This window comes from Salvelinus alpinus, unplaced genomic scaffold (genome assembly GCF_045679555.1).
Source record: "Salvelinus alpinus unplaced genomic scaffold, SLU_Salpinus.1 scaffold_40, whole genome shotgun sequence".
NCBI lineage: Eukaryota > Metazoa > Chordata > Actinopteri > Salmoniformes > Salmonidae > Salvelinus > Salvelinus alpinus.
In genome coordinates, this window is record NW_027255981.1 from 2,383,598 (window position 1) to 3,493,145 (window position 1,109,548).

Below are 1,109,548 nucleotides of genomic sequence, written 5' to 3' on the forward strand. Positions count from 1 at the left end.
GTTATTGACATCGGAGGGATCGAGTGTAGGTTTTTTCAGAAGGGGTGCAACTCTCGCTCTCTTGAAGACGGAAGGGACGTAGCCAGCGGTCAAGGATGAGTTGATGAGCGAGGTGAGGTAAGGGAGAAGGTCTCCGGAAATGGTCTGGAGAAGAGAGGAGGGGATAGGGTCAAGCGGGCAGGTTGTTGGGCGGCCGGCCGTCACAAGACGCGAGATTTCATCTGGAGAGAGAGGGGAGAAAGAGGTCAAAGCACAGGGTAGGGCAGTGTGAGCAGAACCAGCGGTGTCGTTTGACTTAGCAAACGAGGATCGGATGTCGTCGACCTTCTTTTCAAAATGGTTGACGAAGTCATCCGCAGAGAGGGAGGAAGGGGGAGGAGGATTCAGGAGGGAGGAGAAGGTGGCAAAGAGCTTCCTAGGGTTAGAGGCAGATGCTTGGAATTTAGAGTGGTAGAAATTGGCTTTAGCAGCAGAGACAGAAGAGGAGAATGTAGAGAGGAGGGAGTGAAAGGATGCCAGGTCCGCAGGGAGGCGAGTTTTCCTCCATTTCCGCTCGGCTGCCCGGAGCCCTGTTCTGTGAGCTCGCAATGAGTCGTCGAGCCACGGAGCAGGAGGGGAGGACCGAGCCGGCCTGGAGGATAGGGGACATAGAGAGTCAAAGGATGCAGAAAGGGAGGAGAGGAGGGTTGAGGAGGCAGAATCAGGAGATAGGTTGGAGAAGGTTTGAGCAGAGGGAAGAGATGATAGGATGGAAGAGGAGAGAGTAGCGGGGGAGAGAGAGCGAAGGTTGGGACGGGGCGATACCATCCGAGTAGGGGCAGTGTGGGAAGTGTTGGATGAGAGCGAGAGGGAAAAGGATACAAGGTAGTGGTCGGAGACTTGGAGGGGAGTTGCAATGAGATTAGTGGAAGAACAGCATCTAGTAAAGATGAGGTCAAGCGTATTGCCTGCCTTGTGAGTAGGGGGGGAAGGTGAGAGGGTGACATGTAGATGTATATAATGAACAGACTAGGTCTATACTGCTCCTACATGGTGTAACAATACATCATGTAGATGTATATAATGAACAGACTAGGTCTATACTGCTCCTACATGGTGTAACAATACATCATGTAGATGTATATAATGAACAGACTAGGTCTATACTGCTCCTACATGGTGTAACAATACATCATGTAGATGTATATAATGAACAGACTAGGTCTATACTGCTCCTACACGGTGTAACAATGCATCATGTAGATGTATATAATGAACAGACTAGGTCTATACTGCTCCTACACGGTGTAACAATGCATCATGTAGATGTATATAATGAACAGACTAGGTCTATACTGCTCCTACGTGGTGTAACAATACATCATGAAGATGTATACTACCGTTCAAAAGTTTGGGGTCACTTAGAAATGTCCTAGTTTTTTTAAAGAAAAACACATTTTTTGACCATTAAAATAACATCAAATTGATCAGAAATACAGTGTAGACATTGTTTATGTTGTAAATGACTATTGTAGCTGGAAACGGCAGATTTTTTATGAAATATCTACATAGGCGTACAGAGGCCCATTATCAGCAACCATAATTCCTGTGTTCTAATGGCACGATGTGTTAGTTAATCCAAGTTTATCATTTTAAGAGGCTAATTGATCATTAGAAAAACCTTTTGCAATTATGTTAGCACAGCTGAAAACTGTTGTGCTGATTTAACAAAGCTTTTGTCAACAGTCTGTGACCCTTCTTGTTCTTTAACAAAGCTTTTGTAAATAGCGTTTTTGCATAACAATCAGGCAGCAGAACAACAATAATCATCACCCTCTTGACCAATCTTCCCTCCCCTTAACATTGGGTTTGATTCAGACCCTGTCAGTGTTCCAGGTGGACATTGGGTTTGATTCAGACCCTGTCAGTGTTCCAGGTGGACATTGGGTTTGATTCAGACCCTGTCAGTGTTCCAGGTGGACATTGGGTTTGATTCAGACCCTGCCAGTGTGCCAGGTGGACATTGGGTTTTATTCAGACCCTGCCAGTGTGCCAGGTGGACATTAGGTTTGATTCAGACCCTGCCAGTGTACCAGGTGGACATTGGGTTTGATTCAGACCCTGTCAGTGTGCCAGGTGGGCATTGGGTTTGATTCAGACCCTGTCAGTGTGCCAGGTGGGCATTGGGTTTGATTCAGACCCTGTCAGTGTACCAGGTGGACATTGGGTTTGATTCAGACCCTGCCAGTGTACCAGGTGGACATTGGGTTTGATTCAGATCCTGCAAACATGGCCAGAGATGTAACTTATAACCACAGAACCACCCCAGACCTTTCATGCCTGACTAAAAACAACTAAGAATTAGATTTACTGCCCTGGTCTAGCATGTCACCGCCTCAGACACCATTCACAATGCTGGCTGAGGTACGAGTAAAACTTGACATATTATTTCCTAACCATTCACAATGCTGGCTGAGGTACGAGTAAAACATGACATATTATTTCCTAACCATTCACAATGCTGGCTGAGGTACGAGTAAAACATGACATATTATTTCCTAACCATTCACAATGCTGGCTGAGGTACGAGTAAAACATGACATATTATTTCCTAACCATTCACAAAGCTGGCTGAGGTACTGAGTAAAACATGACATATTATTTCCTAACCATTCACAATGCTGGCTGAGGTACGAGTAAAACATGACATATTATTTCCTAACCATTCACAATGCTGGCTGAGGTACGAGTAAAACATGACATATTATTTCCTAACCATTCACAATGCTGGCCGAGGTACGAGTAAAACATGACATATTATTTCCTAACCATTCACAAAGCTGGCCGAGGTACGAGTAAAACATGACATATTATTTCCTAACCATTCACAATGCTGGCTGAGGTACGAGTAAAACATGACACATTATTTCCTAACCATTCACAATGCTGGCTGAGGCACGAGTAAAACATGACATATTGTTTCCTAATTGTCAAAAAATCCCCACTCCATAATCAACTAGTCTCCCACTGTTTAACCAGAATACCATAAGTTGTGTCCTTCAACTGTTATATGTCATGTATTGTCATGTTATGCTCTATTAGATGTCGTGTATTGTCATGTTATGTTCTCTATAATGAAACATCACCAAGTGAAATAAAGTTGATAAGATACTCTTAATAGACATTAAATAAAAAATGGTTGTTCAGAAATCATTAATTATTATGTTGCTCTCATGAAATTCAGTACATGTGTAGAGGGATAATTCCAGTGCAGTACATTTGTAGAGGGATAATTCCAGTGCAGTACATGTGTAAAGGGATAATTCCAGTACAGTACATGTGTAAAGGGGTAATTCCAGTGCAGTACATGTGTAAAGGGTGTAGAGGGATAATTCCAGTACAGTACATGTGTAAAGGGGTAATTCCAGTGCAGTACATGTGTAAAGGATGTAGAGGGATAATTCCAGTGCAGTACATGTGTAAAGGATGTAGAGGGATAATTCCAGTGCACCGGTTATTGACTGGAGACATAAAGAGATGAAAACAGGTCCCTAGTGGAATGACAACAACATAGCTGCTTGTTAAAGTAGAGATGGAGGGAGAGAGAGAGGTAACCATATGCTGAAAACAGGTCCCTAGTGGAATGACAACAACATAGCTGCTTGTTAAAGTAGAGATGGAGGGAGAGAGAGAGGTAACCATATGCTGAAAACAGGTGTATTTATCCCTGTGTTTCCTGTCTCTCTGTGCCAGTTCATCTTGTATGTCCAAGTCAACCAGCGTGGTTATTCCTGTGCCCATGCCTTCTCTATTCTCTTTTTTATAGTCCTCCCGGTTCTGACCCATGCCTGTATTCTGGACTCTGTACCCGCCTGCCTGACCATTCTGCCTGCCTTGACCGTGAGCCTGCCTGCCACTCTGTACCTCCTGGACTCTGAACTGGTTTTGACCTTTTCCCTGTCCACGACCATTCTCTTGCCTACTCCCTTTTTGGATCAATAAACATCTATGTGTCCAACCATCTGCCTCCTGTGGTTCTCGCCTTGTGCCCTGATACATATGTGTACTTGGTTAGGAGACTCTCCTGTGAGCGATTGCATTACCATCACACTGTTTGATATCTATGTCCATCTTCTCAAGGGTGTGTTTCACCAGGTCCACAAAGTACTGTCCAGTCGATGACTCACAGTCAATGACCGTAATGAGTCTCTCGTGGACAACATCAGTGACATATCGCAGAACTACTGCACACTGGTCTTTGGATGATAAATCCTGTGTTGTGTCCATTTTGTATTGAGAACATCCGTGCCTTTCTCACTTCAACAGCAATTGTCTGCTGAATCAACATTCTTTTTTTCTTTCTTTTTTTTCCTTCTTTTTTTTATCCCCTTTTCTCCCCAATTTTCGTGGTATCCAATCGCTAGTAATTACTATCTTGTCTCATCGCTACAACTCCCTTTACGGGCTCGGGAGAGACGTAGGTCGAAAGTCATGCGTCCTCCGAAGCACAACCCAACCAAGCCGCACTGCTTCTTAACACAGCGCGCCTCCAACCCGGAAGCCAGCCGCACCAATGTGTCGGAGGAAACACCGTGCACCCGCCCCCCTCGGTTAGCGCGCACTGCGCCCGGCCCGCCACAGGAGTCGCTGGAGCGCGATGAGACAAGGATATCCCTACCGGCCAAACCCTCCCTAACCCGGACGACGCTAAGCCAATTGTGCGTCGCCCCACGGACCTCCCGGTCGCGGCCGGCTGCGACAGAGCCTGGGCGCGAACCCAGACTCTGGTGGCGCAGCATAGACCACTGTGCCACCCGGGAGGCCCCCCTGAATCAACATTCTGATGACTTCAATGGCTTTATTTGCTGTTGTTTTGGACGTCATAGTTACCAAGGACCCTCTTCCTTTACTTCCTATCTGCTTCTTGCTCTTCTCAATGCTCCAACATGCTCTTGTAGGCAGACATCTTATTTGCTTAGCAACAATATAAGCTCAAGAAACTTGTCATGATTGACAGCCATGTTTTCCAAGTTATATGCAGCTTCGTGTCTGTGTCCTCTGTAGCTAAGCCCACATTTACCAATAACTTTAACTACATCAATCACACGTTCCATGACCTGCCTCCTCTTTCTGACCTGGTCTCGTTGAACTGACATTATCACTCAGAAGGGTACGGATGTCTGCTTTTCTGGCTCTGAGGAAAAAGGCTTCTGCACTTTCTCTATGGGTCTTGCTTCTCTCATGTTCCTGTACTCTCTGATGGGCATGTTTCCAGGCCTCCTTTGACAAATGTACTATCACTGGCTGAAGGTTTTGCGAATGCAAGACGTACTGAGCAGAACAAGGAGGGAGTTACTTCATAGTATGTCAGCCATTTTCTGTTTGTGCCATCTTTGGAGTGGAATACATTGGGAATGCCTCTTTGAGGGGTTGTTTTGGTACTGAAAAAATAAGTCAAAATCCTTGGACTGAGGACGTGCAAAATAATCAAAAGGATTTTCAGTGCTTTCGCTGTCCCTTTATTTTCCCTGTACTGGGCTCTGAACCTCTCTCTCTCTCTCTCTCTCTCTCTCTCTGCACATCTGGTTGCTCTGCAGAATTGTAAGAACCGATGCCGGACAGGAGAAGCAGGTACGGGGAGTCAAACATGTATTCTGGAACGGACAAAGAACACGACAGGAACAGCGTCAGCACGGATAAACAAGGCCATATGACAAACAATCCCGAAGCAGGGAACAGAGCTAGGAAACAGACAGATATAGGGAAGGAAATTACACAAGTAGTTGAGTCCACGTGAGTCCAATGAGCGCTGATGCGCATGACGGGGAAAGGCAGGTGTGCGTACTGAAAGTGGCTGAGTGCGTAATGTTGGGGAGTCTGGAGCCCTCGAGCGCCAGAGGGAGGAAGAGCGGGAGCAGGCGTGACAAGAAAGAGATTAACATTGTAAATAACCTAAATTTAATCTTATATTACTTGTGCAGTCATCGATTGTATGCCTCCCCCCAATTGCAGTCCTACTGATAATCTCATAAATAAAGCACATATTAACGTAAAATCATAGCCTACATGTTTAGGTTTGTGCTCTGAGTCTGACTCTGAACTGACCACCATCTCCAGTTCTGCAGGAGCACCTGAAGCTCTAGTGCTGCTGCTGCTTCCTTCTCCACCTTTACAAAGAAAAGACTCTATTATCATACTATCATTAGTGTATCAGTAGGCTACATTAACACAGCTCTGGGAAAAATTAAGAATGGTCTCTTAATTTGGAGTGGTCTGTTAATTTGGAGTGGTCTGTTAATTTTTCCCAAGCTGCATATTATTGTAACTTGTAATGCTGGTACTAATGGTGTTAAGGATATTTGTCATTGCCTGTGCTGTGTCACACAGGCTACTGTGTTACGTTCATGGATGTATTATGGTTACATTACTGTAGCCTGTTTCGCTGTACAGTGTATGTGCACTTCCCCAGCTTATGTGGCAGGAGTCATGACCGAATGCTGGCATGTCCATAGTCTAGGTTTTACTATTAGTTGAAATATATTGCCTTCAATGTCATTATGATCGCTATGTTGCACTCATTGCTATGATATAATTCCTCCACGAAGACGTAAGACGTGCAAACTGTTTAGTCTACCGGCCGTTGTGTCACTATTACTAGCTAAACTACTTAGCTAGCCATGCTGTGTGTCGTGTGTGTGTATTTGACTGACCTGGTCCCTTACTGGCGAATATGTCGCTTATTTTGCAGCATTTGGCTGCGTCTGTGGCAAGGGCCTTTCTCTTTTTTTATTCTCTCCCTCTCTGCTCCATCTTTGCTTTTCTGACCGTCCATCTCGCAGTGCGACTTGTATAAAATGTTATCCGTAGAGAAGCAGGTAGGCGGTTGCTATGTGCGTCGCAGAGAGACCTGATGTAATTTTTGCGAAGGGACACTGCAGCGAGAAAGTGAGAGTCGCGCCTGATGCATGGATTCTCCATCAACTCATTCCTGCTTGCTATATTATCGCTGGTCAAGTTGTAGTAATAAACAGAATATTGTAGTAATAAAGAGATTAGGAATATTGTTTGTGATACTACAATACTACAGATTATTGTAGTAATAAACAGATTAGGAATATTGTTTATGATACTGTTTGGCCCTGTCCGGGGGTATCATCCTGTTTGGCCCTGTCCGGGGGTATCATCGGATGGGGCCACAGTGTCTCCTGACCCCTCCTGTCTCAGCCTCCAGTATTTATGCTGCAGTAGTTTATGTGTCGGGGGGCTAGGGTCAGTTGGTTATATCTGGAGTACTTCTCCTGTCTTATCCGGTGTCCTGTGTGAATTTAAGTATGCTCTCTCTAATTCTCTCTTTCTCTCTTTCTTTCTCTCTCTCGGAGGACCTGAGCCCTAGGACCATGCGTCAGGACTACCGGGCATGATGACTCCTTGCTGTCCCCAGTCCACCTGGCCTAGCTGCTGTTCCAGTTTCAACTGTTCTGCCTGCGGCTATGGAACCCTGACCTGTCCACCGGACGTGATACCTGTCCCAGACCTGCTGTTTTCAACTCTCTAGAGACCGCAGGAGCGGTAGAGATACTCTTAATGATCGGCTATGAAAAGCCAACTGACATTTACTCCTGATTATTATTTGACCATGCTGGTCATTTATGAACATTTGAACATCTTGGCCATGTTCTGTTATAATCTCCACCCGGCACAGCCAGAAGAGGACTGGCCACCCCTCATAGCCTGGTTCCTCTCTAGGTTTCTTCCTAGGTTTTGGCCTTTCTAGGGAGTTTTTCCTAGCCACCGTGCTTCTACACCTGCATTGCTTGCTGTTTGGGGTTTTAGGCTGGGTTTCTGTACAGCACTTCGAGATATTAGCTGATGTACGAAGGGCTATATAAAATAAACTTGATTGGATTTGATTTGATACTACAATTCCCTCAGCAAGATTATTTTGGTCAGATATCTATGGTGATATACAATGGGGGAAAGCATGGAAAATTACTAACAAATATTGTATCAGTAACAAAGTAAAGGAAGTTTCATTTAAAATGTTACATCGAATTTATCCTGTGAAACATGTTTTGGAAAGATTCAAGCTGAATATTGAATATAACTGTGATTTCTGTGGAATGGAGGAGACCATTTTGCATTTGTTTTTTACCTGTATTTATAGCAGAATGTTTTGGATTGACATACAGAATTTTGTTACAAAAAAAATAGGACTGGTTGTACTATTTAATGGTTTTGATATAATGATTTATTTCAGAAATTCTGACATAGATAAAGATGTAGTATATTTAACTCAACTGCTAATAACACTAGGTAAATTTCATTTTCACAAATGCAAATGGTCTAATTCAAAACCTAACTTTTTTCACTTTATAAATGAGTTTAAACAATATGGCACCACTTTAACTAAAATGAAAATCAAAAAGGCAATTAAAACTTTTTGTATTATTAATGAATATGATTCGTTTGTTTAGGATTCCTGGCAATGTAAATCGTTTGTTTGTATGCTTGTTTGCATGTGACTATTCCTCTTGTTTTTGTTGATATTTGTTTATAAAATACATTTAAAAAATAAAAAAAGTTATTTCAGTGCCAATGAGTTACACTGAGTGTATAAAACATTAAGAACACCGGCTCTTTCCATGACATATGCTGACCAGGTGAATCCAGGTTAAAGCTATAATCCCTTATGGATGTCACTAGTTAAATCCACTTAAATCAGCATCGATAAAGAGGAGACATGTTTAAAAAAATATTGTAAGGCATACAATATGCCTTGAGACAATTGAGACATGGATTGTGTATGTGTGCCATTCAGAGGGTGAATGGGCAAGACAAAAAATGTACGTGCCTTTCAACAGGGTATGGTAGTAGGTGCCAGGGGTACCAGTTTGTGTCAAGAACTGCAACGCTGCTGTTTTTTTTACGCTCAACAGTTTCCCGTGTGTATCAAGAATGGTCCACCACTCAAAAGACATCCAGCCAACTTGACACAACTGTGGGAAGCATTGGAGTCAACATGGCCCAGCATCCCTGTGAATGTTTTGTACACTCAGTACATTAATAGTATTGGTACCGTGTTCTTGCCGTAACCTGTAAAGCTGGAGCAGCCTGCGAGGCAGGGGGAGGTGTAGGTGATGCCATTGTCTGAACACAGTGTCCCACTCCCCAGCCAAGCAGGAGCAGTCTCTGTTACACTCTGACAACAGGCTGCCATCGTACACCAGTGGACCTGGGGGACAGAGAAATAGGCTGGTAATAATGATGTTTAAATAATTGTTGCTGAACTATCATTGACATAGGCACAGTGACAAAACAGCCAGGAATCCTGGCTCAGTAACAACCATACTGTATATTCCCACAAGAGGGAGCCCCGGCACAAGCCCATGTGTGTTTTGGTCTAACTCTCACTCATATTCCACTGATCAAAACTTTTGGTTTTATCAACCCACCCACCAACCAACCAACCAATCAGATGTCATATTTACCCGTTGTAGGACACGGTCAGACCAGCCACCTTAACGTTGTCACACTTAGTGCCAGACTGCAGAGGGAGGAGGAGGTAGGCTATGAAGGAGGTGACGAAAGACAGCTGGGCTCCAGACACAACGCCAAGCTTATACCTCTTCATCGGTAGACCTCCCAGGAATATCCCCACCGCACCCACAGGCAGGTTCAACTCACCTGGAAAAGTTATACTCACACGTCTATAGTGCTACCAGTGTGCTGGAGTTTCATTTCCACTCATGTTCAACAAACCTACAGGGTATGGGAGAGAACAAAAAAGTGTATTTAATGCCATTCAACATCAATACTGACAGGATGGAACATTTCAAATCAAATCAAATTTTATTTGTCACATACACATGGTTAGCAGATGTTAATGCGAGCGTAGCGAAATGCTTGTGCTTCTAGTTCCGACAATGCAGTAATAACAAAATACTGCATAGTTTCCTAGGAACGTGAAGCAAGGCGGCCATCTCTGTCGGCGCCGGAAGTTCATTCGGTTGGAGCATCTCCAGGTTTCTATGGCTTCGTTGAGACAGGCAGCCCAATTCAGTAATATTTTTGAGTAATTGGTATTTTGACCAATCAGATATGCTCTGAAAAAGAGCTGATGCGAAAATATCTGATGTGATTGGTCAAAAAAACAATTAGTGGAAAAATATCGTAATTGTGCTGCCAGTCTAAACACATCCCTTGTTTCTCTGTCTCTGACCCAAACTTCAGTCCTTGCATCGATTACAGAGGGCTGAAAAGGATTAGGATCAAGAATCGTTACCCCCTACGCGATGTCCGCCGCCTTGGAGTTGGCCCTAGGAGCCCAATTCTTCACCAAACTGGACCTCTGCAACGCTTCAAATCTGGTGAGAATCAGGGAGGGAGATGAGTGGAAAACTCCCTTTAACACCCCTAGTGGTCACTGAGTATTTAGTCATGACCTTTGGAATATCGAACTCACCGGCAGTCATTCAAGCATTGATCAATGACACTCTTAGGGATTTGTTGAATCGGTTCGTCTTTGTTTACCTCGACGACATCCTGATCTTCTTCAAAAACACTTCCGGAACACATACAGCCCTGTCCCACCTCACTCAAGCAGGTTTTTGCAGGAATCCCGAGGCTGACAGGGCATTCATAGAGCACAAGGGACGTTTCAACTCCAGACCCATCCTCGTTCATCCTGATCCTACTCGCCCCTTTGTGGTAGAGGTGGACGACCTCGGACACCGGAGCTGGGGCGGTACTTTCACAGCGGAACGAGGAGGACAAGAAACTGCACCCATGTGCCTTTCTCTCCAAGTGGTTCTCGCCAGCGGAAGGCAACTACGATGTAGGCAACCGGGAGCTCTTGGCAGTTAAGTGGGCCCTTGAGGGGTGGAGACACTGGTTGGAACCACTGCTTCATCTTCTGGTCTCTTCTCTGCATCTGGGTCCAACTTTACCACATCACAGTTATATCATCTTTTAATCCCTTCTCTTAACATGTATGGCCCCAAAACATAATCAAGCAGCTGACCAATTACACAAGACTTTAGTTCTAAGTTAACTGAGATGAATCAACAACTTGGTACATTTCTTTATTTCTAAAGTGAAACTATCCTCCACATTGGAGTATCTCTACAAGTACAAGTTTAACCAGTATTTCAGTTGTTTCACCGTCCCATGAAGAAGTGTGGCAGGCCTGTGAGGAAGGATCCTACAGCCATGAGTAAACAGCCCATAGCAATGAGCCTGTGCCGGTGCAGCTTCGCCCAAAAATGGCTGACCACAGCCAGGAACAGCAGGTTACTTGCAAGAAACCACAACACTACAGTAGCCAGGAATCGCAAATTATAAACGCTGTTTTTTTTTTAAACAAAAAGTTCCATATCAGTTTGGATACTAGGCTGCAACTGGGACAACATTTCGTTTTTGCAGGGGGGTGTTGTAAGGGGCTTAATACACTTGTATTCCAGCCACTAGGGGGTACTCTGGTGAAGCCCATGGGAAATAAAGAAATATAGTTTTAAGTGAATTGGGAAGAGTAAGATTGAAAAACTAAAGAAAGACTGTAAACGGCTGCTACCTGTGCTGACATGTTTAAAAGTGAAGTAAACCGTACTTTTCGCGTTGTAGTTTATATGATAAGGTCATTGGAAGGGTAACATATACAGGATGTACATAAATGGGCAAAAACACGTGACACAGAAAAAAAAAATATTGACATTTAGGAATTCAAAATGCATCTAAATATATTTTGTTCTGTCTATGGAATACCTAAAAAAAAATTAGTTTATATTTTATACATATATATATTTTTTCTTGTCTGTACAGTAAGTAAATGTAGGAAATCCAAAATGCACAAAAATATGTTTTTGGATTGTCTAAAATAAAATATGTGTATAATATATACTTGTCTGTAACGTAAAGCAATGCAGAAGCAATAAGCATTGTAAATGATGGTAGAACACATCAAATGAATGTGAACATGAGGACACAAAGGAGAGATTTAATTAAAAGATCATCTTTTAATACATTTTTAATGCTGAAGTGTTTTAATGCTGAAAAAATCTATGTATGGCAAATCCACTCTGGGCAAATGGCCTGTTGGACAAAAATAAAAAATAGTTAACATCCTTGCTACTTTAGCCATTTGCTATGTTCAAGTAAAATCTCAGTTAATGATGAATGGATACAATTTGGAAGGATTTTCCAGAGTCATACCTCAGTAGGGTAGAGTGTCAGGTGGCACAACCATTGGTGCCATGAGGTCAAAGTGTGAAGGAGGGAGCAAGCCAGAGAGCTGTCTAGGAAGCAGCCCAGGCCCATAGCTTGGAGGCTTTGAGTTGGTTCCATCATTGTAATACATTGTAGGGTATCTGCTGCCCCGTAGTGGGAAAGGTGTTAGCAGGAGACCACCAGGGACATCTATGATCGGCTGACACAGTCTTGGTTAAACCACATGTATTCAAAAGCAATATTCACCTGCTTTCATAGAGTAAGGATTCACTCCTTTGGGGACATTGCCAGTGTTCCCCTGATATCCATATGTCCCCATCGGTGGAGGTGGTGGTACACACTTGTTCTGTAAAACACATCAACACATTTTCCAAATTGTTAGTAATATTATCACAGTTGAAATACAATGGTTGTTCACTGTTTTTAATTTCATTGAATTGAAGTGTGTACCTCAGCCTTGGGCTCAGTTTTGTTAACCCATCTGTGCAGAGTTGAATCTCAGACAATCTGAGGAGGAAGATATTAGCAATGTGAAGCAAGCCACAATATTAATTTTTTTTTTTAATCCAATCAATTGTCTCTACATAGAATATAGTGTTAATAACCAGTTCCTTACAGATCTGTCTTTGTCCTCAGGTAGATGAACCTCCTTCCTATTAACTCTTCCACTCCCAAAGACCCAGCTGAGCCAGCCTCCACTGTTATTGTGCACAGCAGGGGTCTCGGGCTCAGCCACCGGCTGGCTGCCAGTCTGGCACTGAGGTTTGGCATCGGTGTGTTCCGGCTTGGTGATGGACATCATAGCAGGATGCTCAACATATCTAAGTCGGACATCTGTAATAAGTGGGAGAAGTCAGGCCACTCTGCTCATGTCACCACACAGAACAATTACTGGCTGACAGGTAGAAATGTCTCGCTCTGATACTCTGTTACAACCCAATCTTAACCTACACGCAGTCACAGGGATTACTGGGAGGTTACTCCAGGACTCTGCCATCGCATTGTTTTGGTTGCAAAATCAACAATTCCCTGCATATTATGTGAGGGCTCGCAATTTCAACCAATCACCGCACATTTACTGCATAATATGGTTCAATCAAGCCACACGTCAACACAGTTTTATCCCTTGTCAGCGCATTTTTGCAACAAATTGGACAAAACAATTGCATATTTCTATGCAAAATGTCATAATTGTCGCTGCAAAATCTAGCATATTTATCAGCTAATATCAAAACAATCCAAGCGAAATCATGGAGAGATTCATCGGAGTATGAAAATGTATACACTCACTACTGTAAGTCGCTCTGGATAAGAGCATCTGCTAAATGACTAAAATGTAAAAGTAAAATGGAGCTAAACCTGTTGTATGTAGAAAATGCATGAAAGTATTACTGTAACGGCGTTCCTCTCTCTCTTCATACGAAGAGGAGGAGTAGTGATCGAACCAAGGCGCAGCAGGTTGTGAATACATAATGATTTATTAAATAAACAAAATAGACAAAGACGAAAACGAACTATACTGGATATAACTAACAAAATAACAAAACGATGTAGACAGACCTGAACAAACGAACTTACATATACACGAAGCACGCTGACACAGGAACAGACTACATAAACGCACGAAACAAACCGAAACAATCCCGTATGGTGTAACATCGACACAGACACAGGAGACAACCACCCACAACGAACACTGTGAAACAACCTACCTAAATATGACTCTCAATTAGAGGAACGCCAAACACCTGCCTCTAATTGAGAGCCATACCAGGCAACCCTTAAACCAACATAGAAACAGACAACATAGAATGCCCACCCAAACTCACGTCCTGACCAACTAACACATACAACAAACTAACAGAAATAGGTCAGGAACGTGACATAACCCCCCCCTTAAGGTGCAAACTCCGGGCGCACCAGCAGAAAGTCTAGGGGAGGGTCCGGGTGGGCATCTGACCACGGTGGTGGCTCAGGCTCTGGACGAGGTCCCCACCCCACCATAGTCAATCCCAGCTTACGTTTACCCCTTATCATGACCACCCTCTTATTTCCCCCACCAAATTTAAGGGGCAACACCAAGATACAGGACAGCTCCGGGACAAGGTAGCTCAGGACAGAGGGATAGCTCAGGATAGAGAGGCAGCTCAGGATAAAGAGGTAGCTTAGGATAGAGGGGCAACTCCGGACTGAAAGGCAGCTCCGGACAGAGAGACAGCTCTGGACTGAGGGGCAGTTCTGGGTAAATAGCCGCTCTGGGCTAAGGGACAGCTCATGACTGGCTGACGACTCTGGACGCTCATGGCTGGCTGACGGCTCTGGACGCTCATGGCTGGCTGACGGCTCTGGACGCTCATGGCTCACTAACGGCTCTGGACGCTCATGGCTCACTGACGGCTCTGGACGCTCATGGCTGGCTGACGGTTCTGGACGCTCATGGCTGGCTGACGGCTCTGGACGCTCATGGCTGGCTGACGGCTCTGGACGCTCATGGCTCACTGACGGCTCTGGCAGATCCTGTCTGGTTGGCGGCTCTGGCAGATCCTGTCTGGTTGGCGGCTCTGGCAGATCCTGTCTGGTTGGCGGCTCTGGCAGATCCTGTCTGGTTGGCGGCTCTGGCAGATCCTGTCTGGTTGGCGGCTCTGGCAGATCCTGTCTGGTTGGCTGCTCTGGCAGATCCTGACTGACGACTGGCTCTAGCGGCTCCTGACTGACTATCGGCTCTGACGGCTCGGGACAGACGGATGGCTCAGACGGCGCTGGGGAGACGGATGGCTCAGACGGCGCTGGGGAGACGGACGGCTCAGACGGCGCTGGGGAGACGGATGGCTCAGACGGCGCTGGGGAGACGGATGGCTCAGATGGCGCTGGGGAGACGGATGGCTCAGATGGCGCTGGGGAGACGGATGGCTCAGATGGCGCTGGGGAGACGGATGGCTCAGATGGCGCTGGGGAGACGGATGGCTCAGATGGCGCTGCGGAGACGGATGGCTCAGATGGCGCTGCGGAGACGGATGGCTCAGACTGATCCTGTCTAGCGGAAGGCTTTGGCTGCTCCTGTCTGGCGGAAGGCTCTAGCGGCTCCTGTCTGGCGGAAGGCTCTAGCGGCTCCTGTCTGGCGGAAGGCTCTGTAGGCTCATGGCAGACGGGCGGCTTTGCAGGCTCATGGCAGACGGGCGGCTTTGAAGGCTCAATACAGACGGGCAGTTCATGCGGCGCTTGGCAGACGGACAGTTCAGGCGCCGTTGGGCAGACGGCAGACTCTGGCCGGCTGAGACGCACTGTAGGCCTGGTACGTGGTGCCGGAACTGGAGGCACCGGACTGGAGACACGCACTTCAAGCCTAGTGCGGGGAGCAGGGACAGGGCACACTGGCCTCTCAAAGCGTGCTATATTCCTGGTGCGTGGTACCGGCACTGGTGGCACCGGGCTGAGTGCACGCACATCAGGACGAGTACGGGGAGAAGGAACAGTGTGTACAGGGCTCTGGAGACGCACAGGAGGCTTAGTGCGTGTTGTCGGAACTGGAGGCACCGAACTGGATACACGCACCATAGGAAAAGTGCGTGGAGGAGGAACAGGGCTCTGGAAACGCACTGGAAGCCTGGTGCGTGGTGTAGGCACTGGTGGTACTGGGCTGGGGCGGGGAGGTAGCGCCGGAAATACCGGACCATGCAGGCGTACTGGCTCTCTTGAGCATTGAGCCTGCCCAACCTTACCTGGTTGAATGCTCCCGGTCGCCCGACCAGTGCGGGGAGGTGGAATAACCCGCACCGGGCTATGTAGGCGAACCGGGGAAACCATGCGTAAGGCAGGTGCCATGTATGCCGGCCCGAGGAGACGCACTGGAGACCAGACGCGTTGAGCCGGCCTCATGACACCTGGCTCAATGCCCAATCTAGCCCTACCAGTGCGGGGAGGTGGAATAACCCGCACCGGGCTATGCACACGTACAGGAGACACCGTGCGCTCTACTGCGTAACACGGCGTCTGCCCGTACTCCCGCTCTCCACGGTAAGCCTGGGAAGTGGGCGCAGGTCTCCTACCTGCCCTTGGCCCACTACCTCTTAGCCCCCCCCCAAGAAATTTTTGGGTGTTACTCACGGGCTTTTCGGGCTTCCGTGCTAGACGCGACCCCTCATAACTCCGGTTCTTCACTCCGGTAGCCTCTGCTCTCCTCAGTGCCTCCAGCTGTTCCCATGGGAGGCGATCCCTTCCAGCCAGGATCTCCTCCCATGTGTAGCAACCTTTACCGTCCAAAACATCCTCCCATGTCCATTCCTCCTTCTTACGTTGTCCCTTACTCCCGTTACACCGCTGCTTGGTTCTGGTTATTTGGTGGGTGGTTCTGTAACGGCGTTCCTCTCTCTCTTCATACGAAGAGGAGGAGTAGTGATCGAACCAAGGCGCAGCAGGTTGTGAATACATAATGATTTATTAAATAAACAAAATAGACAAAGACGAAAACGAACTATACTGGATATAACTAACAAAATAACAAAACGATGTAGACAGACCTGAACAAACGAACTTACATATACAGTGATCCCTCGCCACTTCGCGGTTCACTTATCGCGGATTCGCTATTTCGCGGATTTTCATAATGCATTTTTTTTTTTTTTTTGGTGCATTGTGCTCTGCATTCTGATTCGCTAAAAACTCACTCCCGCTTCTTGTATCAAAACATGCTACGAATTGTGCTATCATTTTGTCGTCTCGTGCAGTTATGTGTACGTACATAAAACAGCTTGGCAAATTTACATTAAGTTGGCCAAATTATCTTGTAATTTCGAACATCTCCTAAACCCATAATGTCGACGAAACGGCCTACACGTGAGTCACTGTATTTGTATACATGTAATAGTTGCTAATTGTAAAAAAAAAAAAAGTTTTCTATTTCGCGGATTTCACTTATCGCGGGTCATTTTCGGAACGTAACCCCCGCGATAAACGAGGGATTACTGTACACGAAGCACGCTGACACAGGAACAGACTACATAAACGCACGAAACAAACCGAAACAATCCCGTATGGTGTAACATCGACACAGACACAGGAGACAACCACCCACAACGAACACTGTGAAACAACCTACCTAAATATGACTCTCAATTAGAGGAACGCCAAACACCTGCCTCTAATTGAGAGCCATACCAGGCAACCCTTAAACCAACATAGAAACAGACAACATAGAATGCCCACCCAAACTCACGTCCTGACCAACTAACACATACAACAAACTAACAGAAATAGGTCAGGAACGTGACAATTACAGCTATACACATGAGCCATACATTTGATCTATCATAACTAAGTCTCACGCTATCACAAAGGTAATTTCTTTACTAATTAGGTAAGGTTAAGTGACCTCTTCTCTTGGAATAGAAATCCACAGGTGGAGTACACGCTCCACCATCCCATTTCCACAGTGGTGCCACCATGGGGATGATGGGAGGTGGTTGTGGATGATTGTTTCCATCCTTCACAGGGACACTGGCTGTGAGGATCTCCTCCCTATGTGCAGGGACGCTGGCCATTGGGACGATTCCCTTCCTCTGCGCAGTGACACTGGCCATCAGGAGGATCAACTCCTTTTGTGCAGGGATGAGGCCTGATGCTCTGAGGATCTTCTTCCTCTGCACAGTGATAGAAGATGCTGGAAGAATCTCCTCCCTATGTGCAGGGATGAGGCCTGATGCTCGGAGGATCTCCTCCCTCTGTGCAGGGACACTGGCTGTTTGGAGGATCCCCTCCCGCTGTGCAGGGACACTGGCTGTGAGGAGGATGTCCTCCCTCTCTTCAGGGATAAGGCCTGATGCTCGGAGGATCTCCTCCCTCTGCGCAGTGATGCTAGCTGCTCGGAGGATCCCCTCTCTCTGTGCAGGGACACTGGCTGTGAGGAGGATCCCCTCCCTCTGTGTAGGGGTGAGGCCTGATGCTCGGAGGATCTCCTCCCTCTCAGCAGGGACATTAGCCTTTGGGACAATTCCCTCCCTGTGCGCAGGGACGCTGGCCATTGGGACGATTCCCTTCCTCTGCGCAGTGACACTGGCCATCAGGAGGATCAACTCCTTTTGTGCAGGGATGAGGCCTGATGCTCTGAGGATCTTCTTCTTCTGTGCAGTGATAGAAGATGCTGGAAGAATCTCCTCCCTCTGTGCAGGGATGAGGCCTGATGCTCGGAGGATCCCCTCCCTCTGTGCAGGGACACTGGCTGTGAGGAGGATGTCCTCCCTCTCTTCAGGGATAAGGCCTGATGCTCGGAGGATCTCCTCCCTCTGCGCAGTGATGCTAGCTGCTGGGGATATCCCCTCCCTCTGTGCAGGGACACTGGCTGTTTGGAGGATCCCCTCTGTGTAGGGGTGAGGACTGATGCTCGGAGGATCTCCTCCCTCTCAGCAGGGACACTAGCCTTTGGGACAATTCCCTCCCTCTGCGCAGTGAAACTGGCCATCAGGAGGATCAACTCCTTTTGTGCAGGGATGAGGCCTGATGCTCTGAGGATCTTCTTCTTCTGCGCAGTGATAGAAGATGCTGGAAGAATCTCCTCCCTCTGTGCAGGGATGAGGCCTGATGTTCGGAGGATCTCCTCCCTCTGTGCAGTGACACTGGCTGTTTTGAGGATCCCCTCCCTCTGTGCAGGGACACTGGCTGTTTGGAGGATACCCTCCCTCTGTGACGGGATGAGGCCAGATGCTCGGAGGATCTCCTCCCTCTGCACAGCAACTTTGGCTGCTGTGATGATCTGCAGGTATAATATAGAGCATATAGTCATTCCCTAAAAAATCAACCACTTGGAATCTATAACATCATTGACACCATACACTGAGTGTATTAAACATTAAGAACACCTTCTCTTTCCGTGACATAGACTAATCAGGTGAAAGCTATAGTCCCTTATTGATGTTAATTGTTAAATCTTCTTCTCAGTGTAGATGAAGGGGAGGAGACAGGTTAAAGATTGATTTTTAGACAATTGAGACATGGATTGTGTATGTGTGTCATTCAGAGGGTGAATGGGCAAGACCAAAGATTTAAGTCCCTTTGAACAGAGTATGGTAGTAGGTGCCAGAAGCACCGGCTTGTGTCAAGAACTGCAATGCTGTTGGGTATCAAGAATGGTCCACCACCAAGGGAGGGGGGGGGGGCAACTCAATAAGAAGGTGTTCTTAATGTTTTGTTCACTCAGTGTAGATCAATCCCTAGCATATACTTTCATTTGTGATACTGTAAATACACAAATTATATTAATGTTATCTACAATATATTATAATACCGTAAGCCTCCCTGCTGCAGGGGCTTTTCCTCCTACAATTTTGAGCTGATTTTCTTCACTTTAGCAATATTTTGTATCTTTGTTAATTTTCACATTTATTGTGTTTGGAATGGCACTGTTACTACAGCATTTGATGTAAGTATGTAGGGCAATTACCCATAATGCTCACTGACTGAACATTCAAAATTACCATGGCAATTATTGACGCATTCACATGCCATCGGAAACTTAGAACCTCAGAGTTAAAATGAATGTAAGAAATTAGCGTAGAGCTTCCTACTGGTTGATTCTGATACTTCACAAGTGGGAAACTTGAAATCATCATTCCATAACGAGTTAGCGAGTCAGAAATGTCAGAATTTCCTAATTCCGACTTGAAGGGCCTTCTATGATGTAGGGCAGGTCAGTAACCAAATTATTTTACAGACTTTTATGGTCACACAAGTTGCCATCGGTGGATTCAAAATGAGTAGCCTAACAATTATTTACATGGCCCCAGGTACATTTGCAACCAAATAATTTTTCTGTGAGAAATCAATAATAGTTGCACACATAGGGTAACAGTCAGCAATTGACAGTGAGCAATGAGCAAGATAAGCATAGACGGGAAGTTGACAATAGCTTATTATTATTGTAAATAAATGTTATTTCTATGGTTGCAGTCCTCAAAGATTGAATTGCATTGAATTGAATTAATCAGATCCAATGATTTACCGCCCGTAGGCTGGGGTATCGCTAGTCATCATTATTATAATCACCATCTCAATCATTATCACCATACCATCATAGACTTATTCTTCTGTATCTGAGACTCATCTGACACTACCTTAGATATGGCAGTCTGCAACTCAATACACTGCCCCTGCATGGTGTTCAGCGTCCCCTGCATGTGGTTAATCGACTGCTTAACATCGTTCAGCAGGATCTGAATCTCAAGCCTGCAAAAAATCAGGCAACATACTGAGATGACGAGAGGCTTCAGACCATGCCCATTGGACCATCTTTAGGATTCTATCTCACTTAACACCAATCTTATTAGGAATGTAACTTTGTGCAGAAGATGTTACTATAGTGTTATTTAGAAGGAAAAAAGTGTACTTTGTCAGGTGCCAAAAGGATGACGGGATGTCTCCCTGCTCCAGTGAGCTCTGCTGGCAGGTCTTGCTCACTGTTGGAGGAACGGGAGCCAAATTAGAGGAAAAATATCTATAGTTGTTTGGCAATGAAACATTCATAGCATAATGGGGATTGTCCTTCTCTGTGAAAAGAATAACAACAGCTGGGGTTTACTTTCTCACTTTTAGATCATGTAATACAATCTTTAAACCCATCAGAAGTGTAGTGCTTACCTCCATGACAATATTGGTCCATGTTATTTATGGCTGCATTGTCCCAATGTTGACCACTAGTTCCAACTTGTGATGAGAAGGTCTTGATGAAACGATCAAGTCAACATTTTGTTAGACATTTCAAAGATAGCAATAACAATTGTACATGAGACAGTGCAGTGTGTACATGAGACAGTGTGTATGTAAAAAACTATCTGGTGTGTGAGTACTCACATGAAAGGTATCCATGATTCTAGATTAAGCCAATCATGTATGCGATTACCATCCTATGGGTCAGCAATGGAATGATTGCTACACAGTTTTCAGGCGACTTTATGTCTTGGGCCTGGATGAATCATTGAAATACTTGTAATATTGTGAATTTGTGATGCATAATTGCCATTGTAATTTGGAATATTCCATCAAAGTTATTTGTTTTGACAGTCAAAACAACTAACTCTTACGATTAATCACTTGACTTGAGTAACTTGAGTTGACGGAAATAGCAACTTTATATTCTGACCTAGACACTGACTTGTGCAATGCCTAATGCATAATCTATGCATGTTATTGGCTCATCATAGTATATAGCCGAGGGTCTCATAGTCCAAAAACAGCATTGGCCATTGGACTGCTCAGTCAAAACAACTCACTTTTACGATGAATCACTTGACTGGAGTAACTTGAGTTCGGACCTAAAACATTGAAAGTAGGCTATAGCTTGACGCATATCCTTACCTTGGACAAGCGTATCCAAAAGGCCTATCCAGTCATGCGTGAAGATACCTTTAGGCAGATAAATGCGCGGTACGGGTTGAGACACGCTCGGTATTGTGAATCTGTAACACTGATATAAAAGCACGTTTTCGTTTATAATTTACACTGTAGAATGACCTGCAAGCCAATCAGAATCTAGTTTTAAACAATACCGTGGGTTCCATGGAACGTCACAAACATATTAGGCCACTTGCGTCACAGATTACAGTCACTGAACGTGGGTTTAATAGCTATATTGGCTATATGTACAGTATATACACATCGTATTGAATTGAGATTACATTTACTGCACCACTGTAATTATGTAGCCTAATCCTATGAGGATCATATGTGAAATGTCAGAATCATGGCACATGAAAACATAATTAAATTGACTGCAGATTATACAATTCACTGTGACACAATAAACGCACTGGGCATCAATGTTATTTCTATGTAATTTCAATGAAATTACGTTGAACCAATGTGGAATACAAGTTGAATTGATGTATGTGCCCATTGGGAAGGGATCAATTCGAAATGATTGAATACATACAGTATTACAAAGAAAGAGATACAAAAATTGCTTCGAAAAGCTCGAAAAAGTCTCATTTCCCTGGGCCACCCAAAAGTAAAATGTATGTACGCATTACTGTACATCGTTTTGGATGAAAGGGTCTGCTTTCAAATCTCTGACCCTCACACATATTTACAATCTCGCGATGATTATTTCTGGCGCTTTCACGTTTGCGGGATTTTGTTAAGTAATTGATGCGCAGGAGAGCTCCATGAAATCAGCAACATTAACGGGTCCAAATCGAGCAAAAAGATTCAAATTAAAAGTCCTTCGTTAACTTGAACACATCACAAATTGTAGTATATTTCCCTGTTTCAAGATGCGTTCTGTTTCGTTTCTCTGATCTCTGAAAAGTAATTTAGGTTTTCAGTCTTCTTTATTAAATAATATCTGGAATAATAGTTTAATTTCCATTCCACTAGATGGCACTATCCCCTAAGCTACTCCCTGTCAGGGGTCTGAGGATTCTGAAACAAAATAGTTTAGGCTCTTGAAACGCATCGGTGCGTTGGTAGATGTGCTGCTGTACATTGTTATAAACACTTATTACACTGCTATAGACTTATTATCAATGTAATTCACTGTTATAAACACATATTACATTATAAATGATGATCCTGTGTAGAGCATGCCGATCCCACCACCAGGGTTGTGGGTTCGATTCCCGGGGCAACCCATACGTAAAATACTGTAAGTCGCTTTGGATGAAAGTATCTGCTAAATGGCATATATTATGATTACATCGTTTAAACAACAGGCCTACAATATGAAAGTCTATTTATTTTTCAAATTAATATTTGTGTTGGAACTTTACATCAGTTGGAAAGGCAGCACATGTATCTGTTTAATTACTACCTGATTCAAAAGTTGTGGACAGAAATGTGGGTATACTATAATACAAGTTCAAATAAAATAATGACAAGCACATCTTGATCTTTTTGAATTGAGGTTTTATTAAGTCAGGGTAGCTTGGTTATCATGGCTACGTGTAACAGCATTAAGATCCCCTCTGGGACCAGAACTGAAATGAGTATTAATTCAATTTTTTTGATGTATTCCATAGACAGAACTAAATATATTTAGATGCATATTTTTATTTTGTATGTCACGTGTTTATGCCCATTTATGTACATCCTGTATATGTTACCCTTCCAATGAGCTTATCATATAAACTACAACGCGAAAAGTACGGTTTACTTCACTTTTAATCATGTCAGCACAGGTAACAGCCGTTTACAGTCTTTCTTTAGTTTTTCATTCTTACTCTTCCCAATTCACTTAAACTATATTTCTTTATTTCCCATGGGCTTCACCAGAGTACCCCCTAGTGGCTGAATACAAGTGTATTAAGCCCCTTACAACACCCCCCTGCAACAACGAAATGTTGTCCCAAACATTTCACTGGCCTCAAAACAAACAGAAGATGTAAGTACTGGTCATGAGAACAATGGAGAAAACTGGCCTAACAGCCATATAACTATCTCGACATGTCCAGTCTGTCTTTATGGGCAAAGACGCAACCCCCACTAAACATTATCACACTGTGATTAGTAAAGGTAAACAAGAAAATATATACACATCAGAACATCTATAGTTGGTATCCTGATAAGAGCTTGGCAGCCCTAAAGTGTTATAGGTTAGAATGTCTTTGGGCCTCCTCTGCCGGGCTGAACGGCGGGGCCATGGGTGACCCCAATGAATCAGTGTCCACTTCATCATGAGATGATTGAGTCTCTGAGCCCTCAGCTGTTTCCATATTTACCCCTGTCCTCTCCGGCACTACTTCACAGTGAAGTTTCTATCAGTCTGACGCCGTTCCTCACTATTATCTGATACTAGTTGTGTGCTACTCTGTCTGCTCTCTTCATCCCTACGTGGCCTATTGATGAATACTGGATAAGAATCCTCATCTGAGCTCTCAGACTCAACGCTCTCCCTATTTCGCTGATTTTGCTGGGGTGGTTCCTTTCTCCACAGACCACTACTGGGTGTCTCAACAGGTTCCTCAAATGGTAGAGAATTACATGACATGAACATATTGCGATGCAGAACCCGGGCCCTGCCTGTACCCCTCTCGGGTTTGACCTCATAGACAAGGCTGTCATCACCTTTCCTGGTTACCACCACATGTATTTGGTCCTCCCAGTGTGATCATAGCTTTCCCGGCCCCCCACGTTCTGACATGTTCCTCACCAGTACACGATCCCCTGAGACCAGAACCAAACTCATTTTCTTCCGATCGTAGTTGGCTTTTTCCTTTGCTGTTGATTTCTCCACTGGCGATGTCATAGGCTTCAGCCATCTGTTGCTGCCACTTCTTAGCATAATCCTGGTATGATTTCTCCTGTTCCTTTATCCGTAACTCAAAGACAAGGTCAACAGGTAGAAGTGGAGCCCTTCCAAATAGCAGGAAATACGGTGAGAACACAGTAGCATCACTGGTGGTACACTTATATGCATGAATGACCGTGTTCAGATAATTACCCCAGTTGGCTTTTTCTCTTCATCTAGTGTGCGCAACATTGACAACAGTGTACGGTTAAATCTCGGATTCCCCTGTGGATGATATGGAGAGGTTCTGGAATTGGCTATTCCCGTACAGTTCTGCAAGGCTCTGAATAACTGATTTTCAAACTCTCTTCCATGATCATGATGGATTTTTGACACAGAGCCAAACTTTGGGAAAAAGTAATCGAAAAGCTTTTCTGCTGCAGTTTTCCCTGACTTATTTCTAGTGGGGTAGGTTTGTGCAATTTCTGTAAAGTTATCTAAAATAACTAAAATGTACTCTTACCCCCTCTGCTTTTCTCCAAATGCACATAGTCAATTGAAATAATCTGGAAAGGAGCTGTAGCTCGTACATGTTGCATTGGGGCCCTAGTTATTACACTGGCTTTCTTTTGTTTGATACACTTAGACACTTTGGTGATAAAGTGTTCAATGTCATGTCGCATGCGCGGCCAATAAAAGCGCTCTCGTGCTTAAGTTCAACACTCTTTCTGTTCCTAGATGGGCCATTTCAGTGTGTAAGTACTTGTAAATCAGTGTTCTATACTGACTTGGTACCACAACTTCTTTCCTTTCTGCTGTTTTCCTTTGTAATAATCCATCTGGTGAGACATGGAGCCTGTTCCACTCTTGCAGTAACTGTTTGACTTTGTATGACTCTTGTTGACATTCTGCTGGTTTAGGCTTAGTCCTTTGACTTTTCAGTTCCAAGAATCTCGATTCTCGTTCCAAGATTCTCAGTCCTTTAACTGAGCCTGATGATATCGTGTGGAGACAGTCAGTTGGTCTGTAACTATTCCCCCCCACCATGACAGCTCATCTTGCACTGAAGGCCTTAGTGTGACCGTGGATATCCACGTTTGTGGGTACTAGATTGACTCAGTTCAGACTGTCAGCCAGACAGTGATTGTGCATCAATATCATCAGACTAAATTAGAGTAACAACCAAATAAAACAGACAAACAGGAAATGTTCAATGACCCATAAAGACACTAGTTCATTCTGTGAATCAGCCCTTTATTTCCTATCATAAAGAACACCTGTGGAAATGGGCAGTGGGTTTAGACATCCATCTGACTCCAAAACAAGACATGACTGAATAGTTGAATAGTGTCTAATCCAAATAATCAGCACAATGGCAGGTGTTAGTGCAGGGCTGGAACAGAAACCTGCACACCCAGTAGCTAGTTCTCTAGCAGCAAGGTTGGCCATGCATTTTCTAGGTCTATATGCATTGTTGATTTAACAGTATTGGTGTAGTCATACAACTTATTCTAACAGTAAACTAACAGCATATTCAGAGCATTTAGAAAGTATTCAGACCCCTTGACTTTTCCCACATTTTGTTACGTTACAGCTTTATTCTAAAATGTATTAAATAATATTATGTTCCTCATTAATCTACACACAATACCCCATAAGGACAAAGCGAAAAACAGAAATACCTTATTTACATAAGTATTCAGACCCTTTGCTATGAGACTCAAAATTGAGCTCAGCTGCATCCTGTTTCCATTGATCATCCTTGAGATGTTTCTACAACTTGATTGGAGTCCACCTGCGGTAAATTCAATTGATTGGACATGATTTGGAAGGCACACACCTGTCTATATAAGGTCCCACAGTTGACAGTGCATGTCAGAACAAAAACCAAGCCATGAGGTCGAAGGAATTATCCGTAGAGCTCCGAGACAGGATTGTGTCGAGGCACAGATCTGGGGAAGGGTACCAAAAAATGGCTGAAGTATTGAAGGTCCACAAGAACACAGTGGCCTCCATCACTCTTAAATGGAAGACGTTTGGAACCACCAAGACTATTCAAACAGAGCAATCAGGGGAGAAGGGCCTAGTTCAAGGATGTGACCAAGAACCCGCTGGTCACTATGACAGAGCTCCAGAGTTCCTCTGTGGAGATGGGAGAACCTTCCAGAAGGACAACCATCTATACAGCACTCCACCAATCAGGCCTTTATGATCGATTGGCCATGGGGAAGCCACTCCTCAGTAAAAGGCACATGACAGCCTGCTTGGTGTTTGCCAAAAGGCACATAAAGGACTGACCTTGAGAAACAACATTCTCTGGTCTGATGAAACCAAAATGTAACTCTTTGGCCTGAATGCCAAGCGTCACGTCTGGAGGAAACCAGGCACCATCCCTACGGTGAAGCACGGTGGTGGCAGCATCATGCTGTGGGGATGTTTTTCAGTGGCAGGGACTGGCAGACTAGTCAAGATCGAGGGAATGATGAACGGAGCAAAGTACAAAGATTTTCCCACTGATATCCATATCATTCAATTCCGAGCCTGGATTTCCCCCCTGAGGCTAATATCCATATCATGCTGAAATCAATAGAACAGTGGGAAAACATTTAGGGTTCTACATTGTGACATCATTAAAATACTCCTACTACAATGTTAAAACATTCTACATTGTGACATGATTTCATTGATATCATGAAACAACTCCTTCATGTATTTTCTGATGTTTAATCAGAGATCTTTTATCAGAGTATCTCTGGTCACATTGATCACAGCTATAAGGTTTCTCTCCTGTGTGTGTTCTCTGGTGTACTGTCAAATCACTAGATGTAGTAAAAATCTTCCCACATTGATCACAGCTATAAGGTTTCTCTCCTGTGTGTGTTCTCTGGTGTGATATCAGGGTGCTTAACTGAGTAAAACTCTTCCCACATTGATTACAACTATGAGGCTTCTCTCCTGTGTGTGTTCTCTGGTGTGATACCAGGGTGCTTGACTGAGAAAAACTCTTCCCACATTGATTACAACTATAAGGCTTCTCTCCTGTGTGTGTTCTCTGGTGTCGAATCAGATGGCTTGATGTAGTAAACCTCTTCCCACATTGATTACAGCTATAATATTTCTCTCCTGTGTGTTTTCTCTGGTGTGATAACAGGTTGCTTGACTGACTAAAACTCATCCCACATCGAGTACAGCTATAAGGTTTCTCTCCAGTGTGAATTCTCATGTGTACTTTTAGTGAATCTGATCTTAAGTAACTCTTCCCACATTGATTACAGCTATAAGGCTTCTCTCCTGTGTGTGTTCTCTGGTGTATTTTAAGTTCTGATGAAGATTTGCAACCTTTCCCACAGTCAGAGCAGCAGTGAGATTTCTTCCCTGTGGGTCTCTGCTGGTGTTTCTTGAGGTGTTTTGAAGTGGAGAAACTCTTCTCTGCCTCTTCAGCATCCTGAGGTTGTTGAGGCCCCCCAGAGGATCCACAATAGTCACGTCTCTCTCCTGTTTGAACAACAAAAGTCAGACAGATAGTTAAAGGGCCACAACAGCAAAAATCCACTGTAAAAGGTCATGCCAACAGCGTAGCCATGATGTTGTACAAACAATGACGTCTGTAATGAATTTTAAAATTATTTGACATTTGTCTTAAGACAGTCAAGTGAGCAACAATAGTCATATTTTGTCTTGTTTTCACATTAGTAGTAACATCAACGATTGTAGGCTAGAAATACGTTTTTAAAGTTGTTGAAATCCAAAGCAGTAGGCCCCTTTCTGAAGGTCTATGTTATTGTTAGGTGAAGTTGTGTTCTACAGTAGGTCTATGTTATTGATGTAACTAGTGGTTTCCGCATTAGCATGGAGGAGTTTCAGCAAACAAATTGCGTTTTAGCAAACACAGAGAGCAGAGAGCGATGCACCTAACAATAACATAGACCTACTGTAGGACCAATAACTTCACCTAACAACAACATAGACCTACTGTAGGACCCATAACTTCACCTAAGAACATAGACCTACTGTAGGACCCATAACGTCACCTAACAATAACATAGACCTACTGTAGGACCCATAACTTCACCTAACAATAACATAGACCTAGGACTATAAATCTTTTAATATTTCAGGTGAAACATGGAAACTAAAATGGCTTTGTCATAACCTGATCACTAGAACATTTTGTGAATAATCCCACTAGGTTACTCTGTAATGTGTTGTCATTCTAAATGTCCTGAATAAAGGAAAATAGCTCTGTGTGTTGTACAATAGCCTATCCATCAAGGAACAGTTTTCTACACATTATGAGCAAAGTATCTCCATTTCCAAACAGACTAACGAGACCCTACTGGAAATCAAGCAGACAATAACACATTATAAACATCAATTTGTTAGGGATGATGGATCCAACGTGGAGCACGGCATAACTGTCTTTACCAGAGTAATGAATGAAGAAGCACTTTGGTTGTTGTTGCATGTCGTAATGTTTGTCATTTAACTGTCATTCAGAAAATGATTTCCTGGATCAGCTGATGATCGTCGAACATGTGACTGGAACTAAACAGCTACAGTATTAAGAATGATGTGTAATTATTGAAGAACAGCGTTAATGACAGTATCCATTTGGGTGTTGTCAATAAAGTTAAGGTGACTCTCGGCTAGAACCATTGGATTTAGCAAACTCTGAAATGATTTAGGATCTGTGCCAATGAAAACTGTTTTCCCAGCGTAACATAAGGAGCCACTAAATGTTACGTAGGTAGAGTGCATTTCAGAGATCTGAATACAAAAAACTGTCCCACTGCAAGATCCAGTATTTAAGTTGAAGTTCATCATATGACAAGCTTAACGTTATGACTATAACTAATGATCCCTCTACTTACTCAACATATTATGGGGAAATACAATCATTCCCCATGCCGACGCAAACGGATACTAAATGAAACGCCCCATGGCAGACCACCCAGACCTGACCCCGCAAGATGAGTCAGTTTTGTCAATTTATTCATTGTCTTTCGTTTGAAACACTCATGTCAATGTTGAGTAAGGACCCACATCTAATTACGCATATAGAAGTAGGACTAGTCTACCTGGCCTGCGCGCAAATATAGGCCTATAAATGTGCCCATTTGGGGATGTCTGATAGTATTTCTGATTGTCTTAACGCACCACCACCAATGAGCTGTGGAGCTTCTCAAAGCAAATGTATCTTCACCTCAAACAGCAAGTAAACAAAGTCTAATCAAAATCAATTGCAAATGAGAATAGTTCCTCAAAGTATTTGAAAAATACTGATCCTGGTAGCGCCTCCATGCTCTGGACACTACGCTGACAGACACAGCTAACCTTCTTGCCACAGCTCGCATTGATGTGTCATCCTGCATGAGCTGCACTACCTGAGCCACTTGTGTGGGTTGTAGACTCCGTCTCATGCTACCACTAGAGTGAGAGCACCGCCAGCATTCAAAAGTGACCAAAACATCAGCCAGGAAGCATAGGAATAGCCAGGAAGCATAGGAACTGAGAAGTGGTCTGTGGTCACCACCTGCAGAATCACTCCTTTATTGGGGGTGTCTTGCTAATTGCCTATAATTTCCACCTTTTGTCTATTCCATTTGCACAACAGCATGTGAAATTTATTGTCAATCAGTGTTGCTTCCTAAGTGGACAGTTTGATTTCACAGAAGTGTGATTGACTTGGAGTTACATTGTGTTGTTTAAGTGTTCCCTTTATTTTTTTGAGCAGTGTATAATTTAAAAGTAAAAAAAAAATGGATGTAGCATTGCAGATTTCCCCTTTAACACCAAACATCAGTCCAACAACTGCAGAGTTTGTGCCTCTGTTTTTAAGACAGTACTTACTAGTGTTAATCAGGGCCCGGTTTCTCAAAACCATCTTACGGCTAAGTTCATTGTTAGAACCATTGGATGCCTTAAGATGCGTTTGGGAAACCGGGCCCAGATATCCAGTTTCCTTCTCCTTTTTGGACGTGACAGTCATCTCCTCCCCTTCCTTCTTCACTCCAAAAACGGCATCTTCCTCTTTCACTCTGAACGCGTCTTCCTCTTCTTTCACTGAAACGTCTTTCTCTTCTTCTTTCACTGTAACAGCCTCACCCTCTACTTCTTGTTTTACTGTAACATCCTCTTCTTCCTTCTCCTCTTTCACGACAATGTTCAGCCCCAGACCTTCTTTCTCCGACCAGCAGACCGCCTCTTCTTTAACAAGAGGGGAGAAGTTTAGGGAGCTCATGTTCGGGGATGTTAGCTAGCTAGCTATCATTAGCGACTAGGCTAGTGCTAACTTAACCAGCCAGCTACTATAGCTGACTAATAAAAAATTACGTAATATTAAATTAAATAGGTTAACAAGTATATACGACAGAAGTGTGTCTAAAACACCGTAGCTAATTTACACCGAAAGCGTATAAATAGCTTGAATCTTTCGGCTATGTTGGCTAACAAGCTACCGAGGTGGTTGACGAGCTGTTTATGAAGAACCGTCCACTAGATTATACGTCACGCTAGCAGCATCGCCTGAAAGACGCACATCGTCGTCTGCTGACTGGAGCTGGAAACGCAGTTGAGGATCATATTTTATTTTCAGACAAAGATTCTTTTAAATGAATTTAATTAAATAATACTAATATATTGAGACATACAAAGACAGGAATGTGTTGATTGATTAGTGCGAATAAAAAATGTTTACTACAGCACATTTAAGGCAGTTTCATTCAGTCAAACTAAATCTAAATAAGTAGCTATCTACTGTAGGTCTATACTGCTGCTACATGCTGTAACAATACATCATGTAGATGTATATAATGAACAGACTAGGTCTATACTGCTGCTACATGGTGTAACAATACATCATGTAGATGTATATAATGAACAGACTAGGTCTATACTGCTGCTACATGGTGTAACAATACATCATGTAGATGTATATAATGAACAGACTAGGTCTATACTGCTCCTACATGGTGTAACAATACATCATGTAGATGTCTATAATGAACAGACTAGGTCTATACTGCTCCTACATGGTGTAACAATACATAATGTAGATGTATATAATGAACAGACTAGGTCTATACTGCTCCTACACGGTGTAACAATACATCATGTAGATGTATATTATGAACAGACTAGGTCTATACTGCTCCTACACGGTGTAACAATACATCATGTAGATGTATATAATGAACAGACTAGGTCTATACTGCTCCTACACGGTGTAACAATATTTCATGTAGATGTATATAATGAACAGACTAGGTCTATACTGCTCCTACACGGTGTAACAATACATCATGTAGATGTATATAATGAACAGACTAGGTCCATACTGCTCCTCCATTTTTGTATTTTTATTTATTTCACCTTTATTTAACCAGGTAGGCCTGTTGAGAACAAGTTCTCATTTACAACTGTGACCTGGCCAGGATAAAGCAAAGCAGTGCGACAAAAACAACAACACAGAGTTACACATGGAATAAACAAACATTCAGTCCAATAACACAATAGAAGATCAAGATTATTTTTTTTGTTTAGGAATATTGTGAAACACGATCATTCCACTATTAATGCAGATATTATGGACATTTTCTTTATAACATGTAATTAAATTATAATTGTAGCTCCTTTAATTTAGAGTCAAAATGTATTTGTGTGCCATTGCCCGGCTATTAAAAGGGACAGGCGACTATTTGAGACACAGCCTCAGGAATGTTTGGTCACATGGAATCAAGTGGTCACTAGATGTCTACGGTGCCAAAGAGATTGATAGGATGGGGTGTTGGGAGTGTTGAGTGTGTTGATATAACGGTAATAATGTCAAAATTACACTTTTAACAACCATCAGAATTGGTTAAAAAAAGATTATGCCCGGGTGGCACAGCGATCTAAGGTACTGTATCGCAGTGTTAGAGGTGTCACTATAGACCCGAGTGGCACAGCGATCTAAGGTACTGTATCGCAGTGTTAGAGGTGTCACTATAGACCCGAGTGGTGCAGCAGTCTAAGGTACTGCATCGCAGTGTTAGAGGTGTCACTATTAACCCGAGTGGTGCAGCAGTCTAAGGTACTGCATCGCAGTGCTAGAGGCGTCACTACACACCCGGGTTCGATCCCGGTCTGTACCACAACCTGCTGTGATCGGGAGTCCCATAGGGCGGCACACAATTGGCCAAGCGTCGTCCGGGTTAGGGGAGGGTTTGGCCGGGGCGGCTTTACTTGGCTCATCGCGCTCTAGCGACTCCTTGTGGCGCCTGCAGGCTGACCTCGGTTGTCAGGTGAACGGTGTTTCCTCCGACATATTGGTGCCAATTCCTTCGTGGTTAAGCGTGCGGGTGTAAAACTCGGTTTGGCGGGTCATGTTTCAGAGGATGTATGACTTGACCTTCGCCTTCCCAGCCCGTTGCAAAGATGAGACAAGATCGAAATTGGGGAGAAAAAAAGGGGGTAAACTGATAAAAAAGGATATTGTAAAAAGGTTGCATTCCAACGTGGCAATAAACAGCAGGCAAAGTGACCGTGTCAGGACAAAGTTAACTCAAACGTTTTACCATTGGAACACTTGATGTAATTAACTCAAACGTTTTACCATTGGAACACTTGATGTAATTAACTCAAACGTTTTATCATTGGAACGCTTGATGTAATTAACTCAAACGTTTTACCATTGGAACACTTGATGTAATTAACTCAAACGTTTTACCATTGGAACACTTGATGTAATTAACTCAAACGTTTTATCATTGGAACGCTTGATGTAATTAACTCAAACGTTTTACCATTGGAACACTTGATGTAATTAACTCAAACGTTTTATCATTGGAACGCTTGATGTAATTAACTCAAACGTTTTACCATTGGAACACTTGATGTAATTAACTCAAACGTTTTACCATTGGAACACTTGATGTAATTAAGTCATTATTATTTTCGGATATAAAGACTACGCTGTATCAACAAAAAACGGATTGCAACTTGCAAAACATCTGGGAAGAAAATTACAGACGGAGGCGTAACAACTTCCAACTTTGTTCGACATTTGAAGCTGCACAAAGAACGGTAAGTCGTGGCTAATATAGCCGACATTTATATAATTTTTTTGTTGTTGCTAGTATAGCATGTAGGCTAACGTAACATTAAATCAATGAGCCTCCACACAGTCAGTCAGTGCGGGAACGTGAACATTGCACCCAAGATTGAGCTACAACTGGCTAGTCAGTTGGTAGCCTGGGAAATTGTGTACAAGCCTACATCGCCTGATTGCGCCCCATAGCTTGTCTTGACTTGGGACTTGAGTGCTAAGACTTGAGACTTACTTGTAAAACAATGACTTGGTCCCACCTCTGGTATATACTGTATTCTATCCTATTCTACTGTATCTTAGTCTATGCATTACTCATCTCATATGTATATACTGTATTCTATCCTATTCTACTGTATCTTAGTCTATGTATTACTCATCTCATATGTATATACTGTATTCTATACCATTCTACTGTATCTTAGACTATGCCCCTCTGACATCACTCATCCAAATATTTATATATTCTTAATTCCATTCCTTTAGATTGTGTCTATTGGTGTATTGTTAGATATTACTGGACTGTTGGAGCTAGAAACACAAGCATTTTGCTACACCCGCAATAACATCTGCTAAACAAGTGTATGTGAAAATAAAATGTGATTTGATGTATATAGGTCTGGTGTTGGAGGTCATTCTACACTCTGTGTTCTACTACCCAGGTCTGGTGTTGGAGATCATTCCACACTCTGTGTTCTACTACCCAGGTCTGGTGTTGAAGATCATTCCACACCTGGATCTCCTGCACATATTTTCTGATGTTTAATCAGACCACTTGAATGAGAGTATCTCTTGTCACACTGATTAGGCTTCTCTCCTGTGTGGCTAAGTTCAAGTTGGGTACTGAGGTACCGTAACCTCTTAGCTGAAAGGCCGGAGGGCAGTAAGGGCAGTAAAAAAGTTTTCTTGGGTAACGATTCTCAGCCGTTGTTGCTTTTCTTTTCAGTTTTTCCTTTTTTGGAAGAGAGCGGGAGTGGAGATGGCACAGAATTCTTCAAATAGGTCGGTCCTTGGGATCGGGCTGGCGAATACGGTTCGCTTTGCGTGGAAGGACAAGGAGATGGAGCCATTCGGACGTGAAACTTTTGGAAGGACTATCTTGATGTGGATCCTTAAACTGACAGGGAAGGATGTGTTTTGCCTCCTAGGTTACCCGTTGGAGGGAACTTATGATGTGGCTTTACACACAGAAGAAAAACACGACGAGATCCTGAAAAAGGTGAGAGAAGTGGGAGGTGCGAGGCCGATGTGCCACTACGAGGTAACCAGCTTGGCAAAAAACAATTTCAGGATTGTAACTGTGAACATTTATAATCCGTACGTCAAGGACGAGGAGGTGAGGGCCTTTCTGGGGAGATACATGGATGATATCTCCTCAGCAAGGCACCTCAAGGACTCCCTGGGTTTTAGGAACGGGAGGAGAGACTTCCAGGCCCTCCTCAGGGAGGACCCAAAGGGACTGGGTGGCTACCTTCATCCTCCAGCTATGTTCTCCCTGGGGGCTGACAGGGGGACATTGTTTTATGCACGTCAGCCCCCGTTTTGCAGGCGTTGTATGGCCTACGGCCACATCCTAGCCTCGTGCAGCACAAGAAAGTGCAGATTTTGTGGATCTGGGGAGCACGAGGCGAAGGACTGTGACAAGTTCAAGGCGTGCCACGGGTGTGGCTCGTCAGCACACCTGTGGCAGGAATGCCCGGCTCGTCAGAGGTCACACGTGGCTGGGGGGGAGCAGGAGCGTGGGATGGGGGAAGAAGGGGAGGAGGCCCAGACCAAGAACAGAGCACAGGCCCAGAGGGGACGGCCTCACGGATGGAGGAGGAGCAAAGAGCGGCAGCAGGAGGGGAGGGAGACAAAGGCACTGGAGCAGCAGAACCAGGAGGAGAGGAGGGAAAAGAGGCGGATGGAAGCAAGGGAGTGGAGGAGCCAGAGAGGGCAGCAATGGAGGGAGAGGTGGTGGAGAAGGAGTCGGTGGCAGGACCAGTGGAGGGAGAGAGGGAGTGGGGGGACAGCAGAATGTCGAGCGCCCTCGTGGAAGAGATGGGGGGAATGGTGGAGGAGCTTGCGGAGAGGGAGGGTGGTGTCTCCCTGTTACCGCCATCGCCAAAGAAGAGAGGGAAGAGGAAGGGGTTCTCGACAGACAGCGAGAGGGAAGTGGGTATGGGGAGGGAGGGGGTGGACAAGCGAGTGATGGGGGCGGGAGAAACTGTGTCCTCGCTGGCTTCCCCAGCCCCTCAACTCCTAGTGGAGCTTGATACACCAAGCACGGCTCAGGACTGTTCAACTGAGGGGGGGTCGCAGTTCCTGTTTGGGGACACGGGCTTCCCTACTCTCTACCTAACCAGATACGGGGCTGGGGAAGTGGAGGAGTTTGGTGGTCAACCCAGAATGAAGGGCACTCGGGAGCCAAACACCCTTCCTGCATCCTGGGTTGGTGAGATGGAGGAAGACGGGTGGACGTCGGGAGGAGAGACGGTGTCCCTGCCGGTGGAGATGGAGCAGGGGAGCATTGAGTGAGGCTCATGTTTTTTTGGGGGGCGGGGGTTAGTAGTTGGGTGATCGTTGTTTTTGATTTTATTAGATTTTTTTCATGGAGCCTACTATACTTGTTAGTTTAAATGTAAGCGTTTAAGGGATCTTGTTAAGAGGGCGGTTTTTAGTTATTTAGAGGGTGTGGGTTTTGACTTTTGTTTTTTAAAGGAGGTTTACCTGAGGGATGGAGGGGATGTTAACAGATTTAGGAGGGAGTGGGAAAGGGGAGTCGGTTTGGGGTATAGGTGGGTTGCACTCATCGGGTGTAGGGATTTTGTGTGGCTAAAGGCTGAGGGTTTTTGTGGTTATGCAGGGGAGGGTTTTGGGGGAGGATGTCACCTTAAGGGATTGCAGATATAGATTAGTGGGGGTGTACGGGCCACAGGTGGCGGCAGACAGGAAGGAGATGGTGGACTGTCTGGCGCCACAAATAGGCAAGTGGTGATAGGGGGGGTTTTAATATAGATTTAGGGGTAGGGGGGGATAGCAGTGCAGGCGCCATCACCGGGCTAATGGCTTGCCATGGTTTGGTTGATGGAGGCCTGCACACTACTCAGACAATGGCTGGTTCCACTTGGTGCAACTCCCGGGGGGTTGAGCGGAGGCTTGACTATTTTTATGTCTAGGTCAGTTGTCTAGGCAGCTGTTGCCTGTTTTATTTTCGGATCACGACGGGGTGCTCCTGCAGGTGAGGTCACCAGTCTGCCTCTTCCGTAGGGGGTACTGGAAATTAAATCGGGATGTGCTGGATGAGCTTTCATTGAAGCCTTTACTGGTTTGTTTCGTGGGATTGAAGACCTCCGGTCCATGTGTGAGGGGGTGTTAGAGTGGTGGGATTTAGTTAAGGTAAGGTATGGACAACAAGCTCAAGGACCTGAATTGGTTGAGCCTCCACAAGTGCTTGCCGGTACGTTTCATCATGTACAGGCATAGCTTGGCGCGATCCCCTACCTGTCCAAGACCATCTTGTGGCGGGGAGGAGACACCTTTTGGGACTGTGCCTTTGCCGGAGTAGTATGGGCACGGCTGTTGTTAGGTGGGTGAAAGGGAATTTTGTTTTAACTTGGGCTCGGGTAGAGAGAGGTGTAGGGAGAGCGAAGGGGACGGTCAGGGACAGGTTTCTGCTCTGACTTCTCATAAGCCTCTTTAAACGGGGGCTGTGGGAAGCCAGGCAGGACATGGTAAAGACAGGGAGAGATTGGGGGGTGGAGGGGATAGTGAGGAGGGTGGAAGGAAATTTCAGGGGGAGGGAGGAGAGGAAGTGGGGGCAGCATGCTGCCCCGGGAGAGATGGAAGGGAGGTTTAGGGCTGAGGTTAATTTGGATGATTTAAGGGGATAGATTAGGTACGGGAGATAGGGGAAGGTGGGGCTTTAGAGATGTAGTTTGTAAGCATGAAGGGGAGGGAAGATGCTCCCCTGAGTTTTTTGTTGTTGGGTTTTTGTTTCGTTTTGAATTTTAAAATGCCTATATTTGAGTTTGTTTGGAATATTGATGGTTTTGTTTTGTAGGAATGGAATTGTATGTAATAAAAACTTTTATATATATAAAAATTCTTCCAGTATGTCAATATAGTGCATGGTATGTACGTTTAGAATCACTTTTCAACCAACCCAGTGCATTTGTTGAAAATGAAAAATGTTGAAATCAACAATACGTCAAAGGATTCAACTACTGAAAACTGAAACAAACAAATGGATGAAACAGATCAATCCCACTGGACATTGGGTTTGATTCAGACCCTGCCAGCATGGCCAGAGATGTAACTTATAACCACAGAACCAACACAGACCTTTCATGCATGACTAAAAACACCTAAGTATTAGATTTACTGCCCTGGTCTGTATCCGCCTCAGACACCATTCACAATGCTGGCTGAGGTACGAGTAAAACATTACATATTATTTCCTAACCATTCACAATGCTGGCTGAGGTACGAGTAAAACATTACATATTATTTCCTAACCATTCACAATGCTGGCTGAGGTACGAGTAAAACATTACATATTATTTCCTAACCATTCACTATGTTGGCTGAGGTACGAGGAAAACATGACATATTATTTCCTAACCATTCACAATGCTGGCTGAGGTACGAGTAAAACATGACATATTATTTCCTAACCATTCACAATGCTGGCTGAGGTACGAGTAAAACATGACATATTATTTCCTAACCATTCACAATGTTGGCTGAGGTACGAGGAAAACATGACATATTATTTCCTAACCATTCACAATGCTGGCTGAGGTACGAGTAAAACATGACATATTATTTCCTAACCATTCACAATGCTGGCTGAGGTACGAGTAAAACATGACATATTATTTCCTAATTGTAAAAAAAATCCCCACTCCATAATCAACTAGTCTCTCTCTGTTTATCCAGAATAACATGAGTTGTGTCCTTCAAACTGTTAGTCCATAATCAACTAGTCTCTCACTGTTTAACCTTTCTGAACAACCCATCCCGGATCCGGGATAATTGTCATCAGCAACGCTGAATAGCATAGCGCCACAGTCAAATAATATTACTAAAAATATTTATAATCATGCAATCACAAGTGAAATATACCAAAACACAGCTTAGCTTGTTGTTAATCCACCTATCGTGTCAGATTTTGAAAATATATTTTACAGCGAAAGAAAACCAAGCTTTTGTGAGTGTAGCTTTCTATGCTACATTAGCTTAGCCTTATATTAGCTTGGTTAGCTTGGTCACGAAAGTAAGAAAAGCAATCAAATTAATCGCTTACCTTTTGATAATCTTCGGGTGGTTCCACTCACGAGACTCCCAGTTACACAACAAATGTTCTTTTTGTTCGAGAAATATTACTTTTATATCCAAATACCTCCGTTCGTTTGGTGCGTTATGCTCCGATATCCACCGGAAAGAGCGGTCACGAAAACGCATACGAAAATGCCAAATAATGTCCACAGAAACATGTCAAACGTTTTTTATAATCAATCCTCAGGATGTTTTTCAAATATATATTCGATAATATATCAACCGGGAGTGTTGGTTTTTCATCATGACCGGGAGAAACAATGGCCGCCTTTCTCTGTTGCACACAACTCACTCTGAGAGCCCCCACCTATCCACTTACGCAATGTGATCTTTCACGCTCATTTTTCAAAATAAATGCCTGAAACTTTGTCTAATGACTGACACCTTAGGGAAGCCATAGAAAAAGGAATCTGGTTGATATCCCTTTAAATGCACGTTAGGCATGCATAAGAACAGAGAGGTTTCAAAAAAGAGGCACTTCCTGATTGGATTTTCCTCTAGTTTCGCCTGCAATATCAGTTCTTTTAAACTCACAGACAATATTAAGACAGTTTTGGAAACTTTAGAGTGTTTTCTATCCTAATCTGACAATTATATGCATATTCTAGTTTCGGGGGCTGAGAAATAGGCAGTTTCAAATGGGTACGTTTTTTTGCCAAAAACGAAAATACTGCCCCCTAGCCTTAAGAAGTTTTAACCAGAATAACATGAATTGTGTCCTTCAAACTGTTAGACTGTTAGTCCATAATCATATTCAGCTACTTAGATGTCATGTATTGTCATGTTATGTTCTCTATAATGAAACATCACCAAGTGAAATAAAGTTGATAAGATACTCTTAATAGACATTAAATAAAAAATGGTTGTTCAGAAATCATTAATTATCATGTTGCTCTCATGAAATGAACTAAATATTTCACAATCATTCCCACTGCTGATATTCACATAAATATGATCCTTGTAATTATTCTCAGTTGCATTGACCTGCAGACACCACCTCTCCCCTATGCACATGTGATTGGTTACATTTCAATCACAAAAATCACTGAGCCAGCGTTGATGGCCCAATAAAAAAACAGCACGTTTCTGCCAGCCAATTGGATAATTCCAGTGCAGTACATGTGGACGGATAATTCCAGTGCAGTACATGTGTAGAGAGATAATTCCAGTGCAGTACATGTGTAGAGGGATAATTCCAGTACAGTACATGTGTAGAGGGATAACTCCAGTGCAATACCTGTGTAAAGGATGTAGAAGGATAATTCCAGTGCAGTACATGTGGTGAGGGATAATTCCAGTGCAGTACGTGTGTAGAGGGATAATTCCAGTGCAGTACATGTGTAGAGGGTGTAGAGGGATAACTGTTTATTGACTGGAGAGAGAGGGGTAACCATATGCTGAAAACAGGTCCCTAGCGGAACGACAACAACATGGCTGCTTGTTAAAGAAGAGATGGAGGGAGAGAGTGAGGTAACCATATACATTGCACATGGACCTTAAGAAATCCTGAATGTATTGAAATGTGTTAACTTGTTATGGATAGGGGGCAGCATTTTCACGTTTGGATGAAAAGTGTGCCCAGAGTAAACTGCCTGCTACTCAGTCCCAGTTGCTAATATATGCATATTATTGGTAGATTTGGATAGAAAACACTCTGAAGTTTCTGAAACTGTTTGAATGATGTCTGTGATTATAACAGAACTCATATGGCAGGCGAAAACCTGAGAAAAATCAAACCAGGAAATGGGAAATCTGAGGTTTGTAGGTTTTCAACTATTGGCCTATCGAATACACAGTGTCTATGGGGTCATTTTGCACTTCCTAAGGCTTCCACTAGATGTCAACAGTCTTTAGAACCTTCCACTAAATACCCTGGTTTAAATGAAGATATGGATTTCTCACCCTTCCTGTAGGGTCATGATAGGTCCATTTGCTGTCATCTAGTGGACATTTTGCTCAATTGCCCTCAGCTATGTTTAGACTGTTGTTCATGTTTTGCTGTGTTCTAGTGTACTATGGAATATATTGCTTTCTTATTCTAGACACTTCTCCCAGTCATATTTAAGGTTAGAACTACCTTTCTAAGTGTTCTGATACTTCTAGCTTGGAGTTGTATGCTTATGATAACATAGCTACAGTATTTCACCTTTTAATGTGTATATTATTGCTTACTAGGTGTGTCCAATTTGGTAACCACTCCCTCTTCTAATTGGAAAATCCTTTCAAAAGAGGACATTGTATTCTCCTTTTTTTGTACCCCCTGACGAAGGCCATGCAGCCGAAACGCGTCGGTTTTTAAACAACTTTGTTTCTATTGAACATGCCATACTAATAAAGGCATTTTAGTTAATTATATGAAGAGTGCCTTGGTCCTCCTTTCTTTTTGGGTCTTTAGAACCTTGTTTGATGCTTCTACTGTGAAGTGGGGCCGAATGAGTCAGAGGTCTGCCAGAATACCTTGAGCTCATGACGCTCGTTCACGTAAGAGCGAGCTCTGTTCCATTGCTTTTCTGAAGACAAAGGAATTCTCCGGTTGGAACATTATTGAAGATTTATGATAAAAACATCCTAAAGATTGATTCTATACTTAGTTTGACATGTTTCTAAGGACTGTAATATGACTTTTCGCCTGAACTTTTGCCTGGACCTGCCCGCGAGAGTTTAGATTGTGTACTGAACGCACGAACCAAAAGGAGTATTTTGGACATAAATGATGGACTTTATGGAACAAATCAAACATTTATTGTGGAACTGGGATTCCTGGGAGAGCATTCTGATGAAGATCATCAAAGGTAAGTGAATATTTATAATTCTATTTCTGACTTATGTAGACTCCAACATGGCAGATATCTTTTTGGGTTGTGTATGTCTCTGATTATTGCATGGTTTGCTTTTTCCGTAAAGTTTTTTTGAAATCTGACACAGCGGTTGCATTAAGGAGAAGTATATCTTTAAATCTGTGAATAACACTTGTATCTTTTATCAATGTTTATTATGAGTATTTCTGTAAATTGATGTGGCTCTGTGCAAATTCACGGGATATTTTGGAGGCAAAGCCAAATGTAAACTGAGGATTTTGGATATAAATATGAACTTGATCGAACAAAACATACATGTATTGTGTAACATGGTGTCCCGGGAGTGTCATCTGATGAAGAATATCAAAGGTTAGTGATTAATTTCATCAATATTTCTGCTTTTTGTGACTCCTCTCTTTGGTTGGAAAATCGCTGTATGCTTTCTGTGACTACTTGCTGTCCTAACATAATGATATGTTCTGCTTTCGCCGAAAAGATTTTTTGAAATCGGACACTGTGGTTGGATTAACGAGATTGTTATCTTTAAAATGGTGTATGTTTGAGAAATTTGAATTATGATATTTCTGTTGATTGAATTTGGCGCCCTGCAATTTCATTGGCTGTTGGCGAGTGGTTCCGCTAGTACTAGACAGGTTTTAATAACCCATCATTTATACATGTTAATTCATAACCTATCATTTATATATGTTAACCCATCATTTATACCTGTTAATTCATAACCCATCATTTATACCTGTTAATTCATAACCCATCATTTATACCTGTTAATTCATAACCCATCATTTATACCTTCTCTTTATACCTTCTCGGATTCGAAAATGCTAATTAGCATCAAAGTAGACGACATGCAAGACTACAAATCCCTGCAAGCTCCTGCATGTCATCTCTAGCCGACACCTTTCACAGAACAGTTCACTGAATTGTCCATTGAAATAAATGTTGACAATTTTAATCATTGCTTCATAAAGGCCTGATTGGTGGAGTGCTGCAGAGATGGTTGTCCTTCTGGAAGGTTCTCCCATCTCCACAGAGGAACTTTGGAGCTCTGTCAGAGTGACCATCAGGTTTTTGTTCACCTCCCTGACCAAGGCCTTTCTCTCCCAATCACTCAGTTTGGCCGGGTGACCAGCTCTAGGAAGAGTATTCCATTTAAAAATGATGGAGGTCACTGTGTTCTTGGGGACCTTCAATGCTGCAGAATTTTTTTGGTACCCTTCCCCAGATCTGTGCCTCGGCATAATCCTGTCTTGGAGCTCTACGGACAGTTCCTTCGACCTCATGGCTTGGTTTTTGCTCTGACATGCACTGTCAACTGTGGGACCATATATAGACAGGTGTGTGTGTGCCTTCCAAATCATGTCCAATCAGTTGAATTTACCACAGGTGGACTACGAACAAGTTGTAGATACATCTCAAGGATTATTAATGGAAACAAGATGCACCTGAAAGCAATTTTGAGTATCATAGAAAAGGGTCTGAATACTTATGTAAATAAGGTATTTCTGTTTTTTTTTAACCTGTTTTCACTTTGTCATTATGGGCTATTGATGACATCCCTCTGAAACAAGATAGCCTAACCATCAGAAAAACACCTTCCTTAGCCTACTCCTCCCGCTGCTGCTTGCCTTCGTAAATTCTGATGTTATGCTCCTAAAGTTTCTGATAATAGGCTACACCAGCAGTCGTTATGCTCCTATAGTTTCTGGTAATAGGCTACACCAGCAGTCGTTATGCTCCTATAGTTTCTGGTAATAGACTACACCAGCAGTCGTTATGCTCCTATAGTTTCTGGTAATAGGCTACACCAGCAGTCGTTATGCTCCTATAGTTTCTTGTAATAGACTACACCAGCAGTCGTGATGCTCCTATAGTTTCTGGTAATAGGCTTCACCAGCAGTCGTTATGCTCCTATAGTTTCTGGTAAGGCTACACCAGCAGTCGTTATGCTCCTATAGTTTCTGGTAATAGGCTACACCAGCAGTCGTTATGCTACTATAGTTTCTGGTAATAGGCTACACCAGCAGTCGTTATGCTCCTATAGTTTCTTGTAATAGACTACACCAGCAGTCGTTATGCTCCCATAGTTTCTGGTAATAGGCTACACCAGCAGTCGTTATGCTCCTATAGTTTCTGGTAATAGGCTACACCAGCAGTCGTTATGCTCCTATAGTTTCTGGTAATAGACTATACCAGCAGTCGTTATGCTCCTATAGTTTCTGATAATAGGCTACACCAGCAGTCGTTATGGTCCTATAGTTTCTGGTAATAGGCTACACCAGCAGTCGTTATGCTCCTATAGTTTCTGGTAATACGCTACACAAGCAGTCGTTATACTCCTATAGTTTCTGGTAATAGGCTACACCAGCAGTCGTTATGCTCCTATAGTTTCTGGCGATAGACTACACCAGCAGTCGTTATGCTCCTATCATTTCTGGTAATAGGCTTCACCAGCAGTCGTTATGCTCCTATAGTTTCTGGTAATAGGCTACACCAGCAGTCGTTATGCTCCTATAGTTTCTGGTAATAGACTACACCAGCAGTCATTATGCTCCTATCGTTTCTGGTAATAGACTACACCAGCAGTCGTTATGCTCCTATAGTTTCTGGTAATAGGCTACACCAGCAGTCAGCAACCCTTTTCCATTTGGTGCTAATTCATCTGACCATTTCTACTGATCTGGTGCCAGTTCTGATATTCATATTCACATTTTACTGGAACAGTTTCATTTCATTTATAAAAGTATCTCAAAATTCTTATCTGTGTTTAATCTACATTCTATCTAAATCTAAAAGAAAATTCAAATCTAAAAGTAACTTTTATTGCCATTGCCAACTATGTAAAAATAGTCTACATAAAGCCAATAAACAAAAACATCACAGCCTGCAGGTAGAAAATATCCTGATAAAAATAAATATCCAATAATTCACATTTGCTGCACATGGCATGTCTACAACAAACTTGAAACATTGTATCAACTGGGTCAGCCCAAAACTCCAGATAGCAAGCTTGCAACATTGTATAAAATGTTCTAGGCCCTCAGTTTCCCGGCCAGTGAGTTCCGGACAGACACAGCTGTTGGCTATTTGTGCAAAGAATAAGAAGTAATCAGGTATTTTATAACATTTCCACTGGATCAGAGCATTACATCTTTCCCTTTTTATGCTGAGTGGTTATCGAAAGGGTGAGAGCTGGAAATATTTTACGAAAATACTTTGAGGAACTATTGTCATTCGCAATTGGTTTTTGATTAGACTTTGTTTACTTAATGTTTGAGGTGAAGAAAAAATTACTTTGAGAAGCTCCACAGCTCATTAGTGGTGGTGCGTTAAGACAATCAGAAATACTATCAGACATCCCCAAATTGGCACATTTATAGGCCTACATTTGCGCGCAGGACAGGTAGACTAGTCCTACTTCTATCAAATCAAAATGTATTTGTCACGTGCGCCAAATACAACAGGTGTAGTAGACCTTACAGTGAAATGCTGACTTACAGGCTCTAACCAAGTTTAAAAAATGCACTCGAACTACGTATCATTTAGTGGCTCCTTATGTTACGCTGGGAAAACAGTTTTCATGGGCACAGAAATACTAAATCATTTCAGAGTTTGCTAAATCCAATGGTTCTAACCGAGAGTCACCTTAACTTTATTGACAACAGCCAAATGGATACTGTCATTAACATGGTTCTTCAATAATTACACATAATACTTAATACTGTAGCTGTTTAGTTACAGTCACATGTTCAACTATCATCAGCTGATCCAGGAAATCATTTTCTGAATGACAGTATCATGACAAACATCACAACATGCAACAACAACCAAAGTGCTTCTTCATTCATTACTCTGGTAAAGACAGTTATGCCGTGCTCCATCCAACATCCCTAACAAATTGATGTTTATAATGTTATTGTCTGCTTGATTTACAGTAGGGTCTCATTAGTCTGTTTGGACATGGAGATACTTGGCTCATAATGTGTAGAGAACTGTTCCTTGATGGATAGGCTATTGTACAACACACACAGCTATTTTCCTTTATTCAGGACATTTAGAATGACAACACATTACAGAGTAGCCTAGTGGGATTATTGACAAAATTATCTGGTGATCAGGCTATGAAATGTCATGACAAAGACATTTTAGTTTCCATGTTTCACCTGAAATATTAAATTATTTATAGTCTTAGGTCTATGTTCTTGTTAGGTGAAGTTTTGGGTCCTACAGTAGGTCTATGTTGTTGTTAGGTGAAGTTATGGGTCCTACAGTAGGTCTATGTTGTTGTTAGGTGAAGTTATGGGTCCTACATTAGGTCTATGTTGTTGTTAGGTGAAGTTATGGGTCCTACAGTAGGTCTATGTTATAGTTATGGGTCCTACAGTAGGTCTATGTTGTTGTTAGGTGAAGTTATGGGTCCTACAGTAGGTCTATGTTATAGTTAGGTGAAGTTATGGATCCTACAGTAGGTCTATGTTGTTGTTAGGTGAAGTTATGGGTCCTACAGTAGGTCTATGTTGTTGTTAGGTGAAGATATGGGTCCTACAGTAGGTCTATGTTCTTGTTAGGTGAAGTTATGGGTCCTACAGTAGGTCTATGTTGTTGTTAGGTGAAGTTATGGGTCCTACAGTAGGTCTATGTTGTTGTTAGGTGAAGTTATGGGTCCTACAGTAGGTCTATGTTGTTGTTAGGTGAAGTTTATTGGTCCTACAGTAGGTCTATGTTGTTGTTAGGTGAAGTTATGGGTCCTACAGTAGGTCTATGTTGTTGTTAGGTGAAGTTATGGGTCCTACAGTAGGTCTATGTTCTTGTTAGGTGAAGTTATGGGTCCTACAGTAGGTCTATGTTGTTGTTAGGGGAAGTTATGGGTCCTACATTAGGTCTATGTTGTTGTTAGGTGAAGTTATGGGTCCTACAGTAGGTCTATGTTGTTGTTAGGTGAAGTTATGGGTCCTACAGTAGGTCTATGTTATAGTTATGGGTCCTACAGTAGGTCTATGTTGTTGTTAGGTGAAGTTATGGGTCCTACAGTAGGTCTATGTTATAGTTAGGTGAAGTTATGGGTCCTACAGTAGGTCTATGTTGTTGTTAGGTGAAGTTATTGGTCCTACAGTAGGTCTATGTTATAGTTATGGGTCCTACAGTAGGTCTATGTTGTTGTTAGGTGAAGTTATCTGTCCTACAGTAGGTCTATGTTATTGTTCGGTGAAGTTTTGTTAAACACTTAGTGGACAAACCCTCATTGTCAGGCTGATGGCAAAGCTAGCCAATAGCATTTTAAGTGTTTTTAAAAAAGGTATAAAGCAACAATAACACAAACATTATATTAAGCAGGACATTCAAACGAGGCTTACAATTATAATCCAAAAGTAATGTGAAGTGCACTCATAAGCAACCTGTAAATGGAGGCTATATTTGCTGTCAGCCTATGAGAATTCCCCTGAGTTTTCCCCCATGGTGGTGAATTAGTGAATAGACACAGAGCTTAATAATGTGAGTTTCCTTGAGTAGCACTCCTGATCGTGCGCTGTAATATTCAGAATCATTTGTGGAAAACTAAAATCTTCACTGACCATTTTTGCTCCAATCAGATATACTACATCCATAAATAGTGGTTTCCTCATTAGCAGATATACTACATCCATAACTAGTGGTTTCCTCATTAGCAGGGAGGAGTTTCTACAACCAGATATACTACGTCCATAACTAGTGGTTTCCTCATTAGCATATATACTACATCCATAACTAGTTGTTTCCTCATTAGCAGATATACTACATGCATAACTAGCGGTTTCCTCATTACCAGATATACTACATCCATAACTAGCGGTTTCCTCATTACCAGATATAATACATCCATAACTAGCGGTTTCCTCATTAGCAGATATAATACATCCATAACTAGCGGTATCCTCATTAGCAGATATACTACATCCATAACTAGTGATTTCCTCATTACCAGATATACTACATCCATAACTAGTGGTTTCCTCATTACCAGATATACTACATCCATAACTAGTAGTTTCCTCATTAGCAGATATACTACATCCATAACTAGTGGTTTCCTCATTACCAGATATACTACATCCATAACTAGTGGTTTCCTCATTAGCAGATACACTACATCCATAACTAGTGGTTTCCTCATTACCAGATATACTACATCCATAATTAGCGGATTCCTCATTAGCAGGGTGGTGATTCTGCAACCAAATTGTGTGCATCGCCCTCCTGCCGCAATTTTACAAACACAGAAAGGGGCCTATATTGGAGACCAAAAGTCGTCTGGCACTGTGCTTAGGATTTCAACAACTTGAATAACTTATTTCTAGCCTACAATCATCAATGTTACTACTAATGTGAAAACAAGACAATTGTCATATAATTTAACAGACGTCATTTGTTGTACAACTTCATGGGTACGCTCTGGGCATCACCTTTTACCTCAAATAAACAGTGGATTTTTGCTGTTGTGGGCCTTTTAACCATCTGTCATTGTGGTTCACACAGGAGAGAGATGTGACTATCGTGGATCCTCTGGGGAGCCTCAACAACATCATGATGCTGACGAGGTAGAGAAGAGTCTCTCCAGATCAGAACACTTCAAGAAACACCAGCAGAGACCCACAGGGAAGAAATCTCATTGCTGCTCTGACTGCGGAAACGTTGCAAATATTCATCATACCTTAAAATACACCAGCGAGTACACACAGGAGAGAAACCTTATAGCTGTGATCAATGTGGGAAGAGTTTTATTAAGTCTAGCAATCTGACAGTACACCAGAGAAAACACACAGGAAAGAAACCTTTTAGTTGTAATCAATGTGTGAAATTTTTTATTACATCTAGAGATCTGACTGTACACCAGAGAACACACACAGGGGAGAAGCATTATAGCTGTGATCAGTGTGGGAAGAGTTTTATTACATCTAGCCATCTGACTATACACCAGCGGAGACACACAGGAGAGAAACTTCCCCACTGTTCAGATTGTGGAAAAAGCTTTTCAACATCACATACTTTGAAGATGCACCGGAAAACACACACAGGAGAGAAATCTTATAGCTGTGATCAATGTGGGAGGAGTTTTACTCAGTCAAGCTCCCTGAAATCCCACCGTAAACTACACACAGGAGAGAAATATTTTAGCTGTGATCAATGTGGGAAGAGTTTTACTACATCTAGCTATCTGACTATACACCAGCGGAGACACACAGGAGAGAAACCTTATAGCTGTGTTCAATGTGGGAAGAGATACTCTGATAAAAGTTATCTGATCAAACATCAGAAAATACATACATGAAGGAGTTGTTTCATGACATCAATGAAATAATGTCACAATGTAGAATGTTTTAACACATTGTAGTAGGAGTATTTTAATGATGTCACAATGTAGAATGTTTTAACATTGTAGTAGGAGTATTTTAATGATGTCACAATGTAGAAGCCTAAACGTTTGTCCCCTGTTCTATTGATTTCAGCATGATATGGATATTAGCCTCAGGGGGAAAAATCCAGGCTCTGATTTGAAATAGTATTATTTATGTGATTAAGCAAAAGGTGGCAAACAAAAAAAGAGTTGTGTTACACTTACCACGTTGGTGACCCACTTGAATCAAAATGCAACACTTAAATGTAACTAGCTGTTTTCTACAAGTTGTCCTCTAACCGGTGATGTACACATAATTCCCAGATTCCGTGTGGTTGTTGAGCTGTTAGTTTTAACAGGACGTGCAACCTCATCTCTCTCCTGTCGCACAATTGATTTCAACATGATATCGATGAGTAATGACAAATAAGTTTTGTGTTCCTTTGTTTAGCGACCCCTACATTTAAATGCGTCACTCCAAAATGTAGCTGACTATCTTCTGCGGGTTGTCCTCTAACCAGTGAGGTTAAAGATATCTCTCATTTCCATGTGTTTTGTTTAGTTGTGTTAGTTTCAACAGCATGTACAACCTAATTTCCACCCTAATCGATATCAGTGATTTATTGCTACTTGTCAAAACAACAGCGTTTCTGGTGCTTGTGCAGTTTATAAGGAGCTTGTTTTAAAAAATACAATTATTGTAGCAGATGTTTGTGTATATACCACATGTTAGATTTTCAATTTATCCCAAACTGTTTCTGCATATTGGTTATTGACTTGGACATGTTAAAACTGTGTTTTGACATTGGGCTATCCCACCTAGCAACTATGCAATCAAATATTTCATATTTACATTTCATGTAACATTTAGTAGTGATATTTATTCATGCAAGCAACTGACAATTTTTGGGGTACAATTATATTGACATTGTTACCCTGCTTTTAGAATTTTAAGGTTAATTCTCACATGTGCCAAACCAAATGTACTAGAGCATGACATTGGGGACTGGGCCCCGATCCAACAACATGCCTTTCGAGTGAACCCTGATAAGGGAGAGAAGCTCTGCAGTTAGGTGGAAAGTTACTATGGATATTGCAGGAGTTTCCTCTTGAAATCAGACATGTCTGTGGTAAGGACAACTTGGTTGCTGATTATCTCAAGGGTGGGCAGTCAGAATGCTTTGTGTTTTGCATTTAGCCAGTGCGTTGCCATGGATCACAATTTATTTTGACTGCACGTTTTTCCGTATTGGAGACGAGTTTTGTTTGGGCTCCTTTCAAGGGGACGAGAGTTCTAGAAGCTAGTGAGTTTTATGTTTCTTTGTGGGAAAAATAAATCTTGTTTTTAATTGTTGTTAGACAGACACCATGTTTATATTGTAGAAGGTGAAGCATTGTAGTTGATTATAATGTGAAATGGAAGTTGTTTTCTGTTGGTGGTGAGCATTCTCTTAAGGTGTTAGTCTTTGGTTTTTCCATTTATGTTTTGAGGTTGTTCTTTAGCACGTCTAGCTCGTCAGCATGTAGGACGCACTGATTGGTGTCACCTCGTTAGTCAGTATGTGTTACACCTGTGCTGGCTTGTCCATCTCGTTAGTGGGAAGGTGTTTCACCTGAGCTGGTCCAGGTTCTATTTAAGAGTGTCTGGCCCAGTGCTCCAGTTGTCTTGATAGATGTGGAGAGTCAACACCTTTAGTTGCTCTACCTTTTTGGTTTGCTTCCTGTCTTTAAGTTTGGTGTTAGTTTTTCTTTTGTTTGCCTCTTCTTGGGCAGATTTAGTGGGTCTCATGGTGGGTGTCTTTTAGGTCCCAGTTGTTGTTACTAGTCAATTTTCAGTGGACAGCCCCAAACTAGCTTGAATTTTGGGATGGATATTGCATCCAATTAATATTTTAATCAATGGCATTACCTTAGGGTGCTCATTAGTTTTTCAGTTGTTAGTCTTCTGTTTGTTGTGTACTAAATATTTCATTTTTTAATTTGTTTTTTTCCTGTGAAGCCATTGTGTTGCATCCATGTCTGAAATGTGCTGTATAAATAAAGCATGATTTGATTTCAACAAATGAACCCAATGACTGACCAATCAACAGACACTTGGTCCCTCTTAGTATTTTTTTATGAAAAGAATACAGTATATACATATGAGATGAGTAATACATAGACCAAGATACAGTAGAATAGGATAGAATACAGTATATACATATGAGATGAGTAATGCATAGACTAAGATACAGTAGAATAGGATAGAATACAGTATATACATATGAGATGAGTAATACATAGACTAAGATACAGTAGAATAGGATAGAATACAGTATATACATATGAGATGAGTAATGCAAAATATGTCAACATTATTAAAGTGACTAGTGTTCCATTTTTAAAGTAGCCAGTGATTCCAAGTCTATGTATATAGGCAGCAGCCTCTAATGTGCTAGTGATGGCTATTTAACAGTCTGATGGCCTTGAGATAGAAGCTGTTTTTCTGTCTCTCGGTCCCAGCTTTGATGCACCTGTACTGACCTCGCCTTCTGGATGATAACGGGGTGAACAGGCAGTGGCTCGGGTGGTTGTTGTCCTTGATGATCTTTTTGGCCTTCCTGTGACATCGGGTGCTGTAGATGTCCTGGAGGGCAGGTAGTTTGCCCACGGTGATGTGTTGGGCAGATCATCTCCTTTGTTTTGTTGACGTTGGGCGAGATGTTATTTTCCTGGCACCACACTCCCAGGGCCCTCACTTCCGCCCTGTAGGCTGTCTCATCAGGCCTACTACTGTTGTGTCGTCTGCAAACTTGATGATTGAGGTGTTCATGGCCATGCAGTCATGGGTGAACAGGAAGTACAGGAGTGGGCTGAGCACCCTTCCTTGTGGGTATCAGCGAAGTGGAGGTGTTTTTTCCTACCTTCACCACCTGGGGGTGGCCCGTCAGGAAGTCCAGGACCCAGTTACACAGGGGTGGGTTCAGACCCAGGGCCTCAAGCTTAATGAAGAGCTTGGAGGGTACTATGGTGTTGAATGCTGAGCTATAGTCAATGAACAGCATTCTTATATAGGTATTCTTCTTGTCCAGATGGGATAGGGCTAGCATCGTCTGTGGATCTATTGGGGCGGTAATAAAATTGAAGTGGGTCTAGGGCACAGGTGTCAAACTCATTCCACGGGGGGCCGAGTGTCTGCGGGTTTTCGCTCCTCCCTTGTACTTGATTGATGAATTAACATCACTAATTAGTTAGGAACTCCCCACACCTGGTTGTCTAGGGCTTTATTGAAAGGAAAAACCAAAAACCTGCAGACACTAGGCCCTCCGTGGAATGAGTTTGACACCCCTGGTCTAGGGTATCAGGTAAGACTAGTCTCTCAAAGCACTTCATGATGACGGAAGTGAGTGCTACGGGGCGATAGTCATTTAGTTCAGTTACCGTGCGTCTTTCAGGCGATGCTGCCAGCGTGACGTATAATCTAGTGGACGGTTCTTCATAAACAGCTCGTCAACAACCTCGGTAGCTTGCTAGCCAACATAGCCGAAATATTCAAGCTATTTATACGATTTCGGTCTATATTAGCCACTGTGTTTTAGACATACTTCTGTCGTATCTACTTGTTAACCTATTTAATTTAATATTACGTTATTTTTTATTAGTCAGTTATATTAGCTGGCTGGTTAAGATAGCACTAGCCTAGTCGCTAATGATAGCTAGCTAGCTAACATCCCCGAACATGAGCTCCCTAAACTTCTTCCCTCCAGTTAAAGAAGAGGAGGTCTGCTGGACGGAGAAAGAATCTCTGGGGCTGAACATTGTTGTGAAAGAGGAGAAGGAAGAGGAGGATGTCACAGTTAAACAAGAAGTAGAGGATGAGGCTGTTACAGTGAAAGAAGAGGAAGAGGAGGATGCAGTTTTTGGAGTGAAGAAGGAAGGAGAGATTACTGTCACATTGGAGGAAGGAGATCTGATTAACACCAGTAAGTACCGCCTTAAATTTGTTTTTAACTTTGGATATTCGGAGTTGGCCCGTCAATACCTCTTCAACGGAGGGCCATAGGATGATGACTGATATGTTTAGAATCAGACGACGTAGAGAACAAGCTACCTCTTGTTTAACATATATATTTGAGAAGGGTCTATCTGCTGACCGCAGACTGGGGTGCAAGGCATGTAGTGATTTTCATGTAGTGATGATTTACTACACACCGTTCCCCCCCAATAGTGCCATGTGAGAGTTGGGTTGGCTACACCAAAGATTATGGATATACTGACAAGATGTCTCTCCGCCCTAACAAGGGGAGTTGTTGTCCACAAAGCGGCACTGTGGGTTGTCTAGCTCCCGCCTACCCTTTCTTTGGATTGGTGGATGCATCTTATTATTGAAATCTATTGTTTATATTCTATGAGGGTTGTTGACGTCAACCGCCTGTATTCAATGGAGAGAGATGCTAAGCTACTAGCATGAATATGCACCGCCTGTATTCAATGGAGAAAGATGCTAAGCTACTAGCATGAATTTGCATAGCGATCTGGAGACAACTATAGTGTTTTTATCAAAGTTGTCGGTATGTCACGTGTCCACAACAACTTAATCATTCCGAAACTTCTGTTGGATCAAGTAAACCTCACGTAGCAAATAAGCCATTCATTTTGTTGTTGACCAAATTCGACACTTTACACATTGGGTTGATCATTGTTTCCACTTGGATACAACCTACTGTAGCCTACTGGCATGACCTAGAGAGATACAACCTACTGTAGCCTACTGGCATGACCTAGAGAGTTACAACCTACTGTAACCTACTGCCATGACCTAGAGAGATACAACGTACTGTAACCTACTGGCATGACCTAGAGAGATACAACCTACTGTAACCTACTGGCATGACCTAGAGAGATACAACCTACTGTAACCTACTGGCATGGCCTAGAGAGTTACAACCTACTGTAACCTACTGGCATGACCTAAAGAGATAAAACCTACTGTAGCGTACTGGCATGACCTAGAGAGATACAACCTACTGTAACATACTGGCATGACCTAGAGAGATACAACCTACTGTAACCTACTGGCATGACCTAAAGAGATAAAACCTACTGTAGCGTACTGGCATGGCCTAGAGAGATACAACCTACTGTAACCTACTGGCATGGCCTAGAGAGTTACTACCTACTGTAACCTACTGGCATGACCTAAAGAGATAAAACCTACTGTAGCGTACTGGCAAGACCTAGAGAGATACAACCTACTGTAACCTACTGACATGACCTAGAGAGTTACAACCTACTGTAACCTACTGACATGACCTAGAGAGTTACAACCTACTGTAACCTACTGGCATGGCCTAGAGAGTTACAACCTACTGTAACCTACTGGCATGACCTAGAGAGTTACAACCTACTGTAACCTACTGGCATGGCCTAGAGAGTTACAACCTACTGTAACCTACTGGCATGACCTAGAGAGTTACAACCTACTGTAACCTACTGGCATGACCTAGAGAGATACAACCTACTGTAGCGTACTGGCAAGACCTAGAGAGATACAACCTACTGTAACCTACTGACATGGCCTAGAGAGTTACAACCTACTGTAACCTACTGGCATGGCCTAGAGAGTTACAACCTACTGTAACCTACTGGCATGGCCTAGAGAGTTACAACCTACTGACATGTCCTACAGAGATAAAACCTACTGTAGCGTACTGGCAAGACCTAGAGAGATACAACCTACTGTAACCTACTGACATGACCTAGAGAGTTACAACCTACTGTAACCTACTGGCATGACCTAGAGAGATACAACCTACTGTAACCTACTGGCATGACCTAGAGAGTTACAACCTACTGTAACCTACTGGCATGACCTAGAGAGATACAACCTACTGTAACCTACTGGCATGGCCTAGAGAGTTACAACCTACTGTAACCTACTGGCATGGCCTAGAGAGTTACAACCTACTGTAACCTACTGGCATGGCCTAGAGAGTTACAACCTACTGTAACCTACTGGCATGACCTAGAGAGATACAACCTACTGTAACCTACTGGCATGACCTAGAGAGTTACAACCTACTGTAACCTACTGGCATGGCCTAGAGAGTTACAACCTACTGTAGCCTACTGGCATGACCTAGAGAGATACAACCTACTGTAACCTACTGGCATGACCTAGAGAGTTACAACCTACTGTAACCTACTGGCATGGCCTAGAGAGTTACAACCTACTGTAGCCTACTGGCATGACCTAGAGAGATACAACCTACTGTAACCTACTGGCATGACCTAGAGAGTTACAACCTACTGTAACCTACTGGCATGGCCTAGAGAGTTACAACCTACTGACATGTCCTACAGAGATACAACCTACTGGTATGCAAGCGTTTCTAAACTTTTTTCTCACTTTTATGGGGTATTGTGATGTCATTATGAGGTATTGTCTGAAGATTGATAATTTAAAAAAAATGTAATCCATTTTAGAGTAAGGCTGTAACGTAACAAAATGTGTAAAAAGGGAAGGGGTCTGAATACATGTATGTTCTAGGGGTGTCCCAGATAACAAAAAAATATTGTATTTTCTTTCTACCAATTGATTAGTTGAAATGTTATGATGTGTCTTTTTCCATATAGACACACCCCATGTGTTTAATCAAATCAACTGTATGTGTTGAATCAAATCAACTGTATGTGTTGAATCAAATCAACTGTTTGTGCGGAACTTGAACTGAACTGATGCTTCAAGCCATTGATTAAATAATTAACACAAATGACCAGAAGAAAATAACCAACCGACCTGTTGCTGGCCTTCATAATTCTGACATTATGCTCATGAAGTGTCCGGTAAAATCGGCAAACGTTTTCCATTTCGAGTGCCAATTTATCTGACCATTTCTACCGATCTACGTGCCAGTTATGAACGAGTTACAACACCTGTTTGGCCCCGCCACTTCCTGGGTCGGTGAAGTGCGGTATTAAATTTAAGGAATAAATCCGACTCTCACGCTCATCACCTGTGGAAGGCGGGGCTTCCAGCGAGGTTTGGATTTAGTAGTATGTTGTACCTAGTTTCCCTCCTTCAGGGAACAGTAGTTATAGTCATAACGTGTGGATTGATTAGTATGTTGTACCTAGTTTCCCTCCATCATGGAACAGTAGTTATAGTCATAACGTGTGGATTTAATAGTATGTTGTACCTAGTTTCCCTCCTTCAGGGAACAGTAGTTATAGTCATAACGTTAAGCTTGTCATATGATGAACTTCAACTTAAATACTGGATCTTGCTGTCGAACAGTTTTTTGTATTCGGATCTTTGAAATGCTCTCTAACTACGTAACATTTAGTGTCTCCTTATGTTACGCTGGGAAAACAGTTTTCATGGGCACAGAAATCCTAAATAATTTCAGAGTTTGCTAAATCCAATGGTTCTGACCGAGAGTCACCTTAAGTTGATTCACAACACCCAAATTGATACGGTCATTAACGAGGTTCTTCAATAATTACACATAATACTTAATACTGTAGCTCTTTAGTTACAGTCACATGTTCAACTATCATCAGCTGATCCAGGAAATCATTTTCTGCATGCCAGTCAAATGACAAACATCACTACATGCAACAACAACCATAGTGCTTCTTCATTCATTACTCTGGTAAAGACAGTTATGCCGTGCTCCACGTTGGATCCAACATCCCTAACAAATTGATGTTTATAATGTGTTATTGTCTGCTTGATTTACAGTAGGGTCTCGTTAGTCTGTTTGGACACAGAGATACTTAGCTCATAATGTGTAGAGAACTGTTCCTTGATGGATAGGCTATTGTACAACACACAGAGCTATTTTCCTTTATTCAGGATATTTAGAATGACAACACATTACAGAGTAGCCTAGTGGAATTATTCACAAAATTATCTGGTGATCAGGTTATGAAATGTCATGACAAAGACATTTAACTTTCCATGTTTCACCTGAAATATTACATGATTTATAGTCCTAGCTCTATGTTATTGTTATGGGTCCTACAGTAGGTCTGTTGCTGTTAGGTGAATTTATGGGTCCTACAGTAGGTCTATGTTGTTGTTATGGGTCCTACAGTAGGTCTATGTTATTGTTAGGGGAAGTTATGGGTCCTACAGTAGGTCTATTGTGTTGTTAGGTGAGGTAATGGGTCCTACAGTAGGTCTATGTTGTTGTTTGGTGAAGTTATGGGTCCTACAGTAGGTCTATGCTATTGTTAGCTGAAATGATGAGTCCTACAGTAGGTCTATGTTATTGTTAGGGGAAGATATGGGTCCTACAGTAGGTCTATGTTGTTGTCAGCTGAAGTTATGGGCCAATTTGTTAAACACTTAGTGTACAGTCGTGGCCAAAAGTTTTGAGAATGACACAAATATGAATTTCCACAAAGTTTGCTGCTTCGGTGTCTTTAGATATTTTTGTCAGATGTTACTATGGAATACTGAAGTATAATTACAAGCATTTCATAAGTGTCAAAGGCTTTTTTTGACAATTACATGAAGTTGATGTGAAGAGTCAATATTTGCATTGTTGACCCTTCTTTTTCAAGACCTCTGCAATCCGCCCTGGCATGCTGTCAATTAAATTAACTTCTGGGCCACATCCTGACTGATGGCAGCCCATTCTTGCATAATCAATGCTTGGAGTTTGTTTACAATCATCGATGTTACTACTAATGTGAAATCAAGACTAAATATAACTATTGTTGCTATCTTGACCGTCTTGTCAAATCATTTAACAGATATCAATTGTTGTACAACTTCATGCTCTGGGCATCACCTTTTACCTCAAATAAACTGCTGTTGTAGGCCTTTTAACCATTTGTCTGACTTTGTTGTTCACACAGGAGTGAGACGCGACTATCGTGGATCCTCTGGGAAGCCTCAACAACATCATGATGCTGACGAGGCAGAGAAGAGTCTCTCCAGATCAGAACTCCTCAAGAAACACCAGCAGAGACCCACAGGGAAGAGAACTCACTGCTGCTCTGACTGTGGGAAAAGATTCAACTCTTCATCAGACCTTAAAATACATCAAAGAATTCACACTGGAGAGAAACCTTATGGCTGTGATCACTGTGGGAAGAGTTTTACTACATCTAGCTATCAAACTATACACCAGAGAACACACACAGGCGAGAAACCATATAGCTGTAATCAATGTGGGAAGAGTTTTATTCGGCTACAAACCCTGAAATCACACCATAGAATACATACCGGAGAGAAACCTTTTAGCTGTGATCACTGTGGGAAGAGTTTTTCGACATCTAGCTATGTAACTATACACCAGAGAACACACACAGGAGAGAAACCATATAGCTGTAGTCAATGTGGGAAGAGTTTTACTCACATCAAAAGCCTGATAGTACACCAGCGGACACACACAGGAGAGAAACCTTATAGCTGTAATCAATGTGGGAAGAGTTTTTCTACATCTAGCTATGTAACTATACACCAGAGAACACACACAGGAGAGAAACCATATAGCTGTAATCAATGTGGGAAGAGTTTTACTCAGCTAAACAGCCTGATAGTACACCAGCGGACACACACAGGAGAGAAACCTTTTAACTGTGATCAATGTGGGAAGAGTTTTACTACATCTAGCTGTCTGACGACACACCAGAGAACACACACAGGAGAGAAATCTCTTAGCTGTAATCAATGTGGGAAGAGATACTCTGATAAAAGATCTCTGATTAAACATCAGAAAATACATACATGAAGGAGTTGTTTCATGATATCAATGAAATAATGTCACAATGTAGAATGTTTTAACATTGTAGTAGGAGTATTTTAATGATGTCACAATGTAGAACCCTAAACGTTTGTCCCCTGTTCTATTGATTTCAACATGATATGGATATTAGCCTCAGGGGGAAAATCCAGGCTCTGAATTGAAAGAGTACTATTTATGAGATTTAACAAAAAGTGATTAACAAAAAAAGAGTTGTTACACTTCCCACGTTGGTGACCTACTTGAATCAAAATGCAACACTTCAAAATGTAGAGATCTGTTTTCTACAAATTGTCCTCTAACCAGTGATGTTAACATTATTCCCAGATTTGGTGTGGGTTTTGAGCTGTTAGTTTTAACAGGACGTGCAACCTCATCTCCCTCTCGCACAAATTATTTTTAGCATGATATCGATAAGTTATGACAAATAAGTGTTGCGTTCCTTTGTTTAGTGACCCCTACATTTAAATGCATCACTCCAAAATATAGCTGACTGTCCTCTAATCAGTGAGGTAAAATATATCTCCCATTTCCATGTGTTTTTTTTTAGTTGTGTTAGTTTCAACAGCACGAACAACCTGATTTCCACCCTAATTGATATCAGTGATTTATTGCTATTTGACAAAACAACAGCGTTTTTGGTGCTTGTGCAGTTTATAAGGAGCTTGTTTAAATAAATACAAGTAATATGATTATTGCGGAAGATGTTTGTGTAAATAGCACATGTTAGGTTTTCAATATATCCCAAACTGTTTCTGCATATTGGTTATTGATTTGGGCACGTTAAAACTGTGTTTTCACATTGGGCTATCCCACCTAGCAAAATGTAATTGAAAAGACATTGAAAATAAGACTATGCAATCAAATATTTCATATTTACATTTCATATAACATTTAGTAATGAAAATTATTGTTGCAACCAACGGACAATTATTTGGTACAATTATATTGACATTGTTGCTCTGTTTTTAGAATATCAGGGTTAATTCTCACATGTGCCAACCCAAATGTACTAGAGCATGACATTGGAGACTGGGCCCCGATCCAACAACATGCCTATCTAGTGAACCCTGAGAAGAGAGAGAAGCTCCACAGTGAGGTGGAAAGTTACTACGGATATTGCAGGAGTTTCCTCTTGAAATCAGACATGTCTGTGGTAAGGACAACTTGGTTGCTGATTGTCTCAAGGGTGGGCAGTCAAAAAGATTTGTGTTTTGCGTTTAGCCAGTGCGTTACCATGGATCCCAGTTGATTTTGACTGCACGTTTTTCTGTATTGGAGAGGAGTTTTGTTTGGGCTCGTTCCAAGGGGACGAGAGTTCTAGAAGCTAGTGAGTTTTAGGAAGACGAGAGTTCTAGAAGCTAGTGAGTTTTAGGAAGACGAGAGTTCTAGAAGCTAGTGAGTTTTAGGGAGACACGAGTTCTAGAAGCTAGTGAGTTTTAGGAAGACGAGAGTTCTAGAAGCTAGTGAGTTTTAGGAAGACGAGAGTTCTAGAAGCTAGTGAGTTTTCGGAAGACGAGAGTTCTAGAAGCTAGTGAGTTTTAGGAAGACGAGAGTTCTAGAAGCTAGTGAGTTTTAGGAAGACGAGAGTTCTAGAAGCTAGTGAGTTTTCGGAAGACGAGAGTTCTAGAAGCTAGTGAGTTTTCGGATTCTAGAAAGAAAAATGAGAAAAAAAATAATACTGTTGTTTATTATTATTTAGAAATGTGGTGTATCTTGTTTTTATTGTTGACAGCCAGTAGACACCATGTTTATATTGGTGAAGGTGAAGCATTGTAGTTGATTATAATGTGAAATGGAAGTTGTTTTCTGTTGGTGGTGAGCGAACTTGCCCAACTAAAATATAGGATTATTTGTCTTTGTTTGCCTCTTCTTGGGCAGATTTAGTGGGTCTCATGGTGAGTGTGTTTTAGGTCCCAGTTGTTGTTACTAGTCAACTTTCAGTGGACACCCCCATAGTGTCTTTCAGAGCCCCTCCTAAAAAACAAGCTTATATTTTGGGTTGGATATTGCATCCAATTAATATTTTAATCAATGGAATTTCCTTAATGTTCATTAGTCTTTCAGTTGTTAGTCTTCTGTTTGTTGTGTACTAAATATTTCTGTTTATTTTAATTGTATTTTCCTGTGAAGCCATTGTGTTGCATCCATGTCTGAAATGTGCTGTATAAATAAAGCTTGATTTGAGTTCGAGTTTATTTTTACAGGGACAGTTCACATTAATCAACGTTTCAGTAAAAGTGCCGGTTTATCCAGCTGGCTAATTTTCAACCGCAGTTTATTAATTTGATTTCAACAATGAACCCAATGAAGTGGTCTACCACAGCTCTGCTTATGTCATGTTCTGTGGCCTTGCCGTTCCATTTCTTGACTGCCCCTGCAACACAGAAACATATTTAGTCATATTATATAAAACACTCAAAGTCATGGATATGATGCATCTACAGCCTCAGTTACACCTGGCACCTAAATGTGACTATGTCATCTGATCACTCCAAGTTGCATTAGGTCTGGATGCACAAAAGTTACAATGTGCTTGCATTAAGGTTAGGGTTTAGGGTAGGGTTGTCTCAAGGATCCCAGATAACATTGACCATTGTGCATTCTGTCTCTTTAAAAATTAGGTGTAAAAGAAACAGACAAGACAAGAGTCGTTGTAATTTAAAAATAATAGCATCTAATTATGCCAATCTGTATGTGGGGTTGTTAGAGAAGAATGTGATTGTCAGCCCTAACAATCCATTCTAGCACCTCATCAGTTTCTGTAAAAGTCTTCATTGATGACGTGTTCCTTATATTCCAGGGGACAGCAGAGGAACTTCATCGATTCCACTCCATCAGTACAAGCAGTGAACATCTGAAATTCACCCTCACCTTTGATGCACATGAAACAAGATACCCGATGGTTGGGCGATACTTTTCTCGTCAATCATCTTAAATACTATACTTAAAAACCTGTTGATAACACAATGGAAAGGTAAAATAATTTATTATCTAAACATTAAAGTGCTGGGAGAGAGAAATAACATGCTGCAGTTTGAGCCCATGTGGTGGAGTGATGCTGGAGATGGAGGTGTGTTCTAGTGGGACTGGGCAGGTGTGATGTAGTTAATGGAGATGGAGGTGTGTTCAAGTGGGTCTGGGCATGTGTGATGTAGTTATTGGAGATGGAGGTGTGTTCAAGTGGGTCTGGGCAGGTGTGATGTAGTTAATGGAGATGGAAGTGTGTTCTAGTGGGTCTGGGCAGGTGTGATGTAGTTAATGTTTCTATGATGTTGTTTGTGTGTATGTTTTGTTTTCTTTATAAAATATTAAAACATTTCCAATGCAAAGTAACACCTCACAGTTCTATTTTTGGAGTTATTACATTAAAGTCAGGTGTGAAGTAATATGGAGGACCAGCCTATTCCCTATGATGTATACTACAACAGAAATAACTTTTAATTAAACCAATCATTTGCACTCATGACTTGAGTGATTAAAGTAAACCACAGTTTTGTAAATACATAACGCCATCTAACCAAATATCAAAGAATGTCAGCCAGCTAACGTTAGCTATATGCAGTTATCTTAGCCAGCCAGCTAACATTAGCTATATGCAGTTATCTTAGCCAGCCAGCTAACGTTAGCTATATGCAGTTATCTTAGCCAGCCAGCTAACATTAGCTATATGCAGTTATCTTAGCCAGCCAGCTAACATTAGCTATATGCAGGTATCTTAGCCAGCCAGCTAACATTAGCTATATTCAGTTATCTTAGCCAGCATGATAACATTAGCTATATGCAGTTATCTTAGCCAACCAGCTAACGTTAGCTATTTAGCCAACTAGCTATTAGCCTAACCAGCGTAGCCAACCAGCACGGTTATGGTCAGCGAGACCAACTACCGGAGAAAAAGTTACAAAACTCCCGTAGCCAAAATGTCATATATTAAACCACTGGCCGTGTTCGAGAGCATCAAATCCATGCTGCGTTGTGGGTAAACGGTGACTGGCCGACTGATTTATAAATAATAATGAGTAGTTATTTATGATGCAAGGTAATTTGTAAATTAGTCAATCAGCAGTCAGCAGCCACCTGCACTGTCGGCTGCAATGTCGAACGAGCCCAATACCAAACCAATCAGGTGTTCGACGAAATGATTCTTCAGACGTCATTGATCACGTGCTGCTGATAAAGTGACACTCCTTTGAATTATACCTCTTAGCGACTTCAGTACATGCCTCATAGTTCCAGTCTCAAACTTAACCCCGTTCCTGTTGAAGAAGAGGATGGAGAAAGTAGCTCTCGTGAAAGAGGAGCAGGAGGAGGAGACTGTTACAATACAAAAACAAGTAGAGGGTGAGGCTGTTACCGTGAAAGAAGAAGAGAAAGACGTTACAGAGGAAGAGGAGGACGACGTTTCAGTGAAAGAAGAGGGGGATATGACTGTCACATCGAAAAATGAAGAGGACAAAACTGGATATCTGGTCCCGGTTTCCCAAACACATCTTCAGGCATCCGATGGTTCTAACGATGAACTTAGCAAAAAGATGGTTTTGAGAAACCGTTCCCTGAGTAACACTCGTAAGTACTGTCTTAAATACAGAAGCACAAACTCTGCGATTGTTGAACTCATGTGTGGTGTTAAAGGGGAAATGTGCAATTGCTACATCCAAATTTTTATTTTAAATTATTTATTTATAGCCATTGATTCTTGAAGAATATAACACATGCCTCATGTGCTTAGTTCAATTGTTTTTACCCCATCAGAACCCCAAATAAGCTTTTTTTTTACTCCAATGTTTAGAAACAATGTAAATCAACACTGTATAGCCTCAACATGGTTACAACTATAATGTTGATATCATGGATGGTCAGTCCTTGCATCCATCGGTCTGTCTATGAATTAAAGACTAGTTACATTTCTCCAGCCCCATCCATCATCTTATTAACAAAACAGTGGTGGAATTATAGCTTTGTTATTGGTTGAACTGCAGATTGATTGATTGTTGTGTGGCTTTTTTAAAGGGGCAACCTAGTTTTTAAACAAACAAAATGGCTGCCCAGAGTCCTGAGGTGTGTTAGAATACTCATACTAACTACACTATTTGTGATATTAATTGAGTATATAGTATGCTTATTGGTCATAGTATGATGTAGTTAGTATGCCAAAAGTTCCCGGATGTCGTACTAAATTCGCCGAAATACGAAGTATACATGCAGTACTTTAGGGCCCATAATGCAATTCTTCAGGAAATGGTTGTGGCTTCAACGTTTTCAGATTTGAAGAAAATGGGGGAAAATATGCAGCCGAAGTCCAACGAGAGAGCGGATATAAATGAACTGCTTTAAATAATTATGACAAATGTTGAGCAATGTAATAAAGTAATGACTTTTCAAATACGTTACGTTACACGTTATGTTAGCTACACTATCCTTACAAAACGCATAACATATCTTTACAGCAGTATGTACCAGTATGTGAGCTAGCTACCTAACGTTAGTTGGCTACTTATACATCAAACTTGCCAGTATAGTAACTATATTCTAACTAACTACCCAATGTTTATTGACTTGATTAGAGCGCAGAATAACTGATGAATTTAATAACGCTCAACACCCGTTGAATATGGCCGGTGTCAGTAAACATCTGCAAAAATCTCAAATTAATTTGTTGCCAGCAGCACAGTTAGTCACCAACGCTCTGGGTAACATGAAAACAGCCTAACCAGCTCTGCTAGGGCAAGTAAAATGGTAAGAGTGCGGTTTTCTCTCATTTGTGTCTAGCAAGCTATCCAACGTTAGCCAGTTAGCTTGGGTGCTTTACTGTCATTGTGAGGTCAGAACGCTTGGATCGACCCTACTCCTCAGCCATACAGTATTTGTTTACAAACAATAGCGTTATACAAGCTTATGTTTTGGTTTCTGGTCGGGGTAATACAGTTGAAACATTTGAGGCATTTATAAGTTATATTCTTCAAGAATCAATGGTTATATAGTAAATGGGTCTTTCTATAACTGACAGTGTAGATTTCCTGTGGGGGTCAAATTGTTAGAGCTGTTGATAAGTCATTGTATAATATTCTGGCAATTCTTTTCATGCCATTACATTAAAGGCGAAAGATTGTCTTTTCTTAGCAAGGTGTTGCTCAAATAATGTTAGCTGCTAAATGATAGTTAGCGGGCTAGCTAGCTTGCTAAATGTATTACGAGTCAGAGCAAACGTAGCTAGCTAATACTGCCTGGTACCAGTGCTGGTGTAGGCCTAGATAAGCATGTTTGTGCAGCAGTATCTTATCAGAGAGGAGTAAGCGAAGTATGAATATGTTGGCTAGCTAGCCGGCTACATGAAGTAAGAAAACAACATGTAATGTAACATCTAATTAGGGTCAACTGGAAACACTGACCAACACTTTGCTTCCTACCATGTCTTCTCTGAGGTTTATTGTCAGACTACACTCATCAGGTGTATTGCTGCCACCTACTGACATGGACATGAACTACCTTCTCCTTTCTACTCCTTCAGCTATTTTCACTGCCTCCACATAGGACACCTGCTGGATGGGCCTGATCATCCTAGCTACTGTGACATCCTTCATTCGTACAGGGCACTCCGGGAACGTGATTCCCATCACAATTACAACATGCTTCATCTGACTACGACATATTAATTCCTTCGAGAAACACTTTCCACATGTCCAAACTGCAGCGGCTTCTGTATATCTCACTTACCCAGGTTTTACATAAGATGGGAGAGCCACTTCACCAAACCACAGTAAAACCTTCCGTCTATCATTCATTTTGATCAACGTGCGTCTACCTGAAATGTTTAACCTAAACCACACAAAGCTTTCTCCTTTTGCGCTGTTGACACACAATCAGATTCATACCGCTCCTGGTCACTCGAACCGATTCCACTTTACCCAATTCATCCATCACCATCTTTGAGACCGTTAACAGGTCACCCACAAAAACATCCTTGCTGATGATTCCCACTCCGACCCTAAACTGCTGTTCATTACCAACTTTAGCCCTTTTCACTCCACTTTTCTTCACCATTGTCCACTCAGTCTCAACAACTGTACAGAGTCACTGTTCTTCACCATCCTCCACGCAGTCTCAACAACTGTACTCACGCCAAGAGAATCCCACAATGCTTCCTCCATTCCTCCTCCAGTCATCCCTGGACTCCCTCGCTCTGTGCTGTGAACGATGTGAGAGTTTGTGTTCTCAAAGTAGCATCTATATTGTTCTCATTCCATCTATATTGTTCTCATTCCAGCACATCTGTTGCTTCACGAACTTGTTATCCCTTTCGTATGCACTACTTGCTGTCATTTCCCTTCCTGATTTCCCTCTCTTGGATGTCTCCACCACGCTCCTACTCTATCAGTAATTCCTCCCTGGTTTATTAATTGGTAGTCAAACAACAATATATTCAAGGAGCTGCACATTCTATTCCAAATCTAGAATTAGAATCGTCATTATGTTTCCATGATTTCAACAGTTCACCAGTTAACTAAGCCTATAATGTGGACACCAAGGATGTGGATACCAAGGAACTTGAAGCTTTCAACTGCTCCACTACAACCCCTTCGATGAGAATGGGGGCGTGCTCAGTGTTTAGTCCCAGGGTTCTTAGCTTAGTGATGAGCTTTGAGGGCACTATGGTGTTGAACGCTGAGCTGTAGTCGATGAATAGCATTCTCACATGGGTGTTCCTTTTGTCCAGGTGGGAAAGGGCAGTGTGGAGTGCAATAGAGATTACGTCATCTGTGGATCTGTTGGGGCGGTATGCAATTTGGAGTGGGTCTAGGGTTTCTGGGATAATGGTGTTGATGTGAGCCATGACCAGCCTTTCAAAGCACTTCATGGCTACAGACGTGAGTGCTACGGGTCGGTAGTCACTTAGGCAGGTTACCTTAGTGTTCTTGGGCACAGGGACTATGGTGGTCTGCTTGAAACATCTTGGTATTACAGACTCAGACAGGGGATGAAAATGTCAGTGAAGACAATTGCCAGTTGGTCAGCGCATGCTTGGAGTACACGTCCTGGTTATCCGTTTGGCCCTGTGGCCTTGTGAATGTTAATCTGTTTTTAAAGGTCTTACTCACATTGGCTGCGGTGAGCGTGATCACAAAGTCGTCCGGAACATCTGATACTGTCATGCATGTTTCAGTGTTACTTTCCTCGAAGCGAGCATAGAAGTAATTTAGCTCGTCTGGTAGGCTTGTGTCACTGGGCAGCTATCGGCTGTGCTTCCCTTTGTAGTCTGATGTGGCAAGCCCTACCACATCCGACGAGGGTTGGAGCCGATGTTCAAGGGGTATATCAATCTCCCCAGGGTAGCAGTAATACGTTGAAAGATTTGTCCACAAAGGGTTACCCCTCCCATAGGTGGCTCATTATTGGGATCCATTGCTGATTCCTACCTGTAGCTCACTATGAAGTGTCTAGTGATGCAGGTTAAGGGCCCTGTTGGAGGTTGGTAGTGGAGTCGAGGGAACAAGCAGGGTTGGACACGGCCATGTTATTATCCCACACAGTCTCTGTGGTTCATTTGAAACTCGTTCCTGGGAATTACATTTGATTACAAATCGTCCCAGTCTGTTACCACAGAAGAGGTCCGTTTGTCCCATTTCCAGCCAGGTTACGAGGCGCTTTGTCATTTCCAGAGTCAGTTTATTTTAGTACTGTCCATATGTAGCTTGTTTTTGGTCACAGAATGGCTGAATAAGTGAATCATTTTACCTGGAGATAACTATGCAGAGCATAGCGCATGTCGAATGACTTTAGCTTCCCTCCAGGCCTGAGGGCACACGCTCTCTAGTAGGCTTAAATTAAAGATACGGAAAATAGGAGTGGCAATATAGTCCGCTATTATCCTCAGTAATTTTCCATCTAGATTGTCAGACCCCGGTGACTTGTCATTGTTGATAGACAACAAAAAAAAATTCACCTCTTCCACGCTGACTTTACGGAATTCTAAATTACAATGCTTGTCTTTCATAATTTGGTCAGATATACTTGGATGTGTAGTGTCAGCGTTTGTTGCTGGTATGTCATGCCTAAATTTGCTAATCTTGCCAATGAAAAAATCATTAAAGTAGTGGGCTTTGTGATGAATGAGCCATCTTCAGTAAATTTTTTCCCAAAATTGTATGTAAGGTTCTCCAAATCTTTTTACTATCATTCTTTATGTAATTTATCTTTGTTTCATATTGTCTTTTTTTTCCTTTTTCTTCAATTTAGTCACATGATTTCTCAATTTGCAGGATGTTTGCCAATCAGTTGTTCAGCCAGACTTATTTGCCATTCCTTTTACCTCATCCTTCTCAACCATACCATTTTTCAATTCCTCATCAATCCACTGGGATTTAACAGTTTTTACAGTCATTTTCTTAATGGGTGCATGCTTATTAGTAACTGGAATAAGCAATTTCATAAATGCGTGCAGCATCTGGTTGCTCCTCATTACATATCACAGAGCAGCAAATATTCTTTACATCATCAACATAGGAATCACCCGTTTTTATTAAATAATTGAGACACACAAATGACTGGAGGGAACCAGAGATCAAGATAGCCTAACAATAAGAAAAAAAACTCTTCCTTAGCATTCTCCTCACGATGCTGCTGGCCTTCGTAAATTCTGACGTTATGCTCCTGAAGTTTCCAGTAATAGGTTACAACAGCAGTCGGCAACCTTTTTCATTTGTAGTGCCAATTTATCTGACCATTTCTACTGATCTGGAGCCAGTTGTGATTTTCATATTCACATTTTACTGGAACAGTTTCATTTTATTTATAATAGACTATTATAATTATTATTACTATCTTAAAATCATTATCTGTGATTAATCTATATTCTATATAAATCAAAATGAAAATTAGACAAATCTAAATAACTTTTATTGCCATTGCCAACTATGTAAAAATAGCCTACATAAAGCCAACCAAGAAAAACAGCTAGAAAATATCCAGATAAAAATAAATCACATTGGATGCGCATGGCCTGTCTACATACAGTAGTTGATACAATGTTTCAAGTTCTATCACCTAGGTCTGTCCGAAACTTGATATAAAATATTCTGGGCCCTGAGAGTTTCCCGCGCCAGTGAGTTTGGGACAGACACAGCTGTAGGCTATTTGTGTAAGGGATAAGAAGTAATCAGGTATTTTATGACATTTCCACAGGATCAGAGCATAACATATTTTTCCCTTTCATGTCAAGTGTTTATCAAGAGCTGGAAATATTTTACAAATACTTTGAGGAACTATTGTCATTCGCTAATTGTTTTTAGTAAGACTTTGTTTACTTGCTGTTTGAGGTGAAGAAAAAATTATTTGAGAAGCTCCACAAATCATTAGTGGGGGTGCGTAAATACTATCAGACATCCCCAAATAGGTGCATCGCTCTCTGCATCGCTCTCTGCCTTCTGTTTGCTAAAACGCAATTTGGTTGCAGAAAATCCTCCATGCTAATGCGGAAATCCCTAGTTATACCAATACCATAGACCTACTGTAGGACCCATAACATCACCTAACAACAACATAGACCTACTGTAGGACCCATAACTTCACCTAACAACAACATAGACCTACAGAAAGGTGCCTATATTGGAGACCAAAAGTTGTCTGGCACACTGCTTAGGATTTCAACAACTTTAAAAACGTATTTCTAGCATACAATCGTCGATGTTACTACTAATGGGAAAACAAGACAAAATATGACTATTGTTGTTCACTTGACTGTCTTAAGACAAATGTCAAATAATGAACATTCATTACAGACGTCATTGTTTGTACAACATCATGGCTACACTGTTGGCATCACTTTTTTAGAGTAGATTTTTGCTGTTGTGAGCCTTAAACCTCCTGTCTGACTTGTTGTTCACACAGGAGAGAGATGTGAATATCGTGGATCCTCTGGGGGGCCTCAACAACCTCATGATAGTGACGAGGCAGAGAAGAGTCTCTCCACATCAAAACACCTCAAGAAACACCAGCAGAGACCCACAGGGAAGAATTCTCACTTCTGCTCTGACTGTGGGAAAGGTTGCAAATATTCATCAGACCTTAAAATACACCAGAGAACACACACAGGAGAGAAACCTTATAGCTGTGATCAATGTGAGATGACTTTTACTAGATCAAGCAATCTGACAAGACACCAGAGAACACACACAGGAGAGAAGCCTTATAGTTGTGATCAATGTGAGAAGAGTTTTCCTACATCTAGCCAGCTGACTTCCCACCAGAGAACACACACTGGAGAGAAACCTTGTAGCTGTGATCAATGTGGGATGAGTTTTACTGTATCAAGCAATCTGATTCGACACCAGAGAACACACACAGGAGAGAAGCCTTATAGCTGTGATCAATGTGAGAAGAGTTTTCCTACATCTAGCCAGCTGACTTCACACCAGAGAACACACACAGGAGAGAAATCTTATAGCTGTGATCAATGTGACAAGAGATACTCTGATAAAAGATCTCTGATCAAACATCAGAAAATACATACATGAAGAAGTTGTTTCATGATATCAATGAAATGTCACAATGTAGAATGTTTTAACATTGTAGTAGGAGTATTTTAATGATGTCACAATGTAGAATGTTTTAACATTGTAGTAGGAGTATTTTAATGATGTCACAATGTAGAATGTTTTAACATTGTAGTAGGAGTATTTTAATGATGTTCTACCTTATCGTTTGCCCTTTTCAATTGATTGCAGCATGATATGGATATTAGCCTCAGGGGAAAATCCAGGCTCTGAATTGAAAGAGTATTATTTAACAAAAAGTGACTAACAAAAAAAGAGCTGTGTTACACTTACTGCGTTGGTGACCCACTTTAATCAAAATGCAGCACTTCAAAATGTAGCCAGCTGTTTTCTACAAGTTGAAAAAGCTGCTTGTTTAAAAAAATACATGTAATATGATAATTGTTGCAGATGTTTGTGTATATACACACATGAAAGCAGTATAATAAATTGGACTATAATCAATTTTATTAACAATCTGACATCACTCCAGTATTTCTTGACAACATTCAAATGCTAATTGTCTTCATTCCACTACTGAAGAAGCATGACTCAAATCACCTACTCATATTTCAAACATCCAGCCTGACAAAAGATACATGTTTTATTATTCCATGCCTCACCCTTAAGTGAAGTATTGCCAATACATATTAACAAAGGGGTGAACATTTGGTTTTGATATTTGATATTTACAATTTATGTAACATTTAGTATTCATAATTATTTATGCAACCAGCTGACCATTTTTGGGTACAATTATATTGACAATGTTGCCCCGCTTTTAGATATAATTATATTGAAGTTGTTACCCTTCTTTTAGAATATCAGGATTCATTCTCAGATGTGCTAACCCAAATGCATGACATTGGGGAATGGGCCCCGAAAGAGAGAGAAGCTCCGCAGTGAGGTGGAAAGTTACTACAGATATTGCAGGTGTTTGCTGATTGTCTCAAGGGTGGGCAGTCAGCAAGTTTTGCGTTTAGCCAGTGCTTTGCCATGGATCACAATTTATTTTGTTCCAAGGGGACGAGAGTTCTAGAACTAAGTGAGTTTTAGGAAGACGAGAGTTCCAAAAGCTTGTGGGGGAAAAATATAGGATCTATTTGTTGACTTAAGGGGGAAAGTGTTACATTTATGTTTTGAGGTTGGACTTTATCACGTATAGCACGTATAGCTCGTTAGCACGTTGGGCGCACTGATTGGTGTCACCTCGTTAGTCAGTATGTGTTACACCTGTGCTGGCTTGTCCATGTCGTTAGTGGGAAGGTGTTTCACCTGAGCTGGTCGAGGTTCTATTTAAGAGTGTCTGTCCCAGTGCTCCAGTTGTCTTGATAGATGTGGAGTGTCAACACCTTTAGTTGCTCCACCTTTTTGGTTTGCTTCCTGTCTTTAAGTTTGGTGTGGGTTTTTCTTTCGTTTTCTTCTTCTTGGGCAGATTTAGTGGGTCTCATGGTGGGTGTCTTATTTCCCAGTTGTTGTTACTAGTCAACTTTCATTGGACACCCCCATAGTGTCTTTTCCTGTGAAGCCATTGTGTTGCATCCATGTCTGAAATGTGCTCTATAAATAAAGCTTGATTTGATTTGAACATATTGCAAAAGAAATTAATCCAATGCCTGACCAATCAACAAACTCTTGGTCCATCTTAGTATGAAAAACAGTATCAATCCCACTTTTCCAGCCTGCTGAAGGCGTGGTGGAGTGGTAAACACCACCCCCGGCTCTACCAGGGGCTTGAGGTGGTCTCCCACAGCTCTGCTTATGTCATGTTCTGTGGTCTTGCCGTTCCATTTCTTGACTGCCCCTGCAACACAGAAACACATTTAGTCATATTATATAAAACACTCAAAGTAATGGATATGGAGCATCTATGGCCTCAGTTACACCTGGCACCTAAATGTAACTTCTGTCATCTGATCACTCCAAGCTGCATTAGGTTCAGATCTACCAGGATGGGCCTTTGACATAGTCTGGAAGCAGCCAGGCCACTGAATATGCATAAGCAATGTCAAAAGATGAGTGGGGAAAAGTACATTTTACACAAGTGACCTTCATAATAAATCAAATCAAATGTTATTTGTCACATACATATGTTATTGCGGGTGTAGCGAAATGCTTGTGTTCCTAGCTCCAACAGTGCAGTAATATCTAACAATTTCACAACAAATACCTAATACACACAAATCTAAGTAATGGAATAAGAATATATAAATATATGGATGAGCGATGTCAGAGCGGCATAGACTGATACAGTAGAATAGGATAGAATACATTATATACATATGAGATGAGCAATACATAGACTAAGATACAGTAGAATAGGATAGAATACAGTATATACAGCCTCTCTGTGTTAGTGATGTAAAAACAGCTTCTGTCTCTCGGTCCCAGCTTTGATGCACCTGTACTGACCTCGCCTTCTGGATGATAGCGGGCTGAACAGGCAGTGGCTCGGGTAATAACAAAGAACAAATGTGTGTGCCTGAGGGGAAATTAACTTTCATACAGCCAAAAGGGTGAAAAATTACACCAATATCAGTGGAGAATTTGCACTAATGTAAATAAACATAGATGATGGAACATATTCCCTTTTGCTTACGTGATGAACCGCTAAGGGGACATAAATATTTACCATCTAAACCATGTGTGACCTCTCACCTCTCTGGCTGTAGAAGTGTTCTTCCTAACCAGTCCCTCAACAGCTCTCTGACTGAGCTCCACCCTCACTGGGTCTTCAGAGGAGAGGAAGGCTGAGGATGGAAGGATGAATGGATCAGTCAGTCAATAAAGTGTAGAGCTGCTGTCTATACTGTCTGACAAAATCACTCTTTTAGTAGTTCATTAAAGTAAATAAGACTTTATGACTGCTGAATACCAACTATCAATCACTTAGATCATGTATTTTCAGGTAGAGATACATCCTTGGGACGTCCCTAGCCCGTTGAAGTTGACATTTAAAATGGTTAAGGTTAGGGGTTAAGGTTAGGGTTTAGGGTAGGGATGTCCCAAGGATCCCGGATAGCATTGACCATTGTGCATTCTTCTGTCTCTTTTACATAGCAGGTGATGGGTTCTGACTTCTGAACTTGAAAATATGAAATATCCTTATTATGTGAAATTGAATGAAACAATAATGTATGTTGATGCTAATATGATGTACAATATTCCATGATGTTTCTATATGATAACAATAGAGTAATATATTTAATATGATGTACAATATTCCATGATGTTTCTATATGATAACAATAGAGTAATATATTTAATATGCCATATACAATTTTTAACAGTTTCACTAATTCATTTTCATTAACTTAATCATTATGACACACCCCTCACTATTGTCATTGGTTACACTAATTGCACTGTTTGTCTACATAACCTGGTTCAAGTATTCATGCCATCACCCTGAGGAAGTCACAGTGATGCCGAAACGTTGGTAAATTGCTGGGAGTTAAAACATGGAGTGTGCGACTTTCTTTATTTGGATAGTTTATAGTTTATTCGCCGTTAGTCAGCACCTCCACACAAACTATTTTTCTGGGTTTGCACTAGCTCATGTTTTTTAAGGGTAGGTAACAACACGCTGATCCCCACGCTGATCCTCAACGAAGGGGCCCCTCAGGGGTGTGTGCTCAGCCCCCTCCTGTACTCCCTGTTCACTCATAACTGCACGGCCAGACACGACTCCAACACCATCATTAAGTTTGCCGATGACACAACAGTGGTAGGCCTGATCACCAACAACGACTAGACAGCCTATAGGGAGGAGGTCTGGCCGTGTGGTGCCAGGAAAACAACCTCTCCCTCAAAGTGATTAAGATAAAGGAGATGATTGTGGACTACAGGAAAAGGAAAACCGAGCACGCACCCATTCTCATCGACGGGGCTGTAGTGGAGCAGGTTGAGAGCTTCAAGTTCGATGGTGTCCACATCACTAACAAACTATCATGGTCCAAGCACACCAAGACAATCATGAAGAGGGCACGACAAAACCTATTCCCCCGCAGGAGACTGAAAAGATTTAGTATGGGTCCTCAGATCCTCAAAAGGTTCTACAGCTGCACCATCGAGGGCATCCTGACTGGTTGCATCCCTGCTTGGTATGGCAACTGCTCTGCCTCCGACCGCAAGGCACTACAGAGGGTAGTGCGTACAGCCCAGTACATCACTGGGGCCAAGCTTTCTGCCATCCAGGATCTCTATCCCAGGCGGTGTAATATGTATTGGCAATACTTCACTTAATGGTGAGGCATGGAATAATAAAACATGTATCTTTTGTCAGGCTGAATGTTTGAAATATGAGTAGGTGATTTGAGTCATGCTTCTTCAGTAGTGGAATAAAGACAATTAGCATTTGAATGTTGTCAAGAAATACTGGAGTGATGTCAGATTGTTAATAAAATTGATTATAGTCCAATTTATTATACTGCGTCCATGTGTATATACACAAACATCTGCAACAATTATCATATTACATGTATTTTTTTTTCAACTTGTAGAAAACAGCTGGCTACATTTTGAAGTACTGCATTTTGATTCAAGTGGGTCACCAACGCAGTAAGTGTAACACAGCTCTTTTTTTGTTAGTCACTTTTTGTTAAATAATACTCTTTCAATTCAGAGCCTGGATTTTCCCCTGAGGCTAATATCCATATCATGCTGCAATCAATTGAAAAGGGCAAACGATAAGGTAGAACATCATTAAAATACTCCTACTACAATGTTAAAACATTCTACATTGTGACATTAAAATACTCCTACAATGTTAAAACATTCTACATTGTGACATCATTAAAATACTCCTACTACAATGTTAAAACATTCTACATTGTGACATCATTAAAATACTCCTACTACAATGTTAAAACATTCTACATTGTGACATTATTTAATTGATATCATGAAACAACTCCTTCATGTATTTTCTGATGTTTGATCAGAGATCTTAAATCAGAGTATCTCTTGTCACATTGATTACAGCTATAAGATTTCTCTCCTGTGTGTGTTCTCTGGTGTATAGTCAGAGAGCTTGATGTAGTAAAACTCATCCCACATTGATCACAGCTATACGGTTTCTCTCCTGTGTGTTCTCTGGTGTCGAATCAGATGGCTTGATGTAGTAAAACTCATCCCACATTGATCACAGCTATAATATTTCTCTCCTGTGTGTGTTCTCTGGTGTATAGTCAGAGAGCTTGATGTAGGAAAACTCTTCCCACATTGATCACAGCTATACGGCTTCTCTCCTGTGTGTGTTCTCTGGTGTCGAATCAGATGGCTTGATGTAGTAAAACTCATCCCACATTGATCACAGCTATAAGGTTTCTCTCCTGTGTGTGTTCTCTGGTGTATTTTAAGTTCTGATGAAGATGTGCAACCTTTCCCACAGTCAGAGCAGCGGTGAGAATTCTTCCCTGTGGGTCTCTGCTGGTGTTTCTTGAGGTGTTTTGATGTGGAGAGACTCTTCTCTGCCTCTTCAGCATCATGAGGTTGTTGAGGCCCCCCAGAGGATCCACGATAGTCACGTCTCTCTCCTGTGTGAACAAAAAGTCAGACAGATGGTTTAAGGCCCACAACAGCAAAAATCTACTGTAAAAAGGTGATGCCAACAGCGTAGCCATTATGTTGTACAAACAATGACGTCTGTAATGAATGTTAATTATTTTACATTTGTCTTAAGACAGTCAAGTGAACAACAATAGTCATATTTTGTCTTGTTTTCACATTAGTAGTAACATTGACGATTGTATGCTAGAAATACGTTTTTAAAGTTGTTGAAATCCTAAGCAGTGTGCCAGACAACTTTTGGTCTCCAATATAGGCACCTTTCTGTAGGTCTATGTTGTTGTTAGGTGCAGTTATGGGTCCTACAGTAAGTCTATGGTATTGGTATATCTAGGGATTTCCGCATTAGCATGGAGGAGTTTCTGCAACAAAATTGTGTTTTAGCAAACAGAGGGCAGAGAGCGATGCAGAGAGCGATTCACCTATTTGGGGATGTCTGATAGTATTCACGCACCCCCACTAATGATGTGTGGAGCTTCTCAAAGTAATTTTTTCTTCACCTCAACAGCAAGTAAACAAAGTCTTACTAAAATCAATTAGCGAATGACAATAGTTCCTCAAAGTATTTGTAAAATAATTCCAGCTCTCACTCTTGATAACCAAAAAATGTAATGCTCTGATCCAGTGGAAATGTCATAAAATACCTGATTACTTCTTATCCCTTACACAAATAGCCTACAGCTGTGTCTGTCCCAAACTCACTGGCGCGGGAAACTCTCAGGGCCCAGAATATTTTATATCAAGTTTCGGACCGACCTAGGTGATACAATGTTTCAAGTTCTATGTAGACAGGCCATGAGCAGCCAATGTGATTTATTTTTATCTGGATATTTTCTAGCTGTTTCTATTTGTTGGCTTTATGTAGGCTATTTTTACATAGTTGGCAATGGCAATAAAAGTTATTTAGATTTGTATAATTTTCATTTAGATAGAATGTAGATTAATCACAGAGAATGATTTTGAGATAAAGACTATTATAATTACTATTATAAATTAAATTAAACTGTTCCAGTAAAATGTGAATATGAAAATCACAACTGGCACCAGATCAGTAGAAATGGTCAGATAAATTGGCACTACAAATGGAAAAGGTTGCCGACTGCTGTTGTAACCTATTACTGGAAACTTCAGGAGCATAACGTCAGAATTTACAAAGGCCAGCAGCAGCGTGAGGAGAATGCTAAGGAAGAGTTTTTTTTTAATGGTTAGGCTATCTTGATCTCTGGTTCCCTCAAGTCATTTGTGTGTCTCAATTATTTAATTTAAAAAACGGAGGATTCCTGTTGATGATGTAAAGAATATTTGCTGCTCTGTGGTGTGTCATGAGGAGCAACCAGACGCTGCACGCATTTATGAAATTGCTTATTCCAGTTACTAATAAGCATGCACCCATTAAGAAAATGACTGTAAAAGCTGTTAAATCCCAGTGGATTGATGAGGAATTGAAAAAAATGGTATGGTTGAGAAGGATGAGGTAAAAGGAATGGCAAATAAGTCTGGCTGAACAACCGATTGGCAAACATCCTGCAAATTGAGAAATCATGTGACTAAACTGAAGAAAAAGACAATGAAACAAAGATAAATTACAAAGAATGATAGTAAAAGATTTGGAGAACCTTACTAACAATTTTTGGGGAAAAAATAACTGAATCAGATGGCTCATTCATCAAAGCCCACTACTTTTATGATTTTTTAATTGGCAAGATTAGCAAACTTATGCATGACATACCAGCAACAAACGCTGACACTACACATCCAAGTATAGCTGACCAAATTATGAAAGTCAAGCATTGTAATTTAGAATTCCGTAAAGTCAGTGTGGAAGAGGTGAAAAAATTCTTGTTGTCTATCAACAATGACAAGCCACCGGGGTCTGACAATCTAGATGGAAATATACTGAGGATAATAGCGGACTATATTGGCACTCCTATTTTCCGTATCTTTAATTTAAGCCTACTAGAGAGCGTGTGCCCTCAGGCCTGGAGGGAAGCTAAAGTCATTCGACGTGCGCTATGCTCTGCATAGTTAGCTCCAGGTAAAATGTTGCACTTATTCAGCCATTCTGTAACCAAAAACAAGCTACATATGGACAGTACTAAAATAAACTGACTCTGGAAATGACAAAGCGCCTCGTAACCTATTTGGAAATGGGACAAACGGACCCCTTCTGTGGTAACAGACTGGGACGATTTGTAATCAAATCATATTCCCAGAAACGGGGTTCAAATGAACCACAGAGACTGTGTGGGATAATAACATGGCCGTGTCCAACCCTGCTTGTTCCCTCGACTCCACTACCAACCACCAATCTCCAACAGGGACCTTAACCTGTATCACTAGACACTTCATAGTGAGCTACAGGTAGGAATCAGCAATGAATCCCAATAATGAGCCACCTATGGGAGGGGTAACCCTTTGTGGACAAATCTTTCAACGTATTACTGCTACCCTGGGGAGATTTATATACCCCTTGAACATCGGCTCCAACCCTCATCGGATGTGGCAGGGCTTGCCACATCAGACTACAAAGGGAAGCACAGCTGATAGCTGCCCAGTGACACGAGCCTACCAGACGAGCTAAATCACTTCTATGCTCACTTCGAGGAAAGTAACACTGAAACATGCATGACAGCATCAGCTGTTCCGGATAACTTTGTGATCACGCTCTCCGCAGCCGATGTGAGTAAGACCTTTAAACAGGTTAACATTCACAAGGCCACAGGGCCAAACGGATTACCAGGATGTGTACTCCAAGCATGCGCTGACCAACTGGCAAGGGTCTTCACTGACATTTTCATCCCCTGTCTGTGTCTGTAATACCAAGATGTTTCAAGCAGACCACCATAGTCCCTGTGCCCAAGAACACTAAGTAATCTGCCTAAATGACTACCGACCCGTAGCACTCACGTCTGTAGCCATGAAGTGCTTTGAAAGGCTGGTCGTGGCTCACATCAACACCATTATCCCAGAAACCCTAGACCCACTCCAATTTGCATACCGCCCCAACAGATCCACAAATGATGCAATCTCTATTGCACTCCACACTGCCCTTTCCCACCTGGACAAAAGGAACACCCATGTGAGAAAGCTATTCATCGACTACAGCTCAGCGTTCAACACCATAGTGCCCTCAAAGCTCATCACTAAGCTAAGGACCCTGGGACTAAACACTGAGCACGCCCCCATTCTCATCGAAGGGGTTGTAGTGGAGCAGTTGAAAGCTTCAAGTCCCTTGGTATCCACATCCTTGGTGTCCACATTATAGGCTTAGTAAACCTTTACTTCATACCCATCCCGGATCCGGGAGCATCCTCATCAAAAAAGCTGACTAGCATAGCCTAGCCTAACGGGACATGGATATCATATAATATAGTTTCATGAAATCACAAGTCCAATACAGCAAATGAAAGATAAACATCTTGTGAATCCAGCCATCATTTCCGATTTTTTAAATGTTTTACAGCGAAAACACAATATGTATTTATATTAGCTAACCACAATAGCCAAACACACAACGGCATATTTTCACCATGTTTCCACCGCATAGGTAGCCTTCACAAAACCCACAAATAGAGATAAAATTAATCACTAACCTAGAACAACTTCATCAGATGACAGTCTTATAACATCATGTTATACAATACATTTATGTTTTGTTCGAAAATATGCATATTTATAGCTACAAATCCTGATTTTACATTGTAGCCACCATCACAAATAGCACCAAAGCAGCCAGAATAATTACAGAGAGCAACGTGAAATACATAAATACTCATCATAAAACATTTATGAAAAATACATGGTGTACAGCAAATGAAAGATAAACATCTTGTGAATCCAGCCAATATTTCCGATTTTTTTAAGTGTTTTACAGCGAAAACACAATATATATTTCTATTAGCTCATCACAATAGCCAAACACACAAAGCTATTTATCCACCGCCAGCATAGATTTCACAAAAACAGCAATATAGATAAAATTAATCACTAACCTTTGGACAACTTCATCAGTTGACAGTCTTATAACATCATGTTATACAATACATTTATGTTTTGTTCGAAAATGTGCATATTTAGAGCTGCAAATCGTGGTTATACATTGTGAATATGTAGCAAACAATTCACCAAAATCTCCGGAGATATTTTGGACAGTCACCTAATCTAATCAAAGAGCTCATCATAAACTTTACTAAAAAATACATGTTGTACAGCAAATGAAAGATACACTGGTTCTTAATGCAACCGCTGTGTTAGATTTAAAAAAATAACTTTACCACAACATACAGCATGCGTTATTGTGAGACAGCGCTCACCTATTCTCCGCGGTGTTGGAGTCAACATATTACACAGAAATACGAAATAACATCATAAATGTTGTCTTACTTTTGCTGTTCTTCCATCAGAATGTTGTGCAAGGAGTCCTAGGTCCAGAATAAATCGTTGTTTGGTTTTAGAATGTCCATTTCTTCTGTCGAATTAGCAACCTTGGCTAGCCATGTGGCGCGAACATGCCCATCTTCTCTTGGCGCAAAGAACAGAAAATTCCAAAAGTCCCAATAAACGTTGAATAAACTGATAAAACTCGGTTGAAAAATCCTACTTTGATGTTTTTCTCATATGTATCAAATAAAATCAGAGCCGGAGATATTCGCCGTGTATACCGAACGCTTTTCAGAAGACATTGTGGAGCTCCTTCGCGCACCGTGGAAAACTGACAAAATGGCTGACCTGTCACTCCAAAAGCTCTTATTCAGCCTCAGATCAAGCTAGACACCCCATTCAACCTTCCACTGCCTGCTGACATCTAGTGGAAGGCGTATGAAGTGCATACATATCGATAAATAAAAGCCAGTTGAATAGGCAGGCCCTGAAACAGAGCCTCGTTTTCAGATTTTTCACTTCCTGTATGGAAGTTTGCTGCCAAATGAGTTCTGTTTTACTCATAGATATAATTCAAACAGTTTTAGAAACTTCTGAGTGTTTTCTACCCAATAGTAATAATAATATGCATATTGTATGATCTAGAACAGAGTACGAGGCCGTTTTAATTTGGGCACGATTTTTTCCAAAGTGAAAACAGCGCCCCCCTATTGACAAAAAGTTTTAACTGGTGAACTGTTGAAATCATGGAAACATAATGACGACTCTAATTCTAGATTTGGAATAGAATGTGCAGCACCTTGAATATATTGTTTTTTGACTACCAATTAATAAACCGGGGAGGAATTACTGACAGAGTAGGAGCATGGTGGAGACATCCAAGAGGAAAATCAGGAAGGGAAATGAGAGCAAGAAATGCAGACGAAAGGGATAACAAGTTGGTGAAGCAACAGATGTGCTGGAATGAGAACAATATAGATGGAATGAGAACAATATAGATGGAATGAGAACAATATAGATGCTACTTTGAGAACACAAACTCTCACATCTTTCACAGCACAGAGCGAGGGAGTCCAGGGGATGACTGGAGGAGCAATGGAGGAAGCATTGCGGGATTCTCTTGGCGCGAGTACATATTTTGAGACTGCGTGGACGATGGTGAAGAACAGTCACTTTAACTCTACCTACATGTACATATTACCTCAACTAACCGGTGCCCCCGCACATTGACTCTGTACAGTTGGTGAGACTGAGTGGACGATGGTGAAGAGCAGTGACTCTGTACAGTTGGTGAGACTGCGTGGACGATGGTGAAGAACAGTGACTCTGTACAGTTGTTGAGACTGAGTGGAGGATGGTGAAGAACAGTGGAGTGAAAAGGGCTAAAGTTGGTAATGAACAGCAGTTTAGGGTCGGAGTGGGAATCATCAGCAAGGATGTTTTTGTGGGTGACCTGTTATATGGTCTCAAAGATGGTGAAGGATGAATTGGGTAAAGTGGAATCGGTTCGAGTGACCAGGGGCGGTATGATACTGATTGTGTGTCAACAGGGCAAAAGGAGAAAGCTTTGTGTGGTTTAGGTTAAACATTTCAGGTAGACGCACGTTGATTAAAATGAATGATAGACGGAAGGTTTTACTGTGGTTTGGTGAAGTGGTTCTCCCATCTTATGTAAAACCTGGGTAAGTGAGATATGCAGAAGCCGCTGCAGTGTTACAATTGTAAAAAAGTTTGGACATGTGGCAAGTGTTTGTCGAAGGAATAAATATGTCGTAGTCAGATGAAGCATGTTGTAATTGTGATGGGAATCACGTTCCCGAGTTCCCGGAGTGCCCTGTACGGATGAAGGATGTCACAGTAGCTAGGATGATCAGGCCCATCCAGCAGGTGTCCTATGTGGAGGCAGTGAAAATAGCTGAAGGAGTAGAGAGGAGAAGGTAGTTCATGTCCCACAGTCTACAGTGAAGCCATGCAGGAGAAGGATCCCAACACACTAATAGTGAACAAGGTGGAATTTGTTGTGTTTATAGAGCAAGTGATAAATTGCATTAATAAATAATTAGTAACCTTCATCCAAAACTAGCAGTTTCCGTATTAGCTTGAAGGAGTTTGTACAACAAAATTGCATTTGCATTGCCCTCACTGCCGCAGTGATAAATTGCATTAATAATAAACAAATAAACATCTAAGAAGCTAGACATCACAGCGGCAAATAGATTTCTGGATCTCCAGGACTTCAGACGAAATGTTACAGGGAGTACTGAATGAAGACGTTCCACCCCTCCCAGGTTCCTGAACCTGTGTAGGGATCTGAATAGTACCATTTTTGTTTGAAATTCAGGGTAGTGGAGTGAATTTGGTTCGTGTTTATTTTATGTAATTAGTATGATTTGTTAATCCCAATTTTTTTGCGTTTTTGTTATTTTTTTACAACCCCGTACAGTAGGTGGCAGCAATACACCTGATGAGTGTAGTCTGAGAATAAACCTCAGGGAAGAAGACATGGTAGGAAGCAAAGTGTTGGTCAGTGTTTCCAGTTGACCCTAATTAGATGTTACATTACATGTTGTTTTCTTACTTCATGTAGCCGGCTAGCTGGCCAACATATTCATACTTCGCTTACTTCTCTCTGATAAGATACCGCTGCACAAACATACTTATCTAGGCCTACACCAGCACTGGTACCAGGCAGTATTAGCTAGCTACGTTTGCTCTGACTCTTAATACATTTAGCAAGCTAGTTAGCCCGCTAACTAGCGATTAGCAGCTAACATTATTTGAGCAACACCTTGCTCAGACAAGACAATCTTTCGCCTTTAATGTAATGGCATGAAAAGAATTGCCAGAATATTATACAATGACTTATCAACAGTTGTAACAATTTGACCCCCACAGGAAATCTACACTGGCAGTTATAGAAAGACCCATTTACTATATAACCATTGATTCTTGAAGAATATAACTTATAAATGCCTCAAATGTTTCAACTGTATTACCCCGACCAGAAACCAAAACATAAGCTTGTATAAGGCCACTGTTTGTAAACAAATACTATATGGCTGAGGAGTAGGGTCGATCCAAACGTTCTGACCTCACAACGACAATAAAGCACCCAAGCTAACTGGCTAACGTTGGATAGCTTGCTAGACACAAATGAGAGAAAACCGCACTCTTACCATTTTACTTGCCCTAGCAGAGCTGGTTAGGCTGTTTTCATGTTATCCAGAGCGTTGGTGACTAACTGTGCTGCTGGCAACAATTTAATTTGAGCTTTTTTGCATAAATGTTTACTGACAACGGGTGTTGAGCGTTATTAAATTCATCAGTTATTCTGCGCTCTGGTACTCAGACGAGGGTGCTCTGCAATCGGAGTAGGGAGTAGAGAGCCAGAGCGAATCCGAATTAACAATGTCCATTGAGAACGCACACGACCCCTTGGCTAAGAATGATGTGAATAATCAAGTCAATAAACATTGGGTAGTTAGTTAGAATATAGTTACTACACTGGCAAGTTTGATGTATAAGTAGCCAACTAACATTAGGTAGCTAGCTCACATACTGGTACATACTGCTGTAAAGATATGATATGCGTTTTGTAAGGATAGTGTAGCTAACATAACGTGTAAGGTAACTTATTTGAAAAGTAATTACTTTATTGCATTGCTCAACATTTGTCAGAATTATTTAAAGCAGTTCATTTGTATCCGCTCTCTCGTTGGACTTCGACTGCATATTTTCCCCCATTTTCTTGACATCTGAAAACGTTGAAGCCACAATAATTTCCTGAAGATTTGCATTATGGGCCCTAAAGTACTGCATGTATACTTCGTATTTTGGTGAATTTAGTACGACATCCGGGAACTTTTGGCATACTAACTACATCATACTATGACCAATAACCATACTATATACTCAATTAACATCACAAATAGTGCAGTTACACATCCGGCGCCGGAAAGAGATGGCCGCCTCGCTTCGCGTTCCTTGGAAAATATGCAGTATTTTGCTTTTTTATGTGTTATTTCTTACATCGGTACCCCAGGTAATCTTAGGTTTCATTACATACAGTCGGGAGGAACTACTGAATATACGATTAACGTCAACTCATCATCGTTCCTACCAGGAATATGACTTTCCCGAAACGGATCCAGTGTTTTGCCTTCCACCCAATACAATGGATCTGATCCCAGCCTGTGCGACGCCGTAAAAGGGGCAAACGAGGCGGTCTCGTGGTCAGGCTTCGGAGACGGGCACACCGCGCTCCACTCCCTAGCATACTACTCGCCAATGTCCAGTCTCTTGACAATAAGGTTGATGAAATCCGAGCACGGGTAGCATTCCAGAGAGACATCAGGGATTGCAACGTGCTCTGCTTCACGGAAACATGGCTAACTCAAGAGACGCTAACGGAGTCGGTGCAGCCAGCTGGTTTCTTCATGCATCGCGCCGACAGAAACAAACATCTTTCTGGTAAGAAGAGGGGCGGGGGGGTATGCCTTATGATTAACGAGACGTGGTGTGATCATCATAACAACACACAGGAACTCAAGTCATTCTGTTCACCTGATCTAGAACTCCTCACAATCAAATGTCGACCGCATTATCTACCAAGGGAATTCTCTTCAATCATAATCACAGCCGTATATATTCCCCCCCAAGCAGACACATCGATGGCCCTGAACGAACTTTATCTGACTCTTTGTAAACTGGAAACCACACACCCTGAGGCTGCATTCATCGTAGCTGGGGATTTTAACAAGGCTAATCTAAAAACAAAACTCCCTAAATTCTATCAGCATATCGATTGTGCTACCAGGGCTGGGAAAACCCTAGATCATTGTTATACTAATTTCCGCGACGCATATAAGGCCCTCCCCCGCCCCCCTTTCGGAAAAGCTGACCACGACTCCATTTTGTTGATTCCAGCCTACAAACAGAAACTAAAACAACAAGCTCCCGCGCTCAGGTCTGTTCAACGCTGGTCCGACCAATCTGAATCCACGCTTCAAGACTGCTTCGATCACGCGGATTGGAATATGTTCCGCATTGCGTCCAACAACAATATTGACGAATATGCTGATTCGGTGAGCGAGTTCATTAGGAAGTGCATTGACGATGTCGTACCCACAGCAACGATTAAAACATTCCCAATTTTTTTGCGTTTTTGTTATTTTTTACAACCACGTACAGTAGGTGGCAGCAATACACCTGATGAGTGTAGTCTGACAATAAACCTCAGAGAAGAAGACATGGTAGGAACCAAAGTGTTGGTCAGTGTTTCCAGTTGACCCTAATTAGATGTTACATTACATGTTGTTTTCTTACTTCATGTAGCTGGCTAGCTAGCTAATATATTCATACTTCACTTACTCCTCTCTGATAAGATACCGCTGCACAAACATGCTTATCTAGGCCTACACCAGCATTGGTACCAGGCAGTATTAGCTAGCTACGTTTGCTCTGACTCTTCATACATTTAGCAAGCAGGCTAGCCCGCTAACTAGCGATTAGCAGTTAACATTATTTAAGCAACACCTTGCTAAGACAAGACAATCTTTCGCCTTTAATGTAATGGCATGAAAAGAATTGCCAGAATATTATACAATGACTTATCAATAGCAGCCAACAATTTGACCCCAACAGGAAATCTACACTGTCAGTTATAGAAAGACCCATTTACTATATAACCATTGATTCTTGAAGAATATAACTTATAAATGCCTCAAATGTTTCAACCGTATTACCCCACCAGAAACCAAAACATAAGCTCGTATAACGCTACTGTTTGTAAACAAATACTATATGGCTGAGGAGTAGGGACGATCCAAGCGTTCTAACCTCACAATGACAGTAAAGCACCCAAGCTAACTGGCTAACGTTAGACAGCTTGCTAGACACAAATGAGAGAAAAAATTGTAAGAGTGAGGTTACTTGCCCTAGTAGAGCTGGTTAGGCTGTTTTCATGTTATCCAGAGCGTTGGTGACTAACTGTGCTGCTGGCAACAATTTAATTTGAGCTTTTTAGCAGCCATATTCAACAGGTGTTGAGCATTATTAAATTCATCAGTTATTCTGCGCTCTAATCAAGTCAATAAACATTGGGTAGTTAGTTAGAATATAGTTACTATACTGGCAAGTTTGATGTATAAGTAGCCAACTAACGTTAGGTAGCTAGCTCACATACTGGTACATATTGCTGTAAAGATATGCTATGCGTTTTGTAAGGATAGTGTAGCTAACATAACGTGTAAGGTAACTTATTTGAAAAGTCATTACTTTATTGCATTGCTCAACATTTGTCATTATTATTTAAAGCAGTTCATTTGTATCCGCTCTCTCGTTGGACTTCAGCTGCATATTTTCCCCCATTTTCTTCTAATCTGAAAACGTTGAAGCCACAACCATTTCCTGAAGAATTGCATTATGGGCCCTAAAATACTGCGTGTATATTTCGTATTTCGGCGAATTTAGTACGACATCCGGGAACTTTTGGCATACTAACTACATCATACTATGACCAATAAGCAGACTATATACTCAATTTACTTCACAAATAGTGCAGTTAGTATGAGTATTCTAACACAGCTCAGGACTCTGGGCAGCCATTTTGTTTGTTTAAAAACTAGGAGCCTTTAAAAAAAGCCAAACAACAATCAACCAATCTGCAGTTCAACCAATAACAAAGCTGTAATTCCACCACTGTTTTGGTAATAAGATGATGGATGGTGCTGAAGAAATGTAACTAGTCTCTAATTCATAGACAGACCGATGGATGCATTGACTGACCATCCATGATATCAACATGATAGTTTTAACCATGTTGAGGCTATACAGTGTTGATTTACATTGTTTCTAAACATTGGAGTAAAAAAGCTTATTTGGGTTTCAGATGGGGTAAAAACAATTGAACTAAGCTCATGAGGCATGTGTTATATTCTTCAAGAATCAATGGCTATAAATATATAAATATAAATAAATAATTTAAAAGTCACAATATGGATGTAGCAATTGCACATTTCCCCTTTAACACCACACATCAGTTCAACAACCGCAGAGTTTGTGCTTCTGTTTTTAAGACAGTACTTACGAGTGTTACTCAGTGAACGGTTTCTCAAATCCATCTTATTGCTAAGTTCATCGTTAGAACCATCGGATGCCTGAAGATGTGTTTGGGAAACCGGGACCAGATATCCAGTTTCGTCCTCTTCTTCATTTTTCGATGTGACAGTCATTTCCCCCTCCTCTTCTTCCACTGAAACGTCTTTCTCTTCTTCTTTCACGGTAACAGCCTCACCTTCTACTTGTTTTGTATTGTAACAACCTCCTCTTCCTCCTCTTTCACGAGAGCTACTTTCTCCATCCAGCAGACCTTCTCTTCTTCAGCAGGACCGGGGTTAAGTTTTAGACTGGAACTATGAGGCATGTACTGAAGTCGCTAAGCGGTATAATTCAAAGCAGTGTCACTTTATCAGCAGCACGTGATCAATGACGTCTGAAGAATAATTTCGTCGAACACCTGATTGGTTTGGTATTGGGCTTGTTCGACATTGCAGCCGACAGTGCAGGTGGCTGCTGACTGCTGACTGACTAATTTACAAATCACCTTGCGTCATAAATAACTACTCATTATTATTTATAAATCAGTCAGCCAGTCACCGTTTACCCACAATGCAGCATGTATTTGATGCTCTCGAACACGACCAGTGGTTTAATATATGACATAATGGCTACGCTGCTACGGCGTGTGACTTCATCTACAAAATGTGGCTGTTCTAAATTCTGTGTCGCTCAAAGCCTTGAGTAATGAACCTATTTTTGACACAATTGGCTGGAAAGCATCAATGCTTCAGGAAGCTTTATTTCCCCATCACTACTTTTCAGCATGTTTTCTGTGAATTAGACTACGGGAGTTTTGTAACTTTTTCCACCTTGGCTTACTGTTAGTTGGGTTCTGACTGGTCTCCGGTAGTTGGTCTCGCTGACCATAACCGTGCTGGTTGGCTACGCTGGTTAGGCTAATAGCTAGTTGGCCAAATAGCTAACGTTAGCTGGTTGGCTAAGATAACTGCATATAGCTAACTTGAGCTGGTTGGCTAAGATAACTGCATATAGCTAATGTTGCTGGCTGGCTAAGATAACTGCATATAGCTAATGTTAGCTGGCTGGCTAAGATAACTGCATATAGCTAATGTTAGCTGGCTGGCTAAGATAACTGCATATAGCTCATGTTAGCTGGTTGGCTAAGATAACTGCATATAGCTCATGTTAGCTGGTTGGCTAAGATAACTGCATATAGCTAATGTTGCTGGCTGGCTAAGATAACTGCATATAGCTAATGTTAGCTGGCTGGCTAAGATAACTACATATAGCTAACGTTAGCTGGCTGACAAAGATAACTGCATATAGCTAATGTTAGCTGGCTGGCTAATAACATTCTTGATATTTGGTTAGATGGCGTTATGTATTTCCAAAACTGTGGTTTACTTAATCACTCAAGTCATGAGCAAAAACGATTGGTTTAATTTAAAGTTATTTCTGTTGTAGTTTACATCACAGGGAACAGGCTGGTCCTCCATATTACATCACACCTGACTTTGGCATTCTTCTGAATTCTGATTGGTTAAATGTAATAACTCCAAAAATAGAACAGTGTACAGTAACTTTGCATTGGGACTTGGGACTAAAAATATTTTATTCGATATTTTATAAAAATACAAAACATACACATACAAACAACAACATCATACAAACATTCACTGCATCACACCTGCCCAGACCCACTAGAACATACCCCCATCTCCATTAACTACATCACACCAGCCCAGACTCACTAGAACACACCCCCATCTCTATTAACTACATCACACGTGCCCAGACCCACTAGAACACATCTCCATCTCCATTAACTACATCACACCTGCCCAGACCCACTAGAACACACCTCCATCTCCAATAACTACATCACACCAGCCCAGACCCACTAGAACACACCTCCATCTCCATTAACTACATCACACCTGCCCAGACCCACTAGAACACACCTCCATCTCCATTAACTACATCACACCTGCCCAGACCCACTAGAACACACCTCCATCTCCATTAACTACATCACACCTGCCCAGACCCACTAGAACACATCTCCATCTCCATTAACTACATCACACCTGCCCAGACCCACTAGAACACACCTCCATCTCCAATAACTACATCACACCAGCCCAGACCCACTAGAACACACCTCCATCTCCATTAACTACATCACACCTGCCCAGACCCACTACAACACACCTCCATCTCCATTAACTACATCACACCTGCCCAGACCCACTAGAACACACCCCCATCTCCATTAACTACATCACACCTGCCCAGACCCACTAGAACACACCCCCATCTCCATTAACTACATCACACCTGCCCAGACCCACTAGAACACACCTCCATCTCCATTAACTACATCACACCTGCCCAGACCCACTAGAACACACCTCCATCTCCATTAACTACATCACACCTGCCCAGACCCACTAGAACACATCTCCATTAACTACATCACACCTGCCCAGACCCACTAGAACACACCTCCATCTCCAATAACTACATCACACCAGCCCAGACCCACTAGAACACACCTCCATCTCCATTAACTACATCACACCTGCCCAGACCCACTAGAACACACCTCCATCTCCATTAACTACATCACACCTGCCCAGACCCACTAGAACACACCCCCATCTCAAGCTCCCGCATCAGCAGCATTTTATTTCTCTCCGTCACTTTAAACTTTTAGATAATAAAGCATTTGACCTTTCTTTTGAATTAACAACAGAGGATTGGTTGATTTCCAGGTTTTAATTAAGTATAATATTTAAGATGATTGATGAGAAAAGTATCGTCCAACTCTGGGGTATCTCACTGCACCCTCAAATGCCATGTTTTGAAATATACAGACAGACGGATTAAAAGTAATTTTACATTGTATAATTGTACTTCTGACAGCCAACTTTCTAACTCCGCCCATAACTTTATGACACCATAACATTCCCAGAAGGATTATTGAGTCATTGTTAGTTTTACACTGAAGACATGACTCTGCCGTTGTGCTGTAGAATTTGTGAATTTTGTCTCTTGTATAATAAGGGATTATCATTTGTCCCAACATCACAGGCCACAGACTTTGATAAAGACTTCCAAAAGTGTTTCCGCAGTTTAAGATCAACTGAGTTTTTTAAATGGGGTTTCTCCCTGTGCACCTGCCAATGTAAATCCTTTGAACGAGACAAGTTACCAGACAGGACATATTGCTAATGTTCTTCCCATTAAAAACCTCAATGAAAATTAACTTGTGGGCGGTGGTGGTTTTTCCTAGAGTTTTTCCTAGCCACCGTGCTTCTACACCTGCATTTTTTGCTGTTTGGGGTTTTAGGCTGGGTTTCTGTACAGCACTTTGAGATATCAGCTTATGTACGAAGAGCTAAATAAATACATTTGATTTGATTTGATTTGGTGATGACGTCCTATTGGATGACGTCGTCCATCGGGATTCCCCCAAAAAGAAGACGCTCTGGATTGATCACTGGAGTCAGATGTGAAGGAGGAGGTTGATCATCAGGAGTCAGATGTGAAGGAGGAGGTTGTTCATCAGGAATCAGATGTGAAGGAGGAGGTTGATCATCAGGAGTCAGATGTGAAGGAGGAGGTTGATCATCAGGAGTCAGATGTGAAGGACGAGGTTGTTCATCAGGAATCAGATGTGAAGGAGGAGGTTGATCATCAGGAGTCAGATGTGAAGGAGGAGGTTGATCATCAGGAGTCAGATGTGAAGGAGGAGGTTGATCATCATGAGTCAGATGTGAAGGAGGAGGTTGATCATCAGGAGATGTGAAGGAGGTGGTTGAGCATCAGGAGATGTGAAGGAGGAGGTTGATCATCAGGAGTCAGATGTGTAGGAGGAGGTTGATCATCAGTGAACCTCAAGGATTGTGGCTGGGCTGGCGTATCCACTTCCAGCTGGGTCATATATTTTGATACATTGAATGTTGATACTGTGAAACTATGTAATATATTTGCACCTCCTGTTTCATGAAGTGATATCACTAAGTACTGCCCCTATATATACAGCGCATTCGGAAAGCATTCAGACCCCTTCACTTTTTCCACATTTTGTTACGTTACAGCCTTATTCTAAAATTGATTCAATCATTTTTTCCCCTCATCAATCTACACAATACCCAACAATGACATCACAATACCCCATAAGACATCACATTGCCCATAATGACAAAGCAAAAACAGGTAAATTAATGAAAAAATTAGATTTTCTTTAAAAAACAAGGACAATTCAAAGTGACCCCAAACTTTTGAATGGTAGTGTACATCTACATGATGTACTGTTACACCATGTAGGAGCCGTATAGACCTAGTCTGTTCATTATATACATCTACATGATGTATTGTTACACCATGTAGGAGCAGTATAGACCTAGTCTGTTCAATTCAGACTAGGTCTATACTCAACAGCTCAGACACAAGAGGTATGTGGCAGGGTCTACAGTCAATCACGGATTACAAAAAGAAAACCAGCCCCGTCGCGGACCAGGATGTCTTGCTCCCAGACAGGCTAAATAACTTTTTTGCTCGCTTTGAGGACAATACAGTGCCACTGACACGGCCCGCTACCAAAACCTGCGGGCTCTCCTTCACTGCAGCCGAGGTGAGTAAAACATTTAAACGTGTTAACCCTCGCAAGGCTGCAGGCCCAGACGGCATTCCCAGCCGCGTCCTCAGAGCATGCGCAGACCAGCTGGCTGGTGTGTTTACGGACATATTCAATCAATCCTTATCCCAGTCTGCTGTTCCCACATGCTTCAAGAGGGCCACCATTGTTCCTGTTCCCAAGAAAGCTAAGGTAACTGAGCTAAACGACTACCGCCCCGTAGCACTCACTTCCATCATCATGAAGTGCTTTGAGAGACTAGTCAAGGACCATATCACCTCCACCCTACCGGACACCCTAGACCCACTCCAATTTGCTTACCGACCCAATAGGTCCACAGACGACGCAATCGCAACCACACTGCACACTGCCCTAACCCATCTGGACAAGAGGAATACCTATGTGAGAATGCTGTTCATCGACTACAGCTCAGCATTTAACACCATAGTACCCTCCAAACTCGTCATCAAGCTCGAGACCCTGGGTCTCGACCCCGCCCTGTGCAACTGGGTCCTGGACTTCCTGACGGGCCGCCCCCAGGTGGTGAGGGTAGGTAACAACATCTCCACCCCGCTGATCCTCAACACTGGGGCCCCACAAGGGTGCGTTCTGAGCCCTCTCCTGTACTCCCTGTTCACCCACGACTGCGTGGCCATGCACGCCTCCAACTCAATCATCAAGTTTGCGGATGACACTACAGTGGTAGGCTTGATTACCAACAACGACGAGACGGCCTACAGGGAGGAGGTGAGGGCCCTCGGAGTGTGGTGTCAGGAAAATAACCTCACACTCAACGTCAACAAAACAAAGGAGATGATTGTGGACTTCAGGAAACAGCAGAGGGAGCACCCCCCTATCCACATCGACGGGTCAGTAGTGGAGAAGGTGGAAAGTTTTAAGTTCCTCGGTGTACACATCACGGACAAATTGAATTGGTCCACCCACACAGACAGCGTTGTGAAGAAGGCGCAGCAGCACCTCTTCAACCTCAGGAGGCTGAAGAAATTCGGCTTGTCACCAAAAGCACTCACAAACTTCTACAGATGCACAATCGAGAGCATCCTGTCGGGCTGTATCACCGCCTGGTACGGCAACTGCTCCGCCCACAACCGTAAGGCTCTCCAGAGGGTAGTGAGGTCTGCAGAACGCACCACCGGGGGCAAACTACCTGCCCTCCAGGACACCTACACCACCCGATGTCACAGGAAGGCCATAAAGATCATCAAGGACAACAACCACCCAAGCCACTGCCTGTTCACCCCGCTATCATCCAGAAGGCGAGGTCAGTACAGGTGCATCAAAGCAGGGACCGAGAGACTGAAAAACAGCTTCTATCTCAAGGCCATCAGACTGTTAAACAGCCACCACTAACATTTAGCGGCCGCTGCCAACATACTGACTCAACTCCAGCCACTTTAAAAATGGGAATTGATGGAAATTATGTAAAAATGTACCACTAGCCACTTTAAACAATGCCACTTAATATAATGTTTACATACCCTACATTACCCATCTCATATGTATATACTGTACTCTATATCATCTACTGCATCTTGCCATCTTATGTAATACATGTACCACTAGCCACTTTAAACTATGCCACTTTATGTTTACATACCCTACAGTACTCATCTCATATGTATATACCGTACTCTATACCATCTACTGCATCTTGCCATGCCGTTCTGTACCACCACTCATTCATATATCTTTATGTACATATTCTTTATCCCTTTACACTTGTGTGTGTGTATAAGGTAGTAGTTGTGGAATTGTTAGGTTAGATTACTTGTTGGTTATTACTGCATTGTCGGAACTAGAAGCACAAGCATTTCGCTACACTCGCATTAACATCTGCTAACCATGTGTATGTGACTAATAAAATTTGATTTGATTTGATTTGAGTTAGTATGAGTATTCTAACACAGCTCAGGACTCTGGGCAGCCATTTTGTTTGTTTAAAAACTAGGTTGCCCCTTTAAAAAAGCGACACAACAATCAACCAATCTGCAGTTCAACCAATAACAAAGCTGTAATTCCACCATTGTTTTGGTAATAAGACGATGGATGGGGCTGGAGAAATGTAACTACTTTCAAATTCATAGACAAACCTATGGATGCAAGGACTGACCATCCATGATATCAACATTATAGTTTTAACCATGTTGAGGCTATACAGTGTTGATTTACATTGTTTCTAAACATTGGAGTAAAAAAAGCTTATTTGGGGTTCTGATGGGGTAAACAGTTGAACTAAGCTCATGAGGCATGCGTTATATTCTTCAAGAATCAATGCCTATAAATAATTTAGAAGTCAAAATATGGATGTAGCAATTGCACAATTCCCCTTTAACACCACACATCAGTTCTGTTAAGACAGTACTTAATCAGGGCCCGTTCATCGTTAGAACCATCGGATGCCTGAAGATGCGTTTGGGAAACCGGGACCAGATATCCAGTATCGTCCTCTTCTTCATTTTTCGATGTGACAGTCATCTCCCCCTCTTCTTTCACTGAAACGTCGTCGTCCTCCTCTTTAACTCTGAACGCGTCTTCTTCTTCTTTCACTGAAACGTCTTTCTCTTCTTCTTTCACTGTAACAGCCTCACCCTCTACTTGTTTTTGTATTGTAACAGCCTCCTCTACCTCCTCCTCTTTCACGAGAGCTTCTTTCTCCATCCAGCAGACCCCCTCTTCTTCTTCAGCAGGAACGGGGTTAAGTTTGAGACTGGAGCTATGAGGCATGTACTGGAGTCGCTAAGTGGTATAATTCAAAGCAGTGTCACTTTATCAGCAGCACGTGAACAATGACGTCTGAAGAATAATTTCGTCGAACACCTGATTGGTTTGGTATTGGGCTCGTTCGACATTGCAGCCGACAGTGCAGGTGGCTTCTGACTGCCTAATTTACAAATCACCTTGCATCATAAATAACTACTCATTATTATTTATAAATCAGTCAGCCAGTCACCGTTTACCCACAACGCAGAATGGATTTGATGCTCTCGAACACGGCCAGTGGTTTTATATATGACATAATGGCTACGCTGCTACTGCGTGTGACGTCATCTATAAAATGTGGCTGTTCTAAATTCTTTGTCGCTCAAAGCCTTGAGTAATGAACCTATTTTTGACACAATTGGCTGGAAAGAGCCAATGATTCAGGAAGATTTGTTTCCCTATCACTACTTTTCAGCATGTTTTCTTCGAATTAGACTACGGGAGTTTTGTAACTTTTTCCACCTTGGCTTACTGTTAGTTGGGCTCTAACTGGTCTCCGGTAGTTGGTCTCGCTGGCCATAACCGTGCTGGTTGGCTAGGCTGGTTAGGCTAATAGCTAGTTGGCTAGATAGCTAATGTTAGCTGGCTGGCTAAGATAACTGCATATAGCTAACGTTAGCTGGCTGGCTAAGATAACTGCATATACAGTGGGGAGAACAAGTATTTGATACACTGCCAATTTTGCAGGTTTTCCTACTTACAAAGCATGTAGAGGTCTGTAATTTTTATCATAGGTACACTTCAACTGTGAGAGACGGAATCTAAAACAAAAATCCAGAAAATCACATTGTATGATTTTTAAGTAATTAATTTGCATTTTATGGCATGACATAAGTATTTGATACATCAGAAAAGCAGAACTTAATATTTGGTACAGAAACATTTGTTTGCAATTAACAGAGATCATACGTTTCCTGTAGTTCTTGACCAGGTTTGCACACACTGCAGCAGGGATTTTGGCCCACTCCTCCATACAGACCTTCTCCAGATCCTTCAGGTTTCGGGGCTGTCGCTGTGCAATACGGACTTTCAGCTCCCTCCAAAGATGTTCTATTGGGTTCAGGTCTAGAGACTGGCTAGGCCACTCCAGGACCTTTAGATGCTTCTTACGGAGCCATTCCTTAGTTGCCCTGGCTGTGTGTTTCGGGTCATTGTCATGCTGGAAGACCCAGCCACGACCCATCTTCAATGCTCTTACTGAGGGAAGGAGGTTGTTGGCCAATATCTCACGATACATGGCCCCATCCATCCTCCCCTCAATACGGTGCAGTCGTCCTGTCCCCTTTGCAGAAAAGCATCCCCAAAGAATGATGTTTCCACCTCCATGCTTCACGGTTGGGATGGTGTTCTTGGGGTTGTACTCATCCTTCTTCTTCCTCCAAACACGGCGAGTGGAGTTTAGACCAAAAAGCTCTATTTTTGTCTCATCAGACCACATGACCTTCTCCCATTCCTCCTCTGGATCATCCAGATGGTCATTGGCAAACTTCAGACGGGCCTGGACATGCGCTGGCTTGAGCAGGGGGACCTTGCGTGCGCTGCAGGATTTTAATCTATGACGGCGTAGTGTGTTACTAATGGTTTTCTTTGAGACTGTGGTCCCAGCTCTCTTCAGGTCATTGACCAGGTCCTGCCGTGTAGTTCTGGGCTGATCCCTCACCTTCCTCATGATCATTGATGCCCCACGAGGTGAGATCTTGCATGGAGCCCCAGACCGAGGGTGATTGACCGTCATCTTGAACATCTTCCATTTTCTAATAATTGCGCCAACAGTTGTTGCCTTCTCACCAAGCTGCTTGCCTATTGTCCTGTAGCCCATCCCAGCCTTGTGCAGGTCTACAATTTTATCCCTGATGTCCTTACACAGCTCTCTGGTCTTGGCCATTGTGGAGAGGTTGGAGTCTGTTTGATTGAGTGTGTGGACAGGTGTCTTTTATACAGGTAACAAGTTCAAACAGGTGCAGTTAATACAGGTAATGAGTGGAGAACAGGAGGGCTTCTTAAAGAAAAACTAACAGGTCTGTGAGAGCCGGAATTCTTACTGGTTGGTAGGTGATCAAATACTTATGTCATGCAATAAAATGCAAATGAATTACTTAAAAATCATTCAATGTGATTTTATGGATTTTTGTTTTAGATTCCGTCTCTCACAGTTGAAGTGTACCTATGATAAAAATTACAGACCTCTACATGCTTTGTAAGTAGGAGAACCTGCAAAATCAGCAGTGTATCAAATACTTGTTCTCCCCACTGTAGCTAACGTTAGCTGGCTGGCTAAGATAACTGCATATAGCTAATGTTAGCTGGCTGGCTAAGATAACTGCATATAGCTAATGTTAGCTGGCTGGCTAAGATAACTGCATATAACTAATGTTAGCTGGCTGGCTAAGATAACTGCATATTGTGAACGCTGCGTGTAACACATCCGGTGTCAGGATAAATAAAAAGCAAGGTCTGCTAACTTTCTTTAATTATGTTTAATTACCGCAAACAATGAATGGCAAATGCAATTTTCGTATATACGGGTTCGCTGCATCACCACGCAGGGTAAACAGGGAACTGCAGGAAGTACGTAAACAGCTGTTCTTATACCGTGATGACGTAGTTCCAACGCGTCTGTTGGCCTATCACAGTAGAGGCTGGGCGCGGTTTAGACTTTGCCCTGCCTTTGCTGGCCCTCGGATTTGTCCAAGCCCCTTGGCGCGTTCCTTTTGTCCACATCTGGTTGCTGGGTAGATTAGATCCGTCTTGTGTCTGTCGATTCTACACTGAAACAGTTCCTAATATGGTATTGTCCAGTATTCTAACCTCCTGGTTGGCCTAGAGAGATGCACCCCTCCCCTCTCCAGACTGTCCACAGCTTTTATGGCCTGTGTTGGTCAGTCCTTACACACCTACACACACCCATCTGTATTGTTTGTGTGTGTGTGTGTAACAAAACAATATTAATCTTCAAACAATATGCTAACAGGCTATAGTGCATAAACATAAATCCTAACAATATAGCTAACATTCTTTGGTTAGATGGCGTTATGTGTTTCCAAAACTGTGGTTTACTTTAATCACTCAAGTCATGAGTGCAAACGATTGGTTTAATATGAAGTTCTACATTTGAAGTTATTTCTGTTGTAGTTTACATCATAGGGAATAGGCTGGTCCTGCATATTACTTTACACCTGACTTTGTCATTCCTCTGAATTATGATTGGTTTAATGTAATAACTCCAAAAATAGAACAGTGAGGTGTAACTTTGCATTAGGACTAACATCAAGGCGGTGACCCGTTCCTGTAGGTTCATGCTCTACAACATTCGCAGAGTACGACCCTGCCTCACACAGGAAGCGGCGCAGGTCCTAATCCAGGCACTTGTCATCTCCCGTCTGGATTACTGCAACTCGCTTTTGGCTGGGCTCCCTGCCTGTGCCATTAAACCCCTACAACTCATCCAGAACGCCGCAGCCCGTCTGGTGTTCAACCTTCCCAAGTTCTCTCACGTCACCCCGCTCCTCCGCTCTCTCCACTGGCTTCCAGTTGAAGCTCGCATCCGCTACAAGACCATGGTGCTTGCCTACGGAGCTGTGAGGGGAACGGCACCTCCGTACCTTCAGGCTCTGATCAGGCCCTACACCCAAACAAGGGCACTGCGTTCATCCACCTCTGGCCTGCTCGCCTCCCTACATCTGAGGAAGTACAGTTCCCGCTCAGCCCAGTCAAAACTGTTCGCTGCTCTGGCACCCCAATGGTGGAACAAACTCCCTCACGACGCCAGGTCAGCGGAGTCAATCACCACCTTCCGGAGACACCTGAAACCCCACCTCTTTAAGGAATACCTAGGATAGGATAAAGTAATCCTTCTAACCCCCCCCCCCCCCTTAAAAGAGTTAGATGCACTATTGTAAAGTGGTTGTTCCACTGGATATCATAAGGTGAATGCACCAATTTGTAAGTCGCTCTGGATAAGAGCGTCTGCTAAATGACTTAAATGTTAAATGTTTATTTTATAAAATACAAAACATACAAACAACAACATCGTACAAACATTAACCTGCCCAGACCCACTAGAACACACCTCCATCTCCATTAACTACATTACACCTGCCCAGACCCACTAGAACACACCTCCATCTCCATTAACTACATCACACCTGCCCAGACCCACTAGAACACACCCCCATCTCCATTAACTACATCACACCAGCCCAGACCCACTAGAACACACCCCCATCTCCATTAACTACATCACACCTCCATCTCCAGGGCCTGCATCACTCTCCGCCACATAGCCCCAAACAGCACCATTTTATTTCTCTCCGTCGCCCAGCACTTTACATTTGAGATAATAAAGCATTTCACCTTTCCATTGCGTTAACAACGGAGGATTGGTTGATTTCCAGTTTTTAAGTATAGTATTTAAGATGATTGACGAGCGGTATCGTCCAACTATCGGGTATCTCACTGCACCCTCAAATGCCATGTCTTGAAATATGCAGACAGACAGATTAAAAGTAATTTTACATTGTATAACTGTACTTCTGACAGCCAACTTTCTAACTCCGCCCATAACTTTATGACGTAATAACATTCCCAGAAGGCATGGATTATTGAGTCATCGTTCATTTTACACTGAAGACATGACTCTGCCGTTGTGCTGTAGAATTTATGAATTTTGTCTCTTGTATAATAAGGGACTATCATTTGGCCCAACATCACGGGCCACAGACTTTGATGCAGTTAAAGACTTCCAAAAGTGTTTCCGCAGTTTAAGATCAACTGAGTTTTTTTAATGGTGTTTCTCCCTGTGCACCTGCCAATGTGAATCCTTTGAACGAGACAAGTTACCAGACAGGATATATTGCTAATGCTCTTCCCTTTGATAACCTGAATGACAATTAACTTGTGGGCGGTGGTGGTGATGACGGCCTAATGGATGACGTCGCCCATCGGGATCCCCCAAAAAAGAAGACGCTCTGGATTGATCACTGGAGTCAGATGTGAAGGAGGAGGTTGATCATCAGGAGTCAGATGTGAAGGAGGAGGTTGATCATCAGGAGTCAGATGTGAAGGAGGAGGTTGATCATCAGGAGTCAGATGTGAAGGAGGAGGTTGATCATCAGGAGTTAGATGTGAAGGAGGAGGTTGATCATCAGGATTCAGATGTGAAGGAGGAGGTTGATCATCAGGAGTCAGATGTGAAGGAGGAGGTTGATCATCAGTGAACCTCTAGGATTGTGGCTGGGCTGGCGTTTACACTTCCAGCTTGGTCATATATTTTGATACATTGAATGTTGATATTGTGAACCTATGTTATATATTTGTACCTCCTGTTTCATGAAGGGATGTCACTAACTACTGTCCCTATATATACAGCGCATTTGGAAAGTATTCAGACCCCTTCACTTTTTCCACATTTTGTTACGTTATTCTAAAATGGATTAAATCAATATTTTACCCTCATCATTCTACACACAATACCCCATAATGACATCACAATACCCCATAATGACATCACAATACCCCATAATGACAAAGCAAAAACAGGTTTTTATAAATGTTTCAAATGTAACAAAAACAACAACTGAAATATCACATTTACATACAGTACGAGTCAAAAGTTTGGACACACCTACTCATTCAAGGGTTTGTTTTTATTTTGACAATTTTCTACATTGTAGAATAATAGTGAAGACAAACTATGAAATAACACAAATGGAATCATATCGTAACCAAAAAAGGGTTAAAATAATCAAAATATATTTTATATTTGAGATTCTTCAAAGCAGTCACCCTTTGCCTTGATGACAGCTTTGCACACTCTTGGCATTCTCTTAACCAGCTTCATGAGGTAGTCACCTGGAATTATTTTCAATTAACAGGTGTGCCTTGTTAAATGTTAATTTGTGGAATTTCTGTCCTTCTTAATGCGTTTGAGCCAATCAGTTGTGTTGTGACAAGTATGGGTGGCTCTCATGAGGATTGCCACAGGAAAGGAAGACCCAGAGTTACCTCTGCTGCAGAAGATACGTTCATTAGAGTTAACTGCACCTCAGATTGCAACCCAAATAAATGCTTCACAGAGTTCAAGTAACTGACACATCTCAACATCAACTGTTCAGAGGTGACTGTGTGAAATCAGGCCTTCATGGTTGAATTGCTGCATTCAAAAACAAAAGCTTTGTTAAAGAACAAGAAGGCACACTGTTACAAAAAATGATGTATTGTTACACCGTGTAGGAGCAGTATAGACCTAGTCTGTTCATTATATACATCTACATACTAGTCTAGTCGCTAATGCTAACTAGCTATTATCCCTGACCATGACCTCACTAAGCTACTCTCCTCCTGATAAAGAAGAGGTCTGCTGGACGGAGAAAGAAGCTCTCGTCAAAGAGGAGGAGGAAGAAAAGGCTGTTACAATACAAAAACAAGTTGAGGGTGAGGCTGTTACAGTGAAAGAAGAAGAGAAAGACGTTACAGTTAAAGAAGAGGAAGACGCCTTAAAAACTTTTTGTCAATAGGGGGGCGCTGTTTTCTCTTTGGAAAAAATCGTGCCCAAATGAAACGGCCTCGTACTTTTCTAGATCATACAATATGCATATTATTATTACTATTGGATAGAAAACACTCTCAAGTTTCTAAAACTGTTTGAATTATATCTGTGAGTAAAACAGAACTCATTTTGCAGCAAACTTCCATACAGGAAGTGAAAAATCTGAAAACGAGGCTCTGTTTCAGGGCCTGCCTATTCAACTGGCTTTTATTTATCGATATGCATGCACTTCATACGCCTTACACTAGATGTCAACAGGCAGTGGAAGGTGGAATGGGGTGTCTAGCTTGATCTGAGGCCGAACAAGAGCTTTTGGAGTGACAGGTCCGGAATTTTCTTTGTCTTCTCAGGCGCGCGGCGGAGCTCGACATTGTGTTCTGAAAAGCGTTCGGTATACACGGCGAATATCTCCGGCTCTGATTTTATTTGATACATATGATAATAACATCATAAAGTAGGTTTTTTCCACCGAGTTTTATCAGTTTATTCAACGTTTATTGGGACTTTTGGAGTTTTCCGTTCTTTGCGTCAAGAGAGGATGGGAATGTTAGCAACGTTGGCTAGCATTGTGGCGCGAATTCGACAGAAGAAATGGACATTCTAAAACCAAACAACGATTTATTCTGGACCAAGGACTCCTTGTACAACATTCTGATGGAAGCTCAGCAAAAGTAAGAAAAAATGTATGATGTTATTTCGTATTTCTGTGTAAAATGTTGAGTCCTATTCTCCGCCGTTTAGGTGAGCGCTGTCTCGCAATAACGCTGTATGTTATGGTAAAGTTATTTTTTAAAATCTAACACAGCGGTTGCATTAAGAACCAGTGTATCTTTCATTTGCCATACAACAAGTCTTTTTTAGTAAAGTTTTTGATGAGTTCTTTGGTCAGATTAGGTGAGTGTCCAAAATATCTCATGAGATTCTGGTGAATCGATGCTACGTATTCACAATGTATAATCAGGATTTGTAGCTCTAAATATGCACATTTTCGAACAAAACATAATTGTATTGTATAACATGATGTTATAAGACTGTCATCTGATGAATTTGTTCAAGGTTAGTGATAAATTTTTTCTCTATTTTGTCAGTTTTGTGCAAGCTATTTTTTGCGGGGAGTAAATTGCGTTGTGTGTTTGGCTACTGTAGTGAGCTAATAGAAATATATATTGTGTTTTCGCTGTAAAACACTTAAAAAATCCGAAATATTGGCTGGATTCACGAGATGTTTATCTTTCATTTGCTGTACACCATGTATTTTTCATAAATGTGTTATGATGAGTATTTATTTATTTCACGTTGCTCTCTGTAATTATTCTGGCTGCTTTGGTGCTATTTGTGATTGTGGCTGCAATGTAAAACTATGATTTATACCTCAAATATGCACATTTTCGAACAAAACATAAATGTATTGTATAACATGTTATAAGACTGTCATCTGATGAAGTTGTTTCTTGGTTAGTGACTAATTTTATCTCTATTTTGTCGGTTTTGTGAAAGCTACCTATGCGGTGGAAACATGGTGAAAATATGCAGTTGTGTGTTTGGCTATTGTGGTTAGCTAATAGAAATACATATTGTGTTTTCGCTGTAAAACATTTAAAAAATCGGAAATGATGGCTGGATTCACAAGATGTTTATCTTTCATTTGCTGTTTTGGACTTGTGATTTCATGAAGATTATATTATATGATATCCCTGTCCCGTTAGGCTAGGCTATGCTAGTCAGATTTTTTGATGAGGAGGATCCCGGATCCGGGATGGGTATTAAGTAAAGGAGTGAAAGTGGAGGATGATGTTACTGTGAAAGAGGAGGGGGAAGATGCAGTTTTTGGAGTGGAGAATGACGTGAAAGAAGACGAAGACGTTTTTGGAATGAAGGATGAAGGGGGGGGGATTACTGTCACATTAGAGGAGGAGGAAGAAGAGAAGCCTGGAGAACTGATTAACACCAGTAAATACAGTGAGTACTATCTTATAAAACAGGCGCATTGATCTGATTAACACCAGTAAATACAGTGAGTACTATCTTATAAAACAGGGACATTGACCTGATTAACACCAGTAAATACAGTGAGTACTATCTTATAAAACAGGGGCACAAACTCTGCAGTTGTTGAACAAATGTTTGATTTTTTAAAATGGCATTCTACACTTGAATATGTTTTTGTACTGTAGGAATTGTTCATGACTTCCTCCGGTTATTTAAAAATAAAACTTTTCCTGTTGAAAAGTGATATATAAATACAGTAAAGTGTAAACACACTAAAGGGAAACAAATAAATGTTTTGAGCTAAATAGTGTTTTTTTAGACAACTGCAAACTAGAAGGAGTGAGTGATGTCATAGTAAGGTATTCAAGGAGTTGGCTTGATGGGAAGTCGTCATGTCATCCAATAGGCGACAGATCTTCATGTGAATATTCATTATTCTTTTTAAAGTAATTCGTTCTGTCAAGTTGGTTGTTGCTAGAAAGCCATTTTAAAGCCTTGCCATAGACTTTCAAGACGATTTAAGTCCAAACTGTAACTAGGTCACTCAGGAACATTCAATGTCATCTTGGTAAGCTCCTCCAGTGTAGATTTGGCCTTGTGGTTTAGGTTATTTTCATGTTCGTACAATTTTGTATTCAGATCTCTGAAATGCTCTCTAACTACGTAACATTTAGTGTCGCCTTATATTACGCTGGAAAACTATCCTATTTAACCAGGCAAGTTGAGAACAAGTTCTCATTAGCAACTGCGACCTGGCCAAGAATAAAGCAAAGACGTTCGACACATACAACAACAGAGTTACACATGGAATAAACAAAACATACAGTCAATAACACAATAGAAAAGTCTATATACAGTGTGTGCAAATGAGGTGAGATAAGGGAGGTAAGGCAATAAATAGGCCATGGTGGCAAAGTAATTACAATATACCAATTAGACACTGGAATGATAGATGTGCAGAAGATGAATGTGCAAGTAGAGATACTGGGGTGCAAAGGAGCAAGAAATAAATAAATACAGTATGGGGATGAAGTAGTTGGATGGGCTATTGGCAGATGGGCTATGTACAGGTGCAGTGATCTGTGAGCCGCTCAGACAGCTGGTGCTTAAAGTTAGTGAGGGAGATATGAATCTCCAGCTTCAGTGATTTTTGCAGTTCGTTCCAGTCATTGGCAGCAGAAAACTGGAAGAAAAGGCGGCCAAAGGAGGATTGGCTTTGGGGGTGACTAGTGAGATATACCTGCTGGAGCGCATGCTACGGGTGGGTGCTGCTATGGTGACCAGTGAGTTGAGATAAGGCAGTGCTTTACCTAGCAGAGACTTGTAGATGACCTGGAGCCAATGGGTTTGGCGACGAGTATGAAGCGAGGGCCAGCCAACGAGAGCGTACAGGTCGCAGTGTTGGGTAGTATATGGGGCTTTGATGACAAAACGGATGGCACTGTGATAGACTGCATCCAATTTGTTGAGTAGAGTGCTGGGGGCTATTCTGTAAATGACATCGCCGAAGTCGAGGATCGGTAGGATGGTCAGTTTTACAACGGTATGTTTGGCAGCACGAGTGAAGGATGCTTTGTTGCGAAATAGGAAGCCAATTCTAGATTTAATTTGGATTGGAGATGCTTAATGTGAGTCTGGAAGGAGAGTTTACAGTCTAGCCAGACACCTAGGTATTTATAGATGTCCACATATTCCAAGTCAGAACCGTCCAGAGTAGTGATGCTGGACGGGCGGGCAGGTGCGGGCAGCGACCGGTTGAAGAGCATGCATTTAGTTTTACATGCATTTAAGAGCAGTTGGAGGCCACGGAAGGAGAGTTGTATGGCATTGAAGCTCATCTGGAGGTTTGTTAACACAGTATCCAAAGAAGGGCCAGAAGTATACAGAATGGTGTCGTCTGCGTAGAGGTGGATCAAAGAATCAAGAATCAAGAATCAAGAATCACCAGCAGCAAGAGCGACATCAATTGATTTGAGATGTTCGTTGTAAAGGGTTTAAACACTGTTTCCCATGCTTGTTCAATGAACCATAAACAATTAATGAACATGCACCTGTGGAACGGTCCTTAAGACACTAACAGCCTACAGACGGTAGGCAATTAAGGTCACAGTTATGAAAACTTAGGACACCAAAGCGACCTTTCTACTGAGTCTGCAAAACACCAAAAGAAAGATGCGCAGGGTCCCTGTCATCTGTATGAACGTGCCTTAGGCATGCTGCAAGGAGGCATGAGGACTGCAGATGGGGCCAGGGCAATAAATTGCAATGTCCGTACTGTGAGACAGAGAGCTACAGGGAGACAGGGCGGACAGCTGATCGTCCTCGCAGTGGCAGTCCAGACTGTCTGCAATAGGCTGAGAGAGGCTGGACTGAGGGCTTGTAGGCCTGTTGTAAGGCAGGTCCTCACCAGACATCACCGGTAACAACGTCGCCTATGGGCACAAATCCACGGTCGCTGGACCAGACAGGACTGGCAAAAAGTGCTCTTCACTGACGGGTCGTGGTTTTGTCTCACCAGGGGTGATGGTCGGATTCACGTTTATCATCGAAGGAATGAGCATTACACCGAGGCCTGTACTCTGGAGCGGGATCGATTTGGAGGTGGAGGGTCCGTCATGGTCTGTGGCGGTGTGTCACAGCATCATCGGACTGAGCTTGTTGTCATTGCAGGGAAGACATCCTCCTTCCTCATGTGGTACCCTTCCTGCAGGCTCATCCTGCCATGACCCTCCAGCATGACAATGCCACCAGCCACACTGCTCGTTCTGTGTGTGATTTTCTGCAAGACAGGGATGTGTTCTGCCATGGCCAGCGAAGAGCCCGGATCTCAATCCAATTGAGCACATCTGGGACCTGTTGGATCAGAGGGTGAGGGCTAGGGCCATTCCCCCCAGAAATGTCAAGGAACTTGCTGGTGCCTTGGTGGAAGAGTGGGGTAACATCACACAGCAAGAACTGGCAAATCTGGTGCAGTCCATGAGGAGGAGATGCACTGCAATACTTAATGCAGCTGGTGGCCACACCAGATACTGACTGTGACTTTTGATTTTGACCTCCCTTTGTTCAGGGACACATTATTCAATTTCTGTTAATCACATGTCTGTGGAACTTGTTCAGTTTGTCTCTCAGTTGTTGAATCTTGTTATGTTCATACACATGTTAAGTTTGCTGAAAATAAACGCAGTTGACAGTGAGAGGACGTTTCTTTTTTTGCTGAGTTTATTTGTTGTCTTAAGGGGGAAGGTGTTACGGGCTTTGGTTTTTCCATTTATGTTTTGAGGCTGGACTTTAGCACGTACAGCTCGTTAGCATGTAGGGTGCACTGATTGTCTCCTCCTTAGTCAGTATGTGTTACACCTGTGCTGGCTTGTCCATCTCGTTAATTGGAAGGCGTTTCACCTGAGCTGGCCCAGGTTCTATTTAAGAGTGTCTGGCCCAGGTGCTATTTCAGAATGGCTTTAAATATAGGATGTATTTGTTGTCTTAAAGGGGAAGGTGTTACAGGCTTTGGATTTTCCATTTATATTTTGAGGTTTGACGTTAGCGCGTATAGCTCGTTAGCACGTATTGGTTACACCTGTGCTGGCTTGTCCATCTTGTTAGTGGGAAGGTGTTTCACCTGAGCTGGTCCAGGTTCTATTTAAGAGTGTCTGGCCCAGTGCACCAGTTGTCTTGATAGATGTGGAGAGTCAACACCTTTAGTTATGCCACCTTTTTGGTTTGTGGGTTTTAATTTTGTTTTCCTCTTCTTGGGAAGATTTAGTGGGTCTCATGGTGGGTGTATTTTAGGTCCCAGTTGTTGTTACTAGTCAACTTTCAGTGGACACTGAGCGCAAAATTGCAAGATTATGTTATAATACTTTTATTGCGTCAAATGGTTGTTTTATGCAACATAATAGAGGGTTCTTAGAACTATTGTGTGTGTGTTCTACTGAGGATGGGCCTCTGGGAGAAAACACTGACAGGAGATTTACAATGTCTTTTGGGTGATAAAACCTAAAGAGACCGCATTCCAGAGCATGAGTTAATGTTTCTGTTCTATATGGTACTAGAGAGAGATGACCCCAGGGCCAGACCCTGGTCTCTACACAAAGAGTATTGTTTTTACATCAGATACTGTCTGCTGAGAATTAAGTATCTTTCATATAAATCTTAACCTTGTGAAAGGGGTGTATCTTGGCTGTAAAATACCTTTGTACTTTTGTCTCTGGGCTCTCAACGAATAGTCTAGGAGTGATTTGTCAACCAGATATCATTATCGTAGAGCACTCAATTGATTCACTTTATATGTGTACGTTGTATTGACCTGCTCCCTTATTAATAAGTGAATAAAGATTTAGTTTAAGAATAACTGACTTCTGTGATAAGTTTGTCTCCTCAATTGACATTAAAGAAATTAAATCAAATCAAATCAAATCAAATTTTATTAGTCACATACACATGGTTAGCAGATGTTAATGCGAGTGTAGCGAAATGCTTGTGCTTCTAGTTCCGACAATGCAGTAATAACCAACAAGTAATCTAACCTAACAATTCCACAACTACTACCTTATACACACACAAGTGTAAAGGGATAAAGAATATGTACATAAAGATATATGAATGAGTGGTGGTACAGAACGGCATAGGCAAGATGCAGTAGATGGTATAGAGTACGGTATATACATATGAGATGAGTACTGTAGGGTATGTAAACATAAAGTGGCATAGTTTAAAGTGGCTAGTGGTACATGTATTACATAAAGATGGCAAGATGCAGTAGATGATATAGAGTACAGTATATACATATGAGATGGGTAATGTAGGGTATGTAAACATTATATTAAGTGGCATTGTTTAAAGTGGCTAGTGGTACATTTTTACATAATTTCCATCAATTCCCATTTTTAAAGTGGCTGGAGTTGAGTCAGTATGTTGGCAGCGGCCGCTAAATGTTAGTACAACCACATTTGGCGATGGGAATGTGAATCTTGACTTGGTGACCACTCCTGACGACCTGGGTAAATCGTGCACGAGGGATCCCTCAAATTTGGGATCCCAGGGGAGACCACACTTCGGGAACGGAGCAGATGGACCCACCTTTGATCTGAGAGGCAGCGAGCCGAGTGGATACCACATCTCGAACGTAGTTTAAAAAAGAAAGAGGTAAGCGAAACACGCAAAGTGGAGTTTTTAGAAAAGCCTCGTAGGCTCTGAGTGTGTATTCCTGTGTGGAGGTGTAAACAGGGCCCAGTCAGGAGGCTCTGAGTGTGTATTCCTGTGTGGAGGTGTTAACAGGGCCCAGTCAGCTATCTGTATGAACTGGATGAAAACTAGAATCTGTGTTTACTAGTTAAGACCATTTATGATATAGTATAAGATAGTAAGGTGTACCTGTAATTATTTTAAACCTGCACCCCATTTTAGAAGTATTGAAAGATGTAAATGTATGAGTTGCATTATCCTAGGAACTAACCATGAGATAAAAATGTGAAAATATTCCTGCAGGTTAAAATATTGTTGAAAAACAACTAATTGATTATGTATGTTTGGGATTAGCATTGTGTGACTGTGGTATGAGAGTTACGTGACTGATATGAGAGATGTGTGACTGTGATATGTGAGTTGTGTGACTGAGTCTTAATCAGAAGTTTGGATAGTAACATAGAGGTCTGCAGTTCCTCCTAGAGGTCTGCAGTTCCTCCTAGAGGTCTGCAGTTCCTCCTAGAGATCAGTTCCTCCTAGAGGTCTGCAGTTCCTCCTAGAGGTCTGCAGTTCCTCCTAGAGGTCTGCAGTTCCTCCTAGAGGTCTGCAGTTCCTCCTAGAGGTCTGTAGTTCCTCGTATAGAAATATGCTTAATCAGATGATTGACATGTGGATAATAAGCTTTGATATAACGTTATCTTGGGGTTCTGTTCCTTCTCTGCCATCATAGAGTATCACAGGGTGGTATTGAGAGGGGATGATAGTTTAGAAATCAGCGGAAGGTCTATAGTTCCTGGGAGGCTTGATTTTGCCGAGGTCTCTGGGAGGTTAGAGAACCATTGAATTCCGTTCATTGTCCGGGAAACAAAAGTTTATGCCACCAGCCAAACGTATATTTTGGGGGTTCTGCTGGGAGTATGTTTGGAGAGCTGCTTCGTAGCTATGGAGAGTCCTAGAAAAAGCAAATAGAATGGTACACCGACACAGTCCAAATAACTTCAATATTTCGTCTATTTTGACTAGTAAGCTACCAAGGTGTCTGACTAGCTGTTGATGTTGAAGAAGCGTCCCGTCCACTAGATTATACGTCACAGTGGCAGAATCACCTGAAAGACGCACATCGCCATCTGCTGACTGGAGTTGGTATCGCAGTTGAGAAAATACTTAAAGACAAAAAGCTAAAAAGCGACTGCCTCTAAAAACCAACGATACCCTTTGAAAACGGGCGATGTGGCATCAGAATATAAATAATGATGAATATAAATAATATAAATGAATCATAGGTAAACTAACAACATTGTAGACTTGATGCTAAATACAGATTTTTCAGCTTTAGTGTGTATATCGTATCCACTTAGTTATGTTAGGAAGTTTGCCATCTTTATGACCGGCCCTGATAACTTCACCCCAACTTCTCTTCTCCCCAGAACACAGTAACTTAACAACATAAGTGTTTTTCTGACATTTTGGGAAATGTAAGGGAAAATAAAAAATACAGCCGTAGCAGAGCCCCATGTCCCATGGGGACGTCCTCGAGGGCGTGGATGTTCTCCCCATCAAAGGCCAGCGGGATTTCACTCTCATGGTGAAATGGATTTCCGCCGATGTGCAGTAAAGGAGTGAAGAGCGGTAAAATCTGTGTCAACAAAAGTAAGAAAAGATTAATACACATACAATTAACAAAGAACATAAATGTTCAGCTGTAGTTTCATATAAGCATGCACACCTATGTTTATGAAGAAACAGATGATTGGTGCATAGGCATACCTTGTCACGGACATAGAGGCCACTCGGGTCCTCATTGAAGAGGTAGGGCAAGAGCAGGATCGCTGCTGTGGTCTCCAGTCCCAGTAAAGTAAAGAAACGATCTTACTACACTTGCTAATTTTATTACAAAATACATTAGAGAAAGGGAAGGAATAAGAGCAAATCCCTCTTCTGTATTGTCCTTCAGGGACTGTCAAAATAGCAGGATGATGTCCTCACCCCTGCCTCGCCTCTCGACCTCTGATAGTCCTTGAATGATCTTTTTGTCTATATCCATTCCATGGACTTGATTCATTTCTGAGAAGATCTGAAAAGATAATTTGCACACATTTGTATGCTAATAGATGTCAGTTTGTATAGACTGCTATGTAGGTTAAATGTACACTTCAAATGCAGCTGTCCTACAACATATCTGTACCTTCTTTTGATCCCAATTGCATTGTGTCCATGTTCTGTCCTATAAGAATTTGAACAGAAGAGAAAATGTGTCAAAGATTAGTCTTACAAGCATTTAAATATATATATTAAATAAATATTGAAAAATAAATGGCATCGACATACAATTTAATGCAAAATAGAAGAACATATTGGAGAAAGCACTAGCCAATACAGTACTGCCATACAGTAACAATACTGCCATACAGGCCTAATATCACATTTCAAGATATCTTTGTACACAAATTGTTCAATATTTTATCAGGCTGACTTGAAAGATTGTACGCAACATTTTGCTGCGTGGCAATACTGTGTTTGGATTCTGAAGGGCATTTATACAAAAGAGGTAGTCTAGACACTGTATTAATACCATTATGCATTTGAATCCCATCTACAGCTACCATCTAAGCTATTAATTTCCCTCCACAAGGGGGCGGACATGTAACGTTTCCAAAATGGGATAGTATTGTCCATGTAACGTTTCCAAAATGGGATAGTATTGTCCATGTAACGTTTCCAAAATCAGATAGTATGGCCCATGTACCGTTATGCCCCCTTGTGAGTTAATAGTATTGCATGCTGTAGCAGGCTATATAAAGAGGAAGACCTTCATTGACATTTCCGTTCGTTGTAACATCTCTTCTGGACAGGTCACCGTCCTTAGTTAGTTAGTCAGAAATCAGAACCCATCACCTGCTATGTAAAAGAGACAGAAGAATGCACAATGGTCAATGCTGTCCGGGATCCTTGGGACATCTCTACCCTAAACCCCAACCTTAACCCCTACCTTAACCATTTTAAATGTTAACTTCAATGGGCTAGGGACGTCCCAAGGATGTATCTCTACCTGAAAATACATGATCTAAGTGATTGATAGTTGGTATTCAGCAGTCATAAAGCCTTATTTACTTTAATGAACTACTAAAGTAGTGATTTTGTCAGACAGCAGCTCTACACTTTATTGACTGACTGATCCATTCATCCTTCCATCCCTCCTCAGCCTTCCTCTCCTCTGAAGACCCAGTGAGGGTGGAGCTCAGTCAGAGAGCTGTTGAGGGACTGGTTAGGAAGAACACTTCTACAGCCAGAGAGGTGAGAGGTCACATGGTTTAGATGGTAAATATTTATGTCCCCTTAGTGGTTCTTCATGTCAGCTAAAGGGAATATGTTCCATCATCTATGTTAATTTACATTAGTGCAAATTGTCCACTGATATTGGTGTAATGTATCACCTGTTTTGGCTGTATGAAAGTTGATTTCCCCTCAGGCACACACATTTGTTCTTTGATATTATGAAGGTAATTTGTGTAGAATGTACTTTTTCCCCACATCTCTTTACATTGCTTATGCATATTTGGTGGCCTGACTGCGTCCAGACTATGTCAAAGGTGTAACTGATGCCATAGATGCTCCATATCCATTACTTTGAGTGTTATATATAATATGACTAAATATATTTCTTTCTGTGTTGCAAAAAATGGAACGGCAAGGCTGCGGGAGACCACCTCAAGCCCCTGGTAGAGCCAGGGGTGGTGTTTACCACTCCACCACGCCTTCAGCAGGCTGGAAAAGTGGGATTGATCTGTTTGATCCATTTGTTAGTTTCAGTTTCCAGTAGTTGAATCCTTTAACATATTGTTGATTTCAACATTTTTCATCTTCAACAAATGGGTGGTTGAAAAGTGATACTGAACATACATACCATAGTGGAAGACATACTGAATTTACACTAAGATGGACCAAGATATGTGTTGCTTTGGCAAGAGTCTGTTGATTTGGTCAGTCATTGGGTTCATTTGTTTTGCAATATGTTCAAATCAAACTTTATTTATATAGCACATTTCAGACATGGATGCAACACAATGGCTTCACAGGAAAAAAATGAAAATTAACAAATATTTAATACAAACATAAGAGGATAAAAAAACAGAATGACTAAAACTAAGTAAATGCCATCGATTAAAATATTAACAATTCACTGCAATATCCAACCCAAAATATATTGTCTTACTCCAGTGTTTGATGTTACGTTCTCCAGCAAGAAAACTAAAAATGTCCCTCAAACAGAAGAGGTAACTAACAACAACAACCAAAACTAAACAGGTTTTAAAAGGGGCTCTGAAAGACACTATGGAGGTGTCCACTGAAAGTTGACTAGTAACAACAACTGGGACCTAAAAGACACCCACCATGAGACCCACTAAATCTGCCCAAGAAGAGGCAAACAAAAGAAAAACCCAAATCAAAAAGGTGGATCAACTAAAGGTGTTGACACTCCACATCTATCAAGACAACTGGAGCACTGGGCCAGACACTCTTAAATAGAACCTGGACCAGCTCAGGTGAAACACCTTCCCACTAAAGAGAAGGACAAGCCAGCACAGGTGTAACACATACTGACTAACGAGGTGACACCAATCAGTGCGTCCTACGTGCTAACGAGCTATACGTGATAAAGTCCAACCTCAAAACATAAATGGAAAAACCAAAGCCTGTAACACCTTCCCCCTTAAGACAACAAATATGTCCTATATTTTTTGTTGGACAAGTTTGCTCACCCCCAACAGAAAACAACTTCCATTTCACATTATAATCAACTACAATGCTTCACCTTCTACAATATAAAAATGTCTACTGGCTGTCAACAATTAAAAACAAGAAAAAACACGTATTTCTAAATAATAATATACAATCGTATTATTTTTTTCTCCTTTTTCATTCTATAGAATCCTAAAACTCAATAGCTTCTAGAACTCTCGTCTTCCTAAAACTCACCAGCTTTTAGAACTCTCGTCCCCTTGGAACGAGCCCAAACAAAACTCGTCTCCAATACGGAAAAACGTGCAGTCAAAATAAATTGTGATCCATGGCAACGCACTGGCTAAATGCAAAACACATGTATTTTTGACTGCCCACACTTGAGACAGTCAGCAACCAAGTTGTCCTTAACACGGACATGTCTGATTTCAAGAGGAAACTCCTGCAATATCCGTAGTAACTTTCCACCTCACTGAGGAGCTTCTCTCTCTTTTCAGGGTTCACTCGGATAGGCATGTTGTTGGATCGGGGCCAGTCCCCAATGTCATGCTCTAGTACATTTGGGTTGGCACATCTGAGAATTAACCCTGCTATTCTAAAAGAAGGGCTACAATGTCAATATAATTATACCCGAAAATTGTCAGTTGATTGCATAAATAATTATGATTACTAAAAGTGACATGAATTGTAAATATGAATGATTAAAACCAAATGTACACCCCTTTGTTAATATGTATTGTCAATAATTAACTTAATGGTGAGGCATGGTATAATAAAAAAAATATTTGATTGCATAGTCTTATTTTCAACGTCTTTTACATTTACATTTACATTTAAGTCATTTAGCTGACGCTCTTATCCAGAGCGACTTACAAATTGGAAAGTTCATACATATTCATCCTGGTCCCCCCGTGGGGAATGAACCCACAACCCTGGCGTTGCAAGCGCCATGCTCTACCAACTGAGCCACACGGGACCGTGGTAGTTGGTATAGCTACCTAGCAGAGCCAGAGCAGGCAGTAGTTGGTATAGCTAGCTATCAGAGCCAGAGCAGGCAGTAGTTGGTATAGCTACCTATCAGAGCCAGAGCAGGCAGTAGTTGGTATAGCTAGCTATCAGAGCCAGAGCAGGCAGTAGTTGGTATAGCTACCTATCAGAGACAGAGCAGGCAGTAGTTGGTATAGCTACCTAGCAGAGCCAGAGCAGGCAGTAGTTGGTATAGCTAGCTATCAGAGCCAGAGCAGGCAGTAGTTGGTATAGCTACCTAGCAGAGCCAGAGCAGGCAGTAGTTGGTATAGCTACCTAGCAGAGCCAGAGCAGGCAGTAGTTGGTATAGCTACCTATCAGAGCCAGAGCAGGCAGTAGTTGGTATAGCTACCTAGCAGAGCCAGAGCAGGCAGTAGTTGGTATAGCTACCTAGCAGAGCCAGAGCAGGCAGTAGTTGGTATAGCTACCTATCAGAGCCAGAGCAGGCAGTAGTTGGTATAGCTACCTATCAGAGCCAGAGCAGGCAGTAGTTGGTATAGCTACCTATCAGAGCCAGAGCAGGCAGTAGTTGGTATAGCTACCTAGCAGAGCCAGAGCAGGCAGTAGTTGGTATAGCTACCTATCAGAGCCAGAGCAGGCAGTAGTTGGTATAGCTAGCTAGCAGAGCCAGAGCAGGCAGTAGTTGGTATAGCTAGCTATCAGAGACAGAGCAGGCAGTAGTTGGTATAGCTACCTAGCAGAGACAGAGCAGGCAGTAGTTGGTATAGCTACCTAGCAGAGACAGAGCAGGCAGTAGTTGGTATAGCTAGCTAGCAGAGCCAGAGCAGGCAGTAGTTGGTATAGCTACCTAGCAGAGACAGAGCAGGCAGTAGTTGGTATAGCTAGCTATCAGAGACAGAGCAGGCAGTAGTTGGTATAGCTAGCTATCAGAGCCAGAGCAGGCAGTAGTTGGTATAGCTACCTAGCAGAGACAGAGCAGGCAGTAGTTGGTATAGCTACCTATCAGAGACAGAGCAGGCAGTAGTTGGTATAACTACTTTTCAATTACATTGTGCTAGGTGGGATAGCCTCAATGTCAAAACACAGTTTTAACGTGTCCAAATCAATAACCAATATGCAGAAACAGTTTGGGATAAATTGAAAACCTAAACATAACATGTGCTATTTACACGAACATCTGCCACAATAATCATATTTCTTGTATTTTTTTTAAACAAGCTCCTTATAAACTGCACAAGCACCAGAAACGCTGTTTTGACAAGTAGCAATAAATCACTGATATCAATTAGAGGGGAAATCAGGTTGTACGTGATGTTGGAATGCCTTTAAATGTAGGGGTCGCTAAACAAAGGAACTCAACACTTATTAGTCATAATTCATCGATATCATGCTAAAATCATTTGTGCCACAGGAGGGAGATGAGGTTGCACGTCCTGTTAAAACTAACAGCTCAAAAACCACACGGAATCTGGGAATAATGTGTACTTACTAAATCTCATAAATAGTACTCTTTCAATTCAGAGCCTGGATTTTCCCCCGAGGATAATATCCATATCATGCTGAAATCAATAGAACAGGGGACAAACGTTTAGGGTTCTACATTGTGACATCATTAAAATACTCCTTCTACAATGTTAAAAACATTGACATCATTTAATTGATATCATGAAACAACTGCTTCATGTATTTTCTGATGATTAGTCAGAGATCTTTTATCAGATTATCTCTGGTCACAGCTATAAGATTTCTCTCCTGTGTGTGTTCTCTGGTGTGATATCAGGCTGCTTCGGTGAGCAAAACTCTTCCCACATTGACCACAGCTATAAGATTTCTCTCCTGTGTGTGTTCTCTGGTGTAAAGTCAGAGAGCCAGATGTAGTTAAACTCTTCCCACATTGATCACAGCTATATGGATTCTCTCCAGTGTGTGTTCTCTGGTGCACTGTCCGATAGCCAGAAGTAGTAAAACTCTTCCCACATTGATAACAGCTACAAGGTTTCTCTCCTGTGTGGATTCTCTGATGAATTTTAATGCCTGATGAGGTGAATCTCTTCCCACAGTCAGAGCAGCAGTCAGGTTTCTTCCCTGTGGGTCTCTGCTGGTGTTTCTTGATGTGTTCTGATGTGGAGAGAGTCTTCTCTGCCTCGTCAGCATCATGAGGTTGTTGAGGCTCCCCAGAGGATCCACGATAGTCCTGTATCTCTCCTGTGTGACCAACAAAGTCAGATGATTCAAGGCCCACAACAGTGGAAATCCACTGTAAAAAGTGATGCCAACAGCGTAGCCATGATGTTGTACAACAATTGACGTCTGTAATGAATGTTAAAATTATTTGACAATTGCCTTAAAATGAGCAAGAATAGTCATATTTTAGTAGTAACATCGATGATTGTAGGCTAGAAATAAGTTATTCATGTTGTTGAAACTAAGCACTGTGCCAGATGACTTTTGGTCTCCAATATAAGCCCCTTTCTGTGTTTCCTAAAACTGTGGCACGAGGGCGATGCACATGTAATTTGGTTGTAGAAACTCCTCCCTGCTAATGAGGAAACCGATAGTTATGGATGTACTATATCTGATTATGTGACAGGTTAAAGGAAATACTAATAGCCTGTTATACATTAAAAAGTATTAGTAAATTCAAAGTATGTGAGGATCTTAAAACATCTAAGGTTAAGAAGATCATGCATTCAGTATTAATTGATAGATTGATAACATTTATATAATTGTGTTAAAATCCATCAAGCATACAAAGGGTACGAATTGTGAGAGGAATGTGTAAACGTTATGTTGATTACTTTATGTTATCGTGGGTAAAGGTGTTAATCTGTGATCTACTAAATGCTCTTAATCTATGAGCCTGAGATCGATTGCTCTGGTCTCCACTCAACTTCACGGAGAATTCGCTGCCTTTTTCTCATTGCACTAAAAGTTCAATGAGTAAACATTCCGTATCACAATCGTGATTCTTTCCCCCCCTTTTCAGGTACGTTATTGATGATAAAAAAAATAGTAATTTAAATGTAATAACTCGCTAACATGTCAAGAGTGTTTAAGGTTTGTCTTAGTAACATATTGAGGAAGTTAGTTAAGTTTGCAGAGAGAAGCATGAGCCCTGCTCGGTTGCAGCTAGCTTCGTACTGCTAGGTACTGCTACGTAGCTGCCATTTTATGTCGATTGTGAATGAACATGTGCGTTGTTAATAAGATATTTTGCGGCATTATTTGTGTAATTGTTTTTCAAACACTTTATTGCCTGTTGATAAATTGAGTTATGGTTTACTGAGTTAAAGCTTTGTGCTTGACAGTTATATTGAAAATAGTATTTGTTTCAGTGATGTACAGTGTATACTGTTATGATTTGAATAAGCCTTGTACCCTACAAACCTCTATTTCCTGTAGATCTGTTATTCTGTAAAACGTGTTACTTTTGTAAAATGATTGCACTAAAAGTTCAATGAGTAAACATTCCGTATCACAATCGTGATTCTTTCCCCCCCTTTTTTCAGGGGTGTAACAATTAGAGCAAAAATTTTAGTTTTTCAGTGTATTCTGAATGTGAATGGGGGAAAACTCAGGGGAGTAACCTCCATTTCCAGGTTGCTTATGAGTGCATTTCACACTACTTTGGATTATAATTGTAAGGCTCGTTTGAATGTCCTGTGTAATATAATGTTTGCTACAGTATTAAGAAATATGTTTAATTATTGAAGAATCGCATTAATGACTGTTACGAATCCCTTTGGCCCAACAGTCTAGGGGGGGATGGTAATGGGACCCGTAACATAACTCATGCAAATTATAGTAGTGACAAAGAGGGAAAACGAAATAACCATGACAACTAAGATCTACCGTCAAACACTCAAGGTTTATTTATAAACACACGGAAATGGGGGGAGCAGGAAAAGGGGCTGAGCTGGACCCAAGGAATGAAACAATAATAATCCAAAAACACCCCTAAACTAGACTAGCCTATTCCAACAACAATTAACTAACTAACCAATAAATACAGGGGGTGGTCCGCCCAGTTCTAACTAGTGTTTTTAACAACGTTTACCTACGGGCAGTGTATGCCCAAGGGCGACTTGTCTGGTTACCCAATTTTCCCACCATCAAACAAACACTCAAACACCATAACCAAAACAATACTCACAGGTGGGGACAAAGTGACATGTAGATGCAAAACAAACAAGAGATCTACAGACAGAAGGCATTGACAGAGATTGAGCTACTGAGAAAACAACTGACAGGGTTTTTAAACCAAGGGAAAGGAACTGTGATTGGGTAAGGGAAAAGGAGCAGGTGTCTTCTGATTAGCGACTAATTGATGACTGATTGGGGAATGATGATTGTCACCTGTGAGTAGGGGAGAAGGAGAGCAAAGAAATACACACAGGATACCTGTATCCGTAACAATGACAGTATCCATTTGGGTGTTGTCAATAAAGTTATGATTTTTTAAATGTATTTTTAATTACATTTTTCCCCCACCTTTATTTAACCAGGTGGCCAGTTGAGAACAAGTTCTCATTCACAACTGCGACCTGGCCAAGAAAAATCAAAGCAGTGCGACAAAAAAACAACAGTTACACGTGGGATAAACAAAAGTACAGTCAATAACACAATATAAAAATCTATATACAGTGTGATGGAGTAAGGAGGTAAGGCAAATGGAGTAAGGAGGTAAGGCAATAAACAGGCCATGCTATGGGTGGGTGTTGCTATGGTGACCAGTGAGCTGAGATAAGGCTGAGCTTTACCTAGCAAAGACTTATAGATAACCTGGAGCCAGTGGGTTTAGCGATGAATATGTAGCGAGGACCAGCCAACGAGAGCATACAGGTCGCAGTGGTGGGTGGTATATGGGGCTTTGGGGACAAAACGGATGGCACTGTGATAGACTGCATCCAGTTTGCTGAGTAGAGTGTTGAAGGCTATTTTGTAAATGACATCGCTGAAGTCAAGGATCGGCAGGATAGTCAGTTTTAAGAGGGTATGTTTGGCAGCGTGAGTGTAGGAGGCTTTGTTGCGAAATAGGAAGCAGATTCTAGATTTAATTTGGGATTGGAGATGTTTAATGTGAGTCTGGAAGGAGAGTTTACAGTCTAACCAGACACCTAGGTATTTGTAGTTGTCCACATATTCTAAGTCAGAACCGTCCAGAGTAGTGATGCTAGTCGGGCGGATGCGGGCAGCGATCGGTTGAAGAGCATGCATTTAGTTTTACTAGCGTTTAAGAGCAGTTGGAGGCCACGGAAGGAGAGTTGTATGACATTGAAGCTCATTTGGAGGTTTGTTAACAGTGTCCAAAGAAGGGCCAGATGTATACAGAAGGGTGTCGTCTGCGTCGAGGTGGATCAGAGAATCACCCGCAGCAAGAGCGACATCATTGATATATACAGAGAAAAGAGTCGGCCAGAGAATTGAACCCTGTGGTATCCCATAGAGACTGCCAGAGGTCTGGACAACAGGCCCTCCAATTTGACACACTGAACTCTGAGAAGTAGTTCTGAGAAGTAGTTGGTGAACCAGGCGAGTCAGTCATTTGAGAAAGCAAGGCTGTTGAGTCTGCCGATAAGAATGTGGTGATTGACAGAGTCGAAAGCCTTGCCTTAACCTTTATCACTAGACACCTCATAGTGAGCTACAGGTAGGAATCAGCAATGAATCCCAATAATGAGACACCTCTGAGATCATTGATGCCCCACGAGGTGAGATCTTGCATGGAGCCCCAGACAGAGGGTGATTGACCGTCATCTTGAACTTTTTCCATTTTCTAATAATTGCGCCAACAGTTGTTGCCTTCTCACCAAGCTGCTTGCCTATTGTCCTGTAGCCCATCCCAGCCTTGTGCAGGTCTACAATTTTATCACTGATGTCCTTACACAGCTCTCTGGTCTTGGCCATTGTGGAGAGGTTGGAGTCTGTTTGATTGAGTGTGTGGACAGGTGTCTTTTATACAGGTAACGAGTTCAAACAGGTGCAGTTAATACAGGTAATGAGTGGAGAACAGGAGGGCTTCTTAAAGAAAAACTAACAGGTCTGTGAGAGCCGGAATTCTTACTGGTTGGTAGGTGATCAAATACTTATGTCATGCAATAAAATGCAAATTAATTACTTAAAAATCATACAATGTGATTTTCTGGATTTTTGTTTTAGATTCTGTCTCTCACAGTTGAAGTGTACCAATGATACAAATTACAGACCTCTACATGCCTACCTGCTTTGTAAGTAGGAAAACCTGCAAAATCGTCAGTGTATCAAATACTTCTTCTCCCCACTGTATAGTGTTTTATGACAAACCGTTTTTTACAAATCCGTCAAGACACCAACTTAGACTTTACAGTGAAATGCTTTACTTACAAGCCCTTAACCAACAGTGCAGTTCAAGAAGAAGAAGTCAGTGTCAGTGTGGAAGTCACGTGGAGGCTATATACAGGGGGCACCGATAGCGAGTCAGTGTGGAGGCTATATACAGGGGGATACCGGTACCGAGTCAGTGTGCGGCGGTACAGACTAGTTGAGGTAATCTGTACATGGTGGGGGCGTAGTGACTATGCATAGGTAACAAACAACCAGCGAGTAGCAGCAGTGCACAAAATGGAGGGGGGTGGGGGGGTCAATGTAAATTGTCCGGTGGCGATTTCATGAATTGTTCAGCAGTCTTATGGCTTGGGGGTAGAAGCTGTTGAGGAGGCTTCTGCACCTCTTGCCGTGCAGTAGCAGAGAAAACAGTTTATAACTTGAGTGACTGGAGTCTCTGACAATTTTGTGGGCTTTCCTCTGACACCGCCTATTATATAGGTCCTGGATGGCAGGAAGCTTGGCCACAGTGATGTACTGGGCCGTTCTCACTACCCTCTGTAGCGCCGAGCAGTTGCCATACCAGGCGGTGATGCAACCGGTCAGGATGCTCTCGATGGTGCAGCTGTATTACCTTTTGAGGAGCTGGGGACCCATGCCAAATCTTTTCAGTCTCCTGAGGGGGAAAAGGTTTTGGTGTGCCCTCTTCATGACTGTCTTGGTATATACCCATGTGGGTGATTGAAAGATGAACTTAGGTCCACACTCCAGTCCAGTTGATGGTGGTAATGCACCTTAAAGTTGGTTGCCAACCACCATATAAAGTCCATAGAAGAAAAAGAGGTCTAAAGAAGTCTGAAGGAAGTAGAAATGACGAGAAACGAATTTGGTTTACCTTTTGGGGCATCGCGACTGGTTACCTATTTTGATGTGATATGAAAGTATTATGTGAAATTATTTTGATGTAATATGAAAGTACAGCGATTTATGTTTCTAGAAACGTATCGCAATTGAGAATCGATTCACATTTAGATGGAATATTTTACTATTTTACCTGCCAGAGCCAGTCTACCTCTGAAAATAACATACAGTCCGGAGTAACGGGGCCAGCAATCAGCAGTAGAAACAATAACAAAGCGTACTCCCTGCCCGTTTCGGTAAAAAGCTGAGGGATGGGGCTGGAGAAATGCAACCATCCATGATATCAACATTATAGTTTTAACCATGTTTTGAGGATATACAGTGTTTGTTTATATTTACTGATGTAACAGTATAACTTTAGACCATCCCCTCGCCCCGGGCGCGAACCAGGGACCCTCTGCACACATCAACAACAGTCACCCACGAAGCGTCGTTACCCATCGCTCCACAAAAGCTGCAGCCCTTGCAGAGCGAGGGGAAACCCTACTTCAAGGTCTCAGAGCAAGTGGCGTAACCGATTGAAAGGCTATTAGCGTGCACCACCGCTAACTAACTAACTAGCTAGCCATTTCACATCCGTTACACTGACAAACATTAGTATAAAAAAAAACGTATATTTTTGGTTCTGATGGGGTACGACAGTTGAACTAAGCTCATGAGGCATTTATAAGTGAATTCTTCAAGAAACAGATGGGTACATATCATTAATGTATAAGTCCCAAAATGGATGTAACAACTGCTGTTTGCCCCTTTAAGACTACATATTGGGCTAATCTAATAGGAGATATTGAGGACTACAGTATTTCAGGCATTGTCATTGGATGCATTTGATCAATTGTTAACGTTTTGGTGATGGTCCACTCTTGATGTTCTACACGTTACAGTGAAGCTTCAGCCATTCCTACAGAACAACATTAAAGTGTAGAACCCCTTTACTGCATATTGGTTCAACGACTGCAGAGACGGTACTTACTGGTGTTAAATAGATCTCCAACCTCCTCTTCTTCATCCAATGTGACAGTAATCTCCCCCTCCTCTTTCACTACAAAAACTGCATCCTCTTCTTTCTCATCTTCCTCTTCTTTCACAGAAACGTCTTTCTCTTCTTCTTTCAATGTAACAGCCTCCTCTTCCTCCTCTTTCACAACAATGTTCTGCCACGGACCCTCTTTCTCCGTCCAGCAGACTTCCTCTTCTTTAGCAGGAGGGGAGAAGCTTACTGACCTCATGTTCGGGTATGTTAGCTAGCTAGCTATCATTAGCGACTAGGCTAGTGCTAACTTAACCAGCCAGCTACTATAGCTGACTAATACAAAATAACGTAATATTCAATTAAATAGGTTAACAAGTTGATACGACAGAAGTGTGGCTAAAACACAGTAGGTAATATACACCGAAAGCGTATAAATAGCTTGAATCTTTCGGCTATGTTGGCTAGCAAGCTACCGATGTGGTTGACGAGCTGTTCATGAAGAACCGTCCACTAGATTATACGTCACGCTGGCAGCATCGCCTGAAAGACGCACATAGCGGTCTGCTGACTGGAGTGGGAAACGCAGTTGAGGATCATATTTTATTTTCAGACAAAGATTATTGTAAATGGATTTAATTAAATAATACCATTATATTGAGACATACAAAGACAGGAATGTGTTGATTGATTAGTGCGAATAAAAAATGGTTACTACAGCACATTTGAGGCAGTCAAACTGCCTCAAAACTAAATCTAAATAAGTAGCTAGCTACTGTAGGTCTATACTGCTCCTACATGGTGTAACAATACATCATATAGATTTATATAATGAACAGACTAGGTCCATACTGCTGCTACATGGTGTAACAATACATCATATAGATGTATATAATGAACAGACTAGGTCCATACTGCTGCTGCATGGTGTAACAATACATGATGTAGATGTATATAATGAACAGACTAGGTCTATATTGCTCCTACATGGTTTAACAATACATCATATAGATGTATATAATGAACAGACTAGGTCCATACTGCTCCTACATGGTGTAACAATACATCATATAGATGTATATAATGAACAGACTAGGTCCATACTGCTCCTACATGGTGTAACAATACATCATATAGATGTATATAATGAACAGACTAGGTCCATACTGCTGCTACATGGTGTTACAATACATGATGTAGATGTATATAATGAACAGACTAGGTCTATACTGCTCCTACATGGTGTAACAATACATCATATAGATGTATATAATGAACAGACTAGGTCCATACTGCTCCTACATGGTGTAACAATACATCATGTAGATGTATATAATGAACAGACTAGGTCTATACTGCTCCAACATGGTGTACCAATACATCATGTAGATGTATATAATGAACAGACTAGGTCTATACTGCTCCTACACGGTGTACCAATACATCATGTAGATGTATATAATGAACAGACTAGGTCTATACTGCTCCTACACGGTGTAACAATACATCATGTAGATGTATATAATGAACAGACTAGGTCTATACTGCTCCTACACGGTGTAACAATACATCATGTAGATGTATATAATGAACAGACTAGGTCTATACTGCTCCTACATGGTGTAACAATACATCATGTAGATGTATATAATGAACAGACTAGGTCTATACTGCTCCTACATGGTGTAACAATACGTCATGTAGATGTATATAATGAACAGATGGGGTCTATACTGCTCTTACCTGGTGTAACAATACATCATGTAGATGTATATAATGAACAGACTAGGTCCATTCTGCTCCTACATGGTGTAACAATACATCATGTAGATGTATATAATGAACAGACTAGGTCTATACTGCTCCTACATGGTGTAACAATACATCATGTAGATGTATATAATGAACAGACTAGGTCTATACTGCTCCTACATGGTGTAACAATACATCATGTAGATGTATACTAGCGTTCAACATTTTGGGGTCACTTAGAAATGTCCTTGTTTTTGAAAGAAAAGCACATTTTTTGTAAACAGTGTGTGGGCTTTCTTGTTCTTTAACAAAGCTTTTGTAAACAGTGTTTTTTCATGCAGCAATTCAGCCATGAAGGCCTGATTCACGCAGTATCTGAACAGTTGATGTTGAGATGTGTCTGTTACTTGAACTCTAAAGCATTTATTTGGGCTGCAATCTGAGGTGCAGTTAACTCTAATGAATTTATCCTCTGCAGCAGAGGTAACTCTGGGTCTTCCTTTCCTGTTGCGTTCCTCATGAGAGCCACCCATATCTTGTCACAACACAACTGATTGGCTCAAACGCATTAAGAAGGACAGAAATTCCACAAATTAACATTTAACAAGGCACACCTGTTAATTGAAATGAATTCCAGGTGACTACCTCATGAAGCTGGTTGAGATAATGCCAAGAGTGTGCAAAGCTGTCATCAAGGCAAAGGGTGACTGCTTTGAAGAATCTCAAATATAAAATGTATTTTTATTTGATTAACCCTTTTTTAGTTACTTCATGATTCCATATGTGTTATTTCATAGTTTTGATGTCTTCATTATTATTCTTCAATTTAGAAAATAGTAAAAATAAAGAAAAACCCTTGAATGAGTAGGTGTGTCCAAACTTTTGACTGGTACTGTATGTAAATGTAATATTTCAGTTGTTGTTTTTGTTACTTTTGAAACATTTATAAAAACCTGTTTTTGCTTTGTCATTATGGGGTATTGTGATGTCATTATGGGGTATTGTGATGTCATTATGGGGCATTGTGATGTCATTATGGGCTAACATTAGCTATATGCAGTCATCTATATGCAGTTAGCCAACCAACTAACGTTAGCTATTTGGCCAACTAGCTATTAGCCTAACCAGCGTAGCCAACCAGCACGGTTATGATCAGCGAGACCAACTACCGGAGACCAGTCAGAACCCAACTAACAGTAAGCAAAGGTGGAAAAAGTTACAAAACTCCCGTAGTCTAATTCACAGAAATTAGTTGCTCCACCTTTTTGGTTTGCTTCCTGTTTGTGGGTTTTTCTTTTGTTTGCTTCTTCTTGGGCAAATTTAGTGTGTCTCATGGTGGGTGTCTTTTAGGTGCCAGTTGTTGTTACTAGTCAATTTTCAGTGGACACCTCCATACTGTCTTTCAGAGCCCCTCCTAAAAAACAAGTTATATTTTGGGTTGGATATAACATCATATTGTTAATATTTTAATCAATGGCATTTCTTTACAATGCTCATTAGTCTTTCAGTTGTTTTTCTTCTGTTTTTTCTCTTAAGTTTGTACTAAATATCTCTTTATTTTCATTGTTTTTTCATGTGAAGCCATTGTGTTGCATACATGTCTGAAATGTGCTGTATAAATTAAGCTTGATTTGATTTAACATATTGCAAAACAAATTAACCCAATGACTGACCAATCAACAGACTCTTGGTCCATCTTGGTATGAAAATCAGTCTCAATCCCACTTTTCAAGCCTGCTGAAGGCGTGGTGGAGTGGTAAACACCACCCCCGGCTCTACCAGGGGCTTGAGGTGGTCTCCCACAGCTCTGCTTATGTCATGTTCTGTGGTCTTGCCGTTCCATTTCTTGACTGCCCCTGCAACACAGAAACACATTTAGTCATATTATATAAAACACTCAAAGTAATGGATATGGAGCATCTATGGCCTCAGTTACACCAGGCACCTAAATGTTACTTCTGTCATCTGATCACTCCAAGCTGCATTAGGTTCAGATCTACCAAGATGGACCTTTGACATAGTCTGGATGCAGTCAGGCCACCGAATATGCATAAGCAATGGCAAAAGATGAGTGTGGAAAAGTACATTTTACACAAGTGACCTTCTCTCATTTACAATTGGCCAGGTCGCAATTGTAAATGAGAACTTGTTCTCAACTGGCCTACCTGGTTAAATAAAGGACAAATAAATAACACATAATAATACATAAAAATGTAGGAGCAGTATAGACCTAGTCTGTTCATTATATACATCTACATGATGTATTGTTACACCATGTAGGAGCAGTATAGACCTAGTCTGTTCATTATATACATCTACATGATGTATTGTTACACCATGTAGGAGCAGTATAGACCTAGTCTGTTCATTATATACATCTACGTGATGTATTGTTACACCATGTAGGAGCAGTATAGACCTAGTCTGTTCATTATATACATCTACATGATGTATTGTTACACCATGTAGGAGCAGTATAGACCTAGTCTGTTCATTATATACATCTACATGATGTATTGTTACACCATGTAGGAGCAGTATAGACCTAGTCTGTTCATTATATACATCTACGTGATGTATTGTTACACCATGTAGGAGCAGTGTGGACCTAGTCTGTTCATTATATACATCTACATGATGTATTGTTACACCATGTAGGAGCAGTATAAACCTAGTCTGTTCATTATATACATCTACATGATGTATTGTTACACCATGTAGGAGCAGTATAGACCTAGTCTGTTCATTATATACATCTACATGATGTATTGTTACACCATGTTGGAGCAGTATAGACCTAGTCTGTTCATTATATACATCTACATGATGTATTGTTACACCATGTAGGAGCAGTATAGACCTAGTCTGTTCATTATATACATCTACATGATGCATTGTTACACCATGTAGGAGCAGTATAGACCTAGTCTGTTCATTATATACATCTACATGATGTATTGTTACACCATGTAGGAGCAGTATAGACCTAGTCTGTTCATTATATACATCTACATGGCGTATTGTTACACCATGTAGGAGCAGTATAGACCTAGTCTGTTCATTATATACATCTACATGATGTATTGTTACAACGTGTAAGAGCAGTATAGACCTAGTCTGTTCATTATATACATCTACGTTATGTAGTGTTACACCGTGTAGGAGCAGTATAGACCTAGTCTGTTCATTATATACATCTACATGATGTATTGTTACACCATGTAGGAGCAGTATAGACCTAGTCTGTTTATTATATACATCTACATGATGTATTGCTTCACCAAAAATAAAGGGAAATTGTATTATTTTATACTAATACAATTGCTCAGAGGAAGAGATTTAGTTTAACATGTAATTCTCAACAGGTTGGGGTCTGAATTATTGCCACCCATGTTTTAAATACTCCAGCAACCTCCCTTTGGGAGGATAACTACACTGAAATGTTTTATGAGATTAGAGAACACATTGGGTGGGATCTTAGACCATTCCTCCATACAGAATCTCTACAGGTCCTTGATTTATTTAGTCTGCGCTTATGGACTGCCCTGTTCAATTCAAACCACAGGTTTTCAATGGAGTTCAAGTCCGAAGACTGAGATGGCCATTGAAAATGTTGATTTTGTGCCCAATTAACCATTTCTTTGTGGATGTTGATGTGTCTTGCTGGTAGATCCACTTATGGCCAAGTGTCAGCCTCCTAGCAGAGAGGTAACCAGGTTTTGGGCTAAAATATCCTGGTAGTGGGTAAAGTTTATTTATTTATTTTATACAGTCATTTTTGCGCATCTTTATCAAGGGTATCAATAACTAGGTGCTTATTTTGATATCTAGTTATTTAACTGAATCAGGAATACAGATGTGGAGTAGATGTAGAGTTTGTTTTAAATTCTCATAAAAAATCTGAACTAATCAAACAACACTTGTTGCTCTTTGTACGTGTTGATATAATATTCTTATTTAATGGAGAGGAAAAAAACGTTTCCCTAAACTGCTTTATAATATTATAATTTAATGAAGAAGATAATAAGTGTTCCCTCCTCAACTGCGTTTACTCCCTCCAGACAGCAGATGGCGATATGTGTCTTTCAGGCGATGTTTCTAGTGTGACGTATAATCTAGTGGACGGAATGCTTCTTCAACAACTGCAGCCTCCTCGGTAGCTCGCTAGCCAACAAAGTCGGAACATTCAAGTTATTTAGACAATTTCGTGGTTTATTTGCCACTATGATTTAAACATACTTATGTGGAAACAACCAGCTACCCCATTTAATATTTACGTTGTAAGTCAACTAGCTTGCTGGTTAAGTTAGCACTAGTCTAGTCGCTAATGCTAGCTAGCTAACATCCCCGACCATGAGTTCACTAAGCTACTCTCCTCCTGATAAAGAAGAGGTGGTCTGCTGGATGGAGAAAGGTGCTCTCGTCAAAGAGGAGGAGGAAGAGGAGGATGTTACAATACAAAAACAAGTAGAGTATGAGACTGTTACCGTGAAAGAAGAAGAGAAAGACGTTACAGAGAAAGAGGAGGAAGACGCGTTCAGAGTGAAAGTGGAGGAGGATGTTACTGTGAAAGATGTTACGGAGAAAGACGCCTTCAGAGTGAAAGAGGAGGAGGAGGATGAAGTGAAAAAAGATGAAGACGTTTTTGGAATGAAGGATGAAGAGGGGGAGATTACTGTCACATTAGAGGAGGACGAATTAGAGAAGACTGGAGAACTGATTAACACCAGCAAATACAGTGAGTACTATCTTAGAAAACAGGGACATTGATCTGATTAACACCAGTGAATTCAGTGAGTACTATCTTATAAAACAGGGCCATTGATCTGATTAACACCAGTAAATACAGTGAGTACTATCTTATAAAACAGGGACATTGATCTGATTAACACCAGTAAATACAGTGAGTACTATCTTATAAAACAGGGACAATCATCTGATTAACACCAGTAAATACAGTGAGTACTGCCTTTATAAAACAGGGACATTGATCTGATTAACACCAGTGAATTCAGTGAGTACTATCTTATAAAACAGGGACATTGATCTGATTAACACCAATGAATTCAGTGAGTACTATCTTATAAAACAGGGACATTGATCTGATTAACACCAGTGAATTCAGTGAGTACTATCTTATAAAACAGGGACATTGATCTGATTAACACCAGTAAATACAGTGAGTACTATCTTATAAAACAGGGCCATTGATCTGATTAACACCAGTAAATACAGTGAGTACTATCTTATAAAACAGGGACATTGATCTGATTAACACCAGTAAATACAGTGAGTACTATCTTATAAAACAGGGACATTGATCTGATTAACACCAGTAAATACAGTGAGTACTGCCTTATAAAACAGGGACATTGATCTGATTAACACCAGTAAATACAGTGAGTACTATCTTATAAAACAGGGACACAAACTCTGCAGTTGTTGAACTAATGTGTGATTTTTAAAAGGGCATTCTACACTTGAATATGTTTTTGTACTGTCAGAATTGTTCATGACGTCCTCCAGTGATTTTTTAAAACTTTGCTGTTGAAAAGTAATATAAATACAGTGAAGTATAAACACACTAAAGGGAAACAAATAAATGTTTGAGCTAAATAGTGTTTTTTTAGACAACTGCAAACTAGAAGGAGTGAGTGATGTCATAGTAAGGTATTCAAGGAGTTGGCTTGATGGGAAGTTGTGATGTCATCCAATAGGCGACTGATCTTCATGTGAATATTCATTATTCTTTTTTAAATCCTTCCTGTTCTGTCAAGTTGGTTGTTGATCATTGCTAGAAAGACATTTTCAAGACGATTTAAGTCCAAACTGTAACTAGGCCACTCAGGAACATTCAATGTCATCTTGGTAAGCTCCTCTAGTGTAGATTTGGCCTTGTAGTTTAGGTTATTGTCCTGTTAGGACAGTTTTTTTTGTATTCAGATCTCTGAAATGCACTCTAACTACGTAACGTTAGTGTTTCCTTATATTACGCTGGGGAAACAGTTTTCATGGGCACAGAAATCCTACATCATTTCAGAGTTTGCTAAATCCAATGGTTCTAACCAAGAGTCACCTTAACTTTATTGACAACACCCAAATGGATACTGTCATTAACGTGGTTCTTCAATAATTACACATAATTCTTAATACTGTAGCTGTTTGGTTACGGTTACATGTTCAACTATCATCAGCTGATCCAGGAAATCATTTTCTGAATGACAGTCAAATCGGGGCAGCAGGTAGCCTAGTGGTTAGAGTAACCGAAAGGTTGCAAGATTGTAAAAATCTGTCGAATCCCTGAGCTGACAAGGTAAAAATATGTTGTTCTGCCCCTGAACAGGGCAGTTAACCCACCGTTCCTAGGCCATCATTGTCGATAAGAAGTTGTTCTTAACTGACTTGCCTAGTTAAATAAAGGTTAAAGAAAAAAAAGACAAACATCACGACATGCAACAACAACCAAAGTGCTTCTTCATTCATTACTCTGGTCAAGACAGTTATGCCGTGCTCCACGTTGGATCCAACATCCCTAACAAATTTATGTTTATAATGTGTTATTGTCTGCTTGATTTAGAGTAGGGTCTCATTAGTCATTAGACATTTAGAATGACAACACATTACAGAGTAGCCTAGTGTATTATAGTCCTAGGTCTATGTTGTTGTTAGGTGAAGTTATGGGTCCTACAGTAGGTCTGTTGTTGTTAGGTGAAGTTATGGGTCCTACAGTAGGTCTATGTTGTTGTTAGGTGAGGTCTATGTTGTTGTTAGGTGAAGTTATGGGCCAATTTGTTAAACACTTAATGTACAAACCCTCCGTTTCAGGCTGATGGCAAAGCTAGCTAAAGAGCATTTTACTGGTTGAAGTGTTTTATAAGTATAAAGCAGTTGATTTGCGACAATAACACAAACATATTAAGCAGGAGATTCAAACGAGCCTTACAGTTATGATCCAATGTGAAATGCACTCATAAGCAACTTGTAAATGGATGCTATTTTTGCTGTTAGCCTATGAGAACTCCCCTGCGTTTTCCCCCACGGTGGCGAATTAGTGAATAGACACGGAGCTTAATGTGAGTTTCCTTGAGTAGCACTCCTGATCTTGCGCTGTAATATTCAGAATACATTGTGGAAAACTAAAATCTTTGCTCACCATTTTTGTTCCAGGCAGATATACTACATCCATAACTAGTGGTTTCCTCATTAGCAGATATACTACATCCATAACTAGTGGTTTCCTCATTAGCAGGGAGGTGTTTCTGCAATCAAATTGTGTGTGCATCGCCCTCGTGCCGCAATTTTAGCAAACACATAAAGGGACCTTTTTTTGAGATCAAAGGTCGTCTGGCACACTGCTTAGGATTTGACTGTCTTAAGACAATTGTAAAATAATTTAACAGACCTCTGGGCATCACCTTTTACCTCAAATAAACAGTGGAGTTGTGGTGTTGTGGGCCTTTAACCGTCTGACTTTGTTGTTCACACAGGAGAGAGATGTGACTATCGTGGAATCTCTGGGGAGCCTCAACAGCCTGATGATGCTGACGAGGCAGAGAAGAGTCTCTCCAGATCAGAACTCCTCAAGAAACACCAGCAGAGACCCACAGGGAAGAAATCTCATTGCTGCTCTGACTGTGGGAAATGTTGCAAATCTTCATCAGAACTTAAAATACACCAGAGAACACACACAGGAGAGAAACCATATGGCTGTGCTCAATGTGGGAAGAGTTTTTCTACATCTAGCCATCTGACTGTACACCAGAGAACACACACAGGAGAGAAACCATATAGCTGTGATCAATGTGGGAAGAGTTTTGCTAAATCTAGCCATCTGACTGCACACCAGAGAACACACACAGGAGAGAAACCATATAGCTGTGATCAATGTGGGAAGAGTTTTGCAAAATCTAACCATCTGACTGCACACCAGAGAACACACACAGGAGAGAAACCATATAGCTGTAATCAATGTAGGAAGAGTTTTTCTACATATGGCTCTCTAACAAAACACAGAAGAACACACACAGGAGAGAAACCATATAGCTGTAATCAATGTAGGAAGAGTTTTTCTACATCTGGCTATCTAACTAACCACCATAGAACACACACAGGAGATAATCCGTGCTGTGATCAATGTGGGAAGAGTTTTTCTACTCCTAACTATCTAACTATACACCAGAGAACACACACAGGAGAGAAACCTTATAGCTGTGATCAATGTGGGAAGAGTTTTTCTTCTTCTAGCTATCTAACTATACACCATAGAACACACACAGGAGAGAAACCATATAGCTGTGATCAATGTGGGAAGAGTTTTACTTGGCCAAAAAGCCTGAATATACACAAGCGGACACACACAGGGAAGAGATACTCTGATAAAAGATCTCTGATTAAACATAAAATACATGAAGGAGTTGTTTCATGATATCAATGAAATAATGTCACAATGTAGAATGTTTTAACATTGTAGTAGGAGTATTTTAATGATGTCACAATGTAGAATGTTTTAACATTGTAGTAGGAGTATTTTAATGATGTCACAATGTAGAAGCCTAAACATTTGTCCCTGTTACACTTCCCACGTTGGTGACCCACTTGAATCAAAATGCAACACTTCAAAATGTAGCGATCTGTTTTCTACAAGTTGTCCTCTAACCAGGGATGTACACGTTACTCCCAGATTCTGTGTGGTTTTTGAGCTGTTCGTTTTAACAGGACGTGCAACCTCATCTCCCTTCTGTCACACAATTGATTTCAACATGATATCGTTGAGTGATGACAAAGTGTTGCGTTCCTTCGTTTTGCGACCCCTAAATGTAAATGCATCACTCCAAAATGTAGCTGACTGTCTTCTGCAGGTTGTCCTCTAACCAGTGAGGTAAAATGTATCTCCCATTTCCATGTGTTTTTTTTTGTTGTGTTAGTTTCAACAGCACGTACAACCTGATTTCCCCCCTAATCGATATCAGTGATTTATTGCTACTTGTCAAAACAACAGCGTTTCTTATGCTTGTGCAGTTTATAAGGAGCTTGTGTAAAAAATACAAGTAATGTGATTATTGTGGCAGTTTGTGTACATAGCACATTTTATGTTTAGGTTTTCAATATATCACAAACTGTTTCTGCATATTGGTTATTGATTTAGACACATTAAAACTGTGTTTTGACATTGGGGCTATTCCACCGAGCAAAATGTCAATGAAAAGAAGACTATGCCCGACGTCCAATATTTGTTCGGTTGTAGTTGAAAATATGTATTTTCGGGTCATTTTTTAAAACAACGTAATTTCAACGTACTTTCAGTAGCCGAGTGGTTAGAGCGTTGGGCCAGTAACCGAAAGGTTGCTGGATTGAATCCCCGAGCTGACAAGGTAAAAATATGTTGTTCAGCCCCTGAACAGGGCAGTTAACCCACTGTTCCTAGGCCGTCATTGTCGATAAGAAGTTGTTCTTAACTGACTTGCCTAGTTAAATAAAAAGTGGACTAGAGTTCTTGAAGCTAGTGAGTTTTCGGATTCTATAAAGATAATTTTGAGAGAAAAAAATAATACGATATTATTATTTAGAAATATTTTTTTTCCTGTCTTCAATTGTTGACAGCCAGTAGACACCATGTTTATATTGGTGAAGGTGAAGCAATGTAGTTGATTATAATGTGAAATGGAAGTTGTTTTCTGTTGGTGGTGAGGGGGAAGGTTTTATAGGCTTTGGTTTTTCCATTTATGTTTTGAGGTTGGACTTTAGCAAGTATAGCTCGTTAGCACGTATAGCTCGTTAGCACGTAGGACGCACTGATTGGTGTCACCTCGTTACTCTGTATGTGTTACACCTGTGCTGGCTTGTCCATCTCGTTAGTGGGAAGGTGTTTCACCTGAGCTGGTCCAGGTTCTATTTAAGAGTGTCTGGCCCAGTGCTCCAGTTGTCTTGATAGATGTGGAGAGTCAACACCTTTTTGGGTTTGCTTCCTGTCTTTAAGTTTGGTGTGGGTTTTTCTTTTGTTTTCCTCTTCTTGGGCAGATTTAGTGGGTCTCGTGGTGGGTGTCTTTTAGGTCCCAGTTGTTGTTACTAGTCAATTTTCAGTGGACACCCTCATTGTGCCTTTCAGAACCCCTCCTAAAAAAACAAGCTAATATTTTGGGTTGGTTATTGCATCCAATAAATATTTTAATCAATGGAATTTCCTTAAAATGTTCATTAGTCTTCTGTTTGTGTACTAAATATTTGATTATTTTCATTGTCTTTTATTTGTTTTTTTCCTGTTCCTGTTGCATCCATCCATATCTGAAATGTGCTGTATTAATAAAGCTCGATTTGATTTCAACAACAAAATGTTATTTTTATTTCACCTTTATTTAACCAGGTAGGCAAGTTGAGAACAAGTTCTCATTTACAACAGCAACCTGGTCAAGATAAAGCAAAGCAGTGTGACACAAACACAAAGTTACACATAAACAAACGTAGTCAGTAACACAAAATATATATATACAGTGTGTGTAAATGGAGTACGGAGGTAAGGCAATAAATAGGCCCATAGTGGCGAAATAACTACAATTTAGCAATTAAATGGATCAAACAGGTCAATCCCACATTTCCAGCCTGCTGAAGGCGTGGTGGAGTGGTAAACACCACCCCCGGCTCTACCAGGGGCTTGAGGTGGTCTCCCACAGCTCTGCTTATGTCATGTTCTGTGGCCTTGCCGTTCCATTTCTTGACTGCCCCTGCAACACATTTAGTCATATTATATAAAACATTCAAAGTAATAGATATGGAGCATCTATGGCCTCAGTTACACCTGGCACCTTAATGTGACTTCTGTCATCTGATCACTCCAAGTTGCATTAGGTCTGGATGCACAAAAGTTACAATGTGCTTACATTAAGGTAGGGGTTAAGGTTAGGGTTTAGGGTAGGCTTCCCTTTGAGTCAATGTCTTGTGTTCCTTTACTCTACTGGTAGTAAGCACAGGGGAGGCTAAAGAATGTTTTGTACATTTTCTTTATTGTAGTATCGCAAGGATCGCAGATAACATTGACCATTGTGCATTCTGTCTCTTTAAAAAATTATGTGTAAAAGAAACAGACAAAAGTCGTAATTTAAAAAAATAGCATCTAATTATGCCAATCTGTATGTGGGGTTGTTAGAGAAGAATGTGATTGTCAGCCCTAACAATACATTCTCGCACCTCATCAGTTTCTGTAAAAGTCTTCATTGATGACGTGTTCCTTCTATTCCAGGGGACAGCAGAGGAACTTCATCAATTCCACTCCTTCATCAATACAAGCAGTGAACATCTGAAATTCACTCTCACCTTTGATGTGCATGAAACAAGTTACCCAATGGTTGGATGATACTTTTCTCCTCAATCATCTTAAATACTATACTTAAAAACCTGTTGATAAAATAATTTATTATCTAAACATTAAAGTGCTGGGAGACAAATAACATGGTGCAGTTTGAGATAAAATAAAATATTTTTCCCAATGCAAAGTTACACCTGACTGTTCTATTTTTGGAGTTATTGCATTTAACCAATCAGAATTCAGAAGAATGCCAAAGTCAGGTGTGAAGTAATATGGAGGACCAGCCTATTCCCTATGATGAAAACTACAATAGAAATAACTTAAAATGTATAACTTTAAATTCAACCAATCATTTGCACTCATGACTTGAGTGATTAAAGTAAACCAACGTTTTGGAAATACATAACACCATCTAACCAAATATCAAAGAATGTTCGCTATATGCAGTTATCTACGCCAGCCAGCTAACGTTCGCTATATGCAGTTATCTACGCCAGCCAGCTAACGTTCGCTATATGCAGTTATCTACGCCAGCCAGCTAACGTTCGCTATATGCAGTTATCTACGCCAGCCAGCTAACGTTCGCTATATGCAGTTATCTACGCCAGCCAGCTAACGTTAGCTATATGCAGTTATCTACGCCAGCCAGCTAACGTTAGCTATATGCAGTTATCTACGCCAGCCAGCTAACGTTAGCTATATGCAGTTATCTACGCCAGCCAGCTAACGTTAGCTATATGCAGTTATCTACGCCAGCCAGCTAACGTTAGCTATATGCAGTTATCTACGCCAGCCAGCTAACGTTAGCTATATGCAGTTATCTACGCCAGCCAGCTAACGTTAGCTATATGCAGTTATCTACGCCAGCCAGCTAACGTTAGCTATATGCAGCTATCTACGCCAGCCAGCTAACGTTAGCTATATGCAGTTATCTACGCCAGCCAGCTAACGTTGGCTATATGCAGTTATCTACGCCAGCCAGCTAACGTTGGCTATATGCAGTTATCTACGCCAGCCAGCTAACGTTGGCTATATGCAGTTATCTACGCCAGCCAGCTAACGTTGGCTATATGCAGTTATCTACGCCAGCCAGCTAACGTTGGCTATATGCAGTTATCTACGCCAGCCAGCTAACGTTGGCTATATGCAGTTATCTACGCCAGCCAGCTAACGTTGGCTATATGCAGTTATCTACGCCAGCCAGCTAACGTTGGCTATATGCAGTTATCTACGCCAGCCAGCTAACGTTGGCTATATGCAGTTATCTACGCCAGCCAACTAACGTTGGCTATATGCAGTTATCTACGCCAGCCAGCTAACGTTAGCTATATGCAGTTATCTTAGCCAGCCAGCTAACGTTAGCTATATGCAGTTATCTTAGCCAGCCAGCTAACGTTAGCTATATGCAGTTATCTTAGCCAGCCAGCTAACGTTAGCTATATGCAGTTATCTTAGCCAGCCAGCTAACATTAGCTATATGCAGTTATCTTAGCCAACCAGCTAACGTTAGCTATTTAGCTACTAGCTATTAGCCTAACCAGCGTAGCCAGTCATCCAACGTTAGCTATTTAGCCAACTAGCATTCGCCTAACCAGCGTAGCCAACTAATAAGGTTATGGTCAGCGAGACCAACTACCGGAGACCAATCAGAACCCAACTAACAGTAAGCCAACGTGGAAAAAGTTACAAAACTCCCGTAGTCTAATTCACAGAAAACATGCTGAAAAGTAGTGATGGGGAAACAAAGCTTTCTGAATCATTGGCTTTTTCCAGCCAATTGTGTAAAAAAAAAATTGGTTCATTACTCAAGGCTTTGAGCGACACAGAATTTAGAACAGCCACATTTTATAGATGAAGTCACACGCCGTAGCAGCGTAGCCATTATGTCATATATTAAACCACTGGCTGTGTTCGAGAGCATCAACTCCATGCTGCGTGGTGGGTAAACGGTGACTGGCTGACTGATTTATAAATAATAATGAGTAGTTATTTATGATGAAAGGTGATTTGTAAATTAGTCAGTCAGCAGCCACCTGCACTGTCGGCTGCAATGTCGAACAAGCCCAATACCAAACCAATCAGGTGTTCGACGAAATTATTCTTCAGACGTCATTGATCACGAGCTGCTGATAAAGTGACACTGCTTTGAATTATACCGCTTAGCGACTTCAGTACATGCCTCATAGTTCCAGTCTCAAACTTAACCCCGTTCCTGCTGAAGAAGATAAGGTCTGCTGGATGGAGAAAGTAGCTCTCGTGAAAGAGGAGGAGGAGGTTGTTACAATACAAAAACAAGTAGAAGGTGAGGCTGTTACAGTGAAATAATTATTCTTGAAGAATATAACACATGCCTCATGAGCTTAGTTCAACTGTTTACCCCATCAGAACCCCAAATAAGCTTTTTTTACTCCAATGTTTAGAAACAATGTAAACCAACACTGTATAGCCTCAACATGGTTAAAACTATAATGTTGATATCACGGATGGTCAGTCTTTGCATCCATAGTCTGTCTATGAATTTGAGAGTAGTTACATTTCTCCAGCCCCACCCATCATCTAATTACCAAAACAGTGGTGGAATTACAGCTTTGTTATTGGTTGAACTGCAGATTGGTTGATGGATTGTTGTGTCGCTTTTTTAAAGGGGCAACCTAGTTTTTAAACAAACAAAATGGCTGCCCAGAGTCCTGAGCTGTGTTAGAATACTCATAATAACTGCACTATTTGTGAAGTAAATTGAGTATATAGTCTGCTTATTGGTCATAGTATGATATAGTTAGTATGCCAAAAGTTCCCGGATGTCGTACTAAATTCGCCAAAATATGACATACACGCAGTACATTAGGGCCCATAATGCAATTCTTCAGGAAATGGGCGTGGCTTCAACGTTTTCAGATGTGAAGAAAATGGGGGAAAATATGCAGCCGAAGTCCAACGAGAGAGCGGATACAAATGAACTGCTTTAAATAACTATGACAAATGTTGAGCAATGTAATAAACTAATGACTTTTCAAATACGTTACGTTACACGTTATGTTAGCTACACTATCCTTACAAAACGCATAACATATCTTTACAGCAGTATGTACCAGTATGTGAGCTAGCTACCTAACGTTAGTTGGCTACTTATACATCAAACTTGCCAGTATAGTAACTATATTCTAACTAACTACCCAATGTTTATTGACTTGATTAGAGCGCAGAATAACTGATGAATTTAATAACGCTCAACACCCGTTGAATATGGCCGGTGTCAGTAAACATCTGCAAAAATCTCAAATTAATTTGTTGCCAGCAGCACAGTTAGTCACCAACGCTCTGGGTAACATGAAAACAGCCTAACCAGCTCTGCTAGGGCAAGTAAAATGGTAAGAGAGGTTCTCTCATTTGTGTCTATTAAGCTGTCCAACGTTAGCCAGTTAGCTTGGGTGCGTTACTGTCATTGTGAGGTCAGAACGCTTGGATCGACCCTACTCCTCAGCCATATAGTATTTGTTTACAAACAGTGGCGTTATACGAGCTTATGTTTTGGTTTCTGGTGGGGTAATACGGTTGAAACATTTGAGGCATTTATAAGTTATATTTTTCAAGAATCAATGGTTATATTGTACATGGGTCTTTCTATAACTGCCAGTGTAGATTTCCTGTTTGGGTCAAATTGTTACAGCTGTTGATAAGTCATTGTACAATGCTCTGGCAATACTGTTCATGCCATTACATTAAAGGCGAAGGATTGTCTTGTCTTAGCAAGGTGTTGCTTAAATAATGTTAGCTGCTAATCGCTAGTTAGCGGGCTAGCTAGCTTGCTAAATGTATTAAGAGTCAGAGCAAACGTAGCTTGCTAATACTGCCTGGTACCAGTGCTGGTGTAGGCCTAGATAAGCATGTTTGTGCAGAGGTATCTTATCAGAGAGGGGTAAGCGAAGTATGAATATGTTGGCTAGCTAGCCGGCTACATGAAGTAAGAAAACAACATGTAATGTAACATCTAATTAGGGTCAACTGGAAACACTGACCAACACTTTGGTACCTACCATGTCTTCTTCTCTGAGGTTTATTGTCAGACTACACTCATCAGGTGTATTGCTGCCACCTACTGTACGGGTTTGTAAAAGATAACGAAAACGCAAAAAAAATGGGATTAACAAATCATACTAATTACATAAAATAAACAAACCAAATTCACTCCACTACCCTGATTTTCAAACAAAAATTGTACTATTCAGATCCCTACACAGGTTCAGGAACCTGGGAGGGGTGGAACGTCTTCATTCAGTACTCCCTGTAACATTTAGTCTGAAGTCCTGGAGATCCAGAAATCTATTTGCTGTCTTCACAATGATGTCTAGCTTCTTTGATGTTTTATTAGTTTATTATTAATGCAGTTTATCACTGCTGCAGTGAGGGCAATGCAAATGCAATTTTGTTGTAGAAACTCCATGCTAATGCGGAAACTGCTAGTTTTGGACGAAGGTTACTAATAATTTATTAATGCAATTTATCACTTGCTCTATAAACACAACAAAGTCCACCTTGTTCACTATTAGTGTGTTGGGATCCTTCTCCTGCATGGCTTCACTGCAGACTGTGGGAAATGAGCTCCCTTCTCCTCTCTACTCCTTCAGCTATTTTCACTGCCTCCGCATAGGAAACCTGCTGACACCACCATTCCATCTATATTGTTGTCATTCCATCTATATTGTTCTCATTCCAGAACATCTGTTGCTTCACTAACTTGTTATCCCTTTCGTCTGCATTACTTGCTGTAATTTCCCTTCCTGATTTCCCTCTCCTGGATGTCTCCACCACGCTCCTACTCTGTCAGTAATTCCTCCCTGGTTTATTAATTGGTAGTCAAACAACAATATATTCAAGGTGCTGCACATTCTATTCCAAATCTAGAATTAGAGTCGTCATTATGTTTCCATGATTTCAACAGTTCACCAGTTAACTAAGCCTATAATGTGGACACCAAGGATGTGGATACCAAGGAACTTGAAGCTTTCAACTGCTCCACTACAACCCCTTCGATGAGAATGGGGGCGTGCTCAGTGTTTAGTCCCAGGGTCCTTAGCTAAGTGATGAGCTTTGAGGGCACTATGGTGTTGAATGCTGAGCTGTAGTCGATGAATAGCATTCTCACATGGGTGTTCCTTTTGTCCAGGTGGGAAAGTGCAGTGTGGAGTGCAATAGAGATTGCATCATCTGTGGATCTGTTGGGGTGGTATGCAAATTGGAGTGGGTCTAGGGTTTCTGGTATAATGGTGTTGATGTGAGCCGCGACCAGCCTTTCAAAGCACTTCATGGCTACAGATGTGAGTGCTACGGGTCGGTGTATTTAGGCAGATTACCTTAGTGTTCTTGGGCACAGGGACTATGGTGGTCTGCTTGAAACAACATCTTGGTATTACAGACTCAGACAGGGGATGAAAATGTCAGTGAAGACCCTTGCCAGTTGGTCAGCGCATGTTTGGAGTACACGTCCCTGTAATCCGTTGGGCCCTGTGGCCTTGTGAATGTTAACCTGTTTAAAGGTCTTACTCACATCGGCTGCGGAGAGCGTGATCACAAAGTCGTCCGGAACAGCTGATACTGTTATGCATGTTTCAGTGTTACTTTCCTCGAAGCGAGCGTAGAAATAATTTAGCTCGTCTGGTAGGCTCGTGTCCCTGGGAAGCTATCGGCTGTGCTTCCCTTTGTTGTCTGTAATAGTTTGCAAGCCCTGCCACATCCGACGAGGGTTGGAGCCGATGTTCAAGGGGTATATCAATCTCCCCAGGGTAGCAGTAATACGTTGAGAGATTTGTCCACAAAGGGTTACCCCTCCCATAGGTGGCTCATTATTGGGATTCATTGCTGATTCTTACCTGTAGCTCACTATGAAGTGTCTAGTGATACAGGTTAAGGGCCCTGTTGGAGATTGGTGGTTGGTAGTGGAGTCGAGGGAACAAGTAGGGTTGGACACGGCCATGTTATTATCCCACACAGTCTCTATGGTTCATTTCAATCCCGTTCCTGGGATTTAGATTTGATTACAAATCGTCCCAGTCTGTTACCACAGAAGGGGTCCGTTTGTCCCATTTCCAGCAAGGTTATGAGGCGCTTTGTCATTTCCAGAGGCAGTTTATTTTGGTACTGTCCATATGTAGCTTGTTTTTGGTCACAGAATGGCTGAATAAGTGCAACATTTTACCTGGAGCTAACTATGCAGAGCATAGCGCATGTCAAATGACTTTAGCTTCCCTCCAGGCCTGAGGGCACACGCTCTCTAGTAGGCTTAAATTAAAGATACGGAAAATAGGAGTGCCAATATAGTCCGCTATTATCCTCAGTAATTTTCCATCTAGATTGTCAGACCCCGGTGGCTTGTTATTGTTGATAGACAACAATAATTTGTTCACCTCTTCCACACTGACTTTACAGAATTCTAAATTACAATGCTTGTTTTTCATAATTTGGTCAGGTATACTTGGATGTGTAGTGTCAGCGTTTGTTGCTGGTATGTCATGCATAAGTTTGCTAATCTTGTTAATGAAAAAATCATAAAAGTAGTGGGCTTTGTGATGAATGAGCCATCTGATTCAGTTGATGGAGCAGAGTTTTCCTTTTTTCACAAAATTGTATGTAAGGTTCTCCAAAGCTTTTTACTATCATTCTTTATGTCATTTATCTTTGTTTCATTGTCTTTTTCTTCTTTTTCTTCAGTTTAGTCACATGATTTCTCAATTTGCAGGATGTTTGCCAATCGGTTGTACAGCGAGACTTATTTGCCATTCCTTTTCCCTCATCCATCTCAACCATACCATTTTTCAATTTCTCATCAATCCACTGGGATTTAACAGCTTTTGCAGTCATTTTCTTAATGGGTGCATGCTTATTAGTAACTGGAATAAGCAATTTCATAAATTCGTCCAGCGTCTGGTTGCTCCTCGTTACACACCACAGAGCAGCAAATATTCTTTACATCATCAACATAGGAATCTCCCGTTTTATTAAATAATTGAGACACACAAATGACTGAAGGGAACCAGAGATCAAGATAGCCTAACCATAAGAAAAAAACTCTTCCTTAGCATTCTCCTCACGCTGCTGCTTGCCTTCGTAAATTCTGACGTTATGCTCCTGAAGTTTCCAGAAATAGGCTACAACAACAGTCGGCAACCTTTTCCATTTGTAGTGCCAATTTATCTGACCATTTCTACTGATCTGGTGCCAGTTATGATTTTCATATTCACATTTTACTGGAACAGTTTCATTTAATTTATAATAGTAATACTAATTATAATAGTCTTTGTATCTCAAAATCATTCTCTGTGATTAATCTATATTCTATATAAATCGAAATTAAAATTATACAAATCTAAAAAACTTTTATTGCCATTGCCAACAAATAAAAACAGCTAGAAAATATCCAGATAAAAATAAATCACATTGGCTGCTCATGGCCTGTCTACATAGTTGATACAATGTTTCAAGTTCTATCACCTAGGTCGGTCTGAAACTTGATATAAAATATTCTGGGCCCTGAGTTTCCCGCGCCAGTGAGTTTGGGACAGACACAGCTGTAAATCAAATCAAACCAAATGTATTTGTCACATACACATGGTTGTAGGCTATTTGTGAAGATAGGAAACACTGTCACCACCGACAAATCCACTATAATTGAGAATTTCAATAAGCATTTTTCTACGGCTGGCCATGCTTTCCACCTGGCTACCCCTACCCCGGACAACAGCACTGCCCTCCCCTCTGCTACTCGCCCAAGCCTTCCCCATTTCTCTTTCTCCCAAATACAGTCAGCTGATGTTCTAAATGAGCTGCAAAATCTGGACCCTTACAAATCAGCCGGGCTAGATAATCTGGACCCTTTCTTTCTAAAACTATCTGCTGAAATTGTTGCCACCCCTATTACTAGCCTCTTCAACCTCTCTTTCGTGTCGTCTGAGATCCCCAAAGATTGGAAAGCAGCTGCGGTTATCCCCCTCTTCAAAGGGGGGGACACCCTTGACCCTAACTGCTACAGACCTATATCTATCCTACCCTGCCTTTCTAAGGTCTTCGAAAGCCAAGTCAACAAACAGATTACCGACCATTTCGAATCACACCACACCTTCTCCGCTATGCAATCTGGTTTCAGAGCTGGTCATGGGTGCACCTCAGCCACGCTCAAGGTCATAAACGATATCGTAACCGCCATCGATAGGAAACAATACTGTGCAGCCGTATTCATTGACCTGGCCAAGGCTTTTGACTCTGTCAATCACCACATCCTCATTGGCAGACTCGACAGCCTTGGTTTCTCTAATGATTGCCTCGCCTGGTTCACCAACTACTTCTCTGATCGAGTTCAGTGTGTCAAATCGGAGGGTCTGTTGTCCGGGCCTCTGGCAGTCTCTATGGGGGTGCCACAGGGTTCAATTCTTGGACCGACTCTCTTCTCTGTTTACATCAATGATGTCGCTCTTGCTGCTGGTGATTCTCTGATCCACCTCTACGCAGACGACACTATTCTGTATACTTCTGGCCCTTCTTTTGACACTGTGTTAACAACCCTCCAGGCGAGCTTCAATGCCATACAACTCTCCTTCCGTGGCCTCCAACTGCTCTTAAATACAAGTAAAACCAAATGCATGCTCTTCAACCGATCGCTGCCTGCTCCTGCCCGCCTGTCCAACATCACTACTTTGGACGGCTCTGACTTAGAATATGTGGACAACTACAAATACCTAGGTGTCTGGTTAGACTGTAAACTCTCCTTCCAGACCCACATCAAACATCTCCAATCCAAAGTCAAATCTAGAATTGGCTTCCTATTCCGCAACAAAGCATCCTTTACTCATGCTGCCAAACATACCCTTGTAAAACTGACCATCCTACCAATCCTCGACTTCGGTGATGTCATTTACAAAATAGCCTCCAAAACCCTACTCAATAAATTGGATGCAGTCTATCACAGTGCCATCCGTTTTGTCACCAAAGCCCCATATACTACCCACCACTGCGACCTGTACACTCTCGTTGGCTGGCCCTCGCTTCATACTCGTCGCCAAACCCACTGGTTCCAGGTCATCTACAAGACCCTGCTAGGTAAAGTCCCCCCTTATCTCAGCTCGCTGGTCACCATAGCAGCACCTACCTGTAGCACGCGCTCCAGCAGGTATATCTCTCTAGTCACCCCCAAAACCAATTCTTCCTTTGGACGCCTCTCCTTCCAGTTCTCTGCTGCCAATGACTGGAACGAACTACAAAAATCTCTGAAACTGGAAACACCTATCTCCCTCACTAGCTTTAAGCACCAGCTGTCAGAGCAGCTCATAGATTACTGCACCTGTACATAACCCATCTACAATTTAGCCCAAACAACTACCTCTTTACCTACTGTATTTATTTATTAATTTATTTTGCTCCTTTGCACCCCATTATTTCTGTCTCTACTTTGCACTTTCTTCCACTGCAAACCAACCATTCCAGTGTTTTTTAGTTTTTTAGTTTTTATTTTACTTGCTGTGTTGTACTCACTTCGCCTCCATGGCCTTTTTATATTTTTATTTATTTATACATATATTTGTTTGCCTTCACCTCCCTTATCTCACCTCACTTGCTCACATTGTATATAGACTTATTTTTTTTTCACTGTATTATTGACTATATGTTTGTTTTACTCCATGTGTAACTATGTGTTGTTGTATGTGTCGAACTGCTTTGCTTTATCTTGGCCAGGTCGCAATTGTAAATGAGAACGTGTTCTCAATTTGCCTACCTGGTTAAATAAAGGTTAAATAAAAAAAAAATAAAAAAAATAAATAAGGGATAAGAAGTAATCAGGTATTTTATGACATTTCCACTGCATTACATTTTTCCCTTTCATGTCGAGTGGTTATCAAGAGTGAGAGCTGGAAATATTTTACAAATACTTTGAGGAACTATTGTCAATCGCCAATTGATTTTAGTAAGACTTTGTTTACTTGCTGTTTGAGGTGAAGAAAAAATTACTTTGAGAAGCTCCACAAATCATTAGTGGTAGTGCGTAAATACTATCAGACATCCCCAAATAGGTGCATCGCGCTCTGCCCTCTGTTTGCTAAAACGCAATTTGGTTGCAGAAACTCCTCCATGCTAATGCGGAAATCCCTAGTTATACCAATACCATAGACCTACTGTAGGACCCATAACTTCACCTAACAACAACATAGACCTACTGTAGGACCCATAACTTCACCTAACAACAACATAGACCTACAGAAAGGTGCCTATATTGGAGAACAAAAGTTGTCTGGCACACTGCTTAGGATTTTAACAACTTTAAAAAAGTTTGTCTAGCATACAATCGTCAATGTTACTACTAAAGGAAAAACAAGAAAAAATATGACTATTGTTGTTCACTTGACTGTCTTAAGACAAATGTCAAATAATTAACATTCATTACAGACGTCATTGTTTGTACAACATCATGGCTACGCTGTTGGCATCACCTTTTTACAGTGGATTTTTGCTGTTGTGGGCCTTAAACCACCTGTCTGACTTGTTGTTCACACAGGAGAGAGACGTGACTATCGTGGATCCTCTGGGGGGCCTCAACAACCTCATGATGCTGACGAGGCAGAGAAGAGTCTCTCCACGTCAAAACACCAGCAGAGACCCACAGGGAGGACATCTCATTGCTGCTCTGACTGTGGGAAAGGTTGCCCACCTCCATTAGAACTTAAAATACACCAGAGAACACACACTGGAGAGAAACCTTATAGCTGTGCTCAATGTGACAAGAGATACTCTGATAAAAGATCTCTGATCAAACATCAGAAAATACATACATGAAGGAGTTGTTTCATGATATCAATGAATTAATGTCACCATGTAGAATGTTTTAACATTGTAGTAGGGGTATTTTAATGATGTTCTACCTTATCGTTTGCCCTGTTAAATTGATTGCAGCATGATATGGATATTAGCCTCAGGGGAAATCTAGGCTCTGAATTGAAAGAGTATTATTTAACAAAAAGTGACAAACAAAAAAAGAGCTGTGTTACACTTACTGCGTTGGTGACCCACTTTAATCAAAATGCGGCACTTCAAAATGTAGCTAGCTGTTTTCTACATGTTGAAAAAGCTGCTTGTTTAAAAAAATACATGTAATATGATAATTGTTGCAGATGTTTGTGTATACACACATGAAAGCAGTATAATAAATTGGACTATAATCAATTTTATTAACAATCTGACATCACTCCAGTATTTCTTAACATTCAAATGCTAATTGTCTTTATTCCACTACTGAAGAAGCATGACTCAAATCACCTACTCATATTTCAAACATTCAGCCTGACAAAAGATACATGTTTTATTATTCTATGCCTCATCTTTAAGTGAAGTATTGCCAATACATATTAACAAAGGGGTTTACATTTGGTTTTGATATTTACAATTCATGTAACATTTAGTAATCATAATTATTTATGCAACCAGCTGACCATTTTTGTGTACAATTATATTGACAATGTTGCCCTGCTTTTAGAATATCAGGATTTATTGTCAGATGTCCTAACCCAAATGCATGACATTGGGGACTGGGCCCGATCCAACAACATGCCTATCGAGTGAACCCTGAAAAGAGAGAGAGGAGTAAGGTGGAACGTTACTACGGATATTGCAGGAGTTGGTTGCTGATTGTCTCAAGGGTGGGCAGTCAACAAGTTTTGCGTTTAGCCAGTGCATTGCCATGGATCACAATTTATTTTGACTGCACGTTTTTCTGTATTGGAGACTAGTTTTTTTGGGGCTCGTTCCAAGGGGACGAGAGTTCTAGAAGCGAGTGGGTTTTAGGATCCTATTGAAAGAAAAAGGATTTAAAAAATAATACGATTGTATATTATCATTTAGAAATACGCATTTATTCTTGTTTTTAATTGTTGACAGCCAGTAGACACTATGTTTATATTGTAGAAGCATTGTAGTTGATTATGTGAAATGGAAGTTGTTTTCTGTTGGGGGTGAGCATACTTGTCCAACAAAAATATAGGATATATTTGTTGTCTAAAGTGGGAAGGTGTTACAGGCTTTGGTTTTTCCATTTATGTTTTGAGGTTGGACTTTAGCACGTATAGCTCGTTAGCACTAATTGGTGTCTCCTCGTTAGTCAGTATGTGTTACACCTGTGCTGGCTTGTCCATCTCATTAGTGGGAAGGTGTTTCACCTGAGCTGGTCCAGGTTCTATTTAAGAGTTTCTGGCCCAGTGCTCCATTTGTCTTGATAGATGTGGAGAGTCAACACCTTTAGTTGCGCCACCTTTTTGGTTTGCTTCCTGTCTTTAAGTTTGGTGTGGGTTTGTCTTTTGTTTCCCTCTTCTTGGGCAAATTTAGTGGGTCACATGGTGGGTGTCTTTTAGGTCCCAGTTGTTGTTACTAGTCAACTTTCAGTGGACACAGAGCAAAACTGCAACATTATGTTATAATCCTTTTATTGCATCAAATGGTTGTTTTTTGCAACAGAATAGAGGGTTCTTAGAACTATTGTGTCTGTGGGAGATAACAATGACAGGAGATTTACCTCTGGGAGATAACAATGACAGGAGATTTACAATGTCTTTTGGGTGATTAAAACCTAAAAAGAGACCGCATTCCAGAGCATGAGTTAATGTTTCTGTTCTATATGGTACCAGGGAGAGATGACCTCAGGGCCAGACCCTGGTCTCTACACAAAGAGTTCTGTTTTTACAGCAGATACTGTCTGTGTAACAGTATAACTTTAAACCGTCCCCTCGCCCCGACCCGGGGACCCTCTGCACACAACAACGGTCGCCCACGAAGCGTCGTTACCCATCGCTCCACAAAAGCCTACTTCAGGTCTCAGAGCAAGTGACGTAACTGATTGAAATGCTATTAGCGCGTACCCGCTAACTAGCTAGCCATTTCACATCCGTTACATCTGCTGAGAATTATAAGTATCTTTCATACAAATCTAACCTTGTGACCCGTTCTATACATCTATTGTTCGTCATGTAGGTTGAAAGGGGTGTATCTTGGCTATAAAAGACCTTTGTACTTTTGTTTCGTGGCTCTCAACGAATCATCTGGGGGTGATTTGTCGACCAGCCATCATTATCGTAGAACACTCAATTGATTCACTTTATATGTGTGCGTTGTATTGACCTGCTCCCTTATTAAGTGAATAAAGATTTAGTTTAAGAATATCTGTGACTTTTGTGTTAAGTTTGTCTCCTCATTTGATATGAAAGAAATTAACCACATTTGGGGATGTTAATCTTCACTTGGTGATGCTCCTGATGACCTGGGTAAATCGTGCACCAGGGATGCCACACATTGGGAATGGAGCAGATGGACCCACCTTTGATCTGAGGCAGCGAGCCGAGTGGATACCAAATCTCAAACCTAGTGAGGTGAGCGAAACACAGAAAGTGTAGAGCTCTCTCTCCCCCGCTACTCTCCTCTTCCATCCTATCATCTCTTCCCTCTGCTCAAACCTTCTCCAACCTATCTCCTGATTCTGCCTCAACCCTCCTCTCCTCCCTTTCTGCATCCTTTGACTCTCTATGTCCCCTATCCTCCAGGCCGGCTCGGTCCTCCCCTCCTGCTCCGTGGCTCGACGACTCATTGCGAGCTCACAGAACAGGGCTCCGGGCAGCCGAGCGGAAATGGAGGAAAACTCGCCTCCCTGCGGACCTGGCATCCTTTCACTCCCTCCTCTCTACATTCTCCTCTTCTGTCTCTGCTGCTAAAGCCACTTTCTACCACTCTAAATTCCAAGCATCTGCCTCTAACCCTAGGAAGCTCTTTGCCACCTTCTCCTCCCTCCTGAATCCTCCTCCCCCTCCCCCCCCTCCTCCCTCTCTGCGGATGACTTCGTCAACCATTTTGAAAAGAAGGTCGACGACATCCGATCCTCGTTTGCTAAGTCAAACGACACCGCTGGTTCTGCTCACACTGCCCTACCCTGTGCTTTGACCTCTTTCTCCCCTCTCTCTCCAGATGAAATCTCGCGTCTTGTGACGGCCGGCCGCCCAACAACCTGCCCGCTTGACCCTATCCCCTCTCTTCTCCAGACCATTTCCGGAGACCTTCTCCCTTACCTCACCTCGCTCATCAACTCATCCTTGACCGCTGGCTACGTCCCTTCCGTCTTCAAGAGAACGAGAGTTGCACCCCTTCTGAAAAAACCTACACTCGATCCCTCCGATGTCAACAACTACAGACCAGTATCCCTTCTTTCTTTTCTCTCCAAAACTCTTGAACGTGCCGTCCTTGGCCAGCTCTCCTGCTATCTCTCTCAGAATGACCTTCTTGATCCAAATCAGTCAGGTTTCAAGACTAGTCATTCAACTGAGACTGCTCTTCTCTGTGTCACGGAGGCGCTCCGCACTGCTAAAGCTAACTCTCTCTCCTCTGCTCTCATCCTTCTAGACCTATCGGCTGCCTTTGATACTGTGAACCATCAGATCCTCCTCTCCACCCTCTCCGAGTTGGGCATCTCCGGCGCGGCCCACGCTTGGATTGCGTCCTACCTGACAGGTCGCTCCTACCAGGTGGCGTGGCGAGAATCTGTCTCCGCACCACGTGCTCTCACCACTGGTGTCCCCCAGGGCTCTGTTCTAGGCCCTCTCCTATTCTCGCTATACACCAAGTCACTTGGCTCTGTCATATCCTCACATGGTCTCTCCTATCATTGCTATGCAGACGACACACAATTAATCTTCTCCTTTCCCCTTTCTGATAACCAGGTGGCGAATCGCATCTCTGCATGTCTGGCAGACATATCAGTGTGGATGACGGATCACCACCTCAAACTGAACCTCGGCAAGACGGAGCTGCTCTTCCTCCCGGGAAAGGACTGCCCGTTCCATGATCTCGCCATCACGGTTGACAACTCCATTGTGTCCTCCTCCCAGAGTGCTAAGAACCTTGGCGTGATCCTGGACAACACCCTGTCGTTCTCAACTAACATCAAGGCGGTGACCCATTCCTGTAGGTTCATGCTCTACAACATTCGCAGAGTACGACCCTGCCTCACACAGGAAGCGGCGCAGGTCCTAATCCAGGCACTTGTCAGCTCCCGTCTGGATTACTGCAACTCGCTGTTGGCTGGGCTCCCTGCCTGTGCCATTAAACCCCTACAACTCATCCAGAACGCCGCAGCCCGTCTGGTGTTCAACCTTCCCAAGTCACCCCGCTCCTCCGCTCTCTCCACTGGCTTCCAGTTGAAGCTCGCATCCGCTACAAGACCATGGTGCTTGCCTACGGAGCTGTGAGGGGAACGGCACCTCCGTACCTTCAGGCTCTGATCAGGCCCTACACCCAAACAAGGGCACTGCGTTCATCCACCTCTGGCCTGCTCGCCTCCCTACCTCTGAGGAAGTACAGTTCCCGCTCAGCCCAGTCTAAACTGTTCGCTGCTCTGGCACCCCAATGGTGGAACAAACTCCCTCACGACGCCAGGTCAGCGGAGTCAATCACCACCTTCCGGAGACACCTGAAACCCCACCTCTTTAAGGAATACCTAGGATAGGATAAAGCAATCCTTCTAACCCCCCCCCCCCCCCTTAAAAGAGTTAGATGCATTATTGTAAAGTGGTTGTTCCACTGGATATCATAAGGTGAATGCACCAATTTGTAAGTCGCTCTGGATAAGAGCGTCTGCTAAATGACTTAAATGTAAATGTAGTTTTTAGAAAAGCCTCGTAGTGTGTATTCCTGTGTGAGGGGGGCACCTTGGAGGTGTAAACAGGGCCCAGTCAGGAGGCACTGAGTGTGTATTCCTGTATTTTCCCAGTATGATCACTTTAGGTTGTTACCCTAAGGATGAAACTATAAAACACTTATTGGATTTTCTCTGTCCGGGTACTACATTTGAAATAAAACTGCCCTTAAGTCCTGGGGGGGGGGGTCTTCCCAGTATGAGAGGAGTTGCTAGATTTATTGAGTAAACCTTTTTCCATAAAGTTAGTGAACCAAGGTGGCTGACTAGCTGTTGATGTTGAAGAAGCGTCCCGTCCACTAGATTATACGTCCCAGTGGCAGAATCACCTGAAAGACGCACATCGCCATCTGCTGACTGGAGTTGGTATCGCAGTTGAGAAAATACTTTCTGACAAAAAGCGACTGCCTCTACAAACCAACGACTCCCTTTGAAAACGGGCTATGTGGCATCAGAAACAATTATTATAGTGTAAAAATGTACTACAAAGTGTAGCTAAATAAAATAACTTTGGTAATACCTAGTCAGCACGTGACGTCCAAGGACGTTGAATTATGGGTGATATCAGGTCTGTCTGTTTTGGTCTCTATTTCGCCCCACAATAGTCATCCCAAATTGGGCTGTGTATAACTATGTAAATGTCTCTCGAACAAGGTGACTTTTAACCATATACACTCTAAAAAGTAAAGGTTCCTGGAGAATCCTTTAGGGGTTTTTCAAATTGAAACTGTGGGGGAACCCCTAAAAGTTATTTGAAGAACGTTTTGTGGGAACCCCTATAAGTTATTTGAAGAACCCCTTATCCTGGTTCATCAAAGAACCTTTTGGGGTTCATTTTTTAACTCCCTGTCCACCCTCCCTGCATTACAAAAACATATTTTAATAACAATATTGACTTAAATAATTAATTGTTTATTTAGTGGCACCACAAATGTGAATTAATATTTACAAAACAATTTACCAAACAAAACGCATTACAAAATTGCAACATTTCTGCAGAAATGTCAGACCATAATAAATAATAATATAATAATAATATGCATATTGTACGAGCAAGAATTGAGTACGAGGCAGTGTAATATGGGAACGAATTTTTTACAAAGTCGAAATGGCTTTCTGCAGACATGTCAGACCATAATAAATAATACATTTACTTTGTATAGTGCTTTTCATGACATTTAAAATATATAAATAATGATGTACAATAAAAACAACATACATTAAAAATGAATCATAGGTAAACTAACAATATTGTAGACTTGATGCTAAATACAGATTTTTCAGCTTTAGTGTGTATATCATATTCACTTAGTTATGTTAGGAAGTTTGCCATCTTGCCATCTTTATCACCGGCCCTGGTAACTTCACCCTAACTTCTCTTATCCCCAGAACACAGTAACTAAACAACATAAGTGTTTTTCTGACATTTTTGGGAAATTTACGGGAAAATAAAAAATACAGCCCTACCAGAGCCCCAAGTCCCATGGGGACGTCCTCGAGGGCGTGGATGTTCTGCCCATCAAAGGCCAGCGGGATTTCACTCTCATGGTGAAATGGATTTCCACCGATGTGCAGTAAAGGAGTGAAGAGCGGTGAAATCTGTGTCAACAAAAGTAAGAAAAGATTAATACACATACAATAAACAAACAACATAACAAATGTTCAGCTGTAGTATTATATAAGCATGCACACCTATGTTTATGAAGAAACAGATGATTGGTGCATAGGCATACCTTGTCACGGACATAAAGGCCACTCGGGTCCTGATTCATTTCTGAAAAGATCTGGAACTGGAACTGTTGATTCATTTCTGAGAAGATCTGAAAAGATAATTTGCACACATTTGTATGCTAATATATTTCAGTTTGTATTGACTGCTATGTAGGTTAAATGTACACTTCAAATGCAGCTGTCCTACAACATATCTGTACCTTCTTCTTGATCCCAAATGCATTGTGTCCATGTTCTGTCCTATAAGAATTTCAAAGGAAGAGAAAATGTGTCAAAGAATAGTCTTACAAGCATTAAAACATATATATATATATATATATTAAATAAATATTGAAAAATAAATGGCATCGACATACAATTGAATGTAAAATAGATGAACATATTGGAGAAAGCACTAGCCAATACAGTACTGCCATACAGTAACAGTACTGCCATACAGGCCTAATATCACATTTCAAGATATCTTTGTACACAAATTGTTCAATATTTTATTAGGCTGACTTGAAAGATTATACACAACATTTTGCTGCGTGGCAATACTGTGTTTGGATTCTGAAGGGCATTTATACAAAAGAGGTAGTCTAGACACTGTATTAATACCATTATGCATTTGAATCCCATCTACAGCTACCATCTAAGATATTAATTTCCCTCCACAGGGGGGCGTACATGTAACGTTTCCAAAATGGGATAGTATTGTCCAGGTAACGTTTCCAAAATGGGATAATATTGTACATGTAACGTTTCAAAATGGGATAGTATTGTACATGTAACGTTATGCCCCCTTGTGAGTTAATAGTATTGCATGCTGTAGCAGGCTATATAAAGAGGAAGACCTCCATTGACGATTCAGTTCGTTGTAACATCTCGTCTGGACAGGTCACCGTCCTTAGTTATTTAGTTAACGTTAGCTAGTTCATTATCACAAAAGTGAGAACTGCTCTAGATTGGAAACGTACGTTAATGAGTGTAAAGCCATGTTGGCTTTATGGAAACGATATACAATATATGGTAAAGAATATAGTTCAGGAAATAATCCAAACCTAGTTGTGTCTAATTAGGACATAATGTTAGCTAGCTAGATAACGGTACTGTACTGTAGCTCATACAACGCCGACGGTCAAACCCGGCTTTCTAATATTTACGGTAATTAACTATAGTAACGTTATGGAAGCTATTCACAGAAAACCATCATTGTCTTCGTTATTCATTAGTTTTGTTATATTATTATAATAAATTATTTCGAGACATATTCAGAACCAAACATCAACCCAACTTAACCTTTTTAACTTGTTGTCATATCCAAACTTGTCACCATCGTTTTCAGTTGTAATTGCGAAGGGCTGTTCCTTTTGGGGCTGTTTTTCATTGACCAAGAACCCTGCGGTTCTTAGGGGATCTGAGAACAACTCCAGTTAAACCCTTCATTTTTAGAGTTGTAGTCGGCTCTATTTACTCTCAGATTCAAAACATGATGATTAGCATCAACGACCAGTTGAACTGGGCAGTCAGCTGCTGCTGCTCCAATACAGTATGAGGTGAGACGGTGAACTGACGGTGAACCGGGCAATCAGCTGCTGCTGCTCCAATACAGTATGAGGTGAGACGGTGAACTGACGTTAAACCGGGCAGTCAGCTGCTGCTGCTCCAATACAGTATGAGGTGAGACGGTGAACTGACGTTGAACTGGGCAGTCAGCTGCTGCTGCTCCAATACAGTATGAGGTGAGACGGTGAACTGACGTTGAACTGGGCAGTCAGCTGCTGCTGCTCCAATACAGTATGAGGTGAGAAGGTGAACCGACGTTGAACTGGGCAGTCAGTCATTCATTCTGTACTATGAGTCTATCAAATCAAATCAAATTGTATCTTACAGTGAAATGCTTACTTACAAGCCCCTAACCAACAATCAATGCAGTTTTAAAAAAAAGTACAAATAAGAATAGAAAAAAAAGGAACAAGTAATTAAAGATCAGAAGTTAAATAACAATATCTAGACTACATACAGGGGGTACCGGGACAGAGTCAATGTGCGGGGGCACCGGTTAGTCGAGGTAATTGAGGTAATATGTACATGTAGGTAGTTATTAAAGTGACTATGCATAGATGATAACAGAGAGTGGCGGGGGGGCTTCCTCTGACACCGCCTGGGATAGAGGTCTTGGATGGCAGAAAGCTTGGCCCAAGTGATGTACTGGGCTGTATGCACTACCCTCTGTAGTGCCTTGCGGTCGGAGGCAGATCAGTTGCCATACCGGGCAGGGATGCAACCAGTCAGGATGCACTTGATGTTGCAGCTGTAGAACCTTTTGAGGATCTGAGGACCCATGCTAAATCTTTTCAGTCTCCTGAGGGCGATTAGGTTTTGTCGTGCCCTCTTCAAGACTGTCTTGGTGTGTTTGGACCATAATAGTTTGTTCGTGATGTGGACACCAAGGAACTTGAAGCTCTCAACCTGCTCCACTACAGCCCCGTCAATAAGAATGGGGGCGTGCTCTGTCTTCCTTTTCCTGTAGTCCACAATCATCTCCTTTGTCTTGATCACATTGAGGGAGAGGTTGTTTTCCTGGCACCACACGGCCAGACCTCCTCCCTATAGGCTGTCTCGTAGTTGTTGGTGATCAGGCCTACCACTGTTGTAGCATTGGCAAACTTCATGATGGTGTTGGAATCGTGCCTGGCCGTGCAGTCATGAGTGAACAGGGAGTACAGGAGGGGGCTGAGCACGCACCCCTGAGGTGCCCCTGTGTTGAGGATCAGCATGGCGGATGTGTTGTTACCTACCCTTAAAAACCATGAGCTGGCGCACACCCAGAAAAATTGTTTGTGTGGAGGTGCTGACTAACGGCGAATAAACTATAAACTGTCAAAATAAAGAAAGTCGCACACTCCACGTATAAACTCCCAGCAATTGAATGGGTATTTACCAACGTTTCGGCATCACTGTGCCTTCTTCAGGGTGATGTCATGAATACTCGGACCAGGTTATGTAGACAAACAGTGCAATTAGTGTAACCAATGACAATAGAAAGGGGTGTGTCATAATGATTAAGTAAATGAAAATTAATTAGTGAAACTGTTAAAAAATAGTATATGGCATATTAAATATATTACTCTATTGTTATCATATAGAAACATCATGGAATATTGTACATCATATTAAATATATTACTCTATTGTTATCATAAAGAAACATAATGGAATATTGTACATCATATTAGCATCAACATACATTATTGTTTCATTCAATTTCACATAATAAGGATATTTCATATTTTCAAGATCAGAAGTCAGAACCCATCACCTGCTATGTAAAAGAGACAGAAGAATGCACAATGGTCAATTCTATCTGGGATCCTTGGGACATCCCTACCCTAAACCTTAACCTTAACCATTTTAAATGTTAACTTCAACGGGCTAGGGACGTCCCAAGGATGTATCTCTACCTGAAAATAGATGATCTAAGTGATTGATAGTTGGTATTCAGCAGTCATAAAGCCTTATTTACTTTAATGAACGACTAAAATTGTGATTTTGTAAGACAGCATCTCTACACTTTATTGACTGACTGATCCATTCATCCCTCCTCAGCCTTCCTCTCCTCTGAAGACCCAGTGAGGGTGGAGCTCAGTCAGAGAGCTGTTGAGTGACTGGTTAGGAAGAACACTTCTACAGCCAGAGAGGTGAGAGGTCACACATGGTTTAGATGGTAAATATTTATGTCCCCTTAGCGGTTTATCACGTAAGCAAAAGGGAATATTTTCCATCATCTATGTTTATTTACATTAGTGCAAATTGTCCACTGATGTGGGTGTAGTTTGTCACCCCTTTTGGCTGTATGAAAGTGAATTTCCCCTCAGGCACACACATTTGTTCTTTGTTATTACCCGAGCCACTGACTGTTCAGCCCGCTATCATCTAGAAGGCGAGGTCAGTACAGGTGCATCAAAGCTGGGACCGAGAGACAGAAGCTGTTTTTCCATCACTAACACAGAGAGGCTGCTGCCTACATACACAGACTTGAAATCATTGGCCACTTCAAGGAATGGAACACTAGTCACTTTAATAATGTTTACATATTTGGCATTACTTATCTCATATGTATATACAGTATTCTATCCTATTCTACTGTATCTTAGTCTATGTATTACTCATCTCATATGTATATACTGTATTCTATCCTATTCTACTGTATCTTAGTCTATGTATTACTCATCTCATATGTATATACTGTGTTCTATCCTATTCTATTGTATCTTAGTCTATGTATTACCCATCTCATATGTATATACTGTATTCTATCCTATTCTACTGTATCTTAGTCTATGTATTACTCATCTCATATGTATATACTGTTTTCTATCCTATTCTACTGTTTCTTAGTGTATGTATTTCTCATATCATATGTATATACCTTAATCTATCCTATTCTACTGTATCTTAGTCTATGTATTACTTATCTCATATGTATATACAGTATTCTATCCTATTCTACTGTATCTTAGTCTATGTATTACTCATCTCATATGTATATACTGTATTCTATCCTATTCTACTGTATCTTAGTCTATGTATTACTCATCTCATATGTATATACTGTGTTCTATCCTATTCTATTGTATCTTAGTCTATGTATTACCCATCTCATATGTATATACTGTATTCTATCCTATTCTACTGTATCTTAGTCTATGTATTACTCATCTCATATGTATATACTGTTTTCTATCCTATTCTACTGTTTCTTAGTGTATGTATTTCTCATATCATATGTATATACCTTAATCTATCCTATTCTACTGTATCTTAGTCTATGTATTACTCATCTCATATGTATATACTGTATTCTATCCTATTCTACTGTATCTAAGTCTATGTATTACTCATCTCATATGTATATACTGTATTCTATCCTATTCTACTGTATCTTAGTCTATGTATTACTCATCTCATATGTATATACTGTATTCTATCCTATTCTACTGTATCTTAGTCTATGTATTACTCATCTCATATGTATATACTGTATTCTATCCCATTCTACTGTATCAGTCTATGCCGCTCTGACATCACTCGTCCATATATTTATATATTCTTATTCCTTTACTTAGATTTGTGTGTATTAGGTATTTGTTGTGACATTGTTAGATATTACTGCACTGTTGGAGCTAGGAACACAAGCATTTCGCTACACACGCAATAACATATGTATGTGACAAATAACATTTGAGTTGATTTATTATGAAGGTCACTAGTGTAAAATGTACTTTTCCACATTGCTTATGCATATTCAGTGGCTTGGCTGCTTCCAGACTATGTCAAAGGCCCATCCTGGTAGATCTGAATCTAATGCAGCTTGGAGTGATCAGATGACAGAAGTCACATTTAGGTGCCAGGTGTAACTGAGGCCATAGATGCTCCATATCCATTACTTTGAGTGTTTTATATAATATGACTAAATGTGTTTCTGTGTTGCAGGGGCAGTAAAGAAATGGAACAGCAAGGCCACAGAACATGACATAAGCAGAGCTGTGGGAGACCACTTCAAGCCCCTGGTAGAGCCAGGGGTGGTGTTTACCACTCCACCACGCCTTCAGCAGGCTGGAAAAGATTGATACTGTTTTTCATACTAAGATGGACCATCAGTCTGTTGATTGGTCAGTCATTGGGTTAATTTGTTTTGCAATATGTTCAAATCAAATCAAGCTTTATTTATACAGTACATTTCAGACATGGATGCAACACAATGGCTTCACAGGAAAAAAAACAAATATTTAATAGTACACAAACATAAGAGGATAAAAAAACAATAATCACAACTTAAAGACTAATGAGCATCCTAAGGAAATGTCATTGATTAAAACTTTTAAATGTCCAACCCAAAATATAAGCTTGTTTTTTAGGAGCGGCTCTGAAAGACACTATGGGGGTGTCCAATGAAAGTTGACTAGTAACAACAACTGGGACCTAAAAGACACCCACCATGAGACCCACTAAATCTGCCCAAGAAGAGGCAAACAAAAGAAAAACTCACACCAAATTTAAAGACAGGAAGAAAAACCAAAAAGGTGGATCAACTAAAGGTGTTGACTCTCCACATCTATCAAGACAACTTGAGCACTGGGCCAGACACTCTTAAATAGAACCTGGACCAGCTCAGGTGAAACACCTTCCCACTAACGAAGATGGACAAGCCAGCACAGGTGTAACACATACTGACTAACGAGGTGACACCAATCAGTGCGCTCTACGTGCTAATGAGCTATACGTGATAAAGTCCAACCTCAAAACATAAATGGAAAAACCAAAGCCTGCAACACCTTCCCCCTTAAGACAACAAATATATCCTATATTTTCCCCCCACTAGCTTCTAGAACTCTCGTCCCCTTGGAACAAAATCAATTGTGAACTGCCCACCCTTGATATGAAAAAAATATGAGGTGATTTGAGTCAATTCACTTAATGGTGAGGTATGGAATAATAAAACATGTATCTTTTGTCAGGCTGAATGTTTGAAATATGAGTAGGTGATTTGAGTCATGCTTCTTCAGTAGTGGAATAAAGACAATTAGCATTTGAATGTTGTCAAGAAATACTGGAGTGATGTCAGATTGTTAATAAAATTGATTATAGTCCATTTATTATACTGCGTCCATGTGTATTTACACAAACATCTGCAACAATTATCATATTACATGTATTTTTTTAAAGAAGCAGCTTTTTCAACTTGTAGAAAACAGCTGGCTACATTTTGAAGTGTTGCATTTTGATTAAAGTGGGTCACCAACGCAGTAAGTGTAACACAGCTCTTTTTTTGTTAGTCACTTTTTGTTAAATAATACTCTTTCAATTCAGAGCCTGGATTTTCCCCTGAGGCTAATATCCATATCATGCTGCAATCAATTGAACAGGGCAAACGATAAGGTAGAACATCATTAAAATACTCCTACTACAATGTTAAAACATTCTACATTGTGACATCATTAAAATACTCCTACAATGTTAAAACATTCTACATTGTGACATTATTTCATTGATATCATGAAACAACTCCTTCATGTATTTTCTGATGTTTGATCAGAGATCTTTTACTAGAGTATCTCTTGTCACATTGATTACAGCTATGAGATTTCTCTCCTGTGTGTGTTCTCTGGTGTGTAGTCAGAGAGCTTGATGTAGTAAAACTCATCCCACATTGATCACAGCTATAAGATTTCTCTCCTGTGTGTGTTCTCTGGTGTGTAGTCAGAGAGCTTGATGTAGTAAAACTCTTCCCACATTGATTACAGCTATGAGGTTTCTCTCCTGTGTGTGTTCTCTGGTGTATTGTAAGTTCTGATGAAGATGTGCAACCTTTCCCACAGTCAGAGCAGCAATGAGATGTCCTCCCTGTGGGTCTCTGCTGGTGTTTTGACGTGGAGAGACTCTTCTCTGCTTCGTCAGCATCATGAGGTTGTTGAGGCTCCCCAGAGGATCCACGATAGTCACGTCTCTCTCCTGTGTGAACAAAAAGTCAGACAGATGGTTTAAGGCCCACAACAGCAAAAATCTACTGTAAAAAGGTGATGCCAACAGCGTAGCCATTATGTTGTACAAACAATGACGTCTGTAATGAATGTTCATTATTTGACATTTGTCTTAAGACAGTCAAGTGAACAACAAGACATATTTTGTCTTGTTTTCACATTAGTAGTAACATCGACGATTGTATGCTAGAAATACGTTTTTAAAGTTGTTGAAATCCTAAGCAGTGTGCCAGACAACCTTTGGTCTCCAATATAGGCACCTTTCTGTAGGTCTATGTTGTTGTTAGGTGAAGTTATGGGTCCTACAATAGGTCTATGTTGTTGTTATGTGAAGTTATGGGTCCTACAGTAGGTCTACGTTAGGTGAAGTTATGGGTCCTACAGTAGGTCTATGTTGTTGTTAGGTGAAGTTATGGGTCCTACAGTAGGTCTATGGTATAACTAGCGGTTTCCGCATTAGCTTGGATGAGTTTCTGCAACCAAATTGCGTTTTAGCAAACACAAAAGGCAGAGAGCGATGCAGAGAGCAATGCACCTATTTGGGGATGTCTGATAGTATTTACACACCACCACTAATGATTTGTGGAGCTTCTCAAAGTAATTTTCTCTTCACCTCAAACAGTAAGTAAAACAAAGTCTTACTAAAATCAATTGGCAAATGACAACAGTTCCTCAAAGTATTTGTAAAATATTTCCAGCTCTCACTCTTGATAAACACTTGACATGAAAGGTTAAAATGTAATGCTCTGATCCAGTGGAAATGTCATAAACTCTGATTACTTCTTATCCCTTACACAAATAGCCTACAGCTGTGTCTGTCCCAAACTCACTGGCGCGGGAAACTGAGGGCCGAGAATATTTTATATCAAGTTTCGGACTGACCTAAGTGATAGTTGATACAATGTTTCAAGTTCTATGTAGACAGGCCATGAGCAGCCAATGTGATTTATCTGGAGATTTTCTAGCTGTTTTTATTTGTTGGCTTTATGTAGGCTATTTTTACATAGTTGGCAATAAAAGTTATTTAGATTTGTATAATTATCATTTAGATAGAATGTAGATTAATCACAGATAATGAATATGAGATACAAAGACTAATTTAATTTATAATAGTAATTATAATAAACTGTTCCAATAAAATGTGAATATGAAAATCATAACTGGCACCAGATCAGTAGAAATGGTCAGATAAATTGGCACTCCAAATGGAAAAGGTTGCCGACTGCTGTTGTAGCCTATTACTGGAAACTTCAGGAGCATAACATCAGAATTTACGAAGGCCAGTAGCAGCGGGAGGAGAATGCTAAGGAAGAGTTTTTTTCTTATGGTTAGGCTATCTTGATCTCTGGTTCCCTCAAGTCATTTGTGTGTCTCAATTATTTAATAAAAACGGCCGATTCCTATGTTGATGATGTAAAGAATATTTGCTGCTCTGTGGTGTGAAATGAGGAGCAACCAGACGCTGGACGCATTCATGAAATCGCTTATTCCAGTTACTAATAAGCATGCACCAATGAATCCCAATAATGAGCCACCTATGGGAGGGGTAAACCTTTGTGGACAAATCTCTCAACATATTACTGCTACCCTGGGGAGATTGATATACCCTTTGAACACTGGCTCCGACCTTCGTCGGATGTGGCAGGGCTTGCAAACTATTACAGACTACAAAGGGAAGCACAGCCGATAGCTGCCTAGTGACACGAGCCTACCAGACGAGCTAAATTACTTCTATGCTCGCTTCGAGGAAAGTAACACTGAAACATGCATGACAGCATCAGCTGTTCCGGACGACTTTGTGATCACGCTCTCCGCAGCAGATGTGAGTAAGACCTTTAAACAGGTTAACATTCACAAGGCCACAGGGCCAGACGGATTACCAGGACATGTACTCCAAGCATGCGCTGACCAACTGGCAAGGGTCTTCACTGACATTTTCATCCCCTGTCTGAGTCTGTAATACCAAGATGTTTCAAGCAGACCACCATAGTCCCTGTGCCCAAGAACACTAAGGTAATCTGCCTAAATGACTACCGACCCGTAGCACTCACATCTGTAGCCATGAAGTGCTTTGAAAGGCTGGTCGTGGCTCACATCAACACCATTATACCAGAAACCCTAGACCCACTCCAATTTGCATACCACCCCAACAGATCCACAGATGATGCAATCTCTATTGCACTCCACACTGCACTTTCCCACCTGGACAAAAGGAACACCCATGTGAGAATGCTATTCATCGACTACAGCTCAGCATTCAACACCATAGTGCCCTCAGAGCTCATCACTTAGCTAAGGACCCTGGGACTAAACACTGAGCACGCCCCCATTCTCATCGAAGGGGTTGTAGTGGAGCAGTTGAAAGCTTCAAGTTCCTTGGTATCCACATCCTTGGTGTCCACATTATAGGCTTAGTTAACTGGTGAACTGTTGAAATCATGCAAACATAATGACGACTCTAATTCTAGATTTGGAATAGAATGTGCAGCACCTTGAATATATTGCTGTTTGACTACCAATTAATAAACCAGGGAGGAATTACTGACAGAGTAGGAGCATGGTGGAGACATCCAAGAGAGGGAAATCAGGAAGGGAAATGACAGCAAGTAGTGCAGACGAAAGGGATAACAAGTTGGTGAAGCAACAGATGTGCTGGAATGAGAACAATATAGATGGAATGAGAACAATATAGATGGAATGAGAACAATATAGATGGAATGAGAACAATATAGATGCTACTTTGAGAACACAAACTCTCACATCTTTCACAGCACAGAGCGAGGGAGTCCAGGGGATGACTGGAGGAGCAATGGAGGAAGCATTGTGGGATTCTCCTGGCACGAGTACAGTTGTTGAGACTGGGTGAAGTATGGTGAAGAACAGTGGAGTGAAAAGGGCTAAAGTTGGTAATGAACAGCAGTTTAGGGTCGGAGTGGGAATCATCAGCAAGGATGTTTTTGTGGGTGACCTGTTATTGGTCTCAAAGATGGTGAAGGATGAATTGGGTAAAGTGGAATCGGTTCGAGTGACCAGGAGCGGTATGATACTGATTGTGTGTCAACAGCGCAAAAGTAGAAAGCTTTGTGTGGTTTAGGTTAAACATTTCAGGTAGATGCACGTTGATTAAAATGAATGATAGACGGAAGGTCTTACTGTGGTTTGGTGAAGTGGTTCTCCCATCTTATGTAAAACCTGGGTAAGTGAGATATACAGAAGCCGCTGCAGTTTGAACGTGGCAAGTGTTTGTCGAAGGAATGAATATGTCGTAGTCAGATGAAGCATGTTGTAGTTGTGATGGGAATCACGTTCCCGGAGTGCCCTGTACGGATGAGGGATGTCACAGTAGCTAGGATGATCAGGCCCATCCAGCAGGTGTCCTATGTGGAGGCAGTGAAAATAGCTGAAGGAGTAGAGAGGAGAAGGTAGTTCATGTCCCACAGTCTGCAGTGAAGCCATGCAGGAGAAGGATCCCAACACACTAATAGTGAACAAGGTGGACTTTGTTGTGTTTATAGAGCAAGTGATAAATTGCATTAATAAACTATTAGTAACCTTCGTCCAAAACTAGCAGTTTCCGCATTAGCTTGGAGGAGTTTCTACAACAAAATTACGTTTGCATTGCCCTCACTGCCGCAGTGATAAATTGCATTAATAATAAACTAATAAAACATCTAAGAAGCTAGACATCATTGTGAAGGCGGGAAATAGATTTCTGGATCTCCAGGACTTCAGACTAAATGTTACAGGGAGTACTGAATGAAGACGTTCCACCCCTCCCAGGTTCCTGAACCTGTGTAGGGATCTGAATAGTACCATTTTTGTTTGAAATTCAGGGTAGTGGAGTGAATTTGGTTCGTGTTTATTTTATGTAATTAGTATGATTTGTTAATCCCAATTTTTTTGCGTTTTTGTTATTTTTTTACAACCCCGTACAGTAGGTGGCAGCAATACACCTGATGAGTGTAGTCTGAGAATAAACCTCAGAGAAGAAGACATGGTAGGAAGCAAAGTGTTGGTCAGTGTTTCCAGTTGACCCTAATTAGATGTTACATTACATGTTGTTTTCTTACTTCATGTAGCCGGCTAGCTGGCCAACATATTCATACTTCGCTTACTTCTCTCTGATAAGATACCGCTGCACAAACATACTTATCTAGGCCTACACCAGCATTGGTACCAGGCAGTATTAGCTAGCTACGTTTGCTCTGACTCTTCATACATTTAGCAAGCAGGCTAGCCCGCTAACTAGCGATTAGCAGTTAACATTATTTAAGCAACACCTTGCTAAGACAAGACAATCTTTCGCCTTTAATGTAATGGCATGAAAAGAATTGCCAGAATATTATACAATGACTTATCAATAGCAGCCAACAATTTGACCCCAACAGGAAATCTACACTGTCAGTTATAGAAAGACCCATTTACTATATAACCATTGATTCTTGAAGAATATAACTTATAAATGCCTCAAATGTTTCAACCGTATTACCCCACCAGAAACCAAAACATAAGCTTGTATAACGCTACTGTTTGTAAACAAATACTATATGGCTGAGGAGTAGGGACGATCCAAGCGTTCTAACCTCACAATGACAGTAAAGCACCCAAGCTAACTGGCTAACGTTAGACAGCTTGCTAGACACAAATGAGAGAAAAAATTGTAAGAGTGAGGTTACTTGCCCTAGTAGAGCTGGTTAGGCTGTTTTCATGTTATCCAGAGCGTTGGTGACTAACTGTGCTGCTGGCAACAATTTAATTTGAGCTTTTTAGCAGCCATATTCAACAGGTGTTGAGCATTATTAAATTCATCAGTTATTCTGCGCTCTAATCAAGTCAATAAACATTGGGTAGTTAGTTAGAATATAGTTACTATACTGGCAAGTTTGATGTATAAGTAGCCAACTAACGTTAGGTAGCTAGCTCACATACTGGTACATACTGCTGTAAAGATATGCTATGCGTTTTGTAAGGATAGTGTAGCTAACATAACGTGTAAGGTAACTTATTTGAAAAGTCATTACTTTATTGCATTGCTCAACATTTGTCATTATTATTTAAAGCAGTTCATTTGTATCCGCTCTCTCGTTGGACTTCAGCTGCATATTTTCCCCCATTTTCTTCTAATCTGAAAACGTTGAAGCCAGAACCATTTCCTGAAGAATTGCATTATGGGCCCTAAAATACTGCGTGTATATTTCGTATTTCGGCGAATTTAGTACGACATCCGGGAACTTTTGGCATACTAACTACATCATACTATGACCAATAAGCAGACTATATACTCAATTTACTTCACAAATAGTGCAGTTAGTATGAGTATTCTAACACAGCTCAGGACTCTGGGCAGCCATTTTGTTTGTTTAAAAACTAGGAGCCTTTAAAAAAAGCCAAACAACAATCAACCAATCTGCAGTTCAACCAATAACAAAGCTGTAATTCCACCACTGTTTTGGTAATAAGATGATGGGTGGTGCTGAAGAAATGTAACTAGTCTCTAATTCATAGACAGACCGATGGATGCATTGACTGACCATCCATGATATCAACATGATAGTTTTAACCATGTTGAGGCTATACAGTGTTGATTTACATTGTTTCTAAACATTGGAGTAAAAAAGCTTATTTGGGTTTCAGATGGGGTAAAAACAATTGAACTAAGCTCATGAGGCATGTGTTATATTCTTCAAGAATCAATGGCTATAAATATATAAATATAAATAAATAATTTAAAAGTCACAATATGGATGTAGCAATTGCACATTTCCCCTTTAACACCACACATCAGTTCAACAACCGCAGAGTTTGTGCTTCTGTTTTTAAGACAGTACTTACGAGTGTTACTCAGTGAACGGTTTCTCAAATCCATCTTATTGCTAAGTTCATCGTTAGAACCATCGGATGCCTGAAGATGTGTTTGGGAAACCGGGACCAGATATCCAGTTTCGTCCTCTTCTTCATTTTTCGATGTGACAGTCATTTCCCCCTCCTCTTCTTCCACTGAAACGTCTTTCTCTTCTTCTTTCACGGTAACAGCCTCACCTTCTACTTGTTTTGTATTGTAACAACCTCCTCTTCCTCCTCTTTCACGAGAGCTACTTTCTCCATCCAGCAGACCTTCTCTTCTTCAGCAGGACCGGGGTTAAGTTTTAGACTGGAACTATGAGGCATGTACTGAAGTCGCTAAGCGGTATAATTCAAAGCAGTGTCACTTTATCAGCAGCACGTGATCAATGACGTCTGAAGAATAATTTCGTCGAACACCTGATTGGTTTGGTATTGGGCTTGTTCGACATTGCAGCCGACAGTGCAGGTGGCTGCTGACTGCTGACTGACTAATTTACAAATCACCTTGCGTCATAAATAACTACTCATTATTATTTATAAATCAGTCAGCCAGTCACCGTTTACCCACAATGCAGCATGTATTTGATGCTCTCGAACACGACCAGTGGTTTAATATATGACATAATGGCTACGCTGCTACGGCGTGTGACTTCATCTACAAAATGTGGCTGTTCTAAATTCTGTGTCGCTCAAAGCCTTGAGTAATGAACCTATTTTTGACACAATTGGCTGGAAAGCATCAATGCTTCAGGAAGCTTTATTTCCCCATCACTACTTTTCAGCATGTTTTCTGTGAATTAGACTACGGGAGTTTTGTAACTTTTTCCACCTTGGCTTACTGTTAGTTGGGTTCTGCCTGGTCTCCGGTAGTTGGTCTCGCTGACCATAACCGTGCTGGTTGGCTACGCTGGTTAGGCTAATAGCTAGTTGGCCAAATAGCTAACGTTAGCTGGTTGGCTAAGATAACTGCATATAGCTAACTTGAGCTGGTTGGCTAAGATAACTGCATATAGCTAATGTTGCTGGCTGGCTAAGATAACTGCATATAGCTAATGTTAGCTGGCTGGCTAAGATAACTGCATATAGCTAATGTTAGCTGGCTGGCTAAGATAACTGCATATAGCTCATGTTAGCTGGTTGGCTAAGATAACTGCATATAGCTCATGTTAGCTGGTTGGCTAAGATAACTGCATATAGCTAATGTTGCTGGCTGGCTAAGATAACTGCATATAGCTAATGTTAGCTGGCTGGCTAAGATAACTACATATAGCTAACGTTAGCTGGCTGACAAAGATAACTGCATATAGCTAATGTTAGCTGGCTGGCTAATAACATTCTTGATATTTGGTTAGATGGCGTTATGTATTTCCAAAACTGTGGTTTACTTAATCACTCAAGTCATGAGCAAAAACGATTGGTTTAATTTAAAGTTATTTCTGTTGTAGTTTACATCACAGGGAACAGGCTGGTCCTCCATATTACATCACACCTGACTTTGGCATTCTTCTGAATTCTGATTGGTTAAATGTAATAACTCCAAAAATAGAACAGTGTACAGTAACTTTGCATTGGGACTTGGGACTAAAAATATTTTATTCGATATTTTATAAAAATACAAAACATACACATACAAACAACAACATCATACAAACATTAACTGCATCACACCTGCCCAGACCCACTAGAACATACCCCCATCTCCATTAACTACATCACACCAGCCCAGACTCACTAGAACACACCCCCAACTCTATTAACTACATCACACGTGCCCAGACCCACTAGAACACATCTCCATCTCCATTAACTACATCACACCTGCCCAGACCCACTAGAACACACCTCCATCTCCAATAACTACATCACACCAGCCCAGACCCACTAGAACACACCTCCATCTCCATTAACTACATCACACCTGCCCAGACCCACTAGAACACACCTCCATCTCCATTAACTACATCACACCTGCCCAGACCCACTAGAACACACCTCCATCTCCATTAACTACATCACACCTGCCCAGACCCACTAGAACACACCTCCATCTCCATTAACTACATCACACCTGCCCAGACCCACTAGAACACACCTCCATCTCCAATAACTACATCACACCAGCCCAGACCCACTAGAACACACCTCCATCTCCATTAACTACATCACACCTGCCCAGACCCACTAGAACACACCTCCATCTCCATTAACTACATCACACCTGCCCAGACCCACTAGAACACACCCCCATCTCCATTAACTACATCACACCTGCCCAGACCCACTAGAACACACCCCCATCTCCATTAACTACATCACACCTGCCCAGACCCACTAGAACACACCTCCATCTCCATTAACTACATCACACCTGCCCAGACCCACTAGAACACACCTCCATCTCCATTAACTACATCACACCTGCCCAGACCCACTAGAACACACCTCCATCTCCAATAACTACATCACACCAGCCCAGACCCACTAGAACACACCTCCATCTCCATTAACTACATCACACCTGCCCAGACCCACTAGAACACACCTCCATCTCCATTAACTACATCACACCTGCCCAGACCCACTAGAACACACCTCCATCTCCATTAACTACATCACACCTGTCCAGACCCACTAGAACACACCTCCATCTCCATTAACTACATCACACCTGCCCAGACCCACTAGAACACACCTCCATCTCCATTAACTACATCACACCTGCCCAGACCCACTAGAACACACCCCCATCTCAAGCGCCCGCATCAGCACCATTTTATTTCTCTCCGTCACTTTAAACTTTTAGATAATAAAGCATTTGACCTTTCTTTTGAATTAACAACAGAGGATTGGTTGATTTCCAGGTTTTAATTAAGTATAATATTTAAGATGATTGACGAGAAAAGTATCGTCCAACTCTGGGGTATCTCACTGCACCCTCAAATGCCATGTTTTGAAATATACAGACAGACGGATTAAAAGTAATTTTACATTGTATAATTGTACTTCTGACAGCCAACTTTCTAACTCCGCCCATAACTTTATGACACCATAACATTCCCAGAAGGATTATTGAGTCATTGTTAGTTTTACACTGAAGACATGACTCTGCCGTTGTGCTGTAGAATTTGTGAATTTTGTCTCTTGTATAATAAGGGATTATCATTTGTCCCAACATCACAGGCCACAGACTTTGATAAAGACTTCCAAAAGTGTTTCCGCAGTTTAAGATCAACTGAGTTTTTTAAATGGGGTTTCTCCCTGTGCACCTGCCAATGTAAATCCTTTGAACGAGATAAGTTACCAGACAGGACATATTGCTAATGTTCTTCCCATTAAAAACCTCAATGAAAATTAACTTGTGGGCGGTGGTGGTTTTTCCTAGAGTTTTTCCTAGCCACCGTGCTTCTACACCTGCATTTTTTGCTGTTTGGGGTTTTAGGCTGGGTTTCTGTACAGCACTTTGAGATATCAGCTTATGCACGAAGAGCTAAATAAATACATTTGATTTGATTTGATTTGGTGATGACGTCCTATTGGATGACGTCGTCCATCGGGATTCCCCCAAAAAGAAGACGCTCTGGATTGATCACTGGAGTCAGATGTGAAGGAGGAGGTTGATCATCAGGAGTCAGATGTGAAGGAGGAGGTTGTTCATCAGGAATCAGATGTGAAGGAGGAGGTTGATCATCAGGAGTCAGATGTGAAGGAGGAGGTTGATCATCAGGAGTCAGATGTGAAGGACGAGGTTGTTCATCAGGAATCAGATGTGAAGGAGGAGGTTGATCATCAGGAGTCAGATGTGAAGGAGGAGGTTGATCATCAGGAGTCAGATGTGAAGGAGGAGGTTGATCATCATGAGTCAGATGTGAAGGAGGAGGTTGATCATCAGGAGATGTGAAGGAGGTGGTTGAGCATCAGGAGATGTGAAGGAGGAGGTTGATCATCAGGAGTCAGATGTGTAGGAGGAGGTTGATCATCAGTGAACCTCAAGGATTGTGGCTGGGCTGGCGTATCCACTTCCAGCTGGGTCATATATTTTGATACATTGAATGTTGATACTGTGAAACTATGTAATATATTTGCACCTCCTGTTTCATGAAGTGATATCACTAAGTACTGCCCCTATATATACAGCGCATTCGGAAAGCATTCAGACCCCTTCACTTTTTCCACATTTTGTTACGTTACAGCCTTATTCTAAAATTGATTCAATCATTTTTTCCCCTCATCAATCTACACAATACCCAACAATGACATCACAATACCCCATAAGACATCACATTGCCCATAATGACAAAGCAAAAACAGGTAAATTAATGAAAAAATTAGATTTTCTTTAAAAAACAAGGACATTTCAAAGTGACCCCAAACTTTTGAATGGTAGTGTACATCTACATGATGTACTGTTACACCATGTAGGAGCCGTATAGACCTAGTCTGTTCATTATATACATCTACATGATGTATTGTTACACCATGTAGGAGCAGTATAGACCTAGTCTGTTCAATTCAGACTAGGTCTATACTCAACAGCTCAGACACAAGAGGTATGTGGCAGGGTCTACAGTCAATCACGGATTACAAAAAGAAAACCAGCCCCGTCGCGGACCAGGATGTCTTGCTCCCAGACAGGCTAAATAACTTTTTTGCTCGCTTTGAGGACAATACAGTGCCACTGACACGGCCCGCTACCAAAACCTGCGGGCTCTCCTTCACTGCAGCCGAGGTGAGTAAAACATTTAAACGTGTTAACCCTCGCAAGGCTGCAGGCCCAGACGGCATTCCCAGCCGCGTCCTCAGAGCATGCGCAGACCAGCTGGCTGGTGTGTTTACGGACATATTCAATCAATCCTTATCCCAGTCTGCTGTTCCCACATGCTTCAAGAGGGCCACCATTGTTCCTGTTCCCAAGAAAGCTAAGGTAACTGAGCTAAACGACTACCGCCCCGTAGCACTCACTTCCATCATCATGAAGTGCTTTGAGAGACTAGTCAAGGACCATATCACCTCCACCCTACCGGACACCCTAGACCCACTCCAATTTGCTTACCGACCCAATAGGTCCACAGACGACGCAATCGCAACCACACTGCACACTGCCCTAACCCATCTGGACAAGAGGAATACCTATGTGAGAATGCTGTTCATCGACTACAGCTCAGCATTTAACACCATAGTACCCTCCAAACTCGTCATCAAGCTCGAGACCCTGGGTCTCGACCCCGCCCTGTGCAACTGGGTCCTGGACTTCCTGACGGGCCGCCCCCAGGTGGTGAGGGTAGGTAACAACATCTCCACCCCGCTGATCCTCAACACTGGGGCCCCACAAGGGTGCGTTCTGAGCCCTCTCCTGTACTCCCTGTTCACCCACGACTGCGTGGCCATGCACGCCTCCAACTCAATCATCAAGTTTGCGGATGACACTACAGTGGTAGGCTTGATTACCAACAACGACGAGACGGCCTACAGGGAGGAGGTGAGGGCCCTCGGAGTGTGGTGTCAGGAAAATAACCTCACACTCAACGTCAACAAAACAAAGGAGATGATTGTGGACTTCAGGAAACAGCAGAGGGAGCACCCCCCTATCCACATCAACGGGTCAGTAGTGGAGAAGGTGGAAAGTTTTAAGTTCCTCGGTGTACACATCACGGACAAACTGAATTGGTCCACCCACACAGACAACCTCAGGACGCTGAAGAAATTCGGATTGTCACCAAAAGCACACAAACTTCTACAGATGCACAATCGAGAGCATCCTGTCGGGCTGTATCACCGCCTGGTACGGCAACTGCTCCGCCCACAACCGTAAGGCTCTCCAGAGGGTAGTGAGGTCTGCAGAACGCATCACCGGGGGCAAACTACCTGCCCTCCAGGACACCTACACCACCCAATGTCACAGGAAGGCCATAAAGATCATCAAGGACAACAACCACCCAAGCCACTGCCTGTTCACCCCGCTATCATCCAGAAGGCGAGGTCAGTACAGGTGCATCAAAGCAGGGACCGAGAGACTGAAAAACAGCTTCTATCTCAAGGCCATCAGACTGTTAAACAGCCACCACTAACATTTAGCGGCCGCTGCCAACATACTGACCCAACTCCAGCCACTTTAATAATGGGAATTGATGGAAATTATGTAAAAATGTACCACTAGCCACTTTAAACAATGCCACTTAATATAATGTTTACATACCCTACATTACTCATCTCATATGTATATGTATATACTGTACTCTATATCATCTACTGCATCTTGCCATCTTTATGTAATACATGTATCACTAGCCACTTTAAACTATGCCACTTTATGTTTACATACCCTACATTACTCATCTCATATGTATATACTGTACTCTATACCATCTACTGCATCTTGCCTTTGCCGTTCTGTACCATCACTCATTCATATATCTTTATGTACATATTCTTTATCCCTTTACACTTGTGTGTATAAGGTAGTAGTTGTGGAATTGTTAGGTTAGATTACTTGTTGGTTATTACTGCATTGTCGGAACTAGAAGCACAAGCATTTCACTACACTCGCATTAACATCTGCTAACCATGTGTATGTGACAAATAAAATTTGATTTGATTTGATCTATATGATGTATTGTTACACCATGTAGGAGCAGTATAGACCTACAGTAGCTAGCTAATTATTTAGATTTAGTTTGACTTAATGAAACTGCCTTAAAAATGTGCTGTAGTAAACATTTTTTTTATTCACATCAATCAATCAACACATTCCTGTCTTTGTATGTCTCAATATAATGGTATTATTTAATGAAATCCATTTACAATAATCTTTGTCTGAAAATAAAATATATTCCTCAACTGCGTTTCCCCTCCAGGCAGCAGACGGCGATGTGCGTCTTTCAGGCGATGCTGCCAGCGTGACGTATAATCTAGTGGACGGTTCTTCAGAAACAGCAAGTCAACCACCTCGGTAGCTTGCTAGCCAACATAGCCGAACGATTCAAGCTATTTATACGCTTTCGGTGTATATTAGCTACTGTGTTTTAGACACACTTCTGTCGTATCTACTTGTTAACCTATATAATTTAATATTACGTTATTTTTTATTAGTCAGCTATAGTAGCTGGCTGGTTAAGTTAGTACTAGCCTAGTCGCTAATGATAGCTAGCTAGCTAACATCCCCGACCATGAGCTCACTAAACTACTCCCCTCTTGTTAAAGAAGAGGCAGTCTGCTGGACGGAGAAAGAAGCTCTGGGGCTGAACATTGTCGTGAAAGAGGAGAAGGAAGAAGAGGATGTCACAGTAAAACAAGAAGTAGAGAGTGAGGCTGTTACAGTGAAAGAAGAAGAGAAAGACGTTTCAGTGAAAGAAGAGGAAGACGCTTTCAGAGTGAAAGAGGAGGAGGATTTTACAGTGAAAGAAGAGGAGGAAGGGAAAGAGGAGGATGCAGTTTTTGGAGTGAAGAAGGAAGGGGAGATTACTGTCACATTGAAAGATGAAGAGGAGGAAATAAAAGATCTGATTAACACCAGTAAGTACCGCCTTAAATTTGTTTTTAACTTTGGATATTCGGAGTTGGCTCGTCAATACCTCTTCAACGGAGGGACCTAGGATGATGACTGATATGTCTAGAATCAGACGACGTAGAGAGCAAGCTACCCCTTGTTTTCTCTGTTCCGTTTCCAAAAAGTGACTTAACATATATATTTGAGAGGGGTCTATCTGCCGACCGCAGACTGGGGGACACTGCATGTAGTGATTTTCATGTAGTGATGTTTTACTACACACCGTGCCCCCCAATAGTGCCATGTGAGAGTTGGGTTGGCTACACCAAAGATTATGGATATACTGACAAGATGTCTCTCCGCCCTAACAAGGGGAGTAGTTGTCCACAAAGCGGCACTGCGGGTTGTCTAGCTCCCGCCTATCCTTTCTTTGGATTGGTGGATTAATCTTATTATTGTAATCTATTGTTTATATTCTATGAGGGTTGTTGGCGTCAACCGCCTGTATTCAACGGAGAGAGATGCTAAGCTATTAGCATGAATATGCATAGCGATCTGGAGACAATTCCTATAGTGTTTTTATCAAAGTTGTCGGTATGTCACGTGTCCACATAACAACTTAATCATTACGAAACTTCTGTTAGATCAAGTAAACCTCACGTAGCAAATAAGCCATTCATTTTGTTGTTGACCAAATTTGACACTTTCCACATTGGGTTGATAATTGTTTCCACGTGGATACAACCTACTGTAACCTACTGGCATGACCTAGTTACAACCTACTGTAGCCTACTGGCATGACCTAGAGAGTTACAATCTACTGTAGCCTACTGGCATGACCTAGAGAGATACAGCCTACTGTAGCCTACTGGCATGACCTAGAGAGTTACAACCTACTGTAACCTACTGGCATGACCGAGAGAGTTACAACCTACTGTAGCCTACTGGCATGACCTAGAGAGATACAACCTACTGTAACCTACTGGCATGACCTGGAGAGATACAACCTACTGTAACCTACTGGCATGACCTAGAGAGTTACAACCTACTGTAGCCTACTGGTATGACCTAGAGAGTTACAACCTACTCTAGCCTACTGGCATGACCTAGAGAGATACAACCTACTGTAACCTACTGGCATGACCTAGAGAGTTACAACCTACTGTAGCCTACTGGCATGACCTAGAGAGATACAACCTACTGTAACCTACTGGCATGACCTAGAGAGTTACAACCTACTCTAGCCTACTGGCATGACCTAGAGAGATACAACCTACTGTAGCCTACTGGCATGACCTAGAGAGATACAACCTACTGTAGCCTACTGGCATGACCTAGAGAGTTACAACCTACTCTAGCCTACTGGCATGACCTAGAGAGATACAACCTACTGTAGCCTACTGGCATGACCTAGAGAGATACAACCTACTGTAACCTACTGGCATGACCTAGATAGTTACAACCTACTGTAGCCTACTGGCATGACCTAGAGAGATACAACCTACTGTAACCTACTGGCATGACCTAGAGAGATACAACCTACTGTAACCTACTGGCATGACCTAGAGAGATACAACCTACTGTAACCTACTGGCATGACCTAGAGAGATACAACCTACTGTAGCTTACTGGCATGACCTAGAGAGTTCCAACCTACTGTAACCTACTGGCATGACCTAGAGACGTACAAGCTACTGTAGACTACTGGCATGGCCTAGAGAGTTACAACCTACTGTAGCCTACTGGCATGACCTAGAGAGATACAACCTACTGTAACCTACTGGCATGACCTAGAGAGATACAACCTACTGTAACCTACTGGCATGACCTAGAGAGATACAACCTACTGTAGCCTACTGGCATGACCTAGAGAGAGACAACCTACTGTAACCTACTGGCATGACCTAGAGAGATACAACCTACTGTAACCTACTGGCATGACCTAGAGAGTTACAACCTACTGTAGCCTACTGGCATGACCTAGAGAGATACAACCTACTGTAGCCTACTGGCATGACCTAGAGAGATACAACCTACTGTAGCCTACTGGCATGACCTAGAGAGATACAACCTACTGTAACCTACTGGCATGACCTAGAGAGATACAACCTACTGTAACCTACTGGCATGTCCTACAGGGATACAACCACTTGTATGCATGCATTTCTAAACTTTTTTCTCTCACTTTTATGGGGTATTGTGATGTCATTATGGGGTATTGTGATGTCATTATGTCTGAAGATTGATCATTAAAAAAAAATCTAATCCATAAGGCTGTACTGTAACAAAATGTGGAAACAGGGAAGGGGTCTGAATGCATGTATGTTGTATGTTCTAGGGGTGTCCCAGATTTAAAAAAATATATATATATTTTCTTTCTACCAATTGATTGGTTGAAATGTTATGACGTGTATTTTTCCATATAGACATGAATGTGTTTAATCAAATGAACTGTTTGTGTTGAATCAAATCAACTGTTTGTGTTGAATCAAATCAACTGTTTGTGTTGAATCAAATCAACTGTTTGTGTTGAATCAAATCAACTGTTTGTGTGGAATCAAATCAACTGTATGTGTGGAATCAAATCAACTGTATGTGTGGAATCAAATCAACTGTATGTGTTGAATCAAATCAACTGTATGTGTTGAATCTAATCAACTGTATGTGTTGAATCTAATCAACTGTTTGTTCGGAACTTGAACTGAACTGATGCTTCAAGCGTTTGATTAAATAATTAACACAAATGACTTGAGGAAGCCAGAGATCAATATAACCAGAAGGAAATAACCAACCGACCTGCTGCTGGCCTTCCTAAATTCTGACGTTATGCTCATGAAGTTTCTGGTAAAATCTGCAAACTTTTTCCATTTCCATTTAGAGTGCCAATTTATCTGACTATTTCTATCGATCTGCGTGCCAGTTATGAACGAGTTACAACACCTGTTTGGCCCCGCCACTTCCTGGGTTGGTGAAGTGCGGTATTAAATTTAAGGAATAAATCCGAGTCTCACGCTCATCACCTGTGGAAGGCGGGGCTTCCAGCGATGCGTGGATTTAATAGTATGTTGTACCTAGTTTCCCCCCTTCAGGGAACAGTAGTTATAGTCATAACTATGTGGATTTAATAGTATGTTGAATCTAGTTTCCTTCCTTCAGGGAACAGTAGTTATAGTCATAACGTGGATTTAATAGTATGTTGAACCTAGTTTCCCTCCTTCAGGGAACAGTAGTTATAGTCATAACGTTACGCTTGTCATATGATGAACTTCAACTTAAATACTGGATCTTGCTGTCGGACAGTTTTTTTGTATTCTGAAATGCACTCGAACTACGTATCATTTAGTGGTTCCTTATGTTACGCTGGGAAAACAGTTTTCATTGACACAGAAATCCTAAATAATTTCAGAGTTTGCTAAATCAAATGGTTGTAACCGAGAGTCACCTTTATTGACAACACCCAAATGGATACTGGCATTAATGCGGTTCTTCAATAATTACACATAATTCTTAATACTGTAGCTGTTTAGTTACAGTCACATGTTCAACTATCATCAGCTGATCCAGGAAATCATTTTCTGAATGACAGTATCATGACAAACATCACGACATGCAACAACAACCAAAGTGTTTCTTCATTCATTACTCTGGTAAAGACAGTTATGCCGTGATCCACGTTGGATCCAACATCCCTAACAAATTGATGTTTATAATGTTATTGTCTGCTTGATTTCCAGTAGGGTCTTGTTAGTCTGTTTGGAAATGGAGATACTTAGCTCATAATGTGTAGAGAACTGTTCCTTGATGGATAGGCTATTGTACAACACACAGAGCTATTGTCCTTTATTCAGGACATTTAGAATGACAACACATTACAGAGTAGTCTAGTGGGATTATTCACAAAATTATCTGGTTATGAAATGTCATGGCAGACATTTTAGTTTCCATGTTTCACCTGAAATATTAAATGATTTATAATCCTAGGTCTGTTGTTATTAAGGAAAGTTATGAGTCCTACAGTAGGTCTACGTTACTGTTTGGTGAAGTTATGGCTGATGTTAAAGCTAGCCAAAGAGCATTTTACTGGTTAAGTGTTTTTTAAGTATATAGCAGTTGATTTGCGACAAAAACACAAACATACACAAACATATTAACCAGGACATTCAAGCGAGCCTTACAATTATAATCCAAAAGTAGTGTGAAATGCACTCATAAGCAACCTGGAAAATTGAGGTTATTTTTGCTGTCAGCCTATGAGAACTCCCCTGAGTTTTCCCCCACATTGGTGAATTAGGGAATAGACATAGAACTTAATGTGAGTTTCCTTGAGTAGCATCCTGATCTTGCGCTGATAGTGCGCTGTAATATTCAGAATACATTGTGAAAAACTAAAATCTTTGCTCACCATTTTTGCTCCAGGCAGATATACTACATCCATAACTGTCGGTTTCCTCATTAGCAGGGAGGTGTTTCTGCATTCAAATTTTTTGTGCATTGCCCTCGTGCTGCAATTTTAGCAAACACAGAAAAGGGCCTACATTGGAGACCAATAGTTGTCTGGCACACTGCTTAGGATTTCAACAACTTGAATAACTTATTTCTAGTTACCACTAATGTGAAAACAAGACAAAATATGACTTGTTGCTAACTTGACTGTCTTAATTGTCAAATAATTTAACAGACGTCAATTGTTGTACAACTTCATGGGTATGCTCTGGGCATCATCTTTTACCTCAAATTAACAGTGGATTTCTGCTGTTGTTGGCCTTTAACCAGCTGTCTGACTTTGTCATTCACACAGGAGAGAGACGGGACTATCGTGGATCCTCTGGGATGTCTCAACAGCATCATGATGCTGACGAGGCAGAGAAGAGTCTTTCCAGATCAGAACTCCTCAAGAAACACCAGCAGAGACCCACAGGGAAGAAATCTCACTGCTGCTCTTACTGTGGGATAAGATTAAACTCTTCACTAGACCTTAAAATACATCAAAGAATTCACACTGGAGAGAAACCTCATGGCTGTGATCAATGTGGGAAGAGTTTTACTGAGTCAAGCTGTCTCACTATACATCAGAGAATACACACAGGAGAGAAATCATACAGCTGTGATCAATGTGGAAAGGGTTTCGGTACATCTCGCTATCTAACTATACACCAGAGAACACACACAGGAGAGAAGCCTTATATCTGTGATCAATGTGGGAAGAGTTTTACTCTGCTAAACAGCCTGATAGTACACCAGCGGACACACACAGGAGAGAAACCTTTTAGCTGTGATCAATGTGGGAAGAGTTTTACTACATCTAGCTATCTAACTATACACCAGAGAACACACACAGGAGAGAAACGATATAGCTGTGATCAATGTGGAAAGGGTTTCGGTACATCTGGCTGTCTGACAAAACACCAGAGAACACACACAGGAGAGAAACCTTATAGCTGTGGTCAATGTGGAAAGAGTTTTACTCAGTCAACCAGCCTGACGTCACACCAGAGAACACACACAGGAGAGAAAGCTTATAGCTGTGATCAATGTGGGAAGAGTTTTGGTACATCTGGCCGTCTGGCAACACACCGGAGAACACACACAGGAGAGAAACCTTATAGCTGTGATCAATGTGGGAAGAGTTTTGGTACATCTGGCAGTCTGGCAACACACCGGAGAACACACACAGGAGAGAAAGCTTATAGCTGTGATCAATGTGGGAAGAGTTTTGGGACATCTGGCTGTCTGACAAAACACCGGAGAACACACACAGGAGAGAAGCCTTATAGCTGTACTCAATGTGGGAAGAGTTTTACTCATTCAACCAGCCTGAAATTACACCAGAGAACACACACAGGAGAGAAATCTTATAGCTGTAATCAATGTGGGAAGAGTTTTTCTTCATCTGGCCTTCTGACTGTACACCAGAGAATACACATAGGAGAGAAACCTTATAGCTGTGATCAATGTGGGAGAAGTTTTACTCAGCTAAGCAGCCTGGTATCTCACCAGAGAACACACACAGGAGAGAAACCTCATAGCTGTAATCAATGTGGGATGAGATACTCTGATAAAAGATCTCTGACTAAACATCAGAAAATACATGGTGTTTCATGATATCAATGAAATAATGTAGAATGTTTTTAATATTGTGGAAGTATTTTAGTCACGTCACAATATAGAATGTTTTAACATTGTAGTAGGAGTATGTTAATGATGTCACAATGTAGAATGATTTAACATTGTAGTAGGAGTATTTTAATGATGTCACAATGTAGAACCCTAAACGTTTGCTCTGAATTGAAAGAGTACTATTTATGAGATTTAACAAAAAGTGACTAACAAAAAAAGAGTTTTGATTCAAGTTGGTGACCCACTTGAATCAAAATGCAATACTTCAAAATGTTTAGGTTCTCAATATATCCCAAACTGTTTGTACATATTGGTTATTGATTTGGACACGTTAAAACTGTGTTTTGACATTGCGCTATTCCCATTTAGCCAAATGTCATTGAAAAGACGTTGAAAATACACTATTCCTGACGTCTAATATACGTTTGGTTGAAAGTGAAAGTTCAAAAGGTGTATTTTCGGGTAGTTTTTCAATGACTTAACTTAATTTCAAGGTACTTGCAGCCTATACACATGGACGCAGTACAATAAATTGGTCTATAATCAATTTTATTAACAATCTTACATCACTCCAGAATTTCTTGACAACATTCAAATGCTAATTGTCTTTATTCCACTACTGAAGAAGCATGCCTCAAATCACCTCATATTTCAAACATTCAGCCTGACAAAAGATACGTTTTATTATTCCATGCCTCACCCTTAAGTGAAGTATTGCCAATACATATTAACAAAGGGGTGAACAATTGGTTTTTATTTACAATTCATGTAACATTTAGTAATCATAATTATTTATGCAACCAACTGACAATTTTTGGGTACAATTAAATTGAAATTGTTATCCTGCTTTTAGAATATCAGGGATCATTCTCAGAAGACCAACCCAAATGTACTAGAGCATGACATTGGGGACTGGGCCCCGATCCAACAACATGCCTATCGAGATATTGCAGGAGTTTGCTCTTGAAATCAGACATGACTAATACAATTTGAGTTCCAAGGGGATGAGAGTTCTAGAAGTTAGTGAGTGTTAGGATTCTATAGAAAGAAAAAAGAGAAAAAAATTATATGATTGTATATTATTATTTAGAAGTATGTGTTTTTTCTTGTTTTTAAATGTTGACAGCCAGTAGACACCATGTTTATATTGTAAAAGGTGAAGCATTGTAGTTGATTATAATGTGAAATGGAAGTTGTTTTCTGTTGGTTGTAAGCAAACTTGTCCAACAAAAATATAGGATATATTTGTTGTCTTAAGGGGGAAGGCGTTACAGGCTTTGGTTTTTCCATTTATGTTTTGAGGTTGGACTTTATCACGTATAGCTCGTTAACATGTAGGACGTACTGATTGGTGTCACCTCGTTAGTCAGTATGTGTTACACCTGTGCTGGCTTGTCCATCTTCGTTAGTGGGAAGGTGTTTCACCTGAGCTGGTCCAGGTTCTATTTAAGAGTGTCTGGCCCAGTGCTCCAGTTGTCTTGATAGATGTGGAGAGTCAACACCTTTAGTTGCTCCTCCTTTTTGGTTTGCTTCCTGTTTGTGGGTTTTTCTTTTGTTTGCTTCATCTTGGGCAGATTTAGTGGGTCTCATGGTGGGTGTCTTTTAGGTCCCAGTTGTTGTTACTTGTCAATTTTCAGTGGACACCCCCATAGTGTCTTTCAGAGCCCCTCCTAAAAAACAAGCTTATATTTTGGGTTGGATATTGCATCCAATTAATATTTGAATCAATGGCATTTCCTTAGAATGTTCATTAGTCTTTCAGTTGTTAGTCTTCTGTTTGATGTGTACTAAATATTTCTGTTTATTTTCATTGGTTTTTCCTGTGAAGCCATTGTGTTGCATCATGTCTGAAATGTGCTGTATAAATAAAGCTTGATTTGATTTCAACAAATGAACCCAATGATGAACCCAATGACCAATCAACAGACTCTTGGTCCCTCTTAGTATGAAAAACAGTATCACTTTTCCAGCCTGCTGAAGGCGTGGTGGAGTGGTAAACACCACCCCCGGCTCTACCGGGGGCTTGAGGTGGTCTCCCACAGCTCTGCTTATGTTTTTTATTTTTTTTATTTATTTAACCGTTATTTTACCAGGTAAGTTGACTGAGAACACGTTCTCATTTGCAGCAACGACCTGGGGAATAGTTACAGGGGAGAGGAGGGGGATGAATGAGCCAATTGTAAACTGGGGATTATTAGGTGACCGTGATGGTTGAGGGCCAGATTGGGAATTTAGCCAGGACACCGGGGTTAACACCCCTACTCTTACGATAAGTGCCATGGGATCTTTAATGACCTCAGAGAGTCAGGACACCCGTTTAACGTCCCATCCGAAAGACGGCACCCTACACAGAGCAGTGTCCCCAATCACTGCCCTGGGGCATTGGGATCTTTGTTTAGACCAGAAGAAAGAGTGCCTCCTACTGGCCCTCCAACACCACTTCCAGCAGCACCTGGTCTCCCATCCAGGGACTGACCAGGACCAACCCTGCTTAGCTTCAGAAGCAAGCCAGCAGTGGTATGCAGGGTGGTATGCTGCTGGCTGTTCTGTGGCCTTGCCGTTCCCTTTCTTGACTGTCCCTGCAACACAGAAACACATTTAGTCATATTAAATAAAACACTCAAAGTAATGGATGTGGAGCATCTACAGCCTCAGTTACACCTGGCACCTAAATGTGACTTGTGTCATCTGATCACTCCAAGCTGCATTAGGTCTGGATGCACAAAAGTCACGATGTGCTGCATTAGGTTTAGATCTGCCAGGATGGGCATTGTGTTCGGAATTTGAGTCTGGCCTTCGAATATGCATAAGCAATGTAAAGAGATGGGGTGAATGAGTGGGGAAAAGTACATTTGACACAAATTACCTTCATAATATCAAAGAACAAATGCATGTGCCTGAGGGGAAATTAACTTTCATACAGCCAAAAGGGGTGAGAAATTACACCAATATCAGTGGACAATTTGCACTAATGTAAAGTAACATGGATGATGGAACATATTCCCTTTTGCTTATGTGATGAACCACTAAGGGGACATAAATATTTGCCATCTAAACCATGTGTGACCTCTCACCTCTGGCTGTAGAAGTGTTCTTCCTAACCAGTCCCTCAACAGCTCTCTGACCGAGCGCCACCCTCACTGGGTCTTCAGAGGAGAGGACGGCTGAGGAGGGATGGAAGGATGAATGGATCAGTCAGTCAATAAAGTGTAGAGCTGCTGTCTATGCTGTCTGACAAAATCACTATTTTAGTAGTTCATTAAAGTAAATAAGGCTTTATGACTGCTGAATACTGTCGTGGAAAATCAGTTCAAAACATAACACTTACAAGAACTTGTAAACTCAATTCAGACTTTTTAATACAATGTATCACAAGCCAGGTTGGTCCGCGGATCACACCGTTTCCCAGAGCCCTGTCCCTTGTATTTATACACATACAGCATATGAGTCCATTCCATATGCACATTAATTTACTTCTCTTACGTCACCATTGTCTTTCATTTTCAGGCTTCCTGCTTGTTCATGCCCTATAACGCCTGTATCCGCTCTTGATTAGATTACAATGGTGCCAGGACCTTCTCAGTGTCCTAATATAAATATGCATTATGCCTATAGTCCATATTTTGGTCATTTGGCTGGCCCCCTCTTTTGTATGTCCCTCTGACCTTGGAATTTCCAGCTTGTCTATGCACTTATGGCCTTGCTTTATTTTCCTGTCCTCTACAATAGACAATGTACTTTAAGCTTACCTAAGCCTTTATAATGGCTTAGTTTCCTGTTTTTACCAGAATGGCAAATGCACTCACGTGTTGCCTTCTCCCTCTCATCCTTGCTCAATAGTGTGATATCTGTCTGGAGGCTGTTTTTATATGTCTAAGCATTTACTCCTACAATACCAACTATCAATCACTTAGATCATGTATTTTCAGGTAGAGATACATCCTTGGGACGTCCCTAGCCCATTGAAGTTGACATTTAAAATGGTTAAGGTTAGGGTTTAGGGTAGGGATGTCCCAAGGATCCCAGATAGCATTGACCATTGTGCATTCTTCTGTCTCTTTTACATTACATTTAAGTCATTTAGCAGACGCTCTTATCCAGAGCGACTTACAAATTGGAAAGTTCATACATATTCATCCTGGTCCCCCCGTGGGGAATGAACCCACAACCCTGGCGTTGCAAGCGCCATGCTCTACCAACTGAGCCACACGGGACCACAAATGTTTACATAGCAGGTGATGGGTTCTGACTTCTGTACTTTTAAATATTAAATATCCTTATTATGTGAAATTGAATGAAACAATAATGTATGTTGATGCTAATATGATGTACAATATTCCATGATGTTTCTATATGATAACTATAGAGTAATATATTTAATATGATGTACAATACTCCATGATGTTTCTATATGATAACAATAGCCTAATATGCCATATACCATTTTTTAACAGTTTCACTAATTAATTTTTATTAACTTAATTATTATGATTCAAGGTCAGTTCACGTAGCAGCAGCTGACTGCTCAGTTCAACGTCAGTTCACCGTCTCACCTCATACTGTATTGGAGCAGCAGCAGCGTACTGCCCAGTTCAACATCAGTTCACCGTCTCACCTCATACTGTATTGGAGCAGCAGCAGCTGACTGCCCAGTTCAACATCAGTTCACCGTCTCACCTCATACTGTATTGGAGCAGCAGCAGCTGACTGCCCAGTTCAACGTCAGTTCACCGTCTCACCTCATACTGTATTGGAGCAGCAGCAGCTGACTGCCCGGTTCAACGTCAGTTCACCGTCTCATCTCATACTGTATTGGAGCAGCAGCAGATGACTCCCCGGTTCAACATCAGTTCACCGTCTCACCTCATACTGTATTGGAGCAGCAGCAGCTGACTGCCCAGTTCAACATCAGTTCACCGTCTCACCTCATACTGTTTTGGAGCAGCAGCAGCTGACTTGATCTTTGATGCAAATCAGCATGTTTTGAATCAGAGAGTAAATAGAGCCGACTACAACTCTAAAAATGAAGGTTTCAACTGGAGTTGTTCTCAGATCCCATAAGAACCGTAGGGTTCTTGGTCAATGAAAAACAGCCCCAAAAGGTTCTTCAAATAACTTGTTAGAAGGTGGGTTCATCGAGGAACCTCCGTTGTTGCTGGACTTCTTCCGGGAACTTCGCAATTACAACTGAAAACGATGGTGACAAGTTTGGATGCGACAACAAGTTAAACAGGTTAAGTTTGGGTTGATGTTTGGCTCTGAATATGTCTCGAAATAATTTATATAATAATATAACATACTAATAATGAATAACGAAGACAATTATGGTTTTCTGTGAATAGCTTCCATAACGTTACGATAGTTAATTACCATAAATATTAGAAAGCCGTTTTTGACCGTCGGCGTTGTATGAGCTACAGTACAGTACCGTTATCTAGCTTGATAACGTTATGTCCTAACTAGGCACAACTAGGTTTGGATTATTTCCCTCAACTATATTCTTTCCAATATATTGTATATCGTTTCCATAAAGCCAACATGGCTTTACACTCATTAACGTAAGTTTCCAATCTAGAGCAGTTCTCACTTTTGTGATAATGAACTAGCTAACGTTAACTAACTAACTAACTAAGGACGGTGACCTGTCCAGACGAGATGTTACAACGAACTGAATCGTCAATGGAGGTCTTCCTCTTTATATAGCCTGCTACAGCATGCAATACTATTAACTCACAAGGGGGCATAACGTTGCATGTACAATATTATCCCATTTTGGAAACGTTACATGGACAATACTATCCCATTTTGGAAACGTTACATGGACAATACTATCCCATTTTGGAAACGTTACATGGACAATACTGTCCCATTTTGGAAACGTTACATGTACAATACTGTCCCATTTTGGAAACGTTACATGGACAATACTGTCCCATTTTGGAAACGTTATATGTACAATACTATCCCATTTTGGAAACGTGCCATAAAATGCCATTTATCTTTCAATATTTATTTAATATATATATGTTTTAATGCTTGTAAGACTATTCTTTGACACATTTTCTCTTCCTTTGAAATTCTTATAGGACAGAACATGGACACAATGCAATTGGGATCAAGAAAAAGGTACAGATATGTTGTAGGACAGCTGCATTTGAAGTGTACATTTAACCTACATAGCAGTCAATACAAACTGACATCTATTAGCATACAAATGTATGCTGTGTCCATGGAATGGTTTTTCAAATGAATCAAGTCCATGGAATGGATATAGACACAAATATAATTGAAGGACTAGCAGAGGTAGAGAGGCGAGGCAGGGGTGAGGACATCATCCTGCTATTTTGACAGTTCCTGAAGGACAATACAGAAGAGGTATTTGCTCTTATTCCTTTCTCTAATGTATTTTGTAATAAAATTAGCAAGTGTAGTAAGATCATTGCTTTACTTTACTAGGACTGGAGACCACAGCAGCGATTCTGTTCTACCTCTTCAATGAGGACCCGAGTGGCCTTTATGTCTGTGACAAGGTATGCCTATGCACCAATCATCTGTTTCTTCATAAACATAGGTGTGCATGCTGATATAAAACTACAGCTGAACATTTGTTATGTTCTTTGTTAATTGTATGTGTATTAATCTTTTCTTACTTTTGTTGACACAGATTTCACCGCTCTTCACTCCTTTACTGCACATCAGCGGAAATCCATTTCACCATGAGAGTGAAATCCGGCTGGCCTTTGATGGGGAGAACATCCACGCCCTCGAGGACGTCCCCATGGGACTTGGGGCTCTGAACATCATTGTTTTGTAAATATGAATTCACATTTGTGGTGCCACTAAATAAACAATGAATTATTTAAATCAATATTGTCAATATTATTATTAAAATATGTTTTTATAATGGAGGGAGGGTGGACAGGGAGTTAAAAAAAATGAACCCCAAAAGGTTCTTTGAGGAGCCATGATAAGGGGTTCGTCAAAGAACGTGTGGTTCCCCCACAGTTTCAATTTGAAGAACCCCTAAAGGATACTCCAGCAACCTTTACTTTTTAGAGTATATATTGATAAAAGTCACCTTGTCCGAGAGACACTTACATAGTTATACACAACCCAATTTGGGATGACTATTTTAGGGCAAAATAGCGGCCACAACAGACAGACCTGATATCGCCCATAATTCGACGTCCTTGGACGTCACGTGCTGAGTGGGCATGACCAAAGTTATTCTGTTTAGCTGCACTTTGTAGTACATTTTTACACTATAATAAATGTTTCTGATGCCACATAGCCCGTTTTCAAAGGGAGTGGTTGGTTTTTCCGTGCAGTCGCTATTTAGCTTTTTGTCTGAAAGAATTTTCTCAACTGCGATACCAACTCCAGTCAGCAGATGGCGATGTGCGTCTTTCAGGTGATTCTGCCACTGTGAAGTATAATCTAGTGGACGGGACGCTTCTTCAACATCAACAGCTAGTCAGACACCTTGTTTCACTCTAACTTTATGGAAAAAGGTTTAATTAATAAATCTAGCAACTCCTCTCATACTGGGAATAATTACAGGTGCACCTTACTAGATTATACTATATCATACATGGTCTTAACTAGTAAACACAGATTCTAGTTTTCATCCAGTTCACATAGATAGCTGGCTCGGCCCTCTTCACACCTCCAAGGTGTCCCCTCGACCCTCACTCAGGAATACACATTCAGAGCCTATTGCCTCGGCCCTGTTTACACCTCCAAGGTGCCCCCCTCACACAGGAATACTCACTCAAAGCCTACGAGGCTTTATAAAAACTCTACTTGTTTCACTCACTTTTATTTTATTTTTTAACTACATTTGAGATGTGGTATCCACTCGGCTCGCTGCCTCTCAGATCAAAGGTGGGTCCATCTGCTCCGTTCCCAAAGTGTGGTCTCCTGAGATCTCAAGTTTGAGGGATCCCTCGTGTACCATTTACCCAGGTCCGTCAGAAACGTCACCAAGTGAAGATTCACATCCTCATCGCCAAATGTGGTTAATTTCTTTAATATCAAATGAGGAGACAAACTTATCACACAAGTCAGAGTTATTCTTAAACTAAATCTTTATTCACTTAATAAGGGAGCAGGTCAAGACAACGCACACATATAAAGTGAATCAATTGAGTGCTCTAAGATAATGATGGCTGGTTGACAAATCACCCCCAGATGATTCATTGAGAGCCACGAGACAAAAGTACAAATGTCTTTTACAGCCAAGATACACCCCTTTCAACCTACATGACCAACAATAGACGTATAGAACGGGTCACAAGGTTAAGATTTGTATGAAAGATACTTATAATTCTCAGCAGACAGTATCTGCTGTAAAAACAGTACTCTTTGTGTAGAGACCAGGGTCTGGCCCTGGGGTCATCTCTCCCTGGTACCATATAGAACAGAAACATTAACTCATGCTCTGGAATGCGGTCTCTTTTTAGGTTTTAATCACCCAAAAGACATTGTAAATCTCCTGTCATTGTTATCTCCCAGAGGTCCATCCTCAGTAGAACACACAGACACAATAGTTCTAAGAACCCTCTATTCTGTTGCATAAAACAACCATTTGATGCAATAAAAGTATTATAACATAATGTTGCAGTTTTGCTCTCAGTGTCCATTGAAAGTTGACTAGTAACAACAACTGGGACCTAAAAGACACCCACCATGAGACCCACTAAATCTGCCCAAGAAGAGGCAAACAAAAGAAAAACCCACACCAAACTTAAAGACAGGAAGCAAACCAAAAAGGTGGAGCAACTAAAGGTGTTGACTCTCCACATCTATCAAGACAACTGGAGCACTGGGCCAGACATTCTTAAATAGAACCTGGACCAGCTCAGGTGAAACACCTTCCCACTAATGAGATGGACAAGCCAGCACAGGTGTAACACATACTGACTAACGAGGAGACACCAATCAGTGCGTCCTACGTGCTAACGAGCTATACGAGCTAATGAGCTATACGAGCTATACGAGCTAACGAGCTATACGTGCTGAAGTCCAACCTCAAAACATAAATGGAAAAACTAAAGCCTGGAACACCTTGCCCCTTAAGAGAACAAATATATCCTATATTTCTGTTGGACGAGTTTGCTTACCACCAACAGAAAACAACTTCCAATTCACATTATAATCAACTACAATGCTTCACCTTCACCAATATAAACATGGTGTCTACTGGCTGTCAACAATTAAAAACAAGACAAAAACATTTTCTGCCCACTAGCTTCTAGAACTCTCCTCTTCCTAAAACTCACTAGCTTCTAGAACTCTCGTCCCCTTGGAACGAGCCCAAACAAAACTAAATCTCCAATACAGGAAAAACGTGCAGTCAAAATAAATTGTGATCCATGGCAAGGCACTGGCTAAACGCAAAACCTTTTGACTGCCCACCCTTGATACAATCAGCAACCAAGTTGTCCTTATCACGGACATGTCTGATTTCAAGAAGAAACTCCTGCAATATACGTAGTAACTTTCCACCTCACTGCGGAGCTTCTCTCTCTTTTCAGGGTTCACTCGATAGGCATGTTGTTGGATCGGGGCCCAGTCCCCAATGTCATGCTCTAGTACATTTGGGTTGGCACATCTGAGAATTAACTCTGATATTCTAAAAGCATGGAAACAATGTCAATATAATTGTACCAAATTGTCGGTTGGTTGCATAAATAATAATCATTACTAAATGTTACATGAATTGGAAATATTAAATATTTGGTTACATAGTCTTATTTTGAACGGCTTTTCAATTACATTTTGCTGTGTGTGTTCTCTGGTGCACTGTCAGCGCTCCAGAGTGGCCAAAACTCTTCCCACATTGATCACAGCTATAAGGTTTCTCTCCTGTGTGTGTTCTCTGGTGCACTGTCAGATTTCCAGATTGACGAAAACTCTTCCCACATTGACCACAGATATAAGGATTCTCTCCTGTGTGTGTTCTCTGGTGCACTGTCAGCTCTCCAGATTGACCAAAACTCTTCCCACATTGAGCACAGCTATAAGGTTTCTCTCCTGTGTGTGTTCTCTGGTGCACTGTCAGCTCTCCAGATTGACCAAAACTCTTTCCACATTGAGCACAGCTATAAGGTTTCTCTCCTGTGTGTGTTCTCTGGTGTATAGTCAGATTGCTAGATGTAACAAAACTCTTTCCACATTGATCACAGCTATAAGGTTTCTCTCCTGAGTGTATTCTCTGGTGCACTGTCAGCGCTCCAGATTGGCCAAAACTCTTCCCACATTGATCACAGCTATAAGGTTTTTCTCCTGTGTGTGTTTTCTGATGAATTGTAATGCCCGATGAGGTGAATCTCTTCCCACAGTCAGAGCAGCAGTGAGTTCTCTTCCCTGTGGATCTCTGCAGGTGTTTCTTGAGGTGTTCTGATCTGGAGAGACTCTTCTCTGCCTCTTCAGCATCACAAGGTAGTTGAGGCTCCCCAGAGGATCCAAGATAGTTAAGTATCTCTCCTGTGTGAACAACAAAGTCAGACAGATGATTAAAGGCCCACAACAGCGGTAATCCACTCTAAAAGGTGATGCCAACAGCGTAGCCATGATGTTGTACAACAATTGACTGTAATAAATGTTACAATTATTTGACAATTGTCTTAAAATGAGCAAGAATGTTGTTTTCACATTAGTAGTAACATCGATGATTGTAGGCTAGAAATAAGTTATTCATGTTATTGAAACTCTAAGCATTGTGCTAGACAACTTTTGGTATCCAATACAGGCCCCTTTCTGTGTTTAATAAAATTGCGGCACGAGGGCAATTTGACTGTAGAAACTCCTCCCTGCTAATGAGGAAACCGCTAGTTATGGATGTAGTATATCTGCTAATGAGGAAACCACTAGTTATGGATGTAGCATATCTGCTAATGAAGAAACCGCTAGTTATGGATGTAGTATATCTGGTAATGAGGAAACCACTAGTTATGGATGTAGTATATCTGGTAATGAGGAAACCACTAGTTATGGATGTAGTATATCTGGTAATGAGGAAACCACTAGTTATGGATGTAGTATATCTGGTAATGAGGAAACCACTAGTTATGGATGTAGTATATCTGGTAATGAGGAAACCACTAGTTATGGATGTAGTATATCTGCTAATGAGGAAACCACTAGTTATGGATGTAGTATATCTGCTAATGAGGAAACCACTAGTTATGGATGTAGTATATCTGGTAATGAGGAAACCACTAGTTATGGATGTAGTATATCTGGTAATGAGGAAACCACTAGTTATGGATGTAGTATATCTGGTAATGAGGAAACCACTAGTTATGGATGTAGTATATCTGCTAATGAGGAAACCGATAGTTATGGATGTAGTATATCTGGTAATGAGGAAACCGCTAGTTATGGATGTAGTATATCTGCCTGGAGCAAAAATGGTGAGCAAAGATTTTAGTTTTTCACAATGTATTCTGAATGGGGGAAACTCAGGGGAGTAACCTCCATTTCCAGGTTGCTTATGGGTGCATTTCACAGTACTTTGGATTATAATTGTAAGGCTCGTTTGAATGTCCTGTTTAATATAACGTTTGCTACAGTATGAATTATGTGTAATTATTGAAGAACCGCGTTAATGAGTATCCATTTGGGTGTTTATCAATAAAGTTACAATATTTATTTTTTATTTCACTTTTATTTCACTAGGTAGGCCAGTCGAGAACAAGTTCTCATTTACAACTGCGACCTGGCCAAGATAAAGCAAAGCAGTGCGGTCCCGTTTGGCTCAGTTGGTAGAGCATGGCGCTTGCAACGCCAGGGTTGTGGGTTCATTCCCCACGGGGGGACCAGGATGAATATGTATGAACTTTCCAATTTGTAAGTCGCTCTGGATAAGAGCGTCTGCTAAATGACTTAAATGTAATGTTAAATGCAGTGCGACAAAAAAACATGGGATAAACAAAAGTACAGTCAATAACACAATAGAAAAATCTATATACAGTGTGTGCAAATGGAGTAAGGAGGAACGGCAATAAATAGACCATAGTAGTGAAGTAATTACAATTAGCAAATTAACACTGGAGTGATAGATGTGCAGATGATGATGTGCAAGTAGAAATACTGGTGTGCAAAAGAGCAAAAAAAGTAAATAAAAACATGGGGATGAGGTAGGCAGTTGGATGGGCTATTTACAGATGGGCTGTGTACAGCTGCAGCGATCGGTAAGCTACTCAGATAGCTGATGCTTAAAGTTAGTGAGGGAGATATAAGTCTCCAACTTCAGCGATTTTTGCAATTCGTTCCAGTCATTGGCAGCAGAGAGCTGGAAGGAAAGGCGGCCAAAGGAGGTGTTGGCTTTGGGGATGACCAGTGAGATATACCTCCTGGAGCGCATGCTATGGGTGGGTGTTGCTATGGTGAACAGTGAGCTGAGTTAAGGGGGAGCTTTCCCTAGCAAAGACTTATAGATGACCTGGAGCCAGTGGGTTTGGCGACGAATATGTAGTGAGGGCCTGCCGACGAGAGCATACAGGTCGCAGTGGCGGGTGGTATATGGGGTTTTGGTGACAAAACGGATGGAACTGTGATAGACTGCATCCGGTTTGCTGAGTAGAGTGTTGGAGGCTATTTTGAAAATGACATCGCCGAAGTCAAGGATCGGTAGGATAGTCAGTTTTATGAGGGTATGTTTGGCAGCGTGAGTGAAGGAGGCTTTGTTGCGAAATAGGAAACTGATTGTAGATTTAATTTTGGGTTGGATATGCTTAATATGAGTCTGGAAGGAGAGTTTACAGTCTAACCAGACACTTAGGTATTTGTCCACATATTCTAAGTCAGAATCGTCCAGAGTAGTGATGCTAGTCGGGCAGGCGGGTGCAGGCAAGATCGGTTGAAGAGCATGCATTTCATTTTACTAGCGTTTAAGAGCAGTTGGTGGCCACAGAAGGAGTTTGGAATTGCATTGAATGGCATTGAAGCTCGTTTGGAGGTTTGTTAACACAGTGTCCAAAGAAGGGCCAGATGTATACAGAATGGTGTCGTCTGCGGAGAGGCGGCTCAAGGAATCACCCACAGCAAGAGCAACATCGTTGCTATATACAGAGAAAACAGTTGGTCCGAGAATTGAACCCTGTGGTACCTCCATAGAGCCTGCCAGAGGTCCGGACAACAGGTGAACCAGACGAGTCAGTCATTTGAGAAACCAAGGTTGTTGAGTCTGCCGATAAGAATACGGTGATTGACAGAGTCGAAAGCCTTGGCCAGGTCGATGAAGATGGCTGCACAGTACTGTCTTTTATCGATGGCGATTAAGATATCGTTTAGTACCTTGAGTGTGGCTGAGGTGCACCTGTGACCAGCTCGGAAACCGGATTGCACAGCGGAGAAGGTACGGTGAGATTCAAAATGGTCAGTGATCTGTTTGATAATTAACTTGACTTTCGAAGACTTTAGAACGGCAGGGCTGTAACAGTTTGGGTCTAGAGTGTCACCGAAGAGGGGTATGACCGCGGAAGCGTTCCAATCTTTAGGAATCTCGGACGATACGAAAGAGAGGTTGAACAGACTAGTAATAGGGGTTGCCACAATGGCGGCGGATAATTTTAGAAAGAGAGGGTCCCGAATGTCTAGCCCAGCTGATTTGTACGGGTCCAGGTTTTGCAACTCTTCCAGAACATCAGCTATCTGGATTTGGGTGAAGGAGAACCTTTTTGGAGTTAGAGCTACAGGATGCAGATTTCTGTTTGAAAAAGCTAGCCTTTGCTTTCCTAACTGACTGTGTGTATTGGTTACTGACTTCGCTGAAAAGTTGCATATCTCGGGGACTATTCGATGCTAGTGCACAGTACGCCACAGGATTTTTTGTGCTGGTCGAGGGTAGAGGTCGACCGATTATGATTTTTCAACGCCGATACCGATTATTGGAGGACCAAAAAAGCCGATACCGATTAATCGGGCATTTATTTTTAATTTTTTAAATTTGTAATAATGACAATTACAACAATACTGAATGAACACTTATTTTAACTTAATACATCAATAAAATCAATTTAGCCTCAATTAAATAATGAAACATGTTCAATTTGGTTTAAATAATGCAAAAACTAATTGTTGGAGAAGAAAGTAAAAGTGCAATATGTGCCATGTAAGAAAGCTAACGTTTAAGTTCCTTGCTCAGAACATGAGAACATATGAAAGCTGGTGGTTCCTTTTAACATGAGTCTTCAATATTCCCAGGTAAGAAGTTTTAGGTTGTAGTTATTATAGGAATTATAGGACTATTTCCCTCTATACCATTTGTATTTCATTAACCTTTGACTATTGGATGTTCTTATAGGCACTTTAGTATTGCCAGTGTAACAGTATAGCTTCCGTCCTTCTCCTCGCTCCTCCCTGGGCTCGAACCAGCAACACAACGACAACAGCCACCATCGAAGCAGCGTTACCCATGCAGAGCAAGGGGAACAACTACTAGAAGGCTCAGAGCGAGTGACGTTTGAAACGCTATTAGGGCGCACCCCGCTAACTAGCTAGCCATTTCACTTCGGTTACACCAGCCTCATCTCGGGAGTTTATAGGCTTGAAGTCATAAACAGCGCAATGCTTGACACACAACGAAGAGCTGCTGGCAAAATGCACAAAAGTGCTGGTTGAATGAATTTTTACGCGCCTGTTTCTGCCTACCACCACTCAGTCAGATACTTAGATACTTGTATGCTCAGTCAGATTATATGCAACGCAGGACACACTAGATAATATCTAGTAATATCATCAACCATGTGTAGTTAACTAGTGATTATGATTGATTGTTTTTTATAAGATAAATGTAATGCTAGCTAGCAACTTACCTTGGCTTACTGCATTCGCGTAACAGGCAGTCTCCTTGTGGAGTGCAACGAGAGAGAGGCAGGTCGTTATTGCGTTGGACTTGTTAAATGTAATGTTGCAAGATTGTATCCCCCGAGCTGACAAGGTGAAAATCTGTCGTTCTGCCCCTGAACAAGGCAGTTAACCCACCGTTCCTAGGCCGCCATTGAAAATAAGAATGTGTTCTTAACTGACTTGCCTAGTTAAATAAAGATATTTAAAAAATTACATTTTTAAATAAAAAATAAATAACAATGAGAAATCGCCAATTGTTTTATGAAAACTTGAAATCGGACCTAATTAAATCGGCCATTCCGATTAATCGGTCGACCTCTAGTCGAGGGCAGTCAGGTCTGGAGTGAACAAAGGGCTATATCTGTTCTTAGTTCTAATTTTTTTGAAAGGGGCATGCTTATTTAAGGTGGTGAGGAAATTACTTTTAAAGAACAACCAGGCATCCTCTACTGATGGGATGAGGTCAATATCCTTCCAGGATACCCAGGCTAGGACGATTAGAAAGGCCTGCTTGCAGAAGTGTTTTAGGGAGCGTTTGACAGTGATGAGGAGTGGTCGTTTGACCGCGGATCCATAACGGATGCAGGCAATGAGGCAGTGATCGCTGAGATTCTGATTGAAAACAGCAGAGGTGTATTTGGAGGGCAAGTTGGTCAGGATAATATCTATGAGGGTGCCCATGTTTACGGATTTAGGGTTGTACCTGGTGGGTTCCTTGATAATTTGTGTGAGATTGAGGGCATCTAGCTTGGATAGTAGTACGACTGGGGTGTTAAGCATATCCCAGTTAAGGTCACCTACACCAACTCTGAAGATAGATGGGGGGCACTCAATTCACATATGGTGTCCAGGGCACAGCTGGGAGCTGAGGGGGGGTCTGTAACATGCGGCAACAGTGAGAGACTTATTTCTGGAAGGATAATTTTTACAATTAGAAGCTCGAACTGTTTGGGCTTAGACCTGGAAAGTATGATACAACTTTGCAGGCCATCTCTGTAGTAGATTGCAACTCCTCCCCCTTTGGCAGTTCTATCTTGACGGAAAATGTTGTAGTTGGGGATGGAAATTTCAGAATTTTTGGTGGCCTTCAAAAGCCAGGATTCAGACACGGCAAAGACATCAAGGTTGGCAGAGTGTGCTGAAGCAGTGAGTAAAACAAACTTAGGGAGGAGGCTTCTGATGTTAACATGCATGAAACCACGGCTTTTACGGTTACAGAAGTCAACAAATGAGAGCGCCTGGGGACACACAGGTCCTGGGTTAACCTCTACATCATCTGAGGAACAGAGGAAAAGGATGAGGGTATGGCTAAAGGCTATCATAACTGGTCGTCTAGTGGGTTGGGAATAGAGAATAAAAGGAGCAGATTTCTGGGCGTGGTAGGATAGATTCAAGGCATAATGTAAAGACAGGTGTATGGTAGGGTGCGGGTACAGTGGAGATAAATCTAGGCATTGAGTGACGATAAGAGAGGTTGCATCTCTGGAGGCACCAGTTATGCTAGGTGAGGTCACTGCATGTGTGGGAGGTGGGACAAAAGAGTTCTCTGAGGCATGTTGAGTGGGACTAGTGCCTCCGCAGTAAAATAAAACAATGATAACTACCCTAAACAACAGTATACAAGGCATATTGACATTAGAGAGAGACATAAAGCGAGGCATAAAGCAATCACAGGTATTAATTGGGAGAGCTAGCTAAGACAACAACAATAGGTAAACTGGCTATGAATGGGCAGAGAGGGTCAGTTAACTACACACAGGGCCTGAGTTCGAGGCTGGGGCCGACAGATAAACAAAATGGAGAACCGTGATCAATGAACAGTCCAGCAGGCATCAGCTATGTAGCCAAGTGATTATAAGGTCCAGTGAACAGCAATATATGAAACAGGGAAGCCGTTAGGTAGTCGATACTACGCAAGCCGGGAGATGCACCTGGCTCGAGGCTAACTGGTGATAGCTTCGGGACAAGGGCGTCACCGACGTCTGGCAAAGGCCGGTTGAGGGCAAATCTGATGGAATTGCGTCGGCAGACCAGACGTGATGGATCGGCGGGGCTCTGTGTCGACAAAGGGTACAGGCCAATTGGCAAAAGAGGTATTGTAGCTGGAGTAATTTTGTTTGTTAGCCGGGAGATGCACCTGGCTCGAGGCTAACTGGTGTTAGCTTCGGGACAAGGGCGTTAGCCACTATAGCCAATCCGTTGCAAAGGTCCAGAGCTTACGGCAGGAATCCGGTGATGTAGTGGCTTCTAGTCGTCTTAGTGAAGAGTCTGGGAGGCATCAGCTGTGTAGCCGAGTGATCATAGGGTCCACTGAGCAGGCCGGGAGATGGGTCTGGCTCAAGGCTAGCTTCGGGGCTGGGCCACTTGGTGGCAGCTAGCTAGCTGCGATTATCCGGTGTAATGGTCCAGAGCTTACGGCAGGAATACGGTGATGTAGTGGAGAAAAACAGTCCGATATGCTCAGGGTTGATATCGCGCTGTGCAGACTGGCAGGTATTATCCACTAAAAGTGGCTGGTGTCTGAGCTAAAAAGGTAAAGGCCACTAGCAGTGGCTAACAATGACTAAATAGCTAGTAGCTAATTAGCTGGTTAGCTTCTGATGGCTAGCTTCTGATGGAGGTTCTAGCTATAAGGTCTAAAAAAAAAAATAGCAGATCCGTATCATAATGGGTGAGGCGGGTTGCCGTCTTGGATTACAAGATGACTCTGTTAAAAACCATTGGATTTAGCAAACTCTGAAATGATTTAGTGTTTCTGTGCCCATGAAAACTGTTTTCCCAGCGTAACAGAAGGAGCCACTAAATTATACATAGTTCGAGTGCAATTCAGAATACAAAAAAACTGTCCGACAGCAAGATCCCGTATTTAAGTTGAAGTTCATCATATGACAAGCGTAACGTTATGACTATAACTACTGTTCCCTGAAGGAGGAAAACTAGGTACAACATACTATCACAAATTCACGCCTCGCTGGAAGCCCCGCCTTCCACAGGTGATGAGCGTGAGGTTTGGATTTAATCCTTCAATTTAATACCGCTCTTCACCGACCCAGGAAGGGGTGGGGCCAATTAGGTGTTGTACCTCGTTTCCCTCCTTCAGGGAAGTGTAATTATAATCAAAGTTACACTCCCTTTCAGTCGGTCAACTTCGGTAGAACATACTATGGGGAAATACAATCATTCCCCAACCGACCCAAACGAATACTAAATGAAACAGCCCATGGCAGATCACCCAGACCTGACCCCGCAAGATGCGTCAGTTGTCAATTTATTCATTGTCTTTTGTTTGAAACACTCCTGTCAGTGTTGAGTAAGGACGCACACCTGATTACACATATAGAAGTAGGACTAGTCAACCTGGACTGAGCACAAATGTAGGCCTATAAATGTGCCTATTTGGGGATGTCTGATAGTATTTCTGATTGTCTTAAAACTTCTTGTGAATAGGGGGGCGCTGTTTTCACTTTGGAAAAAATCGTGCCCAAATTAAACGGCCTCGTACTCTGTTCTAGATCATACAATATGCATATTACTTTTACTATTGGATAGAAAACACTCTGAAGTTTCTAAAACTGTTTGAATTATATCTGTGAGTAAAACAGAACTCATTTGGCAGCAAACTTCCATACAGGAAGTGAAAATTCTGAAAATGAGGCTCTGTGTCAGGGCCTGCCTATTCAACTGGCTTTTATTTATGGATCTGTATGCACTTCATACGCCTTCCACTAGATGTCAACAGGCAGTAGAAGGTTGAATGGGGTGTCTAGCTTGATGTGAGGCCGAATAAGAGCTTTTGGAGTGACAGGTCCGCCCTATCGTCAGTATTCAGCTGCGCGCCAGGGAACCTCACATTGTCTTCTGAAAAGCGTTCGGTATACACTACGAATTGCTCCGGCTCTGATTTTATTTGATACATATGAGAAAAACATCATAAAGTAGGATTTTTCAACCGAGTTTGACCAGTTTATTCAACGTTTATTGGGACTTTTGGAATTTTCTGTTCCATGCGCAAACATTTCTTGGACACATGACCTCCGCATGGCTAGCCAAAGTTGCTAATTCGACAGAAGAAATGGACATTCTAAAACCAAACAACGATTTATTCTGGACCTAGGACTCCTTGCACAACATTCTGATGGAAGATCAGCAAAAGTAAGAGAAAATGTATGATGTTATTTCGTATTTCTGTGTAATATGTTGGCTCCAACACGGCGGAGAATAGGTGAGCGCTGTCTCACAATAATGCATGCTGTATGTTGTAGTGTTAGTTATTTAAAAAAATCTAACACAGCGGTTGCATTAAGAACCAGTGTATCTTTCATTTGCCATACAACAGTTGAAAGATGTTTATCTTTCATTTGCTGTATTGGACTTGTGATTTCATGAAATTATATTATATGATATCCCTGTCCCGTTAGGCTAGGCTATGCTAGTAAGCTTTTTTGATGAGGATGCTCCCGGATCCGGGATGGGTATCACTGAAAGGTTAACGCACCACCACTAATGAGTTGTGAAGCTTCTCAAAAAAAAAATATTCAGCTTCTCCAACTAATTTTTTCTTCACCTCAAACAGCAGGTAAACAAAGTCTTATTAGAATCATTACGAATGACAATAGTTGCTCAAAGTATTTGTAAATTATTTCCAGCTCTCGCCCTTTCGATAACCACTCAGCATTAAAGGGAAAAATGTAATGCTCTGATCCAGTGGAAATGTCATAAAATACCTGATTACTTCTTATCCTTTTCACAAATAGCCTACAGCTGTGTGTGTCCAGAACTCACTGGCGCAGGAAACTGAGGGCCCAGAATATTTTATACAATGTTGCAAGCTTGCTATCCGAGTTTCCTGACCCAGTTGATAGAATGTTTCAAGTTCGTTGTTGACAGGCCATGTGCAGCCAATGTGATTTATAGGATATTTATTTTTAATCTGGATATTTTCTACCTGCAGGCTGCAAATGTTTTTGTTTGTTGGTTTCATGTAGGCTATTTTTACATAGTTGGCAATGGCAATAAAAGTTACTTTTAGATTTGTATAATTTTCATTTAGATAGAATGTAGATTAATCACAGATAATGATGTTGAGATAAAGACTATTATAATAATTATTACTATTATAAATTAAATGAAGCTGTTCCAGTAAAATGTGAATATGAAAATCCTAACTGGCACCAGATTAGTAGAAATGGTCAGATAAATTAGCACCAAATGGAAAAGGGTTGCTGACTGCTGGTGTAGCCTATTACCAGAAACTATAGGAGCATAACGACTGCTGGTGTAGTCTATTACCAGAAACTATAGGAGCATAACGACTGCTGGTTTAGTCTATTACCAGAAACTATAGGAGCATAACGACTGCTGGTGTAGCCTATTACCAGAAACTATAGGAGCATAACGACTGCTGGTGAAGCCTATTACCAGAAATTATAGGAGCATAACGACTGCTGGTGTAGTCTATTACCAGAAACTATAGGAGCATAACGACTGCTGGTGTAGCCTATTACCAGAAACTACAGGAGCATAACGACTCCTGGTGAAGCCTATTACCAGAAACGATAGGAGCATAACGACTGCTGGTGTAGTCTATCGCCAGAAACTATAGGAGCATAACGACTGCTGGTGTAGTCTATTACCAGAAACTATAGGAGCATAACGACTGCTGGTGTAGCCTATTACCAGAAACTATGGGAGCATAACGACTGCTGGTGTAGCCTATTACCAGAAACTTTAGTAGCATAACGACTGCTGGTGTAGCCTATTACCAGAAACTATAGGAGCATAACGACTGCTGGTGTAGCCTTACCAGAAACTATAGGAGCATAACGACTGCTGGTGAAGCCTATTACCAGAAACTATAGGAGCATCACAACTGCTGGTGTAGTCTATTACCAGAAACTATAGGAGCATAACGACTGCTGGTGAAGCCTATTACCAGAAATGATAGGAGCATAACGACTGCTGGTGTAGTCTATTACCAGAAACTATAGGAGCATAACGACTGCTGGTGTAGCCTATTACCAGAAACTATAGGAGCATAACGACTGCTGGTGAAGCCTATTACCAGAAACGATAGGAGCATAACGACTGCTGGTGTAGCCTATTATCAGAAACTATAGGAGCATAACGACTGCTGGTATAGTCTATTACCAGAAACTATAGGAGCATAACGACTGCTGGTGTAGCCTATTACCAGAAACTATAGGAGCATAACGACTGCTGGTGTAGCCTATTATCAGAAACTATAGGAGCATAACGACTGCTGGTGTAGCCTATTACCAGAAACTATAGGAGCATCACAACTGCTGGTGTAGTCTATTACCAGAAACTATAGGAGCATAACGACTGCTGGTGAAGCCTATTACCAGAAATGATAGGAGCATAACGACTGCTGGTGTAGTCTATTACCAGAAGCTATAGGAGCATAACGACTGCTGGTGTAGCCTATTACCAGAAACTATAGGAGCATAACGACTGCTGGTGAAGCCTATTACCAGAAACGATAGGAGCATAACGACTGCTGGTGTAGTCTATTACCAGAAACTATAGGAGCATAACGACTGCTGGTGTAGCCTATTACCAGAAACTATAGGAGCATAACGACTGCTGGTATAGTCTAATACCAGAAACTATAGGAGCATAACGACTGCTGGTGTAGCCTATTACCAGAAACTATAGGAGCATAACGACTGCTGGTGTAGCCTATTACCAGAAACTATAGGAGCATAACGACTGCTGGTGTAGCCTATTATCAGAAACTATAGGAGCATAACGACGGCTGGTGTAGTCTATTACCAGAAACTATAGGAGCATAACGACTGCTGGTGAAGCCTATTACCAGAAATGATAGGAGCATAACGACTGCTGGTGTAGTCTATTACCAGAAACTATAGGAGCATAACGACTGCTGGTGTAGCCTATTACCAGAAACTATAGGAGCATAACGACTGCTGGTGTAGCCTATTATCAGAAACTATAGGAGCATAACGACGGCTGGTGTAGCCTATTACCAGAAACTATAGGAGCATAACGACTGCTGGTGTAGCCTATTACCAGAAACTATGGGAGCATAACGACTGCTGGTGTAGTCTATTACAAGAAACTATAGTAGCATAACGACTGCTGGTGTAGCCTATTACCAGAAACTTTAGTAGCATAACGACTGCTGGTGTAGCCTATTACCAGAAACTATAGGAGCATAACGACTGCTGGTGTAGCCTTACCAGAAACTATAGGAGCATAACGACTGCTGGTGAAGCCTATTACCAGAAACTATAGGAGCATCACAACTGCTGGTGTAGTCTATTACCAGAAACTATAGGAGCATAACGACTGCTGATGTAGCCTATTACCAGAAACTATAGGAGCATAACGACTGCTGGTGTAGTCTATTACCAGAAACTATAGGAGCATAACGACTGCTGGTGTAGCCTATTATCAGAAACTTTAGGAGCATAACATCAGAATTATGAAGGCAAGCAGCAGCGGGAGGAGTAGGCTAAGGAAGATGTTTTTCTGATGGTTAATTAAGCTATCTTGTTTCAGAGGGATGTCATCAATAGCCCATAATGACAAAGTGAAAACAGGTAAAAAAAACAGAAATACCTTATTTACATAAGTATTCAGACCCTTTTCTATGAGACTCAAAATTGCTTTCTGGTGCATCTTGTTTCCATTAATAATCCTTGAGATGTATCTACAACTTGTTCGTAGTCCACCTGTGGTAAATTCAACTGATTGGACATGATTTGGAAGGCACACACACACCTGTCTATATATGGTCCCACAGTTGACAGTGCATGTCAGAGCAAAAACCAAGCCATGAGGTCGAAGGAACTGTCCGTAGAGCTCCAAGACAGGATTATGTCGAGGCACAGATCTGGGGAAGGGTACCAAAAAAATTCTGCAGCATTGAAGGTCACCAAGAACACAGTGGCCTCCATCAATTTGAAATGGAATACTCTTCCTAGAGCTGGTCACCCGGCCAAACTGAGCGATTGGGGGAGAAAGGCCTTGGTCAGGGAGGTGAATAAAAACCTGATGGTCACTCTGACAGAGCTCCAAAGTTCCTCTGTGGAGATGGGAGAACCTTCCAGAAGGACAACCATCTCTGCAGCACTCCACCAATCAGACCTTTATGGTAGAGTGGCCAGACGGAAGCCACTCCTCAGTAAAAGGCACATGACAGCCTGCTTGGAGTTTGACAAAAGGCACCTTAAGGACTCTAAAACCATGAGAAACAAGATTCTCTGGCTTGATGAAACCAAGATTGAACTCAATGGCCTGAACGCCAAGAGTCACGTCTGGAGGAAACCTGGCACCATCCCCACAGTGAAGCATGGTGGTGGCAGCATCATGCTGTGGGGATTGTTTTTCAGCAGCAGGGACTGGGAGACTAGTCAGGATCGAGGGAAATATTAACGGAGCAAAGTGCAGAGAGATCCTTGATGAAAGACCTGCTCCAGAGTGCTCAGGACCTCAGGCTGGGGCAAAGGTTTACCGTCCAACAGGACAACGACCTTAAGCACACAACCAAGACAACACAGGAGTCGCTTCGGGACAAGTCTCTGAATGTCCTTGAGTGGCCCAGCCAGAGCCCGGACTTGAGCCCGATCTAACATCTCTGGAGAGACGTGAAAATAGCTGTGCAGTGATGTTCCCCATCCAACCTGACAGAGCTAGAGAGGATCTGCAGAGAAGGATGGGAGAAACTCCCCAAATGCAGGAGTGCCAAATAAATTAGCTAAATGAAAGGGGGGAAAAAATAATTTAATCAATTTTAGAATAAGGCTTTAAACAAAATGTGGACAAAGTCAAGGGGTCTGACTACTTTCCGAATGCACTGTATACAGCAACAGCTACCCCATAAGCATTCCTGTCTTTTCTGTAGATGTTACAGTGGGGCAAAAAAGTATTTAGTCAGCCACCAATTGTGCAAGTTCTCCCACTTAAAAAGATGAGAGGGGTCTGTAATGTTCATCATAGGTACACTTCAACTATGACAGACAAAATGAGAAAAGAAAATCCAGAAAATCACATTGTAGGATTTTTTATGAATTTATTTGCAAATTATGGTGGAAAATAAGTATTTGGTCACCTTTTTATTTGCCCCACTATATATCCCTGTATTGCTACTGCTGTATGAAAGGAATATTCTCAGTGAGTTTCAGAGATGAACAGTACAGTGCATTCCAAATTCAATAGGCAGGCAAGTACATAAAAACGTTTTCAAATAAAAACTATTCCAGAAAATGTCAAAGCGTATATAACGCCCGTCCAAGAGACTGTCGACCAATCACGTTCATATTGTCATGCTGTGACACGCAGTTCCTAAGCTAATTCTCACAAAAATCCCAATGTTCTTTTCTTTAAGCTGTTAATACGAATCGAAAGTAGTTTCCAATATCCTAATTTCTTAAAGTATTTCTGGATAGTGATAGGAACTGATAGTGATACACAAGCTAGGTCTATTTGAAACATTGCCATCCCATGGCAGCATTTACCAGCCACCAGGCTCAGAATTTTAAAACCACATGAATTTTTTTTTAAAACACAATAACATTTTTGCCCAAAGTTAAGATATAAATTATTCAAACTGAACATAATTCACGCTGGTTATTATTTTAGGCTATTTTAGTTTTGGAGTCAAAGATAGTTTTGGAATAGGTTTCACTTTTCAAACAGGTTTGTTATTTTATTTCAGTTTACTAAATAGTTTTCCCCTAATTACTTTTTCTATAATAAGCATGGAGGTTTCCCCTATCAACCAGTCATAGGTACTGATGATAAAGCGCCTCGTAACCTAGCTGGGAATAGGACAGACGGAACCGATCTGTGGTAACAGACAGGGGCCATTTGTAATCAAATCTAATTCCCAGGAATGGGGTTCATATGAACCCCAGAGACTGTGTGTGGGATAATAACATGGCCCTGTCCAACCCTGCTTGTTCCCTCGACTCCGCTACCAACCACCAATCTCCAACAGGGCCCTTAACCTGTATCACTAGACACCTCATAGTGAGCTACAGGTAGGAATCAGCAATGAATCCCAATAATGAGACACCTCTGGGGAGCGGTGTCAGCAACATTTAAAATATATATATATATAGTGTTATATGACAAACCGTTTTTTACAAATCCGTCAAGACACCAACTTAGACTTTACCGTGAAATGCCCTACTTACAAGCCCTTAACCAACAGTGCAGTTCAAGAAGAAGAAAACGTTTACCAAGTAGACTAAAATAAAAAGTAATAATAAAAAGTAACACAATGAGAATAACAATAACGAGGTTATATACAGGGGGCACCGGTACCGAGTCAGTGTGGAGGCTATATACAGGGGGCACTGGTACTGAGTCAGTGTGGAGGCTATATACAGGGGGCACCGGTACCGAGTCAGTGTGGAGGCTATATACAGGGGGTACCGGTACCAAGTCAGTGTGCGGGGGTACAGGCTAGTTGAGGTAATCTGTACATGAAGGTGGGGGCGTAGAGACTATGCATAGGTAACAAACAACCAGCGAGTAGCAGCAGTGCACAAAAGGGAGGGGGGTGGTCAATGTAAATTGTCCGGTGGTGATTTTATGAATTGTTCAGCAGTCTTATGGCTTGGGGGTAGAAGCTGTTGAGGAGGCTTTTGGTCCTAGACGTGGCGCTCCGGTACCACTTGCCGTGCGTTAGCAGAGAAAACAGTCTATGACTTGGGTGACTGGAGTCTCTGACAATTTTGTGGGCTTTCCTCTGACACGCCTATTATATAGGTCCTGGATGGCAGGAAGCTTGGCCACAATGATGTACTGGGCCGTTCGCACTACCCTCTGTAGCGCCTTACGGTCAAATGCCGAGCAGTTGCCATACCAGGCGGTGATGCAACCGGTCAGGATGCTCTCGGTGGTGCAGCTGTATTACCTTTTGAGGATCTGGGGACCCATGCCAAATCATTTCAGTCTCCTGAGGGGGAAAAAGTTTTGTTGTGCCCTCTTCATGACTGTCTTGGTATATACCAACGTGGGTGATTGCCAAGTGCCATAAAAAGTCCAAAGAAGAAAAAGAAGCCTGAAGGATGGTGAAATTACGAGAAACTAATTTGGTTTAGCGTTTGGGGCGTCGCGACTGGTTACTTATTTTGATGTGATATGAAAGTTTTGTGTGAAATTATTTTGATGTGATATGAAAGTACAGCGATTTATGTTTCTAGAAATGTATCGCAATTGAGAATCGATTCACATTTAGATGGAATATTTGACTATTTTAGCTGCCAGAGCCAGTCTACCTCTGAAAATAACATACAGTCCTTGGACCTTGAGGAGTAACGGAGGCAGCAATTAGCAGTAGAAACAATCATTTCGGTAAAAAGCTGAGGGATGGGGCTGGAGAAATGCAACCATCCATGATATCAACATTATAGTTTTAACCATGTTTTGAGGATATACAGTGTTTGTTTATATTTACTGACAAACATTGGAGTAAAAAAAAGCTTATATTTTGGGTTCTGATGGGGTACGACAGACAACTGCTGATTGCCCTTTTAAGAGTACATCTTGGGCTAAGATAATAGGAGATATTGAGGACTACAGTATTTCAGGTATTGTCATTGGATGCATTTGATCAATTGTTAACGTTTTGTTGATGGTCCACTCTTGATGTTCTACACGTTACAGTGTAGCTTCAGCCATTCCTACAGAACAACATTAAAGTGTAGAACACCTTTACTGCATATTGGTTCAACGACTGCAGAGACGGTACTTACTGGTGTTAAACAGATCTCCAACCTCCTCCTCTTCCTCCAATGTGACAGTCATCTCCCCCTCCTCCTCTTTCACTCCAAAAACTGCATCCCCATCTTTCTCTGCCTCCTCTTCTTTTACTGTAACATCCTCCTCCTCTTTCACTCTGAACGCGTCTTCCTCTTCTTTCACTGTAACGTCTTTCTCTTCTTCTTTCACGGTAACAGCCTCACCCTCTACTTGTTTTTGTATTGTAACAGCCTCCTCTTCGTCCTCCTCTTTCACGAAAGCTTCTTTCTCTGTCCAGCAGACCACCTCTTCTTTAGCAGAAGGAGAGTAACTTAGTGAACTCATGGTCGGAGATGTTAGCTAGCTAGCATTAGTGACTAGCCTAGTTCTAAGCTAACTTAGCAAACCAGCTAGCTGACAAACAACGTAAATATATAATTAAATGGGCCAACAAGTACATACGACAGAAGTGTGTTTAATACACAGCGACTAATATACACCAAAACATTGTAAAGAGCGTGAATGTTGTAGCTATGTTTGCTAGAAAGCTACCGATGGGTCTGACTAGCTGTTGTTGTTGAAGGAGCGCCCCGTCCACTAGATTATACGTCACACTGGCAGCATCGCCTGAACCTAAAAGAAGCAAATCGCCATCTGCTGACTGGAGTGGGCAACGCAGTTGAGGAACCAAACGTTTATTTTTCATTTATTTAATAAAAGTGTATTATTATATTAAGTCGTTCAAAGAGAAGCATGTGTTGATTGATTCGTGTTTAATGAGTGAGAATTTAAAACAAACTTTACACACCACTACATATTTGCATTGATCCACACTTCTGACATGGATCATTTTGACCCCAGAGGCATATCTTTTATCATAGCCAAAATGTGGTTTATTCAATTCTTCCAATTTTTCATGACTTTGTCAATCAACTTGTTCTTATAATAAATATAAATCATGGTTTTGTGTTTCTGTATCAATATGGACTTTTAACAAATTCAAATCCTTTGGATTCATGTTGACCCCAACCAAAAGCACCTTTGATAAATAGGAAGTTTATTTCAAATCAAAATCACATTTTATTGGTCACTTACACGTATTTAGCAGATGTTATTGCGGGTGTAGTGAAATGCTTGTGTTTCTAGCTCCGACAGTGCAGTAATATCTAACAAGTGATATCTAACAATTTCACAACATACAGTATAACCAATACACACAAATCAAAGTATTTGAATCTAAGTTTCTCTGTAGACATGATCCATCCCACCATAGGGTGGAGGGGCACCTGTATCAGTGGTTTTGACCAGATAGACACCTGCAGACACACAGTATAGTGCCTCCCATGTACTCTCCTAAGATTGGACTTTTCTATACCACGTATCACGTGACTATGTACAAAACTGCTGTCTTGTCTTTGGCTATGCCAGATTAATTGCTATGACATGCTATTCTATAAAATAATTTCTCCGTAATTAATATTACCTGATTGAACTAATCATGTAAATGTAATTAACTAGAGAGGGACACCACGAAATAATATTTATAGAGCTGTTATCTTCCGAATAAACTCTTAAAGATTTAGTAATATTTTACATCCATAGCAGTCACATTAATCGTTATTTTATTCAGTCTCATCTGAAAGTTGTAAATCCTTGGTTATCTGCAAGAATCCTGGCTAACAAGTTGAATCAGCATTACAAAATTGGGTTTAATTATTTATTTACTAAATACCTAACTAATCACACAGAATCACACATACATAATTAAATCATAACTTGATTACAAATTGCCTTCATAAAGGAAAACGTCCCTAGCGGGCGGAATAGATATGACAGCTTGTCACACCCTGGCCTTAGTTATCTTTGTGTTCATTATTATTTTAGTCAGGTCAGGGTGTGACATCATGAAGTATGTGTTTTGTATTGTCTAGGGGGTTGTATGGTTTAGAGGGTTAAGGAGTATAGATGGTTTAGTGTTGTGTGTAGTTGTCTAGGAAAGTCTATGGTTGCCTGAATGGGTTCCCAATTAGAGACAGCTGGTTACTGTTGTCTCTGATTGGGAGCCATATTTAAGACAGCCATAGGCTTTAGCTGTTGTGGGTCATTGTATATGTCTAGTCTATGTCGAATGTAAGTAGTTTGTGTGTGCACTTGCGTTTGTAGTTTCACGGTCGTTTGTTGTTTTGTTAGTTTGAATAAGTGTTTCGTGTTCCGTCTTCAATATAATAAAAAGAAGATGTATTCATATCATGCTGCGCCTTGGTCCTCTCACTCATATCAAGACGATCGTGACAGAATGACCCACCAAACCCGGATCAAGCAGCATGACAAGCGGCAACAGGATCAAGGCATCAAGGATTCATGGACATGGGAGGAGATATTAGATGGAAAGGGACCTTGGGCACAACCGGGAGAATATCGCCTCCCTCGTGAAGAGCTGGAGGCAGCGAAAGCCGAGAGGAGGCGATATGAGGAGGCAGCACGGAGGCAAGGCTGGAAGCCCGCGAGTACTACCCAAAAATTTCTTGGGGGGGGCTAAGAGGTAGTGGGCCGAGGGCAGGTAGGAGACCTGCGCCCACTTCCCAGGCTAACCGTGGAGAGCGGGAGTACGGGCGGACACCGTGTTACGCAATAGAGCGCACGGTGTCTCCTGTACGTGTTCATAGCCCGGTGCGGGTTATTCCACCTCCCCGCACTGGTAGGGCTAGATTGGGCATTGAGCCGGATGTCATGAAGGGCCCTACATATCTGGCCACCAGTACGTCTCCTCGGGCCGGCTTACATGGCACCAGCCTTACGCATGGTGTCCCCGGTTCGCCTACATAGCCCGGTGCGGGTTATTCCACCTCCCCGCACTGGTCGGGCGACGGGGAGCATTCAACCAGGTAAGGTTGGGCAGGCTCGGTGTTCAAGGGAACCAGTACGCCTGCACGGTCCGGTATTTCCGGCGCCACCTCCCCGCCCCAGTCCAGTACCACCAGTGCCTCCTCCACGCACTAGTCCTATGGTGCGTGTCTCCAGCCTTTTACCACCAGTGCCTAAACTACGCACCAAGCCTCCTGTGTGTCCCCAGAGTCCTGTGCGTCCTGTTGCTGCTCCCCGCACTAGCCCTGAGATGCGTGTCCCCAGTCCGGTACCACCAGTTCCGGCACCACACACTAGGCCTAATGTGCGCTCCCAGGGTCCAGTATGCCCTGTTCCTTCTCCCTGCACTAGCCTGAAGGTGCGTGTCCTTAGCCCGGTGACTCCAGTTCCGGCACCACGCACCAGGCCTACAGTGCGCCTCATCCGGCCAGAGCCATCCGTCTGCCCAGTGCCATCTGAGCCATCCGTCTCCCCAGCGCCATCTGAGCCATCCGTCTCCCCAGCGCCATCTGAGCCATCCGTCTCCCTAGCGCCGTCTGAGCCATCCGTCTGTCCCGAGCCATTAGAGCCGCCCGTCTGTCCCGAGCCGTCAGAGCCGTTAGTCAGTCAGGAGCCGCTAGAGCCATTCGTCAGTCAGGATCTGCCAGAGCCGCCAACCAGACAGGATCTGCCAGAGCCGCCAACCAGACAGGATCTGCCAGAGCCGCCAACCAGACAGGATCTGCCAGAGCCGTCAGCCAGCCATGAGCAGCCAGATCCGTCAGCCAGCCATGAGCAGCCAGATCCGTCAGCCAGCCATGAGCAGCCAGATCCGTCAGCCAGCCATGAGCAGCCAGATCCGTCAGCCAGCCATGATCAGCCAGATCCGTCAGCCAGCCATGAGCAGCCAGATCCGTCAGCCAGTCATGAGCCGTCCAGCCAGGATCCGCCAGAGCCGTCCAGCCAGGATCCGCCAGAGCCGTCCAGCCAGGATCCGCCAGAGCCGTCCAGCCAGGATCCGCCAGCCAGCCAGGATCCGCCAGAGCCAGCCAGCCAGGATCCGCCATTCAGTACGGTGCTGCCCTTCAGCCTGGTGCTGCCCCTTATCCTGGTGCTGCCCCTTAGTACGGTGCTGCCCCTTAGTACGGTGCTGCCCCTTAGTCCGGTGCTGCCACTTAGTCCGGTGCTGCCCCTTATTCCAGTGGGGTTAAGTAAGCGGGTAGTGACTATGGTGGGGTGGGGAACACGACCAGTGCCAGAGCCGCCACCGTGGACAGACGCCCACCCAGACCCTCCCCTAGACTTGATGCTGGTGCGCCCGGAGTTCGCACCTTAAGGGGGGGGTTATGTCACACCCTGGCCTTAGTTATCTTTGTGTTCATTATTATTTTAGTCAGGTCAGGGTGTGACATCATGAAGTATGTGTTTTGTATTGTCTAGGGGGTTGTATGGTTTAGAGGGTTAAGGAGTATAGATGGTTTAGTGTTGTGTGTAGTTGTCTAGGAAAGTCTATGGTTGCCTGAATGGGTTCCCAATTAGAGACAGCTGGTTACTGTTGTCTCTGATTGGGAGCCATATTTAAGACAGCCATAGGCTTTAGCTGTTGTGGGTCATTGTATATGTCTAGTCTATGTCGAACGTAAGTAGTTTGTGTGTGCACTTGCGTTTGTAGTTTCACGGTCGTTTGTTGTTTTGTTAGTTTGAATAAGTGTTTCGTGTTCCATCTTCAATATAATAAAAAGAAGATGTATTCATATCATGCTGCGCCTTGGTCCTCTCACTCATATCAAGACGATCGTGACACAGCTTGTTACACAAAGGGAAGGGGCTGAGTTTTAGTGAAAGCGCGGGAGACTGGGACAGAGGCGAAGCTGTACTATCGTAAATACAGTATCTTATGCATTCTAAATTACCACCCATTTGGAAAAGGAAAATGCAATAAATATTTACTCTGAGCTGCGCTTCAGTAGGTTGGTGGTAGATGGAAGACCGTATCGCCAACCCGAGTCCTCTGTCCTTTGAAGAATGTCTCTGGTGGTCACTGGATACGTTGGAGTAACGTCGTTGTGTAGTAGACGGGACACTCGGACTGTCCTTCCTAACCTGCGTTTGTAGCAGCTGTTGCTAACTCAACGGCTAGGAGGTATCACTTCTGTAGTGAATACGAGTTCAAAGTTCATACCATTCACAACCAAAGTCCATGCTGATGTTGGCTTAGTTCTGTAGTTATTATCTGAACCATTCTGACATCGGATCGTCATCCTAATGTACCCGGAACAGGAAGTTATATTTTTGTCAATGGCTTATATAGTGGAGGGAGAGGGGTGTGTCTGAAAAGTTTATAACCCATGCCTCTTCACAGGGGCGGGCCACTGTTTGAGCAGAGGCCCAAACTTATGAAAACCCAAATCTCTCATTTGGAAGCTAAAATTGTATTTCATCTCTTCACAAATAATTTCATATTCAAACATTTGAATTAAACAACAATTCCATGTGAATCCGATACCTCTGAGGTTTAGACTTTCCACAGTAGAGTTTATGTCATTCTATCATTGATGAGACTGTGTCAGAGGGCAACCGAACTGACATAATATACCTTAAGTACCACCGCATATGTTCAGTTGGTCGGATTACCAGAATATAGTTCATTTCCCCCCAACTTCTGATGTTCCCAGAATCTCTATGTTAACCAAAGGGGCTTTCTAATGTCACATCAGTAGGGAAGAGGAATGGGGGAGGGGGGAAAGAGGTATTTATGACTGTCATAAACCTACCCCCAGGCCAACGTCATGACACTGCCAATGGTAGAAAACTCTGCCAGTGGTAGAAAAATCTGCCAGTGAAATACAGCGCATTCATTAAGTATTCAGACCCCTTCACTTTTTCCACATTTAGTGACATTACAGCCTTATTCTAAAATTGAATCTTTTTTCCCCTCATCAATCTACACACAATAGCCCATAATGGACAACCCCAAAACAGGTTTAGACATTTTTGCAAATGTATTTACTTAAGTATTCAGACCCTTTGCTATGAGACTCGAAATTGAGTTCAGATGTATCCTGATTCCATTGATCATCCTTGAGATGTTTCTCCAGCTTGATTGGAGTCCACTTGTGGTAAATTCAATTGATTAGACATGATTTGGAGAGGCACACACCTGTCTATATAAAGTCTCACAGTTTACAATGCATGTCAGAGCAAAAACCAAGCCATGAGGTCAAAGGAATTCTAGGCACAGATCTGGGGAAAGGTACCAAAAAATGTCTTCAGCATTGAAGGTCCCCAAGAACACAGTGGCCTCCATCATTCTTAAAAGGAAGAAGTTTGGAACCACCAAGACTCTTCCTAGAGCTGGCCAAACTGAGAAATCGGGGGAGAAGGGCCTTGGTCAGGGAGGTGAACAAGAACCCGATGTTCACTCTGACAGAGCTCCAGAGTTCCTCTGTGGAGATGGGAGAACCTTCCAGAAGGACGACCATCTCTGCAGCACTCCACCAATCAGGCCTTTATGAAGCAATGATTAAATTGTCAACATTTATTTCAATGGACAATTCAGTGAACTGTTCTGTGAAAGGTGCCGGCTAGAGATGACATGCAGGAGCTTGCAGGGATTTGTAGTCTTGCATGTCGTCTACTTTGATGCTAATTAGCATTTTCGAATCCGAGAAAAAAGAGAGACAAATATATTGATACAAGTATTTGTATTTATTATGGATCCCCATTAGTTCCTGCCAAGGCAACAGCTACTCTTCCTGGGGTTTACTATGGATCCCCACTAGTTCCTGCCAAGGCAGCGGCTACTCTTCCTGGGGTTTATTATGGATCCCCATTAGTTCCTGCCAAGGCAGCAGCTACTCTTCCTGGGGTTTATTATGGATCCCCATTAGTTCCTGCCAAGTAAGGTCAGGGAGCGTGCCAGCATGCCTGAACCGTCCCTGAATTAACAGGTATAAATGATGGATTATGAATTAACAGGTATAAATGATGGATTATGAACTAACAGGTATATACAATGGGTTATGAACTAACAGGTACAAATGATGGGTTATGAACTAACAGGTACAAATGATGGGTTAGGAACTAACAGGTACAAATGATGGGTTATGAACTAACAGGTACAAATGATGGGTTATGAACTAACAGGTATAAACGATGGGTTATGAACTAACAGGTATAAATGATGAGTTATGAATTAACAGGTATAAATGATGGGTTATGAATTAACAGGTATAAATGATGGGTTATGAATTAACAGGTATAAATGTTGGGTTATGAATTAACAGGTATAAATGATGGGTTATGAATTAACAGGTATAAATGATGGGTTATGAATTAACAGGTATAAATGATGGGTTAACATATATAAATGATAGGTTATGAATTAACATGTATAAATGATGGGTTATTAAAACCTATCTAGGACTAGCGGAACCACTCGCCAACAGCCAATGAAATTGGAGGGCGCCAAATTCAATCAACAGAAATATCATAATTCAAATTTCTCAAACATACAAGTATTAGACACCATTTTAAAGATAACAATCTCGTTAATCCAACCACAGTGTCCGATTTCAAAAAATATTTTCGGCGAAAGCAGAACATATCATTATGTTAGGACAGCAACTAGTCACAGAAAGCATACAGCGATTTTCCAACCAAAGAGAGGAGTCACAAAAAGCAGAAATATTGATGAAATTAATCACTAACCTTTGATATTCTTCATCAGATGACACTCCCGGGACAACATGTTACACAATACATGTATGTTTTGTTCGATCAAGTTCATATTTATATCCAGAAACCTCAGTTTACATTTGGCTTTGCCTCCAAAACATCCCGTGAATTTGCACAGAGCCACATCAATTTACAGAAATACTCATAATAAACATTGATAAAAGATACAAGTGTTATTCACAGATTTAAAGATATACTTCTCCTTAATGCAACCGCTGTGTCAGATTTCAAAAAAACTTTACGGAAAAAGCAAACCATGCAATAATCAAAGACATACACAACCCAAAAAGATATCTGCCATGTTGGAGTCAACATAAGTCAGAAATAGAATTATAAATATTCACTTACCTTTGATGATCTTCATCAGAATGCACTCCCAGGAATCCCAGTTCCACAATAAATGTTTGATTTGTTCCATAAAGTCCATCATTTATGTCCAAATTACTCCTTTTGGTTCGCGCGTTCAGTACACAATCTAAACTCTCGCGGGCAGGTCCAGGCAAAAGTTCAGGCGAAAAGTCATATTACAGTCCTTAGAAACATGTCAAACTAAGTATAGAATCAATCTTTAGGATGTTTTTATCATAAATCTTCAATAATGTTCCAACTGGAGAATTCCTTTGTCTTCAGAAAAGCAATGGAACAGAGCTCGCTCTTACGTGAACGAGCGTCATGAGCTCAAGGCATTCTGGCAGACCTCTGACTCATTCGGCCCCACTTCACAGTAGAAGCATCAAACAAGGTTCTAAAGACTGTTGACATCTAGTGGAAGCCTTAGGAAGTGCAAAATGACCCCATAGACACTGTGTATTCGATAGGCCAATAGTTGAAAACCTACAAACCTCAGATTTCCCATTTCCTGGTTTGATTTTTCTCAGGTTTTTGCCTGCCATATGAGTTCTGTTATAATCACAGACATCATTTTTACAGACATCAGTTTTAGAAACTTCAGAGTGTTTTCTATCCAAATCTACCAATAATATGCATATATTAGCAACTGGGACTGAGTAGCAGGCAGTTTACTCTGGGCACACTTTTCATCCAAACGTGAAAATGCTGCCCCCTATCCATAACAAGTCACATTTCAATACATTCAGGATTTCTTAAGGTCCATGTGCAATGTATATGGTTACCTCACTCTCTCCCTCCATCTCTTCTTTAACAAGCAGCCATGTTGTTGTCGTTTCGCTAGGGACCTGTTTTCAGCATATGGTTACCTCTCTCTCTCCAGTCAATAAATAGTTATCCCTCTACACCCTCTACACATGTACTGCACTGGAATTATCCCTCTACTCACGTACTGCACTGGAATTATCCCTCACCACATGTACTGCACTGGAATTATCCCTCTACAACAGTACACATGTACTGCACTGGAATTATCCTTCTACATCCTTTACACAGGTACTGCAGTGGAATTATCCCTCTACACCCTTTATACATGTACTGTACTGGAATTATCCCTCTACACATGTACTGCACTGGAGTTATCCCTCTACACATGTACTGTACTGGAATTATCCCTCTACACCCTTTATACATGTACTGTACTGGAATTATCCCTCTACTCATGTACTGCACTGGAATTATCCCTCTACACATGTACTGTACTGGACGTATCCCTCTACACATGTACTGCACTGGAATTATCCCTCTACACATGTACTGCACTGAAATTATCCCTCTACACATGTACTGCACTGGAATTATCCGTCCACATGTACTGCACTGGAATTATCCAATTGGCTGGCAGAAACGTGCTGTTTTTTTTGGGGGCCATCAACGCTGGCTCAGTGATTTTTGTGATTGGTTACATTTCAGTCACATGTGCATAGGCGAGAGGTGGTGTCTGATGTCTGCAGGTCAATGCAACTGAGAATAATTCAAGGATCATATTTCTATGTGAATATCAGCAGTGGGAATGATTGTGAAATATTTAGTTCATTTCATGAGAGCAACATGATAATTAATGATTTCTGAACAACCATTTTTTATTTAATGTCTATTAAGAGTATCTTATCAACTTTATTTCACTTGGTGATGTTTCATTATAGAGAACATAACATGACAATACATTACATCTAAGTAGCTGAATATGATTATGGACTAACAGTCTAACAGTTTGAAGGACACAATTCATGTTATTCTGGTTAAAACTTCTTAAGGCTAGGGGGCAGTATTTTCGTTTTTGGCTAAAAAAACGTACCCATTTGAAACTGCCTATTTCTCAGCCCCCGAAACTAGAATATGCATATAATTGTCAGAATAGGATAGAAAACACTCTAAAGTTTCCAAAACTGTCTTAATATTGTCTGTGAGTTTAACAGAACTGATATTGCAGGCGAAAACCAGAGCAAAATCCAATCAGAAAGTGCCTCTTTTTTGAAACCTCTCTGTTCTTATGCATGCCTAACGTGAATTTAAAGGGATATCAACCAGATTCCTTTTTTCTATGGCTTCCCTAAGGTGTCAGTCATTGGACAAAGTTTCAGGAATTTATTTTGAAAAATGAGCGTGAAAGATCACATTGCGTAAGTGGATAGGTGGGGGCTCTCAGAGTGAGTTGTGTGCAACAGAGAAAGGCGGCCATTGTTTCTCCCGGTCCTAATGAAAAACCAACACTCCCGGTTGATATATTATCGAATATATATTTGAAAAACATCCTGAGGATTGATTATAAAAAACATTTGACATGTTTCGGTGGACATTATTTGGCATTTTCGTATGCGTTTTCGTGACCGCTCTTTCCGGTGGATTTCGGAGCATAACGCACCAAACGAACGGAGGTATTTGGATATAAAAGTAATATTTCTCGAACAAAAATAACATTTGTTGTGTAACTGGGAGTCTCGTGAGTGGAACCACCCGAAGATGATCAAAGGTAAGCGATTAATTTGATTGCTATTCTTACTTTCGTGACCAAGCTAACCAAGCTAATTTAAGGTTAAGCTAATTGGGCATAGAAAGCTACACTCACAAAAGCTTGGATTTCTTTCGCTGTAAAATATATTTTCAAAATCTGACACGATAGGTGGATTAACAACAGGCTAAGCTGTGTTTTGGTATATTTCACTTGTGATTGCATGATTATAAATATTTTTTGTAATATTATTTGACTGTGGCGCTATGCTATTCAGCGTTGCTGATGACAATTATCCCGGATCCGGGATGGGTTGTTCAGAAAGGTTAAACTAGTTGACTATGGACTAACAGTTTGAAGGACACAACTCATGTTATTCTGATTGAACAATGAGAGACTAGTTGATTATGGTCTAACAGTCTAACAGTTTGAAGGACACAACTCATGTTATTCTGATTGAACAATGAGAGACTAGTTGATAGTGGACTAACAGTTTAACAGTCTGAAGGACACAACTCATGTTATTCTGGTTAAACAGAGAGAGACTAGTTGATTATGGAGTGGGGATTTTTTTTACAATTAGGAAATAATATGTCATGTTTTACTCGTACCTCAGCCAGCATTGTGAATGGTTAGGAAATAATATGTAATGTTTTACTCGTACCTCAGCCAGCATTGTGAATGGTTAGGAAATAATATGTCATGTTTTACTCGTACCTCAGCCAACATTGTGAATGGTGTCTGAGGCGGTGACAAACTAGACCATGGCAGTAAATCTAATACTTAGGTGTTTTTAGTCATGCATGAAAGGTCTGTGTTGGTTCTGTGGTTATAAGTTACATCTCTGGCCATGCTGGCAGGGTCTGAATCAAACCCAATGTCCAGTGGGATTGATTTGTTTGTTTCAGTTTTCAGCAGTTGAATCCTTTGACGTATTGTTGATTTCAAAAGTTTTCATTTTCAACAAAATGCACTGGGTTGGTTGAAAAGTGATTCTAAACGTACATACCATGCACTATATTGACATACTGGAAGAATTTTTATATATATATAAAAGTTTTTATTACATACAATTCCATTCCTACAAAACAAAACCATCAATAATTCCAAACAAACTCAAATATAGGCATTTTTAAATTCAAAACGAAACAAAAACCCAACAGCAAAAAACTCAGGGGAGCATCTTCCCTCCCCTTCATGCCTACAAACTACATCTCTAAAGCCCCACCTTCCCCTATCTCCCGTCCCTAATCTATCCCCTTAAATCATCCAAATTAACCTCAGCCCTAAACCTCCCTTCCATCTCTCCCGGGGCAGCATGCTGCCCCCACTTCCTCTCCTCCCTCCCCCTGAAATTTCCTTCCACCCTCCTCACTATCCCCTCCACCCCCCAATCTCTCCCTGTCTTTACCATGTCCTGCCTGGCTTCCCGTTTAAAGAGGGGAAGAGGCTTATGAGAAGTCAGAGCAGAAACCTGTCCCTGACCTTCCCCCTCGCTCTCCCTACACCTCTCTCTACCCTAGCCCAAATCAACCAAACCATGGCAAGCCATTAGCCCGGTGATGGCGCCTGCACTGCTATCCCCCCCTACCCCTAAATCTATATTAAAACCCCCCCTATCACCACTTGCCTATTTGTGGCGCACAGGGGCGCCAGACAGTCCACCATCTCCTTCCTGTCTGCCGCCACCTGTGGCCCGTACACCCCCACTAATCTATATCTGCAATCCCTTAAGGTGACATCCACCCCCAAAACCCTCCCCTGCATAACCACAAAAACCCTCAGCCTTTAGCCACACAAAATCCCTACACCCGATGAGTGCAACCCACCTATACCCCAAACCGACTCCCCTTTCCCACTCCCTCCTAAATCTGTTAACATCCCCTCCATCCCTCAGGTAAACCTCCTTTAAAAAACAAAAGTCAAAACCCACACCCTCTAAATAACTAAAAACCGCCCTCTTAACAAAATCCCTTAAACGATTACATTTATACTAACAAAAGTTATAGTAGGCTCCATGAAAAAAATCGAATAAAATCAAAAACAACGATCACCCAACTACTAACCCCCGCCCCCCAAAAAAACATGAGCCTCACTCAATGCTCCCCTGCTCCATCTCCACCGGCAGGGACACCGTCTCTCCTCCCGACGTCCACCCGTCTTCCTCCATCTCACCAACCCAGGATGCAGGAAGGGTGTTTGGCTCCCGAGTGCCCTTCATTCTGGGTTGACCACCAAACTCCTCCACTTCCCCAGCCCCGTATCTGGTTAGGTAGAGAGTAGGGAAGCCCGTGTCCCCAAACAGGAACTGCGACCCCCCCTCAGTTGAACAGCCCTGAGCCATGCTTGGTGTATCAAGCTCCACCAGGAGTTGAGGGGCTGGGGAAGCCAGCGAGGACACAGTTTCTCCCGCCCCCATCACTCGCTTGTCCACCCCCTCCCTCCCCATACCCACTTCCCTCTCGCTGTCTGTCGAGAACCCCTTCCTCTTCCCTCTCTTCTTTGGCGATGGCGGCAACAGGGAGACACCACCCTCCTTCCCCGCAAGCTCCTCCACCATTCCCCCCATCTCTTCCACGAGGGCGCTCGACATTCGGCTGTCCCCCCACTCCCTCTCTCCCTCTCTCCCCTCCACTAGTCCTGCCACCGACTCCTTCTCCACCACCTCTCCCTCCATTGCTGCCCTCTCTGGCTCCTCCACTCCCTTGCTTCCTTCCGCCTCTTTTCCCTCCTCTCCTCCCGGTTCTGCTGCTCCCGTGCATTTGTCTCCCTCCCCTCCTGCTGCCGCTCTTTGCTCCTCCTCCTTCCGTGAGGCCGTCCCCTCTGGGCCTGTGCTCTGTTCTTGGTCTGGGCCTCCTCCCCTTCTTCCCCCATCCCCCGCTCCTGCTCCCCCCCCAGCCGCAGACACGTGTGACCTCTGACGAGCCGGGCATTCCTGCCACAGGTGTGCTGACGAGCCACACCCGTGGCACGCCTTGAGCTTGTCACAGTCCTTCGCCTCCCCAGATCCACAAAATCTGCACTTTCTTGTGCTGCACGAGGCTAGGATGTGGCCATAGGCCATACAACGCCTGCAAAACGGGGGCTGACGTGCATAAAACAATGTCCCCCTGTCAGCCCCCAGGGACAGCATAGCTGGAGGATGAAGGTAGCCACCCAGTCCCTTTGGGTCCTCCCTGAGGAGGGCCTGGAAGTCTCTCCTCCCGTTCCAAAAACTCAGGGAGTCCTTGAGGTGCCTTGCTGAGGAGATGTCATCCATGTATCTCCCCAGAAAGGCCCTCACCTCCTCGTCCTTGACGTACGGATTATAAATGTTCACAGTTACAATCCTGAAATTGTTTTTTGCCAAGCTGGTTACCTCGTAGTGGCACATCGGCCTCGCACCTCCCACTTCTCTCACCTTTTTCTTCTGTGTGTAAAGCCACATCATAAGTTCCCTCCAACGGGTAACCTAGGAGGCAAAACACATCCTTCCCTGTCAGTTTAAGGATCCACATCAAGATAGTCCTTCCAAAAGTTTCACGTCCGAATGGCTCCATCTCCTTGTCCTTCCATGCAAAGCGAACCGTATTCGCCAGGCCAATCCCAAGGACCGACCTATTTGAAGAATTTTGCACCATCTCCACTCCCGCTCTCTTCCAAAAAAGGAAAAACTGAAAAGAAAAGCAACAACGGCTGAGAATCGTTACCCCAGAAAACTTTTTTACTGCCCTTACTAACCTCCGGCCTTTCAGCTAAGAGGTTACGGTACCTCAGTACCCAACTTGAACTTAGCAAAACAGGAGAGAAGCCTAATCAGTGTGACAAGAGATACTCTCATTCACGTGGTCTGATTAAACATCAGAAAGTATGTGCAGGAGATCCACGAAGTGTGGAATGATCTTCAACACCAGACCTGGGTAGTAGAACACAGAGTGTGGAATGATCTCCAACACCAGACCTGGGTAGTAGAACACAGAGTGTAGAATGACCTCCAACACCAGACCTGTATACATCAAATCACATTTTATTTTCACATACACTTGTTTAGCAGATGTTATTGCGAGTGTAGCAAAATGCTTGTGTTTCTAGCTCCAACAGTCCAGTAATATCTAACAATACACACAATCTAAAGGAATGGAATTAAGAATATATAAATATTTGGATGAGTGATGTAGGAGGGGCATAGTCTAAGATACAGTAGAATGGTATAGAATACAGTATATACATATGAGATGAGTAATACATAGACTAAGATACAGTAGAATAGGTTAGAATACAGTATATACATATGAGATGAGTAATGTATAGACTAAGCTACAGTAGAATAGGATAGAATACAGTATATACATATGAGATGAGTAATACATAGACTAAGATACAGTAGGATAGGATAGAATACAGTATATACATATGAGATGAGTAATACATAGACTAAGATACAGTAGAATAGGATAGAATACAGTATATACATATGAGATGAGTAATACATAGACTAAGATACAGTAGAATAGGATAGAATACAGTATATACATATGAGATGAGTAATACATAGACTAAGATACAGTAGAATAGGATAGAATACAGTATATACATATGAGATGAGTAATGCATAGACTAAGATACAGTAGAATAGGATAGAATACAGTATATACATATGAGATGAGTAATACATAGACTAAGATACAGTAGAATAGGATAGAATACAGTATATACATATGAGATGAGTAATACATAGACTAAGATACAGTAGAATAGGATAGAATACTGTATATACATATGAGATGAGTAATGCCAAATATGTAAACATTATTAAAGTGACTAGTGTTCCATTCCTTGAAGTGGCCAATGATTTCAAGTCTGTGTATGTAGGCAGCAGCCTCTCTGTGTTAGTGATGGAAAAACAGCTTCTGTCTCTCGGTCCCAGCTTTGATGCACCTGTACGGACCTCGCCTTCTAGATGATAGCGGGCTGAACAGGCAGTGGCTCGGGTAATAACAAAGAACAAATGTGTGTGCCTGAGGGGAAATTCACTTTCATACAGCCAAAAGGGGTGACAAACTACACCCACATCAGTGGACAATTTGCACTAATGTAAATAAACATAGATGATGGAACATATTCCCTTTTGCTTACGTGATAAACCGCTAAGGGGACATAAATATTTACCATCTAAACCATGTGTGACCTCTCACCTCTCTGGCTGTAGAAGTGTTCTTCCTAACCAGTCACTCAACAGCTCTCTGACTGACCCTCACTGGGTCTTCAGAGGATAGGAAGGCTGAGGAGGGATGAATGGATCAGTCAGTCAATAAAGTGTAGAGCTGCTGTCTGACAAAATCACAATTTTAGTCGTTCATTAAAGTAAATAAGGCTTTATGACTGCTGAATACCAACTATCAATCACTTAGATCATCTATTTTCAGGTAGAGATACATCCTTGGGACGTCCCTAGCCCGTTGAAGTTAACATTTAAAATGGTTAAGGTTAAGGTTTAGGGTAGGGATGTCCCAAGGATCCCAGATAGAATTGACCATTGTGCATTCTTCTGTCTCTTTTACATAGCAGGTGATGGGTTCTGACTTCTGATCTTGAAAATATGAAATATCCTTATTATGTGAAATTGAATGAAACAATAATGTATGTTGATGCTAATATGATGTACAATATTCCATTATGTTTCTTTATGATAACAATAGAGTAATATATTTAATATGATGTACAATATTCCATGATGTTTCTATATGATAACAATAGAGTAATATATTTAATATGCCATATACTATTTTTTAACAGTTTCACTAATAAATTTTCATTTACTTAATCATTATGACACACCCCTTTCTATTGTCATTGGTTACACTAATTGCACTGTTTGTCTACATAACCTGGTCCGAGTATTCATGACATCACCCTGAAGAAGGCACAGTGATGCCGAAACGTTGGTAAATACCCATTCAATTGCTGGGAGTTTATACGTGGAGTGTGCGACTTTCTTTATTTTGACAGTTTATAGTTTATTCGCCGTTAGTCAGCACCTCCACACAAACAAATTTTCTGGGTGTGCGCCAGCTCATGATTTTTAAGGGTAGGTAACAACACATGTGCCTTTTACTGAGGAGTGGCTTCCCCATGGCCACTCGATCATAAAGGCCTGATTGGTGGAGTGCTGTATAGATGGTTGTCCTTCTGGAAGGTTCTCCCATCTCCACAGAGGAACTCTGGAGCTCTGTCATAGTGACCAGCGGCTTCTTGGTCACATCCTTGAACTAGGCCCTTCTCCCCTGATTGCTCTGTTTGAATAGTCTTGGTGGTTCCAAACGTCTTCCATTTAAGAGTGATGGAGGCCACTGTGTTCTTGTGGACCTTCAATACTTCAGCCATTTTTTGGTACCCTTCCCCAGATCTGTGCCTCGACACAATCCTGTCTCGGAGCTCTACGGATAATTCCTTCGACCTCATGGCTTGGTTTTTGTTCTGACATGCACTGTCAACTGTGGGACCTTATATAGACAGGTGTGTGCCTTCCAAATCATGTCCAATCAATTGAATTTACCGCAGGTGGACTCCAATCAAGTTGTAGAAACATCTCAAGGATGATCAATGGAAACAGGATGCAGCTGAGCACAATTTTGAGTCTCATAGCAAAGGGTCTGAATACTTATGTAAATAAGGTATTTCTGTTTTTCGCTTTGTCATTATGGGGTATTGTGTGTAGATTAATGAGGAACACAATATTATTTAATACATTTTAGAATAAATCTGTAACGTAACAAAATGTGTAAAAAGTCAAGGGATCTGAATACTTTCTAAATGCTCTGAATATGCTGTTGGTTTACTGTTAGAATAAGTTGTATGACTACACCAATACTGTTAAATCAACAATGCATATAGACCTAGAAAATGCATGGCCAACCTTGCTGCTAGAGATCTAGCTACTGGGTGTGTAGGTTTCTGTTCCAGCCCTGCACTAACACCTGCCATTGTGCTGATTATTTGGATTAGACACTATTCAACTGTTCAGTCAAGGGAATAGTTACAGACCGACTGACTGTCTCCACACGACATCATGCAGGCTCAGTTAAAGGACGCGGCATATCGAGAATCTTGGAACTGAAAAGTCAAAGGACTAAGCCTAAACCAGCAGAATGTCAACAAGAGTCATACAAAGTCAAACAGTTACTGCAAGAGTGGAACAGGCTCCATGTCTCACCAGATGGATTATTACAAAGGAAAACAGCCGAAAGGAAACAAGTTGTGGTACCAAGTCAGTATAGAACACTGATTTACAAGTACTTACACACTGAAATGGCCCATCTAGGAACAGAAAGAGTGTTGAACTTAGCACGAGAGCGCTTTTATTGGCCGCGCATGCAACATGACATTGAACACTTTATCACCAAAGTGTGTAAGTGTATCAAACAAAAGAAACCCAGTGTAATAACTAGGGCCCCAATGCAACATGTACGAGCTACAGCTCCTTTCCAGATGATTTCAATTGACTATGTGCATTTGGAGAAAAGCAGAGGGGTCTACGAGTACATTTGAGTTATTTTAGATAACTTTACAAAATTTGCACAAGCCTACCCCACTAGAAATAAGTCAGGGAAAACTGCAGCAAAAAATTCCCAAAGTTTGGCTTTGTGTCAAAAATCCATCATGATCAGGGAAGAGAGTTTGAAAATCAGCCTTGCAGAACTGTACGGGAATAGCCAATTCCAGAACCTCTCCATATGATCCACAGGGGAATCGGAGATTTAACCGTACACTGTTGTCAATGTTGCGCACACTAGATGAAGAGAAAAAGGCCAACTGGGGTGATTATCTGAACAAGGCCACGGGGAGCCTGGGCCGGTGCAGCTTCACCCCAAATTGGCTGACCACAGCCAGGAACAGCAGGTTACCTGCAAGAAACCACAATACTACAGTAGCCCGGAATCGCAAATTATAAACGCTGTTTTTTTATAAACTAAAAATGGCATATCAGTTTGGATACTAGGCTGCAACAACATTGTCACGATCGTCGTTACGTGAAAGAGAGGAGGACCAAGGCGCAGCGTGATAATACATTCTTCTTTAATGAAGACGAAAACGAAACGAACACTATACAAACTAATCAAAACAACAAACAGACGAACGTGAAGCTATACAAACAATAAGTGCAGACACTGGCAACTTACACATAGACATAGACAATCACCCACAACCTACCTAATGACTATGGCTGCCTAAATATGGCTCTCAATCAGAGACAACGATAGACAGCTGTCTCTAATTGAGAACCAATCTAGGCAACCATAGACTTACATAAACACCTACAATGAACACAACCCCATGAACTCTACAAACACCCCCTAGACAATACAAACACCCTAGACGAGACAAAAACACACAAACATCCCCCATGTCACACCCTGACCTAACTAAAATAATAAAGAAAACAAAGATAACTAAGGCCAGGGCGTGACAGTACCTCCCCCCCCCCCCAAAGGTGCGGACTCCGGCCGCAAAACCTGACACAGAAGGGGAGGGTCCGGGTGGGCCTTCCTACGGCGGTGGCTCGGGTGCGGGACGTGGACCCCACTCCACCATAGTCAATACCCGCTTAGGTGGCCTCCCAGGAACGAGGACCCTTGCAGCGAGTCCCGGACTGAAGACCATCGTAGAGGGTGCCACTGGATGGAGGGGCGGCTCCGGACTGAGGGGCGGCTCCGGACTGAGGGGCGGCTCCGGACTGAGGGGCGGCTCATGACTGGCGGGCGGCTCATGACTGGCGGGCGGCTCCTGACTGGCGGGCGGCTCCTGACTGGCGGGCGGCTCTGGCAGCTCCTGACTGGCGGGCGGCTCTGGCGGCTCCTGACTGGCGGGCGGCTCTGGCGGCTCCTGACTGGCGGGCAGCTCTGGCGGCTCCTGACTGGCGGGCGGCTCTGGCGGCTCCTGACTGGCGGGCGGCTCTGGCGGCTCCTGACTGGCGGGCGGCTCTGGCGGCTCCTGACTGGCGGGCGGCTCTGGCGGCTCCTGACTGGCGGGCGGCTCTGGCGGCTCCTGACTAGCGGGCGGCTCCTGACTGGCGGCTCTGGCGGCTCGGGACAGATGGACGGCTCAGATGGCGCTGGGCAGGCAGGCAGCTCAGATGGCGCTGGGCAGACGGGCAGCTCAGATGGCGCTGGGCAGACGGGCAGCTCAGATGACGCTGGGCAGGCAGGCAGCTCAAACGGCGCTGGGCAGACGGGCAGCGCAGACGGCGCTGGGCAGACGGCAGACTCTGGCCGGCTGAGGCGCACAGTAGGCCTGGTGCGTGGTGCTGGAACTGGTGGTACTGGGCTAAGAACACGCACCTCAAGGCTAGTGCGTGGAGGAGGAACAGGGCTCTGGAGACGCACTGGAAGCCTGGTGCGTGGTGTAGGCACTGGTGGTACTGGGCTGGGGCGAGGAGGTGGCGCCGGATATACCGGACCGTGAAGGCGTACAGGAGCTCTTAAGCACCGAGCCTGCCCAACCTTACCTGGTTTAATGCTCCCCGTAGCCAGGCCAATGCGGCGAGGTGGACTAGCCCGCACTGGGCTGTGCTGGCAAACCGGGGACACCATGCGTAAGGCTGGTGCCATGTATACCGGCCCGAGGAGACGTACTGGAGGCCAGATACGTTGAGCCGGCTTCATGGCACCTGGCTCGATGCCCACTCTAGCCCGGCCGATACGTGGAGCTGGAATGTACCGCACCGGGCTAAGCACACGTACAGGAGACACCGTGCGCTCTTACGCATGACACAGTGTCTGCCCATACTCTCGCTATCCACGGTAAGCACGGGGAGTTGGCGCAGGTCTCCTACCTGACTTCGCCACACTCCCTTTTAGCCCCCCCCAATACATTTTTGGGGCTGACTCTCAGGCTTCCAGCCTCGCTTCCGTGCTGCCTCCTCATACCACCGCCTCTCGGCTTTAGCTGCCTCCAGCTCTTCACGAGGGCGGCGATATTCTCCCGGTTGTGCCCAGGGTCCTCCGCTGTCCAGAATTTCCTCCCAATTCCATAAGTCCTGCGATCGGACTCTATGAGTCCGAAGAGAGAGCTGGACAGGTCAAAGTGTCTCTCTGAGTGATGGCACTCTTCATGTAGGTCCCTGACAGAGCTTTGGTGAATGAGGTGAATGACAGGGCCACGATGAACTGCTGACAAACACAAGAGAGAGAACATTAGTGTGTGTTTGTCCGTGTGTATGTGCATGCGTGGATGCGTGTGCAGACAGATTGCATGTGTAGCTGAGGTGGCCTGCAATAGTAAAAAGAACGGACAAGTTTACGTCTGCAAAGGTCTGGCGCTTTCTTTATTCTAAAGAATGTTTTTTTTCTCTTGTTCAATTGTCTATTTTCTTGTTAGTACTTTGAAAATATCCACATCAAACAAGTGCACACATTAAACTACACAACATAAATGCAAATTACCTAAAGCAGAATTCAAAAATGTTCCACAAATAACCCTGTCTTAGTGTATGGTTTCACATGAAAACCACAATGTATTTCACATTCATACAATAGAGACACCTATATATGAAACCATAAATAACTGAATGTTTTTCTATATACCGCTAACGTTACCTCTATAGAAGACTGACAACAATACATTCAGCTTTAAGATAGTGGCACCTCCAGAAAATCGTCTCTCTCTCACTGTATGGACTAAAAGTCCACCAGACTGAGCGTGCTCGGCCAGTTTACTAGCTAACGTTAGTGACCACAATTTTACAAAAAAACAATAATATGTCAAACGAACTCAGAAATCCCTAACAAATGGATTCTTTATAAAAATTCTGCTAGACAAAATCCAGTACAAGTAAGCTACTCAGTAAACAGTCTCTGTGACTCGTAAATCGTTTTTTACCTCAGCTAGCATCAAGCTAACATATACTCTGACTCAATGTAAATCACGTTCTTCTCACTCAGTTCGACACAAAGCCAAAACAAAACCTTTCCTAACGTGATAATATCTTGACAAAGTTGTTAAATAGCTTGTTATTACATATTGTGTATATATTTGAACGTTTGGAAGTTCTGTTACATACCTGTAATAGTAAAAAGAACAGACACAGTTTACCTCTGTAAAGTTCTGATCCTTATTCTTCAGAATGGTGAGCGCTTGGCCAGAACTTGCTGTTTCTCCTGCGCCATCTGCGCCTGATGGACTGCTAACGCTAAAGTATGTACAAAATACAATTTAGATTAATTAAGACAAATACATAAAACAAATTGGGCGGGGGGGGGGGTATTATAAATGAGTTTCTGTTTTTAGTGACTTTGTTTTCAACCCATTATACATGCACAATAGTACATGTGCATTTCAAAGCATTATGGCCTGCTTGTCAGGGACATACAGTTCCAGTTGGCTGGTCAGCTTCGCTCTGTCCTCTGCTGAATCACCCATCTTATCCAGTCAGATACGCAAAACCCACATGAATTTCAGTGTTCCAAAAACATGTTTTCATGTAATCTTATGTGAAGATAATGTGATAACATGTAAAGCAACATGTGATTACATTAAACTACACATGTGAAAATGTGATCACGTTGTGTTCCAAAACATGTTTTCACATAAATGTAAGTTGAATTCATGTGGTTTTTCTGTCAGGGCAGGAATATAAGATGCATTTTGATGTTATGTTTGATGTTACATGATCTTGAAAAGGAAGCCAGTGTAGGGAGGCTAGCACTGGAGTAATATGATCACATTTTTTGGTTCTAGTCAGGATTCTAGCAGCCGTATTTAGCACTAACTGAAGTTTATTTAGTGCTTTATTTAGCACTAACTGAAGTTTATTTAGTGCTTTATCCGGGTAGCCGGAAAGTAGAGCATTGCAGTAGTCTAACCTAGAAGTAACAAAAGCATGGATACATTTTTCTGCATCAATTTTGGACAGAAAATGTCTGATCTTTGCAATGTTACGCAGATGGAAAAAAGCTGTCCTTGAAACAATCTTGATATGTTCGTCAAAAGAGAGATCAGGGTCCAGAGTAACGCCGAGGTTCTTCACAGTTTTATTTGAGACGACTGTACAACCATCAAGATTAATTGTCAGATTCAACAGAAGATCTCTTTGTTTCTTGGGACCTAGAACAAGCATCTCTGTTTTGTCCAAGTTTAAAAGTAGAAAGTTTGCAGCCATCCACTTCCTTCTGTCTGAAGCACAGGCTTCCAGCGAGGGCAATTTTGGGGCTTCACCATGTTTCATTGAAATGTACAGCTGTGTGTCATCCGCATAGCAGTGAAAGTTAACATTATGTTTTCGAATGACATCACCAAGAGGTAAAATATTTAGTGAAAACAATAGTGGTCCTAAAACGGAACCTTGAGGAATACAGAAATTTACAGTTGATTTGTCAGAGGACAAACCATTCACAGAGACAAACTGATATCTTTCCGACAGATAAGATCTAAACCAGGCCAGAACATGTCCGTGTAGAACAATTTGGGTTTCCAATCTCTCCAAAAGAATATGGTGATTGATGGTATCAAAAGCAACACAAAAGTCTAGGAATACGAGGACAGATGCAGAGCCTCGGTCTGACGCCATTAAAAGGTCTTTTACCACCTTCACAAGTGCAGTCTCAGTGCTATGATGGGGTCTAAAACCAGACTGAAGCATTTCGTATACATTGTTTGTCTTCAGAAAGGCAGTGAGTTGCTGCGCAACAGCTTTTTCAATTTTTTTTGAGAGGAATGGGAGATTCGATATAGGCCGATAGTTTTTTATATTTTCTGGGTCAAGGTTTGGCTTTTTCAAGAGAGGCTTTATTACGGCAACTTTTAGTGAGTTTGGTACACATCCGGTGGATAGAGAGCCGTTTATTATGTTCAACATAGGAGGGTCAAGCACAGGAAGCAGCTCTTTCAGTAGTTTAGTTGGAATAGGGTCCAGTATGCAGCTTGAGGGTTTAGAGGCCATGATTATTTCCATCATTGTGTGAAGAGATATAGTACTAAAACACTTGAGTGTCTCCCTTGATCCTAGGTCCTGGCAGAGTTGTGCAGACTCAGGACAACTGAGCTTTGGAGGATTACGTGTCACGTTCCTGACCTATTTTCTGTTAGTTTGTTGTATGTGTTAGTTGGTCAGGACGTGAGTTTGGGTGGGCATTCTATGTTGTCTGTTTCTATGTTGGTTTAAGGGTTGCCTGGTATGGCTCTCAATTAGAGGCTGGTGTTTGGCGTTCCTCTAATTGAGAGTCATATTTAGGTAGGTTGTTTCACAGTGTTCGTTGTGGGTGGTTGTCTCCTGTGTCTGTGTATATGTTTGCACCATACGGGACTGTTTGCGGTTTGTTCATTTTATGTAGTCTGTTCCTGTTCTTATTTTCCTCAATTAGGTTGGAAAAATAGGATGATCGAGCAGCAGTGAGGGCTCTTCGATACTGCACGGTACTGTATTTCCAAGCTAGTCGGAAGACTTCCAGTTTGGTGTGGCTGTCACGGCCGTCAAATGAAGTAGACCAAGGTGCAGCGTGGAGAGCGTACATTTTCCTTTTATTAGAAAAGACGCCGAACAAAACAATAAACACTACAAAACGAACTGTGAAGCTAAAGGCTATGTGCCATAAACAAAGTCAACTTCCCACAAAGACAGGTGGGAAAAAGGGCTACCTAAGTATGGTTCTCAATCAGAGACAACGATAGACAGCTGTCCCTGATTGAGAACCCTACCCGGCCAAAACATAGAAATACAAATAATAGAACATAGAATACCCACCCCAACTCACACCCTGACCAAATCAAAATAGAGACATAAAACGGATCTCTAAGGTCAAGGCGTGACAGTGGCGCCATTTCCTTTCCAGTTTTCTGGAAGCTTGCTTCAGAGCTTGGGTATTTTCTGTATACCAGGGAGCTAGTTTCTTATGACAAATGTTTTTAGTTTTTAGGGGTGCAACTGCATCTAGGGTATTGCACTAGGTTAAATTGAGTTCCTCAGTTAGGTGGTTAACTGATTTTTGTCCTCTGACGTCCTTGGGTAGGCAGAGGGAGTCTGGAAGGGCATCAAGGAATCTTTGGCTTGTCTGAGAATTTATAGCATGACTTTTGATGCTCCTTGGTTGGGGTCTGAGCAGATTATTTGTTGCGATTGCAAAAGTAATAAAATGGTGGTCCGATAGTCCAGGATTATGAGGAAAAATATTAAGATCCACAACATTTATTCCATGGGACAAAACTAGGTCCAGAGTATGACTGTGGCAGTGAGTAGGTCCGGAGACATGTTGGACAAAACCCACTGAGTCGATGATGGCTCCGAAAGCCTTTTGGAGTGGGTCTGTGGACTTTTCCATGTGAATATTAAAGTCACCAAAAATTTGAATATTTTCTGCTATGACTACAAGTTGGGATAGGAATTCAGGGAACTCAGTGAGGAACGCTGTATATGGCACAGGAGGTCGGTAAACTGTAGCTATAAAAAGTGATTGAGTAGGCTGCATAGATTTCATGACTAGAAGCTCAAAAGACGAAAACGGCAGTTTTTTTTTTGTAAATTTAAATTTGCTATCGTAAATGTTAGCAACACCTCCGCCTTTGCAGGATGCACGGGGGATATGGTCACTAGTGTAACCAGGAGGTCAGGTCTCATTTAACACAGTAAATTCATCAGACTTAAGCCATGTTTCAGTCAGGCCAATCACATCAAGATTATGATCAGTGATTAGTTCATTGACTATAACTACCTTGGAAGTGAGGGATCTAACATTAAGTAGCCCTATTTTGAGATGTGAGGTATCACGATCTCTTTCAATAATGGCAGGAATGGAGGAGGTCTTTATTCTAGTGAGATTGCGAACACTGCCATGTTTAGTTTTGCCCAACCTAGGTCGAGGCACAGACACGGTCTCAATGGGGATAGCTGAGCTGACTACACTGACTGTGCTAGTGGCAGACTCCACTAAGCTGGCAGGCTGGCTAACAGCCTGCTGCCTGGCCTGCACCCTATTTCATTGTGGAGCTGGAGGGAGTTAGAGTCCTGTCTATGTTCGTAGATAAGATGAGAGCACCCCTCCAGCTAGGATGGAGTCCGTCACTCCTCAACAGGCCAGGCTTGGTCCTACCTGTAAGTCTATGTCGTTGTTTTTTGTTTGAATTGTTCACGTGTTCGAAATGATAAGACAAGCGGAACTACGTAGCTAATAACTGTTGTAACGGGGATCATTATTGTAGCAACACACCTTTGGAGGGAAGGCAATCCCACGCTGTGTTAGCTAAGTTTTCATGTCATCGGGTGTAGTTCGTAAAGGTTGCAGCATGTATGTTAGGATGGTAAAGTTATAAAAATTAAGAATGAAGTGTGAATTCATGCCAGGAATAATAAGTGTGAAGTTTGATTTCTCCCTTCTGTAATAAGCAGCCAATGAGGTATTTTTCCTTTATTCATGTGTTTAATCTGATACTGTTATAGCGCCGGCAAAACTGTTTATGTATGTAAGCACTTCAGAGTAATACCAAGCTAATAAGTCACTCGTAAGATAAGGAGGTTGTAAGAGTGTGCTTAACTGTATTTTCATTTACTTTATAGTTCTCACGGGTGATAATTCTGATTAAATCTACAGAATAAAGCCGCCAGTTAAAATCAAGGAACGGTTGTGCTCGTGGTTACTGGAGGGAGCTACAATCAGAATATAAATAATGATGTACAATAAAAACACGATATTAGGCCTGTATGGCAGTACTGTATTGGCTAGTGCTTTCTCCAATATTTTGCATTCAATTGTCTGTCGATGCCATTTATCTTTCAATATTTCTTTTATATTTCTTTTATATATATATTGATGCTTGTAAGACTATTCTTTGACACATTTTCTCTTCCTTTGAAATTCTTATAGGACAGAACATGGACACAATGCAATTGGGATCAAGAAGAAGGTACAGCTATGTTGAAAAATCTATATACAGTGTGTGCAAATGGAGTAAGGAGGTAAGGCAATAAATAGGCCATAGTAGCGAAGTAATTACAATTTAGCAAATTAACACTGGAGTGATAGATGTGCAGATGATGATGTGCAAGTAGAAATACTGGTGTGCAAAAGAGCAAAAAAAGTAAATAAAAACATGGGGATGAGGTAGGCAGTTGGATGGGCTATTTACAGATGGGCTGTGTACAGCTGCAGCGATTGCTAAGCTGCTCAGATAGCTGATGCTTAAAGTTAGTGAGGGAGATATAAGTCTCCAACTTCAGCGATTTTTGCAATTCGTTCCAGTCATTGGCAGCAGAGAACTGGAAGGAAAGGCGGCCAAAGAGGTGTTGGCTTTGGGGATGACCAGTGAGATATACCTCCTGGAGCGCGTGCTATGGGTGGGTGTTGCTAAGGTGACCAGTGAGCTGAGTTAAAACGGAGCTTTACCTAGCAAAGACTTATAGATGACCTGGAGCCAGTGGGTTCGGCGATGAATATGTAGCGAGGGCCAGCAGACGGGAGCATACAGGTTGCAGTGGTGGGTGGTATATGCGGTATTGGTGACAAAACGGATGGCACTGTGATAGACTGCATCCAGTTTCCTGTGTAGAGTGTTGGAGGCTATTTTGTAAATTACATCGCCGAGGTCAAGGATCGGTAGGATAGTCAGTTTTACGAGGGTATGTTTGGCAGCGTGAGTGAAGGAGGCTTTGTTGCGAAATAGGAAGCCGATTCTAGATTACATTTTAGATTGGAGATGCTTAATATGAGTCTGGAAGGAGAGTTTATAGTCTAACCAGACACCTAGGAATTTGTAGTTGTCCACATATCCACATATTCTAAGTCAGAACCGTCCAGAGTAGTGATGCTAGTCGGGAGGCGGGTGCTGGCAGTGATCGGTTGAAGAGCATGCATTTAGTTTTACTTGCGTTTAAGAGCAGTTGGGGGCCACGGAATGATTGTTGTATGGCATTGAAGCTTGTTTGGAGGTTTGTTAACACAGTGTCCAAAGAAGGGCCAGAGGTATACAGAATGGTGTCGTCTGCGTAGAGGTGGATCAAATAATCACCAGCAGCAAGAGTGACATCGCTGATATATACAGAGAAAAGAGTCGGCCCGAGAATTGAACCCTGTGGCACCCCCATAGAGACTGCCAAAGGTCCGGACAACAGGCCCTCCGATTTGACACACTGAACTATGTCTGAGAAGTAGTTGGTGAACCAGGCGAGGAAATCATTTGAGAAACCAACAATTAATCTACACACAATAGAATCCTCATTAATCTACACACAATAGAATCCTCAATATTTAACACAATAATGAAAATGTGAAAACAGGTTAAAAAAAATATATATATACTTATTTACATAAGTATTCAGACCCTTTGCTATGAGACTCGAAATTTCTTTCAGGTGCATCTTGTTTCCATTAATCATCCTTGAGATGTATCTACAACTTGTTCAGAGTCCAACTGTGGTAAATTCAATTGATTGGATATGATTTGGAAGGAACACACCTGTCTATATAAGGATCACAGAGTTGACAGTGCATGTCAGAGCAAAAACCAAGCAATGAGGTTGAAGGAATTGTCCGTAGAGCTCTGAGACAGGAGTGTGTCGAGGCACAGATCTGGGGAAAGGTTCCCAAACAAATTCTGCAGCATTGAAGGTCCCCAAGAACACAGTGGCCTCCATCATTCTTAAATGGAATACTCTTCCTAGAGCTGGTCACCTGGCCAAACTGAGCGATTGGGGGAGAAGGGCCTTGGTCAGGGAGGTGACCAAAAACCTGATGGTCACTCTGACAGAGCTCCAAAGTTCCTCTGTGGAGATGGGAGAACCTTCCAGAAGGACAACCATCTCTGCAGCACTCCACCAATCAGACATTTATGGTAGAGTGGCCAGATGGAAACAACTCCTCAGTAAAAGGCACATGACAGACTACTTGGAGTTTGACAAAAGCCACCTTAAGGACTCTCAGACCATGAGAAACAAGATTCTCTGGTCTGATGAAACCAAGATGGAACTCTTTGGCCTGAATGCCAAGAGTCACATCTGGAGGAAACCTGGCACCATCCCTACGGTGAAGCATGGTGGTGGCAGCATCATGCTGTGGGGATGTTTTTCAGCAGCAGGGACTGGGAGACGAGTCAGGATCGAGGGAAATATTAACGGAGCAAAGTGCAGAGAGATCCTTGATGAAAGACCTGCTCCAGAGTGCTCAGGGCGAAGGTTCACCGTCCAACAGGACAACGACCTTAAGCACAGCCAAGACAACACAGGAGTGGCTTCGGGACAAGTCTCTGAATGTCCTTGAGTGGCCCAGCCAGAGCCCGGACTTGAGCCCGATCTAACATCTCTGGAGAGACCTGAAAATAGCTGTGCAGTGATGTTCCCCATCCAACTTGACAGAGCTTGAGAGAATCTGCAGAGAAGGATGGGAGGAACTCCCCAAATGCAGGTGTGCCAAATAAATTAGCTAAATGAAAGAGGGAAAAAAATAATTTTATCAATTTTAGAATAAGGCTTTAAAGTAACAAAATGTGGAAAAATTCAAGGGGTCTGAATAATTCCCGAATGCACTGTATACAGCAACAGCTCCCGCATAAGCATTCCTGTCTTTTCTGTAGATGTTATATCCCTGTATTGCTACTGCTGGATCAAAGGAATTATCTCAGTGAGTTTCAGAGATGAACAGTACAGTGCATTCCAAATTCAATAGGCAGGCAAGTTAACAAAAACGTTTTCAAATAAAAACTATTCCAGAAAATGTCAAAGCGTATATAACGCCCGTCCAAGAGACTGTCGACCAATCACGTTCACATTGTCATGCTGTGACACGCAGTTCCTAATTCTCACGAAAATCCCTTTTTAAAGTCAGGGTATAAGTCGAGAAACATGCCTATTTTCCTTGAAAATACGTAATGGTACGATTGCAAAGCTATACGATATTACAGAGAACAAGTTGATTATCTCACATCTCTGAAAATATTTGTAATGTTGTGCTTCTTGTTCACAGAGGGTAATTAATGCCAATGTTATTTTCTTTAAGCTGTTAATACAAATTGAAAGGAGTTTCCAATATCCTCATTTCTTAAAGTATTTCTGGTGATACCAGGTGATAGTGATGCATAAGCTAGGTCTATTTGAAACATTGCCATCCCATGGCAGCATTTACCAGCCACCAGGTTCAGAAGCTTTAAAACCACATAAAAAATACTATATTTCCCCAAAGTTAAGATAGAAATTATTCAAACTGAAAAGAATTCATGCTGGTTATTATTTTAGGCTATTTTACTTTTGGAGTCAAACAGGTTTGTTATTTTATTTCAGTTTACTAAACAGTTTTCCCCTAATTACTTTTTCTATAATAAGCATGGAGGTTCCCCTATCAACCAGTCAAGGTACGGGTGACAAAGCGGGACAGACGGAACCCTTCTGTGGTAACAGACAGGGGCGATTTGTAATCAAATCTAATTCCCAGGAATGGGGTTCATATGAACCACAGAGACTGTGTGTGGGATAATAACATGGCCCTGTCCAACCCTGCTTGTTCCCTCGACTCCGCTACCAACCACCAATCACCAACAGGGCCCTTAACCTGTACCACTAGACACCTCATAGTGAGCTACAGGTAGGAATCAGCAATGAATCCCAAAAATGAGACACCTCTGGGGAGCGGTGTCAGCAACATTTAAAAAAATATATATAGTGTTTTAACCGTTTTTTACAAATCCGTCAAGACACCAACTTAGAATTTACTGTGAAATGCTTTACTACAAGCCCTTAGCCAACAGTGCAGTTCAAGAAGAAGAAAACGTTTACCAAGTAGACTAAAATAAAAAGTAATAATAAAAAGTAACACAATGAGAATAACAATAACGAGGTTATATACAGGGGGCACCGGTACCGAGTCAGTGTGGAGGCTATATACAGGGGGCACCAGTACCGAGTCAGTGTGCGGGGGTACAGGCTAGTAGAGGTAATCTGTACATGAAGGTGGGGGCGTAGTGACTATGCATAGGTAAAACAACCAGCAAGTAGCAGCAGGGCACAAAAGGGGGGGGGGGGAGTATGGGGGGGTCAATGTAAATTGTCCGGCGGCGATTTTATGTATTGTTCAGCAGTCTTATGTCTTGGGAGTAGAAGCTGTTGAGGAGGCTTTTGATCCTAGACTTGGTGCTCCGCTACCGCTTGCCGTGTGGTAGCAGAGAAAACAGTCTATGACTTGGGTGACTGGAGTCTCTGACAATTTTGTGGGCTTTCCTCTGACACGCCTATTATATAGAACCTGGATGGCAGGAAGCTTGGCCACAGTGATGTACTGGGCCTTTCGCACTACCCTCTGTAGTGCCTTCACTGTCAGATCCCGAGCAGTTGCCATACCAGGCGGTGATGCAACCGGTCTGGATGCTCTCGATGGTGCAGCTGTATTACCTTTTGAGGATCTGGGGACCCATGCCAAATCTTTTCAGTCTCCTGAGGGGGAAAGGTTTCGTTGTGCCCTCTTCATGACGGTCAAACGGTTTTAGAAACTTGAGTGTTTTCTATCCAATAGTAATAATAATATGCATATTGTACGAGCAAGAATAGAATACGAGGCCGTTTAAATTGGGCACGATTTTTCCCCAAAGTGAAAATAGCGCCCTCTATCCTCAACAGGTTTTAATGAACTCATGGTCGGAGATGTTAGCTAGCTAGCATTAGCGACTAGCCTAGTTCTAAGCTAACTTAGCAAACCAGCTAGCTGACAAACAACGTAAATATATAATTAAATGGGCCAACAAGTACATACGACAGAAGTGTGTTTAATACACAGCGACTAATATACACCAAAAACAGTGTAAAGCGGGTGAATGTTGTAGCTATGTTTGCTAGAAAGCTACGGAGGTGTCTGACTAGCTGTTGTTGTTGAAGGAGCGTCCCGTCCACTAGATTATACGTCACACTGGCAGCATCGCCTGAAAGACGCACATCGCCGTCTGCTGACTGGAGTGGGTAACGCAGTTGAGGATCATATTTTATTTTCAGACAAAGATTCTTTTAAATGGATTTAATTAAATAATACTATTACATTGAGACATACAAAGACAGGAATGTGTTGATTGATTAGTGAGAATAAAAAATGTTTACTACAGCACATTTAAGGCAGTTTCATTAAGTTATACTACATCTAAATAAGTAGCTAGCTACTGTAGGTCCATACTGCTCCTACATGGTGTAACAATACATCATGTAGATGTATATAATGAACAGACTAGGTCTATACTGCTCCTACGTGGTGTAACAATACATCATGTAGATGTATATAATGAACAGACTAGGTCTATACTGCTCCTACGTGGTGTAACAATACATCATGTAGATGTATATAATGAACAGACTAGGTCTATACTGCTCCTACATGGTGTAACAATACATCATGTAGATGTATATAATGAACAGACTAGGTCTATACTGCTCCTAGATGGTGTAACAATACATCATGTAGATGTATGTATTGAACAGAGTAGGTCTATACTGCTCCTACATGGTGTAACAATACATCATGTCGATGTATATAATGAACAGACTAGGTCTATACTGCTCCTACATTATTATGTATTATTATGTGTTATTTATTTCTCCTTTATTTAACCAGGTCGGCCAGTTGAGAACAAGTTCTCATTTACAACTGCGACCTGGCCAAGATAAAGCAAAGCAGTTCGACAAAAACAACAACACAGAGTTACACATGAACAAACATTCAGTCAACAACACAATAGAACATCGAGAATATATTTTTATGTTTAGAAATATTGTGAAACACAATCATTCCACTATTAATGCAGATATTATGGACATTTTATTTAAAACATGTAATTAAATTATAATTGTAGCTCCTTTAATTCAGACCCAAAATGTATTTGCTATAATGTGTGCCATTGCCCGGTTAAAAGGGACAGGCGACTATTTGAGCCTCAGCCTTGAATTAAAATTTTATGGAATGTTAACTTTGATTGTCTTCAATGAAAATGATAGACCTTTCAAACATGGAATGCAACGTTGTATGAAACATTATTGTCAAGTGACTTGATGTCTACGGTGCCAAAGAGATTGATAGTTGGGAGTGTCCAGTGTGTTGATATAACGGTAATAATGTCAAACTCCCACTTTTAACAACCATCAGAATTGGTTAAAAAAAAGTTATACCCGAGTAGTGCAGCGGTCAAAGGTACTGCATCGAAGGGCTAGAGGCATCACTACAGACCCGGGTTCGATCCCGGGCTGTACCACAACCTGCTGTGATCGGGAGTCCCATAGGGCAGCACACTATAGGCCAAGCGTTGCCCAGGTTTGGCCGAGGGGGGTTTTACTACTCTAGCGAATCCTTGTGGCGCCTGTAGGCTGACCTCGGTCGTCAGGTGAACAGTGTTTCCTCCGACATATTGGTGCAGCTGGCTTCCGGGTTAAGCGGGCAAGTGTTAAGAAGCACGGTTTGACGGGTCATGTTTCAGTGGACGCATGACTCGACCTTCAAATCCTGAGCCCGTTGGGGAGTTGCAGCGATGAGACAATATTTTTATTTTTTATTTTACCTTTATTTATACAGGTTTTTCTCATTGAGATAACATCTCTTTTCCAAAAGAGACCTGGTCCAATAGCAGCAGGGGGAACAACATTTCAGACAAAACAACTTATGTACACAACATTAAACAAAGCTATAAACACACACACACACAGTACAACAATAAAATTTTACGTTAAAAACACGAAAGTCTTGACTAAAAACAGCTGTCCTAATCAATTACACTCTTCTATACATCGATCAAGTGTTTAAGCTCCACCAACGAAACTAGATCATCAAATTTTTAAATGTTCGGGAGAGAATTCCGGGACCACGGAGCTGTGTAACAATTTCGACCTGTTCTAATTTTTTGAAGTTAGAAGCAAATGTATTCTGCCCTTGAGTTGCGTTCCCATGCAAAACTAGACAGATAGCTAACAACTAAGTCTTCAATAAAACTCCCAAGGCGTAACTTTTCTTGAATGAATATATTGTAAACGTTTATGTTGTAAAACTGCAAAACACAGAAAAGAATATACTTTAGTATTCAATTCACACCAACATACTGTAGCTGTACATTATACATTTGAAGTTGCATGAATACAAAGCACGTGCTACGGTACCATGCATCTGGCATGATGCCAAACCATATAGCTAATTGCTTTCTCATATGGTAATTGACTAACTCCTTTCATTACTCTAATAATGTACAACCATCTATGTAGAATAACAAGGCATATTACACTAGAAACAGTAACAAAAATACAGTATTGTATATTTTACAATTCGTTTGCATGACGCACGAGCAAAGTAATACAGCTAACATCATACATGAAAGGCATTGCAATTTGTGAGTAAATGCAACCAACCAACATTGATATGTAAGAAACTCTATCAATAACAAGATTATCATCATTAGCTAAATGCTTGAATCGAACTTACAAACAAATATTTTCCAAGGCTGAAGCGTGACAAGAAATAACTACACTGAAAGACCTGCACCGTAGCGTTGTTTTTAGCTGCTTCTAAGCGTGCAGAACGAATTCTCTACTTCCTGTTTGTGTACACTCTAAGTACCAGAAAGCTCCACTAGGGGGCAAATAACATCATGGAACACAATGAAAATCCATTTTAACTATTGTAATAAAATAATCTGTTACCTTCTAACAGGATGGCAGCACACTCCCCGCCTGGTATAATGAAATTGTGCCACTATGAAATAAAACATATCAAGAAACAAATAATGTCCTTTCTATTTTTATCTTTTGTCTCTAGGATGCTTCAGAAAGAAGAACAACAATCTCTGAGATTGGTCTCAGAAACACCTTAGCAGCTCCTTGCTTGACAATTTTTAGTTCTACTTTCCTAACCTTTTTGTCAGTACTGGGAAAGGTTTTGACCACAAGCCCGACTGGCCAGTCATTTCTGTGTGCCTGACTATCTTTCAATAAGACAACATCTCCCACTTTTACATTTGGCTTTTCTGCTGTCCATTTTCTGCGTCTCTGCAGCGTTGTCAGGTACTCCTGTCTCCACCTTTTCCAAAAGGTGTCAGCGAGACACTGGACTTGCTTCCACTGTTTTCCATGAAGGTCGTTCATGCTGAAGTATCCAGAAGGGGCTGAGGTAGCGCTGGTCTTTTGTGTCAGTAACATTGAGGGTGTGAGAATGGCAGGCATGTCAGGGTCCGTTGACACTGACACTAGGGGTCTCGCATTGATTATTGCCATAACTTCAGACATAAGAGTGCTCAAGACCTCATGTGTGAGACGAGTGGAGCCCGTCTGAAACAGCATAGCATCAAGGATACGTCTGGCAACCCCAATGAGTCTTGCTGTGGCTTGATTGAGAGCTTTCCTGCTTGAGAACCTCTCAAAGCGATGAGAGCCGAGTTGAGCTCCAGAAACCTTAGAGGCGAAGACAGTGACGTCTGGTCGAATCTCTGCGTCTGCGTGAGGCTCTACAAGGTCAAATTTTATGTTCTCAGGCTCACTTGAGTTTGTTTGGGTCAGGAAAGGTGGACCTGAGAACCAACTGGTGTACTTTAAGAGCGCAGCAAATATAGGCCTGGTTGCATGGTCTGCTGGATTGCTGTCAGTGTTTACATAACACCACTGATCTGGATGGGTAGACTTCCTGATGCGAGTTACCCTATTGGCAACATACACATAGAATCTTTTGGTGACATTGTGGATGTAACCGAGAACTATCTTACTGTCTGTGTAGAACTTGGCCACATTTACATCAATGTCAATTTCGTCTCTGATCAGTTCATACATCTCAACAGCTAGCAAAGCCGCACACAGTTCTAGGCGTGGGATAGTGTGGGCCGGACGAGGGGCCAATTTTGATTTCCCCATGACAAATCCAACATGGCATTGACCTTCCGAGTCAATAACTCTCAGGTAGGCTACCGCTCCTATGGCTACTGTAGAGGCATCCGAGAAGATGTGTAGCTCTCTTCTTTGAGTGGTAGACAAGGAGACTGGGATGTAGGTCCGCTGAATATACATATGTTCCAACTCCATCAAAGAATCCTTCCACATTTTCCATTTCTCTTCTTTTTCTGGGGGAAGAGGGGCATCCCACTCACTCTGATCAGAAGAGAGTTCTCTGATTAAGGCTTTACCTTGCATTGTTATTGGAGCCACGAACCCAAGGGGGCCATAAAGACTATTCACTGTGGACAGGATGCCTCTCCGCGTAAAAGGCTTCTCATTGTGGGACACCTGGAATGAGAAGCTGTCTGTTTCCAGGTTCCAGGAAAGTCCCAGACTCCGTTGAAAGGGGAGAGGATCCACTCCTAGGTCCAGATCTTTTAAGTCTTTTGCACGGTCCTCCATAGGGAAGGCTTCCATAACTGTTTTGCTATTGGATGCAATCTTGTGTAGTTTCATGTTGGACTCCGCCAACATTGCTTGTGTTTTTCTTAGAATGTTGATAGCTTCTTCTGTTGTAGCTACTGATGTCAGCCCATCATCGACGTAGAAGTTCCTCACTACATATTGCTTGGGTTCTGATCCATGTTTCTTCTCACCCTGTAGCGCTGCTCGTCTCATGCAGTAGATGGCTACGGCTGGTGAAGGGCTGTTCCCAAATACATGGACTTTCATCCTGTACTCAGTTATGTTTCTATCTGGATTGTTGTCTTCATACCAGAGAAACCTTAAGTAATCTCTGTGATCCTCACGTACACCAAAACAGTAAAACATTTGTTGCACATCTGCTGTTAGTGCAATGCAATCCTTGCGGAAGCGCATTAGGACACCCAAGAGTGTGTTGTTTAAGTCTGGACCACTGAGCAGAACATCGTTAAGTGACACGCCTTGACACTTAGCACTGGAGTCAAATACTACTCTTATTTGTTCAGGCTTTTGTGGATGGTAAACACCAAATATGGGTAGATACCAACATTCTTTGTCTCCCTCTAGTGGCGGTGAAGGTTCGGCTTGGTCGTTATCCAGCATCTTTTGCATGAAGTCAATAAAATGACGCTTCATGTCAGGCTTTTTGTCTAAAGTCCTGCGAAGTGATGTGAGACGGTTTATGGCCTGCTCCCTGTTATTAGGAAGGCGACGTCGAGTGGGGCGAAAAGGTAGTGGAGCCACCCAGTTGTTTCCATCATCCTGGAAAACCTGTTTGTCCATAATGTCCAAAAAGGCTTTGTCCTCCACTGATGGTGCTGGTTTATCATCGTCTTGTGTTTTGTCGAACACGGAACATCCCAGGTTGTCTGTGTTCACAGTTGTGTTTGGATCTCTCGAGTGCATTGTAGAGGGAGAGATGTGTTTCTGAGCTACACTGTTGTAGTTCTCTTTTACCTGGATGATGTCAGGGCAAGGGCTCAGATAGGATGTGCGACCATTCTGAAGTATGTTTGTCCTGAACACGTTAACATTGGCTGGTCGGTGAGCCGTTCCCAGACAGACCTCACCCACGATGACCCACCCGAGGTCGAGTCGCTGTGCATAAGGAGTGTCGTGGGGCCCATTGATTTGCTCTCGTACCTTGTGTACCCTTAAGATGTCTCGTCCTAAGAGCAGGAGGATGGGAGCGTCTGGGTCCACAGCTGGAATTTTGTCCATAACTGGTTGCAGATGGGGATGATGATACGCAATGTCGGGGGAGGGAATCTCCGTCCTATCGTCTGGCATCATATCACACTCTATCAGAGTAGGGAGAGATAGCTGCATGTGTCCGTCTATAGACTCCACCATGAAGTTGACGGCTCTCCTGCCTGAAGTCTCTGTTACCCCAGAACAGGTCTTCATGGTGTATGGAGCAGAGTTGTCGTTGATGTTGAAGAGATTGAAAAACTCTGTCTTGGCCAGAGATTTGTTACTCTTTTCATCAAGCACTACATACATTTTGACAGCTTTCTCTCTTTTCCCAGCCGGATAAGCTTTAACTAGGCATATTTTTGAACATGATCTTGGATTAACTGCCTCACCACAGATCTCCGTACACTTTGAGGTGACAGATAGAAGAGCATCGTCACCTTGCTCCCCGCCATGCTCTTTCTCTGCTGTAGCAGTGTCTGTATTTGAAGGGGCTGGGCCTGGATGCAGAGCAGCAAGATGTCTGTCGCTGTCGCACTCAGAGCACTTGATTGACACCTTACAGTCTTTAGCTCTGTGCTGAGTTGACCCACAACATCGGAAACAAATTCCATTCTCTTTGAGATATGATTTGCGCTCATCTAGAGTTTTGTACCTAAACCCACGACACTTTTTAAGAGGATGAGGTTTGTTATGTATCGGGCAGTGATGGTCAGGGTTTTCAATCTTTGTCTTACTGGGTTTGGTTTGGTGGTCTGAGGGCTCAGATGACACATCGGTTTTGTATACAGTCACAGGTGTCTTGCTGCTGTACCTGGCAGGTTTCTCACTTTTCATAGACACCTGGTTAGTTGAGGTGTAGAGGGTGTAACTGGGGTCGTTTCTAGTTTTCGCCTGGTTCCTGATGAATCTCGAGAAGAACGAGAATGGTGGGAATGCTACCCGATAGTCCTCCTTGTATTTGGATCCCTGTGCAATCCATTTTTCTTGTAAACTGAATGGAAGTTTCTCTACTATAGGGTTTACCCCCCGAGATGTGTCCAGATAAGCGAGGCCTGGAAGGTACCCTTCTACTTTAGCACACTCCAGTTCGAGAAGAATGTCACCTAGTTCTCTTAGTTTGTGATTGTCTTTGTTAGCCAGTTTTGGAAAATCATCAATTTTCTTCAACAGTGCATTCTCGATCACTTCAGGTGTACCATAGCACTCTTCTAGTCGTTGCCAGACCATGTTAAGCCCTGCTGTTGCGTTGAAAATATGGACAGATCTAATTCTGTTTGCTTGCTCAGACGACTCTGCCCCTAGCCACTTGGTAATTAGATCTAACTCTTCCCTGGCTGATAAATTCAAGTCTCTGGTCGCATTGAGAAAGGATGCTTTCCATGCCCAATAATTTTCAGGGCGATCATCAAACTTCAGGAGTCCGGAACTCACCATCTCACGGCGTAGGAGGTACTTGATGAGGTCTGGTGCCACTTGTGACTCAGGGACGCTTTGTGTGTGTGACTGGAAGTGGGCTTGTTTTCCATTTACACCATGCTGGTGTTCATTTCTTTTGAACGGAGAGTCTCTGCTCATGTTCTGTTGTTTGCTACTTTCTGGATTATAGTATGTAGCTGGGTCAACACTAAGCTCTTGTTTCTCCACTTCAAATGGAAGTTCAGCAAAGTAGGGCCTAGCATGTTGTTGCACATACTCACAGGTACGCTGGACTGGACTTAAGGGCTGTGTCCCTGTGTCTAGTTCTTTGTGAAGTTCTCTGCGTTCTGATCCTACAGCTTCTTCAAAGGCTGCAGCTTCAGCCAACGCAGCAGCAGCTGTTCTCTCAACTTGGAGAACATATAAACTTGCCTCGAGGTCAGCTTTTTGCTTCAACAAGCTGGCCTCTATTTCTGCCTTTTGTTTCATCACAGAAGCTTCCTTCTCAGCATAGGAGACTTGTGCACGCGCTGCGTCTGCCTTGGCGCGTGCTTTGATGGCTGCAGAACTCGCCGTTGAGGATCTGCTTGACTGTTTTGATGACCTTGATCTTGTAGATTGAGACTTGGTCCCAATGTGCTGAAGAGGCTCCTCCATCTCTCTCTGTCGAACTCTTGGCTCTGGTTGTTGTACCGTAGACTGCTGGTCTTCCATAGGAACAGAGGCTTTGTTGGCTGATGAATGTAGAAACAAAACCACCGTGTGTGGTTATTCTTGAGCTTGAGCCCGCCGTGATGATGTTTTTTTACTATTCTGCCCTTGAGTTGCGTTCCCATGCAAAACTAGACAGATAGCTAACAACTAAGTCTTCAATAAAACTCCCAAGGCGTAACTTTTCTTGAATGAATATATTGTAAACGTTTATGTTGTAAAACTGCAAAACACAGAAAAGAATATACTTTAGTATTCAATTCACACCAACATACTGTAGCTGTACATTATACATTTGAAGTTGCATGAATACAAAGCACGTGCTACAGTACCATGCATCTGGCATGATGCCAAACCATATAGCTAATTGCTTTCTCATATGGTAATTGACTAACTCCTTTCATTACTCTAATAATGTACAACCATCTATGTAGAATAACAAGGCATATTACACTAGAAACAGTAACAAAAATACAGTATTGTATATTTTACAATTCGTTTGCATGACGCACGAGCAAAGTAATACAGCTAACATCATACATGAAAGGCATTGCAATTTGTGAGTAAATGCAACCAACCAACATTGATATGTAAGAAACTCTATCAATAACAAGATTATCATCATTAGCTAAATGCTTGAATCGAACTTACAAACAAATCTTTTCCAAGGCTGAAGCGTGACAAGAAATAACTACACTGAAAGACCTGCACCATAGCGTTGTTTTTAGCTGCTTCTAAGCGTGCAGAACGAATTCTCTACTTCCTGTTTGTGTACACTCTAAGTACCAGAAAGCTCCACTAGGGGGCAAATAACATCATGAAACACAATGAAAATCCATTTTAACTATTGTAATAAAATAATCTGTTACCTTCTAACAGTATGGCAGCACAAAATGAGAAGGGGACCGTAATTGATATTTATTTACCGACCTGACTAAAAAAAGAACAGAGATAAAATGGCATTTTACCCAATATGGCCTTAAATATCAGTGTATACCCGTGTTTAAGCCTACGCAAGGTCAATGACGACCAGCCAACAGCACTGTAGACATCACAATATCGAAATTGTGGAGAAAAAACAGGGGTAAAATTATTTTTAAAATGCTGAAATTGGTTGTTCCCCCACCATTTACAACAACATCACTGAGCACCATCACTATCTTTCCTTCATGGATATCCTGCATGTTTACATATCTGGCATTACTCATCTCATATGTATATACTGTATTCTATCCTATTCTACTGTATCTTAGTCTATGTATTACTCATCTCATATGTATATACTGTATTCTATCCTATTCTACTGTATCTTAGTCTATGTATTACTCATCTCATATGTATATACTGTATTCTATCCTATTCTACTGTATCTTAGTCTATGTATTACTCATCTCATATGTATATACTGTATTCTATCCTATTCTACTGTATCTTAGTCTATGTATTACTCATCTCATATGTATATACTGTATTCTATCCTATTCTACTGTATCTTAGTCTATGTATTACTCATCTCATATGTATATACTGTATTCTATCCTATTCTACTGTATCTTAGTCTATGCCCCTCTGACATCACTCGTCCATATTTTTATATATTCTTATTCCTTTACTTAGATTTGTGTGTATTCGGTATTTGTTGTGAAATTGTTAGATATTACTGCACTGTTGGAGCTAGGAACACAAGCATTTAGTTAGATATTACTGCACTGTTGGAGCTAGGAGCACAAGCATTTAGTTAGATATTACTGCACTGTTGGAGCTAGAAACACAAGCATTTAGTTAGATACTACTGCACTGTCGGAGCTAGGAACACAAGCATTTAGTTAGATATTACTGCACTGTTGGAGGTAGAAACACAAGCATTTAGTTAGATATTACTGTTGGAGCTAGGAACACAAGCATTTAGTTAGATATTACTGCACTGTTGGAGCTAGAAACACAAGCATTTAGTTAGATATTACTGCACTGTTGGAGTTAGGAACACAAGCATTTAGTTAGATATTACTGTTGGAGCTAGGAACACAAGCATTTAGTTAGATATTACTGCACTGTTGGAGCTAGGAACACAAGCATGTAGTTAGAAACACCCCATCTCTTTATATTACTTATGCATATTCAGTGGCCTGACTGCATCCAGACTATGTCAAAGGCCCATCTTGGTAGATCTGAACCTAATGCAGCTTGGAGTGATCAGATGCCAGAAGTCACATTTAGGTGTCAGGTGTAACTGAGGCCATAGATGCTCCATATCCATTACTTTGAGTTTTATATAATATGACTAAATGTGTTTCTGTGTTGCAGGGGCAGTCAAGAAATGGAACGACAAGGCCACAGAACACGACATAAGCAGAGCTGTGGGAGACCACCTCAAGCCCATGGTAGAGCCGGGGGTGGTGTTTACCACTCCACCAGCAGAGCTGTGGGAGACCACCTCAAACCCCTGGTAGAGCTGGGGGTGTTGTTTACCACTCCACCAGCAGAGCTGTGGGAGACCACCTCAAGCCCCTGGTAGAGCCGGGGGTGGTGTTTACCACTCCACCACGCCTTCAACAGGCTGGAAATGTGGGATTGATACTGTTTTTCATACTAAGATGGAACAAGAGTTTGTTGATTGGTCAGTCATTGGGTTAATTTGTTTTGCAATATGTTCAAATCAAATCAAGCTATATTTAAACAGCACATTTCAGACATGGATGCAACACAATGGCTTCACAGGAAAAAACTATGAAAATAAACAGAAATATTTAGAACACAACAAACATAAGAGGATAAAAAAAACAATAACAACTTAAAGACTAATGAGCATCCTAAGGAAATGCCATTGATTAAAAGGTTAAAATATCCAACCCAAAATATAAGCTTGTTTATTAGGAGGGGCTCTGAAAGTCACTGTGGGGGTGTCCAATGAAAGTTGACTGGTAACAACAACTGGGACCTGAAAGACAACCATCATGAAACCCACTAAATCTGCCCAAGAAGAGGCAAACAAAAGAAAAACCCACAACAAACTTAAAGACAGGACGCAAACCAAAAAGGTGGAGCAACTAACGGTGTTGACACTCCACATCTATCAAGACAACTGACACTCTTAAATAGAACCTGGACCAGCTCAGGTGAAACACCTTCCCACTAACGAGATGGACAAGCCAGCACAGGTGTAACACATACTGACTAACGAGGTGACACCAATCAGTATGTGCTAACGAGCTATACGTGATAAAGTCCAACCTCAAAACATAAATGGAAAAACCAAAGCCTGTAACACCTTCCCCCTGAAGACAACAAATATATCCTATGTTTTTGTTGGACAAGTTTGCTTACCACCAACAGAAAACTTCAATTTCACATTATAATCAACTACAATGCTTCACCTTCTACAATATAAACATGGTGTCTACTGGCTGTCAACAATTAAAAACAAGAAAAAACTAATTTCTAAATAACTCACTAGCTTCTAGAACTCTCGTCTTCCTAAAACTCACTAACTTCTAGAACTCTCGTCTTCCTAAAACTCACTAGCTTCTAGAACTCTTGTCCCCTTGGAACGAGTCCAAACAAAATTAATCTCCAATAGGAAAAACATGCAGTCAAAATAAATTGTAATCCATGGCAACGCACTGGCTAAATGCTAAACACAAAACTTTTTGACTGCACCCCCCTGAAGACAATCAACAACCAAGTTGTCCTTACCACAGACATGTCTGATTTCAAGAGGAAACTCCTGCAATATCCGTAGTAACTTTCCACCTCACTGCAGAGCTTCTCTCTCTCTTCAGGGTTCACTAGATAGGCATGTTGTTGGATCGGGGCCCAATGTCAAGACACACTTTTAACATGTCCAAATCAATAACCAATATGCAGAAACAGTTTGGGATAAATTGAAAACCTAACATGTGGTATACAGTATACACAAACATCTGTCACAATAATTGTATTTTTTAAAACAAGCTCCTTATAAACTGCACAAGCACCAGAAACGCTGTTGTTTTGACAAGTAGCAATAAATCACTGATATCGATTAGGGGGGAAATCAGGTTGTTCGTGCTGTTGAAACTAAAAACAAAAAAAAACATGGAAATGGGAGATATATTTAACCTCACTGGTTAGAGGACAACCTGCAGAAGACAGTCAGCTACATTTTGGAGTGATGCATTTAAATGTAGGGGTTGCTAAACAAAGGAACGCAACACTTATTTGTCATCACTCATCGATATCATGTTAAAATCTATTGTGTGACAGAAGGGAGATGAGGTTGCACGTTCTGTTAAAACTAACAGCTCAAAAACCACACAGAATCTGGGAATAATGTGTACATCCCTGATTAGAGGACAATTTGTGGTAAACAACTAGGTACATTTTGAAGTGTTGCATTTTGATTCAAGTGGGTCACCAACATGGTAAGTGTAACACAACTCTTTTTTTGTTAGTCACTTTTTGTTAAATCATATGAATAGTACTCTTCCATTTCAGAGCCTGGATTTTCCCCCTGAGGCTAATATCCATATCATGTTGAAATCAATAGAACAGGGGACAAACGTTTAGGGTTCTACATTATGACATCATTAAAATACTCATACTACAATGTTTAAACATTCTACATTATGACATCATTAAAACACTCCTACTACAATGTTTAAACATTCTACATTGTGACATCATTAAAACACTCCTACTACAATGTTAAAACATTCTACATTGTGACATTATTTCATTGATATCATGAAACAACTCCTTCATGTATTTTATGTTTAATCAGAGATCTTTTATCAGAGTATCTCTTCCCCTGTGTGTGTCCGCTTGTGTATATTCAGGCTGTTTGGCCGAGTAAAACTCTTCCCACATTGATCACAGCTATAAGGTTTCTCTCCCGTGTGTGTGCTATGGTGTATAGTTAGATAGCTAGAAGTAGAAAAACTCTTCCCACATTGATCACAGCACGGATTCTCTCCTGTGTGTGTTCTATGGTGTATAGTTAGATAGCTAGAAGTAGTAAAACTCTTCCCACATTGATCACAGCTATATGGTTTCTCTCCTGTGTGTGTTCTCCAGTGTTTTGTTAGAGAGTCAGATGTAGAAAAACTCTTCCCACATTGATCACAGCTATATGGTTTCTCTCCTGTGTGTGTTCTCTGGTGTAGAGTTAGATGGCTAGATTTGGCAAAACTCTTCCCACATTGATTACAGCTATAAGGTTTCTCTCCTGTGTGTGTTCTCTGGTGTATAGTTAGATAGCTAGAAGTAGAATAACTCTTCCCACATTGATCACAGCTATATGGTTTCTCTCCTGTGTGTGTTCTCTGGTGTGCAGTCAGATGGCTAGATTGAACAAAACTCTTCCCACATTGAGCACAGCCATATGGTTTCTCTCGTGTGTGATGTCTTTGATGTATTCTAAGTTTTACTGAATAGTTGAATCTTTTACCACAGTCAGAGCAGCAGTGAGATTTCTTTCCTGTGGGTCTCTGCTGGTGTTTCTTGAGGTGTTCGGATCTGGAGAGACTTTTCTCTGCCTCGTCAGCATCATGATGTAGTTGAGACTCCCCAGAGATTCCACGATAGTCACATCTCTCTCCTGTGTGAACAACAAAGTCAGACAATTAAAGGCCCACAACAGCAGAAATCCACTGTTTATTTGAGGTAAAAGGTGATGCCCAGAGGTTAAATTATTTTACAATTGTCTTAAGACAGTCAAATCCTAAGCAGTGTGCCAGACGACCTTTGATCTCCAAAAAAGCCCCCTTTCTGTGTTTGCTAAATTTGCAGCACGAGGGCGATGCACACACAATTTGATTGCAGAAACACCTCCCTGCTAATGAGGAAATCACTAGTTATGGATGTAGTATATCTGGTAATGAGGAAACCGATCGTTATGGATGTAGTATATCTGCCTGGAGCAAAAATGGTGAGCAAAGATTTTAGTTTTCCACAATGTATTCTGAATATTACAGCGCAAGATCAGGAGTGCTACTCAAGGAAACTCACATTAAGCTCTGTGTCTATTCACTAATTCACCACCGTGGGGAAAACTCAGGGGAGTTCTCATAGGCTGACAGCAAAAAATAGCCTCCATTTACAGGTTGCTTATGAGTGCATTTCACATTACTTTTGGAATATAATTGTAAGGCTCGCTTGAATCTCCTGCTTAATATGTTTGTGTTATTGTCGCAAATCAACTGCTTTATACTTATAAAACACTTCAACCAGTAAAATGCTCTTTAGCTAGCTTTGCCATCATCATGAAACTGAGGGTTTGTACATTAACATAATTAGAGGTCGACCGATTATGATTTTTCGACACCGATACCGATTATTGGAGGACAAAAAAAGCCGATACCGATTAATCGGCCGATTTATTTAATAATAAAAAAGTTTTCTATATATCATACACACACATTTTTGTAATAATGACAATTGCAACAATACTGAATGAACAATGAACACTTTTATTTTAACTTAATATAATACATAAATACACACACACACACACACAGCTCTGAAGTGACAATGATACTGAAGAGTCTGCTTAGGAGACAAATACTCTCAACTGTTTGAATAAAATTAGAGTTTAAGTTACCTGTGATGAATGTTGAAAACAAAAACTGTAATTTCTATATGCAGGAAATCCTATTTTAATAATGGACATGGTAAGAATAGACGACCAAAGTGCGAGTCATAATTCCAATGACACCTTCTAGCAAAATCTGAAAAGCGGTTCCTTCATTTATTCCATAGGATATTTTTTAGATTCACTTAAAATAAGGTCTGTGTTTCGTGTAGGCTTACACCACCTTGCCAATTTTATAACTGTGTAGATATCCATAGGACAAGGTAACTCTGATCAATATTGGCTAAATATAAGCGAAGATCATTTTTTTTTGTAGAGTGGATTTATGAAAATATGTTGACAAACGTTACCTTATCCTAGTGAGATTTACACGGGTATCAAAACGTCGAGGCGGTTTAAGCCTGCACGAAACACAGACCTTATTTGAAGTAGATCAAGACATTCTCTATGGAAGACATGAACGGTAAAATAACGAAGGAACCCCTTTCAAGTTCAGCTGCAAGTTATTACAGGAAATATAACGCGTCGACTATTTCTCTCTAAACCATATACCTTTGACTAATCCGGAAACTATCACCTCGAAAACAAAATGTTTATTCCGTTCCGTATTTTATCTAACGGGTGGCATCCATGAGTCTAAATATTCCTGTTACATTGCACAATCTTCAATGTTGTCATAATTACGTAAAATTCTGGAAAATTACTTCGCAAAGAGCCAGGCGGCCCAAACTGTTGCATATACCCTGACTCTGCGTGCAATGAACGCAAGAGAAATGACACAATTTCACCTGGTTAATATTGCCTGCTAACCTGGATTTATTTTAGCTAAATATGCAGGTTTAAAAATATATACTTGTGTATTGATTTTAAGAAAAGCATTGATGTTTATGGTTAAGTACACATTGGAGCAATGACAGTCATTGATTGATTGTTTTTTATAAGATAAGTTTAATGCTAGCTAGAAATTTACCTTAGCTTACTGCAATCGCAGCACAGGCAGGCTCCTCGTGGAGTGCAATGTAATCAGTGTTAGAGCATTGGACTAGTTAACTGTAAGGTTCAAGATTGGATCCCCCGAGCTGACAAGGTTAAAAATCTGTCGTTCTAGAACGTTCCTAGGCCTTCATTGAAAATAAGAATGTGTTCTTAAAGACATGATAGATCAGATGCAGTATATAAATGAGTGAGATCTGTAGAAAGACAGAGTGGCTGTGGAATGTGCTGGGTGGACGGGAGGAGATCACAGGATTGCTATAGGGGAAGCGGATGGACATCTGTGGATTAGGCGAAGGAGGGGTTGAGGTCAGGTCAGATCCCCTGAAGGGAGTAATAAGGGTTTAGTATCCTGTTACCCTCTTCCTGTCGACCCAGAAGATGTAAGGATTGGAGAGAAGGAGGAGTGTCCAAAGTGGGTTGTATATATACTTGTGATGGTGAGCACATGTTTTTGTCTGAACTACGGCTGTAACGACCCTTTGGGAAGAATTCAACTTGGTTAAGCTTCTCTAGTGTCCGTTAGTTATTTACTCTGAAAAATTAGAACCTAACACTATAATTACTGTTCCCTGAAGGAGGGAAATGAGGTGCTGTTTGGTCCCACTCCTTCCTGGGTCGGTGAAGAGCGGTATTAAATTTAAGGAATAACCCGAGCCTCACGCTCATCACCTGTGGAAGGCGGGGCTTCCAGCGAGGCGTGGATTTAATAGTATGTTGTACCTAGTTTCCCTACTTCAGGGAACAGTAGTTATAGTCATAATGTTACCCTTGTCATATGATGAACTTCAACTTAAATAAGGGATCTTGCTGTGGGACAGTTTTTTTTGTATTCTGAAATGCACTTGAACTACGTATCATTTAGTGGCTCCTTATGTTACGCTGGGAAAACAGTTTTCATAGGCACAGAACTACTAAATCATTTCAGAGTTTGCTATATCCAATGTTTTTTAACCGAGTCACCTTGGATTCCAAGATGGCGTAGCAGTATGACGTGTTTGTTGTTTTTTTTCGTCATTTTTTGTATATATTGCAAAATATTTCAATCTCTTTTTCCATGTTTAAATTAAATATACCTTCCGGCAACCCGCCTCACCCATTATGATACGGATCTGCTATTTTTTAGACCTTATAGCTACAACCTCCATCAGCAGCTAGCCATCAGAAGCTAACCAGCTAATTAGCTACTAGCTATTTAGTCATTGTTAGCCACTGCCAGTGGCCTTTACCTTTTTAGCTCAGACACCAGCCGCTTTTAGCCTGGATAATACCTGCCAGTCTGCACAGTGCAATATCAACCCTGAGCATATCGGACTGTTTTTCTCCACTACATCACCGTATTCCTGCCGTAAGCTCTGGACCATTACACCAGATAATCGCAGCTGGCTAGCTGCTACCGAGTGGCCCAGCCTCGAAGCTAGCCTTGAGCCAGGCCCATCTCCCGGCCTGCTCAGTGGACCCTATGATCACTCGGCTACACACCTGATGCCTCCCAGACTCTTCACTAAGACGACTAAAAGCCACTACATCACCGGATTCCTGCCGTAAGCTCTGGACCTTTGCACCGGAGTGGCTATAGTGGCTAACGCCCTTGTCCCGAAGCTAGCACCAGTTAGCCTCGAGCCAGGCGCATCTCCGGGCTAGCGTAGTTTCATGCATGATAACATCAGAAGCCTACTCCCTAAGTTTGTTTTACTCACTGCTTTAGCACACTCCGCCAACCTTAATGTCCTTGCCGTGTCTGAATCCTGGCTTAGGAAGGCAACCAAAAATCCTGTTGTTTTTGTCTCACTGCTTTGCTTTATCTTGGCCAGGTCGCAGTTGTACAGTGGAGCAAAAAAGTATTTAGTCAGCCACCAATTGTGCAAGTTCTCCCACTTAAAAAGATGAGAGAGGCCTGTAATTTTCCTCATATGTACACTATGACAGACAAAATGAGAAAAAAAATTCCAGAAAATCACATTGTAGGATTTTTTTATGAATTTATTTGCAAATTATGGTGGAAAATAAGTATTTGGTCACCTACAAACAAGCAGGATTTCTGGCTCTCACAGACCTGTAACTTCTTCTTTAAGAGGCTCCTCTGTCCTCCACTCGTTACCTGTATTAATGGCACCTGTTTGAACTTGTTATCAGTATAAAAGACACCTGTCCACAACCTCAAACAGTCACACTCCAAACTCCACTATGGCCAAGACCAAAGAGCTGTCAAAGGACACCAGAAACAAAATTGTAGACCTGCACCAGGCTGGGAAGACTGAATCTGCAATAGGTAAGCAGCTTGGTTTGAAGAAATCAACTGTGGGAGCAATTATTAGGAAATGGTAGACATACAAGACCACTGATAATCTCCCTAGATCTGGGGCTCCACGCAAGATCTCACCCCGTGGGGTCAAAATGATCACAAGAACGGTGAGCAAAAATCCCAGAACCACACGGGGGGACCTAGTGAATGACCTGCAGAGAGCTGGGACCAAAGTAACAAAGCCTACCATCAGTAACACACTACGGCGCCAGGGACTCAAATCCTGCAGTGCAAGACGTGTCCCCCTGCTTAAGGCAGTACATGTCCAGGCCCGTCTGAAGTTTGCTAGAGAGCATTTGGATGATCCATAAGAAGATTGGGGGAATGTCATATGGTCAGATGAAACCAAAATATAACTTTTTGGTAAAAACTCAACTCGTCGTGTTTGGAGGACAAAGAATGCTGAGTTGCATCCAAAGAACACCATACCTACTGTGAAGCATGGGGGTGGAAACATCATGCTTTGGGGCTGTTTTTCTGCAAAGGGACCAGGACGACTGATCCGTGTAAAGGACAGAATGAATGGGGCCATGTATCGTGAGATTTTGAGTGAAAACCTCCTTCCATCAGCAAGGGCATTGAAGATGAAACGTGGCTGGGTCTTTCAGCATGACAATGATCCCAAACACACTGCCCGGGCAACGAAGGAGTGGCTTCGTAAGAAGCATTTCAAGGTCCTGGAGTGGCCTAGCCAGTCTCCAGATCTCAACCCCATAGAAAATCTTTGGAGGAAGTTGAAAGTCCGTGTTGCCCAGCAACAGCCCCAAAACATCACTGCTCTAGAGGAGATCTGCATGGAGGAATGGGCCAAAATACCAGCAACAGTGTGTGAAAACCTTGTGAAGACTTACAGAAAACGTTTGACCTCTGTCATTGCCAACAAAGGGTATATAACAAAGTATTGAGATAAACTTTTGTTATTGACCAAATACTTATTTTCCACCATAATTTGCAAATAAATTCATTAAAAATCCTACAATGTGATTTTCTGGATTTTTTTTCTCATTTTGTCTGTCATAGTTGAAGTGTACCTATGATTAAAATTACAGGCCTCTCTCATCTTTTTAAGTGGGAGAACTTGCACAATTGGTGGCTGACTAAATACTTTTTTGCCCCGCTGTAATTGAGAACTTGTTCTCAACTTGCCGACCTGGTTAAATAAAGGTTAAATAAAAAAATATCGTAACTTTATTTTAGTCACAAAATCATTCTTCATTTCCGAATGACAGTCGCATGACAAAAATCAAGACATGCAACAACAACCAAAGTGCTTCTTCATTCATTACTCTGGTAAAGACAGTTATGCCGTGCTCCACGTTGGATCCAACATCCATACTTTGGTCATAATGTGTAGAGAACTGTTCCTTGATGGATAGGCTATTGTACAACACACAGAGCTATTTTCCTTTATTTGTTGTTAGATGAAGTTACGGGCCAATTTGGCAAACCGTGTACAATCCCTCATTGTCAGGCTGATGGAAAAGCTAGCCAAAGAGCATTTTACTGGTTGAAGTGTTTTTTTAAAGTACAAAGCGGTTGATTTGCGATGATGACACAAACATTATATTAAGCAGGACATTCAAACGAGCCTTACAATTATAATCCAAAGTAGTGTGAAATGCACTCATTAGCAACCTGGAAATGGAGGTTACTCCCCTGAGTTTCCCCCATTCACATTCAGAATACATTGTGAAAAACTAAAATCTTTGCTCACCATTTTTGCTCCAGGCAGATATAGTACATCCATAACTATCGGTTTTATCATTAGCGGGGAGGAGTTTATGCAATCAAATTGCCCTCGTGCCGCAATTTTAGGAAACACAAAGGGGCCTATATTGGAGACCAAAAGTCGTCTGGCACACTGCTTAGAGTTTCAACAACATGAATATCTTATTTCTAGTCTACATTCATCGATGTCACTACTAATGTGAAAACAAGACAAAATATAACTATTGTTGCTCATTTTAAGACAATTGTCAAATAATTTTAACATTCATTACAGACGTCAATTGTTGTACAACATCATGGCTACGCTGTTGGCATCATTTTTACAGTGGATTACTGCTGTTGTGGGCCTTTAATCATCTGTCTGACTTTGTTGTTCACACAGGAGAGATACGGGACTATCGTGGATCCTCTGGGGAGCCTCAACAACCTCATGATGCTGACAAGGTAGAGAAGAGTCTCTCCATATCAAAACACCTCAAGAAACACCCGCAGAGACCCACAGGGAAGAGAACTCACTGCTGCTCTGACTGTGGGAAGAGATTCACCTCCTCATCAGGCATTAAAATTCACCAGAGAACACACACAGGAGAGAAACCTTATAGCTGTGGTCAATGTGGGAGGAGATGTACTAGATCTAGCCATCTAACTCTACACCAGAGAACGCACACAGGAGAGAAACCTCATAGCTGTGTTCAGTGTGACAAGAGATAGTTTGATAAAAGATCTCTGATCAAACATCAGAAAATACATACATGAAGGAGTTATTTCATGATATCAATGAAAAAATGTCACAATGTAGAATGTTTTAACATTGTAGTAGGAGTATTTTAATGATGTCGCAAACATAGAATGTTTTAACATTGTAGTAGGAGTATTTTAATGATGTCACAATGTAGAATGTTTTAACATTGTAGTATGAGTATTTGAAGGAATTTCACAATGTAGAAGCCTAAACGTTTGCCCCATTCAATTGATTTCAGCGTGATATGGATATTAGCCTCAGGGGAAAATCCAGGCTCTGAATTGAAAGAGTACTATTTATGTGATTTAACAAAAAGTGACTAACACAAAAAGAGCTGTGTTACACTTACCATGTTGGTGACCCACTTGAATCAAAATGCAACACTTCAAAATGTAGCCAGCTGTTTTCTACAAATTGTCCTCTAACCAGTGATGTACACATTACTCCCAGATTCCGTGTGGGTTTTGAGCTGTTAGTTTTAACAGGACGTGCAACCTCATCTCCCTCCTCTCGGCACAATTGATTTCAACATGATATCGATGAGTTATGACAAATAAGTGTTGCGTTCCTTTGTTTAGTGACCGCTAAATTTAAATGCAGATCTCCAAAATGTAGCTGACTGTCTTCTGCAGGTTGTCCTCTAACCAGTGAGGTAAAAGATATCTCCCATTTCCATGTTTTTTTGTTTAGTTGTGTTAGTTTCAACAGCACGAACAACCTGATTTCCCCCCTAATCGATATCAGGGATTTATTGCTACTTGTCAAAACAACAGCGTTTTTAGTGCTTGTGCAGTTTATAAGGTGCTTGTTAAAAAAATACAAGTAATGTGATTATTGTGGCAGATGTTTGTGTACATAGCACATGTTATGTTTATGTTTTCAATATATCAGAAACTGTTTCTGCATATTGGTTATTGATTTGGACACGTTAAAACTGTGTTTTGACATTGGGCTATCCCCCGTAGAAAATTTTAATTGAAAAGACGTTGAAAATAAGACTATGCAATCAAATATTTCATATTTACATTTCATGAAACATTTAGTATTCATAATTATTTATACAACCAGGGGCCTGTTGCACAAAACTAGGATAAGGGATTAAGCCAGGATATCTTGGTGATCCTGGCTCAATTGATCCGTAATCCGGTTGCACTAAAGATGGATAGGGGGCAGGAGGATATGTTATGGTATAAATTACCATGGAGATTTATTCTGTGGAGCTAGCCTGCTCCAGACCAGGCTAAATTCCAGGATCTATTTAATCTCATCCCTAATGTCAGTCAGCAGTCACCACAAATGGAAACCAATAGTTATTTCACTGCTCACTATACATTGTTATCACATATAACTAGACCCACTGTTATTATTTAAACGTTTGTGATCATTAATTTCAATGATTTTGGATAAAAAATTATTTTTAGATGATGTTGCTATCATTAGATAATTTACAGTTTCCCATAGACTATAAGGCTATATATAAAATGATAGAATATTAGGGCCACAGAGGGGAAAAAAACACAAGTCATAATATTGTAACCAGTTGTTTTAAAGGAGGACAGTTGTTAAAATGACAGATGTGGGGCATTTCGTGAAATTGTACTTCAGTATGGTTTCATAAACAAAGACATGCTGATGTGCCAGAATATTAAGTATCACATTGTCATAAGTATCAAAACTGTAAAAACAATATGTAGCTTTTCTGCAGAAAGAACCAGCCTCATAAATTTATGACTTTATCCTTTTTCTTCAGTGTGGCCCTAGTACTCTGTCATATAAACAAATACACATTCCATATGAATATAAAAACACAATGTGTAACATTATGTTCCTTTATTGAATAAGGACAAAACAAAGCAGGTAAACCATCAGCTCCTTTCGAAACTGAAGTCACAGTGACTCTACAAGATGGAAAGCACAGAATCCAAGCATATTATACAAAATGATACATACACATTCAAAGGTCTGTATATAACACACCCTGCATGTCTGCACACTAAAATAAATGCAGGACAAATCCATACACATCAACTGAACAGACAAATGAATGGATGCAGTAGCCTCCCTGCAGCCTTGTATTACACACAGTATACCGCACAAACATCATAAGAGGCCAAATTCGTCAAAAAACGAACCCAAAAAAACTCAAATTACTCTGCCACCGCAGGACATATTTAACCAAAATTGAAAGCACACATACTAACTAAAATAATTCAACACATATTGGTCCCTCAGCAGCCGACCACTGTCGTCATCAGGGAAGATTGCCGGATTGTCCCAGTCCATGGCTGGTGGCACTCTGGGGGCCCTCTCCTTCCTCAGGCAGGCCACATTGTGGAGGACAGCACAAGCCACAGTAATATCACATGCCCTAACAGGGCTGACCCTTAATTTGTGAAGGCAGTGAAAGCGTGCCTTCAGGAGGCCAAAGGTCATTTCAACTCTGGCCCTGGTCCTGGCATGGGCATGGTTGTAGGCCTGCTGTGCTTCCTGGGGGTCTGTGAAAGGTGTCAGGAGAAAAGGCTGGCAGCCATACCCCCTGTCTCCCAGCAACACACCAGAGAATTCACCTGTCAACACAAAATCTCATCATTACTACCTCATAAACACAGTGATATTCTTGACACAGCCATGATGGTTATAAATAGGGGTTGTGTGGCTTACCTTGTGATAGGCACTGATAGATTTCAGAGGCCCGAAAGATTCTGGAGTCATGGACTGAGCCAGGCCATTTTGCCACAACATTGCTGATCACACAGTCAGCATTGCAGACCATCTGAAATCATAAGATGAGGAATATTACACCAATCAATGCACATCACTGGCAATGCAGAGTGTTCGTCAATGGACAATATCAAAAAGTTATGTTCACCTGAACATTAATGCTGTGAAAGGATTTCCTATTCACAAAATCGGCCTCATGGGCACCTGAGGGGGCTTTTATCCTTATGTGTGTGCAGTCCACTGCACCAATGACATTGGGGAAACCTGTCACACAAAGTAATGAGTATCCTACTATGTGTTAACAGTTGTCCTGTAATTTGTAGATCCTCTTACCTGCAATCCTATAGAACTCCTCTTTGATGTCACAGAGTCTTCTGTGGCCAGGGAAGGAGATGAAGACATCTGCTAATGCTTTGATAGCCAGACACACACTCCTTATTGTGCAGCAAATTGTGGCCTTGTTCAGCTGTTCTGCATCCCCCACTGAGTACAGGAAGGCTCCACTAGCAAAAAAGCGCAAGGCCACACAAACCATTTGCTCCACACTCAGTGCATGGCTCCGTGCAGTGCGGTGCTTAATCCTGGGACCCAGTAGTCTGCATAGATACCTGATGCCATCTGCAGAAAACCTGTATCTTTCATATAGATGGTCATCAGGGAAGGCCAGTGGGTCCAACCGGTCCCTGAAGACCCTTTCTCGCCTGAAGGCTCTCCTCAGCACAAGTGCTTCTTCATCCACCACATCTCGCACGAATGGGCATGCCATTGTCAGAGCAGAAAGGAACACACAATTTTGGGCCTTCATATAGGCTAGTGGCCACACCTGGTGCTGGGGGGGTGGGCAAAAGAGGGCGATGCCTTATAACGATGACTTGGTTGTACTGATTGCTGGGAAAATAAAAAAAACCTTAGAAAGATGCCACCGTCCTGTGTGCTCACAATAAGAGCTCATATGTCATGGCTCACTTGACTTTACGAGAATATACCTAATTTTTATTTTGAGCTGTGTCATCTTCTTGGAGCTGGGGGAGGAAAGAAAAATAATGATTAATACATTTGTGTTACAGTTAGCATACAGTGTACATTGAAGGCATATCTCACCTCCCTCTCAAGTTTTTTTTATTTCAAGGTCCAGTTTCCTAATTGTCCTCTTTTTTATTTCGGACTCCAGTGCAAGATTTTCCATCTTTTTCTTCTTGTACTGAATGTCTATGTCTGCCAGTTCTATTTGGCGCCGGAGGTGGTTGCCATACAACTTTCTGATAGCTTGTGAGCTCTGTGAACACAATACAATTAGCGCAGCTGGAATTTGGCAGGATGTGGTGTCCTTTTATTAATACGCACTATGTTGCCAGGCTGGTTTTCCCACTGTATAGCATCTGGGTCCTGTAAAAGAAATTCGATTTTTTGATTTTGATGAGGACTCCTCACCATTGTAGAGTAAATAGTACTTTCACAGTCTTAACATGATACCTCATGCCTTCTGGAATCCAGAGAGATGGTCTCCTCCTCATCATCGTCTCCATCATGTGCTGTTGCTGCTGCACTGGGGCCTTCACCCTATCACATTTAATCGGATTCATATTGAAGCTAGTAGACAAGACATGCCAGGCCTACAGTATGCCTTTGATGGAGTACTCACTGGATCAGCATCGTCTGGTGCTTGTGCTGGTGGCTCTAACAGGAACACAGTGCTGCCAGACACTGCAAGGCAATAGGTAAACCAAAGTCAGACAGTCCAAATTGATTCAATATGAATGTGGTTGTATCCCATGTAGAGATGGAAGGACATACCTTGAATGAAGCGGGTGGCATCTTGGGAGGAACCTATGCTCGTCTCTTTCCCCCCAGGGATCCCCTCTAAGACGGGCCTGCCTTTATTTAGCTCCAAGGCCATGTCCTCTGCTGGGGTAAGGTCAGCCTTTGGTGACCCACCACCCGTGCCTTGTCTGTGGGTATTCTTTTTCACTGCTAAAACAGTACAGACAATGTGTGAGCAGGCACCTTCTGGGTACAATATATGCTTGTGCTTTGTTAAATATTAGTCAGGGACCATACCATTCTGCAGAATGTTCTTGTATTTGATTTTGACCTGCTGCCATGTCCGTTTTGGCCCGTTCATGTTTAATCTACACACACACACACACACACACACACACATTTAATGGAGTCACACTGCAAAAAATTACTTGGTATTTTTGTCTTGTTTTCAGTAAAAATATCAAAACATGTATCATAGCTTTATACAGTGTGATGGAGTTACTTTACACAATTTCACTCATATCTGCAGTGCATTTCAATTAAAAATTTAACCGTTTCATAATTACAGTACAACTGCATTTTTGGAGATGTGAATTAAATATTTGAATTGTAATTGTGATGTTTCAGCGGAGCGGTGAGTGTGTAATTGTGCACTACTTACGCATTCAGGCGATCTGCAATACTTTGCCACGCTTTTTCTCTTTGCTTTATCACTGTGGCGGTGTTGCCTTTCTTCTTAATTATATCTTTTACCTCCTCGTATGCCTCCATGAGGATTTGTGCTTCCGACGGTGAAAAGTACGCGGCTCTAGTTGCCATGGTAAATCAGTTAATCTGTGATCTGTGGCGGGGTCTATTTGAGTGAGCCGTGAGCGCGCACCTATCCAGGATTGGTTTCACCTGGCTTAATGAATCCGTGTCTGCTCATCCTGGCTTGGTCTTTGTGCAACCAATTAAGCCTGGACGCACATGTTTTGGCTTCATTGAGCTCAGCTGAGTCATTTATCCCGGATGTCTTAATTCTACTTTTGTGCAACAGGCCCCAGCTGACCATTTTTTGGTACAATTATATTGACGTTATTGCCCTGCTTTTAGAATAGCAGGGTTAATTCTCAGATGTGCCAACCCAAATGTACTAGAGCATGACATTGGGGACTGGGCCCCGATCCAACAACATGCCTATCTAGTGAACCCTGAAAAGAGAGAGAAGCTCTGCAGTGAGGTGGAAAGTTACTACGGATATTGCAGGAGTTTCCTCTTGAAATCAGTCATGTCCGTGGTAAGGACAACTTGGTTGCTGATTGCCTCAAGGGTGGGCAGTCAAAAAGTTTAGTGTTTTGCGTTTAGCCAGTGAGTTGCCATGGATCACAATTTATTTTGACTGCACGTTTTTCCTGTATTGGAGATGAGTTTTGTTTGGGCTCGTTCCAATGGGACGAGAGTTCTAGAAGCTAGTGAGTTTTAGGAAGAAGGGGAAAAAATACTGTACATACATTTTTAGTTAGATGAGAGTTCTAGAAGATAATAGTTTTTTTTGTCCTATTTTTAGTTGTTGACAGCCAGTAGACACCATGTTTATATTGGTGAAGCATTGTAGTTGATTATAATGTGAATTGTTTTCTGTTGGCGGTGAGCAAACTTGTCCAACAAAAATATAGCATATATTTGTTGTCTTAAGGGGGAAGGTGTTACAGGCTTTCGTTTTTCCATTTATGTTTTGAGGTTGGACTCGTCCATATAGCTCGTTAGCAAGTATAGCTCGTTAGCACGTAGGACGCACTGATTGGTGTCACCTCGTTAGTAAGTATGTGTTACACCTGTGCTGGCTTGTCCATGTCGTTAGTGGGAAGGTGTTTCACCTGAGCTGGTCCAGGTTCTATTTAAGAGTGTCTGGCCCAGTGCTCCAGTTGTATTGATAGATGTGGAGAGTCAACACTAGTTGCGCTACCTTTTTGGTTTGCTTCCTGTCTTTAAGTTTGTTGTGGGTTTTTCTTTAGTTTTCCTCTTCTTGGGCAGTTTTAGTGGGTCTCATGGTGGGTGTCTTTTAGGTTCCCAGTTGTTGTTACTAGTCAACTTTCAGTGGACACCCCCATAGTGTCTTTCAGAACCCCTTCTAAAACCCCACATGTTTAGTTGTGGTTGTTGTCAGTGACTCTTTGTTAGTTCCCTCTTCTATTTAAGTGACATTTCTGGTGTTCTTGTGAGATATTACTTAACTGTCCGGAACTAGAAATAGAAGCATTTCACTACACCTGCAATAACATCTGCTAAACACGTGTATGTGACCAATAAAATGTGACTTTGATTTTAAATTAACGTCCTATTTATCGAAGATGCTGTTGGCTGGGGTCAAAATTACTCCAAAGGATTTGAATTTGTTAAAAGTCCATTTTGATACCGAAACTCTACTCCATGATTTAGATTTATTAAGAACAAGTTGATTGACAAAGTCATGAAGAATTGAATAAACCACATTTTGGCTATGATAAAAGATATGCCTCTGGGGTCAAAATGATCCATGTCAGAAGTATGGTTCAATGCAAATGTGTAGTGGGTGTAAAGTTTGTTTTAAACTCTCACTCATTAAACACGAATCAATCAACACATGCTTCTCTTTGAACGACTTAATATATTATTAAATCTTTATGAAATAAATGAATATAAACTTTTGGTTCCTCAACTGCGTTACCCACTCCAGTCAGCAGATGGCGATGTGCGTATTTTCGGTTCAGGCGATGCTGCCAGTGTGACGTATAATCTAGTGGACGGGACGCTCTAGTGGACGGGACGCTCCTTCAACAACAACAGATAGTCAGACACCTCGTAGCTTTCTAGCAAACATAGCTACAAGATTCACGCTCTTTACACTGTTTTGGTGTATATTAGTCGATGTGTTTTAAACACACTTCTGTTGTATGTACTTGTTGGCCCATTTAATTATATATTTATGTTGTTTGTCAGCTAACTTGTTTGCTAAGTTATCTTTGAACTAGGCTAGTCGCCAATGCTAGCTAGCTAACATCCCCGACCATGAGTTCATTACGCTACTCTCCTCCTGCTAATGAAGAGGTCTGCTGGACGGAGAAAGAAGCTTTCGTACACTGTTTTGGTGTATATTAGTCGATGTGTTTTAAACACACTTCTTTTGTATGTACTTGTTGGCCCATTTAATTATATATTTACGTTGTTTGTCAGCTAGCTTGTTTGCTAAGTTAGCTTTGAACTAGGCTAGTCGCTAATGCTAGCTAGCTAACATCCCCGACCATGAGTTCATTAAGCTACTCTCCTCCTGCTAAAGAAGAGGTCTGCTGGACGGAGAAAGAAGCTTTCGTCAAAGAGGAGGAGGAAGAGATGGATGTTACAATACAAAAACAAGTAGAGGGTGAGGCTGTTACTGTGAAAGAAGAAGAGAAAGACGTTACAGTGAAAGAAGAGGCAGACCCGTTCAGAGTGAAAGAGGAGGAGGATGTTACAGTAAAAGAAGAGGAGGATGCAGTTTTTGGAGTGAAAGAGGAGGGGGAGATGACTGTCACATTGGAAGAAGAAGAGGAGGTTGGAGATCTGTTTAACACCAGTAAGTACCGTCTCTGCAGTCGTTGAACCAATATGCAGTAAAGGGGTTCTACACTTTAATGTTGTTCTGTAGGAATGGCTGAAGCTTCACTGTAACGTGTAGAACATCAAGAGTGGACCATCAACAAAACGTTAACAATTGATCAAATGTATCCAATGACGATGCCTGAAATACTGTAGTCCTCAATATCTCCTATTAGATTAGCCCAATATGTAGTCTTAAAGGGGTAATAAGCAGTTGTTACATCCATTTTGGGACTTATACATTAATGATATGTACCCATCTTTTTCTTGAAGAATTTACTTATAAATGCCTCGTGAGCTTAGTTCAACTGTCGTACCCCATCAGAACCCAAAATATAAGCTTGTTTTTACTCCAATGTTTGTCAGTAAACATAAACGAACACTGTATATCCTCAAAACATGGTTAAAACTATAATGTTTGTATCATGGATGGTTGCATTTCTCCAGCCCCATCCCTCAGCTTTTTACAGAAACAGGCAGGGAGTACGCTTTGTTATTGTTTCTACTGCTGATTGCTGCCCCCGTTACTCCTCAAGGTCCAAGGACTGTATGTTGTTTTCAGAGGTAGACTGGCTCTGGCAGCTAAAATAGTCAAATGATCCACCTAAATGTGAATCGGTTCTCAATTGCGATACGTTTCTAGAAACCTACATCGCTGTACTTTCATATCACATCAAAATAAGTTCACACAATACTTTCATATCACATCAAAATAGGTAACCAGTCGCGATGCCCCAAAAGGTAAACCAAATTAGTTTCTCATCATTTCTCCTTCCTTCAGGCTTCTTTTTCTTCTTTCTTCTTTGGACTTTATTTGGTGGTTGGACACCAATTTAAGGTGCATTACCACTGTCAACTGGACTGGAGTGTGGACCTCAGTTCATCTTTCAATCACCCACGTGGGTATATACCAAGACAGTCATGAAGAGGGTACAACAAAACCTTTTCCCCCTCAGGAGATTGAAAAGATTTGTCATGGGTCCCCAGATCCTCAAAAGGCAATACAGCTGCACCGTCGACAGCATCCTGACCGATTGCATCATCGCCTGGAATGGCAAGTGCTCGCCATCTGACCCTAAGGCGCTACAGAGGGTAGTGCGAACGGCCCAGTACATCCTGTGGCCAAGCTTCCTGCCATCCAGGACCTATATAATAGGCGTGTCAGAGGAAAGCCCACAAAATTGTCAGAGACTCCAGTCACCCAAGTTATAGACTGTTTTCTCTGCTACCGCACGGCAAATGGTACCGCAGCACCAAGTCTAGAACCAAAAGCCTCCTCAACAGCTTCTACCCCCAAGCCATAAGACTGCAGAACAATTCGTAAAATCACCACCGGACAATTTACATTGACCTCCCCCACCCCCCTCCCTTTTGTGCACTGCTGCTACTCGCTGGTTGTTTGTTACCTATGCATAGTCACTATGCCCTCACCTTCATGTACAGATTACCTCAACTAGTCTGTAACCCCGCACACTGACTCGGTACCGGTGCCCTCTGTATATAGCCTCCACACTGACTCGGTACCGGTGCCCCCTGTATATAGCCTCCACACTGACTCAGTAGCGGTGCCCCCTGTATATAGCCTCCACACTGACTCGGTACCGGTGCCCCCTGTATATAGCCTCCACACTGACTCGGTACCGGTGCCCCCTGTATATAGCCTCCACACTGACTCGGTACCGGTGCCCCCTGTATATAACCTCGTTATTCTCATTGTGTTACTTTTTATTATTACTTTTATTTTAGTCTACTTGGTAAACGTTCTCTTCTTCTTGAACTGCACTGTTGGTTAAGGGCTTGTAAGTAAAGCATTTCACAGTAAAGTCTAAGTTGGTGTCTTGACGGATTTGTAAAAAACGGTTTGTCATAAAACACTATATTATATATTTTTTTTTAAATGTTGCTGACACCCCTCCCCAGAGGTGTCTCATTATTGGGATTCATTGCTGATTCCTACCTGTAGCTCACTATGAGTTGTCTAATGATACAGGTTAAGGGCCCTGTTGGAGATTGGTGGTTGGTAGTGGAGTCGAGGGAACAAGCAGGGTTGGACACGGCCATGTTATTATCCCACACAGTCTCTGTGGTTCATATGAACCCCATTCCTGGGAATTAGATTTGATTACAAATCGACCCTGTCTGTTACCACAGAAGGGTTCCGTTTGTCCCATTCCCAGCTAGGTTACGAGGCGCTTTATCGCCAGTACCTATGACTGGTTGATAGAGGAAACCTCCAAGCTTATTATAGAAAAAATAATTGGGGGAGAACTATTTAGTAAACTGAAATAAAATAACAAACCTGTTTGAAAAATGAAAACTATTCCAAAACTATCTTTGACTCAACCTAAAATAGCCTAAAATAATATATTAAATAATAATATTATGTTCAGTTTGAATAATTTATATCTTAACTTTGGGCAAAAATAGAATTGGGTTTTAAATATTTTTGTGGTTTTAAAGCTTCTGAACCTGGTGGCTGGTAAATGCTGCCATGGGATGGCAATGTTTCAAATAGACCTAGCTTGTGTATCACTATCTCTTGCTATCACCAGAAACACTTTAAGAAATTAGGATATTGGAAACTCTTTTAGATTCGTATTAACATCTTAAAGAAAAGAACATTGGCATGAATTACCCTCTGTGAACAAGAAGCACAACAATACAAATATTTTCAGAGATAATTAACTTGTTCTCTGTAATATCGTATAGCTTTGCAATCGTGACATTACGTACTTTCAAGGAAAATACCCTGACTTTAAAAAGGGATTTCGTGAGAATTAGCTTAGGAACTGCGTGTCACAGCATGACAATGTGAATGCGATTGGTCGACAGTCTCTTGGACGGGCGTTATATACGCTTTGACATTTTCTGGAATAGTTTTTATTTGAAAACGTTTTTGTTTACTTGCCTGCCTATTGAATTTGGAATGCACTGTACTGTTCATCTCTGAAACTCACTGAGATAATTCCTTTGATACAGCAGTAACAATACAGGGATATAACATCTACAGTGAAGACAGGAATGCGTATGGGGGAGCTGTTGCTGTATACAGTGCATTTGGAAAGTATTCAGACCCCTTGACTTTCTCCCCCCCCCCTTTCATTTAGCTAATTTATTTGGCACACCTGCATTTGGGGAGCCACTCCTGTGTTGTCTTGGTTGTGTGCTTAAGGTCGTTGTCCTGTTCGATGGTGAACCTTCGCCCCCCAGTCTAAGGTCCTGAGCACTCTGGAGCAGGTCTTTCATCAAGGATCTTCATCAAGGATCTCTCTGCACTTTGCTCCGTTAATATTTCCCTCGATCCTGACTAGTCTCCCAGTCCCTGCTGCTGAAAAACATCCCCACAGCATGATGCTGCCACCACCATGCTTCACCGTAGGGATGGTGCCAGGTTTCCTCCAGACGTGACTCTTGGCATTCAGGCCAAAGAGTTCAATCTTGGTTTCATCAAGCCAGATAATCTTGTTTATCATGGTCTTAGAGTCTTTAGTTGCCTTTTGTCAAACTCCAAGCAGGTTGTCATGTGCCTTTTTACTCAGGAGTGGTTTCCATCTGTCCATTCTACCATAAAGGTCTGATTGGTGGAGAGCTGCAGAGATGGTTGTCCTTCTGGAAGGTTCTCCCATCTCCACAGAGGAACTTTGGAGCTCTGTCAGAGTGACCATCAGGTTTTTGGTCACCTCCTTGACCAAGGCCCTTCTTCCCCAATCGCTCAGTTTGGCCAGGTGACCAGCTCTAAGAAGAGTATTCCATTTAAGAATGATGGAGGCCACTGTGTTCTTGGGGACCTTCAATGGTGCAGAATTGTTTTGGTACCCTTCCCCAGATCTGTGCCTCGACACAATCCTGTCTCAGAGCTCAACGGACAATTCCTTCGACCTCATTGCTTGGTTTTTGCTCTGACATGCACTGTCAACTGTGGAACAATATATAGACAGGTGTGTGCCTTCCAAATCATATCCAATCAATTGAATTTACCACACGTGCACTCCGAACAAGGTGTAGATACATGTCAAGGATGATTAATGGAAACAAGATGCACCTGAAAGCAATTTCGAGTCTCATAGCAAAGGGTCTGAATAGTTATGTTTTTTTAGCCTGTTTTCACTTTTTCATTATTGAGGATTCTGTTGTGTGTAGATTAATGAGGATTCTATTGTGTGTAGATTAATGGTTGGTTTCTCAAATGATTGCCTTGCCTGGTTCACCAACTACTTCTCTGATAGAGTTCAGTGTGTCAAATTGGAGGGCCTGTTGTCTGGACCTCTGGCAGTCTCTATGGGGGTGCCACAGAGTTCAATTCTCGGGCTGACTTTTTTCTCTGTGTATATCAATGATGTCGCTCTTGCTGGGGTGATTCTTTGATCCACCTCTATGCAGACGACACCATTCTGTATACACCTGGCCCTTCTTTGGACACTGTGTTAACAAACCTCCAAACGAGCTTCAATGTCATATAACACTCCTTCTGTGGCCTCCAACTGCTCTTAAACGCAAGTACAACTAAATGCATGCTCTTTAACCGATCGCTGCCTGCACCCGCACGACCGACTAGCATCACTACTCTGGACGGCTCTGACTTAGAATTGCTGGCCCTAGCTACATATTCGTCGCCAAACCCACTGGCTCCAGGTCATCTATAAGTCTTTGCTAGGGAAAGCTCCCCCTTAACTCAGCTCACTGGTCACCATAGCAACACCCACCCATAGCACGCGCTCCAGGAGGTATATCTCACTGGTCATCCCCAAAGCCAACACCTCTTTGGCCGCCTTTCCTTCCAGTTCTCTGCTGCCAATGACTGGAACGAATTGCAAAAATCGCTGAAGTTGGAGACTTATATCTCCCTCACTAAATTTAAGCATCAGCTATCTGAGCAGCTTACCAATCGCTGCAGCTGTACACAGCCCATCTGTAAATAGCCCATCCAACTGCCTACCTCATCCCCATGTTTTTATTTACTTTTTTTGCTCTTTTGCACACCAGTATTTCTACTTGCACATCATCATCTGCACATCTATCACTCCAGTGTTAGTTTGCTAAATTGTAATTACTTCGCTACTCTGGCCTTTTTATTGCCTTACCTCCTTACTCCGTTTGCACACACTGTATATAGATTTTTCTATTGTGTTATTGACTGTACGTTTGTTTATCCCACGTGTAACTCTGTTTTTTTGTCACACTGCTTTGCTTTATCTTGGCCAGGTTGCAGTTGTAAATGAGAACTTGTTCTTGACTGGCCTACCTGGTAAAATAAAGGTGAAATAAAAAATAAAAAAAACATTTCAAATAAAATCTTAACTTTATTGACAACACCCAAATAGATACTGTCAATAACGCGGTTCTTCAATAATTACACAATTCTTAATACTGTAGCAAACATTATATTACACAGGACATTCAAACGAGCCTTACAATTATAATCCAAAGTAGTGTGAAATGCACTCATAAGCAACCTGGAAATGGGTGTTACTCCCCTGAGTTTTCCCCCATTCACATTCAGAAAACTTTGTGAAAAACTAAAATCTTTGCTAACCATTTTTGCTCAAGGCAGATATAGTACATCCATAACTATCGGTTTCTTCATTAGCAGTGAGGAGTTTCTGCAATCAAATTGCCCTCGTGCCGCAATTTTAGCAAACACAGAAAGGGGCCTATATTGGAGACCAAAAGTCGTCTGGCACACTGCTTAGAGTTTCAACAACATGAATATCTTATTTCTAGCCGACAATCTTAGATGTTACTACTAATGTGAAAACAAGACAAAATATGACTATTGTTGCTCATTTTAAGACAATTGTCAAATAATTTTAACATTCATTACAGACATCAATTGTTGTACAACATCATGGCTATGCTGTTGGCATCACCTTTTACAGTGGATTACCGCTGTTGTGGGCCTTAAACCATCTGTATGACTTTGTTGTTCACACAGGAGAGAGACGTGACTATCGTGTATCCTCTGGGGAGCCTCAACAACCTCATGATGCTGACAAGGCAGAGAAGAGTCTCTCCACATTAGAACACCTCAAGAAACACCCGCAGAGATCCACAGGGAAGAGAACTCACTGCTGCTCTGACTGTGGGAAGAGATTCACCTCATCAGGCATTAAAATTCATCAGAGAACACACACAGAAGAAAAGCCTTATAGCTGTGTTCAATGTGGGAGGAGTTTTGGTCAATCTAGCCAGCTGACTAAACACCAGAGAATACACACAGGAGAGAAACCTTATAGCTGTGTTCAATGTGGGAAGAGTTTTTGTCAATCTGGCCAGTTGACACAACACCAGAGAATACACACAGGAGAGAAACCGTATAGCTGTGATCAATGTGGGAAGAGTTTTGGTAGATCTGGAGAGCTGACAGTGCACCAGAAAACACACACAGGAGAGAAATCGTATAGCTGTGGTCAATGTGGGAAGAGTTTTGCTGCATCTAGCACTCTGACTCTACACCAGAGAACACACACAGGAGAGAAACCTTATAGCTGTGGTCAATGTGGGAAGAGTTTTGGTCAATCTTGTCACCTGACTCAACACCAGAGAACACACACAGGAGAGAAATCTTATAGCTGTGATCAATGTGGGAAGACTTTTGGTCGATCTGGAGAGCTGACAGTGCACCAGAGAATACACACAGGAGAGAAACCTTATAGCTGTGATCAATGTGGGAAGAGATGTACTACATCTGGCTCTCTGACTCTACACCAGAGAACACATACAGGGGAGAAACCTTATAGCTGTGATCAATGTGGGAAGAGTTTTACTACATCTGGCAATCTGACTCTACACCAGAGAACACACACAGGAGAGAAACCTTATAGCTGTGGTCAATGTGGGAAGAGTTTTGGTGGATCTGGAGAGCTGACAGTGCACCAGAGAATACACACAGGAGTGAAACCTTATAGCTGTGGTCAATGTGGGAAGAGTTTTGGTCGATCTGGCCATCTGGTATCACACCAGAGAACACACACAGGAGAGAAATCTTACAGCTGTGATCAATGTGGGAAGAGATTTGGTCAATCTGGAGAGCTTACAGTGCACCAGAGAACACACACAGGAGAGAAACCTTATAGCTGTGATCAGTGTGACAATAGATACTCTGATAAAAGATCTCTGATCAAACATCAGAAAATGCATACATGAAGAAGTTGTTTCATGATATCAATGAAACACAATGTAGAATGTTTTAACATTGTAGTAGGAGTATTTTAATAATGTCACAATGTAGAACCCTAAACGTTTGTCCCCTGTTCTATTGATTTCAGCATGATATGGATATTAGCCTCAGAGGAGAAAAATCCAGGCTCTGAATTGAAAGAGTACTTTTTATGTGATTTAACAAAAAGTGACTAACACAAAAAGAGCTGGTTTACACTTACCATGTTGGTGACCCACTTGAATCAAAATGCAACACTTCAAAATGTAGCTAGTTGTTTTCTACAAATTGTCCTCTAACCAGTGATGTATACATTACTCCCAGATTCCGTGTGGGTTTTGAGCTGTTAGTTTTAACAGGACGTGCAACCTCATCTCCCTCCTCTCGGCACAATTGATTTCAACATGATATCGATGAGTGATGACAAATAAGTGTTGCGTTCCTTTGTTTAGCGACCCCTAAATTTAAATGCATCACTCCAAAATGTAGCTGACTGTCTTCTGCAGGTTGTCCTCTAACCAGTGAGGTAAAAGATATCTCCCATTTCCATGTGTTTTTTTTAGTTGTGTTAGTTTCAACAGCACGAACAACATGATTTCCCCCCAATTGATATCAGTGATTTATTGCTACTTGTCAAAACAACAGCGTTTTTGGTGCTTGTGCAGTTTATAAGGAGCTTGTTTAAAAAAATACAAGTAATGTATTATTGTGGCAGCTGTTTGTGTACATTTTTTGTTTAGGTTTTCAATATATCAGAAACTGTTTCTGCATATTGGTTATTGATTTGGACACGTTAAAACTGTGTTTTGACATTGGGCTATCCCACGTAGAAAAATGTAATTGAAAAGCCGTTGAAAATAAGACTATGCAACCAAATATTTCATATTTACATTTCATGTAACATTTGGTAATGATAATTATTTATGCAACCAACTGACAATTTTTTGGGTACAATTATATTGACATTGCTGCCCTGCTTTTAGAATATCAGGGTTCATTCTCAGATGTGCCAACCCAAATGTACTAGAGCATGACATTGGGGCCTGGGCCCAGATCCAACAACATGCCTATCAAGTGAACCCTGAAAAGAGAGAGAAGCTCTGCAGTGAGATGGAAAGTTACTACGGATATTGCAGGAGTTTCTTCTTGAAATCAGTCATGTCCGTGGTAATGACAACTTGGTTGCTGATTGTCTCAAGGGTGGGCAGTCAAAAAGTTTAGTGTTTTGCGTTTAGCCAGTGAGTTGCCATGGATCACAATTTATTTTGACTGCATGTTTTTCCTGTATTGGAGATGAGTTTTGTTTGGGCTCGTTCCAAGGGGAAGAGAGTTCTAGAAGCTAGTGAGTTTTAGGAAGATGAGAGTTCTAGAAGCTAGTGAGTTTTAGGAGATATAAGAGTTTTTTCCCCTATTTTTAGTTGTTGACAGCCAGTAGACACCATGTTTATATTGGTGAAGCATTGTAGTTGATTATAATGTGAAATAGAAATTGTTTTCTGTTGGTGGTGAGCAAACTTGTCCAACAAAAATACAGCATATATTTGTTGTCTTAAGGGGGAAGGTGTTACAGGCTTTGGTTTTTCCATTTATGTTTTGAGGTTGGACTCGTCCATATAGCTCGTTAGCACGTAGGGCGCACAGATTGGTGTCACCTCGTTAGTCAGTATGTGTTACACCTGTGCTGGCTTGTCCATGTCGTTAGTGGGAAGGTGTTTCACCTGAGCTGGTCCAGGTTCTATTTAAGAGTGTCTGGCCCAGTGCTCCAGTTGTCTTGATAGATGTGGAGAGTCAACACCTTTAGTTGCTCCACCTTTTTGGTTTGCGTCCTGTCTGTAAGTTTGGTGTGGGTTTTTCTTTAGTTTTCATCTTCTTGGGCAGATTTACTGGGTCTCATGGTGGGTGTCTTTTAGGTCCCAGTTGTTGTTACTAGTCAACTTTCATTGGACACCCCCATAGTGTCCATAGCCACCGTGTTTTTACACCTGCATTGCTTGTTGTTTGTGGTTTTAGGCTGGGTTTGTTGTATAAATAAAGCTTGATTTGATTTGAAAATATTGCAAAACAAATTAACCCAATGACTGACCAATCAACAGACTCTTGGTCCATCTTAGTATGAAAAACAGTATCAATCCCACTTTTCCAGCCTGCTCAAGGCGTGGTGGAGTGGTGAACACCACCCCCGGCTCTACCAGGGGCTTGAGGTGGTCTCCCACAGCTCTGCTTATGTCATGTTCTGTGGCCTTGCCGTTCCCTTTCTTGACTGCCCCTGCAACACAGAAAGAAACACATTGAGTAATATTATATAAAACACTCAAAGTAATGGATATGGAGCATCTATGGCCTCAGTTACACCTGGCACCTAAATGTGACTTCTATCATTTGATCACTCCAAACTGCATTAGGTTCAGATCTACCAGGATGGGCCTTTGACATAATCTGGAAGCAGCCAGACCACCTAATATGCATAAGCAATGTAAAGAGATGAGTGTGGAAAAGTACATTTTACACAAGTGACCTTCATAATAAGTCAAATGTTATTTGTCACAAACATATGTTATTGCGGGTGTAGCGAAATGCTTGTGTTCGTAGCTCCAACAGTGCAGTAATATCTAACAATTTCACAACAAATACCTAATACACACAAATCTAAGTAATGGAATAAGAATATATAAATATATGGACGAGCAATGTCAGAGCGGCATGGACTGATACAATAGTGTAGGATAGAATACAGTATATACATATGAGATGAGTAATACATAGACTAAGATACAGTAGAATAGGATAGAATACAGTATATACATATGAGATGAGTAATACATAGACTAAGATACAGTAGAATAGGATAGAATACAGTATATACATATGAGATGAGTAATGCCAGATATGTAAACATTATTAAAGTGACTAGTGTTCCATTCCTTGAAGTGGCCAATGATTTCAAGTCTGTGTATGTAGGCAGCAGCCTCTCTGTGTTGGATGGCTATTTAACAGTCTGATGGCCTTGAGATTGAAAAACAGCTTCTGTCTCTCGGTCCCAGCTTTGATGCACCTGTACTGACCTCACCTTCTGGATGATAGCGGGCTGAACAGGCAGTGGCTCGGGTAATAACAAAGAACAAATGTGTGTGCCTGAGGGGAAATTCACTTTCCTACAGCCAGAAGGGGTGAGAAATTACACCAATATTAGTGGACAATTTGCACTAATGTAAATAAACATAGATGATGGAACATATTCCCTTTTGCTTAAGTGATGAACCGCTAAGGGTACATAAATATTTACCATCTAAACAATGTGTGACCTCTCACCTCTCTGGCTGTAGAAGTGTTCTTCCTAACCAGTCCCTCAACAGCTCTCTGACTGAGCTCCACCCTCACTGGGTCTTCAGAGGAGAGGAAGGCTGAAGCGGGATGGAAGGATGAATGGATCAGTCAGTCAATAGTAGAGCTGCTGTCTGACAAAATCACTATTTTAGTAGTTCATTAAAGTGAAGAAGGCTTTATGACTGCTGAATACCTGTCAATCACTTAGATCATCTACTTTCAGGTAGAGAAACGTCTTTGGGACGTCCCTAGCCCGTTGAAGCTGACATTTAAATTGGTTAAGGTTAGGGTTTAGGGTAGGGACGTCCCAAGGATCCCAGATAGCATTGACCATTGTGCATTATTCTGTCTCTTTTACGTAGCAGGTGATGGATTCTGACTTCTGTACTTTTAAATATGAAATATCCTTATTATGTGAAATTGAATGAAACAATAATGTATGTTGATGCTAATATGATGTACAATATTCCATGATGTTTCTATATGATAACAATAGAGTAATATAATTAATATGCCATATAGTATTTTTTAACAGTTTCACAAATGAATTTTTATTAACTTAATTATTATGATTCAACATCAGTTCACCGTCTCACCTCATACTGTATTGGAGCAGCAGCAGTTGACTGCCCAGTTCAACATCAGTTCACCGTCTCACCTCATACTGTATTGGAGCAGCAGCTGACTTGATCGTTGATGCTAATCATCATGTTTTGAATCTGAGAGTAAATAGAGCCGACTACACTCTAAAAATGAAGGGTTCAACTGGAGTTGTTCTCAGATCCCATAAGAACCGTAGGGTTCTTGGTCAATGAAAAACAGCCCCAAAAGGTTCTTCAAATAACTTGTTAGAAGGTGGGTTCATCGAGGAACCTCCGTTGTTGCTGGACTTCTTCCGGGAACTTCGCAATTACAACTGAAAACGATGGTGACAAGTTTGGATGCGACAACAGTTAAAAAGGTTAAGTTGGGTCGATGATTGGTTCTGAATATGTCTCGAAATTATTTATATACTAATATAACATACTAATGAATAACGAAGACAAGTATGGTTTTCTGTGAATATCTTCCATAACGTTTCTATAGCTAATTACCGTAAATATTAGAAAGCCGGGTTTGACCGTCGGGGTTGTATGAGCTACAGTACAGTACCGTTATCTAGCTAGATAACGTTATGTCCTAACTAGGCAATACTAGGTTTGGATTATTTCCTCAACTATATTCTTTCCCATATATTGTATATCGTTTCCATAAAGCCAACATGGCTTTACACTCATTAATGTAAGTTTCCAATCTAGAGCAGTTCTCACTTTTGTGATAATGAACTAGCTAACGTTAACTAACTAACTTACTAACTAAGGATGGTGACCTGTCCAGACGAGATGTTACAACGAACTGAATCGTCAATGGAGGTCTTCCTCTTTATATAGCCTGCTACAGCATGCAATACTATTAACTCACAAGGGGGCATAACGTTACATGGACAATACTATCCCATTTTGGAGACGTTACCTGTACAATACTATCCCATTTTGGAACGTTACATGTACAATACTATCCCATTTTGGAAACGTTACATGTACAATACTATCCCATTTTGGAAACGTTACATGGACAATACTATCCCATTTTTGAAACGTTACATGTACAATACTATCCCATTTTGGAAACGTTACATGTACAATACTATCCCATTTTGGAAACGTTACATGGACAATACTATCCCATTTTTGAAACGTTACATGTACAATACTATCCCATTTTGGAAACGTTACATGTACACCCCCTTGTGGAGGGAAATTAATAGCTTAGATGGTAGCTGTAGATGGGATTCAAATGCATAATGGTATTAATACAGTGTCTAGACTACCTCTTTTGTATAAATGCCCTTCAGAATCCAAACACAGTATTGCCACGCAGCAAAATGTTGCGTACAATCTTTCAAGTCAGCCTGATAAAATATTGAACAATTTGTGTACAAAGAGATATCTTGAAATGTGATATTAGGCCTGTATGGCAGTACTGTTACTGTATGGCAGTACTGTATTGGCTAGTGCTTTCTCCAATATATTCTTCTATTTTGCATTAAATTGTATGTCGATGGCATTTATCTTTCAATATTTATTTAATATATATAAATATATATATTGATACTTGTAAGACTATTCTTTGACACATTTTCTCTTCCTTTGAAATTCTTATAGGACAGAACATGGACACAATGCAATTGGGATCAAGAAGAAGGTACAGATCTGTTGTAGGACAGCTGCATTTAAAGTGTACATTTAACCTACATAGCAGTCAATACAAACTCAAATATATTAGCATACAAATGTGTGCAAATTATCTTTTCAGATCTTCTCATAAATGAATCAAGTCCATGTAATGGATATAGACAACAATATAATTCAAGGACTATTAGAGATAGAGAGGCGAGGCAGGGGTGAGGACATCGTCCTGCTATTTTGACAGTCCCTGAATTACAACACAGAAGAGGTATTTGCTCTTATTCCTTCCCTTTCTCTAATATATTTTGTAATAAAATTAGCAAGTGTAGTAAAATCATTGCTTTACTTTACTAGGACTGGAGACCACAGCAGTGATTCTGCTCTTGCCCTACCTCTTCAATGAGGACCCGAGTGGCCTTTATGTCCGTGACAAGGTATGCCTATGCACCAATCATCTGTTTGTTCCTAAACATAGGTGTGCATGCTTATATAAAACTACAGCTGAACATTTGTTATGTTCTTTGTTAATTGTATGTGTATTAATCTTTTCTTACTTTTGTTGAGACAGATTTCACCACTCTTCACTCCTTTACTGCACATCGGTGGAAATCCATTTCACCATGAGAGTGAAATCCCGCTGGCCTTTGATGGGGAGAACATCCACGCCCTCGAGGACGTCCCCATGGGACTTGAGGCTCTGCCCGGGCTGTATTTTTTATTTTCCCATAAATTTCCCAAAAATTTCAGAAAAACACTTATGTTATTAAGTTACTGTGTTCTGGGGATAGGATAATTTGGGGTGAAGTTACCAGGGCCGGTCATAAAGATGACAAACTTCCTAACATAACTAAGTGAATATGATATACACACTAAAGCTGAAAAATCTGTATTTAGCATCAAGTCTACAATATTGTTAGTTTACCTATGATTAATTTTTAATGTATGCTTTTATTGTACATCATTATTTATATTTTGATGCCACATCGCCCGTTTTCAAAGGGAGTCGTTGTTTTTTAGGGGCAGTCGCTTTTTAGCTTTTTGTCTGAAAGTATTTTCTCAACTGCGATACCAACTCCAGTCAGCAGATGGCGATGTGCGTCTTTCAGGTGATTCTGCCACTGTGAGGTATAATCTAGTGGACGGGATGCTTCTTCAACATCAACAGCTAGTCAGACACCTTGGTAGCTAGCTAGTCAAAATAGCCTAAATATTGAAGTTCTTTGGACTGTGTCGGTGTACAGCCACTGTGTAATCAACACAATTATATCGTATCTACTTTTCATTTCATATTTAAGTTGTTGTTAGTCAGCTAACTGAGTTGGCTTGATAAATTAGCCTAGCACTACGCTAATGCTTGCTAGCTGTTATCCCCGACCATGAGCTCACTACACTTCTCTCTTAAAGAAGAGCAGTTCTGCTGGACGGAGAAAGAAGCTCTGGGGCTGAACATTATCGTGAAAGAGGAGGAAGTTACAGTAAAACATGAAGTAGAGGGTGAGGGTGTTACAGTGAAAGAAGAAGAGAAAGACGTTGCAGTGAAAGAAGAGGAAGACGCGATCAGAGTGAAAGACGGTGAGGATGTTAGAGTGAAAGAAGAGGAAGAGAAAGAGGAGGATGCAGTTTTTGGAGTGAAAGAGTGGGAGGGAGAGATGACTGTCACATCGAAAAAGGAGGTGGAAGAAGAGGAGGAAACTGGATATCTGGGCCCGATTTCCCAAACGCATCTTAATAAGGCATCCCATGGTTCTAACGCTGAACTTAGCCATAAGATGGTTTTGAGAAACCGTTCCCTGATTAACACTAGTAAGTACTGTCTTAAATACAGAGGCACAAACTCTGCAGTTGTTGAACTGATGTTTGGTGTTAAAGGGGAAATATGCAATTGCTACATCTATATTTTGACTCTTAAATTATTTATTTATAGCCATTGATTCTTGAAGAATATAACACATGCCTCATGAGCTTAGTTCAACTGTTGTACCCCATCAGAACCCCAAAAACTTTTTTACTCCAATGTTAAGAAACAATGTAAATCAACACTGTATAGCCTCAACATGGTTAAAACTATAATGTTGATATCATGGATGGTCAGTCCTTGTATCCATAGGTCTGTCTGTCTGTAGTTACATTTCTCCAGCCCCATAATCATCTTATTACCAAAACAGTGGTGGAATGACAGCTTTGTTATTGGTTGAACTGCAGATTGGTTGATTGATTGTGTGGCTTTTTTAAAGGGACAACCTAGGATTTAAACAGAAACAAAATGGCTGCCCAGAGACTTGGTTTGGTAAACAGCTGAGGCATGGGGGCTGGAGAAATGTAACCACTCAAATTCATAGAGAAAGCGATTGTAGCAACCTTAACACAAAACCTAGGGACCTCGTCAAGAAGTTCAGACATCTTGGCGTAACAGTTATAAGGTGTTGGCTTGACAGTCGCTGGACCCAGGTTTGAGTTCAGCTCAGGGCTACCCTCTGAATTCACTACACTATGAATACAAGGACTGGCCATGCATGATGTCATAATGATAGTTTAACCAGGTTTCTAGGATATATAGTATATTCTAGAATTCATCCATGATGTCATAATGATAGTTTAACCATGTTTCTAGGATGTATAGTATATTCTAGAATTCATCCATGATGTCATAATGATAGTTTAACCAGGTTTCTAGGCTATATAGTATATTCTAGAATTGCCAGTGTAGATTTCCTGTGGGGGTCAAATTGTTAGAGCTGTTGATAAGTCATTGTATAATATTCAGCCAATTTATTTTCATGCCATTACATCAATACAGCCCAACCAGAAGAGAAGAAACTCTTCCTGAACCACCTCGTCCTGCTGGCCTTCATAAATTCTGACGTTGCTGGTAATCGGCTACTCAAGCAGTCGGCAACCTACATTTGGAGTGCAAATTTTATCTTACCATTTCTACTGATCTGGTGCCAGTTATGATTTTCATTTTCACATTTTACTGGAACAGTTTCATTTAATTTATAATAGTATCTCAAAATCATTGTCTGTGATTAATCTTCATTCTATCTAAATGAAAATTATACAAATCTAAAAGTAACTTTTATAGCCAACTATGTAAAAGATAGCCTACATAAAGCCAACACATAAAAACATTGCATTCTGCATTTAGAAAATATCCTAGAAATCACTTTGGCTGCACATGGCCTGTCTACAACAAGCTTGAAACATTGTATAACATTTTCTGGGCTCTCAGTTTCCCGTGCCAGTGAGTTTGGGACAGACACAGCTGTCGGCTATTTGTGCAAAGGATAAGAAGTAATCAGGTATTTTATGACATTTCCACTGGATCAGCGCATTACATTTTTCCCTTTCGTGCCGAGTGGTTATCGAAAGGGCGAGAGCTGGAAATGTTTTTCAAATACTTTAAGGAACTATTGTCATTTGCAATTGATTTTGATTAGACTTTGTTTACACGCTGTTAGAGGTGAAGAGAAATGTGTTTTGAGAAGCTCCACAACTCATTAGTGGTGGTGCGTTAAGACAATGAGAAATACTATCAGACATCCCCAAATGGGCACATTTATAGGCCTACATTTGCGTGCAGGCCAGGTAGACTAGTCCTACTTTTATATGCGTAATCAGGTGTGCGTCCTTACTCAACATTGACAGGAGTGTTTCAAATGAAAGACAATGAATAAATTGACAAAACTGCCGCATCTTGTGTCTCCTTATGATATGCCGGGAAAACAGTTTTCATGGACACAGAAATCCTAAATCATGTCAGAGTTTGCTAAAATCCAATGGTTTTAACCGAGAGTCACCTTAACTTTATTGACAACACCCAAATGGATACTGTCATTAACGCGGTTCTTCAATAATTACACATTCTTAATACTGTAGCTGTTTTGTTAGTCACGTGTTCAACTAAAATCAGCTGATCCAGGAAATCATTTTCTGAATGACAGTCAAATGACAAACATCACGAGATGCCACAATAACCAAAGTGCTTCTTCATTCATTACTCTGGTAAAGACGGTTATGCCGTGCTCCACGTTGGATCCAACATCCCTAACAAATTGATGTTTATAATGTGTTATTGTCTGCTTGATTTACAGTAGTGTCTCGTTTGTCTGTTTGGACACAGAGATACTTAGCTCATAATGTGTAGAGAACTGTTCCTTGATGGATAGGCTATTGTACAACACACAGAGCTATTTTCCTTTATTCAGGACATTTAGAATGACAACACATTACAGAGTAGCATAGTGGGATTATTCACAAAATTATCTGGTGATCAGGTTATGAAATGTCACGACAAAGACATTTTAGTTTCCATGTTTCACCTGAAATATTAAATTGTTTATAGTCCTAGGTCTATGTTATTGTTAGGTGAGGTTATGGGTTCTACAGTAGGTCTATGTTGTTAAAAGGTGAAGTTATGGGTCCTACAGTAGGTCTATGTTATTGTTTGGTGAAGTTATAGGCCAATTTGTTAAACACTTAGTGTACAAACCCTCATTGTCAGGCTGATGGCAAAGCCAAAGAGCATTTTACTGGTTGAAGTGTTTAAGTATAAATCAGTTGATTTGTGGCAATAACACAAAGTTAAGTTGGAGATTCAAACGAGCCTTACAATTATAATCCAAAAGTAATGTGAAATGCACTCATAAGCAACCTGGAAATGGAGGCTATTATTGCTGTCAGCCTATGAGAACTCCCCTGAGTTTTCCCCCATGGTGGTGAATTAGTGAATAGACACAGAGCTTAATGTGAGTTACCTTGAGTAGCACTCCTGATCTTGTGCTGTAATATTCAGAATACATTGTGGAAAAACTAAAATCTTTGCTCACCATTTTTGCTCCAGACAGATATACTACATCATTAACTAGTGGTTTCCTCATTACCAGATATACTACATCCATAACTAGTGGTTTCTTCATTACCAGATATACTACATCCATAACTAGTGGTTTCCTCATTACCAGATATACTACATCCATAACTAGTGGTTTCCTCATTACCAGATAAACTACATCCATAACTAGTGGTTTCCTCATTAGCAGATATACTACATCCATAACTAGTGGTTTCTTCATTACCAGATATACTACATCCATAACTAGTGGTTTCCTCATTACCAGATATACTACATCCATAACTAGCGGTTTCCTCATTACCAGATATACTACATCCATAACTAGTGGCTTCCTCATTAGCAGATATACTACATCCATAACTAGTGGTTTCCTCATTACCAGATATACTACATCCATAATTAGCGGATTCCTCATTAGCAGGGAGGAGTTTCTGCAACCAAATTGCGTGTGCATCGCCCTCGTGCCGCAATTTTAGCAAACACAGAAAGGGGCCTATATTGGAGACCAAAAGTCGTCTGGCACAGTGCTTAGGATTTCAACAACTTTAATCTTATTTCTAGCCTACAATCATCGATGTTACTACTAATGTGAAAACAAGACAAAATATCACTATTGTTGCGATCTTGACTATCTTAATTTTTTAATTTAACAGACGTCAATTGTTGTACAACTTCATGGGTACGCTCTGGGCATCACCCTTTACCTCAAATAAACAGTGGATTTTTGCTGTTTTTGGCCAATAACCATCTGTCTGACTTTGTTGTTCACACAGGAGAGAGATGTGACTATCGGGGATCCTCCGGGGATCCTCAACAACCTCATGATGCTGACGAGGCAGAGAAGAGTCTCTCCCCATTAGAACACCTCAAGAAACACCCGCAGAGATCCACAGGGAAGAAATCTCACTGCTGCTCTGACTGTGGGAAGATTCACCTCCTCAGCAGGCATTATAATTCATCAGAGAATCCACACAGGAGAGAAACCTTATAGCTGTGATGAATGTGGGAAGAGATTCACCTCCTCAGCAGGCATTATAATTCATCAGAGAATCCACACAGGAGAGAAACCTTATAGCTGTACTCAATGTGGGAAGAGTTTTAGCCATTCAACTAGTCTGACACGACACCAGAGAACACACACAGGAGAGAAACCTTATACCTGTTATCAATGTGGGAAGAGTTTTGTTTCACCTGGCCTTCTGACTGTACACCAGAGAATACACACAGGAGAGAAATCTTATAGCTGTGATCAATGTGGGAAGAGTTTTACTCAGCTAAGCAACCTGATAACACACCAGAGAACACACACAGGAGAGAAATCGTACAGCTGTGATCAATGTGGGAAGAGTTTTAGCCATTCAACCAGCCTGATATTACACCAGAGAACACACACAGGTGAGAAACCTTGCAGCTGTACTCAATGTGGGAAGAGTTTTAGCCATTCAACCAGCCTGGTATCACACGAGAGAACACACACAGGAGAGAAATCTTATACCTTTGAAGAATGTGGGAAGATTTTGTCTACATCTAGCAATCTGACTCTACACCAGAGAACACACACAGGAGAGAAACTCTTTAGCTGTGATCAATGTTGGAAGAGTTTTACTGAGCTATGGAACCTGATATCACACCAAAGAACACACACAGGAGAGAAACCCTATAGCTGTGACCAGAGATAATCTGATTGAAGATATCTGATCAAATATTAGAAAATACATACATGAAGGAGTTGTTTCATGATATCAATGAATTAATGTCACAATGTAGAATGTTAACACTTTGTAGTAGGAATATTTTAATAATGTCACAATGTAGAAGCCTAAATGTTTGCCCCCTTATTAATTGATTTCAGCATGATATGGATATCAGCCTCAGGGGAAAAATCCAGGCTCTGAATTTAAAGAGTACTATTTATGTGATTTAATAAAAAGTGACTAACAAGAAAAGAGTTGTGTTCCACTTACCACGTTAGTGACCCACTTGAATCAAAATGCAGCACTTCAGAATGTAGCGATCTGTTTTCTACAAGTTGTCCTCTAACCAGGGATGTACACATTATTCCCAGGTTCCGTGTGGTTTTTGAGCTGTTAGTTTAATTTATTTCAACATGATATCGATGAGTGATGACAAATAAGTGTTGTGTTCCTTTGTTTAGCGACCCCTACATTTAAATGCATCACTCCAAAATGTAGCTGACTGTCTTCTGCAGGTTGTCCTCTAACCAGTGAGGTAAATGATATCTCCCATTTCCATGTGTTTTTTTAGTTGTTAGTTTCAACAGCAAGTACAACCTGATTTAACCCCTAATCGATATCAGTGATTTATTGCTACTTGTCAAAACAACAGCGTTTTTGGTGCTTGTGTCCATGGTGAGGACAACTTGGTTTCTGATTGTCTCAAGGTTGGGCAGTCAAAAAGATTTGTGTTTTGTGTTTAGCCGGTGCGTTCCATGGTCACAAATTATTTTGACTTTCCGTATTAGAGATGAGTTTTGTTTGGGCTCGTTCCAAGGGGACGAGAGTTATAGAAGCTAGTGAGTTTTAGGAAGACGAGAGTTCTGGAAGCTAGTGAGTTTTAGGAAGAGAAAAGTACAAGTTATTTTTCTTGTTTTTAATTGTTGATAGCCAGTAGACACCATGTTTATATTGGTGAAGGTGAAGCATTGTAGTTGATTATAATGTGAAATGGAAGTTGTTTTCTGTTGGTGGTGAGCATTCTCTTAATTAAGGTGTTAGTCTTTCGTTTTCCCATTTATGTTTTGAGGTTGGACTTTAGTGCATATAGCTCGTTAGCACGTAGGGCGCACTGATTGGTGTCACCTCGTTAGTCAGTATGTGTTACACCTGTGCTGGCTTGTCCATCTCGTTATTGGGAAGGTGTTTCACCTGAGCTGGTCCAGGTTCTTTTTAAGAGTGTCTGGCCCAGTGCTCCAGTTTTCTTGATAGATGTGGAGAGTCAACACCTTTAGTTGCTCCACTTTTTTGGTTTGCTTCCTGTCTTTAAGTTTGTTGTGGGTTTTTCTTTTGTTTTCCTCTTTTTGGGCAGTTTTAGTGGGTCTCATGGTGGGTGTCTTTTATGTCCCAGTTGTTACTAGTCAACTTTCAGTGGACACAGAGCTAAACTGCAACATTATGTTATAATACTTTTATTGGATCAAATGGTTGTTTTATGCAACAGAATAGAGAGTTCTTAGAACTATTGTGTCTGTGTGTTCTACTGAGGATGGGCCTCTGGGAGATAACATTGACAGGAGATTTACATGTCTTTTGGGTGATAAAACCTAAAGACCGCATTCCAGAGCATGAGTTAATGTTTCTGTTCTATATGGTATCAGGGAGAGATGACCTCAGGGCCAGACCCTAGTCTCTACACAAAGAGTACTGTTTTTACAGCAGATACTGTCTGCTGTGTATTATAAGTATATTTCATACTAATTTTAACCTTGTGACCCGTTCTATACGTCTATTGTTGGTCATGTAGGTTGAAAGGGGTGTATCTTGGCTATAAAAGACCTTTGTACTTTTGTCTCGTGGCTCTCAACAAATCATCTGGGGTGATTTGTCGACCAGCCATCATTATCGTAGAGCACTCAACTGATTCACTTTAAATGTGTGCGTTGTATTGACCTGCTCCCTTATTAATAAGTGAATAAAGATTTAGTTTAAAAATAACTCTGACTTGTGTGATAAGTTTGTCTCCTCATTTGATATTAAAGAAATTAACCACATTTGGGGATGTGAATCTTCACTTGGTGACGCTCCTGACGACCTGGGTAAAAGGTACATGAGGGATCCCTCAAACTTGGAATCTCAGGAGACCACACTTCGGGAACGGAGCAGATGGACCCACCTTTGATCTGAGAGGCAGCGAGCCGAGTGGATACCACATCTCAAACATTGTTTAAAAAAAAAGAAAGAATTGAATTGTAACAGATCTGTAGTTCCTCACAGAGATCTATAGTTTAGTTTATTTTTTGTTCTGCTGGGAGTATGTTTGGAGAGCTGCTTCGTAGCTATGGAGAGTCCTTGAAAAAGCAATGGAATGGTTGTCGTGAGTACCTGAGAATTTCTTACGTTTTTATATGGATTCTGTGAATATATGAAAATATGATGGATTGTATGTGTGTATTATCGATTACTAGAGATTTGTTAAAAGTAATACTGGGAATATAATTAGATACAATTTAAACAACACATATGTAGACGAACGTAGGTTTTGAGTTGGTATCTTTAATGGATCATTTGATAAAGATGAGGTTTAAGCATTATTAAAACGTCTACAAAGTCTGGGCAATTGTCTCAGAAACTGATGGGAGTGTGTCCACTTTAGGGCAAGTTACGATGTAACTATAAATATATATATATAAAATATACGCTAAGGAGGAAACTATAAAACGCTTATTGGATTTTCTGATCATCTAAGATATGGGACGTTTCCAAAATGGGATAGTATTGTACATGTAACGTTTCCAAAATGGGATAGTATTGTCCATGTAACGTTTCCAAAATGGGATAGTATTGTACATGTAACGTTTCCAAAATGGGATAGTATTGTCCATGTAACGTTTCCAAAATGGCATAGTATTGCCCATGTAACGTTTCCAAAATGGGATAGTATTGTACATGTAATGTTTCCAAAATGGGATAGTATTGTACATGTAACGTTTCCAAAATGGGATAGTATTGTACATGTAACATTATGCCCCCTTGTGAGTTAAAACTTCTACTTGGTCACAATCCCGGATCCGGGAGCACCCTCATCAGTAAAAAAGCTGACTAGCATAGCCTAGCATAGCGCCACAAGTAAATACTAGCATCTAAATATCATGAAATCACAAGTCCAAGACACCAGATGAAAGATACACATCGTGTGAATCCAGCCATCATTTCCGATTTTTAAAATGTTTTACAGCGAAAACACAATATGTATTTCTATTAGCTAACCACGATAGCAAAAGACCCAACCGCATATTTTCAAAAAAAATTTACCGCATAGGTAGCTATCACAAATTCGACCAAATAAAGATATAAATAGTCACTAACCAAGAAACAACTTCATCAGATGACAGTCTGATAACATATTTATTGTATAGCATATGTTTTGTTCGAAAAATTTGCATATTTCAGGTATAAATCATAGTTTTACATTGCAGCCACCATCACAAATCTCACCAAAGCAGCTAGAATAACTACATAGAGCAACGTGAAATACCTAAATACTCATCATAAAATATTTCTGAAAAATACATGGTGTACAGCAAATTAAAGACAAACATCTTGTGAATCCAGACAATATTTCCGATTTTTTTAAAGTGTTTTACAGCGAAAACACAATATAGCATTATATTAGCTTACTACAATAGCCTACCACACAACAGCATTGATTCATGGCAACAGTATTGATAGCGACAAAACCAGCAAAAGATATTAATTATTTCACTAACCTTCATAAACTTCATTAGATGACAGTCCTATAACATCATATTACACAATACATATATGGTTTGTTCAAAAATGTGCATATTTAGCGGTACAATTCGTGGTTGAACAATGTGAATACGTAGCCAAACTGCACAAAATTATCCGGATATATTTCTGACACTCACCTAATCTAATCAAATAACTAATCATAAACTTTCCAAAAAAATACAGGTTGGACAGCAAATGAAAGATACACTAGTTCTTAATGCAACCGCTGTGTTAGATTTTTAAAAATAACTTTAGTACGACATACAGCTTACGTTATAGCGAGACAGCGCCCAAAATCAGCGCCCAAAATACGACGACACATTTTCGACAGAAATACGAAATAACATCATAAATGGTTCCTACTTTTGATGATCTTCCATCAGAATCTTGTACAAGGGGTCCTTTGTCCAGAATAATCGTTGTTTGGTTGTAGAATGTCCTCTTCATCTGTCAATTAGCAAACAAAGCTAGCCATGTGGCGCAGTAGTGTCCAACTCAACCATAGAAAAGAAAATGCTGAAAATCGCAATATACTGATATAAACTGATATAACTCGGTTTAAAATAACGACTTTATGATGTTTTTAACACATATATCAAATAAAATCAGAGCCGGAGATATCTAACGTCTATAACGAAAGCTTTTCAGAACGCAATCCAGAGGTCCATCTCGCGCCATGGTGAACAATGGAAAGAGTGGTCGCGTCATTCCAACAGGTCTTATTCGGCCTCAGATAGAGCTATACACCCCATTCCACCTCTCACTGCCTATTGACATCTAGTGGAAGGCGTATGCAGTGCATGTAGACCCATAGATTTCATGCAAATTAATAGGATGGCCCTGGAACAGAGCCCCCGATATCAGATTTTTCAGTTCCTGACAGGAAGTTTGCTGCAAAATGAGTTCTGTTTTACTCACAGATATAATTCAAACGGTTTTAGAAACTAGAGTGTGTTTTCTATCCAATAGTAATAATAATATGCATATTGTACGAGCAAGAATTGAGTACGAGGCAGTTTAATTTGGGAACGATTTTTTACAAAGTTAAAACAGCGCCCCCCCTATTGAGAAAAAGCTTTAGTATTGCATGCTGTAGCAGGCTATATAAAGAGGAAGACCTCCATTGACGATTCAGTTCGTTGTAACATCTCGTCTGGACAGGTCACCGTCTTAGTTAGTTCGTTAGTTAATTTTAGCTAGTTAATTATCACAAAAGTGAGAACTGCTCTAGATTGGAAACTTACGTTAATGAGTGTAAAGCCATGTTGGCTTTATGGAAACGATATACAATATATGGGAAAGAATATAGTTGAGGGAAATAATCCAAACCTAGTTCTGCCTAGTTAGGCCATAACGTTAGCTAGATAACGGTACTGTACTGTAGCTCATACAACGCCGACGGTCAAACCCGGCTTTCTAATATTTACGGTAATTAGCTATAGTAACGTTATGGAAGATATTCACAGAAAACCATCATTGTCTTCGTTATTCATTATTAGTATGTTATATTATTATATAAATTATTTCGATATACACTGCTCAAAAAAATTAAGGGAACACTTAAACAACACAATGTAACTCCAAGTCAATCACACTTCTGTGAAATCAAACTGTCCACTTAGGAAGCAACACTGATTGACGATAAATTTCACATGCTGTTGTGCAAATGGAATAGACAAAAGGTGGAAATTATAGGCAATTAGCAAGACACCCCCCAATAAAGGACTGGTTCTGCAGGTGGTGACCACAGACCACTTCTCAGTTCCTATGCTTCCTGGCTGATGTTTTGGTCACTTTTGAATGCTGGCGGTGCTTTCACTCTAGTGGTAGCATGAGACGGAGTCTACAACCCACACAAGTGGCTCAGGTAGTGCAGCTCATCCAGGATGGCACATCAATGCGAGCTGTGGCAAGAAGGTTTGCTGTGTCTGTCAGCGTAGTGTCCAGAGCATGGAGGCGCTACCAGGAGACAGGCCAGTACATCAGGAGACGTGGAGGAGGCCGTAGGAGGGCAACAACCCAGCAGCAGGACCGCTACCTCCGCCTTTGTGCAAGGAGGGGCACTGCCAGAGCCCTGCAAAATGACCTCCAGCAGGCCACAAATGTGCATGTGTCAGCATATGGTCTCACAAGGGGTCTGGGGATCCATTCATCCTTCCATCCCTCCTCAGCCTTCCTCTCCTTTGAAGACCCAGTGAGGGTGGAGCTCAATCAGAGAGCTGTTGAGGGACTGGTTAGGAAGAACACTTCTACAGCCAAGGAGGTGAGAGGTCACACATGGTTTAGATGGTAAATATTTATTTCCCCTTAGCGGTTCATCACGTCAGCAAAAGGGAATATGTTCCATCATCTATGTTTATTTACATTAGTGCAAATTGTCCACTGATATTGGTGTAATTTCTCACCCCTTCTGGCTGTAGGAAAGTGAATTTCCCCTCAGGCACACACATTTGTTCTTTGTTATTACCCGAGCCACTGCCTGTTCAGCCCGCTATCATCCAGAAGGCGAGGTCAGTACAGGTACATCAAAGCTGGGACCGAGAGACAGAAGCTGTTTTTCAATATCAAGGCCATCAGACTGTTAAATAGCCATCACTAACACAGAGAGGCTGCTGTCTCCATACACAGACTTGAAATCATTGGCCACTTTAAGTAATGGAACACTAGTCATTTTAATAATGTTTACATATTTTGCATTACTCATCTCATACAGTGGGGAGAACAAGTATTTGATACACTGCCGATTTTGCAGGTTTTCCTACTTACAAAGCATGTAGAGGTCTGTAATTTTTATCATAGGTACACTTCAACTATGAGAGACGGAATCTAAAACAAAAATCCAGAAAATCACATTGTATGATTTTTAAGTAATTAATTTGCATTTTATTGCATGACATAAGTATTTGATACATCAGAAAAGCAGAACTTAATATTTGGTACAGAAACCTTTGTTTGCAATTACAGAGATCATACGTTTCCTGTAGTTCTTGACAAGGTTTGCACACACTGCAGCAGGGATTTTGGCCCACTCCTCCCTACAGATCTTCTCCAGATCCTTCAGGTTTCGGGGCTGTCGCTGGGCAATATGGACTTTCAGCTCCCTCCAAAGATTTTCTATTGGGTTCAGGTCTGGAGACTGGCTAGGCCACTCCAGGACCTTGAGATGCTTCTTACGGAGCCACTCCTTAGTTGCCATGGCTGTGTGCTTCGTGTCGTTGTCATGCTGGAAGACCCAGCCACGACCCATCTTCAATGCTCTTACTGAGGGAAGGAGGTTGTTGGCCAAGATCTCGCGATACATGGCCCCATCCATCCTCCCCTCAATACGGTGCAGTCGTCCTGTCCCCTTTGCAGAAAAGCATCCCCAAAGAATGATGTTTCCACCTCCATGCTTCACGGTTGGGATGGTGTTCTTGGGGTTGTACTCATACTTCTTCTTCCTCCAAACACGGCGAGTGGAGTTAGACCAAAAAGCTCTATTTTTGTCTCATCAGACCACATGACCTTCTCCCATTCCTCCTTTGGATCATCCAGATGGTCATTGGCAAACTTCAGACGGGCCTGGACATGCGCTGGCTTGAGCAGGGGGACCTTGCGTGCGCTGCAGGATTTTAATCCATGACGGCGTAGTGTGTTACTAATGGTTTTCTTTGAGACTGTGGTCCCAGCTCTCTTCAGGTCATTGACCAGGTCCTGCCGTGTAGTTCTGGGCTGATCCCTCACATTCCTCATGATCATTGATGCCCCACGAGGTGAGATCTTGCATGGAGCCCCAGACCGAGGGTGATTGACCGTCATCTTGAACTTCTTCCATTTTCTAATAATTGTGCCAACAGTTGTTTCCTTCTCACCAAGCTGCTTGCCTATTGTCCTGTAGCCCATCCCAGCCTTGTGCAGGTCTACAATTTTATCCCTGATGTCCTTACACAGCTCTCTGGTCTTGGCCATTGTGGAGAGGTTGGAATCTGTTTGATTGTGTGTGGACAGGTGTCTTTTATACAGGTAACGAGTTCAAACAGGTGCAGTTAATACAGGTAATGAGTGGAGAACAGGAGGGCTTCTTAAAGAAAAACTAACAGGTCTGTGAGAGCCGGAATTCTTACTGGTTGGTAGGTGATCAAATACTTATGTCATGCAATAAAATGCAAATTAATTATTTAAAAATCATACAATGTGATTTTCTGGATTTTTGTTTTAGATTCCGTCTCTCACAGTTGAAGTGTACCTATGATAAAAATTACAGACCTCTACATGCTTTGTAAGTAGGAAAACCTGCAAAATCGGCAGTGTATCAAATACTTGTTCTCCCCACTGTATGTATATACTGTATTCTATCCTATTCTACTGTATCTTAGTCAATGTATTACTCATCTCATATGTATATACTGTATCCTATTCTACTGTATATTAGTCTATGTATTACTCATCTCATATGCATATACTGTATTCTATACTATTCTACTGTATCTTAGTCTATGCCGCTCTGACATTGCTCCCCTAAATATTTATATGTTTTTAATTCCATTCCTTTTCTTTAGATGTGTCTATTGTTGTGAAGTTGTTCGATATTACTGCACTGTTGTCCTTGAGTGTCCCAGCCAGAGGCCGGACTTGAACCCGATCAAACATCTCTGGAGAGACATGAAAATAGCTGTGCAGCGACACTCCCCATCCAACCTAACAGAGCTTGAGAGGATCTGCAGAGAAGAATGGTAGAAACTACCCAAATACAGGTGTGCCAAGCTTGTATCATACCCAAGAAGACTCAAGGCTGTAATCGCTGCCAAAGGTGTTTCAACAAAGTACTGAGTAAAGGGTCTGAACACTTAAGTAAATGTGATATTTTAGTTGGTGTTTTTATATACATTTGCAAGATTCTGTTCTCTCCATTTAATTGATAGATTCTAGATTCTAGAACTAGATTAGGTTCTCCATTTAATTGATAGATTAGATTCTAGAACTAGATTCTGTTCTCTCCATTTAGTTGATAGATTAGATTCTAGAACTAGATTCTGTTCTCTCCATTTAGTTGATAGATTAGATTCTAGAACTAGATTCTGTTCTCTCCATGTAATTGATAGATTACATTCTAGAACTAGATTCTGTTCTCTCCATGTATTCTATAGACTCTGTTGACAACATTCTAATTAAAAGGTATTTAACCGTATTTAAAAGGCTTAAGATGAAATGTACTCTAAACCCTACTGAATGAAAACTCCATGACAATCTGTTGGCCAACAATTGTGAGGGTTTTCAACAAGGTATTAACACATGTAGAGTGTGCGTAAGCAAGGCATACATTCCTAAATCGAGATCGGCCCCGGTCTCCTGGTAAAACACAGACACCTCCTCCTACAGCATTTATGTTCATTTTTAGAAAGTGGCACTACAGGCTCCGGGTAAAAAACTCCTTGTGGGTAAAAAAAACACAACATCTGTGTATGAATTTGAGAGGTTGCATTGCTCCAGATACTCAACTAGTCTAAAGAAGACCAGTTTTATTGCTTCTTTAATCAGAACAACAGTTAACAGCTGTGCTAACATAATTGCAAAAGGGTTTTCTAATGATCAATTAGCCTTTTTAAAATGATAAACTTGGATTAGCTAACACAACGTGTCATTGGAACACAGGAGTTATGGTTGCTGATAATGGGCCTCTGTAAGCCTATTCAGATATTCCATACAAAAGCTGCTGTTTCCAGCTACAATAGTCATTTACAACATTAACAATGTCTACACTGTATTTCTGATCAATTTTATGTTATTTTAATGGACAAAAAATTGCTTTCTTTTAAAAAACAAGGTCATTTCTAAGTGAGCCCAACCTGTTGAACGGTAGTGTACCTCTACATCCTCCCATGTCACTGAACCATTGGTCAATAATTCCCTGTTACAGAAAAACACTATTTCCATTGGTCAATAATTCCCTGTTACAGGAAAAACACTATTTCCATTGATCAATAATTCCCTGTTACAGGAAAAACACTATTTCCATTGATTACTGTATTGACCTCTCGTCCTCTGTCTCTCTCGTACTCTGCCTTGTGTATTTATCTTCTAAATATTATTTTAGTCCCAACTTAGAATCAAATAGACTTCCCAAAGATAATATGGCATTTACTTTATTTCACCTTTATTTAATCAGAGATGTCAACTGAGAACCAATTCACATTTACAATGACAATCTGAATGAAGAAATACTAATATTAATCTATTTAATAATTAACATGTTTGAAATGTCCCAATTATATAGTGAACAACATGTAGGGGTTTACACTTGCATTCAATCAATCTGAAATTCATTATCAAAACATAATATTTTTAAAACTATTTTAATCTTATTTTCGACATCATGTCTTGAGCTGAACCCCAAAAAATGTAGACCTATTTTTTCAGTATGATTTCATTCATACAATATGATTTAATGTAGCATGAACAAAAACCCAATTTCTCAATCAAAAACATAAGTCAGAACACAGCCTCTCTATTCTCTCGTGTGATTTCAGGTCCTCTGACTAGGAAAATGTCTTTTCACAATGAGAGCAGTGGTATGTCTTCTCCTCCTGTGTCTTAGTATGTTGGAAAGGCTTTTCTCCTGTGTGTGTTCTTTCATGCCTTTTCAAGCTCCCTAACCGAGTAAAATTATTTTCACAACGGGAACATTGGTAAGGTTTTTTCTCCTGAGTGTATTCTCTCATGCTCCTTCAGGCTCCCATACCACCTAAAATTCCTTCCACAGTGGGAACAGTGGTAAGGCTTCTCTCCGGAGTGTATTCTCATATGTATTTTCAGGTTCCCTGACCAGGTAAATATCTTTCCACACTGAGAGCAGTGGTAGGTCTTCCTATCTTCTGTGTGTATTTCTTCATGTTGTTTCAGGTACCGTAACTGGGTAAACCTCTTTCCACAGTGGGAACATTGGAAACGCTTTTTTCTTGTGTGTGTCCTCTCATGCTCTTTTAGGTTCCCTAACTTGGTAAAACTCTTTCCACAGCGGGAGCAATCGTAAGGGTTTTCTCCTGTGTGCGTTCTCTCATGTACTTTCAGGTTCTTAAAACTCTTTCCACACTGGGAACAGAGGTGTTGTCTTGCTGGTTTGGGCGTCTCAGGGTCTGGTTCCCCTGAAGGAGTCTCCCCGCTGTCAGAGTGAGAGTCTGGTCCCTCTCCTACCAAAGACAGAGTATTTAGTTAAATACTAAACAGAGAACTGAATTAATCCTCCATAAAATAAAACTGTCTTCCTGTGAGGCTAGATTCCTCAAAAACCTGAAGTCAGTTTTCAGAACATTCCATCATAAAAAAAAAACTTGGTGGCCGCCCTAATAATAATAATAATGTAGAACATAAAATCGAATCTTTCTCTCATGTTTATAGCAGAGCTCTATAATAGGGAATGGGAAAGGTCAGTTGTACAACTGAATGGATTCAACTGATATGTGTGTCCCGTATTTTACCCAACCCCTCTGAATCAGAGAGGTGAGGGGAGCTGCCTTAATCGACATCCATGTCATCGGCGCCCAGGGAGCAGTGGGTTAACTGCCTTGCTCAGGGGCAGAATGACAGCTTTTTACCTTGTCAGCTCAGGGATTTGATCCAGCATCCCTTTGGTTACTGGCCCAACACTCCTACCTGCCAGGCTACATGTCGTATTTTAGACTGAGCAGAGTTCTATAATAGATAATGTCATGTTTCTAGGCTGAACAGAGCTCTATAATAATAGATAATGTCATGTTTATGGGCTGAGCAGAGCTCTATAATAATAGATAGTAGTAATAGTAGATAGTAGATAGTAGATAGTAATAGATAGTAACCCCCACGGGTTACTATAGCAACACACATCACAACCCCACGGGTTACCATAGCAACACACATCCTCTGTCATTTATATCTTGTTTGTCAATTCTGATTGACATTAAAGTTGTGAATTTGATAATCCATTGTTAAGGTTTTGTTGGTGACCCGCTCTTTGGTGGTATACACATCTTACAGTGTAGTTATCAATTCCTACATTAAATAATAACATATTCAAGCATAAACATTCAGTAGAACGCTGCTTTAAAACCACGCATCAGCTTCTGTTTTTAAGACAGTACTTCCTGGTCTTAATCAGATCGCCTGTCTCCTCCTCCTGTTCTTGTTCTTTCTTCTCCTCCTTCACTCCAAAAACTGCATCCTCCTCTTTCTCTTCCTCCTCTTCTTTCACTCTGAACCCATCTTCCTCTTCTTTCACTGTAACAGCCTCACCCTCTACTTCATCGTTTACTGTGACATCCTCCTCTTCCTCCTCTTGAACGCGTCTTTCTCTTCTTCTTTCACTGTAACAGCCTCACCCTCTACTTGTTTTACTGTGATATCCTCCTCTTCCTTCTCCTCTTTCACGACAATGTTCAGCCACAGGCCATCTTTCTCCGTCCAGCAGACCTCTTTATTAGCAGAAGGAGAGTAGCTTAGTGAATTCATGGTCGGGGATGTTAGCCAGCTAACCTGGCTCGTTAGCGACTAGCCTAGTGATAGGCTAATTTATCAAGCCAGCTACCGTTACCTGACTAAACGGAAATATGACATTAAATGGGGAAACTAGTTATATGACAGAATTATGTTTCAAATACAGAGGCAAATATACACCGAAGCGGTCTGAACAGCTTGGATGTTTCGGCTAGGAAGCTACGGAGGTGGCTGACTAGATGTTGTCGAAGAAGTGTTCCGTCCACTAGATTATACGTCACTTTGATAGCGTCGACTGAAAGATATACAGGTTTGGTCATTATCAGGTACTGGAGCGTTGAAAGATGATGCACAACAACGGTTTCTTCCAGGAAACCACGACTCCAATAACCACCGCGGTCTAAATAACTGTAAAGTACGTCACCATCGAAACGACTACCGCTACAGTCGATCTGTTCGCAATATATGGGTATGGGGATAAGACCTCATTGATCTGCCAGTAAGCTATGTTTACATGGGATCTAACCTCATTGATCTGTCAGTAAGCTATGTTTGCATGGGTATTGGGATCTGACCTCATTGATCTGTCAGTAAGCTATGTTTGCATGGGTATTGGGATCTCACCTCATTGATCTGTCAGTATGCTATGTTTGCATGGGTATTGGGATCTCACCTCATTGATCTGTCAGTAAGCTATGTTTGCATGGGTATTGGGATCTCACCTCATTGATCTGTCAGTAAGCTATGTTTGCATGGGTATTGGGATCTCACCTCATTGATCTGTCAGTAAGCTATGTTTACATGGGTATTTGGATCTGACCTCATTGATCTGTCAGTAAGCTATGTTTACATGGGATCTGACCTTATAGATCTGTCAGTAAGCTATGTTTACATGGGTATTTGGATCTGACCTCATTGGTCTGTCAGTAAGCTATGTTTACATGGAATCTGACCTTATAGATCTGTCAGTAAGCTATGTTTACATGGGTATTGGGATCTGACCTCATTGATCTGTCAGTAAGCTATGTCTACATGGGTATTGGGATTTCAGCTATAGTATAATCCAGCAAAGCAGTCCTACCAGCTAGAAGTGTAATGAACCTTGTCTGATAGCCAATCAACCGTGTCCTGAGCCTGTCGCTTGCAATCCGCGGAGAAAAGATGGTCTTTTTTTTCTCGTAAAGTTACACTGGGTACATGAGCCACATAAATAATTACCATCCAGCACATTGTCTAGGAAGGTACTGTTCCTAGTGCTAGAATGGATGGTTAGGGCTGACAATCACATTGTTCCTAGTGGTGCTAGAATGAATTGTTAGGGCTGACAATCACATTGTTCCTAGTGGTGCTAGAATGGATTGTTAGGGCTGACAATCACATTGTTCCTAGGCCGTCATTGAAAATAAGAATTTGTTCTGAACTGACAATTTAACTGACTTGTCAAATTAAATAAAGGAAGAAAAAAAGGGAATATGTTTCATCCTCCACTGCGTGTCTACTTGTCTTGTCTGTTTACTTTACACCTGCTATGTAAAAGAGACAGAAGAATGCACAATGGTCAATGCTATCTGGAATCCTTGGGACATTCCTACCCTAAACCCTACCTTAACCATTTTAAATGTCAACTTCAACGGGCTAGGGACGTCCCAAGGATGTATCTCTACCTGAAAATACATGATCTAAGTGATTGATAGTTGGTATTCAGCAGTCATAAAGCCTAATTTACTTTAACGAACTACTAAAATAGTGATTTTGTCAGACAGCATAGACAGGAGCTCTACACTTTATTGACTGACTGATCCATTCATCCTCCCATCCCTCCTCAGCCTTCCTCTCCTCTGAAGACCCAGTGAGGGTGGAGCTCAGTCAGAGAGATATTGAGGAACTGGTTAGGAAGAACACTTCTACAGCCAGAGAGGTCACATGGTTAAGATGGTAAATATTTATGTCCCTTTAGCGGTTCATCACGTCAGCAAAAGGGAATATGTTCCATAATCCATGTTTATTTACATTACTGCAAATTGTCAACTGATATTGGTGCAATTTCTCACCCCTTTTGGCTGTATGAAAGTGAATTTCCCCTCAGACACACATTTGTTCTTTGTTATTATGAAGGTCATTTATGTCAAAATGTACTTTTTCCCCACTCATTCACCCCATCTCTTTACATTGCTGATGCATATTTGGTGGCCTGACTGCGTCCAGACTATGTCAAAGGCCCATCCTGGTAGATCTGAACCTAATGCAGCTTGGAGTGATCAGATGACAGACGTGCCAGGTGTAACTGAGGCCATAGATGCTCCATATCCATTACTTTGAGTGTTTTATATAATATGACTAAATGTGGTTCTTTCTGTGTTGCAGGTGTAACAGTTTAACTTTACGTCCGTCCCCTCGCGTGAACCAGGGACCCTCTGCACACATCAACAACAGTCACCCACGAAGCATCGTTACCCATCGCTCCACAAAGGCCGCGGCCCTTACAGAGCAAGGGGAACCACTACTTCAAGGTCTCAAAGTGAGTGACGTCACTGATTGAAAGGCTATTAGCGCGCACCACCGCTAACTAGCTAGCCATTTCACATCGGTTACACAGGGGCAGTCATGAAATGGAACGGCAAGGCCACAGAACATGACATAAGCAGAGCTGTTTGATAATTTTGTTTGTTTTTAATAGTTTAATCCTTTGACGTAATGTTGATTTAAAAAAAAAAAGTGAGATGAAATGTACATACCATACATTTTGATAGTGTTAGAAATACTGAATTTATATTGTTGGACCAAGATATGTTGCTTTTGCACATATTTGTTAATTGGTTTAGCAAGAGTCTGTTGATTGGTCAATCATCGGGTTCATTTGTTTTGCAATATTTTCAAATCAAATCAAGCTTTATTTATATAGCAAATTTCCGACATGGATGCAACACAATGGCTTCACGGGGGGGGGGGGGGGGGGGGGATTATATTTACCACAACAAACATAAGAGGAAAAAACAACTGAAAGACTAATAAGTATTAAGAAAATGCCATTTTTTTTAAATACTAAGAAACGGATGCAACATCCAACCCAAAATATCAGCTTGTTTTACTAAATTGTTTGTTATTACGTTCCCCAGCAAGAAAAGTCACTTAAATAGAAGAGAGAACTAACAAATAGTCACTGACAACAATCAGAACTAAACAGGTGGGGTTTTAGGAGGGGTTCTGAAAGACACTATGGGGGTGTCCACTGAAAGTTGACTAGTAACAACAACTGGGACCTAAAAGACACCCATCATGAGACCCACTAAATCTGCCCAAGAAGAGGCAAACAAAAGAAAAACCCACACCAAACTTAAAAGACAGGAAGCAAACCAAAAAGGTGGATCAACTAAAGGTGTTGACTCTCCACATCTATCAAGACAACTGGAGCACTGGGCCAGACACTCTTAAATAGAACCTGGACCAGCTCAGGTGAAACACCTTCCCACTAACGAGATGGACAAGCCAGCACAGGTGTAACACATACTGACTAACGAGGTGACACCAATCAGTGCACCCTACGTGCTAACGAGCTAGACGGGCTAACGAGCTAGCCGTGCTAACGTATCTAGGTATCCCCCTTTCCTACGTGCTAAAGTCGAACCTCAAAACATAAATGGAAAAAACAAAGCCTGTAACACCTTCCCCCTTGAAACAACAAATATATCCTACATTTCTGATGGACAAGTTTGCTCACCACCAACAGAAAACAATTTCCATTTTACATTATAATCAACTACAATGCTTCACCTTCTACAATATAAACATGGTGCCTACCGGCTGTCAACAATTAAAAACAAGAAAAACGAATTTCAAAAAAATTAAATATAAATATATATATATAAATATATTTTCTAATTTTTCTTTCTATAGAATCCTAAAACTCACTAGATTCTAGAACTCTCGTCCCCTTGGAACGAGCCCAAACAAAACTAATCTCCAATACGGAAAAACATGCAGTCAAAATAAATTGTGATCCATGGTAACGCACTGGCTAAACTCAAAACTTTTTGACTGCACACCCTTGAGACAATCAGCAACCAAGTTGTCCTTACCACAGGCATGTCTGATTTCAAGAGGAAACTCCTGCAATATCCGTAGTAACTTTCCACCTCACTGCGGAGCTTCTCTCTCTTTTCAGGGTTCACTCGATAGGCATGTTGTTGGATTTGGGCCCAGTCCCCAATGTCATGCTCTAGTACATTTGTGTTGGCACATCTGAGAATGAACCCTGATATTCTAAAAGCAGGGCAACAATGTCAATATAATTGTACCCAGAAATTGTCAGTTGGTTGCATAAATAATTATGATTACTAAATATTACATGAAATGTAAACATGAAATATCAAAACCAAATGTACACCCCTTTGTTAATATATATTGGCAATAATTCACTTAATGGTGAGGCATGGAATAATAAAACATGTATCTTTTGTCAGGCTGAATGTTTGAAATATGAGGTGATTTGAGTCATGCTTCTTCAGTAGTGGAATAAAGACAATTAGCATTTGAATGTTGTAAAGAAATACTGGAGTGATGTCAGATTGTTAATAAAATTAATTATAGACCATTTACATTTACATTTAAGTCATTTAGCAGACGCTCTTATCCAGAGCGACTTACAAATTGGAAAGTTCATACATATTCATCCTGGTCCCCCCGTGGGGAATGAACCCACAACCCTGGCGTTGCAAGCGCCATGCTCTACCAACTGAGCCACACGGGACCATAGCTGACTGATTTATTATACTGTGTCCATGTGTATAGGCTGCAAGTACATTGAAATTAAATCACTGATATCAATTAGGGGGGAAATCAGATTGTACGTGCTGTTGAAACTAACACAACAAAAAAAAACATGGAAATGGGAGATATCTTTTACCTCACTGGTTAGAGGACAACCTGGAGAAGACAGTCAGCTACATTTTGAGTTTATGGGTCCCCAACACTAAGAGAAACGCAACACTTATTTGTCATCACTCATATTGCGCGAGAGAGGGGGGACATCCTGTTAAAATTAACAGCTCAAAAACCACACAGAATCTGGGAATAATGTGTACATCACTGGTTAGAGGACAATTTCTAGAAAACAGCTCGCTACATTTAAGTGCTGCATTTTGATTCAAGTGTGTCACCAAAGTATAACCCAACTCTTTTTGTTAGTCACTTTTTGTTAAATCACATAAATAGTACTCATTCAATTCAGGGCCTGGATTTTCCCCCTGAGGCTAATATCCATGTCATGTTGAAATCAATAGAACAGGGGACAAACGTTTAGGTTTCTACATTATGACATCATTAAAATACTCCTTCTACAATGTTTAAACATTCTACATTGTGACATCATTAAAATACTCCTACTACAATGTTAAAACATTCTACATTGTGACATCATTAAAATACTCCTACTACAATGTTAAAACATTCTACATTGTGACATCATTTCATTGATATCATGAAACAACTCCTTCATGTATGTATTTTCTGATGTTTGATCAGAGATCTTTTATCAGAGTATTTCTTCCCACATTGATCACAGCTATGAGGTTTCTCTCCTGTGTGTGTTCTCAGATGTACTATCAGAATGTTTGGCTGAGTAAAACTCTTCCCACATTGATTACAGCTATAAGATTTCTCTGTGTGTGTTCTCTGATGTGTCGTCAGATAGTTAGATGCAACAAACCTCTTCCCACATTGATCACAGCCATAAGGTTTCTCTCCGGTGTGTGCTCTCTGGTGCACTATCAGGCTGCCTGACTGAGTAAAACTCTTCCCACATTGATCACAGCCATAAGGTTTCTCTCCAGTGTGTATTCTCTGGTGTGATTTCAGGCTGCCTGACTGAGTAAAACTCTTCCCACATTGATCACAGCCATAAGGTTTATCTCCTGTGTGTGTTCTCTGGTGCACTAGCAGGTTGCCTGACTGAGTAAAACTCTTCTCACATTGATCACAGCTATAAGATTTCTCTCCCGTGTGAATTCTCAGGTGTCCTTGTAGTGAATTTAATCTTGAGTAATGTTTCCCACAGTAAGAGCAGCAGAAAGGTTTCTCTCCTGTGTGAATTCTTTGGTGTACTTTTAGTGAATCTGATCTTGAGAAACTTTTCCCACAGTCAAAACAGTGGTTAGATTTCTCTCCTGTGTGTGTTCTCTGGTGCACTATCAGACAGCCTGACTGAGTAAAACTCTTCCCACATTGATCACAGCTATAAGGTTTCTCTCCTGTGTGAATTCTCTGGTGTACTTTTAATGAATCTGAACATGAGTAACTCTTCCCACAGTAAACACAGTGGTTAGATTTCTCTCCTGTGGATCTCTCCGGGTGTTTCTTGAGGTGTTCTGATGTGGAGAGACTTTTCTCTGCATCATGATGTTGTTGAGGCTCCCCAGAGGACCCACGGTAGTCCCGTCTCTCTCCTGTGTGAACAACAAAGTCAGACAGATGGTTTAAGGCCCACAACTGCAGAAATCCACTGTAAAAGGTGATGCCAACAGCGTAGCCATGACGTTGTACAACAATTGACGTCTGTAATGAAAGTAGAAATTATTTAACAAATGTCTTAAAATGAGAAAGAAAAGTCATATTTTCATCTTGTTTTCACAGTAGTAGTAACATCGATGATTGTAGGCTAGAAGAAAGTTATTAAAGTTGTTGAAATCCTAAGCAGTGTGCCAGATAACTTTTGGTTTCCAATATTGGCCCCTTTCTGTGTTTGCTAAAATTGCGCCACGAGGGCGATGAAAATACAATTTGGTTGCAGAAACCCCTCCATGCTAATGAGGAAACCGCTAATTATGGATGTAGCATATCTGCCTGGAGCAAAAATGGTGAGCGAAGATGTGTTTTTCACAATGTATTCTGAATATTACAGCGCACTATCAGTGCAAGATCAGGAGTGCTACTCAAGGAAACTCACATGAACTTCTTCAGTCTATTTAAACTCACATTCTTAAGCCTAGGGGTCCCGTTAGCGTGAAACTTCCAGTGAAACTGGAGGCCGCGCAATTCAAATTTATAATCATAAAAATTATGGATATAAAACATTTAGGTACATATACCGTTTAAGTCGATAGTTTACATACACATTTAAGCTCAGTTTTTTCACAATTCCTGATATTTAACCCTAGTAAAAATTCCCTGTCTTAGGTCAGTTAGGGTCACCACTTTATTTTAAGAATATGAAATGTCAGAATAATAGCAGAGAGAATGATTTATTTCAGCTTTTATTTATTTCATCACATTCCCAGTGGGTCAGAAGTTTACATACACTCAATTAGTATTTGGTAGCATGGCCTTTAAACTGTTTAACTTCGGTCAAACATTTCGTGTAGCCTTCCACAAGCTTCCCACAATAAGTTGGGTGAATTTTGGCCCATTCCTCCTGACAGAGCTGGTGTAACTGAGTCAGGCTTGTAGGCCTCCTTGCTCGCACACGCTTTTTCAGTTCTGCCCACACATTTTCTATAAGATTAAGGTCAGGGCTTTGTGATGGCCACTCCAATACCTCGACTTTGTTGTCCTTAAGCCATTTTGCCTCATCTTATGGAAGTATGGTTGCGGTCATTGTCCATTTGGAAAACTAATTTGCGAACAAGCTTTAACTTCCTGACTGATGTCTTGAGGTGTTGCTTCAATATATCCATATACTTTTACTTCCTTCCCCCTTTCCCCTCAAAACATAACGATGGTCATTATGGCCAAGCAGTTCTATTTTTGTTTCATCAGACCAGAGGACATTTCTCCACAAAGAACGATCGTTGTCCCCATGTGCAGTTGCAAACCGTAGTCTGGCTTTTTTATGGCGCTTTTGGAGCAGTGGCTTCTTCCTTGCTGAGCGGCCTTTCAGGTTACGTCGATATAGGACTCGTTTTACTGTGGATATAGATACTTTGTACTTGTTTACTCCAGCATCTTCACAAGGTCCTTTGCTGTTGTTCTGGGATTGATTTGCACTTTTCGAAACCAAAGTACGTTCATCTCTAGTAGACAGAACGCATCTCCATCCTGAGTGGTATGACGGCTGCGTGGTCCCATGGTGTTTATACTTGCGAACTATAGTTTGTACAGATGAACGTGGTACCCTCAGGCATTTGGATATTGCTCCCAAGGATGAACCAGACTTGTGGAGGTCTACAATTGTTTTCTGAGGTCTTGGCTGATTTCTTTAGATTTTCCCATGATGTCAAGCAAAGAGGCACTGAGTTTGAAGGTAGGCCATGAAATACATCCCCAGGTACACCTCCAATTGACTCAAATGATGTCAATTAGCCTATCAGAAGATTCTAAAGCCATGACATCATTTTCTGGAATTTTCCAAGCTGTTTAAAGGCACAGACAACTTAGTGTATGTAAACTTTTGACCCACTGGAATTGTGATACAGTGAATTATAAGTGAAATAATCTGTCTGTAAACAATTGTTGAGTAATCCACTTGTTCAACATGCAGACAAAGGAATCCAAAAAGCTCCCCTAAACTTTGTTTCAACAAGTCAAATTATGTTTCTATTTACTCCTCAGATACTCTAAATGTAATCAAACTATAATATTTCTTACGGAAAGAAGTATGTTCAATAGGAAACCGATTTTAGCAGGTGCGTCCTGTCTTCATGTCGCGCGTGCAAACACGAATTTCCAAGACTGTGTCCCTGTACTAAAACTGATATGAACAAAGACTGCTGACACCCTGTGAAGCCATAGGAACTGCATACTGGGAGCTAATATTCAGTATGCCCTTTCTCTTGCAATTCTAAGAGGATGGTCTCTCTCAAAAATAAATCTGGTTGGTTTTTCTTTAGATTTTATCCTACCATATCTATTGTGTTATTCTCCTACATTATTTTTACATTTCTACAAACTTCAAAGTGTTTTCTTTCCAATGGTACCAATTAAATACATATCCTGGCTTCAGGGCCTGAGCAACAGGCAGTTTACTTTGGGCACGTCATTCAGACAGGAAGTGGAGAAAAAAGGGCCCTAAGAATTAAGCTCTGTCTATTCACTAGTTCACCAACGTGGGGGAAAACTCAGGAGAGTAACCTCCATTTCCAGGTTGCTTATGAGTGCATTCCACATTACTTTGGATTATAATTGTAAAGCTCGCTTGAATCTCCTGCTTAATATGTTTGTGTTATTGTCGCAAATCAACTGCTTTAAACTTAAAAAACACTTCAACAAGTAAAATGTACTTTGGCTAGCTTTGCCATCACCCTGACAATGAGGGTTTGTAAGTGTTTGCCAAATTGGCCCATAACTTCACCTAACAATAATATAGACCTACTGTAAGACCCATAACGTCACCTAACAATAACATAGACCTACTGTAGGACCCATGACGTCACCTAACAATAACACAGATCTACTGTAGGACCCATAACGTCACCTAACAATAACATAGACCTACTGTAGGACCCATAACGTCACCTAACAATAACACAGATCTACTGTAGGACCCATAACGTCACCTAACAATAACACAGATCTACTGTAGGACCCATAACGTCACCTAACAATAACATAGACCTACTGTAGGACCCATAACGTCACCTAACAATAACACAGATCTACTGTAGGACCCATAACGTCACCTAACAATAACATAGACCTACTGTAGGACCCATACCGTCACCTAACAATAACATAGATCTACTGTAGGACCCATAACGTCACCTAACAATAACATAGATCTACTGTAAGACCCATACCGTCACCTAACAATAACATAGATCTACTATAGGACCCATAACGTCACCTAACAATAACATAGACCTACTGTAGGACCCATAAGGTCACCAAACAACAAATATAACTATGTCGTGATATTTGTCATTTGAAACCGATTCAGAAAGTGATTTCTTGAATCAGCTGATGATAGTTGAACATGTGACTAAACAGCTACAGTATTAAGAATGATGTGTAATTATTGAAGAACCATGTTAATGACAGTATCCATTTGGCTGTTGTCAATCAACTTCAGATGACTCTCAGTTAAAACCATTGGATTTAGCAAACTCTGAAATGATGTAGGATTTCTGTGCCCATGAAAACTGTTTTCCCAGCGTAACATAAGGAGACACTAAATGTTAGGTAGTTAGAGAGATTCAGAGATCTGAATACAAAAAACTGTCTGACAACAAGATCCCGTATCTTATACTTTGCAAAAATCGCCTAAAGCTGCGTCTGTCCCAAACTCACTGGAAGGGGAAACTGAGGGCCCAGAATATTTTATACAATTTCGCAAGCTTGCTATCGCGAGTTTCGGCTGACCCAGTTGATAGAATGTTTCAAGTTCGTGCAGCCAATGTGATTTCTAGGATATTTATTTTTAAATCAGGATATTTTGCAGGCTGCAATGTTTTTATTTGTAGGCATTATGTGGGCTATTTTTACATAGTTGGCAATGGCAATAAAAGTAACTTTTAGATTTGTATAATTTTCTTCTTCTGGTTAGGTTATATTGATGACTGGCTCCCTCTAATAATTTGTGTATCTGTAATTATTTAATCAAACAGTGTGCTTAAAGCATCAGACAAGTTATGTACATAGAGTTGATTTTATAAAAACACATGGGGCGATTGGTAGAAAGAACAGATGACTCTTGGTTGACCAAGATTTATTTTAGTTGGGGACAGCACTAGAACATGAATTTGGGGCTCCCGAGTGGCGCAGCGGTCTATGACAATGCATCTCAGTGCTCGAGGCGTCATTTAACTGACTTTCCTAGTTAAATAAAGGTTATATTTAAATAAAATGTAAAAAATTTGTTTTATGACAACCCGTTTTTTTTTACAAATCCGTCAAGGCACCAACTTTGAGAAGGGTTTAAAGCAAAGGTTCCAAACCAATTCATGAATGTAATTGAATCTAGGTATGTTTCACCTTTAATGTAATTTAATCTAGGTATGTTTAATGTAATGGAATCTAGGTATGTTTTGCCTTTAATGTAATGGAATCTAGGTATGTTTTGCCTTTAATGTAATGGAATCTAGGTATGTTTTGCCTTTAATGTAATGGAATCTAGGTATGTTTTGCCTTTAATGTAATGGAATCTAGGTATGTTTAATGTAATAGAATCTAGGTATGTTTAATGGCATGGAATCGAGGTATGTTTAATGTAATGGAGTAAAAATAATTGTCTAAATATATATCTAAGACATCTCAGTGCTCAAAGCTTCACATGGAACCACAGTAACCATAGTAACACGTTGGATAACATTCACAACATGGAACAACAGTAACCATAGTAACGCATTGGATAACATTCACAACACAGAACAACAGTAACCATAGTAACACATTGGATAACATTCACAACATGGAACAACAGTAACCATAGTAACACATTGGATAACATTCAAGGCGTCAGACTTACTTACAAGCCCTTAACCAAAACTAAGTCAAGAAAAATAAGTGTTAAGTAAAAAAATACAAAATAAAAGTAACAAATAATTAAACAGCAGCATTAAAATAACAATAGCAAGGCTATATACAGGGAGTACCGGTAGAGTCAATGTACGGGGGCACCGGTTAGTCGAGGTAATATGTACATGTAGGTAGAGTTATAAATGCCTATAAATGTTAAACTGTCGTACCCCATCAGAACCCAAAATATAAGCTTTTTTTACTCCGTATAAACACCGAATAAAAGGAGCAAGCAGGTATGATTTTCTCTTTCATTTTGAGCCCACGGGAAGAAGGCACCAGAGCCTACCGTGCTAACGCGTTTCCACTAGATAACACAACCACAAAGTGCATGAAAGCATGAGGTGTGGCTAACGTTTGCACACTTTCGCTAGCTACCAAGCTAGCATACAAACTCGGTTGCACAGAGTAGATCCTCCATATGATGTTGAGAAAAAGTGCATTGTGGGTAGTGTAGAAGACCCCTCTTTTATGCTGCTGCTACTCTCTGTTTATTATCTATGAGTCACTTGAAGTGATTTCTTCAAGAAACAACTGCTGATTGCCCCTTTAAGACTACATATTGGGCTAATCTAATAGGAGATATTGAGGACTACAGTATTTCAGGAATTGTCATTGGATGCATTTGATCAATTGTTAACGTTTTGTTGATGGTCCACTCTTGATGTTCTACACGTTACAGTGTAGCTTCAGCCATTCCTACAGAACAACATTAAAGTGTAGAACCCCTTTACTGCATATTGGTTCAACGACTGCAGAGACGGTACTTACTGGTGTTAAACAGATCTCCAACCTCCTCTTCTTCCTCCAATGTGACAGTCATCTCTCCCTCCTCCTCCTTCACTCCAAAAACGGCATCCTCCTCTTTCTCTTCCTCTTCTTTTACTGTAACATCTTCCTCTTCTTTCACTGTAACCTCTTTCTCTGCCTCCTCCTCTTTCACTCTGAACGCGTCTTCCTCTTCTTTCACTGAAACGTCTTTCTCTTCTTTTTTCACGGTAACAACCTCACCCTCTACTTGTTTTTGTATTGTAACAGTCTCCTCTTCGTCCTCCTCTTTCACGAAAGCTTCTTTCTCCGTCCAGCAGACCTCCCCTTCTTTAGCAGGAGGAGAGTAACTTAGTGAACTCATGGTCGGAGATGTTAGCTAGCTAGCATTAGCGACTAGCCTAGTTCTAAGCTAACTTAGCTAACCAGCTAGCTGACAAACAACGTAAATATATAATTAAATGGGCCAACACGTACATACGACAGACGTGTGTTTAATACACAGCGCCTAATATACACCAAAACATTGTAAAGAGCGTGAATGTTGTAGCTATGTTTGCTCGAAAGCTACCGAGGTGTCTGACTAGCTGTTGTTGTTGAAGGAGCGTCCCGTCCACTAGATTATACGTCACACTGGCAGCGTCGCCTGAACCTAAAAGACGCACATCGCCATCTGCTGACTGGAGTGGGCAACGCAGTTGAGGAACCAAACGTTTATTTTTCATCTATTTCATGAAAGATTAATATTATATTAAGTCGTTCAAAGATAAACATGTGTTGATTGATTCGTTTTTAATGAGTGAGAATGTATAACAAACTTTACACCCACTACATATTTGCATTGAACCATACTTCTGACATGGATCATTTTGACCCCAGAGGCATATCTTTTATCATAGCCTAAATGTAGATTTTTCTATACCACGTATCACGTGACTGTGTACAAAACTGCCAATGGTAGAAAACTCTGCCTGCTAGCGGTAGAAACCTCAGCCAGCGGTAGAATACTCTGCCAGCGGTACACAGTGCATTCGGAAAGTATTCAGACCCCTTCACCTTTTCAACATGTTATGTTACAGCCTTATTCTAAAATTGAATTTTTCCCCTCTCATCAATCTACACACAATACCCCGTAATGACATCACAATACCCCATAATGACATCACAATACCCCATAATGACATCACAATACCCCATTATGACATCACAATACCCCATTATGACATCACAAACCAAAAACAGCTTTTTGGAAAAAAAAGGGGCATATCCTTAAGAGGTTTTAATCATTGCTACATAAAGGCCTGATTGGTGGAGTGCTGCAGAGATGGTTGTCCTTCTGGAAGGTTCTCCCATCTCCACAGAGGAACTCTGGAGCCCTGTCAGAGTGACCATTGGGTTCTTGGTCACCTCCATGACGAAGACCCTTCTCCCCCAATTGCTCAGTTTGGCCAGGTGGCCAGCTCTGGGAAGAGTCTTTGTGGTTCCAAACTTCTTACATTAAAGAATGATGGTGGCCACTGTGTTCTTGGGGACCTCCAATGCTACAGACATTTTTTGGTACCCTTTCCCAGATCTGTGCCTCGACACAATCCTGTCTCGGAGCTCTATGGACAATTTCTTCGACCTCATTGCTTGGTATTTGCTCTGACATGCATTATCAACTGTGGGACCTTAAATAGACAGGTATAATCATAAACAATATGATTTCATGTGGCATAAACAAAAACACAAATTCTCAGTCAAAAATAAGTCAGAACACAGCGCCTTTATTGTCTCATGTGATTTCAGGTTATCTGACTGGAAAAATGTCCTTCCACACAGAGAGAGAGCAGTGGTAGGGCTTTTTTAGTGTGTGTCTTCTCGTGCTCCTTCGGGCTCCTTAACCAGGTAAAACTCTTTTTACACTGGGAGCAGTGATAAGGCTTTTCCCCTGTGTGTAGTCTCTCATGCTTTTTTAGATGCCCTATCTGAGTAAATGGGAACATTGGAATGGTTGGGAACAATGGGAACATTGGAATGGTTTTTCTCCTGTGTGTGTCCTTTCATGCAGTTTTAGGTTCCTTAACAAGTAAAAACAGTGGGAGCAGTGGTGTTGTCTCACTGGTTTGGGCGTCTCTGGGTCTGGTTCCCCTGAAGGACTCTTCCCGCTGTCAGAGTGAGAGTCTGGTTTCTCTCCTGCCAAAGACAGAATATCTCGTTAAACAGAGACCTGAATGAAACCTCCACATGATAAAACTGTCTTCCTATGAGGTTTAATCTAGACTAGATCCCTCAATAAAAGAGCAGAACTGGTCATCACAGAGTGGCTGTAGTGCTTTGTAGTCTGGGTAAATCCATTTGAATTCAATACATTTTTGACAGCATCCCTTTTGATAAAAAAAATTATGTCCTTAAATGTTTGCCTATGGAAGAAGTGGTAAGAAAGTGACTTCATGTAACTGAATGTAAAAACATTCATGAGATATACAGTACCAGTCAACAGTTTGGACACACCTACTCATTCAAGGGTTATAATTATTTGTTTTACCATTTTCTACATTGTAGAATAATAGTGAAGACATCAAAACTATGAAATAACACATATGGAATCATGTAGTAACCAAAAAAGTGGTAAACAATTCAAAATATATTTGAGATTTTTCAAAGTAGCCACCTTTTGCCTTTGACAGCTTTGCACACTCTTGGCATTCTCTCAACCAGCTTCACCTGGAATGCTTTTCCAACAGTCTTGAAGGAGTTCCCACATATGCTGAGCACTTGTTGGCTGCTTTTCCTTCACTCCGTCCAACTCATCCCACACCATCTCAATTAGGTTGAGGTTGAGTGATTGTGGAGGCCAGGTCATCTGATGCAGCACTCCATCACTCTCCTTCTTGGTCAAATAGCCTTTACACAGCCTGGAGGTTTGTTGGGTCATTGACCTGCTGAAAAACAAATGATCGTCCAACTAAGCGCAAACCAGATGGGATGGGGGAACCGCTTCAGAATGCTGTGGTAGCCAGACAGGTGTGTGCCTACCACAGTCTATACTGTGGTACTGTATAGACTAGAGTCCTGTCCAGGGGATGTACTTGTACATCAAGCTACCTCACTACAGAAACAGCTACAAGCCAAAGCTACTTATTTACTTATATAATAATTTCCATTTAGCAATATCCAAATCATATTATGAACTACATCAGAGGGTTTATACTTGTTTACAACCAATCAAAGTTCATAATGAAAACGAAATACACATGTTAAAATATTTAATGTGATTTTAGATCAAGATGAATAAACAACAGAAACAGGTCTGTTGTTTTGGTCAGATTTTCATGTCTGATTTCATTTAAACAATATGATTTAAATGTGACAAAGAAAAACACTAATTCTCAGTCAAAAACACAAGTCAGAACACAGTCTCTCTATTCTCTCATGTCCTTTCAGGTCCTCTGACTGGGAAAATGTCTTTCCACAATGAGAGCAGTGGTATGTCTTCTCCTCCTGTGTGTGTCCTGTTATGCCTAGTCAGGCCCCCTAACTTGGTAAAACTCTTTCCACACAGGGAGCATTGGTAGAGCTTTTCTTGTGTGTGTCCCCTCTCATGCTTTTTCAGACTCGTTAACCACCTAAAACTCTTTTCACACTGGGAACAGTGGAAGGGCTTTTCTCCTGTATGTGTTCTCTTATGTGGTTTTGTAGGAGTAAGTGCTTAGACATATAAGAGACAGATATCACACTATTGAGCAAAAGATAGGTGTACATTAGACTACAAAAGGAGAAGGCAACTAGTGAGTGCATTTGCCATTCTGGTATAAACAGGAAACTAAGACATAACAGACATAATGGCCAAAGCCATAAAACATTTACATTTACATTTAAGTCATTTAGCAGACGCTCTTATCCAGAGCGACTTACAAATTGGGAAGTTCATACATATTCATCCTGGTCCCCCCGTGGGGAATGAACCCACAACCCTGGCGTTGCAAGCGCCATGCTCTACCAACTGAGCCACACGGGACCAAAAAGCATAAAGGCTTAGGGTAAAAAGGAAGAGGCGACACTTAAAGTACATTGTCTATTGTAGAGGACAGGAAACTAAAGCAAGGCCATAAGTGCATAGAATGGCTGGACATACCGAGGTCAGAGGGACACACAAAGGAGGGGGCCAGCCAAATGACCAACAGATGGACTATAGGCATAATACATATTTATTTTAGGACACGAGAGGGTCCTGGCACCATTGTAATCTAATCAAGAACGGATACAGGCGTTATTGGGCATGAACAAGCAGGAAGTTTGAAATGAAAGATAATGGTGACAGACGGACTAAGGGAAGGAACTTCATTTGCATGTGGGATGGACTCATTTGATGTATGTGTATAAGAACAGAGCCAGTGCTTATGGAAGTTGGTATTTTCCGCGGACTGACACGGCTTCTGATATTTTGTATTAAAAGCCTATATTGAATTCACAAGTTCTTGTAAGAGTGTTATATTTCTGAGACGATTATCCACGACACTTTCAGGTGTAGTAATCGGGTAAAACTATTTCCACAGTAGGAGCAGTGGTGTTGTCTCGCTGGTTTGGGCGTCTCTGTGTCTGGTTCCTCAGAAGGACTCTTTCTGCTGTCAGAGTGAGAGTCAGGTCTCTCCTGCCAAAGACAGAGTAATTTGTTTAATAATAAAGAGAGACCTGAATGAAATCTCCACATAATAAAAACTGCTTTCCTATGAGGTTTAATCCAGACTAGATCCCTCAATAACCTGAGGTCAGTCTTCACAACATTACATCATTAAACATAAACTTGGTGATGGTGAGATTTAAAAACAAATGATGCAGAGCTCCAAATCTAATTTCATGATGTCATAATAATGTCATGAATGTCATAATAATAGATAATTTCATGTTTATAGGCTGAGCAGAGGTCTATAATAATAGATAATGTCGTGTTTATAGGCTGAGCAGAGGTCTATAATAATAGATCATGTCGTGTTTATAGGCTGAGCAGAGCTCTATAATAATAGATAATGTCGTGTTTACAGGCTGAGCAGAGCTCTATAATAATAGATAATGTCATGTTTTAGGCTGAGCAGAGCTCTATAATAATAGATAATGTCGTGTTTATAGGCTGATCAGAGCTCTATAATAATAGATAATGTCATGTTTATAGGCTGAGCAGAGCTCTATAATAATAGATCATGTCATGTTTATAGACTGAGCAGAGGTTTATAATAATAGATCAAGTCATGTTTATAGACTGAGCAGAGGTTTATAATAATAGATAATGTCATGTTTACAGGCTGAGCAGAGCTCTATAATAATAGATAATGTCATGTTTATAGGCTGATCAGAGCTCTATAATAATAGATAATGTCATGTTTATAGGCTGAGCAGAGCTCTATAATAATAGATCATGTCATGTTTATAGACTGAGCAGAGGTTTATAATAATAGATAATGTAATGTTTACAGGCTGAGCAGAGCTCTATAATAATAGATAATGTCATGTTTACAGGCTGAGCAGAGCTCTATAATAATAGATAATGTCATGTTTATAGGCTGAGCAGAGGTCTAAAGTAATATATATTACTATTTCAGTCAATGTTATTGGCTGCATTTGATCCAATGTTAATAATGTTTTGTTGGTGGCCCACTTCATCTCTAAAGGAATCATTACTATCTTTTCTAAATGATCATTCTGTAGTACAGCCTTTCCTTCAAATGGCTATTTTGCCCATGTTTTTTGTCGACTAACATGTTCAGTCTCCCATAAACACTTGTCCTTTTGCTAATATGTTCAGTCTCCCCAAAACGCTTGTCCTTTTGCTAATATGTTCAGTCTCCCCAAAACGCTTGTCCTTTTGCTAATATGTTCAGTCTCCCCAAAACGCTTGTCCTTTTGCTAATATGTTTAGTCTCCACATAACACGTGTCCATTTCATGTCAATGTTTCTTATTTTCTGTATTTCTCCAACATTATTTAGAAATCTGCTTTTTGCGTGTATACACACTCCACGCAAGGTCTACAATAGACACACGTCAAACGTTTCATTTATAACTTGTTTGCCATTCTGTGAGACAATTAAGTTGTGATTTTGTGGTGGGGGGGACTCTGATGGTATACACATGTTACAGTTAAGCAATAAGACCAGAGGAAGTGCTGTATATGGCCAATATAGCATGGTTAAAGACTGTCCTTACGCACAACGCAGAGTGCCTGGATACAGCCCTTAGCCGTGGTATATTGGCCATATATCACAAACCCCTGAGGTGGATTATTGCTATTATAAACTGGTTACCAATGTAATTAGAACAGTAAAAATGCATGTTGTCATACCCATGGCATACGACCTGATATACCACGGCTGTCAGCCAATCAGGATTCAGGGCTTTAACCACCCATTTTAAAATGTAGCTTTAACATTATATTATAACATAAATTCCTATAGTACAGAACAACATTTTCAAGTATAGAATTTCAGTAGCATGCTGCTCAAAAACCAGACATTCGTTCAAAACCTTTGGACAGTTAGTGCCCGTTTTTAAGACAGTACTTACTGGTGGTAATCAGATCTCCTGACTCCTCTGTCAATATGACCGTTAATCTCTCCCTCTTTCTCCTTCTTCACTCCAAAAACTGCATCCTCCTCTTTCTCTTCCTCCTCTTATTTCACTGTAACATCCTCCTCCTCTTTCACTCTGAACGCGTCTTCCTCTTCTTTCACTGTAACAGCCTCACCCTCTACTTCTTGTTTAAGAGTGACATCCTCCTCTTCCTTCTCCTCTTTCACGACAAGGGTAGCCTATTGTATTTCCCCATAGTATGTTGTACCGAAGTTGACTGACTGAAAGGGAGTGTAACTTTATGACTATAATTACTGTTCCCTGAAGGAGGGAAACGAGGTACAACACCTGTTTATCCCCGCCCCTTCCTGGGTCGGTGAAGAGCGGTATTAAATTGAATATGACCTAAGGCTCGTATTTCTGTGTTTATTATATTATAATTAAGTCTATGATTTGATATTTGATAGAGCAGTTTGACTGAGCGGTGGTAGGCAGAAGCATGCTCGTAAGCATTCATTCAAACAACACTTTCCTGCGTTTGCCAGCAGCTCTTCGCAATTCTTGAAGCACAGCTCTGTTTATGACTTCAAGCCTATCAACTCCCAAGATTAGGCCTATAAGAATATAAGTGCCTATAAGAACATTCGGGGTGGCAGGGTAGCCTAGTGGTTAGAGTGTTGGACTAGTAACCGAAAGGTTGCAAGTTCAAATCCCCGAGCTGACAAGGTACAAATCTGTCGTTCTACCCCTGAACAGGCAGTTAACCCACTGTTCCTAGGCTGTCTTTGAAAATATGAATTTGTTCTTAACTGAATTGCCTAGTAAAATAAAGGTACAAAAATATATTAAATAAATAAATACAAATGTTAATGAAATACAAATGGTATAGAGAGAAATAGCTTTTTTTTACATGGCTCATATTGCACTTTTACTTTCTTCTCCAACACTTTGTTTTTGCATAATTTAAACCAAATGGAACGTGTTTCATTATTTATTTGAGACTAAATTGATTTTATTTATGTATTATATTAAGTTAAATAAAGTGTTCATTCAGTATTGTTGTAATTGTCATTATTACAAATATATATATAAAATCGGCCGATTTAATCGGTATCGGTTTTTTTTGGTCCTCCAATAATCGGTATCGGCATCGAAAAATCATAATCGGTCGACCTCTACTATGTTATTGTTTGGTGAAGTTATGGGCCAATTTGTTAAACACTTAGTGTACAAACCCTCATTGTCAGGCTGATGGCAAAGCTAGCCAAAGAGCATTTTACTGGTTGAAGTGTTTTTTAAGTATAAAACAGTTAATTTGCGACAAAAACACAAACATATTAATCAGGACATTCAAGTGAGTCTTACAATTATAATCCAAAAGTAATGTGAAATGCACTCATAAGCAACCTAGAAATGGAGGCTATATTTGCTGTCAGCCTATGAGAACTCCTCTGAGTTTTCCCCCACGGTGGTGAATTAGTGAATAGACACAGAGCTTAATGTTTCCTTGAGTAGCACTCCTGATCTTGTGCTGTAATATTCAGAATATATTCCTGAAAAGCTAAAATCTTCGCTTACCATTTTTGCTCCAGGCAGATATACTACATCCTCATTAGCAGGGAGGAGTTTCTGCAATCAAATTGTTTCTGCATTGACCTCGTGCCGCAATTTGATCAAACACCGAAAGGGGCCTATATTGGAGACCAATAGTTGTCTGGCACACTGCTTAGGATTTCAACAACTTTAATAACTTATTTCTAGTTACTACTAATGTGAAAACAAGACAAAATATGACTTGTTGCTAACTTGACTGTCTTAATTGTCAAATAATTCAACAGACGTCAATTGTTGTACAACGTCATGGGTACACTCTGGGCATCACCTTTTACCTCAAATAAACAGTGGATTTCTGCTGTTGTGGGCCTTTAACCATCTGTCTGACTTTGTCATTCACACAGGTGAGAGACGGGACATTCGTGGATCCTCTGGGGAGCCTCAACAACCTCATGATGCTGATGAGGCAGAGAAGAGTCTCTCCAGATCAGAACACCTCAAGAAACATCTGCTGCTCTGACTATGGGAAAAGATTCAACTCTTCAGTAAAACTTCAAATACACCAGAGAACACACAAAGGAGAGAAATATTTTAGCTGTAATCAATGTGGGAAGAGTTTTGGTCAATCTAGCCAGCTGACATTACACCAGAGAACACACACAGGAGAGAAATGTTATAGCTGTGGTCAATGTGGGAAGAGTTTTGGTCAATCTAGCCAGCTGACATTACACCAGAGAACACACACAGGAGAGAAACCTTATAGCTGTGGTCAATGTGGGAAGAGTTTTTGTCAATCTAGCAATCTGACTTTACACCAGAGAACACACACAGGAGAGAAACCTTATAGCTGTGATCAATGTGGGAAGAGTTTTATTACATCTAGACATCTGACTGTACACCAGAGAACACACACAGGACAGAAATCGTATAGCTGTGATCAGTGTGACAAGAGATACTCTAGTAAAAGATCTCTGATCAAACATCAGAAAATACATGAAGGAGTTTTTTCATGATATCAATTAAATCATGTCACAATGTAGATTATTTTAACATGGTAGTAGGAGTATTTTAATGAATGTCAATGTAGAACCCTAAATGTTTGCCCCCTGTTCAATTGATTTTAGCCTCAGGGAAAAAATCCAGGCTCTGAATTGAAAGAGTTACTATTTACAGTGGGGAGAACAAGTATTTGATACACTGCCGATTTTGCAGGTTTTCCTACTTACAAAGCATATAGAGGTCTGTAATTTTTATCATAGGTACACTTCAACTGTGAGAGACGGAATCTAAAACAAAAATCCAGAAAATCACATTGTATGATTTTTAAGTAATGAATTTGCATTTTATTGCATGACATAAGTATTTGATACATCAGAAAAGCAGAACTTAATATTTGGTACAGAAACCTTTGTTTGCAATTACAGAGATCATACGTTTCCTGTAGTTCTTGACCAGGTTTGCACACACTGCAGCAGGGATTTTGGCCCACTCCTCTATACAGACCTTCTCCAGATCCTTCAGGTTTTGGGGCTGTCGCTGGGCAATACGGACTTTCAGCTCCCTCCAAAGATTTTCTATTGGGTTCAGGTCTGGAGACTGGCTAGGCCACTCCAGGACCTTGAGATGCTTCTTACGGAGCCACTCCTTAGTTGCCCTGGCTGTGTGTTTCGGGTCGTTGTCATGCTGGAAGACCCAGCCACGACCCATCTTCAATGCTCTTACTGAGGGAAGGAGGTTGTTGGCCAAGATCTCGCGATACATGGCCCCATCCATCCTCCCCTCAATACGGTGCAGTCGTCCTGTCCCCTTTGCAGAAAAGCATCCCCAAAGAATGATGTTTCCACCTCCATGCTTCACGGTTGGGATGGTGTTCTTGGGGTTGTACTCATCCTTCTTCTTCCTCCAAACACGGCGAGTGGAGTTTAGACCAAAAAGCTCTATTTTTGTCTCATCAGACCACATGACCTTCTCCCATTCCTCCTCTGGATCATCCAGATAGTCATTGGCAAACTTCAGACGGGCCTGGACATGCGCTGGCTTGAGCAGGGGGACCTTGCGTGCGCTGCAGGATTTTAATCCATGACGGCGTAGTGTGTTACTAATGAATTTCTTTGAGACTGTGGTCCCAGCTCTCTTCAGGTCATTGACCAGGTCCTGCCGTGTAGTTCTGAGCTCATCCCTCACCTTCCTCATGATCATTGATGCCCCACGAGGTGAGATCTTGCATGGAGCCCCAGACCGAGGGTGATTGACCGTCATCTTGAACTTCTTCCATTTTCTAATAATTGCGCCAACAGTTGTTGCCTTCTCACCAAGCTGCTTGCCTATTGTCCTGTAGCACATCCCAGCCTTGTGCAGGTCTACAATTGTATCCCTGATGTCTTTACACAGCTCTCTGGTCTTGGCCATTGTGGAGAGGTTGGAGTCTGTTGGATTGAGTGTGTGGACAGGTGTCTTTTATACAGGTAACGAGTTCAAACTGGTGCAGTTAATACAGGTAATGAGTGGAGAACAGGAGGGCTTCTTAAAGAAAAACTAACAGGTCTGTGAGAGCCGGAATTCTTACTGGTTGGTAGGTGATCAAATACTTATGTCATGCAATAAAATGCAAATTAATTACTTAAAAATCATACAATGTGATTTTCTGGATTTTTGTTTTACATTCCGTCTCTCACAGTTGAAGTGTACCTATGATAAAAATTACAGACCTCTACATGCTTTGTAAGTAGGAAAACCTGCAAAATCGGCAGTGTATCAAATACTTGTTCTCCCCACTGTATGTGATTTAACAAAAAGTGACTAACAAAAAAGAGTTGTGTTACACTTACCACGTTGGTGACCTGCTTGAATCAAAATGAAACACTTCAAAATGTTTAGGTTTTCAATATATCCCAAACTGTTTCTGCATATTTGTTATTGTTAACACGTTAAAACTGTGTTTTGACATTGCACTATTCCCATTTCGCAAAATGTCATTCAAAAGACGTTGAAAATAAGACTATGTCCGACATCCAATATATGTTCGGTTGTAGTTGAAAGTGAAAGTTGAAAAGATGTCTTTTCGGGTCGTTTTTTTCAATGACTTGAAAACAACTTAATTTCAACGTACTTGCAGCCTATACACATGGACGCAGTATAATAAATTGGTCTATAATCAATTTTATTAACAATCTGACATCACTCCAGCATTTCTTTACAACATTCAAATGCTAATTGTCTTTATTCCACTACTGAAGAAGCATGTCTCAAATCACCTCATATTTCAAACATTCAGTCTGACAAAAGATACATGTTTTATTATTACATGCCTCACCATTAAGTTAATTATTGCCAATACATATTAACAAAGGGGTGAACATTTGGTTTTGATATTTCATATTTACAATTATGTAACATTTAGTAATCATAGTTATTCATGCAACCAACTTGACATTTTTGGGTACTGACACTGACATTGTTACCCTGCTTTTATATCCAACAACATGCCTATCTAGTGAACCCTGAAAAGAGAGAGAAGCTCCGAGGTGGAAAGTTACTACGGATATCGCAGGAGTTTCCTCTTGAAATCAGACATGTCTGTGGTAAGGACAACTTGGTTGCTGATTATCTCAAGGGTTGGCAGTCAAATAGATTTGTGTTTTGCATTTAGCCAGTGAGTTACCATGATCACAATTTAATTTGACACGTTTTTCCCGTGTTGGAGATTAGTTTTATCTCTTATTCTTTTCTGTATTTTTTAAAAACTGCACTGTTAGGGGCTCGTAAGTAAGAGTTCCAGTGTTGTATCCGGCGCATGTGACTAATACAATTTGATTTGAGTTTTGTTTGGGGTCATTCCAAGGGGATGAGAGTTCTAGAAGCTAGTGGGTTTTAGGTAGACGAGAGTTCTAGAAGCTAGTGGGATTTAGGAAGACGAGAGTTCTAGAAGCTAGTGAGTTTTAGGATTCTATGGAAAGAAAAAGGATAAAAAAATTATACGATTGCATATTATTATTTAGAAATACGTGTTTTTAATTGTTGACAGCTAGTAGACAACATGTTTATATTGTAGAAGGTGAAGCATTGTAGATGATTATGTGAAATGGAAGTTGTAGAGATATTCTGAATGAGTGGCTATGAAAAGCCAACTGACATTTACTCCTGAGGTGCTGACCTGTTACACCCTCGACAACCACTGTGATTATTATTATTTGACCCTGCTGGTCATCTATGAACATTTGAGCATCTTGGCCATGTTCTGTTATAATCTCCACCAGGCACAGCCAGAAGAGGACTGGCCACCCCTCATAGCTTGGTTCCTCTCTAGGTTTCTTCCAAGGTTCCTGCCTTTCTAGGGAGTTTTTCCTAGCCACTGTTCTACACCTGCATTGCTTGCTGTTTGGGGTTTTAGGCTGGATTTCTGTACAGCACTCTGTGACATCAGCTGATCTAAGGGCTTTATAAATACATTTGATTGATTGTACAACTGAAATGTGTCTTGGGTGCACAGATTGGTGTCACCTCGTTAGTCAGTATGTGTTACACCTGTGCTGGCTTGTCCATCTCGTTAGTGGGAAGGTGTTTCACCTGAGCTGGTCCAGGTTCTATTTAAGAGTGTCTGGCCCGTTGCTACACGTCTTTGGTTTGCTTCCTGTTTTTAAGTTTGGTGTGGGTTTTTCTTTTGTTTGCCTCTTCTTGGGCAGATTTAGTGGGTGTCAGTTGTTGTTACTAGTCAACTTTCATTGGACACCCCCATAGTGTCTTTCAGAACCCCTCCTAAAAAACAAGCTTATATTTTGGGTTGGATATTTTAACATTTTAATCAATGGCATTTCCTTGCAATGCTCATTAGTCTTTCAGTTGTTATTCTTTGTTTTTTTATCCTCAATATTTCTGTTTATTTTCATTTTATTTTTTATTTGTTCTTTCCATTGTGTTGCATCCATGTCTGAAATGTGCTGTATAAATAAAGCTTGATTTTATTTGAACATATTGCAAAACAAATTAACCCAATGACTGACCAATCAACAGACTCGTGGTCCATCTTAGTATGAAAAACAGTATCAAGCCCACTTTTCCGGCCTGCTGAAGGCGTGGTGGAGTGGTAAACACCACGCCCGGCTCTACCAGGGGCTTGAGGTGGTCTCCCACAGCTCTGCTTATGTAATGTTCTGTGGCCTTGCCGTTCCATTTCTTGACTGCCCCTGCAACACAGAAAGAAACACATTTAGTCATATTATATAAAACACTCAAAGTAATGGATATGGAGCACCTATGGCCTCAGTTACACCTGGCACCTAAATGTGACTTCTGTCATCTGATCACTCCAAGCTGCATTAGGTTCAGATCTACCAGGATGGGCCTTTGACATTGTCTGGAAGCAGCCAGGCCACTGAATATGCATAAGCAATGTCAAAAGATGAGTGGGGAAAAGTACATTTTACACAAGTGACCTTCATAATAAATCAAATCAAATGTTATTTGTCACATACATATGTTATTGCGTGTGTAGCGAAATGCTTGTGTTCCTAGCTCCAACAGTGCAGTAATATCTAACAATTTCACAACAAATACCTAATACACACAAATCTAAGTAATGGAATAAGAATATATAAATATATGGCCGAGCGATGTCAGAGCGGCATAGACTGATACAATAGCATAGCATAGAATACAGTATATACATATGAGATGAGTAATGCCAGATATGTAAACATTATTAAAGTGACTAGTGTTCCATTCCTTAAAGTGACCAATGATTTCAAGTCTGTGTATGTAGGCAGCAGCCTCTCTGTGTTAGTGATGGAAAAACAGCTTCTGTCTCTCGGTCCCAGCTTTGATGCACCTGTACTGACCTCGCCTTCTAGATGATAGTGGCAGTGGCTCGGGTAATAACAAAGAACAAATGTGTGTGCCTGAGGGGAAATTCACTTTCATACAGCCAAAAGGGGTGAGAAATTACACCAATATCAGTGGACAATTTGCACTAATGTAAATAAACATAGATGGAACATATTCCCTTTAGCCGACGTGATGAACCACTAAGGGGACATAAATATTTACCATCTAAACCATGTGTGACCTCTCACCTCTCTGGCTGTAGAAGTGTTCTTCCTAACCAGTCTCTCAACAGCTCTCTGACTGAGCTCCACCCTCACTGGGTCTTCAGAGGAGAGGAAAGCCGAGGAGGGATGGAAGGATGAATGGATCAGTCAGTCAATAAAGTGTAGAGCTGCTGTCTGACAAAATCACAATTTTAGTCATTCATTAAAGTAAATTAGGCTTTATGACTGCTGAATACCAACTATCAATCACTTAGATCATCTATTTTCAGGTAGAGATTCATCCTTGGGACGTCGCTAGCCCATTGAAGTTGACATTTAAAATGGTTAAGGTTAGGGTTTAGGGTAGGGATGTCCCAAGGAACCCAGATAGCATTGACCATTGTGCCTTCTGTCTCTTTAACACAGCAGGTGATGGGATCTGACTTCTGAACCTGAAAATATTAAATATCCTTATGTGAAATTGAATGAAACAATAATGTATGTTGATGATAATATGATGTACAATATTCCATGATGATTCTATATGATAACAATAGAGTAATATATTTAATATGATGTACAATATTCCATGATGATTGGTTGCACTAATTGCACTGTTTGTCTACATAACCTGGTTCAAGTATTCATGACATCACCCTGAGGAAGGCACAGTGATGCCGAAACGTTGGTAAAAACACATTAAATTGCTGGGAGTTTATACGTGGAGTGTGCGACTTTATTTATTTTGATAGTTTATAGTTTATTCGCCGTTAGTCAGCACCTCCACACAAACTATTTTTCTGGGTGTGCGCCAGCTCATGTTTTTTAAGGGTAGGTAACAACACATCCGCCACGCTGATCCTCAACACAGGGGCCCCTCAGGGGTGCGTGCTCAGTCCCCTCCTGTACTCACACCCCTCCCTGTTCACTCATGACTGCATGGCCAGGCACGACTCCAACACCATCATTAAGTTTGCCGATGCCACAACAGCCTGATCACCAACAACGACTAGACAGCCTATATGGAGGTCAGAGACCTGGCCGTGTGGTGCCAGGACAACAACCTCTCCCTCAAAGTGATCAAGACAAAGGAGATGATTGTGGACTACAGGAAAAGAAAGACCGAACATGCCCCATTCTCATCGATGGGGCTGTAGTGGAGCAGGTTGAGAGCTTCAAGTTCCTTGGTGTCCACATCACTAACAAACTATCATGGTCTAAGGACACCAAGACAATCGTGAAGAGAGCACGACAAAACCTATTCCCCCTCAGGAGACTGAAAAGATTTAGCATGGGTCCTCAGATCCTCAAAAGGTTCTACAGCTGCACCATCGAGAGCATCCTGACTGGTTGCATCCCTGCCTGGTATGGCAACTGCTCTGGCTCCGACCGCAAGGCACTACAGAGGGTAGTGTGTACAGCCCAGTACATCACTGGGGCCAAGCGTCCTGCCATCCAAGACCTCTATACCAGGCGGTGTCAGAGGAAGCCCGCCCCCCACTCTCTGTTATCATCTATGCATAGCCACTTTAATAACTCTACCTACATGTACATATTACCTCAATTACCTCGACTAACCGGTGCACCCGCACATTGACTCTGTACCGGTACCCCCTGTATATAGTCTAGATATTGATATTTAACTTCTGCTCTTTAATGACTTGTTCCTTTTATTTCTTATTCTTATTTGTACCTTTTTAAAACTGCATTGTTGGTTAGGGGCTTGTAAGTCAGCATTTCACTGTAAGGTAAAATTCACTTTGATTTGATAGACTCATAGTACAGAATGAATGACTGACTGCCCAGTTCAACATCAGTTCACCGTCTCACCTCATACTGTATTGCAGTATGATGAATAATAATAATGATAATAATAATAATGAATGAATAACGAAGACAATGATGGTTTTCTCTGAATATTTTCCTTAACGTTACTATAGTTAATTACCGTAAATATTAGAAAGCTGGGTATGACCGTCGGCGTTGTATGAGCTACAGTACAGTACCGTTATCTGGCTAGATAACGTTGTCCTAACTAGGCACAACTAGGTTTGGATTATTTCCCTGAACTATATTCTTTCCCATTTATTGTATATCGTTTCCATAAAGCCAATATGGCTTTACACTCATTAACGTAAGTTTCCAATCTAGAGCAGTTCTCACTTTTGTGATAATGAACTAGCTAACGTTAACTAACTAAGGACGGTGACCTGTCCAGACGAGATGTTACAACGAACTGAATCGTCAATGGAGGTCTTCCTCTTTATATAGCCTGCTACAGCATGCAATACTAATAACTCACAAGGGGGCATAACGTTACATGTACAATACTATCCCATTTTGTAAACGTTACATGTACAATACTTTCCCATTTTGGAAACGTTACATGGACAATACTATCCCATTTTGGAAACGTTACATGGACAATACTATCCCATTTTGGAAACGTTACATGGACAATACTATCCCATTTTGGAAACGTTACATGGACAATACTATCCCATTTTGGAAACGTTACATGTACAATACTATCCCATTTTGGAAACGTTACATGTACAATACTCTCCCTGTAACGGCAGTCTAAGTCGTCCTCCTCATCGGACGAGGAGAGGCGAAAAGGATCAGAGGACCAATGTGCAGCGTGGTAAGTTTCCATGATTTAATATAAACAAAGACAAGACACGATACAAAATAACAAAAACAAACTAACCGTCACAGTCCCGTGTGGCACAAACACTGACACAGGAAACAACCACCCACAAAAACCCAACACAAAACAAGCCACCTATATATGATTCTCAATCAGGGACAACGATTGACAGCTGCCTCTGATTGAGAACCATATTAGGCTGAACATAGAAACAGACAAACTAGACACACAACATAGAATTCCCACCCAGCTCACGTCCTGACCAACACTAAACAAGCAAAACACATAAGAACTATGGTCAGGACGTGACACCCCCATTTTTTTGTTGTTGCTTGAAATGTGATATTAGGCCTGTATGGCAGTACTGTTACTGTTACTGTTACTGTATTGGCTAGTGCTTTCTCCAATATGTTCTTCTATTTTGCATTCAAATGTATGTATATGCCATTTATCTTTCAATATTTATTTAATATATATATTTAAATGCTTGACAAATTTTCTCTTCCTTTGAAATTCTTATAGGACAGAACATGGACACAATGCAATTGGGATCAAGAAGAAGGTACAGATATGTTGTAGGACAGCTGCATTTGACATGTACATTTAACCTACAAAGCAGTTAATACAAACTGAAATCTATTAGCATACAAATGTGTGCAAATCATCTTTTCAGATCTTCTCAGAAATAAATCAAGTCCAGGGAATGGATATGAGAGTGAAATCCCGCTGGCCTTTGATGGCGAGAACATCCACGCCCTCGAGGACGTCCCTATGGGACTTGGGGCTCTGCTAGGGTTGTATTTTTTATTTCAGTGTCAGGATGGCTCTAGGTTGCCCGCAACCGACCAATGATAGATGTCTTTGAGTCGACTGACTCTCAGATCATTCTCCACTGACCCTGTCTACACCTCCAAGGTGCCCCCCTCACACAGGAATACACACTCAGAGCCTACGAGACTTTTATAAAAACTACACTTTGCGTGTTTCGCTCACCTCTTTTTTAAAACTACGTTCGAGATGTGGTATCCACTCGGCTCGCTGCCTCTCAGATCAAAGGTGGGTCCATCTGCTCCATTCCCCAAGTGTCTCCCTGAGATCCCAAGTTAGAGGGATCCCTTGTGCACCATTTACCCAGGTTGTCAGGAGCGGTCACCAAGTGAAGGATAACATCCCCATCGCCAAATGTGGTGGTTAATTTCTTTATATCAAATGAGCAGACAAACTTATCACACAGTTAATCTTAAACTAAATCTTTATTCACTTATTAATAAGGGAGCAGGTCAATACAACACACACATATAAAGTGAATCAAAGTGAATCAATTGAGTGCTCTATGATAATGATGGCTGGTCGACAAATCACCCCCAGATGATTCGTTGAGAGCCACGAGACAAAAGTACAAATGTCTTTTATAGCCAAGATGCACCCCTTTCAACCTACATGACGAACAACAGATGTATAGAACGGGTCACAAGGTTAAGATTTGTATGAAAGATACTTATAATTCTCAGCAGACAGTATCTGCTGTAAAAACAGTACTCTTTGTGTAGAGACCAGGGTCTGGCCCTGGGGTCATCTCTCCCTGGTACCATATAGAACAGAAACATTAACTCATGCTCTGGAATGTGGTCTCTTTAGGTTTTAACTTCTTGTGAATAGGGGGGAGCTGTTTTCACTTTGGAAAAAATCGTGCCCAAATTAAACGGCCTCGTACTCTGTTCTAGATCATACAATATGCATATTATTATTACTATTGGATAGAAAACACTCTGAAGTTTCTAAAACTGTTTGAATTATATCTGTGAGTAAAACATAACTCATTTGTCAGCAAACTTCCATATAGGAAGTGAAAAATCTGAAAACGAGGCTCTGTGTCAGGGCCTGCCTATTCAACTGGCTTTTATTTATCGATCTGTATGCACTTCATACGCCTTCCACTAGATGTCAACAGGCAGTGGAAGGTTGAATGGGGTGTCTAGCTTGATCTGAGGCCGAATAAGAGCTTTTGGAGTGGCAGGTCTGCCCTTTTGTCAGTTTTCCACGGCGCGCGAGGGAGCTCCACATTGTCTTCTGAAAAGCGTTCGGTATACACGGCGAATTGCTCCGGCTCTGATTTTATTTGATACATATGAGAAAAACATCATAAAGTAGGATTTTTCAACCGAGTTTGACCGGTTTATTCGAAGTTTATTGGGAATTTTGGAATTTTTCGTTCCATGCGCTAAGAGATGATGGGCATGTTCGCGCCACATGGCTAGCCAAAGTTGCTAATTCGACAGAAGAAATGGACATTCTAAAACCAAACAACGATTTATTCTGGACCTAGGACTCCTTGCACAACATTCTGATGGAAGAACAGCAAAAGTAAGACAACATTTATGATGTTATTTCGTATTTCTGTGTAATATGTTGACTGCAACACGGCGGAGAATACGTGAGCGCTGTCTCACAATAACGCATGCTGTATGTACCTGTAAAAGTACCTGCCCTATCCAGAATAGCCTCCTCTCTCACTGACAGTTGGGGCTGCTATCCTTTCACCCTCCTCCATGGCTGTTAGCTAGCTACCTACAAATTCATTTGGAGTTTTTTTTTACAGTGATAAATACATCAAGATAGTTAGCTAATATGAAGTTAGGTAGCTGGTGATATTTAATTAACTTAGCTAGCTATCTATACAGAATGTGAAGTTGGCTACATAGCTAGCTAGCCAACTAGCTAGCTCATTTAGCAGCTCATTTGAGTTAGCCTACACTGTAGCTAGTTAGCTAATAATACATTGTTAAAAAAATAATAATAATCAAAGTCTATTTAGTTACTTACTTGAATAGGTTCTCCCAGCCATGTGGACAATTGGAAACAGGGCAGCAAAGTTTGTCACCAGAGCGTTTTCGAGGATATTACTATTGAACTATGTACCCATTAAATAACCAGACCTTCATACAAACTTGCTCTGCTGAATTCTTGACGGAGTCACAATGGGCGGCCTAAGCGGCATCTAGTCCATCTGCTGACTGGACGCAGTTGTGTAAAATGTATATTTTATTTTCAGACAACAAGTTAAAGTGTAGGAAGCATGAGTTTTTACTCACCAGTGTAACAACACAGTGTGGTTAAAGACTTAATAACTTAGTTGTAGCCACAATTTGGTTACCTATAAGTACAAACATTTCTGTTTGTTATAAATTTAAGTTTGTAAATTTAAATTTTTTATGTTTTCTTTACTCAAGTATGAAAATTGGGTACTTTTTCCATCACTTTATTTATATAACGACTCCTTGCGTCAAGCAGCCATTCCTCTGGGTAACCCTGCTGTCTGAAACGCTCATCCAGTCGGCTTGTTTGTCATAGTCACTATGTGTACTACAAATCCTGTGTATGCAACTTTATTGGCTGATGGGGAGGCTCTTTTTTAGGGGTGTAGGGTGGAAGCTGTCTCCGTGTAACAGGGAAGTCATGTCCGTCGGCTTCCTGTATAGGTCTGTGCTAAAGCCACTCTTCTCCCTCTAAATCAAAATGTCCAGATAACTTGTTTCATGTGCATCAAAGGTGAGGGTGAATTTCAGATGTTCACTGCTTGTATTGATGGAGTGGAATCGATGAAGTTCCTCTGCTGTGCCCTGGAATAGAAGGAACACGTCATCAATGAAGCCTTTTTCAAAGCCTGATGAGGTGCTAGAATGGATTGTTAGGGCTGACAATCACGTTCTTCTCTAACAACCCCACATACAGATTGGCATAATTAGATGCAATTTTTTAAACTACAATGACCATAATGCACTGCGTGTCTACTTGTCTTGTCTGTTTATTTTACACCTGCTATGTAAGAGACAGAAGAATGCACGATGGTCAATGCTATCCGGGATCCTTGGGACATCCCTACCCTAAACCCTAACCCCTACCGTTACCATTTTAAATGTCAACTTCAATGGGCTAGGGACGTCCCAAGGATGTATCTCTACCTGAAAATACATGATCTAAGTGATTAATCGTTTGTATTCAGCAGTCAGAAAGCCTTATTTACTTTAATGAACTACTAAAATTGTGATTTTGTCAGACAGCAGCTCTACACTTTATTGACTGACTGATCCATTCATCCTTCCATCCCTCCTCAGCCTTCCTCTCCTCTGAAGACCCAGTGAGGGTGGAGCTCAGTCAGAGAGCTGTTGAGGGACTGGTTAGGAAGAACACTTCTACAGCCAGAGAGGTGAGAGGTCACACGTGGTTTAGATGGTAAATATTTATGTCCCCTTAGCGTTTCATCATGTCAGCAAAAGGGAATATGTTCCATCATCTATGTTAATTTACATTAGTGCAAATTGTCCACTGATATTGGTGTAATTTCTCACCCATTTTGGCTGTATAAAAGTTAATTTCCCCTCAGGCACACACATTTGTTCTTTGTTATTACCCGGCCACTGCCTGTTCAGCCCGCTATCATCCAGAAGTCGAGGTCAGGACAGGACAAAGCTGAGACCAAGAGACGGAATCTGTTTTTCAATCTCAAGGCCATCAGATTGTTAAATAGCCACCACTAACACAGAGAGGCTGCTGCCTACATACACAGACTTGAAATCATTGGCCACTTTAAGGAATGGAACACTAGTCACTTTAATAATGTTTACATATCTGGCATTACTCATCTCATATGTATATACTGTATTCTATCCTATTCTACTGTATCTTAGTCCATGTATTACTCATCTCATATGTATATACTGTATTCTATCCTATTCTACTGTATCTTAGTCTATGCCGCTCTGACATCACTCGTCCAAATATTTATATATTCTTAATTCCATTCCTTTAGATTGTGTGTATTATTAGATATTACTTGTTAGATATTACTGGACTGTTGGAGCTAGAAACACAAGCATTTTGCTACACCCACAATAACATATGCTAAACAAGTGTATGTGACAAATAAAATGTGATTTGATGTATATAGGTCTGGTGTTGGAGATCATTCCCCACACTCTGTGGATCTCCTGCATGTATTTTCTGATGTTTAATCAGACCACTTGAATGAGAGTATCTCCTGTCACATTGCTCTCAGCTATATGACTGCTCTCCTGTGTGTGTTCTCTGGTGTGATACCAGGTTGCTTGACTGAGTAAAACTCTTCCCACACTGATTACAGCTATAAGGCTTCTCTCCTGTGTGTGTTCTCTGGTGTCTATCCAGGCTGTTTGACTGAGAAAAACTCCTCCCACATTGCTTACAGCTATATGGCTGCTCTCCTGTGTGTGTTCTCTGGTGTGATACCAGGTTGTTTGACTTAGTAAAACTCTTGCCACACTGATCACAACTATAAGATTTCTCTCCTGTGTGTACTCGCTGGTGTATTTTAAGTTTTGATGAAGATTTGCAATGTTTCCCGCAGTCAGAGCAGCAGATAGATTTCTTCCCTGTGGGTTTCTGCTGGTGTTTCTTGAGGAGTTCTGATCTGGAGAGACTCTTCTCTGCCTCGTCAGCATCATGATGTTGTTGAGACTCCCCAGAGGATCCACAATAGTCCGGTCTCTCTCCTGTGTGAATGACAACGTCAGACAGACGGTTAAAGGCCCACAACAGCAGAAATCCACTGTTTATTTGAGGTAAAAGGTGATGCCCAGAGGGTACCCATGAAGTTGTACAACAATTGACATCTGTTGAATTATTTGACAATTGTCTTAAGACAGTCAATTGAGCAACAATAATCATATTTTGTCTTGTTTTCACATTAGTAGTAACATGGATGATTGTAGACTAGAAATAAGTTAAAGTTGTTGAAACTCTAAGCAGTGTGCCAGATGACTTTTGGTCTCCAATATAGTCCTCTTTCTGTGTTTGTTAAAATTGTGGCACAAGGGCAATTTGGTTGTAGAAACTCCTCCATGCTAATGAGGAAACCCCCTCTAGCACCAGGGTCAGCGCACTCTCAAGTGTTGTTTTTTTGCCATTATTGTTAGCCTGCCACACACACACTATACAATACATTCATTAAACATAAGTTTGTCACAACCCGGCTGGTGGAAATTGACAGAAGACCAGGGCACAAATAATAATATAAATAAATTATTTTGCTCTTTATTTAACCATCTTACGAATAAAACCTTTTTTGTTCTTTGAAAATTGGGAATAACTCACCACAGGTTAATGAGAAGGGTGTGCTTGGAAGGATGCACATAACTCTGCAATGTTGGGTTGTATTGGAGAGTCTCAGTCTTAAATCATTTTCCACACACAGTCTGTGCCTGTATTTAGTTTCACGCTAGTGAGGGCCGAGAATCCACTCTCACATAGGTACGTAGTTGCAAAGGGCATCAGTGTCTTAACAGTGCGATTTGCCAAGGCAGGATACTCTGAGCGCAGCCCAATCCTTCTGATTAAATAACATTTTCACAGAACCGCTTGTTGCAATTTCGATGAGGTTCTCTTGTTAAGATATCGGTAAGTGGACTGGAGGCGGGGCATGAAAGGGATAACAAATCCAGTTGTTTGTGTCATCCGTTTCGGGAAAGGTCCTGCGTAATTGCGCACCCAACTCAGGTGCTTCGCTATATCACATTTGACATAGTCAGTAAGCTTGAGTTCATTTGCACACAAGAAATCATACAATGATGGAAAGACCTGTGTGTTGTCCTTGGTAATGCAGACAGAGAACAGCTCCTACTTTCTTAAATCATAGCCTCAATTTTGTCCCGCACATTGAATATAGTTGCGGAGAGTCCCTGTAATCCTAGATTCAGATCCTTCAGGCGAGAAAAAACATCACCCAGATAGGCCAGTCGTGTGAGAAACTCGTCATCATGCAAGCGGTCAGACAAGTGAAAATTATGGTCAGTAAAGAAAATGTTAAGCTCGTCTATCAATTTAAAAAAAAAGTGTCAATACTTTGCCCCTTGATAACCATCGCACACCTGTATGTTGTAAAAGCGTTACATGGTTGCTGCCCATATCATTGCATAGTGCAGAAAATACACGAGAGTTCAGGGGCCTTGCTTTAACAAAGTTAACCATTTTCACTGTAGTGTCCAAAACGTTTTCCAAACTGTCAGGCATTCCCTTGGCAGCAAGAGCCTGTCGGTAGATGCTGCAGTGTACCCAAGTGGCGTCGGGAGCAACTGCTTGCACGCACTCTACTATGTCTCCCTGCGCCATCAGTACAGAAACCAACATGAGCAGCAGCTACGTTTGGCTACATATATTAGTGGAATTCCCGCGAGAGAGTAACGGTTAATGTGATTGGAAGTTAATTATTTGACTAAGCTACCTGTATTTGACATTGTGTTGCGATTTCGCTGAACACTAGATGGTTTAATTGTATTTTTGGCAATGAAACGAGGCTACTCATGTGAGAAAAAAACCTCACCCAAATGTATAGCCCCGTTGGAAAATATAAATTGTTCCATATAAATCAACAGGGAGTGGACGGTGGAATGGGGTGTCTAGCTTGATCTGAGGTCGAACAAGAGCTCTTGGAATGACGTGTCCACAATTTCCTTTCTCTACCTAGGCGCGGGAAGGACCTTCCTATTGTCTTCTGATAAGAGTTCGGTATACACGGCTAATATCTCCGGATTTGTTTTTATTTGATACATATTAGAAAAACATCATAAAGTAGGTTTTTTCAACCGAGTTTCATCAGTTTATTTAACGTTTAATGGGTCTTTTGGAGTTTTCCGTTCTATGCGTCGAGAGGAGATGGACATGTTCGCGCCACATGGCTAGGTAAGGTTGCTAATTCGACAGGAGAGAAGGACATTCTAAAACCAAACAACGATTTATTCTGGACCTAGGACTCCTTGTACAAGATTCTGATGGAAGCTCAGCAAAAGTAAGAACAATTTATGATGTTATTTCGTATTTCTGTGGAAAATGTTTAGTCCTATTATCTGCACTTTTTGCGGGTGCTGTCTCGCTATAACGTAAGCTTTTTGTTATGGTAAAGTTATTTTTTTAAATCTAACACGGCGGTTGCATTAAGAACTAGTGTATCTTTCATTTGCTATCCAACATGTATTTTTTAGTAAAGTTTATGATGAGTTCTTTGGTCAGATTAGGTGAGTGTCCTAAATATCTCCAGACAATTTGGTGAATCGATGCTACATATTCACAATGTATAACCACGGTTTGCAGCTCTAAATATGCACATTTTCGAACAAAACATAAGTGTATTGTATAACCTGATGTTATAAGACTGTCATCTGATGAAGTTGGTCAAGGTTAGTGATTAATTGTATATATTTTGCTGGTTTTTGCGATCACTACCTTTTGCTGCTAATAAATGCATTTGTGTGTTTGGCTATTGTGGTAAGCTAATATAATGCTATATTGTGTTTTCGCTGTAAAACACTTTTAAAAAATCGGAAATATTGGCTGGATTCACAAGATGTTTATCTTTCATTTGCTGGACACCATGTATTTTTCATAGATGTTTTATGATGAGTATTTAGGTATTTCACGTTGCTCTCTGTAATTATTCTGGCTGCTTTGGTGATATTTTTGATGGTAGCTGCAATGTAAAACTATGATTTATACCTCAAATATGCACATTTTTCGAACAAAACATACATTTATTGTATAACATGTTATAAGACTGTCATCTGATGAAGTTGTTTCTTGGTTAATAACGAGTCACAAACCCGGATCCGGGATCCCCCCCCATCAAAAAAGCTGACTAGCATAGCCTAGCCTAAAGCCACAGGGATATCATATAATAAAATGTTCATGAAATAACAAGTCCAAGACACCAAATGAAAGATACACATCTTGTAAATCCAGCCATCATTTCTGATTTTTAAAATGTTTTACAGGGAAGACACAATATGTATTTCTATTAGCTAACCACCATAGCAAAAGACACAACTTTTTTTCCCCACCATTTTTTACCTGCATAGGTAGCTATCACAAATTCGACCAAATAAAGATATAAATAGTCACTAACCAAGAAACAACTTCATCAGATGACAGTCTGATAACATATTTATTGTATAGCATATGTTTTGTTCGAAAAATGTGCATATTTCAGGTATAAATCATAGTTTTACATTGCAGCCACCATCACAACTCTCACCAAAGCAACTAGAATAACTACAGAGAGCAACGTGAATTACCTAAATACTCATCATAAAACATTTATGAAAAATACACAGCGTACAGCAAATGAAAGACAAAGATCTTGTGAATCCAGCCAATATTTCAGATTCTTTAAGTGTTTTACAGCGAAAACACAATTTAGCATTATATTAGCTTACTACAATAGCCTACCACACAGCAGCATTGATTCAAGCCAACAATAGCGATAACGAATAAACCAGCAAAATATATTTATTTTTTCACTAACCTTCTCAAACTTCTTCAGATGACAGTCCTATAACATCATATTACACAATACATATATTGTTTGTTCGAAAATGTGCATATTTAGCGGCACAAATCGTGGTTATACAATGAGAATAGTAGCCAAGCTGCCAACAAAATGTCGGGAGAAATCTTGGGAGAGGCACCTAATCTAATCAATAACTAATCATAAACTTGACTAAAAAATACAGGTTGGACAGCAAATGAAAGATACATTAGTTCTTAATGCAACCGCTGTGTTAGATTTTTAAAATTAACGTTACTACGACATACAGCGTGCGCTAAAGCGAGACCGCACCGAAATTCATGGCCGAATAATAGTTTTACATTTTTCAACAGAACAACAAATTAACATCATAAATAGTTCTTACTTTTTGATGAGCTTCCATCAGAATCTTGGGCAAGTGGTCCTTTGTCCAGAATCATCGTTGCTCGGTTGTAGATTGCCGTCTTCAACTTAGGAATTAGCAGCAAACATTAGCCATGTGGCGAAGACGTGTCCAACTCACCATAACGCAGGACAAAGAAATATCAGAAAATCGCAATATACTGATATAAACTGATATAACTCGGTTTAAAATAACTACATTATGATGTCTTTAACACCTATATCGAATAAAATCAGAGCCGGATATATCTAAGGCCTATAACGAGAGCTTTCAGAATGCCATCCTGAGGTCCTCCTCTGCGCCATGACGAACGTTGAAAAGAGCGCACCTCCGGTTCCATGAGCCTTTATATGGCCTCAGATCTGCCTAGCAACACAATTCCAATTCTCACTGCTTACTGACATCTAGGGGAAATCGCATGCAGTGCATGTCGACTCATAGATCACATGCAATTTAATAAACTGACCCTGGAACAGAGCATCGATTTCAGATTTCTCACTTCCTGACAGGAAGTTAGCTGCAACTTGAGTTCTGTTTTACTCACAGATATAATTCAAACGGTTTTAGAAACTAGAGAGTGTTTTCTATCCAATAGTAATAATAATATGCATATTGTACGAGCAAGAATTGAGTACGAGGCAGTTTAATTTGGGAACAAATTTTTACAAAGTCGAAATGGCCCCCCCTATTGACAAGAAGTTAATGACTAATTATATCTCTATTTGGTCGGTTTTGTGAAAGCTACCTATGCGGTAGAAAAATTGTGAAAATATGTGGTTGAGTCTTTTGCTATTGTGGTTAGCTAATAGAAATACATAGTGTTTTCGCTGTAAAACATTTTAAAAATCGGAAATGATGGCTGGATTCACAAGATGTTTATCTTTCATTTGCTTTATTGGACTTGTAATTTCATGAAAATTATATTATATGATATCCCTGTCGCGTTAGGCTAGGCTAGGCTATGCTAGTCAGCTTTTTTGATGAGGAGGATCCCGGATCCGGGTTGGTGACTCGTTAGAGTTTAAATCCACACGTTATGACTATAACTACTGTTCCCTGAAGGAGGGAAACTAGGTACAACATACTACTAAATCCACACCTCGCTGGAAGCCCCGCCTTCCACAGGTGATGAGCGTGAGAGTCGGATTTATTCCTTAAATTTAATACCGCACTTCACCGACCCAGGAAGTAGCGGGGCCAAACAGGTGTTGTAACTCGTTCATAACTGGCACGCAGATCGGTAGAAATGGTCAGATAAATTGGCACTCTAAATGGAAATGGAAAAAGTTTGCCGAGTTTACCGGAAACTTCATGAGCATAACGTCAGAATTTACGAAGGCCAGCAGCAGGTCGGTTGGTTATTTTCTTCTGGTTATATTGATCTCTGGCTTCCTCAAGTCATTTGTGTTAATTATTTAATCAAACGCTTGAAGCATCAGTTCAGTTCAAGTTCCGCACAAACAGTTGATTTGATTAAACACATACAGTTGATTTGATTAAACACATACAGTTGATTTGATTCAACACATACAGTTGATTTGATTAAACACATGGGGTGTGTCTATATGGAAAAATACACGTCATAACATTTCAACTAATCAATTGGTAGAAAGAAAATACAATATTTCTTTGTTACCTGGGACACCCCTAGAACATACAACATACATGCATTCAGACCCCTTCCCTTTTTACACATTTTGTTACGTTACAGCCTTACTCTAAAATGGATTACATTTTTTTTTTATTATCAATCTTCAGATAATACCTCAAAATGACATCACAATACCCCATAAAAGTGAGAAAAAAGTTTAGAAACGCTTGCATACCAGTGGTTGTATCTCTGTAGGACATGTCAGTAGGTTACAGTAGGTTGTAACTCTGTAGGTCATGCCAGTAGGTTACAGTAGGTTGTAACTCTGTAGGTCATGCCAGTAGGTTACAGTAGGTTGTATCTCTCTAGGTCATGCCAGTACGCTACAGTAGGTTGTATCTCTTTAGGTCATGCCAGTAGGTTACAGTAGGTTGTATCTCTCTAGGTCATGCCAGTACGCTACAGTAGGTTTTATCTCTTTAGGTCATGCCAGTACCCTACAGTAGGTTTTATCTCTTTAGGTCATGCCAGTAGGCTACAGTAGGTTGTATCTCTCTAGGTCATGCCAGTAGGCTACAGTAGGTTGTATCCAAGTGGAAACAATTATCAACCCAATGTGGAAAGTGTCGAATTTGGTCAACAACAAAATGAATGGCTTATTTGCTATGTGAGGTTTACTTGATCCAACAGAAGTTTCGGAATGATTAAGTTATGTGGACACGTGACATACCGACAACTTTGATAAAAACACTATAGTTGTTTCCAGATCGCTATGCATATTCATGCTAGTAGCTTAGCATCTCTCTCCATTGAATACAGGCGGTGTATATTCATGCTAGTAGCTTAGCATCTCTCTCCATTGAATACAGGCGGTACATATTCATGCTAGTAGATTAGCATCTCTCTCCATTGAATACAGGCGGTGCAAAATCATGCTAGTAGCTTAGCATCTCTCTCCATTGAATACAGGCGGTTGACGTCAACAACCCTCATAGAATATAAACAATAGATTACAAAAATAAGATGTATCCACCAATCCAAAGAAAGAGTAGGCGGGAGCTAGACAACCCACAGTTCCGCTTTGTGGACAACAACTCCCCTTGTTAGGGCGGAGAGACATCTTGTCAGTATATCCATAATCTTTGGTATAGCCAACCCAACTCTCACATGGCACTATTGGGGGGGAACGGTGTGTAGTAAATCATCACTACATGAAAATCACTACATGCCGTGCACCCCAGTCTGCGGTCAGCAGATAGACCCTTCTCAAACATATATGTTAAACAAGAGGTAGCTTGCTCTCTACGTCGTCTGATTCTAAACATATCAGTCATCATCCTAGGGCCCTCCGTTGAAGAGGTATTGACGAGCCAACTCCGAATATCCAAAGTTAAAAACAAATTTAAGGCGGTACTTACTGGTGTTAATCAGATCTCCTTCCTCCAATGTGACAGTAATCTCTCCTTCCTTCTTCACTCCAAAAACGACATCCTCCTCTTCCTCTTCTTTCACTGTAACAGCCTCATCCTCTACTTCTTGTTTTACTGTGACATCCTCTTCTTCCTCCTCCTCTTTCACAACAATGTTCAGCCCCAGAGCTTCTTTCTCCGTCCAGCAGACTTCCTCTTCTTTTACTGGAGGGGAGAAGTTTAGGGAGCTCATGTTCGGGGATGTTAGCTAGCTAGCTATCATTAGCGACTAGGCTAGTGCTAACTTAACCAGCCAGCTAATATAACTGACTAATACAAAATAACGTAATATTAAATTAAATAGGTTAACAAGTAGATACGACAGACGTGTGTCTAAAACACAGTAGCTAATATAGACCGAAATCGTATAAATAGCTTGAATCATTCGGCTATGTTGGCTAGCAAGCTACCGAGGTGGTTGACGAGCTGTTTATGAAGAACCGTCCACTAGATTATACTGTAATGACCCGGCTGGGTCATAACTGGAAAAGAGACGGACTCTAGGTGTGCAGGTCAGAACACAGGTTTATTCCTAAACTGGGCTATTGTTCCGGCCACAGCCCACGCCGCTAAATGCCGAACGTACACAATGTTACCCTGTCGAGTTAAGGGTCACTCTCATAGGAACAGATCAAGGCCCCGAACAGAACGAAATAAAGATGAGACAGTAATCCCTATTTATGCATTTCCAAATCCCGCGGGATTACCCATCATACCCCCCCAACCTTTCCATCTGTCCTGACATATTTAACCCCTGCTAGTAGCCATGAGAACCATAACACACCCACAAACACAGAACACAATACCGGGTCGTTACATAGCCCCCCCCTTTCTAAACCCTAGCCCCTAGGGTTACACAACAAAATCCTTAAAACGACCCGGAGGTCGCATCAGTCTCTTGGGCCTCCCCGTGACTCTCAGCGGTGAACCCCCAGAACACTCCTCTGCCCCAATGTCATTTCCAGCGCCCTCCGAAGAAGCAGCCCCCTCCCCAGGCTCAGGTTGCGCTAGAGTCTCCTCGTTAGACTGTTCCCGTGGGCTCACATCAGAGCCCTCACTCCCATTCCCTACCGTTTTCCTCCCTCTGTAGGGTGCCAATCGATCCCGGTGGACCACCACCTTCCTGCTCCGTGGGGGGACCTCCACCCGGTACGTCACCTCCCCCACTCTCTCTATCACCAGACACGGCCCCACCCATGCACTGTCCAGCTTTGGGCACCGCCCCTTCCTGCGCGTGGGGTTGTGAAGCCACACACATTCTCCCGCTCCAAAGTGCCTCCCCCTAGCGCGCGAGTCGTAGTGGCGCTTTTGGCGCACCCCTGCGTTCTCGAGTTGCTCTCTTGCGAAGGTGTGAGCCGCTTCTAACCTGTTCTGCAGACGACACACATAGTTCGGGCCAGGCAAAACCCCGTCGTCATTATCAGGAGGGTGGCCAAACGTCTGTTCGGCTGGGGTGCGCAACTCACGACCTAACATTAGTAGTGCTGGGGAGCACGCAGTCGATTCTTGAACAGCCGACCTACACGCCATAAGAATAAACGGTAAGTGGGTGTCCCAATCTCTCTGGTGTTTTGAGGTAACGATGGCCAGCTGCTGTGCTAATGTTCTGTTAAATCTTTCCACCAGCCCATCACTCTGGGGGTGAAGCGGAGTAGTGCGCGTCTTCTCCGCGCCTAACCGTCTACACAACTCTGAGAACACCCGTGACTCGAAGTTTCTCCCCTGGTCGCCGTGAATAGACTGTGGCACCCCAAACCGACTGATTATTCCCCCCACCAACGCATCAGCTACTGTCTCCGCCTCCTGGTCTGGGAGAGCGTAAGCCTCCGGCCACTTGGTGAAGTAGTCCATAGCGGTTAGAATCCACCTGTTACCGCTGTCTGTGGTTGGAAACGGCCCTACTATGTCTACCCCCAGTCTCTCCATGGGCTCCCCTACTGGGAATTGTTGTAGGAGGGCGTGTGACTGACCTGGAGGTCCTTTTTTAGCAGCACACTCGTCGCACTGCCTACAAAAGTCCTCAACATCCCTCCTGTGCCTGGCCCAATAGAAGCCTTTACGCACGCGCTTTAACGTTTTGGAGACCCCAAAATGCCCTGCGCCTACTCCCCCATGAAGCTGCTGTAACACGCTCCCCTGCAGCCTTTTGGGCACCACTACCTGCCACGTAATTTCTCCAGTCGCTGGCTTTTTCCACCCCCTCTGGAGCACTCCCTCAGCCACTCTAAGGACTGTGAATTTAGCCCACAGTCCTTTGGTGACTGGTGATAGAGGGGCTACTTCCCCCCACGGCGGTCGTCTTCTCTCTTCCACCCACCGCAGCACAGGACGCAGCTCTGCGTCCTCCTCCTGGCGACGCCTCCACTCCCCAACGTCCACAGCCTCAAGCTCCCGGCACTCTGTCACACTCAGCTGACTCACCGTGGCGGTGACTCCCTCCTCCCTGCACAGTTCTCTCTCTCGCTCCACCCGTTTGGCACAGTACCCACAGCCATCCTCAGCACACGGGCGGCGGGACAAGGCGTCTGCATTGCTGTGGCGAAGGCCGGCTCTGTGCTCCACCTGGAAGTCGTAGGGTTGCAGCTCCTCCAGCCAGCGGGCAATCTGACCCTCTGGCTCCTTGAAGGAGAGAAGCCACTGCAGGGCGGAGTGATCCGTCCGGACCACAAACGGCAGGCCCCCCAGGTAGTACTTGAAATGGCGTACTGCTGCCACGACAGCCAAAAGCTCTCTCCTTGTCACGCAGTAGCGTTTTTCAGCCTTATCAAAAGTTCTGCTTTAATAAGCTACTACGTGTTCCCCATCAGGGCCACGCTGAGCCAGCACAGCCCCCAAACCCTCATTGCTTGCGTCGGTGTCCAGGATGAACGGACGGTTCGGGTCTGGTGAGGCCAGGACAGGGGCCTCCATCAGGGCACATTTGAGGGCCTCAAACGCCCGCTGGTGCTCTTCGGTCCACTGAAAAACAGTGTCCTCCTTGAGAAGGTGGTTCAAAGGAGCCGCTACCCCCGCAAACCCCTTCACAAACCTACGATAGTAGGATGCCAGCCCCAGGAAGCTCTTAACCTCTTTTTTCCCCCCTGGAACTGGCCACCCCCTCACAGCCTCTACTTTGTCTGGCATCGTGCTGATGCCCTCACCACCCAGCTGATGCCCCAGGAACGCCACCTCCCTTTGCATGAAATGGCACTTTCCCGGATGTAATTTTAGCCCCGCCCCCGAGATCCTCTCCAACACTCGCCTAATTGCCCCCAGTTCCCCCTCAAACGATGTGCCGTGCACCAATATGTCGTCTAGGTACACAACACACTCGTCTCTCGGAACCCCCGCCAGCACTCTGTCCATGAGCCTCTCAAAGGTGGCAGGAGCATTACAGAGCCCGAAGCACAGCACCTTGAACTGCCAATGGCCCCTATCCGTGGAGAAGGCCGTTTTTTCACGTGCCCCTGGCGAGAGGGGCACCTGCCAGTAGCCACTGCGCAGATCAAGGGAGGAGAACCACGAGGACCCTCTCACGTGGTCTAGCGACTCATCAATCCTCGGTAGGGGATAAGAGTCTTTAGTGGTGACAGAATTTAGGCCCCTGTAGTCAACACAAAACCTAAGTTTACCCCCTTTCTTAGGCACCATGACGACCGGCGCGGACCATGGGCTATCTGATGGCTCAATGAAATCAGCCCGCAACATGTCAACAATAGCTGTGTCTGCTGCTTCCCTCCTGGCAAGGGGAATACGACGGGGCCGAATTTTAATGGGTCGGGCGTCCCCAGTGTCTATTTCGTGCTGAACTAGGTGCGTTTGTCCTACCTCATCTTCCCCCCAAGCGAAGCTATCTTTAAAGTCCAACAGCAGCTGCTTTAACTGTCTCTGTTGTCCCTCATCCAGACCCTGACAGTTCTTCAGCCACACAGCCTCGACGGCGTCGATAGCTTCCTCCTTCCCCCCGTCGGGCTGATGGGATGAAGGAGCCAGTGTGTTTTGGGCTACTGGGCTGCCTGTGCTTGCACCATGATGGGGAGTGAAGGCCGTCGCCGCCGGAGACAGCTGCTGGGATGGCACAACGACCAAGGGAGCAGCCGGGATGACCGGTGGAGTTTCTGCAAGCTTGGAGGAAGACGGAGGGACAGCCCTGCCCCCTGCTGGCCCTCCCGAAGGCGACATTCCCACTGTGGGCCCCCCCGACAGCCTCAAAGTGCCCGACGCTAAGTCCAACTGAGCCCCACAGTTTTTCAAAAAGTCCATTCCCAGTATACAGGGGTCCTGCACCGCTGCTACCCACACCGGACACCCCACAGTTCTCCCCCCCACAGTCACAGATAGCTGACACTTCCCTAACATGGGGGCTAGCTCCCCCGTGACAGTCCGTAGCTGGACAAGGGTCGGCTCCACCCGCACCCCAACAGGTAGTATGTCTGGTCTCACCAGGGTTACTGTAGAGCCCGTGTTGACCAGGGCCAAACATTCCACCCCCTCTACCTTGACGATGACATTGCAGAAGTCCCCAACGGTGGTACGTCCCACCACAACTACCGGACTAGGAAACACGGCGGCAGCTACACCCTGGGGGAGCAGGTCCCCACCCTCTTGTCAGCGCTGCTGGGTACCTCCTTTGCTTACAGTGGGTTCGGGGGCGGGGGGGGGTGGGCCCGCGCTGCCCCCTGCGCGAGAACCCGCTGTCGTTTCCCTGGTGACGGGGGAATCTGCCACACTACCGCTGAATGTGGCCAGGCTGGCCACAACCCCAGCAGACAATAGGAGTTGAGCTGACACTGCGACGTTGCCTGGAGCCCCTCTCCATGACAAGCGAAGCAGTCTTGACTAGCCCGCCCAACTCGTCAACCCACTCTGGTTTTGTGACCCCTGGCACCCCAGCCACCGCTGCTCTCACCTCTGGTTGACTGGCGACTTCCACTCTCACTCCCTCACCCCAGATCAGCTCCCTCTTCCTGGCTATCTCCACTGCAGCCCGCAGAGATGGTGGGTCCGCCATCTGAACATGCTTACCCAGTTCGGTGGAAGAGAGCGCTCTAATAAAACTGTCCCGTGCCAGCTCGTCTTGCACCCCAATCGGCATAGTTGCATAAGCCCGCCTGGTCAGGCTCAGAATACCACTTGCCAACGCCTTTAATGATTCCCCCTGAAGTCTCTTTTTGTTACTCAGTTCAATCCGCAGCATGTTGGGCTGCGCGTTGCTGCCGAAACGGCCCCCCAATGCCTCCACTAGCGCACCGTAGTCGCCCCTCTCGTCCGGGGCTAGCGTTAGCAGGCATTCCGACGCCTCCTCTACCAGGCTCAGGGCAAGCTGTAACGCTTTCGTCTCGTCAGACCACCTCCCGGCTCTAGCCAACAACTCGAATTGAGTGAAAAAAACTTCACATTTACCTTGTCCATTGAACTTTGGTAGTTTAGCCGCTACCGTGGCTAATGGCAATAGGTCGCTGCCATCTCTGTTTACATATGCAGGCCCAGCCATTTCCGCACCCGGTGACGTCGATATCCCCGTCGCCGTGACGTCTGCTCTCGAGCGATGTGAAGGAAAACCCGCCAGTTCTGCCATCTTGCTGACTGACAATTTAACTCCCGCCATGTGGCTCTCCAGCTTCCCTATGGCAGTCGCCGCCTGACCCTCCCGACCGGGTACCCCCGAGCCCACAACGGACACTTTGTCCGACTCTTCCTTAATTTTCCGCCTCGCCCCAAGCATCATGACCGTAGATGCGAGTCACGCTAAAGCCAACCCGGCCTGTACTGAACAGCTAACTCGCCTAGTCTCTATCCCGTAGTTCGAAAGCACTTCTGACACCAATGTAATGACCCGGCTGGGTCATAACTGGAAAAGAGACGGACTCTAGGTGTGCAGGTCAGAACACAGGTTTATTCCTAAACTGGGCTATTGTTCCGGCCACAGCCCACGCCGCTAAATGCCGAACGTACACAATGTTACCCTGTCGAGTTAAGGGTCACTCTCATAGGAACAGATCAAGGCCCCGAACAGAACGAAATAAAGATGAGACAGTAATCCCTATTTATGCATTTCCAAATCCCGCGGGATTACCCATCATACCCCCCCAACCTTTCCATCTGTCCTGACATATTTAACCCCTGCTAGTAGCCATGAGAACCATAACACACCCACAAACACAGAACACAATACCGGGTCGTTACAATACGTTACGCTGGCAGCATCGCCTGAAAGACGCACATCGCCGTCTGCTGACTGGAGTGGGAAACGCAGTTGAGGAAATATCTTATTTTTAGACAAAGTTCATTTTAAATGTACTTAATAATAAATAAAAAATACTTTAGTTTACAGCGCATTCGGAAAGTATTCAGACCCCTTGGCTTTTTACACATTTTGTTACCTTAGCCTTATTCTAAAATTGATTAAATTGAAAATGTTCCTCATCAATCTACACACAATACCCCGTAATGACAAAGCGAAAGCAGCTTATAGAAATTATCGGAAATTTATTACAAATAAAAAACAGAAATACCTTAATTTACATAAGTATTCAGACCCGTTGCTATGAGACATATTACGGACATATTCAATCTCTCCCTATCCCAGTCTACTGTCCCCACATGCTTCAAGTTGTCCACCATTGTTCCTGTACCCAATATATATATAAACCCCAATCTCTCCCTATCCCAGTCTACTGTCCCCACATGCTTCAAGACGTCCACCATTGTTCCTGTACCCAATATATATTTTTATTTAACTAGGCAAGTCAGTTAAGAACAAATTCTTATTTACAATGACGGCCTACCCCAGCCAAACCCCGGACGATGCTGGGCCAATTGTGCGTCCCTATGGGACTCCCAATCACTGATGTGATTCAGCCTGGATTCGAACCAGGGACGCCTCGTGACGCCTCTTGCACTGAGATGCAGTGCCTTAGACCGTAGCGCCACTCGGGAGCTGGTAAAGCAAAGGTAACTGAACTAAATGACTATCGCCCCGTAGCACTCACTTCCGTCATCATGAAGTGCTTTGAGAGACTAGTCAAGGATCATATCACCTCTACCTTACCTGATACCCTAGACCCACTTCAAATTTTCTCGCCCAACGTCAACAAAACAAAGGAGATGATCGTGGAATTCAGGAAACCGCAGAGGGAGCACCCCCCTATCCAGTGGAGAAGGTGGAAAGTTCCTCGTTGTACACATCACTGAGAAACTGAAATGGTCCACCCACACAGAAACGTGGTGAAGAAGGCGCAACAGCAACTCTTCAACCTCAGGAGGCTGAAGAAATTTGGCTAGGCACCTAAAACCCTCACAAACTTTTACAGGTGTACAATTGAGAGCATCCTGTCAGGCTGTATCTCCGCCTGGTACGGCAACTGCACTGCCCGCAACTGCACCCCCCCCCCCCCCCCCCTCTGGTGATGCGGTCTGCCCAACACATCACCGGGGGCAAACTACCTGCCCTCCAGGACATCTACAGCACCCGATGTCACAGGAAGGCCAAAAAGATCATCAAGGACAACAACCACCTGAGCCGCTGCCTGTTCACCCCGTTATCATCCAGAAGGCGAGGTCAGTACAGGTGCATCAAAGCTGGAACCGAGAGACAGAAAAACAGCTTCTATCTCAAGGCCATCAGACTGTTAAATACTGTTAAAAAGCCATCACTAGCACATTAGAGGCTGCTGCCTATATTCATAGACTTGGAATTACTGGCCACTTTAAAAATGGAACACTAGTCACTTTAATAATGTTGACATATTTTGCATTACTCATCTCATATGTATATACTGTATTCTATCCTATTCTACTGTATCTTAGTCTATGTATTACTCATCTCACATGTATATACTGTATTCTATTCATTAACAAATACTAAAAGGGACCAAGAGTCTGTTGATTGGTCAGTCATTGGGTTCATTTGTTGAAATCAAATCAAGCTTTATTTATACAGCACATTTCAGACATGGATGCAACACAATGGCTTCACAGGAAAAAACAAATACATTTTTAAAATATTTAGTACACAACAAACAGAAGACTAACAACTGAAAGACTAATGAGCACCCTAAGGAAATGCCATTGATTAAAATATTAATTGGATGCAATATCCATCCCAAAATTCAAGCTTTTTTTTTTTAGGCGGGGCTCTGAAAGTCACTGTGGGGGTGTCCACTGAAAATTGACTAGTAACAACAACTGGGACCTAAAAGAAACCCACCATGAGAACCACTAAATCTGCCCAAGAAGAGGCAAACAAGAGAAAAACTAACACCAAACTTAAAGACAGGAAGCAAACCAAAAAGGTAGAGCAACTAAAGGTGTTGACTCTCCACATCTATCAAGACAACTGGAGCACTGGGCCAGGCACTCTTAAATAGAACCTGGACCAGCTCAGGTGAAACACCTTCTCACTAATGAGATGGACAAGCCAGCACAGGTGTAACACATACTGACTAACGAGGTGACACCAATCAGTGCATCCTACTCACTAAAGAACAACCTCAAAACATAACTGGAAAAACCAAAGACTAACACCTTAAGAGAATGCTCACCACCAACAGAAAACAACTTCCATTTCACATTATAATCAACTACAATGCTTCACCTTCTACAATATAAACATGGTGTCTGTCTAACAACAATTAAGAACAACATTTACTTTTCCCACAAAGAAACCGAAACCTCACTAGCTTCTAGAACTCTCGTCCCCTTGAAACGAGCCCAAACAAAATGAATCTCCAATACGGAAAAACGTGCAGTCAAAATAAATTGTGATCCATGGCAACGCACTGGCGCAAAACGCAAAACACAAAGCATTCTGACTGCCCACCCTTGAGACAATCAGCAACCAAGTTGTCCTTACCACAGACATGTCTGATTTCAAGAGGAAACTCCTGCAATATCCATAGTAACTTTCCACCTAACTGCAGAGCTTCTCTCCCTTATCAGGGTTCACTCGAAAGGCATGTTGTTGGATCGGGGCCCAATCCCCAATGTCATGCTCTAGTACATTTGGTTTGGCACATGTGAGAATTAACCTTAAAATTCTAAAAGCAGGGTAACAATGTCAATATAATTGTACCCCAAAAATTGTCAGTTGCTTGCATGAATAAATATCACTACTAAATGTTACATGAAATGTAAATATGAAATATTTGATTGCATAGTTGCTAGGTGGGATAGCCCAATGTCAAAACACAGTTTTAACATGTCCAAATCAATAACCAATATGCAGAAACAGTTTGGGATAAATTGAAAACCTAACATGTGGTATATACACAAACATCTGCCACAATAATTGTATTTTTTAAAACAAGCTCCTTATAAACTGCACAAGCACCAGAAACGCTGTTGTTTTGACAAGTAGCAATAAATCACTGATATCGATTAGGGTGGAAATTAGGTTGTACATGCTGTTGAAACTAACACAACTAAACAAAACACATTGAAATTAGAGATATCTTTAACCTCACTGGTTAGAGGACAACCCGCAGAAGACAGTCAGCTGCATTTTGGAGTGACGCACTTAAATGTAGGGGTCGCTAAACAAAGGAACACAAAACTTATTTGTCATTACTCATCGATATCATGTTGAAATAAATTGTGCGACAGGAGGGAGATGAGGTTGCACTTGTAGAAAACAGCTAGCTACATTTTGAAGTGTTGCAGTTTGATTCAAGTGGGTCACCAACGTGGTAAGTGTAACACAACTCTTGTGTAACACAATTAACACAATTAACACTTTTGCTTAATTGTAACACAATTAAGCAAAAGGTTTGCCACCTTTTGCTTAATCACATAAATAATACTCCCAAATCAGAGCCTGGATTTCCCCCTGAGGCTAATATCCATATCATGCTGAAATCAATAGAACAGGGGACAAACGTTTAGGCTTCTACATTGTGAGATTCCTTAAAATACTCCTACTACAATGTTAAAACATTCTACATTGTGACATTAATTCATTGATGTCATGAAACAACTCCTTCATGTATGTATTTTCTGATGTTTGATCAGATAACTTTTATCAGAGTATCTCTTCCCACATTGAACACAGCTATAAGGTTTCTCTCCTGTGTGTCTCCGCTGGTGTATAGTCAGATAGCTAGATGTAGTAAAACTCTTCCCACATTGATCACAGCTAAAAGATTTCTCTCCTGTGTGTAGTTTATGGTGGGATTTCAGGGAGCTTGACTGAGTAAAACTCTTCCCACATTGATCACAGCTATAAGATTTCTCTCCTGTGTGTGTTTTCTGGTGCATCTTCAAAGTATGTGAAGTTGAAAAGCTTTTTCCACAATCTGAACAGTGGTGAAGTTTCTCTCCTGTGTGTCTCCGCTGGTGTATAGTCAGATGGCTAGATGTAATATAACTTTTCCCACACTGATCACAGCTATAAGGTTTCTCTCCTGTGTGTTTTCTCTGGTGTACTGTCAGATTGCTAGAATTAATAAATCTCTTCCCACATTGATCACAGATAAAAGGTTTCTCTCCTGTGTGTAGTTTACTGTGTGATATCAGGGAGCTTGACTGAGTAAATCTCTTCCCACATTGAGCACAGCTAAACGATTTCTCTCCTGTTTGTGTTTTCTGGTGCATCTTCAAAATCTGTGAAGTTGAGAATCTTTTTCCACAATCTGAACAGTGGAATGGTTTCTCTCCTGTGTGTACTCGCTGGTGTCTAGTCAGATGGCTAGATGTAATAAAACTCTTCCCACACTGATCACAGCTATAAGGTTTCTCTCCTGTGTGTGTTCTCTGGTGTACAGTCAGATCTCTAGATGTAATAAAACTTTTCACACATTGATTACAACTAAAATATTTATTTCCTGTGTGTTTTCTCTGGTGTACTGTCAGATTGCTAGACTTAATAAATCTCTTCCCACATTGATCACAGCTAAAAGGTTTCTCTCCTGTGTGTAGTTTTAGGTGGGATTTCAGGGCGCTTGACTGAGTAAAACTCTTCCCACATTGATCACAGCTATAAGGTTTCTCTCCTGTGTGTACTCGCTGGTGTATTTTAAGGTATGATGAATATTTGCAACGTTTCCCACAGTCAGAGCAGCAATGAGATTTCTTCCCTGTGGGTCTCTGCTGGTGTTTCTTGAGGTGTTCTGATCCGGAGAGACTCTTCTTTGCCTCCTCAGCATCATGATGTTGTTGAGGCTCCCCAGAGGATCCATGATAGTCACATCTCTCTCCTGTGTGAACCACAATGACAGATGGTTAAAAGGCCCACAACAGCAGAAATCCACTGTTTATTTGAGGTAAAAGGTGATACCCATGAAGTTGTACAACAAATGACGTCTGTTAAATTATATGACAATTGTCTTGTTTTCACATTAGTAGTAACATCGATGATTGTAGGCTAGAAATAAGTTATTCAAGTTGTTGAATTCCTAAGCACTGTGTCAGACGACTTTTGGTCTCCAATATAGGCCCCTTTCTGTGTTTGTAAAATTGCGGCAGGAGGGCGATGCACACAATTTGGTTGCAGAATCACCACCCTGCTAATGAGGAAACCGCTAGTTATGGATGTAGTATAGCTGGTAATGAGGAAACCATTAGTTATGGATGTAGTATATCTGCTAATGAGGAAACCACTAATTATGAATGTAGTATATCTGGTAATGAGGAAACCACTAGTTATGGATGTAGTGTATCTGGTAACGAGGAAACCACTAGTTATGGATGTAGTATATCTGCTAATGAGGAAACCACTAGTTATGGATGTAGTATATCTGCTAATGAGGAAACAACTAGTTATGGATGTAGTATATCTGGTAATGAGGAAACCACTAGTTATGGATGTAGTATATCTAGTAATGACGAAACCACTAGTAATGGATGTAGTATATCTAGAAATGACGAAACCACTAGTTATGGATGTAGTATATCTAGTAATGAGGAAACCACTAGTTATGGATGTAGTGTATCTGGTAATGACGAAACCCCTAGTTATGGATGTAGTATATCTGGTAATGAGGAAACCACTAGTTATGGATGTAGTATATCTGGTAATGAGGAAACCACTAGTTATGGATGTAGTATATCTGGTAATGAGGAAACCACTAGTTATGGATGTAGTATATCTGGTAATGAGGAAACCACTAGTTATGGATGTAGTATATCTGGTAATGAGGAAACCACTAGTTATGGATGTAGTATATCTGGTAATGAGGAAACCACTAGTTATGGATGTAGTGTATCTGGTAATGAGGAAACCACTAGTTATGGATGTAGTATATCTGCTAATGAGGAAACCACTAGTTATGGATGAAGTATATCTGCTAATGAGGAAACCACTAGTTATGGATATCTGGTAATGAGGAAACCACTAGTTATGGATGTAGTATATCTGCTAATGAGGAAACCACTAGTTATGGATGTAGTATATCTGCTAATGAGGAAACCACTAGTTATGGATGTAGTATATCTGCTAACGAGGAAACCACTAGTTATGGATGTAGTATATCTGCTAACGAGGAAACCACTAGTTATGGATGTGGTATATCTGGTAATGACGAAACCACTAGTTATGGATGTAGTATATCTGGTAATGAGAAAACCACTAGTTATGGATGTAGTATATCTGCTAACGAGAAAACCACTAGTTATGGATGTAGTATATCTGGTAATGAGGAAACCACTAGTTATGGATGTAGTGTATCTGGTAATGAGGAAACCACTAGTTATGGATGTAGTGTATCTGGTAATGAGGAAACCACTAGTTATGGATGTAGTATATCTGCTAATGAGGAAACCACTAGTTATAGATGTAGTATATCTACTAATGAGGAAACCACTAGTTATGGATGTAGCATATCTGGTAATGGGGAAACCACTAGTGATGGATGTAGTATATTTGGTAATGGGGAAACCACTAGTTATGGATGTAGTATATCTGGTAATGAGGAAACCGCTAGTTATGGATGTAGTATATCTGGTAATGAGGAAACCACTAGTTATAGATGTAGTATATCTGCTAATGAGGAAACCACTAGTTATGGATATAGTATATCTGCTAATGAGGAAACCACTAGTTATGGATGTAGTATATCTGGTAATGGGGAAACCACTAGTTATGGATGTAGTATATTTGGTAATGGGGAAACCACTAGTTATGGATGTAGTATATCTGGTAATGAGGAAACCGCTAGTTATGGATGTAGTATATCTGGTAATGAGGAAACCGATAGTTATAGATGTAGTATATCTGGTAATGAGGATACCACTAGTTATGGATGTAGTATATTTGGTAATGAGGAAACCGCTAGTTATGGATGTAGTATATCTGGTAATGAGGAAACCGCTAGTTATGGATGTAGTGTATCTGGTAATGAGGAAACCACTAGTTATGGATGTAGTATATCTGCTAATGATGAAACCACTAGTTATGGATGTAGTATATATGGTAATGAGGAAACCACTAGTTATGGATGTAGTGTATCTGGTAACGAGGAAACCACTAGTTATGGATATAGTATATCTGCTAATGAGGAAACCACTAGTTATGGATGTAGTATATCTGCTAATGAGGAAACAACTAGTTATGGATGTAGTATATCTGGTAATGAGGAAACCACTAGTTATGGATGTAGTATATCTAGTAATGACGAAACCACTAGTAATGGATGTAGTATATCTAGTAATGACGAAACCACTAGTTATGGCTGTAGTATATCTAGTAATGAGGAAACCACTAGTTATGGATGTAGTGTATCTGGTAATGACGAAACCCCTAGTTATGGATGTAGTATATTTGCTAATGAGGAAACCACTAGTTATGGATGTAGTATATCTGGTAATGAGGAAACCACTAGTTATGGATGTAGTATATCTGGTAATGAGGAAACCACTAGTTATGGATGTAGTATATCTGCTAATGAGGAAACAACTAGTTATGGATGTAGTATATCTGGTAATGAGGAAACCACTAGTTATGGATGTAGTATATCTAGTAATGACGAAACCACTAGTAATGGATGTAGTATATCTAGTAATGACGAAACCACTAGTTATGGCTGTAGTATATCTAGTAATGAGGAAACCACTAGTTATGGATGTAGTGTATCTGGTAATGACGAAACCCCTAGTTATGGATGTAGTATATTTGCTAATGAGGAAACCACTAGTTATGGATGTAGTATATCTGGTAATGAGGAAACCACTAGTTATGGATGTAGTATATCTGGTAATGAGGAAACCACTAGTTATGGATGTAGTATATCTGGTAATGAGGAAACCACTAGTTATGGATGTAGTATATCTGGTAATGAGGAAACCACTAGTTATGGATGAAGTATATCTGCTAACGAGGAAACCACTAGTTATGTATGTAGTATATCTGGTAATGAGGAAACCACTAGTTATGGATGTAGTGTATCTGGTGATGAGGAAACCACTAGTTATGGATGTAGTATATCTGCTAATGAGGAAACCACTAGTTATGGATGAAGTATATCTGCTAATGAGGAAACCACTAGTTATGGATGTAGTATATCTGGTAATGAGGAAACCACTAGTTATGGATGTAGTATATCTGGTAATGAGGAAACCACTAGTTATGGATGTAGTATATCTGCTAATGATGAAACCACTAGTTATGGATGTAGTATATCTGGTAATGAGGAAACCACTAGTTATGTATGTAGTGTATCTGGTAATGAGGAAACCACTAGTTATGTATGTAGTATATCTGGTAATGAGGAAACCACTAGTTATGGATGTAGTGTATCTGGTAATGAGGAAACCACTAGTTATGGATGTAGTATATCTGCTAATGAGGAAACCACTAGTTATGGATGAAGTATATCTGCTAATGAGGAAACCACTAGTTATGGATGTAGTATATCTGGTAATGAGGAAACCACTAGTTATGGATGTAGTATATCTGGTAATGAGGAAACCACTAGTTATGGATGTGGTATATCTGGTAATGAGAAAACCACTAGTTATGGATGTAGTATATCTGGTAACGAGAAAACCACTAGTTATGGATGTAGTATATCTGCTAACGAGAAAACCACTAGTTATGGATGTAGTATATCTGGTAATGAGGAAACCACTAGTTATGGATGTAGTGTATCTGGTAATGAGGAAACCACTAGTTATGGATGTAGTGTATCTGGTAATGAGGAAACCACTAGTTATGGATGTAGTATATCTGGTAATGAGGAAACCGCTAGTTATGGATGTAGTATATCTGCTAATGAGGAAACCACTAGTTATAGATGTAGTATATCTGCTAATGAGGAAACCACTAGTTATGGATATAGTATATCTGCTAATGAGGAAACCACTAGTTATGGATGTAGTATATCTGGTAATGGGGAAACCACTAGTTATGGATGTAGTATATCTGGTAATGGGGAAACCACTAGTTATGGATGTAGTATATTTGGTAATGAGGAAACCGCTAGTTATGGATGTAGTATATCTGGTAATGAGGAAACCGCTAGTTATGGATGTAGTGTATCTGGTAATGAGGAAACCACTAGTTATGGATGTAGTATATCTGCTAATGATGAAACCACTAGTTATGGATGTAGTATATATGGTAATGAGGAAACCACTAGTTATGGATGTAGTGTATCTGGTAACGAGGAAACCACTAGTTATGGATATAGTATATCTGCTAATGAGGAAACCACTAGTTATGGATGTAGTATATCTGCTAATGAGGAAACAACTAGTTATGGATGTAGTATATCTGGTAATGAGGAAACCACTAGTTATGGATGTAGTATATCTAGTAATGACGAAACCACTAGTAATGGATGTAGTATATCTAGTAATGACGAAACCACTAGTTATGGCTGTAGTATATCTGGTAATGAGGAAACCACTAGTTATGGATGTAGTATATCTGGTAATGAGGAAACCACTAGTTATGGATGTAGTATATCTGCTAACGAGGAAACCACTAGTTATGTATGTAGTATATCTGGTAATGAGGAAACCACTAGTTATGGATGTAGTGTATCTGGTGATGAGGAAACCACTAGTTATGGATGTAGTATATCTGCTAATGAGGAAACCACTAGTTATGGATGAAGTATATCTGCTAATGAGGAAACCACTAGTTATGGATGTAGTATATCTGGTAATGAGGAAACCACTAGTTATGGATGTAGTATATCTGGTAATGAGGAAACCACTAGTTATGGATGTAGTATATCTGCTAATGATGAAACCACTAGTTATGGATGTAGTATATCTGGTAATGAGGAAACCACTAGTTATGGATGTAGTATATCTGCTAACGAGGAAACCACTAGTTATGGATGTGGTATATCTGGTAATGACGAAACCACTAGTTATGGATGTAGTATATCTGGTAATGAGGAAACCACTAGTTATGTATGTAGTGTATCTGGTAATGAGGAAACCACTAGTTATGTATGTAGTATATCTGGTAATGAGGAAACCACTAGTTATGGATGTAGTGTATCTGGTAATGAGGAAACCACTAGTTATGGATGTAGTATATCTGCTAATGAGGAAACCACTAGTTATGGATGAAGTATATCTGCTAATGAGGAAACCACTAGTTATGGATGTAGTATATCTGGTAATGAGGAAACCACTAGTTATGGATGTAGTATATCTGGTAATGAGGAAACCACTAGTTATGGATGTGGTATATCTGGTAATGACGAAACCACTAGTTATGGATGTAGTATATCTGGTAATGAGAAAACCACTAGTTATGGATGTAGTATATCTGCTAACGAGAAAACCACTAGTTATGGATGTAGTATATCTGGTAATGAGGAAACCACTAGTTATGGATGTAGTGTATCTGGTAATGAGGAAACCACTAGTTATGGATGTAGTGTATCTGGTAATGAGGAAACCACTAGTTATGGATATAGTATATCTGCTAATGAGGAAACCACTAGTTATAGATGTAGTATATCTGCTAATGAGGAAACCACTAGTTATGGATATAGTATATCTGCTAATGAGGAAACCACTAGTTATGGATGTAGTATATCTGGTAATGGGGAAACCACTAGTTATGGATGTAGTATATTTGGTAATGAGGAAACCACTAGTTATGGATGTAGTGTATCTGGTAATGAGGAAACCACTAGTTATGGATGTAGTATATCTGCTAACGAGGAAACCACTAGTTATGGATGAAGTATATCTGCTAATGAGGAAACCACTAGTTATGGATGTAGTGTATCTGGTAATGAGGAAACCACTAGTTATGGATGTAGTGTATCTGGTAATGAGGAAACCACTAGTTATGGATATAGTATATCTGCTAATGAGGAAACCACTAGTTATAGATGTAGTATATCTGCTAATGAGGAAACCACTAGTTATGGATATAGTATATCTGCTAATGAGGAAACCACTAGTTATGGATGTAGTATATCTGGTAATGGGGAAACCACTAGTTATGGATGTAGTATATTTGGTAATGAGGAAACCACTAGTTATGGATGTAGTGTATCTGGTAATGAGGAAACCACTAGTTATGGATGTAGTATATCTGCTAATGAGGAAACCACTAGTTATGGATGAAGTATATCTGCTAATGAGGAAACCACTAGTTATGGATGTAGTATATCTGGTAATGAGGAAACCACTAGTTATGGATGTAGTATATCTGGTAATGAGGAAACCACTAGTTATGGATGTGGTATATCTGGTAATGACGAAACCACTAGTTATGGATGTAGTATATCTGGTAATGAGAAAACCACTAGTTATGGATGTAGTATATCTGCTAACGAGAAAACCACTAGTTATGGATGTAGTATATCTGGTAATGAGGAAACCACTAGTTATGGATGTAGTGTATCTGGTAATGAGGAAACCACTAGTTATGGATGTAGTGTATCTGGTAATGAGGAAACCACTAGTTATGGATATAGTATATCTGCTAATGAGGAAACCACTAGTTATAGATGTAGTATATCTGCTAATGAGGAAACCACTAGTTATGGATATAGTATATCTGCTAATGAGGAAACCACTAGTTATGGATGTAGTATATCTGGTAATGGGGAAACCACTAGTTATGGATGTAGTATATTTGGTAATGGGGAAACCACTAGTTATGGATGTAGTATATCTGCTAATGAGGAAACCACTAGTTATGGATGAAGTATATCTGCTAATGAGGAAACCACTAGTTATGGATGTAGTATATCTGGTAATGAGGAAACCACTAGTTATGGATGTAGTATATCTGGTAATGAGGAAACCACTAGTTATGGATGTAGTATATCTGCTAATGATGAAACCACTAGTTATGGATGTAGTATATCTGGTAATGAGGAAACAACTAGTTATGGATGTAGTATATCTGGTAATGAGGAAACCACTAGTTATGGATGTAGTATATCTAGTAATGACGAAACCACTAGTAATGGATGTAGTATATCTAGTAATGACGAAACCACTAGTTATGGCTGTAGTATATCTAGTAATGAGGAAACCACTAGTTATGGATGTAGTGTATCTGGTAATGACGAAACCCCTAGTTATGGATGTAGTATATTTGCTAATGAGGAAACCACTAGTTATGGATGTAGTATATCTGGTAATGAGGAAACCACTAGTTATGGATGTAGTATATCTGGTAATGAGGAAACCACTAGTTATGGATGTAGTATATCTGCTAATGAGGAAACAACTAGTTATGGATGTAGTATATCTGGTAATGAGGAAACCACTAGTTATGGATGTAGTATATCTAGTAATGACGAAACCACTAGTAATGGATGTAGTATATCTAGTAATGACGAAACCACTAGTTATGGCTGTAGTATATCTAGTAATGAGGAAACCACTAGTTATGGATGTAGTGTATCTGGTAATGACGAAACCCCTAGTTATGGATGTAGTATATTTGCTAATGAGGAAACCACTAGTTATGGATGTAGTATATCTGGTAATGAGGAAACCACTAGTTATGGATGTAGTATATCTGGTAATGAGGAAACCACTAGTTATGGATGTAGTATATCTGGTAATGAGGTAACCACTAGTTATGGATGTAGTATATCTGGTAATGAGGAAACCACTAGTTATGGATGAAGTATATCTGCTAACGAGGAAACCACTAGTTATGTATGTAGTATATCTGGTAATGAGGAAACCACTAGTTATGGATGTAGTGTATCTGGTGATGAGGAAACCACTAGTTATGGATGTAGTATATCTGCTAATGAGGAAACCACTAGTTATGGATGAAGTATATCTGCTAATGAGGAAACCACTAGTTATGGATGTAGTATATCTGGTAATGAGGAAACCACTAGTTATGGATGTAGTATATCTGGTAATGAGGAAACCACTAGTTATGGATGTAGTATATCTGCTAATGATGAAACCACTAGTTATGGATGTAGTATATCTGGTAATGAGGAAACCACTAGTTATGTATGTAGTGTATCTGGTAATGAGGAAACCACTAGTTATGTATGTAGTATATCTGGTAATGAGGAAACCACTAGTTATGGATGTAGTGTATCTGGTAATGAGGAAACCACTAGTTATGGATGTAGTATATCTGCTAATGAGGAAACCACTAGTTATGGATGAAGTATATCTGCTAATGAGGAAACCACTAGTTATGGATGTAGTATATCTGGTAATGAGGAAACCACTAGTTATGGATGTAGTATATCTGGTAATGAGGAAACCACTAGTTATGGATGTGGTATATCTGGTAATGAGAAAACCACTAGTTATGGATGTAGTATATCTGGTAACGAGAAAACCACTAGTTATGGATGTAGTATATCTGCTAACGAGAAAACCACTAGTTATGGATGTAGTATATCTGGTAATGAGGAAACCACTAGTTATGGATGTAGTGTATCTGGTAATGAGGAAACCACTAGTTATGGATGTAGTGTATCTGGTAATGAGGAAACCACTAGTTATGGATGTAGTATATCTGGTAATGAGGAAACCGCTAGTTATGGATGTAGTATATCTGCTAATGAGGAAACCACTAGTTATAGATGTAGTATATCTGCTAATGAGGAAACCACTAGTTATGGATATAGTATATCTGCTAATGAGGAAACCACTAGTTATGGATGTAGTATATCTGGTAATGGGGAAACCACTAGTTATGGATGTAGTATATCTGGTAATGGGGAAACCACTAGTTATGGATGTAGTATATTTGGTAATGAGGAAACCGCTAGTTATGGATGTAGTATATCTGGTAATGAGGAAACCGCTAGTTATGGATGTAGTGTATCTGGTAATGAGGAAACCACTAGTTATGGATGTAGTATATCTGCTAATGATGAAACCACTAGTTATGGATGTAGTATATATGGTAATGAGGAAACCACTAGTTATGGATGTAGTGTATCTGGTAACGAGGAAACCACTAGTTATGGATATAGTATATCTGCTAATGAGGAAACCACTAGTTATGGATGTAGTATATCTGCTAATGAGGAAACAACTAGTTATGGATGTAGTATATCTGGTAATGAGGAAACCACTAGTTATGGATGTAGTATATCTAGTAATGACGAAACCACTAGTAATGGATGTAGTATATCTAGTAATGACGAAACCACTAGTTATGGCTGTAGTATATCTGGTAATGAGGAAACCACTAGTTATGGATGTAGTATATCTGGTAATGAGGAAACCACTAGTTATGGATGTAGTATATCTGCTAACGAGGAAACCACTAGTTATGTATGTAGTATATCTGGTAATGAGGAAACCACTAGTTATGGATGTAGTGTATCTGGTGATGAGGAAACCACTAGTTATGGATGTAGTATATCTGCTAATGAGGAAACCACTAGTTATGGATGAAGTATATCTGCTAATGAGGAAACCACTAGTTATGGATGTAGTATATCTGGTAATGAGGAAACCACTAGTTATGGATGTAGTATATCTGGTAATGAGGAAACCACTAGTTATGGATGTAGTATATCTGCTAATGATGAAACCACTAGTTATGGATGTAGTATATCTGGTAATGAGGAAACCACTAGTTATGGATGTAGTATATCTGCTAACGAGGAAACCACTAGTTATGGATGTGGTATATCTGGTAATGACGAAACCACTAGTTATGGATGTAGTATATCTGGTAATGAGGAAACCACTAGTTATGTATGTAGTGTATCTGGTAATGAGGAAACCACTAGTTATGTATGTAGTATATCTTGTAATGAGGAAACCACTAGTTATGGATGTAGTGTATCTGGTAATGAGGAAACCACTAGTTATGGATGTAGTATATCTGCTAATGAGGAAACCACTAGTTATGGATGAAGTATATCTGCTAATGAGGAAACCACTAGTTATGGATGTAGTATATCTGGTAATGAGGAAACCACTAGTTATGGATGTAGTATATCTGGTAATGAGGAAACCACTAGTTATGGATGTGGTATATCTGGTAATGACGAAACCACTAGTTATGGATGTAGTATATCTGGTAATGAGAAAACCACTAGTTATGGATGTAGTATATCTGCTAACGAGAAAACCACTAGTTATGGATGTAGTATATCTGGTAATGAGGAAACCACTAGTTATGGATGTAGTGTATCTGGTAATGAGGAAACCACTAGTTATGGATGTAGTGTATCTGGTAATGAGGAAACCACTAGTTATGGATATAGTATATCTGCTAATGAGGAAACCACTAGTTATAGATGTAGTATATCTGCTAATGAGGAAACCACTAGTTATGGATATAGTATATCTGCTAATGAGGAAACCACTAGTTATGGATGTAGTATATCTGGTAATGGGGAAACCACTAGTTATGGATGTAGTATATTTGGTAATGAGGAAACCACTAGTTATGGATGTAGTGTATCTGGTAATGAGGAAACCACTAGTTATGGATGTAGTATATCTGCTAATGAGGAAACCACTAGTTATGGATGAAGTATATCTGCTAATGAGGAAACCACTAGTTATGGATGTAGTATATCTGGTAATGAGGAAACCACTAGTTATGGATGTAGTATATCTGGTAATGAGGAAACCACTAGTTATGGATGTGGTATATCTGGTAATGACGAAACCACTAGTTATGGATGTAGTATATCTGGTAATGAGAAAACCACTAGTTATGGATGTAGTATATCTGCTAACGAGAAAACCACTAGTTATGGATGTAGTATATCTGGTAATGAGGAAACCACTAGTTATGGATGTAGTGTATCTGGTAATGAGGAAACCACTAGTTATGGATGTAGTGTATCTGGTAATGAGGAAACCACTAGTTATGGATATAGTATATCTGCTAATGAGGAAACCACTAGTTATAGATGTAGTATATCTGCTAATGAGGAAACCACTAGTTATGGATATAGTATATCTGCTAATGAGGAAACCACTAGTTATGGATGTAGTATATCTGGTAATGGGGAAACCACTAGTTATGGATGTAGTATATTTGGTAATGGGGAAACCACTAGTTATGGATGTAGTATATCTGCTAATGAGGAAACCACTAGTTATGGATGAAGTATATCTGCTAATGAGGAAACCACTAGTTATGGATGTAGTATATCTGGTAATGAGGAAACCACTAGTTATGGATGTAGTATATCTGGTAATGAGGAAACCACTAGTTATGGATGTAGTATATCTGCTAATGATGAAACCACTAGTTATGGATGTAGTATATCTGGTAATGAGGAAACCACTAGTTATGGATGTAGTATATCTGCTAACGAGGAAACCACTAGTTATGGATGTAGTATATCTGCTAATGAGGAAACCACTAGTTATGGATATAGTATATCTGCTAATGAGGAAACCACTAGTTATGGATGTAGTATATCTGGTAATGGGGAAACCACTAGTTATGGATGTAGTATATTTGGTAATGGGGAAACCACTAGTTATGGATGTAGTATATCTGCTAATGAGGAAACCACTAGTTATGGATGAAGTATATCTGCTAATGAGGAAACCACTAGTTATGGATGTAGTATATCTGGTAATGAGGAAACCACTAGTTATGGATGTAGTATATCTGGTAATGAGGAAACCACTAGTTATGGATGTAGTATATCTGCTAATGATGAAACCACTAGTTATGGATGTAGTATATCTGGTAATGAGGAAACCACTAGTTATGGATGTAGTATATCTGCTAACGAGGAAACCACTAGTTATGGATGTGGTATATCTGGTAATGACGAAACCACTAGTTATGGATGTAGTATATCTGGTAATGAGGAAACCACTAGTTATGTATGTAGTGTATCTGGTAATGAGGAAACCACTAGTTATGTATGTAGTATATCTGGTAATGAGGAAACCACTAGTTATGGATGTAGTGTATCTGGTAATGAGGAAACCACTAGTTATGGATGTAGTATATCTGCTAATGAGGAAACCACTAGTTATGGATGAAGTATATCTGCTAATGAGGAAACCACTAGTTATGGATGTAGTATATCTGGTAATGAGGAAACCACTAGTTATGGATGTAGTATATCTGGTAATGAGGAAACCACTAGTTATGGATGTGGTATATCTGGTAATGACGAAACCACTAGTTATGGATGTAGTATATCTGGTAATGAGAAAACCACTAGTTATGGATGTAGTATATCTGCTAACGAGAAAACCACTAGTTATGGATGTAGTATATCTGGTAATGAGGAAACCACTAGTTATGGATGTAGTGTATCTGGTAATGAGGAAACCACTAGTTATGGATGTAGTGTATCTGGTAATGAGGAAACCACTAGTTATGGATATAGTATATCTGCTAATGAGGAAACCACTAGTTATAGATGTAGTATATCTGCTAATGAGGAAACCACTAGTTATGGATATAGTATATCTGCTAATGAGGAAACCACTAGTTATGGATGTAGTATATCTGGTAATGGGGAAACCACTAGTTATGGATGTAGTATATTTGGTAATGGGGAAACCACTAGTTATGGATGTAGTATATCTGGTAATGAGGAAACCGCTAGTTATGGATGTAGTATATCTGCTAATGAGGAAACCACTAGTTATAGATGTAGTATATCTGCTAATGAGGAAACCACTAGTTATGGATATAGTATATCTGCTAATGAGGAAACCATTCGTTATGGATGTAGTATATCTGGTAATGGGGAAACCACTAGTTATGGATGTAGTATATCTGGTAATGGGGAAACCACTAGTTATGGATGTAGTATATCTGGTAATGAGGAAACCGCTAGTTATGGATGTAGTATATCTGGTAATGAGGAAACCGATAGTTATAGATGTAGTATATCTGGTAATGGGGAAACCACTAGTTATGGATGTAGTATATTTGGTAATGAGGAAACCGCTAGTTATGGATGTAGTATATCTGGTAATGAGGAAACCGCTAGTTATGGATGTAGTATATCTGGTAATGAGGAAACCACTAGTTATGGATGTAGTGTATCTGGTAATGAGGAAACTAGTAGTTATGGATGTAGTGTATCTGGTAATGAGGAAACCACTAGTTATGGATGTAGTATATCTGCTAATGATGAAACCACTAGTTATGGATGTAGTATATATGGTAATGAGGAAACCACTAGTTATGGATGTAGTATATCTGCTAACGAGGAAACCACTAGTTATGGATGTAGTATATCTGGTAATGAGGAAACCACTAGTTATGGATGTAGTACATCTGCTAATGAGGAAACCACTAGTTATGGATGTAGTATATCTGGTAATGATGAACCCACTAGTTATGGATGTAGTATATCTGCCAACGGGAAAACCACTAGTTATGGATGTAGTATATCTGGTAATGAGGAAACCACTAGTTATGGATGTAGTGTATCTGGTAATGAGGAAACTAGTAGTTATGGATGTAGTGTATCTGGTAATGAGGAAACCACTAGTTATGGAAGTAGTATATCTGCTAATGAGGAAACCACTAGTTATGGATGTAGTATATCTGCTAATGAGGAAACCACTAGTTATGGATATAGTATATCTGCTAATGAGGAAACCACTAGTTATGGATGTAGTATATCTGGTAATGGGGAAACCACTAGTTATGGATGTAGTATATTTGGTAATGGGGAAACCACTAGTTATGGATGTAGTATATCTGGTAATGAGGAAACCGCTAGTTATGGATGTAGTATATCTGCTAATGAGGAAACCACTAGTTATAGATGTAGTATATCTGCTAATGAGGAAACCACTAGTTATGGATATAGTATATCTGCTAATGAGGAAACCATTCGTTATGGATGTAGTATATCTGGTAATGGGGAAACCACTAGTTATGGATGTAGTATATCTGGTAATGGGGAAACCACTAGTTATGGATGTAGTATATCTGGTAATGAGGAAACCGCTAGTTATGGATGTAGTATATCTGGTAATGAGGAAACCGATAGTTATAGATGTAGTATATCTGGTAATGGGGAAACCACTAGTTATGGATGTAGTATATTTGGTAATGAGGAAACCGCTAGTTATGGATGTAGTATATCTGGTAATGAGGAAACCGCTAGTTATGGATGTAGTATATCTGGTAATGAGGAAACCACTAGTTATGGATGTAGTGTATCTGGTAATGAGGAAACTAGTAGTTATGGATGTAGTGTATCTGGTAATGAGGAAACCACTAGTTATGGATGTAGTATATCTGCTAATGATGAAACCACTAGTTATGGATGTAGTATATATGGTAATGAGGAAACCACTAGTTATGGATGTAGTATATCTGCTAACGAGGAAACCACTAGTTATGGATGTAGTATATCTGGTAATGAGGAAACCACTAGTTATGGATGTAGTACATCTGCTAATGAGGAAACCACTAGTTATGGATGTAGTATATCTGGTAATGATGAACCCACTAGTTATGGATGTAGTATATCTGCCAACGGGAAAACCACTAGTTATGGATGTAGTATATCTGGTAATGAGGAAACCACTAGTTATGGATGTAGTGTATCTGGTAATGAGGAAACTAGTAGTTATGGATGTAGTGTATCTGGTAATGAGGAAACCACTAGTTATGGAAGTAGTATATCTGCTAATGAGGAAACCACTAGTTATGGATGTAGTATATCTGCTAATGAGGAAACCACTAGTTATGGATGTAGTATATCTGCTAATGAGGAAACCACTAGTTATGGATGTAGTATATCTGGTAATGAGGAAACCACTAGTTATAGATGTAGTATATCTGCTAATGAGGAAACCACTAGTTATGGATGTAGTATATCTGCTAATGAGGAAACCACTAGTTATAGATGTAGTATATCTGCTAATGAGGAAACCACTAGTTATAGATGTAGTATATCTGCTAATGAGGAAACCACTAGTTATGATGTAGTATATCTGGTAATGAGGAAACCACTAGTTATGGATGTAGTATATCTGGTAATGAGGAAACCACTAGTTATAGATGTAGTATATCTGCTAATGAGGAAACCACTAGTTATAGATGTAGTATATCTGCTAATGAGGAAACCACTAGTTATGGATGTAGTATATCTGGTAATGAGGAAACCACTAGTTATGGATGTAGTATATCTGGTAATGAGGAAACCACTAGTTATGGATGTAGTATATCTGGTAATGAGGAAACCACTAGTTATAGATGTAGTATATCTGGTAATGAGGATACCACTAGTTATGGATGTTGTATATCTGGTCATGAGGAAACCACTAGTTGTGGATGTAGTATATCTGGTAATGAGGAAACCGCTAGTTATGGATGTAGTATATCTGCTAATGAGGTAAAAACTAGTTATGGATGTAGTATATCTGCTAATGAGGAAACCACTAGTTATGGATGTAGTATATCTTATTGGAGCAAAAATGGTCAGTTAAGATTTTCGTTTTCCACAAAGTATTCTGAATATTACAGCGCACTATCAGCGCAAGATCAGGAGTGCTACTCAAGGAAACTCACATTAAGCTCTGTGTCTATTCACTAATTCACCACCATGGGGGAAAACTCAGGGGAATTCTCATAGGCTGACAGCAAATATAGCCTCCATTTACAGGTTGCTTATGAGTGCATTTCACATTACTTTTGGATTATAATTGTAAGCCTCGTTTGAATGTCCTGCTTAACATAATGTTTGTGTTATTGTTGCAAATCAACTGCTTTATACCTTTTTTTAAAACACTTAAAATGCTATTTGGCTAGCTTTGCCATCAGCCTGACAATGAGGGTTTGTCCACTAAGTGTTTAACAAAACTTCACCGAACAATAACATAGACCTACTGTAGGATCCATAACTTCACCTAACTATAACATAGACCTACTGTAGGACCTATAACTTCACCTAACAACATAGACCTACTGTAGGACCCATAACTATAACATAGACCTACTGTAGGACCCATAACTTCACCTAACAACAACATAGACCTAATGTAGGACCCATAACTTCACCTAACAACAACATAGACCTACTGTAGGACCCATAACTTCACCTAACAACATAGACCTACTGTAGGACCCATAACTTCACCTAACAACAACATAGACCTACTGTAGGACCCATAACTATAACATAGACCTACTGTAGGACCCAAAACTTCACCTAACAACAACATAGACCTAGGACTATAAATCATTTAATATTTCAGGTGAAACATGGAAACTAAAATGTCTTTGTCATGACATTTCATAACCTGATCACCAGATAATTTTGTGAATAATCCCACTAGGCTACTCTGTAATGTGTTTTCATTCTAAATGTCCCGAATAAAGGAAAATAGCTCTGTGTGTTGTACAATAGCCTATCCATCAAGGAACAGTTCTCTACACATTATGAGCAAAGTATCTCCGTGTCCAAACAGACTAATGAGACCCTACTGTAAATCAAGCAGACAATAACATTATGAACATAAATTTGTTAGGGATGTTGGATCCAACGTGGAGCACGGCATAACTGTCTTGACCAGAGTAATGAATGAAGAAGCACTTTGGTTGTTGTTGCATGTTGTGATGTTTGTCATGATACTGTCATTCAGAAAATGATTTCCTGGATCAGCTGATGATAGTTGAACATGTGACTGTAACTAAACAGCTACAGTATTAAGTATTATGTGTAATTATTGAAGAACCGCGTTAATGACAGTATCCATTTGGCTATTGTCAATAAAGTTAAGGTGACTCTCGGTTAGAACCATTGGATTTAGCAAACTCTGAAATTATTTAGGATTTCTGTGCCCATGAAAACTGTTTTCCCAGCGTAACATAAGGAGCCACTAAATGATACGTAGTTCGAGTGCATTTTTTAAACTTAGACTTGCACTGTTGGTTAGAGCCTGTAAGTCAGCATTTCACTGTAAGGGCTACTACACCTGTTGTATTTGGCACACGTGACAAATACATTTTGATTTGATAGAAGTAGGACTAGTCTACCCGTCCTGCGCGCAAATGTAGGCCTATAAATGTGCTAATGTGGGGATGTCTGATAGTATTTCTGATTGTCTTAAAGCACCACCACTAATGAGCTGTGGAGCTTCTCAAAGTAACTTTTTCTTCACCTCAAACAGCAAGTAAACAAAGTCTAATCAAAATCAATTGCGAATGAGAATAGTTCCTCAAAGTATTTTCGTAAAATATTTCCAGCTCTCACCCTTTCGATAACCACTCAGCATAAAAGGGAAAGATGTAATGCTCTGATCCAGTGGAAATGTTATAAAATACCTGATTACTTCTTATTCTTTGCAAAAATAGCCAACAGCTGTGTCTGTCCCGAACTCACTGGCGTGGGAAACTCTGAGGGCCAAGAATATTTTATACCATGTTGCAAGCTTGCTATCTAGAGTTTTGGGCTGACCCAGTTGATACAATGTTTCAAGTTTGTTGTAGACATGCCATGTGCAGCAAATGTGAATTATTGGATATTTATTTTTATCAGGATATTTTCTACCTGCAGGCTGTGATGTTTTTATTTGTTGGCTTTATGTAGACTATTTTTACATAGTTGGCAATGGCAATAAAAGTTACTTTTAGATTTGCATAATTTTCATTTAGATAGAATTTAGATTAAACACAGATAATAATTTTGAGATACTATTATAAATTAAATGAAACTGTTAAAGTAAAATGTGAATATGAAAATCCGAACTGGCACCAGATCAGTAGAAATGGTCAGATAAATTAGCACCAAATGGAAAAGGGTTGCTGACTGCTGGTGTAGCCTATTACCAGAAACTATAGGAGCATAACGACTGCTGGTGTAGTCTATTACAAGAAACTCGAGGAGCATAACGGCTGCTGGTGTAGCCTATTACCAGAAACTATAGTAGCATAACGACTGCTGGTGTAGCCTATTACCAAAAACTATAGGAGCATAACGACTGCTGGTGTAGCCTTACCAAAAACTATAGGAGCATAACGACTGCTGGTGTAGCCTATTACCAGAAACTATAGGAGCATAACGACTGCTGGTGTAGTCTATTACAAGAAACTATAAGAGCATAACGACTGCTGGTGTAGTCTATTACCAGAAACTATAGGAGCATAACGACTGCTGGTGAAGCCTATTACCAGAAACGATAGGAGCATAACGACTGCTGGTGAAGCCTATTACCAGAAACTATGGGAGCATAACGACTGCTGGTGTAGTCTATTACAAGAAACTAGAGGAGCATAACGACTGCTGGTATAGCCTATTACCAGAAACTATAGGAGCATAACGACTACTGGTATAGCCTATTACCAGAAACTATAGGAGCATAATGACTGCTGGTGTAGCCTATTACCAGAAACTATAGGAGCATAACGACTGCTGGTGTTGCCTATTACCAGAAACTATAGGAGCATAACGACTGCTGGTGTAGCCTATTACCAGAAACTATAGGAGCATAACGACTGCTGGTGTAGCCTATTACCAGAAACTATAGAAGCATAACGACTGCTGGTGTAGCCTATTATCAGAAACTATAGGAGCATAACAACTGCTGGTGTAGCCTATTACCAGAAACTATGGGAGCATAACGACTGCTGGTGTAGCCTATTACCAGAAACTATAGTAGCATAACGACTGCTGGTGTAGCCTATTACCAGAAACTATAGGAGCATAACGACTGCTGGTGTAGCCTATTACCAGAAACTATAGGAGCATAACGACTGCTGGTGTAGCCTATTACCAGAAACTATAGGAGCATAACGACTGCTGGTGTAGTCTATTACCAGAAACTATAGGAGCATAACGACTGCTGGTGTAGCCTATTATCAGAAACTTTAGGAGCATAACAGCAGAATTTACGAAGGCAAGCAGCAGCGGGAGGAGTAGGAGAAGGAAGATGTTTTTCTGATGGTTAGGCTATCTTGTTTCAGAGGGGTGTCATCAATAGCCCATAATGACAAAGTGAAAACAGGTAAAAAAACAGAAATACCTTATTTACATAAGTATTCAGACCCTTTTCTATGAGACTCAAAATTGCTTTCAGGTGCATCTTGTTTCCATTAAAAATCCTTGAGATGTATCTACAACTTGTTCGTAGTCCACCTGTGGTAAATTCAATTGATTGGACATTATTTGGAAGGCACACACACCCCTGTCTATATATGGTTCCACAGTTGACAGCGCATGTCAGAGCAAAAACCAAGCCATGAGGTCGAAGGAACTGTCCGTAGAGCTCCAAGACAGGATTATTTCGAGGCACAGATCTGGGGAAGGGTACCAAAAAAAATTCTGCAGCATTGAAGGTCCCCAAGAACACAGTGACCTCCATCATTTTAAAATGGAATACTCTTCCTAGAGCTGGTCACCTGGCCAAACTGAGCGATTGGGGGAGAAGGGCCTTGGTCAGGGAGGTGACCAAAAACCTGATGGACACTCTGACAGAGCTCCAAAGTTCCTCTGTGGAGATGGGAGAACCTTCCAGAAGGACAACCATCTCTGCAGCACTCCACCAATCAGACATTTATGGTAGAGTGGCCAGACGGAAGCCACTCCTCAGTAAAAGGCACATGACAGCCTGCTTGGAGTTTGACAAAAGGCACCTTAAGAACTCTAAAACATGAGAAACAAGATTCTCTGGCTTGATGAAACCAAGATTGAACTCATTGGCCTGAACGCCAAGAGTCACGTCTGGAGGAAACCTGGCACCATCCCCACAGTGAAGCATGGTGGTGGCAGCATCATGCTGTGGGGATTGTTTTTCAGCAGCAGGGACTGGGAGACTAGTCAGGATCGAGGGAAATATTAACGGAGCAAAGTGCAGAGAGATCCTTGATGAAAGACCTGCTCCAGAGCGCTCAGGACCTCAGACTGGGGCAAAGGTTCACCGTCCAACAGGACAACGACCTTAAGCACACAACCAAGACAACACAGGAGTCGCTTCGGGACAAGTCTCTGAATGTCCTTGAGTGGCCCAGCCAGAGCCCGGACTTGAGCCCGATCTAACATCTCTGGAGAGACGTGAAAATAGCTGTGCAGTGATGTTCCCCATCCAACCTGACAGAGCTAGAGAGGATCTGCAGAGAAGGATGGGAGAAACTCCCCAAATGCAGGAGTGCCAAATAAACTAGCTAAATGAAAGGGGGGAAAAAATTATTTAATCAATTTTAGAATAAGGCTTTAAACAAAATGTGGACAAAGTCAAGGGGTCTGACTACTTTCCGAATGCACTGTATACAGCAACAGCTACCCCATAAGCATTCCTGTCTTTTCTGTAGATATCAAAGGAATTATCTCAGTGAGTTTCAGAGATGAACAGTACAGTGCATTCCAAATTCAATAGGCAGGCAAGTAAACAAAAACGTTTTCAAATAAAAACTATTCCAGAAAATGTCAAAGCGTATATAACGCCCGTCCAAGAGACTGTCGACCAATCGCGTTCACATTGTCATGCTGTGACACGCAGTTACTAAGCTAATTCTCACAAAAATCCCAATGTTCTTTTCTTTAAGCTGTTAATACGAATCGAAAGTAGTTTCCAATATCCTCATTTCTTAAAGTATTTCTGGTGATAGCAACTGATAGTGATACACAAGCTAGGTCTATTTGAAACATTGCCATCCCATGGCAGCATTTACCAGCCACCAGGTTCAGAATTTTAAAACCACATAAAAATTATTTAAAACAGAATTATATTTTTGCCCAAAGTTAAGATATAAATTATTCAAACTGAACATAATTCATGCTGGTTATTATTTTAGGCTATTTTAGTTGGAGTCAAAGATAGTTTTGGAATAGGTATCACTTTTCAAACAGGTTTGTTATTTTATTTCAGTTTACTAAATAGTTTTCCCCTAATTACTTTTTCTATAATAAGCATGGAGGTTTGCTCTATCAACAGGTCATAGGTACTGATGATAAAGCGCCTCGTAACCTAGCTGGGAATGGGACAGACGGAACCGATCTGTGGTAACAGACAGGGGCCATTTGTAATCAAATCTAATTCCCAGGAATGGGGTTCATATGAACCCCAGAGACTGTGTGTAGGATAATAACATGGCCCTGTCCAACCCTGCTTGTTCCCTCGACTCCGCTACCAACCACCAATCTCCAACAGGGCCCTTAACCTGTATCACTAGACACCTCATAGTGAGCTACAGGTAGGAAGCAGCAATGAATCCCAATAATGAGACACCTCTGGGGAGCGGTGTCAGGAACATAAAAAAAAAAAAGATATAGTGTTTTATGACAAACCGTTTTATACAAATTCGTCAAGACACCAACTTAGACTTTACCGAGATAGTAACCAACAGTGCAGTTCAAGAAGAAGAAAATGTTTACTAAGTAGACTAAAATAAAAAGTAATAATAAAAAGTAACACAATGAGAATAACAATAACGAGGTTATATACAGGGGGCACCGGTACCGAGTCAGTGTGGAGACTATATACAGGGGGCACCGGTACCGAGTCAGTGTGCGGGGGTACAGGCTAGTTGAGGTAATCTGTACATGAAGGTGGGGGCTTAGTGACTATGCATAGGTAACAGCATAGGTAACAAACAACCAGTGAGTAGCAGCAGTTCACAAAAGGGAGGGGGGTGGGGGGGTCAATGTAAATTGTCCGGTGGTGATTTTATGAATTGTTCAGCAGTCTTATGGCTTGGGGGTAGAAGCTGTTGAGGAGGCTTTTGGTCCTAGACGTGGCGCTCCGGTACCGCTTGCCGTGCGTTAGCAGAGAAAACAGTCTATGACTTGGGTGACTGGAGTCTCTGACAATTTTGTGGGCTTTCCTCTGACACCGCCCACTATATAGGTCCTGGATGGCAGGAAGCTTGGCCACAATGATATACTGGGTCGTTCGCACTACCCTCTGTAGCGCCTTACGGTCAAATGCCGAGCAGTTGCCATACCAGGCGGTGATGCAACCGGTCAGGATGCTCTCGGTGGTGCAGCTGTATTACCTTTTGAGGATCTGGGGACCCATGCCAAATCATTTCAGTCTCCTGAGGGGGAAAAGGTTTTGTTGTGCCCTCTTCATGACTGTCTTGGTATATACCAACGTGGGTGATTAAAAGATGAACTGAGGTCCACACTCCAGTCCAGTTGATGGTGGTAATGCAGCTTAAAGTTGGTTGCCAAGCGCCATATAAAGTCCAAAGAAGAAAAAGAAGCCTGAAGGAAGGTGAAATTACGAGAAACTAATTTGGTTTACCGTTTGGGGCGTCGCGACTGGTTACTTATTTTGATGTGATATGAAAGTTTTGTGTGAAATTATTTTGATGTGATATGAAAGTACAGCGATTTATGTTTCTAGAAATGTATCGCAATTGAGAATCGATTCACATTTAGATGGAATATTTGACTATTTTAGCTGCCAGAGCCAGTCTACCTCTGAAAATAACATAGTCCTTGGACCTTGAGGAGTAGCGGAGGCAGCAATTAGCAGTAGAAACAATAACAAAGCATACTCCCTGCCCGTTTTGGTAAAAAGCTGAGGGATGGGGCTGGAGAAAGGCAACCATCCATGATATCAACATTATAGTTTTAACCATGTTTTGAGGATATACAGTGTTTGTTTATATTTACTGACAAACATTGGAGTAAAAAAAAGCTTATATTTTGGGTTCTGATGGGGTACGACAGACAACTGCTGATTGCCCTTTTAAGAGTACATCTTGGGCTAAGATAATAGGAGATATTGAGGACTACAGTATTTCAGGTATTGTCATTGGATGCATTTGATCAATTGTTAACGTTTTGTTGATGGTCCACTCTTGATGTTCTACACGTTACAGTGTAGCTTCAGCCATTCCTACAGAACAACATTAAAGTGTAGAACCCCTTTACTGCATATTGGTTCAACGACTGCAGACGATACTTACTGGTGTTAAACAGATCTCCAACCTCCTCCTCTTCCTCCAATGTGACAGTCATCTCTCCCTCCTCCTCCTTCACTCCAAAAACGGCATCCTCCTCTTTCTCTTCCTCTTCTTTTACTGTAACCTCTTTCTCTGCCTCCTCCTCTTTCACTCTGAACGCGTCTTCCTCTTCTTTCACTGAAACGTCTTTCTCTTCTTTTTTCACGGTAACAACCTCACCCTCTACTTGTTTTTGTATTGTAACAGCCTCCTCTTCGTCCTCCTCTTTCACGAAAGCTTCTTTCTCCGTCCAGCAGACCACCTCTTCTTTAGCAGGAGGAGAGTAACTTAGTGAACTCATGGTCGGAAATGTTAGCTAGCTAGCATTAGTGACTAGCCTAGTTCTAAGCTAACTTAGCAAACCAGCTAGCTGACAAACAACGTAAATATATAATTAAATGGGCCAACACGTACATACGACAGAAGTGTGTTTAATACACAGCGACTAATATACACCAAAACATTGTAAAGAGCGTGAATATTGTAGCTATGTTTGCTCGAATGCTACCGAGGTGTCTGACTAGCTGTTGTTGTTGAAGGAGCGCCCCGTCCACTAGATTATACGTCACACTGGCAGCATCGCCTGAACCAAAAAGAAGCAAATCGCCATCTGCTGACTGGAGTGGGCAACGCAGTTGAGGAACCAAACGTTTATTTTTCATTTATTTAATAAAAGGTTAATATTATATGAAGTCGTTCAAAGAGAAGCATGTGTTGATTGATTCGTTTTTAATGAGTGAGAATTTAAAACAAACTTTACACACCACTACATATTTGCATTGATCCACACTTCTGACATGGATCATTTTGACCCCAGAGGCATATCTTTTATCATAGCCAAAATATGGTTTATTCAATTCTTCCAATTTTTCATGACTTTGTCAATCAACTTGTTCTTAATAAATATAAATCATGGTTTTGTGTTTCTGTATCAATATGGACTTTTAACAAATTCAAATCCTTTGGATTCATGTTGACCCCAACCAAAAGCACATTTGATAAATAGGACGTTTATTTCAAATCAAAATCACATTTTATTGGTCACTTACACATATTTAGCAGATGTTATTGCGGGTGTAGTGAAATGCTTGTGTTTCTAGCTCCGACAGTGCAGTAATATCTAACAAGTGATATCTAACAATTTCACACATACAGTATAACCAATACACACAAATCAAAGTATTTGAATCTAAGTTTCTCTGTAGACATGATCCATCCCACCAGAGGGTGGAGGGGCACCTGTATCAGTGGTTTTGACCAGATAGACACCTGCAGACACACAGTATAGTGCCTCCCATGTACTCTCCTAAGATTGGACTTTTCTATACCACGTATCACGTGACTGTGTACAAAACTGCCAATGGTAGACAACTCTGCCAGTGAAATACAGCGCATTCATTAAGTATTCAAACCCCTTCACTTTTTCCACATTTAGTGACATTACAGCCTTATTCTAAAATTGAATATTTTTTTCCCCTCATCAATCTACACACAATAGCTCATAATGACAACCCAAAACAGGTTTAGACATTTTTGCAAATGTATTTACTTAAGTATTCAGACCCTTTGCTATGAGACTCGAAATTGTGCTCAGATGCATCCTGATTCCATTGATCATCCTTGAGATGTTTCTCCAGCTTGATTGGAGTCCACTTGTGGTACATTCAATTGATTAGACATGATTTGGAGAGAAACACACTTGTCTATATAAAGTCCCACAGTTTACAGTGCATGTCAGAGCAAAAACCAAGCCATGAGGTCAAAGGATTTCGAGGCACAGATCTGGGGAAAGGTACCAAAAAATGTCTTCAGCATTGAAGGTCCCCAAGAACACAGTGGCCTCCATCATTCTTAAAAGGAAGAAGTTTGGAACCACCAAGACTCTTCCTAGAGCCGGCCGCCTGGCCAAACTGAGAAATCGGGGGAGAACGGCCTTGGTCAGGGAGGTGAACAAGAACCCGATGTTCACTCTGACAGAGCTCCGGAGCTCCTCTGTGGAGATGGGAGAACCTTCCAGAAGGACAACCATCTCTGCAGCACTCCACCAATCAGGCCTTTATGAAGCAATGATTAAATTGTCAACATTTATTTCAATGGACTATTCTGTGAACTGTTCTGTGAAAGGTGTCTGCTAGAGATGACATGCAGGAGCTTGCAGGGATTTGTAGTCTTGCACGTCGTCTACTTTGATGCTAATTAGCATTTTCGAATCCGAGAGAAAAGAGAGACAAATATATTGATTCAAGTATTTGTATTTATTATGGATCGCCATTAGTTCCTGCCAAGGCAGCAGCTACTCTTCCTGAGGTTTATTATGGATCCCCATTAGTTCCTGCCAAGGCAGCAGCTACTCCTCCTGGGGTTTAATATGGATCCCCATTAGTTCCTGCCAAGGCAGCAGCTACTCTTCCTGGGGTTTATTATGGATCCCCATTAGTTCCTGCCAAGGCAGCAACTACTCTTCCTGGGGTTTATTATGGATCCCCATTAGTTCCTGTCGAGGCAGCAGCTACTCTTCCTGGGGTTTATTATGGATCTCCATTAGTTTCTGCCAAGTAAGGTCAGGGAGAGCGTGCCAGCCTGCCTGAACCGCCCCTGAATTAACAGGTATAAATGATGGATTATGAATTAACAGGTATAAATGATGGGTTATGAACTAACAGGTATAAACGATGGGTTATGAATTAACAGGTACAAACGATGGGTTATGAACTAACAGGTACAAACGATGGGTTATGAATTAACAGGTATAAATGATGGGTTATGAACTAACAGGTATAAATGATGGGTTATGAATTAACAGGTATAAATGATGAGTTATGAATTAACAGGTATAAATGATGGGTTATGATTTAACAGTTATAAATGATGGGTTATGAATTAACAGGTATAAATGATTGGTTATGAACTAACAGGTATAAATGATGGGTTATGAATTAACAGGTATAAATGATGGGTTATGAATCAACAGGTATAAATGATGGGTTAACATATATAAATGATGGGTTATGAATTAACATGTATAAATGATGGGTTATTAAAACCTGTCTAGGACTAGCGGAACCACTCGCCAACAGCCAATGAAATTGCAGGGCGCCAAATTCAATCAACAGAAATATCATAATTCAAATTTCTCAAACACACAAGTATTAGACATCATTTTAAAGATAACAATCTCGTTAATCCAACCACAGTGTCCGATTTCAAAAAAGCTTTTCGGCGAAAGCAGAACATATCATTATGTTAGGACAGCAACTAGTCACAGAAAGCATACAGCGATTTTCCAACCAAAGAGAGGAGTCACAAAAAGCAGAAATATTGATGAAATTAATCACTAACCTTTGATATTCTTCATCAGATGACACTCCCGGGACAACATGTTACACAATACATGTATGTTTTGTTCGATCAAGTTCATATTTATATCCAAAATCCTCAGTTTACATTTGGCTTTGTCTCCAAAACATCCCGTGAATTTGCACAGAGCCACATCAATTTACAGAAATACTCATAATAAACATTGATAAAAGATACAAGTGTTATTCACAGATTTAAAGATATACTTCTCCTTAATACAACCGCTGTGTCAGATTTTTTTTAAACTTTACGGAAAAAGCAAACCATGCAATAATCTGAGTACGGCGCTCAGAGACATACACAACCCAAAAAGATATCTGCCATGTTGGAGTCAACATAAGTCAGAAATAGAATTATAAATATTCACTTATCTTTGATGATCTTCATCAGAATGCACTCCCAGGAATCCCAGTTCCACAATAAATGTTTGATTTGTTCCATAAAGTCCATTATTTATGTCCAAATTTCTCCTTTTGGTTCGCGCGTTCAGTACACAATCTAAACTCTCACGGGCAGGTCCAGGCAAAAGTTCAGGCGTAAAGTCATATTACAGTCCTTAGAAACATGTCAAACTAAGTATGTTTAGGATGTTTTTATCATAAATCTTCAATAATGTTCCAACCGGAGAATTCCTTTGTCTTCAGAAAAGCAATGGAACAGTGCTCGCTCTTACGTGAACGAGCGTCATGAGCTCAAGGCATTCTGGCAGACCTCTGACTCATTCGGCCCCACTTCACAGTAGAAGCATCAAACAAGGTTCTAAAGACTGTTGACATCTAGTGGAAGCCTTAGGAAGTGCAAAATGACCCCATAGACACTGTGTATTCGATAGGCCAAGAGTTGAAAACCTACAAACCTCAGATTTCCCATTTCCTGGTTTGATTTTTCTCAGGTTTTCGCCTGCCATATGAGTTCTGTTATAATCACAGACATCATTCAAACAGTTTTAAAAACTTCAGAGTGTTTTCTATCCAAATCTACTAACAATATGCATATATTAGCAACTGGGACTGAGTAGCAGGCAGTTTACTCTGGGCACGCTTTTCATCCAAACGTGAAAATGCTGCCCCCTATCCATAACAAGTTTTAACACATTTCAATACATTCAGGATTTCTTAATCCTGTGCAATGTACAGTGGGGTAAAAAAGTATTTAGTCAGCCACCAATTGTGCAAGTTCTCCCACTTAAAAAGATGAGAGAGGCCTGTAATTTTCATCATAGGTACACTTCAACTATGACAGACAAAATGAGAAAAACAAATCCAGACAATCACATTGTAGGATTTTTAATGAATTTATTTGCAAATTATGGTGGAAAATAAGTACCCCGTTCAAAGGCAGTTAAATCTTTTGTCTTGCCGAATCACCCTCTGAATGACACACACAGTCCATGTCTCAATTCTCTCAAGGTTGTAAAATCTTTCTTTAACTCCCCTTCATCTACACTGATTGAAGTGGATTCAACAAGTGACATCAATAAGGGGTCATAGCTTTCACTTGGTCAGTCTATGTCATGGAAAGAGCAGGTGTCCTCAATGTTTTGTATAATCAGTGTGTTTTGTATAATCAGTGTGTGTAGTAACCTGGTACAGTATACCACTAGAGGGGGTAATTGCTTCAGTCTTGAATGTTACTTCTCACTATCCCTACTCTACATTAACAGTCTGCCATTGTAGACTCCGGTAACTTGGGTATCTTAATTTTTAATATTTGCCATTAATGTCTGAAACATTTCCTATCTTTCCCACTGAAACCAGTAATGTTAGCGTTCATGTGAGAGAGGGTGTAGTAGTGCATACTGACCACTAGTTGGATCATAGTGTGGGTGGTGGAGTTCATGCAGGAACACAGAGGGTAGAGGCATTCTCCATCACAGTAGAAGGCAGAGTAACCCATAGGAGCCAATACCCAGTCCTAATGGAGAGAAATACCATAGAAATCGAATGACAAGATTAGATGAATGACTAGAATAGACTCTTTCAATGAGAAATACATGATAAAGATTCCAAAGAACATACTCTACAATGCACATCCTACACAAATGCCTTGCTTCCCTAAAAATTCTAACTGTGTGTTACTTGCTGTAACCTGGGTATAAGGTGGTACAATGTTAGCTCATGATTATCTATTCAGTACAATGAGTAGTTAAGAGAGATAGAATCTCACCTTCCAGCCTTGTTCACTGAATCTCACATATAATTGAGGCTGGCCCTGAAGAAGTTGGTTAGATGAGTACTTGAAGGTTTATATCTATATTTTGAAATGATGGATGTTGATTTCGGGAGGCATCCATCATGGAAAAGGGACCAGACCACTTTTTTTGTTAGTTAACCTAAACGAATCACGGCCCTCTATAGAATAACAACAGTGACAACAGTTGACTGCTATTTAAGTAATAGTTAGACTGTCAAATCCATGTATTGGTGTGTGGCCATTGATTTTTATGGAGAGACCGCCCCAAATGTTCTGTGCCATTTCCTGGGCATTTCATTAACTCCGCGTTCTAAGTTCTGCCCATCCCAGCTCTTGGGAAAATCTATGGTACAAAACCTAAGATATTGATCTTGTAAGAGGTGCGTAACGGGCTGCAGGGAAGTCAGGCGCAGGAGAGCAGAACTGGGTAATAACCGGAGCAGTTTAATGAGGAAAAAACCAACGGCACCCAGAACAACAAAATATGGGTTGAAATAACCTGTCGCAAACCAGTCTGAAGTGCACATACACTTTACAACAAACAATTCCACACACAGACATGGGGGGAACAAAGGGTTATATACACGTCAAGTAATGAGGGAATGTAAACCAGGTGTGTGGGAAAACAAGACAAAACAAATGGAAAATGAAAGGTGGATCAGCGATGGCTAGAAGACCGGTGACGTCGACCGCCGAACACAGCCCAAACAAGGAGAGGAACCGGATTCTGAGGAAGTCGTGACAGATCTGTTTAAAACAATCAATCTTGTCATCGGGATGTCTATAACCTTTTAGACTAACATCACCAATCTGAGGTTAACATTTTGTGTAAGTTTTATAGGGTGAGTAGTTAGCTTGTGTAGTGTAGTAAATACAAACTGTCCGCATTGGGGAAATTTTACGCAATATACAATTTACTATGGCAAAAAAATTCAACATGTCAATTTAAGATGATTGTATTTGTTGCCTACTTACAAAGTATTACCAAAAGTACATAGATTTCAAGGCACATAACACTGAGACCCCTGGACATGGGTGGGGGAATATTTGTGTGACGACCTAAAATAAGGTCAGAAGCTCACCAGCACCAGCAGTCTCTCCAACCACCCCTGAACGTCAGAGTCATTTAACCATTTAGAGTTGAACAAATGCCTGGCACTCTAGACTAGAGCCTCCATAGTCTGTGCAGCAACCTGAACATTTCATGTGCCTACCTTTAGGTTTCTCTCAGTGCAGTCCCTTGTACTGGCCTGTGTGATGTGTAGTAGTTTGATGCATCTTATTACTGTGTTTGCCACACCAAAATTCAGTCTCAGCCAATGATTGTTAATATCCTCCATTCCTTACCTGACCCTTACAGAAGCAGATGCCTGACCTGAAGACATTCAAACAGCACTTTGAGAGCAAGCATCCCAAGTCCCCAATGCCACCAGAGCTGGTTGATGTTGAGGCTTAAAACGATCACACACACAATGGACCTACAGCTGGGGTAAGATGCAGTATTCAGTGGCAAGAAAAAGTATGTGAACCCTTCAGAAATACCTGGATTTCTGCATAAATTGGTCATAAAATGTGATTTAACCTTCATCTAGGTCACAACAATAGACAAACAAAGTCTGCTTAAACTAATAACACACAAATATACGTTTTCATATCTTTATTGAAAACACTGTGTAAACATTCACAGTGCAGGGTGGGAAAAGTATGTGAACCCTTGGATTTAATAACTGGTTGACCCTCCTTTGGCAGCAATAACCTCAACCAAACATTTTCTGTAGTTGTGGATCAGATCAGCACAACTGTCAGGAGGATTTTTGGATCATTCCTCTTTACAAAACTGTTTCAGTTCAGCAATATTATTGGGATGTCTGCTGTGAACTGCTCTCTTGAGGTCATGCCACAGCATCTCAATCGGGATGAGATCAGGACTCTGAGTGGGCCACTCCAGAAGGTGTTTTTCCTTCTGTTGAAGCCATTCTGTTGTTGATTTACTATTGTGTTTTGGGTCGTTGTCCTGTTGCATCACCCAACTTCTGTTGAGCTTCAATTGGCAGACAGATAGCCTAACATTCTCCTGTAAAATATCTTGATAAACTTGGGAATTTATTTTACCCTTGATGATAGCAAGCTGTCCAGGTCCTGAAGCAGCAAAACAGCCTCAAACCACGATGCTCCCTCCACCATACTTTACAGTTGGGATGAGGTTTTGATGTTGCTGTGCTGTGCCTTTTTTTCTCCACACATGGTGTTGTGTGTTCCTTCCAAACAACCCAACTGTAGTTTCATCTGTCTACAGAATATTTTGCCAGTAGCGCTGTGGAACATCCAGGTGGACGTTTGCAAACTTCAGACATGCAGCAAAGTTTTTTTGGACAGCAGTGGCTTCTTCCGTGGTGTCCTCCCATGAACACCATTGTTGTTTAGTGTTTTACATATCGTAGACTCGTCAACAGAGATGTCAGCAGCAAACTCTTGCACTACTGTATGCTTCAGTTATATGTTGTATGGCTTAACATGTGGAAATGTTGTCACTCATTGTCTTTCAAGTTGTGATTCACAGATACACGATTTGAACACTGCGACTGGTATAATGGCGTAAAGGGACATAACACTGAGACCCCTGGACATGGGTGGGGGAATATTTGTGTGACGACCTAAAATGGGGGCAGAAGCTCACCAGCACCCCATCTGTCACGTTCCTGACCTGTTTTCTGTTAGTTTTGTATGTGTTAGTTGGTCAGGACGTGAGTTTGGGTGGGCAGTCTATGTTTTCTGTTTCTATGTTGGTGAATGGGTACCTAATATGGTTCTCAATTAGAGGCAGGTGGTTTTCATCTCCTCTGATTGAGAATCATATTAAGGTAGGTAGTTTCACAGTGTTTGTTTGTGGGTGGTTGTCTCCTGTGTCAGTGTCTGTCTATGTTGCACCATATGGGACTGTTTCGGTTTGTTTGTTCATTTTGTTCGTTCGGTTTTTATGTAGTCATTTCCCTGTTCGTGCGTCCTTCGTGTTACATGTAAGTTCTTACGTCCAGGTCTGTCTACATCGTTTGTTGTTTTGTAGTTTGTTTAAGAGTATTTCGTTTCGTCTTTTGTCTTGTTAAATAAATATCATGTCTTATCACAACGCTGCGCCTTGGTCGAATCACTACTCCTCCTCTTCGTATGAAGAGGAGGAGGAAAGCCGTTACACCATCTTATATGTCCAACCACCCCTGAACGTCAGACTTGAAGCACCTACAGTGGTGTAAAGTACTTAAGTAAAAATACTTTAAAGTACTACTTAAGTAGTTTTTGGGGGTATCTGTACTTTACTATTTATAGTTTTGACAACTTTTACATTACTACATTTCTAAGGAAAATAATGTACTTTTTACTCCATACATTTTCCCTGACAAAAGATTTAACTGCCTTTGAACGGGGTATGGTAGTAGGTGCCAGGCGCACCAGGTTAAGTGTGTCAAGAACTGCAACACTGCTGTTTTTTCATGCTCAACCGTTTCCCATGTGTATCAAGAATGGTCCACCACCCAAAGGACGTCCAGCCAACTTGACACAACATGGGCCAGCATCCTTGTGGAACGCTTAGGGCAGCTTTTAGAGTCCATGCCCAGACGAATTGAGGCTGTTCTGAGTGGGAAAAAGGGTGTGAAGCTCAATATTAGGAAGATGTTCCTAATGTTTTGTGCACTCAGTGTATGTAGTCCTACATGTTTTTAAATAGTACAGTATCACAAACCACAGTACAAAACCATATAAAGTGTGGGCCTGTAGTGTCTGTAAATCAACTAAACGTTGTTTTTTATTTCCATATGCAGATAATAAAGCATTATTGTTCATGTAATAATCTAATATTAGCATTATACCTCTAGGAAGAGGAAATGGTCATAAAAATCAAATAGATGAAAACACGGACACCAAAATGTTCTTGAACTACAACTTATTTTATTTAAAAATGTCAAATTCAGTGCAAAGTAATGTAGTGCATTGGTGTCTAGATCCCTGTTGGGTGGCAAAGTGTCACAAGAATCCTGTGGGGAGAGAAAACAAGAGAATACATTAAATTAATGGGTGTTAACTAATCAGGGTTCAACAAAGCACTTCAAGTCCTCATTTCCTTCAAAAGAGAGAGAGAAGGAGAAAGGTGTATGGTCCCTGCAGTAGGACTACATGCTGGCCATGAGGTTCTCCAAGTGGTACTCCAGGAGGCTGGAGAGCTCCGTGACCAGAGACTCTGGGTTAAAGTACCAGGCCAGCTGCTGGCCAAACATGTCATCTAGCAGAGCCATCAGCCCGCCCTGAAGAGAACACCACACAACACATAGAAAATGGCTCTGAGTTACTAGCTTATCAAGAGGAGAGAGACAATTAGAAATACTCTCCCTAAAATGGCATTGGAACCTGGTTAACCATGAATAAGGAAGTAAAAAAGGAAGTACACTAAGAATATGGAAGTAAACAGGAAGTAACCTCTTGACTCTTACATTGAGCAGAAGCAGGTATCTGTCAGCCTCTGGCTCCATGTTGGCAGCAGTGGGCAGGAAGGAGTACAGGAGAGCGTACAGACGCTCCACGAACCCACCAGGGTGCTGAAGGAAACAAAGGAGGAGAAAAGAGGAGAGAAGAGAAGAGGAATTTAAGTGAAACTGCTAATAGAGAGATATCAAAACATGTACCAGTGACATGCTACTTACCACCATCAGGGACTTCTGAGCTGTCATCATCCCAAACAGCACCCGCTCAAAGAGGACATCTATCATGTTCACATGATGGATCTAGGACAAGAAAACACATTTGGAGAAAATAGGAATGATTTCATATAGATCAGCTACTGTGATGTATAAAAGACATGCATGTGGAAGAACTCAGTGAGACTTGAAATAGTTAATGAACTCCCCTTTGCCCCAGCCAGCTCCCTCTCAATATCATTCCGCTTGGAGGGCTCACTCAGGTAGTCCACAAAGTCATTATAGGTACGGATGAACTTGGCCTCGTCCTATGACAAAGAAAATAGCATCTTAGTGAACAGAACACATTTCCCCTCAGGGACGCTCTCTTTCCCTTGAAAGAGAAAGAGTTGGTGAGTTACCATGTGGCTTGCCTGAACCAGTGCGCCCAGGAGGACCTTTCCCGCCACAAACAGATGGTTCCTGCTCAGGGTGGAACCAAGCAGGGTCTAGGGAAGAGGGAAGAGTTAGGGTGAGGCGTCTTCCTCTAGGAGACAGAACAAGAAGTCACAGATAGAAAAAGAAAAGTGGGTTCACTCACAGTGAAGGCCTGGCGCAGGGAGACGAGCCTCAGGGCGATGTCCTCCACTCTCTTGGTGGTAAGGTAGAGGCTGTGAAAGGGAGGGAATGGAGCATGTCAACCATTAGAGACAATGGGGGATAACAGCATTATGACCACTATCCTTCAGCATCTGACAAGCCCAGACTACACAGACATTTAGAAGAACTCACTTTAGCAGAGGAACCTCCCTCTCCTCAGGCAGCAGGTCCTCCTCCCAGCCCTACGACAACAAAACAAGCATTCAAAATCAGTGACCAATGCAATGACATAACAAACAATCGGTCAATGGAAGGATCTTAATGCTCCTAGTCAATAGTATGTGTGTGTAACGTCTGACCTCATAGCATTTGTGGCCCTCAGGCTCTGGGTCAGTGAACGGATGAGTGGTGGGCGTAGAGAAGGAGGCAGCCTCCGACCACGCTGAAGAGGAGAGAAGCCCGTCCAGCCCCATGTGGAGAGTGGCGTACACCACTGAGACATCAGTCTGCTGACACACAACACACCTGTTTACCACACACACGTTATTAGAAAACACACCAAATCTAATGCAAAAATGCCAAGTAATGTCTAGTCTATATACATAGGAAATCGTTTATTTACCTGGTAGCAGCCAAGCGTCACGCCCACAGACGTCTCGTGGCGGAGGTGAGACGCATAGTGGGTCACCCTGCCAGCCAAACACTGACAGAGAGAGAATACATGTTAAGGCCAAATGGAATAAGTGAAGAAAAGCCTAATCTAATACTATTTCAGTAGTATTTACGTCTTACCTGGATCCAAGTGATGGACTGCTCTTTGGTGGCACAGTAGGGGATGCCCTCTGGACTAAGTCTGGCTGTCTCCTTGGAGATGGCCCACACCAGTTGAGTCTCCAGGCCTCTCACCCTACTCACGTGGTGCATCCTCACCACCACCTGCTGTTGAGATAAACAACAAGACAACATCAACAAAACCACTTCAGCAATTGCTGTGACACATTTCCATCAAGATCAAATGACTGACCATGTAGATTAGGATTAGGTAGTTACAAAGACACATACCTGGGATCCCCCACGCAAGTAGGTGATGATGGGGCTGATGAACTGGAAAGTTCTCCAAGCTTTAACCAGGGGGCTGAACCTAATCGGAATCAACTGCCAATTGCCAGTGGCCTCCTAAAGCAGAAAGCAGACAAGAGATTTCTTTCATGTCAAAGAGACACAACTTGAATATCTGGGATATTTTTCAAACATAAAACCCCAAACTTTCAGAAAATTGTACCTCAATGATAGTCTGCACATCTGGCACATCCTCAAGGATGATAGCAGCATTCTGGACATCAAGGAGGACTGGCAGCTGTGGAACATCTGGTACATCATCCAATGGCACATCCAACTGGACCTCATCCAGGACAGTTGTTTCTAAAATGAGGAACATTTGAATATAAAATAAACAATTTTTAGGACATAAAACGTAGCAAGATTGCTAATACTAGCTAGCTAGGTAGCAAAAGTCGATCGCTTAGCAACAGTTACTAAAGTTAATGTTAGCTAGCAATCTAGCAAGCTACAACATCTCTAGCACAAGCATTTTTGCCAAGTCTGAATTATAGAAATACACAACATTTCGCAAATTATAATGACATTGTTAAATGTAGTAAAATAAGAGTTTTAAACTCCACATACCCTCTTCGAAGTCGCTGTCGCTGTCCACCTGTCGATGATCACGAACCCTGCAAAACAGAAAAAGACAAGAAAAACAAGCCACAAATGAATTTGAACAACCTGTCGACGCAGTAGGCCGCCGACGTCCATGCACTCTCTCCGCCAGTCTTGAAAAGCACCCAGGCATTTTCCAGTCGATAGTTCTATCTCAGGTCTCAGAAATCAATCAAGTTTGTTGTCAGCAGAAAACTGAAGTTGTTATTTTCGCACAGAAAACGTTCCATAGAACGTCGGTTAGATGTCTCTTGGCAACACACGTTCAAAAATGATTGTTTACAAAATTGACAACTGTGTTGCCATAGAAATGAGTTTGGAATTCTATGATTCCCCTTAGAATCCGTTAAAATTTCTTGTCATCATTCTAGTGATGTCGACGTGCTCCTTCGTAGCTCAGTTGATATTTTTTACTTTTTTATTTCACCTTTATTTAACCAGGTAGGCAAGTTGAGAACAAGTTCTCATTTACAACTGCGACCTGGCCAAGATAAAGCAAAGCAGTTCGACACATACAACAACACAGAGTTACAAATGGAGTAAACAGTCAATTACAGTCAATAATACAGTAGAAAAACAAGTCTATATACAATTTGAGCAAATTAGGTGAGATATGGAAGGTAGGGCAATAAATAGGCCATGGTGGCGAAGTTAATACAATATAGCAATTAAAAACACTGGAATGGTAGATTTGCAGTAGATGAATGTGCAAAGTAGAAATACTGGGGTGCAAAGGAGCAAGATAAATAAATACAGTAGGGGATGAGGTAGTTGTTTGGGCTATTTATAGATCGGCTATGTACAGGTGTAGTGATCTGTGAGCTGCTCTGACAGCTGGTGCTTAAAGCTAGTGAGGGAGATAAGTGTCTCCAGTTTCAGAGATTTTTGTAGTTTGTTCCAGTCATTGGCAGCAGAGAACTGGAAGGAGAGGCGGCCAAAGGAGGAATTGGCTTTGGGGGTGACCAGTGAGATAAACCTGCTGGAGCGCGTGCTACGAGTGAGTGCTGCTATGGTGACCAGTGAGCTGAGATAAGGCGGGACTTTACCTAGCAGGGTCTTGTAGGTGACCTGGAGCCAGTGGGTTTGTTGACGAGTATGAAGCGAGGGCCAGCCAACGAGAGCGTACAGGTCGCAGTGGTGGGTAGTATATGGGGCTTTGGTGACAAAACGGATGGCACTGTGATAGACTGCATCCAATTTGTTGAGTAGGGTGTTGGAGGCTATTTTGTAAATGACATCGCCGAAGTCGAGGATCGGTAAGATGGTCAGTTTTACGAGGGTATGTTTGGCAGCATGAGTGAAGGATGCTTTGTTGCGAAATAGGAAGCCAATTCTAGATTTAACTATGGATTAGAGATGTTTGATGTGAGTCTGGAAAGAGAGTGTACAGTCTAACCAGACACCTAGGTATTTGTATTTGTCCACATATTCTAAGTCAGAACCGTCCAGAGTAGTGATGCTGGACGGGCGGGCAGGTGCAGGCAGCGATCGGTTGAAGAGCATGCATTTAGTTTTACTTGTATTTAAGAGCATTTGGAGGCCACGGGAGGAGAGTTGTATGGCATTGAAGCTCGTCTGGAGGGTAGTTAACACAGTGTCCAAGAAGGGTCAGAAGTATACAGAATGGTGTCATCTGCGTAGAGGTGGATCAGAGACTCACCAGCAGCAAGAGCGACATCATTGATGTATACAGAGAGAGAGTCGGCCCAAGAATTGAACCCTGTGGCACCCCCATAGAGACTGCCAGAGGCCCGGATTACAGGAAGCCGATTTTACACACTCAACTCTATCGGAGAAGTAGTTGGTGAACCAGGCGAGGCAATCATTTGAGAAACCAAGGCTGTTGAGTCTGTCGATAAGGATGTGGTGATTGACAGAGTCGAAAGCCTTGGCCAGGTCAATGAATACGGCTGCACAGTATTGTTTCTTATCGATGGTGGTTAAGATATCATTTAGGACCTTGAGCGTGGCTGAGGTGCACCCATGACCATGATAGAGCATGACGGTTGCAACGCCAGGGTAGTGGGTTCGATTCCCGTCACCACCCATACTTAAACGACAGCAGGTTTTATTGTAAGTTAGCTTGTTCTCTACAATATTATAACATTCATGTACTTGTACTTCACAGTGTTGATGAAATAATAACGATAATTTGCTGTGACCATTATTAGTTTAAACTGCACCGCACTTGGTTGTATGTGTTCCATATTTGGTGTTGTGAGGTTAAATTCTCAGAGTAACTCGTCGGTAACTTTTCAACCATATATGGTAGAGACATTGGGTTTAGACTATTGTTTTCTGACATAATATTCTATTGATTGAGCATATTTGTAAAGCTTGAATGAATTAATAATTGTATGTTTTGGGCTATTTTGCCACCAGATGCTTTCCTTTCTCGTTGGTATAATATAAAATACAAATACCAAATATTGTGTTTTATAAAGTCTATAGATAAGTTGGAAGAATGAGAGGTGATTTTTTTTATTGTGTTGTTTAACTCCTGAAAGTATAGTCTTTGCCACAGTGGGCTATAAAGACTTTTGGAGGACATATTGACCAAATTCAGACAAGGGGGGCCACAGCCCACGGGAAAAAAGCACTGAAGGCTTTACACTACCGGTCAAAAGTTTTAGAACACCTACTCATTCAAGGGTTTTTCTTTATTTTTACTATTTTCTACATTGAAGAAAAATAGTGAAGACATCAAAACGATGAAATAACACATATGGAATCATGTAGTAACAAAAAAAGTGTTAAACAAATCCAAATATATTTTAGATTCTTCAAAGTAGCCATCCTTTGCCTTGATGACTGCTTTGCACACTCTTGGCATTCTCTCAACCAGCTTCATGAGAAAGTCACCTGGAATGCATTTCAATTAACAGGTGTGCCTTCTTGAAAGTGAAATTTCTTTCCTTTTTAATGCATTTGACACAATCAATTGTGTTGTGACATGGTGGGGGGGGGGGGGGGGGGGTATACAGAAGATAGCTCTATTTGGTAAAATACCAAGTCGATATTATGGCAAGAACAGCTCAAATAAGCAAAGAGAAACAACAGTCCATCATTACTTTATGACATAAAGGTCAGTCAATACGGAATATATCAAGTGTAGTTGCAAAAACAATCAAGCGCTATGATGAAACTGGCTCTCATGAGAACCACCACAGCAATGGAAGACCCAGAGTTACCTCTGCTGCATAAGGATAAGTTCATTAGAGTTACCAGCCTCAGATATTGCTGCCCAAATAAATGCTTCATAGAGTTTAACTGACACATCTCAATATCAACTGTTCAGAGGAGACTGTTTGAATCAGGCATTTATAGTTGAATTGCTGCAAATAAACCACTATTAAAGGACACCAATAACAAGAAGAGACTTACTTGGGCCATGAAACACAATCAATTTGTCCTTTGGTCTGGAGCCCAAATTTGAGATTATTGGTTCCAACTGCCATGTCTTTGTGAGATGCGGTGTGGGTGAACAGATGATCTCTGCATGTGTATTTCCTACCATAAAGTATGGAGGAGGAATCACTGTCTGTGATTTATTTAGAATTCACACTTAACCAGCATGGCTACAACAGCATTCTGCAGCTATACGTCATCCCATCTGGTTTGGGCTTAGTGGGACTATCATTTGTTTTAATAAATTATTTTAAAAACATAAAAACAATTGTTTGTTACTTTTACACCTTTTTCGTGGTATCCAATTGGTAGTTTCAGTCTTGTTTCATCGCTGCAACTCCCGTATGGACTCAGGAGAGGCGAAGGTCGAGAGGCGTGCGTCCTCCAAAACACAACCCAGCCAAGCCACACTGCTTCTTGACACAATGCCTGCTTAACCCGGAAGCCAGCCGCACCAATGTGTCGGAGGAAACACCATACACCTGGCAACCCTGTCAGCGTGCATTGTGCCCGGCTCGCCACAGGAGTCACTAGAACGTCCCTGCGGACCAAACCTTCCCCTAACCCGGACGACGCTGGGCCAATTGTGTGCCGCCCCATGGGTCTCCCGGTCACGGCCGGCTGCGACAGAGCCTGGACTCTAACCAGGATCTCTAACTGCACAGCTTGCCTTAGACCACTGTGCCACTCAGGAAAATGAATTTGTTTTTCAACAGGACAATGACCCAACACACCTCCAGGCTGTGGTAGGGCTATTTTACCAAGAAGAAGAGTGACGGTAGTGCTGCATCAGATGACCTGGCCTCCACAATCCCCCGACCTCATCCAAATTGAGATGTTTTGAGATGAGTAGGACTGCAGAGTAAAGGAAAAACAGCCAACAAGTGCTCAGCATATGTGGGAACTCCTTCAAGACTGTTGGAAAAGCATTCCAGATGAAGTTGGTTGAGAGAATACCAAGAGTGTGCAAAGCTGTCATCAAGGCCAAGGGTGGCTATTTGAAGAATCTCAAATATATGATATGTTTCACACTTTTTTGGTTACTACATGATTCCATTTGTGTTATTTCATAGTTTTGATGTCTTCACTATTATTCAACAATGTAGAAAATAGTAAAAATAAAGAAAAACCCTTGAATGAGTAGGTGTTCTAATAGCAATAAGGCACCTCTGTGGTTTGTGGTATATGGCCAATATACCACCCCTCCTTGGGCCTTATTGCCTAAATAACCCATATCTCTTTTATAACAGGATATTATCATTGACTATATGAAAGTGCATGTATGAATGAGTCTGATTTACCGTTTTCAATGGCAGGTTCACCTTCTGAAGCCGGATGAGGTTCCCAAAGCGTGCTGCCCACCCACCAAGCTCAGTCCCGTCTCTGTACTCTTCTACGATGACAACAACAACGTGATCCTAAAGAAGTATCGCAACATGGGGGTCAAGACCTGTGGATGCCTGTGACACCAGTGGTAGCCCATCTATCTATTCTACATAATTTTAAGCAACTTATCTACCATTGTTCCAAAAGATACAAACAGGGTAATATAACTTGCAACCAGCAGTTGATAGCAATAATCTGTCAATATGCTAATAAATAGTATATATCGAATATATTGATTTTGAATGTTCATTTCTCTACCATAAGTCGCCTCCAACGTCATTTTAGAGAATTTGGCAGTACATCCAACCGACAATTTTCCTGTCCTGCTAGCCATTCAAAATGTAACGATTACTTTTGGGTGTCAGGGAAAATGTATGGAGTAAAAAGTACATTATTTTCCTTAGAAATGTAGTAAAGTAAAAGTTGTCAAAACTATAAATAGTAAAGTACAGATACCCCCAAAAACTACTTAAGTAGTACTTTAAAGTATTTTTACTGAAGTACTTTACAACACTGTATGTGCTTCAATAGAGTCTGACGTTCAGGGGTGGTTGGACATATAAGATGGGGTGCTGGTGAGCTTCTGCCCCCATTTTAGGTCGTCACACAAATATTCCCCCACCCATGTCCAATGAATCAAAGTAATTGCACCTTGCTTTAAGGAAGCATAGCAAGAATGAAAGGAATCAATTTATCATTGAATGATTTATAAATCTCGCTTATTAAACCATCATTTCCAGGGGACCTATTGTCCTTAAGGCTTTTAATACAGTCTTTTATCTCAATTTCAGATAACTCATCACAAAAATCCCTGAAATCATTATCTATCTTCTTAGCAATGTTTGCTACATTGTCTAAGAAATAATCCATATTGGAAGTTGGCTGGGCTGATGTATACAGATTCTGATAAAACTGGGCAACATGCTGAGAGATTTCTTTTGGATTTTTATTGGGAGTATTATTAATCATTCATTTACATATGGAAGTCTTTTCGCCTGCCCTTTTTTCTAAATTAAAGAAATATTTTGTATTTTTCTCTCCCTCTTCCATCCATTTTCGTCTTGATCTTACGAACGCTCTCCGGGCCTTTTCCTCGTAGATACAGTCTAACTGCATTTGTAATGATGATAGCTCCAGCAATTCCTGATTAGTTAGTTCACTTTTTTTAGTATAATCCATTATTCCCTTTATGATGTCATATTCTTTCTCTCTTGGCACGAGCAATTTCTTTCCCCATTGAAATAGCCAAAAGCCTTATATCAAATTTCATTAGCTCCCAGTAACTTCCAAACGTATTCATAACATAGGCACAATTCCAGTAGCTACTTCCTTCTTAAATACTTCATTCTCTAGTAAAGTCTTGTTCATTTTCCAGTAACCTTTGCTAACTTTTTTTGTTGACAAACCATGCATATTTATCTTTATTGAGATCCCTTTGTGGTCTGTTAAAATCGATGGTTCAATCGATGGTTCGATGTATCAACCTTGTCAGCCATATCTTCAGATATCAGCCAGAAATCAATACGGGATTGTATAGATAAATCTTTGGTACTCCATGTAAACATAATCTTATCTGGGTTCTTATGTCTCCAAATATCTAGAACACCTTACCTTAGACATATATTCCTTATCTCACAAACAGAATTGCTATCCTTAGGAGGCCATCTATCTAGATGATCATGTAATACTGTATTAAAATCTTCACCCCATATTACTTTTAATATAATTTATATAACATAATTTTACTTATTTTCCTCTCAATGTCTCTAAATAAAATACAGTTACTTAAAAGTTTGGCACACACAAACAATGCTCATTTTTCAAGAAATATAAAGTTTTATCAAATTAGCAAATAAAACTCAGTCCTGCACAACTCACTTGATAAGTCTAGCAGTCAACAAACTAGGCGTCAGCATGAATTTACCTTCCATTAACAAAAGCCTTAGCTCCCGCAAAGTATGCACTTTTTCCTTCCTTCCTTGCTCTCTCAATTATCGGCCACAGACGATTCCGAGCTTCTTTGTCAAATGCTGTCAGATCCTCAGGTTGTTCTTCTTTAAATAGTCATTTTTATTTGCACTTTTCCATGTCATATCCCTCGCTGTCCTGGAGATGAATCTAATGATCACTGGTCATGGTGGCTGGTTGTTTTCCCCATCTCTCAGCCTACCCAGGCGGTGCACTACATCCAGAGAACCTGCAACAACATTTCGCTCCTCCTCCGGGACTATTGCCCTGCAAATGTCCTTCATTCTTGCTTTGATGTTCTCGCTATTCCATAAATTCGAAGACTCCATCTCCGACTATACCGGTCATTCTCGTTTACCTTTGACTCCATTTCAGTGAGTTTCTTCTTCTGCTTTGCAACCTGAATGTTCAATGTTGCGTTCTGCTGCTTCAGAGTTTTTACTTCCTCAGCACTGAAATCAATCGATTTCTTCAGGTTAACAATACTGATAGTGTTCTTTTACACCAAATCCATGATGTCATCTGCGCTCTCTTTGATTTTAGCCATGAGGATGCGAACGATGTTGTCCTGTAGCTGGCTCATTGATGGTTCACTTCTCAGCTTCTTTGGAAGTTGCTCCTTGGTTGGGGTATTCGGTATATCTTCACGCACGACTGGATAGGCCTTTTGGATATGCTTGTCCAAGGTAAGGATATGCGTCAAGCTATAGCCTACTTTTAATGTTTTAGTTCCGAACTCAAGTTACTCCAGTCAAGTGATTCATCGTAAAAGTGAGTTGTTTTGACTGAGCATTCCAATGGCCAATGCTGTATTTGGCCTATGAGACCCTCTGCTATATACTATGATGAGCCAATAACATGCATAGATTATGCATTAGGCATTGCACAAGTCAGTGTCTAGGTCAGAATATAAAATTGCTACTTCCGTCAACTCAAGTTACTCAAGTCAAGTGATTAATCGTAAGAGTTAGTTGTTTTGACTGTCAAAACAAATAACTTTGATGGAATATTCCAAATTACAATGGCAATTATGCATCACAAATTCACAATATTACTTGTATTTCAATGATTCATCCAGGCCCAAGACATAAAGTCACCTGAAAGCTGTGTAGCAATCATTCCATTGCTGACCCATAGGATGGTAATCACATACATGATTGGCTTAATCTAGAATCATGCCTATGTCATGTGAGTACTCACACACCAGATTTCTTTTACATACACACTGTCTCATGTACACACTGCACTGTTTCATGTACAATTGTTAATGCTATCCCCTGTCCCAGGAGGAGACGGTGGCTATGGAGACATATGTCACCGAATCTCTGGGACAGGTTGTACATTCGGCCCTCCACATCCCCCGTCTCCTCTAGTTTCTTTTTTGTGAAGAAGAAGGAGGGAGGTCTGCGTCCGTGCATTGACTATAGAGGTCTAAATTCCATCACAGTGGGGTTCAGTTACCTCTCATCGGCACGGCGGTGGAGTCATTCCACGGAGCACGCCTCTTCACAAAACTGGATCTTAGGAGCGCGTATAACTTGGTGCGAATCCGGGATAAAGATGAGTGGAAAACCGCGTTTACATTTACATTTACATTTAAGTCATTTAGCAGACGCTCTTATCCAGAGCGACTTACAAATTGGTGCATTCACCTTATGATATCCAGTGGAACAACCACTTTACAATAGTGCATCTAACTCTTTTAAGGGGGGGGAGGGTTAGAAGGATTACTTTATCCTATCCTAGGTATTCCTTAAAGAGGTGGGGTTTCAGGTGTCTCCGGAAGGTGGTGATTGACTCCGCTGACCTGGCGTCGTGAGGGAGTTTGTTCCACCATTGGGGTGCCAGAGCAGCGAACAGTTTTGACTGGGCTGAGCGGGAACTGTACTTCCTCAGAGGTAGGGAGGCGAGCAGGCCAGAGGTGGATGAACGCAGTGCCCTTGTTTGGGTGTAGGGCCTGATCAGAGCCTGAAGGTACGGAGGTGCCGTTCCCCTCACAGCTCCGTAGGCAAGCACCATGGTCTTGTAACGGATGCGAGCTTCAACTGGAAGCCAGTGGAGAGAGCGGAGGAGCGGGGTGACGTGAGAGAACTTGGGAAAGTTGAACACCAGACGGGCTGCGGCGTTCTGGATGAGTTGTAGGGGTTTAATGGCACAGGCAGGGAGCCCAGCCAACAGCGAGTTGCAGTAATCCAGACGGGAGATGACAAGTGCCTGGATTAGGACCTGCGCCGCTTCCTGCGTGAGGCAGGGTCGTACTCTGCGAATGTTGTAGAGCATGAACCTACAGGAACGGGTCACCGCCTTGATGTTAGTTGAGAACGACAGGGTGTTGTCCAGGATCACGCCAAGGTTCTTAGCACTCTGGGGGGAGGACACAATGGAGTTGTCAACCGTGATGGCGAGATCATGGAACGGGCAGTCCTTCCCCGGGAGGAAGAGCAGCTCCGTCTTGCCGAGGTTCAGCTTGAGGTGGTGATCCGTCATCCACACTGATATGTCTGCCAGACATGCAGAGATGCGATTCACCACCTGGTTATCAGAGGGGGGAAAGGAGAAGATTAATTGTGTGTCGTCTGCATAGCAATGATAGGAGAGACCATGTGAGGATATGACAGAGCCAAGTGACTTGGTGTATAGCGAGAATAGGAGAGGGCCTAGAACAGAGCCCTGGGGGACACCAGTGGTGAGAGCACGTGGTGCGGAGACAGATTCTCGCCACGCCACCTGGTAGGAGCGACCTGTCAGGTAGGACGCAATCCAAGCGTGGGCCGCGCCGGAGATGCCCAGCTCGGAGAGGGTGGAGAGGAGGATCTGATGGTTCACAGTATCAAAGGCAGCCGATAGGTCTAGAAAGATGAGAGCAGAGGAGAGAGAGTTAGCTTTAGCAGTGCGGAGCGCCTCCGTGACACAGAGAAGAGCAGTCTCAGTTGAATGACTAGTCTTGAAACCTGACTAATTTGGATCAAGAAGGTCATTCTGAGAGAGATAGCAGGAGAGCTGGCCAAGGACGGCACGTTCAAGAGTTTTGGAGAGAAAAGAAAGAAGGGAAACTGGTCTGTAGTTGTTGACATCGGAGGGATCGAGTGTAGGTTTTTTCAGAAGGGGTGCAACTCTCGCTCTCTTGAAGACGGAAGGGACGTAGCCAGCGGTCAAGGATGAGTTGATGAGCGAGGTGAGGTAAGGGAGAAGGTCTCCGGAAATGGTCTGGAGAAGAGAGGAGGGGATAGGGTCAAGCGGGCAGGTTGTTGGGCGGCCGGCCGTCACAAGACGCGAGATTTCATCTGGAGAGAGAGGGGAGAAAGAGGTCAAAGCACAGGGTAGGGCAGTGTGAGCAGAACCAGCGGTGTCGTTTGACTTAGCAAACGAGGATCGGATGTCGTCGACCTTCTTTTCAAAATGGTTGACGAAGTCATCAGCAGAGAGGGAGGAGGGGGGAGGAGGGGGAGGAGGATTCAGGAGGGAGGAGAAGGTGGCAAAGAGCTTCCTAGGGTTAGAGGCAGATGCTTGGAATTTAGAGTGGTAGAAATTGGCTTTAGCAGCAGAGACAGAAGAGGAGAATGTAGAGAGGAGGGAGTGAAAGGATGCCAGGTCCGCAGGGAGGCGAGTTTTCCTCCATTTCAACTCGGCTGCCCGGAGCCCTGTTCTGTGAGCTCGCAATGAGTCGTCGAGCCACGGAGCAGGAGGGGAGGACCGAGCCGGCCTGGAGGATAGGGGACATAGAGAGTCAAAGGATGCAGAAAGGGAGGAGAGGAGGGTTGAGGAGGCAGAATCAGGAGATAGGTTGGAGAAGGTTTGAGCAGAGGGAAGAGATGATAGGATGGAAGAGGAGAGAGTAGCGGGGGAGAGAGCGAAGGTTGGGACGGCGCGATACCATCCGAGTAGGGGCAGTGTGGGAAGTGTTGGATGAGAGCGAGAGGGAAAAGGATACAAGGTAGTAGTCGGAGACTTGGAGGGGAGTTGCAATGAGATTAGTGGAAGAACAGCATCTAGTAAAGATGAGGTCAAGCGTATTGCCTGCCTTGTGAGTAGGGGGGGAAGGTGAGAGGGTGAGGTCAAAAGAGGAGAGGAGTGGAAAGAAGGAGGCAGAGAGGAATGACTCAAAGGTAGACGTGGGGAGGTTAAAGTCACCCAGAACTGTGAGAGGTGAGCCATCCTCAGGAAAGGAACTTATCAGGATGTCAAGCTCATTGATGAACTCTCCAAGGGAACCTGGAGGGCGATAAATGATAAGGATGTTAAGCTTGAAAGGGCTGGTAACTGTGACAGCATGGAATTCAAAGGAGGCGATAGACAGATGGGTCAGGGGAGAAAGAGAGAATGTCCACTTGGGAGAGATGAGGATCCCAGTGCCACCACCCCGCTGACCAGAAGCTCTCGGGGTGTGCGAGAACACGTGGGCAGACGAGGAGAGAGCAGTAGGAGTAGCAGTGTTATCAGTGGTAATCCATGTTTCCGTCAGTGCCAAGAAGTCGAGGGACTGGAGGGAAGCATAGGCTGAGATGAACTCTGCCTTGTTGGCCGCAGTTCGGCAGTTCCAGAGGCTGCCTGAGACCTGGAACTCCACGTGGGTCGTGCGCGCTGGGACCACCAGGTTAGAGTAGCAGCGGCCACGCGGTGTTTAGTACCACATCTGGCCATTATGAGTACCTTGTCATGCTTTATGGGTTAAAAAATGCTCCAGCCGTCTTCCAATCCTTTGTTGACGAGATTCTCAGGGATCTGCACGGGCAGGGTGTAGTGGTTTACATCGATGACCGATGACATACTGATCTATTCCGCCACACGCGCCGCGCATGTGTCTCTGGTGCGCAAGGTACTTGGGCGACTGTTGGAGCATGACCTGTACGTCAAGGTCGAGAAATACGTGTTCTCCAAACAAGCCGTCTCTTTCCTGGGGTATCGCATTTCCACATCTGGGGTGGTGATGGAGTGTGACCGCATTGCTGCCGTGTGTAATTGGCCGACTCCGACCACAGTAAAGGAGGTGCAGCGGTTTTTAGGGTTTGCCAATTACTACCGGAGGTTTATCCGGGGTTTTGGGCAGGTGGCTGCTCCCATTACCTCACTGCCGAAGGGGGAGCCGGTGCGGTTGCGGTGGTCGGCGGAGGCGGAGGCGAACAGAGCTTTTGGTCGTCTTAAGGCGTTGTTTACCAACGCACCCGTATTGGCGTATCCGGACCCCTCTTTGCCATTCATAGTGGAGGTGGACGCGTCCGAGGCTGGTGCTGGAGCCATGCTATCACATCGCTCGAGCACGTCCCCGAAGCTTCGCACCTGCGCTCTCTTTTCGAGGAAGCTCAGTCCGGTGGAGCGAAACTATGATGTGGGGGATCGGGAGTTGCTGGCTGTGGTAAAAGCTCTGAAGGTGTGGAGACATTGGCTTGAGGGGCCGAAACACTCTTTTCTCATCTGGACTGACCACCGTAATCTGGAGTACATCCGGGCGGCGAGGAGACTGAATCCTCGTCAGGCAAGGTGGGCGATGTTTTTTACCAGATCTCCCAGTGTTATGGGATTTCCCAGTGTTATTAGAACCTCCTCCACCTCAGTGTCAAGCGGGTCGGAGGTATGTCCCGCTTGGTCTTCGTGATAGATTGATCAGGTGGGCCCACACGCTACCCTCCTCTGGTCATCCGGGGATTGAGAGGACAGTGCGGGCTCTTAGGGGGAAGTACTGGTGGCTCACCTTGGCTAAGGATGTGAGGGTTTCTGTTTCCTTCTGTTCGGTGTGCGCTCATTGTAAGGCTCCTAGACACCTGCCTAGAGGGAAGTTACAGCCCCTCCCCGTTCCACAGCGACCTTGGTCACACCTGTCTGTGGACTTTCTTACCGATCTTCCTCCGTCACAGGGGAACACTACGATCCTGGTCGTTGTGGATCGGTTCTCTAAGTCCTGCCGTCTCCTCCCTTTGCCCGGTCTCCCTACGACCCTACAGACTGCGGAGGCCCTGTGTACACACGTCTTCCGGCACTACGGGGTGCCTGAGGATATAGTGTCTGATCGGGGTCCCCAGTTCACTTCCCGGGTTTGGAAGGCGTTCATGGAGCGTCTGGGGGTCTCGATCAGCCTGACCTCTGATTTTCACCCCGAGAGTAATGGGCAGGTGGAGAGAGTGAACCAGGATGTGGGCAGGTTTCTGCGGTCGTATTGCCAGTACCTGCCTGGAGAGTGGGCGAGGTTCATCCCATGGGCCGAGATGGCCCAGAATTCACTTCGCCACTCCTCCAAGAACCTGTCGCCATTTCAGTGCGTGTTGGGCTATCAGCCGGTCCTGGTACCGTGGCATCAGAGTTAGACCGAGGCTCCTGCGGTGGAAGATTGGGTACAGACCTCAAAGGAGACCTGGAGAGACGTCCAGGAATCCCTTAACGGGCCGGTGGGCGACAGAAGGTGAGCGCTGACCGCCACCATACGCCACCATACACTTTGGCAGTGATTAAAGCTGTGAGTCTTTCTGGGTAAGTCTCCAAGAGCTTTGCACCCCTGGATTGTACCATATTTGCAATATCACAATATATACAGTTCCAGTCAAAAGTCTGGACACACCTACTCATTTAAGGGTCTTTCTTTATTTTAATTTTTTTAAACATTTTAGAATGATAGTGAAGACATCAAAATAATGAAATAGCACAATTGGAATCATGTAGTAAGCAAAAAAGTGTTAAACAAATCAAAATATATTTTATATTTGAGATTCTTCGAAGTAGCCATCCTTTTCCTCGATGACCGCTTTGCACACTCTTGGCATTCTCTCAAACCTTTTCATGAGGTAGTCACCTGGAATGCATTTCAATTAACGTGCAAAAAGGTTAACCTTTCTAGCCTTTCTAGTTCCGCTAGCGGAACACCCACAACATTACACTGAAAAGGCGAAATTCAAAAATATTTTTTTAGAAATATTTAACTTTCACACATTAACAAGTCCAATACAGCAAATGAAAGATAAACATCTTGTTAACCTACCCATGGTGTCCGATTTTAAAAATGATTTACAGTGAAAGCACAACATATGATAATGTTAGGTCAGAGCCAAGTCAAAAACACACACAGCCATTTTTTCAGCCAACAATAGGAGTTAGAAAAAGCAGAAATATAGTTAAAATGAATCACTAACCTTCGATTATCTTCATCAGATGACAGTCATAGGACATCATGTTATACATGTATTGTGTGTTTTGTTCGATAATGTGCATATATATATTAAAACAAATCTCAGTTTACATTGGCGCATTACGTGCAGTAATTCTTTTGATTCCAAAACATCCGGTGATTTTGCAGAAATACTCATAATAAACATTGATAAAAGATGCAAGTGTTTTTCACAAAATTAAAGATAAACTTATCCTCTATGCAACCGCTGTGTCAGATTTCAAAATAAACTTTACGGAAAAATAATTATCTGAGAACGGCGCTCAGAGCACAATCCAGCCAAAGAAATAGTTGCCATTTTGGCGTCAACAGAAGCTACAAAAACACTATAAATATGCACTTACCTTCGAATAACTTCATCAGAAGGCACTCCCAGGATTCCCAGTTCGACAGAAATGACTGAAAAGTTCCATAAAGCCCATCATTTAGCCACTTGTTGTTAGCATGTTCAGCCCACGAATCCATTTTCATGACGCACGAGCAATCCCTCCAGACAAAAACTCAAAAAGTTCCGTTACAGGTCGTAAAAACAAGTCAAATGATGTATGCAATCCATATTTAGGATGTGTTTAACATTAATCATCAATAAGGATCCAACCGGAGAATTTCATTGTCTGAAGAAAGAGCATTGGAACGAGAGCACTCTCTCTCGCTCGTGCGCAAAACAAGACTGAGATTTCTGACGACCACTCACTAAAATAGCTCCTATGAGCCCCTCCTTTATAGTAGAATCATATAACTAAAATCTAAAGACGGTGACATCTAGTGGAAGCCCTAGGAAGTGTTTGCTTATCCATAACTAGAAGGGGTATCATTTGGCACTGTTTTGAAAATCGAGTTCTCACTTCCTGTGTGGAAGTCTTCTCAGGTATTTGTCTGCCAAATGAGTTCTGTTCTACTTACAGACATAATTCAAACAGTTTTAGAAACTTCAGAGTGTTTTCTATAGAGTAGGAGGAAATTCCGTTTGGGTACGCAATTCGTTCAAAGTGGAAACACTGCCCCCTGTCCATAACAGGTTTTAACGTGCAAACCTCTTTCAAAGTGCATGGAATGTCAGTTTAGTATAAAAAATATAGCATCTAATTATGAATGGACAGGAATTCCCTGTGACACGGAGACAGCTTCCACCCTTCACCCCTAAAAAATAGTCTCCCCATCAGCCTATGCAGTCGCATACACAGGATTTGTAGTACACAGAGTGACTATGACAAACAAGCCGACTGGCTGGATGAGAGTTTCAGACAGCGGGGTTACCCAGAGGAATGGCTGGATGAGAGTTTCAGACAGCGGGGTTACCCAGAGGAATGGCTGGATGAGTGTTTCAGACAGCGGGGTTACCCAGAGGAACGGCTGGATGAGTGTTTCAGACAGCGGGGTTACCCAGAGGAATGGCTGGATGAGTGTTTCAGACAGCGGGGTTACCCAGAGGAACGGCTGGATGAGTATTTCAGACAGCGGGGTTACCCAGAGGAATTGCTGCATGACGCAAGGGATCATTATAAAAGTGGTGGAAAAAGTACCTAATTGTCACACTTGAGTAAAAGTAAAGATACCTTAATAGAAAGTTACTCAAGTAAAAGTGAAAGTCACCCAGTAAAATACTACTTGAGTAGAAGTGTTTGGTTTTAAATATACTTAAGTATCAAAAGTAAATGTAATTTCTAAAATATAATTCAAATAATTTCACATTCCTTAAATTGAGCATGGGCACACTCCAACACTCAGACATAATTTACAAACGAAGCATTTATGTTTAGTGAGTCCGCCAGATCAGAGGCAGTAGGGATGACCAGGGATGTTCTCTTGATAAGTGCGTGAATTGAACCCTTTTCATGTCCTGCTAAGCATTCTAAATGTAACGAGTACTTTTGGTTATCAGGGAAAATGTATAGAGTAAAAAGTACAATATTTTCTCGAGGAATGAATTGAAGTAAAAGTTGTCAAAAATATAAATAGTTAAGTACAGATACCCCAAAAAACTACTTAGGTAGTACTTTAAAGCATTTTTACTTAAGTACTTTACACCACTGTAAATATATGACCCAGGATGACAGAATCACGGCCCAAACCTCCCCTCCCTCCAGACCAACACGTTCAATGCTTCCTTCAGTACTCCCCAAACCTCCCCGTCCTCCAAACCAACACGTTCAATGCTTCCTTCAGTACTCCCCAAACCTCCCCGTCCTCCAGACCAACACGTTCAATGCTTCCTTCAGTACTCCCCAAACCACCGCTCCCTCCAGACCAACACGTTCAAAGCTTCCTTCAGTACTCCCCAAACCTCCCCTCCCTCCAGACCAACACGTTCAACGCTTCCTTCAGTACTCCCCAAACCTCCCCTCACTCCAGACCAACAGGTTCAATGCTTCCTTCAGTACTCCCCAAAGTTCCCCTCCCTCCAGACCAACACGTTCAATGCTTCCTTCAGTACGTCCCAAACCACCCCTTCTTCCAGACCAACACGTTCAATGCTTCCTTCAGTACTCCCCAAAGCTCCCCTCCCTCCAGACCAACATGTTCAATGCTTCCTTCAGCACTCCCCAAACCTCCCCTCCCTCCAGACCAACACGTTCAATGCTTCCTTCAGTACTCCCCAAACCTCCCCTCCCTCCAGACCAACACATTCAATGCTTCCTTCAGTTCTCCCCAAACCTCCCCTCCCGCCAGACCAACACGTTCAATGCTTCCTTCAGTACTCCCCAAAGCTCCCCTCCCGCCAGACCAACACGTTCAATGCTTCCTTCAGTACTCCCCAAACCTCCCCTCCCTCCAGACCAACACGTTCAATGCTTCCTTCAGTACTCCCCAAACCTCCCCTCCCTCCAGACCAACACGTTCAATGCTTCCTTCAGTACTCCCCAAAGCTCCCCTCCCTCCAGACCAACACGTTCAATGCTTCCTTCAGTACTCCCCAAACCTCCCCTCCCTCCAGACCAACACGTTCAATGCATCCTTCAGTACTCCCCAAACCTCACCTCCCTCCTGTCGTGTCTTTGGCTATGCCGGATTAAGTGATATGACATGCTATTCTATAAAATCCTTTCTCTGTAATTAATATTACCTGATTGAGCTAATCATGTAAATGTAATTAACTAGAAAGTCGGGGTACCATGAAAGAGTGTTTATAGAGCTGTTATCTTCCGGATAAACTCTTAAAGACCTAGTAATATTTTACATCAATATCAGTCAATATTAATCGTCACCTTATTTCAGTCTCATCTGAAAGTTGTAAATTCTTGGTTATCTTCACGAACCCTGGCTAACAAGTTCAATCAGAAATACAAAATTGGGATTAATTATTTATTTACTAAATACCTAACTAATCACACAGAATTACATATACACAGATTGCAAATTATGTCATACAGAAAACGTCCCTGGTGGACGGAACAGATATGACAGCTGGTTACACAAAGAAAAGGGGGTTGGGTTTGAGTGAAAGAGCGGGAAGACAGAGGAACAATGGGAGAAGCCATGCTATCGTAAATACAGTATCTTATGCATTCTAAATTACCGCCCATTTGGAAAAGGAAAATGCAATAAATATTTACTCTGAGCTGCGCTTCGGTAGGTTGGTCGTAGATGCTGGCCAACAGAGATCTTCCTGTCCTCAGAAGAATGTCTCTGTTGGGAAATTGGATACGGTTTAGTATCGTCGTTGTGTGTTAGACTGGATACGTCGTCCGTCCTTTCCTAGCCCACGTTTACAGCGACCGCTGCTAACTCAACGGCTAGAAGGTATCACTTCTGCAGTGAATAAGAGTTCAAAGTTCATACCATTCGCAACCAAAGCTCACGCTGAGGTTGGCTTCGTTCTGCAGTTATTATCTGAATCCTTCTGACATCGGACAGTCGCCCTAATGTACCCGGAACAGAAAATTATTCTTTCTTCAAGGGCTTATATAGTGGAGGGAGAGAAGGGTGTGTTTTATAGTTTATAACCCATGTCTCTTCACAGGGGCGGGTCACTGATTGAGCAGAGATCTAACCTTATGAAAACCCAAATCTCTCATTTGGAAGCTAAATTACATTTAATCTTTTCACAAATAGTGTCATATTTAAATATTTAAATTGCACAACAATTCCATGTGAATCTGATAACTAGAATGTGTAGACTTTCCCAGATACAGTTTATGTCATCCTGTCATCAGTCATAATGTCTCAGATGACAACCGAACTGACATCATATTCATTAAGTACCAACGCATATTTTCAACTGGTTCTATTACCGAAATATGGTTCCTTTCCTCCCACTTGTTTGATGTTCCCAGACTCTATGTTTAACAAAGGCTATTCAAGAGTCCTTCAGTAGAGTCAGAGAGAGAGGGAAGTAAGGGAGAAAGGTATTTATGGGGGAGGGTCATAAACCTTACCCAGAGGCCAACGTCATGACACTCCAGACCAACACATTCAATGCTTCCCTCAGTACTCCCCACTTGGTAAACAGTTCGACCACATCATTAAAAACACTGATACACCTTTTGCGTCCATGTTTCATGGAAAGAGACAGCAAATAAGCCCAGAGTGTACCAGGTGGACATTGGGTTTGATTCAGACCCTGCCAGGTGATCATTGGGTTTGACTCAGATCCTGCCAGTGTACCAGGTGGACATTGTGTTTGATTCAGACCCTGCCAGTGTGCCAGGTGGACATTGGGTTTGACTCAGATCCTGCCAGTGTACCAGGTGGACATTGTGTTTGATTCAGACCTTGCCAGTGTACCAGGTGGACATTAGGTTTGATTCAGACCTTGCCATTGTGACAGACGGTAGAGTCAGGGTTGGGTTTGATTCAGGGTTGGGTTTGATTCAGACCCTGCCAGCATGGCCAGAAATGTATTCCAAGGTCAGTAACTTATAACCACTGAACCACCCCAGACCTTTCATGCATGACTAAAAACACCTAAGTATTAGATTTACTGCCATGGTATGTCACAGCAAGGCTTTAGCTCAGTGGGCTTTTCCATTGTTGAGGAAAGCAGGGGAAGTGTTGTGAGTAACAGAACTGCTTGAGATATAGCGGAAGGGAAGCTGCTCACTGATTGGCTGTAGTGAAAAGTGTCCCTCCAAAAATCTATCACTATTCCAACTGACATGTCAAATTCTCCCCCAAATCTACCACTAATATGCCAAGCCTCCACAGACCCTGTCTTGTATTGACAAACAGAACAAATCATTTGACATTCAAATATGTCATTTTCCATAGCTCAATTCAATCCAGCTGGGCCTTTTTAACACAGAGAGTTGTTCCTTCTGTAGATGTTATGCCTTTGTACAGATCTAGGATCAGTTCTCCTCCACAATGCATATACAGTACCGGTCAATTGTTTGGGCACACCTACAAATTCAATGTTTTTTCTTTATTTTAACTATTGTCTACATTGTAGAATAATAGTGGAGACATCAACACAATGAAATAACTCCTATGGAATCATGTAGTAACCAAAAAAGTGTTAAACAAATCAAAATATATTCTATATTTTATAATTTTAAAAGGCTAATTGATCATTAGAAAACACTTTTGCAATTATGTTAGCACAACTGATAACTGTTGTTCTGATTAAAGAACAATAAATCTGGCCTTTTTTAGACTAGTTGAGTATCTGGAGGATCTGCATTTGTAGGTTCGATTACAGGCTCAAAATGGCCCGAAACAAATAACTTTCTTCTGAAAATCGTAGTCTATTATTTCTCTGAGAAATGAAGGCTATTCCATATGAGAAATTGACAATAAACTGAAGATCTCGTACAACGTTGTGTACTACTCCCTTCCCAGAACAGCGCAAACTGGCTCTAACCAGAATAGAAGGATGGTGGTGGGAAAGTGGGAGATTTATACAGGGTAAAAGGGATCTTGAAGAAGGAAGGCTATCACTCCATTTTGCAATGCCATGCCATACCCTGTGGACGGTGTTTAATTGGAGCCAATTTCCTCCTACAACAGGACAATGACCCAAAGCACAGCTCCAAACTATGCAAGAACTATTTAGAGAAGACGCAGTCAGCTGGTATTCTGTCTATAATGGAGTGGTCAGCACAGTCACTGGATCTTAACCATATTGAGCTGTTGTGGGGGCAGCTTGACCGTATGATACGTAAGAAGTGCACATCAAACTAATCGAACTTGTGGGAGGTGCTTCAGGAAGCATGGGGTGAAATCTCTTTAGATTACCTCAACAAATTGACAACTAGAATGCCAAAGGTCTGCAAGGCTGTAATTGCTGCAAATGGAGGATTCTTTGACGAAAGCAAAGTTTGAAGGACACAATTATTATTCCAATTATAAATCATTATTTATAACCTTGTCAAAGTCTTGACTATATTTCCTATTCATTTTGCAACTCATTTTATGTATGTTTTCATGGAAAACAAGGACATTTCTAATTGACCCCAAACTTTTGAACGGTAAATGTTGGTTCAACAGGTTTGAGCAAAACAGAATTTAGACCAGTCACATTATTATAGATGACGTCCCACACACCCTAGAGCGTGCGCAGCGTAGCCTTTATGTCATCTAATAAAACACTGGCCGTGTTCGAGAGCATCAAATCAATGTTGCATTGTGGGTAAATGGTGACTGGCTGACTGATTTATAAATAATAATGAGTAGTTATTTATGATGTATAGTGATTTGTAGGTCAGTCAGTTGGCAGTCACCTGCAGTGTCGAACAAGCCCAATACCAAACCAATCAGGTGGTTGATCAACGAAATGAAGCTTCAGACGTCATTGATGACGTGCTGCTGATAAAGTGATACAGGCATCAGCACACTGCTTTGAAGTATACTGCTTAGCGATTTGGACGCATGCCTCGTAGCTCTGGTATCAAACGTAACTTCCCTACCGAAAAGTTGACAAAACAAAAAGGAGCAAGCAGGTATGATTTTCTCTTTCCTTTTGAGCCCACGGCAAGAAGGCACTAGAGCCTACCATGCTAATGGGTTCCCTCTAGATAACACAACCACACAGTACATGGAAAGCATGAGGTGTGGCTAACATTTGCAAGCTTGAGCTAGCTACCGAGCTAGCATACAAACTTCGTAGCACAGAGTAGATCCTCCATATGACGTTGAGAAATAGTGCATTGGGGGTAGTTTCGAAGATATCTGGAAATAAGTGAATAAATATGTAATGACGCAAAAACATAACTGTTTGTACTTATAGGTAACCAGATCTTCACTACAACTAAGTTACTAAGTCTTTGACCACACTGTTTTAGTACACTGGTGAGTAAAAACTCTTGCGTCCTACACTTTAGCTTTTTGTCTGAAAATTAAATATACATTTTACTCCTTTTATACTCTCCTTTTACGCCGTCCTTGGCCAGCTCTCCTGCTATCTCTCTCAGAATGACCTTCTTGATCCAAATCAGTCAGGTTTCAAGACTAGTCATTCAACTGAGACTGCTCTTCTCTGTGTCACGGAGGCGCTCCGCACTGCTAAAGCTAACTCTCTCTCCTCTGCTCTCATCCTTCTAGACCTATCGGCTGCCTTTGATACTGTGAACCATCAGATCCTCCTCTCCACCCTCTCCGAGCTGGGCATCTCCGGCGCGGCCCACGCTTGGATTGCGTCCTACCTGACAGGTCGCTCCTACCAGGTGGCGTGGCGAGAATCTGTCTCCGCACCACGTGCTCTCACCACTGGTGTCCCCCAGGGCTCTGTTCTAGGCCCTCTCCTATTCTCGCTATACACCAAGTCACTTGGCTCTGTCATATCCTCACATGGTCTCTCCTATCATTGCTATGCAGACGACACACAATTAATCTTCTCCTTTCCCCCCTCTGATAACCAGGTGGTGAATCGCATCTCTGCATGTCTGGCAGACATATCAGTGTGGATGACGGATCACCACCTCAAGCTGAACCTCGGCAAGACGGAGCTGCTCTTCCTCCCGGGGAAGGACTGCCCGTTCCATGATCTCGCCATCACGGTTGACAACTCCATTGTGTCCTCCTCCCAGAGTGCTAAGAACCTTGGCGTGATCCTGGACAACACCCTGTCGTTCTCAACTAACATCAAGGCGGTGACCCGTTCCTGTAGGTTCATGCTCTACAACATTCGCAGAGTACGACCCTGCCTCACGCAGGAAGCGGCGCAGGTCCTAATCCAGGCACTTGTCATCTCCCGTCTGGATTACTGCAACTCGCTGTTGGCTGGGCTCCCTGCCTGTGCCATTAAACCCCTACAACTCATCCAGAACGCCGCAGCCCGTCTGGTGTTCAACTTTCCCAAGTTCTCTCACGTCACCCCGCTCCTCCGCTCTCTCCACTGGCTTCCAGTTGAAGCTCGCATCCGCTACAAGACCATGGTGCTTGCCTACGGAGCTGTGAGGGGAACGGCACCTCCGTACCTTCAGGCTCTGATCAGGCCCTACACCCAAACAAGGGCACTGCGTTCATCCACCTCTGGCCTGCTCGCCTCCCTACCTCTGAGGAAGTACAGTTCCCGCTCAGCCCAGTCAAAACTGTTCGCTGCTCTGGCACCCCAATGGTGGAACAAACTCCCTCACGACGCCAGGTCAGCGGAGTCAATCACCACCTTCCGGAGACACCTGAAACCCCACCTCTTTAAGGAATACCTAGGATAGGATAAAGTAATCCTTCTAACCCTCCCCCCCCTTAAAAGAGTTAGATGCACTATTGTAAAGTGGTTGTTCCACTGGATATCATAAGGTGAATGCACCAATTTGTAAGTCGCTCTGGATAAGAGCGTCTGCTAAATGACTTAAATGTAAATGTAAATGTACTCAACTGCGTTACCCACTCCAGTCAGCAGATGACGTTATGTGGGTCTTTAAGGCAATGCTGCTAGTGTGACGTATAATCTAGTGGACGGAACGCTTCTTTCATTAGCAGCAACAGTTAGTCAGCCACCTCGGTAGCTTGCTAGACAAAATAGCCGAACCAATAAAGTTCTTTAGACGCTTTAGTGGATATTAGCCACTGTGTTTTAAACACACTTCTGTCGTCTAGTTAGTTATCCAATTTAATTAAATATTTACGGTGTTGTTGTTATTAGTCAGCTAGCGGACTGGTTAAGTTAGCATTAGCCTAGCTAGCTAACATCCCCGACCATGAGGTCACTAAGCTACTCTCCTGCTAAAGAAGACGAGGTCTGCTGGACGGAGAAAGAAACTCTCGTGAAAGAGGATGATATCACAGTAAAACAAGAAGTAGAGGGTGAGGCTGAAAGAAGAAGACGCATTCAGAGTGAAGGAGGAGGAGGTTACAGTAAAAGGAGAGATGGATGCCATTTTTGGAGTGAAAGAGGAGGAGGGGGAGATGACTGTTACATCGAAAAAGGAGGAGGAAGAAGAGGAGGTAACTGGATATCTGGGCCCGGTTTCCCAAACGCATCTTAAGGCATTCAATGGTTCTAACGGTGAACTTAGCCAATAGATGGTTTTGAGAAACCGTTCCCTGATTAGTAAGTACTGTCTTAAATACAGAGGCTCAAACTCTGCAGTTGTTGAACTGATGTGTGGTGTTAAAGGGGAAATCTGCAATTGCTACATCCATATTGTGACTTTTTAATTATTTATTTATAGCCATTGATTCTTGAAGAATATAACACATGCTTCATGAGCTTAGTTCAACTGTTGTACCCCATCAGAACCCAAATAAGCTTTTTTACTCCAATGTTTAAAAACAATGTAAATCAATCGCTGGACCCAGGTTTGAGTTCAGCTCAGGGCTACCCCCTGAATTCACTACACTATGAATACAAGGACTGGCCATCCATGATGTCATAATGATTGATTTAAACAGATTTTGAGGCTATATAGTATATTCTAGAATTCATCCATGATGTCATAAGGATAGTTTAACCAGGTTTCTAGGATATATAGTATATTCTAGAATTCATCCATGATGTCATAATGATAGTTTAACCAGGTTTCTAGGCTATATAGTATATTTTAGAATTCATCCATGGTGTCATAATGATAGTTTAACCAGGTTTCTAGGATTTATAGTACATTCTAGAATTGCCAGTGTAGATTTCCTGTTGAGGCAAATTATTGGAGCTGTTGATAAGTCATTGTATAATATTCAGCCAATTTTTTTTCATGCCCTTACATTAAAGGCAAGACATACCTAGATTCAATTACATTCATGAATTGGTTTGAAACCTTTGTTTTAAACCCTTCTCAAAGTTGGTGCCTTGACGAATTTGTAAAAAATGGTTTGTCATGAAACACCATTTTTTTATTTTAATTAAATGTAACCTTTATTTAACTAGGCAAGTCAGTTAAAAACAAATTCTTATTTACAATGACTGCCTACCCTGGACGACGCTGGGCCAATTGTGCGTCGCCCTATGGGGCTCCCAATCACGGCTGGTTGTGATACAGCCTGGATTTGAACCAGGGTGTCTGTAGTGACACCTCAAGCACTGAGATGCACTGTCAGCTGCGCCACTTGGGAGCCCCAGAATCATGTTCCAGTGCTGTCCCCAACTAAAATACATCTTGGTCAACCAAGAGTCATCTGTTCTTTCTACCAATCGCCCCATGTGTTTTTATAAAATCTTTATGTACTGAACTTGTCTGATGCTGTTTGATTGAATAAATAAGACACACAAATGACTAGAGGGAGCCAGTCATCACTATAACCTGACTAGAGGGAGCCGGGCATCACTATAACCTGACTAGAGGGAGCCGGTTATCAACATAACCTTTTTTAAATGTTTTATTTTACTAGGCAAGTCAGTTAGGAACTAATTCAATCAATGATGGCGTAGGAACAGCCTTGTTCAGGGGCAAAACGACAGATTTGTACCATGTCAGCTCGGGAATCCGATCTTGCAACCTTTCAGTTACTAGTCCAACGCTCTAACCACTAGGCTACGCTGCCGCCCCAACCCAACCAGAAGAACCCCCTCCGCTGCTGGACTTCGTAAATTCTGCCGTTCTGCTCCTGAAGTTTTCACTAATAGACTACAGATAGATAGACTAGTAATAGACTACACCAGCAGTCGGCAACCTTTTCCAGTTGGAGTGCCAATTTATCTGACCAGTTCTACCAATCTGTGTGCCAGTTATGATTTTCATATGCACATTTCCGTGTAACTTTTATTGCCATTGCCAACTATGTAAGAAAAAATAGCCTACATAAAGCCAACAAATAAAAACATTGCATTCTGCAGGTAGAAAATATCCTGATAAAAATAAATATCCTAGAAATCACTTTGGCTGCACATGGCCTGTCTACAACAAACTTGAAACATTGTATCAACTGGGTCCTCCAAAACTTGTGATAGCCAGCTTGCAACATTGTATAAAACATTCTGGGCACTCAGTTTCCTGCTCCAGTGAGTTCTGGACAGACACAGCTGTAGGCTATTTGTGCAAAGGATAAGAAGTAATCAGGTAATCAGAATTACATTTTTCCCTTTTAGGCCGAGTGGTTATCGAAAGGGCGAGAGCTGGAAATATTTTACAAAAATACTTTAAGGAACAATTGTCATTCGCAATTGATTTTGATTAGACTTTCTTTACTTGCTGTTTGAGGTGAAGAAAAAATTACTTTGAGAAGCTCCACAAATCATTAGTGGTGGTGTGTTAAGACAATCAGAAATACTATCAGACATCCCCAAATGTGCACATTTATAGGCCTACATTTGTGTGCAGGCCAGGTAGATTAATCCTACTTCTATATGGGTAATCAGGTGTGCGTCCTTACTCAACATTGACAGGAGTGTTTCAAACAAAACACAATGAATAAATTGACAAAACTGACGCATCTTGTTGGGTCAGGTCTGGGTGGTCTGCCAAGGGCTGTTTCATTTAGTATCCGTTTGGGTCGGCTGGGGAATGAGTTTATTTCCCCAGAGTATGTTGTACCGAAGTTGATTGACTGAAAGGGAGTGTAACTTTGATTATAATTACAGTTCCCTGAAAGAGGGAAACGAAGTACAACACTTGTTTGTCCCCGCCCTTTCCTGGGTCGGTGAAGAGCGGTATTAAATGTAAGGAATAAATCGAAGCCTCACTCTCATCACTTGTGGAAGGCGGGGCTTCCAGCGAGGTGTGGATATAATAGTATGTTGTACCTAGTTTCCCTCCTTCAGGGAACAGTAGTTATAGTCATAACGTGTGGATTTAATAGTATGTTGAACCTAGTTTCCCTCCTTCAGGGAACAGTAGTTATTGTCATAACGTTACGCTTGTCATATGATGAACTTACTCTTAAATACTGGATCTTGCTGTCAGACAGTTTTTTGTATTCTGAAATGCACTCAAACTACGTAACATTTATTGGGTTCTTATATTACGCTGAGAAAACAGTTTTCATGTGCACAGAAATCCTAAATAATTTCAGAGTTTGCTAAATCCAATGGTTGTAACCGAGAGTCACCTTAATTTTATGGACAACATGCAAATGGATACTGTCATTAACGTGGTTCTTCAATAATTACACATAATTCTTAATACGGTAGCAATTTAGTTACAGTTACATGTTCAACTATCATCAGCTGATCCAGGAAATCATTTTCTGAATGACGGTCACATGACAAACATCACGACATGCAACAACAACCAAAGTGCTTCTTCATTCATTACTCTGGTCAAGACAGTTATGCCGTGCTCCACGTTGGATCCAACATCCCTAACAAATTGGTGTTTATAATGTTATTGTCTGCTTGATTTACAGTAGGGTCTCGTTAGTCTGTTTGCACACAGAGATACTTAGCTCATAATGTGTAGAGAACTGTTCCTTGATGGATAGGCTATTGTACAACACACAGAGCTATTTTCTTTTATTCAGGACGTTTTGAATAACAACATATTACAGAGTAGCTTACTGGGATTATTCACAAAATTATCTGGTGATCAGGTTATGAAATGTCATGAAAGACATTTTAGTTTCCATGTTTCACCTGAAATATTAAATGACTTATAGTCCTAGGTCTATGTTGTTGTTAGGTGAAGTTATGGGTCCTACAGTAGGTCTATGTTGATAGGGGAAGTTATGGGTCCTACAGTAGGTCTATGTTATCATTAGGTGAAGTTATGGGTCCTACAGTAGGTCTATGTTATTGTTAGGGGAAGTTATGGGTCCTACAGTAGGTCTATGTTGTTGTTAGGTGAAGTTATGGGTCCTACAGTAGGTCTATGTTGTTATTAGGTGAAGTTATGGGTCCCACAGTAGGTCTATGGTATTGGTATAACTAGTGGTTTCCTCATTAGCATGGAAGAGTTTCTGTAACCAAATTGTGTGGGCATCGCCCTCGTGCCGCAATTTTATTAAACACAGAAAGGGGCCTATATTGGAGACCAAAAGTCGTCTGGCACACTGCTTAGGATTTCAACAACTTTAGTAACTTATTTCTAGCCTTCAATCATCGATGTTACGACTAATGTGAAGCAGGACAAAATGACTATTGTTGCTCACTTGACTGTCTTAAGACAATTGTCAAATAATTTGAACATTCAGACGTCAATTGTTGTACAACATCATGGCTACGCTGGTGGCATCACCTTTCACAGTGGATTTCTGCTGGGCCTTTAACCATCTGTCTGACTTGTTGTTCACGCAGGAGAGAGACGTGACTGTCGTGGGTCCTCTGGGGAGCCTCAACAACATCATGATGCTGACGAGCAACAGAAGAGTCTCTCCAGATCAGAACACCTCAAGAAACACAAGCGGAGACCCACAGGGAAGAAATCTCATCACTGCTCTGACTGTGGGAAAGGTTGCAAATCTTCATCAGAATTTAGAATACACCAGTGATTACACACAAGAGAGAAATATCACCACTGTTTTGATTGTGGGAAGAGTTACTTAAGATTAAAATCACTAAAAGAACACATGAGAATTCACACAGGAGAGAAATATTTTAGCTGTGATCAGTGTGGGAAGAGTTTTCCTACATCAAACCATCAGATTGTACACCAGAGAACACACACAGGAGAGAAATGTTATAGCTGTAATCAATGTGGGAAGAGTTTTAATACATCTAGCCCTCTTGTTGTACACCAAAGAACACACACAGGAGAGAAACCTTATAGCTGTGATCAATGTGGTAAGAGTTTTACTCATCTAAGCAACCTGATATCACACCGGAGAACACACACAGGAGAGAAACGTTATAGCTGTGACCAGACATAATCTGATTAAAGATCTCTGATCAAATATTAGAATATACATACATGAAGGAGTTGTTTCATGATTTCAATGAATTAATGTCACAATGTAGAATGTTAACACATTGTAGTAGGAGTATTTTAATGATGTCACAATGTAGAATGTTTTAACATTGTAGTAGGAGTATTTTAATGATGTCACATTGTAGAAGGTGTATTTTAATGATGTCATAATGTAGAACCCTAAACATTTGCCCCCTGTTCTATTGATTTCAGCATGATATGGATATTAGCCTCAGGGGGAAAATCCAGGCTCTGAAATGGAAGAGTACTGTTTATGTGATTTAACAAAAATGTACTAACAAAAAACGAGTTGTTACACTTACCACGTTGGTGACCCACTGGAATGAAAATGCAACACTTCAAAATGTAGCTAGCTGTTTTCTACAAATTGTCCTCTAACCAGTGATGTACACATTATTCCCAGATTCCGTGTGGTTTTTGAGCTGTTAGTTTTAACAGGACGTGCAACCTCATCTCCCTCTCGCACAATTGATTTCAATGTGATATGGATGAGATGATGACAAATAAGTGTTGCGTTCCTTTGTTAAGCGACCCCTAAATTTAAATGCATCACTCCAAAATGTAGCTGACTGTCTTCTGCAGGTTGTCCTCTAACCAGTGAGGTAAAAGATATCTCCCATTTCCATGTGTTTTTTTTAGTTGTGTTAGTTTCAACAGCACGAACAACATGATTTCCCCCTAATTGATATCAGTGATTTATTGCTACTTGTCAAAACAACAGCGTTTTTGGTGCTTGTGCAGTTTATAAGGAGCTTGTTTTAAAAATTACAAGTAATATGATTATTGTGGCAGATGTTTGTGTACATAGCACATGTTATGTTTAGATTTTCAATTTATCCCAAACTGTTTCTGCATATTGGTTATTGATTTGGACATGTTAAAACTGTGTTTTGACATTGGGCTATCCCACCTAGCAAAATGTCATTGAAAAGATGTTGAAAATAAGACTATGCAATCAAATATTTCATATTTACATTTCATGAAACATTTAGTAATGATAATTATTTATGCAACCAACTGACAATTTTTTGGTAGAATTATATTAACATTGTTGCCCTGCTTTTAGAATATCAGGGTTAATTCTCACATGTGCCAAACCAAATGTACTAGAGCATGACATTGGGGACTGGGCCCCGATCCAACAACATGCCTATCGAGTGAACCCTGAAGAGAGAGAGAAGCTCTGCTGTGAGGTTGAAAGTTACTACGGATATTGCAGGAGTTTCCTCTTGAAATCAGACATGTCCGTGGTAAGGACAACTTGGTTGCTGTTTGTCTCAAGGATGGGCAGTCAAAAAGTTTTGTGTTTTGCCCGTGCTTTGCCATTTATTTTGACTGCACATTTTTCCGTATTGGAGATGAGTTTTGTTTGGACTCGTTCCAAGGGGACGCGAGAACTAGAAGCTAGTGGAGTTTTAGGATTCTTTGTGGGGAAAATAAATCTTGTTTTTAATTGTTTGCCAGTAGACGCCATGATCATATTGTAGAAAGTGAAGCATTGTAGTTGATTATAATGTGAAATGGAAGTTGTTTTCTGTTGGTGGTAAGCATTCTCTTAAGTGGGAAGGTGTTTTGGTTTTTCCATTTTTGCTTTGAGGTTAGCACGTATAGCTCGTTAGCATGTAGGACGCACTGATTGGTGGGAGGTGACACTGATTGGTGTCACCTTGTTAGTCAGTATGTGTTATACCTGTGCTGGCTTGTCCATATTGTTAGTGAGAAGGTGTTTCACCTGATCTGGTCCAGGTTCTATTTAAGAGTGTCTGGCCCGGTGCTCCAGTTGTCTTGATATATGTGGAGAGTCAACACCTTTAGTCGCGCCACCTTTTTGGTTTGCTTCCTGTCTGTAAGTTTGTTGTGTGTTTCTCTTTTGTTTTCCTCTTTTGGGGCAGATTTAGTGGGTTTCATGGTGGGTGTCTTTTATATCCCAGTTGTTGTTACTAGTCAACTTTCAGTGGACACTGAGAGCAAAACTGCAAGATTATGTTACAATACTTTTATTGCATCAAATGGTTGTTTTATGCAACAGAGTAGAGGGTTCTTATAACTATTGTGTCTGTGTTCTACTGAGGATGGGCCTCTGAGAAAACACTGACAGGAGATTTACAATGTCTTTTGGGTGATAAAACCTAAAGAGACCGCATTCCAGAGCATGAGTTAATGTTCTATATGGTACCAGGGAGAGATGACCCCAGGGCCAGACCCTGGTCTCTACACAAAGAGTACTGTTTTTACAGCAGATACTGTCTGCTGAGAATTTTAAGTATATTTCATACAAATCTTAACCTTGTGACCCGTTCTATACATCTATTGTTCGTCATGTAGGTTGAAAGGAGAGTATCTTGGCTATGAAAGATCTTTGTACTTTTGTCCTGTGGGTCGACCAGCCATCATTATCGTATTACACTCAATTTATTCACTTTATATGTGTACGTTGTATTGACCTGCTCCCTTATTAATAAGTGAATAAAGATTTAGTTTAAGAATAACTCTGACTTGTGTGGTAAGTTCCTCTCCTCATTTGATATTAAAGAAGTTAACCACCACATTGGGGATGTGAATCTTCACTTGGTTACAGCTCCTGACGACCTGGGTAAATGACCTGGCTCCTGACGACCTGGGTAAATGTTCCCAATCTTCCCAGTTTGAGAGGAGTCGCAAGATTTATTGAATTAAACCTTTTTCCATAAAGTTAGAGTGAACCAAGGTGGCAATCAAAGAACTTCAATGTTTCTGCTGTTTTGCCCGCAGTTGAGAAAGTACTTTAAGACAAAAAGCTAAAAAGCAACTGCCCCTAAAAACCAACGACTCCCTTTGAAAATATGTGATGTGGCATCAGAAACATTTATTATAGTGTAAAAATGTACTACAAAGTGGAGCTAAATAGAATGACTTTGGTTATATCCACTCAGCACGTGACGTCCAAGGACGTGGAATTATGGGTGATATCAGGTCTGTCTGTTGTGGCCGCTATTTCGCCCCAAAATAGTCATCACAAATTTGGCTGTGTATAACTATATAAATGTCTCTCGGACAAGGTGAGTTTAATCAATATACACTCTAAAAAGTAAAGGTTCCTGGAGTATCCTTCGGGGGTTCTTCAAATTGAAACTGTGGGGGAACCCCTATAAGTTCTTTGAAGAACCCCTTATCATGGTTCCTCAAATAACCTTTTGGGGTTCATTTTTAACTCCCTGTCCACCCTCCCTGCATTACAAAAACATATTTTAATAACAACATTGACTTAAATAATTAATTGTTTATTTAGTGGCACCACAAATGTGAATTAATATTTACAAAACAATTTACCAAACAAAACACATTACAAAATTACAACATTTCTGCAGACATGTCAGACCATAATAAATAATACATTTACTTTGTATAGTGCTTTTCATGAAAAAAAATACAATACAATAAAAACAAAATACATTAAAAATGAATCATAGGTAAACTAACAATATTGTAGACTTGATGCTAAATACAGATTTTTCAGCTTTAGTGTGTATATCGTATCCACTTAGTAATGTTAGGAAGTTTGCCATCTTTATGACCGGCCCTGGTAACTTCACCCCAACTTCTCTTCCCCCCAGAACACAGTAACTTAACATCAGTGTTTTTCTGACATTTTTGGGAAATTTAAGGGAAAATAAAAAAATACAGCCCTAGCAGAGACTCAAGTCCCATGGGGACGTCCTCGAGGGCGTGGATGTTCTCCCCATCAAAGGCCAGCGGGATTTCACTCTCATGGTGAAATGGATTTCCACCGATGTGCAGTAAAGGAGTGAAGAGCGGTGAAATCTGTGTCAACAAAAGTAAGAAAAGATTAATACACATACAATAAACAAACAACATAACAAATGTTCAGCTGTAGTATTATATAAGCATGCACACCTATGTTTATGAAGAAACAGATGATTGGTGCATAGGCATACCTTGTCACGGACATAAAGGCCACTCGGGTCCTCATTGAAGGGGTAGGGCAAGAGCAGGATCGCAGCTGTGGTCTCGAGTCCTAGTAAAGTAAATCAATGACCTTACTACAGTTGTTAATTTTATTACAAAATACATTAGAGAAAGGGAAGGAATAAGAGCAAAATACCTCTTCTGTATTGTCCTTCAGGGACTGTCAAAATAGCAGGATGATGTCCTCACCCCTTCCTCGCCTCTCTACCTCTGATAGTCCTTGAATTATATTTTTGTCTATATCCATTCCATGGACTTGATTCATTTCTGAGAAGATCTTAAAAGATAATTTGCACACATTTGTATGCTAATAGATGTCAGTTTGTATTGACTGCTATGTAGGTTAAATGTACACTTCAAATGCAGCTGTCCTACAACATATCTGTACCTTCTTCTTGATCCCAAATGCATTGTGTCCATGTTCTGTCCTATAAGAATTTCAAAGGAAGAGAAAATGTGTCAAAGAATAGTCTTACAAGCATTAAAACATATATATATATATTAAATATATATTGAAAGATAAATGGCATCGACATACAATTGAAAGTAAAATAGAAGAAAATATTGGAGAAAGCACTAGCCAATACAGTACTGCCATACAGGCCTAATATCACATTTCAAGATATCTTTGTACACAAATTGTTCAATATTTTCTCAGTCTGACTTGAAAGATTTTAAGCAACATTTTGCTGCGTGGCAATACTGTGTTTGGATTCTGAAGGGCATTTATACAAAAGAGGTAGTCTAGACACTGTATTAATACCATTATGCATTTGAATCCGATCTACAGCTACCATGTAAGATATTAATTTCCCTCCACAACTGGGCGTCCATGTAACGTTTCCAAAATGGGCTAATATTGTACATGTAACGTTTCCAAAATGGGACAGTATTGTTCATGTAACGTTTCCAAAATGGGATAGTATTGTACATGTAACGTTTCCAAAATGGGATAGTATTGTACAGGTAACGTCTCCAAAATGGGATAGTATTGTCCATGTAACGTTATGCCCCCTTGTGAGTTAATAGTATTGCATGCTGTAGCAGGCTATATAAAGAGAAAGACCTCCATTGACGATTCAGTTCGTTGTAACATCTCGAACTGGACAGGTCACCGTCCTTAGTTAGTTAGTTAACGTTAGCTAGTTCATTATCACAAAAGTGAGAACTGCTCTAGATTGGAAACTTACGTTAAGAGTGTAAAGCCATGTTGGCTTCATGGAAACGATATACAATATATGGGAAAGAATATAGTTCAGGGAAATAATCCAAACCTAGTTGTGCCTAGTTAGGACATAACGTTAGCTATATAGATAACGGTACTGTACTGTAGCTCATACAACGCCGAAGGTCAAACCCGGCTTTCTAATATTTACGGTAATTAACTATAGTAACGTTATGGAAGCTATTCACAGAAAACCAGAATTGTCTTTGTTAGTAAAACGTTTACTGGAGACAGGAGATCAAGTAGAGACATAGGACGAGGTGGATAATTATATAATAAGGCCGTTTATTCAGATGCAAAGATATCTTAGTAAATCGTGCAGCACGGCTCCTTCTGTCTGACTCGTATGGAATCGTCGGAAGAGAGCGCTCTAAACAGTTCATACAGATTATATAGGCAACAAGCAAAGTAGGTTGATCTTGTAGTCTGGCCTTCCGATTGGTCGATCTGGGTCGTGGGTAGTCCTGTCCGGGCCTGATGTCGACATTCCATTGGCTTTTCACACAGTTCTTTGTCCTAGTCTCATCCAAAGGCATCCTGCATGTGCGTTTGTTTTCACAGGGCCCTATTCATGGGGGAGGGGATGTGTGTGTGGGTCTGACAAAGTAGTGGGGATGGGTGCATGTTGTGCCAAGTATAGCTTATGTTGAGAAGTGGTTAAAACAAGTTACCAGTATCTTATACAATTTCTTACATCTTCGTTATTCATTAGTATGTTATATTAATATATAAATTATTTCGAGACATATTCAGAGCCAAACATCAACCCAACTTCACCTTTTTAACTGTTGTCGCATCCACACTTGTCACCGTCGTTTTCAGTTGTATATGCGAAGTTCCCGGAAGAAGTCCAGCAACAACGGAGGTTCCTCGATGAACCCACCTTCTAACAAGTTCTTTGAACAACCTTTTGGGGCTGTTTTTCATTGACCAAGAACCCTACGGTTCTTAGGGGATCTGAGAACAAGTCCATTTGAACCCTTCATTTTTAGAGTGTAGTCGGATCTATTTACTCTCAGATTCAACACATGCTGATTAGCATCAACGATCAAGTCAGCTGCTGCTGCTCCAATACAGTATGAACACACAACACTATGTGTGGAGAACAAAAGGCACAGCACACCAACATCAAAACCTCGTCCCAACTGTAAAGTCTGGTGGAGGGAGCATCATGGTTTGGGGCTGCTTTGCTGCCTCAGGGTCTGGACAGCTTGCTGGAAAAATGAATTCCCAAGTATATCAAGACATTTTGCAGGAGAATGTTAGGCTATCTGTCCGCCAATTGAAGCTCAACAGAAGTTGGGTGATGCAACAGGACAACGACTCAAAACACAGAAGTAAATCAACAACAGAATGGATCTAGTTTATCATTGTTGGTATTGAAAAAGCCTATTGCACATTGTGGTGGAAATTCTAACCAATCAGGAGAGACTTTGCCATTTCTTCAAACAATCAACCTTTATTTGATAAGAATTGCAATAATGTAGCTGGTCAGCCCTACACTCTGAGGTGGAAGGCCTAGAGCTCGATGACACAAGGAGTTCAGAGGCCTTATATAGTCAAACTATCTTGTGCATATAGAAAACACGCGATCTTGGTATGTGTACGTGTGTGGAGAACGAGACACAGACTAACTGTGAATTGGTCGTCTCGTTCTGTAGCAACAGCTAGTTATTCTAGTTTTCCAGTGAGGTGTCAAAACAACAGGAAGTCACTCTAGACACAGTTCCTCTGAAGTAGATCACTGGTTCCCTGAATTGGTCCGAGCGCCTTTGGCCTGTTCTTTCGAGAGGGTGTGTGGTTACAAACCCACACAAACATACACATAAACTTCTCAACCTTAAAGAGATCCTTCAACACATTAGAAGTCGTATAAAGTTAAAGAGGTTAACATAGATTTTTCCCTCACAACACAGAGATAAATCAAACCCAGCCTGAACTGTGATGTAATAGGGAGTTGTAGTTTCTCTAGAGATAAATCAGATCCAGCCTGAACTGTGTGATGTAGTAGGGAGTTGTAGTTTCTCTAGAGATACATCAGATCCAGCCAGAACTGTGTGATGTAGTAGGGAGTTGTAGTTTCTCTAGAGATAAATCAGATCCAGCCAGAACTGTGTGATGAAGTAGAGTTGTAGTTTCCAACAGGCCAATATTCTACATAGTTTAGCGCATAAAACATAATTAACTACAATGACCATAACCCATTGCGTGCCTACTTGTCTGTGTTTCTTTTACACCTGCTATGTAAAAGAGACAGAAGAATGTGCAATGGTCAATGCAATCTGGAATCCTTGGGACATCCCTACCCTTAACCCTAACCTTAACCATTTTAAATGTCAACTTCAATGGGCTAGCGAAGTCCCAAGGATGTATCTCTACCTGGAAATACATTATATAAGTGTTTGATAGTTGGTATTCAGCAGTCATAAAGCCTTATTTACTTTAATGAACTACTAAAATAGTGATTTTGTCAGACAGCAGCTCTACACTTTCTTGACTGACAGATCCATTCATCCTTCCATCCCTCCTCAGCCTTCCTCTCCTCTGAAGACCCAGTGAGGGTGGAGCTCAGTCAGAGAGCTGTTGAGGGACTGGTTAGGAAGAACACTACTACAGCCAGAGAGGTGAGAGGTAAAACACGTTTTAGATGGTAAATATTTATGTCCCATTTTTTTTATTTAACCAGGTAGGCCAGTTGAGAACAAGTTCTCATTTAGTTCTCAGTGCGACACAAACAACAACACAAAAGAAAAATTGAAAAATCTATGTAGTGTGTGCAAATGTAGAAGAGTAGGGAGGTAATAAATAGGCCCTGGAGGCGATAATAATTACAATTTAGCATGAATACTGGAGTGATAGATGTGCAGATGATGACGTGAAAGTAGAGATACTGGGGTGCAAAAGAGCAAGTAATAACATGGGGATGAGGTAGTCGGGTGTGCTATTTACAGATTGGCTGTGTACAGGTACAGGGGTGCATCACGTAAGCAAAAGGGAATATGTTCCATCATCTATGTTTATTTACATTAGTGCAAATTGTTCAATGATATGGGTGTAATTTCTCACGCCTTTTGGCTGTATGAAAGTTAATGTCCCCTCAGGCACACATTTGTTCTTCGATATTATGAAGGTAATTTGGGTCAAATGTACTTTTCCCCACTCATTCACCCCATCTCTTTACATTGCTTATGCATATTCGGTGGCCAGACTCAAATTCCCGAACACAATGCCCATCCTGGCAGATCTAAACCTAATGCAGCACATTGTGACTTTTGTGCATCCAGACCTAATGCAGCTTGGAGTGATCGGATGACAGAAGTCACATTTAGGTGCCAGGTGTAACTGAGGCTGAGGCATCTACAGTGTAGATGCTCCAAATCCATTACTTTGAGTGTTTTATATAATATGACTAAATGTGTTTCTGTGTTGCCGGGGCAGTCAAGAAATGGAACAGCAAGGCCACAGAACATGACATAAGCAGAGCTGTGGGAGACCACCTCAAGCCCCTGGTATAGCCAGGGGTGGTGTTTACCACTCCACCACACCTTCAGCAGGCTGGAAATGTGGGATTGATACTGTTTTTCATACTAAGATGGACCAAGAGTCTGTTGATTGGTCAGTCATTGGGTTAATTTGTTTTGCAATATGTTCAAATCAAGCTTTATTTATACAGCACATTTCAGACATGCAACACAATGGCTTCACAGGAAAAAACAATGAAAATAAACAGAAATATTTAGTACACAAACATAAGAGGATAAAAAAACAATAACTTAAATACTAATGAGCATCCTATGGAAATGCCAACGATTAAAATGTTAAAATATCCAAGCCAAAATATTAGCTTGTTTTTTAGGAGGGGTTCTGAAAGACACTATGGGGGTGTCCAATGAAAATTGACAAGTAACAACAACTAGGACCTAAAAGACACCCGCCATGAGACCCACTAAATCTGCCCAAGAGGTAAACAAAAGAAAAACCCAAACCAAAACAAAAGTGGAGCACCTAAAGGTGTTGACTCTCCGCATCTATCAAGACAACTGGAGCACTGGGCCAGACACTCTTAAATAGAACCTGGATCAGCTCAGGTGAAACACCTTCCCACTAACGAGATGGACAAGCCAGCACAGGTGTAACACATACTGACTAACGAGGTGACACCAATCAGTGCGTGCTTATTGCTAACGAGATGTGCTAACGAGCTATACTTGCTAACTCCAAACATAAATGGAAAAACCAAAGACTGTAACACCTTCCCCCTTAAGACAACAAATATATCCTACATTTATGACTCAATTTATTAGGATTGTTAAATAATAACATTTATTATAGACCGATTTATTATATTTATTATTTATTATATGTGTATAGGCTGCAAGTATGTTGAAATTTAAAAATATATATTTTCGACTTTCAACTAAAACCAAACTTATATTGTACGTTGGTCATAGTCTTATTTTCAGTGACATTTTGCTAGGTGGGATATCCCCAATGTCACAGTTTAAACGTGTCCAAATCAATAGTTCAAATGCAGAAACAGTTTGTGATAAATTGAAAACCTAAATGTAAAATGTACTACAGTGGGGAGAACAAGTATTTGATACACTGCCGATTTTGCAGGTTTTCCTACTTACAAAGCATGTAGAGGTATGTCATTTTTATCATAGGTACACTTCAACTGTGAGAGGCGGAAACTAAAACAAAAATCCAGAAAATCACATTGTATGATTTTTAAGTAATTAATTTGCATTTTATTGCATGACATAAGTATTTGATCACCTACCAACCAGTAACAATTCCGGCTCTCACAGGCCTGTTAGTTTTTCTTTAAGAAGCCCTCCTGTTCTCCACTCATTACCTGTATTAACTGCACCTGTTTGAACTCGTTACCTGTATAAAAGACACCTGTCCACACACTCAATCAAACAGACTCCAACCTCTCCACAATGGCCAAGACCAGAGAGCTGTGTAAGGACATCAGGGATAAAATTGTAGACCTGCACAAGGCTGGGATGAGCTACAGGACAATAGGCAAGCAGCTAGGTGAGAAGGCAACAACTGTTGGCGCAATTATTAGAAAATGGAAGAAGTTCAAGATGACGGTCAATCACCCTCGGTCTGGGGCTCCATGCAAGAGCTCACCTCGTGGGGCATCAATGATCATGAGGAAGGTGAGGGATCAGCCCGGAACTACACGGCAGGACCTGGTCAATGACCTGAAGAGAGCTGGGACCACAGTCTCAAAGAAAACCATTAGTAACACACTACGCCGTCATGGATTAAAATCCTGCAGCGCACACAAGGTCCCCCTGCTCAAGCCAGCGCATGTCCAGGCCCGTCTGAAGTTTGCAGATGACCATCTGGATGATCCAGAGGAGGAATGGGAGAAGGGCATGTGGTCTGATGAGACAAAAATAGAGCTTTTTGGTCTAAACTCCACTCACCGTGTTTGGAGGAAGAAGAAGGATGAGTACAACCCCAAGAACACCATCCCAACCGTGAAGCATGGAGGTGGAAACATCATTCTTTGGGGATGCTTTTCTGCAAAGGGGACAGGACGACTGCACCGTATTGAGGGGAGGATGGATGGGGCCATGTATCGTGAGATCTTGGCCAACAACCTCATTCCCTCAGTAAGAGCATTGAAGATGGGTCGTGGCTGGGTCTTCCAGCATGACAACGACCCAAAACACACAGCAAGGGCAACTAAGGAGTGGCTCCGTAAGAAGCATCTCAAGGTCCTGGAGTGGCCTAGCCAGTCTCCAGACCTGAACCCAATAGAAAATCTTTGGAGGGAGCTGAAAGTCCGTATTGCCCAGCGACAGCCCTGAAACCTGAAGGATCTGGAGAAGGTCTGTATGGAGGAGTGGGCCAAAATCCCTGCTGCAGTGTGTGCAAACCTGGTCAAGAACTACAGGAAACGTATGATCTCTGTAATTGCAAACAAAGGTTTCTGTACCAAATATTAAGTTCTGCTTTTCTGATGTATCAAATACTTATGTCATGCAATAAAATGCAAATTAATTACTTAAATATTATACAATGTGATTTTCTGGATTTTTGTTTTAGATTCCGTCTCTCACAGTTGAAGTGTACCTATGATACAAATTACAGACCTCTACATGCTTTGTAAGTAGGAAAACTTGCAAAATCGGCAGTGTATCAAATACTTGTTCTCCCCACTGTATATACACAAACATCTGCCACAATAATCATATTACTTAAACAAGCACCTTATAAACTGCACAAGCACCAGAAACGCTGTTGTTTTGACAAGTAGCAATAAAATACTGATATTGATTAGGGGGGACATCAGGTTGTAGGTGCTGTTGAAACGAACACAACTAAAAAAAACACATGGAAATGGGAGATATTTTACCTCACTGGTTAGAGGACAACCTGCAGAAAACCGTCAGCTACATTTTGGAGTGATGCATTTAAATTTAGGGGTCGCTAAACAAAGGAACACAACACTTATTTGTCATCACTCATCGATATCAATTGTGCCGAGAGGAGGGAGATGAGGTTGCACGTCTTGTTAAAACTAACAGCTCAAAAACCACACGGAATCTGGGAATAATGTGTCCACCACTGGTTAGAGGACAATTTGTAGAAAACAGATCGCTACATTTAGAAGTGTTGCATTTTGATTCAAGTGGGTCACCAACACGGTAAGTGTAACACAGCTATTTTTGTGTTAGTCACTTTTTTGTTAAATCACATAAATAGTACTCTTTCAATTCAGAGCCTGGATTTTCCCCGAGGCTGAAATCAATTGAATGGGGCAAACATTTAGGGTTCTATATTGTGAAATTCCTTAAAATACTCCTACTACAATGTTAAAAACATTCTACTGTGTGACATTAATTCATTGATATCATGAAACAACTCCTTCATGTATGTATTTTCTGATGTTTGATCAGAGATCTTTTATCAGAGTATCTCTTGTCACACTGATCACAGCTATAAGATTTCTCTCCTGTGTGGGTTCTCTGGTGGAGAGTCAGAGAGCCAGATATACCAAAACTCTTCCCACATTGACCACAGCTGTAAGATTTCTCTCCTGTGTGTGTTCTCTGGTGTGATACCAGATGGCAAGATTGACCAAAACTCTTCCCACATTGAGCACAGCTGTAAGATTTCTCTCCTGTGTGTGTTCTCTGGTGTAGTCAGATTGCCAGATGTAGTACATTTCTTCCCACATTGACCACAGCTGTAAGGTTTCTCTCCTCTGTGTATTCTCTGGTACACTGTCAGATGTAGTAAAACTCCTCCCACATTGAGCACAGCTGTAAGATTTCTCTCCTGTGTGTATTCTCTGGTGCACCATCAGCTCTCCAGATCGACCAAAACTCTTCCCACATTGACCACAGCTAAAAGGTTTCTCTCCTGTGTGTATTCTCTGGTGCACTGTCAGCTCTCCAGATCAACCAAAACTCTTCCCACATTGACCACAACTATAAGATTTCTCTCCTGTGTGTATTCTCTGGTGTTGAGTCACAGAGCCAGATGTAGAACATGTCTTCCCACATTGATCACAGCTGTAAGATTTCTCTCCTGTGTGTATTCTCTGGTGCACTGTCAGCTCTCCAGATCGACCAAAACTCTTCCCACATTGACCACAGCTAAACGATTTCTCTCCTGTGTGTGTTTTCTGGTGCATCATCAGCTCTCCAGATTGACCAAAACTCTTCACACATTGAACACATCTAAAATATTTATCTCCTGTGTGTGTCCTCTGATGAATTTTAATGCCTGATGAGGTGAATCTCTTCCCACAGTCAGAGCAGCAGTGAGTTCCCTTCCCTGTGGATCTCTGCAGGTGTTTATTGAGGTGTTCTGATCTGGAGAGACTCTTCTCTGCCTCTTCAGCATCATGAGGTTGTTGAGGCTCCCCAGAGGATCCACGATAGTCCCGTATTTCTCCTGTGTGAACAACAAAGTCAGACAGATGATTAAACGCCCACAACAGCGGAAATCCATTGTAAAAGGTGATGCCAAAAGCGTAAAAATAAAGGAGAGCCGCACACTCTAGGAGCTCAGATGCAAAAATTTAATTACCAACGTTTCGACAGCAAAGCTGTCTTCATCAGGGTATAATCGAAGCGTAGCCATGATGTTGTACAACAATTGACGTCTGTAATGAATGTTAAAGTTATTTGACAAATGTCTTAAAATGAGCAACAATAATCATATTTTGTCTTGTTTTCACATTAGTAGTAACATCGATGATTGTAGGCTAGAAATAAGTTATTCATGTTGTTGAAACTCTAAGCAGTGTGCCAGACGACTTTTGGTCTCCAATATAGGCCCCTTTCTGTGTTTAATAAAATTGCGGAACGAGGGCAAAGCACATACAATTTGATTGTAGAAACTCCTCCCTGCTAATGAGGAAACCGATAGTTATGGATGTAGTGTATTTGGTAATGAGGAAACCACTAGTTATGGATGTAGTATATCTGGTAATGAGGATCAGTTTTGTCAATTTATTCATTGTTTTTTGTTTGAAACAATCCTGTCAATGTTGAGTAAGGACGCACACCTGATTACGCATATAGAAGTAGGAATAGTCTACCTGGACTGAGCACAAATGTAGGCCTATAAATGTGCCCATTTGGGGATGTCTGATAGTATTTTTCATTGTCTTAATGCTGCACCACTAATGAGTTGTGGAGCTTCTCAAAGTAACTTTTTCTTCACCTCCAAACAGCAAGTAAAAATCACAATCAAATGCACAAAAATCTAAATCAATTGCGAATGACAATAGTTTCTCAAAGTATTTTCGTAAAATATTTCCAGCTCTCGCCCTTTCGATAACCACTCAGCATTAAAGGGAAAAACGTAATGCTCTGATCCAGTGGAAATGTCATAAAATACCTGATTACTTCTTATCCTTTGCACTAATAGCCAACAGCTGTGTCTGTCCAGAACTCACTGGAGCAGGAAACTGAGGGCCTAGAATATTTTATACAATGTTGCAAGCTTGCTATCCGAGTTTCCTGACCCAGTTGATAGTTGAAACAATGTTTCAAGTTTGTTGTAGACAGGCCATGTGCAGCCGATGTGATTTTATCAGGATATTTTCTACCTGCAGAACGCAATGTTTTTATTTGTTGGCTTTATGTAGGCTATTTTTTTACATAGTTGGCAATGGCAATAAAAGTTACTCTTAGATTTGTATCATTTTCATTTAGATTTAGATAGAATGTACATTAATCACAGACAATAATTTTGAGATACTATTATAAATTAAATGACACTGTTCCAAGAAAATGTGCATATGAAAATCATAACTGGCACACAGATTGGTAGAAATGGTCAGATAAATTTGCACTCCAACTGGAAAAGGTTGCCGACTGCTGGTGTAGTCTACTACTGAAAAATTCAGGAGCAGAACGGCAGAATTTACGAAGTCCAGCAGCAGAGGGGGGCTCCCTCTGTTCGGGTTGTGTTGACGACCGGGTCCCTCTGGTCGGGTTGTGTTGACGACCGGGTCCCTCTGGTCAGGTTGTATTGACGACCGGCTCCCTCTGGTCAGGTTGTATTGACGACCGGCTCCCTCTGGTCGGGTTGTGTTGACGACCGGGTCCCTCTGGTCAGGTTGTATTGACGACCGGCTCCCTCTGGTCATTTTTGTGTCATATTTATTTAATCAAACAGCATGCTTAGAGCATCAGACAAGTTCAGCACATATAGATTTTATAAAAACACATGGGGCGATTGGTAGAAAGAACAGATGACTCTTGGTGTATTTTAGTTGGGTACAGCACTAGAACATGATTTTGGGGCTCCCGAGTGGCGCAGCGGACACTGCATCTCAGTGCTTGAGGCGTCACTACAGACACCCTGGATCAAATCCAGGCTGTATCACAACCGGCCGTGATTGGGAGTCCCATAGGGCGGCGCACAATTGGCCCAGCGTCGTCCAGGGTAGGCAGTCATTGTAAATAATAATTTGTTCTTAACTGACTTGCCTAGTTAAATAAAGGTTACATTTAAATAAATAAAAAAAATAGTGATTCATGACAAACCACTTTTTACAAATCCGTCAAGGCACCAACTTTGAGACGGGTTTAAAACAAAGGTTTCAAACCAATTAATGAATGTAATTTAATCTATGTATATCTTGCCTTTAATGTAAGGCCATGAAAAAAAATTGGCTGAATATTATACAATGACTTAACAGCTCTAATAATTTGCCCCCACAGGAATTCTTCACTGGCAATTATAGAATATACTATATAGCCTAGAAACCTGGTTAAACTATCATTATGACAGACTTGGATGAATTCTACAATATACTATATAGCCTAGAAACCTGGTCCAACTATCATTATGACATCATGGATGAATTCTAGAATATACTATATAGCCTAGAAACCTGGTTAAACTATCATTATGACCTCATGGATGGCCAGTCGTTGTATTCATAGTGTAGTGAATTCGTGGGGTAGCCCTGAGCTGAACTTAAACCTGTGTCCAGCGACTGTCAAGCCAACACCTTATAACTGTTACACCAAGATGTCTGAACTTCTTGACGAGGTCGCTAGGTGTTGAGTTACGGTTTCTACAATATCATTCTCTATGAATTTGAGAGTGGTTACACTTCTTCTTCCCCCATCCCTCAGCTGTATACCAAACCAAGTCTCTGGGCAGCCATTTTGTTGCTGTTTAAAAAAAACACACAACCCAGCAATCTGCAGTTCAAACAATAAAAAATCTGTCATTCCACCACTGTTATGGTAATAAGATGATTATGGGGTTGGAGAAATGTAACTACAGACAGACAGACAGACAGACCTATGGATGCAAGGACTGACCATCCATGATATCAAAATTATGGTTTTAACCATGTTGAGGCTATACAGTGTTGATTTACATTGTTTCTAAACATTAGAGTAAAAAAAGCTTATTTGGGGTTCTGATGGAGTACAACAGTTGAACTAAGCTCATGAAACATGTGTTATATTCTTCAAGAATCAATGGCAATAAATAAATCATTTAAAAGTCACAATATGGATGTAGCAATTGCAGATTTCCCCTTTAACACCAAACATCAGTTCAACAACTGCAGAGTTTGTGCCTCTGTTTGTAAGAAAGTACTTACTAGTGTTAATCAGGGAACGGTTTCTCAAAACCATCTTATGGCTAAATTCATCGTTAGAACCATTGGATGCCTTAAAATGCGCTTGGGAAACCGGGCCCAGATAACCAGGTTCCTCCTCTTCTTCCTCCTCCTCCTTTGTCGATGTGGCAGTCATCTCTCCCTCCTCCTCTTTCAGTCCATAAACTGCATCATCCTCTCCTTTTACTGTAACATCCTCCTCCTCTTTCACTCTGAACGCGTCTTCCTCTTCTTTCACAGTAACGGCCTCACTCTCTACTTCTTGTTTTACTGTGACATCCTCATCTCCTTTAGCAGGGGAGTAGCTTAGTGACCGCATGGCCGGGGATGTTAGCTAGGCTAATGCTAACTTAACCAGCCCGCTAGCTGACTAATAACAACACCGTAAATATTAAATTAAATCGGATAACTAACTAGACGACAGAAGTGGGTTTAAAATACAGTGGCTAATATACACTAAAGCGTCTAAAGAGCTATATTGGTTCGGCTATGTTGTCTAGCAAGTTAAAGTGTAGGGAGCATTAGTTTTTACTCACCAGTGTAACATTACAGTGTGGTTAAAGACTTAGTAAGCTAGTTGTAGTCACGATATGGTTACCTATAAGTACAAACAGTTATGTTTTTGCGTTATTACATATTTGTTAACTTATTTCGGGAAATCTTCTAAACTACCCACAATGCACTATTTTCCAAGGTCATATGGATGATCTACTCTGTGCTACTGAGTTTGTATGCCAGTGTAACGGTGTAATGAAGCTACATGTTTTAAATAGATCTAACCTTTATTTAACTAGGCTAGTCAGTTAAGAACAAATTCTTATTTACATTGACGGCCTACCCCGGCCAAACCCCAACCCAGACGATGCTGGGCCAATTGTGGTCTGCTCTATGGGACTCCCAATCCCGGCCTGTTATGATACAGCCTGGATTTGAACCAGGGTCTGTAGTGACGCCTCTAGCACTGAGATGCCATACCTCAGACCGCTGCGCTGCTCGTGTGTTTACATTACACTCAGTGTAATACACTCAGTGATAAAGGTATTGGATTCTGGGTAATCCACAGCAGATTTTTGGAGAATTTGAAAATTGAGTGGTCCTGGGATAGAAATGTATAAAGTTGACATTACATCAAAAAATCCACGTTTTAAATCATACATTAGCAATTTATGTTGTTATTTGCCAAATCTCAGTTTTCCATGTGGGTTTTATGCTAAAGATCCCTCTTTCAAGTTGGTATCTAACTGGAAAATGCATCTTCTTTAGGAGTGCTATTTTTACCCTGTCGACTACTGATCATTCATCCACACTGTGTGTCTCATCAATGCAGGTCATTTGTGACAAATGTATAAAGTATATGTTTTATAAACTCATGAACACCAGCCAGTTTATCAGCCCGGTTTTGTTAGTTTAGGTGTATTATACTTCTTCGCCACCAGAGGGGGACATTAAGTAGATCTTCAGGTTAATTTGATATATTTTGATAGTAAAATGGATGACAGTTTATTCTGATGTTGTGAATATGAGACACATGGAAACAATGTATTCATTTTATTATAGTAAATTAGGAATTAGTAGGAATTGTTAAATCCACTATACGATCACAATGACTTTGATAGACATTTCAATAGTTTTTTTGTTAGTATATTATAGGGCAGATTAATGTAGAATTGCTGTGGGAGTGCTATTTATATCCCGTCACTACTGATCATTCATCCAGACTGTGTGTGTCCCATCATTGCAGCTTTGGAAATAAATGAACTATCCATTCATTGCTCCTTCCTGTGTTGACTCACTGACTTGAGGGAAGGGACTAGGAACTAGCTCGATATCTAGGAAGGTCATGCTAGGTTGATATCTAGCTCAAGCTTCACTTAATGCTTTTCATGAACTGTGTGATTGTGTTATCTAGTGGGAACCCGTTAGCACGGTAGGCTCTGGTGCCTTCTTGCCGTGGGCTCAAATCAAAAGAGAAAATCAACCTGCTTGCTCCTTTCATGTTTTGTCAACTTGTCGATATGTTACGTTTGATACCGGAGCTACGAGCCATGCGTCCAAATCACTAAACAATCATTCAAAGCAGTGTGCTGATGCCTGTATCACTTTATCAGCAGCACGTCATCAATGACGTCTGAAGCTTCATTTCGTCGAACAACCACCTGATTGGTTTGGTATTGGGCTTGTTCGACACTGCAGGTGACTGCCAACTGACTGATCTACAAATCACCTTGCATCATAAATAACTACTCATTATTATTTATAAATCAGTCAGCCAGTCACCGTTTACCCACAACGCAGCATGGAGTTGATGCTCTCGAACACGGCCAGTGGTTTAATATATGACATAATGGCTACGCTGCTACGGCGTGTGACTTCATCTATAAAATGTGGCTGTTCTAAATTCTGTGTCGCTCAAAGCCTTGAGTAATGAACCTATTTTTGACACAATTGGCTCGGAATAGCCAATGATTCAGGAAGCTTTGTTTCCCCATCACTACTTTTCAGCATGTTCTCTGTGAAGTAGACTATGGGAGTTTTGTAACTTTTACAAACTTGGCTCACTACTAGCGCGCTAGCTGACTCACACCTGTAATCTTTATATTTTGGATTTTGGGGATTTTCCCTGCCATCATTCTGCATGTCTCTTTTGATCTGCAGTTATGTTTTAGTTGGGTTTTGTTAGTTGGGTTCTAACTGGTCTCCGGTAGTTGGGCTCCAGCTCGCTGACGATAGCTAGTTGACTAAATAGCTAATGTTAGCTGGCTGGCTAATAACATTCTTTGATATTTGGTTAGATGGCGTTATGTATTTCCAAAACATTGGTTTACTTCAATCACTTAAGTCATGAGTGGAAACGATTGGTTTAATATGAAGTTATACATTTGAAGTTATTTCTGTTGTAGTTTACATCATAGGGAATAGGCTGGTCCTCCATATTACTTCACACCTGACTTTGGCATTCTTTTGAATTCTGATTGGTTTAATGTAATAAGGTGTAACTTTGCATTGGGACTTAAAACATATATTTCATTTGATATTTTATAAACATACAAATTACAACATCATACAAACATTAACTACATCAGACCTGCCCAGACCCACTAGAACACACCTCCATCTCCATTAACTACATCATACCTGCCCAGACCCACTAGAACACACCTCCATCTCCATTAACTACATCACACCTGCCCATCTCCACTAGAACACACCTCCATCTCCATTAACTACATCACACCTGCCCAGACCCACTAGACCCACCTCCATCTCCAGCGCCCGCATCAGCACCATTTTATTTCTCTCCGTTGCCCACTCACTTTAAACTTTTAGATAATAAAGCATTTGACCTTTCTATTGAATTAACAACAGAGGATTGGTTGATTTCTAGGTTTAATTAAGTATAATTTTTAAGATGATTTATGAGAAAAGTATCGTCCAACTCTGGGGTATCTCACTGCACCCTCAAATGCCATGTTTTAGAAATATACAGACAGACAGATTAAAAGTAATTTAACATTGTATAACTGTACTTCTGACAGCCAACTTTCTAACTCCGCACATAACTTTATGATGTCATAACATTCCCAGAAGGATTATTGAGTCATTGTTAGTTTTACACTTAAGACATGACTCTGACGTTGTGCTGTAGAATTTGTGAATTTTGTCTCTTGTATAATAAGGGACTATCATTTGTCCCAACAACACAGGCCACAGACTTTGATGCAGTTAAAGACTTCCAAAAGTTTTTCTGCAGTTTAAGATCAACTGAGTTTTTTAAAATGGGGTTTCTCCCTGTGCACCTGCCAATGTAAATCCTTTGAACGAGATAAGTTACCAGACAGGACATATTGCTAATGTTCTTCCCATTAATAACCTCAATGACAATTAACTTGTTGGCGGTGGTGGTGATGACGGCCTATTGGATGACGTCGTCCATCGGGATTCCCCAAAAAAGAAGACGCTCTGAATTGATCACTGGAGTCAGATGTGGAGGAGGAGGTTGATCATCAGGAGTCAGATGTGAAGGAGGAGGTTGATCATCAGGAGTCAGATGTGAAGGAGGAGGTTGATCATCAGGAGTCAGATGTGAAGGAGGCGGTTGATCATCAGGAGTCAGATGTGAAGGAGGAGGTTGATCATCAGTGAACCTCTAGAATTGTGGCTGGGCTGGCGTGTCCACTTCCAGCTTGGTCATATATTTTGATACATTGAATGTTGATATTGTGAATCTATGTTATATATTTGTACCTCCTGTTTCATGAAGTGATGTCACTAAGTACTGCCCCTATATATACAATGCATTCGGAAAGCATTCAGACCAATTCATTTTTTCAACATTTTGTTACGTTACAGCCGTATTCTAAAATAGATTCAATCATTTTTTCCCCTCATCAATCTACACAATACCCAATAATGACATCACAATACCCAATAATGACATCACAATACCCCATAAGACATCACATTGCCCCATAATGACATCACAATACCCCATAATGACAAAACAAAAACAGGTAAATAAATGAAAAAATTGGATTTTCTTTAAAAACAAGGACATTTCTAAGTGACCCCAAACTTTTGAATGGTAGTGTACATCTACATGATGTATTGTTACACCATGAAGGAGCAGTATAGACCTAGTCTGTTCATTATATACATCTAGATGATGTATTGTTACACCATGTAGGAGCAGTATAGATCTAGTCTGTTCATTATATACATCTACATGATGTATTGTTACACCATGTTGGAGCAGTATGGACCTACAGTAGCTGGCTACTTATTTAGATGTATGACTTAATGAAACTGCCTTAAATATGCTGTAGTAAACATTTTTTTATTCCCACTAATCAATCAACACATTCCTGTTTTTGTATGTCTCAATATAATGGCATTATTTAATTAAATCCATTTACAATAATCTTTGTCTGATAAAATAAAATATAAAATATGATCCTCAACTGCGTTTCCCACTCCAGTCAGCAGACGGCGATGTGCGTCTTTCAGGCGATGCTGCTGCCATGACGTATAATCTAGTGGACGGTTCTTCATAAACAGCTCGTCAACCACCTCGGTAGCTTGCTAGCCAACATAGCCGAACGATTCAAGCTATTTATACGCTTTCGGTCTATATTAGCTACTGTGTTTGAGACACACTTCTGTCGTATCTACTTGTTAACCAATTTAATTTAATATTACCTTATTTTTATTAGTCAGCTATAGTAGCTGTCTGGTTAAGTTAGCACTAGCCTAGTCGCTAATGATAGCTAGCTAGCTAACATCCCCGACCATGAGCTCACTAAACTACTCCCCTCCTGTTAAAGAAGAGGGAGTCTGCTGGACGGAGAAAGCTCTGGGGCTGAACATTGTCGTGAAAGAGGAGAAGGAAGAAGAGGATGTTACAGTAAAACAAGAAGTAGAGGGTGAGGCTGTTACAGTGAAAGAAGAAGAGAAAGACGTTTCAGTGAAAGAAGAGGAAGAGAAAGAGGAGGATGCAGTTTTTGGAGTGAAGATGGAAGGGGAGATTACTGTCACATTGAAAGATGAAGAGGAGGAGATAGGAGATCTGATTAACACCAGTAAGTACCGCCTTAAATTGGTTTTTCACTTTGTATTTTCGGTGTTTTAATTTTGGATATTCAGAGTTGGCTCGTCAATACCTCTTCAACGGAGGGCCCAGAATGATGACGGATATGTCTAGAATCAGACGACGTAGAGAGCAAGTTACCCCTTGTTTTCTCTGTCCCGTTTCCAAAAAGTGACTTAACATATATATTTGAGAATGGTCTATCTGCTGACCGCAGACTGGGGCCCTGCATGTAGTGATTATCAAGTAGTGGCATGACCTAGAGAGATACAAGCTACTGTATCCTACTGGCATGACCTAGAGAGTTACAACCTACTGTAACTTACTGGCATGAACTAGAGAGTTACAACCTACTGTAACCTACTGGCATGACCTAGAGAGATATTACTATATAGTAATAGTATAGTACTGTATACTATATAGTATAGTACTGTAGAAACACCCTCCAACATGAAGGGCTTCCCCAGTATAGTACTGTAGAAACACCCTCCAACATGAAGGGCTTCCCCAGTATAGTACTGTAGAAACACCCTCCAACATGAAGGGCTTCCCCAGTATAGTACTGTAGAAACACCGTCCAACATGAAGGGCTTCCCCAGTATAGTACTGTAGAAACACCCTCCAACATGAAGGGCTTCCCCAGTATAGTACTGTAGAAACACCCTCCAACATGAAGGGCTTCCCCAGTATAGTACTGTAGAAACACCCTCCAACATGAAGGGCTTCCCCTGTATAGTACTGTAGAAACACCGTCCAACATGAAGGGCTTCCCCAGTATAGTACTGTAGAAACACCCTCCAACATGAAGGGCTTCCCCAGTATAGTACTGTAGAAACACCCTCCAACATGAAGGGCTTCCCCAGTATAGTACTGTAGAAACACCGTCCAACATGAAGGGCTTCCCCAGTATAGTACTGTAGAAACACCCTCCAACATGAAGGGCTTCCCCAGTATAGTACTGTAGAAACACCCTCCAACATGAAGGGCTTCCCCTGTATAGTACTGTAGAAACACCGTCCAACATGAAGGGCTTCCCCAGTATAGTACTGTAGAAACACCCTCCAACATGAAGGGCTTCCCCAGTACAGTACTGTAGAAACACCCTCCAACATGAAGGGCTTCCCCAGTATAGTACTGTAGAAACACCCTCCAACATGAAGGGCTTCCCCAGTATAGTACTCTAGAAACACCCTCCAACATGAAGGGCTTCCCCAGTATAGTACTGTAGAAACACCTTCCAACATGAAGGGCTTCCCCAGTACAGTACTGTAGAAACACCCTCCAACATGAAGGGCTTCCCCCGTATAGTACTGTAGAAACACCCTCCAACATGAAGGGCTTCCCCAGTATTGTACTGTAGAAACACCCTCCAACATGAAGGGCTTCCCCAGTATAGTACTGTTTTAAGGTTATACCAAGGATAATTAGGCTTTCTGATTTTGAATTGTAAGACTCCTTGAAGTATCAACCAAAAATATTTATAATTTAATTTATGTCAAATTATTAGGCCATACTGCTATAACCATAGTAACACATTGGATAACATTTACAACATGGAACAACAGTAACCATAGTAACACATTGGATAACATTCACAACATGGCACAACAGTAACCATAGTAACACATTGGATAACATTCACAACATGGAACAACAGTAATCATAGTAACACATTGGATGACATTCACAACATGGAACAACAGTAACCATAGTAACACATCGGATAACATTCACAACATGGAACAACAGTAACCATAGTAACACATTGGATAACATTCACAACATGGAACAACAGTAACCATAGTAACATTGTTTCCCCCAAAACATCTAAAGGAAGTTTGTCTAATTATTCTACAACCAGATATACCACATACATAACTATCGGTTTCCTCATTACCAGATATACTACATCCATAACTAGTGGTTTCCTCATTAGCAGATATACCACATACATAACTATCGGTTTCCTCATTACCAGATATACTACATCCATAACTAGTGGTTTCCTCATTAGCAGATATACTACATCCATAACTAGTGGTTTCCTCATTACCAGATATACTACATCCATAACTAGTGGTTTCCTCATTAGCAGATATACTACATCCATAACTAGTGGTTTCCTCATTACCAGATATACCACACCCATAACTAGTGGTTTCCTCATTACCAGATATACTACATCCATAACTAGTGGTTTCCTCATTAGCAGATATACTACATCCATAACTATCGGTTTCCTCATTACCAGATATACTACATCCATAACTAGTGGTTTCCTCATTAGCAGATATACTACATCCATAACTAGTGGTTTCCTCATTACCAGATATACTACATCCATAACTAGTGGTTTCCTCATTAGCAGATATACTACATCCATAACTAGTGGTTTCCTCATTACCAGATATACCACACCCATAACTAGTGGTTTCCTCATTACCAGATATACTACATCCATAACTAGTGGTTTCCTCATTAGCAGATATACTACATCCATAACTAGTGGTTTCCTCATTAGCAGATATACTACACCCATAACTAGTGGTTTCCTCATTAGCAGATATACTACATCCATAACTAGTGGTTTCCTCATTAGCAGATATACTACATCCATAACTAGTGGTTTCCTCATTACCAGATATACTACATCCATAACTAGTGGTTTCCTCATTAGCAGATATACTACATCCATAACTAGTGGTTTCCTCATTACCAGATATACCACACCCATAACTAGTGGTTTCCTCATTACCAGATATACTACATCCATAACTAGTGGTTTCCTCATTAGCAGATATACTACATCCATAACTATCGGTTTCCTCATTACCAGATATACTACATCCATAACTAGTGGTTTCCTCATTAGCAGATATACTACATCCATAACTAGTGGTTTCCTCATTACCAGATATACTACATCCATAACTAGTGGTTTCCTCATTAGCAGATATACTACATCCATAACTAGTGGTTTCCTCATTACCAGATATACCACACCCATAACTAGTGGTTTCCTCATTACCAGATATACTACATCCATAACTAGTGGTTTCCTCATTAGCAGATATACTACATCCATAACTAGTGGTATCCTCATTAGCAGATATACTACACCCATAACTAGTGGTTTCCTCATTAGCAGATATACTACATCCATAACTAGTGGCTTCCTCATTAGCAGATATACTACATCCATAACTAGTGGTTTCCTCATTACCAGATATACTACATCCATAACTAGTGGTATCCTCATTAGCAGATATACTACACCCATAACTATCGGTTTCCTCATTACCAGATATACTACATCCATAACTAGTGGTATCCTCATTAGCAGATATACTACACCCATAACTATCGGTTTCCTCATTACCAGATATACTACATCCATAACTAGTGGTTTCCTCATTAGCAGATATACTACATCCATAACTAGTGGTTTCCTCATTAGCAGATATACTACACCCATAACTAGTGGTTTCCTCATTAGCAGATATACTACATCCATAACTAGTGGCTTCCTCATTAGCAGATATACTACATCCATAACTAGTGGTTTCCTCATTACCAGATATACTACATCCATAACTAGTGGTATCCTCATTAGCAGATATACTACACCCATAACTAGTGGTTTCCTCATTAGCAGATATACTACATCCATAACTAGTGGCTTCCTCATTAGCAGATATACTACATCCATAACTAGTGGATTCCTCATTAGCAGATATACTACATCCATAACTAGTGGTTTCCTCATTACCAGATATACTACATCCATAACTAGTGGTTTCCTCATTAGCAGATATACTACATCCATAACTAGTGGTTTCCTCATTACCAGATATACTACATCCATAACTAGTGGTTTCCTCATTAGCAGATATACTACATCCATAACTAGTGGCTTCCTCATTAGCAGATATACTACATCCATAACTAGTGGATTCCTCATTAGTAGATATACTACATCCATAACTAGTGGTTTCCTCATTACCAGATATACTACATCCATAACTAGTGGTATCCTCATTAGCAGATATACCACATCCATAACTAGTGGTTTCCTCATTACCAGATATACTACACCCATAACTAGTGGTTTCCTCATTACCAGATATGCTACATCCATAACTAGTGATTTCCTCATTACCAGATATACTACATCCATAACTAGTGGTTTCCTCATTAGCAGATATACTACATCCATAACTGGTGGTTTCCTCATTACCAGATATACCACATCCATAACTAGTGGTTTCCTCATTACCAGATATACTACACCAATAACTAGTGGTTTCCTCATTACCATATATACTACGTCCATAACTAGTGGTTTCCTCATTAGCAGATATACTACGTCCATAACTAGTGGTTTCCTCATTACCAGATATACTACATCCATAACTAGTGGTTTCCTCATTAGCAGATATACTACATTCATAACTAGTGGTTTCCTCATTAGCATGGACGGAGTTTCTACAACCAAATTGCATTTGCATCGCCCTCGTGCCGCAATTAAACACAGAAAGGGGCCTATATTGGAGACCAAAGTTGTCTGGCACACCGCTTAGAGTTTCAACAACATGAATAACTTATTTCAAGTCTACAAGCTTAGATGTTACTACTAATGTGAAAACAAGACAAAATATGACTGTTCTTGCTCATTTTAAGACAAATGTCAAATAATCATTACATTCATTACAGACTTCAATTGTTGTACAACATCATGGCTACGCTGTTGGCATCACTTTTTCCAGTGGATTTCCGCTGTTGTGGGCCTTTAATCATCTGTCTGACTTTGTTGTTCACACAGGAGAGAGACGGGACTATCGTGGATCCTCTGGGGAGCCTCAACAACCTCATGATGCTGACAAGGTAGAGAAGAGTCTCTCCATATCAGAACACCTCAAGAAACACCCGCAGAGATCCAGAGGGAAGAGAACTCACTGCTGCTCTGACTGTGGGAAGAGATTCACCTCATCAGGCCTTAAAATTCATCAGAGAACACACACAGGAGAGAAACCTTATAGCTGTGATCAATGTGGGAAGAGTTTTGGTCAATCTTGCCATCTGACTCAACACCAGAGAATACACAAAGGAGAGAAACCTTATAGCTGTGATCAATGTGGGAAGAGTTTTGGTAGATCTTGCCATCTGACTCAACACCAGAGAATACACACAGGAGAGAAATCTTACAGCTGTGATCAATGTGGGAAGAGTTTTACTACATCTGACCATCTGACTCTACACCAGAGAACACACACAGGAGAGAAACCTTATAGCTGTGATCAATGTGGGAAGAGTTTTTGTCAATCTGGCCAGCTTACTCAACACCAGAGAATACACACAGGAGAGAAAGCTTATAGCTGTGATCAATGTGGGAAGAGTTTTATTACATCTGGCTCTCTGACTCTACACCAGAGAACACACACAGGAGAGAAACCTTTTAGCTGTGTTCAATGTGGGAAGAGTTTTGGTCAATCTTGCCATCTGACTCAACATCAGAGAATTCACACAGGAGAGAAACCTTATAGCTGTGATCAATGTGGGAAGAGTTTTGGTCAATCTGGCCAGCTTACTCAACACCAGAGAATACACACAGGAGAGAAACCTTATAGCTGTGATCAATGTGGGAAGAGTTTTGGTCAATCTGGAGATCTGACAGTGCACCAGAGAACACACACAGGAGAGAAACCTTATAGCTGTGATCAATGTGGGAAGAGTTTTGGTCAATCTGGCCAGCTTACTCAACACCAGAGAATACACACAGGAGAGAAACCTCATAGCTGTGATCAGTGTGACAAGAGATACTCTGATAAAAGATCTCTGATCAATCATCAGAAAATACATACATGAAGGAGTTATTTTGTGATATCAATATATTTTGTCACAATGTACAATGTTTATACATTGTAGTAGGAGTATTTTAATGATGTCACAATGTAGAACCCTAAACGTTTGTGCCCTGTTCTATTGATTTCAACATGATATGGATATTAGCCTCAGGGGGAAAATCCAGGCTCTGAATTGGAAGAGTACTATTTATGAGATTTAACAAAAAATGACTAACATCAAAAGAGTTGTGTTACACTTACCATGTTGGTGACCCACTTGAATCAAAATGCAACACTTCAAAATGTAGCTAGCTGTTTTCTACAAATTGTCCTCTAACCAGTGATGTACACATTACTCCCAGATTCCGTGTGGTTTTTGAGCTGTTAGTTTAAACAGGACATGCAACCTCATCTCCCTCTCGGCACAATTGATTTTAGCATGATATCGATGAGTTATGACAAATAAGTGTTGCGTTCCTTTGTTTAGCGACCCCTAAATTTAAATGCATCACTCCCAAATGTAGCTGACTGTTTTCTGCAGGTTGTCCTCTAACCAGTAAGGTAAAATATATCTCCCATTTCCGTGTGTTTTTTTTAGTTGTGTTCGTTTCAACATCACGTACAACCTGATTTCCCCCCTAATCGATATCAGTGATGTATTGCTACTTGTCAAAACAACAGTGTTTCTGGTGCTTGTGCAGTTTATAAGGAGCTTGTTTAAAAAAAATACAAGTAATATGATTATTGCAGATGTTTGTGTATATACATGTTTTATTATTCCATGCCTCACCATTAAGTGAATTATTGCCAATAAAAATAAACAAAGGGGTGTATATTTGGTTTTGATATTTTAGATTTACAATTCATGTAATATTTAGTAATCATAATTATTTATGCATATTTTTGGGGTATAATTATATTGACGTTGTTGCCCTTCTTTTAGAATATCAGGGTTAATTCTCAGATGTGCCAACCCAAATGTACTAGAGCATGACATTGGGGACTGGGTCCCGATCCAACAACATGCCTATCGAGTGAACCCTGAAAAGAGAGAGAAGCTCCGCAGTGAGGTGGAAAGTCACTATTGATATTGCAGGAGTTTCCTCTTGAAATCAGACATGTTCGTTTTAAGGAAAACTTGCTGATTGTCTAAAGGGTGGGCACTCAAAATGTTTGTGTTTTGCATTTAGCCAGTGTGTTGCCATGGATCACAATTTATTATGACTGCATGTTTTTTCGTATTGGAGATTAGTTTTGTTTGGGCTCGTTCTAGAAACAACTTTTCTTGTTTTGAATTGATGATAGCCAGTAGACGCCATGTTTATATTGGTGAAGGTGAAGCATTGCAGTTGATTATAATGTCAAAATTAGTTTTAGGATTCTAGAAAGAAAAAGGAGAAAACTAATAAGATTGTATGGCCGGTTCCCCTCTCTCCACTGGAATTCTCTGCCCCTAACCCTATTACAGGGGCTGAGTCACTGGCTTACTGGTGCTCTTTCATGCCGTCCCTAGGAGGGGTGCGTCACTTGAGTGGGTTGAGTTACTGACGTGATCTTCCTGTCTGGGTTGGCGCCCCCCCTTGGTTTGTGCTGTGGTGGAGATCTTTGTGGGCTATACTCGGCCTTGTCTCAGGACTGTAAGTTGGTGGTTGAAGATATCCCTCTAGTGGTGTGGGGGCTGTGCTTTGGCAGAGTGGGTGGGGTTATATCCTTCCTGTTTGGCCCTGTCCGGGGGTATCATCAGATGGGGCCACAGTGTCTCCTGACCCCTCCTGTCTCAGCCTCCAGTATTTATGCTGCAGTAGTTTATGTGTCGGGGGGCTAGGGTCAGTTGGTTATACCTGGAGTACTTCTCCTATCTTATCCAGTGTCCTGTGTGAATTTAAGTATGCTCTCTCTAATTCTCTCGTTCTCTCTTTCTTTCTCTCTCTCGGAGAACCTGAGCCCTAGGACCATACGTCACGGCAAACCCGGCATGATGACTCCTTGCTGTCCCCAGTCCACCTGGCCTTGCTGCTGTTCCAGTTTCAACTGTTCTGCCTGCTGTTATGGAACCCCTACCTGTTCAACTCTTAATGATCGGCTATGAAAAGCCAACTGACTTTTATTCCTGATTATTATTTGACCATGCTTGTCATTTATGAACATTTTGAAAATCTTGGCTCTCTCTAATTCTCTCCTTCTCTCTTTTTTTCTCTCTCTCGGAGGACCGGAGCCCTAGGACCATACGTCAGGACTACCGGGCATGATAACTCCTTGCTGTCCCCAGTCCGCCTGGCCCTGCTGCTATTCCAGTTTCAACTGTTCTGCCTGCGGTTATGGAACCCCTACCTGTCCCATACCTGCTGTTTTCAATTCTTAATGATCGGCTATGAAAAGCCAACTGACATTTATTCCTGATTATTATTTGACCATGCTTGTCATTTATGAACATTTTGAAAATCTTGGCTCTCTCTAATTCTCTCCTTCTCTCTCTCTTTCTCTCTCTCGGAGGACCTGAGCCCTGGGACCATGCGTCGGGGCTGCCGGGCGTGATGGCTCCTTGCTGTCCCCAGTCCACCTGGCCTTGCTGCTATTCCAGTTTCAGCTGTTTTGCCTGCGGTTATGGAACCGCCACCTGTCCCGGACCTGCTATTTTCAACTCTTGATGATCGGCTATGAAAAGCCAACTGAAAATTATTCATGATTATTATTTGACCATGCTTGTCACTTATGAACATTTTGAACATCTTGGCATAGTTCTGTTATAATCTCCACCCAGCACAGCCAGAAGAGGACTGGCCACCCCTCATAGCCTGGTTCCTCTCTAGGTTTCTTCCTAGGTTTTGGCCTTTCTAGGGAGTTTTTCCTAGCCACCGTGCTTCTACACCTGCATTGTTTGGGGTTTTAGGCTGGGTGTCTGTACAGCACTTCGAGATATTAGCTGATGTACGAAGGGCTATATAAAATAAACTTGATTTGATTTGTATATTATTATTTAGAAATGTGTTTTTTCTTGTTTTTAATTGTTGACAGCCAGTAGACACTATGTTTGTATTGTAGAAGGTGAAGCATTTTAGTTGATTTTAATATGAAATGGAAGTTGTTTTATGTTTGTTTGTTTTATGTTTGTTTGTTTTTTTCAAGATGGCTTAGCAGTTCAGACATAATTTCTGTCCTCGTATTGTCGTGTCCTGTATATATATATATTTACACCTTTCTTCGCATATCTTTTATATATTTTATTATCCAAGAACTCAACTACAAAAGCTTTCCTGCAAAAGCTTTCCTGCAACCCGCCTCACCAATTACAAAAAAAAGTATTATTTACCTCAAATCTGAAAACCACAAGCTAGCCAGGGGCTAATCAGAAGCTAGCCAGAAAGCTAACCAGAAGCTAGCCGAAAGCTAGCCAGAAGCTAATCTGAAGCTGCCCAGAAGTTAGCCGGTTTGCTGGCTAGCGTTGGTGTTTCAGCTGCCCACGTTTTGTGGTCATCAGCTATTTCTTTAGCTCGATAATCTACCGGCACTTTTGTGCAACGCGACTCGGACCGGAGCATACCGGGCCTTTCTTTTCTCTCAGTTTCCCCGGATTTCAGCCGCAGGCTCTGGACATTTGCACCTTGATTTCGCAGCTAGCTAGCTGCAAACTGTGTGACTATTGGCTTACGTCGATCCCGGAGCAAACTTAAATCATTCCGGAGCTAGCCAGCTGAGGAGTTCCATCAGCCATTCCTGGGCTACAGTCACCTATCCGGACCCGTTTTTTTTTTTTTTTTTGCTGCAGATACGGAGCCCCACCGGGCCTTCACGACTGACTGCCGACGTTATCTGCCCGAGGGAGTTATCCAACTGGCACCTCCGTCGCGACGTTACCTGAACGCTCATCTGGGGCCCGCTAATCGTTAGCTGTCTTATCGGCTGCTATCTGAATAAGTATATCGGACATTTTTTTTTTCTTGGGTCACTATATCTATTTTGCCAATTGGATTGATCCCCTCTACCACACGGAACCCCACTAATCTACCGACGGAAACGCACGAGGTGTCTAAAAATAGACCTCCATCCTATGCTATCTTGCTACCGATAGCCATCTACCCGGCCAGCTGTCTGGATCGCCGTGACCCCAACCAACCTCTACTCACTGGACCCTTATTGATCACTCGATTAAGCATGCCTCTCCTTAATGTAAATATGCCTTGTCCATTGCTGTTCTGGTTAGTGTTTATTGGCTTATTTCACTGTAGAGCCTCTAGCCCTGCTCACTATACCATATCCAACCTTTCAGTTCCACCACCCACATATGCGATGACATCACCTGGTTTCAATGATGTTTCTAGAGACAATATCTCTCTCATCATCACTCAATACCTAGGTTTACCTCCACTGTATTCACATCCTACCATACCTTTGTCTGTACATTATTCCTTGAAGCTATTTTATCGCCCCCAGAAACCTCCTTTTACTCTCTGTTCTAGACGACCAATTCTCATAGCTTTTAGCCTTACCCTTATCCTACTCCTCCTCTGTTCCTCTGGTGATGTAGAGGTGAATCCAGGCCCTGCAGTACCTAGCTCCACTCCTATTCCCCAGGCGCTCTCTTTTGATGACTTCTGTAACCGTAATAGCCTTGGTTTCATGCATGTTAACATTAGAAGCCTCCTCCCTAAGTTTGTTTTGTTCACTGCTTTAGCACACTCTGCCAACCTGGATGTTTTAGCCGTGTCTGAATCCTGGCTTAGAAAGACCACCAAAGATTCTGACATTTTCATCCCCAACTACAAGATTTTCAGACAAGATAGAACGGCCAAAGGGGGCGGTGTTGCAATCTACTGCAAAGATTGCCTGCAGAGTTCTGTTTTACTTTTAAAAATCCACCTCTCTAAAAACAAGTCTCTCACCGTTGCCGCCTGCTATAGACCACCCTCTGCCCCCAGCTGTGCTCTGGACACCATATGTGAACTGATTGCCCCCCATCTATCTTCAGAGCTCGTGCTGCTAGGCGACCTAAATTTGAACATGCTTAACACCCCAGCCATCCTACAATCTAAGCTTGATGCCCTCAATCTCACACAAATTATCAATGAACCTACCAGGTACCACCCCAATTCCGTAAACACGGGTACCCTCATAGATATCATCCTAACCAACTTGCCCTCCAAATACACCTCTGCTGTTTTCAACCAAGATCTCAGCGATCACTGCCTCATTGCCTGCATCCGTAATGGGTCAGCGGTCAAACGACCTCCACTCATCACTGTCAAACGCTCCCTGAAACACTTCAGCGAGCAGGCCTTTCTAATCGACCTGGCCGAGGTATCCTGGAAGGATATTGATCTCATCCCGTCAGTAGAGGATGCCTGGATATTTTTTTTAAATGCCTTCCTCACCATCTTGAATAAGCATGCCCCATTCAAGAAATTTAGAACCAGGAACAGATATAGCCCTTGGTTCTCTCCTGACCTGACTGCCCTTAACCAACAGAAACATCCTATGGCGTTCTGCATTAGCATCGAACAGCCCCCGTGATATGCAACTTTTCAGGGAAGCTAGAAACCAATATACACAGGCAGTTAGAAAAGCCAAGGCTAGCTTTTTCAAGCAGAAATTTGCTTCCTGCAACACAAATTCAAAAAAGTTCTGGGACACTGTTAAGTCCATGGAGAATAAGAACACCTCCTCCCAGCTTCCAACTGCACTGAAGATAGGAAACACTGTCACCACCGACAAATCCACTATAATTGAGAATTTCAATAAGCATTTTTCTACGGCTGGCCATGCTTTCCACCTGGCTACCCCTACCCCGGTCAACAGCACTGCCCTCCCCTCTGCTACTCGCCCAAGCCTTCCCCATTTCTCTTTCTCCCAAATACAGTCAGCTGATGTTCTGAAAGAGCTGCAAAATCTGGACCCTTACAAATCAGCCGGGCTAGATAATCTGGACCCTTTCTTTCTAAAACTATCTGCTGAAATTGTTGCCACCCCTATTACTAGCCTTTTCAACTTCTCTTTCGTGTCGTCTGAGATTCCCAAAGATTGGAAAGCTACTGCGGTTATCCCCCTCTTCAAAGGGGGGGACACTCTTGACCCTAACAGCTACAGACCTATATCTATCCTACCCTGCCTTTCTAAGGTCTTCGAAAGCCAAGTCAACAAACAGATTACCAACCATTTCGAATCCCACCATACCTTCTCTGCTATGCAATCTGGTTTCAGAGCTGGTCATGGGTGCACCTCAGCCACGCTCAAGGTCATAAACGATATCTTAACCGCCATCGATAGGAAACAATACTGTGCAGCCGTATTCATTGACCTGGCCAAGGCTTTTGACTCTGTCAATCACCACATCCTCATCGGCAGACTCGACAGCCTTGGTTTCTCTAATGATTGCCTCGCCTGGTTCACCAACTACTTCTCTGATCGAGTTCAGTGTGTCAAATCGGAGGGTCTGTTGTCCGGGCCTCTGGCAGTCTCTATGGGGGTGCCACAGGGTTCAATTCTTGGACCGACTCTCTTCTCTGTATACATCAATGATGTCGCTCTTGCTGCTGGTGATTCTCTGATCCACCTCTACGCAGACGACACTATTCTGTATACTTCTGGCCCTTCTTTTGACACTGTGTTAACAACCCTCCAGGCGAGCTTCAATGCCATACAACTCTCCTTCCGTGGCCTCCAATTGCTCTTAAATACAAGTAAAACTAAATGCATGCTCTTCAACCGATCGCTGCCTGCACCTGCCCGCCTGTCCAACATCACTACTCTGGACGGCTCTGACTTAGAATATGTGGACAACTACAAATACCTAGGTGTCTGGTTAGACTGTAAACTCTCCTTCCAGACTCACATCAAACATCTCCAATCCAAAGTTAAATCTAGAATTGGCTTCCTATTCCGCAACAAAGCATCCTTCACTCATGCTGCCAAACATACCCTTGTAAAACTCACCATCCTACCAATCCTCGACTTCGGTGATGTCATTTACAAAATAGCCTCCAAAACCCTACTCAATAAATTGGATGCAGTCTATCACAGTGCCATCCGTTTTGTCACCAAAGCCCCATATACTACCCACCACTGCGACCTGTACACTCTCGTTGGCTGGCCCTCGCTTCATACTCGTCGCCAAACCCACTGGCTCCAGATCATCTACAAGACCCTGCTAGGTAAAGTCCCCCCTTATCTCAGCTCGCTGGTCACCACAGCAGCACCTACCTGTAGCACGCGCTCCAGCAGGTATATCTCTCTGGTCACCCCCAAAACCAATTCTTCCTTTGGCCGCCTCTCCTTCCAGTTCTCTGCTGCCAATGACTGGAACGAACTACAAAAATCTCTGAAACTGGAAACACTTATCTCCCTCACTAGCTTTAAGCACCAGCTGTCAGAGCAGCTCATAGATTACTGCACCTGTACATAGCCCATCTATAATTTAGCCCAAACAACTACCTCTTTACCTACTGTATTTATTTATTTATTTTGCTCCTTTGCACCCCATTATTTCTATCTCTACTTTACACTTTCTTCCACTGCAAACCAACCATTCCAGTGTTGTTTTCTTTAACTTGCTATATTGTATTTACTTCGCCACCATGGCCTTTTTATATTTTTATTTATTTATATATATATTTTGTTTGCCTTCACCTCCCTTATCTCACCTCACTTGCTCACATTGTATATAGACTTATTTTTCACTGTATTATTGACTGTATGTTTGTTTTACTCCATGTGTAACTATGTGTTGTTGTATGTGTCGAACTGCTTTGCTTTATCTTGGCCAGGTCGCAATTGTAAATGAGAACGTGTTCTCAATTTGCCTACCTGGTTAAATAAAGGTGAAATAAAAATAAAATAAATTGGTGGTGAGGATATAGGATATATTTGTTGTCTTAAGGGGGAAGGTGATACAGGCTTTGGTTTTTCCATTTATGTTTTGAGGTTGGACTTTAACAATCTCAAGCCCAATGCCTCGGCTTAAAGAATTATATTTTACTACACAAGCATTAGTAAGGTTTAACAGAAAATTGCCCCACAGTGCTAACGAGCTATATGGGCTAAAGAACCTAACTCCTATAACATAGAAAAGTGTGTTGATAGAGGCCTGTTCTAACTGTTCTGGGTGTGTAGAATGAACCCATGATGTTCGGACACTCAGCCAAGAATATGACAGAAACTGACTGGTTCCTCTTGATCCTCCACAGAGTAAAGGTTATATCCTGCACACCAGTAACAGCGCTGTTGTTTTGGAGCCTGTTTCTGGGGAAAGATTGTGGTGGAGAAATCAGAATTAGCTAAGTAACATAGATAATTAAGATGTCTTATCTGCAGAATATGCTGATATGACCTCTTGCTATGACCTCAATATGCTATTGACCTCTTGCTATTAGAATGTCTCCTTTCTGACTCTGGTGTTGGCAGCTGCACTTCCTCCCTCAAATGGGGCCTCAGTCACCTTGGGTCCAGAGAGGGGAGAAGTCAGGCTTATTGATCACATGTCCCTGTTGCTAGGCAGATTATCAGCATCGATCACATGTCCCTGTTGCTATGCAGAAAATCAGCATCGATCACATGTCCCTGTTGCTAGGCAGAATATCAATATCTATCACATGTCCCTGTTGCTATGCAGAATATCAGCATCGATCACATGTCCCTGTTGCTCAGCAGAATATCAGCAGGGAGTAAGGCAAAGGAGATCAGAAGGAAACATTGTTTCCATATGTGAACTGTGTGTTTATTGCAAACCATGTGAAGGGAAGGCGTGAGTAATGGGGAACCAATCACTTGTCTCCACAGTGTCTGTGCCTCAGTCACCTCCTCCTAGGGGGAGATTGTTTTTGGGGCCCAAGGTCTGGCACAGGATGTGTGGGGTTGGTGTTCGGGAACCATTGTACGTCGTCTCTGAGGTTGCACCTATCCTGAGATAGTATTTAACCCAGAAGCAAGCCTCCTTGTTATAACAAGTCTTTTAATAGAAGTAAAACCTTGATTGATTATTAATTTTGCTTCTCCTCATTATTGATTATGGGTAGAATTTCCACCACAGCACGTAGGGCGAACCGATTGGTATCACCTCGTTAGTCAGAATGTGTTACACCTGTGCTGGCTTGTCCATCTGGTTAGGGTTGGATGTTGCATCCTGTCACGTTCCTGACCTTATTTCCTTTGTTTAGTCTTTGTTTAGTTGGTCAGGACGTTAGCTGGGTGGGTACATTCTATGTTTTGTGTTTCTATGTTGGGTATGTTGTTTGGCCTAATATGGTTCTCAATCAGAGGCAGGTGTTTGTCATTGTCTCTGATTGGGAACCATATTAAGGCAGCCTGTGTTCACTGTTTGTTTGTGGGTTATTGTCTATGTCTATGTCAGTTGCACTGTTTAGCTTTAGCGTCACGTTCGTCGGTTTATTGTTTTGTAGTTTGTCAAGTGTTCTTCGTTTTCGTCTTCGTTTATAAATTAAAGTATGTATTCAAACCACGCTGCGCTTTGGTCCGATCCTTGCTCCTCCTCAGACGAGGAAAAAATAAAGCTTGATTTGATTTGAACATATTGCAAAAACAAATTAACCCAATGACTGACCAATCAACAGACTCTTGGTCCATCTTAGTATGAAAAACAGTATAAATTCAGTATATCTTCCACTATGTCAAAATAGTGCCTGGTATGTACGTTTAGTATCACTTTTCAACCAACCCAGTGCATTTGTTGAAAATGAAAAATGTTGAAATCAACAATACGTCAAAGGATTCAACTACTGAAAACTGAAACAAACAAATGGATCAAACAGATCAATCCCACTTTTCCAGCCTGCTGAAGGTGTGGTGGAGTGGTAAACACCACCCCCGGCTCTACCAGGGGCTTGAGGTGGTCTCCCACAGCTCTGCTTATGTCATGTTCTGTGGCCTTGCTGTTCCATTTCTATACTGCCCCTGCAACACAGAAACACATTTAGTCATATTATATAAAACACTCAAAGTAATGGATATGGAGCATTTATGGCCTCAGTTACACCTGGCACCTAAATGTGACTTCTGTCATATGATCACTCCAAGCTGCATTAGGTTCAGATCTACCAGGACAGGCCTTTGTCAGGCCACTGAATATAAATAAGCAATGTAAAGAGGTGGGGTGAATCAGTGGGGAAAAGTACATTTGACACAAATGACCTTCATAATATCAAAGAACAAATGTGTGTGTCTGAGGGAAAATTAACTTTCATATAGCCAGAAGGGGTGAGAAATTACACCAATATCAGTGGACAATTTGCACTAATGTAAATAAACATAGATGATGGAACATATTCCCTTTTGCTGACGTGATGAACCACTAAGGGGACATAAATATTTACCATCTAAACCATGTGTGACCTCTCACCTCTGGCTGAAGAAGTGTTCTTCCTAACTAGTCCCTCAACAGCTCTCTGACTGAGCTCCACCCTCACTGGGTCTTCAGAGGAGAGGAAGGCTGAGGAGGGATGGAAGGATGAATGGATCAGTCAGTCAATAAAGTGTAGAGCTGCTGTCTGACAAAATCACTATTTTAGTAGTTCATTAAAGGAAATAAGGCTTTATGACTGCTGAATACCAACTATCAATCACTTAGATCATGTATTTTCATGTAGAGATACATCCTTGGGACGTCCCTCGCCCGTTGAAGTTGACATTTAAAAGGGTTAAGGTTAGGAGTTAGGGTAGGGATGTCCCAAGGATCCCAGGGAGCATTGACCATTGTGCATTCTTCTGTCTCTTTTACATAGCAGGTGATGGGTTCTGACTTCTGTACTTTTAAATATTAAATATCCTTATTATGTGAAATTGAATGAAACAATAATGAATGTTGATACTAATATGATGTACACTATTCCATTAAGTTTCTATATGATAACATTAGAGTAATACACTGCTCAAAAAAATAAAGGGAACACTTAAACAACACAATGTAACTCCAAGTCAATCACACTTCTGTGAAATCAAACTGTCCACTTAGGAAGCAACACTGATTGACAATAAATTTCACATGCTGTTGTGCAAATGGAATAGACAAAAGGTGGAAATTATAGGCAATTAGCAAGACACCCCCAATAAAGGAGTGGTTCTGCAGGTGGTGACCACAGACCACTTCTCAGTTCCTATGCTTCCTGGCTGATGTTTTGGTCACTTTTGAATGCTGGCGGTGCTTTCACTAGTGGTAGCATGAGACGGAGTCTACAACCCACACAAGTGGCTCAGGTAGTGCAGCTCATCCAGGATGGCACATCAATGCGAGCTGTGGCAAGAAGGTTTGCTGTGTCTGTCAGCGTAGTGTCCAGAGCATGGAGGCGCTACCAGGAGACAGGCCAGTACATCAGGAGACGTGGAGGAGGCCATAGGAGAGCAACAACCCAGCAGCAGGACCGCTACCTCCGCCTTTGTGCAAGGAGGAGCACTGCCAGAGCCCTGCAAAATGACCTCCAGCAGGCCACAAATGTGCAAACACAGTATTGCCACGCAGCAAAATGTTGCGTATAATCTTTCAAGTCAGCCTGATAAAATATTAAACAATTTGTGTACAAAGATATCTTGAAATGTGATATTAGGCCTGTATGGCAGTACTGTTACTGTATGGCAGTACTGTATGGGCTAGTGCTTTCTCCAATATATTCTTCTATTTTGCATTAAATTGTATGTCGATGCCATTTATCTTTCAATATTTATTTAATATATATAAATATATATATTGATACTTGTAAGACTATTCTTTGACACATTTTCTCTTCCTTTGAAATTCTTATAGGACAGAACATGGACACAATGCAATTGGGATCAAGAAGAAGGTACAGATATGTTGTAGGACAGCTGCATTTGAAGTGTACATTTAACCTACATAGCAGTCAATACAAACTGACATCAATTAGCATACAAATGTGTGCAAATTATCTTTTCAGATCTTCTCAGAAATGAATCAAGTCCATGGAATGAATATAGACAAAAATATAATTCAAGGACTATCAGAGGTAGAGAGGCGAGGCAGGGGTGAGGACATCATCCTGCTATTTTGACAGTCCCTGAAGGACAATGCAGAAGAGGTATTTGCTCTTATTCCTTCCCTTTCTCTAATGTATTTTGTAATAAAATTAACAACTGTAGTAAGGTCATTGATTTACTTTACTAGGACTCGAGACCACAGCTGCGATCCTGCTCTTGCCCTACCCCTTCAATGAGGACCCGAGTGGCCTTTATGTCCGTGACAAGGTATGCCTATGCACCAATCATCCGTTTCTTCATAAACATAGGTGTGCATGCTTATATAAAACTACAGCTGAACATGTGTTATGTTCTTTGTTAATTGTATGTGTATTAATCTTTTCTTACTTTTGTTGACACAGATTTCACCGCTCTTCACTCCTTTACTGCACATCGGTGGAAATCCATATCACCATGAGAGTGAAATCCCGCTGGCCTTTGATGGGGAGAACATCCACGCCCTCGAGGACGTCCCCAAGGGACTTGGGGCTCTGCTAGGGCTGTATTTTTTATTTTCCCTTACATTTCCCCAAAAATGTCAGAAAAACACTTATGTTGTTGTTACTGTGTTCTGGGAAGAAGAGAAGTATCGGTGAAGTTACCAGGGCCGGTCATAAAGATGGAAAACTTCCTAACATAACTAAATAGATACGATATACACACTAAAGCTGAAAAATCTGTATTTAGCATCAGGTCTACAATATTGTTGGTTTACCTATGATTCATTTTTAATGTATGTTATTTTTATTGTACATCATTATTTACATTTTTTTTTTTTTTTAAATGTCATGAAAAGCACTATACAAAGTAAATGTATTATTTATTATGGTCTGGCATGTCTGCAGAAATGTTGCAATTTTGTAATGTGTTTTGTTTGGTAAATTGTTTGGTAAATATTAATTGACATTTGTGGTGCCACTAAAATAAACAATGAATTATTTGATTCAATATTATCAATATTGTAATTATTAAAATATGTTTTTATAATGGAGGGAGGGTGGACAGGGAGTTAAAAAATGAACCCCAAAAGGTTCTTCGAGGAACCATGATAAGGGGTTCCTCAAAGAACTTATAGGGGTTCCCACAAAAGGTTCTTCAAATAACTTTTAGGGGTTCCCCCACTGTTTCCATTTGAAGAACCCCTAAAGGATACTCCAGGAACCTTTACTTTTTAGATTGTATACTGATTAAACTCACCTTGTCCGAGAGACATTTATATAGTTATACACAGCCAAATTTGTGATGACTATCTTGGGGCGAAATAGCGGCCACAACAGACAGACCTGATATGGCCCATAATTCAACGTCCTTGGACGTTACGGGCTGAGTGGATATGACCAAAGTTATTCTATTTAGCTGCACTTTGTAGTACATTTTTACACTATAATAAATGTTTCTGATGACGCATCGCCCGTTTTCAACGGGAGTCGTTGGTTTATGGAGGCAGACGCTTTTTAGCTTTTTGTCTGAAAGTATTTTCTCAAGTGCGATACCAACTCCAGTCAGCAGATGGCGATATGCATCTTTCAGGTGATTCTGCCACTGTGACGTATAATCTAGTGGACGGGACGCTTCTTCAACATCAACAGCTAGTCAGCAACCTTGGTTCACTCTAACTTTATGGAAAAAGTTTACACCTCCAAGGTGCCCCCCTCACACAGGAATACACACTGAGGCTCTTTGTGTGGTTCACTCACCTCTTTTTTTTAAACTAGGTTTGAGATGTGGTATCCACTCGGCTCGCTGCCTCTCAGATCAAAGGCGGGTCCATCTGCTCCATTCCCAAAGTTTGGTATCCCTGAGATCCCAAGTTAGAGGGATCCCTGGTGCACCATTTACCAGGAGCGTCACCAAGTAAAGATTTACATCCCCAAATGTGGTTAATTTCTTTCATATCAAATGAGACAAACTTATCACACAAGTCAGAGTTAAACTAAATCTTTATTCACTTAATAAGGAAGCAGGTCAATACAACGCACACATATAAAGTGAATCAATTGAGTGCTCTACGATAATGATAGCTGGTCGACAAATCACCCCCAGATGATTCGTTGAGAGCCACGAGACAAAAGTACAAAGGTCTTGCAACCTACAACAGATGTATAGAACGGGTCACAAGGTTAAGATTTGTATGAGAGATACTTATAATTCTCAACAGACAGTATCTGCTGTAAAAACTGTACTCTTTGTGTAGAGACCAGGGTCTGGCACTGGGGTCATCTCTCCCTGGTACCATATAGAACAGAAACATTAACTCATGCTCTGGAATGCGGTCTCTTTAGGTTTTATCACCCAAAAGACATTGTAAATCTCCTGTCAGTGTTTTCTCCCAGAGGCCCATAGTTATAAGAACCCTCTATGTTGCAGTTTTGCTCTCAGTGTCCACTGAAAGTTCACTAGTAACAACAACTGGGACATAAAAGACACCCACCATGAGACCCAGTAAATCTGCCCAAGAAGAGGCAAACAAATGAAAAAAACACACCAAACTTAGAGACAGGAAGCAAACCAAAAAGGTGGAGCAACTAAAGGTGTTGACTCTCCACATCTATCAAGACAACTGGAGCACTGGGCCAGACACTCTTAAATAGAACCTGGACCAGCTCAGGAGAAACACCTTCCTACTAACGAGATGGACAAGCCAGCACAGGTGTAACACATACTGACTAACGAGGTGACACCAAACAGTGCTTCCCCACTAGCTTCTAGAACTCTCGTCTTCCTAAAACTCACTTGCTTCTAGGACTCTCATCCCCTTGGAACGAGCCCAAACAAAACTAAATCTCCAATACGGAAAAACGTGCAGTCAAAATAAGATCCATGGCAACTCACTGGCTAAACGTGAAACACAAAACTTTTTGACTGCCAACCCTGAGACAATCAGAAACCAAGTTGTCCTTACCATGGACACAAGCACCAAAAACGCTGTTGTTTTGACAAGTAGCAATAAACTACTGATATCGATTAGGAGGGAAATTAGGTTGTATGTGATGTGGAAACTAACACAACTAAAAAAACACATGGAAATGGGAGATATCTTTTACCTCGACTGATTAGAGGACAACCTGCAGAAGACAGTCAGCTACATTTTGGAGTGATGCATTTAAATGTAGGGGTCCCTAAACAAAGGAACGCAACACTCATTTGTCATAACTCATCGATACCATGCTAAAATCATTTGTGCTGAGAGGAGGGAGATGAGGTTGCACGTCCTGTTAAAACTAACAGCTCAAAAACCACACGGAATCTGGGAGTAATGTGTACATCCCTGGTTAGAGGACAATTTGTAGAAAACAGATCGCTACATTCTGAAGTGCTGCATTTTGATTCAAGTGGGTCACCAACGTGGTAAGTGTAACACAACTCTTTTTTTGTTAGTCACTTTTTTTTATTTTTTTTTTATTATTTAATGTCCTTTTCTCCCCAATTTTCGTGGTATCCAATCGCTAATAATTACTATCTTGTCTCATCGCTACAACTCCCGTACGGGCTCGGGAGAGACGAAGGTCGAAAGCCATGCGTCCTCCGAAGCACAACCCAACCAAGCCGCACTGCTTCTTAACACAGCGCGCCTCCAACCCAGGAAGCCAGCCGCACCAATGTGTCGGAGGAAACACCGTGCACCCGCCCCCCTCGGTTAGCGCGCACTGCGCCGGGCCCGCCACAGGAGTCGCTGGAGCGCGATGAGACAAGGATATCCCTACCGGCCAAACCCTCCCTAACCCAGATGACGCTAAGCCAATTGTGCGTCGCCCCACGGACCACCCGGTCGCGGCCGGGTGGAGCCTGGGCGCGAACCCAGAGACTCTGGTGGCGCAGAGACTCTACACCACTGCGCCACCCGGGAGGCCCAGTCACTTTTTGTTAAATCATATAAATAGTACTCTTTCATTTCAGAGCCTGGATTTTCCCCCTGAGTCTAATATCCATATAATGTTGAAATCAATAGAACAGGGGACAAACGTTTACGGTTCTACATTGTGACATCATTAAAAAACTCCTACTACAATGCGTTAACATTCTACATTTTGACATTAATTCATTGATATCATGAAACGTTTCCTTCATGTATTTTCTGATGTTTAATCAGAGATCTTTTATCAGATTATCTCGAGATGTCTTTCCTGTGTGTGTTATCTGGTGTTTTACCAGGCTGTTAGACTGAGTAAAACTCTTCCCACATTGATTACAGCTATAAGATTTCTCTCCTGTGAGTGTCCTCTGGTGTATCTTCAGATGGCTAGATGTAAAAAAAAAAAACTCTTCCCACATTGAGTACAGCTATAAGGTTTCTCTCCTGTTTGTCTTCTCTGGTGTATCTTCAGATGGCTAGATGTAAAAAAACTTTTCACACATTCATCACAGCTATATGGTTTCTCTCCTGTGTGTATTCTCTGGTGTGATATCAGGCTGCTTAGCTGAGTAAAACTCTTCCCACATAGATCACAGCGATATGTTTTCTCTCCTGTGTGTGTTTTTGGTGTACAATAAGATGACTAGATGCATCAAAACTCTTTCCACATTGAGTACAGCTATAAGGTTTCTCTACAGTGTGGATTCTCTGATGAATTTTAATGCCTGCTGAGGAGGTGAATCTCTTCCCACAGTCAGAGCAGCAGTGAGATTTCTTCCCTGTGGATCTCTGCGGGTGTTTCTTGAGGTGTTCTAATGTGGAGAGACTCTTCTCTGCCTTGTCAGCATCATGAGGTTGGTGAGGCTCCCCAGAGGACCCACGGTAGTCACGTCTCTCTCCTGTGTGAACAACAAAGTCAGACAGATGGTTAAAGGCCCACAACAGCGGAAATCCACTGTAAAAAGTGATGCCAGCAGCGTAGCCATGATGTTGTACAACAACTGACGTCTATAATGAATGTAATGATTATTTGACATTTGTCTTAAAATGAGCAAGAACAGTCATATGTTGTCTTGTTTTCACATTAGTAGTAACATCTAAGCTTGTAGACTAGAAATAAGTTATTCATGTTGTTGAAACTGTAAGCAGTGCCAGACGACTTTTGGTCTCCAATATAGGCCCCTTTCTGTGATTAATAAAATTGCAGCACGAGGGCGATCCAAATGAAATTTGGTTGTAGAAACTCCTCCCTGCTAATGAGGAAACCACTAGTTATGGATGTAGTATATCTGGTCATGAGGAAACCACTAGTTATGGATGTAGTATATCTGGTAATGAGGAAACCACTAGTTATGGATGTAGTATATATGCTAATGAGGAAACCACTAGTTGTGGATGTAGTATATCTGGTTATGAGGAAACCACTAGTTATGGATGTAGTATATCTGCTAATGAGGAAACCACTAGTTATGGATGTAGTATATCTGCTAATGAGGAAACCACTAGTTATGGATGTAGTATATCTGGTAATGAGGAAACCACTAGTTATGGATGTAGTATATCTGGTAATGAGGAAACCACTAGTTATGGATGTAGTATATCTGCTAATGAAGAAACCACTAGTTATGGATGTAGTATATCTGGTAATGAGGAAACCACTAGTTATGGATGTAGTATATCTGCTAATGAAGAAACCACTAGTTATGGATGTAGTATATCTGGTAATGAGGAAACCACTAGTTATGGGTGTAGTATATTTGGTAATAAGGAAAACACTAGTTATGGATGTAGTATATCTGGTAATGAGGAAACCACTAGTTATGGGTGTAGTATATCTGGTAATGAGGAAACCACTAGTTATGGATGTAGTATATCTGCTAATGAGGAAACCACTAGTTATGGATGTAGTATATCTGGTAATGAGGAAACCACTAGTTATGGGTGTAGTATATTTGGTAATGAGGAAAACACTAGTTATGGATGTAGTATATCTGGTAATGAGGAAACCACTAGTTATGGGTGTAGTATATCTGGTAATGAGGAAACCACTAGTTATGGATGTAGTATATTTGGTAATGAGGAAAACACTAGTTATGGATGTTGTATATCTGGTAATGAGGAAACCACTAGTTATGGGTGTAGTATATCTGGTAATGAGGAAACCACTAGTTATGGATGTAGTATATCTGGTAATGAGGATACCACTAGTTATGGATGTAGTATACAGTGGGGAGAACAAGTATTTGATACACTGCCGATTTTGCAGGTTTTCCTACTTACAAAGCATGTAGAGGTCTGTAATTTTTATCATAGGTACACTTCAACTATGAGAGACGGAATCTAAAACAAAAATCCAGAAAATCACATTGTATGATTTTTAAGTAATTAATTTGCATTTTATTGCATGACATAAGTATTTGATACATCAGAAAAGCAGAACTTAATATTTGGTACAGAAACCTTTGTTTGCAATTACAGAGATCATACGTTTCCTGTAGTTCTTGACTAGGTTTGCACACACTGCAGCAGGGATTTTGGCCCACTCCCCCCTACAGATCTTCTCCAGATCCTTCAGGTTTCGGGGCTGTCGCTGGGCAATACGGACTTTCAGCTCCCTCCAAAGATTTTCTATTGGGTTCAGGTCTGGAGACTGGCTAGGCCACTCCAGGACCTTGAGATGCTTCTTACGGAGCCACTCCTTAGTTGCCATGGCTGTGTGCTTCGTGTCGTTGTCATGCTGGAAGACCCAGCCACGACCCATCTTCAATGCTCTTACTGAGGGAAGGAGGTTGTTGGCCAAGATCTCGCGATACATGGCCCCATCCATCCTCCCCTCAATACGGTGCAGTCGTCCTGTCCCCTTTGCAGAAAAGCATCCCCAAAGAATGATGTTTCCACCTCCATGCTTCACGGTTGGGATGGTGTTCTTGGGGTTGTACTCATACTTCTTCTTCCTCCAAACACGGCGAGTGGAGTTAGACCAAAAAGCTCTATTTTTTGTCTCATCAGACCACATGACCTTCTCCCATTCCTCCTCTGGATCATCCAGATGGTCATTGGCAAACTTCAGACGGGCCTGGACATGCACTGGCTTAAGCAGGGGGACCTTGCGTGCGCTGCAGGATTTTAATCCATGACGGCGTAGTGTGTTACTAATGGTTTTCTTTGAGACTGTGGTCCCAGCTCTCTTCAGGTCATTGACCAGGTCCTGCCGTGTAGTTCTGGGCTGATCCCTCACCTTCCTCATGATCATTGATGCCCCACGAGGTGAAATCTTGCATGGAGCCCCAGACCGAGGGTGATTGACCGTCATCTTGAACTTCTTCCATTTTCTAATAATTGCGCCAACAGTTGTTTCCTTCTCACCAAGCTGCTTGCCTATTGTCCTGTAGCCCATCCCAGCCTTGTGCAGGTCTACAATTTTATCCCTGATGTCCTTACACAGCTCTCTGGTCTTGGCCATTGTGGAGAGGTTGGAATCTGTTTGATTGAGTGTGTGGACAGGTGTCTTTTATACAGGTAACGAGTTCAAACAGGTGCAGTTAATACAGGTAATGAGTGGAGAACAGGAGGGCTTCTTAAAGAAAAACTAACAGGTCTGTGAGAGCCGGAATTCTTACTGGTTGGTAGGTGATCAAATACTTATGTCATGCAATAAAATGCAAATTAATTATTTAAAAATCATACAATGTGATTTTCTGGATTTTTGTTTTAGATTCCGTCTCTCACAGTTGAAGTGTACCTATGATAAAAATGACAGACCTCTACATGCTTTGTAAGTAGGAAAACCTGCAAAATCGGCAGTGTATCAAATACTTGTTCTCCCCACTGTATCTGGTAACGAGGAAACCGCTAGTTATGGATATAGTATATCTGGTAATGAGGAAACAACTAGTTATGGATGTAGTATATCTGGTAATGAGGAAACCGATAGTTACGGATGTAGTATATCTGGTAATGAGGAAACAACTAGTTATGGATGTAGTATATCTGGTAATGAGGAAACCGATAGTTACGGATGTAGTATATCTGGTAATGAGGAAACCACTAGTTATGGATGTAGTATATCTGCTAATGAGGAAACCGATAGTTATGGATGTAGTATATCTGGTAATGAGGAAACCACTAGTTATGGATGTAGTATATCTGGTAATGAGGAAACCGATAGTTATGGATGTAGTATATCTGGTAATGAGGAAACCACTAGTTATGGATGTGGTATATCTGGTAATGAGGAAACCACTAGTTATGGATGTAGTATATCTGGTAATGAGGAAAACACTAGTTATGGATGTGGTATATCTGGTTGTAGAAACTCCTCCCTGCTAATTAGGAAACCACTAGTTATGGATGTAGTATATCTGCTAATTAGGAAACCGCTAGTTATGGATGTGGTATATCTGCTAATGAGGAAACCGATAGTTATGGATGTAGTGTATCTGGTTGTAGAAACTCCTCCCTGCTAATTAGGAAACCAGACACTTCAGAACAAACTTCCTTCAGATGTTTTGGGGGAAACAATGTTACTATGGTTACTGTTGTTCCATGTTGTGAATGTTATCCAATGTGTTACTATGGTTACTGTTGTTCCATGTTGTGAATGTTATCCAATGTGTTACTATGGTTACTGTTGTTCCATGTTGTGAATGTTATCCAATGTGTTACTATGGTTACTGTTGTTCCATGTTGTGAATGTTATCCAATGTGTTACTATGGGTTCTAGCAGTATGGCCTAATAATTTGACATAAATTAACTTATGAATATTCTTGGTTAATACTTCAAGGAGTCTTACAATTCAAAATCAGAAAGCCAAATGATCCTTGGTATAACCTTAATAACATAGTATAAAACTACTATACTGGAGAAGCCCTTCATGTTGGAGGGTGTTTCTACAGTACTATACTGGGGAAGCCCTTCATGTTGGAAGGTGTTTCTACAGTACTATACGGGGAAGCCCTTCATGTTGGAGGGTGTTTCTACAGTACTGTACTGGGGAAGCCCTTCATGTTGGAGGGTGTTTCTACAGTACTGTACTGGGGAAGCCCTTCATGTTGGAGGGTGTTTCTACAGTACTGTACTGGGGAAGCCCTTCATGTTGGAGGGTGTTTCTACAGTACTGTACTGGGGAAGTCCTTCATGTTGGAGGGTGTTTCTACAGTACTATACTGGGGAAGCCCTTCATGTTGGAGGGTGTTTCTACAGTACTATACTGGGGAAGCCCTTCATGTTGGAGGGTGTTTCTGTTACACCCCTGAAAAAGGGGAGAAAGAATCACGAGTGTGATACGGAATTGTTTCTTCAATGAAAACTTTAGTGCAATCATTTTACAAAAGTAACACATTTTACAGAATAACAGATCTACAGGAAATAGAGTTTTGAAGGGTACAAGGCTTATTCAAATCATAACAGTATACACTGTACATCACTGAAACAAATACTATTTTCAATATAACTGTCAAGCACAAAGCTTTAACTCAGTAAACCATAACTCAATTTATCAACAGGCAATAAAGTGTTTGAAAAACCATTACACAAATAACGCCGCAAAATATCTTATTAACAACGCACATGTTCATTCACAATCGTCATAAAATGGCAGCTACGTAGCAGTACCTAGCAGTACGAAGCTATTCTTCGCTGCAACCGAGCAGGGCTCATATTACTCTCTGCAAACTTAACTAACTTCCTCAATATGTTACTAAGACACACCTTAAACACTCTTGACATGTTAGCGAGTTATTACATTTAAATTACTATTTTTTAATCATCAATAACGTACCTGAAAAAGGGGAGAAAGAATCACGAGTGTGATACGGAATTGTTTCTTCAATGAAAACTTTAGTGCAATGAGAAAAAGACCGCGATTTCTCCAGGACCTTCAGTGGAGACCAGAGCAATCGATCTCAGGCTCATAGATTAAGAGCATTTAGTAGATCACAGATTAACACTTTTACCCACGACAAAATAAAGTAATCAACATAACGTTTACACATTCCTCTCACAATTCGTACCCTTTGTACGCTTGACGGATTTTAACACAATTATATGAATGTTATCAATCTCTATCAATTAATACTGAATGCATGATCTTCTTAACCTTAGATGTTTTAAGATCCTCACATACTATGAACTTACTAATACTTTTTAATGTATAAAAGGCTATGAGTTTTTCCTTTAACCTGTCACATTTCTACAGTACTATACTGGGGAAGCCCTTCATGTTGGAGGGTGTTTCTACAGTACTATACTGGGGAAGCCCTTCATGTTGGAGGGTGTTTCTACAGTACTATACTGGGGAAGCCCTTCATATTGGAGGGTGTTTCTACAGTACTATACTGGGGAAGCCCTTCATGTTGGAGGGTGTTTCTACAGTACTATACTGGGGAAGCACTTCATGTTGGAGGGTGTTTCTACAGTACTATACTGGGGAAGCCCTTCATGTTGGAGGGTGTTTCTACAGTACTATACTGGGGAAGCACTTCATGTTGGAGGGTGTTTCTACAGTACTATACTGGGGAAGCTCTTCATGTTGGAGGGTGTTTCTACAGTACTATACTGGGGAAGCACTTCATGTTGGAGGGTGTTTCTACAGTACTATACTGGGGAAGCCCTTCATGTTGGAGGGTGTTTCTACAGTACTATACTGGGGAAGCACTTCATGTTGGAGGGTGTTTCTACAGTGCTGTACTGGGGAAGCTCTTCATGTTGGAGGGTGTTTCTACAGTACTATACTGGGGAAGCCCTTCATGTTGGAGGGTGTTTCTACAGTACTATACTGGGGAAGCCCTTCATGTTGGAGGGTGTTTCTACAGTACTGTACTGGGGAAGCCCTTCATGTTGGAGGGTGTTTCTACAGTACTGTACTGGGGAAGCCCTTCATGTTGGACGGTGTTTCTACAGTACTATACTGGGGAAGCCCTTCATGTTGGAGGGTGTTTCTACAGTACTATACTGGGGAAGCCCTTCATGTTGGAGGGTGTTTCTACAGTACTATACTGGGGAAGCCCTTCATGTTGGAGGGTGTTTCTACAGTACTATACTGGGGAAGCCCTTCATGTTGGAGGGTGTTTCTACAGTACTGTACTGGGGAAGCCCTTCATGTTGGAGGGTGTTTCTACAGTACTATACTGGGGAAGCCCTTCATGTTGGAGGGTGTTTCTACAGTACTGTACTGGGGAAGCCCTTCATGTTGGAGGGTGTTTCTACAGTACTATACTGGGGAAGCCCTTCATGTTGGAGGGTGTTTCTACAGTACTATACTGGGGAAGCCCTTCATGTTGGAGGGTGTTTCTACAGTACTATACTGGGGAAGCCCTTCATGTTGGAGTGTGTTTCTACAGTAATATACCGGGGAAGCCCTTCATGTTGGAGGGTGTTTCTACAGTACTATACCGGGGAAGCCCTTCATGTTGGAGGGTGTTTCTACAGTACTATACCGGGGAAGCCTTTCATGTTGGAGGGTGTTTCTACAGTACTATACCGGGGAAGCCCTTCATGTTGGAGGGTGTTTCTACAGTACTATACTGGGGAAGCCCTTCATGTTGGAGGGTGTTTCTACAGTACTATACTGGGGAAGCCCTTCATGTTGGAGGGTGTTTCTACAGTACTGTACTGGGGAAGCCCTTCATGTTGGAGGGTGTTTCTACAGTATTATACTGGGGAAGCCCTTCATGTTGGAGGGTGTTTCTACAGTACTATACTGGGGAAGCCCTAATTGTTATTTAAACAATTCCAAATAGCTTAGAAGGACCTCCCCCTCAGACAAGGCTTAGACTGTAATAGGTTAAATCTATCTGAAACTTACATTACTCTGAGACTAGTTATCCTGGGATCTTACATTACTCTGAGACTAGTTATCCTGGGATCTAACATTACATTTACATTACATTTAAGTCATTTAGCAGACGCTCTTATCCAGAGCGACTTACAAGTTGGTGCATTCACCTTATGATGTCCAGTGGAACAACCACTTTACAATAGTGCATCTAACTCTAAGGGGGGGGGGGGGGGGGGGGGGGGGGGTTAGAAGGATTACTTTATCCTATCCTAGGTATTCCTTAAAGAGGTGGGATTTCAGGTGTCTCCGGAAGGTGGTGATTGATTCCGCTGACCTGGCGTCGTGGGGGAGTTTGTTCCACCATTGGGGTGCCAGAGCAGCGAACAGTTTTGACTGGGCTGAGCGGGAGCTGTACTTCCTCAGAGGTAGGGAGGCGAGCAGGCCAGAGGTGGATGAACGCAGTGCCCTTGTTTGGGTGTAGGGCCTGATCAGAGCCTGAAGGTACGGAGGTGCCGTTCCCCTCACAGCTCCGTAGGCAAGCACCATGGTCTTGTAGCGGATGCGAGCTTCAACTGGAAGCCAGTGGAGAGAGCGGAGGAGCGGGGTGACGTGAGAGAACTTGGGAAGGTTGAACACCAGACGGGCTGCGGCGTTCTGGATGAGTTGTAGGGGTTTAATCGCACAGGCAGGGAGCCCAGCCAACAGCGAGTTGCAGTAATCCAGACGGGAGATGACAAGTGCCTGGATTGTGCCTGAATGTTGTAGAGCATGAACCTACAGGAACGGGTCACCGCCTTGATGTTGGTTGAGAACGACAGGGTGTTGTCCAGGATCACGCCAAGGTTCTTAGCGCTCTGGGAGGAGGACACAATGGAGTTGTCAAGCGTGATGGCAAGATCATGGAACGGGCAGTCCTTCCTTGGGAGGAAGAGCAGCTCCGTCTTGCCGAGGTTCAGCTTGAGGTGGTGATCCGTCATCCACACTGATATGTCTGCCAGACATGCAGAGATGCGATTCGCCACCTGGTTATCAGAAGGGGGAAAGGAGAAGATTAATTGTGTGTCGTCTGCATAGCAATGATAGGAGAGACCATGTGAGGATATGACAGAGCCAAGTGACTTGGTGTATAGCGAGAATAGGAGAGGGCCTAGAACAGAGCCCTGGGGGACACCAGTGGTGAGAGCACGTGGTGCGGAGACAGATTCTCGCCACGCCACCTGGTAGGAGCGACCTGTCAGGTAGGACGCAATCCAAGCGTGGGCCGCGCCGGAGATGCCCAACTCGGAGAGGGTGGAGAGGAGGATCTGATGGTTCACAGTATCAAAGGCAGCCGATAGGTCTAGAAGGATGAGAGCAGAGGAGAGAGAGTTAGCTTTAGCAGTGCGGAGCGCCTCCGTGACACAGAGAAGAGCAGTCTCAGTTGAATGACTAGTCTTGAAACCTGACTGATTTGGATCAAGAAGGTCATTCTGAGAGAGATAGCAGGAGAGCTGGCCAAGGACGGCACGTTCAAGAGTTTTGGAGAGAAAAGAAAGAAGGGATACTGGTCTGTAGTTGTTGACATCAGAGGGATCGAGTGTAGGTTTTTTCAGAAGGGGTGCAACTCTCGCTCTCTTGAAGGCGGAAGGGACGTAGCCAGCGGTCAAGGATGAGTTGATGAGCGAGGTGAGGTAGGGGAGAAGGTCTCCGGAAATGGTCTGGAGAAGAGAGGAGGGGATAGGGTCAAGCGGGCAGGTTGTTGGGCGGCTGGCCGTCACAAGACGCGAGATTTCATCTGGAGAGAGAGGGGAGAAAGAGGTCAAAGCACAGGGTAGGGCAGTGTGAGCAGAACCAGCGGTGTCGTTTGACTTAGCAAACGAGGATCGGATGTCGTCGACCTTCTTTTCAAAATGGTTGACGAAGTCATCTGCAGAGAGGGAGGAGGGGGGGGAGGGGGAGGAGGATTCAGGAGGGAGGAGAAGGTGGCAAAGAGCTTCCTAGGGTTAGAGGCAGATGCTTGGAATTTAGAGTGGTAGAAAGTGGCTTTAGCAGCAGAGACAGAAGAGGAGAATGTAGAGAGGAGGGAGTGAAAGGATGCCAGGTCCGCAGGGAGGCGAGTTTTCCTCCATTTCCGCTCGGCTGCCCGGAGCCCTGTTCTGTGAGCTCGCAATGAGTCGTCGAGCCACCAAGCAGGAGGGGAGGACCGAGCCGGCCTGGAGGATAGGGGACATGGACTGGAGGATAGAGAGTCAAAGGATGCAGAAAGGGAGGAGAGGAGGGTTGAGGAGGCAGAATCAGGAGATAGGTTGGAGAAGGTTTGAGCAGAGGGAAGAGATGATAGGATGGAAGAGGAGAGAGTAGCGGGGGAGAGAGAGCGAAGGTTGGGACGGCGCGATACCATCCGAGTAGGGGAGGTGTGGGAAGTGTTAGATGAGAGCGAGAGGGAAAAGGATACAAGGTAGTGGTCGGAGACTTGGAGGGGAGTTGCAATGAGATTAGTGGAAGAACAGCATCTAGTAAAGATGAGGTCAAGCGTATTGCCTGCCTTGTGAGTAGGGGGGGAAGGTGAGACGGTGAGGTCAAAAGAGGAGAGGAGTGGAAAGAAGGAGGCAGAGAGGAATGAGTCAAAGGTAGACGTGGGGAGGTTAAAGTCACCCAGAACTGTGAGAGGTGAGCCATCCTCAGGAAAGGAGCTTATCAAGGCGTCAAGCTCATTGATGAACTCTCCAAGGGAACCTGGGGGGCGATAAATGATAAGGATGTTAAGCTTGAAAGGGCTGGTAACTGTGACAGCATGGAATTCAAAGGAGGCGATAGACAGATGGGTCAGGGGAGAAAGAGAGAATGTCCACTTGGGGGAGATGAGGATCCCAGTGCCACCACCCCGCTGACCAGAAGCTCTCGGGGTGTGCGAGAACACGTGGGCAGACGAGGAGAGAGCGGTAGGAGTAGCAGTGTTATCTGTGGTAATCCATGTTTCCGTCAGTGCCAAGAAGTCGAGGGACTGGAGGGAAGCATAGGCTGAGATGAACTCTGCCTTGTTGGCCGCAGATCGGCAGTTCCAGAGGCTGCCGGAGACCTGGAACTCCACGTGGGTCGTGCGCGCTGGGACCACCAGGCAGCGGCCACGCGGTGTGAAGCGTTTGTGTGGTCTGTGCAGAGAGGAGAGAAGAGGGATAGACAGACACATAGTTGACAGGCTACAGAAGAGGCTACGCTAATGCAAAGGAGATTGGAATGACAAGTGGACTACACGTCTCGAATGTTCAGAAAGTTAAACTTACGTTGCAAGAAATCTTATTGACTAAAATGATACAGTGCTGCTGAAGTAGGCTAGCTAGCAGTGGCTGCGTTGTTGACTTAGTTTGAAAGTGTAGCTGGCTAGGTAGCCTCGGTAACTGGCTAGGTAACCTAGACAATTACTCAAAACTACACAATTATCTTGACAGCAAAGACAACTATGTAGCTAGCTAACACTACACTAACCAAGTCGTTCCGTTGTAATGTAATGTAAATGTAATAGTCTCTACAGTGCTGCTATTCGGTAGACGGTAGACGTTGGCTAGCTGGCTAGCTGCTGGCTAGCTAGCAGTGTTTCCTACGTTAAGAGGGACGACAAATAGCTGGCTAGCTAACTTCGGTAAATTACGATAATTACTCTAAACTAAACTACACACTCTAAACTACACAATTATCTCGGATACGAAGACAGCAAAGACAACTATGTAGCTAGCTAACACTACGCTAATCAAGTCGTTCCGTTGAATGTAATAGTTTCTACAGTGCTGCTATTCGGTAGACGTTGGCTAGCTGGCTAGCTGCTGGCTAGCTAGCAGTGTTTCCTACGTTAAGAGGGACGACAAATAGCTGGCTAGCTAACCTCGGTAAATTACGAAGACAGCAAAGACAACTATGTAGCTAGCTAACACTACACTAATCAAGTCGCTCCGTTGAATGTAATAGTTTCTACAGTGCTGCTATTCGGTAGACGGTGGACGTGGACGTTGGCTAGCTGGCTAGCTGCTGGCCAGATAGCAGTGTTGACTACGTTAGGATGACGAATTACGATAATTACGATAAACTACACAATTATCTTTGATACAAAGACGGCTATGTAGCTAGCTAAAAAGAATTGCTAAGATCAGACAAATCAAACCGTTGTACTATAATGAAATGTAATGAAATGTAATGAAAAGTAATACTACCAGCGGCGCGAAGTGTGAAATGCGACCACTCGCTCCAACCCGGAAGTTGGAGCAAGTTACTCTGAGACTAGTTATCCTGGGATCTTACATTACTCTGAGACTAGTTATCCTGGGATCTTACATTGCTCAGACTATTTATCCTGGGATCTCACATTACTCTGAGACTAGTTATCCTGGGATCTAACATTACTCAGACTAGTTATCCTGGGATCTAACATTACTCTGAGACTAGTTATCCTGGGATCTTACATTACTCTGAGACTAGTTATCCTGGGATCGTACATTACTCTGAGACTAGTTATCCTGGGATCGTACATCTTACATTACTCAGACTAGTTATCCTGGGATCTAACATTACTCAGACTAGTCATCCTGGGATCGTACATCTTACATTACTCAGACTAGTTATCTTGGGGATTAGTTTTAATACATTCGCAAAAAATCGAAACCTGTTTTTGCTTTGGCATTAAGGAGTATTGTGATGGCATTATGGGGTATTGTGATGGCATTATGGGGTATTGTGTGTAGATTAATGAGGATTTAAAAAATAATAATCAATTTTAGAATAAAGGGATGCACCGATATTACATTTTTGGCCAATATTTTCCTTGTCCCAAAAAACGATACCGATAACCGATATTTAAAATTTTAGCGGCCTTTTAAGCATTCTAGTACAGTTAAAACGTTAACAAACACTCACACACGGACGCAGCGGTCTAAGTCACTGCATCTCAGTGCAAGAGGCGTTACTACAGTCCCTGGTTCCAATCCAGGCTGTATCACATCTGGCCTTGATTGGGAGTCCCACAGTAGTTGTCTGTTATTGGTGTAGAGAGGAAGACAAAGGAGAGGGATCCCACAGTAGTTGTCTGTTATTGGTGTAGAGATGAAGACAAAGGAGAGGGATCCCACAGTAGCTGGCTGTTATTGGTGTAGAGGGGATGACAAAGGAGAGGGTTCCCACAGTAGCTGTCTGTTATTGGTGTAGAGAGAAAGACAAAGGAGAGGGATCCCACATGTGGATAGGAAGATACAAATTATCATTATTACTGGAAAATATTCATTTAAAATCCAGGGATTTTACAACTTTAGCTCTCTAGGTCATGCCAGTAGGCTACAGTAGGTTGTAACTCTCTAGGTCATGCCAGTAGGTTGTATCTCTCTAGGTCATGCCAGTAGGTTACAGTAGGTTGTATCTCTCTAGGTCATGCCAGTAGGTTACAGTAGGTTGTAACTCTCTAGGTCATGCCAGTAGGCTACAGTAGGTTGTATCTCTCTAGGTCATGCCAGTAGGTTACAGTAGGTTTTATCTCTCTAGGTCATGCCAGTAGGCTACAGTAGGTTGTATCTCTCTAGGTCATGCCAGTAGGTTGTAAGTGGTTTTATCTCTCTAGGTCATGCCAGTAGGCTACAGTAGGTTGTATCTCTCTAGGTCATGCCAGTAGGTTACAGTAGGTTGTAACTCTCTAGGTCATGCCAGTAGGCTACAGTAGGTTGTATCTCTCTAGGTCATGTCAGTAGGCTACAGTAGGTTGTAACTCTCTTGGTCATGCCAGTAGGTTACAGTAGGTTGTATCTCTCTAGGTCATGCCAGTAGGTTGGATCTCCCTAGGTCATGCCAGTAGGTTACAGTAGATTGTATCTCTCTAGGTCATGCCAGTAGGCTACAGTAGGTTGTATCTCTCTAGGTCATGCCAGTAGGTTGTATCTCTCTAGGTCATGCCAGTAGGTTACAGTAGGTTGTAACTCTCTAGGTCATGCCAGTAGGTTACAGTAGGTTGTATCTCTCTAGGTCATGCCAGTAGGTTACAGTAGGTTTTTATCTCTCTAGGTCATGCCAGTAGGCTATACAGTAGGTTGTATCTCTCTAGGTCATGCCAGTAGGTTACAGTAGGTTGTATCTCTCTATTTCATGACAGTAGGTTACAGTAGGTTTTATCTCTCTAGGTCGTGCCAGTAGGTTTACAGTAGGTTGTAACTCTCTAGGTCATGCCAGTAGGTTACAGTAGGTTGTATCTCTCTAGGTCATGCCAGTAGGCTATACAGTAGGTTGTATCTCTCTAGGTCATGCCAGTAGGTTAAAGTAGGTTTTATCTCTCTAGGTCATGCCAGTAGGCTAAAGTAGGTTGTATCTCTCTAGGTCATGCCAGTAGGTTACAGTAGGTTGTATCTCTCTAGGTCATGCCAGTAGGTTGGATCTCTCTAGGTCATGCCAGTAGGTTACAGTAGGTTGTATCTCTCTAGGTCATGCCAGTAGGCTAAAGTAGGTTATATCTCTCTAGGTCATGCCAGTAGGTTGTATCTCTGTAGGTCATGCCAGTAGGTTACAGTAGGTTGTATCTCTCTAGGTCATGCCAGTAGGTTACAGTAGGTTTTATCTCTCTAGGTCTTGCCAGTAGCCTACAGTAGGTTGTAACTGTCTAGGTCATGCCAGTAGGTTACAGTAGGTTGTATCTCTCTGTTTCATGCCAGTAGGTTACAGTAGGTTTTATCTCTCTAGGTCATGCCAGTAGGTTTACAGTAGGTTGTAACTCTCTAGGTCATGCCAGTAGGTTACAGTAGGTTGTATCTCTCTAGGTCATGCCAGTAGGTTACAGTAGGTTTTTATCTCTCTAGGTCATTCCAGTAGGCTATACAGTAGGTTGTATCTCTCTAGGTCATGCCAGTAGGTTACAGTAGGTTTTATCTCTCTAGGTCATGCCAGTAGGTTACAGTAGGTTGTAACTCTCTAGGTCATGCCAGTAGGTTACAGTAGGTTGTATCTCTCTAGGTCATGCCAGTAGGTTACAGTAGGTTGTAACTCTCTAGGTCATGCCAGTAGGCTATACAGTAGGTTGTATCTCTCTAGGTCATGCCAGTAGGTTGGATCTCTCTAGGTCATGCCAGTAGGTTACAGTAGGTTTTATCTCTCTAGGTCATGCCAGTAGGCTACAGTAGGTTGTATCTCTCTAGGTCATGCCAGTAGGTTGTAAGTGGTTTTATCTCTCTAGGTCATGCCAGTAGGCTACAGTAGATTGTATCTCTCTAGGTCATGCCAGTAGGTTACAGTAGGTTGTAACTCTCTAGGTCATGCCAGTAGGCTACAGTAGGTTGTATCTCTCTAGGTCATGCCAGTAGGCTACAGTAGGTTGTAACTCTCTTGGTCATGCCAGTAGGTTACAGTAGGTTGTATTTCTCTAGGTCATGCCAGTAGGTTGGATCTCCCTAGGTCATGCCAGTAGGTTACAGTAGATTGTATCTCTCTAGGTCATGCCAGTAGGCGACAATAGGTTGTATCTCTCTAGGTCATGCCAGTAGGTTTTATCTCTCTAGGTCATGCCAGTAGGTTACAGTAGGATGTAACTCTCTAGGTCATGCCAGTAGGCTACAGTAGGTTGTATCTCTCTAGGTCATGCCAGTAGGTTACAGTAGGTTGTAACTCTCTAGGTCATGCCAGTAGGCTACAGTAGGTTGTATCTCTCTAGGTCATGCCAGTAGGCTACAGTAGGTTGTAACTCTCTAGGTCATGTCAGTAGGTTACAGTAGGTTGTATCTCTCTAGGTCATGCCAGTAGGTTGGATCTCTCTAGGTCATGCCAGTAGGTTACAGTAGGTTGTATCTCTCTAGGTCATGCCAGTAGGCTACAGTAGGTTGTATCTCTCTAGGTCATGCCAGTAGGTTGTATCTCTCTAGGTCATGCCAGTAGGTTACAGTAGGTTGTAACTCTCTAGGTCATGCCAGTAGGTTACAGTAGGTTGTATCTCTCTAGGTCATGCCAGTAGGTTACAGTAGGTTTTTATCTCTCTAGGTCATGCCAGTAGGCTATACAGTAGGTTGTATCTCTCTAGGTCATGCCAGTAGGTTACAGTAGGTTGTATCTCTCTATTTCATGCCAGTAGGTTACAGTAGGTTTTATCTCTCTAGGTCGTGCCAGTAGGTTTACAGTAGGTTGTAACTCTCTAGGTCATGCCAGTAGGTTACAGTAGGTTTTTATCTCTCTAGGTCATGCCAGTAGGCTATACAGTAGGTTGTATCTCTCTAGGTCATGCCAGTAGGTTAAAGTAGGTTTTATCTCTCTAGGTCATGCCAGTAGGCTAAAGTAGGTTGTATCTCTCTAGGTCATGCCAGTAGGTTACAGTAGGTTGTATCTCTCTAGGTCATGCCAGTAGCTTGGATCTCTCTAGGTCATGCCAGTAGGTTACAGTAGGTTGTATCTCTCTAGGTCATGCCAGTAGGCTAAAGTAGGTTGTATCTCTCTAGGTCATGCCAGTAGGTTGTATCTCTCTAGGTCATGCCAGTAGGTTACAGTAGGTTGTATCTCTCTAGGTCATGCCAGTAGGTTACAGTAGGTTTTATCTCTCTAGGTCTTGCCAGTAGCCTACAGTAGGTTGTAACTGTCTAGGTCATGCCAGTAGGTTACAGTAGGTTGTATCTCTCTGTTTCATGCCAGTAGGTTACAGTAGGTTTTATCTCTCTAGGTCATGCCAGTAGGTTTACAGTAGGTTGTAACTCTCTAGGTCATGCCAGTAGGTTACAGTAGGTTGTATCTCTCTAGGTCATGCCAGTAGGTTACAGTAGGTTTTTATCTCTCTAGGTCATTCCAGTAGGCTATACAGTAGGTTGTATCTCTCTAGGTCATGCCAGTAGGTTACAGTAGGTTTTATCTCTCTAGGTCATGCCAGTAGGTTACAGTAGGTTGTAACTCTCTAGGTCATGCCAGTAGGTTACAGTAGGTGTATCTCTCTAGGTCATGCCAGTAGGTTACAGTAGGTTGTAACTCTCTAGGTCATGCCAGTAGGCTATACAGTAGGTTGTATCTCTCTAGGTCATGCCAGTAGGTTGGATCTCTCTAGGTCATGCCAGTAGGTTACAGTAGGTTTTATCTCTCTAGGTCATGCCAGTAGGCTACAGTAGGTTGTATCTCTCTAGGTCATGCCAGTAGGTTGTAAGTGGTTTTATCTCTCTAGGTCATGCCAGTAGGCTACAGTAGGTTGTATCTCTCTAGGTCATGCCAGTAGGTTACAGTAGGTTGTAACTCTCTAGGTCATGCCAGTAGGCTACAGTAGGTTGTATCTCTCTAGGTCATGCCAGTAGGCTACAGTAGGTTGTAACTCTCTTGGTCATGCCAGTAGGTTACAGTAGGTTGTATCTCTCTAGGTCATGCCAGTAGGTTGGATCTCCCTAGGTCATGCCAGTAGGTTACAGTAGATTGTATCTCTCTAGGTCATGCCAGTAGGCGACAGTAGGTTGTATCTCTCTAGGTCATGCCAGTAGGTTGTATCTCTCTAGGTCATGCCAGTAGGTTACAGTAGGATGTAACTCTCTAGGTCATGCCAGTAGGCTACAGTAGGTTGTATCTCTCTAGGTCATGCCAGTAGGTTACAGTAGGTTGTAACTCTCTAGGTCATGCCAGTAGGCTACAGTAGGTTGTATCTCTCTAGGTCATGCCAGTAGGCTACAGTAGGTTGTAACTCTCTAGGTCATGTCAGTAGGTTACAGTAGGTTGTATCTCTCTAGGTCATGCCAGTAGGTTGGATCTCTCTAGGTCATGCCAGTAGGTTACAGTAGGTTGTATCTCTCTAGGTCATGCCAGTAGGTTACAGTAGGTTTTTATCTCTCTAGGTCATTCCAGTAGGTCTATACAGTAGGTTGTATCTCTCTAGGTCATGCCAGTAGGTTACAGTAGGTTTTATCTCTCTAGGTCATGCCAGTAGGTTACAGTAGGTTGTAACTCTCTAGGTCATGCCAGTAGGTTACAGTAGGTTGTATCTCTCTAGGTCATGCCAGTAGGTTACAGTAGGTTGTAACTCTCTAGGTCATGCCAGTAGGCTATACAGTAGGTTGTATCTCTCTAGGTCATGCCAGTAGGTTGGATCTCTCTAGGTCATGCCAGTAGGTTACAGTAGGTTTTATCTCTCTAGGTCATGCCAGTAGGCTACAGTAGGTTGTATCTCTCTAGGTCATGCCAGTAGGTTGTAAGTGGTTTTATCTCTCTAGGTCATGCCAGTAGGCTACAGTAGGTTGTATCTCTCTAGGTCATGCCAGTAGGTTACAGTAGGTTGTAACTCTCTAGGTCATGCCAGTAGGCTACAGTAGGTTGTATCTCTCTAGGTCATGCCAGTAGGCTACAGTAGGTTGTAACTCTCTTGGTCATGCCAGTAGGTTACAGTAGGTTGTATCTCTCTAGGTCATGCCAGTAGGTTGGATCTCCCTAGGTCATGCCAGTAGGTTACAGTAGATTGTATCTCTCTAGGTCATGCCAGTAGGCGACAGTAGGTTGTATCTCTCTAGGTCATGCCAGTAGGTTGTATCTCTCTAGGTCATGCCAGTAGGTTACAGTAGGATGTAACTCTCTAGGTCATGCCAGTAGGCTACAGTAGGTTGTATCTCTCTAGGTCATGCCAGTAGGTTACAGTAGGTTGTAACTCTCTAGGTCATGCCAGTAGGCTACAGTAGGTTGTATCTCTCTAGGTCATGCCAGTAGGCTACAGTAGGTTGTAACTCTCTAGGTCATGTCAGTAGGTTACAGTAGGTTGTATCTCTCTAGGTCATGCCAGTAGGTTGGATCTCTCTAGGTCATGCCAGTAGGTTACAGTAGGTTGTATCTCTCTAGGTCATGCCAGTAGGCTACAGTAGGTTGTATCTCTCTAGGTCATGCCAGTAGGTTGTATCTCTCTAGGTCATGCCAGTAGGTTACAGTAGGTTGTAACTCTCTAGGTCATGCCAGTAGGTTACAGTAGGTTGTATCTCTCTAGGTCATGCCAGTAGGTTACAGTAGGTTTTTATCTCTCTAGGTCATGCCAGTAGGCTATACAGTAGGTTGTATCTCTCTAGGTCATGCCAGTAGGTTACAGTAGGTTGTATCTCTCTATTTCATGCCAGTAGGTTACAGTAGGTTTTATCTCTCTAGGTCGTGCCAGTAGGTTTACAGTAGGTTGTAACTCTCTAGGTCATGCCAGTAGGTTACAGTAGGTTGTATCTCTCTAGGTCATGCCAGTAGGTTACAGTAGGTTTTTATCTCTCTAGGTCATGCCAGTAGGCTATACAGTAGGTTGTATCTCTCTAGGTCATGCCAGTGGGTTAAAGTAGGTTTTATCTCTCTAGGTCATGCCAGTAGGCTAAAGTAGGTTGTATCTCTCTAGGTCATGCCAGTAGGTTACAGTAGGTTGTATCTCTCTAGGTCATGCCAGTAGGTTGGATCTCTCTAGGTCATGCCAGTAGGTTACAGTAGGTTGTATCTCTCTAGGTCATGCCAGTAGGCTAAAGTAGGTTGTATCTCTCTAGGTCATGCCAGTAGGTTGTATCTCTCTAGGTCATGCCAGTAGGTTACAGTAGGTTGTATCTCTCTAGGTCATGCCAGTAGGTTACAGTAGGTTTTATCTCTCTAGGTCTTGCCAGTAGCCTACAGTAGGTTGTAACTGTCTAGGTCATGCCAGTAGGTTACAGTAGGTTGTATCTCTCTGTTTCATGCCAGTAGGTTACAGTAGGTTTTATCTCTCTAGGTCATGCCAGTAGGTTTACAGTAGGTTGTAACTATCTAGGTCATGCCAGTAGGTTACAGTAGGTTGTATCTCTCTAGGTCATGCCAGTAGGTTACAGTAGGTTTTTATCTCTCTAGGTCATTCCAGTAGGCTATACAGTAGGTTGTATCTCTCTAGGTCATGCCAGTAGGTTACAGTAGGTTTTATCTCTCTAGGTCATGCCAGTAGGTTACAGTAGGTTGTAACTCTCTAGGTCATGCCAGTAGGTTACAGTAGGTTGTATCTCTCTAGGTCATGCCAGTAGGTTACAGTAGGTTGTAACTCTCTAGGTCATGCCAGTAGGCTATACAGTAGGTTGTATCTCTCTAGGTCATGCCAGTAGGTTACAGTAGGTTTTATCTCTCTAAGTCATGCCAGTAGGCTACAGCAGGTTGCAACTCTCTATGTCATGCCAGTAGTCTACAGTAGGTTGTATCTCTCTAGGTCATGCCAGTAGGTTACAGTAGGTTTTTATCTCTCTAGGTCATGCCAGTAGGCTATACAGTAGGTTGTATTTCTCTAGGTCATGCCAGTAGGTTACAGTAGGTTTTATCTCTCTAGGTCATGCCAGTAGGCTACAACAGGTTGTAACTCTCTAGGTCATGCCAGTAGGCTACAGTAGGTTGTAACTCTCTAGGTCATGCCAGTAGCCTACAGTAGGTTGTAACTCTCTAGGTCATGCCAGTAGGCTACAGTAGGTTGTAACTCTCTAGGTCATGCCAGTAGACTAGAGTAGGTTGTATCTCTCTAGGTCATGCCAGTAGGTTTCAGTAGGTTGTATCTCTCTAGGTCATGCCAGTAGGTTACAGTAGGTTGTAACTCTCTAGGTCATGCCATTAGATTACAGTAGGTTGTATCTCTCTAGGTCATGCCAGTAGGATGTATCTCTCTAGGTCATGCCAGTAGGTTACAGTAGGTTGTATCTCTCTAGGTCATGCCAGTAGGTTACAGTAGGTTTTTATCTCTCTAGGTCATGCCAGTAGGCTATACAGTAGGTTGTATCTCTCTAGGTCATGCCAGTAGGTTACAGTAGGTTGTAACGCTCTAGGTCATGCCAGTAGGCTACAGTAGGTTTTTATCTCTCTAGGTCATGCCAGTAGGTTACAGTAGGTTTTATCTCTCTAGGTCATGCCAGTAGGTTACAGTAGGTTTTATCTCTCTAGGTCATGCCAGTAGGCTCCAGTAGGTTGTATCTCTCTAGGTCATGCCAGTAGGTTTCAGTAGGTTGTATCTCTCTAGGTCATGCCAGTATGTTACAGTAGGTTGTAACTCTCTAGGTCATGCCATTAGATTACAGTAGGTTGTATCTCTCTAGGTCATGCCAGTAGGATGTATCTCTCTAGGTCATGCCAGTAGGCTACAGTAGGTTGTAACTCTCTAGGTCATGCCAGTAGGTTACAGTAGGTTTTTATCTCTCTAGGTCATGCCAGTAGGCTATACAGTAGGTTGTATCTCTCTAGGTCATGCCAGTAGGTTACAGTAGGTTTTATCTCTCTAGGTCATGCCAGTAGGCTACATCAGGTTGTAACTCTCTAGGTCATGCCAGTAGGTTACAGTAGGTTGTAACTCTCTAGGTCATGCCAGAAGGTTACAGTAGGTTGTAACTCTCTAGGTTATGCCAGTAGGCTACAGTAGGTTGTAACTCTCTAAGTCATGCCAGTAGGTTACAGTAGGTTGTAACTCTCTAGGTCATGCCAGTAGGTTACAGTAGGTTGTAACTCTCTAGGTCATGCCAGTAGGTTACAGTAGGTTGTATCTCTCTAGGTCGTGCCAGTAGGTTACAGTAGGTTTTTATCTCTCTAGGTCATGCCAGTAGGCTATACAGTAGGTTGTATCTCTCTAGGTCATGCCAGTAGGTTGTATCTCTCTAGGTCATGCCAGTAGGTTAAAGTAGGTTTTATCTCTCTAGGTCATGCCATTAGATTACAGTAGGTTGTATCTCTCTAGGTCATGCCAGTAGGTTGTATCTCTCTAGGTCATGATAGTAGGCTACAGTAGGTTGTATCTCTCTAGGTCATGCCAGTAGGTTGTAAGTGGTTTTATCTCTCTAGGTCATGCCAGTAGACTACAGTAGGTTGTATCTCTCTAGGTCATGTCAGTAGGTTACAGTAGGTTGTAACTCTCTAGGTCATGCCAGTAGGCTACAGTAGGTTGTATCTCTCTAGGTCATGCCAGTAGGTTGTATCTCTCTAGGTCATGCCAGTAGGCTACAGTAGGTTGTAACTCTCTAGGTCATGCCAGAAGGTTACAGTAGGTTGTATCTCTCTAGGTCATGCCAGTAGGTTACAGTAGGTTTTTATCTCTCTAGGTCATGCCAGTAGGCTATACAGTAGGTTGTATCTCTCTAGGTCATGCCAGTAGGTTACAGTAGGTTTTATCTCTCTAGGTCATGCCAGAAGGTTACAGTAGGTTGTATCTCTCTATTTCATGCCAGTAGGTTACAGTAGGTTTTATCTCTCTAGGTCATGCCAGTAGGTTTACAGTAGGTTGTAACTCTCTAGGTCATGCCAGTAGGTTACAGTATGTTGTATCTTTCTAGGTCATGCCAGTAGGTTACAGTAGGTTTTTATCTCTATAGGTCATGCCAGTAGGCTATACAGTAGGTTGTATCTCTCTAGGTCATGCCAGTAGGTTAAAGTAGGTTTTATCTCTCTAGGTCATGCCAGTAGGCTACATTAGGTTGTATCTCTCTAGGTCATGCCAGTAGGTTGTATCTCTCTAGGTCATGCCAGTAGGTTAAAGTAGGTTTTATCTCTCTAGGTCATGCCAGTAGGTTACAGTAGGTTTTATCTCTCTAGGTCATGCCAGTAGGCTACAGTAGGTTGTAACTCTTTAGGTCATGCCAGTAGGCTGTATCTCTCCATTTCATGCCAGTATGTTACAGTAGGTTTTATCTCTCTAGGTCATGCCAGTAGGTTACAGTAGGTTGTAACTCTCTAGGTCATGCCAGTAGGTTACAGTAGGTTGTATCTCTCTAGGTCATGCCAGTAGGTTACAGTAGGTTGTAACTCTCTAGGTCATGCCAGTAGGCTATACAGTAGATTGTATCTCTCTAGGTCATGCCAGTAGGTTGTAAGTGGTTTTATCTCTCTAGGTCATGCCAGTAGGCTACAGTAGGTTGTATCTCTCTTGGTCATGTCAGTAGGTTACAGTAGGTTGTAACTCTTTAGGTCATGCCAGTAGGTTACAGTAGGTTTTTATCTCTCTAGGTCATGCCAGTAGGTTGTATCTCTCTAGGTCATGCCAGTAGGTTACAGTAGGTTGTAACTCTCTAGGTCATGCCAGAAGGTTACAGTAGGTTGTATCTCTCTAGGTCATGCCAGTAGGTTACAGTAGGTTTTTATCTATCTAGGTCATGCCAGTATGTTACAGTAGGTTGTAACTCTCTAGGTCATGCCATTAGATTACAGTAGGTTGTATCTCTCTAGGTCATGCCAGTAGGATGTATCTCTCTAGGTCATGCCAGTAGGCTACAGTAGGTTGTAACTCTCTAGGTCATGCCAGTAGGTTACAGTAGGTTTTTATCTCTCTAGGTCATGCCAGTAGGCTATACAGTAGGTTGTATCTCTCTAGGTCATGCCAGTAGGTTACAGTAGGTTTTATCTCTCTAGGTCATGCCAGTAGGCTACATCAGGTTGTAACTCTCTAGGTCATGCCAGTAGGTTACAGTAGGTTGTAACTCTCTAGGTCATGCCAGAAGGTTACAGTAGGTTGTAACTCTCTAGGTTATGCCAGTAGGCTACAGTAGGTTGTAACTCTCTAAGTCATGCCAGTAGGTTACAGTAGGTTGTAACTCTCTAGGTCATGCCAGTAGGTTACAGTAGGTTGTAACTCTCTAGGTCATGCCAGTAGGTTACAGTAGGTTGTATCTCTCTAGGTCGTGCCAGTAGGTTACAGTAGGTTTTTATCTCTCTAGGTCATGCCAGTAGGCTATACAGTAGGTTGTATCTCTCTAGGTCATGCCAGTAGGTTGTATCTCTCTAGGTCATGCCAGTAGGTTAAAGTAGGTTTTATCTCTCTAGGTCATGCCATTAGATTACAGTAGGTTGTATCTCTTTAGGTCATGCCAGTAGGTTGTATCTCTCTAGGTCATGATAGTAGGCTACAGTAGGTTGTATCTCTCTAGGTCATGCCAGTAGGTTGTAAGTGGTTTTATCTCTCTAGGTCATGCCAGTAGACTACAGTAGGTTGTATCTCTCTAGGTCATGTCAGTAGGTTACAGTAGGTTGTAACTCTCTAGGTCATGCCAGTAGGCTACAGTAGGTTGTATCTCTCTAGGTCATGCCAGTAGGTTGTATCTCTCTAGGTCATGCCAGTAGGCTACAGTAGGTTGTAACTCTCTAGGTCATGCCAGAAGGTTACAGTAGGTTGTATCTCTCTAGGTCATGCCAGTAGGTTACAGTAGGTTTTTATCTCTCTAGGTCATGCCAGTAGGCTATACAGTAGGTTGTATCTCTCTAGGTCATGCCAGTAGGTTACAGTAGGTTTTATCTCTCTAGGTCATGCCAGAAGGTTACAGTAGGTTGTATCTCTCTATTTCATGCCAGTAGGTTACAGTAGGTTTTATCTCTCTAGGTCATGCCAGTAGGTTTACAGTAGGTTGTAACTCTCTAGGTCATGCCAGTAGGTTACAGTATGTTGTATCTTTCTAGGTCATGCCAGTAGGTTACAGTAGGTTTTTATCTCTATAGGTCATGCCAGTAGGCTATACAGTAGGTTGTATCTCTCTAGGTCATGCCAGTAGGTTAAAGTAGGTTTTATCTCTCTAGGTCATGCCAGTAGGCTACATTAGGTTGTATCTCTCTAGGTCATGCCAGTAGGTTGTATCTCTCTAGGTCATGCCAGTAGGTTAAAGTAGGTTTTATCTCTCTAGGTCATGCCAGTAGGTTACAGTAGGTTTTATCTCTCTAGGTCATGCCAGTAGGCTACAGTAGGTTGTAACTCTTTAGGTCATGCCAGTAGGCTGTATCTCTCCATTTCATGCCAGTATGTTACAGTAGGTTTTATCTCTCTAGGTCATGCCAGTAGGTTACAGTAGGTTGTAACTCTCTAGGTCATGCCAGTAGGTTACAGTAGGTTGTATCTCTCTAGGTCATGCCAGTAGGTTACAGTAGGTTGTAACTCTCTAGGTCATGCCAGTAGGCTATACAGTAGATTGTATCTCTCTAGGTCATGCCAGTAGGTTGTAAGTGGTTTTATCTCTCTAGGTCATGCCAGTAGGCTACAGTAGGTTGTATCTCTCTTGGTCATGTCAGTAGGTTACAGTAGGTTGTAACTCTTTAGGTCATGCCAGTAGGTTACAGTAGGTTTTTATCTCTCTAGGTCATGCCAGTAGGTTGTATCTCTCTAGGTCATGCCAGTAGGTTACAGTAGGTTGTAACTCTCTAGGTCATGCCAGAAGGTTACAGTAGGTTGTATCTCTCTAGGTCATGCCAGTAGGTTACAGTAGGTTTTTATCTATCTAGGTCATGCCAGTAGGCTATACAGTAGGTTGTATCTCTCTAGGTCATGCCAGTAGGTTACAGTAGGTTGTATCTCTCTAGGTCATGCCAGTAGGTTACAGTAGGTTGTATCTCTCTATTTCATGCCAGTAGGTTACAGTAGGTTTTATCTCTCTAGGTCATGCCAGTAGGTTTACAGTAGGTTGTATCTCTCTAGGTCATGCCAGTAGGTTGTATCTCTCTAGGTCATGCCAGTAGGTTAAAGTAGGTTGTATCTCTCTAGGTCATGCCATTAGATTACAGTAGGTTCTATCTCTCTAGGTCATGCCAGTAGGTTGTATCTCTCTAGGTCATGCCAGTAGGCTACAGTAGGTTGTATCTCTCTAGGTCACGCCAGTAGGTTGTAAGTGGTTTTATCTCTCTAGGTCATGCCAGTAGGCTACAGTAGGTTGTATCTCTCTAGTTCATGTCAGTAGGTTACAGTAGGTTGTAACTCTCTAGGTCATGCCAGTAGGCTACAGTAGGTTGTATCTCTCTAGGTCATGCCAGTAGGTTGGATCTCTCTAGGTCATGCCAGTAGGTTACAGTAGGTTGTATCTCTCTAGGTCATGCCAGTAGGCTACAGTAGGTTGTATCTCTCTAGGTCATGCCAGTAGGTTGTATCTCTCTAGGTCATGCCAGTAGATTACAGTAGGTTGTAACTCTCTAGGTCATGCCAGAAGGTTACAGTAGGTTGTATCTCTCTAGGTCATGCCAGTAGGTTACAGTAGGTTTTTATCTCTCTAGGTCATGCCAGTAGGCTATACAGTAGGTTGTATCTCTCTAGGTCATGCCAGTAGGTTACAGTAGGTTTTATCTCTCTAGGTCATGCCAGTAGGTTACAGTAGGTTGTATCTCTCTATTTCATGCCAGTAGGTTGGATCTCTCTAGGTCATGCCAGTAGGTTACAGTAGGTTGTATCTCTCTAGGTCATGCCAGTAGGCTACAGTAGGTTGTATCTCTCTAGGTCATGCCAGTAGGTTGTATCTCTCTAGGTCATGCCAGTAGATTACAGTAGGTTGTAACTCTCTAGGTCATGCCAGAAGGTTACAGTAGGTTGTATCTCTCTAGGTCATGCCAGTAGGTTACAGTAGGTTTTTATCTCTCTAGGTCATGCCAGTAGGCTATACAGTAGGTTGTATCTCTCTAGGTCATGCCAGTAGGTTACAGTAGGTTTTATCTCTCTAGGTCATGCCAGTAGGTTACAGTAGGTTGTATCTCTCTATTTCATGCCAGTAGGTTACAGTAGGTTTTATCTCTCTAGGTCATGCCAGTAGGTTTACAGTAGGTTGTAACTCTCTAGGTCATGCCAGTAGGTTACAGTAGGTTGTATCTCTCTAGGTCATGCCAGTAGGTTACAGTAGGTTTTTATCTCTCTAGGTCATGCCAGTAGGCTATACAGTAGGTTGTATCTCTCTAGGTCATGCCAGTAGGTTAAAGTAGGTTTTATCTCTCTAGGTCATGCCAGTAGGCTACAGTAGGTTGTATCTCTCTAGGTCATGCCAGTAGATTGTATCTCTCTAGGTCATGCCAGTAGGTTAAAGTAGGTTTTATCTCTCTAGGTCATGCCAGTAGGTTACAGTAGGTTGTATCTCTCTAGGTCATGCCAGTAGGTTACAGTAGGTTGTAACTCTCTAGGTCATGCCAGAAGGTTACAGTAGGTTGTATCTCTCTAGGTCATGCCAGTAGGTTACAGTAGGTTTTTATCTATCTAGGTCATGCCAGTAGGCTATACAGTAGGTTGTATCTCTCTAGGTCATGCCAGTAGGTTACAGTAGGTTTTATCTCTCTAGGTCATGCCAGTAGGTTACAGTAGGTTGTATCTCTCTATTTCATGCCAGTAGGTTTACAGTAGGTTGTAACTCTCTAGGTCATGCCAGTAGGTTACAGTAGGTCGTATCTCTCTAGGTCATGCCAGTAGGTTACAGTAGGTTTTTATCTCTCTAGGTCATGCCAGTAGGCTATACAGTAGGTTGTATCTCTCTAGGTCATGCCAGTAGGTTGTATCTCTCTAGGTCATGCCAGTAGGTTAAAGTAGGTTGTATCTCTCTAGGTCATGCCATTAGATTACAGTAGGTTCTATCTCTCTAGGTCATGCCAGTAGGTTGTATCTCTCTAGGTCATGCCAGTAGGCTACAGTAGGTTGTATCTCTCTAGGTCACGCCAGTAGGTTGTAAGTGGTTTTATCTCTCTAGGTCATGCCAGTAGGCTACAGTAGGTTGTATCTCTCTAGTTCATGTCAGTAGGTTACAGTAGGTTGTAACTCTCTAGGTCATGCCAGTAGGCTACAGTAGGTTGTATCTCTCTAGGTCATGCCAGTAGGTTGGATCTCTCTAGGTCATGCCAGTAGGTTACAGTAGGTTGTATCTCTCTAGGTCATGCCAGTAGGCTACAGTAGGTTGTATCTCTCTACAGTGGGGAGAACAAGTATTTGATACACTGCCGATTTTGCATGTTTTCCTACTTACAAAGCATGTAGAGGTCTGTAATTTTTATCATAGGTACACTTCAACTGTGAGAGACGGAATCTAAAACAAAAATCCAGAAAATCACATTGTATGATTTTTAAGTATTTAATTTGCATTTTATTGCATGACATAAGTATTTGATACATCAGAAAAGCAGAACTTAATATTTGGTACAGAAACCTTTGTTTGCAATTACAGAGATCATACGTTTCCTGTAGTTCTTGACCAGGTTTGCACACACTGCAGCAGGGATTTTGGCCCACTCCTCCATACAGACCTTCTCCAGATCCTTCAGGTTTCGGGGCTGTCGCTGGGCAATACGGACCTTCAGCTCCCTCCAAAGATTTTCTATTGGGTTCAGGTCTGGAGACTGGCTAGGCCACTCCAGGACCTTGAGATGCTTCTTACGGAGCCACTCCTTAGTTGCCCTGGCTGTGTGTTTCGGGTCGTTGTCATGCTGGAAGACCCAGCCACGACCCATCTTCAATGCTCTTACTGAGGGAAGGAGGTTGTTGGCCAAGATCTCGCGATACATGGTCCCATCCATCCTCCCCTCAATACGGTGCAGTCGTCCTGTCCCCTTTACAGAAAAGCATCCCCAAAGAATGATGTTTCCACCTCCATGCTTCACGGTTGGGATGGTGATCTTGGGGTTGTACTCATCCTTCTTCTTCCTCCAAACACGGCGAGTGGAGTTTAGACCAAAAAGCTCTATTTTTGTCTCAACAGACCACATGACCTTCTCCCATTCCTCCTCTGGATCATCCAGATGGTCATTGGCAAACTTCAGACGGGCCTGGAAATGCGCTGGCTTGAGCAGGGGGACCTTGCGTGCGCTGCAGGATTTTAATCCATGACGGCGTAGTGTGTTACTAATGGTTTTCTTTGAGACTGTGGTCCCAGCTCTCTTCAGGTCATTGACCAGGTCCTGCCGTGTAGTTCTGGCTGATCCCTCACCTTCCTCATGATCATTGATGCCCCACGAGGTGAGATCTTGCATGGAGCCCCAGACCGAGGGTGATTGACCATCATCTTGAACTTCTTCCATGTTCTAATAATTGCGCCAACAGTTGTTGCCTTCTCACCAAGCTGCTTGCCTATTGTCCTGTAGCCCATCCCAGCCTTGTGCAGGTCTACAATTTAACCCTGATATCCTTACAGAGCTCTCTGGTCTTGGCCATTGTGGAGAGGTTGGAGTCTGTTTGATTGAGGTTGTGGACAGGTGTCTTTTATACAGGTAACGAGTTCAAACAGGTGCAGTTAATACAGGTAATGAGTGGAGAACAGGAGGGCTTCTTAAAGAAAAACTAACAGGTCTGTGAGAGCCGGAATTCTTACTGGTTGGTAGGTGATCAAATACTTATGTCATGCAATAAAATGCAAATTAATTACTTAAAAATCATACAATTTGATTTTCTGGATTTCTGTTTTAGATTCCGTCTCTCACAGTTGAAGTGTACCTATGATAAAAATTACAGACCTCTACATGCTTTGTAAGTAGGAAAACCTGCAATATCGGCAGTGTATCAAATACTTGTTCTCCCCACTGTAGGTCATGCCAGTAGGTTGTATCTCTCTAGGTCATGCCAGTAGATTACAGTAGGTTGTAACTCTCTAGGTCATGCCAGAAGGTTACAGTAGGTTGTATCTCTCTAGGTCATGCCAGTAGGTTACAGTAGGTTTTTATCTCTCTAGGTCATGCCAGTAGGCTATACAGTAGGTTGTATCTCTCTAGGTCATGCCAGTAGGTTACAGTAGGTTTTATCTCTCTAGGTCATGCCAGTAGGTTACAGTAGGTTGTATCTCTCTATTTCATGCCAGTAGGTTGGATCTCTCTAGGTCATGCCAGTAGGTTACAGTAGGTTGTATTTCTCTAGGTCATGCCAGTAGGCTACAGTAGGTTGTATCTCTCTAGGTCATGCCAGTAGGTTGTATCTCTCTAGGTCATGCCAGTAGATTACAGTAGGTTGTAACTCTCTAGGTCATGCCAGAAGGTTACAGTAGGTTGTATCTCTCTAGGTCATGCCAGTAGGTTACAGTAGGTTTTTATCTCTCTAGGTCATGCCAGTAGGCTATACAGTAGGTTGTATCTCTCTAGGTCATGCCAGTAGGTTACAGTAGGTTTTATCTCTCTAGGTCATGCCAGTAGGTTACAGTAGGTTGTATCTCTCTATTTCATGCCAGTAGGTTACAGTAGGTTTTATCTCTCTAGGTCATGCCAGTAGGTTTACAGTAGGTTGTAACTCTCTAGGTCATGCCAGTAGGTTACAGTAGGTTGTATCTCTCTAGGTCATGCCAGTAGGTTACAGTAGGTTTTTATCTCTCTAGGTCATGCCAGTAGGCTATACAGTAGGTTGTATCTCTCTAGGTCATGCCAGTAGGTTAAAGTAGGTTTTATCTCTCTAGGTCATGCCAGTAGGCTACAGTAGATTGTATCTCTCTAGGTCATGCCAGTAGATTGTATCTCTCTAGGTCATGCCAGTAGGTTAAAGTAGGTTTTATCTCTCTAGGTCATGCCAGTAGGTTACAGTAGGTTTTATCTCTCTAGGTCATGCCAGTAGGCTACAGTAGGTTGTAACTCTCTAGGTCATGCCAGTAGGCTGTATCTCTCTATTTCATGCCAGTATGTTACAGTAGGTTGTATCTCTCTAGGTCATGCCAGTAGGTTACAGTAGGTTGTAACTCTCTAGGTCATGCCAGTAGTCTACAGTAGGTTGTAACTCTCTAGATCATGTCAGTAGGCTACAGTAGGTTGTAAATCTCTAGGTCATGCCAGTAGGCTACAGTAGGTTGTAACTCTCTAGGTCATGCCAGTAGGTTACAGTAGGTTGTATCTCTCTAGGTCATGCCATTAGATTACAGTAGGTTGTATCTCTCTAGGTCATGCCAGTGGGTTGTATCTCTCTAAGTCATGCCAGTAGACTACAGTAGGTTGTATCTCTCTAGGTCATGCCAGTAGGTTGTAAGTGGTTTTATCTCTCTAGGTCATGCCAGTAGGCTACAGTAGGTTGTATCTCTCTAGGTCATGTCAGTAGGTTACAGTACGTTGTAACTCTCTAGGTCATGCCAGTAGGCTACAGTAGGTTGTATCTCTCTAGGTCATGCCAGTAGGCTACAGTAGGTTGTATCTCTCTAGGTCATGCCAGTAGGTTACAGTAGGTTGTATCTCTCTAGGTCATGCCAGTAGGTTGGATCTCTCTAGGTCATGCCAGTAGGTTACAGTAGGTTGTATCTCTCTAGGTCATGCCAGTAGGTTGTATCTCTCTAGGTCATGCCAGTAGATTACAGTAGGTTGTAACTCTCTAGGTCATGCCAGAAGGTTACAGTAGGTTGTATCTCTCTAGGTCATGCCAGTAGGTTACAGTAGGTTTTTATCTCTCTAGGTCATGCCAGTAGGCTATACAGTAGGTTGTATCTCTCTAGGTCATGCCAGTAGGTTACAGTAGGTTTTATCTCTCTAGGTCATGCCAGTAGGTTACAGTAGGTTGTATCTCTCTATTTCATGCCAGTAGGTTACAGTAGGTTTTATCTCTCTAGGTCATGCCAGTAGGTTTACAGTAGGTTGTAACTCTCTAGGTCATGCCAGTAGGTTACAGTAGGTTGTATCTCTCTAGGTCATGCCAGTAGGTTACAGTAGGTTTTTATCTCTCTAGGTCATGCCAGTAGGCTATACAGTAGGTTGTATCTCTCTAGGTCATGCCAGTAGGTTAAAGTAGGTTTTATCTCTCTAGGTCATGCCAGTAGGCTACAGTAGGTTGTATCTCTCTAGGTCATGCCAGTAGATTGTATCTCTCTAGGTCATGCCAGTAGGTTAAAGTAGGTTTTATCTCTCTAGGTCATGCCAGTAGGTTACAGTAGGTTTTATCTCTCTAGGTCATGCCAGTAGGCTACAGTAGGTTGTAACTCTCTAGGTCATGCCAGTAGGCTGTATCTCTCTATTTCATGCCAGTATGTTACAGTAGTTTGTATCTCTCTAGGTCATGCCAGTAGGTTACAGTAGGTTGTAACTCTCTAGGTCATGCCAGTAGTCTACAGTAGGTTGTAACTCTCTAGATCATGTCAGTAGGCTACAGTAGATTGTAAATCTCTAGGTCATGCCAGTGGGCTACAGTAGGTTGTAACTCTCTAGGTCATGCCAGTAGGTTACAGTAGGTTGTATCTCTCTAGGTCATGCCATTAGATTACAGTAGGTTGTATCTCTCTAGGTCATGCCAGTGGGTTGTATCTCTCTAAGTCATGCCAGTAGGCTACAGTAGGTTGTATCTCTCTAGGTCATGCCAGTAGGTTGTAAGTGGTTTTATCTCTCTAGGTCATGCCAGTAGGCTACAGTAGGTTGTATCTCTCTAGGTCATGTCAGTAGGTTACAGTACGTTGTAACTCTCTAGGTCATGCCAGTAGGCTACAGTAGGTTGTATCTCTCTAGGTCATGCCAGTAGGCTACAGTAGGTTGTATCTCTCTAGGTCATGCCAGTAGGTTACAGTAGGTTGTATCTCTCTAGGTCATGCCAGTAGGTTGGATCTCTCTAGGTCATGCCAGTAGGTTACAGTAGGTTGTATCTCTCTAGGTCATGCCAGTAGGCTACAGTAGGTTGTATCTCTCTAGGTCATGCCAGTAGGTTGTATCTCTCTATTTCATGCCAGTAGGTTACAGTAGGTTTTATCTCTCTACGTCATGCCAGTAGGTTTACAGTAGGTTGTAACTCTCTAGGTCATGCCAGTAGGTTACAGTAGGTTGTATCTCTCTAGGTCATGCCAGTAGGTTAAAGTAGGTTTTATCTCTCTAGGTCATGCCAGTAGGCTACAGTAGGTTGTATCTCTCTAGGTCATGCCAGTAGGTTACAGTAGGTTGTATCTCTCTAGGTCATGCCAGTAGGTTGGATCTCTCTAGGTCATGCCAGTAGGTTACAGTAGGTTGTATCTCTCTAGGTCATGCCAGTAGGCTACAGTAGGTTGTATCTCTCTAGGTCATGCCAGTAGGTTGTAACTCTCTAGGTCATGCCAGTAGGTTACAGTAGGTTGTATCTCTCTAGGTCATGCCAGTATGTTACAGTAGGTTTTATCTCTCTAGGTCATGCCAGTAGGCTACAGTAGGTTGTAACTCTCTAGGTCATGCCAGTAGGTTACAGTAGGTTATATCTCTCTGTGTCATGCCAGTAGGTTACAGTAGGTTTGATCTCTCTAGGTCATGCCAGTAGGTTTACAGTAGGTTGTAACTCTCTAGGTCATGCCAGTAGGTTACAGTAGGTTGTATCTCTCTAGGTCATGCCAGTAGGCTACAGTAGGTTGTAACTCTCTAGGTCATGCCAGTAGGCTGTATCTCTCTATTTCATGCCAGTATGTTACAGTAGGTTGTATCTCTCTAGGTCATGCCAGTAGGTTACAGTAGGTTGTAACTCTCTAGGTCATGCCAGTAGTCTACAGTAGGTTGTAACTCTCTAGATCATGTCAGTAGGCTACAGTAGGTTGTAAATCTCTAGGTCATGCCAGTAGGCTGTATCTCTCTATTTCATGCCAGTATGTTACAGTAGGTTGTATCTCTCTAGGTCATGCCAGTAGGTTACAGTAGGTTGTAACTCTCTAGGTCATGCCAGTAGTCTACAGTAGGTTGTAACTCTCTAGATCATGTCAGTAGGCTACAGTAGGTTGTAAATCTCTAGGTCATGCCAGTAGGCTACAGTAGGTTGTAACTCTCTAGGTCATGCCAGTAGGTTACAGTAGGTTGTATCTCTCTAGGTCATGCCATTAGATTACAGTAGGTTGTATCTCTCTAGGTCATGCCAGTAGACTACAGTAGGTTGTATCTCTCTAGGTCATGCCAGTAGGTTGTAAGTGGTTTTATCTCTCTAGGTCATGCCAGTAGGCTACAGTAGGTTGTATCTCTCTAGGTCATGTCAGTAGGTTACAGTACGTTGTAACTCTCTAGGTCATGCCAGTAGGCTACAGTAGGTTGTATCTCTCTAGGTCATGCCAGTAGGCTACAGTAGGTTGTATCTCTCTAGGTCATGCCAGTAGGTTACAGTAGGTTGTATCTCTCTAGGTCATGCCAGTAGGTTGGATCTCTCTAGGTCATGCCAGTAGGTTACAGTAGGTTGTATCTCTCTAGGTCATGCCAGTAGGTTGTATCTCTCTAGGTCACATATGTCAGAGTCAAGGCCCGCGGGCCACATCCGGCCCGCGAGAAGGTTTTTTACGGCCCCTGGGATGATCTTGATTTATTATTAGAACCGGCCCGCAGACCGCAGCAAGCCGGCAGCCCGCAGATCTTTTACACGCACCAATACTACATTTCCCACAATGCAACGGTGACGCACCGAGCAGTAGGCTGCTTCATTTCAATATTTATTGGCACAGCAGTCGTCAGCATCACAGTAAAATTAACTTTCAGATACCCATCAAAAATGGCAAAACGGAAGGTGGACACTGAGAACCGGGGGTTTCAAACAAGGTGGGAGTCGGAGTATATGTTCACGGAGGTAGCTGGAAAACCTGTGTGTCTTCTGTGTGGAGAAAGTGTGGCGGTACTGAAAGAGTATAATCTGAGACGACATTATGAAACGAAACACGCGGACAAAAACAAGAATATGGACATGGAACAAAGGCTACAAAAGGCAGAGGAATTAAAACGAGGCCTCAAATCTCGACAGGCTCTGTTCAAAAAAGCCAAATCACAAGGCCAGGCTGCTGTCAAGGCCAGTTTTATTTTGGCAGAAGAGATCGCTAAATCAGCCCGGCCATTTACGGAGGGGGATTTCATCAAAAACTGCATGATTAAAGTTTGTGACGAAGTTTGCCCAGAAAAAAGGCAACTCTTTTTAAATGTGAGTCTGAGCAGAAACACCATTGCCGAGAGAGTAGACCAGTTGTCCATCAATCTAAAAGAGCAGCTTGTGAAAAAGGGAAAAGATTTCATTGCATATTCCTTGGCTGTGGATGAGAGCACCGACATTTCTGACATTGCCCAGTTGTCAATTTTCATCCGCGGAGTGGACTCCAGCCTAAGCGTGACAGAGGAGTTTTTGGCTTTACGTCCTATGCATGGCACAACTACGGGGCATGATTTGTATGAAGAGGTGTCAAGATGTGTAAATGAGATGGAGCTGCCTTGGGAAAAACTCGTGGGTTTGACAACCGACGGAGCACCTGCGATGTGTGGACACAGGAGCGGACTGGTGGCGAAGATACGGGAAAAGATGCAAGAGGAAAACGCGACAGGTGAGCTGACAGCTTATCATTGTATCATACACCAGGAAGCGTTGTGCGGTAAAGCCTTGAAAATGGAGCATGTAATGAGCATCATCACGCGCACAGTTAACTTTATCAGAGCCAAAGGTTTGAATCACCGCCAGTTCAAGGCATTTCTGACGGAGTTAGAAACGGAGCATGGTGATTTGCCTTATCACACAGAGGTGCGATGGCTAAGCCAGGGAAAGGTGCTTCAAAGATGTTTCGAGCTTCGTGAGGAGATTTGTCTGTTCTTGGACAGCAAAGGGAAAGACACAACACAACTCCGAGACGAAATGTTTCTGTGTGAAATGGCTTTTCTGTGTGACATTACGAGTCATCTGAATGCAATGAACTTGCAGCTGCAGGGTCGGGATCATGTCATCTCTGATATGTACAGTACAGTGAAGGCATTTAAAACCAAACTGACTCTGTGGGAGACGCAGATGCGGAAAGAAAATTTGAGCCACTTTCCCAGCTGCCAGACCATGAAAGAGAAGCTCTCTACCAGTGCGTTCCCGAGCGCACAGTTGGCTGATAAAATAGGTATGCTTGCCGCTGACTTTCGACGCCGATTTGCTGACTTTGAAGCACAAAAAAGCAGGTTGGAACTGCTCGGTAACCCATTTGCTGTTGACGTGGAAAGCTCACCACCAAACCTCCAAATGGAGTTGATTGACCTCCAATGCAATGATGCACTGAGGGCAAAATATGCGGCAGTGGGTGCTGCGGAGTTCGCCCGTTTCCTCCCCGACACAATGCCCCAGCTGCGCATCCAGGCTGCTCAAACGTTGTCTATGTTTGGCAGCACATACCTGTGTGAACAACTGTTTTCTTTGATGAACCTGAACAAAACATCACACAGAAGTCGACTTACTGCTGAACACCTCCACTCAATTCTGAGGATTTCCTCAGCTCAGAGCCTTACCCCGAACATTGATGAACTTGTGGAAAAGATGGGACACCACCAAGTATCACCCTCAACCTCAAACAAGTGAACATTACTGTGCAATCACATATTTAGAGTTTTTACTCAGTTCAAGTTTAAAAGTTAAAGTTTAATATTTGTTTTCACTGCATGTTACTTCTCCTTAAACAAAGTGTTGTTTTTGATTAATAGATTTTTGCACTTTATTTTATTGTATTTCAATCCAATTATATTTTAAAAATATTTCAGTTGAGTGGATGATAGAAAATTGCTATTATTGTTTTTTTCTTTGAAGTAAATTTAGCCCACTTTTGCTAAAATAGAAAATATAGGCTACTGATGGTGCCTTGAATACCGGTTTCTTTCATTTAATGTTCATGTTATGGGGATTTTTATATAAAGGAAATTTGTCTTTTGTGTCTGTTGAAAATTAAAGATTACTGACAGAGCCATAAGAAAATATTGCTTTATTTATCTGATCATATTGGAATATATTTGTTAGGTTTTCAGTAGGTTCAATTAGGTTCACTAGACTATATGCGTCATTTAAAAAATGTTCAATGAACATTCGAACAGTCCGGCCCTCGGCTTGTAGCTAAATTTTTTATTTGGCCCTCCGTCCATTTGACTTTGACACCCCTGCTCTAGGTCATGCCAGTAGGTTACAGTAGGTTGTAACTCTCTAGGTCATGCCAGTAGGTTACAGTAGGTTGTATCTCTCTAGGTCATGCCAGTAGGTTACAGTAGGTTTTTATCTCTCTAGGTCATGCCAATAGGCTATACAGTAGGTTGTATCTCTCTAGGTCATGCCAGTAGGTTACAGTAGGTTTTATCTCTCTAGGTCATGCCAGTAGGTTACAGTAGGTTGTATCTCTCTATTTCATGCCAGTAGGTTACAGTAGGTTTTATCTCTCTAGGTCATGCCAGTAGGTTTACAGTAGGTTGTAACTCTCTAGGTCATGCCAGTAGGTTACAGTAGGTTGTATCTCTCTAGGTCATGCCAGTAGGCTACAGTAGGTAGTATCTCTCTAGGTCATGCCAGTAGGCTATACAGTAGGTTGTATCTCTCTAGGTCATGCCAGTAGGTTACAGTAGGTTTTATCTCTCTAGGTCATGCCAGTAGGCTACAGTAGGTTGTATCTCTCTAGGTCATGCCAGTAGATTGTATCTCTCTAGGTCATGCCAGTAGGTTAAAGTAGGTTTTATCTCTCTAGGTCATGCCAGTAGGTTACAGTAGGTTTTATCTCTCTAGGTCATGCCAGTAGGCTACAGTAGGTTGTAACTCTCTAGGTCATGCCAGTAGGCTGTATCTCTCTATTTCATGCCAGTATGTTACAGTAGTTTGTATCTCTCTAGGTCATGCCAGTAGGTTACAGTAGGTTGTAACTCTCTAGGTCATGCCAGTAGTCTACAGTAGGTTGTAACTCTCTACATCATGTCAGTAGGCTACAGTAGGTTGTAAATCTCTAGGTCATGCCAGTGGGCTACAGTAGGTTGTAACTCTCTAGGTCATGCCAGTAGGTTACAGTAGGTTGTATCTCTCTAGGTCATGCCATTAGATTACAGTAGGTTGTATCTCTCTAGGTCATGCCAGTGGGTTGTATCTCTCTAAGTCATGCCAGTAGGCTACAGTAGGTTGTATCTCTCTAGGTCATGCCAGTAGGTTGTAAGTGGTTTTATCTCTCTAGGTCATGCCAGTAGGCTACAGTAGGTTGTATCTCTCTAGGTCATGTCAGTAGGTTACAGTACGTTGTAACTCTCTAGGTCATGCCAGTAGGCTACAGTAGGTTGTATCTCTCTAGGTCATGCCAGTAGGCTACAGTAGGTTGTATCTCTCTAGGTCATGCCAGTAGGTTACAGTAGGTTGTATCTCTCTAGGTCATGCCAGTAGGTTGGATCTCTCTAGGTCATGCCAGTAGGTTACAGTAGGTTGTATCTCTCTAGGTCATGCCAGTAGGCTACAGTAGGTTGTATCTCTCTAGGTCATGCCAGTAGGTTGTATCTCTCTATTTCATGCCAGTAGGTTACAGTAGGTTTTATCTCTCTACGTCATGCCAGTAGGTTTACAGTAGGTTGTAACTCTCTAGGTCATGCCAGTAGGTTACAGTAGGTTGTATCTCTCTAGGTCATGCCAGTAGGTTACAGTAGGTATTTATCTCTCTAGGTCATGCCAGTAGGCTATACAGTAGGTTGTATCTCTCTAGGTCATGCCATTAGGTTAAAGTAGGTTTTATCTCTCTAGGTCATGCCAGTAGGCTACAGTAGGTTGTATCTCTCTAGGTCATGCCAGTAGGTTACAGTAGGTTGTATCTCTCTAGGTCATGCCAGTAGGTTGGATCTCTCTAGGTCATGCCAGTAGGTTACAGTAGGTTGTATCTCTCTAGGTCATGCCAGTAGGCTACAGTAGGTTGTATCTCTCTAGGTCATGCCAGTAGGTTGTAACTCTCTAGGTCATGCCAGTAGGTTACAGTAGGTTGTATCTCTCTAGGTCATGCCAGTATGTTACAGTAGGTTTTATCTCTCTAGGTCATGCCAGTAGGCTACAGTAGGTTGTAACTCTCTAGGTCATGCCAGTAGGTTACAGTAGGTTATATCTCTCTGTGTCATGCCAGTAGGTTACAGTAGGTTTGATCTCTCTAGGTCATGCCAGTAGGTTTACAGTAGGTTGTAACTCTCTAGGTCATGCCAGTAGGTTACAGTAGGTTGTATCTCTCTAGGTCATGCCAGTAGGTTACAGTAGGTTTTTATCTCTCTAGGTCATGCCAGTAGGCTATACAGTAGGTTGTATCTCTCTAGGTCATGCCAGTAGGCTACAGTAGGTTGTATCTCTCTAGGTCATGTCAGTAGGTTACAGTAGGTTGTAACTCTCTAGGTCATGCCAGTAGGTTACAGTAGGTTGTATCTCTCTAGGTCATGCCAGTAGGTTACAGTAGGTTGTATCTCTCTAGGTCATGCCAGTAGGTTGGAGCTCTCTAGGTCATGCCAGTAGGTTACAGTAGGTTGTATCTCTCTAGGTCATGCCAGTAGGTTGCAGGAGGTTGTAACTCTCTAGGTCATGCCAGTAGGCTACAGTAGATTGTATCTCTCTAGGTCATGCCAGTAGGTTACAGTAGGTTTTATCTCTCTAGGTCATGCCAGTAGGCTACAGTAGATTGTATCTCTCTAGGTCATGCCAGTAGGTTACAGTAGGTTTTATCTCTCTAGGTCATGCCAGTAGGTTACAGTAGGTTGTATCTCTCTATTTCATGCCAGTAGGTTACAGTAGGTTTTATCGCTCTAGGTCATGCCAGTAGGTTTACAGTAGGTTGTAACTCTCTAGGTCATGCCAGTAGGTTACAGTATGTTGTATCTTTCTAGGTCATGCCAGTAGGTTACAGTAGGTTTTTATCTCTATAGGTCATGCCAGTAGGCTATACAGTAGGTTGTATCTCTCTAGGTCATGCCAGTAGGTTAAAGTAGGTTTTATCTCTCTAGGTCATGCCAGTAGGCTACAGTAGGTTGTATCTCTCTAGGTCATGCCAGTAGGCTACAGTAGGTTGTATCTCTCTAGGTCATGCCAGTAGGTTGTAACTCTCTAGGTCATGCCAGTAGGTTACAGTAGGTTGTATCTCTCTAGGTCATGCCAGTATGTTACAGTAGGTTTTATCTCTCTAGGTCATGCCAGTAGGCTACAGTAGGTTGTAACTCTCTAGGTCATGCCAGTAGGTTACAGTAGGTTATATCTCTCTGTGTCATGCCAGTAGGTTACAGTAGGTTTGATCTCTCTAGGTCATGCCAGTAGGTTTACAGTAGGTTGTAACTCTCTAGGTCATGCCAGTAGGTTACAGTAGGTTGTATCTCTCTAGGTCATGCCAGTAGGTTACAGTAGGTTTTTATCTCTCTAGGTCATGCCAGTAGGCTATACAGTAGGTTGTATCTCTCTAGGTCATGCCAGTAGGCTACAGTAGGTTGTATCTCTCTAGGTCATGTCAGTAGGTTACAGTAGGTTGTAACTCTCTAGGTCATGCCAGTAGGTTACAGTAGGTTGTATCTCTCTAGGTCATGCCAGTAGGTTACAGTAGGTTGTATCTCTCTAGGTCATGCCAGTAGGTTGGAGCTCTCTAGGTCATGCCAGTAGGTTACAGTAGGTTGTATCTCTCTAGGTCATGCCAGTAGGTTGCAGGAGGTTGTAACTCTCTAGGTCATGCCAGTAGGCTACAATAGATTGTATCTCTCTAGGTCATGCCAGTAGGTTACAGTAGGTTTTATCTCTCTAGGTCATGCCAGTAGGCTACAGTAGATTGTATCTCTCTAGGTCATGCCAGTAGGTTACAGTAGGTTTTATCTCTCTAGGTCATGCCAGTAGGTTACAGTAGGTTGTATCTCTCTATTTCATGCCAGTAGGTTACAGTAGGTTTTATCGCTCTAGGTCATGCCAGTAGGTTTACAGTAGGTTGTAACTCTCTAGGTCATGCCAGTAGGTTACAGTATGTTGTATCTTTCTAGGTCATGCCAGTAGGTTACAGTAGGTTTTTATCTCTATAGGTCATGCCAGTAGGCTATACAGTAGGTTGTATCTCTCTAGGTCATGCCAGTAGGTTAAAGTAGGTTTTATCTCTCTAGGTCATGCCAGTAGGCTACAGTAGGTTGTATCTCTCTAGGTCATGCCAGTAGGTTAAAGTAGGTTGTAACTCTCTAGGTCATGCCAGTAGGTTACAGTAGGTTGTATCTCTCTAGGTCATGCCAGTAGGTTACAGTAGGTTTTATCTCTCTAGGTCATGCCAGTAGGTTTACAGTAGGTTGTAACTCTCTAGGTCATGCCAGTAGGTTACAGTATGTTGTATCTCTCTAGGTCATGCCAGTAGGTTACAGTAGGTTGTATCTCTCTAGGTCATGCCAGTAGGTTAAAGTAGGTTGTAACTCTCTAGGTCATGCCAGTAGGTTACAGTAGGTTGTATCTCTCTAGGTCATGCCAGTAGGTTACAGTAGGTTTTATCTCTCTAGGTCATGCCAGTAGGTTTACAGTAGGTTGTAACTCTCTAGGTCATGCCAGTAGGTTACAGTAGGTTTTATCTCTCTAGGTCATGCCAGTAGGTTACAGTAGGTTGTATCTCTCTATTTCATGCCAGTAGGTTACAGTAGGTTACAGTAGGTTTTATCTCTCTAGGTCATGCCAGTAGGTTTACAGTAGGTTGTAACTCTCTCGGTCATGCCAGTAGGTTACAGTATGTTGTATCTTTCTAGGTCATGCCAGTAGGTTACAGTAGGTTTTTATCTCTATAGGTCATGCCAGTAGGCTATACAGTAGGTTGTATCTCTCTAAGTCATGCCAGTAGGTTAAAGTAGGTTTTATCTCTCTAGGTCATGCCAGTAGGTTACAGTAGGGTGTAACTCTCTAGGTCATGCCAGTAGGCTACAGTAGATTGTATCTCTCTAGGTCATGCCAGTAGGTTACAGTAGGTTGTATCTCTCTAGGTCATGCCAGTAGGTTACAGTAGGTTTTTATCTCTCTAGGTCATGCCAGTAGGCTATACAGTAGGTTGTATCTCTCTAGGTCATGCCAGTAGGCTACAGTAGGTTGTATCTCTCTAGGTCATGTCAGTAGGTTACAGTAGGTTGTAACTCTCTAGGTCATGCCAGTAGGATACAGTAGGTTGTATCTCTCTAGGTCATGCCAGTAGGTTACAGTAGGTTGTATCTCTCTAGGTCATGCCAGTAGGTTGGAGCTCTCTAGGTCATGCCAGTAGGTTACAGTAGGTTGTATCTCTCTAGGTCATGCCAGTAGGTTGCAGGAGGTTGTAACTCTCTAGGTCATGCCAGTAGGCTACAGTAGATTGTATCTCTCTAGGTCATGCCAGTAGGTTACAGTAGGTTTTATCTCTCTAGGTCATGCCAGTAGGCTACAGTAGATTGTATCTCTCTAGGTCATGCCAGTAGGTTAAAGTAGGTTTTATCTCTCTAGGTCATGCCAGTAGGCTACAGTAGGTTGTATCTCTCTAGGTCATGCCAGTAGGTTGTATCTCTCTAGGTCATGCCAGTGGGTTAAAGTAGGTTTTATCTCTCTAGGTCATGCCAGTAGGTTACAGTAGGTTTTATCTCTCTAGGTCATGCCAGTAGGTTTACAGTAGGTTGTAACTCTCTAGGTCATGCCAGTAGGTTACAGTATGTTGTATCTCTCTAGGTCATGCCAGTAGGTTACAGTAGGTTGTATCTCTCTAGGTCATGCCAGTAGGTTAAAGTAGGTTGTAACTCTCTAGGTCATGCCAGTAGGTTACAGTAGGTTGTATCTCTCTAGGTCATGCCAGTAGGTTACAGTAGGTTTTATCTCTCTAGGTCATGCCAGTAGGTTTACAGTAGGTTGTAACTCTCTAGGTCATGCCAGTAGGTTACAGTAGGTTTTATCTCTCTAGGTCATGCCAGTAGGTTACAGTAGGTTGTATCTCTCTATTTCATGCCAGTAGGTTACAGTAGGTTTTATCTCTCTAGGTCATGCCAGTAGGTTTACAGTAGGTTGTAACTCTCTAGGTCATGCCAGTAGGTTACAGTATGTTGTATCTTTCTAGGTCATGCCAGTAGGTTACAGTAGGTTTTTATCTCTATAGGTCATGCCAGTAGGCTATACAGTAGGTTGTATCTCTCTAGGTCATGCCAGTAGGTTAAAGTAGGTTTTATCTCTCTAGGTCATGCCAGTAGGCTACAGTAGGTTGTATCTCTCTAGGTCATGCCAGTAGGTTGTATCTCTCTAGGTCATGCCAGTAGGTTAAAGTATGTTTTATCTCTCTAGGTCATGCCAGTAGGTTACAGTAGGTTTTATCTCTCTAGGTCATGCCAGTAGGCTACAGTAGGTTGTAACTCTCTAGGTCATGCCAGTAGGCTGTATCTCTCTATTTCATGCCAGTATGTTACAGTAGGTTTTATCTCTCTAGGTCATGCCAGTAGGTTACAGTAGGGTGTAACTCTCTAGGTCATGCCAGTAGGCTACAGTAGATTGTATCTCTCTAGGTCATGCCAGTAGGTTACAGTAGGTTGTATCTCTCTAGGTCATGCCAGTAGGTTACAGTAGGTTTTTATCTCTCTAGGTCATGCCAGTAGGCTATACAGTAGGTTGTATCTCTCTAGGTCATGCCAGTAGGCTACAGTAGGTTGTATCTCTCTAGGTCATGTCAGTAGGTTACAGTAGGTTGTAACTCTCTAGGTCATGCCAGTAGGATACAGTAGGTTGTATCTCTCTAGGTCATGCCAGTAGGTTACAGTAGGTTGTATCTCTCTAGGTCATGCCAGTAGGTTGGAGCTCTCTAGGTCATGCCAGTAGGTTACAGTAGGTTGTATCTCTCTAGGTCATGCCAGTAGGTTGCAGGATGTTGTAACTCTCTAGGTCATGCCAGTAGGCTACAGTAGATTGTATCTCTCTAGGTCATGCCAGTAGGTTACAGTAGGTTTTATCTCTCTAGGTCATGCCAGTAGGCTACAGTAGATTGTATCTCTCTAGGTCATGCCAGTAGGCTACAGTAGGTTGTATCTCTCTAGTTCATGCCAGTAGGCTACAGTAGGTTGTATCTCTCTAGGTCATGCCAGTAGGTTGTATCTCTCTAGGTCATGCCAGTGGGTTAAAGTAGGTTTTATCTCTCTAGGTCATGCCAGTAGGTTACAGTAGGTTTTATCTCTCTAGGTCATGCCAGTAGGCTACAGTAGGTTGTAACTCTCTAGGTCATGCCAGTAGGCTGTATCTCTCTGTTTCATGCCAGTATGTTACAGTAGGTTTTATCTCTCTAGGTCATGCCAGTAGGTTACAGTAGGTTGTATCTCTCTAGGTCATGCCAGTAGGCTACAGTAGGTTGTATCTCTCTAGGTCATGTCAGTAGGTTACAGTAGGTTGTAACTCTCTAGGTCATGCCAGTAGGATACAGTAGGTTGTATCTCTCTAGGTCATGCCAGTAGGTTACAGTAGGTTGTATCTCTCTAGGTCATGCCAGTAGGTTGGAGCTCTCTAGGTCATGCCAGTAGGTTACAGTAGGTTGTATCTCTCTAGGTCATGCCAGTAGGTTGCAGGAGGTTGTAACTCTCTAGGTCATGCCAGTAGGCTACAGTAGATTGTATCTCTCTAGGTCATGCCAGTAGGTTACAGTAGGTTTTATCTCTCTAGGTCATGCCAGTAGGCTACAGTAGATTGTATCTCTCTAGGTCATGCCAGTAGGTTAAAGTAGGTTTTATCTCTCTAGGTCATGCCAGTAGGCTACAGTAGGTTGTATCTCTCTAGGTCATGCCAGTAGGTTGTATCTCTCTAGGTCATGCCAGTGGGTTAAAGTAGGTTTTATCTCTCTAGGTCATGCCAGTAGGTTACAGTAGGTTTTATCTCTCTAGGTCATGCCAGTAGGATACAGTAGGTTGTATCTCTCTAGGTCATGCCAGTAGGTTACAGTAGGTTGTATCTCTCTAGGTCATGCCAGTAGGTTGGAGCTCTCTAGGTCATGCCAGTAGGTTACAGTAGGTTGTATCTCTCTAGGTCATGCCAGTAGGTTGCAGGAGGTTGTAACTCTCTAGGTCATGCCAGTAGGCTACAGTAGATTGTATCTCTCTAGGTCATGCCAGTAGGTTACAGTAGGTTTTATCTCTCTAGGTCATGCCAGTAGGCTACAGTAGATTGTATCTCTCTAGGTCATGCCAGTAGGTTAAAGTAGGTTTTATCTCTCTAGGTCATGCCAGTAGGCTACAGTAGGTTGTATCTCTCTAGGTCATGCCAGTAGGTTGTATCTCTCTAGGTCATGCCAGTGGGTTAAAGTAGGTTTTATCTCTCTAGGTCATGCCAGTAGGTTACAGTAGGTTTTATCTCTCTAGGTCATGCCAGTAGGTTTACAGTAGGTTGTAACTCTCTAGGTCATGCCAGTAGGTTACAGTATGTTGTATCTCTCTAGGTCATGCCAGTAGGTTACAGTAGGTTGTATCTCTCTAGGTCATGCCAGTAGGTTAAAGTAGGTTGTAACTCTCTAGGTCATGCCAGTAGGTTACAGTAGGTTGTATCTCTCTAGGTCATGCCAGTAGGTTACAGTAGGTTTTATCTCTCTAGGTCATGCCAGTAGGTTTACAGTAGGTTGTAACTCTCTAGGTCATGCCAGTAGGTTACAGTAGGTTTTATCTCTCTAGGTCATGCCAGTAGGTTACAGTAGGTTGTATCTCTCTATTTCATGCCAGTGGGTTACAGTAGGTTTTATCTCTCTAGGTCATGCCAGTAGGTTTACAGTAGGTTGTAACTCTCTAGGTCATGCCAGTAGGTTACAGTATGTTGTATCTTTCTAGGTCATGCCAGTAGGTTACAGTAGGTTTTTATCTCTATAGGTCATGCCAGTAGGCTATACAGTAGGTTGTATCTCTCTAGGTCATGCCAGTAGGTTAAAGTAGGTTTTATCTCTCTAGGTCATGCCAGTAGGCTACAGTAGGTTGTATCTCTCTAGGTCATGCCAGTAGGTTGTATCTCTCTAGGTCATGCCAGTAGGTTAAAGTATGTTTTATCTCTCTAGGTCATGCCAGTAGGTTACAGTAGGTTTTATCTCTCTAGGTCATGCCAGTAGGCTACAGTAGGTTGTAACTCTCTAGGTCATGCCAGTAGGCTGTATCTCTCTATTTCATGCCAGTATGTTACAGTAGGTTTTATCTCTCTAGGTCATGCCAGTAGGTTACAGTAGGGTGTAACTCTCTAGGTCATGCCAGTAGGCTACAGTAGATTGTATCTCTCTAGGTCATGCCAGTAGGTTACAGTAGGTTGTATCTCTCTAGGTCATGCCAGTAGGTTACAGTAGGTTTTTATCTCTCTAGGTCATGCCAGTAGGCTATACAGTAGGTTGTATCTCTCTAGGTCATGCCAGTAGGCTACAGTAGGTTGTATCTCTCTAGGTCATGTCAGTAGGTTACAGTAGGTTGTAACTCTCTAGGTCATGCCAGTAGGATACAGTAGGTTGTATCTCTCTAGGTCATGCCAGTAGGTTACAGTAGGTTGTATCTCTCTAGGTCATGCCAGTAGGTTGGAGCTCTCTAGGTCATGCCAGTAGGTTACAGTAGGTTGTATCTCTCTAGGTCATGCCAGTAGGTTGCAGGATGTTGTAACTCTCTAGGTCATGCCAGTAGGCTACAGTAGATTGTATCTCTCTAGGTCATGCCAGTAGGTTACAGTAGGTTTTATCTCTCTAGGTCATGCCAGTAGGCTACAGTAGATTGTATCTCTCTAGGTCATGCCAGTAGGTTAAAGTAGGTTTTATCTCTCTAGGTCATGCCAGTAGGCTACAGTAGGTTGTATCTCTCTAGGTCATGCCAGTAGGTTGTATCTCTCTAGGTCATGCCAGTGGGTTAAAGTAGGTTTTATCTCTCTAGGTCATGCCAGTAGGTTACAGTAGGTTTTATCTCTCTAGGTCATGCCAGTAGGCTACAGTAGGTTGTAACTCTCTAGGTCATGCCAGTAGGCTGTATCTCTCTGTTTCATGCCAGTATGTTACAGTAGGTTTTATCTCTCTAGGTCATGCCAGTAGGTTACAGTAGGTTGTAACTCTCTAGGTCATGCCAGTAGGCTACAGTAGATTGTATCTCTCTAGGTCATGCCAGTAGGTTACAGTAGGTTGTATCTCTCTAGGTCATGCCAGTAGGTTACAGTAGGTTTTTATCTCTCTAGGTCATGCCAGTAGGTTGTAAGTGGTTTTATCTCTCTAGGTCATGCCATTAGATTACAGTAGGTTGTATCTCTCTAGGTCATGCCAGTGGGTTGTATCTCTCTAAGTCATGCCAGTAGACTACAGTAGGTTGTATCTCTCTAGGTCATGCCAGTAGGTTGTAAGTGGTTTTATCTCTCTAGGTCATGCCAGTAGGCTACAGTAGGTTGTATCTCTCTAGGTCATGTCAGTAGGTTACAGTACGTTGTAACTCTCTAGGTCATGCCAGTAGGCTACAGTAGGTTGTATCTCTCTAGGTCATGCCAGTAGGCTACAGTAGGTTGTATCTCTCTAGGTCATGCCAGTAGGTTACAGTAGGTTGTATCTCTCTAGGTCATGCCAGTAGGTTGGATCTCTCTAGGTCATGCCAGTAGGTTACAGTAGGTTGTATCTCTCTAGGTCATGCCAGTAGGTTGTATCTCTATAGGTCATGCCAGTAGATTACAGTAGGTTGTAACTCTCTAGGTCATGCCAGAAGGTTACAGTAGGTTGTATCTCTCTAGGTCATGCCAGTAGGTTATAGTAGGTTTTTATCTCTCTAGGTCATGCCAGTAGGCTATACAGTAGGTTGTATCTCTCTAGGTCATGCCAGTAGGTTACAGTAGGTTTTAATCTCTCTAGGTCATGCCAGTAGGTTACAGTAGGTTGTATCTCTCTATTTCATGCCAGTAGGTTACAGTAGGTTTTATCTCTCTAGGTCATGCCAGTAGGTTTACAGTAGGTTGTAACTCTCTAGGTCATGCCCGTAGGTTACAGTAGGTTGTATCTCTCTAGGTCATGCCAGTAGGTTACAGTAGGTTTTTATCTCTCTAGGTCATGCCAGTAGGCTATACAGTAGGTTGTATCTCTCTAGGTCATGCCAGTAGGTTAAAGTAGGTTTTATCTCTCTAGGTCATGCCAGTAGGCTACAGTAGGTTGTATCTCTCTAGGTCATGCCAGTAGATTGTATCTCTCTAGGTCATGCCAGTAGGTTAAAGTAGGTTTTATCTCTCTAGGTCATGCCAGTAGGTTACAGTAGGTTTTATCTCTCTAGGTCATGCCAGTAGGCTACAGTAGGTTGTAACTCTCTAGGTCATGCCAGTAGGCTGTATCTCTCTATTTCATGCCAGTATGTTACAGTAGTTTGTATCTCTCTAGGTCATGCCAGTAGGTTACAGTAGGTTGTAACTCTCTAGGTCATGCCAGTAGTCTACAGTAGGTTGTAACTCTCTAGATCATGTCAGTAGGCTACAGTAGGTTGTATCTCTCTAGGTCATGCCAGTAGGTTAAAGTAGGTTTTATCTCTCTAGGTCATGCCAGTAGGCTACAGTAGGTTGTATCTCTCTAGGTCATGCCAGTAGGTTGTATCTCTCTAGGTCATGCCAGTGGGTTAAAGTAGGTTTTATCTCTCTAGGTCATGCCAGTAGGTTACAGTAGGTTTTATCTCTCTAGGTCATGCCAGTAGGCTACAGTAGGTTGTAACTCTCTAGGTCATGCCAGTAGGCTGTATCTCTCTGTTTCATGCCAGTATGTTACAGTAGGTTTTATCTCTCTAGGTCATGCCAGTAGGTTACAGTAGGTTGTAACTCTCTAGGTCATGCCAGTAGGCTACAGTAGATTGTATCTCTCTAGGTCATGCCAGTAGGTTACAGTAGGTTGTATCTCTCTAGGTCATGCCAGTAGGTTACAGTAGGTTTTTATCTCTCTAGGTCATGCCAGTAGGTTGTAAGTGGTTTTATCTCTCTAGGTCATGCCATTAGATTACAGTAGGTTGTATCTCTCTAGGTCATGCCAGTGGGTTGTATCTCTCTAAGTCATGCCAGTAGACTACAGTAGGTTGTATCTCTCTAGGTCATGCCAGTAGGTTGTAAGTGGTTTTATCTCTCTAGGTCATGCCAGTAGGCTACAGTAGGTTGTATCTCTCTAGGTCATGTCAGTAGGTTACAGTACGTTGTAACTCTCTAGGTCATGCCAGTAGGCTACAGTAGGTTGTATCTCTCTAGGTCATGCCAGTAGGCTACAGTAGGTTGTATCTCTCTAGGTCATGCCAGTAGGTTACAGTAGGTTGTATCTCTCTAGGTCATGCCAGTAGGTTGGATCTCTCTAGGTCATGCCAGTAGGTTACAGTAGGTTGTATCTCTCTAGGTCATGCCAGTAGGTTGTATCTCTCTAGGTCATGCCAGTAGATTACAGTAGGTTGTAACTCTCTAGGTCATGCCAGAAGGTTACAGTAGGTTGTATCTCTCTAGGTCATGCCAGTAGGTTATAGTAGGTTTTTATCTCTCTAGGTCATGCCAGTAGGCTATACAGTAGGTTGTATCTCTCTAGGTCATGCCAGTAGGTTACAGTAGGTTTTATCTCTCTAGGTCATGCCAGTAGGTTACAGTAGGTTGTATCTCTCTATTTCATGCCAGTAGGTTACAGTAGGTTTTATCTCTCTAGGTCATGCCAGTAGGTTTACAGTAGGTTGTAACTCTCTAGGTCATGCCCGTAGGTTACAGTAGGTTGTATCTCTCTAGGTCATGCCAGTAGGTTACAGTAGGTTTTTATCTCTCTAGGTCATGCCAGTAGGCTATACAGTAGGTTGTATCTCTCTAGGTCATGCCAGTAGGTTAAAGTAGGTTTTATCTCTCTAGGTCATGCCAGTAGGCTACAGTAGGTTGTATCTCTCTAGGTCATGCCAGTAGATTGTATCTCTCTAGGTCATGCCAGTAGGTTAAAGTAGGTTTTATCTCTCTAGGTCATGCCAGTAGGTTACAGTAGGTTTTATCTCTCTAGGTCATGCCAGTAGGCTACAGTAGGTTGTAACTCTCTAGGTCATGCCAGTAGGCTGTATCTCTCTATTTCATGCCAGTAGGTTACAGTAGGTTGTAACTCTCTAGGTCATGCCAGTAGGCTACAGTAGATTGTATCTCTCTAGGTCATGCCAGTAGGTTACAGTAGGTTGTATCTCTCTAGGTCATGCCAGTAGGTTACAGTAGGTTTTTATCTCTCTAGGTCATGCCAGTAGGTTGTAAGTGGTTTTATCTCTCTAGGTCATGCCATTAGATTACAGTAGGTTGTATCTCTCTAGGTCATGCCAGTGGGTTGTATCTCTCTAAGTCATGCCAGTAGACTACAGTAGGTTGTATCTCTCTAGGTCATGCCAGTAGGTTGTAAGTGGTTTTATCTCTCTAGGTCATGCCAGTAGGCTACAGTAGGTTGTATCTCTCTAGGTCATGTCAGTAGGTTACAGTACGTTGTAACTCTCTAGGTCATGCCAGTAGGCTACAGTAGGTTGTATCTCTCTAGGTCATGCCAGTAGGCTACAGTAGGTTGTATCTCTCTAGGTCATGCCAGTAGGTTACAGTAGGTTGTATCTCTCTAGGTCATGCCAGTAGGTTGGATCTCTCTAGGTCATGCCAGTAGGTTACAGTAGGTTGTATCTCTCTAGGTCATGCCAGTAGGTTGTATCTCTCTAGGTCATGCCAGTAGATTACAGTAGGTTGTAACTCTCTAGGTCATGCCAGAAGGTTACAGTAGGTTGTATCTCTCTAGGTCATGCCAGTAGGTTATAGTAGGTTTTTATCTCTCTAGGTCATGCCAGTAGGCTATACAGTAGGTTGTATCTCTCTAGGTCATGCCAGTAGGTTACAGTAGGTTTTATCTCTCTAGGTCATGCCAGTAGGTTACAGTAGGTTGTATCTCTCTATTTCATGCCAGTAGGTTACAGTAGGTTTTATCTCTCTAGGTCATGCCAGTAGGTTTACAGTAGGTTGTAACTCTCTAGGTCATGCCCGTAGGTTACAGTAGGTTGTATCTCTCTAGGTCATGCCAGTAGGTTACAGTAGGTTTTTATCTCTCTAGGTCATGCCAGTAGGCTATACAGTAGGTTGTATCTCTCTAGGTCATGCCAGTAGGTTAAAGTAGGTTTTATCTCTCTAGGTCATGCCAGTAGGCTACAGTAGGTTGTATCTCTCTAGGTCATGCCAGTAGATTGTATCTCTCTAGGTCATGCCAGTAGGTTAAAGTAGGTTTTATCTCTCTAGGTCATGCCAGTAGGTTACAGTAGGTTTTATCTCTCTAGGTCATGCCAGTAGGCTACAGTAGGTTGTAACTCTCTAGGTCATGCCAGTAGGCTGTATCTCTCTATTTCATGCCAGTATGTTACAGTAGTTTGTATCTCTCTAGGTCATGCCAGTAGGTTACAGTAGGTTGTAACTCTCTAGGTCATGCCAGTAGTCTACAGTAGGTTGTAACTCTCTAGATCATGTCAGTAGGCTACAGTAGGTTGTAAATCTCTAGGTCATGCCAGTGGGCTACAGTAGGTTGTAACTCTCTAGGTCATGCCAGTAGGTTACAGTAGGTTGTATCTCTCTAGGTCATGCCATTAGATTACAGTAGGTTGTATCTCTCTAGGTCATGCCAGTGGGTTGTATCTCTCTAAGTCATGCCAGTAGGCTACAGTAGGTTGTATCTCTCTAGGTCATGCCAGTAGGTTGTAAGTGGTTTTATCTCTCTAGGTCATGCCAGTAGGCTACAGTAGGTTGTATCTCTCTAGGTCATGTCAGTAGGTTACAGTACGTTGTAACTCTCTAGGTCATGCCAGTAGGCTACAGTAGGTTGTATCTCTCTAGGTCATGCCAGTAGGCTACAGTAGGTTGTATCTCTCTAGGTCATGCCAGTAGGTTACAGTAGGTTGTATCTCTCTAGGTCATGCCAGTAGGTTGGATCTCTCTAGGTCATGCCAGTAGGTTACAGTAGGTTGTATCTCTCTAGGTCATGCCAGTAGGCTAAGGTAGGTTGTATCTCTCTAGGTCATGCCAGTAGGTTGTATCTCTCTATTTCATGCCAGTAGGTTACAGTAGGTTTTATCTCTCTACGTCATGCCAGTAGGTTTACAGTAGGTTGTAACTCTCTAGGTCATGCCAGTAGGTTACAGTAGGTTGAATCTCTCTAGGTCATGCCAGTAGGTTACAGTAGGTATTTATCTCTCTAGGTCATGCCAGTAGGCTATACAGTAGGTTGTATCTCTCTAGGTCATGCCATTAGGTTAAAGTAGGTTTTATCTCTCTAGGTCATGCCAGTAGGCTACAGTAGGTTGTATCTCTCTAGGTCATGCCAGTAGGTTACAGTAGGTTGTATCTCTCTAGGTCATGCCAGTAGGTTGGATCTCTCTAGGTCATGCCAGTAGGTTACAGTAGGTTGTATCTCTCTAGGTCATGCAGGTAGGCTACAGTAGGTTGTATCTCTCTAGGTCATGCCAGTAGGTTGTAACTCTCTAGGTCATGCCAGAAGGTTACAGTAGGTTGTATCTCTCTAGGTCATGCCAGTAGGTTACAGTAGGTTTTTATCTCTCTAGGTCATGCCAGTAGGCTATACAGTAGGTTGTATCTCTCTAGGTCATGCCAGTAGGTTACAGTAGGTTTTATCTCTCTAGGTCATGCCAGTAGGTTACAGTAGGTTGTATCTCTCTATTTCATGCCAGTAGGTTACAGTAGGTTTTATCTCTCTAGGTCATGCCAGTAGGTTTACAGTAGGTTGTAACTCTCTAGGTCATGCCAGTAGGTTACAGTAGGTTGTATCTCTCTAGGTCATGCCAGTAGGTTACAGTAGGTTTTTATCTCTCTAGGTCATGCCAGTAGGCTATACAGTAGGTTGTATCTCTCTAGGTCATGCCAGTAGGTTAAAGTAGGTTTTATCTCTCTAGGTCATGCCAGTAGGCTACAGTAGGTTGTATCTCTCTAGGTCATGCCAGTAGATTGTATCTCTCTAGGTCATGCCAGTAGGTTAAAGTAGGTTTTATCTCTCTAGGTCATGCCAGTAGGTTACAGTAGGTTTTATCTCTCTAGGTCATGCCAGTAGGCTACAGTAGGTTGTAACTCTCTAGGTCATGCCAGTAGGCTGTATCTCTCTATTTCATGCCAGTATGTTACAGTAGTTTGTATCTCTCTAGGTCATGCCAGTAGGTTACAGTAGGTTGTAACTCTCTAGGTCATGCCAGTAGTCTACAGTAGGTTGTAACTCTCTAGATCATGTCAGTAGGCTACAGTAGGTTGTAAATCTCTAGGTCATGCCAGTGGGCTACAGTAGGTTGTAACTCTCTAGGTCATGCCAGTAGGTTACAGTAGGTTGTATCTCTCTAGGTCATGCCATTAGATTACAGTAGGTTGTATCTCTCTAGGTCATGCCAGTGGGTTGTATCTCTCTAAGTCATGCCAGTAGGCTACAGTAGGTTGTATCTCTCTAGGTCATGCCAGTAGGTTGTAAGTGGTTTTATCTCTCTAGGTCATGCCAGTAGGCTACAGTAGGTTGTATCTCTCTAGGTCATGTCAGTAGGTTACAGTACGTTGTAACTCTCTAGGTCATGCCAGTAGGCTACAGTAGGTTGTATCTCTCTAGGTCATGCCAGTAGGCTACAGTAGGTTGTATCTCTCTAGGTCATGCCAGTAGGTTACAGTAGGTTGTATCTCTCTAGGTCCTGCCAGTAGGTTGGATCTCTCTAGGTCATGCCAGTAGGTTACAGTAGGTTGTATCTCTCTAGGTCATGCCAGTAGGCTAAGGTAGGTTGTATCTCTCTAGGTCATGCCAGTAGGTTGTATCTCTCTATTTCATGCCAGTAGGTTACAGTAGGTTTTATCTCTCTACGTCATGCCAGTAGGTTTACAGTAGGTTGTAACTCTCTAGGTCATGCCAGTAGGTTACAGTAGGTTGTATCTCTCTAGGTCATGCCAGTAGGTTACAGTAGGTATTTATCTCTCTAGGTCATGCCAGTAGGCTATACAGTAGGTTGTATCTCTCTAGGTCATGCCATTAGGTTAAAGTAGGTTTTATCTCTCTAGGTCATGCCAGTAGGCTACAGTAGGTTGTATCTCTCTAGGTCATGCCAGTAGGTTACAGTAGGTTGTATCTCTCTAGGTCATGCCAGTAGGTTGGATCTCTCTAGGTCATGCCAGTAGGCTACAGTAGGTTGTAACTCTCTAGGTCATGCAGGTAGGCTACAGTAGGTTGTATCTCTCTAGGTCATGCCAGTAGGTTGTAACTCTCTAGGTCATGCCAGTAGGTTACAGTAGGTTGTATCTCTCTAGGTCATGCCAGTATGTTACAGTAGGTTTTATCTCTCTAGGTCATGCCAGTAGGCTACAGTAGGTTGTAACTCTCTAGGTCATGCCAGTGGGCTACAGTAGGTTGTAACTCTCTAGGTCATGCCAGTAGGTTACAGTAGGTTGTATCTCTCTAGGTCATGCCATTAGATTACAGTAGGTTGTATCTCTCTAGGTCATGCCAGTAGGTTAAAGTAGGTTTTATCTCTCTAGGTCATGCCAGTAGGTTACAGTAGGTTTTATCTCTCTAGGTCATGCCAGTAGGCTTCAGTAGGTTGTAACTCTCTAGGTCATGCCAGTAGGCTGTATCTCTCTATTTCATGCCAGTATGTTACAGTAGTTTGTATCTCTCTAGGTCATGCCAGTAGGTTACAGTAGGTTGTAACTCTCTAGGTCATGCCAGTAGTCTACAGTAGGTTGTAACTCTCTAGATCATGTCAGTAGGCTACAGTAGGTTGTAAATCTCTAGGTCATGCCAGTGGGCTACAGTAGGTTGTAACTCTCTAGGTCATGCCAGTAGGTTACAGTAGGTTGTATCTCTCTAGGTCATGCCATTAGATTACAGTAGGTTGTATCTCTCTAGGTCATGCCAGTGGGTTGTATCTCTCTAAGTCATGCCAGTAGGCTACAGTAGGTTGTATCTCTCTAGGTCATGCCAGTAGGTTACAGTACGTTGTAACTCTCTAGGTCATGCCAGTAGGCTACAGTAGGTTGTATCTCTCTAGGTCATGCCAGTAGGCTACAGTAGGTTGTATCTCTCTAGGTCATGCCAGTAGGTTACAGTAGGTTGTATCTCTCTAGGTCATGCCAGTAGGTTGGATCTCTCTAGGTCATGCCAGTAGGTTACAGTAGGTTGTATCTCTCTAGGTCATGCCAGTAGGCTAAGGTAGGTTGTATCTCTCTAGGTCATGCCAGTAGGTTGTATCTCTCTATTTCATGCCAGTAGGTTACAGTAGGTTTTATCTCTCTACGTCATGCCAGTAGGTTTACAGTAGGTTGTAACTCTCTAGGTCATGCCAGTAGGTTACAGTAGGTTGTATCTCTCTAGGTCATGCCAGTAGGTTACAGTAGGTATTTATCTCTCTAGGTCATGCCAGTAGGCTATACAGTAGGTTGTATCTCTCTAGGTCATGCCATTAGGTTAAAGTAGGTTTTATCTCTCTAGGTCATGCCAGTAGGCTACAGTAGGTTGTATCTCTCTAGGTCATGCCAGTAGGTTACAGTAGGTTGTATCTCTCTAGGTCATGCCAGTAGGTTGGATCTCTCTAGGTCATGCCAGTAGGTTACAGTAGGTTGTATCTCTCTAGGTCATGCAGGTAGGCTACAGTAGGTTGTATCTCTCTAGGTCATGCCAGTAGGTTGTAACTCTCTAGGTCATGCCAGTAGGTTACAGTAGGTTGTATCTCTCTAGGTCATGCCAGTATGTTACAGTAGGTTTTATCTCTCTAGGTCATGCCAGTAGGCTACAGTAGGTTGTAACTCTCTAGGTCATGCCAGTAGGTTACAGTAGGTTATATCTCTCTGTGTCATGCCAGTAGGTTACAGTAGGTTTGATCTCTCTAGGTCATGCCAGTAGGTTTACAGTAGGTTGTAACTCTCTAGGTCATGCCAGTAGGTTACAGTAGGTTGTATCTCTCTAGGTCATGCCAGTAGGTTACAGTAGGTTTTTATCTCTCTAGGTCATGCCAGTAGGCTATACAGTAGGTTGTATCTCTCTAGGTCATGCCAGTAGGCTACAGTAGGTTGTATCTCTCTAGGTCATGTCAGTAGGTTACAGTAGGTTGTATCTCTCTAGGTCATGCCAGTAGGTTGGAGCTCTCTAGGTCATGCCAGTAGGTTACAGTAGGTTGTATCTCTCTAGGTCATGCCAGTAGGTTGCAGGAGGTTGTAACTCTCTAGGTCATGCCAGTAGGCTACAGTAGATTGTATCTCTCTAGGTCATGCCAGTAGGTTACAGTAGGTTTTATCTCTCTAGGTCATGCCAGTAGGCTACAGTAGATTGTATCTCTCTAGGTCATGCCAGTAGGTTACAGTAGGTTTTATCTCTCTAGGTCATGCCAGTAGGTTACAGTAGGTTGTATCTCTCTATTTCATGCCAGTAGGTTACAGTAGGTTTTATCGCTCTAGGTCATGCCAGTAGGTTTACAGTAGGTTGTAACTCTCTAGGTCATGCCAGTAGGTTACAGTAGGTTGTATCTTTCTAGGTCATGCCAGTAGGTTACAGTAGGTTTTTATCTCTATAGGTCATGCCAGTAGGCTATACAGAAGGTTGTATCTCTCTAGGTCATGCCAGTAGGTTAAAGTAGGTTTTATCTCTCTAGGTCATGCCAGTAGGCTACAGTAGGTTGTATCTCTCTAGGTCATGCCAGTAGGTTAAAGTAGGTTGTAACTCTCTAGGTCATGCCAGTCGGTTACAGTAGGTTGTATCTCTCTAGGTCATGCCAGTAGGTTACAGTAGGTTTTATCTCTCTAGGTCATGCAAGTAGGTTTACAGTAGGTTGTAACTCTCTAGGTCATGCCAGTAGGTTACAGTATGTTGTATCTCTCTAGGTCATGCCAGTAGGTTACAGTAGGTTGTATCTCTCTAGGTCATGCCAGTAGGTTAAAGTAGGTTGTAACTCTCTAGGTCATGCCAGTAGGTTACAGTAGGTTGTATCTCTCTAGGTCATGCCAGTAGGTTACAGTAGGTTTTATCTCTCTAGGTCATGCCAGTAGGTTTACAGTAGGTTGTAACTCTCTAGGTCATGCCAGTAGGTTACAGTAGGTTTTATCTCTCTAGGTCATGCCAGTAGGTTACAGTAGGTTGTATCTCTCTATTTCATGCCAGTAGGTTACAGTAGGTTTTATCTCTCTAGGTCATGCCAGTAGGTTTACAGTAGGTTGTAACTCTCTAGGTCATGCCAGTAGGTTACAGTATGTTGTATCTTTCTAGGTCATGCCAGTAGGTTACAGTAGGTTTTTATCTCTATAGGTCATGCCAGTAGGCTATACAGTAGGTTGTATCTCTCTAGGTCATGCCAGTAGGTTAAAGTAGGTTTTATCTCTCTAGGTCATGCCAGTAGGCTACAGTAGGTTGTATCTCTCTAGGTCATGCCAGTAGGTTGTATCTCTCTAGGTCATGCCAGTAGGTTAAAGTATGTTTTATCTCTCTAGGTCATGCCAGTAGGTTACAGTAGGTTTTATCTCTCTAGGTCATGCCAGTAGGCTACAGTAGGTTGTAACTCTCTAGGTCATGCCAGTAGGCTGTATCTCTCTATTTCATGCCAGTATGTTACAGTAGGTTTTATCTCTCTAGGTCATGCCAGTAGGTTACAGTAGGGTGTAACTCTCTAGGTCATGCCAGTAGGCTACAGTAGATTGTATCTCTCTAGGTCATGCCAGTAGGTTACAGTAGGTTGTATCTCTCTAGGTCATGCCAGTAGGTTACAGTAGGTTTTTATCTCTCTAGGTCATGCCAGTAGGCTATACAGTAGGTTGTATCTCTCTAGGTCATGCCAGTAGGCTACAGTAGGTTGTATCTCTCTAGGTCATGTCAGTAGGTTACAGTAGGTTGTAACTCTCTAGGTCATGCCAGTAGGATACAGTAGGTTGTATCTCTCTAGGTCATGCCAGTAGGTTACAGTAGGTTGTATCTCTCTAGGTCATGCCAGTAGGTTGGAGCTCTCTAGGTCATGCCAGTAGGTTACAGTAGGTTGTATCTCTCTAGGTCATGCCAGTAGGTTGCAGGAGGTTGTAACTCTCTAGGTCATGCCAGTAGGCTACAGTAGATTGTATCTCTCTAGGTCATGCCAGTAGGTTACAGTAGGTTTTATCTCTCTAGGTCATGCCAGTAGGCTACAGTAGATTGTATCTCTCTAGGTCATGCCAGTAGGTTAAAGTAGGTTTTATCTCTCTAGGTCATGCCAGTAGGCTACAGTAGGTTGTATCTCTCTAGGTCATGCCAGTAGGTTGTATCTCTCTAGGTCATGCCAGTGGGTTAAAGTAGGTTTTATCTCTCTAGGTCATGCCAGTAGGTTACAGTAGGTTTTATCTCTCTAGGTCATGCCAGTAGGCTACAGTAGGTTGTAACTCTCTAGGTCATGCCAGTAGGCTGTATCTCTCTGTTTCATGCCAGTATGTTACAGTAGGTTTTATCTCTCTAGGTCATTCCAGTAGGTTACAGTAGGTTGTAACTCTCTAGGTCATGCCAGTAGGCTACAGTAGATTGTATCTCTCTAGGTCATGCCAGTAGGTTACAGTAGGTTGTATCTCTCTAGGTCATGCCAGTAGGTTACAGTAGGTTTTTATCTCTCTAGGTCATGCCAGTAGGCTATACAGTAGGTTGTATCTCTCTAGGTCATGCCAGTAGGCTACAGTAGGTTGTATCTCTCTAGGTCATGTCAGTAGGTTACAGTAGGTTGTAACTCTCTAGGTCATGCCAGTAGGATACAGTAGGTTGTAACTCTCTAGGTCATGCCAGTAGGTTACAGTAGGTTGTATCTCTCTAGGTCATGCCAGTAGGTTGGAGCTCTCTAGGTCATGCCAGTAGGTTACAGTAGGTTGTATCTCTCTAGGTCATGCCAGTAGGTTGCAGGAGGTTGTAACTCTCTAGGTCATGCCAGTAGGCTACAGTAGATTGTATCTCTCTAGGTCATGCCAGTAGGTTACAGTAGGTTTTATCTCTCTAGGTCATGCCAGTAGGCTGCAGTAGATTGTATCTCTCTAGGTCATGCCAGTAGGTTACAGTAGGTTTTATCTCTCTAGGTCATGCCAGTAGGTTACAGTAGGTTGTATCTCTCTATTTCATGCCAGTAGGTTACAGTAGGTTTTATCTCTCTAGTTCATGCCAGTAGGTTTACAGTAGGTTGTAACTCTCTAGGTCATGCCAGTAGGTTACAGTATTTTGTATCTTTCTAGGTCATGCCAGTAGGTTACAGTAGGTTTTTATCTCTATAGGTCATGCCAGTAGGCTATACAGTAGGTTGTATCTCTCTAGGTCATGCCAGTAGGTTAAAGTAGGTTTTATCTCTCTAGGTCATACCAGTAGGCTACAGTAGGTTGTATCTCTCTAGGTCATGCCAGTAGGTTAAAGTAGGTTTTATCTCTCTAGGTCATGCCAGTAGGTTACAGTAGGTTTTATCTCTCTAGGTCATGCCAGTAGGCTACAGTAGGTTGTAACTCTCTAGGTCATGCCAGTAGGCTGTATCTCTCTATTTCATGCCAGTAGGTTACAGTAGGTTTTATCTCTCTAGGTAATGCCAGTAGGTTACAGTAGGTTGTAACTCTCTAGGTCATGCCAGTAGGTTGCAGGAGGTTGTAACTCTCTAGGTCATGCCAGTAGGCTACAGTAGATTGTATCTCTCTAGGTCATGCCAGTAGGTTACAGTAGGTTTTATCTCTCTAGGTCATGCCAGTAGGCTACAGTAGATTGTATCTCTCTAGGTCATGCCAGTAGGTTACAGTAGGTTTTATCTCTCTAGGTCATGCCAGTAGGTTACAGTAGGTTGTATCTCTCTATTTCATGCCAGTAGGTTACAGTAGGTTTTATCTCTCTAGGTCATGCCAGTAGGTTTACAGTAGGTTGTAACTCTCTAGGTCATGCCAGTAGGTTACAGTATTTTGTATCTTTCTAGGTCATGCCAGTAGGTTACAGTAGGTTTTTATCTCTATAGGTCATGCCAGTAGGCTATACAGTAGGTTGTATCTCTCTAGGTCATGCCAGTAGGTTAAAGTAGGTTTTATCTCTCTAGGTCATGCCAGTAGGCTACAGTAGGTTGTATCTCTCTAGGTCATGCCAGTAGGTTAAAGTAGGTTTTATCTCTCTAGGTCATGCCAGTAGGTTACAGTAGGTTTTATCTCTCTAGGTCATGCCAGTAGGCTACAGTAGGTTGTAACTCTCTAGGTCATGCCAGTAGGCTGTATCTCTCTATTTCATGCCAGTATGTTACAGTAGGTTTTATCTCTCTAGGTCATGCCAGTAGGTTACAGTAGGTTGTAACTCTCTAGGTCATGCCAGTAGGTTACAGTAGGTTGTATCTCTCTAGGTCATGCCAGTAGGTTACAGTAGGTTTTATCTCTCTAGGTCATGCCAGTAGGTTACAGTAGGTTGTATCTCTCTATTTCATGCCAGTAGGTTACAGTAGGTTTTATCTCTCTAGGTCATGCCAGTAGGTTACAGTAGGTTGTAACTCTCTAGGTCATGCCAGTAGGCTATACAGTAGATTGTATCTCTCTAGGTCATGCCAGTAGGTTACAGTAGGTTTTATCTCTCTAGGTCATGCCAGTAGGTTACAGTAGGTTGTATCTCTCTATTTCATGCCAGTAGGTTACAGTAGGTTTTATCTCTCTAGGTCATGCCAGTAGGTTTACAGTAGGTTGTAACTCTCTAGGTCATGCCAGTAGGTTACAGTATGTTGTATCTTTCTAGGTCATGCCAGTAGGTTACAGTAGGTTTTTATCTCTATAGGTCATGCCAGTAGGCTATACAGTAGGTTGTATCTCTCTAGGTCATGCCAGTAGGTTAAAGTAGGTTTTATCTCTCTAGGTCATGCCAGTAGGCTACAGTAGGTTGTATCTCTCTAGGTCATGCCAGTAGGTTGTATCTCTCTAGGTCATGCCAGTAGGTTAAAGTATGTTTTATCTCTCTAGGTCATGCCAGTAGGTTACAGTAGGTTTTATCTCTCTATGTCATGCCAGTAGGCTACAGTAGGTTGTAACTCTCTAGGTCATGCCAGTAGGCTGTATCTCTCTATTTCATGCCAGTATGTTACAGTAGGTTTTATCTCTCTAGGTCATGCCAGTAGGTTACAGTAGGGTGTAACTCTCTAGGTCATGCCAGTAGGCTACAGTAGATTGTATCTCTCTAGGTCATGCCAGTAGGTTACAGTAGGTTGTATCTCTCTAGGTCATGCCAGTAGGTTACAGTAGGTTTTTATCTCTCTAGGTCATGCCAGTAGGCTATACAGTAGGTTGTATCTCTCTAGGTCATGCCAGTAGGCTACAGTAGGTTGTATCTCTCTAGGTCATGTCAGTAGGTTACAGTAGGTTGTAACTCTCTAGGTCATGCCAGTAGGATACAGTAGGTTGTATCTCTCTAGGTCATGCCAGTAGGTTACAGTAGGTTGTATCTCTCTAGGTCATGCCAGTAGGTTGGAGCTCTCTAGGTCATGCCAGTAGGTTACAGTAGGTTGTATCTCTCTAGTTCATGCCAGTAGGTTGCAGGAGGTTGTAACTCTCTAGGTCATGCCAGTAGGCTACAGTAGATTGTATCTCTCTAGGTCATGCCAGTAGGTTACAGTAGGTTTTATCTCTCTAGGTCATGCCAGTAGGCTACAGTAGATTGTATCTCTCTAGGTCATGCCAGTAGGTTAAAGTAGGTTTTATCTCTCTAGGTCATGCCAGTAGGCTACAGTAGGTTGTATCTCTCTAGGTCATGCCAGTAGGTTGTATCTCTCTAGGTCATGCCAGTGGGTTAAAGTAGGTTTTATCTCTCTAGGTCATGCCAGTAGGTTACAGTAGGTTTTATCTCTCTAGGTCATGCCAGTAGGCTACAGTAGGTTGTAACTCTCTAGGTCATGCCAGTAGGCTGTATCTCTCTGTTTCATGCCAGTATGTTACAGTAGGTTTTATCTCTCTAGGTCATTCCAGTAGGTTACAGTAGGTTGTAACTCTCTAGGTCATGCCAGTAGGCTACAGTAGATTGTATCTCTCTAGGTCATGCCAGTAGGTTACAGTAGGTTGTATCTCTCTAGGTCATGCCAGTAGGTTACAGTAGGTTTTTATCTCTCTAGGTCATGCCAGTAGGCTATACAGTAGGTTGTATCTCTCTAGGTCATGCCAGTAGGCTACAGTAGGTTGTATCTCTCTAGGTCATGTCAGTAGGTTACAGTAGGTTGTAACTCTCTAGGTCATGCCAGTAGGATACAGTAGGTTGTAACTCTCTAGGTCATGCCAGTAGGTTACAGTAGGTTGTATCTCTCTAGGTCATGCCAGTAGGTTGGAGCTCTCTAGGTCATGCCAGTAGGTTACAGTAGGTTGTATCTCTCTAGGTCATGCCAGTAGGTTGCAGGAGGTTGTAACTCTCTAGGTCATGCCAGTAGGCTACAGTAGATTGTATCTCTCTAGGTCATGCCAGTAGGTTACAGTAGGTTTTATCTCTCTAGGTCATGCCAGTAGGCTACAGTAGATTGTATCTCTCTAGGTCATGCCAGTAGGTTACAGTAGGTTTTATCTCTCTAGGTCATGCCAGTAGGTTACAGTAGGTTGTATCTCTCTATTTCATGCCAGTAGGTTACAGTAGGTTTTATCTCTCTAGTTCATGCCAGTAGGTTACAGTAGGTTTTATCTCTCTAGGTCATGCCAGTAGGTTACAGTAGGTTGTATCTCTCTAGGTCATGCCAGTAGGTTACAGTAGGTTGTAACTCTCTAGGTCATGCCAGTAGGCTATACAGTAGATTGTATCTCTCTAGGTCATGCCAGTAGGTTACAGTAGGTTTTATCTCTCTAGGTCATGCCAGTAGGTTACAGTAGGTTGTATCTCTCTATTTCATGCCAGTAGGTTACAGTAGGTTTTATCTCTCTAGGTCATGCCAGTAGGTTTACAGTAGGTTGTAACTCTCTAGGTCATGCCAGTAGGTTACAGTATGTTGTATCTTTCTAGGTCATGCCAGTAGGTTACAGTAGGTTTTTATCTCTATAGGTCATGCCAGTAGGCTATACAGTAGGTTGTATCTCTCTAGGTCATGCCAGTAGGTTAAAGTAGGTTTTATCTCTCTAGGTCATGCCAGTAGGCTACAGTAGGTTGTATCTCTCTAGGTCATGCCAGTAGGTTGTATCTCTCTAGGTCATGCCAGTAGGTTAAAGTATGTTTTATCTCTCTAGGTCATGCCAGTAGGTTACAGTAGGTTTTATCTCTCTATGTCATGCCAGTAGGCTACAGTAGGTTGTAACTCTCTAGGTCATGCCAGTAGGCTGTATCTCTCTATTTCATGCCAGTATGTTACAGTAGGTTTTATCTCTCTAGGTCATGCCAGTAGGTTACAGTAGGGTGTAACTCTCTAGGTCATGCCAGTAGGCTACAGTAGATTGTATCTCTCTAGGTCATGCCAGTAGGTTACAGTAGGTTGTATCTCTCTAGGTCATGCCAGTAGGTTACAGTAGGTTTTTATCTCTCTAGGTCATGCCAGTAGGCTATACAGTAGGTTGTATCTCTCTAGGTCATGCCAGTAGGCTACAGTAGGTTGTATCTCTCTAGGTCATGTCAGTAGGTTACAGTAGGTTGTAACTCTCTAGGTCATGCCAGTAGGATACAGTAGGTTGTATCTCTCTAGGTCATGCCAGTAGGTTACAGTAGGTTGTATCTCTCTAGGTCATGCCAGTAGGTTGGAGCTCTCTAGGTCATGCCAGTAGGTTACAGTAGGTTGTATCTCTCTAGGTCATGCCAGTAGGTTGCAGGAGGTTGTAACTCTCTAGGTCATGCCAGTAGGCTACAGTAGATTGTATCTCTCTAGGTCATGCCAGTAGGTTACAGTAGGTTTTATCTCTCTAGGTCATGCCAGTAGGCTACAGTAGATTGTATCTCTCTAGGTCATGCCAGTAGGTTAAAGTAGGTTTTATCTCTCTAGGTCATGCCAGTAGGCTACAGTAGGTTGTATCTCTCTAGGTCATGCCAGTAGGTTGTATCTCTCTAGGTCATGCCAGTGGGTTAAAGTAGGTTTTATCTCTCTAGGTCATGCCAGTAGGTTACAGTAGGTTTTATCTCTCTAGGTCATGCCAGTAGGCTACAGTAGGTTGTAACTCTCTAGGTCATGCCAGTAGGCTGTATCTCTCTGTTTCATGCCAGTATGTTACAGTAGGTTTTATCTCTCTAGGTCATTCCAGTAGGTTACAGTAGGTTGTAACTCTCTAGGTCATGCCAGTAGGCTACAGTAGATTGTATCTCTCTAGGTCATGCCAGTAGGTTACAGTAGGTTGTATCTCTCTAGGTCATGCCAGTAGGTTACAGTAGGTTTTTATCTCTCTAGGTCATGCCAGTAGGCTATACAGTAGGTTGTATCTCTCTAGGTCATGCCAGTAGGCTACAGTAGGTTGTATCTCTCTAGGTCATGTCAGTAGGTTACAGTAGGTTGTAACTCTCTAGGTCATGCCAGTAGGATACAGTAGGTTGTAACTCTCTAGGTCATGCCAGTAGGTTACAGTAGGTTGTATCTCTCTAGGTCATGCCAGTAGGTTGGAGCTCTCTAGGTCATGCCAGTAGGTTACAGTAGGTTGTATCTCTCTAGGTCATGCCAGTAGGTTGCAGGAGGTTGTAACTCTCTAGGTCATGCCAGTAGGCTACAGTAGATTGTATCTCTCTAGGTCATGCCAGTAGGTTACAGTAGGTTTTATCTCTCTAGGTCATGCCAGTAGGCTACAGTAGATTGTATCTCTCTAGGTCATGCCAGTAGGTTACAGTAGGTTTTATCTCTCTAGGTCATGCCAGTAGGTTACAGTAGGTTGTATCTCTCTATTTCATGCCAGTAGGTTACAGTAGGTTTTATCTCTCTAGTTCATGCCAGTAGGTTTACAGTAGGTTGTAACTCTCTAGGTCATGCCAGTAGGTTACAGTATTTTGTATCTTTCTAGGTCATGCCAGTAGGTTACAGTAGGTTTTTATCTCTATAGGTCATGCCAGTAGGCTATACAGTAGGTTGTATCTTTCTAGGTCATGCCAGTAGGTTAAAGTAGGTTTTATCTCTCTAGGTCATGCCAGTAGGCTACAGTAGGTTGTATCTCTCTAGGTCATGCCAGTAGGTTAAAGTAGGTTTTATCTCTCTAGGTCATGCCAGTAGGTTACAGTAGGTTTTATCTCTCTAGGTCATGCCAGTAGGCTACAGTAGGTTGTAACTCTCTAGGTCATGCCAGTAGGCTGTATCTCTCTATTTCATGCCAGTAGGTTACAGTAGGTTTTATCTCTCTAGGTCATGCCAGTAGGTTACAGTAGGTTGTAACTCTCTAGGTCATGCCAGTAGGTTGCAGGAGGTTGTAACTCTCTAGGTCATGCCAGTAGGCTACAGTAGATTGTATCTCTCTAGGTCATGCCAGTAGGTTACAGTAGGTTTTATCTCTCTAGGTCATGCCAGTAGGCTACAGTAGATTGTATCTCTCTAGGTCATGCCAGTAGGTTACAGTAGGTTTTATCTCTCTAGGTCATGCCAGTAGGTTACAGTAGGTTGTATCTCTCTATTTCATGCCAGTAGGTTACAGTAGGTTTTATCTCTCTAGGTCATGCCAGTAGGTTTACAGTAGGTTGTAACTCTCTAGGTCATGCCAGTAGGTTACAGTATTTTGTATCTTTCTAGGTCATGCCAGTAGGTTACAGTAGGTTTTTATCTCTATAGGTCATGCCAGTAGGCTATACAGTAGGTTGTATCTCTCTAGGTCATGCCAGTAGGTTAAAGTAGGTTTTATCTCTCTAGGTCATGCCAGTAGGCTACAGTAGGTTGTATCTCTCTAGGTCATGCCAGTAGGTTAAAGTAGGTTTTATCTCTCTAGGTCATGCCAGTAGGTTACAGTAGGTTTTATCTCTCTAGGTCATGCCAGTAGGCTACAGTAGGTTGTAACTCTCTAGGTCATGCCAGTAGGCTGTATCTCTCTATTTCATGCCAGTATGTTACAGTAGGTTTTATCTCTCTAGGTCATGCCAGTAGGTTACAGTAGGTTGTAACTCTCTAGGTCATGCCAGTAGGTTACAGTAGGTTGTATCTCTCTAGGTCATGCCAGTAGGTTACAGTAGGTTTTATCTCTCTAGGTCATGCCAGTAGGTTACAGTAGGTTGTATCTCTCTATTTCATGCCAGTAGGTTACAGTAGGTTTTATCTCTCTAGGTCATGCCAGTAGGTTTACAGTAGGTTGTAACTCTCTAGGTCATGCCAGTAGGTTACAGTATGTTGTATCTCTCTAGGTCATGCCAGTAGGTTAAAGTAGGTTTTATCTCTCTAGGTAATGCCAGTAGGCTACAGTAGGTTGTATCTCTCTAGGTCATGCCAGTAGGTTGTATCTCTATAGGTCATGCCAGTAGGTTAAAGTAGGTTTTATCTCTCTAGGTCATGCCAGTAGGTTACAGTAGGTTTTATCTCTCTAGGTCATGCCAGTAGGTTACAGTAGGTTGTATCTCTCTATTTCATGCCAGTAGGTTACAGTAGGTTGTAACTCTCTAGATCATGTCAGTAGGCTACAGTAGGTTGTAAATCTCTAGGTCATGCCAGTGGGCTACAGTAGGTTGTAACTCTCTAGGTCATGCCAGTAGGTTACAGTAGGTTGTATCTCTCTAGGTCATGCCATTAGATTACAGTAGGTTGTATCTCTCTAGGTCATGCCAGTGGGTTGTATCTCTCTAAGTCATGCCAGTAGGCTACAGTAGGTTGTATCTCTCTAGGTCATGCCAGTAGGTTGTAAGTGGTTTTATCTCTCTAGGTCATGCCAGTAGGCTACAGTAGGTTGTATCTCTCTAGGTCATGTCAGTAGGTTACAGTACGTTGTAACTCTCTAGGTCATGCCAGTAGGCTACAGTAGGTTGTATCTCTCTAGGTCATGCCAGTAGGCTACAGTAGGTTGTATCTCTCTAGGTCATGCCAGTAGGTTACAGTAGGTTGTATCTCTCTAGGTCATGCCAGTAGGTTGGATCTCTCTAGGTCATGCCAGTAGGTTACAGTAGGTTGTATCTCTCTAGGTCATGCCAGTAGGCTAAGGTAGGTTGTATCTCTCTAGGTCATGCCAGTAGGTTGTATCTCTCTATTTCATGCCAGTAGGTTACAGTAGGTTTTATCTCTCTACGTCATGCCAGTAGGTTTACAGTAGGTTGTAACTCTCTAGGTCATGCCAGTAGGTTACAGTAGGTTGTATCTCTCTAGGTCATGCCAGTAGGTTACAGTAGGTATTTATCTCTCTAGGTCATGCCAGTAGGCTATACAGTAGGTTGTATCTCTCTAGGTCATGCCATTAGGTTAAAGTAGGTTTTATCTCTCTAGGTCATGCCAGTAGGCTACAGTAGGTTGTATCTCTCTAGGTCATGCCAGTAGGTTACAGTAGGTTGTATCTCTCTAGGTCATGCCAGTAGGTTGGATCTCTCTAGGTCATGCCAGTAGGTTACAGTAGGTTGTATCTCTCTAGGTCATGCAGGTAGGCTACAGTAGGTTGTATCTCTCTAGGTCATGCCAGTAGGTTGTAACTCTCTAGGTCATGCCAGTAGGTTACAGTAGGTTGTATCTCTCTAGGTCATGCCAGTATGTTACAGTAGGTTTTATCTCTCTAGGTCATGCCAGTAGGCTACAGTAGGTTGTAACTCTCTAGGTCATGCCAGTGGGCTACAGTAGGTTGTAACTCTCTAGGTCATGCCAGTAGGTTACAGTAGGTTGTATCTCTCTAGGTCATGCCATTAGATTACAGTAGGTTGTATCTCTCTAGGTCATGCCAGTAGGTTACAGTAGGTTTTATCTCTCTAGGTCATGCCAGTAGGCTACAGTAGGTTGTAACTCTCTAGGTCATGCCAGTAGGCTGTATCTCTCTATTTCATGCCAGTATGTTACAGTAGTTTGTATCTCTCTAGGTCATGCCAGTAGGTTACAGTAGGTTGTAACTCTCTAGGTCATGCCAGTAGTCTACAGTAGGTTGTAACTCTCTAGATCATGTCAGTAGGCTACAGTAGGTTGTAAATCTCTAGGTCATGCCAGTGGGCTACAGTAGGTTGTAACTCTCTAGGTCATGCCAGTAGGTTACAGTAGGTTGTATCTCTCTAGGTCATGCCATTAGATTACAGTAGGTTGTATCTCTCTAGGTCATGCCAGTGGGTTGTATCTCTCTAAGTCATGCCAGTAGGCTACAGTAGGTTGTATCTCTCTAGGTCATGCCAGTAGGTTGTAAGTGGTTTTATCTCTCTAGGTCATGCCAGTAGGCTACAGTAGGTTGTATCTCTCTAGGTCATGTCAGTAGGTTACAGTACGTTGTAACTCTCTAGGTCATGCCAGTAGGCTACAGTAGGTTGTATCTCTCTAGGTCATGCCAGTAGGCTACAGTAGGTTGTATCTCTCTAGGTCATGCCAGTAGGTTACAGTAGGTTGTATCTCTCTAGGTCATGCCAGTAGGTTGGATCTCTCTAGGTCATGCCAGTAGGTTACAGTAGGTTGTATCTCTCTAGGTCATGCCAGTAGGCTAAGGTAGGTTGTATCTCTCTAGGTCATGCCAGTAGGTTGTATCTCTCTATTTCATGCCAGTAGGTTACAGTAGGTTTTATCTCTCTACGTCATGCCAGTAGGTTTACAGTAGGTTGTAACTCTCTAGGTCATGCCAGTAGGTTACAGTAGGTTGTATCTCTCTAGGTCATGCCAGTAGGTTACAGTAGGTATTTATCTCTCTAGGTCATGCCAGTAGGCTATACAGTAGGTTGTATCTCTCTAGGTCATGCCATTAGGTTAAAGTAGGTTTTATCTCTCTAGGTCATGCCAGTAGGCTACAGTAGGTTGTATCTCTCTAGGTCATGCCAGTAGGTTACAGTAGGTTGTATCTCTCTAGGTCATGCCAGTAGGTTGGATCTCTCTAGGTCATGCCAGTAGGTTACAGTAGGTTGTATCTCTCTAGGTCATGCAGGTAGACTACAGTAGGTTGTATCTCTCTAGGTCATGCCAGTAGGTTGTAACTCTCTAGGTCATGCCAGTAGGTTACAGTAGGTTGTATCTCTCTAGGTCATGCCAGTATGTTACAGTAGGTTTTATCTCTCTAGGTCATGCCAGTAGGCTACAGTAGGTTGTAACTCTCTAGGTCATGCCAGTAGGTTACAGTAGGTTATATCTCTCTGTGTCATGCCAGTAGGTTACAGTAGGTTTGATCTCTCTAGGTCATGCCAGTAGGTTTACAGTAGGTTGTAACTCTCTAGGTCATGCCAGTAGGTTACAGTAGGTTGTATCTCTCTAGGTCATGCCAGTAGGTTACAGTAGGTTTTTATCTCTCTAGGTCATGCCAGTAGGCTATACAGTAGGTTGTATCTCTCTAGGTCATGCCAGTAGGCTACAGTAGGTTGTATCTCTCTAGGTCATGTCAGTAGGTTACAGTAGGTTGTAACTCTCTAGGTCATGCCAGTAGGTTACAGTAGGTTGTATCTCTCTAGGTCATGCCAGTAGGTTACAGTAGGTTGTATCTCTCTAGGTCATGCCAGTAGGTTGGAGCTCTCTAGGTCATGCCAGTAGGTTACAGTAGGTTGTATCTCTCTAGGTCATGCCAGTAGGTTGCAGGAGGTTGTAACTCTCTAGGTCATGCCAGTAGGCTACAGTAGATTGTATCTCTCTAGGTCATGCCAGTAGGTTACAGTAGGTTTTATCTCTCTAGGTCATGCCAGTAGGCTACAGTAGATTGTATCTCTCTAGGTCATGCCAGTAGGTTACAGTAGGTTTTATCTCTCTAGGTCATGCCAGTAGGTTACAGTAGGTTGTATCTCTCTATTTCATGCCAGTAGGTTACAGTAGGTTTTATCGCTCTAGGTCATGCCAGTAGGTTTACAGTAGGTTGTAACTCTCTAGGTCATGCCAGTAGGTTACAGTAGGTTGTATCTTTCTAGGTCATGCCAGTAGGTTACAGTAGGTTTTTATCTCTATAGGTCATGCCAGTAGGCTATACAGTAGGTTGTATCTCTCTAGGTCATGCCAGTAGGTTAAAGTAGGTTTTATCTCTCTAGGTCATGCCAGTAGGCTACAGTAGGTTGTATCTCTCTAGGTCATGCCAGTAGGTTAAAGTAGGTTGTAACTCTCTAGGTCATGCCAGTAGGTTACAGTAGGTTGTATCTCTCTAGGTCATGCCAGTAGGTTACAGTAGGTTTTATCTCTCTAGGTCATGCAAGTAGGTTTACAGTAGGTTGTAACTCTCTAGGTCATGCCAGTAGGTTACAGTATGTTGTATCTCTCTAGGTCATGCCAGTAGGTTACAGTAGGTTGTATCTCTCTAGGTCATGCCAGTAGGTTAAAGTAGGTTGTAACTCTCTAGGTCATGCCAGTAGGTTACAGTAGGTTGTATCTCTCTAGGTCATGCCAGTAGGTTACAGTAGGTTTTATCTCTCTAGGTCATGCCAGTAGGTTTACAGTAGGTTGTAACTCTCTAGGTCATGCCAGTAGGTTACAGTAGGTTTTATCTCTCTAGGTCATGCCAGTAGGTTACAGTAGGTTGTATCTCTCTATTTCATGCCAGTAGGTTACAGTAGGTTTTATCTCTCTAGGTCATGCCAGTAGGTTTACAGTAGGTTGTAACTCTCTAGGTCATGCCAGTAGGTTACAGTATGTTGTATCATTCTAGGTCATGCCAGTAGGTTACAGTAGGTTTTTATCTCTATAGGTCATGCCAGTAGGCTATACAGTAGGTTGTATCTCTCTAGGTCATGCCAGTAGGTTAAAGTAGGTTTTATCTCTCTAGGTCATGCCAGTAGGCTACAGTAGGTTGTATCTCTCTAGGTCATGCCAGTAGGTTGTATCTCTCTAGGTCATGCCAGTAGGTTAAAGTATGTTTTATCTCTCTAGGTCATGCCAGTAGGTTACAGTAGGTTTTATCTCTCTAGGTCATGCCAGTAGGCTACAGTAGGTTGTAACTCTCTAGGTCATGCCAGTAGGCTGTATCTCTCTATTTCATGCCAGTATGTTACAGTAGGTTTTATCTCTCTAGGTCATGCCAGTAGGTTACAGTAGGGTGTAACTCTCTAGGTCATGCCAGTAGGCTACAGTAGATTGTATCTCTCTAGGTCATGCCAGTAGGTTACAGTAGGTTGTATCTCTCTAGGTCATGCCAGTAGGTTACAGTAGGTTTTTATCTCTCTAGGTCATGCCAGTAGGCTATACAGTAGGTTGTATCTCTCTAGGTCATGCCAGTAGGCTACAGTAGGTTGTATCTCTCTAGGTCATGTCAGTAGGTTACAGTAGGTTGTAACTCTCTAGGTCATGCCAGTAGGATACAGTAGGTTGTATCTCTCTAGGTCATGCCAGTAGGTTACAGTAGGTTGTATCTCTCTAGGTCATGCCAGTAGGTTGGAGCTCTCTAGGTCATGCCAGTAGGTTACAGTAGGTTGTATCTCTCTAGGTCATGCCAGTAGGTTGCAGGAGGTTGTAACTCTCTAGGTCATGCCAGTAGGCTACAGTAGATTGTATCTCTCTAGGTCATGCCAGTAGGTTACAGTAGGTTTTATCTCTCTAGGTCATGCCAGTAGGCTACAGTAGATTGTATCTCTCTAGGTCATGCCAGTAGGTTAAAGTAGGTTTTATCTCTCTAGGTCATGCCAGTAGGCTACAGTAGGTTGTATCTCTCTAGGTCATGCCAGTAGGTTGTATCTCTCTAGGTCATGCCAGTGGGTTAAAGTAGGTTTTATCTCTCTAGGTCATGCCAGTAGGTTACAGTAGGTTTTATCTCTCTAGGTCATGCCAGTAGGCTACAGTAGGTTGTAACTCTCTAGGTCATGCCAGTAGGCTGTATCTCTCTGTTTCATGCCAGTATGTTACAGTAGGTTTTATCTCTCTAGGTCATGCCAGTAGGTTACAGTAGGTTGTAACTCTCTAGGTCATGCCAGTAGGCTACAGTAGATTGTATCTCTCTAGGTCATGCCAGTAGGTTACAGTAGGTTGTATCTCTCTAGGTCATGCCAGTAGGTTACAGTAGGTTTTTATCTCTCTAGGTCATGCCAGTAGGCTATACAGTAGGTTGTATCTCTCTAGGTCATGCCAGTAGGCTACAGTAGGTTGTATCTCTCTAGGTCATGTCAGTAGGTTACAGTAGGTTGTAACTCTCTAGGTCATGCCAGTAGGATACAGTAGGTTGTAACTCTCTAGGTCATGCCAGTAGGTTACAGTAGGTTGTATCTCTCTAGGTCATGCCAGTAGGTTGGAGCTCTCTAGGTCATGCCAGTAGGTTACAGTAGGTTGTATCTCTCTAGGTCATGCCAGTAGGTTGCAGGAGGTTGTAACTCTCTAGGTCATGCCAGTAGGCTACAGTAGATTGTATCTCTCTAGGTCATGCCAGTAGGTTACAGTAGGTTTTATCTCTCTAGGTCATGCCAGTAGGCTACAGTAGATTGTATCTCTCTAGGTCATGCCAGTAGGTTACAGTAGGTTTTATCTCTCTAGGTCATGCCAGTAGGTTACAGTAGGTTGTATATCTCTATTTCATGCCAGTAGGTTACAGTAGGTTTTATCTCTCTAGTTCATGCCAGTAGGTTTACAGTAGGTTGTAACTCTCTAGGTCATGCCAGTAGGTTACAGTATTTTGTATCTTTCTAGGTCATGCCAGTAGGTTACAGTAGGTTTTTATCTCTATAGGTCATGCCAGTAGGCTATACAGTAGGTTGTATCTTTCTAGGTCATGCCAGTAGGTTAAAGTAGGTTTTATCTCTCTAGGTCATGCCAGTAGGCTACAGTAGGTTGTATCTCTCTAGGTCATGCCAGTAGGTTAAAGTAGGTTTTATCTCTCTAGGTCATGCCAGTAGGTTACAGTAGGTTTTATCTCTCTAGGTCATGCCAGTAGGCTACAGTAGGTTGTAACTCTCTAGGTCATGCCAGTAGGTTGCAGGAGGTTGTAACTCTCTAGGTCATGCCAGTAGGTTAAAGTAGGTTTTATCTCTCTATTTCATGCCAGTAGGTTACAGTAGGTTTTATCTCTCTAGGTCATGCCAGTAGGTTACAGTAGGTTGTAACTCTCTAGGTCATGCCAGTAGGTTGCAGGAGGTTGTAACTCTCTAGGTCATGCCAGTAGGCTACAGTAGATTGTATCTCTCTAGGTCATGCCAGTAGGTTACAGTAGGTTTTATCTCTCTAGGTCATGCCAGTAGGCTACAGTAGATTGTATCTCTCTAGGTCATGCCAGTAGGTTACAGTAGGTTTTATCTCTCTAGGTCATGCCAGTAGGTTACAGTAGGTTGTATCTCTCTATTTCATGCCAGTAGGTTACAGTAGGTTTTATCTCTCTAGGTCATGCCAGTAGGTTTACAGTAGGTTGTAACTCTCTAGGTCATGCCAGTAGGTTACAGTATTTTGTATCTTTCTAGGTCATGCCAGTAGGTTACAGTAGGTTTTTATCTCTATAGGTCATGCCAGTAGGCTATACAGTAGGTTGTATCTCTCTAGGTCATGCCAGTAGGTTAAAGTAGGTTTTATCTCTCTAGGTCATGCCAGTAGGCTACAGTAGGTTGTATCTCTCTAGGTCATGCCAGTAGGTTAAAGTAGGTTTTATCTCTCTAGGTCATGCCAGTAGGTTACAGTAGGTTTTATCTCTCTAGGTCATGCCAGTAGGCTACAGTAGGTTGTAACTCTCTAGGTCATGCCAGTAGGCTGTATCTCTCTATTTCATGCCAGTATGTTACAGTAGGTTTTATCTCTCTAGGTCATGCCAGTAGGTTACAGTAGGTTGTAACTCTCTAGGTCATGCCAGTAGGTTACAGTAGGTTGTATCTCTCTAGGTCATGCCAGTAGGTTACAGTAGGTTTTATCTCTCTAGGTCATGCCAGTAGGTTACAGTAGGTTGTATCTCTCTATTTCATGCCAGTAGGTTACAGTAGGTTTTATCTCTCTAGGTCATGCCAGTAGGTTTACAGTAGGTTGTAACTCTCTAGGTCATGCCAGTAGGTTACAGTATGTTGTATCTCTCTAGGTCATGCCAGTAGGTTAAAGTAGGTTTTATCTCTCTAGGTCATGCCAGTAGGCTACAGTAGGTTGTATCTCTCTAGGTCATGCCAGTAGGTTGTATCTCTATAGGTCATGCCAGTAGGTTAAAGTAGGTTTTATCTCTCTAGGTCATGCCAGTAGGTTACAGTAGGTTTTATCTCTCTAGGTCATGACAGTAGGTTACAGTAGGTTGTATCTCTCTATTTCATGCCAGTAGGTTACAGTAGGTTGTAACTCTCTAGGTCATGCCAGTAGGCTGTATCTCTCTATTTCATGCCAGTATGTTACAGTAGGTTTTATCTCTCTAGGTCATGCCAGTAGGTTACAGTAGGTTGTAACTCTCTAGGTCATGCCAGTAGGTTACAGTAGGTTGTATCTCTCTAGGTCATGCCAGTAGGTTACAGTAGGTTGTAACTCTCTAGGTCATGCCAGTAGGCTATACAGCAGATTGTATCTCTCTAGGTCATGCCAGTAGGTTGTAAGTGGTTTTATCTCTCTAGGTCATGCCAGTAGGCTACAGTAGGTTGTATCTCTCTAGGTCATGTCAGTAGGTTACAGTAGGTTGTAACTCTCTAGGTCATGCCAGTAGGTTACAGTAGGTTTTTATCTCTCTAGGTCATGCCAGTAGGTTACAGTAGGTTGTAACTCTCTAGGTCATGCCAGTAGGCTACAGTAGATTGTATCTCTCTAGGTCATGCCAGTAGGTTACAGTAGGTTTTATCTCTCTAGGTCATGCCAGTAGGCTACAGTAGATTGTATCTCTCTAGGTCATGCCAGTAGGTTACAGTAGGTTTTATCTCTCTAGGTCATGCCAGTAGGTTACAGTAGGTTGTATCTCTCTATTTCATGCCAGTAGGTTACAGTAGGTTTTATCTCTCTAGGTCATGCCAGTAGGTTTACAGTAGGTTGTAACTCTCTAGGTCATGCCAGTAGGCTACAGTAGGTTGTATCTCTCTAGGTCATGCCAGTAGGTTAAAGTAGGTTTTATCTCTCTAGGTCATGCCAGTAGGTTACAGTAGGTTTTTATCTCTATAGGTCATGCCAGTAGGCTATACAGTAGGTTGTATCTCTCTAGGTCATGCCAGTAGGTTAAAGTAGGTTTTATCTCTCTAGGTCATGCCAGTAGGCTACAGTAGGTTGTATCTCTCTAGGTCATGCCAGTAGGTTAAAGTAGGTTTTATCTCTCTAGGTCATGCCAGTAGGTTACAGTAGGTTTTATCTCTCTAGGTCATGCCAGTAGGCTACAGTAGGTTGTAACTCTCTAGGTCATGCCAGTAGGCTGTATCTCTCTATTTCATGCCAGTATGTTACAGTAGGTTTTATCTCTCTAGGTCATGCCAGTAGGTTACAGTAGGTTGTAACTCTCTAGGTCATGCCAGTAGGTTACAGTAGGTTGTATCTCTCTAGGTCATGCCAGTAGGTTACAGTAGGTTTTATCTCTCTAGGTCATGCCAGTAGGTTACAGTAGGTTGTATCTCTCTATTTCATGCCAGTAGGTTACAGTAGGTTTTATCTCTCTAGGTCATGCCAGTAGGTTTACAGTAGGTTGTAACTCTCTAGGTCATGCCAGTAGGTTACAGTATGTTGTATCTCTCTAGGTCATGCCAGTAGGTTGTATCTCTCTAGGTCATGCCAGTAGGTTAAAGTAGGTTTTATCTCTCTAGGTCATGCCAGTGGGTTACAGTAGGTTTTATCTCTCTAGGTCATGCCAGTAGGCTACAGTAGGTTGTAACTCTCTAGGTCATGCCAGTAGGCTGTATCTCTCTATTTCATGCCAGTATGTTACAGTAGGTTTTATATCTCTAGGACGTGCCAGTAGGTTACAGTAGGTTGTAACTCTCTAGGTCATGCCAGTAGGTTACAGTAGGTTGTATCTCTCTAGGTCATGCCAGTAGGTTACAGTAGGTTGTAACTCTCTAGGTCATGCCAGTAGGCTATACAGTAGATTGTATCTCTCTAGGTCATGCCAGTAGGTTGTAAGTGGTTTTATCTCTCTAGGTCATGCCAGTAGGCTACAGTAGGTTGTATCTCTCTAGGTCATGTCAGTAGGTTACAGTAGGTTGTAACTCTCTAGGTCATGCCAGTAGGTTACAGTAGGTTTTTATCTCTCTAGGTCATGCCAGTAGGTTGGATCTCTCTAGGTCATGCCAGTAGGTTACAGTAGGTTGTATCTCTCTAGGTCATGCCAGTAGGCTATACAGTAGGTTGTATCTCTCTAGGTCATGCCAGAAGGTTACAGTAGGTTGTATCTCTCTAGGTCATGCCAGTAGGTTACAGTTGGTTTTTATATCTCTAGGTCATGCCAGTAGGCTATACAGTAGGTTGTATCTCTCTAGGTCATGCCAGTAGGTTACAGTAGGTTTTATCTCTCTAGGTCATGCCAGTAGGTTACAGTAGGTTGTATCTCTCTATTTCATGCCAGTAGGTTACAGTAGGTTTTATCTCTCTAGGTCATGCCAGTAGGTTTACAGTAGGTTGTAACTCTCTAGGTCATGCCAGTAGGTTACAGTAGGTTGTATCTCTCTAGGTCATGCCAGTAGGTTACAGTAGGTTTTTATCTCTCTAGGTCATGCCAGTAGGCTATACAGTAGGTTGTATCTCTCTAGGTCATGCCAGTAGGTTGTATCTCCTAGGTCATGCCAGTAGGTTAAAGTAGGTTTTATCTCTCTAGGTCATGCCATTAGATTACAGTAGGTTGTATCTCTCTAGGTCATGCCAGTAGGTTGTATCTCTCTAGGTCATGCCAGTAGGCTACAGTAGGTTGTACCTCTCTAGGTCATGCTAGTAGGTTGTAAGTGGTTTTATCTCTCTAGGTCATGCCAGTAGGCTACAGTAGGTTGTATCTCTCTAGTTCATGTCAGTAGGTTACAGTAGGTTGTAACTCTCTAGGTCATGCCAGTAGGCTACAGTAGGTTGTATCTCTCTAGGTCATGCCAGTAGGTTGGATCTCTCTAGGTCATGCCAGTAGGTTACAGTAGGTTGTATCTCTCTAGGTCATGCCAGTAGGCTACAGTAGGTTGTATCTCTCTAGGTCATGCCAGTAGGTTGTATCTCTCTAGGTCATGCCAGTAGATTACAGTAGGTTGTAACTCTCTAGGTCATGCCAGAAGGTTACAGTAGGTTGTATCTCTCTAGGTCATGCCAGTAGGTTACAGTAGGTTTTTATCTCTCTAGGTCATGCCAGTAGGCTATACAGTAGGTTGTATCTCTCTAGGTCATGCCAGTAGGTTACAGTAGGTTTTATCTCTCTAGGTCATGCCAGTAGGTTACAGTAGGTTGTATCTCTCTAGGTCATGCCAGTAGGTTACAGTAGGTTGTATCTCTCTATTTCATGCCAGTAGGTTACAGTAGGTTTTATCTCTCTAGGTCATGCCAGTAGGTTTACAGTAGGTTGTAACTCTCTAGGTCATGCCAGTAGGTTACAGTAGGTTGTATCTCTCTAGGTCATGCCAGTAGGTTACAGTAGGTTTGTATCTCTCTAGGTCATGCCAGTAGGCTATACAGTAGGTTGTATCTCTCTAGGTCATGCCAGTAGGTTGTATCTCTCTAGGTCATGCCAGTAGGTTAAAGTAGGTTTTATCTCTCTAGGTCATGCCATTAGATTACAGTAGGTTGTATCTCTCTAGGTCATGCCAGTAGGTTGTATCTCTCTAGGTCATGCCAGTAGGCTACAGTAGGTTGTACCTCTCTAGGTCATGCTAGTAGGTTGTAAGTGGTTTTATCTCTCTAGGTCATGCCAGTAGAATACAGTAGGTTGTATCTCTCTAGTTCATGTCAGTAGGTTACAGTAGGTTGTAACTCTCTAGGTCATGCCAGTAGGCTACAGTAGGTTGTATCTCTCTAGGTCATGCCAGTAGGTTGGATCTCTCTAGGTCATGCCAGTAGGTTACAGTAGGTTGTATCTCTCTAGGTCATGCCAGTAGGCTACAGTAGGTTGTATCTCTCTAGGTCATGCCAGTAGGTTGTATCTCTCTAGGTCATGCCAGTAGATTACAGTAGGTTGTAACTCTCTAGGTCATGCCAGAAGGTTACAGTAGGTTGTATCTCTCTAGGTCATGCCAGTAGGTTACAGTAGGTTTTTATCTCTCTAGGTCATGCCAGTAGGCTATACAGTAGGTTGTATCTCTCTAGGTCATGCCAGTAGGTTACAGTAGGTTTTATCTCTCTAGGTCATGCCAGTAGGTTACAGTAGGTTGTATCTCTCTATTTCATGCCAGTAGGTTACAGTAGGTTTTATCTCTCTAGGTCATGCCAGTAGGTTTACAGTAGGTTGTAACTCTCTAGGTCATGCCAGTAGGTTACAGTAGGTTGTATCTCTCTAGGTCATGCCAGTAGGTTACAGTAGGTTTTTATCTCTCTAGGTCATGCCAGGAGGCTACAGTAGGTTGTAACTCTCTAGGTCATGCCAGTAGGCTACAATAGGTTGTAACTCTCTAAGTCATGCCAGTAGGCTACAGTAGGTTGTATCTCTCTAGGTCATGCCAGTAGGTTGTAAGTGGTTTTATCTCTCTAGGTCATGCCAGTAGGCTACAGTAGGTTGTATCTCTCTAGGTCATGTCAGTAGGTTACAGTACGTTGTAACTCTCTAGGTCATGCCAGTAGGTTACAGTAGGTTGTATCTCTCTAGGTCATGCCAGTAGGCTACAGTAGGTTGTATCTCTCTAGGTCATGCCAGTAGGTTACAGTAGGTTGTATCTCTCTAGGTCATGCCAGTAGGTTGTATCTCTCTAGGTCATGCCAGTAGGTTACAGTAGGTTGTATCTCTCTAGGTCATGCCAGTAGGCTACAGTAGGTTGTATCTCTCTAGGTCATGCCAGTAGGTTGTAACTCTCTAGGTCATGCCAGTAGGTTACAGTAGGTTGTATCTCTCTAGGTCATGCCAGTAGGTTACAGTAGGTTTTATCTCTCTAGGTCATGCCAGTAGGCTACAGTAGGTTGTAACTCTCTAGGTCATGCAAGTAGGTTACAGTAGGTTATATCTCTCTAGGTCATGCCAGTAGGTTACAGTAGGTTGTAACTCTCTAGGTCATGCCAGTAGGTTACAGTAGGTTTTTATCTCTCTAGGTCATGCCAGTAGGTTACAGTAGGTTGTAACTCTCTAGGTCATGCCAGTAGGCTACAGTAGATTGTATCTCTCTAGGTCATGCCAGTAGGTTACAGTAGGTTTTATCTCTCTAGGTCATGCCAGTAGGCTACAGTAGATTGTATCTCTCTAGGTCATGCCAGTAGGTTACAGTAGGTTTTATCTCTCTAGGTCATGCCAGTAGGTTACAGTAGGTTGTATCTCTCTATTTCATGCCAGTAGGTTACAGTAGGTTTTATCTCTCTAGGTCATGCCAGTAGGTTTACAGTAGGTTGTAACTCTCTAGGTCATGCCAGTAGGCTACAGTAGGTTGTATCTCTCTAGGTCATGCCAGTAGGTTAAAGTAGGTTTTATCTCTCTAGGTCATGCCAGTAGGTTACAGTAGGTTTTTATCTCTATAGGTCATGCCAGTAGGCTATACAGTAGGTTGTATCTCTCTAGGTCATGCCAGTAGGTTAAAGTAGGTTTTATCTCTCTAGGTCATGCCAGTAGGCTACAGTAGGTTGTATCTCTCTAGGTCATGCCAGTAGGTTAAAGTAGGTTTTATCTCTCTAGGTCATGCCAGTAGGTTACAGTAGGTTTTATCTCTCTAGGTCATGCCAGTAGGCTACAGTAGGTTGTAACTCTCTAGGTCATGCCAGTAGGCTGTATCTCTCTATTTCATGCCAGTATGTTACAGTAGGTTTTATCTCTCTAGGTCATGCCAGTAGGTTACAGTAGGTTGTAACTCTCTAGGTCATGCCAGTAGGTTACAGTAGGTTGTATCTCTCTAGGTCATGCCAGTAGGTTACAGTAGGTTTTATCTCTCTAGGTCATGCCAGTAGGTTACAGTAGGTTGTATCTCTCTATTTCATGCCAGTAGGTTACAGTAGGTTTTATCTCTCTAGGTCATGCCAGTAGGTTTACAGTAGGTTGTAACTCTCTAGGTCATGCCAGTAGGTTACAGTATGTTGTATCTCTCTAGGTCATGCCAGTAGGTTGTATCTCTCTAGGTCATGCCAGTAGGTTAAAGTAGGTTTTATCTCTCTAGGTCATGCCAGTGGGTTACAGTAGGTTTTATCTCTCTAGGTCATGCCAGTAGGCTACAGTAGGTTGTAACTCTCTAGGTCATGCCAGTAGGCTGTATCTCTCTATTTCATGCCAGTATGTTACAGTAGGTTTTATATCTCTAGGACGTGCCAGTAGGTTACAGTAGGTTGTAACTCTCTAGGTCATGCCAGTAGGTTACAGTAGGTTGTATCTCTCTAGGTCATGCCAGTAGGTTACAGTAGGTTGTAACTCTCTAGGTCATGCCAGTAGGCTATACAGTAGATTGTATCTCTCTAGGTCATGCCAGTAGGTTGTAAGTGGTTTTATCTCTCTAGGTCATGCCAGTAGGCTACAGTAGGTTGTATCTCTCTAGGTCATGTCAGTAGGTTACAGTAGGTTGTAACTCTCTAGGTCATGCCAGTAGGTTACAGTAGGTCTTTATCTCTCTAGGTCATGCCAGTAGGTTGGATCTCTCTAGGTCATGCCAGTAGGTTACAGTAGGTTGTATCTCTCTAGGTCATGCCAGTAGGCTATACAGTAGGTTGTATCTCTCTAGGTCATGCCAGAAGGTTACAGTAGGTTGTATCTCTCTAGGTCATGCCAGTAGGTTACAGTTGGTTTTTATATCTCTAGGTCATGCCAGGAGGCTATACAGTAGGTTGTATCTCTCTAGGTCATGCCAGTAGGTTACAGTAGGTTTTATCTCTCTAGGTCATGCCAGTAGGTTACAGTAGGTTGTATCTCTCTATTTCATGCCAGTAGGTTACAGTAGGTTTTATCTCTCTAGGTCATGCCAGTAGGTTTACAGTAGGTTGTAACTCTCTAGGTCATGCCAGTAGGTTACAGTAGGTTGTATCTCTCTAGGTCATGCCAGTAGGTTACAGTAGGTTTTTATCTCTCTAGGTCATGCCAGTAGGCTATACAGTAGGTTGTATCTCTCTAGGTCATGCCAGTAGGTTGTATCTCCTAGGTCATGCCAGTAGGTTAAAGTAGGTTTTATCTCTCTAGGTCATGCCATTAGATTACAGTAGGTTGTATCTCTCTAGGTCATGCCAGTAGGTTGTATCTCTCTAGGTCATGCCAGTAGGCTACAGTAGGTTGTACCTCTCTAGGTCATGCTAGTAGGTTGTAAGTGGTTTTATCTCTCTAGGTCATGCCAGTAGGCTACAGTAGGTTGTATCTCTCTAGTTCATGTCAGTAGGTTACAGTAGGTTGTAACTCTCTAGGTCATGCCAGTAGGCTACAGTAGGTTGTATCTCTCTAGGTCATGCCAGTAGGTTGGATCTCTCTAGGTCATGCCAGTAGGTTACAGTAGGTTGTATCTCTCTAGGTCATGCCAGTAGGCTACAGTAGGTTGTATCTCTCTAGGTCATGCCAGTAGGTTGTATCTCTCTAGGTCATGCCAGTAGATTACAGTAGGTTGTAACTCTCTAGGTCATGCCAGAAGGTTACAGTAGGTTGTATCTCTCTAGGTCATGCCAGTAGGTTACAGTAGGTTTTTATCTCTCTAGGTCATGCCAGTAGGCTATACAGTAGGTTGTATCTCTCTAGGTCATGCCAGTAGGTTACAGTAGGTTTTATCTCTCTAGGTCATGCCAGTAGGTTACAGTAGGTTGTATCTCTCTAGGTCATGCCAGTAGGTTACAGTAGGTTGTATCTCTCTATTTCATGCCAGTAGGTTACAGTAGGTTTTATCTCTCTAGGTCATGCCAGTAGGTTTACAGTAGGTTGTAACTCTCTAGGTCATGCCAGTAGGTTACAGTAGGTTGTATCTCTCTAGGTCATGCCAGTAGGTTACAGTAGGTTTTTATCTCTCTAGGTCATGCCAGTAGGCTATACAGTAGGTTGTATCTCTCTAGGTCATGCCAGTAGGTTGTATCTCTCTAGGTCATGCCAGTAGGTTAAAGTAGGTTTTATCTCTCTAGGTCATGCCATTAGATTACAGTAGGTTGTATCTCTCTAGGTCATGCCAGTAGGTTGTATCTCTCTAGGTCATGCCAGTAGGCTACAGTAGGTTGTACCTCTCTAGGTCATGCTAGTAGGTTGTAAGTGGTTTTATCTCTCTAGGTCATGCCAGTAGAATACAGTAGGTTGTATCTCTCTAGTTCATGTCAGTAGGTTACAGTAGGTTGTAACTCTCTAGGTCATGCCAGTAGGCTACAGTAGGTTGTATCTCTCTAGGTCATGCCAGTAGGTTGGATCTCTCTAGGTCATGCCAGTAGGTTACAGTAGGTTGTATCTCTCTAGGTCATGCCAGTAGGCTACAGTAGGTTGTATCTCTCTAGGTCATGCCAGTAGGTTGTATCTCTCTAGGTCATGCCAGTAGATTACAGTAGGTTGTAACTCTCTAGGTCATGCCAGAAGGTTACAGTAGGTTGTATCTCTCTAGGTCATGCCAGTAGGTTACAGTAGGTTTTTATCTCTCTAGGTCATGCCAGTAGGCTATACAGTAGGTTGTATCTCTCTAGGTCATGCCAGTAGGTTACAGTAGGTTTTATCTCTCTAGGTCATGCCAGTAGGTTACAGTAGGTTGTATCTCTCTATTTCATGCCAGTAGGTTACAGTAGGTTTTATCTCTCTAGGTCATGCCAGTAGGTTTACAGTAGGTTGTAACTCTCTAGGTCATGCCAGTAGGTTACAGTAGGTTGTATCTCTCTAGGTCATGCCAGTAGGTTACAGTAGGTTTTTATCTCTCTAGGTCATGCCAGGAGGCTACAGTAGGTTGTAACTCTCTAGGTCATGCCAGTAGGCTACAATAGGTTGTAACTCTCTAAGTCATGCCAGTAGGCTACAGTAGGTTGTATCTCTCTAGGTCATGCCAGTAGGTTGTAAGTGGTTTTATCTCTCTAGGTCATGCCAGTAGGCTACAGTAGGTTGTATCTCTCTAGGTCATGTCAGTAGGTTACAGTACGTTGTAACTCTCTAGGTCATGCCAGTAGGCTACAGTAGGTTGTATCTCTCTAGGTCATGCCAGTAGGCTACAGTAGGTTGTATCTCTCTAGGTCATGCCAGTAGGTTACAGTAGGTTGTATCTCTCTAGGTCATGCCAGTAGGTTGTATCTCTCTAGGTCATGCCAGTAGGTTACAGTAGGTTGTATCTCTCTAGGTCATGCCAGTAGGCTACAGTAGGTTGTATCTCTCTAGGTCATGCCAGTAGGTTGTAACTCTCTAGGTCATGCCAGTAGGTTACAGTAGGTTGTATCTCTCTAGGTCATGCCAGTAGGTTACAGTAGGTTTTATCTCTCTAGGTCATGCCAGTAGGCTACAGTAGGTTGTAACTCTCTAGGTCATGCAAGTAGGTTACAGTAGGTTATATCTCTCTAGGTCATGCCAGTAGGTTACAGTAGGTTTTATCTCTCTAGGTCATGCCAGTAGGTTTACAGTAGGTTGTAACTCTCTAGGTCATGCCAGTAGGTTACAGTATATTGTATCTCTCTAGGTCATGCCAGTAGGTTACAGTGGGTTTTTATCTCTCTAGGTCATGCCAGTAGGCTATACAGTAGGTTGTATCTCTCTAGGTCATGCCAGTAGGTTAAAGTAGGTTGTATCTCTCTAGGTCATGCCAGTAGGTTACAGTAGGTTTTTATCTCTCTAGGTCATGCCAGTAGATTGTATCTCTCTAGGTCATGCCAGTAGGTTAAAGTAGGTTTTATCTCTCTAGGTCATGCCAGTAGGTTACAGTAGGTTTTATCTCTCTAGGTCATGCCAGTAGGCTACAGTAGGTTGTAACTCTGTAGGTCATGCCAGTAGGCTGTATCTCTCTATTTCATGCCAGTATGTTACAGTAGGTTGTATCTCTCTAGGTCATGCCAGTAGGTTACAGTAGGTTGTAACTCTCTAGGTCATGCCAGTAGGTTACAGTAGGTTGTATCTCTCTAGGTCATGCCAGTAGGTTACAGTAGGTTGTAACTCTCTAGGTCATGCCAGTAGGCTATACAGTAGATTGTATCTCTCTAGGTCATGCCAGTAGGTTACAGTAGGTTTTATCTCTCTAGGTCATGCCAGTAGGCTACAGCAGGTTGTAACTCTCTAGGTCATGCCAGTAGTCTACAGTAGGTTGTAACTCTCTAGATCATGTCAGTAGGCTACAGTAGGTTGTAAATCTCTAGGTTATGCCAGTATGCTACAGTAGGTTGTAACTCTCTAGGTCATGCCAGTAGGCTACAATAGGTTGTAACTCTCTAGGTCATGCCAGTAGATTACAGTAGGTTGTATCTCTCTAGGTCATGCCAGTGGGTTGTATCTCTCTAAGTCATGCCAGTAGGCTACAGTAGGTTGTATCTCTCTAGGTCATGCCAGTAGGTTGTAAGTGGTTTTATCTCTCTAGGTCATGCCAGTAGGCTACAGTAGGTTGTATATCTCTAGGTCATGTCAGTAGGTTACAGTACGTTGTAACTCTCTAGGTCATGCCAGTAGGCTACAGTAGGTTGTATCTCTCTAGGTCATGCCAGTAGGCTACAGTAGGTTGTATCTCTCTAGGTCATGCCAGTAGGTTACAGTAGGTTGTATCTCTCTAGGTCATGCCAGTAGGTTGGATCTCTCTAGGTCATGCCAGTAGGTTACAGTAGGTTGTATCTCTCTAGGGCATGCCAGTAGGCTACAGTAGGTTGTATCTCTCTAGGTCATGCCAGTAGGTTGTAACTCTCTAGGTCATGCCAGTAGGTTACAGTAGGTTGTATCTCTCTAGGTCATGCCAGTATGTTACAGTAGGTTTTATCTCTCTAGGTCATGCCAGTAGGCTACAGTAGGTTGTAACTCTCTAGGTCATGCCAGTAGGTTACAGTAGGTTATATCTCTCTAGGTCATGCCAGTAGGTTACAGTAGGTTTGATCTCTCTAGGTCATGCCAGTAGGTTTACAGTAGGTTGTAACTCTCTAGGTCATGCCAGTAGGTTACAGTATATTGTATCTCTCTAGGTCATGCCAGTAGGTTACAGTGGGTTTTTATCTCTCTAGGTCATGCCAGTAGGCTATACAGTAGGTTGTATCTCTCTAGGTCATGCCAGTAGGTTACAGTAGGTTTTATCTCTCTAGGTCATGCCAGTAGGTTTACAGTAGGTTGTAACTCTCTAGGTCATGCCAGTAGGTTACAGTATATTGTATCTCTCTAGGTCATGCCAGTAGGTTACAGTGGGTTTTTATCTCTCTAGGTCATGCCAGTAGGCTATACAGTAGGTTGTATCTCTCTAGGTCATGCCAGTAGGTTACAGTAGGTTTTATCTCTCTAGGTCATGCCAGTAGGTTTACAGTAGGTTGTAACTCTCTAGGTCATGCCAGTAGGTTACAGTAGGTTGTATCTCTCTAGGTCATGCCAGTAGGTTACAGTAGGTTTGTATCTCTCTAGGTCATGCCAGTAGGCTATACAGTAGGTTGTATCTCTCTAGGTCATGCCAGTAGGCTACAGTAGGTTGTATCTCTCTAGGTCATGTCAGTAGGTTACAGTAGGTTGTAACTCTCTAGGTCATGCCAGTAGGCTACAGTAGGTTGTATCTCTCCAGGTCATGCCAGTAGGTTACAGTAGGTTGTATCTCTCTAGGTCATGCCAGTAGGTTGGATCTCTCTAGGTCATGCCAGTAGGTTACAGTAGGTTGTATCTCTCTAGGTCATGCCAATAGGTTGCAGGAGGTTGTAACTCTCTAGGTCATGCCAGTAGGCTACAGTAGATTGTATCTCTCTAGGTCATGCCAGTAGGTTGGATCTCTCTAGGTCATGCCAGTAGGTTACAGTAGGTTGTATCTCTCTAGGGCATGCCAGTAGGCTACAGTAGGTTGTATCTCTCTAGGTCATGCCAGTAGGTTGTAACTCTCTAGGTCATGCCAGTAGGTTACAGTAGGTTGTATCTCTCTAGGTCATGCCAGTATGTTACAGTAGGTTTTATCTCTCTAGGTCATGCCAGTAGGCTACAGTAGGTTGTAACTCTCTAGGTCATGCCAGTAGGTTACAGTAGGTTATATCTCTCTAGGTCATGCCAGTAGGTTACAGTAGGTTTGATCTCTCTAGGTCATGCCAGTAGGTTTACAGTAGGTTGTAACTCTCTAGGTCATGCCAGTAGGTTACAGTATATTGTATCTCTCTAGGTCATGCCAGTAGGTTACAGTGGGTTTTTATCTCTCTAGGTCATGCCAGTAGGCTATACAGTAGGTTGTATCTCTCTAGGTCATGCCAGTAGGTTACAGTAGGTTTTATCTCTCTAGGTCATGCCAGTAGGTTTACAGTAGGTTGTAACTCTCTAGGTCATGCCAGTAGGTTACAGTAGGTTGTATCTCTCTAGGTCATGCCAGTAGGTTACAGTAGGTTTGTATCTCTCTAGGTCATGCCAGTAGGCTATACAGTAGGTTGTATCTCTCTAGGTCATGCCAGTAGGCTACAGTAGGTTGTATCTCTCTAGGTCATGTCAGTAGGTTACAGTAGGTTGTAACTCTCTAGGTCATGCCAGTAGGCTACAGTAGGTTGTATCTCTCCAGGTCATGCCAGTAGGTTACAGTAGGTTGTATCTCTCTAGGTCATGCCAGTAGGTTGGATCTCTCTAGGTCATGCCAGTAGGTTACAGTAGGTTGTATCTCTCTAGGTCATGCCAATAGGTTGCAGGAGGTTGTAACTCTCTAGGTCATGCCAGTAGGCTACAGTAGATTGTATCTCTCTAGGTCATGCCAGTAGGTTACAGTAGGTTTTATCTCTCTAGGTCATGCCAGTAGGCTACAGTAGATTGTATCTCTCTAGGTCATGCCAGTAGGTTACAGTAGGTTTTATCTCTCTAGGTCATGCCAGTAGGCTACAGTAGGTTGTAACTCTCTAGGTCATGCCAGTAGGTTACAGTAGGTTGTATCTCTCTATTTCATGCCAGTAGGTTAAAGTAGGTTTTATCTCTCTAGGTCATGCCAGTAGGTTTACAGTAGGTTGTAACTCTCTAGGTCATGCCAGTAGGTTACAGTAGGTTGTATCTCTCTAGGTCATGCCAGTAGGTTACAGTAGGTTGTATCTCTCTAGGTCATGCCAGTAGGCTATACAGTAGGTTGTATCTCTCTAGGTCATGCCAGTAGGCTATACAGTAGGTTGTATCTCTCTAGGTCATTCCAGTAGGTTACAGCAGGTTGTAACTCTCTAGGTCATGCCAGTAGGCTACAGCAGGTTGTAACTCTCTAGGTCATGCCAGTAGGCTACAGTAGGTTGTAACTCTTTAGGTCATGCCAGTAGGCTACAGTAGGTTGTAACTCTCTAGGTTATGCCAGTAGGTTGGATCTCTCTAGGTCATGTCAGTAGGTTACAGTAGGTTGTAACTCTCTAGGTCATGCCAGTAGGCTACAGTAGGTTGTATCTCTCTAGGTCATGCCAGTAGGTTACAGTAGGTTGTATCTCTCTAGGTCATGCCAGTAGGTTGGAGCTCTCTAGGTCATGCCAGTAGGTTACAGTAGGTTGTATCTCTCTGGGTCATGCCAGTAGGTTGCAGGAGGTTGTAACTCTCTAGGTCATGCCAGTAGGCTACAGTAGATTGTATCTCTCTAGGTCATGCCAGTAGGTTACAGTAGGTTTTATCTCTCTAGGTCATGCCAGTAGGCTACAGTAGGTTGTAACTCTCTAGGTCATGCCATTAGGTTACAGTAGGTTGTATCTCTCTATTTCATGCCAGTAGGTTAAATTAGGTTTTATCTCTCTAGGTCATGCCAGTAGGTTTACAGTAGGTTGTAACTCTCTAGGTCATGCCAGTAGGTTACAGTAGGTTGTATCTCTCTAGGTCATGCCAGTAGGTTACAGTAGGTTGTAACTCTCTAGGTCATGCCAGTAGGTTACAGTAGGTTGTATCTCTCTAGGTCATGCCAGTAGGTTACAGTAGGTTGTAACTCTCTAGGTCATGCCAGTAGGCTATACAGTAGATTGTATCTCTCTAGGTCATGCCAGTAGGTTACAGTAGGTTTTATCTCTCTAGGTCATGCCAGTAGGCTACAGCAGGTTGTAACTCTCTAGGTCATGCCAGTAGTCTACAGTAGGTTGTAACTCTCTAGATCATGTCAGTAGGCTACAGTAGGTTGTAAATCTCTAGGTTATGCCAGTATGCTACAGTAGGTTGTAACTCTCTAGGTCATGCCAGTAGGCTACAGTAGGTTGTAACTCTCTAGGTCATGCCAGTAGGTTACAGTAGGTTGTATCTCTCTAGGTCATGCCATTAGATTACAGTAGGTTGTATCTCTCTAGGTCATGCCAGTGGGTTGTATCTCTCTAAGTCATGCCAGTAGGCTACAGTAGGTTGTATCTCTCTAGGTCATGCCAGTAGGTTGTAAGTGGTTTTATCTCTCTAGGTCATGCCAGTAGGCTACAGTAGGTTGTATCTCTCTAGGTCATGTCAGTAGGTTACAGTACGTTGTAACTCTCTAGGTCATGCCAGTAGGCTACAGTAGGTTGTATCTCTCTAGGTCATGCCAGTAGGCTACAGTAGGTTGTATCTCTCTAGGTCATGCCAGTAGGTTACAGTAGGTTGTATCTCTCTAGGTCATGCCAGTAGGTTACAGTAGGTTGTATCTCTCTAGGTCATGCCAGTAGGCTATACAGTAGGTTGTATCTCTCTAGGTCATGCCAGTAGGCTATACAGTAGGTTGTATCTCTCTAGGTCATTCCAGTAGGTTACAGCAGGTTGTAACTCTCTAGGTCATGCCAGTAGGCTACAGCAGGTTGTAACTCTCTAGGTCATGCCAGTAGGCTACAGTAGGTTGTAACTCTTTAGGTCATGCCAGTAGGCTACAGTAGGTTGTAACTCTCTAGGTTATGCCAGTAGGTTGGATCTCTCTAGGTCATGTCAGTAGGTTACAGTAGGTTGTAACTCTCTAGGTCATGCCAGTAGGCTACAGTAGGTTGTATCTCTCTAGGTCATGCCAGTAGGTTACAGTAGGTTGTATCTCTCTAGGTCATGCCAGTAGGTTGGAGCTCTCTAGGTCATGCCAGTAGGTTACAGTAGGTTGTATCTCTCTGGGTCATGCCAGTAGGTTGCAGGAGGTTGTAACTCTCTAGGTCATGCCAGTAGGCTACAGTAGATTGTATCTCTCTAGGTCATGCCAGTAGGTTACAGTAGGTTTTATCTCTCTAGGTCATGCCAGTAGGCTACAGTAGGTTGTAACTCTCTAGGTCATGCCATTAGGTTACAGTAGGTTGTATCTCTCTATTTCATGCCAGTAGGTTAAATTAGGTTTTATCTCTCTAGGTCATGCCAGTAGGTTTACAGTAGGTTGTAACTCTCTAGGTCATGCCAGTAGGTTACAGTAGGTTGTATCTCTCTAGGTCATGCCAGTAGGTTACAGTAGGTTGTAACTCTCTAGGTCATGCCAGTAGGTTACAGTAGGTTGTATCTCTCTAGGTCATGCCAGTAGGTTACAGTAGGTTGTAACTCTCTAGGTCATGCCAGTAGGCTATACAGTAGATTGTATCTCTCTAGGTCATGCCAGTAGGTTACAGTAGGTTTTATCTCTCTAGGTCATGCCAGTAGGCTACAGCAGGTTGTAACTCTCTAGGTCATGCCAGTAGTCTACAGTAGGTTGTAACTCTCTAGATCATGTCAGTAGGCTACAGTAGGTTGTAAATCTCTAGGTTATGCCAGTATGCTACAGTAGGTTGTAACTCTCTAGGTCATGGCAGTAGGCTACAGTAGGTTGTAACTCTCTAGGTCATGCCAGTAGGTTACAGTAGGTTGTATCTCTCTAGGTCATGCCATTAGATTACAGTAGGTTGTATCTCTCTAGGTCATGCCAGTGGGTTGTATCTCTCTAAGTCATGTCAGTAGGCTACAGTAGGTTGTATCTCTCTAGGTCATGCCAGTAGGTTGTAAGTGGTTTTATCTCTCTAGGTCATGCCAGTAGGCTACAGTAGGTTGTATCTCTCTAGGTCATGTCAGTAGGTTACAGTACGTTGTAACTCTCTAGGTCATGCCAGTAGGCTACAGTAGGTTGTATCTCTCTAGGTCATGCCAGTAGGCTACAGTAGGTTGTATCTCTCTAGGTCATGCCAGTAGGTTACAGTAGGTTGTATCTCTCTAGGGCATGCCAGTAGGCTACAGTAGGTTGTATCTCTCTAGGTCATGCCAGTAGGTTGTAACTCTCTAGGTCATGCCAGTAGGTTACAGTAGGTTGTATCTCTCTAGGTCATGCCAGTATGTTACAGTAGGTTTTATCTCTCTAGGTCATGCCAGTAGGCTACAGTAGGTTGTAACTCTCTAGGTCATGCCAGTAGGTTACAGTAGGTTATATCTCTCTAGGTCATGCCAGTAGGTTACAGTAGGTTTGATCTCTCTAGGTCATGCCAGTAGGTTTACAGTAGGTTGTAACTCTCTAGGTCATGCCAGTAGGTTACAGTATATTGTATTTCTCTAGGTCATGCCAGTAGGTTACAGTAGGTTGTAACTATCTAGGTCATGCCAGTAGGTTACAGTAGGTTTTATCTCTCTAGGTCATGCCAGTAGGTTTACAGTAGGTTGTATCTCTCTAGGTCATGCCAGTAGGTTACAGTAGGTTTTATCTCTCTAGGTCATGCCAGTAGGTTTACAGTAGGTTGTAACTCTCTAGGTCATGCCAGTAGGTTACAGTAGGTTGTATCTCTCTAGGTCATGCCAGTAGGTTACAGTAGGTTTGTATCTCTCTAGGTCATGCCAGTAGGCTATACAGTAGGTTGTATCTCTCTAGGTCATGCCAGTAGGCTACAGTAGGTTGTATCTCTCTAGGTCATGTCAGTAGGTTACAGTAGGTTGTAACTCTCTAGGTCATGCCAGTAGGCTACAGTAGGTTGTATCTCTCCAGGTCATGCCAGTAGGTTACAGTAGGTTGTATCTCTCTAGGTCATGCCAGTAGGTTGGATCTCTCTAGGTCATGCCAGTAGGTTACAGTAGGTTGTATCTCTCTAGGTCATGCCAATAGGTTGCAGGAGGTTGTAACTCTCTAGGTCATGCCAGTAGGCTACAGTAGATTGTATCTCTCTAGGTCATGCCAGTAGGTTACAGTAGGTTTTATCTCTCTAGGTCATGCCAGTAGGCTACAGTAGATTGTATCTCTCTAGGTCATGCCAGTAGGTTACAGTAGGTTTTATCTCTCTAGGTCATGCCAGTAGGCTACAGTAGGTTGTAACTCTCTAGGTCATGCCAGTAGGTTACAGTAGGTTGTATCTCTCTATTTCATGCCAGTAGGTTAAAGTAGGTTTTATCTCTCTAGGTCATGCCAGTAGGTTTACAGTAGGTTGTAACTCTCTAGGTCATGCCAGTAGGTTACAGTAGGTTGTATCTCTCTAGGTCATGCCAGTAGGTTACAGTAGGTTGTATCTCTCTAGGTCATGCCAGTAGGCTATACAGTAGGTTGTATCTCTCTAGGTCATGCCAGTAGGCTATACAGTAGGTTGTAACTCTCTAGGTCATGCCAGTAGGTTACAGTAGGTTGTATCTCTCTAGGTCATGCCAGTAGGTTACAGTAGGTTGTATCTCTCTAGGTCATGCCAGTAGGCTATACAGTAGGTTGTATCTCTCTAGGTCATTCCAGTAGGTTACAGCAGGTTGTAACTCTCTAGGTCATGCCAGTAGGCTACAGCAGGTTGTAACTCTCTAGGTCATGCCAGTAGGCTACAGTAGGTTGTAACTCTTTAGGTCATGCCAGTAGGCTACAGTAGGTTGTAACTCTCTAGGTTATGCCAGTAGGTTGGATCTCTCTAGGTCATGTCAGCAGGTTACAGTAGGTTGTAACTCTCTAGGTCATGCCAGTAGGCTACAGTAGGTTGTATCTCTCTAGGTCATGCCAGTAGGTTACAGTAGGTTGTATCTCTCTAGGTCATGCCAGTAGGTTGGAGCTCTCTAGGTCATGCCAGTAGGTTACAGTAGGTTGTATCTCTCTGGGTCATGCCAGTAGGTTGCAGGAGGTTGTAACTCTCTAGGTCATGCCAGTAGGCTACAGTAGATTGTATCTCTCTAGGTCATGCCAGTAGGTTACAGTAGGTTTTATCTCTCTAGGTCATGCCAGTAGGCTACAGTAGGTTGTAACTCTCTAGGTCATGCCATTAGGTTACAGTAGGTTGTATCTCTCTATTTCATGCCAGTAGGTTAAATTAGGTTTTATCTCTCTAGGTCATGCCAGTAGGTTTACAGTAGGTTGTAACTCTCTAGGTCATGCCAGTAGGTTACAGTAGGTTGTATCTCTCTAGGTCATGCCAGTAGGTTACAGTAGGTTGTAACTCTCTAGGTCATGCCAGTAGGTTACAGTAGGTTGTATCTCTCTAGGTCATGCCAGTAGGTTACAGTAGGTTGTAACTCTCTAGGTCATGCCAGTAGGCTATACAGTAGATTGTATCTCTCTAGGTCATGCCAGTAGGTTACAGTAGGTTTTATCTCTCTAGGTCATGCCAGTAGGCTACAGCAGGTTGTAACTCTCTAGGTCATGCCAGTAGTCTACAGTAGGTTGTAACTCTCTAGATCATGTCAGTAGGCTACAGTAGGTTGTAAATCTCTAGGTTATGCCAGTATGCTACAGTAGGTTGTAACTCTCTAGGTCATGCCAGTAGGCTACAGTAGGTTTTAACTCTCTAGGTCATGCCAGTAGGTTACAGTAGGTTGTATCTCTCTAGGTCATGCCATTAGATTACAGTAGGTTGTATCTCTCTAGGTCATGCCAGTGGGTTGTATCTCTCTAAGTCATGCCAGTAGGCTACAGTAGGTTGTATCTCTCTAGGTCATGCCAGTAGGTTGTAAGTGGTTTTATCTCTCTAGGTCTTGCCAGTAGGCTACAGTAGGTTGTATCTCTCTAGGTCATGTCAGTAGGTTACAGTACGTTGTAACTCTCTAGGTCATGCCAGTAGGCTACAGTAGGTTGTATCTCTCTAGGTCATGCCAGTAGGCTACAGTAGGTTGTATCTCTCTAGGTCATGCCAGTAGGTCACAGTAGGTTGTATCTCTCTAGGTCATGCCAGTAGGTTGGATCTCTCTAGGTCATGCCAGTAGGTTACAGTAGGTTGTATCTCTCTAGGTCATGCCAGTAGGCTACAGTAGGTTGTATCTCTCTAGGTCATGCCAGTAGGTTGTAACTCTCTAGGTCATGCCAGTAGGTTACAGTAGGTTGTATCTCTCTAGGTCATGCCAGTAGGTTACAGTAGGTTTTATCTCTCTAGGTCATGCCAGTAGGCTACAGTAGGTTGTAACTCTCTAGGTCATGCCAGTAGGTTACAGTAGGTTATATCTCTCTAGGTCATGCCAGTAGGTTACAGTAGGTTTGATCTCTCTAGGTCATGCCAGTAGGTTTACAGTAGGTTGTAACTCTCTAGGTCATGCCAGTAGGTTACAGTATATTGTATCTCTCTAGGTCATGCCAGTAGGTTACAGTAGGTTTTTATCTCTCTAGGTCATGCCAGTAGGCTATACAGTAGGTTGTATCTCTCTAGGTCATGCCAGTAGGTTACAGTAGGTTTTATCTCTCTAGGTCATGCCAGTAGGTTTACAGTAGGTTGTAACTCTCTAGGTCATGCCAGTAGGTTACAGTAGGTTGTATCTCTCTAGGTCATGCCAGTAGGTTACAGTAGGTTTTTATCTCTCTAGGTCATGCCAGTAGGCTATACAGTAGGTTGTATCTCTCTAGGTCATGCCAGTAGGCTACAGTAGGTTGTATCTCTCTAGGTCATGTCGGTAGGTTACAGTAGGTTGTAACTCTCTAGGTCATGCCAGTAGGCTACAGTAGGTTGTATCTCTCTAGGTCATGCCAGTAGGTTACAGTAGGTTGTATCTCTCTAGGTCATGCCAGTAGGTTGGATCTCTCTAGGTCATGCCAGTAGGTTACAGTAGGTTGTATCTCTCTAGGTCATGCCAGTAGGTTGCAGGAGGTTGTAACTCTCTAGGTCATGCCAGTAGGTTACAGTAGGTTGTATCCAAGTGGTTGTATCTGTCTAGGTCATGCCAGTAGGCTACAGTAGGTTGTACGTGGTTTTATCTCTCTAAGTCATGCCAGTAGGCTATAGTAGGTTGTATCTCTCTAGGTCATGCCAGTAGGTTACAGTAGGTTGTATCTCTCTAGGTCATGCCAGTAGGTTGTACGTGGTTTTATCTCTCTAGGTCATACCAGTAGGCTACAGTAGGTTGTATCTCTCTAGGTCATGCCAGTATGTTACAGTAGGTTGTATCTCTCTAGGTCATGTCAGTAGGTTACAGTAGGTTGTAACTCTCTAGGTCATGCCAGTAGGTTGGATCTCTGTAGGTCATGCCAGTAGGCTACAGTAGATTGTAACTCTCTAGGTCATGCCAGGAGGTTACAGTAGGTTGTAACTCTAGGTCATGCCAGTACGTTACAGTAGGTTGTAACTCTCTAGGTCATGCCAGTAGACTACAGTAGATTGTATCTCTCTAGGTCATGCCAGTAGGTTACAGTAGGTTGTATCTCTCTAGGTCATGCCAGTAGGTTTACAGTAGGTTGTAACTCTCTAGGTCATGCCAGTAGGTTACAGTATATTGTATCTCTCTAGGTCATGCCAGTAGGTTACAGTGGGTTTTTATCTCTCTAGGTCATGCCAGTAGGCTATACAGTAGGTTGTATCTCTCTAGGTCATGCCAGTAGGTTACAGTAGGTTTTTATCTCTCTAGGTCATGCCAGGAGGCTATACAGTAGGTTGTATCTCTCTAGGTCATGCCAGTAGGTTAAAGTAGGTTGTATCTCTCTAGGTCATGCCAGTAGGTTACAGTAGGTTTTTATCTCTCTAGGTCATGCCAGTAGATTGTATCTCTCTAGGTCATGCCAGTAGGTTAAAGTAGGTTTTATCTCTCTAGGTCATGCCAGTAGGTTACAGTAGGTTTTATCTCTCTAGGTCATGCCAGTAGGTTACAGTAGGTTGTATCTCTCTAGGTCATGCCAGTAGGTTACAGTAGGTTGTAACTCTCTAGGTCATGCCAGTAGGCTATACAGTAGATTGTATCTCTCTAGGTCATGCCAGTAGGTTACAGTAGGTTTTATCTCTCTAGGTCATGCCAGTAGGCTACAGCAGGTTGTAACTCTCTAGGTCATGCCAGTAGTCTACAGTAGGTTGTAACTCTCTAGATCATGTCAGTAGGCTACAGTAGGTTGTAAATCTCTAGGTTATGCCAGTATGCTACAGTAGGTTGTAACTCTCTAGGTCATGCCAGTAGGCTACAATAGGTTGTAACTCTCTAGGTCATGCCAGTAGGTTACAGTAGGTTGTATCCCTCTAGGTCATGCCATTAGATTACAGTAGGTTGTATCTCTCTAGGTCATGCCAGTGGGTTGTATCTCTCTAAGTCATGCCAGTAGGCTACAGTAGGTTGTATCTCTCTAGGTCATGCCAGTAGGTTGTAAGTGGTTTTATCTCTCTAGGTCATGCCAGTAGGCTACAGTAGGTTGTATCTCTCTAGGTCATGTCAGTAGGTTACAGTACGTTGTAACTCTCTAGGTCATGCCAGTAGGCTACAGTAGGTTGTATCTCTCTAGGTCATGCCAGTAGGCTACAGTAGGTTGTATCTCTCTAGGTCATGCCAGTAGGTTACAGTAGGTTGTATCTCTCTAGGTCATGCCAGTAGGTTGGATCTCTCTAGGTCATGCCAGTAGGTTACAGTAGGTTGTATCTCTCTAGGTCATGCCAGTAGGCTACAGTAGGTTGTATCTCTCTAGGTCATGCCAGTAGGTTGTAACTCTCTAGGTCATGCCAGTAGGTTACAGTAGGTTGTATCTCTCTTGGTCATGCCAGTATGTTACAGTAGGTTTTATCTCTCTAGGTCATGCCAGTAGGCTACAGTAGGTTGTAACTCTCTAGGTCATGCCAGTAGGTTACAGTAGGTTATATCTCTCTAGGTCATGCCAGTAGGTTACAGTAGGTTTGATCTCTCTAGGTCATGCCAGTAGGTTTACAGTAGGTTGTAACTCTCTAGGTCATGCCAGTAGGTTACAGTATATTGTATCTCTCTAGGTCATGCCAGTAGGTTACAGTGGGTTTTTATCTCTCTAGGTCATGCCAGTAGGCTATACAGTAGGTTGTATCTCTCTAGGTCATGCCAGTAGGTTACAGTAGGTTTTATCTCTCTAGGTCATGCCAGTAGGTTTACAGTAGGTTGTAACTCTCTAGGTCATCCCAGTAGGTTACAGTAGGTTGTATCTCTCTAGGTCATGCCAGTAGGTTACAGTAGGTTTGTATCTCTCTAGGTCATGCCAGTAGGCTATACAGTAGGTTGTATCTCTCTAGGTCATGCCAGTAGGCTACAGTAGGTTGTATCTCTCTAGGTCATGTCAGTAGGTTACAGTAGGTTGTAACTCTCTAGGTCATGCCAGTAGGCTACAGTAGGTTGTATCTCTCCAGGTCATGCCAGTAGGTTACAGTAGGTTGTATCTCTCTAGGTCATGCCAGTAGGTTGGATCTCTCTAGGTCATGCCAGTAGGTTACAGTAGGTTGTATCTCTCTAGGTCATGCCAATAGGTTGCAGGAGGTTGTAACTCTCTAGGTCATGCCAGTAGGCTACAGTAGATTGTATCTCTCTAGGTCATGCCAGTAGGTTACAGTAGGTTTTATCTCTCTAGGTCATGCCAGTAGGCTACAGTAGATTGTATCTCTCTAGGTCATGCCAGTAGGTTACAGTAGGTTTGTATCTCTCTAGGTCATGCCAGTAGGCTATACAGTAGGTTGTATCTCTCTAGGTCATGCCAGTAGGCTACAGTAGGTTGTATCTCTCTAGGTCATGTCAGTAGGTTACAGTAGGTTGTAACTCTCTAGGTCATGCCAGTAGGCTACAGTAGGTTGTATCTCTCCAGGTCATGCCAGTAGGTTACAGTAGGTTGTATCTCTCTAGGTCATGCCAGTAGGTTGGATCTCTCTAGGTCATGCCAGTAGGTTACAGTAGGTTGTATCTCTCTAGGTCATGCCAATAGGTTGCAGGAGGTTGTAACTCTCTAGGTCATGCCAGTAGGCTACAGTAGATTGTATCTCTCTAGGTCATGCCAGTAGGTTACAGTAGGTTTTATCTCTCTAGGTCATGCCAGTAGGCTACAGTAGATTGTATCTCTCTAGGTCATGCCAGTAGGTTACAGTAGGTTTTATCTCTCTAGGTCATGCCAGTAGGCTACAGTAGGTTGTAACTCTCTAGGTCATGCCAGTAGGTTACAGTAGGTTGTATCTCTCTATTTCATGCCAGTAGGTTAAAGTAGGTTTTAACTCTCTAGGTCATGAAGGTAGGTTTACAGTAGGTTGTAACTCTCTAAGTCATGCCAGTAGGTTACAGTAGGTTGTATCTCTCTAGGTCATGCCAGTAGGTTACAGTAGGTTGTATCTCTCTAGGTCATGCCAGTAGGCTATACAGTAGGTTGTATCTCTCTAGGTCATGCCAGTAGGCTATACAGTAGGTTGTATCTCTCTAGGTCATTCCAGTAGGTTACAGCAGGTTGTAACTCTCTAGGTCATGCCAGTAGGCTACAGCAGGTTGTAACTCTCTAGGTCATGCCAGTAGGCTACAGTAGGTTGTAACTCTCTAGGTTATGCCAGTAGGTTGGATCTCTCTAGGTCATGTCAGTAGGTTACAGTAGGTTGTAACTCTCTAGGTCATGCCAGTAGGCTACAGTAGGTTGTATCTCTCTAGGTCATGCCAGTAGGTTACAGTAGGTTGTATCTCTCTAGGTCATGCCAGTAGGTTGGAGCTCTCTAGGTCATGCCAGTAGGTTACAGTAGGTTGTATCTCTCTGGGTCATGCCAGTAGGTTGCAGGAGGTTGTAACTCTCTAGGTCATGCCAGTAGGCTACAGTAGATTGTATCTCTCTAGGTCATGCCAGTAGGTTACAGTAGGTTTTATCTCTCTAGGTCATGCCAGTAGGCTACAGTAGGTTGTAACTCTCTAGGTCATGCCATTAGGTTACAGTAGGTTGTATCTCTCTATTTCATGCCAGTATGTTAAATTAGGTTTTATCTCTCTAGGTCATGCCAGTAGGTTTACAGTAGGTTGTAACTCTCTAGGTCATGCCAGTAGGTTACAGTAGGTTGTATCTCTCTAGGTCATGCCAGTAGGTTACAGTAGGTTGTAACTCTCTAGGTCATGCCAGTAGGTTACAGTAGGTTGTATCTCTCTAGGTCATGCCAGTAGGTTACAGTAGGTTGTAACTCTCTAGGTCATGCCAGTAGGCTATACAGTAGATTGTATCTCTCTAGGTCATGCCAGTAGGTTACAGTAGGTTTTATCTCTCTAGGTCATGCCAGTAGGCTACAGCAGGTTTTAACTCTCTAGGTCATGCCAGTAGTCTACAGTAGGTTGTAACTCTCTAGATCATGTCAGTAGGCTACAGTAGGTTGTAAATCTCTAGGTTATGCCAGTATGCTACAGTAGGTTGTAACTCTCTAGGTCATGCCAGTAGGCTACAGTAGGTTGTAACTCTCTAGGTCATGCCAGTAGGTTACAGTAGGTTGTATCTCTCTAGGTCATGCCATTAGATTACAGTAGGTTGTATCTCTCTAGGTCATGCCAGTGGGTTGTATCTCTCTAAGTCATGCCAGTAGGCTACAGTAGGTTGTATCTCTCTAGGTCATGCCAGTAGGTTGTAAGTGGTTTTATCTCTCTAGGTCATGCCAGTAGGCTACAGTAGGTTGTATCTCTCTAGGTCATGTCAGTAGGTTACAGTACGTTGTAACTCTCTAGGTCATGCCAGTAGGCTACAGTAGGTTGTATCTCTCTAGGTCATGCCAGTAGGCTACAGTAGGTTGTATCTCTCTAGGTCATGCCAGTAGGTTACAGTAGGTTGTATCTCTCTAGGTCATGCCAGTAGGTTGGATCTCTCTAGGTCATGCCAGTAGGTTACAGTAGGTTGTATCTCTCTAGGTCATGCCAGTAGGCTACAGTAGGTTGTATCTCTCTAGGTCATGCCAGTAGGTTGTAACTCTCTAGGTCATGCCAGTAGGTTACAGTAGGTTGTATCTCTCTAGGTCATGCCAGTAGGTTACAGTAGGTTTTATCTCTCTAGGTCATGCCAGTAGGCTACAGTAGGTTGTAACTCTCTAGGTCATGCCAGTAGGTTACAGTAGGTTATATCTCTCTAGGTCATGCCAGTAGGTTACAGTAGGTTTGATCTCTCTAGGTCATGCCAGTAGGTTTACAGTAGGTTGTAACTCTCTAGGTCATGCCAGTAGGTTACAGTATATTGTATCTCTCTAGGTCATGCCAGTAGGTTACAGTAGGTTTTTATCTCTCTAGGTCATGCCAGTAGGCTATACAGTAGGTTGTATCTCTCTAGGTCATGCCAGTAGGTTACAGTAGGTTTTATCTTTCTAGGTCATGCCAGTAGGTTTACAGTAGGTTGTAACTCTCTAGGTCATGCCAGTAGGTTACAGTAGGTTGTATCTCTCTAGGTCATGCCAGTAGGTTACAGTAGGTTTTTATCTCTCTAGGTCATGCCAGTAGGCTATACAGTAGGTTGTATCTCTCTAGGTCATGCCAGTAGGCTACAGTAGGTTGTATCTCTCTAGGTCATGTCAGTAGGTTACAGTAGATTGTAACTCTCTAGGTCATGCCAGTAGGCTACAGTAGGTTGTATCTCTCTAGGTCATGCCAGTAGGTTACAGTAGGTTGTATCTCTCTAGGTCATGCCAGTAGGTTGGATCTCTCTAGGTCATTCCAGTAGGTTACAGTAGGTTGTATCTCTCTAGGTCATGCCAGTAGGTTGCAGGAGGTTGTAACTCTCTAGGTCATGCCAGTAGGTTACAGTAGGTTGTATCCAAGTGGTTGTATCTGTCTAGGTCATGCCAGTAGGCTACAGTAGGTTGTACGTGGTTTTATCTCTCTAAGTCATGCCAGTAGGCTATAGTAGGTTGTATCTCTCTAGGTCATGCCAGTAGGTTACAGTAGGTTGTATCTCTCTAGGTCATGCCAGTAGGTTGTACGTGGTTTTATCTCTCTAGGTCATACCAGTAGGCTACAGTAGGTTGTATCTCTCTAGGTCATGCCAGTATGTTACAGTAGGTTGTATCTCTCTAGGTCATGTCAGTAGGTTACAGTAGGTTGTAACTCTCTAGGTCATGCCAGTAGGTTGGATCTCTGTAGGTCATGCCAGTAGGCTACAGTAGATTGTAACTCTCTAGGTCATGCCAGTAGGTTACAGTAGGTTGTAACTCTCTAGGTCATGCTAGTAGGCTACAGTAGGTTGTATCCAAGTGGTTTTATCTCTCTAGGTCATGCCAGTAGGTTACAGTAGGTTGTATCTCTCTAGGTCATGCCAGTAGGCTACAGTAGGTTGTATCTCTCTAGGTCATGCCAGTAGGTTGTAACTCTCTAGGTCATGCCAGTAGGTTACAGTAGGTTGTATCTCTCTAGGTCATGCCAGTAGGTTACAGTAGGTTTTATCTCTCTAGGTCATGCCAGTAGGCTACAGTAGGTTGTAACTCTCTAGGTCATGCCAGTAGGTTACAGTAGGTTATATCTCTCTAGGTCATGCCAGTAGGTTACAGTAGGTTTGATCTCTCTAGGTCATGCCAGTAGGTTTACAGTAGGTTGTAACTCTCTAGGTCATGCCAGTAGGTTACAGTATATTGTATCTCTCTAGGTCATGCCAGTAGGTTACAGTAGGTTTTTATCTCTCTAGGTCATGCCAGTAGGCTATACAGTAGGTTCTATCTCTCTAGGTCATGCCAGTAGGTTACAGTAGGTTTTATCTTTCTAGGTCATGCCAGTAGGTTTACAGTAGGTTGTAACTCTCTAGGTCATGCCAGTAGGTTACAGTAGGTTGTATCTCTCTAGGTCATGCCAGTAGGTTACAGTAGGTTTTTATCTCTCTAGGTCATGCCAGTAGGCTATACAGTAGGTTGTATCTCTCTAGGTCATGCCAGTAGGCTACAGTAGGTTGTATCTCTCTAGGTCATGTCAGTAGGTTACAGTAGATTGTAACTCTCTAGGTCATGCCAGTAGGCTACAGTAGGTTGTATCTCTCTAGGTCATGCCAGTAGGTTACAGTAGGTTGTATCTCTCTAGGTCATGCCAGTAGGTTGGATCTCTCTAGGTCATTACAGTAGGTTACAGTAGGTTGTATCTCTCTAGGTCATGCCAGTAGGTTGCAGGAGGTTGTAACTCTCTAGGTCATGCCAGTAGGTTACAGTAGGTTGTATCCAAGTGGTTGTATCTGTCTAGGTCATGCCAGTAGGCTACAGTAGGTTGTACGTGGTTTTATCTCTCTAAGTCATGCCAGTAGGCTATAGTAGGTTGTATCTCTCTAGGTCATGCCAGTAGGTTACAGTAGGTTGTATCTCTCTAGGTCATGCCAGTAGGTTGTACGTGGTTTTATCTCTCTAGGTCATACCAGTAGGCTACAGTAGGTTGTATCTCTCTAGGTCATGCCAGTATGTTACAGTAGGTTGTATCTCTCTAGGTCATGTCAGTAGGTTACAGTAGGTTGTAACTCTCTAGGTCATGCCAGTAGGTTGGATCTCTGTAGGTCATGCCAGTAGGCTACAGTAGATTGTAACTCTCTAGGTCATGCCAGTAGGTTACAGTAGGTTGTAACTCTCTAGGTCATGCTAGTAGGCTACAGTAGGTTGTATCCAAGTGGTTTTATCTCTCTAGGTCATGCCAGTAGGCTACAGTAGGTTGTATCTGTCTAGGTCATGCCAGTAGGTTACAGTAGGTTGTATCTCTATAGGTCATGCCAGTAGGCTACAGTAGGTTGTAACTCTCTAGGTCATGCCAGTAGATTACAGTAGATTGTATCTCTCTAGGTCATGCCAGGAGGTTACAGTAGGTTGTAACTCTAGGTCATGCCAGTACGTTACAGTAGGTTGTAACTCTCTAGGTCATGCCAGTAGACTACAGTAGATTGTATCTCTCTAGGTCATGCCAGTAGGTTACAGTAGGTTGTATCTCTCTAGGTCATGCCAGTAGGATACAGTAGGTTGTAACTCTAGGACATGACAGTAGGTTGTATCTCTCTAGGTCATGCCAGTAGGCTACAGTAGGTTGTAACTCTCTAGGTCATGCCAGTAGGCTACAGTAGGTTGTATCCAAGTGGAAACATTTATCAACCCAATGTGGAAAGTGTCAAATTTGGTCAACAACAAAATGAATGGCTTATTTGCTACGTGAGGTTTACTTGATCCAACAGAAGTTTGGTAATGCTTAAGTTGTTGTGGACACGTGACATACCGACAACTTTGATAAAAACACTAAAGGAGTTGTCTCCAGATTGCTACGCATATTCATGCTAGTAGCTTAGCATCTCTCTCCATTGAATACAGGCGGTGCATATTCATGCTAGTAGCTTATACTACGCTGTATCAACAAAAAACGGATTGCAACTTGCAAAACACCTGGGAAGAAAATTACAGACGGAGGAGCAACAACTTCCAACTTTGTTCGACATTTGAAGCTGCACAAAGAACGGTAAGTCGTGGCTAATATAGCCGACAGCTATATAATTAATTGTTTTGCTAGTATAGCATGTAGGCTAACGTAACATTAAATCAATGAGCCTCCACACAGTCAGTCAGTGCGGGAACGTGAACATTGCACCCAAGATTGAGCTACAACTGGCCAGGCAGTTGGTAGCCTAAATCCTGCCTGATGTTACTGCTGTTCCTAAAACCATTGACATACGTTAGCCTACTGTAACCACACACAGAGAGGGTGTGTGTGTGTGTGTGTGTGTGTGTGTGTTAAGGTTTGGCGATTGTGTACAAGCCTACATCGCCCGATTGCGCCCCATAGCTTGTCTTGACTTGGGACTTGAGTGCTAAGACTTGAGACTTACTTGTGACTTGTAAAACAATGACTTGGTCCCACCTCTGGTATTTACTGTATTCTATCCTATTCTACTGTATCTTAGTCTATGCATTACTCATCTCATATGTATATACTGTATTCCATCCTATTCACTGTATCTTAGTCTATGTATTACTCATCTCATATGTATATACTGTATTCTATCCTATTCTACTGTATCTTAGTCTATGTATTACTCGTCTCATATGTATATACTGTATTCTATCCTATTCTACTATATCTTAGTCTATGTATTACTCATATCATATGTATATACTGTGTTCTATCCTATTCTACTATATCTGTCTATGTATTACTCATCTCATATGTATATACTGTATTCTATCCTATTCTACTGTATCTTAGTCTATGTATTACTCATCTCATATGTATATACTGTATTCTATCCTATTATACTCTATCTTAGTCTATGTATTACTCATCTCATATGTATATACTGTATTCTATCCTATTCTACTGTATCTTAGTCTATGCATTACTCACCTCATATGTATATACTGTGTTATATCCTATTCTACTGTATCTTAGTCTATGTATTACTCATCTCATATGTATATACTGTGTTATATCCTATTCTACTGTATCTTAGTCTATGCATTACTCATCTCATATGTATATACTGTGTTTTATCCTATTCTACTGTATCTTAGTCTATGCATTACTCATCTCATTTGTATATACTGTATTCTATCCTATTCTACTATATCTTAGTCTATGCATTACTCATCTCATATGTATATACTGTGTTCTATCCTATTCTACTGTATCTTAGTCTATGCATTACTCATCTCATTTGTATATACTGTATTCTATCCTATTCTACTGTATCTGTCTATGTATTACTCATCTCATATGTATATACTGTGTTATATCCTATTCTACTGTATCTTAGTCTATGCATTACTCATCTCATATGTATATACTGTGTTTTATCCTATTCTACTGTATCTTAGTCTATGCATTACTCATCTCATTTGTATATACTGTATTCTATCCTATTCTACTATATCTTAGTCTATGCATTACTCATCTCATATGTATATACTGTGTTCTATCCTATTCTACTGTATCTTAGTCTATGCATTACTCATCTCATTTGTATATACTGTATTCTATTCTATTCTACTGTATCTGTCTATGTATTACTCATCTCATATGTATATACTATATTCTATTCTACTGTATCAGTCTATGCCGCTCTGACATCACTCGTCCAAATATTTATATATTCTTAATTCCATTCCTTTAGATTGTGTATATTATTAGATATTACTTGTTAGATATTATTGGACTGTTGGAGCTAGAAACACAAGCATTTTGCTACACCCGCAATAACATCTGCTAAACATGTGTATGTGACAAATAAAATGTGATTTGATGTATAGAGGTCTGGTGTTGGAGATCATTCCACACTCTGTGTTCTACTACCCAGGTCTGGTGTTGGAGATCATTCCACACTCTGTGTTCTACTACCCAGATCTGGTGTTGCAGATCATTCTACACTCTGTGTTCTACTACCCAGGTCTGGTGTTGGAGATCATTCCACACTCTGTGTTCTACTACCCAGGTCTGGTGTTGGAGATCATTCCACACTCTGTGTTCTACTACCCAGGTCTGGTGTTGGAGATCATTCAACACTCTGTGTTCTACTACCCAGGTCTGGTGTTGGAGATCATTCCACACTCTGTGGATCTCCTGCATGTACTTTCTGATGTTTAATCAGACCACTTGAATGAGAGTATCTCTTGTCACACTGATTAGGCTTCTCTCCTGTGAGGCTAAGTTCAAGTTGGTTACTGAGGGCGGTTTTTAGTTATTTAGAGGGTGTGGGTTTTGACTTTTGTTTTTTAAAGGAGGTTCACCTGAGGGATGGAGGGGATGTTAACAGATTAAGGAGGGAGTGGGAAAGGGGAGTCGGGTTGGGGTATAGGTGGGTTGCACTCATCGGGGGTAGGGATTTTGTGTGGGTAAAGGTTGAGGGTTCATTTGTGGTTATGCAGGGGAGGGTTTTGGGGGTGGATGTCACCTTAAGGGATTGCAGATATAGATTAGTGGGGGTGTACGGGCCACAGGTGGCGGCAGACAGGAAGGAGATGGTGGACTGTCTGGCGCCCCTGTGCGCCACAAATAGGCAAGTGGTGATGGGGGGGATTTTAATATAGATTTAGGGGTAGGGGGGATAGCAGTGCAGGCGCCATCACCGGGCTAATGGCTTGCCATGGTCTGGTTGATATAGGCCTGCACACTACTCCGACAATGGCTGGTTCCACTTGGTGCAACTCCCGGGGGGTTGCGCGGAGGCTTGACTATTTTTTTATGTCTAGGTCCTTTAGTCAGTTGTCTAGGCAGCTGTTGCCTGTTTTATTTTCGGATCACGACGGGGTGCTCCTGCAGGTGAGGTCACCAGTCTGCCTCTTCGGTAGGGGGTACTGGAAATTAGATCGGGATGTGCTGGATGAGCTTTCATTGAAGCCTTTACTGGTTTGTTTGTGGGATTGAAGGCCTCCGGTCCATGTGTGAGGGGGTGTTAGAGTGGTGGGATTTAGTTAAGGTAAGGTATGGACAACAAGCTCAAGGACCTGAATTGGTTGAGACTCCAAAGTGCTTGCCGGTACGTTTCATCATGTACAGGCATAGCTTGGCGCGATCCCCCACCTGTCCAAGACCATCTTGTGGCGGGGAGGAGACAACTATTGGGACTGTGCCTTTGCCGGAGTAGTATGGGCACGGATGTTGTTAGGTGGGTGAAAGGGAGTTTTGTTTTAACTTGGGCTAGTGTAGAGAGAGGTGTAGGGAGAGCGAGGGGGACGGTCAGGGACATGTTTCTGCTCTGACTTCTCATAAGCCTCTTTAAACGGGGGCTGTGGGAAGCCAGGCAGGACATGGTAAAGACAGGGAGAGATTGGGGGGTGGAGGGGATAGTGAGGAGGGTGGAAGGAAATTTCAGGGGGAGGGAGGAGAGGAAGTGGGGGCAGCATGCTGCCCGGGAGAGGTAGAAGGGAGGTTTAGGGCTGGGGTTAATTTGGATGATTTAAGGGGATAGATTAGGGACGGGAGATAGGGGAAGGTAGGGCTTTAGAGATGTAGTTTATAGGCATGAAGGGGAGGGAACATGCTCCCCTGAGTTTTTTTGTTATGGGTTTTTGTTTCGTTTTGAATTTAAAAATGCCTATATGTGAGTTTGTTTGGAATATTGATGGTTTTGTTTTGAAGGAATGGCATTGTACATAAAAAAAACTTTTATTTATATATAAATAAATACAAATTATTCCACTATGTCAATATAGTGCATGGTATGTAAGTTTAGTATCACTTTTCAACCAACCCAGTTCATTTGTTGAAATGAAATATGTTGAAATCAACAATACATCAAAGGATTCAACTACTGAAAACTGAAACAAACGATTGGATCAAACAGATCAATCCCTGTTTAACCAGAATAACATGAGTTGTGCCCTTCAAACTGTTAGACTGTTAGTCCATAATCATATTCAGCTACTTAGATGTCATGTATTGTCATGTTATGTTCTCTCTAATGAAACATCACCAAGTGAAATAAAGTTGATAAGATATTCTTAATAGACATTAAATAAAAAATGGTTGTTCAGAAATCATTAATTATCATGTTGCTCTCATGAAATGAACAAAATATTTCACAATCATTACCACTGCTGATATTCACAGAGAATAATTACAAGGATGATATTTCTCAGTTGCATTGACCTGCAGACATCAGACACCACCTCTCCCCTATGCACATGTGACTGAAATGTAACCAATCACAAAAATCACTGAGCCAGCTTTGATGGCCCAATAAAAAAACAGCAAGGTTCTGCCAGCCAATGGGATAATTCCAGTGCAGTACATGTGTAAAGGGATAATTCCAGTACAGTACACGTGTAAAGGGATAATTCCAGTACAGTACATGTGTAGAGGGATAATTCCAGTACAGTACATGTGTAAAGGGGTAATTCCAGTACAGTACATGTGTAGAGGGATAATTCCAGTACAGTACATGTGTAGAGGGATAATTCCAGTACAGTACATGTGTAGAGGGATAATTCCAGTACAGTACATGTGTAGAGGGATAATTCCAGTACAGTACATGTGTAGAGGGATAATTCCAGTACAGTACATGTGTAGAGGGATAATTCCAGTACAGTACATGTGTAGAGGGATAATTCCAGTTCAGTACATGTGTAGAGGGATAATTCCAGTTCAGTACACGTGTAGAGGGATAATTCCAGTGCAGTACATGTGTAGAGGATATCATAAGGTGAATGCACCAATTTGTAAGTCGCTCTGGATAAGAGCGTCTGCTAAATGACTTAAATGTAAATGTTAAATGTAGAGGGATAATTCCAGTGCAGTACATGTGTAAAGGGCTAATTCCAGTACAGTACATGTGTAGAGGGATAATTCCAGTACAGTACATGTGTAGAGGGATATTTCCAGTACATTACATGTGTAAAGTGTGTTGACGGATAATTCCAGTGCGCCGGTTATTGACTGGAGACTTAAAATGCTGAAAACAGGTTCCTAGTGGAATGACAACAACATGGCTGCTTGTTAAAGAAGAGATGGAGGGAGAGAGAGAGAGAGAGGTAACCATATGCTGAAAACAGGTCCCTAGTGGAATGACAACAACATGGCTGCTTGTTGAAGGCTGCTGGGTTGGCGCCCCCCCTTGGTTTGTGCTGTGGTGTGCTGTGGTGTGGTGGAGATCTTTGTGGGCTATACTCGGCCTTGTCTCAGGATTGTAAGTTGGTGGTTGAAGATATCCCTCTAGTCGTGCGGGGGCTGTGCTTTGGCAAAGTGGGTGGGGTTATATCCTTCCTGTTTGGCCCTGTCCGGGGGTATCATCGGATGGGGCCACAGTGTCTCCTGACCCCTCCTGTCTCAGCCTCCAGTATTTATGCTGCAGTAGTTTGTGTCGGGGGGCTAGGGCCAGTTGGTTATATCTGGAGTACTTCTCCTGTCTTATCCAGTGTCCTGTGTGAATTTAAGTATGCTCTCTCTAATTCTCTCCTTCTCTCTTTCTTTCTCTCTCTCGGAGGACCTGAGCCCTAGGACCATACGTCAGGACTACTGGGCATGATGACTCCTTGCTGTCCCCAGTCCACCTGGCCTTGCTGCTGTTCAAGTTTCAACTGTTCTGCCTGCAGTTATGGAACCCCTACCTGTCCCAGACCTGCTGTTTTCAACTCTTAATGATCGGCTATGAAAAGCCAACTGACATTTATTCCTGATTATTATTTGACCATGCTTGTCATTTATGAACATTTTGAACATCTTGGCTCTCTCTAATTCTCTCCTTCTCTCTTTCTTTCTCTCTCTCGGAGGAACTGAGCCCTAGGACCATACGTCAGGACTACCGGGCATGATGACTCCTTGCTGTCCCCAGTCCACCTGGCCTTGCTGCTGTTCCAGTTTCAACTGTTCTGCCTGCGGTTATGGAACCCCTACCTGTCCCAGACCTGCTGTTTTCAACTCTTAATTATCGGCTATGAAAAGCCAACTGACATTTATTCCTGATTATTATTTGACCATGCTTGTCATTTATGAACATTTTGAACATCTTGGCCATGTTCTGTTATAATCTCCACCCGGCACAGCCAGAAGAGGACTGGCCACCCCTCATAGCCTGGTTCCTCTCTAGGTTTCTTCCTAGGTTTTGGCCTTTCTAGGGAGTTTTTCCTAGCCACCGTGCTTCTACACCTGCATTGCTTGCTGTTTGGGGTTTTAGGCTGGGTTTCTGTACAGCACTTCGAGATATTAGCTGATGTACGAAGGGCTATATAAAATAAACTTGATTGATTGATTGATTGAAGAAGAGATGGAGGTAGAGGTAACCATATGCTGAAAACAGGTGTATTTATCCCTGTTTTTCCTGTCTCTCTGTGCCAGTTCATCTTGTATGTCCAAGTCACCCAGCGTGGTTATTCCCGTGCCCATGCCTTCTCTATTCTCTTTTTTATAGTCCTCCCGGTTCTGACCCTTGCCTGTATTCTGGACTCTGTACCCGCCTGCCTGACCATTCTGCCTGCCTTGACCTCGAGCCTGTCTGCCACTCTGTACCTCCTGAACTCTGATCTGGTTTTGACCTTTTCCCTGTCCACGACCATTCTCTTGCCTACTCCCTTTTTGGATCAATAAACATCTAAGTGTCCAACCATCTGCCTCCTGTGTCTGCATCTGGTTCTCACCTTGTGCCCTGATACATATGTGTACTTGGTTAGGAGACTCTCCTGTGAGCGATGCAGAGAAGCCCCTGTATTGTCCCTGCATAGTAGCTACTCTGTCTGTTGCATTACCAACACACTGTTTGATATCTATGTCCATCTTCTCAAGGGTCTGTTTCACCAGGTCCACAAAGTACTGTTCAGTCGATGACTCACAGTCAATGACCTCAATGAGTCTCTGGTGGACAACATCAGTGACATATCGCAGAACTACTGCACACTGGTCTTTGGATGTTAAATCCTGTGTTGTGTCCATTCCTATTGAGAACATCCCTGCCTTTCTCACTTTAACAGCAACTGTCTGCTGAATCAACATTCTGATGACTTCAATGACTTTATTTGCTGTTGTTTTGGACGTCATAGTTACCAAGTACCCTCTTCCTTTACTTCCCATCTGCTTCTTGCTCTTCTCAATGCTCCAGTAACATGCTCTTGTAGGCAGACATCATATTTGCTTAGTAACAATATAAGCTCAAGAAACTTGTTATGATTGACAGCCATGTTTCCCAAGTTATATGCAGCTTTGTGTCTGTGTCCTCTGTAGTTAAGCCCACATTTACCAATAACTTTAACTACATCAATCACACGTTCCATGACCTGCCTCCTCTTTCTGACCTGGTCTCATTGAACAGACATTATCACTCAGAAGGGTACGGATGTCTGCTTTGCTGGCTCTGAGGGAAAAGGCTTCTGCACTTTCTCTATGGGTCTTGCTTCTCTCATGTTCCTGTACTCTCTGATGGGCATGTTTCCAGGCCTCCTTTGACAAATACACAATCACTGGCTGAAGGATTTGCGAATGCAAGACATACTGAGCAGAACAAGGAGTGAGTTACTTCGTCAGCCATTTTCTGTTTGTTCCATCTTTGGAGTGGAATACATTGGGAATGACTCTTTGAGGGGTTTGTTTTGGTACTGAAAAAATAAGTCAAAATCCTTGGACTGAGGCAAAATAATCAAATGGATTTTCAGTGCTTTCGCTGTCCCTTTCTATTTTCCCTGTACTGGGCTCTGAATCTCTCTCTCTCTCTCTCTCTCTCTCTCTCTCTCTCTCTCTCTCTCTCTCTCTCTCTCTCTCTCTCTCTCTCTCTCTCTCTCTCTCTCTCTCTCTCTCTCTCTCTCCACATCTGGTTGCTCTGCAGAATTGTAAAGACTGACGCAGGACAGGAGAAGCAGGTACAGGGAATCAAACATTTATTCTGGAACAGACATTAAACAAGACAGGAACAGCGTCAGCACACAAATAAACAAGGACATATGACAAACAATCCCGAAGCAGGGAACAGAGCTAGGAAACAGACAGTTATAGGGAAGGAAATTACACAAGTAATTGACTCCACGTGAGTCCAATGAGCGCTGATGTGAAAAAGAAAGGCAGGTGTGCGTACTGAAAGTGGTTTGAGTGCGTAATGTTGGGGAGGAACAGCGGGAGCAGGTGTGACAAGAATGAGATTAACATTGTAAATAACCTAAATTTAAACTTGTATTACTTGTGCAGTCATCGATTGTATGCCCCCCGATTACAGTACTACTGATAATCTCATAAATAAAGCACATATTAATCTAAAATCATAGCCTCCATGTTTAGGTTTGTGCTCTGAAGTTGTACCTGAAGGTTCCTGCTCTGAGTCTGACTCTGAACTGAACACCATCTCCAGTTCTGCAGGAGCACCTGAAGGTTCCTGCTCTGAGTCTGACTCTGAACTGACCACCATCTCCAGTTCTGCAGGAGCACCTGAAGCTCTAGTGCTGCTGCTGCTTCCTTCTCCACCTTTACAAAGAAAATACTCTGTTATCATACTATCAGTAGTGTAGCAGTAGGCTACATTCTACATTAATACAGCTCTGTAAAAAATTAAGAGTGGTCTGTTAATTTGGAGTAGTCTGTTAATTTGGAGTGGTCTGTTAATTTGGAGTAGTCTGTTAATTTGGAGTAGTCTGTTAATTTGGAGTGGTCTGTTAATTTGGAGTGGTCTGTTAATTTTTCACAGAGCTGTATATTATAGTAACTTGTAATGCTGGTACTAATGGCACTAATGATCTTAGTCATTTCCTGTGCTGTGTCACACAGGCTACTGTGTTACGTTCATGGATGAATTATGGTTACGTTACTGTAGCCTGTTTCGCTGTACAGTGTATGTGCACTTTCCCCAGTTTATGTGGCATGAGTCATGACCGAATGCCGGCAAGTCCATAGTCTAGGTTTTACTATTAGTTGAAATATATTGCCTTCAATGTCATATTATGATCGCTATGCTGCACTCATTGCTATGATATAATTCCTCCATGAAGACGTAAGACGTGCAAACTGTTTAGCCTACCGGTCGTTGTGTCACTATTACTAGCTAGGCTACTTAGCTAGCCGTGCTGGGTGTCGTGTGTGTGTATCAGTGTGTGTGTTTTTGACTGACCTGGTCCCTTACTGGCGAATATGTTGCTTATTTTGCAGCATTTAGCTGCGTCTGTGGCAAGGGCCTTTCTCTTTCTATATTCTCTCCCTCTCTGCTCCACCTTTCCTTTTCTGACCGTCCATTTCGCCATGTGACTTGTCTAAAATGTTATCGGTAGAGAAGCAGGTAGACGGTTACTATGTGCGTCGCGGAAAGACCTGATGTAATTTTTGAGCAGGGACCCTGCAGCAAGAGAGTGAGAGTCGCGCCTGATGCGTGGATTCTCCATCAACTCATTCCTGCTTGCTATATTATCGCTGGTCAAGTTGACTATTCACGGCAGGCCAAAATGACGCTCAGGCCACCGGGAAATGTCCTGGTGCTCCCTACGGCCAGTCCGCCACTGCCGCTCGGCCATCGCTCATCCATATACTTATATGTACATATTCTCATTCACCCCTTTAGATTTGTGTGTATTCGGTAGTTGTTGGGGAATTGTTAGATTACTTGTTAGATATTACTGCACTGTCAGAACTAGAAGCACAAGCATTTCTCTACACTCGCATTAACATCTGCTAACCATGTGTACATGAACAATAACATCTGATTTTTGATTTGATTACATTTTCCAGTTAGCTACCAACTTGAAAGAGGGAACTTTAGCATAAAACCCACATGGAAAACTGAGATTCGGCAAATAACATATAAAGACACTTATTTGACACCAAACCAACAACAGTAGTTACTAAAGCATAAATTGCTAAAGTATGATTTAAAAGGTGGATTTTATGATGTAATGTCAACTTTATATATTTCTATCCCGGGACTATTCAATTTTCAACTCACTCACAGCAATTCGCCATAAATCTGCTGTGGACTACCCAGAATCCCGAAATAAATGAATATATGTGATAACACAAAAACATAACTGGTTGTGCTTATAGGGAACCAGATCGTGACTACAACTAAGATACTATTAAGTATTTAACCACACTGTGTTGTTACACTGGTGAGTAAAAACTCATGCTTCCTACACTAACTTTTTGTCTGAACATTATAATATATATTTTACGTCACACTAGCGTCATTGTCTTAAAGTCGCACATCTCCATCGCAGTCAAGGTTCAGACAACTGCGTTACCCACTCCAGTCAGCAGATGGCGGTGTGCGATTTTAAGGCAATGCTGTTAGTGTGACGTATAATCTAGTGGACGGAACGCTTCTTTCAGCAGCAGCAACAGTTAATCAGCCACCTCGGTAGCTTGCTAGACAAATAGCCGAACCAATAAAGCTCTTTAGACGCTTTCGTGTATATTAGCCACTGTGTTTTAAACCCTCTTCTGTCGTCTAGTTAGTTTTCCTATTTAATTTCATATTTACGGTGTTGTTGTTATTATTCAGCTGGCGGGCTGGTTAAGTTAGCATTAGCCTAGCTAGTTAGCATCTCCGACGATGAGTTCACTAAACTACTCTCCTCCTGCTATAGAAGAGGAGGTCTGCTGGACGGAGAAAGAAGCTCTCGTCAAAGAGGAGGAGGAAGAGAAGGATGTTACAATACAAAGAAAAGTAGAGGGTGAGGCTGTTACAGGGAAAGAAGAAGAGAAAGACGTTACGGTGAAAGAGGAGGAGGAGGATGTTACAGTAAAAGATGAGGAGGATTCAGTTTTTGAAGTGAAAGAGGAGGGGGAGATTACGGTCACATCGGAAGAGGAGGAAACTGGATATCTGGGCCCGATTTCCCAAACGCAATTTAAGGCATCCAGTGGTTCTAATGATGAACTTAGCCATAAGATGGTTTTGAGAAACCGGGCCGTGATTACCACTGGTAAGTACTGTCTTAAATACAGAGGTACAAACTCTGCAGTTGTTGAACTGATGTTTGGTGTTAAAGGGGAAATCTGCAATTGCTACATCCATATTTTGACTTTTAAATTATTTATTTATAGCCAATGATTCTTGAAGAATATAACACATGCCTCATGAGCTTAGTTCAACTGTTGTACCACATCAGAACCCAAAATAAGCTTTTTTACTCCAATGTTTAGAAACAATGTAAATCAACAGCCTCAACATGGTTAAAACTATAATGTTGATATCATGGATGGTCAGTCCTTGCATCCATAGGTCTGTCTATGAATTTGAGAGTAGTTAAATGTCTCCAGGCCCATCATCATCTTATTACCAAAACAGTTGTGAAATGACTGCTTTGTTATTGTTTCAACTGCAGATTGGTTGATTAATGTGTGTTTTTTTAAGGGACAACTGTGGGGTTTTATAAAGGTTTTTTGACATGCTTAACTAACTATAAGCTAGTAGGGCTTCTTATGCATTAAAGTTTGAATTGCTGACTCCTGCATTTTCCATTGTTCTCACTTTTACCAGTGCTCAGGGCCCAACCATGAATATCAGCCTGAAATGTGTGTGTGTTAAAAGGAGAGAAGCAACAAATGTATCAGTAGTGTGAAGCTGTACTGTGTGACCGAGACTGTGCTAATCTTAGAGAGACACAGGAGGGGGTGAATCATGAGACTGCTGACTGTGGTGTACAATGGACTATAACCCAATACTATAACAAACGTGATTAGCAACTATATCATATGTGATTGAATACTATAACAAACGTGATTAGCAACTATATAATATGTGATTGAATACTACAACAAACGTGATTGAATATTAGCTAACTGTTGGTCTGGGCGCCTGGATGTCTGTGTGTGTGTGCTGGAAGTAACAGTTAGCGCAGATAAGAAGCTGGGAAGCTGTAGTTAGCCTTGAGCAAGAACAGTGGACAATGTATACAGGTGCAGATATCTCAGACAATGTTATAAAACTGTCTGACCCCAGTCTCTGGGGTGAAGGAGCGTAATCTACACAGCAACAGCGACGGGACATCACATGCGCTAAGGGGCCAGGACTGGCTTAAGGCGCCAACATCAACGATAGGCTGGGTGAATCTAAATCACGCCCAGTCTCTACTCTGACAGGCCGGCTCGGAAGTGGGAACTATCTCTGTCATGAGTATTTATTATAATGTCTTTGTCAGTAACAAGTGTCTTCTCTGTTTCCACCCTGCGGGGTGGTGCAGAGAACCCGTATATACGAAAAATGCATTTGCCATTTATTAACTTTTGAATTAAACAATAATTTTAATCAAGTTCAGGTGTCCTATTGTTCCTATCTCAGTTGAACTTACGCAACCCTAACACAACCTAGTATTTAAACAGCAACAAAATGGCTGCCAAGAGACTTGGTTTGGTAAACAGCTGAGGGATGGGGGCTGGAGAAATGTAACCACTCTCAAATTCATAGAGAAAGCTATTGTAGCAACCGTAACCCAACACCTAGCGATCTCGTCAAGAAGTTCAGACATCTTGGCGTAACAGTTATAAGGTGTTGGCTTGACAGTCGCTGGACCCAGGTTTTAGTCCAGCTCAGGGCTACCCCCCGAATTCACTACACTATGAATACAAGGACTGGCAATGCATGATGTCATAATGATAGTTTAACCAGGTTTCTAGGCTATATAGTATATTCTAGAATTCATCCATGATGTCATAATGATAGTGTAACCAGGTTTCTAGGCTATATAGTATGTTCTAGAATTCATCTATGATGTCATAGTGATAGTTTAACCAGGTTTCTAGGATATATAGTATATTCTAGAATTGCCAGTGAAGATTTCCTGTGGGGGTCAAATTATTAGAGCTGTTGATAAGTCATTGTATAATATTCAGCCAATTTTTTTTTTATGCCCTTACATTAAAGGCAAGACATACCTAGATTCAATTACATTCATGAATTGGTTTGAAACCTTTGTTTTAAACCCTTCTCAAAGTTGGTGCCTTGACGGATTTGTAAAAAATGGTTTGTCATTAAACACTATTTACTTATTTATTTAAATGTAACCTTTATTTAACTAGTCAAGTCAGTTAAGAACAAATTCTTATTTACAATGACTGCCTTCCCCGGAAGACGCTGGGCCAATTGTGCGCCACCCTATGGGACTCCCAATCACGGCCGGTTGTGATACAGCCTGGATTTGATCCAGGGTGTCTGTAGTGGCGCCTCAAGCACTGAGATGCACAAATGACCAGAGGGAGCCGGTCGTCAACACAACCCGACCAGAGGGAGCCGGTCGTCAACACAACCCGAGCAGAGGGAGCCGGTCGTCAACATAACCTGACCAGAGGGAGTCCCCCCCTCTGCTGCTGGACTTCGTAAATTCTGCCGTTCTGCTCCTGAAGTTTTCCAGTTGGAGTGCCAATTTATCTGACCATTTCTACCAATCTGTGTGCCAGTTATGATTTTCATATGCACATTTTACTGGAACAGTTTCATTTAATTTATAATGGTATCTCAAAATGATTGTCTGTGATTAATCTACATTCTATCAAAATGAAAATTATACAAATCTAAAAGTAACTTTTATTGACATTGCCAACTATGTAAAGATAGCCTACATAAAGCCAACAAATAAAAACATTGCATTCTGCAGGTAGAAAATATCCTGATTAAAAATAAATATCCTAGAAATCACATTGGCTGCACATGGCCTGTCTACTTGAAACATTGTATCAACTATCAACTGGGTCAGGAAACTCAGATAGCAAACTTGCAGCATTGAATAAAATATTCTAGGCCCACAGTTTCCTGCTTCAGTGAGTTCTGGACAGACACAGCTGTAGGCTATTTGTGCAAAGGATAAGAAGTAATCAAGTATTTTATGACATTTCCACTAGATCAGAGCATTACATTTTTCCCTTTTTATACCGAGTGGTTATCGGAAGGGCTAGAGCTGGAAATATTTTACGAAAATACTTTGAGGAACTATTGTCATTCGCAATTGATTTTGATTAGACTTTGTTTACTTGCTGTTTGGAGGTGAAGAAAAAATTACTTTGAGAAGCTCAACAACTCATTAGTGATGCAGCGTTAAGACAATGAGAAATACTTTTGGACATCCCCAAATGTGCACATTCATAGACCTACATTTGTGTGCAGGCCAGATAGATTAATCCTACTTCTATATGGGTAAACAGGTGTGCGTCCTTACTCAATATTGACAGGAGTGTTTCAAACAAAACACAATGAATAAATTGACAAAACTGACGCATCTTGTAGGGTCAGGTCTGGGTGGCCTGCCAGGGGCCGTTTAATTTAGTATCCGTTTGGTTTCGGTTTTGGATTTGGATTGATTTTATTTCCCCATAGTATGTTGTACCGAAGTTGACCAACTGAAAGGGAGTGTAACTTTATGACTATTGTTGGTTTCGGGCTAAACTTTGAACATTGAGATATTAAAGACATGATATGTCAGACGCAGAGTATATAAAGGAGTGAGATCTGTAGAAAGACATTGGCTGGGTGGATGGGAGGAGATCACAGGATTGCTTTAGGGGAAGCGGATGGACATCTGTGGATTAGGCAAAGGAGGGTTTGAGGTCAGGTCAGATCCCCTGAAGGAAGTAATAAGGGTTTCGTATCCTGTTACCCTCTTCCTGTCGACCCAGAAGATGTAAGGATTGGAGAGAAGGAGGAGTGTCCAAAGTGGGGTATATATACTTGTGATGGTGAGAAGATGTTTTTGTCTGAATTACAGCTGTAACGACCCTTTGGGAAGAATTAAACTTGGTTAAGCTTCTCTAGTGTCCGGGAGTTATTTACTCTGAAAAATTAGAACCTAACACTATAATTAGTTTTCCCTGAAGGAGGGAAACGAGGCGTAACACCTGTTTGGCCACACCCCTTCCTGGGTCGGTGAAGAGTGGTGTTAAATTTAAGGAATAAATCTGAGCCTCACACTCATCAACAGTGGAAGGCGGGGCTTCCAGCGAGGTGTGAATTTAATAGTATGTTGTACCTAGTTTCCCTACTTCAGGGAACAGTAGTTATACATTTAACATTTAAGTCATTTAGCAGACGCTCTTATCCAGAGCGACTTACAAATTGGTGCATTCACCTTATGATATCCAGTGGAACAACCACTTTACAATAGTGCATCTAACTCTTTTAAGGGGGGGGGGGGTTAGAAGGATTACTTTATCCTATCCTAGGTATTCCTTAAAGAGGTGGGGTTTCAGGTGTCTCCGGAAGGTGGTGATTGACTCCGCTGACCTGGCGTCGTGAGGGAGTTTGTTCCACCATTGGGGTGCCAGAGCAGCGAACAGTTTTGAGTGGGCTGAGCGGGAACTGTACTTCCTCAGAGGTAGGGAGGCGAGCAGGCCAGAGGTGGATGAACGCAGTGCCCTTGTTTGGGTGTAGGGCCTGATCAGAGCCTGAAGGTACGGAGGTGCCGTTCCCCTCACAGCTCCGTAGGCAAGCACCATGGTCTTGTAGCGGATGCGAGCTTCAACTGGAAGCCAGTGGAGAGAGCGGAGGAGCGGGGTGACGTGAGAGAACTTGGGAAAGTTGAACACCAGACGGGCTGCGGCGTTCTGGATGAGTTGTAGGGGTTTAATGGCACAGGCAGGGAGCCCAGCCAACAGCGAGTTGCAGTAATCCAGACGGGAGATGACAAGTGCCTGGATTAGGACCTGCGCCGCTTCCTGCGTGAGGCAGGGTCGTACTCTGCGAATGTTGTAGAGCATGAACCTACAGGAACGGGTCACCGCCTTGATGTTAGTTGAGAACGACAGGGTGTTGTCCAGGATCACGCCAAGGTTCTTAGCACTCTGGGAGGAGGACACAATGGAGTTGTCAACCGTGATGGCGAGATCATGGAACGGGCAGTCCTTCCCCGGGAGGAAGAGCAGCTCCGTCTTGCCGAGGTTCAGCTTGAGGTGGTGATCCGTCATCCACACTGATATGTCTGCCAGACATGCAGAGATGCGATTCACCACCTGGTTATCAGAGGGGGGAAAGGAGAAGATTAATTGTGTGTCGTCTGCATAGCAATGATAGGAGAGACCATGTGAGGATATGACAGAGCCAAGTGACTTGGTGTATAGCGAGAATAGGAGAGGGCCTAGAACAGAGCCCTGGGGGACACCAGTGGTGAGAGCACGTGGTGCGGAGACAGATTCTCGCCACGCCACCTGGTAGGAGCGACCTGTCAGGTAGGACGCAATCCAAGCGTGGGCCGCGCCGGAGATGCCCAGCTCGGAGAGGGTGGAGAGGAGGATCTGATGGTTCACAGTATCAAAGGCAGCCGATAGGTCTAGAAGGATGAGAGCAGAGGAGAGAGAGTTAGCTTTAGCAGTGCGGAGCGCCTCCGTGACACAGAGAAGAGCAGTCTCAGTTGAATGACTAGTCTTGAAACCTGACTGATTTGGATCAAGAAGGTCATTCTGAGAGAGATAGCAGGAGAGCTGGCCAAGGACGGCACGTTCAAGAGTTTTGGAGAGAAAAGAAAGAAGGGATACTGGTCTGTAGTTGTTGACATCGGAGGGATCGAGTGTAGGTTTTTTCAGAAGGGGTGCAACTCTCGCTCTCTTGAAGACGGAAGGGACGTAGCCAGCGGTCAAGGATGAGTTGATGAGCGAGGTGAGGTAAGGGAGAAGGTCTCCGGAAATGGTCTGGAGAAGAGAGGAGGGGATAGGGTCAAGCGGGCAGGTTGTTGGGCGGCCGGCCGTCACAAGACGCGAGATTTCATCTGGAGAGAGAGGGGAGAAAGAGGTCAAAGCACAGGGTAGGGCAGTGTGAGCAGAACCAGCGGTGTCGTTTGACTTAGCAAACGAGGATCGGATGTCGTCGACCTTCTTTTCAAAATGGTTGACGAAGTCATCAGCAGAGAGGGAGGAGGGGGGAGGAGGGGGAGGAGGATTCAGGAGGGAGGAGAAGGTGGCAAAGAGCTTCCTAGGGTTAGAGGCAGATGCTTGGAATTTAGAGTGGTAGAAATTGGCTTTAGCAGCAGAGACAGAAGAGGAGAATGTAGAGAGGAGGGAGTGAAAGGATGCCAGGTCCGCAGGGAGGCGAGTTTTCCTCCATTTCCGCTCGGCTGCCCGGAGCCCTGTTCTGTGAGCTCGCAATGAGTCGTCGAGCCACGGAGCAGGAGGGGAGGACCGAGCCGGCCTGGAGGATAGGGGACATAGAGAGTCAAAGGATGCAGAAAGGGAGGAGAGGAGGGTTGAGGAGGCAGAATCAGGAGATAGGTTGGAGAAGGTTTGAGCAGAGGGAAGAGATGATAGGATGGAAGAGGAGAGAGTAGCGGGGGAGAGAGAGCGAAGGTTGGGACGGCGCGATACCATCCGAGTAGGGGCAGTGTGGGAAGTGTTGGATGAGAGCGAGAGGGAAAAGGATACAAGGTAGTGGTCGGAGACTTGGAGGGGAGTTGCAATGAGATTAGTGGAAGAACAGCATCTAGTAAAGATGAGGTCAAGCGTATTGCCTGCCTTGTGAGTAGGGGGGGAAGGTGAGAGGGTGAGGTCAAAAGAGGAGAGGAGTGGAAAGAAGGAGGCAGAGAGGAATGAGTCAAAGGTAGACGTGGGGAGGTTAAAGTCACCCAGAACTGTGAGAGGTGAGCCATCCTCAGGAAAGGAACTTATCAGGGCGTCAAGCTCATTGATGAACTCTCCAAGGGAACCTGGAGGGCGATAAATGATAAGGATGTTAAGCTTGAAAGGGCTGGTAACTGTGACAGCATGGAATTCAAAGGAGGCGATAGACAGATGGGTCAGGGGAGAAAGAGAGAATGTCCACTTGGGAGAGATGAGGATCCCAGTGCCACCACCCCGCTGACCAGAAGCTCTCGGGGTGTGTGAGAACACGTGGGCAGACGAGGAGAGAACAGTAGGAGTAGCAGTGTTATCATTGGTAATCCATGTTTCCGTCAGTGCCAAGAAGTCGAGGGACTGGAGGGAAGCATAGGCTGAGATGAACTCTGCCTTGTTGGCCGCAGATCGGCAGTTCCAGAGGCTGCCTGAGACCTGGAACTCCACGTGGGTCGTGCGCGCTGGTACCACCAGGTTAGAGTAGCAGCGGCCACGCGGTGTGAAGCGTTTGTATGGTCTGTGCAGAGAGGAGAGAACAGGGATAGACAGACACATAGTTGACAGGCTACAGAAGAGGCTACGCTAATGCAAAGGAGATTGGAATGACAAGTGGACTACACGTCTCGAATGTTCAGAAAGTTAAGCTTACGTTGCAAAAAATCTTATTGACTAAAATGATATAGTACTGCTGGCTGGTGAAATAGGCTAGCTAGCAGTGGCTGCGTTGTTGACTTTGTTTGAAAGTGTAGCTGGCTAGGTAACCTCTAACTGGCTAGATAACCTCGACAATTACTCTAGACTACACAATTATCTTGGATACAAAGACGGCTATGTAGCCAGCTAAGATCAAACAAATCAAACTGTTGTACTGTAATGAAATGAAATGTAATACTACCTGTGGAGCAAAGCGGAATGCAACTACTCGCTCCAACCCGGAAGTGCGTATCGTAGAGGGAGAGGCAATAGAAGTGTTGTTTCTTGTATTATTGTCTTTTGTGTCTTTAGAGGACTGCTTCACTTCACGTTATAGTCATAACGTTACGCTTGTCATATGATGAACTTCAACTTAAATACGGGATCTTGCTGTCGGACAGTTTTTTTGTATTCTGAAATGCACTCGAACTACGTATCATTTAGTGGCTCCTTATGTTACGCTGGGAAAACAGTTTGTGGGCACAGAAATACTAAATCATTTCAGAGTTTGCTAAATCCACTGATTTTTAACTGAGAGTCATCTTGTAATCAGATGGCGTAGCAGTAAGACGTTTGTTGAAAATGTTATCTTTTTTTGTATATATTGAAATATATTGCAATCTCTTTTTCCATATTTTAATTACATATACCTTCCGGCAACCCGCCTCACCCAATGTGATACAGATCTGTTTTTTTTTTTTTTACACCTTATAGCTAGAACCTCCATCAGAAGCTAGCCATCAGAAGCTAACCAGCTAATTAGCTACTAGCTATTTAGTCATTGTTAGCCACTGCTAGCGGCCTTTACCTTTTTAGCTCAGACACCAGCCGCTTTTAGCCTGGATAGTAGCTGTCAGTCTGCACAGCGCGATATCAACCCTGAGCATATCGGACTGTTTTTCTCCACTACATCACCGTATTCCTGCCGTAAGCTCTGGACCATTACATCAGATAATCGCAGCTGGCTAGCTGCTACCGAGTGGCCCAGCCTCGAAGCTAGCCTTGAGCCAGGCCCATCTCCCGGCCTGCTCAGTGGACTCTATGATCACTCGGCTACACAGCTGATGCCTCCCAGACTCTTCACTAAGACGACTAGAAGCCACTACATCACCGGATTCCTGCCGTAAGCTCTGTACCTTTGCACCGGATTGGCTATAGTGGCTGACGCCCTTGTCCCGAAGCTGGCGCCAGTTAGCCTCGAGCCAGGTGCATCTCCTGGCTAGCAAACAAAATTTCTCCAGCTACAATACCTCTTTTGCCAACTGGCCTGGACCCTTTGTCGACACAGAGCCCCGTCGATCCATCACGACTGGTCTGCCGACGCAATTCCGTCAGATGTGCCCTCAACCGGCCTTTGCCAGACGTCGGTGACACCTTGTCCCGAAGCTAGCACCAGTTAGCCTCGAGCCAGGGCCGGCTCCCGGCTAGCATAGTAACGACTAGCTAAAGGCTTCCCTGGTTCGTATATTGTTGTTCACTGGACCCTATGATCACTTTGCTACATAGCTGATGCCTGCTGGACTGTTCATTAATCACGGTACTCTATTTTGTTTATCTGTCGGCTCCAGCCTCGAACTCAGGCCCTGTGTGTAGTTAACTGACCCTCTCTGCCCGTTCATCGCCATTTTACCTGTTGTTGTTGTCTTAGCTGATTAACTGTTGTCTTACCCGTTGTTGTCTTAGCTAGCTCTCCCAATCAACACCTGTGATTGCTTTATGCCTCGCTTTATTTCTCTCTAATGTCAATATGCCTTGTATACTGTTGTTTAGGGTAGTTATTATTATTTTGTTTTACTGCGGAGCCCCTAGTCCCACTCAACATGCCCCAGGGAACTCTTTTGTCCCACCTCCCACACATGCGGTGACCTCACTTAGCATAACTGGTGCCTCCAGAGACGCAACCTCTCTTATCGTCACCCAATGCCTACGTTTATCTCCACTGTACCCTCACCCTACCATACCCCTGTCTGTACATTATGTCTTGAATATATCCTACCACGCCCAGAAATCTGCACCTTTTATTCTCTGTTCCCAACGCACTAGACGACCAGTTCTGATAGCCTTTAGCCGTACCCTCATCCTACTCCTCTGTTCCTCGGGTGACGTAGAGGTTAACCCAGGCCCTGTGTGTCCCCAGGCGCTCTCATTTGTTGACTTCTGTAACCATAAAAGCCTTGGTTTCATGCATGATAACATCAGAAGCCTCCTCCCTAAGTTTGTTTTACTCACTGCTTTAGCACACTCCACCAACCTTGATGTCCTTGCCGTGTTTGAAACCTGGCTTTGGAAGCCCACCAAAAATTCTGATATCCCCACCTACAACATTTTCCATCAAGATAGAACTGCCAAAGGGGGAGGAGTTGCAATCTACTGCAGAGATGTCCTGCAAAGTTCTATCATATTTTCCAGGTCCATGCCCAAACAGTTAATTAATCTCTCCAGTAATAAGTCTCACTGTTGCCGCCTGTTACAGACCCCCCTCAGCTCCCAGCTATGCCCTGGATACCATATGTGAATTGATTGCCCCTCCCATCTATCTTCAGAGTTAGTTCTCTATCCACCGGATGTGTACCAAACTCACTAAAAGTGGCAGTGATAAAGCCTCTCTTGAAAAAGCCAAACCTTGACCCGGAAAATATAAAAAACTATCGGCCTATATCGAATCTTCCATTCCTCTCAAAGATTTTAGAAAAAGCTGTTGCGCAGCAACTCACTGCCTTTCTGAAGACAAATAATGTATACGAAATGCTTCAGTCTGGTTTTAGACCCCATCATAGCACTGAGACTGCACTTGTGAAGGTGGTAAATGACCTTTTAATGGCGTCAGACCGAGGCTCTGCATCTGTCCTCGTGCTACTAGACCTTAGTGCTGCCTTTGACACCATCGATCACCACATTCTTTTGGAGAGACTGGAAACCCAAATTGGTCTACACGGACAAGTTCTGGCCTGGTTTAGATCTTACCTGTCGGAAAGATATCAGTTTGTCTCTGTGAATGGTCTGTCCTCTGACAAATCAACTGTACATTTCGGTGTTCCTCAAGGTTCCATTTTAGGACCACTATTGTTTTCACTATATATTTTACCTCTTGGGGATGTTATTCGAAAACATAATGTTAACTTTCACTGCTATGCGGATGACACACAGCTGTACATTTCAATGAAACATGGTGAAGCCCCAAAATTGCCCTCGCTAGAAGCCTGTGTTTCAGACATAAGGAAGTGGATGGCTGAAAACTTTCTACTTTTAAACTCGGACAAAACAGAGATGCTTGTTCTAGGTCCCAAGAAACAAAGAGATCTTCTGTTAAATCTGACAATTCATCTTGATGGTTGTAAAGTCGTCTCAAATAAAACTGTGAAGGACCTCGGCGTTACTCTTGACCCTGATCTCTCTTTTGACGAACATATCAAGACTGTTTCAAGGACAGCTTTTTTCCATCTACGTAACATTGCAAAAATCAGAAATTTTCTGTCCAAAAATGATGCAGAAAAATTAATCCATGCATTTGTTACTTCTAGGTTAGACTACTGCAATGCTCTACTTTCCGGCTACCCGGATAAAGCACTAAATAAACTTCAGTTAGTGCTAAATACGGCTGCTAGAATCCTGACTAGAACCAAGAAATTTGATCATATTACTCCAGTGCTAGCTTCCCTACACTGGCTTCCTGTTAAGGCAAGGGCTGATTTCAAGGTTTTACTGTTAACCTATAAAGCGTTACATGGGCTTGCTCCTACCTATCTTTCCGAGTTGGTCCTGCCGTACATACCAATACGTACGCTACGGTCACAAGACGCAGGCCTCCTAATTGTCCCTAGAATTTCTAAGCAAACAGCGGGAGGCAGGGCTTTCTCCTATAGATCTCCATTTTTATGGAACAGTCTGCCTACCCATGTGAGAGACGCAGACTCGGTCTCAACCTTTAAGTCTTTACTGAAGACTTATCTCTTCAGTAGGTCATATGATTGAGTGTAGCCTGGCCCAGGAGTGTGAAGGTGAACGGAAAGGCTCTGGAGCAACGAACCGCCCTTGCTGTCTCTGCCAGGCCGGTTCCCCTCTCTCCACTGGGATTCTCTGCCTCTAACCCTGTTACAGGGGCTGAGTCACTGGCTTGCTGGTGCTCTTTCATGCCGTCCCTAGGAGGGGTGCGTCACTTGAGTGGGTTGAGTTACTGACGTGATCTTCCTGTCTGGGTTGGCGCCCCCCCTTGGTTTGTGCTGTGGTGGAGACCTTTGTGGGCTATACTCGGCCTTGTCTCAGGATTGTAAGTTGGTGGTTGAGGATTTCCCTCTAGTGGTGCGGGGGCTGTGCTTTGGCAAAGTGGGTGGGGTTATATCCTTCCTATTTGGCCCTGTCCGGGGGTTTCTTCGGATGGGGCCACAGTGTCTCCTGACCGCTCCTGTCTCAGCCTCCAGTATTTATGCTGCAGTAGTTTGTGTCGGGGGGCTAGGGTCAGTTGGTTACCTGGAGTACTTCTCCTGTCTTATCCAGTGTCCTGTGTGAATTTAAGTATGCTCTCTCTAATTCTCTCGTTCTCTCTTTCTCTCTGAGAACCTGAGCCCTAGGACCATACGTCAGGACTACCGGGCATGATGACACCTTGCTGTCCCCAGTCCGCCTGGCCTTGCTGCTATTCCAGTTTCAACTGTTCTGCCTGTGGTTACGGAACCCCTACCTGTCCCAGACCTGCTGTTTTCAACTCTTAATGATCGGCTATGAAAAGCCAACTGAGATTTATTCCTGATTATTATTTGACCATGCTTGTCATTTATGAACATTTTGAAAATCTTGGCTCTCTCTAATTTTCTCCTTCTCTCTTTCTTTCTCTCGGAGGACCTGAGCCCTAGGACCATACGTCGGGACTACCGGCCGTGGTGACTCCTTGCTGTCCCCAGTCCGCCTGGCCTTGCTGCTATTCCAGTTTCAACTGTTCTGCCTGCGGTCATGGAACCCCTACCTGTCCCAGACCTGCTGTTTTCAACTCTTAATGATCGGCTATGAAAAGCCAACTGAGATTTATTCCTGATTATTATTTGACCATGCTTGTCATTTATGGAAATTTTGAAAATCTTGGCTCTCTCTAATTTTCTCCTTCTCTCTTTCTTTCTCTCGGAGGACCTGGGCCCTAGGACCATGCGTCGGGACTGCCGCCCGTGGTGACTCCTTGCTGTCCCCAGTCCGCCTGGCCTTGCTGCTATTCCAGTTTCAGCTGTTCTGCCTGCGGTTATGGAACCGCCACCTGTCCCAGACCTGTTGTTTTTCAACTCTTGATGATCGGCTATGAAAAGCCAACTGAAAATTATTCATGATTATTATTTGACCATGCTTGTCACTTATGAACATTTTTGAACATCTTGGCATAGTTCTGTTATAATCTCCACCCGGCACAGCCAGAAGAGGACTGGCCACCCCTCATAGCCTGGTTCCTCTCTAGGTTTCTTCCTAGGTTTTGGCCTTTCTAGGGAGTTTTTCCTAGCCACCGTGCTTCTACACCTGCATTACTAGCTGTTTGGGGTTTTAGGCTGGGTGTCTGTACAGCACTTCGAGATATTAGCTGATGTACGAAGGGCTATATAAAATAAAATTGATTGATTGATTGATTGAGTTCTGTTAGGTGACCTAAACTGGGATATGCTTAACACCCCGGCCTTCCTACAATCCAAGCTAGATGCCCTCAATCTCACACAAATTATCAAGGAACCCACCAGGTACAACCCTAAATCCGTAAATATGGGCACCCTCATAGATATCCTGACCAACTTGCCCTCCAAATACACCTCTGCTGTTTTCAATCAGGATCTCAGCGATCACTGCCTCATTGCCTGCATCCGTTATGGGTCCGCGGTCAAACGACCACCCCTCATCACTGTCAAGCGCTCCCTAAAACACCTCTGCAAGCAGGCCTTTCTTATCGACCTGGCCCGGATATCCTGGAAGGATATTGACCTCATCCCGTCAGTAGGGGATGCCTGGTTGTTATTTAATTGTAATTTACTCACCACCTTAAATAAGTATGCCCCTTTCAAAAAATGTAGAACTAAGAACAGATATAGCCCTTGGTTAACTCCAGACCTGACTGCCCTCGACCAGCACAAAAACATCCTGTGGCGTACTGCACTAACAGCTCCCCACCCCCCGCAGCTACTTCCCCAGCTTCTCCTTCACCCAAATCCAGATAGCTGATGTTCTGAAAGAGTTGCAAAACCTGGACCTTTAGAAATCAGGTGGGCTAGACAATCTGGACCCTCTCTTTCTAAAATTATCCGCCGCCATTGTGGCTACCCCTATTACTAGTCTGTTCAACCTCTCTTTCGTATCGTCCGAGATTCCTAAAGATTGGAACGCTTCCATGGTCATCCCCCTCTTCAAAGGGGGTTACACTCTAGACCCAAACTATTACAGACCTATTTCCATCCTGCCCTGCGTTTCAAAAGTCTTCGAAAGTCAAGTTAACAAACAGATCACTGACCATTTTGAATCCCACCGTACCTTCTCCGCTGTGCAATCCAGTTTGAGCTGGTCACGGGTGCACCTCAGTCACGCTCAAGGTACTAAACGATATCGATAAAAGACAGTACTGTGCAGCCGTTTTCATCAACCTGGCCAAGGCTTTCGACTGTCAATCACCGTATTCTTATCGGCAGACTCAACAGCCTTCGTTTTTCAAATGACTGACTCGCCTGGTTCACCAACTACTTCTCAGACAGAGTTCAGTGTGTCAAATCGGAGGGCCTGTTATCCGGACCTCTGGCAGTCTCTATGGAGGTACCACAGGGTTCAATTCTCGGACCGACTCTTTTCTCTGTATATACCAACAATGTTGCTCTTGCTGCGGGTGATTCCTTGATCCACCTCTACGCAGACGACACCATTCTGAATACATCTGGCCCTTTGGACATTGTGTTAACCTCTCTGGGGTAGGTGGGACGCAATCGTCCCACCTGGCCAATAGCCAGGGAAAATGCAGAGCGCCAAATTCAAAATAAAATACTATAAAAATCTAACTTACATTAAATCACACATGTAAGATACCAAATTAAAGCTACACCCATTGTGATTCCAGCCAACATGTCAGATTTCAAAAAGGCTTTTCGGCGAAAGCATAAGATGCCATTATCTGATGATAGCACAACAGTAAACAAAGAGAGTAGCATATTTCAACACTGCAGGCACGACACAAAAGGCACGACACAAAACGCAGAAATAAAAATATAATTCATGCCTTATCGATTAATTCCGTCGATATACAGCGGGGCAAAAAAGTATTTAGTCAGCCACCAATTGTGCAAGTTCTCCCACTTAAAAAGATGAGAGAGGCCTGTAATTTTCATCATAGGTACACTTCAACTATGACAGACAAAATGAGGGAAAAAATCCAGAAAATCACATTGTAGGATTTTTTATGAATTTATTTGCAAATTATGGTGGAAAATAAGTATTTGGTCCATAACAAAAGTTTATCTCAATACTTTGTTATATACCCTTTGTTGGCAATGACAGAGGTCAAACGTTTTCTGCAAGTCTTCACAAGGTTTTCACACACTGTTGCTGGTATTTTGGCCCATTCCTCCATGCAGATCTCCTCTAGAGCAGTGATGTTTTGGGGCTGTTGCTGGGCAACACAGACTTTCAACTCCCTCCAAAGATTTTCTATGGGGTTGAGATCTGGAGACTGGCTAGGCCACTCCAGGACCTTGAAATGCTTCTTACGAAGCCACTCCTTCCTTACAGAAGCCACTCCTGTGTTTGGGATCATTGTCATGCTGAAAGACCCAGCCACGTTTCATCTTCAATGCCCTTGCTGATGGAAGGAGGTTTTCACTCAAAATCTCACGATACATGGCCCCATTCATTCTGTCCTTTACACGGATCAGTCGTCCTGGTCCCTTTGCAGAAAAACAGCCCCAAAGCATGATGTTTCCACCCCCATGCTTCACAGTAGGTATGGTGTTCTTTGGATGCAACTCAGCATTCTTTGTCCTCCAAACACGACGAGTTGAGTTTTTACCAAAAAGTTATATTTTGGTTTCATCTGACCATATGACATTCTCCCAATCTTCTTCTGGATCATCCAAATGCTCTCTAGCAAACTTCAGACGGGCCTGGACATGTACTGACTTAAGCAGGGGGACACGTCTGGCACTGCAGGATTTGAGTCCCTGGCGGCGTAGTGTGTTACTGATGGTAGGCTTTGTTACTTTGGTCCCAGCTCTCTGCAGGTCATTCACTAGGTCCCCCCGTGTGGTTCTGGGATTTTTGCTAACCGTTCTTGTGATCATTTTGACCCCACGGGGTGAGATCTTGCGTGGAGCCCCAGATCGAGGGAGATTATCAGTGGTCTTGTATGTCTTCCATTTCCTAATAATTGCTCCCACAGTTGATTTCTTCAAACCAAGCTGCTTACCTATTGCAGATTCAGTCTTCCCAGCCTGGTGCAGGTCTACAATTTTGTTTCTGGCGTCCTTTGACAGCTCTTTGGTCTTGGCCATAGTGGAGTTTGGAGTGTGACTGAGGTTGTGGACAGGTGTCTTTTATACTGATAACAAGTTCAAACAGGTGCCATTAATACAGGTAACGAGTGGAGGACTTCTCTTAAAGAAGAAGTTACAGGTCTGTGAGAGCCAGAAATCTTGTTTGTTTGTAGGTGACCAAATACTTATTTTCCACCATAATTTGCAAATAAATTCATAAAAAATCCTACAATGTGATTCTCTGGATTTTTTCCCCTCATTTTGTCTGTCATAGTTGAAGTGTACCTATGATGACAATTACAGGCCTCTCTCATCTTTTTAAGTGGGAGAACTTGCACAATTGGTGGCTGACTAAATACTTTTTTGCCCCACTGTATATCCAAAATGTCCATTTATTTGGCGCGTTTCATCCAGAAAAACACAGCTTCCAACTTGCGCAACGTCACTACAAAATATCTCAAAAGCTACATATAAACTTTACCAAAACATTTCAAACTACTTTTGTAATACAACGTTAGGTATTTTTAAACGTTAATAATCGATCAAATTGAAGACGGGATGATCTGTGTTCAATATCAAATCTGCAGACGTGTTGCTGTGCGTTTTGTTGCTGTGCGTTTTGCTGCCAACTTTACTTTACTTTGCTAGCTGACAACTTTACGTTTTTTGTTTTGTTTTTGTTTTAATTACCGTTTATATTTTTAGTTTTTCCATCGCAACTTTTTTCCCTCATTCAACTTTTTCACTCCGGACGCTTTATCTGGACATGGTTCGTCAACACCTTCAACAGCCGAAGCTAAGTAGTAACATTAACATGATGTCTTCTAATTGCAGTCGCTGTACTCATAATATACAGGAGAACGATCGCCTTACGGCGAGAATAGCTGTGCTACAAGCCCAGCTTCAGACGCAATCGTTAGGCAAGGGTAATTTCAGTGTAGGAAAGGAAGAAACAGCGTCTGTGCCACCAGTAAGTACAGATAGTAACGTTAGTATAAATCCCCCCGCACAGTCCCCGCAGCCGGACAACTTTCTCATGGCTTCTGGAGGGAAATGCTGTAGGAATGCTCAACCGGTGTCGCTCATTCAGCCGACAGAAACTTTCAACCGGTTCTCCCCATTATGTAGCGAGTCGGAGTCTGAGTCTGAGTCTTCTCTTGTCTCTACTCCTCCCGTTACGGGGTCTGAGACGCCGAAGGCTCCCACCATTAGCTCTGACAAATTGAAAACCCTAGTCATTGGCGACTCCATTACCCGCAGTATTAGACTTAAAGCGAATCACCCAGCGATCATACACTGTTTACCAGGGGGCAGGGCTACCGACGTTAAGGCTAATCTAAAGATGGTGCTGGCTAAAGCTAAATCTGGCGAGTGTAGAGAGTATAGAGATATTGTTATCCACGTCGGCACCAACGATGTTAGGATGAAACAGTCAGAGGTCACCAAGTGCAACATAGCTTCAGCGTGTAAATCAGCTAGAAAGATGTGTCGGCATCGAGTAATTGTCTCTGGCCCCCTCCCAGTTAGGGGGAGTGACGAGCTCTACAGCAGAGTCTCAGCACTAAATCGCTGGTTGAAAACTGTTTTCTGCCCCTCCCAAAAGATAGAATTTGTAGATAATTGGCCCTCTTTCTGGGACTCACCCACAAACAGGACCAAGCCTGACCTGCTGAGGAGTGACGGACTCCATCCTAGCTGGAGGGGTGCTCTCATCTTATCTACCAACATAGATAGGGCTCTAACTCCTCTAGCCCCACAATGAAATAGGGTGCAGGCCAGGCAGCAGGCTGTTAGCCAACCTGCCAGCTTAGTGGAGTCTGCCAATAGCACAGTCAGTGTAGTCAGCTCAGCCATACCCATTGAGACTGTGTCTGTGCCTCGACCTAGGTTGGGCAAAACTAAACATGGCGGTGTTCGCCTTAGCAATCTTATTAGGATAAAGACCTCCTCCATTCCTGCCATTATTGAAAGAGATCGTGATACCTCACATCTCAAAATAGGGTTACTTAATGTTAGATCCCTCACTTCAAAGGCAGTCATAGTCAATGAACTAATCACTGATCATAATCTTGATGTGATTGGCCTGACTGAAACATGGCTTAAGCCTGATGAATTTACTGTGTTAAATGAGGCCTCACCTCCTGGTTACACTAGTGACCATATCCCCCGTGCATCCCGCAAAGGCGGAGGTGTTGCTAACATTTACGATAGCAAATTTCAATTTACAAAAAAAAAAATGGCGTTTTCGTCTTTTGAGCTTCTAGTCATGAAATCTATGCAGCCTACTCATTCACTTTTTATAGCTACTGTTTACAGGCCTCCTGGGCCATATACAGCGTTCCTCTCTGAGTTTCCTGAATTCCTATCAGACCTTGTAGTCATAGCAGATCATATTCTAATTTTTGGTGATTTTAATATTCACATGGAGAAGTCCACAGACCCACTCCAAAAGTCTTTCGGAGCCATCATCGACTCAGTGGGTTTTGTCCAACATGTCTCTGGACCTACTCACTGCCACAGTCATACTCTGGACCTAGTTTTGTCCCATGGAATAAATGTTGTAGATCTTAATGTTTTTCCACATAATCCTGGACTATCGGACCACCATTTTATTACGTTTGCAATCGCAACAAATAATCTGCTCAGACCCCAACCTGAGCAGATTGTCTCAGCCTCCAGTATTTATGCTGCAGTAGTTTATGTGTCGGGGGGCTGGGGTCAGTTGGTTACCTGGAGTACTTCTCCTGTTTTATCCAGTGTCCTGTGTGAATTTAAGTATGCTCTCTCTAATTCTCTCGTTCTCTCTTTCTCTCTGAGAACCTGAGCCCTAGGACCATACGTCAGGACTACCGGGCATGATGACACCTTGCTGTCCCCAGTCCGCCTGGCCTTGCTGCTATTCCAGTTTCAACTGTTCTGCCTGCGGTTACGGAACCCCTACCTGTCCCAGACCTGCTGTTTTCAACTCTTAATGATCGGCTATGAAAAGCCAACTGAGATTTATTCCTGATTATTATTTGACCATGCTTGTCATTTATGAACATTTTGAAAATCTTGGCTCTCTCTAATTTTCTCCTTCTCTCTTTCTTTCTCTCGGAGGACCTGAGCCCTAGGACCATACGTCGGGAATACCGCCCGTGGTGACTCCTTGCTGTCCGCCTGGCCTTGCTGCTATTCCAGTTTCAACTGTTCTGCCTGCGGTTATGGAACCCCTACCTGTCCCAGACCTGCTGTTTTCAACTCTTAATGATCGGCTATGAAAAGCCAACTGAGATTTATTCCTGATTATTATTTGACCATGCTTGTCATTTATGAACATTTTGAAAATCTTGGCTCTCTCTAATTTTCTCCTTCTCTCTTTCTTTCTCTCGGAGGACCTGGGCCCTAGGACCATGCGTCGGGACTGCCGCCCGTGGTGACTCCTTGCTGTCCGCCTGGCCTTGCTGCTATTCCAGTTTCAGCTGTTCTGCCTGCGGTTATGGAACCGCCACCTGTCCCAGACCTGTTGTTTTTCAACTCTTGATGATCGGCTATGAAAAGCCAACTGAAAATTATTCATGATTATTATTTGACCATGCTTGTCACTTATGAACATTTTTGAACATCTTGGCATAGTTCTGTTATAATCTCCACCCGGCACAGCCAGAAGAGGACTGGCCACCCCTCATAGCCTGGTTCCTCTCTAGGTTTCTTCCTAGGTTTTGGCCTTTCTAGGGAGTTTTTCCTAGCCACCGTGCTTCTACACCTGCATTACTAGCTGTTTTGGGGTTTTAGGCTGGGTGTCTGTACAGCACTTCGAGATATTAGCTGATGTACGAAGGGCTATATAAAATAAAATTGATTGATTGATTGAATACAAAAAGAAAACAAACTGACGCAACTTTTCTCGTAATGTGCCTCTCTCAAACAATTCACTTCATGTGACTGTCATTCAAGATGGCCGTACTTCTTCATTACACAAAGGAATAACCTCAACCAATTTCTAAGGCCCGGTGACCTCCAGTGGAAGCAGTAGGAACTGCAAACAAGTCCCTTAGAAATCTGGCTTCCCAATGAAAACACATTGAAAAGACAGTGACCTCAACAACAACAAAAAATCTGAATGGTTTGTCCTCGGGGTTTTGCCTGCTATATAAGTTCTGTTATACTCACAGACATGATTCAAAATGTTTTAGAAACTTCAGTGTGTTTTCTATCCAAATATACTAATAATATGCATATCTTATATTCTGGGGATGAGTAGCAGGCAGTTGAATTTGGGCATGCTATTTATCCAAAAGTGGAAATGCTGCCCCCTACCCCGAAGAAGTTAACAAACCTCCAAACGAGCTTCAATGCCATACAACACTCCTTCCGTGACCTCCAACTGCTCTTAAACGCTAGTAAAACTGTGTGCTCTTCAACCTATCGCTGCCCGCACCCGCCTGTCCAGCATCACTACTCTGGACGTTTCTGACTTAGAGCATGTGGACAACTATAAATACCTAGGTGTCTGGCTAGACTGTAAACTCTCCTTCCAGACTCACATTAAGCATCTCCAATCCAAAATTAAATATAGAATCGGCTACCTATTTCGCAGTAAAGCCTCCTTCACTCACGCTGCCAAACATACCCTCGTAAAACTGACTATCCTACTGATCCTTGACTTCGGTGATGTCATTTGCAAAATAGCCTCCAACACTCTACTCAGCAAGCTGGATGCAGTCTATCACAGTGCCATCCGTTTTGTCACCAAAACCCCATATACTACCCACCACTGCAACCTTGTATGCTGTCATTTGGCTGGCCCACACTACGTATTTGTCACCAAACCCACTGTCTCCAGGTCATCTATAAGTCTTTGCTAGGCCGCCTTAACTCAGCTCACTGGTCACCATAGCAACACCCACCCATAGCACGCGCTCCAGGAGGTATATCTCACTGGTCATCCCCAAAGTCAACACCTCTTTGGCCGCCTTTCCTTCCAGTTCTCTGCTGCCAATGACTGGAACGAATTGCAAAAATCGCTGAAGACTTATATCTCCCTCACTAACTTTAAGCATCAGCTGAGCAGCTTACCGATTGCTGCAGCTGTACACAGCCCATCTGTAAATAGCCCATCCAACTGCCTACCTCATCCCCATGTTTTTTACTTTTTTTTGCTCTTTTGCACCCCAGTATTTCTATATGCACATCATCATCTGCACATCTATCACTCCAGTGTTAAATTGTAATTAATTCGCTACTATGGCCTATTTATTTCCTTACGTCCGTACTCCATTTGCACACACTGTATATAGATTTTTCTATTGTGTTATTGACTGTACGTTTGTTTATCCCATGTGTAAATCTGATGTTTTTTTGTCGCACTGCTTTGCTTTATCTTGGCCAGGTCGCAGTTGTAAATGAGAACTTGTTCTCGACTGGCCTACCTAATGAAATAAAACAAATATCGTAACTTTATTGACAGCACCCAAATTAATACTGTCATTAACGCGGTTCTTCAATAATTACACAATTCTTAATACTGTAGCTGTTTAGTTAGTCACATAATCAACTATCATCAGCTGATCCAGGAAATAATTTTTTGAATGCCAGTCAAATGACAAACATCATGACATGCATCAACAACCAAAGTTCTTCTTCATTCATTACTCTGGTAAAGACAGTTATGCCGTGCTCCACGTTGGATCCATCATCCCTAACAAATTGATGTTTATAATGTTATTGTCTGCTTGATTTATAGTAGGGTCTCGTTAGTCTGTTTGGACACAGAGATACTTAGCTCATAATGTGTAGAGAACTGTTACTTGATGGATAGGCTATTGTACAAAACACAGAGCTATTTTCCTATATTTGTTAGGTGTAATTAATGGTCCTACAAGAGGTCTATGTTATTGTTAGGTAAAGTTATGGGCCAATTTGGCAAACAGTGTACAAACCCTCATTGTCAGGCTGATGAAAAAGCCAAAGAGCATTTTACTGGTTGAAGTGTTTTTTAAGTTCAAAGCGGTTGATTTGCGATGATGACACAAACATTAAATTAAGCAGGACATTCAAACGAATCTTACAATTATAATCCAAAGTAGTGTGAAATGTACTCATTAGCAACCTGGAAATGGAGGTTACTCCCCTGAGTTTTCCCCTATTCACATTCAGAATACTTTGTGAAAACTAAAATCTTTGCTCACCATTTTTGCTCCAGGCAGATATACTACATCCATAACTATCGGTTTCCTCATTAGCAGGGAGGTGTTTCTGCAATCAAATTGTGTGTGCATCGCCCTCATGCCGCAATTTTATTAAACACAGAAAGGGGCCTATATTGGAGACCAAAAGTCGTCTGGCACACTGCTTAGTTTCAACAACATGAATATTTTATTTCTAGTCTACAATCTTAGATGTAACTACTAATGTGAAAACAAGACAATATGACTATTCTTGCTCATTTTAAGACAAATGTCAATTAATGTACAACATCATGGCTACGCTGTTGGCATCACTTTTACAGTGGATTTCAGCTGTTGTGGGCCTTTAACCATCTGTATGACTTTGTCATTCACACAGGAGAAAGACGTGACTATCGTGGATCCTCTGGGGAGCCTCAACAACCTCATGATGCTGACGAGGCAGAGAAGAGTCTCTCCAGATCAGAACTCCTCAAGAAACACCAGCAGAGACCCTCAGGGAAGATAATTCACCACTCTGACTGTGGGAAGAGATTCACCTCATCAGCAGGCATTCAAATTCATCAGAGAATCCACACAGTAGAGAAACCTTATTGCTGTACTCAATGTGGGAAGAGTTTTTATACATCTAGCCATCTTATTGTACACCAGAGAATACACACAGGAGAGAAACCTTATAGCTGTGATCAATGTGGGAAGAGTTTTATTCAGCTAAGCAACCTGATATCACACCAGAGAATACACACAGGAGAGAAACTTTATAGCTGTGATCAATGTGGGAAGAGTTTTACTCATGTAAGCACCCTGATATCACATCGGAGAATACACACAGGAGAGAAACCGTTTAGCTGTGATGAATGTGGGAAGAGTTTTGCTAGGTCACGCAATCTGACTGTTCACCAGAGAACACACACAGGAGAGAAACCTTATAGCTGTACTCAATGTGGGAAGAGTTATACTCATTCAACCAGCCTGATATCACACCAGAGGACACACACAGGAGAGAAACCTTACATCTGTGATCAATGTGGGAAGAGTCTTACAAAGCTAAGCAACCTGATATCACACCAGAGAATACACACAGGAGAGAAACCCTATAGCTGTACTCAATGTGGGAAGTTTTTTTTTTTTTACATCTAGCCATCTGAAGATACACCAGAGAAGACACACAGGAGAGAAATCTTATAGCTGTACTGTATGTGGGAAGAGTTTTGTTCAATCTGGGGGATTGAAGATACACCAGAGAACACACACAGGAGAGAAACCTTATAGCTGTAGTCAATGTGGGAAGAGTTTTGTTACATCTGGGGAACTGACTGTACACCAGAGAACACACACAGGAGAGAAACCCTATAGCTGTACTCAATGTGGGAAGAGTTTTGTTCAAGCTAGCCATCTGAAGATACACCAGATAACACACACAGGAGAGAAATCTTATAGCTGTGATCAATGTGGGAAGAGATACTCTGAAAAAAGATCTCTTATCAAACATCAGAAAATACATACATGAAGGAGTTGTTTCATGATATCAATGAAATAATGTCACAATGTAGAATGTTTTAACATTGTAGTAGGAGTATTTTAATGATGTCACAATGTAGAACCCTAAACGTTTGTCCCCTGTTCTATTGATTTCAACATGATATGGATATTGGCCTCAGGGGGAAAATCCATGCTCTGAAATGGAAGAGTACTATTTATGAGATTTAACAAAAAGGGACTAACAAAAAAAGAGTCGTTACACTTACCATGTTGGTGACACACTTGAATCAAAATGCAACACTTCAAAATGTGGTAAGCTGTTTTCTACAAATTGTCCTCTAACCAGGGATGTACACATTACTCCCAGATTCCGTGTGGTTTTTGAGCTGTTAGTTTTAACAGGACGTGCAACCTCATCTCCCTCCTTTCAGCACAATTGATTTCAACGAGTTATGACAAATAAGTCTTGCGTTCCTTTGTTTAGTGACCCCTAAATTTAAATGTATCACTCCCAAATGTAGCGTACAACCTGATTTCCCCCCTAATCGATATCAGTGATTTATTGCTACTTGTCAAAACAAGAGTGTTTCTGGTGCTTGTGCAGTTTAAAGAATACAGGTAATATGATTGTTGCAGATGTTTGTGTTTTATTATTCCACTAAAATCAGTTCTAGAAGCTAGTGAGTTTTAGGATTCTATAGAAAGAAAAATAAGTAAAATAATAATACGATTGTATATTATTATTTAGAAGAAAAAAAAAATCTTGTTTTTAATCGTTGACAGCCAGTAGACACTATGTTTATATTGTAGAAGGTGAAGCATTGTAGTTGATTATATTGAGAAATGGAAGTTGATTTCTGTTGGTGGTGAGCAAACCTGTCCAACTAAAATATAGGATATATTTGTTGTCTTAAGGGGGAAGGTGTTACAGGCTTTGGTTTTTCCATTTATATTTTGAGGTTGGACTTTAGCACGTATAGCTCGTTATCACGTAGGGCGCACCGACTGGTGTCATCTCGTTAGTGGGAAGGTGTTTCACCTGAGCTGGCCCAGGTTCTATTTAAGAGTGTCTGGCCCAGTGCTCCAGTTGTCTTGATAGATGTGGAGAGTCAACACCTTTAGTTGCTCCACCTTTCTGGTTTGCTTCCTGTCTTTAAGTTTGTTGTGGGTTTTTCTTTAGTTTGCCTCTTCTTGGGCAGATTTAGTGGGTCTCATGGTGGGTGTCTTTTAGGTCCCAGTTGTTGTTACTAGTCAATTTTCAGTGGACACCCCTATAGTGACTTTCAGAGCCACTCTTAAAAAAAACAAGCTTGAATTTTGGGATGGATATTGCATCCAATTAATATTTTAATCAATGGCATTTCCTTTGGGTGCTCATTAGTCTTTCAGTTGTTAGTATTCTGTTTGTTGTGTACTAAATATTTCATTTTTTATTTGTTATTTCCTTTGAAGCCATTGTTTTGCATCCATGTCTGAAATGTGCTGTATAAATAAAGCTTGATTTGATTTCAACAAATGAACCCAATGACTGACCAATCAACAGACTCTTGGTCCCTCTTAGTATTTGTTAATGAATAGAATACAGTATATACATATGAGATGAGTAATACATAGACTAATATACAGTAGAATAGGATAGAATACAGTATGTACATATGCGATGAGTAATACATAGACTAAGATACAGTAGAATAGGATAGAATACAGTATATACATATGAGATGAGTAATACATAGACTAATATACAGTAGGATAGAATACAGTATGTACATATGCGATGAGTAATACATAGACTAAGATACAGTAGAATAGGATAGAATACAGTATATACATATGAGATGAGTAATACATACTGATACAGTAGAATAGGATAGAATACAGTATATACATATGAGATGACTAAGATACAGTAGTATAGGATAGAATACAGTATATACATATGAGATGAGTAATGCATAGACAGATACAGTACAGTATATACATATGAGATGAGTGATACAGTAGAATAGGATACAGCATATACATATTAGATGAGTAATACATAGACTAAGATACAGTAGAATACAGTATATACATATGAGATGAGTAATGCCAGATATGGAAATATTATTAAAGTGACTAGTATTCCATTCCTTAAAGTGGCCAATGATTTCAAGTCTGTGTATGTAGGCAGCAGCCTCTCTGTGTTAGTGATGGATATTTAACAGTCCGATGGCCTTGAGATTGAAAAACAGCTTCTGTCTCTCGGTCCCAGCTTTAAAGCACCTGTACTGACATCGCCTTCTGGATGATAGCGGACTGAACAGGCAGTGGCTCGGGTAATAACAAAGAACAAATGTGTGTGCCTGAGGGGAAATTCACTTTATAACGGCCAAAAGGGGTGAGAAATTACACCAATATCAGTGGACAATTTGCACTAATGTAAATAAACATGGTTGATGGAACATATTCCCTTTTGCTGACGTGATGAACCGCTAAGGGGACACAAATATTTGCCATCTAAACCACGTGTGACCTCTCACCTCTCTGGCTGTAGAAGTGTTCTTCCTAACCAGTCCCTCAACAGCTCTCTGACTGAGCTCCAACCTCACTGGGTCTTCAGAGGAGAGGAAGGCTGAGGAGGGATGGAAGGATGAATGGATCAGTCAGTCAATAAAGTGTAGAGCTGCTGTCTGACAAAATCACTATTTTAGTAGTTCATTAAAGTAAATAAGGCTTTCTGACGCTGAATACCAACTATCAATCACTTAGATCATGTATTTTCAGGTAGAGATACATCCTTGGGACGTCCCTAGCCCGTTGAAGTTGACATTTAAAATGGCTAAGGTTAGGGGTTAAAGTTAGGGTTTAGGGTAGAGATGTCCCAAGGATCCCAGATAGCACTGACCATTGTGCATTCTTCTGTCTCTTTTACATAGCAGGTGATGGGTTCTGACTTCTGAACTTGAAAATATTAAATATCCTTATTATGTGAAATTGAATGAAACAATAATGTATGTTGATGCTAATATGATGTACAATATTCCATGATGTTTCTATATGATAACAATAGCGTAATATATTTAATTTGCCATATATTATTTTTTAACAGTTTCACTAATACATTTTTATTAACTTAATTATTATGATTCAACATCAGTTCACCGTCTCACCTCATACTGTATTGGAGCAGCAGCAGCTGACTGCCCAGTTCAACGTCAGTTCACCGTCTCACCTCATACTGTATTGGAGCAGCAGCAGCTGACTGCCCAGTTCAACGTCAGTTCACCGTCTCACCTCATACTGTATTGGAGCAGCAGCAGCTGACTGCCCGGTTCAACGTCAGTTCACCGTCTCACCTCATACTGTATTGGAGCAGCAGCAGCTGACTGCCCAGTTCAACGTCGGTTCACCGTCTCACCTCATACTGTATTGGAGCAGCAGCAGCTGACTGCCCAGTTCAACATCAGTTCACCGTCTCATCTCATACTGTATTGGAGCAGCAGCAGCTGACTGCCCAGTTCAACATCAGTTCACCGTCTCACCTCATACTGTATTGGAGCAGCAGCAGCTGACTGCCCAGTTCAACATCAGTTCACCGTCTCATCTCATACTGTATTGGAGCAGCAGCAGCTGACTGCCCAGTTCAACATCAGTTCACCGTCTCACCTCATACTGTATTTCATGTAATTTAATCTAGGTATGTTTCACCTTTAATGTAATCTAGGTATGTTTTGCCTTTAATGTAATGTAATCTAGGTATGTTTTGCCTTTAATGTAATGGAATCTAGGTATGTTTCACCTTTAATGTAATGGAATCTAGGTATGTTTTGCCTTTAATGTAATGGAATCTAGTTATGTTTTGTCTTTAATGTAATGGAATCTAGGTATGTTTTGCCTTTAATGTAATACAATCTAGGTATGTTTTGCCTTTAATGTAATGGAATCTAGGTATGCTTTGCCTTTAATGTAATGGAGTCTAGGTATGTTTTGCCTTTAATGTAATGGAATCTAGGTATGTTTTGCCTTTAATGTAATGGAATCTAGGTATGTTTTGCCTTTAATGTAATGGAATCTAGGTATGTTTAATGTAATGGAATCTAGGTATGTTTAATGTAATGGAATCTAGGTATGTTTAATGGCATGGAATCTAGGTATGTTTAATGTGATGGAGTAAAAATAATTGTCTGAGATCTAAGACATCTCGGTGCTCAAAGCGTCACATGGAACAACAGTAACCATAGTAACACAGTGGATAACATTCACAACATGGAACAACAGTAACCATAGTAACACATTGGATAACATTCAAGGCTACAGACTTACTTACAAGCCCTTAACCAAAAATAAGTCAAGAAAAATAAGTGTTAAGTAAAAAAATACAAAATAAAAGTAACAAATAATTAAACAGCAGCATTAAAATAACAATAGCAAGGCTATATACAGGGAGTACCGGTACAGAGTCAATGTACGGGGGCACCGGTTAGTCGAGGTAATATGTACATGTAGGTAGAGTTATAAATGCCTATAAATGTTAAACTGTTGTAACCCATCAGAACCCAAAATATAAGCTTTTTTTACTCCGTATAAACACAGAATAAAAGGAGCAAGCAGGTATGATTTTCTCTTTCATTTTGAGCCTACGGGAAGAAGGCACCAGAACCTACCGGGCTAACGCGTTTCCACTAGATAACACAACCACAAAGTGCATGAAAGCATGAGGTGTGGCTAACGTTTGCACACTTTCGCTAGCTACCAAGCTAGCATACAAACTCGGTTTCACAAAGTAGATCCTCCATATGATGTTGAGAAATAGTGCATTGTGGGTAGTGTAGAAGACCCCTCTTTTACGCTGCTGCTACTCTCTGTTTATTATCTATGAGTCACTTTAAGTGATTTCTTCAAGAAACAACTGCTGATTGCCCCTTTAAGACTACATACTGGGCTAATCTAATAGGAGATATTGAGGACTACAGTATCAGGCATTGTCATTTGGATGCATTTGATCAATTGTTAACGTTTTGTTGATGGTCCACTCTTGATGTTCTACATGTTACAGTGAAGCTTCAGCCATTCCTACAGAACAACATTAAAGTGTAGAACCCCTTTACTGCATATTGGTTCAACGACTGCAGAGACGGTACTTACTGGTGTTAAACAGATCTCCAACCTCCTCCTCTTCCTCCAATGTGACAGTCATCTCCCCCTCCTCCTCTTTCACTCCAAAAACTGCATCCTCCTCTTTCTCTCCTCCTCTTCTTTTACTGTAACATCCTCCTCCTTTTTCACTCTGAACGCATCTTCCTCTTCTTTCACTGTAACGTCTTTCTCTTCTTCTTTCACGGTAACAGCCTCACCCTCTACTTGTTTTTGTATTGTAACAGCCTCCTCTTCGTCCTCCTCTTTCACGAAAGCTTCTTTCTCCGTCCAGCAGACCACCTCTTCTTTAGCAGGAGGAGAGTAATTTAGTGAACTCATGGTCGGAGATGTTAGCTAGCTAGCATTGGTGACTAGCCTAGTTCTAAGCTAACTTAGCAAACCAGCTAGCTGACAAACAACGTAAATATATAATTAAATGGGCCAACAAGTACATACGACAGAAGTGTGTTTAATACACAGCGCCTAATATACACCAACACATTGTAAAGAGCGTGAATGCTGTAGCTATGTTTGCTCGAATGCTACCGAGGTGTCTGACTAGCTGTTGTTGTTGAAGGAGCGCCCCGTCCACTAGATTGGACGTCACACTGGCAGCATCGCCTGAACCTAAAAGAAGCAAATCGCCATCTGCTGACTGGAGTGGGCAACGCAGTTGAGGAACCAAACGTTTATTTTTCATTTATTTAATAAAAGTTTATTATTATATTAAGTCGTTCAAAGTGAAGCGTGTGTTGATTGATTCGTGTTTAATGAGTGAGAATTTAAAACAAACTTTACACCCACTACACATTTGCATTGAACCATACTTCTGACATGGATCATTTTGACCCCAGAGGCATATCTTTTATCATAGCCAAAATGTGGGTTATTCAATCTTTCCAATTTTTCATGACTTTGTCAATCAACTTGTTCTTAATGAATATAAATTCATGGTTTTGTGTTTCTGTATCAATATGGACTTTTAACAAATTCAAATCCTTTGGAGTCATGTTGACCCCAACCAAAAGCACATTTGATAAAAATGACGTTTATTTCAAATCAAAATCACATTTTATTGGTCACTTACACGTGTTTAGTAGATGTTATTGCGGGTGTAGTGAAATGCTTGTATTTCTAGCTCCGACAGTGTAGTAATATCTAACAAGTGATATCTAACAATTTCACAACATATAACCAATACACACACACATCTAAGTTTTTGAATCTAAGTTTCTCTGTAGACATGATCCATCCCACCAGAGGGTAGAGGGGCTCCTGTATCAGTGGTTTTGACCAGAAAGACACCTGCAAATACACAATATAGTGCCTCCCATGCACTCTCCTAAGATTGGACTTTTCTATACCAAGTATCGGGTATACAAAACTGCCAATGGTAGAAAATTCTGCCAGAGGTAGAAAACTCTGCCAGTGGTATACAGTGCATTCGTTAAGTATTCAGACACCTTCCTTTTTTCCACATTTTGTTACGTTACAGCCTTATTCTAAAATTGAATAATTTCCCCCCCTCATCATTCTACACACAATACCCCATAATGACAAACCAAAAACAGTTTTTATTTTTTTACATTTTTGCAAATGTATTTACTTAAGTATTCAGACCCTTTACTATGAGACTCGAAATTGAGCTCAGATGCATCCTGATTCCATTGATCATCCTTGAGATGTTTCTACAACTTGATTGGAGTCCACTTGTGGTAAATTCAATTGATTAGACATGATTTGGAAAGGCACACACCTGTCTATATAAGGTCACACAGATTACATTGCATGTCAGAGCAAAAACCAAGCAATGAGGTCAAAGGAATTGTCCATAGAGCTCTGAGACAGGATTGTGTCGAGGCACAGATCTGGGGAAAGGTATCAAAAAATGTCTTCAGCATTGAAGTTCCCCAAGAACACAGTGGCCTCCATCATTCTTAAATGGAAGAAGTTTGGAACCACCAAGACTCTTCCTAGAGCTGGCCGCCCGGCCAAACTGCGAAATCGGGGGAGAAGGGCCTTGGTCAAGGAGGTGAACAAGAACCCGATGTTCACTCTGACAGAGCTCCAGAGTTCCTCTGTGGAGATGGGAGAACCACCCAGAAGGACAACTATCTCTGCAGCACTCCACCAATCAGGCCTTAATGTAGCAATGATTAAATTGTCAATATTTATTTCAATGGACAATTCTGTGAACTGTTCTGTGAAAGCTGTCGGCTAGAGATGACATGCAGGAGCTTGCAGGGATTTGTAGTCTTGCATGTCATCTACTTTGATGCTAATTAGCATTTTAGAATCCGAGAGTAAAGAGACACAAATATATTGATACAAGTAATTGTATTTATTATGGATCCCCATTAGTTCCTGCCAAGGCAGCAGCTACTCTTCCTGGGGGTTTATTATGGATCCCCATTAGTTCCTGCCAAGGCAGCAGCTACTCTTCCTGGGGTTTATTATGGATCCCCATTAGTTCCTGCCAAGGCAGCAGCTACTCTTCCTGGGGTTTATTATGGATCCCCATTAGTTCCTGTCAAGGCAGCAGCTACTCTTCCTGGGGTTTATTATGGATCCCCATTAGTTCCTGTCAAGGCAGCATCTACTCTTCCTGGGATTTATTATGGATCCCCATTAGTTCCTGTCAAGGCAGCAGCTACTCTTCCTGGGATTTATTATGGATCCCCATTAGTTCCTGCCAAGGCAGCAGCTACTCTTCCTGGGGTTTATGATGGATCCCCATTAGTTACTGTCAAGGCAGCAGCTACTCTTCCTGGGATTTATTATGGATCCCCATTAGTTCCTGCCAAGGCAGCAGCTACTCTTCCTGGGGTTTATGATGGATCCCCATTAGTTCCTGTCAAGGCAGCAGCTACTCTTCCTGGGGTTTATGATGGATCCCCATTACTTCCTGCCTAGTAAGAAATAAGGTCAGGGACTGCCTGAACCGCACCTTTCGAGCAAAAGGTATAAATGATGGGTTATGAACTAACAGGTATAAATGATGGGTTATGAATTAACAAGTATAAATGATGGGTTATGAATTGACAGGTATAAATGATGGGTTATGAATTAACAGGTATAAATGATGGGTTATGAACTAACAGGTATAAATGATGGGTTATGAACCAACAGGTATAAATGATGGGTTATGAATTAACAAGTATAAATGATGGGTTATGAATTAACAGGTATAAATTATGGCTTATGAACTAACAGGTATAAATTATGGGTTATGAACTAACAGGTATAAATGATGAGTTATGAACTAACAGGTATAAATGATGGGTTATGAACTAACAGGTATAAATGATGGGTTATGAATTAAGAGGTATAAATTATGGGTTATGAACTAACAGGTCTAAATGATGGGTTATGAACTAACAGGTATAAATGATGGGTTATGAACTAACAGGTATAAATGATGGGTTATGAACTAACAGGTATAAATGATGGGTTATGAACTAACAGGTATAAATGATGGGTTATGAATTAACAGGTATAAATGATGGGTTATGAATTAACAGGTATAAATGATGGGTTATGAACTAACAGGTATAAATGATGGGTTATGAATTAACAAGTATAATAGATGGGTTATGAATTAACAAGTATAAATGATGGGTTATGAATTAACAGGTATAAATGATGGGTTATGAATTAACAAGTATAAATTATGGGTTATGAACTAACAGGTATAAATGATGGGTTATGAATTAACAGGTATAAATGATGGGTTATGAATTAACAAGTATAAGTGATGGGTTATGAATTAACAGGTATAAATGATGAGTTATGAATTAAGAGGTATAAATGATGGGTTATGAATGAACAAGTATAAATTATGGGTTATGAACTAACAGGTATAAATGATGGGTTATGAATTAACAGGTATAAATGATGGGTTATGAATTAACAGGTATAAATGATGGGTTATGAATTAACAGGTATAAATGATGGGTTATGAACTAACAGGTATAAATGATGGGTTACGAACTAACAGGTATAAATGATGGGTTATGAATTAACAGGTATAAATGATGGGTTATGAATTAACAGGTATAAATGATGGGTTATGAACTAACAGGTATAAATGATGGGTTATGAATTAACCAGTATAAATGATGGGTTATGAATTAACAGTTATAAATGATGGGTTATGAATTAACAGGTATAAATGATGGTTTATGAATTAACACATCCCCTGCGAGCCCAGGAATTTCAATACATTCAGGACTTCTTACGGTCCATGTGCAATATGCAAATATGATCCTTGCAATTATTCTATGTTCCTTGCAATTATTACAATATTTTCAAGTACATTTCATGACAGCAACATAATAATTAATTATTTCTGAACAACCATTTTTTATTTAATATCTATTAAGAGTATCTTATCAACTTTATTTCACTTGGTGATGTTTCATTATAGAGAAGATAACATGACAATACATGACATCTAAGTTGTTGGACAACTCATGTTATTCTGGTTAAACAGAGAGAGACTAGTTGATAATGGACTAACAGTTTAACAGTCTGAAGGACACAACTCATGTTATTCTGGTTAAACAGAGAGAGACTAGTTGATTATGGAGTGGGGATTTTTTTTCAATTATGAAATAATATGTCATGTTTACTCATACCCCAGCCAGCATTGTGAATGGTTAGGAAATAATATGTCATGTTTTACTCGTACCTCAACCAGCATTGTGAATGGTGTCTGAAGCGGTGACATACTAGACCATGGCAGTAAATCTCATACTTAGGTGTTTTTAGTTGTAATGACATTGCCCTCTTTGGGTACAGTGAGCACCATCCCCCTCTCTATCTCTCCTACATCCAGGCTGCTGTTAGGCAGGTCATACATTCCTGGAGGAGATTCTTCCTCATGGCCAGACAGTATAGAGAGAGAGTGAGTTTTCATAGAGCGAACAAAGGAATTTCTTCCACCTCACAGAAGTTGAGAATTTAACAATATTCATGTTCTGGAGAATGTATAAAAGGTCGGTAAAGTAGCCAGCTTCAAGAGAGCAAGAGTTGCACCCCTTCTGAAAAAACCTACACTCGATCCCTCCGATGTCAACAACTACAGACCAGTATCCCTTCTTTCTTTTCTCTCCAAAACTCTTGAACGTGCCGTCCTTGGCCAGCTCTCCTGCTATCTCTCTCAGAATGACCTTCTTGATCCAAATCAGTCAGGTTTCAAGACTAGTCATTCAACTGAGACTGCTCTTCTCTGTGTCACGGAGGTGCTCCGCACTGCTAAAGCTAACTCTCTCTCCTCTGCTCTCATCCTTCTAGACCTATCGGCTGCCTTTGATACTGTGAACCATCAGATCCTCCTCTCCACCCTCTCCCAGTTGGGCATCTCCGGCGCGGCCCACGCTTGGATTGCGTCCTACCTGACAGGTCGCTCCTACCAGGTGGCGTGGTGAGAATCTGTCTCCGCACCACGTGCTCTCACCACTGGTGTCCCCCAGGGCTCTGTTCTAGGCCCTCTCCTATTCTCGCTATACACCAAGTCACTTGGCTCTGTCATATCCTCACATGGTCTCTCCTATCATTGCTATGCAGACGACACACAATTAATCTTCTCCTTTCCCCCTTCTGATAACCAGGTGGCGAATCGCATCTCTGCATGTCTGGCAGACATATCAGTGTGGATGACGGATCACCACCTCAAGCTGAACCTCGGCAAGACGGAGCTGCTCTTCCTCCCAAGGAAGGACTGCCCGTTCCATGATCTCGCCATCACGGTTGACAACTCCATTGTGTCCTCCTCCCAGAGTGCTAAGAACCTTGGCGTGATCCTGGACAACACCTGTCAGGACCCGGTGCGAGAAACAGTCACTAATAATCGTCAGAACCCAGAAGATGAGGCAGACACAGCAGTACTAGAGATGGTGGTTTAATTAAAGAACAAAATCTTCAGGCAAAGAAACTAAATCCACAATGTCCAAAAATAAAGCCAAGAGGCACAAAATGGAAATCCTCCAAAATACAAAAGACACTCCACAAAGAGGGAAAAAACAGCAGGGAAAAAACAAACCTCAAAAGACTACTCAAAATATACACAAGAACTAAACCAGAGAACCTCTGGAAAATCCAATAAAAGAAATATCTGTAAAGAACAAGGCTTGGGCTGAGGCTGGGTGCTAACTTACAAACACTGAGCAAGGAACTGAGGAACACACAGGGTTTAAATACTAACAAGGGAATGACCTACAGGTGCAAACAATAATAAGAGCAAGAAAAACAAAAGGTACAAAAAAGGTGCAATGGGGACATCTAGTGACCAAAACCCGAACAGTCTTGGCCAAAACCTGACAGAATCCCCCTCCTAGGAACGGCTCCTGACGTTCCTACCAGCCTTCTCAGGGTGGAGGGTCCTGAACTGACGAATGAGGTCAGGGTCCAGTATGTCCTTGGCAGGAACCCAGGAGCGCTCCTCGGGACCGTAGCCTTCCCAGTCCACCAGATACTGCCAGGACCGCTGCACCCGGCGGGAATCCAGTATCCGGTGGACGGTATAAGCCGACTGGCCACCGATGACACGGGGCGGAGGGGGAGGTCTGCCTGCCGGGATAAGGGGAGAAAAAACAACAGGTTTTAATAAAGAAATGTGAAATGTTGGATTGATCTTAAGGGATCTGGGTAAGTGCAGGCGAAAAGTAACGGGATTGACTCTCCTGGCAATCTTAAAGGGACCGATGAACCTCTGGGACAGCTTGCGAGACTCCACCCGTAGTGGTAAGTTCTTAGTTGAGAGCCATACTCTCTGGCCGGGGTACAGGGTAGGACCGGGACGGCGACGTCTGTTGGCTTGTCGTTGGTACTGCTGAGAGGAACGCAGAAGATTAAGACGTGCCTTCTTCCACGTAAGCCGACAGCGTCTGATGAACCTCGAGGCTGAAGGCACTCTGACTTCTGCCTCCTGGTCCGGGAACAATAGAGGCGCATAGCCAAACTGACACTCATGCGGGGATATACCAGTGGAGGAGGAGCACAAGGTGTTGTGCGCGTACTCGGCCCAAACAATGAAGGATGACCATGTGGACGGGTTGTTGGAAACCATGCATCTGAGGGTGGTTTCCAGCTCCTGATTCATCCTCTCAGTTTGGCCATTGGACTCCGGATGGTACCCTGAAGATAAACTGGCCGTGGCCCCTATGAGTTGGCAGAAGGCCTTCCAAAACCTTGAGGCGAACTGGGGACCTCTGTCGGAAACCATATCTTGCGGAATCCCAAAGACTCGGAACACATGGTTAATCACCAACTCAGCTTTTTCCTTGGCAGAAGGTAATTTGGTCAAGGGAACAAACCTGGCCGCCTTAGAAAACCTGTCGATGATGACTAGGATCGTAGTATTACCATGGGACGGAGGAAGGCCAGTAATAAAGTCCAACGAGATATGGGACCAGGGTCGGTGGGGAATAGATAGAGGGTGAAGGAGTCCTTGAGGGCGGAGGTGAGAAGATTTGCCCTGGCAGCACACGGAACAGGCCTTGACGAAAGTGGCAACGTCTTCTTTTATGGTGGGCCACCAGAACTTACGCTGGATGAACTCCAAGGTGCGACCTACGCCCGGGTGACAGGTGAGGCGAGAGGAGTGCCCCCACAGAAGGACTTGGGACCTTGCTGCCTTGGGAACAAACAACCGATTAGCAGGACCTCCTCCAGGGCCCGGTTCGATGGCTTGAGCTTGTTTCACGGAATCCTCCACTTGCCACGAGATCGGAGCCACGATCTTAGCGGCCGGAAGGACAGTCATGTCAGTATCTTCTCGAATGGCAGGAGAGTAGATTCGTGACAAGGCGTCCGGTTTGAGATTCTTCGACCCGGGTCTATAGGTGAGGATAAACTGAAATCGGCTGAAGAAAAGAGACCATCGAGCTTGTCTGGAGTTCAACCGCTTCGCCTGCTGGATATACTCCAGATTTTTGTGGTCCGTAAGCACTTGAAACGGTTGAGAAGCCCCCTCGAGCCAGTGTCTCCATTCCTTCAATGCCATCTTAACCGCTAGGAGTTCACGATCCCCCACATCGTAATTCCTCTCGGCCGGGGTAAGCCGGTGAGAGAAGAAGGCGCAAGGATGAAGCTTCTTGTCTTCACCCCTCTGAGACAGGACAGCTCCAACCCCAACCTCTGATGCGTCTACCTCCACCACAAAAGGTTCATCCGCCGTTGGTAGTGTCAGGATGGGAGCAGAGAGGATGCGCTGCTTGAGTCCTTGGAAGGCCGTCTCAGCTTCTCTTCCCCACAGAAACCTTGTGTTGCCACCCTTGGTTACAGCTGAGAGAGGGGCTGCCACCGAGCTGAAGTTCTTGATGAACTTGCGGTAAAAGTTGGTGAAGCCCAGGAAACGCTGAACTTCCTTAACGGACTTGGGGGTGGGCCAATCCGCTACCGCCCCTACCTTCTTGGGGTCCATCTGGACTCGACCGGGTTCCACTATAAATCCCAGGAATTGTACTCGAGAGGAATGGAATTCACACTTTTCCGGCTTAACGTACAAATGGCTGTCTAGGAGGCGTTTGAGCACTTGTCTGACATGCTTAGTGTGTTCTTGAAGGGAGCTCGAAAAGATGAGGATGTCATCCAAGTAAACAAACACGAAGATGTTAAGCATATCCCTAAGCACATCGTTTATGAGCGCTTGGAACACAGCCGGGGCGTTGGTCAGGCCGAAGGGCATCACCGAGTATTCGTAGTGACCAGTAGGCGTGTTGAAAGCGGTCTTCCACTCGTCCCCGGGTTTGATCCGCACAAGATGGTATGCGTTCCGCAGGTCAAGCTTAGTGAAGACAACTGCTTCCTGGAGCAGCTCAAAGGCTGTGGCCATAAGGGGTAGCGGGTAGCGGTTACGGACGGTTATGGCATTGAGTCCCCGGTAGTCAATGCAAGGTCGTAATCCACCGTCTTTCTTGGCCACAAAGAAAAACCCTGCTCCCGCCGGCGAGGTAGATGGACGCATGAGGCCTGCTGCCAGAGCGTCCTTGATGTAGGTATCCATAGCAGCTCGTTCGGGAGGAGAAAGGGAAAAGATCCGACCCCTGGGAGGGCAGGTCCCCGGAAACAGGTCGATGGTGCAATCGTAAGGTCTATGGGGTGGTAGTTTGGTGGCCCTCTGTTTGCTAAATACCAGTTTGAGGTCATGGTAACACTCGGGAACTCGGGACAGGTCGATGGATTCTAGAGACTCGGAAGGGGAACTCTGGGAACTCGGGAAGATACAAGTGGCTTGGCACGTAGGACCCCACTGCTTGATAGTGCCCACAGACCAGTCGATGTGAGGGTTATGGCTGTGAAGCCAGGGATAACCAAGGACGAGAGGGAACTCGGAACAGGAGATCAGATGAAAGTTCATCACTTCCTGGTGTTGGGAAACTGAAAGTCGCAAGGGGGTAGTGGCACGAGTGACAAGTCCAGATCCCAAAGGGCTTCTATCCAACGTAGTAACCCTTATGGGGTCACTTAGAGGTTCAGAAGGAACGCCATTCTCCTTCGCCCAGACCCCATCCATGAAGTTACCTGCGGCTCCAGAGTCTACCAAGGCTTGAAGAGAAAACTCGTGGTCGTCCCAGGAAAGGGTAACTGGAATGAGCAGGCGGGAGTTGGATGGATGGGAGGAGGTTATGTTTCCCGTTACAGTCCTCCCAGGCCTGCACGGGAGAGTGCGTTTCCCTGGAGCCCGGGACACGTGGAGCGGAAATGGCCTGGTTTGCCGCAATATAGACAGCATCGCTCCCTCATCCGGCGGTCTCTCTCAGCCTGGGAGATGCGTCCAACCTGCATGGGTTCTGGTGGAGCCAGCGAGGATAAAGGTGGAGACTCGGAGCTGGAACCGATAGGAGCTAGGGTGAGCGGTCTACGGTTGAGTTCTCTCTCTCTCAGACGCTGGTCTATGCGTGAAGCCAACTTGATAAGGGACTCGAGGTTGTCCGGTGGTTCCCGAGTGGCCAGTTCATCTTGGATGGTGTCAGAAAGACCCTTCAAAAAACACACTGTGAGCGCCTCGTCGTTCCAGCCACTTGCTGCTGCCACAGTGCGGAACTGGATGGCATAGTCCGTCACGCTGCGCCGACCTTGGCGGAGAGTCAGGAGCTGTTTGGCTGAGTCAGGGCCGTTGGTAGGACCTTGAAACACTCGCTTGAATTCTTCAGCAAAGGTAGAGTAGCTGGCACAGCAGGGACTTTGGGCATCCCACACAGCAGTAGCCCAGGCTAGGGCTTTTTCCGACAGCAGGGTGATGATATATGCTATCTTGGACCGGTCGGTGGGAAACGACGATGGTTGCAGCTCAAAGGAGAGAGAACATTGGGTGAAAAACCCCTTACAAACACTCGGATCCCCTGAGAACCGCTGGGGAGGCGGCAGACGAGGTTCAGCCAGGGGGTTAACTGCCAGGGGCACTTGAATCTGATGAACTGGAGCAGAAGCGGGTGCCGGGGAAAGTTGATCCGAAATCTGCTTTATGGAAGTCAGCATCTCTGACAGAAGTTGAGAATGTCTAGCCATTAAGGCCTCTTGCTGAACCAGAGCAGCTTCGTGGCGTTGGACAGTCCCCTCGTGGTGGGACAACATGGAAAAAAGATCCTGGGTACTGGCTGCCTCTGGGTTCATTATAATGGCTCAGTGTTTCTGTCAGGACCCGGTGCGAGAAACAGTCACTAATAATCGTCAGAACCCAGAAGATGAGGCAGACACAGCAGTACTAGAGATGGTGGTTTAATTAAAGAACAAAATCTTCAGGCAAAGAAACTAAATCCACAATGTCCAAAAATAAAGCCAAGAGGCACAAAATGGAAATCCTCCAAAATACAAAAGACACTCCACAAAGAGGTAAAAAACAGCAGGGAAAAAACAAACCTCAAAAGACTACTCAAAATATACACAAGAACTAAACCAGAGAACCTCTGGAAAATCCAATAAAAGAAATATCTGTAAAGAACAAGGCTTGGGCTGAGGCTGGGTGCTAACTTACAAACACTGAGCAAGGAACTGAGGAACACACAGGGTTTAAATACTAACATACAAACATCAAGGCGGTGACCCGTTCCTGTAGGTTCATGCTCTACAACATTCGCAGAGTACGACCCTGCCTCACACAGGAAGCGGCGCAGGTCCCAATCCAGGCACTTGTCATCTCCCGTCTGGATTACTGCAACTCGCTGTTGGCTGGGCTCCCTGCCTGTGCCATTAAACCCCTACAACTCATCCAGAACGCCGCAGCCCGTCTGGTGTTCAACCTTCCCAAGTTCTCTCATGTCACCCCCCTCCTCCGCTCTCTCCACTGGCTTCCAGTTGAAGCTCGCATCCGCTACAAGACCATGGTGCTTGCCTACGGAGCTGTGAGGGGAACGGCACCTCCGTACCTTCAGGCTCTGATCAGGCCCTACACCCAAACAAGGGCACTGCGTTCATCCACCTCTGGCCTGCTCGCCTCTCTACCTCTGAGGAAGTACAGTTCCCGCTCAGCCCAGTCAAAACTGTTCGCTGCTCTGGCACCCCAATGGTGGAACAAACTCCCTCACGACGCCAGGTCAGCGGAGTCAATCACCACCTTCCGGAGACACCTGAAACCCCACCTCTTTAAGGAATACCTAGGATAGGATAAAGTAATCCTTCTAACCACCCCCCCCCCCCCCTTAAAAGAGTTAGATGCACTATTGTAAAGTGGTTGTTCCACTGGATATCATAAGGTGAATGCACCAATTTGTAAGTCGCTCTGGATAAGAGCGTCTGCTAAATGACTTAAATGTAAATGTAAATGGGACAGCCCTTTTCTATGTTCCAAATAAATCCCTACCTGTGTTTTCCTACTTCAGACCAAGCTTACCTCGATTACCGAGAGGGCTAAGGTTTGAGTATAGACCATGCTTCTCTCAATTACGAGAGTGCTAAGGTTTGAGTATAGACCATGCTTCTCTCAACTACGAGAGGGCTAATATTTGAGTATAGACCATGCTTCTCTCAACTACGAGAGTGCTAAGGTTTGAGTATAGACCATGCTTCTCTCAACTACGAGAGGGCTAATATTTGAGTATAGACCATGCTTCTCTCAACTACGAGAGGGCTAAGGTTTGAGTATAGACCATGCTTCTCTCAACTACGAGAGGGCTAAGGTTTGAGTATAGACCCAGCTTACCTCAACTACGAGAGGGCTAAGGTTTGAGTAGAGACCCAGCTTACCTCAACTACGAGAGGGCTAAGGTTTGAGTAGAGATCTTGCTTACCTCAACTCCTTGAGGGCTAAGGTTTGAGTAGAGACCCAGCTTACCTCAACTACGAGAGGGCTAAGGTTTGAGCCCATTGCTGAATTATTAACCATACCACGTGGTTAAACTCTGAGACTATCTAACCGACAGAATAAGAACAAATCTGTGATACTAATTACTAGTCTGCAGCTAGGAATTGGGTATCATTGAACGCGAAGACCGACAACCGCCAAAACATCTATTCTATAACAACATTGCTGAATGTTACTCTGAACTATCCATTCTAACCACGGCAGAGAGAGCGAGAGGGCGGACAAACTCTCCAACAGAAACAAACTTTCCAACAGAGATCAAGACGACACACTAAGCGTAAATACACTGCTCAAAGATATAAAGGGAACACTTAAACAACACAATGTAACTCCAAGTCAATCACACTTCTGTGAAATCAAACTGTCCACTTAGGAGGCAACACTGATTGACAATACATTTCACATGCTGTTGTGCAAATGGAATAGACAAAAGGTGGAAATTATAGGCAATTAGCAAGACACCCCCAATAAAGGAATGGTTCTGCAGGTGGTGACCACAGACCACTTCTTAGTTCCTATGCTTCCTGGCTGATGTTTTGGTCACTTTTGAATGCTGGCGGTGCTTTCACTCTAGTGGTAGCATGACACGGAGTCTACAACCCACACAAGTGGCTCAGGTAGTGCAGTTCATCCAGGATGGCACATCAATGCGAGCTGTGGCAAAAAGGTTTGCTGTGTCTGTCAGCGTAGTGTCCAGAGGATGGAAATGAAATGAAATGAAATGCATGAAATGTATTGTCAATCAGTGTTGCTTCCTAAGTGGACAGTTTGATTTCACAGAAGTGTGATTGACTTGGAGTTACATTGTGTTGTTTAAGTGTTCCCTTTATTTTTTTGAGCAGTGTATATACAGTGGGGCAAAAAAGTATTTAGTCAGCCACCAATTGTGCAAGTTCTCCGACTTAAAAAGATGAGAGAGGCCTGTAATTTTCATCATAGGTACACTTCAACTATGACAGACAAAATGAGAAGAAAATAAATCCAGAAAATCACATTGTAGGATTTTTAATTTATTTATTTGCAAATTATGATGGAAAATAAGTATTTGGTCAATAACAAAAGTTATTCTGCCTCTGATCTGACAGACTCACCAAACAGAGAACATCCCTGGTCGTCCCTACAGCCTCTGATCTGACGGACTCACTAAACACAAATGCTTCGTTTGTAAATGATGTCTGAGTGTTGGAGTGTGCCCCTGGCTATCCGTAAATAAAAAAACAAGAACATGGTGCCATCTGGTTTGCTTAATATTTTTTATTTTGTTTTATTTTTTAATTGTATCCCCCTTTTCTCCCCAATTTTCGTGGTATCCAATCGCTAGTAATTACTATCTTGTCTCATCGCTACAACTCCCGTACGGGCTCGGGAGAGATGAAGGTCGAAAGCCATGCATCCTCCGAAGCACAACCCAACCAAGCCGCACTGCTTCTTAACACAGCGCGCCTCCAACCCGGAAGCCAGCCGCACCAATGTGTCGGAGGAAACACCGTGCACCTGGCCCCCTTGGTTAGCGCGCACTGCGCCTGGCCCGCCACAGGAGTCGCTGGAGCGCGATGAGACAAGGATATCCCTACCGGCCAAACCCTCCCTAACCCGGACGACGCTAGGCCAATTGTGCGTCGCCCCACGGTCGCGGCCGGCTGCGACAGAGCCTGGGCGCGAACCCAGAGACTCTGGTGGCGCAGCTAGCACTGCGATGCAGTGCCCTAGACCACTGCGCCACCCGGGAGGCCCTGGTTTGCTTAATATAAGGAATTTGAAATGATTTATACTTTTGATACTTAAATATATTTAAAACCAAATACTTTTAGACTGTTATTCAAGTAGTATTTTACTAGGTAAGTCTGTATTAAGGTATCTATACTTTTACTCAAATATGACAATTGGGTACTTTTCCCACCACTGATCATGAGTCTAATCTGGTCTCCTTCAACATGGTCAGCCTCATTATGAGTCTAATCTGGTCTCCTTCAACATGGTGAGCCTCATTATGAGTCTAATCTGGTCTTCTTCAACATGGTTAGCCTCATTATGAGTCTAATCTGGTCTCCTTCAACATGGTTATCCTCATTATGAGTCTAATCTGGTCTTCTTCAACATGGTTAGCCTCATTATGAGTCTAATCTGGTCTCCTTCAACATGGTGAGCCTCATTATGAGTCTAATCTGGTCTCCTTCAACATGGTGAGCCTCATTATGAGTCTAATCTGGTCTCCTTCGACATGGTGAGCCTCATTATGAGTCTAATCTGGTCTCCTTCGACATGGTGAGCCTCATTATGAGTCTAATCTGGTCTCCTTCAACATGGTGAGCCTCATTATGAGTCTAATCTGATCTCCTTCAACATGGTGAGCCTCATTATGAGTCTATAATATAAGCCAATACTAATCCATCATGTCTGCATTGGACACGCCTATGGGCTGGCAGGTAGCCTGGTGGTTAGAGCATTGGGCCAGAAACCAAAAGATTGGTGGATCGAATCTCGAGCTGACAAGGTAAAAATCTGTCGTTCTGCCCCTGAACAAAGCAGTTAAACCACTGTTCCCCGGTAGGCTGTCATTGTAAATAAGAATTGGTTCTTAACTGTCTTGCCTAGTTAAATAAAGCTTAAATTAATAAAATCATTTTTAAATGTAGCAGAATTAAATACCCACAACATTCATTCTGTGGGTACTAGATTGACTCAGTTCAGACTGTCAGCCAGAGAGTGATTGTGTATCAATATCATCAGACTAAATTAAAGTAACAACCAAATAAAACAGACAAACAGGGAATGTTCAATGACCCATAAAGACACTCTAGTTCATTCTGTGAATCAGCCCTTTATTTCCTATCATAAAGAACACCTGTGGAAATGGGCCGTGGATTTAGACATCCATCTGACTCCAAAACAAGACATGATTGAATAGTTGAATAGTGTCTAATCCAAATAATCAGCACAATGGCAGGTGTTAGTACAGGGCTGGAACATAAACCTGCACACCCAGTAGCTAGCTCTCTAGCAGCAAGGTTGGCCATGCATTTTCTAGGTCTATGCATCATCGCTTTAACAGTATTGGTGTAGTCATACAACTTATTCTAACAGTAAACTAACAGCATATTCAGAGCATTTAGAAAGTATTCAGACCCCTGGACTTTTTACACATTTTGTTACGTTACAGCTTTATTCTAAAATGTATTAAATAATATTGATTTCCTCATCAATCTACACACAATACCCCATAATGACATCTGTTAAAGGAATTTAATTCCTATATGTTAGCAACCAATTCAATTAAAACCCTCTGCCCATACATAAGAATTTGTAAGATACTTATTAGCATAAAATGGACAGAAACCAGTCTCAAAATCAATCAATCAATAGCGTTTATTCTCGAGAGTACTGATCATAGTACAATTTACATCAGGTTATATAATAAAAATTATGTCATAGGTTTTAAATAGGCCACCTGTTAAACAATCTGCAACCAGCCCAAGGTCTCACCCCTCCCTGGGTAGAGACAGAATTTCCTGTAAGAACACAGCCTTCCAGCCTGTCTGAAGATAACTCCATTCTTTCTAACAAGGAACACATTATATTCAGCATTATGATTCATAGGTTCATTCATCCATACAGTAACATAGAATTATAACTAAACAGAATACTACTAAGTCAAATGTATACATATTTTAGTCATTATTCATAAAAATCCCGTAACACATCACAATACCCCATAATGACAGTGAAAAACAGAAATACCTTAATTACATAAGTATTCAGAACCTTTGCTATGAGACTCAAAATTGAGCTCAGGTGCATCCTGTTTCCATTAATCATCCTTGAGATGTTTCTACAACTTGATTGGAGTCCACCTGCCATAAATTCATGTCAGATCAAAACGTCTAAAATGGAAGACGTTTGGAACCACCAAGACTCATCCTAGAGCTGGCCTCCCGTTCAAACAGAACAATCAGGAGAGAAGGGCCTTGTTCAGGGAGGTGACCAAAAACCTGCTGGTCACTATGACAGAGCTCCAGAGTTCCTCTGTGGAGATGGGAGAACCTTCCAGAAGGACAACCATCTATACAGCACTCCACCAATCAGGCCTTTATGATAGAGTGGCCAGACGGAAGCCACTCCTCAATAAAAGGCACATGACAGCCCACTTGGAGTTTGCCAAAAGGCCTCTCAGACCATGAGAAACAAGATTCTCTGGTCTGATAAAACCAAGATTGAACTCTTTGGCCTGAATACCAAGCATCACGTCTGGAGGAAACCAGACACCATCCCTACGGTGAACCATGGTGGTGGCAGCATCATGCTGTGGGGATGTTTTCAGTGGCAGGGACTGGCAGACTAGTCAGGATCGAGGGAAAGATGAATGGAGCAAAGTACAAAACAATTTACATTGATGAGGCTAATATCCATATCATGCTGAAATCAATTTAACAGGGAGCGAACGATTAGTGGTCTACATTGTGACATCATTAAAATACTACTACTACAATGTTAAAACATTCTACATTGTGACATTATTTCATTGATATCATGAAACAACTCCTTCATGTATGTATTTTCTGATGTTTGATCAGAGACCTTTTATCAGAGTATCTCTTGTCACATTGATCACAGCTATGAGACTTCTCTCCTGTGTGTGTTCTCTGGTGTATAGTCAGATGGCTAGATGTAACAAAACTCTTCCCACATTGATTACAGCTATAAGATTTCTCTCCTGTGTGTGTTCTCCGGTGTGATACCAGGCTGCTTAAGTGAGTAAAACTCTTCCCACATTGAGTACAGTTATAAGATTTCTCTCCTGTGTGTGTTCTCTGGTGTACAATCCGATGGCTAGATGTAGTAAAACTCATCCCACATTGATCACAGCTATAAGGTTTCTCTCCTGTGTGTTTTCTCTTGTGTGATACCAGGCTGCTTAAGTGAGTAAAACTCTTCCCACATTGAGTACAGCTATAAGGTTTCTCTCCTGTGTGTGTTCTCTGGTGTACAATCAGATGGCTAGACGTAGTAAAACTCTTCCCACATTGATCACAGCTATAAGGTTTCTCTCCTGTGTGTGTTCTCTGGTGTGATACCAGGTTGCTTGACTGAGTAAAACTCTTCCCACATTGATCACAGCTATAAGATTTCTCTCCTGTGTGTTTTCTCTGGTGTGATAACAGGTTGCTTGAATGAGTGAAACTCTTTCCACATTGAGTACAGCTATAAGGTTTCTCTCCTGTATGTGTTCTCTGGTGTATAGTCAGATAGCTAGACGTAGTAAAACTCTTCCCACATTGATCACAGCTATAAGCTTTTTCTCCTGTGTGAATTCTCATGTGTACTTTTAGTGATTTTGATCTTATGTAACTCTTCCCACATTGAGTACAGCTATAAGGTTTCTCTCCTGTGTGTACTCGCTGGTGTATTTTAAGTTCTGATGAAGACTTGCAATGTTTCCCACAGTCAGAGCAGCAATGAGATTTCTTCCCTGTGGGTCTCCGCTGGTGTTTCTTGAGGTGTTTTGATCTGGGGAGACTCTTCTCTGCCTCGTCAGCATCATGAGGTTGTTGAGGCTCCCCAGAGGACCCACGGTAGTCCCGTCTCTCTCCTGTGTAAACAACAAAGTCAGACAGATGGTTAACGGCCCACAACAGCAGAAATCCACCGTAAAAGTTGATGCCAACAGCGAAGCCATGATGTTGTACAACAATTGACATCTAATGAATATTACAATTATTTGACAATTGTCTTAAGACAGTCAAGTGAGCAACAATAGTCAAATGTAGTCTTGTTTTCACATTAGTAGTAATATTGATGATTGTAGGCTAGAAATAAGTTATTAAAGTTGTTGGAATCCTAAGCAGTGTGCCATACAACTTTTGGTCTCCAATATAGGCCCCTTTCTGTGTTTACTAAAATTAGTGCACGAGGGCAATGCGCACACAATTTGGTTGCAGAAGCTCCTCCATGCAAATGAGAAAACAACTAGTTATACCAATACCATAGACCTACTGTAGGACCCATTACTTCACCTAACAACAACAACATAGACCTGCTGTAGGACCCATAACTTCACCTAACAACAACAACATAGACCTACTGTAGGACCCATAACTTCACCTGATAACAACATAGACCTACTGTAGGACCCATAACTTCACCTAACATAGACTTACTGTAGGACCCATTACTTCACCTAACAACAACGTAGACCTACTGTAGGACCCATAACTTCACCTAACAACAATATAGACCTAGGACTATAAATTATTTAATATTTCAGGTATTTCCCACTAGGCTACTCTTTAATGTGTTGTCATTCTAAATGTCCTGAATAAAGGAAAATAGCTCTGTGTGTTGTACAATAGCCTATCCATCAAGGAACAGTTCTCTACACTAGAGGTCGATCGACTATGATTTTTCAATGCCGATACCGATTATTGGAGGACCAAAAAAGGCCGATACCGATTAATCGGACGATTTTTATATATATATTTGTAATAATGACAATTACAATAATACTGAATGAACACTTTTATTTTAACTTAATACATCAATAAAAGCAATTTAGCCTCAAATAAATAATGAAACATGTTCAATTTGGTTTAAATAATGCAAAAACAAAGTGTTGGAGAAGAAAGTAAAAGTGCAATATGTGCCATGTAAAAAAGCTAACGTTTAAGTTCCTTGCTCAGAACATGAGAACATATGAAAGCTGGTCATTCCTTTTAACATGAGTCTTCAATATTCCCAGGTAATAAGTTTTAGGTTGTAGTTATTATAGGACTATTTCTCTCTATACCATTTGTATTTCATATACCTTTGACTATTGGATGTTCTAATAGGTACTTTAGTATTGCCAGCCTAATCTCGGGAGTTGATAGGCTTGAAGTCATAAACAGCGCAATGCTTGAAGCATTGCGAAGAGCTGCTGGCAAACGGAGTAAAGTGCTGTTTGAATGAATGCTTACGAGCCTGCTGCTGCCTACCACCGCTCAGTCAGACCGCTCTATCAAATCATAGACTTAATTATAATATAATAACACACAGAAATACGAGCCTTAGGTCATTAATATGGTCAAATCCAGAAACTATCATTTCGAAAACAAAACATTTATTCTTTCAGTGAAATACGGAACCGTTACGTAGGTACATTCCATCAAGACGAAATCAGCAACAGCTGACTTGCAGACCCATCAACCATAGGGTTCAGGGAGCGGCACTATATGGCGGCCCTCCAGCTCAGGGCGAACGTTTACCCCACAAAGGAAGCGTTGGCCCGGGGGCGCAACAAAGAAAACGCGTCAGTATTTTATCTAACGGGTGGCATCCATAAGTCTAAATATTGCTGTTACATTGCACAACCTTCAATGTTATGTCACAATTACGTAAAATTCGGGCAAATTAGTTCGCAACGAGCCAGGCGGCCCAAACTGTTGTATATACCCTGACTCTGTTGCACAGAATGCAAGAGAAGTGACACAATTTCCCTAGTTAAAAGAAATTCATGTTAGCAGGAAATATTAACTAAATATGCAGGTTTAAAAATATATACTTGTGTATTGATTTTAAGAAAGGGGTTGATGTTTATGGTTAGGTACACATTGGTGCAACGACTGTGCTTTTTTGCGAATGCGCTTGTTAACTTCTCTAGGGTAGGGGGCAGCATTCGGTATTCCTTTGTGTATTGAAGAAGTACGGCCATCTTGAATGAGAGTCACATTAAGTGTCCTGTTAGATAGAAGCGCGTGAGCAGAAAGCTGGCTACAGCTGGTTTTAATCCTGTATTGAACACAGATCATCCAGTCTTCAATTTTATCGATTATTAACGTTAAAAAAGACCTCAAGTTGTATTCCAAAAGTAGTTTGAATTTTTTTGGCAAAGTTTACAGGTAACCTTTGAGCTATTTTGTCGTCACGTTTGAGCAAGTTGGAACCTGTGTTTTTCTGGATCAAACGCGCCAAATAAATGACATTTTGGATATATGTCGACGGAATTAATCGAACAAAAGGACCATTTGTGATGTTTATGGGAAATATTGGAGTGCCAACAACAGAAGCTCGTCAAAGGTAAGGCATGAATTATATTTTTATTTCTGCGTTTTGTGTCGTGCCTGCAGGGTTGAAATATGCTGATCTCTCTTTGTTTACAATGGTGCTATCCTCAGATAATAGCATTGTTTGCTTTTGCTGAAAAGCCTATTTGAATTCTGACATGATGGCTGGATTCACAACCAGTGTAGCTTTAATTTGGTATCTTTCATGTGTGATTTAATGAAAGTTTGATTTTTATAGTAATTTTCATAGTAATTAATTTTCATTTGGCGCTCTGCATTTTCTCTGGCTTTTTTGCCAAGTGAGACAGTAGCGCCCCGCCTAAACTCAGATTTTTGGATATAAATATGAACTTTACCGAACAAAACATACATGTATTGTGTAACATGAAGTCCTATAACTGTCATCTGATGAAGATCATCAAAGGTTAGTGATTAATTTTCTCTCTATTTCTGCTTTTTATTACTCCTCTCTTTGGCTGGAAAAATGGCTGTCTTTTTCTGTGACTTGGCTCATACCTAACATAATCGTTGTGTGCTTTCATCGTAAAACCTTTTTGAAATCGGACACTTTGGCTGGATTTACAACAAGTGTATCTTTAAAATGGTGTAAAATACTTGTATGTTTGAGGAATTAAAATTATGGGATTTCTGTTGTTTTGAATTTGGCGCCCTGCAGTTTCACTGGCTGTTGACGAGGTGGGACGCTACCGTCCCACATACCCTAGAGAAGTTAAATCACCCGTTTGGCGAAGTAGGCTGTGATTCAATGATAAATTAACAGGCACCACATCAATTACATGAAATGCAGGACACGCTAGATAAACTAGTAATATCATCAACCATGTGTAGTTAACTAGTGATTATGTTAAGATTGATTGTTTTTTATAAGATACATTTAATGCTAGCTAGCACCTTACCTTGGCTCCTTGCTGCACTCGCATAACAGACTGCGACGCAGTCTCCTCGTGGAGTGCAATGTAATGGGCCATGATCGGTGTCCAAAAATGCCGATTACCGATTGTTATGAAAACTTGAAATCGGCCCTAATTAATCGGCCATTCCGATTAATCGGTCGACCTCTACTCTACACATTATGAGCTAAGTATCTCTGTGTGCAAACAGACTAACGAGACCCTACTGTAAATCAAGCAGACAATAACATTATAAACATCAATTTGTTAGGGATGTGGGATCCAACATGGAGTACGGCATAACTGTCTTTACCAGAGTAATGAATGAAGAAGCACTGGTGTTGTTGTTGCATGTTGTGATGTTTGTCATGTGACTGTCATTCAGAAAATTATTTCCTGGATCAGCTGATGATAGTTGAACATGTGACTGTAACTAAACAGCTACAGTATTAAGAATTATGTGTAATTATTGAAGAACCACATTAATGACAGTATCCATTTGGGCGTTGTGAATCAACTTAAGGTGACTCTCGGATTCAGCAAACTCTGAAATTATTTAGGATTTATGTGCCCATGAAAACTGTTTCCCCAGCGTAACATAAGGAGACACTAAATGTTACGTAGTTAGAGTGCATTTCAGAGATCTGAATACAAAAAAACTGTCCGACAGCAAGATCCAGTATTTAAGTTGAAGTTCATCATATGACAAGCTTAACGTTATGATTATAACTACTGTTCCCTGAAGGAGGGAAACTAGGTACAACATACTATTAAATCCACATGTTATGACTAACTACTGTTCCCTGAAGGAGGGAAACTAGGTACAACATACTATTAAATCCACGCCTCGCTGGAAGCCCGCCTTCCACAGGTGATGAGCGTGAGACTCGGATTTATTCGTTAAATTTAATACTGCACTTCACCAACCCAGGAAGTGGCGGGGTCAAACAGGTGTTGTAACTCGTTCATAATTGGCACAAAGATCGGTAGAAATGGTAAGATAAATTGGCAATCCAAATGGAAATGAAAAAAGTTTGCCAATTTTACCAGAAACTTCAGGAGCATAATGTCAGAATTTACGAAGGCCAGCAGCAGGTCGGGAATTGGTTATTTTCTTTTGGTTAAATTGATCTCTGGCTTCCTCAAGTAATTTGTGTTAATTATTTAATCAAACGCTTGAAGCATCAGTTCAATTCAAGGTCTACATGGTTCTATGTGTCTATATGGAAAAATACACATCATATCATTTCAACCAATCAATTGGTAGAAAGAAAATAATATTTTTTAAATCTGGGACAGCCCTAGAACATACAGCATACATGCATTCAGTCCCTTTTTACACATTTTGTTACGTTACAGCCTTATTCTAAAATTCCCTTTTTTTTTATGATCAATCTTCAGACAATACCTCATAATGACATCACAATACCCCATAAAAGTGAGAAAAAAAGTTTAGAAATGCTTGCATACCAGTGGAAGTATGTCTGTAGGTCATGCCAGTAGGCTACAGTAGGTTGTATCTCTCTAGGTCATGCCAGTAGGCTACAGTAGGTTGTAACTCTCGAGGTCATGCCAGTAGGCTACAGTAGGTTGTATCTCTCTAGGTCATGCCAGTAGGCTACAGTAGGTTGTAACTCTCTAGGTCATGCCAGTAATTTACAGTAGGTTTTATCTCTCTAGGGCATGCCAGTAGGTTACAGTAGGTTGTATCTCTCTATGTCATGCCAGTAGGCTACAGTAGGTTGTAACTCTCTAGATCATGCCAGCAGGATACAGTAGGTTGTATCTCTCTAGGTCATGCCAGTAGGCTACAGTAGGTTAAATCTCTCTAGGGCATGCCAGTAGTTTACAGTAGGTTGTATCTCTCTAGGTCATGCCAGTAGGTTACAGTAGGTTGTATCTCTCTAGGTCATGCCAGTAGGCTACAGTAGGTTGTAAATCTCTAGGTCATGCCAGTAGGCTACAGTAGGTTGTATCTCTAGGTCATGCCAGCAGGCTACAGTAGGTTGTATCTCTCTAGGTCATGCCAGTAGGCTACAGTAGGTTGTAACTCTCTAGGTCATGCCAGTAGGTTACAGTAGGTTGTAAATCTCTTGGTCATGCCAGTAGGCTACAGTAGGTTGTATCTTTCTAGGTCATGCCAGTAGGCTACAGTAGGTTGTAACTCTCTAGGTCATGCCAGTAGGTTACAGTAGGTTGTAACTCTCTAGGTCATGCCAGTAGGTTACAGTAGGTTGTATCCAAGTGGAAACAATTATCAACCCAATGTGGAAAGTGTCAAATTTGGTCAACAACAAAATGAATGGCTTATTTGCGATGTGGGGTTTACTTGATCCAACAGAAGTTTCGTAATGCTTAAGTTGTTATGTGGACACGTGACATACCGAAAACTTTGATAAAAACAATATAGGAGTTGTCTCCAGATCGCTAAGCATATTAATGCTAGTAGCTTAGCATCCCTCTCCATTGAATACAGGGGGTTGAAGTCAACAACCCACATAGAATATAAACAATAGATTACAATAATAAGATTTATCCACCAATCCAAAGAAAGGATTGGCGGGAGCTAGACAACCCGCAGTGCTGCTTTGTGGACAACAACTCCACTTGTTAGGGCGGAGAGACATCTTGTCAGTATATCCATAATCTTTGGTGTAGCCAACCCAACTCTCGCATGGCACTATTGGGGGGCACGGTGTGCAGTAAATCATCACTACATTAAAATTGCTACCGTGCCCCCCAGTCTGCGGTCAGCAATAGACCCTTCTCAAATATATATGTTAAGTCACTTTTTGCTCTCTACGTCGTCTGATTCTAGACATACCAGTCATCATCCCAGGGTCCACTGTTGAAGAGGTATTGATGAGCCAACTCTGAATATCCAAAGTTAAAAACAAATTTAAGGCAGTACTTACTGGTGTTAATCAGATCTCCTATCTCCTCCTCTTCATCTTCATCTTTCAATGTGACAGTAATCTCCCCTTCCTTCTTCACTCCAAAAACTACATCCCCCTCTTTCTCTTCCTCCTCTTCTTTTACTGTAACATCCTCCTCCTCTTTCACTCTGAACGCGTCTTCCTCTTCTTTCACTGAAACGTCTTTCTCTACTTCTTTCACGGTAACAGCCTCACCCTCTACTTCTTGTTTTACTGTGACATCCTCTTCTTCCTTCTCCTCTTTCACCACAATGTTCAGCCCCAGAGCTTCTGTCTCCGTCCAGCAGACCGCCTCTTCTTTAACAAAGGAGTAGTTTAGTGAGCTCATGTTCGGGGATGTTAGCTAGCTAGCTATCAATAGCAACTAGGCTAGTGTTAACTTAACCAGACCGCTACTATAGCTGACTAATACAAAATAACGTAATATTAAATTAAATAGGTTAACAATTAGATACGACAGACGTGTGTCTAAAACACAGTAGCTAATGTAGACCGAAATCGTATAAATAGCTCGAATCTGTCGGCTATGTTGGCTAGCAAGCTACCGAGGTGGTTGACTAGCTGTTTATGAAGAACTGTCCACTAGATTATACGTCACGCTAGCAGCATCGCCTGAAAGACGCACATCGCCGTCTGCTGACTGGAGTAAGAAACGCAGTTGAGGATAATATTTTATTTTCAGACAAAGATTATTTTAAATGGATTTAATTAAATAATACTATTATATTAAGACATACAAAGACAGGAATGTGTTGATCGATTAGTGCGAATAAAAAATGTTTACTACAGCACATTTAAGGCAGTTTCATTAAGTCAAACTAAATCTAAATAAGTAGCTAGCTACTGTAGGTCTATACTGCTCCTACATGGTGTAAATACTGCTCCTACATGGTGTAACAATACATCATGTAGATGTATATAATGAACAGACTAAGTCTATACTGCTCCTACATGGTGCAACAACACATCATGTAGATGTATATAATGAACAGACTCGGTCTATACTGCTCCTACATGGTGTAACAATACATCATGTAGATGTATATAATGAACAGACTAGGTCTATACTGCTCCTACATGGTGTAACAATACATCATGTAGATGTATATAATGAACAGACTAGATCTATACTGCTCCTACATGGTGTAACAATACATCATGTAGATGTATATAATGAACAGACTAGGTCTATACTGCTCCTACATGGTGTAACAATACATCATGTAGATGTATATAATGAACAGACTAGGTCTATACTGCTCCTACATGGTGTAACAATACATCATGTAGATGTATATAATGAACAGACTAGGTCTATACTGCTCCTACATGGTGTAACAATACATCATGTAGATGTATACTACCGTTCAAAAGTTTGGGGTCACTTAGAAATGTCCTTGTTTTTGAAAGAAAGAAAAGCTATTTTTTGTAAACAGTGTGTGGGTCTGCTTGTTCTTTAACAAAGCTTTTGTAAACAGTGTTTTTGCATGCAGCAATTCAACCATGAAGGCCTGATTCACACAGTCACCTCTGAACAGTTGATGTTGAGATGTGTCTGTTACTTGAACTCTGTGAAGCATTTATTTGGGCTGCAATCTGAGGTGCAGTTAACTCTAATGAACGTATCTTCTGCAGCAGAGGTAACTCTGGGTCTTCCTTTCCTGTGGCAATCCTCGTGAGAGCCACCCATACCTTGTCACAACACAACTGATTGGCTCAAACACATTAAGAAGGAAAGAAATTCCACAAATTAACATTTAACAAGGCACACCTGTTAATTTAATTCCAGGTGACTACTTCATGAGGCAAAGGCAAAGGGTGACTGCTTTGAAGAATCTCAAATATAAAATACATTTTGATTTGTTTAACACTTTTTTGGTTACTACATGATTCAATATGTGTTATTTCATAGTTTGTCTTCACTATTATTCTACAATGTAGAAAATAGTAAAAATAAAGAAAAACCCTTGAATGAGTAGGTGTGTCCAATCTTTTGACTGGTACTGTATGTAAATGTGATATTTCAGTTGTTGTTTTTGTTACATTTGAAACATTTATAAAAACCTGTTTTTGCTTTGTCATTATGGGGTATTGTTATGTCATTATGGGGTATTGTGATGTCATTATGGGGTATTGTGTGTAGAATAATGAGGGTAAAATATTGATTTAATCCATTTTAGAATAACGTAACAAAATGTGGAAAAAGTGAAGGGGTCTGAATACTTTCCAAATGCGCTGTAAATATAGGGGCAGTAGTTAGTGACATCACTTCATGAAACAGGAGGTAGAAATATATAACATAGGTTCACAATATCAACATTCAATGTATCAAAATATTTACCAAGCTGGAAGTGGAAACGCCAGCCCAGCCACAATCCTAGAGGTTCACTGATGATCAACCTCCTCCTTCACATCTGACTCCTGATGATCAACCTCCTCCTTCACATCTGACTCCTGATGAACAACCTCCTCCTTCACATATTTACATTTACATTTAAGTCATTTAGCAGACGCTCTTATCCAGAGCGACTTACAAATTGGTGCATTCACCTTATGATATCCAGTGGAACAACCACTTTACAATAGTGCATCTAACTCTTTTAAGGGGGGGGGGGGGGTTAGAAGGATTACTTTATCCTATCCTAGGTATTCCTTAAAGAGGTGGGGTTTCAGGTGTCTCCGGAAGGTGGTGATTGACTCCGCTGACCTGGCGTCGTGAGGGAGTTTGTTCCACCATTGGGGTGCCAGAGCAGCGAACAGTTTTGACTGGGCTGAGCGGGAACTGTACTTCCTCAGAGGTAGGGAGGCGAGCAGGCCAGAGGTGGATGAACGCAGTGCCCTTGTTTGGGTGTAGGGCCTGATCAGAGCCTGAAGGTACGGAGGTGCCGTTCCCCTCACAGCTCCGTAGGCAAGCACCATGGTCTTGTAGCGGATGCGAGCTTCAACTGGAAGCCAGTGGAGAGAGCGGAGGAGCGGGGTGACGTGAGAGAACTTGGGAAAGTTGAACACCAGACGGGCTGCGGCGTTCTGGATGAGTTGTAGGGGTTTAATGGCACAGGCAGGGAGCCCAGCCAACAGCGAGTTGCAGTAATCCAGACGGGAGATGACAAGTGCCTGGATTAGGACCTGCGCCGCTTCCTGCGTGAGGCAGGGTCGTACTCTGCGAATGTTGTAGAGCATGATACTACAGGAACGGGTCACCGCCTTGATGTTAGTTGAGAACGACAGGGTGTTGTCCAGGATCACGCCAAGGTTCTTAGCACTCTGGGAGGAGGACACAATGGAGTTGTCAACCGTGATGGCGAGATCATGGAACGGGCAGTCCTTCCCCGGGAGGAAGAGCAGCTCCGTCTTGCCGAGGTTCAGCTTGAGGTGGTGATCCGTCATCCACACTGATATGTCTGCCAGACATGCAGAGATGCGATTCACCACCTGGTTATCAGAGGGGGGAAAGGAGAAGATTAATTGTGTGTCATCTGCATAGCAATGATAGGAGAGACCATGTGAGGATATGACAGAGCCAAGTGACTTGGTGTATAGCGAGAATAGGAGAGGGCCTAGAACAGAGCCCTGGGGGACACCAGTGGTGAGAGCACGTGGTGCGGAGACAGATTCTCGCCACGCCACCTGGTAGGAGCGACCTGTCAGGTAGGACGCAATCCAAGCGTGGGCCGCGCCGGAGATGCCCAGCTCGGAGAGGGTGGAGAGGAGGATCTGATGGTTCACAGTATCAAAGGCAGCCGATAGGTCTAGAAGGATGAGAGCAGAGGAGAGAGAGTTAGCTTTAGCAGTGCGGAGCGCCTCCGTGACACAGAGAAGAGCAGTCTCAGTTGAATGACTAGTCTTGAAACCTGACTGATTTGGATCAAGAAGGTCATTCTGAGAGAGATAGCAGGAGAGCTGGCCAAGGACGGCACGTTCAAGAGTTTTGGAGAGAAAAGAAAGAAGGGATACTGGTCTGTAGTTGTTGACATCGGAGGGATCGAGTGTAGGTTTTTTCAGAAGGGGTGCAACTCTCGCTCTCTTGAAGACGGAAGGGACGTAGCCAGCGGTCAAGGATGAGTTGATGAGCGAGGTGAGGTAAGGGAGAAGGTCTCCGGAAATGGTCTGGAGAAGAGAGGAGGGGATAGGGTCAAGCGGGCAGGTTGTTGGGCGGCCGGCCGTCACAAGACGCGAGATTTCATCTGGAGAGAGAGGGGAGAAAGAGGTCAAAGCACAGGGTAGGGCAGTGTGAGCAGAACCAGCTGTGTCGTTTGACTTAGCAAACGAGGATCGGATGTCGTCGACCTTCTTTTCAAAATGGTTGACGAAGTCATCAGCAGAGAGGGAGGAGGGGGGAGGAGGGGGAGGAGGATTCAGGAGGGAGGAGAAGGTGGCAAAGAGCTTCCTAGGGTTAGAGGCAGATGCTTGGAATTTAGAGTGGTAGAAATTGGCTTTAGCAGCAGAGACAGAAGAGGAGAATGTAGAGAGGAGGGAGTGAAAGGATGCCAGGTCCGCAGGGAGGCGAGTTTTCCTCCATTTCCGCTCGGCTGCCCGGAGCCCTGTTCTGTGAGCTCGCAATGAGTCGTCGAGCCACGGAGCAGGAGGGGAGGACCGAGCCGGCCTGGAGGATAGGGGACATAGAGAGTCAAAGGATGCAGAAAGGGAGGAGAGGAGGGTTGAGGAGGCAGAATCAGGAGATAGGTTGGAGAAGGTTTGAGCAGAGGGAAGAGATGATAGGATGGAAGAGGAGAGAGTAGCGGGGGAGAGAGAGCGAAGGTTGGGACAGCGCGATACCATCCGAGTAGGGGCAGTGTGGGAAGTGTTGGATGAGAGCGAGAGGGAAAAGGATACAAGGTAGTGGTCGGAGACTTGGAGGGGAGTTGCAATGAGATTAGTGGAAGAACAGCATCTAGTAAAGATGAGGTCAAGCGTATTGCCTGCCTTGTGAGTAGGGGGGGAAGGTGAGAGGGTGAGGTCAAAAGAGGAGAGGAGTGGAAAGAAGGAGGCAGAGAGGAATGAGTCAAAGGTAGACGTGGGGAGGTTAAAGTCACCCAGAACTGTGAGAGGTGAGCCATCCTCAGGAAAGGAACTTATCAGGGCGTCAAGCTCATTGATGAACTCTCCAAGGGAACCTGGAGGGCGATAAATGATAAGGATGTTAAGCTTGAAAGGGCTGGTAACTGTGACAGCATGGAATTCAAAGGAGGCGATAGACAGATGGGTCAGGGGAGAAAGAGAGAATGTCCACTTGGGAGAGATGAGGATCCCAGTGCCACCACCCCGCTGACCAGAAGCTCTCGGGGTGTGCGAGAACACGTGGGCAGACGAGGAGAGAGCAGTAGGAGTAGCAGTGTTATCAGTGGTAATCCATGTTTCCGTCAGTGCCAAGAAGTCGAGGGACTGGAGGGAAGCATAGGCTGAGATGAACTCTGCCTTGTTGGCCGCAGATCGGCAGTTCCAGAGGCTGCCTGAGACCTGGAACTCCACGTGGGTCGTGCGCGCTGGGACCACCAGGTTAGAGTAGCAGCGGCCACGCGGTGTGAAGCGTTTGTATGGTCTGTGCAGAGAGGAGAGAACAGGGATAGACAGACAAAATAGTTGACAGGCTACAGAAGAGGCTACGCTAATGCAAAGGAGATTGGAATGACAAGTGGACTACACGTCTCGAATGTTCAGAAAGTTAAGCTTACGTTGCATATGACTCCAGTGATCAATCCAGAGAGTCTTCTTTCTTGGGGAATCCCGATGGACGACGTCATCCAATAGGCTGGTCATCACGACCACCGCCCACAAGTTAATTGTCATTCAGGTTATCAATGGGAAGAGCATTAGCAATATGTCCTGTCTGGTAACTTGTCTCGTTCAATGGATTTACATTGGCAGGTGTAAAAAAAAAACTCAGTTGATTTCAAACTGAGGAAAAACTTTTGTAAGTCTTTAACTGTATCAAAGTCTGTGGCCTGTGATGTTGGGACAAATGATAGTCCCTTATTATACAAGAGATAAAATCCACAAATTCTACAGCACAATGGCAGAGTCATGTCTTAAGTGTAAAATTAACAATGACTCAATAATCCTTCTGGGAATGTTATGATGTCATAAAGTTATGGGCGGAGTTAGAAAGTTGGCTGTCAGAAGTACAGTTATACAATGTAAAATTACTTTTAATCTGTCTGTCTGTATATTTCAAGACATGGCATATGAGGGTGCAGTGAGATACCCGATGGTTGGATGATACTTTTCTCATCAATCATCTTAAATATTATACTTTATTAAAACCTGGAAATCAACCAATCCTCTGTTGTTAATTCAATAGAATGGGATAATGCTTTATTATATAAGTGTTGAAAGTGAGTGGGAGACGGAGAGAAATAAAATGGTGCTGATGCGGGCGCTGGGGGTGTGTTCTAGTGGGTCTGGGCAGGTGTGATGTAGTTAATGGAGATGGAGGTGTGTTCTAGTGGGTCTGGGCAGGTGTGATGTAGTTAATGGAGATGGAGGTGTGTTCTATTGGGTCTGGGCAGGTGTGATGTAGTTAATGTTTGTATGTGTATGTTTTGTATTTTTATAAAATAAAATATTTTAAAAGTCCCAATGCAAAGTTACACCTCACTGTTCTATTTTTTGAGTTATTACATTAAACCAATCAGAATTCAGAAGAATGCCAAAGTCAGGTGTGAAGTAATATGGAGGACCAGCCTATTCCCTATGATGTAAACTACAACAGAAATAACTTCAAATGTAGAACTTCAAATTAAAACAATAATTTGCGCTCATGACTTGAGTGATTGAAGTAAACCAACGTTTTGGAAATACATAACGCCATCTAACCAAATATCAAAGAATGTTAACTATATGCAGTTATTTTTGCCAGCCAGCTAACGTTAGCTATATGCAGTTATCTTAGCCAGCCAGCTAACGTTAGCTATATGCAGTTATCTTAGCCAGCCAGCTAACATTAGCTATTTAGCCAACTAGCTCTGGTCAGCGAGCTGGAGCCCAACTACTGGAGACCAGTTAGAACCCAACTAACAAAACCCAACTAAAACATGACTGCAGATCAAAAGAGCAGAGACATACAGAATGATGCAAAAAAAAATCCCCAACATCCAAAATAGATAGATTCCATTTGCAGATATCAGTCAGCGCGCTAGCAGTAAGCCAACGTGGAAAAAGTTACAAAAATAGGTTCATTACTCAAGGCTTTGAGCGACACAGAATTTAGAACAGCCATATTAGTATAGATGAAGTCACACGCCGTAGCAGCGTAGCCATTATGTCATATATTAAATCACTGGCCGTGTTCGAGAGCGTCAAATCCATGCTGCGTTGTGGGTAAACGGTGACTGGCTGACTGATTTATAAATAATAATGAGTAGTTATTTATGATGCAAGGTGATTTGTAAATTAGTCAGTCAGCAGCCACCTGCACTGTCGGCTGCAATGTCGAACGAGCCCAATACCAAACCAATCAGGTGGTTGTTCGACAAAATGAATCTTCAGACGCCATTGATCACGTGCTGCTGATAAAGTGATGCGGCCATCAGCACACTGCTTTGAAGTTTACTGCTCAGCGATTTCAATGCGTGCCTCGTAGCTCCGGTATCAAACGTAACATCCCCATCGAAAAGTTGGCAAAACAAAAAGGAGCAAGCAGGTTGATTTCCTCTGTCGTTTTGAGCCCACGGCAAGAACGCACCAGAGCTTACCGTGCTAACGGGTTCCCACTAGATAACACACCACACAGTTCACGAAAAGCATGAGGTGTGGTTAACGTTTACAAGCTTTAGCTAGATATCAACCTAGCGTGACCTTCCTGGTCTCTCAAGTCAGTGAGTCAACACAGGAAGGAGCAATTAATGGATAGTTAATTTATTTCCAAAGCTGCAATGCTGGGACACACACAGTATGGATGAATGATCAGTAGTGACGGGATATAAATCCATCGCAGTCAGGTTCAGACAACTGCGTTACCCACTCCAGTCAGCAGCTAGCGGTGTGCGATTTTAAGACAATGCTGTTAGTGTGACGTATAATCTAGTGGACGGAACCCTTCTTTCAGCAGCAGCAACAGTTAGTCAGCCACCTCGGTAGCTTGCTAGAGAAATAGCCGAACCAATAAAGCTCTTTAGACGCTTTGGTGTATATTAGCCACTGTGTTTTAAACCCTATTCTGTCGCCTGTGAAACCATATGGCTGTGCTCAATGTGAGAAGAGTTTTGTTTCATCTAGCCATCTGACTGCACACCAGAGAACACACACAGGAGAGAAATCATATAGCTGTGATCAATGTGGGGCAAGATTTGCTTGGCTAAACCGCCTAGTATCACACCAGAGAACACACACTGGAGAAAAACCTTATAGCTGTGATCAATGTGGGAAGAGTTTTTCTACTTCTAGCTATCTGACTGTACACCAGAGAACACACACAGGAGAGAAACGATATAGCTGTAATCAATGTGGGACAAGATTTGCTTGGCTAAACCGCCTAGTATCACACCAGAGAACACACACGGGAGAGAAACCTTATGGCTGTGATCAATGTGGGAAGAGTTTTTCTACTTCTAGCTCTCTGACTGTACACCAGAGAACACACACAGGAGAGAAATCTTGTAGCTGTAATCAATGTGGGAAGAGTTTTACTCGGCCAAACAGCCTGATAGTACACCAGCGAACACACACAGGAGAGAAATCTCATAGCTGTAATCAATGTGGGAAGAGTTTTACTCAGCCAAACAGCCTGATAATACACCAGCGGACACACACATGAGAGAAACCTCATGGCTGTGATAAATGTGATGAGATAATCTGATAAAAGATCTCTGATCAAATATCAGAAAATACATACATGAAGGAGTTGTTTCATGATATCAATGAAATAATGTCACAATGTAGAATGTTTAAACATTGTTTTAACATTTTAGTAGGAGTGTTTTAATGATGTCACAATGTAGAACCCTAAATGTTTGTCCCCTGTTCTATTGATTTCAGCATGATATGGATATTAGCCTCAGGGGGAAAATCCAGTCTCTGAATTGAAAGAGTACTATTTATGTGATTTAACAAAAAGTGAGTAACAAAAAAAGAGTTGTGTTACACTTACCACATTGGTGACCCACTTGAATCGAAATGCAGCACATCAAAATGTAGCTAGCTGTTTTCTACAAATTGTCCTCTAACCAGTGATGTACACATTATTCCCAGACTCCTTGTGGTTTTTGAGCTGTTCGTTTTAACAGGACTTGCAACCTCATCTCCCTTCTGTCACAAAAATTATTTCAACATGATATCGATGAGTGATGACAAATAAGTGTTGTGTTGGACCTGGAGTCGCCTCCTGGAAAACCGTCGTTATAGGTGAATATGATCTCCGGCTTCGATTTTATTTGATACATGTCACAATATCATCCTAAAGTATGTTTTTTCAATATAGTTTAATTATATTATTGAAATTTATTCGGGACTTTAGACGTGATGCTTTGGAGGAATTTGTTCAAGAAGGAGAGGTTAGCGCCGCACGGCCAGTGTGCTTGCTAATTCAAGAGGGAAATAGTTCGTTCTGGATCCAAACAAAGACGGTTCTGAAGAAAGGACCCCTTGTACAACATTCTGATGGAAGATCAACAAAGATAAGGACCCAATTTGGGATGCGATTTCATATATCTGTCGAACTGTGCTATCGCTACCGTTTGTCTAGAATCAATGCTGCTGTGTGTTAGCTATTGTAGTAAGCTAATATAACGATATATTGTGTTTTCGCTGTAAAACACTTCAAAAATCTGAAATATTTGCTGTATTCACAAGATCTTTGTCTTTCATTAGCTATCCACCATATATTTTTCTGAAATGTTTTATGATGAGTAATTAGGTAGTTGACGTTGGTGTCTGTATTTTCTCTGGCTACTCCCATGCGATTTCTGACTGTAGCTATGATGGTGGCTATGATGGTAGCAGTAATGTAAAACTGATTTATAGCTAAAATATGCACATTTTTCGAACAAAACATAGTTTTATGTGTAACATGTTATAGGACTGTCATCTGAGGGAGTTTTTTCTAGGTTATTTAGGTTGGTTCTAGGTTAGTTAGGTTAGCTTTGTGCATGCTACTTGCATGCTACCGTTGCTGTGAAAAATGTCTGTCTGTCTTTTGTATTTGGTGGTGAGCTAACATAAATATATGTGGTGTTTTCGCTGTAAAACATTTTAAAAATCGGAAATATTGGCTGTATTCACAAGATCTTTGTCTTTCATTTGCTATCCACCATATATTTTTCTGAAATGTTTTATGATGTGTAATTAGGTAGTTGACGTTGGTGTCTGTATTTTCTCTGGCTACTCCCGTGCGATTTCTGACTGTAGCTATGATGGTAGCAGTAATGTAAAACTGATTTATAGCTAAAATATGCAATTTTTTTGAACAAAACATAGATTTATTGTGTAACATGTTATAGGACTGTCATCTGAGGGAGTTTTTTCTAGGTTATTTAGGTTGGTTCTAGGTTAGTTAGGTTGGCTTGTGCATGCTGCCTGCATCCTACTTGTGCTGTGAAAAATGTCTGTCCTCTTTTTTATTTGGTGGTGAACTAACATAAATATATGTGGTGTTTTCTCTGTAAAACATTTTAAAAATCGGACATGTTGGCTGGATTCACAAGATGTTTATCTTTCAAATGCTGTATTGGACTTGTTAATGTGTGAAAGTTAAATATAAAAAAAAAAATTGATTTTGAATTTCGCGCCCTGCACTTGAGCTGGATGTTGTCATAGGTGTACCGGCGTCGGGCTTGCAGCCATAACAGATTTTAAGAGTGTCTGGCCCAGTGCTCCAGTTGTCTTGATAGATGTGGAGAGTCAACACCTTTAGTTGCTCCACCTTGTAATATTTTTGTTGTGGATAAATGACCAGGCAGGAGACGGGAGTACAGTTAGTTTTCGTTTAGTCAAAACCTCTCGAGCTCTACAGTTCCCGGGCACTCTACTGCGCATGTGCATTTCCTATTAGGTGTAGTAACGTAACACTGTCGTAACACTGTAGTCCCGTGTGGCTCAGTTGGTAGAGCATGGCGCTTGCAACGCCAGGGTTGTGGGTTCATTCCCCACGGGGGGACCAGGATGAATATGTATGAACTTTCCAATTTGTAAGTTGCTCTGGATAAGAGCGTCTGCTAAATGACTTAAATGTAAATGTAATGTAATACATCACCGCTTAGTAACAGCATAGTAACTAATATAAACAGATGTAGATCCCAGATACTACACACCTTTTTGGTTTGCTTCCTGTCTTTAAGTTCGGTGTGGGTTTTTCTTTTGTTTGCATCTTCTTGGGCAGAATTAGTGGGTCTCATGGTGGGTGTCTTTGAGGTCCCAGTTGTTGTTACTAATCAACTTTCAGTGGACACCCCCATAGTGTCTTTCAGAACCCCTCCTAAAACCCCACCTGTTTAGTTGTGGTTGTTGTCAGTGATTCTTTGTTAGTTCCCTCTTCTATTTAAGGGACATTTCTGGTTTTCTTGCTGGGGAACGTAACAACAAACAATGTTTTAAAACAAGCTGGTTTGGATGGTGCATCCAATTGTTCATATTTTAATCAATGGCATTTCCTTTGAATGCTCATTAGTCTTTCAGTTGTTAATCTTTTTTATCCTCTTATGTTTGTTGTGGTAAATATTTGTTTATTTCCATAGTTTTTTCCTGTGAAGCCATTGTGTTGCATCCATGTCTGAAATGTGCTGTATAAATAAAGCTTGATTTGAACATATTGCAAAACAAATTAACCCAATGACTGACCAATCAACAGACTCTTGCTAAACCTATGAACAAATATGTGCAAAAGCAACACATATCTTGGTCCATCTTAGTATGAAAAACAGTATATCTTCCACTGTGTCAAAATAGTGTATGGTATGTACGTTTAGTATCACTTTTCAACCAACTCAGTTAATTTGTTGAAAATGAAACATTTTGAAATCAACAATACATCAAAGGATTCAACTACTGAAAACAAACAAACAAATGGATCAATCCCACTTTTCCAGCCTGCTGAAGGTGTGGTGGAGTGGTAAACACCACCCCCGGCTCTACCAGGGGCTTGAGGTGGTCTCCCACAGCTCTGCTTATGTCATGTTCTGTGGCCTTGCAGTTCCATTTCTTGACTGCCCCTGCAACACAGAAACCCATTTAGTCACATTATATAAAACACTCAAAGTAATGGATATGGAGCATCTATGGCCTCAGTTACACCTGGCACCTAAATGTGACTTCTGTCATCCGATCACTCCAAGCTGCATTAGGTTCAGATCTACCAGGATGGGCCTTTGACATAGTCTGGACACAGTCAGGCCACCAAATATGCATAAGCAATGTAAAGAGATAGATATACATCTGTGGGACATCCCTAGCCCGTTGACATTTAAAATGGTTAAGGTTAGGGTTTAGGGTAGGGACGTCCTAAGGATCCCAGATAGCATTGACCATTGTGCACCCATTAAATTGCTGGGAGTTTATACATGGAGTATGCGACTTTCTTTATTTTGATAGTTTATAGTTTATTCGCTGTTAGTCAGCACCTCTACACACACAATTTTTCTGGGTGTGCGCCAGCTCATGTTTTTTAAGGGTAGGTAACAACACATCCGCCACGCTGATCCTCAACACAGGGGCCCTTCAGGGGTGCGTGCTCAGCCCCCTCCTGTACTCCCTGTTCACTCATGACTGCACGGCCAGGCATGACTCCAACACCATCATTAAGTTTGCCGATGCCACAACAGTGGTAGGCCTGATCACCGACAACGAGGAGACAGCCTATATGGAGGAGGTCTGGCTGTGTGGTGCCAGGAAAACAACCTCTCCCTCAACGTGATCAAGACAAAGGAGATGATTGTGGACTACAGGAAAAGGAAGACAGAGCACACCCCCATTCTTATCGACGGGGCTGTAGTGGAGCAGGTTGAGAGCTTCAAGTTCCTTGGTGTCCACATCACTAACAAACTATCATGGTCCAAGCACACCAAGACAGTCATGAAGAGGGCACGACAAAACCTATTCCCCCTCAGGAGACTGAAAAGATTTAGCATGGGTCCTCAGATCCTCAAAAGGTTCTACAGCTGCACCATCGAGAGCATCCTGACTGGTTGCATCCCTGCCTGGTATAGCAACTGATCTGCCTCCGACCACAAGGCACTACAGAGGGTAGTGCGTACAACCCAGTACATCACTTGGGCCAAGCTTCCTGCAATCCAGGACCTCGATACCAGGCGGTGTCAGAGGAAGCCCGCCCCCCACTCTCAGTTATCATCTATGCATAGCCACTTAATAACTCTACCTACATGTACATATTACCTCAATTACCTCGACTAACCGGTGCCCCCGCACATTGACTCTGTACCAGTACCCCCTATATATAGTCTCCACATTGACTCTGTACCGGTACCCCCTGTATATAGTCTCCACATTGACTCTGCAGCAGCTGACTGCCCAGTTCAACGTCAGTTCACCATCTCACCTCATACTATATTGGAGCAGCAGCAGCTGACTGCCCAGTTCAACGTCAGTTCACCGTCTCACCTCATACTGTATTGGAGCAGCAGCAGCTGACTGCCCGGTTCAACGTCAGTTCACAGTCTCACCTCATACTGTATTGGAGCAGCAGCAGCTGACTGCCCGGTTCAACGTCAGTTCACAGTCTCACCTCATACTGTATTGGAGCAGCAGCAGCTGACTGCCCAGTTCAACATCAGTTCACCGTCTCACCTCATACTGTATTGCAGCAGCTGACTGCCCAGTTCAACGTCAGTTCACCGTCTCACCTCATACTGTATTGGAGCAGCAGCAGCTGACTGCCCAGTTCAACATCAGTTCACCGTCCCACCTCATACTGTATTGGAGCAGCAGCAGCTGACTTGATTGTTGATGCTAATCATCATGTGTTGAATCTGAGAGTAAATAGAGCCGACTACAACTCTAAAAATGAAGAGTTCAACTGGAGTTGTTCTCAGATCCTCTAAGAACCGTAGGGTTCTTGGTCAATGAAAAACACCCCCAAAACGTTCTTCAAAGAACTTGTTAGAATGTGGGTTCATCGAGGAACCTCTGTTGTTGCTGGACTTCTTCCGGGAACTTCGCAATTACAACTGAAAACGATGGTGACAAGTTTGGATGCGACAACAAGTTAAAAAGGTTAAGTTGGGTTGATGTTTGGCTCTGAATATGTCTCGAAACAATTTATATAATATTATAACATACTAATGATGAATAACGAAGACAATTATGGTTTTCTGTGAATATCTTCCATAACCTTTCTATAGTTAATTACCGTAAATATTAGAAAGCCGGGTTTGACCGTCGGCGTTGTATGAGCCACAGTACAGTACCGTTATCTAGCTAGCTAACGTTATGTCCTAACTAGGCAGAACTAGGTTTGGATTGTTTCCTCAACTATATTCTTTCCCATATATTGTATATCGTTTCCATAAAGCCAACATGGCTTTACACTCATTAACGTAAGTTTCCAATCTAGAACAGTTCTCACTTTTGTGATAATGAACTAGCTACCGTTAACTAACTGACTAAAGTTAACTAACTAAAGACGGTGACCTGTCCAGACGAGATGTTACAACGAACTGAATCGTCAATGGAGGTCTTCCTTTTTATATAGCCTGCTACAGCATGCAATACTATTAACTCACAAGGGGGCATAACGTTACATGTACAATACTATCCCATTTTGGAAACGTTACATGGACAATACTATCCCATTTTGGAAACGTTACATGTACAAAACTATCCCATTTAGGAAACGTTACATGTACAATACTATCCCATTTTGGAAACGTTACATGTACAATACTATCCCATTTTGGAAACGTTACATGTACAATACTATCCCATTTTGGAAACGTTACATGGACAATACTATCCCATTTTGGAAACGTTACATGTACAATACTATCCCATTTTGGAAACGTGACATGTACAATACTATCCCATTTTGGAAACGTTACATGTACGCCCCCTTGTGGAGGGAAATTAATATCTTAGATGGTAGCTGTAGATGGGATTCAAATGCATAATGGTATTAATACAGTGTCTAGACTACCTCTTTTGTATTAATGCCCTTCAGAATCCAAACACAGTATTGCCATGCAGCAAAATGTTGCGTATAATCTTTCAAGTCAGCTTGATAAAATATTGAACAATTTGTGTACAAAGATATCTTGAAATGTGACATTAGGCCTGTATGGCAGTACTGTTACTGTATGGCAGTACTGTATTGGCTAGTGCTTTCTCCAATATGTTCTTCTATTTTACATGACATTGTATGTCGATGCCATTTATCTTTCAATATTTATTTAATATATATATGTTTTAATGCTTGTAAGACTATTCTTTGACACATTTTCTCTTCCTTTGAAATTATTATAGGACAGAACATGGACCCAATGCAATTGGAATCAAGAAGGAACAGATATGTTGTAGGACAGCTGCATTTGAAGTGTACATTTAACCTACATAGCAGTCAAAACAAACTGAAATCTATTGGCGTACAAATGTGTGCAAATGATCTTTTCAGATCTTCTCATAAATTAATCAAGTCCAAGGAATGGATATATACAAAAAAATAATTCAAGGACTAGCAGACATAGAGAGGCGAGGCAGGGGTGAGGACATCATCCTGCTATTTTGACAGTCCCTGAAGGACAATGCAGAAGAGGTATTTGCTCTTATTCCTTCCCTTTCTCTAATGTATTTTGTAATAAAATTAGCAAGTGTAGTAAGATCATTGCTTTACTTTACTAGGACTCGAGAGCACAGCAGCGATTCTGCTCTTGCCCTACATCTTCAATGAGGACCGGAGTGGCCTTTATCTCCGTGACAAGGTATGCCTATGCACCAATCATCTGTTTCTTCATAAACTAGGTGTGCATGCTTATATAAAACTAAGGCTGAACATTTATGTTCTTTGTTAATTGTATTAATCTTTTCTTACTTTTGTTGACACAGATTTCACCGCTCTTCACTCCTTTACTGCACATCGGCCAAAATCCATTTCACCATGAGAGTGAAATCCCACTGGCCTTTGATGGGGAGAACATCCACGCCCTCGAGGACGTCCCCATGGGACTTGGGGCTCTGCTAGGGCTGTATTTTTTTATTTTCCCTTAAATTTCCAAAAATGTCAGAAAAACACTTATGTTGTTAAGTTACTGTGTTCTGGGAGAAGAGAAGTTGGGGTGAAGTTACCAGGGTCGGTCATAAAGATGGCAAACTTCCTAACATAACTAAGTGAATATGATATACACTAAAGCTGAAAAATCTGTATTTAGCATCAAGTCTACAATATTGTTAGTTTACCTACGATTCATTTTTTTATGTTGTTTTTATTGTACATCATTATTTTAATAATTTTTTAAATGTCATAAATCCCTATACAAAGTAAATGTATTATATATTATGGTCTGACATTTCTGCAGAAATGTTGCATTTTTGTATTATAGAATTTATGTATTATAGAGCTCTAGGAGGAACTATAGAGCTCTAGGAGGAACTATAGAGCTCTAGGAGGAACTATAGAGCTCTAGGAGGAACTATAGATCTCCGTGAGGAACTATAGATCTCCGTGAGGAACTATAGAGCTCTGTGAGGAACTATAGAGTTCTATGTTACTATCCAAACTTCAGATTAAGACGCAGTCAAACAACTCTCCTATCGCAGTCACACAACTCTATTCCCAAACATACATAATCAATTAGTTGTTTTTCCCCAATATTTTAACCTGCAGGCATATTTCTAACTCATGGTTAGTTCCTAGGATAATGCAACTCATACATTTACATCTTTCAATACTTCTAAAATGGGGTCCAGGTTTAAAACAAGTACAGGTTTAAAACAATTACAGGTGCACCTTACTATCTTATACTATATCATAAATGGTCTTAACTTGTAAACACAGATTCTAGTTTTCATCCAGTTCACACAGATAGCTGCCTCGGCCCTGTTTACTCCTCCAAGGTGCCCCCTTCACACAGGAATACACACTCACAGCCTACGAGGCTTTTCTAAAAACTCCACTTGTGTCCCTCACCTCTTTCTTTTTTTGAAACTACGTTCGAGATGTGGTATCCACTCGGCTCGCTGCCTCTCAGATCAAAGGTGGGTCCATCTGCTCCATTCCCGAAGTGTGGTCTCCCTAAGATCCCAAGTTAGAGGGATCCCTTGTGCACCATTTACCCAGGTCGTCAGGAGCGTCACCAAATCAAGATTCACATCCCCATCGCCAAATGTGGTTAATTTCTTTTATATCAAATAAGTAGAGAAACTTTTCACACAAGTCAGTTATTCTGAAACTAAATCTTTATTCACTTATTAATAAGGGAGCAGGTTAATACAACACACAAATATAAAGTGAATCAATTGAGTGCTCTACGATAATGATGGCTGGTCGACAAATCACCCCCAGATGATTCGTTGAGAGCCACGATACAAATGTACAAATGTCTTTTACAGCCAAGATACACCCCTTTCAACCTACATGACGAACAATAGATGTATAGAACCGGTCACAAGATTAAGATTTGTACGAGAGATACTGTCTGTCTTCTCCTTTCCCCCCTCTGATAACCAGGTGGTGAATCGCATCTCTGCATGTCTGGCAGACATATCAGTGTGGATGACGGATCACCACCTCAAGCTGAACCTCGGCAAGACGGAGCTGCTCTTCCTCCCGGGGAAGGACTGCCCGTTCCATGATCTCGCCATCACGGTTGACAACTCCATTGTGTCCTCCTCCCAGAGTGCTAAGAACCTTGGCGTGATCCTGGACAACACCCTGTCGTTCTCAACTAACATCAAGGCGGTGACCCGTTCCTGTAGGTTCATGCTCTACAACATTCGCAGAGTACGACCCTGCCTCACGCAGGAAGCGGCGCAGGTCCTAATCCAGGCACTTGTCATCTCCCGTCTGGATTACTGCAACTCGCTGTTGGCTGGGCTCCCTGCCTGTGCCATTAAACCCCTACAACTCATCCAGAACGCCGCAGCCCGTCTGGTGTTCAACTTTCCCAAGTTCTCTCACGTCACCCCGCTCCTCCGCTCTCTCCACTGGCTTCCAGTTGAAGCTCGCATCCGCTACAAGACCATGGTGCTTGCCTACGGAGCTGTGAGGGGAACGGCACCTCCGTACCTTCAGGCTCTGATCAGGCCCTACACCCAAACAAGGGCACTGCGTTCATCCACCTCTGGCCTGCTCGCCTCCCTACCTCTGAGGAAGTACAGTTCCCGCTCAGCCCAGTCAAAACTGTTCGCTGCTCTGGCACCCCAATGGTGGAACAAACTCCCTCACGACGCCAGGTCAGCGGAGTCAATCACCACCTTCCGGAGACACCTGAAACCCCACCTCTTTAAGGAATACCTAGGATAGGATAAAGTAATCCTTCTAACCCCCCCCCCTTAAAAGAGTTAGATGCACTATTGTAAAGTGGTTGTTCCACTGGATATCATAAGGTGAATGCACCAATTTGTAAGTCGCTCTGGATAAGAGCGTCTGCTAAATGACTTAAATGTAAATGTAAATGTTGTAGTTGAAAAGATGCCTTTTCGGTTCGTTTTTTCAATGACTTGAAAACAACTTAATTTCAACGTACTTGCAGCCCATACACATGGACTCAGTATAATGAATTGGTCTATAATCAATTTTATTAACAATCCTACATCACTCCAGCATTTCTTTTCAACATTCAAGTGCTAATTGTCTTTATTCCACTACTGAAGAAGTATGACTCAAATCACCTCATATTTCAAACATCCAGCCTGACAAAAGATACATGTTTTATTATTCCAATTATTCCATTTGGGGAATTATTGCCACTACATATTAACAAAGGGTTGTATGTTGGGTTTTCATATTTACAATTCATGTTACATTTAGTAATAATTATTTATGCAACCAACTGACAATTTTGGGGTACAATTATATTGACATTGTTATCCTGCTTTAATAATATCAGGGTTAATTCTCAGATGTGCCAACCCAAATGTACTAGAGCATGACATTGGGGACTGGGCCCAGATCCAGTAACATGCCTATTGAGTGAACCCTGAAAAGAGAGAAGCTCCGCAGTGAGGTGGAAAGTTACTACGGATATTGCAGGAGTTTCCTCTTGAAATCAGACATGTCCGTGGTAATGACAACTTGGTTGCTGATTGTTTCAAGGGTGGGCAGTCAAAAAAGATTTGTGTTGTGCGTTTAGCCAGTGCGTTGCCATGGATCACAATTCATTTTGACTGCACGTTTTTCCATATTGGAGATGAGTTTTGTTTGGGCTCGTTCCAAGGGGACGAGAGTTCTAGAAGCTAATGAGTTTTAGGAAGATGAGAGTTCTAGAAGCTAGTGAGTTAAAAAAAAAAATAAATTGCTCCACTTCCTGTCTTTAAGTTTGTTGTGGGTTTTTCTTTTGTTTGCCTCTTCTTGGGCAGATTTAGTGGGTCTCATGGTGGGTGTCTTTTAGGTCCCAGTTGTTGTTACTAGTCAACTTTCAGTGCCCCTCTTAAAAAAAACAAGCTTGAATTTTGGGATGGATATTGCATCCAATTAATATTTTAATCAATGGCATTTCCTTTGGGTGCTCATTAGTCTTTCAGTTGTTAGTCTTCTGTTTGTTGTGTAGTAAATACTTCATTTTTTATTTGTTTTTTCCTTTGAAGCCATTGTTTTGCATCCATGTCTGAAATGTGCTGTATAAATAAAGCTTGATTTGATTTCAACAAATGAACCCAATGACTGACCAATCAACAGACTCTTGGTCCCTCTTAGTATGAAAAACGGTATCACTTTTCCAGCCTGCAGAAGGTGTGGTGTAGTGGTAAACAATACCCCCGGCTCTACCAGGGGCTTGAGGTGGTCTTCCACAGCTCTGCTTATGTCATGTTTTGTGGCCTTGCCGTTCCATTTCTTGACTGCCCCTGCAACACAGAAATAAACACATTTAGTCATGTTATATAAAACATTAAAAGTAATGGATTTGATGCATCTACGACCTCAGTTACACCTGGCATCTGATCACTCCAAGCTGCATTAGGTTCAGATCTACCAGGATGGGCTTTTGATGCAGTCAGGCCACCGAATATGCATAAGCAATGTAAAGAGATTGGGTGAATGAGTGGGGAAAAATACAACTCCCTACTACATCACACCGTTCAGGCTGGGTCTGATTTATCTCTGTGTTGTGAGGGAAAAATCTATGTTAACCTCTAAGTTTATATGACTTCTAATCTGTTGAAGGATCTTTAAGGTTGAGAAGTTTATGTGTATGTTTGTGTGGGTCTGCAACCACACACCATCTCAGCAAACAGGCCAAAGGCGCTTGGCACAATTCAGGGAACCGTTGATCTACTTCACAGGAACTGTGTCTAGAGTGATTTCCTGTTGTTTTGACACCTCATTGGAAAACTAGAATAACTAGCTGTTGCTACAGAACGAGACAAACAATTCACAGTTAGTCTGTGTCTCGTTCTCCACACACGTACACATACCAAGATCACGTGATTTCTATATGCACAAAATAGTTTGACTATATTTAGCTCCTGAACTCCGTGTCATCGAGCTCTCGGCCTTCCACCTCAGAGTGTAGGGCTGACCAGCTACATTATTGCAATTCTTATCAAATAAAGGTTGATTGTTTGAAGAAATGACAAAGTCTCTCCTGATTGGTTAGAATTTCCACCACAATGTGCAGTAACAATGTTAGACCAGACTCATAGTACAGAATGAATGACTGATTGCCCAGTTCACCGTCTCACCTCATACTATATTGGAGCAGCAGCAGCTGACTGCCCAGTTCAACATCAGTTCACCGTCTCACCTCATACTGTATTGGAGCAGCAGCAGCTGACTGCCCGGTTCAGTGTCAGTTCACCGTCTCACCTCACACTGTATTGGAGCAGCAGCAGCTGACTGCCCAGTTCACCGTCTCACCTCATACTGTATTGGAGCAGCAGCAGCTGACTGCCCAGTTCAACGTCAGTTCACCTTCTCACCTCATACTGTATTGGAGCAGCAGCAGCTGACTGCCCAGTTCAACGTCAGTTCACCGTCCCACCTCATACTGTATTGGAGCAGCAGCAGCTGACTGCCCGGTTCAACATAAGTTCACCGTCTCACCTCACACTGTATTGGCGCAGCAGCAGCTGACTGCCCAGTTCAATGTCAGTTCACGTCTCACCTCATACTGTATTGGAGCAGCAGCTGACTGCCCAGTTCAACATCAGTTCACCGTCTCACCTCATACTGTATTGGAGCAGCAGCAGCTGACTGCCCAGTTCAACGTCAGTTCACGTCTCACCTCATACTGTATTGGAGCAGCAGCTGACTGCCCAGTTCAACATCAGTTCACCGTCTCAACTCATACTGTATTGGAGCAGCAGCAGCTGACTGCCCTGTTCAACGTCAGTTCACCGTCTCACCTCATACTGTATTGGAACAGCAGCAGCTGACTGCCCAGTTCAACATCAGTTCACCGTCTCAACTCATACTGTATTGGAGCAGCAGCTGACTGCCCAGTTCAACGTCAGTTCACCGTCTCAACTCATACTGTATTGGAGCAGCAGCAGCTGACTGCCCAGTTCAACATCAGTTCACCGTCTCAACTCATACTGTATTGGAGCAGCAGCTGACTGCCCAGTTCAACATCAGTTCACCGTCTCAACTCATACTGTATTGGAGCAGCAGCAGCTGACTGCCCAGTTCAACATCAGTTCACCGTCTCACCTCATACTGTATTGGAGCAGCTGACTGCCCAGTTCAACATCAGTTCACCGTCTCACCTCATACTGTATTGGAGCAGCAGCAGCTGACTGCCCGGTTCAACGTCAGTTCACCGTGATCGTTGATGTTCTTCTATTTTACATTACATTGTGTAGTAAGATCTGCGATTCTGCTCTTGCCCTACCGCTTCAATTAGGACCCGAGTGGCCTTTATGTCCGTGACAAGGTATGCCTATGCACCAATCATCTGTTTCTTCATAAACATAGGTGTGCATGCTTATATAAAACTACAGCTGAACATTTATGTTCTTTGTTAATTGTGTGTGTATTAAAATTTTCTTACTTTTGTTGACACAGATTTCACCGCTCTTCACTCCTTTACTGCACATCGGCGGAAATCCATTTCACCATGAGAGTGAAATCCCGCTGGCCTTTGATGGGGAGAACATCCACGCCCCCGAGGACGTCCCCATGGGACATGGGGCTCTGCTACGGCTGTATTTTAAATTTTCCCTTAAATTTTCCAGAAATGTCAGATAAACACTTACAGTGGGGAGAACAAGTATTTGATACACTGCCGATTTTGCAGGTTTTCCTACTTACAAAGCATGTAGAGGTCTGTCATTTTTATCATAGGTACACTTCAACTGTGAGAGACGGAATCTAAAACAAAAATCCAGAAAATCACATTGTATGATTTTTAAGTAATTAATTTGCATTTTATTGCATGACATAAGTATTTGATCACCTACCAACCAGTAAGAATTCCGGCTCTCACAGACCTGTTAGTTTTTCTTTAAGAAGCCCTCCTGTTCTCCACTCATTACCTGTATTAACTGCACCTGTTTGAACTCGTTACCTGTATAAAAGACACCTGTCCACACACTCAATCAAACAGACTCCAACCTCTCCACAATGGCCAAGACCAGAGAGCTGTGTAAGGACATCAGGGATAAATTGTAGACCTGTACAAGGCTGGGATGGGCTACAGGACAATAGGCAAGCAGCTTGGTGAGAAGGCAACAACTGTTGGCACAATTATTAGAAAATGGAAGAAGTTCAAGATGACGGTCAATCACCCTCGGTCTGGGGCTCCATGCAAGATCTCACCTCGTGGGGCATCAATGATCATGAGGAATGTGAGGGATCAGCCCAGAACTACACGGCAGGACCTGGTCAATGACCTGAAGAGAGCTGGGACCACAGTCTCAAAGAAAACCATTAGTAACACACTACGCCGTCATGGATTAAAATCCTGCAGCGCACGCAAGGTCCCCCTGCTCAAGCCAGCGCATGTCCAGGCCCGTCTGAAGTTTGCCAATGACCATCTGGATGATCCAGAGGAGGAATGGGAGAAGGTCATGTGGTCTGATGAGACAAAAATAGAGCTTTTTGCTCTAAACTCCACTCGCCGTGTTTGGAGGAATAGAAGGATGAGTACAACCCCAAGAACACCATCCCAACCGTGAAGCATGGAGGTGGAAACATCATTCTTTGGGGATGCTTTTCTGCAAAGGGGACAGGACGACTGCACCGTATTGAGGGGAGGATGGACGGGGCCATGTATCGCGAGATCTTGACCAACAACCTCCTTCCCTCAGTAAGAGCATTGAAGATGGGTCGTGGCTGGGTCTTCCAGCATGACAACGACCCGAAACACACAGCCAGGGCAACTAAGGAGTGGCTCCGTAAGAAGCATCTCAAGGTCCTGGAGTGGCCTAGCCAGTCTCCAGACCTGAACCCAATAGAAAATCTTTGGAGGGAGCCGAAAGTCCGTATTGCCCAGCGACAGCCCCGAAACCTGAAGGATCTGGAGAAGGTCTGTATGGAGGAGTGGGCCAAAATCCCTGCTGCAGTGTGTGCAAACCTGGTCAAGAACTACAGGAAACGTATGATCTCTGTAATTACAAACTAAGGTTTCTGTACCAAATATTAAGTTCTGCTTTTCTGATGTATCAAATACTTATGTCATGCAATAAAATGCAAATTAATTACTTAAAAATCATACAATGTGATTTTCTGGATTTTTGTTTTAGATTCCTTCTCTCACAGTTGAAGTGTACCTATGATAAAAATTACAGACCTCTACATGCTTTGTAAGTAGGAAAACCTGCAAAATCGTCTGTGTATCAAATACTTGTTCTCCCCACTGTATGTTCTTAAGTTACTGTGTTCTGGGGAGAAGAGAATTTGGGGTGAAGTTACCAGGGCGGTCATAAAGATGGCAAACTTCCTAATATAACTAAGTGAATATGATATACACACTAAAGCTGAAAAATCTGTATTTAGCATCAAGTCTACAATGTTTGTAGTTTACCTATGATTCATTTTTAATGTATGGTTTTATTGTACATCATTATTTATATTCTGATGCCACAATCGCCCGTTTTCAAAGGGAGTCGTTGTTTTTTAGGAGCAGTCGCTCTTTAGCTTTTTGTCTGAAAGTATTTTCTCAACTGCGATACCAACTCCAGTCAGCAGATGGCGATGTGCGTCTTTAAGGTGATTCTGCCACTGTGACGTATAATCTAGTGGACGGGACGCTTCTTCAACATCAACAGCTAGTCAGACACCTTGGTAGCTTGCTAGTAAAAATAGCCGAAATATTGAAGTTATTTGGACTGTGTCGGTTTACCATTCTATTTGCTTTCTCTAGGACTCTCCATAGCTACGAAGCAGCTCTCCAAACATACTCCCAGCAGAACCCCAAAAATATACGTTTGTTTCCCGGACAATGACCGGAATTCAACGGTTCTCTAACCTCCCAGAGACCTAGGCAAAATCAAGCCTCCCAGGAACTATAGACCTTCCCCTGCTTTCTAAACTATCATCCCGCTCTCAATACCACCTCGTGATCTTCTATGATGGGCAGTGAAGGAACGGACCTCCAAGATAACGTTATATCAAAGCTTATTATCCACATGTCAATCATCTGATTAAGCATATTTCTATATGAGGAACTATAGACCTCTAGGAGGAACTATAGACCTCTAGGAGGAACTATAGACCTCTAGGAGGAACTATAGACCTCTAGGAGGAACGTGAGGAACTATAGAGCTCCGTGAGGAACTATAGAGCTCCGTGAGGAACTACAGAGCTCCGTGAGGAACTACAGAGCTCCGTGAGGAACTACAGAGCTCCGTGAGGAACTACAGAGCTCCGTGAGGAACTACAGAGCTCCGTGAGGAACTATAGAGCTCCGTGAGGAACTATAGATCTCCGTGAGGAACTATAGATCTCTGTGAGGAACTATAGTCACACAACTCTCATTTCACAGTCACACAACTCTCCTATCGCAGTCACACAACTCTCCTATCGCAGTCACACAACTCTCATATCACAGTCACACAATGCTATTCCCAAACATACATAATCAATTAGTTGTTTTTCAACAATATTTTAAAACTTCATCGGGACAGGGGGCAGCGTTTCCACTTTGAACAAATTGCGTGCCCAAACGGAATATTGTATAGAAAACACTCTGAAGTTTCTAAAACTGTTTGAATTATGTCTGTAAGTATAACAGAACTCATACGGCAGACAAAAACCTGAGAAGAAATCCAAACAGGAAGTGAGAACTCGATTTTCAAAACAGTACCAAATGATACCCCTTATAGTTATGGATGAGCAAACACTTCCTAGGGCTTCCACTAGATGTCACCGTCTTTAGATTTTGGTTATATGATTCTACTATAAAGGAGGGGCTCATAGGAGCTATTTTACTGAGTGGTCTTCAGAAATTCTCAGTCTCATTTTGCGCGCTCACGAGAGAGAGTGCTCTCGTTCCAATGCTCTTTCTTCAGACATGAAATTCTCCGGTTGGATCCTTATTGATGATTAATGTTAAACACATCCTAAATATGGATTGCATACATCATTTGACTTGTTTCTACGACCTGTAACGGAACTTTTTGAGTTTTTGTCTGGAGGGATTGCTTGTGCGTCATGAAAATGGATTACTGGGCTGAACATGCTAACAACAAGTGGCTAAATGATGGGCTTTATGGAACTTTATGGAACAAATCAGTCATTTATTGTCAAACTGGGAATCCTGGGAGTGCCTTCTGATGAAGTTATTCGAAGGTAAGTGCATATTTATAGTGTTTTTGTAGCTTCTGTTGACGCCAAAATGGCGACTATTTCTTTGGCTGGATTGTGCTCTGAGCGCCGTTCTCAGATTATTCTTTTTCCGTAAAGTTTATTTTGAAATCTGACACAGCGGTTGCATAGAGGATAAGTTTATCTTGAATTCTGTGAATAACACTTGCATCTTTTATCAATGTTTATTATGAGTATTTCTGCAAAATCACCGAATGTTTTGGAATCAAAACATTACTGCACGTAACGCGCCAATGTAAACTGAGATTTGTTTTATATATATATATGCACATTATCGAACAAAACATAAATGTATTGTGTAACATGATGTCATATGACTCATCTGATGAAGATGTTCAAACGTTAGTGATTAATTTTATCTCTATTTGTGGGTTTTGGGAAAGCTATCTTTGCTGTGAAAAAATGTCTGTGCTTTTTTGGATTTGGTGGTGTTGGGTTTTCGCTGTAAAACATTTTAAAAAATCGGACATGTTGGCTGGATTCACAAGATGTTTATCTTTCATTTGTTGTATTGGACTTGTTAATGTGTGAAAGTTAAATATTTCAAAAAAATATTTTTGAATTTCCCGCGCTGCCTTTTCAGTGGAATGTTGGGGGGGGGGAGGTTCCGCTAGCGGAACGTGTGTCCTAGGCATATTTCCACATTTCTATCTCATGGTTAGTTCCTAGGATAATGCAACTCATACATTTACATCTTTCAATACTTCTAAAATGGGGTCCAGGTTTAATACAATTACAGGTTTAAAACAATTACAGGTGCACTTTACTATCTTATACTATATCATAAATGGTCTTAACTAGTAAACACAGATTCTAGTTTTCATCCAGTTCACACAGATAGCTGCCTCGGCCCTGTTTACACCTCCAAGGTGCCCCCCTCACACAGGAATACACACTCATAGACTACGAGGCTTTTCTAAAAACTCCACTGGTTTCGCTCACCTCATTCTTTTTTTTGAAACTACGTTCGAGATGTGGTATCCACTCGGCTCGCTGCCTCTCAGATCAAAGGTGGGTCCATCTGCTCCGTTCCCGAAGTGTGGTCTCCCTAAGATCCCAAGTTAGAGGGATCCCTCGTGCACCATTTACCCAGGTCGTCAGGAGCGGTCACTAAATCAAGATTCACATCCCCATCGCCAAATGTGGTTAATTTATTTTATATCAAATAAGGAGAGACAAACTTATCACACAAGTCAGAGTTATTCTGAAACTAATTCTTCGAGACAAAAGTACAAAGGTCTTTCAACCTACATGACGAACAACAGATGTATAGAAGGTTAAGATTTGTATGAAAGATACTTATAGTTCTCAGCAGACAGTATATGCTGTAAAAACAGTACTCTTTGTTTAGAGATCAGGGTCTGGCCCTGGGGTCATCTCTCCCTGGTACCATATAGAACAGAAACATTAACTCATGCTCTGGAATGCGGTCTCTTTAGGTTTTATCACCCAAAAGACATTGTAAATCTCCTGTCAGTGTTATCTCCCAGAGGCCCATCCTCAGTAGAACACACAGACACAATAGTTCTAAGAACCCTCTATTCTGTTGCATAAAACAACCATTTGATCCAATAAAAGTATTATAACATAATCTTGCAGTTTTGCTCTCAGTGTCCACTGAAAGTTGACTAGTAACAACAACTGGGACCTAAAAGACACCCACCATGAGACCCACTAAATCTGCCCAAGAAGAGGCAAACAAAAGAAAAAACAAAAAGGTGGAACAACTAAAGGTGTTGACTCTCCACATCTATCAAGACAACTGGAGCACTGGGCCAGACACTCTTAAATAGAACCTGGACCAGCTCAGGTGTAACACATACTGACTAACGAGGTGACACCAATCAGTGTGTCCTACGTGCTAACGAGCTATACGTGCTAAAGTCCAACCTCAGAACATAAATGGAAAAACCAAAGACTTTAACACCTTCCCCCTTAAGACAACAAATATATCCTACATGTATGACTCAATTTATTAGGATTGTTAATAAAATTGATTATAGACCGATTTATTATACTGCATCCATGTGTATAGGTTGCAAGTTGAAATTAAATTGTTGTTTTTTCACCTTTCACTAAAACCAAACTTAATATTGTACGTCAGGCATAGTCTTATTTTCAATGACATTTTGCTAGGTGGGATATCCCCTATGTCACAGTTTAAACGTGTCCAAATCAATAGTCCAAATACAGAAACAGTTTGGGATAAATTGAAAACCTAAACATAAAATGTACTATATACACAAACATCTGCCACAATAATCATATTACTTAAACAAGCACCTTATAAACTGCACAAGCACCAGAAACGCTGTTGTTTTGACAAGTAGCAATAAATAACTGATGTCGATTAGGGGGAAAATCAAGTTGTATGTGGTGTTGAAACTAACAACTAAAAAAAACACATGGAAATGGGAGATATATTTTACCTCACTGGTTAGAGGACAACCTGCAGAAGACAGTCAGCTATATTTTGGAGTGATGCATTTAAATTTAGGGGTCGCTAAACAAAGGAACGCAACACTTATTTGTCATCACTCATCGATATCATGTTGAAATCAATTGTGCCGAGAGGAGGGAGATGAGGTTGCACGTCCTGTTAAAACTAACAGCTCAAAAACCACACGGAATCTGGGAGTAATGTGTACATCCCTGGTTAGAGGACAATTTGTAGAAAACAGCTCGCTACATTTTGAAGTGTTGCATTTTCATTCAAGTGGGTCACCAACATGGTAAGTGTAACACAGCTCTTTTTTTGTTAATCACTTTTTGTTAAATCACATATATAGTACTCTTTCAATTCAGAGCCTGGATTTCCCCCCCGAGGCTAATATCCAAATCATGCTGAAATCAATAGAACAAGGGACAAACAATTAGGGTTCTACATTGTGACATCATTAAAATACTTATACTACAATGTTAAAATATTCTACATTGTGACATCATTTCATTGATATCATGAAACAACTTCTTCATGTATGTATTTTCTGATGTTTGATCAGATATCTTTTATCAGAGTATCTCTTGTCACACTGATCACAGCTATAAGATTTCTCTCCTGTGTGTGTTCTCTGGTGTAGAGTCAAAGAGCCAGATGTAGTACATCTTTTCCCACATTGACCACAGCTATAGGGTTTCTCTCCTGTGTGTATTCTCTGGTGTTGAGTCAGATGGTAAGATCTACCAAAACTCTTCCCACATTGAACACAGCTGTAAGGTTTCTCTCCTGTGTGTGGTCTCTGGTGCACTGTCAGCTCTCCAGAGTGACTAAAACTCTTCCCACATTGATCACAGCTACTTTTGAGCGTTTGATGGACAGGGTGCTGGATGGCATCCCCCGACAGCAGTGTCTGGTATACCTCGATGACATCCTGGCCCATGGCAGCTCCTTCCAGTCAGCCCTGGGGGCGCTACGGCGTGTGCTGGAGAGGGTGGCTGCCGCAGGTCTGAAGCTCCACCCCGAGAAGTGCCACTTCATGAGGAGAGAGGTGTCCTTCTTGGGCCACCGAGTGGGGAAGGAGGGGATCAGCACCATGGAGGACAAGGTAGGGGCTGTCAGAGACTGGCAGAGACTCCACCGACCAGAGTCAGCTGAAGAGCTTCCTGTGCCTGGCCTCGTACTACAGGAGGTTTGTACGGGGCTTCTCAAGCGTTGCTGCTCCACTGAACCGCCTGCTGCCGAAGGACAAGGCTTTCACTTGGACAGTGGAGTGTGAGGAGGCGTTCAACACCCTCAAACGTGCACTGATCGAGGCCCCCATGCTCGCCCCCCCTGACCTCACCTTGCCCTTTATCCTGGACACAGACGCGAGCAATGTGGGCATGGGTGGGGTACTGGCCCAGGTGGGGCCAGAGGGGGAGAGAGTGGTGGCGTACTTCAGCAAAACATTTGACAAACATGAGCGCCGCTACTGTGTCATCCGGCGGGAGCTCTTGGCTGTTGTGGCTTCCGTCAAACACTTCAAGTACTACCCGGGTGGTCTGCCCTTTACTGTAAGGACTGACCACTCTGCTCTCCAGTGGCTCATGTCTTTCAGAGAGCCAGAGGGGCAGGTGGCACGCTGGTTGGAGGAGCTTCAGCCGTATGACTTCAAGGTGGTGCACAGGGCAGGGGCACGCCACTCCAACGCCGATGTCCCGTCGGCCCTGTACTGCAGACGGCTGCCGCCACTGTGAACGGAGAGAGGGACGGGAGAGAGAGCTGTGTGCAGAGGAGGGGGTCTGTGCCACAGTGTGTCGGGCGAGCGGGCCTGTCTGCTGTGAGCTGCAGACTGTCGACGTGGCTGAATGGGGGCAGCAGCAGGGACGGGACACAGACCTACAGCCAGTGCTACAGTGGGTAGAGGCGCAGGTGAGGCCACCATGGGAAGAGGTGACAGTGCTCTCACTCGCGACCAAAGGGTTGTGGTCAAAGTTTGAGCATGGAAGGAGTCAACTACGGGAGAGGAGAGGTGGCAGGTGGTGGTCCCAAAAGCATTGCGGGAGGCTGTGCTCCAGAGTACTCATGGGGGGGTGGGGACTGGACACTTTGGGGTCACAAAAACACTGCGCCGTCTCCGTCAGGGCTTCTACTGGGGGCAGCACAAGAGGGATGTGGAGGACTTTTGTCGCCGCTGTGACAACTGCACAGCGAGAAAGGGCCCCCCAGGCCGCTCTCATGCTCAGCTCCAACAGTTCCCAGTGGGGGCTCCCATGGAGAGGGTGGGAGTGGATGTAGTTGGGCCGTTCCCCACCACAGACAGTGGAAACCGCTGGGTGCTCACGGCCATGGACTATTTCACAAAATGGCCCGAGGCCTATGCTCTGCCTGACCAGGAGGCAGAGACCATCGTCGACGCCCTGACAGCGGGGATGTTCAGCAGGTTTGGAGCTGCGGAGTCCATCCACAGCGACCAAGGCAGAAACTTTGAGTCCCGTGTGTTCGCCACCATGTGTGAGAGGCTGGGTATGCACAAGACCCGCACTACTCCTCTCCATCCTCAAAGTGATGGCCTTGTGGAGCGCTTCAACGAAACGCTTGGACAGCAGCTGGCCATCGTCTCTTCCAAACACCAGCGTGACTGGGACAAGGACCTGCCTATGGTCCTCATGGCATGCCGCTCCGCTGTCCAAGACTCCACCTCCTGCACGCCTGCCCTCCTCATGCTGGGGAGAGAGATCCGCACCCCTGCGGAGATGGCGTTTGGTCGGCCCCTGGATAGCCCTCATGTTCCCCCAGGGCCGGAGTATGCCCGGAGACTCCAGGACCGCCTGGAGACAGCCCACACCTTCGCCAGAGAGCAGCTGGTGAATGCAGGTGTGAGGCAGAAGAGGAACTATGACGTGCACACCCGGGGAAGGCACTTTGTGGCTGGGGAGCTGGTCTGGGTCTACAGCCCCCTAAGGAAAAAAGGCAGATGCCCCAAGTTGGACAGTTACTGGGTGGGACCCTGCAGTGTCCTGGAGAGGGTAGGGGAGGTTGTTTACCGGGTGCAGCTTCCTCCCAGGGGGAGAAAGGTGGCACTGCACCGGGACAGGTTAGCCCCATACAGAGGGGCCTCTTCTCCCCATACCCCAGGAACCCCCACAATTCCCCTCTCTGGCAATGACATTCTCCAGGCACCCACCCCCAGGTGCCGCTCCAGACAGCTCCAGACAGCCCACTCCCCCTGTCTCCCCCCTGTGTCACCGCGTGGTTCCCCAGAGCCACGGACTGTATTACCCGTTCCCGCTTCCTTGTCCCCCATATCCCTGCCTTCATCCCCTGGTTCCCAGAGGGGCACTCTGCGACCATCACGGCCACGCAGGCAAAGGAGACTTCCGGGTCGCTTCAGGGACTTTGTTTGTTCCCTCGGGGACGAGGGACTTTGTGGTGGGGGGGCTGTGTAGCGACCCGCACAGACAGCTGTGTGTTATGTGTTAGGCTAGTAGGTGGTTGTGTTGTACTGACCAGTACCCAGTGTTCGCGGGGTCCGACATGTCAATCAACCTGCTATCTGCCAATCACGGGAATTCCTGGAATGTTCTGATGCCGGGCATCCTGGCGGTTGGCGGAGTGGCGTGGAGGGGGGTTGGGCAGGGGGATGGAGCATTGGAAGTTAAGACCAGGTTCAGCCTTTGTTCTCTCTCTTACGTCTGGGCTTCACAAGAGAAGGTCACGATTGGCTTGTGGGTTATCTGTCATTTATTTGGCGTGGGCTACGGCCAAACAGTAGCCTGTGTAAAGTTGGTTTAATAAACCGTCAATTCGCAAACTCAATCCTCTGTCTGGACGATTGTTCATTTATGATCTAGTCAGGTCATTACAGTTAGTTAGTTAGTTAGTTAACGTTAGCTAGTTCATTGTCACAAAAGTGAGAACTTCTCTAGATTGGAAACTTACGTTAATGAGTGTAAAGCCATGTTGGCTTTATGGAAACGATATACAATATATGGGAAAGAATATAGTTGAGGGAAATAATTCAAACCTACTTCTGCCTAGTTAGGACATAACGTTAGCTAGCTAGATAACGGTACTGTACTGTAGCTCATACACCGCCGACGGTCAAACCCGGCTTTCTAATATTTACGGTAATTAGCTATAGTAACGTTATGGAAGCTTTTCACAGAAAACCAGAATTGTCTTCGTTTTTCATTATTATTATGTTATATTATTATTATATAAATTATTTCGAGACATATTCAGAGCCAAACATCAACCCAACTTAACCTTTTTAACTGTTGTCGCATCCAAACTTGCCACCATCGTTTTCAGTTGTAATTGCGAAGTTCCCGGAAGAAGTCCAGCAACAACGGAGGTTCCTCGATGAACCCACCTTCTAACAAGTTCTTTGAAGAACCTTTTGGGGCTGTTTTTCATTGACCAAGAACTCTACGGTTCTTAGGGGATCTGAGAACAACTCCAGTTGAACCCTTCATTTTTAGGGTGTAATCTGCTCTATTTACTCTCAGATTCAAACATGCTGATTAGCATCAACGATCAAGTCAGCTGCTGCTGCTCCAATACAGTATGAGGTGAGAGGTGAACTGAAGTTGAACCGGGCAGTCAGCTGCTGCTGCTCCAATACAGTATGAGGTGAGACGGTGAACTGATGTTGAACCGGGCAGTCAGCTGCTGCTGCTTCAATACAGTATGAGGTGAGACGGTGAACTGATGTTGAACTGGGTAGTCAGCTGCTCCAATACAGTATGAGGTGAGATGGTGAACTGATGTTGAACCGGGCAGTCAGCTGCTGCTGCTCCAATACAGTATGAGGTGAGACGGTGAACTGACGTTGAACTGGGCAGTCAGCTGCTGCTGCTCCAATACAGTATGAGGTGAGACGGTGAACTGACGGTGAACTGGTCAGTCAGCTGCTGCTGCTCCAATACAGTATGAGGTGAGACGGTGAACTGACATTGAACCGGGCAGTCAGCTGCTGCTGCTCCAATACAGTATGAGGTGAGATGGTGAACTGATGTTGAACTGAGCAGTCAGCTGCTGCTGCTCTAACTGGTCAGTCAGTCATTCATTCTGTACTATGAGTCTGGTCTATCATTGTTGGTATTGAAAAAGCCTATTGCAGATTGTGGTGGAAATTCTAACCAATAAGAAGAGACTTTGACATTTCTTCAAACAATCAACCTTTATTTGATAAGAATTGCAATAATGTAGCTGGTCAGCCCTACACTCTGAGGTGGAAGGCCGAGAGCTCGATGACACAAGGAGTTCAGAAGCCTTATATAGTCAAACTATCTTGTGCATATAGAAAACACGTGATCCTGGTATGTGTCCGTGTGTGGAGAACGAGACACAGACTAACTGTGAATTGTTCGTCTCGTTCTGTAGCAACAGCTAGTTATACTCGTTTTCCAGTGAGGTGTCAAACAACAGGAAATCACTCTAGACACAGTTCCTCTGAAGTAGATCAACGGTTCCCTGAATTGGGCCAAGCGCCTTTGGCCTGTTTGCTGAGAGGGTGTGTGGTTGCAGACCCACACAAACATACACATAAACTTCTCAACCTTAAAGATCCTTCAACAGATTAGAAGTCATATAAACTTAGAGGTTAACATAGATTTTTCCCTCACAAGACAGAGATAAATCAGACCCAGCCTGAACTGTGTGATGTAGTAGAGAGTTATAGTTTCTCTGGAGATAAATCAGACCCAGCCTGAACTGTGTGATGTAGTAGAGAGTTGTAGTTTCCAACAGGACAATATTCTACATAGTTTAGCGCATAAAACGTAATTAACTACAATGACCATAATCCATTGCGTGCCTACTTGTCCTGTCTGTGTTTATTTTACACCTGCTACATCTCTGCACAATGGTCGATGCTATCTGGGATCCTTGGGACATCCCTACCCTAAACCCTAACCTTAACCATTTTAAATGTCAACTTCTATGGGCTAGGGACATCCCAAGGATGTACCTCTACCTGAAAGTACATGATCTAAGTGATTGATAGTTGGTATTCAGCAGTCATAAAGCCTTATTTACTTTAATGAACTACTAAAATAGTGATTTTGTTAGACAGCATAGACAGCAGCTCTACACTTTATTGACTGACTGATCCATTCATCCTTCCATCCCTCCTCAGCCTTCCTCTCCTCTGAAGACCCAGTGAGGGTGTAGCTCAGTCAGAGAGCTGTTGAGGGACTGGTTAGGAAGAACACTTCTACAGCCAGAGAGGTGAGAGGTCACACATGATTTAGATGGTAAATATTTATGTCCCCGTCAGCTAACGGGAATATGTTCCATCATCTATGTTTATTTACATTAGTGCAAATTGTCCACTGATATTGGTGTAATTTCTCACCCCTTTTGGCTGTATGAAAGTTAATTTCCCCTCAGACACACAAATTTGTTCTTTGATCCTATGAAGGTAATTTGTGTCAAATGTACTTTTCCCCACTCATTCACCCCATCTCTTTACATTGCTTATTTATATTCAGTGGCCTGACTGCATCCAGACTATGTCAAAGGCCCATCCTGGTAGATCTGAACCTAATGCAGCTTGGAGTGATCAGATGACAGAAGTCACATTTAGGTGCCAGGTGTAACTGAGGCCATAGATGCTTCATATCCATTACTTTAAGTGTTTTATATATTATGACTAAATGTGTTTCTGTGTTGCAGGTGCAGTCAAGAAATGGAACAGCAAGGCCACAGAACATGACATAAGCAGTGCTGTGGGAGACCACCTCAAGCCCCTGGTAGAGCCGGGGGTCGTGTTTACCACTCCACCACGCCTTAAGCAGGCTGGAAAAGTGGGATTGATAGTGTTTTTCATACTAAGAGGGACCAAGAGTCTGTTGATTGGTCAGTCATTGGGTTCATTTGTTGAAATCAAATCAAGCTTTATTTATACAGCACATTTCAAACATGGATGCAACACAATGGCTTCACAGGAGAAAACAATTAAAATAAACAGAAATATTTAGTACACAAAAATAACAGGATAAAAAAACAGAAGATTAACAACTGAAAGACCAATGAGCATTCTAAGGAAATGCCATTGATTAAAACACTAATTGGATGCAATATCCAACCCAAAATATAAGCTTTGCTCACCACCAACGTAAAACAACTTACATTTCACATTATAATCAACTACTATGCCTCACCAATATAAACATGGTGTCTACTGGCTATCAACAATTAAAAACAAGAAAAAACACATTTCTAAATAATAATATACAATCATATCTTTTCTCCTTTTCCTTCTATAGAATCCTAAAACTCACTAGAAACTAGAACTCTCGTCTTCCTAAAACTCACTAGAATCTAGAACTCTCGTCTTCCTAAAACTCACTAGCTTCTAGAACTAGCTCCTTAATATCCGTAGTAACTTTCCACCTCACTGCAGAGCTTCTCTCTCTTTTCAGGGTTCACTCAATAGGCATATTGTTGGATCAGGGCCCAGTCCCCAATGTCATGCTCTAGTACATTTGGGTTGGCACATCTGAGAATGAACTATTTTAAAAGCAGGGCAACAATGTCAATATGATTGTAGCCAAAAATTGTCAGTTGGTTGCATAAATAATTATGATTACTAAATGTTACATGAATTGTAAATATGAATGATCAAAACCAAATGTTCACCCCTTTGTTAATATATATTGGCAATAATTAACTTAGTGGTGAGGCATGGAATAATAAAACATGTATCTTTTGTCAGGCTGAATGTTTGAAATATGAGGTGATTTGAGTCATGCTTCTTCAGTAGTGGAATAAAGACAATTATCATTTGAATGTGGTCAAGAAATACTGGAGTGATGTAAGATTGTTAATAAAATTGATTATAGACTAATTTATTATACTGCGTCCATGTGTATAGGCTGCAAGTACGTTGAAATTAAGTTAAACGACCAGAAAAACATCTTCTCAACTTTCACTTTCAAACAATGTATATTGGACTTCGGACTTAGTCTTATTGTGTATGTATTTTCTGATTTTCTGATGTTTGATCAGATGTCTTTTATCAGAGTATCTCTTGTCACATTGATCACAGCTATGAGGTTTCACTCCTGTGTGTGTTCTCTGGTGTACAATAAGATGGTTAGATGTAGTAAAAGTCTTTCCACATTCATCACAGCTATAAGTTTTCTCTTCTGTGTGTGTTCTCTGGTGTAGTCAGATTGCTAGATGCAGCAAAACTCTTCCCACATTGACCACAGCTATAGGGTTTCTCTCTTGTGTGTATTCTCTGGTGTGATGTCTCTTCCCACATTGATCACAGCTATAGGGTTTCTCTCTTGTGTGTATTCTCTGGTGTGATGTCAGATTGCTAGATGTAGTAAAACTTTTTCCACATTGATCACAGCCATAAGGTTTCTCTCCTGTGTGTGTCCTCTGGTGTACTATCAGGCTGTTTTCCTGAGTAAAACTCTTCCCACATTGATTACAGCTATATGGTTTCTCTCCTGAGTGTGTTCTCTTGTGTATAGTTAGATGTAGTAAAACTTTTCCCACATTGATCACAGCTATAGGGTTTCTCTCCAGTGTGTATTCTCTGGTGTGATTTCAGGGTTTGTAGCCAAATAAAACTCTTCCCACATTGATGTGATCAGACAGACTAACAGTAAATCAAGCAGACAATAACACATTATAAACATCAATTTGTTAGGGATGTTGGATCCAACGTGGCGCACAGCATAACTGTCTTGACCAGAGTAATGAATGAAGAAGCACTTTGGTTGTTGTTGCATGTCGTGATGTTTGTCATGTGACTGTCATTCAGAAAATTATTTCCTGGATCAGCTGATGATAGTTGAACATGTGACTGTAACTAAATTGCTACAGTATTAAGAATTATGTGTAATTATTGAAGAACCACTTTAACGTTCTAGGGATAGGGGGCAGCATTTTCACTTTTGGATGAACCGCGTGCCCAAACTGAACTGCCTCCTACTCTGTCCCAGATGCTAATATATTCATATTATTAGCAGTATTGGATAGAAAACACTCTGAAGTTTCTAAAACTGTTTGAACGATGTCTTTGAGTATAACAGAACTCATATGGCAGACAAAAACCTGAGAAAAAATCCAAACAGGAATTGAGAAATCGATTTTCAAACATTTTACAACATACTATTAAAATCTTTTCTCAATAGGGGGGCGCCATTTCGACTTTGTAAAAATTCGTTCCCAAATTAAACTGCCTCGTACTCAATTCTTGCTCGTACAATATGCATATTATTATTACTATAGGATCGAAAACACTCTCTAGTTTCTAAAACCGTTTGAATTATATCTGTGAGTAAAACAGAACTCATTTTGCAGCAAACTTCCTGTCAGGAACTGAAAAATCTCAAATCGGGGGCTCTGTTCCAGGGTCAGTTTATAAATTTCCATGTAATCTATGGGTCGACATGCACTACATACGTCTTCCCCTAGATGTCAGTAAGCAGTGAGAATTGGAATGGTGTGCCTAGGTAGATCTGAGGCCGTATAAAAGCTCTTGGAACCGGGTGTGCACTCTTTTCAACGTTCATCATGACGCAAGACAGACCTCAGGATTGCATTCTGAAAAGCTCTCGTTATAGGCTTTAGATATATCCGGCTCTGATTTTATTCGATATAGGTGTTAAAAACATCATAATGTAGTTATTTTAAACCGAGTTATATCAGTTTATATCAGTATATTGCGATTTTCGGTATTTCATTTGTGCTGCGTTATAGTGAGTTGGGCACGTCTTCGCCACATGGCTAATGTTTACTGCTAATTCCAAAGTTGAAGACGACAATCTACAACCGAGCAACGATTCTTCTGGACAAAGGACAACTTGCACAAGATTCTGATGGAAGCTCATCAAATAGTAAGAACTATTTATGATGTTAATTCGTTGTTCTGTTGAAAAATGTTAAACTACTATTCCGGCATTAATTTCGGTGCGGTCTCACTTTAACGCACGCTGTATGTCGTAGTAACGTTAATTTTAAAACTCAAACACAGCGGTTGCATTAAGAACTAATGTATCTTTCATTTGCCGTCCAACCTGTATTTTTTAGTCAAGTTTATGATTAGTTATTGCTTAGATTAGGTGCCTCTCCCAAGATTTCTCCCGACATTTTGTTTGCAGCTTGGCTGCTATTCTCATTGCATAACCACGATTTGTGCCGCTAAATATGCACATTTTCGAACAAACAATATATGTATTGTGTAATATGATGTTATAGGACTGTCATCTGATGAAGTTTTGAGAAGGTTAGTGAAAAATGTAATATCTTTTGCTGGTTTATTCGCTATCGCTAACGTGCATGAATCAATGCTGGTGTGTGGTTGGCTATTGTAGTAAGCTAATATAATGCTAAATTGTGTTTTCGCTGTAAAACACTTAAAGAATCTGAAATATTGGCTGGATTTACAAGATCTTTGTCTTTCATTTGCTGTACGCTGTGTATTTTTCATAAATGTTTTATGATGAGTATTTAGGTAATTCACGTTGCTCTCTGTAGTTATTCTAGTTGCTTTGGTGAGAGTTGTGATGGTGGCTGCAATGTAAAACTATGATTTATACCTGAAATATGCACATTTTTCGAACAAAACATATGCTATACAATAAATATGTTATCAGACTGTCATCTGATGAAATTGTTTCTTGGTTAGTGACTATTTATATCTTTATTTGGTCGAATTTGTGATAGCTACCTATGCAGTAAAAAAATAGTGGAGAAAAAAAAGTTGTGTCTTTTGCTATCGTGGTTAGCTAATAGAAATACATATTGTGTCTTCCCTGTAAAACATTTTAAAAATCAGAAATGATGGCTTGATTCACAAGATGTGTATCTTTCATCTGGTGTCTTGGACTTGTGATTTCATGATATTTAGATGCTAGTATTTACTTGTGGCGCTATACTAGGCTATGCTAGTCAGCTTTTTTACTGATGAGGGTGCTCCCGGATCCGGGATTGGGACCAATTAGAAGTTAAATCCACACGTTATGACTATAACTACTGTTCCCTGGAGGGAAACTAGGTACAACATACTATTAAATCCACATGTTATGACTATACCTACTGTTCCCTGAAGGAGGGAAACTAGGTACAACATACTATTAAACCCACGCCTCGCTGGAAGCCCTGCCTTCCACAGGTGATGAGCGTGAAGCTAGGATTTATTCCTTAAATTTAATACCGCTCTTCACCGACCCAGGAAAGAAAACAAACAGGTGTTGAACCTCATTTCCCTCCTTCAGGGAAGTGTAATTATTATCAAAGTTACACTCCCTTTCAGTCAGTCAACTTCGGTACAACATACTATGGGGAAATACAATCATTCCCCAACCGACCCAAACGGATACTAAATGAAACGGCCCCTGGCAGACCACCCAGACCTGACCCTATAAGAAGCGTCAGTTTTGTCAATTTATTCATTGTCTTTTGTTTGAAACACTCCTGTCAATGTTGAGTAAGGACACACCTGATTACGCATATAGAAGTAGGACTAGTCTACCTTGCCTGCACACAAATGTAGGCCTATAAATGTGCCCATATGGGGATGTCTGATAGTATTTCTCATTGTCTTAACACACCACCACTAATGAGTTGTGGAGCTTCTCAAAGTATTTTTTTCTTCACCTCCAAACAGCAACAGAAAACATCCCGATAAAAATAAATATCCTAGAAATCACATTGGCTGCACATGGTCTGTCTACAACAAACTTGAAACATTGTATCAACTATCAACTGGGTCAGGAAACTCAGATAGCAAAGCTTGCAACATTGTATAAAATATTCTAGGCCCACAGTTTCCTGCTCCAGTGAATTCTGGACAGACACAGCTGTAGGCTATTTGTGCAAAGGATAAGAAGTAATCAAGTATTTTATTATTATTATTATTATTATTTCCACTGGATCAGAGCATTACATTTTTCCCTTTCATGATGAGTGGTTATCGAAAGGACGAGAGCTGGAAATATTTTACAAAAATACTTTGAGGAACTATTGTCATTCGGAATTGATTTTGATTAGACTTTGTTTACCTGCAGAATGCAATGTTTTTATTTGTTGGCTTTATGTAGGGTGTCTTTACATAGTTGGCAATGTCAATAAAAGTTACTTTTAGATTTGTATAATTTTCATTTAGATAGAATGTAGATTAATCACAGACAATCATTTTGAGATACTATTATAAATTAAATGAAACTGTTCCAGTAAAATGTGCATATGTAAATCATAACTGGCACACAGATTGGTAGAAATGGTCAGATAAATTGGCACTCCAACTGGAAAAGGTAGCCGACTGCTGGTGTAGTCAATTACTAGTCTATTAGTCTATCTATCTGTAGTTAATTAGTCTATTACTGAAAACTTCAGGAGCAGAACGGCAGAATTTACGAAGTCCAGCAGCAAAGGGGGGGGGGGGGGGGGCTCCCTCCGGTCAGGTTATGCTGACGACCGGCTCCCTCCGGTCAGGTTATGCTGACGACCGGCTCCCTCCGGTCAGGTTATGCTGACGACCGGCTCCCTCCGGTCAGGTTATGCTGACGACCGGCTCCCTCCGGTCGGGTTATGCTGACGACCGGCTCCCTCCGGTCGGGTTGTGTTGACGACCGGCTCCCTCCGGTCGGGTTGTGTTGACGACCGGCTCCCTCTGGTCGGGTTGTGTTGACGACCGGCTCCCTCTGGTCGGGTTGTGCTGACGAGCGGCTCCCTCTGGTCGGGTTGTGTTGACGACCGGCTCCCTCTGGTCGGGTTGTGTTGACGACCGGCTCCCTCTGGTCGGGTTGTGTTGACGACCGGCTCCCTCTGGTCGGGTTATAGTGACGACCGGCTCCCTCTGGTCGGGTTATAGTGACGACCGGCTCCCTCTGGCCGGGTTATAGTGACGACCGGCTCCCTCTGGTCGGGTTATAGTGACGACCGGCTCCCTCTGGTCGGGTTATAGTGACGACCGGCTCCCTCTGGTCGGGTTATAGTGACAACCGGCTCCCTCTGGTCGGGTTATAGTGACGACCGGCTCCCTCTGGTCGGGTTATAGTGACGACCGGCTCCCTCTGGTCGGGTTATAGTGACGACCGGCTCCCTCTGGTCGGGTTATAGTGACGACCGGCTCCCTCTGGTCGGGTTATGTTGAAGACTGGCTCCCTCTGGTCGGGTTATGTTGACGACTGGCTCCCTCTACTCATTTGTGTGTATAATTGATTTAATCAAACAGCGTGCTTAAAGCATCAGACAAGTTCAGCACATATAGATTTTATAAAAACACATGGGGCGATTGGTAGAAAGAACAGATGACTCTTGGTTGACCAAGATGTATTTTAGTTGGGGACAGCACTAGAACATGATTTTGGGGCTCCCAGGTGGCGCAGCGGACACTGCATCTCAGTGCTTGAGGCGCCACTACAGACACCCTGGATCAAATCCAGGCTGTATCACAACCGGCCGTGATTGGGAGTCCCATAGGGCGGCGCACAATTGGCCCAGCGTCGTCCGGGGTAGGCAGTCATTGTAAATAAGAATTTGTTCTTAACTGACTTGCCTAGTTAAATAAAGGTTACATTTAAATAAAGAAAAATAGTGTTTCATGACAAACCATTTTTTACAAATCCGTCAAGGCACCAACTTTGAGAAGGGTTTAAAGCAAATGTTTCAAACCAATTCATGAATGTAATTGAATCTAGGTATGTCTTGCCTTTAATGTAAGGGCATGAAAAAAGAATTGGCTGAATATTATACAATTACTTATCAACAGCTCTAATAATTTGCCTCCACAGGAAATCTTCACTGGCAATTCTAGAATATACTATATAGCCTAGAAACTGGTTAAACTATCATTATGACATCATGGATGAATTCTAGAATATACTATATAGCCTAGAAACCTGGTTAAACTATCATTATGACCTCATGGAAAGCCAGTCCTTGTATTCATAGTGTAGTGAATTTAGGGGGTAGCCCTGAGCTCAAACCTGGATCCAGCGACTGTCAAGCCAACACCTTATAATTGTTACGCCAAGATGTCTGAACTTCTTGACGAGGTCGCTAGGTGTTGAGTTACGGTTGCTACAATAGCTTTCTCTATGAATTTGAGTGTGGTTACATTTCTCCAGCCCCCATCCCTCAGCTGTTTACCAAAACAAAGCTCTTGGCAGCCATTTTGTTGCTGTTTAAATACTAGGTGGTCCCTTAAAAAAAACACACATCAATCAACCAATCTGCAGTTGAAACAATAAAAAAAGCAGTCATTCCATCACTGTTTTCTTTCACTGTAACGTCTTTCTCTTCTTCTTTCCCTGTAACAGCCTCACCCTCTACTTGTTTTTGTATTGTAACATCCTTCTCTTCCTCCTCCTCTTTGACGAGAGCTTCTTTCTCCGTCTAGCAGACCTTCTCTTCTATAGCAGGAGGAGAGTAGTTTAGTGAACTCATTGTCGGAGATGCTAATGCTAACTTAACCAGCCCGCCAGCTGAATAATAACAACAACACCGTAAATATGAAATAGGATAACTAACTATGCAACAGAGGAGGGTTTAAAACACCGTGGCTAATATACACTAAAGCGTCTAAAGAGCTTTATTGGTTCAGCTATTTTTTCTAGCAAGCTACCGAGGTAGCTGACAAACTGTTGCTGCTACTGAAAGAAGCGTTCCGTCCACTAGATTATACGTCACACTAACAGCATTGCCTTAAAATCGCACACCGCCATCTGCTGACTGGAGTGGGTAACGCTCAGTCACATCTGACTGCGATGGAGATGTTCGACTTTAAGACAATGACGCTAGTGTGACGTAAAATATATATTATAATGTTCAGACAAAAAGTTAGTGTAGGAAGCATGAGTTTTTACTCACCAGTGTAACAACACAGTTTGGTTAAAGACTTAGTAACTGAGTTCTGTTCACGATCTGGTTCCCTATAAGCACAACCAGTTATGTTTTTGAATTATCACATATGTATTAATTTATTTGGGGATTCTGGGTAATCCACAGCAGATTTATGGAGAATTGCTGTGGGTGAGTTCAAAATCGAATAGTCCCAGGATAGAAATATATAAAGTTGACATTACATCATAAAATCCACCTTTTAAATCATACATTAGCATTGTATGTTTCAGTAACTACTGTTGTTGGTTTGGTGTCAAATAAGCCTCTTTATATGTTATTTGCCGAATCTCAGTTTTCCATGTGGGTTTTATGCTAAAGTTCCCTCTTTCAAGTTGGTATCTAACTGGAAAATGCATCTTCTTTAGGAGTGCTATTTATATCCTGTCGACTACTGATCATTCATCCACACTGTGTGTCTCATCAATGCAGGTCATTTGTGACAAATGTATAAAGTATATGTTTTATAAACTCATGAACACCAGCCAGTTTATTAGCCCGGTTTTGTTAGTTTAGGTGTGTTATACTTCTTCACCACCAGAGGGGGACATTTAGTCATTTTCCAGGTTATTTTGATATATTTTGATACTAAAATGGATGACAGTTTATTCTGATGTAGTGAATATGAGACACATGGAAACAATTGATTCATTTATTATAGTAAATTAGGAATTAATAGGAATTGTTAAATCCACTATACAATCACAATAACTTTGATAGACATTTCAACTGTTTTTGTTGTTAGTGTATTATAGGGCAGATTAATGGAGAATTGCTGTGGGAGTGCTATTTATATCCCGTCACTACTGATCATTCATCCATACTGTGTGTGTCCCATCATTGCAGCTTTGGAAATAAATGAACTATCCATCCATTGCTCCTTCCTGTGTTGACTCACTGACTTGAGAGACGGGACTAGGAACTAGCTCGATATCTAGGAAGGTCACACTAGCTCAATATCTAGCTCAAGCTTGCAAAAGTTTTTTAAATTATTTTATTTATTGAATATTTATTGAATATTCTAAACATTCAATATACTTGCAGTGAAGCCGTTCAACAACTACATCGACTAGTCACCCAACAGATTCCCATTCAGAGCGACACACAGAAGCATCCAGGGTCAATGCACCTGCTCAAGGGCACGTTGACCAATCTACCACCAGGCCAAAAAACGTGAACCCGAACCCTCCAAGATCCCCCCACAGTTCCCCAATAGCTGTCCCTCAACCATTCGAGACCCCTCCCATAGTCCCCCCTCAGGAAGAAAAAACAATTAATTCCATTCCCCACCTCCAAGAACGCACCAACAACCAAGAGAATGAACTAAAGAGACAAAAGGAAAAGACAGAAGAAAACAGCAAACAACAATGCAAAAAAATTATAAAACAAAATAATAAATTGAAAACAAAGGACATCAAGGACAACTAAAATCATAACAGCAATGCCAACTGTATATGTTTGTGTGCATGTCTGGCACTATTACATGTATGTGTGTGTTCTTGTATGTGTTTATTTGAGTGAGTGTGTGTATATGCATGTGTACCAACACCTGCACGACATCAGCCTCAGGCAAACCGGCATTAGTTGTAAAAACACTGCCACTTAGTGTCATTCAAATGTACATTTATTATGTTTTATTTGGACTTTTATCTTCTATCATCAGGTAGTCACCTGGAATGCATTTCAATTTACAGGTGTGCCTTGTTAAATGTTAATTTGCAGAATTTCTTTCTTTCTTAATGCATTTGAGCCAATCAGTTGTGACAAGGTAGGGGTGGTATACAGAAGATAGCCCTATTTGCTGAAAGACCAAGTCTATATTATGTCAAGAACAGCTCAAATAAGCAAAAAGAAATGACAGTCCATCATTACTTTAACCCTTGAAGGTCAGTCAATGCGGAAACTTTCAAGAACTTTGAAAGATTCTTCAAGTGCAGTCGCAAAAACCATCCATCACTATAATGAAGCTGGCTCTCATGAGGATTGCCACAGGAAAGGAAGACACAGAGTTACCTCTGCTGCAGAAGATAAGTTCAAAAGAGTTAACTGTGAAGACAACACAACTATGCCTATGAGATGGTTTGGGATGAATCGGAACGGAAGGAAATGCAGCCAACAAGTGCTCAGCATATGTGGGAACTCCTTCAAGACTGTTGGAAAAGCATTCCAGGTGAAGCTGGTTGAGAGAATGCAAAGAGTGTGCAAAGCTGTCATCAAGGCAAAGGGTGGCTACTTTGAAGAATTTCAATTTTAAAATATATTTTGATTTGTTTAACACTTGTCTGTGTTAACAACTGTCTGTGTTAAAAAGGCGCAGCTGGATTGAATTGAGCTATTTAAAATGACATATTTGAATGTCAAAAAATGTGTTCTGTAAGTCAAAACAAGACAGGGTCTGTGGAGGCTTGGCATATTAGTGGGAGATTTGGGGGAATAGTGATAGATTTTTGGAGGGACCCTTGTCCCTACAGCCAATCAGTGAGCAGCTTCCCTTCCCCCACATCTCAAGCAGTTCTGTTACTCACAACACTTCCTGCTTTCCTCAACAATGGAGTAGCTTCCCCTGCTTTCATCAACAATGGAGTAGTTTCCCCTGCTTTCATCAACAATGGAGTAGCCCACTGAACTAAAGCCTTGCAATTCCATATCTGGGGTATTTTTTTACCCCAGCCAGCATTGTGAATGGTGTCTGTGGCGGTGACATACTAGACCATGGCAGTAAATCTAATACTTAGGTGTTTTTAGTCATGTATGAAAGGGCTGGGGTGGTTATGTGGTTATAAGTTACTGACATTGGAATTCATTTCTGGCCATGCTGGCAGGGTCTGAATCAAACCCAATGTCCACCAGGCACACTGGCAGGGTTTGAATCAAACCCAATGTCCACCTGGCACACTGGCAGGGTCTGAATCAAACCCAATGTCCACCTGGCACACTGACAGGGTCTGAATCAAACCCAATGTCCACCAGGCACACTGACAGGGTCTGAATCAAACCCAATGTCCACCTGGCACACTTGCAGGGTCTGAATCAAACCCAATGTCCACCTGGTACACTCTGGGCTAAACTTTACTGTCTCTTTCCATGAAACATGGACGCCAAATTAAAGTGCTTGGGAACCTAACAAGTCTTCAGGCAAAATAACTAATGTGGTTAACCAAACCATCTCTATTAGACCCCACCTCTTTGGACCTCATCTCAGTGAGTTTAGGTTGGGGAAACCACGGAGGAAAGAGCTTTGGACCTCATCTCAGTGAGTTTAGGTTGGGGAAACCACGGAGGAGAGAGCTTTGGACCTCATCTCAGTGAGTTTAGGTTGGGGAAACCACGGAGGAGAGGGCTTTGGACCTCATCTGGGGAAACCGTGGAGGAGAGGGCTTTGGACCTCATCTGGGGAAACCGTGGAGGAGAGGGCTTTGGACCTCATCTCAGTGAGTATAGGTTGGGGAAACCACGGACGAAAGGGCTTTGGACCTCAGTGAGTTTAGGTGGAGGAGATGGCTTTGGACCTCATCTCAGTGAGTTTAGGTTGGGAAACCACGGAGGAGAGGGCTTTGGACCTCATCTCAGTGAGTTTAGGTTGGGGAAACCGTGGAGGAGAGGGCTTTGGACCTCATCTCAGTGAGTTTAGCTTGGGGAAACCACGGAGGAGAGGGCTTTGGACCTCATCTCAGTGAGTTTAGGTTGGTGAAACCGTGGAGGAAAGGGCTTTGGACCTCATCTCAGTGAGTTTAGGTTGGGGAAACCACGGAGGAGAGAGCTTTGGACCTCATCTCAGTGAGTTTAGGTTGGGGAAACCACGGAGGAGAGGGCTTTGGACCTCATCTGGGGAAACCGTGGAGGAGAGGGCTTTGGACCTCATCTCAGTGAGTATAGGTTGGGGAAACCACGGACGAAAGGGCTTTGGACCTCAGTGAGTTTAGGTGGAGGAGAGGGCTTTGGACCTCATCTCAATGAGTTGAGGTTGGGGAAACCGTGGAGGAGAGGGCTTTGGACCTCATCTCAGTGAGTTTAGGTTGGGGAAACCATGGAGGAGAGGGCTTTGGACCTCATCTCAGTGAGTTTAGGTTGGGGAAACCGTGGAGGAGAGGGCTTTGGACCTCATCTCAGTGAGTTTAGGTTTGGGAAACCGTGGAGGAGAGGGCTTTGGACCTCATCTCAGTGAGTTTAGGTTGGGGAAACCATGGAGGAGGGCTTTGAACCTCATCTCAGTGAGTTTAGGTTGGGGAAACAACGGAGGAGAGGGCTTTGGACCTCATCTCAGTGAGTTTAGGTTGGGGAAACCGTGGAGGAGAGGGCTTTGGACCTCATCTCAGTGAGTTTAGGTTGGGGAAACCGTGGAGGAGAGGGCTTTGAACCTCACCTCAGTGAGTTTAGGTTGGGGAAACCGTGGAGGAGAGGGCTTTGAACCTCACCTCAGTGAGTTTAGGTTGGAGAAACAATGGAGAAGAGGTCTTTTGACCTCATCTCAGTGAGTTTAGGTTGGGAAACCATGGAGGAGAGGGCTTTGGACCTCATCTCAGTGAGTTTAGGTTGGGGAATCCACGGAGGAGAGGGCTTTGGACCTCATCTCAGTGAGTTTAGGTTTGGGAAACCGTGGAGGAGAGGGCTTTGGACCTCATCTCAGTGAGTTTAGGTTGGGGAAACCGTGGAGGAGAGGGATTTGGACCTCATCTCAGTGAGTTTAGGTTGGGGAAATCCGGAGGAGAGGGCTTTGGACCTCATCTCAGTGAGTTTAGGTTGGGGAAACCGTGGAGGAGAGGGCTTTGGACCTCATCTCAGTGAGTTTAGGTTGGGAAACCGTGGAGGAGAGGGCTTTGGACCTCATCTCAGTGAGTTTAGGTTGGGGAAACCGTGGAGGAGAGGGATTTGGACCTCATCTCAGTGAGTTTAGGTTGGGGAAACCGTGGAGGAGAGGGATTTGGACCTCATCTCAGTGAGTTTAGGTTGGGGAAACCGTGGAGGAGAGGGATTTGGACCTAGTTCATGACATTGAGGAGGAGAGAGCAGCTGTAACACAGTACCTGGTCTAGTACATGGCATTGAGGAGGAGAGAGCAGCTGTAACACAGTACCTGGTCTGGTTCATGACATTGAGGAGAGAGCAGCTGTAACACAGTACCTGGTCTAGTACATGGCATTGAGGAGGAGAGAGCAGCTGTAACACAGTACCTGGTCTGGTTCATGACATTGAGGAGAGAGCAGCTGTAACACAGTACCTGGTCTAGTACATGGCATTGAGGAGGAGAGAGCAGCTGTAACACAGTACCTGGTCGAGTACATGACAATGAGGAGAGAGCAGCTGTAACACATTACCTGGTCTAGTACATGACATTGAGGAGGAGAGAGCAGCTGTAACACAGTACCTGATCTAGTTCATGGCATTGAGGAGGAGAGAGCAGCTGTAACACAGTACCTGGTCTAGTACATGACATTGAGGAGGAGAGAGCAGCTGTAACACAGTACCTGGTCTAGTTCATGGCATTGAGGAGAGAGCAGCTGTAACACAGTACCTGGTCTAGTACATGACATTGAGGAGGAGAGAGCAGCTGTAACACAGTACCTGGTCTAGTACATGACATTGAAGAAGAGAGAGCAGCTGTAACACAGTACCTGGTCTAGTTCAAAGGGACAATGGGGATACTAAGATGACTGATTGGTCAGTCATTGGGTTCATTTGTTTTGCAATATGTTCAAGTCAAATCAAGCTTTATTTATACAGCACATTTCAGACATGGATGCGACACAATGGCTTCACAGGTAAAAACATAAAAAAATGAAAATAAACAAATATTTAGTACACAACAAACATAAGAGGATAAAAAACAGAAGAACAACAACTGAAAGACTAATGAGCATCCTATGGAAATGCCATTGATTAAAATATTAATAATTTGATGCAATATCCAACCCAAAATATAAGCTTGTTTTATAGGAGGGGCTCTGAAAGACACTATGGGGGTGTCCATTGAAAGTTGACTAGTAACAACAACTGGGACATAAAAGATACCCACCATGAGACCCACCAAGAAGCGACAAACAAAAGAAAAACCCACACCAAACTTAAAGACAGGAAGCAAACCAAAAAGGTGGAGCAACTAAAGGTGTTGACTCTCCACATCTATCAAGACAACTGGAGCACTGGGCCAGACACTCTTAAATAGAACCTGGACCAGCTCAGGTGAAACACCTTCCCACTAACGAGATGGACAAGCCAGCACAGGTGTAACACATACTGACTAACGAGGTGACACCAATCAGTTCGTCATACGTGCTAACGAGCTATATGTGCTGACGAGCTATACATGCTAAAGTCCAACCTCAAAACATAAATGGAAAAACCAAAGACTGTAACTCCTTCCCTTCAGGACAACAAATATATTTTATATTTATGACTCAATTTATAAGGATTGTTAATAAAATTGATTATAGACCGATTTATTATACTTTATTATGTGTATAAAGCTGCAGGTACGTTGAAATTAAATAGTTTTCTTTTCAACTTTCAACTAAAACCAAACTTATATGGCATAGTCTTATTTTCAATTACATTTTGCTAGGTGGGATATCCCCAATGTCACAGTTTAAACGTGTCCAAATCAATAGTCCAAATGCAGAAACAGTTTGTGATAAATTGAAAACCTAAACGTAAAATGTACTATATACACAAACATCTGCCACAATAATCGTATTACTTGTATTTTTTAAAACAAGCACCGTATAAACTGCACAAGCACCAAAAACGCTGTTGTTTTGACAAGTAGCAATAAATAGCTGATATAGATTAGGGGGGAAATCAGGTTGTATGTGCTGTTGAAACTAACACAACTAAAAAAACACATGGAAATGGGAGATATCTTTTACCTCACTGGTTAGAGGACAACCTGCAGAAGACAGTCAGCTACATTTTAGAGTGATGCATTTAAATTTAGGGATCGCTAAACAAAGGAACCCAACACTTATTTGTCATCATCTCATCGATATCACATTGACATCAATTGTGGGAGATGAGGTTGCACGTCCTGTTAAAACTAACCGACCAAAAACCACACGGAATCTGGGAATAATGTGTACATCACTGGTTAGAGGACAATTTGTAGAAAACAGCTAGCTACATGTTGATTCAAGTGGGTTGCCAACATGGTAAGTGTAACACAGCTGTGTTTTTGTTAGTCACTTTTTGTTAAATCTCATAAATAGTACTCTTCCATTTCAGAGCCTGGATTATCCCCGAGGATAATATCCATATCATGTTGAAATCAATAGAACAGGGGGCAAACATTTAGGGTTCTACATTGTGACATCATTACAATACTCCTACTACAATGTTAAAACATTCTACATTGTGACATTATTTCATTGATATCATGAAACAACTCTTCATGTATGTATTTTCTGATGTTTGATCAGCGATCTGTTATCAGAGTATCTCTTGTCACATTGATCACAGCTATGATATTTCTCTCCTGTGTGTGTTCTCTGGTGTACAATAAGACGGCTAGATGTAACAAAACTCTTCCCACATTGACCACAGATATAAGGTTTCTCTCCTGTGTGTTTTCTCTGGTGCACTGTCAGCTCTCCAGATTGACCAAAACTTTTCCCACATTGACCACAGCTATAAGATTTCTCGCCTGTGTGTGTTCTCTGGTGTACAGTAAGATTGCAAGATGCAGCAAAACTCTTCCCACATTGACCACAGCTATAAGGTTTCTCTCCTGTGTGTGTTCTCTGGTGTAGAGTCAGATTTCTAGATGCAGCAAAACTCTTCCCACATTGACCACAGCTATAAGATTTCTCTCCTGTGTGTTTTCTCTGGTGCACTGTCAGCTCTCCACATTGACCAAAGCTCTTCCCACATTGACCACAGCTATACGGTTTCTCTCCTGTGTGTGTTCTCTGGTGCAGAGTAAGATTGAAAGATGCAGCAAAACTCTTCCCACATTGACCACAGCTATAAGGTTTCTCTCCTGTGTGTGTTCTCTGGTGTTGAGTCAGCTGGCCAGATTGAACAAAACTCTTCCCACATTGACCACAGCTATAAGGTTTCTCTCCTGTGTGTCTTCTCTGGTGTAGAGTAAGAGAGACAGATGTTGCAAATCTCTTCCCACATTGATCACAGCTATAAGGTTTCTCTCCTGTGTGTGTTCTCTGGTGTAATGTCAGATTGCTAGATGCAGTGAAACTCCTCCCACATTGATCACAGCTATAAGGTTTCTCTCCTGTGTGTGTTCTCTGATGTCGAGTCAGAGAGCCAGATGTAGTAAAACTCTTCCCACATTGATCACAGCTATAAGGTTTCTCTCCTGTGTGTGTTCTCTGGTGTTGAATCAGCTGGCCAGATTGAACAAAACTCTTCCCACATTGACCACAGCTATAAGGTTTCTCTCCTGTGTGGATTCTCTGATGAATTTTAATGCCTGATGAGGTGAATCTCTTCCCACAGTCAGAGCAGCAATGAGATTTCTTGCCTATGGGTCTCTGCTGGTGTTTCTTGAGGTGTTCTGATCTGGAGAGACTCTTCTCTGCCTCGTCAGCATCATGATGTTGTTGAGGCTCCCCAGAGGATCCACGATAGTCACATCTCTCTCCTGTGTGAACGACAATGTCAGATGGTAACAGGCCCACAACAGAAGAAATCCACTGTTTATTTGAGATAAAAGGTGATGCCCAGAGCGTAGCCATGAAGTTGAACAACAAATTACGTCTGTTAGATTATGACAATTGTCTTGTTTTCACATTAGTAGTAACATCGATGATTGTAGGCTAGAAATAAGTTATTCAAGTTGTTGAAATCCTAAGCACTGTGCCAGACAACTTCTGGTCTCCAATATAGGCCCCTTTCTGTGTTTGCTAAAATTGTGGCATGAGTGCGATGCACACAATTTGGTTGCAGAATCACCACCCTGCTAATGAGGAAACCACTATTTATGGATGTAGTATATCTGGTAATGAGGAAACCACTAGTTATGGATGTAGTATATCTGGTAATGAGGAAACCACTAGTTATGGATAAAGTATATCTGTTAATGAGGAAACCACTAGTTATGGATGTAGTATATCTGCTAACGAGGAAACCACTAGTTATGGATGTAGTATATCTGGTAATGAGGAAACCACTAGTTATGGATGTAGTATATCTGCTAATGAGGAAACCACTAGTTATGGATGTAGTATATCTGCTAACGAGGAAACCACTAGTTATGGATGTAGTATATCTGCTAACGAGGAAACCACTAGTTATGGATGTAGTATATCTGGTAATGAGGAAACCACTAGTTATGGATGTAGTATATCTGCTAACGAGGAAACCACTAGTTATGGATGTAGTATATCTGCTAACGAGGAAACCACTAGTTATGGATGTAGTATATCTGCTAATGAGGAAACCACTAGTTATGGATGTAGTATATCTGGTAATGAGGAAACCATTAGTTATGGATGTAGTATATCTGCTAATAAGGAAACCACTAGTTATGGATGTAGTATATCTGCTAATGAGGAAACAACTAGTTATGGATGTAGTATATCTGCTAACGAGGAAACCACTAGTTATGGATGTAGTATATCTGGTAATTAGGAAACCACTAGGTATGGATGTAGTATATCTGGTAATGAGGAAACCACTAGTTATGGATGTAGTATATCTGGTAATGAGGAAACCGCTAGTTATGGATATAGTATATCTGGTAATGAGGAAACCACTAGTTATGAATGTAGTATATCTGCTAATGAGGAAACCACTAGTTATGGATGTAGCATATCTGGTAATGAGGAAACCACTAGTTATGGATGTAGTATATCTGGTTGTAGAAATTCCTCCCTGCTAATGAGGAAACCACTAGTTATGGATGTAGTGTATCTGGTAATGAGGAAACCACTAGTTATGGTAGTAGTATATCTGGTAATGAGGAAACCACTAGTTAAGGATGTAGTATATCTGGTAATGAGGAAACCACTAGTTATGGCGGTAGTGTATCTGGTTGTAGAAATTCCTCCCTGCTAATGAGGAAACCACTAGTTATGGATGTAGTATATCTGCTAATGAGGAAACCACTAGTTATGGATGTAGTATATCTGCCTGGAGCAAAAATGGTCAGTGAAGATTTTAGTTTTCCACAATGTATTCTGAATATTACAGCGCATTATCAGCGCAAGATCAGGAGTGCTACTGAAGGAAACTCACATTAAGCTCTGTGTCTATTTACTAATTCACCACCGTGGGGGAAAACTCAGGGGAGTTCTCATAGGCTGACAGCAAATATAGCCTCCATTTACAGGTTGCTTATGAGTGCACTTCACATTACTTTTGGATTATAATTGTAAGCCTCGTTTGAATGTCCTGCTTAATATAATGTTTGTGTTATTGTTGCAAATCAACTGCTTCATACTTTTCTTTTCTTTTTAAACACTTAAAATGCTATTTGGCTAGCTTTGCCATCAGCCTGACAATGAGGGTTTGTCCACTAAGTGTTTAACAAAACTTCACCTAACAATAACATAGACCTACTGTAGGACCCATAACTTCACCTAACAACAACATAGACCTACTGTAGGACCCATAACTATAACATAGACCTACTGTTGGACCCATAACTTCACCCAACAACAACATAGACCTACTGTAGGACCCATAACTATAACATAGACCTACTTTAGGACCCAAAACTTCACCTAACAACAACATAGACCTACTGCAGGACCCATAACTTCACCTAACAACAACATAGACCGAGGACTATAAATCATTTAATATTTCAGGTGAAACATGGAAACTAAAATGTCTTTGTCATGACATTTCATAACCTGATCACCAGATAATTTTGTCAATAATCCCACTAGGCTACTCTGTAATGTGTTGTCATTCTAAATGTCCTGAATAAAGGAAAATAGCTGTGTGTGTTGTACAATAGCCCATCCATCAAGGAACAGTTCTCTACACATTATGAGCTAAGTATCTCCGTGTCCAAACAGACTAATGAGACCCTACTGTAAATCAAGCAGACAATAACATTATAAACATCAATTTGTTAGGGATGTTGGATTCAACGTGGAGCACGGCATAACTGTCTTTACCAGAGTAATGAATGAAGAAGCACTTTGGTTGTTGTTGGATGTTGTGATGTTTGTCATGATACTGTCATTCAGAAAATTATTTCCTGGATCAGCTGATGATAGTTGAACATGTGACTGTAACTAAACAGCTACAGTATTAAGAATTATGTGTAATTATTGAAGAACCGCGTTAATGACAGTATCCAGTTGGCTGTTGTCAATAAAGTTAAGGTGACTCTCGGTTAGAACCATTGGATTTAGCAAACTCTGAAATTATTTAGGATTTCTGTGCCCATGAAAACTGTTTTCCCAGCGTAACATAAGGAGCCACTAAATTAAATGTAGTTCGAGTGCATTTTTTAAACTTAGACTTGCACTGTTGGTTAGAGCCTGTAATTCAGCATTTCACTGTATGGTCTACTACACCTGTTGTATTTGGCACACGTGACAAATACATTTCGATTTGATAGAAGTAGGAGTAGTCTACCCGTCCTGCGCGCAAATGTAGGCCTATAAATGTGCTAATGTGGGGATGTCTGATAGTATTTCTGATTGTCTTAAGCACCACCACTAATGAGCTGTGGAGCTTCTCAAAGTAATTTTTTCTTCACCTCAAACAGCAAGTAAACAAAGTCTAATCAAAATCAATTGTGAATGACAATAGTTCCTCAAAGTATTTTCGTAAAATATTTCCAGCTCTCAGCCTTTCGATAACCACTCAGCATTAAAGGGAAAAACGTAATGCTCTGATCCAGTGGAAATGTTATAAAACACCTGATTACTTCTTATTCTTTGCACAAATAGCCAACAGCTTGCTATCTCAACTTTTGGGCCCGACCCAGTTGATAGTTGATACAATGTTTCAAGTTTGTTGTAGACATGCCATGTGCAGCAAATGTGAATTATTGGATATTTATTTTTATCAGGATATTTTCTACCTGCAGGCTGTGATGTTTTTATTTGTTGGCTTTATGTAGACTATTTTTACATAGTTGGCAATGGCAATAAAAGTTACTTTTAGATTTGCATAATTTTCATTTAGATTTAGATAGAATGTAAATTAATCACAGACAATAATTTTGAGATACTATTATAAATTAAATTAAACTGTTCCAGTAAAATGTGAATACGAAAATCAGAACTGGCACCAGATCTGTAGAAATGGTCAGATAAATTAGCACCAAAAGGAAAAGGGTTGCTGACTGCTGGTGTAGCCTATTACCAGAAACTATAGGAGCATAACGACTGCTGGTGTAGTCTATTACCAGAAACTATAGGAGCATAACGTCAGAATTTACAAAGGCCAGCAGCAGCAGAAGGAGTAGGCTAAGGAAGAGTTTTTTTCTGATGGTTAGGCTATCTTGTTTCAGAGGGGTGTCATCAATAGCCCATAATGACAAAGTGAAAACAGGTAATAAACAGAAATACCTTATTTACATAAGTACTCAGACCCTTTGCTATGAGACTCAAAATTGCTTTCAGGTGCATCCTGTTTCCATGAATCATCCTTGAGATGTATCTACAACTTGTTCGGAGTCCACCTGTGGTAAATTCAATTGATATGATATGATTTGGAGCACACACCTGTCTATATGTGGTCCCACAAATGACAGTGCATGTCAGAGTGAAAACCAAGCCATAAGGTCGAAGGAACTGTCCCTAGAGCTCCTAGACAGGATTGTGTCGAGGCACAGATGTAGGGAAGGGTACCAAACAAAATTCTGCAGCATTTAAGGTCCCCAAGAACACAGTGGCCTCCATCATTCTTTAATGGAATAGTCTTCCTAGAGCTGGTCACCCAGCCAAACTGAGCGATTGGGGGATAAGGGCCTTGGTCAGGGAGGTGACCAAAAACCTGATGGTCACTCTGACAGAGCTCCAGAGTTTCTCTGTGGAGATGGGAGAACCTTCCAGAAGGACAACCATCTCTGCAGCACTCCACCAACCAGACCTTTATGGTAGTGTGGCCAGATGGAAACCACTTCTCAGTAAAAGGCACATGACAGCCTGCTCGGAGTTTGCCAAAAGGCACCTCAAGGACACTCAGACCATGAGAAACAAGACTCTCTGGCTTGATGAAACCAAGATTGAACTCTTTGGCCTGAATGCCAAGAGTCACGTCTGGAGGAAACCTGGCACCATCCCTACGGTGAAGCATGGTGGTGGCCGCACATGCTGTGGGGATGTTTTTCAGCAGCAGGGACTGCGAGACTAGTCAGGATCGAGGGAAATATTAACGGAGCAAAGGGCAGAGAGATCCATGATGAAAGACCTGCTCCAGAGTGCTCAGGACCTTAGACTGGAGGCGAAGGTTCACCATCCAACAGTACAACGACCTTAAGCACACAACCAAGACAACACAGGAGTGGCTTCGGGACAAGTCTCTGAATGTCCGTGAGTGGCCCAGCCAGAGCCCGGACTTGAGCCCGATCTAACATCTCTGGAGAGACCTGAAAATAGCTGTGCAGTGATGTTCCCCATCCAACCTGACAGAGCTAGAGATGATCTACAGAGAACAAGTTAATTATCTCACATTTGTATTGTTGTGCTTCTTGTTCACGGAGGGTAATTCATGCCAATGTTCTTTTCTTTAAGCTGTTAATACGAATCGAAAGGAGTTTCCAATATCCTCATTTCTTAAAGTATTTCTGGTGATAGCAAGTGATAGTGATACACAAGCTAGGTCTATTTGAAACATTGCCATCCCATGGCAGCATTTACCAGCCACCAGGTTCAGAAGCTTTAAAACCACATAAAACATATTTGAAAGTATTGTTTGAAATAATTTTGATGTGAAAGAATTTGAAATTATTTTGATGTGATATGAAAGTATTAGAAATTATTTTGATGTGATATATAAGTATTGTGTGAAATTATGTTGATGTGATATGAAAGTACAGCGATTTATGTTTCTAGAAAATGTATCGCAACTGAGGATTGATTCACATTTAGATGGAATATTTGACTATTTTAGCTACCAGAGCCAGTCTACCTCTGAAAATAGCATACAGTCCTTGGACCTTGAGGAGTAACAGGGGCAGCAATCAGCAGTAGAAACAATAACAAAGCGTACTTCATGCCCGTTTCGTTAAAAAGCCGAAGGATGGGTCTTGAGAAATGCAACGATCCATGATATCAACATTCTAGTTTTAACCATGTTTTGAGGATATACCGTGTTTGTTTATATTTACTGACAAACATTGGAGTAAAAAAAAGCTAATATTTTGGGTTCTGATGGGGTACGACAGCTCATGAGGCATTTATAAGTGAATTCTTAAAGAAACAATGGGAACATATCATTAATGTATCAGTCCCAAAATGGATGTAACAACTGCTGATTGCCCCTTTAAGACTACATATTGGGCTAATCTAATAGGAGATATTGAGGACTACAGTATTTCAGGCATTGTCATTGGATGCATTTGATCAATTGTTAACGTTTTGTTGATTGTCCACTCTTGATGTTCTACACGTTACAGTGTAGCTTCAGCCATTCTTACAGAACAACATTAAAGTGTAGAACCCCTTTACTGCATATTGGTTCAACGACTGCAGAGACGGTACTTACTGGTGTTAAACAGATCTCCAACCTCCTCTTCTTCCTCCTCCAATGTGACAGTCATCTCCCCCTCCTCCTCTTTCACTCCAAAAACTGCATTCTCCTCTTTCTCTTCCTCCTCTTCTTTTACTGTAACATCTTCCTCCTCTTTCACGCTGAACGCGTCTTCCTCCAATTTCACTGAAACGTCTTCCTCTTCTTTCACTCTGAACGCATCTTCCTCTTCTGTCTCTGTAACGTCTTTCTCTTCTTCTTTCACGGTAACAACCTCACCCTCTACTTGTTTTTGTATTGTAACATCCTTCTCTTCCTCCTCCTCTTTCACGAGAGCTTCTTTCCCCGTCCAGCAGACCTCATCTTCTTTATCAGGAGAGTAGCTTAGTGAACTCATGGTCGGAGATGTTAGCTAGCTAGCATTAGCGACTAGCCTAGTTCTAAGCTAATTTAGCAAACCAGCTAGCTGAAAAACAACGTAAATATATAATCAAATGGGCCAACAAGTACATACGACAGAAGTGTGTTTAATACACAGCGACTAATATACACCAAAAACAGTGTAAAGAGCGTGAATGTTGTATCTATGTTTGCTAGAAAGCTACCGAGGTGTCTGACTAGCTGTTGTTGTTGTAGGAGCGTCCCGTCCACTAGATTATACGTCACTCTGGCAGCATCGCCTGAACCTAAAAGACGCACATCGCCATCTGCTGACTGGAGTGGGCAACGCAGTTGAGGAACCAAAAGTACATTTTTCATTTATTTCATAAAAGTTTAATATTAAATTAAGTCGTTCAAAGAGAAGCATGTGTTGATTGATTCGTGTTTAATGAGTGAGAGTTTAAAACAAACTTTACACCCACTACACATTTGCATTGAACCATACTTCTGACATGGGTCATTTTGACCCCAGATGCATATCTTTTATCATAGCCAAAATGTGGTTTATTCAATTCTTCCAATTTTTCATGACTTTGTCAATCAACTTGTTCTTAATAAATCTAAATCATGGTTTAGTGTTTCTGTATCAAAACGGACTTTTAACAAATTCAAATCCTTTGGAGTCATTTTGACCCCAGCCAAAAGCACCTTTGATAAATAGGATGTTTATTTGAAATCGAAATCACATTTTATTGGTCACATAGACCTGTTTAGCAGATGTTATTGCGGGTGTAGCGAAATGCTTGTGTTTCTAGCTCCGACAGTGCAGTAATATCTAACAAGTGATATCTAACAATTTCACAACATACAGTATAACCAATACACACAAATCAAAGTATTTGAATCTAAGTTTCTCTGTAGACATGATCCATCCCACCAGAGGGTGGAGGGGCACCTGTATCAGTGGTTTTGACCAGATAGACACCTGCAGACACACAGTATAGTGCCTCCCATGTACTCTCCTAAGATTGGACTTTTCTATACCACGTATCACGTGACTGTGTACAAAACTGCCAATAGTAGAAAACTCTGCCAGTGGTATACAGCACATTCGTAATGTATTCAGACCCCTTCACTTTTCCACATTTTGTTACGTTACAGCCTTATTCTAAAATTGAATAATTATTTCCCCTCATCAATCTACACACAATACCCCATAATTACATCACAATACCCCAAAATGACAATCCCCCCCCAAAAAAATTCACATTATTGCAAATTTATTTAAGTATTCAGACCTTTTACTATGAGACTCGAAATTTAGCTCAGATGCATCCTGATTCCATTGATCATCCTTGAGATGTTTCTACAACTTGATTGGAGTCCACTTGTGGTAAATTCAATTGATTGGAGATGATTTGGAAAGGCACAGACCTGTCTATATAAGGTCCCACAGTTCACAGTGCATGCCAGAGCAAAAACCAAGCCATGAGGTCAAAGGAATTGTCCATAGAGCTCTGAGACAGGATAGTGTCGAGGCACAGATCTGGGGAAAGGTACCAAAAAATGTCTTCAGCATTGAAGGTCCCCAAGAACACAGTGGCCTCCATCATTCTTAAATGGAAGAAGTTTGAAACCACCAAGACTCTTCCTAGAGCTGGCCGCCCGGCCAAACTGAGAATTCGGGGGAGAAGGGCCTTGGTCAGGGAGCTCCAGAGTTCCTCTGTGGAGATGGGAGAACCTTCCAGAAGGACAACCATCTCTGCAGCACTCCACCAATCTGGCCTTTATGTAGCAATGATTAAATTGTCAATATTTATTTCAATGGACAATTCTGTGAACTGTTCTGTGAAAGGTGTAGGCTAGAGATGACATGCAGGAACTTGCAGGGATTTGTAGTCTTGCATGTCATCTACTTTGATGCTAATTAGCATTTTAGAATCCGAGAGTAAAGAGACACAAAAATCTTGATACAAGTATTTGTATTTATTATGTATTCACATTAGTTCCTGCCAAGGCAGCAGCTACTCTTCCTGGGGTTTATTATGGATCCCCATTAGTTCCTGCCAAGGCAGCAGCTACTCTTCACGTTATTTAACCTCAATGTCATCTTGTTTTTACATGGCATTGTAGATTTTACAATGTACAAATACAATATGTATTTTGGATGTTTTCAGTGTATTTTTAACCCTTTCAGACAATGGATTAATCGTAAATTAAAGTTCTCAAGTCTGACAGCCCAAACAAAAACACAAATTCTCAGTCAAAAACACAAGTCAGAACACAGTCTCTCGATTCTCTCATGTGTTTTCAGGTCCTGTGACTGGGAAAATGTCTTTCCACAATGAGAGCAGTGGTATGTCTTCTCCTCCTGTGTATTTGTATGTATTCATTCATGCTCTTTCAGGTACCTTAACCGGGTAAATCTCTTTCCACAGTGGGAGCAGTGGTGCATCTTTTTTCCTGTGTGTGTCCTCTCATGCTGGTTCAGGTTTCCTAACTGGGCAAAATGCTTTCCACAATGGGAACATTGGTAAGGCTTTTCTCCTGTGTGTATTCTCTCATGCTCCTTCAGGCTCCCTAACTAGGTTCAACTCTTTCCACAATGGGAACATTCAAAAGGCTTTTCTCCTGTGTGTGTCCTCTCATGCCTTTCCACGCCCCCGTAACCACTTAAAACTCTTTCCACACAAGGCGCAGTGGTAAGGATTCTCTTCTGTGTGTATTCTCTTATGTGTTTTCAGGCTCCCTAACTGAGTACAACTCTTTCCACACTGGGAGCAGTGACGTCGTCCTGCTGGTTTGGACGTCTCAGGGTCTGGTTCCCCTGAAGGACTCTTCCTGCTGTCAGAAGGAGAGTCTGGTCTCTCTCCTGTCAAAGACAAACAGATTATTTAATTAAACAGACTTGAATGAAACCTCCACATGATAAACTTCCTATGACGTTTAATCTAGACTAGATCCCTCAATCACCTGAAGTCAGTTTTCACAAGTATTATTAAACCGACTTCAAAATGCAGGTCTCTGTGTGCTTCTTAGGATGTCCAGGCAGGTGATTCACTTCTAACTTAAGTCTAGCAGGTGTTTACATGGTTTGACACATCTGCCAGGTGATTAAAAATCTAATTTCAGTACCAGTGTATTATATATTTTTTTTTTCACCAATGTCATGAAATCTAATTGCAACTCCTCTACGGACTCGGGGGAGAGGCGAAGGTCGAGAGCCATGCGTCCTCCGAAACACGACCCTGCCAAGCCGCACTGCACATCTTGACACACTGCTCGCTTAACCTGGAAGTGATACTGCCTGGATTAGAACCATAAAATGATGCAGCTGATGATCATTAGATTAGAATCAGGGACTGTAGTTACGCCTCTAGTGACGCCAATGACAAGCATACCCATTACATGATGCAGCCACCACCATGCTTGAAAATATGTAGTCAGTGATGTGTTGAATTTGCCCCAAACATAACGCTTTTGTATTCAGGATATAAAGTTAATTTCTTTGCCACATTGTTTTTCAGTATTACTTTAGTGCCTTATTGCAAACAGAATGCATGTTTTGGAATATTTGTATTCTGTACAGGCTTCCTTCTTTTCACTCTGTCATTTAGGTTAGTATTGTGGAGTAACTACAATGTTGTTGATCCATCCTCAGTTTTCTCCTATCACAACCATTAAACACTAACTATTTTAAAGTCACCATTGGCCTCATGGTGAAATCCCTGAGCGGTTTTCTTCCTCTCCAGCAACGGAGTTAGTGACTGGGTATATTGATACACCATCTAAAGTGTAATTAATAACTTCACCATGCTCAAAGGGATATTCAATGTCTGCTTTTTTTTACCCATTTACCAATACATGCACTTCTTTGCGAGGCGTTGGAAAACCTCCCTGGTCTTTGTGGTTGAATCTGTGTTTGAAATTCACTGCTCGACTGAGGGACATTACAGATAATTGTATGTGTGGGGTACATAGATGAGGTAGTCATTCAAAAATCATGTTAAACACTATTGTTGCACACAGAGTGAGTCCCTGCAACTTATTATGTGACTTGTTAAGGAAAATCTTTACTCCTGAACTTATTTAGGCTTTTAATTACATTTGTAAACATTTCCAAAAACATAATTCCACCTTGACATTATGGGGTATTGAATCCATTTAACCCCAGTATCTCTACTTGCACATTCATCTTTTGCTATTCACATTCACATTCCCTACCATTCCAGTGTTTAATTGCTATATTGTAATTACTTCGCCACCATGGTCTATTTATTGCCTAACCTCTCTTATCCTACCTTATTTGCACATGCTGTATATAGATTTTTCTACTGTATAATTGATTGTATGTTTGTTTATTCCATGTGTAACTCTGTGTTGTTGTATGTGTCAATGCAAATGAGAACTTGTTCTCAACTAGTCTACCTGGTTAAATAAAGGTGAAGTAAAAATACATTCTAAATTCAGGATGTAACACAACAACATGTGGGACAAGTCAAGGGGTGTGAATACTTTCTGAAGTCTCTGTATATATAAAACTCCCCCCACCCAGCAATCTAATAGTATCAGTAAAATCTGTTGAAATAAAACCACAGATAAATATACCTAACATAGTACAATCTAATAGCATCAGTAAAATCTGTTGAAATAAAACCACAGAAAAATATACCTAACATAGTACATCTATTAAACAATACATCACAATACATCAGAAATAGTTACACATTATAGAGATCCATTCATGGATGTACAGGTCTGTTGGATAAACCTTCAGAAATAGTTACACATTATAGAGATCCATTCATGGATGTACAGGTCTGTTGGATAAACCTTCAGAAATAGTTACACATTCTAGAGATCCATTCATGGATGTACAGGTCTGTTGGATAAACCTTCAGAAATGTCCGCTGCTGATTTCTTCCAGGTGTCCATAGCGGACACCCTGGCCCTGTGAATCCTGGCCTTGGACAAATTCTCAGTCAGAAACACAAGTCAGAACACAGCCTCTCTATTCTCTCGTGTGATTTCAGGTCCTCTGACTGGGAAAATGTCTTTTCACAATGAGAGCAGTGGTATGTTGTCTCCTCCTGTGTATTAGTATGTTGGAAAGGCTTTACTCCTGTGTGTTTTCTCTCATGCTTTTTCAGACTCCCTGACCACCTAAAACTCTTTTCACACTGGGAACATTGGAAAGGTTTTTCTCCTGTGTGTGTTCTCTCATGCGTTTTCAGGCTCACTAAACACCTAAAACTCTTTCCACAGTGGGAACAGTGATAAGGCTTCTCTCCAGTGTGTGTTCTCTCATGCCCAACCAGGGCCCCTAACTGAGTAAAATTCTTTCCACAGTGAGAACAGTGGAAGGGCTTTTCTCCTGTATGTATTCTCTCATGCATTTTCAGGCTCCCTAACCACCTAAAACTCTTCCCGCTGTTAGAGTCTGGTCTCTCTCCTGCCAAAAGACAAACAGATTATGTAGTTAAACAGAGAGATCTGAATGAAACCTGCATTAAATAAAATTGTCTTCCTATGAGGTTTAATCTAGGCCAAATCCCTCAATAACCTGAGGTCAGTCTTCACAACATTACATCATTAAAAATAAACTTGGTGATTTTTAAAAACAAATGATGTAGAGCTCCAAATCTAATCTCTCAGGGAATGTCATGTTTACAGGCTGAGCAGAGCTCTATAATAATAGATCATGTCATGGTTATAGGCTGAGCAGAGCTCTATAATAATAGACAATGTCATGTTTATAGGCTGAACAGAGCTCTATAATAATAGATACTGTTATGTTTATAGGCTGAGCAGAGCTCTATAATAATAGATAATGTCATGTTTTAGGCTGAGCAGAGCTCTATAGTAGATAATGTCATGTTTATAGGCTGAACAGAGCTCTATAATAATAGATAATGTTATGTTTATAGGCCGAGCAGAGTTCTATAACAATAGATAATGTCATGTTTACAGGCTGAACAGAGCTCTATAATAATAGATAATGTCATGTTTACAGGCTGAGCAGAGCTCTATAATAATAATGTCATGTTTTAGATCGAGCAGAGCTCTATAATAATAGATAATGTCATGTTTACAGGCCGAGCAGAGCTCTATAATAATATATAATGTCATGTTTTAGGCTGAACAGAGCTCTATAATAATAGATAATGTCATGTTTACAGGCCGAGCAGAGCTCTATAATAATAGATAATGTCATGGTTATAGGCTGAGCAGAGCTCTATAATAATAGATAATGTCATGTTTACAGTCTGAGCAGAGCTCTATAATAATATATAATGTCATGTTTACAGTCTGAGCTCTATTATCTGTCTATAGCTTGACAACATTCATCTGTTTTCATGATATGTATTATCTAACTCACAATTTCTTTCCTTTTTGGTTACTAAGCAGTTATATCGACATTTAGCAACTACGTTAAACTAGCAACATTAGCAAACCCGTTAGCTATATTTCAGAGGTTAAAAGTTGGATATTAAATTAAATGTGGTCTGTCACACAGTCGAATTTTACAATATACAGAATGTCCCACAAAATGTGTACATAATACTTTTTGGAAAACTCTCTTAACCTAACTTACATGAATTGCAATAAAAATCAGTGGTCAGCTAGCAGGGTGTATGTAGTCGTAGTTAATATTATTATTTTTTCTTGTTGACTATTTTAATTGAAATCATTCACGGTAAGGTAGTTATGTTTGATAAATAAAACACACAAGAAGCCATATGTATGTTACATTAAAGGGCCAATGCAGCCGTTTTTAATCTCAACATCAAATCTTTTCTGGGTAACGATGATGTAACTTCCTGGTTTTGTTTAAAAAAATGTTCACTCTCTGGGTGTTCACTCCCCCCCACGGGTTACTATAGCAACACACATCACAACCCCACGGGTTACTATAGCAAAACACATCCCCTGTCATTTATATGTTGTTTGTCAATTCTGATTGACATTAAAGTTGTGAATAGTATAGTAGTGGTACTAGTAGTAGAGCTAGTACAATAAAAAGGTGTGGAGACCATCATAGTAAAGTAGTGGAGCTAGTACAATAACAACGTGTGGAGACCATCATAGTAAAGTAGTGGAGCAAGTACAATAACAAGGTGTGGAGACCATCATAGTAAAGTAGTGGTACTAGTACAATAACAAGGTGTGGAGACAATCATAGTATAGTAGTGGTACTAGTAGTGGAGCTAGTACAATAACAAGGTGGAGACCATCATAGTATAGTAGTGGAGCTAGTACAATAACAAGGTGTGGAGACCATCATAGTATAGTAGTGGAGCTAGTACAATAACAAGGTGGAGACCATTATAGTATAGTAGTGGTACTAGTAGTGGAGCTAGTACAATAACAAGGTGTGGAGACCATCATAGTATAGTAGTGGAGCTAGTACAATAACAAGGTGTGGAGACCATCATATTATAGTAATGGAGCTAGTACAATAACAAGGTGTGGAGACCATCATAGTATAATAGTGGAGCTAGTACAATTACAAGGTGTGGAGACCATCATAGTATAGTAGTGGAGCTAGTACAATAACAAGGTGTGGAGACCATCATAGTATAGTAGTGGAGCTAGTACAATAACAAGGTGTGGAGACCATCATAGTATAGTAGTGGTACTAGTAGCAGAGCTAGTACAATAACAAGGTGTGGAGACCATCATAGTAAAGTAGTGGAGCTAGTACAATAACAAGGTGTGGAGACCATCATAGTATAGTAGTGGTACTAGTAGTAGAGCTAGTACAATAACAAGGTGTGGAGACCATCATAGTATAGTAGTGGAGCTAGTACAATAACAAGGTGTGGAGACCATCATAGTATAGTAGTGGAGCTAGTACAATAACAAGGTGTGGAGACCATCATATTATAGTAATGGAGCTAGTACAATAACAAGGTGTGGAGACCATCATAGTATAGTAGTGGAGCTAGTACAATTACAAGGTGTGGAGACCATCATAGTATAGTAGTGGAGCTAGTACAATAACAAGGTGTGGAGACCATCATAGTATAGTAGTGGAGCTAGTACAATAACAAGGTGTGGAGACCATCATAGTATAGTAGTGGTACTAGTAGCAGAGCTAGTACAATAACAATGTCTGGAGACCATCATAGTAAAGTAGTGGAGCTAGTACAATAACAAGGTGTGGAGACCATCATAGTATAGTAGTGGTACTAGTAGTAGAGCTAGTACAATAACAAGGTGTGGAGACCATCATAGTAAAGTAGTGGAGCTAGTACAATAACAAGATGTGGAGACCATCATAGTAAAGTAGTGGAGCTAGTACAATAACAAGATGTGGAGACCATCATAGTAAAGTAGTGGAGCAAGTACAATAATAAGGTGTGGAGACCATCATAGTATAGTAATGGAGCTAGTACAATAACAAGGTGTGGAGACCATCATAGTGTAGCAGTGGTACTAGTAGTGGAGCTAGTACAATAACAAGGTGGAGACCATCATAGTAAAGTAGTGGAGCAAGTACAATAACAAGGTGTGGAGACCATCATAGTATAGTAGTGGAGCTAGTACAATAACAAGGTGTGGATACCATTATAGTATAGTAGTGGTACTAATAGTGGAGCTAGTACAATAACAAGGTGTGGAGACAAGCATAGTATAGCAGTGGCACTAGTAGTAGAGCTAGTACAATAACAAGGTGTGGAGACCATCATAGTAAAGTAGTGGAGCTAGTACAATAACAAGGTGTGGAGACCATCATAGTATAGTAGTGGAGCTAGTACAATAACAAGGTGTGGACACCATCATAGTATAGTAGTGGCACTAGTAGTAGAGCAAGTACAATAACAAGGTGTGGAGACCATCATAGTAAAGTAGTGGAGCTAGTACAATAACAAGGTGTGGAGACCATCATAGTATAGTAATCGTACTAGTAGTAGAGCTAGTACAACAACAAGGTGTGGAGACCATCATAGTAAAGTAGTAGAGCTAGTACAATAACAAGGTGTGGAGAACATCATAGTATAGTAGTGGAACTAGTAGTGGAGCTAGTACAATAACAAGGTGTGGAGACCATCATAGTAAAGTAGTGGAACTAGTACAATAACAAGGTGTGGAGACCATCATAGTATAGTAGTGGAACTAGTACAATAACAAGGTGTGGAGACCATCATAGTATAGTAGTGCAGCAAGTACAATAACAAGGAGGAGACCATCATAGTATAGTAGTGGAGCTAGTACAATAACAAGGTGTGGAGACCATCATTGTATAGTAGTGGAGCTAGTACGATAAGGTGTGGAGACCATCATAGTATAGTAGTGGTACTAGTACAATAACAAGGTGTGGAGACCATCATAGTATAATAGTGGAACTAGTACAATAACAAGGTGTGGCCACCATCATAGTATAGTAGTGGAGCTAGTACAATAACAATGTGGAGACCATCATAGTATAGTAGCGGTACTAGTAGTGGAGCTAGTACAATAACAAGGTGTGGAGACCATCATAGTATAGTAGTGGTACTAGTAGTGGAGCTGGTACAATAACAAGTTGTGGAGACCATCATAGTATAGTAGTGGTACTAGTAGTGGAGCTAGTACAATAACAAGGTGTGGAGACCACCATAGTATAGTAGTGGAGCTAGTACAATAACAAGGTGTGGAGACCATCATTGTATAGTAGTGGAGCTAGTACAATAACAAGGTGTGGAGACCATCATAGTAAAGTAGTGGTACTAGTACAATAACAAGGTGTGGAGACCATCATAGTATATTAGTGGTACTAGTAGTGGAGCTAGTACAATAACAAGGTGGGGACCATCATAGTATAGTAGTGGTACTAGTATTGGAGCTAGTACAATAACAAGGTGTGGAGACCATCATAGTAAAGTAGTGGTACTAGTAAAATAACAAGGTGTGGAGACTATCAAAGTATAGTAGTGGTACTAGTAGTGGAGCTAGTACAATAACAAGGTGGAGACCATCATAGTATAGTAGTGGTACTAGTAGTGGAGCTAATACAATAACAAGGTGTGGAGACCATCATAGTATAGTAGTGGAGCTAGTACAATAACAAGGTGTGGAGACCATCATAGTATAGTAGTGGTACTAGTAGTAGAGCTAGTACAATAACAAGGTGTGGAGACCATCATAGTAAAGTAGTAGAGCTAGTACAATAACAAGGTGTGGAGAACATCATAGTATAGTAGTGGAGCTAGTAGTGGAGCTAGTACAATAACAAGGTGTGGAGACCATCATAGTAAAGTAGTGGAGCTAGTACAATAACAAGGTGTGGAGACCATCATAGTATAGTAGTGCAGCTAGTACAATAACAAGGAGGAGACCATCATAGTATAGTAGTGGAGCTAGTACAATAACAAGGTGTGGAGACCACCATAGTATAGTAGTGGAGCTAGTACAATAACAAGGTGTGGAGACCATCATAGTATAGTAGTGGAGCTAGTACAATAACAAGGTGTGGAGACCATCATAGTAAAGTAGTGGTACTAGTACAATAACAAGGTGTGGAGACCATCATAGTATATTAGTGGTACTAGTAGTGGAGCTAGTACAATAACAAGGTGGGGACCATCATAGTATAGTAGTGGTACTAGTATTGGAGCTAGTACAATAACAAGGTGTGGAGACCATCATTGTAAAGTAGTGGTACTAGTAAAATAACAAGGTGTGGAGACTATCATAGTATAGTAGTGGTACTAGTAGTGGAGCTAGTACAATAACAAGGTGGAGACCATCATAGTATAGTAGTGGTACTAGTAGTGGAGCTAATACCATAACAAGGTGTGGAGACCATCATAGTATAGTAGTGGAGCTAGTACAATAACAAGGTGTGGAGACCGTCATAGTAAAGTAGTGGAGCTAGTACAATAACAAGGTGGAGACCATCATAGTACAGTAGTGGAGCTAGTACAATAACAAGGTGTGGAGACCATTATAGTATAGTAGTAGAGCTAGTACAATAACAAGGTGTGGAGACCATCATAGTATAGTAGTGGTACTAGTAGTAGAGCTAGTACAATAACAAGGTGTGGAGACCATCATAGTAAAGTAGTAGAGCTAGTACAATAACAAGGTGTGGAGAACATCATAGTATAGTAGTGGAGCTAGTAGTGGAGCTAGTACAATAACAAGGTGTGGAGACCATCATAGTAAAGTAGTGGAGCTAGTACAATAACAAGGTGTGGAGACCATCATAGTATAGTAGTGCAGCTAGTACAATAACAAGGAGGAGACCATCATAGTATAGTAGTGGAGCTAGTACAATTACAAGGTGTGGAGACCATCATAGTATAGTAGTGGTACTAGTAGTAGAGCTAGTACAATAACAAGGTGTGGAGACCATCATAGTAAAGTAGTGGAGCTAATACAATAACAAGATGTGGAGACCATCATAGTAAAGTAGTGGAGCTAGTACAATAACAAGATGTGGAGACCATCATAGTAAAGTAGTGGAGCAAGTACAATAATAAGGTGTGGAGACCATCATAGTATAGTAATGGAGCTAGTACAATAACAAGGTGTGGAGACCATCATAGTATAGTAGTGGAGCTAGTACAATAACAAGGTGTGGAGACCATCATAGTATAGTAGTGGTACTAGTAGTAGAGCTAGTACAATAACATGGTGTGGAGACCATCATAGTAAAGTAGTGGAGCAGGGACAATAACAAGGTGTGAAGACCATCATAGTACAGTAGTGGAGCTAGTACAATAACAAGGTGTGGAGACCATCATAGTATAGTAGTGGACCGAGTACAATAACGAGGAGACCATCATAGTATAGTAGTGGAGCTAGTACAATAACAAGGTGTGGAGACCATCATAGTATAGTAGTGGAGCTAGTACGATAAGGTGTGGAGACCTTCATAGTATAGTAGTGGTACTAGTACAATAACAAGGTGTGGAGACCATCATAGTATAATAGTGGAGCTAGTACAATAACAAGGTGTGGCCACCATCATAGTATAGTAGTGGAGCTAGTACAATAACAAGGTGGAGACAATCATAGTATAGTAGTGGTACTAGTAGTGGAGCTGGTACAATAACAAGGTGTGGAGACCATCATAGTATAGTAGTGGAGATAGTACAATAACAAGGTGGAGACCATCATAGTATAGTAGTGGAGCTAGTACAATAACAAGGTGTGGAGACCATCATAGTATAGTAGTGGAGCTAGTACAATAACAAGGTGTGGAGACCATCATAGTATAGTAGTGGAGCAAGTACAATAACAAGGTGTGGAGACCATCATAGTATAGTAATGGAGCTTGTAATGGAGCTAGTACAATAACAAGGTGTGGAGACCATCACAGTATAGTAGTGGATCTAGTACAATAACAAGGTGGAGACCATGATAGTATAGTAGTGGAGCTAGTACAATAACAAGGTGTGGAGACCATCATAGTATAGTAGTGGTACTAGTAGTGGAGCTAGTACAATAACAAGGTGTGCAGACCATCATAGTACAGTAGTGGAGCTAGTACAATAACAAGGTGTGGAGACCATCATAGTAAAGTAGTGGAGCTAGTACAATAACAAGGTGGAGACCATCATAGTATAGTAGTGGAGCTAGTACAATAACAAGGTGTGGAGACCATTATAGTATAGTAGTAGAGCTAGTACAATATAAAGGTGGAGACCATCATAGTATAGTAGTGGTACTAGTAGTGGAGCTAGTACAATAACAAGGTGTGGAGACAATCATAGTATAGTAATGGAGCTAGTAATGGAGCTAGTACAATAACAAGGTGTGGAGACCATCATAGTATAGTAGTGGTACTAGTAGTGGAGCTAGTACAATAACGAGGAGACCATCACAGTATAGTAGTGGAGCTAGTACAATAACAAGGTGTGGAGACCATCATAGCAAAGTAGTGGTACTAGTACAATAACAAGGTGTGGAGACCATCATAGTGTAGCAGTGGTACTAGTAGTGGAGCTAGTACAATAACAAGGTGGAGACCATCATAGTAAAGTAGTGGAGGAAGTACAATAACAAGGTGTGGAGACCATCATAGTATAGTAGTGGAGCTAGTACAATAACAAGGTGTGGATACCATTATAGTATAGTAGTGGTACTAGTAGTGGAGCTAGTACAATAACAAGGTGTGGAGACAAGCATAGTATAGCAGTGGCACTAGTAGTAGAGCTAGTACAATAACAAGGTGTGGAGACCATCATAGTAAAGTAGTGGAGCTAGTACAATAACAAGGTGTGGAGACCATCATAGTATAGTAGTGGAGCTAGTACAATAACAAGGTGTGGACACCATCATAGTATAGTAGTGGCACTAGTAGTAGAGCTAGTACAATAACAAGGTGTGGAGACCATCATAGTAAAGTAGTGGAGCTAGTACAATAACAAGGTGTGGAGACCATCATAGTATAGTAATCGTACTAGTAGTAGAGCTAGTACAACAACAAGGTGTGGAGACCATCATAGTAAAGTAGTAGAGCTAGTACAATAACAAGGTGTGGAGAACATCATAGTATAGTAGTGGAACTAGTAGTGGAGCTAGTACAATAACAAGGTGTGGAGACCATCATAGTAAAGTAGTGGAGCTAGTACAATAACAAGGTGTTGAGACCATCATAGTATAGTAGTGGAACTAGTACAATAACAAGGTGTGGAGACCATCATAGTATAGTAGTGCAGCTAGTACAATAACAAGGAGGAGACCATCATAGTATAGTAGTGGAGCTAGTACAATAACAAGGTGTGGAGACCATCATTGTATAGTAGTGGAGCTAGTACGATAAGGTGTGGAGACCATCATAGTATAGTAGTGGTACTAGTACAATAACAAGGTGTGGAGACCATCATAGTATAATAGTGGAACTAGTACAATAACAAGGTGTGGCCACCATCATAGTATAGTAGTGGAGCTAGTACAATAACAATGTGGAGACCATCATAGTATAGTAGTGGTACTAGTAGTGGAGCTAGTACAATAACAAGGTGTGGAGACCATCATAGTATAGTAGTGGTACTAGTAGTGGAGCTGGTACAATAACAAGGTGTGGAGACCATCATAGTATAGTAGTGGTACTAGTAGTGGAGCTAGTACAATAACAAGGTGTGGAGACCACCATAGTATAGTAGTGGAGCTAGTACAATAACAAGGTGTGGAGACCATCATAGTATAGTAGTGGAGCTAGTACAATAACAAGGTGTGGAGACCATCATAGTAAAGTAGTGGTACTAGTACAATAACAAGGTGTGGAGAACATCATAGTATATTAGTGGTACTAGTAGTGGAGCTAGTACAATAACAAGGTGGGGACCATCATAGTATAGTAGTGGTACTAGTATTGGAGCTAGTACAATAACAAGGTGTGGAGACCATCATAGTAAAGTAGTGGTACTAGTAAAATAACAAGGTGTGGAGACTATCATAGTATAGTAGTGGTACTAGTAGTGGAGCTAGTACAATAACAAGGTGGAGACCATCATAGTATAGTAGTGGTACTAGTAGTGGAGCTAATACAATAACAAGGTGTGGAGACCATCATAGTATAGTAGTGGAGCTAGTACAATAACAAGGTGTGGAGACCGTCATAGTAAAGTAGTGGAGCTAGTACAATAACAAGGTGGAGACCATCATAGTACAGTAGTGGAGCTAGTACAATAACAAGGTGTGGAGACCATTATAGTATAGTAGTAGAGCTAGTACAATAACAAGGTGTGGAGACCATCATAGTATAGTAGTGGTACTAGTAGTAGAGCTAGTACAATAACAAGGTGTGGAGACCATCATAGTAAAGTAGTAGAGCTTGTACAATAACAAGGTGTGGAGAACATCATAGTATAGTAGTGGAGCTAGTAGTGGAGCTAGTACAATAACAAGGTGTGGAGACCATCATAGTAAAGTAGTGGAGCTAGTACAATAACAAGGTGTGGAGACCATCATAGTATAGTAGTGCAGCTAGTACAATAACAAGGAGGAGACCATCATAGTATAGTAGTGGAGCTAGTACAATAACAAGGTGTGGAGACCATCATAGTGTAGTAGTGGTACTAGTAGTAGAGCTAGTACAATAACAAGGTGTGGAGACCATCATAGTAAAGTAGTAGAGCTAGTACAATAACAAGGTGTGGAGAACATCATAGTAAAGTAGTGGAGCTAGTAGTGGAGCTAGTACAATAACAAGGTGTGGAGACCATCATAGTATAGTAGTGCAGCTAGTACAATAACAAGGAGGAGACCATCATAGTATAGTAGTGGAGCTAGTACAATAACAAGGTGTGGAGACCATCATAGTATAGTAGTGGAACTAGTACAATAACAAGGTGAGACCATCATAGTATAGTAGTGCAGCTAGTACAATAACAAGGAGGATCCTCAGACCCCTTGTGAGACCATATGCTGACACATGCACATTTGTGGCCTGCTGGAGGTCATTTTGCAGGGCTCTGGCAGTGCTCCTCCTTGCACAAAGGCGGAGGTAGCGGTCCTGCTGCTGGGTTGTTGCCCTCCTACGGCCTCCTCCACGTCTCCTGATGTACTGGCCTGTCTACTGGTAGCGCTTCCATGCTCTGGACACTACGCTGACAGACACAGCAAACCTTCTTGCCACAGCTCGCATTGATGTGCCATCCTGGATGAGCTGCACTACCTGAGCCACTTGTGTGGGTTGTAGACTCCGTCTCATGCTACCACTAGAGTGAAAGCACCGCCAGCATTCAAAAGTGACCAAAACATCAGCCAGGAAGCATAGGAACTGAGAAGTGGTCTGTGGTCACCACCTGCAGAACCACTCCTTTATTGGGGGTGTCTTGCTAATTGCCTATAATTTCCACCTTTTGTCTATTCCATTTGCACAACAGCATGTGAAATGTATTGTCAATCAGTGTTGCTTCCTAAGTGGACAGTTTGATTTCACAGAAGTGTGATTGACTTGGAGTTACATTGTGTTGTTTAAGTGTTCCCTTTATTTTTTTGAGCAGTGTATAATCATTTACATTTAGCAATATCCAAATCATATTATGAACAACATCAGAGGGTTTATACTTGTATACAACCAATCAAATGAAAAATGAAATACACATTTTTAAATATTTCATTTGATTTTAGACACGATCAAGATGAAAAACAACAGAAACAGGCCCGTTGTTTTGGTCAGATTTCCATGTCTGATTTCATTTAAACAATATGATTTAATGTGACAAACAAAAACACAAATTCTCAGTCAAAAACACAAGTCAGAACACAGTCTCTCTATTCTCTCATGTGCTTTCAGGTCCTCTGACTGGGAAAATCTCTTTCCACACTGGGAGCAGTGGTACGTCTTATCCCCTCCTTTGGGTGTCCTCTCATGCCTAGTCAGGCCCCCTAACTTGGTAAAACTCTTTTCACACAGGGAGCATTGGTAGAGCTTTTCTTGTGTGTGTCCCCTCTCATGCTTTATCAGACTCGTTAACCACCTAAAACTCTTTTCACACTGGGAACAGTGGAAGGGCTTTTCTCCTGTATGTATTCTCTCATGTGCTTCCAGATGTAGTAATCGGGTAAAACTATTTCCACAGTAGGAGCAGTGGTGTCGTCTCGCTGGTTTGGGCGTCTCTCTGTCTGGTTCCTCTGAAGAACTCTTTCTGCTGTCAGAGTGAGAGTCTGGTCTCTCTCCTGCCAAAGACAGAGTAATTTGTTTAATACTAAAGAGAGACCTGAATGACATCTCCACATAATAAAACTGCTTTCCTATGAGGTTTAATCCAGACTAGATCCCTCAATAACCTGAGGTCAGTCTTCACAACATTACATCATTAAAAATAAACTTGGTGACAGTGAGATTTAAAAACAAATGATGTCGAGCTCGAAATCTAATTTCTCAGGGAATGTCATGATGTCATAATAAGAGCTCTAGAATACTAGATAATGTCATGTTTACAGGCTGAGCAGAGCTCTATAATAATAGATAATGTCATGGTTATAGGCTGAGCAGAGCTCTATAATAATAGATAATGTCATGTTTACAGGCTGAGCAGAGCTCTATAATAATAGATAATGTCATGTTTACAGGCTGAGCAGAGTTCTATAATAATAGATAATGTCATGTTTATAGGCTGAGCAGAGTTCTATAATAATAGATAATGTCATGTTTATTGGCTGAGCAGAGCTCTATAATAATATATAGTACTATTTCAGTCAGTGATACAGGCTAAACAGAGCTCTATAATAATATATAGTACTATTTCATGCTGCATTTGATCCAATGTTAACTTTTTGTTATCATCTCTAAAGTAATAATTTCTATCTTTTCTAAATTATCATTCTGTAGTTCAGCCTTTTCTTCAAATGGCTATTTTGTCCATGTTTTTTGTCGACTAACAAACGTTTGCTAATATGTTCAGTCTCCCCAAAACGCTTGTCCTTTTGCTAATATGTTCAGTCGCCCCAAAACGCTTGTCCTTTTGCTAATATGTTCAGTCTCCCCAAAACGCTTGTCCTTTTGCTAATATGTTTAGTCTCCACATAACACGTGTCCATTTCATGTCAATAATGCTTCTTATTTCATGTATTTCTCCAACATTAGTTAGAAATCTGCTTTTTGCGGGTATACACACTCCACGCAAGATCTACAATACGTTTCATTTAGAACTCATTTAGAACTTTTGAGACAATTAAGTTGTGATTTTGTGGGGGGGGGGGCGACTCTGATGGTATACACATGTCACAGTTAAGCAATAAGACCCGAGGAAGTGTGGTATATGGCCAATATAGCATGGTTAAAGACTGTTGATAAGCACGACGCAACGCAGAGTAACTGGATACAGCCCTTAGCCGTAGTATATTGGCCATGTATCACAAAACCCCGAGGTGTCTTATTGCAATTATAAACTGGTTACCAACGTAATTAGAACAGTAAAAATACATGTTTTGTCATACCCATGGTATACGACCTGATATACCACGGCTGTCAGCCAATCAGCATTCAGGGCTTTAACCACCCATTTTAAAACGTAGCTTTAACATTATATTATAACATAAATTCCAATAGTACAGAACAACATTTTCAAGTATAGAATTTCAGTAGCATGCTGCTTTAAAACCAGACATTCGTTCAAAACCTTTGGACAGTTAGTGCCCGTTTTTACGATAGTACTTACTGGTGGTAATCAGATCTCCTGACTCCTCTGTCAATATGACCGTTAATCTCTCCCTCTTTCTCCTTCTTCACTCCAAAAACTGCATCCTCCTCTTTCTCTTCCTCCTCTTCTTTCACTGTAACATCCTCCTCTTTCCCTCTGAACGCGTCTTCCTCTTCTTTCATTGTAACGTCTTTCTCCTCTTCTTTCACTGTAACAGCCTCACCCTCTACTTCTTGTTTAACTGTGACATCCTCCTCTTCCTTCTCCTCTTTCACGACAATGTTCAGCCCCAGAGCTTCTTTCTCCGTCCAGCAGACCGCCTCCTCTTTAGCAGGGGGAGAATACATCAGTGAGCTCATGGTCGGGGATGTTAGCTAGTTAGCATGAGCGACTAGTTTAGTGCTAGGCTAACTTATCAAGCCAGCTAGTTGACTAACAATGTACCTATAACATTTAAATGGGGGCAATTAATTAGATGTCAGACGTATATTTAAAACACAGAGGCAAATATGCACAGAAACAGTCTAAATGTTTCGGCTATGTTGCCTACCAAGGTGGCTGACTCGTTGGGGTGGGTATAATTTGAGGAACGTTCCAACAGGAATCCGTTCCAAAAACTTCGTAAATATCAAGGTTGCCAACAAACAACGCATACAGTCGTATAACAGTAGAATGACATACCGGGTAGGGAGTGAGCTATGTAATTACGTTTTTCACTCACCACGTTTATTCGGAAAAATGTCTCTCTTCGTTCTGGTAGCCTCCACCATTTCTCGTTCGTTGGTTTAGTTATTATTTCCGGTGTTCCTGCATTTGCCGGTGAACTCTGTTGCGCCTCAATTAGGGAATCGCCTGTGGTTGAAATGTAACTAATGACCTCTAGCCCTGTTTCCCAAATATAGCAGGTAACTTGTGTCTGTCGATGTTGTTGAGTTCATCTTGCCTAGTTAAATAAAGATTAAATAAATTAGAACATTTAAAATATATACTTTGACCTATTTCAGGTAACCCCAAGATGCTTGATTCACTACACCTGCTTTTGAATAACTTTCCAGTCGTTTTTGCTTTACATTCCGACTTTTGAACGTCTGTTTATTGGACATATATATTAATGTCTAATAAAAAAGAGCAACTTATGTAAAGCATCCTATCTGTTTTAAGGTTATAGTGTGTATATGTGTGTGTAGTGTAGGTCCTCTTGATGTCCACTAGATGTCAGCACAGCTTCAATAATGTCACACCAGGTTCACAACATGTTTTCATGTGTCACAAATCAAATTGTATTTGTCACATGCGCCGAATACTACATGTGTAGACCTTGCAGTGAAATGCTGAAATTAAGCCCTTAACCAACAATTTAGTTGTAAGAAAAATAAGAAATAAAAGTAACAAATAATTAAAGATCAGCAGTAAAATAAAAACAGCGAGCCTATATACATGGGGTACCGGTACAGAGTCAATGTGTCGGGGCACCTGTTAGTCGAGGTAATTGAGGTGTTCCTTTCAAGTCCAGTGGTGTAAATTACTTAACCAAAATGTATTTAAACTACTCCACTACATTCCGCTTATATCTTTTTTTTTTTGTATCTGTACTTTTACTCTTTCTGTTTCTTTACAACATTAAATTTTACTTCACCACATTTCTAAAGAAAATAATATTTTTTTTACTCAATACAGTTTCCCTGGCACCCAAAAGTACTTTTTGCATTTTGAATGCTAAGCCGGACAGGAAAATGGTCCAATTCACACACTTATCTAGAGGACATCCCTGGTCATCCCTACTGCCTCTGATCTAGCAGACTCACTAAACACATGCTTCGTTTGTAAATTATGTCTGAGTGTTCCCATGGCTATTTCTTAAATAAAAATACAAGAGAATTGTGCTGTCTGGTTGGCTTAATATATGGAAGGTCAAATAATTTATACTTTTACCACTGATACTTAAGTATCTTTTAGCAATGACATTTACTTAGTATTTTACTGGGTGACTTTCACTTTTACTTGAGACATTTTCTATTAACATATCTTTACTTTTACTCAAGTATGACAATTGGGTACTTTTTCAACCACTGTTCAAGACGTTTAGCACCCAATACCCAACATTCACTTGGTGGCTTGAAGTAGGAGTGCTGAACTAGGATCTGTTTAGCATTTGTGAGTAGAATGAATAACGTTACCTTGACGGGGGGTGGGGGGTACTGATTCCAGTCCAGCACTCTTAGCCTGAGACATTTCATAAATGCGTACAGAGGAGCACTTTTCTACGATCAGCTTTGCCTTGATCATTCTGAATCAGTTGTCTCTGGAATAAGATTATATGGACAGGGGTGGGTTTGATCATAGATCAGCACTCCTACTCAACACCAGTTGCAGTACCCTAACATTTTATAATCCAATTTCCCTTGCTGTCTATGTCCTTCCGGAACCCCACCTCAACATTGTTCTGTCAAGGCAACAAAAGCAAGTTGGCATGCTCTTGAAAGGAATTTAACTCACAACCTCTCCTTTGGGAATTCACCACCATAACTACTACTACAACTATTTTTAAACTATCTTAACATGTGGCTTTCTTCAGGGGGACCAAGACTAGGAACACCTTTGAATGGTCTACAAAGAATGGCCCCAGGTAAAAGTTGGCTTTTGCAGAGTATGGTTGTTTTGTTACTCCACAGCATATCACAACTCTATTGAAATGACATTTGAAACAAGGTGTCACTTCATTCTTGCTATTTGATGGGAACTAGCCCCTTTTCCCCTACATACCACTTGTTTGCTCTTTCAGGCCCACAAAGGCAACAAGAAAGAAGTTGCTACATTAACTGTTTCTCTGGGATTTGAACTCTCAAACTCTGGTTTGGGGAGCAACCGCCATAATCACTACTCTACCAGACAGACAGAGACTAAATATTATATTGGAACTTTGTTCCTTCATTTGCCTACTACTGTCTATAAGCTATCATAACATGTGGTTTTTTTCTTGTGGACAAGGTATCGGAACGGTTTTGAATGGTCTACAAAGAATGCCCCCAGGTCAAAGTTGGCTTTTTGCAGACAAGGATTATATTGTTACTCCACGACAAAGTATGTTATCACAACTCTATTAAAAGGACATTCTATACAAGGTGTCACTTCAGTCCTTCTATTTGATGGGAACTAGCCCCTACCCCCTACACACCTCAAATTAGCTCTTTCATGCCAACAAAAGGCAACATCAAAAATGGCTCTCTAAAAATCGCTCTTCTCAGATTTGAACTCTCAAACTCTGGTTCGGGGAGCAAACGCCATAACCACTACTCTACCAGACAGACAGACTCCTTTTACTTTTTCACATGCAGAGACTCCTTTTTCTTTTTCACATGCTATAACCTAACAACCTTATTCTAAAATCGATTACGTTAATATTTTCCCTCAATCTACACACAATACCCTATGATGACAAAGTGAATATCGGGTTTATACATTTTAGCAAATTAATTACAAATAAAAAACAGAAATACCTTATTTACATAATGATTCTTCCCCTTTGCAATGAGTCTCAAATTGAGCTCAGGTGCATCTTGTTTCCATTGATCATCCTAGAGCTGTTTCTACAACTTCATTGGAGTCCACCTGTGGTAAATTCAATTGATTGGACATGATTTGGAAAGGCACACACCTGTCTATATAAGGTCCCACAGTTGACAGTGCATGCCAGAGCAAAAACCAAGCCAAATAAAATAAAAATGTATTTGTCACATGCGCCGAATACAACAGCTGTGGACCTTACCGTGAAGGTCTTACTTACAAGCCCTTAACCAACAATGCAGGTCAAGAAATAGAGTTAAGAAAAGTTTTAATAAACTAAAGTCAATTTCTTTTATTAAATCCATAAGTAACACAAGACAATTACATAACAATAACGAGGCTATATACATGGGGTACCGGTACAGAGTCAATGTGCGGAGGTACAGGTTAGTTGAGGTCATTTGTAAAGTGACTTTGCATTTATAATTAACAGTGAGTAGCAGCAGTGTAAAAACACTGGGGGGGGTGGGGGCTCTTTGACTATTTTTTGGCCCTTCCTGTGACAACGCTTAGTATATAGGTCCTTGATGTCAGGAAGCTTTGCCCCAGTAATGTACTGGGCCATACGCACTACCCTCTGTAGCGCCTTATGGCCAGATGCCCAGCAGTTGCCGTACCAGGCGGTTATACAACCTCTCAGGATGCTCTCGATGGTGCAGCTGTAGAACTTTTTGAGGATCTGGGGATCCATGCTAAATATTGTCAGTCTCCTGAGGGGGAAAGGTTTTGTCGTGCCCTCTTCACAACTGTGTTGGTGTGTTTCGACCATGATAGTTTGTTGGTGATGTGGACACCAAGGAACTTGGAACTCTCGACTCGCTCCACTTCAGCCCCGTCGATGTTAATGGTGGCCTGTTCGGCCCTCCTTTTCCCAAAGTCCACGATCAGCCCCTTTGTCTTGCTCACATTGAGGGAGAGGTTGTTGTCATCAGGCCAGGAAGTCCTGAGGCATGGTTCCAGGGCTCAGGTCCTCTGGGAGGGGAGGGTGAGGGAGAGAGAGAATTACAGGGTGCATGAGACAGGAGAAATACTCCAGATATAACAGATTGACCCTAGCCCTCTGACACAAACTTTTGCAGCATAAATACTGGAGGCTGAGAAACGAGGGGTAGGGAGACACTGTGGCCATGTCCTATGATTCCCCCGGACAGGGCCTATGATGTAGTGGACCCTACCAGAAAACATTTAGTTACTTTTTGCATTTATTATGCTTTAAGTCTTACATATACACAAGAACAACACATTTCTAAATTTTGGTGAAAGTTGGCCATTAGCTAACCACAGCTTTCCTGTCAAAGACATTCATGAACTACAACTTGACGATCTGACAGTGTGGGGTAGAGAAATTCCAACTAACGGGTGAAAAATGCATCATGTTCTTTCTGTGTATATGCAGAACAGTATACAAATACACTAATAATACATCCAGTCTCTGGTTATTGGTGATACTTTCCATTCTGCACTATTGTGACCTTTGACCCCTTGCAAAGGGCCTTAAATTTCCACATTCTGGATGACATCCTGCTGTACTTTCATTGTTTGATCTAGCGTGTGAAAAAAAATGTCCCTCTCACTTGTCCCATGTGGGCTGACCTACGGTGCAGTTAGATGGAAAGGTGCTACTTGATGTAGACATGACATGTGATTTGGGATGAGGGGAAATGTCAATCAATGACAATTGAAATTGCTAATTTATTCTGCACATTGCTATATTTGTTCATGTAGACATTGAATATGTTTCATATGTGGGTGATGCATTTCATTTGTAGTCTTTCTTAATTTGTCCTTTTGAAATATATTTAACATCATTTGGTGGGATGTCTGTAAGAAATCACTTATGATGATCAATATTTCAATTTAGTGTGATGACATCAAACACTCACTTCTCCTGAAGGGCGTACATAATATGATTCACTATTCGCCATAAATGTAAAAGCATTAGATTGGCGTATGCATGGCCCAAAAGGAGTTTCCACCATATTTCCTGTTCATGCAGAGAATTGAAAGGGGGCACTTTGGGAGAACTGAGATGTTTGATACAAATTACTGAGCAACTCCTTCCTCCCTCCTTGAAGTAATCACTGCTTAGACAGGAATGGGCAGGTGAAACTAAGGGCTCCACTACATGGCATTAACCTGTCTAGTCATTTCTAATCAGTGATTACTCCTTAGGAGGACAAAAGGAGGGATATATGTAAAGATTGAGCGAGCCACTACTGTCAGCTACACAACCCAATCCTGTTATTTGCATATAATATACTTTTGACCTCTCACCTGTATATTGTCTGTAACCGTTCCACAGATATCTTGTACAGTGGAAACACTTGAGCCTCTGCCTCGTCCACATCAGCAATAACTCATCACTCCTACTCCAGATAAATTCATTAGCATGAAGTTTGATACCCATATGACCCCACTCAACCCCAGGGGCCAAGTGTTAACATTCCATCTAACCTGGGGCCTTACGTATCAACTGTCTCAGAGTAGGAGTGTTCCTCTCGGATCAGTTTTGCAGTTTACAAAAAGAATAAGATTATAGACACATCCTAGATCAACAATTACTGTGAGATGATTTGTGGATGAAGTCCCAGGTCCCCCTCTGTCCATGTTATGTTGTTCATTTGGATCTTAACATGGCTTTTCGGGGCCCTAACCAATATTTGGTTTGGGGGCTGCCTACCTCGCTGGCAAAACGTTGTAGTGCCCTCCCCCCTCTTGACGGTGGAGAGAAATTGAAATTGTTGAATTATTTACATTTCAATTGTGGCCATTTTGCCATTGTGCAGGGAAAGGTTTAGCAATTTTGAATACATTTCATGCAATTAGACTCATTTTGCCACGGAGCAGAGAAAAGGTGCAGTATTACAGTGAATTTGCTGCAATTCTACACATTTTGCCAAGATTTATGCAATGTTAACCATGTCTGAGTGAGAGTGACTAACACAATCATTGGGGGCCACCTGGATGTCAGGGCCCTTGGGCACATGCCCCTGCGTGCCCAGTCGGTATCGGGCCATTATTACAAGAAGTTTAGATAACTGGCTAGACTAACTTACCAATCTACATTTTTGTAGCTGACATGGCTAATTGTGACTCGGTGACTGGCAATATTTGTTCTAATATTTACTATATACATTTTTAGGATTGTGTGTTTTGTATTGTTAGGTATTACTGCATTGTTGGAGCTAGAAACCAACATTTTGCTGCCCGTACAATAACATATGTGTATGTGACAAACTTTTATTTGCTAACCAACTGCTGATGCACAACCAAATCTCTAAATTTCACCTTGTGTATTTTACTATTGTAGCACAACAGTAAGTGACCGCTGTTAAAAAATAAATAATAATGATAATAATGGTCGGTGGCCTCCTAGCTACTGCTTATGTGGATTATGCCTGCAGCCCACTGTGGTTATGCGTCATAGCGCAATTCCATCCTCACTGGAAGTAATCATTGCTTAGACATGATTGGGCAAGTCATGTATTTAGAAACGATCATTGATTACAGGGGGGATATGGTTAAAAAAAATACTATTGTAATTCACTTTCAATCCATGTTCTTTACAATGTGTGCTTCATGGTTTGCATTTAATGACTGCCTTGGCCTCTTCAACCATTTCTGCACAGAAAATAATCATTTTCCTGATGGTAGCACGCTGCTCTAACTTCGTCTGGTGAGAGGCCTAACCTTTTAACAACTGAGGCAATGTCATCAAAAGTTGGGGCCCTCTTTCTTTTTGGCATTCTGATAAGTATGGAGATGACACATAGGACAAGTTTTCCAGACAGTTACAGGCTAACTATATGGAATGTTATATGGAGAAATGTCCCCTAGTGCTTCAAATAGTTTTCCAAGCTAGATTGGGGTCCATTCAGAATTAAATTGAGACCTGTTACATTCTACATCAGTTACTTATTTTTAAATGGAAATAATCAGTATACAGAATTTGACATTGAATGTAAAGACCATGGATTGAAAGTGAATTACAATAGTATTTTTTTTAACCATATCCCCCCTGTAATCAATGATCATTTCTAAATACATGACTTGCCCAATCATGTCTAAGCAATGATTACTTCCAGTGAGGATGGAATTGCGTTATGACGCATAACCACAGTGGGCTGCAGGCATAATCCACATAAGCAGTAGCTAGGAGGCCACCGACCATTATTATCATTATTATTTATTTTTTAACAGCGGTCACTTACTGTTGTGCTACAATAGTAAAATACACAAGGTGAAATTTAGAGATTTGGTTGTGCATCAGCAGTTGGTTAGCAAATAAAAGTTTGTCACATACACATATGTTATCGTACGGGCAGCAAAATGTTGGTTTCTAGCTCCAACAATGCAGTAATACCTAACAATACAAAACACACAATCCTAAAAATGTATATAGTAAATATTAGAACAAATATTGCCAGTCACCGAGTCACAATTAGCCATGTCAGCTACAAAAATGTAGATTGGTAAGTTAGTCTAGCCAGTTATCTAAACTTCTTGTAATAATGGCCCGATACCGACTGGGCACGCAGGGGCATGTGCCCAAGGGCCCTGACCTCCAGTAGGCCCCCAATGATTGTGTTAGTCACTCTCACTCAGACATGGTTAACATTGCATAAATCTTGGCAAAATGTGTAGAATTGCAGCAAATTCACTGTAATACTGCACCTTTTCTCTGCTCAGTGGCAAAATGAGTCTAATTGCATGAAATGTATTCAAAATTGCTAAACCTTTCCCTGCACAATGGCAAAATGGCCACAATTGAAATGTAAATAATTCAACAATTTCAATTTCTCTCCACCGTCAAGAGGGGGGAGGGCACTACAACGTTTTGCCAGCGAGGTAGGCAGCCCCCAAACCAAATACTGGTTAGGGCCCCCAAAAGCCATGTTAAGATCCAAATGAACAACATAACATGGACAGAGGGGGACCTGGGACTTCATCCACAAATCATCTCACAGTAATTGTTGATCTAGGATGTGTCTGTAATCTTATTCTTTTTGTAAACTGCAAAACTGATCCGAGAGGAACACTCCTACTCTGAGACAGTTGATACGTAAGGCCCCAGGTTAGATGGAATGTTAACACTTGGCCCCTGGGGTTGAGTGGGGTCATATGGGTATCAAACTTCATGCTAATGAATTTATCTGGAGTAGGAGTGATGAGTTATTGCTGATGTGGATGAGGCAGAGGCTCAAGTGTTTCCACTGTACAAGATATCTGTGGAACGGTTACAGACAATATACAGGTGAGAGGTCAAAAGTATATTATATGCAAATAACAGGATTGGGTTGTGTAGCTGACAGTAGTGGCTCGCTCAATCTTTACATATATCCTTCCTTTTGTCCTCCTAAGGAGTAATCACTGATTAGAAATGACTAGACAGGTTAATGCCATGTAGTGGAGCCCTTAGTTTCACCTGCCCATTCCTGTGTAAGCAGTGATTACTTCAAGGAGGGAGGAAGGAGTTGCTCAGTAATTTGTATCAAACATCTCAGTTCTCCCAAAGTGCCCCCTTTCAATTCTCTGCATGAATAGAAAATATGGTGGAAACTCCTTTTGGGCCATGCATACGCCAATCTAATGCTTTTACATTTATGGCGAATAGTGAATCATATTATGTACACCCTTCAGGAGAAGTGAGTGTTTGATGTCATTACACTAAATTGAAATATTGATCATCATAAGTGATTTCTTACAGACATCCCACCAAATGATGTTAAATATATTTCAAAAGGACAAATTAAGAAAGACTACAAATGAAATGCATCACCCACATATGAAACATATTCAATGTCTACATGAACAAATATAGCAATGTGCAGAATAAATTAGCAATTTCAATTGTCATTGATTGACATTTCCCCTCATCTCAAATCACATGTCATGTCTACATCAAGTAGCACCTTTCCATCTAACTGCACCGTAGGTCAGCCCACATGGGACAAGTGAGAGGGACATTTTTTTTCACACGCTAGATCAAACAATGAAAGTTCAGCAGGATGTCATCCAGAATGTGGAAATTTAAGGCCCTTTGCAAGGGGTCAAAGGTCACAATAGTGCAGAATGGAAAGTATCACAAATAACCAGAGACTGGATGTATTATTAGTGTATTTGTATACTGTTCTGCATATACACAGAAAGAACCTGATGAATTTTTCACCCGTTAGTTGGAATTTCTCTACCCCACACTGTCAGATCGTCAAGTTGTAGTTCATGAATGTCTTTGACAGGAAAGTTGTGGTTAGCTAATGGCCAACTTTCACCAAAATTTAGAAATGTGTTGTTCTTGTGTATATGTAAGACTTAAAGCATAATAAATGCAAAAAGTAACTAAATGTTTTCTGGTAGGGTCCACTACATCATAGGCCCTGTCCGGGGGAATCATAGGACATGGCCACAGTGTCTCCCTACCCCTCGTTTCTCAGCCTCCAGTATTTATGCTGCAAAAGTTTGTGTCAGAGGGCTAGGGTCAATCTGTTATATCTGGAGTATTTCTCCTGTCTCATGCACCCTGTAATTCTCTCTCTCCCTCACCCTCCCCTCCCAGAGGACCTGAGCCCTGGAACCATGCCTCAGGACTTCCTGGCCTGATGACAACAACCTCTCCCTCAATATGAGCAAGACAAAGGGGCTGATCGTGGACTTTAGGAAAAGGAGGGCCGAACAGGCCCCCATTAACATCGACGGGGCTGAAGTGGAGCGAGTCGAGAGTTCCAAGTTCCTTGGTGTCCACATCACCAACAAACTATCATGGTCGAAACACACCAACACAGTTGTGAAGAGGGCACGACAAAACCTTTCCCCCTCAGGAGACTGACAATATTTAGCATGGATCCCCAGATCCTCAAAAAGTTCTACAGCTGCACCGTACATTACTGGGGCAAAGCTTCCTGACATCAAGGACCTATATACTAAGCGTTGTCACAGGAAGGGCCAAAAAATAGTCAAAGAGCCCCCCCCCCCCAGTGTTTTTACACTGCTGCTACTCACTGTTAATTATAAATGCAAAGTCACTTTACAAATGACCTCAACTAACCTGTACCCCCGCACATTGACTCTGTACCGGTACCCCATGTATATAGCCTCGTTATTGTTATGTAATTGTCTTGTGTTACTTATGGATTTAATTAAAAAAAATTACTTTAGTTTATTAAAACTTTTCTTAACTCTATTTCTTGACCTGCATTGTTGGTTAAGGGCTTGTAAGTAAGAACTTCACGGTAAGGTCCACAGCTGTTGTATTCGGCGCATGTGTCAAATAAAATTTGATTTGATTTGGCTTGGTTTTTGCTCTGGCATGCACTGTCAACTGTGGGACCTTATATAGACAGGTGTGTGCCTTTCCAAATCATGTCCAATCAATTGAATTTACCACAGGTGGACTCCAATGAAGTTGTAGAAACAGCTCTAGGATGATCAATGGAAACAGGATGCACCTGAGCTCAATTTGAGACTCATTGCAAAGGGGAAGAATCATTATGTAAATAAGGTATTTCTGTTTTTTATTTGTAATTAATTTGCTAAAATGTATAAACCCGATATTCACTTTGTCATCATAGGGTATTGTGTGTAGATTGAGGGAAAATATTAATGTAATCGATTTTAGAATAAGGTTGTTAGGTTATAGCATGTGAAAAAGAAAAAGGAGTCTCTGCATGTGAAAAAGTAAAAGGAGTCTGTCTGTCTGGTAGAGTAGTGGTTATGGCGTTTGCTCCCCGAACCAGAGTTTGAGAGTTCAAATCTGAGAAGAGCAATTTTTAGAGAGCCATTTTTGATGTTGCCTTTTGTTGGCATGAAAGAGCTAATTTGAGGTGTGTAGGGGGTAGGGGCTAGTTCCCATCAAATAGAAGGACTGAAGTGACACCTTGTATAGAATGTCCTTTTAATAGAGTTGTGATAACATACTTTGTCGTGGAGTAACAATATAATCCTTGTCTGCAAAAAGCCAACTTTGACCTGGGGGCATGCTTTGTAGACCATTCAAAACCGTTCCGATACCATGTCCACAAGAAAAAACCCACATGTTATGATAGCTTATAGACAGTAGTAGGCAAATGAAGGGACAAAGTTCCAATATTAAGATGTTGGAATAACATTTCTAGGGTCTATTTGCTGGTAATTGGAAACACGTCCCTTTCGAATTTCGTCCCCCGTTCCTAAACACATCCATCCTATAGTGTAGGTTTTGCAGATTCATAATCTATGTTCGTAATCATCAGAAGAAGATTGAGGAACGGTTGGTGGACCCAAGAAGTACAAGCCCCCACGCCATTCTCCAACCTCTGAAATGTTGTCTTTGATGTGTGCATTTTCATGTTCCCCTTAATATTTAGTCTCTGTCTGTCTGGTAGAGTAGTGGTTATGGTGGTTGCTCCCCAAACCAGAGTTTGAGAGTTCAAATCCCAGAAAAACAGTTAATGTAGCAACTTCTTTCTTGTTGCCTTTGTGGGCCTGAAAGAGCAAACAAGTGGTATGTAGGGGAAAAGGGGCTAGTTCCCATCAAATAGCAAGAATGAAGTGACACCTTGTTTCAAATGTCATTTCAATAGAGTTGTGATATGCTGTGGAGTAACAAAACAACCATACTCTGCAAAAGCCAACTTTTACCTGGGGCCATTCTTTGTAGACCATTCAAAGGTGTTCCTAGTCTTGGTCCCCCTGAAGAAAGCCACATGTTAAGATAGTTTAAAAATAGTTGTAGTAGTAGTTATGGTGGTGAATTCCCAAAGGAGAGGTTGTGAGTTAAATTCCTTTCAAGAGCATGCCAACTTGCTTTTGTTGCCTTGACAGAACAATGTTGAGGTGGGGTTCCGGAAGGACATAGACAGCAAGGGAAATTGGATTATAAAATGTTAGGGTACTGCAACTGGTGTTGAGTAGGAGTGCTGATCTATGATCAAACCCACCCCTGTCCATATAATCTTATTCCAGAGACAACTGATTCAGAATGATCAAGGCAAAGCTGATCGTAGAAAAGTGCTCCTCTGTACGCATTTATGAAATGTCTCAGGCTAAGAGTGCTGGACTGGAATCAGTACCCCCCACCCCCCGTCAAGGTAACGTTATTCATTCTACTCACAAATGCTAAACAGATCCTAGTTCAGCACTCCTACTTCAAGCCACCAAGTGAATGTTGGGTATTGGGTGCTAAACGTCTTGAACAGTGGTTGAAAAAGTACCCAATTGTCATACTTGAGTAAAAGTAAAGATATGTTAATAGAAAATGTCTCAAGTAAAAGTGAAAGTCACCCAGTAAAATACTAAGTAAATGTCATTGCTAAAAGATACTTAAGTATCAGTGGTAAAAGTATAAATTATTTGACCTTCCATATATTAAGCCAACCAGACAGCACAATTCTCTTGTATTTTTATTTAAGAAATAGCCATGGGAACACTCAGACATAATTTACAAACGAAGCATGTGTTTAGTGAGTCTGCTAGATCAGAGGCAGTAGGGATGACCAGGGATGTCCTCTAGATAAGTGTGTGAATTGGACCATTTTCCTGTCCGGCTTAGCATTCAAAATGCAAAAAGTACTTTTGGGTGCCAGGGAAACTGTATTGAGTAAAAAAAATATTATTTTCTTTAGAAATGTGGTGAAGTAAAATTTAATGTTGTAAAGAAACAGAAAGAGTAAAAGTACAGATACAAAAAAAAAAAGATATAAGCGGAATGTAGTGGAGTAGTTTAAATACATTTTGGTTAAGTAATTTACACCACTGGACTTGAAAGGAACACCTCAATTACCTCGACTAACAGGTGCCCCGACACATTGACTCTGTACCGGTACCCCATGTATATAGGCTCGCTGTTTTTATTTTACTGCTGATCTTTAATTATTTGTTACTTTTATTTCTTATTTTTCTTACAACTAAATTGTTGGTTAAGGGCTTAATTTCAGCATTTCACTGCAAGGTCTACACATGTAGTATTCGGCGCATGTGACAAATACAATTTGATTTGTGACACATGAAAACATGTTGTGAACCTGGTGTGACATTATTGAAGCTGTGCTGACATCTAGTGGACATCAAGAGGACCTACACTACACACACATATACACACTATAACCTTAAAACAGATAGGATGCTTTACATAAGTTGCTCTTTTTTATTAGACATTAATATATATGTCCAATAAACAGACGTTCAAAAGTCGGAATGTAAAGCAAAAACGACTGGAAAGTTATTCAAAAGCAGGTGTAGTGAATCAAGCATCTTGGGGTTACCTGAAATAGGTCAAAGTATATATTTTAAATGTTCTAATTTATTTAATCTTTATTTAACTAGGCAAGATGAACTCAACAACATCGACAGACACAAGTTACCTGCTATATTTGGGAAACAGGGCTAGAGGTCATTAGTTACATTTCAACCACAGGCGATTCCCTAATTGAGGCGCAACAGAGTTCACCGGCAAATGCAGGAACACCGGAAATAACTAAACCAACGAACGAGAAATGGTGGAGGCTACCAGATCGAAGAGAGACATTTTTTGTTTGTTTGTTGGCAACCTTGATATTTACGAAGTTTTTGGAACGGATTCCTGTTGGAACGTTCCTCAAATTATTCCCACCCGACTCGTTGTTGTTGATCCGTTCCGTCCACTAGATTATACGTCACGCTCGCAGCATCGCCTGAAAGACGCACATCGCCGTCTGTTGATTGGAGTGGGAAACGCAGTTAAGATACTTTTTTGTTGTTGCACACAAATGTATTTTTCATTCCTTTCGTGAAATAATAATATTATATTGAGACGTTCAAAGAGCAGTGCATATTTTGAGTGAGAATTTAAAACATACTGTCCTTCACATCTGTATTTCAGGCAGTTTCATATTCATTCATTTAAAGAAACCCACTGGTCACACACTGGTTGAATTATCTGTCAAACTAGGAACGCTCTGCAGCCTAGTTTAACAGTGATCTATGTTCTATGAAAGCAGCTGGGAGCAAACTGGAGAATAGCTAGAGGAAAACAAACCTAACTGCATCCCCAGGCCCTGGTATATCACCAGACTGCATACAAACCTAACTGCATCCCCATGCCCTGGTATATCACCAGACTGCATACAAACCTAACTGCATCCCCAGGCCCTGGTATATCACCAGACTGTATACAAACCTAACTGCATCTCCAGGCCCTGGTATATCACCAGACTGTATACAAACCTAACTGCATCCCCAGTCCCTGATATATCACCAGACTGTATACAAACCTAACTGCATCCCCAGTCCCTGATATCACCAGACTGTATACAAACCTAACTGCATCCCCAGTCCCTGGTATATTACCAGACTGCATACAAACCTAACTGCATCCCCAGGCCCTGGTATATCACCAGACTGCATACAAACCTAACTGCATCCCCAGGCCCTGGTATATCATCAGACTGCATACAAACCTAACTGCATGCCCAGGCCCTGGTATATCATCAGACTGCATACAAACCTAACTGCATCCCCAGTCCCTGGTATATCATCAGACTGCTGTGACGACCCTCCCACTCTGTCTGCCGAATTCTTTCTCTTTGCTCTTGTTTTCCCTAATAGGATGTCGGTGGGCGGAGCCGGGAGGGTCTTCAGTGAAATGGGACACACCTGGGCTCGGGTGTGTACCAGGATAAATGCACCTCTTCCCCAGTCATTGAGGAGACTCTTTCCATGCAGACACAGACAGATTTTGGTTGTGCCATTTTTTGTGGCTATTTTGGTTGTTTGCGTTGGCACCTTTCAACACCCCTCATTATCACATGTATTGATGCGACCACTCACTTACACTACTGACTAAACACACACCATTGTTAATTGTATTTACTTTACTTCAGTTAATAAATATATTTTGTTATTCTTTATCTCCACGTTGTCTCACTTTTTGTCACGGTCTTCGAGCCGGTTCGTGACACTATGGTCAGCAAGCTGGAGCCCAAGTAATGGAGACCAGTTAGAACCCAACTAACAAAACCCAACTAAAACGTGACTGCAGATCAGAAGAGCAGAAACATACAGAATGATGGCAGGGAAAATCCCCAACATTCAAAATAGATAGATTCCATGATGGGGAAACAAAGCTTCCTGAAGCATTGACGTTTTACAGCCAATAGTCTCAAAAATAGGTTCATTACTCAAGGCTTTGAGCAACACAGAATTTAGAACAGCCAAATTATTATAGATGACGTCCCACACCGTAGCACGGAGCAGCATAGCCTTTATGTCATTATTATAGATGACATCCCACACCATAGCAGCATAGCCTTTATGTCATTATTATAGATGATATCCCACACACCATAGCAGCATAGCCTTTATGTTATTATTATAGATGACATCCCACACCTTAGCAGCATAGCCTTAATGTCATTATTATAGATGACATCCCACACCGTAGCAGCATAGCCTTTATGTCATTATTATAGATGACATCCCACACCGTAGCAGCATAGCCTTTATGTCATTATTATAGATGACATCCCACACCGTAGCAGCATAGCTTTTATGTCATTATTATAAATGACATCCCACACCATAGCAGCATAGCCTTTATGTCATTATTATAGATGACATCCCACACCGTAGCAGCATAGCCTTTATGTCATTATTATAGATTACATCCCACACCATAGCAGCATAGCCTTTATGTCATTATTATAGATGACATCCCACACCGTAGCAGCATAGCTTTTATGTCATTATTATAGATGACATCCCACACCGTAGCAGCATAGCCTTTATGTCATTATTATAGATGACATCCCACACCGTAGCAGCATAGCCTTTATGTCATTATTATAGATGACATCCCACAGAGGTTGATTTCCTCTGTCGTCTTGAGCCCACGGCAAGAAGGCACCAGAGCCTACCGTGCTAACGGGTTCCCACTAGATAACACAACCACACAGTTAATGAAAAGCATGAGGTGAAGCTTGAGATAGATCTCAACCTATCGAGCTAGTGTGACCTTCCTGGTCCCTCAAGTCAGTGAGTCAACACAGGAAGGAGCAATGGATGGATAGTTCATTTATTTCCAAAGCTGCAATGATGGGACACACACAGTATGGATGAATGATCAGTAGGGACGGGATATAAATAGCACTCCCACAGCAATTCTACATAAAACTGCCCTATAATATACTAACAAAAAAACAATTGAAATGTCTATCAAAGTCATTGTGATCATATAGTGGATTTAACAATTCCTACTAATTCATAATTTACTATAATACATAAATACATTGTTTCCATGTGTCTTATATTCACTACATCAGAATAAACTGTCATCCATTTTACTATCAAAATATATCAAACTAACCTGAAGATTTACTCAATGTCCCCCTCTGGTGGCGAAGAAGTATAATACACCTAAACTAACAAAACCGGGCTGATAAACTGGCTGGTGTTCATGAGTTTATAAAACATATACTTTATACATTTGTCATAAATTACCTGCATTGATGAGACACACAGTGTGGATGAACGATCAGTAGTCGACAGGGTAAAAATAGCACTCCTAAAGAAGATGCACTTTCCAGTTAGATACCAACTTGAAAGAGGGATCTTTAGCATAAAACCCACATGGAAAACTGAGATTTGGCAAGTAACATATAAAGAGAGGCTTACTTGATACCAAACCAACAACAGTAGTTCCTAAAACATAAATTGCTAATGTATGATTTAAAACGTGGATTTTATGATGTAATGTCAACTTTATACATTTCTATCCCAGGTCCACTCAATTTTCTAATTCTCCAAAAATCTGCTGTGGATTACTCAGAATCCCACACCTTTATCACTGAGTGTAATGTAAACACACGAGCAGCGCAGCGGTCTAAGGTACGGCATCTCAGTGCTAGAGGCGTCACTACAGACCCTGGTTCAAATCCAGGCTGTATCATAACGGGCCATGATTGGGAGTCCCATAGGGCAGCACACATATGGCCCAGCATCGTCTGGGTTAGGGTTTGGCCGGGGTAGGCCGTCAATGTAAATAAGAATTTGTTCTTAACTGACTTGCCTAGTTAAATAAAGGTTAAATATACACTGCTCAAAAAAATAAAGGGAACACTTAAACAACACAATGTAACTCCAAGTCAATCACACTTCTGTGAAATCAAACTGTCCACTTAGGAAGCAACACTGATTGACAATAAATTTCACATGCTGTTGTGCAAATGGAATAGACAAAAGGTGGAAATTATAGGCAATTAGCAAGACACCCCCAATAAAGGAGTGATTCTGCAGGTGGTGACCACAGACCACTTCTCAGTTCCTAATGCTTCCTGGCTGATGTTTTGGTCACTTTTGAATGCTGGCGGTGCTCTCACTCTAGTTGTAGCATGAGACGGAGTCTACAACCCACACAAGTGGCTCAGGTAGTGCAGCTCATCCAGGATGGCACATCAATGCAAGCTGTGGCAAGAAGGTTTGCTGTGTCTGTCAGCGTAGTGTCCAGAGCATGGAGGCGCTACCAGGAGACAGGCCAGTACATCAGGAGACGTGGAGGAGGCCGTAGGAGGGCAACAACCCAGCAGCAGGACCGCTACCTCCGCCTTTGAGCAGGAGGAGCACTGCCAGAGCCCTGCAAAATGACCTCCAGCAGGCCACAAATGTGCATCCAGCCAACACATCAGATTTCAAAAAGGCTTTTCGGCGAAAGCATAAGATGCTATTATCTGATGATAGCACAACAGTAAACAAACAGAGTAGCATATTTCAACACTGCAAGCACGACACAAAACGCAGAAATAAAATATAAATCATGCCTTACCTTTGACGAAATTCTTTTGTTGGCACTCCAATATGTCCTATAAACATCACAAATGGTCCTTTTGTTCGATTAATTCCGTCGATATATATCCAAAATGTCAATTTATTTGGACCGTTTCATCCAGAAAAACACAGCTTCCAACTATCGCCACTTCACTACAAAATATATCAAAAGTTACATGTAAACTTTACCAAAACATTTCAAACTTATTTTGTAATAGAACGTTAGGTATTTTTAAACGTTAATAATCGATCAATTTGAAGACGGGATGATCTGTGTCCAATACAAAAAGAAAACAAACTGACGCAACTTTTTTCATAATGTGCATCTCTCAAAAAAAACTTCATGTGACCCTCATTTACGATAGCCCTACTTCTTCAGTACACAAAGGAATAACCTCAACCGATTTCCAAGGACTGGTGACATCCAGTGGAAGCGGTAGGAACTGCAAGCAAGTCCATTAGAAACCTGGTGTCTCTAAGAAACCTAATTGAAAAGACAGTGACATCAAAAAAAAAAATATTCTGAATGGTTTGTCCTCAGGGTTTTGCCTGCTACATAAGTTCTGTTATTCTCACAGATATGATTCAAACAGTTTTAGAAACTTCAGAGTGTTTACTAATAATATGCATATCTTATATTCTGGGGATGAGTAGCAGGCAGTTGAATTTTGGCATGCTATTTTTCCGAAAGTGAAAATGCTGCCCCCTGCCCACAAGAAGTTAAGAAGTTTTAGGTTGTAGTGCAGAAAGCAGAGCTTGTCTGCATGGTCCCCTGTCATTCTGCTCCTCTGTGAAACACAGACCTTATTTGAAGTAGATCAAGACATTCTCTATGGAAGACATGAACGGTAAAATAACGAAGGAACCCCTTTCAAGTTCAGCCGCAAGTTATTACAGGAATTATAAAGCGTCGACTATCTCTCTCTAAACCATATACCTTTGTGTCACGTTCCTGACCTGTTTTCTGTTAGTTTTGTATGTGTTAGTTGGTCAGGACGTGAGTTTGGGTGGGCAGTCTATGTTTTCTGTTTCTATGTTGGTTTAAAGGGTGACCTGATATGGCTCTCAATTAGAGGCAGGTGGTTTTCATTTCCTCTGATTGAGAGCCATATTAAGGTAGGTGTTTTCACACTGTTTGTTTGTGGGTGGTTGTCTCCTGTGTCTGTGTCTATGTTGCACCATACGGGACTGTTTCGTTCGTCGTTTTATGTAGTCATTTTCCTGTTCGTTCGTTCTGCGTTACATGTAAGTCCTTACGTTCAGGTTTGTCTACTCCGTTTGTTGTTTTGTTTAGTTTTAAGTGAAGTTCGTGTTGTCGTCTTTACTTTAATAAATATCATGTCAAATCACAAGTCTGCATTTTGGTTCGATCCCTGCTCCTCCTCTTCGTATGAAGTGGAAGAGGAACGCCCTTACAGAACCACCCACCAATCCAGAACCAAGCAGCATAAGTTCGAGCAGTGGAACACGAAACAGGAATGGACATGGGAGGACGTATTAAACGGCAAGGGTTGCTACACATGGGAGGAGATCCTGGCTGGAAGGGATCGCCTCCCATGGGAACAGCTGGAGGCATTAAGGAGAGCAGAGGCTACCGGAGAAAGGAACCGAAGCTATGAAGGTACGTGGCTAGCAAGGAAGCCCGAGAAGAAACCCCAAAAATTTATTGGGGGGGGGCTAAGAGGTAGTGGGCCAAGGGCAGGTAGGAGACCTGCGCCCACTTCCCAGGCTTACCGTGGAGAGCGGGAGTACGGGCAGACACCGTGTTACGCAGTAGAGCGCACGGTGTCTCCTGTACGTGTGCATAGCCCGGTGCGGGTTATTCCACCTCCCTGCACTGGTAGGGCTAGATTGGGCATTGAGCCAGGTGTCATGAGGCCGGCTCAACGCGTCTGGTCTCCAGTGCGTCTCCTCGGGCCGGCTTACATGGCACCAGCCTTACGCATGGTGTCCCCGGTTCGCCTACATAGCCCGGTGCGGGTTATTCCACCTCCCCGCACTGGTCGGGCGACGGGGAGTATTCAACCAGGTAAGGTTGGGCAGGCTCAATGCTCAAGGGAGCCAGTACGCCTGCACGGTCCGGTATTTCCGGCGCCACCTTCCCGCCCCAGCCCAGTACCACCAGTGCCTACACCACGCACCAGGCTTCCAGTGCGTTTCCAGAGCCCTGTTCCTCCTCCACGCACTCTTCCTATGGTGCGTGTATCCAGTTCGGTGCCTCCAGTTCCGGCAACACGCACTAAGCCTCCTGTGCGTCTCCAGAGCCCTGTACGCACTGTTCCTTCTCCCCGTACTCTTCCTGATGTGCATGCCCTCAGCCCGGTGCCACCAGTGCCGGTACCACGCACCAGGCCTATAGTGTGCTTCGAGAGGTCAGTGTGCCCTGTCCCTGCTCCCCGCACTAGGCTTGAAGTGCGTGTCTCCAGTCCGGTGCCTCCAGTTCCGGCACCACGCACCAGGCCTACAGTGCGTCTCAGCCGGCCAGAGTCTGCCGTCTGCCCAACGGCGCCTGAACTGTCCGTCTGCCAAGCGCCGCATGAACTGCCCGTCTGTATTGAGCCTTCAAAGCCGCCCGTCTGCCATGAGCCTGCAAAGCCGCCCGTCTGCCATGAGCCTACAGAGCCTTCCGCCAGACAGGAGCCGCTAGAGCCTTCCGCCAGACAGGAGCCGCTAGAGCCTTCCGCCAGACAGGAGCAGCCAAAGCCTTCCGCCAGACAGGATCAGCCAGAGCCATCCGTCTCCGCAGCGCCATCTGAGCCATCCGTCTCCTCAGCGCCGTCTGAGCCATCCGTCTCCCCAGCGCCGTCTGAGCCATCCGTCTCCCCAGCGCCATCTGAGCCATCCGTCTCCCCAGCGCCATCTGAGCCATCCGTCTCCCCAGCGCCATCTGAACCATCCGTCTCCCCAGCGCCGTCTGAGCCATCCGTCTCCCCAGTGCCGTCTGAGCCATCCGTCTGTCCCGAGCCATTAGAGCCGCTCGTCTGTCCCGAGCCGTCAGAGCCGATAGTCAGTCAGGAGCCGCTAGAGCCATTCGTCAGACATGATCTGCCAGAGCCGCCAACCAGACAGGATCTGCCAGAGCCGCCAACCAGACAGGATCTGCCAGAGCCGCCAACCAGACAGGATCTGCCAGAGCCGCCAACCAGACAGGATCTGCCAGAGCCGCCAACCAGACAGGATCTGCCAGAGCCGCCAACCAGACAGGATCTGCCAGCGCCGCCAACCAGACAGGATCTGCCAGCGCCGCCAACCAGACAGGATCTGCCAGCGCCGCCAACCAGACAGGATCTGCCAGCGCCGCCAACCAGACAGGATCTGCCAGCGCCGCCAGTGAGCCATGAGCGTCCAGAACCGCCAGTGAGCCATGAGCGTCCAGAGCCGTCAGCCAGCCATGAGCGTCCAGAGCCGTCAGCCAGCCATGAGCGTCCAGAGCCGTCAGCCAGCCATGAGCGTCCAGAGCCGTCAGCCAGCCATGAGCGTCCAGAGCCGTCAGTGAGCCATGAGCGTCCAGAGCCGTCAGTGAGCCATGAGCGTCCAGAGCCGTCAGCCTGCCATGAGCGTCCAGAGCCGTCAGTCAGCCATGAGCTGCCCTTCAGCCCGAAGCTGCTATTTATCCAGAACTGCCTCTCAGTCCAGAGCTGTCTCTCTGTCCGGAGCTGCCCTTCAGTCCGGAGTTGCCCCTCTATCCTGAGCTACCTCTCTATCCTGAGCTACCTCTCTATCCTGAGCTATCCCTCTGTCCTGAGCTATCTCTCTATCCCGGTGCTGCCCCTTGTCCTGGTGCTGCCCCTTATCTTAAGGTTAATATTTAAATTAAGTGGGTGTAAGATGAGGGTGGTCATTCTAAGGGGGAGACGTAAGCTGGGATTGACTATGGTGGGGTGGGGACCTCGCCCAGAGCCTGAGCCACCACCGTGGTCAGATGCCCACCCAGACCCTCCCCTAGACTTTGTGCTGGTGCGCCCGGAGTTCGCACCTTGAGGGGGGGGTTATGTCACGTTCCTGACCTGTTTTCTGTTAGTTTTGTATGTGTTAGTTGGTCAGGACGTGAGTTTGGGTGGGCAGTCTATGTTTTCTGTTTCTATGTTGGTTTAAAGGGTGACCTGATATGGCTCTCAATTAGAGGCAGGTGGTTTTCATTTCCTCTGATTGAGAGCCATATTAAGGTAGGTGTTTTCACACTGTTTGTTTGTGGGTGGTTGTCTCCTGTGTCTGTGTCTATGTTGCACCATACGGGACTGTTTCGTTCGTTCGTCGTTTTATGTAGTCATTTTCCTGTTCGTTCGTTCTGCGTTACATGTAAGTCCTTACGTTCAGGTTTGTCTACTCCGTTTGTTGTTTTGTTTAGTTTTAAGTGAAGTTCGTGTTGTCGTCTTTACTTTAATAAATATCATGTCAAATCACAAGTCTGCATTTTGGTTCGATCCCTGCTCCTCCTCTTCGTATGAAGTGGAAGAGGAACGCCCTTACAGAACCACCCACCAATCCAGAACCAAGCAGCATAAGTTCGAGCAGTGGAACACGAAACAGGAATGGACATGGGAGGACGTATTAAACGGCAAGGGTTGCTACACATGGGAGGAGATCCTGGCTGGAAGGGATCGCCTCCCATGGGAACAGCTGGAGGCATTAAGGAGAGCAGAGGCTACCGGAGAAAGGAACCGAAGCTATGAAGGTACGTGGCTAGCAAGGAAGCCCGAGAAGAAACCCCAAAAATTTCTTGGGGGGAGGCTAAGAGGTAGTGGGCCAAGGGCAGGTAGGAGACCTGCGCCCACTTCCCAGGCTTACCGTGGAGAGCGGGAGTACGGGCAGACACCGTGTTACGCAGTAGAGCGCACGGTGTCTCCTGTACGTGTGCATAGCCCGGTGCGGGTTATTCCACCTCCCCGCACTGGTAGGGCTAGATTTGGCATTGAGCCAGGTGTCATGAGGCCGGCTCAACGCGTCTGGTCTCCAGTGCGTCTCCTCGGGCCGGCTTACATGGCACCAGCCTTACGCATGGTGTCCCCGGTTCGCCTACATAGCCCGGTGCGGGTTATTCCACCTCCCCGCACTGGTCGGGCGACGGGGAGTATTCAACCAGGTAAGGTTGGGCAGGCTCAATGCTCAAGGGAGCCAGTACGCCTGCACGGTCCGGTATTTCCGGCGCCACCTTCCCGCCCCAGCCCAGTACCACCAGTGCCTACACCACGCACCAGGCTTCCAGTGCGTTTCCAGAGCCCTGTTCCTCCTCCACGCACTCTTCCTATGGTGCGTGTATCCAGTTCGGTGCCTCCAGTTCCGGCAACACGCACTAAGCCTCCTGTGCGTCTCCAGAGCCCTGTACGCACTGTTCCTTCTCCCCGTACTCTTCCTGATGTGCATGCCCTCAGCCCGGTGCCACCAGTGCCGGTACCACGCACCAGGCCTATAGTGCGCTTCGAGAGGTCAGTGTGCCCTGTCCCTGCTCCCCGCACTAGGCTTGAAGTGCGTGTCTCCAGTCCGGTGCCTCCAGTTCCGGCACCACGCACCAGGCCTACAGTGCGTCTCAGCCGGCCAGAGTCTGCCGTCTGCCCAACGGCGCCTGAACTGTCCGTCTGCCAAGCGCCGCATGAACTGCCCGTCTGTATTGAGCCTTCAAAGCCGCCCGTCTGCCATGAGCCTGCAAAGCCGCCCGTCTGCCATGAGCCTACAGAGCCTTCCGCCAGACAGGAGCCGCTAGAGCCTTCCGCCAGACAGGAGCCGCTAGAGCCTTCCGCCAGACAGGAGCAGCCAAAGCCTTCCGCCAGACAGGATCAGCCAGAGCCATCCGTCGCCGCAGCGCCATCTGAGCCATCCGTCTCCTCAGCGCCGTCTGAGCCATCCGTTTCCCCAGCGCCGTCTGAGCCATCCGTCTCCCCAGCGCCATCTGAGCCATCCGTCTCCCCAGCGCCATCTGAGCCATCCGTCTCCCCAGCGCCATCTGAACCATCCGTCTCCCCAGCGCCGTCTGAGCCATCCGTCTCCCCAGCGCCGTCTGAGCCATCCGTCTGCCCAGTGCCGTCTGAGCCATCCGTCTGTCCCGAGCCATTAGAGCCGCTCGTCTGTCCCGAGCCGTCAGAGCCGATAGTCAGTCAGGAGCCGCTAGAGCCATTCGTCAGACATGATCTGCCAGAGCCGCCAACCAGACAGGATCTGCCAGAGCCGCCAACCAGACAGGATCTGCCAGAGCCGCCAACCAGACAGGATCTGCCAGAGCCGCCAACCAGACAGGATCTGCCAGAGCCGCCAACCAGACAGGATCTGCCAGCGCCGCCAACCAGACAGGATCTGCCAGCGCCGCCAACCAGACAGGATCTGCCAGCGCCGCCAACCAGACAGGATCTGCCAGCGCCGCCAGTGAGCCATGAGCGTCCAGAACCGCCAGTGAGCCATGAGCGTCCAGAGCCGTCAGCCAGCCATGAGCGTCCAGAGCCGTCAGCCAGCCATGAGCGTCCAGAGCCGTCAGCCAGCCATGAGCGTCCAGAGCCGTCAGCCAGCCATGAGCGTCCAGAGCCGTCAGTGAGCCATGAGCGTCCAGAGCCGTCAGTGAGCCATGAGCGTCCAGAGCCGTCAGCCTGCCATGAGCGTCCAGAGCCGTCAGTCAGCCATGAGCTGCCCTTCAGCCCGAAGCTGCTATTTATCCAGAACTGCCTCTCAGTCCAGAGCTGTCTCTCTGTCCGGAGCTGCCCTTCAGTCCGGAGTTGCCCCTCTATCCTGAGCTACCTCTCTATCCTGAGCTACCTCTCTATCCTGAGCTATCCCTCTGTCCTGAGCTATCTCTCTATCCCGGTGCTGCCCCTTGTCCTGGTGCTGCCCCTTATCTTAAGGTTAATATTTAAATTAAGTGGGTGTAAGATGAGGGTGGTCATTCTAAGGGGGAGACGTAAGCTGGGATTGACTATGGTGGGGTGGGGACCTCGCCCAGAGCCTGAGCCACCACCGTGGTCAGATGCCCACCCAGACCCTCCCCTAGACTTTGTGCTGGTGCGCCCGGAGTTCGCACCTTGAGGGGGGGGTTATGTCACGTTCCTGACCTGTTTTCTGTTAGTTTTGTATGTGTTAGTTGGTCAGGACGTGAGTTTGGGTGGGCAGTCTATGTTTTCTGTTTCTATGTTGGTTTAAAGGGTGACCTGATATGGCTCTCAATTAGAGGCAGGTGGTTTTCATTTCCTCTGATTGAGAGCCATATTAAGGTAGGTGTTTTCACACTGTTTGTTTGTGGGTGGTTGTCTCCTGTGTCTGTGTCTATGTTGCACCATACGGGACTGTTTCGTTCGTTCGTCGTTTTATGTAGTCATTTTCCTGTTCGTTCGTTCTACATTACATGTAAGTCCTTACGTTCAGGTTTGTCTACTCCGTTTGTTGTTTTGTTTAGTTTTAAGTGAAGTTCGTGTTGTCGTCTTTACTTTAATAAATATCATGTCAAATCACAAGTCTGCATTTTGGTTCGATCCCTGCTCCTCCTCTTCGTATGAAGTGGAAGAGGAACGCCGTTACACTTTGACTAATCCGGAAACTATCATCTCGAAAACAAAACGTTTATTCCGTTCCGTATTTTATCAAACGGGTGGCATCCATGAGTCTAAATATTCCTGTTACATTGCACAACCTTCAATGTTATGTCATAATTACGTAAAAAAATTCTGGCAAATTAGTTCGCAAAGAGCCAGGCGGCCCAAACTGTTGCATATACCCTGACTCTGCGTGCAATGAACGCAAGAAAAATGACAGAATTTCACCTGGTTAATATTGCCTGCTAACCTGGATTTATTTGAGCTAAATATGCAGGTTTAAAAATATATACTTGTGTATTGATTTTAAGAAAGGCATTGATGTTTATGGCTAAGTACACATTGGAGCAATGACAGTCATTGATTGATTGTTTTTTATAAGTTTAATGCTAGCTAGCAACTTACCTTAGCTTACTGCATTCGCGTAACAGGCAGGCTCCTCGTGGAGTGCAATGTAATCAGGTGTTAGAGCATTGGACTAGTTAACTGTAAGGTTGCAAGATTGGATCCCCCGAGCTGACAAGGTTAAAAATCTGTCGTTCTAGGCCGTCATTGAAAATAAGAATGTGTTCTTAACTGACTTGCCTAGTTAACTTCTTATGGCTGCAGGGCGGTGCCGGTACACTTATGACAACAGCCCGTCCAAGTGCAGGGCGCGAAATTCAAAAGATATTTTTTAGAAATATTTAACTTTCACACATTAACAAGTCCAATACAGCAAATGAAAGATACACATCTTGTGAATCCAGCCAACATGTCCGATTTTTAAAATGTTTTACAGCGAAAACACCACGTATATTTATGTTAGCTCACCACCAAATACAAAAAAGCACAGACATTTTTCACAGCACAGGTAGCTTGCACAAAACCAACCTAACTAACCAAGAACCAACCAAACTAACCAAGAAACAACTTCATCAGATGACAGTCTTATAACAAGTTATACAATAAATCTATGTTTTGTTCGAAAAATGTGCATATTTGAGGTATAAATCATAGTTTTACATTGCAGCTACAATCGGAAATAGCACCGAAGCAGCTAGAACAATTACAGAGACCAAATTGAAATACCTAAATACTCATCATAAAACATTTATGAAAAATACATGGTGTACAGCAAACATGGTGTACAGCAAATTAAATCTTGTGAATCCAGCCAATATTTCCGATTCTTTAAGTGTTTTACAGCGGTTGAGTCTTTTGCTATTGTGGTTAGCTAATAGAAATACATATTGTGTTTTCGCTGTAAAACATTTTAAAAATCGGAAATGATGGCTGGATTCACAAGATGTTTATCTTTCATTTGCTGTATTGGACTTGTGATTTCATGATATTTATATGCTATTATTTACTTGTGGCGCTATGCTAGGCTATGCTAGTCAGCTTTTTACTGATGAGGATGCTCCTGGATCCGGGATGAGTATTAACTTCTCACGAGTCACAAACCCGGATCCGGGATCCCCCCATCAAAAAAGCTGACTAGCATAGCCTAGCCTAACGCCACAGGGATATCATATAACATAATTTTCATGAAATCACATCCTGTTCCTCGGGTGATGTAGAGGTTAACCCCAGGCTCTGTGTTAACCCAGGCACTCTCATTTGTTGAGTTCTGTATTCGAAAAAGCCTTGGTTTCATGCATGTTAACATCAGAAGCCTCCTCCCTAAGTTTGTTTTACTCACTGCTTTAGCACACTCCGCCAACTTTAATGTCCTTGCCGTGTCTGAATCCTGGCTTAGGAAGGTCACCAAAAATTCTGAAATTTCCATCCCCTACTACAACATTTTCCATCAAGATAGAACTGTCAAAAAGAGAGTTGCAATCTACTGCAGAGATGGCCTGCAAAGAGTTCTGTCATACTTTCCAGTCCATGCCCAAACAGTTCGAGCTTCTAATTTTAAAAATGAATCTTTCCAGAAATATGTCTCTCACTGTTGCCACCTGTTATAGACCACCCTCAGCTCCCAGCTTTGCCCTGGACACCATATGTGAATTGATTGTCCCCCCATCTATCTTCAGAGTCCTTTCTATTAGGTGACCTAAACTGGGATATGCTTAACACCCCGGCCATCCTACAATCCAAGCTAGATGCCCTCAATCTCACACAAATGATCAAGGAACCCACCAGGTACAACCCTAAATCTGTAAACATGGGCACCCTCATAGATATTATCCTGACCAACTTGCCCTCCAAATACACCTCTGCTGTTTTCAATCAGGATCTCAGCAACCATTGCCTGCATCCGTTATGGGTCCGCGGTCAAACGACCACCCCTCCTCACTGTCAAACGCTCCCTCAAACACTTCTGCAAGCAGGCCTTTCAAATCGACCTGGCCCGGGTATCTTGGAAGGATTTTGACCTCATCCCGTCAGTAGAGGATGCCTGGTTGTTCTTTAAAAGTAATTTCCTCACCACCTTAAATAAGCATGCCCCTTTCAAAAAATGTGTAACTAAGAACAGATATTGCCCTTGGTTCACTCCAGACCTGACTGCCCTCGACCAGCACAAAAACATCCTGTGGCGTACCGCACTAGCATCGAATAGTCCCCGCGATATGCAACTTTTCAGAGAAGTCAGGAACCAAGTCAGTTAAGAAAGCAAAGGCTAGCTTTTTCAAACAGAAATTTGCATCCTGTAGCTCTAACTCCAAAATGTTTTGGGACACTAAAGTCCATGGAGAATAAGAGCACCTCATCCCAGCTGCCCACTGCACTGAGGCTAGGAAACACTGTCACCACCGATAACTCCACGATAATCGAGAATTTCAATAAGCATTTCTCTACGGCTGGCCATGCTTTCCTCCTGGCTACCCCAACCCCTGCCAACAGCTCCGCACCCCCCGCAGCTACTTGCCAAAGCCTCCCCAGCTTCTCCTTCACCCAGTGTCCCACTATAATTGAGAATTTCAATATGCATTTTTCTACGGCTGGCCTGCTTTCCACGCTACCCCGGTCAACTGCCCGGCACCCTCAACAGCAACCCGCCAAAGCCCCACCATTTCTCCTTTGCCCAAATCCAGATAGCTGATGTTCTGAAAGAGCTTCAACATCTGGACCCCTACAAATCAGTCAATCACCGTGTTCTTATCGGCAGACTCAACAGCCTTGGTTTCTCAAAAGACTGACTCGCCTGGTTCACCAACTAACAAACCTCCAAACGAGCTTCAATGCCATACAACACTCCTTCTGTGGCCTCCAACTGCTTTTAAAACCAAGTAAAACTAAATGCATGCTCTTCAACCGATCGCTGCCCGCACCCGCCCACCCGACAAGCATCACTACTCTGGACGGTTGTGACATAGAATATGTGGACAACTCCAAATACCTAGGTGTCTGGTTAGACTGTAAACTCTCCTTCCAGACTCACAGTAAGCATCTCCAATCCTAAATTTAATCTAGAATTGGCTTCCTATTACGCAACAAAGCCTCCTTCACTCATGCTGCCAAACACCCTCGTAAAACGGATCGGCGATGTCATTTACAAAATAGCCTCCAACACTGTACTCAGCAAACTGGATGCAGTCTATCACGGTGCCATCCGTTTTGTCACTAAAGCCCCATATACCACCCACCACTGCGACCTGTATGCTCTTGTTGGCTGGTCCTCGCTAAATATTTGTCGCCAAGATAATTGGCTCCAGGTCATCTATAAGTCTTTGCTAGGTAAAGCTCCACCTTATCTCAGCTCACTGGTCACCATAGCAACACCCACCCATAGCACATTATCCAGGAGGTATATCTCACTGGTCACCCCCAAAGTCAACACCTACTTTGGCCGACTTCCAGTCCTCTGCTGCCAATGACTGGAACGAATTGCAAAAATCACTGAAGTTGGAGACTTATATCTCCCACACTAACTTTAAGCTTCAGCTATCTGAGCAGCTTACCGATCGCTGCAGCTGTACACAGCCCATCTGTAAATAGCCCATGCCTATCTAGTGAACCCTGAAAAGAGAGAGAAGCTCCGTAGTGAGGTGGAAAGTTACTACGGATATTGCAGGAGTTTCCTCTTGAAATCAGACATGTCTGTGGTAAGGACAACTCGGTTGCTGATTGTCTTCAGGGGGTGTAGTCAAAAAGTTTTGTGTTTAGCCAGTGCGTTGCCATGGATTACAATTTATTTTGACTGCATGTTTTTCTGTATTGGAGATGAATTTTGTTTGGGCTCGTTCCAAGGGGACGAGAGTTCTAGAAGCTATTGAGTTAAAAAAATATATATATTTAGAAATGTGTTTTTTCTTGTTTTTAATTGTTGACAGCCAGTAGACACCATGTTTATATTGTAGAAGGTGAAGCATTGTAGTTGATTATAATGTGAAATGGAAGTTGTTTTCTGTTGGTGGTGAGCAAACTTGTCCAACAAAAATATAGGATATATTTGTTGTCTTAAGGGGGAAGGTGTTACAGGCTTTGGTTTTTCCATTTATGTTTAGAGGTTAGACTTTAGCACGTCTAGCTCGTTAGCACGTAGGGCGCACAGATTGGTGTCACCTCGTTAGTCAATGTGTTACCCCTGTGGTGGCTTTTCCATCTCGTTAGAGTTGAATATTTTCGTTAGCACATATAGCTCGTCAGCAATAAGGACGCACTGATTGGTGTCACCTCGTTAGTCAGTATGTGTTACACCTGTGCTGGCTTGTCCATCTCGTTAGTGGGAAGGTGTTTCACCTGAGCTGGTCCAGGTTCTATTTAAGAGTGTCTGGCCCAGTGCTCCAGTTGTGTTGATAGATGTGGAGAGTCAACACCTTTAGTTGCTCCACCTTTTTTGGTTTGCTTCCTGTCTTTAAGTTTGTGGTGGGTTTTTCTTTTGTATGTCGCTTCTTGGTGGGTCTCATGGTGGGTTTCTTTTATGTCCCAGTTGTTGTTACGAGTCAACTTTCAATGGACACCCCCATAGTGTCTTTCAGAGCCCCTCCTATAAAACAAGCTTATATTTGGGGTTGGATATTGCAACCAATTATTAATATTTTAATCAATGGCATTTCCTTAGGGTGCTCATTAGTCTTTCAGTTGTTATTCTTCTGTTTTTTATCCTCGTATGTTTGTTGTGTACTAAATATTTCTGTTTATTTTTAGTTTTTTTCCTGTGAAACCATTGTCCATGTCTGAAATGTACTATATAAATATATATATAATATAAATACAGCTTGATTTAAACATTTTGCGAAACAAATTAACCCAATGACCGACAATCAACAGACTCTTGCAAAACCAATGAACAAATATGTGAAAAAGAAACATGGTCCATCTTGGTACAACTTGGTCAAAAAGCACCACATATTTTGGTCCATCTTAGTATGAAAAACAGAATAAATTCAGTAGATCTTCCACTATGTCACAATAGTGCCTGGTATGTTTAGTATCACTTTTCAACCAACCATTTGTTGAAAATGAGTCTTTGAAATCAACAATACGTCAAAGGATTCAACTACTGAAAACTGAAACAAACAAATGGATCAACCAGATCAATCCCACTTTTCCAGCCTGCTGAAGGTGTGGTGGAGAGGTTAACACCACCCCCGGCTCTACCAGGGGCTTGAGGTGGTCTCCCACAGCTCTGCTTATGTCATGTTCTGTGGCCTTGCTGTTCCATTTCTTGACTGCCCCTGCAACACAGAAACACATTTAGTCATATTATATAAAACACTCAAAGTAATGGATATGAAGTATCTACAGCCTCAGTTACACCTGGCACCTAAATGTGACTTCTGTCATCCGATCACTCAACTGCATTATGTTCAGATCTACCAGGATGGGCCTTTGACATAGTCTGGATGCAGTCAGGCCCCCAAATATGCATAAGCAATGTAAAGAGATGGGGTGAATGAGTGGGGAAAAGTACATTTTACACAAATTACCTTCATAATATCAAAGAACAAATGTGTGTGCCTGAGAGGAAATTAACTTTCATACAGCCAAAAGGGGTGAGAAATTACACCAATATCAGTGGACAATTTGCACTAATGTAAATAAACATAGATGATGGAACATATTCCCTTTAGCTGACATGGTGAACTGCTAAGGGGACATAAATATTTACCATCTAAACCATGTGTGACCTCTCACCTCTCTGGCTGTAGAAGTGTTCTTACTAACCAGTCCCTCAACAGCTCTCTGACTGAGCTCCATCCTCAATGGGTTTTCAGAGGAGAGGAAGACTGAGGGATCGAAGGATGAATGGATCAGTCAGTCAAAGTGTAAAGCTGCTATCTGACAAAATCACTATTTTAGTAGTTCATTAAAGTAAACAAGGCTTTATGACTGCTGAATACCAACTATCAATCACTTAGATCATGTATTTTCAGGTAGAGATACATCCTTGGGACGTCCCTAGCCCATTGAAGTTGACATTTAAATCACACAGTTCAGTCTGGGTCTGATTTATCTCTAGAGAAACTACAACTCCCTACTACATCACATAGTTCAGTCTGGGTTAGATTTATCTCTAGGGAAAATACAACTCTCTACTACATCACACAGTTCAGGCTGGGTCTGATTTATCTCCAGACTAGCTCTAGACACACCCTCTCAGCAGACAGGCCAAAGGCGCTTGCTTGCCCCAATTCGGGGGAACCGTTGATCTACTTCAGAGGAACTGTGTCTAGAGTGATTTCCTGTTGTTTTGACACCTCACTGGAAAACTAGAATAACTAGCTGTTGCTACAGAACGAGACGACCAATTCACAGTTAGTCTGTGTCTCGTTCTCCACACACGTACACATACCAAGATCACGTGTTTTCTATATGCACAAGATAGTTTGACTATATAAGGCTTCTGAACTCCTTGTGTCATCGAGCTCTCGGCCTTCCACCTCAGAGTGTAGGGCTGACCAGCTACATTATTGCAATTCTTATCAAATAAAGGTTGATTGTTTGAAGAAATGACAAAGTCTGTCCTGAATGGTTAGAATTTCCACCACAATGTGCAGTAGGCTTTTTCAATACCAACAATGATAGACTAGATTGATGACGTCGTCCCCACAGTGACTGTACGTACATACCCCAACCAGAAGCCATGGATTACAGGCAACATCCGCACTGAGCTAAAGGCTAGAGCTGCCGCTTTCAAGGAGCGGGACTCTAACCCGGAAGCTTAAAAGAAATTCCGCTATTCCCTCCGACGAACCATCAAACAGGCAAAGCGTCAATACAGAACTAAGATTGAATCGTACTGCACGGTCTCGGATGCTCGTCGGTTGTGGCAGGGCTTGAAACCATTACAGACTAAAAGGGAAGCACAGCCGAGAGCTGCCCAGTGACACAAACCTACCAGATGAGCTAAACGACCTCCTGACGGGCCACCCCCAGGTAGTAGGGGTAGGTAACAACACATCTGCCACGCTGATCCTCAACACGGGGGCCCCTCAGGGGTGCGTGCACAATCCCCTCCTGTACTCCTTGTTCAATCCCCTCCTGTACTCCTTGACTGCACGGCCAGGCACGACTCCAAAACCATCATTAAGTTTGCCGATGCCACAATAGTGGTAGGCCTGATCACCAACAACGACTAGACAGCCTACAGGGAGGAGGTCTGGCTGTGTGGTGCCAGGAAAACAACCTCTCCCTCAAAGTGATCAAGACAAAGGAGATGATTGTGGACTACAGGAAAAGGAAGACCGAGCATGCCCCCATTCTCATGGGCTGTAGTGGAGCAGGTTGAGAGCTTCAAGTTCCTTGGTGTCCACATCACTAACAAACTATCATGGTCCAAGCACACCAAGACAATCGTGAAGAGGGCACAACAAAACCTATTCCCCCTCAGGAGACAGAAAAGATTTAGCATGGGTCCTTAGATCCTCAAAAGGTTCTACAGCTGCACCATCGAGAGCATCCTGACTGGTTGCATCACTGCCTGGTATGGCAACTGCTCTGCCTCCGACCGCAAGGCACTACAGAGGGTAGTGTGTACAGCCCAGTACATCACTGGGGCCAAGCTTCCTGCCATCCAGGACCTCTATACCAGGCGGTGTCAGAGGAAGGGCCCCCCCACACACTCTGTTATCATCTATGCATTGTCACTTTAATAACTCTACCTACATGTACATATTACCTCAATTACCTCGACTAACTGGTGCCCCCGTACATTGACTCTGTACCAGTACCCCCTGTATATAGTCTCCACATTGACTCTGTACCGGTACCCCCTGTATATAGTCTAGATATTGTTATTTAACTTCTGCTCTTTAATTACTGGTTCCTTTTATTTCTTATTCTTATTTGTACTTTTTTTAAACTGCATTGTTGGTTAGGGGCTTGTAAGTATGCATTTCACTGTAAGGTAAAACTCAATTTGATTTGATAGACTCATAGTTCAGAATGAATGACTGATTGCCCGGTTCAACATCAGTTCACCATCTCACCTCATACTGTATTGGAGCAGCAGCAGCTGACTGCCCAGTTCAACGTCAGTTCACCTTCTCACCTCATACTGTATTGGAACAGCAGCTGACTGCCCAGTTCTACATCAGTTCATCGTCTCACCTCATACTGTATTGGAGCAGCAGCAGCTGACTGCCCGGTTCAACGTCAGTTCACCGTCTCACCTCATACTGTATTGGAGGAGCAGCAGCTGACTGCCCGGTTCAACGTCAGTTCATCGTCTCACCTCATACTGTATTGGAGCAGCAGCAGCTGACTGCCCGGTTCAACATCATTTCCCCGTCTCACCTCATACTGTATTGGAGCAGCAGCAGCTGACTTGATCGTTGATGCTAATCAGCATGTTTGAATCTGAGAGTAAATAGAGCCGACTACAACTCTAAAAATGAAGGGTTCAACTGGAGTTGTTCTCAGATCCCCTAAGAACCGTAGGGTTCTTGGCCAATGAAAAACAGCCCCAAAAGGTTCTTCAGAGAACTTGTTAGAAGGTGGGTTCATCGAGGAACCTCCGGTGTTGCTGGACTTATTCCGGGAACTTCGCAATTACAACTGAAAACGATTGTGACAAGTTTGGATGCGACAACAAGTTAAAAAGGTCACGTTTTGGTTGATGTTTTGCTCTGAATATGTCTCTAAATAATTTATATAATAATATAACATACTAATAATGAATAACGAAGACAATGATCGTTTTCTGTTAACATCTTCCATAACGTTACTATATCTAATTACCGTAAATATTAGAAATCCGGGTTTGACCGTCGGCGTTGTATGAGCTACAGTACAGTACCGTTATCTAGCTAGATAACGTTATGTCCTAACTAGGCACAACTAGGTTTGGATTATTTCCCTCAACTATATTCTTTCCCATATATTGTATATCGTTTCCATAAAGCCAACATGGCTTTACACTCTTTAACGTAAGTTTCCAATCTAGAGCAGTTCTCACTTTTGTGATAATGAACTAGTTAACGTTAACTAACTAACTAACTAACTAACTAAGGACGGTGACCTGTCCAGACGAAATGTTACAACGAACTGAATCGTCAATGGAGGTCTTCCTTTTTATATAGCCTGCTACAGCATGCAATACTATTAACTCACAAGGGGGCATAACGTTACATGTACAATACTATCTCATTTTGGAAACATTACATGGACAATACTATCCCATTTTGGAAACGTTACATGGACAATACTATCCCATTTTGGAAACGTTACATGGACAATACTATTCCATTTTGGAGACGTTACCTGTACAATACTATCCCATTTTGGAAACGTTACATGTCCGGCCCCTGTGTAGAGGGAAATTAATATCTTAGATGGTAGCTGTAGATGGGATTCAAATGCATAATGGTATTAATACAGTGTCTAGACTACCTCTTTTGTATAAATGCCCTTCAGAATCCAAACACAGTATTGCCACGCAGCAAAATGTTGCGTATAATCTTTCCAAGTCAGCCTGATAAAATATTAAACAATTTGTGTACAAAGATATCTTGAAATGTGATATTAGGCCTGTATGGCAGTACTGTTACTGTTTGGCAGTACTGTATTGGCTAGTGCTTTCTCCAATATGTTCTTCTATTTTACATTACATATCGATGACATTTATCTTTCAATATTTATTTAATATATATATATATTTTTTTTATGCTTGTAAGACTATTCTTTGACAAATTTTCTCTTCCTTTGAAATTCTTATAGGACAGAACATGGACACAATGCAATTGGGATCAAGAAGAAGGTACAGATATGTTGTAGGACAGCTGCATTTGAAGTGTACATTTAACCTACATAGCAGTCAATACAAACTGAAATCTATTAGCATACAAATGTGTGCAAATTATCTTTTCAGATGTTCTCAGAAATGTTCTCAGAAATGAATCAATTCCATGGAATGGATATAGACAAAAAGATAATTCAAGGACTAGCAGAGGTAGAGAGGCGAGGCAGGGGTGAGGACATCATCCTGCTATTTTGACAGTCCCCGAAGGACAATACAGAAGAGGTATTTGCTCTTATTCCTTCCCTTTCTCTAATGTATTTTGTAATAAAATTATCAAGTGTAGTAAGATCATTGCTTTACTTTACTAGGACTGGAGACAACAGCAGCGATCCTGCTCCTGCCCTACCTCTTCAATGAGAACCCGAGTGGCCTTATTGTCCGTGACATGGTATGCCTATGCACCAATCATCTGTTTCTTCATAAACATAGGCGTGTATGCTTATATAAAACTACAGCTGATGGGGAGAACATCTATACCCTGGAGGACGTCCCCATGGGACTTGGGGCTCGGCTAGGGCTGTATTTTTTTAATTTTCACTTAAATTTCCCCAAAATGTCAGAAAAACACTTATGCTGTTAAGTTACTGGGTTCTGGGGAGAAGTTGGGGTGAAGTTACCAGGGCCGGTCATAAAGATGGCAAACTTCCTAAAATAACTAAGTGGATATGAAATACACACTAAAGCTGAAAAATCTGTATTTAGCATCAAGTCTACAATATTGTTAGTTTACCTATGACTCATTTTTAATGTATGTTGTTTTTATTGTACATCATTATTTTATATACACTGCTCAAAAAAATAAAGGGAACACTAAAATAACACATCCTAGATCTGAATGAATGAAATATTCTTATTAAATACTTTTTTCTTTACATAGTTGAATGTGCTGACAACAAAATCACACAAAAATGATCAATGGAAATTATATTTATCAACCCATGGAGGTCTGGATTTGGAGTCACACTCAAAATTAAAGTGGAAAACCACACTACAGGCTGATCCAACTTTGATCTAATGTCCTTAAAACAAGTCAAAATGAGGCTCAGTAGTGTGTGTGGCCTCCACGTGCCTGTATGACCTCCATACAACGCCTGGGCATGCTCCTGATGAGGTGGCGGATGGTCTCCTGAGGCATCTCCTCCCAGACCTGGACTAAAGCATCCGCCAACTCCTGGACAGTCTGTGGTGCAACGTGGCGTTGGTGGATGGAGCGAGACATGATGTCCCAGATGTGCTCAATTGGATTCAGGTCTGGGGAACGGGCGGGCCAGTCCATAGCATCAATGCCTTCCTCTTGCAGGAACTGCTGACACACTCCAGCCACATGATGTCTAGCATTGTCTTGCATTAGGAGGAACCCAGGGCCAACCGCACCAGCATATGGTCTCACAAGGGGTCTGAGGATCTCATCTCGGTACCTAATGGCAGTCAGGCTACCTCTGGAGGTCATTTTGCAGGGCTCTGGCAGTGCTCCTCCTGCTCAAAGGCGGAGGTAGCGGTCCTGCTGCTGGGTTGTTGCCCTCCTACGGCCTCCTCCACGTCTCCTGATGTACTGGCCTGTCTCCTGGTAGCGCCTCCATGCTCTGGACACTACGCTGACAGACACAGCAAACCTTCTTGCCACAGCTTGCATTGATGTGCCATCCTGGATGAGCTGCACTACCTGAGCCACTTGTGTGGGTTGTAGACTCCGTCTCATGCTACCACTAGAGTGAAAGCACCGCCAGCATTCAAAAGTGACCAAAACATCAGCCAGGAAGCATAGGAACTGAGAAGTGGTCTGTGGTCACCACCTGCAGAACCACTCCTTTATTGGGGGTGTCTTGCTAATTGCCTATAATTTCCACCTGTTGTCTATTCCATTTGCACAACAGCATGTGAAATGTATTGTCAATCAGTGTTGCTTCCTAAGTGGACAGTTTGATTTCACAGAAGTGTGATTGACTTGGAGTTACATTGTGTTGTTTAAGTGTTCCCTTTATTTTTTTGAGCAGTGTATTTTAAACGTCATGAAAAGCACTATACAAAGTAAATGTATTATTTATTATGGTCTGACATGTCTGCAGAAATGTTGCAATTTTGTAATGTGTTTTGTTTGGTAAATTGTTTTGTAAATATTAATTCACATTTGTGGTGCCACTAAATAAACAATGAATTATTTAAATCAATATTATCAATATTGTTATTAAAATATGTTTTTATAATGGAGGGAGGGTGGACAGGGAGTTAAAAAATGAACTCCAAAAGGTTCTTTGAGGAATCATTATAAGGGGTTCTATAAATAACTTATAGGGGTTCCCACAAAAGGTTCTTTGAATACCTTTTAGGGGTTCCCCCACAGTTTCAATTTGAAGAACCCCTAAAGGATACTCCAGGAACCTTGACTTTTTAGAGTGTATATGGATAAAGGTTACCTTGTCTGAGAGACATTTACATAGTTATACACAACCCAATTAGGGATGACTATTTTAGGGCGAAATAGAGGCCACAACAGAGACCTGACGTCACATCGCCATCTGCTGACTGGGTATGACCAAAGTTATTCTGTTTAGCTACACTTTGTAGTACATTTTTACACTATAATAAATGTTTCTGATGCCGCATCGCCTGTTTTCAAAGAGAGTCGTTGGTTTGTAGGGGCAGTCGCTATTTAGCCTTTTGTCTGAAAGTATTTTCTCAACTGCGATACCAACTCCAGTCAGCAGATGGCGATGTGCGTTATTCAGGTGATTCTGCCACTGACGTATAATCTAGTTGACGGGACGCTTCAACATCAACAGCTAATCAGCCACCTTGTTTCACTCTAACTTTATGGAAAAATGTTTAATTAATAAATCTAGCAACTCCTCTCATACTGGGAATAATTACAGGTGCACCTTACTAGCTTATACTATATCATACATGGTCTTAACTAGTAAACACAGATTCTAGTTTTCATCCAGTTCACATAGATAGCTGGCTCGGCCCTCTTCACACCTCCAAGGTGTCCCCTCACCCCTCACACAGGAATACACACTCAAAGCATACTAAGCTTTTATAAAAACTCTGCTTGTTTCGCTCACTTTTTTATTGTTATTTTTTAAAACTATGTTTGAGATGTGGTATCCACTCGGCTCGCTGCCTCTCAGATCAAAGTTGGGTCCATCTGCTCCGTTCCCAAAGTGTGGTCTCCTGAGATTCCAAGTTTGAGGGATCCCTCATGTACCATTTACCCGGAGCGTCACCAAATGAAAATTCACATCCCCATCGCCAAATGTGGTTAATTTCTTTAATATCAAATGAGGAGACAAACTTATCACACAAGTCAGAGTTATTCTTAAACTAAATCTTGATTCACTTATTAATAAGGGAGCAGGTCAAGACAACACACACATATAAAGTGAATCAATTAAGTACTCTACGATAATGATGGCTGGTCGACAAATCACCCCCAGATGATTTGTTGAGAGCCCCGATACAAAAGTACAAAAGGTCTTTTACAGCCAAGATACACCCCTTTCAACCTACATGACCAACAATAGATGTATAGAACGGGTCACAAGGTTAAGATTTGTATGAAAGATACTTATAATTCACAGCAGACAGTATCTGCTGTAAAAACAGTACTCTTTGTGTAGAGACCAGGGTCTGGCCCTGGGGTCATCTCTCCCTGGTACCATATAGAACATTAACTCATGCTCTGGAATGCGGTCTCTTTAGGTTATCACCCAGAAGACATTGTAAATCTCCTGTCAGTGTTATCTCCCAGAGGCCCATCCTCAGTAGAACAAACACAATAGTTCTAAGAACACTTTATTATGTTGCATAAAACAACCATTTGATGCAATAAAAGTATTATAAGACTGTCCACATCTATCAAGACAACTGGAGCACTGGGCCAGACACTCTTAAATAGAACCTGGACCAGCTCAGGTGAAACACCTTCCCACTAACGTGATGGACAAGCCAGCACAGGTGTAACACATACTGACTAACGAGGTGACACCAATCAGTGCCTCCTACGTGCTAACGAGCTATACGTGCTAAAATCCAAACCTCAAAATATAAATGGAAAAACCAAAGACTAACATCTTAAGAGAATGCTTAAAACCAACAGAAAACAATTTTTATTTCACATTATAATCAACTACAATGCGTCACCTTCACCAATATAAACATGGTGTCTACTGGCTGTCAACAATTAAAAACAAGAAAAAAACGTATTTTTCCCCCACTAGCTTCTAGAACTCTCGTCCACTTGGAACGAGCCCAAACAAAACTCCTCTCCAAAATGGAAAAACATGCAGTCAAAATAAGATCCAAACACAAAACTTTTTGACTTGTTACATCACATAAATAGTACTCTTTCAATTCAGAGCCTGGATTTTCCCCCTGAGGCTAATATCCATATCATGTTGAAATCAATAGAACAGGGGGCAAACGTTAAAACATTCTACATTGTGACATCATTAAAATATTCCTACTACAATGTTAAAACATTCTACATTGTGACATCATTAAAATACTCCTACTACAATGTTAAAACATTCTACATTGTGACATCATTAAAATACTCCCACTACAATATTAAAACATTCTACATTGTGACATTAATTCATTTATATCATGAAACAACTCCTTCATGTATGTATTTTCTGATATTTGATCAGAGATCTTTTATCAGAGTATCTCTGGTCACAGCTACGAGATTTCTTTCCCGTGTGTGTTATCTGGTGTTGTACCAGGCTGTTTGACTGAGTAAAACTCTTCCCACATTGATTACAGCTATAGGGTTTCTCTCCTGTGTGTGTTCTCTGGTGTTCAGTTAGATAGCTAGATGTAACAAAACTCTTCCCACATTGATTACAGCTATAAGGTTTCTCTCCTGTGTGTGTTCTCTGGTGTACAGTTAGATAGCTAGATGTAACAAAACTCTTCCCACATTGATCACAGCTATAAGGTTTCTCTCCTGTGTGTGCTCTCTGGTGTTGTATCAGGCTGGATGAATGTGTAAAACTCTTCCCACATTGAGTACAGCTATAGGGTTTCTCTCCTGTGTGTGTTCTCTGGTGTGATATCAGGTTGTTTAGCTGAGTAAAACTCTTCCCGCATTGATCACAGCTATAAGGTCTCTCTCCTGTGTGTGTTCTCTGGTGAAGAGTTAGATTGCTAGATGTGGTAAAACTCTTCCCACATTCATCACAGCTATAGGGTTTCTCTCCCGTGTGTGTTCTCTGGTGTGATATCAGGTTGCTTAGCTGAGTAAAACTCTTCCCACATTGACTACAGCTATAAGGCTTCTCTCCTGTGTGTATTCTCTGGTGTATCTTCAGATGGCTAGATGTATCAAAACTCTTCCCACATTGAGTACAGCTATAAGGTTTCTCTACTGTGTGTATTCTCTGGTGTATCTTCAGATGGCTAGATGTATCAAAACTCTTCCCACATTGAGTACACCTGTAAGGTTTCTCTACTGTGTGGATTCTCTGATGAATTTTAATGCCTGCTGGTGAGGTGAATCTCTTCCCACAGTCAGAGCAGCGGTGAGTTCTCTTCCCTGTGGATCTCTGCTGATGTTTCTTGAGGTGTTCTAATGTGGAGAGACTCTTCTCTGCCTTGTCAGCATCATGAGGTTGTTGAGGCTCCCCAGAGGATCCACGATAGTCACGTCTCTCTCCTGTGTGAATGACAAAGTTAGACAGATGGTTAAAGGCCCACACCAGCAGAAATCCACTGTAAAAGGTGATGCCAACAGCGTAGGCATGATGTTGTACAACAATTGACGTCTGTAATGAATGTTTTTTTTTTTTTTTTTTTTTTGTGTGGGTGGATCAGCTTAATATTGCGGAAAGAATGTTGCTTCCAATGTAATTGTCTGCATCATTTCCAATCCCCCATATTTTTTGGGGTAAATATATATATCCATACACGCATGCATACATATACACATATATACATACACATACCTATATAGACATACATACTTTTTTAACGAATATACCTTTATTATTATTCCCCGCAACCCTACCACCGCTCCCCCAATTGGAGTAAACTAATAAACACTTCTGCTTTTACCTTCAATTTATACATCTTATACCCATTTTACAGACACAGTCTACTTTATAATAGTTCTCTCTTGTTTGTTCTTAGTCCTTCCTCTATTTCTGTTGTCCATCCAATTTTATTTCCACTTGTAACTGTGCTATTTCACAAAAGCTCCGCACCTATACACATTTCACAGATCCCGTATGCCCTACATTGTTTATCTTGTTATTAGTCCCACCCTTCAGTTCCACTCAACCCTTCCCATCTATCTTCCAACATCATCCATTTCGGATTTTTATTTGCCATATATTTTTCAACTGTTCTGTGATGCTTCACAAAAGATTTGAACCTTCCTATTCTCATAGCTTCTACAGATTGTAAATTAAAAATAAACATTTTTGCTAAAATAATTATTATATTATTGATTGATTGACTATGGCTTTTCAAATCCCCCAGTATTGCTATCTGTAGCGTTAGTTCTAGGCAAATGTTGCAATTCTTCAGCCATTCCTGGACCTGTGACCAAAAACGAGCTACATATGGACAATACCAAAATAAATGATCTAATGACTCTGCCTCCTCACAACAGAATCTGCAGAGCTGGGAAGATTGTATACCCCATATATATAACATTCTATTAGTTGCAAGAATTTTGTACAGTAATTTAAATTGAAAAATTCGAAGTTTTGAATCCGGCGTTGTTTTGCGTATCAATTCATAAACCATGTGCCATGGAATGGGTACATCGAAAATCTCTTCCCAACTATTTTGCAATTTATATGGCACAGCTGTCAGTTTTTTGGTCCTTAAATTAAATTGGTATATGTTTTTATTTATCACACTTTTCTTTAACCATTTATGTTCTTTAATACAGGGCCGACATACAAGTTCCTTACTTGTTTCCCCTTCTACTTGCCTCTTCCATTTTTGTGGTAATGCTGCAATTAATTGGTTGTAATTTTGGGTAGAGCAGACATTTCCATATGTCTGTGTTAGCTGCATGTGTGACATAACTCCACCAGTCCTATTTATGATATCATTCACAAAAATTATACCTTTTTTAAACATTTCTTCGATAAATACAGTTTTTTTAATCAATTACTATATTTGAATTTAACCACAATATTTGTTGTACTATTTGTTCCATCCTTTCAGGTGGATTAAACTGAAATTGCAACCAACTTTCTAAGGCTTGTTTAAAAAATAAGGATATTTTGGAGATTATTTCCTTTTCAAACAACCGAAAGTGAGCAGGTGTAATCTGAATAAAGGGAAAAAGGCCCTTCTTGAACATAGGATGAGACATTCGTACCAATTTACTAGAGAACCAGTTTGGATTTAAGTATAACTTTTGTATGACTGATGCCTTTAGTGAGAGGTCTAATGCTTTAATATTTAATAATTTCTGCCCTCCGAATTCATATTCGTTATATAAATAGGCCCTTTTAATTTTATCTGGCTTGCCGTTCCAAATAAAATGGAATATTTTTTGTTCATATAATTTAAAAAGCAGGTCACTAGGTGTAGGCAAAACCATAAGCAAATAGGTAAACTGTGATATGACTAAAGAGTTAATCAGGGTGATTTTTCCACAAATAGACAGGTATTTTCCTTTCCATGGTAGCAAGATCTTATCTATTTTTGCCAACTTTCTATAAAAATTTATTGGAGTGAGATCATTTCTTTCTTTTGGGATTTTTATACCGAGTATGTCCACATCTCCGTCAGACCATTTAATTGGTAAACTACATGGCAATATAAAATGTGTATTTTTTAGTGATCCAATACGTAATATGAAACATTTATCATAATTTGGTTTTAATCCAGAGAGGATAGCAAAGGTATCTAGATCCTCTATGAGGCCCTGGAGAGACTCTAGTTGTGGTTTTAAAAGAAAACATGAATCATCAGCGTACAATGACACCTTAGTTTTTAAGCCACGGATTTCTAATCCATTAATATTAATGTTTGATCTAATTTTAACAGCTAACATTTCGATGGCAATAATAAATAGATATGCCGATAGTGGACAACCTTGTTTTACTCCTCTAGATAGTTTAAAATTTTCTGAGATGTAGCCATTATTTACTATTTTACACCTAGGGTTACTATACATAATTTTAACCCATTTTATAAGAGATTCCCCAAAATTGAAATATTCTAGGCATTTATATATAAACTCCAGTCGTACTTTATCAAAAGCCTTTTCAAAATCAGCTATGAAAACCAGGCTGTAATGAATGTTACAATTGTCTTAAAATGAGCAAGAATAGTCATATTTTAGTAGTAACATCGATGATTGTAGGCTAGAAATGAAGTTGTACAACAACTGACGTCTGTAATGAATGTAATGATTATTTGACATTTGTCTTAAAATGAGCAAGAATAGTCATATTCTGTCTTGTTTTCACATTAGTAGTAACATCGATGATTGTAGACTAGAAATAAGTTATTCATGTTGTTGAAACACTAAGCAGTGTACCAGACAACTTTTGGTCTCCAATATAGGCCACTTTCTGTGTTTGCTAAAATTGCGGCACGAGGGCCATGCACATGCAATATAGTTGTAGAAACTCCTCCCTGCTAATGAGGAAACCACTAGTTATGGATGTACTATATCTTAAATGGTGAGCAAAGATTTTAGTTATTCACAATGTATTCTGAATGGGGGGAAACTCAGGGGAGTAACCTCCATTTCCAGCTTGCTTATGAGTACATTTCACACTACTTTGGATTATAATTGTAAGGCTCGTTTGAATGTCCTGCTTAACTTCTCTAGGGTAGGTGAGACGCTAACGTCCCACCAGGCCAACATCCGGTGAAACTGCAGAGAGCTAACATTTTAAATACACCATTCGTTGTATTAAACATTCTTGTAAATACATGTATCTTACATCATTTAAAAGATGAACGTCTTATTAATCCAGCCGCTGTGTCAGATTTCAAAAAGGTTTACTGCAAAAGCAAACATGCGATTTTCTGAGGACGGCGCCCCACATGCACACAAGTATTACTAGCATTTTCCAACCAAGCATTAGCGTCACGAAAGTCAGAAATAACAATAAAATAAATCGCTTACCATTGAAGATCTTCCTCTGGTGGCAATGCCAAGTGTCCTAACTACACAGTGAATGTTCGTTTTGTTTGATAAAATCAATTTTTATAGCCTAACACGAAACATTTGTAAACCGGTTGCGTCGTGATTTCTGTCTCATTCAACTTTGGACGAAGCGTTTGTGGTAATTACACACACTAAACAAACGTTTATCCAGTCATGGCTGGTTTCATTGCAATCCTCTGGTTGTTACTAACACAACCATACATGATGGTTCTTTTCCCGGGGCGTATTGACCGAAACAAACCGATTTGAAGACACCAATCAATGACCTCATTGCGCACCAATGATAGGACCGGTCTATCGTTGATTGACTGTATTTTGTCCCAATGACCACTGATCATCTTGAAATCTAGCTTGGAAGATAGCCAATGAGCTGAGGTAAACGGCAATATGTAATGGTTATACGTTTGAAGACCAGCCTATGTCGTAAACTCTGGCGTAAAAGAGGTTCATTCGCCATTGCAAATCCTACTTGACGGAGCCACGAGTGTTACGCATAGCAGTATATATTCAATAGCATTTTCAACAAGTTAATATATTTAAATTATGGCGAATAAATCAGGAAAATCTAAAACAAAGTCTAGGTATACAGATTTAACCCAAATTAGAGGAAATTGATAGAGACAGCCCCCCATCTCACAGCTAGCCTTCAGGGAGCTGCTCATCCAGGAGCTTGCTAGCTACAGCAAGTCCACTGCAGCACATTCTGCTCCAACCAGTGGTGTTCACCTGCCCAGAATCATCTCTGCAGGCCTGAATGTGCCTCAGGGCAAAAAGGGCACCGTAGGGAGACGTCGTTGTGCCCTTTGTCACAGGAAATGCCCCATCACCTGCACCACCTGTTCAGTAAGCCTCTGCTTTACAGCAGACAGAGACTGCTATGGGCCATGGCACCAGCAGCACAATATTGTGTAGAGGACTGAGGGTCTTCACAATACTGTAAATAGAAAATGTGTAAATAGTTACCCTTGTTATTTGTTTGTTTATTATTTATGTATTTTATATATTTTTTTCATATATATATATATTTTTTTTTGGGGGGGGGTGTGTGTTAGAAAAGCATTTATGTATTTTGTATATAGTTCTTTCCTTCAAAATGTATCACTGTACCAATTCGGTCACTTGGGTACATTTGTGTGGGAAACCTGGGTGACTTCATGCTCAATGTCAAGTAGCTTGCTCATTTTTGAAGTTATCTGTCTAAAACTTTGCTCAGCTATTGTTGCCATCTTATGTTCTTCATTCAAATCATCCACAGCATCCTATCTGTATGTTTGGCTGTTCTTGGTCATTTGAAAGATGCAGCAACAATAAAAAACAGAAAACGTATGTTCATTTCCTTGTATTTTCTTCTACCAGATCTATTGCGTTATATTCTCCTACATTCAATTCACATTTCCAAACAATTCAGAGTGTTTCCTTTCAAATGATACCACGAATATGCATATCCTTGCTTCTGGGGCTGAGCTACAGGCAGTTAGATTAGGGTATGTCTTTAGGTGGAAATTGAGAAGAAGGGGGGGGTACCTCAAAGAAGTTAATATGTTTGTGTTATTGTCGCAAATCAAGCGCTTTGTATTTAAAAAACACTTCAACCAGTAAAATGCTCTTTGTCTAGCTTTTCCATCAGCCTGACAATGAGGGTTTGTACACTGTTTGCCAAATTGGCGCATAACTTCACCTAACAACAAATATACCTGTAATGAATGAAGAAGCACTTTGGTTGTTGTTGCATGACATACATAGTGTACTCTAGGACCCATAACAACAACATAGACCTACTGTAGGACCCATAACTTCACCTAACAATAACATAGACCTACTGTAGGACCCATAACTTCACCTAACAACAACATAGACCTACTGTAGAACCCATAACGTCACCTAACAACAACATAGACCTACTGTAGGACCCATAACTTCACCTAACAACAAATATAGGAAAATAGCTCTGTGTGTTGTACAATAGCCTATCCACCAAGGAACACTTCTCTACACATTATGAGCAAAGTATCGCTGTGCAAACAGACAAACGAGACCCTACTGTAAATCAAGCAGACAATAACATTATAAACATAAATTTGTTAGGGATGTTGGATCCAACGTGGAGCACAGCATAACTGTCTTTACCAGAGTAATGAATGAAGAAGCACTTTGGTTGTTGTTGCATGTGATTAAGTTTGTCATGTGACCGTCATTCCGAAAATGATTTCCTGGATCAGCTGATGATAGTTGAACATGTGACTGTAACTAAACAGCTTCCGTATTAAGAATGATGTGTAATTATTGAAGAACCGTGTTAATGACAGTATCCATTTGGGTGTTGTCAATAAAGTTAAGGTGACTCTCAGTTAGACCCATTGGATTTAGCAAACTCTGAAATTATTTAGGATCTGTGCCCATGAAAACTGTTTTCCCAGCGTAATATAAGGAAACTAAATGTTACGTAGGTAGAGTGCATTTCAGAGACCTGAATACAAAAAACTGTACTAACATGACAATAACCTAAACCACAAGGCCAAATCAACACTGGAGGAGCTTACCAAGATGACATTGAATGTTCTTGTCTGGCCAAATTACAGTTTGGACTGAAATTGTCTTGAAAGTCTATGGCAAGACTTGAAAATGGATTTCTAGCAATGATCAACAACCAACTTGACAGAACAGGAAGGATTTTTAAAAGAATAATGAATATTCACATGAAGATCAGTCGCCTATTGGATGACATCACGACTTCCAATCAAGCCAACTCCTTGAATGCCTTACTATGACATCACTCACTCCTTCTAGTTTGCAATTGTCTAAAAAAACACTATTTTGTTCAACACATTTATTTGTTTCCCTTTAGTGTAATTATACTTTACTGTATTTATATATCACTTTTCAACAGGAAAAGTTTTTTTTTTTAATCACTGGAGGACGTCATGAACAATTCCGACTACAAAAACATATTCAAGTGTAGAATGCCCTTTTAAAAATCACACATTAGTTCCACAACTGCAGCGTTTGTGCCCCTGTTAATATAGTACTCACTGTATTTACTGGTGTTAATCAGATCAATGTCCATGGTTTATAAGATAGTACTCACTGTATTTACTGGTGTTAATCAGATCAATGTCCCTGTTTTATAAGATAGTACTCACTGTATTTACTGGTGTTAATCAGATCAATGTCCCTGTTTTATAAGATAGTACTCACTGTATTTACTGGTGTTAATCAGTTCTCCAGTCTTCTCTTCTTCGTCCTCCTCTAATGTGACAGTAATCTCCCCCTCTTCATCCTTCATTCCAAAAACTGCATCTTCCTCCTTTTCTTCCACTGTAACACCCTCCTCCTCTTTCACTCTGAAGGCGTCTTTCTCTGTAACGTCTTTCTCTTCTTCTTTCACGGTAACAGCCTCACCCTCTACTTGTTTTTGTATTGTAACAGTCTCCTCTTCCTCCTCCTCTTTCACCAGAGCTTCTTTCTCCGTCCAGCAGACAGCCTCTTCTTCCAGAGGAGAGTAGCTTAGTGAACTCATGGTCGGGGATAATAGCTAGTTAGCATTAGCGACTAGACTCGTGCTAACTTAACCTGCCAGCTAGCTGACTTACAACGTAAATATTAAATTAAATGGGGTAGCTAGTTGTTTCCACATAAGTATGTTTAAGTATGTTTAAATCATAGTGGCAAATAAACCACGAAATTGTCTATAGAACTTGACTGTTCCGACTTTGTTGGCTAGCGAGCTACCAAGGTGGCTACAGTTGTTGAAGAAGCGTTCCGTCCACTAGATTATACGTCACACTACAAACATCACCTGGAAGACACATATCGCCATCTGCTGTCTGGAGGGAGTAAACGCAGTTGAGGAGGGAAAACTTTTTTTTTTCCTTCAATGAATTATAATATTATAAAGCAGTTTAGGGAAACGTTTTTTTCTTCTCCATTAAATAAGAATATTATATCAACACGTACAAAGAGCAACAAGTGTTGTTTGATTAGTTCAGTTTTTTTATGAGAATTTAAAACAAACTCTACATCTACTCCACATCTGTATTCCTGATTCAGTCAAATAACTAGATATCAAAATAAGCACCTAGTTATTGATACCCTTGATAAAGATGAGCAAAAATTACTGTATGAAATAAATAAACTTTACCCACTACCAGGATATTTTAGCCCAAAACCTGTTTACCTCTCTGCTAGGAGGCTGAAACCTGGCCATAAGTGGATCTTCCAGCAAGACACATCAACATCCACAAATAAATGGTTAATTGGGCACAAAATCAACATTTTCAATGGCCATCTCAGTCGTCAGACTTGAACTCAATTGAAAACCTGTGGTTTGATCTGAACAGGGCAGTCCATAAGCGCAGACAAAATAAATCAAGGACCTGGAGAGATTCTGTATGGAGGAATGGTCTGAGATCCCACCCAATGTGTTCTTTAATCTCATAAAACATTTCAGTGTTGTTATCCTCCCAAGGGGAGGTTGCTGGAGTATTGAAAACATGGGTGGCAATAATTCAGACCCCTACCTTTTGAGAATTACATGTTAAACTAAATCTCTTCCTCTGAGCAATTGTATTAGTATAAAATAATATAATTTCCCTTTATTTTTGTTGAATCAATACATCATGTAGATGTATATAATGAACAGACTAGGTCCATACTGCTCCTACATGGTGTAACAATACATCATGTAGATGTATATAATGAACCGACTAGGTCTATACTGCTCCTACGTGGTGTAACAATACATCATGTAGATGTATATAATGAACAGACTAGGTCTATACTGCTCCTACACGGTGTAACAATACATCATGTAGATGTATATAATGAACAGACTAGGTCTATACTGCTCCTACATGGTGTAACAATACATCATGTATATGTATATAATGAACAGACTAGGTCTATACTGCTCCTACATTTTTATGTATTATTATGTTGTATTTATTTCTCCTTTATTTAACCAGGTCGATCAGTTGAGAACAAGTTCTCATTTACAACTGCGACCTGGCCAAGATAAAGCAAAGCAGTGCGACAAAAACAACAACACAGAGTTACACATAAACAAACGTTCAGTCAACAACACAATAGAAGATTGAGAATATAGTTTTTTGTTTAGGAATATTGTGAAACACGATCATTCCACTATTAATGCAGATATTATGGACATTTTTGGGTGCAATGAGTCTCAAATAGTCAAATGTATTTTCTATGTGTGCCATTGCCCGGCTATTAAAAGGGACAGGTGACTATTTGAGACTCATTCTCAGGAATGTTTGGTCACATGGAATGTTTGGTCACTAGATGTCTACGGTGCCAAAGAGATTGATAGTTGGGGGTGTTGGGAGTGTTGAGTGTGTTGATATAACGGTAATAATGTCAAAGTTCCACTTTTAACAACCATCAGAATTGGTTAAAAAAAGGTTATGCCTGAGTGGCACAGCGATCTAAGGTACTGTATCGCAGTGTTACAGGCGTCACTATAGACCCGAGTGGTGCAGCAATCTAAGGTACTGTATCGCAGTGTTAGAGGTGTCACTATAGACCCGAGTGGTGCAGTAGTCTAAGGTACTGTATCACAGTGTTAGAGGTGTCACTATAGACCCGAGTGGTGCAGCAGTCTAAGGTACTGCATCGCAGTGCTAGAGGTGTCACTACACACCCGGGTTCGATCCCGGACTGTACCACAACCTGCTGTGATCGGGAGTCCCATAGGGCGGCACACAATTGGCCAAGCGTCGTCTGGGTTATGGGGAGGGTTTGTCCGGGGGGGGCTTTACTTGGCCCATCGCGCTCTAGCGACTCCTTGTGGCGCCTGCAGGCTGACCTCGGTCGTCAGGTGAACGGTGTTTCCTCCGACATATTGGTGCGGCTTGCTTCAGGGTTAAGCGGGCGGGTGTGAAGAAGCTCGGTTTGGCGGGTCATGTTTCAGAGGACGTATGACTTGACCTTTGCCTCCCCAGCCCTTTGGGGAGTTGCAAAGATGATACAAGATCGAAATTGGGGAGAAAAAAAGGGGGTAAAATGATAAAAAAGGATATTGGAAAAAAGGTTGCATCCCAACGTGGCAATAAACAGCAAGCAAAGTGACCGTGTCAGGACAAAATGAACTCAAACATTTTACCATTGGAACGCTTGATGTAACTAACTCAAACGTTTTACCATTTAAACACTTGATGTAATTAAGTAATTGTTATTTTCGGATATAAAGACTACGCTGTATCAACAAAAAACGGATTGCAACTTGCAAAACATCTGGGAAGAAAATTACAGATGGAGGAGCAACAACTTCCAACTTTGTTCGACATTTGAAGCTGCACAAAGAACGGTAAGTCGTGGCTAATATAGTCGATAGCTATATACATTTTTTGTTGTTGCTAGTATAGCATGTAGGCTAACGTAACATTAAATCAATGAGCCTCCACACAGTCAGTCAGTGCGGGAACGTGAACATTGCACCCAAGATTGAGCTACAACTGGCTAGGCAGTTGGTAGCCTAAATCCTGCCTGATGTTACTGCTGTTCGTAAAACCATTGACATACGTTAGCCTACTGTAACCACACACAGAGAGGGTGTGTGTGTGTGTGTGTGTGTGTGTTGGGCGATTGTGTACAAGCCTACATAGCTTGTCTTGACTTGGAACTTGAGTGCTAAGACTTGAGACTTACTTGTAAAACATTGACTTGGTCCCACCTCTGGTATATACTGTATTCTATCCTATTCTACTGTATCTTAGTCTATGTATTACTCATCTCATATGTATATACTGTATTCTATCCTATTCTACTGTATCTTAGTCTATGTATTACTCATCTCATATGTATATAATGTATTCTATCATATTCTACTGTATCTTAGTCTATGTATTACTCATCTCATATGTATATAATGTATTCTATTCTACAGTATCTTAGTCTATGTATTACTCATCTCATATGTATATACTGTATTCTATCCTATTCTACTGTATCTTAGTCTATGTATTACTCATCTCATATGTATATACTGTATTCTATTCTACTGTATCTGTCTATGCCGCTCTGACATCACTCGTCCAAATATTTATATATTCTTAATTCCATTCCTTTAGATTGTGTGTATTATTAGATATTACTTGTTAGATATTATTGGACTGTTGGAGCTAGAAACACAAGCATTTTGCTACACCCGCAATAACATCTGCTAAACATGTGTATGTGACAAATAAAATGTCACATACACAGAGTGTTGAAGATCATTGATGATGTATATAGGTCTGGTGTTGGAGATCATTCCACACTCTGTGGATCTCCTGCATGTATTTTCTGATGTTTAATCAGACCACTTGAACGAGAGTATCTCTTGTCACACTGATTAGGCTTCTCTCCTGTGTGGCTAAGTTCAAGTTGGGTACTGAGGTACCGTAACCTCTTAGCTGAAAGTCGAAGGCCGAAGGGTAGTAAAGTTTTTTTGGGGTAACGATTCTCAGCCGTTTTTGCTTTTCTTTTCAGTTTTTCCTTTTTTGGAAGAGAGCAGGAGTGGAGATGGAGCAAAATTCTTCAAATAGGTCGGTCCCTGGGATCGGGCTGGTGAATACGGTTCGCTTTGTGTGGAAGGACAAGGAGATGGAGCCATTCGGACGTGAAACTTTTGGAAGGACTATCTTAATGTGGATCCTTAAACTGACAGGGAAGGATGTGTTTTGCCTCCTAGGTTACCCGTTGGAGGGATGTTATGACGTGGCTTTACACACAGAAGAAAAACACGACGAGATCCTGAAAAAGGTGAGAGAAGTGGGAGGTGCGAGGCCGATGTGCCACTATGAGGTAACCAGCTTGGCAAAAAACAATTTCAGGATTGTAACTGTGAACATTTATAACCCGTACGTCAAGAACGAGGAGGTGAGGGCCTTTCTGGGGAGATACATGGATGACATCTCCTCAGCAAGCCACCTCAAGGACTCCCTGGGTTTTTGGAACGGGAGGAGAGACTTCCAGGCCCTCCTCAGGGAGGACCCAAAGGGACTGGGTGGCTACCTTCATCCTCCAGCTATGTTCTCCCTGAGGGCTGACAGGGGGACATTGTTTTATGCACATCAGCCCCCGTTTTGCAGGCGTTGTATGACCTACGGCCACATCCTAGCCTCGTGCAGCACAAGAAAGTGCAGATTTTTCACAAGTGCTTCCCGGTACGTTTCATCATGTACAGGCATAGCTTGGCGCGATCCCCCACCTGTCCAAGACCATCTTGTGGCGTGGAGGAGACACCTTTTGGGACTGTGCCTTTGCCGGAGTAGTATGGGCACGGCTGTTGTTAGGTGGGTGAAAGGGAATTTTGTTTTAACTTGGGCTAGGGTAGAGAGAGGTGTAGGGAGAGCGAGTGGGACGGTCAGGGACAGGTTTCTGCTCTGACTTCTCATAAGCCTCTTTAAACAGGGGCTGTGGGAAGCCAGGCAGGACATGGTAAAGACAGGGAGAGATTGGGGGGTGGAGGGGATAGTGTGGAGGGTAGGGGACATTTGAGGGGGAGGGAGGAGAGGAAGTGGGGGCAGCATGCTGCCCGGGAGAGATGGAAGGGAGGTTTAGGGCTGGGGTTAATTTGGTTGATTTAAGGGGATAGATTAGGGACGGGAAATAGGGGAAGGTAGGGCTTTAGAGATGTAGTTTGTAGGCATGAAGGGGAGGGAAGATGCTCCCCTGAGTTTTTTGTTATTGGGTTTTTGTTTTGTTTTGAATTTAAAAATGCCTATATTTGAGTTTGTTTGGAATATTGATGGTTTTGTTTTGTAGGAATGGAATTGTATGTAATAAAAACTTTTATATATATATATATATATATATATATATAAATTCTTCCACTATGTCAATATAGTGCATGATATGTACGTTTAGAATCACTTTTCAACCAACCCAGTGCATTTGTTGAAAATTGAAATTTGTTGAAATCAACAACACTTCAAAGGATTCAACTACTGAAAACTGAAACAAACAAATGGATCAAACAGATCAATCCCACTGGACATTGGGTTTGATTCAGACCTTGCCAGTGTACCAGGTGGACATTTGGTTTGATTCAGACCCTGCCAGCATGGCCAGAGATGTAACTTATAACCACAGAACCAACACAGACCTTTCACGCATGACTAAAAACACCTAAGTATTAGATTTACTGCCCTGGTCTGTATCCGCCTCAGACACCATTCACAATGCTGGCTGAGGTACAAGTAAAACATTACATATTATTTCCGAACCATTCACAATGCTGGCTGAGGTACGAGTAAAACATGACATATTATTTCCTAACCATTCACAATGCTGGCTGAGGTACGAGTAAAACATGACATTATTTCCTAACCATTTACAATGCTGGCTGAGGTACGAGTAAAACATGACATATTATTTCCTAACCATTCACAATGCTGGCTGAGGTACAAGTAAAACATTACATATTATTTCCGAACCATTCACAATGCTGGCTGAGGTACGAGTAAAACATGACATATTATTTCCTAACCATTCACAATGCTGGCTGAGGTACGAGTAAAACATGACATTATTTCCTAACCATTTACAATGCTGGCTGAGGTACGAGTAAAACATGACATATTATTTCCTAACCATTCACAATGCTGGCTGAGGTACGAGTAAAACATGACATATTATTTCCTAACCATTCACAATGCTGGCTGAGGTACGAGTAAAACATGACATATTATTTCCTAATTGTAAAAAAATCCCCACTCCATAATCAACTAGTCTCTCTCTGTTTAACCAGAATAACATGAGTTGTGTCCTTCAGACTGTTAAACTGTTAGTCCATTATCAACTAGTCTCTCATTGTTCAATCAGAATAACATGAGTTGTGTCCTTCAAACTGTTAGACTGTTAGTCCGTAATCAACTAGACTCTCACTGTTTAACCAGAATAACATGAATTGTGTCCTTCAAACTGTTAGACTGTTAGTCCATAATCATATTCAGCCACTTAGATGTCATGTATTGTCATGTTATGTTCTCTATAATGAAACATCACCAAGTGAAATAAAGTTGATAAGATACTCTTAATAGACATTAAATAAAAAATGGTTGTTCAGAATTCATTAATTATCATGTTGCTCTCATGAAAAGAACTAAATATTTCACAATCATTACCACTGCTGATATTCACAGAGAATAATTACAAGGATCATATTTCTCAGTTGCATTGACCTGCAGACATCAGACACCACCTCTCCCCTATGCACATGTGACTGAAATGTAACCAATCACAAAAATCACTGAGCCAGCGTTGATGGCCCAATAAAAAAACATCAAGTTTCTGCCAGCCAATGGGATAATTCCAGTGCAGTACGTGTGTAGAGGGATAATTCCAGTGCAGTACATGTGGAGTGATAATTCCAGTACAGTACATGTGTAAAGGGATAATTCCAGTGCAGTACATGTGTAGAGGGATAATTTCAGTGCAGTACATGTGTAGAGGGATAATTCCAGTGCAGTACATGTGTAGAGGGATAATTCCAGTACAGTACATGTGTAGAGGGATAATTCCAGTGCAGTACATGAGAAGAGGAATAATTCCAGTGCAGTACATGTGTAGAGGGATAATTCCAGTACAGTACATGTGTTGAGGGATAATTCCAGTGCAGTACATGTGTAGAGGGATAATCCCAGTACAGTACATGTATAAAGGGTGTAGAGGGATAATTCCAGTGCAGTACATGTCTAAAGGGTGTAGAGGGATAATTCCAGTGCAGTACATGTGGTGAGGGATAATTCCAGTGCAGTACATGTGTAGAGGGATAATTCCAGTGCAGTACATGTGTAGAGGGATAATTCCAGTACAGTACATGTGTAGAAGGATAATTCCAGTGCAGTACATGTGTAGAGGGTGTAGAGGGATAACTGTTTATTGACTGGAGAGAGAGAGGTAACCATATGCTGAAAACAGGTCCCTAGCGGAACGACAACAACATGGCTGCTTGTTAAAGAAGAGATGGAGGGAGAGAGAGAGGTAACCATATACATTGCACATGGACCTTAAGAAATCCTGAATGTATTGAAATGTGTTAAAACTTGTTATGGATAGGGGGCAGCATTTTCCCATTTGGATGAAAAGCATGCCCAGAGTAAACTGCCTGCTACTCAGTCCCAGTTGCTAATATATGCATATTATTAGTAGATTTGGATAGAAAACACTCTGAAGTTTCTAAAACTGTTTGAATGATGTCTGTGATTATAACAGAACTCATATGGAAGGTGAAAACCTGAGAAAAATCAAACCAGGAAATGGGAAATCTGAGGTTTGTAGGTTTTCAACTCTTGGCCTATCGAATACTCAGTGTATATGGGGTCATTTTGCACTTCCTAAGGCTTCCACTAGATGTCAACAGTCTTTAGAACCTTGTTTAATGCTTCTACTGTGAAGTGGTTCAGAGGTCTGCCAGAATGCCTTGAGCTCATGACGCTCGTTCACGTAAGAGCGAGCTCTGTTCCATTGCTTTTCTGAAGATAAAGGAATTCTCCGGTTGGAACATTATTGAAGATTTATGATAAAAACATCCTAAAGATTGATTCTATACTTAGTTTGACATGTTTCTAAGGACTGTAATATGACTTTTCGCCTGAACTTTTGCCTGGACCTGCCCGCGAGAGTTTAGATTGTGTACTGAACGCGCGAACCAAAAGGAGTAATTTGGACATAAATGATGGACTTTATGGAACAAATCAAACATTTATTGTGGAACTGGGATTCCTGGGAGTGCATTCTGATGAAGATCATCAAAGGTAAGTGAATATTTATAATTCTATTTCTGACTTATGTTGACTCCAACATGGCGGATATCTTTTTGGGTTGTGTATGTCTCTGAGCGCCGTACTCAGATTATTGCATGGTTTGCTTTATCCGTAAAGTTTTTTTGAAAATCTGACACAGCGGTTGCATTATAACTTCTTGTCAATAGGGGGGCTTTGTTTTCACTTTGGAAAAAATCGTGCCCAATTTAAACGGCCTCGTACTCTATTCTAGATCATACAATATGCATATTATCATTACTATTGGATAGAAAACACTCTCAAGTTTCTAAAACTGTTTGAATTATATCTGTGAGTAAAACAGAACTCATTTTGCAGCAAACTTCCATACAGGAAGTGAAAAATCTGAAAACGAGGCTCTGTTTCAGGCCCTGCCTATTCAACTGGCTTTTATTTATCGATATGCATGCACTTCATACGCCTTCCACTAGATGTCAACAGGCAGTGGAAGGTGGAATGGGGTGTCTAGCTTGATCTGAGGTCGAATAAGAGCTTTTGGAGTGACAGGTCCGGTATTTTCTTTGTCCTCGAAGGCGCGCAGGGGAGCTCGACATTGTCTTCTGAAAAGCGTTCGGTATACACGGCGAAAATCTCCGGCTCTGATTTTATTTGATACATGTGATAATAACATCATAAAGTAGTTTTTTTTTCAACAGAGTTTTATCAGTTTATTCAACGTTTATTGGGACTTTTGGAGTTTTCCGTTCTTTGCGCCAAGAGAGGATGGGAATGTTAGCAACCTTGGCTAGCATTGTGGCGCGAATTCGACAGAAGAAATGGACATTCTAAAACCAAACAACGATTTATTCTGGACCAAGGACTCCTTGTACAACATTCTGATGGAAGCTCAGCAAAAGTAAGAAAACATTTATGATGTTATTTCGTATTTCTGTGTAAAATGTTGACTCCTATTCTCCTCCGTGTTGGTGAGTGCTGTCTCACAATAACGCAAGCTGTATGTTATGGTAAAGTTATTTTTAAAAATCTAACACAGCGGTTGCATTAAGAACCAGTGTATCTTTCATTTGCCATACAACAAGTATTTTTATGTAAAGTTTATGATGAGTTCTTTGGTCAGATTAGGTGAGTGTCCAAAATATCTCCGGACATTCTGGGAAAATGTTGCTACGTATTCACAATGTATAACCACGATTTGCAGCTCTAAATATGCACATTTTCGAACAAAACATGAATGTATTGTATAACATGATGTTATAAGACTGTCATCTGATGAAGTTGTCCAAAGGTTAGTGATTAATTTTATATATTTTGCTGGTCTTTGCGACAGCTACCTTTGCGGTGAATAAATGCATTTGTGTGTTTGGCTATTGTGGTAAGCTAATATAATTCTACATTGTGTTTTCGCTGTAAAACACTTTAAAAAAATCGGAAATACTGTCTGGATTCACAAGATGTTTATCTTTCATTTGCTGTACACCATGTATTTTTCATAAATGTTTTATGATGAGTATTTATGTATTTCACGTTGCTCTCTATAATTATTCTGGCTGCTTTGGTGCTATTTTTGATGGTAGCTGCAATGTAAAACTATGATTTATACCTCAAATATGCACATTTTCGACACAAAACATAAATGTATTGTATAACATGTTATGAGACTGTCATCTGATGAAGTTGTTTCTTGGTTAGTGACAAATTTTATCTCTATTTTGTCGGTTTTGTGAAAGCTACCTATGCGGTGGAAACATGGTGAAAATATGCGGTTGTCTGTTTGGCTATTGTGGTTAGCTAATAGAAATACATATTATTCTGCCCTTGAGTTGCGTTCCCATGCAAAACTAGACAGATAGCTAACAACTAAGTCTTCAATAAAACTCCCAAGGCGTGACTTTTCTTGAATGAATATTGAAAACGTTTATGTTGTAAAACTGCAAAACACAGAAAAGAATATACTTTAGTATTCAATTCACACCAACATACTGTAGCTGTACATTATACATTTGAAGTTGCATGAATACAAAGCACGTGCTACGGTACCATGCATCTGGCATGATGCCAAACCATATAGCTAATTGCTTTCTCATATGGTAATTGACTAACTCCTTTCATTACTCTAATAATGTACAACCATCTATGTAGAATAACAAGGCATATTACACTAGAAACAGTAACAAAAATACAGTATTGTATATTTTACAATTCGTTTGCATGACGCACGAGCAAAGTAATACAGCTAACATCATACATGAAAGGCATTGCAATTTGTGAGTAAATGCAACCAACCAACATTGATATGTAAGAAACTCTATCAATAACAAGATTATCATCATTAGCTAAATGCTTGAATCGAACTTACAAACAAATATTTTCCAAGGCTGAAGCGTGACAAGAAATAACTACACTGAAAGACCTGCACCGTAGCGTTGTTTTTAGCTGCTTCTAAGCGTGCAGAACGAATTCTCTACTTCCTGTTTGCGTACAGTCTAAGTACCAGAAAGCTCCACTAGGGGGCAAATAACACCATGGAACACAATGAAAATCCATTTTAACTATTGTAATAAAATAATCTGTTACCTTCTAACAGGATGCCAGCACACTCCCCGCCTGGTATAATGAAATTGTGCCACTATGAAATAAAACATATCAAGAAACAAATAATGTCCTTTCTATTTTTATCTTTTGTCTCTAGGATGCTTCAGAAAGAAGAACAACAATCTCTGAGATTGGTCTCAGAAACACCTTAGCAGCTCCTTGCTTGACAATTTTTAGTTCTACTTTCCTAACCTTTTTGTCAGTACTGGGAAAGGTTTTGACCACAAGCCCGAATGGCCAGTCATTTCTGTGTGCCTGACTGTCTTTCAATAAGACAACATCTCCCACTTTTACATTTGGCTTTTCTGCTGTCCATTTTCTGCGTCTCTGCAGCGTTGTCAGGTACTCCTGTCTCCACCTTTTCCAAAAGGTGTCAGCGAGACACTGGACTTGCTTCCACTGTTTTCCATTTCTCTTCTTTTTCTGGGGGAAGAGGGGCATCCCACTCACTCTGATCAGAAGAGAGTTCTCTGATTAAGGCTTTACCTTGCATTGTTATTGGAGCCACGAACCCAAGGGGGTCATAAAGACTATTCACTGTGGACAGGATGCCTCTCCGCGTAAAAGGCTTCTCATTGTGGGACACCTGGAATGAGAAGCTGTCTGTTTCCAGGTTCCAGGAAAGTCCCAGACTCCGTTGAAAGGGGAGAGGATCCACTCCTAGGTCCAGATCTTTTAAGTCTTTTGCACGGTCCTCCATAGGGAAGGCTTCCATAACTGTTTTGCTATTGGATGCAATCTTGTGTAGTTTCATGTTGGACTCCGCCAACATTGCTTGTGTTTTTCTTAGAATGTTGATAGCTTCTTCTGTTGTAGCTACTGATGTCAGCCCATCATCGACGTAGAAGTTCCTCACTACATATTGCTTGGGTTCTGATCCGTGTTCCTTCTCACCCTGTAGCGCTGCTCGTCTCATGCAGTAGATGGCTACGGCTGGTGAAGGGCTGTTCCCAAATACATGGACTTTCATCCTGTACTCAGTTATGTTTCTATCTGGATTGTTGTCTTCATACCAGAGAAACCTTAAGTAATCTCTGTGATCCTCACATACACCAAAACAGTAAAACATTTGTTGCACATCTGCTGTTAGTGCAATGCAATCCTTGCGGAAGCGCATTAGGACACCCAAGAGTGTGTTGTTTAAGTCTGGAGCACTGAGCAGAACATCGTTAAGTGACACGCCTTGACACTTAGCACTGGAGTCAAATACTACTCTTATTTGTTCAGGCTTTTGTGGATGGTAAACACCAAATATGGGTAGATACCAACATTCTTTGTCTCCCTCTAGTGGCGGTGAAGGTTCGGCTTGGTCGTTATCCAGCATCTTTTGCATGAAGTCAATAAAATGACGCTTCATGTCAGGCTTTTTGTCTAAAGTCCTGCGAAGTGATGTGAGACGGTTTATGGCCTGCTCCCTGTTATTAGGAAGGCGACGTCGAGTGGGGCGAAAGGGTAGTGGAGCCACCCAGTTGTTTCCATCATCCTGGAAAACCTGTTTGTCCATAATGTCCAAAAAGGCTTTGTCCTCCACTGATGGTGCTGGTTTATCATCGTCTTGTGTTTTGTCGAACACGGAACATCCCAGGTTGTCTGTGTTCACAGTTGTGCTTGGATCTCTCGAGTGCATTGTAGAGGGAGAGATGTGTTTCTGAGCTACGCTGTTGTAGTTCTCTTTTACCTGGATGATGTCAGGGCAAGGGCTCAGATAGGATGTGCGACCATTTTGAAGTATGTTTGTCCTGAACACGTTAACATTGGCTGGTCGGTGAGCCGTTCCCAGACAGACCTCACCCACGATGACCCACCCGAGGTCGAGTCGCTGTGCATAAGGAGTGTCGTGGGGCCCATTGATTTGCTCTCGTACCTTGTGTACCCTTAAGATGTCTCGTCCTAAGAGCAGGAGGATGGGAGCGTCTGGGTCCACAGCTGGAATTTTGTCCATAACTGGTTGCAGATGGGGATGATGATACGCAATGTCGGGGGAGGGAATCTCCGTCCTATCGTCTGGCATCATATCACACTCTATCAGAGTAGGGAGAGATAGCTGCATGTGTCCGTCTATAGACTCCACCATGAAGTTGACGGCTCTCCTGCCTGAAGTCTCTGTTACCCCAGAACAGGTCTTCATGGTGTATGGAGCAGAGTTGTCATTGATGTTGAAGAGATTGAAAAACTCTGTCTTGGCCAGAGATTTGTTACTCTGTTCATCGAGCACTACATACATTTTGACAGCTTTCTCTCTTTTCCCAGCCGGATAAGCTTTAACTAGGCATATTTTTGAACATGATCTTGGATTAACTGCCTCACCACAGATCTCCGTACACTTTGAGGTGACAGATAGAAGAGCATCGTCACCTTGCTCCCCGCCATGCTCTTTCTCTGCTGTAGCAGTGTCTGTATTTGAAGGGGCTGGGCCTGGATGCAGAGCAGCAAGATGTCTGTCGCTGTCGCACTCAGAGCACTTGATTGACACCTTACAGTCTTTAGCTCTGTGCTGAGTTGACCCACAACATCGGAAACAAATTCCATTCTCTTTGAGATATGATTTGCGCTCATCTAGAGTTTTGTATCTAAACCCACGACACTTTTTAAGAGGATGAGGTTTGTTATGTATCGGGCAGTGATGGTCAGGGTTTTCAATCTTTGTCTTACTGGGTTTGGTTTGGTGGTCTGAGGGCTCAGATGACACATCGGTTTTGTATACAGTCACAGGTGTCTTGCTGCTGTACCTGGCAGGTTTCTCACTTTTCATAGACACCTGGTTAGTTGAGGTGTAGAGGGTGAAACTGGGGTCGTTTCTAGTTTTCGCCTGGTTCCTGATGAATCTCGAGAAGAACGAGAATGGTGGGAATGCTACCCGATAGTCCTCCTTGTATTTGGATCCCTGTGCAATCCATTTTTCTTGTAAACTGAATGGAAGTTTCTCTACTATAGGGTTTACCCCCCGAGATGTGTCCAGATAAGCGAGGCCTGGAAGGTACCCTTCTACTTTAGCACACTCCAGTTCGAGAACAATGTCACCTAGTTCTCTTAGTTTGTGATTGTCTTTGTTAGCCAGTTTTGGAAAATCATCAATTTTCTTCAACAGTGCATTCTCGATCACTTCAGGTGTACCATAGCACTCTTCTAGTCGTTGCCAGACCATGTTAAGCCCTGCTGTTGCGTTGAAAATATGGACAGATCTATTTCTGTTTGCTTGCTCAGACGACTCTGCCCCTAGCCACTTGGTAATTAGATCTAACTCTTCCCTGGCTGATAAATTCAAGTCTCTGATCGCATTGAGAAAGGATGCTTTCCATGCCCAATAATTTTCAGGGCGATCATCAAACTTCAGGAGTCCGGAACTCACCATCTCACGGCGTAGGAGGTACTTGATGAGGTCTGGTGCCACTTGTGACTCAGGGACGCTTTGTGTGTGTGACTGGAAGTGGGCTTGTTTTCCATTTACACCATGCTGCTGTTCATTTCTTTTGAACGGAGAGTCTCTGCTCATGTTCTGTTGTTTGCTACTTTCTGGATTATGGTATGTAGCTGGGTCAACACTAAGCTCTTGTTTCTCCACTTCAAATGGAAGTTCAGCAAAGTAGGGCCTAGCATGTTGTTGCACATACTCACAGGTACGCTGGACTGGACTTAAGGGCTGTGTCCCTGTGTCTAGTTCTTTGCGAAGCTCTCTGCGTTCTGATTCTACAGCTTCTTCAAAGGCTGCAGCTTCAGCCAATGCAGCAGCAGCTGTTCTCTCAAATTGGAGGACATATAAACTTGCCTCGAGGTCAGCCTTTTGTTTCATCACAGAAGCTTCCTTCTCAGCATAGGAGACTTGTGCACGCGCTGCGTCTGCTCTGGCGCGTGCTTTGATGGCTGCAGAACTCACCGTTGAGGATCTGCTTGACTGTTTTGATGACCTTGATCTTGTAGATTGAGACTTGGTCCCAATGTGCTGAAGAGGCTCCTCCATCTCTCTCTGTCGAACTCCTGGCTCTGGTTGTTGTACCGTAGACTGCTGGTCTTCCACAGGAACAGAGGCTTTGTTGGCTGATGAATGTAGAAACAAACCACCGTGTGTGGTTATTCTTGAGCTTGAGCCCGCCGTGATGATGTTTTTTTACTATTCTGCCCTTGAGTTGCGTTCCCATGCAAAACTAGACAGATAGCTAACATAAACGTTTTCAATATATTAATTCAAGAAAAGTCACGCCTTGGGAGTTTTATTGAAGACTTAGTTGTTAGCTTTCTGTCTAGTTTTGCATGGGAACGCAACTCAAGGGCAGAATACATATTGTGTTTTCGCTGTAAAACATTTTAAAAATCGGAAATGATGGCTGGATTCACAAGATGTTTATCTTTCATTTGCTGTATTGGACTTGTGATTTCATGAAAATTATATTATATGATATCCCTGTTCCGTTAGGCTAGGCTATGCTAGTCAGCTTTTTTGATGAGGAGGATCCCGGATCCGGGAGAGAGAAGCGGTAGATTAAGGAGAAGTATATCTTTAAATCTGTGAATAACACTTGTATCTTTTATCAATGTTTATTATGAGTATTTCTGTAAATTGATGTGGCTCTGTGCAAATTCACGGGATGTTTTGGAGGCAAAGCCAAATGTAAATTGAGGATTTTGGATATAAATATGAACTTGATCGAACAAAACATACATGTATTGTGTAACATGTTGTCCCGGGAGTGTCATCTGATGAAGAATATCAAAGGTTAGTGATTAATTTCATCAATATTTCTGCTTTTTGTGACTCCTCTCTTTGGTTGGAAAATCGCTGTATGCTTTCTGTGACTAGTTGCTGTCCTAACATAATGATATGTTCTGCTTTCGCCGAAAAGCTTTTTTGAAATCGGACACTGTGGTTGGATTAACGAGATTGTTATCTTTAAAATGGTGTCTAATACTTGTATGTTTGAGAAATCTGAATTATGATATTTCTGTTGATTGAATTTGGTGCCCTGCAATTTCATTGGCTGTTGGCGAGTGGTTCCGCTAGTCCTAGACAGGTTTAATAACCCATCATTTATACCTGTTAATTCATAACCCATCATTTATACCTGTTAATTCATAACCCATCATTTATACCTGTTAATTCATAACCCATCATTTATACCTGTTAATTCATAACCCATCATTTATACCTGTTAATTCATAACCCATCATTTATACCTGTTAATTCATAACCCATCGTTTATACCTGCTAGTTCATAACCCATCGTGTATACCTGTTAGTTCATAACCCATCATGTATACCTGTTAATTCATAATCCATCATTTATACCTGTTATTTCAGGGGCGGTTCAGGCAGGCTGGGGCGGTTCAGGCAGGCTGGCACGCTCCCTGACCTTACTTGGCAGGAACTAATGGAGATCCATAATAAACCACAGGAAGAGTAGCTGCTGCCTTGGCAGGAACTAATGGGGATCCATAATAAATACAAATACTTGCATCAATATATTTGTCTCTCTTTTCTCTCGGATTCGAAAATGCTAATTAGCATCAAAGTAGACGACATGCAAGACTACAAATCCCTGCAAGCTCCTGCATGTCATCTCTAGCCGACACCTTTCACAGAACAGTTCACTGAATTGTCCATTGAAATAAATGTTGACAATTTAATAATTGCTTCATAAAGGCCTGATTGGTGGAATGCTGCAGAGATGGTCGTCCTTCTGGAAGGTTCTCCCATCTTGTCACGATCGTCTTGAGGTGAATGAGTGGACCAAGGCGCAGCGTGATATGAATACATCTTCTTTTAATATAACGAAAACGACAACTGAAGAACACTGACAAACTAATACAAAAACAACAAATGATCGTGAAGCTATACAAACTACGTGCACACATGCAACATAGACATAGACAATTACCCACAACCTACCTAATGCCTATGGCTGCCTTAAATATGGCTCCCAATCAGAGACAACGATAGACAGCTGTCTCTGATTGAGAACCATTCCAGGCAACCATAGACTTACCTAAACACCTACACTGAACACAACCCCATGAACTCTACAAAAACTCCCTAGACAATACAACCACCCAAGACGAGACAAACACACACAAACATCCCCCATGTCACACCCTGACCTAAAATAATAAAGAAAACAAAGATAACTAAGGCCAGGGCGTGACACATCTCCACAGAGGAACTCTGGAGCTCTGTCAGAGTGAACATCGGGTTCTTGTTCACCTCCCTGACCAAGGCCCTTCTCCCCCGATTTCTCAGTTTGGCCAGGCGGCCAGCTCTAGGAAGAGTCTTGGTGGTTCCAAACTTCTTCCTTTTAAGAATGATGGAGGCCACTGTGTTATTGGGGACCTTCAATGCTGAAGACATTTTTTGGTACCTTTCCCCAGATCTGTGCCTCGAATTCCTTTGACCTCATGGCTTGGTTTTTGCTCTGACATGCACTGTAAACTGTGGGACTTTATATAGACAGGTGTGTGCCTCTCCAAATCATGTCTAATCAATTGAATTTACCACAAGTGGACTCCAATCAAGCTGGAGAAACATCTCAAGGATGATCAATGGAATCAGGATACATCTGAGCTCATTTTCGAGTCTCATAGCAAAGGGTCTGAATACTTAAGTAAATACATGACATTTACATTTAAGTCATTTAGCAGACGCTCTTATCCAGAGCGACTTACAAATTGGTGCATTCACCTTATGATATCCAGTGGAACAACCACTTTACAATAGTGCATCTAACTCTTTTAAGGGGGGGGGGGGGGGGGGGGGTTAGAAGGATTACTTTATCCTATCCTAGGTATTCCTTAAAGAGGTGGGGTTTCAGGTGTCTCCGGAAGGTGGTGATTGACTCCGCTGACCTGGCGTCGTGAGGGAGTTTGTTCCACCATTGGGGTGCCAGAGCAGCGAACAGTTTTGACTGGGCTGAGCGGGAACTGTACTTCCTCAGAGGTAGGGAGGCGAGCAGGCCAGAGGTGGATGAACGCAGTGCCCTTGTTTGGGTGTAGGGCCTGATCAGAGCCTGAAGGTACGGAGGTGCCGTTCCCCTCACAGCTCCGTAGGCAAGCACCATGGTCTTGTAGCGGATGCGAGCTTCAACTGGAAGCCAGTGGAGAGAGCGGAGGAGCGGGGTGACGTGAGAGAACTTGGGAAAGTTGAACACCAGACGGGCTGCGGCGTTCTGGATGAGTTGTAGGGGTTTAATGGCACAGGCAGGGAGCCCAGCCAACAGCGAGTTGCAGTAATCCAGACGGGAGATGACAAGTGCCTGGATTAGGACCTGCGCCGCTTCCTGCGTGAGGCAGGGTCGTACTCTGCGAATGTTGTAGAGCATGAACCTACAGGAACGGGTCACCGCCTTGATGTTAGTTGAGAACGACAGGGTGTTGTCCAGGATCACGCCAAGGTTCTTAGCACTCTGGGAGGAGGACACAATGGAGTTGTCAACCGTGATGGCGAGATCATGGAACGGGCAGTCCTTCCCCGGGAGGAAGAGCAGCTCCGTCTTGCCGAGGTTCAGCTTGAGGTGGTGATCCGTCATCCACACTGATATGTCTGCCAGACATGCAGAGATGCGATTCACCACCTGGTTATCAGAGGGGGGAAAGGAGAAGATTAATTGTGTGTCGTCTGCATAGCAATGATAGGAGAGACCATGTGAGGATATGACAGAGCCAAGTGACTTGGTGTATAGCGAGAATAGGAGAGGGCCTAGAACAGAGCCCTGGGGGACACCAGTGGTGAGAGCACGTGGTGCGGAGACAGATTCTCGCCACGCCACCTGGTAGGAGCGACCTGTCAGGTAGGACGCAATCCAAGCGTGGACCTTGCCGGAGATGCCCAGCTCGGAGAGGGTGGAGAGGAGGATCTGATGGTTCACAGTATCAAAGGCAGCCGATAGGTCTAGAAGGATGAGAGCAGAGGAGAGAGAGTTAGCTTTAGCAGTGCGGAGCGCCTCCGTGACACAGAGAAGAGCAGTCTCAGTTGAATGACTAGTCTTGAAACCTGACTGATTTGGATCAAGAAGGTCATTCTGAGAGAGATAGCAGGAGAGCTGGCCAAGGACGGCACGTTCAAGAGTTTTGGAGAGAAAAGAAAGAAGGGATACTGGTCTGTAGTTATTGACATCGGAGGGATCGAGTGTAGGTTTTTTCAGAAGGGGTGCAACTCTCGCTCTCTTGAAGACGGAAGGGACGTAGCCAGCGGTCAAGGATGAGTTGATGAGCGAGGTGAGGTAAGGGAGAAGGTCTCCGGAAATGGTCTGGAGAAGAGAGGAGGGGATAGGGTCAAGCGGGCAGGTTGTTGGGCGGCCGGCCGTCACAAGACGCGAGATTTCATCTGGAGAGAGAGGGGAGAAAGAGGTCAAAGCACAGGGTAGGGCAGTGTGAGCAGAACCAGCGGTGTCGTTTGACTTAGCAAACGAGGATCGGATGTCGTCGACCTTCTTTTCAAAATGGTTGACGAAGTCATCCGCAGAGAGGGAGGAGGGGGGAGGAGGGGGAGGAGGATTCAGGAGGGAGGAGAAGGTGGCAAAGAGCTTCCTAGGGTTAGAGGCAGATGCTTGGAATTTAGAGTGGTAGAAATTGGCTTTAGCAGCAGAGACAGAAGAGGAGAATGTAGAGAGGAGGGAGTGAAAGGATGCCAGGTCCGCAGGGAGGCGAGTTTTCCTCCATTTCCGCTCGGCTGCCCGGAGCCCTGTTCTGTGAGCTCGCAATGAGTCGTCGAGCCACGGAGCAGGAGGGGAGGACCGAGCCGGCCTGGAGGATAGGGGACATAGAGAGTCAAAGGATGCAGAAAGGGAGGAGAGGAGGGTTGAGGAGGCAGAATCAGGAGATAGGTTGGAGAAGGTTTGAGCAGAGGGAAGAGATGATAGGATGGAAGAGGAGAGAGTAGCGGGGGAGAGAGAGCGAAGGTTGGGACGGCGCGATACCATCCGAGTAGGGGCAGTGTGGGAAGTGTTGGATGAGAGCGAGAGGGAAAAGGATACAAGGTAGTGGTCGGAGACTTGGAGGGGAGTTGCAATGAGATTAGTGGAAGAACAGCATCTAGTAAAGATGAGGTCAAGCGTATTGCCTGCCTTGTGAGTAGGGGGGGAAGGTGAGAGGGTGAGGTCAAAAGAGGAGAGGAGTGGAAAGAAGGAGGCAGAGAGGAATGAGTCAAAGGTAGACGTGGGGAGGTTAAAGTCACCCAGAACTGTGAGAGGTGAGCCATCCTCAGGAAAGGAACTTATCAGGGCGTCAAGCTCATTGATGAACTCTCCAAGGGAACCTGGAGGGCGATAAATGATAAGGATGTTAAGCTTGAAAGGGCTGGTAACTGTGACAGCATGGAATTCAAAGGAGGCGATAGACAGATGGGTCAGGGGAGAAAGAGAAAATGTCCACTTGGGAGAGATGAGGATCCCAGTGCCACCACCCCGCTGACCAGAAGCTCTCGGGGTGTGCGAGAACACGTGGGCAGACGAGGAGAGAGCAGTAGGAGTAGCAGTGTTATCATTGGTAATCCATGTTTCCGTCAGTGCCAAGAAGTCGAGGGACTGGAGGGAAGCATAGGCTGAGATGAACTCTGCCTTGTTGGCCGCAGATCGGCAGTTCCAGAGGCTGCCTGAGACCTGGAACTCCACGTGGGTCGTGCGCGCTGGTACCACCAGGTTAGAGTAGCAGCGGCCACGCGGTGTGAAGCGTTTGTATGGTCTGTGCAGAGAGGAGAGAACAGGGATAGACAGACACATAGTTGACAGGCTACAGAAGAGGCTACGCTAATGCAAAGGAGATTGGAATGACAAGTGGACTACACGTCTCGAATGTTCAGAAAGTTAAGCTTACGTTGCAAAAAATCTTATTGACTAAAATGATATAGTACTGCTGGCTGGTGAAATAGGCTAGCTAGCAGTGGCTGCGTTGTTGACTTTGTTTGAAAGTGTAGCTGGCTAGGTAACCTCGACAATTACTCTAGACTACACAATTATCTTGGATACAAAGACGGCTATGTAGCCAGCTAAGATCAAACAAATCAAACTGTTGTACTGTAATGAAATGAAATGTAATACTACCTGTGGAGCGAAGCGGAATGCAACTACTCGCTCCAACCCGGAAGTGCGTATCGTAGAGGGAGAGGCAATAGAAGTGTTGTTTCTTGTATTATTGTCTTTTGTGTCTTTAGAGGACTGCTTCACCTTAATGTCCCCTTTCCCTTTTCTTCTGTCCTTATTTTGTCCCACTTTGTCCCTTCTTTGTCCCTTCTGCCAACTAGACACTCCTTGTTAGCTAGCTAGCTTCTTCCAGGAATGTCCCTAGCAACTGCCTAGCAACAGGTAAACAACTTAGCTAGCTAAGAAAACGGTATAATTTTATGAAAAATTTTTACTTTTTCAAAAGCCTTTCTTCTTTGTTAGCTGCTTGTTTGGTCTCCTATTCAGTTTGCAGTTTTCTTTAGATTTTTTTCGATGTACTTTACTCTAAAAAAACATTTAAATTTCAATATTTGTAGGAGCTCATCTTTTCAGCTGCTGCTGCTAATACATTAAATACATTTGCAAAAATGTCTAAACCTGTTTTGGGGTTGTCATTATGGGCTATTGTGTGTAGATTGATGAGGGGAAAAAATATTAAATTTTAGAATAAGGCTGTAATGTCACTAAATGTGGAAAAAGTGAAGGGGTCTGAATACTTAATGAATGCGCTGTATTTCACTGGCAAATATTTGCAGAGTTCTCTACCATTGGCAGTTTTGTACGTAGTCACGTGATACGTGGTATAGAAAAGTCCAATCTTAGGAGAGTACATGGGAGGCACTATACTGTGTGTCTGCAGGTGTCTATCTGGTCAAAACCACTGATACAGGAGCCCCCCCACCCTCTGGTGGGATGGATCATGTCTACAGAGAAACTTAGATTCAAATACTTTGATTTGTGTGTATTGGTTATACTGTATGTTGTGAAATTGTTAGATATCACTTGTTAGATATTACTGCACTGTCGGAGCTAGAAACACAAGCATTTCACTACACCCGCAATACCATCTGCTAAATACGTGTAAGTGACCAATAAAATGTGATTTTGATTTGAAATAAATGTCCTATTTATCAAAGGTGCTTTTGGTTGGGGTCAACATGAATCCAAAGGATTTGAATTTGTTAAAAGTCCATATTGATACAGAAACACAAAACCATGATTTATATTTATTAAGAACAAGTTGATTGACAAAGTCATGAAAAATTTGAAGAATTGAATAAACCACATTTTGGCTATGATAAAATATATGCATCTGGGGTCAAAATGATCCATGTCAGAAGTGTGGATCAATGCAAATATGTAGTGGTGTGTAAAGTTTGTTTTAAATTCTCACTCATTAAACACGAATCAATCAACACACGCTTCACTTTGAACGACTTAATATAATAATAAACTTTTATTAAATAAATTAAAAATAAACGTTTGGTTCCTCAACTGCGTTGCCCACTCCAGTCAGCAGATGGCGATTTGCTTCTTTTACGTTCAGGCGATGCTGCCAGTGTGACGTATAATCTAGTGGACGGGGCGCTCCAACAACAACAGCTAGTCAGACACCTCGGTAGCATTCGAGCAAACATAGCTACAACATTCACGCTCTTTACAATGTTTTGGTGTATATTAGTCGCTGTGTATTAAACACACTTCTGTCGTATGTACTTGTTGGCCCATTTAATTATATATTTACGTTGTTTGTCAGCTAGCTGGTTTGCTAAGTTAGCTTAGAACTAGGCTAGTCACTAATGCTAGCTAGCTAACATCTCCGACCATGAGTTCACTAAGTTACTCTCCTCCTGCTAAAGAAGAGGTGGTCTGCTGGACGGAGAAAGAAGCTTTCGTGAAAGAGGAGAACGAAGAGGAGGCTGTTACAATACAGAAACAAGTAGAGGGTGAGGCTGTTACCGTGAAAGAAGAAGAGAAAGACGTTATAGTGAAAGAAGAGGAAGATGGGTTCAGAGTGAAAGAGGAGGAGGAAGATGTTACAGTAAAAGAAGAGGAGGAGAGAAAGAGGAGGATGCTGTTTTTGGAGTGAAAGAGGAGGAGGGGGAGATGACTGTCACATTGGAGGAAAAGGAGGAGGTTGGAGATCTGTTTAACACCAGTAAGTACCGTCTCTGCAGTCGTTGAACCAATATGCAGTAAAGGGGTTCTACACTTTAATCTCCGACCATCTGTAGGAATGGCTGAAGCTACACTGACGTGTATAGAACATCAAGAGTGGACCATCAACAAAACGTTAACAATTGATCAAATGCATCCGATGACAATACCTGAAATACTGTAGTCCTCAATATCTCCTATTATCTTAGCCCAAGATGTACTCTTAAAAGGGCAATCAGCAGTTGTCTGTCGTACCTCATCAGAACCCAAAATATAAGCTTTTTTTTACTCCAATGTTTGTCAGTAAATATAAACAAACACTGTATATCCTCAAAACATGGTTAAAACTATCATGTTGATATCATGGATGGTTGCATTTCTCCAGCCCCATCCCTCAGCTTTTTACCGAAACGATTGTTTCTACTGCTAATTGCTGCCTCCGTTACTCCTCGTCCAAGGACTGTATGTTATTTTCAGAGGTAGACTGGCTCTGGCAGCTAAAATAGTCAAATATTCCATCTAAATGTGAATCGATTCTCAATTGCGATACATTTCTAGAAACATAAATCGCTGTACTTTCATATCACATAAAAATTATTTCACACAAAACTTTCATATCACATCAAAATAAGTAACCAGTCGCGACGCCCCAAACGGTAAACCAAATTTGTTTCTCGTAATTTCACCTCCCTTCAGGCTTCTTTTTCTTCTTTGGACTTTTTATGGCGGTTGGCAACCAACTTTAACCTGCATTACCACCATCAACTGGACTGGAGTGTGGACCTCAGTTCATCTTTTATTCACCCACGTTGGTATATACCAAGACAGTCATGAAGAGGGCACAACAAAACCTTTTCCCCCTCAGGAGACTGAAATGATTTGGCATGGGTCCCCAGATCCCTCAAAAGGTAATACAGCTGCACCATCGAGAGCATCCTGACCGGTTGCATCACCGCCTGGTATGGCAACTGCTCGGCATTTGACCGTAAGGCGCTACAGAGGGTAGTGCGAACGGCCCAGGTCATCATTGTGGCCAAGCTTCCTGCCATCCAGGACCTATATAATAGGCGTGTCAGAGGAAAGCCCACAAAATTGTCAGAGACTCCAGTCACCCAAGTCATAGACTGTTTTCTCTGCTACCACACGGCAAGCGGTACCGGAGCGCCACGTCTAGGACCAAAAGCCTCCTCAACAGCTTCTACCCCCAAGCCATAAGACTGCTGAACAATTCATAAAATCACCACCGGACAATTTACATTGACCCCCCCCCTATCCCTTTTGTGCACTGCTGCTACTGGCTGGTTGTTTGTTACCTATGCATAGTCACTACACCCCGACCTTCATGTACAGATTACCTCAACTAGCCTGTACCCCTGCACACTGACTCTGTACCGGTGCCCCCTGTATATAGCCTCCACACTGACTCAGTACCGGTGCCCCCTGTATATAGCCTCCACACTGACTCGGTACCGGTGCCCCCTGTATATAACCTTGTTATTCTCATTGTGTTACTTTTTATTATTACTTTTTATTTTAGTCTACTTGGTAAACGTTTTCTTCTTCTTGAACTGCACTGTTGGTTAAGGGCTTGTAATTAAAGCATTTCTCGGTAAAGTCTAAGTTGGTGTCTTGACGGATTTGTAAAAAACTGTTTGTCATAAAAAACGATATATATATTTAACATATATATTTAAATGTTGCTGACACCGCTCCCCAGAGGTGTCTCATTATTGGGATTCATTGCTGATTCCTACCTGAAGCTCACTATGAGGTGTCTAGTGATACGGGTTAAGGGCCCTGTTGGAGATTGGTGGTTGGTAGCGGAGTCGAGGGAACAAGCAGGGTTGGACAGGGCCATGTTATTATCCCACACACAGTCTCTGGGGTTCATATGAACCCCATTCCTGGGAATTAGATTTGATTACAAATGGCCCCTGTCTGTTACCACAGATCGGTTCCGTCTGTCCCATTCCCAGCTAGGTTACGAGGCGCTTTATCATCAGTACCTATGACTGGTTGATACGGCAAACCTCCATGCTTATTATAGAAAAAGTAATTAGGGGAAAACTATTTAGTAAACTGAAATAAAATAACAAACCTGTTTGAAAAGTGAAACCTATTCCAAAACTATCTTTGACTCCAAAACTAAAATAGCCTAAAATAATAACCAGCATGAATTATGTTCAGTTTGAATAATTTATGTCTTAACTTTGGGCAAAAATATAATTGTGTTTTAAATAATTTTTAATGTGCTTTTAAAATTCTGAACCTGGTGGCTGGTAAATGCTGCCATGGGATGGCAATGTTTCAAATAGACCTAGCTTGTGTATCACTATCAGTTGCGATCACCAGAAATACTTTAAGAAATGAGGATATTGGAAACTACTTCCGATTCGTATTAACAGCTTAAAGAAAAGAACATTGGGATTTTTGTGACAATTAGCTTAGGAACTGCGTGTCACAGCATGACAATGTGAACGTGATTGGTCGACAGTCTCTTGGACGGGCGTTATATACGCTTTGACATTTTCTGGAATAGTTTTTATTTGAAAACGTTTTTGTTTACTTGCCTGCCTATTGAATTTGGAATGCACTGTACTGTTCATCTCTGAAACTCACTGAGATAATTCCTTTCATACAGCAGTAGCAATACAGGGATATAACATCTACAGAAAAGACAGGAATGCTTATGGGGTAGCTGTTGCTGTATACAGTGCATTCGGAAAGTAGTCAGACCCCTTGACTTTGTCCACATTTTGTTTAAAGCCTTATTCTAAAATTGATTCAATTATTTTTTTCCCCCTTTCATTTAGCTCATTTATTTGGCACTCCTGCATTTGGGGAGTTTCTCCCATCCTTCTCTGCAGATCCTCTCTAGCTCTGTCAGGTTGGATGGGGAACATCACTGCACAGCTATTTTCACGTCTCTCCAGAGATGTTAGATCGGGCTCAGGTCCGGGCTCTGGCTGGGCCACTCAAGGACATTCAGAGACTTGTCCCGAAGCGACTCCTGTGTTGTCTTGGTTGTGTGCTTAAGGTCGTTGTCCTGTTGGACGGTGAACCTTTGCCCCAGCCTGAGGTCCTGAGCGCTCTGGAGCAGGTCTTTCATCAAGGATCTCTCTGCACTTTGCTCCGTTAATATTTCCCTCGATCCTGACTAGTCTCCCAGTCCCTGCTGCTGAAAAACAATCCCCACAGCATGATGCTGCCACCACCATGCTTCACTGTGGGGATGGTGCCAGGTTTCCTCCAGACGTGACTCTTGGCGTTCAGGCCATTGAGTTCAATCTTGGTTTCATCAAGCCAGAGAATCTTGTTTCTTATGGTTTTAGAGTCCTTAAGGTGCCTTTTGTCAAACTCCAAGCAGGCTGTCATGTGCCTTTTACTGAGGAGTGGCTTCCGTCTGGTCACTCTACCATAAAGGTCTGTTTGGTGGAGTGCTGCAGAGATGGTTGTCCTTCTGGAAGGTTCTCCCATCTCCACAGAGGAACTTTGGAGCTCTGTCAGAGTGACCATCAGGTTTTTGGTCACCTCCCTGAACAAGGCCCTTCTCCCCCAATCGCTCAGTTTGGCCGGGTGACCAGCTCTAGGAAGAGTATTCCATTTAAAAATGATGGAGGTCACTGTGTTCTTGGGGACCTTCAATGCTGCAGAATTTCTTTGGTACCCTTCCCCAGATCTGTGCCTCGACATAATCCTGTCTTGGAGCTCTACGGACAGTTCCTTCGACCTCATGGCTTGGTTTTTGCTCTGACATGCACTGTCAACTGTGGGACCATATATAGGCAGGTGTGTGTGTGCCTTCCAAATCATGTCCAATCAATTGAATTTACCGCAGGTGGACTACGAACAAGTTGTAGATACATCTCAAGAATTATTAATGGAAACAAGATGCACCTGAAAGCAATTTTGAGTCTCATAGAAAAGGGTCTGAATACTTATGTAAATAAGGTATTTATGTTTTTTTCCTGTTTTCACTTTGTCATTATGGGCTATTGATGACACCCCTCTGAAACAAGATAGCCTAACCATCAGAAAAACATCTTCCTTCGCCTACTCCTCCCGCTGCTGCTTGCCTTCGTAAATTCTGATGTTATGCTCCTAAAGTTTCTGATAATAGGCTACACCAGCAGTCGTTATGCTCCTATAGTTTCTGGTAATAGACTACATCAATAGTCATTATGCTCCTATAGTTTCTGGTAATAGACTACACCAGCAGTCGTTATGCTCCTATAGTTTCTGGTAATAGGCTACACCAGCAGTCGTTATGCTCCTATAGTTTCTGGTAATAGGCTACACCAGCAGTCGTTATGCTACTATAGTTTCTGGTAATAGGCTACACCAGCAGTCGTTATGCTACTATAGTTTCTGGTAATAGGCTACACCAGCAGTCGTTATGCTACTATAGTTTCTGGTAATAGGCTACACCAGCAGTCGTTATGCTACTATAGTTTCTGGTAATAGGCTACACCAGCAGTCGTTATGCTACTATAGTTTCTGGTAATAGGCTACACCAGCAGTCGTTATGCTACTATAGTTTTTGGTAATAGGCTACACCAGCAGTCGTTATGCTACTATAGTTTCTGGTAATAATCTACACCAGCAGTCGTTATGCTCCCATAGTTTCTGGTAATAGGCTACACCAGCAGTCGTTATGCTCCCATAGTTTCTGATAATAGGCTACACCAGCAGTCTTTATGCTCCTATAGTTTCTGATAATAGGCTACACCAGCAGTCGTTATGCTCCTATAGTTTCTGGTAATAGACTACACCAGCAGTCGTTATACTCCTATAGTTTCTGGTAATAGGCTACACCAGCAGTCGTTATGCTCCTATAGTTTCTGGTAATAGGCTACACCAGCAGTCGTTATACTCCTATAGTTTCTGGTAATAGGCTACACCAGCAGCGTTATACTCCTATAGTTTCTGGTAATAGGCTACACCAGCAGTCGTTATGCTCCTATAGTTTCTGGTAATAGACTACACCAGCAGTCGTTATGCTCCTATAGTTTCTGGTAATAGGCTACACCAGCAGTCAACAACCCTTTTCCATTTAGTGCTAATTTATCTGACCATTTCTACTGATCTGGTGCCAGTTCTGATTTTCATATTCACATTTTACTGGAACAGTTTCATTTAATTTATAATAGTATCTCAAAATTATTATGTGTTTAATCTACATTCTATCTATATCTAAATGAAAATTATGCAAATCTAAAAGTAACTTTTATTGCCTTTGCCAACTATGTAAAAATAGTCTACATAAAGCCAACAGATAAAAACATCACAGCCTGCAGGTAGAAAAGATACTGATAAAAATAAATATCCAATAATTCACATTTGCTGCACATGGCATGTCTACAACAAACTTGAAACATTGTATCAACTGGGTCGGCACAAAACTCTAGATAGCAAGCTTGCAACATGGTATAAAATATTCTTGGCCCTCAGAGTTTCCCACGCCAGTGAGTTCGGGACAGACACAGCTGTTGGCTATTTTTGCAAAGAATAAGAAGTAATCAGGTATTTTATAACATTTCCACTGGATCAGAGCATTACATCTTTCCCTTTTATGCTGAGTGGTTATCGAAAGGGTGAGAGCTGGAAATATTTTATGAAAATACTTTGAGGAACTATTGTCATTCGCAATTGATTTTGATTAGACTTTGTTTACTTGCTGTTTGAGGTGAAGAAAAAATTACTTTGAGAAGCTCCACAGCTCATTAGTGGTGGTGCGTTAAGACAATCAGAAATACTATCAGACATCCCCAAATTGGCACATTTATAGGCCTACATTTGCGCGCAGGACAGGTAGACTAGTCCTACTTCTATCAAATCAAAATGTATTTGTCACGTGCGCCAAATACAACAGGTGTAGTAGACCTTACAGTGAAATGCTGAATTACAGGCTCTAACCAACAGTGCAAGTCTAAGTTTAAAAAATGCACTCGAACTACGTATCATTTAGTGGCTCCTTATGTTACGCTGTGAAAACAGTTTATGTGCACAGAAATCCTAAATAATTTCACAGTTTGCTAAATCCAATGGTTCTAACCGAGAGTCACCTTAAGTTGATTCACAACACCCAAATTGATACGGTCATTAACGCGGTTCTTCAATAATTACACATAATACTTAATACTGTAGCTGTTTAGTTACAGTCACATGTTCAACTATCATCAGCTGATCCAGGAAATAATTTTCTGCATGCCAGTCAAATGACAAACATAACTAGATGCAACAACAACCACAGTGCTTCTTCAGTCATTACACCGGTAAAGACAGTTATGCCGTGCTCCACGTTGGATCCAACATCCCTAACAAATTGATGTTTATAATCTGTTATTGTCTGGTTGTTTTACAGTAGGGTCTCGTTAGTCTGTTTGGACACAGAGATACTTACCTCATAATGTGTAGAGAACTGTTCCTTGATGGATAGGCTATTGTACAACACACAGAGCTATTTTCCTTTATTCAGGACATTTAGAATGACAACACATTACAGAGTAGCCTAGTGGGATTATTCACAAAATTATCTGGTGATCAGGTTATGAAATGTCATGACAAAGACATTTTAGTTTCCATGTTTCACCTGAAATATTAAATGATTTATAGTCCTAGGTCTATGTTCTTGTTAGGTGAAGTTTTGGGTCCTACAGTAGGTCTATGTTATAGTTATGGGTCCTACAGTAGGTCTATGTTGTTGTTAGGTGAAGTTATGGGTCCTACAGTAGGTCTATGTTGTGCTTCTACACCTGCATTGCTTGCTGTTTGGGGTTTTAGGCTGGGTTTCTGTACAGCACTTCGAGATATTAGCTGATGTACGAAGGGCTATATAAAATAAACTTGATTTGATTTGATTTGTTAGGTGAAGTTATGGGTCCTACAGTAGGTCTATGTTGTTGTTAGGTGAAGTTATGGGTCCTACAGTAGGTCTATGTTATAGTTATGGTCCTACAGTAGGTCTATGTTGTTCTTAGGTGAAGTTATGGATCCTACAGTAGGTCTATGTTGTTGTTATGGGTCCTACAGTAGGTCTATGTTGTTGTTAGGTGAAGTTATGGGTCCTACAGTAGGTCTATGGCAGGTATTCCCAAACTGGAGTATGCCGTCAGGGGTACACCAAGTAATAATGTGATTCACATTTTTAAAAATATACAAATAATACATTTTCTTCACATTTTCAAACAGTCAATTTATATTTTCCAACGGGGCTATACATTTGGGTGAGGTTTTTTTCTCACCTGAGTAGCCTCATTTCATTGCCAATAATACAATTAAACCATCTAGTGTTCAGCGAAAAAGCAACACAATGTCAAATACAGGTAGCTTAGTCAAATAATTAACTTCCAATCACATTAACCGTTGATCTCTCGTGGGAATTCCACTAATATATGTAGACAAACGTAGCTCCTGCTCATGTTGGTATCTGTGCTGATGGCGCAGGGAGACATAGTAGAGTGGTAACGTGCGTGCAAGCAGTTGCCCCAGACGCCACTTGGGTACACTGCAGCATCTACCGACAGGCTCTTGCTGCCAAGGGAATGCCTGACAGTTTGGAAAACGTTTTGGACACTACAGTGAAAATGGTTAACTTCTAATTGGTCCCAATCCGGGAGCACGCCCCACAGTAAAAAAGCTGACTAGCATAGCCTAGCATAGCGTCACAAGTAAATACTAGCATCTAAATATCATTAAATCACAAGTCCAAGACACCAGATGAAACATACACATCTTGTGAATCCAGCCATCATTTCTGATTTTTAAAATGTTTTGCAGGGAAGACACAATATGTAAATCTATTAGCTAACCACGATAGCAAAAGACAACTTTTTTTTCCCACCATTTTTTCCCTGCATAGGTAGCTATCACAATTTCGACCAAATAAAGATATATATAGCCACTAACCAAGAAACAACTTCATCAGATGACAGTCTGATAACATATTTATTGTATAGCATATGTTTTTTTAGAAAAATGTGCATATTTCAGGTATAAATCACAGTTCTACATTGCAGCTGCAATCTGAAATAGTGCCGAAGCAGCCAGAATAATTACAGAGACCAACGTCAAATACCGAAACACTCATCATAAAACATTTCTGAAAAATACACAGCGTACAGCAAATGAAAGACCAACATCTTGTGAATCCAGCCAATATTTCTGATTTTTTAAGTGTTTTACAGCGAAAACACAATTTAGCATTATATTAGCTTACCACAATAGCCGGAAACACAAGCCGTTTACCAGTAGCAAAGGTTAGCGATCGTAACAATCCAGCAAAAGATATATAATTTTTGACTAACCTTGATATACTTCATCAGATGACAGTCCTGTAACATCATATTACACAATGCATATAGGTTTTGTTCGAAAATGTGCATATTTAGCAGCACAAATCGTGGTTATACAATGTGATTAGTAGCAACATTTCAGGCAATCTGGCCGGCGCCATCTTGGAGAGACACCTAATCTAATCGTAAACTTGACTACAAAATACAGGTTGGACAGCAAATGAAAGACACATTAGTTCTTAATGCAACCGCTGTGTTAGATTTTAAAAATTAACGTTACTCGACATTCAGCGTGCGTTACAGCGAGACCATGCCTAAATCAATGGCGAACTAATAATTTTACATCTTTCCACAGATATACGAATTAACATCATAAATAGCTCTTACTTTTGGATGATCTTCCATCAGAATCTTGGGCAAGTGGTCCTTTGTCCAGAACAATCGTCTTTTGGTTGAAGATGTCCTCTACTGCTGTAGAAATTAGCTGCTAACGCCGATGTACCGGAGAGGTGCCCAACTCGTGATAATCCCTGACAAAGAAACTCCAGAAAATCGCAATAAACTGCTATAAGTCGGTTTAAATTAACTACCTTATGAAGTTAAGACAAAAAACTAATTAAATCAGAGCCGGAGATAAAGAACTGCTAAACCGAAAGCTTTTGAAGACGCCATGCCGGTCTCCCTCCTGCGTCAGGCGCCTCGTCGAAAAGGTCGGTACTTCCGTTCCAAGAGGTTTTATACTCCCCCAGATGGTGCTATCCGCTCCATTCAAAGTCTCACCGCTTACTGACATCTAGGGGAAGGCGTATGCAGTGCATGTAGCCCCATAGCTTATAAGGGAATTTATAAACCGACCCTGGAACAGAGACCTCAATTTCAGAAATCTCACTTCTTGACAGGAAGTGAGCTGCAGAATGAGTTCTGTTTCACTCAGATAAATAATTCAAACGGTTTTAGAAACTAGAGAGTGTTTTCTATCCAATAGTAATAATAATATGCATATTGTACGAGCAATAATTGAGTACGAGGCAGTTTAATCTGGGAACGAAAAATCTTCAAAGTGTAAACAGCACCCCCTATTGAGAAAAGGTTAACTTTGTTAACCTCTTTGGGCTGCAGGGGCAGTATTGAGTAGCCTGGATAAAAGGTGCCCATTTCAAACGGCCTCGTACTCAATTCTTGCTCGTACAATATGCATATTATTATTACTATTGGATAGAAAACACTCTCTAGTTTCTAAAACCTTTTGAATTATATCTGTGAGTAAAACAGAACTCATTTTGCAGCAAACTTCCTGACAGGAAGTGGAAAATCTGAAATCGATGCTCTCTTCTAGGGCCTGCCTATAAATGTGCTTGATATTTATTAGTATACATGCACTTCATACGCCTTCCACTAGATGTCAACAGGCAGTGAGAGAAGAAATGGAGTGTATAACATCATCTGAGGTCGAATAAAAGCTCTTGGCATGACGTGACCCCAATTTCCTGTTTTCTGGAGCGCGCGAGAAGTGACCTGGTATTGCCTTCTGTAAAGCTGTCGTTATAGACGACTAATATCTCCGGCTTTGATTTTATTTGATACATGTGACAATATCATCGTAAAGTATGTTTTTTCAATATAGTTTTATTAGATTATTGAAATTTTTTCGGGACGTTAGGCGTGTTGCTTTGTCTGCGTATGTTCAGGAAGGAGAGCTTCGCGCCACTTTGCTAGCTTTCCGTGCTAATTGACTGGAGAAGAGGACATTCTAAATCCAAACAACGATTGTTCTGGACAAAGGACCCCTTGTACAACATTCTGATGGAAGATCATCAAAAGTAGGACCCATTTTATGATGCTATTTCATATATCTGTCGAACATGTGAACTAGTAGTTTGCGCCCAGATTTTGGGGACGCTCTCGCCATAACGTAAACTGCATGTCGTAATGAAGTTATTTTTAGAATTCTAACACGGCGATTGCATTAAGAACTAGTGTATCTATCATTTCCTATACAACATGTATTTTTTAGTAATGTTTATGAATAGTTATTTGGTCAGAATATGTGAGTGTCAGAAAAATATCCGGACGTTGTGGGAAAAAGATGCTACGTTAGCACAATGTATAACCACTGATTTCAGCTCTAAATATGCACATTTTCGAACAAAACATAAGTGTATGTATAACCTGATGTTATAGGACTGTCGTCTGATGAAGCTTATCAAGGTTAGTCAAAAATGATATATCTTTTGCTGGTTTGTTACGATCGCTAACTTTTGCTGCTGGTAAATGGCTTGTGTTTCTGGCTATTGTGGTAAGCTAATATAATGCTATATTGTGTTTTCGCTGTAAAACACTTAAGAAATCGGAAATATTGGCTGGAATCACAAGATGCCTGTCTTTCATTTGCTGTACACCATGTATTTTTCAGAAATGTTTTATGATGAGTATTTAGGTATTTGACGTTGGTGTCTGTAATTACTCTGGCTGCTTCGGTGCTATTTCTGACGGTAGCTGTGATGGTAGCTGCAATGTAAAACTGATTTATAGCTCAAATATGCACATTTTTCGAACAAAACATAGATTTATTGAATAACATGTTATAAGACTGTCATCTGATGAAGTTGTTTCTTGGTTAGTTTGGTTGGTCCTTGGTTAGTTAGGTTGGTTTTGTGCATGCTACCTGTGCTGTGAAAAATGTCTGTCCTTTTTTGTATTTGGTGGTGAGTTAACTTAAATATACGTGGTGTTTTCGCTGTAAAACATTTTAAAAATCGGACATGTTGGCTGGATTCACAAGATGTTTATCTTTCATATGCTGTATTGGACTTGTTAATGTGTGAAAGTTAAATATTTCTAAAAAATATATTTTGAATTTCGCGCCCTGCACTTGAAGTGGCTGTTGTCATATTGCGCCCGGCTTCGGGCTTGCAGCCCAAAGAAGTTAAAGCAAGGCCCCTGAACTCTCGTGTATTTTCTGCACTATGCAATGATATGGGCAGCAACCATCTAACGCTTTTAGAACATACAGGTGTGCGATGGTTATCAAGGGGCAAAGTATAGACACCTTTTTTTATTTTTTATTGAGAGACGAGCTTAACGTTTTCTTTACTGACCATAATTTTCACTTGTCTGACCACTTGCATGATGACGGGTTTCTCACACGACTGGCCTATCTGGGTGATGTTTTTTCTCGCCTGAAGGATCTGAATCTAGGATTACAGGGACTCTCCGCAACTATATTCAATGTGCGGGACAAAATTGAGGCTATGATTAAGAACTAGGAGCTGTTCTCTGTCTGCATTACCAAGGACAACACACAGGTCTTTCCATCATTGTATGATTTCTTGTGTGCAAATGAACTCAAGCTTACTGACTATGTCAAATGTGATATAGCGAAGCACCTGAGTTGGGTGCGCAATTACGCAGGTACTTTCCCGAAACGGATGACACAAACAACTGGATTCGTTATCCCTTTCATGCCCTGCCTCCAGTCCACTTACCGATATCTTAACAAGAGAACCTCATCGAAATTGCAACAAGCGGTTCTGTGAAAATGTTATTTAATCAGAAGGATTGGGCTGCGCTCAGAGTATCCTGCCTTGGCAAATCGCACTGTTAACTTCTTATGGCTGCAGGGGCAGTATTGAGTAGCTTGGATGAAAGGTGCACAGAGGTGCCCAGAGTAAACGGCCTGCTCCTCAGTCATAGTTGCTAATATATGCATATTATTATTAGTAGTAGTAGTGATATTGGATAGAAAACACTCTGAAGTTTCTAAAACTGTTTGAATTATGTCTGTGAGTATAACAGAACTCATATGGCAGGCAAAAACCTGAGAAGTTCCACTTCCTGTTTGGATTTTTTCTGAGGCTGCTAGATTTTCAACCAAGCTCCCATTGAAATTACAGCGAGATATGGATGAGTTTTCACTTCATACGGCTTCCACTAGATGTCAATAGAACTTTGTCTGATGACTCTAATGTGAAGGGGGGGTCGAAGGAGACAGGAATGATTCACCACTGCCATGAGGTGACCACGCACGTTCATGTGAGAGGCAGCTCCGTTCCATCGCTCAACTGAAGTCAATGTAATTCTCCGGTTGGAACATTATTCAAGATGTATGTTAACAACATTCTAAAGATTGATTCAGTACATCGTTTGACATGTTTCTACTGACTGTTACGGAACTTTTGGACATTTCGTCACGTTATAGTGGACGCGCTTTGTGACTTTGGAATTGTTTACCAAACGCGCTAACCAAAGTAGCTAATTGGACATAAATAACAGACATTATCGAACAAATCAAGCATTTATTGTGGACCTGGGATTCCTAGGACTGCATTCTGATGAAGTTCATCAAAGGTAAGGAAACATTTATCATGTATTTTCTGGTTTCTGTTGACTCCAACATGGCGGCTAATTTGGCTATTGTTCTGAGCGGTGTCTCAGATTATTGCATTGTTTGCTTTTTCCGTAAAGTTTTTTTGAAATCTGACACAGCGGTTGCATTAAGGAGAGGTACAGTGGGGAGAACAAGTATTTGATACACTGCCGATTTTGCAGGTTTTCCTACTTACAAAGCATGTAGAGGTCTGTAATTTCTATCATGGGTACACTTCAACTATGAGAGACGGAATCTAAAACAAAAATCCAGAAAATCACATTGTATGATTTTTAAGTAATTAATTTGCATTTTATTGCATGACATAAGTATTTGATACATCAGAAAAGCAGATCTTAATATTTGGTACAGAAACCTTTGTTTGCAATTACAGAGATCATACGTTTCCTGTAGTTCTTGACCAGGTTTGCACACACTGCAGCAGGGATTTTGGCCCACTCCTCCATACAGATCTTCTCCAGATCCTTCAGGTTTCGGGGCTGTCGCGGGGCTATACGGACTTTCAGCTCCCTCCAAAGATTTTCTATTGGGTTCAGGTCTGGAGACTGGCTAGGCCACTCCAGGACCTTGAGATGCTTCTTACGGCGCCACTCCTTAGTTGCCCTGGCTGTGTGTTTCGGGTCGTTGTCATGCTGGAAGACCCAGCCACGACCCATCTTCAATGCTCTTACTGAGGGAAGGAGGTTGTTGGCCAAGATCTCGCGATACATGGCCCCATCCATCCTCCCCTCAATACGGTGCAGTCATCCTGTACCCTTTGCAGAAAAGCATCCCCAAAGAATGATGTTTCCACCTCCATGCTTCACGGTTGGGATGGTGTTCTTGGGGTTGTACTCATCCTTCTTCTTCCTCCAAACACGGCGAGTGGAGTTTAGACCAAAAAGCTCTATTTTTGTCTCATCAGACCACATGACCTGCTCCCATTCCTCCTCTGGATCATCCAGATGGTCATTGGCAAACTTCAGACGGGCCTGGACATGCGCTGGCTTGAGCAGGTGGACCTTGCGTGCGCTGCAGGATTTTAATCCATGACGGTGTAGTGTGTTACTAATGGTTTTCTTTGAGACTGTGGTTCCAGCTCTCTTCAGGTCATTGACCAGGTCCTGCCGTGTAGTTCTGGGCTGATAACTCACCTTCCTCATGATCATTGATGCCCCACGAGGTGAGATCTTGCATGGAGCCCCAGACCGAGGGTGATTGACCGTCATCTTGAACTTGTTCCATTTTCTAATAATTGCGCCAACAGTTGTTGCCTTCTCACCAAGCTGCTTGCCTATTGTCCTGTAGCCCATCCCAGCCTGTTGCATGTCTACAATTTTATCCCTGATGTCCTTATACAGCTCTCTGGTCTTGGCCATTGTGGAGAGGTTGGAGTCTGTTTGATTGAGTGTGTGGACAGGTGTTTTTTATACAGGTAACGAGTTCAAACAGGTGCAGTTAATACAGGTAATGAGTGGAGAACAGGAGGGCTTCTTAAAGAAAAACTAACAGGTCTGTGAGAGCCGGAATTCTTACTGGTTGGTAGGTGATCAAATACTTATGTCATGCAATAAAATGCAAATTAATTACTTAAAAATCATACAATGTGATTTTCTGGATTTTTGTTTTAGATTCCGTCTCTCACAGTTGAAGTGTACCTATGATAAAAATTACAGACCTCTACATGCTTTGTAAGTAGGAAAACCTGCAAAATCGGCAGTGTATCAAATACTTGTTCTCCCCACTGTATATCTATAATTCCATGTGTATAACTTGTATTATCATCTACATTTATGATGAGTATTTCTGTTGAAACGATGTGGCTATGCAAAATCACTTGATGTTTTTGGAACTAGTGAATGTAACGCGCCAATGTAAACTCAGATTTTTTTATATAAATATGAACTTTATCAAACAAAACATGCATGTATTGTGTAACATGAAGTCCTATGAGTGTCATCTGATGAAGATCATCAAAGGTTAGTGATTCATTTTATCTCTATTTGTGCTATTTGTGGCTCCTCTCTTTGGCTGGAAAAATGGCTGAATTTTTCTTTGAGTTGGTGGTGACCTAACATAATCGTTTGTGGTGCTTTTGCTGAAAAGACTATTTGAAATCGGACACATTGGTGGGATTAACAACAAGATTACCTTTAAAATGGTATAAGACACATGTATGTTTGAGGAATTTTAATTATGAGATTTCTGTTGTTTGAATTTGGCGCCCTGCACTTTCACTGGCTGTTGTCATATCGATCCCGTTACCGGGATTGCAGCCATATGAAGTTTTAAGACACTGATGCCCTTTGCAACTACGTACCTATGTGAGAGTGGATTCTCGGCCCTCACTAGCATGAAACTAAATACAGGCACAGACTGTGTGTGGAAAATGATTTAAGACTGAGACTCTCCAATACAACCCAACATTGCAGAGTTATGTGCATCCTTTCAAGCACACCCTTCTCATTAACCTGTGGTGAGTTATTCACAATTTTCAATGAACAAAGAAGGTTTTATTTGTAAGATGGTTAAATAAAGAGCAAAATGATTGATTTATATTATTATTTGTGCCCTGGTCCTCTGTCAATTTCCACCAGCCGGGTTGTGACAAACTTATGTTTAATGAATGTATTGTATAGTGTGTGTGTGGCAGGCTAACAATAATGGCAAAAAACAACACTTGAGAGTGCGCTGACCCTGGTGCTAGAGGGGGTTTCCTCATTAGCATGGAGGAGTTTCTACAACCAAATTGCCCTCGTGCCACAATTTTAACAAACACAGAAAGGGGTCTATATTGGAGACCAAAAGTCATCTGGCACACTGCTTAGAGTTTCAACAACTTTAACTTATTTCTAGTCTACAATCATCCATGTTACTACTAATGTGAAAACAAGACAAAATATGATTATTGTTGCTCAATTGACTGTCTTAAGACAATTGTCAAATAATTCAACAGATGTCAATTGTTGTACAACTTCATGGGTACCCTCTGGGCATCACCTTTTACCTCAAATAAACAGTGGATTTCTGCTGTTGTGGGCCTTTAACCGTCTGTCTGACGTTGTCATTCACACAGGAGAGAGACCGGACTATTGTGGATCCTCTGGGGAGTCTCAACAACATCATGATGCTGACGAGGCAGAGAAGAGTCTCTCCACATCAGAACTCCTCAAGAAACACCAGCGGAAACCCACAGGGAAGAAATCTATCTGCTGCTCTGACTGCGGGAAACTTTGCAAATCTTCATCAAAACTTAAAATACACCAGCGAGTACACACAGGAGAGAAACCTTATAGTTGTGATCAGTGTGGCTAGAGTTTTACTAAGTCAAACAACCTGGTATCACACCAGAGAACACACACAGGAGAGCAGTCATATAGCTGTAAGCAATGTGGGAGGAGTTTTTCTCAGTCAAACAACCTGGATAGACACCAGAGAACACACACAGGAGAGAAGCCTTATAGCTGTAATCAGTGTGGGAAGAGTTTTACTCAGTCAAGCAACCTGGTATCACACCAGAGAACACACACAGGAGAGCAGTCATATAGCTGAGAGCAATGTGACAGGAGATACTCTCATTCAAGTGGTCTGATTAAACATCAGAAAATACATGCAGGAGATCCACAGAGTGTGGAATGATCTCCAACACCAGACCTATATACATCAAATCACATTTTATTTGTCACATACACTTGTTTAGCAGATGTTATTGTGGGTGTAGCAAAATGCTTGTGTTTCTAGCTCCAACAGTCCAGTAATATCTAACAATCACGCAATCTAAAGGAATGGAATTAAGAATATATAAATATTTGGATGAGTGATGTCAGAGCGGCATAGACTAAGATACAGTAGAATAGGATAGAATACAGTATATGCATATGAGATGAGTAATGCCAGATATGTAAACATTATTAAAGTGACTAGTGTTGCATTCCTTAAAGTGGCCAATGATTTCAAGTCTGTGTATGTAGGCAGCAAGCCTCTCTGTGTTAGTGATGGCTATTTAACAGTCTGATGGCCTTGAGATTGAAAAACAGATTCTGTCTCTTGGTCTCAGCTTTGATGCACCTGTCCTGACCTCGACTTCTGGATGATAGCGGGCTGAACAGGCAGTGGCCGGGTAATAACAAAGAACAAATGTGTGTGCCTGAGGGGAAATTAACTTTTATACAGCCAAAAGGGGTGAGAAATTACACCAATATCAGGGGACAATTTGCACTAATGTAAATTAACATAGATGATGGAACGTATTCCCTTTTGCTGACGTGATGAAACGCTAAGGGGACATAAATATTTACCATCTAAACCATGTGTGACCTCTCACCTCTCTGGCTGTAGAAGTGGTCTTCCTAACCAGTCCCTCAACAGCTCTCTGACTGAGCTCCACCCTCACTGGGTCTTCAGAGAAGAGGAAGGCTGAGGAGGGATGGAAGGATGAATGGATCAGTCAGTCAATAAAGTGTAGAGCTGCTGTCTATGCTGTCTGACAAAATCACTATTTAAGTAGTTCATTAAAGTAAATAAGGCTTTATGACTGCTGAATACCAACGATCAATCACTTAGATCATGTATTTTCAGGTAGAGATACATCCTTGGGACGTCCCTAGCCCATTGAAGTTGACATTTAAAATGGTTAAGGTAGGGGTTAGGGTTTAGAGTAGGGATGTCCCAAGGATCCCGGATAGCATTGACCATCGTGCATTCTTCTGTCTCTTACATAGCAGGTGTAAAATAAACAGACAAGACAAGTAGACACGCAGTGCATTATGGTCATTGTAGTTTAAAAATTGCATCTAATTATGCCAATCTGTATGTGGGGTTGTTAGAGAAGAACGTGATTGTCAGCCCTAACAATCCATTCTAGCACCTCATCAGGCTCTGAAAAAGGCTTCATTGATGACGTGTTCCTTCTATTCCAGGTCACAGCAGAGGAACTTCATCGATTCCACTCCTTCATCAGTACAAGCAGTGAACATCTGAAATTCACCCTCACCTTTGATGCACATGAAACAAGTTATCTGGACATTTTGATTTAGAGGGAGAAGAGTGGCTTTAGCACAGACCTATACAGGAAGCCGATGGACAGGAATTCCCTGTTACACGGAGACAGCTTACACCCCTAAAAAAGAGCCTCCCCATCAGCCAATAAAGTTGCATACACAGGATTTGTAGTACACAGAGTGACTATGACAAACAAGCCGACTGTCTGGATGAGAGTTTCAGACAGCGGGGTTACCCAGAGGAATGGCTGGATGAGCGTTTCAGACAGCGGGGTTACCCAGAGGAATGGCTGGATGAGAGTTTCAAACAGCGGGGTTACCCAGAGGAATGGCTGGATGAGAGTTTCAGACAGCAGGGTTACCCAGAGGAATGGCTGGATGAGTGTTTCAGACAGAGGGGTTACACAGAGGAATGGCTGGATAAGCGTTTCAGACAGCGGGGTTACCCAGAGGAATGGCTGGATGAGAGTTTCAGACAGCAGGGTTACCCAGAGGAATGGCTGGATGAGAGTTTCAGACAGCAGGGTTACCCAGAGGAATGGCTGGATGAGAGTTTCAGACAGCGGGGTTACCCAGAGGAATGGCTGGATGAGTGTTTCAGACAGCGGGGTTACCCAGAGGAACGGCTGGATGAGTGTTTCAGACAGCGGGGTTACCCAGAGGAATGGCTGGATGAGAGTTTCAGACAGCGGGGTTACCCAGAGGAATGGCTGGATGAGAGTTTCAGACAGCAGGGTTACCCAGAGGAATGGCTGCTTGACGCAAGGAATCGTTATATAAATACAGTGATGGGAAAAGTACCCAATTGTCATACTTGAGTAAAGAAAACATTTAAAATTTAAATTTATAAAATTTAATTTACAACAGAAACAGAAATGTTTGTACTTATAGGTAACCAAATCGTGGCTACAACTAAGTTACTAAGTCTTTAACCACACTGTGTTGTTACACTGGTGAGTAAAAACTCATGCTTCCAACACTTTAACTTGTTGTCTGAAAATAAAATATACATTTTACTCAACTGCGTCCAGTCAGCAGATGGACTAGATGCCGCTTAGGCCGCCCATTGTGACTCAGTCAAGAATTCAGCAGAGCAAGTTTGTATGAAGGTCTGGTTATTTAATGGGTACATAGTTCAATAGTAATATCCTCTAAAACGCTCTGGTGACAAACTTTTGCTGCCCTGTTTCCAATTGTCCACATGGCTGGGAGAACCTATTCAAGTAAGTAAGTAAATAGACTTTGAAAATGAAAAAAATGTTTTAAAAAAACAATGTATTATTAGCTAACTAGCTACAGTGCAGGCTAACTCAAATGAGCTGCTAAATGAGCTAGCTAGTTGGCTAGCTAGCTATGTAGCCAACTTCACATTCTGTATAGATAGCTAGCTAAGTGAATTAAATATCATCACCTACCTAACTTCATATTAGCTAGCTATCTTGATGTATTTATCACTGTAAAAAACAAACTCCAAATGAATTTGTAGGTAGCTAGCTAACAGCCATGGAGGAGGGTGAAAGGATAGCAGCCCCAACTGTCAGTGAGAGAGGAGGCTATTCTGGATATGGCAGGTACTTTTGTGTAGTTCCAGTCCCTAGAAGTGAGGACGGACAGAATAGTAACATAATATTCAGTGTGGTGTAATTTGACTGTAATGAAGTCTGTTTCTTATGAGGTTTTCTGTCCTCAGATAAAGAGCGCTTTGAAAGCCAGTCTACATATGAAGAGGTCCCAATGAAGAGCAGTGGTTCTCAGTCCTGGGGACTCAAAGAGGCACATTGTTGTTTTTGCCTCAGCACTGAACAGCTGATTCAAATGATCAACTCATCATCAAGCTTGAAGTGGTATTTATGTATTCATTTGTGATGCTATCCTTGATATGATCCTGGTATTGTCACATGCTACACATGTACATATGTGTGCCCATGTGTAGCAGTGTGATGTTGTTCCCCTAGATTACGCACCAAATTGCACACAAGGACCAATTCAAATAGGCCAGGTCAAGAGGGGATGTTAATAATTTGATAATAATAATAATAATTCAGTGTATTTTTTTATTTAATTACAGCTGCATAGCTAATGTTTTTATTTGGTGTACAAACACTTTTTCATACCAATATTGTACATACATGTGATTGTAAAAGTTTTGTATATTTTGGTTTGGCCCATCGCGGGTTATCTGTATTCCCATACCCCTTTATCGTTCTCTTTTGCCTGACCCTCGGCTAGCAAGGTATGTTGTCCTTGGCTCCGAAACTGTTTAATATACAACCGTCATAAGGTTATACAATGTACTGTTTTGCAACCATAAGTTTGTTATAGTGTGGACAGTGTAGGAATTTATGTTAACAACTTTCACAGAGCTCACTGACTGGGGTATCTGTTGTAACTTGTGAGTACTTGTGACAGTGGTTGAGTGAGTGTCCATGTGCTCGCGCAGGTGCCCGAGAGCTGTGACTGCGCCAAGGGTAACGTGTGTTGTCTCTTCGTGTGCAGGGCAAATAAAAAGATTTCAACGAGCAGACCATCAGTTGTGGCAGCGTCCTAATTAAAAATACACAACGCAGAATGAACCACGCTACACATGCATCTATCAATCCAATGTTATCATGATTTGTTATCAGGGATATTATACTTTAGTAATCTACAATGACCTGGTGATGTAAAAGTCTAATAATTACATTGTCTTCCATATTCCTACAGATACCTTGTAACTGGAGATTCCTTCAAAACGATTGCCTACAGTTACCGTGTAGGGCACTGCAAGGTTGGGTGACCAGGGTCATCTGGGACTGCCTCCTGGAGGAATTCAGGTGTGTGAAGGCTACCTGTGTCCTGCGTAACTTCATGAGGATGGACTCGAGGACCAGGAGGGGATCTACAGCTCGCCGTCATGTGCCAGAGGAGGAGCCTGCTGCTCTGCAGGATGTTTCAAGGATGGGGTCCAACAACGCAGCAAGAGAGGCAATCCGTGTGCAGGAGATCTTCACCTCCTACTTCTTCAAAGAGGGTGCTGTTCCCTGGCAACACCATAGACTACACTATGCACAACCAAAGGCTCTTTTAATAAGAGCCCATTCACATTGCAATAAGAGTATTCTTCCATTTACTTAGCTATGTCAACTGTAGTTATTCAATTCAGTTTCTCTCCCTTTGATTTCTACTTCTCATGTGAGGGTGCTGTTTAGGTAAGGGTGTGATGTCTGTACAAAAACAAAACAGGCTGTTTTAAATCACCCATATTGAAAAAATGTGGAACAATTAGACACCCTATAACCCACATACTCATGTATCAATCTGATTGATGGATTGTGTTGTGCAGTAAACAGGCTCAGGTGTATAACTGTGGCTCCTTCCACCTTCAAAGAATAGGCAAGAAGACCAACCATTGAGAATAGTAAGACACTTATTTATTTCTGTAACTACGCTATATTGTTTGTCCTTTCATGTTTTTCAGCATAAAGTACTCTGCAGCCACTTAGTGTGGAGTGGACACCAGGTGAGGCCACACACACAGATTCCTGTTGAACACTGTCACTTTAACTACCTTATTTTCTCAATAACATTCTCTCCTTCACTTCATCCCTCTCTCCTCTTTCCCTAAATCCTTTAGGTTACATCAGCTGTGTCTGAACCCCTCCTGCATCTGAACTGGCTACATAGAGGGCACAGCATGATCAGAGGTGAGGGGTCACTTGGTCAGGTGAAATGGGAGTATTATTAAAGAGATGCTTTACATTGAAATACAGATAGATGCAGTAGTCCCAGAGTTAATGATCCCAGGTCAGTTTATATTATACAGGAAGTATTATTAAAGAGATGCTTTACATTGAAATACAGATAGAGATGCAGTAGTCCCAGAGTTAATGATCCAAGATCAGTTTATATTATACAGGAAGTATTATTAAAGAGAAGCTTTACATTGAAATACAGATAGAGATGCAGTAGTCCCCGAGTTAATGATCCAAGATCAGTTTATATTATACAGGAAGTATTATTAAAGAGAAGCTTTACATTGAAATACAGATAGAGATGCAGTAGTCCCAGAGTTAATGATCCCAGGTCAGTTTATATTATACAGGAAGTATTATTAAAGAGATGCTTTACATTGAAATACAGATAGATGCAGTAGTGCCAGAGTTAATGATCCAAGGTCAGTTTATATTATACAGGAAGTATTAATAAAGAGATGCTTTACATTGAAATACAGATAGATGCAGTAGTGCCAGAGTTAATGATCCAAGGTCAGTTTATATTATACAGGAAGTATTAAGAAAGAGATGCTTTACATTGAAATACAGATAGATGCAGTAGTCCCAGAGTTAATGATCCAAGGTCAGTTTTGCATTTCACCTCCTGATTGATGACTAACAATGTTAGAATAAAAACTAAAACCACAAGGCTTAAACATGCTCTCTCTCTCCATCTGTCTCTCGTCTGCAGATATGTTTTGATGTGAGAGGATGCCAACCCCCAGTCCCATCATCGCCACCTCACCTGCTTTTAAGATGACCTTTGGGCCGGCGTGAGACACTATTATGTAATTGTGATAAACTGAGAGAATATTTAGGTAGCACTGTAATTCATTAATCATGTGCTGCCTTCCCTGCTCCTATGTGCTTACCTCTTTCCCTTTCTGTCTTTTACACCTCTCCCACCACCTCTTTCTTCCTCTGTTTTTATAATGCACAACAGATATGCATTGAAGTACAGATTGAAACTTGTATTTATCACACTTGGATAATGAGCTTTTCAATAAAGCATTTCACATTCTCTACTTGTTGAAATGAAGTGTAATTTGATTAAATACTCCACCTATCCTGTGTTTATCAGATCAATGCAGATGAAGGGCATTAGATGTTGAAATGAACCAGTGTTAGAGTATTTACATGATGCATAGGAAGTGTAATGTTCTGTTTTTTAACATTATATTTCTGTATATATGAATTAACTAGTTAAATCCTGTTTCTAGTCTATTAGTTACAATGTGTAACCATTGATGTCTCAGGACCAAGATTGGTAAACACTGTTGAAGTGTATAATTCTAATACATACATGCAGAAACAGTCATTCAAAGACTGGAATTTGATACTCCTGGTATTGGATATGACTGAAAAATAATCTCAAAGACATTCATACCTAAACTGCACCTTTTATTTGCCAAGGTAGAGTACATGATCAGTGAATATATTAAATGTACAGGCTACAATGTGGGGGATCTCATGCATGGTAATAAATACATGTATATACGACTTGCATCCTTGGCACAACATGATAATATATTCTACTCAATCCATAGGCTTCATTAACTTCTCTGGGATATGTGGGACGCTAAAAATGCAGAGAGCCAAATTCAAATAAATTACTATAAAAATCAAACTTTCATGAAATCACACATGCAATACACCAAATTATCACTACACTTGTTGTGAATCCAGCCAACATGTCAGATTTCAAATGGGCTTTTCGGGCAAAAGCAAACGATGCTATTATCTGAGGATAGCACCATAGTAAACAAAGAGAGAGAAGCATATTTCAACCCTGCAGGCGCGACACAAAACGCAGAAATAAAAATATAATTCATGCCTTACCTTTGACGAGCTTCTGTTGTTGGCACTCCCAATATGTCCTATAAACATCACAAATGGTCCTTTTGTTCGATGAATTCCGTCGATATATATCCAAAATGTCAATTTATTTGGCGCGTTTGATCCAGAAAAACACTGGTTCCAACTTGTGCAACGTGACTACAAAATATCTCAAAAGTTACCTGTAAACTTTGCCAAAACATTTCAAACTACTTTTGTAATACAACTTTAGGTATTTTTTAACGTAAATAATCGATAAAATTGAAGACGGGATGATTTGTGTTCAATACAGGATTAAAACAAACTGTAGCTAGCTTTCTGGTCACGTGCCTCTATCTAACAGTACACTTCAAGTTACCCTCGTTCTGGATGGCCGTACTTCTTCATTACACAAAGGAAAAAACCTCAACCAATTTCTAAAGACTGTTGACATCCAGTGGAAGCGGTAGGAACTGCAAGAAGGTCAATTAGAAATCTGGATTCCCAATGAAAACCCATTGAAAAGAGAGTGACCTCAAAAAAATAAATTCTGAATGGTTTGTCCTCGGGGTTTCGCCTGCTAAATAAGTTATGTTATACTCACAGACATGATTCAAACAGTTTTAGAAACTTCCGAGTGTTTTCTATCCAAATCTACTAATAATATGCATATCTTATCTTCTGGGGATGAGTAGCTGGCAGTTGAATTTGGGTATGCTTTTCATCCAAACGTGAAAATGCTGCCCCCTATCCTAGAGATGTTTTAATTTCATTCAGGCTGTTTTGAAGTTGATACAACTGGCTATGATAGCTGAGGTTCATAGCTAGGTTCTGAACTAATATGTATACCAAACGTTTGGGTCCATACACAGATCGGCTAGATAGCTAGCTACACATCCATAGGCATACAGGTATTTTAATCATCCACTGCACAATAAGCAAGAACATTCTTGCTAGTTAGATTCTATACATCCACTGTTTCACAAAACGACCGCCTGGTTTTCTGGTTGTTTCAGGAGTCCCTAAAAACAACCAGAAGTACAATTTTATACTCATGTCACAACAGACATAAAGCTAGCCAGCTAGCTGATGTTAGCTAGTCAGCTAGCTGGCTAAATCACGATTTTCGTAAATTAACTTTATGATCAAAATCGTTTGTTTCTACATTAACTAACATTCCTGTCAACTGTACATGTTTTTGCATGATTCGTTATGACGTTATAATCCCTTACATTTGCTTCCATCCTAGTATTTCTGTCCGCCATCTTTGATCCAGTTCAGTTCTGTGTAGGTGTACCACTCCAAGTATTTCTGTCCGCCATCTTTGATCCAGTTCAGTTCTGTATAGATGTACCACTCTCTCCTGGTATTTCTGTCCGCCATCTTTGATCCAGTTCAGTTCTGTGTAGGTGTACCCCTCTCCTAGTATTTCTGTCCGCCATCTTTGCTGAAGAAAGTCTAACAGTCACTAGCGCAGCAGCAGCCTCCCCCGGCCCTAGTGCCTGCATTTTAGGGAGTTTAAGATGTGATGGAACGGTTGACGAAAATAAGAAATCACAGAAAAAATATGTTGACTGACAATGATTTATTTAGGGGGGGATAATTAATATTTTAGGACTAGCTACGTCCCTGATTCCTACCCTTTAACTTTTTGTCTGAAAATTAAATTTAAATTTAACTCAACTGCGTTGCCCACTCCAGTCAGCAAATGGCGGTCTGCGACTTTAAGGCAATGCTGCTAGTGTGACGTATAATCTAGTGGACGGGTCGCTTCTTTCAACAGCAGCAACAGTTATTCAGCCACCTCGGTAGCTTGCTAGACAAAATAGACGAACCAATAAAGCTTTTTAGACGCTTAAGTGTATATTAGCCACTGTATTTTAAACCCACTTCTGTCGTCTAGTTAGTTATCCCTTTTAATTTCATATTTATGGTATTGTTTTTATTATTCATCTAGCGGGCTGGTTAAGTTAGCATTAGCCTAGCTAGCTAACATCTCCAACCATGAGGTCACTAAGCTACTCTCTTGTTAATGAAGAGGAGGTCTGCTGGACGGAGAAAGAAGCTCTCGTCAAAGAGGAGAAGGAAGAGGAGGGTATCACAGTAAAACAAGAAGTAGAGGGTGAGGCTGTTACAGTGAAAAAAGAAGAGAAAAACGTTACAGTGAAAGAAGAAGACGCGTTCAGATTGAAAGAGGAAGAGGATGGGGAGATGACTGTCACATCGAAAAAGGAGGAGGCAGAAGAGGAGGAAACTGGATTTCTGGGCTCGGTTTCCCAAACGCATCTTAAGGCATCCAATGGTTCTAACGATGAACGGGCCCTGGTTAACACAAGTAAGTACTGCCTTAAAAACAGAGGCACAAACTCTGCAGTTGTTGAACTGATGTTTTATTTTTTTTATGTCACCTTTATTTAACCAGGTAGGCTAGTTGAGAACAAGATCTCATTTACAACTGCGACCTGGCCAAGATAAAGCAAAGCAGTGTGACACAGACAACAACACAGAGTTACACATGGAATAAACAATAAAAAAGCCAATAACACAATAAACAAGTCAATGACACAGTAGAAAAAAAGAAAGTGTATATATATAGTGTGTGCAAAAGGCATGAGGAGGTAGGCAATAAATAGGCCATAGTAGCGAAGAATTACAATTTAGCAGATTAACACTGGAGTGATAAATGAGCAGATGATGATGTGCAAGTAGAGATACTGTTGTCAAAAGAGCAGAAAAGTAAATAAAAACTGTTTTGGGATGAGGTAGGTAGCGTGGGTGGGCTATTTACAGATGGACTATGTACAGCAGCAGCGATCGGTTAGCTGCTCAGATAGCTGATGTTTAGAGTTGGTGAGGGAAATAAGTCTCCAGCTTCAGCGATTTTTGAAATTTGTTCCAGTCACTGGCAGCAGAGAACTGGAATGATGTGTGGTGTTAAAGGGGAAATCTGCAATTACTACATCCATATTTTGATTTTTAAATGATTTATTTATAGCCATTGATTCTTGAAGAACATAACACATGCCTCATGAGCTTAGTTCAACTGTTGTACCCCATCAGAACCCCAAATAAGCTTTTTTACTCCAATGTTTAGAAACAATGTAAATCAACACTGTATAGCCTCAAAACATAGTTACAACTATAATGTTGATATCATGGATGGTCAGTCCTTGCATCCATAGGTCTGTCTATGAATTTGAAAGTAGTTACATTTCTCCAGCCCCATCCATCATCTTATTAGCAAAACAGTGGTGGAATTACAGCTTTGTTATTGGTTGATTGATTGTTGTGTGGCTTTTTTAAAGGGGCCACCTAGTATTTAAACAGCAACAAAATGGCTGCCCAGAGACTTGGTTTGGTAAACAGCTGAGGGATGGGGGCTGGAGAAATGTAACCACTCCCAAATTCATAGAGAAAGCTATTGTATCAACCGTAATCCAACACCTAGCGACCTCGTCAAGAAGTTCAGACATCTTGGCGTAACAGTTATAAGGTGTTGGCTTGACAGTCGCTGGACCCAGGTTTGAGTTCAGCTCAGGGTAACCCCCTGAATTCACTACACTATGAATACAAGGAGTGGCCATCCATGAGGTCAAAATTATAGTTTAACCAGATTTCGAGGCTATATAGTATATTCTAGAATTCATCCATGATGTCATAATGATAGTTTAACCAGGTTTCTAGGCTATATAGTATATTCTAGAATTCATCCATGATGTCATAATGATAGTATAACCAGGTTTCTAGGATATATAGTATATTCTAGAATTCATCCACGATGTCATAATGATAGTTTAACCAGGTTTCTAGGCTATATAGTATTTTCTAGAATTCATCCATGATTTCATAATGATAGTATAGCCAGGTTTCTAGGATATATAGTATATTCTAGAATTCATCCATGATGTCATAATTGTAGTTCAACCAGGTTTCTAGGCTATATAGTATATTCTAGAATTCATCCATGACGTCATAATGATAGTTTAACCAGATTTTAGGCTATATAGTATATTCTAGAATTGCCAATGTAGATTTCCTGTGGGGTTCAAATTGTTAGAGCTGTTGATAATTCATTGTATAATATTCAGCCAATTTATTTTCATGCCATTACATCAATATAGCCTAACCAGTTGAGAAGAAACTCTTCCCAAACCACCTCCTTCTGCTGGCCTTCGTAAATTCTGACGTTGCTGGTAATAGGCAACCTACATTTGGAGTGCCAAGTTATCTTACCATTTCTACTGATCTGGTGCCAGTTATGATTCTCATATTCACATTTTACTGGAGCAGTTTAATTTCATTGATAATAGTATTCCAAAATCATTGTCTGTGATTAATCTACATTCTATCTAAATCTAAATGAAAATTATACAAATCTAAAAGTAACTTTTATTGCCATTGCCAACTATGTAAAAAATTGCCTACATAAAGCCAACAAATAAAAACATTGAAAATAAATATCCTGTAAATCACATGGCCTGTCTACAACGAACTTGAAACATTGTTTAAAATAATTCTGGGCTCTCGGTTTCTCGCGCCAGTGAGTTCGAGACAGACACAGTTGTCGGCTATTTGTGAAAGGGATAAGAAGTAATCAGGTATTTTATGACATTTCCACTGGATCAGCGCATTACGTTTTTCCCTTTTGTGCCGGGTGGTTATCGAAAGGGCGAGAGCTGGAAATGTCTTTCAAATACTTTGAGGAACTATTCTCATTTGCAATTGATTTTGATTAGACTTTGTTTACTTGCTGTTTGAGGTGAAGAGAAATTTGCTTTGAGAAGCTCCTCAGCTCATTGGTGGTGGTGGTGCGTTAAGACAATCAGAAATACTATCAGACATCCCCAAATTGGCACATTTATAGGCCTACATTTGGGCTCAGGCCAGGTAGACTAGTCCTACTTCTATATGCGTAGTAGGTCTATGTTGTTAAGTTAAGTTAGGGGTCCTACAGTAGGTCTAATTTGTTGTTGTTATGGGTCCTACAGTAGGTCTATGTTGTTGTTAGGTGAAGTTAGGGGTCCTACAGTAGATCTATGTTGTTGTTGGGTGAAGTTATGGGTCCTATAGTAGGTCTATGTTAGATGAAGTTAGGGGTCCTACAGTAGGTCTATGTTATTGTTATGGGTTCTACAGTAGGTCTATGTTGTTGTTAGGTGAAGTTATGGGTCCTACAGTAGGTCTATGTTGTTGTTAGGTGAAGTTATGGGTCCTACAGTAGGTCTATGTTGTTGTTAGGTGAGGTTTTGTGCCAATTTGGCAAACACTTAGTGTACAAACCCTCATTAATATTTAACCTGAATTAATAATTAACCTTAATAACTTGAATAACTCAATCATCGATGTTACTACTAATGTGAAAACAAGACAAAATATGACTATTCTTGCTCATTTTGTGGGCCTTTAACCATCTGTCTGACTTTGTTGTTCACGCAGGAGAGAGACGTGACTATCGTGGATCCTCTGGGGAGCCTCAACAACCTCATGATGCTGACAAGGCAGAGAAGAGTCTCTCCACATTAGAACACCTCAAGAAATACCAGCAGAGACCCACAGGGAAGAGAACTCACTGCTGCTCTGACTGTGGGAAGAGATTCACCTCATCAACCGGCATTAAAATTCATCAGAGAATCCACACAGGAGAGAAACCTTTTAGCTGTACTCAATGTGGGAAGAGTTTTACTCAATCAGCCAGCCTGATATCACACCAGAGAACACACACAGGAGAGAAACCTTATAACTGTGATGAATGTGGGAAGAGTTATGTTACATCTAGCAGTCTGACTAAACACCGGAGAACACACACAGGAGATAAACCTTATAACTGTGATGAATGTGGGAAGAGATTTGTTACATCTATTACATCTAACAGTCTGACTAAACACAGGAGAACACACACAGGAGATAAATCTTATAGCTGTGCTCAATGTGGGAAGAGCTTTACTGAGTCTAGCTGTCTGACTAAACACCAGAGAACACACACAGGAGAGAAGCCTTTTAGCTGTAATCAATGTGGGAAGAGGTTTACTCAGTCAACCAGCCTGAAATCACACCGTAGAACACACACAGGAGAGAAATCTTATAGCTGTGCTCAATGTGGGAAGAGTTTTACACGTTCAACCAGCCTGAAATCACACCGTAGAACACACACAGGAGAGAAATCTTATAGCTGTGCTCAATGTGGGAAGAGCTTTACTGAGTTTGGCTGTCTGACTAAACACCGGAGAACACACACAGGAGATAAACCTTATAACTGTGCTCAATGTGGGAAGAGCTTTACTGAGTCTAGCTGTCTGACTAAACACCAGAGAACACACACAGGAGAGAAGCCTTTTAGCTGTAATCAATGTGGGAAGAGGTTTACTCAGTCAACCAGCCTGAAATCACACCGTAGAACACACACAGGAGAGAAATCTTATAGCTGTGCTCAATGTGGGAAGAGTTTTACACGATCAACTGGCCTGATATCACACCAGAGAACACACACAGGAGAGAAACCTTATAGCTGTGATGAATGTGGGAAGAGTTATGTTACATCTAGCAGTCTGACTAAACACCGGAGAACACACACAGGAGAGAAATCTTATAGCTGTGCTCAATGTGGGAAGAGCTTTACTGAGTCTAGCTGTCTGACTAAACACCAGAGAACACACACAGGAGAGAAGCCTTTTAGCTGTAATCAATGTGGGAAGAGGTTTACTCAGTCAACCAGCCTGACATCACACCGTAGAACACACACAGGAGAGAAATCTTATAGCTGTGCTCAATGTGGGAAGAGCTTTACTGAGTCTAGCTGTCTGACTAAACACCAGAGAACACACACAGGAGAGAAGCCTTTTAGCTGTAATCAATGTGGGAAGAGTTTTACTCAGTCAACCAGCCTGATATCACACCAGAGAAAACACACACAGGAGAGAAATCTTATAGCTGTGCTCAATGTGGGAAGAGTTTTACTAAGTCTAGCAAGCGGACTACAAACCATATAACACATACAGGAGAGAAATCTCAGCTGTGATCAGTGTGACCAGAGATAATCTGATAAAATACCTCTGATCAAACATCAGAAAATACATACATGAAGGACAGAAAACTTATAGCTGTGATCAATGTGGGAAGAGTTTTGTTCGATCTGGCCATTTGACATTGCACCAGAGAACACACACAGGAGAGAAATCTTATAGCTGTGACCAGAGATAATCTGATAAAAGATCTCTGATCAAATATCAGAAAATACATACATGAAGGAGTTGTTTCATGATATCAGTGAATTAATGTCACAATGTAGAATGTTTTAACATTGTAGGAAGAGTATTTTAATGATGTCAAAATGTAGAATGTTTTAACATTGTAGTAGGAGTATTTTAATAATGTCACAATGTAGAACTCTAAACGTTTACATTTACATTTACATTTAAGTCATTTAGCAGACGCTCTTATCCAGAGCGACTTACAAATTGGTGCATTCACCTTATGATATCCAGTGGAACAACCACTTTACAATAGTGCATCTAACTCTTTTAAGGGGGGGGGGGTTAGAAGGATTACTTTATCCTATCCTAGGTATTCCTTAAAGAGGTGGGGTTTCAGGTGTCTCCGGAAGGTGGTGATTGACTCCGCTGACCTGGCGTCGTGAGGGAGTTTGTTCCACCATTGGGGTGCCAGAGCAGCGAACAGTTTTGACTGGGCTGAGCGGGAACTGTACTTCCTCAGAGGTAGGGAGGCGAGCAGGCCAGAGGTGGATGAACGCAGTGCCCTTGTTTGGGTGTAGGGCCTGATCAGAGCCTGAAGGTACGGGGGTGCCGTTCCCCTCACAGCTCCGTAGGCAAGCACCATGGTCTTGTAGCGGATGCGAGCTTCAACTGGAAGCCAGTGGAGAGAGCGGAGGAGCGGGGTGACGTGAGAGAACTTGGGAAAGTTGAACACCAGACGGGCTGCGGCGTTCTGGATGAGTTGTAGGGGTTTAATGGCACAGGCAGGGAGCCCAGCCAACAGCGAGTTGCAGTAATCCAGACGGGAGATGACAAGTGCCTGGATTAGGACCTGCGCCGCTTCCTGCGTGAGGCAGGGTCGTACTCTGCGAATGTTGTAGAGCATGAACCTACAGGAACGGGTCACCGCCTTGATGTTAGTTGAGAACGACAGGGTGTTGTCCAGGATCACGCCAAGGTTCTTAGCACTCTGGGAGGAGGACACAATGGAGTTGTCAACCGTGATGGCGAGATCATGGAACGGGCAGTCCTTCCCCGGGAGGAAGAGCAGCTCCGTCTTGCCGAGGTTCAGCTTGAGGTGGTGATCCGTCATCCACACTGATATGTCTGCCAGACATGCAGAGATGCGATTCACCACCTGGTTATCAGAGGGGGGAAAGGAGAAGATTAATTGTGTGTCGTCTGCATAGCAATGATAGGAGAGACCATGCGAGGATATGACAGAGCCAAGTGACTTGGTGTATAGCGAGAATAGGAGAGGGCCTAGAACAGAGCCCTGGGGGACACCAGTGGTGAGAGCACGTGGTGCGGAGACAGATTCTCGCCACGCCACCTGGTAGGAGCGACCTGTCAGGTAGGACGCAATCCAAGCGTGGGCCGCGCCGGAGATGCCCAGCTCGGAGAGGGTGGAGAGGAGGATCTGATGGTTCACAGTATCAAAGGCAGCCGATAGGTCTAGAAGGATGAGCGCAGAGGAGAGAGAGTTAGCTTTAGCAGTGCGGAGCGCCTCCGTGACACAGAGAAGAGCAGTCTCAGTTGAATGACTAGTCTTGAAACCTGACTGATTTGGATCAAGAAGGTCATTCTGAGAGAGATAGCAGGAGAGCTGGCCAAGGACGGCACGTTCAAGAGTTTTGGAGAGAAAAGAAAGAAGGGATACTGGTCTGTAGTTGTTGACATCGGAGGGATCGAGTGTAGGTTTTTTCAGAAGGGGTGCAACTCTCGCTCTCTTGAAGACGGAAGGGACGTAGCCAGCGGTCAAGGATGAGTTGATGAGCGAGGTGAGGTAAGGGAGAAGGTCTCCGGAAATGGTCTGGAGAAGAGAGGAGGGGATAGGGTCAAGCGGGCAGGTTGTTGGGCGGCCGGCCGTCACAAGACGCGAGATTTCATCTGGAGAGAGAGGGGAGAAAGAGGTCAAAGCACAGGGTAGGGCAGTGTGAGCAGAACCAGCGGTGTCGTTTGACTTAGCAAACGAGGATCGGATGTCGTCGACCTTCTTTTCAAAATGGTTGACAAAGTCATCAGCAGAGAGGGAGGAGGGGGGAGGAGGGGGAGGAGGATTCAGGAGGGAGGAGAAGGTGGCAAAGAGCTTCCTAGGGTTAGAGGCAGATGCTTGGAATTTAGAGTGGTAGAAATTGGCTTTAGCAGCAGAGACAGAAGAGGAGAATGTAGAGAGGAGGGAGTGAAAGGATGCCAGGTCCGCAGGGAGGCGAGTTTTCCTCCATTTCCGCTCGGCTGCCCGGAGCCCTGTTCTGTGAGCTCGCAATGAGTCGTCGAGCCACGGAGCAGGAGGGGAGGACCGAGCCGGCCTGGAGGATAGGGGACATAGAGAGTCAAAGGATGCAGAAAGGGAGGAGAGGAGGGTTGAGGAGGCAGAATCAGGAGATAGGTTGGAGAAGGTTTGAGCAGAGGGAAGAGATGATAGGATGGAAGAGGAGAGAGTAGCGGGGGAGAGAGAGCGAAGGTTGGGACGGCGCGATACCATCCGAGTAGGGGCAGTGTGGGAAGTGTTGGATGAGAGCGAGAGGGAAAAGGATACAAGGTAGTGGTCGGAGACTTGGAGGGGAGTTGCAATGAGATTAGTGGAAGAACAGCATCTAGTAAAGATGAGGTCAAGCGTATTGCCTGCCTTGTGAGTAGGGGGGGAAGGTGAGAGGGTGAGGTCAAAAGAGGAGAGGAGTGGAAAGAAGGAGGCAGAGAGGAATGAGTCAAAGGTAGACGTGGGGAGGTTAAAGTCACCCAGAACTGTGAGAGGTGAGCCATCCTCAGGAAAGGAACTTATCAGGGCGTCAAGCTCATTGATGAACTCTCCAAGGGAACCTGGAGGGCGATAAATGATAAGGATGTTAAGCTTGAAAGGGCTGGTAACTGTGACAGCATGGAATTCAAAGGAGGCGATAGACAGATGGGTCAGGGGAGAAAGAGAGAATGTCCACTTGGGAGAGATGAGGATCCCAGTGCCACCACCCCGCTGACCAGAAGCTCTCGGGGTGTGCGAGAACACGTGGGCAGACGAGGAGAGAGCAGTAGGAGTAGCAGTGTTATCAGTGGTAATCCATGTTTCCGTCAGTGCCAAGAAGTCGAGGGACTGGAGGGAAGCATAGGCTGTTTACCCCTGTTCTATTGATTTCAGCATGATATGGATGCTCACGGAAAAATACAGGCTCTGAATTGAAAGAGTACTATTTATGAGATTTAACAAAAAGTGACTAACAAAAAGAGTTGTGTTACACTTACCACATTGGTGACCCACTTGAATCAAAATGCAACACTTCGAAATGTAGCGAGCTGTTTTCTACAAATTGTCCTCTAACCAGTGATGTACACATTATTCCCAGATTCCGTGTGGTTTTTGAGCTGTTAGTTTTAACAGGACGTGCAACCTCATCTCCCTCCTCTCGCACAAATGATTTTAGCGATGAGTTATGACAAATAAGTGTTGTGTTCCTTTGTTTAGCGACCCCTAAATTGAAATGCATCACTCCAAAATGTAGCAGACTGTCTTCTGCGGGTTGTCCTCTAACCAGTGAGGTAAAAGATATCTCCCATTTCCATGTGTTTTGTTTAGTTGTTAGTTTCAACAGCACGTACAACCTGATTACCCCCCTAATCGATATCAGTGATTTAGTGATATTATTTATTATATTTATTTATTTATCAGATCCTCCTCTCCACCCTCTCCGAGCTGGGCATCTCCGGCGCGGCCCACGCTTGGATTGCGTCCTACCTGACAGGTCGCTCCTACCAGGTGGCGTGGCGAGAATCTGTCTCCGCACCACGTGCTCTCACCACTGGTGTCCCCCAGGGCTCTGTTCTAGGCCCTCTCCTATTCTCGCTATACACCAAGTCACTTGGCTCTGTCATATCCTCACATGGTCTCTCCTATCATTGCTATGCAGACGACACACAATTAATCTTCTCCTTTCCCCCCTCTGATAACCAGGTGGTGAATCGCATCTCTGCATGTCTGGCAGACATATCAGTGTGGATGACGGATCACCACCTCAAGCTGAACCTCGGCAAGACGGAGCTGCTCTTCCTCCCGGGGAAGGACTGCCCGTTCCATGATCTCGCCATCACGGTTGACAACTCCATTGTGTCCTCCTCCCAGAGTGCTAAGAACCTTGGCGTGATCCTGGACAACACCCTGTCGTTCTCAACTAACATCAAGGCGGTGACCCGTTCCTGTAGGTTCATGCTCTACAACATTCGCAGAGTACGACCCTGCCTCACGCAGGAAGCGGCGCAGGTCCTAATCCAGGCACTTGTCATCTCCCGTCTGGATTACTGCAACTCGCTGTTGGCTGGGCTCCCTGCCTGTGCCATTAAACCCCTACAACTCATCCAGAACGCCGCAGCCCGTCTGGTGTTCAACTTTCCCAAGTTCTCTCACGTCACCCCGCTCCTCCGCTCTCTCCACTGGCTTCCAGTTGAAGCTCGCATCCGCTACAAGACCATGGTGCTTGCCTACGGAGCTGTGAGGGGAACGGCACCTCCGTACCTTCAGGCTCTGATCAGGCCCTACACCCAAACAAGGGCACTGCGTTCATCCACCTCTGGCCTGCTCGCCTCCCTACCTCTGAGGAAGTACAGTTCCCGCTCAGCCCAGTCAAAACTGTTCGCTGCTCTGGCACCCCAATGGTGGAACAAACTCCCTCACGACGCCAGGTCAGCGGAGTCAATCACCACCTTCCGGAGACACCTGAAACCCCACCTCTTTAAGGAATACCTAGGATAGGATAAAGTAATCCTTCTAACCCCCCCCCCCCTTAAAAGAGTTAGATGCACTATTGTAAAGTGGTTGTTCCACTGGATATCATAAGGTGAATGCACCAATTTGTAAGTCGCTCTGGATAAGAGCGTCTGCTAAATGACTTAAATGTAAATGTATTGCTGCTTGTGAAAACAACAGCATTTCTGGTGCTCGTGCAGTTTATAAGGTGCTTGTTTTAAAAAATACAAGTAATGTGATTATTGTGGCAGATGTTTGTGTATACTGCCAATTTTATGTTTATGTTTTAATATATCACAAACTGTTTCTGCATATTGGTTATTGATTAAACTGTGTACAAACTGTGTTTTAACATTGGGCTATCCCACCTAGCAAAATGTAATTGAAAATACTTTGAAAATAAGACTATGCAACCAAATATTTAATATTTACATTTCATGTAACATTTAGTAATCATATTGTAACCAACTGACTATTTTTGGGTACAATTATATTGACATTGTTGCCCTGCTTTTAGAATATCAGGATTCATTCTCAGATGTGCCAACCCAAATGTACTAGAGCATGTGGTAACGACAACTTGGTAGCTGATTGTTTCAAGGATGGGCAGTCAAAATATTTGTGTTGTGCGTTTAACCAGTGTGTTACCATGGATCACAATTTATTTTAACACGTTTTTCCGTTTGGAGATGAGTTTTATCTCTTATTCTTGTCTGTATTTTTTTTTAAACTGCACTGTCGGTTGGGCTCGTAAGTAAGCATTTCACTGTTAGGTCTACACATGTATTCAGCGAATGTGACTAATACAATTTGATTTGAGTTTTGTTTGCGCTCGTTCCAAGTGGACGAGAGTTCTAGAAGCTAGTGAGTTTTAGGATTCTATAGAAAGAAAAAGGAGAAAAAAATTATACCCTTGTATATTATTATTTAGAAATACATGTTTTTTTTCTTGTTTTAATTGTTGACAGCCAGTAGACACCATGTTTATATTGTAGAAGGTGAAGCATTGTAGTTGATTATGTGAAATCGAAGTTGTTTTCTAGTCAGTTGTTCAACTGAAATGTGTCTTTGGCACATCGATTGGTGTCACCCCGTTAGTCAGTATGTGTAACACCTGTGCTGGCTTGTCCATCTCGTTAGTGGGAAGGTGTTTCACCTGAGCTGGTCCAGGTTCTATTTAAGAGTGTCTGGCCCAGTGCTCCAGTTGTCTTGATAGATGTGGAGAGTCAACACCTTGAGTTGCTCCACTTTTTTGGTGTGCTTCCTGTCTTTAAGTTTGTTGTGGGTTCTTCTTTAGTTTCCTCTTCTTGGGCAGATTTAGTGTGTCTCATGGTGGGTGTCTTTTATGTCCCAGTTGTTGTTACTAGTCAACTTTCAGTGCCCCTCCTAAAAAAACTGCTTTTATTTTGGGTTAGATATTGCGTCCAATTAATATTTGAATCAATGGAATTTCCTTAGAATGCTCATTAGTCTTTCTGTTTTTTATCCTCTTATGTTTGTTGTGTACTAAATATACTAATAAATATTCTGTTTATTTTCATAGTTTTTTAATGTGAAGCCATTGTGTTGCATCCATGTCTAAAATGTGCTGTATAAATAAAGCTTCATTTGATTTCAACATATTGTAAAACAAATTAACCCAATGACCGACCAATCAACAGACTCTTGGTCCATCTTAGTATGAAAAACAGATCAATCCCACTTTTCCAGCCTGCTGAAGGAGTGGTAAACACCACCCCCGGCTCTACCAGGGGCTTGAGGTGGTCTCCCACAGCTCTGCTTATGTCATGTTCTGTGGCCTTGCCGTTCCATTTCTTGACTGCCCCTGCAACACAGAAAGAAACACATTTAATCATATTATATAAAACACTCAAAGTAATGGATATGGAGCATCTACATCTAATATCAAAGAACAAATGAATGTGCCTGAGGGGAAATTAACTTTCATACAGCCAAAAGGGGGAGAAATTACACCAATATCAGTGGACAATTTGCACTAATGTAAATAAACATGGATGATGGAACATATTACCTTTTGCTGACGTGATGAACCGCTAAGGGGACATACATATTTACCATCTAAACTATGTGTGACCTCTCACCTCTCTGGCTGTAGAAATGTTCTTCCTAACCAGTCCCTCAACAGCTCTCTGACTGAGCTCCACCCTCACTGGGTCTTCAGAGGAGAGGAAGGCTGAAGAGGGATGGAAGAATGAATGGATCAGTCAGTCAATAAAGTGTAGAGCTGCTGTCTATGCTGTCTGACAAAATCACTATTTTAGTAGTTCATTAAAGTAAATAAGGCTTTATGATTGCTGAATACCAACTATCAATCACTTAGATCATGTATTTCCAGGTAGAGATACATCATTGGGACGTCCCTAGCCCGTTGAAGTTGACATTTAAAAAGGTTAAGGTTAGGGGTTAAGGTTAGGGTTGTCCCAAGGATCCCAGATAGCATTGACCATTGTGCATTCTTCTGTCTGTTTTACATAGCAGGTCATGGGTTCTGACTTCTGAACTTGAAAATATAAAATATCCTTATTCATGTCACTGTTAGAGAGAGGGAATGTAGAACGTTTACATTCTGTGAAAATGTCTGTCAGCCACAGTCTGGTACAAGTCAACAGGACAGCCGTGAGGTGGGGAGGAGAAGGGCCACAGTCTGGAACAAGTCAACAGGACAGCCGTGAGGTGAAGAGGGGAAGGGCCACAGTCTGGAACAAGTCAACAGGACAGCCGTGAGCTGGGGAGGAGAAGGGCCACAGTCTGGTACAAGTCAACAGGACAGCCGTGAGGTGGGGAGGAGAAGGGCCACAGTCTGGAACAAGTCAACAGGACAGCCGTGAGGTGAAGAGGGGAAGGGCCACAGTCTGGAACAAGTCAACAGGCCAGCCGTGAGGTGGGGAGGAGAAGGGCCACAGTCTGGTACAAGTCAACAGGATAGCCGTGAGGTGGAGAGGAGAAGGGCCACAGTCTGGAACAAGTCAACAGGACAGCCGTGAGGTGGGGAGGAGGGAGGAATTTAGGCCGAGGTCAGATGAAGTGAGGAAGAAGTCATGTGACTAAAGTTCTGCCTAGTAACAGAGGTGTAAGGAGGAGACTCAGCATAAAGGGTTAAATACCAGTAAGGAGGAGACTCGGCATAAAGGGTTAAATACCAGGAAGGAGGACTCTCAGCATAAAGGGTTAAATACCACTAAGGAGGAGACTCAGCATAAAGGGTTAAATACCAGTAAGGAGAAGACTCAGCATAAAGGGTTAAATACCAGTAAGGAGGAGACTCACATAAAGGGTTAAATACCAGTTAGGAGGAGACTCAGCATAAAGGGTTAAATACCAGTTAGGAGGAGACTCAGCATAAAGGGTTAAATACCAGTAAGGAGGAGACTCGGCATAAAGGGTTAAATACCAGTTAGGAGGAAACTCAGCATAAAGGGTTAAATACCAGTAAGGAGGAGACTCATTATAAAGGGTTAAATACCAGCGCTTGTGTGAATATGTCTTGGTCTTATGCAGCTGTGACTCAGTGGGTGAATAAACTTGGTTTGAGCTTTACTTATCGTCTGAGTTTTTACTCTTTATTTATAACTTAACAGGTGTAAAAGAATCACAATCAAGACAAGTAAGTGCGCAGTGGATTATGGTCATTGAAGTTAATTAAAAGTTTTATGCGCTAAACTAAGTAGAATATTGGCCTGTTGGAAAGTACAACTCCCTACTAGTCTGGATCTGATTTATCTCTAGAGAAACTACAACTCCCTACTACATCAAACAGTTCAGGCTGGGTCTGATTTATCTCTAGAGAAACTACAACTCCCTACTACATCACACAGTTCAGGCTGGGTCTGATTTATCTCTAGAGAAACTACAACTCCCTACTACATCACACAGTTCAGGCTGGGTCTGATTTATCTCTAGAGAAACTACAAATCCCTACTACATCACACAGTTCAGGCTGGATCTGATTTATCTCTAGAGAAACTACAACTCCCTACTACATCACACAGTTCAGGCTGAGTCTGATTTATCTCTGTGCAATGTTGTGAGGGAAAATCTATGTTAACCTCTTTAAGTTGATATGACTTCTAATGTGTTGAAGGATCTTTAAGGTTGAGAAGTTTATGTGTTTGTGTGGGTCTGTAACCACACACCCTCTCAGCAGACAGGCCAAAGGCGCTCGGCCCAATTCAGGGAACCGTTGATCTACTTCAGAGGAACTGTGTGGAGAGTGATTTCCTGTTGTTTTGACACCTCACTGGAAGACTAGAATAACTAACTGTTGCTACAGAACGAGACGACCAATTCACCGTTAGTCTGTGTCTCATTCTCCACACACGGACACATACCAAGATCACGTGTTTTCTATATGCACAAGATAGTTTGACTATATAAGGCTCCTGAACTCCTTGTGTCATCGAGCTCTCGGCCTTCCACCTCAGAGTGAAGGGCTGACCAGCTACATTATTGCAATTCTTATAAAATAAAGGTTTATTGTTTGAAGAAATGACAAAGTCTCTCCTTATTGGTTAGAATTTCCACCACAACGTGCAGTAACAATGATAGACCAGACTCATAGTACAGAATGAATGGCTGACTGCCCAGTTCAACGTCTGTTCACGTCTCACCTCATACTGTATTGGAGCAGCAGCAGCTGACTGCCCAGTTCAACGTCAGTTCACCGTCTCACCTCATACTGTATTGGAGCAGCAGCAGCTAACTTGATCGTTGATGCTAATCAGTATGTTTTGAATCTGAGAGTAAATAGAGCAGACTACACTCTAAAAATGAAGGGTTCAACTGGAGTTGTTCTCAGATCCCGTAAGAACCGTAGGGTGCTTGGTCAATGAAAAACAGCCCCAAAAGGTTCTTCAAAGAACTTGTTAGAAGGTGGGTTCATCGAGGAACCTCCGTTGTTGCTGGACTTCTTCCGGGAACTTCGCAATTACAACTGAAAACGATGGTGACATGTTTGGATGCGACAACAAGTTAAAAAGGTTAAGTTGGGTTGAAGTTTGGCTCTGAATATGTCTCTAAATAATTTATTATAATAATATAACATACTAATAATGAATAACGAAGACAATGATGGTTTTCTGTGAATATCTTCCACAACGTTACAATAGTAAATTACCGTAAATATTAGAAAGCCGGGTTTGACCGTTGGCGTTGTATGAGCTACAGTACAGTACCGTTATCTAGCTAGATAACGTTATGTCCTAACTAGGCACAACTAGGTTTGGATTATTTTCCTCAACTATATTCTTTCCCATATATTGTATATCGTTTCCATAAAGCCGACACGGCTTTACACTCATTAACGTACGTTTCCTATCTAGAGCAGTTGTCACTTTTGTGAGAATGAACTAGCTAACTTTAGTTTCGTTAACTAACTAACTAACTAAGGACGGTGACCTGTCCAGACGAGATGTTACAACGAACTGAATCGTCAATGGAGGTCTTCCTCTTTAAATTGCCTGCTACAGCATGCAATACTATTAACTCACAAGGGGGCTTAACGTTACATGTACAATACTATCCCATTTTGGAAACGTTACATGTACAATACTATCCCATTTTGGAAACGTTACATGTACAATACTATCCCATTTTGGAAACGTTACATGGACAATACTATCCCATTTTGGAAACGTTACATGGACAATACTATCCCATTTTGGAAACGTTACATGGACAATACTATCCCATTTTGGAAACGTTACATGGACAATACTATCCCATTTTGGAAACGTTACAGGTACAATACTATCCCATTTTGGAAACGTTACATGTACAATACTATCCCATTTTGGAAACGTTACATGTACAATACTATCCCATTTTGGAAACGTTACATGTACAATACTATCCCATTTTGGAAACGTTACATGGACAATACTATCCCATTTTGGAAACGTTACATGGACAATACTATCCCATTTTGGAAACGTTACAGGTACAATACTATCCCATTTTGGAAACGTTACATGTACAATACTATCCCATTTTGGAAACGTTGCATGTACGCCCCCTTGTGGAGGGATATTAATATCTTAGATGGTAGCTGTAGATGGGATTCAAATGCATAATGGTCATAATACAGTGTCTAGACTACCTCTTTTGTATAAATGCCCTTCAGAATCGAAACACAGTATTGCCACGCAGCAAAATGTTGCGTAAAATCTTTCAAGTCAGCCTGAGAAAATATTGAACAATTTGTGTACAAAGATATCTTGAAATGTGATATTAGGCCTGTATGGCAGTACTGTTACTGTATGTTAGTACTGTATTGGCTAGTTCTTTCTCCAATATGTTCTTCTATTTTGCATTCAATTGTATGTCGATGCCATTTATTTTTCAATATTTATTTAATATATATATATATTTAAATGCTTGTAAGACTATTCTTTGACACATTTTCTCTTCTGTTCAAATTCGTATAGGACAGAACATGGACACAATGCAATTGGGATCAAGAAGAAGGTACAGATATGTTGTAGGACAGCTGCATTTGAAGTGTACATTTAACCTACATAGCAGTCAATAAAAACTGACATCTATTAGCATACAAATGTGTGCAAATGATCTTTTCAGATCTTGTCAGAAATGAATCAAGTCCATGGAATGGATATAGACAAAAAGATAATTCAAGGACTAGCAGAGGTAGAGAGGCGAGGCAGGGGTGAGGACATCATCCTGCTATTTTGACAGTCCCTGAAGGACAATACAGAAGAGGTATTTGCTCTTATTCCTTCCCTTTCTCTAATGTATTTTGTAATAAAATTAGCAAGTGTAGTAAGATCATTGCTTTACTTTACTAGGACTCGAGAGCACAGCAGTGATTCTGCTCTTGCCCAACCTCTTCAATGAGAACCCGAGTGCCCTTTATCTCCGTGACAAGGTATGCCTATGCACCAATCATCTGTTTCTTCATAAACATAGGTGTGCATGCTTATATAAAACTACAGCTGAACATTTGTTATGTTCTTTGTTTATTGTATGTGTATTAATCTTTTCTTACTTTTGTTGACACAGATTTCACCGCTCTTCACTCCTTTACTGCACATCAGTGGAAATCCATTTCCCCATGAGAGTGAAATCACGCTGGGCTTTGATGGGGAGAACATCCACGCCCTCGAGGACGTCCCCATGGGACTTGGGTCTCTGCTCGGGCTGTATTTTTTATTTTACCTTAAATTTCCCCAAAATGTTAAGAACATACAGTGGGGCAAAAAATTATTTAGTCAGCCACCAATTGTGCAAGTTCTCCCACTTAAAAAGATGAGAGAGGCCTTTTCATCAAAGGTACACTTCAACTATGACAGACAAAATGAGAAAAAAAAATCCAGAAAATCACATTGTAGGATTTTTAATTTATTTATTTGCAAATTATGGTGGAAAACAAGTATTTGGTCACCTACAAACAAGCAAGATTTCTGACTCTCACAGACCTGTAACTTCTTCTTCAAGAGGCTCCTCTGTCCTCCACTCGTTACCTGTATTAATGGCACCTGTTTGAACTTGTTATCAGTATAAAAGACACCTGTCCACAACCTCAAACAGTCACACTCCAATCTCCACTATGGCCAAGACCAAAGAGCTGTCAAAGGACACCAGAAACAAAATTGTAGACCTGCACCAGGCTGGGAAGACTGAATCTGCAATAGGTAAGCAGCTTGGTTTGAAGAAATCAACTGTGGGAGCAATTGTGGGAGCGTGTGGTTTTTGAGCTGTTAGTTTTAACAGGACGTGCAACCTCATCTCCCTCCTCTCGCACAAATGATTTTAGCGATGAGTTATGACAAATAAGTGTTTGTCACGGCTTTACACTCATTAACCCACTGTTCTTAGGCTGTCATTGAAAATAAGAATTTGTTCTTAACTGACTTGCCTAGTAAAATAAAATACATTTAAAAAAGCTTATGTTCATGACTGGTTCCCTCTAGTTAGGTTATATTGATAACTGGCTCCCTCTAGTCATGTGTGTGTCTTATTTATTTAATCAAACAGTGTGCTTAAAGCATCAGACAAGTTCAGTACATATAGATTTTTAAAAAACACATGGGGCGATTGGTAGAAAGAGCAGATGACTCTTGGTTGACCAAGATGTATTTTAGTTGGGTACAGCACTGGAACATGATTCTGGGGCTCCCAGGTGGCGCAGCTGACACTGCATCTCAGTGCTTGAGGTGTCACTACAGACACCCTGGTTCAAATCCAGGCTGTATCACAAACGGCCGTGATTGGGAGTCCCATAGGGCGGCGCACAATTGGCCCAGCGTCGTCAAGGGTAGGCAGTCATTGTAAATAAGAATTTGTTCTTAACTGACTTGCCTAGTTAAATAAAGGTTACATTTAAATAAATAAAACAGAGTGTTTCATGACAAACCATTTTTTACAAATCTGTTAAGGCACCAACTTTGAGAAGGGTTTAAAACAAAGGTTTCAAACCAATTCATGAATGTAATTGAATGTAGGTATGTCTTGCCTTTAATGTAAGGGCATGAAAAAAAATTGGCTGAATATTATACAATGACTTATCAACAGCTCTAATAATTTGCCTCCACAGGAAATCTTCACTGGCAATTCTAGAATATACTATATATCCTAGAAACCTGGTTAAACTATCATTATGACATCATGGATGAATTCTAGAATATACTATATAGCCTAGAAACCTGGCTAAACTATCATTATGACATCATGGATGAATTCTAGAATGGTGGGTTAACTGCCTCGTTCAGTGTCAGAATGACAGATTTTCACATTGTCAGCTCGGGGGATCCAATCTTGCAACCTTACAGTTAACTAGTCCAACGCTATAACCACCTGCCTCTCATTGCACTCCACGAGGAGACTGCCTGTTACGCGAATGCTGTAAGAAGCCAAGGTAAGTTGCTAGCTAGCATTAAACTTATCTTATAAAAAACAATCAATCAATCATAATCACTAGTTAACTACACATGGTTGATGATATTACTAGTTTATCTAGCGTGTCCTGCGTTGCATATAATCTGACTGAGCATACAAGTATCTGACTGAGCGGTGGTATGCAGCAGCAGGCTCGTAAGCATTCATTCAAATAGCACTTTCGTGCGTTTTGCCAGCAGCTCTTCGTTGTGTGTCAAGCATTGCGCTGTTTATGACTTCAAGCCTATCAACTCCCGAGATGAGGCTGGTGTAACCGATGTGAAATGGCTAGCTAGTTAGCGGGGTGCGCGCTAATAGCGTTTCAAACGTCACTCGCTCTGAGACTTGTAGTGGTTGTTCCCCTTGCTCTGCATGGGTAACGCTGCTTTGAGGGTGGCTGTTGTCATTGTGTTCCTGGTTCGAGCCCAGGGAGGAGCGAGGAGAGGGACGGAAGCTATACTGTTACACTGCCAATACTAAAGTGCCTATAAGAACATCCAATAGTCAAAGGTTAATGAAATACAAATGGTATAGAGGGAAATAGTCCTATAATTCCTATAATAACTACAACCTAAAACGTTTTACCTGGGAATAGTGAAGACTCATGTTAACAGCGCCCTCTGTCCTCAACAGGTTTTCACTTTGGGCGAAAATCGTGCCCAATTTAAACGGCCTCGTACTCAATTCTTGCTCGTACAATATGCATATTATTATTACTATTGGATAGAAAACACTCTCTAGTTTCTAAAACCGTTTGAATTTTGTCTGTGAGTAAAACAGAACTCATTTGGCAGCACACTTTCTGACCAGGAAGTGGAAAGTCTGAAATCGATGCTCTGTTCAATGGCCTGCCTATAAATGGGCATGATACGTATGAGTATACTTGCACGTCATACACCTTCCCCTAGATGTCAAGAGGAAGTGAGAGAAGAAATGAAGTGTTTATCTTGGTCTGAGGTGGAATAAATCCTCTTGGCACGACGAGTCATCCATTTTCTGTTTTCTGGAAAGCGCGAAGATGGACCTGGAATTGCCTTCTGAAAAGCTGTCGTTATAGGCGACTACTATCTCCGGCTTTGATTTTATTTGATACATGTCACAATATCATCGTAAAGTATGTTTTTTCAATATAGTTTTATTAGATTATTGAAAATTTTTCGGGACGTTAGGCGTGTTGTGTTTGTTGACGTTGGAGAGCTTCGCGCCACTTGGCCAGTGTACTTGCTAATTCAAGAGGGAAAAACGATGTTCTAAATCCAAACAACGACTGTTCTGGACAAAGGACCCCTTGTACAACATTCTGATGGAAGATCACCAAAAGTAGGACCCATTTTGTGATGCTATTTCATATATCTGTCGAACTGTGTACTAGTAGTTTTGCGGCCAGGTTTTGGCCACTCTCTCGCTATAACATAAGCCTTATGTCGTAATGACGATATTTTTAGAATTCTAACACTGCGATTGCATTAAGAACTAGTGTATCTATCATTTCCTATACAACATGTATTTTTTTGTAATGTTTATGATAGCTATTTGGTCAGAATAGGTGAGAGTCTAATAGAAATATCCGCACATTCTGGGAAAAAGATGCTACGTTAGCATAATGGATAACCACTGATTTCAGCTCTAAATATGCACATTTTCGAACAAAACATAAGTGTATGTATAACCTGATGTTATAGGACTGTCATCTGAGGAAGGTTTATGAAGGTTAGTGAAAATTAATATCTTTTGCTGGTTTATTCGCTAACGCTAACGTGCCTATTGCTATCGCTAACGTTATGTAATGTTTTTTCATTATTTAAAACAAATTGAACATGTTTCATTATTTATTTGAGGCTAAATTGATTTTATTGATGTATTATATTAAGTTTAAATATAAGTTCATTCAGTATTGTTGTAATTGTCATTATTACAAATAAATAAAACAATTTTTATTTTATTTTTTAATTGGCCGATTAATCGGTATCGCCTTTCTTGATCCTCCAATAATCGTTATCGGCGTTGAAAAATCATAATCAGTCGACCTCTAATTATGATATCATGGATGAATTCTAGAATATACTATATATCGGAGAAACCTGGTTAAACTATCATTATGACATCATGCATGGCCAGTCCTTGTATTCATAGTGTAGTGAATTCATTGGGTAGCCCTGAGCTGAACTCAAACCTGTGTCCAGCGACTGTCAAGCCAACACCTTATAACTGTTACGCCAAGATGTCTGAACTTCTTGACGAGGTCGCTAGGTGTTGGGTTAAGGTTTCTACAATAGCTTTCCCTATGATTTTGAGAGTGGTTACACTTCTCCTTCCCCCATCCCTCAGCTGTTTAGCAAACCAAGTCTCAACCAAATTTATTGTCAGTGTTGCTTCCTAAGTGGACAGTTTGATTTCACAGAAGTGTGATTGACTTGGAGTTACATTGTGTTGTTTAAGTGTTCCCTTTATTTTTTTGAGCAGTGTATATTCTCTGATCATGTACTCTACCTTGGCAAATAAAGGTGCAGTTTAGGTATGAATGTCTTTCAGATTATTTTGCTGAGTGGTTTTCGAAAAGGGCGAGAGCTGGAAATATTTTACAAATACTTTGAGCAACTATTGTCATTCGTAATGGATTCTAATAAGACTTTGTTTACTTGCTGTTTGAGGCGAAGAAAAAATTTGTTGGAGAAGCTGAATCCTTTTTTTTGAGAAGCTCCACAACTCATTAGTGGTGCAGCATTAAGACAATCAGAAATATTATCAGACATCCCCCCAAATGGGCACATTTTATAGGCCTACATTTGTGTGCAGGCCAGGTAGACTAATCCTACTTCTATATGCATAATCAGGTGTGCGTCCTTACTCAACATTGACAGGAGTGAATTGACAAAACTGACGCATCTTGTAGGGTCAGGTCTGGGTGGTCTGCCATGGGCCGTTTCATTTAGTATCCGTTCGGGTCGGCATGGGGAATGAATCTATTTCTCCATAGTATGTTGTACCGAAGTTGACCGACTGAAAGGAAGTGTAACTTTGACCATAATTACTGTTTCCTAGAGGAGGGAAACGAGCTACAACACCTGATTGGCCCCGCCCCTTCCTGGGTCGGTGAAGAGAGGTATTAAATTGAAGGAATAAATCCGAGCCTCACACTCATCACCTGTGGAAGGTGGGGCTTCCAGCGAGGCGTGGATGTAATAGTATGTTGTACCTAGTTTCCCTCCTTCAGGGAACAGTAGTTGTAGTCATAACGTTAAGCTTGTCATATGATGAACTTCAACTTAAATACTGGATCTTGCTGTGGGACAGTTTTTTGTATTCAGATCTCTGAAATGCTCTCTAACGACGTCACATTTAGTGTCTCCTTATGTTACGCTGGGAAAACAGTTTTCATGGGCACAGAAATCCTAAATCATTTCAGAGTTTATTGTTAGGTGAAGTTATGGGTCCTACAGTAGGTCTATGTTGTTGTTAGGTGAAGTTATGGGTCCTACAGTAGTTCTGTTATTGTTGGGTGAAGTTATGGGTACTGCAGTAGGTCTATGGTGTTGTTAGGTGAAGTTATGGGTCCCACAGTGGGTCTATGTTATTGTTAGGTGAAGTTATGGGTCCTACAGTAGGTCTATGTTATTGTTTGGTGAAGTTATTGGACAATTTGTTAAACCCTCATTGTCAGGCTGATGTTAAAGAGCATTTTACTGGTTGAAGTGTTTTTTAAGTGTAAAGCAGTTGATTTGCGACAAAAACACAAACATATTAAGCAGGACATTCAAGCGAGCCGTACAATTATAATCCAATGTGATGTGAAATGCACTCATAAGCAACCTGAAAAGGGAGGCTATTTTTGCAGTCAGCCAATGAGAACCCCCTGAGTTTTCCCCCACAGTGGTGAATTAGTAAATAGCGACACAGAACTTAATGTGAGTTTCCTTGTGTAGCACTCCCGATCTTGAGCTGATAGTGCGCTGTAATATTCAGAATACATTGTGAAAACTAAAATCTTCGCTCACCATTTTTGGCCCATGCAGATATACTACATCCATAACTAGCGGTTTCCTCATTAGCAGGAAGGAGTTTCTACAACCAATTGTTTGTGCATCACCATCGTGCGCCAATTTTAGCAAACACAGAAAGGGCCTATATTGGAGACCAAAAGTTGTCTGGCGCACTGCTTAGGATTTCAACAACTTGAATAACTTATTTCTAGCCTACAATCATCGATGTTACTACTTATGTGAAAAGAAGACAAAATGACTTGTTGCTAACTTGACTGTCTTAATTGTCAAATTTAACAGACGTCAATTGTTGTACAACTTCATGGGTACACTCTGGGTATCACCTTTTACCTCAAATAAACAGTGGATTTCTGCTGTTGTGGGCCTTTAACCATCTGTCTGGCTTTGTCGTTCACACAGGAGAGAGATTGGACAATAGTGGATCCTCTGGGGAGCCTAAACAACATCATGACGCTGACGAGGCAAAGACACATCAGATCTCCTCAAGAAACACCAGCGGAGACGCACAAGGAAGAAATCTATCTGCTGCTCTGACTGTGGGAAAAGATTGAACTCTTCATCAGAACTTAAAATACATCAAAGAATTCACACAGGAGAGAAATCTTACGGCTGTGATCAATGTGGGAAGAGTTTTACTCAACGATGCAACCTGATAGTACACCAGCTGAGACACACAGGAGAGAAACCTTGTGGCTGTGATCAATGTGGGAGGAGTTTTACTCATCTAAGCAGCCTGATAGTACACCAGCGGGGACACACAGGAGAGAAACGTTTTAGCTGTGATCAATGTGGGAAGCATTTTACTCAGTCAAGCCACTTGATATCACACCAGAGAACACACACAGGAGAGAAACCTCATAGCTGTGCTCAATGTGAGAAGAGTTTTACTACATCTAGCCAGCTGACTACTCACCAGAGAACACACACAGGAAATAATCCTTATAGCTGTAATCAATGTGGTAAAAGTTTTACTCAGTCAATCCACTTGATATCACACCAGAGAACACACACAGGAGAGAAGCCTTATAGCTGTGATCAATGTGGGAAGAGTTTTACTACATCTAGCCAGCTGACTTCACACCAGAGAACACACACAGGAGAGAAACCTTGTAGCTGTGATCAATGTGACAAGAAATACTATGATAAAAGATATCTGATTAACCTTTCAGTGATACCCATCCCGGATCCGGAAGCATCCTCATCAAAAAAGCTGACTAGCCTAGCCTAACGCGACAGGGATATCATATAATATAATTTCATGAAATCACAAGTCCAATACAGCAAATGAAAGATAAACATCTTGTGAATCCAGCCATCATTTCCGATTTTTAAAATGTTTTACAGCGAAAACACAATATGTATTTATATTAGCTAACCACAATAGCCAAACACACAACGGCATGTTTTCACCATGTTTCCACCGCATAGGTAGCTTTCACAAAACCCAGAAATAGAGATAGAATTAATCACTAACCTTGAACAACTTCATCAGATGACAGTCTTATAACATCATGTTATACAATACATTTATGTTTTGTTCGAAAATGTGCATATTTGAGGTATAAATCGTAGTTTTACATTGCAGCCACCATCACAAATAGCACCAAAGCAGCCAGAATAATTACAGAGAGCAACGTGAAATACAGAAATACTCATCATAAAACATTTATGAAAAATACATGGTGTACAGCAAATGAAAGACAAACATCTTGTGAATCCAGCCAATATTTCCGATTTTTTAAGTGTTTTACAGCGAAAACACAATATATATTTCTATTAGATTACCACAATAGCCAAACACACAAAGCTATTTATTCACCGCCAACATAGCTTTCACAAAAAAACAGCAATAGAGATAAAATTAATCACTAACCTTTGGACAACTTCATCAGATGACAGTCTTATAACATCATGTTATACAATACATTTATGTTTTGTTCGAAAATGTGCATATTTAGAGCTGCAAATCATGGTTATACATTGTGAATATGTAGCAACAATTCACCAAAATCTCCGGAGATATTTTGGACAGTCACCTAATCTAATCAAAGAACTCATCATAAACTTTACATAAAAATACTTGTTGTATGGCAAATGAAAGATACACTGGTTCTTAATGCAACCGCTGTGTTAGATTTTTTTAAATAACTTTACTACAACATACAGCATGCATTATTGTGAGACAGCGCTCACCTATTCTCCGCCGTGTTGGAGCCAACATATTACACAAAAATACGAAATAACATCATAAATATTCTCTTACTTTTGCTGATCTTCCATCAGAATGTTGTGCAAGGAGTCCTAGGTCCAGAATAAATCGTTGTTTGGTTTTAGAATGTCCATTTCTTCTGTCGAATTAGCAACTTTGGCTAGCATTGTGGAGCGCACGTGTCTATCATCTCTTGGCGCAAAGAAAGAAAAATTCAAAAATTCCCAATAAACGTCGAATAAACTGGTCAAACTCGGTTGAAAAATCCTATTTTATTATGTTTTTCTCATATATATTCAATAAAATCAGAGCCGGAGCATTTCGCCGTGTATACCAAACGCTTTTCAGAAGACAATGTGGAGTTCCCCCGCGCGCCGTCGAAAACTGACAAAAGACCGGACCTGCCACTCCAAAAGCTCTTATTCGGCCTCACATCAAGCTGGACACCACATTCAACCTTCTACTGCCTGTTGACATCTAGTGGAAGGCGTATGAAGTGCATACAGATCCATAAATAAAAGCCACTTGAATAGGCAGGCCCTGACACAGAGCCTCATTTTCAGATTTTTCACTTCCTGTATGGAAGTTTGCTGCCAAATGAGTTCTGTTTTACTCACAGATATAATTCAAACAGTTTTAGAAACTTCAGAGTGTTTTCTACCCAATAGTAATAATAATATGCATATTGTATGATCTAGAACAGAGTACGAGGCCGTTTAATTTGGGCACGATTTCTTCCAAAGTGAAAACAGCGCTCCCTATTCACAAGAAGTTAAACATCAGAAAATACATGCATGAAGGAGTTTTTTCATTATATCAAACATTGTAGAAGGACTATTTGGTTGCTGATTGTCTCAAGGGTGGGCAGTCAAAAGGTTTTGTGTTTTGCTTTTAGCCAGTGCATCACAATTTATTTTGACTGCAAGTTTTTCCGTATTGGAGATGAGTTTTTCAAAATTAGTTTTAGGATTCTATAGAAAGAAAAAGGTGAGAAATAATACGATTGTATATTATTATTTAGAAATAAATGTTTTTTCTTGTTTTTAATTGTTGACAGCCAGTAGACACCATGTTTATATTGTAGAAGGTGAAGCATTGTAGTTGATTATAATGTGAAATGGAAGTTGTTTTCTGTTGGTGGTAAGCAAACTTTTTCAACAATAATATAGGATATATTTGTTGTTGTCTTAAAGGGGGGAGGTGTTACAGGCTTTGGTTTTTATAGCTAGGTCCTAGTTGTTGTTACTAGTCAACTTTCAGTGAACACTCAGAGCAAAACTGCAAGAATATGTTATAATACTTTTATTGCATCAAATGGTTGTTTTATGCAACAGAATAGAGGGTTCTTAGAACTATTGTGTCTGTGTGTTCTACTGAGGATGGGCCTCTGGGAGAAAACACTGACAGGAGATTTCCAATGTCTTTTGGGTGATAAAACCTAAAGAGACCACATTCCAGAGCATGAGTTAATGTTTCTGTTCTATATGGTACCAGGGAAAGATGACCCCAGGGCCAGACCCTGGTCTCTACACAAAGACTACTGTTTTTACAGCAGATACTGTCTGCTATGAATTATAAGTATCTTTCATACAAATCTTAACCTTGTGACCCGTTCTATACATCTGTTGTTCGTCATGTAGGTTGAAAAGGGTGTTTCTTGGCTGTAAAAGACCTTTGTACTTTTGTCTCAGGGCTCTCAACAAATCATCTGGGGGTGATTTGTCGACCAGCCATCATTATCGTAGAGCACTCAATTGATTAACTTTATATTTGTGTGTTGTATTGACCTGCTCCCTTATTAATAAGTGAATAAAGATTTAGTTTCAGAATAACTCTGACTCGCGTGATAAGTTTGTCTCAATTGATATTAAAGAAATTAACCACATTTGGCGATGGGGATGTTATTCTTCACTTGGTGATCGCTCCTGAAGACCTGGGTAAATCGTGCACCAGGGATCCCTCAAACTTGGGATCTCAGGGAGACCACACTTTGGGAACGGAGCAGATGGTCCCACCTTTGATCTGAGAGGCAGCAAGCTGAGTGGATACCACATATCGAGGGTAGTTTAAAAAATAAAGAAAGAGGTGAGCGAAACAAGTGGAGTTTTTAGAAAATCCTCGTAGGCTCTGAGTGTGTTTTCCTGTGTGAGGGGGGGGCACCTTGGAGGTGTAAAGTGGGCTGAGTCAGCTTTCTGTGTGAGCTGAATGAAAACTAGAATCTGTGTTTACTAGGTAAGACTATTTACGATATGGTATAAGCTAGTAAAGTGCACCTGTAATTATTTTAAACATGTAATTGTTTTAAACCTGGACCCCATTTTAGAAGTATTGAAAGATGTAAATGTATGAGTTACATTATCCTAGGAACTAACCATGAGATAGATATGTGAAAATATTCCTGCAGGTAAAAATATTGTTGAAAAACAACTATTTGAGTAGGTATGTTTGGGAAGTTGTGTGACTGTGATACGAGAGTTGTGTGACTGTGATATGAGAGTTGCGTGACTGAGTCTTAATCTGACGTTTGGACAGTAATGTATAGAAATATGTTTAATCAGATGATTGACATGTGGATAATAAGCTTTGATATAACGTTATCTTGGGGTTCTGTTCCTTCTCTGCCATCATAGAGTATCACGGGGTGGTATTGAGAGCGGGATGATATTTTAGAAAGCAGATGAAAGTCTGTCTCTGGGAGGTTAGAGAACCGTTGACGATCCGGTCATTGTCCGGGAAACAAACGTATATTTTTTTGGTTCTGCTTCGTAGCTATGGAGAGTCCTTGAAAAAGCAAATGGAATGGTTGTCGGGAGTACCTGAGAATCTCTTACGTTTTGTATGGGTTCTGTGAATATATGAAAATATGATAAATTGTATGTGTGTATAATCGATTACTAGAGATTTGATAAAGTTATACTGGGAATATAATTAGATACAATTTAAACAACCCATATGTAGACAAAACGTAGGTTTTGAGTTGGTATCTTTAATGGATCATTTGATAAAGATGAGGTTTAAGCATTATTATACTGTCTACAAAGTCTGGCCAATTGTCTGGCCAAAACTGGTGGGAGTGTGTCCACTTTAGGGTAAGTTAGCCTAACGATGCAACTATAAAACGCTTACAGGATTGTCTCCGTCCGGGTACTACAATTGAAATAAAACTGCCCTTAAGGCCTGAAAACTCGGGGAGGGGGGGGGGGGTTCTTCTCAGTATGAGAGGAGTTGCTATTGTAACAGCATAGCTTCCGTCCCTCTCCTCTGCACACATCAACAACAGTTGCGTCAGTATGGCATCAACATACAATGTAATGTAAAATAGAAGAACATATTGGAGAAAGCACTAGCCAACACAGTACTGCCATACAGTAACAGTACTGCCATACAGATCTAATATCACATTTCAAGATATCGTTGTACACAAATTGTTCAATATTTTCTCAGGCTGACTTGAAAGATTATGCGCAACATTTTGCTGCGTGGCAATACTGTGTTGGCTAGTGCTTTATACAATAGAGGTAGTCTAGACACTGTATTAATACCATTATGCATTTGAATCCCATCTACAGCTACCATCTAAGATATTAATGTCCCTCCACAAGGGGGCGGACATGTAACGTTTCCAAAATGGGATAGTATTGTACATGTAACGTTATGCCCCCTTGTGAGTTACTAGTATTGCATGCTGTAGCAGGCTATATAAAGAGGAAGACCTCCATTGACGATTCAGTTCGTTGTACCATCTCGTCTGGACAGGTCACCGTCTTTAGTTAGTTAGTTAACGTTAGCTAGTTCATTATCACAAAAGTGAGAACTGCTCTAGATTGGAAACTTACATTAATGAGTGTAAAGCCATGTTGGCTTTATGGAAACGATATACAATATATGGGAAAGAATTTAGTTGAGGAAATAATCCAAACCTAGTTGTGCCTAGTTAGGACATAACGTTAGCTAGCTAGATAACGGTACTGTACTGTAGCTCATACAACGCCGAAGGTCAAACCCGGCTTTCTAATATTTACGGTAATTAACTATAGTAAGGTTATGGAAGATATTCACAGAAAACCATAATTGTCTTCGTTATTCATCATTAGTATGTTATATTATTATATAAATTGTTTCGAGACATATTCAGAGCCAAACATCAACCCAACTTAACCTTTTTAACTTGTTGTCGCATCCAAACTCGTCACCATCGTCAGCTGCTGCTCCAATACAGTATGAGGTGAGACGGTGAACTGGGCAGTCAGCTGCTGCTGCTCCAATACAGTATGAGGTGAGACGGTGAACTGACGTTGAACCGGGCAGTCAGCTGCTGCTGCTCCAATACAGTATGAGGTGAGACGGTGAACTGATGTTGAACCGGGCAGTCAGCTGCTGCTGCTCCAATACAGTATGAGGTGAGACGGTGAACTGACGTTGAACCGGGCAGTCAGCTGCTGCTGCTCCAATACAGTATGAGGTGAGACGGTGAACTGACGTTGAACTGGGCAGTCAGCTGCTGCAGAATCAATGTGGAGACTATATACAGGGGGTACCGGTACAGAGTCAATGTGGAGACTATATACAGGGGGTACTGGTACAGAGTCAATGTGCGGGGGCACCGGTTAGTCGAGGTAATTGAGGTCATATGTACATGTAGGTAGAGTTATTAAGTGGCTATGCATAGATGATAACTGAGAGTGGGGGGCGGGCTTCCTCTGACATCGCCTGGTATAGAGGTCTTGGATGGCAGGAAGCTTGGCCCAAGTTATGTACTGGGCTGTACGCACTACCCTCTGTAGTGCCTTGTGGTCGGAGGCAGATCAGTTGCCATACCAGGCAGGTATGCAACCAGTCAGGATGCTCTCGATGGTGCAGCTGTAGAACCTTTTGAGGATCTGAGGACCCATGCTAAATCTTTTCAGTCTCCTGAGGGGGAATAGGTTTTGTCGTGCCCTCTTCATGACTGTCTTGGTGTGCTTGGACCATGATAGTTTGTTAGTGATGTGGACACCAAGGAACTTGAAGCTCTCAACCTGCTCCACTACAGCCCCGTCGATGAGAATGGGGGTGTGCTCGGTCTTCTTTTCCTGTAGTCCACAATCATCTCCTTTGTCTTGATCACGTTGAGGGAGAGGTTGTTTTCCTGGCACCACACAGCCAGACCTCCTCCATATAGGCTGTCTCCTCGTTGTTGGTGATCAGGCCTACCACTGTTGTGGCATCGGCAAACTTAATGATGGTGTTGGAGTCATGCCTGGCCGTGCAATCATGAGTGAACAGGGAGTACAGGAGGGGGCTGAGCACGCACCCCTGAAGGGCCCCTGTGTTGAGGATCAGCGTGGCGGATGTGTTGTTACCTACCCTTAAAAAACATGAGCTGGCGCACACCCAGAAAAATTGTGTGTGTAGAGGTGCTGACTAACGGCGAATAAACTATAAACTATCAAAATAAATAGTCGCACACTCCATGTATAAACTTCCAGCAATTTAATGGGTATTTACCAACGTTTCGGCATCACTGTGCCTTCCTCAGGGTGATGTCATGAATACTTGAACCAGGTTATGTAGACAAACAGTGCAATTAGTGTAACCAATGGCAATAGTGAGGGGTGTATCATAGTTATTAAGTTAATTCAATCGAATTATTGAACCTGTTAAAAAATACAATATTGTACATATTAAATATATTACGCTATTGTTATCATATAGAAACATCATGGAATATTGTACATCATATTAGCATCAACATACATTATTGTTTCATTCAATTTCACATAATAAGGATATTTAATATTTTCAAGTTCAGAAGTCAGAACCCATCACCTGCTATGTAAAAGAGACAGAAGAATGCACAATGGTCAATCCTATCCAGGATCCTTGGGACATCCCTACCCTGAACCCTAACCTTAACCATTTTAAAGGTCAACTTCAATGGGCTAGGGACGTCCCAAGGATGTATCTCTACCTGGAAATACATGATCTAAGTGATTGATAGTTGATATTCATATTTCCCCTCAGGTACACACATTTGTTCTTTGTTATTACCCGAGCCACTGCCTGTTCAGCCCGCTATCATCCAGAAGGCGAGGTCAGTACAGGTGCATCAAAGCTGGAACCGAGAGACAGAAGCTGTTTTTCAATCTCAAGGCCACCAGATTGTTGGCCACTTTAAGGAATGGAACACTAGTCACTTTAATAATGTTTATATATCTGGCATTACTCACCTCATTTGTACAGTTTAAGTCAGAAGTTTACATACATCTTAGCCAAATACATTCAAACTCAGTTTTTCACAATTCTTGACATTTAATCGTAGTAAAAATTCCCTGTCAGTTAGGATCACCACTTTATTTTAAGAATGTGAAAAGTCAGAATAATAGTAGAGAGAATTATTTATATCAGCTTTTATTTCTTTCATCACATTCCCAGTGGGTCAGAAGTTTACATACACTCAATCGGCAAACTTAGGATATTTCATATTTTCAAGTTCAGAAGTCAGAACCCATCACCTGCTATGTAAAAGAGACAGAAGAATGCACAATGGTCAATGCTATCCGGGATCCTTGGGACGTCCCTACCCTAAACCTTAACCGTAACCATTTTAAATGTCAACTTCAACGGGCTAGGGACGTACCAAGGATGTATCTCTACCTGGAAAAAGATGATCTAAGTGATTGATAGTTGGTATTCAGCAGTCATAAAGCCTTATTTACTTTAATGAACTACTAAAATAGTAATTTTGTCAAACAGCATAGACAGCAGCTCTACACTTTTTTGACTGACTTATCCATTCATCCTTCCATCCCTCCTCAGCCTTCCTCTCCTCTGAAGACCCAGTGAGGGTGGAGCTCAGTCAGAGAGCTGTTGAGGGACTGGTTAGGAAGAACATTTCTACAGCCAGAGAGGTGAGAGGTCACACATGGTTTAGATGGTAAATATTTATGTCCTCTTAGTGGTTCATCACGTCAGCAAAAGGGAATATGTTCCATCATCTATGTTTATTTACATTAGTGCAAATTGTCCACTGATATGGGTGTAATTTCTCACCCCTTTTGGCTGTATGAAAGTTGATTTCCCCTCAGACACACATTTGTTCTTTGCTATTATGAAGGTCATTTGTGTAGAATGTACTTTTCCCCAATCATTCACCCCATCTCTTTACATTGCTGATGCATATTCAGTGGCCTGACTGCATCCAGACTATGTCAAGGCCCATCCTGGTAGATCTGAACCGAATGCAGCTTGGAGTGATCAGATGAGAAGTCACATTTAGGTGCCAGGTGTAACTGAGGCCATAGATGCTCCATATCCATTACTTTGAATGTTTTATATAATATGACTAAATGTGTTTCTTTCTGTGTTGCAGGGGCAGTCAAGAAATGGAACGGCAAGGCCACAGAACATGACATAAGCAGAGCTGTGGGAGACCACCTCAAGCTCTTGGTAGAGCCGGGGGTGGTGTTTACCACTCCACCACGCCTTCAGCAGGCTTGAAAATTGATACTGTTTTTCATACTAAGACGGACCAAGAGTCTGTTGATTGATCAGTCATTGGGTTCATTTGTTGAAATTAAATCAAGCTTTATTTATACAGCACATTTCAGACATGGATTCAACAGAATGGCTTCACAGGTGAAAAAATAATAAAAAATAAACAGAAATATTTAGTACACATCAAATAGAAGACTAACAACTGAAAGACTAATGAACATTCTAAGGAAATTCCATTGATTAAAATATTAATTGGATGCAATATCCAACCCAAAATATAAGCTTGTTTTTTAGGAGGGGCTCAAAGACACTATGGGGGTGTCCACTGAAAGTTGACTAGTAACAACAACTGGGACCTAAAAGACACCCACCATGAGACCCACTAAATCTGCCAAGAAGAGACAAACAAAAGAAAAACCCACACCAAATTTAAAGACAGGAAGCAAACCAAAAAGGTGGAGCAACTAAAGGTGTTGAATCTCCACATCTATCAAGACAACTGGAGCCCTGGGCCAGACACTCTTAAATAGAACCTGGACCAGCTCAGGTGGAACACCTTCCCACTAACGAGATGGACAAGCCAGCACAGGTGTAACACAGGTGTAACACATACTGACTAACGAGGTGACACCAATCAGTGCGTCCTACGTGCTAACGAGCTGTATGTGCTAACGAGCTAGATGTGCTATAGTCCAACCTCAAAACCAAAGTCTGTAACACCTTCCCCTTAGGACAACAAATATATTTTATATTTATGACTTTATTAGGATTGTTAATAAAAATTGATTATAGACCGATTTATTATACTGCGTCCATGTGTATAAGCTGCGAGTTTGTTGAAATTAAACAGAAATTAAATAGTTTTCTTTTCAACTTTCAACTAAAACCAAACTTATATTGTACGTCGGTCATAGTCTTATTTTCAACGACATTTTGCTAGGTGGGATATCCCCAATGTCACAGTTTAAACGTGTCCAAATCAATAGTCCAAATGCAGAAACAGTTTGTGATAAATTGAAAACCTAAACGTAAAATGTACTATATACACGAACATCTGCCACAATAATCATATTGCTTGTATTTTTTAAACAAGCACCTTATTAACTGCACAAGCACCAGAAACGCTGTTGTTTTGACAAGTAGCAATAAATCACTGATATCGATTAGGGGGGAAATCAGGTTGTTCGTGCTGTTGAAACTAACACAACTAAAAAAATACATGGAAATGGGAGATATATTTTACCTCACTGGTTAGAGGAAGACAGTCAGCTACATTTTGGAGTGATGCATTTAAATTTAGGGGTCGCTAAACAAAGGAACGCAACACTCTTTTCTCTGTATATATCAATGATGTCGCTCTTGCTGCGGGCGATTCCCTGATCCACGCAGACGACACCATTCTGTATACTTCTGGCCCTTCCTTGGACACTGTGCTAACTAACCTCCAAACGAGCTTCAATACCATACCACACCACCCTGGACGGTTCCGACTTAGAATATGTGGACAACTATAAATACCTAGGTGTCTGGCTAGACTGTAAACTCTCCTTCCAGACTCATATTAAACATCTCCAATCCAAAATCAAATCTAGAATCGGCTTTCTATTTCCCAACAAAGCCTCCTTCACTCACGCCACCAAACTTACCCTAGTAAAACTGACTATCCTACCGATCCCCGACTTCAGCGATGTCATCTACAAAATAGCTTCCAACACTCTACTCAGCAAACTGAATGCAGTCTATCACAGTGCCATCCGTTTTGTTACCAAATCACCTTATACCACCCACCACTGCGACTTGTATGCTCTAGTCGGCTGGCCCTCGCTACATATTCGTCGCCAGACCCACTGGCTCCAGGTCATCTATAAGTCTATGCTAGGTAAAGCTCCGCCTTATCTCAGTTCACTGGTCACGATAACAACACCCACCCGTAGCACACGTTCCAGCAGGTATATCTCACTGATCATCCCCAAAGCCAACACCTCATTTGGCCACCTTTCCTTCCAGTTCTCTGCTGCCAGTGACTGGAACGAATTGCAAAAATCGCTGAAGTTGGAGACTTTTATTCCCTCACCAACTTTAAACATCAGCTATCTGAGCAGCTAACCGATCGCTGCAGCTGTACATAGTCCATCTGTAAATAGCCCACCCAATCAACCTACCTCATCCCCATACTGTTTTTATTTTATTTACTTTTCTGCTCTTTTGCACCCCAGTATCTCTACTTGCACATCATCATCTGCTCATTTATCACTCCAGTGTTAATCTGCTAAATTGTAATTATTCGCTCCTATGGCCTATTTATTGCCTACTTTCCTCATGCCTTTTGCACACACTGTATATAGACTTTCTTTTTTCTATTGTGTCATTGACTTGTTTATTGTGTTATTGGCTTGTTTATTGTTTACTCCATGTGTAACTTTGTGTTGTTGTCTGTGTCACACTGCTTTGCTTTATCTTGGCCAGGTCGCAGTTGCAAATGAGAACTTGTTCTCAACTAGCCTACCTGGTTAAATAAAGGTGAAATAAAAAAATAAAAAAACATTTGTCATCACTCATCAATATCATCTTGAAATCAATTGTGCCAAGAGGAGGGAGATGAGGTTGCACGTCCTGTTAAAACTAACAGCTCAAAAACCACACGTAATCTGGGAATAATGTGTACATCACTGGTTAGAGGACAATTTGTAGAAAACAGCTAGCTACATTTTGAAGTGTTGCATTTTGATTCAAGTGGGTCACCAACATGGTAAGTGTAACACAGCTCTTTTTGTGTTAGTCACTTTTTGTTAAATCATATAAATAGTACTCTTCCAAATCAGAGCCTGGATTTCCCCCCTGAGGCTAATATCCATATCATGTTGAAATCAATTGATAAGGGGACAAACGTTTAGGGTTCTACATTGTGACATTATTCAAATACTCCTACTACAATGTTAAAACATTCTACATTGTGACATTTATTCATTGATATCATGAAACAACTCCTTCATGTATTTTCTGATGTTTGATCAGAGATCTTTTATCAGAGTATCTCTGGTCACACAGATCACAGTGATAAGAATTCTCTCCTGTGTGTGTTCTCTTGTGTAGAGTCAGAGAGCCTGATTGACCAAAACTCTTCCCACATTGACCACAGCTATAAGGTTTTTCTCCTGTGTGTGTTCTCTGGTGTAGAGTCAGAGTGCCAGATGTAGTACATCTCTTCCCACATTGACCACAGCTATAAGGTTTCTCTCCTGTGTGTGTTCTCTGGTGCACTGTCAGCTCTCCAGATCGACCAAAATTCTTCCCACATTGATCACAGCTATAAGGTTTCTCTCCTGTGTGTGTTCTCTGGTGTTGAGTCAGATGGCCAGAATGACCAAAACTCTTCCCACATTGATCACAGCTGTAAGGCTTCTCTCCTGTGTGTATTCTCTGGTGTTGAGTCACCTGTCCAGATTGACTAAAACTCTTCCCACATTGATCACAGCTATAAGGTTTCTCTCCTGTGTGTATTCTCTGGTGCACTGTCAGATCTCCAGATTGACTAAAACTCTTCCCACATTGACCACAGCTATAAGGTTTCTCTCCTGTGTGTGTTCTCTGGTGCAGAGTCAGAGAGCCAGATGTAGAAAAACTCTTCCCACATTGACCACAACTATAAGGTTTCTCTCCTGTGTGTGTTCTCTGGTGCAGAGTCAGAGAGCCAGATGTAGAAAAACTCTTGCCACATTGATCACAGCTATAAGGTTTCTCTCCTGTGTGGATTCTCTGGTGCACTGTCAGCTCTCCAGATTGACGAAAACTCTTCCCACATTGATCACAGCTATAAGATTTCTCTCCTGTGTGTATTCTCTGGTGTTGAGTCAGATGGCAAGATCGACCAAAACTCTTCCCACATTGAACACAGCTAAAAGGTTTATCTCCTGTGTGTGTTCTCTGATGAATTTTAATACCTGATGAGGTGAATCTCTTCCCACAGTCAGAGCAGCAGTGAGTTCTCTTCCCTGTGGATCTCTGCAGGTGTTTATTGAGGTGTTCTGATCTGCAGAGACTCTTCTCTGCCTCATCAGCATCATGAGGTTGTTGAGGCACCCCAGAGGATCCACTATAGTCTAGTATCTCTCCTGTGTGAACAACAAAGTCAGACAGATGATTAAAGGCCCACAACAGCGGAAATCCATTGTAAAAGGTGATGCCAAAAGCGTAGTCATGATGTTGTACAACAATTGACATCTGTAATGAATGTTAAAGTTATTTGACAAATGTCTTAAAATGAGCAACTATAATCATATTTTGTCTTATTTTCACATTAGTAGTAACATCGATGATTGTAGGCTAGAAATAAGTTATTCATGTTGTTGAAACTCCAAGCAGTGTGCCAGACGACTTTTGGTCTCCAATATAGGCCCCTTTCTGTGTTTAATAAAATTGCGGCACGAGGGCAAAGCACATACAATTTCATTGTAGAAACTCCTCCCTGCTAATGAGGAAACCGATAGTTATGGATGTAGTATATCTGGTAATGAGGAAACCACCTAGTTATGGATGTAGTATATCTGGTAATGAGGAAACCACTAGTTATGGATGTAGTATATCTGGTAATGAGGAAACCACTAGTTATGGATGAAGTATATATGCTAATGAGGAAAACAGTAGTTATGGATGTAGTATATCGGGTAATAAGGAAACCGCTAGTTATGGATGTAGTATATCTGCTAATGAGGAAACCGATAGTTATGGATGTAGTATATCTGGTAATGAGGAAACCACTAGTTACGGATCTAGTATATCTGCCTGGAGCAAAAATGGTGAGCAAAGATTTTAGTTTTTCACAATGTAATCTGAATGTGAATGGGGGAAAACTCAGGGGAGTAACCTCCATTTCCAGGTTGCTTATGAGTGCATTTCACACTACTTTGGAATATAATTGTAACGCTCCCTTGAATGTCCTGCTTAATATAGTGTTTGTGTCAACCGCTTTGTATTTAAAAACACTTCAACCAGGAAAATGCTCTTTGGCTAGCTTTTCCATCAACCTGACAAAGAGGGTTTGTACACTGTTTGCCAAATTGGCCCATAACTTCACTTAACAACAAATATACCTGTAATGAACGAAGAAGCACTTTGGTTGTTGTTGCATAGTGTACTCTAGGACCCATAACAACAACATAGACCTACTGTAGGACCCATAACTTCACCTAACAACAACATAGACCTACTGTAGGACACATAACAATAACATAGACCTACTGTAGAACCCATAACTTCACCTAACAATAACATAGACCTACTGTAGGACCCATAACTTCACCAAACAACAAATAAAGGAAAATAGCTCTGTGTGTTGTACAATAGCCTATCCATCAAGGAACAGTTCTCTACACATTATGAGCAAAGTATCTCTGTGTGCAAACAGACTAACGAGACCCTACAGTAAATCAAGCAAACAAAAACATTATAAACATCAATTTGTTAGGGATGTTGGATCCAACGTGGAGCACGGCATAACTGTATTTACCAGAGTAATGAATGAAGAAGCACTTTCGTTGTTGTTGCATGTCGTGATGTTTGTCATTTGACTGTCATTCAGAAAATGATTTCCTGGATCAGCTGATGATAGTTGAACATGTGACTAACTAAACAGCTACAGTATTAAGAATGATGTGTAATTATTGAAGAACCGCGTTAATGACAGTATCCATTTGGGTGTTGTCAATAAAGTTACGATTATTATTATTATTATTTTTTTATTTCAGCTTTATTTAACCAGGTAGGCCAGTTGAGAACAAGTTCTCATTTACAACTGCGACCTGGCCAAGATAAAGCAAAGCAGTGCGAGAAAAGCAACACAGAGTTACATGTGGGATAAACAAACGTACAGTCAATAACACAAGAGAAGAATCTATATACAGTGTGTGCAAATGGAGTACGGAGGTAAGGCAATAAATAGGCCATAGTAGCGAAGTAATTACAATTTAGCAAATTAACACTGGAGTGATAGATGTGCAGATGATGATGTGCAACTAGAAATACTGGTGTGCAAATGAGCAAAAAAAGTAAATAAAAACATGGGGATGAGGTAGGCAGTTGGATGAGCTATTTACAGATGGGCTGTGTACAGCTGCAGCGATCGGTAAGCTGCTCAGATAGCTGATGCTTAAAGTTAGTGAGGGAGATATAAGTCTCCAACTTCAGCAATTTTTGCAATTCGTTCTAGTCATTGGCAGTAGAGAACTGGAAGGAAAGGCGGCCAAAGGAGGTATTGGCTTTGGGGATGAACTGTGAGATATACGTGCTGGAGCGTGTGCTACGGGTGGGTGTTGCTCTGGTGACCAGTGAGCTTAGATAAGGTGGAGGTTTACCTAGCAAAGACTTATAGATGACCTGGAGCCAATTGTTTTGGCGACGAATATTTAGCGAGGGCCAGCCAACAAGAGCATACAGGTCGCAGTGGTGGGTGGTATATGGGGCTTTAGTGACAAAATGGATGGCACTGTGATAGACTGCATCCAGTTTGCTGAGTAGAGTGTTGGAGGCTATTTTGTAAATGACATCGCCGATCCGTTTTACGAGGGTGTTTGGCAGCATGAGTGAAGGAGGCTTTGTTGCGAAATAGGAAGCCAATTCTAAATTAAATTTAGGATTGGAGATGCTTACTGTGAGTCTGGAAGGAGAGTTTACAGTCGCACCAGATACCTAGGTATTTGTAGTTGTCCACATATTCCAAGTCACAACCGTCCAGAGTAGTGATGCTAGTCGGGTGGGCGGGTGCGGGCAGCGATCGGTTGAAGAGCATGCATTTAGTTTTACTTGCTTTTAAGAGCAGTTGGAGGCCACAGAATGAGTGTTGTATGGCATTGAAGCTCGTTTGGAGGTTTGTTAGTTGGTGAACCAGGCGAGTCAGTCTTTTGAGAAACCAAGGCTGTTGAGTCTGCCGATTAGAATACGGTGATTGACAGAGTCGAAAGCCTTGGCCAGGTCGATGAAGACGACTGCACAGTACTGTCTTTTATCGATGGCGGTTATGATATCGTTTAGTACCTTGAGCGTGGCTGAGGTGCACCCATGACCAGCTCTGAAACCAGATTGCATAGCAGAGAAGGTACGGTGGGATTCGAAATGGTCGGTAATCTGTTTGTTAACTTGGCGTTCGAAGACCTTAGAAAGGCAGGGTAGAATAGATATAGGTCTGTAGCAGTTTGGGTCTAGAGTGTCTCCCCCTTTGAAGAGGGGTATGACCGCGGCAGCTTTCCAATCTTTGGGAATCTCAGACGATACGAAAGAGAGGTTGAACAGACTAGTAATAGGGGTTGCAACAATTTCGGCAGATAACTTTAGAAAGAGAGGGTCCAGATTGTTTAGCCCGGCTGATTTGTAGGGGTCCAGATGTTGCAGCTCTTTCAGAACATCAGCTATCTGGATTTGGGCAAAGGAGAAATGGTGGGGCTTTGGCGGGTTGCTGTTGAGGGTGCCGGGCAGTTGACCGGGGTAGGGGTAGCCAGGTGGAAAGCATGGCCAGCCGTAGAAAAATGCATATTGAAATTCTCAATTTTAGTGGGACACTGGGTGAAGGAGAAGCTGGGGAGGCTTTGGCAAGTAGCTGCGGGGGGTGCGGAGCTGTTGGCAGGGGTTGGGGTAGCCAGGAGGAAAGCATGGCCAGCCGTAGAGAAATGCTTATTGAAATTCTCGATTATCGTGGAGTTATCGGTGGTGACAGTGTTTCCAAGCCTCAGTGCAGTGGGCAGCTGGAATGAGGTGCTCTTATTCTCCATGGACTTTACAGTGTCCCAAAACTTTTTAGAGTTAGAGCTACAGAATGCAAATTTCTGTTTGAAAAAGCTAGCCTTTGCTTTCTTAACTGACTGTGTGTATTGGTTCCTGACTTCTCTGAAAAGTTGCATATCGCGGGGACTATTCGATGCTAGTGCAGTACGCCACAGGATGTTTTTGTGCTGGTCAAGGGCAGTCAGGTCTGGAGTGAACCAAGGGCAATATCTGTTCTTAGTTACACATTTTTTGAAAGGGGCATGATTATTTAAGGTGGTGAGGAAATTACTTTTAAAGAACAACCAGGCATCCTCTACTGACGGGATGAGGTCAAAATCCCTCCAAGATACCCGGGCCAGGTCGATTAGAAAGGCCTGCTTGCAGAAGTGTTTGAGGGAGCGTTTGACAGTGATGAGGGGTGGTCGTTTGACCGCGGACCCATAACGGATGCAGGCAATGATCGCCGAGATCCTGATTGAAAACAGCAGAGGCGTATTTGGAGGGCAAGTTGGTCAGGATAATATCTATGAGGATGCCCATGTTTACGGATTTAGGGTTGTACCTGGTGGGTTCCTTGATAATTTGTGTGAGATTGAGGGCATCTAGCTTGGATTGTAAAACAGCCGGGGTGTTAAGCATATCCCAGTTTAGGTCACCTAATAGAACGGACTCTGAAGATAGATGGGGGGGCAATCAATTCACATATGGTGTCCAGGGCACAGCTGGGAGCTGAGGGGGGTCTATAACAGGTGGCAACAGTGAGAGACATATTTCTGTAAAGATTCCTTTTTAAAATTAGAAGCTCGAACTGTTTGGGCATGGACTGGAAAGTATGTAAGGGAACTCCCCCCTCAATTGTACAAAATAACATGGCAACTTATTGGCAGAGAGCGAACCATTCACACGGTGGAAATGTGTGGGATATCACATTACATCTGGCGGTGTTTCATCCAAAGTTGATGGCAAATGCCATATTGTAAATGAGCTGTGTAACACCCCAAAAATCCTATAGTGGGCGAGTGAGTTCCATCTTAATTTTTCATAGGCTTACTGTAACGCAAGTCAAGACCCAAGAGTCAAATTTTGAAATTTTGAAAGTTTTGGCAAAAACTTATCACCCCCTTAAAAAAGTGCTTTCTGGACCGTTTTTCGAAATTCTTTCGATTTTTATGTCAATTACACATGTGTAAGAACTGTATGAAAATACTTTTGTCAAATTTTATTAACATAATTTTTTTGACATTTTTATTTGGACTTAAGGAATATGTTTTGTGCATTTGGAATGTGATTTCTTAGGAAGTCAAAAGTCAAAAATGTCAAAAATTTGGAAAAAACGTATCACCCCCTTTAAAAAAGTGCATTCTGGACCGTTTTTCGAAATTCTTTCGATTTTTATGTCAATTACACATGTGTAAGAACTGTATGAAAATACTTTTGTCAAATTTTATTAACATAATTTTTGGGACATTTTTATTTGGACTTAAGGAATATGTTTTGTCCATTTGGAATGTGATTTCATAGGAAGTCAAAAGTCAAAAATGTCAAAAATTTGGAAAAAACGTATCACCCCCTTTAAAAAGTGCTTTCTGGACCGTTTTTCGAAATTCTTTCGATTTTTATGTCAATTACACATGTATAAGAACTGTATGAAAATACTTTAGTCACATTTTACTATCATAATTTTTTATAAATGTTTACTTGTACTTAAGGAATATGTTTTGTGCATTTGGAATGTGATTTCATAGGAAGTCAAAAGTCAAAAGTTAAAAGTCAAAAATGTTAAAAATGTGGAAAAAACTTATATTCCATTTAAAAAAGTGCTTTCTGGACCGTTTTTTGAAATTCTTTCGATTTTTACGTCAATTACACATGTATAAGAACTGTATGAAAATACTTTAGTCACATTTTACTATCATCATTTTTTAGAAATGTTTACTTGTACTTATCACCCCCCAAACCTCCATAAATCACTCAGGCCAGCACCCATTGATTTGGGGCCGTAGTATAGTGCTCCCATGGACGTCTGGATGACACCTAAAAGCATTTAAAACCGTTTTGAAAAATGACATGAAAACATGAAAAATATATATTTTTTAAACTTTTTTTGGAAACCTCCTTAAATCACTCAGGCCAGACCCCATTGACTCGAGAAGAAAAAACATAAAATATTTTTCAGAAGAAAAAAACAGAATATTTTCTGACTTTTTTGGAAAACCTCCATAAATCACTCAGGCCAACACCCATTGATTTTTGTCCGTAGAATAGTGCTCCCAGAGCGGGTATGGAAGTCTGGATGCCCCCTAAAAGCAATTTCAACCGTCTTGAATCAGGGCACCTGGTAACCTAAAAAAATACCAGGTGTACGAAAAGTTTGGACTTAGAATATTTTTTGAGTTTTTTGGAAAAACTCCATAAATCACTCAGGCCATTGACTCGAGAATAAAAAACATAAAATATTTTTCAGAAAAAAAAACAGAATATTTTCTGACTTTTTTGGAAAACCTCCATAAATCACTCAGGCCAACACCCATTGATTTTTGTCCGTAGAATAGTGCTCCCAGAGCGGGTATGGAAGTCTGGATGCCCCCTAAAAGCAATTTCAACCGTCTTGAAACAGGGCACCTGGTAACCTAAAAAAAATACCAGGTGCACGAAAAGTTTGGACTTGTGTGTGTGTGTGTGTGAGCTTTTCTTTGACATCTGTTTAGAGAAATGACTGATTTACAGTTCATGGAGGTTGCCTAATCACACACTTAAAGTTTTGGAAAGATCTGACTTTTTTAACCCTTCGAAACAGCACCTATGAGCCCATTTTAAGGCACTTCCGGTTGGCACAGGAAGCTATAAGTAAAGACATATCCTGATCGGGGTATGCTTTTACAGAATCCTGAGTTTTAAGTCTATACGTTAAGAACTGACTGATTTACACAGGGTTGAATGCACTATATATCACAAACTGCTGGTTGGGTATGGCAAAACACTTTTAGGGTGATTTTATCACTTCCGGTTGCTCCAGGAAGCTTAGAATCAACACAGGTAGACCTCATAGTGGCTTGATGGATTGTTATCAAAGACAGGTTCATAAGACATTCATAACCCACATAGGCTTCAGATTGAATTTAGAGGTGCAGTCAATGTATTCCTATGGGGCGAAATGTCATTGCTGTTTGATGTAAACACCTTCTTTTAACTGTTAAGGGTTAATGCCACACAGTCAAGGTTAGGCTTGCACAGATCGGGAGGACCTTAGGAGTGTTCCTGAGGTAAAATTGTGCTTCTAACCTTAACGGTTCTCTCTCTGTCTCCCAAAAGCAAATCAAATTGACATTGAGGTCAAAGGGTCATTTGTGTCCGTCTTCTTGTAACGGTCGCTGCGCTCAGACCGAGCGAGCTACGGTTAAGCGGGGCATCTCGTTGAACTCGGCACGGCCTGGAGATAATAGTAATGCCATTGCAGGCTTTGTGTGTCTTTAAGCACCGTACTTTTTCACTCCATCCTTGCTTTTTGTGTGTGTGTGTTTGTGTGAGAGAGCTTTTCTTTGACATCTGTTGGGAGAAATGACTGATTACAGTTCATGAGGGTTGTCTAATCACATATATGAAGTTTTGAAAAGTTCTGACCTTTTAACCCTTCAAAACAGCATCTATGACACCATCTTAAGGCCCTTCTGGTTGTCACAGGAAGCTATAAGTAAAGAGATATCCTGATCGGGGTATGCTCTTAGAGAATCCTGAGTTTTAAGTCTATACGTTAAGAACTGACTGATTTACACAGGGTTGAATGCACTATATATTACAAACTGCTGGTTGGGTATGGCAAAACACTTTTAGGGTGATTTAATCACTTCTGGTTGCTCCAGGAAGCTTAGAATCGACACAGGTAGACCTCATAGTGGCTTGATGGATTGTCATTGAAGACTGGTTCATAAGACATTCATAACCCACATAGGGTTTATTTAAAGAATGCACGTTAAATTTGCAATATGATTCAACACATCATATTGCAAATGTAACACACACTGTTACGTTTTCAATATGATGTGTTGAATCATATTGCAAACATAACACACACTGTTACTTTTGCAATATGATGTGTTGAATCATATTGCAAATTTAACGTGCATTCTTTAAATACTTTAAATACTTTAGAAATACAAAATCGAACAGGCTTGTTGGGGTCTGTCTCTATGGGCCGAGCCGGTTTCAATGCACCTAGTCTTGAGACTCTGGGACTTTTCTAAATGTCGCCAGTTTCGTTGAGGTCAAAATGAATTGAAAACATGGCAAATACACGAGGCTTTTTATCGATCCGAGAACCTTCTAGAGCCGCATAATTCACCGTGCACAATCGACCTGAGGTCTAGAACAGGTTTGTACATTTTCAGAACTCTAGGTCTGACGGTTCTTTAAAAGTTGGAACAAAAGTAACTAACACAGTCTGCCTCTTAGCCCCTCAGTGTGTCCCTCCATTTCTGTTTGGGTGTGTAAATTTTTCTTTGAAATCTGATGGGACTAATGACTGATTTACAGTTCAGGAGGGTTGCCTAATCACAAATATGAAGTTTTGGAAAGATTTGACTTTTTTAACCCTTCGAAACAGCTCTTTTGACACCAATTATGGCACTTCCGGTTTGCACAGGAAGCTGAACGTTAACACATATCCTGATCGGGGTATGCTCTTACAGAATCCTGAGTTTTAAGTGTATACGTTAAGAACTCAGTGATTTACATAGGGCTGAATGCACTATTTCTCTCAAACTGCAGGTTGGGTATTGCAAACACTTTTAGGGTGATTTTAACCACTTCCGGTTGCTCCAGGAAGCTTAGAATCGACACAGGTAGACCTTATGATGGCCTGATGGACTGACATCAAAGACAGGTTCCTAAGACCTTCATAACCCACATAGGCTTCAGGTTGAATTTGGAGGTGCAGTCAATGTATTCCTATGGAGAGAGATGTCAATGTAAACTGTGAGATGTAAAAACCTGTTTTCACTGTTAAGGGTTAATGCCACAAGGTCAAGGTTAGACTTGCACAGATCGGGAGGACCTTAAGAACATTCCTGAGGTGAAATTGTGTTTCTAAACTTAACGGTTCTCTCTCTGTCTCCCAAAAGCAAATAAAATTGACATTGAGGTCAAAAGGTCATTTTGCTCTGTCTTCTTGTCACTGTCGCTGTGGCCAGACCGAGTGAGCTACGGTCAAGCGGGGCATCCCGTTGAACTAGGCTCGGCCTGGAGTCTATGGTGATGTCATTTTAGTGGTGATTTCAGAATGCTATTTTGGTGCATTCATGGAAGGCGCTGTGAATTTTGGGCCTGCTCTGAAATATGTGATAGTTGGCTTCTAAAGGAGTTGGAAAAAGTGAGTTTGGAGTCGGATGGTATCAGTTTGGTGTCTGAAAATATGTAATTGACTTATGGACACTGACTTGCTAGTTGACTTTTGTACATTTGGAATATGTTTCAACAGGGAGGTACCATGAGGAAAAAGCGACATGTTGAAATTTCACGAAACGAGCGATGGAGAGGAACCACTATCACTGCCCGGCCATCCTGAGGTCATCAGGACGTTGACTTTTGTATTTCTAAAGTATTTAAAGAATGCACGTGACATTTGCAATATGATTCAACAGTGAAAAACATCACATCATATTGCAAATGTAACGGGCATTTGCAATGTGCTTCAACAGTGAAAAACATCACATCATATTGCAAATGTTACGGGCATTCTTTAAATACTTTAGAAATGCAAAAGTCAACGGTCTGATGACCTCAGGATGGCCGGGCAGTGATAGTGGTTCCTCTCCATCGCTCGTTTCGTGAAATTTCATCGTGTCGCTTTTTCCTCATGGTACCTCCCCGTTGAAACATATTGCAAATGTACAAAAGTCAACGAGCAAGTCAGTGTCCATCAGTCAAATAGATATTTTCAGACACCAAACTGATACCATCTGACTCCAAACTCACTTTTTCCAACTCCTTTAGATGCCAACTATAACATATTTCATAGCAGGCCCAAAATTCATAGCGCCTTCTATTTAAACCACAATAAAACAAATAATACGTAGTTATGTTCTAGCTGCGGGTCCAGTGCTCACATTATGTTTAGCCCTATGTGAGGCGACCTCGAATCCCAAGTTTCGGCTCGATAGGTCATTCGGTGCCCGAGCAAAACCCTAATTGGTGCTGAAATTCCACTTTTTTCATTGCCTTGCTACGGGGTCCTTGAATGAGCAATCAAACAGGCTTGTCGGGGTCTGTCTCTATGGGCCGAGCCGGTTTCAATGCACCTAGTCTTGAGACTCTGGGACTTTTCTAAAGGTTGTCCGTTTCGTTGAGGTCAAAATGAATTGAAAACATGGCAAATACACAAGGCTTTTTATCGATCCGAGAACCTTCTAGAGCCACATAATTCACTGTGCACAATCGACCTGAGGTCTAGAACAGGTTTGTAAATTTTCAGAACTCTAGGTCTGACGGTTCTTTAAAAGTTGGAACAAAAGTAACTACTGCAGGCACTGTCTGCCTCTTAGCCCCTCAGTGTGTCCCTCCATCATTTCTGTGTCGGTGTGTATTTAATTTTTTTTTAATCTGATGGGGTGAAGGACTGATTTACAGTTCATGAGGGTTGTCTATTCACATATATGAAGTTTTGGAAAGATTTGACATTTTTAACCCTTCGAAACAGCCCATTTGACACCAGTTATGGCACTTCCGGTTGTCACAGGAAGCTATAAATAAACACATATCATCACTGGAGTAGGTCGTTACAGAATCCTGAGTTTTAAGTCTGTATGTTAAAAATTGACTGATTTACATAGGGCTGAATGCACTATTTCTCTCAAACTGCAGGTTGGCTATGGCAAACACTTTTAGGGTGATTTAACCACTTCCGGTTGCTCCAGGAAGCTTAGAATCGACACAGGTAGACCTCATGGTGGCCTGATGGACTGACATCAAAGACAGGTTCATAAGACATTCATAACCCACATAGGCTTCAGGTTGAATTGAGAGGTGCAGTCAATGTATTCCTATGGGGCGACATGTCATTGTAAATTGTTTGATGTAAACACCAGCTTTTAACTGGTAAGGGTTAATGCCACAAGGTCAAGGTTAGGTTTGCATAGATCGGGAGGACCTTAAGAACATTCCTGAGGTGAAATTGTGCTTCTAACGTTAACGGTTCTCTCTCTGTCTCCCAAAAGCAAATAAAATTGACATGAGGTCAAAAGGTCATTTGGGTCCATTTTCTTGTAACGGTCGCTGCGCTCAGACCGAGCGAGCTACGGTCAAGCGGGGCATCTCGTTGAACTCGGCACGGCCTGGAGATAATGTAATGCCATTGCAGGCTTTGTGTGTCTTTAAGCACCGTACTTTTTCACTCCATCCTTCCTTTTTGTGTGTGTGTGTTTGTGTGAGAGAGCTTTTCTTTGACATCTGTTGGGAAAAATGACTGATTACAGTTCATGAGGGTTGTCTAATCACACAAGTGAAGTTTTGAAAAGATCTGACCTTTATTACCCTTCAAACCTGACCCTATGCACCATTTTAAGGTACTTCCAGTTGACATAGGAAGCTGAACGTGAACACATACCCTCCTTGGGGTAGGCTCTTATATAATATTGAGCTTTAAGTCTTTATGTTAAGAACTGACTTATTAACAGAGGGTTAAATGAGTGTGTTTTACTTCATAAAATCACATAAAATCACAGAACTCTCGCAGAGCTTCGAGACCCACTTTAAAAATGTACGTCTGAACACACTGCAACTGGATCTGTGATTTTTTGGAGAAAAAAAATTCCTCTTCGTGAACATCACCAAATGGACAATGTACTATTTCTCTTAAATTACGATAGATAAACGGCAGTTTTTTTCCCCTGACACCGTATGCTTATGTACTTTGACGTGAAGCGGTCAAATTGCACCCTACTTTTCGTTTTTGACCTTTGATCCCAGCAAAATGGCCATAACTCAAAAAGCGCCGAGGCCTCGACGCCATCCCGTTCGGGGCCAACTGCCCTTTACTCCAAACCTACGCTCGCCGAGTTTCGTCTTCGAAATATTTTCAGTTTAGCAGAAAAGGCCGCGCTCGTTTGCCCCGTGTTCGTGCGCCTGCAATATGATTTATTTTCCCCCTTGTGGGAATTTTCGAGAATGCGGAGTCCAAGTCAAAAATTTGTTATTTTTATAAAACGGCGACCGAACGTCCGAAACGATTTCTCAGATGACTTCCCGAAAGAGCTCCCCCCCGCCCTCGGCCCGACGCCGTCCGCGATTTTCCGAGACGACGTCGGACGTCTAGTAAGGGACCGTACATTCCCAATGGGAGAATCTTCACCGATCATACGGCTCCCGTACGAGGTGTCCCTTAAGGTATGACAGAACTCTTTGCAGGCCATCTCTGCAGTAGATTGCAACTCTCTTTTTGACAGTTCTATCTTGACGGAAAATGTTGTAGTTGGGGATGGAAATTTCAGAATTTTTCGTGGCCTTCCTAAGCCAGGATTCAGACACGGCAAGGACATTAAAGTTGGCGGAGTGTGCTAAAGCAGTGAGTAAAACAAACTTAGGGAGGAGGCTTCTGATGTTAACATGCATGAAAGCAAGGCTTTTTCGAATACAGAAGTCAACAAATGAGAGTGCCTGGGGACACACAGGGCCTGGGTTAATTTCTACATCACCCAAGGAACAGAGGAGTAGGATGAGGGTACGGCTAAAGGCTATCAGAACTGGTCGTCTAATGCATTGTGAACAGAGAATAAAAGGAGCAGATTTCTGGGCGTGGTAGGATAGATTCAAGGCAAAATGTACAGACAGGGGTATGGTAGTGTGCGAGTACAGTGGAGGTAAACCTAGGCATTGAGTGACGATAAGAGAGGTTGCATCTCTGGAGTTATGCTAGGTGAGGTCACCGCAAGTGTGCAGGTGGGACAAAAGAGTTCTCTGAGGCATGTTGAGTGGGACTAGGGGCTCCGCAGTAAAATAAAACAATGATAACTAAACCACAGTATACAAGGCATATTGACATTAGAGAGACATAAAGCGAGGCATAAAGCAATCACAGGTGTTGATTGGGAGAGCTAGCTAAGACAACAACGGGTAAGACAACAGTTAATCAGCTAAGACAACAACAACACTTAACTTCTTGAGAATACAGGGGGTGCTATTTTCCCATTAGCATAATTTGCTCTACAGATTAAACTGCCTCTTATTCAATTATTGCTCTTACTATATGCATATAAATAATACCATTGGAAAGAAAACAATCTCTAGTTTCTAAAACCGTTTCAATTTTGTCTCTGAGTGATACAGAAGTCATTTGACAGCACTTTCCATGACCAAGAAGAAAAAAGCAAGATGTGTATGCCAGCTTCAACGCTCTGCCTATATATGGTCGTGCCCCCTATGACCCGAAACACACCTCATTGGCCTTCCTCTGGGTGTCAAGAGGACGTCAGAGGAGAAATTCTTTGTTTATCTGGTACTGACGTGAAATAAGACCTATTTCTTTGGCGTGACCGACAACTTCCTGTTTTCTGATTCGCACGAGTTGGAGCTGCGATTGTGTACTGTTTTGCTGGCGTTATGGATGAAAACTATCTCCGTCTCGAAGTTTGTTTGATACATGTGACCAGATCATCGTAATGTATGTTTTTTCAATATAGTTTAATCAGATTATTTGAATTTTTTCGGGAGTTTTGTGGTGTTCCGTTGTCTGAATTTATTTACGTTTGAGAGATCCGTGCCACTCGACCGGTACCTGTGCTAAATGGAGTGGGAAAGGAACAATTCTGAACGGAACCAACGACTCATCTTGACAAAGGACACTTTGATCAACATTCTGATGAAAGATCAGCCATAGTAAGACCCAATTTACGATGTTATATCATATCTGTTGTGCATGTGAACTGGCCGTGGGCGCCTAGCCGAATCTGCCTGGTATAGCTATGCTAATTTAGCGCTACATTTTGTTTTCGTTATAAAACATTTCATAAATCTAAAATATTGTTTGGATTCACCAGATGTTGGGCTTTCAATATCTGTACGCTGTGTATTTTTCTGAAATGTTTTAAGATGAGTAATTCGTTATATGACGTTGGTCTCTGTAATTGTTCTGGCTGGGTCAGCACTATTTCAGATTGCAGCTGCAATGTAGAACTGTGATTTATACCTGAAAAATGCACATTTTTCCCAAAAAAAACTATGCTATACCATAAATATGTTATCAGACTGTCATCTTATGAAGTTGTTTCTTGGTTAGTGGCTATATATATTTTTATTTAGTCGAATTAGTGATAGCTACTGACGCAGGAAAAAGCTGTTGGGAGTAAAAATATCGTGTCCTTTGCTAACGTGGTTAGCTAATAGATTTACATATTGTGTCTTCCCTGTAAAACATTTTAAAAATCTGAAATGGTGGCTTTATTCACAAGACCTGTATCTTTCATCTGGTGTCTTAGACTTGTGATTTAATGATATTTAGATGCTACAAGTTACTTGTGACGCTATGCTAGCTATGCTACTCAGTGGGGTGGGGGGTGGGGGGTGCTACCGGATCAGGGTTGGTGACTCGTGAGAAGTTAAAATGGCAATGAATGGGCAGAGAGGGTCAGTTAACTACACACTGGGCCTGAGTTCGAGGCTGGGGCCGTCAGATAAACAAAATAAACAAAATGGAGAACCGTGACTAATGAACAGTCCAGCAGGCTTCAGCTATGTAGCCAAGTGATCATAGGGTCCAGTGAACAGCAATATATGAACCAGGGAAGCCGTTAGGTAGTCGTTACTATGCTAGACGGGAGCCGCGCCTTGCTCGAGGCTAACTGGTGCTAGCTTCGGGACAAGGGCATCACCGACGTCTGGCAAAGGCCGGTTGAGGGCACATCTGACGGAATTGAGTCGGCAGACCAGTCGTGATGGACCGGCGGGGCGCTGTGTCGACAAAGGGTCCAGGCCAATTGGCAAAAGAGGTATTGTAGCTGGAGTTATTTGTTTGCTAGCCGGGAAATGCACCTGGCTCGAGGCTAACTGGTGCTCGCTTCGGGACAAGGGTGTTAGCCACTATAGCCAATCCGGTGCAAAGGTCCAGAGCTTACGGCAGGAATCCGGTGATGTATTGGCTTCTAGTCGTCTTAGTGAAGAGTCTGGGAGGCATCAGCTGTGTAGCCGAGTGATCATAGGGTCCACTAAGCAGGCCGGGAGATGGGCCTGGCTCAAGACTAGCTTCGAGGCTGGGCCACTCGGTGGCAGCTAGCCAGCTGCGATTATCTGGTGTAATGGTCCAGAGCTTACGGCAGGAATACGGTGATGTAGTGGAGAAAAACAGTCCGATATGCTCAGGGTTGATATTGCGCTGTGCAGACTAGCGGCTGGTGTCTGAGCTAAAAAGGTAAAGGCTGCTAGCAGTGGCTAACAATGACTAAATAGCTAGTAGCTAATTAGCTGGTTAGCTTCTGATGGCTAGCTTCTGATGGAGGTTCTAGCTAGGTCTAAAAAATAGCAGATCCGTATCACATTGGGTGAGGCGGGTTGCCGGAAGGTATATTTAATTTAAAAATGGAAAAAGATATTGAAATATATTGCAATATATACAAAAAAGACAAAAAAACATACCATTTACAACAAACACCTCTTAATGCTACGCCATCTTGGATTACAAGATGACTCAGTTAAAAACCATTGAATTTAGCAAACTCTGAAATGATTTAGTATTTTTGTGCCCATGAAAACTGTTTTCCCAGCGTAACATAAGGAGACACTAAATGATACGTAGTTCAAGTGCATTTCAGAATACAAAAAAACTGTCCGACAGCAAGATCCCCTATTTAAGTTGAAGTTCATCATATGACAAGCGTAACGTTATGACTATAACTACTGTTCCCTGAAGGAGAGAAACTAGGTACAACATACTATTAAATCCGCACGTTATGAATATAACTACTGTTCCCTGAAGGAGGGAAACTAGGTACAACATAGTATCAAATCCACGCCTCGCTGGAAGCCCCGCCTTCCACAGGTGATGAGTGTGAGGCTCGGATTTATTCCTTATATTTAATACCGCTCTTCACCGACCCAGGAAGGGGTGGGGCCAAACAGGTGTTGTAGCTCGTTTCCCTGCTTCAGGGAACACTAATTATAGTGTTAGGTTCAAATTTTTCTGAGTAAATAACTCACGGACACTAGAGAAGCTTAACCAAGTTTAATTCTTCCCAAAGGGTCGTTACAGCTGTAATTCAGACAAAAACATGTTCTCACCATCACAAGTATATATACCCCACTTTGGACACTCCTCCTTCTCTCCAATCCTTACATCTTCTGGCTCGACAGGAAGAGGGTAACAGGATACTAAACCCTTATTACTCCCTTCAGGGGATCTGACCTGACCTCCTGTCTTCAACCCCTCTTTCGCCTAATCCACATATGTCCATCGCTTCCCCTAAAGCAATCCTGTGATCTCCTCCCGTCCACCCAGCACATTCCACAGCCACTCTGTCTTTCTACAGATCTCACTCCTTTATATACTCTGCGTCTGACCTATCATGTCTTTAATATCTCAATGTTCAAAGTTTAGCCCGAATCCAACAGTCATAAAGTTACACTCCCTTTCAGTCGGTCAACTTCGGTAAAACATACTATGGGAAAATACAATCATTCCCCATGCCGACCCAATCGGATACTAAATGAAATGGCCCCTGGCAGACCACCCAGACCTGAGCCCGCAAGATACGTCAGTTGTCAATTTATTAATTGTCTTTTGTTTGAAACACTCCTGTCAATATTGAGTAAGGACACACACCTAATTACGCATTCAGAAGTAGGACTAGTTTACCTGGCCTGCACGCAAATGTAGGCCTATAAATGTGCCCATTTGGGGATGTCTGATAGTATTTCTCATTGTCTTAACGCACCACCACTAATGAGTTGTGGAGCTTCTCAAATACATTTTTCTTCACCTCAAACAGCATGTAAACAAAGTCTAATCAAAATCAATTGCGTATGACAATAGTTCCCCAAAGTATTTTCGTAAAACATTTCCAGCTCTCACCCTTTCGATAACCACTCGGCATGAAAGGAAAAAATGTCATGCTCTGATCCAGTGGAAATACCTGATTACTTCTTATCCTTTGCAAAAATAGCCGACAACTGTGTCTGTCCCAAACTCACTGGTGCCGGGAAACTGAGGGCCTAGAATATCTTATACAATGTTGCAAATTTCAGAGGACCCAGTTGATAGTCGATACAATGTTTCAAGATCGTTGTAGACAGGCCATGTGCAGAAAATGTGATGTATAGGATATTTTCTACCTGCAGGCTGCAATGTTTTTATTTGTTGGCTTTATGTAGGCTATTTTTACATAGTTGGCAATGGCAATAAAAGTTACTTTTAGATTTGTATCATTTTCATTTAGATAGAATGTAGATTAATCACAGACAATGCATTTGAGATACTATTATAAATTAAATGAAACTGTTCCACGAAAATATGCATGTGAAAATCCAAACTGGCACGCAGATTGGTAGAAATGGTAAGATAACTTGGCCCTCCAAATGGAAAAGGTTGCCGACCGCTGGTGTAGCCCATTACAGGAAACTTCAGGAGCATAACGGCAGAATTTCTCTCTTCTGGTTAGGTTATCTTGATCTCTGGCTCCCTCGAGTCATTTGTGTGTTTTAATTATTTGATCAAACAGCGTGCTTAAAGCATCAGACCAGTTCAGTACATATAGTTGATTTAATTAAAACACATGGGGTGTGTCTATATATGGAAAAATGCACATAACATTTCAACCAATCGATTGGTAGAATGAACAGACGACTCTTGGTTGACCAAGATTTATTTTAGGTGGGGACAGCACTAGAACATGATTTTGGGGCTCCTGAGTGGCGCAGCGGTCTAAGACACTGCATCTCAGTGCTTGAGGCTTCACTACAGACAGAAACAGGTTGTAGACTCCGTCTCATGCTACCACTAGAGTGAAAGCACCGCCAGCATTCAAAAGTGACCAAAACATCAGCCAGGAAGCATAGGAACTGAGAAGTGGTCTGTGGTCACCACCTGCAGAACCACTCCTTTATTGGGGGTGTCTTGCTAATTGCTTATAATTTCCACCTTTTGTCTATTCCATTTGCACAACAGCATGTGAAATTTATTGTCAATCAGTGTTGCTTCCTAAGTGGACAGTTTGATTTCACAGAAGTGTGATTGACTTGGAGTTACATTGTGTTGTTTAAGTGTTCCCTTTATTTTTTTGAGCAGTGTATATATCATACACACACACACACACATTTTTGTAATAATGACAATTGCAACAATACTGAATGAACAATGAACACTTTTATTTTAACTTAATATAATACATAAATACACACACACAGCTCTGAAGTGACAATGATACTGAAGAGTCTGCTTAGGAGACAAATACTCTCAACTGTTTGAATAAAAATAGAGTTTAAGTTACCTGTGATGAATGTTGAAAACAAAAACCTTAATTTCTATATGCAGGAAATCCTATTTTAATAATGGGCATGGTAAGAATTGACAACCAAAGTGCGAGTCATAATTCAAATGACACCTAGCAAAATCTGAAAAGCGGTTCCTTCATTTATTGCATAGGATATTTTTAGATTCACTTAAAATAAGGTCTGTGTTTCGTGTAGACTTACATCACCGTGCCAATGTTATAACTGTGTAGATATCCATAGGACAAGGTAACTCTGATCAATATTGGCTAAATATAAGCAAAGATAAAAAAAAATGTAGAGTGGATTTATGAAAATATGTTGACAAATGTTACCTTATCCTAGTGAGATTTACACGGGTATCAAAACGTTGAGGCGGTTTAAGCCTGCACGAAACACACACCTTATTTGAAGTAGATCAAGACATTCTCTATGGAAGACATGAACGGTAAAATAACGAAGGAACCCCTTTCAAATTCAGCCGCAAGTTATTACAGGAATTATAACGCGTCGACTATTTCTCTCTAAACCATATACCTTTGACTAATCCGGAAACTATCACCTCGAAAACAAAACGTTTATTCTGTTCCGTATTTTATCTAACGGGTGGCATCCATGAGTCTAAATATTCCTGTTACATTGCACAACCTTCAATGTTGTCATAATTACGTAAAATTCTGGCAAATTAGTTCGCAAAGAGCCAGGCGGCCCAAACCGTTGCATATACCCTGACCCATATACTCTGCATGCAATGAACGCAAGAGAAATGACACAATTTCACCTGGTTAATATTGCCTGCTAACCTGGATTTCTATTAGCTAAATATGCAGGTTTAAAAATATATACTTGTATTGATTTTAAGAAAGGCATTGATGTTTATGGTTAAGTACACATTGGAGCAATGACAGTCATTGATTGATTGTTTTTTATAAGATAAGTTTAATGCTAGCTAGCAACTTACCTTAGCTTACTGCATTCGCCAACAGGCAGGCTCCTTGTGGAGTGCAATGTAATCAGGTGTTAGAGCATTGGACTAGTTAACTGTAAGGTTGCAAGATTGGATCCCCCGAGCTGACAAGGTTAAAAATCTGTCGTTCTGCCTCGTTCCTAGGCCGTCATTGAAAGTAAGAATGTGTTCTTAACTGACTTGCCTAGTTAAATAAAGATTAAATAAAGGTGTAAAAAAATATATATATAAAAAAATAAAAAATAAAGTAAATTAAATAAATAAAAATAAATAAAATAAAATATCGTCAAATCGGCGCCCAAAAATACCGATTTCCGATTGTTATGAAAACTTGAAATCGGCCCCGATTAATCGGTCGACCTCTAGTCTGGGGCTCCATGCAAGATCTCACCTCGTGGGGCATCAATGATCATGAGGAAGGTGAGGGATCAGCCCAGAACTACACGGCAGGACCTGGTCAATGACCTGAAGAGAGCTGGGACCACAGTCTCAAAGAAAACCATTAGTAACACACTACGCCGTCATGGATTAAAATCCTGCAGCGCACGCAAGGTCCCCCTGCTCAAGCCAGTGCATGTCCAGGCCCGTCTGAAGTTTGCCAATGACCATCTGGATGATCCAGAGGAGGAATGGGAGAAGGTCATGTGGTCTGATGAGCTTTTTGGTCTAAACTCCACTCGCCGTGTTTGGAGGAAGAAGAAGGATGAGTACAACCCCAAGAACACCATCCCAACCGTGAAGCATGGAGGTGGAAACATCATTCTTTGGGGATGTTTTTCTGCAAAGGGGACAGGACGACTGCACCGTATTGAGGGGAGGATGGATGGGGCCATGTATCGCGAGATCTTGGCCAACAACCTCCTTCCCTCAGTAAGAGCATTGAAGATGGGTCGTGGATGGGTCTTCCAGCATGACAACGACCCGAAACACACAGCCAGGGCAACTAAGGAGTGGCTCCATAAGAAGCATCTCAAGGTCCTGGAGTGGCCTAGCCAGTCTCCAGACCTGAACCCAATAGAAAATCTTTGGAGGGAGCTGAAAGTCCGTATTGCCCAGTGACAGCCCCGAAACCTGAAGGATCTGGAGAAGGTCTGTATGGAGGAGTGGGCCTAAATCCCTGCTGCAGTGTGTGCAAACCTGGTCAAGAACTACAGGAAACGTTTGATCTCTGTAATTGCAAACAAAGGTTTCTGTACCAAATATTAAGTTCTGCTTTTCTGATGTATCAAATACTTATGTCATGCAATAAAATGCTAATAAATTACTTAAAAATCATACAATGTGATTTTCTGATTTTTTTTAGATTCCGTCTCTCACAGTTGAAGTGTACCTATGATAAAAATTACAGACCTCTACATGCTTTGTAAGTAGGAAAACCTGCAAAATCGGCAGTGTTTCAAATACTTGTTCTCCCCACTTTATTTACATTTTATTTTCACTCTTTTCCATTTTAATTCCATTATTCCTTCCGGTAATCTGCCTCACCCAATGTGATACGGAATCGCTATTATTTTTAATTTTAGAACACATTCTAGAACCACCAGAAGCTAACAAGCTAATTAGCTACAAGCTATTTAGGCATTGTTAGCCAATGCTTGTGGCTTTTACCTTCTGTACAGATACCAGCCCTGTTTTTAGCCTGGATAATAACCTGTTTTTAGCCTGGATAATACTCGCCAATCTACCAGTATTGGACTGTCTCTCCACTACAACGCCGGTTTCCTGTTTCCTGCCGTAATCCCTGGACCACTACTTCTGATCTTCACAGCTAGCTAGTGGCCAACACCCCTGCCACGAAGCTAGCACCAGTTAGCCGTGAGCCAGGCACATCTCCCGGCTAGCAAACTAAATTCTACAATACCTCTTTCGCCTTCTGGCTTGGATCCTCTGTCGACAGGGCGCCCCGCCGCACCACCACGACTGGTCTGGCGAAGAATAGTCCATCCGCTGTGCCTTCAACCGGCCTCCGTCGGAGCAGACGCTCCCACTAGCCCCGGGCTACTAACTTTAAACACCGTGTGGCGACTACTCCGCGGCTTCCTTGTTCCATCTACTGCTGCCCCCTGGACACTATGATCACTTGGCTACATAGCTGATGCCTGCTGGACTGTCCATTAATCACGGTACTCCATTCTGTTTATTTTTTATCTGTCGGCCCCAGCCGTGAACTCAGGCTCTGGGTGTAGTTAATCCGACACCTCTCTGCATAGTCATCGCCATTTTACCTGCTGTCGTTGTGTTAGCTGATTAGCTGCTGTTGTCTCACCTGTTGTCTTAGCTAGCTCTCCCAATCAATACCTGTGATTACTTTATGCCCCGCTGTATGTCTCTCTCAAATGTCAATATGCCTTGTATACTGTTGTTCAGGTTAGTTATCATTGTTTTAGTTTACAATGGAGCCCCTAGTTCCACTCTTCATACCTTTGACACCTCCTTTGTCCCGCCTCCCACACATGCGGTGACCTCACCCATTATAACCAGCATGTCCAGAGATACAATCTCTCTTATCATCACCCGGTGCCTGGGCTTACCTCCGCTGTACCCGCACCCCACCATACCCCTGTCTGCACATTATGCCCTGAATCTATTCTACCACGCCCAGAAATCTGCTCCTTTTATTCTTTGTCCCCAACGCTCTAGGCGACCAGTTTTGATAGCCTTTAGCCGCACCCTCATCCTACTCCTCCTCTGGTCCTCCATACCCAACTATAACATTTTCCGTCAAGATAGAACTGCCAAAGGGGGAGGAGTTGCAATCTACTGCAGAGATAGCCTGCAAAGTAATGTCATACTTTCCAGGTCCATTCCCAAACAGTTCGAACTTCTAATTTTAAAAATGAATCTCTCCAGAAATAAGTCTCTCACTGTTGCCGCCTGCTACCGACCCCCCTCATCTCCCAGCTGTGCCCCTGGACACCATTTGAGAATTGATCGCCCCCCATCTAGCTTCAGAGTTTGTTCTGCTAGGTGACCTAAACTGGAATATGCTTAACACCCCGGCAGTCCTACAATCTAAGCTAGATGCCCTCAATCTCACACAAATCATCAAGGAACCCACCAGGTACAACCCTAAATCCGTAAACATGGGCATCCTCATAGATATTATCCTGACCAACTTGCCCTCCAAATACACCTCTGCTGTTTTCAATCAGGATCTCAGCGATCACTGTATCCGCTACGGGTCCGTGGTCAAATGACCACCCCTCATCACTGTCAAATGCTCCATAAAACACTTCTGCGAGCAGGCCTTTCTAATTGACCTGGCCCGGGTATCCTGGAAGGATATTGACCTCATCCCGTCAGTTGAGGACGCCTGGTCATTCTTTAAAAGTAACTTCCTCACCATCTTAGATAAGCACGCCCCGTTCAAAAAACGCAGAACTAAGAACAGATATAGCCCTTGGTTCACTCCAGACCTGACTGCCCTCGACCAGCACAAAAACATCCTGTGGCGGACTGCAATAGCATCGAATAGTCCCCACGATATGTAACTGTTCAGGGAAGTCAGGAACCAATACACGCAGTCAGTCAGGAAAGCAAAGGCTAGCTTTTTCAAGCAGAAATTTGCATCCTGTAGCTCTAACTCCAAAAAGTTCTGGGACACTGTAAAGTCCATGGAGAACAAGAGCACCTCCTCCCAGCTGCCCACTGCCCTGAGGCTAGGTAACACGGTCACCACCGATAAATCCATGATAATCGAAAACTTCCACAAGCATTTCTCAACGGCTGGCCATGCCTTCCACCTGGCTACTCCAACCTCGGCCAACAGCCTCCCCCCCCCCCCCCCCCCCGCAGCTACTCGCCCAAGCGTCCCCAGCTTCTCCTTTACCCAAATCCAGATAGCAGATGTCCTGAAAGAGCTGCAAAACCTGGACCCATACAAATCAGCTGGGCTTGACAATCTAGACCCTCTATTTCTGAAACTATCCGCCGCCATTGTCTCAACCCCTATTACCAGCCTGTTCAACCTCTCTTTCATATCGTCTGAGATCCCCAAAGATTGGAAAGCTGCCGCGGTCATCCCCCTCTTCAAATGGGGAGACACCCTGGACCCAAACTGTTACAGATCTATATCCATCCTGCACGGCCTATCTAAGGTCTTCGAAAGCCAAGTTAATAAACAGATCACTGACCATCTCGAATCCGACCGTACCTTCTCCGCTGTGCAATCCGGTTTCCGAGACGGTCACGAGTGCACCTCAGCCACGCTCAAGGTACTAAACGATATCATAACCGCCATCGATAAAAGACAGTACTGTGCAGCCGTCTTCATCGACCTGGCCAAGGCTTTCGACTCTGTAAATTACCATATTCTTATCGGCAGACTCAGTAGCCTCGTTTTTTCTGATGACTGCCTTGCCTGGTTCACCAACTACTTTGCAGACAGAGTTCAGTGTGTCAAATCGGAGGGCATGTTGTCCGGTCCTCTGGCAGTCTCTATGGGGGTACCACAGGGTTCAATTCTCGGGCCGACTCTTTTCTCTGTATATATCAATGATGTTGCTCTTGCTATCTAACCTCCAAACGAGCTTCAATGCCATACAACACTCCTTCCGTGGCCTCCAACTGCTCTTAAACGCTAGTAAAAACCAAATGCATGCTTTTCAACCGTTCGCTGCCTGCACCCGCCCGCCCGACTAGCATCACCACCCTGGACGGTTCCGACCTAGAATATGTGGACATCTATAAATACCTAGGTGTCTGGCTAGACTGTAAACTCTCCTTCCAGACTCATATTAAACATCTCCAATCCAAAATCAAATCTAGAATCGTCTTTCTATAGCAAACTACTAAACTTTTCTATAGCAAACTGAATGCAGTTTATCATAGTGCCATCCGTTTTGTTACAAAAACACCTTATACCACCCACCACTGCGACCTGTATGCTCTAGTCGGCTGGCCCTCGCTACATATTCGTCGCCAGACCCACTGGCTCCAGGTCATCTATAAGTCCATGCTAGGTAAAGCTCCGCCTTATCTCAGTTCACTGGTCACGATAACAACACCCACCCGTAGCACATGCTCCAGCAGGTATATCTCACTGATCATCCCAAAAGCCAACACCTCATTTGGCCGCCTTTCCTTCCAGTTCTCTGCTGCCTGTGACTGGAACGAATTGCAAAAATCGCTGAAGTTGGAGACTTTTATTTCCCTCACCAACTTTAAACATCTGCTATCTGAGCAGCTAACCGATCGCTGCAGCTGTACATAGTCCATCTGTAAACAGCCTACCCAATTTACCTACCTCATCCCCTTACTGTTTTTATTTACTTTTCTGCTCTTTTGCACAACAGTATCTCTACTTGCTCATGATCATCTGATGATTTATCACTCCAGTGTTAATCTGCTAAATTGTAATTATTCACTCCTATGGCCTATTTATTGCCTACCTCATGCCTTTTGCACACAATGTATATAGACTCATTTGGGGGGTTTTCCTACTGTGTTATTGACTTGTTTATTGTTTACTCCATGTGTAACTCTGTGTTGTTGTCTGTTCCCACTGCTATGCTTTATCTTGGCCAGGTCGCAGTTGTAAATGAGAACTTGTTCTCAACTAGCCTACCTGGTTAAATAATGGTGAAATAAATAAATAAATAAAAATGTTTTGATACGTTACAGCTTTATCTTAAAATGGATAAAATCTACACACAATAATGAAAAAGTGAAAATAGGTAAAAAACTGAAATAATTTATTTACATAAGTATTCAGACCCTTTGCTATGAGACTCGAAATTGCTTTCAGGTGCATCCTGTTTCCATTAATCATCCTTGAGATATATCTACAACTTGTTTGGAGTCCACCTATGGTAGATTCAATTGATTGGACATGATTTGGAAGGCACAGATCTGGGGAAGGGTACCAAACAAAATTCTGCAGCAATGAAGGTCCCCAAGAACACAGTGGCCTCCATCATTCTTAAATGGAATACTCTTCCTAGAGCTGACCACCTGGCCAAACTGAGCGATTGAGGGAGTAGGGCCTTGGCCAAGAACCCGATGGCCACTCTGACAGAGCTCCAGAGTTCCTCTGTGAAGATGGGAGAACTGTCCAGAAGGACAACCATCTCTGCAGCACTCCACCAATCAGATCTTTATGGTAGAGTGGCCAGACGGAAACCACTCCTCAGTAAAAGGCACATGACAGCCTGCTTGGAGTTTGACAAAAGGCACCTAAAGGACTCTTTGACCATGAGAAACAAGATTCTCTGGTCTGATGAAACCAACATGGAACTCTTTGGACTGAATGCCAAGAGTCACGTCTGGAGGAGACCTGGCACCATCCCTACGGTGAAGCATAGTGGTGGCAGCATCATGCTGTGGAGATGTTTTTCAGCAGCAGGGACTGGGAGACTAGTCAGGATCGAGGGAAATATTAACGGAGCAAAGTGCAGAGAGATCCTTGATGAAAGACCTGCTCCAGAGTGACCCAGGACCTCACCGTCCAACAGGACAACGACCTTCAGCACACAGCCAAGACAACGCAGGAGTGGCTTCGGTAGAAGTCTCTGAATGTCCTTGAGTGACATAGCCAGAGCCCGGACTTGAGCCCGATCTAACATCTCTGGAGAGACCTGAAAATAGCTGTGCAGTGATGTTCCCCATCCAACTTGACAGAGCTTGAGAGAGCTTGCAGAGAAGAATGGGAGAAACTCCGCAAATGCAGGTGTGCCAAATAAATTAGCTAAATGAAAGGGGGGGAAGAATTTAATCAAGTTTAGAATAAGGGTTTAACTTCACTAGGGTAGGGGGCACTATTTTCACTTCCGGATGAAAAGCGTGCCCAAAGTAAACTGCCTGCTACTCAGGCCCAGAAGCTAAGATATGCATATAAATTGGTAGATTTGGATAGAAAACACTCTAAAGTTTCCAAAACTGTTAAAATAATGTCTGTGAGTAGAACTGATTTGGCAGGCAACAACCTGAGAAAAATCCATCCAGGAAGTGGGATTTTTTGATGTTTCTAGTTTTCTATTGAATGCCATTACAGTATCCATTGACTTAGGACTCAAATTGCACTTCCTGTGGCTTCCACTAGACGTCAACAGTCTTTAGAAATGGTTTCAGGCTTGTATTCTGAAAAATGAAGGAGTAAGACCACTCTGTATGAGTGGACCATTCAGTGTCCGAGCTTTTTCATGTGCGCGACCGAGAGTGTGCCTTTCTTTTTTTTTTTTTTTTTTTCTTTACATTTTATCCCCTTTTCTCCCCAATTTTTGTGGTATCCAATCGCTAGTAATTACTATCTTGTCTCATCGCTACAACTCCCGTACGGGCTCGGGAGAGACGAAGGTCGAAAGTCATGCGTCCTCCGAAGCACAACCCAACCTAGCCGCACTGCTTCTTAACACAGCGCGCCTCCAACCCGGAAGCCAGCCGCACCAATGTGTCGGAGGAAACACCGTGCACCCGCCCCCTCGGTTAGCGCGCACTGCGCCCGGCCCGCCACAGGAGTCGCTGGAGCGCGATGAGACAAGGATATCCCTACCGGCCAAACCCTCCCTAACCCGGACGACGCTAAGCCAATTGTGCGTCGCCCCACGGACCTCCCGGTCGCGGCCGGCTGCGACAGAGCCTGGGCGCGAACCCAGACTCTGGTGGCGCAGCATAGCACTGCGATGCAGTGCTCTAGACCACTGCGCCACCCGGGAGGCTGAGAGTGTGCCTTTCTTGTTTACCTTTTATATTGACAACGTTATTCTCCGGTTGAAATATTATTGATTATTATGACTAAAAACAACCTGAGGATTGATTATAAACATCGTTTGACATGTTTCTACGAACTTTATGGATACTATTTACATTTTTCGTCTGCCGCCTGTTGTGACTACGTTTGAGCATGTGGGTTACTGAACAAAACGCGCAAACAAAACTGAGGTTTTTGGATATAAACATGGACTTTATCAAACAAAACAAACATTTATTGAGTAAATGCGAGTCTTGTGAGTGCAACCATATGAAGATCATCAAAGGTAAGTGATTAATTTTATCACAATTTCTGACTTGTGTAACTCCTCTACTTGGCTGGTTACTGTTTGTAATGATTTGTCTGCTGGGCGCTGTTCTCAGATAATCGCATGGTATGCTTTCGCCGTAAAGCCTTTTTGAAATCTAACACCATGGTTGGATTAACAAGAAGTTAATCTTTAAACCAATGTATAACACTGTGTTTATAAATTTTTACAATGAGTATTTCTGTTTTTGAATTTGGCGCTCTGCAATTTCACTGGATGTTGGCCAGGTGGGACGCTAGCGTTCCACGTATCCGAGTGAGGTTAACCTAACAAAATGTGGAAAAAGTCAAGGGGTTTGAATGCACTGTATACAGCACCACCTCCCCCATAAGCATTCCTGTATTTTCTGTAGATGTTATATCCCTGTATTGCTACTGCTGTATCAAAGGAATTATCTCAGTGAGTTTCAGAGATGAACAGTACAGTGCATTCCAAATTCAATAGGCAGGCAAGTAAACAAAACCGTTTTCAAATAAAAACTATTCCAGAAAATGTCAAAGCGTATATAACGCCTGTCCAAGAGACGGTCGACCAATCGCCTTCACATTGTCATGCTGTGACACGCAGTTCCTAATTCTCACAAAAATGCCTTTTTAAAGTCAGGGTATGAGTCAAGAAACATGCCTATTTTCCTTGAAAATACGTAATGGTACGATTGCAAAGCTATACGATATTACAGAGAACAAGTTGATTATCTCACATTTCTGAAAATATTTGTAATGTTGTGCTTCTTGTTCACATAGGGTAATTAATGGCAATGTTATTTTCTTTAAGCTGTTAATACAAATTGAAAGGAGTTTCTGATATCCTAATTTCTTAAAGTATTTCTGGTGATAGCAAGTGATAGTGATACACAAGCTAGGACTACTTGAAACATTGCCATCCCATTGCAGCATTTACCAGCCACCAGGTTCAGAAGATTTAAAACCCACGTAAAATATATTTAAAACCCAATTCTATTTTTGTCCAAAGTTAAGATATAAATTATTCAAACGGAACATAATTCATGCTGGTTATTATTTTAGGCTATTTTAGTTTGAGTCAAACAGGTTTGTTATTTTATTTCAATTTACTAAACAGTTTCCCCCTAATTACTGTTTCTATAATAAGCATGGAGGTTCCCCTATCAACCAGTCAAGGTACTGGTGACAAAGCGGGACAGATGGGACAGACGGAACCCTTCTGTGGTAACAGACAGGGGCGATTTGTAATCAAATCTAATTCCCAGGAATGGGGTTCATATGCACCACAGAGACTGTGTGTGGGATAATAACATGGCCGTGTCCAACCCTGCTTGTTCCCTCGACTCCGCTACCAACCACCAATCTCCAACAGGGCCCTTAAACTGTACCACTAAACACCAGTGAGCTACAGGTAGGAATCAGCAATGAATCTCAATAATGAGACATCTCTGGGAGGGGTGTCAGCAACATTTAAAAATATATATATAGTGTTTTAACCATTTTTTACAAATCCGTCAAGACACCAACTTAGACTTTACTGTGAAATGCTTTACTACAAGCCCTTAACCAACAGTGCAGTTCAAGAAGAAGAAAACGTTTAACATGTATACTAAAATAAAAAGTAATAATAAAAAGTAACACAATGAGAATAACAATAACGAGGCTATATACAGGGGGCACCAGTACCGAGTCAGTGTGCGGGGGCACAGGCTAGTTGAGGTAATCTGTACATGAAGGTGGGGGCGTAGTGACTATGCATAGGTAAAACAACCAGCAAGTAGCAGCAGTGCACAAAAGGGGGGGGTCAATGTAAATTGTCCGGTGGCGATTTTATGAATTGTTCAGCAGTCTTATGGCTTGGGGGTAGAAGCTGTTGAGGAGGCTTTTGGTCCTAGACTTGGTGCTCCGGTACCGCTTGCCGTGCGGTAGCAGAGAAAACAGTCTATGACTTGGGTGACTGGAGTCTCTGACAGTTTTGTGGGCTTTCCTCTGACACCGCCTATTATATAGATCCTGGATGGCAGGAAGCTTGGCCACAGTGATGTACTGGGCCTTTCGCACTACCCTCTGTAGTGCCTTCACTGTCAAATCCCGAGCAGTTGCCATACCAGGCGGTGATGCAACCGGTCAGGATGCTCTCGATGGTGCAGCTGTATTACCTTTTGAGGATCTGGGGACCCATGCCAAATCTTTTCAGTCTCCTGAGGGGGAAAAGGTTTCGTTGTGCCCTCTTCATGACTGTCTTGGTATATACCAACGTGGGTGAATAAAAGATGAACTGAGGTCCACACACCAGTCCAGTTGATGGTGGTAATGCACCTTAAAGTTTGTTGCCAACCGCCATATAAAGTCCAAAGAGGAAAAAGAAGCCTGAAGGAAGGAGAAATGACGAGAAACTAATTTTGTTTACCTTTTGGGGCATCGCGACTGGTTACCTATTTTGATGTGATATGAAAGTATTGTGTCAAATTATTTTCATGTCATATGCAAGTATTGTGTGAACTTATGTTGATGTGATATGAAAGTACAGCGATGTAGGTTTCTGGAAACGTATCGCAAATGAGAATCGATTCACATTTAGGTGGATTATTTGACCATTTTACCTGCCAGAGCCAGTCTACCTCTGAAAATAACATACAGTTCTTGGACCTTGAGGAGTAACGGGGGCAGCAATCAGCAGTAGAAACAATAACACAGCGTACTCCCTGCCCGTTTCAGTAAAAAGCTGAGGGATGGGGCTGGAGAAATACAACCATCCATGATACCAACATTATAGTTTTAACCATGTTTTGAGGATATACAGTGTTCATTTATATTTACTGACAAACATTGGAGTAAAAACAAGCTTATATTTTGGGTTCTGATGGGGTACGATAGTTGAACTAAGCTCATGAGGCATTTATAAGTGAATTCTTAAAGAAACAGATGGGTACATATCATTAATGTATAAGTCCCAAAATAGATGTAACAACTGCTGATTGCCCCTTTAAGAGTACATATTGGGCTAATCGAATTGGAGATATTGAGGACTACAGTATTTCAGGTATTGTCATTGGATGCATTTGATTATTGTTAATGTTTTGTTGATGGTCCACTCTTGATGTTCTACACGTTACAGTGTAGCTTCAGCCATTCCTACAAAACTACATTAAAGTGTAGAACCTCTTTACTGCATATTGGTTCAACGACTGCAGAGACGGTACTTACTGGTGTTAAACAGATCTCCAACCTCCTCTTCTTCATCCAATGTGACAGTAATCTCCCCCTCCTCCTCTTTCACTCCAAAAACTGCATCCTCCTCTTTCTCTTCCTCCTCTTCTTTTACTGTAACATCTTCCTCCTCTTTCACTCTCAACGCATCTGCCTCTTCTTTCACTGTAACGTATTTCTCTTCTTTCACAGTAACAGTCTCACCCTCTACTTGTTTTTGTATTGTAACATCCATCTCTTCCTCCTCCTCTTTGACGAGAGCTTCTTTCTCCGTCCAGCAGACCACCTCTTCTTTATCAGGAGGTGAGTAACTTAGTGAACTCATGGTCGGGGATGTTCGCTAGCTAGCATTAGCGAATAGCCTAGTTCAAAGCTAACTTAGCAAACCAGCTAGCTGACAAACAACGTAAATATATAATTAAATGGGCCAACAAGTACATACGACAGAAGTGTGTTTAAAACACATCGACTAATATACACCAAAACAGTGTAAAGAGCGTGAATGTTGTAGCTATGTTTGCTAGAAAGCTACGGAGGTGTCTGACTAGCTGTTGTTGTTGAAGGAGCGCCCCGTCCACTAGATTATACGTCACACTGGCAGCATCGCCTGAACCAAAAATACGCACATCGCCATCTGCTGACTAGAGTGGGTAACGCAGTTGAGGAACCAAAAGTATATTTTCATTTATTTCATAAAAGTTTAATAATATATTAAGTCGTTCAAAGACAAGCATGTGTTGATTGATTCGTGTTTAATGAGTGAGAGTTTAAAACAAACTTTAGACCCACTTTATATTTGCATTGAACCATACTTCTGACATGGATCATTTTGACCCCAGAGGCATATCTTTTATCATAGCCTAAATGTGGTTTATTCAATTCTTCCAATTTTTCATGACTTTGTCAATCAACTTGTTCTTAATAAATCTGAATCATGGTTTAGTGTTTCTGTATCAAAACGGACTTTTAACAAATTCAAATCCTTTGGAGTCATTTTGACCCCAGCCAAAAGCACCTTTGATAAATAGGATGTTTATTTCAAATCGAAATCACATTTTATTGGTCACATAGACCTGTTTAGCAGATGTTATTGCGGGTGTAGCGAAATGCTTGTGTTTCTAACTATGACAGTGCCGTAATATCTAACAAGTAATATCTAACAATTTCACAACATATACCCAATACACACACATCTAAATATTTGAATCTAGGTTTCTCTGTAGACATGATCCATCCCACCAGAGGGTGGGGGGGCTCCTGTATCAGTGGTTTTGACCAGATAGACACCTGCAGACACACAGTATAGTGCCTCCCATGTACTCTCCTAAGATTGGACTTTTCTATACCACGTATCACGTGACTGTGTACAAAACTGCCAATGGTAGAAAACTCTGCCAGCGGTAGAAAACTCTGCCAGGTGTATACAGCGCATTCGTAATATATTCAGACCCCTTCACTTTTCCACATTTTGTTACGTTACAGCCTTATTCTAAAATTGAATAATTATTCCCCCTCATCAATCTACACACAATACCCCATAATGACATCACAATACCCCATAATGACAAACCAAAAACATTTTTTTCACATTTTTGCAAATGTATTTAAGTATTCAGACCCTTTACTATGAGACTCGAAATTGAGCTCAGATGCATCCTGATTCCATTGATCATCCTTGAGATGTTTCTACAACTTGATTGGAGTCCACCTGTGGTAAATTCAATTGATTGGAGATGATTTGGAAAGTCACAGACCTGTCTATATAAGGTCCCACAGTTCACAGTGCATGTCAGAGCAAAAACCAAGCCATGAGGTCAAAGGAATTGTCCATAGAGCTCTGAGACAGGATAGTGTCGAGGCACAGATCTGGAGAAAGGTACCAAAAAATGTCTTCAGCATTGAAGGTCCCCAAGAACACAGTGGCCTCCATCATTCTTAAATGGAAGAAGTTTGGAACCACCAAGACTCTTCCTAGAGCTGGCCGCCCGGCCAAACTGAGAAATCGGGGGAGAAGGGCATTGGTCAAGGAGGTGAACAAGAACCCGATGTTCACTCTGACAGAGCTCCAGAGTTCCTCTGTGGAGATGGGAGAACCTTTCAGAAGGTCAACCATCTCTGCAGCACTCAGGCCTTTATGTAGCAATGATTACATTTTCAATATTTATTTCAATGGACAATTCTGTGAAATGTTCTGTGAAAGGTGTAGGCTAGAGATGACATGCAGGAGCTTGCAGGGATTTGTAGTCTTGCATGTCATCTACTTTGATGCTAATTAGCATTTTAGAATCCGAGAGTAAAGAGACACAAAAATATTGATACAAGTATTTGTATTTATTATGTATCCCCATTAGTTCCTGCCAAGGCAGCAGCTACTCTTCCTGGGGTTTATTATGGATCCCCATTAGTTCCTGCCAAGGCAGCAGCTACTCTTCCTGGGGTTTATTATGGATCCCCATTAGTTCCTGTCAAGGCAGCAGCTACTCTTCCTGGGGTTTATTATGGTTCCCCATTAGTTCCTGCCAAGGCAGCAGCTACTCTTCCTGGGGTCCAGCAAAATGAAGGCAGTTATACCATTTTAAAAACATTACAATGTCATCTTGTTTTTACATGGCATTGTAGATTTTAGCGGTATACAATATGTATTTTGTATGTTTTCAGTGTATTTTTAACCAGACAATGGATTAATCGTAAATTAAAGTTCTCAAGTCTGACAGCCCAAACAAAAACACAAATTCTCAGTCAAAAACACAAGTCAGAACACAGCCTCTCGATTTTCTCATGTGTTTTCAGGTCCTCTGACTGGGAAAATGTCTTTCCACAATGAGAGCAGTGGTACAGTGGGGCAAAAAAGTATTTAGTCAGCCACCAATTGTGCAAGTTCTCCCACTTAAAACGATGAGAGAGGCCTGTAATTTTCATCATAGGTACACTTCAACTATGACAAACAAAATGAGAAAAAAAAATCCAGAAAATCACATTGTAGGATTTTTTATGAATTTATTTGCAAATTATGGTGGAAGGGCTTTCACACACGGAGCAGTGGTAAGGCTTCTCTTCTGTGTGTATTACCTTATGTGTTTTCAGGCTCCCTAACTGAGTACAACTCTTTCCACACTGGGAGCAGTGATGTCGTCCTGCTGGTTTGGAAGTCTCAGGGTCTGGTTCCCCTGAAGGACTCTTTCTGCTGTCAGAAGGAGAGTCTGGTCTCTCTCTATTATTTAATTAAACAGACTTGAATGAAACCTCCACATGATAAAACTTCCTATGACATTTAATCTAGACTAGATCCCTCAATCACCTGAAGTCAGTTTTCACAAGTATTATTAAACCGACTTCAAAATGCAGGTCTCTGTGTGCTTCTTAGGATGTCCAGGCAGGTGATTCACTTCTAACTTAAGTCTAGCAGGTGTTTACATGGTTTGACACATCTGCCAGGTGATTAAAAATCTAATTTCAGTACCAGTGTATTATATATATATTTTTTCACTAATGTCATGAAATCCAATTGCAACTCCTCTACGGACTCGGGGGAGAGGCGAAGGTCGAGAGCCATGCGTCCTCCGAAACACGACCCTGCCAAGCCGCACTGCACATCTTGACACACTTAACCTGGAAGTGATACTGCCTGGATTAGAACCATAAAATGATGCAGCTGATGATCATTAGATTAGAACCAGGGACTGTAGTTACGCCTCTAGTGACCACCATACCCATTACATGATGCAGCCACCACCATGCTTGAAAATATGTAGTCAGTGATGTGTTGAATTTGCCCCAAACATAACGCTTTTTTATTCAGGATATAAAGTTAATTTCTTTGCCACATTGTTTTTCAGTATTGCTTTAGTGCCTTATTGCAAACAGAATGCATGTTTTGGAATATTTGTATTCTGTACAGGCTTCCTTCTTTTCACCCTGTCATTTAGGTTAGTATTGTGAAGTAACTACAATGTTGTTGATCCATCCTCAGTTTTCTCCTATCACAACCATTAAACACTAACTATTTTAAAGTCCCCATTGGCCTCATGGTGAAATCCCTGAGCGGTTTCCTTCCTCTCCAGCAACTGAGTTAGTGACTGGGTATATTGATACACCATCTAAAGTGTAATTAATAACTTCACCATGCTCAAAGGGATATTCAATGTCTGCTTTTTTACCCATTTACCAATACATGCACTTCTTTGCGAGGCGTTGGAAAACCTCCCTGGTCTTTGTGGTTGAATCTGTGTTTGAAATTCACTGCTCGACTGAGGGACATTACAGATAATTATATGTGTGGGGTACAGAGATGAGGTAGTCATTCAAAAATCATGTTAAACACTATTACTGCACACAGAGTGAGTCCTTGCAACTTATTATGTGACTTGTTAAGCAAAATCTTTATTCCTGAACTTATTTAGGCTTTTAATAAAATTTGTAAACATTTCCAAAAACATAATTCCACTTTGACATTATGGGATATTGAATACATTTAACCCCAGTATCTCTACTTGCACATTCATCTTCTGCTATTCACATTCACTACCATTCCAGTGTTTAATTGCTATATTGTAATTCCTTCGCCACCATGGTCTATTTATTGCCCAACCTCTCTTATCCTACCTTATTTGCACATGCTGTATATAGATTTTTCTACTGTATAATTGATTGTATGTTTGTTTATTCCATGTGTAACTCTGTGTTGTTGTATGTGTCATTGCAAATGAGAACTTGTTCTCAACTAGTCTACCTGGTTAAATAAAGGTGAAATAAAAATACATTCTAAATTCAGGATGTAACACAACAACATGTGGGACCAGTCAAGGGGTGTGAATACTTTCTGAAGTCTCTGTATATATAAAACTCCCCCCACCCAGCAATCTAATAGCATCAGTAAAATCTGTTGAAATAAAACCACAGATAAATATACCTAACATAGTACATCTATTAAACAATACATCACAATACATCAGAAATAGTTTACACATTATAGAGATCCATTCATGGACGTACAGGTCTGTTGGATAAACCTTCAGAAATAGTTACACATTATAGAGATCCATTCATGGATGTACAGGTCTGTTGGATAAACCTTTAGAAATAGTTACACATTATAGAGATCCATTCATGGATGTACAGGTTTGTTGGATAAACATTCAGAAATAGTTACATATTATAGAGATCCATTCATGGATGTACAGGTCTGTTGGATAAACCTTCAGAAATAGTTACACATTCTAGAGATCCATTCATGGGATGTACAGGTCTGTTGGATAAACCTTTAGAAATAGTTACACATTATAGATCCATTCATGGATGTACAGGTCTGTTGGATAAACCTTCAGAAATGTCCGCTGCTGATTTCTTCCAGGTGTCCATAGCGGACACCCTGGCCCTGTGAATCCTGGCCGTGGACAAATTCTCAGTCAGAAACATAAGTCAGAACACAGCCTCTATTCTCTCGTGTGATTTCAGGTCCTCTGACTGGGAAAATGTATTTTCACAATGAGAGCAGTGGTATGTTGTCTCCTCCTGTGTATTAGTATGTTGGAAAGGTTTTTCTCCTGTGTGTGTTCTCTCATGCGTTTTCAGGCTCACTAACCACCTAAAACTGTTTCCACAGTGAGAACAGTGATAAGGCTTCTCTCCAGTGTGTATTCTCTCATGCTTGTTCAGGACCCATAACCACCTAAAACTCTTTCCACAGTGGGAACAGTGATAAGGCTTCTCTCTAGTGTGTGTTCTCTCATGCCCAACCAGGGCCCCTAACTGAGTAAAATTCTTTCCACAGTGAGAACAGTGGTAGGGCTTTTCTCCTGTATGTATTCTCTCATGCATTTTCAGGCTCCCAAACCACCTAAAACTCTTTCCACAGTGGGAGCAGTGGTGTTGGTTAGGCGTCTCCGGGTCTGTTTCCTCTGAGGAACTCTTCCCGCTGTCAGAGTCAGGTCTCTCTCCTGCCAAAAGACAAACAGATTATTTAGTTAAACAGAGAGATCTGAATGAAACCTGCATTAAATAAAATTGTCTTCCTATGAGATTTAATCTAGACTAGATCCCTCAATAACCCGAGGTCAGTCTTCACAACATTACATCATTAAAAATAAACTTGGTGATGGTTAGATTTAAAAACAAATGATGTAGAGCTCCAAATCTAATCTCTCAGGGAATGTCATGATGTCATAATAATAGAGCTCTATAATAATATATAATGTCATGTTTATAGGCTGAGCAGAGCTCTATAATAATAGATAATGTCGTGTTTATAGGCTGAGCAGAGCTCTATAATGATAGATAATGTCGTGGTTATAGGCTGAGCAGAGCTCTATAATAATAATGTCATGTTTACAGGCTGAACAGAGCTCTATAACAATAGATAATGTCATGTTTTAGGCTGAGCAGAGCTCTATAATAATAGATCATGTCATGTTTAGGCTGAGCAGAGCTCTATAATAATAGATAATGTTATGTTTACAGGCTGAGCTCTATTATCTGTCTATAGCTTGACAACATTCAACTGTTTTCGTGATATGTATTATCTAACACTTACAATTTCTTTCCTTTTTGGTTACTAAGCAGTTCTATTAACATTTAGCAACTACGTTAAACTAACAACATTAGCAAACCCGTTAGCTATATTTCAGAGGTTAAAAGTTGGATATTAAATTAAATGTGGTCTGTCACACAGTCGAATTTTACAATATACAGAATGTCCCACAAAATGTGTACATATGACTTTTTTGAAAACTCTCATAACCTAACTTAACTTACATGAATTGCAATAAAAATCAGTGGTCAGCTAGCAGGGTGTAGAAGGGTGTATGTAGTCGTAGTTAATATTATTATTGTTTCTTGTTGACTATTTTAATTGAAATCATTCATGGTAAGGTAGTTATGTTGGATAAATAAAACACATAAGAAGCCGTATGTATCTTACATTAAAGGGCCAATGCCTCCGTTTTTAATCTCAACATCAAATCCTTTCTGGTTAACGATGAAGTAGCTTCCTGGTTTTGTTTTAAAAAATGTCCACTGTCTGGGTGTTCACTCCCCCCACGGGTTACTATAGCAACACACATCACAACCCCACGGGTTACTATAGCAACACACATCCCCTGTCATTTATATCTTGTTTGTCAATTCTGAGTGACATTAAAGTTGTGAATTTGCTAATCGATTGTTAAGGTTTTGTTGGTGACCCGCTCTTTGGTGGTATACACATCTTACAGTGTAGTTATCAATCCCTAAATTACATAATAACTAAATAATAATAATAATTCAATACTAATTAATAATAAATAATGAAAGCATAAACATTCAGTATAACGCTGCTTTAAAAACACGCATTAGTTCAACAATAGTTTGTGCTCCTGTTTTTAAGACAGTACTTACTGGTCTTAATCAGATCTCCTGTCTCCTCCTCCTGTTCTTCATTCTCCTCCTTCAATGTGACAGTTATCTCTTCCCCCTTCACTCCAAAAACGGCATCCTCCTCTTTCTCTTCCTCCTCTTCTTTTACTGTAACATCCTCCTCCTCTTTCACTCTGAACGCGTCTTCCTTTTCTTTCACTGAAAAGTCTTTCTCTTCTTCTTTCACGGTAACTGTGACATCCTCTTCTCCCTCCTCCTCTTTCACGACAATGTTCAGCCCCAGACCTTCTTTCTCCGTCCAGCAGACCCCCTCTTCTTTAACAGGAGGAGAGTAGCTTTGTGAACTCATGGTCGGAGATGTTAGCTAGCTAGTTAGCATTAGCGACCAGCCTAGCGCAAGGCACATTTAAGACATCTGCCTGACTAACAACGTAAATACGAAAATAAATGGGGCAACTCGCTATAAAACAGAAGTATGTCTAAAACACATAGGCAAATATGCACTGAAACAGTCTAAAAAGCTTGAATGTTTAGGCCATGTCGCCTAGCAAGCTACTGAAGTGACTGACTCGCTGTTGTTGTTGAAGTGTCCCGTCCACTAGATTATACCTCACACTGGCAGCATCGTCATCAGCTGACTGGAGTGGGTAACCCAGTATAAGGAAATGTTTATTTTATTTCCTGACAAAAAAGGGTATTTTTAAAATGTATTTCATTAAGTAATATTATATTGATACGTCCAAAGGAAAGCATGTGTTGATTGATTAGTGAAGATGTGTGATGAATGTGAATTTAAACTTGACATCTAACTCTGCATTTAAGGCAATGTTATATTCATTCGGTCAAACAAACGCTCTGCAGCCTAGTTTAACAGTGATCTACGTTCTATGAAAGCTGCTAACTGCATGCCCAGGCCCTGGTATATCAACAGACTGCATACAAACCTAACTGCATCCTCAGTCCCTGGTATATCACCAGACTGCATACAAACCTAACTGCATCCCCAGGCCCTGGTATATCACCAGACTGCATACAAAGCGGCACTGAACACAAAATAAGGAGCATTTACTTCACTGTACAATCTACCCCTTGATTCAGACCTGTCCCTCTGCTTCACACTGAGCCTCGGAGCTGCAGTTTCACCACATTCTCATTGACAAACCCAACATCTGTCTCTGAAATGGTCCATAATATGAGGTCAACTACCTGCCCCTTGGACCCTATTCCCACAGGACTCATACAATCATAAATCACAAAACACTTTCTTAATTCAGGCACCATGCCTAATTCCCTTAAAACTGCCTCCATCAAACCAACCTTGAGAAAATGTGCATGAACCCTTCCAGTCTGACTAGATACTACAGAACTACCTCTACCAACAATCTGCATAAACCCTTCTAGTCTGACTAGATACTACAGAACTACCTCTCTACCAACAATCTACATGAACCCTTCCAGTCTGACTAGATAGTACAGAACTACCTCTCTACCAACAATCTGCATGAACCCTTCCAGTCTGACTAGATACTACAGAACTACCTCTCTACCAACAATCTACATGAACCCTTCCAGTCTGACTAGATACTACAGAACGACCTCTCTACCAACAATCTACATGAACCCTTTTAGTCTGGCTGTATACAACTACAGAACTACCTCTCTACCAACACTCTGCATGAACCCTTCCAGTCTGACTAGATACTACAGAACTACCTCTCTACCAACAATCTGCATGAACCCTTCCAGTCTGACTAGATACTACAGAACTACCTCTCTACCAACAATCCGCATGAACCCTTCCAGTCTGGCTAGATACTACAGAACTACCTCTCTACCAACAATCTCCATGAACCCTTCTAGTCTGACTAGATACTACAGAACTACCTCTCTACCAACAATCTGCATGAACCCTTCTAGTCTGGCTGTATACAACTACAGAACTACCTCTCTACCAACAATCTGCATGAACCCTTCCAGTCTGGCTGTACACAACTACAGAACTACCTCTCTACCAACAATCTGCATGAACCCTTCTTGTCTGGCAAGATACTACAGAACTACCTCTCTACCAACAATTTACATGAACCCTTCCAGTCTGGCTGTATACAACTACAGAACTACCTCTCTACCAACAATCTGCATGAACCCTTCTAGTCTGACTAGATACTACAGAACTACCTCTCTACCAACAATCTGCATGAACCCTTCTAGTCTGGCTGTATACAACTACGGAACTATCCCTCTACCAACAATCTGCATGAACCCTTCCTGTCTGACTAGATACTACAGAACTACCTCTCTACCAACAATCTGCATGAACCCTTCTAGTCTGGCTGTATACAACTACAGAACTACCTCTCTACCAACAATCTGCATGAACCCTTATAGTCTGACTAGATACTACAGAACTACCTCTCTACCAACAATCTGCATGAACCCTTCTAGTCTGGCTGTATACAACTACAGAACTACCTCTCTACCAACAATCTGCATGAACCCTTCCAGTCTGGCTGTACACAACTACAGAACTACCTCTCTACCAACAATCTGCATGAACCCTTCCAGTCTGGCTGTATACAACTACAGAACTACCTCTCTACCAACAATCTGCATGAACCCTTCCAGTCTGGCTGTACACAACTACAGAACTACCTCTCTACCAACAATCTGCATGAATCCTTCTAGTCTGGCTGTATACAACTACAGAACTACCTCTCTACCAACAATCTACATGAACCCTTCTAGTCTGACTAGATACTACAGAACTACCTCTCTACCAACAATCTGCATGAACCCTTCTAGTCTGGCTGTTTACAACTACAGAACTACCTCTCTACCAACAATCTGCATGAACCCTTCTAGTCTGACTAGATACTACAGAACTACCTCTCTACCAACAATCTGCATGAACCCTTCTAGTCTGGCTGTATACAACTACGGAACTATCCCTCTACCAACAATCTGCATGAACCCTTCCTGTCTGACTAGATACTACAGAACTACCTCTCTACCAACAATCTGCATGAACCCTTCTAGTCTGGCTGTATACAACTACAGAACTACCTCTCTACCAACAATCTGCATGAACCCTTATAGTCTGACTAGATACTACAGAACTACCTCTCTACCAACAATCTGCATGAACCCTTCTAGTCTGGCTGTATACAACTACAGAACTACCTCTCTACCAACAATCTGCATGAACCCTTCCAGTCTGGCTGTACACAACTACAGAACTACCTCTCTACCAACAATCTGCATGAACCCTTCCAGTCTGGCTGTATACAACTACAGAACTACCTCTCTACCAACAATCTGCATGAACCCTTCCAGTCTGGCTGTACACAACTACAGAACTACCTCTCTACCAACAATCTGCATGAATCCTTCTAGTCTGGCTGTATACAACTACAGAACTACCTCTCTACCAACAATCTACATGAACCCTTCTAGTCTGACTAGATACTACAGAACTACCTCTCTACCAACAATCTGCATGAACCCTTCTAGTCTGGCTGTTTACAACTACAGAACTACCTCTCTACCAACAATCTGCATGAACCCTTCTAGTCTGACTAGATACTACAGAACTACCTCTCTACCAACAATCTGCATGAACCCTTCTAGTCTGGCTGTATACAACTACGGAACTATCCCTCTACCAACAATCTGCATGAACCCTTCCTGTCTGACTAGATACTACAGAACTACCTCTCTACCAACAATCTGCATGAACCCTTCTAGTCTGGCTGTATACAACTACAGAACTACCTCTCTACCAACAATCTGCATGAACCCTTATAGTCTGACTAGATACTACAGAACTACCTCTCTACCAACAATCTGCATGAACCCTTCTAGTCTGGCTGTATACAACTACAGAACTACCTCTCTACCAACAATCTGCATGAACCCTTCCAGTCTGGCTGTACACAACTACAGAACTACCTCTCTACCAACAATCTGCATGAACCCTTCCAGTCTGGCTGTATACAACTACAGAACTACCTCTCTACCAACAATCTGCATGAACCCTTCCAGTCTGGCTGTACACAACTACAGAACTACCTCTCTACCAACAATCTGCATGAATCCTTCTAGTCTGGCTGTATACAACTACAGAACTACCTCTCTACCAACAATCTACATGAACCCTTCTAGTCTGACTAGATACTACAGAACTACCTCTCTACCAACAATCTGCATGAACCCTTCCAGTCTGGCTGTATACAACTACAGAACTACCTCTCTACCAACAATCTGCATGAACCCTTCCAATCTGGCTGTATACAACTACAGAACTACCTCTCTACCAACAACCTGCATGAACCCTTCCAGTCTGACTAGATACTACAGAACTACCTCTCTACCAACAATCTGCACGAACCCTTCTAGTCTGGCTCTATACAACTACAGAACTACCTCTCTACCAACAATCTGCATGAACCCTTCTAGTCTGGCTGTATACAACTACAGAACTACCTCTCTACCAACAATCTACATGAACCCTTCCAGTCTGGCTGTATACAACTACAGAACTACCTCTCTACCAACAATCTACATGAACCCTTCCAGTCTGGCTGTATACAACTACAGAACTACCTCTCTACCAACAATCTACATGAACCCTTCCAGTCTGGCTGTATACAACTACAGAACTACCTCTCTACCAACAATCTGCATGAACCCTTCCAGTCTGGCTGTATACAACTACAGAACTACCTCTCTACCAACAATCTGCATGAACCCTTCCAGTCTGGCTGTATACAACTACAGAACTACCTCTCTACCAACAATCTGCATGAACCCTTCCAGTCTGGCTGTATACAACTACAGAACTACCTCTCTACCAACAATCTGCATGAACCCTTCCAGTCTGGCTGTATACAACTACAGAACTACCTCTCTACCAACAATCTGCATGAACCCTTCCAGTCTGGCAAGATACTACAGAACTACCTCTCTACAAACAATCTGCATGAACCCTTCCAGTCTGGCAAGATACTACAGAACTACCTCTCTACCAACAATCTACATGAACCCTTCTAGTCTGACTAGATACTACCTCTCTACCAACAATCTGCATGAACCCTTCCAGTCTGGCTGTATACAACTACATAACTACCTCTCTACCAACAATCTACATGAACCCTTCCAGTCTGGCTGTATACAACTACAGAACTACCTCTCTACCAACAATCTGCATGAACCCTTCTAGTCTGGCTGTATACAACTACGGAACTACCTCTCTACCAACAATCTGCATGAACCCTTCTAGTCTGACTAGATAATACAGAACTACCTCTCTACCAAAAATCTGCATGCACCCTTCCAGTCTGGCTGTATACAACTACAGAACTACCTCTCTACCAACAATCTGCATGAACCCTTCCAGTCTGGCTGTACACAACTACAGAACTACCTCTCTACCAACAATCTGCATGAACCCTTCCAGTCTGGCTGTACACAACTACAGAACTACCTCTCTACCAACAATCTACATGAACCCTTCCAATCTGGCTGTATACAACTACAGAACTACCTCTCTACCAACAACCTGCATGAACCCTTCCAGTCTGGCTGTACACAACTACGGAACTACCTCTCTACCAACAATCTGCATGAACCCTTCCAGTCTGGCTGTACACAACTACAGAACTACCTCTCTACCAACAACCTGCATGAACCCTTCCGGTCTGGCTGTTTACAACTACAGAACTACCTCTCTACCAACAATCTGCATGAACCCTTCTAGTTTGGCTGTATACAACTACAGAACTACCTCTCTACCAACAATCTGCATGAACCCTTCTAGTCTGGCTGTATACAACTACAGAACTACCTCTCTACTAACAATCTGCATGAACCCTTCTAGTCTGGCTGTATACAACTACAGAACTATCTCTCTACCAACAATCTACATGAACCCTTCCAGTCTGGCTGTATACAACTACAGAACTACCTCTCTACCAACAATCTGCATGAACACTTCCAGTCTGGCTGTATACAACTACAAAACTACCTCTCTACCAACAATCTGCATGAACCCTTCCAATCTGGCTAGATACTACAGAACTACCTCTCTACCAACAATCTACATGAACCCTTCCAGTCTGGCTGTATACAACTACAGAACTACCTCTCTACCAACAATCTGCATGAACCCTTCTATTCTGGCTGTATTCAACTACGGAACTACCTCTCTACCAACAATCTGCATGAACCCTTCCAGTCTGGCTGTATACAACTACAGAACTACCTCTCTACCAACAATCTACATGAACCCTTCCAGTCTGGCTGTATTCAACTACAGAACTACCTCTCTACCAACAACCTACATGAACCCTTCCAGTCTGACTAGATACTACAGAACTACCTCTCTACCAACAATCTGCATGAACCCTTCCAGTCTGGCTGTATAAAACTACAGAACTACCTCTCTACCAACAATCTGCATGAACCCTTCCAATCTGGCTAGATACTACAGAACTACCTCTCTACCAACAATCTACATGAACCCTTCCAGTCTGGCTGTATAAAACTACAGAACTACCTCTCTACCAACAATCTACATGAACCTTTCTAGTCTGACTAGATACTACAGAACTACCTCTCTACCAACAATCTACATGAACCCTTCTAGTCTGGCAAGATACTACAGAACTACCTCTCTACCAACAATCTACATGAACCCTTCTAGTCTGACTAGATACTACAGAACTACCTCTCTACCAACAATCTACATGAACCCTTCTAGTCTGACTAGATACTACAGAACTACCTCTATACCAACAATCTACATGAACCCTTCCAGTCTGGCTGTATACAACTACAGAACTACCTCTCTACCAACAATCTGCATGAACCCTTCTATTCTGTCTGTATACAACTACAGAACTACCTCTCTACCAACAATCTGCATGAACCCTTCTAGTCTGACTAGATACTACAGAACTACCTCTCTACCAACAATCTGAATGAACCCTTCCAGTCTGGCTAGATAATACAGAACTACCTCTCTACCAACAATCTGCATGAACCCTTCTAGTCTGACTGTATACTACTACAGAACTACCTCTCTTCCAACAATCTGCATGAACCCTTCCAATCTGGCTAGATACTACAGAACTACCTCTCTACCAACAATCTGCATGAACCCTTCCAGTCTGGCTGTATACAACTACAGAACTACCTCTCTACCAACAATCTGCATGAACCCTTCTAGTCTGACTAGATACTACAGAACTACCTCTGTACCAACAATCTGCATGAACCATGCCAGTCTGGCTGTACACAACTACAGAACTACCTCTCTACCAACAATCTGCATGAACCCTTCTAGTCTGGCTGTATACAACTACAGAACTACCTCTCTACCAACAATCTGCATGAACCCTTCCAGTCTGGCTAGATACTACAGAACTACCTCTCTACCAACAATCTACATGAACCCTTCCAATCTGGCTGTATACAACTACAGAACTACCTCTCTACCAACAATCTGCATGAACCCTTCCAGTCTGGCTAGATACTATAGAACTACCTCTCTACCAACAATCTACATGAACACTTCCAATCTGGCTGTATACAACTACAGAACTACCTCTCTACCAACAATCTGCATGAACCCTTCCAGTCTGGCTAGATACAACTACAGAACTACCTCTCTACCAACAATCTGCATGAACCCTTCTAGTCTGGCTGTGTACAACTACAGAACTACCTCTCTACCAACAATCTGCATGAACCCTTCTAGTCTGGCTGTATACAACTACAGAACTACCTCTCTACCAACAATCTGCATGAACCCTTCTAGTCTGGCTGTATACAACTACAGAACTACCTCTCTACCAACAATCTACATGAACCCTTCCAGTCTGGCTGTATACAACTACAGAACTACCTCTCTACCAACAATCTGCATGAACTCTTCCAGTCTGGCTGTATACAACTACAGAACTACCTCTCTACCAACAACCTACATGAACCCTTCCAGTCTGGCTGTATACAACTACAGAACTACCTCTCTACCAACAATCTGCATGAACCCTTCTAGTCTGACTAGATACTACAGAACTACCTCTCTACCAACAATCTGCATGAACCCTTCTAGTCTGGCTGTATACAACTACAGAACTACCTCTCTACCAACAATCTGCATGAACCCTTCCAGTCTGGCTGTACACAACTACAGAACTACCTCTCTACCAACAATCTGCATGAACCCTTCTAGTCTGGCAAGATACTACAGAACTACCTCTCTACCAACAATCTACATGAACCCTTCCAATCTGGCTGTATAAAACTACAGAACTACCTCTCTACCAACAATCTGCATGAACCCTTCCAGTCTGGCTAGATACTACAGAACTACCTCTCTACCAACAATCTGCATGAACCCTTCCAGTCTGACTAGATACTACAGAACTACCTCTCTACCAACAATCTGCATGGACCCTTCCAGTCTGGCTAGATACTACAGAACTACCTCTCTACCAACAATCTGCATGAACCCTTCTAGTCTGACTAGATACTACAGAACTACCTCTCTACCAACAATCTGCATGAACCCTTCCAGTCTGACTAGATACTACAGAACTACCTCTCTACCAACAATCTACATGAACCCTTCTAGTCTGGCTGTGTACAACTACAGAACTACCTCTCTACCAACAATCTGCATGAACCCTTCTAGTCTGGCTGTATACAACTACAGAACTACCTCTCTACCAACAATCTGCATGAACCCTTCTAGTCTGGCTGTATACAACTACAGAACTACCTCTCTACCAACAATCTACATGAACCCTTCCAATCTGGCTGTATACAACTACAGAACTACCTCTCTACCAACAATCTGCATGAACCCTTCCAGTCTGGCTAGATACAACTACAGAACTACCTCTCTACCAACAATCTGCATGAACCCTTCTAGTCTGGCTGTGTACAACTACAGAACTACCTCTCTACCAACAATCTGCATGAACCCTTCTAGTCTGGCTGTATACAACTACAGAACTACCTCTCTACCAACAATCTGCATGAACCCTTCTAGTCTGGCTGTATACAACTACAGAACTACCTCTCTACCAACAATCTACATGAACCCTTCCAGTCTGGCTGTATACAACTACAGAACTACCTCTCTACCAACAATCTGCATGAACTCTTCCAGTCTGGCTGTATACAACTACAGAACTACCTCTCTACCAACAACCTACATGAACCCTTCCAGTCTGGCTGTATACAACTACAGAACTACCTCTCTACCAACAATCTGCATGAACCCTTCTAGTCTGACTAGATACTACAGAACTACCTCTCTACCAACAATCTGCATGAACCCTTCTAGTCTGGCTGTATACAACTACAGAACTACCTCTCTACCAACAATCTGCATGAACCCTTCCAGTCTGGCTGTACACAACTACAGAACTACCTCTCTACCAACAATCTGCATGAACCCTTCTAGTCTGGCAAGATACTACAGAACTACCTCTCTACCAACAATCTACATGAACCCTTCCAATCTGGCTGTATAAAACTACAGAACTACCTCTCTACCAACAATCTGCATGAACCCTTCCAGTCTGGCTAGATACTACAGAACTACCTCTCTACCAACAATCTGCATGAACCCTTCCAGTCTGACTAGATACTACAGAACTACCTCTCTACCAACAATCTGCATGGACCCTTCCAGTCTGGCTAGATACTACAGAACTACCTCTCTACCAACAATCTGCATGAACCCTTCTAGTCTGACTAGATAGTCCATCTGTAAACTACCCACCCAATTTACCTACCTCACCCCCCATACTGCTTTTATTTATTTACTTTTCTGCTCTTTTGCACACCAGTATCTCTTCTTGCACATGATCATCTGATGATTTATCACTCCAGTGTTAATCTGCTAAATTGTAATTATTCGATTTATTGCCTACCTCATGCCTTTTGCACACATTGTATATAGATTCTCTTTTTTTTCTACCATGTTATTGACTTGTTTATTGTTTACTCCATGTGTAACTCTGTGTTGTCTGTTCACACTGCTATGCTTTATCTTGGCCAGGTCGCAGTTGCAAATGAGAACTTGTTCTCAACTAGCCTACCTGGTTAAATAAAGGTGAAATAAATAAAATAAAATACTACAGAACTACCTCTCTACCAACAATCTGCATGAACCCTTCTAGTCTGGCTGTATACAACTACAGAACTACCTCTCTACCAACAATCTGCATGAACCCTTCTAGTCTGGCTGTATACAACTACAGAACTACCTCTCTACCAACAATCTACATGAACCCTTCCAGTCTGGCTGTATACAACTACAGAACTACCTCTCTACCAACAATCTGCATGAACTCTTCCAGTCTGGCTGTATACAACTACAGAACTACCTCTCTACCAACAACCTACATGAACCCTTCCAGTCTGGCTGTATACAACTACAGAACTACCTCTCTACCAACAATCTGCATGAACCCTTCTAGTCTGACTAGATACTACAGAACTACCTCTCTACCAACAATCTGCATGAACCCTTCTAGTCTGGCTGTATACAACTACAGAACTACCTCTCTACCAACAATCTGCATGAACCCTTCCAGTCTGGCTGTACACAACTACAGAACTACCTCTCTACCAACAATCTGCATGAACCCTTCTAGTCTGGCAAGATACTACAGAACTACCTCTCTACCAACAATCTACATGAACCCTTCCAATCTGGCTGTATAAAACTACAGAACTACCTCTCTACCAACAATCTGCATGAACCCTTCCAGTCTGGCTAGATACTACAGAACTACCTCTCTACCAACAATCTGCATGAACCCTTCCAGTCTGACTAGATACTACAGAACTACCTCTCTACCAACAATCTGCATGGACCCTTCCAGTCTGGCTAGATACTACAGAACTACCTCTCTACCAACAATCTGCATGAACCCTTCTAGTCTGACTAGATAGTCCATCTGTAAACTACCCACCCAATTTACCTACCTCACCCCCCATACTGCTTTTATTTATTTACTTTTCTGCTCTTTTGCACACCAGTATCTCTTCTTGCACATGATCATCTGATGATTTATCACTCCAGTGTTAATCTGCTAAATTGTAATTATTCGATTTATTGCCTACCTCATGCCTTTTGCACACATTGTATATAGATTCTCTTTTTTTTCTACCATGTTATTGACTTGTTTATTGTTTACTCCATGTGTAACTCTGTGTTGTCTGTTCACACTGCTATGCTTTATCTTGGCCAGGTCGCAGTTGCAAATGAGAACTTGTTCTCAACTAGCCTACCTGGTTAAATAAAGGTGAAATAAATAAAATAAAATACTACAGAACTACCTCTCTACCAACAATCTGCATGAACCCTTCCAGTCTGACTAGATACTACAGAACTACCTCTCTACCAACAATCTACATGAACCCTTCTAGTCTGGCTGTGTACAACTACAGAACTACCTCTCTACCAACAATCTGCATGAACCCTTCTAGTCTGGCTGTATACAACTACAGAACTACCTCTCTACCAACAATCTGCATGAACCCTTCTAGTCTGGCTGTATACAACTACAGAACTACCTCTCTACCAACAATCTGCATGAACTCTTCCAGTCTGGCTGTATACAACTACAGAACTACCTCTCTACCAACAACCTACATGAACCCTTCCAGTCTGGCTGTATACAACTACAGAACTACCTCTTAATTATAGGTGGCTGGTTGAACCTTAATTGGGGAGCCACCGTGCTTCTACATCTGCATTGCTGTTTGGGGTTTTAGGCTGAGTTTCTGTATATCACTTTGTGACATGGGCTGATGTAAAAAGGGCTTTATAAAGATACATTTGATAACAAGGTGTGGAGACCATCATAGTATAGTAGTGGATCTAGTACAATAACAAGGTGTGGAGACCATCATACTATAGTAGTGGAGCTAGTACAATAACAAGGTGTGGAAACCATCATAGTATAGTAGTGGTACTAGTAGTGGAGCTAGTACAATAACAAGGTGTGGAGACCATCATGGTATAGTAGTGGAGCTAGTACAATAACATAGTATAGTAGTGGTACTAGTAGTGGAGCTAGTACAATAACAAGGTGAGGAGACCATCATAGTATATAGTAGTGTAGCTAGTACAATAACAAGGTGTGGAGACCATCATAGTATAGTAGTGGAGCTAGTACAATAACAAGGTGTGGAGACATTTACATTTACATTTAAGTCATTTAGCAGACGCTCTTATCCAGAGCGACTTACAAATTGGGTACAACCATCATAGTATAGTAGTGGTACTAGTAAAATAACAAGGTGTGGAGACCCTCATAGTATAGTAGTGGAGGTAGTACAATAACAAGGTGTGGAGACCATCATAGTATAGTAGTGGTACTAGTAGTGGAGATAGTACAATAACAAGGTGTGGAGACCATCATAGTATAGTAGTGGAGCTAGTACAATTACAAGGTGTGGAGACCATCTTAGTATAGTAGTGGAGCTAGTACAATAACAAGGTGTGGAGACCATCATAGTAAAATAGTGGAGCTAGTACAATAACAAGGTATTGAGACCATCATAGTATAGTAGTGGAGCTAGTACAATAACAAGGTGTGGAGACCATCATAGTATAGTAGTGGAGCTAGTACAATAACAAGGTGTGGAGACCATCATAGTATAGTAGTGGAGCTAGTACATTTACATTTAAGTCATTTAGCAGACGCTCTTATCCAGAGCGACTTACAAATTGGAAAGTTCATACATATTCATCCTGGTCCCCCCGTGGGAATTGAACCCACAACCCTGGCGTTGCAAGCGCCATGCTCTACCAACTGAGCCACACGGGACCTAGTACAATAACAAGGTGTGGAGACCATCATAGTATAGTAGTAGAGCTAGTACAATAACAAGGTGTGGAGACCATCATGGTAAAGTAGTGGTACTAGTAGTGGAGCTAGTACAATAACAAGGTGTGGAAACCATCATAGTAAAGTAGTGGAGCTAGTACAATAACAAGGTGTGGAGACCATCATGGTATAGTAGTGGAGGTAGTACAATAACAAGGTGTGGAGACCATCATAGTATAGTAGTAGAGCTAGTACAATAACAAGGTGTGGAGACCATCATAGTATAGTAGTGGTACTAGTACAATAACAAGGTGTGGAGACCCTCATAGTATAGTAGTGGAGCTAGTACAATAACAAGGTGTGGAGACCATCATAGTATAGTAGTGGTACTAGTAGTGGAGCTAGTACAATAACAAGGTGTGGAGACCATCATAGTATAGTAGTGGATCTAGTACAATAACAAGGTGTGGAAACTATCATAGTATAGTAGTGGTACTAGTAGTGGAGCTAGTACAATAACAAGGTGTGGAGACCATCATGGTATAGTAGTGGAGCTAGTACAATAACATAGTATAGTAGTGGTACTAGTAGTGGAGCTAGTACAATAACAAGGTGAGGAGACCATCATAGTATATAGTAGTGTAGCTAGTACAATAACAAGGTGTGGAGACCATCATAGTATAGTAGTGGAGCTAGTACAATAACAAGGTGTGGAGACATTTACATTTACATTTAAGTCATTTAGCAGACGCTCTTATCCAGAGCGACTTACAAATTGGGTACAACCATCATAGTATAGTAGTGGTACTAGTAAAATAACAAGGTGTGGAGACCCTCATAGTATAGTAGTGGAGGTAGTACAATAACAAGGTGTGGAGACCATCATAGTATAGTAGTGGTACTAGTAGTGGAGCTAGTACAATAACAAGGTGTGGAGACCATCATAGTATAGTAGTGGAGCTAGTACAATTACAAGGTGTGGAGACCATCATAGTATAGTAGTGGAGCTAGTACAATAACAAGGTGTGGAGACCATCATAGTAAAATAGTGGAGCTAGTACAATAACAAGGTATGGAGACCATCATAGTATAGTAGTAGAGCTAGTACAATAACAAGGTGTGGAGACCATCATGGTAAAGTAGTGGTACTAGTAGTGGAGCTAGTACAATAACAAGGTGTGGAAACCATCATAGTAAAGTAGTGGAGCTAGTACAATAACAAGGTGTGGAGACCATCATGGTATAGTAGTGGAGGTAGTACAATAACAAGGTGTGGAGACCATCATAGTATAGTAGTGGAGCTAGTACAATAACAAGGTGTGGAGACCATCATAGTATAGTAGTAGAGCTAGTACAATAACAAGGTGTGGAGACCATCATAGTATAGTAGTGGTACTAGTACAATAACAAGGTGTGGAGACCCTCATAGTATAGTAGTGGAGCTAGTACAATAACAAGGTGTGGAGACCATCATAGTATAGTAGTGGTACTAGTAGTGGAGCTAGTACAATAACAAGGTGTGGAGACCATCATAGTATAGTAGTGGATCTAGTACAATAACAAGGTGTGGAGACCATCATAGTATAGTAGTGGAGCTAGTACAATAACAAGGTGTGGAAACTATCATAGTATAGTAGTGGTACTAGTAGTGGAGCTAGTACAATAACAAGGTGTGGAGACCATCATGGTATAGTAGTGGAGCTAGTACAATAACATAGTATAGTAGTGGTACTAGTAGTGGAGCTAGTACAATAACAAGGTGAGGAGACCATCATAGTATATAGTAGTGTAGCTAGTACAATAACAAGGTGTGGAGACCATCATAGTATAGTAGTGGAGCTAGTACAATAACAAGGTGTGGAGACATTTACATTTACATTTAAGTCATTTAGCAGACGCTCTTATCCAGAGCGACTTACAAATTGGGTACAACCATCATAGTATAGTAGTGGTACTAGTAAAATAACAAGGTGTGGAGACCCTCATAGTATAGTAGTGGAGGTAGTACAATAACAAGGGGTGGAGACCATCATAGTATAGTAGTGGTACTAGTAGTGGAGCTAGTACAATAACAAGGTGTGGAGACCATCATAGTATAGTAGTGGAGCTAGTACAATTACAAGGTGTGGAGACCATCATAGTATAGTAGTGGAGCTAGTACAATAACAAGGTGTGGAGACCATCATAGTAAAATAGTGGAGCTAGTACAATAACAAGGTATGGAGACCATCATAGTATAGTAGTGGAGCTAGTACAATAACAAGGTGTGGAGACCATCATAGTATAGTAGTGGAGCTAGTACAATAACAAGGTGTGGAGACCATCATAGTATAGTAGTGGAGCTAGTACATTTACATTTACGTCATTTAGCAGACGCTCTTATCCAGAGCGACTTACAAATTGGAAAGTTCATACATATTCATCCTGGTCCCCCCGTGGGAATTGAACCCACAACCCTGGCGTTGCAAGCGCCATGCTCTACCAACTGAGCCACACGGGACCTAGTACAATAACAAGGTGTGGAGACCATCATAGTATAGTAGTGGAGCTAGTACAATAACAAGGTGTGGAGACCATCATGGTAAAGTAGTGGTACTAGTAGTGGAGCTAGTACAATAACAAGGTGTGGAAACCATCATAGTAAAGTAGTGGAGCTAGTACAATAACAAGGTGTGGAGACCATCATGGTATAGTAGTGGAGGTAGTACAATAACAAGGTGTGGAGACCATCATAGTATAGTAGTGGAGCTAGTACAATAACAAGGTGTGGAGACCATCATAGTATAGTAGTAGAGCTAGTACAATAACAAGGTGTGGAGACCATCATAGTATAGTAGTGGTACTAGTACAATAACAAGGTGTGGAGACCATCATAGTATAGTAGTGGAGCTAGTACAATAACAAGGTGTGGAGACCATCATAGTATAGTAGTGGTACTAGACCACCATCAATTTCAACTGATTTGAGAAGAAATAGGGAATTATTTCTAAGTGTAAGGGTGCCAATATATGTAAGGGTGCCAATATATTTGGCTGCAGCTGTATCCAATCAAAGTCATTATATCCAAATCATAGATCACATTTAAATTCAAGGTTGGAGTGAAGAATATAATTTTTTTATTAATCTATATAATAACTTAATAGACTAGAGTCCTGTCAAGAGAAAGTACTTGTACATCAAGCTGCCTCACACTACAGAAACAGCTACAAGCCAAGGCTACTTACTTCCTTATATAATCATTTACATTTAGCAATATCCAAATCATATTATGAACTACATCAGAGGGTTTATACTTGTATACAACCAATCAAAGTTCATAATGAAAAACGAAATACACATTTTAAAATATTTAATTGGATTTTAGACACGATCAAGATGAAAAACAACAGAAACAGGCCTGTTGTTTTGGTCAGATTCTCATGTCTGATTTCATTTAAACAATATGATTTAATGTGACAAACAAAAACACAAATGCTCAGTCAAAAACACAAGTCAGAACACAGTCTCTCTATTCTCTCATGTGATTTTAGGTCCTCTGACTGGGAAAATGTCTTTCCACATTGAGAGCAGTGGTATGTCTTCTCCTCCTGTGTATGTATTCTTTCATGCTTATTCAGATGCCTTAACCGGTTAAATCTCTTTCCACACTGGGAGCAGTGGTAGGTCTTATCCTCTCCTGTGTGTGTCCTCTCATGCCTTGTCAGGCCCCCTAACTTGGTAAAACTCTTTCCACACAGGGAGCATTGGTAGGGCTTTTCTTGTGAGTGTGTCCTCTCATGCTGTTTCAGGTTCACTAAACCCCTAAAATTCTTTCCACACTGGGAACATTGATAAGGCTTCTCTCCTGTATGTATTCCTCTGTGTAATTTCATGGACTTTAACTGGGTAAATCTCTTTCCACATATGGTGCATTGGTAAGGCTTTTTTCCTGTGTGTGTCCTCTCATGCCGTTTCAGGCTCAATAAACCCCTAAAACTTTTTCCACACTGGGAACAGTGATAAGGCTTCTCTCCTGTGTGTGTCCTCTTGTGCCGATTTAGGTTCCCTAACTGGGTAAAATTCTTTCCACAGTGTAAACATTGGAAAGGATTTTCTCCCGTGTGTATTCTCTCGTTTGTTTTCAGGCTCCCTAACCAGGTAAAAGTCATTCCACATTTGGAGCAGTGGTAAGGCTTCTCTCCAGAGTGTATTCTCTTGTGTATTAATAGGTACCCTAATTCGTTAAAACTCTTCCCACACTGGGAGCATTGGAAAGGTTTTTCTCCTGTGTGTGTCCTCTCATGCCTATTCAGGTTCCCTAACTTGGTAAAACTCTTTCCACAGTGGGAGCAGTGATGTCCTCCTTTTGCTTTGGGCGTCTCTGGGTCTGTTTCCCCTGAAGGACTCTTCCCGCTGTCAGAGGGAGAGTCTGGTCTCTCTCCTGTCAAAGAAAAACAGAGTATCTAGTTACTTAGTTGTCTACTGTGCTGTACTGTGTGGCCAAACGTGTGAAACATATAAGTCTATGATTGGTTCAGATTTGGTCTTGTTTTGGGGGAGTTCATTAAAATAATAGCCAGTGTGAAAAACAGTGGTCACCAAGGCATTCCTAGTCAATCATCAAACATTTCTGTAAAAACCCAATGTGTTTTCAATTTGCTCCAGCAGTATTCTTAAAGTTTGTGAATTTAGCGAATATTTAGCGAAATTTTTGTGAATTTTGAATTTAAAATATAAATATTTTCAAATATTAGTTTGATGAGCCCGGCCTACAAGACCCAATTTCATCACCGCTCTCTCCTGAGGCTGAAAGCCAAGAGACTTGCACTTTGCCTGGGTGTGCGGTTTTATCTGGGGGGGGCGCTAAAATGAACATTTGAGGTCATCAAGCTACTATCCTGAGACCGATATTACATTTTTGGCCAATACCGATATCCAATATTTTCCTTGCCCCAAAAAACGATACCGATAACCGATATTTAAAATTTTAGAGGCCTTTTAAGCATTCTAGTACAGTTAAATAGTTAACACACACACGGATGCAGCGGTCTAAGCCACTGCATCTCAGTGCAAGAGGCGTCACTACAGTCCCTGGTTCGAATCCAGGCTGTATTCATGTATCCATTGGGAGTCCCACAGTAGTTGTCTGTTATTGGTATAGAGTGGACGACAAAGGAGAGGGATCCCACATGTGGATAGGAAGATACAAATTATCATTATTACTGGAAAATATTCATTTAAAATCCAGGAATTTTACAACTTTAGCTCTCTAGGTCAAGCCAGTAGGTTACAGTAGGTTGTAACTCTCTAGGTCATGCCAGTAGGGGTGCAACTCTCTAGGTCATGCCAGTAGGTTACAGTAGGTTGTATCTCTCTAGGTCAAGCCAGTAGGCTATAGTAGGTTGTATCTCTCTAGGTCATGCCAGTAGGCTACAGTAGGTTGTATCTCTCTAGGTCATGCCAGTAGGTTACAGTAGGTTGTATCTCTCTAGGTCATGCCAGTAGGTTACAGTAGGTTGTATCTCTCTAGGTCATGCCAGTAGGTTACAGTAGGTTGTATCTCTCTAGGTCATGCCAGTAGACTACAGTAGGTTGTACCTCTCTAGGTCATGCCAGTAGGTTACAGTAGGTTGTATCTCTCTAGGTCATGCCAGTAGATTACAGTAGGTTGTATCTCTCTATGTCATGCCAGTAGGTTACAGTAGGTTGAATCTCTCTAGGTCATGCCAGTAGATTACAGTAGGTTGTATCTCTCTATGTCATGCCAGTAGGCTACAGTAGGTTGTAACTCTCTAGGTCATGCCAGTATGTTACAGTAGGTTGTATCTCTCTATGTCATGCCAGTAGGCTACAGTAGATTGTAACTCTCTAGGTCATGCCAGTAGGTTACAGTAGATTGTATCTCTCTAGGTCATGCCAGTAGATTACAGTAGGTTGTAACTCTCTAGGTCATGCCAGTAGGCTACAGTAGATTGTATCCAAGTGGTTATAACTCTCTAGGTCATGCCAGTAGGTTACAGTAGGTTGTATCTCTCTAGGTCATGCCAGTAGATTACAGTAGGTTGTAACTCTCTAGGTCATGCCAGTAGGTTACAGTAGATTGTATCCAAGTGGTTATAACTATCTAGGTCATGCCAGTAGGTTACAGTAGGTTGTATCTCTCTAGGTCATGCCAGTGGATTACAGTAGGTTGTATCTCTATAGGTCATGCCAGTAGGCTACAGTAGGTTGTAACTCTCTAGGTCATGCCAGTAGGTTGTATCTCTCTAGGTCATGCCAGTATGTTACAGTAGGTTGTATCTCTCTATGTCATGCCAGTAGGCTACAGTAGGTTGTAACTCTCTAGGTCATGCCAGTAGGTCAGCAGATAGACCCTTCTCAAATATATATGTTAAGTCACTTTTTGGAAACGGAACGGAGAAAACAAGGGGTAGCTTGCTCTCTACGTCTTCTGATTCTAGACATATCAGTCATCATCCTAGGGCCCTCTGTTGAAGAGGTATTGACGAGCGAACCCTGAATATCCAAAGTTAAAAACAAATTTAAGGCGGTACTTACTGGTGTTACTCAGATCTCCTATCTCCACCTCTTCATCTTTCAATGTGACAGTAATCTCCCCTTCCTTCTTCACTCCAAAAACTGCATCCACCTCTTTCTCTTCCTCCTCTTCTTTTACTGTAACATCCTCCTCCTCTTTCACTCTGAACGTGGCTTTCTCTTCTTTCACTGAAACGTCTTTCTCTTCTTCTTTCACTGTAACAGCCTCATCCTCTACTTCTTGTTTTACTGTGGCATCCTCTTCTTCCTCCTCCTCTTTCACGACAATGTTCACCCCCAGAACTTCTTTCTTCGTCCAGCAGACCTCCTGTTCTTTAACAGGAGGGGAGTAGTTTAGGGAGCTCATGTTCGTGGATGTTAGCTAGCTAGCTATCATTAGCGACTAGGTTAGTGCTAACTTAACCAGCCAACTACTATAGCTGACGAATAAAGAATAACGTAATATTAAATAGGTTAACAAGTAGATACGACCTAAGTGTGTCGAAAACACAGTAACTAATATACCCCGAACGCGTATAAATAGCTGGAATCTGTTGGCTAGCAAGCTACCGAGGTGTTTGACGAGCTGTTTATGAAGAACCGTCCACTAGATTATACGTCACGCTAGCAGCATCGCCTGAAAAACGCACATCGCCGTCTGCTGACTGGAGTGGGAAACGCAGTTGAGGATCATATTTTAGTTTCAGAGATTATTTGAAATGGATTTAATTAAATAATACCATTATATTGAGACATACAAAGACCTAAATGTGTTGGTTGATTAGTGCGAATAAAAAATGTTTAATACAGCACATTTAAGGCAGTGCCATTTAGTCAAACTAAATCTAAATAAGTAGCTAGCTACTGTAGGTCTATACTGCTCCTACATGGTGTAAAAATACATCATGTAGATGTATATAATGAACAGACTAGGTCTATACTGCTACTACACGGTGTAACAATACATCATGTAGATGTATATAATGAACAGACTAGGTCTATACTGCTCCTACACGGTGTAACAATACATCATGTAGATGTATATAATGAACAGACTAGGTCTATACTGCTCCTACATGGTGTAACAATACATCGTGTAGATAGATGTACACTACCGCTCAAAAGTCACTTAGAAATATCCTTGTTGTTGAAAGAAAATCTTTATTTTTTATTTTTATCATTTATAAAAACCTGTTTTTGCTTTGTCAATATGGGGTATTGTGATGTCATTATGGGGTATTGTGATGTCACTGTTGGGTACTAACTTTAAACGCCGCGTGCTAGCTTAGTGGAGGCCTCCCTGCTCCATCTACGGCTGCCCCCTGGACACTATGATCACTTGGCTACATAGCTGATGCATGCTTGACTGTCCATTAATTCACGGTACTCCATTCTGTTTATTTGTGTTTTATCTGTCGGCTCTGTGCTTTAACTCAGGATCTGTGTGTAGTTAATCCGACCCTCTCTGCCTAGTCGTCGCCATTTTTACCTGTTGTTGCTGTGTTAGACTAGCACCCTGTTATTGCTGCTGTTATCTTACCTGTTGTTTTAGCTAGCTCTCCCAATCAAGACCTGCAATCACTTTATGCCTTATTGTATGTCTCTCTCAAATATCAATATGCCTTGCATACTGTTGTTCAGGCTAGTTATCATTATCATTGTTTTGGTTTGCAATGGACCCTGTAGTTCCACTCTCCGTACCTCTGTTACCTCCTTTGTCCCACCCCCCACACATGCGGTGACCTCACCCATTGAGACCAGCATGTCCAGAGATACAACCTCTCTTATCATCACCCAGTGCCTGGGCTTGCCTCCGCTGTACCCGCGCCCCACCATACCCTTGTCTGCACATTATGCCCAGAATCTATTCTACCACGCCCATAAATCTGCTCCTTTTATTCTTTGTCCCCAACGCTCTAGGCGACCAGTTTTGATAGCCTTTAGCCGCACCCTCATCCTACTACTCCTCTGTTCCTCGGGTGATGTGGAGGTAAACCCAGGCCCTGCATGTCCCCAGTCACCCTCATTTGTTGACTTCTGTGATCGAAAAAGCCTTGGCCTCATGCATGTCAACATCAGAAGCCTCCTCCCTAAGTTTGCCTTACTCACCGCTTTAGCACACTCTGCCAATCCTGATGTCCTTGCCGTGTCCGAATCCTGGCTTAGGAAGGCCACCAAAAATTCTGAGATTTCCATACGCAACTATAACACTTTCCGTCAAGATAGAACTGCCAAAGGGGGAGGAGTTGCAATCTACTGCAGAGATAGCCTGCAAAGTTCTGTCATACTTTCCAGGTCTATGCCCAAACAGTTCGAACTTCTAATTTTAAAAATTAATCTCTCCAGAAATAAGTCTCTCACTGTTGCCGCCTGCTACCGACCCCCCTCAGCTCCCAGCTGTGCCCTGGACACCATCTGTGAATTGATCGCTCCCCATCTAGCTTCAGAGTTTGTTCTGTTAGGTGACCTAAACTGGGATATGCTTAACACCCCGGCAGTCCTACAATCCAAGCTTGATGCCCTCAATCTCACACAAATCATCAAGGAACCCACCAGGTACAACCCTAAATCCGTAAACATGGGCACCCTAATAGACATTATCCTGACCAACCTGCCCTCCAAATACACCTCTGCTGTCTTCAATCAAGATCTCAGCGATCACTGCCTCATTGCCTGTATCCGCCACGGGTCCGCGGTCAAACGACCACCCCTCATCACTGTCAAACGCTCCCTAAAACACTTCTGCGAGCAGGCCTTTCTAATCGACCTGGCCCGGGTACCCTGGAAGGATATTGACCTCATCCCGTCAGTTGAGGATGCCTGGTCATTCTTTAAATGTTACTTCCTCACCATATTAGACAAGCATGCTCCGTTCAAAAAATGCAGAACCAAGAACAGATATAGCCCTTGGTTCACTCCAGACCTGACTGCCCTCGACCAGCACAAAAACATCCTGTGGCGAACTGCAATAGCATCGAAGAGCCCCCGCGATATGCAACTGTTCAGGGAAATCAGGAACCAATACACGCAGTCAGTCAGGAAAGCAAAGGCCAGCTTTTTCAAGCAGAAATTCGCATCCTGTAGCTCTAACTCCAAAAAGTTCTGGGATACTGTAAAGTCCATGGAGAACAAGAGCACCTCCTCCCAGCTGCCCACTGCACTGAGGCTAGGTAACACGGTCACCACCGATAAATCCGTGATAATCGAAGACTTCAACAAGCATTTCTCAATGGCTGGCCATGCCTTCCTCCTGGCGACTCCAACCTTGGCCAACAGCCCCGCCCCCCCCGCTGCTACTCGCCCAAGCCTCCCCAGCTTCTCCTTTACCCAAATCCAGATAGCAGATGTTCTGAAAGAGCTGGAAAACCTGGACCCATACAAATCAGCTGGGCTTGACAATCTGAACCCCCTATTTCTGAAACTGTCCGCCGCCATTGTCGCACCCCCTATTACCAGCCTGTTCAACCTCTCCTTCGTATCATCTGAGATCCCCAAGGATTGGAAAGCTGCCGCGGTCATCCCCCTCTTCAAAGGGGGAGACACCCTGGACCCAAACTGTTACAGACCTATATCCATCCTGCCCTGCCTATCTAAGGTCTTCGAAAGCCAAGTCAACAAACAGATCACTGACCATCTCGAATCCCACCTTACCTTCTCCGCTGTGCAATCCGGTTTCCGAGCCGGTCACGGGTGCACCTCAGCCACGCTCAAGGTACTAAACGATATCATAACCGCCATCGATAAAAGACATTACTGTGCAGCCGTCTTCATCGACCTGGCCAAGGCTTTCGACTCTGTCAATCACCATATTCTTATCGGCAGACTCAGTAGCCTCGGTTTTTCTAATGACTGCCTTGCCTGGTTCACCAACTACTTTGCAGACAGAGTTCAGTGTGTCAAATCGGAGGGCATGTTGTCCGGTCCTCTGGCAGTCTCTATGGGGGTACCACAGGGTTCAATTCTCGGGCCGACTCTTTTCTCTGTATACATCAATGATGTTGCTCTTGCTGCGGGCGATTCCCTGATCCACCTCTACGCAGACGACACCATTCTATATACTTCCGGCCCTTCCTTGGACACTGTGCTATCTAACCTCCAAACGAGCTTCAATGCCATACAACACTCCTTCCGTGGCCTCCAACTGCTCTTAAACGCTAGTAAAACCAAATGCATGCTTTTCAACCGTTCGCTGCCTGCACCCGCACGCCCGACTAGCATCACCACCCTGGACGGTTCCGACCTAGAATATGTGGACATCTATAAGTACCTAGGTGTCTGGCTAGACTGCAAACTCTCCTTCCAGACTCATATCAAACATCTCCAATCCAAAATCAAATCAAGAATCGGCTTTCTATTCCGCAACAAAGCCTCCTTCACTCACGCCGCCAAACTTACCCTAGTAAAACTGACTATCCTACCGATCCTCGACTTCGGCGATGTCATCTACAAAATAGCTTCCAACACTCTACTCAGCAAACTGGATGCAGTTTATCACAGTGCCATTCGTTTTGTTACTAAAGCACCTTATACGACCCACCACTGCGACCTGTATGCCCTAGTCGGCTGGCCCTCGCTACATGTTCGGCGTCAGACCCACTGGCTCCAGGTCATCTACAAGGCTATGCTAGGTAAAGTGCCGCCTTATCTCAGTTCACTGGTCACGATGGCTACACCCACCTGCAGCACGCGCTCCAGCAGGTGTATCTCACTGATCATCCCTAAAGCTAAAACCTCATTTGGACGCCTTTCCTTCCAGTTCTCTGCTGCCTGCGACTGGAACGAATTGCAAAAATCTCTGAAGTTGGAGACTTTTATCTCCCTCAACAACTTTAAAAATCTGCTATCCGAGCAGCTAACCGATCGCTGCAGCTGTACATAGTCCATCTGTAAACTACCCACCCAATTTACCTACCTCACCCCCCATACTGCTTTTATTTATTTACTTTTCTGCTCTTTTGCACACCAGTATCTCTTCTTGCACATGATCATCTGATGATTTATCACTCCAGTGTTAATCTGCTAAATTGTAATTATTCGATTTATTGCCTACCTCATGCCTTTTGCACACATTGTATATAGATTCTCTTTTTTTTTTCTACCATGTTACTGACTTGTTTATTGTTTACTCCATGTGTAACTCTGTGTTGTCTGTTCACACTGCTATGCTTTATCTTGGCCAGGTCGCAGTTGCAAATGAGAACTTGTTCTCAACTAGCCTACCTGGTTAAATAAAGGTGAAATAAAAAAATTAAAAAAATAAATTGTGTGTAGATTGATGAGGGGGGGAAATGATTTAATCCATTTTAGAATAGAACAAAATGTAGAAAAAGTGAAGGGGTCTGAAAACTTCCAAATGCACTGTATATACAGTGGGGAGAACAAGTATTTGATACACTGACAATTTTGCAGGTTTTCCTACTTACAAAGCATGTAGAGGTCTGTAATTTTTATCATAGGTACACTTCAACTGTGAGAGAAGGAATCTAAAACAAAAATCCAGAAAATCACATTGTATGATTTTTAAGTAATTAATTTGCATTTTATTGCATGACATAAGTATTTGATACATCAGAAAAGCAGAACTGAATATTTGGTACAGAAACCTTAGTTTGCAATTACAGAGATCATACGTTTCCTGTAGTTCTTGACCAGGTTTGCACACACTGCAGCAGGGATTTTGGCCCACTCCTCCATACAGACCTTCTCCAGATCCTTCAGGTTTCGGGGCTGTCGCTGGGCAATACGGACTTTCGGCTCCCTCCAAAGATTTTCTATTGGGTTCAGGTCTGGAGACTGGCTAGGCCACTCCAGGACCTTGAGATGCTTCTTACGGAGCCACTCCTTAGTTGCCCTGGCTGTGTGTTTCGGGTCGTTGTCATGCTGGAAGACCCAGCCACGACCCATCTTCAATGCTCTTACTGAGGGAAGGAGGTTGTTGGTCAAGATCTCGCGATACATGGCCCCATCCATCCTCCCCTCAATACGGTGCAGTCGTCCTGTCCCCTTTGCAGAAAAGCATCCCCAAAGAATGATGTTTCCACCTCCATGCTTCACGGTTGGGATGGTGTTCTTGGGGTTGTACTCATCCTTCTATTCCTCCAAACACGGCGAGTGGAGTTTAGAGCAAAAAGCTCTATTTTTGTCTCATCAGACCACATGACCTTCTCCCATTCCTCCTCTGGATCATCCAGATGGTCATTGGCAAACTTCAGACGGGCCTGGACATGCGCTGGCTTGAGCAGGGGGACCTTGCGTGCGCTGCAGGATTTTAATCCATGACGGCGTAGTGTGTTACTAATGGTTTTCTTTGAGACTGTGGTCCCAGCTCTCTTCAGGTCATTGACCAGGTCCTGCCGTGTAGTTCTGGGCTGATCCCTCACATTCCTCATGATCATTGATGCCCCACGAGGTGAGATCTTGCATGGAGCCCCAGACCGAGGGTGATTGACCGTCATCTTGAACTTCTTCCATTTTCTAATAATTGTGCCAACAGTTGTTGCCTTCTCACCAAGCTGCTTGGCTATTGTCCTGTAGCCCATCCCAGCCTTGTACAGGTCTACAATTTATCCCTGATGTCCTTACACAGCTCTCTGGTCTTGGCCATTGTGGAGAGGTTGGAGTCTGTTTGATTGAGTGTGTGGACAGGTGTCTTTTATACAGGTAACGAGTTCAAACAGATGCAGTTAATACAGGTAATGAGTAGAGAACAGGAGGGCTTCTTAAAGAAAAACTAACAGGTCTGTGAGAGCCGGAATTCTTACTGGTTGGTAGGTGATCAAATACTTATGTCATGCAATAAAATGCAAATTAATTACTTAAAAATCATACAATGTGATTTTCTGGATTTTTGTTTTAGATTCCGTCTCTCACAGTTGAAGTGTACCTATGATAAAAATGACAGACCTCTACATGCTTTGTAAGTAGGAAAACCTGCAAAATTGGCAGTGTATCAAATACTTGTTCTCCCCACTGTATAGGGGCAGTACTTAGTGACATCACTTCATGAAATAGGAGGTATAAATATATAACATAGGTTCACAATATCAACAATCAATGTATCAAAATATATGACCAAGCTGGAAGTGTAAACGCCACCCCAGCCACAATCCTAGAGGTTCACTGATGCTCAACCTCCTCCTTCACATCTGACTCCTGATGATCAACCTCCTCCTTCAAATCTGCCTCCTGATGATCAACCTCCTTCACATCTGACTCCTGATGATCAACCTCCTCCTTCACATCTGACTCCAGTGATCAATCCAGAGCGACTTCTTTTTTGGGGAATCCCGATGGACGACGTCATCCAATAAGCCGTCATCACCACAACCGCCCACAAGTTAATTGTCATTCAGGTTATTAATGGGAAGAACATTAGCAATATGTCTGGTAACTTGTCTCGTTCAAAGGACCAGCCTATTCCCTATGATGTAAACTACAACAGAAATAACTTCAAATGTAGAACTTCAAATTAAAACAATAATTTGCGCTCATGACTTGAGTGATTAAAGTAAACCACCGTTTTGAAATACATAACGCCATCTAACCAATCAAAGAATGTTAGCTATATGCAGTAATCTTAGACAGCCAGCTAACATTAGCTATATGCAGTTATCTTAGCCAGCCAGCTAACATTAGCTATCTAGCCAACTAGCTATTAGCCTAACCAGCGTAGCCAACCAGCACCGTTATGGTCAGCGAGACCAACTACCGGAGACCAGTCAGAACCCAACTAACAGTAAGCAAAGGTGGAAAAAGTTACAAAACTCCCTTCGTCTAATTCACAGAAAACATGCTGAAAAGTAGTGATGGGGAAACAAAGCTTCCTGAAGCATTGGCTCTTTCCAGCCAATTGTGTCAAAAATAGGTTCATTACTCAACAATTTGAGCGACACAGAATTTAGAACAGCCACATTTTATAGATGAAGTCACACGCCGTAGCAGCGTAGCCATTATGTCGTATATTAAATCACTGGCCGTGTTCGAGAGCATCAAATCCATGCTGCGTTGTGGGTAAACGGTGACTGGCTGACTGATTTATAAATAATAATGAGTAGTTATTTATGATGCAAGGTGATTTGTAAATTAGTCAATCAGCAGTCAGCAGCCACCTGCACTGTCGGCTGCAATGTCGAACAAGCCCAATACCAAACCAATCAGGTGTTCGACGAAATTATTCTTCAGACGTCATTGTTCACATGCTGCTGATAAAGTGACACTGCTTTGAATTATACCGCTTAGCGACTTCAGTACATGCCTCATAGCTCCAGTCTCAAACTTAACCCCGTTCCTGCTGAAGAAGAGGCGATCTGCTGGATGGAGAAAGAAGCTCTCGTGAAGGAGGAAGAGGAGGCTGTTACAATACAAAAACAAGTAGAAGGTGAGGCTGTTACAGTGAAAGAAGAGAAAGACGTTTCAGTTAAAGAAGAGGAAGACGCCTGAAAGAAGAAGAGAAGGACGTTACAGAGAAAGAAGAGGAAGACGCGTTCAGAGTTAAAGAGGAGGACGACGACGTTTCAGTGAAAGAAGAGGAGGGGGAAATGACTGTCACATCGAAAAATGAAGAAGAGGAGGCAACTGGATATCTGGTCCCGGTTTCCCAAACGCATCTTAAGGCAGCCAATGGTTCAAACGGTGAAGATGGTTTTGAGAAACCGTTCCCCGATTAACACTCGTAAGTATTGTCTTAAAAACAGAAGCACAAACTGCGGTTGTTGAACTGATGTTTGGTGTTAAAGGGGAAATTTGCAATTGCTACATCCATATTTTGACTTTTAAATTATTTATTTATAGCCAATGATTGAACTACAGATTGATTGATTGATTGTTGTGTGGCTTTTTTAAAGGGGTAACCCAGTTTTTAAACAAACAAAATGGCTGCCCAGAGTCCTGAGCTGTGTTAGAATACTCATACTAACCGCACTATATGTGATGTTAATTGAGTATATAGTCTGCTTATTGGTCATAGTATGATATAGTTAGTATGCCAAAAGTTCCCGGATGTCGTACTAAATTCGCCAAAATACGAAGTATACACGCAGTACTTTAGGGCCCATAATGCAATTCTTCAGGAAATGGTTGTGGCTTCAACGTTTTCACATTTGAAGAAAATGGGGGGAAAATATGCAGCCGAAGTCCAACGAGAGAGCGGATACAAATGAACTGCTTTAAATAATTATGACAAATGTTGAGCAATGCAATAAAGTAATGACTTTTCAAATAAGTTACGTTACACGTTATGTTAGCTACACTATCCTTACAAAACGCATAGCATATCTTTACAGCAGTATTTTACCAGTATGTGAGCTAGCTACCTAACGTTAGTTGGCTACTTATACATCAAACTTGCCAGTATATTAACTATATTCTAACTAACTACCCAATGTTTATTGACTTGATTATTCACGTCATTCTTAGCCAAGAGGTCGTGTGCGTTTCAATGGACATTGTTAATTCGGGTGCGTTCGTAAATTCGCTCTGGCTCTCTACTCCGATTGCAGAGCACCCTCGTCTGAGTACCAGAGCGCAGAATAACTGATGAATTTAATAACGCTCACCCGTTGAATAACGTTCACCCGTTGAATATGGCCGGTGTCAGTAAACATTTCTGCAAAAAAGCTCAAATTAAATTGTTGCCAGCAGCACAGTTAGTCACCAACGCTCTGGATAACATGAAAACAGCCTAACCAGCTCTGCTAGGGCAAGTAAAATGGTAAGTGTGAGGTTTTCTCTCATTTGTGTCTAGCAAGCTATCCAACGTTAGCCAGTTAGCTGGGTGCTTTATTGTCGTTGTGAGGTCAGAACGCTTGGATCGACCCTACTCCTCAGCCATATAGTATTTGTTTACAAACAGTAGCGTTATACAAGCTTATGTTTTGGTTTCTGGTAGGGGTAATACGGTTGAAACATATGAGGCATTTATAAGTTATATTCTTCACAAATCAATGGTTTAATAGCAAATGGGTCTTTAACTGCCAGTGAAGATTTCCTGTGGGGGTCAAATTGTTACAGCTGTTGATAAGTCATTGTATAATATTCTGGCAATTATTTCCATGCCATTACATTAAAGGCGAAATATTGTCTTTTCTTAGTGAGGTGTTGCTCAAATAATGTTAGCTGCTAATGCTAATCGCTAGTTAGCGGGCTAGCTAGCTTGCTAAATGTATTAAGAGTCAGCGCAAACGTAGCTAGCTAATACTGCCTGGTACCAGTGCTGGTGTAGGCCTAGATAAGCATGTTTGTGCAGCGGTATCTTATCAGAGAGGAACAAGCGAAGAATGAATATGTTGGCTAGCTAGCCGGCTACACGAGTAAGAAAATAACATGTAATGTAACATCTAATTAGGGTAAACTGGAAACACTGACCAACACTTTGGTTTATACCATGTCTTCTTCTCTGAGGTTTGTCAGACTACACTCATCAGGTGTATTGCTGCCACCTACTGTACGGGGTTGTAAAATATATCCAAAATGCAAAAAAAATTGGGATTAACAAATCATACTAATTACGTTAAATAAACACAAACCAAATTCACTCCACTACCCTGAATTTCAAACAAAAAGGGTACTATTCAGATCCCTACACAGGTTCAGGAACCTGGGAGGGGTGGAACGTCTTCATTCAGTACTCCCTGTAACATTTAGTCTGTGAAGTCCTGGAGATCCAGAAATCTATTTGCCGCCTTCACAATGATGTCTAGCTTCTTAGATGTTTTATTAGTTTATTATTAATGCAATTTATCACTGCGGTAGTGAGGGCAATGCAAACGCAATTTTGTTGTAGAAACTCCTCCAAGCTAATGCGGAAACTGCTCGTTTTGGACGAAGGTTACTAATAATTTATTAATGCAATTTATCACTTGCTCTATAAACACAACAAAGTCCACCTTGTTCACTGTTAGTGTGTTGGGATCCTTCTCCTGCATGGCTTCACTGCAGACTGTGGGACATGAACTACATTCTCCTCTCTACTCCTTCAGCTATTTTCACTGCCTCCACATAGGACACCTGCTGGATGGGCCTGATTGTCCTAGCTACTGTGACATCCTTCATCTGTACAGGGCACTCCGGGAACTCGGAAACGTGATTCCCATCACAATTACAACATGCTTCATCTGACTACGACATATTTATTCCTTCCACAAACACTTGCCACATGTCCAAACTGCAGCGGCTTCTGTATATCTCACTTACCAGGTTTTACATAGGATGGGAGAACCACTTCACCAAACCACAGTAAAACCTTCTGTCTATCATTCATTTTAATCAACGTGCATCTACCTGAAATGTTTAACCTAAACCACACAAAGCTTTCTCGTTTTGCACTTTTGACACACAATCAGTATCATACCGCTCCTGGTCACTCAAACCGATTCCACTTTACCCAATTCATCCTTCACCATCTTTGAGACCATTTAACAGGTCACCCACAAAAACATCCTTGCTGATGATTCCCACTCCGACCCTAAACTGCTGTTCATTACCAACTTTAGCCCTTTTCACTCCACTGTTCTTCACCATCGTCCACTCAGTCTCACCAACTGTACAGAGTCAATGTGAGGGGGCACCGGTTAGTTGAGGTAATATGTACATGTAGGTAGAGTTAAAGTGACTGTTCTTCACCATCGTCCACGCAGTCTCAACAACTGTACTCGCCCCAAGAGAATCCCACAATGCTTCCTCCATTGCTCCTCCAGTCATCCCCTGGACTCCCTCGCTCTGTGCTGTGAAAGATGTGAGAGTTTGTGTTCTCAAAGTAGCATCTATATTGTTGTCATTCCATCTATATTGTTGTCATTCCATCTATATTGTTGTCATTCCATCTATATTGTTGTCATTCCAGCACATCTGTTGCTTCACCAACTTGTTATCCCGTTCGTCTGCAATACTTGCTGTCATTTCCCTTCCTGATTTCCCTCTCTTGGATGTCTCCACCATGCTCCTACTCTGTCAGTAATTCCTCCCTGGTTTATTAATTGGTAGTCAAACAACAATATATTCAAGGTGCTGCACATTCTATTCCAAATCTAGAATTAGTCGTCGTCATTATGTTTCCATGATTTCAACAGTTCACCAGTTAACTAAGCCTATAATGTGGATACCAAGGATGTGGATACCAAGGAACTTGAAGCTCTAAACCTGCTCCACTACAACCTCTTCGATGAGAATGGGGGCGTGCTCAGTGTTTAGTCCCAGGGTCCTTAGCTTAGTGATGAGCTTTGATGGCACTATGGTGTTGAATGCTGAGCTGTAGTCGATGAATAACATTCTCACATGGCTGTTCCTGTCTGTAATAGTTTGCAAGCCCTGCCACACCCGACGAGGGTTGGAGCCGATGTTCAATAGATATATCAATCTCCCCAGGGTAGCAGTAATACGTTGAGAGATTTGTCCACAAAGGGTTACCCCTCCCATAGGTGGCTCATTATTGGGATTCATTGCTGATTCCTACCTGTAGCTCACTATGAAGTGTCTAGTGATACAGGTTAAGGGCCCTGTTGGAGATTGGTGGTTGGTAGTGGAGTCGAGGGAACAAGCAGGGTTGGACACGGCCATGTTATTATCCCACACAGTCTCTGTGGTTCATTTGAAACCCGTTCCTGGTAATTAGATTTGATTGCAAATCGTACCAGTCTGTTACCACAGAAGGGGTCCGTTTGTCCCATTCCCAGCAAGGTTACGAGGCGCTTTGTCATTTCCAGAGTCAGTTTATTTTGGTACTGTCCATATGTAGCTTGTTTTTGGTCACAGAATGGATGAATAAGTGCAACATTTTACCTGGAGCTAACTATGCAGAGCATAGCACATGTGGAAGGACTTTAGCTTCCCTCCAGGCCTGAGGGCACACGCTCTCTAGTAGGCTTAAACCTCTTGGCAATAGGGGGTGCTATTTACACTCTGTAATAATTTCGTTCCCAAATTAAACTGCCTCGTACTCAATTCTTGCTCGTACAATATGCATATTATTATTACTATTGGATAGAAAACACTCTCTAGTTTCTAAAACCGTTTGAATTATTTCTCTGAGTGAAACAGAACTCATTCTGCAGCTCACTTCCTGTCAAGAAGTGAGATTTCTGAAATTGAGGTCTCTGTTCCAGGGTCGGTTTATAAATTCCCTTATAAGCTATGGGGCTATATGCACTGCATACGCCTTCCCCTAGATGTCAGTAAGCGGTGAGACTTTGAATGGAGCGGATAGCACCATCTGGGGGAGTATAAAACCTCTTGGAACGGAAGTACCGACCTTTTCGACGAGGCGCCTGACGCATGAGGGAAACCGGCATGGCGTCTTCAAAAGCTTTCGGTTTAGCAGTTCTTTATCTCCGGCTCTGATTTAATTTGTTTTTTGTCTTAACTTCATAAGGTAGTTAATTTAAACCGACTTATAGCAGTTTATAGCAGTTTATTGCGATTTTCCTGGATTTCTTTGTGATGCGCTTTCACGAGTTGGACACCTCTCCAGTGGGTGGCTAACGTTAGCGGCTATTTCGACAGGACAAGAGGACATCTTTCAACCCAAAGACGATTGTTCTGGAGAAAGGACACCTTGCCCAAGATTCTGATGGAAGCTCAGCTAATAGTAAGCAGTCTTTATGCTGTTAATTCGTACTTATGTTGACAAATGTCAAATAATAATTCCGCCATGAATTATGGTGCGGTCTCGCTTTAGCACACGCTGTATTGCGCAGTAACGCTAATTTAAAAAATCTAACACAGCGATTGCATTAAGAACTAATTTATCTTTCATTTGCTGTCCAACTTGTATTTTTTAGTCAAGTTTATGAATAGTTTTCGATTAGAATAGGTGCCTCTCCAAGATGGCGCCGGACAGATTGCTTGAAGTTTTGGCCACTAATCACATTGTATAACCACGATTTGTGCCGCTAAATATGCACATTTTCGAACAAACTCTATATGCATTGTGTAATATGATGTTATAGGACTGTCATCTGAAGAATTCTGAGAAGGTTAGTGAAAAAATTAATATATTTTGGTGGTTTATACGTTATCCCTATGTTTGGCTTGAATCAATGCTGTTGTGATGTTTGCTATTGTGGTAAGCTAATATAACGCTATATTGTGTTTTCGCTGTAAAACACTTAGACAATCTGAAATATTGTCTGGATTCACAAGATCTGTGTCTTTCAATTGCTGTACGCTGTGTATTTTTAAGAAATGTTTTATGATGAGTAATTAGGTAATACACGTTGCTCTCTGTAGTTATTCTAGTCGCTTTGGTGAGAGTTGTGATGGTGGCTGCAATGGTAAACTATGATTTATACCTGAAATATGCAAATTTTTCTAACAAAACATATGCTATACAATAAATATGTTATCAGACTGTCATCTGATGAAGTTGTTTCTTGGTTAGTGGCTATTTATATCTTTATTTGGTCGAATTTGTGATAGCTACTGATGGAGTAAAAAACTGGTGGAGTAAAAAAAGTGGTGTCTTTTGCTAACGTGGTTAGCTAATAGATTTACATATTGTGTCTTCCCTGTAAAACATTTTAAAAATCAGAAATTATGGCTGGATTCACAAGATGTGTATCTTTCATCTGGTGTCTTGGACTTGTGATTTAATGATATTTAGATGCTAGTATTTACTTGTGACGCTATGCTAGGCTATGCTAGTCAGCTTTTTTACTGATGGAGGTGCTCCCGGATCCGGGTTTGGGAGGAATTAGAGGTTAAATTAAAGATACGGAAAATAGGAGTGCCAATGTAGTCCGCTATTATCCTCAGTAATCCTCAGTAATAATTGTCTCAGACCCAGGTTGCTTGTCATTGTTGATAGACAGCAATACTTTTTTCAAGTCTTCCACACTGACTTTACAAAATTCTAAATTACAATGCTTGTCTTTCATAATTTGGTCAGATAAACTTGGATGTGTAGTGTCAGCATTTGTTGCTGGTATGTCATGCCTAAGTTTGCTAATCTTGCCAATGAAAAAATCATAAAAGTAGTGGGCTTTGATGAATGAGCCATCTGATTCAGTTAATGATGGAGCAGAGTTTGCCTTTTTCCCCAAAATTGTATTTAAGGTTCTCCAAAGCTTTTTACTATCATTCTTTGTCATTTATCTTTGTTTCATTGTCTTTCTTCTTTTTCTTCAATTTAGTCACATGATTTCTCAATTTGCAGGATGTTTGCCAATCGGTTATACAGCCAGACTTATTTGTCATTCCTTTTCCCTCATCCTTCTCAACCATACCATTTTTCAATTCCTCATAAATCCACTGGGATTTAACAGCTTTTACAGTCATTTTCTTAATGGGTGCATGCTTATTAGTAACTGGAATAAGCAATTTCATAAATGCGTCCAGTGTCTGGTTGCTCCTCATTACACACCACAGAGCAGCAAATATTCTTTACAACATCAACATAGGAATCACCCGTTTTGTTAAATAATTGAGACACACAAATGACTCGAGGGAACTAGAGATAGCCTAACCATAAGAAAAAAAAACTCTTCCTTAGCATTCTCCTCACGCTGCTGCTGGCCTTCGTAAATTCTGACGTTATGCTCCTGAAGTTTCCAGTAATAGACTACACCAGCAGTCGGCAACCTTTTCCAATTTGTGCTAATTTATCTGACCATTTCTACTGATCTGGTGCCAGTTGTGATTTTCATATTCACATTTTACTGGAACAGTTTCATTTAATTTATAATAGTAATAATAATTATAATAAAAATTAGAATCATTATCTGTGATTAATCTATATTCTATATAAATCAAAGTGAAAAATATACAAATCTAAATCACTTTTATTGCCAACTATGTAAAAATAGCCTACATAAAGCCAACAAATAAAAACATCCAGATAAAAATAAATCACATTGGCTGTTAATGGCCTGTCTACATACTGTAGTTGATACAATGTTTCAAGTTCTATCACCTAGGTCGGTCTGAAACTTGATATAAAATATTCTGGGCCCTGAGAGTTTCCCGCGCCAGTGAGTTTGGGACAGACACAGCTGTAGGCTATTTGTGTAAGAGTTAAGAAGTAATCAGGTATTTTATGACATTTCCACTGGATCAGAGAATTACATTTTTCCCTTTTCATGTGGAGTGGTTATAAAGAGTGAGAGCTGGAAATATATTACAAATACTTTGAGGAACTATTGTCATTCGCCAATTGATTTCAGTAAGACTTTGTTTACTTGCTGTTTTGAGGTGAAGAAAAAATGACTGAGAAGCTCCACATATCATTAGTGGTGGTGCGTAAATACTATCAGGCATCCCCAAATAGGTGCATCGCTCTCTGCATCGCTCTCTGCCCTTTGTTTGCTAAAATGCAATGCAATTTGGTTGCAGAAACTCCTCCATGCGAATGCGGATATCCCTAGTTATACCAATACCATAGACCTACTGTAGGACCCATAACGTCACCTAACAACAACATAGACCTACAGAAAGGTGCCTATATTGGAGACCAAAAGTTGTCTGGCACACTGCTTAGGATTTCAACAACTTTAAAAACGTATTTCTAGCATACAATCGTTGATGTTACTACTAATGGAAAAACAAGACAAAATATGGCTATTGTTGTTCACTTGACTGTCTTAAGACAAATGTCAAATAATTAACATTCATTACAGACGTCGTTGTTTGTACAACATAATGGCTACGCTGTTGGCATCACCTTTTTACAGTGGATTTTTGCTGTTGTGGGGCTTAAACCACCTGTCTGACTTTTTGTTCACACAGGAGAGAGACGTGACTATCGTGGATCCTGTGGGGGGCCTCAACAACCTCATGATGCTGATGAGGCAGAGAAGAGTCTCTCCACGTCAAAACACCTGAAGAAACACCAGCTGGTCCCACAGGGAATAAATCTCATTGCTGCTCTGACTGTGGGAAAGGTTGCAAATCTTCATCAGAACTTAAAATACACCAGAGAACACACACAGGAGAGAAACCTTATACCTGTGATCAATGTGGGAAGAGTTGTCCTACATCTAGCCAGCTGACTTCACACCAGAGAACACACACAGGAGAGAAATCTCATAGCTGTGATCAATGTGACAAGAGATACTCTGATAAAAGATCTCTGATCAAACATCAGGAAACACATACATGAAGAAGTTGGTTCATGATATCAATGAAATAATGTCACAATGTAGAATGTTTTAACATTGTAGTATTTTAATGATGTTCTACCTTATCGTTTGCCCTGTTCAATTGATTGCAGCATGATATGGATATTAGCCTCAGGGGAAAATCCAGGCTCTGAATTGAAAGAGTATTATTTAACAAAAAGTGACTAACAAAAAAAGAGCTGTGTTACACTTACCATGTTGGTGACCCACTTTAAAACCTTTTCTCAATAGGGGGTGCTGTTTACACTTTGAAGATTTTTCGTTCCCAGATTAAACTGCCTTGTACTCAATTCTTGCTCGTACAATATGCATATTATTATTACTATTGGATAGAAAACACTCTCTAGTTTCTAAAACCGTTTGAATTATTTCTCTGAGTGAAACAGAACTCATTCTACAGCACACTTCCTGTCAAGAAGTGAGATTTCTGAAATTGAGGTCTCTGTTCCAGGGTCGGTTTATAAATTCCCTTATAAGCTATGGGGCTACATGCACTGCATACGCCTTCCCCTAGATGTCAGTAAGCGGTGAGACTTTGAATGGAGCGGATAGCACCATCTGGGGGAGTATAAAACCTCTTGGAACGGAAGTACCGACCTTTTCGACGAGGCGCCTGACGCATGAGGGAGACCGGCATGGCGTCTTCAAAAGCTTTCGGTTTAGCAGTTCTATATCTCCGGCTCTGATTTAATTTGTTTTTTGTCTTAAAAACTTCATAAGGTAGTTAATTTAAACCGGTTTATAGCAGTTTATTGCGATTTTCTGGAGTTTCTTTGTCAGGCGTTATCACGAGTTGGGCACCTCTCCGGTACATCGGCGTTAGCAGCTAATTTCTACAGGAGTAGAGGACATCTTTCAACCAAAAGACGATTGTTCTGGACAAAGGACCACTTGCCCAAGATTCTGATGGAAGATCATCCAAAAGTAAGAGCTATTTATGATGTTAATTCATATATCTGTGGAAAGATGTAAAATTATTAGTCCGCCATTGATTTAGGCATGGTCTCGCTGTAACGCAAGCTGAATGTCGAGTAACGTTAATTTAAAAAATCTAACACAGCGGTTGCATTAAGAACTAATGTGTCTTTCATTTGCTGTCCAACCTGTATTTTTTAGTCAAGTTTACGATTAGTTATCGATTAGATTAGGTGCCTCTCCAAGATGGCGCCACCCAGATTGCCTGAAATGTTGCTACTAATCACATTGTATAACCACGATTTGTGCTGCTAAATATGCACATTTTCGAACAAAACCTATATGCATTGTGTAATATGATGTTACAGGACTGTCATCTGATGAAGTATATCAAGGTTAGTCAAAAATTATATATCTTTTGCTGGATTGTTACGATCGCCAACCTTTGCTACTGGTAAACGGCTTGTGTTTCCGGCTATTGTGGTAAGCTAATATAATGCTAAATTGTGTTTTCGCTGTAAAACACTTAAAAAATCTGAAATATTGGCTGGATTCACAAGATGTTGGTCTTTCATTTGCTGTACGCTGTGTATTTTTCAGAAATGTTTTATGATGAGTATTTCGGTATTTGACGTTGGTCTCTGTAATTATTCTGGCTGCTTCGGCACTATTTCAGATTGCAGCTGCAATGTAGAACTGTGATTTATACCTGAAATATGCACATTTTTCAAAAAAAACATATGCTATACAATAAATATGTTATCAGACTGTCATCTGATGAAGTTGTTTCTTGGTTAGTGGCTATATATATCTTTATTTGGTCGAAATTGTGATAGCTACCTATGCAGGGAAAAAATGGTGGGAAAAAAAAGTTGTGTCTTTTGCTATCGTGGTTAGCTAATAGATTTACATATTGTGTCTTCCCTGTAAAACATTTTAAAAATCGGAAATTATGGCTGGATTCACAAGATGTGTATCTTTCATCTGGTGTCTTGGACTTGTGATTTAATGATATTTAGATGCTAGTATTTACTTGTGACGCTATGCTAGGCTATGCTAGTCAGCTTTTTTACTGTGGGGGGTGCTCCCGGATCCGGGATTGGGACCAATTAGAAGTTAACTGCCTTGTTCAGGGGCAGGTCGACAGATTTGTACCTTGTCAGCTCGGGGATTCGATCTTGCAACCTTTCGGTTACTAGTCCAACGCTCTCACCACTAGGCTACGCTGCCGCCCCAACCTAACCTGAAGAACACCCCACCCCCCCAGCTTGACTTTGTAAATTCTGCCGTTCTGCTCCTGAAGTTTTCAGTATAAGACTAATAGACTAGTAATAGACTACACCAACAGTCGGCAACCTTTTCCAGTTGGAGTGCCAATTTATCTGACCATTTCTACCAATCTGTTTGCCAGTTATGATTTTCATATGCACATTTTCGTGGAACAGTTTCATTTAATTTATAATAGTATCTCAAAATTATTGTCTGTGATTAATCTACATTCTATCTAAATCTAAATGAAAATTATACAAATCTAAAAGTAACTTTTATTGCCATTGCCAACTATGTAGAAAAATAGCCTACATAAAGCCAACAAATAAAAACATTGCATTCTGCAGGTAGAAAATATCCTGATAAAAATCAATATCCTAGAAATCACATTGGCTGCACATAGACTGTCTACAACAAACTTGAAACATTGTTTCAACTATCAACTGGGTCAGGAAACTCAGATAGCAACATTGTATAAAATACTCTAGGCCCTCAGTTTCCTGCTCCAGTGAGTTCTGGAAAGACACAGCTGTAGGCTGTGCAAAGGATAAGAAGTAATCAGGTATTTTATGACATTTCCACTGGATCAGAGCATTACGTTTTTCCCTTTAATGCTGAGTGGTTATCGAAAGGGTGAGAGCTGGAAATATTTTACGAAAATACTTTGAGGAACTATTGTCATTCGCAATTGATTTACATTTTTGTGCATTTGATTGTGATTTTTACTTGCTGTTTGGAGGTGAAGTGACGTCACTTCCTCTTGAATTTGCAGACGTGTTGCTGTGCGTTTTGTTGCCGAGCGTTTTGTTGCCAACCTTACTTTGCTAACTGACAACTTTACGTTTTTTTTTCTTTTTACTTTTTAATTACCGTTTATATTTTTTGTTTTTCCATCACAACTTTTTTCCCTTATTCAACTTTTTCACTCCGGACGCTTTATCTGGACATGGTTCGTCAGCACTTTCAACAGCCGAAGCTAAGGAGTAACATTAACATTATGTCTTCTAATTGCAGTCGCTGTACTCATAATATACAGGAGAACGATCGCCTTACGGCGAGGATAGCTGTGCTGCAAGCCCAGCTTCAGACGCAATCGTTAGGCAAGGGTAATTTCAGTGTAGGAAAGGATGAAACAGCGTCTGTGCCACCAGTAAGTACAGAAAGTAGTATAAACCCCCCCGCACAGTCCCCACAGCCGGACAACTTTCTCATGGCTTCTGGAGGAAAATGCTGTAGGAATGCTCAACTGGTGTCGCTCATTCAGCCGACAGAAACTTTCAACCGGTTTTCCCCATTAAGTAGCGAGTCGGAGTCTGAGGCCGAGTCTTCTCTTGTCTCTACTCCTCCCGTTACGGGGTCTGAGACGCCGAAGGCTCCCACCATTAGCTCTGACAAATTGAAAACCCTAGTCATTGGTGACTCCATTACCCGCAGTATTAGACTTAAAACGAATCACCCAGCGATCATACACTGTTTACCAGGGGGCAGGGCTACCGACGTTAAGGCTAATCTGAAGATGGTGCTGGCTAAAGCTAAAACTGGCGAGTGTAGAGAGTATAGAGATATTGTTATCCACGTCGGCACCAACGATGTTAGGATGAAACAGTCAAGAGGTCACCAAGCGCAACATAGCTTCAGCGTGTAAATCAGCTAGAAAGATGTCGGCATCGAGTAATTGTCTCTGGCCCCCTCCCAGTTAGGGGGAGTGACGAGCTCTACAGCAGAGTCTCACAACTCAATCGCTGGTTGAAAACTGTTTTCTGCCCCTCCCAAAAGATAGAATTTGTAGATAATTGTCCCTCTTTCTGGGACTCACCCACAAACAGGACCAAGCCTGACCTGCTGAGGAGTGACGGACTCCATCCTAGCTGGAGGGGTGCTCTCATCTTATCTACCAACATAGATAGGGCTCTAACTCCCCTAGCTCCACAATGAAATAGGGTGCAGGCCAGGCAGCAGGCTGTTAGCCAACCTGCCAGCTTAGTGGAGTCTGCCACTAGCATAGTCAGTGTAGTCAGCTCAGCCATCCCCATTGAGACTGTGTCTGTGCCTCGACCTAGGTTGGGCAAAACTAAACATGGCGGTGTTCACCTTAGCAATCTCATTAGGATAAAGACCTCCTCCATTCCTGCCATTATTGAAAGAGATCGTGATACCTCACATCTCAAAATAGGGTTACTTAATGTTAGATCCCTCACTTCAAAGGCAGTTATAGTCAATGAACTAATCACTGATCATAATCATGATGTGATTGGCCTGACTGAAACATGGCAAAAGCCTGATGAATTTACTGTGTTAAATGAGGCCTCACCTCCTGGTTACACTAGTGACCATATCCCCCGTGCATCCCGCAAAGGCAGAGGTGTTGCTAACATTTACGATAGCAAATTTCAATTTACAAAAAAAATAATGGCATTTTCGTCTTTTGAGCTTCTAGTCATGAAATCTATGCAGCCTACTCAATCACTTTTTATAGCTACTGTTTACAGGCCTCCTGGGCCATATACAGCATTCCTCTCTGAGTTCCCTGAATTCCTATCGGACCTTGTAGTCATAGCAGATAATATTATAATTTTTGGTGATTTTAATATTCATATGGAAAAGTCCACAGACCCACTCCAAAAGGCTTTCGGAGCCATCATCGACTCAGTGGGTTTTGTCCAACATGTCTCTGGACCTACTCACTGCCACAGTCATACTCTGGACCTAGTTTTGTCCCATGGAATAAATGTTGTAGATCTTAATGTTTTTCCTCATAATCCTGGACTATCGGACCACCATTTTATTACATTTGCAATCGCAACAAATAATCTGCTCAGACCCCAACCAAGGAGCATCAAAAGTCGTGCTATAAATTCTCAGACAACACAAAAATTCCTTGATGCCCTTCCAGACTCCTTCTTCCTACCCAAGGACGTCAGAGGACAAAAATCAGTTAACCACCTAACTGAGGAACTCAATTTAGCCTTGCGCAATATCCTAGATGCAGTTGCACCCCTAAAAACGAAAAATATTTGTCATAAGAAACTATGACAAACTAAGGTATACAGAAAATACCCGAGCTCTGAAGCAAGCTTCCAGAAAATTGAAACGGAAATGGCGCCACACCAAACTGGAAGTCTTCCGACTAGCTTGGAAAGACAGTACCGTGCAGTATCGAAGAGCCCTCACTGCTGCTCGATCATCCTACTTTTCCAACTTAATTGAGGAAAATAAGAACAATCCAAAATTTATTTTTGATACTGTTGCAAAGCTAACTAAAAAGCAGCATTCCCCAAGAGAGGATGGCTTTCACTTCAGCAGTAATAAATTCATGAACTTCTTTGAGGAAAAGATCATGATCATTAGAAAGCAAATTACGGACTCCTCTTTAAATCTGCGTATTCCTCCAGGGCTTAGCTGTCCTGGATCTGCACAGCTCTGCGAGGGCCTGGGATCGGGAGAGACACTTAAGTGTTTTAGTACTATATCTCTTGACACAATGATGAAAATAATCATGGCCTCTAAACCTTCAAGCTGCATACTGGATCCTATTCCAACTAAACTACTGAAAGAGCTGCTTCATGTGCTTGGCCCTCCTATGTTGAACATAATAAACGGCTCTCTATCCACAGGATGTGTACCAAAATCACTAAAAGTGGCAGTAATAAAGCCTCTCTTGAAAAAGCCAAACCTTGACCCGGAAAATATAAAAAACTATCGGCCTATATCGAATCTTCCATTCCTCTCAAAAAAAATTGAAAAAGCTGTTGCGCAGCAACTCACTGCCTTCCTGAAGACAAACAATGTATACGAAATGCTTCAGTCTGGTTTTAGACCCCATCATAGCACTGAGACTGCACTTGTGAAGGTGGTAAATGACCTTTTAATGGCGTCAGACCGAGGCTCTGCATCTGTCCTCGTGCTACTAGACCTTAGTGCTGCCTTTGACACCATCGATCACCACATTCTTTTGGAGAGACTGGAAACCCAAATTGGTCTACACGGACAAGTTCTGGCCTGGTTTAGATCTTATCTGTCGGAAAGATATCAGTTTGTCTCTGTGAATGGTTTGTCCTCTGACAAATCAACTGTACATTTCGGTGTTCCTCAAGGTTCCGTTTTAGGACCGCTATTGTTTTCACTATATATTTTACCTCTTGGGGATGTCATTCGAAAACATAATGTTAACTTTCACTGCTATGCGGATGACACACAGCTGTACATTTCAATGAAACATGGTGAAGCCCCAAAATTGCCCTCGCTAGAAGCCTGTGTTTCAAACATAAGGAAGTGGATGGCTGAAAACTTTCTACCTTTAAACTCGGACAAAACAGAGATGCTTGTTCTAGGTCCCAAGAAACAAAGAGATCTTCTGTTAAATCTGACAATTAATCTTGATGGTTGTAAAGTCGTCTCAAATAAAACTGTGAAGGACCTCGGCGTTACTCTGGACCCTGATCTCTCTTTTGACGAACATATCAAGACAGTTTCAAGGACAGCTTTTTTCCATCTACGTAACATTGCAAAAATCAGAAACTTTCTGTCCAAAAATGATGCAGAAAAATGAATCCATGCTTTTGTTACTTCTAGGTTAGAGTACTGCAATGCTCTACTTTCCGGCTACCCGGATAAAGCACTAAATAAACTTCAGTTAGTGCTAAATACGGCTGCTAGAATCCTGACTAGAACCAAGAAATTTGATCATATTACTCCAGTGCTAGCTTCCCTACACTGGCTTCCTGTTAAGGCAAGGGCTGATTTCAAGGTTTTACTGTTAACCTGTAAAGCGTTACATGGGCTTGCTCCTACCTATCTTTCTGAGTTGGTCCTGCCGTACATACCTACACGTACGCTATGGTCACAAGACGCAGGCCTCCTAATTGTCCCTAGAATTTCTAAGCAAACAGCTGGAGGCAGGGCTTTCTCCTATAGATCTCCATTTTTATGGAATGGTCTGGAGTGTGAAGGTGAACGGAAAGGCTCTGGAGCAACGAACCTCCCTTGCTGTCTCTGCCTGGCTGGTTCCCCTCTCTCCACTGGGATTCTCTGCCTCTAACCCTATTACAGGGGCTGAGTCACTGGCTTACTGGTGCTCTTTCATGCCGTCCCTAGGAGGGGTGCGTCACTTGAGTGGGTTGAGTTACTGACGTGATCTTCCTGTCTGGGTTGGCGCCCCCCCTTGGTTTGTGCTGTGGTGGAGATCTTTGTGGGCTATACTCGGCCTTGTCTCAGGATTGTAAGTTGGTGTTTGAAGATATCCCTCTAGTGGTGCGGGGGCTGTGCTTTGGCAAAGTGGGTGGGGTTATATCCTTCCTGTTTGGCCCTGTCCGGGGGTATCATCGGATGGGGCCACAGTGTCTCCTGACCCCTCCTGTCTCAGCCTCCAGTATTTATGCTGCAGTAGTTTATGTGTCGGGGGGCTGGGGTCAGTTGGTTATATCTGGAGTACTTCTCCTGTCTTATCCGGTGTCCTGTGTGAATTTAAGTATGCTCTCTCTAATTCTCTCCTTCTCTCTTTCTCTCGGAGGACCTGAGCCCTAGGACCATGCGTCAGGACTACCGGGCATGATGACTCCTTGCTGTCCCCAGTCCACCTGGCCTTGCTACTGGTCCAGTTTCAACTGTTCTGCCTGCGGCTATGGAACCCTGACCTGTCCACCGGACGTGCTACCTGTCCCAGACCTGCTGTTTTCAACTCTCTAGAGACGGCAGGAGCGGTAGAGATACTCTTAATGATCGGCTATGAAAAGCTAACTGACATTTACTCCTGATTATTATTTGACCATGCTGGTCATTTATGAACATTTGAACATCTTGGCCATGTTCTGTTATAATCTCCACCCGGCACAGCCAGAAGAGGACTGGCCACCCCTCATAGCCTGGTTCCTCTCTAGGTTTCTTCCTAGGTTTTGGCCTTTCTGGAGAGTTTTTCCTAGCCACCGTGCTTCTACACCTGCATTGCTTGCTGTTTGGGGTTTTAGGCTGGGTTTCTATACAGCACTTCGAGATATTAGCTGATGTACGAAGGGCTATAAAAAAATTAACTTGATTTGATTTGATCACGACTTCCCATCAAGCCAACTCCTTGAAGGCCTTACTATGACATCACTCACTCCTTCTAGTTTGCAGTTGTCTAAAAAAAAAAACTATTTTGCTCAAAACATTTATTTGTTTGCCTTTAGTGTGTTTATACTTTACTGTCTTTATATATCACTTTTCAACAGGAAAAGTTAAAATCACTGGAGGAAGTTATGAACCATTCATACAGTACAAAAACATATTCAAGTGTAGAATGCCCTTTTAAAAATCACACATTAGTTCAACAACTGCAGCGTCCTTGTTTTATAAGATAGTACTCACTGTATTTACTGGTGTTAATCAGATCTCCAGTCCTCTCTTCTTCGTCCTCCTCTAATGTGACAGTAATCTCCCCCTCTTCATCCTTCATTCCAAAAACGTCTTCATCTTCTTTCACTTCAACCTCCACTCCAAAAACCGCATCTTCCTCCTCTTCTTTCATAGTAACACCTTCCTCTTTCACTCTGAATGCGTCTTCCTCTTCTTTCTCTGTAACGTCTTTTTCTTCTTTCACGGTAACAGCCTTACCCTCTACTTGTTTTTGTATTGTGACATCTTTCTCTTCCTCCTCTTCTTTCACGAAAGCTTCTTTCTCCGTCCAGCAGACCTCTTCTTTATCAGGAGAGTAGCTTAGTGAACTCATGGTCGGGGGTGTTAGCTAGCTAGCATTAGCGACTAGACTAGTGCTAACTTAACCAGCAAGCTAGTTGACTTACAACGTAAATATTAAATGGGGTAGCTGGTTGTTTCCACATAAGTATGTTTAAATCATAGTGGCAAATAAACCACGAAATTGTCTAAAGAACTTGAATGTTCCGACTTTGTTGGCTAGAGAGCTACGGGGTGGCTGCAGTTGTTGAAGAAGCGTTCCGTCCACTAGATTATACGTCACACTACAAACATCGCCTGAAAGACACATATCGCCATCTGCTGTCTGGAGGGAGGAAACGCAGTTGAGGAGGGAACAAGCTACCCCTTTTTTTCTCCGTTCCGTTTCCAAAAAGTGACTTAACATACACTGCTCAAAAAAATAAAGGGAACACTAAAATAACACATCCTAGATCTGAATGAATGAAATATTCTTATTAAATACTTTTTTCTTTACATAGTTGAATGTGCTGACAACAAAATCACACAGAAATTATCAATGGAAATCAAATTTATCAACCCATGGAGGTCTGGATTTGGAGTCACAATCAAAATTAAAGTGGAAAACCACACTACAGTAATGTCCTTAAAACAAGTCAAGATGAGGCTCAGTAGTGTGTGTGGCCTCCACGTGTCTGTATGAACTCCCTACAACGCCTGGGCATGCTCCTGATGAGGTGGCGGATGGTCTCCTGAGGGATCTCCTCCCAGACCTGGACTAAAGCATCCGCCAACTCCTGGACAGTCTGTGGTGCAACGTGGCGTTGGTGGATGGAGCGAGATATGATGTCCCAGATGTGCTCAGTTGGATTCAGGTCTGGGGAACGGGCGGGCCAGTCCATAGCATCAATGCCTTCCTCTTGCAGGAACTGCTGACACACTCCAGCCACATGAGGTCTAGCATTGTCTTGCATTAGGAGGAACCCAGTGCCAACCGCACCAGCATGTGGTCTCACAAGGGGTCTGAGGATCTCATCTCGGTACCTAATGGCAGTCAGGCTACCTCTGGCGAGCACATGGAGGGCTGTGCGGCCCCCCAAAGAAATGCCACCCCACACCATGACTGACCCACCGCCAAACCGGTCATGCTGGAGGATGTTGCAGGCAGCAGAATGTTCTCCAGACTCTGTCACGTCTGTCACATGTGCTCAGTGTGAACGTGCTTTCATCTGTGAAGAGCACAGGGCGCCAGTGGCGAATTTGCCAATCTTGGTGTTCTCTGGCAAATGCCAAACGTCCTGCACGGTGTTGGGCTGTAAGCACAACCCCCACCTGTGGACGTCGGGCCCTCATACCACCCTCATGGAGTCTGTTTCTGACCGTTTGAGCAGACACATGCACATTTGTGGCCTGCTGGAGGTCATTTTGCAGGGCTCTGGCAGTGCTCCTCCTGCTCCTCCTTGCACAAAGGTGGAGGTAGCGGTCCTGCTGCTGGGTTGTTGCCCTCCTACGGCCTCCTCCACATCTCCTGATGTACTGGCCTGTCTCCTGGTAGCGCCTCCATGCTCTGGACACTACGCTGACAGACACAGCAAACCTTCTTGCCACAGCTCGCATTGATGTGCCATCCTGGATGAACTGCACTACCTGAGCCACTTGTGTGGGTTGTAGACTCCGTCTCATGCTACCACTAGAGTGAAAGCACCGCCAGCATTCAAAAGGGACCAAAACATCAGCCAGGAAGCATAGGAAAAGATCCCACCCAATGTGTTCTCTATTCTCATAAAACATTTCAGTGTCGTTATCCTCTCAAGGGGAAGGTGCTGGAGTATTGAAAACATGGGTAGCAATAATTCAGACACCTACCTTTTGAGAATTACATGTTAAACTATATCTCTTTCTCTGAGCAATTGCATTAGTATCAAATAATATAATTTCCCTTTATTTTTTACATACAATATAGCACAGTATTTGAATTCTTTATTTTATAGAGTTGTTTATCTCATCTTTATCAAGGGTGTCAACAATTTTGTCCCCCATTATACCTCCATCCTGCTGCTACATGGCGTAACAATACATCATGTAGATGTATATAATGAACAGACTACATCTATACTGCTCCTACATGGTGTAACAATACATCATGTAGATGTATATATTGAACAGACTAGGTCTATACTGCTCCTACATGGTGTAACAATACATCATGTTGATGTATATAATGAACAGACTAGGTCTATACTGCTCCTACATGGTGTAACAATACATCATGTAGATGTATATATTGAACAGACTAGGTCTATACTGCTCCTACATGGTGTAACAATACATCATGTTGATGTATATAATGAACAGACTAGGTCTATACTGCTCCTACATGGTGTAACAATACATCATGTAGATGTATATAATGAACAGACTAGGTCTATACTGCTCCTACATGGTGTAACAATACATCATGTTGATGTATATAATGAACAGACTAGGTCTATACTGCTCCTACATGGTGTAACAATACATCATGTAGATGTATATAATGAACAGACTAGGTCTATACTGCTCCTACATTTTGTAACAATACATCATGTAGATGTATATAATGAACAGACTAGGTCTATACTGCTCCTACATGGTGTAACAAATCAAATCAAATCAAATCAAATTTTATTAGTCACATACACATGGTTAGCAGATGTTAATGCGAGTGTAGCGAAATGCTTGTGCTTCTAGTTCCGACAATGCAGTAATAACCAACAGTAATCTAACCTAACAATTCCACACTACTACCTTACACACACACACAAGTGTAAAGGGATAAAGAATATGTACATAAAGATATATGGATGAGTGGTGGTACAGAACGGCATGGCAGATGCAGTAGATGGTATAGAGTACGGTATATACATATGAGATGAGTACTGTAGGGTATGTAAACATAAAGTGGCATAGTTTAAAGTGGCTAGTGGTACATGTATTGCATAAAGATGGCAAGATGCAGTAGATGATATAGAGTACAGTATATATACATATGAGATGGGTAATGTAGGGTATGTAAACATTGTATTAAGTGGCATTGCTTAAAGTGGCTAGTGGTACATTTTTACATAATTTCCATCAATTCCCATTTTTAAAGTGGCTGGAGTTGAGTCAGTATGTTGGCAGCGGCCGCTAAATGTTAGTGGTGGCTGTTTAACAGTCTGATGGCCTTGAGATAGAAGCTGTTTTTCAGTCTCTCGGTCCCTGCTTTGATGCACCTGTACTGACCTCGCCTTCTGGATGATAGCGGGGTGAACAGGCAGTGGCTTGGGTGGTTGTTGTCCTTGATGATCTTTATGGCCTTCCTGTGACATCGGGTGGTGTAGGTGTCCTGGAGGGCAGGTAGTTTGCCCCTGGTGATGCGTTCTGCAGACCTCACTACCCTCTGGAGAGCCTTACGGTTGTGGGCGGAGCAGTTGCCGTACCAGGCGGTGATACAGCCCGACAGGATGCTCTCGATTGTGCATCTGTAGAAGTTTGTGAGTGCTTTTGGTGACAAGCCGAATTTCTTCAGCCTCCTGAGGTTGAAGAGGCGCTGCTGCGCCTTCTTCACAACGCTGTCTGTGTGGGTGGACCAGTTCAGTTTGTCCGTGATGTGTACACCGAGGAACTTAAAACTTTCCACCTTCTCCACTACTGACCCGTCGATGTGGATAGGGGGGTGCTCCCTCTGCTGTTTCCTGAAGTCCACAATCATCTCCTTTGTTTTGTTGACGTTGAGTATGAGGTTATTTTCCTGACACCACACTCCGAGGGCCCTCACCTCCTCCCTGTAGGCCGTCTCGTCGTTGTTGGTGATCAAGCCTACCACTGTAGTGTCATCCGCAAACTTGATGATTGAGTTGGAGGCGTGCATGGCCACGCAGTCGTGGGTGAACAGGGAGTACAGGAGAGGGCTCAGAACGCACCCTTGTGGGGCCCCAGTGTTGAGGATCAGCGGGGTGGAGATGTTGTTACCTACCCTCACCACCTGGGGGCGGCCCGTCAGGAAGTCCAGGACCCAGTTGCACAGGGCGGGGTCGAGACCCAGGGTCTCGAGCTTGATGACGAGTTTGGAGGGTACTATGGTGTTAAATGCTGAGCTGTAATCGATGAACAGCATTCTCACATGGGTATTCCTCTTGTCCAGATGGGTTAGGGCAGTGTGCAGTGTGGTTGCGATTGCGTCGTCTGTGGACCTATTGGGTCGGTAAGCAAATTGGAGTGGGTCTAGGGTGTCCGGTAGGGTGGAGGTGATATGGTCCTTGACTAGTCTCTCAAAGCACTTCATGATGACGGAAGTGAGTGCTACGGGGCGGTAGTCGTTTATCTCAGTTACCTTAGCTTTCTTGGGAACAGGAACAATGGTGGCCCTCTTGAAGCATGTGGGAACAGCAGACTGGGATAAGGATTGATTGAATATGTCCGTAAACACACCAGCCAGCTGGTCTGCGCATGCTCTGAGGACGCGGCTGGGAATGCCGTCTGGGCCTGCAGCCTTGCGAGGGTTAACACGTTTAAATGTTTTACTCACCTCGGCTGCAGTGAAGGAGAGCCCGCAGGTTTTGGTAGGGGGCCGTGTCAGTGGCACTGTATTGTCCTCAAAGCGGGCAAAAAAGTTGTTTAGCCTGTCTGGGAGCAAGACATCCTGGTCCTCGACGGGGCGGATTTTCTTTTTGTAATCCGTGATTGACTGTAGACCCTGCCACATACCTCTTGTGTCTGAGCTGTTGAATTTCGACTCGATTTTGTCTCTGTACTGAGACTTGGCCTGTTTGATTGCCTTGCGGAGAGAATAGCTACACTGTTTGTATTCGGTCATGCTTCCGGTCACCTTGCCCTGGTTAAAAGCAGTGGTTCGCGCTTTCAGTTTCACGCGAATGCTGCCGTCAATCCACGGTTTCTGGTTTGGGAATGTTTTTATCGTTGCTGTGGGTACGACATCGTCAATGCACTTCCTAATGAACTCGCTCACCGAATCAGCATATTCGTCAATATTGTTGTTGGACGCGATGCGGAACATATTCCAATCTGCGTGATCGAAGCAGTCTTGAAGCGTGGATTCAGATTGGTCGGACCAGCGTTGAACAGACCTGAGCGCGGGAGCTTGTTGTTTGAGTTTTTGTTTGTAGGCTGGAATCAACAAAATGGAGTCGTGGTCAGCTTTTCCGAAAGGGGGGCGGGGGAGGGCCTTATAAGCGTCGCGGAAATTAGTATAACAATGGTCTAGTGTTTTTCCAGCCCTGGTAGCACAATCGATATGCTGATAGAATTTAGGGAGTTTTGTTTTTAGATTAGCCTTGTTAAAATCCCCAGCTACGATGAATGCAGCCTCAGGGTGTGTGGTTTCCAGTTTACAAAGAGTCAGATAAAGTTCGTTCAGGGCCATCGATGTGTCTGCTTGGGGGGGAATGTATACGGCTGTGATTATGATTGACGAGAATTCCCTTGGTAGATAATGCGGTCGACATTTGATTGTGAGGAGTTCTAGATCAGGTGAACAGAACGACTTGAGTTCTTGTGTGTTGTTATGATGATCACACCACTTCTCGTTAATCATAAGGCATACCCCCCCGCCCCTCTTCTTACCGGAAAGATGTTTGTTTCTGTCGGCGCGATGCATGAAGAAACCAGCTGGCTGCACCGACTCCGTTAGCGTCCCTTGAGTTAGCCATGTTTCCGTGAAGCAGAGCACGTTGCAATCCCTGATGTCTCTCTGGAATGCTACCCGTGCTCGGATTTCATCAACCTTATTGTCAAGAGACTGGACATTGGCGAGTAGTATGCTAGGGAGTGGAGCGCGATGTGCCCGTCTCCGAAGCCTGACCACGAGACCGCCACGTTTTCCCCTTTTTCGGCGTCGCACAGGGTCGCCGGCTGGGATCAGATCCATTGTATTGTGTGGAAGGCAAAACACTGGATCCGTTTCGGGAAAGTCATATTCCTGGTAGGAACGATGATGAGTTGACGTTAATCGTATATTCAGTAGTTCCTCCCGACTGTATGTAATGAAACCTAAGATTACCCGGGGTACCGATGTAAGAAATAACACGTAAAAAAACAAAATACTGCATATTTTCCAAGGAACACGAAGCGAGGCAGCCATCTCTTTTCGGCGCCGGTATATATATGTATATAATGAACAGAATAGGTCTATACTGCTCCTACATGGTGTAACAATACATAATGTAGATGTATATAATGAACAGAATAGGTCTATACTGCTCCTACATGGTGTAACAATACATCACGTAGATGTATATAATGAACAGACTAGGTCTATACTGCTCCTACATGGTGTAACAATACATCATGTAGATGTACACTACCATTCAAAAGTTTGGGGTCACTTGTTTTTGAAAGAAAATCAATTTTCCTCATTTATTTACCTGTTTTTGCTATGTCATTATGGGGTATTGTGATGTCATTATGGGGTATTGTGATGTCATTATTGGGTATTGTGTGTAGATTGATGAGGGGGGGAAATGATTTAATCCATTTTAGGATAAGGCTGTAACGTAACAAAATGTGGAAAAGGTGAAGGGGTCTGAATAATTTCCAAATGCATTGTTTATATAGGGGCAGTACTTAGTGACATCACTTCATGAAACAGGACGTACAAATATATAACATAGGTTCACAATATCAACATTCAATGTATCAAAATATATGTCCCAGCTGGAAGTGGAAACGCCAGCCCAGTCACAATCCTAGAGGTTCACTGATGATCAACCTCCTCCTTCACATCTGACTCCTGATGATCAACCTCCTCCTTCACATCTGACTCCAGTGATCAATCCAGAGAGTCTTCTTTTTTGGGGAATCCCGATGGACGACGTTATCGAATAGGACATCATCACGACCAACGACCACAAGTTAATTGTCATTCAGGTTATCAATGGGAAGAGCATTAGCAATATGTCCTGTCTGGTAACTTGTCTCGTTCAAAAAACTCAGTGGCCTGTGATGACAAATGATAGTCCCTTATTATACAAGAGACAAAATTCACAAATTCTACAGCACAACGGCAGAGTCATGTCTTAAGTGTAAAACTAACAACGACTCAATAATCCTTCTGGGAATGTTATGACGTCATAAAGTTATGGGAGGAGTTAGAAAGTTGGCTGTCAGAAGTACAGTTATACAATGTAAAATTACTTTTAATCTGTCTGTCTGTATATTTCAAGACATGGCATTTGAGGGTGCAGTGAGATACCCGATAGTTGGATGATACTTTTCTCGTCAATCATCTTAAATATTATACTTAATTAAAACCTGGAAATCAACCAATCCTCTGTTGTTAATTCAATTGAATGGTGAAATGCTTTATTATCTAAAAGTTGAAAGTGAGTATGCGACGGAGAGAAATAAAATGGTGCTGATGCGGGCGCTGGAGATGGAGGTGGGTCTAGTGGGTCTGGGCAGGTGTGACGTAGTTAATGAAGATGGAGGTGTGTTCTAGTGGGTCTGGGCAGGTGTGATGTAGTTAATGGTGATTAAACCAATCGTTTGCGCTCATGAGTGATTAAAGTAAACCACAGTTTTGGAAATACATAACACCATCTAACCAAAAATCAAAGAACGTTATTAGCCAGCCAGCTAACATTAGCTATATGCAGTTATCTTAGCCAGCCAGCTAACGTTAGCTATATGCAGTAATCATAGCCAGCCTGCTATCATTAGCTATATGCAGTTATCTTAGCCAGCCAGCTAACATTAGCTATATGCAGTTATCTTAGCCAGCCAGCTAACATTAGCTATATACAGTTATCTTAGCCAGCCAGCTAACGTTAGCTATATGCAGTTATCTTAGCCAGCCAGCTACCGTTAGCTGTATGCAGTTATCTTAGCCGGGCCAGCTAACATTAGCTATATGCAGTTATCTTAGCTGGGCCAGCTAATATTAGCTATATGCAGTTATCTTAGCTGGGCCAGCTAACATTAGCTATATGCAGTTACCTTAGCCAGCCAGCTAACGTTAGCTATATGCAGTTATCTTAGCCAGCCAGCTACCGTTAGCTATATGCAGTTATCTTAGCCAGCCAGCTAACGTTAGCTATATGCAGTTATCTTAGCCAGCCAGCCAGCTAACATTAGCTATATGCAGTTATCTTAGCCAGCCAGCCAACATTAGCTATATGCAGTTATCTTAGCCAGCCAGCTAACATTAGCTATATGCAGTTATCTTAGCCAGCCAGCTAACATTAGCTATATGCAGTTATCTTAGCCAGCCAGCTAACATTAGCTATATGCAGTTATCTTAGCCAGCCAACTAACGTTAGCTATATGCAGTTATCTTAGCCAGCCAGCTAACATTAGCTATATGCAGTTATCTTAGCCAGCCAGCTCCCGTTAGCTATATGCAGTTATCTTAGCCGGGCCAGCTAACATTAGCTATATGCAGTTATCTTAGCCAGCCAGCTAATGTTAGCTAAATGCAGTTATCTTAGCCAGCCAACTAACGTTAGCTAAATGCAGTTATCTTAGCCAGCCAACTAACATTAGCTATATGCAGTTATCTTAGCCGGGCCAGCTAATGTTAGCTATATGCAGTTATCTTAGCCAGCCAGCTAACTTTAGCTATATGCAGTTATCTTAGCCAGCCAGCTAACATTAGCTATATGCAGTCATCTTAGCCGGGCCAGCTAATGTTAGCTATATGCAGTTATCTTAGCCAGCCAGCTAACATTAGCTATATGCAGTTATCTTAGCCAGCCAGCTAACATTAGCTATATGCAGTTATCTTAGCCGGGCCAGCTAACGTTAGCTATATGCAGTTATCTTAGCCAGCCAGCTAACGTTAACTATATGCAGTTATCTTAGCCAGCCAGCTAACATTAGCTATATGCAGTTATCTTAGCCAGCCAGCTAACTTTAGCTATATGCAGTTATCTTAGCCAGCCAGCTAACATTAGCTATATGCAGTCATCTTAGCCGGGCCAGCTAATGTTAGCTATATGCAGTTATCTTAGCCAGCCAGCTAACATTAGCTATATGCAGTTATCTTAGCCAGCCAGCTAACATTAGCTATATGCAGTTATCTTAGCCGGGCCAGCTAATGTTAGCTATATGCAGTTATCTTAGCCAGCCAGCTAACTTTAGCTATATGCAGTTATCTTAGCCAGCCAGCTAACATTAGCTATATGCAGTCATCTTAGCCGGGCCAGCTAATGTTAGCTATATGCAGTTATCTTAGCCAGCCAGCTAACATTAGCTATATGCAGTTATCTTAGCCAGCCAGCTAACATTAGCTATATGCAGTTATCTTAGCCGGGCCAGCTAACGTTAGCTATATGCAGTTATCTTAGCCAGCCAGCTAACGTTAACTATATGCAGTTATCTTAGCCAGCCAGCTAACATTAGCTATATGCAGTTATCTTAGCCAGCCAGCTAACATTAGCTATATGCAGTTATCTTAGCCAGCCAGCTAACATTAGCTATATGCAGTTATCTTAGCCAGCCAGCTAACATTAGCTATATGCAGTTATCTTAGCCAGCCAGCTACCGTTAGCTATATGCAGTTATCTTAACCAGCCAGCTAATGTTAGCTAAATGCAGTTATCTTAGCCAGCCAGCTAACATTAGCTATATGCAGTTATCTTAGCCAGCCAGCTAACATTAGCTATATGCAGTTATCTTAGCCAGCCAGCTACCGTTAGCTATATGCTGTTATCTTAGCCGGGCCAGCTAACATCAGCTATATGCAGTTATCTTAGCCGGGCCAGCTAACGTTAGCTATATGCAGTTATCTTAGCCAGCCAGCTAACATTAGCTATATGCAGTTATCTTAGCCAGCCAGCTACCGTTAGCTATATGCTGTTATCTTAGCCGGGCCAGCTAACATCAGCTATATGCAGTTATCTTAGCCGGGCCAGCTAATGTTAGCTATATGCAGTTATCTTAGCCAGCCAGCTAACTTTAGCTATATGCAGTTATCTTAGCCAGCCAGCTAACATTAGCTATATGCAGTTATCTTAGCCAGCCAGCTAACATTAGCTATATGCAGTTATCTTAGCCAGCCAGCTAACATTAGCTATATGCAGTTATCTTAGCCAGCCAGCTCCCGTTAGCTATATGCAGTTATCTTAGCCGGGCCAGCTAACATTAGCTATATGCAGTTATCTTAGCCAGCCAGCTAATGTTAGCTAAATGCAGTTATCTTAGCCAGCTAACATTAGCTATATGCAGTTATCTTAGCCAGCCAGCTAATGTTAGCTAAATGCAGTTATCTTAGCCAGCTAACATTAGCTATATGCAGTTATCTTAGCCAGCCAGCTAACATTAGCTATATACAGTTATCTTAGCCAGCCAGCTAACGTTAGCTATATGCAGTTATCTTAGCCAGCCAGCTACCGTTAGCTGTATGCAGTTATCTTAGCCGGGCCAGCTAACATTAGCTATATGCAATTATCTTAGCCAGCCAGCTAACATTAGCTATATGCAGTTATCTTAGCCAGCCAGCTAACATTAGCTATATGCAGTTATCTTAGCCAGCCAGCTAACATTAGCTATATGCAGTTATCTTAGCCGGGCCAGCTAACGTTAGCTATATGCAGTTATCTTAGCCAGCCAGCTAACATTAGCTATATGCAGTTATCTTAGCCGGGCCAGCTAACATTAGCTATATGCAGTTATCTTAGCCAGCCAGCTACCGTTAGCTATATGCAGTTATCTTAGCCAGCCAGCTAACATTAGCTATATGCAGTTATCTTAGCCAGCCAGCTAACATTAGCTATATGCAGTTATCTTAGCCAGCCAGCTAACATTAGCTATATGCAGTTATCTTAGCCAGCCAGCTAACATTAGCTATATGCAGTTATCTTAGCCGGGCCAGCTAACATCAGCTATATGCAGTTATCTTAGCCGGGCCAGCTAATGTTAGCTATATGCAGTTATCTTAGCCAGCCAGCTAACATTAGCTATATGCAGTTGTCTTAGCCAGCCAGCTAACATTAGCTATATGCAGTTATCTTAGCCAGCCAGCTAACATTAGCTATATGCAGTTATCTTAGCCAGCCAGCTACCGTTAGCTATATGCAGTTATCTTAGCCAGCCAGCTAACATTAGCTATATGCAGTTATCTTAGCCAGCCAGCTAACATTAGCTATATGCAGTTATCTTAGCCAGCCAGCTAACATTAGCTATATGCAGTTATCTTAGCCAGCCAGCTCCCGTTAGCTATATGCAGTTATCTTAGCCGGGCCAGCTAACATTAGCTATATGCAGTTATCTTAGCCAGCCAGCTAATGTTAGCTAAATGCAGTTATCTTAGCCAGCTAACATTAGCTATATGCAGTTATCTTAGCCAGCCAGCTAACATTAGCTATATACAGTTATCTTAGCCAGCCAGCTAACGTTAGCTATATGCAGTTATCTTAGCCAGCCAGCTACCGTTAGCTGTATGCAGTTATCTTAGCCGGGCCAGCTAACATCAGCTATATGCAGTTATCTTAGCTGGGCCAGCTACCATTAGCTATATGCAGTTATCTTAGCTGAGCCAGCTAACATTAGCTATATGCAGTTACCTTAGCCAGCCAGCTAACGTTAGCTATATGCAGTTATCTTAGCCAGCCAGCTACCGTTAGCTATATGCAGTTATCTTAGCCAGCCAGCTACCGTTAGCTATATGCAGTTATCTTAGCCAGCCAGCTAACATTAGCTATATGCAGTTATCTTAGCCAGCCAGCTAACATTAGCTATATGCAGTTATCTTAGCCAGCCAGCTAACATTAGCTATATGCAGTTATCTTAGCCAGCCAGCTAACATTAGCTATATGCAGTTATCTTAGCCAGCCAGCTCCCGTTAGCTATATGCAGTTATCTTAGCCGGGCCAGCTAACATCAGCTATATGCAGTTATCTTAGCCAGCCAGCCAACATTAGCTATATGCAGTTATCTTAGCCAGCCAACTAACGTTAGCTATATGCAGTTATCTTAGCCAGCCAGCTAACATTAGCTATATGCAGTTATCTTAGCCAGCCAGCCAACGTTAACTATATGCAGTTATCTTAGCCAGCCAGCTAACATTAGCTATATGCAGTTATCTTAGCCGGGCCAGCTAACGTTAGCTATATGCAGTTATCTTAGCCAGCCAGCTAACATTAGCTATATGCAGTTATCTTAGCCGGGCCAGCTAGCGTTAGCTATATGCAGTTATCTTAGCCAGCCAGCCAGCTAACGTTAGCTATATGCAGTTATCTTAGCCAGCCAGCTAACATTAGCTATATGCAGTTATCTTAGCCAGCCAGCTAACATTAGCTATATGCAGTTATCTTAGCCAGCCAGCTAACATTAGCTATATGCAGTTATCTTAGCCAGCCAGCTAACATTAGCTATATGCAGTTATCTTAGCCAGCCAGCTAACATTAGCTATATGCAGTTATCTTAGCCAGCCAGCTAACATTAGCTATATGCAGTTATCTTAGCCAGCCAGCTACCGTTAGCTATATGCAGTTATCTTAGCCAGCCAGCTACCGTTAGCTATATGCTGTTATCTTAGCCGGGCCAGCTAACATCAGCTATATGCAGTTATCTTAGCCGGGCCAGCTAACATCAGCTATATGCAGTTATCTTAGCCAGCCAGCTAACATTAGCTATATGCAGTTATCTTAGCCAGCCAGCTAAAATTAGCCCAACAAGCGTAGCCAACCAGCTAACGTTAAATCAACCATCTAACAAAAAATCAAAGAATGTTATTAGCCAGCCAGCTAACATTAGCTATATGCAGTTATCTTAGCCAGCCAGCTAACGTTAGCTATATGCATTTATCTTACCCAACCAGCTAACATTAGCTATATGCAGTTATCTTAGCCAGCCAGCTAACATTAGCTCTATGCAGTTATCTTAGCCGGGCCAGCTAACATTAGCTATATGCAGTTATCTTAGCCAGCCAGCTAACATTAGCTATATGCAGTTATCTTAGCCAGCCAGCTAACGTTAACTATATGCAGTTGTCTTAGCCAGCCAGCTAACATTAGCTATATGCAGTTATCTTAGCCAGCCAGCTAAAGTTAACTATATGCAGTTGTCTTAGCCAGCCAGCTAACATTAGCTATATGCAGTTATCTTAGCCAGCCAGCTAACATTAGCCCAACAAGCGTAGCCAACCAGCTAATGTTAAATCAACCATCTAACAAAAAATCAAAGAATGTTATTAGCCAGCCAGCTAACATTAGCTATATGCAGTTATCTTAGCCGGGCCAACTAACATTAGCTATATGCAGTTATCTTAGCCAGCCAGCTAACGTTAACTATATGCAGTTATCTTTGCCAGCCAGCTAACATTAGCTATATGCAGTTATCTTAGCCAGCCAGCTAACATTAGCTATATGCAGTTATCTTAGCCAGCCAGCTCCCGTTAGCTATATTCAGTTATCTTAGCCGGGCCAGCTAACATTAGCTATATGCAGTTATCTTAGCCAGCCAGCTACCGTTAGCTATATGCAGTTATCTTAGCCAGCCAGCTACCGTTAGCTATATGCAGTTATCTTAGCCAGCCAGCTAACATTAGCTATATGCAGTTATCTTAGCCAGCCAGCTAACATTAGCTATATGCAGTTATCTTAGCCAGCCAGCTCCCGTTAGCTATATGCAGTTATCTTAGCCGGGCCAGCTAACATCAGCTATATGCAGTTATCTTAGCCAGCCAGCCAACATTAGCTATATGCAGTTATCTTAGCCAGCCAACTAACGTTAGCTATATGCAGTTATCTTAGCCAGCCAGCTAACATTAGCTATATGCAGTTATCTTAGCCAGCCAGCCAACGTTAACTATATGCAGTTATCTTAGCCAGCCAGCTAACATTAGCTATATGCAGTTATCTTAGCCGGGCCAGCTAACGTTAGCTATATGCAGTTATCTTAGCCAGCCAGCTAACATTAGCTATATGCAGTTATCTTAGCCGGGCCAGCTAACGTTAGCTATATGCAGTTATCTTAGCCAGCCAGCTAACGTTAGCTATATGCAGTTATCTTAGCCAGCCAGCTAACATTAGCTATATGCAGTTATCTTAGCCAGCCAGCTAACATTAGCTATATGCAGTTATCTTAGCCAGCCAGCTAACATTAGCTATATGCAGTTATCTTAGCCAGCCAGCTAACATTAGCTATATGCAGTTATCTTAGCCAGCTAACATTAGCTATATGCAGTTATCTTAGCCAGCCAGCTAACATTAGCTATATACAGTTATCTTAGCCAGCCAGCTAACGTTAGCTATATGCAGTTATCTTAGCCAGCCAGCTAACGTTAGCTATATGCAGTTATCTTAGCCAGCCAGCTAACATTAGCTATATGCAGTTATCTTAGCCGGGCCAGCTAACGTTAGCTATATGCAGTTATCTTAGCCAGCCAGCCAGCTAACGTTAGCTATATGCAGTTATCTTAGCCAGCCAGCTAACATTAGCTATATGCAGTTATCTTAGCCAGCCAGCTAACATTAGCTATATGCAGTTATCTTAGCCAGCCAGCTAACATTAGCTATATGCAGTTATCTTAGCCAGCCAGCTAACATTAGCTATATGCAGTTATCTTAGCCAGCCAGCTAACATTAGCTATATGCAGTTATCTTAGCCAGCCAGCTACCGTTAGCTATATGCAGTTATCTTAGCCAGCCAGCTACCGTTAGCTATATGCTGTTATCTTAGCCGGGCCAGCTAACATCAGCTATATGCAGTTATCTTAGCCGGGCCAGCTAACATCAGCTATATGCAGTTATCTTAGCCAGCCAGCTAACATTAGCTATATGCAGTTATCTTAGCCAGCCAGCTAAAATTAGCCCAACAAGCGTAGCCAACCAGCTAACGTTAAATCAACCATCTAACAAAAAATCAAAGAATGTTATTAGCCAGCCAGCTAACATTAGCTATATGCAGTTATCTTAGCCAGCCAGCTAACGTTAGCTATATGCATTTATCTTACCCAGCCAGCTAACATTAGCTATATGCAGTTATCTTAGCCAGCCAGCTAACATTAGCTCTATGCAGTTATCTTAGCCGGGCCAGCTAACATTAGCTATATGCAGTTATCTTAGCCAGCCAGCTAACATTAGCTATATGCAGTTATCTTAGCCAGCCAGCTAACGTTAACTATATGCAGTTGTCTTAGCCAGCCAGCTAACATTAGCTATATGCAGTTATCTTAGCCAGCCAGCTAAAGTTAACTATATGCAGTTGTCTTAGCCAGCCAGCTAACATTAGCTATATGCAGTTATCTTAGCCAGCCAGCTAACATTAGCCCAACAAGCGTAGCCAACCAGCTAATGTTAAATCAACCATCTAACAAAAAATCAAAGAATGTTATTAGCCAGCCAGCTAACATTAGCTATATGCAGTTATCTTAGCCGGGCCAACTAACATTAGCTATATGCAGTTATCTTAGCCAGCCAGCTAACGTTAACTATATGCAGTTATCTTTGCCAGCCAGCTAACATTAGCTATATGCAGTTATCTTAGCCAGCCAGCTAACATTAGCTATATGCAGTTATCTTAGCCAGCCAGCTCCCGTTAGCTATATTCAGTTATCTTAGCCGGGCCAGCTAACATTAGCTATATGCAGTTATCTTAGCCAGCCAGCTACCGTTAGCTATATGCAGTTATCTTAGCCAGCCAGCTACCGTTAGCTATATGCAGTTATCTTAGCCAGCCAGCTAACATTAGCTATATGCAGTTATCTTAGCCAGCCAGCTAACATTAGCTATATGCAGTTATCTTAGCCAGCCAGCTCCCGTTAGCTATATGCAGTTATCTTAGCCGGGCCAGCTAACATCAGCTATATGCAGTTATCTTAGCCAGCCAGCCAACATTAGCTATATGCAGTTATCTTAGCCAGCCAACTAACGTTAGCTATATGCAGTTATCTTAGCCAGCCAGCTAACATTAGCTATATGCAGTTATCTTAGCCAGCCAGCCAACGTTAACTATATGCAGTTATCTTAGCCAGCCAGCTAACATTAGCTATATGCAGTTATCTTAGCCGGGCCAGCTAACGTTAGCTATATGCAGTTATCTTAGCCAGCCAGCTAACATTAGCTATATGCAGTTATCTTAGCCGGGCCAGCTAACGTTAGCTATATGCAGTTATCTTAGCCAGCCAGCTAACGTTAGCTATATGCAGTTATCTTAGCCAGCCAGCTAACATTAGCTATATGCAGTTATCTTAGCCAGCCAGCTAACATTAGCTATATGCAGTTATCTTAGCCAGCCAGCTAACATTAGCTATATGCAGTTATCTTAGCCAGCCAGCTAACATTAGCTATATGCAGTTATCTTAGCCAGCTAACATTAGCTATATGCAGTTATCTTAGCCAGCCAGCTAACATTAGCTATATACAGTTATCTTAGCCAGCCAGCTAACGTTAGCTATATGCAGTTATCTTAGCCAGCCAGCTACCGTTAGCTGTATGCAGTTATCTTAGCCGGGCCAGCTAACATCAGCTATATGCAGTTATCTTAGCTGGGCCAGCTACCATTAGCTATATGCAGTTATCTTAGCTGAGCCAGCTAACATTAGCTATATGCAGTTACCTTAGCCAGCCAGCTAACGTTAGCTATATGCAGTTATCTTAGCCAGCCAGCTACCGTTAGCTATATGCAGTTATCTTAGCCAGCCAGCTACCGTTAGCTATATGCAGTTATCTTAGCCAGCCAGCTAACATTAGCTATATGCAGTTATCTTAGCCAGCCAGCTAACATTAGCTATATGCAGTTATCTTAGCCAGCCAGCTAACATTAGCTATATGCAGTTATCTTAGCCAGCCAGCTAACATTAGCTATATGCAGTTATCTTAGCCAGCCAGCTCCCGTTAGCTATATGCAGTTATCTTAGCCGGGCCAGCTAACATCAGCTATATGCAGTTATCTTAGCCAGCCAGCCAACATTAGCTATATGCAGTTATCTTAGCCAGCCAACTAACGTTAGCTATATGCAGTTATCTTAGCCAGCCAGCTAACATTAGCTATATGCAGTTATCTTAGCCAGCCAGCCAACGTTAACTATATGCAGTTATCTTAGCCAGCCAGCTAACATTAGCTATATGCAGTTATCTTAGCCGGGCCAGCTAACGTTAGCTATATGCAGTTATCTTAGCCAGCCAGCTAACATTAGCTATATGCAGTTATCTTAGCCGGGCCAGCTAACGTTAGCTATATGCAGTTATCTTAGCCAGCCAGCCAGCTAACGTTAGCTATATGCAGTTATCTTAGCCAGCCAGCTAACATTAGCTATATGCAGTTATCTTAGCCAGCCAGCTAACATTAGCTATATGCAGTTATCTTAGCCAGCCAGCTAACATTAGCTATATGCAGTTATCTTAGCCAGCCAGCTAACATTAGCTATATGCAGTTATCTTAGCCAGCCAGCTAACATTAGCTATATGCAGTTATCTTAGCCAGCCAGCTAACATTAGCTATATGCAGTTATCTTAGCCAGCCAGCTACCGTTAGCTATATGCAGTTATCTTAGCCAGCCAGCTACCGTTAGCTATATGCTGTTATCTTAGCCGGGCCAGCTAACATCAGCTATATGCAGTTATCTTAGCCGGGCCAGCTAACATCAGCTATATGCAGTTATCTTAGCCAGCCAGCTAACATTAGCTATATGCAGTTATCTTAGCCAGCCAGCTAAAATTAGCCCAACAAGCGTAGCCAACCAGCTAACGTTAAATCAACCATCTAACAAAAAATCAAAGAATGTTATTAGCCAGCCAGCTAACATTAGCTATATGCAGTTATCTTAGCCAGCCAGCTAACGTTAGCTATATGCATTTATCTTACCCAGCCAGCTAACATTAGCTATATGCAGTTATCTTAGCCAGCCAGCTAACATTAGCTCTATGCAGTTATCTTAGCCGGGCCAGCTAACATTAGCTATATGCAGTTATCTTAGCCAGCCAGCTAACATTAGCTATATGCAGTTATCTTAGCCAGCCAGCTAACGTTAACTATATGCAGTTGTCTTAGCCAGCCAGCTAACATTAGCTATATGCAGTTATCTTAGCCAGCCAGCTAAAGTTAACTATATGCAGTTGTCTTAGCCAGCCAGCTAACATTAGCTATATGCAGTTATCTTAGCCAGCCAGCTAACATTAGCCCAACAAGCGTAGCCAACCAGCTAATGTTAAATCAACCATCTAACAAAAAATCAAAGAATGTTATTAGCCAGCCAGCTAACATTAGCTATATGCAGTTATCTTAGCCGGGCCAACTAACATTAGCTATATGCAGTTACCTTAGCCAGCCAGCTAACGTTAGCTATATGCAGTTATCTTAGCCAGCCAGCTACCGTTAGCTATATGCAGTTATCTTAGCCAGCCAGCTACCGTTAGCTATATGCAGTTATCTTAGCCAGCCAGCTAACATTAGCTATATGCAGTTATCTTAGCCAGCCAGCTAACATTAGCTATATGCAGTTATCTTAGCCAGCCAGCTAACATTAGCTATATGCAGTTATCTTAGCCAGCCAGCTAACATTAGCTATATGCAGTTATCTTAGCCAGCCAGCTCCCGTTAGCTATATGCAGTTATCTTAGCCGGGCCAGCTAACATCAGCTATATGCAGTTATCTTAGCCAGCCAGCCAACATTAGCTATATGCAGTTATCTTAGCCAGCCAACTAACGTTAGCTATATGCAGTTATCTTAGCCAGCCAGCTAACATTAGCTATATGCAGTTATCTTAGCCAGCCAGCCAACGTTAACTATATGCAGTTATCTTAGCCAGCCAGCTAACATTAGCTATATGCAGTTATCTTAGCCGGGCCAGCTAACGTTAGCTATATGCAGTTATCTTAGCCAGACAGCTAACATTAGCTATATGCAGTTATCTTAGCCGGGCCAGCTAACGTTAGCTATATGCAGTTATCTTAGCCAGCCAGCTAACGTTAGCTATATGCAGTTATCTTAGCCAGCCAGCTAACATTAGCTATATGCAGTTATCTTAGCCAGCCAGCTAACATTAGCTATATGCAGTTATCTTAGCCAGCCAGCTAACATTAGCTATATGCAGTTATCTTAGCCAGCCAGCTAACATTAGCTATATGCAGTTATCTTAGCCAGCCAGCTAACATTAGCTATTTGCAGTTATCTTAGCCAGCCAGCTAACATTAGCTATATGCAGTTATCTTAGCCAGCCAGCTAACATTAGCTATATGCAGTTATCTTAGCCAGCCAGCTACCGTTAGCTATATGCTGTTATCTTAGCCGGGCCAGCTAACATCAGCTATATGCAGTTATCTTAGCCGGGCCAGCTAACATCAGCTATATGCAGTTATCTTAGCCAGCCAGCTAACATTAGCTATATGCAGTTATCTTAGCCAGCCAGCTAACGTTAACTATATGCAGTTGTCTTAGCCAGCCAGCTAACATTAGCTATATGCAGTTATCTTAGCCAGCCAGCTAAAGTTAACTATATGCAGTTGTCTTAGCCAGCCAGCTAACATTAGCTATATGCAGTTATCTTAGCCAGCCAGCTAACATTAGCCCAACAAGCGTAGCCAACCAGCTAACGTTAAATCAACCATCTAACAAAAAATCAAAGAATGTTATTAGCCAGCCAGCTAACATTAGCTATATGCAGTTATCTTAGCCGGGCCAACTAACATTAGCTATATGCAGTTATCTTAGCCAGCCAGCTAACGTTAACTATATGCAGTTATCTTTGCCAGCCAGCTAACATTAGCTATATGCAGTTATCTTAGCCAGCCAGCTAACATTAGCTATATGCAGTTATCTTAGCCAGCCAGCTCCCGTTAGCTATATTCAGTTATCTTAGCCGGGCCAGCTAACATTAGCTATATGCAGTTATCTTAGCTGGGCCAGCTAATATTAGCTATATGCAGTTATCTTAGCTGGGCCAGCTAACATTAGCTATATGCAGTTACCTTAGCCAGCCAGCTAACGTTAGCTATATGCAGTTATCTTAGCCAGCCAGCTCCCGTTAGCTATATGCAGTTATCTTAGCCGGGCCAGCTAACATCAGCTATATGCAGTTATCTTAGCCAGCCAGCCAACATTAGCTATATGCAGTTATCTTAGCCAGCCAACTAACGTTAGCTATATGCAGTTATCTTAGCCAGCCAGCTAACATTAGCTATATGCAGTTATCTTAGCCAGCCAGCCAACGTTAACTATATGCAGTTATCTTAGCCAGCCAGCTAACATTAGCTATATGCAGTTATCTTAGCCGGGCCAGCTAACATCAGCTATATGCAGTTATCTTAGCCAGCCAGCTAACATTAGCTATATGCAGTTATCTTAGCCAGCCAGCTAAAATTAGCCCAACAAGCGTAGCCAACCAGCTAACGTTAAATCAACCATCTAACAAAAAATCAAAGAATGTTATTAGCCAGCCAGCTAACATTAGCTATATGCAGTTATCTTAGCCAGCCAGCTAACGTTAGCTATATGCATTTATCTTACCCAGCCAGCTAACATTAGCTATATGCAGTTATCTTAGCCAGCCAGCTAACATTAGCTCTATGCAGTTATCTTAGCCGGGCCAGCTAACATTAGCTATATGCAGTTATCTTAGCCAGCCAGCTAACATTAGCTATATGCAGTTATCTTAGCCAGCCAGCTAACGTTAACTATATGCAGTTGTCTTAGCCAGCCAGCTAACATTAGCTATATGCAGTTGTCTTAGCCAGCCAGCTAACATTAGCTATATGCAGTTATCTTAGCCAGCCAGCTAACATTAGCCCAACAAGCGTAGCCAACCAGCTAACGTTAAATCAACCATCTAACAAAAAATCAAAGAATGTTATTAGCCAGCCAGCTAACATTAGCTATATGCAGTTATCTTAGCCGGGCCAACTAACATTAGCTATATGCAGTTATCTTAGCCAGCCAGCTAACGTTAACTATATGCAGTTATCTTTGCCAGCCAGCTAACATTAGCTATATGCAGTTATCTTAGCCAGCCAGCTAACGTTAAATCAACCATCTAACAAAAAATCAAAGAATGTTATTAGCCAGCCAGCTAACATTAGCTATATGCAGTTATCTTAGCCAGCCAGCTAACGTTAGCTAAATGCAGTTATCTTAGCCGGGCCAGCTAATGTTAGCTATATGCAGTTATCTTAGCCAGCTAGCTAACGTTAGCTATATGCATTTATCTTACCCAGCCAGCTAACATTAGCTATATGCAGTTATCTTAGCCAGCCAGCTAACATTAGCTCTATGCAGTTATCTTAGCCAGCCAGCTAACGTTAACTATATGCAGTTGTCTTAGCCAGCCAGCTAACATTAGCTATATGCAGTTATCTTAGCCAGCCAGCTAACATTAGCTATATGCAGTTATCTTAGCCAGCCAGCTAACGTTAGCTATATGCAGTTATCTTAGCCGGGCCAGCTAATGTTAGCTATATGCAGTTATCTTAGCCAGCTAGCTAACGTTAGCTATATGCATTTATCTTACCCAGCCAGCTAACATTAGCTATATGCAGTTATCTTAGCCAGCCAGCTAACATTAGCTATATGCAGTTATCTTAGCCGGGCCAGCTAACGTTAGCTATAAGCAGTTATCTAAGCCAGCCAGCTAACGTTAGCTATATGCAGTTATCTTAGCCAGCCAGCTAACATTAGCTATATGCAGTTATCTTAGCCAGCCAGCTAACATTAGCTATATGCAGTTATCTTAGCCAGCCAGCTAACATTAGCTATATGCAGTTATCTTAGCCAGCCAGCTAACATTAGCTATATGCAGTTGTCTTAGCCAGCCAGCTAACATTAGCTATATGCAGTTATCTTAGCCAGCCAGCTAACATTAGCCCAACAAGCGTAGCCAACCAGCTAACGTTAAATCAACCATCTAACAAAAAATCAAAGTATGTTATTAGCCAGCCAGCTAACATTAGCTATATGCAGTTATCTTATCCGGGCCAACTAACAATAGCTATATGCAGTTATCTTAGCCAGCCAGCTAACGTTAACTATATGCAGTTATCTTAGACAGCCAGCTAACATTAGCTATATGCAGTTATCTTAGCCAGCCAGCTAACATTAGCTATATGCAGTTATCTTAGCCAGCCAGCTAACATTAGCCCAACAAGTGTAGCCAACCAGCTAACGTTAAATCAACCATCTAACAAAAAATCAAAGAATGTTATTAGCCAGCCAGCTAACATTAGCTATATGCAGTTATCTTAGCCAGCCAGCTAACATTAGCCCAACAAGCGTAGCCAACCAGCTAACGTTAAATCAACCATCTAACAAAAAATCAAAGTATGTTATTAGCCAGCCAGCTAACATTAGCTATATGCAGTTATCTTAGCCGGGCCAACTAACAATAGCTATATGCTGTTATCTTAGCCGGGCCAGCTAACATCAGCTATATGCAGTTATCTTAGCCGGGCCAGCTAACATCAGCTATATGCAGTTATCTTAGCCAGCCAGCTAACATTAGCTATATGCAGTTATCTTAGCCAGCCAGCCAACGTTAACTATATGCAGTTATCTTAGCCAGCCAGCTAACATTAGCTATATGCAGTTATCTTAGCCGGGCCAGCTAACATCAGCTATATGCAGTTATCTTAGCCAGCCAGCTAACATTAGCTATATGCAGTTATCTTAGCCAGCCAGCTAAAATTAGCCCAACAAGCGTAGCCAACCAGCTAACGTTAAATCAACCATCTAACAAAAAATCAAAGAATGTTATTAGCCAGCCAGCTAACATTAGCTATATGCAGTTATCTTAGCCAGCCAGCTAACGTTAGCTATATGCATTTATCTTACCCAGCCAGCTAACATTAGCTATATGCAGTTATCTTAGCCAGCCAGCTAACATTAGCTCTATGCAGTTATCTTAGCCGGGCCAGCTAACATTAGCTATATGCAGTTATCTTAGCCAGCCAGCTAACATTAGCTATATGCAGTTATCTTAGCCAGCCAGCTAACGTTAACTATATGCAGTTGTCTTAGCCAGCCAGCTAACATTAGCTATATGCAGTTATCTTAGCCAGCCAGCTAAAGTTAACTATATGCAGTTGTCTTAGCCAGCCAGCTAACATTAGCTATATGCAGTTATCTTAGCCAGCCAGCTAACATTAGCCCAACAAGCGTAGCCAACCAGCTAACGTTAAATCAACCATCTAACAAAAAATCAAAGAATGTTATTAGCCAGCCAGCTAACATTAGCTATATGCAGTTATCTTAGCCGGGCCAACTAACATTAGCTATATGCAGTTATCTTAGCCAGCCAGCTAACGTTAACTATATGCAGTTATCTTTGCCAGCCAGCTAACATTAGCTATATGCAGTTATCTTAGCCAGCCAGCTAACGTTAAATCAACCATCTAACAAAAAATCAAAGAATGTTATTAGCCAGCCAGCTAACATTAGCTATATGCAGTTATCTTAGCCAGCCAGCTAACGTTAACTATATGCATTTATCTTACCCAGCCAGCTAACATTAGCTATATGCAGTTATCTTAGCCAGCCAGCTAACATTAGCTCTATGCAGTTATCTTAGCCAGCCAGCTAACGTTAGCTATATGCAGTTATCTTAGCCGGGCCAGCTAATGTTAGCTATATGCAGTTATCTTAGCCAGCTAGCTAACGTTAGCTATATGCATTTATCTTACCCAGCCAGCTAACATTAGCTATATGCAGTTATCTTAGCCAGCCAGCTAACATTAGCTATATGCAGTTATCTTAGCCGGGCCAGCTAACGTTAGCTATAAGCAGTTATCTAAGCCAGCCAGCTAACGTTAGCTATATGCAGTTATCTTAGCCAGCCAGCTAACATTAGCTATATGCAGTTATCTTAGCCAGCCAGCTAACATTAGCTATATGCAGTTATCTTAGCCAGCCAGCTAACATTAGCTATATGCAGTTATCTTAGCCAGCCAGCTAACATTAGCTATATGCAGTTGTCTTAGCCAGCCAGCTAACATTAGCTATATGCAGTTATCTTAGCCAGCCAGCTAACATTAGCCCAACAAGCGTAGCCAACCAGCTAACGTTAAATCAACCATCTAACAAAAAATCAAAGTATGTTATTAGCCAGCCAGCTAACATTAGCTATATGCAGTTATCTTAGCCGGGCCAACTAACAATAGCTATATGCTGTTATCTTAGCCGGGCCAGCTAACATCAGCTATATGCAGTTATCTTAGCCGGGCCAGCTAACATCAGCTATATGCAGTTATCTTAGCCAGCCAGCTAACATTAGCTATATGCAGTTATCTTAGCCAGCCAGCTAAAATTAGCCCAACAAGCGTAGCCAACCAGCTAACGTTAAATCAACCATCTAACAAAAAATCAAAGAATGTTATTAGCCAGCCAGCTAACATTAGCTATATGCAGTTATCTTAGCCAGCCAGCTAACGTTAGCTATATGCATTTATCTTACCCAGCCAGCTAACATTAGCTATATGCAGTTATCTTAGCCAGCCAGCTAACATTAGCTCTATGCAGTTATCTTAGCCGGGCCAGCTAACATTAGCTATATGCAGTTATCTTAGCCAGCCAGCTAACATTAGCTATATGCAGTTATCTTAGCCAGCCAGCTAACGTTAACTATATGCAGTTGTCTTAGCCAGCCAGCTAACATTAGCTATATGCAGTTATCTTAGCCAGCCAGCTAAAGTTAACTATATGCAGTTGTCTTAGCCAGCCAGCTAACATTAGCTATATGCAGTTATCTTAGCCAGCCAGCTAACATTAGCCCAACAAGCGTAGCCAACCAGCTAACGTTAAATCAACCATCTAACAAAAAATCAAAGAATGTTATTAGCCAGCCAGCTAACATTAGCTATATGCAGTTATCTTAGCCGGGCCAACTAACATTAGCTATATGCAGTTATCTTAGCCAGCCAGCTAACGTTAACTATATGCAGTTATCTTTGCCAGCCAGCTAACATTAGCTATATGCAGTTATCTTAGCCAGCCAGCTAACATTAGCTATATGCAGTTATCTTAGCCAGCCAGCTAACATTAGCCCAACAAGCGTAGCCAACCAGCTAACGTTAAATCAACCATCTAACAAAAAATCAAAGAATGTTATTAGCCAGCCAGCTAACATTAGCTATATGCAGTTATCTTAGCCAGCCAGCTAACGTTAGCTAAATGCAGTTATCTTAGCCGGGCCAGCTAATGTTAGCTATATGCAGTTATCTTAGCCAGCTAGCTAACGTTAGCTATATGCATTTATCTTACCCAGCCAGCTAACATTAGCTATATGCAGTTATCTTAGCCAGCCAGCTAACATTAGCTCTATGCAGTTATCTTAGCCAGCCAGCTAACGTTAACTATATGCAGTTGTCTTAGCCAGCCAGCTAACATTAGCTATATGCAGTTATCTTAGCCAGCCAGCTAACATTAGCTATATGCAGTTATCTTAGCCAGCCAGCTAACGTTAGCTATATGCAGTTATCTTAGCCGGGCCAGCTAATGTTAGCTATATGCAGTTATCTTAGCCAGCTAGCTAACGTTAGCTATATGCATTTATCTTACCCAGCCAGCTAACATTAGCTATATGCAGTTATCTTAGCCAGCCAGCTAACATTAGCTCTATGCAGTTATCTTAGCCAGCCAGCTAACGTTAACTATATGCAGTTGTCTTAGCCAGCCAGCTAACATTAGCTATATGCAGTTATCTTAGCCAGCCAGCTAACGTTAGCTATATGCAGTTATCTTAGCCAGCCAGCTAACATTAGCTATATGCAGTTATCTTAGCCAGCCAGCTAACATTAGCTATATGCAGTTATCTTAGCCGGGCCAGCTAACGTTAGCTATAAGCAGTTATCTAAGCCAGCCAGCTAACGTTAGCTATATGCAGTTATCTTAGCCAGCCAGCTAACATTAGCTATATGCAGTTATCTTAGCCAGCCAGCTAACATTAGCTATATGCAGTTATCTTAGCCAGCCAGCTAACATTAGCTATATGCAGTTATCTTAGCCAGCCAGCTAACATTAGCTATATGCAGTTGTCTTAGCCAGCCAGCTAACATTAGCTATATGCAGTTATCTTAGCCAGCCAGCTAACATTAGCCCAACAAGCGTAGCCAACCAGCTAACGTTAAATCAACCATCTAACAAAAAATCAAAGTATGTTATTAGCCAGCCAGCTAACATTAGCTATATGCAGTTATCTTATCCGGGCCAACTAACATTAGCCCAACAAGCGTAGCCAACCAGCTAACGTTAAATCAACCATCTAACAAAAAATCAAAGTATGTTATTAGCCAGCCAGCTAACATTAGCTATATGCAGTTATCTTAGCCGGGCCAACTAACAATAGCTATATGCAGTTATCTTAGCCAGCCAGCTAACCTTAACTATATGCAGTTATCTTAGCCAGCCAGCTAACATTAGCTATATGCAGTTATCTTAGCCAGCCAGCTAACATTAGCTATATGCAGTTATCTTAGCCAGCCAGCTAACGTTAGCTATATGGAGTTATCTTAGCCGGGCCAGCTAATGTTAGCTATATGCAGTTATCTTAGCCAGCCAGCTAACGTTAGCTATATGCATTTATCCTACCCAGCCAGCTAACATTAGCTATATGCAGTTATCTTAGCCAGCCAGCTAACATTAGCTCTATGCAGTTATCTTAGCCGGGCCAGCTAACATTAGCTATATGCAGTTATCTTAGCCAGCCAGCTAACATTAGCTATATGCAGTTATCTTAGCCAGCCAGCTAACGTTAACTATATGCAGTTGTCTTAGCCAGCCAGCTAACATTAGCTATATGCAGTTATCTTAGCCAGCCAGCTAACGTTAACTATATGCAGTTGTCTTAGCCAGCCAGCTAATATTAGCTATATGCAGTTATCTTAGCCAGCCAGCTAACGTTAACTATATGCAGTTGTCTTAGCCAGCCAGCTAACATTAGCTATATGCAGTTATCTTAGCCAGCCAGCTAACATTAGCTATATGCAGTTATCTTAGCCAGCCAGCTAACATTAGCCCAACAAGCGTAGCCAACCAGCTAACGTTAAATCAACCATCTAACAAAAAATCAAAGAATGTTATTAGCCAGCCAGCTAACATTAGCTATATGCAGTTATCTACGCCAGCCAGCTAACATTAGCTATATGCAGTTATCTTAGCCAGCCAGCTAACGTTAACTATATGCAGTTGTCTTAGCCAGCCAGCTAACATTAGCTATATGCAGTTATCTTAGCCAGCCAGCTAACGTTAACTATATGCAGTTGTCTTAGCCAGCCAGCTAATATTAGCTATATGCAGTTATCTTAGCCAGCCAGCTAACGTTAACTATATGCAGTTGTCTTAGCCAGCCAGCTAACATTAGCTATATGCAGTTATCTTAGCCAGCCAGCTAACATTAGCTATATGCAGTTATCTTAGCCAGCCAGCTAACATTAGCCCAACAAGCGTAGCCAACCAGCTAACGTTAAATCAACCATCTAACAAAAAATCAAAGAATGTTATTAGCCAGCCAGCTAACATTAGCTATATGCAGTTATCTTAGCCAGCCAGCTAACGTTAGCTAAATGCAGTTATCTTAGCCGGGCCAGCTAATGTTAGCTATATGCAGTTATCTTAGCCAGCTAGCTAACGTTAGCTATATGCATTTATCTTACCCAGCCAGCTAACATTAGCTATATGCAGTTATCTTAGCCAGCCAGCTAACATTAGCTCTATGCAGTTATCTTAGCCAGCCAGCTAACGTTAACTATATGCAGTTGTCTTAGCCAGCCAGCTAACATTAGCTATATGCAGTTATCTTAGCCAGCCAGCTAACATTAGCTATATGCAGTTATCTTAGCCAGCCAGCTAACGTTAGCTATATGCAGTTATCTTAGCCGGGCCAGCTAATGTTAGCTATATGCAGTTATCTTAGCCAGCTAGCTAACGTTAGCTATATGCATTTATCTTAGCCAGCCAGCTAACATTAGCTATAAGCAGTTATCTTAGCCAGCCAGCTAACATTAGCTATATGCAGTTGTCTTAGCCAGCCAGCTAACATTAGCTATATGCAGTTATCTTAGCCAGCCAGCTAACATTAGCTATATGCAGTTATCTTAGCCAGCCAGCTAACATTAGCTATATACAGTTATCTTAGCCAGCCAGCTAACATTAGCTATATGCAGTTGTCTTAGCCAGCCAGCTAACATTAGCTATATGCAGTTATCTTAGCCAGCCAGCTAACATTAGCTATATGCAGTTATCTTAGCCAGCCAGCTAACATTAGCTCTATGCAGTTATCTTAGCCAGCCAGCTAACGTTAACTATATGCAGTTGTCTTAGCCAGCCAGCTAACATTAGCTATATGCAGTTATCTTAGCCAGCCAGCTAACATTAGCTATATGCAGTTATCTTAGCCAGCCAGCTAACGTTAAATCAACCATCTAACAAAAAATCAAAGAATGTTATTAGCCAGCCAGCTAACATTAGCTATATGCAGTTATCTTAGCCAGCCAGCTAACATTAGCCCAACAAGCGTAGCCAACCAGCTAACGTTAAATCAACCATCTAACAAAAAATCAAAGTATGTTATTAGCCAGCCAGCTAACATTAGCTATATGCAGTTATCTTAGCCGGGCCAACTAACAATAGCTATATGCTGTTATCTTAGCCGGGCCAGCTAACATCAGCTATATGCAGTTATCTTAGCCGGGCCAGCTAACATCAGCTATATGCAGTTATCTTAGCCAGCCAGCTAACATTAGCTATATGCAGTTATCTTAGCCAGCCAGCTAAAATTAGCCCAACAAGCGTAGCCAACCAGCTAACGTTAAATCAACCATCTAACAAAAAATCAAAGAATGTTATTAGCCAGCCAGCTAACATTAGCTATATGCAGTTATCTTAGCCAGCCAGCTAACGTTAGCTATATGCATTTATCTTACCCAGCCAGCTAACATTAGCTATATGCAGTTATCTTAGCCAGCCAGCTAACATTAGCTCTATGCAGTTATCTTAGCCGGGCCAGCTAACATTAGCTATATGCAGTTATCTTAGCCAGCCAGCTAACATTAGCTATATGCAGTTATCTTAGCCAGCCAGCTAACGTTAACTATATGCAGTTGTCTTAGCCAGCCAGCTAACATTAGCTATATGCAGTTATCTTAGCCAGCCAGCTAAAGTTAACTATATGCAGTTGTCTTAGCCAGCCAGCTAACATTAGCTATATGCAGTTATCTTAGCCAGCCAGCTAACATTAGCCCAACAAGCGTAGCCAACCAGCTAACGTTAAATCAACCATCTAACAAAAAATCAAAGAATGTTATTAGCCAGCCAGCTAACATTAGCTATATGCAGTTATCTTAGCCGGGCCAACTAACATTAGCTATATGCAGTTATCTTAGCCAGCCAGCTAACGTTAACTATATGCAGTTATCTTTGCCAGCCAGCTAACATTAGCTATATGCAGTTATCTTAGCCAGCCAGCTAACATTAGCTATATGCAGTTATCTTAGCCAGCCAGCTAACATTAGCCCAACAAGCGTAGCCAACCAGCTAACGTTAAATCAACCATCTAACAAAAAATCAAAGAATGTTATTAGCCAGCCAGCTAACATTAGCTATATGCAGTTATCTTAGCCAGCCAGCTAACGTTAGCTAAATGCAGTTATCTTAGCCGGGCCAGCTAATGTTAGCTATATGCAGTTATCTTAGCCAGCTAGCTAACGTTAGCTATATGCATTTATCTTACCCAGCCAGCTAACATTAGCTATATGCAGTTATCTTAGCCAGCCAGCTAACATTAGCTCTATGCAGTTATCTTAGCCAGCCAGCTAACGTTAACTATATGCAGTTGTCTTAGCCAGCCAGCTAACATTAGCTATATGCAGTTATCTTAGCCAGCCAGCTAACATTAGCTATATGCAGTTATCTTAGCCAGCCAGCTAACGTTAGCTATATGCAGTTATCTTAGCCGGGCCAGCTAATGTTAGCTATATGCAGTTATCTTAGCCAGCTAGCTAACGTTAGCTATATGCATTTATCTTACCCAGCCAGCTAACATTAGCTATATGCAGTTATCTTAGCCAGCCAGCTAACATTAGCTCTATGCAGTTATCTTAGCCAGCCAGCTAACGTTAACTATATGCAGTTGTCTTAGCCAGCCAGCTAACATTAGCTATATGCAGTTATCTTAGCCAGCCAGCTAACGTTAGCTATATGCAGTTATCTTAGCCAGCCAGCTAACATTAGCTATATGCAGTTATCTTAGCCAGCCAGCTAACATTAGCTATATGCAGTTATCTTAGCCGGGCCAGCTAACGTTAGCTATAAGCAGTTATCTAAGCCAGCCAGCTAACGTTAGCTATATGCAGTTATCTTAGCCAGCCAGCTAACATTAGCTATATGCAGTTATCTTAGCCAGCCAGCTAACATTAGCTATATGCAGTTATCTTAGCCAGCCAGCTAACATTAGCTATATGCAGTTATCTTAGCCAGCCAGCTAACATTAGCTATATGCAGTTGTCTTAGCCAGCCAGCTAACATTAGCTATATGCAGTTATCTTAGCCAGCCAGCTAACATTAGCCCAACAAGCGTAGCCAACCAGCTAACGTTAAATCAACCATCTAACAAAAAATCAAAGTATGTTATTAGCCAGCCAGCTAACATTAGCTATATGCAGTTATCTTATCCGGGCCAACTAACATTAGCCCAACAAGCGTAGCCAACCAGCTAACGTTAAATCAACCATCTAACAAAAAATCAAAGTATGTTATTAGCCAGCCAGCTAACATTAGCTATATGCAGTTATCTTAGCCGGGCCAACTAACAATAGCTATATGCAGTTATCTTAGCCAGCCAGCTAACCTTAACTATATGCAGTTATCTTAGCCAGCCAGCTAACATTAGCTATATGCAGTTATCTTAGCCAGCCAGCTAACATTAGCTATATGCAGTTATCTTAGCCAGCCAGCTAACGTTAGCTATATGGAGTTATCTTAGCCGGGCCAGCTAATGTTAGCTATATGCAGTTATCTTAGCCAGCCAGCTAACGTTAGCTATATGCATTTATCCTACCCAGCCAGCTAACATTAGCTATATGCAGTTATCTTAGCCAGCCAGCTAACATTAGCTATATGCAGTTATCTTAGCCAGCCAGCTAACGTTAACTATATGCAGTTGTCTTAGCCAGCCAGCTAACATTAGCTATATGCAGTTATCTTAGCCAGCCAGCTAACGTTAACTATATGCAGTTGTCTTAGCCAGCCAGCTAATATTAGCTATATGCAGTTATCTTAGCCAGCCAGCTAACGTTAACTATATGCAGTTGTCTTAGCCAGCCAGCTAACATTAGCTATATGCAGTTATCTTAGCCAGCCAGCTAACATTAGCTATATGCAGTTATCTTAGCCAGCCAGCTAACATTAGCCCAACAAGCGTAGCCAACCAGCTAACGTTAAATCAACCATCTAACAAAAAATCAAAGAATGTTATTAGCCAGCCAGCTAACATTAGCTATATGCAGTTATCTTAGCCAGCCAGCTAACGTTAGCTAAATGCAGTTATCTTAGCCGGGCCAGCTAATGTTAGCTATATGCAGTTATCTTAGCCAGCTAGCTAACGTTAGCTATATGCATTTATCTTACCCAGCCAGCTAACATTAGCTATATGCAGTTATCTTAGCCAGCCAGCTAACATTAGCTCTATGCAGTTATCTTAGCCAGCCAGCTAACGTTAACTATATGCAGTTGTCTTAGCCAGCCAGCTAACATTAGCTATATGCAGTTATCTTAGCCAGCCAGCTAACATTAGCTATATGCAGTTATCTTAGCCAGCCAGCTAACGTTAGCTATATGCAGTTATCTTAGCCGGGCCAGCTAATGTTAGCTATATGCAGTTATCTTAGCCAGCTAGCTAACGTTAGCTATATGCATTTATCTTACCCAGCCAGCTAACATTAGCTCTATGCAGTTATCTTAGCCAGCCAGCTAACGTTAGCTATATGCAGTTATCTTAGCCAGCCAGCTAACATTAGCTATATGCAGTTATCTTAGCCAGCCAGCTAACATTAGCTCTATGCAGTTATCTTAGCCAGCCAGCTAACGTTAACTATATGCAGTTGTCTTAGCCAGCCAGCTAACATTAGCTATATGCAGTTATCTTAGCCAGCCAGCTAACATTAGCTATATGCAGTTATCTTAGCCAGCCAGCTAACGTTAGCTATATGCAGTTATCTTAGCCGGGCCAGCTAATGTTAGCTATATGCAGTTATCTTAGCCAGCCAGCTAACGTTAGCTATATGCATTTATCTTAGCCAGCCAGCTAACATTAGCTATATGCAGTTATCTTAGCCGGGCCAGCTAATGTTAGCTATATGCAGTTATCTTAGCCAGCTAGCTAACGTTAGCTATATGCATTTATCTTACCCAGCCAGCTAACATTAGCTATATGCAGTTATCTTAGCCAGCCAGCTAACATTAGCTCTATGCAGTTATCTTAGCCAGCCAGCTAACGTTAACTATATGCAGTTGTCTTAGCCAGCCAGCTAACATTAGCTATATGCAGTTATCTTAGCCAGCCAGCTAACGTTAGCTATATGCAGTTATCTTAGCCAGCCAGCTAACATTAGCTATAAGCAGTTATCTAAGCCAGCCAGCTAACGTTAGCTATATGCAGTTATCTTAGCCAGCCAGCTAACATTAGCTATATGCAGTTATCTTAGCCGGGCCAACTAACAATAGCTATATGCAGTTATCTTAGCCAGCCAGCTAACGTTAACTATATGCAGTTATCTTAGCCAGCCAGCTAACATTAGCTATATGCAGTTATCTTAGCCAGCCAGCTAACGTTAGCTATATGCAGTTATCTTAGCCGGGCCAGCTAATGTTAGCTATATGCAGTTATCTTAGCCAGCCAGCTAACGTTAGCTATATGCATTTATCTTAGCCAGCCAGCTAACATTAGCTATATGCAGTTATCTTAGCCGGGCCAGCTAATGTTAGCTATATGCAGTTATCTTAGCCAGCTAGCTAACGTTAGCTATATGCATTTATCTTACCCAGCCAGCTAACATTAGCTATATGCAGTTATCTTAGCCAGCCAGCTAACATTAGCTCTATGCAGTTATCTTAGCCAGCCAGCTAACGTTAACTATATGCAGTTGTCTTAGCCAGCCAGCTAACATTAGCTATATGCAGTTATCTTAGCCAGCCAGCTAACGTTAGCTATATGCAGTTATCTTAGCCAGCCAGCTAACATTAGCTATAAGCAGTTATCTAAGCCAGCCAGCTAACGTTAGCTATATGCAGTTATCTTAGCCAGCCAGCTAACATTAGCTATATGCAGTTATCTTAGCCGGGCCAACTAACAATAGCTATATGCAGTTATCTTAGCCAGCCAGCTAACGTTAACTATATGCAGTTATCTTAGCCAGCCAGCTAACATTAGCTATATGCAGTTATCTTAGCCAGCCAGCTAACATTAGCTATATGCAGTTATCTTAGCCAGCCAGCTAACATTAGCCCAACAAGTGTAGCCAACCTGCTAACGTTAAATCAACCATCTAACAAAAAATCAAAGAATGTTATTAGCCAGCCAGCTAACATTAGCTATATGCAGTTATCTTAGCCAGCCAGCTAACGTTAGCTATATGCAGTTATCTTAGCCGGGCCAGCTAATGTTAGCTATATGCAGTTATCTTAGCCAGCCAGCTAACGTTAGCTATATGCATTTATCTTACCCAGCCAGCTAACATTAGCTATATGCAGTTATCTTAGCCAGCCAGCTAACATTAGCTCTATGCAGTTATCTTAGCCGGGCCAGCTAACATTAGCTATATGCAGTTATCTTAGCCAGCCAGCTAACATTAGCTATATGCAGTTATCTTAGCCAGCCAGCTAACGTTAACTATATGCAGTTGTCTTAGCCAGCCAGCTAACATTAGCTATATGCAGTTATCTTAGCCAGCCAGCTAACGTTAACTATATGCAGTTGTCTTAGCCAGCCAGCTAATATTAGCTATATGCAGTTATCTTAGCCAGCCAGCTAACGTTAACTATATGCAGTTGTCTTAGCCAGCCAGCTAACATTAGCTATATGCAGTTATCTTAGCCAGCCAGCTAACATTAGCCCAACAAGCGTAGCCAACCAGCTAACGTTAAATCAACCATCTAACAAAAAATCAAAGAATGTTATTAGCCAGCCAGCTAACATTAGCTATATGCAGTTATCTTAGCCGGGCCAACTAACAATAGCTATATGCAGTTATCTTAGCCAGCCAGCTAACGTTAACTATATGCAGTTATCTTAGCCAGCCAGCTAACATTAGCTATATGCAGTTATCTTAGCCAGCCAGCTAACATTAGCTATATGCAGTTATCTTAGCCAGCCAGCTAACATTAGCTATATGCAGTTATCTTAGCCAGCCAGCTAACATTAGCCCAACAAGCGTAGCCAACCAGCTAACGTTAAATCAACCATCTAACAAAAAATCAAAGAATGTTATTAGCCAGCCAGCTAACATTAGCTATATGCAGTTATCTTAGCCAGCCAGCTAACGTTAGCTATATGCAGTTATCTTAGCCGGGCCAGCTAATGTTAGCTATATGCAGTTATCTTAGCCAGCCAGCTAACGTTAGCTATATGCATTTATCTTACCCAGCCAGCTAACATTAGCTATATGCAGTTATCTTAGCCAGCCAGCTAACATTAGCTCTATGCAGTTATCTTAGCCAGCCAGCTAACGTTAACTATATGCAGTTGTCTTAGCCAGCCAGCTAACATTAGCTATATGCAGTTATCTTAGCCAGCCAGCTAACATTAGCTATTTAGCCAACTAGCTATTTAGCCAAATAGCTATTAGCCTAACAAGCGTAGCCCACCAGCTACCGTTAGCTATTTAGCCAACTAGCTATTAGCCTAACCACTGTAGCCAACCAGCTAACGTTAGCTATTTAGCCAACTGGCTATTAGCCTAACAAGCGTAGCCAACCAGCTAACGTTAGCTATTTAGCCAACTGACTATTAGCCCAACAAGCGTAACCAACCGTTGTGGTTTAAGAAATATGTAATAAAGCAAAAGCATAACTGTTTGTACTTATAGGTAACCAGATCTTCAATACAACTAAGTGCTGTTACACTGGTGAATAAAAACTCATGCGTCCTACACTTTAGCTTTTTGTCTGAAAATAAAATATACATTTTACTCAACTGCGTTACCCACTTCAGTCAGCAGATGGCGGTCTAGAGATTTAAGGCAATGCTGCTAGTGTGACGTTTAATTTAGTGGACGGAACGCTTCTTTCAACAGCAGCAACAGTTAGTCCGACACCTCAGTAGCTTGCTAGACAAAATAGCTGAACCAATAAAGCTCTTTAGACGCTTTCTTGTTTATTAGCCACTGTGTTTTAAACCCACTTCTGTCGTCTAGTTGGTTATCCGATTTAATTAAATATTTCATATTTTTCACGGTTGTTATTAGTCAGCTAGCGGGTTGGTTGAGTTAGCATTAGCCTAGCTAGCTAACATACCCGACCATGAGTTCACTAAGCTACTCGCCTCCTGCTAAAGAAGAGAGGGTCTGCTGGACGGAGAAAGAGGGACTGTGGCTGAACGTTATCGTGAAAGAGGAAGAGGAGGATGTCACAATACAAAAACAAGTAGAGGGTGAGGCTGTTACAGTGAAAGAAGAAGAGAAAGACGTTTCAGTGAAAGAAGAGGAAGACGCGTTCAGAGTGAAAGAGGAGGAGGATGTTACAGTAAAAGAAGAGGGGGAAGAGAAAGAGGAGGATGCCGTTTTTGGAGTGAAGGGGCAAGAGATAACTGTCACATTGAAGGAGGAGAAGGAAGAACAGGAGGAGGAGACAGGAGATCTGATTAAGACCAGTAAGTACTGTCTTAAAAACAGGAGCACAAACTATTATTGAACTGATGCGTGGTTTTAAAGCAGCATTCTACTGAATGTTTATGCTTGAATTATTAATTATTATTATTATTATTAATTATTATTGAATTATTATTATTATTAAGTTATAATGTAGGAATTGATAACTACACTGTAAGATGTGTATACCACCAAAGAGCGGGTCACCAACAAAACCTTAACAATCGATTAGCAAATTCACAACTTTAATGTCAATCAGAATTGACAAACAAGATATAAATGACAGGGGATGTGTGTTGCTATAGTAACCCGTGGGGTTGTGATGTGTGTTGCTATAGTAACCCATGGGGGGAGTGAACACCCAGACAGTGGACATTTTTGAAAACAAAACCAGGAAGCTACTTCATCGTTAACCAGAAAGGATTTGATGTTGAGATTAAAAACGGCTGCATTGGCCCTTTAATGTAAGATACATACGGCTTCTTATGTGTTTTATTTATCCAACATAACTACCTTACCGTGAATGATTTCAATTAGAATAGTCAACAAGAAACAATAATAATATTAACTACGACTACATACACCCTTCTACACCCTTCTACACCCTGCTAGCTGACCACCGATGTTTATTGCAATTCATGTAAGTTAAGTTAGGTTATGAGCATGTTTTGGAGTGAAGATGGAGATGACTGTCACATTGGAAGAAGAGAAGGAAGAAGAGGAGAAAACTGAATATCTGGGCTCGGTTTCCCAAAGGCATGTTAAGGCATCCAATGGTTCTAACGATGAACGGGCCCTGGTTAACACAAGTAAGTACTGCCTTAAAAACAGAGGTACAAACTCTGCAGTTGTTGAACTGATGTTTGGTGTTAAAGGGGAAATCTGCAATTGCTACATCCATATTGTGACTTTTAAATTATTTATTTATAGCCATTGATTCTTGAAGAATATAACATTTACATTTACATTTAAGTCATTTAGCAGACGCTCTTATCCAGAGCGACTTACAAATTGGTGCATTCACCTTATGATATCCAGTGGAACAACCACTTTACAATAGTGCATCTAACTCTTTTAAGGGGGGGGGGGTTAGAAGGATTACTTTATCCTATCCTAGGTATTCCTTAAAGAGGTGGGGTTTCAGGTGTCTCCGGAAGGTGGTGATTGACTCCGCTGACCTGGCGTCGTGAGGGAGTTTGTTCCACCATTGGGGTGCCAGAGCAGCGAACAGTTTTGACTGGGCTGAGCGGGAACTGTACTTCCTCAGAGGTAGGGAGGCGAGCAGGCCAGAGGTGGATGAACGCAGTGCCCTTGTTTGGGTGTAGGGCCTGATCAGAGCCTGAAGGTACGGAGGTGCCGTTCCCCTCACAGCTCCGTAGGCAAGCACCATGGTCTTGTAGCGGATGCGAGCTTCAACTGGAAGCCAGTGGAGAGAGCGGAGGAGCGGGGTGACGTGAGAGAACTTGGGAAAGTTGAACACCAGACGGGCTGCGGCGTTCTGGATGAGTTGTAGGGGTTTAATGGCACAGGCAGGGAGCCCAGCCAACAGCGAGTTGCAGTAATCCAGACGGGAGATGACAAGTGCCTGGATTAGGACCTGCGCCGCTTCCTGCGTGAGGCAGGGTCGTACTCTGCGAATGTTGTAGAGCATGAATATAACACATGCCTCATGAGCTTAGTTCAACTGTTGTACCCCATCAGAACCCCAAATAAGCTTTTTTACTCCAATGTTTAGAAACAATGTAAATCAACACTGTATAGCCTCAACATGGTTAAAACATGGTTAAAACTATAATGTTGATATCATGGAAGGTCAGTCCTTGCATCCATAGGTCTGTCTATGCATTTGAGAGTAGTTACATTACTCCAGCCCCATCCATCATCTTATTACCTAAACAGTTGTGGAATGACAGCCTTGTTATTGTTTGAACTGCAGATTGGTTAATTTGATTGTGTGGCTTTTTTAAAGGGGCAACCTAGGATTTAAACAGCAACAAAATGGCTGACCAGAGACTTGGTTTGGTAAACAGCTGAGGGATGGGGGCTGGAGAAATGTAACCACTCTCAAATTCATAGAGAAATCTATTGTAGCAACCGTAACCCAAAACCTAGCGACCTCGTCAAAAAGTTTTGGTTTGAGGTTTGAGTTCAGCTCAGGGCCTCCCCCTGAATTCACTACACTATGAATACAGGGACTGGCCATCCATGAGGTCAAAATTATCGTTTTAAACAGATTTTGAGGCTATATTGTATATTCTATAATTTCCAGTGAAGATTTCCTGTGGGGGCAAATTATTAGAGCTGTTGATATGTCATTGTATAATATTCAGCCAATTTTTTTTCATGCCATTATATTAAAGGCAAGACATACTTAGATTCAATTACAGTCATGAATTGGTTTGAAACCTTTGTTTTAAACCCTTCTCAAAGTTGGTGCCTTGACGGATTTGTAAAAAATGGTTTGTCATGAAACACAATTTTTTTAGTTATTTAAATGTAACCTTTATTTAACTAGGCAAGTCAGTTCAGAATAAATTCTTATTTACAATGACTGCCTACCCCGGACGACGCTGGGCCAATTGTGCGCCGCCCTATGGGACTCCCAATCATGGCCGGTTGTGATACAGCCTGGATTTGATCCAGGGTGTCTGTAGTGGCGCCTCAAGCACTGAGATGCGGTGTCCGCTGCGCCACCTGGGAGCCCCAGAATCATGTTCCAGTGCTGTCCCCAACTAAAATACATCTTGGTCAACCAAGAGTCATCTGCTCTTTCTACCAATCGCCCCATGTGTTTTTATAAAATCAACTATACGTACTGAACTTGTCTGATGCTTTAAAAAAAATGAGGCCTGTAATTTTCATCATAGGTACACTTCAACTATGACAGACAAAATGAGAAGGAAAAAAATCCAGAAAATCACATTGTAGGATTTTTAATGAATTTATTTGCAAATTATGGTGGAAAATAAGTATTTGGTCACCTACAAACAAACAAGAGTTCTGGCTCTCACAGACCTGTAACTTCTTCTTTAAGAGGCTCCTCTGTCCTCCACTCGTTACCTGTATTAATGGCACCGGTTTGAACTTGTTATCACTATAAAAGACACCTGTCGACAACCTCAAACAGTCACACTCCAAACTCCACTATGGCCAAGACCAAAGAGCTGTCAAAGGACACCAGAAACAAAATTGTAGACCTGCACCAGGCTGGGAAGACTGAATCTGCAATAGGTAAGCAGCTTGGTTTGAAGAAATCAACTGTGGGAGCAATTATTAGGAAATGGAAGACATACAAGACCACTGATAATCTCCCTCGATCTGGGGCTCCACGCAAGATCTCAGCCCGTGGGGTCAAAATGATCACAAGAACGGTGAGCAGAAATCCCAGAACCACACGGGGGGACCTAGTGAATGACCTGCAGAGAGCTGGGACCAAAGTAACAAAGCCTACCATCAGTAACACACTACGCCGCCAGGGACTCAAATCCTGCAGTGCTAGACGTGCCCCCCTGCTTAAGGCAGAACATGTCCAGGCCCGTCTGAAGTTTGCTAGAGAGCATTTGGATGATCCAGAAGACGATTAGGAGAATGTCATATGGTCAGATGAAACCAAAATATAACTTTTTGGTAAAAACTCAACTCGTCGTGTTTGGAGGACAAAGAATGCTGAGTTGCATCCAAAGAACACCATACCTACTGTGAAGCATGGGGGTGGAAACATCATGCTTTGGGGCTGTTTTTCTGCAAAGGGACCAGGACGACTGATCCGTGTAAAGGAAAGAATGAATGGGGCCATGTATCGTGAGATTTTTAGTGAAAACCTCCTTCCATCAGCAAGGGCATTGAAGATGAAACGTGGCTGGGTCTTTCAGCATGACAATGATCCCAAACACACCGCCCGGGCAACGAAGGAGTGGCTTCGTAAGAAGCATTTCAAGGGCCTGGAGTGGCTTAGCCAGTCTCCAGATCTCAAACCCATAGAAAATCTTTGGAGGGAGTTGAAAGTCCGTGTTGCCCAGCAACAGCCCCAAAACATCACTGCTCTAGAGGAGATCTGCATGGAGGAATGGGCCAAAATACCAGCAACAGTGTGTGAAAACCTTGTGAAGACTTGCAGAAAACGTTTGACCTCTGTCATTGCCAACAAAGGGTATATAACAAAGTATTGAGATAAACTTTTGTTATTGACCAAATACTTATTTTCCACCATAATTTGCAAATAAATTCATAAAAAATCCTACAATGTGATTTTCTGGATTTTTTTCCTTCTCATTTTGTCTGTCATAGTTGAAGTGTACCTATGATGAAAATTACAGGCCTCTCTCATCTTTTTAAGTGGGAGAACTTGCACAATTGGTGGCTGACTAAATACTTTTTTGCCCCACTGTATACTACATCCATAACTAGTGGTTTCCTCATTACCAGATAAACTACATCCATAACTAGTGGTTTCCTCATTAGCAGATATGCTACATCCATAACTAGTGGTTTCCTCATTAGCAGGGAGGAGTTACTACAACCAGATACACTACATCCATAACTAGTGGTTTCCTCATTACCAGATATACTACATCCATAACTAGTGGTTTCCTCATTACCAGATATACTACATCCATAACTAGTGGTTTCCTCATTAGCAGGGAGGAGTTACTACAACCAGATACACCACATCCATAACTAGTGGTTTCCTCATTGCCAGATATACTACATCCATAACTAGTGGTTTCCTCATTAGCAGGGAGGAGTTTCTACAACCAGATATACCACATCCATAACTAGTGGTTTCCTCATTACCAGATACACTACATCCATAACTAGTGGTTTCCTCATTACCAGATACACTACATCCATAACTAGTGGTTTCCTCATTACCAGATACACTACATCCATAACTAGTGGTTTCCTCATTACCAGATATACTACATCCATAACTAGTGGTTTCCTCATTAGCAGATATACTACATCCATAACTAGTGGTTTCCTCATTAGCAGGGAGGAGTTTCTATAACCAAATTGCATTTGTATCGCCCTCGTAACGCAATTTTAGAAAACACAGAAAGGGGCTTATATTGGAGACCAAAAGTCGTCTGGCACAGTGCATAGAGTTTCAACAACATGAATAACTTATTTCTAGCCTACAATCACCGATGTTACTACTAAAATATGACTATTCTTGCTCATTTTAAGACAATTGTAACATTCATTACAGACATCAATTGTTGTACAACATCATGGCTACGCTGTTGGCATCACCTTTTACAGTGGATTTCCACTGTTGTGGGCCTTGAACCATTTGTCTGACTTTGTTGTTCACACAGGAGAGAGACGGGACTATCGTGGGTCCTCTGGGGAGCCTCAACAACCTCATGATGCGGAAGAGGCAGAGAAGAGTCCCTCCAGACCAGAACACCTCAAGAAACACCTGCAGAGATCCACATGGAAGAGAACTCACTGCTGCTCTGACTGTGGGAAGAGATTCACCTCATCAGGCATTAAAATTCATCAGAGAATCCACACAGGAGAGAAACCTTATAGCTGTGATCAATGTGGGAAGAGTTTTACTACATCTGGCTCTCTGACAGTGCACCAGAGAATACACACAGGAGAGAAACCTTATAGCTGTGGTCAATGTGGGAAGAGGTTTACTCAGTCAACCAGCCTGATATCGCACCAGAGAATCCACACAGGAGAGAAACCTTATAGCTGTGATCAATGTGGGAAGAGTTTTACTACATCTGGCTCTCTGACTTTACACCAGAGAATACACACAGGGGAGAAATCTTATAGCTGTGATCAATGTGGGAAAAGTTTTATTCAATCTAGTTATCTGACAATGCACCAGAGAATACACACAGGAGAGAGACCTTACAGCTGTGGTCAATGTGGGAAGAGTTTTTGTCAATCTAGAGATCTGACAGTGCACCAGAGAGCACACACAGGAGAGAAACCTTATAGCTGTGGTCAATGTGGGAAGAGTTTTATTACATCTAGCATTCTGACTCGACACCAGAGAACACACACAGGAGAGAAACCTTATAGCTGTGGTCAATGTGGGAAGAGTTTTATTACATCTAGCATTCTGACTCAACACCAGAGAACACACACAGGAGAGAAATCTTATAGCTGTGGTCAATGTGGGAAGAGTTTTGTTCGATCTGGCCATCTGACAATACACCAGAGAACACACACAGGAGAAAAACCTTATAGCTGTGGTCAATGTGGGAAGAGTTTTGTTCGATCTGACTATCTGACATTACACCAGAGAACACACACAGGAGAGAAATCTCATAGCTGTGATCAGAGATAAAAGATCTCTGATCAAATATCAGAAAATGTATACATGAAGGAGTTGTTTCATGTTATCAATGAATTAATGTCACAATGTAGAAGCCTAAACGTCCCCTGTTCTATGGATTTCAGAATGATATATATATATTAGCCTGGGGGGGGGAATCCAGGCTCTGAAATGGAAGAGTACTATTTATGTGATTTAACAAAAAGTGACTAACAAAAAAAGAGTTGTCCTCTAACCAGGGATGTACACATTGTTCTCAGATTCCATGTGGTTTTTGAGCTGTTAGTTTTAACAGGACGTGCAACCTCATCTCCCTCCTCTCGGCACAATTGATTTCAACATGATATCGTTGAGTGATGACAAATGAGTGTTGTGTTCCTTTGTTTAGCGACCCCTAAATTTAAATGCATCACTCCAAAATGTAGCTGACTGTCTTCTGCAGGTTGTCCTCTAACCAGTGAGGTAAAATATATCTCCCATTTTCATATGTTTTTTTTAGTTGTGTTAGTTTCAACAGCAAGTACAACCTGATTTCCCCCCTAATGGATATCAGTGATTTATTGCTACTTGTCAAAACAACAGCGTTTTTGGTGCTTGTGTCCGTGGTGAGGACCTCTTGGTTTCTGATTGTCTCAAGGTTGGGCAGTCAAAAAGATTTGTGTTTTGTGTTTAGCCAGTGTGTTCCATGGATCACACATTATTTTGACTTTCCGTATTGGAGATGAGTTTTGTTTGGGCTCGTTCCAAGGGGACGAGAGTTCTAGAAGCTAGTGAGTTTTTGGAAGACGAGAGTTCTAGAAGCTAGTGAGTTTTAGGAAGACGAGAGTTCTAGATGCTAGTGAGTTTTAGGAAGACGAGAGTTCTAGAAGCTAGTGAGTTTTAGGAAGACGAGAGTTCTAGAAGCTAGTGAGTTTTAGGAAGACGACATGTAGGGAGAACTGATTAAAATAAAATATACACTTTCTTTTTTCTTGTTTTTAATTGTTGACAGCCAGTAGACACCATGTTTATATTGTAGTTGATTATAATGTGAAATGGAAGTTGTTTTCTGTTGGTGGTGAGCATTCTCTTAAGGTGTTAGTCTTTGTTTTTTCCATTTATGTTTTGAGGTTGGACTTTAGCTCGTATAGCTCGTTAGCACGTAGGGCCCACTGATTGGTGTCACCTCGTTAGTCAGTATGTGTTACACCTGTGCTGGCTTGTCCATCTCGTTAGTGGGAAGGTGTTTCAGGTTCTATTTAAGAGTGTCTGGCCCAGTGCTCCAGTTGTCTTGATAGATGTGGAATGTCAACACCTTTAGTTGATCCACTTTTTTGGTTTACTTCCTGTCTAAGTTTGGTGTGGGTTTTTCTTTTGTTTGCCTCTTCTTGGGCAGATTTAGTGGGTCTCTTGGTGGGTGTCTTTTATGTCCCAGTTGTTGTTACAAGTCAACTTTCAGTGGACATTGAGAGCAAAACTGCAACATTATGTTATAATACTTTTATTGGATCAAATGGTTGTTTTATGCAACAGAATAGAGGGTTCTTAGAACTATTGTTTCTGTGTGTTCTACTGAGGATGGGCCTCGGAGAGAAAACACTGACAGGAGATTTACAATGTCTTTTGGGTGATAAAACCTAAAGAGACCGCATTCCAGAGCATGAGTTAATGTTTCTGTTCTATATGGTACCAGGGAGAGATGACCTCAGGGCCAGCCCCTCGTCTCTACACAAAGAGTACTGTTTTTACATGAGATACTGTCTGCTGTGAATTATAAGTATCTTTCATACAAATCTTAACCTTGTGACTCGTTCTATACATCTGTTGTTTGTCATGTAGGTTGAAAGGGTGGATCTTGGCTGTAAAAGACCTTTGTACTTTTGTCTCGTGGCTCTCAACAAATCATCTGGGGGTTATTTGTCGACCAGCCATCATTATCGTAGAGCACTCAATTGATTCACTTTATATGTGCGTTGTCTTGACCTGCTCCCTTATTAATAAGTGAATAAAGATTTAGTTTAAGAATAACTCTGACTTGTGTGATAAGTTTGTCTCATTTGATATTAAAGAAATTAACCACATTTGGCGATGGGGATGTGACTCTTCATTGGGTGACGCTCCTGACGACCTGGGTAAATGGTACACGAGGGATCCCTCTAACTTGGGATCTCAGGAGACCACACTTCGGGAACGGAGCAGATGGACCCACCTTTGATCTGAGAGGCAGCGAGCCGAGTGGATACCACATCTCAAACGTAGTTTAAAAAAAAGAAAAAGGTGAGTGAAACAAGCAGAGTTTAAAAAAAAGCTTCGTAGGCTTTGAGTGAGTATTCCTGTGTGAGGGGGGCACCTTGGAGGTGTAAACAGGGCCGAGGCAATAGGCTCTGAATGTGTATTCCTGAGTGAGGGTTGAGGGGACACCTTGGAGGTGTGAAGAGGGCCGAGCCAGCTATCTATGTGAACTGGATGCAAACTAGAATCTGTGTTTACTAGTTAAGACCTTGTATGATATAGTATAAGCTAGTAAGGTGCACCTGTAATTATTCCCAGTATGAGAGGAGTTGCTAGATTTATTAATTAAACCTAGGAAGTTAGAGTGAAACAAGGTGGCTGATTAGCTGTTGATGTTGAAGAAGCGTCCCGTCCACTAGATTATACGTCAGTGGCAGAATCACCTGAATGACGCACATCGCCATCTGCTGACTGGAGTTGGTATCGCAGCTGAGAAAATACTTTCAGACAAAAAGCTAAATAGCGACTGCCTCTAAAAACCAACGACTCCCTTTGAAAACGGGCGATGAGGCATCAGAAACATTTATTATAGTGTAAAAATGTACTACAAAGTGCAGATAAACAGAATAACTTTGGTCATACCCACTCAGCACGTGACGTCGAATTATGGGCGAAATCAGGTCTCTGTTGTGGCCTCTATTTTGCCCTAAAATAGTCATCCCTAATTGGGTTGTGTATAACTATGTAAATGTCTCTCGGACAAGGTAACTTTTATCAATATACACTCTAAAAACTAAAGTTTCTTGGAGTATCCTTTAGGGGTTCTTCAAATTGAAACTGTGGGGGAACCCCTAAAAGTTATTCAAAGAACCTTTTGTGGGAACCCCTATAAGTTCATTGAAGAAAACCTTTTGGGGTTCATTTTTTTAACTCCCTGTCCACCCTCCCTCCATTATAAAAACATATTTTAATAATAACAATATTGATTTAAATAATTAATTGTTTATTTAGTGGCACCACAAATGTGAATTAATATTTGCAAAACAATTTACCAAACAAAACACATTACAAAATTGCAACATTTCTGCAGACATGTCAGCCCATAATAAATAATACATTTACTTTGTATAGTGCTTTTCATGACATATAAAATATATAAAATAATGATGTACAATAAAAACAACATACATTAAAAATGAATCATAGGTAAACTGACAATATTGTAGACTTGATGCTAAATACAGATTTTTAAGCTTTGGTGTGTATATCGTATCCACTTAGTTATGTTAGGAAGTTTGCCATCTTTATGACCGGCCCTGATAACTTCACCCCAACTTCTCTTCTCCCAGAACACAGTAACTTAACAACATAAGTGTTTTTCTGACATTTTGGGGAAATTTAAGGGAAAATAAAAAATACAGCCCTAGTAGAGCCCCAAGTCACATGAGGACGTCCTCGAGGGCGTGGATGTTCTCCCCATCAGCTGTAGTTTTATATAAGCATGCACACCTATGTTTATGAAGAAACAGATGATTGGTGCATAGGCATACCTTGTCACGGACATAAAGGCCACTCGGGTCCTCATTGAAGAGGTAGAACAGAATCGCTGCTGTGGTCTCGAGTCTGTCGTGGATAATTGTCTCAGAAATATAACACTCTTACAAGAACTTGTCAATTCAACATATGCTTTTAATATAATGTATCACAAGCCGTGTCAGTCCGCGGAAAGACCAACTTCCATAAGCACTGGCTCTGTTCTTATACACACACAGCACATGAGTTCATTACATACTTTAATTAAATTACTTCTCCTAGGTCATCTGCCATTTCAGGCTTCCTGCTTGTTTACGCCCAATAACGCCTGTATCCGCTCTTGATTAGATTATAATGGTGGCAGGACCCTCTTGTCTCCTAAAATTAATATATGTCTATCTTACCCTAAGCACTTATGGCCTTTACCCTAAGCACTTATGGCCTTTCCTCTCTATTTAATGTTCATAATGGTGTCCTGCTCTTTCCATAAATGCACTTTAAAGCACGTATGACTTCGGCCATTTTACTATCTGTTTTATCTTTGGTTTCCTGTTTTTACCAGAATGGCAAATGCACTCACTTGTTGCCTTCTCCTCCTATATTCTAATGTACACCTCTATGTCTGTCCCTAAATGTATCATTCACTCCCACAAGACCTAGTAAAGTAAAGCAATGCTCTTACTACACTTACTAATTTTATTACAAAATACATTAGAGAAAGGGAAGGAATCTTTTTGTCTATATCCATTCCATGGACTTGATTCATTTATGAGAAGGTCTGAAAAGATAATTTGCACACATTTGTATGCTAATAGATGTCAGTTTGTATTGACTGCTATGTAGGTTAAATGTACACTTCAAATGCAGCTGTCCTACAACATATCTGTACCTTCTTCTTGATCCCAATTGCATTGTGTCCATGTTCTGTCCTATACGAATTTGAACAGAAGAGAAAATGTGTCAAAGAATAGTCTTACAAGCATTTAAATATATATATATATTAAATAAATATTGAAAAATAAATGGCATCGACATACAATTGAATGCAAAATAGAAGAACATATTGGAGAAAGCACTAGCCAATACAGTACTGCCATACAGGCCGAACATCACATTTCAAGATATCTTTGTACACAAATTGTTCAATATTTTATCAGGCTGACTTGAAAGATTATACGCAACATTTTGCTGCGTGGCAATACTTGTGTTTGGATTCTGAAGGAAATTTATACAAAAGAGGTAGTCTGGACACTGTATTAATACCATTATGCATTTGAATCCCATCTACAGCTACCATCTAAGCTATTAATTTCCCTCCACAAGGGGGCGGACATGTAACGTTTCCAAAATGGGACAGTATTGTCCATGTAACGTTTCCAAAATGGGATAGTATTGTACAGGTAACATCTCCAAAATGAGATAGTATTGTCCATGTAACATTTCCAAAATGGGATAGTATTGTCCATGCAACGTTATGCCCCCTTGTGAGTTAATAGTATTGCATGCTGTAGCAGGCTATATAAAGAGGAAGACCTCCATTGACGATTCAGTTCGTTGTAACATCTCGTCTGGACAGGTCACCGTTGTTAGTTAGTTAACGTTAGCTAGTTCATTATCACAAAAGTGAGAACTGCTCTAGATTGGAGACTTACGTTAATGAGTGTAAAGCCATGTTGGCTTTATGGAAACGATATACAATATATAGGAAAGAATATAGTTCAGGGAAATGATCCAAACCTAGTTCTGCCTAGTTAGGACATAACGTTATCTAGCTAGATAACGGTACTGTACTGTAGCTCATACAACGCCGAAGGTCAAACCCGGCTTTCTAATATTTGTGGTAATTAAATATAGTAACGTTATGGAAGGTAATTCACAGAAAACCATCATTGTCTTCGTTATTCATTAGTATGTTATATTAGTATATAAATTATTTAGAGACATATTCAGAGCCAAACATCAACCCAACTTAACCTTTTTAACTGTTGTCGCATCCAAACTTGTCTCCATCGTTTTCAGTTGTAATTGCGAAGCTCCCGGAAGAAGTCCAGCAACAACGGAGGTTCCTCGATGAACCCACCTTCTAACAAGTTCTTTGAAGAACCTTTTGAGGGTGTTTTTCATTGACCAAGAACCCTACGGTTCTTAGGGGATCTGAGAACAACTCCAGTTGAACCCTTCATTTTTAGAGTGTAGTCGGCTCTATTTACTCTCAGATTCAAACATGCTGATTAGCATCAACGATCAAGTCAGCTGCTGCTCCGATCCAGTATGAGGTGAGATGGAAAACTGATGTTGAACCGGGCAGTCAGCTGCTGCTGCTCCAATACAGTATGAGGGGAGACGGTGAACTAATGTTGAACTGGGCAGTCAACTGCTGCTGCTCCAATACAGTATGAGGTGAGACAGTGAACTAATGTTGAACCGGGCAGTCAACTGCTGCTCCAATACAGTATGAGGTGAGATGGTGAACTGGGCAGTCAGCTGCTGCTGCTCCAATACAGTGTGAGGTGAGACGGTGAACTGATGTTGAACCGGGCAGTCAGCTGCTGCTGCTCCAATACAGTATTAAGTGAGACGGTGAACTGACGTTGAACTGGGCAGTCAGCTGCTGCTCCAATACAGTATGAGGTGAGACGGTGAACTGGGCAGTCAGCTGCTGCTGCTCCAATACAGTGTGAGGTGAGACGGTGAACTGATGTTGAACTGGGCAGTCAGCTGCTGCTCCAATACAGTATGAGGTGAGACGGTGAACTGGGCAGTCCGCTGCTGCTGCTCCAATACAGTATGAGGTGAGACGGTGAACTAATGTTGAACTGGGCAGTCAGCTGCTGCTGCTCCAATACAGTATGAGGTGAGACGGTGAACTGATGTTGAACTGGGCAGTCAGCTGCTGCTGCTCCAATACAGTATGAGGTGAGACGGTGAACTGAAGTAGAACTGGGCAGTCAGTCATTCATTCTGTACTATGAGTCTGGTCTATCATTGTTGGTATTGAAAAAGCCTATTGCACATTGTGGTGGAAATTCTAACCAATAAGAAGAGACTTTGACATTCAAACAATCAACCTTTATTTGATAAGAATTGCAATAATGTAGCTGGTCAGCCCTACACTCTGAGGTGGAAGGCCGAGAGCTCGATGACACAAGGAGTTCAGAAGCCTTATATAGTCAAACTATCTTGTGCATATAGAAAACACGTGATCTTGGTATGTGTCTGTGTGTGGAGAAAGAGACACAGACTAACTGTGAATTGGTCGTCTCGTTCTGTAGCAACAGCTAGTTATTCTAGTTTTCCAGTGAGGTGTCAAAACAACAGGAAGTCACTCTAGACACAGTTCCTCTGAAGTAGATCAACGGTTCCCTGAATTGGGCCGAGCGCCTTTGGCCTGTCTGTCGAGAGGGTGTGTGGTTACAGACCCACACAAACATACACATAAACTTCTCAACCTTAAAGAGAACCTTCAACACATTAGAAGTCATATAAACTTAAAGAGGTTAACATAGATTTTTACCAAACAACATTGCACAGAGATAAATCAGATCCAGCCTGAACTGTGTGATGTAGTAGGGAGTTGTAGTTTCTGTAGATATAAATCAGATCCAGACTGAACTGTGTGATGTAGTAGAGAGTTGTAGTTTCTCTAGAGATAAATCAGACCCAGACTGAACTGTGTGATGTAGTAGGGAGTTGTAGTTTCTCTAGAGATAAATCAGACCCAGCCTGAACTGTGTGATGTAGTAGAGTTGTAGTTTCCAACAGGCCAATTTTCTACATAATTTAGCGCATAAAATGTAATTAACTACAATGACCAAAATCCATTGCGTGCCTACTTGTCTTGTCTGTGTTTCTTTTACACCTGCCATGTAAAAGAGACGGAAGAATGCGCAATGGTCAATGCTATCTGGAATCCTTGGGCCATCCCCACCCTAAACCCTAACCTTAACCACTACCTTAACCATTTTAAATGTCAACTTCAACGGGCTAGGGACGTCCCAAGGATGTACCTCTACCTGGAAATACATGATCTAAGTGATTGATCGATGGTATTCAGCAGTCATAAAGCCTTATTTACTTTAATGAACTACTAAAATAGTGATTTTGCCAGACAGCAGCTCTACACTTTATTGACTGACTGATCCATTCATCCTTCCATCCCTCCTCAGCCTTCCTCTCCTCTGAAGACCCAGTGAGGGTGGAGCTCAGTCAGAGAGCTGTTGAGGGACTGGTTAGGAAGAACACTTCTACAGCCAGAGAGGTGAGAGGTCACACATGGTTTAGATGGTAAATATTTATGTCCCATTTTTTATTTAACCAGGTAGGCCAATTGAGAACAAGTTCTCATTTAGTTCTCAGTGCGACACAAACAACAACACAGAGTTACACGTAAACAAACGTACAGTCAATAACACAAAAGAAAAATTGAAAAATCTATGTAGTGTGCGCAAATATAGAAGAGTAGGGAGGTAATAAATAGGCCCTGGAGGCGAAAATAATTACAATTTAGCATGAATACTGGAGTGATAGATGTGTAGATGATGACGTGCAAGTAGAGATACTGGGGTGCAAAAGAGCAAGTAATAACATGGGGATGAGGTTGTCGGGTGTGCTATTTACAGATTGGCTGTGTACAGGTACAGGGGTGTATCACGTAAGCAAAAGGGAATATGTTCCATCATCTATGTTTATTTACATTAGTGCAAATTGTTCACTGATATGGGTGTAATTTCTCACGCCTTTTGGCGGTATGAAAGTTAATTTCCCCTCAGGCACACACATTTATTCTTCGATATTATGAAGGTAATTTGTGTCAAATGTACTTTTCCCCACTCATTCACCCCATCTCTTTACATTGCTTATGCATATTCGGTGGCCAGACTCAAATTCCGAACACAATGCCCATCCTGGCAGATCTAAACCTAATGCAGCACATTGTGACTTTTGTGCATCCAGACCTAATGCAGCTTGGAGTGATCAGATGACAGATGTCACATTTAGGTGCCAGGTGTAACTGAGGCTGTAGATGCTCCATATCCATTACTTTGAGTGTTTTATATAATATGACTAAATGTGTTTCTGTGTTGCCGGGGCAGTCAAGAAATGGAACAGCAAGGCCACAGAACATGACATAAGCAGAGCTGTGGGAGACAACCTCAAGCCCCTGGTATAGCCAGGGGTGGTGTTTACCACTCCTTCAGCAGGCTGGAAATGTGGGATTGATACTGTTTTTCATACTAAGATGGATTGGTCAGTCATTGGGTTAATTTGTTTTGCAATATGTTCAAATCAAGCTTTATTTATACAGCACATTTCAGACATGCAACACAATGGCTTCACAGGAAAAAACTATGAAAATAAACATAAATATTTAGTACACAAACATAAGAGGATAAAAAAACACTAACAACAACTTAAAGACTAGTGAGCATCCTAAGGAAATGCCATTGATTAAAATGTTAAAATTTCCAACCCAAAATATTAGTTGTATGTTAGGAGGGGTTCTGAAAGACACTATGGGGGTGTCCAATGAAAATTGACTAGTAACAACAACTAGGACCTAAAAGACACCCACCATGAGACCCACTAAATCTGCCCAAGAGGGAAACAAAAGAAAAACCCAAACCAAAACAAAGGTGGAGCAACTAAAGGTGTTGACTCTCCACATCTATCAAGACAACTGGAGCACTGGGCCAGACACTCTTAAATAGAACCTGGACCAGCTCAGGTGAAACACCTTCCCACTAACGAGATGGACAAGCCAGCACAGGTGTAACAAATACTGACTAACGAGGTGACACCAATCAGTGCGTCCTTATTGCTGACGAGCTATATGTGCTAACGAGCTATACGTGCTAACGAGCTATACGTGCTAATGAGCTATACTTGCTAACGTCCAAACATAAATAGAAAAACCAAAGACTGTAACACCTTCCCCCTTAAGACAACAAATATATCCTACATTTATGACTCAATTTATTAGGATTGTTAATAAAATTGATTATAGAATGATTTATTATACTGCGTCCATGTGTATAGGCTGCAAGTATGTTGAAATTAAAAAATATATATTTTCAACTAAAACCAAACTTATATTGTACGTCGGTCATAGTCTTATTTTCAGTGACATTTTGCTAGGTGGGATATCCCCAATGTCACAGTTTAAACGTGTCCAAATCAATAGTCCAAATGCAGAAACAGTTTGTGATAAATTGAAAACGTAAAATGTACAATATACATGAACATCTGCCACAATAATCATATTACTTGTATTTTTTAAAACAAGCACCTTATTAACTGCACAAGCACCAGAAACGCTGTTGTTTTGACAAATAGCAATAAATCACTGATATCGATTAGGGGGGAAATCAGGTTGTTCGTGCTGTTGAAACTAACACAACTAAAAAAATACATGAAAATGGGAGATATATTTTACCTCACAGGTTAGAGGAAGACAGTCAGCTACATTTTGGAGTGATGCATTAAAATTTAGGGGTCGCTAAACAAAGGAACACAACACTCTTTTCTCTGTATATACTCTCTTTTCCCTGATCCACCTCTACGCAGACGACACCATTCTGTATACTTCTGGCCCTTCCTTGGACACTGTGCTAACTAACCTCCAAACGAGCTTCAATGCCATACAACACTCCTTCCGTGGCCTCCAACTGCTCTTAAACGCTAGTAAAACGAAATGCATGCTTTTCAACCGTTCGCTGCCCGCATCCGCCCGCCTAGCATCACCACCCTGGACGGTTCCGACTTAGAATATGTGGACAACTATAAATACCTAGGTGTCTGGCTAGACTGTAAACTCTCCTTCCAGACTCATATTAAACATCTCCAATCCAAAATCAAATCTAGAATCGGCTTTCTATTTCCCAACAAAGCCTCCTTCACTCACGCCACCAAACTTACCCTAGTAAAACTGACTATCCTACCGATCCTCGACTTCGGCGATGTCATCTACAAAATAGCTTCCAACACTCTACTCAGCAAACTGAATGCAGTCTATCACAGTGCCATCCGTTTTGTTACCAAATCACCTTATACCACCCACCACTGCGACTTGTATGCTCTAGTCGGCTGGCCCTCGCTACATATTCGTCGCCAGACCCACTGGCTCCAGGTCATCTATAAGTCTATGCTAGGTAAAGCTCCGCCTTATCTCAGTTCACTGGTCACGATAACAACACCCACCCGTAGCACACGTTCCAGCAGGTATATCTCACTGATCATCCCCAAAGCCAACACCTCATTTGGCCGCCTTTCCTTCCAGTTCTCTGCTGCCAGTGACTGGAAGGAATTGCAAAAATCGCTGAAGTTGGAGACTTTTATTTCCCTCACCAACTTTAAACATCAGCTATCTGAGCAGCTAACCGATCGCTGCAGCTGTAAATAGTCCATCTGTAAATAGCCCACCCAATCCACCTACCTAACCCTATACACCAAAACAGTGTAAAGAGCGTGAATGTTGTAGCTATGTTTGCTAGAAAGCTACCGAGGTGTCTGACTAGCTGTTGTTGTTGAAGGGGCGTCCCGTCCACTAGATTATACGTCACACTGGCAGCATCGCCTGAACCTAAAAGACGCACATCGCCATCTGCTGACTGGAGTGGGCAACGCAGCTGAGGAACCAAAAGTTTATTTTTCATTTATTTCATAAAAGTTTAATATTATATTAAGTCGTTCAAAGAGAAGCATGTGTTGATTGATTCGTGTTTAATAAGTGAGAATTTAAAACAAACTTTACACCCACTACATATTTTCATTGAACCATACTTCTGACATTTTTCATGACTTTGTCAAACAACTTGTTCTTAATAAATCTAAATCATGGTTTAGTGTTTCTGTATCAATTTGGACTTTTAACAAATTCAAATCCTTTGGAGTAATTTTGACCCCATCCAAAAGCACCTTTGATAAATAGGACGTTTATTTCAAATCAAAATCAAATCACGTGTTTAGCAGATGTTACTGCGGGTGTAGTGAAATGCTTGTGTTTCTATCTCCGACAGTGCAGTAATATCTAACAAGTGATATCTAACAATTTCACACCATATACAGAAAACTCTGCCAGTGGTGTACAGTGCATTCGTTAAGTATTCAGACCCCTTCACTTTTTCCACATTTTGTTACGTTACAGCCGTATTCTAAAATTGAATAATTTTTCACCCTCATCAATCTACACACAATACCTCATAATGACACCACAATACCCCACAATGACAAACATTTTTGCAAATGTATTTACTTAAGTATTCAGACCCTTTGCTATGAGACTCGAAATTTAGCTCAGATGCATCCTGATTCCATTGATCATCCTTGATGTTTCTACAACTTGATTGGAGTCCACTTGTGGTAAATTAAATTGATTAGACATGATTTGGAAAGGCACACACCTATCTATATAAGGTCCCACAGATTACAATGCATGTCAGAGCAAAAACCAAGCCATGAGGTCAAAGGATTTGTCCATAGAGCTCTGAGACAGGATAGTGTCGAGGCACAGATCTGGAGAAAGGTACCAAAAAATGTCTTCAGCATTGAAGGTCCCCAAGAACACAGTGGCCTCCATCATTCTTAAATGGAAGAAGTTTGGAACCACAAAGACTCTTCCAAGAGCTGGCCGCCTGGCCAAACTGAGGAATCAGGGGAGAAGGGCCTTGGTCAGGGAGGTGAGCAAGAACCCGATGTTCACTCTGACAGAGCTCCAGGTTTCCTCTGCGGAGAAGGGAGAACCTTCCAGAAGGACAACCATCTCTGCAGCACTCCACCAATCAGGACTTAATGTAGCAATGATTAAATTGTCAAAATGTATTTCAATTGACAATTCTGTGAACTGTTCTGTGAAAGGTGTCGGCTAGAGATGACATGCAGGAGCTAGCAGGGATTTGTAGTCTTGCATGTCATCTATTTTGGTGCTAATTAGCATTTTCGAATCTGAGAGTAAAGAGACACAAATATATTGATACAAGTATTTATATTTATTATGGATCCCCATTAGTTCCTGCCAAGGCAGCAGCTACTCTTCCTGGGGTTTATTATGGATCCCCATTAGTTCCTGCCAAGGCAGCAGCTACTCTTCCTGGGGTTTATTATGGATCCCCATTCGTTCCTGCCAAGGCAGCAGCAACTCTTCCTGGGGTTTATTATGGTTCCCCATTCGTTCCTGCCAAGGCAGCAGCTACTCTTCCTGGGGTTTAATATGGATCCCCATTAGTTCCTGTCAAGGCATCAGCTACTCTTCCTGGGGTTTATTATGGATCCCCATTCGTTCCTGCCAAGGCAGCAGCAACTCTTCCTGGGGTTTATTATGGATCCCCATTCGTTCCTGCCAAGGCAGCAGCTACTCTTCCTGGGGTTTAATATGGATCCCCATTAGTTCCTGTCAAGGCATCAGCTACTCTTCCTGGGGTTTATTATGGATCCTCATTAGTTCCTGCCAAGGCAGCAGCTCCTCTTCCTGGGGTTTATTTTGGATCTCCATGAGTTCCTGTCAAGGCAGCAGCTACTCTTCCTGAGGTTTATTAAGGATCCCCATTAGTTCCTGTCAAGGCAGCAGCTACTCTTCCTGGGGTTTATGATGGATCCCCATTAGTTCCTCCCAAGACAGCAGCTTCTCTTCCTGCGGTTTATGATGGATCCCCATTACTTCCTGCCTAGTAAGAAGTAAGGTCAGGGACCGTGCCAGCCTGCCTGAGCCGCCCCTTTCGAGCAAAAGGTATAAATGATGGGTTATGAATGAACAGGTATAAATTATGGATTATGAACTAACAGGTATAAATGATGGGTTATGAACTAACAGGTATAAATGATGGGTTATGAATTAACAGGTATAAATGATGGGTTATGAACTAACAGCTATAAATGATGGGTTATGAACTAACAGGTATAAATTATGGGTTATGAACTAACAGGTATACATGATGGGTTATGAACTAACAGGTATAAATGATGGGTTATGAACTAACAGGTATAAATTATGGGTTATGAACTAACAGGTATACATGATGGGTTATGAACTAACAGGTATAAATGATGGGTTATGAATTAACAGGTATAAATGATGGGTTATGAATTAACAGGTATAAATGATGGGTTATGAAATAACAGGTATAAATGATGGGTTATGAACTAACACATCCGCTCCAGGCATTTCAATACATTCAGGATTTCTTATAGTGAGCATAACATGACATCTAAGTAGCTGAATATGATTATGGACTAACAGTCTAAAGGACACAACTCATGTTATTCTGGTTAAACAGTGAGAGACTAGTTGATTACGGACTAACATTCTAACAAATTGAAGGGCACAACTCATGTTATTCTGGTTAAACAGTGAGAGACTAGTTGATTATGGACTAACAGTCTAACAGTTTGAAGGACACACCTCATGTTATTCTGGTTATTCTGGTTAAACAGTGAGAGACTAGTTGATTAAGGAGTGGGGATTTTTTGACAATTATGAAATAATATTTCATGTTTTACTCGTACCTCAGCCAGCATTGTGAATGGTTAGGAAGTAATATGTCATGTTTTACTCATACCTCAGCCAGCATTGTGAATGGTTAGGAAATAATATGTCATGTTTTACTCGTACCTCAGCCAGCATTGTGAATGGTTAGGAAGTAATATGTCATGTTTTACTCATACCTCAGCCAGCATTGTAAATGGTTAGGAAATAATTTGTCAAGTTTTACTCGTACCTCAGCCAGCATTGTGAATGGTGTCTGAGACGGTGACATACTAGACCATGGCAGTAAATCTAATACTTAGGGGTTTTTAGTCATTCATGAAAGGTCTGTGGTGGTTCTGTGGTTATAAGTTACATTTCTGGCCATGCTGGCAGGGTCTGAATCAAACCCAATGTCCACCTGGCACACTGGCAGGGTCTGAATCAAACCCAATATCCACCTGGCACACTGGCAGGGTCTGAATCAAACCCAATGTCCACCTGGTACATAGGCAGGGTCTGAATCAAACCCAATGTCCACCTGGTACACTGGCAGGGTCTGAATCAAACCCAATAATCACCTGGCACACTGGCAGGGAATGTCCACCTGGCACACTGACAGGGTCTGAATCAAACCCAATGTCCACCTGGCAAACTGGCAGGGTCTGAATCAAACCCAATGTCCACCTGGTACACTGACAGGGTCTGAATCAAACCCAATATCCACCTGGCACACTGGCAGGGTCTGAATCAAACACAATGTCCACCTGGCACACTGGCAGGGTCTGAATCAAACCCAATGTCCACCTGGCACACTGGCAGGGTCTGAATCAAACCCAATGTCCACCTGGCACACTGGCAGGGTCTGAATTAAACCCAATATCCACCTGGCACACTGGCAGGGTCTGAATCAAACCCAATGTCCACCTGGTACATAGGCAGGGTCTGAATCAAACCCAATGTCCACCTGGTACACTGGCAGGGTCTGAATCAAACCCAATAATCACCTGGCACACTGGCAGGGTCTGAATCAAACCCAATGTCCACCTGGCACACTGACAGGGTCTTAATCAAACCCAATGTCCACCTGGCAAACTGGCAGGGTCTGAATCAAACCCAATGTCCACCTGGTACACTGACAGGGTCTGAATCAAACCCAATATCCACCTGGCACACTGGCAGGGTCTGAATCAAACACAATGTCCACCTGGCACACTGGCAGGGTCTGAATCAAACCCAATGTCCACCTGGCACACTGGCAGGGTCTGAATCAAACCCAATGTCCACCTGGCACACTGGCAGGGTCTGAATTAAACCCAATATCCACCTGGTACACTGGCAGGGTCTGAATCAAACCCAATATCCACCTATTATACTTGCTAGCACCACACGGGAGGCTGTTGATACCTAGCACTACCTATTATACTAGCTAGCACCACTAAGGAGGCTGTTGATACCTAGCACTACCTATTATACTAGCTAGCACCACCTATTATACTTGCTAGCACCACACGAGAGGCTGTTGATATCTAGCACTACCTATTATACTTGCTAGCACCACACGGGAGGCTGTTGATCCCTAGCACTACCTATTATACTTGCTAGCACCACACGGGAGGCTGTTGATACCTAGCACTACCTATTATACTTGCTAGCACCACACGGGAGGCTGTTGATACCTAGCACTACCTATTATACTTGCTAGCACCACACGGGAGGCTGTTGATACCTAGCACTACCTATTATACTTGCTAGCGCCACACGAAAGCGAAGCTAGCGTGGTTATCCACATGTTTTACCAATAGTATAAACGCCCCGTTACCTGCAAGCTCTTCCTCAACAACAATGCATTATTCAATATCAAAAGTAAAGAAATGTTTTAAAAATGTAGGGACCCAAGACTAAAGATTCTATTTTAACAAACCAAACATAAATCTTATCAAACTCGCATGGTGCAGCTGAGTTGTGGGTGTCAGAAATAATGTAGCTATTTTTACAGCAGGAATTCTGATAAATAAGTTGTAGCTGTGACGAGGGCTTTACCTCTCACTGGCCAATGAAAACATGTTCCCAACCTTTTCATGTGGTTGCATCAAGTTGTGTATTTACGGTGTTTGATGTTGTGTTGTCATAACCTCCGGGAGGAGAGCATAGATGTTTATCCTGGGAGATTCCATGCCAGCGGAGCCTGGAAATATTTGTCAGAACAATCAGAGATATCAAAAATATTTTCAGGCTAGGCTGGTGTGTGTCTGTGCATAATGTGTGGACAGTCATGAAGCTCCCGACGAACAGTTATTGTGCTGACGTTGCTTCCAGTGGCAGTTTGGAACTCGGTAGTGAGTGTTGCAACCGAGGACAGACAATTTTTACAAGCTACGGTCCCGTTCTGTAAGCTTGTGTGGCCTACCACTTCGCGGCTGAGTCATTGTTACTCCTAGACGTTTCCACTTCACAATAACAGCACTTACAGTTGACCGGGGCAGCTCAAGCAGGGCAGAAATTTGACAAACAGACTTGTTGGAAAGGTGGTATCCTATGACTGTGCCACGCTGAAAGTCATTGAGCTCTTCAGTAAGGCCATTCTACTGCCAATGTTATCCTATGGAGATTGCATGGCTATGTGCTCGATTTTATACACCTGTCAGCAATGGGTGTGGCTGAATTAGCCGAATGTAAACTTAAGTTAACAAAAAATGTATTGGTTCTGCAATGTTGAAAATCCTACAAGGTGTGGAGACCACCAATTTCAACTTATTTCAGAAGAAATAGGTCATTATTTAAGAAAGGTTCTAGGGTGCCAATATGTTTATCTGCAACTGTATCCAATCAAATTAATTTAGCAATATCCAAATCATATTTCAAATCCAATTCAAGAGGTTTCAATTGCAAAATTCCATTAATCTATATAACAACTTCATAGACTATCAAATCAAATTTTATTAGTCACATGCAGCGAATACAACAGGTGTAGATCTTACAGTGAAATACTGAATACAACAGGTGTAGACCGTACAGTGAAACACTTACTTAAAAGCCCTAACCAACAATGCAGTTAAAAAATCAACAACAAAAAAAAGTACTTAAAAAATACGAATGAGAAATAAAAGTAACAAAATAATTAAAAAGCAGCAGTGAAATATTAAGAGACATCTTGTCCAGGAGAAGAACTGAATAGACTAGAGTCCTGTTACTATACTGTGGTACTGTATAGACTAGAGTCCTGTTACTATACTGTGGTACTGTATAGACTAGACTCCTGTTACTATACTGTGGTACTGTATAGACTAGACTCCTGTTACTATACTGTGGTACTGTATAGACTAGAGTCCTGTTACTATACTGTGGTACTGTATAGACTAGACTCCTGTTACTATACTGTGGTACTGTATAGACTAGAGTCCTGTTACTATACTGTGGTACTGTATAGACTAGAGTCCTGTTACTATACTGTGGTACTGTATAGACTAGACTCCTGTTACTATACTGTGGTACTGTATAGACTAGAGTCCTGTCCAGAAACAGGAGATAGACTCCTGTTACTGTACTGTGGTACTGTATATACTAGAGTCCTGTTACTATACTGTGGTACTGTATAGACTAGAGTCCTGTCCAGAAACAGGAGATAGACTCCTGTTACTGTACTGTGGTACTGTATATACTAGAGTCCTGTTACTATACTGTGGTACTGTATAGACTAGAGTCCTGTTACTATACTGTGGTACTGTATAGACTAGAGTCCTGTTACTATACTGTGGTACTGTATAGACTAGAGTCCTGTCCAGAAACAGGAGATAGACTCCTGTTACTGTACTGTGGTACTGTATATACTAGAGTCTTGTTACTATACTGTGTTACTGTATAGACTAGAGTCCTGTTACTATACTGTGGTACTGTATAGACTAGAGTCCTGTCCAGAAACAGGAGATAGAGTCCTGTTACTATACTGTGGTACTGTATAGACTAGAGTCCTGTTACTATACTGTGGTACTGTATAGACTAGAGTCCTGTTACTATACTGTGGTACTGTATAGACTAGAGTCCTGTTACTATACTGTAGTACTGTATATACTAGAGTCTTGTTACTATACTGTGGTACTGTATAGACTAGAGTCCTGTTACTATACTGTGGTACTGTATAGACTAGACTCCTGTTACTCTACTGTGGTACTGTATAGACTAGAGTCCTGTTACTATACTGTGGTACTGTATAGACTAGAGTCCTGTTACTATACTGTGGTACTGTATAGACTAGAGTCCTGTTACTATACTGTGGTACTGTATAGACTAGAGTCCTGTTACTATACTGTGGTACTGTATAGACTAGAGTCCTGTTACTATACTGTGGTACTGTATAGACTAGAGTCCTGTTACTATACTGTGGTACTGTATAGACTAGAGTCCTGTTACTATACTGTGGTACTGTATAGACTAGAGTCCTGTTACTATACTGTGGTACTGTATAGACTAGAGTCCTGTTACTATACTGTGGTGGTGTATAGACTAGAGTCCTGTTACTATACTGTGGTACTGTATAGACTAGAGTCCTGTCCAGGGGAAGTACTTGTACATTAAGCTGCCTCACTACAGAAACAGCTCCTGCTACTATGAGCCGTTCTGGCTCAGACAAGCCAAAGCTACTTATTTACTTATATAATAAGTTCCATTTAGCAATATCCAAATCATATTATGAACAACATCAGAGGGTTTATACTTGTATACAACCAATCAAAGTTCATAATGAAAACAAAATACACATGTTAAAATATTTAATGTGATTTTAGATCAAGATGAATAAACAACAGAAACAGGCCTGTTGTTTTGGTCAGATTCTCACGTCTGATTTCATTTAAACAATATGATTTAATGTGACAAACAAAAACACTAATTCTCAGTCAAAAACACAAGTCAGAACACAGTCTCTCTATTCTCTCATGTGATTTCAGGTCCTCTGACTGGGAAAATGTCTTTCCACAATGAGAGCAGTGGTATGTCTTCTCCTCCTGTGTATGTATTCTTTCATGCTTATTCAGATGCCTTAACCTGTTAAATCTCTTTCTACACAGGGAGCAGTGGTACGTCTTATCCCCTCCTGTGTGTGTCCTCTCATGCCTTGTCAGACCCCTTAACTTGGTAAAACTCTTTCCACACAGGGAGCATTGGTAGAGCTTTTCTTGTGTGTGTCCCCTCTCATGCTTTTTCAGACTCGTTAACCACCTAAAACTCTTTTCACACTGGGAACAGTGGAAGGGCTTTTCTCCTGTATGTATTCTCTCATGTGCTTTCAGGTGTAGTAATCAGGTAAAACTATTTCCACAGTAGGAGCAGTGGTGTCGTCTCGCTGGTTTGTGTATCTCTGTGTCTGGTTCCTCTGAAGGACTCTTTCTGCTGTCAGAGTGAGAGTCTGGTCTCTCTCCTGCCAAAGACAGAGTCATTTGTTTAATACTAAAGAGAGACCTGAATGAAATCTCCACATAATAAAACTGTTTTCCTATGTGGTTTAATCCAGACTAGATCCCTCAATAACCCGAGGTCAGTCTTCACAACATTACATCATTAAAAATATACTTGGTGACGGTAAGATTTAAAAACAAATGATGTAGAGCTCCAAATCTAATTTCTCAGGGAATGTCATGTTTATAGGCTGAGCAGAGCTCTATAATAATAGATAATGTCATGTTTATAGGCTGAGCAGATATCTATAATAATAGATCATGTCATGTTTATAGGCTGAGCAGAGCTCTATAATAATAGATAATGTCATGTTTACAGGCTGAACAGAGCTCTATAATCATAGATATTGTCATGTCTATAGGCTGAACAGAGCTCTATAATAATAGATAATGTCATGTTTATAGGCTGAGCAGAGCTCTACAATAATAGATAATGTCATGTTTATAGGCTGAACAGAACTCTATAATAATAGATAATGTCATGTGTATAGCCTGAGCAGAGCTCTATAATCATAGATAATGTCATGTTTATAGGCTGAACAGAGCTCTATAATAATAGATAATGTCATGTTTTAGGCTGAGCTCTATTATCTGTCTATAGCTTGACAACATTCATCTGTATTCGTGATATGTATTATCTAACACTCACAATTTCTTTCCTTTTTGGTTACTAAGCAGTTATATCAACATTTAGCAACTACGTTAAACTAGCAACATTAGCAAACCTGTTAGCTATATTTCAGAGGTTAAAAGTTGTATATTAAATTAAATGTGTCACGCAGTCAAATTTTATAATATACAGAATGTCGCACAAAATGTGTACATATTACTCTTTTGAAAACTCTCAAAACCTAACTTAACTACAACCTAACTTAACTACAACCTAATTTGACTAAAACCTAACTTTTAACTAAAACCTAACTTAACTTCCATGAATTACAATGAAAATCGGTGGTCAGCTAGTTAGAAGGGTGTATGTAGTCGTAGTTAATATTATTATTGTTTCTTGTTGACTATTTTAATTGAAATCATTCACGGTAAGGTAGTTATGTTGGATAAATAAAACACATAAGAAGCCGTATGTATCTTACATTAAAGGGCCAATGCAGCCGTTTTTAATCTCAACATCAAATCCTTTCTGGTTAACGATGAAGTAGCTTCCTGGTTATGTTTTCAAAAATGTCCACTGTCTGGGTGTTCACTCCCCCCACGGGTTACTATAGCAACACACATCACCCCCCACGGGTTACTATAGCAACACACATCCCGTGTCATTTATATCTTGTTTGTCAATTCTGAGTGACATTAAAGATGTGATTTTGCTTGTAAATCCATTGTTAAGGTTTTGTTGGTGACCCGCTCTTTGGTGGTATACACATCTTACAGTGTAGTTATCAATTCCTACATTAAATAATAACACATTCAAGCATAAACATTCAGTAGAACGCTGCTTTAAAAACATGCATTAGTTCAACAATAGTTTGTGCTCCTGTTTTTAAGACAGTACTTACTGGTCTTAATCAGATCGCCTGTCTCCCCCTGTTCTTGTTCTTCATTCTCCTCCTTCAATGTGACAGTTATCTCTTCCCCCTTCACTCCAAAAACGGCATCCTCCTCTTTCTCTTCATCCTCTTCTTTTACTGTAACATCCTCCTCCTCTTTCACTCTGAACGCGTCTTCCTCTTCTTTCGTGGAGAAAAGTTGTTGTTTTTTCTCTCGTAAAGTTACACTGGGTACATGGGCCACATAAATAATTACCGTCCAGCACTTTGTCTAGGAAGGTACTGTTCCTAGGCCGTCATTGTAAATAACAAGTTCTTAACTGACTGGCCTAGTTAAATAAAGGTTAAAAAAAGAGAGAATATGTTCCATCATCCATTGCATACCTACTTGTATTGTCTGTTTATTTTATACCTGCTATGTAAAAGAGACAGAAGAATGCACAATGGTCAAAGCTATCTGGGATTCTTGGGACATCTCTACCCTAAACCCTAACCTTAACCCCCTACCGTAACCATTTTAAATGTCAACTTCAATGGGCTAGGGACATCCCAAGGATGTATCTCTACCTGAAAATACATGATCCAAGTGATTGATAGTTGGTATTCAGCAGTCATAAAGCCTTATTTACTTTAATGAACTACTAAAATAGTGATTTTGTCCGACAGCAGCTCTAAACTTTGACTGACTGATCCATTCATCCTTCCATCCCTCAGCCTTCCTCTCCTCTGAAGACCCAGTGAGGGTGGAGCTCAGTCAGAGAGCTGTTGAGGGACTGGTTATGAAGAACACTTCTACAGCCAGAGAGGGTGAGAGGTCAAACGTTTTTTAGATGGTAAATATTTTTTCTTCAAATCAAAGCAAATCTAATTTTATTTGTCACATACACATGGTTAGCAGATGTTAATGCGAGTGTAGCGAAATTCTTCTGCTTCTAGTTCCGACCATGCAGTAATATCTAACAAGTAATCTAACCTAACAATTTCACAACAACTACCTTATACACACGTGTAAAGGAATGAATACGAATATGTACATAAAAATATATGAATGAGTGATGGCCGAACGGCATAGGCAAGATGCAGTAGATGGTATAGAGTACAGTATATACATATGATATATAAATAATATATTATATAAAGTGGCATTGTTTAAAGTGGCTAGAGTTGAGTCAGTATGTTGGCAGCAGCCACTCAATGTTAGTGATGGCTGTTTAACAATCTGATGGCCTTGAGATAGAAGCTGTTTTTCAGTCTCTCGGTCCCAGCTTTGATGCACCTGTACTGACCTCGCCTTCTGGATGATAGCGGGGTGAACAGGCAGTGGCTCAGTTGGTTGTTGTCCTTGATGATCTTTTTGGCCTTCCTGTGACATCGGGTGGTGTAGGTGTCCTGGAGGGCAGGTAGTTTGCACCCGGTGATGCGTTGTGCAGACCTCACTACCCTCTGGAGAGCCTTACGGTTATGGGCGGAGCAGCTGCCGTACCAGGCGGTGATACAGCCCGACAGGATGCTCTCGATTGTGTATCTGTAAAAGTTTGTGAGTGTTTTTGGTGACAAGCCGAATTTCTTCAGCCTCCTGATGTTGAAGAGGCGCTGCTGCTCCTTCTTCACCACACTGTCTGTGTGGGTGGACCATTTTCAGTTTGTCCGTGATGTGTACGCCGAGGAACTTAAAACTTTCCACCCTCTCCACTACTGTCCCGTCGATGTGGATAGGGGGGTGCTCCCTCTGCTGTTTCCTGAAGTCCACGATCATCTCCTTTGTTTTGCTGACATTGAGTGTGAGGTTATTTTCCTGACACCCAATTCCGAGGGCCCTCACCTCCTCCCTGTAGGCCGTCTCGTCGTTGTTGGTAATCAAGCCTACCACTGTAGTGTCGTCTGCAAACTTGATGATTGAGTTGGATGCGTGCATGGCCACACAGTCGTGGGTGAACAGGGAGTACAGGAGAGGGCTGAGAACGCACCCTTGTGGGGACCCGTGTTGAGGATCAGCGGGGTGGAGATGTTGTTACCTACCCTCACCACCTGGGGGCGGCCAGTCAGGAAGTCCAGGACCCAGTTGCACAGGGCGGGGTCGAGACCCAGGATAAGGATTGATTGAATATGTCCATAAACACACCAGCCAGCTGGTCTGCGCATGCTCTGAGGACGCGGCTAGGGATGCCGTCTGGGCCTGCAGCTTTGCAAGGGTTAACATGTTTAAATGTTTTACTCACGTTGGCTGCAGTGAATGAAGGAGAGCCCGCAAGCCGTGTCAGTGGCACTGTATTGTCCTCAAAGTGAGAAAATAAGTTGTTTAGTTTGTCTGGGAGCAAGACATCCTCGTCCGCGACGGGGCTGGTTTTCTTATTTGTAATCCGTGATTGACTGTAGACCCTGCCACATACCTCTCGTGTCTGAGCCGTTGAATTGCAACTCTAATTTGTCTCTATACTGACGCTTAGCTTTTTTGATTGCCTTCGGAGGGAATAGCTACACTGTTTGTATTCGGTCATGTTTCCGGTCACCTTGCCCTGATTAAAAGCAGTGGTTCGCGCTTTCAGTTTTGCGCGAATGCTGCCATCAATCCACGGTCTCTGGTTTGGGAATGTTTTAATATTTATGTCCCCTTAGCGGTTCATCAGATGAGCAAAAGGGAATATGTTCCATCATCTATGTTTATTTACGTTTGTCCACTGATTGATTGTCCACTGATATTGATGAAATTTCTCACCCCTTTTGGCTGTAGGAAAATAAATTTCCCCTCAGGCACACACATTTGTTCTTTGAAATTATTAAGGTAATTTGTGTAAAATGTACTTTTCCCCACTCATTCACCCCATCTCTTTATATTGAATATTTATATTGAGTGGCCTGACTGCATCCAGACTATGTCAAAGGCCCATCCTGGTAGATCTGAACCTAATGCAGTTTGGAGTGATCAGATGACAGAAGTCACATTTAGGTGCCAGGTGTAACTGAGGCCATAGATGCTCCATATCCATTACTTTGAGTGTTTTATATAATATGACTAAATGTGTTTCTGTGTTACCAGTCAAGAAATGGAACGGCAAGACCACAGAACATGACATAATCAGAGCTGTGGGAGACCACCTCAAGCCCCTGGTAGAGCCAGGGGTGGTGTTTACCACTTCACCACGCCTTCAGCAGGCTGGAAAAGTGGGATTGATACTGTTTGATCCAGTAGTTGAATCCTTTGACGTATTGTTGATTTCAAAACATTTCAGTTTCAACAAATGAACTGGGTTGGTTGAAAAATGATAAACGTACATACTATGCACTATTTTAACATAGTGGTAGATATACTGTTTTTCATACATTTGTTCTTTGGTTTAGCAAGAGTCTGTTGATTGTCAGTCATTGGGTTAATTTGTCTTACAATATGTTCAAATCAAATCAAGCTTTATTTATACAGCACATTTCAGACACGGATACAACACAACGGATTCACAGGAAAAAAACTATGAAAATAAACAGAAACATTTAGTACACAAACAATAACTGAAAGACTAATGAGCATTCTTAAGAAATGCCATTGATTAAAATATTAATTGGATGCAATATCCAACCCAAAGATATAAGCTTGTTTTTTAGGAGGGGTTCTGAAAGACACTGAGGGTGTCCACTGAAAGTTGACTAGTAACAACAACTGGGACCTTAAAAGACACCCACCATGAGACCCACTTAATCTAGAAGAGGAAAACAAAAGAAAAACCCACACCAAACTTAAAGACAGGAAGCAAACCAAAAAGGTGGAGCAACTAAAGGTGTTGACTCTCCACATCTATCAAGACAACTGGAGCACTGGGCCAGACACTCTTAAATAGAACCTGGACCAGCTCAGGTGAAACACCTTCCCACTAACGAGATGGACAAGCCAGCACAGGTGTAACACATACTGACTAACGAGGTGACACCAATCAGTGCGTCCTTATTGCTGACGAGCTATAGGTGCTAACGAGCTATAGGTGCTAACGAGCTATAGGTGCTAACGAGCTATACGTGCTAACGAGCTATACGTGCTAACGAGCTATACGTGCTAACGAGCTATACGTGCTAACGAGCTATACGTGCTAACGTCCAAACATAAATGGAAAAACCAAAGACTGTAACACCTTCCCCCTTAAGACAAAAAATATATCCTACATTTATGACTCAATTTATTAGGATTGTTAATTAATAAAATTGATTATAGACCGATTTATTATACTGAGTCCATGTGTATAGGCTGCAAGTATGTTGAAATTTAAAATAAATATTTTCAACTAAAACCAAACTTATATTGTAAGTCGGTCATAGTCTTATTTTCAACGACATTTTGCTAGGTGGGATATCCCCAATGTCACAGTTTTAAAGTGTCCAAATCAATAGTCCAAATGCAGAAACAGTTTGTGGTAAATTGAAAACCTAAACGTAAAATGTACTATAAACACAAACATCTGCCACAATAATCATATTACTTAAACAAGCACCTTATAAACTGCACAAGCACCAGAAACGCTGTTGTTTTGACAAGTAGCAATAAATCACTGATATCGATTAGGGGGGAAATCCGGTTGTAGGTGCTGTTGAAACTAACAACTAAACAAAACACATGGAAATGGGAGATATATTTTATCTCACTGGTTAGAGGACAACATGCAGAAGACAGTCAGCTACATTTTGGAGTGATGCATTTAAATTTAGGGGTCGCTAAACAAAGGAACGCAACACTTATTTGTCATCATCTCATCCATATCACATTGAAATCAATTGTGCGAGAGGGAGATGAGGTTGCACATCCTGTTAAAACTAACAGCTCAAAAACCACACGGAATCTGTGAATAATGTGTACAAACCTGGTTAGAGGACAATTTGTAGATAACAGCTCGCTACATTTTGAAGTGTTGCATTTTGATTCAAGTGGGTCGCCAACGTGGTAAGTTTAACACAACTCTGTTGTTGTTAGTCACTTTTTGTTAAATCTCATAAATAGTACTCTTCCAATTCAGAGCCTGGATTTCCCCCCTGAGGCTAATATCCATATCATGTTAAAATCAATAGAACAGGGGGGAAACGTTTAGGGTTCTACACTATGACATCATTAAAATACTCCTACTACAATGTTAAAACATTCTACATTGTGACATTATTTCATTGATATCATGAAACAACTCCTTCATGTATTTTCTGATGTTTGATCAGAGATCTTTTATCAGAGTATCTCTTCCCACATTGATCACAGCTATAAGGTTTCTCTCCTGTGTGTGTTCTCTGGTGTGATATCAGGTTGCTTAGCTGAGTAAAACTCTTCCCACATTGAGTACAGCTATAGGGTTTCTCTCCTGTGTGTGTTCTCTGGTGTCGAGTCAGAATGCTAGATGCAGCAAAACTCCTCCCACATTGACCACAGCTATAAGGTTTCTCTCCTGTGTGTGTTCTCTGGTGTAACGTCAGATGGTAAGATTGAACAAAACTCTTCCCACATTGATCACAACCATAAGATTTCTCTCCTGTGTGTGTTCTCTGGTGCACTGTCAGATTGCTAGATGCAGCAAAACTCTTCCCACATTGACCACAGCTAAAGGGTTTCTCTCCTGTGTGTGTTCTCTGGTGTAATGTCAGATGGTAAGATTGAACAAAACTCTTCCCACATTGATCACAGCCATAAGATTTCTCTCCTGTGTGTGTTCGCTGGTGCACTGTCAGATTGCTAGATGCAGCAAAACTCTTGCCACACTGCCCACAGCTAAAGGGTTTCACTCCTGTGTGTATTCTCTGGTGCACTGTCAGTTCTCCAGATAGACCAAAACTCTTCCCACATTGATCACAGCTATAAGATTTCTCTCCTGTGTGTGTTCTCTTGTGTCGAGTCAGAATGTTAGATGCCATAAAACTCTTCCCACATTGATCACAGCTATAAGGTTTCTCTCCTGTGTGTGTTCTCTTGTGTTGAGTCAGAATGTTAGATGTAATAAAACTCTTCCCACATTGATCACAGCTATAAGGTTTCTCTCCTGTGTGTATTCTCTGGTGTACTGTCAGATTGCCAGATTGACCAAAACTCTTCCCACATTGATCACAGCTATAAGGTTTCTCTCCTGTGTGTGTTCTCTGGTGTTTAGTCAGACGTCCAGACTCAGTAAAACTCTTCCCACATTGACAACAGCTATACGGTTTCTCTCTTGTGTGTGTTCTCTTGTGTGATGTCAGATTGCCAGATTGAACAAAACTCTTCCCACATTGATCACAGCTATAAGGTTTCTCTCCTGTGTGGATTCTCTGATGAATTTTAATGCCTGATGAGGTGAATGTCTTCCCACAGTCAGAGCAGCAGTGAGTTCTCTTCCCTTTGGATCTTTGCAGGTGTTTCTTGAGGTGTTCTGATCTGGAGAGACTCTTCTCTGCCTCCTCAGCATCATGAGGTTGTTGAGGCTCCCCAGAGGATCCACGACTGTCCCCCCTCTCTCCTGTATGAATGACAAAGTCAGACAGAGGGTTAAAGGCCCACAACAGTAGAAATTCATTGTATATTTGAGGTAAAAGGTGATGCCCAGATCATACCCATGAAGTTGTACAACAATTGATGTCTGTTAAATTATTTGACAATTAAGACAGTCAACTTAGCAACAATCATATTTTGTCTTGTTTTCACACTAGTGGTAACTAGAAATAAGTTATTAAAATTGTTGAAATCCTAAGCACTGTGCCAGACGACTTTTGGTCTCGAATATAGGCCCCTTTCTATGTTAGCTAAAATTGCAGCACGAGGGCAATGCGAACACAATTTGATTGCAGAAACACCTCCCTGCTAATGAGGAAACCGCTAGTTATGGATGTAGTATATCTGCCTGGAGCAAAAATGGTGAGCGAAGATTGTAGTTTTTCACAATGTATTCTGAATATTACAGCGCAAGATCAGGAGTGCTACTCAGGAGTATTCTCATAGGCTGACAGCAAAAATAGCCTAATTTTCCAGGTTGCTTATAAGGGCATTTCACATTAAATATGGATTAGAATTGTAGGGCTTGAATCACGTGCTTAATATGTTTGTGTTATTGTCGCAAATCATCTGATTTATAGTTAAACACTTCAACTAGTAAAATGCTCTTTGGCTAGCTTTGCCATCAGCCTGACAATAAGGGTTCGTACACTAGGTTTTTAAACAATTGGCCCATAAATTCACCTAACAATAACATAGACCTAATGTATGACCCATAACTTCACCTAACAACATAGACCTACTGTAGGACCCAAAACATCACCGAACAACATAGGACCCATAACTTTACCTAACAACAACATAGACCTACTGTAGGACCCATAACTTCACCTAACAACAACATAGACCTACTGTAGGACCCATAACTTCACTCAACAACATAGACCTACTGTTGATAGAATACTTTATATGTTTAAAATAATGACTAAAGTATTCCACCCTGAAAACTGTAGAACTGTATGACGTGTTAAGATCATAAGACTATAATCTGATGATGATGTGTGTGTTGGAGAAGACTTGTAAATAGTATTCATTTATTGAGTTAATGTTGAACAATAGAAGGGAACATTCAACATTTGTGATTTAAGTGTGTTTCAAAGTAGGTTAGAGAAATATTGACGGTTAGGAGGGAACATGTCTGTGGGGGTTTGTAGGAAACAAGTTGATCTATTTCTCTGAAGAAATAGGCGAGACTGAGCTCCGAGAAGGGAAGTAAGCCAGGCGCTGCGAAACCAGAGGTTTTCTGTTTTGAGCTAGACTTGTCAGTTGCAGACATGAAGATAGAGGAACCCGGTTAGACAGAAGGAGCTATCAAAGTAGAACATTGTGACAGAGTTAGAGAAGAGGGGCATTTATAAAGTGTCATGGTATAACCAAATGTGAGGTATAAAAGGCTATGTGCATTGTATGATTTTCAGAGAGCTCTCTGAATAAAGGACTGATCTATTGCAGACTGAGACTTTGTCTAATTCTTCATTAACCAGAACCTTACAACCTCTGGGAATTGGTCAAAGCTTGAGTGATAGTTGAGTTCAACCATTGAGATAGCAAAATTCTTGTGACAGAAAGACCTCGGCGTTACTCTGGTCCCCGATCTCTCTTTTGACGAACATATCAAGACTAGAGGTCGACCGATTAATCGGAATGGCCGATTAATTAGGGACGATTTCACGTTTTCATAACTATCGGAAATCTTTATTTTTGGACACCGATTTGGCCGATTATTATTATTATTATTATTTTTACACCTTTATTTAATCTTTATTTAACTAGGCAAGTCAGTTAAGAACACATTCTTATTTTCAATGATGGCCTAGGAAAGGTGGGTTAACTGCCTCGTCCAGGGGCAGAATGACAGATTTTCACCTTGTCAGCTAGGGGGATTCAATCTTGCAACCTTACAGTTAACTAGTCTAACGCGCTAACCACCTGATTACATTGCATTCCACGAGGAGCCTCCCTGTTACGCGAATGCATTAAGCCAAGGTAAGTTGCTAGCTAGCATTAAACTGATCTTATAAAAAACAATCAATCAATCAGTCATTATCACTAGTTAACTACACATGGTTGATGATATTACTAGTTTATCTAGCGTGTCCTGCGTTGCTTATAATCGATGCGGTGCGTATCGTTGCTCCAATGTGTACCTAACCATAAACATCAATGCCTTTCTTAAAATCAATACACAGAAGTATATATTTTTAAACCTGCATATTTAGCTAAAAGAAATCCAGGTTAGCAGGCAATATTAACCCGGTGAAATTGTGTCACTTCTCTTGCGTTCATTGCACGCAGAGTCAGTGTATACGCAACAGTTTGGGCCGCCTAATTTGCCAGAATTTTACGTAATTATGACATAACATTGAAGGTTGTGCAATGTAACAGGAATATTTAGACTTATGGATGCCACCCGTTAGATAAAATATGGAACGGTTCCGTATTTCACTGAAAGAATAAACGTCTTGTTTTCGAGATGATAGTTTCTGGATTCGGCCATATTAATGACCTAAGGCTCGTATTTCTGTGTGTTATTATGTTATAACTAAGTCTAAGATTTGATAGAGCAGTCTGACTGAGCGGTGGTAGGCAGCAGCAGGCTCGTAAGCATTCATTCAAACAGCACTTTCGTGCATTTTGCCAGCAGCTCTTCGTTGTGCGTCAAGCATTGCGCTGTTTATGACTTCAAGCCTATCAACTCCCGAGATTAGGCTGGTGTAACCGATGTGAAATGGCTAGCTAGTTAGCGGGGTGCGCGCTAATAGCGTTTCAAACGTCACTCGCTCTGAGACTTGGAGTGGTTGTTCCCCTTGCTCTGCATGGGTAACGCTGCTTCGAGGGTGGCTGTTGTCGTTGTGTTCCTGGTTCGAGCTCAGGTAGGAGTGAGGAGAGGGACGGAGGCTATACTGTTACACTGGCAATACTAAAGTGCCTATAAGAACATCCAATAGTCAAAGGTTAATGAAATACAAATGGTATAGAGAGAAATAGTCCAATAATTCCTATAATAACTACAACCTAAAACTTCTTACCTGGGAATATTGAAGACTCATGTTAAAAGGAACCACCAGCTTTCATATATTCTCATGTTCTGAGCAAGGAACTTAAACGTTAGCTTTCTTACATGGCACATATTGCACTTTTACTTTCTTCTCCAACACTTTGTTTTTGCATTATTTAAACCAAATTGAACATGTTTCATTATTTATTTGAGGCTAAATTGATTTTATTGATGTATTATATTAAGTTAAAATAAGTGTTCATTCAGTATTGTTGTAATTGTCATTATTTCAAATAAATAACATTAAAAAAAAAATGGTCGATTAATCGGTATCAGCTTTTTTGGGTCCTCCAATAATTGGTATCGGTATCACCGTTGAAAAATCATAATCGGTCGACCTCTAATCAAGACTGTTTGAAGGACAGCTTTTTTCTATCTACGTAACATTGCAAAAATCTGAAATGTTCTGTCCAAAAATGCTGCAGAATAATTCATCCATGCTTTTGTCACTTCTAGGTTAGACCACTGCAATGCTCTACTTTCCGGCTACCCGGATAAAGCACTAAATAAACTTCAGTTAGTGCTAAATACGGCTGCTAGAATCTTGACTAGAACCCCAAAATTTGATCATATTACTCCAGTGCTAGCCTCTCTACACTGGCTTCCTGTTAAGGCAAGGGCTGATTTCAAGGTTTAACTGCGAACCTACAAAGCATTACATGGGCTTGCTCCTACCTATCTTTCTGATTTGGTCCTTCCCTACATACCTACACGGACACTACGGTCACAAGACACAGGCCTCCTAATTGTCCCTAGAATTTCTAAGCAAACAGCTGGAGGCAGGGCTTTCTCCTTGAGCTCAATTTTTATGGAATGGTCTGCCTACCCATGTGAGAGACGCAGACTCGATCTCAACCTTTAAGTCTTTACTGAAGACTTATCTCTTTAGTAGGTCATATGATTGAGTGTAGTCTTGCCCAGGAGTGTGAAGGTGAACGGAAAGGCACTGGAGCAACGAACCACTTTTGCTGTCTCTGCCTGACAGGTTCTCCTCTCTCCACTGGGATTCTCTGCCTCTAACCTTATCACAGGGGCTGAGTCACTGGCTTAATGGTGCTCTTCCATGCAGTCCCTAGGAGGGGTGCGTCACTTGAGTGGGTTGAGTCACTGACGTGGTCTTCCTGTCTGGGTGGTCGCCCCCCATGGGTTGTGCCGTGGCGGAGATCTTTGTGGGCTATACTCGGCCTTGTCTCAGGATGGTAAGTTGGTTGTTGAAGGTATCCCTCTAGTGGTGTGGGGGCTGTGTTTTGGCAAAGTGGGTGGGGTTATATCCTGCCTGTTTGACCCTGTCCGGGGTCATCGGATGGGGCAACAGTGTCTCCTGACCCATCCTGTCTAAGCCTCCAGTATTTATGCTGCAGTAAGTTATGTGTCGGGGGGCTAGGATCAGTCTGTTATATCTGGAGAATTTATCCTGTCTTATCCGGTGTCCTGTGTGAATTTAAGTATGCTCTCTCTAATTCTATCTTTCTTTCTCCCTTTCTTTCTTTCTTTCTCTCTCTCTCGGAGGACCTGAGCCCTAGGACCATGCTTCAGGACTACCTGGCATGATGACTCCTTGCTGTCCCCAGTCCACCTGGCCGTGCTGCTGCTCCAGTTTCAACTGTTCTGCCTGCGGCTATGGAACCCTGACCTGTTCACCGGACATGCAACCTGTCCCAGACCTGCTGTTTTCAACTCTCTAGAGACAGCAGGAGCGGTAGAGATACTCTCAATGATCGGCTATGAAAAGCCAACTGACATTTACTCCTGAGGTGCTGACCTGTTGCACCCTCGACAACTACTGTGATTATTATTATTTGACCATGCTGGTCATTTATGAACATTTGAACATCTTGGCCATGTTCTGTTATAATCTCCCCCCGGCAGAGCCGGAAGAGGACTGGCTACCCCTCATAGCCTGGTTCCTCTCTAGGTTTCTTCCTAGGTTTTGGCCTGTCCCTGGAGTTTTTCCAAGCCACCGTGCTTCTACACCTGCATTGCTTGCTGTTTGAGGTTTAAGGCTGGGTTTCTGTACAGCACTTTGAGATATCAGCTGATGTAAGAAGGGCTACATAAATACATTTGATTTGAAATATGATTCGATTTAACAACAACATAGACCCACTGTAAGACCCATAACTTCACCTAGCAATAACACAGACCTGCTGCATGACCCATAACTTCACCTAACAACATATACCTACTGTAGGACCCCTAACATCATCGAAAAACATAGGACCAATAATTTCCCCTAACAACAACATAGACCTACCGAATGACCAATAACTTCTCCTAACAACAATATAGACCTACTGTAGGACCCAAAACGTCCCCTAGCAATAACACAGACCTACTGTAGGAACCATAACTTCACCTAACAACAACATAGACCTACCGTAGAACCCAAAACTTCACCTAACAACAACATAGACCTACTGTAGAACCCAAAACTTCAACTAGCAAAAACACAGGACCCATAACTTCACCTAACAACAACATAGACCTCTATACGACCCATAACTTCACCTAACAACAACATAGACCTACTGTAGGACACATAACTCCACCTAACAACAACATAGACCTACTGTAGGACCCATATCTTCACCAAACAACATACACCAACTGTAGGACCCATAACTTTTCCTAATAACAACATAGACCTACTGTAAGACCCATATCTTCAATTAACAACACAGACCAACTGTAGGACCCAGAACTTCACCCAACAACAACTTAGACCTACTGTAGGACCCACAACTTCACCTAAAAACAACATAAACCTACTGTAGGACCTATAACTTCCCCGAACAACCACATAGACCTACTATAGGACCCATAACTTCACCTAGCAATAACACAGACCTACCGAATGACCAATAACTTCTCCTAACAACAATATAGACCTACTGTAGGACCCAAAACTTCCCCTAGCAATAACACAGACCTACTGTAGGAACCATAACTTCCCCTAATAACAACATAGACCTACTGTAGAACCCAAAATTTCAACTAGCAAAAACACAGGACCCATAACTTCACCAAACAACAACATAGACCTACTTCAGGACCCATAACTTCAACAAACAACAACATAGACCTGCTGTAGGACCCATGACTTCACCTAACAACAACATAGACCTACTGTAGGACCCATAACTTCACCTAACAACAACATAGACCTACTGTAGGACCAATAACTTCAACTAACAACATAAACCTACTGTAGAACCTATAACTTCACCTAACAACATTATAGACCTACTGTAGGACCCAACTTAATCCTATAATGGCCTATAGTAATCTGTACTTAATCCTATAATGGCCTACAGTTATCTGTGCTTAATCCTATAATGGCCTATAGTAATCTGTGCTTAATCCTATAATGGCCTATAGTAATCTGTACTTAATCCTATAATGGCCTATAGTTATCTGTGCTTAATCCTATAATGGCTCTGGGGTAGTGAATTCAGGGAGCTGAACTCAAACCTGGGTCCAGTGACTCTCAAGTCAACACCTTATAACTGTTATGCCAAGCTTTCTCAATAGCTTTCTCTATGAATTTGAGTGGTTACATTTCTCCTTTCCCCATTCCTCAGCTGTTTACCAAACCAAGTCTCTGGGCAGCCATTTTGTTTCTGTTTAAATCCTAGGTTGTCCCTTCAAAAAAAGCCACACAACAATCAATCAACCAATATGCGGTTGAAACAATAACAAAACTGTAATTCCACCACTGTTTTGGTAATAAGATGATGGGGCTGGAGAAATGTAACTACTCTCAAACTCATAGACAGACCAATGGATGCAAGGACTGACCATCCATGATATCAACATTATAGTTTTAACCATGTTGATGCTATACAGTGTTGATTTACATTGTTTCTAAACATTGGAGTAAAAAAAGTTTATTTGGGGTTCTGATGGGGTACAACAGTTGAACTAAGCTCATGAGGCATGTGTTATATTCTTCAAGAATCAATGCCTATAAATAAATAATTTAAAAGTCCAAATATGGATGTAGCTATTGCAGATTTCCCCTTTAACACCACACATCAGTTCAACAACTGCAGAGTTTGTGCCTCTGTATTTAAGACAGTACTTACTAGTGTTAATCACGGCCCGGTTTCTCAAAACCATCTTACGGCTAAGTTCATCGTTAGAACCATTGGATGCCTTAAGATGAGTTTGGGAAACCGGGCACCGATATCCAGTTTCCTCCTCTTCTTCCTCCTCCTTTTTGGATGTGACAGTCATCTCCCCCTCCTCCTCTTTCAGTCCAAAAAATGCATCCTCCTCTTTCTCTTCCTCCTCCGCTTTCACTCTGAACGAGTCTTCCTCTTCTTTCACTGAAACGTCTTTCTCTTCTTCTTTCACTGTAACAGTCTCCTCTTCCTCTTCCTCTTTGACGAGAGCTTCTTTCTCCGTCCAGCAGATCTCATCTTCTTTAGCAGGAGGAGAGTAGCTTAGTGAACTCATGGTCGGAGATGTTAGCTAGTTAGCATTAGCGACTAGCCTAGTTCTAAGCTAATTTAGCAAACCAGCTAGCTGACAAACAACGTAAATATATAATTAAATGGGCCAACAAGTACATACGACAGAAGTGTGTTTAATACACAGCGACTAATATACACCAAAAACAGTGTAAAGAGCGTGAATGTTGTAGCTATGTTTGCTAGAAAGCTACCGAGGTGTCTGACTAGCTGTTGTTGAAGGAGCGTCCCGTCCACTAGATTAAACGTCACACTGGCAGCATCTCCTGAACCTAAAGACGCACATCGCCATCTGCTGACTGGAGTGGGAAACGCAGTTGAGGATCATATTTTATTTTCAGACAAAGATTATTTTAAATGGATTTAATTAAATAATACTATTATATTGAGACATACAAAGACAGGAATGTGTTGATTGATTAGTGCGAATAAAAAATGTTTACTACAGCACATTTAAGGCAGTTTCATTAAGTCAAACTAAATCTAAATAAGTAGCTAGCTACTGTATTTCTATACTGCTCCTACATGGTGTAACAATACATCATGTAGATGTATATAATGAACAGACTAGGTCTATACTGCTACTACATGGTGTAACAATACATCATGTAGATGTATATAATGAACAGACTAGGTCTATACTGCTACTACATGGTGTAACAATACATCATGTAGATGTATATAATGAACAGACTAGGTCTATACTGCTCCTACATGATGTAACAATAGATCATGTAGATGTATATAATGAACAGACTAGGTCTATACTGCTCCTACATGGTGTAACAGTACATCATGTTTTTATTTATTTATTTAACCTTTATTTAACCAGGAACATGTAGATGTATATAATGAACAGACTAGGTCTATACTGCTCTTACATGGTGTAACAATACATCATGTAGATGTATATAATGAACAGACTAGGTCTATACTGCTCCTACATGGTGTAACAATACATCATGTAGATGTATATAATGAACAGACTAGGTCTATACTGCTCCTACATTATTATGTATTATTATGTGTTATTTATTTCTCCTTTATTTAACCAGGTCGGCCAGTTGAGAACAAGTTCTCATTTACAACTGCGACCTGGCCAAGATAAAGCAAAGCAGTTCGACAAAAACAACAACACAGAGTTACACATGAACAAACATTCAGTCAACAACACAATAGAACATCGAGAATATATTTTTATGTTTAGAAATATTGTGAAACACGATCATTCCAAAATTAATACAGATATTATGGACATTTTATTTAAAACATGTAATTAAATTAGAATTGTAGCTCCTTTAATTTAGACCCAAAATGTATTTGCTATAATGTGTGCCATTGCCCGGTTAAAAGGGACAGGCGACTATTTGAGCCTCAGCCTTGAATTTAAATTTTATGGAATGTTAACTTTGATTGTCTTCAATGAAAATGATAGACCTTTCAAACATGGAATGCAACGTTGTATGAAACATTATTGTCAACTGACTTGATGTCTACGGTGCCAAAGAGATTGATAGTTGGGGGTGTTGGGAGTGTTGAGTGTGTTGATATAACGGTAATAATGTCAAAATCTCACTTTTAACAACCATCAGAATTGGTTGAAAAAAAGTTATACCCGAGTAGTGCAGCGGTCGAAGGTACTGCATCGAAGGGCTAGAGGCATCACTACAGACCCGGGTTCGATCCCGGACTGTACCACAACCTGCTGTGATCAGGAGTCCCATAGGGCAGCACACTATAGGCCAAGCGTTGCCCAGGTTAGGGGAGGGAGGGAGTGGGGGGGGTTTGGCTGGGGGGGGCTTTACTACTCTAGCGAATCCTTGTGGCGCCTACAGGCTGACCTCGGCCGTCAGGTGAACAGTGTTTCCTCCGACATATTGGTGCATCTGGCTTCCGGGTTAAGCGGGCAGGTGTTAAGAAGCGCAGTTTGGCTGGTCATGTTTCATAGGACGCATGACTCGACCTTCGATATATATTATATTATTATTATATAATATATAGATATATTCAATATTTGTATTTTTTATTTTACCTTTATTTATACAGGTTTTTCTCATTGAGATAACATCTCTTTTCCAAAAGAGACCTGGTCCAATAGCAGCAGGGGGAACAACGTTTCAGACAAAACAACTTACGTACACTAACACAACATTAAACAAAGCTATAAACACACACACACAGTACAACAATAACATTTTACGTTAAAAACACGAAAGTCTTGACTAAAAACAGCTGTCCTAAAAACAATTACACTCTTCTATACATCGATCAAGTGTTTAAGCTCCACCAACGAAACTAGATCATCAAATTTTTAAATGTTCAGGAGAGAATTCCAGGACCACGGAGCTGAGTAACAATTTCTACCATGACCTGTTCTAATTTTTTGTTAGAAGCAAATGAGAAGGGGACCGTAATTGATATTTATTTACCGACCTGACAAAAAAAGAACAGAGATAAAATGGCCTTTTACCCAATATGGCCTTAAAAAATCAGTGTATACCAGTGTTTAAGCCTACGCAAGGTCAACGACGACCAGCCAACAGCACTGTAGACATCACAATATCGAAATTGTGGAGAAAAAACGGGGGTAAAATTATTTTTAAAATGCTGAAATTGGTTTACAACAACATCACTGAGCACCATCACTATCTTTCCTTTGTGGATCTCCTGCATGTTTACATATCTGGCATTACTCATCTCATATGTATATACTGTATTCTATCCTATTCTACTGTATCTGTCTATGTATTGCTCATGTCATATGTATATACTGTATTATATCCTATTCTACTGTATCTTAGTCTATGCCCCTCTGACATCACTCATCCATATTTTTATATATTCTTATTCCTTTACTTACATTTGTGTGTATTAGGTATTTGTTGTGAAATTGTTAGATATTACTGCACTGTTGGAGCTATGAACACAAGCATTTAGTTAGATATTACTGTACTGTTGGAGCTAGAAACACAAGCATTAAGTTAGATATTACTGCACTGTTGGAGCTATGAACACAAGCATTGAGTTAGATATTACTGTACTGTTGGAGCTAGAAACACAAGCATTTAGTTAGATATTACTGCACTGTTGGAGTTAGGAACACAAGCATTTAGTTAGATATTACTGTTGGAAACACCCAATCTCTTTACATTACTTATGCATATTCAGTGGCTTGGCTGCTTCCATACTATGTCAAAGGCCCATCCTGGTAGATCTGAACCTAATGCAGCTTGGAGTGATCAGATGACAGAAGTCACATTTAGGTGCCAGGTGTAACTGAGGCCATAGATGCTCCATATCCATTACTTTGAGTGTTTTATATAATATGACCAAATGTGTTTCTGTGTTGCAGGTGCAGTCAAGAAATGGAACGGCAAGGCCACAGAACATGACATAATCAGAGCTGTGGGAGACCACCTCAAGCCCCTGGTAGAGCCGGGGGTGGTGTTTACCACTCCACCAGCAGAGCTGTGGCAGACCACCTCAAGCCACTGGTAGAGCCGGGGGTGGTGTCTATTTTGACATAGTAGAATATATAATGAATTTTTTTCATAATAGAATATATACTGAATTTTCATACTAAGATGGATCAAGATATGTGTTGCTTTTCCACATATTTATTCATTATTCATTCACTCATTAACAAGAGTCTGTTGATTTGTTGGTCATTGGGTTCATTTTTTTTGCAATATGTTCAAATCAAGCTTTATTTATACAGCACATTTCAGACATGGATGCAACACAATGGCTTCACAGGAAAAAACATTAAAACAATGAAAATAAACATATTTACTACACAAAGAGGATAAAAAACAGAATAACTGAAAACTAAACTAGAAGACTAATGAGTATTCTAAGTAAATGCCATCGATTAAAATATTAACAATTCACTGCAATATCCAACCCAAAATATCTTGTCTTACTCCATTGTTTGATAATACGTTCTCCAGCAAGAAAACCAAAAATGTCCCTCAAACAGAAGAGGGAACTAACATCAACCACAACTAAACAGGTTTTAGGAGGGGTTCTGAAAGACACTATGTTTAAGCTGAATCCACTGAAAGTTGATTAGTAATAGCAACTGGGACCTAAAAGACACCCACTAAATCTGCCTAAGAAGAGGAAAACAAAAGAAAAACCCACACCAAACTTAAAGACAGGAAGTAAACCAAAAAGGTGGAGCAACTAAAGGTGTTGAATCTCCACATCTATCAAGACAACTGTGGCACTGGGCCAGACACTCTTAAATAGAACCTGGACCAGCTCAGGTGAAACACCTTCCCACTATCGAGATGGACAAGCCAGCACAGGTGTAACACATACTGACTAACGAGGTGACACCAATCAGTGCTCCCTAAGTGCTAACGAGCTAAACGTGCTAACGAGCTAGACGGGCGAAAGTCCAACCTCAAAACATAAATGGAAAAACCAAAGACTGCAACACCTTCCCCTTTAAGATATTTTTGTTGGACAAGTTTGCTCATCACCAACAGAAAACAACTTCCATTTCACATTATAATCAACTACAATGCTTCACCTACTTCAATATAAACATGGCTGTCAACAATTAAAAACAGGAAAAAACACATTTCTAAATATATATATTTTTCTACAATCTTAATTTTTGAAAAACTCATTAAATTCTAGAACTCTCGTCTTCCTAAAACTCACTAGCTTCTAGAACTCTCGTCCCCTTGGAACGAGCCCAAACAAAACTAAATCTCCAATACGGAAAAACGTGCAGTCAAAATAAACTGTGATCCATGGCAACTCACTGGCTAAACGCAAAACATTTTGACTGCCCACCCTTGAGAAAAGCAGAAACCAAGTTGTCCTTACCACAGACATGTCTGGTTTCAAGAGGAAACTCCTGCAATATCCGTAGTAACTTTCCACCTCACTGCAGAGCTTCTCTCTCTTTTCAGGGTTCACTAGATAGGGATGTTGTTGGATCAGGGCCCAGTCCCCAATGTCATGCTCTGGTACATTTGGGTTGGCACATGTGAGAATTAACCCTGATATTCTAAAAACAGGGCAACAATGTCAATATAATTGTACCAAACAATTGTCAGTTGGTTGCATAAATAAATATCATTACTAAATGTTACATGAAATATTTGATTGCATAGTCTTATTTTCAATGTCTTTTCAATTACATTTTGCTAGGTGGGATAGCCCACTGTCAAAACACAGTTTTAACGTGTCCAAATCGAACACGAAAACCTAAACATAAAATGTACTATATACACAAACATCTGCCACAATAATCATATTACTTGCATTTTTTAAAACAAGCTCCTTATAAACTGCACAAGCATCAATAAATCACTGATATAAATTAGGGGGAAAATCAGGTTGTACGCGCTGTTGAAACTAACACAACTAAACAAAACACATGGAAATGGGAGATATCTTTTACCTCGCTGGTTTGAGGACAACCTGCAGAAGACAGTCAGATACATTTTGGAGTGATGTATTTCAATTTAGGCATCGCTAAACAAAGGAACGCAACACTTATTTGTCATCACTCATCAATATCACGTTGAAATCAATTGTGCCGAGAGGAGGGAGATGAGGTTGCACGTCCTGTTAAAACTAACAGCTCAAAAACCACACGGAATCTGGGAATAATGTGTATATCCCTGGTTAGAGGACAATTTGTAGAAAACAGCTAGCTACATTTTGAAGTGTTGCATTTTGATTCAAGTGGGTCACCAACGTGGTATGTGTAACACAGCTCTCTTTTTGTTAAATCATATAAATAGTACTCTTTCAATTCAGAGCCTGGATTTTCCCCTGAGGCTAATATCCATATAACGCTGAAATCAATTGAATGAGGCAAACGTTTAGGTTTCTACATTGTGAAATTCCTTAAAATAATCCTCCTACAATATTCAACATTGTGACATCATTTCTTTTATATCACGAAACAACTCCTTCATGTATGTATTTTCTGATGTTTGATCAGAGATCTTTTACCAGAGTATCTCTTGTCACATTGATTACAGCTATAAGTTTTCTCTCCTGTGTGTGTTCTCTGGTGTAGAATCAGATTGCTAGATGCAGCAAAACTCTTTCCACATTGACCACAGCTATAAGGTTTCTCTCCTGTGTGTGTTCTCTGGTGTAGAGTCAGATTGTCAGACCGAACAAAACTCTTCCCACATTGACCACAGCTATAAGGTTTCTCTCCTGTGTGTATTCTCTGGTGTACAGTCAGAGAGCCAGATGTAGTACATCTCTTCCCACATTGAACACAGCTATAAGATTTCTCTCCTGTGTGTATTCTCTGGTGTGATTTCAGCTGGTCAGATCTACCAAAACTCTTCCCACATTGACCACAGCTATAAGGTTTCTCTCCTGTGTGTGTTCTCTGGTGTAGAGTCAGATTGTCAGACCGAACAAAACTCTTCCCACATTGACCACAGCTATAAGATTTCTCTCCTGTGTGTGTTCTCTGGTGTTGAGTCAGATGGCACGATTGACCAAAACTCCTCCCACATTGACCACAGCTATAAGGTTTCTCTCCTGTGTGTGTTCTCTGGTGTTGAGTCAGATGGCACGATTGACCAAAACTCCTCCCACATTGACCACAGCTATAAGGTTTCTCTCCTGTGTGTATTCTCTGGTGCACTGTCAGATCTCTAGATGCACCAAAACTCTTCCCACATTGAACACAGCTATAACATTTCTCTCCTGTGTGTGTTCTCTGGTGTACAGTCAGATTGTTAGATGTAGTAAAACTCCTCCCACATTGAGCACATCTATAAGGTTTCTCTCCTGTGTGTATTCTCTGGTGCACTGTCAGATATCTAGATGCACCAAAACTCTTCCCACATTGAACACAGCTATAACATTTCTCTCCTGTGTGGATTCTCTGATGAATTTTAATGCCTGATGAGGTGAATATCTTCCCCCAGCTAGAGCAGCGGTGAGTTCTCATCCCTGTGGATCTCTGCTGGTGTTTCTTGTGTTCTGATCTGGAGAGACTCTTCTCTGCCTCGTCAGCATCATGAGGTTGTTGAGGTTCCCCAAAGGATCCACAATAGTCCTGTATCTCTCCTGTGTAAATAACAAAGTCAGACAAGTGATTAAAGGCCCACAACAGTGGAAATCTACTGTAAAAGGTGATGCCAACAGCATAGCCATGATGTTGTACAACAATTGACATCTGTAATGAATGTTACAATTATTTGACAACTGTCTTAAATTGAGCAAGAATAGTCATATATTGTCTTGTTTTCACATTAGTAGAAACATCGATGATTGTAGGCTAGAAATAAGTTATTCATGTTGTTGAAACTCTAAGCACTGTGCCTGACGACTTTTGGTCTCCAATATAGGCCCCTTTCTGTGTTTCCTAAAATAGCGGAACGAGGGCGATGAACATGCAATTTGGTTGTAGAAACTCCTCCCTGCTAATGAGGAAACCGATAGTTATGGATGTACAATATCTGATTAGAGCAAAAATGGTTAACAAAGATTTTAGTTTTTCACAATGTATTCTGAATGTGAATGGGGGAAAACTCAGGGAAGTAACCTCCATTTCCAAGAAGCTTATGAGTGCATTTCACACTACTTTGGATTATAATTGTAAGGCTCGCTTGAATGTCCTGCTTAATGTTATATAATGTTATAATGTTTGCTACAGTATTAAGAACCGCGTTAATGACAGTATCCATTTGGGTGTTGTCAACAAAGTTATGATTTTTAAAAAGTATTTTTTATTAAATTTTGTTTTTCACCTTTATTTAACCAGGTAGGCCAGTTGAGAGCAAGTTCTCATTTACAACTGCGACCTGGCCAAGATAAAGCAAAGCAGTGTGACAAAAACAACACAGAGTTACACATGGGATAAACAAACATACAGTCAATAACACAATAGAAAAATCTATATACAGTGTGTGCAAATGGAGTACGGAGGTAAGGCAATAAATAGACCATAGTAGCGAAGTAATTACAATTTAGCAAATTAACACTGGAGTGATAGATGTGCAGATGATGATGTGCAAGTAGAAATACTGGTGCGCAAAAGAGCAAAAAAAGTAAATAAAAACATGGGGACGAGGTAGGCAGTTGGATGAGCTATTTACAGATGGGCTGTGTACAGCTGCAGCGATCGGTAAGCTGCTCAGATAGCTGATGCTTAAAGTTAGTGAGGGAGATATAAGTCTCCAACTTCAGCGATTTTTGCAATTCGTTCCAGTCACTGGCAGCAGAGAACTGGAAGGAAAGGCAGCCAAAGCAGGTGTTGGCTTTGGGGATGAACTGTGAGATATACGTGCTGGAGCGCGTGCTACGGGTGGGTGTTGCTATGGTGACCAGTGAGCTGAAATAAGGTGGAGCTTTACCTAGCAAAGACTTATAGATGACCTGGAGCCAATTGTTTTGGAGACGAATATTTAGCGAGGGCCAGCCAACAAGAGCATACAGGTCGCAGTGGTGGGTGGTATATGGGGCTTTAGTGACAAAACGGATGGCACTGTGATAGACTGCATCCAGTTTGCTGAGTAGAGTGTTGGAGGCTATTTTGTAAATGACATCGCCGATCCGTTTTACGAGGGTGTTTGGCAGCATGAGTGAAGGAGGCTTTGTTGCGAAATAGGAAGCCAATTATAGATTAAATTTTGGATTGGAGATGCTTAAGTTTACAGTGCAATGGGCAGCTGGGATGAGGTGCTCTTATTCTCCATGGACTTTACAGTGTCCCAAAACATTTTGGAGTTAGAGCTACAGGATGCAAATTTCTGTTTGAAAAAGCTAGCCTTTGCTTTTTTAACTGACTATGTGTATTGGTTCCTGTCTTCTGAAAAGTTGCATATCGCGGGGACTATTCGATGCTCGTGCACAGGATGCCACAGGATGTTTTTGTGCTGGTCGAGGGCAGTCAGGTCTGGAGCGAACCAAGGGCAATATCTGTTCTTAGTTACATATTTTTTGAAAGGGGAAGGCATATTTAAGGTGGTGATTACTTTTAAAAATTAACCAGGCATCCTCTACTGACGGGATGAGGTCAAAATCCTTCCAAGATACCCGGGCCAGGTCGATTAGAAAGGCCTGCTTGCAGAAGTGTTTGAGGGAGCGTTTGACAGTGATGAGGGGTGGTCGTTTGAGCGCGGACCCATAACGGATGCAGGCAATGATCGCTGAGATCCTGATTGAAAACAGCAGAGGTGTATTTGGAGGGCAAGTTGGTCAGGATAATATCTATGAGGATGCCCATGTTTACGGATTTAGGGTTGTACCTGGTGGGTTCCTTGATAATTTTTGTGATATTGAGGGCATCTAGCTTGGATTGTAGGACGGCCGGGGTGTTAAGCATATCCCAGTTTAGGTCACCTAATAGAACGGACTCTGAAGATAGATGGGGGGGCAATCAATTCACATATGGTGTCCAGGGCACAGCTGGGAGCAATCAATGCACAAAAATCAAAATCATTGCGAATGACAATAGTTCCTCAAAGTATTTTCGTAAAATATTTCCAGCTCTCACCCTTTCGATAACCACTCAGCATTAAAGGGAAAAACGTAATGCTCTGATCCAGTGGAAATGTCATAAAATACCTGATTACTTCTTATCCTTTGCACAAATAGCCTACAGCTGTGTCTGTCCAGAACTCACTGGAGCAGGAAACTGAGGGTCTAGAATATTTTATACAATGTCGCAAGCTTGCTATCCGAGTTTCCTGACCCAGTTGATAGTTGATACAATGTTTCAAGTTTGTTGTAGACAGGCCATTTGCAGCCAATGTGATTTCTAGGATATTTATTTTTATTCAGGATATTTTCTACCTGCAGAATGCAATGTTTTTATTTGTTGGCTTTATGTAGGCTATTTTTTTAACATAGTTGGCAATGGCAATAAAAGTTACTCTTAGATTTGTATCATTTTCATTTAGATTTAGATAGAATGTAGATTAATCACAGACAATAATTTTGAGATACTATTATAAATTAAATGAAACTGTTCCACGAAAATGTGCATATGAAAATCATAACTGGCACACAGATTGGTAGAAATGGACTTTGCCACTTTATGTTTATATACCCTACATTACTCATCTCATATGTATATACTGTACTCTATATCATCTACTGCATCTTGCCATCTTTATGTAATACATGTATCACTAGCCACTTTAAAAACTATGCCACTTTATGTTTACATACCCTACATTACTCATCTCATATGTATAGACTGTACTCTATACCATCTACTGCATCTTGCCTATGCCGTTGTGTACCATCACTCATTCATATATCTTTATGTACATATTCTTTATCCCTTTACACTTGTGTGTATAAGGTAGTAGTTGTGGAATTGTTAGGTTAGATTACTTGTTGGTTATTACTGCATTGTCGGTACTAGAAGCACAAGCATTTCGCTACACTCGCATTAACATCTGCTAACCATGTGTATGTGACAAATACATTTGATTTGAAATGGTCAGATAAATTGGCACTCCAACTGGAAAAGGTTGCTGACTGCTGGTGTAGTCTATTACTGAAAATTTCAGGAGCAGAACGGCAGAATTTACGAAGTCCAGCAGCATAAGGGGAGAGGGGCTCCCTCTGGTCAGGTTATGTTGACGACCGGCACCCTCTGGTCAGGTTATGTTGACGACCGGCACCCTCTGGTCAGGTTATGTTGACGACCGGCACCCTCTGGTCAGGTTATGTTGACGACCGTGTGGCGAAATCATGGCGATCCACAAGAGTCTGCCTGAAGAAGACTCGAAGAGTGGCTATTGGCAGGTGGCAATGGATCCCGCTAGTCAGGACAAGACTGCCTTTGTCACCCCTGCTGGTTTGTACTCCTTCAAAGTCATGCCTTTTGGTTTGAAGAATGCTCCAGCAACCTTCCAAAGGTTGATGGAGACTGTTCTGGGAGATCTGAGGGGTAGAAATTGTCTTGTCTATCTGGATGACATCATAATCTACTCCTCCTCTGTCGTGGATCATCTGAAAGACATACAGTCTGTCTGACAGACTAAAGGCTGCAGGTTTGACCTTGAACTTGAAGAAGTGTCGTTTCTGTTTGCCAGAACTCAAGTTCCTTGGTCATGTGGTTAATGCTGAAGGTATCCATGCAGATCCAGCCAAAGTTGCAGCCGTGCAGGAATTCCCAATTCCCACATCCCTCAAGGCTGTTCAGCGTTTTCTGGGTATGGCTGGATGGTACCACAGGTTTGTGCCTGACTTTTCAAAGGTCGCCGAACCCCTCAACCACCTTAAGAAGAAGGGTGTGAAATTCCAATGGGCCAAAGTGCATTTGAAGCACTCAAAAACAGTCTAATTACTCCTCTAGTGCTTGGACATCCTAACATGAATGCTCATTTCATTGTGTACACGGATGCAAGTCAAACAGGACTTGGAGCAGTCTTGGCTCAACAAACAGGACTTGGAACAGAAGAAGTCCTTGCCTATGCAAGTCGCACCCTTAATTCAGCCGAGAGGAATTATTCAACGACTGAAAGGGAGTGCCTCGCTGTGGTCTGGGCTTTGGAGAAATGGAGCTACTACTTGGAGGTGAAGATCTTCACCGTTGTCACAGACCACGCTGCTCTGCAGTGGGTTCTGGCAACAGGCAAGACCAACAGCCTTCTTATTCGCTGGTCTATCAGACTGCAGAAGTTTTACTTCATCATTGAGTATCGCAAAGGAAAACTGAACGTTGTACCAGATGCCCTTTCTCGGATTACAGAGACTGCCAATGTTTATCCTCCCTTGTGCAGCACTTATACTACCGCTAAGTGTCTGGATGATTCCTTTCCCCTGGATGATGAGAGTGTATGGAGAGCACAGCAGAAGGATGCTGCCATCATGGTGATCCACAAGAGTCTGTCTGAAGACGACTCGAAGAGTCATTCAATGATAAGTATAGCATAATTCAGGATAAAGTGTATCGAAAAACTCCAAGAGGAGATGGAATACACAGCACCCATTATCGCGTCTTCATTCCCTCTACATTGAGTGACCAGATAATCCAAGCTTATCATGCTAATCCCATGAGTGGCCATCTTGGAGTTTTTAAGACGTATCGAAGACTACAAGAGGTGGTTTACTGGCCAGGTATGTGGGTTGATACCAGGAAGTTTGTACAGCAGTGTGAAGTCTGCCAGAAATACAAACCAGACATTGGCAGACCTGCTGGGAAAATGCAGCAGACCGTGGTAAACCATCCAAATGAAATGTTGGGAATTGAACTCATGGGACCGTTTCCTCTAATTCTGCGACGGGAGGTCTTTACCAGATTTGAAATTCCATACCAAATCCTATCTGACCGAGGTCCGCAGTTCATATCAGGAATATACAAAGAGCTCTGTACCTACTGGGGTGTAATTGCCAAGCTGACCACAGCCTACCATCCTCAGACCAACCTGACCGAGAAGGTAAACCGAACCCTGAAGGGGATGATTGCTTCATTCGTGGGGGATCAGCACACAAGGTGGGATCAGCATCTTCCAGGATTTCGCTTTGCACTGAACTCTGCCGTGCAGGAGACTTCTGGAGTCACTCCCGCCGAACTCCACCTGGGAAGACCAGTAAAAGGTCCGATGACAGACCTTTATGACAGAGATTATGACAGAGTCTTGCAAAGTTCCAATGTTTCACCTGACTGCCCAGCGTTTGATGCCGTACAACACCACCACACCTTGCTAGCCAGTGTGGAGGCCAGCAAAACCAAAGCCAAACAACGACAGCTGAGAAACTATGACAAACATAGACGAGACGTGTGTTTCCCACCCCAGTCTCGTGTCTGGTTACGTTCACATCATCTGTCAAAGGCGTCTAAGAAGTTCACTGCCAAGCTAGCTTCGAGATGGAAAGGTCCATACCGTGTAGTGCAGCAGTTGGGAACAGTGAACTACTTGGTCTGTTTGGAGGACACAGGGGAAGATGTCAGGACGGTGCATGTTGTTGACCTAAAGCCCTGCTATCCTACGGCAGAAGAGCTGGATCGCAGGCAAAAGCAACACCTGCAGGAACTCTTCGTGGAGGACTATGATGAGGACTTCCCTGATTTTGTATAGCAGGAACATTAACTTGTCAAAGCCTGCATCCTCTCTGTTTCTACAGGCTTTGTTTTTTCATGGGGGGAGGAGTGTGGCAAAATCCTGAACGGAGCCTTCACCGTGCGCTGCCACTTTAAGAGCGCATGAGCAGTAAGGAAGGAGGAAATAAAAGAGAGCTCGTTCAGCTCTTTGGGGAGGAGCTCTTGGGTGGCGCGACAGTTTTGATTGTGTGTGCTATGCTGCAGAAGTTTTGTTTGTTTTCAGCGTATGTAGTTATAAAGTATTTAACTCAGTCCTCGGTGTGATCACTCTCCGGCGTGGTTATTTTCGTTTGGGACCGCGACGGTTATGGATCGCATGGATTAGTAGTAACATTGTTGCGAAGCTTTAACCTACAAACCAACAAACCATCGGACAGTCAGACAGTACACCTGCACGCCTGAAGACCACAGCTAAGATCTCTCGTTTCCTTTCTCTCTTTCTCTTCCCTCCATCATTCCAGTGTTTTACCCTGAAACACTCTCTATTTTCCTAATGCACTTCCCAGTGAAGTTCATTGGAGCTGGACTATTATTGCCCTGCCATAAGTATTTGGGTGGACATTGTAGTTAAAAGGGAGATTGCTTTAAAGTGTGTATTATTATTATTTGAACTGTGTTGAGGTGGGGTGTATTACGGACATGTTGCCGAGAAGATTGTGAACATTTTTAAGGCCTTTGAGTATATGAACACCCCCACATTCATACCCTCTGCACTCCTCCACTGGAAGAGAATACAAATTATTGCAAATCCGCTGTTGATGACTGGGTTCTTTCGTGTATGAAGTTGCTGTTTAATTGCTCTGCCATTATTATTATTGTATGAGGTATGCTTGGTGGGGTTACCAAGAATTGTGGAAGGACTGTGCTGTGATGTGGGTTTTATAGGGTGTGTATTCTCTTTTCTCTCCGCTGGCTATCTGGTAAACAGCCTACACTCTAGGCAGTCTCTTCTGCTGATGTGTGCGGGTCTGGTAGTGGTACTCTCTCTGTTCTACTCTTTTCCTTTCGGCATGGTTAATACCTGCCTGGCGCCCGAACAAAATCTTTTTTTTACCCCTCTCTAATAAATACAGCTACAACCGGCACCCTCTGGTCAGGTTATGTTGACGACCGGCTCCCTTTGGTCATTTGTGTGTCTTATTTATTTAATCAAACAGCGTGCTTAAAGCATCAGACAAGTTCAGTACATAGACATTTTATAAAAACACATGGGGCCCTTGGTAGAAAGAACAGATGACTCTTGGTTGACCAAGATGTATTTTAGTTGGGGACAGCACTAGAACATGATTTTGGGGCTCCCGAGTGGCGCAGCGGACACTGCATTTCAGTGCTTGAGACGTCACACAGACATCCTGGTTCAAATCCGGGCTGTATCACAACCGGCCGTGATTGGGAGTCCCATAGGGCGGCGCAAAATTGGCATAGCGTCGTCCAGGGTAGGCAGTCATTGTAAATAAGAATTTGTTCTTAACTGACTTGCCTAGTTAAATAAAGGTTACATTTAAATAAATAAAAAGTGTTTCATGACGAACCATTTTCTATAAATCCGTCAAGACACCAACTTTAAAAAGGGTTTAAAACAAAGGTTTCAAACCAATTCATGAATGTAATTGCATCTAGGTATGTCTTGCCTTTAATGTAAGGGCATGAAAAAAATTTGGCTGAATATTATACAATGACTTATCAACAACTCTAATAATTTGCCCTGCACAGGAAATCTACACTGGCAATTCTAGAATGTACTATATAGCCTAGTAACCTGGTTAAACTATAATTATGACATCCTGAATGAATTCTAGAATATACTATATAACCTAGAAACCTGGCTAAACTATCATTGTGACATAATGGATGCATTCTAGAATATACTATATATCCTAGAAACCGGGGTAAACTATCATTATGACTAGAGGTCGACCGATTTAATTAGGGCCGATTTCAAGTTTTCATAACAATCGGAAATCGGTATTTTTGGACATCGATTTGGCCAAATATATATATATATTTTTTTTTACACCTTTATTTAATCTTTATTTAACTAGGCAAGTCAGTTAAGAACACATTCTTATTTTCAATGACGGCCTAGGAACGGTGGGTTAACTGCCTCGTTCAGAACGACAGATTTTCACCTTGTCACCTCGGGGGATTCAATCTTGCAACCTCACAGTTAACTAGTCCAACGCTTTAACCACCTGCCTCTCGTTGCACTTCACAAGGAGACTGCCTGTTACGCGAATGCAGTAAGCCAAGGTAAGTTGCTAGCTAGCATTAAACTTATCTTATAAAAAACAATCAATCAATCATAATCACTAGTTACCTACACATGGTTGATGATATTACTAGTTTATCTAGCGTGTCCTGCGTTGCATATAATCTGACTGAGCATACAAGCATACAAGTATCTGACTGAGCGGTGGTAGGCAGCAGCAGGCTCGTAAGCATTCATTCAAACAGCACTTTCAAGCGTTTTTCCAGTAGCTCTTCGTTGTGCGTCAAGCATTGCGCTGTTTATGACTTCAAGCCTATCAACTCCCGAGATGAGGCTGGTGTAACCGATGTGAAATGGCTAGCTAGTTAGCGGGGTGCGCGCTAATAGCGTTTCAAACGTCACTCGCTCTGAGACTTGGAGTGGTTGTTTCCCTTGCTCTGCATGGGTAACGCTGCTTTGAGGGTGGCTGTCGTTGTATTCCTGGTTCGAGCCCAGGGAGTAGCGAGGAGAGGGACAGAAGCTATACTGTTACACTGGCAATACTCGTGCCTATAAGAACATCCAAAAGTCAAAAGGTTAATGAAATACAAATGGTATAGAGGGAAATAGTCCTATAATTCCTATAATAACTACAACCTAAAACTTCTTACCTGGGAATATTGAAGACTCATGTTAAAAGGAACCACCAGCTTCATATGCTGCTGGTGAGTCTCTGATCCCACTCTACACAGACGACACTATTCTGTATACTTCTGGCCCTTCTTTGGACAATGTGTTAACAACACTCCAGGCGAGCTTCAATGCCATACAACTCTCCTTCCGTGGCTTCCAATTGCTCTTAAATACAAGTAAAACTAAATGCATGCTCTCCAACCGATCGCTGCCTGCACCTGCCCGCCTGTCCAACATCACTACTCTGGACGGCTCTGACTTAGAATATGTGGACAACTACAAATACCTAGGTGTCTGGTTAGACTGTAAACTCTCCTTCCAGACTCACATCAAACATCTCCAATTCAAAATTAAATCTAGAATTGGCTTCCTATTCCACAACAAAGCATCCTCCACTCATGCTGCCAAACATACCCTTGTAAAACTGACCATCCTACCAACCCTCGACTTCGGTGATGTCATTTACAAAATAGCCTCCAATACCCTACTCAGTAAATTGGATGCAGTCTATCACAGTGCCATCCGTTTTGTCACCAAAGCCCCATATACTACCCACCACTGCGACCTGTACACTCTCGTTGGCTGGCCCATGCTTCATACTCGTCGCCAAACCCACTGGCTCCAGGTCATCTACAAGACCCTGCTAGGTAAAGTCCCCCCTTATCTCAGCTCGCTGGTCACCATAGCAGCACCCACCTGTAGCACGCGCTCCAGCAGGTATATCTCTCTGGTTACCCCCAAAACCAATTCTTCCTTTGGCCGCCTCTCCTTCCAGTTCTCTGCTGCCAATGACTGGAACGAACTACAAAAATCTCTGAAACTGGAAACACTTATCTCCCTTACTAGCTTTAAGCACCAGCTGTCAGAGCAGCTCATAGATTACTGCACCTGTACATAGCCCATCTATAATTTAGCCCAAACAACTACCTCTTTACCTACTGCATTTATTTATTTTGCTCCTTTGCACCCCATTATTTATCTCTACATTGCACATTCTTCCACTGCAAACCAATCATTCCAGTGTTTTTACTTGCTATATTGTATTTACTATGCCACCATGGCCTTTATTATATTTTTATTTATTTATATATATTTTTTGTTTGCCTTCACCTCCCTTATCTCACCTCACTTGCTCCCATTGTATATACCCATTGACTTATTTTTCTACTGTATTATTGACTGTATGTTTGTTTTACTCCATGTGTAACTCTGTGTTGTTGTATGTGTCGAACTGCTTTGCTTTATCTTGGCCAGGTCGCAATTGTAAATGAGAACGTGTTCTCAACTTGCCTACCTGGTTAAATAAAGGTGAAATAAAAAAAATAAAAAAAATATGTTCTCATGTTCTGAGCAAGGAACTTAAATGTTAGCTTTCTTACATAGCACATATTGCACTTTTACTTTCTTCTCCAACACTTTGTTTTTGCATTATTTAAAACAAATTGAACATGTTTCATTATTTATTTGAGGCTAAATTGATATTATTGATGTATTATATTAAGTTAAAAAAGTGTTCATTCAGTATTGTTGTAATTGTCATTATTACAAATAATAAAAAATGTAATCGGACGATTACTCGGTATCGGCTTTTTTGGGCCTCCAATAATCGGTATCGGCGTTGAAAAATCATAATCGGTCGACCTCTAATTATGACATCATGGATGAATTCTAGAATATACTATATATCCTAGAAACCTGGTTAAACTATCATTATGACATCATGCATGGCCAGTACTTGTATTCATAGTGTAGTGAATTCAGGGGGTAGCCCTGAGCTGAACTCAAACCTGTGTCCAGCGACTGTCAAGCCAACACCGTATAACTGTTACGCCACGATGTCTGAACTTCTTGACGAGGTCGCTAGGTGTTGGGTTACGGTTGCTACAATAGCTTTCCCTATGATTTTGAGAGTGGTTACACTTCTCCTTCCCCCATCCCTCAGCTGTTTACCAAACCAAGTCTCTGGGCAGCCATTTTGTTGCTGTTTAAAAAAAAACGCACAACCCAGCAATCTGCAGTTCAAACAATAACAAATCTGTCATTCCACCACTGTTTTGGTAATAAGATGATTATTGGGTTGGAGAAATGTAACTACAGACAGACAGACCTATGGATGTAAGGACTGACCATCCATGATATCAACATTATAGTTTTAACCATGTTGAGGCTTTAACACTAAACATCAGTTCAACAGCAGAATTTGTGCCTCTGTTTTTAAGACAGTACTTACTAGTGTTAACCAGGGAACGGTTTCTCAAAACCATCTTATGGCTAAGTTCATCGTTGGAACCATTGGATGCCTTAAGATGCGTTTGGGAAACCGGGCCCAGAAATCCAGTTTCCTTCTCTTCTTCCTCCTCCTTTTTCGATGTAACAGTCATCTCCCCCTCCCCCTCTTTCACTCTGAACGCGTCTTTCACAGTAACGGCTTCATCCTCTACTTCTTGTTTTACTGTGATATTCTCATCTTCTTTAGCAGGAGAAGAGTCGCTTAGTGAACCCATGGTCGGAGATGTTAGCTAGCTAGGCTAATGCTAACTTAACCAGCCCGCTAGCTGACTAATATCAACAACCGTAAATATGAAATGAAATCGGATATCTAACTAGACGACAGAAGTGGTTTTAAAACACAGTGGCTAATAAAAAAACGAAAGCGTCTAAAGAACTTTATTGGTTCAGCTATTTTGGCTAGCAAGCTACGGAGGTGGCGGAATAACTGTTGCTGCTGTTGAAAGAAGCGTTCCGTCCACTAGAATATACGTCACACTAACAGCATTGCCTTAAAGTCGCAGACCGCCATCTGCTGACTGGAGTGGGTAACGCAGTTGAGTAAAACGTATATTTTATTTTCAGACAAAAAGTTAAAGGGTAGGAATCAGGGACGTCACTAGAACTAAAATATGAATTAGCCCCCCCTAAATAAATCAATATCAGTCAATATATTTTTTATGTGATTTCTTTTTTTTGTCAACCGTTCCATCGCATCTTAATCTTTTTACCGGGCCGGCACTAGGACCGGGGGAGGCTGCTACTGCACTAGTGACTTAGATTTCTTCAGCAAATACATACTAGGGGAGAGGGGGACCCCTACACAGAACTGAACTGAATCAAAGATGGCGGACAGAAATACTAGGATGGAAGCAAATGTAAGGGATTATAACGTCATAACTAATCATGCAAAAAACATGTACAGTTGACAGGAATGTTAGTTCATGTAGAGACAAAAGATTCTGCATTTTTTAAAATCATAGTTCATTTACGAAAATCGTGATTTAGCCAGCTAGCTGACTAGCTAACATTAGCCAGCTAGCTGGCTAGCTTTATGGGTGTTGTGACATGAGTATGCAATTGTAATTCTGGTTGTTTTAAGGACTCCTGAAACAACCAGCAAACCAGGCTGTCGTTTTGGGAAACAGTGGATGTATAGAATCTAGCTAGCTGAAGAATTTACTGCAAATTGAATGGACAATTTTGTAAGCTTGCCTTGCTGATATTTGCCAAGCAGATAGATGAAATCACGTAGCTAGCTATGTTCTTGCTTATTGTGCAGTGGATGATTAAAATACCTGTATGCCCATGGATGTGTAGTTAGCTATCTAGCCGATCTGTGTATGGACCCAAACGTTTGGTATACATATTAGTTCAGAACCTAGCTATGAACCTCATCTATCATAGCCAGTTGTATCAACTTCAAAACAGCCTGAATGACATTAATGAAGCCTATGGATTGAGTAGAATACAATATCATGTTGTACCAAGGATGCAAGTCGTATATACATGTAGTTATTACCATTGTAGACTGTACATTTAATATATTCACTGATCATGTACTCTACCTTGGCAAATAAAGGTGCAGTTTAGGTATGCATGTCTTTGAGATTATTTTTCAGGAGAATCAAATTCCAGTATTTGAATGACGCTGTGTCTTCATGTATGTATTACAATTATACACTTCAACAGTGTTTACCAATCTTGGTCCTGGGACATCAATGGTTACACATTGTAACTAATAGACTAGAAACAGGATTTAACTAGTTAATTCATATATACAGAAATATAATGTTAAAAACAGAACACTACACTTCCTATGCATCATGTAAATACTCTAACACCGGTTCATCTCAACATCTAATGCCCTTCATCTGTATTGATCTGATAAACACAGGATAGGTGGAGTATTTCATCACATTACACTTCATTTCAACCAGTAGAGAATGTGAAACGCTTGATTGAAAAGCTCATTATCCAAGTGTAATATATACAAGTTCAATCTGTACTTCAATGCACATCTGTTGTGCATTATAGAAACAGAGGAAGAAAGATGAGGTGGAGAGAGAGGTGTAAAAGACAGAAAGGGAAAGAGGTAAGCACATAATTAATGAATCACAGTGCTACCTAAATATTCTCTCAGTTCATCACAATTACACAACCTTTGGGCCGACTAGAGACACTGTTATCTTAAAAGCAGGTGAGGTGGCGATGATGGGACTGTGGGTTGGCATCCTCTCACATCAAAACATGTCTGCAGACGAGAGACAGATGGAGAGAGAGAGTTTGTTTAAGCCTTGTGTTTTTATTTTTTATTCTAACATTGTTAGTCATCAATCAGGAGGTGAAATGCAAAACTGACCTTGGATCATTAACTCTGGGACTACTGCATCTATCTGTATTTCAATGTTAAGCATCTCTTTAATAATACTTCCTGTATAATATAAACTGATCTTGGATCATTAACTCTGGGACTACTGCATCTCTATCTGTATTTCAATGTTAAGCATCTCTTTAATAATACTTCCTGTATAATATAAACTGACCTGGGATCATTAACTCTGGGACTACTACATCTATCTGTATTTCAATGTAAAGCATCTCTTTAATAATAATTCCTGTTGACCTGACCAAGTGACCTCTCACCTCTGATCATGCTGTGCCCTCTATGTAGCCAGTTCAGATGCAGGAGGGGTTCACCGACACAGCTGATATAACCTAGAGGATTTAGGGAGAAGGGGAGAGAGGGATGAAGTGAAGGAGAGAGACTGTTATTGAGAAAATAAGGTAGTTAAAGTGACAGTGTTCAACAGGAATCTGTGTGTGTGGCCTCACCTGGTGTCCACACCACACTAAGTGGCTGCAGAGTACTTTATGCTGAAAAACATGAACGGACCCATGAGGACAAACAATATAGCGTAGTTATAGAAATAATGAAGTGTCTTACTATTCTCCATGGTTGGCCCTCTTGCCTATTCTTTGAAGGTGGAAGGAGCCACAGTTATACACCTGAGCCTGTTTACTGCACAACACAATCCATCAATGAGATTGATACATGAGTGTGTAGGTGTGGGTTATAGGGTGTCTAATTGTTCTACATTTTTTCAAAATGGGTGATTTAAAATAGCCTGTTTTGTTTTTTGCACAGACAACACACCCTTACCTAAACAGCACCCTCACCTGAGAAATAATAATGTCCAGATAACTTGTTTCATGCGCATCAAAGGTGAGGGTGAATTTCAGATGTTCACTGCTTGTATTGATGGAGTGGAATCGATGAAGTTCCTCTGCTGTCCCCTGGAATAGAAGGAACACGTCATCAATAAAGACTTTTACAGAGCCTGATGAAGTGCTAGAATGGATTGTTAGGGCTGACAATCACATTCTTCTCAAACAACCCCACATACAGATAGGGATAATTAGATTATATTTTTAAACTACAATGACCATAATGCACTGCATGCCTACTTGTCTTGTCTGTTTATTTTACACCTGCTATGTAAAAGAGACAGAAGAATGCATGGTGGTCAATGCTATCTGGGATCCTTGGGACATCCCTACCCTAAACCCTAACATTAACCCCTACCTTAACCATTTTAAATGTCAACTTCAATTGGCTAGAGACGTCCCAAAGATCTATCTCTACCTGAAAATACATGATCTAAGTGTTTGATAGCTGGTATTCAGCAGTCGTAAAGCCTTATTTACTTTAATGAACGACTAAAATAGTGATTTTGTCAGACAGCATAGACAGCAGCTCTACACTTTATTGACTGACTGATCCATTCATCCTTCCATCCCTCCTCAGCCTTCCTCTCCTCTGAAGACCCAGTGAGGGTGGAGCTCAGTCAGAGAGCTGTTGAGGGACTGGTTAGGAAGAACACTTCTACAGCCAGAGAGGTGAGAGGTCACACGTGGTTTAGATGGTAAATATTCATGTCCCCTTAGTGGTTCATCACGTCAGCAAAAGGGAATATGTTCCATCATCTATGTTAATTTACATTAGTGCAAATTGTCCACTGATATTGTTGTAATTTCTCACCCCTTTTGGCTGTATGAAAGTTCATTTCACCTCAGGCACAAACATTTGTTCTTTGATATTATGAAGGTCATTTGTGTAAAATGTACTTTTCCCTACTAATTCATCCCATCTCTTTACATTGCTGCCAGACTGTCAAAGGTCCATCCTGGTAGATCTGAACCTAATGCAGCTTGGAGTGATCAGATGACAGAAGTCACATTTAGGTGCCAGGTGTAAATGAGGCCGTAGATGCTCCATATCCATTACTTTGAATGTCTTATATAATATGACTAAATGTGTTTCTTTCTGTGTTGCAGGAGCAGTCAAGAAATGGAACAGCAAGGCCACAGAACATGACATAAGCAGAGCTGTGGGAGACCACCTCAAGCCTCTGGTAGAGCCGGGGGTGGTGTTTACCACTCCACCAGCAGAGCTGTGGGAGACCACCTCTAGCCCCTGGTAGAGCCGGGGGTGGTGTTTACCACTCCACCAGCAGAGCTGTGGGAGACCACCTCAAGCCCCTGGTAGAGCCGGGGGTGGTGTTTACCACTCCACCACGCCTTCAGCAGGCTGGAAAAGTGGGATTGATCTGTTTGATCCATTTGTTTAATAGTTGAATCCTTTGATGTATTACTAATTTCAACATGTTTCATTTTCAACAAATGCACTGGGTTGGTTGAAAAGTGATACTAAAATTATGTGAACTATATTGACATAGTGGAAGATATACTGAATTGAAAAGTGATACTAAACTAGAGGTCGACCGATTATGATTTTTCAATGCCGATACCGATACCGATTATTGGAGGACAAAAAAAGCCGTTACCGATTAATCGGACGATTTATTAAACATTTTTTTTATTTTTATATATATATATATATATATATATATCATACACACACACATTTTTGTAATAATGACAATTGCAACAATACTGAATGAAAAATGAACACTTTTATTTTAACTTAATATAATACATAAATACACACACGCACACAGCTCTGAAGTGACAATGATACTGAAGAGTCTGCTTAGGAGACAAATACTCTCTACTGTTTGAATAAAAATAGAGTTTAAGTTACCTGTGATGAATGTTGAAAACAAAAACTTTAATTTCTATATGCAGGAAATCCTATTTTAATAATGGGCATGGTAAGAATTGACAACCAAAGTGCGAGTCATAATTCCCATGACACCTAGCAAAATCTGAAAAGCGGTTCCTTCATTTATTCCATAGGATATTTTTAGATTCACTTAAAATAAGGTCTGTGTTTCGTGTAGTCTTACATCACCGTGCCAATTTTATAACGGTGTAGATATCCATAGGACAAGGTAACTGATCAATATTGGCTAAATATAAGCGAAGATAAAAAAAATTGTAGAGTGGATTTATGAAAATATGTTGACAAACGTTACCTTATCCTAGTGAGATTTACACGGGTATCAAAACGTCGAGGCGGTTTAAGCCTGCACGAAACACAGACCTTATTTGAAGTAGATCAAGACATTCTCTATGGAAGACATGAACGGTAAAATAACGAAGGAACCCCTTTCAAATTCAGCCGCAAGTTATTACAGGAATTATAAGGCGTCGACTATTTCTCTCTAAACCATATACCTTTGACTAATCCGGAAACTATCACCTCGAAAACAAAACGTTTATTCCGTTGGCATCATGGCATCCATGAGTCTAAATATTCCTGTTACATTGCACAACCTTCAATGTTGTCATAATTACGTAAAGTTCTGGCAAATTAGTTCCCAAAGAGCCAGGCGGCCCAAACTGTTGCATATACCCAGACTCTGCGTGCAATGAACGCAAGAGAAATGACACAATTTCACCTGGTTAATATTGCCTGCTAACCTGGATTTCTTTTAGCTAAATATGCAGGTTTAAAAATATATACTTGTGTATTGATTTTAAGAAAGGCATTGATGTTTATGGTTAAGTACACATCGGAGCAATGACAGTCATTGATTGATTGTTTTTTTATAAGATAAGTTTAATGCTAGCTAGCAACTTACCTTAGCTTACTGCATTCGCTAACAGGCAGGCTCCTCGTGGAGTGCATTGTAATCAATGCAAGATTGGATCCCCCGAGCCGACAAGGTTAAAAATCTGTCGTTCTGCCTCGTTTCCTAGGCCGTCATTGAAAATAAGAATGTGTTCTTAACTGACTTGCCTAGTTAAATAAAGATTAAATAAAGGTGAAAAAATAAATAAAAATAAAATCGGCAAATCGGCGCCCAAAAATACCGATTTCCGATTGTTATGAAAACTTGAAATCGGCCCCGATTAATCGGCCATTCCGATTAATCGGTTGACCTCTATACTAAACCACTACATACCATGAACTATATTGACATAGTGGAAGATATACTGAATTGAAGAGTGATACTAAACCACTACTACTATTAATGCACTGGGTTGGTTGAAAAGTGATACTAAACCACTACTACTACTAATGCACTGGGTTGGTTGAAAAGTGATACTAAACCACTACTACTATTAATGCACTGGATTGGTTGAAAAGTGATACTAAACCACTACTACTATTAATGCACTGGGTTGGTTGAAAAGAGATACTAAACCACTACTACTATAAATGCACTGGGTTGGTTGAAAAGTGATACTAAACCACTATTAATGCACTGGGTTGGTTGAAAAGAGATACTAAACCACTACTACTATAAATGCACTGGGTTGGTTGAAAAAAGATACTAAACCACTACTACTATAAATGCACTGGGTTGGTTGAAGAGAGATACTAAACCACTACTAATGCACTGGGTTGGTTGAAAAGTGATACTAAACCACTACTACTATAAATGCACTGGGTTGGTTGGAAAGAGATACTAAACCACTACTACTATAAATGCACTGGGTTGGTTGAAAAGTGATACTAAACCACTATTAATGCACTGGGTTGGTTGAAAAGAGATACTAAACCACTACTAATTCACTGGGTTGGTTGGAAAGAGATACTAAACCACTACTAATGCACTGGGTTGGTTGAAAAGTGATACTAAACCACTACTACTATAAATGCACTGGGTTGGTTGAAAAGAGATACTAAACCACTACTACTATAAATGCACTGGGTTGGTTGGAAAGAGATACTAAACCACTACTACTATAAATGCACTGGGTTGGTTGAAAAGAGATACTAAACCACTACCACTATAAATGCACTGGGTTGGTTGAAAAGTGATACTAAACCACTACTAATGCACTGGGTTGGTTGAAAAGAGATACTAAACCACTACTAATGCACTGGATTGGTTGAAAAGTGATACTAAACCACTACTACTATAAATGCACTGAGTTGGTTGGAAAGAGATACTAAACCACTACTACTATAAATGCACTGGGTTGGTTGAAAAGTGATACTAAACCACTATTAATGCACTGGGTTGGTTGAAAAGAGATACTAAACCACTACTAATATTAATGCACTGGGTTGGTTGAAAAGAGATACTAAACCACTACTAATGCACTGGGTTGGTTGAAAAGTGATACTAAACCACTACTACTATAAATGCACTGGGTTGGTTGGAAAGAGATACTAAACCACTACTACTATAAATGCACTGGGTTGGTTGAAAAGTGATACTAAACCACTATTAATGCACTGGGTTGGTTGAAAAGAGATACTAAACCACTACTAATTCACTGGGTTGGTTGGAAAGAGATACTAAACCACTACTAATGCACTGGGTTGGTTGAAAAGTGATACTAAACCACTACTACTATAAATGCACTGGGTTGGTTGAAAAGAGATACTAAACCACTACTACTATAAATGCACTGGGTTGGTTGGAAAGAGATACTAAACCACTACTACTATAAATGCACTGGGTTGGTTGAAAAGAGATACTAAACCACTACCACTATAAATGCACTGGGTTGGTTGAAAAGTGATACTAAACCACTACTAATGCACTGGGTTGGTTGAAAAGAGATACTAAACCACTACTAATGCACTGGATTGGTTGAAAAGTGATACTAAACCACTACTACTATAAATGCACTGGGTTGGTTGGAAAGAGATACTAAACCACTACTACTATAAATGCACTGGGTTGGTTGGAAAGAGATACTAAACCACTACTACTATTAATGCACTGGGTTGGTTGGAAAGAGATACTAAACCACTACTACTATTAATGCACTGGGTTGGTTGAAAAGTGATACTAAACCACTACTACTACTAATGCACTGGGTTGGTTGAAAAGAGATACTAAACCACTACTAATGCACTGGGTTGGTTGAAAAGAGACACTAAACCACTACTAATGCACTGGATTGGTTGAAAAGAGATACTAAACCACTACTAATGCACTGGGTTGGTTGAAAAGTGATACTAAACCACTACTACTATTAATGCACTGGGTTGGTTGGAAAGAGATACTAAACCACTACTACTATTAATGCACTGGTCTTAAAATGAGCAACAATAATCATATTTTGTCTTGTTTTCACATTAGTAGTAACATCGATGATTGTAGGCTAGAAATAAGTTATTCATGTTGTTGAAACTCTAAGCAGTGTGCCAGACGAATTTTGATCTCCAATATAGGCCCCTTTCTGTGTTTAATAAAATTGCGGCACGAGGGCAAAGCACATACAATTTGATTGTAGAAACTCCTCCCTGCTAATGAGAAAACCGAAAGTTATGGATGTAGTATATCTGGTAATGAGGAAACCACTAGTTATGGATGTAGTATATCTGGTAATGAGGAAACCACTAGTTATGGATGTAGTATATCTGGTAATGAGGAAACCACTAGTTATGGATGTAGTATATCTGCCTGGAGCAAAAATGGTGAGCAAAGATTTTAGTTTTTCACAATGTATTCTGAATGTGAATGGGGGAAAACTCAGGGGAGTAACCTCCATTTCCAGGTTGCTTATGAGTACATTTCACACTACTTTGGATTATAATTGTAAGGCTCGTTTGAATGTCCTGCTTAATATAATGTTTGTGTCATCATCACAAATCAACCGCTTTGTATTTAAAAAACACTTCAACCAGTAAAATGCTCTTTGGCTAGCTTTTCCATCAACCTGACAATGAGGGTTTGTACGCTGTTTGCCAAATTGGCCCATAACTTCACCTAACAACAAATATACCTGTAATGAACGAAGAAGCACTTTGGTTGTTATTGCATGACATACATAGTGTACTCTAGGACCCATAACAACAACATAGACCTACTGTAGGACCCATAACATTACCTAACAATAACATAACAATACTGTAGGACCCATAACTTCACCAAACAACATAGACCTACTGTAGGACCCAAAACAATAACAGACCTACTGTAGAACCCATAACTTCACCTAACAATAACATAACAATACTGTAGGACCCATAACTTCACCAAACAACAAATAAAGGAAAATAGCCCTGTGTGTTGTACAATAGCCTATCCATCAAGGAACAGGGGCCTGTTGCACAAAACTAGGATAAGGGATTAAGCCAGGATATCTTGGTGATCCTGGCTCAATTGATCCGTAATCCGGTTGCACTAAAGATGGATAGGGGGCAGGAGGATATGTTATGGTATAAATTACCATGGAGATTTATTCTGTGGAGCTAGCCTGCTCCAGACCAGGCTAAATTCCAGGATCTATTTAATCTCATCCCTAATGTCAGTCAGCAGTCACCACAAATGGAAACCAATAGTTATTTCACTGCTCACTATACATTGTTATCACATATAACTAGACCCACTGTTATTATTTAAACGATTGTGATCATTAATTTCAATGATTTTGGATAAAAAATGATTTTTAGATGATGTTGCTATCATTAGATAATTTACAGTTTCCCATAGACTATAAGGCTATATATAAAATGATAGAATATTAGGGCCACAGAGGGGAAAAAAACACAAGTCATAATATTGTAACCAGTTGTTTTAAAGGAGGACAGTTGTTAAAATGACAGATGTGGGGCATTTCGTGAAATTGTACTTCAGTATGGTTTCATAAACAAAGACATGCTGATGTGCCAGAATATTAAGTATCACATTGTCATAAGTATCAAAACTGTAAAAACAATATGTAGCTTTTCTGCAGAAAGAACCAGCCTCATAAATTTATGACTTTATCTTCAGTGTGGCCCTAGTACTCTGTCATATAAACAAATACACATTCCATATGAATATAAAAACACAATGTGTAACATTATGTTCCTTTATTGAATAAGGACAAAACAAAGCAGGTAAACCATCAGCTCCTTTCGAAACTGAAGTCACAGTGACTCTACAAGATGGAAAGCACAGAATCCAAGCATATTATACAAAATGATACATACACATTCAAAGGTCTGTATATAACACACCCTGCATGTCTGCACACTAAAATAAATGCAGGACAAATCCATACACATCAACTGAACAGACAAATGAATGGATGCAGTAGCCTCCCTGCAGCCTTGTATTACACACAGTATACCGCACAAACATCATAAGAGGCCAAATTCGTCAAAAAACGAACCCAAAAAAACCCAAATTCCTCTGCCACCGCAGGACATATTTAACCAAAATTGAAAGCACACATACTAACTAAAATAATTCAACACATATTGGTCCCTCAGCAGCCGACCACTGTCGTCATCAGGGAAGATTGCCGGATTGTCCCAGTCCATGGCTGGTGGCACTCTGGGGGCCCTCTCCTTCCTCAGGCAGGCCACATTGTGGAGGACAGCACAAGCCACAGTAATATCACATGCCCTAACAGGGCTGACCCTTAATTTGTGAAGGCAGTGAAAGCGTGCCTTCAGGAGGCCAAAGGTCATTTCAACTCTGGCCCTGGTCCTGGCATGGGCATGGTTGTAGGCCTGCTGTGCTTCCTGGGGGTCTGTGAAAGGTGTCAGGAGAAAAGGCTGGCAGCCATACCCCCTGTCTCCCAGCAACACACCAGAGAATTCACCTGTCAACACAAAATCTCATCATTACTACCTCATAAACACAGTGATATTCTTGACACAGCCATGATGGTTATAAATAGGGGTTGTGTGGCTTACCTTGTGATAGGCACTGATAGATTTCAGAGGCCCGAAAGATTCTGGAGTCATGGACTGAGCCAGGCCATTTTGCCACAACATTGCTGATCACACAGTCAGCATTGCAGACCATCTGAAATCATAAGATGAGGAATATTACACCAATCAATGCACATCACTGGCAATGCAGAGTGTTCGTCAATGGACAATATCAAAAAGTTATGTTCACCTGAACATTAATGCTGTGAAAGGATTTCCTATTCACAAAATCGGCCTCATGGGCACCTGAGGGGGCTTTTATCCTTATGTGTGTGCAGTCCACTGCACCAATGACATTGGGGAAACCTGTCACACAAAGTAATGAGTATCCTACTATGTGTTAACAGTTGTCCTGTAATTTGTAGATCCTCTTACCTGCAATCCTATAGAACTCCTCTTTGATGTCACAGAGTCTTCTGTGGCCAGGGAAGGAGATGAAGACATCTGCTAATGCTTTGATAGCCAGACACACACTCCTTATTGTGCGGCAAATTGTGGCCTTGTTCAGCTGTTCTGCATCCCCCACTGAGTACAGGAAGGCTCCACTAGCAAAAAAGCGCAAGGCCACACAAACCATTTGCTCCACACTCAGTGCATGGCTCCGTGCAGTGCGGTGCTTAATCCTGGGACCCAGTAGTCTGCATAGATACCTGATGCCATCTGCAGAAAACCTGTATCTTTCATATAGATGGTCATCAGGGAAGGCCAGTGGGTCCAACCGGTCCCTGAAGACCCTTTCTCGCCTGAAGGCTCTCCTCAGCACAAGTGCTTCTTCATCCACCACATCTCGCACGAATGGGCATGCCATTGTCAGAGCAGAAAGGAACACACAATTTTGGGCCTTCATATAGGCTAGTGGCCACACCTGGTGCTGGGGGGGTGGGCAAAAGAGGGCGATGCCTTATAACGATGACTTGGTTGTACTGATTGCTGGGAAAATAAAAAAAACCTTAGAAAGATGCCACCGTCCTGTGTGCTCACAATAAGAGCTCATATGTCATGGCTCACTTGACTTTACGAGAATATACCTCATTTTTATTTTGAGCTGTGTCATCTTCTTGGAGCTGGGGGAGGAAAGAAAAATAATGAATAATACATTTGTGTTACAGTTAGCATACAGTGTACATTGAAGGCATATCTCACCTCCCTCTCAAGTTTTTTTATTTCAAGGTCCAGTTTCCTAATTGTCCTCTTTTTTATTTCGGACTCCAGTGCAAGATTTTCCATCTTTTTCTTCTTGTACTGAATGTCTATGTCTGCCAGTTCTATTTGGCGCCGGAGGTGGTTGCCATACAACTTTCTGATAGCTTGTGAGCTCTGTGAACACAATACAATTAGCGCAGCTGGAATTTGGCAGGATGTGGTGTCCTTTTATTAATACGCACTATGTTGCCAGGCTGGTTTTCCCACTGTATAGCATCTGGGTCCTGTAAAAGAAATTAGATTTTTTGATTTTGATGAGGACTCCTCACCATTGTAGAGTAAATAGTACTTTCACAGTCTTAACATGATACCTCATGCCTTCTGGAATCCAGAGAGATGGTCTCCTCCTCATCATCGTCTCCATCATGTGCTGTTGCTGCTGCACTGGGGCCTTCACCCTATCACATTTAATCGGATTCATATTGAAGCTAGTAGACAAGACATGCCAGGCCTACAGTATGCCTTTGATGGAGTACTCACTGGATCAGCATCGTCTGGTGCTTGTGCTGGTGGCTCTAACAGGAACACAGTGCTGCCAGACACTGCAAGGCAATAGGTAAACCAAAGTCAGACAGTCCAAATTGATTCAATATGAATGTGGTTGTATCCCATGTAGAGATGGAAGGACATACCTTGAATGAAGCGGGTGGCATCTTGGGAGGAACCTATGCTCGTCTCTTTCCCCCCAGGGATCCCCTCTAAGACGGGCCTGCCTTTATTTAGCTCCAAGGCCATGTCCTCTGCTGGGGTAAGGTCAGCCTTTGGTGACCCACCACCCGTGCCTTGTCTGTGGGTATTCTTTTTCACTGCTAAAACAGTACAGACAATGTGTGAGCAGGCACCTTCTGGGTACAATATATGCTTGTGCTTTGTTAAATATTAGTCAGGGACCATACCATTCTGCAGAATGTTCTTGTATTTGATTTTGACCTGCTGCCATGTCCGTTTTGGCCCGTTCATGTTTAATCTACACACACACACACACACACACACACACACATTTAATGGAGTCACACTGCAAAAAATTACTTTGTATTTTTGTCTTGTTTTCAGTAAAAATATAATTTTTTTTATCATAGCTTTATACAGTGTGATGGAGTTACTTTACACAATTTCACTCATATCTGCAGTGCATTTCAATTAAAAATTTAACCGTTTCATAATTACAGTACAACTGCATTTTTGGAGATGTGAATTAAATATTTGAATTGTAATTGTGATGTTTCAGCGGAGCGGTGAGTGTGTAATTGTGCACTACTTACGCATTCAGGCGGTCTGCAATACTTTGCCACGCTTTTTCTCTTTGCTTTATCACTGTGGCGGTGTTGCCTTTCTTCTTAATTATATCTTTTACCTCCTCGTATGCCTCCATGAGGATTTGTGCTTCCGACGGGGAAAAGTACGCGGCTCTAGTTGCCATGGTAAATCAGTTAATCTGTGATCTGTGGCGGGGTCTATTTGAGTGAGCCGTGAGCGCGCACCTATCCAGGATTGGTTTCACCTGGCTTAATGAATCCGTGTCTGCTCATCCTGGCTTGGTCTTTGTGCAACCAATTAAGCCTGGACGCACATGTTTTGGCTTCATTGAGCTCAGCTGAGTCATTTATCCCGGATGTCTTAATTCTACTTTTGTGCAACAGGCCCCAGTTCTCTACACATTATGAGCAAAGTATCTCTGTGTGTAAACAGACTAACGAGACCCTACTGTAAATCAAGCAAACAATAACATTATGATTATTTTTATTTTTTTAAATTTATTTCAGCTTTATTTAACCAGGTCGGCCAGTTGAGAACAAGTTCTCATTTACAACTGCAACCTGCCCAAGATAAAGCAAAGCAGTGTGACAAAAACAACACAGAGTTACACGTGGGATAAACAAACGTACAGTCAATAACACATTAGAAAAATCTATATACAGTGTGTGCAAATGGAGTACGGAGGTAAGGCAATAAATAGGCCATAGTAGCGAAGTAATTACAATTTAGCAAATTAACACTGGAGTAATAGATGTGCAGATGATGATGTGCAAGTAGAAATACTGGTGCGCAAAAGAGCAAAAAAAGTAAATAAAAACATGGGGACGAGGTAGGCAGTTGGATGAGCTATTTACAGATGGGCTGTGTACAGCTGTAGCGATCGGTAAGCTGCTCAGATAGCTGATGCTTAAAGTTAGTGAGGGAGATATAAGTCTCCAACTTCAGTGATTTTTGCAATTCGTTCCAGTCATTGGCAGCAGAGAACTGGAAGGAAAGGCGGCCAAAGGGGGTGTTGGCTTTGGGGATGAACTGTGAGATATACGTGCTGGAGCGCGTGCTACGGGTGGGTGTTGCTATGGGGACCAGTGAGCTGAGATAAGGTGGAACTTTACCTAGCAAAGACTTATAGATGACCTGGAGCCAATTGATTTGGCGACAAATATTTAGCGAGGGACAGCCAACAAGAGCATACAGGTCGCAGTGGTGGGTGTTATATAGGGCTTTAGTGACAAAACGGATGGCACTGTGATAGACTGCTGGAGGCTATTTTGTAAATGACATCGCCGATCCGTTTTACGAGGGTGTTTGGCAGCATGAGTGAAGGAGGCTTTGTTGCGAAGTAGGAAGCCAATTCTAGATTAAATTTAGGATTGGAGATGCTTACTGTGAGTCTGGAAGGAGAGTTTACAGTCTAGCCAGACACCTAGGTATTTGTAGTTGTTCACATATTCTAAGTCACAACCGTCCAGAGTAGTGATGCTAGTCGGGTGGGCGGGTGCGGGCAGCGATCGGTTGAAGAGCATGCATTTAGTTTTACTTGCTTTTAAGAGCAGTTGGAGGCCACAGAAGGAGTGTTGTATGGCATTGATGCTCGTTTGGAGGTTTGTTAGTTGGTGAACCAGGCGAGTCAGTCTTTTGAGAAACCAAGGCTGTCGAGTCTGTCGATAAGAATACGGTGATTGACAGAGTCGAAAGCCTTGGCAAGGTCGATGAAGACGGCTGCACAGTACTGTCTTTTATCGATGGCGGTTATGATATCGTTTAGTACCTTGAGCGTGGCTGAGGTGCACCCATGACCAGCTCTGAAACCAGATTGCATAGCGGAGAAGGTACGGTGGGATTCGAAATGGTCAGTAATCTGTTTGTTAACATGGCTTTCGAAGTCCTTAGAAAGGCAGGGTAGAATAGATATAGGTCTGTAGCAGTTTGGGTCTAGAGTGTCTCCCCCTTTGAAGAGGGGGATGACCGCGGCAGCTTTTCAATCTTTGGGAATCTCAGACGATACGAAAGAGAGGTTGAACAGACTAGTAATAGGGGTTGCAACAATTTCGGCAGATAATTTTAGAAAGAGATGATCCAGATTGTCTAGCCCGGGTGATTTGTAGGGGTCCAGATGTTGCAGCTCTTTCAGAACATCAGCTATCTAGATTTGGGTAAAGGAGAAATGGTGGGGGCTTTGGCGGGTTGCTGTTGAGGGTGCCGGGCAGTTGACCGGGGTAGGGGTGGCCAGGTGGAAAGCATGGCCAGCCGTAGAAAATGCATATTGAAATTCTCAATTATAGTGAGACACTGGGTGAAGGAGAAGCTGGGGAGGCTTTGGGAAGTAGCTGCAGGGGTGCAGGGCTGTTGGCAGGGGTTGGGGTAGCCAGGAGGAAAGCATGGCCAGCCGTAGAGAAATGCTTATTGAAATTCTCGATTATCGTGGAGTTATCGGTGGTGACAGTGAGGATGAGGTGCTCTTATTCTCCATGGACTTTACAGTGTCCCAAAACTTTTTGGAGTTAGAGCTACAGGATGCAAATTTCTGTTTGAAAAAGCTAGCATTTGCTTTCTTAACTGACTGTGTGTATTGGTTCCTGTCTTCGCTGAAAAGTTGCATATCGCGGGGACTATTCGATGCTAGTGCAGTACACCACGGGATGTTTTTGTGCTGGTCGAGGGCAGTCAGGTCTGGAGTGAACCAAGGGCTATATCTGTTCTTAGTTACACATTTTTTGAAAGGGGCATGCTTATTTAAGGTGGTGAGGAAATTACTTTTAAATAACAACCAGGCATCCTCTACTGACGGGATGAGGTCAAAATCCTTCCAAGATACCCGGGCCAGGTCGATTAGAAAGTCCTGCTTGCAGAAGTGTTTGAGGGAGAGTTTGACAGTGATGAGGGGTGGTCGTTTGACCGCGGACCCATAACGGATGCAGGCAATGATCGCTGAGATCCTGATTGAAAACAGCAGAGATGTATTTGGAGGGCAAGTTGGTCAGGATAATATCTATGAGGATGCCCATGTTTACGGATTTAGGGTTGTACCTGGTGGGTTCCTTGATAATTTGTGTGAGATTGAGGGCATCTAGCTTGGATTGTAGGACGGCCGGGGTGTTAAGCATATCCCAGTTTAGGTCACTTATCAGAACGGACTCTGAAGATAGATGGGGGGGGGGGGGGGGGCAATCAATTCACATATGGTGTCCAGGAGACAGCTGGGAGCTGAGGGGGGTCTATAACAGGTGGCAACAGTGAGAGACATATTTCTGGAAAGATTCATTTTTAAAATTAGAAGCTCGAACTGTTTGGGCATGGACTGGAAAGTATGACAGAACTCTTTGCAGGCCATCTGCAGTAGATTGCAACTCTCTTTTTGACAGTTCTATCTTGACGGAAAATTTTGTAGTTGGGGATGAAAATTTCTGCATTTTTGTTGGCCTTCCTTAGCCAGGATTCGGACATGGCAAGGACATTAAAGTTGCCGGAGTGTGCTAAAGCAGTGAGTAAAACAAACTTAGGGAGGAGGCTTCTGATGTTATCATGCATGAAACCAAGGCTTTTTCGAATACAGAAGTCAACAAATGAGAGTGCCTGGGGACACACAGGGCCTGGGTTAACCTCTACATCACCCGAGGAACAGAGGAGTAGGATGAGAGTACGGCTAAAGGCTATCAGAACTGGTCGTCTAGTGCGTTGTGAACAGAGAATAAAGGGAGCAGATTTCTGGGCGTGGTAGGATAGATTCAAGGCATAATGTACAGACAGGGGTATGGTAGTGTGCGAGTACAGTGGAGTTAAACCTAGGCATTGAGTGACGATAAGAGAGGTTGCATCTCTGGAGGCACTAGTTATGCTAGGTGAGGTCACCGCAAGTGTGGAGGTGGGACAAAAGAGTTCTCTGAGGCATGTTGAGTGGGACTAGGGGCTCCGCAGTAAAATAAAACAATGATAACTAAACAGTATACAAGGCATATTGACATTAGAGAGACATAAAGCGAGGCATAAAGCAATCACAGGTGTTGATTGGGAGAGCTAGCTAAGACAACAACGGGTAAGAAACAGTTAATCAGCTAAGACAACAGCAACACGTAAAATGGCAATGAATGGGCAGAGAGGGTCAGTTAACTACACACTGGGCCTGAGTTCGAGGCTGGGGCTCAGATAAACAGAGACAGAGACAGAGAACCGTGACTAATGAACAGTCCAGCAGGCATCAGCTATGTAGCCAAGTGATTATAGGGTCCAGTGAACAGCAATATATGAACCAGGGAAGCCGTTAGGTAGTTGTTACTATGCTAGCCGGGAGCCGCGCCTGAGTCGAGGCTAACTAGTGCTAGCTTCGGGACAAGGGTGTCACCGACGTCTGGCAAAGGCCGGTTGAGGGCACATCTGACGGAATTGAGTCGGCAGACCAGTCGTGATGGATCGGCGGGGCTCTGTGTCGACAAAGGGTCCAGGCCAATTGGCAAAAGAGGTATTGTAGCTGGAGTTATTTGTTTGCTAGCCCGGGAGATGCACCTGGAGAGGCTAACTGGTGCTAGCTTCGGGACAAGGGCGTTAGCCACTATAGCCAATCCGGTGCAAAGGTCCAGAGCTTACGGCAGGAATCCGGTGATGTAGTGGCTTCTAGTCGTCTTAGTGAAGAGTCTGGGAGGCATCAGCTGTGTAGCCGAGTGATCATAGGGTCCACTAAATAGGCCTTGAGATGAGCCTGGCTCAAGGCTAGCTTCGAGGCTGGGCCACTCGGTAGCAGCTAGCCAGCTGCGATTATCTGGTGTAATGGTCCAGGGCTTACGGCAGGAATACGGTGTTGTAGTGGAGAAAAACAGTCCGATATGCTCAGGGTTGATATCGCGCTGTGCAGACTGGCAGGTATTACCCTGGCTAAAAGCGGCTGGTGTCTGAGCTAAAAAAGGGAAAGGCCGCTAGCAGTGGCTAACAATGACTAAATAGCTAGTAGCTAATTAGCTAATTAGCCTCTGATGGAGGTTCTACCTATAAGGTCTAAAAAATAGCAGATCCGTATCACATTGGGTGAGGCGGGTTGCCGGAAGGTATATGTAATTAAAAAAAGGAAAAAGAGATTGAAATATATTGCAATATATACAAAAAAAGAAAACATTTACAACAACAAACACGTCTTACTGCTACGCCATCTTGGATTACACGAATCCCCTACGAATCTTGGATTTAGCAAACTCTGAAATGATTTAGTATTTCTGTCCCCATGAAAACTGTTTCCCCAGCGTAACATATGGAGCCACTAAATGATAAGTAGGTCGAGTGCATTTCAGAATACAAAAAAATTGTCGGACAGCAAGATCCGTATTTAAGTTCATCATATGACAAGCGTAACGTTATGACCATAACTACTGTTCCCTGAAGCGGGGAAACTAGGTACAACATACTATTAAATCCACACGTTATGACTATAACTACTGTTCCCTGAAGGAGGGAAACTAGGTACAACATACTAATATCCACGCCTCGCTGGAAGCCCCGCCACCCACAGGTGATGAGAGTGAGGCTTGGATTTATTCTGCTCTTTAATACCGCTCTTCACCGACACAGGAAAGGGCGGGAACAAACAGGTGTTGTACCTCGTTTCCCTCCTTCAGGGAAGTGATATTATAATCAAAGTTACACTCCCTTTCAGTCATTCAACTTCGGAAAAACATACTATGGGGAAATACAATCATTCCCCATGCCGACCCAAATGGATACTAAATGAAAGGGCCCATGGCAGACCACCCAGACTTGACCCGACAAGATCCGTCAGTTTTGTCAATTTTGTCTTTTGTTCGAAACACTCCTGTCAATGTTGAGTAAGGACGCACACCTGATTACGCATAAAGAAGTAGGACTAGTCTACCTGGCCTGCACACAAATGTAGGCCTATAAATGTGCCCATTTGGGAATGTCTGATAGTATTTCTCATTGTCTTAAGGCTGCACCACTAATGAGTTGTGGAGCTTCTCAAAGTAACTTTTTCTTCACCTCCAAACACCAAGTAAACAAAGTCTAATCAAAATCAATTGCGAATGACAATAGTTCCTCAAAGTATTTTTGTAAAATATTTCCAGCTCTCGCACCTTTCGATAACCACTCAGCATTAAAGGGAAAAATGTAATGCTCTGATCCAGTGGAAATGTTAAAAAATACCTGATTACTTCTTATCCTTTGCACAAATAGCCTACAGCTGTGTCTGTCCAGAACTCACTGGAGCAGGTAACTGAGGGCCTAGAATATTTTATACAATGTTGCAAGCTTGCTATCCGAGTTTCCTGACCCAGTTGATAGTTGATACAATGTTTCAACTTTGTTGTAGACAGGCCATTTGCAGCCAATGTGATTTCTAGGATATTTATTTTTATTCAGGATATTTTCTACCTGCAGAATGAAATGTTTTTATTTGTAGGCTTTATGTAGGCTATTTTTTTTTACATAGTTGGCAATAAAAGTTACTTTTAGATTTCTATAATTTTCATTTAGATTTAGATAGAATGTAGATTAATCACAGACAATGATTTTGAGATACTATTATAAATTAAATGAAACTGTTCCACGAAAATGTGCATATGAAAATCATAACTGGCACACAGATTGGTAGAAATGGTCAGATAAATTGGCACTCGCTCTGGAAAAGGTTGCCGACTGCTGGTGTAGTCTATTACTGAAAATTTCAGGAGCAGAATGGCAGAATTTACAAAGTCCAGCAGCAGAGGGGGGAGGGGGGCTCCCTCTGGTCAGGTTATGTTGACGACCGGCACCCTCTGGTCGGGTCGTGTTGACGACCGGCTCCCTCTGGTCGGGTCGTGTTGACGACCGGCTCCCTCTGGTCGGGTCGTGTTGACGACCGTTACGCCAAGATGTCTGAACTTCTTGACGAGGACGCTAGGTGTTGAGTTACGGTTTCTACAATATCGTTCTCTATGAATTTGAGAGTGGTTACACTTCTCCTTCCCCCATCCCTCAACTGTTAACCAAACCAAGTCTCTGGGCAGACATTTTGTTGCTGTTTAAAAAACCCACACAACCCAGCAAACTGCAGTTCAAACAATAACAAATCTGTCATTCCACCACTGTTTTGGTAATAAAATGATTATGGGGTTGGAGAAATGTAACTAGAGACAGACAGACCTATGGATCCAAGGACTGACCATCCATGATATCAACATTATAGTTTTATACAGTGTTGATTTACATTGTTTCTAAAAAAAATTGTAGTAAAAAAAGCTTATTTGGGGTTCTGATGGGGTAAACAGTTGAACTAAGCTCACGAGGTATGTGTTATATTCTTCAAGAATCAATGGCTATAAATAAATATTTAAAAGTCACAATATGGATGTAGCAATTGGAGATTTCCGCTTTAACACCAAACATCAGTTCAACAACTGCAGAGTTTGTGCCTCTGTTTGTAAGACAGTACTTACTAGTGTTAATCAGGGAACGGTTTCTCAAAACCATCTTATGGCTAAATTCATCGTTAGAACCATCGGACGCCTTAAGATGCGTTTGGGAAACCGGGCCCAGATATCCAGGTCCCTCCTCCTTTTTCGATGTAACAGTCATCTCTTCCAACTCCTCTTTCACTCCATAAACTGCATCCTCCTCTCCTTTTACTGTAACATCCTACTCCTCTTTCACTCTGAACGCGTCTTCCTCTTCTTCTTTCACAGTAACGCCCTCACCCTCTACTTCTTGTTTAACTGTGATACCCGCTTCTTCTATAGCAGGGGAGTAGCTTAGTGACCGCATGGCCGGGGATGTTAGCTAGGCTAATGCTAACTTAACCAGCCCGCTAGCTGACTAATAACAACACTGTAAATATGAAATTAAATCGGATAACTAACTAGACGATAGAAGTGGGTTTAAAACACAGTGGCTAATATACACTAAAGCGTCTAAAGAGCTTTATTGGTTCGTCTATTTTGTCTAGCAAGCTACCGAGGAGGCTGACTAACTGTTGTTGCTGCTGAAAGAAGCGTTCCGTCCACTAGATTATACGTCACAGCAGCAGCATAACCTTAAATTCCCAGACCGCCATCTGTTGACTGGAGTGGGTAACGCAGTTGAGTAAAATTTATATTTTATCTTCTGACAACAAGTTAAAGTGTAGTGAAAGAGATTTGCGTCAGTTCAAATCTGGTATCAGGACAAAATGTGATTCAGAGTCACCGAATATATTTTAAGTATTTTAATTAAACCCAAGCCATAAATGGTAAATGCAATTTTCGTATATACGGGTTCACTGTATCACCACGCAGGGTAAAGCAGAGAACTGACTGAAATAGTACAGACATCTTCTTTTATACTGTGTCAGTGGTAGTTCCAACTTCAGAGTTGGCCTGTCACAGTAGAGGCTTAGCGTGGTTTGGACTTGCTAGCCTATCGGTGGTGCCCAGACACAGCACTCAGGATTCAAATGTCCGGAATGTTGTTTGTGAAGATTGAACTGATTTGTTGGTTTCTATACATTCCTCAGTTCCTGTTTTCTTGTTATTCAGCATTTTCCCTACACATTCCTCAATTCCTGTTTTCTTGTTATTCAGCATTTTTCCATCTTGTCTCAACCTTGTGATTTGCACAGTCGACACCCTAGATTAACAACAGCTTTTCTGCAGTCACGCTATGTTTTGTGATTAACATGTCCTACTTCTATAAGGCATATATTTATGTTAAAAGAGAACAAAACCATCCTTCACAGTAGGGAGCATTAGTTTTTACTCACCAGTGTAACAATACAGTCTGGTTAAAGACTTAGTAAGCTAGTTGTAGTCACGATATGGTTACCTATAAGTACAAACAGTTATGTTTTTGCATAATTACATATTATTAATTTATTTCGGGAAATCTTCTAAACTACCCACAATGCACTATTTCCCAAGGTCATATGGATGATCTACTCTGTGCTACTGAGTTTGTATGCCAGTGTAACGGTGTAATGAAGCTACATGTTTTAAATATATTTAACCTTTATTTAACTAGGCAAGTCAGTTATTAAGAACAAATTCTTATTTACATTGACGGCCTACCCCAGCCAAACCCTAACCCAGACGATGCTGGGCCAATTGTGTGCTGCCCTATGGGACTCCCAATCACGGCCTGTTATGATATAGCCTGGATTTGAACCAGGGTCTGTAGTGACGCCTCTAGCACTGAGATGCCATACCTTAGACCGCTGCGCTGCTCGTGTGTTTACATTACACTCGGTGTAATACACTCAGTGATAAAGGTATTGGATTCTGGGTAATCCACAGCAGATTTTTGGAGATTTTGAAAATTGAGTGGTCCTGGGATAGAAATGTATAAAGTTGACATTACATCACAAAATCCACGTTTTAAATCATACATTAGCAATTTATGTTTTAGGAACTACTGTTGTTGGTTTGGTGTCAAGTAAGCCTCTTTATATGTTATTTGTCAAATCTCAGTTTTCCATGTGGGTTTTATGCTAAAGATCCCTCTTTCAAGTTGGTATCTAACTGGAAAATGCATCTTCTTTAGGAGTGCTATTTTTACCCTGTCGACTACTGATCATTCATCCACACTGTGTGTCTCATCAATGCAGGTAATTTATGACAAATGTATAAAGTATATGTTTTATAAACTCATGAACACCAGCCAGTTTATCAGCCCGGTTTTGTTAGTTTAGGTGTATTATACTTCTTCGCCACCAGAGGGGGACATTGAGTAAGTCTTCAGGTTAATTTGATATATTTTGATAATAAAATGGATGACAGTTTATTCTGATGTAGTGAATATGAGACACATGGAAACAATGCATTTATTTTATTATAGTAAATTAGGAATTAGTAGGAATTGTTAAATCTACTATATGATCACAATGACTTTGATAGACATTTCAATTGTTTTTTTGTTAGTATATTATAGGGCAGATTAATGTAGAATTGCTGTGGGAGTGCTATTTATATCCTGTCACTACTGATCATTCATCCATACTGTGTGTGTCCCATCATTGCAGCTTTGGAAATAAATGAACTATCCATCCATTGCTCCTTCCTGTGTTGACTCACTGACTTGAGGGAAGGGACTAGGAACTAGCTCGATATCTAGGAAGGTCACACTAGGTTGATATCTAGCTCAAGCTTCACCTCATGCTTTTTATGAACTGTGTGGTTGTGTTATCTAGTGGGAACCCGTTAGCACGGTAGGCTCTGGTGCGTTCTTGCCGTGGGCTCAAGATGACAGAGGAAATCAACCTGCTTGCTCCTTTTTGTTTTGTCAACTTTTCGATATGGATGTAATGTTTGATACCGGAGGTATCATTGAATTGAATTGAATCATTGCATTGAAAGCAGTAAACTTTTTTTGTGTTGATGCCTGTCTCAATTTATCAGCAGCATGTGATCAATGACGTCTGGAGATTCATTTCATCAAACAACCACCTGATTGGTTTGGTATTGAGCTTGTTCGACACTGCAGGCGACTGCCAACTGACTGATCTACAAATCACCTTACATCATAAATAACTACTCATTATTATTTATAAATCAGTCAGCCAGTCACCATTTACCCACAATGAAGCATGGATTTGATGCTCTCAAACACGGCCAGTGGTTTAGTAAATGACATAAAGGCTATGCTGCTACGTGCTACGGTGTGGAATGTCATCTATAATAATGACATAAAGGCTATGCTGCTACGGTGTGTGACGTCATCTATAATAATGACATAAAGGCTATGCTGCTACGATGTGGGACGTCATCTATAATAATGACATAAAGGCTATGCTGCTACGGTGTGGGACGTCATCTATAATAATGACATAAAGGCTATGCTGCTACGGTGTGGGATGTCATCTATAATAATTTGTCTGTTCTAAATTCTGTGTTGCTCAAAGCCTTGAGTAATGAACCTATTTTTGAGACTATTGGCTGTAAAGCGTCAATGCTTCAGGAAGTTTTGTTTCACCATCATGCAATCTATCTATTTTGAATGATGGGGATTTTCCCTGCCATCATTCTGTATGTCTCTTTTGATCTGCAGTCATGCTTTAGTTGTTTTTTTTTGTTAGTTGGGTTCTAACTCGCTGACCATAATGTCACGAACCGGCTAGAAGACCGTGACAAAAAGTGAGACAACGTGGAGATAAAGAATAACTAAATATATTTATTAACTGAAGTAAAGTAAATACAATTAACAATGGTGTGTGTTTAGTCAGTAGTGTAAGTGATTGGTCGTGTGTATACATGTGATAATGAGGGGTGTTGAAAGGTGCCAACGCAAACAACCAAAATCTGTCTGTGTCTGCATGGAGAGAGTCTCCTCAATGACTGGGGAAGAGGTGCATTTATCCTGGGACACACCCGAGCCCAAACAACCAAAATCTGTCTGTGTCTGCATGGAGAGAGTCTCCTCAATGACTGGGGAAGAGGTGCATTTATCCTGGGACACACCCGAGCCCAGGTGTGTCCCATTTCACTGAAGACCCTCCCGGCTCCGCCCACCGACACCCTATTAGGGAAAACAAGAGCAAAGAGAAAGAATTCTGCAGACAGAGTGGGAGGGTCGTCACAGCAGTCTGGTGATATACCAGGGGCTATGCATGCAGTTAGGTTTGTATGCAGTCTGATGATATACCAGGGACTATGCATGCAGTTAGGTTTGTATGCAGTCTGGTGATATACCAGGGACTATGCATGCAGTTAGGTTTGTATGCAGTCTGGTGATATACCAGGAACTATGCATGCAGTTAGGTTTGTATGCAGTCTGGTGATATACCAGGGACTATGCATGCAGTTAGGTTTGTATGCAGTCTGGTGATATACCAGGGACTATGCATGCAGTTAGGTTTGTATGCAGTCTGGTGATATACCAGGGACTATGCATGCAGTTAGGTTTGTATGCAGTCTGGTGATATACCAGGAACTATGCATGCAGTTAGGTTTGTATGCAGTCTGGTGATATACCAGGGACTGGGGATGCAGTTAGGTTTGTATGCAGTCTGGTGATATACCAGGGACTGGGGATGCAGTTAGGTTTGTATGCAGTCTGGTGATATACCAGGGACTGGGGATGCAGTTAGGTTTGTATGCAGTCTGGTGATATACCAGGGCCTGGGGATGCAGTTAGGTTTGTATGCAGTCTGGTGATATACCAGGGACTGGGGATGCAGTTAGGTTTGTATGCAGTCTGGTGATATACCAGGGACTGGGGATGCAGTTAGGTTTGTATGCAGTCTGGTGATATACCAGGGACTGGGGATGTAGTTAGGTTTTTATGCAGTCTGTTGATATACCAGGGCCTGGGGATGTAGTTAGGTTTTTATGCAGTCTGATGATATACCAGGGACTGGTGATGTAGTTGGGTTTGTATGCAGTCTGGTGATATACCAGGGACTGAGGATGCAGTTAGGTTTTTATGCAGTCTGGTGATATACCAGGGACTGGGGATGCAGTTAGGTTTGTATGCAGTCTGGTGATATACCAGGGACTGGGGATGTGATTAGGTTTTTATGCAGTCTGTTGATATACCAGGGCCTGGGGATGTAGTTAGGTTTGTATGCAGTCTGGTGATATATTAGAAAATATTAGCAAAAGGACAAGCGTTTTGGGGAGACTGAACATATTAGCAAAAGGACAAGTGTTTTGGGGAGACTGAACATATTAGCAAAAGGACAAGTGTTTTGGGGAGACTGAACATTTTAGCAAAAGGACACGTGTTATGGGGAGACAACATATTAGCAAAAGGACAAGTGTTTATGGGAGACTGAGCATGCTAGTCTACAAAAAAACTTGGGCAAAATAGCCATTTGAAGGAAAGGCTGAACTACAGAATGATCATTTAGAAAAGACAGTAATGATTCCTTTAGAGATGAAGTGGGTCACCAACAAAACATTATTAACATTGGATCAAATGCAGCTTATAACATTGACTGAAATAGTACTATATATTATTATAGAGCTCTGTTCAGCCTGTATCACTGACTGAAATAGTACTATATATTATTATAGAGCTCTGTTCAGCCTGTATCACTGACTGAAATAGTACTATATATTATTATAGAGCTCTGTTCAGCCTGTATCACTGACTGAAATATTACTATCTATTATTATAGAGCTCTGTTCAGCCTGTATCACTGACTGAAATAGTACTATATATTATTATAGAGCTCTGTTCAGCCTGTATCACTGACTGAAATAGTACTATATATTATTATAGAGCTCTGTTCAGCCTGTATCACTGACTGAAATATTACTATCTATTATTATAGAGCTCTGTTCAGCCTGTATCACTGACTGAAATATTACTATCTATTATTATAGAGCTCTGTTCAGCCTGTATCACTGACTGAAATAGTACTATATATTATTATAGAGCTCTGTTCAGCCTGTATCACTGCCTGAAATAGTACTATATATTATTATAGAGCTCTGTTCAGCCTGTATCACTGCCTGAAATAGTACTATATATTATTATAGAGCTCTGTTCAGCCTGTATCACTGACTGAAATAGTACTATATATTATTATAGAGCTCTGATCAGCCTGTATCAATGACTGAAATATTACTTTCTATTATTATAGAGCTCTGTTCAGCCTGTATCACTGACTGAAATAGTACTATATATTATTATTGTCACGACTTCTGCCGAAGTCGTTGCCTCTCCTTGTTCGGGCGGTGCTCGGCGGTCGACGTCACCGGTCTTCTAGCCATCATCGATCCATTTTTCATTTTTCCATTGGTTTTGTCTTGTCTTCCCACACACCTGTTTTCAATCCCATCCATTACCTCTTGTGTATTTAACCCTCTGTTTCCCCTCATGTCTTTGTCAGAGATTGTTTTATGTCAGTGTTGTTTCTTGCTGTATAGGTGCGCGACGGGTCCTCGTAACCATGTTTATTTTATGTATATACATTTTCGTGTTTGGAGCATGTTAAGTGGACAGATATTAAAAGACTCCATTTACACTCCGTTTGACTCTCCTGCGCCTGACTTCCCTGCCACCTATACACACGACTCTGACAATTATAGAGCTCTGTTCAACCTGTATCACTGACTGAAATAGTACTATATATTATTATAGAGCTCTGTTCAGCCTGTATCACTGCCTGAAGTAGTACTATATATTATTATAGAGCTCTGTTCAGCCAATAAACATGACATTATCTAGTATTATAGAGCTCTGCTCAGCCTATAAACATGACATTATCTAGTATTATAGAGCTCTGCTCAGCCTATAAACATAACATTATCTATTATTATAGAGCTCTGCTCAGCCTATAAACATGACATTATCTAGTATTATAGAGCTCTGCTCAGCCTATAAACATGACATTATCTATTATTATAGAGCTCTGTTCAGCCTATAAACATGACATTATCTATTATTATAGAGCTCTGCTCAGCCTAAAACATGGCATTATCTATTATTATGACATGACATTCCCTGAGAAATTAGATTTCGAGCTCTGCATCATTTGTTTTTAAATCTCACCGTCACCAAGTTTATTTTTAATGATGTAATGTTGTGAAGACTGACCTCAGGTTATTGAGGCATCTAGTCTAGATTAAACCTCATAGGAAGACAATTTTATTTAATGCAGGTTTCATTCAGGTCTCTTTGTTTAACTAAATAATCTGTTTGTCTTTTGGCAGGAGAGAGACCAGACTCTAATAACGGGAAGAATTCCTCAGAGGAAACAGACCCGGAGACGCCTAACCAACACCACTGCTCCCACTGTGGAAAGAGTTTTAGGTGGTTAGTGAGCCTGAAAACGCATGAGAGAACACACACAGGAGAAAAGCCTTTCCAATGTTCCCAGTGTGAAAAGAGTTTTAGGTGGTCAGGGAGTCTGAAAAAGCATGAGAGAAAACACACAGGAGAAAAGCCTTTCCAACATACTAATAAACAGGAGGAGAAGACATACCACTGCTCTCATTGTGAAAAGACATTTTCCCAGTCAGAGGACCTGAAATCACACGAGAGAATGTGTGATTAGCCAAATTCTTTTAGAGCAAGCCAAATAATTTAATGTTTTGAAAAGTTAACCTAGATCAGGATTCGTTATTTGAATGGTAAGATGCCAATCATTTGAGTGAGTTTGTGAGACTTATGTTTCTGACTGAGAATTTGTCCACGGCCAGGATTCACAGTGCCTGGGTGTCCGCTATGGACACCTGGAAGAAATCAGCAGCGGACATTTCTGAAGGTTTATCCAACAGACCTGTACATCCATGAATGGATCTCTATAATGTGTAACAATTTCTGAAGGTATATCCAACAGACCTGTACATCCATGAATGGATCTCTATAATGTGTAACTATTTCTGAATGTTTATCCAACAGACCTGTACATCCATGAATGGATCTCTATAATGTGTAACTATTTCTGAAGGTTTATCCAACAGACCTGTACATCCATGAATGGATCTCTATAAAGTGTAACTATTTCTGAAGGTTTATCCAACAGACCTGTACATCCATGAATGGATCTCTATAATGTGTAACAATTTCTGAATGTTTATCCAACAGACCTGTACATCCATGAATGGATCTCTATAATGTGTAACTATTTCTGAAGGTTTATCCAACAGACCTGTACATCCATGAATGGATCTCTATAATGTGTAACTATTTCTGAAGGTTTATCCAACAGACCTGTACATCCATGAATGGATCTCTAATATGTAACTATTTCTGATGAATGTATTGTGATGTATTGTTTAATAGATGTACTATGTTAGGTATATTTATCTGTGGTTTTATTTCAACAGATTTTACTGATGCTATTAGATTGTACTATGTTAGGTATATTTATCTGTGGTTTTATTTCAACAGATTTTACTGATGCTATTAGATTGCTGGGTGGGGGGAGTTTTATATATACAGAGACTTCAGAAAGTATTCACACCCCTTGACTGGTCCCACATGTTGTTGTGTTACATCCTGAATTTAAAATTGATTTTTATTTATTAACCAGGTAGACTAGTTGAGAACAAGTTCTCATTTGCAATGACACATACAACAACACAGAGTTACACGTGGAATAAACAAAAATACAATCAATTATACAGTAGAAAAATCTATATACAGCATGTGCAAATAAGGTAGGATAAGAGAGGTTAGGCAATAAATAGTCCATGGTGGCGAAGTAATTACAATATAGCAATTAAACACTGGAATGGTAGGGAATGTGAATGTGAATAGCAGAAGATGAATGTGCAAGTAGAGATACTGGGGTTAAATGGATTCAATACCCCATAATGTCAAGGTGGAATTATGTTTTTGGAAATGTTTACAAATGTAATTTAAAGCCTAAATAAGTTCAGGAGTAAAGATTTTGCTTAACAAGTCACATAATAAGTTGCATGGACTCACTCTGTGTGTAATAATAGTGTTTAACATGATTTTTGAATGACTACCTCATCTCTCATCTCACACATACGATTATCTGTAATGGCCCTCAGTCGAGCAGTGAATTTCAAACCCACAAAGACCAGGGAGGTTTTCCAACGCCTCGCAAAGAAGTGCATGTATTGGTAAATGGGTAAAAAAAAGCAGACATTGAATATCCCTTTGAGCATGGTGAAGTTATTAATTACACTTTAGATGGTGTATCAATATACCCAGTCACTAACTCAGTTGCTGGAGAGGAAGGAAACCGCTCAGAGATTTCACCATGAGGCCAATGGTGACTTTAAAATAGTTAGTGTTTAATGGTTGTGATAGGAGAAAACTGAGGAAGGATCAACAACATTGTTGTTACTCCACAATACTAACCTAAATGACAGAGTGAAAAGAAGGAAGCCTGTACAGAATACAAATATTCCAAAACATGCATTCTGTTTGCAATAAGGCACTAAAGTAATACTGAAAAACAATGTGGCAAAGAAATTAACTTTATATACTGAATACAAAAGCGTTATGTTTGGGGCAAATTCAACACATCACTGACTACATATTTTCAAGCATGGTGGTGGCTGCATCATGTAATGGGTATGCTTGTCATTGGCGTCACTAGAGGCGTAACTACAGTCCCTGATTCTAATCTAATGATCATCAGCTGCATCATTTTATGGTTCTAATCCAGGCAGTATCACTTCCAGGTTAAGCGAGCAGTGTGTCAAGATGTGCAGTGCGGCTTGGCAGGATCGTGTTTCGGAGGACGCATGGCTCTCAACCTTCGCCTCTCCCCCGAGTCCATAGAGGAGTTGCAATTGGATTTCATGACATTGGTGAAAAAATATGTATATAATACACTGGTACTGAAATTACATTTTTAATCACCTGGCACCTGCTAGACTTAAGTTAGAAGTGAATCCCCTGCCTGGACATCCTAAGAAGCACACAGAGACCTGCATTTTGAAGTCGGTTTAATAATACTTGTGAAAACTGACTTCAGGTGATTGAGGGATCTAGTCTAGATTAAACGTCATAGGAAGTTTGATCATGTGGAGGTTTCATTCAAGTCTGTTTAATTAAATAATCTGTTTGTCTTTGACAGGAGAGAGACCAGACTCTCCTTCTGACAGAAGGAAGAGTCCTTCAGGGGAACCAGACCCAGAGACGTCCAAACCAGCAGGACGACATCACTGCTCCCAGTGTGAAAAGAGTTGTACTCAGTTAGGGAGCCTGAAAACACAGAAGAGAATACACACAGAAGAGAAGCCTTACCACTGCTCCGTGTGTGGAAAGAGTTTTAGGTGGTTAGGGAGCGTGGAAAGGCATGAGAGGATACACACAGGAGAAAAGCCTTTCGAATGTTCCCATTGTGGAAAGAGTTGTACCCAGTTAGGGAGCCTGAAGGAGCACGAGAGAATACACACAGGAGAAAAGCCTTACCAATGTTCCCATTGTGGAAAGCATTTTGCCCAGTTAGGAAACCTGAACCAGCATGAGAGAACACACACAGGTAAGAAGATGTACCGCTGCTCCCAGTGTGGAAAGAGATTTGCCCGGTTATGGTACCTGAAAGAGCATGAAAGAATACATACAAATACACAGGAGGAGAAGACATACCACTGCTCTCATTGTGGAAAGACATTTTCCCAGTCAGAGTACCTGAAAACACATGAGAGAATAGAGAGGCTGTGTTCTGACTTGTGTTTTTGACTGAGAATGTGTGTTTTTGTTTGGACTGTCAAAATTGAGTTTACTTACTGTAATGTTAGTGTACTGTTTTTTAAAATTGCGATTAATCCATTGTCTGAAAGGGTTAAAAACACGCTGAAAACATCCTAAATACATACTATATACCGCTGCAATCTACAACGTCAATATGTCATGGAGGTTAAATAAAGTCTGCTTTATCAATGTAACATATTGTGACCCGTCCACTGTGGGGCGCTGTAGAGCCATAACAACTAGAGGTCAAACAGGGAAATGGTTCACATCGTTTTTCCACCATTCATTTTCACCATAGGGCTGTGTTTTGTTTAGGCTCACCCTGGTGTGACGTTTTGATAACCATGTAAATCTCTCTAGGACAAGGTGACTGAGGGTGAATGTACACTAGATAAATAGCGGTAAATTGCTGTGTGCAGCTTAGGCCGCCCGTTGTGACTCCGTCAAGAATTCAGCAGAGCAAGTTTGTATGAAGGTCTGGTTATTAAATGGGTACATAGTTCAATAGTAATATCCTCTAAAACGCTCTGGTGACAAACTTTGCTGCCCTGTTTCCAATTGCCACATGGCTGGGAGAACCTATTCAAGTATGTAAATAGATTTTGAAAATGTAAAAAAACAACAATGTATTATTAGCTAACTAGCTACAGTGCAGGCTAACTCAAATCTAGTTGGTTAGCTAGCTATCTAGCCAACTTCAAATACTGTATAGATAGATAGCTAAGTGAATTAAATATCATCAGCTACCTAACTTCATATTAGCTAGCTATCTTGATGTATTTATCACTGTAAAAAACAAACTCCAAATGCATTTGTAGGTAGCTAGCTAACAGCCATGGAGGAGGGTGAAAGGATAGCAGCCCCAACTGTCAGTGAGAGAGGAGGCTATTCTGGATAGGGAAGGTACTTTTGTGTAGTTCCTGTCCCTAGAAGTGAGGACGGAGATAATAGTAACATAATATTCAGTGTGGTGTAATCTGACTATAATGAAGTCTGTTTCTTGTGAGGTTTTCTGTCCTCAGATAAAGAGCGCTATGAAAGCCAGTCAACATATGAAGAGGTCCCAATGAAGAGCAGTGGTTCTCAGTCCTGGGGACTCAAAGAGGTGCACATTGTTGTTTTTGCCTCAGCACTGCACAGCTGATTCAAATGATCAACTCATCATCAAGCTTCAAGTGGTATTTATGTATTCATTTGTGATGCCATCCTTGATATGATTCTGTTATTGTCACATGCTACACATGCACATATGTGTGCCCATGCATCTATCAATCCAATGTTATCATGATTTGTATTTTATTGCATGACATAAGTATTTGAAAACCTACCAACCAGTAAGAATTCCGGCTCTCGTAGACCTGTTCGTTTTTCTTTAAGAAGCCCTCCTGTTCTCCACTCATTACCTGTATTAACTGCACCTGTTTGAACTCGTTACCTGTATAAAAGACACCTGTCCACACACTCAATCAAACAGACTACAACCTCTCCACAATGGCCAAGACCATAGAGCTATGTAAGGACATCAGGGATAAAATTGTAGACCTGCACAAGGCTGGGATGGGCTACAGGACAATAGGCAAGCAGCTTGGTGAGAAGGCAACAACTGTTGGAGCAATTATTAGAAAAATGGAAGAAGTTCAAGATGACGGTCAATCACCCTCGGTCTGGGGCTCCATGCAAGATCTCACCTCGTGGGGCATCAATGATCATGAGGAAGGTGAGGGATCAGCTCAGAACTACATAGCAGGACCTGGTCAATGACCTGAAGAGAGCTGGGACCACAGTCTCAAAGAAAACCATTAGTAACACACTACGCCGTCATGGATTAAAATCCTGCAGCGCACGCAAGGTCCCCCTGCTCAAGCCAGCGCATGTCCAGGCCCGTCTGAAGTTTGCCAATGACCATTTGGATGATCCAGTGGAGGAATGGGAGAAGGTCATGCGGTCTGATGAGACAAAAATAGAGCTTTTTGGTCTAAACTCCACTCGCCGTGTTTGGAGGAAGAAGAAGGATGAGTACAACCCCAAGAACACCATTCCAACCGAGCATGGAGGTGGAAACATCATTCTTTGAGGATGCTTTTCTGCAAAGGGGACAGGATGACTGCACTGTGTTGAGGGGAGGATGGATGGGGCCATGTATCGCGAGATCTTGGTCAACAACCTCCTTCCCTCAGTAAGAGCATTGAAGATGGGTCGTGGCTGGGTCTTCCAGCATGACAACGACCCGAAACACACAGCCAGGGCAACTAAGGATTGGCTCCGTAAGAAGCATCTCAAGGTCCTGGAGTGGCCTAGCCAGTCTCCAGACCTGAACCCAATAGAAAATCTTTGGAGGGAGCTGAAAGTCCGTATTGCCCAGCGACAGCCCTGAAACCTGAAGGATCTGGAGAAGGTCTGTATGGAGGAGTGGGCCAAAATCCCTGCTGCAGTGTGTGCAAACCTGGTCAATAACTACAGAAAACGTATGATCTCTGTAATTGCAAACAAAGGTTTCTGTACCAAATATTAAGTTCTGCTTTTCTGATGTATCAAATACTTATGTCAAATACTTAAAATGCAAATTAATTACTTAAAAATCATACAATGTGATTTTCTGGATTTTTGTTTTAGATTCCATCTCTCACAGTTGAAGTGTACCTATGATAAAAGTTACACTACATGCTTTGTAAGTAGGAAAACCTGCGAAATCGGCAGTGTATCAAATAGTTGTTCTCCCCACTGTATATACTTGTGATGGTGAGAAAATGTTTTTGTCTGAATTACAGCTGTAACGACCCTTTGGGAAGAATTAAACTTGGTTAAGCTTCTCTAGTGTCCGGGAGTTATTTACTCTGAAAAATTAGAACCTAACACTAAAATTACTGTTCCCTGAAGGAGGGAAACGAGGTACAACACCTGTTTGGCCCCACCCCTTCCTGGGTTGGTGAAGAGTGGTATTAAATTTAAGGAATAAAACCGCGCCTCACGCTCATCACCTGTGGAAGGCGGGGCTTCCAGCGAGGCGTGGATTTAATAGTATGTTGTACCTAGTTTCCCTCCTTCATGGAACAGTAGTTATCGTCATAACATGTAGATTTAATAGTATGTTGTACCTTGTTTCCCTCCTTCAGGGAACAGTAGTTATCGTCATAACATGTAGATTTAATAGTATGTTGTACCTAGTTTCCCTCCTTCAGGGAACAGTAGTTATAGTCATAACGTCATATGATGAACTTCAACTTAAATAAGGGATCTTGCTGTGGGACAGTTTTTTTTGTATTCTGAAATGCTCTCGAACTACGTATCATTTAGTAGCTCCTTATGCTACGCTGGGAATACAGATTTCATGGGCACAGAAATGCTAAATTTCAGAGTTTGCTATATCCAATGTTTTTTAACTGGGTCACCTTGCAATCCAAGATGGCGTAGCAGTATGACGTGTTTGTTGTTGTAAATGTTATGTTTTTTTGTCACTTTTTGTATATATTGCAAAATATTTCAATCTCTTTTTCCATGTTTAAATTAAATATACCTTCCGGCAACCCGCCTCACCCAATGTGATACGGATCGCTATTTTATAGATATTATAGCTAGAACCTCCATCAGAAGCTAGCCATCAGAACCTAGCCATCAGAAGCTAACCAGCTAATGAGCTACTAGCTATTTAGTCATTGTTAGCCACTGCTAGTGGCCTTTACCTTTTTAGCTCAGACACCAGCCGCTTTTAGTCAGTCTGCACAGCGCAATATCAACCCTGAGCATATCGGACTGTTTTTCTCCACTACATCACCGTATTCCTGCCATAAGCTCTGGACCATTACACCGGATAATCGCAGCTAGCTAGCTGCCACTGAGTGGCCCAGCCCCGAAGCTAGCCTTGAGCCAGGCCCATCTCCCAGCCTGCTCAGTGGACCCTATGATCACTCGGCTACACAGCTGATGCCTCCCAGACTCTTCACTAAGACGACTAGAAGCCATTACATCACCGGATTCCTGCCGTAAGCTCTGGACCTTTGCACCGGAGTGGCTATAGTGACTAACGCCCTTGTCCCGAAGATAGCACCAGTTAGCCTCGAGCCAGGTGCATCTCCCGTCTAGCAAAGAAAATTACTACAGCTACAATACCTCTTTTGCCAATTGGCCTGGACCCTTTGTCAACACGGAGCCCAGCCGATCCATCACGACTGGTCTGCCGACGTAATTCCGTCCGATGTACCCTCAACCGGCCTTTGCCAGACGTCGGTGACGCCCTTGTCCCAAAGCTAGCGCCAGTTAGCCTCGAGCTAGGCGCATCTCCCGGCTAGCGTAGTAACGACTACCTAGCGGCTTCCCTGTTTCATATATTCCTGTTCACTGGACCCTATGATTACTTGGCTTCATAGCTGATGCTGCTGGATTGTTAATTAATGACGTGTCTCCATTTTGTTTATCTGTCGGCCCCAGCCTCGTTCTCAGGCCCTGTGTATAGTTAACTTCTCTAGGATATGTGGGACGCTAACGTCCCACTTGGCCAAAATCCAGAAAAATGTAGCACGCCAAATTCAAATATATTACTATAAAAATCTATCTTTCATGAAATCACACATGAAAGACAGCAAATTAAAGCTATACATGTTGTGAATCCAGCCAACATGTCTGATTTCAAAAAGGATTTACGGGGAAAGCACACCAAGCAATTATGTTAGCTCAGTACATAGCCACAGAAAAACACAGCCATTTTCCCAGCAAAAGATAGTAGTAACATAATCCAGAAATAGAGATAAAATTAATCACTAACCATTGAACATCTTCATCATATGACATCATGTTACACAATACATTTATGTTTTGTTCGATAATGTGCATATTTATATCCACAAATCTCGGTTTACATTGGCGCCATGTTCAGAAATGCCTCCAAAATATCTGGAGTAATTACAGAGAGCCACGTCAAATAACAGAAATACTCATCATAAACTTTGATGAAAGATACATGTTTTACATATAATTAAAGATTCACTGGTTTCCTAATGCAACCGCTGTGTCAGATTTTTTTTTAAACTTTAGGAAAAAGCATACCATGCAATAATCTGAGACGTCGCTCAGAAATACACAACATTTCTCCGCCATGTTGGAGTCAACAGAAATACGAAATTACATCATAAATATTCCCTTACCTTTGATGATCTTTCATCAGAATGCAGTGCCAGGAATCCTAGTTCCACAAATCGTTGTTTTGTTCGATAATGTCCATTACTAGTGTCCAATTAGCTAATTTTGCTAGCACGTTTAATTCATGTGTCCAAACGCTGGCGCCGGTCCAGGCGAACTCGGACGAAAACTTCAAAAAGTTATATTCCAGGTCGAATAAACTGGTCAAACTTAGTAGAGAATCAATCTTCAGGATGTTGTTATCATTTATATCCAATAAGGTTCCAACCGGTCCAAAAAATTGGACCGGCGCCGACCCAGATGGCCGCCTCGCTTCGCGTTCCTTGGAAAATATGCAGTATTTTGTTTTTTTATGTGTTATTCCTTACATTGGTACCCCAAGGTAATCTTAGGTTTCATTACATACAGTCGGGAGGAACTACTGAATATAAGATTAACGTCAACTCACCATCGTTCCAACCAGGAATATGACTTTCCCGAAACGGATCCAGTGTTTTGCCTTCCACCCAATACAATGGATCTGATCCCAGCCGGCGACCCTATGCGACGCCGTAAAAGGGGCAAACGTAGCGGTCTCCTGGTCAGGCTTCGGAGACGGGCACATCGCGCTCCACTCCCTAGCATACTACTCGCCAATGTCCAGTCTCTTGACAATAAGGTTGATGAAATCCGAGCACGGGTAACATTCCAGAGAGACATCAGGGATTGTAACGTTCTCTGCTTCACGGAAACATGGCTAACTCAAGAGACGCTAACGGAGTCGGTGCAGCCAGCTGGTTTCTTCACGCATCGCGCCGACAGAAACATACATCTTTCTGGTAAGAAGAGGGGCGGGGGTGTATGCCTTATGATTAACGAGACGTGGTGTGATCATAACAACATACAGGAACTCAAGTCATTCTGTTCACCTGATCTAGAACTCCTCACAATCAAATGTCGACCGCATTATCTACCAAGGGAATTCTCTTCGATTATAATCACAGCCGTATATATTCCCCCCCAAGCAGACACATCGATGGCCCTGAACGAACTTTATCTGACTCTTTGTAAACTGGAAACCACACACCCTGAGGCTGCATTCATCGTAGCTGGGGATTTTAACAAGGCTAATCTAAAAACAAAACTCCCTAAATTCTATCAGCATATCGATTGTGCTACCAGGGCTGGTAAAACCTTGGATCATTGTTATACTAACTTCCGCGACGCATATAAGGCCCTCCCCCGCCCTCCTTTCGGAAAAGCTGACCACGACTCCATTTTGTTGCTTCCAGCCTACAAACAGAAACTAAAACAACAAGCTCCCGCGCTCAGGTCTGTTCAACGCTGGTCCGACCAATCTGATTCCACGCTTCAAGACTGTTTCGATCACGCGGATTGGAATATGTTCCGCATTGCGTCCAACAACAACATTGACGAATATGCTGATTCGGTGAGCGAGTTCATTAGAAAGTGCATTGACGATGTCGTACCCACAGCAATGATTGAAACATTCCCAAACCAGAAACCGTGGATTGACGGCAGCATTCGCGTGAAACTGAAAGCGCGAACCACTGCTTTTAACCAGGGCAAGGTGACCGGAAACATGACCGAATACAAACAGTGTAGCTATTCTCTCCGCAAGGCAATCAAACAAGCTAAGTCCCAGTACAGAGACAAAATAGAGTCGCAATTCAACAGCTCAGACACGAGGTATGTGGCAGGGTCTACAGTCAATCCCGGATTACAAAAAGAAAACCAGCCCCGTCGCGGACCAGGATGTCTTCCTCCCAGACAGGCTAAATAACTTTTTTGCTCGCTTTGAGGACAATACAGTGCCACTGACACGGCCCGCTACCAAAACCTGCGGGCTCTCCTTCACTGCAGCCGAGGTGAGTAAAACATTTAAACGTGTTAACCCTCGCAAGGCTGCAGGCCCAGACGGCATTCCCAGCCGCGTCCTCAGAGCATGCGCAGACCAGCTGGCTGGTGTGTTTACGGACATATTCAAACAATCCTTATCCCAGTCTGCTGTTCCCACATGCTTCAAGAGGGCCACCATTGTTCCTGTTCCCAAGAAGGCTAAGGTAACTGAGCTAAACGACTACCGCACCGTAGCACTCACTTCCGTCATCATGAAGTGCTTTGAGAGACTAGACAAGGACCATATCACCTCCACCCTACCGGACACCCTAGACCCACTCCAATTTGCTTACCGACCCAATAGGTCCACAGACGACGCAATCGCAACCACACTGCACACTGCCCTAACCCATCTGGAAAAGAGGAATACCTATGTGAGAATGCTGTTCATCGACTACAGCTCAGCATTTAACACCATAGTACCCTCCAAAGTCGTCATCAAGCTCGAGACCCTGGGTCTCGACCCCGCCCTGTGCAACTGGGTCCTGGACTTCCTGACGGGCCGCCCCCAGGTGGTGAGGGTAGGTAACAACATCTCCACCCCGCTGATCCTCAACACTGGGGCCCCACAAGGGTGCGTTCTGAGCCCTCTCCTGTACTCCCTGTTCACCCACGACTGCGTGGCCATGCAACTCAATCATCAAGTTTGTGGATGACACTACAGTGGTAGGCTTGATTACCAACAACGACGAGACGGCCTACAGGAAGGAGGTGAGGGCCCTCGGAGTGTGGTGTCAGGAAAATAACCTCACACTCAACGTCAACAAAACAAAGGAGATGATTGTGGACTTCAGGAGACAGCAGAGGGAGCACCCCCCTATCCACATCGACGGGTCAGTAGTGGAGAAGGTGGAAAGTTTTAAGTTCCTCGGTGTACACATCACGGACAAACTGAATTGGTCCACCCACACAGACAGCGTTGTGAAGAAGGCGCAGCAGCGCCTCTTCAACCTCAGGAGGCTGAAGAAATTCGGCTTGTCACCAAAAGCACTCACAAACTTCTACAGATGCACAATCGAGAGCATCCTGTCGGGCTGTATCACCGCCTGGTACGGCAACTGCTCCGCCCACAACCGTAAGGCTCTCCAGAGGGCTCTCCAGAGGGTAGTAGATGCAGAACGCATCACCGGGGGCAAACTACCTGCCCTACAGGACACCTACACCACCCGATGTCACAGGAAGGCCATAAAGATCATCAAGGACAACAACCACCCAAGCCACTGCCTGTTCACCCCGCTATCATCCAGAAGGCGAGGTCAGTACAGGTGCATCAAAGCAGGGACCGAGAGACTGAAAAACACCTAGCATAATTAGTGCCTCCAGAGATGCAACCTCTCTTATCGTCACTCAATGCCTAGGTTTGCTCCACTGTACACACACCCTACCATACCCCTGTCTGTACATTATGCCTTGAATCTATCCTACCACGCCCATCTGCTCCTTTTTTTCTCTGTTCCCAACGCACTAGACGACCAGTTCTGATAGCCTTTAGCCGTACCCTCATCCTACTCCTCTGTTCCTCGGGTGATGTAGAGGTTATCCCAGACCCTGCGTGTCTCCAGGCACTCTCATTTGTTGACTTCTGTAATCAAAAAAGCCTTGGTTTCATGCATGATAACATCAGAAGCCTCCTCCCTAAGTTTGTTTTACTCACTGCTTTAGCACACTCCGCCAACCTTGATGTCTGAATCCTGGCTTAGGAAGGCAACCAAAAATTCTGAAATTAATATCCTCAACCACAACATTTTCCGTCAAAATAGAACTGTCAAAAAGAGGGGAGTTGTAATCTACTGCAGAGATGGCCTGCAAAGAGTTCTGTCATACTTTCCAGGTCCATGCCCAAACAGCTTCTAATTTTAAAAATGAATCTCTCCAGAAAATCGTCTCTCACTGTTGCCGCCTGTTACAGACCCCCCTCAGCTCCCAGCTGTGCCCTGTACACCATATGTGAATTGAATGCCCCCTATCTATCTTCAGAGTTCGTTCTATTAGGTGATCTAACCTGGGATATGCTTAACACCCCGACCGTCCTACAATCCAAACTAGATGCCCTCAATCTCACACAAATTATCAAGGAACCCACCAGGTACAACCCTAAATCGGTAAACATGGCCACCTCATAGATATTATCCTGACCAACTTGCCCTCCAAATACATCTCTGCTGTTTTCAAACAGGATCTCAGCGATCGTTGCCTGCATCCGTTATGGGTCCGCGGTCAAACGATCACCCCTCATCACTGTCAAACGCTCCCTAAAACACTTCTGCAAGCAGGCCTTTCTAATCGACCTGGCCCGGGTATCCTGGAAGGAGTTTGACCTCATCCCGTCAGTAGAGGATGCCTGGTTGTTCTTTAAAAGCAATTTCCTCACCACCTTAAATAAGCATGCCCCTTTCAAAAAATGTGTAACTAAGAACAGATATAGCCCTTGGTTCACTCCAGACCTGACTGCCCTCGACCAGCACAAAAACATCCTGTGGCGTACTGCACTAGCATCGAATAGTCCACGCGATATGCATCTTTTCAGAGATGTCAGGAACCAATACACACAGTCAGTTAGGAAAGCAAAGGCTAGCTTTTTCAAACAGAAATTTGCATCCTGTAGCTCTAACTCCAAAAAGTTCTGGGACACTGTAAAGTCCATGGAGAATAAGAGCACCTCATCCCAGCTAGGAAACACTGTCACCACCGATAACTCCACGATAATCGAGAATTTCAATAAGCATTTCTCTACGGCTGGCCAGACACTCTTAAATAGAACCTGGACCAGCTGGCTACCCCAACCCCGGCGAACAGCTCCCCACCCCCCGCAGCTACTTCCCCAAGCCTCCCCAGCTTCTTCTTCACCCAAATCCAGATAGCTGATGTTCTGAAAGAGCTGCAAAACCTGGACACGTACAAATCAGCTGGGCTAGACAATCTGGATCCTCTCTTTCTAAAATGATCTGCCACCATTGTGGCAACCCCTATTACTAGTCTGTTCAACCTCTCTTTCGTATCGTCCGAGATTCCTAAAGATTGGAAAGCTGCCGCGGTCATCCCCCTCCTCAAAAGGTGTGACACTCTAGACCCAAAATGTTACAGACCTATATCCATCCTGCCCTGCCTTTCTAAAGTCTTCGAAAGCCAAGTTAACAACCAGATCACTGACCATTTCGAATCCCACCGTATTTTCTCCGCTGTGCAATCCAGTTTCCGAGCTGGTCACGGGTGCACCTCAGCCACGCTCAAGGTACTAAACGATATCTTAACCGCCATCGATAAAAGACAGTACTGTGCAGCCGTCTTCATCGACCTGGCCAAGGTTTTCGACTCTGTCAATCACCGTATTCTTATCGGCAGACTCAACAGCCGATAATAACAACCGATCAATCAACAACCGATCGCTGCCCACACCCGCCCGACTAGCATTACTACTCTGGACGGTTCTGACTTAGAATATGTGGACAACTATAATACCTAGGTGTCTGGTTAGACTATAAACTCTCCTTCCAGATTAATATTTAGCATCTCCAATCCAAAATTAAATCTCGAACCGGCTTCCTATTTCGCAACAAAGCCTCCTTGACTCACGCTGCCAAACATACCCTCGTAAAACTGACTATCCTACCGATCCTTAACTTCGGCGATGTCATTTACAAAATAGCCTCCTTCACTCTACTCAGCAAACTGGATGCAGTCTATCACAGTGCCATCCGTTTTGTCACCAAAGCCCCATTTACCACCCACCACTGCGACCTGTATGCTCTCGTCGGCTGGCCCTCGCTACATATTCGTCGCCAAACCCACTGGCTCCAGGTCATCTATAAGTCTTTGCTAGGCCGCCTTAACTCAGATCACTGGTCACCATAGCAACACCCACCCATAGCACGCGCTCCAGGAAGTATATCTCACTGGTCATCCCCAAAGCCAACACCTCCTTTGGCCGCCTTTCCTTACAGTTCTCTGCTGCCAATGACTGGAACGAATTGCAAAAATCGCTGAAGTTGGAGACTTCACTAACTTTAACTCCCTCACTAACTTTAAGAAGCAACTATCTGATCAGCTTACCGATCGCTGCAGCTGTACACAGCCCATTTGTAAGTAGCCCATCCAACTACCTACCTCATCTCCATATTGTTTTAGGATTTTTTTTGTTGCTCTTTTGCACACCAGTAATTCTACTTGCACATCATCATCTGCACATCTATCACTCCAGTGTTAATTTGCTAAATTGTAATTACTTCGCTACTATGGCCTATTTATTGCCTTACCTCCGTACTCCATTTGCACACACTGTATATAGATTTTTCTCTTGTGTTATTGACTGTACGTTTGTTTATCCCACGTGTAACTCTGTGTTGTTTTTGTCGCACTGCTTTGCTTTATCTTGGCCAGGTCGCAGTTGTAAATGAGAACTTGTTCTCAACCGACCTACCTGGTTAAATAAAGGTGAAATAAAAAATTTAAAAATATTAACTTTATTGACACCCAAATGGATACTGTCATTAACGCTGTTCTTCAATAATTACACATAATTCTTAATACTGGAGCAAACATTATATTAAGCAGGACATTCAAGCGATCCTTACAATTATAATCCAAAGTAGTGTGAAATGCACTCATTAGCAACCTGGAAATGGAGGTTACTCCCCTGAGTTTTCCCCTATTCACATTCAGAATACATTGTGAAAAACTTAAATCTTTGCTCACCATTTTTGCTCCTGCCAGATATACCACATCCATAACTGTCGGTTTCCTCATTACCAGATATACTACATCCATAACTATCGGTTTCCTCATTAGCAGGGAGGAGTTTCTGCAATCAAATTGTGTGTGCATCGCCCTCATGCCGCAATTTTATTAAACACAGAAAGGGGCCTATATTGGAGACCAAAAGTCGTCTGGCACACTGCTTAGAGTTTCAACAACATGAATATCTTATTTCTAGTCTACAATCTTAGATGTAACTACTAATGTGAAAACAAGACAATATGACTATTCTTGCTCATTTTAAGACAAATGTCAAATAATCATTACATTCATTACAGGTGTCAATTATTGTACAACATCATGGCTACGCTGTTGGCATCACTTTTACAGTGGATTTCTGCTGTTGTGGGCCTTTAATCATCTGTCTGACTTTGTTGTTCACACAGGAGAGAGACGGGACTATTGTGGATCCTCTGGGGAGCCTCAACAACATCATGATGCTGACAGGGCAGAGAAGAGTCTCTCCACATCAGAACACCTCAATAAACACCTGCGGAGATCCACAAGGAAGAGATCTCACTGCTGCTCTGATTGTGGGAAATGTTTAAAATCTTCATCAGAACTTAAAATCCACCTGAGAAATCACATGGGAGGGAAACCTTACTGCTGCTCTTACTGTGGGAAGAGTTTTACTCATTCAACCCGCCTGATATCACACCAAAGAACACACACAAGAGAGAAACCTTATAGCTGTGATCAATGTGGGAAGAGTTGTACTCAGCTAAGCAGCCTAATATCACACCAGAGAACACACACCGGAGAGAAACCTTATAGCTGTAATCAATGTGGGAAGAGTTTTACTTGGCTAAGCAGCCTGACATGCCACCAGAGAACACACACAGGAGAGAAATCTTTTAGCTGCAATCAATGTGGGAAGAGTTTTACTGGGCTAAGCAGCCTGATATACCACCAGAGAACACACACAGGAGAGAAACCTTATAGCTGTGATCACTGTGGGAAGAGTTTTACTACATCTAGCTATCTAACTATACACCAGAGAATACACACAGGAGAGAATCCTTGCTGTGATCAATGTGGGAAGAGATACTCTGATAAAAGATCTCTGATTAAACATCAGAAAATACATGAAGGAGTTGTTTCATAATATCAATGAAATGATGTCACAATGTAGAATGTTGTAGTAGGAGTATTTTAAAGATGTCACAATGTAGAACCCTAAATGTTTGCCCCCTGTTCTATTGATTTCAACATGATATGGATATTAGCCTCAGGGGGAAATCCAGGCTCTGAATTGGAAGAGTACTATTTATGTGATTTAACAAAAAGTGACTAACAAAAAAACACTTACCACGTTGGTGACCCACTTGAATCAAAATGCAACACTTCAAAATATAGCTAGCTGTTTTCTACAAGTTGTTCTCTAACCAGTGATGTACACATTATTCACAGATTCCGTGTGGTTTTTGAGCTGTTAGTTTTAACAGGACGTGCAACCTCATTTCCCTCTTGCACAAATGATTTTAGCATGATATTGATGAGTTATGACAAATAAGTGTTGCGTTCCTTTGTTTAGCGACCCCTACATTTAAATGCATCACTCCACAATATAGCTGACTGTCTTCTGCAGGTTGTCCTCTAACCAGTGAGGTAAAAGATATCTCCCATTTCCATGTGTTTTTTTAGTTGTTAGTTTCAACAGCACGTACAACCTGATTTCCCCCCTAATCGATATCAGTGATTTATTGCTACTTGTCAAAACAACAGCGTTTTTGGTGATATGTTATGGGGGGAAATGATTATGATATGATTATTGTGGCAGATGTTTGTGTATATAGCATATTTTATGTTTAGGTTTTCAATATATCCCAAACTGTTTCTGCATATTGGTTATTGATTTGGACACGTTAAAACTGTGTTTTCACATTGGGCTATCCCACCTAGCAAAATGTAATTGAAAAGATGTTGAAAATAAGACTATGCAACCAAATATTTCATATTTACATTTCATGTAACATTTAGTAATGGTAATTATTTATGCAACCAACTGACACATTTTTTTATACAATTATATTGACGTTGTTGCCCTGATGTTAGAATATCAGGGTTAATTCTCAGATGTGCCAACCCAAATGTACTAGACCATGACATTGGGGACTGGGCCCCGATCCAACAACATGCCTATCTAGTGAACCCTGAAAAGAGAGAGAAGCTCCACAGTGAGGTGGAAAGTTACTACAGATATTGCAGGTGTTGGTTGCTGATTGTCTCAAGGGTGGGCAGTCAACAAATTTCGTGTTTAGCCAGTGCGTTGCCATGGATCACAATTTATTTTGACTGCATGTTTTTCCGTATTGGAGATGAGTTTTGTTTGGGCTCGTTCCAAGGGGACGTGAGTTCTAGAAGCTAGTGGGTTTTAGGAAGACGAGAGTTCTAGAAGCTAGTGAGTTTTAGAAAGACGAGAGTTCTAGAAGCTATTGAGTTTTAGGAAGACGAGAGTTCTAGAAGCTATTGAGTTTTAGGAAGACGAGAGTTCTAGAAGCTAGTGGGTTCTAGAAAGACGAGAGTTCTAGAAGCTAGTGAGTTTTAGGAAGATGAGAGTTCTAGAAGCTAGTGAGTTTTAGGAAGACGATAATTCTAGAAGCGAGTGAAAAGCTAGAAACTAGAAAAATACATTTTTTTCTTGTTTTTAATTGTTGATGGCCAGTAGACACCATTTTTATATTGGTGAAGGTGAAGCATTGTAGTTGATTATAATGTGAAATGGAAGTTGTTTTCTGTTGGTGGTGAGCATTCTCTTAAGGTGTTACATTCTTTGGTTTTTCCATTTATGTTTTGAGGTTGGACTTTAGCACGTATAGCTCGTTAGCACATACTGATTGGTGTCACCTCGTTAGTCAGTATGTGTTACACCTGTGCTGGATTGTCCATCTTGTTAGTGGGAAGGTGTTTCACCTGAGCTGGTCCAGGTTCTATTTAAGAGTGTTGATAGATGTGGAGAGTCAACACCTTTAGTCGATCCACCTTTTTGGTTTGCTTCCTGTCTTTAAGTTTGGTGTGGGTCTTTCTTTTGTTTGTAGCTTCTTGTGCATATTTAGTGGGTCTCATGGTGGGTGTCTTTTATGTCCCAGTTGTTGTTACTAGTCAACTTCATAGTGTCTTTCAGAGCCCCTCCTAAAAAATCATGCTAATATTTTGGGTTGGATATTGCATCCAATTAATATTTTAATCAATGGAATTTCCTTAATGTTCATTAGTCTTTCAGTTGTTAGTCTTCTGTTTGTTGTGTACTAAATATTTTTGTTTATTTTCATTTTTTTTCGTCCTGTGAAGCCATTGTGTTGCATCCATGTCTGAAATGTGCTGTATAAATAAAGCTTGATTTGATTTCAACAAATGAACCCAATGACTGACCAATCAACAGACTCTTGGTCCCTCTTAGTATGAGAAACTATCACTTTTCCAGCCTGCTGAAGGCCTGGTGGAGTGGTAAACACCAACCCCGGCTCTATCAGGGGCTTGAGCTGGTCTCCCACAGCTCTGCTTATGTCATGTTCTGTGGCCTTGCCGTTCCATTTCTTGACTGGCCCTGCAACACAGAAATAAACACATTTAGTCATATTATATAAAACATTAAAAGTAATGGATATGGAGCATCTATGGCCTCAGTTACACCTGGCACCTGAATGTGATTTCTGTCATCTGATCACTCCAAGCTGCATTAGGTTCAGATCTACCTGGATGGGCCTTTGACATAGTCTGGAAGCAGCCAGGCCACTGAATATGCAATGTCAAAAGATGAGTGGGGAAAAGTACATTTTACACAAGTGACCTTCATAATAACTCAAATGTTATTTGTCACATACATATGTTATTGCGGGTGTAGCGAACTGCTTGTGTTCCTAGCTCCAACAGTGCAGTAATATCTAACAATGTCACAACAAATACCTAATACACACAAATCTAAGTAATGGAATAAGAATATATAAATATATGGACGAGCGATGTCAGAGTGGCATAGACTGATACAATAGTATAGGGTAGAATACAGTATATACATATGAGATGAGTAATACATAGACTAAGATACAGTAGAATAGGGTAGAATACAGTATATACATATGAGATGAGTAATACATAGACTAAGATACAGTAGAATAGGATAGAATACAGTATATACATATGAGATGAGTAATACATAGACTAAGATACAGTAGAATAGGATAGAATACAGTATATACATATGAGATGAGTAATACATAGACTAAGATACAGTAGAATAGGATAGAATACAGTATATACATATGAGATGAGTAATACATAGACTAAGATACAGTAGAATAGGATAGATTACAGTATATACATATGAGATGAGTAATACATAGACTAAGATACAGTAGAATAGGATAGAATACAGTATATACATATGAGATGAGTAATACATAGACTAAGATACAGTAGAATAGGATAGAATACAGTATATACATATGAGATGAGTAATACATAGACTAAGATACAGTAGAATAGGATAGAATACAGTATATACATATGAGACGAGGAATACATAGACTAAGATACAGTAGAATAGGATAGAATACAGTATATACATATGAGATGAGTAATGCCAGATATGTAAACATGCAGGAGATCCACGAAGGAAAGACAGTGATGGTGCTCAGTGACGTTGTTGCAAATGGTGGGTAAAATGATAAAACGTGTGAGTTCATTGTGACACAGTCACTGTGCCTACTGTTTATTGCCACGTTGGGATGCAACCTTTGTTTGTTGTCATTTTTTAAATACATTTTCTATTATTTTACCCCCGTTTTTTCCTCCCCAATTTCGATCTTGTCTCATCGCTGCAACTCCCCAATGGGCTCAGGAGGCGAAGGTCGAGTCATGCGTCCTATGAAACATGACCCGTCAAACCGCGCTTCTTAACACTTGCCCGCTTAACCCGGAAGCCAGCTGCACCAATGTGTAGGAGGAAACACCGGGCGACGCTTGGCCAATTGTGTGCCGCCCTATGGAACTCCCGATCACGACAGGTTGTGGTACAGCCCGGGATCGAACCCGGGTCTATAGTGACGCCTCTAGCACTGCCATGCTGCACCACTCGGGTCTATAGTGACGCCTTTTAGCACTGTGATCTAGTACCTTAGACCGCTGCACCACTCGGGTCTATAGTGACAACTCTAACACTGTGATCTAGTACCTTAGACCGCTGCACCACTCGGGCATAACCTTTTTTTTAACCAATTCTGATGGTTGTTAAAAGTGGAATTTTAACATTATTACCGTTATATCAACACACTCAACACTCCCAACAATCTCCTATCAATCTCTTTGGCACCGTAGACATCAAGTCAGTTGACAATAAGTTGACAATAATGTTGCATACAGCGTTGCATTCCATGTTTGAAAGGTCATTTTCATTGGAGACAATCAAAGTTAACATTCCATAAAACTTAAAATAAAGGCTGAGTCTCAAATAGTCGCCTGTCCCTTTTAATAGCCGGGCAATGGCACACATAGCAAATACATTTTGGGTCTAAATTAAAGGAGCTACAATTAAAATTTTATTACATTATTTAAATGTCCATAATATCTGCATTAATATTGGAATGATAGTGTTTCACATTATAACTTCACATTTTTAGACTGGCTTCTGTTGTCCAGATGGAAACCCCTCCCTCTCTGCCATCGGTGTCACTAAAAGCCGTGGTCATCTCCTTCTCAACCAACAATGGCCGACTGGGACAAGCAGCCAATGTAAATCACTGAAATATATTTTCAATAAAAAAATTGTTTTTACTGCTGTTTGAAGTTTGTGGATGAAACAAAGTAAAATAGTCTCCACCATGGTCTGTGCTATCTGGGATCCTTCAGACTTCCTACCCCCACTGACCTCTCCACCATGGTCTGTGCTATCTGGGATCCTTCAGTCTTCCTACCCCACTGACCTCTCCAACAAGGTCTGTGCTATCTGGGATCCTTCAGACTTCCTATCCCACTGACCTCTCCACCATGGTCTGTGCTATCCGGTATCCTTCAGACTTCCTACCCCACTGACCTCTCCACCAAGGTCTGTGCTATCTGGGATCCTTCAGACTTCCTACCCCACTGACCTCTCCACCATGGTCTGTGCTATCCGGGATCCTTCAGACGTCCCTTGATGCAGTTCACCATGTTACAGGGAAGTGTGATGGAGGGAGTTTGGAATGCAGACTAGTTGATGCAGTTCACCATGTTACAGGGAAGTGTGATGGGGGGAGTTTGGAATGTAGAATAGTTGATGCAGTTCACCATGTTACAGGGAAGTGTGATAGGGAGAGTTTGGAATGCAGACTAGTTGATGCAGTTCACCATGTTACAGGGAAGTGTGATGGGGGGAGTTTGGAATGCAGACTAGTTGATGCAGTTCACCATGTTACAGGGAAGTGTGATGGGGGGAGTTTGGAATGCAGACTAGTTGATGCAGTTCACCATGTTACAGGGAAGTGTGATGGGGGAGTTTGGAATGCAGACTATTTGATGCAGTTCACCATGTCACAGGGAAGTGTGATGGGGGGAGTTTGGAATGCAGACTAGTTGATGCAGTTCACCATGTTACAGGGAAGTGTGATGGGGGGAGTTTGGAATGCAAACTAGTTGATGCAATTCACCATGTTACAGGGAAGTGTGATGGGGGGAGTTTGGAATGCAGACTAGTTGATGCAGTTCACCATGTTACAGGGAAGTGTGATGGGGGAATGCAGACTAGTTGATGCAGCTCACCATGTTACAGGGAAGTGTGATGGGGGAGGTTGGAATGCAGACTAGTTGATGCAGTTCACCATGTTACAGGGAAGTGTGATGGGGGGAGTTTGGAATGCAGACTAGTTGTTGCAGTTCACCATGTTACAGGGAAGTGTAATGGGGGGAGTTTGGAATGCAGACTAGTTGTTGCAGTTCACCATGTTACAGGGAAGTGTGATGGGGGGAGTTTGGAATGTAGAATAGTTGATGCAGTTCACCATGTTACAGGGAAGTGTGATGGACGGAGTTTGGAATGCAGACTAGTTGATACAGTTCACCATGTTACAGGGAAGTGTGATGGGGGAGTTTGGAATGCAGACTAGTTGATGCAGTTCACCATGTTACAGGGAAGTGTGATGGGGGAGTGTGGAATGCAGACTAGTTGATGCAGTTCACCATGTTACAGGGAAGTGTGATGGGGGGGTTTGGAATGCAGACTAGTTGTTGCAGTTCACCATGTTACAGGGAAGTGTGATGGGGGGAGTTTGGAATGCAGACTAGTTGATGCAGTTCACCATGTTACAGGGAAGTGTGATGGGGGGAGTTTGGAATGCAGACTAGTTGATGCAGTTCACCATGTTACAGGGAAGTGTGATGGGGGGAGTTTGGAATGCAGACTAGTTGTTGCAGTTCACCATGTTACAGGGAAGTGTAATGGGGGGAGTTTGGAATGCAGACTAGTTGTTGCAATTCACCATGTTACAGGGAAGTGTGATGGGGGGAGTTTGGAATGCAGACTAGTTGATGCAGTTCACCATGTTACAGGGAAGTGTGATGGGGGGAGTTTGGAATGTAAAATAGTTGATGCAGTTCACCATGTTACAGGGAAGTGTGATGGGGGAGTGTGGAATGCAGACTAGTTGATGCAGTTCACCATGTTACAGGGAAGTGTGATGGGGGGAGTTTGGAATGCAGACTAGTTGATGCAGTTCACCATGTTACAGGGAAGTGTGAAGGGGGGAGTTTGGAATGCAGACTAGTTGATGCAGTTCACCATGTTACAGGGAAGTGTGATGGGGGAGTTTGGAATGCAGACTAGTTGTTGCAGTTCACCATGTTACAGGGAAGTGTGATGGGGGGAGTTTGGAATGCAGACTAGTTGATGCAGTTCACCATGTTACAGGGAAGTGTGATGGGGGAGTTTGGAATGCAGACTAGTTGATGCAGTTCACCATGTTACAGGGAAGTGTGATGGAGGGAGTTTGGAATGCAGACTAGTTGATGCAGTTCACCATGTTACAGGGAAGTGTGATGGGGGAGTTTGGAATGCAGACTAGTTGTTGCAGTTCACCATGTTACAGGGAAGTGTGATGGGGGGAGTTTGGAATGCAGACTAGTTGATGCAGTTCACCATGTTACAGGGAAGTGTGATGGGGGAGTTTGGAATGCAGACTAGTTGATGCAGTTCACCATGTTACAGGGAAGTGTGATGGGGGGAGTTTGGAATGCAAACTAGTTGATGCAGTTCACCATGTTACAGGGAAGTGTGATGGGGGGAGTTTTGAATGCAGACTAGTTGATGCAGTTCACCATGTTACAGGGAAGTGTGATGGGGGGAGTTTGGAATGCAGACTAGTTGTTGCAGTTCACCATGTTACAGGGAAGTGTAATGGGGGGAGTTTGAAATGCAGACTAGTTGTTGCAATTCACCATGTTACAGGGAAGTGCAATGGGGGAGTTTGGAATGCAGACTAGTTGATGCAGTTCACCATGTTACAGGGAAGTGTGATGGGGGGAGTTTGGAATGCAGACTAGTTGATGCAGTTCACCATGTTACAGGGAAGTGTGATGGGGGGAGTTTGGAATGTAAAATAGTTGATGCAGTTCACCATGTTACAGGGAAGTGTGATGGACGGAGTTTGGAATGCAGACTAGTTGATGCAGTTCACCATGTTACAGGGAAGTGTGATGGGGGAGTTTGGAATGCAGACTAGTTGATGCAGTTCACCATGTTACAGGGAAGTGTGAAGGAGGGAGTTTGGAATGCAGACTAGTTGATGCAGTTCACCATGTTACAGGGAAGTGTGATGGGGGAGTTTGGAATGCAGACTAGTTGATGCAGTTCACCATGTTACAGGGATGTGTGATGGGGGGAGTTTGGAATCCAGACTAGTTGATGCAGTTCACCATGTTACAGGGAAGTGTGATGGGGGAGTTTGGAATGCAGACTAGTTGTTGCAGTTCACCATGTTACAGGGAAGTGTGATGGGGGGAGTTTGGAATGCAGACTAGTTGATGCAGTTCACCATGTTACAGGGAAGTGTGATGGGGGGAGTTTGGAATGCAGACTAGTTGATGCAGTTCACCATGTTACAGGGAAGTGTGATGGGGGAGTTTGGAATGCAGACTAGTTGATGCAGTTCACCATGTTACAGGGATGTGTGATGGGGGGAGTTTGGAATCCAGACTAGTTGATGCAGTTCACCATGTTACAGGGAAGTGTGATGGGGGAGTTTGGAATGCAGACTAGTTGATGCAGTTCACCATGTTACAGGGATGTGTGATGGGGGGAGTTTGGAATCCAGACTAGTTGATGCAGTTCACCATGTTACAGGGAAGTGTGATGGGGGAGTTTGGAATGCAGACTAGTTGTTGCAGTTCACCATGTTACAGGGAAGTGTGATGGGGGGAGTTTGGAATGCAGACTAGTTGATGCAGTTCACCATGTTACAGGGAAGTGTGATGGGGGGAGTTTGGAATGCAGACTAGTTGATGCAGTTCACCATGTTACAGGGAAGTGTGATGGGGGAGTTTGGAATGCAGACTAGTTGTTGCAGTTCACCATGTTACAGGGAAGTGTGATGGGGGAGTTTGGAATGCAGACTAGTTGATGCAGTTCACCATGTTACAGGGAAGTGTGATGGAGGGAGTTTGGAATGCAGACTAGTTGATGCAGTTCACCATGTTACAGGGAAGTGTGATGGGGGAGTTTGGAATGCAGACTAGTTGATGCAGTTCACCATGTTACAGGGAAGTGTGATGGGGGGAGTTTGGAATCCAGACTAGTTGATGCAGTTCACCATGTTACAGGGAAGTGTGATGGGGGAGTTTGGAATGCAGACTAGTTGTTGCAGTTCACCATTAATGGGAAGTGTGATGGGGGGAGTTTGGAATGCAGACTAGTTGATGCAGTTCACCATGTTACAGGGAAGTGTGATGGGGGGAGTTTGGAATGCAGACTAGTTGATGCAGTTCACCATGTTACAGGGAAGTGTGATGGGGGAGTGTGGAATGCAGACTAGTTGTTGCAATTCACCATGTTACAGGGAAGTGTGATGGGGGAGTTTGGAATGCAGACTAGTTGATGCAGTTCACCATGTTACAGGGAAGTGTGATGGGGGGAGTTTGGAATGCAGACTAGTTGATGCAGTTCACCATGTTACAGGGAAGTGTGATGGGGGAGGTTGGAATGCAGACTAGTTGATGCAGTTCACCATGTTACAGGGAAGTGTGAGGGGGGAATGCAGGCTAGTTGATGCAGTTCACCATGTTACAGGGAAGTGTGATGGGGGGTGTTTGGAATGCAGACTAATTGATGCAGTTCACCATGTTACAGGGAAGTGTGATGTGGGGAGTTTGGGAATGCAGACTAGTTGATGCAGTTCACCATGTTACAGGGAAGTGTGATGGGGGAGTTTGGAATGCAGACTAGTTGATGCAGTTCACCATGTTACAGGGAAGTGTGATGGGGGAGTTTGGAATGCAAACTAGTTGTTGCAGTTCACCATGTTACAGGGAAGTGTGATGGGGGGAGTTTGGAATGCAGACTAGTTGATGCAGTTCACCATGTTACAGGGAAGTGTGATGGGGGAGTTTGGAATGCAGACTAGTTGATGCAGTTCACCATGTTACAGGGATGTGTGATGGGGGGAGTTTGGAATCCAGACTAGTTGATGCAGTTCACCATGTTACAGGGAAGTGTGATGGGGGAGTTTGGAATGCAGACTAGTTGTTGCAGTTCACCATGTTACAGGGAAGTGTGATGGGGGGAGTTTGGAATGCAGACTAGTTGATGCAGTTCACCATGTTACAGGGAAGTGTGATGGGGGGAGTTTGGAATGCAGACTAGTTGATGCAGTTCACCATGTTACAGGGAAGTGTGATGGGGGAGTTTGGAATGCAGACTAGTTGTTGCAGTTCACCATGTTACAGGGAAGTGTGATGGGGGAGTTTGGAATGCAGACTAGTTGATGCAGTTCACCATGTTACAGGGAAGTGTGATGGGGGAGTTTGGAATGCAGACTAGTTGATGCAGTTCACCATGTTACAGGGAAGTGTGATGGGGGAGTTTGGAATGCAGACTAGTTGATGCAGTTCACCATGTTACAGGGAAGTGTGATGGGGGGAGTTTGGAATCCAGACTAGTTGATGCAGTTCACCATGTTACAGGGAAGTGTGATGGGGGAGTTTGGAATGCAGACTAGTTGTTGCAGTTCACCATTAATGGGAAGTGTGATGGGGGGAGTTTGGAATGCAGACTAGTTGATGCAGTTCACCATGTTACAGGGAAGTGTGATGGGGGGAGTTTGGAATGCAGACTAGTTGATGCAGTTCACCATGTTACAGGGAAGTGTGATGGGGGAGTGTGGAATGCAGACTAGTTGTTGCAATTCACCATGTTACAGGGAAGTGTGATGGGGGAGTTTGGAATGCAGACTAGTTGATGCAGTTCACCATGTTACAGGGAAGTGTGATGGGGGGAGTTTGGAATGCAGACTAGTTGATGCAGTTCACCATGTTACAGGGAAGTGTGATGGGGGAGGTTGGAATGCAGACTAGTTGATGCAGTTCACCATGTTACAGGGAAGTGTGAGGGGGGAATGCAGGCTAGTTGATGCAGTTCAACATTGTACAGGGAAGTGTGATGGGGGGTGTTTGGAATGCAGACTAATTGATGCAGTTCACCATGTTACAGGGAAGTGTGATGTGGGGAGTTTGGGAATGCAGACTAGTTGATGCAGTTCACCATGTTACAGGGAAGTGTGATGGGGGAGTTTGGAATGCAAACTAGTTGTTGCAGTTCACCATGTTACAGGGAAGTGTGATGGGGGGAGTTTGGAATGCAGACTAGTTGATGCAGTTCACCATGTTACAGGGAAGTGTGATGGGGGGAGTTTGGAATGCAGACTAGTTGATGCAGTTCACCATGTTACAGGGAAGTGTGATGGAGGGAGTTTGGAATGCAGACTAGTTGATGCAGTTCACCATGTTACAGGGATGTGTGATGGGGGGAGTTTGGAATCCAGACTAGTTGATGCAGTTCACCATGTTACAGGGAAGTGTGATGGGGGAGTTTGGAATGCAGACTAGTTGTTGCAGTTCACCATGTTAATGGGAAGTGTGATGGGGGTAGTTTGGAATGCAGACTAGTTGATGCAGTTCACCATGTTACAGGGAAGTGTGATGGGGGGAGTTTGGAATGCAGATTAGTTGATGCAGTTCACCATGTTACAGGGAAGTGTGATGGGGGGTGTTTGGAATGCAGACTAATTGATGCAGTTCACCATGTTACAGGGAAGTGTGATGTGGGGAGTTTGGGAATGCAGACTAGTTGATGCAGTTCACCATGTTACAGGGAAGTGTGATGGGGGAGTTTGGAATGCAAACTAGTTGTTGCAGTTCACCATGTTACAGGGAAGTGTGATGGGGGGAGTTTGGAATGCAGACTAGTTGATGCAGTTCACCATGTTACAGGGAAGTGTGATGGGGGGAGTTTGGAATGCAGACTAGTTGATGCAGTTCACCATGTTACAGGGAAGTGTGATGGAGGGAGTTTGGAATGCAGACTAGTTGATGCAGTTCACCATGTTACAGGGATGTGTGATGGGGGGAGTTTGGAATCCAGACTAGTTGATGCAGTTCACCATGTTACAGGGAAGTGTGATGGGGGAGTTTGGAATGCAGACTAGTTGTTGCAGTTCACCATGTTAATGGGAAGTGTGATGGGGGAGTTTGGAATGCAGACTAGTTGATGCAGTTCACCATGTTACAGGGAAGTGTGATGGGGGGAGTTTGGAATGCAGATTAGTTGATGCAGTTCACCATGTTACAGGGAAGTGTGATGGGGGAGTGTGGAATGCAGACTAGTTGATGCAGTTCACCATGTTACAGGGAAGTGTGATGGGGGGAGTTTGGAATGCAGACTAGTTGATGCAGTTCACCATGTTACAGGGAAGTGTGATGGGGGAGGTTGGAATGCAGACTAGTTGATGCAGTTCACCATGTTACAGGGAAGTGTGAGGGGGGAATGCAGACTAGTTGATGCAGTTCACCATGTTACAGGGAAGTGTGATGGGGGAGTTTGGAATGCAGACTAGTTGATGCAGTTCACCATGTTACAGGGAAGTGTGATGGGGGAGTGTGGAATGCAGACTAGTTGATGCAGTTCACCATGTTACAGGGAAGTGTGATGGGGGGGTTTGGAATGCAGACTAGTTGTTGCAGTTCACCATGTTACAGGGAAGTGTGATGGGGGGAGTTTGGAATGCAGACTAGTTGATGCAGTTCACCATGTTACAGGGAAGTGTGATGGGGGAGGTTGGAATGCAGACTAGTTGATGCAGTTCACCATGTTACAGGGAAGTGTGAGGGGGGAATGCAGGCTAGTTGATGCAGTTCACCATGTTACAGGGAAGTGTGATGGGGGGTGTTTGGAATGCAGACTAATTGATGCAGTTCACCATGTTACAGGGAAGTGTGATGTGGGGAGTTTGGGAATGCAGACTAGTTGATGCAGTTCACCATGTTACAGGGAAGTGTGATGGGGGAGTTTGGAATGCAGACTAGTTGATGCAGTTCACCATGTTACAGGGAAGTGTGATGGGGGAGTTTGGAATGCAGACTAGTTGTTGCAGTTCACCATGTTACAGGGAAGTGTGATGGGGGGAGTTTGGAATGCAGACTAGTTGATGCAGTTCACCATGTTACAGGGAAGTGTGATGGGGGAGTTTGGAATGCAGACTAGTTGATGCAGTTCACCATGTTACAGGGATGTGTGATGGGGGGAGTTTGGAATCCAGACTAGTTGATGCAGTTCACCATGTTACAGGGAAGTGTGATGGGGGAGTTTGGAATGCAGACTAGTTGATGCAGTTCACCATGTTACAGGGATGTGTGATGGGGGGAGTTTGGAATCCAGACTAGTTGATGCAGTTCACCATGTTACAGGGAAGTGTGATGGGGGAGTTTGGAATGCAGACTAGTTGTTGCAGTTCACCATGTTACAGGGAAGTGTGATGGGGGGAGTTTGGAATGCAGACTAGTTGATGCAGTTCACCATGTTACAGGGAAGTGTGATGGGGGGAGTTTGGAATGCAGACTAGTTGATGCAGTTCACCATGTTACAGGGAAGTGTGATGGGGGAGTTTGGAATGCAGACTAGTTGTTGCAGTTCACCATGTTACAGGGAAGTGTGATGGGGGAGTTTGGAATGCAGACTAGTTGATGCAGTTCACCATGTTACAGGGAAGTGTGATGGAGGGAGTTTGGAATGCAGACTAGTTGATGCAGTTCACCATGTTACAGGGAAGTGTGATGGGGGAGTTTGGAATGCAGACTAGTTGATGCAGTTCACCATGTTACAGGGAAGTGTGATGGGGGGAGTTTGGAATCCAGACTAGTTGATGCAGTTCACCATGTTACAGGGAAGTGTGATGGGGGAGTTTGGAATGCAGACTAGTTGTTGCAGTTCACCATTAATGGGAAGTGTGATGGGGGGAGTTTGGAATGCAGACTAGTTGATGCAGTTCACCATGTTACAGGGAAGTGTGATGGGGGGAGTTTGGAATGCAGACTAGTTGATGCAGTTCACCATGTTACAGGGAAGTGTGATGGGGGAGTGTGGAATGCAGACTAGTTGTTGCAATTCACCATGTTACAGGGAAGTGTGATGGGGGAGTTTGGAATGCAGACTAGTTGATGCAGTTCACCATGTTACAGGGAAGTGTGATGGGGGGAGTTTGGAATGCAGACTAGTTGATGCAGTTCACCATGTTACAGGGAAGTGTGATGGGGGAGGTTGGAATGCAGACTAGTTGATGCAGTTCACCATGTTACAGGGAAGTGTGAGGGGGGAATGCAGGCTAGTTGATGCAGTTCACCATGTTACAGGGAAGTGTGATGGGGGGTGTTTGGAATGCAGACTAGTTGATGCAGTTCACCATGTTACAGGGAAGTGTGATGTGGGGAGTTTGGGAATGCAGACTAGTTGATGCAGTTCACCATGTTACAGGGAAGTGTGATGGGGGAGTTTGGAATGCAGACTAGTTGATGCAGTTCACCATGTTACAGGGAAGTGTGATGGGGGAGTTTGGAATGCAGACTAGTTGTTGCAGTTCACCATGTTACAGGGAAGTGTGATGGGGGGAGTTTGGAATGCAGACTAGTTGATGCAGTTCACCATGTTACAGGGAAGTGTGATGGGGGAGTTTGGAATGCAGACTAGTTGATGCAGTTCACCATGTTACAGGGATGTGTGATGGGGGGAGTTTGGAATCCAGACTAGTTGATGCAGTTCACCATGTTACAGGGAAGTGTGATGGGGGAGTTTGGAATGCAGACTAGTTGTTGCAGTTCACCATGTTACAGGGAAGTGTGATGGGGGGAGTTTGGAATGCAGACTAGTTGATGCAGTTCACCATGTTACAGGGAAGTGTGATGGGGGGAGTTTGGAATGCAGACTAGTTGATGCAGTTCACCATGTTACAGGGAAGTGTGATGGGGGAGTTTGGAATGCAGACTAGTTGATGCAGTTCACCATGTTACAGGGAAGTGTGATGGGGGAGTTTGGAATGCAGACTAGTTGATGCAGTTCACCATGTTACAGGGAAGTGTGATGGAGGGAGTTTGGAATGCAGACTAGTTGATGCAGTTCACCATGTTACAGGGAAGTGTGATGGGGGAGTTTGGAATGCAGACTAGTTGATGCAGTTCACCATGTTACAGGGAAGTGTGATGGGGGGAGTTTGGAATCCAGACTAGTTGATGCAGTTCACCATGTTACAGGGAAGTGTGATGGGGGAGTTTGGAATGCAGACTAGTTGTTGCAGTTCACCATTAATGGGAAGTGTGATGGGGGGAGTTTGGAATGCAGACTAGTTGATGCAGTTCACCATGTTACAGGGAAGTGTGATGGGGGGAGTTTGGAATGCAGACTAGTTGATGCAGTTCACCATGTTACAGGGAAGTGTGATGGGGGAGTGTGGAATGCAGACTAGTTGTTGCAATTCACCATGTTACAGGGAAGTGTGATGGGGGAGTTTGGAATGCAGACTAGTTGATGCAGTTCACCATGTTACAGGGAAGTGTGATGGGGGGAGTTTGGAATGCAGACTAGTTGATGCAGTTCACCATGTTACAGGGAAGTGTGATGGGGGAGGTTGGAATGCAGACTAGTTGATGCAGTTCACCATGTTACAGGGAAGTGTGAGGGGGGAATGCAGGCTAGTTGATGCAGTTCACCATGTTACAGGGAAGTGTGATGGGGGGTGTTTGGAATGCAGACTAGTTGATGCAGTTCACCATGTTACAGGGAAGTGTGATGTGGGGAGTTTGGGAATGCAGACTAGTTGATGCAGTTCACCATGTTACAGGGAAGTGTGATGGGGGAGTTTGGAATGCAAACTAGTTGTTGCAGTTCACCATGTTACAGGGAAGTGTGATGGGGGGAGTTTGGAATGCAGACTAGTTGATGCAGTTCACCATGTTACAGGGAAGTGTGATGGGGGGAGTTTGGAATGCAGACTAGTTGATGCAGTTCACCATGTTACAGGGAAGTGTGATGGAGGGAGTTTGGAATGCAGACTAGTTGATGCAGTTCACCATGTTACAGGGATGTGTGATGGGGGGAGTTTGGAATCCAGACTAGTTGATGCAGTTCACCATGTTACAGGGAAGTGTGATGGGGGAGTTTGGAATGCAGACTAGTTGTTGCAGTTCACCATGTTAATGGGAAGTGTGATGGGGGTAGTTTGGAATGCAGACTAGTTGATGCAGTTCACCATGTTACAGGGAAGTGTGATGGGGGGAGTTTGGAATGCAGATTAGTTGATGCAGTTCACCATGTTACAGGGAAGTGTGATGGGGGAGTGTGGAATGCAGACTAGTTGATGCAGTTCACCATGTTACAGGGAAGTGTGATGGGGGGAGTTTGGAATGCAGACTAGTTGATGCAGTTCACCATGTTACAGGGAAGTGTGATGGGGGAGGTTGGAATGCAGACTAGTTGATGCAGTTCACCATGTTACAGGGAAGTGTGAGGGGGGAATGCAGACTAGTTGATGCAGTTCACCATGTTACAGGGAAGTGTGATGGGGGAGTTTGGAATGCAGACTAGTTGATGCAGTTCACCATGTTACAGGGAAGTGTGATGGGGGGAGTTTGGAATGCAGACTAGTTGATGCAGTTCACCATGTTACAGGGAAGTGTGATGGGGGAGTTTGGAATGCAGACTAGTTGATGCAGTTCACCATGTTACAGGGAAGTGTGATGGAGGGAGTTTGGAATGCAGACTAGTTGATGCAGTTCACCATGTTACAGGGAAGTGTGATGGGGGAGTTTGGAATGCAGACTAGTTGATGCAGTTCACCATGTTACAGGGATGTGTGATGGGGGGGAGTTTGGAATCCAGACTAGTTGATGCAGTTCACCATGTTACAGGGAAGTGTGATGGGGGAGTTTGGAATGCAGACTAGTTGTTGCAGTTCACCATGTTACAGGGAAGTGTGATGGGGGGAGTTTGGAATGCAGACTAGTTGATGCAGTTCACCATGTTACAGGGAAGTGTGATGGGGGGAGTTTGGAATGCAGACTAGTTGATGCAGTTCACCATGTTACAGGGAAGTGTGATGGGGGAGTTTGGAATGCAGACTAGTTGTTGCAGTTCACCATGTTACAGGGAAGTGTGATGGGGGGAGTTTGGAATGCAGACTAGTTGATGCAGTTCACCATGTTACAGGGAAGTGTGATGGGGGAGTTTGGAATGCAGACTAGTTGATGCAGTTCACCATGTTACAGGGAAGTGTGATGGGGGGAGTTTGGAATGCAGACTAGTTGATGCAGTTCACCATGTTACAGGGAAGTGTGATGGAGGGAGTTTGGAATGCAGACTAGTTGATGCAGTTCACCATGTTACAGGGAAGTGTGATGGGGGAGTTTGGAATGCAGACTAGTTGATGCAGTTCACCATGTTACAGGGAAGTGTGATGGGGGAGTTTGGAATGCAGACTAGTTGATGCAGTTCACCATGTTACAGGGATGTGTGATGGGGGGAGTTTGGAATGCAGATTAGTTGATGCAGTTCACCATGTTACAGGGAAGTGTGATGGGGGAGTGTGGAATGCAGACTAGTTGATGCAGTTCACCATGTTACAGGGAAGTGTGATGGGGGGAGTTTGGAATGCAGACTAGTTGATGCAGTTCACCATGTTACAGGGAAGTGTGATGGGGGAGGTTGGAATGCAGACTAGTTGATGCAGTTCACCATGTTACAGGGAAGTGTGATGGACGGAGTTTGGAATGCAGACTAGTTGATGCAGTTCACCATGTTACAGGGAAGTGTGATGGGGGAGTTTGGAATGCAGACTAGTTGATGCAGTTCACCATGTTACAGGGAAGTGTGATGGGGGAGTGTGGAATGCAGACTAGTTGATGCAGTTCACCATGTTACAGGGAAGTGTGATGGGGGGGTTTGGAATGCAGACTAGTTGTTGCAGTTCACCATGTTACAGGGAAGTGTGATGGGGGGAGTTTGGAATGCAAACTAGTTGATGCAGTTCACCATGTTACAGGGAAGTGTGATGGGGGGAGTTTGGAATGCAGACTAGTTGATGCAGTTCACCATGTTACAGGGAAGTGTGATGGGGGAGTTTGGAATGCAGACTAGTTGATGCAGTTCACCATGTTACAGGGAAGTGTGATGGGGGGAGTTTGGAATGCAGACTAGTTGATGCAGTTCACCATGTTACAGGGAAGTGTGGTGGGGGGAGTTTGGAATGTAAAATAGTTGATGCAGTTCACCATGTTACAGGGAAGTGTGATGGACGGAGTTTGGAATGCAGACTAGTTGATGCAGTTCACCATGTTACAGGGAAGTGTGATGGGGGAGTTTGGAATGCAGACTAGTTGATGCAGTTCACCATGTTACAGGGAAGTGTGATGGGGGAGTGTGGAATGCAGACTAGTTGATGCAGTTCACCATGTTACAGGGAAGTGTGATGGGGGGAGTTTGGAATGCAGACTAGTTGTTGCAGTTCACCATGTTACAGGGAAGTGTGATGGGGGGAGTTTGGAATGCAGACTAGTTGATGCAGTTCACCATGTTACAGGGAAGTGTGATGGGGTGAGTTTGGAATGCAGACTAGTTGATGCAGTTCACCATGTTACAGGGAAGTGTGATGGAGGGAGTTTGGAATGCAGACTAGTTGATGCAGTTCACCATGTTACAGGGAAGTGTGATGTGGGGAGTTTGGAATGCAGACTAGTTGATGCAGTTCACCATGTTACAGGGAAGTGTGATGGGGGGAGTTTGGAATGCAGACTAGTTGATGCAGTTCACCATGTTACAGGGAAGTGTGATGGGGGAGTTTGGAATGCAGACTAGTTGATGCAGTTCACCATGTTACAGGGAAGTGTGATGGGGGGAGTTTGGAATGCAGACTAGTTGATGCAGTTCACCATGTTACAGGGAAGTGTGATGGGGGAGTTTGGAATGCAGACTAGTTGATGCAGTTCACCATGTTACAGGGAAGTGTGATGGAGGGAGTTTGGAATGCAGACTAGTTGATGCAGTTCACCATGTTACAGGGAAGTGTGATGGGGGAGTTTGGAATGCAGACTAGTTGATGCAGTTCACCATGTTACAGGGATGTGTGATGGGGGGAGTTTGGAATCCAGACTAGTTGATGCAGTTCACCATGTTACAGGGAAGTGTGATGGGGGAGTTTGGAATGCAGACTAGTTGTTGCAGTTCACCATGTTACAGGGAAGTGTGATGGGGGGAGTTTGGAATGCAGACTAGTTGATGCAGTTCACCATGTTACAGGGAAGTGTGATGGGGGGAGTTTGGAATGCAGACTAGTTGATGCAGTTCACCATGTTACAGGGAAGTGTGATGGGGGAGTTTGGAATGCAGACTAGTTGTTGCAGTTCACCATGTTACAGGGAAGTGTGATGGGGGGAGTTTGGAATGCAGACTAGTTGATGCAGTTCACCATGTTACAGGGAAGTGTGATGGGGGAGTTTGGAATGCAGACTAGTTGATGCAGTTCACCATGTTACAGGGAAGTGTGATGGAGGGAGTTTGGAATGCAGACTAGTTGATGCAGTTCACCATGTTACAGGGAAGTGTGATGGGGGAGTTTGGAATGCAGACTAGTTGATGCAGTTCACCATGTTACAGGGAAGTGTGATGGGGGAGTTTGGAATGCAAACTAGTTGTTGCAGTTCACCATGTTACAGGGAAGTGTGATGGGGGGAGTTTGGAATGCAGACTAGTTGATGCAGTTCACCATGTTACAGGGAAGTGTGATGGGGGGAGTTTGGAATGCAGACTAGTTGATGCAGTTCACCATGTTACAGGGAAGTGTGATGGAGGGAGTTTGGAATGCAGACTAGTTGATGCAGTTCACCATGTTACAGGGAAGTGTGATGGGGGAGTTTGGAATGCAGACTAGTTGATGCAGTTCACCATGTTACAGGGATGTGTGATGGGGGGAGTTTGGAATCCAGACTAGTTGATGCAGTTCACCATGTTACAGGGAAGTGTGATGGGGGAGTTTGGAATGCAGACTAGTTGTTGCAGTTCACCATGTTAATGGGAAGTGTGATGGGGGGAGTTTGGAATGCAGACTAGTTGATTCAGTTCACCATGTTACAGGGAAGTGTGATGGAGGGAGTTTGGAATGCAGATTAGTTGATGCAGTTCACCATGTTACAGGGAAGTGTGATGGGGGAGTGTGGAATGCAGACTAGTTGTTGCAATTCACCATGTTACAGGGAAGTGTGATGGGGGAGTTTGGAATGCAGACTAGTTGATGCAGTTCACCATGTTACAGGGAAGTGTGATGGGGGGAGTTTGGAATGCAGACTAGTTGATGCAGTTCACCATGTTACAGGGAAGTGTGATGGGGGAGGTTGGAATGCAGACTAGTTGATGCAGTTCACCATGTTACAGGGAAGTGTGAGGGGGGAATGCAGACTAGTTGATGCAGTTCACCATGTTACAGGGAAGTGTGATGGGGGGAGTTTGGAATGCAGACTAGTTGATGCAGTTCACCATGTTACAGGGAAGTGTGATGGGGGGAGTTTGGAATGCAGACTAGTTGATGCAGTTCACCATGTTACAGGGAAGTGTGATGGGGGAGTTTGGAATGCAGACTAGTTGATGCAGTTCACCATGTTACAGGGAAGTGTGATGGAGGGAGTTTGGAATGCAGACTAGTTGATGCAGTTCACCATGTTACAGGGAAGTGTGATGGGGGAGTTTGGAATGCAGACTAGTTGATGCAGTTCACCATGTTACAGGGATGTGTGATGGGGGGAGTTTGGAATCCAGACTAGTTGATGCAGTTCACCATGTTACAGGGAAGTGTGATGGGGGAGTTTGGAATGCAGACTAGTTGTTGCAGTTCACCATGTTACAGGGAAGTGTGATGGGGGGAGTTTGGAATGCAGACTAGTTGATGCAGTTCACCATGTTACAGGGAAGTGTGATGGGGGGAGTTTGGAATGCAGACTAGTTGATGCAGTTCACCATGTTACAGGGAAGTGTGATGGGGGAGTTTGGAATGCAGACTAGTTGTTGCAGTTCACCATGTTACAGGGAAGTGTGATGGGGGGAGTTTGGAATGCAGACTAGTTGATGCAGTTCACCATGTTACAGGGAAGTGTGATGGGGGAGTTTGGAATGCAGACTAGTTGATGCAGTTCACCATGTTACAGGGAAGTGTGATGGAGGGAGTTTGGAATGCAGACTAGTTGATGCAGTTCACCATGTTACAGGGAAGTGTGATGGGGGAGTTTGGAATGCAGACTAGTTGATGCAGTTCACCATGTTACAGGGAAGTGTGATGGGGGAGTTTGGAATGCAAACTAGTTGTTGCAGTTCACCATGTTACAGGGAAGTGTGATGGGGGGAGTTTGGAATGCAGACTAGTTGATGCAGTTCACCATGTTACAGGGAAGTGTGATGGGGGGAGTTTGGAATGCAGACTAGTTGATGCAGTTCACCATGTTACAGGGAAGTGTGATGGAGGGAGTTTGGAATGCAGACTAGTTGATGCAGTTCACCATGTTACAGGGAAGTGTGATGGGGGAGTTTGGAATGCAGACTAGTTGATGCAGTTCACCATGTTACAGGGATGTGTGATGGGGGGAGTTTGGAATCCAGACTAGTTGATGCAGTTCACCATGTTACAGGGAAGTGTGATGGGGGAGTTTGGAATGCAGACTAGTTGTTGCAGTTCACCATGTTAATGGGAAGTGTGATGGGGGGAGTTTGGAATGCAGACTAGTTGATTCAGTTCACCATGTTACAGGGAAGTGTGATGGAGGGAGTTTGGAATGCAGATTAGTTGATGCAGTTCACCATGTTACAGGGAAGTGTGATGGGGGAGTGTGGAATGCAGACTAGTTGTTGCAATTCACCATGTTACAGGGAAGTGTGATGGGGGAGTTTGGAATGCAGACTAGTTGATGCAGTTCACCATGTTACAGGGAAGTGTGATGGGGGGAGTTTGGAATGCAGACTAGTTGATGCAGTTCACCATGTTACAGGGAAGTGTGATGGGGGAGGTTGGAATGCAGACTAGTTGATGCAGTTCACCATGTTACAGGGAAGTGTGAGGGGGGAATGCAGACTAGTTGATGCAGTTCACCATGTTACAGGGAAGTGTGATGGGGGAGTTTGGAATGCAGACTAGTTGATGCAGTTCACCATGTTACAGGGATGTGTGATGGTGGGAGTTTGGAATCCAGACTAGTTGATGCAGTTCACCATGTTACAGGGAAGTGTGATGGGGGAGTTTGGAATGCAGACTAGTTGTTGCAGTTCACCATGTTACAGGGAAGTGTGATGGGGGGAGTTTGGAATGCAGACTAGTTCATGCAGTTCACCATGTTACAGGGAAGTGTGATGGGGGGAGTTTGGAATGCAGACTAGTTGATGCAGTTCACCATGTTACAGGGAAGTGTGATGGGGGAGTTTGGAATGCAGACTAGTTGTTGCAGTTCACCATGTTACAGGGAAGTGTGATGGGGGGAGTTTGGAATGCAGACTAGTTGATGCAGTTCACCATGTTACAGGGAAGTGTGATGGGGGAGTTTGGAATGCAGACTAGTTGATGCAGTTCACCATGTTACAGGGAAGTGTGATGGAGGGAGTTTGGAATGCAGACTAGTTGATGCAGTTCACCATGTTACAGGGAAGTGTGATGGGGGAGTTTGGAATGCAGACTAGTTGATGCAGTTCACCATGTTACAGGGATGTGTGATGGGGGGAGTTTGGAATCCAGACTAGTTGATGCAGTTCACCATGTTACAGGGAAGTGTGATGGGGGAGTTTGGAATGCAGACTAGTTGTTGCAGTTCACCATTAATGGGAAGTGTGATGGGGGGAGTTTGGAATGCAGACTAGTTGATGCAGTTCACCATGTTACAGGGAAGTGTGATTGGGGAGTGTGGAATGCAGACTAGTTGTTGCAATTCACCATGTTACAGGGAAGTGTGATGGGGGAGTTTGGAATGAAGACTAGTTGATGCAGTTCACCATGTTACAGGGAAGTGTGATGGGGGGAGTTTGGAATGCAGGCTAGTTGATGCAGTTCACCATGTTACAGGGAAGTGTGATGGGGGAGGTTGGAATGCAGACTAGTTGATGCAGTTCACCATGTTACAGGGAAGTGTGAGGGGGGAATGCTGGCTAGTTGATGCAGTTCACCATGTTACAGGGAAGTGTGATGGGGGGTGTTTGGAATGCAGACTAGTTGATGCAGTTCACCATGTTACAGGGAAGTGTGATGGGGGGAGTTTGGAATGCAGACTAGTTGATGCAGTTCACCATGTTACAGGGAAGTGTGATGGGGGAGTTTGGAATGCAGACTAGTTGTTGCAGTTCACCATGTTACAGGGAAGTGTGATGGGGGGAGTTTGGAATGCAGACTAGTTGATGCAGTTCACCATGTTACAGGGAAGTGTGATGGGGGGAGTTTGGAATGCAGACTAGTTGATGCAGTTCACCATGTTACAGGGAAGTGTGATGGGGGGAGTTTGGAATGCAGACTAGTTGATGCAGTTCACCATGTTACAGGGAAGTGTGATGGGGGGAGTTTGGAATGCAGACTAGTTGATGCAGTTCACCATGTTACAGGGAAGTGTGATGGGGGAGTTTGGAATGCAGACTAGTTGATGCAGTTCACCATGTTACAGGGAAGTGTGATGGGGGGAGTTTGGAATGCAGACTAGTTGATGCAGTTCACCATGTTACAGGGAAGTGTGGTGGGGGGAGTTTGGAATGTAAAATAGTTGATGCAGTTCACCATGTTACAGGGAAGTGTGATGGACGGAGTTTGGAATGCAGACTAGTTGATGCAGTTCACCATGTTACAGGGAAGTGTGATGGGGGAGTTTGGAATGCAGACTAGTTGATGCAGTTCACCATGTTACAGGGAAGTGTGATGGGGGAGTGTGGAATGCAGACTAGTTGATGCAGTTCACCATGTTACAGGGAAGTGTGATGGGGGAGTTTGGAATGCAGACTAGTTGTTGCAGTTCACCATGTTACAGGGAAGTGTGATGGGGGGAGTTTGGAATGCAGACTAGTTGATGCAGTTCACCATGTTACAGGGAAGTGTGATGGGGTGAGTTTGGAATGCAGACTAGTTGATGCAGTTCACCATGTTACAGGGAAGTGTGATGGAGGGAGTTTGGAATGCAGACTAGTTGATGCAGTTCACCATGTTACAGGGAAGTGTGATGGGGAGAGTTTGGAATGCAGACTAGTTGATGCAGTTCACCATGTTACAGGGAAGTGTGATGGGGGGAGTTTGGAATGCAGACTAGTTGATGCAGTTCACCATGTTACAGGGAAGTGTGATGGGGGAGTTTGGAATGCAGACTAGTTGATGCAGTTCACCATGTTACAGGGAAGTGTGATGGGGGGAGTTTGGAATGCAGACTAGTTGATGCAGTTCACCATGTTACAGGGAAGTGTGATGGGGGAGTTTGGAATGCAGACTAGTTGATGCAGTTCACCATGTTACAGGGAAGTGTGATGGAGGGAGTTTGGAATGCAGACTAGTTGATGCAGTTCACCATGTTACAGGGAAGTGTGATGGGGGAGTTTGGAATGCAGACTAGTTGATGCAGTTCACCATGTTACAGGGATGTGTGATGGGGGGAGTTTGGAATCCAGACTAGTTGATGCAGTTCACCATGTTACAGGGAAGTGTGATGGGGGAGTTTGGAATGCAGACTAGTTGTTGCAGTTCACCATGTTACAGGGAAGTGTGATGGGGGGAGTTTGGAATGCAGACTAGTTGATGCAGTTCACCATGTTACAGGGAAGTGTGATGGGGGGAGTTTGGAATGCAGACTAGTTGATGCAGTTCACCATGTTACAGGGAAGTGTGATGGGGGAGTTTGGAATGCAGACTAGTTGTTGCAGTTCACCATGTTACAGGGAAGTGTGATGGGGGGAGTTTGGAATGCAGACTAGTTGATGCAGTTCACCATGTTACAGGGAAGTGTGATGGGGGAGTTTGGAATGCAGACTAGTTGATGCAGTTCACCATGTTACAGGGAAGTGTGATGGAGGGAGTTTGGAATGCAGACTAGTTGATGCAGTTCACCATGTTACAGGGAAGTGTGATGGGGGAGTTTGGAATGCAGACTAGTTGATGCAGTTCACCATGTTACAGGGAAGTGTGATGGGGGAGTTTGGAATGCAAACTAGTTGTTGCAGTTCACCATGTTACAGGGAAGTGTGATGGGGGGAGTTTGGAATGCAGACTAGTTGATGCAGTTCACCATGTTACAGGGAAGTGTGATGGGGGGAGTTTGGAATGCAGACTAGTTGATGCAGTTCACCATGTTACAGGGAAGTGTGATGGAGGGAGTTTGGAATGCAGACTAGTTGATGCAGTTCACCATGTTACAGGGAAGTGTGATGGGGGAGTTTGGAATGCAGACTAGTTGATGCAGTTCACCATGTTACAGGGATGTGTGATGGGGGGAGTTTGGAATCCAGACTAGTTGATGCAGTTCACCATGTTACAGGGAAGTGTGATGGGGGAGTTTGGAATGCAGACTAGTTGTTGCAGTTCACCATGTTAATGGGAAGTGTGATGGGGGGAGTTTGGAATGCAGACTAGTTGATTCAGTTCACCATGTTACAGGGAAGTGTGATGGAGGGAGTTTGGAATGCAGATTAGTTGATGCAGTTCACCATGTTACAGGGAAGTGTGATGGGGGAGTGTGGAATGCAGACTAGTTGTTGCAATTCACCATGTTACAGGGAAGTGTGATGGGGGAGTTTGGAATGCAGACTAGTTGATGCAGTTCACCATGTTACAGGGAAGTGTGATGGGGGGAGTTTGGAATGCAGACTAGTTGATGCAGTTCACCATGTTACAGGGAAGTGTGATGGGGGAGGTTGGAATGCAGACTAGTTGATGCAGTTCACCATGTTACAGGGAAGTGTGAGGGGGGAATGCAGACTAGTTGATGCAGTTCACCATGTTACAGGGAAGTGTGATGGGGGAGTTTGGAATGCAGACTAGTTGATGCAGTTCACCATGTTACAGGGATGTGTGATGGTGGGAGTTTGGAATCCAGACTAGTTGATGCAGTTCACCATGTTACAGGGAAGTGTGATGGGGGAGTTTGGAATGCAGACTAGTTGTTGCAGTTCACCATGTTACAGGGAAGTGTGATGGGGGGAGTTTGGAATGCAGACTAGTTCATGCAGTTCACCATGTTACAGGGAAGTGTGATGGGGGGAGTTTGGAATGCAGACTAGTTGATGCAGTTCACCATGTTACAGGGAAGTGTGATGGGGGAGTTTGGAATGCAGACTAGTTGTTGCAGTTCACCATGTTACAGGGAAGTGTGATGGGGGGAGTTTGGAATGCAGACTAGTTGATGCAGTTCACCATGTTACAGGGAAGTGTGATGGGGGAGTTTGGAATGCAGACTAGTTGATGCAGTTCACCATGTTACAGGGAAGTGTGATGGAGGGAGTTTGGAATGCAGACTAGTTGATGCAGTTCACCATGTTACAGGGAAGTGTGATGGGGGAGTTTGGAATGCAGACTAGTTGATGCAGTTCACCATGTTACAGGGATGTGTGATGGGGGGAGTTTGGAATCCAGACTAGTTGATGCAGTTCACCATGTTACAGGGAAGTGTGATGGGGGAGTTTGGAATGCAGACTAGTTGTTGCAGTTCACCATTAATGGGAAGTGTGATGGGGGGAGTTTGGAATGCAGACTAGTTGATGCAGTTCACCATGTTACAGGGAAGTGTGATGGGGGGAGTTTGGAATGCAGACTAGTTGATGCAGTTCACCATGTTACAGGGAAGTGTGATTGGGGAGTGTGGAATGCAGACTAGTTGTTGCAATTCACCATGTTACAGGGAAGTGTGATGGGGGAGTTTGGAATGAAGACTAGTTGATGCAGTTCACCATGTTACAGGGAAGTGTGATGGGGGGAGTTTGGAATGCAGGCTAGTTGATGCAGTTCACCATGTTACAGGGAAGTGTGATGGGGGAGGTTGGAATGCAGACTAGTTGATGCAGTTCACCATGTTACAGGGAAGTGTGAGGGGGGAATGCAGGCTAGTTGATGCAGTTCACCATGTTACAGGGAAGTGTGATGGGGGGTGTTTGGAATGCAGACTAGTTGATGCAGTTCACCATGTTACAGGGAAGTGTGATGGGGGGAGTTTGGAATGCAGACTAGTTGATGCAGTTCACCATGTTACAGGGAAGTGTGATGGGGGAGTTTGGAATGCAAACTAGTTGTTGCAGTTCACCATGTTACAGGGAAGTGTGATGGGGGGAGTTTGGAATGCAGACTAGTTGATGCAGTTCACCATGTTACAGGGAAGTGTGATGGGGGGAGTTTGGAATGCAGACTAGTTGATGCAGTTCACCATGTTACAGGGAAGTGTGATGGAGGGAGTTTGGAATGCAGACTAGTTGATGCAGTTCACCATGTTACAGGGAAGTGTGATGGGGGAGTTTGGAATGCAGACTAGTTGATGCAGTTCACCATGTTGTAGGGATGTGTGATGGGGGGAGTTTGGAATCCAGACTAGTTGATGCAGTTCACCATGTTACAGGGAAGTGTGATGGGGGAGTTTGGAATGCAGACTAGTTGTTGCAGTTCACCATGTTAATGGGAAGTGTGATGGGGGGAGTTTGGAATGCAGACTAGTTGATTCAGTTCACCATGTTACAGGGAAGTGTGATGGAGGGAGTTTGGAATGCAGATTAGTTGATGCAGTTCACCATGTTACAGGGAAGTGTGATGGGGGAGTGTGGAATGCAGACTAGTTGTTGCAATTCACCATGTTACAGGGAAGTGTGATGGGGGAGTTTGGAATGCAGACTAGTTGATGCAGTTCACCATGTTACAGGGAAGTGTGATGGGGGGAGTTTGGAATGCAGACTAGTTGATGCAGTTCACCATGTTACAGGGAAGTGTGATGGGGGAGGTTGGAATGCAGACTAGTTGATGCAGTTCACCATGTTACAGGGAAGTGTGAGGGGGGAATGCAGACTAGTTGATGCAGTTCACCATGTTACAGGGAAGTGTGATGGAGGGAGTTTGGAATGCAGACTAGTTGATGCAGTTCACCATGTTACAGGGAAGTGTGATGGGGGAGTTTGGAATGCAGACTAGTTGATGCAGTTCACCATGTTACAGGGATGTGTGATGGGGGGAGTTTGGAATCCAGACTAGTTGATGCAGTTCACCATGTTACAGGGAAGTGTGATGGGGAGTTTGGAATGCAGACTAGTTGTTGCAGTTCACCATGTTACAGGGAAGTGTGATGGGGGGAGTTTGGAATGCAGACTAGTTGATGCAGTTCACCATGTTACAGGGAAGTGTGATGGGGGGAGTTTGGAATGCAGACTAGTTGATGCAGTTCACCATGTTACAGGGAAGTGTGATGGGGGAGTTTGGAATGCAGACTAGTTGTTGCAGTTCACCATGTTACAGGGAAGTGTGATGGGGGGAGTTTGGAATGCAGACTAGTTGATGCAGTTCACCATGTTACAGGGAAGTGTGATGGGGGAGTTTGGAATGCAGACTAGTTGATGCAGTTCACCATGTTACAGGGAAGTGTGATGGAGGGAGTTTGGAATGCAGACTAGTTGATGCAGTTCTCCATGTTACAGGGAAGTGTGATGGGGGAGTTTGGAATGCAGACTAGTTGATGCAGTTCACCATGTTACAGGGATGTGTGATGGGGGGAGTTTGGAATCCAGACTAGTTGATACAGTTCACCATGTTACAGGGAAGTGTGATGGGGGGAGTTTGGAATGCAGACTAGTTGATGCAGTTCACCATGTTACAGGGAAGTGTGATGGGGGAGTGTGGAATGCAGACTAGTTGTTGCAATTCACCATGTTACAGGGAAGTGTGATGGGGGAGTTTGGAATGCAGACTAGTTGATGCAGTTCACCATGTTACAGGGAAGTGTGATGGGGGAGTTTGGAATGCAGACTAGTTGATGCAGTTCACCATTAATGGGAAGTGTGATGGGGGGAGTTTGGAATCCAGACTAGTTGATACAGATCACCATGTTACAGGGAAGTGTGATGGGGGGAGTTTGGAATGCAGACTAGTTGATGCAGTTCACCATGTTACAGGGAAGTGTGATGGGGAGTGTGGAATGCAGACTAGTTGATGCAGTTCACCATGTTACAGGGATGTGTGATGGGGGGAGTTTGGAATCCAGACTAGTTGATGCAGTTCACCATGTTACAGGGAAGTGTGATGGGGAGTTTGGAATGCAGACTAGTTGTTGCAGTTCACCATGTTACAGGGAAGTGTGATGGGGGGAGTTTGGAATGCAGACTAGTTGATGCAGTTCACCATGTTACAGGGAAGTGTGATGGGGGAGTTTGGAATGCAGACTAGTTGATGCAGTTCACCATGTTACAGGGAAGTGTGATGGGGGAGATTGGAATGCAGACTAGTTGTTGCAGTTCACCATGTTACAGGGAAGTGTGATGGGGGGAGTTTGGAATGCAGACTAGTTGATGCAGTTCACCATGTTACAGGGAAGTGTGATGGGGGAGTTTGGAATGCAGACTAGTTGATGCAGTTCACCATGTTACAGGGAAGTGTGATGGAGGGAGTTTGGAATGCAGACTAGTTGATGCAGTTCACCATGTTACAGGGAAGTGTGATGGGGGAGTTTGGAATGCAGACTAGTTGATGCAGTTCACCATGTTACAGGGATGTGTGATGGGGGGAGTTTGGAATCCAGACCAGTTGATACAGTTCACCATGTTACAGGGAAGTGTGATGGGGGGAGTTTGGAATGCAGACTAGTTGATGCAGTTCACCATGTTACAGGGAAGTGTGATGGGGGAGTGTGGAATGCAGACTAGTTGTTGCAATTCACCATGTTACAGGGAAGTGTGATGGGGGAGTTTGGAATGCAGACTAGTTGATGCAGTTCACCATGTTACAGGGAAGTGTGATGGGGGAGTTTGGAATGCAGACTAGTTGATGCAGTTCACCATGTTACAGGGATGTGTGATGGGGGGAGTTTGGAATCCAGACTAGTTGATACAGTTCACCATGTTACAGTACAAAAAAGTATGAATGTATGTACTTGTAAGTCGCTCTGGATAAGAGCGTCTGCTAAATGACTTAAATGTAAATGTAAAATGTTACAGGGAAGTGTGATGGGGGGAGTTTGGAATGCAGACTAGTTGATGCAGTTCACCATGTTACAGGGAAGTGTGATGGGGGAGTGTGGAATGCAGACTAGTTGTTGCAATTCACCATGTTACAGGGAAGTGTGATGGGGGAGTTTGGAATGCAGACTAGTTGATGCAGTTCACCATGTTACAGGGAAGTGTGATGGGGGGAGTTTGGAATGCAGACTAGTTGTTGCAGTTCACCATTAATGGGAAGTGTGATGGGGGGAGTTTGGAATGCAGACTAGTTGATGCAGTTCACCATGTTACAGGGAAGTGTGATGGGGGGAGTTTGGAATGCAGACTAGTTGATGCAGTTCACCATGTTACAGGGAAGTGTGATGGGGGAGTGTGGAATGCAGACTAGTTGTTGCAATTCACCATGTTACAGGGAAGTGTGATGGGGGAGTTTGGAATGCAGACTAGTTGATGCAGTTCACCATGTTACAGGGAAGTGTGATGGGGGGAGTTTGGAATGCAGACTAGTTGATGCAGATCACCATGTTACAGGGAAGTGTGATGGGGGAGGTTGGAATGCAGACTAGTTGATGCAGTTCACCATGTTACAGGGAAGTGTGAGGGGGGAATGCAGGCTAGTTGATGCAGTTCACCATGTTACAGGGAAGTGTGATGGGGGGTGTTTGGAATGCAGACTAGTTGATGCAGTTCACCATGTTACAGGTAAGTGTGAGGGGGGAATGCAGGCTAGTTGATGCCGTTCACCATGTTACAGGGAAGTGTGATGGGGGGTGTTTGGAATGCAGACTAGTTGATGCAGTTCACCATGTTACAGGGAAGTGTGATGGGGGGAGTTTGGAATGCAGACTAGTTGATGCAGTTCACTAGGTTACAGGGAAGTGTGATGGGGGGAGTTTGGAATGCAGACTAGTTGATGCAGTTCACCATGTTACAGGGAAGTGTGATGGAGGGAGTTTGGAATGCAGACTAGTTGATGCAGTTCACCATGTTACAGGGAAGTGTGATGGGGGAGTTTGGAATGCAGACTAGTTGATGCAGTTCACCATGTTACAGGGATGTGTGATGGGGGGAGTTTGGAATCCAGACTAGTTGATGCAGTTCACCATGTTACAGGGAAGTGTGATGGAGGGAGTTTGGAATGCAGACTAGTTGATGCAGTTCTCCATGTTACAGGGAAGTGTGATGGGGGAGTTTGGAATGCAGACTAGTTGATGCAGTTCACCATGTTACAGGGATGTGTGATGGGGGGAGTTTGGAATCCAGACTAGTTGATACAGTTCACCATGTTACAGGGAAGTGTGATGGGGGGAGTTTGGAATGCAGACTAGTTGATGCAGTTCACCATGTTACAGGGAAGTGTGATGGGGGAGTGTGGAATGCAGACTAGTTGTTGCAATTCACCATGTTACAGGGAAGTGTGATGGGGGAGTTTGGAATGCAGACTAGTTGATGCAGTTCACCATGTTACAGGGAAGTGTGATGGGGGAGTTTGGAATGCAGACTAGTTGATGCAGTTCACCATTAATGGGAAGTGTGATGGGGGGAGTTTGGAATCCAGACTAGTTGATACAGTTCACCATGTTACAGGGAAGTGTGATGGGGGGAGTTTGGAATGCAGACTAGTTGATGCAGTTCACCATGTTACAGGGAAGTGTGATGGGGAGTGTGGAATGCAGACTAGTTGATGCAGTTCACCATGTTACAGGGATGTGTGATGGGGGGAGTTTGGAATCCAGACTAGTTGATGCAGTTCACCATGTTACAGGGAAGTGTGATGGGGAGTTTGGAATGCAGACTAGTTGTTGCAGTTCACCATGTTACAGGGAAGTGTGATGGGGGGAGTTTGGAATGCAGACTAGTTGATGCAGTTCACCATGTTACAGGGAAGTGTGATGGGGGGAGTTTGGAATGCAGACTAGTTGATGCAGTTCACCATGTTACAGGGAAGTGTGATGGGAGAGATTGGAATGCAGACTAGTTGTTGCAGTTCACCATGTTACAGGGAAGTGTGATGGGGGGAGTTTGGAATGCAGACTAGTTGATGCAGTTCACCATGTTACAGGGAAGTGTGATGGGGGAGTTTGGAATGCAGACTAGTTGATGCAGTTCACCATGTTACAGGGAAGTGTGATGGAGGGAGTTTGGAATGCAGACTAGTTGATGCAGTTCACCATGTTACAGGGAAGTGTGATGGGGGAGTTTGGAATGCAGACTAGTTGATGCAGTTCACCATGTTACAGGGATGTGTGATGGGGGGAGTTTGGAATCCAGACTAGTTGATACAGTTCACCATGTTACAGGGAAGTGTGATGGGGGGAGTTTGGAATGCAGACTAGTTGATGCAGTTCACCATGTTACAGGGAAGTGTGATGGGGGAGTGTGGAATGCAGACTAGTTGTTGCAATTCACCATGTTACAGGGAAGTGTGATGGGGGAGTTTGGAATGCAGACTAGTTGATGCAGTTCACCATGTTACAGGGAAGTGTGATGGGGGGAGTTTGGAATGCAGACTAGTTGTTGCAGTTCACCATTAATGGGAAGTGTGATGGGGGGAGTTTGGAATGCAGACTAGTTGATGCAGTTCACCATGTTACAGGGAAGTGTGATGGGGGGAGTTTGGAATGCAGACTAGTTGATGCAGTTCACCATGTTACAGGGAAGTGTGATGGGGGAGTGTGGAATGCAGACTAGTTGTTGCAATTCACCATGTTACAGGGAAGTGTGATGGGGGAGTTTGGAATGCAGACTAGTTGATGCAGTTCACCATGTTACAGGGAAGTGTGATGGGGGGAGTTTGGAATGCAGACTAGTTGATGCAGATCACCATGTTACAGGGAAGTGTGATGGGGGAGGTTGGAATGCAGACTAGTTGATGCAGTTCACCATGTTACAGGGAAGTGTGAGGGGGGAATGCAGGCTAGTTGATGCAGTTCACCATGTTACAGGGAAGTGTGATGGGGGGTGTTTGGAATGCAGACTAGTTGATGCAGTTCACCATGTTACAGGGAAGTGTGAGGGGGGAATGCAGGCTAGTTGATGCAGTTCACCATGTTACAGGGAAGTGTGATGGGGGGAGTTTGGAATGCAGACTAGTTGATGCAGTTCACCATGTTACAGGGAAGTGTGATGGGGGAGTTTGGAATGCAGACTAGTTGATGCAGTTCACCATGTTACAGGGAAGTGTGATGGAGGGAGTTTGGAATGCAGACTAGTTGATGCAGTTCACCATGTTACAGGGAAGTGTGATGGGGGAGTTTGGAATGCAGACTAGTTGATGCAGTTCACCATGTTACAGGGATGTGTGATGGGGGGAGTTTGGAATCCAGACTAGTTGATACAGTTCACCATGTTACAGGGAAGTGTGATGGGGGGAGTTTGGAATGCAGACTAGTTGATGCAGTTCACCATGTTACAGGGAAGTGTGATGGGGGAGTGTGGAATGCAGACTAGTTGTTGCAATTCACCATGTTACAGGGAAGTGTGATGGGGGAGTTTGGAATGCAGACTAGTTGATGCAGTTCACCATGTTACAGGGAAGTGTGATGGGGGGAGTTTGGAATGCAGACTAGTTGTTGCAGTTCACCATTAATGGGAAGTGTGATGGGGGGAGTTTGGAATGCAGACTAGTTGATGCAGTTCACCATGTTACAGGGAAGTGTGATGGGGGGAGTTTGGAATGCAGACTAGTTGATGCAGTTCACCATGTTACAGGGAAGTGTGATGGGGGAGTGTGGAATGCAGACTAGTTGTTGCAATTCACCATGTTACAGGGAAGTGTGATGGGGGAGTTTGGAATGCAGACTAGTTGATGCAGTTCACCATGTTACAGGGAAGTGTGATGGGGGGAGTTTGGAATGCAGACTAGTTGATGCAGATCACCATGTTACAGGGAAGTGTGATGGGGGAGGTTGGAATGCAGACTAGTTGATGCAGTTCACCATGTTACAGGGAAGTGTGAGGGGGGAATGCAGGCTAGTTGATGCAGTTCACCATGTTACAGGGAAGTGTGATGGGGGGTGTTTGGAATGCAGACTAGTTGATGCAGTTCACCATGTTACAGGTAAGTGTGAGGGGGGAATGCAGGCTAGTTGATGCAGTTCACCATGTTACAGGGAAGTGTGATGGGGGGTGTTTGGAATGCAGACTAGTTGATGCAGTTCACCATGTTACAGGGAAGTGTGATGGAGGGAGTTTGGAATGCAGACTAGTTGATGCAGTTCACCATGTTACAGGGAAGTGTGATGGGGGAGTTTGGAATGCAGACTAGTTGATGCAGTTCACCATGTTACAGGGAAGTGTGATGGGGGAGTTTGGAATGCAGACTAGTTGATGCAGTTCACCATGTTACAGGGATGTGTGATGGGGGGAGTTTGGAATCCAGACCAGTTGATACAGTTCACCATGTTACAGGGAAGTGTGATGGGGGGAGTTTGGAATGCAGACTAGTTGATGCAGTTCACCATGTTACAGGGAAGTGTGATGGGGGAGTGTGGAATGCAGACTAGTTGTTGCAATTCACCATGTTACAGGGAAGTGTGATGGGGGAGTTTGGAATGCAGACTAGTTGATGCAGTTCACCATGTTACAGGGAAGTGTGATGGGGGAGTTTGGAATGCAGACTAGTTGATGCAGTTCACCATGTTACAGGGATGTGTGATGGGGGGAGTTTGGAATCCAGACTAGTTGATACAGTTCACCATGTTACAGTACAAAAAAGTATGAATGTATGTACTTGTAAGTCGCTCTGGATAAGAGCGTCTGCTAAATGACTTAAATGTAAATGTAAAATGTTACAGGGAAGTGTGATGGGGGGAGTTTGGAATGCAGACTAGTTGATGCAGTTCACCATGTTACAGGGAAGTGTGATGGGGGAGTGTGGAATGCAGACTAGTTGTTGCAATTCACCATGTTACAGGGAAGTGTGATGGGGGAGTTTGGAATGCAGACTAGTTGATGCAGTTCACCATGTTACAGGGAAGTGTGATGGGGGGAGTTTGGAATGCAGACTAGTTGTTGCAGTTCACCATTAATGGGAAGTGTGATGGGGGGAGTTTGGAATGCAGACTAGTTGATGCAGTTCACCATGTTACAGGGAAGTGTGATGGGGGGAGTTTGGAATGCAGACTAGTTGATGCAGTTCACCATGTTACAGGGAAGTGTGATGGGGGAGTGTGGAATGCAGACTAGTTGTTGCAATTCACCATGTTACAGGGAAGTGTGATGGGGGAGTTTGGAATGCAGACTAGTTGATGCAGTTCACCATGTTACAGGGAAGTGTGATGGGGGGAGTTTGGAATGCAGACTAGTTGATGCAGATCACCATGTTACAGGGAAGTGTGATGGGGGAGGTTGGAATGCAGACTAGTTGATGCAGTTCACCATGTTACAGGGAAGTGTGAGGGGGGAATGCAGGCTAGTTGATGCAGTTCACCATGTTACAGGGAAGTGTGATGGGGGGTGTTTGGAATGCAGACTAGTTGATGCAGTTCACCATGTTACAGGTAAGTGTGAGGGGGGAATGCAGGCTAGTTGATGCAGTTCACCATGTTACAGGGAAGTGTGATGGGGGGTGTTTGGAATGCAGACTAGTTGATGCAGTTCACCATGTTACAGGGAAGTGTGATGGGGGGAGTTTGGAATGCAGACTAGTTGATGCAGTTCACTAGGTTACAGGGAAGTGTGATGGGGGGAGTTTGGAATGCAGACTAGTTGATGCAGTTCACCATGTTACAGGGAAGTGTGATGGAGGGAGTTTGGAATGCAGACTAGTTGATGCAGTTCACCATGTTACAGGGAAGTGTGATGGGGGAGTTTGGAATGCAGACTAGTTGATGCAGTTCACCATGTTACAGGGATGTGTGATGGGGGGAGTTTGGAATCCAGACTAGTTGATGCAGTTCACCATGTTACAGGGAAGTGTGATGGAGGGAGTTTGGAATGCAGACTAGTTGATGCAGTTCTCCATGTTACAGGGAAGTGTGATGGGGGAGTTTGGAATGCAGACTAGTTGATGCAGTTCACCATGTTACAGGGATGTGTGATGGGGGGAGTTTGGAATCCAGACTAGTTGATACAGTTCACCATGTTACAGGGAAGTGTGATGGGGGGAGTTTGGAATGCAGACTAGTTGATGCAGTTCACCATGTTACAGGGAAGTGTGATGGGGGAGTGTGGAATGCAGACTAGTTGTTGCAATTCACCATGTTACAGGGAAGTGTGATGGGGGAGTTTGGAATGCAGACTAGTTGATGCAGTTCACCATGTTACAGGGAAGTGTGATGGGGGAGTTTGGAATGCAGACTAGTTGATGCAGTTCACCATTAATGGGAAGTGTGATGGGGGGAGTTTGGAATCCAGACTAGTTGATACAGTTCACCATGTTACAGGGAAGTGTGATGGGGGGAGTTTGGAATGCAGACTAGTTGATGCAGTTCACCATGTTACAGGGAAGTGTGATGGGGAGTGTGGAATGCAGACTAGTTGATGCAGTTCACCATGTTACAGGGATGTGTGATGGGGGGAGTTTGGAATCCAGACTAGTTGATGCAGTTCACCATGTTACAGGGAAGTGTGATGGGGAGTTTGGAATGCAGACTAGTTGTTGCAGTTCACCATGTTACAGGGAAGTGTGATGGGGGGAGTTTGGAATGCAGACTAGTTGATGCAGTTCACCATGTTACAGGGAAGTGTGATGGGGGGAGTTTGGAATGCAGACTAGTTGATGCAGTTCACCATGTTACAGGGAAGTGTGATGGGAGAGATTGGAATGCAGACTAGTTGTTGCAGTTCACCATGTTACAGGGAAGTGTGATGGGGGGAGTTTGGAATGCAGACTAGTTGATGCAGTTCACCATGTTACAGGGAAGTGTGATGGGGGAGTTTGGAATGCAGACTAGTTGATGCAGTTCACCATGTTACAGGGAAGTGTGATGGAGGGAGTTTGGAATGCAGACTAGTTGATGCAGTTCACCATGTTACAGGGAAGTGTGATGGGGGAGTTTGGAATGCAGACTAGTTGATGCAGTTCACCATGTTACAGGGATGTGTGATGGGGGGAGTTTGGAATCCAGACTAGTTGATACAGTTCACCATGTTACAGGGAAGTGTGATGGGGGGAGTTTGGAATGCAGACTAGTTGATGCAGTTCACCATGTTACAGGGAAGTGTGATGGGGGAGTGTGGAATGCAGACTAGTTGATGCAGATCACCATGTTACAGGGAAGTGTGATGGGGGAGGTTGGAATGCAGACTAGTTGATGCAGTTCACCATGTTACAGGGAAGTGTGAGGGGGGAATGCAGGCTAGTTGATGCAGTTCACCATGTTACAGGGAAGTGTGATGGGGGGTGTTTGGAATGCAGACTAGTTGATGCAGTTCACCATGTTACAGGTAAGTGTGAGGGGGGAATGCAGGCTAGTTGATGCAGTTCACCATGTTACAGGGAAGTGTGATGGGGGGTGTTTGGAATGCAGACTAGTTGATGCAGTTCACCATGTTACAGGGAAGTGTGATGGGGGGAGTTTGGAATGCAGACTAGTTGATGCAGTTCACTAGGTTACAGGGAAGTGTGATGGGGGGAGTTTGGAATGCAGACTAGTTGATGCAGTTCACCATGTTACAGGGAAGTGTGATGGAGGGAGTTTGGAATGCAGACTAGTTGATGCAGTTCACCATGTTACAGGGAAGTGTGATGGGGGAGTTTGGAATGCAGACTAGTTGATGCAGTTCACCATGTTACAGGGATGTGTGATGGGGGGAGTTTGGAATCCAGACTAGTTGATGCAGTTCACCATGTTACAGGGAAGTGTGATGGAGGGAGTTTGGAATGCAGACTAGTTGATGCAGTTCTCCATGTTACAGGGAAGTGTGATGGGGGAGTTTGGAATGCAGACTAGTTGATGCAGTTCACCATGTTACAGGGATGTGTGATGGGGGGAGTTTGGAATCCAGACTAGTTGATACAGTTCACCATGTTACAGGGAAGTGTGATGGGGGGAGTTTGGAATGCAGACTAGTTGATGCAGTTCACCATGTTACAGGGAAGTGTGATGGGGGAGTGTGGAATGCAGACTAGTTGTTGCAATTCACCATGTTACAGGGAAGTGTGATGGGGGAGTTTGGAATGCAGACTAGTTGATGCAGTTCACCATGTTACAGGGAAGTGTGATGGGGGAGTTTGGAATGCAGACTAGTTGATGCAGTTCACCATTAATGGGAAGTGTGATGGGGGGAGTTTGGAATCCAGACTAGTTGATACAGTTCACCATGTTACAGGGAAGTGTGATGGGGGGAGTTTGGAATGCAGACTAGTTGATGCAGTTCACCATGTTACAGGGAAGTGTGATGGGGAGTGTGGAATGCAGACTAGTTGATGCAGTTCACCATGTTACAGGGATGTGTGATGGGGGGAGTTTGGAATCCAGACTAGTTGATGCAGTTCACCATGTTACAGGGAAGTGTGATGGGGAGTTTGGAATGCAGACTAGTTGTTGCAGTTCACCATGTTACAGGGAAGTGTGATGGGGGGAGTTTGGAATGCAGACTAGTTGATGCAGTTCACCATGTTACAGGGAAGTGTGATGGGGGGAGTTTGGAATGCAGACTAGTTGATGCAGTTCACCATGTTACAGGGAAGTGTGATGGGAGAGATTGGAATGCAGACTAGTTGTTGCAGTTCACCATGTTACAGGGAAGTGTGATGGGGGGAGTTTGGAATGCAGACTAGTTGATGCAGTTCACCATGTTACAGGGAAGTGTGATGGGGGAGTTTGGAATGCAGACTAGTTGATGCAGTTCACCATGTTACAGGGAAGTGTGATGGAGGGAGTTTGGAATGCAGACTAGTTGATGCAGTTCACCATGTTACAGGGAAGTGTGATGGGGGAGTTTGGAATGCAGACTAGTTGATGCAGTTCACCATGTTACAGGGATGTGTGATGGGGGGAGTTTGGAATCCAGACTAGTTGATACAGTTCACCATGTTACAGGGAAGTGTGATGGGGGGAGTTTGGAATGCAGACTAGTTGATGCAGTTCACCATGTTACAGGGAAGTGTGATGGGGGAGTGTGGAATGCAGACTAGTTGTTGCAATTCACCATGTTACAGGGAAGTGTGATGGGGGAGTTTGGAATGCAGACTAGTTGATGCAGTTCACCATGTTACAGGGAAGTGTGATGGGGGGAGTTTGGAATGCAGACTAGTTGTTGCAGTTCACCATTAATGGGAAGTGTGATGGGGGGAGTTTGGAATGCAGACTAGTTGATGCAGTTCACCATGTTACAGGGAAGTGTGATGGGGGGAGTTTGGAATGCAGACTAGTTGATGCAGTTCACCATGTTACAGGGAAGTGTGATGGGGGAGTGTGGAATGCAGACTAGTTGTTGCAATTCACCATGTTACAGGGAAGTGTGATGGGGGAGTTTGGAATGCAGACTAGTTGATGCAGTTCACCATGTTACAGGGAAGTGTGATGGGGGGAGTTTGGAATGCAGACTAGTTGATGCAGATCACCATGTTACAGGGAAGTGTGATGGGGGAGGTTGGAATGCAGACTAGTTGATGCAGTTCACCATGTTACAGGGAAGTGTGAGGGGGGAATGCAGGCTAGTTGATGCAGTTCACCATGTTACAGGGAAGTGTGATGGGGGGTGTTTGGAATGCAGACTAGTTGATGCAGTTCACCATGTTACAGGTAAGTGTGAGGGGGGAATGCAGGCTAGTTGATGCAGTTCACCATGTTACAGGGAAGTGTGATGGGGGGTGTTTGGAATGCAGACTAGTTGATGCAGTTCACCATGTTACAGGGAAGTGTGATGGGGGGAGTTTGGAATGCAGACTAGTTGATGCAGTTCACTAGGTTACAGGGAAGTGTGATGGGGGGAGTTTGGAATGCAGACTAGTTGATGCAGTTCACCATGTTACAGGGAAGTGTGATGGAGGGAGTTTGGAATGCAGACTAGTTGATGCAGTTCACCATGTTACAGGGAAGTGTGATGGGGGAGTTTGGAATGCAGACTAGTTGATGCAGTTCACCATGTTACAGGGATGTGTGATGGGGGGAGTTTGGAATCCAGACTAGTTGATGCAGTTCACCATGTTACAGGGAAGTGTGATGGGGGAGTTTGGAATGCAGACTAGTTGTTGCAGTTCACCATGTTAATGGGAAGTGTTATGGGGGGAGTTTGGAATGCAGACTAGTTGATGCAGTTCACCATGTTACAGGTAAGTGTGAGGGGGGAATGCAGGCTAGTTGATGCAGTTCACCATGTTACAGGGAAGTGTGATGGGGGGTGTTTGGAATGCAGACTAGTTGATGCAGTTCACCATGTTACAGGGAAGTGTGATGGGGGGAGTTTGGAATGCAGACTAGTTGATGCAGTTCACTAGGTTACAGGGAAGTGTGATGGGGGGAGTTTGGAATGCAGACTAGTTGATGCAGTTCACCATGTTACAGGGAAGTGTGATGGAGGGAGTTTGGAATGCAGACTAGTTGATGCAGTTCACCATGTTACAGGGAAGTGTGATGGGGGAGTTTGGAATGCAGACTAGTTGATGCAGTTCACCATGTTACAGGGATGTGTGATGGGGGGAGTTTGGAATCCAGACTAGTTGATGCAGTTCACCATGTTACAGGGAAGTGTGATGGAGGGAGTTTGGAATGCAGACTAGTTGATGCAGTTCTCCATGTTACAGGGAAGTGTGATGGGGGAGTTTGGAATGCAGACTAGTTGATGCAGTTCACCATGTTACAGGGATGTGTGATGGGGGGAGTTTGGAATCCAGACTAGTTGATACAGTTCACCATGTTACAGGGAAGTGTGATGGGGGGAGTTTGGAATGCAGACTAGTTGATGCAGTTCACCATGTTACAGGGAAGTGTGATGGGGGAGTGTGGAATGCAGACTAGTTGTTGCAATTCACCATGTTACAGGGAAGTGTGATGGGGGAGTTTGGAATGCAGACTAGTTGATGCAGTTCACCATGTTACAGGGAAGTGTGATGGGGGAGTTTGGAATGCAGACTAGTTGATGCAGTTCACCATTAATGGGAAGTGTGATGGGGGGAGTTTGGAATCCAGACTAGTTGATACAGTTCACCATGTTACAGGGAAGTGTGATGGGGGGAGTTTGGAATGCAGACTAGTTGATGCAGTTCACCATGTTACAGGGAAGTGTGATGGGGAGTGTGGAATGCAGACTAGTTGATGCAGTTCACCATGTTACAGGGATGTGTGATGGGGGGAGTTTGGAATCCAGACTAGTTGATGCAGTTCACCATGTTACAGGGAAGTGTGATGGGGAGTTTGGAATGCAGACTAGTTGTTGCAGTTCACCATGTTACAGGGAAGTGTGATGGGGGGAGTTTGGAATGCAGACTAGTTGATGCAGTTCACCATGTTACAGGGAAGTGTGATGGGGGGAGTTTGGAATGCAGACTAGTTGATGCAGTTCACCATGTTACAGGGAAGTGTGATGGGGGAGATTGGAATGCAGACTAGTTGTTGCAGTTCACCATGTTACAGGGAAGTGTGATGGGGGGAGTTTGGAATGCAGACTAGTTGATGCAGTTCACCATGTTACAGGGAAGTGTGATGGGGGAGTTTGGAATGCAGACTAGTTGATGCAGTTCACCATGTTACAGGGAAGTGTGATGGAGGGAGTTTGGAATGCAGACTAGTTGATGCAGTTCACCATGTTACAGGGAAGTGTGATGGGGGAGTTTGGAATGCAGACTAGTTGATGCAGTTCACCATGTTACAGGGATGTGTGATGGGGGGAGTTTGGAATCCAGACTAGTTGATACAGTTCACCATGTTACAGGGAAGTGTGATGGGGGGAGTTTGGAATGCAGACTAGTTGATGCAGTTCACCATGTTACAGGGAAGTGTGATGGGGGAGTGTGGAATGCAGACTAGTTGTTGCAATTCACCATGTTACAGGGAAGTGTGATGGGGGAGTTTGGAATGCAGACTAGTTGATGCAGTTCACCATGTTACAGGGAAGTGTGATGGAGGAGTTTGGAATGCAGACTAGTTGATGCAGTTCACCATGTTACAGGGATGTGTGATGGGGGGAGTTTGGAATCCAGACTAGTTGATACAGTTCACCATGTTACAGTACAAAAAAGTATGAATGTATGTACTTGTAAGTCGCTCTGGATAAGAGCGTTTGCTAAATGACTTAAATGTAAATGTAAAATGTTACAGGGAAGTGTGATGGGGGGAGTTTGGAATGCAGACTAGTTGATGCAGTTCACCATGTTACAGGGAAGTGTGATGGGGGAGTGTGGAATGCAGACTAGTTGTTGCAATTCACCATGTTACAGGGAAGTGTGATGGGGGAGTTTGGAATGCAGACTAGTTGATGCAGTTCACCATGTTACAGGGAAGTGTGATGGGGGGAGTTTGGAATGCAGACTAGTTGTTGCAGTTCACCATTAATGGGAAGTGTGATGGGGGGAGTTTGGAATGCAGACTAGTTGATGCAGTTCACCATGTTACAGGGAAGTGTGATGGGGGGAGTTTGGAATGCAGACTAGTTGATGCAGTTCACCATGTTACAGGGAAGTGTGATGGGGGAGTGTGGAATGCAGACTAGTTGTTGCAATTCACCATGTTACAGGGAAGTGTGATGGGGGAGTTTGGAATGCAGACTAGTTGATGCAGTTCACCATGTTACAGGGAAGTGTGATGGGGGGAGTTTGGAATGCAGACTAGTTGATGCAGATCACCATGTTACAGGGAAGTGTGATGGGGGAGGTTGGAATGCAGACTAGTTGATGCAGTTCACCATGTTACAGGGAAGTGTGAGGGGGGAATGCAGGCTAGTTGATGCAGTTCACCATGTTACAGGGAAGTGTGATGGGGGGTGTTTGGAATGCAGACTAGTTGATGCAGTTCACCATGTTACAGGTAAGTGTGAGGGGGGAATGCAGGCTAGTTGATGCAGTTCACCATGTTACAGGGAAGTGTGATGGGGGGTGTTTGGAATGCAGACTAGTTGATGCAGTTCACCATGTTACAGGGAAGTGTGATGGGGGGAGTTTGGAATGCAGACTAGTTGATGCAGTTCACTAGGTTACAGGGAAGTGTGATGGGGGGAGTTTGGAATGCAGACTAGTTGATGCAGTTCACCATGTTACAGGGAAGTGTGATGGAGGGAGTTTGGAATGCAGACTAGTTGATGCAGTTCACCATGTTACAGGGAAGTGTGATGGGGGAGTTTGGAATGCAGACTAGTTGATGCAGTTCACCATGTTACAGGGATGTGTGATGGGGGGAGTTTGGAATCCAGACTAGTTGATGCAGTTCACCATGTTACAGGGAAGTGTGATGGGGGAGTTTGGAATGCAGACTAGTTGTTGCAGTTCACCATGTTAATGGGAAGTGTTATGGGGGGAGTTTGGAATGCAGACTAGTTGATGCAGTTCACCATGTTACAGGGAAGTGTGATGGGGGGAGTTTGGAATGCAGATTAGTTGATGCAGTTCACCATGTTACAGGGAAGTGTGATGGGGGAGTGTGGAATGCAGACTAGTTGTTGCAATTCACCATGTTACAGGGAAGTGTGATGGGGGAGTTTGGAATGCAGACTAGTTGATGCAGTTCACCATGTTACAGGGAAGTGTGATGGGGGGAGTTTGGAATGCAGACTAGTTGATGCAGTTCACCATCTTACAGGGAAGTGTGATGGGGGAGGTTGGAATGCAGACTAGTTGATGCAGTTCACCATGTTACAGGGAAGTGTGAGGGGGGAATGCAGACTAGTTGATGCAGTTCACCATGTTACAGGGAAGTGTGATGGGGGGAGTTTGGAATGCAGACTAGTTGATGCAGTTCACCATGTTACAGGGAAGTGTGATGGGGGGGGGGGGGGGGCGTTGGAATGCAGACTAGTTGATGCAGTTCACCATGTTACAGGGAAGTGTGATGGGGGGAGTTTGGAATCCAGACTAGTTGATGCAGTTCACCATGTTACAGGGAAGTGTGATGGGGAGTTTGGAATGCAGACTAGTTGTTGCAGTTCACCATGTTACAGGGAAGTGTGATGGGGGGAGTTTGGAATGCAGACTAGTTGATGCAGTTCACCATGTTACAGGGAAGTGTGATGGGGGGAGTTTGGAATGCAGACTAGTTGATGCAGTTCACCATGTTACAGGGAAGTGTGATGGGGGAGTTTGGAATGCAGACTAGTTGTTGCAGTTCACCATGTTACAGGGAAGTGTGATGGGGGAGTTTGGAATGCAGACTAGTTGATGCAGTTCACCATGTTACAGGGAAGTGTGATGGAGGGAGTTTGGAATGCAGACTAGTTGATGCAGTTCTCCATGTTACAGGGAAGTGTGATGGGGGAGTTTGGAATGCAGACTAGTTGATGCAGTTCACCATGTTACAGGGATGTGTGATGGGGGGAGTTTGGAATCCAGACTAGTTGATACAGTTCACCATGTTACAGGGAAGTGTGATGGGGGGAGTTTGGAATGCAGACTAGTTGATGCAGTTCACCATGTTACAGGGAAGTGTGATGGGGGAGTGTGGAATGCAGACTAGTTGTTGCAATTCACCATGTTACAGGGAAGTGTGATGGGGGAGTTTGGAATGCAGACTAGTTGATGCAGTTCACCATGTTACAGGGAAGTGTGATGGGGGAGTTTGGAATGCAGACTAGTTGATGCAGTTCACCATTAATGGGAAGTGTGATGGGGGGAGTTTGGAATCCAGACTAGTTGATACAGTTCACCATGTTACAGGGAAGTGTGATGGGGGGAGTTTGGAATGCAGACTAGTTGATGCAGTTCACCATGTTACAGGGAAGTGTGATGGGGAGTGTGGAATGCAGACTAGTTGATGCAGTTCACCATGGTACAGGGATGTGTGATGGGGGGAGTTTGGAATCCAGACTAGTTGATGCAGTTCACCATGTTACAGGGAAGTGTGATGGGGAGTTTGGAATGCAGACTAGTTGTTGCAGTTCACCATGTTACAGGGAAGTGTGATGGGGGGAGTTTGGAATGCAGACTAGTTGATGCAGTTCACCATGTTACAGGGAAGTGTGATGGGGGGAGTTTGGAATGCAGACTAGTTGATGCAGTTCACCATGTTACAGGGAAGTGTGATGGGGGAGATTGGAATGCAGACTAGTTGTTGCAGTTCACCATGTTACAGGGAAGTGTGATGGGGGGAGTTTGGAATGCAGACTAGTTGATGCAGTTCACCATGTTACAGGGAAGTGTGATGGGGGAGTTTGGAATGCAGACTAGTTGATGCAGTTCACCATGTTACAGGGAAGTGTGATGGAGGGAGTTTGGAATGCAGACTAGTTGATGCAGTTCACCATGTTACAGGGAAGTGTGATGGGGGAGTTTGGAATGCAGACTAGTTGATGCAGTTCACCATGTTACAGGGATGTGTGATGGGGGGAGTTTGGAATCCAGACTAGTTGATACAGTTCACCATGTTACAGGGAAGTGTGATGGGGGGAGTTTGGAATGCAGACTAGTTGATGCAGTTCACCATGTTACAGGGAAGTGTGATGGGGGAGTGTGGAATGCAGACTAGTTGTTGCAATTCACCATGTTACAGGGAAGTGTGATGGGGGAGTTTGGAATGCAGACTAGTTGATGCAGTTCACCATGTTACAGGGAAGTGTGATGGGGGAGTTTGGAATGCAGACTAGTTGATGCAGTTCACCATGTTACAGGGATGTGTGATGGGGGGAGTTTGGAATCCAGACTAGTTGATACAGTTCACCATGTTACAGGGAAGTGTGATGGGGGGAGTTTGGAATGCAGACTAGTTGATGCAGTTCACCATGTTACAGGGAAGTGTGATGGGGGAGTGTGGAATGCAGACTAGTTGTTGCAATTCACCATGTTACAGGGAAGTGTGATGGGGGAGTTTGGAATGCAGACTAGTTGATGCAGTTCACCATGTTACAGGGAAGTGTGATGGGGGGAGTTTGGAATGCAGACTAGTTGTTGCAGTTCACCATGTTACAGGGAAGTGTGATGGGGGGAGTTTGGAATGCAGACTAGTTGATGCAGTTCACCATGTTACAGGGAAGTGTGATGGGGGGAGTTTGGAATGCAGACTAGTTGATGCAGTTCACCATGTTACAGGGAAGTGTGATGGGGGGAGTTTGGAATGCAGACTAGTTGTTGCAGTTCACCATGTTACAGGGAAGTGTGATGGGGGGAGTTTGGAATGCAGACTAGTTGATGCAGTTCACCATGTTACAGGGAAGTGTGATGGGGGAGTTTGGAATGCAGACTAGTTGATGCAGTTCACCATGTTACAGGGAAGTGTGATGGAGGGAGTTTGGAATGCAGACTAGTTGATGCAGTTCTCCATGTTACAGGGAAGTGTGATGGGGGAGTTTGGAATGCAGACTAGTTGATGCAGTTCACCATGTTACAGGGATGTGTGATGGGGGGAGTTTGGAATCCAGACTAGTTGATACAGTTCACCATGTTACAGGGAAGTGTGATGGGGGGAGTTTGGAATGCAGACTAGTTGATGCAGTTCACCATGTTACAGGGAAGTGTGATGGGGGAGTGTGGAATGCAGACTAGTTGTTGCAATTCACCATGTTACAGGGAAGTGTGATGGGGGAGTTTGGAATGCAGACTAGTTGATGCAGTTCACCATGTTACAGGGAAGTGTGATGGGGGAGTTTGGAATGCAGACTAGTTGATGCAGTTCACCATTAATGGGAAGTGTGATGGGGGGAGTTTGGAATCCAGACTAGTTGATACAGTTCACCATGTTACAGGGAAGTGTGATGGGGGGAGTTTGGAATGCAGACTAGTTGATGCAGTTCACCATGTTACAGGGAAGTGTGATGGGGAGTGTGGAATGCAGACTAGTTGATGCAGTTCACCATGTTACAGGGATGTGTGATGGGGGGAGTTTGGAATCCAGACTAGTTGATGCAGTTCACCATGTTACAGGGAAGTGTGATGGGGAGTTTGGAATGCAGACTAGTTGTTGCAGTTCACCATGTTACAGGGAAGTGTGATGGGGGGAGTTTGGAATGCAGACTAGTTGATGCAGTTCACCATGTTACAGGGAAGTGTGATGGGGGGAGTTTGGAATGCAGACTAGTTGATGCAGTTCACCATGTTACAGGGAAGTGTGATGGGGGAGATTGGAATGCAGACTAGTTGTTGCAGTTCACCATGTTACAGGGAAGTGTGATGGGGGGAGTTTGGAATGCAGACTAGTTGATGCAGTTCACCATGTTACAGGGAAGTGTGATGGGGGAGTTTGGAATGCAGACTAGTTGATGCAGTTCACCATGTTACAGGGAAGTGTGATGGAGGGAGTTTGGAATGCAGACTAGTTGATGCAGTTCACCATTTTACAGGGAAGTGTGATGGGGGAGTTTGGAATGCAGACTAGTTGATGCAGTTCACCATGTTACAGGGATGTGTGATGGGGGGAGTTTGGAATCCAGACTAGTTGATACAGTTCACCATGTTACAGGGAAGTGTGATGGGGGGAGTTTGGAATGCAGACTAGTTGATGCAGTTCACCATGTTACAGGGAAGTGTGATGGGGGAGTGTGGAATGCAGACTAGTTGTTGCAATTCACCATGTTACAGGGAAGTGTGATGGGGGAGTTTGGAATGCAGACTAGTTGATGCAGTTCACCATGTTACAGGGAAGTGTGATGGGGGAGTTTGGAATGCAGACTAGTTGATGCAGTTCACCATGTTACAGGGATGTGTGATGGGGGGAGTTTGGAATCCAGACTAGTTGATACAGTTCACCATGTTACAGGGAAGTGTGATGGGGGGAGTTTGGAATGCAGACTAGTTGATGCAGTTCACCATGTTACAGGGAAGTGTGATGGGGGAGTGTGGAATGCAGACTAGTTGTTGCAATTCACCATGTTACAGGGAAGTGTGATGGGGGAGTTTGGAATGCAGACTAGTTGATGCAGTTCACCATGTTACAGGGAAGTGTGATGGGGGGAGTTTGGAATGCAGACTAGTTGTTGCAGTTCACCATTAATGGGAAGTGTGATGGGGGGAGTTTGGAATGCAGACTAGTTGATGCAGTTCACCATGTTACAGGGAAGTGTGATGGGGGGAGTTTGGAATGCAGACTAGTTGATGCAGTTCACCATGTTACAGGGAAGTGTGATGGGGGAGTGTGGAATGCAGACTAGTTGTTGCAATTCACCATGTTACAGGGAAGTGTGATGGGGGAGTTTGGAATGCAGACTAGTTGATGCAGTTCACCATGTTACAGGGAAGTGTGATGGGGGGAGTTTGGAATGCAGACTAGTTGATGCAGATCACCATGTTACAGGGAAGTGTGATGGGGGAGGTTGGAATGCAGACTAGTTGATGCAGTTCACCATGTTACAGGGAAGTGTGAGGGGGGAATGCAGGCTAGTTGATGCAGTTCACCATGTTACAGGGAAGTGTGATGGGGGGTGTTTGGAATGCAGACTAGTTGATGCAGTTCACCATGTTACAGGTAAGTGTGAGGGGGGAATGCAGGCTAGTTGATGCAGTTCACCATGTTACAGGGAAGTGTGATGGGGGGTGTTTGGAATGCAGACTAGTTGATGCAGTTCACCATGTTACAGGGAAGTGTGATGGAGGGAGTTTGGAATGCAGACTAGTTGATGCAGTTCACCATGTTACAGGGAAGTGTGATGGGGGAGTTTGGAATGCAGACTAGTTGATGCAGTTCACCATGTTACAGGGATGTGTGATGGGGGGAGTTTGGAATCCAGACTAGTTGATGCAGTTCACCATGTTACAGGGAAGTGTGATGGGGGAGTTTGGAATGCAGACTAGTTGTTGCAGTTCACCATGTTAATGGGAAGTGTGATGGGGGGAGTTTGGAATGCAGACTAGTTGATGCAGTTCACCATGTTACAGGGAAGTGTGATGGGGGGAGTTTGGAATGCAGATTAGTTGATGCAGTTCACCATGTTACAGGGAAGTGTGATGGGGGAGTGTGGAATGCAGACTAGTTGTTGCAATTCACCATGTTACAGGGAAGTGTGATGGGGGAGTTTGGAATGCAGACTAGTTGATGCAGTTCACCATGTTACAGGGAAGTGTGATGGGGGGAGTTTGGAATGCAGACTAGTTGATGCAGTTCACCATCTTACAGGGAAGTGTGATGGGGGAGGTTGGAATGCAGACTAGTTGATGCAGTTCACCATGTTACAGGGAAGTGTGAGGGGGGAATGCAGACTAGTTGATGCAGTTCACCATGTTACAGGGAAGTGTGATGGGGGGAGTTTGGAATGCAGACTAGTTGATGCAGTTCACCATGTTACAGGGAAGTGTGATGGGGGGGGGGGGGGGGGCGTTGGAATGCAGACTAGTTGATGCAGTTCACCATGTTACAGGGAAGTGTGATGGGGGGAGTTTGGAATGCAGACTAGTTGATGCAGTTCACCATGTTACAGGGAAGTGTGATGGGGGGAGTTTGGAACGCAGACTAGTTGATGCAGTTCACCATGTTACAGGGAAGTGTGATGGGGGAGTTTGGAATGCAGACTAGTTGATGCAGTCCACCATGTTACAGGGAAGTGTGATGGAGGGAGTTTGGAATGCAGACTAGTTGGTGCAGTTCACCATGTTACAGGGAAGTGTGATGGGGGAGGTTGGAATGCAGACTAGTTGATGCAGTTCACCATGTTACAGGGAAGTGTGAGGGGGGAATGCAGACTAGTTGATGCAGTTCACCATGTTACAGGGAAGTGTGATGGGGGGGGGGGCGTTGGAATGCAGACTAGTTGATGCAGTTCACCATGTTACAGGGAAGTGTGATGGGGGGAGTTTGGAATGCAGACTAGTTGATGCAGTTCACCATGTTACAGGGAAGTGTGATGGGGGGAGTTTGGAATGCAGACTAGTTGATGCAGTTCACCATGTTACAGGGAAGTGTGATGGGGGAGTTTGGAATGCAGACTAGTTGATGCAGTCCACCATGTTACAGGGAAGTGTGATGGAGGGAGTTTGGAATGCAGACTAGTTGGTGCAGTTCACCATGTTACAGGGAAGTGTGATGGGGGAGGTTGGAATGCAGACTAGTTGATGCAGTTCACCATGTTACAGGGAAGTGTGAGGGGGGAATGCAGACTAGTTGATGCAGTTCACCATGTTACAGGGAAGTGTGATGGGGGGAGTTTGGAATGCAGACTAGTTGATGCAGTTCACCATGTTACAGGGAAGTGTGATGGGGGGAGTTTGGAATGCAGACTAGTTGATGCAGTTCACCATGTTACAGGGAAGTGTGATGGGGGAGTTTGGAATGCAGACTAGTTGATGCAGTCCACCATGTTACAGGGAAGTGTGATGGAGGGAGTTTGGAATGCAGACTAGTTGGTGCAGTTCACAATGTTACAGGGAAGTGTGATGGGGGAGGTTGGAATGCAGACTAGTTGATGCAGTTCACCATGTTACAGGAAAGTGTGAGGGGGGAATGCAGACTAGTTGATGCAGTTCACCATGTTACAGGGAAGTGTGATGGGGGGTGTTTGGAATGCAGCCTAGTTGATGCAGTCCACCATGTTACAGGGAAGTGTGGTGGTGGGGAGTTTGGAATGCAGACTAGTTGTTGCAGTTCACCATGTTACAGGGAAGTGTGATGGGGGAGTTTGGAATGCAGACTAGTTGATGCAGTTCACCATGTTACAGGGAAGTGTGATGGGGGGGGTGGGGGGGGGGGGGTTGGAATGCAGACTAGTTGATGCAGTTCACCATGGTACAGGGAAGTGTGATGGGGGGAGTTTGGAATGCAGACTAGTTGATGCAGTTCACCATGTTACAGGGAAGTGTGATGGAGGGAGTTTGGAATGCAGACTAGTTGTTGCAGTTCACCATGTTACAGGGAAGTGTGATGGGGGGAGTTTGGAATGCAGACTAGTTGATGCAGTTCACCATGTTACAGGGAAGTGTGATGGGGGGAGTTTGGAATGCAGACTAGTTGATGCAGTTCACCATGTTACAGGGAAGTGTGATGGGGGAGTTTGGAATGCAGACTAGTTGATGCAGTTCACCATGTTACAGGGAAGTGTGAGGGTGGAATGCAGGCTAGTTGATGCAGTTCACCATGTTACAGGGAAGTGTGATGGGGGGTGTTTGGAATGCAGACTAGTTGATGCAGTTCACCATGTTACAGGGAAGTGTGATGGGGGAGGTTGGAATGCAGACTAGTTGATGCAGTTCACCATGTTACAGGGAAGTGTGATGGGGGGAGTTTGGAATGCAGACTAGTTGATGCAGTTCACCATGTTACAGGGAAGTGTGATGGGGGGAGTTTGGAATGCAGACTAGTTGATGCAGTTCACCATGTTACAGGGAAGTGTGATGGGGGGAGTTTGGAATGCAGACTAGTTGATGCAGTTCACCATGTTACAGGGAAGTGTGATGGAGGGAGTTTGGAATGCAGACTAGTTGATGCAGTTCACCATGTTACAGGGAAGTGTGATGGGGGAGTTTGGAATGCAGACTAGTTGATGCAGTTCACCATGTTACAGGGATGTGTGATGGGGGGAGTTTGGAATCCAGACTAGTTGATGCAGTTCACCATGTTACAGGGAAGTGTGATGGGGGAGTTTGGAATGCAGACTAGTTGTTGCAGTTCACCATGTTACAGGGAAGTGTGATGGGGGGAGTTTGGAATGCAGACTAGTTCATGCAGTTCACCATGTTACAGGGAAGTGTGATGGGGGGAGTTTGGAATGCAGACTAGTTGATGCAGTTCACCATGTTACAGGGAAGTGTGATGGGGGAGTGTGGAATGCAGACTAGTTGTTGCAATTCACCATGTTACAGGGAAGTGTGATGGGGGAGTTTGGAATGCAGACTAGTTGATGCAGTTCACCATGTTACAGGGAAGTGTGATGGGGGGAGTTTGGAATGCAGACTAGTTGGTGCAGTTCACCATGTTACAGGGAAGTGTGATGGGGGAGGTTGGAATGCAGACTAGTTGATGCAGTTCACCATGTTACAGGGAAGTGTGAGGGGGGAATGCAGACTAGTTGATGCAGTTCACCATGTTACAGGGAAGTGTGATGGGGGGAGTTTGGAATGCAGACTAGTTGATGCAGTTCACCATGTTACAGGGAAGTGTGATGGGGGGGGGGAGGTGTTGGAATGCAGACTAGTTGATGCAGTTCACCATGTTACAGGGAAGTGTGATGGGGGGAGTTTGGAATGCAGACTAGTTGATGCAGTTCACCATGTTACAGGGAAGTGTGATGGGGGATTTTGGAATGCAGACTAGTTGATGCAGTTCACCATGTTACAGGGAAGTGTGATGGGGGGAGTTTGGAATGCAGACTAGTTGATGCAGTTCACCATGTTACAGGGAAGTGTGATGGGGGGAGTTTGGAATGCAGACTAGTTGATGCAGTTCACCATGTTACAGGGAAGTGTGATGGGGGAGTTTGGAATGCAGACTAGTTGATGCAGTTCACCATGTTACAGGGAAGTGTGATGGGGGAGTTTGGAATGCAGACTAGTTGATGCAGTTCACCATGTTACAGGGAAGTGTGATGGAGGGAGTTTGGAATGCAGACTAGTTGATGCAGTTCACCATGTTACAGGGAAGTGTGATGGGGGAGTTTGGAATGCAGACTAGTTGATGCAGTTCACCATGTTACAGGGAAGTGTGATGGGGGGAGTTTGGAATGCAGACTAGTTGATGCAGTTCACCATGTTACAGGGAAGTGTGATGGGGGGAGTTTGGAATGCAGACTAGTTGATGCAGTTCACCATGTTACAGGGAAGTGTGATGGGGGGAGTTTGGAATGCAGACTAGTTGATGCAGTTCACCATGTTACAGGGAAGTGTGATGGGGGAGTTTGGAATGCAGACTAGTTGATGCAGTTCACCATGTTACAGGGAAGTGTGATGGGGGGAGTTTGGAATGCAGACTAGTTGATGCAGTTCACCATGTTACAGGGAAGTGTGATGGGGGGAGTTTGGAATGCAGACTAGTTGATGCAGTTCACCATGTTACAGGGAAGTGTGATGGGGGGAGTTTGGAATGCAGACTAGTTGATGCAGTTCACCATGTTACAGGGAAGTGTGATGGGGGGAGTTTGGAATGCAGACTAGTTGATGCAGTTCACCATGTTACAGGGAAGTGTGATGGGGGGAGTTTGGAATGCAGACTAGTTGATGCAGTTCACCATGTTACAGGGAAGTGTGATGGGGGAGTTTGGAATGCAGACTAGTTGATGCAGTTCACCATGTTACAGGGAAGTGTGATGGGGGGAGTTTGGAATGCAGACTAGTTGATGCAGTTCACCATGTTACAGGGAAGTGTGATGGGGGGAGTTTGGAATGCAGACTAGTTGATGCAGTTCACCATGTTACAGGGAAGTGTGATGGGGGGAGTTTGGAATGCAGACTAGTTGATGCAGTTCACCATGTTACAGGGAAGTGTGATGGGGGGAGTTTGGAATGCAGACTAGTTGATGCAGTTCACCATGTTACAGGGAAGTGTGATGGGGGAGTTTGGAATGCAGACTAGTTGATGCAGTTCACCATGTTACAGGGAAGTGTGATGGAGGGAGTTTGGAATGCAGACTAGTTGATGCAGTTCACCATGTTACAGGGAAGTGTGATGGGGGAGTTTGGAATGCAGACTAGTTGATGCAGTTCACCATGTTACAGGGAAGTGTGATGGGGGGAGTTTGGAATGCAGACTAGTTGATGCAGTTCACCATGTTACAGGGAAGTGTGATGGGGGGAGTTTGGAATGCAGACTAGTTGATGCAGTTCACCATGTTACAGGGAAGTGTGATGGGGGGAGTTTGGAATGCAGACTAGTTGATGCAGTTCACCATGTTACAGGGAAGTGTGATGGGGGAGTTTGGAATGCAGACTAGTTGATGCAGTTCACCATGTTACAGGGAAGTGTGATGGGGGAGTTTGGAATGCAGACTAGTTGATGCAGTTCACCATGTTACAGGGAAGTGTGATGGGGGGAGTTTGGAATGCAGACTAGTTGATGCAGTTCACCATGTTACAGGGAAGTGTGATGGGGGGAGTTTGGAATGCAGACTAGTTGATGCAGTTCACCATGTTACAGGGAAGTGTGATGGGGGAGTTTGGAATGCAGACTAGTTGATGCAGTTCACCATGTTACAGGGAAGTGTGATGGGGGGAGTTTGGAATGCAGACTAGTTGATGCAGTTCACCATGTTACAGGGAAGTGTGATGGTGGGCGAGTTTGGAATGCAGACTAGTTGATGCAGTTCACCATGTTACAGGGAAGTGTGATGGGGGGAGTTTGGAATGCAGACTAGTTGATGCAGTTCACCATGTTACAGGGAAGTGTGATGGGGGGAGTTTGGAATGCAGACTAGTTGATGCAGTTCACCATGTTACAGGGAAGTGTGATGGGGGAGTTTGGAATGCAGACTAGTTGTTGCAGTTCACCATGTTACAGGGAAGTGTGATGGGGGGAGTTTGGAATGCAGACTAGTTGATGCAGTTCACCATGTTACAGGGAAGTGTGATGGGGGAGTTTGGAATGCAGACTAGTTGATGCAGTTCACCATGTTACAGGGAAGTGTGATGGAGGGAGTTTGGAATGCAGACTAGTTGATGCAGTTCACCATGTTACAGGGAAGTGTGATGGGGGAGTTTGGAATGCAGACTAGTTGATGCAGTTCACCATGTTACAGGGAAGTGTGATGGGGGGAGTTTGGAATGCAGACTAGTTGATGCAGTTCACCATGTTACAGGGAAGTGTGATGGGGGGAGTTTGGAATGCAGACTAGTTGATGCAGTTCACCATGTTACAGGGAAGTGTGATGGGGGGAGTTTGGAATGCAGACTAGTTGATGCAGTTCACCATGTTACAGGGAAGTGTGATGGGGGGAGTTTGGAATGCAGACTAGTTGATGCAGTTCACCATGTTACAGGGAAGT

The 1,109,548-nt window shown here is 42.2% G+C and overlaps 22 protein-coding genes, 9 long non-coding RNA genes, 2 other non-coding genes and 5 pseudogenes across 49 annotated transcripts; 12 read left to right on the plus strand and 26 right to left on the minus strand.

Annotated features, from left to right (window-relative positions):
- Positions 1-25,642: 25,642 nt before the first annotated feature.
- On the minus strand, positions 25,643-30,972 carry LOC139567012 (zinc finger protein 391-like). Its single transcript, XM_071388432.1, has 2 exons — positions 30,260-30,972; positions 25,643-27,904 (listed from the first exon to the last, which is right to left on the minus strand). The coding sequence occupies exons 1-2, from the start codon at positions 30,648-30,650 to the stop codon at positions 27,099-27,101; spliced, it is 1,197 nt and encodes a 398-aa protein (XP_071244533.1). The 5' UTR covers positions 30,651-30,972; the 3' UTR covers positions 25,643-27,098.
- Positions 30,973-48,287: 17,315 nt separating this feature from the next.
- LOC139566969 (zinc finger protein ZFP2-like) lies at positions 48,288-51,068 on the plus strand (the record flags this gene model as incomplete). Its single annotated transcript, XM_071388355.1, has 1 exon — positions 48,288-51,068. A coding segment is annotated over one exon (648 nt), but the record flags the coding sequence as incomplete, so codon positions are not given.
- A 1,064-nt stretch (positions 51,069-52,132) lies between these two features.
- Positions 52,133-792,779, plus strand: LOC139567014 (zinc finger protein 180-like). Of its 5 annotated transcripts, XR_011673199.1 has the most exons (7): positions 769,777-770,347; positions 786,083-786,272; positions 787,064-787,126; positions 787,926-789,850; positions 790,710-791,505; positions 791,620-791,689; positions 792,450-792,779. XR_011673199.1 is itself a non-coding variant. In XM_071388434.1 (2 exons), exons 1-2 carry the CDS (start codon positions 52,720-52,722, stop codon positions 58,724-58,726), a joined length of 1,122 nt encoding a protein of 373 aa, XP_071244535.1. In that variant the 5' UTR covers positions 52,133-52,719; the 3' UTR covers positions 58,727-60,925. The 5 variants fall into 5 exon arrangements, 1 of the variants encoding a protein (XP_071244535.1); XR_011673198.1 differs by lacking the exon at positions 769,777-770,347 and adding an exon at positions 52,831-52,963 and having other exon boundaries at positions 786,083-789,850; XR_011673200.1 differs by lacking the exons at positions 786,083-786,272; positions 787,064-787,126 and having other exon boundaries at positions 789,682-789,850.
- Positions 62,874-70,748, plus strand: LOC139567017 (zinc finger protein 180-like). The gene is made up of 2 exons (XM_071388436.1): positions 62,874-63,304; positions 69,623-70,748. The coding sequence occupies exons 1-2, from the start codon at positions 63,010-63,012 to the stop codon at positions 70,246-70,248; spliced, it is 921 nt and encodes a 306-aa protein (XP_071244537.1). The 5' UTR covers positions 62,874-63,009; the 3' UTR covers positions 70,249-70,748.
- On the minus strand, positions 74,660-87,732 carry LOC139567018 (zinc finger protein ZFP2-like; annotated as a pseudogene).
- Positions 116,174-122,883, minus strand: LOC139567029 (uncharacterized). The gene is made up of 2 exons (XR_011673208.1): positions 122,362-122,883; positions 116,174-116,369 (listed from the first exon to the last, which is right to left on the minus strand). It is a non-coding gene; the product is annotated as an uncharacterized lncRNA (long non-coding RNA).
- On the plus strand, positions 128,225-134,439 carry LOC139567010 (zinc finger protein 180-like). The gene is made up of 2 exons (XM_071388430.1): positions 128,225-128,848; positions 131,598-134,439. The coding sequence occupies exons 1-2, from the start codon at positions 128,464-128,466 to the stop codon at positions 132,533-132,535; spliced, it is 1,323 nt and encodes a 440-aa protein (XP_071244531.1). The 5' UTR covers positions 128,225-128,463; the 3' UTR covers positions 132,536-134,439.
- Positions 159,457-166,680, minus strand: LOC139567025 (uncharacterized). The gene is made up of 2 exons (XR_011673204.1): positions 166,204-166,680; positions 159,457-160,342 (listed from the first exon to the last, which is right to left on the minus strand). It is a non-coding gene; the product is annotated as an uncharacterized lncRNA (long non-coding RNA).
- Positions 173,139-181,706, plus strand: LOC139566995 (zinc finger protein ZFP2-like). Its single transcript, XM_071388407.1, has 2 exons — positions 173,139-173,724; positions 178,497-181,706. Exons 1-2 carry the CDS (start codon positions 173,379-173,381, stop codon positions 179,798-179,800), a joined length of 1,650 nt encoding a protein of 549 aa, XP_071244508.1. The 5' UTR covers positions 173,139-173,378; the 3' UTR covers positions 179,801-181,706.
- Positions 187,885-207,052, minus strand: LOC139567015 (zinc finger protein 239-like). Its single transcript, XM_071388435.1, has 2 exons — positions 206,419-207,052; positions 187,885-190,303 (listed from the first exon to the last, which is right to left on the minus strand). The coding sequence occupies exons 1-2, from the start codon at positions 206,747-206,749 to the stop codon at positions 189,585-189,587; spliced, it is 1,050 nt and encodes a 349-aa protein (XP_071244536.1). The 5' UTR covers positions 206,750-207,052; the 3' UTR covers positions 187,885-189,584.
- Positions 239,767-240,568, minus strand: LOC139567028 (uncharacterized). The gene is made up of 2 exons (XR_011673207.1): positions 240,236-240,568; positions 239,767-239,807 (listed from the first exon to the last, which is right to left on the minus strand). It is a non-coding gene; the product is annotated as an uncharacterized lncRNA (long non-coding RNA).
- Positions 249,826-747,681, minus strand: LOC139567006 (zinc finger protein 180-like). 2 transcript variants are annotated; one of them, XM_071388425.1, is made up of 2 exons: positions 747,126-747,681; positions 249,826-251,056 (listed from the first exon to the last, which is right to left on the minus strand). In XM_071388425.1, exons 1-2 carry the CDS (start codon positions 747,445-747,447, stop codon positions 250,251-250,253), a joined length of 1,128 nt encoding a protein of 375 aa, XP_071244526.1. In that variant the 5' UTR covers positions 747,448-747,681; the 3' UTR covers positions 249,826-250,250. The 2 variants fall into 2 exon arrangements, with proteins under 2 accessions (XP_071244526.1, XP_071244525.1); XM_071388424.1 differs by lacking the exon at positions 249,826-251,056 and adding an exon at positions 738,869-740,441.
- Positions 258,794-263,454, minus strand: LOC139567019 (putative nuclease HARBI1). Of its 6 annotated transcripts, none has more exons than XM_071388441.1 (6): positions 262,597-263,454; positions 262,333-262,509; positions 261,883-262,242; positions 261,640-261,814; positions 260,872-261,560; positions 260,604-260,802 (listed from the first exon to the last, which is right to left on the minus strand). In XM_071388441.1, exons 5-6 carry the CDS (start codon positions 261,341-261,343, stop codon positions 260,669-260,671), a joined length of 606 nt encoding a protein of 201 aa, XP_071244542.1. In that variant the 5' UTR covers positions 261,344-261,560; positions 261,640-261,814; positions 261,883-262,242; positions 262,333-262,509; positions 262,597-263,454; the 3' UTR covers positions 260,604-260,668. The 6 variants fall into 6 exon arrangements, with proteins under 6 accessions (XP_071244543.1, XP_071244542.1, XP_071244541.1 ...); XM_071388440.1 differs by having other exon boundaries at positions 260,872-261,426; positions 261,525-261,560; positions 261,640-262,242; XM_071388443.1 differs by lacking the exons at positions 260,604-260,802; positions 262,597-263,454 and having other exon boundaries at positions 261,173-261,560; positions 261,883-261,924; positions 262,012-262,098; positions 262,181-262,242; positions 262,333-262,568.
- Positions 265,091-275,995, plus strand: LOC139567002 (zinc finger protein ZFP2-like). The gene is made up of 2 exons (XM_071388415.1): positions 265,091-265,873; positions 271,829-275,995. The coding sequence occupies exons 1-2, from the start codon at positions 265,564-265,566 to the stop codon at positions 273,037-273,039; spliced, it is 1,521 nt and encodes a 506-aa protein (XP_071244516.1). The 5' UTR covers positions 265,091-265,563; the 3' UTR covers positions 273,040-275,995.
- LOC139567008 (zinc finger protein 883-like) lies at positions 279,411-287,127 on the plus strand (annotated as a pseudogene).
- Positions 302,280-310,203, minus strand: LOC139567011 (zinc finger protein 180-like). The gene is made up of 2 exons (XM_071388431.1): positions 309,583-310,203; positions 302,280-303,809 (listed from the first exon to the last, which is right to left on the minus strand). Exons 1-2 carry the CDS (start codon positions 309,941-309,943, stop codon positions 302,860-302,862), a joined length of 1,311 nt encoding a protein of 436 aa, XP_071244532.1. The 5' UTR covers positions 309,944-310,203; the 3' UTR covers positions 302,280-302,859.
- Positions 329,144-340,572, minus strand: LOC139567026 (uncharacterized). Its single transcript, XR_011673205.1, has 2 exons — positions 339,095-340,572; positions 329,144-331,879 (listed from the first exon to the last, which is right to left on the minus strand). It is a non-coding gene; the product is annotated as an uncharacterized lncRNA (long non-coding RNA).
- On the minus strand, positions 347,029-373,954 carry LOC139567001 (zinc finger protein ZFP2-like). Its single transcript, XM_071388414.1, has 2 exons — positions 373,353-373,954; positions 347,029-350,316 (listed from the first exon to the last, which is right to left on the minus strand). Exons 1-2 carry the CDS (start codon positions 373,687-373,689, stop codon positions 349,103-349,105), a joined length of 1,551 nt encoding a protein of 516 aa, XP_071244515.1. The 5' UTR covers positions 373,690-373,954; the 3' UTR covers positions 347,029-349,102.
- LOC139567024 (uncharacterized) lies at positions 383,976-384,539 on the minus strand. Its single transcript, XR_011673203.1, has 3 exons — positions 384,398-384,539; positions 384,207-384,276; positions 383,976-384,114 (listed from the first exon to the last, which is right to left on the minus strand). It is a non-coding gene; the product is annotated as an uncharacterized lncRNA (long non-coding RNA).
- Positions 425,953-430,648, minus strand: LOC139566961 (zinc finger protein 664-like). Its single transcript, XM_071388350.1, is given in 3 exon segments — positions 425,953-426,372; positions 426,447-426,894; positions 430,403-430,648. Coding segments are annotated over 3 exon segments (969 nt in total). The 3' UTR covers positions 425,953-426,097.
- On the plus strand, positions 435,299-442,587 carry LOC139567009 (zinc finger protein 436-like). Its single transcript, XM_071388428.1, has 2 exons — positions 435,299-435,905; positions 440,736-442,587. The coding sequence occupies exons 1-2, from the start codon at positions 435,617-435,619 to the stop codon at positions 441,776-441,778; spliced, it is 1,332 nt and encodes a 443-aa protein (XP_071244529.1). The 5' UTR covers positions 435,299-435,616; the 3' UTR covers positions 441,779-442,587.
- Positions 457,588-598,942, minus strand: LOC139567031 (uncharacterized). Its single transcript, XR_011673210.1, has 2 exons — positions 598,365-598,942; positions 457,588-458,481 (listed from the first exon to the last, which is right to left on the minus strand). It is a non-coding gene; the product is annotated as an uncharacterized lncRNA (long non-coding RNA).
- Positions 569,216-593,001, plus strand: LOC139567013 (zinc finger protein 180-like). The gene is made up of 2 exons (XM_071388433.1): positions 569,216-569,817; positions 592,135-593,001. The coding sequence occupies exons 1-2, from the start codon at positions 569,445-569,447 to the stop codon at positions 592,893-592,895; spliced, it is 1,134 nt and encodes a 377-aa protein (XP_071244534.1). The 5' UTR covers positions 569,216-569,444; the 3' UTR covers positions 592,896-593,001.
- LOC139567005 (zinc finger protein 180-like) lies at positions 614,002-623,095 on the minus strand. The gene is made up of 2 exons (XM_071388423.1): positions 622,522-623,095; positions 614,002-616,246 (listed from the first exon to the last, which is right to left on the minus strand). Exons 1-2 carry the CDS (start codon positions 622,868-622,870, stop codon positions 615,201-615,203), a joined length of 1,395 nt encoding a protein of 464 aa, XP_071244524.1. The 5' UTR covers positions 622,871-623,095; the 3' UTR covers positions 614,002-615,200.
- On the minus strand, positions 657,672-659,421 carry LOC139566962 (zinc finger protein 180-like; annotated as a pseudogene).
- LOC139566999 (zinc finger protein ZFP2-like) lies at positions 671,382-680,932 on the minus strand. The gene is made up of 2 exons (XM_071388409.1): positions 680,313-680,932; positions 671,382-674,280 (listed from the first exon to the last, which is right to left on the minus strand). The coding sequence occupies exons 1-2, from the start codon at positions 680,692-680,694 to the stop codon at positions 673,070-673,072; spliced, it is 1,593 nt and encodes a 530-aa protein (XP_071244510.1). The 5' UTR covers positions 680,695-680,932; the 3' UTR covers positions 671,382-673,069.
- LOC139567021 (uncharacterized) lies at positions 696,597-699,601 on the minus strand. The gene is made up of 3 exons (XM_071388446.1): positions 699,486-699,601; positions 698,783-699,089; positions 696,597-697,298 (listed from the first exon to the last, which is right to left on the minus strand). The coding sequence occupies exons 1-3, from the start codon at positions 699,532-699,534 to the stop codon at positions 697,274-697,276; spliced, it is 381 nt and encodes a 126-aa protein (XP_071244547.1). The 5' UTR covers positions 699,535-699,601; the 3' UTR covers positions 696,597-697,273.
- Positions 792,780-795,368: 2,589 nt separating the features above from the next.
- On the plus strand, positions 795,369-800,962 carry LOC139566994 (zinc finger protein 271-like; annotated as a pseudogene).
- Positions 800,963-805,664: 4,702 nt separating this feature from the next.
- On the minus strand, positions 805,665-915,447 carry LOC139567003 (zinc finger protein 436-like). 5 transcript variants are annotated; one of them, XM_071388420.1, is made up of 3 exons: positions 862,480-863,052; positions 807,616-807,707; positions 805,670-807,338 (listed from the first exon to the last, which is right to left on the minus strand). In XM_071388420.1, the coding sequence occupies exons 1-3, from the start codon at positions 862,805-862,807 to the stop codon at positions 807,294-807,296; spliced, it is 465 nt and encodes a 154-aa protein (XP_071244521.1). In that variant the 5' UTR covers positions 862,808-863,052; the 3' UTR covers positions 805,670-807,293. The 5 variants fall into 5 exon arrangements, with proteins under 5 accessions (XP_071244520.1, XP_071244521.1, XP_071244517.1 ...); XM_071388419.1 differs by lacking the exons at positions 807,616-807,707; positions 862,480-863,052 and adding an exon at positions 889,224-890,113 and having other exon boundaries at positions 805,665-807,338; XM_071388416.1 differs by lacking the exons at positions 805,670-807,338; positions 807,616-807,707 and adding an exon at positions 826,996-832,221.
- Positions 867,126-871,251, minus strand: LOC139567030 (uncharacterized). Its single transcript, XR_011673209.1, has 2 exons — positions 869,854-871,251; positions 867,126-868,418 (listed from the first exon to the last, which is right to left on the minus strand). It is a non-coding gene; the product is annotated as an uncharacterized lncRNA (long non-coding RNA).
- On the minus strand, positions 882,612-882,688 carry trnaa-ugc (transfer RNA alanine (anticodon UGC)). The gene has a single exon. It is a non-coding gene; the product is annotated as a tRNA-Ala (tRNA).
- trnaa-ugc (transfer RNA alanine (anticodon UGC)) lies at positions 885,112-885,188 on the minus strand. The gene has a single exon. It is a non-coding gene; the product is annotated as a tRNA-Ala (tRNA).
- A 34,860-nt stretch (positions 915,448-950,307) lies between the features above and the next one.
- Positions 950,308-959,192, plus strand: LOC139567007 (zinc finger protein 180-like). 2 transcript variants are annotated; one of them, XM_071388426.1, is made up of 2 exons: positions 950,308-950,899; positions 956,216-959,192. In XM_071388426.1, exons 1-2 carry the CDS (start codon positions 950,551-950,553, stop codon positions 957,202-957,204), a joined length of 1,338 nt encoding a protein of 445 aa, XP_071244527.1. In that variant the 5' UTR covers positions 950,308-950,550; the 3' UTR covers positions 957,205-959,192. The 2 variants fall into 2 exon arrangements, with proteins under 2 accessions (XP_071244527.1, XP_071244528.1); XM_071388427.1 differs by lacking the exon at positions 950,308-950,899 and adding an exon at positions 950,917-951,706.
- A 22,539-nt stretch (positions 959,193-981,731) lies between these two features.
- LOC139566997 (zinc finger protein ZFP2-like) lies at positions 981,732-992,609 on the minus strand (annotated as a pseudogene).
- A 3,425-nt stretch (positions 992,610-996,034) lies between these two features.
- LOC139567004 (zinc finger protein ZFP2-like) lies at positions 996,035-1,011,032 on the minus strand. The gene is made up of 2 exons (XM_071388421.1): positions 1,010,530-1,011,032; positions 996,035-999,423 (listed from the first exon to the last, which is right to left on the minus strand). Exons 1-2 carry the CDS (start codon positions 1,010,801-1,010,803, stop codon positions 998,300-998,302), a joined length of 1,398 nt encoding a protein of 465 aa, XP_071244522.1. The 5' UTR covers positions 1,010,804-1,011,032; the 3' UTR covers positions 996,035-998,299.
- Positions 1,011,033-1,011,348: 316 nt separating this feature from the next.
- Positions 1,011,349-1,019,664, plus strand: LOC139567027 (uncharacterized). The gene is made up of 4 exons (XR_011673206.1): positions 1,011,349-1,011,445; positions 1,012,605-1,012,662; positions 1,014,376-1,014,467; positions 1,014,906-1,019,664. It is a non-coding gene; the product is annotated as an uncharacterized lncRNA (long non-coding RNA).
- On the minus strand, positions 1,012,511-1,013,712 carry LOC139567022 (uncharacterized). Its single transcript, XR_011673202.1, has 3 exons — positions 1,013,403-1,013,712; positions 1,013,214-1,013,285; positions 1,012,511-1,012,821 (listed from the first exon to the last, which is right to left on the minus strand). It is a non-coding gene; the product is annotated as an uncharacterized lncRNA (long non-coding RNA).
- Positions 1,019,665-1,020,343: 679 nt separating the features above from the next.
- On the minus strand, positions 1,020,344-1,023,242 carry LOC139567020 (putative nuclease HARBI1). 2 transcript variants are annotated; one of them, XM_071388445.1, is made up of 6 exons: positions 1,023,030-1,023,242; positions 1,022,788-1,022,961; positions 1,022,673-1,022,708; positions 1,022,020-1,022,574; positions 1,021,627-1,021,738; positions 1,020,344-1,021,532 (listed from the first exon to the last, which is right to left on the minus strand). In XM_071388445.1, exons 4-6 carry the CDS (start codon positions 1,022,086-1,022,088, stop codon positions 1,021,162-1,021,164), a joined length of 552 nt encoding a protein of 183 aa, XP_071244546.1. In that variant the 5' UTR covers positions 1,022,089-1,022,574; positions 1,022,673-1,022,708; positions 1,022,788-1,022,961; positions 1,023,030-1,023,242; the 3' UTR covers positions 1,020,344-1,021,161. The 2 variants fall into 2 exon arrangements, with proteins under 2 accessions (XP_071244546.1, XP_071244545.1); XM_071388444.1 differs by having other exon boundaries at positions 1,022,788-1,023,242.
- Positions 1,023,243-1,109,548: the final 86,306 nt, after the last annotated feature.

Bases quoted from the DNA above. Each gene is read 5' to 3' on its own strand.
- LOC139567006 (XM_071388424.1), bottom strand. From the start codon at position 747,447: ATGAGTTCACTAAGCTACTCTCCTCTGGAAGAAGAGGCTGTCTGCTGG. The intron at 740,442-747,125 runs GTGAGTACTATC...TCATTCACACAG, and splicing joins GATTAACACCAGTAAATACA to GAGAGAGACGTGACTATCGT.
- LOC139567015 (XM_071388435.1), bottom strand. From the start codon at position 206,749: ATGAGTTCACTAAGTTACTCTCCTTCTGCTAAAGAAGAGGTGGTCTGC. The intron at 190,304-206,418 runs GTAAGTACCGTC...TTGTTCACACAG, and splicing joins TGGAGATCTGTTTAACACCA to GAGAGATACTTAACTATCTT.
- LOC139567009 (XM_071388428.1), top strand. From the start codon at position 435,617: ATGAGCTCACTAAACTACTCCCCTCCTGTTAAAGAAGAGGGAGTCTGC. The intron at 435,906-440,735 runs GTAAGTACCGCC...TTGTTCACACAG, and splicing joins AGGAGATCTGATTAACACCA to GAGAGAGACGGGACTATCGT.
- LOC139566995 (XM_071388407.1), top strand. From the start codon at position 173,379: ATGAGCTCACTAAACTACTCCCCTCTTGTTAAAGAAGAGGCAGTCTGC. The intron at 173,725-178,496 runs GTAAGTACCGCC...TCATTCACACAG, and splicing joins AAAAGATCTGATTAACACCA to GAGAGAGACGGGACTATCGT.
- LOC139567003 (XM_071388416.1), bottom strand. From the start codon at position 862,807: ATGAGTTCACTAAGTTACTCACCTCCTGATAAAGAAGAGGTGGTCTGC. The intron at 832,222-862,479 runs GTAAGTACCGTC...TTGTTCACACAG, and splicing joins TGGAGATCTGTTTAACACCA to GAGAGATACTAGACTATAGT.
- LOC139567020 (XM_071388445.1), bottom strand. From the start codon at position 1,022,088: ATGTCTTCATCTCCTTCCCTGGCCACAGAAGACTCTGTGACATCAAAG. The intron at 1,021,739-1,022,019 runs GTAAGAGGATCT...TTATGATTTCAG, and splicing joins GGAGTTCTATAGGATTGCAG to ATGGTCTGCAATGCTGACTG. The intron at 1,021,533-1,021,626 runs GTAAGCCACACA...TTGTGTTGACAG, and splicing joins CTATCAGTGCCTATCACAAG to GTGAATTCTCTGGTGTGTTG.
- LOC139567011 (XM_071388431.1), bottom strand. From the start codon at position 309,943: ATGAGTTCACTAAGTTACTCTCCTCCTGCTAAAGAAGGGGAGGTCTGC. The intron at 303,810-309,582 runs GTAAGTACCGTC...TTGTTCACACAG, and splicing joins TGGAGATCTGTTTAACACCA to GAGAGAGACGGGACTACCGT.
- LOC139567005 (XM_071388423.1), bottom strand. From the start codon at position 622,870: ATGAGCTCACTAAACTACTCCTTTGTTAAAGAAGAGGCGGTCTGCTGG. The intron at 616,247-622,521 runs GTAAGTACTGCC...TTGTTTACACAG, and splicing joins AGGAGATCTGATTAACACCA to GAGAGAGACGGGACTACCGT.
- LOC139567019 (XM_071388441.1), bottom strand. From the start codon at position 261,343: ATGAAGGCCCAAAATTGTGTGTTCCTTTCTGCTCTGACAATGGCATGC. The intron at 260,803-260,871 runs GTAAGAGGATCT...TTTGTGTGACAG, and splicing joins GGAGTTCTATAGGATTGCAG to GTTTCCCCAATGTCATTGGT.
- LOC139567001 (XM_071388414.1), bottom strand. From the start codon at position 373,689: ATGAGTTCACTAAGTTACTCTCCTCCTGCTAAAGAAGAGGTGGTCTGC. The intron at 350,317-373,352 runs GTAAGTATCGTC...TGGTTCACACAG, and splicing joins TGGAGATCTGTTTAACACCA to GAGAGAGATGTGACTATCAT.
- LOC139567021 (XM_071388446.1), bottom strand. From the start codon at position 699,534: ATGGTGGAGGCTACCAGAACGAAGAGAGACATTTTTCCGAATAAACGT. The intron at 699,090-699,485 runs GTGAGTGAAAAA...CCCCTGCTAAAG, and splicing joins CATTTTTCCGAATAAACGTG to AGGAGGCGGTCTGCTGGACG. The intron at 697,299-698,782 runs GTAAGTACTATC...TGTCTTTGGCAG, and splicing joins AGGAGATCTGATTACCACCA to GAGAGAGACCAGACTCTCAC.
- LOC139567010 (XM_071388430.1), top strand. From the start codon at position 128,464: ATGAGTTCACTAAGCTACTCTCCTCCTGATAAAGAAGAGGTGGTCTGC. The intron at 128,849-131,597 runs GTGAGTACTATC...TTGTTCACACAG, and splicing joins GATTAACACCAGCAAATACA to GAGAGAGATGTGACTATCGT.
- LOC139567014 (XM_071388434.1), top strand. From the start codon at position 52,720: ATGAGCTCCCTAAACTTCTTCCCTCCAGTTAAAGAAGAGGAGGTCTGC. The intron at 52,964-57,848 runs GTAAGTACCGCC...TTGTTCACACAG, and splicing joins AGGAGATCTGATTAACACCA to GAGTGAGACGCGACTATCGT.
- LOC139567013 (XM_071388433.1), top strand. From the start codon at position 569,445: ATGAGTTCACTAAACTACTCTCCTCCTGCTATAGAAGAGGAGGTCTGC. The intron at 569,818-592,134 runs GTAAGTACTGTC...TCATTCACACAG, and splicing joins CCGGGCCGTGATTACCACTG to GAGAAAGACGTGACTATCGT.
- LOC139567007 (XM_071388426.1), top strand. From the start codon at position 950,551: ATGAGTTCACTAAGCTACTCGCCTCCTGCTAAAGAAGAGAGGGTCTGC. The intron at 950,900-956,215 runs GTAAGTACTGTC...TTGTTCACACAG, and splicing joins AGGAGATCTGATTAAGACCA to GAGAGAGACGGGACTATCGT.
- LOC139567002 (XM_071388415.1), top strand. From the start codon at position 265,564: ATGAGTTCATTAAGCTACTCTCCTCCTGCTAAAGAAGAGGTCTGCTGG. The intron at 265,874-271,828 runs GTAAGTACCGTC...TTGTTCACACAG, and splicing joins TGGAGATCTGTTTAACACCA to GAGAGAGACGTGACTATCGT.
- LOC139567012 (XM_071388432.1), bottom strand. From the start codon at position 30,650: ATGAGCTCCCTAAACTTCTCCCCTCTTGTTAAAGAAGAGGCGGTCTGC. The intron at 27,905-30,259 runs GTAAGTACTGTC...TTGTTCAAACAG, and splicing joins CCGGGCCCTGATTAACACTA to GAGAGAGACGTGACTATTGT.
- LOC139566999 (XM_071388409.1), bottom strand. From the start codon at position 680,694: ATGAGTTCACTAAGCTACTCTCCTGATAAAGAAGATGAGGTCTGCTGG. The intron at 674,281-680,312 runs GTAAGTACCGTC...TCGTTCACACAG, and splicing joins TGGAGATCTGTTTAACACCA to GAGAGAGATGTGACTATCGT.
- LOC139567004 (XM_071388421.1), bottom strand. From the start codon at position 1,010,803: ATGGGTTCACTAAGCGACTCTTCTCCTGCTAAAGAAGATGAGAATATC. The intron at 999,424-1,010,529 runs GTAAGTACTGTC...TTATTTACACAG, and splicing joins CCGTTCCCTGGTTAACACTA to GAGAGATACAGGACTATTGT.
- LOC139567017 (XM_071388436.1), top strand. From the start codon at position 63,010: ATGGAGAAAGTAGCTCTCGTGAAAGAGGAGCAGGAGGAGGAGACTGTT. The intron at 63,305-69,622 runs GTAAGTACTGTC...TTGTTCACACAG, and splicing joins CCGTTCCCTGAGTAACACTC to GAGAGAGATGTGAATATCGT.